The 917,375-nt window shown below is 38.5% G+C and overlaps 5 protein-coding genes across 11 annotated transcripts; 3 read left to right on the forward strand and 2 right to left on the reverse strand.

Moving 5' to 3' along the window:
- Positions 1 to 877: 877 nt before the first annotated feature.
- On the reverse strand, positions 878 to 532,315 carry SLIT3 (slit guidance ligand 3). Its single transcript, XM_037398361.1, has 37 exons — positions 531,868 to 532,315; positions 531,536 to 531,779; positions 509,137 to 509,208; positions 505,193 to 505,264; positions 479,170 to 479,241; positions 261,198 to 261,269; positions 233,016 to 233,087; positions 211,607 to 211,678; positions 206,087 to 206,250; positions 191,805 to 191,946; positions 174,901 to 174,972; positions 168,625 to 168,696; positions 158,373 to 158,444; positions 146,555 to 146,698; positions 143,704 to 143,867; positions 129,810 to 129,960; positions 128,461 to 128,535; positions 119,127 to 119,270; positions 114,397 to 114,540; positions 109,433 to 109,596; positions 107,120 to 107,252; positions 97,605 to 97,673; positions 96,415 to 96,486; positions 96,163 to 96,234; positions 88,754 to 88,825; positions 84,002 to 84,165; positions 79,702 to 79,826; positions 63,376 to 63,473; positions 56,463 to 56,602; positions 43,242 to 43,335; positions 37,770 to 37,907; positions 29,711 to 29,951; positions 27,188 to 27,318; positions 10,513 to 10,667; positions 7,797 to 8,082; positions 5,375 to 5,583; positions 878 to 4,277 (listed from the first exon to the last, which is right to left on the reverse strand). The coding sequence occupies exons 2-37, from the start codon at positions 531,709 to 531,711 to the stop codon at positions 4,039 to 4,041; spliced, it is 4,554 nt and encodes a 1,517-aa protein (XP_037254258.1). The 5' UTR covers positions 531,712 to 531,779; positions 531,868 to 532,315; the 3' UTR covers positions 878 to 4,038.
- Positions 532,316 to 608,820: 76,505 nt separating this feature from the next.
- Positions 608,821 to 631,804, forward strand: SPDL1 (spindle apparatus coiled-coil protein 1). Of its 6 annotated transcripts, XM_037397846.1 has the most exons (14): positions 608,823 to 608,945; positions 609,498 to 609,555; positions 610,787 to 610,835; positions 612,677 to 612,860; positions 614,991 to 615,167; positions 615,483 to 615,677; positions 615,986 to 616,135; positions 616,799 to 616,897; positions 617,787 to 617,897; positions 620,498 to 620,638; positions 622,178 to 622,287; positions 623,539 to 623,726; positions 624,658 to 625,003; positions 630,941 to 631,804. In XM_037397846.1, exons 4-14 carry the CDS (start codon positions 612,702 to 612,704, stop codon positions 631,086 to 631,088), a joined length of 1,824 nt encoding a protein of 607 aa, XP_037253743.1. In that variant the 5' UTR covers positions 608,823 to 608,945; positions 609,498 to 609,555; positions 610,787 to 610,835; positions 612,677 to 612,701; the 3' UTR covers positions 631,089 to 631,804. The 6 variants fall into 6 exon arrangements, with proteins under 6 accessions (XP_037253744.1, XP_037253739.1, XP_037253740.1 ...); XM_037397842.1 differs by lacking the exon at positions 630,941 to 631,804 and having other exon boundaries at positions 608,822 to 608,945; positions 610,787 to 610,842; positions 624,658 to 628,601; XM_037397843.1 differs by lacking the exon at positions 630,941 to 631,804 and having other exon boundaries at positions 608,822 to 608,945; positions 612,674 to 612,860; positions 624,658 to 628,601.
- Positions 631,805 to 636,386: 4,582 nt separating this feature from the next.
- DOCK2 (dedicator of cytokinesis 2) lies at positions 636,387 to 834,101 on the forward strand. The gene is made up of 52 exons (XM_037398282.1): positions 636,387 to 636,600; positions 646,806 to 646,889; positions 649,833 to 649,873; positions 652,547 to 652,602; positions 652,970 to 653,066; positions 654,634 to 654,782; positions 656,335 to 656,470; positions 657,393 to 657,547; positions 658,178 to 658,259; positions 658,794 to 658,929; positions 659,508 to 659,583; positions 660,584 to 660,660; positions 661,020 to 661,145; positions 662,004 to 662,128; positions 665,205 to 665,303; positions 666,757 to 666,829; positions 666,908 to 667,011; positions 669,145 to 669,328; positions 669,431 to 669,528; positions 670,830 to 670,919; positions 671,176 to 671,276; positions 673,953 to 674,087; positions 677,680 to 677,788; positions 686,200 to 686,270; positions 686,940 to 687,046; positions 702,150 to 702,298; positions 710,346 to 710,441; positions 756,508 to 756,606; positions 758,413 to 758,507; positions 775,044 to 775,122; positions 785,478 to 785,578; positions 785,674 to 785,732; positions 788,664 to 788,812; positions 796,975 to 797,060; positions 803,005 to 803,161; positions 804,349 to 804,389; positions 805,783 to 805,873; positions 806,971 to 807,090; positions 808,763 to 808,852; positions 810,147 to 810,251; positions 812,411 to 812,552; positions 814,297 to 814,378; positions 818,176 to 818,260; positions 819,788 to 819,874; positions 820,166 to 820,342; positions 821,705 to 821,788; positions 824,821 to 824,958; positions 827,153 to 827,280; positions 829,020 to 829,200; positions 830,658 to 830,778; positions 831,784 to 831,926; positions 833,293 to 834,101. Exons 1-52 carry the CDS (start codon positions 636,558 to 636,560, stop codon positions 833,365 to 833,367), a joined length of 5,514 nt encoding a protein of 1,837 aa, XP_037254179.1. The 5' UTR covers positions 636,387 to 636,557; the 3' UTR covers positions 833,368 to 834,101.
- On the reverse strand, positions 714,466 to 755,337 carry INSYN2B (inhibitory synaptic factor family member 2B). Its single transcript, XM_037398283.1, has 4 exons — positions 755,186 to 755,337; positions 725,169 to 727,346; positions 721,812 to 721,886; positions 714,466 to 718,174 (listed from the first exon to the last, which is right to left on the reverse strand). The coding sequence occupies exons 2-4, from the start codon at positions 726,548 to 726,550 to the stop codon at positions 717,988 to 717,990; spliced, it is 1,644 nt and encodes a 547-aa protein (XP_037254180.1). The 5' UTR covers positions 726,551 to 727,346; positions 755,186 to 755,337; the 3' UTR covers positions 714,466 to 717,987.
- Positions 834,102 to 846,329: 12,228 nt separating the features above from the next.
- Positions 846,330 to 848,707, forward strand: FOXI1 (forkhead box I1). Of its 2 annotated transcripts, none has more exons than XM_037398379.1 (2): positions 846,330 to 846,992; positions 848,216 to 848,707. In XM_037398379.1, the coding sequence occupies exons 1-2, from the start codon at positions 846,409 to 846,411 to the stop codon at positions 848,493 to 848,495; spliced, it is 864 nt and encodes a 287-aa protein (XP_037254276.1). In that variant the 5' UTR covers positions 846,330 to 846,408; the 3' UTR covers positions 848,496 to 848,707. The 2 variants fall into 2 exon arrangements, with proteins under 2 accessions (XP_037254276.1, XP_037254275.1); XM_037398378.1 differs by having other exon boundaries at positions 846,330 to 846,982; positions 847,942 to 848,707.
- Positions 848,708 to 917,375: the final 68,668 nt, after the last annotated feature.

Consider the following 917,375-nt stretch of genomic DNA (forward strand, 5'->3'; position numbering starts at 1 on the left):
GCCAGTACCTAGAAAATTTTGACCAGTTCCCGCTGGCTTTTTTAGTAGGCTCAGCTCAGTTTGCTTTAGGTGAAAATGCTACCATCTGCTACAATTATATAATTAACCTTCATAGTTCAGGCTTAACGATGCTCATTAAGGTTGAGTGTTTCTATTGGCTGGGTGCTGTCGCTAGTTTTGCATGGAATGGCAAAGGCAACTCTAAGGGCTGTAGTTCGAAGCATAATTAGCGCTATGTGAGCGCTTTGCAGGGGCATGGGTGAGGGAAGGCTAAGGAGTAGGTGGGAGCTTTGGTTTACTCTGTGCTAAGGCTGGAATGTAATGAGCAGAAAAGGCCTGTTGCACCTGGGTCACTAATAATAACCAGCTACAGAGGCGTGGCAGCAAATTTGGAATGCATGTCAGGAGATCACACTGTCATCCACTGTTGGCTAGGTGACTTCCATTTCCTCAGCCAGACCTCCTCTGACCCCAATTCCCAATACTTCTTCATTTATTGAAGAAATTTCATTTCTTCTTTATTTCTATTATTAATTAAGTAGTGTACTTTTGCTGCAGGCCTTCCTCAAACAGTTTATAAAAAAAAAAAAAAAAGCTGCAAATAAAGTATTTGATTGAAAAAAATGCCCAGGCTCAAAACCTATGTAGCTTAGTTCATCTGTGTGTGTAATACTCCTAAAAGATTAGGTTGTGATGCCATAAAAATACGTAATTGCTGTTCATACTGTGTTTAACTACAGCCATTCTCTGACTAGATTTGTCCAAGAGGATCGCGTGTGGTTTCCCCCATCGTTTCCCATGAGCTACCTGACATACTCTAAAAGGTCAGACTCAACACCTCAAATACACGTAGAAATAATCTGCATCACAAGGTATGTTACAATCTTCCATAACCCAACAATTTATTTAAACTTACATCACAATGAGAATCTATTAATAAAATACATCAGTTCACACCAGTCTGCATTGCCATTTTTTAAGGGTAGGCATCTTTCTTCACTTTATATTAAAACTTTATAGAGGTAAAAACTACTGCATTGTACCCGCGGTTCTTGAAATTTATTGTAACATTAGGCAGGTTACAGAGGAACTTTCAGAGCTAATTACACTTCAGTTTACCTCACATTTTTGGCACATCTGAATGCTTTTTATTTTCTTCTTAACATAAAATAATTCTATAGCAAGTCAGAGAATCATTGACATAAAGCATCACTATCCAATGGCAAGTGCTGCCTAAAAGCGTACAAAAATTGCATCATTTGGTTACAAAATAGATATTCTTAGTTCTTTATCCCAGCGCTTAACAATGAAGTGCCATGACAGAAAAGGGCCAGGAACAGGGCCAGCCTCGCTGAGCTGTTGCTGGTCACTTTGCTGCAAGGCTTTGCTTAAATAAATCCCAGAGTGATGTGTTAATAAGATGTTGATGGCTTTGCCCGGCCAGTCAAAATCATTCCTTTTAAAGCACCCTCCAGCAGGTGCGAGGCTACGAGTAAATGTCACCTTCTCTCTCACACACGTTGCTGCTCAAGGGACAACGTGAACACTGCTTTGGGTGTTGTTCAAGAGCGGCCGTGTTTCTGCAGGCCTTGACAGTTCACTGGTACAAATTGTGCAGTAGAGCACACAGAGGGCTTGCAAGCCACTGCTTGGTCTGGATCTCTTCCGCCTGGCACCATAGCAGCTGCTTCTTCAGAAATTAAAGTGTTTTAAGCAGGAATGAAATATTAACGATAGTGGTGTGCCAGGCGCATATTTGCACAAGTCTCTTTGTGCAGTTAGTTGCGTGGATTTTTAAAACCTGTAGGTTGTGGATTTGGGTGATTTTGGTTGCACACTGCAAACACCAGCTGCTCCGAGCTTCTGATGTGATATCCAAAATAAAGAGCAGTTCACAGTACTTGCAACTAGCATTAGTTTTTCCCTGGCTCTTGAGCTGTACAGTTTCAATCAGTTTGGTACATTTAACTAGCAATTGTTTTATGTTTCACTGATCGCAGGCTCCACAAACTGATACTTATTTTGTGGGACGGCATTATATTGGCAATGTCCCTTCTGCTCAAGTTGCTCTGGAAGTAACAAAGAAATACGAATGAACTGCTGCAGTTAAGGAGAGATTGATGTAGCAGAATGCTAAGCATGTTGGAGCCTCCCGGTTGCACGATGGCTAGATGGTCACTTATCTTTAACGGGAAGCAAACATTTATGCTTGTCATGGCAGGGCTGCGTTCTGTGTAGCTTTCCCAAGCCCCAGTCAACAGCCCTGTTTGCTTGATTCCGCTTTCCTACTCACCCTTTGCCGAAGCGCCTGATCCGGAATCTTTTTTGTGAGACCAATGAGCATTCTCAAAAGGAGCTTACAGCTGCTAGGAATCATCTCTGGCTACCTCTCTTAAAGAAAGAGGAATTGAAGAAAGGACCATAGTACTTGCTATTGTAGGGAAAGAAAGAAGTTATGCTGATAATGGAATGCTTGATGGGGATGTTTGGAATAGAACAGTAAGAGAAAATTCAAGGTATCCACGGTGCTTTTTGCATGTACTTACTGACCCTGAAAGGCAGCCCTGCCAAAAACCCTCCAAAAATCAAACTCGCTCCCAGAGTCAATTTTTGCCTCACATTCACAGTGAGAATTTATCCCTGCATTGATTTCCATTTCCTGTTCAGCGCTTGCTCTGAACACAGCTCAAGTTAACGGGAGTCCTTTGGGAGACACAAGTGTAGGATACAAAGCAGTGCAGAGGGAAAAGCTTTGGCTGATTTGGTCAATCTGCACCGAACGTCAGAACAGGACAGGATGGAGCTGTGATGGCTCTCCTTGTGCAGAGAAAAGAGTGCTGCTAAGGTGGACAAATGTCGGCTGAACACCTTCACATGGATATAGTGCAACTTCTGCTCATTTAAAAAGCTGTGGAAAAGTAGCCGACTGCTCGGCACCAGCGTGTGGATGAACAGGCAGCTACAGCCCAGCTTACACCCATGGCTCAAGTGACAGTGGGAGTCAAAGCCGTTATGCTGCAGGTACGTTCTGGCACCTGCAATATTTTCGTGCGCTTTACAACCTTTGCAAGTTAAAGTGTCAAGGCGTGACAAACTATGTAGCAGTGCATTCCTTATATTTCATATACAAAAAAGGGATCAAGGCTGGGAGCAAGAAGGCACAAACTTGGGAAATAACATAGCTGAGGAGTTTACACAAAGGTACTACGTCATTTATTAGGCATTACTTAGCACTTATTTCACATTTTGCCCCCAAATTTCCCAAAGCGACATATATTTCCCCACTTCCTTTCCCTTTGTCCCCTTCTTTTGGATAAAGCTGCCTGTGCTCTATAGGTACAGTTGCTGCAGAATATAATGTGAACACAGATAAACACAACATACACAGCAGAAAATGTATTATAGTATTACAATAGTCAAATAATGTAGTTAGCCTCAAGCTACGGCAGTGTCTACGTGCTATAGGGAACCAGTTCAAGAACAGCAAGCGGAGCCACTGTACAGGAACAAAACGGCGTCGGCAGTGTTAGGCAGAGCAAGGGACCGAGGGGGAGGCTTTCTCAGGGTGCCCGAGCAGGCGAGATGGCTGTCAGCCGGGGGGATCCGCTCTCTTAGGAGACCCACCCAGAGCTTCAGAGATTTCTTCAGCCTGTATCGGTTCTGTGGCGGGTCCTTGGAACACCTTTACATTTGTTCATTGTGCATACACATAAAGTCACCCCCACACTTCTCCCGTTAGGCTATGTTTTCTTTATATATTTTTTTTTAACTTTTAACTTTTGATTTTTTTTTCTTACAACTGTTAAAAAAGTTTCATGGTAAAAATAACTCACTATATGATACATATACCCAAAGTGGTGCGATACTTTATATAATAAAAGATGAAAATAGTCACTTTCCATAATAAAAATAAGTTCTATTTTTTGCTTATTTTACAATATACTTAATAATTTTCTTCTTCTTCACTCTGAAAGTAAATAGGTCCCATTTTGATAGCGCTTCTGAGTCGATTAAAGTGGCAAGAGACTGGAGAATGGCTTATAAGCATTTCGAGCAGCCGCATTCCACGTGTCTCTCCAGTTCTTCCGTGAAGGTGGAGCCATCCACGCATTGGAAGAAGTATTTCCGCCTTTTGCTCCGGAGAGGAACGCAGCACTGCCCGTTGCCACAGCTGCCGCGGCATTCCAGGCGGGGTACTTTGGAGGCAGTGGCACACGACGTGTAGCCCTGCTGCTTACGGACTACTTCTCGAATTATGTCTCCTTGGCAGAGGTTCTCTGGTAAGACAACAGAGACGTAAAGGAAAAAAAAAAAATGTGGTAACTATTTTGCCAGATATTCCCCAAATGCCAGTGATCAGCCCTGTACTTGTATGATATTCAAGGCAAACAGATGGCATGAGAAGGACCTTAATCTTTTACTGCTTTGTACCTGCCATCAAAACAGAGCTTGTGTTACACAAATGTGTAATATCCGCCACAAGGCAGAGGCCAAGCAGGCCTGCTGGCTTTGATCAGCAGTTCTGGAAGTGCTTTAATGAATGCTGAGTGTTGAATCCTGCAACACTCCTGCAAAATATGAATTACTTTTACTGTGTCTGCTTCCCAGGATCAAAGGTCAGGCTGCTCTGCATGGCATTAGCAATCTGGGATACCTGCACGTGTCTGTGCTGTTCTGCAGTCACTCTGAAGCAGCCAGATACACTCTGGTGAGGCTGTATATGTGTGTAATTCGGAAAGTCTGTGATTCATTCACAGGAAAGGCACAACCTAAATAAAAATCATACAAGCCAGCTCCTTCCTTCTGTACAGCAACAAAAAAAGGCAGAAGGGATGAAATTAGACCTCACTGAGTTTCCAGCCAGTCTTTTGAGGTCAGGGCGGAAGGATTGGGCCCCTGCCCTAGCAGGCAAGTCCAGCATGATCTGTGGGATTCCCCAGGAAACCTGCCCAGCTGCATCAGAGGGAGCAAGCTGAGAATCTTTACAGCCACTTCAGATGAGCAGTACCTCCTTGGTTTGCAGGGTGGGACCTCCTTTCCCAGCACTGCAATTAACAGATTATGGCTTGCTCACGGTAAACCTTGCAACAACTTCTCCTTTAAGCATCCCATCACAAGCCTGGGAGCAGCAAACCTTACGGATTCAGGAGACAGAGAAAACTCTGCTGCACGTGTCCCCTTTTCTGTATGTTTGGATAATAGCTAGCTAGCTGTCGTGTGGTTTGTTTCTCCTCCCTGTATTGCTCTGTAGAGGCTGACTTAGCTTTATCTTCTACTATTTGCCATTTACCCCCAAATACAGGTCACATGGAAGAGACATCAAAACAAAGGTGTAAACTAGCAGACCAGCATCCTGGGCCCCAGCCAAGCGTACCTCTGTCACAATGTTCTCCGCTATAGTTAGGATCGCATTCGCAGTAGGGTTCCCCATGCTCGGAGATTTTACACTGCCCATGATTGCATTTCAAAATCCTGCAGGGATTTGAGGAATTGTTCTTCTTGTCACAATACATGCCGGTGTAGCCCTCCATGCACTTACAGGTGTAAGCCACATTGGCCACCATGCACTTGCCATGCAGACACCTGGAGAAAAACGAAGCATTTAGAGCTGGACTGTGTTCGACGTGAAAGTTCCCTTTCCCCAGGCACATTTCGTTTTGGCACTTCTGCCCATTATTTCCAGGATACTAACCCTAAACCCAGCAGTTCAGTGTCAAATGCTCTGAAGAAACTGAGTTTTTGGTGAGTGCTGGATAATGTTCAGAGAATACATTTAGAATTTGCGATCCTAAGTGATCTCTTTGGAAAACATTAGGCTCCTCCCTGAGCATGGACCAACACTTGGCATCCACACAAGACAGCTCACATTTACAGCATCAGCACATGGAACTAAGTGCCAACAATCAAGCTGCACGCCCAGGCTTCCTTAGCAGAATTACTCTACAAATAATACCAGGTGATGAAAACTTGTGTGATAAATGAAGGTGTTTGTGGAAAAGTTATGCACAGACTTATTGACAGGCAGCTGTAGTTGGGTTCACTGGCTCGTGGCCTGCAGTGAGCTTTGGTATTTTCTGAGGAGTACCACAGGGAGTGGTGTTGATCCTTAGCAAGTTCTCTGACACTATCCCTACTGCTGGGACAGGGACAGGGTTGAAATAGACTGATGACAGGCAAGAAAGCAACACTGTCCAGCCAAGGAAAAACTGCTTAGGGATTATAAACCTTTGCTATATCAGGTCCTACTTGGCATAAACCCACGTCTTTCTCTTATTTTTATTCATTTTCTTTCTGGTACTTTAAAGTTGTTCCCTGCTTATGTTGAATCCTTGTAATTTTATTTTTAAGCTTTGAACTAAAACCCATAAATAATAAAAGCAGTTTCAGTCAGGTCAAGATATGCAAAATACTGTAAGAAAGGGAGTTACAGTCTAGATGAAGCAGTATTTTCTGCCCCACTAACTACAGCTGTGCTTGGTGACTCCTGTTATCATCAACTACCTGCTCTTTATGCTTTTCCTCGCTGAGATTCATCTGTGCGTGTTGAAGCAGACACCTGCCAGAAGGCCACCATAATCCCCTGGACACAAAGGGCCTGGCTTTAAGGAGGCAACTCCAAAAGTGAATTAATGAAAGGTGGGACAGTACGCCAGCATCAAAAATATGCTTAGCTACCTTCCTTAGCAAGCGGGCTGCGCTCAAGATTGCATCACCCTCCTTAGACTATGAGAGAAACAATCCCTCATCATGTAAACATCTGGAACTCCCTTATTTTTCTCTGTCCAACCATAACAGCTTCATGTTGATGTTGGAAATTCAAGGAAACATTTGGGTCTCTGAGTGTTTCTTCACTTGGGTCTTCATACCTTTGGTCTGTAAACTCTCAGGTGCTTCTCAACACCTTCCAGCGTTCAGTACTTTGCAGAATTAGACCCAGAAGCAAGTTTAAAATGGTACCTCTGCCAAGTTAAATTTCTGCCCTTCAGAGAGTGATTATTCACTGTGTCAATTTACCTGTCAAAAGTATGTGCTTGTGGAAAGCCCCTTCCACAGACAGAAAAACCAAAGTAGCTTCTAAAACAAAAGTACTTCCATCTGCTCATGAAACAGCACCAAATTATGCAGACTGCTGGTCTGCGTTGGACTGTTTCCTTGTGTACTTGCCATCAGCAAGCTATTTATCCACTGTTTCTGATAGAGATGTGGTTATTGAGCCTTTGAACTGTGAGTGCTTTACACTCATGCTCCCTTCGCGTGCAACTTTATGCTATCCTTTAAACTTGCACTTTAAAGGGGTGTTTCGGAATGTAATATTTAAGTCATCTATTGGGGAAATTTAAAACTGTTCACATCGGTGTGCATAACGGTCTTCAGGGAGTCAGTTTGAATACTGGGTCCAATGCTGCTGTGGGCATATCCCTAAAATGCGTACGTCCTGCTCACAGGCAGCTCTGCTTTGCTCTGGGTAAGTGCAGGCACTCACCACCTCAGAGGTAAGCCATACCCGTTAACAGGAGTTTTCATATTTTAATGTGTAGAGTCACAGCTGAAAGTATGACCTGCAGTATCAACACCATAGCTCCTCCAGAACAAAGACCTCATTTGGAGAGCGAGCAACATCAGAACAAGGAGTGGAATTTGAGAGTTGCCATGGATGCTGACTCATGACTGTCAATAATTTTGTGTGGGAGCCCAGCACCTCCAAAAATAGTCAGATGTGGTTTTACAAGATGAAATGTGAAATATGCATTAGCTCTAAAGCTTCCACCCTCCCACCAGCATTCGTTTGAGCTTACTTGTGGTTAAGACATGGGTCTCCCATTTCCTGGTCACACAGGGGGCCCGTCCAGCCTGGGTGACATTCACAAATCACACTTGTTTTCTCCAGGGACCGGCAAATACCGTGCTTGCAGATGTTACAGGATTTGCAGCCAGGAAGGACTCCTAGTGACTGCTGTGGTAAATCCTTGAAATCCTGCAGCTCGTTATTGATGCGGACGTCGTGAATACATCCATGAAAACCGTTTGGTGTCTTATCTGCACCCTGGCGCAGTGAAGATAATCCAGTAGAGGTCGGGATCCCTTCAGATAAAACCAAAAAGGGAAGGTTTACTCACAGTTACAATGATAATACATAAATTATAATTGCTAATGTTTCTTTTGTCACAGCCCCTTATAATCTTTAAAGAATTAATTTACATAGGACCTTTGTGAGGCAGCACAGTCTCATTGTCCTCATTCTGGAAACGGAAAGAAACAAAAATAAAATCACTTGCTCAAGCTTACGTAAGAGGTATATGACAAAAATAACCCCACCAAAACCCAACCAGTGTTTTTTCTTTTTGGCTGATGACCATGTATTTTTGATGACCTCAGATGATGCTCCTCCTGTCTATAGTCTAATAGCAATTATCCTTCTGAGAGGTTTAAGAATATCTTTACTTGCCAGCAGGTAGCTACCACCTCTGGGAACCAGCAAGATAGTTAGGCGCTACTAGATCACAGTGTTAGGACAGGGAGTGGTAGCAGTGCACTCCATCAAAACCAATGCAGAAGAACTCTAGAGACAGGGAACAGCAGTTCAGGAGGCCAGGCCAAGTCTTTGTGGCGAGTACCTTCCACCTTGTTCAAGCGCTCGGAAGAGTTCATACGCTCAGATGGCCAGCAGATTCTTTTGGATGTTGTGTTATACCCTCCCCACTGACATCTGCTTGGGCTGTACAGCTGGTAGCATAGGCAAGTGCTTCCATTTTCAGCTGTGTAAGGCCTCTGAATTTGCTATCCATAAGTAACTCCACCGTTAAAGATGGTCTTAAAACAAAACCAGCATCTTTGTTTAACGGTGCATTAGGAGGAAAGTTGCTAGACCAGGTGATGTAGTTGGAGAGATGGACAAAAATTGTGGGCACATGAAGGCTCAGGTCTATCTTAAAGCTTAGTGCAGGTTAGGAACAATTGCTCTGGGACGATTTAATCAATTACTCTAACTAAACAGTCTGCAGTGGAAGGGCAACTGGCATCCATGGGAATGCTATGTGCAGAGACACGGGATGTGCAGAACAGTGAAGGTTTAGAAAGAAGCAAGAAGAATTTTAATGGGCAATAAAAAAAGTCTCCTCTGAGCCCATGCCTTCTGGTATTCAATAGTCCTTCGTTCAGGTCTCAGGTTTGTCCTGTGAATGCTGTTTTGTAGGTACCTTTTGAGAATTAGTATTGATCCACAATGCTCATCCATTAACAACTTTTCCATGTGATTACTTCCCAAGCTCCCTGTGTATAAATTGCTGTGGGGTTGGTATCTTTTATGCTGTGCTAGAGGGAGAAATTGTGATGTCCTCACCAGCAGATTATCTTTGATGTGTAATGCTCTTTAATAGTCTGTGACATTCTTAATAGGAGCCAATTATAAAAGTTCAGCTCTGTACAAAGCAAGATTAGCCAGTTTTCTGATTTACAAGGGCAATATTCAGGGTTCTTTTAGAAAAGTGTTATCAAAGGGAATTATTTACAAAAGGCTTGACCAGCACCAAGTGAAGTTAAGAGTTTCTACTATTGGCTTCAATGATCTTGTTAGAAAAAGCTCAAAGACTTTCAAAGTCTATTATTGTTCTGCTGACTTTTGTATTTAGAATAGGCTGAGTAAAAATTCAAGAACTCTGTGTCACTGAAAGGGACAGATTTCAACATTCAGTCCAGAATAGAGCTGAGGGCGGTTCTGGCAAAAACAAATCTGTTGGGTAGAGTACAGCCTTCATTCTGTCTCTCATATCCAGACACCTAATTAGCAGGATACTCATTATTCTGGGCATCTGTACCCCACACCATTTATCCCCTCCTTCTCCCAAAATTCACTACTGAATGTGAAAAAACTTCTTAACTGAAGTTTGGTCAATTTTAATATCTTTCTAATACTGAAGCTCTGGCTTCAGTTTCCAATAAGAAAACTATTAGCCAAGAAGTTCTAAGTCAGCTTGTGTGTTAATATGGTTTGGATGTTTTAATCTCTGTCCCAGACCCCATACCCCTCCCCCTCTCCCCCCCATTTTTAGCATTTCCAGCAGAAATACTGCTCATTTATGGTACATTTAAACCTACTGACTATTGATTTGCTTTTTTGCTGTGACTGTGACACTTCCATTGTATTCTTCAACCATGACATTTTGGTGCCAGCCAGTTCTGAAAGCTTTAGAAATTACAAACTGATTGTTCTTGCCGTGGCTGTGTAACAAACACAGAAGCAGCCTGTGCTGTGCTGAGGTTAGCTTCCTCACTCTGGCGTGCGCGGCAGTGCTGGCCGTGCAGTGGGGTGCTAGTGGGCTGAGGCGCACGAAGCAGAAGAGCAGAGGTGTGGTTTCCCGGCTCTCTGTTGAGCAAAGCAACCTCTGGCAGAGGGGGAAGACAAACTGCTAGTCATTGCCCCCCCGGCCCTGAGAGTTCTCTCTGTAGGATGGAAGATGATTTGCTTCTGAGAACACATGTCAAAATCTCAAAGTTCAGCGCAACTCACTGTACCTCCAATGTAGAGGGGTGTATTGAGGCTGACAGAGGACTGTTTCTGGAGTTTTCCTAGACTCTTGGGAGTCCCCTTGTCCACCACCAGGTTCAGAGTTTGGTTCAGCATCATGAGTTCCACACTATGAAACTGCCCATCATTTACTGTTTCCACACTAAAAATAAAATTTTAAAAAAAAAGAGAATTAGAAGGTGATGTTAACAATGAACAGTCTCTGCTGCTGTGACATCCTATGTCCCGGTGTCACACCTTGTGAGGCACAGTTCCCATTCCATGCTCCTTTATGGTCACTGTGTTCTCAACATTTCCTCCAGCGTGAGCCTCCAAGGCACAAATTTAAACACTGCTGATGCCTGTGCAGGCAGTACCTACACATATATGACACTCGACAAGACAGCTAAGCAGGGTAGTGCTACTGTAGTTGTGTTTCCCAGGGCAGAAAAGCAAGGGCGTAGTTACATGATAGATTTGCTTTGGTGACAAAAATTTTAAACCCCCCATTCCGTGCTCTCTGCAGCTTGCAGCCCCTCTGTCACACTGCTTGATGCTTATGTTGCAAGCCAGATCACTGAAATGATTTCTTCTTGTATGGTTAGTTTAAACTCGAATTATTTCACAGGGCAGGGAGGGACTGCAGTTTGGGGTAAGAGACAGCAGGGGCCTCTGAAACCAGCATTTCCTCACAGCAGAAGTATCTTGTAGCTACATGCTGAGGCATGAGGACAGGCTGAGTTTCTCAAAGCCAGAGAATAAGTTCAGGAGTTTTTGGCTTACAAACGACTGGGGTACTTTGCTCGACACAATACAGTCCTACCTGAACGCAAGGAAAACTGACACATTGCTACTCCTCTTTGAGAAGCACTTACGTGTTGATTGAGGCTTGAGAATAAGGCAGCAGGAATTTTGGGGGTGGACAGGGAGCAGGTAGCTATCTGAGCAGTCAAGATATTAAATGCACCATGTATTTATTGCTCATGTGTTTTTAACACTGATTTTTCAAATGCATGAAGCCAGATAACTTAACAGCTCTTTGCTAGTCTGCACCACACACAATCTTCACCTTCAGCTCAGTCTCCCAAAAATAAAAAGGTGCAGTCATACAATTCAATTTGGATCACACCATCACTTTTTATTTTCAGGGCAGCTTCAGTTCTCAAGGCTTTATGCTGCATGTCGAAATTCTCTAAAATGGCCCAATACCTTCATGCACTCCTAAAAGCAAGGAGGGACAAGGGTGGGATTACCTGCTCTCGAGCAAAGAGGGTTTCAAATTAGGCTGGTAGTTATAGACGTGATGGGACCTTTCCACGGCTGTAGATGTAATTAAATGGTACAGCCTCTGTTCCACATGCATGCAAACACCCGTGCATAATGAGAATCTAATAGCAGTAGTGGTTACAGCTGAAATTAGACTGCGGGCTGTGTAAACTGCCCACATGCACAGTGTTGCCAACACATCTTAAGCTTGGCCTGCAAGCACCCTTTTCCAAATTCCTGCTGGCAGGATTGCTGGCTGGGTAGTGGTTCTGTTACGTACGGATAAAGACAGGAAACATCAACTGTGGGATTTAGGCATCTTGAGATACTGCTTAGCCAACAACCTGGATCTGCGATTGCTACACAAGTGGTAAATACCGTATTAAAATGTAAAAGGTTAGTTTTAAGAATGGGTTTCTGCTCATTCAAATGGCCCATAAGCTCAGCATCCTCTCTCAGCAAGTTACAAAGTCACAGGTCAGATTCCTTTCAGGTGTTTTGTAAAGCCACAATGTAGATGTCTGAGCTATTTAGCCAGGTTTTCTTTATCATCAGTGGAGAGGAAGAGGCACACTTAAGAAGTGACTCATCTCTAAGGATGAATCACCTTTTAGATGTGTCCACCTCTCAACCTGGATGACGTGCTGCCCATCTTTAGCAGCCAGTCCTGCATAACTGATGTGTAAGGCCCTTGTAGCATAGAAATTGGACCCCAACTTCAGACATAAATTACTTGACTTGGAAATTACCAGAATTCAGTTGTCCCTGGAAGAAGTTTCATTTTTATAGTGTTTTACAGTAGAGCTGACATAACCAATTATACATGAACAATGTCAGGCAGAAAGTCAGCACTGCAGGCGTTTCTGAGGATGTGCTTGTTTAAGAAGAGCACACCGCTGTTTCCAAACTGAGCTAACGTGCCTCTGCCGTGCTGCTGTCCCCACAGGTTTTGGGGATTGATCACGAACACATATGCCTTTAGAAGTTCATGTAAGATTACATGGACCTTAAAATGACAGCAGTATATGAGCACCTTTACTGCGTGGCTTTACATAAAGATGAGGTAAGTTAGTTCTGCCACAGAATGGCTCCTGGGAAAGCTCTGCTGGCTGAACCGCTCATTCTGGACCTGCATGAAAGTGGCTGGGTTCCAGTTTGTGCCCATCCTCAGGTTGGCGAGAGCACCCCGGGGAGCCAGGTCTCAAGAACCTGGAGCTGATGACACTGTTTGAAATGGTTTTAAGAAAAAAACCATAAAGGCTTGACATTGTCCAAAAATCCAGATCCAGTTGATCCAGTAGATGTTCTGGCTCAAAATACTGTTACGTCAGGGCCATTGCAAGGGCAGCGAGCGGCGTGTCTGGGGTAAGAGGCTGAGGGCTTACGCTACACTCACTGCTGAAGGTGATGCAGTATGTGCATCTCAGAAAAGCAAGCCTATCACCACGGTACCCGAGTCCGCTGTATTGGGGCCCACACCTCTAGCAGACTCCTTTACGGATTACCAAAAATAAGTTTGAAAACAGCTGGTTTAAACTTTCTGTTCAGATATTCTTGATTTCTGCTAAGTATCTGCCACATTACAAGAAACAGCTGTGTTACAGCAATGTGCCGTCTGGGTGATCCCTCTGTACTCCCTGCATATCTAGCTGTTGTGTTGCAATGCTTAATTTGTATGGGTAAAGTGCTTAGACTTCCAGCTGAAAGGTGCAAGATAAATAGAAATGCATATTTGTAATTGTTAGCGGGTGCAGAAGTGCCAATGAAAAGAAGAAGTATAGCCAAACCCTGTCAGCTCTGAGAGCTGAGTATTGAGGTGGGATGGATGGCTGTGTGACAGGGAACCCTTCCCTGGTGGGATCAATATCTGAAGCTCACACACAAAACTAAATCGTTATCTGAAGAAGGCCAAGCTATGACCATTTGTCAGAGGACAACATTATCGCATCTGGCAGGGCTGGCTCTTCCCTGGGCCAGGATTTCGCAGGCATTAATCACCTACTCCTCCACTGCGTGTGCTCCTTCCAGACAGCGCCTTGACTAGCAGGCAAAGTCAGTGTGTCCTGGCGATTGAAGCAGCCACCCCAGATGGTGCTCACACCTTTCAGCATACCCAGGGCTGGGTTTTTTTCTGGAAAGGGAGTGAGAGGTCCCTTATTGTAGGTATGTGTGGATGAGTAATCCTCAGTTCTAACTCTTTCACTTTTAAACTTGGAATTAAAATGCTCCATGCCTGGGCTTTGAGAAACAAAGTAATGTACAGTCATCACCCAACACTGCAGTTTTGTAAAAGCAGATAAAGTCAAAAGAGGGAAAGCACTCATTTTCTTTTACAGAAGACACAAACATATGATAGAAAAGCTGACTGTGGACAGCTGGGATGGCAGAAAATCCCTGGCCAGGAGGTACTTGTGTTAAAGTACTTATTGCTGCTGCTGACAGAAAGACGTTAAGATGCCTTTGGATACTGGGAGAGATGGAGACAGCACTGGGGGAGAAACCAGCAGTGAGAGAAATGCTCATGAACTCTCCTCAGAGCCTCTTACGCAGCCGGGCCTTTAGGAGACTCAGCAATCGTCTGAGACAGCTGGAGACAGTGGCTTGGCTGGAGATGAAGGGAAGCAAGCCACAGGCGCTGAGCAGCGCATCACAACGCAGCTCGCAGCACAAACTTGCTGCGCTCGGCTTTTTTTCAAGGGGCCTCTTCTTGACCCAGCTCTCTGCAAGGGTTTTATTAAAATCTTAATTGAATTCTTATTGGGGATCAGGTGGCCTTACCGAGCTCTTCCTTCTGAAACAGCCTGCGGTACGTAAATACCTGCCCCGGAGTCAGGGATTTACTGCGCTTCACCGGGGCCCTGCGCGGTGCCCCGGGCCGCGCCCCGCACCCGCGCCCCGCACCCTGTGCGCAGCGCTGCGGCGGGGACACCGGCCCGCCAGGCAGCGGCCCCGCACCGTGCGGGCGGGGCAGGGCGGGGCAGGGCAGCGCCGAGCCACGGCGGGGGCGGCGGGCGGGCAGCAGGGGGCGGTGCAGCACCGCCGAGCCCAGCGGGCCGGCCCGCAGCGGGCACGGATCCCTCCGCGCGGCCCCGCCCTGCTCCTCGCCCCGCGGGCACCCCGGCTGCGGGGCCGGCGGGCACCCTGGCTCCAGCGGGCACCCTGGCTCCAGCGGGCACCCTGGCTCCAGCGGGCACCCTGGCTCTGGTCCTCGGCGGGCACCCTGGCCCCAGGCCCCGGCATACCGAGTGAGAGAACCCCGCGCGCCCATACAGCAGGTTGATTTTGGCTCGCTGCTCAGAATTTATTTACTGAAACAGATCTCGGCATGTCACACACCTGCCATCTGACCTGACCAACTCCTTCGTTTCCGCGAAGATTTTCATGCTTTGCGGTTAAATCAAGCCGTACGTCTGCCCAGAGCGGGCGGAGGGGCCGGCAGGAAGGAAGGGGCCGCAGGGCTGCTCGGCCTGAGCCAGCCGCTTGTCTCAGGGGCACCAACAAACCGCCGCCCCGCTCCGGAGATTTTTTCCAAGCTATTAAAAAAGGCAGTCACGAATTTTTAGCCAACTTCCAACTGCAGTGCTTTGGGCCACCACTACTGGGTATTACATAGTTTACAATATATTCTTATTGAAGAAAGGGAGGAATTGTTTGAAGTGTAAATATTGGGAGTGCAAGCAAGGATTTTCAGGAATTTACTAATTAAACTTGTGAAAAAGTAAGCAGTAAAAGGAATCAAAATCCCCTTCAGGACCCAGGAACAGCTGCTCGTCGCCTGCTGAGGGCCCATCTCACCAGACACTCGATGGCCGGTGCTCACAGCCCCCGCAGGACCCTCACTCCAGTCCGGTTACAGCCTGCGTGCTGGGGCACCAGCTCGGTCCCCTTCCGAGAGAAGGATCTCCCACCTCAAAGCACGCTTCCTGAGGGAGAGGCAGCAGGGCAGAGCCGGGTGCCATGGGTGGCGGGGGCACTGCTGCAGGCAGCGTCGCAGTGGCAGACCCATCGGCTGCTCCGAGCCCCTGGGCACTGGGCAGGGACAGCCACCAGCCCGCGGTACCCGGCCTCTGCCTCCCCGGCAAGGGGCATGCGCTTGCTGCTCCTCACCCAGCAGCACCCCTCGCCTTTCTCCTTTGCACTCATTTTTTCACAGCCCAGGTTACGTGCCTTGCATGATCATCACTCTCATCAAGGTTACCCTCACTGAGAGCTAGCTGGCCGTGGCGTCTCATCCCATTTAGCCAAGAAACCAAAGAGGAAAATAGTATGTGTGTGAGGAGAGCCCAGCTTCCGAAGCTCGTGACAAGGCCTGGGGTCTGGCACCTTCTGTTTCCCCTGTGCGCGGGTGGGAAGCTCAGAGCTGCCCTCACAGGGAAGGGAGGCAACTAGAGAGGGCTCTATAAAAGTCATTAAAATTTCATATTGCAGGGAGCTGGCCTCATCTGTCAGAGCAATTCCAGCAAGATGAGCCAACAGACCCATTGCACAGGGCACTGTGCACACACCATGGGCATGGCCTCCCCTGAGGGCTTAGACTCCAGAACACAAAGAAATGAAGGGAAAAGGATGTGTATTAAACATAACACCCGAGGGAATATATAAAATAACTGATTTCCACTCTCATTTTTGATCTATTTCTCTTCTCCCTGCTGTATTTTCTTTCCCCACTACTCCAGCCCCAAGCACACACAGATGTTATAAACACTGACTCCCCTTGCTCTAATATCCATGAGAGATTTAGAGCTGAGCCACTATAAATATGCCAGTGAACAGAAATGCATTAAAGGATTAAAGCATTCAATTTGAACTTGTAAAATTTGGGCTTTGGGGTTAGTTTTTTTCACTGACATATAATATACCTTTGGTGTAGACAGCAGAGAACAGCAGGACAGATAACTCAAAAACCAAAATAGCTTTAAGTATCACAGCAAACCATGTCACTGAGGAAATGTATAACCATCAATTATGCAAATGAGGACATCAATTCATTAGCTACAGTCTCCAGACTTTCCTGACCTCTGTCTTAATGGGGACATGCCTCATTTGAAGCACAGAACAAAGCAAACACAAGGATGGTAAGCGACGGGGGAGTGAAGGCCATGGGGAATACTGAACTTGGATAATCTCTGAAAACATTCAAAGTAGAAGGGAATAAGTGGAAGTACATGTCCAAGAGAGCCTAAAGAGCTTACAAGACATGAGAAGAGCAGGCACCGGAGAAAAGGTACCAAAATCAAGAAACACAAGGTGAGACCTGCAGGGAACCGCACCAAGATGTTAGCAATTTGGGAGGGGTGAAACCCATTCTGTGCCAGGCTGACTTCAGGTATCAGTGCTAATGGTTTTTCACCTTTCCAAGTTACAGTTACCCCCTGCCCTTAGTTCCAGTTGTAATCAGTCCTTGGCCTAAAATAGATTTAAACTTCTCCATGGCAACAAAGGCAAAATCATAATTGGAGTAGTGTTTGTGCTACCTCTACAATAATACATCACTTCAAGCACTCTATCTTCAGAAGCCAAATAAAAACCACATGTTGAGAAAAAAAAGTATGAAAAATGCTAATGAAACACAAGACTAGGGAAATAAGAGGTGAAAGAGATATTAAAACACTCAAGTTCACTTTCAGCTTAAAATATACTCTCCTTTGTTGTGTTCAGTCCTGTTTTACATGACTCGAGCATTAGGTCTCCTAGGCTGAGAGCACTGACAGTAAGATTTTTTTCCTTGATACCTCCATTTTCATTTGCTTGGTTTTATACCTTTTCTCCTACTTACAACTCTGTAGACCACCCAAATAAACCATCTTTCTCTTCTTGGTGTTTACAGCCCTTAAACACTGGCAGCTGATTACCATATCTCCCTTAATGATCGTTTGGCCAGGCTATGCATATCTAATTTCCAGTCATAATTCAATTCCTGCAGCACCCCTGCCAACAGTGAAAGTTATTGTATTACAGACCTTCTAAAGGAAAAGCAAGAACCTTTTTTACACCACTACAACATGCAATTAACACAATGCTGACCTCTTTCCCTATATTATTCGTAAAAGGGTCAGATTCACGGCCAGGGTAAACACCCCTTGTTTGCAGCAGATTCTCACAGTGCCCCTGACATGGGCAAGAGGTCTGACACCTCCCTCCGACCCCACTGTCCAGGAGTGAAGCTGCGCTGCTCTCCTGCAGTATCATCATGTCTCTGCAGAGCTGAATACTTCATTCTGCTGAGAACTTGTTAAATGCAAGCGTAATGGCAGTAAAACCAGCCTGAATGAACTCTTCAAGTCCAAGGCCTCTCCTGAGTGACGGATCACAGTGTTCCTGCCTCCCCATCTTACTCCACCAGAACAATTTTGCACATCACGGCACACAGTGTATCGCCGTGCAATGAGCTATTGCATCTCAGTGTCTTTACTGTAACATGCATCACATAAAATAAAAAACCCAGTAAATACAGAGTATAAAACCAATCACATATAGATTCTGCAATGCTGGCAGGACTCATTAAATCAGATAGCCTTAAAGAAAATGGCACTGCAAACAGCCCAGAGGAAGGCAGTTGCTGGCAGAGCAGCGAGTGCCATGTCCTGCCCAGCACAGGGGTGGTGCTGGTGTACGGCTGGGTGGCACACACCAGCACGTGCTGCAGCACAGCCCCCTGCCCCACCAGGGCTAGGAACAGAACAGGGTTCTGGAGTTCTCTTTTTAGCATGAGCATCAAACACTATTGAATGCAGCTCTGCCATTTAACTGGGTATCAAATCTCACGTTCTGATGAGGAAATCCATCAAGTGTCTTCACAGAGTCATTTCATCAGGGGGAATACTTTACACCATCTATCCCCTTTTCAGCTCTGGAAAATATGAAGGTATCTGCTATTTAGCAGCAGGGAGCACAGCCACTACAGAATGCAATTAAAAGGCTTCCAATTAGAATGACAGAGAATGATGGGTTGTATCTGAAACTGCAGGCTAAGCCCCAAGAAAAAAAAAAGAGCTGTGTCTATTTAGAAACCTGATACATGGCCAGGAAATGAAATTGTTTCCACCTCATTTGTGGCAACACACCTCCAGTTGTATGCCTCTTCTTCCACAAAAATAAACAAAATCCACTGCTCTGACAACCAGAATAGCAGCTGCCATACCCACCTTTTCCAGCAGCGCTGGGGCATGCTGGCGAACGCAGAGCTGTGGGTCACGTTTCTCTGCTGGGAAGAAGCAGTGAAATAATTGTGCACAGAACCATGCCGCACCTCTGTGATTGCTCTCGGTGCCAGCTCTGCATGCACTTCTAACAGAGGCTGTATCTATTGAATCCAGAGCCTGGCGCTTGGTATAAATGGGATATAAATCCATCACACATGGTACACATCTAAACTTTGTGTTAGTCATCATGTTTACAAGAAATTTACAGGCAGAAAAAACCCCCACTATGTTATATTAGCTTTGCCTTACAACATGCAAAACCCTCACAGTTCAAGACATGAGCCAGTCATTAGCACATAGGAAGTTTATAAAGTCATTTTGACTACGATTAGATTTATTGCAGCATTGTCTATTATGAGCATATTTCAACCTTCCTCTGGTGTAATCAGTATTAACCAACTCTGGCAATATACTGCTGGACCAATGACCTGAAAATACCATTTAAAATCCATCCGCACACCTTTCTTCCAGTTACTCGCTGGAAACAGAGTGCAGAACAAGAGTGTGTTTCCAACATACACCAAACTGATTGCTCAGAAGGTGGACTAACTTTAGCACTAATTTATGAGGGCTTGGGAGCTGCCAGGACCACTCTCATGGTTTCACTGATGCTCTCACTAGAAGAAACAGTAAGACCATGTTATGGACAGCCAAATGACTAAATCAGGTTATCTGCTGGGGTGGAAGAAATAGTTATTTCAGAATTACTTTTGGTTTGGCTGGGCATTTTTAAGGTTTGAACTGAACTGGCTAAATCTCAACGCAACTACTAAATTTAACAAACAGGTGAAAACCTTAATTTATAATGTCAGTTTCTTTTTTTCCAGCAGCAACTTTCTTTTGATGGTAGAGCTGTATTAGTCACAGTCAAATCACTGTAGAGAACAACTTTTAGTTTCACCATTAATTTTTACATAAACCCAAGACTACTTTGAACATGAAAACCAATAATATCTGCAAGGTGCTGAACTACTTCTAGAGCTCAGCAAACTTCTAAGCGCAAACATCTTCCTTCTTGATGCTCTTGAAAATCCTTAATGGTATTAACTGAATGGTTAGCACTTTCTACTGTAAAATGTTGTAACTGTGAAGGATTTGCTTTCTATCTTTAGGTGTAATCCTCTGACATGTCTGATACAGTCAGGAGAGAGAGGAGCTGCATGGGGCCAATATGTCATGAAGTTAAGACTCTAAGTAGAGGCTGACCTCAGAGTATTTTAACACATTGATTTATTTTGTGTTCCCACCTGCTTTTGTTTAGTTATGCACTATCCCTATCTCATCACCTCTCATTTCTTCTTGGGATTAATGCTTGCATCTTGCTGACTTTATTACATTTTTATTATTATTCTGTGCTGAAAGAAATCAGCATTATAGTGTTATTGCACTAAAGTTCCATGTACATATGTGTCCTGCACTCCTCTGCTTTGCGTAAGTCTTCCTAAAAGGCTGCTGATCAACAAAGCAACCAGTGGGGTTGGACACAGCATATCCACTCTGGCTTCCCTCCTATCCCCTTCAGATGGGAAAGAGCTGCCAGGAGGTAGAGGTGGAGCTGTGCAGAGGAGAAGTACACAGTGACTAAAGTAACAGGGTACAGACCAGCTAATGGGTGTCTGTTTTAGAAAATAACAAATCAAATTGCTTAACAAAATACATAGACTAGTGACAATTCACTCGTATGCTGTCCGTGCATTAAAGCCAGCACAGTCTGCTTAAAAAGTGATTTGGGAGGAGGAGGAGGACTGTCTTCTGCCACCTGCTTGAAGTTGATTTGGGTCTGCAGTAGTATTGTGATTTTTTCAAACAACAATGATAAAGGTGACAGTGATGGTGTGGATGGCCACATTCCCGATGAAAAGGATACAAATAACATCTCTGCTTTAACTTCGAGGGGTCACAATACAAGTTAATTCGAAGAATGAGTTAAAATGGCAGAAACCCTTTATGGCAGGGGAGCAGCTACTGTGTTTATTGCTTTCACAGACTGTGGCATAAGTTCTTCAAACTTCAGTGGTGCATGCTCAGGGGGAGCCAAAGCCAAGCATGCGCCTGCCCCAGTCATGGGTTTGCGGGCAAGCCAGCAGCCTGGGCACACTGGCAGCACCTGTACGTACTGGTGCAGCCTGACCTCAGTTGACAGGGGACATATGAGTGTCACTCAGACTGATAGCCCCAGATTTTGGGCCCTGAAGGTGGTGACCTGGGAGTCCGCAAATGTAACTTCTATTGCTGTCACTACTACCGGGCAAGTGGCTTTAGATAACCTGTTTAGATAACCTGTGTTCCCCTACCTGGAACACAGACACACCGATGCTGACTTGCTTTGTGAAAGGTTTTGCCACCTTCTGATAAAACATCTTACCCTGAAGCACCCTACACATAGGTATAAGGTTAGAAATAAGGCTGTGGGTTTGCAGCGCAGTGTTTCTGGGTACTCAGCTATTACGCTAAAGAGAATGAGCAGGGCAGAGGTGAGGAGAGAGGGGAGAGATGAGGAACTATCATTCTTGCAAGAGATACTTGCAAGAGATTTACAAAGAAAAAACTTTAATTCAGCTTAACAAAGTTTTGCCTGCTAAGTCCTCAGGCAGCCTAAAAGACAAACCTTTACCCTTCTTAAACTTCATCTCAACAGAAGGAAGTTTCTAAATTTCATGAAAACACATACTTGATTCCGAAAAATAATGACAAAAGTTAGATGATATTTTAAGGTCTTGGCCTTACATTTTCACACAAAAATCCAAGAAAAACTAGGGAAATGCAATGTCTGTAGTTTGACAAGAACTCACACACTTGTCTTTTTTGTCCTATTTAAATACACCAGAGCCTTTTATAAGGCAAAAAATAATTCATCTGTCCTTCACCTTGCCTCATGCAAGATGTATAAGTACATTCAAATTTTACAACTTTTACTGTGCAGGTCAGAGATTAATACTGGGTCCCTTCATTATATTTGATGCAAAACCCCTAAGGAGTACCTGAAAAAATAAGTGTGTGTGACAGAGAGAATAAAATGAATTGCAAATATGCAGAATTGTTAGGAGCTCAGTGATGTCTCACAGGAATCTCTGAAAAACAGTTTGTGCAGAGCCCATCCAGAAGTATCAAACAGCAATCCCACCAAGGACAGGCACAGCACAGGCTGCAGACTTGGCAGGTGTTAGGAAGAAAAGGACCAGTCATGTAGTGAGCTCTGCAAAGAGACTTTTGGTAAAAACTGAGTTTGACAAGCTCTAATAATGTTCCTAAGAATAATTAATGCTTTCACTCCTCCAGCACATTCCTCCCTAGAAGGCAGTGAATTAATGGTGAAGCCTCACCGGCTTTTTTGCAGATAAGCAATTGCAGCTAAAGAGAATCAGTTACACAAAAATCCCATCTCCCATATCTTTGGAAGATGTGGAAATTCTTCCATCACCAAAGCAACTGTTCAACCTCAGCACCAGAAGAGTGGAGAGAAGTCTATGAAATGTCAGTAGAGGACCAAAGTCCTTGAGCACTACTAAGTTCAATTTGGGAGCGCCATGGCCAGGAACCTGTTTTTGGACGATGGGTGCCAGTAGCCACCCGGGCTGCTCCCCAGGCCCCGCCACGGGCAGAGGCTGTGTTGGTGGAATGGCACAGGCAGTCTGCAGATGCTGCTGGGGTACAAGCCTTGTGCTGCTCCACAGCCTGGAGGGAGAAGGAAGCTCACCCTTTGGTGACCCGCAGCACATTTCTGAAACACTTTTTTCTGGGTTTTTTTTGTGCATTTCTGTACTTTGTGTGCACAGACAACCAGATTTAATTTGTCATCCCACAGTCATCACATAAGAGGCAGATACAGTAAGAATTTAAGCTCCCTGATTTCAGGCCTTTTGCTTTAACCACAAGAACATCCATCTATGCTATGCAGGAATAAGCCAAACCATGAGAACTGCATGATACAATCTATGAGAAATACCTCTAATAATGTAGCATTTTTGAAAACAGATTCTGAAATGATACTTTTAAAAGGAATTATAACGTAATCTGGGTGTAGGCTCTCCAGAAAGACAAATACAATTAATTCTTTTCCTAACTGCATCCTTTTTCACTGCTGTCAGGAAGCCTGCGTGAAAACATGATTTTACACCAATGACGCCTGCATCTTGCCCTTTACAAGGTATGACAGTCTGTATGCAACATGGCAATCTGGGAACTCTGGAGGGAATTACATCAGTAGTACATGTCAAATTTCTATTTTCCATTTCTATTAGGAAGGATTAATTTAGCATCCAGATCAATATGACTGCATAGTAGCATAAAACTTACCAGAAAAAAAAATAATTACAAGTAAGATCTTATCTCTAGTTCAAGGAACAGATGTAGGAAAAAAGGCTGAAAATAGGAAGTCTCCCTATAGAGTACAGTTACACAGATACCAGTATCAATGGCTGAATGCTGAAACTGCAGAATTTTTAAAATTTATTAATTCAAAACTTTCAGTGATTAGAGCATGGTGATAACTAAAACCAGCACATTCCTCTTCAGCTGGCATATTTAAATTAAAGTAAGGTATCTGTGTAAATGATTTACTTTATTTCAAGAACTCGCCGATGGCTCTGTACTAAGGGCTGTCATGGCATTGAAGAGTAACTCTCAACAGTGCAGAAACCAGGAGGTCAATAAAGCACTCGGAAACAGATTTCTGTTCTCATTTGTGCATCTACAGAGCAATTAAATAGAATAAAAGAAGCAACAAATAGGAATCCTACTTCACAAATGGATCTTCTGTAAGGTGTTTACTATGACATCCAAGAAACTGTTACTCTGCAGCTTACAGGTGAGGAGTTCCAATAACAGACCAGTCAGCTTTTCTTTTAAAAAGGTGAGTTCAATCATTGCATATTCATGCATTAACTTGTATTTCTTTCTAACTTAACAATAAATGGCAACGCAATTTAGGTAGTCTTCCATTGGACATTTGCTGACCTTTACCTGACTAGGATGAAAGAAAAGTTCTATGTCAACTTTAACCTTTCTATCCAAACATACCACAGGAATGAATACATGTGACATAAATCTGAATGTACAGTGAGTTAATCTTGGGCTTTTCCAGGAGTCTGCAGCTCTACTTCAATCTACTCAAAGGAGCAACTAAGATATAAGAAGAGGTCCACTCCAATAGCCAGAGATGACCTACTTTCCCAGAGTACACAAAATGCTTTTGCCCGGCACGCCAGCAGTCGGGTATTATGCCACATCCTTGCCCTCTGTCTCCTACAACAGTTTTGCGAAGCAAGGCCACCCGCACAATACACTACAATAGCGAGTTCAGAGCACGCACATCACAGGGCTGGTGCAAACCTTCACCCCGGCTGTATGCTGAGGGCGAGTTGTGCAGTGTAACACACTGTGTACTTCGTCCTTCCAGCACCCTTCCGCTAAACACTATTGAAAACTACCACCAAGTACGCCTTGCTCACTGCTGGCTTCCCAACCTGCCTGACAACAGGTTTTATCTTATCCCTACAGGATATTACCTGTATTAGCCAAGTACTTTGCTAATTTTACTGTTCTGAAGTACTGTTAATAAATCTTACAGAGACTCTGACAAAGGATTACAGATAATGTGGCTTGCCAATGACTTCCCACATCCCACCATGGGAGTACCCATATTTCATAGCCAGCAAAACATCTCAGTTACAACACAGGACCAGGTCAGTTACAGATTTCCTGCAGCTGTAGCTGGCAAAGCTCCCACCAGGCAGAATTTTAAGGCCTCCTCCTCTTTTGGCAGACTCTTCTGAGGAAAAACAAGAGCCAAAGCAGTGCTCATCTCTTCCGAGAAGTGGACCCCTTTGGAGGATAGCAGCACCTGATATTGCCTGTGAAAATGAATCTAATAGTCTTTCAACAGAGCTTCTCAAAGGCAAACAGTCCACTTTTGCTGAGACTGAGATTTAAGTGAGGCATCTAAACAAGACAACAAGGAGTAGGCAACAGGGAAAGCAAACTTTTTACCAACGGCGAGGCTAAGATTTGAATGTTACAGGTGCTCCAAGTAATCCTATTTTAATGGAAAATCGTAGAAGTTGCAGAAAAGGGTTCCCCAAATTCTTAAGGTTTAGGGAAAATGCATCACATGAATCGGCTGTTCATTTCATCAAAGTGCAAGTTAGGAGACAATGCAATTAAAAGGACAGATAAAACTCATGGGAGCCAGTACCAGGTGTAAAAGGACCTTCATTTCCCTGGAGGAAGCCTCTAAAGCATCCAAAAGGTATTAGTGACACAACTAGGAAATTATGGCCAGTGCCTGAATAACGGAAATGATTGACCACTGTCCAAGCGACTAAAGGAAATGGGGTATTTTCCATTATTTGGTGTTTTCCTGTCAAAACTCGGTGCCAAACTGGAAGTCATGCCTTAGCCAAACAGAGTTTATGCTTTAGCTAAAAGTCAAACAGGATATACAGGGAGGTCAAACCAGATCCACTCACACCTTCTACCCTTAAATCCCGCGACTGTAAGGAGAGAAGCAGGTTCCCTCCCCCTTCCTCAGCCCTTAAGGAAAACAAGTCTTTTAATCTATTTAGAGGCCCTTTTTGACATTCTTTAGCTGCAGTTTTTCTCAATCAACCTAATCTCTTCCCATCAAGCTCCATGCTAATCCCATTTTGCTCCACTCCTTAAACCAATAAAAGACTAGAGTGACATTTCAGAAAGGGCATCGTATTAAGCAGCTTCTTTCCCATCTCAACAGATCACACAGTACAAAATGTAGAGAACACGCCATTAATCTTATGGTAATGAGGTGTCAGTCTGAATGGAGACCTCCTCCTTGATCAATATGAAGGGCGCAGGAATAATGAGGACACTGCTGCTTGCCATCTCTGGCAACTTTGCCAGACGGCAGCAGATCCATAAAGTGTTGTGATGATGGCAACAGCTCTCATCACCCCACCACTCTGCCCTTGACAATGCAGAGCAAGCATCCACACCGACCTGTCACCCCTTGCACTGCCCACACGTAATGAGCTTTTGCCTATGTTCTAATTATTGGCATAAAACTGTTTAACAACTTCAGCTTTGCTCAACCATGAAATCAATTAGGATTAGCAGCCACACACAGAGAAATTTTTCACACCTATCCAGCTGGTGAAAATCACTAACAAACTACTTTCATCATTCCTACAGTGGACAAGCCATTGCTTCTCCTGGTATCAAGACTGCATTGGTATTATCTAATTTGCTTTTATACAGAAAGAATTTTTTCATTTTCTTAAACAAGTCACCATTCCCCTTAAGAAAACTCAAGTTTTTACCAAGTACTGAGAAAACTTTCCATAAAAAGTACAAGGCCCATCCTGGCTGGTGATACTTGGTGGCATCTTTTCACTTGCTCTAATAGGATGCTCCTCCTTAAAGAGCAAGGTGGGCTGGGAAATCCACCTCTTCTGCATCCACAATTGCCGTGAAACTACACTGAATCCAAAAGGGCTCATGGTGGTCACAACTGCATGTTTACACAAAAAGAACTGGAGTAACAGGGCTTTAATCAGAAGGGAGTTAACCCAGGGAGAGGGCTGCTAAAGGGGCAGGGGAAGACACGAGCAGCAATTCTCTCTTTCCTAGGGAAACACCTCTGTGCATGGGTTTCACTTTTACATTTGCTTTTCTTTCTTGTGACTAATGAATAAAACCTGTGGGTCTGGCATTTCCAAGAAGTCAGGTGTCTGAAGGTCAAATTGCCCTACAACTTACCTTTGTAATCTGTGCTTTTTCATGGTTGTGTAGTTACTACTGATATAGGTAAGAGTTCTTCCAAAAGCAGTCACCCTGTAGAGGAATTCAGCCCTTCTCCTCCTATTTGACACAGTTTAATCCTGCAGTTGCACAGTCCCTGTTCTATCTTGATTCAGTAAATTAATGCTAAATATCAACATCAAAGAAAGTGATTATTTGGAACTATTTGAAGGACGACATTCACCAGAAACTAAATCTTTACAGTAGATAAGAAAGGACAACAGTATCACAGTAGGACACAGTATCACTGGCATTGCCAAGAAATGCCAATTTTTAACCATGCAGCCTCTAGCTAAGTCTTTATTCTGATTTTCTTACCTAATTACAAGAGATACCTGAAGTAAAATAAAACATCCTTCTCCCATGCACGTTTCTTAGAAAAATCCTGCCTCTCCATCTTTTTTGGAAATCAAGCTAAGCTTGGTACAGCTTAGCTCTTTACCTGTATACTGTGGTAGGTGGAGAATTCAGCGTGTCATAGATGAGCCTCACGTGTCCTTGGTACAACTCCAGAGCCAAAGGATCATTGTCTCCTTTGTATAATAAGATGCCATTGTCCTTGTCTGTTGCTACCTGTGAAACATTAATAACCAGGTGAAGTTGCTTGAGAATGATTGAAAAAGAAATAAACCTATATTAAAAATCAAACCAAAATAATGCATGCAATTCAAATATGATTTAATAAAACATATATATGAGTAACAACGAGAGCAAGAGCTATGAGACACAAAAAGGTCTTGGTGACATTGAGTGGGCTCTTATACAAACCAGTTGGCCTCCCACTAAGGGCTGCCTCCCTTGTTTCAAATGAGAACTAGTTTCCAGGAGGTGAAAGCTGCAATTTATATGATCCCTGTCAATAGACTGTTGCTGTATTTTTGGTGACACGTGAATATATTTTTCAGCTACTACACCAGCTTGAAGTTGAGGTTTAGAAAACCAGCTCTGGCAGTGGGAAGAGTGTGTGTCACAATTATAAGCAAACAAATTTCAGCAGGCTCTGATCTGTTCACAGACTCTGTGAACACAATGAAGGAAAGAAGGACCTGTCCCCACATCCAGCATAATCATGAGTTATGCACTCAATCCAAGTTATTAGCAAGTCACGCTGGTTTCAAATGGGACATTTAGAGAGTCAGGCAGAACAGAGTAGCCCTTGTCCCTCTAGCTTTGATGTACCTCAGGGAAAAATAATCTTGGAACACTAAATCAAAAAACAAGGACTCTGCTTTCCCAGTCTCCAGGTCTCAAATATCCCTATAGTACAAAAGAAGAAAAGAAAAACAACAAAAAAGAAGGGACAAAATGGGATTTTTGGATACAACCTTGCTGTTTACATTTGTATTTATTGAGATTTCTTGGTTATTCTTTTATAGTGGCTATTAAATGCCAAACTAAACAGTTAATTTAAAAATCTGTTTGCATTTATATGTATTTAAATACTATCCTTTTGCCCTTAAAAGTTTTTTTTCTTGAACACTTTTTAATAAGATTTCCTCTCTCTGTTCTCAATAATCAATGTATTCTAATTTTAATTCACTAGCGATTAATTACTGGATGCAAGAATAATATTCAGCCTGGGAAACAAGAAGTGAGAACATCATCTGCATGTGCTTTCTGTAATAATCAGTTTTATTATACAAGCTATGGCTGATGTAATGTGTTTTGTATACTTAAGAAGACAATGTCCACATTTTCAGCTTTAAAGTTGACCTATAGCATTTGGAGCCTTTGGGGAGCTGTATTTTAGAGTGCCCATATTTAAGAAATCTCTTTTGCGATATTAAATAAAAGGGGATTTTGAAGACAAACCAGAGCTTTGAATATACATGAACCAGCTTCATTTTCATGTGAACTGTATACTCAAGCTATTAAAGAAAAGACATAGTAATTAAGGATTTTTTTTTTCATTAGAATGAACTTTGCAGGAACTACCCTTTAAAAATCTATTCCTAATGTGGAAATTTGGTCCTCTTTCCCATGTCTTGACATCGGTATTTTAATTACAACCAAACTCCATCGAGTAAGTCTAGGATATGATTTCCAACTGTGGAATACAATCTTTTCAAACTGAGAAAATAAATGCAATAAAATAAACATACAAGGATGATTTATCTTCTCACAACTTTTGAAATGTTATGCTTCATTTGCAGGGTGAATCTAGCATAGAAATAGTCCAGATTAACAATTAGTGGCCTAAGAAAGAGATGTATCATGTCATATATGTGCTCCACACATATCTCTATTAGAAGACATACAAAGCTAGAAATTATTTCCTCATTTCCTTTGAAATATTAGGGGAAAAAAATTATGATCAGTTTAATGCTTATTTTGTGATTGCGAATGCAAATAACTTCCAAATCACTTAAAAATCATCACTTAAAAAACATGACTAAGTATCCAAAATACCTTAGATCCACAGCCACAAGATGACAGTAGGGGCATGGCACCTTTGATACCTTTTTTCCATTGCCTTCTGAACATTAGACCTCAAACCAAATTTAGGGGTACCTACAGGGCTGTAACAAAGTCCCAGGCCTTTTATGCAGTGACTATGCACAGTAAAAGAGTAAGCAAAATACTGTCTGGAAAGGCCATTTAGACCAGCCCTTTCACTAAGTCCTACTATTAAGCACTACTTTCTACAGGATGAAACACAATGCTGTAAATCAGTAAGAAGACAGGTTTCCTGAATCATCTCTAGTTACATTGCCAGCCTGCGAATAAGACAGTGGTGAGATTCTGGAGGCAGGATATGTGTCAACAAAGGCACAGTGGTGCCTTAGTTGCTCCTCAGCGTTTCAATAACGTTAGAGCAGACAACTGGCTCACAAGTTGACTCTATCTTTGTCAGCATCTTGGCCAATAGGTCCTGTTCCTTCAGAATGAAAAGATATATATACCTGTATATGTGTTATTGCTTAGAAGAGCACTAGGCTGGCAACTGATGTTCTGCATGACATACCTGGAGGGAGATGTTTGCCTGGGGGCGAATTTTGGCTGATGGCAGCTCCACATAGGAATCCTTCCCAACAAAGTTGACTGTGATGAGCTTCTCACACTTCTGCCCAGCAAAGCCAGCGAGGCAGCGGCAGACAGGCTCATGGTGCACAACAATGCACTGGGCTCCATTCTGGCACTCGTAGTTATCACATGGGCTCGTCTGGAGAAGAACCATTGGTGGAGGAGTTTCACAGAAAAGCCCACTGTAGAAGGTAAAGGAAAGAAAAAGCGGTCTTAATTATCACTATTTTTAAGCAAGCAAACATTTTCAGATGCTGACATTATACTGCTGCTGTGGTATGGCGACTGTGAGATTCAGCTACCACGTGCCTGCTTTACTGTGTGAAAGCTATACAGCGCCGTGCTGTACAGAAATCCCCATGCTGGGTCTGAACGAGCCAGTTTGAATACTGAAAGCAATTTGTACTGCACTTTGCACTGTGATAAAAAGGGATAAATCCAGATTATTTAGCTCTGGAAAGTACAGCAGTCTGTTTAAAATAGCTTCTGTCCCTCCCTGTGCCATGCAGAGGTTCCCAGCAAAAACCTGGAGCCATTTAAGCCCTAACCTGAGATACCCCATCCTAGGCTTCGTGATTTGAGCCTACCTCTGCTGTTGTAATTGGCAAGCAAGGGGAAAATTCTGTATTTTTAGTGTTTTTTACAGCCACCTCACTTGCTTTACTGTCCATCAGAGAATGTATCATCAACAGATGGGCACCGCTAAAAAGTCTCAGAAGCAGTGCACTGGTACCACACTAGTTGCTGGGCAGTTTCCCTGAACTGGTTGTTTCTAACAGCATCAGGATCGTTAACTTTATTTTAGCTGTGTTTGTGGTGGGTAATGTCCTGGATGAGAAGAATGCAAAGGAAAGGAAGCTCTCCTGCAGTCAGAGGTAGCTGAAAACCAAGTGCCAGATCTGAGTTCTTGCAAACTGAAATCGCATTCAGATCTAGAGGAAAGTGCTGTGGTTTAATCTTAACAATAGGAGAGGCTTAGCAAAAGGCACATGTAGGAAGAAGCTCTGACTCCTGAGGCTTGGGCCATGTCACCCAGGAGCAGCGAAGGCTCAGTGCCCAGGCTGTCCTGGGTTCAGCAGGGCTGCACGCTTCACAGGTTATTTGCTAGAATGACTCAGCTACACGGAAATAACGACATCAGCACAGAAGGAACAGGGAAAAGGGAGAAAGTGCAAAAAGCTGCAGTCACCTTCCACAGCGATGTCATGTGTCAGACTAAACTGTAAAAAGTAAATGAAAAATCTTTGCCCAGTGCACCCACTGGGCCTGTGCAAACAATGGGTACTGCAAAGGGACCGGGCCAGGCTCTCTGGCTGGCTGTGCACGGTACGACCCTGCACCTATACCCCAAATTTCTTATTACAGCCACTGTCCAAACCCAACAAAACTTTTTTTTGTACTGATGCAAGAAGATAAACTCTCTTCGCATCAAGTTCTGTGACAGCTTGAAAACGCGTAGACAGTAAAATGATGAAAAATTGGTAGTTGGTGAGTAGGGAGCACGCACCAGGCTGTGCTGCGGGAAGGGCTGCGGGCTCAGGCTCCTGCACCACCGCTCGGTTACACAGTGCTTGTCAGCACAGGGGCAGGGGGCTGTCTGGGAGAGGATTGTGGCAGACCCAGTCGTGCATTGAATAACCTGCCAGCCCAGTCCTAGAACAGTGAAACCCCACTTGTCCTGCTAGGAATTTCCTGCCATTCAGGGCGCACTTTGTGGAATAATAGCACTCTTATAAAAACAAAGCAAAAAAAAAAATGCTAAAACCCTCACTCCTCTCTAGTAAAGCAGGTGAGACTTGGAAGCTCAGTAAATTTCTAGGCAGCCTTCTTAGATACAATTAGAATAGAAACCCAAGCCATGACCCTACATGATACCACATGTGCAAGAACAGCAAATAAAACAGCCACAACATCCTCAAGACCAATATCTTGCTTAGCCACAGCGACCAGAACCTGCTGCGTCTGTAACAGAAGGCAATGGAGATGATGGGTTTCCTTTCCACATTTTCTCATGTGCAATTTTGCACAGTGTACCACAGCTCTACCTTCAGCACTGTGTGGAATGAACTGAAACCTCTCCCTGTCCCTGTTCTCCCAACACACACCACTCTCTGGTCTGCCTCTGGGACACACGGAGAGAGAGAGAAATACGTAACAAAATATGGATGGGCTAAATCCTGAACTGCATCAAAAGCAATGGAGTTGCTCTGTTTTTCAGTCATGTCTGTGAAGACACACACAGGGCTTTACATTATTACTTTTATAAAAGGAAAACTTGAAGAATGCCTTGAAAGATGCAAATGTTTGGGATTTGTGCCTGGGAGCAGGTCAGAAAAGCTCTCCTTTCCTCACAGCCACCATGCAGCATGGAACACCTTAACCAGCTTCCTAACTTTGCAAAAATCTGTTTGTGGGCCTTGCACATGGTGATGTGGGTATTGCAAACAAAAATCTGTTCTGGAGGAATAAGCACGAGGAGGGTGATAATTGCTGCTGGGAATTTCCAGGGCCTAAAGCACTGTCCCGCTCCAGTCCCGCAGCACTTGGGGTCAGCTGTGCTCACATACACAACCAAACTGATGTTTCCTTCTCAGCCAGAACCACCCTTTGGTACTTTCCAGCATAAATTGCGTTTCAACACTTCTCTCATTGCATTGCCCTAAACTTCCTTTATTCACTGCAAGGATGGCATTTCACAGCCAGGCTCCCCACGCCCATTCCATCACTACCTTGCTGCTCGGAGGGCAGGGAGCTGTGGTTAACTGGGACCCCTTATTGCCCAGGTGACACTTAGTGCTGTAAGTGGACACAGTTGTAGGCTGCTAAGACTATCAGCAAAGGGTTTGGGGAGTGGAGAGCAAACTACTGCCTGTCAGCCAGGTGGTAAATACCCTCTACCAGAAAAACATAATCTTGCATTGGGACAAGCCAATCTATTCATTTAGACAAATGTATCTCAAAAGTGTAATCTGGCAGGCAATACTACTGGCAATCAATAAACCCCATTTACTTTGCTCCAAGGAGTATTTGGAGGAGTTGCACAGGGTTAGCATAGCAGGCAGCACTGGAAATGGGAGCACAGACAGCAGCAGTACAGTGAGGGGGAATAACAGCATATGGGTCTATTGGATTTGCATCGCAAGGTTTTGGTAGTGAGGGGCTACAGGGGTGGCTTCCGTGAGAAGCTGACAGAAGCTTCCCCCATGGCCGATGGAGCCAATGCCACTGGCTCCAAGATGGACCCACTGCTGGCCAAGGCCATCATCGGCAATGGTGGTAGTGCCTCTGGGAAAACGTGTTTATGACGGGGGAAAAGAGCAACAGCAGCCAGAGAGAGGAGCAAGAGTATGAGAGAGCAACAACTCTGCAGCCCCCAGGTCAGTGCAGGAGGGCAGGGGGCCCCAGGCACGGAGCAGAGACCTCCTGGCAGCCCGTGTGGAGCCTCTGGCCAGGCAGGCTGTGCCCCCAGCCCATGGAGCTCCATGGGGGAGCAGCTCACCCCGCAGCCCGGGCAGGGCCCCCCCGGGGCAGGGGGTGCCCGCAGGGGGCTGTGACCCACGGGCAGCAGCGCTGGGGCAGCTCTGGGCCGGGCCTGTGGCCCCGCGGGGAGGAGCCCGGGCTGGGGACGGGCTGGGGCAGGGCTGGGGACCCCCTGGGGCCAGCTGGGCCTGGGGGGCTGCACCCCGTGGGGGGACCCACTCTGGGGCAGTGCGTGAAGAACTGTGCCTGTGGGAAGGACTCATGTTGGAGAAGTTTGTGGAGAACTGTCTCCCATGGGGTGGCCCCATGCTGGGGCCAAGCAGAGGGTGAGGACCCTCCCCTGAGGGAGAAGGAGCAGCAGAGACAGCGTGTGAGGGACTGACCCCAGCCCCATTCCCCATCCCCCTGCACCTGGTGAGAAATTAAGTGAATTTCCCCAAGACGAGTCTGTTTTGCTCATGATGGTGACTGCTGAGTGATCTCCCTGTCCCTATCTCAGCCCACGAGCCTTTCACGGCATTTTGTCTCTCCCCTGCCCAGCTGAGGAGGGCAGTGCCAGAGCGGCTCTGGTGGGCACCCAGCCAGGGCCACCCCATCACAGAGGGAAATGGTTATCTTTGCTCAGTCTGTATTTCTTGAAGTAAATTTGTTCTTGGGAACATTTCTTCGTGAGCACACCTGAACCACTGGTTACAGACTGAGAGACCTTCCCTTCCAGAGCGAGACCCTTTGCTGCAGCTTCTTGGCAAACACCCACAGGCCAGCCCGTTCTGGAGGGTGAGCGCACACTTTGGAGGGATAACACCACTCAGCAAGCAATGGTCTGGATCCCCCTTTCCAAGAAAACAAGGGAATATTAATAAAAATAGCAACAACCTCATAGGAAGATAGATCACAGAAGGAAATTCTTGCCAGTTTAAGGTGGTTACTGCAGATCAGCACAGCAGTCAGACCCAGGCAGATGAGGACACAGCAGCACCACGTCCTCAACTGCCAGCCAGGCACTAAGTGGACTGTCCGACTGGAGCACTCTCCTGTTCAAAGCTGCTTTCATTAAGCGTGTCATCTCTCTCTCCAGTGCAGGGCTTCGCAGCTGGCTAGCAAACACGTCAGGAGAGCCAGCAATGGGATCAAACTAGGGTTGAGGCCACAGATGACTGTCACCCCTGGCCTAATGTCAGGTGTAATCGTTTTCCAGAGGTGACCAGCAGAAAGGAGCACTGCTGACCCAGCCTGTTAGCTTGTTCTACCTAATGCCAAATCATTTTGTTTTGTCTGTGAGCAACAAGTAGAAAGCAGGAGGAAAATCAGTGTATATAATTCTAATTTCATGGAAGTTAAAAATAATAATAATAAAAAAATCCATGCGACCCGCAACAGCCTCCACTAACAGAAAGCAAATGTTGCAAGAAGCCAGTGTGTCTGTGCTTGGTGCTGCTCTCAAAGACTCCCTACGCCTTCCCCAGCAGAGCTTGTGCACACACCCTGCCTTGTGGAACCCCTTCAGTGGGTGGCTTTACAAATGCAGCTTGTCCTGCTACTGCCATCTAGAAGTCATATGAGCAACACTGTCTGGTCAGGCCTTTTCTTTTTTAATTTAAACATTTCTTTTTTAATTAGAAATAATTAATACTATTTAGTTCCCTGGCAGTGGAGTGTGGACCACAGCCTGACTTGCATAATTTGGCCAGGTCCATTCTGCGTGGTACAATCTCATTTATTTTAATAATCACTGCAGAGTTTCTTGCAGGAAACTACCCCAGTGGAGAACGCTGAAGCCTCACCCAATGAAGGAACAGTGCTTTCTGTCAGGCTCAGCAGCCTTAATGTGTGCTTCCCCCCTAGAGCAACATTTATCAGGACAACACTACTGTGAGGCTGATGGCTAGAGGGAAGGTTTGAGAAGTTAGGTTTTATCCAATGGGGCTCACAAATTCTCAATAATGTTTTCATCTGCATGGGGTAAACGAATGTTATTTTGGGAAAAATACACTGAAAACTTTCCAGAATGAAAGCACATTATGGAATTGGAAAGGTTGCTGAGTGATAACGAAAGGTGCTATGTGGGGCAAAACTACACACGAACAGGGACTAGGAAATGCTAAGATAGGAAAATGGGTACAGTGCACGTTAGTACTATTGCTTTTAGGAGCTGACATCAGAGGTGCACTGTTAGGGTGCACAACCCTGTTGTGCATATGAGGCCCTACGTTATTATTACCAGAGTGCCATTTGTTCAACCGTGCAAGGATGTAAGTTTTAACACGTGGCTTTGACATACAGCATAGTGACAACCACAAAATTGTTATAGGTCTTTGCATTTATTACAACAGCATAAGCTCCAGATAACTGGCAGGTCACTCTGCACACTCACTGCTGGGAAACGATTCCTGATACTTAGCCAAAAAATTTTATTAATCAACATATTAGGTCTCCTAGTTACCTTTGTCAGACCACCCCTTGTGCTCTCTCCTGTTCATCAACACTTGCAGTCTTCAAACACTTGAAAAGTTACCTCCCTGCCACACAGCCCAGTGCCTGAGGCACGCTTCGTGAACAGCTGAGTCCATAACCCTGAACATCAGAAGGCTGAACTCTGTCAATCACCATCTTTGCAGTTGCAATGTTAAAAAGGGGGGAAAAAAATATATCAGAACCCCCTTCAGAGCAGCAGGCCTTTAAAATACTAAAGGCTGGAGTCATGGAAAGAATGATGAGCAGATCATATTTTGTTAGCAGAATTCTAATTCTGAAATCAAACAAGATCAGGGACTATTCTGCACGGAGAACACAAGGGGCTCCAGCTTGCTTCCACCTTAGCAGAGGGAGCCTGTTAGTGCTCACTGTGGTGTTTTTCTCCTAAACAGTCCTTGCTCCCTTGCATCTTGAACAGGAAATTTAGGGAGGTGGCATAGACTAGTGCAAAAAACCAGAAAGAAAATGGTTAATCCTGCTCTGCTGTTGTCAGGCAGTGGGATTACTTTGCTTGCCCAAGTCCACCTGGCACTATGAATAACTAGCTAGTAGTTGAGTTTTGGAGCCTTGTGTAGAAAGATGTTTCCTCTTCTTGGAGGACATTTAGTGGGATGAACCCCCCTCATCTAAGCAAGGGAGCAGGCTGAGCTGTTCCAGGTTCTACTCTTGAAGTCCCTGGTGTGAGATTGGCCAACTAGGGATACTGCCTACATTGCCAGCAAGGCTGCTTGGTACACAGGAAGAGACCCAGAGCAGTTTCCCACCTACCCCTGCTGCTCTGCTCAACTGTGTCGCAACTCTGATCACCTCTGCCAAACACTATGACCCTGCCTTCCTGGAGAAAACCCTCACATTCATCACTACCTAATACTGGCACGCCTTAAAAATCAGAGGACCTGCAGCAGAAGTCTCCCAGTCACTACCATCTGATGACAAGCTCAAGTTAACCTTAGACCCCAGATATGGCTTTGCAATCCCATTTCTCACCTCTAACATTTAGAAAACATTGAGCATTTACAATTCCACTGTGGGACAGCCACTTGTTGTCCTTACTGGTCATGAATTTGTAAGATCCCTAAGGCCATCAAAGGGATTGAAGCAGAGAATGAAACGTGGAGAAAAGGGTACGACTTTGAAATTCAGCGATATTTGATAGCCTGTAAATAACACGTCTGATTCTCTGAAACCACGGGCTGACATCTTGTTATGTATCAATGCCTATTCAGGGAAGGCCGTCTGCTTTGCAACAAAAATCTATGTTGAGAGGGAAAAAAACCCCCAAAACCAGCAAGGATGAAAGCAAGAAGAATGAAAACAGTTGCAGATACAAAGCAGAGAAAATGATTTCTAAGTGTTCATGCAATTTCTGCTTTGTCAAGACTGATCTTTTTAGGTATTCCTTCTTTGTCTCGTGTGTATTTCAAACACAGAAAGGTTTAGCTGGAAGGAAGCCAGTGTCCAGCCTCAGGCAATGATTAGTGAATCCATTTGGAACAGCACACTTATCTTTGACAGACAGAGAGATTTCCAGGAGTCAGATATATTGGCAGCTGTCAGAATGAGAGACTGGACATGTACAGCCCAAATCATACTGAGACCATCCACCAACAGGCACAGAGATATTGGCACAAAGTCTTCAAACTCGTGTTTTCTTGCAGCCAGGTCTGAGGGTTCATATATGCATTTCCATTATCCTTTGCCCACGCTTGTGCACGCAGAGCTTATCTCCATATAATTAATTGGGTGTATTACCTAGTGTTTTACCAGGAATGGCTGAGGCACACATACTGGCAAACGAATGCAGCACTGCACATAAGGCAAACTGCTGTTTTCAAAGCAAGAACTGTCAACCCCCTGTATTCAGTTCATTTGCTAAGACCTACTTCAGGTACAAGATTTGAAGCACTGAGCCATCTGTTCAGGCAGGACTGACAGATCGATACCATATCCAGAGGCTGATTAGCTCTGCGGACGAAAGCAGTTAAAGAAGTGCCCCAACACTACGTACAGAAGACGGTCTGGGGGAGGAGCTGACTCTCACGTACCTGAACCCCTGAGGACAGATGCAGGTGTAGCCATTGACTGCATCTACGCACACAGCTCCATGGCGACACTTATGGCCCACACAGTCATCGTCATCTATTTCACAGTGTTTTCCACTGTAACCTGGCAAGCACTCACATCTGAAATACAAGAAGATCGCTGTTAATAGCTTGTTTCAACATTCACAACAATAGCACACACAGGCAGCCTTGCACCGATCTGTTTTGAGATGGAAAGGTGTTAGCAATTATTCCTGGAAACATCAAGCACAGTTCCTGCCATCAGAAAAACTCAAGTCGCTCCTGTCTGTCTGCAGCTGAGATTCTGCAGTGTGCTTAAATTCACGCAAACCAACACCATACTACTGCTTTTCCTCAGCCAAGTCTGTGGAGAAGAGTCATCATGTAGTGGTCTACCAATTATGCTAAAGATGACGACATCGTCCCTAACCTTACAGACTCAAAGGGCAACATTCTGCAAGAGCAGTTGCTCTGATGCCTCAGACGATGATTTTGCCAGTGTCTGAACACTGCTGAGTGTCTGAGGTTGGCCCTGCGCAGCTACACAGAGCACAGCAAGGTTCCACCTTCCAAATGGAAGCAATCTGCAAGCAAGCTATAAAACTCAGCAAATCTAAAGAAAAATACCATCAGTTTTGAGACCACCACCTGTTTGCCATTCATTTGCAAGGCACAGCAAACCTTGCTGTGGCTACAGAAAGCTGCCTTTGAAGCCCGTCCTTTCCTATGGTGACAAAGGCGAAGCGTGTACCTGCTGCTATGGGGTAACACTATTCGCAGGAGCAACACAATAGGATGCATCCGAACCTGCAGACATTGGCTTTTTATTGTGTTTTATACAATTCTCAAGTTTGTTGTACGAAGGCTGCATCAGCATTTCTATTATAAGCCTCGCAGAAGTTTATAACCTGACAATAGAAAATACATCCCAAAGTCTCTGACTTGGAACAGATCTTCTGGGATTGCTCAACAGCCCTCTTTTTGAATCTATAGTGTAGACTATGTTTAGTCATGAACATGCTTTAGTCCATAAAACACGTTTTACTCCTCCCAGCTGGATGTTAGTGCACATCTGGAAAACAAAAGGCATATCACTTCAACCAAAACAAGGGAAGAGCTACAGTTAACTTCAGCAATAAAAAAAGAGGTTTGTGCTCTTGCTAGAGACTCTAGTTTGGACCCAGCATGCTTGCTACTGAGGGCTGAAAGAGGAGAGACGTTACAAAGCTGAGGCAGGCAGCATCAGGAGAGAAACTACTACTCCACCAGCCTGGCTGCCACTACCTCCTCCCTGCCAGCAGCCTGGTGGGGTAAGTGCAGGAGGAGGCTCCTTGTGGAAAGCGTCTTCAGAGGAACTGGACACATAGAAGCCGATGAGAAGAGGTATTTCCACTTTCCAGGCAGCAGTCACTGTGCTGAATTTGGTTCCGAGTGACAGTGTATTTCAGCTCCTGGCCGCTCCCCAGCGAGCTGGGTGAAAGTTGCCTGAGTGCAGCAGCAGGTCCTGTGTGTGCTAACAAGCAGTGAATGGTGCCACAGCACCAGGGCTGCAGCAACCACCTAGCAAGCAATGAGAAGAATATGACCTTCAATCTCTTTTTCAAAACATGGCTTTGACTGGCTAAAAAAGGAGAAATGGGGCAAAGTCTATTAACCTGCAGGCGCAGGGATAACATTATGTAGATGCATATAATTTCTCTCTCCATCCTCCCTACAGAGAGGCCCCCATCATGACCCTGCAGCCACAGGATGGTTGATGTTCCAGCTCTGCATGCCTGAATTGCTTTTTACACCTTGGTGGCTCAGGGAATACCGTGATTAACATAACGGAGATTGCAAAAAGAGCAAAAAGCCAAAAGTGCTCCTTCCCCAAACCATAAGAAGCGGGCAACATTTTCTGGCAACATTTTAGTCACACCTGCAAGCAAATAATGTCAATCAAAAGACTTTGTGGAGGGAATTGGCAGCATTTAATCCTGTTGCTTTTTATTGATCCCTGCAGTCCTAATATAAAGTGATGTAATAATGAACGATGTGCAGTTCCTTATTCAGGGCTGCCATGCATCAATTTTATGATGTGCATTGGCTATCTCAGTAATGACAGAACCACCACTTTTCTCTGCAGGGCTGCATTAAATCAGCATTTTAAGCTGTCAGGTAATAATTCCAAGGTTTAGAATAATAAAGTATATTTTATACCATGCTCCAACATCAATACAGTGAATGGAAAAACATGCTCCTTTCCTGAAATTATTTTTTTAGAACTCATTTCATTGTGTTAAATGGTATTTTGTTGTTTGTTTTGTTTGTCTGGCATACAGAAAACTACTCTTCTTCTATAGTAACAGCACAATAAAGATGTGGAGGCTGGAAGTGAGGAAAGCCACCTGCAATTTTAGCGAAAGCAAAGAGTTCTGTGCAGCCAACACACACTGAATAGTCCAGTTGCTTCCAAGCTTGGCTTTTCCTTTAGAACATGGAATTCCTTTGCGTCAGTCATCTCTGAGCTCTTCGTGTGTCACATGTAGGCTGAAGCTACCTAAAACACACGCGTGGAGTATAGCAGGTGAGAAACCAGCCACGTGAGTGCCTCATCCAGCCTCCTCCTAGAAACCCAAGGTGTCCCCAACCAGGGAATGAGGCATGTTAGCTCCACCCCATCCCCCCATACTGCCAGCAAGTGACTGAGTATCAGTAAAAATATGTGCAGTAAAGAAGGTGGCAAAGAACTTTCCTATTCAAATTGTGGTAAAGAGTAATTTATTAGAGCAGTTATCCCTTTTCCCAGTGACCATCTGACATCAGTACAGTTGAAATCTTGTTTTCTGCTACAGCCTTGTAGTGATGGCAACATTCCTGGTATCAGAGAGAGCCTAAAAACATGTCTACTAATATTTAAAATGCTGCCTTATCCAAGGGGATTTGCATCTGCATGCACTCAATGTCTATTGTATTAAAGCTGTGAATCATAGCTTCTACTGCAGGGCCAGAATGGAGTCCTCCCCGTATCAATAAATAACTTGGCTTCCTACTTTTTTTCCCGTCCTTGTCATCTCTTCCTCCCTCTGCAGAGTTTCAGACTGACTATTGCTGACGGCAGGACAGACTGACTGGTGTCCATGCTGACGTGATGTTCTTCACTGGTGTGTCCTATGCACATACCCAGGGCACAAACCCAACAAGCGGATGGTCAGTTCAGGAACAAGCCTGAATCCTGCCGTTACCACTCCCCGCCTCTGCAAGTGGAGCGGAGGGCTAGTGCGAAAGCCTGACTCATTCTGCGCGTGGCGTCAGGCTGCACAATTACCTGCTAAATGCATGGTGCATCACAGGTCAGGAGATCACACTGCTCCAGGGATCAGCAACAGCAGAGGACCAGAAGCTGCTGTTTTTACTGAGACCCATCAGCAACCACACATGACTGCAAAAGTGCCAAGGGCTTCCAGCCATTTCTGAATGGCTTGGTGCAACTGAAGTATGAAAGAAAAAAGCAGTATTTTGACGAAACTACGTACAGGGCTGGGCAGGCTCCTTCACCTATGAAGTCTGGCCTGCTAGAAAGCAAAATGGGACAGAAGTAGTAAGAAATTCTAGATTTTTGTGTAGCACTCTGTGAATACTGGGAAGAATAATGCAACAAACAGTAGCAGAAAATACTTACAAGTAGTTATTTAGGCTCCCCCTCAAGGGTTAATGGGCCCCGCGTGTGAAGAACACTTTTCTAGCAAGCAAGCATCTTATTTACTCAAATTATTTGGGTAGCAGGTATGAAATGCTTCCAGCAAGGGTAAAACCATTCAGGACCACAGCTGTCTCCATTCCTTCATACATCTAGCAACATAACGGTAATTTGAGTTACAAGCCTTTGCCTCATAACACGGTGCCTCATAGCACTGGATTAGCCGAATGATGGATTAACTAGGAATGAAAGCTGGAAAGACATCAGGGACTATTTATGTACTGGTACACACCTCCTTATCCAGTCCCTGTGCATCGTTTTCAGTAACTGTCTGAATCAGGTAGAAGTTTCCTCTTCCTCTATAGTTGGAAACATTTCTGTCTGGAGGTTTTTCACCCAAAAGGCAGGCTTGGAGTTGTACAGACTGACTGTCATAACCACAGATTCTTCTGCTCTCCTTAAGATATCTAGCAGCTCTAAAATTTTGGGTCACTTCCTTTTAACTATCCTGAAATGTTCTGTATATTATTTTGCACTATCCTTACATGCCATTGCTTCGCAGGACACAACCTGACCCCACCTGCAAGTTACCAAGAAGACCAAAGACTGCTGCCATCTCTCCCCTGTGACATGCTGGGTGTGCTGGGTGAGGGTGTCCCTTGCCAAAACCACAGCCCTCCCTCCCAGGAGGGAATCGGTGAGCATCCAGGATTGCACTGGGGCTCTGAAAACAACCTTAGGGGAAAGTGCAGAACACAGCTCACCCTGCACTGAACTCTCTTGAATTTGTCTTGCTTTCTTACTTCTTTGATTCAAAGATCTTTTCTCGACAGGCTTTTCATAGAGCTTGACTTTCCAACTGCCTGTCTCTATTTGCTAAATTGCTCTGCCCTGGAAATTCTCTCTTCAGACAAGTGATGACAGTGCTCTACTGTGCACCTCTCAAAACACCCCAACCTCCAATATCCAGATGTTTCACTGCCATTTAAAAACACGAGGCTTTATTTGCCCCCAGCGAACAGTCAGCGTCATTCCCAGGATGCAAACGCAAACACAGACTTCACAAACCTAACAGAAGCCAAGCGAGACGTGCCTCTGTGGCCAGCAGAAGACTGCAGCTCCCGTGTGAGAGCCATCCAGTTCAGCTGGCTGCTGCTGCTGCCCAGGAGAGGAAGCATGGGGAGAGTGGTCCCACTGCAGCCAAGGCTGGCCTCTGCCAGCGCACCCCAAGGCTGCCAGCCATCCCAGAAGACAACAGCTACAGTGGGAGTACAACAGAAAACTCCTGCCCTACAGCTTTATGCGCAGGCCACAGATTTATCCTTCCTACTCAGCAGTTAGAATGGGGACTGGATTTTAAACACTGAGCCAGCATGGGCTGAGGAGAGCCGAGTTACATCTGTTAATGTCCCCGTTATGCTGCCTGAATTGATGGATGTCCTAAGGAATGCATAAGGAACCTGTCCTTAGTTTCCGATGCAGGATCACATACTTTGCAGTAACTGCTCCAGAAGTACTCCTTTTGCCATGCTCTATCCCAGAATAATTTCTTTGCTCTGGGCGTACGTGCATTATTTTCAAGTAACCACAGAAAGCCAGAAAAGTATGTATGGTTGTATGAAAAATCAACTGTGACATGGTCTGAAGTAATTTAGTCTTGCACTATTTGTGTTAATTTCGATGACTTTTACCCCAAACTCACTGCCAGTTCAACCTAGTCAAGGCAATGGATGGATCTGGCCTGTGTGTGGAGACCAACACACACACATGCTTACCTGGTTCCTTTGTCAAGGGGAAGACATTTGGACTCATGTTGGCATGGATTCAGATCAGGAACACAGTGGTTAATCACCTCATCGCACAGTTCACCTGAGGCAAAAGAAAAGCAATGAAGCTATAACACTTCTTGGACAATCCTGATGCAGCTTCAACCACGATGTTCAGGGATGGCAAATCTCCCTAAATGGAGAGCGCTCGGTAGTTCAGAAGGAAGCGACAAAAATTGCTTGTGAGGGCACATGAGACTTCATTAAATCGGCTCCTTTGCCCTATAGTGACTGTACTGTTTTCTGTTACATGAATTAGAAAGGCTGGTATAAAATGTACTGACATATAGACTCCACTTGGAGACAGGCTAAGGATCAAATGGGCAGTTCCTGACCCAGAACCTCTTCTATCAAAGCAAGAAAGTGACACAAAATCAAAGTGGCTCATTAGACCATAACATTTTCACCTGAAAGATATTTTAGGCCATAGGTTAATACTCTGCCAAAGCAGCTGATTGGACATCATTCTGGAAAAGAACAACAACCCACAAACCCTTCCCCCCAAAACCTCTGTGACTCTCAATAATAGGAACCAGCTTTAGGACTGCATGCAATTATAAAACATTCACTATTTATAAGAAATGTACTAGCTCTATTGTGCTCGCAGGAGATGATGTCTTTTCAGAAAATAATCCATCACACGTAAGCTCAGCTCAGCTGTTTCTAGGTATGGTGCGTTACGTGCCACGCACCTCCCTGGATTTGTATAAATTTTAATAATTAATAGTTTGAGAATGTTCAAAACCCAGATAGTTTATTAAATACCACCCTTCTCTGAGTCCTAAATTATTAGGTCACACTTCAGTACCCCAGGATTTGAGATGCAGCCAAAGACCACAGAAATCTTTGCCTTCCCAAGAAACCAGAAGAAACCTACCCCACACCTCCCAAAGCCTTGCAGGAAAAGCAAAGGTCAGCTGCTCTCAACATGGAAACCCCCAAAAGCTACAGTCACAAAGTCCCCTATGCAGCTTTATCAGAAGACTGCATCTACAGGGTTTCAAGGTTATGCACATTTTGTGTGCCTGTACGTGATATATACCATCACATGAGTACCAAGCCAGTGGATAGTGTGAGAAAAGAGATAATGTGGGAGGCATGGGTGGGCTGGCACTGTTTTAGCAGTATTTTTATGAAGCTGCAGCTCCACCTGCCTTGGAAGAAACTCCATTTTCAAACATCCTTACATTTCTGACTCTAGTGGCTACAGAGAAACACTTGAAAACAGAAACCAAGCAAATTACAAAGATCAAAATTCAGATGGAAAATGCAAATCAGAACTCTCCGTCTTTTACCAGCTTGTGATCTGGCAGGGATGACAGAGCACAATTTTGAGGATGACCCTGGTGGTGACAGGTATGGTTTAAGTTGTTAACACCCCCAGCTCACTCCTTCAGGTTATTTCTCCCACATCTCCAGCCTCCTGGCAGTACAAGCTAAACAGCTCTTTATTTGACTCTTCACATTAGAATAGAAGCATAATATGTGATTGCAAAAATCACCTCAATTTTTTTTTGTTCTTCAAACACAGAATATCTAACATATCTGCTTTTGAGAGCTGTCAGCACACGTGAGAAAGTGAAGCAAGAATAAAAGCCCTAGAGGCATGAGAGAGGGTACTACCAGCATAAACCGTGTATTCACGTGCCATACACATCCTCATGGCTTTTAGGGGCTGGGTTTGGCAATACCGGACAAGTCTGGCATGGCCATCAGCAGTGGACACTTTATTGTTCATAGTGTCAGTTATAAGACAACCAATTCCATCTAGAGCCAAGGAATCCCAGGAAGCCACCACTATTAAATACTCCCAAGTCTTTATATAGCCCTGCACAAATCTTGGGCAAATGCAAGGAGTGTATCCAGCTCAGGAAGGGGGGCATGCCAAGGAAATTGAATGCCGCAAATCCATGGGAACCAGGGAAACAGATCATTCACTGGACTTGAGGTTTGCCATTGTACTTTGTTAGTTCTCAAAAAGCAACTAGAGACGCTCAAGTCTTACAAATATGACACAGTTGTCATTGGGGACGGGCTATTAACGCATTTTGAGGTGGCAGAACTGGAGATAGGTCTGCTTACTAAGCAATCCGCAAATCCACAGCCCACCAACCCTCCCAAATACTAACAAAGTGATTCCCTCGGCCTTTGGGCAGACATGAACGTGAGCAGGTCAGAACTTGCCATGACGCCTGGACAACTGCCAGTTCATCATCTTGGTATTCCTCATGTCCCTTGTGTGCTACAAATCTTATGTGAGAATAAGCATGGAAAAAAGTAACTGGCTGGTGACATTAAAAGAACTCAATGATCTAAAGCTGGAAATATTTTTGGAAGACCATTTCATAACTGAATACAGTGTAGATAGATGCCTTCAACTACTCTTTCACTAAAAATGGTCAATAATTACTTTTGAAGTTCTATTTCTTTTTTTTGTTTGTTTTGTTTTGAAGAAAAGGAAACAGGCTTAAAAAAATAAGAACAGTTTCATTAACTCTCAAAGGAAAACATCATTCTTCTCCACAGTCCTTGACAAGTGCTTAGACATCCAGTAAAATCTCCCCAAATGTCAAATATTATGACTCACTGTGTCACGCTGAAGGCAACCACTATCACAAAGGTAGGAGAATTCTAGGCTAAGTACCAAACATTAGCATCCAAAAAAATTTATCATTTTTTCAGTGCAAAACTTGGAACATTTAAGGATCCTTCCTTATTTTTCTCATCTATCACTCATTAGGGAGCTCATTTGGGAATGCCTTGGAACTAGAGCAGCCTCATCTCAGGAAGAAAATTCTTCTTGATACATTATTTCAGGCCCCACCAATGTTCAGTAGACGTTGCAGAAAGCATGCCAGGGAAATAAAACACTTTCTGAAAAGCAAAACCCAAGGCACCAGCTACACAAAGACTTTCTCATATTTTATTCACTCAGAAAGTATCTGGGCCAAAAAATCTGCCCTCAGACCTGAGTGTGCAATATTCATTGGACGCTTTAATGTCAGTATCAGAGGAAAAATCTGATCCTCTTTTCTTAGAGTGACACAGGGCTACTTCTCTGTGCAGCAATTAAAGGTCTAGTCCAAATTTCTCATTGAATAGCTATGTGAACCTAAAACCAAACTGGACATTAATGTTAGGCCAACTTTTAGCAGCACTGATCTCTTTGTGGAAGGTATTTGATCATGCTAAAACAACAGAAAACTTCAGGGTAGTGCTTTCCCAATTGTAGAAAACAATCCAACCTCCCCATTTTCCTCTCTCCTATATATTCTCAAATCAGAGCTCCAATGTGGGTACACAGGGGTTTCTGAAGTGCTTATATAAAAGACAGGAAAATAACAACTATATTTCCTTTCCCGTCATTTTTTTTTAATCCCAAATGATATTTTTGCTTTCATCAAGGCACATGTATTCTCTTTCATCAAAGATGAAGAGAACAGATCGACATGCAATGAAGAACAGGTTAAGACTGTGTCAGATTTACAAGAGAAAAACCACTTGTGCCAACAGATCCTACTTTTCATAGTAGCCAGAGGTATTAGGTCTACAACGTCCAGTGAGCGGTCTGTAGAACTGAGGTATGATATGGAGAGGGTACCTTCATAAAGGTAGGCACATCCTCAGCATTTCAAACTTCTTAAGGCTGGTGGTAATGTGCTAGTAATTAGTGCTTGTTTAGGAGAGGGAAGCATTAGAACAGATGAAGGAAGCGGTCTGATCTGCTGCAAAAATGCAACTTTCAGATTAGAATCAAGTTATACTGACAGGTGGAACAGTAAACAGGTGGATCTCCCATTGCTGCTGTCCCATGCGTTAAAAATAACTCCAAGCCTAAAAAAAATTAAATAATTAAAAAATTTTCTCCAACCCACTAGAAAAGCTATCCTGCCCCTTGAAATGGCTTCCTTGTCCCCTTCACCAGCACTGAAAGCACAACTTTTTTTTTTTTTTTTTTGTCTCATGCAACATTTTCCTGGTCTTATTTTTTAAGCAAAATCATTAATTTCATGGGGTTTTCCACATTCACTTTTCACAGGGCTCACTGCTTATGAAGAGCTGCCAAGAAACATGCTTAGGCTTTTCTGTAGCCTTCCACACATCTCAGAATGAAGCAAAACACATAATAGAGCAATAAAGATGACTTTTACACACCGTTTAATAACCATCTTCCTTTTTTTTCGTCTGTGCTGATCATGAGAGCTATTTATTTCATGCCACATTAGACTTTTAAAACCAGGACCCAAGTTACACTATTTCTCCTGAATCAGTAAAAGAGATTGCATGCAGTAACAGTATTTAACCTATTTATCTGTAAGGAAAACAGCAGTTCTGAAAAGACAGTCTAGATCACCAATTTACAACCAGTAAGTTTGATGATTTTTCTTTTGTTTGTACATCCGTTGGGTGACACTTTGTTCTCTCATTCAGAGTACTCATGAAATAATTGATAATGAAACAGAGAACATAATATCATCCTTAATGCGAGAGAACTTCCGTGGGTCCAGGAGGGCTAAAAGCAAAAATGCTGTCAGGAATTTCACAATATTACTTGAGAAAAGGGAAAGTTGCTTACAATGAAGAAAGGATGAAGGAAGCCTGGCCTTTACCCACGGAGAAAACTTTTACAGGCTGTGCAGGGAGAAGATATATATATTTGAGTAGTTAAACAGTATGTTGCAATTTTCTGAACATTGCCAGGTAAGTCAGAATAGAACTCTTCTCTTTATTCCTAATAAAAAAAAATACCGTACTGTTTTTCTCATAAAAGATTACTCTGTATCAAATAACTTGTATCAGAAGAAAAGGTTTTTTGTATTTTGTTTTCCTCTTCTCTCCTTTCAGTTATTAAAAAGAAGTCAGTGCCAGTTGGAAATTTCAGGAGAACACTGAACCTAAAAATGGTTGGGTGGAACAGACATAGCATGTTCCTCAAGAAAATATTCAGTTAGGAATGTTGTTGATGTTTGATGAAAAAGATTTGAGGCTCATCTTAGAAAATAAAAAAAAATGATTTTTTTACTTCTAAACTGTTTCAACTTGCAATGAAGAAAAGAAATGTGAAAATCCTTCAGAAGCAAATGCACTCAGCTGCCATGTTAGATACCAAACCATAATAAATTACCTACACAATAGCAGAACTCTTTCTGCATTATTAATGAACTTTGCTGTTGTTTGACAAACACTGCCCACAATACTTACTAGGCAAAAACCTAAAAGTTACTTTATGCTTTTTATTCTTTATTTTTCTTTTTTCTTTATTCTAATTTTAAGCATTATTGTTAATGCTTAAAACCCTCACATTTAAGTCTTCATGTATTAGGTTTTTGCCTATTAAGTGGGAACCTGAAGCTACACTCCACACTGAGATTCCCAAAGTGGCTTGTTTTTCAGAATGAAGGAGCAATTATCTCTAATCTTGAGATTAAACAAAGGGGTAATGGATTAAACAACATCTGGGTAGAGTAGTAACGATCCTTTCACTATTTCTGAATCTTGAAGGAGGAGTAAGTTTCAGATCTGTGCACTGCCAAAGTACAAAAAATAGTATTCAACATCACAAACACCACACCACCACAGTGTGTAAAACGTGAGCTAAACCAGCTTCCAGTGCTCACCTGCATATAGCATCATCCCTCAGAACCACTGTGTCTGGAATAGAACCTAATTTTGCTGGACCCCCTACATTTTTGAGCCATATTACTTCATATGGATGTTTTCCAGTTATGTGATTTGTCTGGAATCTATTAGGGATCGATTTATTTATTTACACAATCTAGTGCATCCAGTCACATCTGAGATGCTATACATTTTCTGAGACGTCCTTTCAGGGCTGGCAGTAGGACACTGGACACGCTGTAGACTCACGTGTCTGAATCTGAACTCTCATGGTCTGAACGGAGAGATGGGGAATGGGGGTTGTGGTCCATTCATAACACTTTATCTCTGCCACTCCTTCCTCCTCATGTTGGTCCCCTGCTCCAGTGTGGGCTCCCTCCCATGGGATACAGTCCTTCATGAACTTCTCCAATGTGGGTCATTCCCATGGGCTGCCGTTCTTCAAGAACTGCTCCAGCGTGGGTCCTTTCCATGGGATACAGTTCTTCAGGAACAGACTGAAGGGACACTGTTCCTGCCAGAAAAGCTGCTCCTACACGGGCACCTCCTCTCCATGGGCTGCAGCTCCTGCCAGAAGCCTGCCCCTTGCTTGGGCTTTCCATTGGCTGCAGCTTCTTGTAGGGCATATCTACCTGCTCTGGCATGAGGTGCTCTGCAGGCTGCAGTATGGGTATTGGCTCTGACATGGTCCTTCATGGGCTGCAGGGGAACAACCTGCTTCAGTGTGGTCTTCCCCATGGGCTGCGTGGACATTTCTTCTCCAGCACCTCAAGAACCTCTTCCCTCTTCTTCTTCACTGACCTTGGTGTTTGCATAGTTGCTTCTCTCATGTTTTGCCATGAGTGCTGCTGACAGGCTCAACTTCGGGCAGCGGCAGGGCTGACAGGAGCAGCTCCTCACCTCTTCTCACAGAAGCCCCCCCTACAGCCGCCCTCCTCCCCTTCTACCAAAACCTGCACGCATGAACCCGTACAGTCCTTGAACCAATAGAGGGCTCCAAAGAATACTTTATATGCAGAAAGATTTACTTATTTCCTACTGACAGTTGTGCCGTGGCCACCACCGTGCTGTCGGAGTGCTGAATACACCAATTGCCCATCGGTGGACTCAGCTCCTCCCAGCCTGATTAACTGTGCAGTACACACCACCTGCCCATAAGCAGGTGAGTAACAGGCTTGTGGTTAACGTCTCATCCCCTGAGGCTTTTCTTCACAGATTGCATTTAATGATCCAATTGAGGATGATATTCACTCCACTCATCCTTTAAGACAATAGTAGCTGATCCATTTTCTTAGAGATACACTGTGGTCCTGGTGAACAAAGAGAAATTCTCCAGTCGATCTGGTTCCCCAAACATGACACATTACATTTTGCAAATGGAAATATGACCAAAGGAAATCCTGGAGCTGAGAGCTCCAACATGACAGGACACCCATACTGAGACTAAAGACAGGCTGCAGCGCTGCCAGTTACTGTGCTATTTCCTTCTTCAGTCCCAGTACAATGAGATAAGAGAGTCCAATCTGATAGCAATGACATGTGGTTCTCTCTTAATAAAACAGGGCTGGAAATGGGCTTAGGCTCCTAAACATAGCTAAAACTTCCAGCTCTTCCAGCACTTCTCATTCATAGTTAGGCAAGTGGGAAATGTGGGTGCCTTTTTATTTTTTGCACTGAAAGCAAACATACTTCACATTTGTCGAGTAACTAAAACTGAGAAACTTCCATGTAAGGCAGAACTCCTTCAAATAAAAGGAAGAAAATATCCAGACTTTGACCACAATTTTCTCTGCTTATCTTGAGGAAGTTATGGCTAAAGTTCCAGAATTTTAGAAGAGGCAGATAGCTAAGCTTTCAGTGTTTATTAGGCAGCTAATAGCCTTGTGGAACCACAAGGCTGAACCACACTACCTAGAACCTTCCTGTTCCTATATCAAACATGTAATTAAAAAATCACAAGGGGGAAAAAACAACCTACAGTGCAATGATCAACTGCAGCGTCATTCAGCTGTCACTGGTGCCCACCTCAGGGACTGCTGCAAAACAGTCTCACAATGGTTAGCGATGGGAAACGGGTGGGAGAGCTCCAGCAGAAGAGTGTCAGCCACAAGTCACCACACAACTTCTTTCTTCCAGAGTTCGTTTGGCTTGACTAAGTGCTTGGCTTTTGCCATGCAACATTACCACAATCAGATATGCCAGAAAAAGAGACCATAATCACTAACAGTGAATAGTGTTCTGTCTAAAAGTAGCAAAACTGCAAAAAATCTCAGATACCATCTACCACAGGACACCACAAGGTCCCCTTAGGTAAAATAGAGCTTAGCCTTCTCTTCCAAACACATAAAACCAGAAATAGTTTCAAGCTTTTTTTTGATTGAGAGAGATATTTTTTTTCCCCCTTGTGATACAAAATGCTTGCAGCTTTTTCCCAGGGAAACAAACTATTTTAAACACTTGCTCTCCTCTCTCCCTGCCATGGGATGCAATGTATTTTAGAAAAGACCTATTTTCAGTAGTAGAAGCCACTAATTTTTTATTGTTTCAGAACAAAGAGGTCTGGCTATTTGCTGAGGCTTTTTAGGATCCTTAGCAAAACCTGAAATATTTACCAGTTTTGTTGTGTAAGCACTACATAGTCCTGCTTCTGCCTAAAATCAAACAGATGGGAGAAAAGGAAAAATTACAGCAAACAAAACGAAATACACCAGCAAGTAAAGCATAAACCCCTTTAAAGTGTGTAGTATATGTTTGGTACAGCCTGTTTGGTCCTTTAGCTATGTTTGGACACCTCTTCAAGTGAAAGCACAGAGGACAGCGGGACGGAGGGAAGGATCTCTTTTTGGAGGTACAGAATCCTGTATTTGAATCTAGAACTATAAGCAAAGCAGTGATGGCTCTCGAGAACACCTATGACAGTAGTGAACAGAAAAAAACGAATGAAAGGGAGAAATGGTATGAATTTTGTCCTACATTTCTAAGCCACAAAGCTAGGGAGACAGTGGAATGTTTATATTGATAGCTGGAGATAGAACATGTTAAAGCCAACAAGAGAAAAACTAGAAAAAATACAAAAAGGAAATGAATTGGGGTGACTGACCTAACTCATAGCTTTCTCTTTCGAGGTTCTTATGTATGTTTCTTTTTTAAGAGAAGGAAAACCTTCAAAGCAGTAAGAAGCAGCTGTAATCTATGAAGGGGTCCCACCAGGCTGTAAACCAGCCCACAGACTGCTCAGGCTTTACAGCTGGCTGGACTTTGGGTACACAATTTTCCTGGAGGAAATACATGTTTATAATTTAGCTTCAGGATTAAAATAACCAGTCAGGGAGAGGAAAAAAATAAGACAACAGCTGACAATAAAAGCCATCAGGACTCTGCTACACAGTGTAAGTATTGGTTTGGTTATGTAAATACAACCAACAAACATTGAAAATACTGACTTTTAAGAATGCTGAAGAAACCTGGTGGTGCAGGTAAGGGCTTGAATCTTTTTTACAGCAATCAGCCATCTGCCTATCCCCCCTTCCCAGTTTCACCTTCTTTAACTTATGCTTCATAGAATCCATTTGTATTTCCACAATGTTTTAAAGTTATTACATGGAAAGGAACTAGGAAGGATGTTACTGTGACTGTGGGTCATTTTTTGGTGTGTTGTTTTTGTGGGGTTTTTTTATAGAGTGAAATGGAGCTGGAGTGTGGGAAATTCGTTGCCTCAGCAGTCACTTAACAAATCGGCCATTTTTTATCTACTTTGAGTAGGGGAAAAAACTGTCAAAGAATTTTAAAGGAAAACACTACAAAAACTTATTAATTGAAGAAAGATCTTTGGCTTTCACTATTCCAACCAATGAAAGCAAAATTTATGCATCATTATTGGGGATATTGTTTCCTAAAAAGGCTACAACAAGTAAAGCTAGACAGACAGAAGATAAAGCAGGAAAATACCAAGGTACGGAAAAAACCCAAACCCTGGATACTGCAACTCTGTCAATAGCCAACATTTCCAACACATGCATTTTTAATTTGCATTTCATTTAGGAACATAAGATTTACTGTCATGATTTAACTATTAGTCAACTAAACCAAGGGGGATTCTAAATATTTCTTACAGGACAACACACATAAATGTGTGTTGTAATACACAGAGCATTTTTTCATACATGCAGTGCTTACTGTAATATCATTGCATTCTTACAAGTATTATGGCATCCAAGACCAAAAGATTGATGAGGGATTCAGATTACCTACTTCACAGTGCTACCAGAGCCTGCCTGCCTCTACAGTCAGGAAAAGAAGGAATCTGCAAGAGCTGTGCTGGGCACCGTTTAACTAACAGCCTGAATGTTGCTCAAGACATCACAGATTATCAGTACAGAAACATCTAGTCTGATCTTCAGTGTAACACAGACCACTCTAGAAGTAACTTGTGTTTTAAAAAAGCATCTGCCAAGAAACCACATTTGTATCTAGAAACAACTCTTGTATAATTACAATGATAAAAATGTATGGTCTGGATTTGTTCAGCCACTAAGGTCAGCCAACGAACCTTTTAAAGAAATTTCTATTCTCCATACAAGCATTTGTGGAAAACAAACAAACAAAAGTTGAAAAAAAAAAGAAAAAGCTTGCTCTGTCTGCCTACTCTTTGTTAAGCCAGTTAAGTTTTTTCTTGAGATCTTCAACATGTATTCTCAATTCCACAATGTTTTTTTTTTTATGTTCCACCTCTAATCCTCTTTCTCACCTCTCAACTTGGTCCTTGAATTCTGAACAACAGAACTAAGTATAATATTTGGGCACAAGAAGAAGATATATTACCTACACTTTCTGTCCTGCTAGATACACCCTGCCTACGGATAGCACAGCCCTTTTAGGCAAAACACCACGCTGTGAGCTCATTGTCCCCCAGACTACTTCACAGGAAAAAGGTTACCCTGGAAAGTACCCTCCACGATCCATTCTTTGTTCATATAAATACAGATAAAATCCATGAAGCAAACACAGTTTGCTAACACAACGTTCAGCACAGCCAGCACCTGACAGGGGGGCAGGCACCTCAGTGCACAAGTCTGAGTACAGGAATAAGTATTCCCAACTCCTCCAGTGACCCGCTTTCTCTCTGAAATATTAACATTCACTATTCTTAGTACATTCAACACCATACTAAAGTAATCTACTTTTTTTTTTTTTTTAATAGATACTGCCGTAGTAATTTCAGTATTGCTTCAGTATAAAAAGGTTTATTTGAAGACAATATACACAGAGATGCCTTGGACATCACAGGAGACTTCAGTCAAACTCTTTGGTCAATAGATCTCCCTCTTTTCAGGTCAGGCACGCATATCTTTTCAAAGTGCTCCTTCATGACTTGCCTGTTTGCTTCCATGGCATTTCCTTAGCTGCTGTTCATTCAATCAAGCAATTTCAGCTCATGTCCAATTTCTTGTGTTTGGATTCAACTCTTAGAAGACCCTCAAAACCATGGCTCAGATTTTCTTAGCTTATATGTAACTTTTGGTTTGCTGATGACTTCAGTTCTTCCAGCCATTTTCTGCTGTTCCCTGCCTTTCTGCTCTGAGAAGGCCAGGTGTATCTCTCAGGGGTATTTCAGCCCAGCCAGCTGCACTGCAGTCATCCTTCCAGGTGACTGATCAGGTTTGATGAAATATCCCTCTCCAAAATGGAGGCAAAGCAGGTTACAGCAATTCTTTTATCACAGTTCACTAAACTCTTCCCATTTTTAAGCAACACAAACTATTGCAACCCTTTAGATTTCTAATTTAAGCAACACCCCTATTTTTCAAACCTTTTTCACTTATAATTCATATTCTATTTTCCAGAAGTACTTCCTGCTCTTCTTCAAAAATGCAGTTTGTTTCAACTGTAGTCAAAGCTATTGCCTGCACTGTGATAGCAAACGCTTACTGTATGGTATATACAACGGTGTGTATCTCACATTGCAAGACTGGGGTCTAGTATTCAACAAACTCCTGCTCATAACCATAAGCACAGCATGAACAATATTCAGGTTAGGAAAAAAAAAGCGCTGGAAGTCGATTACAAATATTTCAAAACTGATTCTAAAGTATCATATGAGTTCTCTGGCCCCTAGGCAGACTGCCATTTGAGAAGAAATCCCAATCTTTCCTGCCTTTTTGGTCTGGAAAAAAAATAAAACTGCAATATGCCTGAGAAGAGGAAAGCACATTTGCATATATACTGGATTCAGTTCCCTACTAGACATGTCTTTTCTTGGCTGGGCAAATATATTTCCTCTTGTAAATGCAAAGGCTCTGCCTCCTTGTATAGAGTTTTGTTTGAAACCACCCAAGAACAGCTGACATAAATAGTGCACAAGTAAGCACAATGGGCTCAACATCCTATAAGCAAAACTCTTTACTCTGCTAAGCTGCAGTTTTTCAGTTTTTGGCAGAAAGATCATTTTAGGACTCCAATAAATGTACATTCAAGCCATAAGGCTTTTCTCAGCTAAAGATTTACATGGGCCTCCTTTGTATCAGCCACAAAAGTATTTTAAGAGTTTGGAAATTCTAGAAGCTTTCCTCCTGCCTTACTCAGCCACTCAAGCTTGATCCTCATTAAATCCCCCGACATGTAATATATTCCAGTGTACAAGAAGCCCTTCATTACTTCTCCATGCTTAGAAGGTAATAAACCCATTTCAAAGGATGGGAGCAGGAACTGTTGCAGGTGTTTCCTTACCACTCCACGCTGGGCCAGGAAGGCTGTGCTAACACAGTTTGAATAAGCCAACGGTACGCTCCAGTAACGGCTTGGGAAATGGCACTTTTAGGTTCCAGTTAGGAGGGTTTCTGCTCTCGCAGAAGGCTTAGGAAGGAATTTATCTGAAATGCAGGATGGGTGCTGGAGATACTAATTCCGTTTCTAACTCAGTTACCAACTTCTGTCACTGTGGACTTAGCAGGTGACTGCACATCTGCTGGGCTGGGCTCACTGCCATGGGTGCACACTGAAGGCTACAACTGAGCTCACGGTTTATTGTACAGCCTTTGCTTCTTCGCTTGTGAAATGGAGATAATGAATTTAAAAAGCGCATTGTCAAGCTAATTTTCTTTAATAAACGCAGACCTCTGAGATCTCAGGTGAAAGCCACACTCAAAAAGCTATTTTCCAACCATTTGAACAGAAACTTTTCTTTATTTTCCAGGATTCAGAACTGATGTATATCAAACTCAGCTCATGACTGGGAATATTTCTGCAATACATTTTGAGAATGCGCGTGCAGAAGTACAGATTTCTCTGACACCTCAGACCTATGTTTTAATGCATTCTAAAATGAAGCATCAGTATTTTGACTCAGAGAAGTGGCCATTTTTGTGACATGTATGGCAATATTGGTAGAACTAACATCTTGCCAGTAAGACATCCAGGTTGCTTTAAAATGGGACTAGTTTCCTGGTTAATTATATGCTCATGGATAAAGTAAACATGCATTTGGATCCTTCCCTTCAGGCACTGAAGGAACTCCTCATGGATTCCTGTTCTTTGGTTGTGGCCCTTTCTTACCTGTGTAATTAGGAGGGCAGAGACAGACGTAGTTGTTGATCCCATCCACACACGTCGAGTTATTCTCGCAGTCATTGTCTTCACAGTCATCTGGGTTTATTTCACACCTCTCCCCCTCATACCCAAGGAGACAAGAACAGCTTTGGAGAAAGAAAAGAATTAATAAAAAGTTAGCATGGATCTGAAAGGGCAGGAGGTTTGAGGTATAAAACTGAAATTAAAAAATATGAAAGCGCGTTGCTGGAGCCCAATTCACTGCTGCTGTGAAATACAGAGCGCTTTAATCCTATGTGTTTGGTAAAGGATGCAGCCTGATGGTTCATGGGGTCATGTAATTATTTACATGAGACATAAAAGCATCAGCAGGAGACAGCCTCTGTCGTGCTTCCCTTTGCTTTCTTTGTCAAGAACCCTCGCCTTGAACTGAAGTGAGCAACTCCAGGGCAGGAGAGTAAACACTCATCACAATATTCAAATTCTTGGCTTCTCTCTTAATGACTTTGTGAGTATGTGGATACTTGCCTACTGAGGGCTGCACAATCACAGGGCAACTTGGCAGCTTTTAGATAGTTCGCTCTCTTTAAAGAACAACGGCTTGAATTGAATTTACAGACATGAACATTTTCTTCTCATTACCACTTTGTCACTTGTCCAAACAAGAAATGTTTGGGAATGATTGCTTTTACAAGTGCAGTAAGGTTTCAGTACTTCTGCAGCTCCTCCAACATCTATTTGTAGAAGAGCTGATGATGTCTAGATAATTCAACTAAAACACAAACAAACAATGGCAGAGCTAGTAATGGTTCTGTGATGATGTGGACACTAGTGAAGAATAATTGCACTAAATATTTTATCTCACAAGACTCTGATGTATGGTCCCTAGAGGGAGTGTAAGAAACTAAGTGGTTGAAGAATGACTTCAATTTTTTTTCAATCTCCATTTCCTTTCCAGATCTAGAAGTTATGGTTGCTAAGAGAACCTTTATATTTTAAACTAGCTGTAAGTGATGAAGAGGTGGAGGACACAATTTTCTTAAAGAGAGTCTAAAAACATGTGTTAAGTGCTCCAGTCATTTCAGTGGCTTCTAAGAAGCCAGCAATGATATTTGAAGTGTCAGTTTTGAACTGTCAGTATTGCTGTTCACTAGTCACAGAAAGTGTGTGCACGGAAGGGAAGGGTTGTTTCAAGTCCCAGTCCAAACTACACATTCACTCAGCTGTTCATTTCCTTTCCCATACAAGTTCTGATGGCAGAAAAGGAACTGAACAAATATAAAGCACTACTGATTGATGAGGATGAAAACCAGAAAGCACCACAGCAGTCACACTAATTGCCATCCATTGATTTCTGGAAACAGGAGAATTTCAATGCAGAGATAGCTGCAGGGTACTTTTTTCAGGTCAGATGGACAAAGTGAACATGGGGTCGTTATCCTCCTTTATGTAGGTGTCATGGAGATGAGGTTGGGAATGCTCTGGAGAAATAGGAGAACTTCAGAATCTGTGAAGAAAACTGCAGCACTTCTGGGCTGGTTGCTCTCAGCATGACATTTGCTTTTCTTCCTCCTGTGTCCATAGACTGAGCAGAGCACCAGGGCTCCCAAGTGAGGTACAGCACAGAGCTCTGCATCTACCCTCAGCAGATCCTAGGTTGGACCCTGAGGATAAGGTTAGATTCTTCATGACATGTGCAACCTCAGAAACTAAGGGAATAACAACTAGGAACAAAAAAGGGTAGGCAATGTGTCTTGAGCCACCACAACAGTAAGATCTTCTAGATGGGTACAGAACAGGCATACAGGTCACATGCTAACAGTCATCTTCACTGAGCTCTGCAGGCACCACAAAAACAGGTCATGAGAGTTAGAAAACCTTCACCATGAATAACCAAGACCAAACTGCCCAAATAAATCCAATTTAGGACACGATAAATCAATAAGAAAGATCTTATTTTCCTGTCTCAATCTCATTATTGCTAATAAAATATGTCCTCTTGCTGACCCTGCAATGATCCAGAGGATCACAGGAGGCAGATAAGAAAGAAAAGCTGGCACACTATCTTTTGTGGCAATGCAACTGTCGGGGAGGGGGTTAAAGACATCTAATTAAATACAGTGACACATTCATCATGTCTCCCCTTTTGATTACAAACCCCCATTTTCAGGGGTTTATAACTCAGCCATAAAAATATGCTCCAGGCTGCAACTTGGCATCCAAGGTCTTGGTTTGGGAGCACAAATTTTTCTCTCCATTTAAAGAAAAGCAACAAGAGTGGCTTTGTGCTGGTTATTTTTATGTGAATATAACACCATTTTCTCATTCCACAAAAGGATTGGGACAGCTTGGATGTATGCAATTAAAAATGACATTATAAATACTATCACAGAAATGGTTCAACTCAGTTAGAGTTACCATCAGTAACAATACATAGGGATTGTTAACATTACAATTGCTCAGTATTAGGACACATTTCCATACTGAAGGAACTGTCAGCATAATTGATGACATTTGCTACTGGTCCCTATGTATTATAGGGAGTCTTTACATTATTGCTTACATATGATTCTTGATTTTGATTTGCATTCAAAAGTGCCAAATATGAGTACTGAAATTAAAAGATACAAACATACAATTTGGGACCCGTATTGAACTGTATGTGAAAGAGTGCAGTTTGGGACTGTTTGTATGTATTTTCCCAGAAAAAGCTTAGAAGAAAAATGAAGTTTGCAGAGTGACTGGAAGGTCATCCAAACTTGGGTTCCAGCTGACCGAGAGAGAAAAATTAATTCCAGCGACAATGATGAAACTTTGTATTGACTAAATAGTGAAGCAGTGTGAGACAGCATTTCATTTGGACCTCAGAAACAATGGAGCCATGCAGGAAAGAGCTATTTTCTAAAATGCTGTGATCACATAAAGGTCCCAATTCCCTGTTCCTCCAGTTTAGGGATTTTCTGTTAAGTGTGTGTTTTCCTAAAATAAAAGAAATAAATAACTCCTCACTATGCCCAGATGAAGGCATAAGGGAACACAGAAAATTAATGACCAAAATTTTGGGGGTAAACTTTTGGAGCTGAAGTATACTAACAGTTTTGTATGTTTACTATATTAATATTTTTTTCATAAACTAATGAAAAGTTTAGCATCTGTTATTAAAATAGGCATACATACAGTGTATCAACATTTCCAAAAACAATCAACTTTTAAATAGAGATAGTAAATTCTTTCAGGAATATTACAGTTTCTCTGTAAAGGAGCTTTTTACATATACATCCCTATGGAGTAGCCTGTAAGTCTGGAAGTGCAATGTTTTTTCCTTGAACTAGGGCAGAATTAACACCAGGGAGTTAATCAGTTCCCAGGATTTTACATTTATAGGGAACTTAAAGTTTTGTGCAAAATGCTAAAGAAAATGCTCTGGAAATGGAGGGGGTTTTATATGGAGAAAAGTTAAAATAATCCAGAGACTTCGTTTCCCAACACTGTAGGTTCTCAAAGATCAGCTGGTTGCCTGTGGCTAAGTGAAGCAGAGCTGACAGCTCTGCCTCCTTCGTCAAAGTCTCACTCACAGACATGCTAAATGTCCAGGACATGCCTGATTGACTATATATTTTTTTTTATCAGTCTCAATAAGCACTTTTTTTGGCAACCTTTTGTCAACGAAGACAGATCAGATTAGAATAAGCAATTCAAAGGGAGGAAGAACTTAATGTTTCTAATCCTCTGAGCCTCATGATGTCACTTAACTGTTCTTTAATACAGAAGTTGCCCCTACCTGAAAAAAGAGAATGTGAATATTACTCTGAATTGAAAAAGGTGCAAGGATAAAGGATACCACGAAGGACTGAAGAACTCCAGCTGAACCTTTGCCCTTTGCTGTCCCACCAGGACCTGCTATTACAAGAAATCCGTGTGCCTCAATCCCCTGCTGCTGCAAGCCCTAGTGGGTACCAGGCACAGCAGGCGAGTCAGGCTGGAATCTCAGTCATAACTATGAATTTCCTGTCTTTGCCTCGGGACATCACCCTCTTAGCATTATTTAAAAGGTAATTTTCTTGTCTAAGGCTACAGAAACTTGAGAGTTAAACTGCTTGGCATTTCATAGGGAGAGAGCTTTGGCTTAAGTTTCCTTTTTACAAGAGTAAAGATTTGACAAGTTTGGCAGCAGAGCTTGTGTATGAATTTATTTCCCTAGGGAAGAGAATATACAGAAGATATAATTTCTTTTACAGGCCACACAACAGAAGAATCCAAGGAGGCCTCTGATGAAAAGGTTTTTGACATCCGCTTCCTCACAGCATATAATCTAAGGCAACATTTTCCCATCTTGATGAACATAATTTATATGCACGTAACTCTGACTGCTGCCATCCAACGGAGAGGAGATATCTCACCAAAAAACCTCAAGCCAACCAACCAACCAACCAACTTCAATCTCAAAATGTTTCTTTTTCTTTCCTGTTTCTGACTGTTCCATCCCCACACCACATTTCTCTACAACGTGCTAAAGCTCCACGCCCTGCTTCTCCACAGCAGCTGGGTCTATGGTCTGACTGAATTAAAAACACAGAGAGAAAACAGAGCAATGCACAAGCTGAACATTGAATTTTATAAAGCAAGATTTTGACGAGATATGGGTTTTCGGGTCTTTTATTAGACCAACTGAAACTATATAAATAACTATAAAGGCAGAAACCCTCCCTAAAAAGCCTCAAATGTTGTTAAGCAACAAAACCACCCCTGCAGTTTAATAAAGGATCTCAAAAATGACGTTAATTTGGAACTGAAGCAAAGCCTCTGAATTTGTAATTGAGACTTCATGAGAACAATGCAGAAGTAGCTTTCATTTTAGGTCATTCAGAACTTTTTACTTTCTACTATAGAAGAAAACAAAAATGCTAAAGAAAAACCTGATCTAAAATATAAGCTGAAGCCTTTCATTCTATTATTATGGATATTAAATGATTTACTAGCACATTTTTAGTATCAGCTAGATTTTTGAAAAATGAGTACTGAGTGACAAAACTCAGATATTCTAATGTGGTACAATTTTGCTTTGGCATAAGCTGGGAAAAGTTATCTAAACAGTATTACATGAGGGTGACCAGAAGGGAACCTGAACTGAAGACCACTAAACCTTTATTTCTCTCAAGCAGAAACTGAACCTGAACTTTTACTCCAGAAATTGCTGGGCCTGCTAAAACACGAATCAAGAAGAGGCATGTCAGTGGTTGGAGCAAAACCTAGGAGTTCTGTCAAGCAGCAAGACCAGTTGTGCATGCTGAGATCTGCAGAGCCTCCTCATCCTCTCCCACCACCACGCACCAGCATGACCCTACAAACACATCTCTACTCAGATACGCTCTTCTACTCTGCTCACAGCCTTGGCAAAGGTGCTCAAGCTGAGCTCTAAACTGTACCTCATGGAGACATGGCTATGTGGTTTACTCCTGTTCTCCCTAGCTGGAAAGCTTCAGATTGTTACTCATAACAGAGCCTGACAGTGTCCCTTCATCCCCATCAACCTCCATTTCTCCATTGCAATATCATCAGTGTCCTGTATCCAGCATGTGCTATTTCTCTTTCTGTAAGGGGGAGATTCTTGGGGGTGGGCGGGCACAGAGCCAGAGAGAAGCTTTGGGGCATTTCTTCCATTGTTTGCTTCCCCAGTCATCCTACCAACAGGGCAAAATGGAAGCTCTTCTGTGCTTCATTCCTACACGAGGGATTTGGGGAGTCAAAAGGAAGCCACAGTGTTTTTCTGGAAATATCAAAGGCATCCTACCACTGGTCGGGGAACAGGAGGAGGGTGCTAACCTCCCACTGCACCTAAAGTCCTGTCAGTCACCCAGACTTTCACCTGGTCCTTTCTATTTTGAAAAAATCCTATTTTCTGACATCAGATGATATGGGTTTGCTGACTTGGTTAACAAACAGTTAACCTCAGTTGGAACGGTCCTAATCACAGCTGAAACCAAACTGGAATCAAACTGAAAGAATGTACTGGTTTGACTCCCAGCTTACACCATTTATAAACCTTGCAATTCTGTGTCTCCATCCAGCTGTCATTGATAAGAAGCTATATATATCAGAGAAGACAAAACAGAAGACTCAGTAATGTGTAAAAGCTTTTAAAAGTGAGGCTTTCATATATGCAATTGAAACAACAGCATGGTGTACTTTTGTACGTATTTTGTTCAAGAAACAGCATAAATACTAAGGAGCAAATCTATGAAGGTTTCAGCAACTCTTTTTTTTTTTTTTTAAATTTTCTATCAATTTTAATGACAACTAGTGGCCAAAGCCTCAAACTTGTATTTTCTTAGCTGTAGAACAGTGTCTGTGGCAGCACAAATCTCCCAGTTACCGCACGAAAATTTCTGGGCTTCTCTTGGAGTATCCCCACCTATACTGCGTCTTTCTTATATAGGAAAACTGAAATCCTTAATGTCCAGCTGCAAAAGTTATTCTCTTGCAGGCACAATGCTCAAGATGTGGCAATCTCTTCATGTCTTTTAATTGTTTCTTTAAAGCCTGCTTGTCTACAAGATTCTTCAGTATAAAAAACATTTTGCATCTGGTTGTCAAGCAACAGTTGCTTACTTTACTAATACAAGAAAGGGTCTATGTGAGTTTGAAATGCCCCAAGGAAAATTAGCATACAGATAACACAGTGCAGATCAGGGAGACCACTCAAAATAGTTCTTAAGGGTATATTCCATTATGAGAAAATAAGGAGGCCTGTTTCAGAGGAAACAACATGTCACACGAATGAAACCAGATTAATAAGTTTGTATGGCAAATAGAAGTGTCACATGCAGCAGCTTCTATAAAGTAGCTATTACAGTTCATTAATGCAAAGTAGAAACATTTAATTTTACTATCTCATTTAAAATGAGCTTTGGGTTACTACCTGAATCCATCTTTATTTGCCTCGGTGAGGTGGCAGGTCCCTCCATTCTGACATGGATTTTGAATGCACGCATTAATGGGCACACTGCAGTCTCGGCCCTATTTGGGAAAATTCAAAAGAAACAATGTTAGTAAGACTCACATCATCTGAATCAACTTCTCTTGCTCCCTCTCCCTACTGGTGGCACCATTTACAGGAGGTCTGTGGTCTTCAGACCCTTTGCATCACCTTATGTTCTTTATTGATGGTCAGACATTTTTATCATTTAGGTGAGAATCTGGGCAGGGCAACTGTTCTGACCAACGGGACTGGTGGGTACCTTGGTATCATTCCATTTTCAAGATTTTAGTTGCCTCTTTCATTTGGCTGTTTTAAAGAAACACCTGGTTTCATCATTACTCTAACACACTTTAATCTCTAATGTTAGTTATAATGAAAAGAATTAATCATGACCAAAGGTAAGTAGAAGGCCACACACAGTCAGGACAAGACCACAGTCAGCACTCATTCAACCGCATTTACCAGGTGCTCAGTTAAACACTGCAACAGTACACCATCACCATACTCATTACTACGCTTCGTCCAAACCTAAAGGGGAAAATTCGTTTTTATTGTGGGAACTGAGTTTGAATTTCTGTACAGAACACACCGAATCCTGCTTGAGATGTCATCATTGAGTCAGTCCCCTTCTTAAAGATTGCCCTAAAATATACATCAGTCCCAGCTGACCTTCATGAGCTTGAACAACCTCCACTGTTACAAACTGAGTTTTTATTGGCTCTTCAAGGCATAGAGATATTTCTCTGGTCATTATATGCTGCTGATTATAACAAGCTATTTGCAAAATCAGCAAATACATCAAAGAGCTTGGTCTTGCTTTTCAGTTACTCACACAGTAGGGTGGAGTAAAGACACCTGAAAGCCTCAATACTCAAGGGATCTGTGCAATCACAAGAAGTTCAAGAGATCGCTCTACTCTTCCTACAGAGGATCCCGTTAGCAGTGGCCCTCTGCCAGCTCACCTACTGGAAAGCTGATATATGACTGCAATCAGGATGAGAAAAATATCTCAGGAGATACATTAATTTAATCAAGGTCTCTGGGTTATTTTGCCTTGGCTTAAAAAACATTATTTACATTGTACTTTAGAGGAATAACAATGGCAAACTACTTGTACGTTTCTAAAAAAGAGGGCAGATGCCAACCCATGACATCGCTTCCTAACAGCTGTAACTTTTGTGCGTCGATATTGAACACTACCCTACCACCGCCAACTTTCCTTGCTGACAACACTCATCAGAAGTCATTCCTTTCTCCACTGAATTTTCAACAGCTTCCAACCCTTTTCAGACTGAACCTACTCAGTGTGATGTACTGGAGCAGTGGCACTCAGATTCTATAGTCTCATTTTTTTATGATGGCCATGTTGCCAAAATGAAGCATCTTGATGCCTCAGCCATATGCTGCACATGGCAGCATCTATTGCTAGTTGTTTTTCCACCTAGCTTTGAGACTTTGTTGTTCCCACTTCAGATATACTATTACATTTGAATTAAGAGTGGACTTTGAGAAGCCTAACACTGTACCTGGCAGATACCTGACAACAATTTAGTTGCAGCAGGATGAATGCAGTGGGGTTAGAAAAGGCATAGAAAAGGACTACCAAAATGTTCAAGGGGATGGAGCAACTACTTTAGAAGATGATACTACAAAGGCTAGGACTCTGTAGTCTGGAGAAAAGAAAACTGATGGGGGTGATATGATTGAGGCTTACAAAATCATGGAGGTGGTGAATGCAGAATTGGTCACACGCTAAATCCCTCAGCAGTAGAGGGACACTTAGTGATGTTACAAGACAAGCTTAATACTGCTAAAAGAAAATCCTTCTTCCAAAGCATGAACTTCTGGGATGTTTTTGCCACAAGAGGTTGCAAAGTCAGACAGTATAAAAGCCATTAGACAAATTCATGTACAACAGATCCAAATCAGGTATGAAAGGCAATAGGCAGACATTGACATCTCTAGTTGGATGATTGGTGGGCATTGGGAGAACTGGAGAGGAGCGGTGGCCAGGCTTGTGTACTCTCCTCAAACAGCAAGGATTTGCTGCTGCTCCTTTGAGAGACAGAATGCTGCAGTAAATTCACTACAGCCAATTATGGCATTTCTCATGGTGTTATGTCAAGTTGTCTGAAAAGCTTATTAGGCTCTCAAGAAGGAAAAACATTCCCTACCTGTTTTTCAAAAGAACCTAGCTGCTCCCTGAACCAAGACTGCACAGCTTTGTGCATTAGAAGGGAACAGATCTCTCAGAAAACCCACACCAGGATGGGCTTGATCAGTCTGTCTATGGCTGCATACCTGTTTGGGAAATCCTGCTCTTGAGCGAAGGACACATAGGCTGGTGACCTCTATCTAACCCTTGTTAATCATTGCCCGCCTCTCTCTTACCTCCCACATTGATCAGAAGTGCATGCTCAGCTCTTGACTAGTGTGCTCATTTCCAGCAATGTGCCCAGCCTGGAGGTGACAAGCCAGCAGGACAAGGAGTGTGTGGGTTCTGTGACAGCTCAAGCTACATTCATGATTTAAGTACTGTATAAAAACTAGAAACAAACTTAATTTGTCTCTGGAGTGCTTATCTTGAACTGGTGCAACCTCAATTAAGCCTAATCAAGGCATTAAAAAACCCAGGCCAGCTTCTAAGTGTGAACTTTGCTATAGAGTTCATTCAATCTGGTCTGTCTGCTCACGGTGCTAGGCTCGTCCATTCACACCATACAGTTCAGTCCTCCAAATACCACTGAAAGCTTCAGTATTTTGTCAGGTAGGACATATTGCCATCGTACTGTGAGAAGAACTGAGACACACAGTAATTATATTTCTGTCCAACACCACAGAGGAGCTTTGTTACAGAAATGGGAAAGCTGTATTTCTTGAGGCTCTGTCCCCAGCCCTCCCCTAAGAGAGGAGCACCAGCTTTGCATTTTAAAATCTGTGCAAATACAAGGAAACAGGGACATCCTTTTCCTTGGTTGAATCAGAAGAGAAACATTTTCAAAAAGCAACAGAAATACCTGGCCCCCTGCCTCACTGTGAGTTCATTCCCCCAACAGCAGTTCAGGCAGCATGCAAAGACCTCACCCAAGACCTGGCAGAGAGGGTTTCTGCTTCATCCCCGCGGCATTTGCCAAGCAGCCTGTCCTTCTCCATTTGAAATCCTGAGCCCCCAAATGTCTCTGGGAAGAATTGGGAAAGCGCCGAAGGGAAGCTCATGCAGGTTTTATTTTGGCACCATGTGGTCCGCAGCACTTCACGGATACGAGCCATGCAGCATTAACACTAATCCGCTGCCACCCTTCTGCAACATTGCCTGTGTTCTGTCCATCTGTGTTGTGAAGCCTGTGTGTTTACCATGTTATCCTAGTGAAGCTGGAAGACGTAATTTTTTGTATTTCCAAGATCACAAATACTTTTCCTGTGTTCCTGTAGTATTGACTATTTTATAGATACTTCACTAACATCAGTTACTTCTGTTTCACATGAACTCCTCATCCCTGTATCACTAAAATATTAAACCCTCTGCAGATAAGCAAAGCAGAAACCACAGCATCTGTTTTTCTGAAGGTTTTTGTCACAGTTGAACACTGTTTAAAACAGTCACATCACTTCTACTGTTGTTACTTGGATAATTTTGAATGTTCTTGTAAAAATTTAATAAAGATAAATGTTAAAATAAGAGTAAGGCATTTTCAGTCTCTCTCATGGCACATGAAATTTCTCATGACTTAGACACAGCTCTCATTTTTGTACTGAACATGGCTGAATTAATGGCTTCTTGGGCCTTAGGCACCATGGAAACCAATTAGTATGTGTTGCTGAATCAGACTTAATTACAACACTAAGTTGCTATGTGGCTTTAGGAAAATGAGAGTCTCTCTGACTCAGTTTACTCATTGTAATAAATGGGCAAACAGCACTTAATCCTTCTCTGAGGATTATCTTCTCTGAGTTGACTTTATCAGTAACACACTGAGAGCCAACAAAACAAGTACAATTTCTTGAACACAGAAGACTGTGAAAAACAAAGAATTGTGAAAGGAGAGAAGCTGCATAAAACATTGGTACTAATAAATCTACAGCAAAGCAAGGCCATTTTATTTCTGTATAAGACTGTCACTACCCAGAAGAGCCTAAAGACATTCCAGAAACATCTTTCAAATGAATAATGCAATTCTCTAGTCTCAATTTACAGTAAGACTGTTCTTACTGGAAAAATGGAATTGCTGTCAAGCATCACTAACATTAATTTATCTGTGAGTTGGGAAAAACTCTTTGAATTACATTCCCTGGAAATAACTATTGTTACAAAGGAGAATATTGTACATTTGCTTCAAGACTAAAGAGCCTTTTAATGAAGGCTGAATCAGAAAAGGAGGTGCAGACTTTGTTTCAAGGACAGGCGAGAAGACACAACTGTCTCAGCAATTCACAGAACGAGGATGAAGGTCCCTTTGTGTGCGATATTTTATTTCTAGAGCTTTTTTAAGCTGCAATAAAATTTTCTCTAGTTCAATAGGAAAGCATCAGATCCAAAACACTTTTATACATTTTCTCTCATCTTCTGTAGAAGAGGAAAGGTTTAGGTGCTGAAACAAAATTTCTGCAACTAATCAGACGACATGTACGTTCAGAGTCCAGCTGCCTTTTTAAATCTGAAGTACCTCAGCTGGTCCAGATTTTATTTGGGCTGCTCCAGCTCCATATTTCAGTGAATGAGAACAGAAACTATCCACCATGCTTAGAAAGTGTCAGTTCTTCATTTCATACTCAACAGTAATTAACCGTACTGGGCATTAGTGTATATACAAGCTGTTCCTTGGTACCGCTGTGCCAAATTCCAGCCTTTACAAGTATCCAATACTGGAAAACATTACATCATCATTAGTAAAACACCCAAGAACAAGTAGCAAAAACTAGTAAGACCCTCAGCAGGAAGAACAAAGGACAATATGATAAAAAAAGCACTCATCTGTTTTGACACCATTTCAACCACTGCAATGATTTTTTTTTTAATTAATTTTCACAAATCAGTATTGTCTATGGAGACTGAAAGCTTCATTCAAGATCACATGGCACATATTTGACCTCTGACCATTTTAATGTGTTCTTTCACCTGTTTCTAATAGGAGTGGGCACCTATTAGAGGTGGCAGCATGGAGCTTGCCACAAGCACAAGGTATAAACTCCCTGGTGTATAAAACTATCCCTGCTGACTGCAGCAGAAACATGATCCAGCCCATGATGAAGGCACCTGCAGACACGCAGAATTCTATCCAAGTTTCATGGTTTGTGAATAAGGAGACCTCTTTCCAGCCTTGTTCAATGACTACAATGTTTTAAAGCATGCTGGAAAAATGAGCTATACAAAAGAAATACTGAAGTTTATTCCTGTTGAAAACAATATACGATACATTCATAGTAAGATTTATTTAGATGGTATATGTAGAGAACAGATGGTAGCATTCATGTGTTTAGTAAAAATACTAGATGAAGACAAATGTAGTTGATAAAGACTTTAAATTAAGAACTAGGAAATTTTCATAAACAACTTAATTATCAAGCTCTAAATAACAGCTAAAGCTTTTCGGGAAATCAGAATTACCAGCTACAAAGATACTATATTGCAAACCTAGTCCTTTACCTTCCTAATCGTGGAAGGAATGTATCTGCATCCAACTCTCAGTCTCACAAACATTTATACACTTGTCTTATGGGTGTCCTGCTTAGATATTAATAAGCGGTCATTAAGGGAAAAGGCTAGGTAAATCTTCCACTTCATGCTAGGCTTGAAGGAAAATTCACAGAAAGAGAAACAGAGAAGTACACTGTGTTCCATAAGTGTGTATTCAGGAATGATATTCAAACCTACAAGTATCTGCCAGCTTTAAAATTTTAACCTCCTAATGTTAAGAAATTAAGAAAAATTGACATTTACAGCCACTCTGCTTCCACAGAGCTTGGGAAGTATTTTATTAAACACAGTCTTCTGAAAAATTCTGGCGTATGCTGATTTCTTGAGTATTAAAAGTACATCTGTGCATGCCAGTGGGACTCGTTCTTATATTCAGACCTGCAAAGGACTAATAGCAGAGTGAAGGGCTAAATGTGTGTAAACAAGTTGTGATTCCTGATACTTGTTATAAAAGAATGAGATGAGAAGAGGGGAAGAAAAAACATACAGAAATAATAGAAGACAGACACTCAGCACAGAAAAAGAATTCAGTTGGAACTCCTGAATAGATTTTTTCACTTTAGTTTTGCTTCTTTCACGCTTAGTGAAGTGAGAACTATGATCAAAGGTTTTCCTAAAGTTATGGCATACAGCTATCCAATAAGGTATAAACTGATGCTACAGTCTTTTACCTAGTGGCATCTTTACCAGTGTCTTCCTTCACCTTTTCAAACCTTTATCTCTTTGTCATAAATAGTGAAAATTGGAGAGTAAACTGAAATATTTCCAGGGCAGGAAGGGAAAGAGATGTCTCATGAACAAAGTTTTATCACATAAGCCTCAATTCCACTAGAAAATTAAGCTAGGAAGTAAGCACGAGGTATTCAGCAACTCGTCTATAATAAATATATTTAGCAGCCATAAATACAAAGGAGAAACAAGAATAATTTTGCATAACTGACCAAGGAAACACTCGCCACGAATTCAGTTACACAGCCCATACACCAAGTTAAAAGTTCATTAGGAAAAATTCTCTCAAGTGTATTTCAGAGCCTTTCATTGCAAAGAAACCCAGCATTTGCTATAATGACATTGTGAAAAGTAAAACATTTATGTGTACTGCAAAACTTAAAGCAAGTTACAAATGTTAGGATACCATTTTATGCTAATTGCGGCATGAAGGACTTGATGGATACCTCGGTGATAACTGCAAACACAGACAACTTTGTGAAAGGGATACTTCAAACAATTAGAGATGCTGCAAACTGAGTGAAGAATGAAACTAACCTTAAAATATAAAATTAATCTAAAATCCTTTTGCAAGAAGGGCTAAAAAATACGGCACTTGGAATTTACAATGGAACCATTTTAAACTCATTTCCTAATTGATTGCACTGATATTAAGAGATACGTAGACAGCTTACACACTGATATCTATATACAGCAGTCTGAAACTCTTTAGTAGATCCAAGTGATACTGTTCCCTTGTTTATGCTCTTTCTGGCCATGGACATAATGGCTAAGCCTCAATCTGGAAAAGATGTAGATGACGTTCATTGGCAAGGTCAAACAACTACAAGAGCTGGCAGGGTGTATGTTAGATCCATCTGTTTAGGCATATATACAAATTATTTGGCAAGGCATGGATAATACCACAGTAATTTTGGATCAGATTGCTTTTAGATTGCCAGGTGGAAGTTAAAAGATTTTGATCATCTGTTGTTCACAAAAATGTTGTGACTCCTCCTTCTGAATGCAGACCTTGCTGCAGACATCCATGCCTTGGATGCCTCTAGGTCAGGGCACTCACAGTGATGATGAATTAACTATTTCTCTTTAGTCATCTGCCCCAATGGGGTAATAAAAATGTACTGTCTGAGGATTGCTGTTCACAAGCCAATTAACTTAACATGAAAAAGTTATTAATGTCATCCATTTCCAGTTGTGAATAAAAGTTTTAAAATAAATTTGAACCTACCTAGACAATTCGGATTTCTTTTTTTAGTACAGTATTGATTGCACAGCTGTACTTACATTGACAAAGTTGCCTGCTGCTCACAGGTGTCATGACAAATACTATTTGCTCAATGGCATAGAAGCTAGATTATGAAAAGAAGATACATTGATATTGTTTTTGCTGCTGCCCAGCCCCCCACCCCTAGCCATTTAGTTGATTTAACTCCCTCTGAAAACTTGCAGTGTTAGTCTCTGAAGTAAAAATACAGATAATGGTTATTTATACCCCGGCATCTTCAGCACTGCACAGTTATCTTCTATGCCAGTCTAGCTTCATCTGGCACCTGATTAAACAATAATTGGGTATGGCAGCAGCACTTCTTAGTGACTTCCTTGTCCTTGTTAATAAATCACAATTGTCAATTTATACCAAATTAGGCAAACTCTGCTCTCTTAAGCCTCATTTTATTTAAATCAGAAAGATTTATGATCCTCCAGGGTATAATACACCTTCCATTACCTCTGTAGCTAGTAATCAAGAATATGCCTGTCAAAGTCATAGTGCAAGGATTCATCATATTATTTTTTAAAAACTAGTTCTCCTATGAGTATGAAAATTTAATTCTCAGTGGACATCTGAGGTTTATTTTGTAATTATATTAATTACCATGTAAATCCTGATTGTCCTTCTAAACCTCTCCTTACATATGCACTTCGGGTTTCAATGGTATTTTGGGCTTTTAATCAATGGCAGAAGATATGTCATTAATCTATCACAGAGTCAATTCACACAGCACATATCTGAACTGAGCCAAGAGTGCCAAGCTTGATGGGGCAGGTGCTCTAGAGCTTCCAAGGTTACTCGATGAACTGGCTGATGCAGACCATGGTGTGAGTGTTTTGGGAGATGTAGAAGAAAATTAGTGACACTGAAAATAGTTGATTTTGCCCAATCTTGCCTCTGTACATTAAATCCAACCCAAAACATTTGATGTAAAAAGGACATTGAATAGTTTGTATGTAGTTGCTAATTCAACCAATATTCATGAATGAGTAAAACGTTTACAGTAACTTCAAAACACTTAATGGGCCTATTTATTTCAGAAAACATGTTGCCCTGACAACGAAACTTTCCCTCTTAAGCTATCAAAAGCCGGTGCCTCTTTATTTTTAACATGAACACTGTAGAGAAAGCTATGAAGACTGGACATTTGTATAGAGAACACAACTCTTATTAATAAGAAATAAAGAAAATATAATTGTTGTATTTTAAACTTATTGCTCAAGACAATTAACCTATGCCTATTACTTAAGCTATTGAATGCAGCCTACACGAGAGAGGAGGGACACATTACATGCAGGAACCCAACGAACCCTAACATGAGACAGGACTTACGTGATTATCTCTCCAAAGAACTCACTAGATTTCTGAAATAGAGCTAAAGATTCTGGAAGAGTCACAGTCCATTTGAATAAACTTTTGCTGGTGCATTCCTGTCTGTTAAGGATGCAGGCTTTTTGTTTGGAAGAGTTCTGTACTGGTAACAGGTCTCACACCGAAGTACGTGTTGTATCAACAACAGTGCCTGGATCATCTGTTTTGCTTGTGGAAGCTCTGTAAAGCTTCCCTACAAGGCTGGCCAGCTCAGAGATACCAGCAATCCTTTCCAGCATATACCAAAACCATAATTTGACAGTGGGTTGAACCGTGTGTGACAGGTAATCCAGACAGGGAGCAACGTTTTCAGAATCAAGCATGCAAATGAATTGTTCAGACTAGTGAAGAAATCAAACATGCACACATGCCCGCTACGATAATGAGCAAGAGCACAACACATACTCCAGAGATGTTCAGTACAACGAGGGGACCCCCAGGGGGCTGTGGAGGCAGGTGCCTGCCCTGCACCAGCTCAGTGCTGGAGCCCGACACCGTCAGCAAGGGAGTGCCAAAAGCTTTGCTACAACTTTACCTACAGTGTACATGCACTTACCCCTACACAGTAACCTACTAATTCTCAAGCTGGTCTGGTATTATATCATTTCTATTAACAGGCAAGGGTTTAATCTCACATGATAAGGTTTTCTTTTCAGCTCAGCCTGCTTAGAGAAACTTCACCAGCTCCATCACCCCCCAAAGGAAAGGGGAAAATAAGGCAATTAACCTCCTAGGACAACCACTGTTCATGTTCCTGAGCAACAAAAGAAACTCCAAAGCTGTATCATCAAGTATAGTCAATGCCAAGAAAGCCTCAAGGATAATAGATGACAGACAATCACAAGAAAATTTAACAATGACTTTCAGCTGTAACCAACTACTTCAACTGATTCAATTATGTGGAAATGGTGGGATGCAGAAAATTAAGAGCTGGTTAAACAGAACTTGATTAAGCAGAGTTATAGCAACCAGCAATCACCTGAAAGACAGACAAACCACAGAGGAAGAAAAATTCCTATTTAGCGTAACAGGACCAGGCAAATATAAGAACAAGAGCCTGAAATTCAGACTAAACACTAATAAAAAGTTCTCCTTTAGCCTGGGAAAAGAAAGATTGGGAGTCTTGTCTCTTAAGGCATTTAGAACTAAACCAAAAACCCAGTAGTAAAGACAAAAGGGGAATAATCTACACTGACAAAAGAATGAGTATGACAGTGCCCACCTGTGGGTATGGCTTACTGTTCACCTTAACTGCTCATCTACTTCTTCTGACGCAGCACTGAACAAACACAGCACATGCCTGAAGCTGCTCAACATCTGCTTTCTTGTTGGCCTAACAAAGATGGAAAAACTCCTTCAGAGTTCTTTATTGTTAAGAGTCCTCATTAGGGCATGCCACAATACATTACTATGTTTTTTATAGGACTTGTGGTGGGTGCACGCATGCCTCACCACCTTCAGCCAGCAACTGTGGCAGTAATCCCTCCTTAAGCCTTTCATTTTTATGCTCTTCTAGATGTAAATCTCCATTTTCTTTAGACCTACTATAACAGAAAAAGCAAAAAGAAAGAAATGCAAGTCTGACTGATGCATGGCAAGTTTTGTAGAATAAGCATATGCAGGAAAATATTGTGATTTCTGCAGTTTTTTTCTGCCCTAGGAGCATTATATGAAATTACAACCACCTACTGCTGACACTGGTGTTTGTCCTAAAAATCCATACATAAATATAGGTCTACTCATTTTACATGGCCACCCATTTACCTCTCATCCCTAAAGGCTTTCTGCTTTATTTTACTAGGAGTGGAAAATGCTTCTTCAACATTCATTAATAAGTATTTTAAGATGGTTAGAACAAACAAAAACCAAAACACCCCAGTATGCATAAACACATGCTCCAGCAGAATTTATTAGAATGAAAGCACAAGGCAGAATCACCTCACACAAACTATTTTTTTTCTGCGCTGATTTCTTCATAGGAAAACTTGGCATTGAGCTTACATTCCACTGCCTGTCCCCCCAACCCTGACACTGGGGGAGGAAAGAGGCCAAGACAAAGTAACACATGAAGGCAGAGATGTTTGCTTTCCTTTCTCACGTGGATGAGGGCAGGCTGGTTCGAGGGCTCCTTCCAGTTTCTCCTCCTTTTGCACTTCCAGCTCAGGGATTTATTTTGTGCACTGAATGGTGTATATGGGGACTTACATGCGTATGTTAATAGATCCAAAGAAACAAAAGCATGGAGTCACATTTCCAAACACTATTAGCCTAACGGTCTAGGCATGGACTCTCACACAGCTTGCATGCAGCGGCAGCCAAACTCTACACTCGGTTGCATTCATACAACCCCACCCAAAGCAGCATAACTGAGAAACTGGCCCATTGGAGTAAACTTGACGTTCTTGGCCTTGAGCTGTAAGAGCTGCCCAGAATATTTGTACATGAGGAAACACTACCCTATCTATGTTTTAAGACCAGTTCTGTGCTGAATATTCATCACACAACCATCGTTCTAGGACTCTGACAGATTATTCATGTGACGCTACAGAGGTATAGCTACATGGCAAAGCGCAAATCCAGCAACTTTCATTTCCCTGTGCTCCAAGCAAATGCAAGCCCCTGTGCACCCTCACGAACAAATGACCCAGTCAGCAGAGCCCCGAGTCATGCTAATGGTATAGGGCCCATACCGATATAACCTGCTTATGAGCCCTTATGAGCAGTCACAACTTCTGCTTAGCTGCATCCATCCACTCAAGTGCTGGCACATCGGTTTTATCTGTGTACAAGATGAGACAGACACAAAACCCATGTGTCCCAGAGACACTCTGCTCTGAGATTCTCAAATTCTAACACTGTTTCCTGTTCCCAGGGCTCAGAACCTGGCATGGGGGGCAAGGAGGAGGAAGAGCCAAACTCGTAGCAGAACTTTGGAGCCAGCTTCCTCACTAAATATCATTCTGGCTTCATGATAATGCCTCCCACCACAAGAGTCTGGCTGCAAAGAATACCGTCTCTCCAAAGCCCAAGAGCTTTACCCAGGATTTTTGCGATTCTATCTGTCATTCTGGGTGACTGGTGAAACTGCTTGAACCCTCAAGATACTGCAGTGCTGCTAGAAAAGTCAGGACACTGGCTGAACTCAACAGGGAGGTGAATAGAGATGGATAAAATTTACAGAGTAACTCTACCACAGACATGCACCGGTACCTGTTGCTGAAGTGTGGGATATGTGCTACACTAATTATACCTCTCTTCACTTGCCACTTCAGACAGCTTTCGGTAGCAGCAGAATGCAGAGCTGACAAACACCCTGCAGCCCAACAGCTCAGGCTCCCATTTATCTGAGCAAGCAAAGAGGCTGCGGCGCTGCCTAGGCAGGTACCACATTTCATATTCCAGGTTGGCAATGGTCTTTCATTTCAGATAAAACACAGATGTATTTGAAATTCTCTTTCCCCAGTTCTACAACTATTTGGAAGAAAGAAAATTATTCTCCTTCATTTGTTGTTACCTTGGTTTTAAGGAAAAAAAATGTATGAAAGACAAAAATCAGCCAAAAAATCCCAAAGGGCATTTTCAGAATACAGCAATGGCAAAATACACGAAGTGTTGGTTTCCCTCACTTTAGTTTTTACTTCAGCTATTTCAGTAAATTCTTTCTCAATGGCTTATTGATTGCAAGTTTGATTATTCTCTTGAATTCTAACAGCCATAGACTCGATTTTACAATATCAATGGGAATGCATAAAAGCCACACACTCTGCAGGATAAATGAATTAGTACGGTACCGTTATCTATTTACCAGCCAACAGCTGCACTCTCACACACTTGCACTGCAGGTGGCCAGCAGCATTTAAAGCAGAAGAAAGCTTCATTTCTCTGCCTGTAATCATACTTCACAATCTAAACCACACATATTATTTAAATAATCTTTCAAAGAATGCTATGGAGAAGAGAGGAAAAAAGCCGCTGGATAATTACACCTATGTCTGTGTTTAATATGAAAACACAAGTTTCATAGCATTAAGAGACGTTTCCTGCCAGCACTGGTGACACCCTGGAGCTCAAGCTAGTGCAGCCTGCAGCCGCCGTAGGTGGCACTCTCACACCGCCTCCTGCCGTCTCTGGGGCTTTGTCCCCAAAGAACATCTGCAAAAGCACTGTTTCAACCATGGCTTATCTATAGCAAACACATTCATCACCCATTTTAAGGAAAGAGCAGCAGCAAAGATAGCTATCAGCACACAGCCTTCCCTGTTCCTAAGTGAGTAATCTGTATCTCTGTCCTCATCAAACACAACTGCTCGGCCCACTGGCCTCTCAGCTCAGGTGGTCCATGAGTTATCTCACTTTTAAGTTTACTCAGAGCCATCACGGGCAACATTACAAATTGCTAAAAGCCTCATAAGGTGTAAGTTCAGCAGGAAAAACATTTTTGTGATCATGAAAAATAAGAGACTGAGTCATCATCAATGTGATAGTGAAAAATAAGACTACAGGCTTTTGTGACTACAGTTAACTGGTAGAAGTTCCTGATTCCATCAGGTACCAGTATGGCAACTGGTAACTTAGGTGGCTTTCTGCTACTTGGCCTACTTTTTTTTTTTTTTCCTGGAAGACTAGCGTGAGCATAGGAAACCAAGAAAGCAGTGTGTAACTGTCTGTCCCTTTCCAGGGAACATGATAAAGCCGTCAGCTCATTTGAATGAACTTCCATTTGAAAAAAGGGTGGGTTTTTCACTTTATTGATGCACTCTTCCACACAGGATTTTTTTCAAAATCTACATCAAACAAGGAAAAACAAATGCTGAGAGGGCAGATTTAGGGCAATTTATCAAGGTCTAGGAAATAGCTTCCAGATGGATAGAGCTGTTTGGTGCTGGCTGGTGAGAAGGAAGCAAGGTATTGTTATTGAATTAGCATGAATCTCTGGTGGAGAACTGCATGGTAGATAGAGTGCTCCTTTCATATGGTTTGCATTTGGACCTGTCATATTTCATTTTTACTCAAAAACCTGTGGTAAAGACACACAGTTCTTTTTTGCTTATTAAATTTCCACCAATTCTCCCTGTGCTGTTATCCAGTCAGTATTTCTAAACTCTGCTCTAAGTGGCATGCTTGGGTCTGTTTGCTCTTTGCCATGCTTGGATGACAGCTTGGTGCTTACAAACTCACAAGTGGTTTTAGGTTTTACATTGACACAGTGAAATTAACTGAGAAAATGCGTGAGGGAGGAGAAAAGCTGGATGCTCTATGAGATGCATAAACTGAGTCACTTGAAGAGTTTATCACACCTTTCTAAGTAAAACCATGCATAGAGGTGTAATGCACACTAGAAAGTGATTGCTAGTATAACTAAAGGATTATTCTTGATTATTCTTGTTAATAAATCCCCCCTTTGTAAACATGTCTTCCAGCAGTATAAATGCATCTATACTAGTGCATTTGCTAATACAGAAATACTGTAAAACCCAAACAAATTAACAAAACCCAAAGAACCTAAAGGCAGAAAAAAAGATATGCTCATAACCAACAAATTTCTACTTTGAATAACCTGGATAGCTATTCCATGATACCTGCCTTATAGAGTAAGACATACACACGGAGTTGTGTATTTTTCTGCTAGTTTTGAAAGCATTTACTTTTCAAGTTATCTTAACAGCCCCTAGTACCATCTGAAGAATTTAATCTAGTCTGTTAAACATCAAATTAAAATGACTGTTCTTCTATTAACCTCAGAAGATAAACAGCCACAGTTTCCCTCTTTGCAAAGACAAATCAATTGTTACCAAGTACTCAGTTTCAGTTAAATGAATTTTTGACAATGTGTTCTTTTAAGATCCTAGAAAAGTTGCTGGTTGATATGCCAATGGTAGAAGGATTTTTAATGAGAGGAAATTTCCAATAGCTTATTTGATTACTTAGGAGAGTTTTGTTATTCTTGAGTACTAGGTGTGTGGGCACTGAGGTGAAATAGAAGAAATAAGCTCTACATCTTCCCTTTTCCAGTGTTTCAGGGATCTACAATTACTCTGTTACCATCTGGGATGTATCCTAGGCAAACAGAGAGGGGAAATGGTGATATTATCAGAACCAACATAATTCCTAAATCCTACCTGAAATGTAAGACATGGATAATTGTACTGACTTCCCACATGTATGTCTGGTTTTGCCCTTTTTTTTTTTTTTTTCCCCCAGTAGCTCTTATTACTCTGTCTTTTATAAGCATCTGCTTCAACTGACCAAGACTCTGTAACAAATATCCAATGAGGCAAATAAAATCACAGTCTACAGGATGCAACCTACTTCTTTGGCTGTAACATCCGATCCCCCCCAGGCTATGAACAGATCATATGCCTCATTTATTACTTATACTTAATCCTTCAGCTACTGAGTATTGAGCTAGGTTTCCAGTTATATCAACTCTGAAAAAAAGCCTTGGTAGCCTTAAGCTCTCATGAGGCAGTGTTAACAATAGGAGTTATACATCATAACCGAAGAAACTGCATTACTCAATGACATGAGTTTCCAATTTTCAAATGTGTTATCAAGAAACTGACACTGCATGCTCACAATGCTTGGCATCTACAGGATTTCACATTTGCAGATCACTCCATGGACATGAGTGCTCAGAAGTTGGAGACAGCTGAGCTAGTGGTTGTGTTTGATCAGTGATCACCTTTCTGCTGATCAGTCTGTAAGATGTATGTAAACCAGCAGGTATCAACATTCTGGCACTAAATCGGCCCTTAACTCATCGAAACCGCCTCCTCTTTGGCTTGGCAGCCTATGAAACAGTTATCTTGTTGCTGGCAAAAGAAAATAAATTAAAAGGAAGATAAAATCAACTTGCCATTTTGTATGGATCTCTACATCACAGAATCAGAGAATGCCAAGGTTGGAAGTGACCTCTGGAGATCACCTAGTCCAACCACCCTGCTCAAAGCAAGGTCAACTAGAGCAAGTTGCTCAAAAAATCTGTATAGTCACAGCACAGAGAGAGAAAGAAATGCCTTTCCAACTGCACAGGATAAAATCTGTAGCAGGGCACAGCTGAAAGGTCACATACAACGTGCTTGAGTAAGGGATCTTTTGAGCTCCATTCCCTGTAAAATCGACTTCTCATGGTACAACAATTAAGAAAACAGAAGGGATGGGGAACGCTATTGCTTTTCATGTAGTTAATCTGTAGTCATACCTTGAAGCCAAAAGGGCAAGTACATTGATAAAACTCCACTGGATCATTGTTGCATGTCCCATTGTTCTTACACGGGTTGGAGAGGCAGGGGTTACACTTGGACATGACACTGATATCTACCAGCTCTGGAAAGGCAAAACACAGTTTATTAATAGAGACCTGGATTACAAAATTAATACTTCCCACACTCACACGTACATTTTTTCCTAATGCAGCATTCGTCCTGTATTGGCACAAACGCACATGCTGTGGGTGCGACTTTACACAACAGCATGGGATTCCCAGGGATCAGAGAAGTTTTAAGTACTTAAATCAAGTGCTAGGCAAGTCTGATGATGCTTATATTCTCCTGGACATGCAAACATCAGCTCTGAACAAACATGTTGGGAATCTCCAGAGAGTGGGCTTTCTGGATATATATATATGGCTTTCTGCAATTTTTCCTTCTCTCAGTGCTGGAAATTCTGCAATAGCAACCCCCAGGGAACTATAAAATGACATTTCTATGTTTCTATGGCTGGTAACAAGAATGAAAGTGCAGATGCAACAGGAGAAATAAAAAACATGCCTAAGAAAGATTTAGTCAGAGGCTTATGGGAATATTTAGGTGCAAAGTGTTCTACCATCCTTTATTTTAACAGAGTTCAAAACTTATTTTCTTCCTGTTCTGCCCAGAAAAATGACTATCAACATTCACCTATCTCAGGAAAATGCAACAAAGATAAATATGCAAAGATTTAAAGTAAATACGTGTTACCGTATTTAAACTATTGAATAATCCATGTTTTTTAACAGAACTCTTCCAGAGAAATAGTGATATTTGTGGGCGAGCAGGAAAAAGAACACAGACCAAAGAATATTAAGTACATTTGGAGTACCAAGTCAATCAGTATTATATTGTTGAGATTTTACAGAAAGCTAACTTAGACAGTTATATTTACAGTTAGAGAAATGGGGATTTTGAAATGGCTACATTTTGCATATTAATGAGTCAACAGCTCTTACACGTAAAAAAATAAACCCTAACATTTTCAAAGGGCTTAAATTATATCAGGCAGTAAAGATCCTAATACAATTTTATTTCATTTTTAAGGAAATACATTTTAAAATAACTTAAAACAGGTCCTGTGCTAATCAGAAGTGGGCACACAGCTTCCATTATTGCATGATAAATTATGAGATGGAGTAAATTGTGAAACATCCTGAAAGTGAAGAAAAGAAACTTATACTTGATGTTAGAGAGAAGGTGGAGCTCTAGAAGGTTACCAAAACTAGGGATTAAAAAAATCCCTTTCAGTCAAGGATTTGCTTTGGATCATCCTGTACGAGATATAAACCTTCATTATTAACTCTGAATGTCTGAACAGCACCAACAGGGGGTAAGAATATGACAGAAATGGTTACCAAGGAGTCTTAGCTGTAAAGCACCTGTAATGTGAATGTTATACCCTTACCCTTTACTGATGGTGGTGTTATCAGGGCCACTGATTGCAGTGTGACATGCAATAAAGAGTGAAAAACACACAAGAAATACCAAATCCAAGAAATGAAATGAAAGACTGTTGTGGTTCTCTTCTATCTTTGCATTTATGTCTGTCTAAATGCCATGCATGTTTTTAACTTGGAGTTAGGACAGCAAGACAAAATAACATCTGAATTTCTGGCACTGACTGGGTGGAATGTGACATCTCTGGGCTACTTTTGTCTTGAAGGTAGAATACATGAAGAATATATGAAGGTAGCTCCTCAGAGAGCTCATGAGACAGGCAGCAGTGCTGCTTTTCTAGATTTAGAGGTCACTACGCCAGATTTTGTTCTATTATTTATTTATTCCATAGTACTCACGTACATTTTCCATTTATTCTTATGGCGTAGATCAAAGCTAATCAATGTAGGAGCTAATAAGAACGGTGTTAGTTCCTAGCAGTTAAGTAGTTCATTAGTTTGCCCTTGTGGATTTGATTTATAAATCCATATAGCAAAATGCCCTCAGCCCAGCACATTCCTTTCCTCTACTGCATAACTAGGAGGACAATTTAATAAAAAGCAGAGCTGAGTGTGCATGACTTGCACATTACATACTTTTATTTTCTTGGCTCTGCTGAGACACAACTTTCTGCTCAGTCACAGGCTAAGAACATAATTTTAACAAAAATAAGTGAAACTCGACTCTGGTTTTTTATGTAAAAGTTACTGGAGGTCACAGAGGACATCTATGGACTACACTTATAGAAGGATGTCAAGGTACCAAGCCCAGCATGGGCTCACTTCTGCAGCAATGTCTCAGGCTTTCAGGGAGATGGGGGGTTCAGCCCACCCTGAGCTCCACACTAGCAGTACTTGAGCTAGGACTGAATCTACACAGGCAGAGTACAGACATACCCTTGGACACTCCGTGTCACCCCACAGACAGTCTCATTCTGCTGACAGGCACATGTCACAGCTACAGCTCAGCGGTGAGAGGGCAAACAGGTGCAGGACAAACCCAGGCTGCACCGTGCCCTGTCACAGCCATGCACATAGCTCCAGCCCAGGGGAAACCCGCACTTGAAATCATCATAAATCCTTTTGCTTTACCATAAAAAAGCATCACTGATACACAGACGTAACAGTACAAGGCACTGGATCTTAAAGATGCACATGGGAAAAGGATTCAGTTACACTACCAAATCATGCACTGTTTTTTCAAAATGTGGGTGTTCTGATGAGAAAAGGTGAATTTTTCTAGGGCCTGGAGCTTTTCGCAGTATACTGCCACTCATCCAGACCGTTAAAAGCTTCTGCTTGTCCAAAGGCCACCTCCAAATCAACACTTTTTTCTCCTTTCCTATTCAGATAAGGCAAGCCATGGAGACAGCTGGGATAGTAGAAAACCCACCACCAGCTTTCTAGTGGACCAAACTAATATTTACATAACAAACAATACAGCTGGTTTTAATAGTCTGGATCATAGGTTTACTTATCTCAAGCCTAAGAGTTGCTTGCTTAGTTTTGAGAAAAAGAATCACAGTTTCAGAATGAAGAAGTCATCTAGCTTCCCTTTTTGGATTAATTTTCCGACCCTGTTTAATATGTAAATGTGATTATTTTCTTTGTTTCACTTTGTGTGAACAAGTACATTATTCTGTATTTTTAGTATTTAGGGTATATTTGTACTTCACATTTGAGAGACTATTAGGAAGTCTGTAGTTTTGATAATTATAGAGTTCTGTTAGTTTTGAGACTGACATTTCAAAGTAATTAAATTATAAGGTTACAGTTATTAAAGATGTATTTGAAAAGACATAAAATTCAGCTCAGGCTTGGGAACCTCTGTTCTAAACACACCTCAACACCATCATTTGTTTGTTCAGCAGTTTAATCCCAGCCTCTATAAAATCATGCTGCCAAGCAGTACTGTAAATGTGCACGGCACTCTGAGACACATCAAAACAGGCTTTATGCCCTCATTTCCATTTCTAAGAGAGGCTACTGACCCACCTTTTCCACCTTAAATATAGCTCCATCATCACATATTTGCTGGTAACCTCAGTGAACCTCCAAAACTTTTTTTACAATGAGAACATACAGGTATATCCTAACCTACATTCAGTAATAAGCAACTTTATCCACAAAAAAGTGTGCTCCTTATCACTTGTCTAACTGCTCTCTAATGCAGCATACTTCTGTCATTGACTATGCTTCATCGTTAACAGCTGCACCTCAACCCCTTCCTGAAGGAATGTACACTGTATTCAGACATTAAACATTTTCCATAATGTACAGTTTCTGATACAGAGCTGATGAGGAGAGTTTGGAGATATTCAAATAAAACTGTACTTTTGGTAAATACTTGCTTTCCAGAAGAATTCTCAGTTTCTCAGTTTTCAAGTAAATGTACATAATAACTAGGGTGCTCTATATTTTCAAAATAACTCTTATTTTACCAGAGTTTTCTTGGGTAGGTAGACGGCCAAGACCAATTTATTTGCTCAAATAAGTTCTAAAAACATCCTATATGCTAACTTGCCATTACATAATCTGGTGCGAGCTACAGGAATACTAATGCTTTTGAGGTTTGCTGGTTTTCCTTCCAGTGGTGCAGTTAACTGCACTTTGTGGAAGAACACTTGAAAATGCAACTTGAATTGTCATCATCACATTGTAATGTGATGGTTCGGAGAATGAAATCCAAAGCCAAACCCAACTCCCTCCGCATACTCACTTTAAAACAAAACAGCTTTCAAGAATATGAGAATGAAGCACTGTATATGTGGCAAAGCAAGAGGACAGACCCAAGAGCCTCCCAGCTCGCTCCTACCTTTGCACTGGAAGTGGTGAGTTGGTGTTGTAAGCAGCAGCCTGTCCACCATGGTGTCCGGCCCGCTGCAGCGGGCTATCCCTGGCTCTTTGTACCCTGCCTTCACCCACTCGGAAAGCCAGCGGAGGTTGCAGTCACAGTGCAAAGGGTTGGTACCTAGAGCCCTAGTAGTGTAAAACAATTAACAGCAGTTATTTTGACTTGCAAGCAAGACAATATCCCTGATGTCATTCAGGCACATATTATTCTACGTTTTTACAAGAATGCTTTACTTGAAAATGTTGGAAAGATCTTCTGAGTATTTAGGAAGTTTTTTAGATTTATCTCCTCCACTTTTCCCACTCTTCTCCTTTCTTCCCATCATTAGTTAGGGAGGTTGTATAAATACCGAACAACCAATCACTTTTTCAAACAATAAATCACTTTTCCAAACAATTGTGCTTGAGCAATGTCACCGGACATATTGCTTTCTAAAAATTTATCACGCTGGTTTCTTTTATTTAAGTCTTTGGCCTTCAGGAGCATAATCTAACAGTGAATTGTGTAATTTAGTTTGGATCTGATGATCATGTTAATGCCTCCTCACCATGAAACATACACAGAGGATACCCCTAATTTTGAAACTGCAACCTGGTGTCTGAGCAGCTTGTTTATGGCTTTGAAAACACATTTGCTGGTTAACCCATCACTTGAGTTAGGTCATATGGTAGAATTAGATGCATTCACATAGTGTAATTATAATTCACAGAAATTTTCATTATTCAAGGAGATCTATCCAAAAGAAAACAAAACTTATTACCTTAAATTTAGGTGCTACCTTGGCTCATTTATACTATTTTTTCTGTTAAAGAAAGTGTCTTTACAGGCAATCAGCCAATTACAAAGTCCAGACTTCAGAAAACTCTGTTTTAAAATGATTTTTGAAGGTGTGAAGAAATGCAGGTTGGAAGTCTAAATTTATTTTGCTGAAAGTAAATGTAAAGCTTTAGCTGTAAACCACCTGAATTGCCATGGGAAGAAAATTAACTAAATAAATATTAGCATACGGAAGAGATACTAAAGAAACCAGTAATTCAAATTTGGTTTTAGACTTTACTATTTCTGCATATGTTATAAACTATTTTAAGATGGCATTTTAAACTCAAGCTTCTTTCAAATAAAAACATATTAGACAGGATATTAAGATAGAAACCCCAGTAAATTTGTTGATAGATTTCTATTGGAGTGACTAATGAACCCACTGTGCCCTAGACAGATTCATAATGAGAGTTCATAGGTTCAAACCCTGTCTAGGGCTCATTCATCAAAATTAAATGTGTGGTACAGCACAGTATTAAAAAAAAGCCATCCATTCCTTCTGTAAATCCATTGCTTACAATGGAAAAAAACTACTGGGTTGACTTTTTGACCCTGTAACTGTGATCAACTGGCTCACTTGTCCAAGGTCAAACATAATCCAGCAGTGAAAGTTGGACCGAGAAATTAACTTTAGCGTTGAGTAACTACCATATATACAAAGGGAGTGGGAGGACAATGGAAAGCTAGTAACCATGTTAATGAATTTTTGTAAACTACATTAGCTGCTGTATAGGCACTAGAAATGATTACCAATACCATTATTGTACAACTGCAGAAATTATCACATGTATCTTTCCGTTCTTTTGTTTGTGGTTTTGTTTTCGTTTTTTTCTTCATTTCTAGGAACTACAGTGAATTCTTGTGTTTTCATTCATGAGTTCTAACATACTGTCTCTACTTTTTTGCCCATTATAGCAAAGTATTTCCAGAAGGTAAAAATATCTTGTGCTGTAATAAAATACCACCACAAGCATTTTCAAAATGTTGTGCAGATATTTCAGTTCAGACCATTTTTTTTTTTTGAGGCAACTTAGAATAAAGTGAATTAAAATAACGCTAGCCATGATAATGTGGATAAACAGAGGAGGGGACAGCTTATTTTTATAGGTAACTAACATAAATCTGAGTAAAGATGAGATGATTTAACAGGATTAGGAATCTGAGCTGTTGATCGAAAATATATTTGACAGAAATACCTGTTGTGCCCAGCAATACTCTAGGGAGTCCCTGGAGGGCTGAGGAGTCAGTTTATGTGTGGGCAGTGTCTGGGAAACTGAGTCAGTTACAGAGTTGTGTGTAGCAGTGAACGGAGAGGGCAGCAAATTCAGGAACTGACTTGAGCAGTCTCGGTTCTACTCCAATGGATTTGGGGTTCTTTTGAAGTATTGATATATGTGATCCTTCAGTAGTGCTGTAACATTTTTATCATTGCCCTGGACTAAACGAGTTAGTAGAGTCATGGCTTAAATAGATGACTGTATGACGGAAGTAAATAAAGCAATACATAGTAAGCAAAACTAGTGTGTGTATACCACATACAAACCTTCCGCTGTCTTTAGTGAGGTATACGAGCTACACAGTTTGTCATCATAGTTACATTACAACAATCTGATGTTTACAATGCGAAGGAAATTTGGTGAACATTTTCTTGTAGGCTTTAAACAGTTATGGAAAAAGTGATTGAAGTAGCTAGATCTCAGTTTTGTTCTTCTTATTACAGACCAATTTAAAGCTATTGCAAAAGACTCAACTAAAATCAATAGTTTTGTCAATGCTACACAAATATTTCTTTGCCATTCTAGAGGTTAATTTGATACGCTCCCTCTTCCTCTCCCCCCCACCCCCTGCCAAACTCTACTGCTGCAGAAGGCTCAGGCTGATCATCCTGCTCAACACCTTGGTAGTATCGGCTTTCTCCAGACCTAATACCTATCCTACCCTTAGCCACACAGCTTGTAAATTTATCATAAAAGTTTGTTCTCCCATACATTAGAAGTTTGATAAGTAGCAAGCCTTGTATCATTTTCAAAATTATTCCAAGAGCATGCTTTCTCCTTGAAGATCTATATATCAGGAAGAGCTCAAAATGAATTTTTCATTATGTATGACTTTGTTTGAATAAGCATAGCTTTTTCTGGAATGTGAAGAGCAAAATCACTGTTGTTGCTAAAAGTTCCAGAATCCTCTCTAAGAAACTGGAAAGCACAATTGTACTGTAAAATTCAATTGTTCAACTGTGCAAATTACACCCCAGACAGGTCTTATTTATTTTATGGATCCTATTTATTACTGTTCATTTGAGCTTTGTGTATTTTACATTTCTGGCAGCACATATATCTAAACAGATAGACTGCAGTGATTGTATTGGGCCAAAGGGGTTTTTATCACTCCCTAAGGTGAACAGTTTACCCAGGAAAATTGTATCTGCACTTCATTTAAAGTAAACCCCGAGGAAAATCCAAACAAATGGGGCATGATATGTTTATCTCTTGAGTTCTAAAAATACCCTCAGAAGCCAGATTGCCAGTATGGAAGGTGCCACAGCACTTCCAAAAGGAGGTATGGGACTTCAGCTCAGTTAGACTTTTATTCCAAAACAACACACAAAATGACTATACTGGGAAAATGAAGAAGAAATAAATTTTGTGCAAAACGAATATTTTCTCTGACTTAGATACCAAGATGTAAGCTTGAAAGAGAGAAGGTTATTCCTCAGCTGAAGTTGAAATTGCCTAAGTCGCTCACATATGATTTCTGTCCCTACCCATCTGAGATATCTTTCTTTTTTATCGCCCAGACAGAAACGGGGACAGAAAGCTGTTACACAGAAATAAGCAGTCCAAGGACATATTTGCTGTCCAGAAAATATGTAAAATATGAACTGAACCTTGTGTTCAGGTAAGTATTCTGGAGGGCATGTGTAAGGTTGTAAAGAGAGAAAGTTAGGTATAAACCTTAGGTTAAATGCACACACATCTGTCTGTATGTCTCAATGTGTGTATACATCAACTCACATGCACAAGGGCAGCATCAGAGCAGAAAATATCCGTATCAGCTTGTGAAACTAGTCACTTCACAAAATGACCAAGACGCACAATCTTCTTATTACTTGAGGACAATAATCAAGAAACATGCTACACAAAATCACTTTTTCTTTACATTCATTGTCTAATAATGTGAAGTATCACACATTATCTCAGTGAAAAAACATTTTCTGTTCACTCTTTTGGCATCAAGTGTTTCACTTCAGGTTTATATTGTAACAACTGCAGTTATTTGTCTTCACAGTTCTTTCATCAACTTAATTGCATTTAAAAATATCCTGGATCTACACCAATACAACAATAATTTCCTGAAATGTCTGAAATGTGTAATAATTTTTGCAAATTATGGAATGAAGTATTAATGCTGTGAAATGACCAATTTCCATATGATTAAATATATATGTCTGAAGTAGTGATTCATCAACAAGTTCATATACTGACAACATTTCAGTATGCAAAACATATGACACTTATTAGGCAAAGAATTCACATTTGCTTAATATTTGCTTTTTGTGGGAGGTTTCCTGTCTCACTCTCAGACCATAACACACTCTGCATTTCACACAGACAATGCTGAAAAAAAGCCTCAAGCACAAAGTCCACAGAAGAGGAAACTGTCACAGTTGCTCATTTGGTTTTCCTTAAGAAAATATTTTGGTAACTAGTAACAACAGGTTCTAGTATTTTTTTATTTCCTTTGAAGAGATGCACTATGAATATCCAGAGCATAATATGGAAAGTGAGCAGGAAAACCAGAAAAGCCATACAAACTTAAATTTGTGATAATATTTACTGTCTTATAAATCTGAAGCCATCAATCAAACAGATGAGCTCAGACAGAAGTACTTACAGGTGGGACAGGGACACCAGGTCACTGAAAGAACCTTCAGGAACACTGGAAATATCATTTCCATGGAGTGTCCTAGAAGAAGAGAGAAGCACAGTATCATCAAACATCAAACCACAGCAGTTTATCTTCTTTCCACAAGTGAAAGAATTGGTGCTTAAGACAGACATTTAATTTTGCTTCTTTGGGAGTTTCTGCATGCTTCACAACTCATGAGCTTCCATGCTTTATTACTTCTACTTCTAGATGTTGGCATTTAAAATAATGATACAATCAGAATTGTTGGTGACTAATGTTTTAAATTAAAAAGGTGACATACTATTTATGCTGTTAAAAGTGTATTGATGACAAGCAGACTCGCACATATAGATGTATATTCCTTTATAGAATTCCATTAGCTGGAAACACAGAAAAAACAGAACAGGGAAAATAGGAACCGTGAAAGTTAAATTAAATATTGACTTTACAGAGATCCTAGGAGAGAACAAAGGTCCATGAGGGCATATATAGCTGCACTTTCACATTCTAGCTTCCCATTCAGTAGGAAATTCCCTTTACAGTAGGAAACACCTATTCGTGTGGTATTTTTAAAATCTGTTTCAGAAATACATTTATGCTACCAGGGAAAATGCTTGAAAATAGCTGGTATAGGGCATTATTCACCTGGCACAAAGAAACTAATGTTCTTCTAGCAGGGTTTTCAGGATCCTTGTGAAAGGGTTCTTCACTGTTTCCAGGACAATTTAAGCAGCCACTTTCTCTCTTCTCTAAGAAATACATTTATCTATTGTGTATTAGGTATGTGTTACATAGGCAAGCATAAATGGAAAGATTTTTCTTGCACCTTGTAGAGCACAATACTTGTATTCAAAGTGGCAGGCAGAAGAGTAAAAGATCATTATTTCTGATTACCTGTGGTTTTCATTGCAATTGCAACTGAAGGCCCTGCTACAAAGCAAGGCACCAGCACTAGAGGTTGTGACAGACAAATAGAGAGGAAGATCACTTCTTGCAGCACCAAGGCTATGATCAGACAGGAGAATATGCAGCAGCAAATGAGTGTGCGGGAGGGCACAGGATGCTACAGGTGACAACTGTATAAAAACTATCCAGAAAATGTACCAGAGAAGACACACCACTGTGTAAAGTTTTATTTCATAAATAAAATCAGCTATTCAGCTTCTGCATCCTCTGCCTCACTAGAAAATCATGTGGCAAAAAAAAGCACAGATAAAAATATTTATAGTTTATTCTAACTTTTCTTGTTTGCGTGTCACTGAATACTAGTTTGCTACTTCACATAGTAACAGACAGAAAGAATTTGTAAGAGCCAACAGGAGTTGATTCCACTGCATCTTACTAGCCGTTTCTTCAACAAAAGTTGGTAGAAAATGTGCAAAGGAAAAAGACATCAATATTTTAAAATTACATTTTCTTTTGCACTTCTCCCATGAGCTGGTTAAGTTATAGAAAACTGCTGTATTCTTTATATCCTCTTTCCCAGGTCCAGGAATTATTGTCAGTGCTCCAGATGTGGCAGAGGAGGGTGGAAAACAGAAACCTGCTGTGTGTCAGTTTTGTAGCAGCTCCTTCCCTCGAGTCATTTATTTTCCAATTTACCTGGTGATTTGCAGAACACAGCAATCACATCTTATTTTTCATTTCTGTGACTGTACAGATTCTCAAAATGGTGCACACTGAGTTTATTTAAAACAAACCAAACGTCTGGGGCCACAGAAATACACAACAGCTCCAGAGGAAAATGAAAGCATCTCTTTTTGCACCCTTTCTTCCCTAACACCACTATAAGCTTCACCAGGATCTACATGACGCCTTATAATTCCTAACAATTCTACCTTTACACACCCTTACACCAGCATACACACAGCAAGGAAAGCCTAACTTGCCAGGGGAAGATACACCTTTGTGCTGCCTCCTATGAGGCTGGCCCTACCGTGGGCTGTGAACTATCTGAGCATAAGCAATGTTACTACGATCACATTTCACAGCTGCTCACTGCAGCTGCAATTTCTATCTTATTGTACTGCAAAGTTTTTCTGCAGAGCATGAAATCACAAAAGCTACAGCAGAGTTATCCTGCTGGCATCTGTCTCCAGTTCCTGATGCCAGTATATTAAAAACTTCCTCTTCCAACATCCTGATTCTGAAATTTTCTTTTAATCATACCTAGATTTTGGCTATTAGTAATAATACTTGGCATATGTAAGGATGGATCTCCAAGCAATTAATCCAAACAGGAACAGGAAGGATATGAGCTCCCACACAGTAACTCCAGATAAAGCACTCACTAATTCTATACAGAATGACCAAATGACTGAGACATACCCCACAGCTATTAAATAAGTATTTTTGTTGGTATGAGGATGCAAGATCAGACCTGGTCAATAACTTGCCATCAAACGTTCCCTCCTTCAATGCAATGAGCATATTTAAATTAGCAGCCACTCATAATGACCTTAGATTCTGATCTTTTAAATTAATTAAAGACATGCAAGACTATTCTCTCTGAACTGACAGCAGAACTTGTATTTATCTTTATGTCATATCAGTTGTGTTTACACTTTGAAGAGATGCATTTCCTTTCTAGAAGTCTTGGAAACTTCTAAGAGAAGCTGGAGAATGAAAATGTCATTTGTTTGTAAGAAGGTAAAACCATCAAAAATAAAAAAGCATTTGGAATTAATGGCTTGACTACATATCTCAAACACTGAGGTATGTTTCCTGGACACAAATGCCTGCACCTTAATAAAAAAATCATGTCAGCAACATCATCACCCATGCAGCTAAAATGAAATGATGAATGCTAAAAAACTCAAAATCCATGACAATAAATAGTGGCAAGAGAATTCAACAGTGCAATAAAAATGTTTCTCCTCTTGGATCAACAACAGGAACACATTTTTATACCAACAATCCTTACAGGCAAATGGTCAAATAAAATCCTAAACATTTGGGCAGTTAAAGTACACACATTGATCATAGAATCATTTAGGTTGGAAAAGACCTTTGAGATCATCAAGTCCAGCCGTCAACCCAGGACTGCCAAGCCCATCACTAAACCATGTCCCTAAGTGCCACATACATGTCTTTTATAAACACTTCCAGAGATGGCTGTTCCACGACCTCTCTGAGCAGCCTGGTCCAGTGCCTGACCACCCTTTCCATGAAAAATTTGTTCCTAATATCCCATCTAAACCTCCCCTGGTGCAACTTGAGGCCGTTTCCTCTTGTCCTGTCACTTGTTACCTGGGCGCAGAGACCGACCCCCCTGCCTACAGCCCCTGTCAGGCAGCTGTGGGGAGCGATAAGGCCCCCCCGGAGCCTTCTCCAGACTAAACCCCCCCAGTTCCCCCCGCCGCCCCTCCCAGCACTTGTACCCCAGCCCCTTCCCCAGCCCCGTGCCCGGCTCTGGACATGCTCCAGCCCCTCCATGTCCCTCTGGCCGTGAGGGGCCCAAACCCGAACCCAGGGTTCGAGGGGCCAGCGGGATGTGACTCCATTCCCCACCGCTCTCCGGCCCGGCCGCCCAGCCAGCTTTGACCCCAGCGCAGAGCCCCCCGGGCAGCCATGAGCAGCCGGTGGCTGCAGGAGAGGCTGTGGGAGAGGGTGTCAGAGGCTTCACTAAGGCCCAGGACACACCAGCCACAGCCTCTCCCTCGCCCACCAGGCCGGGCAGCTGCTCGTAGCAGGAGATTGGGTTTGTGTGTGATCTCCCTCGAAAGCGCAACTTCTAGGTATCTTCTTGTCTAAATGCTGTTAAACAGCAGAGATATGAATTTAACGTGACATGGGTCTCCTCTCAGAGCACAGAGTAACAAAACACTTGAATTCTTGGAACAAAAAAAAATTCTTCTACGTGTAATGTCACTAACTTTTTACTTCGTTTTCAGGTAAGGAAATGAATAAAACATACCCTTTTGGGCTGGGCTTTTTGGGTTGGTTTTTCTTTTACTAGCTGTTCCCAAGTCCAGCCTCCTAGCCTACTGTTTTATAACATTATGTTACTACAGATACAAAGGGGATGCTTTTTCAGTCAACAATGATCTACTCTGTAAAGGCAGAAATGTGGCTAAGAGCTTGGCTGAGCTTAGAGCCACCTCCCATCAAGCAAAAACACCTACAATGAACCCCCCAAAGGATGCCAAACCCTGCAGGAACCAATACAACCCAGGTGTCACAGGAAGACACCGTGTCACTGCTCAGTGCTCCTACGAATAGCACCTTTTACAGATTGACTGGGCAAATACAAGTAGTTGTTCTGCAACGAAAAAAAACAAAATCAAAACCCCACCAAAAAAAAAAAAAAAAAAAAAAAAAAAAAGCCAAAGAATATTTCTGTCAGGTCAAATCAGTCCAGCATCCAACAATGAAAGTATATTGCACAACTTGGTTCCAAGGTTGTGCCTGAAGAGTATTAGTGTGAGTTTTATCATCACACATATGACTATGTCTGTGTGAGCTTTGAACTGTAGTAAATAGCAATCAGCTTTTAGTAAAACTAGACTATCTCATGTTAGTAGAACATTCTGTAGCTCATTTTAACTTTTTTTTTTTCACAAACATAACACGGAAAATTTGTTTAGTGATCTAAGAAAGTATTTTTCTTTCTGGACTTTGCTTCTTAATTAAATCAGGACAAAATATCAGTAGTTACAATATCGTCACCAATAAAAATAATGTTAAAAATAATCAGTTCAGGCATACCAGAGAGTTCTAATATTTATAATTAATTTGTGTCAATCTCAGCTTTTTAACTTGTTTACATTTATCTTCTAAAAAAACCAAGCTTTGGACAAATAAACCCCCAAACCAAAAAAACCCCAACAAACCTACAATTTTTCACTGCAATAATTTTGGTGCAAAAAACTTCTGATATTGACTTTTGCTTATTAAAAAAAATCCTAAGGCTCTACATTGAAATTGCTCCCCAGCACACTTTGGCTGCCGTTATGAATAAGCCACGTGAAGACTGAGGATTAAAAGCCTGATTATGTAAACACTGATATATATTCAGGCGTAAACATAAACATGTTGACTGTGCAGTTTTCAGTTGGGCTTGTGCTGAAAAATGTAAGAGAGGGAGGACAGAACCAAGTATCTGTCAAGGATCAACTTCATCATACATCTATGATTATTCTGATTTTCAAATATGTATTTTATTTACTATAGAGGTAAAAAGTAAAGAAAACATAAGGAATTTGGCAGACACAAAAGCCTGTATGAGAAGGGTCTGCTACCTTCAAAGGCATGCACAGCCAAAGGTAATGAGACCTTTATATTCTTCCTATTTAGAAAAAAAAAAACCCAACCCACAAGGAAATTGTTTTGCTGATGTTTTCTCTTTTAAACTCCCCAAAGAATATGGATAATAAATAACTGACAATAACAGATTGCACACTGTCACTTGGAAGCCATTTTCTCTCTGGAGAATTGATTTTTAATAACAACATAGATGACACGTGGCAAAAGTTGTAGCTGATACCAGAGTTTTGTGGGTCGTCATAAATCAAATCTATTTGGAGGCTTCCAAATGCATGAAGCAGAGGCAGAAATTCCCATTTAGGCTTCATGTCACTTGTGCTACTCTGTGCAAGACAGGAAAGGCTTCTCCCTTGAAGGAGAAAGGGTTTTTTTTTTTTATTTGATTAGCACATATTTTAAAAAGCCAAAAGATAATAGCTGTTATTAAAATACTGCTCTTTGTTTCTGTCTATACATGGCCTGCGAGAACAGAAGTGAGAAGACAAATTGTAGCTGTTGGAAAGAGTGAGGCATGGTATATCTACACTGCAATTCAGGGTAGAGAGTCCCAAACTAGCTTGAGTATCAGAAGCAGGCCAGAAGACAGCTCCATATGGAATAATTTAATTGGCCATGAAACAGAATATATTAATCCGTGGCAGAATTTCAGGACCCATGTAACAGCTCAAATGTGACCATCCTAGTGCACTAGAAATCACAGTCTCAAGCCAAACTTAGAACACCAAATTCAAATCATGTACCTTCCTTGGGTTTACTAATGAAAACTGGGAACCTAAAGCTGTCTTGTAAGGAGGTTGAAACCTAGATATCTATTTTACCATTAAACAACTGCGGAAGAGCTCAGAGAAACAGCATTGCCTTATTGCTTCTGCAGTTGCAATACTGCCCATGTCAACACCTTAATGCCACACTTGGGGAGTCAACACACAGCAACCACTTCACATACAGAAACTTCTGCATGTGAATGACACCTAAGTTTTTAAAAAAATAGAAATTACTCATAAGAAGTTTCAAAGCACTCAGGACATATTATTCAGCTCCTCTGTCCTGATCTTTTAGTGTTCAAAGCTCTTTCTCCTTCAGTGGACTGAACAATTGCATCACAGATAAGCTATTTAATTTATGTGCTTCCTGTTTACTGTGCCAGTAAGGATGACCCACTTGTGTTGCTGGGCCATGGGGAGGAAGATGGTTTCTCCACCTTGCCCTGACAGCTGCACATGGTGTCACATGTCCACACAAACAACTGAGCAAACTCAACTCAAGGTTTGGTTCTGATGGGACAGATGGGGAGTGAGGGACAGTAAACACAAGACTGAAGCAGGAAGCAGAAGGTGCTTAGGAAAAGCTGGGGTGGGGGTGGGCACTGCTTACTGCAAGGAACAGGCCCACAGCCCACACTCTGTGGCAATGTAAAGAAGATGACTTTCAGAAGAGTTTGTAAACAAATTGTTCAGTCCAGAATGCTGCTGAAAGCAGCTACACTGGAAATAAAGAGTGCAGAAAAGAATTTCCACAGAAAGAAATCACACATGGACATCTCTCAGTGTGCCACCATCTCAGCGTTACTGGCGCCCAGCCTCTGGCTTGACTTCCTCATTGTTTTAGTGTGGGGACTTCTAACTTCTCTCCAGATTGCATTCTTTCCTGTAAAAATTTGCTCACAAATCTAAATTAATAGAAAATATTATAAAAATACACAAGTTTTCAGTAAAGACGCTCTTGCTGAAGCATCCAGTGGGAACTTGCACTGTAAAATATTATCAAGTTTTTACAGACCAAGAGAAAAGTCCTTTATTGTGGGGCACCCAAACATTGTTCAAATAGAAGAGACAAGCAGACTCTATGCAGTCGCTCGGAGGCCTGTTTTCCTGATAGTTCTTGTCCCTGAACTATCAGAAAAGTCATTCATCCTGCAAGTATGTAATTGGTTCTTTTCAAAGTTTAGCGTTCACCTGCTCTAGTCATTACTGGACATATTGCACCTAAATACAAGTACATTGAAGCTAATTGTGTGAAAATATTTATGACTACTGGATCAAGTGAAAGCCATCTGCTCATTAAAAACCTCCCTGCCACCAACAGCATTCTAATAAGCTGCAACTCAGCTGCACTGAAGTGGTACTTACAGCACTCGAAGAGACCTGAGCCCATTGAACGCGTGGACTGGAATACACCGGAGTCTATTGTAACTCAAGATGCTGGGAGAAGAGAGAACAGTTACAACATTGTATTTTCTTTGATTATTTCACTACTATTTCAACCACACAGAAGCATGGTAAGCCACATTCTTAAGTAACAAGACATATACTAATTGTTCAACACCAAAGATGGTGCCTGGAAAGCAATCAAAACTGTTACCAAAACGTTGGACTACTTACAGTGTCGATAACTGAGTCATGTTGCTGAAGGTGTAATTGGCCAATACGCTTATGCTGTTGTTGCTCAAATCACTGAAGAAACACACAGATAAAATATAATTTATATGTAGGAATTGAGAAATGTGGTTTTTAAAAAAATAAATAATATCTGCAAAATGCTTGAATCAATTCAAAAGTCACATACGATCAATTGATATATTTTCTAATCAACTTTGAAAAAGCTCTAAAAGCAAAGCACATCAGACTCCCCTAAAAAGCTTCAGACTCAGAAATACTAAGGCATATTTCCAGCATACAGCATTAAAAAAAATAATCAGTGAATACAAGCAAAATTTTTGAAGAGTAAATTATTAAATAATACAAGCACAGCTGAATATTTACTGTACCAGCTTGCTTTGCAATATATTATAGGCATACCATTTCCATGTGCCCTTCACATTGACAGCTACTAGAAAAAAAATATGTAATTTTTCATTTTAAAAAAGTTTTTTAGGCTCAAACAGAACATTTGTTTTTGTTGTTGCCCTCCCTTGAAAAAAAAAAAAATTAGGGATATTTCCAAATAAAACAGTCTCTTAAAACAGAGGATTCCAGTCTCCTGGTCCATGTTGGTTTTGTCTGTGGTTGTTCTGCCTATTTGACTTGAGTATCTACACAGCTGACTCAAACAGCATTTGAAAATTTCTGATAAATAGTTCAGCCAAGAAATTTTGCTCCTGCATACTTCAGGGAGCAACTTGCTGAACAGTCTAGTTGTGTCCCGATCTGTATGACTGTTCATAGCAGAAAAACAGCTATGCAAATTTTCATTGCCTTAGCATTATAAATACTGCCTCACCTAGAACAAATTAATGCAGCCTCCTCTGTTAATGACCTTTACAGGTTCACACAGATAAATCTGCCAAGCGAAACTGTAGCAGCCTGCAAGAGTTTAGTCCTTTTGCAGAGGCTGGAGGCTCCTGCAGAGGAAGGGTCTCTGGTGCTCTCAGTCACCTCGCTCTTTCTCCACTCTTTATGAACACTTACTGGCAGCAGTGGCCACTGTGAAATTCTTTCCAAATTCAAATTACATCAGGTTTTTCTGTTTTGTGGGTTCCACACCCCCCCAAATAGTAATTATTTATGTTCCGCCTACAACACAGTGCAGAAAGTCATGTGATTTTCTTGATATGAAACCATGTGTGTCTTACATCAGTGTCAGGTGTCTGAAGGTGGACAGCCCTTTCGGCACAGCAGTCAGATGGTTTCCTTCCAGGTATCTGAAAAAAGTCAGATTTGACAGTTACACAAACATGTTAACAAGAACTCCTGTCATTCAATCTGCACCATGAATGAGGAAAATATAAAGGCAGTCACTAAGGAAATTATTTTTGATTTATTGCTTTGAAACTATAACAGTTTGTCCTTTATAAGTGAAATATCCCAGATGCAAAGCATAACAGTAGCTTTTTTTTTTTTTTTTTTTTTTTTTGAAGGCTTGGGAGCAAATAAAGGATTTCTGGCCTACAGCAAACGGAAATGGCCATTTGGTTCTTCTATGACAGTAACTGAAGAAGGGGAGAAAAATTGTATGGCTTGTGCCCTGAACGTAAAGTTACCTGTAACAAGTTTCTATAAGAATGCTGAGTGCAGACTGACCTGTTTGAACAGTTTTTGTCTTGTGCGTGTAAGTTCCTCATAGAGACAGAACTGGAAGAGGAGCTGCACCACCAGGTCTCTGTGTTGCAAAAAGTCTCACTTACTCCAGTGTCAACACAGACATCCATGACTTTGATGCCACATCCATTACAGCAATTCCTACCGTGGCATATATACCCTCCTTACCTTTCCTTTTCAAATTATGCTGGTACAGGAGGAAAATTAGGTACAAATCAAAGACCAAAGACCAAGTTCTCTTTGAATACAGGCTCCTCCTACAAGCACTAAGTGTATTTAATAAAATAGCTTATGTTTCCAGGGTGGAAGTTTGAGACACCACTGAATGTGTCTCTATTCAGACAGATGTACAGTAGGGCTAAAGTCTTTTGGGGTAATCCTGTGTCCTCACACAGGCATATAGTACCTGTATTTTTCAGTTTTTGTCCACTAAGGAACATGAACATTCAGTAAACCAAGTGAAAAATCCTGAACGAATATAATACCTTCCCAAAGTTTGCCTAGAAGAGAGCTTGGGTACTCAAGACTCCACAGCTATCTGTGGTAGCAATGGGATATGGTGATTTTCCCGCTTACTATAAAATAATAGAGACAGAGCTGGAATTCTTTCCCTTAACCTTGGGTTTTGGGTGAAACTGCATCCCTGGAAGATACAAGTCTGCAATGGAATCTGACCACTGTGGTGCCACAACACTGTCAAAGTAATCCTCCAGACATCTGCCAGAAACCATATCCACCTAGGACACAAATCCAACCTCCTCAGAAAGTACTGTGTAGGAGGAAGGCACTCCTCCCTCCACAGGTGAGGATAAAGTGTGAAATGGTATTTCCCTTCCTTACAAGATATTTTGGGGGATTTTTCCTAAGGTAGACATGGGCAAATGCAATCGACGTGGTGTGTTTTGGAAGATAATCAAGCACATCCAGAAAATGCAGCCCACAGACACCAGAACACTTAATGCGCTGCCTCTACTACTGAAAATATAATCTGATAATAATTTTAAGAATTTTTATTCCACACATACAATTGCCTTTTCTTTGGCAACAGACCTCCTTATTCTGCATTTACTATAGCAAACAACAACAATAATAGATTGTTACTGTGTTGCATGTTCCCCCTCTGCATTAACTGTAACAACACAGAGATACTTGTGTAAACTAAATCCAAGAAAATTTTCACACAAACTTTATTTTTACATTATTTAAAAATAAAATCTGTAAACACTAACAGAATTTCTTACATAATACATTTTAAAACCAACACATTTTTTTTCCCCCTCTTCTATTTCAGCACAATGCCCTCTCACCATTTTCTGCTGCTTCAGCTCTCTTTTCAACTAGATTACTCCAACTAAACTACCCCAGCCTCATGGTAACCCATTCTGCCTGTGCACAGGATCCCATCAAGGCAGAGATACTTAGCATGCGTTGGAGCTGACCCAGCTGCTGCTAGGATAAGGTTGGACAAGTGGGACTACAGGCTTTTGAATTTTTAACCAAAAGAAAAATCCTTCCCTAATGAAAAAAACCCAAACTATTGAACAAATTAATCTCTCCATTCACAAAGATCACAAGCATCGAGTGCCAGTGTTGCACAGTAAACAGTCAGCCCTTGCAAAGTAGTGGCAGCTGCTCTGCTGATGCAGATTATCACAAACCAGAGTACAGGTTAGTTACACTGCATTTACACCTCCCATGGATATTCATACTCAGCAAGTGTAAAGTCACTTGCTTCATTTTGACTAAATTTGTTATAAATTATTTTGAAAATGGAGGTCCTTAGCAAATTCACACCATAAATTGTTACGCAGAAGACCCTCAGAATTCAACCACATATGTTACTATTTAAACAGGGCAAATCATGTCTCATTTCCCCAGACATGGTCTGCTATGGGTGCAACAGGCCACTGGGAGCCTGCGCCTTCTTTTTCATCCCAGAAAGTCACAAATCTTAAACCCGTGCATAAGGGTAGGTTAAGGTTCCAGTCTTTATTCCAAATGTAAAATCCAAAGGATTTTCAAAGGAAATCAAATTCAGGTCATGTATTATGCATTTGGAAGCTATATATGATTTTCCTTTAGGAAAGGAGACTCAACTCTTGCAATGTGTTGAAATCTTCAGAAATACATTTTGAGGGTATTCTCTTGTTGATCTCAGTATGAAGCAGCCTGAAATTTGAACAAACTGATGATGGCTAGCCAAGGTTTTTCTCCCCTGTTTTGCTTTCTGGTGCAATCAAAAGTCAAAGGTGCACATTTTAATCCAGTGCTTCATTATTCAGCCTAACATAGACATGCAGACCCCTGGGGTTAAACTCCTACAGAAGATCCGCTTTAAATAGCTTTGGATTTGTACTGCAAGCTATTTGATGGTTATATAAATGTGCTAGCAGAAAGCTGCAGTACTTACACCAGTGGTATAACTTCTGAACAAACAGAATTTTACACTGAAAAATTACTGATTACATACTTTTCATCCATGCCCAAGAATAATTCACCACTGTTAAACCTTTCACCACATTATACAAAGAACAGCAGTATTTTCTAAGCAAAAGGCATTCATTTCAAAAGCACATTTAGCTGCAATGATTTTGAAATAACTAGAGCTTTTAGGGTGTAAGAGCATGCCAAGAATCAGGAGGAACTGAGGTGCAATATTTGGAGAAACCAGTTGCTGCAGGTGAACTGTTGCCCACTGCGGGCCAGGCCTCTGTCAGAGCAAGGAGGGGACGTGGGGACAGCAGCTCTGCACCTTGCTGGGCTGAAGATGACATATGGGGGCTGCAAGAGGGCTGGAAACCAGACAGAGTGAATGAAAGAATTCATGAGGGTGAAGGGGCAGAGCCCAATTACAAAACTCTGTGTATTTATGTATAAGCATACATAAATAAAAAAAACATGGGTGAAGCTACAGACCCCCTGCCCAAACAAAACAAGCCATAAACAGAATGATGTGGAGGGAATATTGTACTTTTAATTCTTTTCAAACCTTAGCCAAAGGAAGATGATGTACATGGCATCTGGTATGCAAAGAAATTCTGGCATGAATGAAAAAAATGTATGTCTAATTTTAATGTTCAGAGTCAAGTTATTAATATACAGACAGAGTCAAGAGTGGGTGTCAGCTGCCTTAACATAGATACACTGACTAGTATCCAAAACAACCACATTTGCTTCCTAAAATCTCTAGAAATTTGAAATTGGTTTTTGCTCCATGAACACTGCTGGGAATCCTGAAGTCTCAACAATGACTTGTAAGCAACAAGCAATCACCAGAGCCAAAACTGAACAAAAACCCCAAACCCATGTGTTCATGTTCTCATAAAATGCCACCAAATGCCTACCAGGAAAGGCTTCTTCTAGAACATGACTGAATGCTGCAGACAGGTAGCTGTTTGGCCAGGATGGCTGGCGCTGCGGGCCATGGCCATGCCTTGCTCCATGCCTGCATCAACCACGCCCGCTCTTGGAGCCCAGTGCCTGCAGCAGCCCTGGGGCTCATCCAGCACCTTCCACACACACTAACATCACACATAAAAAATTTAAAACTATGCATAAAAGATGACAGCTGTTCCTTTTCCAACTTGTCTATTTTTATACTGAAACCACTTGGATTGGAAGTGATATAACCAGCAAAAGGTGCCAAAGCATCATGTAACGATTTGAATCACTTGGAACCTTTTTTGTACTGAAATGTCTATTCAGCCATAAAGTCAAGCTCACAGCAGCAATCTGTGCTAAGAGAAGAAACTGGAGAGAGAAATCAGTTCTTAGGCAGTAATTGAAAAGGCACAAAGCCCTTCCTTTATTTCTTTAAATACTTCATCTAGAATGTTACATTACAAAAAAAAAATAGAATATACTTGACAATTTTATGCAGGTCTAAATTAAGTTATAGTCTAAACTTCTTAATGCAGATACCCAACATCCTAAAATTTTGAGGCAAGTTTCATTTCCTAAAAATGGTGGTCTAGAAGAGAACTGAACAGTGACAGATGAAACATCCACAAAATGTGAATTTTAAGAGCTTCAATTACAGTTTCTTGAGAAGAAACAATATTCAACTATGTATCTAGATACAAATCTGGTTCTTGAACTTTCTTAAGTTTTGGCAGATTTGGACTCTGGATTTTGCTGCATTTGTATGCACGACAACAACCTGCAGGTTTGATGCACAGGACCATGGCTGTGTTTGAGAGAAAAGTGAAGGCCCTAAAGTTAAACTTACCTTTAGTCTCTATTAGTGCTGAAGTCGCCTTTCCAATATGTACTCAAACGTCATCAGTCACAGAACACATTCTTTGATAGTATTGATACCATTTACTTTTTCTAAACCATCAGATTTGAAACACAGATCAGCTGTAACTAAAATAGCCTTCTACAGAACTACCCATTCTCTCAACGGGAGGATCTATTTTCTCAATGGGAGAATTCTCTGCGGTGAATTAAGCAGGCTGTAAAACCTTTTATGATATAGGACCGTGTAAGCCTAAGCTTTGATCCAAACTGTTTCTCTCCTTTATTATGAAACAAAAATTCACTGAAGTCTGTGTTAACGGTCAATGTGTAAAATAGCGCAGATTGCCAGAGAAGCCAAAGCACTTCCATACTCAACCAGATGATTTCCATCAGATACCTCACTTCAGTTATCCCTTTGATCAACAGCAATACAGGCATACTGAAAAATGCAACTAAATTCTTACAGTATTCTACATGTATCATAACTAACTGCTTAGAGCATATTTATCGCAACAATTTGCACGGCCCAGGTATGAGCCACCATTTTTTGTCACAAGTCAAGAGAAATCAAAAGTGCCTTTGAAGACGGATAGGAGGGTTGAGATTGGTGGTAAATACCTCCAAGCAAATGTGGCAGCAAACGTATGGGAGGCAACTGTCAAAATCATCTCGGCAACTGGACATTCAGCTGAATGAAGGTGCCATGCTAAGGCTGAGGAAGAAACAGGCAGCAAGCTAGGGGGGGGGAACAAAGAGCTACAAGTTCAGTGGGATCCCTCTGCTAGTAAGCAGGTCAGCTGCTTGTGGAAACCATTGTGCCAAGTTCTGAATGAGCTTGCAGGCTAAACGAACCTAACACTCAGAACAAAAAACACAAATGGGAGAGAGAAAGTCTGTGAGGAGAGAAAGAGAAATGGCAAAAGTAATGCAAATATTAATATATATATTAATACAAATGGAAGAAAATAATCACTAACAGTGATGTATGGATGCAGGTTTTCCCATCAGTGCTATCATATAGCTCAGTGTCATGACATTTGGAGTCTAGAGATGACATGATTAGTACATATTTATTCTAAAATACACCATGCTCATTATGTTACAGCTTATGCACACGCCATCCACATAATTGCCTCCAGTGTTTTTCCCCAGTGCAAAATATTATTTGCTGTAGGTCCATAAAAGCAGCTGGATGCTGTCAGATAAGACTTTATTAGAAATAGACTCTGGTTTTGTGAAAAAAAAAAAGAAAAAAACTAGTGTTCACACACTGAGATAATATGCAAAAGGAAAAAGAGCATGGGAAACTTAGTTCAAACAGATTTGGGGGTGGGTGGGGGGAAAGAAGAAGAAAAGGAAAGCCTAAAACACTAAACAGCAGCAAGGCTAAGTTCCAAACTAGCTCACTGCATGAACATTTTACTTCTGAACATCTGGATGAGAAAATTGTGTACGTTCAAAAAACCCAAGGCTTCTCTTTGGAACAAGCAAACAGTAGGAAAAAAAGTAGGGAGTACGTAAATATACAGCAAAGGAATTTGCAAGAAACAGCATAATATTTCCATGTTCCCAAGAAGCTGAAAGAAGGCTTGCCCATGATGATGGGGTTTTGTGAAGGAATAGCTGAGAAACAGAAATTTGTTGCATCATCATCCTTCTTAAAAAGCCAGGAGACTTAGTGATCTTTTCAACTCTATTTTAGATGGAAGCCTTCCCTGCCAAGGTAATCCCTCCTCCCAGGGGTGGTACAAACCAAACACAAGGATGTCTCCTGTCATTCCAGCCTCTAAATAAGAAGGAGATAATGGCTTTCACATGTTTTGTGTATATACACATCCAAAACAGAAACTCATGAAGAAAGTTGGAAGGAGCGAGCTTATGTCTCCAGTCCACCATGCAATAAAACATTGCTGGTGATCTTTTTTTGCTGACCTCAGGTACAGTGAAATTCGACCCAGCAAAGGGTAACATTTTCCCTATGTGCCTGTGCAAGATGTATGTTCATTTTTGCACATTGCTATTTAATACCTGTTACAATGAAAGAATTCCTGGTTTAAGACTACTTTAAGACCTCTAAAAGAATTTAAAAGAACTTCTGTGAAGGTTATATTCAGCTGTAACATATTGGTTTATCTAGATACATGGCAGTTATTTTTCTTAAACCATATTGTATAAAAACACACTGCAGTTCAATAAAAAGCACTGCAGCTAACATGCCTTGTAAATTAATATATCAATAATAGAAGTTTATAAATGTCAGACCGGTGCATTTTTAAAAATGCCACTAAAATGCTCCCCCGTATCATATCACCGTTCAGGCATCCCTGAGGGAGGGAGCTGTGGGCTGCCAGGACAAGGGGCTCTTTATGCCCTTGTCCTCTCCTTGGCATGACCTCCATCCTTGGCGACTGTGGCTTTGTGCAAGTGCCTGGCAGGAGCACGGACACCCCCGCATGCTGCCGAGAGGTCTCTGACATGAGTGTGGAAGGAGAGAAAGGCAGCATGGGTTGCGGTAACACAGGGAAAGGGTTTTTAATGTATTTGAGCTCCTGTGACTGTGGTAGCAGTGAGGAAGGTGAAGGCACCCCTGCCCTGGCAAGTGCTGCGGCCCTCTCTAGCCAAGCAAAAGCCGTGGTATCTTCTGCAGCAGATAACTTACGCACTCTCTGGTTTCAAGTGCTACACAGGTATCAACTCCTGCCACAGAAAGAAAACAGCTTTAGGAAGATACTCCAGCCTTAGGACATAGTTCAAGGGATCCAGGATCGTCCAAGGAAAATGGGGGTATTTTGGTGTGAGGAGTACAAACAGATTGAACAAGATAAATCTTTTTCACCCTGTGCCCAGAAAGCTATGGGGTTCTCCCTGCCAAGTTTCACCTGTCCTCAAAATGAGGCATGAGGTGGGGTTCCACAGGAGATGCTGTTTACCACAGCAGCAAGGACAATTCTCAAATCCAGAACAATAAAAATACTTAAGTTCACATGAGCAGCTTGGGACCCAGATGATATAGTCCTTTCTAGATTACAGGCAACATCTTTATCTTAATTGGGAAGCAGAAGGAAAACAAGTATGATTGATAAGATTTATGTATGTATTTATTTATTGACACAGTTTCCACAAAAGTGAAATTTTTAGCTTCAGTACCTGCAGCTCATCTTTTGGTATCGATTAAAATAAGGAGCTCAGTATATGTTGGTTAAGAGGAGAGTGAGATCAGGATTGAATTTTGAGACAGCTGGGACAGATTCAAGGTTATATTTGCAGAACATGAAATATTCAGAGCCAGCCAGCCCATGGCTGACTCTGTTCTGCTGACACATTTCTGGATTGAAAGCAGAAAGCCGAAGTAGAGGCTTGCACAGCCAAGAGGCTCCTACTGAAGAAGACAGTCACGTAAACTCCTATGAACTCAAACTGCTCAATTCCAGGCTATTGCCTCATTTGCCAAGAAATAGCTTAAGAAATATAGCAGTTTTCAAGAATGTGAGATTAGTTTCACTCTTTTTGTGAAAGTTATGTCGTCAGTGTATCAGATAGTATCAGTAAAACTCAATATGCAAAATTCAAACATAAGAATTCCTTAGTGTGGCAGTGGAAATCAAAGTAACATCTGTGATATCTTATTGTCAGCAAGACACATTTGAATGCAATGAAACCTGAACAAGAACAGAGCAGAAATCACCTTGCAGACTTTTTATCACTGATAGCAATATATAAGGGAGTAAAGGCCAGGACTCGGCTTTTAATTCAAACCACTATTATCCATGCTCTGGTCAACAGCATTTCAAGGATGCATTCACTAATGCAAAATTTCCATGTTAATTTAAGTTACCACATGTGCTTTCAGTACACTCCTCATTCAGCAACAAAGTCTTGGTTTTGACTACAACACTGGTAAAAACAGTGAAAACTCCTTTCTCCCCCTGTGAAGGGTGTAAAGCACAGCTAAAACCAGGACAGGTGTGTATCTCATTCATTAGCTGCCTTGTTACTAAACAGTAAAAATAGTACTAGATACTAAAAAATAGCAGAATCAGATTTTAGTTCATTACAAAATTCACTGAACATACCAACTAACTCAACCAATTACTTTCACATAGAGATGTTGATGAGATTGTAATAAGTTTCAGTAACAACTCACCTGGGATAGATTTGAATAAAGACCTAAAGGGGAAAAGCTCAGTATTTCTACTGCCAACTGTTTAAGCCAAACAGTTCCACCAGTGTATTTTATTTCCTTGGAAAGAACCAAAATCCAGTATAAAGTCATAGCGAGGGGTAGATGGAAAGACAACTAGAAAGATGGTTCTCAAGTAGGATGAATTTACTTTACAATTTAATCTAATTATCTGTTATTTTAGCCATTTCATGAGGTTTGGAGAAAAGAATTCACTGTTTGCTTCCACCACTGGCTTTCTTTTTCTTTTTTTTTAATCTCCTCCGAGGATAATTAGCTCACAGCTGTGTAAGTCAGGAACATATTTTCATCATCCTTTCAAACTGCCTGTTGTGAGCTTAGGCTTCTCAGAAGCACTATAGGATTATTTGATACTAATATATGCATTTGTTCCCTACACACAGAATTAATGGGTACAAGGATAGATAAACTCTGTTCCCATTACAGAACAATGTATTCAGTCAAGGGAAAAATAAATATAAAAATAACAGTCAAAACATATGGAAAGCACCAAAGCACAAAACACCAGTCACTAAACTCAAAGGCAAAACCCCCAAGGACCTACAAAGCTCCACTATGATGTAATTTCATGAACTTCTCATGAAAGGAGCTATGTAAAAGGTAACTCACAGCTCAGTCACGTCTTTGGGAATTCCTTTGGGCAATATCCGCAGCCCTTTGTTGCTGCAACGTACCACCGAGTCCACACAGGTACACTGGGAAGGACAAGGAGGTGAAAGCAAGCAGCTGCTTTCATCATTACCTGCAGAGGGAGAGGAATGGAGTAAGGAAGTCAGCTTTACAGCCCAAAGTCACACACTTTGAAGATAACTGCTTACAAGGACTAAGGAGAGACATCCCTGAATCCATGGTAACCACCAAAATATTCTAAAGTAGATCCAGTGTTCTAGATCAACCTGCCTTCATACAGGTTCTTTAGGCAATATGAACAACAGTTCAAAACCTGAAGAGCAATATTTTTAAATAAATATTTTTTCTTAGGAGTATCTACTTCTCTGTAATTTTGCAAATTACAGTAAAATTAGTTATGTGAATCCCAAACACTCCCCCACCCCTACTGTACCAGCTGAAACAGAGAACTTGACCAGAATACTGCCCTTAAATTCACCTAGACAGATGATATTCACTATCCACTCTGCTTTAGGAAGATTTTTTTTTTTTATTATTCAGTTTTTAGATGTTATTTTTTTACTTTTTTTAAGTCAGCCTGGCACTTCATTTATCATCTCAATTGTAAAACCTCATTGTTTTTGACAAGGATAACCAGGCATACAACAAAGAGAACAGCATACTTTTAACTGCTGATGATCCATCTGTGCACACATAAAAATATCTACTTTCTCCAAAAACGGTTTCAAAAGTCCATAAACAGCAGATTAAATACTGTAATTGAAGAACAATAGGGTTTCTGCGCAAGGAACCAAACTCTTTGAAGTTAAGAACATTAAAGCATGTATTTTCCCCAAAAGCAACAGGCTTTGTAAAACATCAGGCAAATGCATGCTATAGTCTCATGATGCATATGAAAGGAGATACTTAATGGCACATTCTCTAGATGACAGTGAGAGGAACCACGCAAGTGTTTGTGAGTGCAGGCAGCCTGAGTTCACCAGCACGGAGACACAGTGCTGCAATCCAAGAGCACACAGTCAGCTGTCATTATGTGCCTCATTTTTATTTTTTCTGAACTGATGCAAGGACTAATTGAGACAGATCTGTTGCTTTCTTCTCTCTGCTGGATGTACCCATGAGCATTGAGACTAAAGAATAAGACTGGAAATCCTGGTACAAGATAACAAAAGTACCCATAAATGTATGGGTAGGGAATAATTTATATTCAAAGGGATGGAGAAGCACAACCAGCCAACAGAAGAACACCGAAGGGGGTTGTTCTTTTTTTTTTTCCTCTCCAGCTGACCTTAATGACTGGAAATAAAATTCAAAAAATTTCATAATCCTCCAGAAAAGCACGTTTCTTCAGCATATTCAATTTTCCTGTGCTGTGTTTTACACCCTGCCACCATCTACCTTCCATTCACCACAGTTGTCTCAGTGACTATGATAGAGAAAGCTCCCAAGCATGGAATGTCATTTTGTGGACCAGAAGTTTATTTTTTCCTCCCAAACTAAAAGCGAATTATTCTTTAATGACTAAACTTGGGTCTCTTGAGCTCTGAGCCCAAGCACCTGGGCCTTTTGCCAGATTGCTTGACTAGAATAGGAACAAATTTCTACTCCAAGTAGGAAACTTCTATCACTCTTAAGGTCTCTTTAGAGCTATGACTAACTGCAGCTCCAGCATATCTGGTCTTAACAGGCAATCACAGCCTACAAGTCAAGTTAGCAGTGGATTCATCAGTCAATTTTTATCCTTACTATTTTCTCTAAAATGTGCTTGATCAGAAGACAAAGAACTACCTGAAGAATAAAAGAGATGTCAGGATTATATTTTTTAAACCTATATGGACCCAGCAAAGCATTAAGCATCACTGAGACGTTTCAAATAATATCTAAGGTTTTTTTATTCCCCTGTATTCACACCTATTATTGGTGAAACTAGACAGTATCCAAAACTAAAAGACCTGCCGAGCAAGCACCATTCCCACTGGCTTCAGAGTGATACCTAAGTGTATAAATAAGGAAGTGGGAGGAAGGGCCGGGATTATACTAGGATTATACAAAGCAGAGCATTTGTCTGTAATAAATTCATTCTTATATTTAGGTGAAGACAGTAGAAATTCAGAAACTGGAAATCAAGAATAAAAATAAACTCCTGTTAGGGAACAATGATGTTCAACTCTAGATGGCTCTTCCTCATCACTAAGCTGAAACATTTACATGGAGTATTGCTTGATAGGAAGGGAGGCTCTCACAGAGGTGCCAACATCATCATAAATCCCAAACTGAATTGGATTGTCTTACCATCACAGGTGAAGTCCTGGATATCTACATCTTGGATTGGAATATCCTTTAAGAAAAAGGGTTTCAAGCAGCGTGGATTTCCACTGACAATTCTTTTCTTCCTCAACCATTTTCCCAACCAGGCCAAATGGCAGTTACAATTAAAGGAGTTAGCCAGCAAATTGCTGAAACAAAACAAGACATAATCGCATCAAACATGAACATAAAGAAATACTTAAATAACTACAGAAATATGCTGGGTTCCAAGTCCAAGCCCTTTCCTACCATCTGTTTCGGCATGATCCTCCTCTGTTATACAGATCAGGGAAGTTCTATGCAGGTTTTGTACTAGGACTAGGGTTGCAATTAAAATATATATATGCACATGTATATATGTATAAGATTATAAACCAAAGTACTTACTGCTACAGCTATTATTTAAACATACTTACATGACTACCAGGGCTGTATTTGTAGTGGATTTCAACCCAAGCTACAGCTCACACCCAAGTCTAAACTCACCTCACACACTGCACTCACATATGCACGATCTTCAACGTGATTACTTCAGGCAATGCCATGGAAAAGTTTCGCACTGCTAGCCCTTCGCACAGACCTCCGTGTAACACCCACTACGTGTAGCCAAGCTGGCTTAGCACGAAAAAACCCAAAGCTTTTTTCTGGAGTCCTGTACTGAAATGCCTATCCATAATTTGTGTGAAACCTTATGACTAAACTTCAGATGAAGGAAAGAGGCTGATATCCCTGGTAAAAACCAAGGCTGACTATCCTATGTACAAAGACAGGGAGAATCAATAGCTTCAGTCTGAGGTTCCCTCACTGAAGAAAAACGAGCTGTCAGGGCCCCCCGTATGGAAAATGAAGTATCTAAACTAACACTGATGGAATTCTCACATCATATGTGAGTATGTCTGAGAGTCTGGTAGCACAGAAAAAAAGATAATGAGATTTCTTGAAAGCATAGTGTATCTTAAAGACAAAAAAATTCAGGCCTTAAAGAATCAGGCACTTCAAATGTAGGTATAGTTGCTGAAGTCCTTGTAAGTCTTCACTTGCAACACGCTTTTACAAACCTAAAGAAGTAGTCAAAATCACCTTAGGTTTTCAGCCAAGCAACTCCTCCAGAAAACACTACTGAAGACTAAAACATATGGCACAGTTGAGGTGTTGCAGCAGGAAAACAAACCCAAACCAATTCCTCAATTATATAGGTTCTAGGCCAACATCACATACCCACAATATGATTTACAGCTGCTCTCTGCATTGTAAGAAAACCCCATACTTCAATCACTGCACTACCCTGGAGCTCTGAGTGTGTAATTACATGTAGATCTAGCACAGGCTGTTGTACATTCTGTAGGCGGAGAAAACTCAGTATAACGTTCAATAATAAAAACAACCTATTTCATGTTGTCTAGGACTCAAAGGCAAGGCTAACTTGCTGTATAAAGGTGAGTAAACAAACAGGTTACATAGGAGCTTTCAGACAGAACGTGCAGAAAAGCACTGACAGCATTATTCTAATTCTAGTTAATATCCTTCTGAAGCGTTTTCCATTTTCTTTAATCCATAATGAGACCACATGCAGGATGCCTTGTATATTTTCCATACTGACATACTTTGGCATGAACATAGTGTTTAAACCAAATGTTTAAACCTCCAACGCTAAGTGAACCAATGCTTCAAAGGCCATTTGTTCCACTGACGGAAGAGGGTGAGATCATATTCACAGAACAACTTCCGTGACACAAATCCTTAGAATGAAATAATCCACAATTGGAAACAAACAGCAGGTGTATATAATCAGGTTTCTGGAAAAAGTGGCTCTGAATATAAAGAACATTTTGCACATCTAGAAAGCATCTTACTGGGACATATAAAAAGAACTTTCAGAAACATTTAAACGTTCAGTCTACAAAATGCTCCCATCAAAATAGTAATTATCCCTTCCTACAGGGGAGAGGTTGCTTTGACTTAATGTGCTACTGCTCACTAGCTGAGCAGCAGTAACTATCCACAAACGCCCATTTACTTCTGGGCAAACAGGTTAACATATGGCCTAAAATGTATTAAATCCCTGGATTATGATTTTTTTCTTAAGAACTAAAAAAGAAATAAGTTGTTACATACAAAATTAATAGAGAGAAAAAAAATCTACTGTTTGTTCAAATAACTCTGTGTAAAAAAGGACAAATTTACCTTGTCACACATTATACACCTGCTCCTGACACTGTATCAACACCTAAATTTTATCCTTTCTCCAACTTCAGAGCAGTGATTTTTTGCTTTAATGTAGTATGAAGTTCATACATGTCCCTACATATGTGTTCTTTCCACAGCAAGACTGTGATACAGCTTTTGGGAAAAAATGTGAGATCAAGGCTCTCTATAAAGTATCACATCAGACAAGAAATTCCCTACTTTACTTGAAAAGCAACTGTAGGTCTGGGAAGGCAAATTATTTGCAAAAGCTTCATTCTGGAATCTGGCTATTCAAGTGGAGTTCTCAAATCACAAACAGCAATGTTGGGCAGCCAAATAAAAATTCATAATTAGTAATCAGAGTTCTCACACATAAGATTGTGATTTAACCACTCAAACAGAAACAAAGGAATCAAGCTTTTAGCAAAGATGTCGTATTAACATTAAACTCAGAAGTGTTTACTCAAGGACATAGACATGTTTTCAAAATCAAAAGGGAATAGAAGTCTTGAGGAATGAAGTATGTATATCCTACCACAAACGCTTCTTAAAAATTGCAAAGAAGCCATAGAATATTAACTATTAGAATGGATTCTAGTGGCCTGTTGGAAAAACATGCTGAAACACATCTGGATATTGTTGAAATTAGGTTGAAAATATATCCTGGAATTCAGGTTAAAGCTATACTAGAATAGCTCCATGTCATTCTGATGAACCAGTTATCATTCTGGCATTAGCTCCATGCAACTATTGTAGTAATAATTCATGGGAAATCAGTTCTGCTTGCAAATACACCCACTTGACTGTGTAAGGACTGCAACACATGACTGAATTCTCTGTATGCAGAAGTGCACTTCAAATTAGGATGCTACAGTACCTAGTTTGACTAGTAACAAATAAGAAACTGCTATTTTTTTACCAATAACTTACAAACTAGATGTTCTTCCCCTTCTGAAAACCATTAGGGCATTATTTTCAGAGCTGTCTGTGTTTCGATAATATCAATGAGGCTGACTCAGAGTAATAACAAAAGCAGCAATATTTTTTAATGCCGTAAATATGCCAAGATGAAAACTGAAACCTTAAACTTTGTATGAATTTCTGGCTCATATTAATAGATGTAAAAATAAGTAATTACAATACCCGATTAACTCACAAAGTGTGGGCTGAACAGGAAAAGCAGTCATACTATCTATCTTCAGTAGTGTTGTCATATAATATATCCACCTACAATGGAGTACTGCTAGGAAATTAACACATCTGAATTTTGCATTTATATGCAAAATACCACTATGGCCTTAAACCAATGTCTAAGGAAGTCAAAAGCACACCTTCTCCTGTCTGCAGGTCAAGCACAGAATGAAAATGTGTCACATCACAAACTTTTTCATCAAGACACAGCTAGGAACCTGCCATGACCAACATGATTATAAGTCAGTGCCAAAGCAATGCATTTTAATTAGCAGCAGCTTTAACTGCTGTTGTTAGATCCACAGCAGAAAAAAAAAAAGGAAAATGGGCCTTCTGACAAAATGTGACAAAGATGCTTCTATGCAAACAAGGTAGGGACTTTACAGACTGATTCAGAGAGTCACAGCTTTTAAGGGATCCATGGAAGGAGACAAATGTGTGAGAAGCAGGCAGGCATTGCTTGCAGCACAATAAGAACAAGCTTTCAGCGACTACCACTCTCTTTGACCAGTGACTTGAAAACAGTCAATAAAAATAATCTTGTAATTTTTATCTCTTCGTCCATCAATTTCAAGGAGGCTTTTGGGACTACAGAAAGTAAATGGAAGAAAAATCTGGGTTCTTTATGCTGCATGGAGCTAATGCCAAAATAGTGACTGATTTGCTGGTGAAAAGTTGTAACAACAAAATGAAAGTGTGAGCAACAAACCAGCTGAGATGCAACACTTCTTTCTTTCCCAAACATGATGGAGAATGCTTTCAAAATCTGAAATGCAATAGCACCAGTGGTTTATTTTGATTGGACAATTAGGGTGCATTTTCAGGGCAATTTCCATTAACAGCAACATCAGGGTCCCATTCACAGATGGAAACAAAGAGCAGACCTTCCATATCTATCATTCTGTACTTTATTACAATGGACACGCTACAAAAAGCATGTAAACATATTTAAGAAGCAAGGGAAAAACTTCAAAGAAAGATTGAGAAATATAAGAGAATTATCAGAAAAGCTTATGTCAGGATTTTCACATTCACATTCAGCAGGACTTGAGTATTTTCTCCTCTTAGGCTCCTCTGAAAATCTAAGCATTAGCTACTAGATTTCTTCTGATATTTAACTAACTGAAATCCAACTGAAATTCAGATATTGACTGAAATCCAAGAAGCCATTCTTAACAAAATTAAGACTATACTGAAACTAAAGCAACTTCAGGGAGCTAAAGTGTAATAGGCTATGCATTTGTGAATCCACAGAGATTGTTTTACATGAACTTCTGCTGTGCATTGCACTAGGTTACGACACGGCAAAACATACAGTCCCCCTGTCTGAGGCTGGCAACCTCAAAGTTTTTTCAGCCACTCAGCTGAAGCAATTCAAATATTTCTTTAAAGCACACCTTGAATCCTCCAAACCTGCGATTTCAGTAGGATGAATTTTTCTTTCCCTAAATGATATTTTCCATATATGAGCAGTAAGTAGTTTGATTTTGAAACCCATACACTGTGTTCTTAAAACAAAAGCATGGAAGAACAGCATCATAACATGTTCATACCATAAAAAGATAACTTACATTGTAGACAAAGAGACCAATGTGCTGAAGGCTCCAGGGGTGATAGTGCTGATGTGATTATCATACAGAGAAAGAAGCCTCACTGAGCTCAGTCCGGCAAAGGTGTCATTGTTTATACAGCTGATAGAATTGCTCCTCAGCATCCTGCAAAGATTAAAACAGGGAATTAGGAACTACTGGGAGAAGGTATAATTTCCAGATAGGAGGTCCTTTATCTAGGGCATCAACAGATGTTTTGGCAAGCACTGTACTCTGTTTTTATTGATTGCTGAAGTACAACATGGCTATAGGAGGGCTAGATTTGTATAAACATTGTTTCATGAATTTAAAACTCATTTCTTCCACAGAATGTTAGAGGCTGATGGGAGCTCCAATCTGAAAGTAGCATGCAATCAAAAGTGAGTAGTGGCAAACTTGAAATAAAAAGTAGTCTTAATTTAGTAAATATGAGAGTAAATGAAGACTTATTTCAGAGGCCAATTGAGAAAGACTGCCAGAAATGTGTGACAATCATAGGATGGTTTCAGTTGGGAGGGACCTTAAAGAGATCTAGTTCCACCCCTCCTGTCACGGGCAGGGACACCCTCCACCAGGGCAGGTTGCTCAGAGCCCCGTCCAGCCTGGCCTTGAGCATCCACGGGATGGGGCACCCACAGCTGCTCTGGGCAGCCTGGGCCAGCGCCTCACCACCCTCACAGTGAGGAATTTCTTCCTAATACCTAATCTAAATCTCCCCTCTTTCAGCTTAAAGCCATTCACCTTGTCCTGTCCCTACAGGCCCTTGTACAAAGCCCCTCTCCAGCTTCCTTGTAGCCCCTTCAGGCACTGGCAGGCCGCTGTAAGGTCTCCCTGGATCCTTCTCTTCTCCAGGCTGAACAACCCCAACTCTCTCAGCCTGTCTGCACAGGAGAGGTGCTCCAGCCCTCTGAGCATCTTCATGGCCCTTCTCTGGCCTTGCTCCAACAGGCCCATGTCCTTCTTATGTTGGGGGCCCCAGAGCTGGATGCAGTACTCCAGGTGGGGTGTCATAAGAGCAGAGTAGATAAGCTCGACCTGCTGGCCATTTTTCTTTTGATGCAGCCCTGAATACGGTTGGCTTTCTGGGCTGCCAGCTCACATAGCTGGGTCATGCTGAGTTTCTGGTCCACCAACAGCCCCAAGTCCTTCTCCTCAGGGCTGCTCTCGATTCATTCTCCACCCAGCCTGTATTTGTGCTTGGGACCTTGCACTTGGCCTTGTTGAACTACATAAGGTTTGCACAGGCCCACCTCTCAAGCCTGTCAAGGTCCCTCTGGATGGCATCCCTTCCCTCCAGTGTGTTGACTGCACCACACAGCTTGGGGTCATCAGCAAACTTGCTGGGAGTGCACTCGATCCCACTGTCCATCTCACTGACAAAGATGTTGAACAGTGCTGGTCCCAGTAAGGACCCCTGAGGAATGCCACTCGTCAGTGGTGTCCATTTGGACATCGAGCCATTGACCACAACTCTTTGAGTGCAACCACCCAGCCAATTCCTTATCCACTAAGTGGTTCACCCATCAAATCCATGTCTTTCTAATTTAAAGAAAGGGATGTCATGCAGGACAGTGTCACATGCTTTGCTCAAGTGCAGGTAGATGATATCACTTGCGCTTCCCTTATCCATCAATGCTGTAATGTCGTTGTAGAAGGCCACCAAATTTGTCAGGCATGATTTGCCCTTACTGAGGCCATCCTGGCTGTCACCAATCACTTCCTTATTTTCCATATGCCTCAGCATAGTTTCCAGGAGGATCTGCTCCAAGAGGTGAGGCTGACTGGCCTATAGTTCCCCAGGTCTTCCTTATTTCCCTTTTTAAAAATGGGGGTTATTTTTCCCCTTTTCCAGTCAGTGGGAACTTCACCAAACTGCCATGACTTCTCTAACATGATGGATAGTGTCTGCGCAACTTCATCTTCTGGTTCCCTCAGGACCCATGGATGCATCCGGTCCGATACTAGCTGCATTACCTCTAGTCCTGTCATGGATGTTTTTGTAATCCGCACTGCATAAGCACGGAAGGAAACAGCATCCTCAGCAGAAATCAAGGAATACTTTAGGAAAGATTTCCAGACCTATCACAAGCTCTGAAATGTTATTATAATCATTAATTGACAAGACAGAAATCAGTAACTATCCTATAAAATGGTCTTTGCTCAGTGTTTGTACCAGATGAATCAGTGCTGTGTTTTTGAAGATACATCTCTGAGTTGTTATGGTAACAATGAACTCGACGATAAAGCCCAATTAAACTGAAAGACTAGTATCTTGTTTCACTTCATAGCAAAAAAAAGGCTCATGTGTATTTGTTACGCTGCATGCCAATCAACATCTGGGTCTGTAAACATCACTACACAGCTGCAATATTCCTACTTAGGTGAAAAATTATTCAGTAATTAAAGCATACTACCAAAAATCCACCAAATATATGCAGCTCATGCTGCTGTTCCAGTGAACTGATCCTCCAAATAGAGGAGGGTTAATTCCTTGGTATCAAATTCATGCAGTGAGCAACAAAAATTCAGACTCCCTTAGAAGTCTGGATTTAAATCTCAGATTGGTATCCACCAGTTGGGTGTTTAGATGCTACATCGATAGACGCTCGAAAAACACCAAAGAGAGATTAGATATGGCTGGGAAGAAATTCACAGTGTAATCACAAACACAGTGTTGGACACCTGAATGTTACATTGCTTTTGCATTACTGTTTGCTACGTAAAGTTACTGTCACAGGCACTTCAGTCTTCAGAGTTTTGGTGTTGCAACTGGGGTGAAACTATGTCATAAAAGAGTCACAGGGCACAGAGACTTACACATGGAGTACGAAGTTGCCTGAAAGCCAGGTCAAGACCACAAGCTCTAAAATTAATAGAGTAGTAAATAAGAGAAGTAAGGCCCTTACTGGCTTAGTTGCAGTTGGAAACATTTTCTCAGTTCTGTATGTAAAGTATCAGGCAGTCATACTTCAAGATGTGGTGACTGAATTTGGATGTCAGTATGTCTTGCACAGAAATTTATTACATTTCAGGAAACATATGGTCTTTTAAAAACTGGACCATGACCTTGTCCAATGTGGCATCTTTGTAAAAGATCACAATTCTCATGTTCAAAGTCAATTAATGGACAGAAATACATGTCCCTCAAGCCAAAACCTTTGGGTTTGTATCATGGTTCGCCATGCAACGTGTGCCCTTCCTGAAGGAATACTTATCCTTACAGATCCTCATATCATGCTGTGTATATTTAGACTGCTTTATCAGCTAGGGGGAAATGTAAATCAGGTCAGCAGGATAGCTTGAATGTTAAGCATCTTTTTATTAAAAAATGCTGATTTTTGTTTAGGAGCATTGCCACAGGCTGCTTTACAGTATAAAAATTAATTTAGTATCTATAGACGGTATTTTCAAACCCCTTAGTAAAGTGCGTACATTAAATTAAAGAACAGATGGCTACAGAAAAAAATTGTTGAAGGAACAGCAAAAGAAAAGGTCTGTATTCACCATTACAGGCCAAAATTCTTGAAGTGAAACTTATTTTTACACTTGAGTAAGGACTGAAGTAATTGTGCCATGATACATTGTAACATAAGAAGTATTTGCTGCTAATGACTAAATTGCAGATTTTGAATCACATTTTGATTCCTAGGGTCTGTGTACTAACAGCATCCACACAGTCAAGTGCTTGCTTTCTGTATCAGGGAGGACTGCAAGAGAGATTTTTCATGTACAAATCATACGTATTGCCTGGCACAAGTCTGTTGCAACCAGAAGCCTAGTCCCTGACTGCTTCTCAGGATGGTGGATTGGACACCATCTTGAAGTCTTGTCTGAGATCCTTCTTCCAATATAACTTTTAACATGAAAATAAACTAGTATTAGGTACTATGAGTTTATGTACAAGTGTTAGTTCTCAGAAATAAATTACAAAGGTTGGCTAAGCACAAAAGTAATACCAAACTGATTTCTTATGCATGTGGGCTCTATGTCTCTTTCACACTCTCCCCAACCACAACCCCATTAATACTATGCCCAGACATAACTTTTATGGTACTTGGTGTGGGCAAGAAAGAGCATGCTGTGGCTAGTCCAAAGTGATGCCTGTGCTCATGGGCCACTACACCTGGTGCATAGTGAGTGGCCAGTTACCTTCTGTCAGCAGGACCTATCACAGTTTGGTTATACCTGCCTTAAAGTTGCTTAGCTATGCCTGTTTTGTTGGCAGCAGTAACTTGAGTGTTTCTTCACTCCCTACCTAATGATTTCATAAAGTTGTAGGGTATTAAAAAGCTTTTAGGCTCCTAGCCTAGGCTGAGGTTTGGTTTAAGTAGACCAACAATTCCAGTTTGGGTGGAGATGGAGTGGGATGATGGACTAATAGATAGTAAACATGTTCCTACATACCTTCTTTCCATAGAAAATAACAAAATATTAAAAGTATTAAATGATTGAAAGTGTCTAAATTTGACCCATGACAGGTTCACCATCATGTTACTCCCGAAATTCTTTAAAATTTGTTTTTTTCACAGAACTAGCAGATAAATCTCAAACCTACCCAGGACTAGAAATACATTGAAAACATCATGATAGTGATACAAGACTCCGCCTTAGAGCTCGTTGTGTAGTAACAGATATTTTAGCAGGCATTGCTGAACTTGAGCACTGCCACTCAACTTAGAGAGGAACAGAGAAAGACAAGTGTGGGCACTTACAATGTCTTTAGCCCTGTGAGGCCTCTGAACATTCGTCCATGCACTGATTCCAGTTGATTCTCTGTCAGAATCAGTTCCTGCACTCCTGAAGCTCCATCAAACGTGCCTTCTCGGATTTCCTTGATCTTATTGTTGCTTAGGTTTCTGGAAGGACACAACCAGTCACAATAATAAAATTATTAGCATTTTATTCCAAACATACGTCATCACACTGGGAGGAGGAGGATGGGAAGAATATGTGCCTTTTAGTGCTTATCTAGAGAGACATCCCTTCAGCAAGGAGAGCACACAGAAGTTCAAAAGTACACCTACTGAACTTACAAACAGCTCCTCTTCACTCATCAAAACCACAACTATATCAGATATATCAAGAGCATTGAAATTAATAGAACTACGAGGTCTTTAACAAATCATGTCATTCTTGCTTGTAAGGGTCTCAGGGATAAAATAAGTGGGGGGTTTCTAAAATCTGATTTATGTCCATGAAGTTATGGACCATGCTTGGGACTCAGTGCTCATCTGGCAAGAATTGGTTAATGCTACTACCAGTGAAACAGGTACCACACACTGAAATGCAGACCACTTTTATTTAGTGTACCAGGACATTTACTCTTTTTAAACTCAACACTGGAGTAACATCCAAAACTATGTGACTGCATGTACCTAATATAAATTTTAATATGTGCATTCATGACCTCCCAGGCACTTAAATTTAACACCACCACTCAAAATGAAATGAGTATCACTTAATTCCCAATTCACAGCTACTGCAATATACAGCATTATTTTCTAAATATTTACTCTGCCTATACAGTCTCAAGATGTTTGCTTATAGATCAACACTGGAAAACGTCAATCTACAAAGTCAAATGAAATTCTGATGAAATGCAAAATTAACCTTTTGAATATTTCATATTTGTGAAAAACCCAGTGAACAGACAATTTCTGAATGATAAAATGCCATTAGAGATGCATAAAAATAAATGGCATTGAATTATTTAAAACATTTTTATAAAAGGCCTTAAGCACGTGAAAACCTTGGGCCTCAGTCCTTCAAGCATCTCCTATGATGACCTGTATAGTTTATGATGAATAATCTTATTTATTTAAGTTTATAACAGGAAACACTATTCTTTGTTTTACTGTCTACAACAAAAAAAGAGAAAGTAAAATATATGCTCTTGCTCCCAAGAAGATGCCAAATTCCAACACTATTACTCATACTGAATAGCACATTATTCCAGAAATGATCCCAGTCCACACGCAGCATGAGTAATAGTTTCAAAATCCAATTCCAGGTGATATAAAACAAATGACAAGGTATCAGATTAACACCCGGGCTACTCTGCTGAGAAGAACAGGCGATCTTGTTGGGATAAAAGTTGACAGAAGACATGGCAACAGGACAGCTTGGCCTTAGATAGAAATAATGTGGGTCTTGCTCTTTGCAGAAGTCATCACTTAATAAAAAAAAAGTTGAGTCATGGAGATATGTTTCATGTGGGAAACTTGAGTACGCTGGTTTATGTCTGCAGAACAACTGTCAGATAGTGGGCCCTAAAGCATGTGGCCCATCACCTCTTGTGCATTCTGTGATCAGAAAGAATAGGAGTATGCCAGCAATCAGCCAAAAATAACATGAAAACATATAGAAATACTTACATGCAGATTTTGCTTTCCAGAAGTTTAGTACTTTGTGCTAACGCTCACAAGAAGAGTTTATGTTCAGTGTCAAAGCAAGTCAAGGAAGGATATTCTGACATATGCATTTAATTTTGGGGCTGAGCTATTGCTCTAGTGGAAATGTTTAGAGCTCAGCATCTCTTTTGAATGTTGGCATAAATAAATGCTCCCAGTGACCCCTTTCCCAGTAAAGATCATGCCATGATGCATATTTGCACAAAAATAAATGAAAAAATGAGTTAATGTTTGTGGTGGGAAGGGAGGGTAAGTTACTATAATAAACGAAGTCTTTGACTTTCAATTCACAGATTGCAAACTGACCTATATTTGTAGTTACAAAGCTTTATTAGTTAGTTTTTACCATCTAGAAGATATTTAGTCACATATATTAAAACATCTGTACAACTTACAGATGATTAGATACTCAAGGAAGAAGAGAGCAAATATTGGAGAAAAAGGCTGGCTGTAATTTGCAAAGAAATTGGCACCTTTATACAATCCAAACCATCTGAATTTTAATTGCTGCCAAAGAACTTCTGTAGATAGGGAGCTTCACTCATTTGAGTTAATAATGCCTGATCATTTCAACAATTTCAGTTATCCAAAAATATGCCAGCAGTTTCAGAAGAAGCCAGTTATATATATATTTCCCATGCAAAAGATCTGAAAATCCAAGATTAAATGCTATGATGAAATCAAAGTTGCAAGGCAGAGAAAAGACAAGCTTTACAATAATATAGGTAAAGATGACACTGCCCTGCAATCCCCTCTTGGGGTATTATCAAAGCAGATGTTTTGCAAGCCTGGATTTCTTTATTTGTCTTCCTTAATGAAAGCTTCCCATACCAGAATGCAACAACAACAATAAAAAAAGGTAGATGACATTCACTAAAAAAAAAAAAAAAAGTATCCTCCTTAAAGTCTGACCTACTAGAATAATAAACACAAGAAATAACATACTTTTCGGTCTAGAATTCCCAGCAAAGACAATCAACTGATACAAACCTTGAAAAATGAAAGCAGTGAAACTTTTGCCTGTTCTGCAGCTCAGAGAGCTCTACTCCATCCTTCCAGTACTAAAAGATTCTTTCATACATGATCACAGAACTTGAGAAGGATTTTTTTTTAAATCAGAAAAAAAATTTCTGACAGACTTTATAGCAAACTCCCATTATAGAAAAGCCCCATCCTCTTGCAACACTAAGCTTCTATAAGGAATTCTTCTTGAAATACTGGAAGACAGTGGAAAATAAAACGAGTCTTGAGGATCTCCCAAGTTATCTATGCCCTCTGGCAGGACCCTAATGGGAGCCTATAGTCAACCTGGTCATTCAAGAAAGGGTATTGTTTCTGTAAATACTTCCTGATTTGTCTTGGTAATAACATTTAATCCTATTTCCAGACTTTTATTTTAGGTAAGAGGTCAAAAGAAATTTTCAGCAAGCCTAGGTCTACTTTATGTGGGGCAGTGAATAGGAAATTAACAGATCTAAGAAGTTATCAAGGTGACACTGTTCACACAGCTCACTTTTCAGTCAGATTTTATTTACTTTATGGCTAAAGTTTATAATAATATTATTTCTGAGCACAGAACAAGCTGGACTCTATTCAGGTTTAACAGAACCATTCATCCTGCTGTACCTGCTGGGTCAATTTTAACATTCCAGCATGCAATTAATTCATCACTGTGTTACCAACACACCTTCCCACAAGAATGACCACCAGTGTGCAGTCCGAGTGCAAAGGCTCTGCTTGGTCTCACCTTGAACTTTGTAGTTTTATCATACAAACAGCCTGAGTGGGAGTTTCTCTAGAATATTTCCATCTGTTGGTGAAACGTTTGGAATTTTTAAGTGTATGTTAGGAGGAAAACCCCAGTGCTGTTGCATTCTTCTGCAGGATGCTGAGAAGGTTTTACAGCTTTTACCAACAGTCTAGCTGGCTTATGTAGGGTGAGTTGTTCTCAGCAGCAGGATGGCACTGAAAGTCTTAAATATTACAGACAGACAGGTATGCCCAGTGACACTCCTACATGCATTCAGGAGAGCAGAATGATGGCCTTACTGGTAAAAAGGGAGAGGCACACAATAAGCCCAAATGCTATGTACCACAACACTCTTTACAATTTAATTTCCAAAACCAAAGTCTGTTTCTATATAACAAGTGACACATGACTGCAACCTCAATTGCCATCGCAAAATTTATGCTTAGGGGAAAGAACAGCAGGTAACAGCTGTTTCCAAGGACACAAACTACTTTTACCTCCCCAAGAAACTTGACATTCTCTATTTGAAACTGACTTCTAGTCTGCAAATTTCATCATGATTCAATTTTATTTTGCATGTAAAATGTGTTAAATCTTGGGCTGACACTCTATACAATTCAACATTGGAGAAATATTTACAGACAAATTAAGCCTCCAAAGGCAATTATATACTAGAGGTGGGGTTGGCAGTACCAGCTATTGCCAAGACAGCCTGACGCTTCCTATTACAAGTCCATATTTTACGTTCACTTTGTAACTTTGGCAAGACTTAACATAATGAACTGTTAGATGTCCCTTTCAGGTTTTGAAGTAATTTTTTTTTTATTGTTCTTGTTCTCTGAGAAAAGAGTTCAGTCCCCTTTCTCCCCAGCAGTGCATGTAGTATGGCAGTTCACCTTTTATTTTGAATGTGAGCTCATTGCCAATTTTTCCTCGCAGAAACAGCTGCTGGGACCTGAGTGGGAACTGCGAGTCCCACTGATTTCATGTAGGCGCTGGGGAGTGGGCAGGCTCTGGAGCTGACATCTGGGAGCTGCAGGCTCTCCTTATGTGTCAGCATCCCACTTCAGCAGGCAAGTGCATCTCTGTGCTCCCACCGAGATAGGTACCCAGGGGGTTTTGGAGCTTAAACCTGTCTGCCATGGCCAGAAGACCCCTCCAGGCTCCCACTGCCATGGAAGTCCCCAAGCACTGGAGGGTATTTTCACTGATTAACAACTTGAGGTAGTCCCAGTGTTTGCTTCACGCTGAATTTGTTAGTTGTTGGGAGCAAAGAACTGTTCCCTTCCACAAAAGTGTCAAAACCTTACCTCTGCCAACAGTAATGTCACCCCTCATCCCTGCCTTATGCAAGATCTTGCTGTGTTGAGTGAGAAGAACTTCCACTAGCAACTTCCACTTCCTCTGCACAAAGGCAGAAACCTCCAGCTCCCTGTGCTAGGGAGCAGCAGGTCCTGGAGCCTTTCCACCTGACAGGGATAGGATACCCCAAAAAAACCAAGTCATGGAGCTGCTCCCACTCTAATGGAGCTCAGAAACACATCCTTGTATTTCTTTTGCACTTCAAGCAGATTCAAAATACTCTTTTCTAACCACCCTGAAAAATACTAGCAACATAGGTCTTGGGAGCGTGGAAGCCACTGTAATGACTTTAGCTTTCAGAAACAAGTCATCCCTTTACACTTGCAAGATCAGGTGAGGTAGTACGGTAAGAATGCAATGAAAGCAACACAGAGGTCAGGGCACTTTGCAAAACCCACTAGAGATCCCAGTAAATTACTTCTCGACCGGGTTAGATCTGTCTACAGGAATCTACATCAACCTCTTTATTCCACTGTAAAAGCACTAAACATAAAGATGGATTAAAATTTAAGTTATGAAAATAGCATTATGTATATGGGATTCTGCAGCTAATTACTGAAGTCGAATTTTTTATTTTAAAGGCACATGCAGACATGTTAACCATACAAACCAGCAGGGCAATCTTAGCAATTTAATTCCTAAGTAAAATATGGCATAACTTTACATTATGGATCTGTGACCTTCAAATTTCTATATCAAGACTTAATTTTGTTTTGCAGTAAAATGGGTTAAATCCTGGGCTGACACATAGTACAATAAGATACAGCTTAGGAGGAATATTTACAAATGACACTCAAAAGATAATTACATATTAGAGGTGGGGTTGGCAGTACAACCTGTTGCAAAGGTGGTCTGACAGTACCCCTTTCTTTTTTATATATTTACTTTATAAAATTGGCAAGATTTAGAAGAATTTTAAAAAATAAAAGAATAAAAAATTTAAAAGAACTGTCAGGTGTCCTTTTCATGTTTAGAGGTAGATACTTTTTAGTTTTGTTTTTCTTTTTTTTTTTAAACAAAAGAAGGAAGTGCTTCTATTCCAGGAAATAAAGCTAACCAAAATACCATTTTCCTCATATCTCAAAACTCTAATATTTTTTTATGAAAAGCCTGAAGCACTCAAATAAATTCTGAATTCAAATTTGTTAATTGGTAACTACCATGTAGGTGTTCCATTCAAAGGATACATCTTCCCTGACAAAATGTTGGGATTTAGCTGAATTCTTAGTCTTTAACAGAGATATTTATGTTTCCTACCACAATCCAAGGAGACTGCAAGACATATTTTTTGGAAGATTTGAATTTTAGACACTAATTTTACAGAGATTTTTTAATTTGGATTCTTCTTTGAATGACATCTTCCATTGTCTCATAAAACAGTGCATGACACCAAGCTACAGTGTCTGTGCCAAGTTTGGGGCTGGGCACATTTCTCTAAAGTACTTACTCTACCAGTCCCAGGCAGTATTCGGAAGTAACGTCCTTGGCTGGATGGAGAAGGGGCCCCAGAGACATCTGTGAAGGCTATAAACAAACAGCTCAAGGCAAGGCCGTGGAGTAATTGTGTGTGAGGGCTAGGAAGGGAACCTCAATAAGAAGAGTAGTTTTGTCAGTGGCTAGAGAGAAGTACAGAGAAGAGGGACAGGACACTGGCCTTCTGGTGAGGCAAAGCATGGTGAGCATAGGAACTGCACCGAATCAGGAGATGAGGAACCTAGCAAGGGGCTGGAGCAAGGGTCCAACTGAAAGCTATTATGTGAATATATAATTAAAGACTATTTACACATATACACACTGAAGCAACCCTAATATGTCCATGCCAAATCTATGACTACTTCCCTTTGGAATCTTATTAGAAAACCCGAGACTGTGATACGCCACAACACACGTACAGACACAGACAATTGATGGAGCTTGAGTGACAAAAGAACAAATGTGAGCATACATCTAGAATGCAAGTAAATTCTCCTTAAGGTCCAATTTGCAGACCTCCTCACAGTGTTTATGTTATAAATCAAAGCTACACTTAAGCATAATGTAAGATGAGGAGGTACTAATATGAAACACTCATCAAGAGGAAGGAGGAACTAATCCCTCTATCTCTGGAATTATGCTGGAGCTTTACTAGCCACTGGAACCACAATACTCTGCAAGTAGTTTCTTTGCAAATTTCCTTGACAAGGATCTGTCACTAGTCTTAAACTAAAGGACATTCAGAGAGCAATCATTCAAATGCCTATTAAGATATCCAGATTTCAGATATTCAGATTAATTTCAGAAGAAAGAGAATTACAGAGATTAAATAAACAAAAAACAAAAAAATCAAAAAACCAAACCAACAAAAAAGGTGATTTAGGCTAACAGTCCACTACTTGAAGCTCTGAACTGTTTTCTCAAGCCTAGGAAGTAATGAAATTTCCAGAAAGGTTCCTCCACCTGCTGTTTTCCTTTAACATTTGAACAGACAAGGAATATGATGAGAGAGAGTCAATATTGCCAATCAAATAACAGTAAAATTTCTTGTCCCTTATACACACTGAAAAATGGGGGTTTGATCAGCATTCTTCCTCCTTAATTTAATAGCAGCAGTAAGACTTAATGAAGACCACATGCATCATTCCTGCCACACACACAGAGCTGCTGCATTAGGGCCATTAGCAGCAGCAATCCCATCCGCTGGCATTTCCCTTCATTTTCCTTCTTGCGTGATGGAGAGGTGCCTATTATTAGCAGAAGGACACTTAGTAAAGGCCAAATAATAACATAGAAGGAAAGGGATGTTTGTTTGCTCATTTTGTTTTTCCTAGTAACTCCTTCCCTTCACAAAATGGGACTAGGAAAAAAGAAGTCTCATCTGGCTTCTTAAGGATCAAGCTACTGGGCAAGGTTATGGTTAAAATGTTGTTCCACAAAAAAACTTCCTTTTCAGAAAATCCCTTTATTCAAATTCAGAAATGTCTTCACAACCTTAGGTAGAACAAAAGAATTAGCTCAAATACAAAGTTTACCTAAAGAGCCTCTGCTTGGAGGCTGTCACTAAAAATCCATGAGACACACATTTTATGAGGTATAGGGCACAACTTCTTTTTGCCATCTGTTTGAACTCAACCTGTGCAGTTCAGTTCTCCTCACCTACCAAGAACAAAGCAGAAAGATTTTTTTTTTGTTTCACAGGAAACAAATGCCTAAAAAATCCCCAAAACTCTGTTTCATGCTGCATTTATGCCTAACAACGCAGCCTGTCGAGGCATCCCTCGCACCTGAGTGATTGATGGGAACAGGAAGGACAGCACCATAACTTGACTACAGTAAGTATTAAATAAAATGAAAGAAATTATTTCAGCTATCACACCTCTCCAATTTTCAAAACATAAACCCTGAAGGTTTGATGAGGACAGATGCTTGCAATTTGTGTACATTTTTAATATACCATGCATTTTTCATTCTCATTTGCTGTCTACTTACATAGAAAACGGAGTGCTTCAACAATCTCAACAACTTTTTCTAAGTGCACCATAGCTACAACTTATGGTTCATTCACAAAATACTAGGCCAATACCAATGTACATAATTAATTCCCCAAGTCTGGTGGCCTGTGCTTGCACATACAACCCCCACTCCCAAACCTGCAACGCTGCACCTGAAAGTCTTGCAGAAATAAAACTAACATAAGAATCCCACTACAGTTGTCTCCAAAGCCCCTGGGATTTTACATGGGTACAAATGGCCAGGAAGCTCCAGATGGCAGAAGCCATGTGAAATGAATGCAGAACAAAATGCCTGGTTGGTTGGTTTTCGTAAATTACCTTGACTCTAGCAATAAATTCTTACTAAAAGTAAACAGTTAGATGAGACATTAGCAATAGGGCCAGAGGGTTAAAACTTTAAATAACTTCAGAAAGATCCATTTAGAAGACTATTAGGAGGTATCTAACAGATTACTCACTTTCCAAAACACAGCTCTTATTAAATACATACATTGTACAGTGCCAGGAGTCAGGCTGTGGCACAACCACGACAGGCTGTTCAACAGAATTATACAGATATAATTGAATGACTGATCTCTAAATTAACTAATTGATTCTCATCTTTAAAACAATAATGATCAAAAGAAGCTGCCATCATCTATATCTTATACTATTTTCCTTTGACTATTTGAAACAATCACACTAGTTGGAGTCACACAACACATTCAGAAGACAAAATCAATATGCTAAAATCTGTAGCCATCTCTAGCAATAAGCATACATCTGAATGAATTCTGGGACAGAATTCCCTTCAGTCTTCATAAGTCAAAGACTTTAAGAAATACAGCCTAAAGAACACCGAAATGTCAGCCTAGGGATCTTCATCTGTCTCTGTGGTTTACCTGGGCCTGTCCATCTAACAGACAACTCATTCTGTTTCCTTCAATTCACATTAAAAAAGTGATTTCAGCTATTACAGTACTAAACTAAAAAACCTCCATCCTTCTTCATAATCCAAGGCAGCATGTATTCTAACAAGCAAGTGACTCAAACTTACATTTTTCTGAGGTTGGGCAATTTCTTGAAAAGTCCGATAGCTTCCAAAACAGAAATATCGTTGTCATTCAAACGCCTGAATAGGAACAAACAAAAAGATTTGTAATACTTCACAGATGTCTATAGATATACCTCTGTGACATACAGGGCTGCCACACAGAGAACTATGACCTTTGTTAAACAAGACATTATCTGCCATCCCTCTCAGACTCCTAGAGTGAAAAGAGTTTAGCTTTGAAGGAAAGGGAACATAGAAAAGTATCTATAGTAAAAGCTTAGGATGCCTTTAAGAGTGTAATGCCAAGGGACAAGGTCAGAACTCCTCTTTCTTCCAACGCACAGGATAAGGGAATATTAAATTTGACCATTACACAGCCTCGTTTGCGTGACTAAACCTCCCTCACACATTCTGTTACGGAAGACATGCAATTGGAGATGTGGTCCATGTAAGCAGAAGGGATCTGATTTCATAACTGATTATGATAAATGATTACATAAAGTAGACTTTCCCATAAAAGTCTACTGGTCTTCAAAATTAATGCAATGGCCACTGCCTTGGCAGGCTTGGAATGCAGAATTCTTTCTCTGATTACATGTAGCTCCATTTTCCTGTGTAGAGACTTTGCAGTGTTTCTGGATGACACTCATATTTTTCTATCTTAACTTCAGATCATCAATTTTTATGGTTTAAAGAGAACACTTTAAGTATAATAAACAGAATGCTAACACAAAAGGAGAACTGTGTTTGAAGGGGCTGCTGATATAACAAAAGAACCAGATTTTTCAGTTACCAAGTAATAAACATGCTTTCTCCTACTCTCTTTAGCAGTATATGTTTATAATTTGTAAGAATCTCTAAAAGCAAGCAAATTTCATAAAATCACTTACCATACATTCAGAAAATCAGCTTAACCATACATTAGTTTTAGTGAGAGCCATTTCACCCAAGTAGCAGGCACTGCTGAGATGGAATGAGTTCCTGGTCACAGATTTAACTCTAAAGGGTTAATCCAGCTCTTAAAAATGACCAGATGCAAAGACAAAGGACTCAAAGGGAGAATGGAAAGGAACCACACAGCCTGGACCACATAACAGGTCAACACTTCAAGAAGACACACAGAGGCAGCTGATGCACAGGGCCATGGCTCCTTTCTCATTCCCACAGTTGGCATGAATGCTAAGTAAATAAGGGAGTTGTGGTGCTCCTTTGAAATAAAATTAACTTCCCCCTTTTCAAACAGGGATTAAAGTAGAAGGTGGCTTGAATTGGTTTGAGTCCCTCTTACAGCCTTTAAAAACTCGGAAACGCAACATGCCTTGCTAAGCACATCTTGGAGAGCCAGCACTTACAGATCAGTAGTATATTCAGGAAGGTGACTGGGTAGTCGGGTGAGTTTTTGGTTAGAGCAGTCTACAATTGTTCCCTCGCAGCGACACTTCTCAGGACAGACAAGGTCCATGAAACACTTCCCGGTGAATTTACTTCTGTAATCCTCTGACCCTGCAACAAAAGGAAAATGTATTCCAGCAAACAGTTCCTGATAACTGCGGCAATCGGAGATTTTATGGAATCTATACTCAACATTGCCTCCTGTCAGCTCCCCACCCCTAAACACAATTTTAATACTTGCCAAAGATTGCTGTTCAGCAATTTCTCAAATTACCCCCAAGACTAGCCTCTGTTTTTTCACTCTTCCCTTCATAGATTAATTCCTTGTCTAACAAGCCTACCTGTTGAGGTATTTTTGGAAGCACATCTAATTAGCTGCTGGAGTCTGCTTCAAATGAGCTCCAGCATAGTCACTTTTTCCCCTTTGGAACTTAGTCCAGCAACAAGGAAAAGGGATCTTATGAAAGCAGGAGCTATCTTGGTGCATTCAAATGACAAAGGATTTTTAAAGGTGTCATTAAAAAGGCCAGAATTTTCAGGCCTCGGACATAAGAGTTATTTTTGAAAGCAACCTTTTATGATAGAACCTTGTCAAATATCCAACAATTAGATACCTTTATTAGCTATGTTAAACAAACACCAAAGGAAAGTAATAGCAGTTTAAATCATTTTCATTTTAATTAAGGAACGGGTAGACCATACTTAGTGAGAAGCACTCCCTAACGTACCATTATACCATGATTGCCAGACCTCTCTGACTAGTTTTTTGACCCATTCTAATGAAATGCTTTTCCAATTAGGCTCAGTGAACTAATATGTCCTTTTCAGGTTTGGTTTTTCTCTTTTAATAACAGCAGGTTGGAAACTTGATCTCTGTGCTTCAAGGAACCAGGAGTATTAATAACTGTGTATGCAAGCAAAGTGTTGCCAAGACCCCGCCATGCAATACCTGCCCACACACTTCATATTTCATAATGGAAGCACCAGAATTGTCTCAGGAACTTTGTCCAGTGCCCAGTGATCATAACTACCAACAAGTATTTTTTAATGTTTCCAGAGTTTTAAAAGTTGATTGAAAAGCTTTCTCAGGAATGATCTGAAAAAAGTTTAGTTTTTCAGAACCTGAAAACATCAATAAAAACTTAAACCTGAGCTGAGATTTATTTTTAGAGACTCGATGACATTCATCACCTGCTTCCCCTTCCCAGACTGATAAATACACTACTGCTCATTTTATGACTGCATACGATTTTCTGCAAGAAAAAAAAAGTCACCTAAACCCACTATTATTTTAATTTATGTTACACATTACCTCCACAGGGTGATGCAGTGAAAGCAAGCAGTTCTGCAGGCAATCTAACATTTTGATTCCACAGACACACTTCGGTTTAGTTTGGTAATTCCGAACTAGATTATGAGAAACATCACATACAGCTTTGTACATTACCACTTCTGTGGTGCTAAATACTTTGCAGGTTATCATGTTTATTGTAAATTATACATCTAAAGTGAGACTTTGCTACTGGTTTTTAGCTTGACAGCACATCACTTAAAATATTAGGACCACTGGGCATTTTAAAGTATTATAAAAATACAATTTAAGACTTTCCCCACACAGCCATCATTTAAAATCTTATCCTTTAAAAAATACACAGAATATTTCCAGTCCTAAAAATTCCAGTGTTGGTAGTCAGGCTAAAACATCAAGTGATGATCATGTTCTAGCTTGACCATAAGAACATACAGCTATTCTTTCTTAGGTCTATGAGACATTACCTTTGGTTGTTTATGATTCCTTGGAAATAATGCCAAAGATGAACAGTTATCAGGACTAGAGTTTATTAAAACTGCTATAATTACAGTACACCACCAAAATTTTTCAGTTATCAGAAAATGTCTCAGAAATCCCCAAATTAACCCTTGAAGAAGTATTTCTAATCTTCATTGTAAAAGCTTTCTTTGAAAGAACAATCACAAACATCGTGAAGTTACACAGGGGAAAAAATGAAGTATAATTTTTAGTCTAATGATGGATACAAGATTTATCTTCCTATGGGGAAAAAAAGATGGGAAAGCAAGTAAAATGCTTTATGAAGGAGAAGAGGGAGTATGTAACATTAGAGGGTGAAAATCAGTTTTTGGTTTTCTCTTAAGCTTTCTGGCAAAGTAAATAAAGATTATTTACCACATTATAACAGCAGTCTCACTCTTGATGGCATACAACTTCCCACATTGCATCAGCTATAAGAAGTTGATCTTGCCTGGGCATCAGCACACTGACACCACACTTGCAACAGCGTTAAGCCCTGTCAGTTCAGCAGGAGAGGAAGGGAGCAAGCATCACCTTTGTACTTTTCTTTCTCTCTCTCGTCTTCCCCTTCCTTTTTTTATTTCTTCTAAAGTGAGTTTCAGTAAGAGTTACTCCAATAGCATCTACATGCTCAGCAAGTACTTGGTTATCCATTAGACTGTGAGACAGCAGGAGTCACCTGCCAAAGACTGGATAGGATTTACTATTTGACCTGAGCCTTGAGATCACTTGGGCAGGTGGCTGCTCTATTAAGATATTCCCATCTGGGATATTGATGTGAAATTCAGCCATCTGCTTACAGAACCATTTAAGTGCGCATATCCATTCCTACACACAGGGCTTTATCAGTGTGCTGCTGCAGGGCTCTGAGGGAACATGACAGGATTCAGGACGTACAACTAGCCATCACATGCATGTAGTACTTCTTGCACACTGTAAAATCACCTGTGGGCAGTTATTGAAAAGAGATGGAGGACAGGCACAGAAGAAACGCTTGGCTTCATTTTACTATTCCAGACCAACCATTTGGTCGTTTTCTTATACCTGAAAGCATGTGTGCACTGTAGCTGAGAACTTTGTCAAGCTTGGCTGAATGTAAAACATGACCTGGGAGTTTCTAGTAATTTCCAAAGTTAGGAAGAATTAAGTTTGCTGTAAAATGAGTAGCCAAGGCAACAGCAAAGCCTGTGTTTAACTGAGGCAACTGTGTTTATCTGAATTGCTCATTACTCTTGATAGCATTTTCATTTCATAACCTATGTGACACCACTATCAGGTACCAGGGCATTGCAGTTCCTCAGTATCATAAAACAAACACACACCATTCTACAAAACAGCAGTATTGAGACCACATTTCCTCAAAAATTTTAGGTGCCTTTCTAATACCCACATGGAAAAATTAAGCACCCGAGACAAATACCTTTTTGTCCTATTCTTCTTTTCAAGCACTGTTTAGCAAACTGGATTTCAGTTTTTAAAACTTGGCTTTGCCTGAAGGACTTAAAAGGAGTGATGTTCTGGACAAAAAAACCAATTTGTCTCAACAGGGGCTTGAATACTGACCTGATATATTAATTCTAGAAAAGATGGATGCAGCTGCCTCAAATTTGGGACCAAAAACATGATCACAGAGATCACTTAATCTAAAACTTGGACAAAACCCCAGAAATCCCAACATTTCAAGTAACCACTAGATCACAATTCTCATAGGTTTTCAGGAAAAAAAAAGAGGTACATTGTTTGTCATAACTTCACATTGCTTGTATTAACTCTCATCAGTAATTACAGATAAAAATCTAAGTATCTTAGATGTTCTTCTTCTGATGGCTCCACAACAGATATATAACAAATTTACAAGATGAGGTACTATTTCCATACAAGAAAACTTCTGTATGAGGCTCTCAAAGTCATTCACGAATAGGTGTAATTATCTCTACTTTACATAGGGGGGAAGTTAGGCAAAAGTATGTCAAAGTTCTTATTAAGCTGTCATAGCTAAAACGGCCCGTTTGGGTACACTGACTCAGCTTTGTGCTATGTAACTATCTGATAATACTATTTTCATACAGGCCATGTTACCCATGTCATTTCAAGAGACAAAAGATAATGCTTTGCAGATTCTTCTGAAGTTCTTTTGTAGGATACTTCTTCATAATGAAATGCCAGCACGTTCAGATTGCTCAGACCAGGTCCAGAGTTACGTTAAGTAGCAGGCACCTTGTTATAGAAACAGCATCCAAAGTGTACCTCAGGTAGGAGGACTCACTGGACAGCTCATACAGAAAGATGTAGCTTAGATTATTTATAAGGTAAGATGACAAAAAATGACTTTTCATCTCTGTAGGTATGGCTGGAATCACCCTTGAATCATATTAAATCAACAGGATGCCTAACATCTTCATTCTAAGAGCAATTAAACAGATTAATTACTTAGAAATGGTTATTCTGCATGCAAGCCCTCTGGAAAGTCTGTCGCAAACATCACTAGGGCTGCCCCCTGCAGTGACCAGGAATCTGGTTAAGCAACACTTCACCTTTTCCATTTTTCCTGTGAGGAAATGGGAGTCTCTCACCTTTTGATGCTTCTGAAAACAGCAGAAGTATCCCAGCATGCCATGCGGCAGGGAGTATGCAGCCTTCCATGGTGCTTGACAGAACCATGTTCAATTTGTATTGTTCTACCACATGGTTAGATCAAGCACAAAGGAAAACCCCATGAACAGCCAGAGTCAGAGTTAGGCAGCGCCAAAGAGAGAAGAGCGTTGAGAGGAAGCAGCATGGAGAAGCACAAGCTGAAGATTCACGGAGAGCTGCTCTCCACTCCACCCATGCAAAAAGGTGCTGGATACAAGAGGTCATCCTTTACGCTACAACTGCAGGAACACCCTGGAGCACAATTGGGGTTAGTGTACAAGAACAGAGCCCAGGCGAATTCAGAGACAGAACCAATATGATAGAAAACACTACCAAAGGACTGCAACCAGCTCCTTCCAGGAAGGATGTGCAACTTCCACCACGTATTGCATGCCCAGTCTACGCTACTCTTTGTTAGGTACTTACTCTCTCCTGGTGTCTCCTTTCAGTATGAATGACATTTTGCTTTCCTCCATTTATTTAAATGCAATCTTAGAAATACCGCAGCTTATATTAACAATAGTAGATTCTGAGCTGAGGGCCAAGATCTGGCATTAAATGCTCCCCAAGCCCCCTTTGAGCCTGATTTCAGTTCCCAGAGGCTTTTCATGCTGGTGGCACTTACACTGACAGTCTGTTTTTCTTTTTTTTTTTTTTTTTTTGTTTGTTTGGGTTTTTTTGTTTCAACCGCACTTTACAGCAAGGTAGCACACGTGCTACTACAGACATATTAAGGCAAACAGGAGTATTTTGTTATTCTGTTTCTTCGCACAATATTTGTTGGGTTTTGTATATAATTTGCTGATGGAAGCATTCTCTATTTCCAACACTCTGCATTATTTCAAACAGCTTTACTTCTTGTAACTCATTCCTGCAACTTTGACGTATAAAGTAGGGCATTCAGTTTTGGTTTGACTGGTCCCTCTGAAATAAAACTTCCATTGACTTTAATGTCTGCAGAGCTATGCCAGTGGAGTGTGTTTTTGAAAGTCACATCCCAAATGTTCTTGCAGGCTTCATGAACAAGAGAGGAAGTGGCTGTCCTCTGCAACTGCTCAGAACATTTTGCTGGGCTTAGTGAAGGTCAATGCTTGTGCTTTAATAAAAATAAATAAATAAACCACTTTCCTTAGTAAGGGGTTTGCATTGCCCAAAGAACGAAGTCAGCATCAAGCAGATTATTCATTGTCTACATGGAGAACAATGCAAGTATTTGAGCAGAGATGACAGATAATACACAAGGGGCTCTGCTTCACCATTTTGCTATGAACCAGCATTATTATGCAGAAAGTCAACACACAATTACTCGGGAAAGTAACTCCAGAAAATAAGTACAGTATTAACTTAGTCACCTCATACTGTGGGTTTACGTACAGCAACAAAAGTAAGACAATTTGATTTACTGTCTATTTTTACAATATAATAAAGAAATGAAAACAGCTTTTTAGGGAACCTAACACAATAAACCTTCAATCCCCACAAGCTGCCAAACTAGCCAGAGTCCTAACTGATACAAAATTTAGATTATTAATTTTCTTCTGTGACTCATGCATCATGACACAAAAAGGCATTAATTTTCTTCCATGATTCATTCAAAATATGCATAATGCTGCAATCCACACCTCATTTATTTAGAAATTATACCTATAACTAGCATTCCTGCCAATAATTTTGGATGGCTCTAGTGAAGAAGGATGCAGAGTTCCGTATCCTTATTCCTACACTGGTTTAATAATGCAGCAATTCTGGCATGGGCTCTTCAAATAAATTCATCCACAGTACTCTGTTAAGCAATGAGAAGTAGTAGTTCATATCTTCCAAAGACTTTTATATTATATACTGATTTACAGTATTAAGTGGACTATCTGTCATAAACTCAGTAGTTTCACTGTCAATGAACTCTTTCAGACCTAGTAGAAACAAACGCAGTCAGAGCCCTGCAAACGTCTTCCTGAGAAACCCTTGGAGAATATTTTGAGCAAGTCTCTATTCCTCTGCTGCACTAATTAAACACCGCTCACAATAACTGCCTAAGCTAATCATCAACTACAATGAACAAGAGGTACCAGTACACAAAGAAAAGTCTGGCAAAACCCTAATTTATGTCCCCAGAATACATGAGAAGCAAAATACTCCACAGGCACATTCTAGGGCCTTTCTGCTTGTTGCAGACTATTACAAAAATGTGCAGGGATATAGCCTTCTGCTTTGGTTTTTTTTGTGTGGTTTTTTTTTCCCCTCAAGTTGAATAGGAAAAAACAGGGAAGCAAGGTATTTTGTAAATTATATTAAAAAAAATATTCCATAAGCCTTTGGAGGTACATAAATCATTCTGCACAAATGTTTGCAAAAAATGAAAAAGTTGAAAAAGGAATTATTATATCTCCAGGTATTTGCCAGTTTTCACAAAGAACCCCACCCTTTAGATATCCTGTACATCCAAGCAGCATTGTACGCTTTGCTCTTAGTATTATTTCACCTCTGGTAATCCAAAATCTGTTTGTTTATCACTCACTGAATCTGCAGTTTGCTAAGAGTTTGTATATAGGACCCTATTTTTAACTGTCCCATCAAGCTGTAACACCTCAGGTGACTGCCGCAGTCTCAGAACAGTCGATGACAATTTCTCATCCAATTGCCAACTCAAACCTTCTTGCACTGGTTTTAGCTGACTAGCTCTCTTCATGCCAATGCCTTTCCAATTATTTTCTTTATTCTATTCAAGTGATCACTACACACACAAAAAAGTACTAACTTTGCATGTCTGATAAGCATTGCTCAGCTTAATCTCAACAGACGTGATAGCAATGTGAGAGAAAACAAACTGTCATACCTTAACTTTTGAGGTATCTTCGTTACAAGAGTAATCACTCAGCTTTCTGCCATAGCTAATGAAGACACCTCCACAGGACAGCTCAGATCTCAAGTGAGGAATCTATCCATCTCCCTACTCTGCCTACATGGGGAATCTAGGACAACTGTGTTACTTGGATGCATAAGTGATATGAGTGCATCTTTGACTCAACATTCATTCCCCCTCTTTTCATTGCCTCTACTGTAATTGCAAATAAGTATGTTGGCTGGTAACAAAGCAGTTCAGATGTTTATTTTTTTTGAAGACTGCTTCAACTTAAAAGTAAAATGAGACACAGCCTTAAAATAAACTTTTTAACTGGAACATGACAATTTACTTTCTTATTAAGAGCCATACTCTGCCAAACAGACCCACCTGCTTTATGTTAAGCTTATGCTTCCTTGAGTAAAATGACTTCCATACTGCCTACGTTTCCCCTACTGCAGCGCAAGAAACCGTCATCATAGTGTTCATCAAGAGCTAGTGAAGGGTTAGGGTCACTGACACAAATATTAACATAAAGATCTGAATTGCTATCAAAGATTTACAGAAAAGGGAGGGCTACAATCAGTATACAGTACAGCCAAATTACTTTTCAACAAGAACATTTCTACAGTACAAGAGAATTCAGCTCCATTAATATTAGTCATAGCAGTTGTGTTGTGTTCTCTAATGACTTCAACTTCAGAAAAAAATAATGCAAACTCAAGCTCAAATATATTCCGTTATAGTGTATGGTGAAAACTTCAGGTTCGTAATTATGACTTCAGTCTAGGACTTAATCTGCAGGTGATTTGAGGCTGTTAGACAACCTTCCATTCAGACAGAATTATTCTTACACACAGCAAATGCATATGCATATCCTTAGTTTCTCTATATTCAGAGAGTTTCTGAAGGTACTTTTGCTGAGTCTGTCTTTTGCAGGTGGGGGGGTGGGGGAAGTAAAGCAAACAGCATTTAACTGAATAAAACCAAAACAAAACATGCAAAAAACCAACCAACCAACCAAAAATAACAAACCAAAAAACAATCCCCTCAAAACACCCGCAGAAATAAATCTGAATACAGTTAAACTTTCCAGTTGTCCAGATCATAGGCAGTGTTTCATAGTCCTTTCCCTCCCTCTACTCAAGCAAAAGCCCTGGTGAGCAGAAGTGGTGGAGCTTGGCCTCAGACAGTATTTCCTGCAAACCTGACCAGGCCTATAGCAGCCTGTGCAGGTCTGCCAATCCCCACCACTGTCACCTCCAGTGTGGACAAACCCACAAGCTGTCAGGGCTTGGTGCCTGCTCAGGCAGGAGGTGCTGGAGACCAGCACGCTAAGGGCAGGCATAATCGCAAATCCCGGAGCACATGTGTCACTGCAGCTCTTGTATGAACCAGACAGGAGCAGGTGGATATCAGTGCTTTTCATCAAACAGAAAATGCTAAGGGCAAGAATATGAATACATAACTAAATAACTGTTCACTGAAAATGGAAGGAATTTGCAAAGTTGTCATCAGTGACTGGCAAATTATGGAAACAACTGAAAAGTGTTTCAATCAGATAAAATTATGTAAGATCTGAATTAAATTCACTTGCCTTTCATGACATTTAAACACTAGCTGAGGAGTAACAAGACATTACATGTTTCATTTTGAGAGCACAAAGAGCTTAAGTAGTGTTTACATGCCACTAAGAGCAGAGAAGGGGATAACCTAGGGGGACCAATGGACAGGGAACGTGTAAACTGTAGGGACCTGGCAAAAAGCCCCGACGTGCAGCCTGTGTTCTCCTGTCTAGGAACGCTCTGTCCACTGCAGTTCTGTGCTTCTACAACTGAAACAACGCAGAGAAGAGAGAAGGAAATTTCAATTGATGACAAGCAGTAGGAACTCTGTTCTGAAGTAGACAGGTAACCCAAGAAAGGTGAATATGTATGAAGACAGAGACTGGAAAAGACACATAAAGTATTAGAAGGAAAACCGCAATTAGTAAGAAGAGTTTTTATTAAATGCCTTAGAAAATGATGAGTGAACAAAGAGCAACTACATTGCTATCTAATAAGAGGGGATAACACAGGAGACCTGACACTAGCCCTAAATATCCAAGTTCTGGATCCATATGTACTACAGAAGCTGGCTTTGATTTGAGTTGGGTTAACAAGCAGCAGCGTCCAAAAAGGACAGAATTGTACTGGCAGATGGTTCATTGTCCTCCTCCTGTTATTCCCTGTGCTTTTGATTTGCACAGTACTGTCTGGAACTGAAGTAACTAAAGTCAGTTAGATACAATGCATGCCCCAATGCAAGATGAAGCAGGAAGAAAGGGTTACTTCATGATATTTCAAATAGCAACCTTATTTCTAAGAATCAGGAGATAAAAAGCTTTTGTGATGTGTTGCTTGTAGATATAGACACTCTTCGATCATTAGCAGAAATGGTTTGTGTCAGTACAGCAGGTAGAACTTTCATTGCTTTTGAAAAACACAATATACTGAAAAACACAAACATATCACAGGGAAAATAAAAAGATACACAGCTGAATACAAGGGCAGCTCTCTGCAAAAGCTATTTCATACACAGTGTCACACAGCAATCAAGGATCCTGCCAACTCTTGAAGTGACAATACGCTACCACAGAGACAACACAATCTGCTCATAGAGTCATTTCCCTTCCTCCTGAAGCCCAGTGCTCCTTTAGAAAACAAAACTGCTGTGTAGTGAACTTAATCAAATGCTACGGGGCAGAAGATTTTTGTTGTTCTTTTTTTCCCCTATTCCTACTAAGAGTGGGAGCCTCCAGTGACCTAAGACTGGCAAATACCATTGGATCCTTACTTTGGTGTTCATAATGGAGAGATGCAGCCAAAACCAAAAATGATCAACAGAATATCACTGTTGTCACTGAAAATGACAGTATTTCACTTTTCTAAACAGGAGAGGTAATTAGTCACAGCCTATTCCACCAATTTCTTTTTCAAGAAAAAAACTTTTTTAGTCTCAGATTCTATAGCTGTGGGGAGAGAGCTGAGCAAGAGGGAGGTTTATTATTATTTTGGTGCATCACATTACATGAAAGGCAGAAAAACACTGGAAATTGTATCTATTGCAATCTGAGGCTGAAACATATTTGATAGCGTATATTCAACAGCTTTGCTTGTCTCACAGCCCCGGGCAAAAACATGCCCCTTTCCCTGCTGTTCCTTCATTTCATGCTATAATGCTTCCAATTCTCCTTTTAAAAAGAATTATGTACATTATCTACCTGTTGCACAGAATCTCTTTCTTATGGCCACTCATAACCTTTGCAGATGTGTCTCCATCATTATCAGTAAAAGCCTGAGTCATTTGGTTCAGGGAGGAAATAGCATCTAGGAAAAGTGCCTCAATAATCAAAAAGGCGGCGGCAAGTTGTTCTTGCTAAATAACTATCTAAAAGGGTGGTGGGGAGCTGGAATAAAAACTGGAGGAAACAATATGCAGAACAAAGTTTTCTAGATTTGATTTTTTTTTTTAATTATGCTGCATATTTCTGTCTTCACAATTTCACTTTATCAAATACAGTTCTATCTGGCCCATCCACATGTCTGAATGTGACATTACCTTCCTGATGTTCCTGTACCATTTCAGACTGATGAAACTTCAAATATCTCAGCTTTTCTTCCCCATTCCTGATAACCACTACTCTCTCCTATCCTTGCACAAAAAGCACTTCCCTTTCCTCTCTCTTAATTTTACTGAATCACATTTCTTTTCATGCCAGGTCCTTCCTGACAAGTCCTCTTTATGATACTTTGTAGACTCCAAATCAGAGTGGAAAACACACATCACTTCAGGATGACCTCAGGATTTTACAACTTCCAAACTGGTCATTTCCCTGACATTGAAGTATTAAGCTCACCTGAGTTTAACTACTCATGGGTGTGATCCTGATACTGGCTGTGTACCTCTGCTCCCACAGAGCTCACCCTTTCCATGCATCCTCATCACTTGCCAAAGGTCAAAGATCAGGTCATGATAAAACGCCTCACATTGCTTCCTTAACCAACCCCTCACATTCAGTGTGCTTTCCCCCACAAAATCATCTTTCTGACCACTGACATGTACTATATGTATTAAAATGAAATGAAAATATGACTACATGAAAACATCAGGATCCTGAAACAAGAACCCTTTAAGAAAAAAGATGCATATTTACAAAAGGATTAAAAATAAAAATTCTTTTCTCATACACTGAGCAAAAGATGAAAAAATAGACAGGAAGAATCCCACAGCTAACAAGGACACTGACAAGTTACTAAGCTCTGCCATCCCAGTGGGATTGTGCAGGCTCATCCCTGGATAACACAAAGCACTGCTCAACTGTCTGACTTTGAATGACGAAGATTCATACCTCACGGACTTTTCTGCAAAGAGACGTGCTGTGTTAAATCCTGGGATGAAACATCTTCTTCAAGATGAAAACATGGAAAATTCCTGCTAAATGCCATGTCTGAAGCAGCCATGATTCAAAGGGACAACTTGAGTAGAACAGGTGCCAAGGATGTCTGTTCTCTTGATTGATTTACAAACTAAGAGTCTTCTAAACCATTAGACGTTTCCCCTGTCTCATGTGAGCAGACAGTGAGTCGAGTTCAATGTATCTCATTGCCATCTGGAAACTCTACAGGCAAGGATATCTTCTCTATTGAGCTTTTGAATAGAATTAGTTTTCATCCAGCTGAAATCATTGTTCTGAAGCTGTGCAATCCCTGCTCTCCTTCATAAGTCAGGTTTATGCCTTTTCCATGTGGTTTTGATATACTCGTAGAACAGGAGACCAAGGGAAGAACAGCCTAATGCCTCAAGGAAAGGACCCCCAAGATAAGAACTCACACAAAATATTATTCTCAATATCACCAGGTACTGTGTTCTGCATTGTTGCCCTTCTTAGCTATGACCTTTCATAAATGATATCAGATGGTGTTTGCGTTATCCAATAGCCTGTACCATTGTTCAAGGCATGCATGCACATACATAACATTAATTTCTCTAGCCTATTAATAAAAGCAGAAGAAAATAACAATGGCAAATTGGGTACAGATTTATACTGATCTGTTTTTTCAGTCTACTTTCCTTTCTAAATTATATTTATGCATTTTCATTTCCAGTTTCTTTAAATACAAATATTACTGACTAATTATCTTGTTACTATGATGGACACAATCCAAAAACCTAGATAAAAGTATGTCATAATTTCAGTTCTGGTTATAAATTTTGTGGCTTGAATCACAAGTGATTGAAGACCTTAACAAGCATGCCCAAGAAAACCTCACTGCAAATGAAGTTATCTTTATTTTATTTTCCCCAGAAAGAGAAGGTTTAGCTCAGCATATTGCTTGCAGAGATACACAAAGCACAACGGCTTGTTTTGGGTTGCTGCCATTCAGTTTCATGCTGCATCCCCATCTAGAGTCATTAATCTTTTACCACCAGGAACACAATTAATCACGGTTGAGGGTTTTTTTTTTTTCAGAGGAAAAAGACAAAAATCATAGTAATTTTTATAGAAAACACTGCAAGGTACTCCATCAATAACAGTAATTTTTCTTCTCAGTACACACCAATAGATTTGCTCACCGAAACCTGCTTGTCTTTACAGTATAGAAACATGCAGTAATCTAAAATACATACAAACAATAGAAAAAAACACTTGAAGAAGCAGTCTGCTTAGTGGTGCTGTGTAAGGCAATGAATGTCCTTTTACTGATAGCTGGACAATAAAGAAAGAATGGATAGGGTTGAGAAAAAAGTGTTTACATTACTGCAGAGGTTATTATTAGGTGGAAATATTTTTCCACCTAGCCCATAACACAAGATCTTTGTCTAAACTATGATACAAGTTTTGAATCAAAACTTACTAAAAACAAATATCTTACCAACTTCGATGGTAGTTTTACTTAAATTAGTGCATGCTACATGTGGATATATATAAAAAACAATGATCTATGACAGTATGTGATTCGATGCCATCCCCTTACCCCAGCTGCATTCACATCCTAGGTCAGAAATACCCACTGCTAGTTGTATAAAAATCTCACTCATACTGTTCTCAGCCTTTTAGGTCTGAGAACTTACCTGAAACTCAGCTCTCATTAAGGTCAGTAAGAGTTCTGCCTGAATACAAATGAAGATCCATCCACCTTCTACCCCTTCAAACTATGTGATTTGCTATATGGCTTCATATACTTTTTCACTGTCTTCCTTTGACATTTATAACCTAGTAATTTTTTAAAATTAAATGTCACAAGGCTTTCTCTTTTTCTTTTCTTTGTTTTTAAGACACACAGAAGACAGCTACAGACTGCCACCCCTCCCTCTTTTTTTTTTCTTTTTTCTTTTTCTTTTTTTTTTTTTTTTATCCATAATGTAATTGGCTTTCTGGAGAACTAACTGAATTTTCCAAATTTAATTTTAAAAGATGCTCTATAATATCCATTATAGCAAACACTGTCCTGCAGATTCAATTAGTAGGCTCTCTGGACCTGCTTATTTCTGAATTGAAAGTGCAGTACAGCCTGGATAAATGAATTACCTGAGCAGCGGAACTTCTTGCTCTTGATCTGGCTGATTCGTTTGTTGGCAAGGCGACGCGGATTGCTGCATCGAGCGCCGCTGGTTTCTATCGGATTATCCTGCAGGTAATCAGCCAGCCACTTCAAATGGCAGTCGCACACAAATGGATTCTGAGCTAAATGTCTGCGAGAAGGATGGGATGTTTAATCAGAAGTGACCTGTGACACTGTACTCCATCACTGTTTTTCACAAACGCAAAACTGAAGAGTAGAGTAATTGAATAAGCTTCCAAAAACCCAGGCCTGGCGGAAACCACACAGAGCTGCACATGAATGGGAGAATTCTGTGAGTGATCACATTTCGTAGCTCATTAAGCCTGCTGCAAGTCCTTTCACAGAGGAAACAAAAATTAAGATAGCAAAGCCTCTGTTAAAGGACACAGACCTCCTGTCTACAAAGTCCAGTGTTTTCTCCTGAAAGCTTGACATGTTGCCTTTTGAAAGAAATGCACCTTTTTAGATGCACCTGACCTGAAGATCATTTTGTATCCTAAAATATATTTTCTTGGCAAGCTCAGTTTCCTAGGGATTAAAATGTGAATTAGTAAGATGCCTTGGATCTGTGGGCAAAGCCAGAAGTGATCTAGAGGTCTTTTCTCAAGAGTGAAATTGATATCTGCATATACTCATCATGCCTAATAGTAGTACCCTTCTATGCATTTTTTCCTGGAGCAAAAACTTTTACTACTGAGACTGAACCGTTCATGCAAGGTAGAACTTGACTTTATCCTTCACCAAAATTTGCACAACTTATTTCCCACACAACTGGAAAGAAGTATTATAGCATGATTTTAACTGGGTATTTAGACTTGTTGATAGAAATCTGCTGGAGTATCTTCGAGAGAAACAGCATTTCTCTGCTGCTGTTATGATTAATTCTGCTTGACAAAGTTGAGCACTATTATCAAGAGAATTTGTCAGGTCTTTCTCAGAGCCTGATTCTGATCTTAGTTAAGTTTACTTGCAACAGTCCCTCTAACTTCCAATCCCTCTTGTTTCCAAGGGAGTAGGACACGGCTCTCCTGTAACTGCAAAGACCATTTAAAAAAAAGACAGATGTTTAAATTTGGTTTGAACAGAGGTGTAAAATTATAGTCTCACAAGAACTGTGCTCTGTTACTGTTAGTGTGTTATTTCCACCTGTAGAAACTTCTTTTCTTTTCTGTTTGTGGTTATATTTATGAACGGCCACTTAACAGAATAAGTATAAAATAATACAGGGCAATGGTTGTCAAGGACTGGGAAGTGAAAGCATCCATAGCAGCAAGTGCCTGAAGAAACTAGATATTACTATTGCAGTAGAGCCATTCCTGGTGTGAAAGGTCCAAAGAACAAGCAAGCATTATAGAGATAGGATATGGGACTGTTTTTGTAGCTCTAGAAAAAAAAAAAAAGCAGAAAATAGCACTCACTTGCAATACTAAAAATGGGAGAATGATTCAAAACATTTAATGAAAAACTGTCTTGATGTGAAGCAACAATTCCATTCTAAGTAATGGCCACCAGGAGTGCCAACAAAACCCCATGGAAACCAAGGAGAAATATTTATAACGTAAGGGTGTTGCCTATTGTTTAACTTGACAAACCTTCTATACCTCTGTAAATGAACCTCTGTGTCACCCTTGTTTACACACACACACATATATATATATCTGTACATATATAGCATGCTGCAGCAGAAGAAAGCATGGTAGAGGTGTGGGGGGCAGGACTGTGAAGAGCAGTTATACATGATTATTCCAACGCCTTAACGGTCTGTAGCAATACCTACTGGCCTAAGGTTGCCTGAGGAGGTAGCAGGTACCCTGCTGCTAGAAAGCATCCTTATTACTTCATCTTTATATGAACTAGAACATTTAAAAACTAATTTGGCCAATGCATTTCTACTATTAAAATATATATATGTGCATGTGTATATATATATACACATTTCCATGACTACAGTATGTATATGTGTATATATATACATAATGTGCATATATATTGCAGTGTGTGTATATATGCATACACGTTTTAATAGGGAAAATGCATGTATTTACATACTACATAAACCCAGAGCCTTACATCTATATATGCGCGAACAAATATATATAAACACACATACACAATATTGGGTGAGGGGTTCTTCCTTGTTTTTCATTTTATCAGGCTGCCAGCTCCAGCTCTGAAGTATTTACTTTATTATCTTACCATTCACAGCTTTAGGATGAAACCTTCTTCTCTAAAATGTTGAGTAATTTCCATACTTTTGCTTCCAACTTTGCTTCTGATCCCTTTTTAATGCCTCCAATTCAAAGACTCTCAGAAAAATATTTAGTGGGTTTTCTTAATGGATCAAATAATACAATATATCATTCTCCTTAAGTGGAATGTCAGCTGAAATATGGTTTCAGAAGTTATGAACTATACAGCAGGACTCAGAACCAGTAAGGAGAGATACCAACTCACTAGCTCATTATAAATTGCTAGGCAATAGTTTTAATAGAATTCTGCTGTATTCATGTATTCTTAAGAGTTAAATTTACATATAATCTTCCCAAGAAACAGTATTAATTAATTGTTCTGGGAGCTTAATACACATGACATTTATGTCACTGTGGGCAGGCTGTATCAATACCTGGCTGTGCTGAATTTACACAATATTTCTTTTTTTTTTTTTGCTCCTTTTATTTCTGTCAGAAAAGGAGGGGCTACCACCTTGAGGTCTCTTCCAAATTGTCTTAACGTCAGATGCAAAGCCTTTGCAAAGACAGGCAACATCTCTGGAGGAAAAAGAGAGAGCTGTCATTTATGATATGCCTGCATACTCACAGGGTCTGGATCGATCGGAGAGGTGCAAAGAGCCCCTTGCTGATGGTCTGCAGTTTGTTGTCATAAAGAGATAGCAGTTTGAGATTATGCAGACCTTGGAACGTGTTTACTCTCAGACAGTTGATCTTATTGGCATTGAGAAGCCTGAAAACAGAGGAAAGGTTTATAATTCATTAATCTTGTAATAATCAAATAAAGATAGACTGAACTTTGGGGTTAAAACTAAAAAAAATATTAACCCAGTCAGCAAAGCCAACTCACGTTTAAAGGTCTCCATTTGCCTGTTACATTAAAAAGGTGAAAAAACCACAGTCAACACTAGTACTCTCATAGCTGTGGAATATACAAACATATAACAGTGCCAACTATCTTAAAATAGTTAAGAGAGATTATTTTTATGCCCAGCCCTCCCATTTTTTCAGAATTCTACACAAATGTTTAAAGAAGCCTACCTCAATATACATAGAAATAGCAAATATTACCCCACCTTGCTATTCCATGCACACACTCACACAAAGTCCACAATGAGAAGCACATTCGGTTTTGTGGTTTTTTTTTTTTTTCCCAATTTTCTCTGCCAGCAGCTGTCTTAAGTCTAACTGAAATACCTGGAAGTTTGACATCTTTTGATAAGTAGTGCAGGGTTAATTTGATCAAGGAAAGAAAGAAAACATGATTCTCCTCAGAGATAAGAAGAAAGAAGTGTAGGGTTTGGACTAAAACATGCGGAAAGGCAAGCTCACTGCATACCTAAGGATAGTCAAGCAGTGGGCCAGGTTGCTCAGAGGAGTTGTGCAGTCTCCATCATTGGAGGTTTTGAAGATGATATTGAACAAAGCCATGAGCATCCTGCTCTGACCTAACAAGGGGACTCTGCTTTGAACTAGGATTCTCCAGTCTCACGGCTACTGATCACCAGCGGTCCCTTCCAGCCTGCACTGTCCTACAACTCTACCAACCCACACCATTCCAGTTACACCAGGCTCCTGTGCAGTTGTGGAAAAGCAGTACAAAGACAATTTACATCCTTTTTTTTTTTTTTTTTTTTAATACATTTTGCACATCAACACAGCAACCAGTTGGCTAATCAGTTCAGCCAGAAAATCTTGGACAGTACTTCTGCAAATTCTCTTAGATTACCCAGCCAGAGTTCTGTCATGTATAACAAGTATATACAATCCCAACAACAAGCTGGATCTCCCTCTGAGACAATCAAACCAGAGAACACTTAAAACTGTCATTGTCATCTACATATGTGGTATTTAACACCTAGAAGGAAAACAGGCAGGAAATGACCTATTCTTACAAATGCCAAAATCCATATCTTTTGACTACTATCTGCCTGAGAAAAAGGGTACATTGCAAAAAATACATGCTGTTAACTCAGTTCTCTTAGTCACAAAATTCTTGCTACTTGTCAATGAATTTGAAGGGCTTAATATTGCAATATTGTGGCTCTCCGAGAGGCACCACACTAATACTAAATCAGAAAACAAATGTGTTTATAGGTAAAAAGAAAAGACACCCTCATAGCAAGCAAATGTACCATCTTAACACACCTCTAACAGCACAGGGAGCTTCCATTTTCAAAAAGCTGCACATACACTACTACAGACATCAGGGCAACCTATCAGGGAAGAAATGCATGCATAGTAACTGCACATGATGCTCTTCTTTTGCTCCAAAAAATAACTTCAGAAGGTGCTTCCCCTGCATAGCACCCTGCATTTGCATTCCTGAAGCCTTTGGAACACTGGGCACTAATCACAGCTCTCTGCTCCTACTGCCATTTTGGCAGAGCCTCATTACTGCAGTAAATGGCTACAGTAATTGTGATACATAAAAGATGGATGCATACTTGAGTAGAGCCCTTTTCTCAAGAAGAACAGGAATGCAGTGCTTTGGATTGGGAGTGTGTCAGAGCAGAACTCACCTTTCTAGCCTATAGAAAAGTAAACTATCATTTTACCTTTTTTCTTTATATGTTTTGGAAAACAAAGTTTGACATTAGATAAGAGGAAGTCCTATGGAAGGCAATGATGGATAAATGAGGTCACATTTTTTAATTAACTAATAGCTAAAATAATTTTATGAAATCATAAGCAGCACTACTATGACCCCTCTGGAATCTGTATTTCTTTATGTGACACCTATTCCACACTCCTGTTGACTCCACTAGAAGTAACAGGGTAATTTTCATATTAGGCTAACAGGAACAGTTCCTCCCATGAATTTGACTTAGGAGATTTTTGTCTCAACAGTAAACATCAATGTTATCCCTTTCTACTTGCTTCTTACAGCCATTTGTATGTCCAAACCAAAGCAATCTTCATCCTTTCTCAATTCTCATGAATTATGCATTTCTTTTCAAGCTTGTACATTATATTTTCCATAAAGAATAGGTTAACAAGTTATCAGAAGGCAGAATTAGCCACTGACTTTTGAACAAAATCCCCAGACATGCACTTAGGCATTAAAAATCCTTGGGTTTCTACTCCCTGTCCTTGTGCACTGGTCCCAACATTATTTTTAGGTAACGCACATTAGCTTAGACTGGTTGTTCCATGACAGAGACTTGGTACCTGGAGTTACACAGGAAGAAAACAGAAAGCAATTATGTACTTTGATTTATTTGGCTAGGTTCTAATTTTTTTCTAACCTTATAGTAGTACTTTATGTTGCAAGCAGTACTTGTAACAAAGTATAAAGCAAAACAATCTCCATAGTAAGAGAATTACAACTCAACTACAGTTGTATTTGTATATGCAGACAACCAGCATGTCTTTTTGTGATGCTTAGAAAAGCACACACAACAGAGCTGTGTTGCACAGATGCCGTTCACTCCTGTGCAAAGAGTGGGCTTGAAGTTTAACCATCATTGATCCCACTTAACAAACCCTCAGAGCAAAGCTGAGCTAGAACTGCCATGAACACAGGATTCAAATTCATTCTCTGATTAGTTTCAACAAAACATGAATAAACCCAATGCTGGAAATTCGAACTTAGAACGTGACAAGTCTTCCTGGCATGAATTTTCAATGACTAGATTCATGGTGATATAATCTGTGACATTTCTGTGAGAGCCAAATACCAAAAATGAGAGAAAATGATCCTATACATAGTCACAAATACAGAGGCACACTCTCTCCCTTACATATTAGAGAAAGTAATTTGGAAAAAGAAAGTGCTTGTGCAGACTGTTTAGAAGTGGGAATTCAGGTTCTACACAGCTTTTCTGAGGTGACAACACCTATTCTGTACGTCATCTATGCATATATGTGCAGTACCTACATCTAAAGAGGACAAATAGTGTGCTCAATACTAACATAGGTGTAGCCATACTCAGGGGACCATGAGATAGACTAATGTCCTATTTCTGATCAGAATCAGTGAGAAGAGGGGAAGGGGGGAGGAGTGAAAAAATTTGAGAAAGCAGAATAAACCATCCCTAAAATTTTTTCCTCCTACTTCCTGTGAGTTACAGGATGATTCCTGCCAGAAGCATTAAGGTCTATATTCCTTTCAAAACTCTCAGTTATTTTAAACTATCCACTCTATGGATATTCTCCAACATAAATTCTAATTTTTTGCTTAATCTTTTCTCACTATCACAGCCAACCTAATGACATCTAATTATTAATTAGGTATACAAGGCTGGCCTCACATAGAGTTAAAAGTGGTTACAAGAGGGTTCTTTTTAAAAACTAGGAAGAAGAAACACTGATCTTCCTTAAACACTGAACCAGGCTGTAAAACATACTAAGGGTTCCTTTTATTGGACCCACACCAAAGGAAGAGACAATATTAAAAGCTGAGTCCTATTTTAGCAAGAATTACATGGTATTTATTCTCCTCCAATTTATGGTGAAGGTAAATTCCGCTATTTTTCCTATTTTGTTATCAGCTTGATTGGATGAGATTTACACATGACCTCCAGATGTAGTGCAGCATTCAAAAAGAGGTTAAAAATTCAAGTAGAAATAAAACCTCCTACTACCCAGAGGAATGATGGATTATTAACTCAAGTCTCCATTTTCATCCCTCTGGATATGTTATAAACATGAAGAAATCTCTTGCAAGTCCAGGACCACCACAGAATACAGGAGAATGGTTAAAGACCTTGTGGTTTACACGCCATCGAGAGTAATGAGCAGAGCAGTATTACAATTCCATGAACCCATTTCCCGAAAAAGTGAATGTGTCCACACACATTGAAATAATAATGTGTTTTTCAGCTAAGCCCTTTGAATGAGTGTGTACTGAATTGGCACTGTAATTGTATCAGATGCTCTTAAGCACCGTCTGCATAATTAAGATGGTCCCATAATTGAATTATATGCCCGAACATAATTTCAAGTGATTAACATTTAAATAACATTTTGAACTCCAAAACCGAAATGATTGAAAAAATTGGTTTTTAAGGGCAAATGGGGATGTTTATATGGCTTTTACCCTTAGAAATGTTTGTATTTTCAGCTCAGTGAGGTCAAGTAACCAAACTATCAGCAAATAACTACACAACTCAGAGAATGAAACAGCAGCCTCACAACCTTAAGAGAGGCTGGAGACTGCAGGTTGATTTCTGTTGTGACAGGATGGTCCAGAAATCATTCTAGGTACATTAATGAGCCAAAAGGAAAGTGTCAGGGAGAAAAGCTGCACAGAGCCACTGGAAAAATTCTCTTTCTTTTTCACTAGCTTTGTGTTTTGACAGTGACGACAACATGATGAGAATAAAAACGTCTGGCATCCCATGAACTGGCTGGCACATCCCACATGCCAGACTCCACTGGGGAAAAACGAGAACTCATCAGAAAAAGAAAGATATAAAACGCATAGGAGACTTACATGGAAGAGGAGAACTGGGTAACAGTTTTGTATAAGTAACAGCAGAATACAAACTCAATATACATGACTCTTATAGAATATCAATACTCAAAGACTTCACCCACATTCAAAGGCACTATAGGGAAGCAAAGAAAAGACTCTTGGCAGAAAACATTCCTTAGGATAGACAATACCTCTTAAGAAAAAGTCAAAACACTTTTTGGCATGCTTTTTGTAGCATTTTCTCTTGAAACATATAGGGAACCAAGCATCATCTTTGATTTAACACAACTTATCACATGAGAACAGCTGAAGTGCCAGTATGGAAGTATCCAGTCAAGTACTCCATCATCCCAGCAGTCAAAGACAAGGAACATCTAACGACAGAATTGTGTATGCCTCTGCTTACTTATTGGCAAAATAATTATATTAGGTTCCAGGAATGCTTTAAAATGGCCTGGAGTGTAGGGAAGCAATCTGATTGCCTCTCACTGTGTCAAGATATTTAGACATCTACTAAAATTTACATTTTCTAATGTGATGACTGACCACTGAGGAGTCTGTCAGTGCTTCAATTGATAATAACCAGCATGAAATCATCATCATGCTTGCTTGAACCAGCTTCTAATGTTTCCCCATGTTCAAGAAAATGGATGATGGTGATGACAAATTTATTCAATGTAAATTAAAATGGAAAATTCACAAGCTGATAATGAGTCAAGAAGGAAGCACAGAGCACAGTCTGATGGTCCTGTTTTGGAGGTGTTAAAGGCCTCCTTTCATTTCTGATCCAAAAGACTGCAACTCCAGTTGAACACCCTCCACAAAACAATCCTGTGGTACTAGTGTTACTACCTGTAGAATTATAAGTACATGTTGCCATAGCATCTGGGCATCTGTTATTCAAAATTCAATATTGTCCAACTTAATGGCTGCAGATAAGGTTACAGCTAATTTTAGATAACCGCGTGATAAGTCAGATGCACAAGAGAATAAACACAGTTTCTCAGCTTCCTGTGCTACCAGGAAGTTAGCTCCTCGTGTAACAACAACTAGGAGGGTTTCTATCAGGTGAGTTCAGCTTGGAGCACTGGCGTCAGACGAGCTAATAAATCACACGCTGACGTATGAACTGGCAGTTGTTGTGGCAAGTTGCATGCAGACAGGCTACAGAAGTGACACAGAAAAGGCAGATGCTGTTGCAGTCTTTCATTAGTGCTTGACTGTAATTGTGTTTCTGTGTCTGGCAGATGCTGATCCCTCACTTTAACAGCAGTTATTGAGTTTAGTAGTATTATCACAATAGCAGCCTAAATGGAGAAATCTGAAGGAAAAAAAGCTTGAGGCAAATGGCTTGAAAACAATTATAAGGCTATTAAACAGGTCTGTGCAGAGTGTATTGTGTCCCGAACTAGAAGGATGAGGGTTGTGTAGTACGTCTGCTGTAGCCAGAAATATTTTGAGTAACCCAAGGGAAAAATTCATATGTTATTTTGCTAAGAATTCAGAATCACAGAACCCAGAAATGACATAGGTTGCAAAGGAGCTCCAGAAGTCATCTGGTCTAAACCCTACTCAAAGCATGACCAATTTATAGATATTTAATGCAGATATTTGCTTTATCTGAAAAATAATTACTTAATCAGATCACAGGATAATTCAGAATGGCAGGAAGCTTGAGCAGTTTCTTGTCCTGTTAGACTGCTCAAAACAGGGTGAGCTATAAGGTCAGATCAGGTTGCTTAGAGTTCTGTTCAGTCCAGTCTTTAAAATCTTCAAGGAGAGAGAACGCACAACTTTCTGGACAGCCTGCTTCACTGCTTGACTTGTCATTGTGAAAATGTTTCCCTTCACATTTAGTCAGAAGGTCTCTTTTTTTAGTATCTGTTGTCTCTTCTCCATGAGAAAAATCAAGAAGATTTTCTACATCACTCAAAGCTCAGAAGATTGCTGGGGCAGGGGGGAGGAGAGACTACTGTGCTATAAATGACCTGGAAATGGAAAACTAATTTCTTTATTCTGACACTGATATAATGTTTGCATCACTGTTTAATGATACTTATGCATATAACTATGTAATATATACAGTACAAAAATATTTGAGCTAATGTACATTCTTTGTAATAATTTTGTATTTTTTTAATACTTTGTAAGGGTTTGTGCTTCACTGGATTTTCTTTGAGCTTCTAACAAGCTCAAAAAGTATATAATAAATAATTGGTAGATCCTATTTTAAGGTCTTAAGCACCTGGAGTCAATTTTCAATTACCAGTCAACAAAAGCACTTCAAACTTGGCAAATTTGCCACGGAGATATTTTCCAACAACCTCACCAAAGAACTATGGGAGTATCTCACTATTCATCCAAGGAGAAACAGCATACAAAGCAGTTAAAAAGGAAAAACTCTCAAAGGAAAATTTGACTGGTTGCATTTTGGGAAGACTGATAATAGCAGTTTCTGAAAGTAAACACACGATTTGTCACTTCATACAGGTCTATTTTAAATAAAGGTCAGTTGAAGTTGTAAATACTAGATCTAGTTCTAATTTTAATGTGGGTTAGGTGATTGGATCTGGAAGTATAATTTTTCACCACTTTTGAGGTTACTTTATCTGTCCATATGTCAAACTCCAGGCACCAATATGATTATTGGTCTTTTCCAACTCCAATGCTGAGTTTTCCCTAATGATCACACATTAGGAGGAGGACAACAAAGCTGTAAGCTTTTGGCTTCATTTTACGAGAGTGGAATACAACAAACCTCTGATTTCAATATATATGCACCCCAGGAGTGTATCTACTCAGAACATCCAAACAGAGTCTACCATAGAGGTACTTTCTTGCCCAGCAGGCCATGGGGATCTCAGTCATAAGATATAGGATCAACATGCCTGAGCACCTGTATGATCAGTAACTTTCCAAAGTAATTTTCCTCAAGGAAAAGGATTTATTGAAAACTGATACTTGCCAGGCACTTAAGAAATGAGATTTCATCGCCCTATATTATTTTGCTATACAATCTCTTTAAATAGTAGAGATTTTATGATACCTTCTTGTTCCAGGAAGTAGAGCACTGTGAAGCACACAGTGTATAACTGTAACAAAAAGCCCCCCACAACGTTTGTTTTAACACCGTCACAGAGAGGATAGTGTATTACTTAGACATCAAAAATACTAGTTAACAAACTTGGTGCCCCTTATCCACAGCTCACGTCTTGAGCCACCTGACTCACTGTTTCACTGCAGACTGGCTCTGCACATTTGCCCATTCGGGAGCAAGCAGAGCAACCATTCGGTTCACCTGCCACAAGGCTGCTAAAAAAGAGGGAGCTTCACACTGTTATGTTTTGCCCCCTGTGCAGTGACTGGCAGACAGTTTGGCAAAATCAAGTGTTCCTGAGCGAGCTTGTCCACATTCCAGGAAAACTGAAAGACAGGTGAGAAGGACATTTAAATATATTCCAACATCTAGATGGACCAGGGTTAGTCGAAGGGCTCCTGGACCTGAGTTCAAACTTGCCACAGCTAATGGTTACTTGAAAACTTCCACCTTAAATTGAAACTCCTTCTATTCTTTCGATATTCAAATGCAAGTTACACAAACAGTGATAATGAAACACTGTTTTACAGCTTGGATGGACTGTTGCCCCAGTGAAGTAAAAGTTTCAGTTAACTGGTAAAAAAAAATAAAAATATCAGACTTCAGTTATCCCTTTCTGGAAAACTGTAAACCATACAGCTCTAAAAATCCAAACTGACCTAAAATTCTCAGAAGACACTTGATCCAGCCTCCTTAAAAGAAGAATGTATGAGGATAGCGTACAGTAGCTTTCTAGCATCCTCTCTCCTGGCAACTTCAAATAGGATAAAGAAAATAACATGGTCCAACAAAAGCTTCTTCTCCACAGAACAGATGTGTAGTTGGGCTTCTATAATATTGTTTGCTGCTGTGTTGGTTACAGTTGCATATTTAGGAAGATATAAGATTTGTGAAATCAGCAATTTAGAAATTCAATTGTGATTATTTATATGAAGAATGTTAACTACTTACGATAGCTAATTGAAACAAAGTCTTCAGATGCAACATTTTAAATTAAAGCCATAGAGGTCAGAAAAAACCACAACACACACACTCCAACAAACCCCCCCTTGTTATCTAAGCCTGCCTGATTATTTTCTTGCCAGATACAACATAATATTGGCTTACATATCTCTGTCTTATATGACAGAAATACAGAATTCTAGTGCTAGCCAGGTTATCTAAAATTTGTTCCGATTTCTTCACTTCCCATAGACCAAAGTCAAATGGGGCAGTTGAAGATGCTGTCATGCCTGGGCTGAGCTTACTCTACAGTGCTTCTGACAGCAGTGGTACTGTCTGCAGATATAAAGCACTTCCACAAAACAATTCTGCCAGAATAAAAGCAGTATAATCTGGGCCTATACTATGACAGTATATTTAGAGAGAAGGATAATGACATTTCTGAGAAACTCTGATGAGTCTTATCCAAACCAGTAAATAATATTATCTACTCTGCAATTAAACAGTAATATTTTTTTCCTTCTAAATACAATCTCAGCGATTTTATACAGGACCCACAATGACTCCCTTTTTCTGATCATGTCCTGCTTTACCATAATGCCAGTGCATTTTCAAAAATGCTCCAGCTCAAGCTTAGGAAATTATACTGGCTACCAGGATACCTTAATCAGAGCGTTCTTATCAGTGTGTCTCCAGACTAATAAGAAGAAATCCAATCTAGTGCCCACTGAACACTAAATTAGATCTAATCATAGGGCGCTCTTCCAAACGTTCAACAGCAGGTCTAAAACCAACGAATGCCATTTATTTTTTTGGTATCCATTAAAATACTACAAGCAATCCCCTAATAGCTGTTTCAAAGCCACAATCAGAAAAGTGTGCAGACATTTGTTTGCATTTAAAACATGATCATTCAACACTCTCCTTGATAAAGCTACTTTACATTCAAACAGTACTCTGCGAATCCCATAACAGGGGATAACCTTCTTACATCTTCTCAGCTTGAGAATGTTTAAATTGTTGAGTACAATACCTTTTAATGGTTCTTTGGCATATAGATTTTTCCCCTTTAACAAAAAGGCATCACTTGACCTAAATCAGACTGGAAAACAACTGCATCTCACCTTAAATATGCCATTTATTGAAAGCCTGCAGTACATGCACACAAGGACTATAGTATAAAGGTGTTGAAACCTGCTTAAAGCTTTATGCAAAATGTTCTAGACCCACATTTTTATAGGACACAGTGAGCCATGTGTTGAGTGATTTTTTTTTTTTCCTACTGGAAAAGATCCTTTCTGTAAAGTGTCCTGGTTAGACGGAACAACTGTGTATCACTTTGAATGTGTACCCATAAATTTTTTGGGGGGGACGGATTATGATAAGGCTCAGATTTCTTTCATATAGTTTCTTTCTCAGAGGTCAAAGTGACAAGTTAAGTTTTAGCTCTCCTTTTGCTTGCAGCATCTTCATTGTACTGAACACAACCTGAGCCTGACGACTAACATGCCAGTCACATCACTGTGTACTGAGTCCCAGCTTCAAAGTACTTTCATGCTTATTTTTCTCACATATGGCAAACTGCCTTCCCCCTAAATACACAGTTCTCGTACTGCATAGGTTGGCTGTGAAGACACTGAAGTACTAACAATCTTGTGAGTTATAAGACAGGAGAGAGGAAGGGAGCTGCCAGAACAAATATGTGCAAAAGGTGACGACAAAATAATTGGCTGTGTGCAGGAGATGAACAGCTTCCCACCATTGCAGCTCAAAGACTGTACTCTTGCTTGTCCTTCTCTAGAATACTGTGGTCCATGTTTGAAGTTAAGGTCTTATGGATAAATTACACATCTGAGTAGTCCTTCACTCAACATACAGAACAATTTCAACTATTTCATATTTTAGTTCCTTGGCTGTGCTCATGGATTTCTAATCCAAATCCATGCTTATTTTTATGTAGCACACAACTGCAGCAAAGACTGTACCCATTTCTGGTTATGTCAAGACAGTCAGAAAGGCCTAAAATAACATGTCTAAAAGCCATTTTTAAATATTATATCTTATCTAATTTATTGTTTGGAGGTGGAGGGTTGTGTGTGGTACAAACCAGAACTGCTGAATTTATCATATATCAGCTTTACTTTCCGAGTGCATCATCTATGGTGGTACTCAGAACACTAGGAATACATACTAAACTCACTTCTCTTCTGGTCCCTCTACTGACTGGCTGAAATAGCTTATTTGCTTCTCTTTGAAGGAGTTACTGGTTCCCAATGTGATTATGGAGATAAGAGTGAGTGAAATTTGCAATTTCACATTTGGCTTCAGAAATTTTTTATGCTACATTAACAAATACTGATGAGTGTACAATATCTACCTTCCCCCCGATCATGACTGACTGTCTGTTAAATCACACACAGCGTAAAATACTCAAATGCACAATATATTGTGAAGTCATTTCTCTTGCAGCTAAGCCACATTTGGCATAATAAGAATATGGAATTAAGCATGGCTCACAACAGTAAGATCTTTCATACTGCATTTTGCTTGCATGTGCATGTACTTGCAACACAGTAGCCCTCAAGGATCTACGTATTCAACCACAAATGCTAAATGTGTAAAAACAATCAGATGGCATCTCCACCCGCACATCAGCCGGTGACCAAATTTCCTTTCTTGGACTTCACCGAGCCTCTCATTTCCTCCCCACACCTAAATCCTCTGTGTCTATTATCCATTATACACACTGTGTTATAAAACTGTTGGCACCTTCTTTTTTATTTTTTTCCCCCCAGCCCTTTGCCTCCCTCTTGCCTGACACAGAAACAACAGACTAGCACATCCCTGTGAGTTTTCAGTGGAAGAGGTGATTATATTAATGTCAGAAGCTGAAAAAACAGTAAATCTAGCTAGTCTGTAAAATAAAGAAGAGGAAGGGATCATACTCACAGCAGCTGCAGAGACACAAGATCATCAAAAAGGCCCTGGGGAATCTCTGTGATCTTGTTTCCATAGAGCACTCTGAAAGATTCAGGAAGACAAAATAAATCTTAAATAACAGACCAGTTTAGTGTCCTCCCACATCTCTGCATTATCATCTTTATTGATCCTGTGCACCATGCCCAGGATCTGTGGGCATTTCATTTAACTACTGATCTCATTTTCTTCTCAGAGAGCACATGGTATTAAATGAGTCGTTATGATTCAGGCTTCGTCTGGTGTTGGAAAGCATTTTTAATGTAGAAACTGGACATCATCCAAAAACTGTATCTGAAATATTTTTCATTCTGTTGAGGGATTTTTTTTCTATCCTTTTTTAGAGATATTTTAACCATTGAATGGCATATTATATGATGCACAAACCTAGAATTCTGCTCATTGATAGTGAATTTAAAAGCCAGGGAGCATAAGCTGGCTGTAGATTAACTTTCATATAACTGAATCTCTTAAGATATAATAACTGGCATGAATGTGACACAGGCATCATTGGATAAAATATTATGGCTTCACCAGCTGCTGTTACCATTTCAACTAGGTAATATAAAGAAAGTCAGCCTTAACTGGAAATAGAGATATATTTCAGAAGCTCAAAAATAATTTACATATAGTTTAGTCATAAAAATCAGTAAACATTTAGTAACACTAACAAGATTCACTGCATATATTTATTCAAGCATAAATATATATGACCTGGTATCCATGATTCAGTTTTTAGATTAAAAATGCTTCCTTTTTTAATGGAAAAATGCACATATAGTATCCTCAGAAGTTGAACTAAAGGGAAAAACAGATAAAACCACCATTATGCTAAGATGTGTTACCTAGGGATCAGAGCAAAACCATATATGACAGGAATACATGAATTTCAATCATGGCTAAACTATTTACTCATGTCATTTCTGCAAGCTGATGAAATTTGTCAAAACCAGAAAGTGAGTTAGGACCTTATATGGGTCCTGGTAAAAGGGAAGAAGATTAGGCTCTCTCTGAAAATTTTATGCCTTACCTAAACATTTTGATAGACATCAAACTGGGAAGAACAGTATATATGTAAATTCTATGCTCTACATAGGACACAGTAAATGGTTATAAACCAGCTCATGCCAAAACTTTGTTGCTTATGTGTCACTAAACTGGTTAATTCCCTAAATTTTTAATGTGGAATAATATGCTAGCAATGAATCAAATAGCTGTATGAGGCTTGGATGGCGGCTGAAATTCTGGCTTACCCTGTCTTTCAACATTTAAAATATTATGGTGAATTGAACATACTGAAAAACAAACACTTAGCATGATGGACCATTTACAATACCCTCTGGCCTTCCCAGAGTATCGCTACTTCAGTTCACTCTTCATCAGTCATTGGAAGTATATCACCTCTGTGGGAGAGTTCCCAGATCAGCTCATTTCTGAGCCTAAATAAAATTAATCTAAATAAAATAACAGCACATAGATATGAAAATATAAACTTGAAGCTTCATTTTTCACTACTTTTATAGTTTAGCAGGAACTGAACTGCTACCCAAGAAACTAATGATATCTAGCATTATATTTTCTCTAAACAAATGTAACATAATTTCTCTTTATCTACTGCAGAGTCAGAAGGTTGGCTTTTAATCTGCTGTTACAGTCAATGTTTTCTGTGAGTATTGAATGCTAGTACCACTGATTTTTTCTAATTGTTTCCTACTTCCAGCTTCAGAAAGCACCCACAATTTCCTACTTCAAGAAATTTTCATGCAACATACATAGATTTTTATACTTTACCAAAAACTACACAGAAATGATGGCTGAACTTTGAAAGGCCTAGCAGGTCCATTTAGATAACTGTTTCAAATATGAGCTAATATTCAAGTCACTGAATTTCACTGGGCTCTAAACCAGCATCTAAAACAGCATAAAATGGCTGACTCACAGACTTCTTTCTGAGCAAAGAAACTGATGTGAGCACCTGTATCAGGAAGCAAAAGCTCTGCAAACAAAGTATTTATAAAAGGTTAAAATAGTAAGTTGATGCCCACAGAATCCCGTATATTTCCATTTCAATTTCCACTCTTTCTTAACAACATTTCTTTGGCAAGTGCATCATTTGTATACAAAGTTTAATTATAAGCTCTGTGATGTTAGATGAACATCTTCCTTAGTTTTGTGGAGTAGCAGGATCATCAATGCTGATCGATAATGCATAATACTATAGCATGTAAGATAGAGTTCAGAAGATAAGCTTTACAAAATGCCTATGGAAAGAAGTAAAAAAATCCCCACTCCAGACTAAGGGGTTGTTCTGGCTGTAGAGGTAAAAACACTTATGTAAAGTAAAACTTTGAAGAGTTCAACACACACCCAGTACTGTTAGTTATGGTACCACTAAATGCAAATATCAAAATAAGACATTAATTTTTCGTTTTCTTTTAAGAGTCAGAAGGTCATAGTGCAGCATTCCACTGAATTTTAAGCCTTGGATGTGTTTATACATACTCTTATTATTTGAGTGAAATAAACCAGATTAAAAGAGCTTATAAAATAAAACAAAGCTTCCAATTTTTAGAAGCCATGAAAAGAAAATAAGCATTTTCAAACCTAATTGGGCTTATGTGCATGTGGCACATTAACATTCGAACAAATTAACAGCTAAACAAAAGTCAGTATGAGAGCTCAGGCACTTGTCTCTAATTCATATTCATGTTCAGCGCTACACTGAGCCAAATTAGCTAATGCCATTGTCTGCCTGCCACACCAGAGCTGGAGTCAAATGGTCCTCCAGAAAGAAGCAAAGAGGAGGGGAGGGGAGATACATAATGCATTTCATCTCATTTCTTCAGTTCCTTATTTCCATTTACTCCAATAAAAAGCACAGAAACTTTTGCTTTCCTCAAGGTCTCACTTTCCTGTTTAAGTCAGGAAAGGATACCCCACCAACAAACATGAATATTGGCCAGGTTCTCAGTCTAAGATGCTTTTGTTCTGAATGTACCACCTGCTGCACTCCTAACAGTACTAAACACGAGTCAGCCTGCAGAAAAGGCTGCCCAGGTTAGGTCCACCCCATTACCGCAGCCACTTTCCTCTACATCCTGTCGTTCAGCCCATCTCACTAGTGCGCACCACAATGTTTCCAGGATAGTGGCTTTGAGGAAAAAAGAAACCAAACAAAACCCCCAAACAAAAGAATAACTTTAAAAGGCCTTATAACAGGAAACTCAGCCAAGTCAATTAATGAACTTAATCTAAATCTCCACTGCTTTTACCAACAGAGATAAATTTCAGGAGATTTGCCTATGGCATTACAAGTTCTAAAAACGTATGTTCACTTGCATCCCTCATGTATGTTGCAGGACATGCAGGTGTCCTGGCTACTGTGCAAGCTTGGCACAGGCATACAACCCTCCCTAAAATTTTAGGCCCAAAATATTTTTTCTTAAAAATACACTAACAAGGTTAATATGTAATAAAAATGAGATCAGCTCATTAATTGTTGCAAATAGATAGTGAATCAGTGAATTAGAATGATATTTATTAGAACATAACAAAAGTAATTACTGTAATTCTCATTGTGTGCTCCTGATTTTTCATTTGCTTCTCAGCTTTGCTGGGACATCAAGTTAGCACAGGTCTGATAGATACCATTTACTGTCAGATGAGGATGATATTACCATACATATGCTGTACATTATTGGAGAAAGAGAAGAGAGAGCTACAGCTTAATCCTATATTCACAATGTTGATCTTAAAAGTAGCAACCAGAGACTAAGCCAAAACTGGCTGAGACACCAATTGGTGTCCTTTTGCTTACTGTTCCTTTCTTTCTCTTCTCATCAGACACGGGAGTCTCTTTTAGAAAGATGGTAACAGTTGTAAAGATGTGCAAACACAGAAGACTTTATCGCACATTAATTTTATTCTTGTCTTTTTACAAGGCAGGTATATCTAATACCAGAATGACCAGTGTGAAGAATCACGTACTGCATTTTTAACTCAAGCAAACTTTTCTCAAATGTTTTGCAGGTGGCTTTCTAACATCAGCAAGATGCTGTTACAGCACAGGTGCAGCTGAGCCGTCTGAAGGCTATATTCCTAGCAGCACACAGAGCCATCAGCTTGCTAGTTCACAGCTAAATGCTTTCAGCATGGCCACAAAACACAAGCTGCAGTTCTTCAGAAGTACTTGGCAAACTGACTCATACTTGGAGCAGTTTTCAGGCTGCCATCAACTTTCCAAACAATGGGAAGGGCAACACACGTAAAGCACAGACCCCCGGCTGCACTGCAAGCATTGGAGGAGACCCCTGGAAGAAGCACCCTATTCAGCTAAGGGTTATTATGGATCTGCAATAAGAAATTATACAAATATATAGAGTCATAATGAGCGGTTATGTTTCTTCAGCCCGATTCTGGCATGATATTTTAATATTCCCCCCCAAATGTATCTATTCCAAGACACAATTAAATAGTAAACCACCAATCAAAAAATACTAAACTTCAAGTTTTGCAGATCAACCCACCTGATGTTCTAAATAGTTAAAAGATTAAACAGTGAAAATAGTCACTGCATAGATTCATCTAGAAGCTTGGGACATACCAGACAAAGAAAGCACTGGAAGCACACATAGCAACAAGTATGTCATCTTGGGTGAGAATGTAATTAAGCATGTCACAAACCTTCAGTGGCAGGGTCTTGAAACATCAAAGTCTCACAGATTCTTCACCGTCTCTATACACAATGACTTCTTGCATAATTTTAAAATTAAGGAATTTGCAAAGACTTTACTAACACATGGCCTTTCATATGCACTGAAGTTGAGCATACCACCTTCTAAGGACGTGAAACAATAATTGGTATCTTGTCTTCATTTTACAGTTCATCGGCCCACCTTACATGCAAATGTAGCTGCAATTTAGCCGCTTCGTTAAGTCAGAATAAAGATATTTTTCCCTGGAAGGTGACACAGACCTTTTTGGGGGTATGGAAGTCTAGCACAGAATGTCTTGCCCTAGACCATATGGTTTTGAGCTAAGTGTTCCCTTATTTTGGCTTGACTGAAACCTTTTTACTGAAATGTCAAAATTTGACTTTGTGCAATGTCTTTTTCAGTCCTCAGGATGGTTTTAGCTTTCCTTCAGACTGTGAAAACAATTCTTGCTAGGAAGAATTATGTTTCCCAAGCTATGTACAATGGCACAGGCTCAGTAAGTATTCAAGTTTTCAAAAGACGAGGAATTGATAGGGGTAAAAACAGCAATAAATTTCTAATATCTGAAAGAAACTTAGACATGTAATCTTTTTCCCCTGCACTATTTCATATTTCTTCAGAACAAGTTAGGTTAAATAAATCACAGTAAAACTATCTAAAGTAATTTGTTACCTTAAAATAAGTTTGGCAGTTATTGCAATAGACAGTGTTTTATTGTAGATTTCAAATCACCATGAATGACACCACATACATCATCACCCAGGAGATGATGGTCTAAATGGGACTGCTGTGTCAAAATCTGTCTCTTGTCTTTGTGCCCAGGCTGATCTAAGCTTTTAAATTGTTCACTAGCTTAATTCAGTATATGAACAAAAGCAAAGGAATTCTCCCTCTGCAGTGGTCTGAAATTTATTCATTCAGTTTAATACACTGAAGGCTTAGACTGTTTTGTCATATCTCATAAAATATCCCCAGACAGTCTGGATATGGCCTTCCAAACCTACATTTGTGGAAAGTTTACTGACCCTAAAAATAACATTTATCTTTGATACTATTAACAATAATCAAATGCTGATACAATCCTCTCACTGATATTAGACAGATTTTGAGTTGCTTAAGTGAAAAATTAATTTAATTCAGAAAGTGCACACAGCAACCTTGAAACGTGAAACTGCTCATAACTTAGCCCCCATGTTATGCACTGAGTTATTAACCACTCCAACACCAAAGTGCGATTCTAGCTCTGTAAAGTAAACACCACATACTACAAAGAACATTTCTCAAATTTTTGTTTAAAATTAAGATAACGCATTCTTTTGCAATCAACCAAATTTGCAACACTTCTCAATGCAAGGGTACTATTTGTTCCCATGTTTATACGGAAATAAGTATTGGATGGCAAGACTAATCCCTCCAACACAAAAGCCACAGCTACATTACCACAGCTTACGTACACCTGTACTGCTTACTGGTTTTTCGATTCAAATAATTCTGTTTGTTTCTCATCTTGGATATTTCATATGGTCCCGAGTACTGCAGTGTCACTACATCTCACAGCCTTCAAAGTATACACCCTTGTATCATCTCTTTGAGACAGAGAAAAACTTCCACATTTTTCAAGAGGGGAGACTTCGGTATAGATAAGCAGTTTACTTGCCCCATAGCTGTCACTGAAATTATGCATCATAACTTCTTCCTCCCAAATCCCACAGCAGCATCTTTAAAACTAAAGACCCTTTACCTCAGGCCTTGATCCACAACACCCTCCGTTCTCCACAACAGCTTTATAGCAAGCTCTCCACGACTGCGCTCGCTCAAGACCAGAGGCTGGATCTTACTGTATCTTCAGTTTTATCCATAAATATGTTTGAAGTTTGGTTCATACTAAAAATATGCTAGAGGATCTAAGACCTAGTGCCTAAATATTGAAAGGCAACTTCAGACACTATAACAGAATTAAATCCACAGAACATACAGACCCAGAGCTGACCAGTGACTCACAGTGCCACCTGCATCTGACACAACAAGGGGAAAAGAAAAAGCCAGAAACCTCTAGGAAGAAGAAAAAAGTTTTCTTGAAGATGAATGATTCTGGTTCCTTAACTGTTGTCACAAGCAGGGGTGGGGGGAAATTACATACATGTCCAAATATTTCTTGAGGAAAAAGGAGTAGCAATTCTTTGTTCCACACAGTCATTGTAAGCATTGGGAACAAAATCCCACTGAAAAATGGGCATGGAGAAAACAACATTTTTTTCCCCCCCTGTGTTTGTGTAAATGGAAAACTCTTAAGTCCCTACAAGGAAATCGCTTGCCTTTCTTTTGCTAAATGCAGAAAAAACCTAAGGTAGAAAAGGTTTATTTCAAGTGTTAAGATTTTGTGATCTGTTTGACTCCCAAAGGTGGATTTCTTGTTAGAGAAAATATATAGATTTAAAACATAAGCTTAGAACCTGCTAGCGTATGGATAACTTTAGCACTTTTAAAAGATTTACGTTTTATACATTTAAGAGGAAACTGCTCCTGTAATAAATATTTCTGTGCTTCAAAAACTATAATAAACCATTTTTTCCTTCCATCTCTACATAGGTACAATAGGCAGAGCACTCTGAGAAACAGTTCTGCCTGGAAACACTAACCTAAGTTAACTTCAGAAGAAAGTAGAGTAGCAACCCACTATATATAGGTCTCCATTAGCCAGCTATACTAACAAAGTTGGCTGTCTTCCAGATAAGCACTCTCGCTCTCTTAGACCCATAGGGAGCACTGCAATTGCATGCAAGCAGGGAGTAAAGGGAGGAGCAGAAAATGGGAATAATGCAGAGGGGGGAAAAAAAGCAACTATTTTAGGCAGTACAGCAGTACTTCATTTTTAATGGAAACAAAGTCGCTTACTTTCACTTGTGCATTAATATATTCCCGTGCTTTATTCTTGTTTTAACTCAGCTGAAAAGTCCAGCTGCTCTGTGCACAGATTAAACCCCAATGGTGTCTCATTAAAATGTACACCACCAATCACATTTGACTTACATACATGAAAAGTAAAAGTTACTCTCTGCTGAGCTGAAGCATTCTATGCAGAGCGGTGTTCCTTCAGGGCATGCAGCTGACTAAAGTTACTGGGGCCTCAGGCACCAAAAAGACTGAGCTGCTTAGAAGAGAAAACACTAGTAAAAGAACTGTCTTACTTCATTTCTACCTCCTTGTTCCCCTTTGATGGTTTCATTGGGAGGGCTGGCACTTCAAAGGAGTAATCTTCTGTTGCACTTACTCGTCCTTCTGTAGTTGACAGAACTGGACTGGTGGCTACAGCAGAGATCACACAAAAGAAGATCCTCTACTTCTCAGAAGTAGAAGCCTGAGGGACAGTTCTTCAGAGAAACCCAGATTCCACAGAACAGCAGAGAACCTTGCTCTATAAATATTCAGAAACTTGAACAACTACAGAAGCGACCAGCAGGGAAGAACCTGCCAGAGGTCTGGGTGACAGGTCATGAAACATCTGGGAACTAACTCTTGCCTAACAGACCCACCTGCAATGAACAGCAAGAGCAAAACAGAAGAGCAAGAGCAAAAAAAAAAAAAAAAAAAAAAGAAAGTAAAAGCCAATGGCAAGTACAATGGACAACTGAACCTAGAGGAGGCGGCTGACAGTTTCAAGGCTGAAGCTGATACTGTCCAAGAAACCATCATGTCAAAGAGAGGAGAAACAGACTGTGTGTTCCAACAGCTTTGTGTGGCTGTGGTAGAAAGAAACTGAGGTAGAGACAAACACTGAACAAAAGAAAGACTCCTCAGAGGCAGCTCCCTTAATGTGGCCTTTCTGTGCTGCAACTCACCTCTCTCTCAGCCATCTCTCTTCCCCCCTATAACCTCCTAGCTTTAACTTCAGCACTCTTTTACCCACTTGAATATAAACATATTTAAACATCACTTACAATATAATTTTGGATGACTGGGCAGAGAATACAGTCATTTCACTTGCTTCTGTGTGCAAGTCAAAACACTAAATTCCTGCTCAGTTTATACTCTCATTTCCTGTCTGTCCACTCTGATAGGTTCTGTCCCACTTTTGAGGCCACCTGGGGGTATCTGAATTAGCTATAGCTAAAGCTGAATAACTTCTGCATTAGGAAGTCAACTCCAGTAGAAATGTCTTGCCTGTCCAGCTTGCTCCTAGCCAGAAGGTTTGCCAAGAACAGAAAGCTGTAGCATTGCAGCATCAGCAGCAGTTTCATACTAAGCCAAAACCTATAGTGTTCAGTAAATGTCATTCTCTTACTGAATCGTTTCCAGGCAGCATTGAGGGATTTGACCATTTCCACAGCATGTTGAATAACACCACCCTAACTATTCAACAAAGGCTAGCAACACTTAATATATATTTCTGGCATTCTCCCAGCTGGATTCAGGGCACAAAAAAAGGCCCATCCTTCTGCATTTTGGCTCAGAAGTTCACTGCAACATATAAGTCTAGTACTGAATAATCTTCTAATATTAGCACTAGTCAACAAGTTATACAGATGTTAGAATTATCTGGTATTCAGAGAATAAAATTATGGCATCTTTTAGAAATAAACTACACTTTAAAAAATATCAAGCTGCTTTATATGAATATTAATGAGCTAAATGTTTTAAAACTGTAAAATTAACACAGGTAAATATCATTCCAGTTGAGCTACCCTCTCCCCTCAACCTGGGGCTCTTTCTAACACTCTGTTCTAGTTCATGCTCCATATGCAGCTTCTGACCTTGTATTGCTCCTTTTACCCATATTAAAAGCTCCATCGTTTTAATAGTGCTGTGGGTAGCTAGGTTGAAATATAGCTGCATTTAAATTCAACTTGGTGCTAAAACAGTTTCTGTGTTCTATAAAGATAAACAAATGGTTGTGAAGAGATCCTACCTTCCTTTTATCTCCTGTATGGAGTCACATTTTAGTCCCCTTCCAGCTTAATAAAGTAGTAATTACAGAATTATACACATTACAGAAATATAAAAATTTTCTTAAGAGCTTAAGTTCTTCCCGAACTAGTTTGAAAAAAAAGTCCTAAAAACAAATAAGCCAAAAAACTCACAAGAGAATGCAATTTCAGTTCTTTAATAAAGAAGAAAAATTCAGTATAGAAGTATTTTCCCTAACCCTTCCCTGATTAACACCACCAAATACTGCCTGAGCTATGATGAGGATTTTGTGTGCCATGAGTTGAGGGGCATGGATTAGCCTGCAGGCGCACAGGTACAGTAGAACAACAAATGCACTGATTTGAAGAAGTGAACAAGTCCATAACCTTGGGGGTATCCATATATAAAAGAATATACTAGAGATGTGTAAATAGTTCCTCCTCCTAACCTTCATGACCAATTTTTCATTTACAAAAGACCAGATGCTTCACGCACGCTGGCAATTGCACACAAACCTAAGTTCTCCCAGACAGCACATTATCATTTTTATTTCTCTTACATGAAAGCTCTCCCCAAATGCCCATTCAGTTCTATTTTCTACTTACAATGAAATGAGAGATTTCAAGCCTTTGAATGCATCAGGCGCAATGTCAGATATTTGATTCTTGCTGATGTCTCTGTAAAGAGAAGGGAAGATTAAAAAAGTATTTGTAAACAGGAATCTGAAGAAAAGATTTTAGCTGTATTAGAAGAATATACTGGGTACAAAAACAGAATTAAAAGATCATATTACCTCAGAGAAATTATGAGCTATGTAAGGACAAATTCCAGGAATGAGCAGAAAAACATCGGTCAGCACAACAGGCCATAGCCTCAGTAATTCAGCAGCTCCCCTGTTAATAAGGTCTTTCATTTTATGGACATTGAAACAAAGAGTTTTATGAATAGCTTTGAATAACTACAGTGAGGCAGCCTATCGAATAAACACAGTTGATAAAACTATGTGTTAATAAGTGCTATTAAGAATGGACATCACATTGTAACTCTGTGGGGTGGCCATCGAGCACGAGGAGCAGCCTGTGACAAAGCATAAAGGTTCTTTGGAAGAACCTCTATCACTCTTATGATGATGACATTCTTCTGACGTAAGACTTCCTGTCGCAGCGCTCTCCAAACTATCAAGCTGCGACAAGGTCTTTTACCATCTCATACCAGCATACACTACATACAGTCCCTCTGCTGCCTTCACATCATCTTGCCTCATCCAGGGCCTGCTCTCTCTTCTCTCTGCTTCTTCCTCTCTCTCTTCTTCCTCAGCTGCTCTCTCTTCATCGGCTCTCAACCACTTAACAGAACCAGCCACAGCTGCACCTTATCTACATTGGCCAACGTGCCGCCTCTGGCGCCAACCCACAGTTGTATATTATCAATTATAATTAACCCAGCTTCATTCCGCTACATTTTCCCACACTATCTCTTTTTAATACCAGTGGGAAAGGATGGGAAACAGACTACGCAGCTCCCAATCCTAACGCAGGCACCAGTGTCACCGAGGAGTTTGGCACTGTACCAGTGGTGGCTGGGTTTTAGTGGCCTAGAGGAAAGAAGCAGCATCAAATTCTACCAGGACCTTGCTCTGGTGAGGCAGGCAAGAGGAAGATTGACACAGCACTGGCAGGTCTGCCTACACCAGGGGTCCTCAAACTACGGCCCGTGGGCCATATACAGACCCCCAGGGTCCTCAATCCGCCCCCCGGTATTTACAGAATCTCCCCCCCCGCCCCCCCCGGGGGTTGGGGGGGAACCGAGCAGCTGCAGATGACTGCCTGCCACTTACTTCATCCGCGCGCCGGCCCCCTGGTTAAAAAGTTTGAGGACCCCTGGCCTAGAGCTTTCAGACACTAGGGAAAGCCTTCAAGCATCTGAATGGAAATCATGGACCTTTCTTTGAAGCCAGCAGCACTGTGGGGAACACTGAGCGCATCGTGGACCCTGTCAGGGAACCCCAGCAAGATTCCACCCTTTTCAGCCACGACGTGAGTGGAATTCAGCTACAGCCTGCTGTCATTTTCAAGGCAAAGTGTGCTCCTGGATTGGAAAACACCCTTCAATTTTAATCATAACCAATCAAGTACACAAAAATAAATATAGACTATGCCACTATTTCTTTATACATAGAGCCACATTTACTACACTTGGGACCCAGATGCTCAGAACTGGGTGCCCTATCATGACTGTCACTGCAAAGTAATCTTTCTGTCAGTCAGTTCAATCAGGTGCTTAGCTACAGGCGTAACTTTAAGCCACCTCGTTGCATTCACTGACAGTTGGTATCAGCTTGTATCAGTAGTATCAAATCTTTTCACTGATAGCTGAAGCTGGAGTAAAATGTCAGGTACATCTTCACTGTTCCTTCTCCTGGAGCACATGCTGAGGATCCCAGTCAGACTCTAAATAAACGACACATGAACAATAACGTAGGAATTGGAAAGTAAGAAGGTTTCCCATTCTATACATGTTTTGAGCTACAAATTCTGCTGGTTAAAATTTTAATGAAGTCCTCTAACTGTTTTCAAATCTAGCCACATAAAGTGGGATTTTCTTTGGTTCTTTTATAAGGCTCATGAAACAACTGCTCTGCAATCTACTGATGTTTTCTATTACAATATCCTGCCTACAAGGAGAGCATTCAATAAAGGTTTCTGGTTCTTCAGTTCAACTCACGGCAGCCAAATTTGTGACAACGAAAGCAGGAATATTTATTTTTATACTGGGTTTTGTGAAACCTATTTAGACTGCCTGGCAGCATTTGCTGTTTTTTATCTACTAATTCTTATCTAAGCAGAAGTCTGATGTGAATCTGTGCTATCTATTTATTGAGGAACATACTAAAAACTGTTACAGCCCATGAAATCATCAGTTTGATGAACAATGACAAGCATCTGTAAAGGGGCATCTAGTTTTTGAAACAAGTATTTCAGCACTATTTTATTGATTTGCTGCATTTCCACTTTTCCACCCTTTCTCTCTCCCCATGTCCGGACGCTAATGAGTGTATAACTAATGGTGCCTGAACGTGCATAAATGCCATGCTGGGTGATGACACTCACTCACTTCATGCAGATGCACTACAATCAGCATTAGAAGATAATTAGACACGTTATTTCCTTTCCATTAGAGCCCAAGCTCCACTGCTGTTGGATAAGGAGGCTCCATCTCCTTCTGACTTGACTGAGGCAATGGCATTCAATTATGTCCTTGTACTTTTGTTCCCTTCATTTGGTCTGCTTTGGTAAGATCATCTTATTCTGTGCTTGATTTACAGCAAGACAAAGAGATATGGTTTTTTCTAACCTGCACAACTAATTCGATTTACATCACATAAGGCTCATGTTCATAGTTTAGGGCATCTCTGAATCACTCAGTGGAAATGTGGCTCTTTAGCTGAAAATGTAAAAAACCTATCAGGATTCCACCCAGGCAGGGAATACATTAGTCAGCTCATACTAGTCTCCCTGCACCTTTGACAGCACAGTAGAGATCTTTCTCCAAAGGCTGTTGAACACACTTTGGAGAGTGGCTGTGCTGTTACCAGTTAGGGACAGAAACTGTTTCTGACTTTGCATCAGGGGAGCAAGGATACCCTGTGAGTCACTGTAGAACATATAACTGTATGGCTTAAATGTCTTTACTGTAAAAGGTTTTGAAACAAAAGAGACTTATTTTTAGATACAGCCAAATGCAAAACTATTAATAGTATTAGATGAATATCCTCTGTTGACTAACATTATTAGAAACAGATTACTTGATTATCTTAAACATGTAAAATGGACCGTTCTCACTTGACAAGCGTACTCAGCAAAAATCCATGTCATATATGGTTTCGTTTTCAGAAGTTGCTTAACAAAAGTAGCAGTGCTACAGAGCTACTGGGAAGGCTGTGAAATCTCAATGTGTTTTCTTCTAACATATGGTAAATTAATTTGACAACATGAAATGTCACTACAAGCATCAGAGCTAGAGAGGCACAACCACATCTTTCAAAGTGGCTCCATGTACTTGGCTCTTGGTCTTGTGCTACAAACTTATTAGTTAAGAGCCTCAGAAAAGCAAAGACAAAATGAGAGGTAATGCCATAAGCTTTGGAACTCACAGGCTAGAAGTTAAAGAACTATGGTACAAGCACAACTGCTATGTAAATGGATTCAAAATGGCATGTCTGGGCTTGGACTCTTCATGCAATAATGACAACTTCTATCTCTGGAGATGAGACATATCTCCTTCAAGCCCCTCAAACCTCTTCTAAAGCCCTTGAATAATTGAGCACAGAGCTAGGTCCTGTTACATTTGCCCCAAAATCAGGGGAACCATCATCCCAGATTGTATAATTCAACTGCATATTTGAAGTCTACAGGTGCCAAATTTTCCGAGACAGATAGATTCAGCTTTACATAATTAATTGTGTGAGAAGACGTGGGCAATTATGATGAAGTCCAAGACATAAAGGACTTCAGCTCTTTTGGTAAAACTCAATCACCAAAATTACTGTCCCATCCTGGAAGCTATTAAAAAGACATTCTAAATAGCAAACTTGAGCTAGATGCAAATATGACTCTTGGATTAATATACATACATTTTCTGCTACCATCTTGACCTATTAATATCAAGGCATATAAAGATTATCTTGGACAACTGGCTCTTACTTAAAAATTAATCTCAGTTATCCATTTATTTAAGAAAACGAAACTGCATAATCTTGCAGGAAATAATCAGTAAACAATCAAAATACTGAGAGTGCTCCAAGTGAGCAGTCTATTATTCCTAACATTCTTGAATATTTATTTACAAGAAGGAGAAAAATACAATACAATTAACAATGTTATGCTAGTACTATCCTCTGAATTTTATTATTATCATTATTATTATTGTTGTTGTTGCTTCTGCTGCTGTTGCTGTTGTTCTTAATTTGTACCCTGGGTAGGGCATAATTTAATTAAATCAATAATCTTCATGCTATTGCACTGCTCACTGAAATCAAAGTGAAAGAAATTAAGAAAGGCTCATGACTTCCGTGACTTCAAACATGTCTTTCCTCTATAAGGAAAAGGATGGATAATTTTTTTGTTTTAAGAGGTTGTCCTTGGCCAAAGTATAGTTTTGTGTTAACAATACTGTCAATCTTGCACATTGAAAAGATGATGTCAATAATCTCTTCAAACAGTGGAACAAATGTTCTCAATTAAACTTTATGTAACAATAGTGATACCCAATTTAAAGCCTCACTGTCCAGCAGGAATAAAACTTTAACAAGGAGACAGGTCAATAACCAAATGGCAAAGCATCATGTTTCTTACGGGACATTCTGCAGCCTAACTGCCTATCCCAAGTTTTTCCACAAAATGCTGTCACATTAACTAAGCTTTGATACAGATCATCTGGCACAATAACTTACTATTTAACTATGAGTTCAGGTCTCAATGAGTATGCCAATTATACTCCAGAAAGCTGTTAACACAACTTGCTAATGGAATTCTGCTGTGAAATTCTAACATTAACCATTTCACATAGTAAGTGCTGCAATGGGTTGAGCAGCTAGTCAAGTTAAAGAACATTTTTTTTTGGTCAACTCCCATAAAACTAGAGTTCACCAATCATGAAAAATGAAAAGACAGTAAAACATTGCCAAAATCTAAAATTAGTCATACCTCAGAAAGAAATAAGTAGTGACTTTAATAATGAAAAAGTTACAAGTTAGATCACTGAAAAGGGATCTATCATTTTTCACTGAAATTACCGTCTTGCTATCTAATACAGTACTTCTTTAAAAATACATACAGCTATATTGAAAGTGAGACAGAAGAACAGAGACTCTGTAAGATTGATGATTTGACCTGTTAAATATTAACATCCATATTTACAGCTCTCCAGCTCTAGGAAGTTGGTAAATTTGAACTGGCAAACACATAATTTTACCCTTAAATACAAAGGTGTAGCACAAGCTCATTTCAGTCCCCCCAAAAATTAGCTATCTGATAATCCAGTGTCTTCTGTGAAATGAGCTGACAGTTTCTTATTTCCAGTAAGTATTATTCACATCAGAAAACAAGAACTGTAAAGGCACAAAGCCTGAATGACATCTGGAGGTTACTGGTCCAGTGGTACCCATCAACATCATGATACTACAGTGAAGGAGGAGTAACTTGTTTTACCATTTTATTGTTGTACTACTGTCACAACTTGTCTCATATATCACTTAAAAATGAAAAGAAACACTGACCAGGGATTATGCCCAGGTTATCTGCATGAGAATGCTGCTACAAATTAGGATTATTTTTTTAAAATCCAAAGAGAAAACACAAGAACTATTAAGAAAAGAATTATCTGGGTGTCTACTGGTGATTAAGAAACAGAGAAAATAAGCTCCAGCAGGTTTCTTTGTTTTCTTGTAAACAATCAAACCAATTCAACATCAGGACATTGAATGCACTACAGAAAAATCCTAACTACTTCGCAAGAATACACACTCCTGCTGTGGCTGGGGCAACTAAACTGAAATGATACAAACAGATACCAGAATGAATGAGAAAAAAATATGACTTAAAATCTTTTCTGAGGAAGTAGATTTGAAGTTTGAATAGACTAGCAACTAATTAGTTCACATTGTTTATAAAAGGAAGTGAAATTACGCATTATTAAGGATTTCATGCACTGTTAGGCATCCTGAACCAAATTCCACTATTGCTTACACTTTGAAGAGATTATTTGTGCAATCCCCAGTGATTTCAACATAGAAATTGCCAATATGTTTCTAAAATAAAGACACTGAACTTGAAGCTAGAAGATCATGATTGCTCTTGCACATTGGTCTTATTAAAACTTACATTCTCTTAAGCTTCTTGTACTGAGTAAAAGCTCCAGGGGGAATGATTTTGATGAGGTTTTGTTCCAAACGTCTGAAAACAAACAAAGTAATATATGTGTTAACTACACAATTATAGGACAGGAATAACATTAAACATGATAGCAATATTTTATATAAATATAAAACAAAAGAGTTTTTATGTGAAACAGATTTTTCTTTTGAAAGCCAGTAAATGGAGAAAATTTAGAAAATAAACTTAGAGACTTAGAAAATAAAATCATCTCACTGATTACACTAAATCTGTACAGAAAAAAGTCTCAGGCTATAGAAATTTCATCTTTAAAGCTCATGGAATTAATAAAATTAGTAGACATATTTTTCTTACTACTTAATCGAGGTTAAGGTAGAAAAATCAGATGCTTTTCTTGACTAGCTGTTGTAAATAGAACATAGCTATCCAAACTAAAAGCTAAAGTTGTGAAATTTTAATAAGCAGATTAATAGTACTATCAGGGTGACTCAGGAGCAAAAATCTGTAGGAACATGCTAAAAACCAAACTTGAATTAACTGTAATATGAATCCAGATTTTTAAGTGAGGGGGAGTGTCTATGTTAAAGCAAAGCAAAAAGATCCCTGTATCTTTCCATTTTAAATACAAAATACTGAAGGTGTTCTAAAATATGGTCCAAACTACATGTAAATGCTGCTGTTTTCATTTCTAGGTTTGGTTTGAAAGAAATATTCTTTATGAAGTATCATAAATGCATGTATCACTAACATAAACCGTAAGCAGCTTTAAGATACTGCATACAGTATCCACTAAGATTAATTTCTGTTCCTTCCCAGAAGTATTTTCAAGTCTTTGTCAGCAAGTTCCCCAAATTCCTGCTAAAATGACTGTCTTCTCCTCAGATGAACCCTAAATATTAATCTCAATTAGAAATGTAAAAGTGGATCTTCATACAACTAATTAAAATTACTATGGCAGCTAAATTCCTACAATCAGAATTGGAACTAAAAGCAAAATCCAACTTTACCTAGCTTTTACTTGTTATTCAAATGTTGTGTATTTTTTCCAAAAATGTCATAAAAAGAAACAGTTTCAATAGCAAAAATCTGTGGTTGGAAATGGTTTAGAATTGAAATACAAAACCATACTGGAATGATGGAATAATTCAGTCTAGTCATTTAGAGCTGCTGCAGCAATGCAGAGGGGAGAAAAAATGTTAAAACCAGGAATGGAGATAAAATGAGATGCAGAGAAAACTAAATCATGATTTTTAAAGGATTTGGGAATAATGCAGAGTAAATGTGTAAGGTCCATCAACCCTCTGTTGTACAGTGTATTCCTCTGTTGATCTGTGCTTTCAATCCACAAAAAAAAACCCCAAACCGCCCCCTTGAAAATAAGATATTTTGCCAGCTCAGTTATACTCTACGTAATGAATATTGTAAAACTTGCATAGTCAACTTGAACAGTCTATGTGCATGCACTCTTATTTCTCTAGCAGTCTATTTTAAAGGTTGTGATCAGAGTTAATTCTATCCCTAGTTTTGTGATTTGAATTAGTGTCTGAGGTTTCCTTTCCAGTTGGTCTAAATATAACGTGCTTCATTTCTGGCAAGTCCACAGCGAAATGTAAATTGCTGTAAGCTTCAGCACGCTACTATTGTTGGGTGTTTGTCACCAGAATTAGCAGTACACATACTCTTCCCATAAAGGCTTTTTGTCAGCTTGCCAGTTTGGTGTTTAATTCCTCCCAAGTATTTCTGTGCAGACACTTCTAGGAACAAAAGGGCCATGCCTGTTCAATTTCTTTGCATTATGGATGCAAATTGGGGGTTCACACATGCTGCACGTAAGCATAGCATAGCAGTCCTCACAGGGAACCTCAAATACAGTGGGGGTTGGGAAGAACATGACTCCGTTTTATTAGCACTTAAAATTCCATGGAAATTTTAGTGGCTCAAGAGTGGAAATACGTACACAGAAATTTTGCCCTCAAAGGGCAAAAAAAGCCAAAATCAGAATAGCCACAGAACCTGACTGATAAGAAAAAATGAAATTTCTAGAAAATGTGGAGAGGAATGTAGAAAGAGTTGATTCAGAGAGCTACCTTCTGAAGCAGTACTGAATTCTTCACCTTTTCCTACTAAATTTGCAGCAGATGGCCTGTACAGAAATAGATGGACAAGGCTGTTGTCATCTGCTGCTATATTTTCACCTTAACACCTTACATTTTTTTATTGTATGAAGCTCTTTGTAAATGAAGGACTAAAGGCTACACATACCACACTATGCTCATTGTACTACATTGTGCAGATGCTACCAGAGAAGCAACAAAGCAGTACTGCGTGCTCTCATCAGGGTGTGTTTGTAGGTGGATTGCAACTTGGGCACAAAATGCAGCTGGTCTTGGAACATTAAATAAAGTGCAGCATTAAATAAGCAGGTATTTTAAAAATACAAAGTACTCATTTGACTTTCATTTATTTTTTCACAAATGCATGTTACAGATTGGCAGACATAGGCTGAAAAACACAATGCAGTTATATGAAATAAATAACAGAAAACAAATTATTTGTACTAATACTTTGTGCGTTCACCTCCTCTGAGCTCATAAATGACACGTGAAGGGCAGTATAGCATTAAAAATCTCTAGGAAACACTAGGTTTTTCCAGAAGGGGTGCTGGCAATTTCTAGGTGATGAAAGCTTAATTATAAACCAGTGTTATTCATGATATAATAGGAAACTGCTGCTAGAGGTGCCATCTTCCAAATAGAGTGACAAACGGAGTTCTTATCTAGTGTTGTAATTTTTTTTCTCAAAAAAGTGAAAAGCTAATCTAAATTTTACAGCCACATTTTATTTCAGAGAAAATTACCTGGTTTACCTAGAACATGACCCCTGGAAAACTGTATTTTTCATGGTCTATCCCTGCATGCTGTGAAGTGCTGTCATACACTATAAAACTACCTGTGCTAGTGCAAAGCAACCTCAGCGAGTTCGTTTTTTTTGTGTATACCCCATGTTTAAGATTTCTCCTATCTCAGTAAAATTTTCCTCGATTTCCCTCTGGTACTTCATAATAACATCTATTTAAAAGACTCCACAAGTACAATTCAGAAAACTGATAAATTGGCCACATTCAAACCTCTCAGGGGCTTTTGTTCCTCCTTTCAGTCACCCATTTCACTGTACCATGTCACCTGCTGCCAGCTGTATCACTTAGATGAGCTGAAGCATATCTCCCCACTTCTGACACATGGCAATGCTCTGTCTGCCTCTCAAAGCTTTATTTTAGAGTCTTTGACATCAGCATCAAAGGACAAGAACAATTTCCTTTCTCTCCTCTAATATATTATCAGACATCGGAAAGTATGAGGGGCCTAATGGATTCAGATGCATTTTTCTTGTAATAACATGATGTAGGACAGGATAAAGCCCTCCTTCTTCCCACTCTCTTTGAATGACTTTGCAGCAATTAGAGTAAAAAGTAAACATATTGGAGGAAAAAAGAGAAAAAAAAAAAACCAAACAGGGGGAAACTGCCATCAAATATGAGAAACTATCCCAGAGTAAAGAGTAAGCACTTGAATTCCCATACTAATCCATCTCAAAGTTCACTGAGGTGCAAATCCTTTCATCACCTCCTCATCTGGTGCCTGTACTGCTCACACCCAGGATGGCAAAACACAAAGGATAAAAAAACTCTGCCTAATGCAGCCTTAGCAGAACCAGCCCACGCTCTCACGAGTGACGAAGCCATTTGTCTTGAAGAGTGATTCCTCCTGCAGAGTGGGGCAGACAGACGTATTAATTTAGGCCTTAACTATATCTCTCTTTCATTGAGGGAAAGAAAGAATTTGTTATTTGCGTCTCTAATGGAGCAGTTTGCTAGCAATTTTCCCATTTGAAACACCGTCTCAGCTGCTAATGTGTAATGTTTTGTCAAGCTTACCTACCCATAACATAGACAAATCACTAGCTTGGAGAAAAAGAGAGGGAGTGAAGCATCAGTACTGGTAATTCTTAGCTGTCAGATCAACAGAGCCTACAAATGAGACAGCCATGCTCTACTAACAGTGCCACTGAGCTCTTGCCTGAGACGTGTCAGAAACATCCCTTTGCATTGGGCAGCCATGAACTTCCCTGCTGGGAGACAGCGAAAGAAGTGAATGAGCCAGATTGCTCCCTGGATTGTGTCACTCTGTTCCCAGGGCTGAGGATCTTTCAGGCTTGTATCACTCAGGCAGCCAGTAACCAAAATAAATCGAGAGAGAGAAAGCATTAGATTAGATTAGTGTAGCAGTAACCTGTAGCACATTCATGGCTGGCAAGATGTACACAACCTGTGTGAAGGTTTTTGGGAAGGGCAAAATCCTCACTTTTCTCCTGTCCCATAAGCAGGGATTTGCAGGGAGCTGCTTAAGGATTGTTTGCAGGAAATAAACAGCATGCACATTCCCCACAGTGACAAAGCCAGGGCTTGGGAGAGCCATTTATAATAGGAAGGAGGAAAATTTCTATAGCACATACCAATCCAGAGAGAGACTGTTCCTCCCTGCCAAGGAGTGAGAACAACTGGATTATAAAAGCTGCTTGGACCATTATCTTACATTCCGCCTGGTCTAGTGGAAGGTGTCCCTGCCCAAGGCAGGGTTGTAGATGATCTTAACTAGATGATCTTTAAGGTCACTTCCAACCCAAACCATTCTATGCTTCTATGATTTATCTCATATTTTTGGACTTACACCTCTTATTGTACATTTTGGACTCTGATGGAGAAAAGTCCACAGATGTATTTTCAGTATTTAAGACGAATAAACCATACTTAAAATCTGGTCTTCTTACTACAAATATAGGCTAGATTTGATCCCTGTCCTGACCCAAGTCTTGCCTCTTCATTTGATAGATAAGCTTTACTCTTTACTTTTACCATGCACAACAGCTTTGGGTAACTGCACTGAAGTATTTACCCAATGGCAGCCCTGGACAGGAGGCACCCTTGGTGGAAAGGAAGGAATCCTGCCCTGCTGTGGCTGATTCTGCAGTGAAAAATGCAGAAGCCACAGTATCACCCTTTACACCACAGCACTGCAGCACCACGTAGGGCACTTCTCTGTGCAATGCAAAGCAAAAAACCTGCAGTCCTGTTGCTTCAGAAAGTGTTTACGGACCTACATGACCGAGGAATGGCCTTCTTGTTGCTCTGCCTCTCACCCCTCAGTTCTCTGACAAGTAGAAAACAAAGTGTTTTGGAATGGCAGGACGTTCAGCATTTTGAATATCTGTGCAAACTGCTTGTTTTAACAGACAGTTAAAGCCTTCAATCTTTACATCAGCCAAAGACTCTACTGCCACTATAAAAACTGGACACACATATGGTTCTCCAAAACTTTTATATGGCTGCCTTTCATCGTAGTACCTGAATGATTTCCAAACAAAATTAATAATAAGTATTATAAATCCCACTCATTGAGTTTGCCTCAGGAACTCGAGAGCTGAGAGCCAGTAAACTGTCTGCCTATATTAATACGAGGTGACAACTAGAGTCTCCCTTCATATTCCAATGTTTGCTGTTGATTTTCAGGGTCTAGCTGTCAAGCTCCTGCTGTAGTTTTGAAAAGGACTGCTTATTAATTATTCACTTAAGGTCAGATCTTCAGTAGACAAAATTCTATCAAGAATGAAGTGACTTTTCAACATAAATATACCTAGGAAGCTACAGAGGTAATTCTGCCCACCAAAAGACATCTTTGAGAATGAAACCAGATGTTTTGATATGTTCCCTGACAAAACGGCATTCATCTAAAAGTTGTGCTAGTGATACTGAATCCCACAGTGAATTTAGTTTAAGCTGCCACAACTCTGTATTTGAGCAGTTGGTCAGGTATCTGCTGGTAAATGCTGAATTTGTAATGGCAGTCACATTATAAATCTACCAGCTCTGTTGTTGTATGTTAATTTTGAATCAAATGTGGTACAGACAAACAGGAAGACATCAGAAAAATCTATAGACTGGCATTTTGCAAAACAGCTTTTAGCATAACATCAATTTCTATATTAACATAAACAGCCAGAACGCAGTCATATACTGCCAGACCTCGAGGTTTCTCCATCTACCACTCAATACTCTACATTCCCAGCTGGAATTTTTGGCCCTTCTCATCACCTTTCACTGCTATTTCTCCAGCCAGTCTCATTCATTTCTTTCCTTGCTTCACTCTTGGAGTGAGCATGCAGGCATCACTGAGCATGCTGCCAGTGCTTGAGCTCCCTCTCACTGCAATGCCACAACTGCATGAACTGTTTGTGGGTTGTGCCCAGATGTAAAAGTGGGGACTTCAGGTGAGCTCCCCTGTGAGCCACCACCAGTGGGTACAAGCGGTGAGGATGTTAAAGGTTAAACAGAAGCTGTTCTAGGGCAGAATACAAAACAATGTCTCCCAGCTTTTATTCTAGATCAGACAATTTTCCATCTCAGCAGACTGCATTGGGTCACGTGGACATGGGATCAGAGTTTGCAGAAAGAATTCCACCTGTATACAGGCATGTGGCTGTGAACATAAATGCAAGAAAAAGAGAGAATCATTAGGTTGGAGTGATTTGGCAATTTCCAACTCCATACTGCTGAAATGCAGCCTAATTGCATCCTTCATTCAATCAGTATGCACGTGTTCAGGCGCATTTGCTCTTCCAAGATCATGTGGTGTACCAAAACCAGTGGAAACATGGATTGCACTCTTGGATTTTTTAGACATCCAGTGATTCCAGTTCAGAAGGCTCTAAGGAGACAATTCCACAGGGTGCTGCATAAAGGATAAGGTTCTTGTATTTACTTCAACAATGCAGCATCTGCTCTGAGCCTCACTCAACCTTAGACCTCTGCTGAGCACTTTTTCTTATCTTTTTGATTGTTTTTGGGGGGGGTTGTTTTGGGTTTTGGTTGTGGATGGTTTTTTTGTTGTTTTTTGGTTTTGTTTTTTTTAATCTGAACCTTGAAGTCTCCTCCAGAGACACACAGTTTCTACAATGTCTATTGGAAAGCAATAGTTGGCCCATAGTTATATTTCATAAATGTAAACAAGTAGGAATGTTTTTTAACAAACAAGACTCTGGATATTTGCTTTACTGAGAGTAAGTTTTTGTTCCATTAGATCCCAGAAAGACTAACCCCTTAACAAGTCACATTGCTATTTATTACTTCAGTAGGTCAGTCCTGCCCACTCTCTATTGACTTCCATTTACTTCAAGAAACCTCAAGCCCAGATCACTCTCCACATTTTCCAACAATGCAAAACAACTAGCTCAGGGATCTGAGGATGTCAAGTTGGTTTGCATTATATTTATCAAGTTGCAACACAAAATTGTATTTTTAGACTTAGTGGAAATGGAAGCAGAAAAGGAAGGAAATTCATTTTTTAATCTATAATCTATTGTGAAGAGCTCCATACATCCTGTAACATCAATTTTTAACATACATTTACAAATACTGACAAGGAAAAGGTAAAACACAAGAAATAAGTAGGAAAATTAAATAGCTTTCTGGTAGCTGAAATTCTGCCTGTAATATTTGTCAACAAAACAGATTCCGTCATTTTAATATAAATATTTCTCAAATCCTTTGTTCTTTACCTATTTTTTTTTAGCAAAATAAACAGAACACCATACGTAAGCCAAAAGACAAATAGTGATTCAGTAAAAAATCTGATTAGTCTATTTTATTTCTATTTTATAAGTTATGAATTTATGCTCTGTATTTTATTTTCTGTGATTCCTTCTACACTTTCAGAATTGGCCTTCAGGATGTATATACTCATTATACATTACAATGTCCTCATTTTTCTTGCCAAAATAGGAGCTTCTGCATGACATTTGTATTAGATAAAAAAAAAAAAGATATATGCCTTTTTGTTAACAACAACCATTTTTATTAATAAGGCTAAACTTATGTTCCTGCTGGACTGATTTGATGTCTCTGGAAAAAAAAGAACACCCACATAAAACCCCAAACCAAAAAACCTAACAACTCAAAACCTACAAACCTTTTAAGGTTACTAACTCCTACACAACTTGCCTGAGTAAAATTTAACCTGCACACAACTTTTCTTTTTTTTTTTTTTTTTTTTAAAAAAATAAAATCTCACAATTATAGAGAGGAGAGAAGGAGGTAAAAAATTATACAGCCAAAATGAAATTTATCATGTGTATGAAATCTAGGTTTATAAAACCAAAACCATCATAGGTTTATAGATGACATTAGTTACACTCAATTTTACAAATAAAAGTAAAGATGTAAGAAATAAACCTTGCCTTGATCTTACAGTAGAAACACCCTGCAGTTATAGCTTGTTTTTAAAACCCTGAAACATAAGTTCCTGTTTTCCTTAATGTGTCTTAGCACACAAAAAAACTTTTATTCTTAACATTTACCTTATATTTTCTCTACTAACTAAAATATTTTTATTATTTCTTCATTATGTTTGTGTCACCCGCATAGAATAGAAGAATTTCTACATATTTTTGGGCTGACAATAGAAACTTTTTTATATTGAATGACACAGTTTCCCTAGTGAGATCCAGAAAATAGCAGTCAGATTTGACATGTGAAGCTGTCCAGAGCCAATCTACAACAGTGAATGAAAATCATATTATATGATTAAACTACAGGAGCCAACCTGATTCCCTAGCCAGAGAACTTGCCACCAGAGGCAATTACGGAACATTTATTACAGTGTTCAAAAATACTGTGCTGGGTTCAGCTAAAGTATTTACTGGAAGCCTGGGAAAATTATTATAATTTTCTTCTAGGAGGAAGAACAAAGTTAAATGCAGAACTGTCATTCCTCTATCACCAAATTTTAGTTTCTACACACTTATATTCCTGAAAAAAGAAAACTTTTAAGTTTTTAAGTTAAGCCTTTAAGAAGCTGAGAACTTCAAAACAAATCGTTAATATACATGAAATTGTTATGGGGCAGTTAATTTATAATTTATATCATAGAATCGTAGAATCATTTAGGTGTGAAAAGACCTTTAAGATCATCAGGTCCAACCATTAACCCAGCACTGAGAAGTCTGCCACTAAACCCTGTCCCTAAGCACTGCATCTATGTCTTTTTAAACACCTCCAGGTATGGTGATTCCCCCACCTCCCTGGGCAGCCTGTCCCCAGGCTTGACCACCCTTTCCATGAAGAAATCTTTCTTAATATCCAATCTAAACCTCCCCTGCTGTAACTTGAGGCCATTTCCTCTTGTCCTGTCACTTGACACCTGGGAGAAGAGACCAACCCCCACCTTGCTACAACTCCTTTCAGGTAGTTGTAGCAACAAGGTTCCCCCTAAGTTTCCTCCAGACTAAACAATCCCAGTTCCAAAGTTCTCATAAGACTTGTGCTCTAGACCCTTCACCAGCTTCATTGCCGAAAGATATAAGAACTAAATAATTTTATTACAATAAATCGTTTACCAATGCTCAATCTTTTTATAATAGCTTTTCTGACTTTATTTTAATCAGTGGAAAATTCAATATACTGGCAATTTAAATGCCCAGAATTTGTTGAGCACCTTCCTCAAATCACAAAAGCTTCATCAAGATTCAGAGCTGAATTCCCAGCTCTCCTATAATACACACTCCTACAAGTACTGAAGAACAGAGAAAGTAATTTCTTCCAAAAAGAATCATGGAAGCAACAAAAGCAACAACTTGTCTGTCTACAGGTCTGTCTGCAACACTGCCCAACACAGTGGTACCCTCATGTCAGCAGTTCTCAAAGTGATTCTCTTGCAGAAAAGTATGTTTGTTTCCATTTTGACAGAACCATGAGAAACCAACAGTTGAGTGCACTAGATTTTTCCTTAGTGCTCAGACTCTAGCATTTTTCCTGTGAGTAGAAATTGTGCACCAAAATCAAGCACTACTCATACCTAGAAAAATATCAGTTACCAATTCAGCTGTCAATACTGAGAATGACAAACCAAGTGACTCAAAACTGACCTCAAACCAAACCTAGATGCTGGTAGAAGGGCTGCCATCCTATTTTACTTTGCTCAGAAGCCAGACGGGAAGTTGTGCTTATTATATCACCAGATACGGGTGCCTAAGCATTTTTCCTTGAGGGACTATCAGCCTCTTTACACTGTCTGGAGGAATTACATCAGCATTTAAACAAAAGGTCCTAATTTCTGATTTAGATACATCCTATCCAGCATTACTCTGGGTTTATACAATTATATTTCTCTTAATCTCACTAGACAGAGAGTATTGTGAAGTAACAGTGATAAAGGAAGCTTGATATGAAAAAGCACAGGTTTGAAATCTAAGATCAGTTTAAAGGTCTAAGGATATACTTTAGATTCTGGAGTTTGATTTACAAGTCTGCAGATGACTGAGACTTGGCTTTTCAAAGTAATTAGCGTTGCACAGCACAACGTGTTCAAAGCATAGCTGCTATTGACTTTTGCTGCAGCTGTGAGTTCTCAGCTTTTCTGCATATCTCAGCTGAGTCAGCCAGAAACCGAGGATTACATCACTAGTGACTGACCACCCATGAAAAGTTTGTGCAAGTCACTTGCCCAGAATCAATTAATAAAACCACTGGCAAGAAGAGATACAACCCAATTCTCTGAACAGCATTCACAAGATTATCTTCCCCACAGTCCCCACTTCAGAATTTTCCTGTTTCTGCAACAAATAAAACAGATCCTATATACATAGACTCCACCACTACACAACCTTGATGCATCCCTAGACAACAAGAAACAAACTCACTCTTTTAACAGCAACATGAGACTATGCTGTAAATAAAGTGCATACCACAGCAAATATATACAAAAGCACTGAATGAACACTGCAGCTACAAACATGACCACTGGCATTTTCAAATTTTTTTTAAATTTTTTTTATGGTGGATTTAAAAACAAAAGCTGAAATAACTGATTCCATCACAAGGAAACTCATGTAACAAAAGTATATTGACGTCTAACTGGAACAGCAGGAGTTAAAACAGTAAATCCCTGTCTAGTTTATTAATCTCTGCATAGATGGTCACTAGTTCACAGGGACAAAGATAAGCAAATTGTTGTTGGATTTCTCCAGTACACAGTGACAAGGCAAAAAGGCTCTGGAAGATATGTGTGGTTTCTGGTGGGAAGAGATTCCTCAGCTCTATCTTTACTTGCACCCCCGTGTCCTGGCCTGACAGCCTGCCCAGCCCTGCTCCATGCCACCCAGTATTCCCAGCCCTCCTGCCACATCCCCAAAGCCCACCCTGCATGGCTTGTGTCCCGGGCTCACTACCAGAAATCTCGAGCCTTATCACCAATTATTCCTCAATTTCTCAGACTTGCAGAACTTCTACCAACCTGACTAGATTTCCTTTGTTCCCAATCTCATCATACTTTTTGTTGTTTCCTCATTTGAGTTCAGCTTTCTTTTCTAGACAGTTTCTGTACTGGGCCCAGCTAGTCTTTATTCCCTCAAGTTTCTGTCCCAACCCACAATCCAGCCCTCAGCATTAGCAATTAATCAAATCCTTCTTTTACACAACCTGAAGATCCTTCAGAAAAGCAGTGCCTAGTGCCAGTGCTGGTTGCTGCTCGGGCAGCTCAGGAGCCTGCCTGGCTCTGGGCATCCCAGCCTGAGCACCCTCCACCACGCACCCCAGGACAGACAGCAGGAGGAGGGCCAGCCTTTGGTGTGCTCTTCCTTGTCTTCGCTCAGGAAGGTCCTGCACACGTTACAAAACAGTAGTTTCAGTAGAACAGAAATAGTAGTGCCTGCTCCACTTTTTTAAGGTGTACAGAATTCTCAGATAAAAGCTGCCCAGAATTAATATCCTAACATACAGCCTTGTTCGTGGCAATCCATAAAAAATAAAATAAAATAAAATAAGTAGATCAGTCTGAGATAGACAAACAGCATGAAAACTTCATTCTAGAGAAGGGACAGAGGAAAAGCATAGTAAGGTGGAGAAATGAGTAACAGGGAGTTACTGATCACTCTCCAGCACTGGGAGGCATCAAAAGAACCTGGCAGGCAGCATGTTGAAGCAAATAGTGTTTGAAACAATACAGACAGGGCTAGCAATGCCATTACTCCTAGTGCCCCACATCTGCAAGTGCAGGAAAGCTGTCCTTTCCCTGGCGTAAAACCAGCCAAACACTAATGACTGAGCAAGGGCAGAGCGTGCCAGAACTCAGATCCACCCAGCCCAATGTCCTGAGCCAACAACAGCCCAAACCACATGCTCAGTGAAATCCGCTGTTGTGGCAAGCCTGTTTCTCACAACACCCTTCCAGGCTCCCACAAGCTGCAGGGTAGTGACTCTCAGAGACACAGCTGGTAGCTTTTAGATTTAACAGGTCTGTCCTGGCTTTGCTGTCTTTACAAGCTGGGCTGTCATCAGTCTGGCAGGCACTGGTTGCAAGCTTGCAATCAAGTCTGATCAGAAAAACAGATTCTTTGGAGACTTTGTCTCCTACTAGTTTGTACGTCATCCCTCCCTCCCTATATTCCTCCAAGGTCAAGTCCATTCTGCATTCACACTATGTTCCCTCTTTACCTTGCATGCATTTTCTCTCACCATTTCTAAATAAATGCAAACTTCTCCTTTTACTGTAGATACCATTCCAATGTAGTGAAATGACTATATTGTTCATTTACCAGTAAACCATCAAGCCATATTTGTTTTGGCATTTCTTTTTCAGCAAATGCCTCCAGGTGCTTAATGAGTTTTGTTTTCATTCAAGTATTCATGCAAAACTTTTCTGTGCTTATTCTCATGTGTTTCTCTATAACAAACACTATCATTCCTCCTCTGAAAAACACAAGAGAACCACTTTACAAGCAGAGAATCTTTTATAATATTCAATACACAGTCTGTATTCCTCAGCTTCAATTTCTTGTAACTCGTTTTTCCTCAGTCAATTTGGCTGCTGATGTCAGCTTCCCCCTGAACAAGAGGCTTTATAAAAAAACATGAATTGCATGTGTAAATTCTAGCTACCTATTTTATGAAATTATGAAAAAGCAAGGCTGAGATATGGATTTCAAGTTTTCCTAAATTTCTTTATTTAATAATAAAACATTCTTGCAGTGAGGGCCTTCAGGATGATGCACCTCAGGGAGAGGTGTCATAAAGTAACACAACAGACTTCTAACTCACATGTGGAGGAGGTCAGCAGAAAGGGAAAATTAGCATCATATGATACTTGGTTTATGTTCCATGACAAGCGAGTTGCCTGTTTTGTGATAGGTTTTTATCATCAAAAACAAATTTAGGACTTGTTGGCAGCTTTGTCAGAGAAGGTTCTGCCTACCCATGTTAATGAAGAAACGCAGGAAGGCTGGGTAAAAGATCTTTAATTAATACCAAAACACAGAGTGAAATGTAGGTCACCTTTAATAACCGTGTTAGAGTAACAGTTGTGTGTTTCATTTTTGTTGAACAGTTTGTCAGTCAAGGGTTCTTACTAGATACAATTTGGCTTACAAAGAAATACTGAGTTAAGGGGAAAGACAAGAACTAGAAAGCTGTATCTGAATGCAACTAATAACCAAGCAAAGGAATTTGGAAGTGCCCCAAAAGGAACTGAGGAAGGCACAGCATTTTAATACTATCATATAAATATTATGAATGGACTATAGCCTATGGGGGAAATGTATTTTAGCAGAATGATTATTTACAATGCTAGACAGAAACAGCTGAATGAAAAATACACCATTTCAAGTAATATCCTTCAGGATTCTATGTCATAGCAACCTAGTCACATAGTTTGTCGGTACCCTATATTCCATAGGAGGAACATCATTTCTAGTAAGAGTCAGACCTCCGAAAGATTACAAGGATCATATCATAGGATTACAGAGTCCAGAAAGAAGTGTTCAGGCAGCACCAATACATAGCCACATTTTGTATCAGGGGTCTGAATAAACGTCAGTCATGGGGGATAAATCCCAAGGGAAAAACCCCAACAGTACTGCTGTGTGAGAGCAAGGGATATGGGTTGCAGCACGGAAAGAGAATTTACTTGGTCCCATTGCTATAACACTACAGCAAAAGAGTATTACTCTGCCTATCATATAAAATCAAAAGACAGTCATTCGATGTGTAGATGGAACCAGACCTCTGGATGGCTTTTATATTGAATAAGCTGAGAGCAGCCTCAAACAAACTGAATTTCTGAGCAGTATGACAGACTTCTGCATAAACCAGAATGGCTATTTTGGTCAAAAGAATTTATGCCCGGAATTTTCCAGGAAAACACCGTGGCAGCTTCTTCCATCTTTCCAGAAACAATTTGCTATGTGACTATATCCTTTACTTTATATGAGAATATGTATTACTTCACCCTTGTGTATAAGGTTAACCGTTCTTTTTTACTAGTACTTTTACCAAATGTAAATACCATTTTACCAGTAGGAAAAAATGTATGTAAGTGATGTCACTTGCTAAGACTTAATCTGATAGAATCATGGAATCATTGGAAAGTTTGGGTTAGAAGGGACCTTAAAGGTCATCTAGTCCAACCACCCTGCAATGAGCAGGGATATCGTCAACTAAAGCAGGTTGCTCAAAGCCACATCCAATCTGACCTGGAATGTTTCCAGGGATGGGGCATCCACAACCTGTCTGGGCATCCTGTGCCAGTGTTTCACCACCCTCATCGTAAATTGATAGAAGTTCTTCTATTTATTTTTATATATATATCTATTCCATAAAAATGAAGTCTTCACAGGATTGATCCACAGAAAGTGAGCGATAAATATTTTGATGAGGGTTACACTCTGAAGTTCTGCAGAACTACTTCCATGTGAGGTGCCTCTGAATTGCAAAGCATATGTGTAGGATTAGAGTGATGTAAGAGGTTTATCTACAGACAAAGACTCAAATAAGTACTGCCTAAAATGCAAGACGTCTGACAGATCTAAATCATTAAATAGTGAGCTAAGAGCTTTGTATGTGTTCTATGGATCTAGAAGGTTTATAACCTCCAGGTTATGAAAGTTTCTTAAAACATTAGATGCATCTGGATTCGCTACGTCATTATCTAACTTAAAGGTTCTCCAAGCCTTCCTTCACTTTTTGCTCTCCTAAGGAGAGTTCTAAGTTGCTTTTACCACAAGTTACAGGGACTAGATTTGTGGGCTACAGCAACCAAAAAGGAGACAGGACTTGGATACTCGATGCTATTATAACCACACTAAAGGTGAACAGTTTCACTTGCTTTCTCACACTGAGGTGCACAGCTGCCAGGGGGATGCTGTAGCACACCAATCTCAGTCTTCCTGCAGATACTGCTCTCTGTGTGACTCTGGCATGGAGCCACAAAGATAATTTGATTTTTGCTAGCATCTTCAATGCTACAAAATAAAATTTTACAATTCTCCTAGCCCAACTCTAATTTCTGAGCAGGTCTGGCACAATTTTATCTTCTGCATCTTATTATTGAACCATTTCAGCCACTCTTGAAAACTTGTACTCCATCTGACAGAATCTGACACAGAACTAAACACTGAATATTCATAGTATGCCAAACACAATCTATATTTTCAGGATAACTTTAACTGACTTTCAGGCACAGAAAAACAAGTATGACATGCATATTTTGTGTGCCACAATATACCAGAAATGAACCCAAGCGATACATTCTTAACTTTGTCAGAAAGTAAGCAAGCAGGTAATGGGCATTCAGAACAGCTTGCATAAGAGTTTGTATTTCCTGTAAACATTTTTACATGCTCTACATACATTCTAAATAATGTTAATTTTAAGACGTTGTTTATTCTTTGGTTTTTTTCATTTCTAATAATTTTTTTTCTGTGAAGATGCACAATCAAGTGCAAGCCACCCCTAAACTGTTGTGCTGAGGTAGCAATCCAAACAAATTTGAGTTGATTCTTAAATTATAAAAGCAACTGATAAAGTGACTTATAAGAATGGCGGTGTAGATCAGATCACCAGCAAACAACATTGCACATCATCTTCACTGGCCGTAATCGTCACACTCCTGGCACATCACAGTGGGCCAGGCTACATATGAGCAATTCAACTCAAGCTTTATCCTACTCAATTTTGCTATGTAGCCGTATTTCTATAGCAACAAGAAGCTGAATGAGTCCAGTTGCTATACAGATACTTGAATCCACACTATGTAGACTATAATAGCTGGCTGGATCTCAGTAACCTCTGTATGACAAGCACCTAAACAGGGAAAGAAGTGATCGTCATTCCCTATGGACTAACCAAAAGCAACTTTTTTTTAATGTAACATTATTTCAGGACTACAGTAGTATGAAGTCATGACCACAAAAATAGATTCAGTTCCTAAAGGAATTACAAACCAGTCTATAAAATCACCATCTGATCTCACAACACAAAAAACTTAAAAAGTTTTAAAGAATATAATAAAATGTGCAAGAGACAGAAGGTAAAATCAGCAGGGACAATGTGTCCTGATGTCGTACTTCTGTTCATTACAAATGCATCCTACCAAGCTAACAAGAAATCCCTCCATCTCTTGGGGAATTCACCAACTAAAACCTAAACAATTCAACTAAACAACAACAACAACAAAATAAACGCCAAAACCCAAACCTGTGTATTTCCTTTTTCTGGCTGTGGAACTGTAATCCCAGTTTTGTGACATGTAAACACAATCTGAACATAATACACCAAGAACGTCATCTTGCTTTGCGGTAGGGACTTCAAACAACATCTTAATTTACATTAAAGAATGGTTTGAACCTTTGAACCCTTAAATCAAAAGAACTAAAGTGGAGGACAACTACAATATACCTGACAATTGCTCAGAACAGTTTTCAAAATGTGCCTTTCTTCCATACAGGAGGCTATGACATGGAGTAAAAATGGACACACATGGAAAAGAATGGTGCATAACATTGGCACTTACATTTCCCAGATGTCCTCTGGTAGGTTAGCTGGAATTTCTGTTAAGCCCCTTCCTCGACAATCCACTACATTGTTGCTGCAGGTGCAGGCAGATGGGCAAGTGATGGAACTGGCACTGCATGATGGAGGTTCAGACTGGGAACCTGAGACATAATGAAAACATTAAGTGTTAGTTTTGAAAAATGAGCACCTGAGATTTTAACAACAAAATACATCAGCCTCTGAGTTTTACAGATCCTTTTACTATATTAAGTAATAATTTATTTGGATTCAGTGAATCTAATGTGCTACAAATCAACTGCAGAGAAAAAGTGCAAAAGATTATTGTGTTCTTATTCTTGCTCAGTCTCGACTCTATCAATCTCTTTCTCTTGTGAATGCTTCTTTGGTCCCCTCCATGATCAACCATATCAATTTATTCAAAGTTTTAAAAATAAGCCTTAAGATCAAATAGTATTTCCAAAACTTATCTTTAACACAAACATTCCTTGAGTATTCTTCCATACTGAGAGAAGACTGTCATTAGTGATGACTTATGTTTTTGAAATGAGGTAACCTGTTATGGCATAAAGACTTGAAATATAAAGCTAGTTTTTTTCAATATAAGACAATGTTAATGGAAACACATGAAGAATTCAGAAAAATGTGAATTCAAACCTCCAAATCCTTGCTTAATCTAGTAATTCCTGTGAAAGACAATAAACTACTTACAGAGCAATGGTTTAGCATGATGACATTGCTCTATATACGTTCTAGTCAATCCATTAAATTTAAGTTTAATTGTCATTAAGTTTTTTTGAAAATGTAGCAATTATGTCAATTTTGCTCAAATGGTTATGATTCTTACGTTTAAAATTTTGATATATACATACACTTAGACACAGGAAAAATGGTTTTGCTACACTAATTGAGGTTATCAAGATGTAGCAGTTACTGACTTATTTATGGTGAGTCATATTTCTAAAGTACATATAACACAAGAAACCTCAAGTATCTTTCTGACCAGATACACAAGGCTGAATGTGAAGGCTTGTGTTGGTAAGAAGCGACAAAATCTTAATAGAAACAGGAAGAACTGGTGTCTTTCTAGACTTCAGTAGATTATAATTCCAAAACATATTTGGTTTTTTTGTTGGAAAAATTAAAACATCCTAATTGCCAAATCACAAATACACGTGAAAACACGGAAACCTATACACAAATCTGTGCATTCTTGGGGTTTGTCTTGGAAAAAGACCCATGATTCATACTTCCATAAATTATAACTGCAGGTGAACAAAAGTTCAAAAATATTTGCTTGCACGAATTTGCAATCCAGTATCATTATGGCAATTAAAATTTTATAAAAATGCAACATTCTTATGAATTTTCTCTCTTGATTTATGTCTACATATCCCTGGTGTAACCCTTAACTTTGCACAACTTCAACTTGTATGGCAAGCCTACACATTTTTAAGGACTTGTAAACAGCAATGAAAAGTCAACATCAGAAAGACATTCAGTGGCACCTCTATCATTATTTTGAAAGGCAGATACAGTTTGAAAAGATGTCAGCTGAAAACTTCTACAGGCTGACTTTACACTTGCAAAGGCACCCTCCTGGAAAGCAAAAGACAATTAGTACAAAATCATGCCTTTCATTAGAAAGGTATTGAATTCTAATGTGAATTTGCTTCTGTTTGTCTGATTTTCCCTTAGTTCATACAGGTGGTCATCCCTTTGAAATATTATTTTGTAGCCAGGGATGACAGAGCTGCCTAATATTAAAGTATGCTGTTGAGTTTCAGTATAAGAACACCATTTCAACTGGGTACAAAATGTTGCCAAATTAAAGTATTGGGTTTGAATTTTATTTTTTTTTATTGGGTCATCACCTGACTTTCTGTCAGGACAGCAGGAGAAAAATATGGCTTTCATAGCACTGTATGTTTTAAATATAGCTTTTTTTGATGACAATCAGAGCTGTAAGTGACTGTATTTTGGTAGACTAGACCTTGCAACCCCCATTCAGGCATCCAAAATTAGTATTTTCTGAGGTAGTGACCATCTTGGAAAAAAATGGATCTCACAGGACATCTATGGCATGGGTAGAAGTCAAATTCATTCTTTATGAGTGTGGGAAGCTGCTTTCATCATGAGATGATCTTAATGATCCTTTCTCATTGATAAAATACACTTATTTATAGCCCACTTTCCAACTTCTATGGCAGCTGCAGATAAGGAGTTTACCAGCAACAGACTTTTATCTCAACACAGAGCTGGTTTCAGTATTAGAGCAGCTTCACCCTACATGGAATCAAATTGGTAAAAATCTACTGTAAAAGATAGTCCAATAATGTATTTAACTTCTAAATCCTAACACATATGGCCCAAAAAATCAAACCCATATTTAACAGGCAACTTGAACTTTGACTTGTTCCAGTTTCAAAATCTTATTAGACATTGTCTTGACATAGTTTACATATAAACCCAGGTGTGTAATACAGTATTTAAGTTGCAGCTATTTGAACAACACCACCACAACTTCACTGTTTAAACATGTACATGTGTAACAGGTAGGACAAGCAGCTCTCTTGGGTCTGTCTTCTGACTACAGAAATGCAGGGCAGACATACCATCATTGCGAATTAATAGAATTCCTTCAAAACTAATGGAACTCTGCTGCATACCACCAACAGCATTGCCAGCTCTGCCTTTCACAGAGTTTCTGTAAGATTTTAACTTTATTACTTCCAAAAGTAGTTTATATTTCCTCAAAATGAGACAGGCCTCTGTTGTTTGCATAAGAACAAGAGGTTTGTTCTTACAACCTGATCACAAGTGTTTTAAATTTTCTCTTTGTCTGCCCACCCTGTGGTGCAAGTCCCAAAACAAAATGAAGAATGAGGGAAGTGCAAACGGGCTATTGCAAGCTCTTAGGGATAAGGAGAAACTATCAAACTGGGAAGAAACACTTCAGAGCAATCCTTGCTCCCTGGGAGGCAAAAAGAAAGTTGGTAGCAAGGTCAAATCTTCCACGCACCCTTTATCATCACATGTCTGATGTGCTTTCTGAGAAAGCTTTGTATGAGGGGAAATTCCATTTTGCACAGTTGTAACACTACAACATATCACTGTGGGTTAGAGAAGCAGTAGTACACTCCCTTTTCATTAGGGCACAGCATCAAAAAACATATTGCCAGTTGGAGTTTTAAGAGGCTGTTCCTGACTCTACTGCATCTAAATCAGCAGTAGGTGATTCAGTGGAACCCAGTTCATCACCTCCACATCTTGTACGATGCAGTGTTGCAGAGCACTCTAATAATAGTTTCTGCCACTTTTGACTGACATTTTGTGCTTAAGAGTAATAATACTTCTGATTCCATGCTGAATACAGGCATCTATATTTGGTGCAATTCTTTCCTCTTAATGAGCAAAAGCAGGTCTGTCCTGTGGATTTCTGAAAAATTTAATGAAATAAAAACGCTGTCCATAAATTGCTGTCATTATTAACAAATGTTTTTGGTTATGTTTTGCCTTTGCAAAGAACAAAATACTGTATTACACATGGACACTCAACAGGCATCTAGCATATATTCCATCATCTCTTACACAAACAGTCATCTGTTAAGGTAAAGTTTTCTTGAATAATGCTATAAACAGAATTTCAAATCTGATTTTGATTTAACTGCTTCAATTAAATGAGGATCCACTGTTAGCTCCATAGCAGATCTATAGTGTTAAAGCACAAAAAAATCCAAAAGCACTTAATCAGTTTATTGTTTGTATAGTTGTGGAGAGCTGGTGAAGAAAGGACTGGTCAAGAAGACAAGACTAAGGAGGCTATGGAATTTAAAGGTCTTTAAACCTAAAATTTGGGTATGATTTTTGTAGGTATGCAGAGTATAAGCATACAGATAGATCAAAGACCCCAAGGCTATACAGCCTCTAAAGAAGAATATCTGACATCTAAAAATTAATTTTCCTTTTACTGCCAATACTTCTTCAAAAGAAAAGACACAGGAAAAGCAAAAATATTTCAGATTCCCATTTGTATCTTTCACAAGTGCAGTAAACTCCTCAGCGTGGATGCAACAAAAGGAAATGGCCATAGACAAGCCAGCTGCATTTATATTCTTTCTCTTCTGAAGTTCTTACTATCTGTCATCTTGTCATTTCAGACTTTCTGTTACACAGCAGCACTAGTTCACCGTGTTAATTATATTTTTCTCTAAGAGAAAAAATCATCAAATCAATTACACATTTGGCTATTAAAAAACCAACACTAACAAAACATGGAAGCTAGGATAGGAATACGATTAACCAAAATTACTACACTTTTTGTTCCTGATGTGATGGAATGACAGCCTCAGTGATTATGGTAGTTAATATATGGCCTGACATTGGCCTGCACCACTTTATTTTACAGTGTCAGACTATGGGTTAGAGTGACAGAGGAGACTGGGGAGATACTTAGGACCCAGCAGTTTAAAGAGAAATTAAGCATTTTTTTCAAATAAGCATCTCATTGGCCTCTAGCCTTTTAAGAACAGCAAATAGGCTGATATTACAATTAGGATAGAATGGTTATGGTGTATAATTGAACAGTTCAAATCTCACAGGCATTTAAAATAAATTTTGCAATGACTAAATAAACTAAATAATCTCATTTGCATTGACACCCAATTACAGCATACTAAGTAGTGTGCTTTATTACCTCCTTACCTATCCAATTTCCAATTGCTTTACAGGCCTTTTCCACCAGGAAAATGTTAGTTATTTGTGCAAATTATTAATGGTTTTTAAGATAAATCTGACAGAATTTACCAGTTCAAAATCTGTGGTGGCTTTGAACCATTTTAAGTGTAGCAGACATGAAATTATTGATCAATAAACAAAACACTACAAGTATTGCATATCTGTGGATATATTATGAGCTTTTGTGGTTCAATTAAATAACCCATTGGAACTTCTTACAACGCTGGGACACATGAAACCAATTACTACTACATGAACTACAGTTTCCACTAAACTCAGTCTCAAAAAGACACCAAAAGCAGATACATTGCTCTTGAATGGTGTTTGCATCCCAGTATTAGAATACACTTGAGTGTGTACAGTCCTGCAGAGAGGTATGTACGGGCAAGTCAATCACAACTATCTGCAAAGTTAGCATCCCTTGTTGATGGCAAATATTCCATTGATGGAGAAAAATTTGTACAAATATGTTTATTCTACAGGAATGTGCAGCAAATGTTTTTTGTAAATATTTCCATCTATAGTTGTTCAACAGCTTTTTGCTGAACACAGCAGTAAGTATTTATGATTGGTGACTTCAGCCCCTGGCTGATGAAGTTAATACCATCAAGTTCATGGTACAAAAAAATTAGCTAGTCATGAATATTCATTATTTGGTTCAAGTTCACTGTTTTGCTGAACATTCCCAAACAGTAAATTTATCTGATAAAAATTCATGGCATACGAGCACAACTGCTCTGTAGGCAAAGCCAACACCAATGGGCTTACAAACAAATATTGAGGAATAAAAAAGGAAATAGCCAACTGCAGTGAAAGGAAGGTCTGGCATAATGAATGAAGCCTACTATATTCTACAAAAAAATATGTTACATGTGTCAAAAAATATCAGTAAAGTAACACCATTGAAAATCAGACCTTACTTCACATTGTCTTATCCTAAAGCACTAAAATTAGAATTATTTAATTAACAATAATAGTACAAAAATTGTATGGGATACTTCTAAACAAAATGGAAGCAAACAGAACAAAGAAGCAGGCTCACCTATAACAACTGAGGCTTAATAGGTAGATTTGTTCTTCTGAAGGATTAATAAAACAGAATCTTTGATACAACTTAAGTCCTTTCAAAACTATGACAAAGTTGGTTTCCTCTCAGGAAATTTATTCCAGCTACGTCTTCCATAGGAGGGATTGAAAAGTTAAGAGTTTGAATGTCTCCTATGGCCTGGGCCCAGTCTGAGCCTTTCTTTGAAGGTCTTTCTCCAGCCTTGTCAACACATGGATTACTTCCTAAAAGCAGGCAGAATTTAACTTTCTGACCACTGCACCACAAGGAAGGCTGTCAGCATGTATTTGGTTCTTGGGGTTTGTATACTATTTGTTCTTCCAAAACAGGCTAAAGACTAAAAAAAATATAATGTTGCCAGATAAGTCTTGAAAGATGTTCTTCTGCAGTTCAAATGGCATCTTGTTAACACCAATTCCACAATTGGTAACAGCAGTCTAGAAGGTGCCATATGAAGTGACATTTAAAAATAGGTCCAGAAATAATAGTGACTTATAAATATATTCAAGCTTAAAAATGAAGAGGAAGATAAATTATTTAAGTGAAAGGATGCCACCTGTACAAGGTTAAATGATAGATCATGGCCATGATCAATTGTAAGCCTATGAAAGAAGTATAGTTGTGGAATGGCCGTCTAAACAAATTATCCATTAAGGAACCTCACCTGTTTTATGATGAAGTTTAATAAAGTTACAAAAGGGATAAAAATAGTTTAAGATTATGCTTTGAGTCCCTGGGGATTGATTTGCTGGTATTGGAAAAGGGCTTTTTAAACACAATTCACTTTGTTGTTTTTAAAGTGTGCCTGCCTCCTGCTGCAGCCAACACAGGACTTGACCTGCCTCAGTACAAAAGGTGGTGTCCTTAGGAGGAGGAGGAAGATGGGATTCACTGCAGTCAGCAGCATCACAGACTGACACAGCTACGCAGGTGACGCCTGTCAGAATGCGACATTTCTACTGATAAGGACCCCCATGGGCTCCGGCCTGGTCAGGAGCTCACTCAATGGCCAGATCTGCAGTGAGGAAGCACTTTTGTCCAGATGAGCAGGCAAGGACTGATGTGAGGCGCTGCACCCTTCCCAGAGCTTCCACAGAGTTCCTTGGACCAAATTCTTTGGCATTTGGAACACGCTAAGGAATGCAAGGCAATAGTGACCTTCCTTGTCTTTCTCCTGGGACAGCCTGAGGTTGCTGCCTTTGGTCTTTTGCAAGAGACCTCTGGTATATCCAAGCTCTTTATGGTATCTGGAACTTACAGAATAAAATTCTTATGGCTCTTCTGATCTAATCACATTTGCCTACAAATACAAGGAATTAATTCAACAAGTCAGGAGATACTTTCAGTTTGGGTACGGACTGCTGGTGCAGAGGGGCAACAGGGGCCTCTGTGAGGAGAGGCAGGTCCTGCCCCGTGCCAGGCACAGCCGGTTCCCACCGGTTCCACAGCGGCCCTGCTGCAGGGCAAAGCTGGATCCCACCGGTTCCACAGCGGCCCTGCTGCAGGCCACAGCCAGTTCCCGCCAATTCTGGCCAGTTCCACAGCAGCCCTGCGGCCCTCAGTGAAGCTGGTGCTGCCTCTGTGAAAGTGTGTTTCAGAAAGGGTGAAGCGGTGCCAAGCAGTGAGGAGTGAAGAAAAAAGTGTGAGGAACAGCCCTGGGAGCAGCAAAGTCAGAGACCAAGGAGCGGGGAGAGGCTCTGGAACAGGCCTGACCTTCTCCCTAGTCCTGTTGAGGAGGGTGAGTGAGAGCAGCTGGGTGTCTGGCAGTCATGGGCAGCCCACCATGGCTGTAATGCACCTACATCACTAAATTTCACTGGCAGTAAACATTTATATGAATCTGATATTGACTGTACGCAACTTTGTATTTGCCACCTATTCATTTATGGAATTCTGCAGTCATTTTATAAGCAGCTCTATGCTTTTTTTTAATTACTCTTATTGAGTGTTGTCCTAGTTGCATCTGGGATAGAGTTAATTTTCTTCCTAGTAGCTGGTACAAGGATCCATAAACGTGTTGCCAGTTACATACACGAATCAAACAGAAAAAGTCTGCAGATTCCATACAAAGGGTCAGCCACATACTCTGAGTCAGCCCTGTTTCTTCGCGTTGAACACCGCTGCTCTGGGCGCACTAGCTCAGAACCAGGCTGTGGTACCCATCTGTGGCAGCACAGACCACCATGACGCGCATCCACTGCATACCAAAATACTACCAACCTACTAGTAATAAAACAAGCCACTGGTTTTGGACATTAACATAAACCCCAATTATGTTATTTTTCTTACAGCAAAAGTTCAAAAGCTCAGTGGCTGGATAATTATACCCCAACCTGCCATCATTAAATAAGCATTAAAGAGCTACACATACTGCTCTGGGGAAAAGCGAATTCCAGAAAAAAGGTAATTATACTAAAAAAGGTAAGACATCATTTTTGGACATTAAAACTAAGTTTGTTGTAATTTAAAGCCAATTTTCAGCTTTGGCGGTGCTTGAGTAAATACATATTTATCCCTTGGATTTGCAAGATGGTCCCCCAAATGAAAACACCTTATGTGGCAACTTACATATGAAGCAATTCAAGTACATTCTTACAGGAGAAAACAACATAACTGCTAGTGCTGGAGTAAATTTACATTTGTATTAAGACACTTAATAGAAACAGAAAACTAAACTCCGATAAACAGCGATTACTGTCTCTCCAAATGTCCTATAGGAGGAGTCATTTGAGGAGCAAGTAACAAATACACAGTATTTAAATGTTTCTTTACATGAGATGTCAGTATTAAATTTGTGGTAGCAAATTATAACAGGAAGTAAAAATTCTATCAGAGTTCAACAAAAAAATTCTAAGACCAAACTGAAAGCACAATTTTTACCAAAAGGCTTTTAAGTCATACAACACTGAATGTCCTGCACAGACTCCATTGTAAGAGGAGTTGTTGGGTCTCTTGACAGCCACAAAAAGCATGAACCTACTCAACAGTGAGAAAATATTATTTGTCTAGAATGACTCACAGGTCACTCTTTTGGAAAGAGGTCAAAGTTAGATGAAATGGTTAAGCTCACTTCTAAAAGCAATAACACAGCTGCAGAATGAGGGCATCCCGCACAGCAGAAAGTGACCATTCACCCACACAGAGAAAAAGGCCTCCTCCTCCGTCTGCTCCTCCCACTTCAGCTACCCAGCTTCCTGTGACCATTAAAACTGAGGGCCAGTAGCAGCCCTTCTCTGCATGAACAGGAATGGACTGCATGGAGAGAAACTGCCCTGCTCCCTCAGGAGCAATTGCTACCCCCCAGCACTATCAAAATCTGCATCATTAGCAAATAGTCATCCCTGCTCTTTAGTTTCCAGGGAGCACCAATCTTCTGTGCTGGCAGCACCTCCTTGTCCCATGTTGAAAGCAGCAGACCTGCTGCTAGTTATGCAAATACACTATTGCACAGTCTTTTAAATAGCAGCAGACTGGGGGGAGTTCCTCTCCCTGCACACTTTTCCTTTGGTATCTTCTGAATGTTCTCATTAAGAAACTGAGCTTGAGGAGTGCTATTTTATTCATTACTCATTGTTGGTTGTCTCCTCAATAATATGCTATGAAGTTATTAGGAAAAAAATGGAACAAGACAATTCACTGAGTTTTGTGGTCTGGGACAGAGTAACAGCTATGTTTTAAGATCATTTGACCTCACCTAAACAAACAAATCTGCTTCCTCATTACGGCTTCCAGTCTGCATTAAGCAGCAGGAAGCTAGCATATATTCCTCTTTATTATACCTCAGCTGCAGTAGCAGCGTATGAATCAGAAACTCTAGGTCTTCAACCGAGATTTGAGACGATGAACTATTTTCTTAAAATCAGTATCAGTTTATTTAGCCAGAAATCACTAGACACTTGGCTCTGCTAGTGATTTCTTACATCAATTTCAGACTGAATTTTAACTTATTTTATCCAAATTATATATCTTGATTTTCATGAGATTCTTGTAGATTCTCCAAATGGGAATGAAAGATCAAGAATCAGAGAAAATGCTTTCTAATGAAAAAAAAAAATGATTTATGGATCCAGCTTCTCTCTCTACAATGCTTGTTTAATTATTTAAGAAAACTATCTTAGGAAGGTAATTAAAAATCACATATTTTACATTTAAACTTTGCTAAATTTCATATTGCAAGGCATACAGGACAAATCAGCTCCAAATTAATGTCAGGTTTTAGAATCTGGTGCGACTTACATGAAAAAAACCATGAATTCATTAACTATCTGCTCTGTAAGTGTCTGGTCTATTCTAAGAAATTTCATTCAATCTTTATACTCCATTGTAAATGCTGTCCACTGAAGAATACCTCAAGCTACTGGCCAAAACTGTAACAAATCTGTATCAACCCGCACCTTTAAATGGGCAGCAACAGAAAAAGAGAAAAATCAACTTCCTTCCACCACCCGGTGCAATCAACTCACTGTCTCTGCCTGCTTACCTACCAGATCATCTCCTCTGCAAGCAGCCAGTTGAGAACTGATGACGTTTGAGCTGTTCTGACAGCAGCTAGCAGAGAACAGCAGCAGCTGAAGTATGCTACACATCACACTACAAGACACAATGCTCCTGAATGCTTCTGCTTTATTCTAACACGCAGTTCAGATGCATATATATTTTCTCATGTATATCCTTAGGAAACCCAGAATGATTCATATAATCGTAAAAAAATCCAAATAGGGTCACTCGGTGGGCCCTGCACAGAACACTGAAAAGACCAATGTGCTACTGATGGTATAACTTCATGAACCCACTGCATCAGTTTGCAAAGGTTTACAGCCACACTAACACAGGTGAGAAAACACATTATGACTTAACTGATCAATATGTAAATTAATTTCAACTTCAATAAGAAAAAGTAGAAGAAAAATCAAAGAGCCATAATAAAACTTACATGAGAGGAAAATGAAATAAAATTACTCTCCTAAGGAGGTCAGAGGAGGACAAGAGAGACAAATAGGCAGAGAGAGAGAGAGTCTACGTGTTTGAGACAGACAGAGTTAGAGAAGCCAATTCAACAGTGAAACATCTGAACATGGAAGGAATCTGGGTCTGATCCAAGCAAAGACTGGAAGGCTCTAAGAGGTACCGAGCGTTAGTCAGCACCCCCAGATGCTTCCCTGCTAGCTACGGGAATATAAAACAGTTCCCAAGGATCAGAGTGCACATAGTGTTTCAACTGACAAGAACTCTTTGCTTAGTATACTGTTTTCTCTTGTCACAGCAATGTAGCAGTGAATTGTAAGGTCATAGTGGAGAGAGGAGAAACGCACCTATGTGCAGCACATCAACAGGGGCACTCATCCTCTGGTGCCACACAATTCCCCCTTCTGCAACATACTGTCTTGTAGGAGACTATCTCACCAAACATCCCAGAGCTCAATAAGCAGCTGTGCAGGAGGAAATAAATGTCTGTTTGGAGATTTCTTTGGGAACAGGTGGCTTCAAGGCAAAGGTCCAGGAAGGCTGCCCTGTCAGGGGTGGCTCTGGAGGAGAGACTCTCCTATGAGGAGAGGACAGCTTCCTGAAGAAGCTGTCCAGAAGGCTCTGGTGGGTGACAGGACTGCCAGCAGTTCTCAGCACTCTCCCCCAGCGGTGAGGGGCCCTCTAGTCCCAACTCGGCTCAGTTCTATTAATGCCTTTCCACAAATGCACAAATGCAACTAGACGATATTTGAAAACCTCTCTCCAGGCAACTACACACTATTTAACCCTACAAGTTCACCTACAGTTCTGAGCCAAATGCTCATGGGCATGAACAAGTGAAACCTGGAATTGCTTTTCCACTGCTCATAATTTGCACACAAGTGCCATTTCAATTAACATTTTTATAATTTATGTGCACAAGCTGAACAACATTTTTGAAAGACTGACTCTCAGTTGACATTAAGTATGACTCAGTTTACACAGATATATCTGCACATAAGTCTGACTTCAGCAACATTACCTTGAGAGACTCTGCACCTAAAAAGAGATAAACAACACTGTGCAAAACTGGTAGCATAGTGTCCACAAGGAATCAAGCAATTTGGGTCCAGTTATGGCACCTCTCTAGCAGTGTTTCACTTCTTCTTTTTCAACTTAGGGTATTCCTTGGTATATAGCATTCGAAATTTGTTTTGAAAGGAACATTTGTCATAAAATTAGGAAAAAAACCCTATTCTTGCATAGGGTTCAAAAAATAACCAGAAGTCAGTTTTTCAAGGATGTTTTTCTTCTTTCTCCAAATTATTTTATTTTTTTTCTTTCTCCAAAATATTTGATTCTATTCTTTCTCCTTTGAAGCATGCAACAGCACAAGTTTTGAACTGGAATGTTCTAAAGAAGCCCATTTTACAGTGGAGGAAAAGCTGCGTTTTCTTTTGCTGTGATGATATTACCACTGCCATAAAAACACAAGTGCTTGAAATGCTGAGCCTATACTTAAACTGAGTAGTTCACTACATTGTATTTCAGCTCTTCATAAATACAATGCAAAGGCAGCTTTCACTGCCAGCTTGAGGTTGGTTACAGTGATTCATTTAAGCTTAAATCGTATAAAATTCCTGTGCAGAGGGACAAGTTCAGTTCACTATTCACCTCCTGTCCTGGTTTGACTTCATAGTCAAACATGAACAAATTATGCTGTAAAATCAGGAACAAGAACTGTAATAAGGAGCACAGAAGATCTATATCCTCTTTAAACTAGCTGTCCATGTAGCTTTTTGTCAAACTAGCACTCACTGAGTTCTCTGCTATATTCTACACTAAAATGAGCTCTTCAATACATTTCTTTTTCAGTGTATTTCATTTCCAAAATGATGGTTAGGAGATACAGTTGATGGGACTGTCTCACTGAAAGTTTCCTTCCTTTAATTTTTATTATTTAAAAAAAAATGCAGGAAAAACTTGAGAGTTCTATGTTCTTGGTACAACGGGCAAGTGTTTAAAACCCTTTTCTTTTTTGGAAGTCATAGTCTGCACAGAAAATTCTGATTAGATAAGTACTGTCCACATTATGTTTCTCATTTAACAATTATTATCTCCTGTCCTGATTTAAACAACTCTTTTTCCCTCACTTCACTGTATCATGAATCCAAATAGCTGAACTCATGCCCCATCTGAAACTTCATTTCATGAGAAAAAATACTGCGGTTGCCTCTTTGGTAAAATTAGATTCTGCTAATAGCTTCATTCATTCATCCATTTATTTTATCTTTCCCCTCCCAAGACTGTCAGATTTCTAAACTTTTAGTTGAACTTCTGATGTAATTATCAGATATTCTGGGCATCATCAAATCTCCACTACTGCGTAAAAGCTGCTCAGCACTCCTGAAAATCACGTCACAAAAATCACTGCTGCACAACTTCATTTTCCATGTGCCCATAACATTTTCTGCACACACGCAGGGCTGGCTGGGCATTAATTTACCATCCATGGTATAGTTAAGGGGATCATACCCTTCTTCTCTAACTCCATTTTTTTTTTCTTTCTTTGACACATATAAGTGAAACTGCAGAAAAAAAGGCATTCCTAAAAACATTTCTACCATGAGCACTTGTACTGTGTTTCCATCAGTCAGCCCATGTACCATGAGGATAAAGCTTTAGGGCTCACAGGCTGTGAGAGATAAGGACACAACACCACAAGACTCACAGTCTATCAAGATTAGAACTCTCATCGGCTTCGTAACAAGCTCCCTGTGTTACTTAGCATTTGGCCTGCAAAACTATCTCCAGGCTTCTGTCTGATTTCATCCTTATTTTTTTCCACACCATGCACCCTGCCATGTCATATCTCTTCCTTTATTTCAGAGATTTCCTTCCCCAATTTTTCCATTTTTCTCTCTCTCTTTTAGTCTTTCTTTCTTCTTCTTTTAAGGCAATGCATTTCTATCACAAAAGTGCAGTTCCAGAGACGTGATGAATAGGCCCAATATATAGGCACGTAGTTTGTGAGTTGGCCGTGTATCATCAGCCTCATTTATCAGTGCGGAAACCTGTAGAACAGCGAAGTGCACTGGCTCCTTAAGAATCCTGCTTCAGTCCCTGGGATGAAATCTGCTCCTCATGTTCTATAGCCCAATCATTTTTCAACAGAGTCAGATTAGCATTTTCTATTTCCTTTCTTTGGTATTCCAGTCAGCTATAGATCTCTTCCCTTGAGAAATACCAAATTATCCACACTTAATTGATTTCTTATGCTGGTATCATTGGCAATGCTAAAGTAGAAAAAATAATTGGAGAACTGATATGTTAACTGGAATCCAATAATTCTTATAAAGCTGAAAAAATTAACTATTTGATCTACTCCCATACAGCTTAGCAATGATAAAAACAAACAGGACTGCTAGAGAATGGCACTTAAACACAACATAGTGATTTTCCACCCATAGTTTCTATGTGAATATCAATATAGGTAGATATTGACTGATAAATAAATGAATAATTGGCATCCTTACCAGAGCAGACAAAGTCCTTTTTCTGAACCTCTGACACCAGAAAGCCCCGCAGGTTCACAGGTGCCAAGCAGAAGGTGAACTGCCCGATGGTACGCCTCTGCCGCAGCCAGTCAGACAGCCAGGCCAGGTGGCAGTCGCAGTGCAGGAAGTTGGAGTGAAGCCGCCTACAAAAGGCAGAACAACCCTGAAGTCAGCGGTAGGGTTTTAAACGTAAGACACAATGAAGTACAAGTCTGCCTGGCTCTTCGCTGCCATTCCAGTAGGATCACTGCAGGTTATTGGTTACAGCTGAGTCAGGTCTTAACTGTCTATATTGCCATGTAATATACAAATGTCCACATATAAATTAGTGTTATTATTTATAATGTCTTGGAAGAACAAAGTTAAATAATGACCTGCCTACAGGTAATCATGAGCTGGCCATTCTACACAAAAGAGCATGCAGAATTTAAGGTCCCTCCCAGTAATCACTTTGCCTGTGATTTCATATCAGAAATAACTGCATAAATGTGATATCTTTGAGGGAATTCAGAGGATGGTTTGTATAAGCACAAGGACTAGGCTGAAACACAAGGTAATAGGTGATTCTTCCCTCTTTTCTTTCCTTAGGGGGTGGGGGAAGAGACCTCACACACCAGAGGCTATTGATACCTTGTACGTTCCTGTGTTGCCTGTACAAATTCATCAATGCCTTTTTTACTGTGGCAATTTAATGCAAGTACACAGGTTCTAGACAGGAATTTTCAACTCATAACAAAGAAGGGGTCTACAACAGTGTCATGCCTCACAGCAATGCCAGGGCCATTCTTTGTAATGGAAGATGTAGCCACACAGCTCCCTTCCCAGCCTGCTTCATGCCTGGCACTAGAGATCTGCAGCATTATCACATCACGGGGGGGAGTCTGCAAAATGATGATGCGTTCAGGAAGCAATGTGGTGATTTTAATAGCTACCAAACTTTAGGTCAAAACAAAAGCCCAGGATATTAATTATTTCATTCCTTGTAACAAGTCATATATTTGCAGTGTTCTAACGAAGCTGAAATGATAAACCAGATTGAAAATCCTGTCAGAAATGGTTAGAAAAAGCATTACTCACTAATATTACAGGCATTACATTTTAAAAACCCTACACAATTGGTGTGCACAGACTTAGCCTTGTCCATTCACCGTAGAAATTAACTTTCTATCTGTGAGATCTTCATATTGCACAGCAGTAGTGCAGGTCACCAGTGGCGCCTGGGCTGACAGTCCCCAGATTTGTACGTCTAGGGTGGGCAGTCACAGTAAAAGACCACAAATCTGGAACTAGGAGTTTATCCTGTAGAGATGGAAGATGCTAGTCTCCTGGGAGCACTGTAAAACGTAATTGTTTTAGAAGAATGGTGAGAAGATCTTGTGTTTAGGGATTATGAAACTATTTAACTGACACTGCAGTAAGTTAGATTGCTAGTAAAACGTTTTGTTATTATGAACCATTAATCTGCCTGTAACACTTTTTGTTTGAAAAAAACAAATAAATACATTTACAACAAAAAGAGAACAAATGTCCAGTCAGAAATCACACTAAATAAGACTGTTCTAACTCAAGACAGTAAGCATTTCATTTAAATCCCCAATGTATTATCCCTTTCCACCACAACAGTCAACAACGACACTCAAAATCATCTTTCTCCAGGAACTGAAGTGGAGCTCATCCCATGCCATTCCTTGCATCCCCCATATGGATGTAGGCAAGCAGGAGTAATTTCACAAAAGGGGGCAACTTTCCAGTTCTGTGAGTTGGGGTTATTTCCTCATTAGGTTCATATAGCTGGTTTCTGGGTCTTCCCATTTTGCTAGTGCAAACTGTCACCCCCCTGTCAGCTCGCCCGCCTCAGCAGAGCCCTACCTTGTCATTTCTTCAAGTTTTTTTGCGTGGATATTCTAAGTTTGCTTTTGAGAGGAGACTCTTTTTAGAGAGCCTATCAAGCTTAACAAAGCAGCTTATTAGAATATATTTTTGATAATTATATCAGTGAATATAGCCACAAAAAGACTTTTCACAGTACTTCATACACCAATTCCCTATGAACATGAAAAGCACTGAAGTGACTTGGTACACTTTCAGTTTACCCTTAAATAAAAAAAAAAATTAAAAGAAATTATGCAATTACCTCTCTCAGCAGTCACTCATACATGTAGAGACAACAGGACACTTACCATTAAGTAAATAGGTATGGGAGACATGCTTTAACATAAATAAAGCTGTTTCAAGCAAAGGAAAGCAGATCAATAAAAACTAATTCCTGTCACTTCCAATCACGGCTAAAAGATCAATGAAACTTAGCAACAGAAAAGACAGTTAAATAAAAAAGGTTACCACAGAACTGATTTCTTTAAAGAATTCTTCAAGTGCTTCAAACCTTAGTAGCACTTCTTTTTTTCCTGTTTGGTTTTTTGGTTTTGGGTTGTTTTGGGTTTTTTTGGTCTTTTTTTTTTATTGGGTTTTTTTTTTGTTTGTTTTGTTTTGTTTTTCTTTCCTTCCCCTGAGATGTCATGTTCAAGTTGAATATGCTTTTTATTTTTCCTTCTCTGTTCTTTCATTTTTCCTTTATTTTTCCTTCTCTCTTCTTCTTAAATGAGAAGATTGTTTTGAAAGCCATGAAGAAAAAGCTTATTATCTACAGAACTATCACAGCAGATGCAGCTGTGGCACAGGCAGCCCCAAATGTCCTGCTAATGGATCTTGCTAGTGTGTAAAAGGGACACATCGGGAAAACACTATCCACACTGCACTGAGCCTCAGCTGGATGGGAAAAAGGGCTTGGCCCTGCTTAAGCAACATTCAGGCCAAAGATTCCCTACAAGAGCTTCTCAAAAAAACCCCCCAGCATGTCCAAGTATGAAGCTATTTGAGAAGGTGTACAAACTAATGATGATTTTTAAAGAAAACAGCAGAGTCACCAAACTATAATGAACATGGTCCACTTGGACTAAATTTGCATTAACAACCTAGAGATTAGATAGTAGGTCTTACTCAGCCATCACGCCTCAGACAGCTTTCTCCCTTTTTGCAAACTATTCACTGAGGTTGTATATTAATGCAGGAGAAAAGGTTATCAAGGGCAACAAAGCTCAGGAAACTAGAGAGAATATTAACATTTTCCTCCAAATAATACCTTTATATAAATATTTCACACAGGTGAACAATCACTGATCAGTTTTACATGTGCTCAGATGTATGTTAGTTGTTAGGGTATTACTATGCATTTACGCAAAACTTGGTTAAATCAAAACAGTATTAGCCTAAATTCTGAACAGAAGATAATCAGAAAATTCTGTGTAATATGTAGCTATGCAAATTTTTTTGTTAATAATTATAATTAATAAATTATTTATTGTGAATAGTGCTAGGATGACTTGGAGATAGAGGAAGAATTTTTAATATGAAGAATCAGCAAAAGAAATTATGAAATGCTATTTGATTCCTGTATTTATATTAATTGCTGTTTTCATGACTTTTCTGCATCTGTTGAAACAGATGGAAGGAAATACAGAAAACTAAACCATTTTACTGTATTTCCACCTGTCTATGTAAATTTTTTTTATTCTTATATTGAACTGCTAAGAAGGGTACTGCATGTTATTTGGCAGTCTTTGGAGACTGAAACATGCCACTTGATATTGATGAAACTGCCTTTACAGAACATGAGGTGAATGAATACGAACGCAAGTTTGCAAAGGTGCCCTTTTAGCCATAGACCCTAAATTAAATTTCCAGCAAATCCTTTTAGAGTGGTTCAGCATTCATGTTCTATAAAATGTGGCTCTCAGAATTCAATATAAAAGCTTCCCTTTATAAATCCTATTTATGACTTCCTTCCCTTTTCCCCCCTGCCCCCCCCTTAATTACAGCAGAGGGGGATTAGTCAGCGTAAGTCTCCAGGGAGCTATATACAAAGCCATCTCTGAAATTAAACTAAAAAGAAAATGACAGAAGGCATTGAGCTCTGGTAACAGACAAGACTGACTAATCTGAAGAAGCCAGGCAAATGTTCTAGACCACTGTGACTGAATGAGAAAAGACAAATCTCCAGGAACCTTAACCCTACACACTTTATCTTCTTTATCCCTTCTCTTGTAAAAGACAAACATCTAATATCCATTTAATTACTTACATTAAGATCCATGAATGTCACCATTAATGAAGAATGTAAATCTAAATCACAGGTTATCTTACATAGATTGACATGAGTAAGAGCCATTTTTCTTCAGTTCTGCTAACTTATTTAATATGATTTTACACAGACGTATGTGGCATCCTTGAAGCATTTTATTTTTTCAGTGTCACAGAAAATTTTCAGGCTAGCTACTATTTCACTTTCTTTGCTTTTAGGACTAAATACATCTTGTTTGGGTTTGAAATTTTTGAGGAAAAAAACCCAGAGATACTTTGTTTAAACATGACTTCTCCTGAAGTTGCATACTCCCTAAAAGAATTCAAAGGAATAATTTATTTAAATAAAATGTATTTGGTAGGCTATGCCTAAATTATACAAATGCACACAGTCTAATTTCACAGTCTTTGTTTTTGGTCTACCAAAGTTGATCAGAGCTTTTCCAGTGTAATGATGCCCAGCTATAGAAAAATGGATTTGACATAAGAGAAGCTTTTATAAAAAATACATCAATATCAGTGACATTTTGTTTCAGAAAGTATCTGGAAAAGAAGCTTTTTTCAAGTTCTTAAAAAAATTTCTTATTTCAGAAATTAGTATTCTGAATTTGAAAAGAAGAAACTGGATTTAAATACAGGATATTAACAAAATTAAATAACTTGATCCATCTGAGCAGTTTTCACAGTTTTGATGATATTCCAGCTTGGATCACATTTCACATTATGGATTTTTCCACAGGAAAAAAAATAATGCCAGTTTTGTTTCCAGGTAATTTCAAGAGCTTGATAAAACTGTGTCATACTTAACCCTGGGTAATCCCCGTGCAACCACTGCCAGGGCCCTGGGGGCCCCAGCCGTCTTCCCCACCTTGCCTGGCCTCACCAGGGGCTCCCCGGGCTGTCCCAGCCCTGCGGTGGCCCAGGACTTCCACAGAGCCCTGACGGGGCTTGCAGCCCAGCCCCCGCCCCAGCCCCCCAAAGCCGTGGGGTCCCCGCGTGGTTGGGGGCCCGTCTGAGCTGCTGCCCGCTGTCCCAGCCTGGCCTCGGCTGTCCCCGTCCCCACAGAGGTGTCTGAGGCTTCCCCTGCTGTCGGGTGTCCCTGAGGGACAGGAGATCCTGCCCTGCCCGCCATGGCCCTCCCAGGGTCAGGCTGCTCCAGCCACCGGCTCCTCAGGAGAGCAGGGTGGACTGCTCACATCGGGAAGAGACTGAAATAAGAGTATCACAAGAAAACAGATATCCAAAGAGTTGGCTTACACCATTATTATCATTGTTGTTATTAGTATCAATATCATTATTGTAATAATTCCTATTATAGTTATTATTGTTGTTGTTATTATAATATACAAAGATATTACTCACAGAGTCCTGATCTTGGGCATGTGATTGAAACTGGTAACGGGAATGCGCGTGATGTTGTTGTTGTTGAGAGTACTGTTAGGAGAGAAAAAAAAAAGAAAAAAGAGAATAATAGATTGATCAATTATTTACATGTCTTCAGGAACACACTGTTTACAGAAAGAAACTGCTAAAACTCTTGATAATAAATCTGCCAGGCTGCGAGCAATAAGACATGCTGACCAACACCTGATACAATTTGTGTCGTATCAAGGAAGATACTGCTAGGGCAAATCAACCAAGCTGTGTAAGAATGGATGAAGGTTACTATTTGCCATGTCTGAGTACCAAGGGGTAAAGGAGGTGAGTTTTTATCGGCTACTGGAATGGTTCATACTTTTTGGTTAAGCTGCCATGTTGCTTGAAAACCTGGTGCAACTCAAGTGGAGGAACATCAAACTTGCACACTGCAGCATGAAAGCTTTGCACTTGAAGTGCTCACTCTCACACAAAAGGAGTTGACTTTCACAGGCTTGTTAGTGCAGCCAGCTTACACAGACAGACAGCTCAAATTGCCCTTTTGAAAACACATGGATGGATGGGTACCCTTTCTTTGGTTTCCTTATGAAAAAAATTTATGGGTAGTGGAACAGCCCATAACACAACATGTCATGACCCAGGCATGTAAGGATTTCTGCTGCTCCATCAAAGCACAGCTTAAAGGGAATATGATCTTAGCTACTGGTAGGGACCCCCTTAGCACTTCTTATGAAAAATGAACTGACTCGATTATCATCAGCTGAGCGTGCTGCTCCCATTTATGTAGCTCCTAATTATATCAATGACTCTCTAGCAAATTAGAAGCTAAAAAGTTTACCAAGATGGCACAGGAAATGGAAAACACTCCGACAGAGCATAACTGCTGTGCTCCAAGTGCATCAAACCTGCAAATACAGTAGCCCAGTTTGTCATGAGAATTGATGGTGCCAGTGATGACTCCATGTCCTGGTGTGGCCGGTCCCACCACTGGCTGCAGCTGCCATTTGAAACCCGTGGTGGCCACAGCACCATGGCATGGAGCAACTGCTGCTTTATACAAGGAGCCCAGCGCTCCACAGGGCCACTTTGGCAGGAGACAGTGCTTTTGTATGTTTGTGTATGTGTTGAAGAAAATACCTGCTGAAGCAAGCTAAAGGCGCATTACATTTCTCCAAACTATTTAGTTGTTCCGATGTTACGTATTTACATAGAACTTTTAATCAAAAGCTCTCGAAGAGTTTTACAGAAGTTAACCAGCCCTCTTGGTCATCTGCCAGTTTAAAAACATTTTTACAATTCTGCCTAGAAATCCCTTGGCAAAACCATCATTTACAACATGAGCAGATTAAAGCTAAATTAGATTATACCCTATTAAGACTGTTTTTCTGGCATGCAGGAAGACACACACGCATACTGGCAAAGCCAGGAGTTTGCAGAGTAACGTGGCTGCACACAGCCACGCTGCAGAGAGGTGTGTGAGCAGGCTCTGATGCTGGCAGCAGCGTGTTGCTGTTGCTGCTGCACTGCATCCCAGCAAGACGGAACGTGACCACTTCGTTAGCAGGATGGTAGCTGGTATTTCAGCACAGTGCTCTACCAGACGGATGCACTCTTGATCTGGAGCCAGCTTGGGAGCTGACATACCCATAGCAGCAAACTACACCAACAGAGCAAAATTACTCTTCCTTTCCAAATCTGCCAGCAGAGCAAGTTGTGTCAGTAAAAGCAAAGTTTTGGAAATCTGGAATCTGCATGTGAGATCTGTTGCCAGAGATCTATGTCAGTTAAGTCACATGTTCACACACCAGGCTGGTAAGAGCTATAGGCCTCAGTGCCTTATGGCTTATAGTATAAAATACAGTGTTCATTCCACATCCTCTGGAAAATTTGACGCTGCCAAAAATTGCACAAGAAATACATTGCTAAGTATTGGAATCAATGGGTGTACAAAATTACAGATTTGTGTATTTAATTTCTCAATATACAAAGACTCAAACACATTCTATTATAAATTCACTGGCTAAGAAGAAGAAGGAAATCCTGTCAACTTGAGAAGTAAACCTGAAGGCAAGGTCTTACAGCTATCAGGCCAGTCATTTCATCAGCTGTGTATCACAGCCTGCACGTGCCACTGCCTTACTGCGGCTTCTGCGCTGGAGGTGAACGTAATTAGTATCGCTGTACAGCTGCAGGCCTGGAAAGCTCTACCTTTGAATTCCTGCCGATGTCATGATGACAACACAAATGCCCCACTGTGGTAGTTTATACGGTGCAAAATGAACCTCTCTGTCCTACAACTGCTACTGCTGGATCACCTTATTTAGCCAGTGATGCACACTGAAGTCTTTTGTGGACAGTTAGCAAAAACACGCATGCACAACAGTTTCAGAAAGTGAACAAAACCTCCTGCAAGGGTGCATACATATACATACATCAACACACCCAGCCCTCAATATCTATATTTATTTGCTATCTGCATTTGCACATGCATGTTGGGAAGTTCCAACAAGGCTCACAAATAGAATTTCTAATTGCACCATCATTTTTTTTTCTGTAAATGTAAAAATATAATTCACCCTCTACCTCAGTTGCCTGTTACCTAAAAATGAGCTATGCACTTGGTTGGAAGATTTTAGGTATACACTGATGAATAAAAGCCACATGTAAAGCCAGCTGACAAAAATAGCTGATGCCTGTATAGGTCACACATGGCACTACGGGAGCCAAACGAAGCCATAGGAGTTCCAGGGAGACTTTCAACTGATTTCAAAAGGATGTGGATTGGATTCAGGCAGAACAGGATGTGACAAGGAGCTTCCTTCTGCATTAACTGAGGGTAGAGTGCAATTTTTCACCTGGATGAGGAAAACTGTCTGATTTGATGAATCAAAAATATTTTTAAACTTCTTAAAATATTTCTGTTTAACAGACAAAGCATTACTCCAATTGCACAGTATTTCTACTCACAAAGTATCAGATGAGAGCGGCTCAGGTTTTGCCCCTAATAAGCAAACGTTTCCCATAATTCATCAAAAATATATAACCCTCCTTCTAAGAATCGGTGCTGAATTAATATACTCCTTAAACACAAATTTCAGGGATAACTAGCAGATGGCTGTTGCGCAGATGACTTAGTAACATACTATTTCATTGATATTTAAATGTTAACCATCACGACATGAAGGCAATAAAGCATCTAAGATAACAGCAATTATTTTGGAACAAAAAAGGGCAAACACTGCAAAGGGCACTGACTGACAGTCTTACAGCCCGGTTGAAGCTGCAGGGATGTAACCCTGCTGCTCTGGCTGGGCAGAGCACACAGCTCCCACAGTAGGAACTTTTTGGTTTTCAAATGGGGACACTTTCAGGTAGAGCTGTGTGCTAGAGGCATTCTGCAAAGCCTTCTGTCACAGGTATGAAGCTTTCCCAGCAATGATTTTTTAAGAGTATGTGTCCTGAAAGGGGTAAGCACATGATACAGTGGCATTTTTAACACACAAAGAGTGTGTTAAATAAATCCTGCTCCAGTGGTCTGCTAGCTGCTCCAAGGCCATAGACTCATTTTGATCCAACTAAGATCCAAATCCATAGAAACAGATGCAGAAACACCATGAAACTGTGAGAAACAGAAAACTTCCAGAATATTCTGACTCTCCAACATCATATGGGGAAGCTTGTATTCTGCTGGGTTCTCCTCAGCCTTATACCTCCCACCTCTTCCAGAACCCAATATACCCTTCCCCTGTGAAAAGGCACTGTCCTCTCATTTAGAAGTCCTCTCCTTGCAAGCTATTCACATCCAAAATGCTGAATCAGGAAACTGAGGTTACAGACAATATTATTTATACCAGCAAACTTCCCACCTTGGGCTGTGATCCTTATCAGATCTTGCAAGCTAAGCAGAAGCAGACTGCAGCAGGTCTAAGGATCCTCCAAGGACTACTTGGAAGATGCATAACGTGGGATCAGCAATCTTCGAGGTGGTACATCCTCCACTGGAATGAACTGTCATAGTTCTACTGCCTTCAATTTACAACCCCAGAGGAACTGCTCTACTAACTCACAGCTCTGCCGGTTGCCCAAACTGGTTAGAGGCACGCATGGAGCTGCTTTCTTCCTTCTGAAGAATAAAGCTGATTTATAGCCACTACTAATCTGATATTTTTTTTAAAGGAAAGAATGCTCGTTCTGCAATCCTGTCACGATTTGAAAGCAGTTACTTTTCTCCTTCCTCAAACTTCTTGTGCAAATTTAACTACATGCAGTTGCATTTCTATTCTCTTCTGACTTGCTCCAAATTCATGTTCACCACTGTAGTTCTCCGACAGAGAGTTGTTATTCCAGACTCAATGCAACTACATTAAAATCGTTAACCTGTAGAAGTTACTGTTGTGTGTGTGTTTTTAAATAATACCTATGCACTATTCTTTACCCCCTTCTCCACCCTCTCAAATAGGAATACAGGTATTCAGGACTAGATGAGAGGCAGAAAAAACACCATTATATTCCTAATGCTAGAAGAAATCATGCAACTGTTATGGAAGACACTTTGGGGAAAAAAGGAAAGGATTTAAATTTTGAACACTACTAAGAATACGAGTATTTTATTTTAAAAACTCAGGAACTCTAAGCAGCCTTTCATGTTCCTTGGAGTAATTCAGAAAGCAGAAATCCCAGGCTGTCAGATCAGTAGTGAAACACTCTCGGTTCTGTAAATTACAGAGTACACAGAGATTTTGTTTCTCTTACTTGGAATTCAATTAATGATACAATTAAGAGCATATAACGAATATCAGAATGCCTGGTGACTTATTCATCTGAAATAATAACACTTTCATTACAATTTATCTCCCTGCTCTGTTCCAGTTAAGTGCTAGACATGAACCAAAAGGATCTTCTGGCAATGATGTTAGAAAAAGTTATACAACCCAACAGAATTATCTGAAATATTAACTATTTCATGTCTTCAAATAGTACTTCAAGAAGTACATTGTAAAACAGTAGCTGTCTTAATGTTTTCCAGTCACATTTCAAGTGGAAAAACACATAGAAATTTTGAGGGTTTTGTTAAACACATAAAATTGATGGCAATACCACCTTCTACATCCCAGCCTAAAAGAAGTTAGTTTCCTATTTTATCAATGGTGAAAGGAAAACCACTATGCAAATGTCCATTTTTCTAAGTACAAGGCACTTTCATAATGTGCATACATTACTAGTTGTGCATTACTATTGTGCATCAGCACAATACCCACAGCGATGCTTCTTGTTTACAGTCTGAATGGATTAAAATGAAAGGGGAAGGGGAGAACATGTCGTATGCTGAAGATGCCCTTTTTTTTTTGATGGTAACAGAGACTGATTTTCTTTCACATGCCATTTCTGCAGCTGATTAGCACAAACAGCTAATCAAATTGAGAAATAATATGGTACAATATTTTTTTGGATTAACACTTTTCCCCAAGTCTTAGTAAGTACCTACCATAGTTACTAGAGGTCTGCTGTGCTAGCCATTCAGCTTTCTGAGGCACACCAGGCTGCTTTTATGTCACATTTGTCTGATCATGGGACACTCCAGCATTTGCAAAATTCTCAGTTAGAAAGAAATATTCAGACATGTTTACTGACAGGTAAATGGAGAATAAGATCTGAAAAGGCAACAGCTCATTTATTTTATTTCTGGGTTTTAATACCTTTTGCTTTTGGGCAATGGAGATGCATTACAGGCTTCTGACAGAACCCAGTCTGATAGCAGAAATCCTGCAAACAACAGTCCTCATTCGGCAGCACGTACTTCGATGAGTCTATGGGCTTCACTGCAAGTTAAACAAGAATGTTCGTTTCCTTTTCCTGCTCAAAACTTGCTCAACGCACTGCAGAAAGAAGGTGCCAAGTTACCTGACTCTGTGAGAGTGAGTTTTGTGAAGTGAGACTTTGAAACCGAGCAGAAAAGCAAACAGGCCAGGCTGGTGGGGAGCAGCCACATCAGGCACTGCAGCACGGGTAGCACTAACAAGTCTAACATTTCCTCTGTCTCCTTCAATTACGCTGCCGCTTTATCACAGTGTGCTCGTTGGCTCTGTATGTAATCCGTGTGTTGTGTGTCCACAACACCATGTAATTGGGCCTAATGCAAGATTATTATCTATGTGCATGCAATGGATAGCTACAAATGGTGCATCTGCAGGCTTGTAACATTCCCAAGAGTGAATTACTGTCATACTCCCTGATTACTGCTTCTCCTACAACTGCCATGGTTTCCAGGCTTCCTATCCGCAGTGCAACTATACATCCAGTAAATGAGACTGGAAAATTTATTAAGACTTAACCAAGGCATCTCCAAGCATCATTAAGCCTCTCATGTAAATAGTCTACTTGATAATGTTATTTCTGTTCAGAAGTGGGTGAACTGATGCAAGAAAAGATGAGCAGCTCACCCCAACTTGCCAGTGGAGCTCAGAAGGGAACACAACAGTCTGGCCCTGACAGAACGACAACTTCTCCAAGACCCCAAAGCTTTGTGAGGAGAGTGGAGTGTCGGTAACTAAAAATACCTGAAGGAAGCTTTTCACAGTGTACATATGGACTGAAGCCGTTCAATCCATGCAGGATTAGACATCTCTCCATCAGAGTTTATGCACATGAAGAAGAGGACCTTGGGATCTGTCTGAAATACTAGAAGTGAAACATGAATTTGGGTGTCTGCATTAGCAGCAAAATTTAACACTAAGAGAGGCAGAACCTTAGGCCTCTGTGTTAGCAGATCTGTATCACTTACTCTTAAACCACTCTCCAACTACATAAAATGCCATTGCAAAAGGAAAACAAATTCTATGTTTCTTGTATTCCACAAGGGTTAAGCAAAGCAGTAACAGTTTAAATTTCAGAAAGAGGAATTTGATTAGATATAGGGGAAATGTTTCTTAAAATAACAACAGGAAAAATACAAAAAAGAGCTTTTATGGGGTGTGCAGCCATCAGCAGCGGAAGCCTGTAGTAAAAAGACTAAATGAATCCCTGGCAAGAGTGGCATGGGACTTGATGGTCTTGCCCTTGGGTACGAAAATAGGTGACAACTTCAGACCCCTTCCAGCCCTTATGTACCACCTAATATGACTAACAGAAGGGGCGTTTCATCAATTCCAAAAAGTGAATCTACATCTATCTTTAGTAATAAAACCAAGACTTGAACTTTTTACAGTGCCATAATTAATGTTTGCAATTAACTTTGAAATTGTAGGGTGAAAGAAGCTATATTTTCAATAGCTGTTACGAGCTATTTTTCACACAGGTCAGAAAGAATTTGCATTAAATTAAATATTTACTGCTTCTCATGGCCTCTGATGGAAAAACAAAATGGCTTCGGCACTCCATCCCTCAGCACTGAGCACTGTCCTCACCCTTGGCTTTTAAGGCATCCAAGATTTGCTCATTTGGCAAGGTCCAACACTCAACTGGATCTCTTCAGAGTTCTGGTGAGCCCTGAGTGCCTCTTGTACTCAATTCTTTGATCTCCCCACAGACTGTTTAAGTTAAAGCCCACAACTACCATGTGGGCATATAATGAAAGCAACTGATGCTGCACTGATTAATCCATTACTCTCAACTGTTAGAAAACATAATGATCTCACAAGGGGCCTTATTCACTGACATACAGCAGTAGAGCTCTGATCTGACACCTCAAATTAGCAGCAAAAGCAATAACAGCTGGGTTTTGTCTCAATATTTGTACCCAACTCTAAAATGAGTTGGCACTATACAAGCGCTATTTTTAAACACAATGTTAGCCCAGGCAAATAATCTTCTAAATAGTCTCCAGGTGACACGTAAAATCCACTGAAATAAATAAAAATAACTAGTTGCCAATTTGTGGTTTCTGTTCTAGTATTAGTCGTTTGCAAATGTTCTCACCACAGCAACATGAGAGGCTCTAGTGCTGTTAACTTGGGAAGCTGACATCAGAAATATGACTAGTTGCAAGGATACAGAGGAAAGAAAATGTTCTTCTTCGAAATGTACGAAAAAAAACACAAATAAGCTTAGCATGGAATTATGCACAGAACTGTCAGCAGTGTTTACTCCTTCAATTGCCTGATTCTTCCCATTCTGTGGCTGATTTTAATTTGCACATAACTGTCAGATTCAGATTTTAACTATTTAAGCCTATTATAAAGGCCAGATGTTTATGACAGGGTTTTTTTTCCCTTCAAGGACTGAGATTACTTTCAAGAACATCAGGCTTTGGGGAAACTGGGTTATTATAATAACAAGTTCTTTGTTTAAAAAGGCTGTTTTGTCACATTTCCCTATAGTGATAACTTTAGGGCATATTAACTTAAATCCTGTAATTGCTGCATTAGCTCTCCCTAGAGACTGGCTGTGCCTTGGCTGGCGTCTGGGACTGGTGAGGTCAGGAGCTCAGGAGAGGGAAAGACAGGACCCGCAGCTAAAAAAATGGTTGGGCAAGCTGTTTGGGTAAAGAGATTGGGACTAGGAATCAGTGCAAATGAGTAAAAGAGGCCAGAAAAAAATATCGTAGGGGCTTGTACAATCAAAGATTGTATTGTCATATGTACACAAGTGAGAGCAAAATTAGGGACTCCGGTGACTTTTATGTCTGGTGACTGATGCTCAAAGCTCTCTTGTGTTATCTTTAGCCCTGCATTTATGTTGTATGCGCACATACGTATCATTATGCCTGAATCTATTTACTTACACCAACATGCAAATTAATAAAATATGCTAAACCAAGATAAAGTAGAAAACAGTATAAAATAATAGAATAAAATAAAACAAGGTGCGCTAAGCCAAGATAAGGTAAAATAAAATACAATAAAGTTTATACAGTGAATAAGGGTACATAATTAATCTACGGTGTGAACTTTGTTAGATATTAAGTCAAGAACGTCATCCACATGATCTTACATGAAACATCTTACCGCTTCCCCTTTAACAAAGGCTGCTCTTCTTATATACAAAAAGAGATATCTATTTTGTGAAACAATCAAATCACCTTTATTAGGTGTACATAATACAGGTACCAGTTGCATCCTCCAATTCTTTCTAACACCTATGCTCAGTGAGAGCTGGAAAAGCTTTTTAGAGAAATTTCAATCAGCTTTTAAATCTTTTACATGACATTTTAATTCTAGGCAGAAAATACAAATTCAATTCAGCCTGAATGGAAATTTTAGTTATAAAAGCATTGGCACGATGACAAAAGAACGCAGGCTGAAATTATTCTGCTACCGCTTTATTTTTAAATTAAGGATTCTCCACTGAGTTATTTTTCTAAACTTAAAAATGGCACAAGAAACACTGCCTTTACTTTTTTCTGAATCAAGTAATTTTCTCAAGTCTTTGCCCAAAGGCTACACATTTTCAGTACACTGTATTGGGAATGACTGCTGTGGCTCTAAGTCCCAATTACATCCATAATTATCTGTAAGTATTTGAACTCAGAGAAAGAAGAGTGTTTCTGAAAACACTGAATAAATGTTTTACATCATCAGGGTGGTTTTGATGTTTCTCTATGGTACCCAATTTCTAAGGCTGGTATTATTGCCTAGAACCGTTGGGAACAAGTCCAGTTATCATGATACTTAGAGCAATGTCCACTGAAGTCTGTGCAAATCCCCTTGCTGACTTCAGCAGGGAGTGAATCTAGCCCCTGCAATCTATTTATTTAGGTGCAGATTTTCACAGGAGCCACAGCAATCAGAAATATAATTGTATTCAGTTTCAGCTAATCAAAATTTTGTTTTGGAGATTCATTTGAAAATCTCTTCTTCTACGAATTAATATAATTGAATTAATAATTATTACTTTATTAAAAATTAATTTTTAGATAGATACACTTTATTGTTGTTTGTTTGGAGGTTTTTTTAGGTGATACAGAGATGTCTCTTACTAAATATGGCTTTGGTGTTACCCAAGTGCATGCATGCGTGTCACGTACTGTAGTTTATGGATTCTGTGCTACTCCTGCAAAATCAATGGAAACTGGATTGGGTTCTTGATGCATACAGAGGCCTGAAAGCCTTCAGGAGTGTATTTATGGAAAGGATGAAAAAGAATCAACAAGACAGAGTCAGATCATACAAACCTTAAGTTTGATGCATCTGTATTTCAGCAAAATAAAACGGTTTTCCAGGTTCTTGCCCGAACAGTTGTTTCTGCTTAGTACTTTCTGACGGTAAAGCAGTCTTATAAAAATAATCCAATTCAAATAACACAGTCCAACTCTATAATTTGAAAGGAGCAAGCAAATTTTGCCATTTATTCAGGCTGAAGGCATTTCATGATGGAGATTTCCAAGGTAAAAGGTTTCAACACTCAGTCAGCTGAGTGCTGTGGTTTTCTTATAGAACTCCACCAAAAGAAATTCTAAAAAAAGAGATTAAACTTGGATCATAAAGGAAAAGTATCATTCCTCAAAACTGAGGAATACACTACAAGCTTAATGCTATAACCATATGGTTCAAGCCTCTATTTTGATAGACTTCCCTACCGTAAGGAACATACCCTTTTCATACTTGTCAGTGTAACACACCCAGGAACAGAAAAGTCATTCCAAATGGCAGACAGAAGTTGTCTTTTCGGAGCTAGAGAAAGTAACAAAAAATGGACTTGTGCATCCATTGTTAAGGGGCTATGTGACAATATTCAGTCTCTTTGGGACGGTCATTGTGCCACTTCATCAACTGCCGCAATGCGGCACTGCCTGCAGGGCTGCGGATTCCTGCAAGTCCCATGCTGGCCACTGGGACCAAAGGAGGGACAAGCTGGCAAACCCCACGCCTGCTGCAGACCGCTGCTTAAGAAGTAGAAATATAATGACGAATAGCAATGGCACCGGCAGCAGTTTAGCCTGAGCGTCTAGGTGTCAGCACAAAAGGTTTTACAAAAGCCTTTTAGGAGGCAGGCAATTGGCATCGAAGGAGATCGGGCTGCCAGAACCCCTGGTTTCCATTTCCCTCCAATAGCAGAGCTACCAGGTCCTGTGCAGGCAAAATAATGTCCCTTATTCCTCTTGCCAGAGGACCTCCCCTGATTTCAGGAGCCCAGTGTCTCAGCTGCGCCTCAGCTCCCAAGGCCACTGGCATTCCCACTGGGAGAGGGCAGCGGGAAGAGACCTTGCATAGCTCCAGCAACATGACAACGGGCTTGGTGTGGCACGGAACCGCAAAGGCAATTCTCAGCTTTTGACAGCAGAGGAAGGAATAGAAGCAAATCTTTTAAAGAGGGAACTTCACCTTTACTGCCAGAAGTACCTCCCCAAAATGCAAGAGACGCAGACCATACCTGTGGAATGACTTTATATTCTAACAGTACGTGATGCCCCTACCTGCAATTCATACATGCTGAAAATTAAGGCTAATACATAGGCTAATATAAATCCATATTAATGAAACAGAGAATGGGTGATAAACACATTCTGTAATTTAGACTTGCATGTATGAACAGTTGTTAAGGAAAAGTTACGTTTACAGAGGAAAGAAACGTTTTGAAAGGACAAAGACAACACCTAGTTCCTCGACAAGGGCAATTACATGTTTCTTGGTGAAGCTGGAAAGGGACCTGCTTTCCATCAGGATTTTTTTTAATAATACATTAGACAGCATTTGTGTACATCACACAAGAAAAGGTCAACATGTTTAAAAACACCTACCTTTCCCATTTTTAAATTTCTCCCGAACACCACCTGCCCATGAGAAGCAGCAATACCTGCTTATATTGATGCATGCGTATGCAATACAGCTAAGAAACCATAACAATTGGAATAGCAAATACTCACAGTGTTTCACTTGCGTTCAGTCCACAGAGTGAAAAATTGCAAAATAAAATACACACAGAAAAAAATTCGAAGCACTCACGATCTGTTCAGGAATATTCTACAAGCGCAAGAAGTAGCTAAATAAAAGGAGTCAATCGTTCTCCATACATGGCTGTTTCTCTGTTACATCTGCATGCACACAAAATAAAATGTAACTGCCATTGTGGACGGTCTGTCCTAACTATTTCAGCCTAAGTATTAGCTGAAGTGCCTCACCTGATTTCTAACGCCCTAGCCGTGGATGGGAAGACAGGGTGTCTCGCAGATAAAATGGACCCAACCCTTTTAAGACATCACTGAAATTGCCCAAGGAGCCAGTAAGAAGCTTGGGTGCTTGCGGAGTGGACTACCCCCTCCCCAGAGCCCGCCCAGCCCGCAGCCTCCTCTTGCACCAAAGGGGGCTTCTCAGCGGCCTTCAAGTGTCGTCGCAGAGATGCTGCATTGCGGCAATTTATCGATCACTAGCCAAGTCCAAAGCCGAAAGCCATGAACGAGAGCTGCTTTCCCACCGTCCCTTCTCCCAACAAAGCGCTTTCCGTGACGGATACAACCTCAGATTCTAATGGCAAAACACGCAAAAACAAACCTAAACTACCAACCTGGTGAACAAAAAAACCCCAGATTGTTCAGTGCATGCCCCTACATCCCTTTATCACAGCCATCAACTGGTTTTCCACAATGTTCTCTTCTATTCTACCCTCAATAAACCCCAATCTCAGCCACAGTCTGGCACTTGCAAACCATAGATATCTCACGTCCTCTAGTACTGTGGAAAGGAAGAAGGATTCACACAATTTTTGAAAGTTAATGCCACTACTGTTCATTGTTTGCTTCAATGGCTTCATGTAGCCACCTCATTTGATGCTCTTTCAACTGACCAAGCTGTTTGCTGAGGTATCTCTAACATACTCAACATGGTATATCACAACAGAGGTTTCTGGATGACCTTACAGCCATTTAAAATTTGTTTCTAAGGATCTGCAGATGTCCTAAGCGTGGCCATCCATCACCCATACACACTAAAACAAGGCATTCAGATTATTCATCCCAAAACAGAAACTTAAGAAATGTAATTCTGCTTCAAAAGCATTGGACTAGTTAACATGAAATTGGTTCACTTATGATAATGAAATTAACATAGAAATTGTGGTTGTTTGGCTTCAAATAACTTTAAAATTGTTTCATACTTCTACCCTTAATGCAGCTTTTAAATTTTCTTTTTTCTTAAACATAGAACTGGATACGCTATGCAAAGAAAGCCTAATTTATGCTAATCATATGCCTTTCTTTTTAACTTTTTTAAAAATTGTCTTCCCTGATTTAACCATAACATACATGCTCTTTTCATCATATATACTTACACACATACATACTTACATTACATGCATAACCTTGTGAACAGCAGGTCAGAGGAAGCTTCTACCTATGCATTTTTTTCAGGTGCAGATGTAATTACCTACTTCACTCGCAAGCTATCTACATATTACTATTTTGATTTCTAGGTTATTATAGTTACAATATTATTGCCCCAGTTAAAAATATTGGATAATGCTAGTAATAAGTAATGCACAGTACCCTGATCCCAGCAGCTGCAGTTTAAGGCTAAATATCTGACACAAGGCTTGAAGTAGTGGACCAACAATTCTGGTACACAAAGCTCCCATCATAATTTTACTCTCTCTTTCCAGAGAAACCAGGCTTTTCAGTCTTCTCTTGTACAAAACCTGGCTACAACACAGAGTTTTTCTCTGTGTTGTCCTACCAGCACAGCAGAAGGACAAAAGCAGCCTCTGAAAAAGACAGCTTATACCCCTGTAGGTCATAAACAATACCTTTAATTGCACACAGAAAAAAAGAAGGTAACCGTTATGTGTTTTGAAACATCTTTTAAAATCATCCATTTGTTGTGATGACTGACCCCAGAACAAGCAGGAGTTCCCGCACTCGCCACCAGTTTTGGGCCCCAGCTGGTGTCACAGAAGGGCTGAGGAGGTCCTGGTGTTTTTGATATTGATATCACGGAAACCTGTGCCACACAGGCATGCAGCTTCCTCCCCCAGCCAAACAGGCCTTATTAATGCCGAGGGGATTACATCCAGCTACCGTAGTATTGTCATCAGCTCCTCTGGAGAACAGCAAATTGCAAATTATGGCATAAAATGACTATTCATCTACCTTGAACTTGGTACTTCCCCTCAGAACTCTGCCATCACCTCAGCTTTATCTGCAAAGAGTTTTTTTTCCAATCATAACCAGAAGCTGAGAAGAAGACTAAGGTGTTGAGCCGCATGTCTGCATTAAATATACAGTTGAGTGTCCTCTGGATTAAGTCATTCACATTCATTTGACTTTCAACAGTCAAAATGCTTGTTCTACATCTTTTATATTACTGACAAAGAAACTATATTAGTCAAAGGAGAGGCAGGGCAGGTCACAAGATGAGCAGAGCATGCAAATGAAACAATTAATATCATGGGAGAGAAGGTTTGCCAGATATCTGTGTCTCCTGGAGTTTTGACTTTGGAGTCTCTCAGAGCAGTGACTGCAGCACTAACCTACACAAGCCATAAACGTGGGCTTCCTCAAAAGGCATATTGGTCAGTGATTCATGAAACTAATAATTCTAACCTGGCACTGTTCTTATCTTGACAAGTTCTGCAGCCTGCACGGCTCCAGGCTATTCTTAAAGGGAAAAAAAACCCTTCAACCTAATGGGAGCAGGAAAGGAGAAAGAGCACAGCATTCAACTGCTACATATGCTCCAGGAAGGGAAAAATCCATCTTTTCTAAATATGTAATATAATTAGGCATCCGCACCGAGGACTGATAGAAACGTTCATCAATTTGCTGGGACATGCCTGAAATATTGCAGGATTAGCAAAATCATTGATCAATGAATTTATGCAAATATATTCTCCCCATAAAGAGAGAGTTACATTACATCTGTAACAGGCATCAGTGATTTTCAGAGGCCCTCTCTTGCCCGCTCTTATTTTATCTCAGCTGGTCTTTGATATAAAGCCTGTCACCACGGTGCCATCTGGATAGTGTTCCTTTCACTCTGCTGTACTTCAAACCTCACATTTTGTAATGTTACAGAACAGAGGTTATCTCAGATTTCATTTCCATATCTTGAGCAATGACACCAGATCTCCCACCGACATGTATCAGCAACAAAAACCATTTCTTATCAAGCAACCATGAAAGCACCTCATCTTTCCTCCATCAATCCTTTATGCTAATTACGCATCTCATTTCACTAGGGTCCATTGGGGATGCAGTACCTTTCTAAAAGTTCTCCAGAAAAAGGCATTGCTGTAGGTAATTTTATGTCCAACTAATGTATATAACAGAAACCTTGTAATAAAACCAGTCAGGTCTTCAGGAGCATTTCTCTTTCCCTTGAAGACCTACAGCAATACAGGAGGCAGGAAGAATGGGAAGGTTATAAACTACAGGACAGTCTAATAAGTCATGGAGTAAAGAAAAATCGAGATGAACATTTGTCCACTGATACCTCGGTGCTCTGGGTGCACCATTTCTCAATTGCCAACCTGACTTTTGGTCTTCCTCCAGCATAACTTGATCGTCTGTGATGCAAGGCTGACACAGAAAACTGAGGATACTCTTTAGTAAAGCCATACTCCTTGTTTTCCACCTAATTTCATGTAATTAGTAGATACTTCAATTACTCATATACTGCTTACTCTCTTCAGTTTTGTTTCTACAACACGTATTATGTACATGCTGACTGATACAGTAACTAAAGGCTTTAAATTAATTTTATTTTTATATACATTTGAGCTAAAATATAACCTTGAGTTAAAAAAAACCAACAAAAAACCCCCAAAAACCCCAATCATTTTAATGTTACCATACTCAAGTATGACTAAGTAAACCAGCTATGCACAACATTTTAAATAGAAATCTAATTTTCATTATTGTGTTTAGGTATTTTGGTATCAGTTATAGGAACACAATTTACAGAGTTCAAATTTGATCCTGATTGCCTCAACTGATCATAATTTCCAGCAAAATAGAGAAGGAAATCACATTCGTGTGGCATTTTCAGGCTTTCATTAAGAAATGACATCTCATATATTTAGAATTATGTCATGACTTTCGCTCCCTGACTCTCCAGGTTGGGAATGCAAATAAAAATCTTCTATCTAGTTAAGACATGCCCAGAATAGCATTTTGCAAATAAGTAAAACTGACTATATAACTGAGTGTTCAGCATACAGAAGACAACTCTAGGAACAATTAAATCCTGGCTGCAGCACCAAAAAATAATAATAAAAAAAAATCATGTTGAGAAAAGTTGTTAAAAGTTTGCTAGGACAAAAGGTAGTGTATTATAAGCACACTCATCCATGACATCTCTATCAGAAATTGCGCAGATTACTCTTTTTTTTTTTTTTTTTTTTTTTTTTTTTTTGTGAAACAATCCTTTATAACAGGAATATACTGGATTGAAAAAAGGAAAGCATGAATAACAGTATTCCATTTGTAAAATGCTTGCAATGACTTGATGTCTCAGATAACGTACAAAGAGCTGGGGGGTGCAGACCGCAACTGGTCAAACTGACCATGCCGTGTCCTGCTGAACACAGCTTGGTGCCAAATCCCAGTTCGAGAGAAGCCAGCACGTGGCACTGGCAGCTCTCTGATTCTCTGGGCTTTTGTCTTGGAGCAGGAAGAGTGAGGCACAAACGTATGGACAGAAAAGGTTATATATACAAATGCTGATAGAACAATTTTAATTTCTAAGACTCCTATTGTTTTCATTTTAAGTTTTCGAGGATGAAAGGGTGGTGTGTTTTCATTTATGTTTTACAATTTGAAAAAAACCAACTTTTTTTTTGTTTTGTTTTTTTGAAGATTCAGTCTTAGGGTTCATTTGGAATTGAAGTTGCGACTTAAAATTGCTGTGAATATTTGCATGACGATACCTGCACTTCTTCAGTATTGCTTGTGAGTGAATTACCATGATTTTTCACACTAAAGCACCCAGAGTTGAATGGTGGGTTCCTGCGTGTGTCGTTTGTTGCTACAGGCTCAATGGCAGAGTCAGTGCCCATTCATTTCAAAAAGCAGGTGAAACTCAGCAAATAGGATTTTCAGGCTCAGAATTACTATGTGAAACACCTGCCACAATGAACAAGACTAACAACAAACAAAACCCAAACTCATTCCGTCTTAGCACTGTACAGTAAGAACTCGTTTGCCTTCTTTAATAGAATACTATCCACAGACCTCCTAAATGTAGCTCTCGGTAGGATAAAATCATTTGGGTTTGGGAATATTTTTTAACAGAAAATCTGCAATGAACAAAATGTGTTCAAGCTCCATTCCCTCTGGCTATCATTACAAAGCAGGATGAAACCCAGCTTTTACAATATAGAACAAGGAAAACACTACACCTAAGTTGCCAACGGTGCCTCGTGATTCTTTCCATCCTGTCCACATGGCACAACTGCCATGTCACTGCACAGTTTTGAGCCACCCCAGTGAGGCAAAACAATAATAAATAAATTAATAGGGGGTTTTGCTAAATTAAATTCTGTATCTTACTGAGAAATGGATCCTAAAGACACAAGTATTGTACAGCACTTCCAGTCTAATGACAACCGCACGCTCATTCACACAGTATTACCAGTTCATCCAGTTTGACTGAGCTTGTTGAAATTAATTCCTTTTATTCGTGTATCCTAAGAGACTGAAGGTGAAATTCTGAGCTCTGAAGAGTTTTTCTCCTATACTGCATAGTTTTGGACATTTGGAAATAAAGGTATGGACTCATTTCTAAGCTACAAAGAATATGAGCATCGTATTGCCACAAATCATAAAGAATCCTGGATTATTATTTTGGAGACTTCTTTGGTGTTGTTTTTTTTTTTTTTCTTTTGTTTTGTGAAGTTTTTTTTTTTTAATAATCTTTCAGTGTGCTTACAGCTACACTAACATATTCTCAATAATACTGTTATCGCCAGTTATGGCCACAGGACATAACTAAAAATTAAGCAGAGCAGAAAACCTTCTCCTACTAAAAATGACACTTAATGAAAGTTTCACACCAATTTCCTTCAACTTTTCTGTGCGTTTCTGTTCCAACAGGTCATAAGTAACTTAGTAACCTTTGTCACCACTTTACAAATACATGTCCCTTTTACATTTTGTTTCAGTGGCTGCACATACGTTTTTGTGTCTTGGAATGCAAGAACAAACCAACTGAAATATACTTTATCATGTTACAAAAAGGGGGAAAGGAAGTATGCCAACAAGAAAAATCCCTATTTTAACAACAGGTTAGAACCAAAACCTTTATGGGAAGCCATACAGAAAATCTGACACAAAAATGAACTAAACCGGCCCCAGTGCAAAACTACCAGGAAAGGATGTGTAAGCAAGCACGTCAGTTCTGCATGCCATTTCTCAGACATTATTTTCACCTTGCTGCAGGGGCAAAGACAATCAACAAAAGGCACATCAAAGCAGTTCATACTCAACAATTTTGCAAGCTTTTTAACCCAAAACTCAGTCATCAGTAGCACTTGACACCTGCATTATGGTCTACACAGGTCAGATCATAGGACCAGGAACACTTTTGGGGACATTCAAAAGATGGAAGCTCGTAAACAAAGTGATCAAAAGACAGCGTTTGTGTTGGGAGCCAAAGCTAGTGCCTTGGTCTGATCCAAGCTTCAGCTGAAGTCAGCACCTCATTGCACCAAGTCAAGTACTGAAATCAGTCACAAACTTCAGTCTTGTTTTCACCTCTGTCTCTGTGCTATTTGTTAGTACAGGAATGTATTCCTAACTCAGAAAAAGAAAAGTAGTAAATGAAAACAGCTTATTAAGGAGGAGAAATAAGTAAGGTGGACCAGGGAGTGCTCTTCATTTTGAAGGATAACCGCACAACTTCTTTCTCTTCCTACATCTACCAAAGCCCCAAGCTCCTTGCACTCATGGTTTTTTGAATTCCAGGTGAATGAAGTGCAATCCAGAAATCAAAGTGCTTTTAAAGAAAATGCTCTTTTTATCTTTTTCTTTTTTCTTTTGTTTTTGAGTAATGCTAAGCATTTTGTCTCTGCTCAGAGTTATCTACAGAATTTAGAATTCTGTAGACAGGCGGGTGCGCAAAGATGCAGAAATGTAAATGTTTCATACCAGAAAGTTCGCAAGATTTCAGTAAGATAAAGAAGAAATACATTTTTGATACCCTTGCAAACTGTTCACACTGATCATTAGATTAATTTTTGCCAGAATAATTAAATATTTTCTACATATTGCATTGCAGGTTAAAATATATCTGCATAAAATACATAGTGGGTTTGAAACTATGAGATTTGATTTCACTTAATATTCTTTGATGTTTCAAATCACTCTATTTTTTAACATTTAAGACTGTTTTACAGCTGAAGATATGATATTCTCTGGGGCGTTAAGCAAATTTATTTTGATAGAGCAAGTAAATGCTCAAACTTTCTTTTAAGAAAAACTTAGAAAAAATTCCGATTAGGCTGGAAGTATATATAACACATTGTGTGACTGCAAGAAAATACCTTTAGACAATAGATACTATCAATGTATTTCTTATCTTTTAGACTTAAGATTGATTTTTCTTGCAGCAGTATTTCTGTGTTGAAAATTAAAAATGCATTAAAGAACTGATTAGGGTGCATTTTATATATGCCCCTCTTCTCCTACCATCTTCTCTATAACTGGCATAGAATTAACCAATTAAAAGCAAAGAGGTAAATAAAGTAATTCAACTTTACTACAACCTGGGGAGAAGGAATACATTCCACACACTTTTTCAAAGCCTGCAGAACTCAGTATATACAAAAAAGGCTCCATTTACTGTCCAGCCTATTTTAGGGAAAGTTATAGCACAGACTACTGCCAGTGGAGGGACTGATTTCACTCTCTGTGGATATGGAAAATCAGTCCATCCAAAAAAAGAAAAAAAGGTCACTTTTTATAGGAGTTAATGATTTTTTTTCTTCCTTCCTTTCTTTCACCACACAGTAGACTTTCCAATCTGAAACAGAAGTAAAACTTTGTAGTGGCAACACATAATTTTTCTGAAAGTGCTATTAATATAGGATTCAAGCAATACTCTTGATAACGTAAATTCCTAGGTAAGAAACCCTGCAGATACTTACTGTTAGCTCAATATGAACAACACACACCATCTGATTAATATCAACATCCCAGCCTGGGAGAGAGAGGGGCCAAAGGTAGCGCAGCAGGCTGTGACAGGCAAACACGCAGCGCCACCCCCCAGGTCCCCTCAGAAACCTGAAGTCGCTTCTGCTGAAACCGATGGCAAAGCTCCTTTGAGCATCAGCGTATAGTGGGTAGATCCCCTGGGGAAGAATTCCCTGTATATCACATGTGTACTCAAAACGCACCGTGGCGCGCGGCACAGCGCTGTTCGCAAAGCCCACTGCTTCGCCGGCTCTCAGAAGCCAAAAGCCATGTCTTGCTTCTGCTGCATTTCAGGTGCCCGGACTGTGTGAGGCAGGTACTTGCTTTAACCATCTACCATTTGCTGTTTCCTACCCAGAAATTAAGGGCAGGCTTTCCAGCACTCTGAGCAGGCCTTCCCTGCTGGTTTAAGCGTATACTATTTCTGTGCTGGACCAGCATTAACTCCAGGTCAGATGTTGCCGGCTGGTGCCCCCCCCCCCAGCTCCCTCTCCATTTGTTCAGGACCGTGTGCTTCAGATGATATAACACACTCTGCTTTGCAATATTAACTTTCAAGTAACAGGGAAAGCTTTGTCTCAATACATATGGTCAAAACCTATGCCAGAGAGGGGTCTAAGTGACAAAGTTCAGCTATTAGCAATAAGAAAATTATCTGCTCAGATGCGGAGTTCTGGGTAATATTGGATTTTACATTACAATGATGGTGCTCTAAATCTAATGGCTTTTCTCTGTTAGAGTCCGTTTTCACTGTCAAACCCTTTTTTCCTCTTTTTCTGGTTTGCGCTGCAGCTTTACAGCCGATGTGTAAAGTTTGTGGTACATGAAGAGCACAACGTGGTGTTATTTCAGCCCTCCGAGAAGGATCCTCCCCAAAAGCCAATGACTGCACTGAACAAGCTGCCAAAACGCCGTCTCTCTCCCTCTTACATACCAAACACCTTTTAAACAGCTTTTGTCTAGGGCGATGGTCAGAATCTTGTAATATTGCTCCCCACAAACCTGTTACCCATCCACGACTCAACGTTATGCAGACCTGGCCAGCTTTCTGGCTGCAGAGCACACATCGGATGCACTTTGCATGCTGCTGAACCCCATCTGTTCCGCGCAGCAGCGAGCACGGCAATATCCCCGCTCCTCAGGAGCGGCAGCAGAGAAGTCGTCTATTGTGGTTTAATTAGCAGTAACCCCAGCCTGGGGGAAGTGCGAAATTTCACTTTGCTCCCTACACCACGGGTCTGAGGTGGGAAGGGAGGGTGCCAAGCCCCTGGCTTCACCCAGCACTGCAGCACAGGGAGAGCCGCCCCCCCGCCGCCCCAGCACAGCACCAAGTCAACTCACAGGATCTCCAGGTCGCGCAGGGCTCGGAAGGCTCCATCTTCAATGCAGCTGATCTGGTTGTTGTCCAGTTGCCTGCAGAAAGGAAGGGAGAGGATGAAGGCTGGCCGGTACGGGCAGAGCTGCCTCGGAGCGCCAGGTTGGGGGCTTCCCTGTCCCCGAGGTGTCCCTCCACCCCCTCGCAGCGCCTGCTCGCCACCCGGCGCAGGGCTGCTGGCTGCCACGCTGCTCCGGCTCCGCTCGCTGCTGTCTGACAGCGCTGCACGCTACCGCACACTGAAGCCTGTCAGGTCTCAGTAAATATTAATTGCGTCTTTTTTTTTTTTTTTTTTTTTAAAGGAATAAGGGAGTAATTTCATTACATTAGGGCATCCAATCCATTATGAGCTTTTACCGTCATGTCACTGAAACAATTTCATTAAGCTAAAGGCCTGTAAATCATTGGAGGTCACTGTGCTGCCCTCCGTGACCTCCCAGAATGCCTCTTTTTCTTTTACTGGAAGTTGGAGTCCTCTGTCCTGACAGTACTAAATCTCCAGGCTTTATCTGCCCAAGAGCTGTGAGAGTGCATAGGGAATACACCAATTCCAAATTAGACTCCACTAATCTAATTTTATAGTCTTTTTATTATTCTAAGCACCAAATGTCTGTGGTGGTTCGATGCCTCTCTGCATTGTTACTGGCCCCATCTGGTAGCCCATTCTATTGAAAGATTTCTGACTAAATACAGATTCTGCCTAACTGCATCAGGGAGGGCAAACCAGTGACAGAAAGCATTATGCACACATACACTTAAAACACTATTTTGTTTCAAAACGTGTAATTTAATATTTGGATGGTGGAGTTCTCTCATTTGTCTCCCTGCATACGCACAATTTAAACATATTTTACAATATATGTGGATACACCACTACAGCTACACTGTTTCTTTTGCTTAGAAAATTAAAGTTGTAAGTTGTAATTTAAAATTCAGTGATTATATTTTCTGACATCTGATCCCTTAGATTTTACACATAGGGAAATAAAACTATGTGCCTACCCATGGATAAGTAAAATACCTGCATTTCACAAAAAAAGAGATGCAGGCTCCTGACTCTACATTATACTGTCCTTTGCACAGCATAAACTTTAGATTTGGTGAGGCAAGGACTATTTGACCAGTGTGTGTAAAGTATCACGAACAAAGATACCAAGGTTGCATTGTAGTTTCTGGTTGGTATTAAAAAACAATACATAAGCAGAGATAGCAAACATATTACACCCATGTACTTGTACAGTTTTACCAACTTTCCAATTATTTGCTGTACCTCATTCTTGGTCTGAATAGACATTAGTCACAGATTTCTTGTTATACAATAATAAAGTACAGACAAAGCAAATATAATCTTTATGCACCCTCTTTAAAAATTGAGTTAAATCTACTAATTTTGAACATACTGAAAATATATCTATTTGACAACTATGGGAAACCTACCCTTTGCAATGTAGTCCAGTCTCCATGAACATAACTTTTTTTTTTTTTTTTCCTATCATTTAAAGTACATGAAAACCCAGATACACTATAAGGACTACTAAGAAGCTTAGCAAGTATAAAGCCCGGCAATGTTTTCTCATAGCTCTCATGACTTTGGAGAACATGCTGAATTTGTCAAAACTTCAGTGATGTCTCCTATACTGACAGATACAGGGATGCAAATTATCCAAAATGGATTTTTCTCTACCATAAGAGTTTAGGTACAGTAGATACACCTACATATATAACTATATTCATGTGTATTTATTTATGTTCTCTCTATTTCTCCCATCACCTAGCAAAGATGCTAAAAACTGTATTTTTGACTGCTGGGAGGACCAGTGGGTGCTGGGTAGCTTCTCCTGAGATCCCTGTTTAATTGTGTGGGTTGTTAAAAACTTGTTGCTGCAACAGAAAGAATGCTGCATTTCAGGAGGAATAAACTTTTTGAGTTAAATATAACACTGGTTGCACAACTACGTACTTTACACTTGGCTTTATTAAACATAAAGTTGGCATGTGCTAGCATGATGAAGAGAAAGCAGATGCAACTTGAGAATCGCCTCTCTTCTATGGGAAGTACTATATTCCCTATTTTTATTTTAGTTATACTATAATATCGATTTTTCTGCCAAATACACTAAAATAACCAAATAAACCCAGCGTGCCAGTCACAAAGCCTTCTGATTAAAGGGCTTCATAGGCAATGTATTGGCTTTTTTAAAAAACGCTACTCTTATAGATTGATTTTTGTTGAAAAAGCATCACGACAATCTTAATCATATTTCCATAGGTCCAGTCATGCTAGCGCTAACAACCTGCTTTAGCCTGTGTGATTAATCCACAGGCTCACAGCAAGGGAAACCTCTGGACGCCCAGAAGGCATGCACTTAGAAGGACAGTCCGTAAATAAGGAGAATATTCTTTAAAGCTACACCCCGATTCTGTGTGCCCCATAAACTAAACCTGTACGGCCTCTGGGAGCCATCCACACGTTTAACGCTTCTCTGTAACAGAGCTCATGTCTCCCACGCCGAAGCACTCACATCTGTGTTTAACCCTAAGCATGAGAATTTCTTCTCAAAAGGAATATAACTGTTAGTTGTCCTAAAATTAGGCGTGAGTGTTTTTAAGACCCTTCACCTCCCCATTTATTTCTCTGTGTGTAAAGACAGAAAATCTGTTTCATTACATCCGTACAGCACTGCGGCGAGCGGCTAAGCAAAGATGTGAGATCTGCGCTCGAAGTCTAAACAACATCTTCCTGCCAAGTGAACGTGTTAGTTTGAAGTCTTGAGAAAACTTCATGTAAAGCCTTACAGAGAGGCAAAGACAGGTGTTCAACACATATTTCTATACCTGTGAAGACAAAATAAAATTCCTGGGATGTGGGCTAGCAGCCACATCACATACTCAAGGTGGATGAGCTGTGCATGCAACTCTTTAACACGCAGAACAGAGAGGCCTAACATTTGTCGGGAAGAACATCTTACTTGCATAAAACTAATCATATGAAAAGAAAGTCAAAATTCAAATTTAAAAAGAAAGAGGAAAAAAAAAAAACATTACTATTTCAGCAGAGGTGACACATAAATTTCCTTGAGGAGCATGTGACGCTGCTCTCATTGCTTCACCCCTGCCCTCTGGATGAGGCATGCACGCACACCCCGGGCACCGCCGCCAGAGACAGGGATCAGCTGCGCCGGGCTTACTGGTAAATTTAAACAATGGTCTCAGCCAGCAAAAGCATTTATTCAGATCCAAATGCCATCTCTATTCTTCAGCATTCATACCCTTTCTAGAAGATATTTTTCTCCTCAATATTACGAAAAGGATGTTATGCATGTAATGGCCTAACATAACGGTGGGGAAAGGTCAGACAACACAAACTCTGATTTAAGACACAATTTTAAAATGGGCAAAGTCACTTTTAATATCCCTGCTCACTCCTGCCTTTTGAAGGAATACAGCACTAAGCTCAGACTTTTTCTATAACTACCACATGATTTAACTGCCTTGGAAGAAAATAAGGGTTCTCAGGCAGCAAAAGTGAGCCTCTGCATCTGAGAGGGGCTGCAGGATGAATGAAGCCACAATAACTGAACTGTGTGAACACAATACATATGGCACATTGTAAGAGCTACAAGCCAAGGAATGAACAGACATCACCAAACTTTGAACTTCCACATTTTTGTTGTTAGATAAAAGTTAGACCCCTAACTTTTATCTGTGTTAAGGAGTTTGGGTTAAATGCCACCTCTCTCATGCATGAGACACAAAGCACTGGACTTGGGCTGGGTGACATTGTCAGCAGGGCTCTCACCGTTATGTCAGTGAGCTGAGATCCCAGCCTGGGAAACCCAGCAGCTCGCCCGTGATTGAATTACCTCCTCTGACCTCACCTAAGAGGCTCCAGGGATCTGAGATCTCCACAGCAGGCAACTGGCAACCAGACAATACAAACAGGTACAAAGAGCAATACCAGAAGGTCTCAGAGTACAGAGCAAAATACTCGAGCAAGGAAAATGTTGTATGGGTGTATGGGATTTAGGTCAAGCGTGACACAGAAGAATGCTTATAAACGATGCAAGAATTTATAAAACTATTCGGAGAAAAAGGCATCTTTCATATGGTAGAGCTATGATACATAATGCTTTATGTATTATTATAATCTGACTCTAACCATGACTCAATAGATCGTCTCAGTTTTTACTAAAAGGCAGGAAAATTATATGACTAAATTACATTTGATTGATCATTGTCTATCTTTAAAATTGGTGTTCTAAAAAAAAACAACCTGAGACATAAATCACTTCTCTATGAAAAGAGAAGTAACACTGCATCTTAATAGATTTATATCACTGGACAGGCTATGGCTTGGCTAAGACACCACTTTTAACTGTTTAAAACACAGTTCCCCTGGTAGTATATAACTCTCGTTTATCCACTTAGATTTATACATTATCTATCATACATGAGAGTTAAATTTCAAATAACATTTGAAAGGGATAGGATTTTACAACATTGATATTCTTTTGCCATTTGAAATGATCTTTTAAACACTAAGGTTTTGAGGTTTTGCTCACAAAAATAGGGAATATTTAGTTTTCAAATACATTTGAGAGATAAAAAATTCCAGCAACAGAGCTGATAAAATTTTTATCATGCTACTAGATTTAAGATTCTTTTCTTAAAAAAAAAATATACCTCAAACTGTTCTAAAATATTAAATAATTGAATTCTTCCAGGGTGAAATTTTCCAAAACCAAAATAATCTAACCCTTTACTAACAGTAGAAGTTAAGTCATGTTTAAAACCCTATGTTTACAGTACTAACAATGTTTCTTCATAGTACACCAAGCAACCTCATGCTGTACATAAAAGCTTTCAATATTTTTTCTGCAATTACCCATACTCACATTCATGAAGAAGAGGTCCTTCAAGAATCAACTTTTCACAATAATGAGCTGTATAATCAGCATTTTGTACTTTATTTGTTTCAGTGAGGGATTTTATTTTTTTTTTTCCATTTACAAACCCTACTGAGGCCACTGTAGAACTCAAGTGTTAATCTGGGTTTTAATTAGACTGCGTCAGTAGTTTAATTACTATAACCTCATTCTATATTTTGGCCAGGAACTAGTTAAATATTTGAATAAAAGCCTGTATTAACAAGTGCTGTAATAAATACTTCTCAGATTTCTGTTTCTCATATTTTACTTGTTTAGCATAAGAAGTGTTAGAATAGTTACATATTTAAGGAAGTTCTACTGTTACAGATACAAAATTACTCTCCTCTTAAAGATATCTACTGTTATAGACCCGAGATTAAGCAAAAGCCTTTTCCTTGTTAAGAAAAGACTTGCATATTTAACCAGAAGTATCCGTATTAAAGGTGTTATATTATTAAAGTATTTAAAGGAATTTTCAATAACTGTTTCATGGGAAGGTAAATTTGCTGTAGCTTAGAATTGTTGTTAGAAAAAAAATGAATCTTGTTAATTACATCTCTAAAAGAACCTGTTTGGACAATATTTTTCCCAAACTCTTTCCATTTTTTTTTCTTAATACAAACTGCTGGGTCTATGCCACCACTTTCTGGTACTGTTTACACCCTGGCACTGAAGCTTTTCAATAACCTGTAAGAATTAGAGACACACTCTATAACATTTATTGTCCAGCCTCCGATCCAGTCCTCATAACTTTGAGAAAGTTAACATTTCAAAGGACAGTGACATCCATACACCTATGTAAAATTTCTCACATACCAAACTGAAGACCTTATCCTTAAATTGAATGGATAGGCACCATAAATGGTGTAAGATGGTCCTTTGAAGTTACACTAAATTCAATTATATTGAAATAATAAAAAGTTTTTTCAAAGATGCGTTTAATGCATTTTTCATGTTTAATTTTTACTCTTTATTGCTGGTTTACTAAAATTTTTCCATAAAATCTTGTTTGTATTAGAAAATTTAAAGAATTGGTCCATTACATTCACCATTAAAATAATTCTCAAGTGGAGTAAATCGGTGGTGCAAAACACAAATGACAGAGCTGCTGTGATCAAGCCGAGATCTCCCTCCGGGATTTTTACAGGTGTTCCAATTTTCCTTTTTCTTTTTCTTCCAAAAGAAATGGTATTGCCAACAGCTACGGTTGAACATCTGCATGAAATAATTGTGCACAGTCATATTCTCTGCCTTCAGTTTTCATACCCGACCTATGTTGCCAGTTTGTCAAATAAGGAGGGAGCAATGTCTGATTTGGAGGGGAAGAGTTGCTTATAAATAATTACTCCGCAAACTATTCAAAAGTATTCAGTATTTACTCTTAAGTTCTTTTATTACATTAACTCACAATTCAAAATCTTGCTGTCAAAAAACAGACATCACATTAGCATAATGCAAAACTTAAGTGGCAAATGAACATGTAGACTGCTCCTGTCTCTTCCCACAAGGATAAATACACACAAATCCAAGATTTCCTTTCAATGTCGGGGGGTTTAGAACAATTTTTTTTCTTTTTTTCTTTTTTTTTTCTTTTTTTTTAACTCTGGTTGCTGGTGTAACAAATAGTGCATACCAAGCACAGAAATGGCTGTCTCCATAGCAATTGGGGCAGGTTTTGCGGTTTCCCTAGTTACTCCTGACTGATAACCATCTGTTGTTCTCCTCTGCCATAGCCCCAAAGGGGAAAAGGGGAAGAAATAAGGAAGATAAAGTAGGTGTTAGAGAATATGAAAGTTATTTACTACAGTGGTTTTTACATTTTCAGCAGGGTTGCACTTAGTTAAAAATCTTTGGTTTATTTGTTGTTATTTTCAGTCGACAAGTATCAAATACCATATGTAAAGAAAAGTTCTAATTCCAAAATGTTACTAAACATTCACCTTATTAATAGGAGCTCATGCTAGGGAATCATATTAATAATATTAATAGCAAATCATATCATTAGGGACGTTACTAGGAAACTGTGGAAAATCTGAAACTAAGGCACTTATATATATGCAGATATTTAATCTAGTTAATCCGTAGAAATTTGTAATGCACACAGAGCACAGGGCAGAGAAGGTGCAGGTCAGCATCCACCTAGCTGCTGCAGGTAGAATCGGATCGCTAAGTAACTGCTGCTTTCCACCTTTGATCTTCAAGGATGGCTGGAAGTTACCTCTGTCCACACATCTGCGGCCACCATTTCCATCAAATCTTAACCCCTGTCCTACCCTTCAGCGTGCCTGTGGGGTGCTCTAGGGGAGACACTGGTACAGCTGGTCCGCAGGGACCAGGCTCCCTGTGCCCGCATCCCTCCTTGAGGACCGCAGCACTGCTGAACCCATGCCATGGGCAGCCCCCTGTGGTCCTGCTGCCTGAGACGCATGTCAAGATGTGTGCCATAAGCTCATGTACCATCACGGTATGTCATACCATGGTGTACCATACTGACATGGAACTAATAGCACATAAATCATGCTCATTTTGGAGGAAAACCAAACAAGCCCCCAGAGGCTTGCTGTTACAGCAGACCCATACAGCAGCATGCAACTGGGGTTTGTTTTTTTTTTTTTTCCCCCTGAAAATGATTATGTCCGTATGGTCCATGTAGCAACAAATTCATTACAGAGCCAAAACTTAGCAAATAAAGACACAGAATGCTTCATCCCTTAATATTAAAATTTCTATCAGGGTCCGTTGTCAAAGACAGATGACACCTTTGTTTGGAGCGCCCAGCATTTCCAAACCATGGCTTCAGCAGGACAGGGGACTGCAAGAAACTATAGAGTGACAGCATAAGGCAGGGTTATTGCTCTGCTGGTTCTTACCCACAGTGCAGGACAGGAGACGTTCTGGACACCAATAACTACTGCTGCCCCGAGGCCACCACCAAAGGGCTGCCCTGGAGCTGGCCCTGCGCTGCCAGCAGGAGCTCAGCCAGCGCGTGGCTTGGCGAGGGAAGGGGCTACAGATGCTCGTGTGTGCTGCCAGGGTGAAGGGTGGGATGTAGCAAAGCAAGGTGGTTATTTAACAGGGCTGCTGAGGGGAAATCATATTAATTCTGGTGTCTCTTTGTTTACACATTTTTATTATTAATAATTTACTAAATTCAGCTTTGAGAGGAAAACTAGGGCTCTCATGCCTTTAAGAGGCTTAGACTTTTTCAGCAAACATGAAAATTACATGAAGAGATAGAGGCTGTAGCAGAGAGCAAATGTAATAGACCTCGGCAACTAAGCGAAGGTAAATGCGCCCAAGGGCCAGACACCAGAAGCACCTCTTTTACAGAGTTAGGAAGATGACAGAGCAAAAAGGAATCTTGACATTCAATCTCCAGACATCTGTCCCCTTTGAAATCACATATTACATTAGATTAATTCTATCACCCGCAGTTATACAATGATTTGAGAGATGTTTTCTAGCTCTTAAAACAAAAATTAGGAGGAAATAATCCCAAAAGAGTAAATGCTGTGAGTATAGTCACAGCAGAGTGTCAACCTTGTTACAGGGCTGGTAATTTTGGGCAAAAAAATAGAGTTCTTTTGTTTTAGTGACTTTTTTATTAATTACAAAATTAATATTAATACCTAGTGGATGCATACCCAAGCAATTAATGTCTTGCACTCATGAACTGTAGTATCTTAGGATAACACACCAATAATTTTTTTGAGTCAGGTTTATCCTGCTGTTTTAAAAAACTAAAAATGGCCAGTTAAAGCTGGAGAGAGAAGTAAAGTTTAGAATATCTCAGTCCCCCATTTTCCCATTTTGGTTTGGGGGAATTTTTTTTTTTTTTTAGTTTGGTTGTATCCATTTCCTCAACATCCAAGAAATGCCAAAATAATAACTAAAACCCACAGTCACTGGAGTATAGTCAAGGAACACTACATATTTCAAGACGATGCATTCATTTTAAAACACTTTGATATGGGTTTCCAGTACTGATCCTGCTTAGCACAGGCTCAGAAACTTTTATACAGTATTCCAAAGAGCAGGCTATTTCATCTTCAATACAGCTGTGGGCTCCACTTTTAGGATACATGCCACTCCAAATGATAAAAGGTGTGGGGGGGTGCTGCTTTCATTTTTTTTTGTTTGTTTTTACCTCTTTTCTCTTATACTGATCAGGCAACAGCAACTCACCTTTGAGACATGAAATTTAAATTATTATAGTAATTTCCACTCTAAACTGGCCACTGAAGAATAACCAATGAAGAATAAGTGTTTTCAATTCCTTTAAGATGAGAAGCCACTTCGCTTAGCTACAGGTCTGCCTTGTGAGTGAACAAGAGTGTTAGCCTACATCTCTGGGCATTGTCAAAGCCAGGGATTTTGTTTATAACGCACAAATGGTCCTAAATGGCTGAGGTCCACAGGCAGCTGCAAATTCTGACTCCTCCCTCTGACTACACGTTTCTCTGCTTTGCAGGTATGTGACTTCTCATGCCTACTGAAAAAGAGCAGCAGAGCCAAGTACATCATGTAACTATGCTCCTAAGGCTGTTCCTCTCTTACTGATATAAAACAAGGCCAGCAACAGATACTATACAAATATTTGAAAGCTGTTTTCCAGTGGTTGCTTCAATGCACACGCAATGTCATCATCATCTGCTTTTAACAGTCTTTATAGCTGTCATTTTTTAGTATCATATCTCATTTTGCAAGTCAGATCTGTGGCTGACTGGTAATCAATACCAGCTAAGCACACCAGCCAGTTTAGATGAGTCGGTGCTGGGGCTGGGAGACAGACATTAGAATTCCGCCTGGGGTTTCTGAGCTTTTAAGGCATTTACATCAAACTTCATTCTCACTACTCAAGGCAATGAATTCAAGTTCCACATCCAAATTCCCACTGGAATGACTTCTTATGGTCTGACTCTATACTTCAACGCTCCAAATTTGCTTGTTCTCCCATGTGATTTCAAAAAAATACGTTAACATAATAAGTGCTTTGGATTTCTGAATTATCCACTTACCCTACAAAAAGGTGGGTTCTTGCTGTGCATTTTTATACGTTTATTTATATTTGTACTATGTTCATAAATATAGTACTCTGCACTTCTCTGGGCACTCTGTGTGTTTATATATGTAACTCCTGTAGGTACGTAAGTACATTTGCTTACTCGTATATAAGTACTTAGATATGTCCTTATATATGAGTAAGCAAATAACATTCCTGTTTTCCTGAGAAGACTGGTAAAGGCTTCAAATAAGTACTAAAATCTGTTATTTTCCTACTGTTACAAAGTGGGATATCCTCAGCAAATGCTGTGTAAAAAAGAAACCATCCTTTCCAGATCAAAGAAGATCCTTCAGTTAAAAAGCAGCCCCGAGAGTGGCTTCAGGACTGGGAGGGTGCTGGGTCAAGGAGACTAGTGATGTGAAAGCACCTTTGTCACAGAGACCCCAAAACAAGGAAATAATTTCTGTATGGAAGGGGATAAGCTGGGAGAAACTGCAGAATGCAAGACCTTTGACTAGAAGCTGCTCTGGGCCATACGCTTGTGTGCACTTAGGTTTAACCGCTGGACTTTCACCAAACAGCCTGCTCCACACTGACTGCCTTTCATTTCACATATGTGTGTAGTGTTGTCTAGCCTTGTCGTGCTATATGGTAAGGTCCATGGGGGAGGAACCTCATTTCTGTGTGCATTCAGAGCCTCATGCAAGAGTCCAGAGCACGCCAGCCTAAAGGTGACTTCTCATTATCAACACTGTTGAAGACCACTCATAGACATGGAATATCTGTTGGGCAGTTACACATGACTTTGAAGACCGCCCTTCTTTCTCCAGTAGTTGTCTATATTCAATTTAATAACCTCATGACATATATCATAAAGACGATGTCACACAAGTTATGTCTCTGTGACTCGTGTTCTCCTCCGCCACCCACTCCTTTGCCCAAGACTACACCAGGCCTGGACCACTAGCAAAACTCACCTGTGCTGGCAATGAAATGCCTGCACATAAGAAATGAAAACCCAAAACACTTAACAGGGCATGTACAGAACAAGAAGGGTTAGGAAATAATAACATGTTTCTAGACAGAAAAAAAAGAATTTTAAAGAAAAGTAAATCACAAGAAAACCCAGAAAAGATTGCAGGAAAGGAAAGCAAATAAATGACCTGATATAGTAAATGGGAACCAAAAAGAATGATGTGCTTAGTTATCTGGGGACTTGGTAATTAGATCAATTTTTAAATACTTTGAAAAGTGCTATGAAAATACACAGTAAACTGGATTGCAGTTGACAAAAATGCCATTTTGTTTTATTGTTTTCAAGCCAGCCAAATTCACGTCATCTGTGAAGTGTTTATCACCCAGGGTAAGGACAGCAATACATCCTGCAGATCTACGTTTACAAGCATTTTGGAACAAATGTTCCTATTTGAACACCCATATGAACCATAAGCATCCAATATATTTGGATCACTACATTCAGTTATGTTAGAAGATCTTTAATTTTCTGAACAATGTTTTACCAAATCATTGTGGCACTACTATATATCCTGCAGGAACAGGGAACAGAGCATACGTGACAACTCTTCTGCATATTCACCAGGGAGTGTTTTTTTCCACCTACATGAAACCATAGGTCTATTTCTTTTAATTCATAAAAGCAAATGGCATCAATCTATTTTTGGCATTTGTGCGATTGCTGTAGTATTCGAGTCCCTCACCCTTTAACTTATTTATGCATCCGCCCTGCAGATGCACAGCTGTCAGCAGCATAATGAGGTCTTACAAAATTTCAGGAACCGAACACAACACTTCCAGTCCCACTAACCTACATCATTTCTAAATTAAAATATGCCTCCCTGGCCTCAGGACACATACAGTATCAACATAACCACAGAACAGGGAGAGTTTATATCAGAACTGCTGAACACCCCCCACTGCAATAGATACTTACTGACAATGTTATTGTTCTTATGAAGTAAACTTATAAAGATATAGGTAAAACATGCATAACAGCACTAAATTTTTACCGCAGTACTTGAAAGTAAAAATATTGTCAAAACCTGTATCGGTAACCGATATCTTCACATAAGCTTAGTTCTTTGGTAGAACTTGCAAGCAGCATAACAGGTGCTGAAGTCTTTCAGCTTTCCTTCTGGATCACTATTTGCTCAGAGAGATTAACTGCTGGACAAGGAATAACTTGACCCTGGATCTGAAACGTCACAGTTTAGAAATCCTAGTACCAAGGGACAGCCATGATCTCCAAGACAACACGCATTGCAAAACCAGGACAACAGGTCACCTCCAAAGGGCTTTATTCCACCTTGCAGGAGACTTGAGTGAGGGAACTTGGAAGTCTGCCTTTATGTGTAAAAGAAGGACTTCTAATGAACAGCAGTGTAAAAGAATTAGTCCATTAAAACTGGTAAAAAACAGCATCATGAAACAACTGCATTCCCAATTTAAAAAGAAAAAAAAGATATAGAGGATGGCTTATTAGAAGATATATGATTAGCATTATTCACTAATTTTTACACCTGACATCTAACATCAGCAGGAATATTGAGAGGCAGGCTTATCTAGAGAATTTCATGGATAGACAAATAGTTATTATTACAGTTATATTTTTCTCATCAAATTACTATGTTTTAATTTTTTAAAAGAAAAATATTTCATTTTGAAATTAATAACAGCAACCTGCAGATGACCTTAGATATTGTAGATTCTTAAATATAAATGGCTACATGTCTAAACTCTTCTCAGAGTTTAGTTTTCTCAGTAGCCACTGAAGAATGATTCCACAAGCCTTACAAAACTGAAGCCGTTAACAAAGAATCTTAAAAGTTAACTTAATCCATGAAATTTTCTTGCTAGGTGGTATTTTTTTATTAGTATTTTTTTTCTGACATTAGTTGATAAATATATTCCTAGAGGAGACAGCTACTTCCTCTGCCAGGACTGTCATAACAAAAAGGCAGTCATGTGCAAGAAAACTTCTACTCCCTAGTAGGATTAGGCAGCAAGTTTGGATCAAAAGAGCATACCAGTAACCTTACCTGAGCCTTTAAACAAAATTTCAGACATCTAACTCATACTAAAATGTGACAGCACTTCAATAAAGAGGCCAGAGAAAAGCCCTACCCCAAAGTTTTCCTCCTCGCAATGAAAGCAACAACTCTTTTGTAAGTAGGTAAAGCGGATACCTGCACAACTGGCTTCACAGGACATTTCTCCCATCCTTCCGTCATTCTCCTGAGAGTGCTGCTTGTCTAACTTATTGGCAAGACTTTACTGCTTATGCCCCCGCCTGAACATTAACCCTTAATTATGCCTTCCAGCTGCTCCACAAGAAGTGAGAGCACTGCACCTTTGAAAAGCAACGTGAGCTCAAGGAAGAGAGCAAAAATCCAAACAACCCCTCCACCAAAATGCTTCAGATAACTGCGAGTCCCTTTATTCCGTGAATAATTCCAGGCAAACCACTTGACCTCCTTGTAACAGTCATCTTCCTTATAAGACTGTTTTTAAAAGCAGGACCTAATCAATAGCTGATGCTGCGTATGACCTGAGCTTGAGCATATAAATTAAATACAAAATAAAGCAGGTTCAGGGGTGAAACTCATGTACAGGGCTACTGAGGGGTCACAAAAGAAAATGGAAAGAAGATGAAAAAAAGAAGGGGGGGGGGATCAATCTCATTTCTAAAGCTAATTTTTCATACCAGAAAGATCCATTTCCCACCACACATCGTGACAAGTAATTTTTAATGTGTGTGGAAAGTACACCGTGTCACTGCATTCAGAAGTAGACTGGATGCGGTGACTCGTGTGTTGTGCACCTGAACATGCAGCAGGAATTGCTTCTGGGGATCCTAACACAAAATGTTTGCTGTAAGAAAACCTGTGCACCACGTCACTGTTTCATATAACCCGTTAGCTTATTCATTTACATGAGTTAAATTCTAGGGTTTGGTGGTTTGGTCATTTGATGTTTGTTTGGGTTTTTTTGGTTTTTTGGTTTTTTTTTTTTTTTTGGGGGGGGGGAGGGTGTTGGTGGGTTGTTTTTTTTTTGGAAAAGCATCATTCTATATTCCAGTATTGACATATCATGACTGCCTTATAAACAATTTCTGATAGACTGGATATGGAGGCAGAATTATATAGGGAAATAATCTTGATCATTCCTGAAAGTCTCATGCTCCTTCAAAAGAACAATTAAGAAATTGTCACTTTTTCTAGTAAAACAAGAGGAAGAAGAATTCTAAATGTGAAAACAGCACCTTGGACAAGCTGTGTATGCATATTATCATAGCATTACTGTACTACTGTTCAATGATTTGGAAAAATAACTCCAAAAAGAGCTTTAAAAAAAACCACAAAAGACTGGAGCAGAGGTTACTTCCACACAAAGATAGAATTCTTTCATTTGTTTCTTTGACATTTATGGGACTACCAAAGGCTAAACAAAAGCAAAATTAGATCCCACAGGCTTTTCGTAGGAAAAAAAAAGTGGAGGAAAATTATATCTGGTAGTAGAAATCAGTTGTACAAATGAGACCATCATCTAACAGCCCTTTCCAATGCTGCTGTCTCATATTCACCCCATGTCGTCTGCTCTTAAACAAAAGGGGTTTCATTCTTGCCTACCTCAAAGCTATTTTACTAAAGACATTCTCAGATTTGTACCTAGGTAATCAACTTTACACTACTCCTGTTCATCTCATAACAGGCATTTGAGTGCCGGAGGATTCCCTCCGTGCTTCACGTAAGAGTTAGATCCTTATTTTACATTGGAAGACAACGCTGCAGATCCAGACACAAACATGATTTTTTTAAAAATAAAATGAGGATACTCCACAGGATCTTGTTCACATCCATGTAGGATTTAGATGGCCTGAGCTTCTTTTGAGGACACTTTCAAATGAGGCAGTGATTTAGCTGTGTAAAAGGAACTGTATAAAATCCCTTGCTGTACATACACAGTGAACATATGTTCATATAAAACCAATTTATGATGAAAAGGCTAAAAATACAATGATACCATTACAGTTTTATTTTTTTTCCTCCAAAAATGTTTTCCTTTCAAGGCATAACAATTTTGGATTGAACTGAATTGCAGGTGGCTTCATTTTCCTATGGCCACTTTATCTCCTGGAGCCACCCAACTGCAAGATAGCAAAGCCATGTAACAGACTGAATCACTGAATGAGAAACATAATCATTCCCTTCTGTGCTCTAAATGTGGCAAGAAACTATACAGGCTTTGTTGTCGTCATCGTCATTTTAAATACCCAGTTCGGCTCTCGCACAGAAAGCTGCAGCTGAGTTGAGGAGTGACAATAGCCAAGCTGCAGCCTTGCTGAGGTGGGGTCAGGGAGGGGGGACATCCATCTTATTTTGTGGTCAAGGAAGAGCGGTGCAGGAAATCCAGTCCCCCAATCAATTACTGAAATTAATTTTTGAGCCTAACTCCGTGCCTCCTGGAGAAAACAAGAATCCAGTTACTTACCTGATTTGCACCAGGTTCTCATCACTTTTCTTTAAATGAAGTTAGATTTAAAAGTGTAATTGTGTTATCCAGAAAAAGTGATGCAGTATTAATTAAGAACTGAGGGAGTTTTTTTAACTTTAAAAAGTATAACAAATCCAGGAATACTGGTGCCTATTTACAAAATGAAATATCAAAACTCAATCCCAGTGAAATGGTAAAACAACTGGAGACTCCAGAGACCCACAGCATCTCTCCCTTGAAAGCCAAAAAGCACATTGGCTCCTCAGAACCGATTCTGAGCAGCAGGTCACCACTCCCGCAGATCCCTTCACTGTAGGCAAGATCTCCATTTTGCACGGAACTGGCCTGGCCAGGCAAGTCTGGCAGCAAAGGGTGGCACTGCCATGGAACGAGAGGCACTGCCCAACTCCTGCCAAAAGACCCCTTTTCTCTCTAGCTGGAAGTCATGAGCTGCACTGACTGAAGAGCCAGGCTGCAACACAGGGGGGAGAAATTATTAAAAAAAAAAACAAACAAAAAAACAACAAAAAAACCCCTACTCAAGCTATGGTTTTAACTTTGTCCAGCTGTAAAGGTCAAGAGGAGAAAACAAACTTTGTTCTGCTGGTGGACAGTATTTACAACCCCCATTTATTCATGAAGTCTGTACTAAAATGATATTGCAGTGCTGTTTTGGCTAGAGACTGCATACGCTGACCCCTCCGTGCCCAGCACAGCACCGGAATAATTCTATACAAAAGGTTTGCATTAAATGTAATGAAGCAAATGACAAAATCAATAAACCTGGAATGGTGTGGCTATCATAAAAATGATGTAAATTCAGAGTTCACAGTGGTTATGAAGCTATTTAGAATTATAATTAAAACCAGTGGTATCTTTTTTTTGTCAGAATAAAAGTTCCTTTTGACAATCATAGATTAATGCTACAGGAAATTTTCAACAAATGTATTCAAAATTAAGGTATGGCACAAAGACAGCATAAATTACACAAAGATAAACTATAGGCAGAGGAGAGCCTAAAAAATATAAAATAAAGAAAATTTGATTTTCATACTTTTTCAACTGATGTCACATCCCATTTTAATCAAGTTTTATATCAAAAGGACAGTAAGAATACCACATAGCCTGTTTTTAAATCATGGTATTTTCTGGAGTTTGTTTCTGTCAAAGAGACTTTTGTAAGACTATTAAAACAGAAAAAGGGCCAAATCTGCTATTCATTACTCTCTGTACAAAAGCAGTGCCGCAGCATGGGTGCCACATCAAAATTTATCTATGCTTTGTTAGGATAAAAGAATAATAAACCCAGAAAGCTGAAATGAGTGAGCAGACAAGTAATCTCTGGGAATATCAATAGTCACCCAGATTTTTTGTAGCAGATTTCAAACCCCATGTAACGGATCCCATTCCTTTGCCAAGCTCTGGACATGGAGCTTGTAGCCTCACTTAAAAATTTGCACCAATATCACATTTAGGCAAGTGAATTATATACAACTTAAATCTCTAGATTCCCCAAACTGATTTCAACCATTTTTCACCCAATCAAACAGAAAAATCACTACAAATTTTAAAAGTGACCATCAAGACTGGGGCTCTCCCACCCAAACATTGGACTTTTTCAGTCTCCTGTGCAAACAGTTTGCATCGCTGTGTCAGCTATGCTGCTTCCCTCACGGGACACAGCACATCCATGTCACTGTTCAAAACCCTCACTGATGGCCAACCTGCAGAGCTGCATTACTAATGGCTACAGAAGAAGCCCTCTTAGGCAGGAGAAGGCAATAAATTATGCAAAATACAAAGCATAAAGAAGATCAGAACAGAATTTGAAGTAGATGGAAAGGACGACTTAGGGTTGTGTGGTACACTTCATCTTTCTTGCTATCAGCATTAGGATTTTTTACAAGGATTTTATTTTTTTTACAAGGAAGGTGCATCTTTTAAATGGTGTTTGAAATATATTTCCAGAAAAGGAAAAAAAAAAAAATTGGTGTTTAAATTTGTCTTAATTTGCAATATCTAAAAATCTATGGTTTGCCCCAAAATTGGTATTAAATACAAGATATATTGCAGTGAATATACCAAACACAGAAACAAGGTAAATCAAAACTATGGAGGTAGACAGCTCTGATTCACATCAGAAAAAGGAAAATTTAAAAAATATTAAATGCCACCAAACATATATTCTCCACTACTAAATACTGCTGGCTTATGTACTTCTATTTTATAGGTAGAGCACACTTAAGAGCTATTTCAGCTTTTATTTATCTGACATTTTACTGGAGGGAAAGCAACCTTTACAGTGAGGAAATCTGTTTCTCAGAAGTGACAGTTTGGCTTTTAATGAGTTGTCAGTGACAGATCCCTTGTGGCTAGTTGAGCCCACAACTATGGGCATCCATGAAACAAATACTTCCTGAAATGCAACTGGACAGAAAAACAGAGCTGACATCCACTGTGCTTAATTCAGATGTTTTCATTTAAAATAAAATAATAAAAAAAATAATCAGTGGTGCATTTTCAATCTGTGAAATCAATCTCAAGTAAAGTACAAGTGGTAGTTTAGCACATTCAACAGATTTAAGATCATTCTATGCTGCTTAGTCCACCTGGAATTTTATTTATTAGCGAGAGACATGGGAAAGGGGATTACAAATCTGAAATGTATTTAAAAAATGCAAGTATAGTTTAATCACATTACGGAATATGACATACGTTCAAATACTTCATGAAATGGTTCTGGAGTTTTCCAGTATTTATCACGTGTGTTGCAGAATTTGCAGGTTATTAGTCTGCACATGTTTCTGCCATTGCTCCCCGATGCATTTGGAACCGTCCCAGGTTGCTCAGGAATAAAGCAAGGAAGCAGCATTCCTCTTATCAGCTCTTCTCACAAAATACAGGAATATCCTGCAGGTTGGGACCAAACCCTGCAGTTCACCATGTGAAGGGCTGACATAACACTACTGCCGAGCATTTGCAATAATGCACTATGCAAGGCTGAAATTAGCTCACCAGCTAGCAAGGTTACTGCTGAAGCAGCATCTTTTAGCATCAGTGGACAATGCAAAAAACCCACAAAACTTTCCCAAGAAGGTAATTTTGAATAATGACTACTCCTCACGATGTTAAGAGAGATATATGCAAAAGTTTCAGGATTGTAATGACACTTGCAAAACACTTGCAAAAATTTTCCTGACAATCATGATAAAATGGTAGAGAGCACAGCTAGTCAGGAGGCAGTACCCACATGCACCGTATTCTAGAAAAATGCAGATTTAACTCTATATTCAAGACAGTTTTCTCACCCTCAGATCCAGCACAAGGCTCTTCGGCAAGGGAAGGGGTTTAAGGGCAGCCTTCCCTCGGGACAGGGCACACACCCTTGCCCCCAAGATGCCGTACTTCAGGCTGCCAGGAAGTGCAGCTGGTGAACGCGCTGCCTACCCTTCCTACAATACAAAGAGAAAATGCTACGCCTATTCACCATAGGCAGAGAAGAAACTGTGATTAAAAGCATGCAATTTCTGAATTAAATGTAAAGTTTTAACCTTTACGTTCCTAATAGGTTTACTTTTAGCTATGGCTGCAGCAGCTACGATGGTCCTGATGGACAAAGACAGGGCAGCTGGGGACTAACGAAAACACAATTCCTCCCTACACCTGCCTGCCTGCCAGAAGCCAGGCTGCACAGCATTTCGACTTTCTTGCTTTTTTTCCCTCTGATTTTTACTGTAAGATAGACAAGAGAAGTTACTTAGAAAGATCAGGGCAGGTAGATTTTAAGGGTTACTAATTCAGAAGTGGATAAACTAGAAGACAGAAAAGCAAAAGGGTAACATGCCAAACTGTGCTCAGGCAGTACAGCCAGCAGCAGCTCCCCAAGCAAAACTGTGACACAGCCAGTCAGTCCTGCAAAGGAGGGGCACAGCTCTCAAGGGGCAAACGAAGTAACCAACTTCTCTGCCACCTTCGCGTGAGGCCAGCTGAAGAAGTGAAAACATAAAGATTACTCTATTACAAAATGTCCACTGCTGAGACTTACACTCTGCTTGGTTGGTTTTACATATCTCACCTTAAATGCATTCTGCATTGTGTAGGGAACATGCACGTGCATTTTAATCAAGCATGTATTTTTAATGATTAACTGTGAAATATATTGGCTGCTCATGGCTGCCCGGGGGGCTCTGCGCTGGGGTCAAAGCTGGCTGGGCGGCCGGGCCGGAGAGCGGTGGGGAATGGAGTCACATCCCGCTGGCGCCGGGCACTCGGGGGGTTCCCAGGGCTCAGGGCCGGGCCCGTCCCTTTAACATCTTTACCGAGGGGCTGGGCGAGGGGACGGGGCGCACCCCCAGGCGGGTTGCAGGGACACCAGGCTGGGGGACAGCTGATGTGCCGGGGGCAGCAGGCTCTGCAGAGGGACCTGGGCAGGCCGGGCCGAGGGGCCCAGCCCAGCTGGAGGAGGTTCAACAAGGCCGAGTGCCGGGTCCTGCCCCGGGGGCACGACAGCCCCCCCAGCGCTGCGGGCTGGGGCAGGGGGCTGGGAGCTGCCCGGCGGGGAAGGGGCTGGGGGGGCTGGTGGCCAGCTGGGCAGGAGCCAGCAGCGTGCCCGGGTGGCCAAGGAGGCCAGCAGCACCCTGGCTCGTAGCCGGGACAGCGTGGCCAGCAGGGCCAGGGCAGTGCCCGTCCCCCTGTGCTCGGCACTGGTGAGGCCACCCCTCAAATGTGTGCTCATTTCTGAGCCACTCACTTCAAGAGGGACATTAAGGCACTGGAGCATGTCCAGAGAAAGGTGATGGAGCTGGAGCACAAGTCTTATGAGGAGTGGCTGAGGGAACCAGGTCTGTTTAGCCTGGAGAAGAGGAGACTCTGGGATCTCGCTGCTCTCTGTGCCTACCCGACAGGGGCTGTGGGCAGGGGTGTGTGTGTGTGTGTGTCAGTGTCTTCTCCCCAGTAACATGCAATAGGACAAGAGGAAGCAGCCTCAAGTTGCACCAGGGGAGGTTTAGGTTGGGTATTAGGAAAGATTTCCTCACCAAAAGGGTGGTCAAGGCCTGGAACAGGCTGCCCAGGGTGGTGGTAGAATCACTATCCCCAGAGGTGTTTAAAAGACATATAGATGTGGTGCTCAGGGACATGGTGTAGTGGTGGACTTGGCTGTGCTGGGTTAATGATTGGACTCTGTGATCTTAAAGGGCTTTTCCAACTTAAATGATTCTATGATTCTATAATACTGTATGCTTTTTGCATTTTTTATATGGGCTAGAACAGATGGCAAAAGCTCAAACTAATAAAACTAACTCATGCTGCAGGTGATATTTCTCCGTAGAAGGTGGGAAGATGGTAACGTGTTATTTTAATCGTATAATAATGCTGCACTACAACGGAATTTCTAAGAAGGCAAATGCGATGGTCACAGAGATCTCTCTTGAATTCGTTATGGTCGCTATCACAATGAATATCAATTACAGGAGATATAAAGGAATATACTATTGGAATACACTGAGTGCAGTATGAATTTACAGATAAGGAGGAGGGAAATTATTTACAAATTTTTAAGATTGAAGTAGTACAATCTTTTCACCCCTAGAGAGTACAAAAGGCTTGTTTCTAATGAGTGTCTTCAAATAACTGTTTCATTACCTCTGACCTGTTTTGCCAGCTCTGAAAACACTCAAAAATACCAGCTGAGATCAAAGCAACCTGAAACCTGTTCCATAATAGAAGTTCATCCTTTCTTCAAATTTTCATGTATTCATATTTGAAATATACTGTGCCTTTCATGCACAACATCAAATGCAGACACATATTGTTCAGCCCATTGAAAGATACATAAGCAAATACACAAGCCAACATATGATAATCAATTCTCCTTCAGCCATTTCATTGCTTTTATTTGAGGCCAACCACTGACTTCAGTAGACTTATTCCAGATTTTACACCAAATGAGTAGAAAATCTGGCCAACAGTTTGCCTTCCTCCTTTTGTTTTATTTTACTGCAAACTGCAATAGTAACATAGAGTACTGTACATGAATATCAAGAAACTACGGCCAGGAATTTCAGAGGGCTCTGGATAATAGCTTCCCTTGAGAAACCAGACTAAAGGAGTTAAGTTTTCTAGTGCAACATTTCATTGAGATATACTGCATATTTATGTACAGCAAATAACTCACAATCACTTGCTTGATTTCTGCTAGTTAAATGGCTACACACAAATCAATCATTATTTCCTTGGGTTTCTTCATTATTTTAACTTGACAGGTACGTTTAATTATTTTTATTCTACGGCTGAATGGCAAAAATTACAAATATCCTCTGCACTGCTGTTTGTGATAGATAAAAAAATGACGCAGGCACATTTTTATGTTTTGTGTAAGTGAATGCAAAATACCCCTCAGCGTAAAGAGCAAGTTCAGCTTTTTCCAAAACCTGAATGTGCAATCTAGATGTTTAATTTTTGTAAAAGTCACATGGATCGATGCTAATAGTAGATTCATGCAGAAAAAAGTAAGAGTATCTTCCAGGAAAAGCCATTTAAGAAATAAGAAACTGAAATTAATAGTCACAAAAATATTTTACAGTACTCACATAGCTCTGATTTTTTACGTTGCACAGGTAATGCAACCACTAAGAAATTAGATGTGTACTAACTTACAGAAGTGTTAAAAGTTACATATGTGCTGACGTATTTCTACATTTTTTTAAAAAATCTAAATGCTCAATTTCTTCCTCCAAAGTAACTTTTAGGGCTATAAAGAAGGATATTACCCACAATTTCCTAAGTGGCTCCAGGATGCAAGAAAAGCGGCTTGCAGTAATTGTTCTAGTAATAAGAGCTATTATCTTACGTGTGGCTAAGAAATATTTAGACAGAAATGCAATGAGCCTGTATTATCATGACAGATGAACCTGTTAGCTTGTGTTTTTCTGAATCCCAATGCTACAAAATTCTATTTTACAGTCAAAGCCTACAAATGGTAAAAGGCAGAAGCTGAATATGCACAGAACTGAGTTCCAGTGAATGAAGAAGAAACGGCAGCAACTCCTCACACAAAAAACAGTAACTGTGTAATTTCATGTGGCACTAGCTCTGTGTGGTGTTCCAGCGGGGTATCTGCACTGTCGGGTTGGCTCCCCCTCTGCTCTGCTGCTGTGTCCCCACACATCCCCACTGCATATGTATTCATTTTCCTTTCCATGAATCATGCAGTTTCCCGGGCTGGGAGATGTTGATGTGAAAGAGCTTGACCTTATAGATAGTATGGAGACAGGACAGTTCCTACCCCTCAGCCCTGCCACCAGCACTTGCTCCTTGATGTGATCACAGAGGATGCACAGACATTTCCTTCTGCGAGCAGCTGCCCGGCCTGGTGGGCGAGGGAGAGGCTGTGGCTGGTGTGTCCTGGGCCTTAGTGAAGCCTCTGACACCGTCTCCCACAGCCTCTCCTGCAGCCACCGGCTGCTCATGGCTGCCCGGGGGGCTCTGCGCTGGGGTCAAAGCTGGCTGGGCGGCCGGGCCGGAGAGCGGTGGGGAATGGAGTCACATCCCGCTGGCGCCGGGCACTCGGGGGTTCCCAGGGCTCACGGCCGGGCCCGTCCCTTTAACATCTTTACCAAAGGGGCTAGACAAGGGGATGGGGTGCGCACTCAGTGTATTTGTTGATGATGCGAAGTTGGGGTTTAGTGGTGGACTTGAAAGACCCAGTAACCCAGGTTGGACTTGATGATCTCAAAGGTCTTTTCCAACCTAAATGACTCTATGATTCTATAGACACTGACACCAAGACTGTGCACTCTGTATATATGCAAGATGTATGTTTGCACTCTCACTGCTTACACAAGAGGCTTTTCCTTCTGTCTGAACGGTGCAAGGTAGGGATGGGTGACAAAGGGGCAAAAGCTTAGGGAAATACACAGCCAGAGTCTTGCCATTTTACTTGCAGAGAGATCTCTGCTTGCTGTTAAGTCTTGGGCTATTGTTTTTCCTCACTGCAATGCTACAAAACAAAGGAATAAACTTCTGTCAAGAGATGGCAAAAGAACACAGGACAGCAGCTTGCCAGAAAGAGTAATTTTTTGAAATTTGTCCTGTGCATTTCTTATGGAGGAACGATCCCTGCAACACAAGCTTGGATATCATCATGCCTCCAAGAATCCCATTCCTACGCTGCTTTGCAATCCCCACGCAGCTCGATTGGTTATGCTCAGCTTCACAGTCCTGAAGAGAGGCACAGCAAGAGGAAGAGCTGGGAGCATCCTGCCAATAACCACAAGAAACACCTCAAAAGAATGGTTGCTACAGTTACAGGATCTTTACTTGAGTCAGCCTCTGCATATTCCTATTCTGGGAATCTGGCTGCCCTTGACAAGGTGGGCTGGCCAGGCTAATACAAGAGAAACTGCAGGAATGCCTCACCAGAGAACTCCCGTCTGAATGCCAAGATGTGATACAAGCAGGGTAAATGTGCAGCAATCCAAGAAGCGGCTCTATATATTTTTTTGACGGAAGGCCGTGGCTGACAGTGCTGAGTTAGCCAAAAGCTCAACAAGACCCCAAAACATGTACTTTAATTCTTAAAATAAGTGTGCTTACTTGGGGCTAGATTCCTGCAAAAAACATTTCCTGTTCTCTAAGTAGTAAGTAACAGAAATTGAATACAGGTGCGTGCCGCAAGCTGGCCCTCTCTCGCCCTTTCTTGTTCAATTATTTTAGGGCCACGGAGCAGCATTTATGTGTCTATTCCACAGAATGTTCAAAGTGCTAGTTTACACCAAATTTCCTTACAAGTTCACTATTGGTAATGGACATTATGTGTTCATGAAACTTTCTAAAAGCTGTATAATTATATATATATTTTAATTAGAAATAGACTTACTAACATATTCTTTATGTGCAGATTCTTCCTTTGATTTTATAGTCAAACAGCAGAAAACACTTCATATGAAAATAATTCACACAGCTACATTTCCCCCACTCGGGAGTTTTAAAACCTCATCTTGGCAGTCTCTGCTTTGGCTTTGTCTCATGCAAAAATGTTGGCCTCCCTGAGGTTGAAAAGCTCTTCTTTAGCACAGCCCTTACACAAGCCCATTTTCCGGGGATCACTGCTTTGCTAAGGAATTACTAAAGCTTTTACCATTTAAAAGGAAAGGTATGGTGAAAACTATCCCGAAACACTACTTTCTGTAACACCTTTCTTTTTTCTTTCCTTTTATCTTAACCTTTTTTTTTTTTTTTTTTTTTTAAATGCCCAAAATCATACCAGTAGCAAGCCAGTTCTGCAGCCCTGGTGCTCAAGGGACGTCACCAAAGACTCTCATCACTTAGCAAACGCAGCAGCACCTCTGCCCTTAAATTCAGGAACTCTTTTTACACCATTATGCTCCAACTGGCTGCAATCTGCCACTTGGTGTTGCTTGCTGCTGTGGCCACGCTGAGATAGGGTAGTTCTCACAGGGTTTCCAAATGGCACCCACAGTAATTTATGTTAAGCCCAGAGATGGCATATTTCAGAGTTTGTGTCCAAAAGGAATTCATGCCCTGGCTTAGGCTATTGCATCAACGTCTCCACATTTTTTCCTGAGGGAAGCTTTCCAAGCTGCTGTTAAAGACAGCATTAATCTGGAGACTTTCATGTGGTCTAGCACTTGCTGTGTCCCTATTACAATATCTACAGAGCTATTACTTTTTGCCATGGCATTTAGAAACTATGTAGAAACTGGAAGAATTCGAGGCCATGTTAGATGTCAAGTGACAGAAAGAGACAATTCCATGCCAGCCCTTCCCTATGTGAATTTAAAAGATAAATTGGAAAGCCTTGGGGAGGGTAGGAGAACATGTAACTTTATTTTTAAGTCTAAAAGTCTCCAAGATCCCTCAAAAACATACTTTGTAAGGAAGAAGAACTCCGAGAGAGTACAATAAACCTGCAAAGGGATAACCATAGAAATGGCCAACTCTGTCGCTATCACATTGGCACATGTGTCGGAGAGTCACCAGGCGATCAGCAGTGCAGGTGTTTGAACAGCTGAATGGCACCGACAGGCAAAGACTCATTCTTTTCCTCTAGCTGCTCGAACACTTGTGCTCATTGGCATGGTCATTTCTGTGACTCAGAAGGGAGCAATTTGGCTGCCAAATCTAGACTGAGAATGGGAATTGGCATGCTTAAGCTTACTGCTTAAAGCTTTAAGAGCTTTAAATATTAACTTGGTTCAACTTGCATCACACCCTTACAGTTACTGCTGCAGAAATTTAGATGCCAGCAGCAAGTTGGCTCAAGATTTTGTCCCATTTTTCTCAGCAACTCATAGGCCACTACTCTGTGTCTGGAAGCAACAGTCATCTGATCTAATGAACCACTCTGGGCACAATTCATCCATTCCTTATCAAGAAAAAATTACTACAGATCTGAGTGAAAAGTTTGCTTCTTCTGGTATTTATCTGAACAATCAGTACTTGTGGCTTACATCAGCAAAACTATTCATTAGACTAGTAAGCTTTGTGCTCCTGCTGAGCCAGAGGTTGGTCTAGATGACCTCCAGAGGTCAATTCCAACCAGAATTATTCTATGATGCTGTGATAACTACAGTATTCCTGAAAGACAGAAAAGGGGGCTGCAAGGAAGCACTTCTCACACTGTATCTTTTACGTCAAAATAATAGATACTGCCTAACTTAGCAGTCACATTTTTTGGTTAAAGTTTTAGGTCCCAGCATTCCTGGAGTTCCTGTAAGCACTCCAGCCAGCCATGCCTTGATACTGGCTCATGCAAAAGTGAGACTCTGGTTCCTTCTGCACTGAGATTGGGTGTATAAATCAAAGAATACCTGTGATTTTTGTGACAGCTTGCCAGCAGCAAATGCATCTCTGAATGTAAACTTTGCTATTTTAAATTACGTTAGACAACTAATGGTGAATTACAGTAGGGAAAGCTAGATTTTCTGAAACAAAACACCATCTACTGTTGCTCTAGATTACATAACGTAAGTAAAGTTCGTGCTAACATGACAAAAGAGCGCTGTTTCTGTCTAAAATCCACAAACATCTTCCCATTATAATCTATATTCTACATTTTTTCCTGTGTCTTAAAAGCTAGGCCTGCTCACACAGGTCCTCTGATTCTCCTCCACTGAAGAACAACATTACCGTACAGACTTAGATGAGTTTAATTGGCTCCTCAATTTTTCTCATGTTTTCTCAGGCTGATGTTGAGGTAAAAAAGCCTTCACACCTGAAAAGCTAAAGTCACTGTTGAATATGAAGGAAGGAAGCAGCAAACCATTGAAGAACACAAGGTTAGCATGCTGATTGCCTGCAGAAACAGCTGCAAACGTTAGACAATGTGTAGAAGTCTTCACATTCTGTCTATCCCAAAATCTCCAAAAGCACCTTGCACAGTGCTTAGAAAGCAGGGGGCATTTCACAGGGTTGCTCCTGTGCCTATCTTTTCCAGTTTGGGGGAAGTCCTCCTTTGGTCTTTTGCAGTACTGTCTCCCTAGCACAAACCCCAGTGATGTGATAGTCCCTGCAATGCAGTATCACCAGAGAAAGTACAAGAATTGTGCTTTGCCCTTGAATGCAGATGTGGCCGTGCTTTGATACATGTTGACTGACTGCCCTTAACAGTTTCCATGCTGCTTGTAGAAAAAAAAAAATAGTCTGGACACTAAATAGGTTGTTCATTGGGGCAAGAAATGAAAACACGTGTATGTTGCAAGACTCTTTGTAGAAAAGTGCTTCTTTTTAGACCTCCTCTAGCTAATTCTTCTACAACATAAACACACAAAGGATAAATCCACACTATTTACACTATGCTGACAATATTTACCATGGTGGGGTATCAGATTCCAGCTACTGGTGTGGTAACACAGTGCTAATACTAATGGCTCTGAAATGGTTCTGAGAGTGGCTGCAAGTCTTCTCAGGAAATCCTGACTCTCTGCCAACTTGTTGGCTGTTATTTCCTTTTTCAATTCACCTTGTGTTGACTCTAACAATGCCAACGGTGCGTTAGCGTGTGGGCATGCACAGAAATATATTTCTGGTTTGTAATATATAAGAGCCTTTAGCAGCTCTGGAAATACAGAGCTGAAAGTCTTCATTTACATGTATTTCAGGCTATATGTTATAGAAAACGGCTAAGACAGACTAGCTTCATTAGTACAAACAGCAAAACCTGATTTTCTTTAATGGCTTTTAAAAGTTATTTTCATTTTTAATACAAACTGTCAAAGCATGCACAGTTAATTTCTCACATTATCTTTTCATTTTCTGATAATCGTGCCCAACTACTGTGCCTGTATGCCACGTTTTGCCCTATTTACTTCCCACCCTAGCTGTGGGACAGAGAATTTAATCAAAGTGAAATATTTCAATTTCATCCCCAAACTCTACCAGTTCTTTTCCTATGCATATCTTGCTTCAAGGCTTGGACCATGACTTTGCAGGACTACAGTGAAGGGTGGGGTAAAACCCCTACGTATACATTTTTCTTTGCCCAGGTACGTTGCAAAGTGTGCACACAAGACCAAAGCAGCATGTGAGGCCCTTGACGACAACCTGCTGCACACAGCAGGGTCCACAGCTCCCTTTTTGTGCTGCACCGAGCTAACTACATGGTACTCAAACCAATAGTAACAGGCAGATGTAACCCAGGGAGAATGTTTTTCACCACTAATATTAATGAAGTTGTCACTTACAAGTTCTTCACATCAATGATTCCTCGAAAGGCTTTTCTAGGGATTCCTTTTATCTGATTTTCACTCAGGTCTCTGAATAAGGGAAGAGAAAAAAAATACATCATATTAACAAAGAGAGCACATTTCCCAAATCTACATGAGATAACGGAACATACACATGCTCAGAAAAGTAAATGTTTCTGGATTTGTTACGCCATACAATGGTTTCAATTTTCTTCATCTCCTCTGTGGCATAAGCTGAAACGACTCTCCAACAAAACCCACCAGAATTCGTGATACAAATGATGGAACTTCCAGAAAACATCACTCAGATGTGGTCATGACACTGGCAACAATGCCATGATTCACTGTCAGAGCATCTGCAGCCAAATATTATCCCTTGAAATTGCAACCCTGTAGCGTAAATATAATTTTCTTACCATGTTCCTGTTTGTTTAATGACTGCAAAAATACTTGGCTACCCCTGCTCAGATTACAGCCTCTTATTTAAAATTAGTATTCAGGAAAAACATGACAATCATTTTCTTGTGAGTTTTGCAAATTTACAGTGAAAATATCTTGATGCACTGCATTAAAAAAGACCACTGCATTGCGTATCAATGGGAAGGAGAGCATTTCTAATGTCATTTAAAATAAACAAAACCAGCAGCAATTCATACTGTCTTCCTAGTACTTAAAACATTACAAAATCTTTCAATTTAAATCATTAGATCTGCATTGTGAGTGCAGTAGAGCAATAAGCACTGCAAGTTGCACTTTTATCTTACACAAACTGCATTCAGTTGCTTTTTCCTTTGATGTCCTATAAATGTTTCCACCTCAGCCAGTGCCAATGGAGGCAGGAAGGAGGGCATCAGGAATGGGAGGGAAACAGACACAAAATCAGAAAGTTGGGATGTTCTTGGTCTTAGGAAAAGCAGGACTCACAATGCTTTCTTTGCTGGTACCCTGTTAGCATGGAAGAGAGGGACTGATTTCACTCCAGTGCAGGGTATAAAGTGGGGGGAAGAGAAAAGTGTAAGATGACAAAAGGCAGGCAGAAGATTGAGAAAGAAAAACATAAGAAATAAGCAAATGGAGGAAATGGAAGGCACAGGGATGGCTGGACAAAAGGACAAAGAAAGGTGATGCCACAGTGCAGGATATTACACAGTGCATGGTTTGGTGTGTCTGTGTCCCTGTGTTATACAAGGCCAAGACTTTGCCCCATTTTCAGGAAGAAACTGTGGCTTTCTAATGGCTATTAAGACGGAACGGCAGTCATCTGTACTCACCACCAGATACTCTTTTCTGTAAGTACATTTTGTGTTGCAGCAAGCCTTCTTCCTAGTCTCCACCAAATTGGCTTTATCAAATGACAGGCCAGAAATCAGAGCCTGTCACAAAAGCCCACATTGACATTGTGGGTCAAGACGTGTCACGCAGGGCTTTCTTCTGCTTTCCATCAGACAGATAGAAAAAAGAGGGGACTATGTCCTTGTCATGAGACTAATTCAATTTATACCAGTCATGCAGTCTACACCAAATTCTCAAAGTAGCCACAATTGTCCATTCAGACTATCGCAAACAAAAATGTGCTGCTGGATACAAGTCTTTCTTTCAAGCCAGATTAAAATTCTTTGTGACCTTCACAATTTGTTTAACACTGATCCACACCCTGACCCTTCCTTCACCTCCCCTTTCTTTTGCCGGCAACAAAATATTAGTTCTTTAAAGACAGACCTTCAACCCAGACAAATGATCAGGCAACCCGGATGGAGAAGAGTCGAAAGTAAAGTGTATTTCAGACCTATAAAAAGAAAGTCTTATCCTGAAGACCGACTTCATGACAGGGAGTCACTTTGGTGTGACAGTGAGGCACAGCAGAGCTACGGACAACGGTAAAAACCATGACAAAATGGCTTAGGAAGGCAAAAATTAGGAAGATATGAAAGCCACACAAAGCAGAACAAAATGGGCTTGAAAAAGTAAATTGTGTGATCAATTAAAACCACACTACACCCACCAACACCTCAAGCTGCATTTGTCTAGCATTCTATTGTGCACTATTTCAAATCAGGTTTCAAAATAAATTAGGTTATTAAGCTTTTTTTTTTTTTTTTCCTAATATCATTGTGGTCTAAATGGCTAATTTATATTTTTGCTTTCTACTTTGTCTTTACGCTCAGCTCTCAGTTGCAGTCAGGCAAAACCAGACGACTTTAGGAAATTCATCCATTTTCTATGACAATCTTTTTATAAATACTATTACTATTATTTTCCATTTAGGCACTCTCCTCCAGCTAGCAATACTGCCTTTCTAAATCTCCAGGATCGTGGACTGATTTCATAAATATCTCTAGTGGTCTGAAGAACTGATGGCCTGCATGGCATTAGTGATGCAGCATGGAAGAAAATTCACAAATGCATGCTTCATTTTCCGGAACTGCTTTCTCACAATTATAATTGTCCCTTTCTGAGATGGTTAGGTATAGTGTTCCTCTCTGCTTCCTAACACTGTGCCAAACTTTCATTAGGTGCCTTTTGTAAGGAAGCACCCACCAACCAGGCTCAGCCCGGGCACTTCACAAAATTTGCTCTGAGGGAGTAGAAGGCTGTAACAAGCAACTTGTCCACGTAGTTTATCTTAAAAGTTTAAGCTTTTTGTTCCCTGCTTCTCATACCGGACGTAATGGGAATCTCTCATTGACAGTATGTAAAATAAATATTAGTTATTACTAGTAACTGCAGAAAACCAGATTAAATTAATGTGAGGCCAAAACAAAATCCTAAAAAAAAAACCAGACAGAAGAATTTTGGTATTCAAGAAAAAATAAACAATAAATCTGAAGAAAAATAAATTATAATTACTAACACATTTCCTATTTCTTAGACAGAGGTTTCAAGCCACCTATTTCTGTAATGAAAGACAAGTCCAATGCATGGGTGCATGATGGATCCTAAGGAGGAAGTCTAAAAAATTCCAGCTTTAGCGAAACATACAATTTCAAAAATCCTCACCCTAATAGACATGTTAGAGAGCTGACAAAAACACTTGACCTAAGGACAAAGTAAAATGTGCTAATATGTCAGCAGCACCCTCCTTCACAAAGCTTCCTCTGGATAGAAAGCAGGAAGCCCAACAATGGAAACACGTTCATTTGCATCTGATAAAACAGACATGTTGAGCTAAACTAATATTTTTAAATTAAATTATTCTTCCTCTTATTTTGATAAATATAGGCAAGTTTCATCCAGTTCAATGGGCCACACAGCTTTCATGCAATGTAAATGTCACCGAGATTCTGCAACCAGCCACAGCCTTGGTAAAATGCAGTCTCTTCTGGAAGTGTACCCCTGCCTCCTTCATACAGGGGTCCTGTTCGATAGAAACACACTTGAAAAGCCCTCGGCAGTAGATCACAGAGGAACAACTAGGTGAAAAGCACAGCAGGTGACGGTACTGGGTCCGTTTGACCAACAGCTTCCACAGCCAGCAGCGTGCAGTGAATGTCCCTAAGGAAACAGCACTCTCATTCCGGAGATGGGGAAACAGAGCCACAGAAATATTAAAGAACTTTGACTTCAAGTTTGCATAGATGAGAGACACAGGAGCTAACAAAATCCAGCAGCTGTGGCTCACATGCCCTCACAGCACAGCAGACCACACATTAGTCTAACCCAGATTCAAACAAGAGTTGGCACAAGTAGATAGATTTTTTAGTTTTTATTTTAATTTAGCTAAAGTGCTTTGGACACAGATTAACTCCCTCTGAAAGTCTAATATTGTTTTCTTGATCTTCAAATGTGAATTGCAAGAGTCTTACTGATAAAAGGATTGGAAAGGAAAAAAACCCACCCAAAACTGCTGACGTTTTCTAAGTGCCTCTGCAGTCTTTGCTATAATGCTGGTTTTAGCTTCCTGCTCTAACGCTGGTTTTTGCATCCTAAGTGAAATTTCAGCTATCTAAGATAGCAATAAAATACATTAAGACTATTTTTTTTCCCCGTGACAGAACATAAATCAGTTAATTGGAACACAGACCCTATGAACATTCATAAATCAAGTCTTCATTTGAACTACAGATCTAAAACATTAAAATAGCTACTTTAATACAACTTGCAAAGTTACAATGGTACTGAAAATAAGATGTATTATATGAAACCCCCCAAAATCAACACTGAGAGCATTATGCTTAGGTTGTCTCCCTTTTCAGAAACAAAAAAGCCCTTTGAGCATTTACCAGTTGTTTCCCAGATCTTTTTTGGCATACAGACTCTAAAATTTAAAAAGACTATTTTTTAACAAAGAACTTCCTGAAAAGTGCTTTATTAAGAAGTATTTATTGTGGTTGAACACTACTTTTTTATTATTTCTCCCGCTCAAATGGGCTAAAAGAGAGATTGCCATTCAGTGTTAGCCTACAAAGAACTAGACTTGCCTTTGATCTCTAAAAAGTTTAACGCAAAGACTTAAAGAACTAGTTATCAAGAGCAGATGCTTCACAGCCAAACATGTATCTTTCCCAGTATGTTATTGTATGTTGATCCCATAATAAAACTGTAAATTCACAGAGTTAACCATTAACACATGGGACCAATGTTCAACTGAAATGAAGGAAACTCCAGAATAACTAACCTGATTCCTTCAAGTACCTTCTAGCTTATTCACAATTCAGTTGCTTCTTGGAATAATAATGTAGAGCTCACACACAACTCTCTCTGTAGCAGCTGATACAAAACCATAAGACAATAAGTGGTTGATTCAAGTGTATGTGGGGCTTGAAAGTGCAAAATAAGCAATTGTTTTCCATCACCTCTTCCTGACACAAGCTTGTTTTGCTTACTTTGCAAAATAAAACTAACAGAAAGGTATGAACACTGATTTTAAGAGCCAGCTGCCACCAATGTTAAGAAATAAATACTTTGCTCACCATCTTCACTCCAGCTACAGAACGCCCAGCCAAGAAAAATGAGAATTAGTTAATCCATCTCGGTAGCCTTGTTCACATTCTTTCACCAAATAGGATTTCTGGGTTAAAAACATTTCACTCCTGCATTTACCAAAATAAAATAATAATAAAAAAGAAGTTCTTGAGGTTTTGTGCATTACTGAAGTTCAGTGACTATTCTTCAAACCAAGATTACTTTACAACTGGACTAAAACCAGACTGAACTACTCTGCAAAAGGTCACATACTTAACACAAACTGGTCAGTGCAATTTGTCTCATTAGAATGAGTTTTCATTTGTACAGCATGTTACACATAAACTCTATCTTACAATGTTTTACTGAATTAAATACCACAGTTAAGGAATTAAAGAGTAACAGATGGGGGAAATTAGAGAGTATAAATCAAAGAGAATAGGTATCTCTAAGTAACACATAATAAAAGATAAGCAAGTCAGTGAAGTGGGGAATGATACAAGTCAGCTTTTTTATAGAGCAAGAGCTGGAGAGAAGGTAACTTCTACAGCCAGTGAAGAGAGAGTGCAAAGGAACCAATACTCACTATGGGAAGACTGCAAGACAAAACAGATAACATGCAAAGAGGTAGAAAGACCAAGAAAATCCATAAGGAAAAATAGTTTACTTAATTATATCTGTAACAATTCCAGCACAGAATATTCCAGCACATTCACAGTGTCTTTTTCTTTGAACTAAAGGCTTGACATTCCCCAGGAAGCATTGCTGTCTCCCACAGTTTCTATTACAATCCACAGGTTGCAATGCCTCAAACCCTGCTTAACCTCAAGCACGGCATAACTGGGACCATCAAACCAGCAGCAGAATGGCTGCAGCACAGATTCCCTTCCAATTGCTACCATTTCTTCTTGCCCATCAATACAATTCCCCTTCAAAGTGAGCAACAACATTACAGCTAATCTGCTCACATCCTCCTATGCAGCTCCAGCCACTTACTCTCAGTAAGCAGTACAGAAGGATGCAGATGTCTCCTCTGCAGTAAGCGTGCACTTGCAGAGGCTGCTGTGCCTTAAAAATGTGTTAAGAAGACTGAGCCAAATGAGTAATCACCATGCTTGAGGTATGCAAGAAATGGAACCGAATTACTTGCATGGTAAATGTATCTGGAGGTATAAGTGCCAGTACACACAAGCTCAAGGATGCAGACATTGAAATCAGATCAACACAGACTCTGAATATATTCAACCACATTTTTCTAAATGTCTTTGTATCACATTAAGCTACCATTTACAACAAAGAACAGAAGAAGAATTTTTCCTGCTCTGTCAAAATTGTGGCAGTTTTTTAATGGTTAAAATTAATATTTGACATTTTCAAATGCTAAAAGCTATTCTTGTCTAGGAGCTATTGTCCTAATATTTCCAGAACTGTTCAATATTACGAGTTTTTCCTGTTCTATAGGTGAATTAACAAATAACTGAGTGAGCTGTTGAGGAATGCGAGATAAATTCAAGATATTTATCATTTTCCAGATCGGAAAAGCATTGACCAAATCAGCCCACTACAACAGTAATAAGAACACGCTGTGGCAAGTCTGACACTCACATCAGCACCTCTATACTCAGGAGGGGCCTTAGGCACTCGGTGAAGCAATGGCTTCTCCTTTTCTGTTAAGTAAAATACGGTATTTACCATAAAGCAGTAGCTATAGCTCTGTCTAAAAGGAAAAATGGGTACGTCTTTGCTGCCGACGGGCTACAAGGCAAGAGCTTGAGAACAATTGCGCTGCATAGCATTACTCTGTGGAACTTGGCATAGCTGCTGATTTTCTAAAAGGAAAAAAACCTCCTCCCTGATACTCCTGCAATGAAAGTATGATGTTGACAGCACCAGAGTTCTGCAAAATGAGCAGGTCCTACAGATGTTTTGTACACTGAACAATGCAAGGTGAGTGGTTTTTTGCTAAATATAATACAGCTGTCTGTCTGGCTATCAATTAATGCTCTGGGAAGCCACTGAGAAACTCTTGTTTGTTTTAAGTGAGGGAATTTAGCTCAAAATTTCCAATTAAACCAGTCCTTACTGCTGTCACACACTACTGTGCAAGTATGACTGCCAAACTTCCAGAAGATAAGCACCTCGATTTCTTTGCTGATCTGGTTTTACTGTGAGGTGATAGATGGTAACTTTATACTTCACCATTCACTCAAAGCTTCACGTAGTCTAATTAACCCAAGTCACACACATGTACCTTCATTCTGAAGAACAGGACACTGAACAGAGCCTGAACTTAAAGATTCGGGAAGGGCGTTCACCAAGCAATCAAGAAGGGAAAAGATCTCAGAAGCAGATAATTATTTTAGCACCATCTTGTACCCTTCTCCAAAGCCAAATTAAAAGCCATCTGTTAATTAAGACCCTTCAAGGGATCCGACCTGCATTGACTTTTACAGATTCATGACTTCTGTCCTGACACAACTACAGGGATCACTCAGTATGTGATGAAGTCTTTCTAAATGTTTAAAAGTACAGAGCACACACATTTGTGCAGGCTTCGTAAGACGTTTTTAAAATTTTCTTAGTCACTTCAAACAAAAAAAAGTCCCACCCTGTTTCACTAAATTAGACACAGTGCTACTACATTTGGCTGTCAACGCACCAAACACAAAACCAGTAAAAAATAAATCTACCAGGATATCTCTTTTAAAATTTGTAAATATTTTTGCATTATTTTAAATGAACTGTAAAAATAATCTGTGTGTCAATGCCCAATTAAACGCAACATTTGTATTTATGACTTCAACAATTCTTCCTCCCGCCTCCTGCCATTTCCAAAATGCCAAGCAAATAGCGATCAGACAGCATTTACGAGACTTATTTTAAACCCACCCATCTTCAGAGAGATCAGAGTTTTCATTTTGGAAAGCTGCATCTGTTTTGTCTATTGGAACATATGCATAAAAATTAAATTTTACCTCAATATCTTTATACTCAACTTTGGATAAATCCATGAGCAGGAACTAGAAAGTGACTGACAGTGGACTCAGAAGAAACACTTGAAGACAAGCGCTCCTCTAGAAGTAAGGTCAAGCTTCTGACTAATAAATGACAATAAGGCTTCTTTATTTGTAGATTTTATGTAGGTTTTTAGTCCTTTACAAAATGGCAATATAATTAATCCTTCCTTTTTTATCAAGGGGACAATGAGACACAATGAGAGGCAGTATGTGGCTACAGCAAGTTACTCGAGCAGAGTGCAGGAAGAGACAAAAAAACCCCCAACCTTGAAAGTCATATATATACCTTAGGTATTCCACTTTATGCAATTTATACACTGAGTCCTACCGCGTGTGGTGAGACTGGCCTGCCAGCAGAGAAACAGCATGCACAATTCTGACTGTGTGTTTGAGAGAGATTCATTTGGATAGAAAAATCTTTTACTGTGGAATTATCCAGTACTACTACACATGTGCCACTGGATCACTGACAAAACAAAGCGATCCCAACGTGATGTTGTCCCTACACAATACCAACTTCTATGCATTCATTTCTATTACACTTCTCTCCAGCTGAGATTACAATACAGAGGCACTAATATGATTTTGTAGGAACAACATACACCTCAAACAGGTTAGAGCAAAGTCTGACATCAGTGGAAAGAAATGATTCACCCTGTGATTTTGGGGTTTTGTAAATATTGCTTGCCGCTAAGACAGTATGAATTCAAAAATTACTAACTTTAATACTTTCCAAAGCAGACATCCAGCTATATGGAGGCTCCTTCAATTTAAGTTAATTTAAAAAAAACCCCAAGTTTCATACTGTTGACCCATTTTCTGTTTTATATTTTTTTCTGTTGAACCGTAATGGAAAGAAAATCTATGCATTTGCAAATTCTAAACATCAGTAAGCAATATTACCCTCCTCTGATCTCCACGGACAAAAACTAAGCCCCTGTTTAATCCCAGCCTGATCACTAAGCAAAAAGATATTTGTAGTTTATTGGCTGTATCTTTTAAAAAATATGGTGAGTTTTTATTTTAGGAGATAAACATGTGAAATCATACAGTTTGAAACATGAGCTCATAATCTGCACCATCACTGGATAACAGACCAACATCTGGAGGAAGACTCGCTCTTTAATGATCTTTCTTGACCTTATTCTGCCTTTGTTAATGATAAGTATTTTTACAGTGAACAATTTTTTGTAATTGACTGATCTATTCAGAAAAATACCTTCTTGACCAGTTATATTCTTGTGCACTTAACCATCACATAGCAGAATGAAAACAATGGTTATAGTAGTATTTATTTAATTGAGGCTGTGATCCTCTACTTCAGCTATGAAAATAGATTACTTTCATAGCAGTAAGTAGCAATTGCATGTGTAAAGATCTAGGCTTTATTTTTTACGAATTTCTCCTGAAAGAGGCCAATTATTTGATTTGTTTGCATGATCACTGTAGGCATTTCTCTGGCTACATAAAAGTAATAAAAATTACACAGAATCCATGGATAGTAAAAACAGCCACAGTGACATTCCATTTCTTCCAGTGAGGTAGAAATGAATTGCAAATTATTTGAATGCACTGCAGTGAGAAAAACAACATTCTGTTTATAGCTAAGCCCTAGTTAACAAGAGGCTATTATTCTGTGGTAAAAAGTGTATTGGTGTAAGAGAGGCACACTATTGCTTTAGCTGTAGTAGAAGTTTTAAAAATAAATTATAATATTAGACCAGTGATATCTATTGCAGTGATATTCAGCAGTCTGTACTCATTAATAGGTACTAAAGCCCCAGACAAAGGACCAAAGATTTTTATACATCTTGTCCCTTCTTTCTTTCATAATATTTTGGCTTCTATTTTTCTTACCACAACGTCACCTTTATGTATCTTTCCTGCTATGAATCGTTTAGTCACTGAAAGCCCCTGTGAAACACTGCAGATGTAAGGACACACACTACAGACTGGTTTGTTGCCTTAATTCGTTTTTCAGTGTGGATATGACATCTAGATTTATTAGACCAAGACGTAATACCACAAAGTGGTTAACTCTATTGGGGATATTCATGCAAGATGCAACTGTTTAAGTAATACTAGTTTCTTTTTATGGTAGGCTCCACAAACCCACATGCTATTCAATTATTTCAGAGCAGGTCCACCCTGACCAACACAGCTGAATGATATCTACAACCCTCATTCTGCTACCTTATACACACATACAAGGAAAGATTCACTGAAGCATAACCAGATCATTTCTTTTTTTCAGTGACTGTTATCCAGGTAGTCGAAGCACCTTCAAGCCTCCAACTCCATCAAATGAAGAAATTTCGTCATTCAGCAGTGCTACGCTATAGAAAAAGGCATAAGAGTAGCATAAAGGTATTTAAAATACAGAAAATAAAGTATACTGTAGAGGAATGAAGCTGGGTTAATTAACAATATACAGCTGTGGGCTGGCTTCAGGGGCGGTGGGTTGGCTGATGTGGATAAGGTGTAGCTGTGGGTGGTTCCTGCTATGTAGTTAAATAGCTCTAAGGGGTATGGAAGAGGAGCAGCCAAATGGAGAGAGACCTGGAAGAAGCAGAGAGAGACAGAGAGAGCGACAATATACTACTAGAATATACATGCTAACTAATGTAACAGATAGAAACACAAACAACCTTTCAGCTAATGTGCCCACAAAAGCATAAATTCCTCAAAAAAAATATGTTAAACTTCTAATCATGTCACTCAGCCTATTGAGTGTTTTGTTATTTTAATACTTTAGTAGATCACCTAGAAGGAGCTAAAATCCTACCGAAGTCTAAGCTAAAATCAAGACAATTCACAAGAAGTAACAAGTCTCCCTACGACTTCACTGCACTTATAAACAAGCCTGGCCTCACTAAGTTACAAGCTGAGTTAAGTTCCTTGAAGTCAACCTAACACTATATTATGAAAATCTACAGGCTCTACTTTGAAAACAAATTCATTTTTTTTATCCCCAAACACCAAAAATACTCATAGGGAGATGTGGGCATGTATGAATTGTTTACAGCAAATCAAAGATTCTTGTGGTACATTTTGAGCTTTACTCCTGAAGACAACAAGGAATCAAGGGCACCACCGATTCATCAGCAAATGCCTTGCTTCAGCGATCTGCACCAGGATCTATTTGCATAAAGCCACTTCCAAAAATGAATTCAGCTTTCCTCCAACTCACTGTCAAGCACGTTGCTGAATTTCAGATTGACAATGTCAGCTCAGAAAATTAAATTAAATGTAAAAAAGCTGACCAGGGAGAGGGAGGAGGCCCTCCTGCTCGACAGACTTCAAAGGGAAGCAACAAGAAGTCTACACATTGCTGGTTCATTGTTGAAGCACTCTCAAATCAAATAATATCAAATTCCACAGTGATTTAATTTCATCAGTGCTGGGAATGATGATGATTCTCTGAAGTCCACTACAGCCATGCAAATCTCCAGGAGAAACTATACAGTAATACTTGTCTTGCAATTATCCCAAAAGTTTCTTCAATGTATGACACCTCTGTTCAAAAGCTTGCTAAAGTAGTTGAAAAAACATTAGTAAGGGGGTTTTGCCTCATATGACACAAATAGACCTATCTGATAAAAAAATATAATTAATTTCATTATAAAACTTGAAAAGTGTACACCCTGATATTATTTATGCACATCATTACTTCCAGATGTACATACACAAAACCAGTGATCAAGAGGCAGAAACTAAGAGTCAGTCAAAAAAAAAATACAATGATTTCTACATCACAGTTCCAGACACAAAGGTTTTTGTTTGGTTCCAGAAAGGAATTTGTGGTGGAATCTGATTTTATCCCAGCTCAGATGCAATCACTTTCCCTTTCTTTGAACAGTTAATTTCTGGGAAGAGAACTCTAAATACTGGGGAACTATGTCTAACTCAGAAAGTGGTTTTCTAACTACACCTATCCCACCCTGGTAAATTCATATGATTATGATATAGATTACATACAACTATAACACATATGGTTCCAATGTTGTTTCTAGCTTGCACTCTTTGCTCAGTCTTCCTAAATCATAGAACAGAAGAGTGACATAAAAGAAGAAAGGCAAAACAAATACTAAACGGTAGGGTTGGGATGCATTACCAGCACTATACCAAAGGCAATAATACAGCAGAAGCATAGTTTTATATCCATTAAATATTTTGAGTTTTCACACGTAACATACATGATTTGATTAGCAATATTACACAGGAGCCCAAGTATATTTCTCCGTATATGAAGCATATTTTGGAAGTATTAAGCACACCAAACATATGTCTTATTCAGAAGGTTCTATATTAATACAAAAATACAAACAAAACCAAGAATCTTCAGTAAATGCTGACATGCTAAAATTAGCTAGTAGAAGACAAAAATCATTGTAAGACAGAGGAGACTATTCCTTCAGCTATTCCACTGAGCCTGGTAATTAGAAATAATTTAACCATGTGAAAATCATACATTACAGGAAAACATCAGTGCCATTTTCCTGCAATAGCCCAAAACTATTCCTGATTTATATTTTAATAAGTTCTATACATTAATCCATATGCTACGTCCCTGTGGGTTTACATGATGATTTTTGTTCTGTTTGTATGGTAGACAGCACCTCTCACAGAGAAGTCAGCAAAGAATGGCCTCACTGAAATCATTCAGATGCTGACCCCAAGGTTATGGCCGTGAGACATTCAATAATCACTGCACGCTCAGCAACGACTGCTGATCAGCCCAGCACATCTGAATTCTTAAAACTGAGAAGGCCCAAATGAACATGCTCTAATTCCCTCAGTTTTAAGTCATCACCTTTATACCCACCCCGAGAAGTGCGAGAAGGGAGCAGGAAGGTGCCCAGTCCCGGCCAGCAAAGCCCACGAGCGGGAACGCTCCATGCTCTACCTGCACTGAGGGCTTTGGCGCACAACTGCTCGCCTCTGGACTAGAGGTGGCAGCATTTTTAGCAATGCCGTGGTGCCCCTGGCTAAGCAGATGGTAGCATATTTACACAGAACTAGTTCTAAGCTGACTGAATAACCTATTAATATTAAGATTTTCTTCACCTTGCACGCATCTCCTTTGGTTATCAAAGTCAGGAATTCTTTTAAAGCTGCAATACTATTTACAGAAACATTTCTCGCTTTATTGCACGGAAGCCTTAAAATGTAGATAAAAGGTAGGATGAAGCAGGAACAGCGCACTGCAGCAGTACCTGAGGGAACTTCCTTCCTTCAAAGGCCACCTGCATGTTACAGAAATAACATCCATGCCACGAGGTCAGCAGTTTGCTTATCAGAGGTAAATAACGATGTGAATCCGTGACTGAGATCTATGGTTACATTTCTAACAAGTCACACACTCTTGTAGAAACCCCTCTCCTGGCTCTGTCTGCGAGGGTTTTGGCAAAGGCCGGGCAGCACGACCCCTGCGTGCTCCACCACTCGCCCCAGCATTCATGGTGGCAGCTGCAGGCCACCCTGCTGGGAAAGGCTGAGGAACAGTTGTCCTTTTGGCTGAAACATGTAATACACTAGAAGTAGATGTGTTCACGAGTAGCCAACTGCCTTCAAAGGTAATTTTGAGAATTTCTTCAGGGTATTTTCTTCAAAACCAAAACAGGTGACCAATGACCCCTCACTATCACTGAGAAACCCTTACTTGGTAAGTTACATGCGCTCCTTCTCTGGCAAGGCTGGAATGGGTCAGGTGACTGCGAAAATACCTACTTGACTGGGTCCAGCCCCAATCCAAAAGGAAGGATTTCCAATGTGTTTGTAGGAATGAAGTCACAGAAGCCAAAGAGATTCAAGTTTTTCTGTATAATTGTTTTTCTCTGACTCGATAAGCAAATCCTGCACGGGACGCTTAGGGGCTTTCTGCACTGGGAGTTTCTGTGCATCTGAGACTTCCGCACCGCAACCGTCTTTGCTAAGATAACATAAAATTTCAAAGCACATAGTTAATGTTCAAATGGCAGCATATATTGATTCTCTGCCCATCCCCTAGTATCTTCAGTTTACCCAGAAGATTATTTTATTTAATTAACTGGGTGCTTTATTAATATAAATATTCCACTATTGATCATAAGAGAAGCTGACGCATGTTTGAGTCAGGCATACATCAGATCCATTTAATGGAGCTCCACTTAGAAGAGTAGTTGGCTCTAAATCAAGGTAAATGGTAGCAAGTGCTCCTTTGGGATGACAGGGCTTAGCTGAATCTATAACATTTTTACGGAGCTAGTTTTTTTAAAAGCAGAAAGCATATGGAAATTAGATATGAAAATGGTCTCTCCTTGCACGTATCAATTAAGCATGTCAATACCTTAATTAAATTGCTCAACTTAATGAGATTTATACCAATGAATATGTTTTATAGTTATAATAGCTTTTTTGGCTACTGTTCAAGATGTCAAATAAATTGTGAAAAGAGGATTAAAAAAGTAGTAATTGACATTCTGAACTGCTGCCAGTATTTTTTTCTCTCATTTTTTTCCTCCATTCATGTGATTTTGGAGAACATATAAATAAAGTAATGAACCCTGTAATAGCTCTGCTTTTAAAAATGTCTTTCTTTTCCAGTTCTAATCCTTCTTATCAAATTCTCTAAGTAGCACACCATTTGAATTAAGAAGCACTTCAACCTAAATGATTATAGGCCTTTTTCCCCTTTGAGGCTCACTATTATGCCTTTTCCTCCAAATAAAAATGAAGCAAAACTTTTCTGTCCAGACATGCAGTTACTATAAAAACTACCAGACTACGGTAGCATAACCCCTTCAATTGCATGGTTCTTTCCTCACCAGCAATGGGGACTTCTACTCCCATCCTGGACTTGCTTCAATTTTGTATCCACCACCTCAGGCCAAACATAACTTTCCAAAATCTAGACCACACCTGAAGAAGTTGTGCAGAATTGTCAGAAATATATTTTGGAGAAGAAGCTCTTCCAGTCCTTTGATGCTTCACAGTGCTCTGACTCGATATTGCAAGCAGCAATAAAACTAATAATAAAAGAAAAAAACCCCAAAACCTAGCCCACTACTACTAAAACATATCTCCAAAAAGACAATTATATTTAGTTTGCAAGCTGCCACCCAAGCTGGCCTCACTAGCTTCCCAGTGAAAGGCAAATCTAAGTAACATTGACCAGAAATACCTGCTGTACTGGAAATTCTAGAATAATCAATCCCAATTTTGCATGTTGCCAGCTCAGAAGTACCAAAATACACAACACAGCCTTAGAAAAAAAACAGAAACAAGTGTCTCTTGCAGTCAGAAGGATGGACAATCCTCATCTAGGGGTTAAACAAAAACACTGGATGCCCCGTTTCTTGGCATAATTCCTGGCTCCATCCTAAATATGCTTTTGCAATCTTGACAAAGGTTCATCATCTGTGTCAGTGACTCAGTTCCTTAGTACATGACAAGGAACATGTGCCTTTATAGGTGAGAAATGCCTGACTCATGTAAAAATGTATAAATATTCTGAAGTGAGAGGTGTTACAAAAGTGCCTTCCTTGTAATTGCTAGCAGACTCCCCCAGCAGGTCTGCAGGTGATCAGACAACACAAAACGCCTCTTCCTGTGCCAAAAACAGACTAAGGAAAAAGTTCTGTTCAGATGCGATTCTCTCTGTCATTGCCTAGTAACAAATACAGGAAAAACTGAAGATAAAAATCATCCCAGGGGAGTTTCATATACAAAGACCCTAAGTAAAATAAAAGCATTTACTACTCTTCATCTTTCCTTTCAGATGAACAATTTACTGAATTTTATTAGAAAAAGAATGTCCAGCTCAAGCCTTTGCATAATTTAAATTTCAGGTTTCTGTATTTTACACTCCAGCTGGGAGATTTTGCCTATTTTACAGTCATTCTATGATCTGTGATGGGTTTTGTAAAAACCCTTACTAAACTGTAATTAAAAGCCAAGTATGACTTGACAGTGGTCATTCAGAACTAAGAAAAGTAGCAGCTATACACTTTTTCATGTCAAGCAACATCTTAATGTCTGGTCAGCTTCCCCAGACTCTCCCCACTCCCAAGTTGCCGATAGTATTTTAAAAAATACACTGGAACAACAGTAAGAGACATGCATTGTGCTTTGACTTCATTTCTTATCCTTATTAAATGCTTCTCTGTAATGCCAATCTAATTTTTCTCCTTTGTTGAAACACTAATTCAATTTCTTTAGCTGAATTCCATGGCAGCATCTTCTGTGACAGTGAAGGATAGACTTGATATAAATCAGTTTGTTATGTTAAATAAATAAAAAAAATATCTTAAGAGTAATGGCTGATATGTCAGGAAAAAAGGAATAATTTATATAAACCTCATCTTACCTCTGTCCACTATTCTTATAAATATATAAGATCTGAACTGATTTTCAGTTGGCTAACACAAGCAGAATTTGCTGTCTTTATAGAAATGTTTCTCACACACTGAAATACCATCATTTAAATAAAGTAAAAAATAATTTCTTATTTCATCAGGGCACCTACCCACTGTTTTCTTCATGTAGTTGAACTACAATCAATTGTTTTCTGTTGAAATGGCATTATTCCACTTAGAGCATTCAATTACACTCTGAACATCGCAGCTAATCATTTCTGTGTAGCTTCTTATCCCCATACTGTGGTAGTCAACAGGTAAGGCTAAGGGAATATCAAATGCTAATTCATCATACGTTTCTAAATTTCTATCTAATAAACCACATTTCAGGAGAAAAAAAAACAAACAACATTCCAGCCAGCTGATGGCCTAAGTAAGATGTTATAATACAAAAAAAGCCAGAGCTTTTCCACCTGATTGATCTGCTGTGATCTCTCCATAAGCAGAGTCGCTTCGTTACAATACGTGTGCACGTGTCCACAGCTGCCACCATTGCACAGCTAACCAGAAACGAGGGACCACTGTGTTAGAATTGGTGTCTTACACTGTTGCTTACTTTCAAGGCCATTTCTCTGCAAATGAAGAGCAGCTTTGTGATATTCTACTTGCCTAGTTAAATGCAAAATTTGACAGATGAGCAACGTGTCATTAGATTTGTCAATAGCAGCAACAGTCTATGTGCTATGCTATTGCTGGAGGCTTTTGGCTAGGGAATGAAAAAAAATTACAACACTCACTATTTGTATATAATGCAATTCATGCTTTATAACGGAAAAAAAGTTCATTCTTTTCTTTAATGGTTGACTTTAAGCCCTAATATACTATTTTATAATAGTAATATTATAAACTGCTTCCAATTCTCTGACCATGATGAACACGCTTTTTTCTCAATATTCAGAATTGCATTTTTTTTTCTTTTGTCTGCACTGATGACATTAAATTGGTTTGTTATCTCATGGTAAATACTCACTTTTATCTGTCCCTCTTTGATTTATTCCTAAATTTAATTCTCATGGTCATTCGTGAAACTGCAGATACATGGGTACTATTTTTAACTTAAATACATCATTTAAGACTAAACTTCATTTCATGCAAACATGGCTGACAGACGTGACATCTCAATATATTGCTATTAGAAGGCAGCAGTATCTATGTGATTATCAGAACTTACTTTAATTTCTAGCTTTCCTAGGGGAATGTCAAACCCAAGAAACAACGAAACACGATACAACAAATTGACAGGTTGTATGCAGCTTTTAAACAAGCATTTGTTTCCCAAGTTCTTCATCCACTAAAAATGAAAGGCAGCACTAGTTTCAGCTTAAGCAATACCATGAAGCAAAGCTGAAACCCCTGGTAATTACCAAAGTGTTCCACATTTATGAATTATGGGGGGGATTTGATTAGTTATGAGAGAGTAAATTTAATTTTTCTTCATTTTATTTGCTCTATAGCCAACTATACAGGTTTGTTATAAAATATGCTGTGTTCTGCTTGGAAAAGGATTCACAGAGAGGTACATGTATTCAAAGAAAAGAGAAACACCTAATCAAAAGAGCTAATGCAGAACCAAACCATCAGTCATCCTTAACAGGAAAGTCATATTAGACTATTTAAATGTCTGACTGATTATACCTAATCATTTGAGAGAAAGATTGTTTTTTCCTCAGTGTAACGAGACCAAAGATTTGGTAGCTGACTGCAAATCACAGAAATGACAGAATCAAAGCTGAAATACCCTAATGAGCATATTTTCTCATTACTAGAGAAGTTGTTCAGGCTTTTTCTTTGGTTTGTTTTGGTGGTTTTTTTTTTTTTTTTAAAGTGAAAAAAGAAGTTACAGGGTTTTTTTTGACAATTTGAATGGCAGACACGACTGCATGAAACTCACCTACTTAGATGTTACAATATTTTATACCAGTATCTCAAAGGCAGTATTCTCTGAAAAAGACAGATTGCAGGAAACCTGGTTTTGCTGTTAAGTCCAAAATACCTTGGTTCAGAAGCGTCAGAAAATATTTTCTGGGTAAGTTCTTCCAGGCCTTTGATGCTTCACAGTACTCTAACTTGCAATTGCCAGCATCAGCAATATATTAAAAAATACTAATACACCTCTGTGAAAACATATCTTCAAAAAGAAAATGATACTCCATTTGCAAGCTGCTCTCACTGGCCTCCCTGGCTTCCCCATGCACCACTGCTCATACCACTCCATAACTTTGCTGCAGTAAACTTGAAATTAAGACCTCAGAATGAACAATTCAATTTTATAAACACAGAACACGGTTAATTTACTTTAAAAATAGGCTTACAACACATTCCAAAAGAAATAACTGTTCTTCAAATAAAACAGAACTACTACTTTAATTAGTTCTTACTTTCAGTTTTACAAGGTAAAGAGGTGTATCTTACTTAAATGCTGAATTATTATTAAAAATATACTTGCCAAGGGAGAATAATTAGAGAATACATATCTTGTGAATACACTTATATTTAAAATAATAAAGATGTTTCTTCAAATCTAAGTGTGCTATTATACAGAAAAGAAAGTCGCAGTAACATACAGGTTGTTAGCATATAATGCTCTATTATTCTTTCATTTACCTAGTATTCTGTAGGCTAAAAGAGAAAACCTATCACAAATATTGTCTAAAACTAAGAAAATATTTTTTATGTGTAATAGTAATAATAAATACTTTATTTTTAATCAAATCAGCTAAGATTAAATGAGCCAAGGATGCATACAGTCGATGTCTATTGGATAAGGGATTGACTTAATGCTTACAAATGTCAAAAAGAAGATTACCCACCGAGTGCCACCCCTGTGGTGTGTCTGGTCACAGGCACTACATGTAAAAGAGTTTCTCTGTGTGTAATAACTCTTGCCTACCTGTGCCAAAGTGTATTCTGCCTTACCATCACAACAGCAGCACAGCACATCGAGAACTCGGATAGCATCTCTTGCTTTCCACTTCAAATGGGAACCTTTAGCATTTAAACCAGAGTCAGAAGTACAAGGCCGAGGCCAGTACTACTCAACCTGCATTAGAGCAGTATATGTCAGGGTACCTTAAAATTCAACATGTCATTTTTTCAATGTGCAATACAGAAGTTACAAAATACTAAGATACATCTAGTAGTTATCAGAGTCCTTTTCTTCATGAGCTCCTGGTTATAAGCAGAAAAGATTTCCTTAGATCCTTCCAGCAGGTCTAAATTTAAAGAAGTTCAGCTCCTCCTGTGAGAGAAGGCATAAAAAAGTGCACCTAATTAAAAAAAGAGGTCTTTATAGCAAGTTGACCTGCCATGTTCCGCTTTGCTGGGGAAGGAGAGGTCAGCATCTGCCCTTCTTTCTGCCTCCTCAGCCTTTCTTCCACTGTGCTTACAAACCAACCAACGCTAAAGCAGACCGAACATTTTTGAAGGGCAAGGCTGTCTACCGCACTGTGATCCTAACACCAGAAACCTCCATACGCTCCAGGCCTAGTTTAAAAATAGTGTCCTTTAAGGTCCTGAGCTTTGTTGTCTTATGGGCAGCTTAGGCTTAGGCAGTTTCATCCAGCTCCCCTACACACCAGCAGTCCGCTTTCAGCAAAAGCACGTCACATCAGGAATGCCGCAAAGACTTGAAAAGTAAGAGGAAAAGATCCCCATGTCTCAGGAAAAAAGATTTTTGGAGGTGGCTGCTGGAGAACAGAACATGGGTATAGTTTGCTGCTTGGGTGGCGGCAACGTTTCTCTCCCCCTTCTGTTTGGAAAGGGAAAAATATGAGTCTGTAGGGGGTTCACAATTGCTTTTTCAGCTTGGTATAATGACAAAGGTTGGCAAGCCTCATTTCCAAAAGCAAACTTTCTTTTCTCAAGGAAACAGATGATTTTCAGGTGACTTTACATTTAAAAATAAGACTTATCCAAAATGACCTATAAAACCTCCATACTTTAGCCAATACTGCCACGGCTCAATGAAATCTCAGCTGTCAACTTTTATTGGTTTTATTTGCAACATATTATCTTAAGAAAACAACGTACTTTCTAAAGTCACAATGCCAATCATCTTTATGGTTTTAATTTGCTGGCAATGCCAGTTGTTTGAGTCTTCTAGTGATTTACCAAAAACCTATGGTTTAATTCTAAATGACTATTGCATAGCAAGGATGGAAAGGAGGGCAAGAATAATCTATTTTCTTAGGTGAATTTACCAGGACTATGGATTTATCTATTATTTTAGGCTAAACAAATTTTTGCTGAAGCTATTTTCTCTAGGCAAATATTATCCAAGTGCAGGCAGGAGACACAAACAATGAATAGAAGTTACTCAGATATGAAACTTATAACTTCATTTGTTCTCCATAATTTAAGAGCAGCTTACATTCTCATGCTTAAATCAGGTTCTTGTATCATTTCAAAGAAGATTAGACTGAGATGTTATCTAGTCAATTTTCTTTGAAGTACATGTAGCTATACATACACCATTTTTAATAAACCGAAATTAAATAAGTGAAATTTCATGTTCTGGGACACAGTAAAGAGAAATATTTCATTATATGAGAAAACAACAAAAACATCACCACCTACACACATACAAACTCTCACTGCCATGTTAATAAGAAAGTAATGGGAGTAAGGAAGAAAACCAAGAGAATTAAACATTGTATCAGGTTGAATCCAACTATGACGACCAACAAGGATTTTACTCTCAGTGACCATTACCATAGATTGAATGTCTGCAGCCTTGAATATACTTTTTTTTTTCCCCTCTCCTGTGCTTTTGTCACATATGAACCAGCCCAATTATTGCCAGTATCACTTTTAACTTAAGACACTGGGACTTCTCGTTATAAGAAACCAAACAATATAAAGGGGCTGAAGAAGTCATAGGAGGAGGAAGCAGATTTCATTTGTTTCTAAAGTTCTCCGGGTTGTAACCAGCCTTCACACCCCATCACAGAGAAATAACCAAGAGACACCGGGATGGCTCTCTTAGTCCCATGCCACACACTTGGACAGCATGTGTGTATTCCTCTCCAGTCAACTTCCCCTGCTTCCATCTCTTGTATATGTCTTTTTTAGATTTGAGTTTTGTCAGGAACTCCTTTTTCCTTCTTGTCACTTTTGCTTGAGCTTCTGCTCATTGGGGTGGACTAGTTGAACATGGAGAAGATGATCCTTGAATCAATACATTGTGCTTCTGATACACTAAACGTCCCTCGGAGCCATCTGAAACTTTTTGATTAACTGGAGTTTAAAACATTTTCATGTAAGGGTGCTCTAGAAACATTTTATTGTGTTTTATTTCTTGTTAATATCTCTTTATGACAGCAGTCAACTAAACTCATGTGACTAGGCAAAGAGTGTTTGTCCTTTTTTCTGTAGAAAATTAGAACTTTTGCCTTATGAACTTACTAACGAGAAGAGGGAGAAGAGGGAGAGAAGGGAAGAAGGGTAATGGAAAAAGTGGAATTCCAACACACTGTAAACTAAAAGTATTTCCAAAGCAGTCTTGCTGCTGTTAGTATCACTGCTTCCTTTTATCGTTCTGGAACTACGAATGCAGTGCCAGTGCAGTGGTATATCCCAACACAGCATGGAACAGGCGACGTGTTCTCATCTATGTATATGCATCATTTACTGTACTCTGCACAAAGCATTACTGGCTGCCCTTCATTACTGCTAATGGAATCTCAAGGTCAATGACCAGTCATAAATGTCCATTCTAAATAAAATGTATTGAAGACACCCTGCCCAATGTCTTTTACATAGGTTTCTGGTGAGAATAGGAGTGTCAAAAACCAGTTGACCTTTCAAGATAAAAAAACACTATAAAGTGCATGGATTTAGATTTTAATCTGTTTCAATTAAGTGTACCCACTGAGATTATATATATGTCCTGTGGGCTATTCACAGTTTGTGACATGTTTTATCAATATTCACTTCTCTCCCCCATGCTTATAGTATTTCTCCCACGTGGTGGTCTCCTATCATGCATATGTATGAGGCCTCTGGTGGGAGTACTGGTATTATAACAGTGCTTTAGCATGTTGTTATTAAAAAAAGATATCTTTTCTATGTTTAGTTTGCATGTCTCTCCCTTCTCACACAGTACAGCTGTAAATCATTAAGAATAACCCCAAAATCCTCATTGGGCAGGATGAATTCATGTTTGAATGCTCGAATTCATAGATTAAGTAAAGGTTTTTTTACTTTTGTAGAGAAAGTAAAAACCCAACCAAAAAAACCCCCAACAAACAAACAAAAAGATTTCTGTCCCCAAACTCTTCTGCTCAGAAAGCTGCCACACTGGGTAGACTCAGAGCACGAGCAGTGATGCAGCAATGTGTCCTCTGCACTAGGCAACACGGAAACTCAGCCCGAGGTCCTAGCAAGCACTGATTTTGATGACATTCAAAATGAACTGCTAACTCAAATATTTCATAACTTTCTGTTATCATAGAGAGGAGCTGGTTTTCCAAAAGAGGGAGAAGTAGAAGGAACCGAACAAAGTTACAGGTTGCCAGGACAGAACTATATGTTGGTTTTCTCCACTTCACTGAAAATAAGTAATATGAACATAAATTTTTGTACCCAATAGAAAGTGATCTTGAATAGCTATTAGATCTTCCCTTCATAAGAAAGGAACTTTTAATAACAAGTTGGTTTTAAACTCTGAAGAAGGGAAGCAGAGGAGTGGGAAAGCACCAGATGATGGAGCATGTGAGGCCATTACAGCAAACAGCCAGTTTAAAGAACAAATGAAGAAGGGATATCTTACCAACAGCAATCACAAGATTAGGAAAAAAGACAGGTTTACAAAAAACCAAACACAAAACAAAACAAACTCATCCAATTAAGAGGCACATCCTAGAGTTACATGGGAAAACTCCCAATGCTATCTGCACTTCTGAAGGGAAGGCCAGCCCAGCTGTAAGCCATTGTTATGCTGACACATTACTTTATGTATTTATAAAAGTCCATGAGATCACACATGTAGAACTTTCTATGCTCTGACAATAGGATAAAGATACTTCTGGTATAGTTCTTTTAGCCCATTTGAAGGCCAAAGAGCAATCTGCTAGCAGAGGTTGCAACACTGGTTGTGGAATGGCTGGGAACAGGGATCCTAGCTGACAACATGGGAAAGGAAAGCTGTTAATGGACACTGAATTGAATGTAATCTTGAATTGTTCCTGAACGCTCATTTGTCAATTTCCAGCTGTTCTGAAGAAGCTTTAACTAAACAAAATAACCTCTTTCTATCATCTTCACTATAAAGATTATAAATCTTTACCCCAAGGTCGGTTACGTTACTTCAGAGAAAATAACGAAGGTCCAATTCCAGATCATGTAACAACTGGGAATTAAAGGCCCTAGCACATTTGTGCTACTTGGCTTTTAATCACAGGTATAAATACTTAATTTCATATAACACTAGTTACTTCTGCATAAACGTACTATATTCCTCTACAATACATTCAGAAGTCTGACCAGTTTGGGTGAGACTATCAGCAGTTGCATAAGGATTTATAACTTCCCCTAGAACATTAGTTATAACATAGGGATTTACAACTTTTCCAAACAAGACCGAAACTGCTTTATTTATATTGCAATCTGCAAAGGTTTTTTTAGGCTGGGAGGGTGGGTGGGGGGGTTAGGTTGTTTTTTCCCCTTCAGTGTAAGACAGAAGCTTCATTTGATAGCAGAATGTACTGGAAGATGTAAAAATTCTGAATTTAAAAATGTTTTGAAAATGTTGTTAAACATTTCATCCACTGAACGGGAGCAGGTTAACAAGAGAATACAGAAAAGTTTTCATTTGGTGAAGTAATTCTTACAAAGCAAGAACTACAGTCATACTGTATTTGTACCAGTCTGTCTACACCATAAGGGTTAATTTTGTAGGTGTTTGTTCAAGCATAGTGTTTGTTTCAAATGAGCTATAATAGCCAGATGCCAAGCTGATACAATAAACAGCCATGCCAAATCTAATGAATTAGAGAAGAAGAGAACCACATGAAGAAATTTTCACATGACATCAGGTAATGACAGGAAACAAAAATTAAGATATATTAAAATAAGTAAAAATGTCCAACATTCCAGTTGTAGAGAGATTCTAAACATGAGGACTGATATAACGCTGCCTTTATCATGCCTATAAATTTTGCTTTAGAAAGTAAAAAATTATTCATTTTAACATGGAAGCACTGGAGCTTTAAGCAAATCCATACAGCAGTAAATATTCCAGAAAAAGGTTTCATTGACAATATTAATTAAAATTTTATCATACCTTTTCTTAGAACAAAATTTTGCATTTAACTGCATTGCCATGTGATTAATGCTCGCATCAAACAGGCCTGCAGAGGTTTCTTCAATACAGGCAAGAAAAGAGCAGAAAAGGGATACCTGGGCTTATTACAGAAGCCAATACAGTTTAATGGCCAATTATATATATATATATATATATTTTTTTTTAACCAGGTAAAAGTGATGTATCAGTTCAACCACGTTGCTAACAGAAGCTAAACGAACCACAAAACGATAGAAGTGTCGTGATGTGAATTGTTAACCCAGTGCAAGACAAGTCTCTATCAAGACAAGTATTAACGCTTCAGAAAAACTTACTACTCTTTCAGCCTGAGCTATCTGAAATTATTTGTGTTTTCAATCCCTGTTCCTAGAGATTAGTTAGAAGTGGGTAAGTATCTGAAAGAAACTAGCCAATGAAACAAGATATACCATATATATTGCAAGGAGCAATATATTTTTTTTCAAACATTGACTGCACGGCCATGCTGCTTGTTACAAAGGTGGCTCTGCCGAATGTTACACTGACGTATTCTGCCAGCTGGGGTTGATCCAGTATGGGCTTTCTTGACTCAACAGCCCCGCTGCTAGTGTGGCAACACTAAAAGGGACCATCATTGCCACCGCAGTAAGCAATGCTTCAAATGAAACTCAGCAGCAGGATGAACGATGACACCAACATATAACTCCCTCCTGCTTTACAAGATGCAAGCAGAACTTAAAGTGTCCCCAAACTCAATAATCTGAACTTTCCACTGTATGTTATAATGTTATTAAATGGTGACAAGATGGTTAAAATTCAGGAAGGATTGGAGCAGCTCAGTAACACTAACTCCCCTATCTTCCCTCTTTAATTGTAACATAGATGCATGTGTAAGTACACATAAATGGAGCACTAACTATTAGATTGCATATATAAACTATATATTTCAAATGCTATCATTAAAGCACAGACCATATTTGATTAATCAGTTGCAGAGGCTCTAAAAGACACCTATAACATGTTCAAAATAAACATGGAACAGCTACATTTCATGAAGAAGCAACCATTATTTAGAAAAACTAACAGCTCCTTACTAACTTTGCAGGTTTAAACCTAAAGATTCTATGTTCAAATTATTACTATCATCAGATAAAAATTTTAAAAATCAAAAATAATCATACCACATTATGTGGTATTTTAAGTTCAGAATAGCTATGACTATGTCTATGTAAAAATTCAGCTCTGCTATACTGGAACCACTGGGTTATTCAGAATTTTGATTCCTGAACCATCCCCTTTGTAATCAGATTTCATGCATATGAATCATTCAGGCTTTTTCAGATTTTGTTCATATTTTATACTAAGCGATTAAAATAACATGGGTAGGAAGGATATCTGCAGTTGTAGTGGGACGAAAATGTGTATCAGTTTGGCTCATGTACTGTAAAACTATGCCCAATACGCTTTTAAAATATGTATGTATTTTGTACCTTGCAAACTTAGAAATCAACTAAAATATACTTGCCAGAATGAGGCTTCTTTTCCACAGAGTGACTGATCTCCCAGCTTTCAATGTTACCATAAAAGCCCTATGAAGTTAAGCAGTGGTTGCACAGTGCTGTATTTGAAGAAACAACCTCTTCTCTGTATTTAAGTGAACTTAGAAATATCTCATGGAAAACAGCTCGCTCACACCTCAGCATTAACAAAGTGGTGTGTCTTGCAAGAATTATTTTAAAAGCTAATACAAGGTCTGTATGAAATTTCTCTGTTAAAGATTACATAACTTAGCAAGAGAAATGGCTTTGTCCTACATGACAGCACAATATAGATGGTTTAGAAGATTAATTTGAAAATTCCAATGGAATCACTCTTTTCCATCCTAGCAAATCCATACCACAAATGTCAGCTAACAAACCTACTGTAAACCTACCTGGTTTTCTTCAAGGGAGGCAGCCAAATTACTAATGCTCCATGCAGAAGTCACTGCACTGAAATACTTTCTTAATCTGCAATACCGCAACACTGATAATGAAGTATATCATTTATGGTTTTGATATTAGACGGAAGATAATAAAAAGTAAATTGCAGCACACGAAAGGAAAAATGGTATCTTCCCAAGGAGCAGATTATTTTTAAATTCAATACAGTAATAAAGGGTACTTGTGTAGCAAGCAGGCAAGTCCCTAGTAAATATAAAAAATGAGTCCTGACACAAGTCCATTTAATATTCCCTCTCTATACCTGCTCTTTCCACTAAAACTCCATTGTGCCGATCTACCTCTACTTCAATATTACCTTGTACTGAAACTACTGCCCTCGCTTCTGTCTTCCAGATAATTCTTAGGAACTGGGCACTTTGGTCATCTGCCTCTTTGCTACTAAAGAATAAAAAACAAAACATTTTTAAAAGGTGATTCCAGAAATATTAAGGTTTAGGCATAATCCAATCTGTACTCTTTAGTGTTTGAGAAGGCTGCCTGGGGATGTCATGAAGGAAAATAAAGACACACTTTGTAGACCAAAGATGTGTGAGAAAGTACATTCACCTGTTTTTTGAAAAGAGGTAAAGTTCCTAAAATAAATGGCCACTCTTCCTCTGTAAAAGACTATTATATAGAAGCCACCAAGAAGTCTGCTGAAGTAGAAACTGCTGCCTTGCAAAAGCCATGATCTTTACCCACGCCAACATCCTCTGCCCTAGCACCCTTTGCTCACAGGGAATGTGAGGAAGCTACTGAATGCAAATGAGATGAATAGAAGAAAATGACCTCAAGTTCAAATTCTATAAAATACCTTTAGCTACATTTTTACAAGCTCTTCTTCCAGGCACGTTTAATTAAAATAAAAGCATGATATATGCCACTGTGCAAAGCTATTCTGATAACAAGAGTAGCTAAGAAATGACATAAAAGTTCCCCTTAAGACAGTTATTTTAGAAAGGCACACAGATTACTGCATCTGTGGCTTGTGGCCAATTTATCATATGCCTACTAATTTTTCTAACACTTCAAGCGTGTTTCAGGAAGAGTTTATGGGAAAAGATAGATAGGGCTTTCTTTCTAATCTTGGTTTCACTGAGAGACAGAAAAAGGTATTATTCATGATACCTTTTTGTTCTGAGGAAACTTTGAAAAGGCGCATCAGTACTTGAGCCTGCTGGACTTTAGCTGGTGTTTTTAGTTAGACAATATACATTTCATATATGTTGGATTGTTGTGAGTTTGCCAGGACAGGCTTGACATGACATATTATTTATTTTCTAAATAAAGAGTTTGTAGAGAGGTAGTATATGTCACGCCAGATACACCAGTATTCACTCCTTATCCAAAGGCTGTAACAAATACTAAGCACACAGGAAAATGGAAAGACCCTCAGCCTCCTTGTGGTGATAGCAAAGTACTTCATTGCCCGGTTCCCAGACATTTCAGACACCTTCTCTTTCATCTTTTTTTTGAGGGGAACATGGGAAGAAGATGGATTGTATTAACATAGATGCTATTTTTGTAGACAGAAAATAGGTTGAAAACCAAATAATTTTCATCTAAACTATTTAACTTACTAACATACTGCTTTGGGACGGTAAGCAAGCTCCTGTCTGGTTGGTAGGATGGAAACGGAGCAAAGCCATTGTGTAAATCAGCAGATTTTCTTCCAGCAGGGTTTGCAGGCCATGGGGATCCTTTCCATCTTCTCTCCCTGCAGTGGATTTTCAAGTCCTGACTTGGTGTGTCCTTTCCATATTTTGCAGTCACTGCAGGGGAGAGTTTATTCTTTGCTGCTCCCTATGCTACCTGATTATTCAAGTCCCATATCTTCAGCATGCCTTCAGGAAATCAGGCTGCACATAACAGTCCCTTCACAAACACTGCAAGAAGGATTGCTTTACGAGACTATTATGGATTGCCAACTATTAGATGTAGTTTTCCAAACAGGGGTGGCCCCTGACCCTCATAGCCCTGGCCACACAACAACCTTGCAGGCTGTCACCACCTCCTGGCAGTAACTAATGTGCTGAAGTCACAGCTGGAGTTCACAGGTTTAAGCAGGCTCCTTTGCACAACATAATGATGTCCCACAGTAACTGTAGTGATGTATTTTTTTAGAGCAATGCTTTTAATACTATGAAAAATCATTGCAAAGGCATAGGTCTGAATAACTCCCACTGAAACTTAACAAATGCAGAGGTACTAATTAATAGCACACAAATGCACAGGCTACTGCCAATCTCAGCATTAAGAATCTCTCCTTTGTGTTTTGTCAAAATTTCCAACTTGCTTTATGACGGTTCTGACCTCTGTAAATTTGCCATGATGACTGCACCTAGTTATGAGACAGTTAAGCAGATGTTTTTCTGCAGCAATTACTGTTGTGGTGAAGATGGACACAGGGCGAGGTTGGTTTTTCCAACAGCAGCAGTGCTGCTCGCCATTGCTGTCCCATCAGAGATTATTGTCCCTACTGGAATGCCACTGGGGTGGTTCAGGTAAACTCACCCAGACCTGTGCCCATTGAAACGAGCCAAGTTAGCACTGCAGTTATTTATACAGGTTAAGCTAACAGTGCTGAATCAGGCAATAGACAAATTCCATGAACAGCTTAACCCAGTGGACTCAGATGCACCCTAATGGGCATCTGGAAACAGACCTTGAGGTGAAGACTAAGCAAGGGTCATAAAATTGCTACAAAATTAGGATTTATATTTTTACAGAAATCTTAGGCAATCAGCCACGCTTATACAGCTGGTGGCTGTCTGAACACCGTTCTTGAACTCGCAGGCCAAGCTTCCCACTCTTCATCAAGACCACAAAGCAATAAAAATATTTAGAGGATGACTCCTTAGCAAAACAAGCCTTTGAGGCAGGAGATATGGATGAACTCTGATTAGCAGCATGTTACTACAGACTTAGGCAAGAATATGATCTCAACCCATTTTTCTATCTAAAAATAGCACTGAAAGGTGAAGAAACAGACTAGGTGTAAAGGGAACATAACAATCTTACCAAGTACCCTCACATTCATTACAAAGGGCTGCATACAAATCACAGAACAGAGAATCATCTCAGTCACAGGTGAGTTTGGAAGGAACCTCTGGAGACCATCTCGTTCAAACTCCCATCTCAAAGTACGGTCAACTTGAACAGGTCGCTCTGTTTCCAAGTAGCTACATTTTCTGTATTTCAGTTTGGACCCATTGCACCGGGCACCACGGAGAAGAGCCTGGCTCCCCTGTCATTACTCCCTTGCACCAGGTAATTATACACAATGATAAAACCCCCCTCTGAGCCTTCTGTTCTCCAGGCTGAACAATCCCAGCTCTCAGCCTTTTCTCTTAAGTCACATGCTCCAGTCCATCATCTTCGTGGCCTTCTGCTGGACTGTCTCCAGGAAGTTTGTGTCTCTCTTGTATAAGGTCACCCAGAACCCGACCCAGCACTCTATCACACCACTCCTTGCATCACCTGCAAGCTCACTGAGGGTGCACTGTGTCCCACCTTCCAGGTCATTAATGGAGATGTTACACAGTACTGGATCCAGTAATAACTCCTGGGGTACCACCATCAGCTGACCACTGCCAGACAGATTTCATGCTGCTGGTCACAACCCTTTGAGAGCCTGGCAGTTCAGCCAGCTTTCATGTACTTAACTTCCAGTTCTCTAGCCCATACTTCACTGGTTTGTCTGTGAGGTTGTTATGGAAGACAGTATTCTGTTACTGGTAGGAATGTCCCTTAATTTTCCTATGCCAGGACCTTTGAACTTGGGGCAAAGTTTCATAAGCTACAGTAAGAGCAAGGGCCAGCCCTCTGAGCTGATGCTGAACACAGGTGTGTGTTTTTAACCGGAACCAGAGGTCCCAGTTTCTCTCAACAACTAAAGACCAAGATATCTTTGCTGTCCTCTAATCATACGTTTTCTGCATGTATAGATCTCCATGTAGGCATCCAACTCTATCGATCAAGACAGCAACAGAGTGCTAATGCTCAAAAATTTATTGCACATGTTCTGTCAGTGACCCTGCTGATCTTGGGAATTGCCTTCTCTAAAAGCCAGATAAATTTCACACAATTTTCCAGTTTGTATGGCCTTAGGAAACATACTCTCTTAAAGCCTCAAGCAGAACTCAACATAGTACACAAGCACAGTACGTGTATAGTACTTGTGTTCCTAAACTTACTCAAGTCTGTACTCAACAAAATGTGTTGTAATACAGAGATGTTGATGCATATTCCAGGCAACATGCCAGGTCAGATTTTAATTTTAGTTAGATTTTGTCTTAGTCATTTGAAAAGTTCTTCTTCCACAAGTTCTGGTGGAGGCAAATATCAAATTTAATCCCCAAGTATGCCAGTGCCACTACCAAAACCACTCTGGAAAGCTGCTCACCTCCTACAAAACTGTTAATAAAGTTTATATCACATTGATGTAAATATACTATTAAACATCAGTTAAAATGTTATAATGGTTAAGTTACATTGATTAACTCAAAACAAGAGTGTCTTCAAAGGCCCCAAGTATTTTTAAGGAAATAGAGGCTTTTAATACAGGTTCTCTAATACTGTTGCTCTTAAAGCCTGACAGATTATTCTACAAATTGCATGTAATTAGCCTTATTAAAACCTACAGATTTTAGTAATAATAATTAATTAAATTCATTTAATTTAATTAATAATAATAGGTACACTAAAGCAGTTACATGAAGGAACTCATTACGTTAACTGTCTTTAGCACTCTTAAGTCATAACCCATACTTTTGCAGAAGATATCCTGGTCTGATACAACAATTTGAGTATGCGCAGTCCTTGTTTTGCAGGAAGACAAGAATCTGCCCACTGAGACAGTCTGTCACCAGTTTTATATCAAATCCTTTCTGCTGCAAGGCAAAACACATGTATTGAACAGGATTGAAAAACTACTCCAGCAGAATAGTCAGTTTTTAAGCACCTTCCATACTCAATGATGTTTGAGAGGAGTCAAGAATAAACATACAGAATAAAATTTCCAGAGTTCATATGCACTGAACAACGTGTGTATACATTATTAGAAATTAAGATACAAAAAGATTTTTCATGAGGAAAGGAATGCTGCCTCTCCCTCCAGCGTTTTGACAAATGAGGATCATTAGCCAGCAAGAAATCAAGAGAAACCTCTGCTCTTACAATTATTCTCTGTGCTCCCTTGGGTGTGGCAGCCTCACACAGAACATCTCAAATACAGCAGTTTTCCATTCCCCAGTATCTAAATGTAGCACTATTTCAAAGATCACCTGTGAGCTAGTTTATAACGAACCAGTGGCTTTTTACCATTATTGATAACATGCCAACAGAAAGAGGTGAATAACAAAGCCTGGTTAGAAATTCCAGCTGTGCACCACGTTTTCTTTCTTTTACATTTACCCTCCATGTCTTTCCTTTCAAACAGGAGCAAGCACTCTTTCAGCCAAAGGAGAAGAAAAATTCAGCTTTCCACCCTTCCTTTTTTGTCAGATAGCTTAGACAGCAGGCAACTAGCATCAGACATCCTCTTCTGTTTGAGAAAACCTGCCTTTCTCGGTCAGAAGAGGGAGTCATTAGTGGCTGTGCCAGGGACAGCAGTCTCTCAAGCCTCCCTCTTACAGTTGTGCCATTGACAGAAAGAAAAACAAACTTTCCAGAAAGGCAAAAACAGAGAGAAGCAGGACTAGAGAACAGCAGTTAAAAGGGTTGCCTGATGGAAGTAAAAGCTGGCTTGCCAATCCTTGCTGTAAAGCTATTTATATACTTTATCCAGCGACATACATGCAAAGGTAAAATGTGAAAGTGCTCTCTTGGAGCAGAGTAGGAGTGGCTGGTTTCACAGGCGCTGGCTTTAGCCCTCATCTCCCCACTACCACTATAATGATTTCATACAACTGACTTTCAAGATGAATTGCTTCTGATTCATGCCTTCGTGAAGTCAGAGTAAACCACTTAATTAGATTAACTGATCTAATAAGCAGGGAGCTGCATAAAGATCTTAAAGTTCCGGTTTTCCTCCCCCAGGGACATTCTTCACACCCGCACCCATAATGACAAATAAATTCTCTCAAAGATGCACACAAATCACCTTGGCAATACCTCTGTAGAGGTCTTAAAACCCTTTGGCATCAATATTCACAATTAAAAAGTAAATCCCCCAGCCAGTTACATGTATTAAAACATCGAATGTGTTTCATTGTAGGTGAAATAGATAATCCATTCCTTTAAATGAAAACAAAAGGTATTTTCTTCCCCTCCTTTCCTGTTCCCTCTCCCTTTAAAGAGTAGGATAGGGCATGCTGCTTTTTCCTTAAGAAGCACACCAGATTTCCTGTCTTAAATACACTCTATAATTAACAACCAGCAAATAATGAGTACCCAGGATATATAAGTCTATTAGAGTGCTGGCAGTGCTAAAGACTCATGCTGTTTCACTGTGGGCTCCACTTGAAGAGGTGATTTATGGAGGACATTTTTTCATTAAGTAATAGCAAATGGTTTCCACCCTCACAGTACCCAGCAATCTTCTGGGAACAGAACAGCAATATTGAATCCTTTTCTGGAGAGGCACATTTCAAGGACTTTGGCTAGAACATAAAATGACAATCACACACTGAAGGTCAGGAAAAAATAAGGGCAAATACTAACAGAGGTTAAGCATAAAGCGCTTGATTGCATAAAAACTGTCAGTTGGAGAAATAATACAGTTGCTTTGAAAACTACAAGGGTTCTAACTGTACCCTTGCAGAAATAAAAAGAGGGCCAGATTGTCACCAGGTGTCTCAAATTACCGTTACTATTGCTGTTTCTACTATAGTTATTATTACCCCTAAACAGCTAAGCCCTTATTCTCCTTAATTACTCTAAATACTTCTACCTTAAGTAAATCATATAGAAAGCTCCACTATAAAGTGACAAAGGTTCAAGTGCTGCCTGTGTGCCAGCTAATACCACAATAATATTGGTACCTAATCATTTCAATTACCGACTTCCTTCTCCCCTAGGAGTAACCGTACAGAAGAACAAAATATAATTACATTGGCACTCCTGCTATTGCACATCTACTTTCTCTGCAATTCTCCAGTGCTATTTACTACAAGACTGCGCCTGCTAATAGGGATTTCTCCAGTGTACAGCCATGCCAGAGTTAAATATCATCATTATAATATCTTGCCTTCCTAGGCAACTAATTTAAAGCATTCAAATATTGTAATAATATTAAAATAAGCTCTATGATATTCATGGGAATTGCTTTTCACATATCATGGATACAGATGCTGAATTATCAGTGACAGCACACCAAACCACTGGCAGAGGTAGGAAAAGTACATTGGAGTCTTGGCTCCCAAAGATCCGACACCAATTTTCTCAATTTTTTTCTCCCCGTTGCATTAATTAAAAAATGCTGCCTACACTGAAAGGTCTCAGTTCAGGAGTCCACATCAGTACGCACATCTTAATTTTCTGAGTTGCCAAGAACACATTTTGTGGTGACTTGGTCCCACAAGACAGGAACACCAGGCAAAAAATCACTGCCATATATTAAATGCATTTAATACCCCTTTGTATTATAAGACAGGTTTTCCTTATGAATCGGTACAGTCTTACAATAAAGTATGACAACAGGACAGAACATCTTAAGTCCCTATGTAATACAAGGAGTGAGCTGAACACTGGAAAAGTAGTTTATGTCAAACACCCACCAGAGCCTTGAAAGAACCTCCCACCCTACAATACCATTGTATCATGGCAAAGGGGAGAATGAAAACAGTGTGCAGGCAATACCAACACACAGAAGCACAGTTACAAGGTTGTTCTTTGACCAAGGACATGTGCTCCTGCAGTACTCACTGGAAACACAGGCAAAGATATAGATTCATCACACTCCTGAAAGCACTATAAATTTGAAAATATTGTTGATGTGATGTGTATACACACAATTTTCTCTTAACATACATAACAGTTGGCTATGTGCTTACTTTTCCATTTAAATTCAGTTTGTAATAGCCTGAAGAGAGGAAAGCAAGTACAGAGCCCACCAATTTGTTCAATCATCATCACTTTACTACTTCTCTTAATTTCTTTCCTTCAGTACCTCATATAATGGAGAAGATTTTGCAAAAAACTACAGCTCCACTCTGGAACAAAAGCTGTTTTCTTAGAGTTCAAAAAAGCATGAATGCTTAGTTATAATAGAAGAGGGGCTCTGCTTTCTGAGCTTGGTGAAGAGGGTGAAACTGGAGGCGTTCCATATTTGCGCTCACTTTGAGAGATGACAAGCAGTTCCCCAGGGGTCTCTGAAACACATGGCAGGCAGGGCTCCCACGTGGGGCATGCCTGGGTGTTGCCTGGGAGATACAACAAATACCATGAATGTATGTATTTTGTGGATGTTCTGATCCCAAGAGCTCTTTGACCAGTTCTACACACTGAGTGTCATCTCCTGCCTTCTGGATATGATAACATAATCCTTGGAGCAGAGAAGCACTCTGCCTGTCACTGCTATAGCCGGGATTTGCTGTTGAAATCCAACAGACCCAAATCATACAAAACCCTCGGATGATTATTATAAATCTTACATGGCAGAACATGCTTTGCATAACGTATCTGTGAAAACACTCCCAAACTCTTCAGTGAGAACCTTAATCTGTCTCTCTTAAAAACACAAAAACTGCTCTGTGTGGTCCCTAATAAAAAAGGATCATATTTGTCGTTCTCTTCTGCTCATTTTCCCACTTGAAAGGAGGCATACCTTCAAAAATCCAATGGATTTTTGAATCCTACGGGAGCCAGAAAACATGCTGGCTACTATTTTTACTCACGTGAAAGCGCTGGGCTCTCTCTAACATCCCCTGTATAACACGTTACAATGTGCCATGCATACAAATCACTTCCCATGAGCAGCATCAACAATCGGCTAAAAATCACACTACAGCAATTTTAACATTAGCATTAATGTACACATACAGTTTACACATAACAATGTTTCCAAAAAATCACAGTGTTTAATAAATAAATTCTCACTTATCTAGTAAAACTTTTGTTTAATGCCACCACACTTTTCTGTCATCTCTCCACTCCTGACATTTTCTAGAAATTTGTCACCACCTGTACTTTGCCATGCATGTCAAGGGATACATTTTAGCTAACAAGCAACAAATAAACCTTCCACCTGCCCAAATTTCACCTTAACACTACAACATGCTGATGTTAAGAGGCATTTGATAATTTGCTAAAGAGAAAAAGATATAATTTTAAAATACATTAAAGTTGTCCTGCAAAATAATCAGTTGGCAAAAACAATTCTTTCAGTTTTAATACATTCATTAATATCTTGCCCTTCACAGTAATTTCTGTTAGCACAGTCTGTGCTGCTCAGAAAATCTCCCAAAAAGAAGCAAAGGAGTAGTTAGTACAACTTCATGAGAATCCATGTAGTGCTCTTCATACTCCTTAAACTGGACAACTGGAGATACAAGCAAGAGTTCAGAGTCTGCACGCCTTGTCCTACTCAGAATTGAATTCTATTAATCTTAATTACTGTAACTGATGATGTTTAAAGCTAAAGTGTAGATTATTGAGTGAAATCTCAAATGTTTCAGCAGTCCCATACTGTAATGCTATCCTTGAGTTTTAAAAAGAAGGAAGGATTTGGGGAGTTCACTTTTAGTCTGAGTTTTCAGACACCCGAGAAGCCTGGATTTCATCCTACCAAGAGTCTGCAGTATTCCTTTACTTCAAGAAATATGGAGATCCCCGCTACTAAGAACACCTTCCAAGTTGAAGATTTCCACTTACACTGTTATTATAGTACAAATACTATTTGTATTATTTAATATAAATACTAGAATTAGTAGCCAAGTTAATAAATGCTATTTGTTAGATTAATCATTAAAAAAATGCAGCTTAACTAAAGTCTGGTGGAAAATGTATTTCCGCAGAGTTCCAATAAACAGTCTGTCTTCCCAACATCCACAGCTTAAGAATTTTCCTAGTATTTAGCAATATTGCAAAGGGTAGAAGAGGACACGAGACATCATTTTGCAACTGCCACATAATTCTTCAGCATTACCACTCACAACCTGATTCTGCCTAATGTTAAAGATTAAAAGAGCAAACCCATCCATTACCACCTTCGTTCACAATTTTAAGTACTTTTACATGACACAAGTGCACATGGGCAAAAAAGTTTACTTCATTTCCACTTATGCTGGTACATAAACATTTAAGGTCTTTTTCTCCCTATTACTCCTGGGACAAAGAAAATGAAGAGTTTGATTGGGATGTATCATTTAGGAAGCATTATTTGATGAGAAATCACTAAACTGTATTTGCATATTCACAGAGGGTGGACCAGTCCCTCCAAGCAGAATGACTGCAGGTCATTTCAAAGTGGGGCACTTTCCATGGTGGTAGGAGGTATACTTTAAAACTTGCTCAAAGGGAGGTCTGATGTGCATGTCCTACTCCCTACATTAGTCATTAGTGCCCTAGCCACTTGACTTTTGCTTAAAAGGAAGAACTAGTCTGAAAAATTGTGCTAAAATGAAGTTGAATTCTTAAGCAGTTTCAAATGCCTCAATAAAGCTGGTGACTTAAAAGGCACCGTTATGGTGAGTTGACATTTGTTGACACAACTGTACACAAGAAACCGCTGGAGCCATTCTGAGGGAGTCATGTGTCATTGATCAGGTATCAGGTCTGGGAGGTGAGCCTCACTCAGCTTACAAAGATGTTTCCCCATAGAGCCGTTGACAGTGTAATGTGTCTATATGTGATTGACATATTTAATATGAAATTCAAATTATAAAATAATATAATTGTAGTTTTATTATTTAGCAGCTATATGATTAAGCTGTTCTGCTGCAAGATTCTGCAATGTATTTGGTTTCCATGTACAGTATCTGAAGAAATAATTTACACAATGCTAACAAAACAAGGATGCTGGTCTAGCAGAAGACACATTACATTTAAGACTTCCCAGCATCTCAGATATTTTTTTAGCTGTCTGGATACTAAGAATCCATCAGGTAAATAGAACTTAGTACAGTTTGGAATGGGTAGGGTTTGTCGATAAGGGAATCCACCTCACCTTGGAGCAATGCTGGGCTTAGGTACTCTCAGTTCAAGGAAATTAAAAGACAGAGCATGCTACTAAGTGCCATGAGAGGCATGGTAAAGAAAATTATAAATTCTATCAGGAAGCCAAGTAACAACATTGAAAATCATCAACATTGGTCTCTTTTTTTAGTATTCATCTGCATATTATTAACCTGAGAAACATTAGTATGAGCAAGGGGTTTAGACACAGCATCAACAGTGAAGCTGTCAATACAGCACTGACTGTCCCAGCTGACTAATGCAAACACTGTGTATGAGCTACAGGAAACCAAGAGACTGGTCACAGGAAAAGGCTGAAGATATGAGGCTTTCACCAAATCAACACAACTGACTTATAAAAATCACAAAAAAGGCTTTATTACTGTAATGGAACCGACTTGATATTCACCAGGAGCTACACTACCAAATAACCTGTACCACATTTCCAGCATGCTTAACAAGAGAACAGTAATAAATAATGACAGTGTCAGACATTTAGCTGGAGGTACAGGAATGAGTTGGTAAACTTGCAAACATTTGAATTGACCCTGAACAAGAGACAGCAAAATAAATGGCATTATTACACATAGTAAAACATGATCTGCAGCCTGTGAACTCCTGGATTAAAACCTCAAACACTTAGAGTGAGAAAACCAAATAAATATTAATAAGATAGTTTGCTTTATTGTATTAAAATACACTTAGCTTGCTCATTAACTATCAGTGGTCTAGTTATTTAATAGTGTTGCCTTGCCCATTTGTCATGCATAACAGCATTTCTTCTGTTTCATTTCCTCTTTAGCGCCCTTAGGAAGGGACACAAACAATTACTTAATAGTTTATGTCATTCTCTAAAAATTGTGTATATCTTGAGAACTAAAATCACGGTATTAAATCTATGCTGGATGATGGAACATTACTCTCAATATGCACAAAGTTTAAAGCAATATTGAATGAAAGCTGTTGGTAGGAAAAATACAAACTACTGTCTCACAGAAGTAAGTCTTAGTCTTGATCAAATCTATCAAGTTTTATTTGTTATTTTAAGTAAAATAAAGATGCAAAATACTACAGTGATGTTGTGCTGGGAAACTGTGAGGTCGAGTACCACACGTTAGATAGGAGGACCTGTTCACTAAAGCCTTTCTTCATGGGTGGAAAAAGTCTTTTCCATACATTTACAGATCATAGAGCATACCAACAGCTGCAAAATACTGCATCCAGTTTGTCCATATAATAGCATTAAAAAAGTAATATAAAAACATCCTAAAGTAGTTGGATGCTTTGGGGATCCTTCAATATTTTTGATTTTGAAGGAAAATCTCTACAAGCCAGGTAAATAGACGGCAAATCCCATTGACACCTCACAATCAGCCTACTTCCTCTTCCAAAAATACCCCAGAAGTCCCTCACATAGAAAAAATATGGAATGTCTTAATTCAGTGCTTAGCCATACAAGAAAGGTTTTATGAAAATGAAACTGCTGAGATACAAAAAAGAATTAAGCAAAATTCTCAGTAATAAAAAGTTACTTGATTCATTTCTTTGATTTAAGCATTTCAAGTTAAAAGTCTTTACTCTTCCAAAAAGTTTTGCTTTTGTATAAACAGCAGACTGTTAAATTGTCCCTTTAACTTCATTTCTTTGTATCACTCGGTTAACTTCCAGAAAAATCTCATTAGAGATGGATTTTCCAGTAGTACAATATGGTTCAAACATTCAGCCATGCAGCGTATTTAATACAAGAGCCACCCTATTAAGCCAGATGATTAAAACATGTACATATCCACTAGATTTTATGGCAAAGCTGCTTTAAGACCTGCAGCAAAACCAGCAATGGAGTGAGACAGAGCAGTTTTAGAACATGCTTTAATGACTCCCCAAGAAAGCAACCTTCTCCGTACAGCTGGCTGAGGCCGGGCAGCCTGAGAGGATGCCTGCTGGCAGGGCTCTGGCGCTGGCCGACAGCGAAAGAAAAGACAGCAACGCCTGTTCTGGAAACAGGCATATTCCCTCCTCATTCATTACTTTGAAATTTAGGGAAGAGATGAATATTAAATCACTTCATTACTAAAGAAGGGGGGGGGGGGGGGGGGAAGGGCAGGGAGATGAAGAAGGATTTCAAATGCATAAAATTATACCTGCTCCAGAAACATCTAAGTTGAGGAAAAAGTTACAGAGAAATAGCAGATAATATTGTACCACAGAATACTGCAGTAATGTTGTGCTGGGAACCTGTGAGGTCAAGTAGGACACATTAGATAGGAGGACCTGCTCACTAAAGCCTTTCTTCATGGATGGAAAAAGTCTTCTCCACACATTTACAGATCATAGAGCATACCAACAGCTGCAAAATACTGCATCCAGTTTGTCCATCTAATAGCTATTACAAAAAAAAAAAAAAAAAAAAAAAAAGGCTTGTTTTATCATAGAAATGAAAATTCTTCACGGAGATGGAAAATTTATAGCTAGTAGAGAGAAAATTAACTGATACATAAGAGTCGAAATGCTACTCCAGATTCTACTAAGGATGCCCACCCCTTCCCCACAGAGCCCTGAGTGCCAGAGGAGGCAGTGAGAAGCCCAGGAGTCTCCCTCAGGGCTTCCATCTTCACTCAACGCCTCAGGCAGCAGGGGCTTCTGCATTCCCCCAGCTATTCTGTAACACAGTCACAAGAGGATAGCAGTAAGATTACATGGCGCAAGACAGCCAGAAGATAACATGAGGTGTGGAGGGGATGGAGGAGGCCTGCCCCACACACCCAGCCCAGCAGCAGGAGTGACAGTCAACCTGCAGCTGCTCCTGACAACAGCCTGGGTTTTAAACAAGCACAAATCCATGTGCTACTAATAAGGTGGAAAGATCCTGCTCTGAATGCTTTGTAATCCACACACTGGAGACATCCAAATAGTGTTATCCAAGGCGGCATTTTATAATATATTTTAGGAATAATAAAAGCCACTATGTGTTTTTCAGAAGATGGGATTACTCAAAAAAAAAAAAAAAAAAAGTTAAAAAAAAAAGTTTTACAAAAAATAACATTTTATAGTCAGGACATAACAAATAGAATTCAGACTTTCAGCTGGCTGGGCAAGCAGCGAGCTGTAGCAACTCCATTAAATAAAATCCATTAAGTACATCCTTGAACAAAAACACTCCTGGAAACACTGCTCTCTTGAATAAGCATAAGGTAATACTTTGTGTTTGCATGTAGAAGTGATATTTTCCTACTGGCAACAATACTACTGTAGAATTTCAGATTTTTATTTTTTTTTAAAGCATTTCCAAAGTTGTTTTGTTTTTTTTTTTTAAAAAAGTTATTTTCTAAAAGTCAAAGGTAGTATCTGTTCATATTTAAAATATAACTAAGCCAAAATAAATTAGGGAAAAGATGGCAAGAACTCTTTCTAATTCTAGTTACTTTTTGTGATACAGCTAAAATTTAACCCAGCAGGTGATACCATTCGCACTTCAGAATCAAGGAGCTCTTTTAACACAAGGATAATCTTTTGCATTCAGCAAAAGTTAAAAAAATAAATTAGTTTTCTGTACCAAGTACAAAGATTGACAATCTTTGCATCAATGAATAAATCCAGTTCTCACAACAACAAAAATCCCCTATCAAAAGGTATATGTATTCATGTGTATTGTTTATTCTGCAACTAACAAGAACCTGGTTGTTAACCAACTATAACGTTATGTAATATCTCTGACATCCTGTGATCAAATATCTCTGAACATGACAACAATTAAGTGATCCCAGTGGAGAACTTTTACCTTTCTCCCACTCTAGTGGGTCATTCCAAATTTTTTTTTCTGTATTTTCAAAAGAAAAAAATAAATACCATTGGTCATTATATCGTACATATGTAACTGCACTGTATATACTGAAAACTAAAGTGGCATACAAACAGGGAAAAAAAAGGAAATCTGATTTTCATGTCACTAGAGGAAGGTTGACACAGATAGGTTTGGACTTTGCTTTGCAATGGTTTTGTAAACTTAAAAAGCACCACTGTTTTGAGGAAATAACTAGCACTGCACGTGGGAGAACTGCAATGTGCACGTGGAGTTGGACTCTGCAGTGCAGCTCTTCAGGCTTGCAGGATACTGAAAGTAACAAGAAGGAAAATAACTGCTTTATGAAAAGTTGCTGCAAACTTCAGAGCAAACATAGCATTAAGTAAAAATGCAAAAGGACAAGAAAGAAAATGTGGGGCACTGTTTCTTTAAAACAGGATACAAAAGCAGACATGCTACTTGTAGCCTGTAATTTCAACATGAATATTAATATAAGTTTTGGAGAAAAAAAGAAAAAAGAAAAAAAAAAGGAATCCCAAATAGCTCCACAATGACAGATTTCTATCACTACGTAATAAAACAGGAAACTTCTTAATATATAAAAAGCATTCATGCAGTCCTTAAATAATAGGGTTTGCACATCGTGTCTACGGAAAACAGTGCAAATCGATCATGTTGTAAGACTTATACTGCCTAAGTATTAATGCTCCAATAGCCTGGGAAGTGCTGTGAGCACCACTTTGTTGCTGTTTTGAACTGAAAATTACACAAAGGAAAAAAAAGTATCACATATATGAATTTACTAGTATCAGTCATACTGCAGATGAAATCACCAACACCTAGCCAGGCTCATTAGCCTACAGAGCTCTAATACAGTATTTTAATTCTTTATATAATTTGTAGGAAGTGAATACAGTCCTTTAATTTCTTTGGTTTATGACTATTCAGTATTAGTTTATTTTAGAAAGACTGGAGCTTAGAGGTGTGCAATAAAAGGTATATTACTCATACTGCAAATTAAATCAGCCCTAGAATGCTGCTTCTGAATTTTAGCAGACATTAACTTTTAGAGCAAAGTTTGTGATTAATTCTAATTATCTTTAAAACATTAACATCATATATGGTTCAGTATAAGCATCCAATCCAGGAGCAACTAAAAATCCTGCATAAAATAACTACATCATGTTCATACCCTCATAAAAATATTTTAACATCAAGTCAATATTGCTGAAAAATTGTAGACTGAGCATAGAAATCAGGAAGATGTGGCCTTACTCTTAAAGATGTAACTTCTTTTTATGTTGCCTTGGACAAACAATGTATCACCTATGCCTTATTTAATCCTTCTCTAATAATGATCACATACGTCAATCACAAATGCTGTATGTTATACATCTAAGCCAAAAATACAGGGTAAGAAGTGTCAACGTATTTCAAGAAACACAAAAGTATCATCACCCCATGTATAAAAAAATAATGCTAGAGGAGCAGGGAATAAAGTACATTATGATTTTTAATTAAACCAGAAAATATTCATTTTTGAGATGAAAAGTGTTCATTGTAAAGACATAAATTTGAGAATAGGTGCAAAAGTACCTGGAATTCTGAGACCTCCCAAACACTGTGTTTTCTTTCATACACTCTTAAATTTACGTATACTTATGCTAACCCTTCTCAGTTTCAATGAAAAAAGGATTAAACTTCAAGTTTTCCTCCCTTGAAATAGAAGACCTGCAGAACTGAATTACTACCCCCTGAAAACAGAGATTTAATAGAACCATCAAAGGACCACAGCTGCACTATTGGATACCACTCTAATTAATATTACATAATCCATACAACACATGTGATCAATTTAGAGGTCCCAGGCGATTCTTAAGTGAATGAATGCAATTTGTAAGCTCTGATCTGTCACTTCCACTTAGAGCAGAAGTGTCTACATTTCATATTACATTGTAATGCATGCTGTAAGCCTGTATCAGAACTCCAATTACTCATATAATGATCAAGTTCCACGGACATAATTAGGAAACAGGGAAGACAGGACCTGTAAAATCATGGGATGATGGTAGAAGAAAGGTAGGGAGAAAGTTAAGAAAGCGTCAAGTCTAACCTGCTGGGAAAGGCTACAATTATTGGCCATTGGTTGGCACTTCAAGGAGGAATTTGTCAAAATCTGCTTTACTTCAGGGTTATTTTGCACGAAGTGGAAAAATGCAGCAGCTTAAGCTGTATACTTTAAAGGAAAATTAGGTGCTGAATCTGGGAAAACTTAAACTGAAAGCTTTCTGTATGTCTTATTTCCTGCACCTATTCTATTACAGCAGTGAAAAGGAAGTAGTTTCAGTCCTTTAGCAATTCATCTAGTAAACAGAAGAAATATGTATAAATTCAGTGCTGATTGGTTCTGATTGGGAAATGAACTTGCCTTACTAAAGCATAAGCAAGAGCTGCAGTTTTCACAGTAAATTTTATAAATTCCAAAATTTGAACTACTGACCTATAGCCCCATTTAGAAAGACTAAAAGGTTACGCTTAGTTAAGCTTGAAACCTGGCTCCATAGCAGAAATTGGAAAACTGCAATGTAATAGAACCGCAATCTTCCTAATAAGCTTCTCATTTCAAAAAACAGATACAACAAGAATGGCTTTGTTTTGGCAAACCTGTTAATTAAATAACAAAATAAGTGTTGAAGCACTTTTAAAGCTTACTTAGAAATTTCCCCAAAAGTATAAGGAAAGAAAGATTTTGAAATATCTAAATTTCACAGAAAAGAAACCTTACGAGCTCTTTTCCCTAGTGAATCAAATCCAAACACTACCACCAAGGAAATTTTCTAAGACTATTACTTTTTTTCCCATCCAGACTTCACATTCAAGTGACTTCTTGTTGAACTAAAGCCAATTCCAGCATAGGTCTGCGAAGGAAGACTGTGAGCTCGCAATTCTGGCTGTGGTAAGTGCACGAAAATCTCGTGCACAGGTATTAACCTTTTTTTACAAAGTATAATACTTACTTTATAAAATGCTGAAACAGTTAATGTATTTTTTTAAAAATTAACTAGTGTTGCCTATAGAATAGTAAATCTCATCCACAACTAAATCAGATTTATCATTTTATAGTAAATATATATGAAAAAATATACAATAATTACGCTCACTAAATATGGCTCCAGATAATTATTATGCTGTCTTTCCTTGAAAGAAAAAAATAAAAATGAAAGAAGGGAAGAAAACCATTTTAGCAAGTGGAAGGGAAAATCCAGGGTAGTGATGTTAGCAATGTTCCATTATGTCCTTATTTAATTCTGTAGCAAAGATCCCATTGACTTCAATGAGAGTATGATTTGACAGGAAAGAAACAAGCAGAATGAAATAGTTTGAAAAAAATGTTAATACACTGTTTTCCTTTCTCAACTCTGACAAGCTCCATTTCCTTTTTTTATTATTGTTGTTGCAGCTCCTGTACCGCAATACAGAAAGTGGTTCTCCAGCAGCCTCTGAAATGCTGGAGTTTGTGTGGAGAAAACGCATCAAGGCCCATCATGCATGGAAGATCATAATAATCAAAGTAAAAATGTATTTAGTGACAGTGTGGTTAATGTGAGTGAAGTGTAAGATTGGAAATGGAAATCTGCAGTCTGACTGGTTAATAACAGCCATCACTCATAATGTTTATGCCGATCCAAATGGGAAAGCAAGAAGAGAGAAGACAAGAAAAAAATGCAATTGAAAAACTGTGTTGTGAAAGTAACAAACCTGCTGTGAAGGAAATAACTGAAATAATTACTAATTTTTAAGAACCCATCTTTCAGAGAGAAGGCATAGCATTGCACCAACTATTATACATTACATCAATTCCAACATCTCAAATACAAAAAGATTTAGGATGTTTTGTTACTCTAGAAAACGGACATTAACTACTGTGGCAACGTAGACAGCAATAGGCAGCAATTACAAAGAGAAAATGGGCACAGAAACACTTCTCTTTTCCACTACCCTGAATTATTTATTAGAAAAATCTGTCTCAAGGATGCACAAGATTTCCACAACACTGTCACAGATTTAAAATACTTTGTGTTACTCCGTGTAATGAGTTACTTCACCCCCGGGGCACGGCTGGGAGCTGCAAGCAGCCACCCCACCGCCCAAGCCCCTTGCGTCCCCACCGCCAGGCCCGTGCCATCCAGGCACCTCGCTCCGTTACGCTCCGTTCTGTTCCACAGCTAATCTTTTTACAATGAACTTAATCCAGTTAACGACAAAGAATGGTGAAATGTCAGAGTAATTGGATAACAGCCTGAGATTCTGTAATTATTTCATTATGGCAGCAGACACTGTTTGACGCGGGGGACGCCTACCAGCACCAATGGGCCGCAGCAGCCCTTGGCCGCTCCCTGCCCGCACTCCCGAGGGCGACTGGCATAACGACACCAGAGGCCTCACAGAAATTAAAACCATATTTAGGACAAATTTAATTTGTGTTATGTTTTTGTTAACTGCAAGCCAAGTAGCTCACCTACTTGGGATACCACACAGTATCCCAACAGACCTGTCTTTCCCTTGCATATTTGACAGTCTCTTCCAGCTCTGGTTCCTCAGCAGCCCTGGGACTGCCCAGTCCATCTTCCATCCTTTTTGTCCCCTTGCTCTCAGCTGTGTTCCCTCAACAAAGAGGTGAGGAACACCCTGGCTGCAGTGCCAGATGGGCTGGGAGCCAGCACGCTGCCACGGTCAGGCACCTGAGGGGAGCGGGGTGGTGGCGCAGCCTCCCCGGAGAGGAGCAGCTCTGCACGGGGACACAGCAGCCATGGCAGTGGCTGAGCAGCTTTGGGCCCCGCTCCACACCACCCAGTCTCTGAGGACAAAGGTGAGCGCACTGCCCTGTGTAGTGCTGCCCCGCAGCCGCTTAGCCACGTGAGGACATCGATACAGGAGAGTAAAGATGGCCTGGGCACAGCCTGGTATGTGAGGTCCCACCTTAGACTCACACACTTTCCTATGGCTCCTTGATCCTCCTACCAGCTTTGTCAGGAGTTCAGTTCTGGGGCAGATGGACAGCAAGAGTGTTTACGAATGGCAAACAACACTTCTATCGAGCAGGAGAGGAGTGTTGTTTCAAATGCATAGTAAACAAGCCTGTGGTATTTCCTTGGCTATCACCTAACACTGACCACGATGTCAACAGACAAAGCAGCCGCATGGCCACAGCTGCCCCTGTGCCCAAGGTCCAGCCCAAGGTCTGGCCGAAGTGATGATCCTCCTCCCATGGCCCAACAGTGACACCTTGGGGAGAGCATGGCGGGAGGAGCAGAGCCTCCCCCCTCTCCTCAGGGACCAGGAGCAGCTGAGCCCACCATCCCTAACCGACCGCTCACCTACACACCCGGCCTGTCACACCTCCACCAACCCCTAACGTGTCTGAAAATCAACTGGCACCTCTACACGCTAAGCTCTGGCTGGCCATTCCCTGCCAGCGGGTCTGGGCACCTTGCGTTCCGCTGCGGGGTGGTGCTGGCTTGCCGTGAGCTGCTGGGAGGTCACCCAGAACTGTTTCACAGCCAAAATAAGAAAAGCACACATTTGCATTTGTTAATGCCGATTTTAAACTTTGCTTACTACAGGTGTAAGATTCTTCTCACAAAAACATTTATATTTCCTTAAAAGGAAATAAGGAGCCAGGAGAGGAATTATCATGTCATTTTGGACTAAAATAATAAGATTTTACAAAGAAAAAAAATGAGACTTTTAAAAGGCTTTTTGGGGATTTAAACCTCCTTGTGAAAAACTCTGCAGTTTGTGTTAACTACAGAGCGAAAATGCAAACTTAATGGTGCACTCAACAAAGAAATAACAGCCTCCCACACGTTCGTCTTCCCTCCTCCCAGTGTACACCAGCTTCTCAACTCCCACGCTCGACTTCTTGCCTCCCTTCTGAACAACCTGCCTCCCTGACCACAGTGTCACTATTTATTTATTCATTCTTATCTTAAGGGCAAAGGGCTGGAGAGGGTTCCTGCCTGCACTGAATTATCGCCCCCACTCTCCTCCACTGTGACAGACGAAGCGAAGCTGCTTCAGCGGACGATTCATTTGGCGATGGGAATCTCCACGGTGCTGTTGAGGTTGGTGCAGGCTGGGCGGCTTGGTGGGGCAGCAGCAGCTTCTGTGGCCTCACACACATTAGAAATAAGACAATGAATGAGCAATCCCCGTTAGTTACTGGAGCTGCTTTGCTCTGTGGGTGGCCCTACCGATAAGACCTGAAAATAAACTGTAGATCTTGAACAACTATTTCAGCATACCAATGAATTGCAGAGATACTTGTGATAGCACACTGTCACCTCAAATGTTTATCTTGCATTCCTATAGATCTGATTAACAAAAATCATAGCAAATTGCTCAGGAGTAAGTTCCTTGACAACAGCAGTTTCCTTCCCTCCGACTGCATTTGTTGTCCATAGCTCAAAGCTATGTTTTTTTCAGAGGTTTGGCATAAAGCACTTCATTTTCTTTTCCTATTTTCACGTCGATACCAAATGGCTTTCAGGAGCCATTACTTTTTTCAGCTCAAACTCTTCTGGAGAATATATTTGTACAAGCACTTGAGAGAAGTGGTTCATTATAATCCTGTAACAATTTCCACACACCCCCTTCCAACACCTATTTCCTCTCCCTTATATGACTATTCTGCAATTCCCTCTCTGATGAAATACACTTTATTCTGCAGCTTCAAACCATTGACTCTTTCTAGACGAACTCATGAGATCAATACTTCAGGGAAGGTTTATGGTGCTGCTCAAGCTGCATTACGTGACATCAGATGGGATTTAAGCAGAGCACCCCTCCAAGAGCAACAACCACAGCTAGGAGACAGTGTTGCAGCTCTGCCCCTTCACAGCCATGTGAGTTGGACACAGAGGAGGTGAGCCTGACCACGGGTGCTTCTGACACACAGGGCTTAGTGAAAGGAGGAGGCCATGGCACATGATCAAGTACGAGCAAGATAAGTGCGAGTATGAAGCTACTGAAATATCGATGCTTACATACTGTAGGAAGTACCTGCTGGGTTGTGCTTCTTATTGCTGTAGCAGCAACATGCAAAAGCTTTTGCTCTTTCTGAAGATAATTTTCCTGTTTTAAGACTGCCTCTTCTATATACTTAAGGTTAGGAAGCAGAAACCAACGCAGGTAGTTGCAAAGTTTCCCAGACAGAATTAGTGATTTTATTTTGCATGAAGTAGTAATAGCAAGGAATCTCAAATCACTAATAAGAAAATTGGCTGTTTCTGAAGCATGACTCAGAAATTTGAATTACTGAACACTTCATGTAATCAGTGTAGAGGAGAGAGAATAAGGAAATCTATTTGAACTGATGTATTGATATACCTGTAGAAATCACAAATTTCAGATCTTGTTTCATTCTTAGGAAAAAGTATATCTCAGAAACAGTGACCGCATGGTTACTTGTAGCAGCAAATCAAACTGTCACAGGCAAAACCAACACCTAACACACACACACACACACACACAGACAAGCAAGCAGATATAATCTTGCTGCTCTCTACATCTCTTCTTGTCAGCAACGCTTCTCACGTACTGCAAGAAGGAAATCCTGCTGCAGTCATGCTTGCGGTACACAGTCATCTCAGCTAATACAGCCAAAAGCAAAGCTGAATCCTTCCTGATGGAAACAATCATAATATTTTGCCTTTACATTAGGATATTTCCCACTTGAATGCAAATAAATGATGTAGTCAACAAATCAGAAGAGAAGAAGACAGGAAGATTTATGCCATGATAATGACTGGAAGAATACGTGAATGAAATGCTGAAGCTGAGTGGAACAACATCTGTCAGATAACAATCTTACAAGCTTCCTTACTAAATAAGGAAAAGACTGAACAAGACTGTATAATAATGAGGACTGGAAATTCCAAGCACTATTACGATGCATCCACTCCCCCTGTAAGTTCAGAGAATAGTTCTACAAAACAGCTTATTAAAAAGTATTTCCCTTTAATCATATATATATATATATATATGTGAGCCCATAAAGTGCGAGAAGCGTGGTGCAAACTTAGCGAGTCAACACCACAAACCACAAAAGGTCATACTTTTTTGCACATTTACATGCAAAATTTACAGTTCTTACAACAGCCAGATGACTTACTAGCCATTCACACTCAGGGTGTATTAGGGCTGCACTAACTCACGAGACTGATGTGTTGTAAACATTAGGGAGTCCCAAAAAACTACTGGTCAGGGTACAACTGAAAGTCCTGAAAACTTTCATCATTAATAACACATGATCCAAACACTATTGCATTATTAAAGCTAGGAAGAGTCATGGGATCAACAGAAAACAAATCCTAATTATCCAATACTGAATCACTAAACTCATAAGTAGTGAAAAACAAAGGCATGGATCACTCCATACACCCTAGGAATACACAAATTCAATGGTGTTTTGGAAAATTATCTTCGTGAGGTAGAGCTGCATATAAAAAACAAACTAGAAAAAGAAAGGACTCCTTGTTCCTACAGTCAATAAGAAAATACGGTTTGCCCTTAATATGCTCACCCTGTTGTCAACAAGTTTTACAGTGTTGTCAGGGCAGAGTACTGCATATTTTGAATAGAAGACAAGCGATTTAAAGTCTTAGCCAGGTAGACCATGGGAGCCACAAATCCACTGGAGCAAGATTCACGGGCAGGCTCGTGGCCTCCTGGGTGGCCTACATCTACTTTGCCAGCATTTGTGGACACTGCAGATCAAGCAACTGTGACATTGTAGAGAAGGAGAGACAGCACATGCATGCACATGTGTTTGCAGGGGTGCACAGATCCAGTCTTAAGCCTTAAGTTTTCCTTAATTGAATGGGATGAATTTTCAAATGTTTCCACGCACTTAGAAATTTAATTGGTTGTGAAATATGCTGAAGAGTTCAGAAGTGTTCTTTGACACAAATAGTTGCTTAATGTGAAAAACGTAGGCAGTATTGTATTCTACTTTTATAAAAAAATGTTAGAAGTGGTCTCTAACAAATTTTAGTGAAGATGGATCACTATTCTAAAAGGATGAAATGGACAAGGGGAAAAATAAATATAAGTAGAGGCCAGAGCCTGATATAGCTGAAGTTAAAAAGAGACCTCATTTTTCTTTCCATCCTGAACATTACAGCTGTAACAGCTTTATTACTATAGCTTTATATATGTTTACATTTTTTGCTGATTGTTGGCATTACAGCCACATCTGGTATCATTTTTCTTAACTTGCCTTATTACCATTTGTAACATGTTTCCCTTCACTCCCTGAGCCTCTCAAGGATCAATCTTGCCTTGCCATTCCACCCCATCTTGCCCTCCTACCTTCTCCTCCAAGTGTCGTACTTAAGACCTTCTTTCAAGAGGTAATGACAACATGAACATTTTTTTTTTCTTTCTTAAATAAGGAAGAATGTAAATACAAGGGCTGATTTGACAGCCTGACTGTTTGGCTGTGCTAGCTCCACTCTTATAATCCTAATTCCAACTCCCACTCTGATCTGCTAGCCAAACAACATATTTAATTATATCATGCTGGTAGTACCAGGCCCAGATAACTCTTTTGCTGGCAGCGTTTTCCTAAACTGACCCTACAGCCAATATCTCAGCTTCCACAGCTTAAAATAAATTTCAGGCTAGAGAGTACAAATTTACCACCTGGGAGACACCCCCCACCTTCACTCAGCCCTGAGTTATGGGGAAACTGCAATCCTCTGAAGCATGTCCACATCAAAAAAAAAAACTGCAGCGCCTCCTTTTCTTCTTCCACATTTCTAGTTTCAAGTAATTAACAATCTGTGACATTTGCACATTTTCACACTAATTGAGAACATACAAACCAAATGTTTATCTTCAGTGCAGTTTTAAAACCTGAGGAAATCTTCCACTCCTGCTATTATTGAAAAACAAAGTTCTGGATTTTGGGGGGGTTGGAGGAATCAAGTTTGTCATGATAACAAAATAAAGTTTACTTACAGGCTAAAAAATAATAATAAAATAAATGGTTTAAACTGTCTCAGTTAATCATAAAATATTTGTTTCACACTAGCATTTATATAGGAAAATGAAATTAAATCTTACAGAGCAAAAGGACACTTACAGAACTGCCAAAGGAACTGTCAGGGACAGAGCGTGGGGAATGTTACTGTCAAGTAGGAAACAAATTAAGTTTGGAAAAAATTATTCTTCCACTGTCCTTTTAGGCATCTAATAGACACTTATTCCATTAAGGAAAAAGGGATCTAGTTAAAGCCACTGTGTAGGAAAATAAAATCTTCTAATGCTTTCTAGCAAGACTAAAGAAAATGGAATGCTTTCTTCTGGAATGGTTGTGGCACTGCCTAAAGAGAACTGTCACTTTGGGGTGCTCTTGTAACTGTTGCAGCAGGTTGAATTTGCTGGCTGATGGAAGAAATCATAGCATCGGCATGTGAAATCAGTCATCCCAGCCTAAAACCAAGTATGGATATCACAGTGGCAGTTTGGAGCTACAGTAAAGGAAAAGGACTCCACTGTGCCTTAAGCACCGAGCAGAAGGACCCTGTTCCAAAGACATTTCATATGAAGAGGTACCCTGTCAAGGCAACAGTTGCTGAGCCCACAGAGTTTTACAAGGACTTGACTACAATGCCAACCTCCCCCATCAGCTGCCCATTACAGATAATTTACTGAGTGGAGAGTAGGGCCATAAATTAAGAAAAAAAAAACAACCCACAACTGAAAGTCTAATGGTTTTGATAATACATTTGGTTCTAGTCTATCAGAGTGTTTAAAGGTCAAATAATAGGAATATTTTTAGGGTCACTGAAAAACACAGGTGTGGTTCCTTACACAGATTTACTAAAAATGGGTTTGTTTGAGGATGTCTTGAAAGGTGGAGAGGACTCCACCTGGGGAAGCTGCAGTATCTCTTAGCATTCACATAACAATCAATGCCTACATTTTGGGTTTCCTCCTCCAAAGGGTGGTAGGTAATTCCAACGCAGGAAATTACAGATGGAGAGGTCTTTTCAGCACAGATTTGTTGACATTTAATCCCACTGGGAGTGCGCTACATGAAGTTTTAACTCTGACATTCTATTTACTCCTGCCACTTAGAGGCACTCACGGTCTTTGAAAAGACGTGTCAGAACAGGCAGGTTTTTAATTTCATTTTGACATGCAGGCTTTAAGAAAAAGAAATCATGGGAATGACATTGTCTCTGCTGGTACGTATGGTTACTAAAGTTGGACATGTGCTGCCAAAAAACCCCCAGATTTCAAAGAATGATGCTTTTTCTTCTTTACATACAACCTAATTATGATATTTGGTGAGAACTCAGCCCCAAGCATTTTCTGTTCTCCCTACAATTATGTCTGTCTAATATTTATGAAGAAACATTCTTTTGGGCACAATATATTGAACAAGAAGGTGCAAAAAGCATAGTGGTCACTTCACTTTCCGGTGCCAAGGTTTAAAAAAATTACATTTTAAGAAAATGGCAGCTGTGCCCCTATCCAAAGGTTTTGCACTGGAACAGGACTTTCAGCTTTTCCTGCTGGAACAACAGATGTTTGTAGACTCCTACAACATCTTCAGCTACCTATTTGCTTCCTTGTACCTGCGCACCTTTCACCCTAGCAGTACTGAAATGGGGGAGAGCTCAGGCTACCACTCTTGCACTGCACTGAAGTCACTTTTAACTATGTCAGTGCTCATTTTCAACTGAGGAGTTTCACCAGAAAATTGAACATTCAGAGGTCTGTTCTATAGATTTTGGTTTTGAGTAAAATATGTATGTTTACAGATAGATATTATATGTAAACTACATATAATACAAGCTGTATATTACCCTTGCTAATATGATTAAGAAAAAACCCAAGCAAGTAGAAACCCTGCATAATTATCTATTTCACACAGCCTCCAAGAATTTTCAGTGGAGAAAAGGTGGTTCTATGTAGAACTAAGAGAAATCATTTTTGATTAAAATTTTCTTTACTGCCTTTTTATCCAAAATGTGTTTTCTCTTCTCTAACTCTATAATGCTTTATTTACACAGGGATATGAAAAATCATTGGCAAGTCTACAAGAAAGTAATTATTTCAAATTAAGATAAAAATACGCATATAGCTGATTAAGAGGATATATTTCCATTTCTCCTTTCTATCCTGCATTAATTACCTGGATACCTAGAGACCAATCAGTTCTCAAGAAAACGATTAATTATTATTAGATAGAACATAAAATCACCAATACTGGGAACAAGTACATAATTTTCCACCTCTGCTGTTACAGGTAGCAAAGCCAGCCATACCATACAGGGGACACTGTGTAGCCCAGAAGATGGAAATGGATGCTAAGACCAAGATAAATACAATTGCAAGAAATGTGTTCCATTTTTCAAGGTTCAAGTTTATGGGTTTCCTGTGACAAAAGAGAGACAGTATTTTTTGTATATTTTATAATTTACTGTGTTTTAGAGTGGGCATTGGACTTCATGACCTCCAGAGGTCCATTCCATCCTAAATTATTCTATAGTTCTAATTAAGATTGTTAGACATCTTTGTCCTTTTTCCAGCTTTCTAAATTTCAACACAGACAACTGCTGTAAATTCTAACCTAAAATAAAACAGTTTTAATGTTTGTGGCAGTATAAGAACAAAGGTAAAACAAGGTTTCTAGACAGATAAAATATCATTCATTAAACCAATTATCACAGTCAGGAAAACAAGAAATTTTTTCTGACCTGAAGAAGGGTCTGCATTCTCCAAAACCTATCTACTTCTAGCTTTACCAGTTAATCTGAAAATAACAAACCTAGACGTGCCTTAAAAAACTCACATAAAGGATTTATTTCCAAGATCACACCTAAAGAAGCACAGCTGTACATGGCTGTGTTGAGCAGCTCTGGGTCAGTACAATCTCAAAACACCACAGACCAGGTGCCTCAAAGCACAGTGACAGAGCCACTAGCCCTGTTAAGAGTCAGCCCGGACTCACCTGACCTTGCATTAAAATACTGAATGTGCAAGCTCCACTTAGTTTGAAGCATCAAAAAAATCTCAGTTTAAATTGACATGGTTTCATAAGGCAGAAATTAAGAAACAAATCCAGTGAAACTTTTGAAACTACCAAGGAAATAGGGAGGCACATTTTTTCCCCTCTTCCTCCCCCCCCCCCCCCCCCCCCCCCCCAAATACACAACATTTAGAAAATTTAGAAAAGAAAATCCAGGGCTATCTAGTTATTATTATGCAGTGAGTATCCAAATCAGTAAAAGAGGAGAGGAAAAAGAACAGAGAGGAGGAGGGCAGCTGGGACTGTTTTCTCTATGAGGTGTTTCATGTCTCCTGCCTCGGCACAGGTGTCAACAGAGGTGGGGGAACCACAGCACTACAGCTGAACACAGTCATTCATCTTGCAATGTAAAAATGTGCACAGTTCTGACTCCTTCAAATGCCCCTCCTCCCCTTGCTTTGCAGCAGATATGCAGTGAAATTTTCTGTTTTACTTTTAACCTTTTAATGAAAATAAAAATTAAGTTTCCCCAAAAACTGCAGACACATTTCAGAAAGTCCAGTTATCAAGAAATCTAGAAGACCACTGTGGGTTAGACTAACTGTGCCAACCCTATAAAAGGCAACAGGTGTTGTAAATAAAAAAAGCTTGGCCGCAGTTCCACATGCCTTGATTATTTATTCTTATTTTCTGAATTAGTGTCTAGAGTTGGACAGATAAAGGACTGGGACAGCAGACAATATAACTGGCTAGTGGTAATGACAGCTGCTATCCATATGCTAACAGAAGGATGACTTTGTTTCTAGCAGCTGGGGCCAAAAAAGGTGTTTTTCTGTGAGTACCTAAGGATGGAGAGGTAAGAATTAGTGGTCCACTGAATAGGAAGTTTCTTTAAAGCCCTCACGGCAAAATGAGGTCAAGATGTTCAATGAGATACTGTATACAATTTCATCAGGAATATAAAGGGCGGGGTTTTTTTGGTTGGTTGGGGTGGTTTGTTGTTTGGGGTTTTTTTGTTTTTGTTGTTTTGTTTGGTTTGGGGTTTTTTTGGGGGTGGGGGGAGTCTTTCCTCTTATAGATGAAATGTTTTCAATATCTTAGTAATTGTGCACCCAGGGGAATATGAATGTTTTACTGACACAGTCCCAACCGATCATGCAATCTAAAGAGCATGCCAAGTCTGGAAGGCATATTGAACATGTTCTTTGACGATGATATCATAAAGGTTCCCGCAATGGGAAACACATGGCACCAATTCCTCACATTCCCTAACCTGTACGCATGAAGCTTCATTCAACTCTGATCACTTCCGTGACAAAAATCAAAAGACATCAGGACCTAAAATTAAGAAAATAACAAACTTGGGGCGCCTGAATTTCACACACTAATCCTGCACTGGGATACACATTTTTTCAAAAACCCAGGTGTAATCTCAACTGATGAATAGCGTTAAGTCTGAAATTCAGCATAACATTTTGAGTTCACTCCCCATGCGAAAAGGTAAGGCGTGATCTGGAGTTGTTTATTACCAAGTATGTCTCAGAAGGGATGACATTAAAGCAAACTGCTTTCTCCAATATAAACATACATATGTTCATTGAAATACTGAAAAATCTGGCAAAAGAACTGTATAAAAGCTAAGTTACCAGATGTAAGAGCTATTGTAGCTGCTACAGCTCCATGGAAGCACTTAATCATGCTGAGAAATGATGCCTCTTCCTTGTGAGCTGAAGCGCTATCTCCTTTGTCTTCCTGTGTGTTGTACACCCCCAAGAGCTATTTATCGTGTCTTCTGCTACTCATACTTGCTGCACTTTGTATGATTTCACATTCGTCTTTGACAGAATTAATGGGAATTGTGCTGTCATAGGGAGCCACACTAGATGGAGATGGAGACATATCTGAAATGGCAGAGAATGAATCCCTAACACCGATCTTTTTATTCCAAGTTGCTACATTGTGTTTTGGAAAAGCTTATTCAAAGAAAGCCAGCCATGTCTATGATGTAGAATTATAGAGTAAGGGGGAGTAAAAGTGTTTGCTGGCAGCAAAAAGGTTTGCTGGCTGCAACATATGAAAACAGCTTCCATCGATGTGGTCAGATAATAAAATTCTCTCTTCGCTTCCTGCTGAGAGAAATCACACATCACTCAGGAAACTTTCAAGCTTTTTTTTTTTGTCTCTGAAATATAAAAAATATCTTCAGACAGCATTTTTCACTATTTTGACAACAAGATATCTGATACTTCCACAGGCATCTTAGTCAAGTTGAGAAGAAAATCCTCAAGACAACTTATTTAAATAAAAACCCACTTATTTAAATAATTAAAGAAACAAAAGGGGGGGGGGGGGAATGCACCTTAGTTCACCAACATATGAATTTTACTTTTTGATTTTGAGGAAGCAATTTCTACTTTATTTCAATGGAAGTAACGGTATCGTTATTCCCACTTTATACAGGAGATGAACAAAAATGCGGACAGATAAAGTGACTTACTCAGGAGAAAACCAGAAAAGAATAAACTAGGGATAAAACCCAAGCCATCACCATGATGATCACATGAACCAATGTTCAGTGTGCTGACCCCAGGGAATATACCAACATCTTACAATTTACAAGAAAGGAATAAACACCATTGAAAAAACAAGAAGCAAGCCCCAACTTTCCACACCTTTCTTTAACATAGAAAAAAGAATTAGTTGAAAAAAGTTTCACTTGAAATTTAACTGCAATTGGTTAGTATATACACTGTTCTCCTGTGAAGTATCATACTGTGTCATTCTAAATAAAAGCTCACTTGATTCTTAAAAATTTGTAACCCAAATGAAAGTCAAAACCAGAAAAATCACACAGCCAATGTATCTCAGAATCGTCACTATCATTTAAAAAAATGTGTCATACAATTTCAGCTTGACATATGTCACCTTCTACAGGTCCAGATGTGCTGAGAACACAGCCAGTATTTCCTGAGTACTGAACATGCTTTGCAGATGTCACTAAACAATGGCCTCTTCTTCAGGGACAATTAATGATCCTGAAGAGCAAAAAAATTTTTTGATGCCTGACAGATACAGCACAAGAGAGAACCAAACCAGAACTAACCAGCACAGAGCTAATCTGCAGCGTCAGCAGATTGCAATGAAAAAGTTGCTATCTGCCACAAATTAAAATTTGTGATCTCCTGAAAACCTTGAAAACGTTCTCAGATTGCTCAGAAACCTTTAAGATATGAACCAAACGTGTATTTTTTCATATTGAGATGTATATTTTTGGCGTCACTTTGCTCCATCTGGCAGCCTCTGCTCAAAGGCTTTGGAGGACTAGGAAAGCATGTGTGGGTCCAGACAGAGGCAGAGCGGGAAAGCTCACATTGTGTCTGCCTTCAATTGCTTGGCTCTAGCCAGAGCTTTAAAGATATTTAGATCTAAATTTATATGTATATATGTACATTTAAAAAAAAAGTATGCTTTTATATAGATGCATATGAAATTATGCCTTTAGAAAAGAAATCTAAAACCTTTTTCCGAAAGCTCTGTTTTAATAAAAAATACGTATCTCTCTGCTCTTCCTTGCTAATATCAAGAAAATACAGGAGAACAAAAAAGTATGTATCCCTCCTTGTGGAACTTGAACAACTCCTTTTTCCTTTCCCTTTCCTCTCTTTTCCTTCAGTTTTTTTCTTCAATGGTTTATGTATAGTTTCCCATAAGAAAGAAATTACTATGAGACAAATGCTCACCTTTGTATCTGGAAACATGTTACCAGGATGCTCGTTCTCTTAGTGTGCCCCACTGGTGGATGCTGCAGCTCCAAGCCGTTATCACTATAATTGCAGTATTTATCCCGACAAGGAGCTTCTTTACTGGCAAATCAAAATGGTGCCTAGATAATAAATACTGCAGACTTCATCTTCTAGAGATGTAGTGATTTATGACCTGTTTTCTCACATGCCTTTCACTTTAGAAACACTTGCCATGTGGTTTTACGTAACCTGACATTTTTCAGAGACTCTCCTTAACCCTTGCTTTGGTTGGTCATATCTGACAAATAAAACATGCCTCAGGGCTTTCTGCTTTGAGTAGTCATAGAAATTGATTAAAAAACATACTACAGTCATAAAAAAAAAAAATCTCTAACAGGAAAATAAAAATACCAAGTCAGAAAAATTTCCTGTTCCTCAGCTGAGCTTTGTAAGATGAGGTAGTTTTGAGAATTATTTTTTTATTAAATGAGAAAGACCGAGATCATTCTTTAGTTCCTAAATACATAAGAAAGAAAAAAAGCCCACAAAGTTTCCCCTTTTAACAGTTTCACAGAAGAAAAAAGGAAATCCGACTTTTGAAGACCCTTTGGATGCAAAGGCAAAACTGTAGGCACCATTAACTCTGATGCATGAGGCACACATTAGTGCTTCAGCCATAACAGCAGCTAATGACCCTCAATACTCTTCCTGAACCGATTGATACTGGTTCCTAATGGACAGAGGCATAAGATCTGCTCAATTTCTCTTTAAAATTTCTTTATGACAGATGGCAGAGCCCTGGTTAACGACTGATCAACAAAGCGTTTGAAAAGCCTCCTTTTTTATATATAACAACTATTTATCAAAACTTCCACGTCATTTTAACAGATTAGTACCAGCGTGGAAGCATTCTAGAAAGCTCCGTTTTACCTGGTGTGAGGGTTTCCTTTCGGTTCTTTAGAGACAAAACCCCGTGAATCCCAAGGCAAGGGATTTTTCCTGACTTTATAAATGATTTTAAGTTACCTAGTGAATAACCAACAAAATCCCACCTGAAAAATATTTAGAACAAAAGTATCTTATCAAAAACGAAAGATTTTCCCTTTCTCATATGTGATTCTTAAGTGAGAGGCTCGCATGCAGGGATTTGAACTCCCAAGGATCAGGTTCCCCTATATCAAGACTGCAGTTTGCTCTTGTTACTGAAGAGATTGGGAAGACAAATGTACGTTGTGGGATGGAAATATAGCTTCTGCTTCACGACGGCTTCTCACACTGACAGATCATAAATTGCAAATTTTAAGGAAACTAAGTGATGAACAAGACTATGCAGAATTGAAAAGATATAAATGACATCTCCAAATTGTTTTCCTCCCAACAGTTCTAATGTGAGTAGAGGTTGGTGGTGTTTTGTTTTTTTTTTTTTAAATCTCAACCTCAAGTTTTAAAATCATCCATATTTATTTATTTGTTTGATCCAGCATAATTAAAAAGTAGGTGAAAAAGTCACATATCAAATAAGGAAATACAACCAAAGTTTAAAAAAAAAAAAAATACATTAGACACCCTTACGTTAAATGAAACCTTCTACACATTGTGAATGTACGCACACCAAGTGAACGTACAAACACGAGATGGGTGACGTGAGCCCTTGTAAAGTCTGACCTCCTCACAAACCAAGCACTTCAGGAACTAGCAGAGATCTCTAGCAAAGGCAAATGGGACCGAATGTGGTTCTGCAGGGATCTTGAGGGGACCACACCATGGAAAAGCAACACTTATTGCCGTGATTAAAAACAATTTAGACACAGACAAGGCTTCATAATCATGAGCTTCTGATCCATAATACCAGAGGAATTCAAGACCAGGATCTAGCAAAGGCCGGCTGAATATGCAAACATCCCTCCCAGGATCCTGCTGGCAGCTGAGTGTGAGTTGTTATACCTGAGCATATACAGAAAAACAACGGGATTTCACTGTCAACGTATTTGGTCTAAAATGTTTCAATCAATTCCAATTCCAAGACATGTTTTTCCATAATGTTGGAATACAAAGGAATTAAACCAATGCTTCGTTTCCTTAATGCCTTGTCTAGATTTCATCTTGGATTTATTTAGCACAGGGAAATCCCATAATTTATAGTCAGCATAATAACTTCCCATGGCAAATTAAAGCACTGTTTCAAGACGTGTTCACACCTTGACATTCACATTATCTATTCACAGCATGTCTGATGAAAATGCCTGTCTATATCAAAAGATTTAGGAAGAAAGTATTTCTTTAAAGATTCAATTTATATGTTTCTATGAAAGATTGCATTTTATATTAAATTCAGTCCTTGAAATACTATAAGTACTGTATAGGCTATAGTTTCCATTCTGTAACCCCTAATATTAAATTAATATTTGTTTAGCAAAATGTCTTTAAGGTGTAAGAATTCTCAAGTCTGTAGTTCGAGCCAGCAGTCTAAAGAAAGAGTAGAACTGCAGTATAGTAGTTGGTAAATTACTTAAATAACACAATTTTAATCCCATGTCTAGCCTATTGCTCTCATGACAGTCATCAGTGGGTGTAATATAAGGAAAACTGTATTTCAATTGTACACTTTTCAGCATTAACTTTTAAATTAAACCAAAATTTTTAAATGAGATTTTTTTTCCTGCATTCCCCTTAAATTTGTTGACATTTTTAACTGACACTAGCACTTTTCAAAGCAACACTGATTTTTAAAATATTTTATAGTGATGCAGTGATATACCTGGATGATTTAGTTATAGCTACCTGATTTATCAAAATTGTCTCTATAATTATGCTATAGAACATGCCATAAATTATTAACTGGATTTAGCATTGTCATAATTTAAAAAATATAATTTGATGGGAACAATTTGCATGGAGTTATGAGACTCATTCAGACAACTGATAAGAACAAACATTAGCAGAAGACAAACTCGCTTAAAATAGTTCATTACATTAGTAAGTGCATGGCAAAAAAAAAGAGTTAGTAATCAGAACTCTGTTAGGAAAAGCAGCATATTCATTGAATGCTTTCAGATAATTCAGAAAAGAGTTAAAAAATCCCAACCCTAGTAATATCAACACATTTACAATGCATTAATAAAAATAAAACAGTGCACAACTATTCCAGGTGGTTAGACTAAAACATCTAAGATTAAGTCAAGGTGATGGAGCTGTAAGTCTGGACAAAACAAGTCACTTAAAATCACCTATGTTAGTCATATACTGAGTGGGCCTGAAAAGACGCAGGCTCCAGGAGATGCAGAAGTCCACATAATCACTGTCCAGTTTCTGGCTCCAGTAAAGAAGGCTACCAGACTGTGTAAACATGACCAAATATCACTACTCAAAGCATGGCTTCCCTCCTATGGGAAATACTATCTACACATTCATGGGACAACATTTTGACACCTTTACAAGAACTTTTCCCTTAGAGACCTAAAAGTAGCTGCACCAGACTAATAGTAGGATTAAAGAATATCTGTAGAAAAGACTAACCTCAGCCATCTTAACATAACTGGAGAGAAGCAAAGACCCTAGAATCACCAGCTGGAAGCATTCTGACTTGAATTTTCCAAAGGTAGATGGATATTGATTCCCTCAGATTCCTACAGAAACAGCTGCTTTTAAAAAATTATACAGGAATTTGAACAGGTGAAAAAAACTCTCGAGCAGAAGCCATAGAAGCAGAAATATAAGAACAGTTTGGATGTATGGAGTCAGAAAAAGCTTTAGTGACCTGAAACATCTGCCTCTTACTGTGGCCCATGGCACATCTCTAGAGAGGAACGTACAAGCCCGGCACACGTGCAGTGGTGCTTATCCAGCTAACACACAGTTGCCAGTAAGAAACATATAAGATAAATAGTCCAGTGACATCAACACTTCATTTAATTAGACGTAAGAATGAAAAGGGATTAGTGGAAACAAAGCAGATTATTTGGACAGAATTCAGAAGCTCTCTTGAAGACACTAGAGCACTCCCTGCTCTTAGTGTGTTTCCTACAATCCTAAAAACAAGAAGTGAAAATCAGTATCTGCAAAGCACAGCTAAAATTTGCTTTAAAATACACCAAATATCTGGGAGTTGGTTGTTCATTTTAAGGTGGATTTTGAGTTTATTCCCTATACCATCTTCAGTTTACTCAGAACTAACTTATGTCAGTGAGATAATCCCTATGCCAAATGAAAATGGCTGGAACCTTGGCTTTGAAAAATTTATGGCAATATGCAGCAGCTGAAGCCATGCCAAAAGGTGTATCTTTGGCTTGGATAATTAATTCTGTTTACCACCCAGCCAAAATGAATTACCATATATTCTTCCAGTGCAGCAGAATATCTTCCTTTTCCTTTTTGCACTGGTGCAAATAATAAATTTATTTCCAAAGGGATCCAGATGCAAACCTTCAACATTTCTGTAGGCAAAATAAACTACGACGTATGTTCTTCTTGGCAAATACAACATGCAAAAGGTGCCTGGAGATATGCTATACTGATTATGAGATATTATTGTGAGGTTTTATTATCCTTTTAAACAATAAAACAAGAAAAGAAACCAACATAAAAGCAAGCAGTTCTGTGCCAGATGTAAGAATTTAATGCTATCCATCCCTGACTAGCATTTGGAACATGTGCTTCAAATATGAAACTTTTGTAAGTCTCCCCAGGTGAGCAGTTGATCTTATCTTGCAATTTCTGCTTCTTTTCAAACAGCGCACAGCACAATTTAGCAGCTGAGTGATCCTAAGAAGGTTAAAGCTAAAATCAAGGGGGGGATTTTTTTTCTTAAATACCATCTTCCTGAAGTAAACATTAGATTCAGAAGAAAAATTTCACAGCAGTGTCAACTCTGAATGTTAGCAGGGAACAAAAGGGTATGGAACAGTCTGGGGCTTGGCCCCTCCCCACCCCTTCCATTCTTAAGTGATCATTCCTATGATCCTTACTGCAGTTAGCGTAAAATCTTCACTCAGTCTTAAAATCCTAGAATTTAAAAATACTTCTTGGTCACACATGGCAAGAAAGGTTTTCAAAGACGTAGTATAACCATCAATCCAAAAGACTGGGGCCAAGCTCCTCATCTTCAATAGGTCTGAATACATTTCTTGCAAACACCTAGTTCTAAAATTGGCCTTTTGAAATCTCTGAAGGAGACACATAGACAAACTGCCTGCTGTATTTATGGTGACTTTAACATCAACAAAATTATATGCAAATGCATGAGAAAAGAGCATTGCCTGGAAAATTCTTTCAGATGTACAGTGCCTTTCCTTTATTAGATTCTCTTGCATAAGGTCCACCTTGAGCACCTGCAGAAACTTTTTTTATTTTAGAATCTCAGCTTACTGGTTTTTTTGAAATGGACATGATGAAGGCAGTTAAATGAAAGTAACATATACATGAACAAGTAGCAAATCAGCTTTCACTTGTGATAAATAAATTATGAAGATGTTTGTTCTCCTCAGCTGACATCTGTAAAGGCTTAACTGCTAAAAGGAGCATTTAGCTCACTTCAGAGAAATCTGAAGTATCCTGCTACTAAATTCTGTTTTCCAACTGGTTCTTATTTACAGTAGAGTTATTAAATATTTATTATAGCAGAAGGCAAGTATTTTCAGTTGTCCTAACTCAATGTCTTTCAGTGAAGTAATAGGTTGCTTGGATTTTTAAAACGAATCTACAATGTCATTACCAAGCAAAGATACAAATGAGCCTCTACCACTTGACAAGGCCTGTATACAAAAAATACACTTGCCTGATTTTCTGACAATTTTCTGGTTGACAGCTTGCTAAAGGAGGAAGAGCAACACTACCATAATAGTTGACAGATGCTGTTTCCACTAACTACCAAATTCCTTAAACCTTTCCAAAAACACATGCAGAAACTGATCTGCTTGTCTGTCGACTTTGGATTCCAAGTGCCAGTGTTCTGATACCACTGCCCTACCGGTATACATGAGCTATTTTTAAATTATTCAAATGCACACAAACCGCCAATGACAGAAAAAAAAAACCAAAAACATTTAGCAGAACTACTTGTATTTCTATTTACAAAACTTCAAAGCAACACCTGTAGAGTCTAGAATTTATATCTAAATTGTAAGCACTGTGTTAAATTCCACTTGCCAAATAATCAAGTCTCTTCCATTTTCTGGCACCTGGTTATGGGAAAGACTGCACCATCCCATTTGTTATTCTGTGCTAATTTGTATCTTATTCACATGTTTGGTTTTTTTTTCATATTATATGGACTAGCCATAAGAGAATGAAGGGTAGAAATAATTACGTGCCTTGTCTAATACCCTTCAATTTCATAAAATGCCACAGGACACAGAAGTCATGCTCTTTAATAATTTACGCCACTTGCACAAGCTTGTTGGCAAAATCTAAAATGTTTGTCTTTAGCAAAGATTTTTTCACTGCTCATGCTTTAACCTTGAAACTGGAATGCTGGTAGATTTTTCACTGTTTATTGGGAAGCCAGGAGCAAGAATGGAACCTAAACTGTGTGCTCAAGCTTATGAGCTCTCAATGTAACTCCTTTCTAATGAGTCATTAGAATCCAGTACAGAGAGACACGATTCATCTCATCTGAACTATGTAAATGGTGGGCACTTAGGAAATAATACTGATTTTGGGGATCCTAAACAAAACAATAAACCTCTCAATTTTGAATAACTTCTGAGGTACTTGCTGACCTGAGAGTCCAGGTCTGTAAAGATCTTAATACTTTTAACAAAGAAAGAGAAGATCCTGGCCTCACTATACCAAACTTGAGATGCCCAGTGACGCTGAAATGTCATGGAAAGGCTCTGTCCTCAAAAGCTGCTCATGTCGCACGTTACTAAGATAAAAAAAAAAAAAAAAAGCACAGCAGCTGAACATGTGGAGAGGGTGATTTTCATTAAAACCTGTCCACACAGGCAGCTGTGCTGCGAATTACTCTAGCATTGGATAGAGTAAGTTTGAAGTTTAGTTGCCTTCTCCTCAAGTCTAGGACATACACACCTACAGTACATGACACTCGCTTTGAACAAACAGGTATTTTTATTCATCTTACTCACCAACTTGATTTTTCTTCTACATCACCACCCCCTACAAAATCTCAGTAGTACCATACATGGAACTGACAGTCCGGGATAGGAAACTGTACCCCGGGGGGGGGGGGGGGGGGGGGGGGGAATGTCCTCTAGGAAACATATAATATGGATGCTCTGATATTCAAAACCCAACTGACTTCTACATAGATGTTCTCTGCTGGCACATGAACCAGGACATGAGTTACCAAAAAAGTAAAAATACCCTGGAAATATGAACAAACCTAACTGTTATTCTCCACTGAAAATCACAGTGTGACTATTTTCTCATGCCATCCATTGCTAGATAAGTGGCAAACAAAAAAGAAAGAAAACAAACCAATCAAGAAATCACAGAATTTAAAATATCTTTTCCTTGTTTTCCTCTTCTCATGCTGATACTGTAAGCACATGCATGACTGCGCTGCATTTGCTTTTCAGGCTATCTGAAATCCTTTCTTCTGGGGGACTGTTAATCATGGCCCAAAGGTAAACAAGGTTTATAGGTAAAGTAGTTCCTTTGGGAAGGCAGGAAATAGTTTTTAATTTGATCTCTGGCATTCAGAGCTGGTGTGCAGACTACAGCAGAAAATAGCTCAGTGCTTACCTAAACAAGTAGTTCATAAAACACAAAAGGTCTGCGAGTCTTAACACTCCATAGCTGCTCCACAGAACCCTTTTGAAGAGTAAAATTTAGCACCTGATCTGCTCCATGTGGCTCTACTGATGTTTCACAAGAAACCCCAAAGGATATGGTCCCCCAGTTACTTTAATCATTGTTTAATTTCATTGGGCAAGACTTCAATGGTCTGGCTGCTGTAGGTAGGCAAATATTAATTTTTAAGCATTATTTATATAAGGGAGGTGGGGATAATGGCACAGGTATCTTAGGCAGCTTACATATTTCAGTCACTGACTTGGTTTAAAGCAGTCAGGGAAAAACAAATAAAATCATTTTAGGATCTATCTAGAAGTTCTGCAGATACAGCACACTTGATTGCTTAATGGCCAGTGTTACACGGTAAGATTTTGTAGGCTTCAGCTTGCCATAATCCCCCAGTGCCAACGCCACACGCATTAGGGATGCTCTCCTGTGCCAGGACTCAGCCCGCGCTTCCACATCATGAAACATGATGCTCCATAAATCCTTTATCAATCCATGCCAGTCTACTAAAAAAATATCTCCTCAATTGACAGCAGTGAAGGAAGGGAAGCTGACAACGTGTGCTTCCCACAACTGAACAGAAAAGTTCTTGAAAAACACCTAGTTTACATGGGGATTTTTAAATTCCTGAGGCCTTAACCTTTTGAAAAATCTTTTGAGAGCAACAAAAGGCAGAGTAGAAGCTAACCTATAAGCAAAGAAGGCTGATCCAGGACAAAACCATATTTTCATATTTACTATAATTGACAGCTGGATGAATTACACAAATCATCTGTCTCTATCCATTTCCTTCTATCCATCAGACTGTATTTATCCATCTCTTCTGGCTGTCTTCAGCTTTAGAAAATACATACAGTACAGCTTAAATTATTAATTTTCTGTTCAGTTCCTTCTAACATCAGTTTCAGTTCATTGACCTGTATAACTCATTGATTTAACTAATGCATTATCTACAACATTATGTATTATTAACTGAGTTTGGTGTCTTAAAACATTTCCATGACAACGTATCAAAACAAAAATACTCACATTTTTCTGGCATATAAAATGATTTTTTCCTTTCAATATCATCAGAAAAAGTAAATCAGATTATTCTTGTAGCAGTAGCCTGATTAGCAACTGATACCCTAATCTCGTTCTCTCTGAATAAACTGCAAATCTCCCAGACTCTGTATTCTCCCTGCCATACATGGCATTATTTTCAGGTTTCTGCCACATTGACATACACTACTAAAAAAAATGTAAAATCTCTAAGGATACAAAATGCTTTCGCTAATTCCAAAAAGAAAGGCAAGAAGATTTCATGCAAAGACTAAATAAAAGGCTTTTTGCAGAGTCACAACAAAGACAGAAACGCCCTGAACCACTGCCAGGAAAAACTAGAAACCCTTTGCCCTCTCTCACCTAACTAGAGCAGCTCGTACCTCCAGGGAAGGGAATCCTGGCCAACATCATATTCTACGTTTTCTGCAAAGTCATCACTGAATCTAATGTGTAAGACTGCAACAGATTATACAAGAAATGAGAACATCATTAGCAAAGCTATAAAAAGCTTGAAGAATTATGTGGGGTGATGCACTCCGGTGAAAACATTAAAGCTAACGTATAGTTTGAAAAACAGTTGATATTCTGTAGCTTCACTGCCTACTCTTCCTTTCCTTTCTTGTATTAGAAAAACCCCAACATTTTGTTTCACCAAAATAGTAATTTATGTCAGTTAAACGCTTGCATGGTCTTTAGGAATAGTAAGGAGCTGAGGACATTTTGCCATACTGTGAGAGGGAAGGAAGCATCGTGCCACTGCAGGCACCACGTGCCTTCCAATAAAACCTGTGAGCATTTCACTAATTAAATACTTGTTTTGCTAACCAAGCCATTCATTTTCATCAGTCTTTCTTCCTGCTCTTTCAGGGGTTAGTGTCAATAAACTGAACTGCAAGTCTCATGGAAAAGCAAGCCAGAAGCTGGTGTGATTTTTAGAACAGCTTTGCTCATTCATTTTCGGATACCTTTCCTCAGCAATATGGAATCAATAACATCTGTCTCCAAACAAGCATCCCCTGTTGGTCTGCGGTGAAATTCCTCCATCAAAAAACAAACAAGCAAGCAAACAAAAACCATAAACCAACCAACCAACCAGACGTTTTTTGTTGGTGTTAGAATTCCGAGCCCTGTGAAATGACAGCACAGATCGGCCGAGCTCCCGCATGCTGCGAAGACAGAGCTCGATGCTGGGGCTGGTTACCCAAAATCTTCTTTTTAACACTAGACGGCAAGATTCCAATGATGTTTACAGTCCCACGGCCTTAAAAGAAAGCATGTACACTGAACTTCGATCTCTGCTGAGGATCAAAGTCCTGATGCAGCTCCTCAAAGGCAGCAAGGCAAACCTGCAGGGGCCGGTGTGCCGCCCAGGTAGGAGCCGTGCCGGCGGGATATGGTGCCCTCTGCTGATGGCCGAGCCTCCCAGCCTAACAGCATCCACTCCATTAATTGCTTTTCTAGTTGCTTCAAGCAGCCCATGGATTGCTGTCCTTATAAACCCGGGTTTAAGGGCCCAGACGAATGCCCCCGCATCGCTGGGCTGCTGCGCGCCGTGCTGCTTTCATGGTGAGAAGGATGGAGACAGCAGCAGCAATCCTCCAGGACTCCCCACCAGTCCTCCTCACTTTCAGAGGCTGCTGAGCAAAAGCAGATTAAATCAGCCCAGTTCCAACGACCAGGACAGAGCTGCCTATTTTTGGAGCAGCGCTGGCCTCCTGCAGCTATTCAGAGAAAGAACGTCCCCGACTTGCTGGTGTATCGCCACTTCTTGTCTGCCAGCAAAATGCTGGGGCTCCTTCCCCAGTAATGAACTGGGATGAAGTCTCATTGCAGTACAGCCCTGCAGACTGCTAAGGACAACTTATCAAATGCCAACCTCGTAGTTATGTTCCGCTCCTGAAATTTGGACAGACACACTGGTCACAGCCACTACTGGCACCCAGGGTGTGAATTAAAGATACCAAAAGCTGAAAGCCGTGAACCAACATTCTTTTAAGCTCTTCCTCTACCCTGCAGATAATTCTGCTTCCTGAGGCTAAACAACCAAAATGCAAATGACCACATTTACGGTATCAAACCAGCAACTTCTTCAGACCTTGTGACCTACAATGACCTGACTCCCATTTTCCAGAGCAAACTGTTCCATTACAGTAGGTTATAAAGGTTCCTATTGGCCCTGACAACAAATAATTTTTCTGATCTATTTCATTTATATATGCCCAGATTATGAAACAGAAAAGAATTTGCCAGCCACATTCCCTAAAGAACAGTTTTGACACTGACGCTGTTAAATGCTGAAAGCATTTCATCAAGTGCACTTGAACTATTAAAAATTTGATCCATACATCATTCTGGCTGGAGCCCGTGAATGGCTCCATGGTTGAAAACTGGAGTATCTCCTTTAAAATTAGGTTCTCGGAACAAATAATCCCATTTATAAATTCTTCAGTATTTGTCTTTAGGCATTTTCTAATTTGGATTAACATCTGTTCTTCACACAAATATTCACAGTATGAATTTCAGTCTAAGAATACTTCTGTAAAGCGAACACCTCTTTTTCTAATTTTCATATTAAGGCTTCTACAACATCTTGGTTGCGGTTAAGAGAGGTATTCCACATGTATCCTCTGTCACAGCCATTTTAAGAAAAAGACTGTCATACACTGTCTTGACCATTGGTATAGTTCAAAATAGGTTTCTAATATATTTTGGGTTTGCTTCTCTAACTAGAACACTTAAATATGTGAGATTATTGTATAACTATTTGTCTGTATCGTAATAAATACAGAACTTGGTTATACGCAATCTCACTCTGAACAAAACACAATGTTTATCTACCTACATTGCCTGAAAAAATTTACAGTATGTGGAACTTCACAGAGAATTATTTGCCTTGTCACACCAAGGAAAGAACTCATGCTTCTTGCAAATAACTATATGAGTTTCATTTAAAACCATGTGTATCCAAAACGGTACTTAGATTCATCTTCTATTATTTCAGGTTCTGCCAGTGAAGGAAGCAGCCTTGTTCTGTCAGAGAAAGCTCATACCCAGGTCTCACCTCACCCGTTTCAGCTCCCAACCATGAGACACTGTTTATCCCACCAAACAAAGCTCATAGCTGATGTCTGATTCAGACCTAGCTACAGACACTGCTGTACCAAACCATCACAATACAATTTACATCATTGGTTTATTCGGGTTTTTTTGTAAGGAGAAGGGCACCCCCTCCCTCTCCAGCAGTGACAGAGGCTCAGCCACACACCTGCTGGGACACCAGCACACTGAGAAGCAACTGAGCTTAGGTCACGCTGGACACTCTGTACTTGCTATATGAGTCGGTGCCCACACACTTCCATGTCGTACATCACACATTTTGGAGAAAGCTCGGTCCAATGTACCATCATTCAAATGAAACATGATATTTTCACCACCCAGTTTGTTAAAGAAAGGCTCTGAGATAAATGAAGGGTAAAATCCTTGGAAAAATAAACTCAAGTCTGTAAAATATTAGCCAATGTTTTCATAACTTTTCCAGCAACTATAGCTTCTAATAGATCAACTCTAACCATGTAAAGCTGCACGGAGAGGTCTGAGTGACAGAGATAGACATATTGCAACTTTTCCTATAATGCACAGATATCACATCCTCCAAACTTGCTGAAAAGTACTACTTCGGTTATATTTTATAGACTTGAAGGTGAACCACAATGGGAAACTTTATATCACCTTTTTCAGCTGTGTTGTTTCTAGGAAATTTATTGACTCCTGTAGTTGTGAAGGTATGAAGCAAACATATTTTTCCCACGTTAAAGCAGCTAAAAGCATCTTTTTCATGCTAGTGACTGCGATACACAGTTAAAACTGATTATTTTTTTTTCAGGCAGTTCTCACAGAGAGCTTCACAACTCACTGCAGAAATGATCTATCATCTACAGCAACTATATGAAGTTACATGCTATTTGTGTTGACTTCTCTTTTTTTTCCTAATTCAGATTTTTTTGGCACCAAGAAAGCATTTATTCTCTGCCTGCCTTGCACTGTTGACTATAGCTTCATCTTTTTCCTTCCCCTCCCTAAGTTATTACATATCCTGCACTATGTTTCCCATTATTATTATAAACGTAGAATCGTGTTTTAACAAAAATAATTTAAATTAAGTCCATGCAGATTGCAGTCCATGGCCCGCAAAAGACTGGAAAGACAAATTCAATGAAGAAAGTTGAGACTGGCTGGATGGCTAAGAGTATCAGCAAAAATAAGGTCGGTCGCTTCTATGTACTTTCCAAACTTGCAGATACCTTCTTCCATCCATCTGAAGACAGCTCTTCAGCTTGTGATAAGAAGCTCAAGAAAGAGAACATGAGAATTAAAGAGCCTGTTGCATGCAACAGTTACTGCTCACAAACCTAATGGTCCCTGTTTATCTACTGAACAAAACCACAAACCATTTATTCTATAATTCAAATAAGAAGTCACACTCTGAATATTATGCTTTGATTTCAACCACGTTTACAGTGCTTAAGATGTGGCAGGCACTGCAAATATTGTCACAAACACATGTGAACTAACACAAAGCAAATCGGACACGCATCTTACAGGGCTCTCGACATTACCTTGTCGAAGCTGAAAGACCCTGTAAAGGAGACCAGCTTCTCTGTGACAGCGAGCGACCACCTTTACCTTTGCAACATTGCTGGAGGTAGGCAATTTATTTATTATTTTTATTCCTAGAAAGTGAATATTCAGCAGCTGTCTCTTCAAATGTGGTCATTTCACACGGCACAGAAAAAACTCCCACATTTGGGGGCTTAATTTACTATCAGACTAGGATCCCTCCACATTGCCATAGAGTTCTGTGAGAAAACTCCTTCTTATGGGTAACTTTGTCAGGGACAAAACAGGACAAAAATCAAAGTGAAAGAGGAGCACCCAGGTCATCTAATCCGCAAGTATTATTTAACAGGGTGAGGACCTTAACTACTGCCAGAAAAACTCTTTCCAAGTGGCACTTGGAAGTGAGTAACAATCTTTCTTAGACTTTCAGCTTTATTTAAAATTCTAGCCTTAGACATCAAAACATTAAAACCTCTTCAGCTGTTAACACACCCAGAATACAACAAATAAACACTTTGGAAGAAAATGTTTGCAAAGATATTCAAAACAGTTTACCATTCCAGTTCTGCAGTTTAGCCCATGACCTCTTAATTCTGGCCAGCCTGAAGAATGATTTATCACTATTTAAACAGTTCCACTAACTTAAAAGTTTAGAATAGCGTAGCCCAAAACTGTGTCTTACAGAGAAAATCTTAGCAAAGCGACATCTAGCATCAGGAAGACATCAGCCTACTCTGCTTGTTCTGCTCCCTAGTAAGGGGAAGAACGTAAAGCATAAACCACTTTGCTCTCCCCTCCTGCTGCAGAATCAGTCAAATAAACCTTCTTAATGCTGAAAGGACACCCTAGCTAAAGAAAATACACTGCATAGTATTCATAGTATTCGTAGGGTACATCAGGAATGCTGAATCCCTTGCATTTCTATTCCTCTTCAAAAACCCCACGTGCTTCAGTGCGTTAACTAGTAAATTACAGAAGACCAAGCACAGGAGCAGAACAAAATCTGCCTGAAGGTTTTAATATTTTAGCAAGTTTGCTTGACTTCTTTTGCCTTAAAAAGAATTTAAGAAAAAAAGGAAACAAAAGACCTGCTTTTTCTGTTAAGAGATTGGTTTTGATTTTGTTTGGATAATAAGAATTTATAATGTTGCTGGAAGCCCCTGGAGACAGTCCTGGAGACTGAAGTCATTTATTTACTGATAGAACAAGCACAAACTATACAGGCACCTGCCCCAGGAGCCCATTAAAAGCCCCTTGGACCTGACCTGGAGAGACAACTCAGAGGTGAAACAGGGTCCCTTGCTTCCCATTCCACATGTGACTTTTCTTTTTTTTTTTTTTTTTTTTTTTTTTTTAAGAAAGAGAGAGACTGTGTTTAAAGTAAGTTTACCATCTAGCAACAGTTCAAAGAATTCTTCAGAAACGTGACTGGAAAGTCTGCCTACTTTGAATGAAGCACCAGACCTCCTTGAGGTGACTGATGTGGCTTTAGGTCTTTGTTACTAAGCAAACAGATAACTTTAGAACCTTAAAAAAAATCAGGGGAAAAAAATAGAATATGAATTCACAGAGAGACAACCAACCCAAAAATAATAGCTACATTCATGAGAATAGCAGTTACTATTTAGATTTATGGAGTGTGATGTGCTAATGCATATAATGAAGCAGACAATCTAATGACTCAGAGTGCTAAAAAAGCAGGGGGAAATAAATCCACAGAAGTCACAAGATTGACTTTCAAGATTAATGGGGATAAGCCAAACATTCCAGATGTTCCAATCCAGTGTTCTTGTCTCTATGCTACAGAAAATCACCTTTCCCAGTGAAAAAAACACCATCTTTCTTTCAACCTGTGCTTTTGTTCCCATTACCGCTCACAAATAATCATTTCTCATCTATCTGCTTTGTCTTCCACTTATACAATCAAAATGAAGGAGCAAAGGTAGTTTGCGCGTAAGACATTTTAATAAGTCTGTCTGAAAACAAAATACTATATAGTGGAGGCATCCATAATATGTAGTTTATCAAGATGAAGCAAAACAGGTGTGGTTTTTTACATAATTGCTGTTTAAATTATACGAAAATAATAGTATCAGTTCTAAAACTGCCATTGTCACCCATTTTTCTTCTGCTATGAAAACAGCAGTATCACAGCTAAGTACATGCTCTATTTACTGGACAAAATTTACTGTTCTAATTACCGGACCTGTTACAGCTAATGGAAAATAAGAGTTACTGGGGTTTGCTCTGAAGAGGAAAGCTGTTCAAAAACAAGTTAACAGTGGGATATAAAAGAAACTGGGGAATCTGATGAGTCTATGACTTGCTGTTACTATGGAAATTGGTTATTATGACAAAATATTCACATTTTAATCATGTTCCCTAGAGGACTGACATTCCTAAATTAATTCTGGTTTTAAATCCAAGATTTTGTTAATTTACTAATCTAATATCAACCACAAAAAAAGTCACCTAGGAAGTCAGAGAAGAGCCATGCTTGCTCCTGCATGCTCGATACACAACGCTGAGCAGCCCAGTATCAAGTAGCACAGTTCCACTTCAGTTACTGCAAACCCTTCACCAGCTTCACCGAGCAGCTGGACTCCAGCATACCAGTATGTTGAATTTTGAGTTCCAGTTTTTCAAAAAAGAAAGGACCGTCTGCTATGTTATTACTAGTACTTTTAACTCTCCAAATAATGTGCTGTATTACCTATGCCCAGGTTTTCTAAAATGCCTTTTTGAAAAGGACTGAACAACATACTGCATGAACTGTGCAGACTTCACCTCCCACACCTCAGCGTTATCGACATGGCAAACTTCAGTGTCCAGAACATGAACTGGACACAGGATACAGCAACCTGGAAAATTAAAAAGAAAGTCACCACTTCAATACTTAATAGTTTCAAGAGATGCCTGCTTAGACTTGAGCTTCTGAGAGGGATGAAAATGAGTTCTCAATCACTGTCAAGACCATACTTTTATTTTTGACAGAAATGTAAAAATTTGGCTGCATGGCTACTTGCAAAGCCTGCATTACTCTCTCAAATTCAGTCTCTAAAATTCACCGTGATCAACTTGAAATTCATCTCCTGCCACGTTCAGTCCTTTTGTAATATGTAAAAAAAAAAAAAAAAAAAAAAAAAAAAAAAAAAAAAAGTAAAAACTCTGAAGCTAAAAATAAGTTATATGAAAAAGCTTTTTCTAGAAAGAGTACGGTAAACAGGCTTATGTAGGAAGCAGAATCTCAGAAGTGCTTTGAGTATCTGTGATGAGCAGGGACTGGGCTTTTGCACTGAAGGAGCTTGACTGCTCCTGGAGACATCCACTGGAGAGAGGTCCTTAGGAGATGCCAGTCCCTCACACTGATTTAACACAGACCTAAATTTCAGGCAGACTTTTATGGAAAGGACTCGGGTTCTGTTCCTTTTGTATTTTGTTTCTAAATCTGCAGCTGGGAGGCCAGCCTTGCACTTGGCTATATTGCACCATTTCTTCCTGAATCAGGTACCGCAAGAAGAGAGATCTCAGCGTGACCTGCCAACATGTTCCTTGGCAGTAACAACTTTTCACGGGCCCACTGAGTGATTTATAATCAAAGCCTGTTTCAGAGCTCCCCAAGAGCTGAGGAGCGCTTTTTCCAACAAATGGCACCGGACTCAGTGGCTTGGCAAAATCCATGGGTCAGGGCAGTGGCGCAGCACTTCCACAGCAGCTGCAATCACTGCCACAGGAGAGGCAGTCAGTTGGAGGAAGGAGGACAAGTTTTGTGATTTTATAGCTAATTATGCATGTGGTTACCACATTTGAAACCCCACTCAGCTTCCCACATAACGATCATTCCCTGCTACAGAAAGTCACACGCCAGCTTTAGGTCTCCCGCCTCTGTCTACCCCAGTCGGATGGAATCCGGTGACGGTGCGGAGCCAAGAATGTGCAAACAGCTTGCCTGACTCTGCTTCTCATCTCTGCATTTCAACAGAGATGCTAAGAGATAAACAACTGTGCTCTGAAACCAGGACTATGAAAATATTTTGCAAGTACAATGTCCCCAATTAAATAAAACCCTAATTCCATTTTTAAAAACCTTCAAATGCAAAATCCTGAATGGTGTTTTTCAGAAGAGCGGTAAGAAAAAGTTTAATAAGTTAGCTTCCAAATAAAATAAAGAAACCAGCCCTTTATTAAATTATATGGAAGGGGGTCAGAGATTAAAAATCCTCTGCCTCTCATTATTAGACTTGAGATGACAGATTCATTCCAGAGCACAGAAGGAAATATATTATCCCAAAACAGGATATGAAGTTCAGTCCCAGTAGATTAGTCTCTGTTAAGTAAATTTATTGTCTAATCTTTTAACTCTCCCTGCAAACTGTGGCACAAGATCCTCTTCTCTATCAGTATTAAATTCCCTTTCCTTCCCTCTTCCCTCTACAACGTGACAACCCCAAAGCTCCCCAACATTGCCCTCTGGCCTCATTCCCACTAGGACTTCGACGGTGCATGAACCTCATAGAAAAACAAGAATTGATGGCAGCAGAAGGGAAAGGACTTACAACTGCAATCTACCAACTAATAAAACCATGCTGTGCTCTGAATTGTTAGGCAGAAGAGAAAAGCTGGATAAATGTTATGCTTGCTTTAAACAACAGCAGAAAGCCTGGTGGTGAGCTGGTTTAGTGTATTTGTGTGTGTGCCTAGTAACCACTTTGTAATTTGGACACAGACATTGATGAAAACCTTCAAAAGAGCTTTATTAGTATGAGGACTTTCTGGGAAGAATTAAATGTACTATGCAAAGCTAGAAGGCACATCAAACACAGAGCAACTCTATCCCCCTTTTGTTTACCAAGGCAAAAGCAATCTTCCATACAATGATACATTTCTAATACACTGTTTAGTCTAACTTTAGACTCCATGAAATTATTCGCAAAGACAGGGATTCCCAAAAAAATTCCAGTAGAAAAAGGCAGTCTCGCCCCCATCCTCCCTTTCCCTCCCTTTAATTGCATGAAATTTAATTGTATGATTTAATTGCATGAAAGAGAGACACTATGACAAAACCAAAATAACAAGAAGAGAATGCACTTCCAGAGAGGTTCAGCGAGAAATATTTCCATATGGGCTCTCAGATGGTCCTAGCACCAAGGAGGACAGATATTTCACAAATATCACAAGTACAATATGCAATAGCCCTAACATCACGGACTGATTCAATCTGTAAGATTGCTCATGTTTTCTTCCTTGAACAGTAAATTACAGAAAGACTCCTGTCAGGTACTTAACCTCAGCCCTTCGCATGTTTTCATGTAGAAGAGCTGCAACATACCATCTTTATGCATAGAAAGAATTGCAAAGAGCTTGCTTTCGCCAACAGAGTGTGCTGTCAGTTCATTATTAAACTGAGGGCAACAGCATTAAGAGAGACAATTTTAATTGTTTTATCTGGAGATCTGTTGCAAACTCACAGTTCTATAATAAGAAGTCTAAATAGCTTTAAAACAGCTGATTTTTTTACAGCATCTGCTGCAAAATGCCATTCTGGCCTACGTCTTGCATTGCTGGTGCTGCACAGTCCCGAGCTGCACAAGCGTGTCTTTGCAAACCCTTCTCTTACTAACTTTGGGGGGTTTCTGTTTCTTTTTAGACTCTGCGTACAGAAGGCATGGGAATCACAAACCCAGGTTTGTCAAGTCTTCACATTACCAATGGTTAAGATAACCATTCCTAGGTATAAAAGTATCCTTGCTTAGACTACTTTTTCCTCATATTGACTAACTCTAAGATGGTTACGGCCTCGACTTGCACCCTACCATTTCAGTTCACTATATTTTCACAGTGTACAACACACTATTTTTTATTACTGAAATTTATTTCTAAAACAGCCACTTTGGAACAAATTCAGGCTAAAAAGAAAAAAAAAAATCATTCAAGGAAAGAATCCTGTGCTATTTTCTGTATAGGTCTGGTTTTGCTTTAATCCGCAACTTCTTTTTAATGTTTCTACTGATCCTTGATAGATTTAATGTTATCTCAATGACAGACAATGAACTCTTAGCACTGCTCCCCAGAAAAAGAAAGCTCTGTATTTTTCTCATTGCACCTGAATGAAAATAAGACAACACACATACCGCAAAGCCTAAAGGTCTCCAGCCAGAAGCCTGCATAACCCATTATACATCTATTCAACTTCCCTTTCTTTGGAAATTCATTCCTCAAACAGTTACATGTTTGTAAGTAACCAAAAATAAATTTGTTTCTATTGATATAAGCCACACAGCAAGCAGCTTCCCTGTGTTTTGTGTACTCAAGCATCACTTTGAAAAGAGGCTCCAAGTCATCTGGTGAAAGAGTATATGGGGCTACAAAGTAAACTGATCTACCAGACATCTGTAAATTACTCCCAATGCAATATACAGGAGACGCTTACATCTGCACAGAAATATTTATGGGGACATACAAAAAAGGCACGCGCACACCCTGGGCAAGCTCCAGCGCTGCTGGGGTGCTCAGCTGAGCAACTTTGTCAGGATCTTCTTAGCACATTGCTGATCTCCTCCAATAAGCCTAACGCTCAGTGGAACAAGCCACATAGGCTCTATCCAGAAAAATTAACGGGTATTCACAGCACAGGAAGAACTGAACACATCTACTGTTAATGTAAATAAGATGACATTAATACAAATCTAAAGCAAGCTACCCAACTGGGCCTTTTGGGGGAAGTATACTATAAACAGGGTCTATCCCTACCCAGATGTCTCCAGCAGCACCACACAGTTCCAACTAAACTACAAAAAGGCTGAAATATTTCTTCTTGTCAGTTAAAACAGGAATACTAAGAATCATCTACATTATGTAACAGGAAAAGACAAATGAGGCCAGCAGTCCTAGGGCCTGCCTGACTTCCTCGGGACCTCCCAGAACCAAGTCCCTCAGTCCTATTTCATGGGCAGAATCTGTGAAAAGAATCATAATTTCCATTAAACACAAGCAAATTAAACTATTTTTCCCTTCTATTATAAATATTTGGCTAAACTGATCATTTATTGCAAGAATTCTCAGATTACAAGGGCGGGAGAAAGGAGAACACACATTAACACTACTTAAGTCAAAATTCAGATGCACAGTATGAGCCAAAGCCCCAGAAACCGAATGCGAGTCTCTCCATAGATTTCAGACCTGTGCTCATGTCTGATCTGTTGTATAACACATGCTAATCTACTGCTAATTTAGATGAACTATTAATACTACAACCTACCTATTCTGAGCCTTTTAAAAGGATATACATTCTATATTAAACACTAAACGATCATTCGCACATGCAGGACAAACAGTGTATGATCACTGATACTTTTACACTGTATTAAACTGTACCCTCAAATGAGCACTGCCCCATGGCTCAGAGGCGGCCAGAAATACTAAACAGCTAAACTACTGAAAGCTTTAGTCCAGCCAGGTTGAAAGGTCTCGCTCATGGGACTGGCTGCTTTCAAAGGTGATACTGGTGCCAGTAGCATCACGCTATCATACAACTTAGGTGCCTGAAATAAAGCCAGGGTCTTGATGCCACCTGCACATTACTGAAACTGAAATGGGATTTTCTGTGGAACTGTCCCCATCACCTCAAGCAAAAACAAAAAGGAAAAAACCCAAAATACTCCCCCAACAATCAAACCAAACTGCCACTCCAATGAAACCGGATTTTTAAATCACTTCTTCTACCCTTTTCATTAGACAAAACTTGATTTTAAAGCCTCCTCTTGATCTTTACCTATCATACCAGAATAACAGCAATGTTTTACAAGTGAGTGCAAATAGGTTTTAAGGTGACAAATTAACACACATGAATCTGGCCCAAATACAACAGTCACACATCTCTCCATTTAATCCCACTGGATTTTCTGAACATACAAACAAGTAAAGAAATTAATCAGAATTGCAATGCTTGGAATTATTTATTGTTCTCTACTTTAAATGCAATCAATCACTGAATTAGATACTCATTTGAATTCCAAATTACTGATATATTCTAAATGATACATACCGCACTGCCCCGATAAAATGATCACTTTATAAAGTACGACGTTTGCATGCTACGTGTGAGTGCTCAAACATGCCGTTCTAACGGTGTAACCCCCAGCGCGAGTGTTCCTTCTAATCGTGTGCCTGTGCATTTGATACTCTGACTCAATCAGTCAGAACAGATAATCATCACGTATTTGAGTAATTCTTTAAACAAAATTTCACAAAACAGATGTAGACAACTTACGGAAAAAGTGAAGTTTATTTTGGAAGTATACTCCAAAAAAGAAGCTATCATCCTACTAGGTTTGGATTAAAAAATTAAGAGTTCTGGTTTCATAATGAAAGCCAAGCATACTGAGAAGGCAAGAGAGAAATCCTTAGTGAGGATTGCTTTAGAAATCAGGTTCTGAATTCAGAAACTAATTTAAAATACACTGCATTATAAATCCAGATTCACTGGCCACTTCTCTGATTCTCTCAGAAAGAAAATGTGTAATTTCAGAAGGGTCACAACAAAAAAAGCAAAGGGAAGTATAAGGAAATCTCTTCATACAATAAAAATGGAGTGACTAATGTGGATGACTCAGTTAATTGCATGACTTTCTACGAAGCGTATTCACAAGGACAGAAATAACACTAAATCACAAGGAATAGATGGGAAAATAATTTTGGACCAGTAAAAAAAGTTATGCCAGAACAAATGTCTAGGTTTTCAGAGCAGCATCTTCTTCTGCGTACTCCCAACTAGCAAGAGTAGACATAGGGCTGCTGTCCCTCCCACTCTTCACCCAAGACCCTAGAGTCATGGGATAATTCGTTTTGGACGGGAAGCCTGCATTGTTCCTCCTCTAAACCAGGGCCAGATCTCAGCTCAGATGTGGTTGCTCATGATTTTGTCCTGTCTGGTCTGCAAAACCTCCAAGAATGGAGACTGCACCATCCGTCTGGGCAGCCTGAGGACCACTGATGTCTCCTTGGAAAACAAGTTCCTCCTTACATCCAGACACAGCGTGTAGCATACAGGACAACAAAGCATCCTGAAGATGAGCCTATTTTTGTAGCAAAATTGAGAAGTTTATTTTTAAACTCAAGACTTCACTTAGCATCTAACAGTATTTATGCTACGTTGCTTACAGACAGTTATTGTTTGCCATCTTTTGTAGGTAACAGCAAGAAAAGCTGCTCACATGAGTCTGTGGGTGCCAGATCTAAGTAAAACAATTTGGGACTGAGAACAGTTGGTGTAGTAAAAAGAGCTGAATTAGCACTGATTTGGGTCTACTTGACTTCTTCACATGGCTTAATAGATGAGTGTAAACCCCAGATCTGCTACATCTGTCCATTCCCAAGTACCCAAGAGATTTCAGTGCCATTAGGAATAGCAGAGTTCCCTGAGGAATATCATATCCTTCTCAGTCATTCAGAAACACAGACAATTCTGAACTAGCACTAAGGAGAAGGAAGCGGAAGGAAATTCAGGAGTATGTGGTTATTGCTGCAACATTATACATATGTTTATAAATCTATGTCATATATAGTTGTATATATAATAAATGTGATTAAATAGGGTTCCCGTTTCCTTTCAAACTTTTTCAAGATACTAAAATATTTGATAGCCAAATGAATTATGAAGCAGCTCTCCCTTCTTCGCCTTAGTACCTACCAACACCTGGAAGCATTTACCATTTTTGAATTAATAAATAAAATTATTAAAATACAGCAAGATACTAGAAAGCCATGACCATAATTTCACAATCCTTATAGCTATTGCATTTGGCTGCATGTACTGTGATGTGAAACAATTAAAGCATGAATTTTATCATGAATTTCCTAACAAATACAATTGCTAATTCTAGAGAAAACTATTAGAGTGGTAACTTGATTTTCTTGTCATCCCCATTCATTCTGCATTAAGCAAAAGAAAGAAAAAAAAGCAATCGATGTAATGTTTTTTTGCAGTAAGTATCTAATTGATTTTTCTGCCACTACTACAATTTACAAATAGCCCTATAGTAATTTTTTGGTTTAACTGAAAATAACACACAATCTTCCCGTAGTGATATTTTAACCACAGGGAAATTATTCAAATAGAGTGGGAATTATTTAAGTACAGTAGGAAAACAGTGCCAAATAATCTATTTTAATTTTAATGTCACTCTTGCCTCACTAGAATTTAAGAGAGCATCAGTAGGCAGTACTAATCAGGTAGTGGATGGGCTCAGCGTGCTTTCAGGTTATGTACTCTTTTAGGTTTCAAGAGACGATTTTCCTTACTAATGTAGGCGTGCATAATACAACCCTCCATCCATTTTATCTCTCTTCCAAGAAGAGCCAAAAGATTGTAGCATTGTTGATGTCTTACGAGGATTTTTGCATGAGAAGCTGGGGTAGCCTTCATGGTTACCCAACTCTACAGCAGCCGAGTGTCCATGACCAGTTAATAAACCGCTGAAGCAGTCGGTTCCTGTGTTCAGCCCTTGCAAACCAGCACCCCGCACCCACCTGCCAGCCGTGCTGCCCTGCTCCCCGGTCCTGCTGAGTGGAGCTGCCCTGCTCTCCCAAGGGTAACACTCAGTCGTCATCATCCCCCGCCACCGTTTGTCATGGTCTGAAGGACATATTTCCTGTCCTGAGCCTCAACATGAGTAACGTTCACGAAGAATGGAAATTTCTGGTCAGTGACCAGAATACAGCTCTTCAGAAAACTTCTCTCACAACCACATGAAGGAATTACCTTTCTCAACTGGCTGAGAATTATTAAGTGAATTGAACCAACAAAACATGAGGTTTTGGTCTCCATGCAGAGCAGTGCTGGTGTCTAGTTTCTTTCAATATTTATCTAGTGAGGCTATTGCCATTGCTGAAAGCGAAAAATGATACATGGGTTTTACCTCCTTGTTCTGTCACACAGCGGTCCATGACACAACGTGGGCAATACACCATCTGATCAGCAATGACTACAAATGTTGGAGGCCACCTGTTAATTAGTAACATTTATCACTTCACAGCTACCGATCTCTCTCTACTGGAGCCCCTCTGGAAGGAGCAAACTGCAGTGTTTCGCATGGAAAAGACAGATGGCGTCTTTTCGATCAGAATCAGAGGCCGGTGACTGTTTAGTTCTGCTTATTCAGCATGTCGAACACTGGACCTGCTAACCCACTGTTAGGACCTGAAGATGCCCAATTCAGGTGCTTACACTGTGGCTGTAGCAAATGTACATGTTCCAAGAGAATGATTTAAACAGATTTTGCTCCAAAAAATCTTGAAACAGTAGTCGTGAGGCATTTATGCTCACATATAAGTAAGAAGACATGCAACAGAACACGGCGCTTGATGCTGACCTGTAAAACGACCAAGTAACTGCCTGCAAGTCCAACAGAAAACCATCGGTAATTACATGAGCAGACTTGCTATCTAAGCTTGGCTTGGCCTTTGAGTTACATCATTTATTATGTCAAGAACATCAACATCTTTCTAGTTTCACATTTCTCTGCTTTTCAATTGAGGCAATAACATGAAAGAACATTGAATTTACCAAACAACTGGGGCAATCTCAAGGAAAAATGATGACTCTGAGCCTCAGGCTAACTAGAGATTTGGTTTTGTTTGTTTACCTTAAATGCATCTAAGATCCTTCTCATGATACTTTGCTATAAACAAATAAGTTTTCCAATTGCATTATGTTTACAACAAAATGTTGACCCCTTATAGCCTATAATAATTACAGTACTAATAATTACAGAACTACAATAATTACCATACTCCATCTTAACTTCTCAAATGGGTAAAAAAATATCAGCCAAGTGCAGACCACATTTGTAGAAAACACCTGATATAAAACATGTTCAGCTCTGGTTCTGCAAGGGTTTTTTTGAGAGAACCCTGGGGGTTCTGCATGCCAGATCTGCTCCTGATACACACTCGCATATGGTTGCACAAACAGCCAAGCCCGTGCAACACTGAGCAAAATGCTTCACTGGCAGCAGTGCCACAGAAGGTGAAATCACAGTGTCAAAATTACTTTCATGGTTCATATGATCTGATTTTTTATATTCAGAACCACATTTTATGTTTCCTTTAGGAAAAAAAACATGTAATTTTAAAAACATATTCCTCAAAGAAACTATTCTGGCAAACCACAGCTTTCCTGACTCAGTTTTCTTAAAACCAAAGCACTGATGTTACACCTTTTTCAGACAGCGAGACAGATAGAAAAATGCAATAAAAGAATAAAAGAGTTGTTTGTGAACACAGATCCACTTCTCTCAGGGAACACCCTTCCAACACATCTGTCGATCTACTTGCACAAGAAGGAGATCGAAACCTTCAACAGGTGCGGAGAAAAACATTTTATTAGATTAATCTGCACATTTTAGAATTTTTTTTACCACTTCTTAAACACAGGAAGGTAAAGAACTGTCCCTGAACCCTCTCTGGGATCCAATTTTTAGTTGCCTCAGCAGCCTGGTAACTGATAGTGACTGAGAGCAAAAGTTCTAAATTTTAAAACAAGGTCTGGCAGTGATTTTCAACAGCCAAGTGTGCTACAGCCAGTACTCACTTTAATTGCTATTGAAAAATCCTTGGGAAAACTACATGGACTCTGGAATAAAGTATTAGGATGTTAAAACAATTTTACTGAATGTTTCTACCCAATAAAAACACACAATTTCCCTCTTTTTAGAAAAGTTGTCTCATCAGTTCAGAGCATGTATTTTGCCAAATGCAGACTTTAATCAGAAGTCTTCCCTTTTGTTTAAGTTTAACTAACGTTGTTAATTGTCTCACTAGAAAGCAAGCATTACTGACGCCTTGCAGAGCTTGACAAGTGAAATACAGCAAATAGGCTCCTGCTCCTCAGTAGAGGATGATCAATATAAATGAAGTTTTCCCAATATTTTATTGAAAGTGTAACAGAGGAGGGGAGAAAGATGTTATTAAGGTGGAGGATTGCTGAAACAGTTACTGAACAATCAACTGTTTGCATTTCCTAAGCTAAATAACTACTGCACTTACATTTTAACAAATTCTAATTGCATGTTAATTATACCTGTCTGTTTTGCATTACCCAGTTAACATTTTCTTCATGCGCATCAGCTGAGCAGGCCATAGATGATTCATAATACTTCACCCACAAAAATCAGAGCTTACATTCAAAAACCCATATGGACATTATTCATCAACTTCCATTTCACCCCTCACTGAATGCCTAGGTTAGTGTCTTCATCTCCTCTACCTGATTAACAGCTAAATCAGCAAAGTCTAGACACACACAGCAGTTGCAGTGCTGAGAAGCTGCCCTACAGCTATGCTCTCAGTGGCTTGTTCCCTTTGATAGCAGCATGGCACCACAAGTTATCCCACCAAAGATCAGCTTATTGTATTTATATAGTCTTTCTCTTTCCAAGCCAAAGTTAAATGAAGTTGAAGGCAGCATCTACAGGACAAACCATAGTCACAGCCTTAAAGGATTAGAAGAAGCCATTGTTTTCATGTCAGACATGTTTTTATAATATAGACCATGTCTATTCTTGTTATTTCATTTTCATCATCACACCAGCTTTTCAACAGTCAGCCGACCCTTTCCCACACCACAGTTTTAAAGGCTCATAAACATTATCTTTATTATATTAAGAGAGATTCAAAAATTTTAAACCAGATGTGAAGTCACTCCTGCCAAGAGCCTACACACAGTGTGATTCAATAGGATGTGGGTGCTGTAATGTACTCAAGACAAGTCATTTTAAAACTCTGAGCCCAACTTGCTGAACAATTATTTTCATCTAGGAAAACAAAAGCTTAAAATAAACTAAGAGCTCCCATCTGCCTGGGACTACGAGTGATCTGATGACCTGGCTATGGACGCTCCTCAAAGATGCTTTCATTGACAGCATCTGTGGACACAGGCGTGATAAAGCAAACGAGTAATTTTTTTTCTTTGCTTCTGAAAGAAGCAAACAGCCTGCATCACACATCCACCAGCATCCCAGCGAAGAGAGACAACAGAAATTCCATCGCTCACTGCGGGTAGCTATAGGTTGGCCAAGTTTCTCCTTCATGCCACTAGCAGGCTCACGGGGGTTGAAATTACTGTCACATACCTAACAGCCATGAGTGCAACTGCAGATCAGCTTTTCCCAGGCCATGTGATGCTCAGATTTCCCCTGCCTCCCTCCCTGGGAGTTGCTGTAAGCTCTTTCCTTTGGCGCCGCAGCTCCTGGAGCGCTCATGGCTTTTTCTCCTCACCATTTGGAGCTAAGTCAACGTTTTTTCCCCACAATGCAAAGTTGATCCATGTGGCATCAGTATTTCTTTTTCCCATGTCCTCTAGGCAGCCGCTAGCCTTGGTTTTCTAACTTTTCACGTAAAATCTCTATGTGGTGATACCTGCAGGAGTTTTGCTGCATGTGTCTCTTGAAATTTACCACGTTCATCTGTAGGCAGGCAGCTTAATTTTTTAAACAGTTGAGAAATTTATATAAACCAAACACAGGATAGTCTCAAGAAACAGCCTTTGATCAGATAAAGATCAGGTCTGTCTTGGTTATTGGGTTGGAGTTTTGTTGTTTTTTGCCCTACTCCCATATAATCCTGTGCCCTGTTAGCAGACAGTGATCACCTATCATTGGTGTCCAGCAGAGGGGACCTGCCACAGCTGATGCATCTGGGGGGTCTCGAGACAGAGGTGCCACAGCTCTGCTCTGAGACACCTCGCTTGCATGTGCACTGGCACGAAGGGAAACTGAAGAACAAGGAGCTAATTAGTGCCTTCTGAAATTGGTAAAGACTTGAATTTTCCAAGCAACAGCGTACAAATGAGATACTAGACTAATACTGAAAAGTGATAACAATGCAGTTATTTATAGGTTATCGTAAGCAGCATTTTGTATTTCAGAAACAAAGATCAAGTACTTGCGAACCTTCTCCAAAACCAGCCAAGGTACCTGGCCCTCAGACCAGTCAGTATAACTTAAACCACTTCAACTAGGGAAGTTAAACGCATACAAAACCGTTGCAGCAGATGGTCTGCTCTGTGGAGCACCCTCCAAATATCATGTGACACCAAAAAGCAGCTTCATTTCTTATTTAAAACCAAAGTAAACAGCAGTATAAAAATCCCAATATAACAAAGTCACTGTGCAAGTAGGGATGTGCCTGGAGCAAAATTTCCTAATTTTCCTGAAAACATGCATTTTGCTCTTTGGACTAATGCCATCTCTTTTTCTGTTGGCTCTGCCCCCTCAGGGCCATGCACTACTCAGCTGAATAACTGTAAGGTTCTCACTTGCAGGCAAATAGGAAGGAGTTTAATGAATCACAACATTTTGTTCATATTTTGCTTGGAGGAAGCATTTTCCACATTTTCTCCCTCTTAGTGAAGTTCAGAGAAATTCCAACCAAACCCTGTATAACTGCTTTATTGAGACCAAAAGTTCACTGACAGATCCTAGGGTTTCCCTACCAATCAAAAAGAAAGAGAAGAGGGGGCAGGAAAAATAAATGCTTGTATGGAGAGAATTAACTAATGAGCTTGCTGAGGCTTACTTACATCCCTCCGGAGACCTATGAAGACCAAGGCTGTGAACGGTGCTTGCGCATACGTACAATCACAGCTCACATGCTGTGGAATGCTCTTTCAACTATAAAAAAATTCTTTTGAAATTCCTTCTCAGTGATACAGGATTCATTGGAACTCAAATTCCCATCGTTGTTCAATGTCAAAGAAAAAGATATGTGGGGGAAAACAGAGAAGATTTGTGCGATAGAACATCTGACTTTTGGCAGGCCTGCCAGCGAAGTAAAGGACGCAGCCCTTGCCCATCACTTTTCTCACCTCAGGTAAAGGTTGGCCAAAGGGAAATCAAGGCATGGTTAGTCACTGCGGCTGCTTCGATTCTTGGGCTGCGCCTTCTCGGTTCAAAGAAGTGCAAGGGGTTGAGGGGAGAGCTGCCATTTGTGGTCCCCTCCTCAAACAGCCATTTGGGATAAGCATGGCCGATGAGGCCAGCGTGGAGCAAAATTACAATTTGACTTCTAAACTGGGAACTAGAGTGATGGAAATAACTTTATAAAACAAAAGAATCGTTTCAACAGCAAGAGGTCCCTTACTTTGACTCCAGGGAGTTGCAAGAAAAGCTAGATGTAGTGCCAATTCCCTGACGAACTACTGTACCACCCCTGCTAACCTGGGATGGTAAGGATGCGGAGAGGTGTACTACTTAATATTTAGATATGCATTTGTTCATAGAAAATTTACTTATATTTTTCAAACTTTTGATTAAAAGTTCAGCATTGTGGGATTTTAAACAGAGAAAATTATCTTGAAGGCACATTAATTGGTAATATAAAAGGGTCTTTCATTAATCCCTAAGTAAATATTTCTCTACAGTTAAATCAGCTAGACATTCAAATACAAAGGAATGAACACACAAATAATTTCCAAGGAAAAGCTTTATAAAGCTCAATAAAAAAAAAAAAAAAAGTTCAGTTTTACTTTTCCTTCTTTTTTCCTCCTCTAATACCTTTCCTTCCAGGCAACTGCTCCTGAAAGCCCTGACGAACAATTTACTCTCATTTCCAAAAGACATCAAAAATAAAACAAGGGGATATTGGCTATTTTAGAAATAGCTCTTCTCTCCAAATTTACTAATATACTTTCAGAATAAGACCTCAGACTGAGGAAGAACAGGCTATTACAGATGTATGTGAAAAAATATAAAACCAAAGCTCTAGACAAGTAGAACAAAAGCTGCTGATGTTTATACATCATTCATATATATATATATTTTTTAAGTAGTGAGAATAAAGAAGCTAAAAGAGGTAGAGGAGCTGCCAGAAAATGTGTTACTAGCAATTTTTTTCAGGCATAGCTTTTCTTAATAAAAGCACAGTAAGGGCAAATTACATTCAGTAGCAAAGAAGATTAAAATACCAACCCTTCTTTCACATTCTTCCATCTTGCTTTTACCTCAACAGATCAAACAAACTACATTAACAGCATTATGAAGTTACTCAACAAACAAAAAGCATGAAAAAACATGTTATAAAGAAATACATTTTATATTTAGAGAACACCTTAGCATATTAGTGGGGTAAAGGAAAATCATTTTTGCAAAAAATTTGATGCAAGGAAAACTGACAAGTATAAAACAAACGTAAAAACTAACGAGATGTACAGACATCTTCAGCATAAGCCTCATCTGTCAGCTTCTTTTCTTGCTTATGGGTTGGGTTTTTTCCCTTACAAAACTTTGATCTGGTACTTCAGATTCATGATATGGATTTTATTAACCAGCAAAGCATTCTATGGCTGTTGCTTGCTCCCGTTGATGCTGTTAGGCAAGGCAGGCAAGTGTCCTGGCAGTGACCAGCAGACCTGCCTCTGCACAATCACTTAGCAGTAATTATGCTCTACAGGAAAATATGATTTTAGATTTTGTCTTCTTTTTAAGGAAAGCTTTCAAAAAGAAATACAAAGCTGAGCTCATCAGGAACAGAAAGTGTAAATTTGTTCTGGTTTTAATTGCAAATTACATTCTTCAGTTCCTTCATCTGCCCATGGAAGAAAACCTGTGCTCAGTTTCTGTGTTTTCTAGCCTGTCCCTCTTGAAGTTTGTCCAACTTCAGAAAGAGTTGCAAACAGCAGAGAAAAATAAGCCAAGTAAATTACCACTCCTATCTTTTATGCAGGAATACAAGGCAAAGCAGAAGCAAAGGCAGTGCATTTCTGTGAGTAACAGACGTAAAACCACCTCTTCTCTTGGCCATGCCTGTGCCCCTCCTGACTGACCGTGCTGTGTTAGCAAGCCAGACCCAAACTTCATTGCATTGTAGCAGTTAAACAGTAGATCCCTCATTGGTTAAGAAAATCAAGCTCATGATAAAGCCCTGTCCTTATTCTGGCCAGCCCTGAAGCCTGTCTTCCAGCTATTTCCATGTTCTCAGGCTATTCTCTATCAGAGGTGTCAGTCCCTCCAGGAGATGATCAGCATCAACTCCTGTCCCCCCACATGAGTGAGGGTATAGCAGTGTAAGCTTGGCTTCCACAGAAAGCCAGGTTACCAAAGGTAAATCAAAATCCAGCCACAGTATTACACGTATGCAATATTTTCACAAATAGGTAGTAGAAATGTCATTTTTTTAAAAAAATAATGTGACAATTAAACAATATCCTATGCAGTACAAACTGCACACGTGCACCCATGGGTGCACAGCACAGACAGGAGGTGGCTCTACACCGTGCTCCATGCTCCCCCACGTTCAGGGAAATTCTCCTCCTCCTCCATTCATCTCCCTCCCCATCCTCATCTCTCCTGCAGCACACTTCTATTAACTTCTCTGTACATCTCTAACGTGTCTTATTTAGTGGCTGGTACGCAGCCTGCTGTCACATCACCCACAGCTCACAAGACAAGACTGAAAGGGAAGGAGGCTCTGCTTCCCCAAACCCACCCGTGCACCCGGCACCGCTGCAGGGTACTATTACAGGAAACACTTGCTGGCAGTCGCAGTGTTCGATAATGCTGATTGACAAGCAGTGACAGCTCTTTTCAGAGTCTGGTGCACATGGACATGCAACAACAGTAGAATGTGATTGGGGAAGCACAGCAGCAATCACTCTTTAGACATGAGTTATCAGATAATTCTGCTGTTTCCTATGTTAGGGAGAATGTGTGAATGTGTCCTGTAATTTAGCTTTAGCTAATGTGCACCCTATCTTACTTAAACTTAAATCTTTTGAAAGCTCCTTGAAATGCGAGCAGAGGTTGCACCAGAGGTTCAAGTCACATACGGCTTTTACTGGATATGTTTTAAAAACATCTGACATCGCTGTGCCAGCGGTAGCAACAGCAAGCACAGAAATAGAAGCGTGTAAGTAAATACAGGAAGAAGGCAGAAATGTTGCAAAGGATGAAAACACAACAGTAATGGGAGCCTTCCATTACCTCCATGGAAACTAGATAACGTCACATCAGGAGGCATCGCAAAGCCTACATCCAAGGATATGATTAGAGCAGCTTCACTGAGCAACTAGGCAGGAAACCCACAAAGAGAAAAGCAAGAGTTCACTTAACCCTGAGCAGTCCGCGGTACCTGGGTAAGTGTCAGCATCATACAGTACTGACCACGGCACATTCAAATGCAATATCCCTGTTGGAACAGCAAGGATGTAGCTTAGTGGATTTTTTGTTTAATTTGAAAAGCATAAACTACAGGAAAGTAAGAAAAGAAGTTTCTTAAATTCTTAAAAAGGAGTTAAAAGAGGCTGCTGACACACTAAGCCCGTGGTGGGCAGCACAAACTATTTAAAGACACCACACTGAAGATTCGGAGAAAATATCATTTATCAAAAAGAACTTTAGAAAGACCAAGAGAAAGCCATCGCAGCTGGAAAATATAGTAGTGGATACCACACAAAAAAAGGAAATATTTTTTTCAAGAAGCATCAAAAGGTCCAAATAACACAAGAGGGATCATGAACTCCAACAGGTTAAGTATGAAAACACAGTTAGGTGGGGTTAAAAAAAAGAAAAACAAACACAAAACCAACACTCACAAAAGAACCCACAGAAGTCCTTAAAACCAGTAATATACTCTTTTATCAAAAGCCAGAACCCTGCCAGAAGGCCTAAAGGACCATGAGATTATCAAAGTATACAAGTAACATTCAGAGATAATGCCAGTACAAGACAGAAAAATTTTTCTTTGTATCCATGCTCCTGCTGAGGGAAGTTCTCCTTGCAGGCACCTCAGTTTGGGGAATGCCTCAGAAGCATCATTAGACTATGGAAGATACCAGTGAAGTGAACCATAGGATACTGTCAGGGTGAGAGGTTATCCACCTAAAATTTGAAAGGGTTTCTAGGACTAAATAAGTCAAAGCCACGCAAACAGGTCAATAGCGTTTTATTTAGAAAAAAGGAAAAAAAAAAAAAGATATTATCGGGAGTAAAGCAAAACACAGCGTAAGTCATTTTATCAATCTTTAAATCCCAGGTGTGCTTTCCACCTTCGATGTAACGTTTAGCATTGTTACACTCGCTACAGAAAGAGCTGAAAAACAGCTGGGCAAGTTCCTACTGGTAGAACTGGGAAAGGTTCAGAGAAGGGCAACAGGGAAGAAACAGCTGCCACATCAGAACGCCGAAGCGAGCCAGGACTGTTAAGAGAAGCAACTGAGAGGGGCTGCCACAGAGGCGTATGAATTCCCGTGTGACACAGCCTGCCAGGCTGCAGGCACTCACTGCTCCTTACCCAACGAGCTAGCTGCCATCAAAGCAGCAGGGCAAAACCACAGTGGCGATGGTGCTTCAAACACGGTGAAGCTGTGACACCTTCTTCCCAAACTAGATCTAGATGCAAAAGTTAACACGAATTCAGACAGACACTGGTCAAACTAATGGAAAAAATTCTCCTGGGATTATTATTAACCATCAAGACACCTGCTGCCTCCAGGAACCTGGGACACAGAAGGGCTGGAGGCTGGCAGCATACGCAGGGACTGTAGGCACTACACTGCTGCACACCCCTTCCACGTGTCCCCAAGCTCCTACCGTGACCACAGGCAGAAACATGATGATGAGCCTGACCAACCACGGATCTATTCTGATCTATTTTTACAGAACAGTCATTAAGTTAGAGTGGAGTGGCTGCTGCTGCTTTACATACTTTACTGGGAAACCTCTGAAAAGGACAAAAAAAAAAATATCTTAAAAGCATCCAAGGCCTTACCTCTCTGCTCTGAAACATTTCACACCGGAGGCTTAGTTAGCAAAGAAGTAGTGACAAAGACTGCCCTACATTACCTACTCCATCAAAGTTGGACAGAACTGTCACTTCAATGTTCCTGTGATCTTGTTGCATCACAATGAATAGCAAAATCTGTACAGAGAAACTTAATCTTTATCCCAAGCCAAGTAATTTAGCACAACTTTAAATCTATGGTTACACAGACACACCACATACTTCCTTCCATAGTTCTTAAAAAAAAGAAAAACACCCATAACACCAAAGAAAAAACCCAACAGGGCTAACCAAATATTGAGAGGAGATTCAAATAAATACATGACCCAAAAATCAACTCTCACTTGCTCAGGATTCTAGGTGTAACCCCATTGTATCCTGACTATGACTATAGGTTTAGACACAGTAGTACAAGTCCGAGTTCATACGGATAATATGCACTATATGAAACCTCAGGACAGCTAAGGTCTTCAAGGACAAAAGGTGCTTGCATTTGCAGTCCCTCTGATGCTCTCAGTAGTGTCTTCACACCACAATGAAAGGCAAGTGGGAGGAGGGAAGTCCACTCAAAGTGATTGTAAGACAAGACAGATTGACCAAGTCAGAACGAAGGGCAGTATTTCAGAGGAGAATACATCAAATGCAGTGAAGACAGCAGGACTGGCAAAGCACCTTGTACGATTTGGTAACTAAGTTCCATTGATTTTTAATGCCATCTGTGTTCCTCAGTTGTATATGAAAAACCCATGAAATACAGGAACAGAGATAAAGTTGGAAGATTCTGGGAAGAAGAAACCAAAAATTGTTGTGATAACAGGTTCAGCCAAGTAAAGCAGATTTTAAGTTCAAAGTGAAGGAGATTTAGCTTGACTACACTTGAGATACTTAAAAGAACTGGCACTTTAGATGAGAATTAACTGAAAAGCATTTGTTGAATTTTACATTTGACTTCAAAAAGAAAAAAAGTTCTAAAAATATTAAAAAGAGATGAGTTAAAAGCTCACTCAACAGATATTTCACCATACTTAAAATAAAAAATCAAAAACACCACAAAACAAACAAACCACACACACAAAAAAGAACTTCCTTTTTACACAGAGAAGTTGACCTCAGTCAACCCAATCCAGCTGGGTTTTGACTGATAATATCATTTGAATGACATCTTCCTGCAGGTTTTGTAACCCAGGATTACCGAATTATTATACTTCCAAATCAACACTGCTAACTACTTGAGTTTCACTGCCCAAAATCAATGGAAGAGTAAAACGATGACACAAAAATATCTTCCTAATATGAATGAGTATTGTGAGTTTTGGAAATATTTCTTCTCCTGTAGAAACCAACCTCGGGTGTTCACTTTTTCCTGCAACTAGTTTCTCTCACACCATATATGCAATGGAGGTGATACTACTTCTCCGTAAACATCCTTGCAGCCAGTGATTCAGGTGCAAATCGATCAGAAACTCATCTTACAAATCAATATTTACAAAAAGCTAAGCACAGTGAAGCACACAGGAAAATACAGAACTGCCAAATGAACTGGGCCGTAAGGTACATGAGAACCATGTGTGTCATTTAGTTTTCATTCCTCCTTTCTTTTGCAATTTAATTTCCTAGACTGTATGAGATGCATGAGAGGAAGTGCCAGAAACCTTACGCGCCTCTTAGGCAAGGGAGATGGAAAAATAATGATAACACACACATATTTTTCTACAGAAATGATTAAAAGTCCAAACCATAATCCAGTATTTTCTACAGATCATCTTGAAACCATTTCATCATTCCAAAGCAAAGGTGTAATTTTTCTTCCACTTAGAATTTAGGAAATTTTGAGAAAGAACATTTGTTTGTTTTACATTCAGCGGGGACTTACACCACCATTGTGTAACATGTGTACACAGCACACGCTCATTTGCACATTAACAACATACAGCGATGAGAAAATAAAGCGAGCAACTGGGAGGCTGACTGTCTTTTTTCCTAGCGACATGTTTTGCTGCTGAGAAAACAGCTCGGTCTGGCGTTAGCCCTGTCTAACCCGGGCCTGCCCAGATCTGTCAGATCAGTCAAAGGAACCGTAAAGATACCGGAGTTGAGCAGCACCAGCGGGGGACTTCTAAAGGCCACTCGCCAGACATAACAAGAGTAAATATGAAAAGTTTAATATTCCAGGAATGAACGAGGTTAAAGTTTGCAACCAGTAAATACCCAATACCTTGCCAGCCCCAGGGCTACTGCCCCCTCCCTGGAGGCTGCCTCCACGGCAGGCAGCACATTGTGCTCCCAGGAGAGACGTCTCCATCATCATACATCATCAGCATCCATACAGCCACAGGAGCCTGTAACGAGTCCCTGCTTTAACGAAACTGTGGGGCCACAAACATAACAAGGACTGACTCCTTTTTGCACCCCAAAATCCCATTTCTTTATTTGTTCCTTTCTGTCACGCTGTAGCTCTGGTGTTCCTCCAGGCATAGTGCTGGCATGGAGACTGTCACCAACATGAGGAAGAAAGGAGAAAAGGGGTTGGACCCGATGGCAGCCCCACAGCCCCTTCCAGGCTGAACAGCTCTGTGTGATCCCTTTACTTCTGATAGCCACATCCTGATTTCGTGATCTTATTGCAGTTAACAAATTGATTACCTTTCAGCTGTCCTTCAGAGCCTGGGCTCACCCTGCCTTTAACAGGTATATTTTGGCTGGTCCCACATCAGTCCAGACCCACCTCACTGCCACTACCATAAATCATTGCCACAGAACAGGAACAGGTAAGACCTGCAACAAAGCAACACCTTCAGTAGGCTTCATAGAAAATCTTCTTCACTTTTAAGCTGTTGCCCTAAGTAGTGTTCTAAGTGTGACAACTCTAAAAAGAAAAATATTATGAGAAAGAAACAAACCAAAGCTTTAAAGAAAAGCATAGCTTGGAGAAAGATACCACTGATTTAACTGATGTAGCTCTGGACAAAACCCAAAGGGACCCAGAGCTGCCAGAGGCTAATGGGAAAGCAGGATGCTAGCAGCCCACTGATGGAATTACTGTGCGCTGGACCAGCTGTGAAAGTGGCCTTCCTTGTTCATGGCCTGTTCTTCTAAGCTAAAATCTGTAATTCTCTTAATTTAAACTGAATTACAGTCTCATTCAAATACTCAAGCCCCAGATAAAGACCTTAGAGTAAGCAGAAGTTCTATAAAGATTTCCATCACTTTACATCAAGGAACTAGGAAGATTTTCTTAACAGTGAAGCCAGTCACCCTTCAATCTCAACTGACGTACAATCAGTCCACAACCTACTCCCAGCACCTCCGCCAGTCTTCAGTTAAGGAATGGATAGCAGCATTGGGTACTACTTGCTAGGGCAGAGGGTATGTCATCACTGAATGCATACAAGAGGAGAAAGGGAATCAGAAATGACAGCAATTAATGACATACGCATTTTTAAAGAGACAAAATACATTTTTAATACATTCTTAATACATTCTTTAATCTTGGTCTTTGGAAGTCTTACAGAGGATGATCTCAGAGAACAGGGAGTGGAATTCAAAGGTGCTGGCAGTCCTCTCCGAGATCTATTACCTGGGAGCCCAGTGAGATGAAACGCAGGCACTGTCTTCTAATATCACAACAAAAAAGCTTATGTGCCTGTTACAGCTGCAGTAACACAAAACAGGGTCTTGAGGAGCCTGAGGGGATTAAACTGCATGGGGCTACCACCTCCAGGGGCTAGTGACCCCAGAGGTCTCCTGGGCAGATCTAACAGGCTCTATGCCTCCCTCAGAGTTTGCCGTTAACTAGCATATCCCTCCTTACCACTGAGATACACAAAACCTGCAGTCTTACCTGTTTCAAATAAACAATTTCACAGTTACTTTTGTGAAGGTACAGCCTAGTTCAGCCACATATATAAGTACTGAGTCTTCTCAACAAAAAAAATCAAACCAACCAGATACTACAAAGATTTCTTTTGATTGCTCAGTCATATCTGTAATTCAGAAAGTATCCATCTCTATCCCTGCTTCCAAACGAACCTTCCCTAGCTAGGAACGAGCTACCCAAGCTTCTGCCTGCCATCTGTCTCAAGGCCTCCTACATATCACAAGTTACAATGACAAGCAAAGGAGTGACCACCTCGAAAGCTCCAGCTCATTACATCTTAGCCCTAATTATGGCCTATGATAATACTTCATTGAAGTCATGTTTATAGAAAAATACAGTATTTTACTAACTGAAACAACTGAGGAAAAAAACCGAAACAACTTTTATCCTCCAAAGTATCTGAAGTTCCAAGCTTGTGTTTTTCCCAGCTGTACTACCTCCCAGGCTTGTATTTTTAAACTATCACAGTTATAGCACAGTAATAGTTCACTAGGATAACATTAATCATTTGTTTTCATACATTTTTTTTTTCATTACTTTTCTAGTAGGAATACAAACATACACAACTATGGGAGAAAAAGATTTACTATATTATGCAGTCAGCGGTGCAGAAACCCGACAATAACACAAAACCAGCAGGGATCAATCTCTTTCCATGCAAACTTTAAGCATTCCAGTTTCAGGAAGCGCCCTAATCATAATCCATATAATACTGCAGGAGTACAAAAGTGACATTAGAAGGGATGTACACAGACTAGCGTTAAATTTTGGTCTAAAATATGCTGGGATATCTACCATAAAAGCAGTAACCATCAATTAGATTTACCACAAATGTCAAACATATGTTTAAACCAAGCCAAATCCTATCATAACTGTATAAAAACTTGGGAGCAAACCAGTGCAATTTTATATAAAACTTAATTCACATGACTTGCGTTGCTGTCTGCAGGAGCTTTGTAAAGGAACATCTACATTTTATAGAAAGCAAATTCCCACAATCCCAACTCTCAAGTCCCTCTCCACAGAGGAACTTTAAAAATCCACATGTTTTCTCAGACAGAACCCGTGTGTTCTGGTGCACTGGTGTTTGTAGTTTTTTTGCACTGATGCGTGTATGTGCACTTTACAGCCAGGCACTACCATATAGGAAGAGCAGCAGCTATCAATCCAGACCTAAAGCAGTATCTCAGGTTTACATACAGACATGTTGGTGTCATTACACCCACTTACACACTCACGATTGTGAGGCCACATACTACTAAATTTTACCTGTGCTTTCACTGTCTGCCAAATAGCATTTTCTCTGTGTAAAAGTGAACTAATCTGATGATGTATTATTTCAGTAATAGCACAAAACTATTGCAAAAATAGCTGACAAAATACATTAGCAATTTTATTAAGTTATTTGTGAAAAAAGTTTGAAAGTTGCGAGTCATCAACATCAGCTGCTCAATTTTCTTGTTTTAGGAAGCATTAGAAGTATTTAGTTTCCATACCATTCCCACTGCAAACCAACTATTTTCTTTCTCAGTGCCAGATCCAACATTCCTTGCAGCCTTTGAGGATTAAGTCACTTTTACTCTTTATCCCACGCATGAAAAATAAAGCCAAAATTAGTACAGCAAGCCAAGCAATCAATATTTTAGATAAAGCTTTATGAATGATGCAGGGAAGAAATAAAGTGCAAAACAGATTCCAATACTGCATTAAAATTACATTTCAAAGTTCTTGTAATTGCGTATTCATGGTTAGCAAACATTTCTCCTAGATACTCTTCCAAATCCCGTTTTGCAATCAATGTGAAATCCTGGTTTAGGAATCTCCAAAGTCCCACAAATGGGGACTTGGCTTCGTGTACTGTTTATCAAAGATAATAACAGGCACCTAATAGTTCAACAGTATCAAACGCAGGGCTGAATATATATGAGACAGACCTCTCAGAAAAAGTCTTAGTATTGATTTTATTACCATCTTTTTCACCAAATCATTTTTTCAACTTTGGCACATGTAAGCATTCAGGCTTTCAACCTTCTTATATCCATTAGAGCTTTAAAGCTTCATTTTTTCTTCCAAATGAAAGCTTTATTCATAAGTAATGATTTGAATCTTGTAACAAGAATTTTATGAAACCTCCTCCTGTTAGATTAGAATTAAGAGTACCAAATGGCTTTTAGCAATAGCTAACCTTTTCTACTCAAATGCAGAGACAGTTGTGTCTATATCTTACGGAACTAACGTATGTCACCCAGCCAGGCTGCAGCAGGATGGACATCAGACCCGAGGAGATCCTGCTCCAACACTCCTAAACTCCTGGCTGGCTTTTGCCATTTCTTTCTTCCTTCTGTGGCCACGAGTGGAAAATGACTGCCTTCGAGCTGCATTCCTGGCAAGATAGCGGGGATTAGTTCTGAAATCAAGGGCATGGGACTGCGATAACACGGTCACATACACCTGTATTGTGGGAGTCATCACATTAAGAACTCTGACTCTGGCTTCATTACTTGGTATCACAAACACTTTTCTCTATTTTTACTTGGAAATAATTGCAACTTTATAACTCTTAACTACAAGACCGTTTCAACTGCACACAAACATATGATGTTAACATAGGATCCTGCATTTCTAAAGCCTCATTAATGTGATTTACCAGAGTGCAAGCTATGTCTTGCCACTTAGCACTTATGGGTTACCATTACAAGACTGCAATAAGTGTTTATAAAAGAAGGAAAAAACCCACCTCAGAGCACGTCAGTTCTGAGGGACCACGTAGTGCTAATAATCCTTAAATTCAAATAGTTCACCCAGTGTTTTTCCATTATTATCTAAAAAAACATAGTCCAGAAACAAACCTAAACTAGTTATATAAATAGCATTTGCCAGATGAAGATCTCAAGAGCAGGCTGCACAGGAGATGCTGAGGCTGCTATTCTGCTATGAAAACCCAGTGAATGCAGCAGCTCGGCAGCTGGAAGACACCTCTGCGTCAGCTGAGAGAGTGTAATGAAGCTATTGAGCGATGTGTATTCACTGGGCTGAAAATGCAATGATTAAGTAGCTGTATCACGGCCACTGCTCACCCATGTTCATCAGTCCAAGTTGCTAAACAATTTGGGTGGGCTGACTTCAAAAGGAAATCATAAACAGATTCCCTTTTATCTGAAGAGGAGAGGCTGCTCATCTTTCCCGCCACCAAACTGAGCAACCTGCTCAGAAACAGGAGGGGAAAAAGCCTGGGACCGTGAGGGTAGCAGGTGCCAGAAGGGCTCAGACCGATTTCTGACCTTTGTCTGCTGCGGGTGACTGATAGCACGTTTTCACTGCAACAACTGTCTGAACCCTGAGTGTGTTACTGGGCTCCCTGCAAAGCACGTGTCGCCACAGGTAACTCTCGGGAGCCACACTGCTCAAGCCCCGCAAGAGACAGGCTTAAAATGTGCAAGATGAAAAGCAGCATTCTTGTACGGAGTTTAATGTAAGTATCTGGAGAAAGGGAGAAAGCAACACTTTTTTTCCCCATAAATCACCGAACCTAACTTTTTGAAATTGCCACTGCTTTAGCATGGATTATCGACTCAACAGATTTGTTGCCATATGCTCAATGAATCACTGATCCCTTTAATAAGGCAAAGGACCTGTTGGAAGCAGGAAGGGAAGAGGAAATGTACTTGCAAATCACTTTTCTCTCTCTACGTTCCTATGTAAACCTTTTATTTTTGCTCATGAACCTGTGGTTTCAGGTTTAGTGTCTTTTGCTAAGACAACTGAAGTCTTCATCGTGGTAACTACTGTCAATGAAAGCACCAACGAATGTAAAAAATTTCTTCATCCAAATGTGTTTGCATCTGATCACTGAAGAGACTAACGCTGTACAAACAACAAACACAGGCCACTGCACAGCACTTACAGGATCATCCAAACCTAACCTACCATCACCTATAAGCTTTCGGTCTTCAAGACTCATATAAAGGAAAAAAGGTCTAGAAGCATGCAAAGAGATGAGCAGCAGTTTGCAAATCCCACACTGGTACCTAGGCAGGTATTTGACCATGCGTGACTGCACTGGCATTAATACTGAAACCTTTCCCAGGGGCTGATGAAGGCGCTGCCATCACAGCCGAGCGAGGTAAGATGCGCTGCTCAAAGGAGGTGGAAAGTAATTAGAAAATTTAAAAGGCACAATACCTGCAGTGACAGTTTGATGCTTAAAAATTAAAGAAGAGTAAACTAGCTGATGAAATCTGCTTGAGGCACTGCTATAGATGATGCTGCTTTCTCAAAAGGGCTGCGAAAGCTGCCAGGAGGAGCCAGGGCAGCCCCCGCCGGCCCTGCTGCAGCGTGGCTGCTGCCTTTCCTCAGGCAGATGCTCAGCCTGCGGCTGTGGGGCCAAACCACGCAGCCAGACCCAAGTGGGCCTTACTGCTTGTCAGCCACAGAGCGCCAAAGCAGCTCCATCAATCACAACCTGCCCATTGACTCAGAGGTAATATTCTGGTATTTACATGTTTCGATGGGAGATGAGCAAACGGAAAAGAGTGAAGATGTTGCTTGCTATTACTGCAATTTCAGACATCCCGCTCTGAATTTAAGGCAGCGTACAAACTCACTTCTAGCCACTTGACTGCACGCATTTTCATTTAATCCTGAAAGGTTAATTTATTTTGCCAGAACTTCTGCAGAAAAATTCTGAAAATTATCATCTTTTTCCCCTCAGCAGAAATGCTCTGAGATTACTTGGAAAAAAAAAACATCAGTAAAAAAATGCATTGCTCCCTGAGTAATTACCATTCCCTGTACTTGTTCTATATGTGTATCCATTAAAGCGCCCAAACTCATCTGGCTATGGCAACAAAGTTTAAGAAGATATTTAGAAAAATATTTCCCTGAAGGCAGAGGTGCAAATGACCAAAACAAAGGGCTTCAGTATAAATATTTAATAAATACAAAGCCACAAAAAACAAGACTTCATTCGCCGTGTTTTTTTCTGTCAATTTGACAAAGGAAAACAAATAAACAAATACATCTTTTCAGATTTAAGTATCAAATGCTGAATCATCCAGAAAATGTACAGCAATTTACAGGATATATTTGTAACTGAAATAATCATTTTCCATCAAAATGTGAGGATTGTTTTAGGTAAGAATGTACACAGATTTCTCTCACTAATTCCATCTCCACTCAATGTTTCTTTCTCCCAATCTCCCCCAATGTACTTTTACATACTGAAAAACTCAAAATTGATTTTAATCCAAAAGAGTGCTCATCTTTAAAGTTGGTGTGAGATCAATACAGCTCACCTACTCCTGTAAATGGAAGAAGGGGAACATAAACATTTGCCACTTAGAGAAATAACACTCCTTTAATATTAAATATTTACTATTGGTATTCTAAGAGGCTTGCAAGCTGAATTGCAGTGGAAAGTATTTTTATTACTGACCAGACAATGAAATATTTTCATTGACAGATCCAATACTTGCCATTAGATATCTGTTGCAATTAAAAAATGGCCTCTCCTGTTGGTTCGTTGTGATGTGGTGTTTTATTTGTGGGTTTTTTTTCTCCTTTGTACTTTGGTGTTGTCTTTTTTACAAGTTATACAGGTTTTGTTGTTTTTTTCTTTTTTTTTTTTCCTGTTTCTGTTTTGCTTTGCTTTCCTGTGTTTTGCTTTTTTTTGTGTATGTGTTGATTTTTTTTTGCTTCAGGGTTTCTGTTTTGTATTTTGCTCTGCAGTGCCCCTTGCCTCCATATTTATACCCAACTGCGTGACACTTACTGAATGCTGGACCAGCACTACAACCTAACCCTCACGCAACATCACAACTACATCAGAGTATACTGGAGCATCAGTGCGGCTGGACACAGATGCTCAGGAGGTCTCTAGTCCAAGCTGATGCTCAGAACAAGGTCAGCTCCACAGTTCAGCCTGGTACGGAAACCCTCTAAGCTGGGGGATTCTGCTGCCCCCCCCCCCCCCCCCCCCCCCCAGGCTGTTCCACCTTAATTATCCTCATAGTGACATTTTCTGTCCCTGTATTTAGTTCACATCTTCCCCCACCTCAATTTATGACTGTTGTAGTATTACACTTGGTCTAAGTGCCCAATACAAGCCAAGAATCACCTCAATTTACTGATTATGTTGCTCTTACAGCCTTCTGCCCCACGGGGCACCCCGATTCTGCAGCAGTTCTCCAGCAGAACTGCTCCCCAGGCTGGTCCCCAGCCTGTGCTGGGCATTACACCATCCCCGGTGCAGAACTCACCAAAATCAAGGTGGACAATGTCTACTGCTCACCGCTCATCCACAGACCCAGTAAGTTCAGCACAGAAGGCAGGCAGGGTGGGCAAGCGTGATTTACTTTTGGAGGATCTGTGGTGGCCACTCTCCCAAACACATTTTCCTCTTCCACATGCCTAGAAATGCTTGAAGGAGAATGACGGCTCCTCTGATCCAGACCTGTGCAGCTCACAGTGAGCCTCCCACCCAGTCACACAAGCTCCAGACGTTGCAGACTGTCCTCCTCCCTGCCCGTCTATATACAGGAACCCTCTACCCACCCACCACCAAACACACAAGCTACCCTCCCTCTTATTTATGCCATGCCATCCTAGTTCTACCTCCCCTGGCAGACTTTGTTTCACAAAAGAAAGCAGTGCCAACCTTACACCTCACGTAGGCCAAAGGAATTGAGTCCTTATCTCCATTTGATACCTCTAACACCAGCTGCACATATAAGCTCAAACCCAGTACATCCGTAAGTTAAGAAACCTGAGATCTGGGGATGGTACACCCAGCTTAGTGTTCTGCTGGTGGTGTACTCTGCAGGCCTAGTGGGTGAACCAGAACCACAAATAAACCTCAAAGCCTTTAGATCCCTAGAATATCTTCATTCCTCATTTCTGGAAAAAGCATCACATGTTGCACTACTTTTTTTTTTTTTTTTTTTTTTCCCTTCATCATTTTTTCTGTACCATGGACACCCACTAAGAAACAACAAGCTCAGCTGGTTGACAAGCCCCTAAGTTAAAACGCTGACACTGATTTATGAAGCAGCAAGCCGTGCAAAGAGTGAGACCATCCCCTTGTGAATTTTCTGTTAAGCCATGGAAAAATACAATTATGAGGAATATATGTTAGTAGGAAACTGTGGTCTGATGGTTCAGTTATTGCTTTTACTACAGCATGTTACCACAGCACATCATCATACGTTAAAATTTCAGCAAGAGGATCAAAGTCATATGACAATTTTTTATTTATACATTCTATTTATGCAATTAATAATCTTGATAGAACTGTTTTAGTAATCACCACAGATATTGCCATATGGACACCAGGGGATCACACGGAGAAATTTTAACCCTATAGGAAGCAGAAAACACCTTTTTGCATCTATAATGAAAACACTGAAATCTGTCTTAAGGCCATTTCATGTGGTCTGTGCAGGGGATGGCGATGGCAAAACCAACACCACAGCTTCGTGTCTCATTACAGCCAGTCGCCCACCTGAAATTAAAGGGAAATGACTATTGTTCTTCGACATCCCCAGTTGTTGGTACTTCAGTTACTGGTCAAAACGAATGCGAAAATACAGGAAAGCACAAACCTGCTATTTTTAAATGTTGCTTGGAGCTGGTTTGAGCATCAGGTGGAAGAACCCACTGAGCTCAGTAAATAAAGAGGAAAATTGTAACAACACTGCTTATGAAACTCAGCTGCTGACCTCATTTATTTGACAGGCAAACAACTACTTTTTGCACAGTTAAAAATAAATGTTGACACAGCAATGAAATTTTACCTGTATATTACACAAACATAACCTCCAGCATAGGAGATATAAAGATCAAACTAATCTGAACTTAGCAAAGGTCAACAGGTAGTAACGTAGCACAAGATTGAGACAAGCTGTAGCTAGAAGCCAAGGCAGCAATGGGTAACTTTTAAATGAAGAGCTATTACTAAAAAAATACTCGGGTTTTGTTAAGAGTTTCATTAAATTTTACATCAGCTACATCAAAAGAAAGGTAAAACCAGCTGAAAAATCTTTTTCACAATTTATTTTTAAACCAGAAATATCTACAGGATGCACTGAACCAAGCAGTGGCACTTGATTCAAATTTACTTTAAAATATTTTCTCTTGGTACTAGACATCAGCAGCAGAATAGCATAAAGCTGACCCTCACAGACATTTTCCAGAAGCTTTGCAGCTCATGGGTAGCGTGGTCTAGGCACTTATGTGCATATGATCCTCAAATCTGCATGTGCTATGTTGATAGAGCCCATATAAGTATTATTTTACATACACTGCTAGACTGCATAGATATTTTAAAGATAATTTTGTTTAATGAAATAACAAAGATATGATCGTGAAATTATCTAAATAAATAATTATACACTCTACAATTTATTTTAAATGTTAAGCATCCTAAATTAATAGGTCCTGAAATTTCAAACCACTGCAACAATTTCTTTGACCAACGCACATCTCGGCTAGTAATCCTGCAGAATCCTAATCTAATGCGTATCAAAAGGAATAAGCAGCAGAAACTGGAGGCAAGTACTAGTTCATCGCTCCTTTAAGAAGAGCAAAATTACCACAAGCAACCAGACCAAAATCAAAAGCATGTTCATATGTGTACTGGCAGTAGAAATTATCCCAATATAGATCAGGTACATTTTGTGATGGGAAGTAATTTTTAGACACTATACGTTTTTAGATATCATAAATTGAAAAAAAAAAAATAAAAACAGATGTTTCAAGTAGCATAAGGATTGATTAAAGACATATAAGGATCTCCAAGAAGAGAAATACCATCTTTCCAATAATAAATAAAAATTAATGAGACAAGCCCAGCCAGATTCTGAGAAACAACTTGCTAAAGGTATAAAATGTACAATTACATTCATTTTCATAGCGCTCAAAAGCAAGAAAACTGCCATAGAGAATTAAGGGCAAAAAGATGATAAAGATACAATAGATATGCCCCTCTGATACTTAAGGCCACAGCAGAAAAGTTAGTTATAAATAATTACACTGGAGCTCAGTGAGTTCCCACTCTGGAGCTTTTCCTTAAATGAGGTGAGAGTCAGAGGAACTGTCAGAAATGAAAGAGGCTGGGGAAGAGGCTTTACAACAACTGACAGAATTCACAGAAAAATCACCTGCAATAGGTGTCATTCAAACAGCACTTCTGACACAGTGACAAATATATTTTCTTTTCTTTTATGCTCATTATAAGCTTCAGATGTTACTCCACCCAGCTGCTATCAGGTCTTTAGCGTAAAATTTCTCCATTAACAAGTACAGAACAAGACTGACTTCAGCAGAAAACAAACCGAGGGCGACAAAGGCAAAGACAGTATTCAGAAGCAGTTTAAAGAAAATAAAATGGAGTCCTGAAATCTTCATATTTAATTGGGATTAATATGAATAGGAATTAATGGACTTAGATATTGACTTAATACAGTGCAGACCTGTTAGCACAGCTTCTATCGAGTTGTCTTACCTCAAACTAAAAAAATTATTTGAAGTAGCTAGCAAGTGTATTATTCAGGGTGACCTTGTTGTTACAGCATATTTTAATTTCTAAAAAGCTTTTTGCAAAGTCCTTTACCAAAGGCACCTACAAAGACTATGTAGTCACAGGATAAAAGGAAAGAACCTGTGTGCATTAATAAAATTAAAAAGGCAAGGCACAGAAGATGGGAATACCTAGGCAGTTTTTGCAATGACAGCTAGTTCGCAGTATGGTTCCAAAGGCACTGATGCTGGTCAATGTATTCATGAAACCGAGAGTATGTGAGGCAGCAAAGTTTGCAGATGATTCAGATTTTTTCAATGTTGTAAAAACAAGTTAATTGCAAAGGGCAGCAGGAACCCTCCTTGAATGAAGGATAGAGTGGAAGATATTTATCAAAGTTGAGCAGGGTAATGTAACCACATCCAAACCCAAGATAATGATGAGAAAACTCAGAAAGATGGAACGTTCCCTGAACAAGGACAGACAGCTGTGGACTTCTGGCTCAGAAAATAATTCAGGAGTGGATATATTGGAATTGCACGAAATATTAAGCAGAAAACAAGAACAATTTTTACCGTTTCTTGCATGAGAAGAATTAAAAGTATGTCAAATAAAATCACCAAGAAGTGCATCTGAAGCCAAAAATGTATGTTTCGATACAGCATACAGTAGCATGGTGCTTCTTGCTGGAACACCTTGTGAAGATAAAATTAAAAAATAATAATTGTTTTCAAAACCAGGAATGAAAATATTTGTGGGGGGAAAGGTATACTAATGACAATTAAAAAACAAACCCAAACGAAACCAATGAAACTTGCAGCTACTATTTGTGAGTACAGAATATCTTCAGTATCGTGCTTGTGGACACTGGTGAAGCGATGAGCCGGGTAAGCACAGTGCTCACGTGCCCATTCTGACATGCTAAACACATGGTGCTCAGCTTGCTGGACCAGAACGATCTCTGGTCTGACCAGTTGGACAATGCTTACAGTTTTGTTTGCTCAGTAAAGCCTTAGCCACACAAATCATCCCTGATAGCAGTATTTCAACAGGATCAATTCAGCAAAACAAAATAAAGTTCAAATCACTGGCTGATTACTGCATACTTTGAAATATAATTAAGGTTAATATTTCAAAGTCAGCACTTGAAAAAGATTTTCTAAGTTTCAGCTGTGTGTTTTGAATGCTTTATTCTTGAAGCAGCTATTCTTGAGACACCATTACAGTTTTGATAACAAACCAAAATACATGAAGATTTAACCAAGCTAACACCTTTTCTGCTTATAGTTTGTATGTAACACAAAACAAAGGAAAAATCTCTAGGATTTTTCTTACTTGCAAATCACCTCCACGGTGGATTTACAAGCAAAAGAAATGCACAGCAGAGGGAAGATCACATTAAAAATTTGTTTTTTCATGATGGGATGAATTATTCTACATATTATAGAAATGAATAAAAGGTAGATTCAAGGTTGAACCGTGAATCAAAGGAGACTCACTTTCCAGCTGAAGGTCACATGGGACAGATGTTGTTACACCTTAGAACTGCACATAAATCTCATGATGTGGGAGAAAATGAGAATAAATGATTTTCCTATCAGTTTTTATTACAGCACCATTCTGATCTCTTGGATCTGAGGTGCAAAGCTATTCATCGCCACTGTAGCTTAAAAATTGTAAATTATACACCAAGACTTCAAGCAGCTAAAGATAAAAAGGGGGACAAAGATGATACTCAGATAGCAAAAGACATGCCATACCACAAGTGAAAAAGAAGACGGATCAAATGCATACAAGCACAACAGTTGAGGGACTTCTAAGGAAACAACAGATTTACACAGGTTAGTGTGACAGCAAGTATTTTTGGCATATTATTGGACATCTGCAGGCACGTTTTTATCAAGAAACATGACAAGAAAGAATTTAAAGGGCAGATGTGGGGGAGAAAAAATTAAAAGCTCAGTAGGTGTTTACAGGGAATCCAATTCCCTCCCAGTATAAAGACAGTGTAGAGGGGGGAAAAACGTTCAAAACTGAAGGAGACAAAGTCTTGCACTGGAAGCAAAGTGAATGATGGATCGCACCCTCAGTTTTGAGGACGAGTTCTGCAACTCTGAAGACAAATAGCTTCTGTATCACACACGTCCAGGGATTCCGCCTCCCTGACACAGCAAAGTGACACGTGTGAAGCAACAGACTTTGAAAATGTCCTTTGCAGCATCATCCTGGATTGACACCAGAAAGCAAAACTGCATTCTTTAACGCTAGAAAAATTAATGATGCAATAACATACATGGAAATCTCAGTCCAAATCAGTATTTATGAATATGAACCTAAATAAAAAGTTGAATTTAGTAATAATACATGCACATAACCAGGCTTAAGAATACTGCAGGCACAGCACCCAAGTCTTCTTTGCACTCTTCTTTTGACTTTGTAACATAGACAGCCTAAATCCTGAGCATGTACTACTTACACTGCGGACTCTTTAAAGAAGTAGGTCAGTAGCCTCCAAAACAACGGTTTTAAAAATATTTTTAGATCTTTGCCTTTTTAATCGGTACCTGAAGGATATTCTCACATCCAGAATCAAAGCTGAACACAGCTTATTATACCTTCCTACAGCTTACAAAACCAAAGGACAGAGGTCTCTCTGGTTTCGTAATTAAAACTGAAAGACGAACCCTTTCTTTCTGGAGTCTCAACTCCCAGCTCCAATTTCAAACCATTTACCTTGATGTTTATTAAAATCTCAACATGTCCAAAGTATTGAATTACTCAACACTCAGCAGCTGCTTGACCTCTCTCATTTAGTCTCCTCCCTAGGTGAATACCCAAATTGAATTAAATGTTTACTAAATACATGACTCAGGGTGGAAACCTATGCCAGTTCTGAGCCTTATGCTATGAAGGATGTGGATGGTGACCAGCAAATAAGGAATGCAGTTTTCTTTACATCAACAGGCAGTGTCGTTGCAAGAAATACAAAACAATGTGCCAAATTCATGGCAGAACAACCAGAGGAGAAAATACTTCAACAGATTTACTTAGAATGTATTTAACTACCACATTGCTATGCTTTGTCCTTTTGACTTTATGTTAGCACTCTTCAGCACAGAAATGCCTGTAACTTCAATACCAAACCTTCAAGAACATATCAGCATCTTTACGTAGCCTGCTCCTGTTAAAAGTTCAGGTCCCAGTCATTTATACAGTTATTCATGCAATTAAGGCTCAAGACCTCTGCCTCAGCTTTTCTGCTTTTGTTTTAACCTTTAAAATGTAGAAATACCAGCCTCGTGACCTTGTGATTCTTGAGCACACCAGCTAAAATTTGTTCATTTCATCTACATCTACACGCTTAAACAGCAAACTTCAGAGATGATCTCAGACACACTTCCCTCCCAATACGCTGAATCAAGAAGACAAGAGTAATCCAAAGAGTTACTTTTATGTTGTATGCTCCTACAATGTGTTCATCACATAGAAAAACTCAAATCAGGAGAGCTTCCTTCTGTTTGGATTCATTTTGCTGTCTGTAAGATCCCCAGCGAGGTGCTGCATTCGGGAAGGGCTGGGCCACCCTTCAGCTGCCCTTGGCTGCTCCCCGTTAAACGCCAGGGAACACGAAGTCCCTCACAAAGCTACGTGCTTTGGCAAACCTTATTGCTTAAGGTCAGACAGTGCCCATCTATATCACACCTCTAAACCTGTACCACGATAAAATTTTTTGTTTCATTCTTCATGTATTGTTTTATGCACGTAATAATGTCCTATTTCTTTACTCTTTACATTCTCAATTGAAATATGTTACTCCACTCATTTTTTTTCCCCAGACTGGCACTTGTTTCAAGTGCAAATACGTCATCCTACCATACCCTTATCCATTCCTCCACTGCCATTAAAAAAGAACCAGTAGCTACATAAAAAATAGGCAAGAAGTAATGTGATATTACAGAGGCGGACCGAAATCTCAGACCACATGCATCTACTCTGGCAGCTAACGACAAGCTACATGCTGCCGTGTATTACGTCCTTTATTCTCTGTATAGGCCAACGGCTATTCTCAGATAAAAGCCATGGTTCTACCCAATTTTATACCCTCAGACCAAATGCAATAACTGTTCTGTCCTTTGGTTTGTGAGCATTTCATACTCACGAGGACGAAAGCCATACTTGCAGTTGTTACCCGAGTCAACATGCTTAGTTCCTTTCTCCAAATCACATTCCAAGCTAGCTTGCACTCATCAGTAGCTTTATTTATAACACTGACTTGTAAGTCATGGCAAAAACACAGAACAGAAAATGCTACAAGAAGATAATAAAACAGACTACACGCACGCCAACTAAGTTAATTTTAACAGAAAATGGATCACTGACTTCAGAGAATTCATATGACAGCCCCTCCCAGCGAAATATTAAGCATCCATTTGGTACACAGCGTCCCAAAATTCTGTAAGGAAATTCACAGCTCCAGTCACAGACCTGCTGAGATCTTCAATGTGCTTGCACATTTCCCATTGATTAAATTTAAATTAACAAAGCAATGCCATTTACCCAACATTTAACTTTTGAAGAAAGTTATATGCTACATGAATTCTGAAATAAGATTAGGAACACAGTAAATCAAGCTAACAAGAAGTTCAGTAAAACATGGACAAGAGGAAAAATCTTGGAATCATTACACAGAAGTGCAGATGCTAAAAAGCTTATACCAGAAGAGGAAAAATTAAAGACACTGACAATTCTAATAAACAAAACAGATTTAACTCACAGAATTATAAGTCATTTGGAAGCAGCCACTATATCAGAGCATCTTTATAATCCAGACTTCAGCTCAATCCTAGTTCTATTACCAAAATTATCCAAACTGAATAAAAGGGTTTCTCCACCTCAAAATGAGTAGGAGGAAAACATTTACCTACCATTTTTCTAGTTATACTATTTCTTGAACTTCTAGTTCTCTCATTATCAGGCTGCTAGGTGGATAAGCAAGCACGGGCATTGAGAAAAATTGGCCTCCCAGAATTTCTTAAACCATGGGGAATCTGGTACAGGGAGCTGCTCTGCAAGCCCTAGCAAGGCTTCTGCTCCTGGCAGCTCACTGTCCTACGACATCTCTAAATGCAGAAACCCTTATGCTTTCTCTCACTCTCCCTGTGTCTGGAAAACAAAATATGTAAATGTGAGGCAAAGCTGGTCACAAATTTGAAAGAAGCCAGGACCACTAAATATAAAGTTGAACAAACACACCTGCATTATTTAAATAAAAACATCACCCTCTGAACTACATTAAGTCTGTCAAAATGGTGCAAGAAATAATAAAACACACGGAATTTCAGATGCTTCCATGCAGAGGAAGCATCAGTTTAGTGCGCAGCAAAAAACCAGATTCTAAAACTGTGAGATTAAATCCCCATGTATCTAACTAGCAATTTATCTTGGCATAAATCACCACACGAACGCTCTGTGTTTAATATATTATAACAATATTGAAAGGAAAGAAGTAACCCATGGGATGAGATTTCAGTATTGTGAACTGGGCTAATACAGAGGTCAACAGTTCTCAGCAGCAGTCATCACTAAAGAGATGCAAATCTATTTGCTTTCCTCTCAGATTGTATCAAAGGAATAACTTGTGCAAAAGCAGTTCCCTGCCCACAGTCAGGAACAGGAGAGGCTGACCCCGCCAGCCCTGTGAAGGTGCTGGCAAAGCAAAACCCGGCGTTACTGGGGAGGGACACGGAGCACCTACGGGCAGACAAGAAATACAAGGACATGCAAGGCAAGAGAAAGCTGCAGTCACACACAGCAATGCCAGTACCTGACCTTTAGCCATAGGCTCCTCCCGGTGCAGGGCCAAAATGCAGCAGGACAGCAAGAAGGCAGGTTCACAGGGTGGCCAGGTAGGATCCAGGCTGCGCATCAAACCGAGCCCAGACTGCGTTTTGCCAGAGCAAAAGAGAGCACAGCTCACTGTGGCATAACGAGTGAGCCCCACGATGTTACGTACACCCTGCCACCCCACAGTGACCAAAAAAGCGTACAGGAGACATCATTAACCTGATTTGCATACACGTTTCCAAGCAAAACCAGCCAAATTAGTCTATGCTCCACAGAAAAAAGGGAAAAAAAAAAAAAAAAAAAAAAAAAAAAGGTTACCATCAGGTATCTGTCTCCTCTTCTACAGCCATGGCAAATGTAACAACACACCACACCTCTCACACGCAATATTATCTAAGCTGTCTGCAAAAAACATTAGGTATCAAAGTTAAAATACTTCTACATTTGAAGCAGTGACTAACTAAGCATATGCTAGATTATCCCACAATGCTTAAAACAGAGCAACAGACAGGGAGGCTTTAGACTTGCTAAATCCTCGGCTTTTTTCATCATAAATTACGCTCCAGGACACAGGCTGTTATAAATTACCATTACCAACAGTTGCTTTTCAAGCTATAACTTTTAAATCTAACCGAGAATGGGCAAGAAGAAATCTCACATACTTAACTAAAGTATACATCCCAGATAATCCCACAAACCATTTCAGATTTGTAGAAGTCTTCTAGCAGTTTGCTGAAGTATGTTTAAGAATAACAAGGCTGAGAATGGAGTGAGAGCCAAAGGAAACCAAGCAACACCACTTCAAGTTTTCTTTTCAAGACAAGCAGCAGGCACAGTAGTAAAAAGCACCCTGCGAGCTAACAGATAAACATAATCCAGCCCAGGTTTGGAGCACGGATGCTATCTGACGTGAGAAGCACTGAGAAGTCCCAGGGTTGCCCAAATGACACTCTTCATTTGTCTAACACAGGAAGACACATCTTCATCAAATGCATGTACAAACATTTCACTGCCGAGGACCAGAACACAACCTCGTGGGCCATACCAGGCTCTCCCTGCAACACATCATCTGTTACTTGTGACTGCACCAAATAACACGGTGGGATACATTCCCCGCTGAACAGCAGGAAAGCCTTACAAAGGCCTTTAAGACCTGGGCTACTAGGGATATTTAACAGCACTTCCATCTGGCCTTACTTCACTTTTCATCTAGGTTTCATTTCACCCGAAGAGTACACGTGTCAGCCTTTCCACCGCTTCTCTCTCTTCAGGCACACACAAAAAAAGCCTAATTCAGTACCAACTGCAGTGAAGTCATAAACTGCTCCTATATAAAGCAGCCCAGAACTGAAGGTAAAAATCCACACGGAATTAAGGTGAAGGGAATTAATTCTTAAGAGCTGAAGAACACCATTTGATATAGGGAAAAGCAACATAACACAGACGTAACGCATACCTTGAATCACTTGAGTGACTTGCTCTGTGGGCATCCTTTCTGCTTCTGTTAATCCTATAGGCTAGGAACACTCTGGGGACAAAAGCCTGTTCTTTATATGTGGTCAGAAAGTACCTATGGCATAAGAAATACTATTTCTATGCAAAAACCACATAGAAATAACATCCACCTAGTAACACCAAAAATAACATACGCTGATCTATCTTGCTGGACCAAAGCACATCTTAACCACCATCTTTTCTCTTATGCTGGCCACACGCAGCTGAATCAGGAAGAGACAAAAGCAGAGCAAAGGAAGTTAGAACAAAGTCAAAGATTAGAGGATCGGTACAAAGAACTATCCTATACAAAGCGGTACAAAGATTGCAAAGATCAGAGAGCCGCAAAGTCAACAACGGAATTTTAACTTAAGAGAAAAGTGGCGAGGCACCAAAGCATTAGTAATCATGAAATAATTACAAAGTAAATTACTTTAACAAATTGCCAAGTAAATATGCAAAGCTATCAATGCATGAAATCTGTACACTCACTGTAAATAAGATGTTAGAACTTACTGGCTTTTAATTAAATTTATTCTGTAAATTTAATAAAAACCTACTCCAACAAAAATCCCACCTCTGCAAATGCGGCAGTTGGCTGGAATTCTTTAATGCTGTTTAGCAGTATAATCATAACAAATTCAATGCCTTTGCCAAACCTAAGCAAAATTGCTTGAAAGCAAATAGCACCATTTTCAACTGCAATAAACCCACGAAGAGTTAAAAATCATATGCGATGTTAGACCACCCAGTGTTAAACAACGCCTTTTTCGGGAAATGCTTGCCTAAAATCCCATCAATGCTAATACAAAGAAGGTAAAACCCAAGTCTTTATGAATTAATTTTGATGGCAACAGATTAGGACTGATTTTCCCAGGCTTGCATCAAGGTGAGGACACTCCAGCAGACAACTGGTGAGGGCCATGGAGGATGCACTCAGGTTAACGCTCTCCCCATTGAGTGAACCGTGCTCCTTTACAACATTATCAGTTTGCTCAAGAAATCTTCAACAACCACAGAATAACTCAACTCCTCCCTAAAAAGCATAAAGCCACCCTGACACAGGACCTACTTAAGCTCCCTGTCATGGGATGTATTTTATTAGGGATTTTTCCACATGTGATACTCCAAAGACAAATACAGGGCTTTGTTTGCTCGGAGGAGGAGGTCAGAAATTAAGTGCTGGCCCAAGACGTGAATTCAGGTGCACAAATAAACAGGGATCTGCGACTTGCCACAGTCCAGCCTCCTGCAAGCAGCCTGGTGACCCCTCTAGTGGGCATCTTGTGACCTTGGTGCATTGCAGGGCAGCAGTGGATGAGGATGTGGCAGGGTGTGTGTGCTGGCTGCACAAACTGAGCGTGTAAAGGGGGAGGAATAACTTGTTCACAAACATGATGCTTTTAATTTCCATAGCTGCACTTTAGTTTCAAGCTCGTTCAATGCAGCGAGAGTTCAACGCTATTTGATACCCGCATCTGGACACATCATTATCCCTATGTCAGATGATAAATTCATTTTCCAATCGATGCAGCAAGAACATGACTGCACTTTACACTCATATACTTTATAGGAAAACACATATTCGAAACCCCAGTGAAACCAGCATGGTTAAAACACAACACCCAAATATTTAGGCTGTTGTATAAGTTCAAACACAGCGAGTAGATTAAGCACTGAATTCAGAGGCAGTTGTAGATTCCTAGAGGCACATCTAGGTACATCAAAGCTGAATTGCTTTGCTATTTACTCATTTGAATTCCTGTGCTATGTAGTGTTGGCTTCATAATGCATCTTGAAGCTGTTTGCTATTTAGCAGTTTAAAAGAATTAGGACTGATTCATCAGGAGTAGGAAGAACCCCCAGCTAGACTGCATGCACCGAGACCTGCTGGTTACAGACAGCAATTCTACTGCAAGTCCCACAGCATTTGATGGCTTAAACCTTCCGTTTCAGGAGTCATGAATTCACATGAAATTCTTGGCTGTCATTTCAAGAAAGATTCCAGGAGTGGTTGGGTTTTACATGGAAAAGCTGAAAATTGAACTAAATCATGAAAAAAAAAATAAAAGGAATGAGAAATAAAGGAAAAACACATTTTATTTTCAGTGTTTGACAAGCCAATTTTATGTCAGTTCAATGAAATGGTAATTTTTCATTTTATAAAAGACTGCTTATACACAATGTGCTAGGAAATTCTGCAGCTGTTTTTCCTATCATTCTCCTTCAAATTCAGAATTCGGTTCCCTGCTAACTTTGCCTCTAAAGGGCTTTGAAATCCAACAGCACTTCGATCACGAGCTCTCTCGTCTTAAACCTTCCGTGTAGCGTAACCATCATTTTTAGGAAGGCAGCTGCTACGATGATCAGCAGTGAGGCTGTAAACGCCGAGCCCCAGAAGCCGGTTTCAGTCCTACCTGTGACCGATGGCTCCGAGAGCGAAGAACGCTGCAAGGCTGGGCTGGCGAGAGGAGAGCTTGCTAAACAAATGTTAACAAGTGGCATTCCTCAGGGGTCAATACTGGGACCGGTGCCAATTAATATCTTTGTCAGCAACAGGGACAGGGGGATCGACAGTGGGATCGGACAGTGCACCCTCAGCAGGTTTGCTGATGCCCACAGGCTGTGTGGTGCAGTTGATGTGCTGGAGGGAAGGGATGCCATCCAGAGGGGCCTTGACAGGCTTGAGAGGTGGGTCCGTGTGAACCTCACAGAGTTAAGGCCAAGTGCAAGGTCCTGCACGTGGGGGGGTCAACCTCAAGCACAAGTACAGGCTGGGCAGACAGTGAGAGCAGCCCTGAGGAGAAGGACTGGGAGCTGTTGGTGGACCAGAAGCTCAGCATGACCCAGCCATGTGCCTGGCAGCCCAGAAAGCCAACTGGATCCTGGGCTGCATCAAAAGAAGCGCAGCCAGCAGGTTGAGCTTAGGAACTAGGTGATCTTTAAAGTCCCTTCCAACCCAAACCATTCCGTGATTCTACAAAAGTTCAAAAAACTAATCAAGGCATGAAGTACTTAATTTCAAGACAATCCCAGTGGCAGCCTGGTTACTGAGAAGCTTTACTGATAGCCAGTAAGTCAAAGAGGGGTTTATTTGTTTCTTTGTTTTGTGTATACAGCAAATAGCAATTTTGTTCTAAACATTTGGAGATGTTAGGACTGTTTCTGAGGCACACTGGGAAAAGGGAACAGAAAACAGTTGCTAAATAAAAGGCTATGAATGTAATGCCAGCAAGAATGTGCCAGAATTGCTCCTGTGATTATTTTGTGCTTAAGTCAGCAGTTGTGGAAGCTGCTGGGGTACTGAAGAGTCAGAAGACCTGCCTGACCCCCTCCCCTGGACCTTTCATGTTTTGTTACACCTATGTGAAGTGAACTTCTCTCACCTCCGTCCCAGGCTGCCCCGCATCCGTCACACGACTGCGGCACCCCCGGGGCTGCGCAGGCGTGTACACAGGTGCAGACCCCAATTCCTTTCTTATCAGGTTGCAGCACGATGATGGGCAGAAACGGGAATGTAAACAGTCGTTGGTCTCTCTCACGAGTATTCAGAGCACAATGGCATCATTCTGTCTAAAAAAACCTGCTAAATTGAACCCTTTTTCAAAATAGGTTCCAATATCAATGTTATTATAAAAACAAAAAGTAAAAAAGTAAATACTCAACATTTGTTTCACGTTAAATGGCTATCCTCACATGAAGAAAATTTTCCATTACTGTCAGTAGGAAACTTGATTAAAGGAATCAAATCCTTAGAAGACACAATTTTAATTATTTCCAATAATTAAGTGTATTTTAAAATGCAAAAGTTGTTTGTTTTAGCGGGAGAGAGACTTTTAAAACTCTTAATTTATGACCTTAAATGGAATTTACTACATGAAAAAACAGCCCCCTCATAACAACAAATACTAATACTGATGCTAAAAAAACCCCATATTTCTAAAATTAAAAATATGGTTTTAAAAGCTGTGTGGCACAAGCAAAGCCAAAGAGCCATTGGCAAAACAGAGCATGGATCACAGCAATTCCCAGCTCTTTAATAGTTGCATTTGAGGTTTTACTTCCTTTTTAATACCAGTCATTTTAATCTCCATGTATAAATTCAACAGGCAACCATGAAAAAAAATAATTAAAAAAATCCTTGCACAAACGCCAGCAGTTGTTCCTGACAGAGATAGGTTAGTGCGCTCAAACACGGGGATGTACTTTGGAGCAAGGGAAGATGTCTCTTCAGCACCGCCGAGACTTTCCAAGACAGAGACAGAGGGGAAGAAATGAAATGCAGACTTTTTTTTTTTTTACTATGCATTTCAGTCCTCCTGGTCTTTCCAAGTAAAGTGAAGTTTAATATTTTCTCTGGACTGCCAAGTAACTCGTGTCAGAAAACCACATGCGCTTCGACATAATAAGCAGCCTTTGCTCAAGATCTCTGCTCTGAGAAAGAATTACACCCCTCACCCACGGGCAGGGTGGTCTGTCACATTAATGCTGAAGTCTTTTTGGCAGGGCAGAGAGCATGGACGGCTGCCTGGTGCACAGATAAAAATAAAAGTAAGAATTCTGCAGCACTTCCAGCACTTCATAGCCCAAAGCTAAAAACATTAAAAAGCCCCTCCCAGAAACAAACCCTCTCATCTCTGGTGCCTGCAAACCCCCACTCGCCCCACTGAGTATCTCTAGAAATGGAACATCTTTCCTAAGCTACATGAATCCGAGTGAATGCTGAAGTCAAGATAGTATTTGTGACTGTAAAGAGAATATATAAAGCTTAAAAAATATCCAGCTGTGGAATACATCCCAAACTGTTGCCTTGCAAAATCCTGGCTCAGTTATCCCACCCTGGGAGAGCCCCTCAACTGGGAGGCTGCCAGCTCACTGGGGCTGTTCCCCACGGATCTTTGGTGATACAGATCGCCCGGGCAGGTGCTGTAGGGTCTTCCAGCTGCTCTCCCCGCTGCACTGGTACAACACAGCTCTGATGGGCCAAGGCACAAACAGCCTCTGTCCTTAGCAGGTCCCAGCTCTCAAAGGCACTGACAAACCCCAGCAGCCTGCCTGCTCCCCTGCCTGCTGCCGCTGGTCCCTGCCTGCCTGGGGAGCACCGCCAGAGTCAGGCACGTTCAGAAGATCCGTTTCTGAATGTGTGCTATCATGAAATGTTATCACATCCCCCTCAAACAAGGGCTCCAGATGAATAATGTATCTTTGTGGCATTACAACCGCTCTCAGAGGCGGAATGAAACAGGGTTGGGTTTCCTTTGCTTGCTGAACATAGAGGTGTTCGGGTTGGATTTAGTTTCAGAAGTCTAGTTCTTCCTTTGAAATAAATGGATACAAGATGCTACTTAACTATTTTTCTTTTAAAAAAAATATTGTGCTTTCTTAAAGATAAAATTAATATAAAAATCCAGTATTCATAATTGATAATATGATTCAGGATACTCAGGGGCTTGTATATATCTGGGACCTACAATGTTAAGACTGCTTAAGAAGAAAAGCAGTTTACAGATCAGCTGTTTACAGATTCTCACTAATAAGCTGCATAATTTGGGTTTAGGTTTGTTTCTACACTTAAACAGAGGCTTCAGCCGAAATGTGGTTGTTCATATGTCTGCATCCCACCACAGAAACTGGGTGACCTCACGCCATTCTCTGAAGCAAACGATTGCAGCTTCTGTGTTGATCCCTCGCGTGAGCACAAGAGTGCTGTTGTCAAAGACACCGATGAGACTTCTTACAGAACACTGCTTCCAGTTCTTGTCACCACACTGCTCGGGAAAGAGCAGCTATGGGCCACTACAGAAAGCTGGGGAACAGGGTATTGTGTAAGGGAAAACTTAACGTGGCTGGCCTGAGTAACAGGGGCTACATGAGTTACACAGCCATCTCACACTCAACGCCAAAACAGCAGAGGGTTTCTGTTAAGAGATCAGAACGTTTATCCTAAATTTGGTGGAATGATTGAAGGAAAAAAGGAAGAGGACAGAAGAGGCAAGATTACATTCTAAGCTTACTGAAGGAGTGAGCACTCCCTAATGCTGCTGCTTTGCAATCTGCAACCACACCAGTCCTGCCAAACGCTCCATCACCTTGTGGTCCCTGACCTCTTGCAATTTTACCTTGCTCTCAACACCTGTATTTCAAGTCTCCTGCCATGTTTTTAGAGTGATGCAATAATCCGCAGCATCATCTGAATGATGAGAAAATTTCTCACAGAGAACTAGATCTTCTTACCCTGTTACACTTCCAGGCAATCAAATCGGAAACTTTGAGCATCTTCCACTCATTTACATCTCTTCACTCAGACTCAACACTTGCTTCTTGCATTTTTCAGTCAAAAGCATATAAAATTACATATTCTAATGTATCATTCACAAGTGATATTTGGAAGAAGGAGATGCAGGCAATTGCTTTATGGGACTAGAAGCTCTCTACGCCAGTTGGCTAAGAAAGCAAAGTACTCCAAAGAAAGCCCCTGCAGCAGGCTAGAGAGAATCAGCTGGGGAAGTAGGACTTCAACATCATCTGGAAAATGATTTGTCCAACCAGCTGTCCAACACACACCCCATTTGATCGGAGCTTATCAGAAACTTCCATATAAAGCAAGCCTTTGTTAAAGAAAACCACAGTGGGTTGAGTTACAAGCAACTTGGTTAGAAACCCTGAGTTCAGGATATGTTTCTGAAGCCCCAGGAAGAGTCCCAAAGGCTTGGAAACCTGCTTAGGTCACAGCAGGCCCTGGGATCCTGCAGCACCCACCTGCTGAGAATGATGCTCACTGACCCTGCCAGGACCTGGGAGTTCCCAGCTCATCAGGCATTTCAAGAAGGTATTTTTTGATCAATCTGAAACATCACTTTTTAAGTGCATTTTATGAAGTATCTATAAAAGCTTAATAAACAGCAGCTATGCACTGTATTCTGTGATTTCTGATAACTTATGGATAGCCTGGAGCCAGAGTGAGGGCTCCCCAGGAAACAATTCTAGCTGACCTCAGGGAAGCCCCTGGCTATGCTGGCTATGAGAAGCAAAACTGGAACAGGAACAGGAAAGGAGAGCACTCACCACCTCTCAACAGGAGGAACACAATCAAAAAATAACAACCTAAAAATATTTTTTAACGTGCATGTAACAGAAAATCTGTAAATGTTACTTTCAAGAGGAAGAGAGTGCCATTGCAACCATGTACTGCAGCATGGTGGACTCCTGACTCAAAGTGCAGGAGGAAGAGTTAAACTGGTCCTTCTATGAAAAAAACCCCCACATTTCGGCATTTGCATGCATAACATTTTGATGACTGCTAACATATGGATGTATAGGCACTTCAAAAAACCTGGAGTCACCATTTAAGCATTTGTCGATACACAGCTGAGGATTCTTAATATTGGTAACAATAGAAATTTTTACCTGCCACGTGCTACAGAAGGAAAAGACAAAGAGAAAAGCAAACCATTACCCTTTAGTTCTCATTACTTTTGTTGTATACTCTGACATAGGTACCTTTCTATTTAGTTGTCTTTGTTCCTCTATATTCCATGGTAAAAAAACACAGCTACACTTGTGCAGGCATCGCTGGTTGTTCACTAGCACTTTTACGAGTATTGGAAATACACATAACTTCTAAATTAAACACACTCTTTCTACAGTTAAGAAATGAAAGCTAGGAGCCCATTCTACCCTATTTCCCAGAAATATCCAGAATTTCCTAAAATATCCTCCAATATTATCAGTTAATTTTTTGCAGCCTTCTGGCCTTTATTGATCAAATAAAAAAGTTGTGCTTTCTATTCTAAAACATGTTCCAACACAATTATTCAATTCTTATATAAATCCACATATTTAAATACATGTGTAGATATATGCAATTAAGATATTCAAATATATATGATTAGTTTTATATACACATTCTTATATAATTATAATAGACAGGAAATGATAATCTAAATAACACTGTCTCATGGCTCTGTTAAATAGGAAAGGAATTATAAGCATCTCATGGAAATCACCACAATTCGTGAAATCCTAACGAGCACTGAAATTTCCTCAAATACCGCAGGAAATAAGCAGTCCAAGACAGTACTCCAGACTACTTCAACAGAAAAAACAATTTCACCGTAAGACTTCCTTCATATATATTTCCTTCTCCTTCTGTTCAAACTACGATACCAAGAAGGGATCAGAAGAGATACATATAAAAGTTTTGTTATACTTTTATCACCATTTCCAACAGAAGCACTTCTGTGCTGTGCAAATATTACTATCTGCACAAAGGCAGCTAGCACTGTTATTCAGTTAGATCCTTGGATATTTTTCATTCAACCTTTTTTGACAGAAAGCCTCTGATCTGGCCAGATGCTACAAAAATAAGCAGAGAGATCCAAATCCAAAAACCAGGTGTTTTTTTCAGCTGCTGTTTAACTGCTGTAAACACAAGCAGCTTACAGCTGGTTTTGTGTTGATTGTACTTCGGGCATCTCTTCCCAATGCTCCTAGATTCTCCAGCAGAGTCAGAAACATTTCAGCTGCTTCTTCCAACACTCCTGTTATGTTACACATTTCCCACTCCGTTGCACTGAGGACTCTGTCCAAAAACTAGCACTAATATTTCATTTTTCTGTTCTTGTATTTCTGCAAGAGAGCTCTATAACGTGTGGCCACACAAACCTCCTCCATGAAAACAGGACCCATGTCGCAGAGTCCCTTCTTCCGTCTATTTTTACAAATATTGATGCATCGAAGCAAATCATTGTGTTCTACAATGGTACCAATTCATTTTAACTTTCTCCAAGTACGTACGGAGAGATAGGATTAGACAGGGATATATTACTACAGTCTAACCAAAATATGTGAATACAGCAGAAGAAAGTTTGTACTTATTTCTCATCCTATTTTGCAGCATCTAATTGTAGAAAAGAAAAAAGATAAAACCCTTCTAGTGTGTGAATATTGATTTTCATCTATTTTTTCTTTTTTTATGCTTCTATGTAAACCTCTTCAGATTTAATTTCTTTATGTGATTTCAAAAACTGTAGCTTTCTGCAATAGAAACAATAATAAAATGATTCTGCACATAGATGAATTATTTACTCTGCATAAAGTTCCTCCAAAGAGGCTAAGAATATTGTGCTCCCGGTTCACCAGAGGAAATGACAATAAAATATTCTGAAATCATCTGCAATCATTTATGAGTAAGGTTTGCCGAAGGCCCTGTGAAGACAGCAGACATGAAGATTAAATATATCAGAAACAAGAAAGCCTCCCCTTTAAAATATGGTTTACGAAATAACAAGAGCTTCTACCCAAATTCCAGGCTTGGGACGTAAGTAGGAATACAATAAAGTTGTTTAAAGTCGGCCTCTAGCCGTGGTGGTGTCAGCTTAGTACTGTTGAGAACCCTCAACACTCGTTTATGTCAACAGGCATTAACAGCTCTCAGGCAGGATTAAGTGCTTTCACTTCTGGCCCCCACCATTCCAACCCAATTGCAGGGTGCTACGGACTGGGCTGTGGGCACACCTGGAGGAACACCATGTTCATCCCCGGGGAAGCAGAACAGCTCTGCTATCCAACACTGCAGCGCTTGCGTCCTTAAAAAAAAACACAAGCCTTCCGATGTAGAAAAGTGGGGCTCTGCACTGTCATGCTCGCCCCCCTTCTGACAGTCCTGATCTAAAACAATAGGTGCAAACATATTTTTTAATGCAAAAACATATCCTCCCCAACATAAGGACCAATGGAAAACACTTCCCATGGAGGGGGGAGCTAAAGAAGGAATCGGGGGGGGGGGGCTTTCCCAGCCTGAAATGCAGTTGCTTCCCAGGTTCTGACGCTGTAACTGCTGGTCTGGGCTCCCAACTATTTCAAAACTATGCATCCCAGGCCTCTCAGAGACCTTGCCTAGACACCGCTACCAAATTTCTTGGCATAACAGAGATCAAAGTGCTTTACAACATCTGCTTACGCTCCCTTTGTGCTCCAATTCAAAGATGCTGGTCTAAATCGCTCTCAAAGCCTCTATTTAGTGTACAGTTTGACACAACTTTAAAGTGCACGTAAGTAAAACCCTACAAAAATAAAAAATCTTGACTGAAGAGTCTGTAACAGGAAAATAACCAAATCAGAGATTAAAAAGAAAAAAAAAGGGGGGGGGCCAAAAAAAACCCCAGTCAACCCTTGGCTGAAGATCCAAGGGAAGCAATGGATTTTAAACATGCAAGAGAAAACAATCTCTTTTTATTATGGAAAATAAAACTCATGAGTTGACTAAAGAGTGTGAAATCAAATGTCAGTCAAGCAAAAGAGAATGATGCAGTGGCATTACTTCATTCCTTCCCGTTTCATAAAGAAAATGTAAATATAGAGAATTTAATTTCTGAATAGAGACATGTTCTTTTTATTGAAATGTTAAGCAGGGATTAAAGATACAATAGGTTATAACTCAATCCTTAGTTATGTCTGATTTTCTTGAAGCGTCATGGGATAGTTTGGCATGAGCATTTTTTTTTCTCGGTTACCTCCTCAAAATCAGGTTCCTTTAATCATACACAGTTTTTGTCACTCAAAATAAATTCAGTTTATTACTGTCTTTTTAATGCGACTTGAAGTACAGTTGAACAATACTCAGAAATAGTGAAAATCACAGCTCTGAATTGCTAAATGACATGTTCTCACAAAAGATCCAAGGGTGCCAGAGGCCACATATTCAAAGTCCTAATATTAAAGATAGGCATCTTAGTCATATGAGTCTTTATAGAGCTTAGTTTTCTTTCTCTGAGAAAATATTCTCAGAGGCAAAGTTATACCCTAATGCAACATCAGACATAATACGAGCCTTTTCTGTAAAAACCTGTGTATCTGAGCAGGATTTCAGGCCTGCACTGAGTTTGTATTGCTTGTCTGGCTGGTCCTGACAAATGGTACCGCCAACCATTTGTGTGCCTCCAACCCAAGTAAACACATCAACAAACGAAGTAGAAAATAGCTCCGGCGAGTTTGCTGGTACCGCAGAACATCAAACAAATCGCCCGCTTGCTGCAAACATCGACCTGTCACAGCAAATCATTTTTTTTTCCTGTTAAAATGGTCATGCAAAACACACTTTGCAATATTTCATGAGCACATCCAGGCCAGACAAAAGATGGGGGCACGGATTGAATATGGAGACTTTAATTAACTTGTCGCAGTAAGAGGAGAAGGGCTGTTGCTCCGAGACTCAGTGGGTGCAGTCCCTCTCTCAAGCTCCCAACGCAGCAAGCCAACGTGCTCCCACAGAATGGGGGGCTGTGATTAAACAAGCCACCTTCCAGTTTTTTGGTTTTTGTTTTCACTTTGGCAGCACCAGGCGCGCACAGACCCCACAGATCACCCGGCAACTTCATCTGGGCTCCACATGAGCAGGGGGAGATGTTCCCGTGCTCACCCCAGCTGCTCCAGCCCGGGATCCAGTACCGGCTCCCGCTGGCCTCCATCACAGACTGGTGCAGTGGTGGGTGAGTGTGTCTGTCCAGGTCTCTGCGTAGGGCTGGTTTTATTTTACAGCTTCATCCACAACCCTGTAAACTGGCTCCTGGAAAAACTTTCCATGAGGGAATTGTCCAACCCTGAAAACGGAACTGCAACTCGCACTCCAACCTTGCCGTTCCAATGGGAAATGAAGATTAGAGAAAGGTTTTCGGTTTCAGATGGCGATCCAGAGTAAATGAACACAAGGCTGAGTATTTGTGCCTCAGATCAACCTCCCCCCAGTCCCTGGTGGGACATACAACAGGTATGCAGCCAAACACCGCTCCTGTTAAGAATGTCATCTGCACAGAACTGCCCCGTCAGGTACACAAGAAAGGTTCAGGACCTTTAATGTCATCCGACAAACACCTGCCAGCATAATTCCCTCTGCAAAGAGACTCTCAGGAGCACCATGCGGTGCTTCCTCAGAGGGATGTACTTATCAGGCAGGTGAAGAGACCCCCAGGACCTCTCACGCCGACCACCATGGGTCCCCCCTGCCTCCCATACCCACCCACCAGCTTTAAGGAGACAGAAGCACGGCAGGACACTGCTAACCCTGGTCTGGCTGCACCTACAGAAGAGGGGTAGAGAGATGCTGCAAGAAAATTTAAGCCTCTCTTTGCTGAGCCCATGCCAGGCAGCAGCCTTGCTGGGACAGCCCTGTGCCAGGAGCCACCATGGAGCCCCAGCCCTGCACCATAAGCCACCATGAGCCAGCGCGGAGCCCCAGCCCTGCACTGGGAGCCAGCGCGGAGCCCCAGCCCTGCGCTTCCCACCACAGTCGCCTGCCCCTGGACACAGCAGCTTTCTAGGAGCTTTAACAGTTACTGTTAAAGACTGTTTCTTGTCATTGGCTTCAGTAAGCAGCTATGTTCAACTTAAATCTTGAAAAGTTCCAACCTCAGCATCATCCACTCCCAAACCTGGCACATTTGTGAACAATTCCCAAATTCAATGGTTTCCAAAAGTCAAGCCTCATAGTTACTACCTTTGGGCTCAGAAATCCTGTTAGTGAACTGAAGGCATTTGCAGGCAAAAATACCTTCTGTGACTACCACTTTCTGGTACTTCAGTTATTGCTGAAGTGGCTAAAATCAAACAAAACTCCTGTATATGTCCTACAAAGGATTGGAGCCGTTTAGCAGAGTAGGCAGCTACTTGGTGGCTTCATGATTACACCGCATTATTTGCAGATACTTTTCTCTGAAAATTAATCTTTAACTACACTAACAGTGAAAATGTTCAATAGGAAATTGCTGTCACAGGTGCGTCATTATGAACACACAATTTTGTGATCAGAATTCAGGTGGTTCTCAAGAGTTAAACGACTTTTATTATTCCACTCTATTGAGTGAAAGATAGGAGATGTCAAAAGGACAGCGGAGTAGTCAATCTGAGTAAAGCCTCAGTAAGGAACCGGAAAACCCATACATCCCAAAATTGTAAATGTGTGTACAAAGAAAACAAAAAATAGCTCGCAATAGTTCTTTGAAAGACATAGATAGCCAGGAGGAAAACCAAAGCTCCCCTCGCATCAGTAACATGTCTCTTCTAATGGTCAGGAGCACTTGCCTTGAGTATTTCCCTGCAAGTAAGAAAAACATGGAACATTCTCATCTCTATGCTAGAGGTTAGATCTAAACTACTATAATTACTAGCCCCTGACAAAGAGAACAGAATCACCAAGCTAGTATTTAGAAGGTAATAAATACACATAGAGACCCAGAAATAGTTGAACAGCATATGACCTATTACATCACCTATCAAAGACATGCAACTAAATATCCAAAGAGAAAAGGACGGTCAACTTAGACACATTTCAGGTGTTGAAAATCCAGAGTAATCCTTTGGCTGTAAGCACAGTTCTAATACGCTGTTCTAAGGACAATACTAAAAATAATCTTCAGCTTTACTTGCCACATTTTGTGAAATACTGGAAATTACAGACAAAGTAACACAGGTGGAAAACAACACCCAAAATTTTGAATAAGACGATCCTATTTTCAGTTGCTTTTCTTTTTTGAAAAACAAGCTAAAAACTTCAGAAAAAGTTATTTGACGATTTCCCAGCAAGTTGTTAGACAGAAATAATTTGCCCATGTGATGCATTCTTCTTCAACTCTTTTGATGTGAACCAGTTGGACCTGTGCAGCCAAAAGACCTGTGCACCTCCAGCAGTAACAGAACCATATGAAGAAAGAGCACATACTCCATCAGTCACATTAACAACACATTTACGTCCTGTCACGTCCCCCTCACCCCATCCAAGTTTATTCTCACACTAGAATCCAGAGCATAAAATACGAGAGAATCTCTGCCTCAGCACCAGCTTTTCTCTTTACCTTTAAACTTAGCAAATACAAGACAGAACTGAGCCTCAAAAAGCTCTCGGCGTACACGTGTTCACACATCTGTTTGGAGTTTGTCTGAGGAATGCTCTGAAGGCTGTTTGCATTGGGCAGTCTTTAGCCAAAGGATGCTAAAATGAATGGGATTTCTCCTGTGACTGATGTTTAGTTACCAGGACCCTGGTCCTTCTACTCTCCAGTGCCTGAGAGCGCTGCGGCAGCATCGGCAGGACAGGTAACATTTGCAGACAGCGAACACACTTCAGTTGCTCTTGTTCCAGGGTTCGCCGCTGTGACAGATTAACTCTTACTGTAGTTGGCAGCCATATGGAATTCAAAAGAAATGTAAAGGAAAGAACGCCTTGTGTATCGAGAGTGTTTCTGCATCTTCGGCAGAAATCTTCAAACCTGCCTTTTAGTGTATGTGACAGTTCTCTAACTAGGCCACTCATTTTAATATGTTTTCACATAACTAACACTAACTAGAAATTATGTAAAGCTCAGCTCTTCCGAATGCATGTAACATCAAAAATGTGTCAGGTAGTTCAACAACAATCTGTTAGGAATAGCAGAATCTATATATAGTTTAATATCTCCTGAGCTCAGATGCATATTAGCAGCCTGTTTTAGCTGTAACTACCACAGGATTTATCATACTGTCGTCAGAAAGTTTGCCCACTCTTTACATATTTGGAATTTTATCTGCTCTCTGATATGATGTTCAGGCAACACTGGATTTTATACACAGTGTACACTGCATCACACTTAACAATGCAAGCTGCTATAGTATGGCCTATTTCAAAGTTTAAAGAGCAAAACGTTACACATTCAGAAATGAATACTGACTTGACTTGGACTATTTTCACAGGACATCACTGCATAAATCTTGGAGCTGATTTACAGAGACATCCCTTCCACACAGCACCTATCAAAACCAACCAAAACATAAGCCTGCTTTGGTCCACACTGTTTATATTAATTTCCAGTTTGCATCACAAAAATAGATGATCTGTAATCATGGCCTGTCAACTTGGTTCAACAAAATGCATGTTTCTTTTAGCTTGTGTATACCTCCAGCATCTCTGTATACTGGTTTAATAAAACAGCAGTTAATCTGAATAAGAATGTTACCTTTCTGTCTCAAAATATTATACCCAAGTTTCGGGAATGCTTAATTTTAGAACCTATATGGATGATGAATGACACAAATATTTACAAGTTTCAAAATAAATTAAACTGGGCGGGGGTGGGTGGGAATACTTTGCAACTAGAGCTGTTTCATCTTCCTCACAGAGCTCCAGTCTGTGTTTTGGCAGGTACACACATCCCCTCCATGCAAAACCTCCTTTCCCTCGACACCATAATTTCCTGCACACTTTGAGACAGAAGATGAATGTTTATTGTAAAGCATGACCGTGATTAAGCTTTCAGTGCATTCTTCATCTGTAGTCCAGCTGGTAGAACATCTCCACTGCTCCTCTCTGCTCTGAGGAAGAAGTCTCTAGATGTTTAGAGTTTTGCAGAAAGGTGTTGGATTAAAAAGCTCAAAAGACCCTACGAAACTGAGGATCTCTGTGTGCTGCCCCTTAAGGGATAAAAAGTGAATAGTGATGTGACTCTGCCCAATCTCAGCAATTGTCTTTTACAGAAAAAAAGCATTAAAGGAAATTGAGCTTTACTTGTTCGTTATGTTTTGATATTTATTTCATAGTTGACCAAACTGCTTCTCTGAACTTTACAAACCAGTGAAATATGGTTTTATAAAGATGAAAACAAATACTTACACTTTTACCGCCTCTCACTAAAATCCTCTGAAACAGGCGCCACAGCTACATTCCCTCATGCAAAACTCAGCAAAGCACAAGGAAGCTCTGTTTCTTTTCATGCCAGTATTTACCCTACCACACCACAAACAGAACAACTTTTACAAACAACTGGTAGCGCTCAACTCTCCCGTGCACTCATCACAGGGTGGCAGTAAGGAGTATTAAAGGCAGGGTGGACCTATTTAATTATTTCAAGAAGCACAGGAGAAACAAGTCCCAGTTACAAGTCCCGGTCCAAGTTCTCAAGAAATTAGCTCATCATCCCGTCTCCCTGAATTACAAGCCTTTTACAGTCTCACACAAGTGGATTACAAATTGCACTGAAACATCAGTTTTCAAAAGCTGCATGTTTTTTAACCTGTGCTGCCCAAATATCAACCATCTACCCAGCTGTCTACACTGAGGACAAAGGGTACCCAAGAGCAAAGTGTCTCTGCTATCTCTGTGTGTCCAGCAAAACTGAAGTCCCTTCTCAAAAATCTCTCAAGTAGCTGCACATTCTCAACTTCAAATGGTTTTCTTCTAACAGTTGTGCCTGTCACACACTCTCTTTTCTCCTGCTGGTTTGGCATCCTTGCCAATTTCCACAGAGTCATGGGATGGGTGGCATTGGAAGGGACCCCTGGATCTGTAGCCCAGCACCCTGCTCAAGCCAGGGCAGCTGCAGCGTGTTGCTCAGGACTGCGTACAGTCAGGTTTGGAATACTGCCAAGGTAATCTCCATCACCTCCCTGACAACCCGTCCCAGCATTCTGTAACCCTTGTAGATAAACAGGTCTTTCTTTCGCATTTAAATGGATTTCCTTGTGTTCTATTTTGTGCCCATTGCCTCCTGTTCTGTCCCTGGGCACCACTGGCTCTGCCTTCTTTAGTCCCATTTGTGAGGTATTTATACACACTGGTAAGATCCTTGGAGCCTTCTCTGCTCCAGATGGGACGGTCTCATTTCTTGGAGCCTCTCCCCATGCATCAGACACTCCAATCCTTTAACCAACACCACAGCCCTTTGCTGGACTCATTCCACTAAGTTCATGTGTCTCCTGTACTGGGCACCTCAGCATTGGACAAAGCCCTGCAGGATAAGTCTCACCGCTGCACAAGAGTGGGTAAGGCTCACCTCCCTCAGCCCTCTGGCGATACCGGTGACTGCCTTTGCCACAAGGGCATGTTGCTGGTTTACAGTTGTCTTGTCCCCCAGGACCCTCAGGCGCTTTTCTGCACAGCTGCTCTCCACCTGGCCAGCCCCCAGCAGGTACTGGGGCAGGGGGTTACTCCTCCCCAGATGCAGAATGCTGCCAAGCGCCATAAATATGCTGGCCTGTTTCTCTAGGCTGGTGAGGTCCCTCTGAATGGTAGCAAAACCATCTGGTGTACCAACCCCTTCTCTCAGATCTGTATCTCACAGCTTTCACCTTCTGAATTTGGAAGCTAAAGAAAAATTAGATGCACAAACTAGAGGGACATTCTCTTAAAGAAACGTAAATCTGTAGTTTGTATCTCAACATATTTCCCTTCCACACTACCAGAATGTCTTTCACAGAAACGGAAGATTTCCTTAAGGTTAAATTCACTTGTATAACCACCCAACTAGAGTGTAATCACTAGCATAAGATTATGCTGAGAAGTATCCCTTCAGGTCTAGCTTCCATCTGGGATTTTTGATTTTCATTTTCCAGTTGTCTGCAGAAGGAATATCTGTTATACACAAACACGACATACATCTAGCAACACCCAGTTATTCAACTAACAGACTTCTGCTTTGCAGGGAAAGAGGTTAGTGGCAATCAATATTTACTTTATGACTGTCTACAGCATTCTCTATGCAGAACACAGACTATCAGACACGCGTTCTTGTTCCTCAATTAAGCTCTATGAACTACTCCTTTAAAAAACAGACAACTTAAAATTTCACCCATCCAGTCTTGATTTTCCCTCCCCCTCACTCCTGCCCTATTGCTAGCATCTGCTAAAGTGGTCAAATATTTCCTTTCCTGATGCTTCCCAACTTCACAAACTCCTACTGTCTGTAATCTCCAGCTACTTTCCTTACATTTGCAGCCATGCATTGCTACACATGTTCAGGCCTTACTTTTTAAGCTATCAGTTTATGCATGGATGTCTTGCAAAAAAGTTTCCACATTTGCACCCATCTGCTAAAGGGTCTACACTTACCAAGCTGGAGGTTTTCCTCCTTGTACAAGCATATACCCAAAGCTGCGGTACAGCAACATTGCAACACAACCTAAATGGACACTGGGGCAGCCCAAATCCCACTCCATAGCAGAAAGTCCTATTTAATAAGCCAGAGAAAAATTTCTCATTTAGGCAACCCATAACAGACAGCAGGATCACCAAATCACAAGTGTTTCCAGCAATACTGTAGAACTTGCAGCAGGAGTAAGCTACTGTGCTAGAATGCAGTCAACTTTTCAAAACCACTATTGCCTACAAAGTTTCTTCTCTTTTTTTCACACTGCCTTGTGTGGTTGCATAAAATCCTTCTGTGAAACTGAATCTAACACCCCTTCCATCCACCCGTTAATTAAGGAAAAACAGAAAATGTGGAAAGATTGCATTATGTTAAAGCAGAATGCACCCGTTGTATAAGAGCCTTTGGAGAATTTCCAACTCTATTGAAACTTCCCTCTTCAGAGGAAGGGGGGGGGGGGGGGGGGAAGGGGGTCAGAAAAGGCCTAAATTACCTTTCTGATTATGGAAAAGCTTTACACAATTCACATCACACATTTGAAAAAAAAAAAAAAAAATCCTCAGAAGCTAAGCGAGGTTTCACAGGAGCCTGAAGCACTGTGAATTCATGAAAAATGAATTTAATCGTCAAAGCTGAGTCTAGGAAGAACTGTTCTACATAACAAAAAAGTTCTCAGCTGCATTATTAAAATCATTGCTTAAAAGATCAATTTATTTCAAAGGGTTGGCTCCCTGCATTAGAAGTTATCAAAGACACATGACCTAAAAGGAGTCTTTATCAAGCACAGTACCTGTCTGATATAACCGCAACTGTGTTATAATTGCAACACTTATGATCATTTTATGTATTTGTGGTTTTATTTTTATCTAAATGTAGACATAAGATGGCTGCAAAGCCTGTTAAAGACAGAAAATGACAGGACTGATAATACCAATGAGCGACTTGCCTAACTGTAATCATGTTCATATTTCTTTAAACTTTTGATACAAACCATTAGATTCCATTTAGTCCCCGTTCTAAGCCAAAAACTGTAACATGAAGCACACAAAATAAACTGTACATACCTAACAGCTTTAACCAAAATACACTCTTCAGCGGATTCAGGTAGGTTCCAGAAGACTAAGACCAAACATGAAGGTAGATCTGAAAGTGAAATATCACTCCTCCCCTTACCAGCAACAATTTCTCCCCCACATCGGAAGAAGCCTATGCTACATATGCCATACGTTCTGCACAATCCTTGTGCAAGAATGAGAATAATTAAGACTGAAGCCGATTCCTACACCTCTTCTCAGAAAGCATACAGAAAATCAAAGAATCAGAAGGTGTAAGTGCTTTGCTTCTCAGTACCACACTGCTTTCCCCCCTCACTTTTCATGTCCTGCTGATAAAAGGTCAAATTCAAAAACGAAAAAGAAAAAAGGAAAAAAAAAAAAAAAAGAGAAAGAGGGGGAAAGAGCCAAATTTAAACAACTATGCCCAACTGGAGGAAGAAATAAATGTACCACTAAAGGAAATACTATTTTTTTTCCCCCTCCTTGACTCGACCATAAGAAGATTAATGTAGATATTTGTCCTATGGATCCTGCTTATATGTAACCTACATGACCAAGAAATGCAATCTTATTTTGTAAGACCATACTGCCTTACAGTATCTACCATGTTTTCTGACTCTGCTTAAAAATAGTCACCACTCAATATGATTTATGTCTCCCCAGTTTTCTGTCTTTTAAAAGCACATCCAGCTACTAAGGCACTCGACAATGGCCTGCCCAGCGCCTTTAATATCCCACCGTCTGCATTTGCCTTTGCTGAAAAGACTGAGAGTCTACTATTTGTGAAATACTTTGATATAAATCTTTACAATGAGGTTTTGGACCTATAAATAGCAGAAGACCTCCCCTTGCTGCTTTGCTAACTGCGCTATCGCTTCCCAGTAACTATGGGAAACCTGATGAAATCTGAACTCATTCATCAAAACACAGAAAATACTCCTCCTCTCAGTTAGAGAGATTGTGCTTGTAGTATCTAATGTGCTTGGTAAACAAAATGTCATTTCCCCCTTTTACAACGTTAGATCATTTATTACACCTGCTGATAGCAAGCCAAAAACAAGAAGAAAAAAAAAAACCAGCTGCCCAATAATGACAATAAAAAAGAAGTCTCTTTCTCCTTCCATTTAGGAAACATCAGCATTGCTGAAATGGAGTAACAAGCGTTTGCCACAACAAGCCCTGCTATATATGTTGTTTAACGGGGAGTAACTATTAAGATGAAGTTTCCAATACAATACAATCTGGTTTTAATATCTGGTTTTAATATCTGGCAATAATCTGGTTTTAAAATAGAAAAGGTATATACCTGAAATGTTTGATAAATTTAAGGTTATTAATTTGGAAACGTGTGCACAAATCTCTTTATTTTGGTATTTCCATTTCTTAATAATTAGCTACCACCAAAATGCTAGGAATGCAACAATGACAGGAGACAGCAAAGTTTTTACAGAATGTGGTTTTAATTGCAATATAGGCTCTCAAATAAGTATGCAGATCTAAACATGGAAATGACAAGTGTGTTAATATCTAGTCATTTATAAAAAAAAAATCCACCTAAGTTTGTACTGAACACCTGCATCTTCTCCAAATACTACCAGTCTGTTTCTCCTGGTTCCCTGGTAGCTACTCTCTGAATTGGAAAGTTCCAATAAAGGCTGCCTTGATTTCAACATCTGTTATCCAATTTTGCTAGCCATAATAATTGCAGTCATGCTCCAAAAATAACAAGGAAAAATGTAAGGCTAACTCCCCATCTTCACTGTGCTACTACTATGAAATACATTGCTTGGATAAGCCACTACAGACAGTGCAGTACCTTCTGTCGTGAAATACTATGGCGTAAACTAGAAACTTAAATAAACAGCTGGACTATAAAGACTTCCAGTTAAGCACAGAGAGTGCTTGAATGCTTCAGATTCACTCCTTCACTGCTCAGTGACTAAGAGTAGCAATTGCAACCAAAGGGCCAGTGATATTTTCTGCAGGGTTGGCTGTGAATATCCAGCTTTACATTCAGGAAGAGGAAAGCCTTTCATCTCCCATCTCAGCATTTAATTTATGAAGGCTGATGCAACAACCATTCAAGGTTATGCATAAATCTGGTTTCAAGATAAATGATGTCTTTGTTCAATTTAACCTCAGTATTCAACCGGGAATCACAAAACTTAAAATTTATGCAAGACCACACGTAGCCCAAGTAAACAACTCACCTTGTATTTCACCAGCTCTTGAAACACAAAGACCATTCCATAACCTATTTTTTGCAGCCAGGAGTTTTCACATGGAAGTTGGAGACAATCGGGCTTGAGGCTAATAAATCTTTCACAATTTATAACAACTTTGCAAGAAAGTGGAAGACAGAGCAGACGACTTAGTTAGCAAGACTCGGTTTGGAGACAGATTGTATAACGCAGTCCTCATCATACTTGCACAATAGTTTATTACACACCTGTTACACATACTAAGTATGGCCAAGAAGGAAAAACAAGCCAAGTAAAATTACTATGCTTGTTGCTGTTGTGGATGTCATGATGTGATGGGAAGACAAAAACATAGCAGACATAGCAAACTAAAATGTATAAAACCAGACCAATGGCAACTAGGTTGTTAGTACATCCTGGATTTGTTTCTCACACAGTTGCACTTGGCTCAAGATTTATGAAACTGTGTAAGTAAAGTAAAGGAAAAAATCACTTGGAAAAAAAGCATTTTCATTGACAGATCAGTCCTACAGTAGCGAGCATCATTCTTACATGAGTACACCCAAGCTATGTGGTTAGAAAAACAAACAGCGCATATTTGTAGCTTGTACAAGGAGCTGAGCTTTGTGTATCACTAGGAAATTATTAAGCCCCAGCAATTTTTACCTCCAGAGGGGAGTATCAGCCTTATCTGTGGGTTCAGCAGTGTTTTCTTTTTATTTGCTGCTTGTCACAATTACAAACTTTCAGTAAGGAACTGGACCACTCGTGGTAATTTAGTACCAGATACAGATCTGTGAAGCCAGATGGCAGCTCGCATTCTAAGAGCTACAAATTGCTACATTGGCATAGGAAATCAAGATAGTTATCAATTCACTACTCCTATTCCAGGTTTCCAATTCCTTCTCTATTTCTGTCTTAACTATTTAAGCCAACCTAGACCAACATCTTAGCCCATGGCTGCCAACTTTCACAGCTCAAGCTAGGGCCAAATGCAGTGATCTACGTAAGGACGGCTGTTTCAGACAATCCGAAAACGCGCTGAACACGTACTGCTGCCACTTGTAACTGGTTTGTACCCCATAGGATACTCTGTCATTTCAACTACAGTCACCAATTCAGCCTATGAATGTAAACGTTTTGTCCATCATACATACTAATGACTTGGAAAAGTTTCTGCTTCAGTAACCTTCATGTTTCTACTATCCCCAAAATAATTTTCTAAGACATTCAATGTTTCACATCGAATGCACAAATATAAGAACCGATGCCACCGTCTGTGACAAAATCTCCCATTATTTCATTGCAGCTACTATTTAGCTGAAAAACATATCTGCTGAAATTTGACCAAGTCTGATGACCTCTTCCAGCAATCAATAATCAAGGTAGAAGGAAAAGGTGGCTTGTTTGACCTTTCAAAAGTGTATCAACTCTGTTTGGCCAGGTCAGCTTTTAAAAAGCTATTTTGGTTTCCAACGCTTAGACTTGTTGCACAGATTGGACATGTCTGTGCAGTGTCTGCATTAGTCTCTTTAAATGCTCCACTAAGCAGGACAAGCTCAGAGGAGGAAATGAATTCACAACAGGAGATCCTCTAGTTGATTAACTTCACCCTCAGTGGTGGATGTCAGTCATGTTAATTGGAATCAATACACAGCAGTTAAGGGGGCACAGCGATAATCAGGCAGGGCAGGGACAGGCCCATCAGTTCTTAAAATAAGCTATCTGTTAACGACTTACAGTGGCATGTGACAAACCTTCCCTCCAAAGGAATGCAAAGCATCTCCAAAATTCCAATTTAACACACAAATAAAGATAATTTGGCAACACTTAGCTTACAATCTAGTAATAAAGGAAACAGTCATTATGAATTAAATCAATGTTAAATTGATCAAAGTAGTAAAATGAAAAATTAGGCTCCCAGAAACACTTATAGGAAATCTTTGGTCCAGCTTTTACACAGAATAAAAATGGAAGCTGAGGTCTTCAAATCCTGTCATAGGTAATTTTAATTATGCCTGGCTGCAACTTCATTGTACACCTAAAGCTGAAAGTCAATGCAGTTTCAAAAGTGGTAACACATCACAAGAAGAAAAGGGAATAAAAACCCCAAAGATTTTCTACTCTGTATATGAGAAATCACTAGGGACACCCATTTAGAACAGCCACATCCTAAGCATCTCCTTCTCTGTTCCATCTACAGTCTAGCACCATGCCTTCCTCCCACTCCGCAATCCAGCACGCTATCCTGATCTGCAAGGCCAAGACTTAAGTCTGACACACGGGTTGTTGGAACAAGACACATCTTAAGTGTTACGCCATACACAGAAAAACTTCTCGGATGGATGTCACCAAACATTCCTGAAGAAAAATACAGTCCTGCCTGGAGCACCATGAGTTAACCTTCCTTGCCACAAGGTCTGGGGTCTGGTACTGGCACACAGGTATGAAACACCCAATCTCAACCCCTGCTGCACATGTTGACGTTGAGAAGTCTGTTTCAATACAATAGTAAGACAAATAATCCACCTGTAAGAAAATGTATTGTCATTTATTTTAGAACACAAAATAGCACTGAATTTCAGCTTCACAGGACAATTTTTTATTAGCCCTTTAAACACAATGCAATACAAAAAGGAGCAAATTAACCTTTGGCCAAAGGCTTTTGTATCTTGCCTCTAGTCCTTTAGGGAGTGAAATGAATGCCAGATGTTTTATTGCAATGTCTTCATACTCTAACTACAGCAAATATCTCCAAGGCAGGATCAGGGTATTTTATTTGTTATTACAAAGGCATCAAATCATATTTAACAGATTTATATAAAATCTGTAGCCATCTACATTCCATCATCCTTCCCATTAAACTTAACCTAGCCTAACGAATTAGGTGCACAGATTAAGATCACAGGTTTTTTCCTCCTCGGACCTACACAAAGTCTTTGTGAAATCTGGTTAAGCGCTTCAAGGTGGGAGGTTTTCTGTTAGCCTCCTTAGCCATTATACAGTGTAACAAAAGGAAAGGAAATAAAGGCATCCTATACTTCACTGTCGCTATCAACTGGTCATCCCCTCCGCAAATAAACATGTTTTAGAGTCCAAAGTTGTTAAAAGAACTCTGAAGTCAAGAAAATCAACTATTTCCCCTTTAAAATCTCAGCTCTGCCTTCTGGGTTTCTGCTGTCTGTCAGTGCTAAAATATCAACCCTGCCATGCAGCAGGTCACTCCTGCCACTGTGGACGACAGTATCACGCCATCCACCACAAGCTCCCTAGGATATCAAGGGAAGGATAGACATTCAGTTTGCTAATGCAGAGAAAGCGGCTTTCTCAAGCTACCAGGCTCAAAGCTGTGTGCACGCTGCAATGAAACCTTGTTTTAAATTAATTACAAAGAGATTACTGATCTCACTCTGCAGCCTGAGAACTCTAAAAGCATCATCTCCCAGTTCACTGGGGTTAGGCATCAATTGTCTCCTCTTTCTCTAAAACTACCTATCAGAATAAGTAGCCTTCGGAGATAAACCCAGCGCATGTGAAAGCCATTCCAACCAACTGAAGGTTCTCAAGCCTATTCTTTGGAATTAAACTTCCTTCACCACTTTATGAAAAGCATCAGATCTATTGTTGAGGTTTTTGGGGTTTGTTTTTTTAAAATTATAATATTTCTTTAATTTTTGGTGCCAGTGTGTTTTTCTGAAAATGGCTCTATCTTAAGTAAGAATGTGAACACAAATGCGCCGGCTCAGCACCCATGAGGACTTCCTCAGAAAAGGGTTTCCATTCCTACGTTACACCAAGTGCTCTGGACAGAATAACCCACTACACGATCTAGTGAAAGCCCATACTCTCTTGACTTTCAGTTTCTTTGTCTACAAAAACACTAAAACTACCACACCCGACTGAATAATTTTTTAAAGTTTATGATCTTCAAAAGAAATGTACTTAATACATATCTTACCAAAAAAGGTCTGTCCACACAACAGTAATATCTGAACGCAAACCAGACATTACAGCACTGTCTTTCTTTGAGCAGCTAGCTTAATTTTATTCACGTTCCCACAACAAGTACCTCAACAACAGACACACTCATCACTTGCCAAGGGAAGACTCAGATGTCAAACCAAGAGACGTGCCTATACAGGCTATATAATAGCGCTGAATGTACAGGGTATAATATACCAACGCTGACTTGATTTCATCACCTCACTACAGTCCTAAAATTCCAGCAAACAAAGCAGATAGTTGGATACTTCTCAAGATTGCTGTTAAGTTACTGGCATTGCTGGTATGACTTTTTCCCTAGTTAAATGAAATACAAATGAAGAAATATTGGCTTCAGCAAATCATCCATTTTCGCACAAAATTCATATGGGAGAGTCTCAATATTCACACTACTTACTCCATCCTTTCAGTTTAATAACTGCCCTCATCAACTAGTAGAAGTGATCTGGTAAGTTAAAGTAGCCTGGCTGATGCTGTTAGCACTCCTTCGGGTAAAAAGAACAGTAACAACAAAAAAAGTATCCTTTCTTCCTGTAGAAAGTTAATTTATTTTCTTGTATTTGCCTAATTTAAAATCTTAATATCTTAGAATCATTAAATCATTTAGGTTGGAAAAGACCTTTAAGATGGCACTCAGGATGATCTGCCCTGTAACTTTTCATGGCACCAAAGTCAGGCTGACAGGCCTGTAGCTCCCCAGATCCTTCAGGGAAAAAAAAATACTTTCAGGCATTTCACTCTAGTAAGACCACATGCAAAACACTACATTACATCCTGTACCCTTTTTCTTTATCCCAGGAACAGGCAAAGCAAAGGACGACAATGAAGTGCAGTATGAAAATTGAAGTAGTGTGCTCTATGGTGAACATGTTGAAATCCCTACAGCAGTTATGCTGGCCAGATATAATCCTGGATGCAATTGGTACTCTATAGGCTGGTAAAAGAATCAAACGCCTTCACTTGAAAACATCTGTCTGCTCCTGTGCTAACTACTGGTGGCCACACATTTTCAAGCTGCAGAACCCACTGAATATCCATTTACATACTTCTGTGCCCAAACGTAGGCCCCCTGCCCCTCCCATGTTATTTTCTGAAAGGGCAGTCACTGCCAATACAAGTCAAACGAACTTGATATAAACTGAGTAACTCAAGAATATTTGTACGAATGAGGGTTAAACCTCCACTGAAGTCCTTAGACCCATGCCAATTCAAGCATCAAATTAACAGAAAAAAATAGAAAAGACCCTTTTTTTCCAATGGTTTTACATTAATAGTTCCAAACAATATCAGTTCAGCTAGAAACAGAGAACAAGGACGTAGTCTTGACACAGCACAGCAGTACAGATGAGTTGAATATGATATACTGTCAAATTTAATAGCTTCAGAAATAACAAATTAGAGACATAATTGGAATTTCAGATAGCTTCTGAAGCAATGCTCTTTTAAAACAAATCAAGACTAAGGGAACGTTCTGGCATTTTACTCCTCAACTTGGAATACTTGGATGAAAGAAAACATGAAACATAACATTTGTATATTTTGAGTATAGCATGTTTTTTTGTATTATTTTCATCCTTTTATCACAATTCATTTCTAGAAGAGATATTTGAACTTAAGGGATAATTGTCAACTTAACAAAAAATGGTAAGGATTCTGGTTTCACAATCACAAATGGTTTCCATCACTTGTGTCTTGTTTTGACAGCATATGCATTCTTATATTAGCTGTATCATACCTCTATGTTTTGTATCTAAACCTTAGAACTATTTCTATAGTTGCTTTCCATTAATACGAAGCATTTTATTATTACAGCAAGCCCAAGTATGAATGTTTTATGCACAACGAAGACAAGCTGGTTCCAACAAAGTACAGTTTAACCCCAACTGCACAGACCGAGTTTGCCTAGGTCAGCGTTACAGCTCTCGACCACCTGGAGAGATGTGAAGAGACTCATGGGGTAAGCAGTAACATGGCTCCTTGGGACTGGAAGAGTGAGAATTAGCTGTCATTACTGACTGCAAACATTTAAATTACCTTGGGAACTGTTAAATGCCTCTAATTGATGGATGAAGCCTGTTTCTCCCAAGGCTAGGGGCATTTGCACCTCTGGCCTATAATTGCATTGATGTTTCATTCTGCAGGAACTGAGCCTGGTACTGACATTAGGAATCACACAAAAGCATTTAACTGAAAAATTCCTACTCGCAAAACCAACCACTTGAAAAGCACCTGATGAAATAAGCAATGTTTCTTATGAAGTGAATCCATACAGTATGAGCCGTCACTAATGTAAAGTACGTTAAGCATTTAACTAAAAATTGACAAAGTTATTTTAAGTCATTTCACACAGTCAAAAGACTGCAAAGGTGAACAGGGGCAGAGTCCCCTAACAAGAGCACACTTGATCCTGATATCTCCTAGAACATTAAAAGGGCTGATTCTGGCACCATGTGAGTAAACTACCAAACACAACTTAGCGTTGCTGCTGCAAAACGCTATAACCAGGCAGTGTTTCTTCAGAGGTTCCATATAACAGAAGACTACATTTAATTCAAACTAAGGAAGCTGAAAAATCGTGATGTTCCTTTTTTTTTACTCAACAAAATGAACACAGGATTGAGGTCTAAAACTGAAAGGCACAAGAGCCTTCTCATTGAAGCAGTTGATGGGAGGGCTTACTTGAGGACTTTGGGTTTTTTTCCTAATTTATTTCCTTGAGACACAAACCATACTTTTATTGAATACATATGGTTCTCCACTCTTCATTAGAACCTCTAAATGTTATTGTAACAAAAGCAATACAGCTAAACCCAAATATGGTTTTTGTAGTTCTCTGAAATACGTGAGAAAGCAGCTCAAGTATGAAAGCTGCAAAGTACAGGATTAGCTGAGATTCAAGCACACACCATTCGCAATCTTACAGATTACAGTGCATCAGCATTACAAAGATCACATGCCCTGAATTTCTTTTTATCTCAGCATTAATGTCAGCTATATATTTTAATAACAAAGTAAATCAATCAACAGTAAAGTATTGTCAGGATTTCAGGGCTTGTCTGTTGTCTTCATTAAATCCCATCCTTAGCTCTTCTTTTGGGATTATGAAGTTTCAATTATTTTTGCCTTACCCCATATTAAGAGAAGCTAAACACAAACAACATCAACTGATGGTCCAGAATACAACAGACTCAGCCACTCCACACCAGTATCAGGTGTCCTACACCCTCTTTCTCTTCTGTCAAGATGACAAACCAAGTTTTACAGAGAGGAAACTGCAAGGGATAGTGGCCTAAAAAGAAAAAAAAAAAAAGACATACAGGCTTCTCCTCCGTCAGGTAGGTCGTATGAGTTAGACAAAACAGCCTTCAGGGAAGGGTAAGGTACCTCAAAGTAAAAAGCTGAACACGTTTCTCAAACAGGGAATGCAGCAGGAAGAAGTGATGAGGACTAGCAATATTCCATGTAAAAAGCTAATTGTGCCTGCACTGTGAGCTGGTAGGACAGAGACAGAAGAAAAGTAGCAGCAGCTCCTCAAGCTTGTCTAGTCAATGAATCCACAAATGCAGGACATCAGCAGTTAGAACACCAGTCCTAACCTCTGTTAACAATTCTTTATTAAGAACAGGAAAATTGAGAACAATGTGTCTGCAAGATAATAACAGACAGCAGTCAGTCCCCTTCCTGCACCCTGAAGAACTCTCAGGCTGGCTCCTTCATGCTGCAGGACAGTGGGGCTCCAGCGCACGCACACGCCGGGGCTCCAGCGCATGCACCGGAGCTTCAGCCCCTGCAGGGATGTGGGGGCAACACAAAGAGGATGGAGCAGCTGTCTCCCACCAAATTCAGAAATTTTCCTGCCAACACCACGAGGGCTGGGGGGTTCAATACCTGGTACAAAAGAGTGAAGCCAACGGCTGGAAACACAGACTGGAGAACTGTCAGGCAAAAAAGAACCATGCGCATGTGACAAACCCAGTTTCTACATGCTTTGGGTCTGACAAATCCTAGCTTAGACACTGTTTCGTCTCCTGTGGATTAGTGAATCAGACAAATGCTCACCCTGTGACAATGAGATCTAGTTTTGTTATCTCTAAATATTCTCCAAGTCCAGCCAGCCTGAAATAACACATATTAGGGTTGTGTTCCCTTTAACATGCACATTTTCTCTGTGAAAGATGGATTGATGGCAAAAACTGATCCAGAGCATCCTAGGACTACATCTGAAAAGTGTTTAACTCCAATACCAGGATTAGGATCCCTTACAGTCAAGACATGAATGTCTTGTAGGAGCTGCTTGGCCAAAACCACAATAATTACGCATTGTGTTTAAAGAAGGAACTAAAAGAGAAAAATGATGCTATCAAATTACTGATGCACTCATCATCCAGTCAAAACCAGATGCCTCCTCCTTACCTAGATGCAAAGGCCTGAAAGAAGGTTAAAAAAACAAAAAAAGTTTTCAGTGTGGCTTAAGTAGTCACAGAATTCTTGCATGCACATCATTATTTTATTAGCTACAGCTCAACCACAACATTAACTGTTCATGTCTCTACCTGGCTATTCATGACAACGTGCAACTAACGATTAGATTTTACTCTCTGCCTGCTTTCATTTCTGTACTCTGCTCCCACCAATTTAACAACGACAAGTTAGTTAAGAAGCAAGACACAGCAGGCTGAGCTGGACACGAAACAACCATCTACAACACTTTGAACCTGTAACAGAGGAAAATGGCTAAACGAGGTAAGTGTCATTAGAACAGCCCAAAAAGCTATTTTATTTCTTTGAGTCAGATCGTGGTTCTTAAAGCTTACAAATTTGACAAATACGGAACACATGCCCTCTCTCAAACGACTAGCAAATTTGGGCCTCCTAAATAGGAGTAGTGCTCAACAGCTGTATTCATAGAAGTCCCAAACAGCTAAACTCCGGAAAGAGTTGCACCTGCCACAAAGGTGGGCAGGTGCTGTAAATGACATTAAACCGCTGCTGAATCTAGGAGCCTACTGACAAAGGCAGCTGTTAACTCCAGGGCTTTGAAGCTTTGAATAACTTTTATATCAAACTGAAATATTTTAAATCAGATGAGTGTTGGTGGTTTTTTGGCAGAAGGCTGGGATATTTTGGGGTTTTGTTGCTTTATTTTAATTTTAATCAGCCTACAATTTATTTTTATTCAAGTACTTTATATATTTATTATTATTTAAAGGTAAAACTACTTGTATTTACAATATATTTGCCTAAGAGTAACAAGCACTTTATTTTGGAAAGATCACCACTATCAACCGCAAAGATTGAGATACAGTGAAAACTGGAAGGGTTCAGCCTTACTACTAATTGAAGTTCTTTAAATAGTTTTCTTACTCCTCCAAACACTTTCCTGGGGCAAGCAGGGGGTGGAATTTCTCATGCGATAAGTACTTCAGTATTGTAAACTTCAGGAAATTGTTACTTCCCTCTCCATTTGATGCCCAACCCTATTAGATATTGCCTTGGACTTCTTGTTTTACAGTACAATCCACTTGCAGCCAAACTGGATACATATGGCATGCAAGAACTAGGGAGAGTATTGCAATGAAAGTTTTGTGTGATGTCTTGCATTGTAAATCTGAATCCCTGACAGTGTTTAAACCTGTGAAATGCAGAGGGAATTTAAATAATGATTCAGTTATGGAAGCAGGTGGTTGTTCAACTTGCTGAATGTTCATCCTGCTGTTAACAGCTTACACATTTATACTACAGTACATGAAACAGTAAAGCACTAGAAAGAATATAAGGTGTTAACAACCACTACAAAATATTTCTGTAAGGTTACATTTCCTCCATTTCCCATCAGCATAAATTCTGACAACAAAACCCAATATTAATCCATGCATTCATTCATCTTTAGCATCTGCTTTTAATTTACACATTAATAGAAAGCAACATTTCATTATTAAGTTTTTCTTATTAGTGATTGAATCAATATTTCTGCCCCTTTGGTAGTGTCAGTTCATTAATTTCCTGAGGCTGATTAAGTTTATTCAGATATTTCAAAACGAGACCATATTCTGTTTAAACAAACAGAAAACACAGAACATGCTGCTTCACAGAGACTTCATGGCACATCTGCATCTCCTTAGTGGAATCACTTCTTCATTAGCAGCATAGCCTTCAGTTCCCATCTAATAGGCTGAGCCACATATAATCCACAAGTAATCACACCGTACTGGTGGGTACTTAAGTACACTCGTATAACCAAAGCCCATTTAATTGGAAAAACCACACAATAGCCATGGTAATAAAACGGTCCATATTCTGACACCCCAAATAATATTCTCTACCCCCTACTGAAATAAACTCTGCAAACTTCCATAGTCATAAAGTCTTTGGTAATACCAAGTAGCACATAAATTTGCAAGCCTTTCAGATAACAAACACACCAAACCACACAGGTTTATATTTATAACACAGTGTAAACACACGGGTGTTCATGCTAATGCATTTTTCATCCAAATCTGAAATTAGCAAAACTATCACAAATAGTGGAGAACAACCCTGACAGCAGCATTCCTTACTAATGCTCAGTGTGTACTGGCAAAAAGTTAACAAATATAAATAATAAAAAAAAAAAACCACACCCAAAAAAAAGGCTGACATATTTTGCAGCCAGAAAGACTTTAGGCAGCAGCTTTACACTTAGGGGCACACAGAACCGTGCTGAAAGATATGTTTCATTGACCAAGGAAACTTTTGGGCTACCCCTAAATTCCTCTGCAGTTCCGTGAGTTAGGAAAGAAGTTTAAATACAAATTCACAATGATGAGAGGGACTGAGCACCTGATCCCTTTGGAAATCATTTGCAGCAGTTAGACCTACTGTCTTTTGCTTCTGCCAGAGATTAGAGCCCTGACAGCAAAAATTATCGTGGGAGCACCCCAGAATTCCTTCCACTGCACAAACAACCGGGTTTGCTCAGGTTCTCCGTATGGGCTGACTTTCCACTGAAGCACGGTAGGGAACACACTGGAAGTCCTGCCTCTGCTGAGCCTGGCACGGCAAACAGAAATTGTGATGCCTTAATCAGGATGGCTGAATGCTGAGGGCGGGGTGCGTGGCAGCACAGCAAAGCTGCCTCCCCACGCTGCACAGGAAGCGCAGGAGCTCCCGCAGGCAGGCAGGCCGGCCGGCCTCTTTCCCTCTCATCACAGGCTCTGCTATTAGTAACCTCCCAGGGACAGCCATCAGGTGGACACTGCATTGCATTTGGGAACATGTAGATGCCGCGGAGTATTATACTGTGATTATCTATTTACCTCTTTGTAGACAGTTTTTCACCTAGCATTCCATATTCAGGATTTCTGAGGGTTCAGTTTGGTGTGGGTTTTTGTTTGTTTGTTTGTTTTTAAAGAATTTCCCCAGATATCTAAGTGCAAGTTAAAGTAACAGAATTATTGCAGTTGTTAAGCGAAGTCAAGTGTAAACAATGAACAATATTCTTCAGTAACTTTGAAACCCAGGAAATATATGAAAGGCAGTTTATACAAACAACAGCTTCTGTAGCTGCATAAAGGGAGTGAAACAGCTGACAGAACCGTATCACTTTTGTTCTTTCAAATAATCTGTTTTGACAATGTCACAGTAGAACACATACATTAGTGATTTCTCATTTGTATCAGCTTCACTGGTGGAGAATCAGAGTTAATTTCCTATCTAAAGAAAACCACATGCGTGTTTTACCACTTCCTGCCTTTTGGAAAAGCCCAAGTCCACCTACGATTCCCAGCTCATGAACCAGCTTCACTGTTTCCTTTGGAAGATGACAGGAATCCACTAATGATGTTAATGACTACAAAGTTTTTAAAATTGAGACAATTACCTCTTTCAGTCTCTAAACAGGTAATCAGTTGTGACCAACTTTTCTCAATTTGCTAACAATCAGTAATTCTTAACTAAACATTTAAAAGCATAAGGACTTCATTTAAAAGTTTAAGTAGAATCAGTATAAAACTTAAATGACACCATCTGTTCTTAGCAGACCACATTCTTTAAGTGTTGTAACTAGAAGAGGGCTGTATAGCTCATCAAAAGATAGAAACCTGTGTGCTAAAATTAAGAAAGTCTCTTGAAATTCACATCCAGAAATAATCTGAGGCACCTTCTTAATTATTATCTACCACCAAAAGGCAATGCGTTCATTCATTTAGTGCCTATCACAGATGCCACTGAAGGGGCACAGAAAAATAAATCCCACTGGGATTACAGAGTGAGAAGAAGTACTATAAAGATGTACAGTAATAAGAAATCATGCTTTAACTCCAACTTGTTCTGTAAAATCAGAAAAGGTGTTCAAGGATTTAACTATATGAATATATAGACAATGTTTTAATAAGCTGGTAAGGTTTTCTAATAAGCTACAGTGAAAAGAAAAACATTAAAACAAAGTATTACTCTAAAAGTAAAAACTATTAATTAAGTTCAACATGATTTATTCAAGTTCCATTTTAAAAATTACCTTCATTTTTTAAAAAACAAATGAACGGTTTTCAAGATGACATTATCCTTCATGTTGACATTGCAAAGGGTGAAGGAGTTTTTCACAAAATGAAGACACTTTACAACATCAACCATACGAAGACGGACACACTAAAAATGAAAGTTGTGCACGTTTGTACTGCAATCGTAATACAAAAACATGTGGTGTATTCTATAACATCACAATTTGGTGTTTTGAAAAATAGTCCTGTATAAACCACAGTGAAAATAAACTGCAGCATGTGTCTCACACGAAGCAGTCACAAACTTGCACGCCTCCTCTATTGTGGTGAAAACTCATGTGCACGCACCACAAACAGTTCTGCTTCTACTCATAAAGATTTTACTTAAATGAGTATGGAAGTTTGAGTTCTAATACCAGCTATATGCTTGTTCTTTGTCACACTAGTCAGAGTCACTCTTCCATAATGCAGAGCACTTCCAGGAGAATACCTGGATTCCTTTTCTCTGTAGGATTTCTTTCCTTATTTACCAAATTTGTTGAAGCATGGTTTCAGGTGGAGGTGGGAATAACACAACCACACAAAATCATTCTTTGCTGAAAGTCTTTTAGAAAGACTGCCAAGCAGAGAACATAAACCACCCAGCCCTTACCTGAAATCATCACGCTAAATACTTGAACTCAGGGAGACTTTGCAGCTGATGATAGCACACAATGTCTTTATCAAAAATACAACCCCCTGGCCCATTCTTTCAGTGTTTTAGGGAGAGCTTCTGAACAGAGTAAACCACGTAAATCACAATTTAGGAGGCTGGGGTGAGAGGGGTGGAAATTGCAACCCTCCCACTGGAGCAGCAAAACATTCCTGGGTAGTTTGGGGTGATGGCAGGGCCAGGGGCTGCAGGTGCTGCCTAATTCTAGAGGCTCGGGAGGCACGTCGTTTTATAAACCTTTGCTCTCACTCTGTCATCTGTAAAATTTGTACAAAAGCCTAAGTGATTTTCAGTTCAGTGTTAGGATACACACTGCATCCTGGTCACAGCAGCTGTTATTTCTGCATAAATGGAAGATGATGACACACCTGCAACCAAGAGGTGGTTTGCTTTAGATTATGAACCTCCCTTACACTACTCCAAAACACTACTGCATTCACATGTATAAAGCTTTCCAGGAGCACAAAGTCTCAAAATCTGAATAGGTCAAAAAAATTGTGCTATAAATGTGTATTTAATATTATGGGTTTGATACTAACTTAGCCAGTTTGCGTTTTTCCAAGTTAAGCTTTCTAAGTTTCCACTGTATACTCACGCTGGAAAACCACCCGTACCAAAATTACGGAGAATACAAAATAGACATGAGTCTATTTTAAATCACTGTTACATCTACTATCATAAAGAACTACACACTTAAAATATGTTAACACCAGCACTCCATATCCACCTAATAACACTATCTTTAAGCACATCAGGGAAGCTGGAACAGGGAGAGGTTTATTAACCTCAAGTAAGCAGCACCAGCTTTACAACCAGATCTTAAAACTACAAAATCTCACAAGGAAATTATTCTCAGAAAATATGCAGACTACACAAATGTGGTACCAACGTGTTAACGAGCCATGTCCTCAACCTTCAGGTGGCAAGTCTGCACACACACATACACACAGACAGAAAAACCCAGTATCAGCAAGGTGGGGAAACTAGCAACAGCTCTTCCATGACTAAGATTCCACCCTTTTCCTGCTCTCACTAGTTATCCATGAAGTATCAGTTTCATCCCCCTATCAACAAATGCCTTCCTTGCAACCTCAGACTTGTCTTCCCACTGGACAAGAAATCAGTTCTTGCTCAGTTCACATGTTTCTTTTACAAACATGACAATCTATTACTGAACTCTTTGTAACGATCACATCAAGAAAAAAAACATTGTCATCCCCACTTTTTAAATACTTTTGATTTTCCTATGGTCCACTGTATGAAATTTGAATCATTTAATCTCTGCCTTTGTTTGCCATTGTGTACCATACAGACTTTGGGAGTTCTGAGATTGACATTTAATTCTACCAATTATTGTTGTTTCTTGGGTTTCATTCCAGTAAACCTGAAGGGATCAACTGCTACGGAATAGTATTACATTCTCATTCAGAAATGGACAAGAACAAATTTCATAGTCATTACACCATTTTCAATGGTGGTACACTTATATTCTTTACAGATGACTATTGATTTTCACTTTTATGGAGAGGAAGGCATTTCAGTTACTATCACTTCATTTGTAAAAAGGCTATAAACGAGACACAAGTAAGATGCATTGTCGAGAAAACTGCTAAAATGAGAATCAAAATGTGCTGAAATACCTGCATGTAACTATTCAGCTATGATTGTAATTAGCTGCTTTAAAATCATAGTAATGAGCTAATGGAGTAGTACTCACACAGAGGAAGTCAATGGGAATCCATTATAAAGCTAATTAAAAGACAATCTATAAGAAGAGTCATGGAGTTTTTTCTCCCTATCAGGTCACACAAACTAGTGAACATGCACTTGGAATATTTCTGCCAGCAAGGCTGGGAAGCATCACTCCCCTTGTGCCTGTAAAACCACAGTACGTTTTGCTTTAAGGGAACCTTCTACTTCACCAAGGGACAAGAAAAGATTTTGTTCTATTTTATGTATGAATAGAATGAAAATAGGAGAGGTGTAAATAAGAGTATCTAGACACACACGGCACTCATGCTCACTGGCTGAACATCTGTGCTGCACTAGCAATGAAGCTAAATGCCAAACAACTGGGTAAGTGAGAAGTTGGCCAACCCTTCCACCGTTACTTCAGCGATGCTCTTCCTCCAGCCCCAGTGGCCCGTTCATACCTCTTTGCCAGCCAGAAGGAAAACCTCAAGAAAGAAAACAATGTACAATTGTTCACAGTTTAACAATACTAACTTTACTGAAGCCTATAATTAATTATTTTAGTAATGACTTGTAATTAGCCCAGCAGATAAAGATTTATGGAAGATTCAGAAAGAAAAGTAGAAGCAAATACCTGAGAAAAATGGCATTGCTATTCTGGTGGGGGGAAGAAAAAAGAAAAAAGATGCCTAGAAGGAAAACATAACTCCTAACACACGGGTTACAGCACCAAGCAGAATGATGAATGACTGTGCTGTGCTGAAAGGGCACATGACAAGAGGATATTGTTCTCACCTGTGGACCTCTACTTCACTCAGATTTTAACGAATCCTGGTCTTTTCAGCTCACTTACAACTCTCAGCTCCTTACTCTCTGTACAAGACTTGAACATTTCTGTTCCCAGCGTTTGTAGAACTACTGTTGACTAAAAAATTTACTACTCAAGCCAGTTGACAGTATGCTGGAAACAGGAGAGATTTAGTCTGTCTTTCTATACATTCCCAACAACATCTCATTTTTCTCAGGAAATATTAATCATTTTCCAAAATCCCACAAACACAACCCCCCACCCCACTCCTTTAGCTGCAAAACACTCAAGGAGTCAAAGAATCAAACTCTGCTACACATACAAAAACACATGCTTATTGAAAGGTTTTATTTAGAGCTTTTATTATAACTGTAGTCACAGCATGAAAAGTAAGTTCAGTGTACCATCACTAACGCAAAAATTCTGTTTCAGGGTGCAATAAACACTTTACACACCTCTCCTTTAAACTGGGTTTAACAGATACATCTTCCTGCACATACCAAAGTCCTAATATCTAATGGGGATGTTTAATGTTTTGCCATTCTACTGCCCTTGACAAATACGCAGTTGTCAGATAAACCAACAAACTAGGTGTAGGTGCTTAACCAGCCTCAAAGGTTAAAGACAAAGGCTAAAGGCTGTAAAGCAAAAGCTGATTTAATCTTTTCTTTAGTTTCCAATAAGTAAAGAATTGAGTAACTACTGCATCATCAATGCAATAAAAACATCAATTTTTTATTTAAAAATATAAATCTGTGCAGCAGTATACAGTCAATTTTGTGCTATTCACAGAAGCAAGGATTTGCTTCCAGGTATTTTGCTGTATTCTAGCAGAAAAGCTGTAGCTTTGCAGCAATTTGCAGTGTTTCACACTCAGCATTTGTTGCCAGCAGTCACATTTTATTATCACAGTAGAGATTCCAATTAAAAATTGTATCCACTAAAGAAATGCTGTACATTGATGTATTTGATAGTAAAAAAATGATGCAAAGACAATCAGTAACAAATATTTGCCTGTGTCCACACAGCTAAATACCAGCAAATCCATAAATACAGCAAGTTTTCTGAATCCCAGTACAGTGCCTTGTGTTGATTCAAGTTGCTTCCTACTTCATATTCCAAGACTCGTAACTCCTAATACCTTTTACATTGGTACTGGAAGGTAAGTACACCTTCCTGGTGGAAGCCAGGCATTTTCCATAATAAACCCCGGCTTTTAGAAGGTTAGAACTCCATTAACCCTGAAAGGGTAGGTTCAGACTCCAGAAATTAAGCTTTACCAAAAAAATTCAGACTGAAACATTTCAGTTTGAGAGCTGACATAGTACGTGCAATTACAAAGCAGGTGCTAACGTGCAACTTTAAGTGATTCTTTTGAATTTAGTTTTTACTTTTTGAATAGAAAATACAGATCATTCTAAGTCATCAAATGAGACATCTTTTCTCTTACCTGGAAACAACACAGTGGCTTAATCAAAAGTGTGTGTGGTGGTGGGGGTCTTCAACCTTTACACTCATCGTTTTATGGTTTTATATTTTAAAGCTGAAGACATTTGTTTTAACCTAACTGAAGCTTTTGGAGGCAGGGAAGAAGGGGATAGAATTGAAAGACCAAGTTCTCAGTAGTGGTAATGTTAAAATATTTCCACTGCTCACGCTGAAGCAGATTTTCAACAATCTTTCACATACAACTAGAGATACTCGCAGTATAAACTGTACTTTGCAATGGCCATGCTAGTTGATTCCTTGCGCAAAGGACTTCACTTCAATGCCTACAACTCATCTAATAACAACAGACCTTCAGGTTACCAACCTACATGTGGTAGTTTTCAATTTACAGACCACTCATACAAAATATATTCATTTATTATAGATTTGCAGGATGGAACAATGATCAATATTAGATATTTTTTTTCCAAGTAAATACTGCAGTCATTTTGGATTTTATTTTTATACCCCAAAGGCCTTAACTCGGTGTTACACTGGGTAGCAATGCTAATGGCCTTAATTCTGGCAACAAACTGAGCAAAAAACCCTACAGCAAAGGCAAGTGAAAGAAAATAATCTTCAGCTAAATGTACCTGGGAAGAAAAGGAATTTATGTAATGGTGAAAAACTTTTTCCACAAAAGATTTCACCACCAGTGATGCCTGTACTACAGTCATGGCCTGGTTTCCTACCAATCATCCTCTAATTCATGTTTTACTTTCTCTTGAACATCAATCCAAACAACTGATTTGGAAAGAGGAATTTCTGGGGAACACACTGGTTCGTAGGGTCCAAATACCTGTAACAAAACCTGACAATCAATATTCCCTTCAGATTTTTCTTTTTTAAACTAATATTCACAAACACTTCCACCTACCTTAGCTTAAAAAACGATGGATTTTTAATTCAAACCATGCCAAATATTTGCCCATCGCCAAAATAATGCCACTCAAAGACTTTACATGTCAGTTCACACATTAAATATATAATGTATTTTCATGCTGCTACTGACACTTTAAATCAATAATCTGAATTTAAGTTGACTGGAATCGCTGCTTTGTCTGACACTTCTAGCATCTGGACTAGCTTTGGCAATTGAAAGAAAAAAACACAAACCACAGAACAAAAAAATATCAGAAGCAAAACCATGCGCAACATGAATATATCACTTAAGCACATCTAAAGGCAGGATCAGGTATCAATTTTTTTCTTAACAGATTTATCTCCCTTTTTCTTTCCACCATACTTTTAACTGCATATATGATGACTATGATTCAGATCAGACAGTCTGATAACTGCAAGGCAATGTTTTTAATTACTCTTAGATAACTACATTCCCAAACCTGAAATGGCATTATATATATATATACACATATCATCTTTACATGTCCTAGAATTTCTTAGTTTTCCTATGCACCAAATGGAAATGCGTCAAGACATCATTCACTTTTAGCTTCTAGTTCCATTGAAAATTTCATTAGAGGATGGGGAAACACAAAATTACTGTGTTCTTAATTAATTTTACTAAAGAAGTCATGTATCTGAGATCAAGTTTCCTGTGGACAAAGAAATATTCTCTCTTTAAAAATACCGGGGAATAAAAACATTTGCAAGATGTCCTTCTGCAATAAGAAAACCCCCAGAGACTACAGAATTAATAATCACATTTTGAAAACATTAATATCATCTCTGAATTAAAGCTCATGTGATCACATATTCACAATAGCCATCATACTAGTATCCTCCAGTTTTTGAAATGCTCTTAAACATAGCAAAGTTTTCCACATTCTGAACAACCTGCACCTCAATGCTGCAAACTGACTCAATGCTTTCAGCAGTCTGTATCCTCTACAGTCTTGAGTTTCAACATCATTCAATTTGGCATGTACTGTAGTCAAATTACTATAAACGGTAAAGCTAATGAAGCTATCGATATGAGCAATGCAAAACAAGCGTTGTGAACAGGTAGGAACTTACCCATGCATGACTGCTATTTTTCCTAATACAAAGTAATTCCAGAGCCTTTAAGCAGTTTCAAAGATTTAATCACTGAAACAACCAACTGCACTTTTATTTCTGAAGGGTGTTATTTAGGGTGGAGTTAAAAAAAAATAAATATCCATCTATCAATCTGGTATTCCAAACGATTTTGTTTTTTTTTCTGAGAACAGTCTCAAAAAGTAATTACATATACTTTCCTAGCATAATTTGGAAACACTTTATACTCAACCTCATAAAACTCTTTTCATGTTACTAAACCTGAAAAACTGCTCTATTCTGAAACCCCAGAGTTACAGTTCACTACAAACCATTTAAGCAACTGAACGAACTCAAAAATATTCTGACCTTTGCATTTTCTCGACTTGAATAATTAGTGCTTTTCTTTTGGACCTATCCACGTTACACAGTGCCTTTGAAAGGACAATGCTTTGGTCTACTTACTCAATAGGTGAGCGGTAAGTTGCTTGTGTCTGTAATCTCTCCTATCGCCACCCAAGAAAAGGCACAGATGGGTAATGCAGTACGTTACCACCTCCGCCATGTGCTAAACAAAGGATCTCTCTTTCTTCTGCCATCCTCAAACAGTAAGTGTATGACAAGGGGCTATGCCCTGTTGTTTTTTGACTTGCAGTGGTTTTGCTAAAGTGGAGAGGGGAGGATTGGGTCTGGCCAGCAGAAAACACTCTCTCTTGTGTATCTTGTCTTGGCTGCCATATTCTGGTTCAGCTGGAACCTTCCAGGGAAGGTGCTCGGCCTCCCGTAGACAAAGAAAGGCACGGCAAGACAGCACAAATCTGGAGCACAAATGCACGTTAAAACAGTCCTGAAAGGACCATCTAAATCCTCGCTAACCCCCCTGTCTAACACAAAAAGTAAACTGCAAATCTACTGTTAACGCTGACGAAGAGAAGGAAACTTTTCCAAAGGATAACAAGTTCCACGACATTTGTGGAAAGGCAGTTCTCTGACAGAACTTCTGAGGAAAAGGATCCACTCGGCTGGGAATAAGAAGTGGCAGAAGGAAAATACCTTGGTCTGAATGTGAAACGGAGCTCTGGAAATACGATGCTAGGGTATATTACTGGTTATGTCAGTGAACCTTAGTGTGACCTTCACAACATTCCAGGCCAAACGTTCAGGTCTCCTGAGCAGCTGGCATTACCAGCAGCAGCAGCAACCAGAGGGGCACACAGATCTGAAATCAGGACCACCATTTCTTCAGTTCTATAAACGGAAAGACACACATTCACCTCATTTTCTGCCTTTAACTCAATCTTGGAAACACCACTGCAGTAAAGGATAATAAATTATCATGTCTACTACAATTACTTAGATGTCTCAATAACATTTAAAAATATATTTTTTTCCTACTAAACACATTCCTCAGTTATCAAAAAGTAACCATGCATTAAAACAAAAGAAAAAAAATATCTTTTTCACAGTGAACTTGGACAATATTGCTATGCTCAGCTCCAAAAGGCGGCTTATGTTATGGCGAAGCATAGTGATGTGTGTGCATGTGCAAGTAATTTACTCAGAGTATCATACCATCTTTGCTAACCTTGTAATACTAGATTACAGCTCAAAACAGAAAGTCTGCAAATTTGCGTTCCAACACAGGGACTCCTACCAGGCTAAGGCACTCCAAGATCTAACACAGCGTTGGACTGCCAGCATTACAGTAGAGCAGCGTCCCAGGCGCTGGATGAAGGCAAGTAGGGATACCTGCCGGAGAGTGTACCAGCCCTACTACTGGAAAAATACGCAGAGTTTTACAGGCTGCAAAAGCTAGTTATGTATAGGCTGCACATTGTAAATTCTTTTGCTGGTATGGAAATTCCTACTGCTGTGTGGCCCTGAGAACTAATATGATCCCCTTTCAAAGGCCTTTCTTCAGAGTTTCCAGCTCTGACTTTTTCCTACCATCTTTCCCAGCTTTTCCGAGTTCACCTTTGCAGAGCTGCAGGACTTGAGGATGGGGTGGGGGGAAAGAAGGAAGGTGTTCTCCCAGAGTAATGCATTCCATTCATTTTATTTGGGTAATGGCACTGTAGTTTGCATTTGGGTTTAATTCCCTTCCACCTCATTTAAAATACCAATTCTTAGCCACGTCCCTACAGAAAACTTGCACTGTTTCATTGTCAATTCCCTCAACTCCTATTTCTCCTGAGCACCAAAGGGAAAAACTCTTAACTGGCTGGTTTTAATCACAGCTTTAATATTTTGTGAATTCCATCAGCTGTGTAAGGCAAACCTAATATTTTATAAAGAGCTTGGGAGAGGGTTGTCAGGTAGCAAAAATCCACTCAGTGAAAATTACATTTCTTCCTTCCCTTTCACCACCATTTTCTTCTTGCTCTCTCTGTTAGAAGGGTGATCAGTGATTTAAAAATCTGTTGTTTCATTATGGTCTTCAGACACCCCGCTTGTGCATGAGACGTGATTTCAAAATACCTTTAAGAACAAACCCCAAGAACAGAGCAGATACATTAGACACACACTCAGAAAGAGGTGCCTTTTATACAAATCCTGTGCTCAAATTCAAGCGGTTGAACAGCTGATATTTTAACATCTAAGAAGATGTTTCACTAAATTTCTACATTCTGATTCACAAATTATTCTTCCTTCTAAGACAATCTTATGCCCAAAGCAAGGTAGAGGACAGTGTGTTAGGTCCTCTGAGGACTTAATAATAACAGACTTTGAAAACCTTAGGGTTTATATGTTAAGTGGTTCACTTTTTGGGGGGTTCTGATCCTTGCTACGTAACAGCATGTTTATCCCCCATTCATACAGACAAAGTAAGAAATTTATATTACACTAAGAACCTGTCTCTGAAAAATTGCAAAGGAACTTTAACAGAAATCACATACTGACCAAAGAAACAAAAATCTAAAGAACTCCAAACCTTCATCTGAGTGTCCGTCATCATCTCAAAAGAATGAAGTTGTATTTAAAAAAACTTCAAAAACTTTAATTATCCAAGACACCACTGCTCTATTAAGTGAGGTTTCTTACTTTGATCTTTGAAAATATTAATTTTAAATTAAGTGTCTGGATATATTTTTTTTCCTACTGGTATTTTCGAATGTCATGGATGATAGATACCTCTGCAGTATTCACAATTTGACCCATATACTGAGTGTCACAAAGTAAAACCTAGGGATGCATTTCTCTTCAGGTCAATTAGTATCTGCCAGTAAATTGCTTTTTAGCCAAAAAGGCGCTCAGAGGTTAAAGAGTCTTTAGGCATTAGGAGGTCACATCTTGCCTTGAAGTCAAAAAGGAAGAAACAAAAGAGCGAGCCCCACTCAGCTGGGGTATGAAATTCTCTCCTTCCACCCCAGATAGCAGACAATTATCTCAGCCGTGTAGTAAAAAACCAGATACTTAAATCAACCCTTAAAATGAAACATACTGAAGGTGCAGTATGGCAAGTGGGCACTGCTGCAAGCTCATTTTGAGCCCAAGACATTTCACATGGTACAATCTCAAGCCTGTTAGCATTGTCACTCTCATGCTGCCTGCCTCCTTTCTCAGAGTGGTAACACTAAAGACATTTCCAGCCACCACCACCCACCTGCTCATTTTCTGAAACAAAACATCTCAAGCTCCCTCCGCGCTGACTTGCTAATTGCCAGAGGGCAAGGGCAGGCACAGGTTTTACACTGAAGCCACAAAGAATTTCAGGCCACATTCAAACAACAAAGGGTCAGCCAGGTGTTGTCCCATACAAGAAAACAATCTTCTGGTTCTGAACTTTATCTTGTGCTCTCAAGTCCTCCCCAGGGATATTGTTTCTTTTTGATTCATTATTAAAAAAAAAAAAAAAACCAAAACAAAAACAAAAACCAAACAAAACCCAAACCACCCATGGAAGGGAGACAGGAGACGAGAAAAGAATATGAACCAACAGAGCAGTGTTAAAACAAAGAGATTATTCTATCTATACACCATAAATGTGAGCCAGGAAACTATAAATTCTTAAATAAAGTTTACTGTGTACCCTGAAATTGCTTTACAGAGTCAGCAGGAAGCATGTGTTCATCTATAAAGACACTTCTTTCTACAGCATATTTCTAAAGGAGGTAAAAGAATTTCTGACAGTTCTATTTATTACTTGGAGAATGATCTTCCTGACGTTCGATAACACAAAACTTTGGTATAACCTCAAAGTTCCAAATAGTAAACAAAAATTCTCCACTTGGATCCAAAAACAATCTATAGTGTATTTGCGCTGAGTGGAGTACCCTTCAGTACTAATACTTTCAGTTCAGAGATGTTACATGAAGAGTGTGTGTGTGTATGCATGCATGTATGTAAATACAAATATACACATAGTGTATATGTATATCTGAAGGTGCAATTTACTGTCTCTACAGAGAATCACTTCTATGCAATGACTCTGTTACCATGACAGTATGAGAGAAATATTAGAGGTAATGAGTTCTGGATTGTAGATAGTCTACTTTGACAGAGATGATGATGTTACTTGCTAAGTGACTGTTGGGCAACATTTTCACATATGAAGCTTCATTTGTATGATGAAAGTAGTTCCATTAGTATCAAAAAGTAAGACTGCATTCTAATATTTTTTAGTCTGATTTGCTCCTGATTTTGTCCAAAGATAAAACAGTGAAAGGGTATGGCTTCTACTAACTATGAATTTAGAGGTGTTAATCCTAATGATGGCAAATTTAATTTTATAATCTTTGCAAAGCATAAAAAAAAAAGAACACTGGAAAAGGCAGTATATTACATTGTAGTACAAATAACCCCATTTGATTTAGGAAAAATCCTTCATGAATTTGAGCCGTTACAGAAGGATGATAATGTGCGCTTATGTGTCATATTTGCCCATCGCACTGCAAACAAGCTGCTGCTGGATGCCAGGAGGGGGCTTAGTGTAAGTTAACACAGTCGAGCCTCCACACTAAGCTGTAGCTGAAGCAAAGCAACTAACAGGAAATTGTTCTTATGATCTCTTCCTCTTCAAAGCACCAGTCTCTCAAATCTGTTTATTGGTTCAAAGTTTAATTACCCATCTATGCGCACTCAATCTGTGCACAGCAGGGAAGACAAAACACTGTCAGGATTGCATTGAACTGTCCCAGGCTGCTGGAGAACACAAAGCCTGTTGGATGGAGTCAGCCCACATTCCTCAGCTATTCCACAGATACCTACAAACTCTTCCAACCTAGCCACCACGCTCCTCATCTTAAATCCATCATATCCATTACAATTAGAATGCCAACTGCTTATGCAACAAATGGAACCAAGGGAAAAGAGTATTTTATGCAACCATAAATTTTACTAACCTAAGAGCTCTAATATACTAATTGCCAGGTATTTAAGCTTCTGTCTCCGTTGCCCTGGAAGATTTTGCAAAGCAGCAGCTCTGATGCCTTCTCAGCAGTGGAAAGAGATATTAAGTTCAGAAATTAGCTGATAAAGTAAAAAACAATTTCATATCACTAAGAGAAATTGAGCTGAAAATAGTTGTACTGGTACAGATTAATTTGGTGGTAGACAATACTCCAATAACACAAATTTATTTCAGTGGATTAAAACATACAAAACTTTTGAAAAAAAACCAAGTAAAATCCTAAAAGTTTTTTCAAAGTGTCTGGAAAGTCATACAATTTATTTGCATGTTACAGATGAGAAATGTTTTCAAAACTACAGAGAAATTAATCTTAAAAGTAGCAGCAAAACAAATTTACTAACAGTTTTGAAAAATTTCCTGTATGCCAATGGCGAGGGTGAAAGAGCAGCAAAATCTACAGACTCAAGTTCCATAGAATTAGAAAAAATTAACTACTATTTTGATGGCATCACCTCAGATAAATAAAAAACGAACAGCATGTCCTGTATCTTATCTGCTGCTATTTTTAGGATTTCAACAGATCTGGGGACAACTACCCCGAGCAAAGATAAGGACAACTCCAAATCAAGCCCATATTTATGTAACAACACATTTCCAGGTCAAGATTAACAGAATTATTGCCCTGAGTTTATTAATTCTTAAGCTGCAAAAGGGACACCAAGGCTGTTAGCAGCTTCTCTGCAGAGATATTTCTACCTCCTACACTCATTACCTGGCTTCTGAAAAGAAAAAAAACACTAGCAGAGGGCTGTGGAAATAATTTGCTAACCTAGGTGTCTCACAAAAGTGTTTCATTTAGTACTGAAGCTCACTACTGACAGCGAAGAGATTGCTGTCTAGTTGCCCTAGTCAAGAGAGATGAAGGAAGCAAAACAAATTAATTACATAGCTCTTAGAGGCATTGATGCACCATCTGGCATAACTGCATCCCATATATAGAGCACTTATGCACATCATTGTGCATGACAAAAGTCCTATTTTTTTCAAAGACCTACTTGTAGTCTAACACTCAAGTCACCTATTTTGGGAGTTAAAGTCACCTATTTTGGGAGCTAACTCAATTCCTTGCAGAAATAAGAAAAGTAAAACTTTAGAGTAGGGAAGGAAACTTTCTTACTAGACTGCCTGTGTACTTATCAAGCAACAGATCCAGAAGGTCTTGTCCTCCCACAACCTGGTATCAGGTTTTGGGATGCCCTATGTGAGGGCAGGGAGCTGCATCAATCCTCAGAGTTAGCATTACGTCCATGAGCTTGCTAATGGAAAGAAACACAAAAAGCAACTAAAGCCAAATTAGTTGGAGGTACCTGTAGCACACACAAGAAAAGGTAACTGAATAATCAAAAGTTCAGCGAGTACTGACTCCCATGGGATGAAATCATAAATATGGTGACCACAAAAGAGCACAAATGTAGTAACACACAGTGAAGTTACACACAGTCTCAGCTGCACCACAGTGCTAAGGGTAACAGGGCTTCACCCATCCACTTACTAAAGACCAACAATCACTACAGAAAAGAAAAATACAGTTTTAAAATTTATGTGCAGTCCCTGGCTTTTTTCCCCCTTGTATCCTCAACTTATATTGTCATTTACATACACAAAACATTTTTTGCCATCACATCAAATAACCTTAAGATGTGACTGAAGCTAGTACCACGGAGCACTGGCGTACATCCCACAGAATTGAATGGATTAGTTCCCAAGGAAAAGAAGGGAACAAGGCATTAGGTCAGATGCAACAGCACACACATGGCTTTTCCTCCAATTTCCCTTTCCAGTGGCTTTCCATTTTTAAACTAAGGACCATTACTTTACTTCATGTTTTAGTTATTTTTAATCAACTCTAAATCAGTCCATTGGTGTATCAACTTTTTCCCAACTTGCAGATGCATAACACCTCATAGGTTTGATAACTGGAGACGAGCCTGGGGTACCTGAACTGTAATTATTCAACAGCCATTGCACTGGCCATAGGGCATAATGTGTGGCAGTCCTAGCGAACAACGCGCTGGAAATACGCACCAGGCTCAGTTTAAGTCCTGCTTTACCACCTGTTAAATTGCACTGATAACACGCAAGCTGAAATGAAGCTAGTATGCATTTATTCACATTTTAACCCATGGGATTTCTGATTAGCCAGCAGAGTTTTTGCATTAAACAAGAACATAAAACCCCCACAAACGTACAAATATTTTTTGAGTCTGTAGACAGCATCTTAAAGGTTTATCACCTATGTAAGCTCTCAGGGCTAATGGGAAAAAAAAAATCAAAATAGAGATAACATACTTCTGAATGCCAAGGGAGGAAAACAAGAGAGTTTTACAAATGATATCCCAGAAAGGCTGCATTCCTGTCTGAAAGACCACACCTGTGTCACTGCTCTGCTGTGCAAAAGAAACTTAGTGTAGAAAAGGTCAAGAGGCACCACACAAACACTGGAGGTAAACCAGAAGGCAATTTGCCACCTCCACTGGGTTGTAGATTTTCTAAATTCATAGCATACTTAGTCATCAATAAGGCCTGGAATAAAGACCAGACACCAGAGTGAGTCAGTGCAGATAGCATTCTTTCCCTACAGATTTCCAATTTATAAACTAAACTTAGCACCTTCGGAAAAAAACCTGATACTGCCCAGGAAAAGCAGAAAAACAGATTGAAAGACATTACAAATTATAACTTATGATTTCACTTAATCACCACTAAATTTACACTTGGCAATTTATGAGTACATTTACATATTTTTGAGCAACATGCTATAAAGATTAACTACTTTGCAAAGGAACAGCCATTCAATGTATGGCTAACTTTTCATTGCTGTTTTGGAAGGAGAGAAGTATTTTCCAGCGCCACTTTATTTAATCCAGCTATCAAAAACTTCTGCGGCAGTGCTACAATTTAAACCTTGCCAAGCTGGAACACAACTCTGGTATACTTTCAAGCAGCTTAAGAAATTGTGAAATTGCAAAAGGAGGATCTGCATTACAGAGCAATGTTAAAAAGAAAAAAAAAATCAAGGAGCAAAAATTCTCTAGAGCAGGCCATCATCTCTATTAGTAATTGAATAAATATACCAGCATATTGATACAACAGGCAAACATCTGGGTGATAATCAGCTACCTGCACAGTACAAACCCGAATTCACCAGCTTTAGAAAAGATCCTAGACTCCACTGCCTACCAGTATCTTCCCATTTTGTTCAAAAAACAGGAAATTTGGGGTGGGGCCTTGGTTTGGTTCCAACAGAAAACTACAGGCTTCTGACAGCAGGAAGTTCATAATCCTTCCTTAGGAATCCCATAGAAACCTCTATGTAGAGCCTCACAAACCAGAAGCACGTTCCCAGTCTCTTGCATTCCTGGTTCATTACCAGAGTACACTGCCAAAGAACTGTTAATTTTTTAAGACTATGATTCCCCAGTTTTGTAGCAAATCTTCCTAGAGTCCACAGCTGTGAAAATAAAAATATATAAATACGTCTGAAATATGGACGTAATTTCTCGAAGCATTGTTCCTCTCTCGCTGTCCCACGAACCCACCGACCGCGGGGAGGATTGCTGCAGCGGGCTTAGGTGTTTGGTACCTTTGTAATGCCTGTTTTTCCAGGGAGAAAATCCATACTCGTACTCATCTCACTTCTAACAATGCTTCCTTCTACAACTAGGAAGCCACTTGGGCAGGGTACCATGGCTGTTGGATTTTGTTTTCCTCTTCAGCCAGAAGGCTTGATAGCCAACTGTGCAAGCCAAGGACGACCCAGCTGCATACATAGTACCTCCTTTTCTGTGGGAGACATGACTTCAGATTTATTTTGGAAGGGAGTGCTCAGTTACACCAATAAAAGACATCCCGTATATTTTTTTGCTGAACCGGTTTCATTCTGACAGGTATAAACAGCAGAAGAAAGATGAGGGAAAAAGCAGAGTTTTCTTCTGTGACCCTGTGTACACAGTCTTCAGAACAGGATACAACTGCCACTTCAGTGTTTTTATGGTATTCTAGAGACTAGTCTGAATTATGAAATGACAGACTTTCATAACTTGTCACATATCCTGTTTCTCCAAGATCCTCTTCCAAAAATAACACGTCTTACCATATAACCCTGCATTGTGCTTAATTCAGCTATTACACATGATGCTTTGAATTCCCATCATTCATTTTGCAGCCTTTAACATCCGATTTGTTGAATTACTGTTCTGTACATAAGGGGTTTGCTGCAAGACTAAACACAATATGAGGGGAAAAATACATAATAAATAAGAGCTTTTTGTAATTATTTTCATTTCTGAAAGGAAAGTAACAGATAAAAGAAATAATTCAATATATTAACATGCTTATCAATTTTAAAAATACTTAAATACTGCTAAACTATATTTATTCATCCTTTGCACAATTTCTAATTTTTTTTAAAATCTCTTTTAAAGCTGTAAGCAACTACACTTTCATTAAGCTTCAAACATTTATTACATCAATTGATGTTGAACTAAAAATGTCTTGCACCGCGATTTCATCTTGGATAAATATGGATAATTAAAAATATCTGGTTAAATTTCCAATTGTACTTAGTTCATTTAAAAGGGACAGAATCTGTACTCTACTTACTTCATCATAAAGTTGCTAAAAAGTCTGGTCTACAAACAAACTCTGTACTCTCCTAAATAAACCAGCAATAAAGTAAGCTAGCTGCTGTCTGCAATGATAACAAGATGTGGTAAGTGTTCTATAAGCAAAGAAAATTTGCCCATTGGAACGTCTCCCTCCCCCCCACACCCCACCCCACCTTCCCCACCCCCTCTTTTTTCCTAACTATGCCATTTCTGGTTCTAGAAGGCCACTTGTTTGATCTAATGCACAGAAGCAGCCATCCTGTGTCCTCCACACACACCCCTTTCCCCCTCCCCACCCCACAAACATCGACCGGGTTGCCCGCAGAGGTTAGAGAGTCTCCTTCCTTGGAGATGCTCAGACCCCAGCTGGACATAGCCATAAATGCCCTGCTCTAGCTGATGCCACCTTCTGCAGCCAGGTGGGACCAGATCTCTGGGGGGGCTGCCAACTGCAGCTATTTCGTGATTCTGAACTGCTGAATTTCCTCATATTCTAATAGTCTTCCCATCTTCCCATGTAACAATATTATTTCCACAACCCTCACAAAAACATTGTGTGACATGGAAAAAAGAGGTATTTCTTTTTTCTAATTTTATACTCGATTGAATATAGTAGTTTTGAAAATTAAATTCTTTCACTGTACTTGCATTCTGCAAAGGGGAATCAACAGAACATTAAGAAAATACAGAAAAGACATGGAAAAGGCAGAGAAATGTTCTGAAAAAAATAAAACCAACTACTCCAGCTGCTATGAAACATGACATATCTCAGAAATTTGTGCTAGCACAAGTCTCAGAGAGATATGATATTCTCAATCATTCCTCTTCTGTTCCTTCAGGGAAAGCTCTCTGGACCACCATGAACAATACGTCCCTCAGAAGACTTTTCTTCTTTTTAGTTAAGTAGAGCCACGCTGTATGTGTCCAGATAATGTCTTGCATCATTCCACAAAACACAAACCCACACAATAAACTCTCCAGTAGGACAATGAGAAAACATTTTGTCGTCTTTGCTTGCTCTTAGCGTATTAAGTGCAACCTAAGGCTCAAACAAACAATATCGTATCTCACTGCTCCTACCACTGGGTTGTTTGAAAAGAGGGGAAAAAATTTGCAATGTCCTACAGTCAATAATTCCCTCCACAGAGAACTGGGAGTGAAGCTCAGAATCTTGGTCCTGACTTTCAAAAAGCTCTACAAAAATCCTGTGTATCTTTAAAGTCTACATGTAATCCAAAGCGAAGCCCGTAGTCAATGTATTTTCTACTGTAACACAGTGGAGCTCTCTGATTCAGAATGAGAGCAGGATCCCCGACCATGAAACAAACTCAGGATGAACGCTGAACTGCAATCACTGCCCAATACAATGCACACTACTGCTAACATACAGGATTTAGTTGTTTAAAATATTCCTCACAAACACCTGTGCTAGACTGTTTCAAGACAGATGTTGGCAAAATAACAATTCAAAGTCTAATCCTGTTTTCTCAATAAAATGGGAAGATAAGCAGTGGGAAAGCTCTTCAAGACTGGCAGTTCAGCTCAGACTTGCCCTTTAATTTATTTCAGTAAAGTTCTTTACATGTCTATGAATTAAAAGACACTTCACAGATTTAATTTATTTCAGAAGTTTGGCCCTTCAACTTGACTTCAGAACCTATGAGCCAATAAACTGTTCCTTCATTCCAAGAGGATTTCAGTTCAAACATTTCTTAAAAATTTTATTAAAAATGAGTAACTGAGCGTAGGAAATTCCATAACTGAATACTCAGCTGAATGATAAATTTCCTTTTTATTACACTTCAGGAGGCAAAAAAGGAGTGCTGAATGCTAGCTGGACAACTTTGGCTCTAGATTCAAGTGAAGCAAAATAGTATACGTGGAAAATGAACGCGGACCCTAGCAATCTGTCAAGATGCATTTAGAGTAGCTTGACAGAGGCGGTCTGAAGAGAGGCATGTAGGCTCTGTCCTTCGTTAGCTTCTGGATCCTTGCAAACCAAGCTAGCTACAGCTACCAACCCGCTGCAGCAGGACTGCTCTGTAAAGCTGACTAACAGGCCAGCTAGTAATTCTTCTAGAAAACCAGCAGTAGTTTGGAAGGAAAGTGTAACATGAACAAAAGAATGAATGTGCACCTTCTACGAAGCACCCATTTTGTCCATAATAACTTGCTTAGAATTACAAGTCAGGCTCAGCCTTCAGAATATAATAAACAGCAACACATTTCAATGTATGTCATGCTAAAAGCATTGGAACGTGACTATCTGGGTTGGGGTGCTACACAGAACATTTCTGCCTCACTGTTGCACTCTCTCTCTAAAGCTGATGGCATTGCAGCCTGAAGCAAATATATTAAACTTTCATATCCTGACAATCTTGACCAAGCTTGTTTTTACGTTATGTATATGTGCCTGCATTAGCCAAGAATTTATCTTCCCCTTCCCAAAAATATTGGAACAGAACTGTCAGCTGTATCAAATATGCTTCTTAATCCAACTACAGTATGTCAAACACAGTTCAGCAGGTAATTATCACAGGTTAATTTATACAGTTCTACACAAAGTGGCAATTTTTTTTCTTTGCTCTGAGTCTTTTGCTGATTTGCTGCTGCACAGAATTAACAAAAGTGATAAAACCACAAAAGAAGCAAAATGTATAGACACACTAATCTGCTTAAAATTAATACTATGAAACTAGAAATAGGTACCAATATGAAGCACACTATCTGCCCATTCTGCAACATACTTTCAATATATTAATCATATTCTGAGCAATTAAAAAGAAGACTGATAATCTGGTTCAATCATTCACATTCCCACCTCAGTTTTAAGTATTCTGTTTTTTTATTTTTATAGCTTACATTTATATTCACAGTCCCAAATATACCCCTCCATACCTTGCAATGTGCAATGCTATGATCTTATGACAGAGGACTGTTTTTTTGGTGGGTTTAGTTGTTTTGGATTTGTTTGTGGGTTTGGTTTTGGTGTTGTTTTTTTTTTGGGGGGGTGGGGTGGGGGTGGGGGGTGGGGGTTTGTTTGGTTTTGTTTTGTTTTGTTTGGGGGGGGGTGGGTTTACAGTAACATGAGATCTTTTTAATTCTTTATCCCCTAGAAGTTACTTAAAGCATCACTGCCTTCAGTGTTCGCTACAGTATGAGCATGAAATGCAGCGACTGAAGATCATTCCTCTTTTGCACTAGTAGCAAGAACGATGTCAGGAATCTTTCACTAGAAGACGTTTTTCACTTCCTACTCTGTACATTTGCTTGCTAAGAAGGAATTTTTGGGAGGAAATCTGAGTGCTACCACATCCCGGGATGCATATCTATCTGATGTTGTTTAGGAGAATGTAGTATTCATCTGCTGCCAGAGCTTAAGATCTCATGTCATATTTAAGGGAAACGCAAACTGCAGTTAAAAAAATGGCTAGAACATACGGCAAGAGTTTATTCCTCCAAATTATACCCCTGTTATGCCAGAAATAGTCTTTGCCTCTAACTACCCTTGCTTGGTGACCGAACAATCAAGGGAACAAGCTATCAGTGCTCGCAGCCTTTTTTGCCTGTGTGGTTTGTGATCACAGGGAGCTTGGTTCCTTGCCTAACCACCTGGAAGGGAGACTAAAACCAAACAAACATCTCCCAGAGTACAGAGATGCAAAGCTCCAATTAAGCCACTGACACGACAACTGGCAACCACTGCTCCCGGCACTCTTTAAAAGAGCAATATAGCAATTTTACAGCCAAATTCTCCCAATTAAGGAGTTTGGAGAACTTCGTCCACCTCAAAATCTCAAGTGCTGGAATAGGTGGAGAGGTTTATTTTACTAGATTAGCAGCATCTGTGTCCTGTCCAAAGCAACTGTAGCAGCTCCAAGGGCACATTTAGCATTATATATGTATATAACATCAGCTGAGCGCTCACCCTGAGCACCAGGCACGGCGATGGCAGAACAGGCGCGATGGGGAGGGGGCAGGAGGCCTCTAACAGCACTTCAGGGGTGCGTTGCAAACACCCTCATCGTTCTCAGAGACAATGGTGTCAAATACTGCGAGAGCAGTTTATGAAAAATCACTATTTTTTTCTTTTTCCTAAAACCAGCTGCATGATTTATCCTTTTTCACTTTTGCAACTCAAGATTCACTCTTCCTACGTTTTCAAGGATCATGCAACCAACAAGGGTGGAGCTGTGTGTGGGGAGTAATTAATATTCTACAGTGTAGCCAAGGTGACACTTCAAAATCCTTCAGGATGTTTTCCAGGATTCATTATAGATGTTCCTACAAGCACTATGCTAACTCCCGAGTACCGCTGTGGGTAATGAGAGTATCTGTTTCTTTATTTTCTCAATGAAGAGTCCAAGCAACCGGTGAAGAAACCAGAGCACAAAATTATAAACAGAATGACTGCTCATGGATTTCAGCACCAAGTAAAATATTTTGTATTTTTATGTTATATAGCACTGAAAAAGTTCTTACAAGAAACATCTGTCTCCTCGCTTAAAACAAACAAAATCCATTTAGAAAAGCCTGGGTTGCATAATGATTACACAAACTGAAGAATCATTTTATCAAAAGCAGAAGAACAAAACACTCAAAGAACAAGCATGGAAATTCCCCCTTTTTTGTTTTTTACATATCCTGCACAAGCCGTTTACTGAAGCTGACAGTGATTTGAGCAGTACAAGTAAGGTTGCACTCCGTGGGGACGTCCTCTTGGATTGATGCTACTAAGGCATTTTAGCTGGCACACCTGACTCCACGCACCTACTAGCACGCACTGACCAACACATACTGACACTACATTCTATGTCAGTGCCTACTTTAAGGTATTTTACATCTTTTAAACAGAATTTCTAAAAGGAACGAGCAATCCAAAGCTACCCAATGACCTAGTCCACAAGTCACATAGTCACACGGCCAAGTCATGGGAGGAGAAAGTATCTCCAACTTCTAGTGCCAGGGAAAACAGCAGAGGTGGACCAAGGAGGAACAAATGGGGGAAAAAAATGAAATGCATGATGCTTTTGCTGAATCAATTTGTTTCCTTCCCGGAGTTGAAGAACCCCCACTTTGCCCATTAAAAAAAAAAATAAAAATCATTATTTTAACACATCACAGATTTTCGGAGTGCTGCACTAACATCTACCTGCAGATCTTCTGTTGCATCCAGGCAGAAGTGATTTTATGCAAGTAGCATACAATATCCACATTATTTACTACAGAATCAAGCTATTATCTCTGCTTTATGGAATGACATCTTTGTTCACTGGAGAGTGAGGAACTACTCAGTCAAGCAGCATGGATTGGAGGTTTGGGTTGGGTTTTGATTTATTTTGGGGTCTTGTTTGGTTGGTTTTGGGTGGGTTTTTAATTTTATTTGTTTATTTATTCTTATTTTGCGGTGAGGGGGAGGCAGTGAAGGGCAGAGAGAATGGTGCTGTTCGTTTTTAATCCATAGTCCTGAAATTACATGAAGAGACAACTTTCACAACCCTTTAAAGCCTGAATGGCAAGCTTAAGAGGATTCTATGCATTTTGAGCACTGTCTCCATGTATTTGTAAACTTGGATTTCTATTGACCGAACTATGTGACTTACAGGTTTTCAGGCTACATTGAGCCTTCAGAATTGTGCTTTTTGTGACACAACTGAATTCTTGGAAGACTTAAGTGCCCTATGCATTATCCTTTGGGATATGCCTGATATTCAGCACCAATAAAGACAAACCTCAGGGACCCATCTGTTTCACAGATACTCTCGTATATTACATGATGCTGTCCTCTCACAAAAACATTACTTAGGTATGGATGCAATGCCCATTCTTCCTCCCAAAACCAGAAATCCTCCATCACAGAGCTAAAAGAAGAATATTTGAGATGTTTGTACCTAAATGTAAATAAAGGGGGGGAGAGGGGAAAAATTAAAAAAAAATGGGAGAATTATACTCTAAAATTCACTCACATCTCACAGAACTTGCTGCTTCTCCTAATGCTTGCTCTTTCCAGAAAAAATCATTCATTCAACAGATTTTTTTCATCATTTGCATCAGTTTTCTCATGTAGATTGCACGTATTAATTCTGATGGAACAATCTAAAAGACTTATGAAGCAACTCAGCAAGAATGTACATCAGAATAGCAGTTTATATGCAAATACCTAAACTGGAAAAACATAAATTGTGTTTAGAAAGTGAAAGACTTCAAAATATTTTCTTCAGGGATCACCCCTGCGGCTCTGTATGTCAAAAGTCCTAATTAACAGCTGGACACAGATAATAAAATACCACAGAATAACAAGACTTAAATCAAATAACAGTTGTGAAATAAAAGGAATGTTTACTTTGTAGCTTCTTCAATATTAGATTTATATTTGGCATCTACAAAGCATAGGTATGTGTTCAAGCATAAAACTAGCACAGGTATTAAGGGCTCCATCCTACGTACCACAGAGCTGAACTCTAGGCAAACATTTCATTTTGTGTAAAACCTAGTAATCACAAACAAAACTGTGCTTATTTTATAAAAGGTAATAGGCATTAAAAAAAATCACACAGATGTGTGAAATACACAGACTAAAGCTGGTTTAAGCCACGACATGCACTAGTGAGCCTTCTGCCAAGTTTTATTTACCAAGAACACTGCTTGTTTGATTGCCTTGGCAATGACACTGGCTAAACATGATTTTGACATTCAGGGCCAAATTTGACAGCCATTAAATTGCAAAACAAATCAGTTAATAGAAATCAGACAGGATTAGATTTATCCCAGAGACACTTTACAAACATTTGATTTCAGTTAGTGATACGTTGGTTTACTCAAGTTAGAAACAAATTTCATACCATTTACATAAATTTTCTTCTTAAAAACAGATCTATCTTTTACACATTGAAGTTGAAAAGATGCCTTCAACAAGTGGGGGATCTTTCGGAATGGGTCTGTGCTGAAAGGCGATTGGTAGAATTTTCTACTAACTAATTAGTGGCACGTCCTATTTTCTTATTGATTTATAGCTTCTGATTAGGCTGGTTGTGGAATGCATTACCAAAGAGCATCACATCTGATGTTTGTTTTATTTTGGGCTAGCCTGTTACTCATTTTCAGATACAGAGATCCTCTTAAATAGAACGTAAAATGAAGGCTGTCATAAGTATAAATTTGTGTACAATCGAGTTCTATTACATGCTTTCATTGCAGAAACAGAGGTCTTACCCCACAATTTTCCCAGCTCAACTCAGACTGCCTATTTTATGCTCTTTACGTGGTTATTATTGCAGGCACTGAAATTAAAACAAGCCTGCCTTAGCATTCAGTATAGTATTTTCAGGAGCTTCCTTTCTTCAGACTCAAATCTCTCACACACACATGCATGTCTTCCTTTCTTTGGTGAGTAATCTTTGCAAAATGCGATAGCACAACCTGGGTAATGTTTTACTATCCACTTTTGCAAATAAACTAGAGCTCCTAGACATTCCTCTTAGATTCTGGTTGTTCCAGTGAGATTCTTCTCATCATCATAGCTTTGGATGAACAAGACAAATCTTAGAGAAATCTAAGGCTATGAGAATTTACACAAACATGCCATTAACATAGCAAGCCACAAACGTCAGGGATCAACTAACATTGCCATTGTGCCAAAACAGAATAAATTAATATCTGCAAGCAAATAAGTTTTCCCGATATTAGTCATAAAGTCAAATGAGAAGTGCACAAACATTTAAAAAGGGGGGGGGGGGGGAAAAAGCATCCTCTGACTGTATAATCCTCAGGAGGCTTCCAGGCCACAGAATGCAGGATAACTGCATTCCTCCCATACCAAACCCTGGCCTGAAGAAATCAGGCCTGGAATCAGTTTCTGAAACTCGTTTAACAGACCTGCTTTTCCCAAACTGGAGAGAACACATTAAAATTCAAAGAAATCTTCACATGTGAAAAACAATAGATGCTCCTAATTAATCAGTCACACCCCAAAAAGGTTTTAACATCTTCCTATTTTAGAAGTATTTCTTAAACTTTTGTAGATGCTAAAATACACTCATTTCACATGCATAATACTAAAGGAACTTCTTTTCAGAAGTCATTAACTGTTAAATGGTTCATAGTTGTTTAGCTGGAAAAGAATAAACGTGCACAAATAAAACTCATCTCAAAGACAGGAATTTGAGTTCTGGAACATTACATTTTACCCAAATGCACACACAGTATGCTTCTGTCAATCGCAGAGGAAAAGCATGGTGGGGAACCATACTACACACAGGAAAATATATTTTAAAGTTTAGTGGAAGAGGGAAAGTCCATTTAGAAAAGGACTTCAGTATCTTGAAATTAACTTCTGTTTAAAAGTAAGTGAAACTTCTATATATATTTTGAGATCCTCCAAAATCCCTATAAATCATAATTTTAAAATACTAGTACATTTAAAGAAAAAAAACAACCCAAAACTCCAAAAAGCAACACCATTTGAAAGCAAACAACCCTCCAAAGAGCACATAACTGATAAGAATGTCAAAACATGGGCAAGCGGTGATACCGAAGTATCCATCAACATTCCTTTCAGAAGCAAAAAAATGCTGGTGAAATCAAGGCCGTTTCACAGAGTATTTAATTTTGCCAAATCTGACAAAAGTGGTTTATCACAATTATTGTCCATCCATTCATAGCAGTCATTTTCAAAACTATTTGTAACCTGAGCTTAGGTGTTTTCCATTTTACTAAATGCTCTCTTCTCAATAAATAAATAAATTAATAATAATAAACCAACTCAAAAGCAGCTCATCATACCTGGGAGTGATTCATGTGCATATGCATGGCCTGATGCTATGACTCCCCTTTTTCAAAGATGTCTGTGTGTACTTAAGGAATACTACAAATCGTACTTAATTGTATACGTACAAAAATGTGTGGTGGTGTTGCAGACACACAAGCCAACTAATTCACTCGTTTGGGCTTAAAGTCTGTAAATGAACAAAGTATTGCCCCCCCAGGCCTCTCCTGGTAAGTCTGTATTTAATACTGGCTGCTACTTAGATAGTACAAATTCAACTCCGGAGAATATGAGTTTTAGTTTGCCTGATAAACCACAGTTAATAAACCTATCACTCTTGCGTCCATCTTTTAAACTGTCATATATCATGTTTGTTTCTACATAATCATCCCATATTGTTAATTGATGAAGTGCTTGCTTCATATTGGCCTAGTGAAGGCTACCTAACAGCTTTAGAAAAAAGAAATAATTTGATATTTTGCTAAATATTAATTCAAACAGACAACATGTTGAGTTTTTTCATAAGAATCTGCTTATGATTTCATTCCTTTAAAAACATTTTATTCAATTGGCAAGAATTACTACAAGCAGCTTTTTTTTTTTTTTTTTCTCTCACCATTCTTAGTTGCTCTTACAGATGGACAAATTTCTCATGCCCCTTAAGGGCTTCATCTGACCAAGTCACTGTTCAAACAAATCAAGATAAATCGCTACCATTACACAAGGCAAATTCTACTGGGCTTCCTCATCATCTTGCACTGTTTGCTTCAGCCCTTGGAGCGCGGTACGATGCCCTGCGCTTGTACCAGCGCTGCCGTCTGGAGAACTGTGCTGCAAACTACACCAGGTGTAGGCTTCATGGTTATTTTACTAGGAGGACATGAAAGTCAGTTCCCCACTGCAGCTCATTGTGTACCCCAGTAAATATCACAGGGGAACAGTGGAGGTAGTGGCCCCGTAGTCAGAACCAGCTTTCCTAAGTGCCCAGCTCAGAGACACTCCTGCCTTCTCCTGCCCATGCCTGGTGGTTTAGCACTCCCTCAGCTGCGCCAGTATGACTGCGGGGGGGCGGGGGGGTGGGGGGGTGGGGGGTGGTATTCAGCTTTAATTCACATAATCAGATTGATAGAAGAATCTGTTTTCCAGAAGGGAAAAAAAAGTCTATCGGTAACACAGATGACTTTAGCAAGGCCCACAATCAAGTGTATCAACAAAACCTGGAGAGCTCCAACCCAGCAGAAATGGGAAATCAAAAGGAAGGGGGATGATGATGTATGCAAGCAGCTTACTTGCTCTCAAGCCAACATCTCAAGAAACTGCATCCTTAGACATGAGTTGATCAGTCCCCAAATAAACCTGCAGGAAATTAGTACTCCTCCTCCTGCTGCTCACTGAACGACTTTCAAGGATCTGATTTGTGAACTTCCCCTCTATGGCGCACGCATTTCCCATCTGTGCTACGCGCAGCCTGATTCCACAAGGATTTTGCACACAAATAAATCAGAGCTATGTTTTGAAGGTAGCTTTATATTAACATATGTAAAATGCCTTGGGGAAAAAAAAAATAAATATATAATTATGTAACCGTGTGAACCACACATCCATGTATGGAGAAATCAGCCCAAATGTGCTTTCCTTGAAATGTAAAAACATTTGTCGGCAGACACCACTTTGGTGCAGAGATTGTAAGGTGAGTGAAAAGAAGAGAGGGAGAATTATATTCACCATAACTTCCTTGTCAAATCACACATACCACACCTGTGAGCACGGATCCAACACTGGATCCTCTCAGGCCACCGCATCCAACGCTTTTAGGTGGCGAGCCCAACCAGAAGAAACCTACATGCCCAAAATCAGAGTTCAAATTTTTCACCTAAGGACCCATCAAAAAGCCCAAATAAAGAACTGAATATCTATCTAAGGCTAACTTTCTGGGGTTTATCATAAGAAACATTTTATTCTTATATATTCATTTGTAAACATTGCTCGTTTTCTGTAAAACAGCATCAGTTTACCTAACGTAACAGAAACATTTGAATTCATTTTTCTACTTAGGTCTCTGTGTTAATGACGTATTTATCCTAAACAGGAACTAAAGCATCCTTTTCTTGGGGGATTGGCTTTACAAAAAATCGCAGCCACATCTCACCTCACCAGGTCCGACCTGACTGAAGGCAGCTATCCCACTGCCTCATCACTGATGACATCCGAAACGGTGCCTATCACCACAGTGTCTGTGAATACCTTATATATAGCAGATCCAAAGGAAGGTGTAATATCTGCAAAAGCAGATGGTATAAGAGGTCTGGCCAGTTGGATAAAAGCCCAGGTTTTCATACCTTAAACTCAATTGAAAGCTTGAGCAAAATGAATACAGCAGCTTTCTGAAAATGTCCACATTTGCACTTCAGCATAGTTTTTGCATGAGCAACCTTTCTTCACAGTCTGGAACAGTGCTTAGCAAGATAAATGGAGAAAGCATGTTGCCATGTAATGAAAGTAAAACCAGAATCTAGAATACAATCTGATGACTGGTATATATCATGGTTTTTTTTTTAAAAAAGGGGGAGTGGGAGCAGAGAGAGACGCATACAGCTTCAAAGGATAAAATAGTCCCCAAAAATGTCACAGTTCAATCCATGGCAGGGAACATTTATTAAAGGAATTTTCCTGCAGCATGCTATTTGTCCTCCTACAACCTGAAATTTGGATTTGTACGTTTTCATCCACCACTTCACACTCAAAAGCCTCAAAGGAACATTCAGATTAAACAGCAGCCACAGGAGAAAACCCTTATGACCTTAAACACTATAATAGACTTCAATGTTCATCATTTGAGCTGTAAGCCTGCAGCAGGGTTCCTCAGAGTATATCAGCACACCAGTATTTCTGGCAGGAAGAGCCTCTCAAAAGCATGAAAGAACTTATCACAGAAACTGGATTATTTATTTTTTTTATAATTTTCCTTAACACTTGCAGTGGGACTGCTATCTAGAGTTAGCTATTTCAATAGAAATACTTGCTTTTTCAAGAAAAAGAAAAGGCACTTTGCGATGTGTTCATATAAACAGATTACACCAAAGAGGAGTTCTTTTACATCATGGATTTCTCCAACCACATCAATCAGCTAATTTTCCCATTTGACCAGGAAAAAAAAAAGTAAATACTCTTCTTGTATACTAAAAAAATGCTACATAACTTTGTACAGAAACTTGTTTGTAGCACCCAGAGACAACTGTTTAACATATAGCAGTCTATATGGAAGCATGATACAGCTAAATGTTCAACATAACAAATAGCTGTCAGCACTGGCTCGCCTGCACTCACACAACGGCTAAAATCAAATCTCACACTCTGAGGCTTCAGTTGGTCATCTGGAAGGTAAGCGGTATCTTTGAACCCCAATTAGACCCGACTTTTTTATTTTTCTTTTTAGTTTATTGATTTTATTAATTGAATTTACTTAATTCTTTGGGGGTTAGGTTTTTACTTCTCCTCAGTTATTACAGATTAGCCAGAACTAGTGGCAGGATAACAGCAGGGGTGTGTGTACATCACTGCTTTGAGATCATGTCTGACAATGTTTTTCCATAGATGATCAGAGTTAACTGACAGCCATAAAGAGCGGGCACCATTTCTGAATCATTTCTCCTGCCTGTAAAATAAGAATTGGACTATTCTTCATTCTACCTCTTACTGCAACTAAAGACATAACTAGTTCAAGGACGATGCAGCACTTTTTGTGCAGGTCTCTGAGGTCTCACAAACTGGTGCGGCAGTGTTCTCTGCCTGTGGCATGTGACTTGCTTCTCTTGATCAATAAAACATTTAGCTGCAGCAGCTTGGGGTTTAATTAAGTGGGATTTAGGTGAGTTGTAACAGCATGGCATATATATATATATATATATATAAAAATAAAAACTTAAATAAAGATGGTTAAATAGTATACCTCACGGTTTCAGGCACCATAAAACTACAAAGCATTCAGACAGGGAACAGTGTCTCCTGGGAGAGGGTCATCCTCATAGAACATTATTCTGTTACATTTCCTATCTCAGCATCATCTCAGCTTTTAAAAGTCATCCTGAAACATGTATTCCCTTCTTTACGAAGTGCTGTCTTCACATAGAATCACAGAACGGTTTGGGTTGGAAGGGACCTAAGAGCTCAGCTAGATCCAACTCCCCTGCAGTGGGCAGGGACACCAACTAAAGATGTCCTCTGGATCCTGCTCCCGTATTTCGATACTGCTCCCTTCAGTTATCAAATACTTCAAACATTTGCAGGCTAAAACCTTGACACTTCAATAGGATAATCTTAAACATCCAAAGTACAAACTACTTGAGCACAAAGTATCACTGTTTTTCTTTACAACGTCATTTAAACAGGTTTTCTCACTCAGTGCAGTATTCTTAAATTTCTGAAACTTAAGGAACCATAAAAATGTATAATAAGAAGAAAATTATATGTTGTATTTAATAAACACACTTTGGAAATAGGATATTTGAAAGACACCAAATTTAATTAGTTAACGGTCTCAGTGATCTAAAGAAAAAGCTGTAGAATTTTTGAAGTGGTGGCAAGCAAAGTGAGAGAGCGCCCTGCGGTCTATTTATTTTCTGAACCAACTTGAGGTCTATTCACATGTAATTTGCAAACCCAAATAACAAAAATAAACATTATTTCGTTCACAAAAATTACTTCCTAACAAAAACATAAAAAAAAAAATTACATAGCCAACCTCCAAGCTAATTAAAAAAATAAAAAAGGGGGGGGGGGGGAGGGGGGAAGGAGATACTCCGCTCTAGCTAGAGCTCTTTAACAATGGCTTCATTTCTTTGTCCCTGCACACTTTGCCATTTTCCTCACCACTTAACTTTTACCTAGGCAACCTTCATGTTTTCTGGCTTTCTGACCAACTTTTCTCTCTAGACTTCAGTATTAAGAACTTTGTGCCTTTAATCCCTGCCTCTACCCTGCTCCCACCTGCTGCTCAAAGTAGGATTTTATGCTTACTACTATATCATACCATAAACTTTTGAACTTAAGCACCAAGCGAGGCTCTATCACTAAAATGTTTAACCTACAAAGTCTTGATGTTATAACAATGCATACAGATACTTCATTAAAATCCTTCTGCGGAAAGGCAAAGAACATTTTTCTTTTAGTTAAACCAACTATACTTGGGATTTTTAACTACTGTTGGAATTATACTACAATTTCTATCAACTTGAACGTACCTAAACAACCTGATTTTGGTTTAAAATTAAGGAAGCTTCACTGCCAAAACAGTTATCAATAATATTTTTGTAAGTTTTATCAAATTCCTTTAAAAACTTGTCACAAACAAAATAAAACACTACATATTTCATAACTCTAGTTTCTTCTCATATTACTGAAAATATTTTAAATAAGGCTTTCTGACAGAACCCTCCTTCAATATTAACTCCAGAACTGGGATATTCTGTACACAAAAGTAATGTCCTACATTTTATTAAGCACAGAAACCCTACTGCACTATGTCAACTTAGTGCTCTGCTATAACATCACTATCTCTCGAGTACCACAGCATCTTTCTGAGAAGTTTTTAACATCTTTCATTCATTTTTGTAGCATTAGCTGAAGTTTCCGACATAAGAAGGTTATGATCCTTCCATGTCAAGAGTGAGATTTTGTAACTGTGTGGATACTTTTTCCTTAGAAACAGTGAAGTATAATTATCATATCTCTACAATAGACTTAATTCTTCCCTAGTCCCCTCTCAATATAAGGCACTGAATTGTAACATTTTCAAGATACTGGTTTCCAAGAGTCTTTCCCACTCTATACTAACCTCTTCATCTACTACAGGCAGCAGCTACCGGAAATGTAATTACCGAACAGCCTTGTATGTTTTGTAACTTGAACTGAAGAGCTCTAGTCATCTAAATTCCCCCTAACCAACCTTTAGCACAAGAAACCCTTCTAATTGGAGCCACCAAAAAAAAAGGAAAAGTCTCCTATTAAAAGGTAGACCACACAACAGAAAAGGACAACGTATGCTGAATTTGATTACAGTTATAGCATACTATTGATTTTCAACCGCTGCAGGTTTGGGGTTTGTTTATTTTTTTTAATAGATTGCAGGAATTTATAAATCCCTTAAAGGAAATTCGTAACAGTTTGTTAAACACATGCTATTTCTCTGCTATTCAGTATTTCTCTCATGATCTACAAGTTTCTTTGATTTAAAAAGATCATCCACACTTTGATCCCCAAGCAAGAGGCACATTTAAAGTCATGTATGAGAAGAAAAGAAACTGAAGATGTCACTAAGGTCTTCCTAGCAATATGATCACAAAAGACATTACACTTCAACTTAAATATGTTACAATCTGTTGCTATAACAGGGAATAATCAGCTAGTACATAGTACTAGTAGAGCACATCATGAAGGCACATACATGTGATATTTGCAGATGCAACTACAGCTACTAAGTCACTAATAGTCACTACTTACACAAGTACGTTACAAAACTTGTAGTCAGTGCAATGCTCAGGACAATCAAGATGCCATGCTCAGACCATAGGCGGCTCAATTTCATACCTGCCTGCAAAATATGACCTAAATTTATACCTTTTTCCTTGGTCTTAGCACATTTTTGTTGTGTGGAATTTCAGCAGCCAGATGAAACACAGCCTTGTAACATCTAAAAGAAATGGAGCTATGAAGTCAGGTTTCACGCCTGCAAGCACCTTCCTGACTTCACAAATTCATCAACAGCCAAACGTGCACCTTCTCAGAAGTTATACTTCAATTTACAACCCAGCTCTTCAGGAACATGAATCACCACCTTCACTTTTCTGCTTTTCCCACAATTTAACTAGATAAATGTACAGAGCTATGCAAGTGTACCACCCCCCACGTGCCCTCCAGCCATCGGATCACTTGGCTGGGGAGTTAGCGGCATTCGAGGTTCCCCTTAGCAAACCGTTTCTCTTGCTGCAGCTGCCTTTCTCAGCACCTTCAATACACAAGGCAAACGCAACTACTCAAACACCATTGCCTTCCAACATTTGCTCACTCACATGCCAACACCTCAAGGACCTCTTGATGTTTTGAGTTGCAAATTTTGTGTTGCATAATATGTAATTGTCAAATGAACTTCAATCAGCGATGTCCAAAAAGGCTTCATGGTCTTTTACAACTATGTCAGGACAATGGTAAACACGGAGAGCAACTCAATGAAAAGATGGCTGTGCGTCAGGCTGAGGCGGTGTAATCAATGCACGTTACAAATTAAACCCATCATGCCCTTAATTACTTTGCTGGGTTTTTACTGTCACTCTACATTTCAGGTTATTCTCCAACTAGCTAAAGCCTAATGACAACAGAATTTTTACATGAGCGCTTTCCAGGCTTCTCATGTTTGACAGTGCAATACTCCTTCCAAAACATAAAATATCTTGAATCTACAAAAATAAAAGGCTTGAGGAACATTCAGTTATTTTATACACTCCAAAAAGCAGCATTCTGATGTAATACAGTACAGTCTTTTAAAACTATGCTTGGCCAAAGTATTCAGTGACATAATATGGATTATTTTTTTTTAATTGGCAATATAATATGTTAGCTCACAGAATACTTCATTTTCTTCAAAGTCCACAGACAAAAAGGAAAAGCTGTTAATTCTACTGCAGCACTTAAAAAATCTTCTGGTGTTTAGGCTCAGAACAACCATAATTACAGTGATTTTGAATAGAACAGCTCGGGCTTCCATGTCAAAACCTTTTCTCTGAACTAAAAGGACACTTAAAAAAGACTAAAATGCTTCAGCTTTTATCCAGACTGTGGGTACTGTTTTCATTTCTTTGCAACCAAAATGTCCTACAGCACCAGCTGTAACGCCTATAGCTCTACTTTAGGACAGCATCTGGTAAATAATGGTGTGTTAATATGTTGACTGACAACCAAACAAACCTCACGATCCTGGACAATTTTACTACTTCTTCATTGACAAAATAACAGGCCAGTTGATCAGACCAACAGCTCAGTCCTGACTCATGTTTTTCACTCGGAAATGACTGCCACTTGGAAAAGAACTTGTCTCCCTATAGCCTCAAACAGCAGAAACCTGAAGTAGAGCTATTTTCTCATGAACATCAGATTTAGACTGCCTTTGACACTGATCCAAAGTGATCACAAACAAAAGAGAAAAATACATTCCTCCGACGGCAGAGTAAAAGGCTCAGTGAAAATCAGACACTTGTTTTATCTTGCATGGCACTTGAATGTCAGACTTCATAGGTTCGATTCTATATAGCCATTATGGAGAGTTACACTGGAAAAGTTGTACGTTCCACACAAACTTGAATAAATGCCAATATATATCCTCTCATCCATTATGTCATCCACAACTTCAACTGTAGTACAAAGCTGGAGAACATCAGCACCTTTTTAAGAACCAGTATCTAACAAAATAGCCTAAATTTATCCTGACTAGCTTGAGTCTAACAACACATCATCTCTTCTGCACGATTACACGAGAGTAGTTCAAAGACTACAAAGAGTCTGAGACATCTCCAAAAGCACTCAACAGCACCCAGAAAAACAAAAGCAAAATAGCTAATCAGTGAGGTCAGGAAAAACTTATCTGAGATTATGATCAACTTGTAAAATGACTCCATGTAGAAACAGAGGACATCATCATGTGCCACACAGATCTCCAGATACACTTTACAGCTTTCCTTCAGCTAGAGTATTTAATCTGAAATTCAATACTGCAAGGGAAAATGCAACATAATAACAAAGATTAAAAGCTTTCATTTTCTGAGAGCTTCTTCACCCCAGAGATTACCACAGTTTAAAACTGTACACAACGTGTCATGTTTTAAATGTTTAAACTTGTCTTCTGATGATCCGTTTGTATTTTAACACGCTTCAGTGTGTTAGGTCTTAAATTTAGTAAACTGACTATTTTTCTCTATGCTGTGACACTTTATGGCTTTAGAAATATTTTGACTCTAGGAAAAGGTACGGAGAAGTAATTCCCACCCACTTTATAGAATTGCATAAAAGTGCCTTTCAGCAGACCCCATGCCCGCACCCCGTGGCAGTCCCAGGTACGCTGCTCTCCGCACGGGCAGGAAACCCCAGCAGCATGTCAGGAGCCAGCCCCACGCACACACTAAACAGAGAGATGCTTGAACACAGCAGCTGTCCGGGAAAATGAAAAATGTCTCAGCGGTACTTTCTGTTTTAGCCTGAAGAAAAATCCATAACCAAACCAGTGTTTCTCGCACGTGCATTTTACTCAGTTGTGCCCTAACTCTCCCACAGGTGTGCCCTGGAGCGCCCGTCCTCTCGCTGCCCCTTGCTGTGCACACCAGGCGCGTCGCCACCATCCACGTGCGAACCCCATGCAAGGGCAAGGTCCAGCAAGCGGTTCTAGAGCTACCAGTGACAAGCTGCAAAGGGTCATGCATTACAGCTTTTCCTGTGAGCATCCCGTGATAGCCCTTCACGCGATATAAAGCCCTGTCTCTCACAGGGTTGGATGCCAAAGTGACCAAGTTTTACAGTCGCAGCAAACCTTCACTAGGTAACTGCTCTGCTCAATCATACCAGTCTGTGCTTTAAACAGAGGTTTCAGCTGATGTTTCTACCATTCAATCTAATGCTTCGTCCAAATTTCCAAACCTGAAAATACAATTTAGAACACAGTATATAAATGGTATTCTTGGGGGGGGTGGGTGGGTGGGGGGATGGGTGGGTGGTGGGGGTGGTGGTGTGCGATGCTTTTGTGGGATTATTTTTTGTTTAATATCTGCTTATGGATTCAGGCACATCATAATAGCTGCTGGCGAATGGTAGCATTAATAACGGTAGCATTAATAAAAAGATTGTTTCCATGGAGAACAAAAAAGGTCAAATCATAATTTATTGGAAAGAATTCAACGCTATCAGTTACAACTACTACACACACACACACTGAAAAATAATAAAAAACCTGGTGCCTATGTCAACTGTTTACATTGCTTATCATCTGCAACTTGACGGGAACATCTCAGGTAAAAGCTGTCATGGAAATACATTTTTATTGCAAATGAGAAGTTGACAGGAAGATAAAGCAGGTGAAAAATAGCTAATGGAAAGAGAGCTACATGTCATGCACTCAGGAGGTGAGGTGTGCACGTAGAATTTAATTTCTGTAATTAAATGTCAGGTTGCATAAAGCAAGAATATAATTAGTTCAGCATAATTTAGTGCCATTCAGATGGAACTGGAGCCTTGTGTACTCACCAAACAATTTGTACTAAAACAACACAAGCTGTTCAAACAAATTGACATTTTTAATTCCTACTTATAACAGACCTTTATTATCAGTTTCTGAGTTAGGATGTTTATTACGAATACAAAATAATTCAAAATACTTTGGGAAGGATGAATCTAGAAAATGCCACAGCCATTTATCACAAAACCATCAGGTCAAGGTAACACTGCAATAATATGTATCCACTTATTAGGATCACCTAAAGAGAGGTAACACTATATCAAAAAAAGGCAAATAAATTCTGAACTTAATGAATCAATCATTCTTAATTGATTAAGAATTAATTCAAAATTTTCTGCACTGAAAAGAGATTTGGGTGTTTCTCTATATGGAGGTGGAAAATATACGGGAAATCTGCTGGTCTTGATAGCTTTACCTTCCTTCTTGAATTATTAAAACATCCTTTCCTTCAAGCTACTCAAGAACTGAACTTCTTAACATTTAAGCCCAAAGTATTTCTTATCAGTACTTGTAATTATTAGTAAATACTTCTGTAAGCATCCTTATGTTCACAGAAGATGCACAATGTACTAATGAGTTACTATCTGAAATCCAGAAGAAAAAACCCTTGAGTCTTCAGAGGCAAGGATTCAGCCAAGAAAAAAAACCTCTGTAACCCAAGCTGCAAGATCCACTCCTACAAAACTGAAAATGTTGTTAACTGTTGCAAAATGTGATCAAGTTACCATTAATTGTTCTTAGCTTCACTCAAAGCATTTCTGCACCAGAACATATTCCAAAATTTGCACTGACCCTACTCTAAAAAAATAATCTTATTCTTCATTGCAGTTGAAGCAAGTAGCCCTGCATTTTATGCATTTATCTCTAATTATATTCAGAACCTGAGTCATGTTGCTACCTATCTTAATCTCATTTAAGAAAAGATTAACCTTTCTTGGCTTTTCACCACATAACCAGCTCTTGAGAATTACCACGTGAGAACAGACACATGACACTCAAGCATCCTGTGCCATTAAAGCACGTTTCCAATTACTCTTATATCGCCTGTATCAGACTACATAAACTATTTACAAGAGAAAATTTCTGTATTTCATGCAATTCTAATTAGAAAATACCAAAGGATGTGTCAGAACAGTCAGTTTCTGTACAAAACAGAAAACGTTTTGATTGCCAAACACAAACTAATTACTTCAACTCTACAGTAAGGGAAGAAGCATAAACACTCCTTTAGCTGAGGAACTAAGGTTAAACCTGGCTACAATATTAAAATAATTTAAAATACATGTATAGCAAATGAGCAGTGTGGAGAGTGAACATGACTTAGCTGAATCAAGAAGAGTACTGTTCCCCTCCAGAATGATATTCCCAAAGGAGTCATTTGAATTTAGGCTTCCTATCTGACCAATACTTATGCCCCACATATATTCATATATTTTTTAATAACCCACAAAGATTCTTAAGCTTCCCACTTCAAGACTGAGGTCATTTTTATTTTTAAACATCTACATGGGGGAAGGGTGCAAAGGAGAGTTGAGAGCTTCAAACTGGTTACACAAGCATGTTAATAAAAAGAAAGGAATTCTTCCAGAAAACAGTTTATGCACAAATGCCATAGCCTTGCATTTACAGGAAACCTACAATCACCGGAGTGTTACAGAGAGCCACCAATGGTCAGAATGTGCAATGGTATATCACGAGTGATACAGCGCACTCAGGTGATTTCATATTACAGGAAGGAACTGGTAAACCACATACTGTTAAATGCATGCAAGTCTGCTTCCTCCTCCTCACCCAGCTTCACCTATGAACCAGTTCCAGCAGCAGCACAACAATCTTCATTCTAACTGCATGTAATGGAGACACTAAACACCACGGCTTCGCAAAAAATAATTGTGAAGAAACCTCTTCTTTAGAGCTACATATAGTCCTGGCAAGCTGAAGAGATTAAGGTATATCCATATGCTTAAAAGTGACTTGGTGATGACCAGTGAAAAGCACCTAAACACACACGCACAAAGTAAGGTAACCAGTTGTGTTTTGGATTCTCTCTCTGCCAAATACTTTCTTAAGCTAATATTGATATTTTAACCACAGCTCAAATTCTCTGACTGAAGTAAATATGCCTTTATAGTGGATTGCTTTTTCTGGACATTTGCCACTCCAGACATTATCCTTCGTTAATGGCAGAAATGGGACTAGCCCTTGTCAAGAAACTGCTTAAGAACACACATTCTGTTTTTTCTTTTTTTGAACATAGAATATGGAAAGCATTAACTTATTGAACTATACACAGCAAATATTCCTTTAAAAAGTAAACATTTGAACTTCTTTTAGTACAATTAATTCTCATCTCCAGCTATTTTTTAAAGTATTATTTTTACTTGACTTTTAATTCAGAATTTCATCTCTGCAGAGCTACCAAGCAGATCTTGTCAGATAGTTGTTTCATCATGCTACAGTGAGTGAAATGCATCATACCACTGATTTTACAACACTGTGGGAAATGATTTGTTTTCTGCACATTATGAAACTATATATCAATACTACGTACAACCTCTGTGGTTCATATACTTCATATACAGATAGTCCATGGGACTCCTTCTAGCCTTTTACTTCTCAACTTGAGCACTTCCCTTGAAAACTTATTATAAATAAGACCTGAGTCACCTAACTACATATATATTATAATATAAAGATCCATTACCTGTTTGTGGGGTTTCAGTTTTTTTTTAAATAGAGCTTTTTGCATGAACAAGAGTATGTCAGCTTCACTAACTGTATGCAAACAGTGATGTTGATGCAACCATTTAATCTCCAATGATTCAGCTAAGAAAACATGCAAATACAATCACGGCTCATCTGAGGTGACATCCTAACAATGCATCAGCAAAGAAAATTAAAGAGATCATGGCTACAAGCAATTCATGGTGATGCCAAGGCAATCACAACAGCTGTTAGTAAAGCCTTGAAGGACCATTTTTCTTCAGTAGCTTTTATTACACATTAACATCAAAAAGTCTAAAAGTGAATAACAATTTTTCCTTCAGAATACAGCACAAAAGAATAGCTCATTCCTAAATTTCTTAATTAATTAGCTGTTGAGGACTCTACTGCTATTTCTTTAAAGGCAATTTGTAATATCATGCATTTCAAATATCCTTATACTCTGTTTTTTGTTATTAAAATTGGTTGACAAAGATATGTCAGAAGCAGTTCCTATGACAATCATTATGAATAAGCAGAGTCTTGAAGAGCAGACACTAAACTCTGGATGGGAGACAAACTCTTCCATCCAGTTCTGCCATGTCTCTATGATACAGAGCCAACACCGTTCATTTGAGTTCATTTTAATTACTCAATATTTATCTTTTCTCTTTGGACAGTACCTTTCTATGAGCATATGTACCACCTGGCAAGAAAGCCAAGCCATCATGTACCATATAATACAAAGTCTAAGAGAGACCAAGTGAGATCTCCGGCCAGCAGTTAACTGTCAGCTCCATTTGAACAGGTTTGTAAAGCTGTGGGTAGTTGAGTCCTACTAAAATGATGGGGATGTGCAGCTGGCAAAATCCACATGCAGAAGTTTCACCGTGTTTTCAAGATTTTTTTGCAAGCCGTCATGAACACTGAATTTTCATTAATTGTAAAACTTGCTCAAGATTCAGAACCTTCATGGAGTTAATTGTATGATTCTTTAAAAAGGGAGAGAATAAAGAAAGATGAAACTTTGCAATCCATAGGTACTCTCTAACAGCTATTAGTTAATTTCCAAAAATTTGTACTGGCTATTTAAATATCAACCAATGCACACTGCAGCATCTGTAACTATAACTGCAAGGTATTTTAAAACAAAACAAAACAAAAAAACAACAACAAAACAAACCAACCAAACCAAAACATTAGGAAGATATACACACACAGCATGGGGCTTGAATGAGAGATAATCATGCAGAGATCATTTTCCATTGTGGGATTTGGGGGTTGGTGAGGGGTTTTGTTTTGATTTGTGGTGTTTTCTGTAGTTTTCGGTTTGTTGGTTTTTTGGTGTTTGTTTTTTTTTAATTTGAGACAACAGTTGTAAACACAATACTGGGTAAGCAAAGTCACTAGTCACTCCTGTTCCCCTTGCATTATTTCTAAGGATTATTTCAGAACAGCCTTCTGCAAATTGCTAGCTGTCGTTTCAAAAACAATGGGAATAAACCTAATAAAACTCATTCATGTATCATTTTCTCCTTTACCTTTTGCTCCCTTCTATTCTTTCACATACAACCTGCAGTGAAGTGAAAAAATCTCAAAGTACTTCTAAATTTTGGTTCATTCAATTAGTATTTAAATTTTATAGGTGGCAAATGACAGTATTACATTCACAGTCTTCTGAGGAAAGAAAAGGCAGTTATTGAAACTATTCACACAGAGTATAGAGCTCAACAAGTAACTCAGCAAGCAGCCAAGCAACAGTTCAACACATAGAGATGACTTAAATACAAGTCCTGTTCTGCATGTCAGGCAGCCAGAACTTCCACTACATGGGAACAAGTGTCACTGTGCAACCTGCGGTCACAGGAAAGCACCACCTTCTGCATACCCCAACTTCCTAAACCCTATACTGTATTTCTGGATCTCACTACCTGAAGAAAGTCAGGGTACACCTTACAGACCTAAAATATTAAGCGATGACTGATATTTTGAAGAAGAAAAAAAAAAGGGGAGGGGGGGGGAGGGAAGAAAAAAAAAGAGATTTGGTTTGTCTGCAAATAAGAGGAACTAGAAAAGGAAGTTATTCATTTACAAAATGTTTACATAAAAATTCCATAAAACAACAAAAAGTTGGATCATGTAATCAAATGGTTCTATATGATAAACAAAAAATAAACAAAAATTAGTCTTCAATGGAATAAAAATTCAGATTACAAACAAGTACTGAATTCGCATAATGGCCCAGATATCAGTCCTACCTATTTCCTAAATGCAAGCTTTCATTTCTCATTCAGAGCCAGATTCTCATTATCTAATTTTCAAGGAGACTTTCTCTTAACTCTATCCTACACATTAGTTTATCTTTAAATAAGTGTCAGGTTTTGAATTTCACTAATAACTTGGACAAAATGAAGACTTTTCTTTGTGGTTGAACTGACGCTGCAAAATCTTATGGATTATCTGAAAATTAATCTTATTATTGAATTATTTGAATTATATAATAATTGTATTCATAGAAAAAGACAAGTAGAAATATTTAGAAATGTAAAAATTTGTTATGTGCTATTCGTGACATATATCTGAATTCACAATTCAGATCTGTCAGATATTACAGACACTGCTTTTGAAATATTCACAACACCCTAACCAAGAAAAAAAATAATTTTCAGTAAAATGCAAACTCAACCAACTAAAATACATCCTTGTTGCCTGATAAAAGTAAACAAAGTTTGCTGAAGCCATTACACAGTATAAATTGTTCTTCGTACTTTATCCAAGGACAAGCAGGTTTTATATATCAATATTTCACATGTCATATAACCCAACAACTAAAGTAAATTGAATACAATCAGCTGAAGTAGCTGCTTTTCAGCTTGTGTGAGGTTATAAAGAAAAGTCCAAATCTTCTTAATGGGACTGGTCTGCATAGCTCAGCACACCAGCAGCTGAATCTCTGGGCAGAAGCTCGTATGACAGCAAACCAAAAAGTGAATTTCTCTTACACACAAAAAAAACCAAAACAAAACAAAACAAAAAAAACCCCACACAAACAAAACCAACCCCAAATAACCCCAAAGAATAAAAACAGAAACAGGAAAAAAGAAAAGCCCAGAGGAATTAGCTGCTTATTACAGCAAATTATATACTGAATATTGATCTCCCAAATACTATTACTGCTGCAAAAATCACTCATAAAATTGTGCTTGCCTATATGCCTCCCGCTAAGGCAAGTTTTGAAGGATCAAAAGAACCCCCAAACATAAAGTAGTTAAATATACCCACATGCATTTATAACTCCAATATTAGAAAAGAAACAAGCAAAACACCATTTCCTCTCCATGTGACCTGTGCCCATCCTCTCCATGCATTCATTTTGTTTGTTAGGGGATTTGTAATCTTCTCAAACCTTGAACACTGTTAAGCCATGTCCGGCAACTCTTCCTGCTGATGTGGCAGAGAACTGCCAGCAGCAGGCCAGTGCACATCCTGCCATTGCTGCTGAGTAAGAACGTGGCAATTCCCTCACTGCCGTGGTACACCCAATCCCCTCACTGCCGTGGTACACCTGTAAGAGTATCAAACAAGCAGCAGGAGCAATCTTCCATAGCAAAAAAAGAGATTTAACTATTTAAATGACAGCACCTCATGCTAACAAGAAAACTAGCTGTGTATTTGTAGAAATTACTTGTACCTAAATCAAGAAGCTTAATAGCTGTCACTTTACAAACCTTTTTCAACTATTTACCTGTTCACCTAACAAATCATTGAGAATGAACATCTATTATACCTGTAGTTTATCTGTTCTACATTCTGTTATTTCTTATATTTGAAGCAGGATTTGTGATATGGCAGTATTCCACAGCTTATAAATTGCAGTGTATTTGTGGCTAGAATTTTACATGTAGGTTACACAGCTGCCCTGTATTAAGCAAGTAGCTGTAGTTATTACCTGTCATTAGGCAGCCAAAAGTAACAAGTTCCACTTCAGGGGATCAGCCACCCCTGTTCTAGCAATTCTGTTAGACAGAAAAAACATAATGACAACTTCCCAAATGCCCCCCGCTCAGGCTCCAGGACTGCTTTTCACCCCTTCCCCTTCCAGGCACGAAGAGGAGGCAGACGCATCCTGGCCTTCTGCACCTTCTGGAGCACACCAAAATAAACAGCTTGAGCACCATACTTACCGTCCAAATAAATAACTAATAACTCTACCCTTTTATTTGGGAAAGATTTTTATTAAGTCAAAAGGTGACAGAAGTAGCAGCTTTTGTACAAGAAAGGAAGATGCACTGAACTAAGAGCTTTGAAAAACAGTCTAGGAAAAATATTTTTTTTTCCTGCTCTCCATAATCAGCAAAAGTTTGTGCATCTTTACAGTCAAAATAATTACATTTAATCAGACACTTTTGTCCGAAGGTTACAATTATCATTGATTTTCTCTGAGCCGCAAAATTAATCGCCCTGTAATGAGACAATTTTCAATTAGAAATTATTGATCTATACACAAAAGTAAGTCTAACTTAACACTTAGAGGGAATTAGTTTTTAACATACTTGGTACTTCACAAGAATGAAAAGTACCTAGAAAATGTATTCTTCCAAATTCTCAGATAGTTAATATAGACAACTTTAACAGCTGGCATCCTGCCTAAATAAGTAGAAGAAAATTGTTTGGGTTATTTGGCTAACGGGATTTTAAAAACCCCGGAAGGAAAACATACATTGGTTTCCAACAGCAAGTATTCAGAATATTTATATTACATAGCGCAACATCCCGACTCACCTCTAAGGAGCAGTCATTAACTTACCATTCCCCACTTTAACTACCCCTGGATGCCACTATTTTACACCCATCTCTGCAGTTCTTTGCTAGCGTTGAACAAGAGTCATTATTCTACACAACTGCTAGCATTTGCTTAACACTTACTAGGACAAGCTCATTTATCCTCATTGTTCAGCCAGCAGAGGCAAGATTTCACGGCCCACAGGCACTCACAGAAATGTTCTGTAACTGTGCATAACTTGTACAATTGTATCCAAATACTTCCTATTGTAATTTCAGAGGAAATGCCATCTGTCAGCTATTTCAAAAGGGCATATAGGCTAGGTGTGGGTCACAGAAGTGTGGGTCACTGGTAAGTGGCACAGACAAAACCCATTCTTGTCTGTCCCTCTCATACTTCTGCGAACAAGGGAGAAGCTGCAGGACTGGGCTTTAAATCCTGTCTGCCTTTTTAGGATAACAAAAAAACCCCACCAAACAGCTGTACGCTCTTTTCTATTTAAAGAATGACTGAAGCCTTCTGCATCACAAGTTCGCTAACAGCATAAATCCATTCTGAAGTAAAGCTGATGAGAAGTCCTCTTCCTAAAATGACTAAACATAATTCTGAGATTTAATCTCATCTCCTGTATAAATTTATATTTACTTTTCTATTTCTCTGCATAATCTCTTTTTGCAGCAAGCTAAGAGGCTTTTTTATCATACAGTCAGTATCCAAAAATGCAGTGATTACCAATGCATTCTTCTATCAGATGAAATTACAATTTAAAAAAAAAAAAACCACAACACACATTTTTGGGGAAAAAACAATATCAGACAAATCAAGTAACAGATTGTATAAAGAATGTTGATTGATGCAGATCTATATATATTCTGTAAAATTCATATAATAGACACATGACAATAACTTTACACCAAATTACGTAAAGTAAAATGGTAAATTTATCTGGTCACAAATTACATAAAAATTATGCAGTCAAAATAAATGTTGTGCACTCCTCAATCCAGAAGTGAGAGACTATGGTAACCGCACCTTCGACTTAGCATTTCTATGGTACAATCGATGCATACTTTATCTCAGAATCCAAACTAAACAGTAGAAAAAAACCAACAAATAAATATTACCAACCAAGTCAAAGTTAGGATAAAGAACACTTACAATGGAAATAGCAGAGATAAAACTCATACACCCAGCTGAAAGAATAGACTTATTTCTTACTTCTGCAAGATATAGTCTTACAAGCTTGCATCTTAACTGTGAGAGCTGGCTCCAGTATAGAACAGCGCTTTTTTTATCACCAATATAAATATTTTCCCATTCTCACATATATATTTGAGAACATTTATAAAAACAGGTTAGCTCTAAGCTGTTAATAACCAAAATTCTAACACTTTTGACACTACATATTTCTTCATTTCAGTTTTGCATTTAAAAACAAAACAACAAGCTAAAGTTATTTTAAATTTCCAAAGTAATAGGCTAATTCTTTAATCAGTCTGTTGCAACAAATGCACATTTATCTGTTTATGATTTTGCAAAGTTCAATGTTTTAAAGCTCTCTTCACAAACAAACATACTTAGGACTCCATAACTTCTTTATACACATCCAGTCAATATCCTATGAGAAGTCACCACCTTGCTCCTGACTTGAGGTCTGGAGCTTGAGGGAGTACCACGCACCATTTGAGACTACAGTCCTGGTCCTAAATGTTGCAACCACAGACATGAACCATAACTACGACAAAATGCTCCACAGGAACTCCTAATCGCCTGCAGGCAGTCAGCCCTACAAACCAAACCCAGGCAAGGGAAGTTCTACACAAAAGCCACCTCTCCTGCTCAATGTCATTTATCATCCAAACTCCTGATGTATTTCCAAAGAATTTTCCCACACTTAACCAAAACTGCCAGTCGGTTTATCTCTGATTTTACATCTACTGACAACTATTTCTCCTCTGCCACAACAGTTCTGCTTCACAAGATTTTCTCAATGTAGACTGATGAATAGCATCACATTCTCATTACCCGAACACATCGAAACAGACAAAGAAAACTATGAGCTTACTAAACTCTAATTTCACAGAACATTTACTGAGACATAGGACACAGGCTCACAAGCCTAGCTTTGCTAGCAAGAAGCCAACTGAGAAGAAAAAAAAAATACCCGAAGTGACAAGGAATTGACAAACACATGCATTTTATTCAAAGGTAGCCAAATTTTTTCCAAAGCTTTAAATGAGTCTCTTGACTCAGCTCAGCTTCTCTCAGAAAAAACATCAGAGGCTATAGCTAAGGTTTGGAACTGGGCATGTTACCTGCAGGCACAAATGGTAGCACTTATATAAATCCACTTATACAAATTACAAAAAACACTTATACAAATCCAGTGTATAATGCACAGGTGAGTTTAACATCAATGGTCTGTACGGTACAGTTGAAAGCATCGCGAACATAAACAGGAAAGCAAGTTTAAGCTCTAATATCATATCTACATATAAACATGGAAAATGTGATTTTAAAATGAACTGGTTTTAAAGCAGGCATGCTATTTTTTGTTACTGCTGTTAAGCCTATGCTCTATTGTACTTGTACTGTATATGCTCCTAGTGCAAGAAACGCACTGCATAAAGGCAGGTATGACTGAACTCCTGCCCAAATGCTCGTGTGAAGAGATTTTCAAAACATAACAGTTAAGACTAATCGATATAAAAGTTAGTAGAGTAGATAGATAAAATCAAATCTAGAATTAATAAAGAAGCTTCATTATTTCCCAAAACTCAGTCACTGATTTTATTAGAAACATATTTCAAACCTTTACTACAAAATCAGGATCACTTAGTGGGATTAAATATCAATCGGTTCAAGCCTTTGCAAAATATTACTCTACTTACTAAATTTTCTGATTGCCTGAATAAAAGACTAAAACCTGAAGCACACTTCACCGCTAATCCTAGGCCACGTTCTACATCAAAGGAAAATCAAAATTTACTCCACTAAAAAAATTCTACTGGATTGCTACAGTCTGTTTCTCCTCCTATAACTCACGTATCACTCAGAAAATATTCACATAAATTAAATACCATGTTTGATTATGTGTTGTTACTATAAAAGCAGCAGACTTTTCTCTGAATTCAACCTCACAGTCCCCACACTCAGGAGATCTTTTAATCAGCAGAGAGAAAATTCTGCATGGAATTCCATGAGACAGCTAAGAGTCATCCGAGTGCTAAATTCTCCTCCTGATCCTGTCTGTCAAAGTCATCCCCATAGCTTTTACGAACACCTTAGTAAAGTTCCATCCATTCTGTGGCAAAACGGCAGAACTTCACCAGAAGCACTTTAGCCAAGTACTATTTTGGCTTTAATCTGCATGTCTCACAGCTCACCTTAGTTTAGAATAAGGCCACTGAAAACCCACCTGAATACCTGGCAGGTCACTACAGAAAAGTGGAGGCAAATGCACTTAGATACCAAAACCTCACCAGCTTCTCTCTTTACCCCTGGCTGTCCTCTTTCTGCTGGCTGTTGGATAGCAGCCCTGATTTGGCAGCCTTAGCTACCTTGTATAGGTGGCAATACAAAAACCATACATAGCAATCCAAGTAACTGTGTGCTAAAGGGCAAGGTGCAAAGCAAAAACCAGCAACAAATCAGTCCCAGAAAAATCAAGACAAGGTTAGAAAACAAGTAAAAGTATGAAAAAAACCTAAATGTCCAAAAATATATATCTAGTGCATCCTCTTTACAGAAACACAATTCCATAACAAGTTGATTTTCCCAGCACTTAAGAACATCATCCAGGTGCAAATCACAAACTCTCTCACCATTACGAGTCTTCTACTCCATGCTCATTCAGCAGTCCTGTTCCATCAATCTCAGAACGGAATTTGGCTCTAGCCTTTCATTTTAAGGTCCTTCTTTAATATTGTCATCTTGGAGGAGCAGGGAAGGAATCTCTTCCTCATACAGTGCTCTGTGCTGAAGAGCGGTTCCTCAAAGCCACACAAGCAAAACAGTTCTCATGATTTGCAGCAACTGCCATTGAAAATTAATTATCTTTATGAGGCTTAATATGGAAGTAGGTCATGAACTGCAACAACAAGCTGTATATGTTTTCAGAAGTGATTAGAAAGAGTGAGTATTTGAAATGACTATGCCATAAAACGGCAGGGTTTCCACGAGGCAGCTGATGGACACTGACAACAAGCCTGCTGAGCAGCCGGGCTGGGAAGTACTGCGTGCTGCAGCGACAGTGACAGCAGGGTGGCTACAGTGGAGTCAGACTGTACTTAAACAAAAGCAGATTTTTCTTATTTTTAACCGGTATGCTATCTGTTTGCTATAGGTCTAGTTCTGAGCCCAGCATGCAATTTCATTAAAGGTGCAATTTCTAGCCTATCTCTCTGTGAACTACAGTCACTCCTTCCCATTCTTCCTTTTGAAACTTTTCATTCATTTCAAGCCACGTATTTTCACATCAAATAGTTCCTCAAGCACACCTCTCCCTCCAGCAGCTGAACTTTAGTAGTCTTGCTACTTTGAAGACACATTAGTCTGGAATTTTAGCCTCACTTTAATAAGTCAGCCAATAGGAAAAACATGTATGTTTTGCTATTAAAACAACATGATCCAATCTCTGACAACACAAGCCTTACCCATCAGTTCAGACAGTTCTTTACAGATAGATTTCTAGAACATTAGCTGTTACACTTCCGGCGTGTTAATTGCCAGAAGACAGACCACACAGGTCACAAAACGCAGCTGGACAGTTTTATAACTATGCTAAATTTTGACAGACAGTAAGTTATTTATGCATTTGCTTTATGATTTGTTGTGTGCTGTTAAACTGTTGCCAAAGACAAGCCTGCTAGATACATCCTTGCATTCCTCCTTAATACCTTCAGGGATCCCAAGAACCAAGTCATCTTCAAAACATGCGTGAGTACATTACATATGGAGATCTTCAAAGACAGAAGATTTCTTACCATATTCTTTGCACAACTTTCAGCAGTTGTACATTTCCTTTTCGCATCTGAGTTGATGACAGGGAACAACATGCCAGTTTTTCCAGGCACAGAAATACACTGAAAAGCTCTCTCACACCATTCACGCAGTTGTTACAGACCTAACTCTTCCTCCTATGTGAGATCAAAATATTTCACACACAGTACTACATGAAAACAATGTAATTAAAACCATACTTCAATGTCATTGTGTGCGCCAATTGTTACAGTATTCATACATTTAAACTACAAATCTTTTTTACACATCTGGGCATTTTTAAGTTTTCATCTTAATAACGCAGAAAACTTAGACCTATTAATATATACTGCCAGGTGGCTCTGTTACGTCTCCATCCTTTGAAGGCTGTCCAGCAATTCCTACCTGTTCTTCCCTTCACTTCACACCCCAAAATTTGCCTCAACCACCAGTATTTTTAGTCATTGGTTACACTGGAACACATTCATCTCCACAGCATAGCACTGCCTCATCCTCTGACTGCAGTATTAAGTGGCTAGGAGTTCTTGTGGTGGCCTCTTAATCCCTGCATTAAGATTTCTTCTGAAATACCTTTCAGATCCTGCATATCGTTCTATGCAAACAGAGTCCACAATGGAGGACACTGGTGACAATATAGAACACACCTGCATTTCATGCTCATCTATTCTGTTCATCCTTCAGGAATGAGACATGACCAAAATCCTGTTTCCAACCAAACCAGAGACTCAGATGTCACCACAGGTGAACAATCTTATTTCACTGCAGCTTCTGGCTATCACTTCTAGTTTCGCTACTTCTTTAGTGAAAAAAAATCTCATTTAAGAAATTCACATTTTTCATGAGACAACACATGAATTTCAGGCAGTAACAACAGCTTACAAGACTGCAGATATTACTTAAACCTAACCTTATAAAAATATATGAAAACCAACACAGATTCATTCTGAACACTTTTTATATATTACTTACACTTTCACAGGTTTGGGGGGTTTAAACAGCATACATGCATCAGTATTAGCACTGTGAAGACCTAAAGTGTCTCCTCCAGCCAAGCGCTTCATGTAAGCTCTCAGCTGGTCAGCAAATACTCCCTTATTTAAAACTCGGGCTGCGGCAAACACAATTCTGAGCTTCCACAGCAGATACTAAGCTCTGTGTCGTGAGTCATGGCCGATACTGCTCCCTCCCCTTGTTCTGCGCAGAGAAGTGGGAGAAGGAAAGTTCCACGTGGGAAAGAATTCCAAGATCTAGGCAGCATTTGGCAGAGAAGTCTGCAAACCTCTCCTCATTGACAGTATTATTCTTGAAACATTAACCAGTAGATGCCATGCAATTACTAAAGAAATAGGCTGGACAGATTAATTCAAACAATCAGAGTAATACAACAAAAAATAATCACTGACATGTAAATTGCAAGGCCTCACTTTTAGGGAAAGTTTTCTGTAACTTCCATATGAGTAAAGAATAGAACTGTATTTACTGAAAGTTGAAACATGTAAGGAAATGAAAAATCAGAAAGATCAACTGGAAATGTCATTAGTATTGTGCGAGGAGGAACAAGAAATAAATAAAAGAAGCCCAGTCATCAGGAAATAAATCACAGTATTAGGTAAGGCCTGACGCAGAGGCTCTTTGGAAACAGTTTGGTCAGCATTTCTTTCAGCTGCGGTTCTGGCGTAACCAGCCTTCCCCATTTCAGCTGCCCTGCCAGAAGTGCCTATGCATGTGATGGGGAAACAAGGCTGGGTAACTTAAGAGTTAACCCAGGTAAAGGGATATTATTTCCCCCCCACCCCAGTCAATTCTGGTAATCAGGCAGAGGAGCAAGTTCCACCAGCAGCTCCCAGCACCCTGATGCTCAGCAAACGCAGCCACTAAGAGTTACCGCAGGGCACAGCGGGCTGACTCAGGGCAAGGGCAGCAGGAACGCAGCCATTTAGACTAAAACTTCAGATAGGAAGAATGCCAGTGAGTCTAGAGCTCTGGCAGCTCTTTGGGATGCTTAACAGAAAGCACCCACGCATTTCATTGTTTTTCAGGGAAGTGATCCAGGAAGGGCCTGCCTAACTCCTTACGCTGTGGGTTCCTATGGTGAAACAAGCTGGCACAATCAACCCAATGTACAGCCTGTTCCTGGAGTAATTCAGAAGCAATAGAGAAATGGGGTGAGGGGTAAATTAATGGTTTTGACTGTGGCAAGAAGCATGGTCAGCCACCACCTGTCTCAGAGACCCATGGCCCAACCTCATTCTATTTATACCTTCACAAAAGAGCTGTTCCAAGATCCGTAACACTGTGGTTTGGGAAGCAACCACAGAAGTGCAAAACAAAATGCCTCTGTTTATTTAACTGAGGTGAATGAATAAAGAGGTTTGACTTGGAAAACTGCAATGTCCCAGAACCAGGAAACTTCTACTTGAGTACGCTCACAAATCACACCCACAGCAGGTCTAACCAATATAGCAGGTATTTACGACAGCTTGCCTCACACAAGAAAAATTTAATGCATGCTAGTGTATTGAGAGTAGGTTCAGTTTTCTGCTTGGCTTTTAGCCTACAGTCGTAATTAGTGTCCTTGCAGAATATTTTTATATTTGTAAAGAAAAAAAAAAGAAAAAAGAATCTTTAAAATATTTCCCCCTATTCCCTCAATATGCCACACAATTTCTTTCAATTTAGGATTCAGAAAAATCACTTCAAAACCATTTTGGAATTGCTAATACGTGAAAACTACCCTTGCTGTAGGTAAATTTTGTAAGACAAAAATCAGTGTTGTTTCATGAGAGAAATCTTTTAGTCCAAAGAAAAAGCAGCTGAGTAGCTATTAAGTCCTCAGATTCCCCCAATATCTTCATGATTTAAATGCACTTGTTCCAGCCCATTTTTCCCCATGCATTGCTTAGGATGTACATGGCAGCAGCATTAAAATGATGGCACGCTTGACACCAAAAGAGAAATCTGCTTTTTTCTTGGGTTTTTCCTTCCCCCCCCCCCCCCCCCTTCTCTTTTAAACAAAGTATGGCAACAATTTGATAGCCCAGCAGTGTTCTGCCCTCCTGAACCCTGGCAATGACCCAAAGGATTTGCACTCTACTGCTAATCAGAAGTCTGGCTGTGGCCATTTCCCATGACATAGCTGAAATTCTCCAAAACTTGCCCTTTCGACTTCACTAGCCACACCATACTGAAACTATTTGCTGTATCCTTAGGCTGTCAATCATAACACCCATTCCCCGGACTCTGCTGCAACAGCACAGCCTCCTATAGCCCACAGTGTCAGGGCTGGAAACCTTCCACACTTACTACTGACCCACAATCAGAGCAAAAACTCCCTCGGGGAAGCAGTTTCTTCTGCAGACCTGCATTTCAAACTGCAAAATTACAGCAAAAGTAGCAGGTGCCTTTACCTGATACACACTTTAAAACATTTGATTTTGAAATGTAATAAATAAATAAATATATGTATATATATATACTTTGTGCACATAGGTAAGTGAAATCTTAACATTTCTCTCTCAAGTTAAAACAACAGCCTGGCTGCCATTCCAGGCTCACCTAATAACCTATCACACATTCTCTTCAGTGGTGCACAAAAATAGCTCCGATTTATTTTCTTCTTTTGTATTAATATAAGAAACCATGGGAAAGATACAATCCATGTCATTTATGGCATAAAAAGTGGATAGTATTAGTAGCTTTGAAGAAAATTACAACAAAAATTGAAGGTGGTTAGATCACTCATTCAGGTTTTACCATTTTAAGTTCATAATATTTAAACAAGAAAATCCATGACTTTTCAAGGCAAAGGACAGCTAAACCCTTTGTTTCCTGCCTATACACTCAGAGAGTATTTAAGCACTGTATAAAATTAAGTTTTATAACTGCTGAAAAATCATCAGTACTTCAGGAACAGTATGATCACAAATCAGTATTTTTAAAATCTTCTTATTCTTCAACAATTTAAGACAAATTGAGTAGTGTCTGATTTTCCTAATGTTCCTATGGAAAACCAGAAGAAGCAATCTTTAAGCCTACGAAAGCTTTCATTCAAAAACTCCCGAGAATCTCACGAGTTAGCTGTTTATATAATAGCCCAGTAATATGACAATCCCACGGCAAATAGTAGCGTTATTGTAACACTTTAATGAAATCTACAATAGTGTGCATATTTATAATGTGTTTTGGCTGTTGCACTACACACTGTTTTCATCAAGCATTACTTTTTCTTGAATAAGTCTGAACGTCCATATTAAAAAAAGGTTTCCAAGAGCAACTCAGCATTAGCACAACATACAACATCAGTGATGGAAAAAAGTAACTCCTAAGAGAGTCAGTAAAATATATGCATACATGAAACAACCATTACATAAAGATGTTTGGCTACCTAAAACCAAACCAAACCAAAAAAATCACCAACTCTTAACACCAGTAGTGTCTAACGGTAAACTGATCCACACAAAGTTACCCAATCAAAAATATCATCCAATTATTTACAACACAAGCCATTGAAATAATTCACGTGAAAATTCCAATCAGGATACTGAGTCTTGCTCACCACATTCCAAAATTCTTTGCCTTATTACCCAATAATTAATATTTGCCAACATTACTTTAAAAATCAGTCCAAGCACTCGACTGGTAGCTTCTGAAGAAAGAGTTTTTCCATGCAAGATTTTTGTTTTCCCAAGTTATTACCTAACAGTTAGAAACGCTAAGCAGAAAATCATGTAGATTTACAGGAGATGGACTCCGCAGACACCTCAAACAAATCCCATGCTATGACACGCGATCAAATATGCAAGTATAAAGGCACCTCTGCACAGCAGAAGCATTTAAGCCCCAGCTGCTCTTCTGACTGTTTGCAACTAGGTATATTTAGAACATGGAGTCTAAGCTCTGTAAAAACATCATAATAAAAGACAATTATTTATTTTTTTTAATTGTCTGGGTTGAGGGGATTTTGTGTGGTTGGATGGGTTTTTTTAACAGTCTCTTGGTAAGAGCTTCAAAAGGACTACGTGTCTTCTCAAACTTTTATAATGATACCATTTATTGCTATTTTTTATTTCAGGTAGTTAAGAAATGCATGTTTTCATATTAGTTTACAGTGTGACCCACAAATGTGGAGCTGCAGTAAACCAGCAGGCGCTATCCCAGACTAGTAGTAATGGAAATCCGCACTACATGGAGCCTCCTGCTCAGAAATCCAGCAGGCCCCTGACCAGGCTTCTGTCGGCTATTAGTCAGTCTGAAGACACCAGAATTGCAATACTAGAATAAAACGACTGCCACAAGATCCTCCTGTGACTGACTTGTCCAGGCTGTCACACCCTGGTTCTGCCTACTGTCTTCAGGGAATGGATCGCTCTTTTGTCCTCTAATATTTTATGTCCAGGCACAAGTGAAATAAAGCTACTAATTTTCCATACTTCCATAAAATCCTGAAAAAAACCCAGCCCCAATTCCCACAAGAAGTCTCTAAATATATTTTTCAGTAAGCAGTTAGAGTCGATGATAAGTAAAAAAGACATTACCCATCTTTTTATTCAAATACCGAAGTACAATAGGGATAATCAAAGGAAATAAAAGCACTGCGCCTCAAATGCCATTTCTACATTTTCTCTTCTGAACTATAAAACGTATGACCCTATGAAATGTTAAGAAATACATAAATGCACTATTTTCAAAAAGCATCATAGTTGCATGCTAAAAACTGGGATGCATGGAATCATGAGAAGTTACTTGGTAAAAATAAGGACTCACAAAATTATCTGCAGCCCCTTAAAAGTAACCAAGTAAATAATAATTTAAGAATTAAATAATTTAGGCTAATTATGCTATCTGGAATTATTGACGATAAAAATCAACATTAATTAGAGTTTCTGAATTATCAACACTCATTTTTCAATACCTAGTCATTCATATGCTGACACAAACACAACTTGTCTAAGATCTAACCCAGGTCTGTAACAGAGATATTGAATTCTGTTAGAGGGAAATGGAAGCACAAAACAAAATTTTTGTAAATCGAGCAGAATAGTTCAAACCTCTATTTTTGTTTGGTTTCTTGTTTAAAAACAAAAAAAAAAACCCCAAAACCCACAAGAAAACAACAACAAAAACCCAAACAAGACAGTTCACATACATGCCCTGAAGAAAAGTAGAGTAGCATAGCTTTCAACCATCTTGACAATTACCCACTTCTCTTTGTGGGCAGGAGAGCTACACGGCTCTGAAACGATGCCTAGCTTCAGACTATAAATACGTAAAATGACGAGCCACTAAATAATATTAAATGGCTTTAGTCAACTCACAATCTGACTTTCTCTTTTATTTAAAAAAAAATAAATATTAAAAGAGAAAACCATTTAAGATATTTTTTCTTCTAGAATAAACCTTCCTAAAATTCAAGTACTTGTCTCATTCAGTTAACAATTAATTCACATATTACCTGTCACTGACATACCAGTCTAAACAGCATTTCTTTTGCTGACCAGCTGAGAACGCTAAAGTAATTAGTTAATCCGCATGACAAAAATGTTAGGATTTTGGAGTATTTCTTATGATTCTGTACACACATGGCTCCCACACAAACTCCGTACCTTATTTTTTAATTATTTTTAAAATTATTTAATTATTTTTTAAAAGAATTATTTAAAAAAAAAACAACACTACTTGCAAAGAAAAAAAATCTTTTGAGTTAGACATTTAATTAAAAGGATGTAATTTAGTAACTGAATTAAGTTAAGTAACTAACATAACTTGAGCCTTTCTGGAGGCACCACCAAGGAGTCATTCCCTTCAGTATCAGATGAATTGATAATCATGCGAGAAATAGTATTACATTTTCCTTAGCTGGAGCTTTACCACAAGTTTCAAAACATGCACGCTGTAACATGTTTATCTCCAAAACACCATGGAATACACTTCGTATTTTTAAATAAGCACACATGATAGTAAAGATTACAGACTCATTTGGAGACATTTGTCTTCACAGGGTCATCCCAGCTCTGATGCTTCACCATCTCATTTTACATATTGTTTGGGCCTATTTGAATCTATTCATTTTGCTTCACTTACCAGTCGCACTTGTGACATAGGCATAATTTTGTAGTCGATTAAAACGTGTCTGAAATTCAACATAACCCAGTGGACATTAAGATAACATCTCCCTTTAACCATGCTTTTAAAATAGTTGGGATTTTTATGTAATTTAAATAGACTGCTGACATGGTAGTAACATTACCTTAGAGGCTGTTTGGAAATAAATTTGAAAATTAAATCATCAGATTAAGATCAGAGAGAGAACAATCCTATTTCTGTAGTTGCAAACTGAAACTAAGTTAATATCATTTAAATTCAAAGGCTATGTTCTTAGATATCATAAGGTTGAGACCAATTTGCCCTTCTTACAAATTTTACCATCAGATACACACACAAAAATGCCACAGAGCAGAACTGTAAAACTTGGCAGCATCAGTAATGTGTGTTCTCAAAAAAAATGGATACCCACATTTTTGATATAGCCAGAAGTGCCCAGACTGCGGCCAGGAACGAAAACGGGCTAGTGGCCAACCTGCAGCTGCCATCTTTACTGCAAGACCCACAAGACTGGCTACAAATTTTATGAGCAGTACCAATCCCAAACTACATCTTTCTGGGGATCTCATAACTTTTCCTCTTGCACAAAGCAGGAAGACACAGGTCCTCCAGAAAAAAATCCTGGAAATGTCTGCTCTCATAGGAACATTTCAAGCTACCATGCCACATCCACTCCGAAAAGGCTCTCAGGAAGGAAAACTCTGAGGACATGATATAAGATCTATACCCGCCCCCCCCCCCCCCCCTTTTTTTTTCCCCCCGCTTTTTTAAAAAATTTTCTAGGAAAAACTGGGAAGCGCTTATATGTGCATATATTACATAATAATCCTAAAAGAGCCTACTACCTAAGTCATTCTGTTTTTATAAGGTGGCTTTAAGCACAGCAGAACGGGGTCACATTCAGCAAAAGGACCTAGCAAATCACCTTCTCCCACTGTGAGCTGTTGCGGAATAAAATGTAAAAATACTGAACACCAAGGTACACCCTACCTCTGAAAAGGATACCAAAGCCAATATTACAAGCAGATCCAAACAGCACAATTTAGGGTAGAAGATAGCTAAAAATTACTTTCTTTAGCAGCAGTTCATCAATTCTGGCTCCTGCTGACTTTCAAATTTTGTGGGAGTTGAAAACCCTCATCTCACACTCCCGCAAGATCCTGGTGATGAGTGCAATCTTGCACCTCTTAAGCACAGTATCTTCCAGCACCCACAAAAATCCTGTCTACTACATTTAATCTTAAATTCAGAATAGAATGGGGGAACGAGAAAAGATGGAAAAAAGACTGAGAAAAGACAGAGAGAAAAAAGAAGAAACCCACCACAATCTAGTTTCCCATCACAGTAACTACCAAACCTTGAAACAGCTAAAAGCTTCCAAACCCTAGCATTAAATACTGTAAATATATTTAACCACATATTATTTCAGGTTGTAGGGGACCTCTGGAGGTCATATGATTCAACTTCCCACTCAAAGCACAGCCAGCCTCAAAGTTAGATGAGGTTAATATGCTCCGTTCTTTCTTAAATGACAGCAAGAAAACCAGAAATATCTCCTTCTACAGTAAAAAGAAACAAATGAGCTTGCCAATATAATACTAAATATGAAATCCTTAAAAGTTAGGCACATTAGTGGGGAAAAAAACCCAACTCTTAACAACCTAGGGACTGCTGACTCACACCAAGCCACTGTCTCTATTTCTACAACCAATCTCCACAACCTGTACAGATAAAGTCCATTGTGTTTCATGGAAAGTTACTTGAAAAAAAACAGTCAAGTATCTAACTGTTGCATAATTTTAAAAGTGCAATTTAAAGTTATACAGAACTAATAAGACAATGGCTATGCAACTCAGCAGAAATTTTCAGTGTAGTCACCAATGTCTCTAGCATCTGAATACTCACTGGTAAGTGAAAGCGCTTGTTTTAGTACAAATATCTGAAATTTTCATAAATAAAAATTGCTTCCCCACAGTTTTTAACTGTGTTTTCCTTTCAGGTCACCTTATGTAAGGGACATGGCAGGCTGAAAGCCTAAAGGACAGCTTGCTTTGGCGTTCTTCCTTCCAAACTGACATTCAACCACTGGTATACACACACAGAAATAACGCTATAGAAATTCTCTGCTAACCGAGCTGCTTTCTCATTTTTGTGACAAGTCTACAGTGTCATGTTAGAGTCATAAATCCTCACTTTTCCATACATCTTGGTATGCTCAATGTGCCTTAAAGGAAGACAGATATCCTTCTCCCCTTTTAATTTCATTATTTTGAAGGAAAGGACTCTATGAAGTGAATGAAGAGATATTAAAAACCAAACTGGTTACAAGTAAGTCTCAAATTTTAAAGGTATATTATTTACACTTTCCATAAAATTGTATTAATTTACATACCCAATTTCCAAGCTTTTAACTCCAAAGTTTAAAATAACCTAGCTCGTATTTTTGGAAAGTTTGATGTGAGACACAAGGCCTGTTGTAAGTCACTGCTATCCACAGGCCAGACAATCTAGCGATCACGTCTGTGTTCATGCACTTACTTAAACACAATGAAATTGGTTTGCCTCATTAAATAGGAGCTGGAATAAGCTGCAGCTGCAGGAGAGTGAGGTGGTCCTCATTTTTAAAAACTAGCAATGACATTTGGGAAAAAGAGTAATAAGCAGTGAATAATGCCCTTCCAGCAATTGAAATACCAGTTTTGAAGATAAAATAGTGAAAAACCTGAGGCCAGTAAAAAGAAACATTGTTCGCCTTTGAAGTCCACCACCAACAGGGGCAAGTGGCTTGTTGCATTCCCCAGGCTTATGGGAAATTTGTTTCCTGTCGTGTCAGGAAAAAAAAAAACAAAAACCCAACATTATTGCTATGGTCCCTCTGGAGCCTGTAATTACTGATGCATATAAATTACACTTTATCAAAACACTTGATAAACGTTGCCTTGAAAGTCAAAACTAAACCGTCTACCTGAGCAATGTTAGTGCAGTTCTGTTCTTATTATAGGAAGGGTTAGTATAAATGGGAACGCTGTACCACACGCATTTCCCAGTCACAGAAGTCATGACAAAAAAGAACGATGGAGATCTAGTGGATAACAATTGCTTCAGGTGAGGCACTGTCTTCTGGAGCAATACTCTCCCTTGGACACCGATGTGCCACTATGTCCTCTCAATAAACCCAGTAAAATGACATTGCTAGATTTACATGTTTTATCACAGCCAATCTTATTGCAATGAAAAAATCCTGGGACTGGTATGTCAAGTGTAGTTGTTGGCAGTCACAGAAGTATTTAATATAGCAGAAGAAATATGAGGCCTCTAGAGTAAAGGAAGGGAAGTTAAATGAAGTACCTCCAACTGACCAACAAGTACCCGGTTCAAATAACGTCAAGATCAGCCACTGGAACAGCTGCCACTTCTGGAGAAAAAGCCTAAGTGCTAAAAAAAGCCTCACACAATATCCCATCAGATCTGCTCCCAGTAAGGGAATATAAGGTACGGGGTTATCTGAGCAATTCTTGGGAAAAAGTAGAATAGGATGGTATGAGCACAAGTGAGTCAAGAAAAAAAGCAGAAATCCTGTTCTAATGTTTTCAAAGATACAAGTAATATGTGCATAAGCTAGTTATAGAAAAATTAGTTTAGGGCTTGGAGACTGGTAACATTCTAGTGCATTCAGTAAAATTCTCCACTTCCAGCAGTACAAAAAAACAGATGTTGAGGCAGGACTGACCCAGTGATGATTATCAGAACTAACACAACAGGGAGTTCTATTCATGTGATTGCATGGCAGGACACAAGATTATTCTCTCAACAAAAGAAACCAACTGTATAATCATAACATTTGGTCTCGTATTGGATGCCTTCTTTTTCAACATTTCCCCCTCACAATTCACTAAGCGTTGACATTGTACCTTGCATGTAAACCACTCAAAACATTAAACTTAACATTCCTTCATATATCAATAGGGATGGAGTAAACCCGTATCAGCTGTTTCCTGAAGAAAATCTTTCATAAATACATCTCTAGTAAGAGCCCATCAGGGAGTTTAACAAAGCAAAGCAAAAGACAGGTACTTATTTCAAAATATGCTTTGTTAAATTTTCTCAATAGTATTTGCATTTTCCTTGTAGAAAATCTCAACAGCAGCAATCACTGAATAATCTCACTAAGTTCCAAAGTATTAGGTAAGGGAAACATTAAAAATCAACTCATGGACTTTTTATAACACAAGGTGCTAAACACCTTTGTTTTCAGTGTGTTTCACTGAATTCGAAAATAAAAGCATCTTAAAGGCACACCTTGTATGACATCCTCATCTTACTCATAAGACTGAGATGATAATAAATGGCCCTTGCCAATATATTCTTGTAGCACCATAACATTTAATGACTTGCAAGAGTTATTTTAATTTTGTTGCACAAATAGTTTCTACTCCTGTAAGTTTTACAATGTACTGTGCTTGGGACATGAAACTGCATCAGGCTCTAGATCAAATACCTCCTGCTTCAGCTCCACATTGACCCTTTTGACAGGCACACATATGCCTCAGGCTACAATCCCATGGCTTCTCTCAACTGACGGAGATTTGAATCATAATTAAACCCTGGATCATTTATGACTGTATTTCAAAAGCAAACCTAGTGCATTTAAAAGTAATACCAGTATTCATTTTGGTGACCTTTAAGTGTCTGAAGTACTTTAAACAGGCATGCCCTATTACCCCTGTGAAACATATTGAAAAGCTCAAGCAAGCCTAACTTAAGCTTCCCATTGTACACATTACAGACCTCAAGAAGGAAACCAAATGAGAACTGAAACTAGGAAATATTTGGTTTTGCATCATTTTACCCACAATAACCTTAACTCAGGAGGTACTTTGAATGCACAATAAATCTCTGCAGGTAAAAGAGTTCTGCTGCTGTGAAAAAGCAGGCAGCAGAGCTAGATGCCAAAAAACGGGTGATGGGAAATGGCCTTTCATTTTTAAAGTCACTGATCAAAATCAAGACTTCATGTGCAGCACTTCTAATTTAACCCTTGTTAGTACCTCTAGAATTATAATCGTGTGCCCTATTTCTGTTATGCACTCGCACACCAAAAGCAATTCTTATTCGCAACTTATTTCCAAAGTATCTGAAAGGACTTTTACAAGACAATGAAATGCAAATTGATCTTTAACCTCAGGATGACAGCCTATTATAGAATACAATGGAAGTATTTACATTATCATTATTATATTTTTCCTGTTATGCAGATAAGTCTGTGCTTCAGGTCACCAATTAAATCTGATCCTACATTCACCTTGTGTAAGGAAATGCCCTCAAATGTGAAAACAATGCTCAACACTCCTACTCTAATCCTCTGTTAAAAAAAAAGAGGGGAAATAAAAAAAGTTATATTTGTTCTGCATTTTATCCTAGTTGCAGTAATGAAAATTTATAAGTGAGTTTCCATTGCTCGTTCTAAACTGTAGGCAGGACTCTAGCAGCTCTGGGCCATTTACAAAACTGAGCTTTCAGCAAACCCCTTTTCAGCTCCTTTCAACAACCAGCCAATGGGGAAAGTACAAAAAATACTCACATATGAATTAATCAATTAAAAGTAAGTTTATAAACAAGAAAAGCAATATCCTTATAGCAATAAATTATGGGCAAGTACACCATGACGTGTGGACATTTGCAGACTAGCTCTAGTAAGCAAGGCCAAAAAGCCACGTTAACATAGCAAATGCAGTAAATCCGACTCTTGACAAACTTCGAGCACACACAGTCAGACTAACAGGGCTATTGAGTTTCCAGAAAAGAAACTGCTTATAAACTATCAGGTCAGAATACCTGCAGTACTAACAGACTTGCCGATAAAACCTAAGTATTTTCTGAGTGCCATCTACACAGCTATTCAATCCACTGTCACGTTTAGTAAAAGCAGCCCCGTGACTTTCCCACTCTGCAGAGGCCACCAGCAACAATGCCTCCCAGCCTCGCCATCCCCACAAACCAAGCCAGAGGAACCAGAATACAATGCTGTAGGGAGCTACAATACTTCAGCTGGTGCTAACAGAAGCAAAGGAACAAAGTTCTAAAGGGTAATGTCAGAAAATGGTAAGCCAGTAACGCCCACCCACAATTATTGTATTCTGAGAACTCTGTAATAGCTCTCAGTCATGTGAAAGCCATCATAACAAGAAGCTGAGTCACTGTGTTTTTCCCCCCAGTTTTAACTTGTCACTCTAAACACAGAAGTTGAAGCCTGTTAAAAAGGATGCACTTCAGAATTGGCACAGCACTCATGACCACCCTCAGAAACTGTGCTTCCAGCTATCTAGGTGATGACTAACCATGGAGTCCCGATCAAATTGTCTTTGCTATAACTCAGCTGAAGCAGCAAAACAGCCTGTGGAAACTCAGAAAAACTAATTTTTCTGAACATCTCCAGCATGTTCTCAAATATTGGTTGTAGAGAAAAGAAAAAACTCTCATTGGAATTAACATCTAATTGGATGTACTGACAACATACTGAATTTTATCAGTATTTCTTTTTTGATACTAAGAGTAAGAAGAATCTTAAGAAGCATCAGGAACTATGTACAACAGCCCTGTTGATGTAAAGTCCCAAGCTGGACTTAGTAAGTTTACAAGGCTGCTACTGGTGTTAGTAAAATAAACGAAGCATTTTCCAGTTCAAGATTGTTTTAAGCAGGAAATAACAATATAATCATTTTTAATGTTATCTACAAGACACGTGATTTGAAACTTGAATATGCTTGAGTGCTTTAAAAAATCCTACATTCAGAAAAACTGACACTCAGCAACACTGTAAGACTACCAAACCACTTAGTAGCAAATCAGTCTAACAAATTAGGAGCCTCCTGACTTCTTGAGCTAAACACCAACCAAAAGAGCATGTTACCTTTCTAAAAGCATTGGAAAAAACAGTGAAAATGAAAGTCAGCAGTTACTCAGCTAATAGAGTAAAACAACTCATCTCCAAAGCAGACTTATCCTTAATCTGCATGTGCGGTATTTCTTCTGGAAATGGATAATCCTTTTCCACAAACTACCTTAACTAGCTTCGTGATAAGATGACCTGATCACAAAAGTTGGCAATAGCTGTCTCCTTAGAAGACAGATGCCACTAAAACCCAGGATTAATATTTGCAAGGAGCATCCTTTCTTCTCCAATCATGCCTATTTCCCCTAAGAGGGGAAAGAAGACATCTGCACAGTATAATTTTACATAACTGATTTCACACAGGGGAAAAAGTAGCATTGAGGAGGGAGCTTTCTGGCTTCTTGACATGTCTTCATTTGTTTTCTACTCTCACAATAATTAAAAAAACCCGTCTATTCATATTTGTTTTAAATTAATCTTCCGCACTAATTTAGACAGGAAAAAACCTTGGACTCTCCAAACAAATCTGGTCTATTTGTATTAAATTTGCTATACACATTATTTACAACTAGAGCCAAAAAGAAGATATAAAATTACTCTAGCTTGATAAATGGTGTAAATGTCATCCAGCTATCTGCAGCATAAGCCTCTGACCTAATGCACATCTTTCTCAATCCAGAAGTGCACCCTAGAGACCAGCAAACACTTACTGTAATTATTTACTGTCTTCTAAAAAGACCTGCTGTGATCTATACACAGTAAAACTACAATTATTGGATGTGGATAAAACCACAAAAACACACTGTTACGAGCCCATGCTATTTTGTCATGGCAACGCCATAACTCAGACTCATGTAACAATTGAATTGTCAGGATCCTGCTTTAATGTAAAATGATAATGGTGCTCTAAGTCAGCAGTCTGTGAGATCTTTCTTTCTAGAAAGAGAACAAACAGAAAATAAAAAGGACACTAAGGAAATTTATGAACCGGTTGCTTTTCCAAAGACAGCTTCTGCTGACATCCATGAGATAAAAGGCTCTGAATTTGATCAGGAGTCATGATATGATACGTAGCTTGCTAAGGATCAGGCTGGAAAGGCACGTTTACAAGTGACAGTTCTAGTAAGGCTTTCAGCAGAAAATTCTTGGCACATCATACACATGTGAAACAACCTCCTAGGTACAATAAACATTTTAGCTATAAATGCATTCAAAGGAAAGCAGACTTGGTAAAATCTAATACACACTACACTTGTCAAATACAAACCAGGAGACACTGACTTACCTGAGCCAACTTCTGACTGCAGGCACAGTGCAATAAAACGACATGGTATCGCACAGTGAATCTAGAAGTAAACCTTCATATTTATGTTTAACAAGGTCAGCTTCATCAGTAAAGCAGTAACCGAACAGTTCCAGCTACTCCTGCTAGGAAATACCTAATGCATGTACTTACACAAAATTAAATATACACACTGCACAAACACTAAAATCGTAAGGAAGCAGACATATCAAGAAAAGAGAGAGCAAACAGTAACATGTAAAAATAAAACTAAAAGACAATATGGTAAACAAACAGACTACATAGGTTTTCAGTGTCTAATAAATTTATCATTAAAGCCACATTTAAGCGTGCACATCGACACAATAATACATACCTCCCACTAGTACCTTCAAAGTATATGAATTACAGGGTAAAACACTGTTTCTAAACAGTTTTAGTGTGGTTTTGACACCTAACTCAAGGAAAAGAATTGATCAATGAAGGTACTAAAGCCAGCAAAAATAATAAAAGCTTGCCTGAAAAGTCTTCAGAAACATTCAGCACATTTTGTGTATGCTTGTGTAAGCATCCTTTCTTGTTTCTAATCTACCCTTTAAAAAATAACAACAAAGGTCAAACAGATACTCAATTCCTCCTGGTACTCCTCCAGGTACTGTACTTACATTTACTTATGTGAGTCTTTTACGGAATAAATTAAATACAAACAGAAAAAACACAATTTAAATGTCATTACAAATGACAGTGGATCAGTGCAAATTAACAAAATCTCACATACTCTCTTCTTTCATCCTTCCAAAAGCAGTTGTATATGGAGGCAGATGCCAGATAATCCCTGACAACCATTAACCTAAAGGAAAAGCGATACATCTCCCTTTTCAATTTCTTTCAGTGAAGTATTACCTAATTAATGTTTCATTAGCACTTTAAAAAGCAAAGCATAATTACTGATAGTTACTGACATGTCCCTGGGAAACATCAATTTGCAATTAAGAGATACATACATCATTAGGAAACTATAATACTTATAATAAGTATCCTATGTTTTCAGGACTGAAGCTGTATGACCTCCAGCTTAGAAATCAAATAACAGCACCCAAGCTTCGTTCCTAATGTATTTACTGCAAAATGTTTTTCTCCATCTAAAACTCAGTTTGCTTCAAATCACCCGAGTTATATGGTATGACATATTGTAAACATATACCACAAAACAGTTTCCTGAACATAAAGAAACACTTTTACTGTGAAGGTGACTGACCACTGGTGCGGGTTGCCCCAGGAGGTTGTGGAACCACTATTCCTGGAGATATTTGAAAGCCATCAGACATCAGCACAAGCCTGCTCCAGCTGACACTGCTTGAGCAGGGGGTTGGCTGGACAAAGTGACTTCCAGAGGTGCCTTCCAACTGGCACTGGGTTTGCGTGGCAAGCAGTGGGGGAGCTACATGGGTGGTTTCTGTGAGAAGGTGCTAGAAACTCCCCTGTATCTGATAGAGCCAACGCCAGCCAGCTCCAAGAGAGACCTGCTGCTGGCCAAGGCTGAGTCCATCATTATCCCAGCATTCTGGGATAACCTGTTTAAGACGAAAGGAAATAAATATCTGTGCAACAATTGCAGTGGAAGAGAGGAGTGAGAATATGTAAGAGCAACAACTCTGCATACACCCAGGTCAATGAAAAAGGAGGGTGAGGAGGTGCTGCAAGCACTGCAGGAGCATGTGGAGGACCCTATGCCATAGCAGGGGGTGCCCAAAGGAGCCGTGACCTGTGGGCAGCCCACGCTGGGGAAGCTCCGGGCAGGGCCTGTGGCCCTGTGGGGAGAAACCCAGGCTGGGGCAGGGCTTGGGACCCCCCTGGGGCTGGGTAGTGTGAGGACCCTTCCCCTAAGGGGGAAGGAGCAGCAGGGGCAGTGTGTGAGGGACTGACCCCAGCCCCATTCCCCGTCCCCCTGCACTGCTGGTGGGGGTAGAGGAAATCAGGAGTGATGTTGAACTTGGGAAGAAGGGAGGGGTGGGGGGAAGGTGTTTTAAAGATTTTTTTATTTCTCATTATCTTACTCTGATTTGATTGGCCACAAATTAAAATAATTTTCCCCTAGTCGAGTCTGTTTTGCCTGTCACGGAAGCTGCTGAGAGATCTCCCTGCCCTTATCTCAATCCATGAGCCTTTTGCTGCATTTTCTCTCCTCTGCCCAGCTGAGGAGGGGAGCGATAGAGCAGCTCTGGTGGGCACCCAGAGCCCAGCCAGGGTCAACCTACCACACAACCTCAAGCATTCTGTCGTTCTGTTAGAATTGAATATTGCCCCTTTTTAAGGCTACCCACAGAATTCGTATTGTACGCTACGAGTACTTACTCACCATTTCCCCCCATCTGTCATAACCACCATTCAAAATATTCCCCTATACAAGAAAAAGCAGTCCCGCTAGTGCAGCTTTATTGACAAATCTCACTGTGCTACAAATACTTACACCACATTAACAAGCAACTTGTTATAAAGTGGCTATTGCTGATATAAGAGGCTGACCCATTTTAATAAAACAAATAATTTGTCTACAATATCTCCATTCTTTGATTTTGCTACTTTAGTCTGCTTTGAAAATAACCATAGATATATACAATAACATTAGGACACCCATAACTACAAAGTTTTAACACCTTGAGATTCAACAGGCATTATGCATGCACAGCCACGAACTGGCTCTGCCTCAGTTCAGGATCCCAGGGCTCTGCTCTCACTACAATACTCAGTTTTAGGCTGAATTCTAGATTCTGATACATTACGCTAAAAAGTAAATTACTCAATTTCAGAGTCTAATGGATACGTCCACTAATCTGATACTTTTGGTATCAGATTGCAGTATCTTTAAGTTTCCAGAACCTGCTTTGTTTTGTCAAGTGACAACTAAGACAGTTCATTAGAAGTAAATACACCCAACAAATGTTCCATGGCTATAAATTCAGTGGAGGCATTAATTCTTGCTGCAAGACTTGAGTTCAGAGCACTTTTAATTTTTCTATCCGCCAAAGGAACTTTATCTTGACTACTTAGCAGCTGGCTTTAGGTATGGAAGTTTCAACAATGAAACAAATATATTCTTACATGTTGGGGTGTTGGGGGTGGGTTGGGGCGTCCCTCTTCTGTTTTGTTTTTATATATATTTTAGGATCCCATGGACCACTAGCATACTTGGCTTTTACTGAAAAGCAGATGCACTATGATCATTTTGTACATCAGCTCTGCACACAAATGAAACTCATGATTCCAGCATGCACAAAGCTATATTTACAAATGTTGCTGATAAATTTCACAGTTGTTTTGGATATTATAAAATAATTAACTTGGAATCAAAACCTGGGTTTATAGTTATTAAATGACATGCTTTTGTTTTCTCTACTTTTTCTGTGCATTTAATCACTTGTATTAAGATTAATTTACCTTTTCCTTTATGGCTAGATATTAGTAAACTATATCTGAAACCACAAAAAAATACCTTTCTTGTTTCCATTTCTCAATTTATCAAAAGTGCCTTTTCCTTGGTTCAGTTTTCTCACTTAAAGTGCCTGCAGTTTGAATTATTAGTTACTTAATCATTTACCCCAGATAAAACATTTAAGGAGCTTTAAAACCTAGGAAATCAAGGCAACAGAACAATGGCAAACATTTCCAATAGAGAATCCAATCAAGAGTTCATTCCCCATCTGAAACTCTATTTAAACTAAAAGCAAACAAAATCCATGAGGCTCAAAGCCACTCTTTCTAGAAGAAAAGGCTCAAAACCTTACAAGAAACTAGTTTTGTGGGACATTTCACATTCCATCTAAGGTTTATTCCCCTATATATATATTCCTGCTTCTAATATCAACCAGATGTGACAACGAAGTCTAAGTAACACTGTAAAAGATACAAGGATATCCTGTAGTTCAGCATTTCGAGAGAGGCTTGGAGGAAAAAGGCAAAAGGTACCTGGAAATTAAGCAATTGACTGAGGAAGTAGTTATAATCTGAGAAGAATTCTAAATCAAATTTTATTAGTTATCAGAAAAACCTCATTTCAGTGAAAATACACACTGCTCTGACATAAGTATGCTATGGTGGCAAACAAGGAAACCATCAGGGACACAACAGCATGGCTGTCCCCAACTGTGCAAAGAGCGTGCACAGGAAACAAAAGAACCCAACATCCCCAAACAGGTTTGTTCTCTAGCTTTTCAAGCACACCACTGACAGGAAAATTTAATGTTCCACAATATTATTTTCCAGCAGCAAGAAGACTGAAAAGATTCTGCACTGAAATACATTTAAAAGTTTGTTTCTCCAGTAAAGTCACTGGCAGATTCCAGCCCAGCTGACGGAACAAAGAGAAAAATCCTCACGTCTGTTTTGCAACCTTTAACTATTCCTGAAACATTAACAGGTTTTCCCTGAAACTGGCCAGCACACAAATTCCTGCATGCTTAAGCAGGTCAGTCCATCTCCACCAAATTATATTAATGCTAATAAATATGCCCAACTTTCACATTATCAAACTTAAAATGTCACCGTCGTGCTTAGTTTAACAGTTTAAAAAAAAATGAGTTTGGATCTTCATTAACCAAGTTGTAAGCTGTTACGGTTCACTGCATCCCTGCCCAAGAGAGCAGTGGTAGGAATCACTGCTGAATTCATCTGCATTTGCTATGTGGACAAGATTATGAGCTCTTCGTTTCAACAAATAAAACAAAAATGTACATTATGGGCGTGCTGCATGGCAGTATTTAGTACTTAAGATATTGCATCATTTGAGCTGTAGCAAGCTTATACAATTGAAATACTCTGGTTTGGACTTTGTAGATCTCATCAGGATTGTAACTATTAAAAAATAATGTAATTGACTAATAGCTTAGTAGCCCAGAGTCAACAGTTTGAAAATACGGCAGCAGAAATAACACGCTTATTCTATGGAAAATTAAGATCAGTATTATCTACACTTTTCAATATTCATTTTAATTCACTCCTCATAAATTCCACAAAATCCACATCATCCATACATCCATCCCTCTTTATCAATTTTTGCTTCACTTTTTTTATTCCCTTTCATCACTTTCTCAGCTATGCTTTCTTCTTGAAAGGCGAGGTCAAAGCAGTTGTGGGAGAGGAATGCAAGCATCATGCCTCTGCACTGAAGCGTTTTACCCAGAAAGCCAGTTGCGAACACAGTAGACAGGCATGGCTGGATTTAAGACAAGTCATAACAGAAGTGAGAAAGCTCAACTCAAATCTACTAGCAGTAGGACCAAGACATTAACACCCCCAAAAAATAGAAAGTAACCACCTTAGACACATATTTTAATTTTTCCTCAAAGTACATATAAAAATAAAAATGTGTGATTTTTACAAATTCTACTAGGTAGCAAATTTCTTGTTCTTACCCCGTCACTGGAAAACATGGTTCCAAGTACAGTTCAGTTGTATAACAGTTCAATTAACTAAGATATATTTACTTAAAATATGCAATATATTTATATAATATTTGTATCTTCAAAAGAAAAAAGAAAGTCACTACAGTCAAACTGTGCTAAAGTGATCTATCTAAAGCACTATTAAGCAGTAAGCAAGACTCTGAATGAATGTCAGTGAATAAAGACATGTTTCGACAGCATCCATTGGGAGGCATTACAGAATACAGTATTCATATTAATCATTCTATTTTATGTGTTTTTATTACAATTTTTATATTCTAAAAGCAAAATTGTTACTCTTGCTGTTAAGGACTATAATGTATCTTGATTATATCATGTACTAAAAAATACACACTCAGGTATTGAAAAGCATCAATTACTTTCACTCAGTTTCTTTGTGCAAGGTTCTTTAAGACAGATGCACACAAGTTATCAACACACAGCCTTCCCTCAAAACCACAAAGCACCAGAAAGCTCCTTTCAGCCTAGTGATAGCCATATACAGTGTGACCAGTCACAGGGGAAGTTTCAACGTGTTCAAGTGGATTTTGTATTAGTGGATAATGTAAACTGTATTAAAATTTTTATCTTGAAAACACCACCATCTCCTTAGACAACCAACCTACATGAAGCAACTCTTCCATGAAATAAACACATGTGGTGTCTTCTGGAGACTATATTAGGGTATCTGCAAGTACTGGCTTATGCTTTATACTCAAGAGGAGTTTCAAAATACACAATTTCAAAAACATGCAAAGAACATTAGGAAATACAGCCAAATCGCTCAGCCCTAGCAAATCCACTGAGCAAATATTTTCTAGTGCATGCAAAAGCTGCAACAAAGCTTGTAAAAACAAGTCCAACAAAGATTTCTCAAGCAGATTTTAAGATGAAAAGACAACTATAATTGTAATTATTTTTTTTAATCTCCAGAACAATGTCATTCCCTTACTTGTACAGTTTTTCATGAGCAAATCTGAACAACAAAGTTTATTACAGAAATTCTCCAAAACTGAATCAGTATCACTCACTGCACAACACTGTTCAATTTCCCTGCTTTTAAAACATATATAAAGAGGCTACCTTCTTAAAGTGTCAACTGATTCAAAAATCATTGTATTTCCACAGAAAGAAAAATTTACTGCACTGCCCAAATGTTGGGGTTGGGGTTTTTTGTGTTGCATATAGAGGTATTAAAACAATTACAAACACTTTACATGGATGTAGCAACGTTTCAGCCATCCTGTAGTAACTTTACAATCTCACTAGCTATTTCATAAGTCTTACTATCTGGTCTTCCATAAACAAACTCAAGTATATTAAAAAAACCAAAACAAAACAGTTTTACCATATACAACATCTTTCAAAAACACTGTCTGGATCAGGAGTTTAACTTGAGCAGGATCTAGGAAGCAATTCCAAACAGCTTTTCACTACTCCTTTAGAGAGGCAGACCATTCTTTACTTGGTAATAACTGTGCAGGCACCTGCTCATCCATTTTATTTCTATTCTTTTTTAAAAATGTATTTTATAAATCATCCAGTTATTGTGCTAACACCACCCTCTCCACCCCATCACCGCCCCCATGCCTTCCCCCAAAAAAGCCAAGCTCATGTTAGTCTTCTCTTGCTGTTCAAGCTGGTCTTGATGCCATCTAAACATCCTATAACACACTTTTAAAAATTTCAAGATGAAAAATTCTTCACCTCTCCTTATTTCCTCATCTTCCCGACTGTCGAGGCAGCTGCCATACTTTGCTAGTCTGCCTGGCAATGCCTTGCCTTAACAAAATAATTTTTAAAACTAAAAAAAAAACTTGATAACAATCTATATTATGTCAACATGCTCATTTTTAGATAAGAGTATGCAATCTCTCTTCGTAGACATCTAGACTACACTAGATATAAGAAGTTGCCACTTTTCACGGTTTCTATAACTCTACATACAAAGTTGAAATAATTCACCTTTAAGTCATCATAGTGAATATATAAGAAACAGAAAAAAATTGTTGTTTCTTTTTCCCTCTGATATTTATGCTCTACTGAATTACAACTACACACATGTAAATTTAACACATCATCTTCAGAATACTTACTATCTAGCAATTCTAATATCACAAAAATTAAAACTCTCACCGCAGTCAAAACACAGACATGCAAATCCATGTAATAAGGCATACAATAGAAATACAAATCAGATTATACTTACAATCTAGTTAACTTCTGTGTGTTCTGAAAAAGCAGCTCTGGAAGAACTTGCAATTTATTCTTGTTCAGACGCCTAAACGGTTACAATTAGAATTAAAAAAAAAAATTAGATTATCTTCCAGTTTAAGCAGCTTATTCTATTACGCATAAACACATGAAGGTCCCTTTGTATTAAACCTCATGCTGTGAGCTCAGCATAGAATGCATTGTGTACATAATCCATACACAAGCCAAACAGACCATGCCATCTGTAGACCACCTGTCTACATTCTTGAGGTAGGGAGTCAGGTGAACAGTCACCACAAACTTTGAATATTTTAATATGCATTAGTATACAAATATATTTTTAAAATATTCCTCTGGATGCGTACTAATAATACTGAATCATATGGCCCCATGGTCAGCTTTCACAGCTCTGAGGAACAGTTACCGGGAAGTACCTGGGTTTTCTTGACCAACTGAGATTATTTCCAGATTAGCTATTATTTCTACAGGATATACACAGTAATTTGTTCGGTTGTTCATTTTTAGAGTTTTCTTAAAACTTCACTTTGAAAATATAAGCACTATTATAAAACGTACGCACAGGTAACCAGACATCTACATGGTGATTTGGAACAGAAACATAAAGTTTAAGATTCTTCCAGAAACATTTTAGAGAACATTTTAATGTTTTTACATTAGCCCATTTTACTCAATTACTGTGTAAAGTTTTAAACTGATGACCACAACTGGCCAATTGTAAGAAATAGGCTGTAACAAGTTACTTCAGCCTAGCCTAAGCTTTCTCTTCTTCGTAAAATGCGCAACTCATAAATAGAACTGCTTTTAGATTCTGCAAAGAAAAAAATTTTCTACAATCCTTTTCCTGTTGTCTGACAATAAATAGTTGCTTCCTTTCACAGTCCTAATGAATGTAATTTACATCATAAAGTTGACCTAATTAATTACATACACCTCCACTATTCTAAATAGGAAGCTGACTTCACATATACGTTCATATACATACCTGTATTTATGCCCCCTATGTTCCCAATCTACCTTTAAAGTTCACTTTGATAACAGATCTATTTTTGTTAAGATTTTGATCTCAGAATACGCCTAGAACTTTTGGAAATCTACTGACACTTAGCACCCAATATCCAGTTTCCAGTCTTCTTCCATACAGAGTAACTTGACTATCAGAATTCAAGATTACTTTTTTAAATTCAAGGCCTTCCTCAGACAACAAACTAATGTTGTGGGGTTTTCATACAGCAGACTTTTCATCATATGAACATGTCTTGCAAGATAAAGGGCTGACGGTGAGAGGGGAGTATTAACTTCTCTTTCTGACACCTAGAACAGATCAAAGGCTGCTTTTGCAAGCTTGCTTAGAGAGCCTAAATGTTATGCCACACGCCACATGCTCACTTAAACAGCTACAAAAAATGGTTATTCTACAGTGCTTTTACCAACTACCCAGTCACATTTCTGAGATAAACGAACAAACCAGTACATGAAACACTCAACAACAACATGAGAGATATTAAGCACTGGCTTACATTTGGGAAAATGCATGGGAAGATTTTTAACCTGATTCCCTTACCCATGTGAAATTTCACACTTTTATAACTAATTAAACTTAATCTTCACCTTGTTTAATTTAAAGGTTTATAGTAATGTGCTACTTAATCCTCAAATTCACTTTTTCAGGTAAGTATGTTTATATTCTAGAATAGTTATCTACTGAGCAGGATGAAATACAACAAAAAACATTCTTATGAAAATACAGGGCTTAGCATTCTTCAGTTCCATCCTCATTCAACAAGAGTACCACTAATTCTTGAGAAACAATAAACATGTTGAACTTGTTTATCAATTGGAATGAAAAAACTGCCAGTGAAATGCATCTCTTCCACAGTTGCCTAACATTTATTACCACATCCGATAATCATTTAAGCTCTCACAGTGTACATGCACTTATCCACTGTCAATCCTAAAGTTATCTGACTTATCTCAAAGCAACATCCAAGGAATATATTTTAAGAATATTCTTATGTCTACTTGCAAGGCTTCCACAAATGTTGACTTCATCCTCATTGTTTTAAGCCACAGAAACTAAGCAAAATCAGAATGCTTCTAGAATAAGAGGCTCCACACCAACAAGCAGACAAGACAGCCTATGTATTAACAGAAAGTTGTATTTTCAGTGTTACAGTTTGTAACTTCAGAGGTCTAACATTTACAATTTGCAGTGAAACAAATGACTTCATTGAGGAAAAAAGCTAATATAAAAAAAAATCCCTAAATTATTATCAAAATAATCCAGATGATCAAATATTATAAGTTATTTCCTATTATTTGTATGGGTTAACATTGCCCTACCTGTGATGCATAAAGAACCGAGTTCTCAGTTGCCCTTTTAAACATTTCTAAGCATTTTAAGATTTTCTCCTGACACTACCATAGTACTGTTTTTCTTTCAAATATCATATGAAGTCAAGTTCACACAAGGATGCTTTTGAAAAGCCCACATTGAGACCTACTGTTCACTAGCACTAAGTATTTCATATTGGTCTAAACGAATATTTTTAATGTTATATTGTTACAAATGACATGTTGATGTTTTTATACCGCAGCAGTAAGCAAGCAAAATCCATCTAACAAGACCAGTAACATAATGACATTCTTCCTTTGCCTTAACTCATGTAAGCTTGATTTTCAAAATAACCCATCAATAGAGGTTAGTGCTCCTGCACTGCACTGCATCTGATACTGTCTCAAAACATTATTAGTGCACAATACATGTGCCACAAACAAAGGCTGCTGCTAGTAAAGGAAGGCTACGTTAGTAATTTATAACTAAGCAAATCTGAGGTAACAAGAAGCATTTGAAGAGCCCATGACTACTGATGTCTTGGTTCAAGCTATGGGACTCTCCCAACACCCCTTCTATCACTTCCTAAGATCTACTTCAAATTGGAATCTGCCAAAAGTAATTTATACATAATTTGACTCACAGGGAAACTCTGGGAATGAACAGGGGTTTGCTTCTCTTGAACATCACCTACTGTATTTAAATAACTTCTACTGCAATACTTACCTAAACATAAGACTAGATCACCTCATATAAACTTAGATATACTTGATATAGGATACATTTAATATGCTTATATTTATTTTGTGCAAGAAAGCCACCAACAGCCTAGGAAAAAATCCCAATTACTTCTAATTTCTCTTACTTGGACTTGAAAGAAAGGCTGTTAAGAAAAGTCTCAATACAGAAGTACAGGACTGGATGTGTGTAAGTTTTGTAAAAAAGACATAGAAGTAATTAAAAATTATTTATTGAAAAGAGCAAATGTTCTGAATGGCCATTTATGAGCACTGCTTCCTCCAGTTTGACAGAGAAGTACCAAACACAAATGAGATGTAGTGGAATAGTTCCACCACACCATTTGACAAGAACTTCTGTTTATCCTCATCTATCGGTAAACTCTAGGACAGATCAGGAAACTTCCAAGTGCAAGGTGAAGCAAACATTAGAAATGCCACCACAAGGCAGGGCAAGCTCTAACATAGCTGTTGCTAAGGGGAACTTCAAAGCACAGGCTGAGCACACTTTAAGAAATCTGTTGTGCAGCAGCCCCTTCACACAGGAAAGGACCCAAAAAGCAGTATAGAAATACCCTATGCTTGCCTAAGCCTGTTACCTGTAAGAGCCTTTCACTATCATGTTACTGCCTAAATCTTAATCCTGCCAGGTGTTTAATTCTAATTAGAACTGTATTTCTGATTTCTTAACAAATACCTTGGAAAAGGTAAGGCCATATATTATTACAATAAAACAAAAATGGTCTGCAAAAAGTTCATAAACAAAGTGAGCCAAAAATCTTGTAAAATGATTTTGTGGACACTGTTCTTATGACTGCACTATATTAACAAAACCGGATTTAAAATTAGTGATTGGAAATAGAAATAACATCAAGATGTGATATCTGGAAATTGGATATAAAAGCCAAGCCATTTTTGCAACTACAACTAGCTACGTCGTGATGGAATGACACATTAGTTTTGTGAACCTGAACAGCAGACTAAAAATAAAGAAAACATAATTTATGTTTTCTCATGAGCAAAATCAGTCAGATTTTGATTGTCACACCAAATCCTTTGCACTGTTCAAACTAGGAATGCCACCTGGGACTCATAGCACACTACAACTAAAAACTCTGATCCTCTTCTTTTGTGTTAGAAACACATCCACCATACAATCAGCACATGTCTGCACACACAGCACCAACCACCACCATACCAAGGTATGTACTGAGGTACACCCAGAGGAAGGAAGTAATCTGGAGCACAGAGCCAGACAAGATCTGGTCCAGGTTATTTGACCTGGGACTGCTGGATGAGAAAGCAGCTGTTCAGTCTCTGAAGTATTTTGAACTGGATGTTTTACAGCTAATAAGACCTGCAAAGTATTCCAGGAATTCAGAGCACTGGGCGGAATGATGCATAATCATCTAATGCCACAGAACAAATGAGCTCCAGCGCTGGATCAGAAAGAAGCAACCCTGGATGTGCACAGCATGGAGTCCAGACCAATAAAACCTCCTGGAAGCTGAAGAACTGTGCAGAGAGGCTCTCCAGGAGTCATATCAGTTCTGGCAATACCTGCATTGAGTAAAACTTATTAAGTCTGATTAGACACATGCTGACTCTACAGTCAACAACCTCCACACACTTCAACTCCCTCCATCTTCCAGATTACTTTAACCACGACTATGCAGGGGAAATTAAACTTTGCAGATTCTGTTTTCTTAGTCTGTTCCTCAAGTCCCCCTAAGTGATGCATAAAAGCTGACCAACCCGCCAACCGCACACGATAGTTCTCAACATGTAAGCAATGGGCTTCCAGGAGTCCGTACATCAGTCACCTCCAAGGCATCCACACAAGCACAATGTCCTCTCGCTAGACTCAAATGCATATTCACCTATGCTTCTGTTGGAGAAAGTTTAGGGAGCAGTAAATGGTAAAGGCTAAAAAATTATTTCTGTATGCAGGAATTCACTACAGAAGTGAACTACTATTTCTTCTGAAATTATTATAAAACATTCAAAGAATCATTTAGGTTGGAAAAGACCTTTGAAATCATCAGGTCCGACCATTAACCCAGCACTGCCAAGGCCACCACTAAACTCTGTCCCTAAGTGCCACATATATGTCTTCTTTAAACACCTCCAGAGATGGTGATTCCACCACCTCCCTGGACAAGACTGGTCCAAGGCTTGACCACCCTTTCTGTGAAGAATTTGTTCCTAATCTCCAACCTAAACCTCCCCTGGTGCAACTTGAGGCCGTTTCCTCTTGTCCTGTCACTTGTTACCTGGCGCAGAGACCGACCCCCCCTGCCTACAGCCCCTGTCAGGCAGCTGCGGGGAGCGATAAGGTCCCCCCGGAGCCTTCTCCAGACTAACCCCCCCAGTTCCCCCCGCCGCCCCTCCCAGCACTTGTGCCCCAGCCCCTTCCCCAGCCCCGTGCCCGGCCCTGGACACGCTCCAGCCCCTCCATGTCCCTCTGGCCGTGAGGGGCCCAAACCCGAAGCCAGGGTTCGAGGGGCGGCCTCACCAGTGCCGAGCACAGGGGGACGGGCACTGCCCTGGCCCTGCTGGCCACGCTGTCCCGGCTACGAGCCAGGGTGCTGCTGGCCTCCTTGGCCACCCGGGCACGCTGCTGGCTCCTGCCCAGCTGGCCACCAGCCCCCCCAGACCCTTCCCCGCCGGGCAGCTCCCAGCCCCCTGCCCCAGCCCGCAGCGCTGGGGGGGCTGTCGTGCCCCCGGGGCAGGACCCGGCACTCGGCCTTGTTGAACCTCCTCCAGCTGGGCTGGGCCCCTCGGCCCGGCCTGCCCAGGTCCCTCTGCAGAGCCTGCTGCCCCCGGCACATCAGCTGTCCCCAGCCTGGTGTCCCTGCAACCCGCCTGGGGGTGCGCCCCGTCCCCTCGCCCAGCCCCTCGGTAAAGATGTTAAAGGGACGGGCCTGGCCCTGAGCCCTGGGAACCCCCCGAGTGCCCGGCGCCAGCGGGATGTGACTCCATTCCCCACCGCTCTCCGGCCCGGCCGCCCAGCCAGCTTTGACCCCAGCGCAGAGCCCCCCGGGCAGCCATGAGCAGCCGGTGGCTGCAGGAGAGGCTGTGGGAGACGGTGTCAGAGGCTTCACTAAGGCCCAGGACACACCAGCCACAGCCTCTCCCTCGCCCACCAGGCCGGGCAGCTGCTCGTAGCAGGAGATCGGGGCTGTCAGGCAGGGCCTGATCCCCTGGGTGTCCGGCACGTGCCGTGTGATGGTGCTGGGGATGATCTGCTCCATCACCTTCCCGGCACCGATGTCGGGCTGACAGGGCTCTGGTTCCCTGGATCCTCCTTCCTGCCCCTCTTGTACATGGACATCACGTTGGCTAACCTCCAGTCTGCTGGCACCTCCCCAGTCTGCCAGGGCTGCTGGTAAATGATGGGGTGGCTTGGTGAGCTCCTCCACCAAGCTCCCTCGTTGGTACACTTTTAGTAACTTAGATTGCTTAGTAAAGTGAAAAATTCAGTCCAGGGTATAAGCTTATCTAGAATTTAATTATGTCTGAATACAATATGATTTCATGGCCTTAAAATCCCTCATACTGAACCAGGCATGTAAGTGCTTCAGCTCTTCTAATGCTCTTACACAGGAATACACACTTCAGTGTATGAAGTGCTGGGGTATTGCAGAAGAACTTCTATAAAACTTTTAACATGATATATAATAATGCCTGTAACATCATATATATACATAATCTCTCTGCCCACTACAATAGTTACGGATTACAGCTTTAGGTAAGAAAACTTCATACCTGCTAAATGTGCCCATGGCTTTTTCATAAAAGAAGAGTAACTCCTCCCTTTAATGCTGCAGAAATGAAATAATGCTGATGTCTTGCTAAGATATATTTCTCAGGTTACTTCTTGACTATTATTCTGGATATTGCATGACATTATTTTCAAGGCAGACATAAAATAGACATGAAACAAAACAAATACAATGATAGACTGCCTCCAAGAAGATAACTAAATATTTCTTTGAATGAAACTGGTGAGCTACACACTGAGACTTACCTGCTGTTAACAGTCTGGTTAAAAGGGCTACTTTTCTGAAACAGTACTAAACTACTAAAAAATGGACAGGGGAAAAAAAAGAAGAGAACTTGGATGGAGAGAAAAAGCTGCAAAAAAGACCAAGAAATCACAAAACAAACAAAAAAAAAGAAAAAAACAAACAAAAAACAACCTTCAAATCCAAGAGACTTGCCTATTCCTGCCCAAAGATGACCAGAGTCTTTCACAGCATCATCAGGGACTGTATGTTGCAGCTAAAGTCACTCAAGATTTTTACAGGTGCTGGGCTGCAAGCTGGATTCAGGCACACAAAAGCAAGTATTTTTAACCCTTCCTCTGCTTTCTAACCTGTTAACTGTACTTCACAGGAGCAATCGGAATCGGTTACTCAGCTAATACTTAGATCTGCCAGATGCTGTTATTACAGGTATCAACTACAGTTGGAACCGGAAAGACTAAGAAGCTTACCATCAGAAGAAAAAAAAAAAAAAAAAGGTACTCCTATGAGGGCCCAAACTGTTCAGCATACTCATAGGTGACCTGAAAAGCTGGAGGTGTAAGGGATGACACAATTTGTTGGTGATACGAAGGCTGATGACAAACTCCAGAAAGAACTAATTGTATTTAGTGCCCAAATGGCAAACTGACATATGTAATTCATTACAGGTAAAACTTAACATATATTCAAGGAAACAGATTTTTAAGTTCATGCATATAACAGCAATCTCCAACCTGAAAATCACTTCCCAGGAAGCAGACCCATGAAAATATCAACTTACTGCTCTGTAGCAGTTCATAAAGCAAGCGTTACAAATTATTAGAAGAGTAACGGATAAGATGACTATTTGTGTAAATCCATGGTGTATGCACATGTGGAGGACTGAAAACTTTTGGAATTTCCACCTCAAAAAGGATCCCATAAGGTTCAGAGAAAGATGGCAAGGATGATCAAAGCTAAAAAGTAGCTTCCATACTGGAACAACTTAGTAGACAGAGACTCCTCACGAGGAAAAGCGCAGAGGGAGAATACAGTAAAGGTCTGTATAATTATGAATCAAGGGAAGGTGATAAGAAATAGTTGTTCTCATCTTTTGTAATACCAGAAAAAAAAACCCAACTTGGAAATAACGAATGTTGGTGGTGGTACCTTCAAAAAACAAATGGACTTAATTTCCCCAAACAACATGCAGTTAAATTGTGTAACAACTGGCCGTGTATCATTAGTTGCTAGTTTATGTGGGTATAGAAGAACAATAATTAAGAAAAAATATTAAGTAATATTCATTACAAAGGCCCAATTAATGATTGAAGTGATCTCTGCCACAATGCAATTTATGTATTTGCTTTTTCTTCCTCTGCTCTTCCTTAGAGAGTGTCAACTGGAGACATGATACTGGCTTACTCACATTTCGGGTCCAAGCTAATATGGCCACTATCTTCTGGCTTTTGGTACAGCTCTTTTTTCTGTTCAGTTTCACCAGGAAACAATTTAAATTCAATACTAGAAAATTTATTTTATACTAAACAATACAAATGTAGATTTTAAGCTTCTGTTCAAAGCATTCCTGCAGCACCTCTTTAGACTGTGAGGTTTGCCTGCTGCACAAATTCAACGGGTTCCCAATGTAAGGCTTAAAAAGCCTATTTGTACATCAAGGAGCAAAGTAAAAGATTCACAATTACAGTTGCAATCAAGAGATAGGTATATAAAGACATATGTATATGGGCAATGCATGCTTTTCCACATACCTATGCATACATTTCTATGAACATTACTTCCTTCTCATTTTGTTTCAGCCAAAGCTCTTGTGCCCCAGCTGATACCCTCATGTCTCCAAGTAAGCTCTTTTGCTCCTCCCAGTTATATCGGATGCTGACTTCGATTCTCATATAATATAAACAGATACATGTCTATACTTCACAGCTTTATCATCTTACAAACTTTATTTTCTTGCTTTAGTATTCTGATGGCCTAAAATGAAGACATCAAGAATTTCTGACCTTTACAAGTCATGAGAAGTATACATGCAACATTGTCCTCCAGTTTATTATTGTTTTCTTTACAGCAGCCACATATAGCATCAAACACACTGTTTCAACAAAGCAGAAACACTCCCTTTCACCTCCCAAAAATATTTTGCCCATATATATAACAAGTGCCAGTTTCTCCCTTTCCTCCCTCAGCCTACTTCCCATTTGAGGGTTCCTATGTCCTGAAGGCAAAAGGATAGAGGGAAACAACCTCAATGTCAATCACAGACTATCAAGGGCCCCTAAAAAAACAATGAAGTTATTAACTGTGAAATTCCTACCTTCCTGGCTCCAACCAGACTAACAGTATTTCTTCCTCTCTCTGAAGCTGGGATAGGAGAAACTTAGCTAATAAGATTCCCCTGACTATTAAAAAACAGAGTAAGAAACAACCACTGGAGCTTGGAAAGAGACAACGCTACCAGCCTAAAGGTAGGCTGAAGACTTACCAGGATCGTTCTATGAAATAAATGGAGGAAAAGACCTACACTTCACACAAGTTATTTTTTCCTTTATTATATTTTCGCTTTATTCCTTTTCTTGGCTTATGAATAACTGCTGGATAAGTAAAGAACCTTGATTTTTACAGGAAAACGTTCAAGTTGTTTTCAAGACAGAGATCATGTTTTCCTGGACAGAAAACTTTCTTTGGGGTGCTGGCTTCAGCTGCATCCCTCATGTTTACACAATTGGAAGGGTTGCATCCAGCTTGGGTACTGTTGTCTCATGAAGTTCCACTCGCAAGAAAAGCAAACAGGAGCTAAATCTAACCTATATTAAAGGCACGATCAGTATAGTTGGAAAAGAGCCTCCTTTTCTGCAAAGCTACAGTGAGGACACAGCCACTAACTACATGAGAAATTTCCTCCATGCTCTTTTCAAAGCCTCTGAGAGTCACTCACCTCCTACCCACAGAGTATTAATCCATATAAAAGCCCAATGTAAAAGCAATGCAAGTTTTATTTATTCAAACTTGGGAAATTGTGCAATTTTCCAAGGCAATTTGATTTCTCATTATGCTACTGACTTGGTTTGAAAATTTTGAATGCCATAACATCAGTAAAACATGCTTCATGCAAATGGCAAATATTCAAGGCATGAGCAGAAATCACCAGATTTACATAGCTATGGAGGAAAAAGGAAGGGACCTGGCTTCTACTAGAAGATCTCACAACAAAAAGCTCTTACACGCATCTTCACTTTCAATTGAAAATGTCTTGCAGTATTATATTTACTAACAGTATTCTTGCATATTACTGAACACACACCACCACCCAGAAATTTAAGTTGATACACAGGCTATGATATAAACTGTCAGTTTTATTACTGTCTCTCTGAATGTAGCAATTACCTAGTTTTAGCCCCATGAATGTGTGATACCCATTGGCCTCCACATTCTGTGTCTGCTTTTCTACTGAGCATCGACAGCTTTACTACCAAATCAAAGTACGGCATATTTGTCATGAAATAAATAGCACTCTGTTCGTTTCCACAGAAGTTCAACAACTTTCAAGTTTGATTTAACATCTATATTCACATTACTACCTATTATACAACTCATTCTCCAACAAAAAAAAACAAACCAAAAAAATATCAAAATTACAGTGTTCCTAAATTTTTAAACCAGGTAGGTTTAAGGGAGCAGTCCTGGTATGCAGCCTTTAATATCCAGAAATTATCCAAGTAACTTTGGGTTCACTCTCCAATTTGGTCATTTATTTTATTTCACACTAAGAACATCTGGTTCTCATTTTTGGCAACAAACAAGATAGCTTTTTCTCCTTTGTTATTAAGAGCTCTATAGCATTGTCCTCGGAGAACAGCCTCAGGGAATATGATGTAGTTGAAGTAGTTACTGAGAGCTACTTTAAGGGAGAAGCGGTTACATCACAAGCTTGGGTATAACTAAGAAGCAAAAAAAATTAATTAATGCATAACAGGACACTCAGAAAGACAGGAGTTACTGAACTCTAAGGAGTTACTAAGTTTACTCTTTTAAACAGCACTGGCTTGGGAAGCAGTAAAGCAGAAGCACAGCCAATTTCATTCAATGGTTTCACCAGTAAATCCTATTAGTATCAAGAAATATGTTGTGGTCATTAATGTAACTTCTTCCTTTGCTTTGTATCACTTCCTTTCTATAAGGGAAAACATTCAAGATGCAGCAGCCATTAAAAAAAGTCAAACTCATCCATTACTTTCTGTCAGCACCTCTTTATATTACTACACTAGGAAATAAAGCCAGACAATATATAATGGAATTTCAATAAGGTTGCTAGAAGGAAGTCCAATACAACCATATTACAGGATTACGGTGTCGAATACATGAACTACTTTATTTACGTGACATGATAGTACAGAAGCTTTTCCAAAACCTGTGAGAGATACTACTCCATGTCACTAAGGGGCTGTTTTTTGAAGGAAAACTGTTTACAAAAGCTTGAGATCCTTTATTACAAACATAGCAGACTGGGTGGTCCTGGTTCACGTTTTCAAAGCTGTCAGAAGTAATAACCTTTATTAGTAACCTTTCATTAGACTTAAAAAGATTATCTACCCTCTATGAGAAGCAGGACTACATTGCTTTGTACAAAGAAGCAGCATACAAACTGGCAGCTCTATAATACCTTTTTTTTTCTTTTCCTTTTTTTTCCTTTTTTTTGTTAGAATCTCTTCATACAAAAAACCCAGACATTAAGATGGAGGGTAAAGGCAGTATGTAACCATTACACACAGATGTCCTCAGGCTAGGAAGAAGCTAATAACATAGGCACAAAAAAAAGAAGTATGAGGAACAGATCTAAGTGTCAACATTTTCCCAAAACCAACATGAAGAAACAAAAGAGGCCTAATAATTTAATGCATAAAACGTATGCATTAAAGACTGACATCAACACCTTACATCAGACAGAAATGGACAGAAGTCTTGGTACCAACTTAATTGAAGAAAGGAATAGAAAATCTTAAGTATCAGAGAGCATTTATTAATGACAATGTCAACAGCAAGTAAATCCTGTAAAACCAGACATAGCAAGCAAAAGTATACGGACAATCTCTTAACCCAGTAGCATACTTATAAAACTTATCAGTGACATTCATGCAGGATAGTAGTTTATATCTGCCTTTATCAGCCTTTAGTGTACAAGAATTTAATTTTTTCTTAACTATCATTCAAAACTAAAAAAAAAGCTTAATCAGTAAACTGTCAAACATAGAGAAGGTCTCTGCAGAAGTCATCTGTTTCTGCTCTCTTTTTTCAAATATATATATTTAAAAAATCAGGAATTCACATAAAATCTTCCTATTTTTTATATATTCTAAACCATAATACAGAATGAGAAAAAAAAAATAGTAACTTTCTCATTATTTCCCCACAGACTACATGAAAACAATAGACTTTTACCCAAGGAATAAAATCTATTGCAGTATCCCTAAAACATCCACCATTTTTAATAGTTCATCAGTTTTCATACAGGCAGTAAGAGTAAAAAAGACATGGTAAAACCATTTTCTTACACCAGAGAGTAATCTCTCCAGGTCAAGGCTGAAACCCTAAGAAGAAATCACAAAGGAAATTTTAACATTCACATCTCCATGCCATGTTGCCCCTGCTGATTAGTGTTCAAAGTTTATGTGAATCAAACTAACCATTTCCAGAAGTCAGAAATAGCTGTGAATAATTAGCAAGAAAACTTGCAAGTGTAACTATTATTGCAATTTTTACCCGAAGAAATAGAATGCTCTTCCTATTTGATCTGTTTTAATAACTCGATACCAGCCTGGCTCACCACGCCTCTCCATATACAGTAAAGAATGCTTCTGTGGTGATGCGGTGCTGCTTCCTCCCCAGGACACGTGCCAAGCAGAACTATTAAAAAAGGAAGACTAGTGGAATCATCTCTTGCCTGAAATCAAACTGGATGCCTAACAAAGGGTAAATCCTCCAAAGCCAACAGAATGAATATAAAAAAATAATTAAGTGGAACAAAAAGCACACTATACATTTGACTTAAATTTGAGAACAAAAATGCAGCTCTTGTGACTGCTTTGTCACAAGCCTGTGGGAATTACCTATAACAACTCATTCAAAAGACATTTTCTAACTAGGAAGCTACAAGGGGTAAACAGCCACAAAAATCCACTGTCATTAAAGCAGCTCTTATCTAAAAACTAGGCACACCCAATTTCTGTGATAATTACCTCTGATCCATCTCCACTTTCCCAGCAAGTTTTCAAATGCCAGGCATCAGTTTTTCTGAAGTGCAGTTCCCATATCTCTCTTGTATTCCTAATATACTGCCTCACACCTATCCTGCTCAGAACTCTCAAAAACAAAAAATAAAATTCATATGTAATATCCATAACATCTGCATGAACCCAAGAATCTTCTCTCTTCTTCCTGTGATCTTCACGCTGTAACACCCTGAGACCAAGGGGAAGATCTAGATAAGAGATCATCTCCAAGCAAATGAAAACATAATGCTAACAAAGTTAACAAGCCAACAGGAATTTGCTCTGTTCTAGATGAAAAGCTGCAGCTTCAGGTGAGATCCAGTTCAATGGACACAGTTAAAATGCAATTGTGCCAGAGGAAAAGCAAGATCAAGACTGCACTGGTCTGACCAATGACAGAAAAGCTTCAAAAACTACATATTCATATACTGTCTGAGAATCGAAAGATGTTAAGTACTTTGAATTCATCATCATTTCACTCAGGAACAAGATTATTTAAGGATTGCTGTGCTCCACAGCATGAAATTCAGCCAATAACACTTACAGTATTTCTAAGATGGCAAGCAGTATAATCCTTCTAATATGAGGAAGCTCAAAGAAGCCAAACCTTTTTGATAGAATTATTAAAGCTAAACCAAGTTTATCCAAACTATTCCAGACCAGTGATGCAGCAGTTCTTACCCAACAGTAACACAGGCCTTTAAGTATTTCCTACAGATCCTGGAGCAGATGACTGCTTAATCCTTAAGTGTTTTGCTTAAGCAAATACTCCCATAAATCTTCATCAAGTATAAAAAACAGCTAAAATCAAACAAGACACAGGAAAGAATAATGTTTAAAAACTCGGATGTAATGTTAGTGCTGATCAGCTATTCCAGCTGAATTATGGTTACATTGTAGTGGAAGTGTCGTTATTCCACTCGCTTTGTAACCATTGCTTTCAGAAGCTTAAGAATCCTGTGGTTACAGAACCTCTTGTCTACATAAATGAGACCCAAATTTGTTTTTCCATGAGCTCTTATGGGTCAGTGACCTACTATGAAAATGTTTTTGATGAAGCCAGGCTCGTTTATTTTCATGTTGTTAAAATAAACCTCTTTGTTTTGTAGCCCTGGTCAGAAGTACTAATGCAAACCAAAACCAATTCACTGAAGCATGCATCCTGCTTTCTTGCTAGCTGCCCTTTGCCTCTCTTGCACTTCTGCGTTTGGATTCCTCCTGTGCAGACCTATTGACAGAGCTGCTAATGGCTTCCTTCAGAAGAGGGGTGCCAATGTTTGGGGTTTTTTTAATATTTACAAAAGAAAAAAAAAAGTTCACTCTTGCATCAGCAATAACAAAAGATGTCTGGCTGTCCAACAATGGCTGAGTAATACGTACCTATATAATTACATGCTACAGACAGACATAGTAAACTATAAAATTTGAGGATATTAGTGCCCTCTGGGAGTCCACAGTACATAAACACAGTTATTGGGAACTATCATTTTCCAAAATGCATATACCCAATTAGGAGGCATAACCACTATACATCCTCAAACCTACACACCTTCAAAGAATCATTGTAAATGGTTTCCCATAACTACTTTATTCACTGAATAGTCCCCAATAGCTAAGAAAGTGACAGCTACTGTATCATTTAAAAATTTATTCCAACAACAGTCCCATTTAAATAAACATTTGACTGATGGACGAGAGAGCAGGAGGGATTAATCTTTGAACTAGTTTATCGCTACTACAGGCTTAAGAATTTTTTTGCTAAATAAAGATGGTCCAGTAGAAACACAGAGCAGCAGGTAGCACAGGGGACTCACAAACTGTCAGTTGATCAAGGCATACACTTGTTCCTTTTTACCTGTTCCTTCCATTTTATCTCCAGATTGTGGACAAAAGATCTAGCTCATGCAAGGTGCTTATTAACAGTAAAAGGCAAAGGATGAAATTTCTATCGTTTATGTTTCTGCCACTCACATCAACTACTGTTCCAAAAAAAAAAGTGTCTTTCCGATGTGCAAGGACACACACATTACTGAACCTACTGTTGATAGATATGGAGCAAGTTTTACCAAGCTGACCATGGATTTATTTCCTGAATCAATCTGCAGCTACTTTTTCAATCCTGCACCTTCAAGCACAGCAAACACAGAACTTTGTGGCAGACAGGTGCCATGATTTTAATACGGTAATAGAAAAGGACAAGGCAATTTTTACTTGTTTCTTGAATGATCATAAAAAAATATGAACTATTCCCAAGCATATAACCTATATGTGTGTCAAACAATAGCTCATCTGTGTACCAAGAAAATTTCACATATTTCAATACCTGAAATAATGCTTGACTAATTTCAATAAAAGCTAAATTTACGTGCTTTAAAACTGGGGAAAAAAAACCAACATCAAGGTCTGAATTGCAAATGCTTCTCATCCGAGGTAATACCATGATCAGGGTACATTACATGGATAAGCACTACTGTTTTTCAAGTATGCAATGCCCACAGAATGACAAAGTATGCCTCCAAAAAAAGCCCAAACGTATTTTTTCATATTAAAGACTTTTCCTACTCTTCTGTAAGAGTAATGTTTCCAATGATGTTTCTAAAAATTATCTGACCTTTTCAAAATGTGGTTTAAACTACTTGAAATAGAAATGCAGTCAGCTTTATTAAGACACTAAAGAGGAGACTGACTTTTTGCATAGGCAAAATGTAGACTGGGTACCTCTCAGAATTAGCAGGTTTTGCTTCTAGAAGTTGTTTCATGCTTATTACTTTTTCCACCCAAGTCTTCCTACACCAGTATTCTACTTACACTTGAAGCACTGTCTCTCCTCAAAAAACACAAGTTCTATGTGCAAGCCCCGACTAACATGAGAAGGTGAACACTAATTAATCTTGAGATACTGACACATGGACATTACAGAAGTATGTGTGTATATATATATATTGCATGCTCACTATGTGTTACATACTATGTATGTGTTACATACTATCAAGTTTAACCTTGTGTATAATATATGTTCTGAGGATTTTCGTAGCTTACCCCAAAAACACTTTCTATTTTGCCGTTGTGAAAAATAGCGTGAATTATTTAGTTTCAAAGTTATACTGCTATCCCAGCCCTGTTGTACGCCTTTCAAAGAAAATTCAGTAAATTCTTATGAGTAACTATTGACCAAACTTGTGGCTACAGGTTTTTTTGAACACACGTTGTCCTTTCTTGTGCTTGGGACCAGACATTTTTCAGAGCTGTGAGAAATCACACTGGTATCTAAGGTGGCCGATACCTAGTTGTCTAAATGCCTCGATGGAGCGGGGCCACAGCAATCAGTAGCACACACAGCTGGACTATGCTGCAAAAGTTAACAACAAAATATTTTCAAGGAAAGGCCAAAACTGAAAAGTTGCACTAGAGAAGAAATTGACAAAATTCTAAAGGAAATTCATGTATTTTGGACTCCAAAAAATGTTAAAATGATCTTAAAGTTTTAAGTACATTTCACTTTGGGTTATGCATTTACTGGTCACACTACATATGAAAGTTGATTTATCACTACTGGACAGTGTCATGCTACTGTAGCGAAAACAAAGTAATATTTTCTTGAAAATTTAATACGAGTGACAGAATACATTATTCACTATATGAACTGAGTATGTGCATGAAATAGGCCATACTTGAGTATTTTCTTCAGTCCTTAACTGCTGCAAGAAGCTTGACTCTATATGGAAATGTATGTTTTGGAGATCTTACAACATACCTTTCCAACAAAAGTAACTTTTTGGACTAATAGTTCCAAATCCCCCTCCCCCCACAACAATTTTATATTGACTGTATGTTTGGATTCTGGAAACAGCAAGGAGTTCTTTTAGATTTAAAAAAAAAATTAAAACCAAGTCTTTCGCAACCACATCTAGTGTGTCATTTACACGAACAACTAACATATCTCTAAATTACTGGCAGTAGTGTAAGAAAAAAAAAAAAAAATCAGTGAAATCTTCCAGAATAACCAGTGCACACTACTGACAGATAAGTGAAGTATGTAAGCCTTATCTTGGGAACAATTATTTTGGCTGTTTGAGCCAAGAGCAGCACATAAAGCTGAATCAAAAGCAATACAAAATTAATGAGCTTCCTTCTTTCCTTCCAAGAATTAAAAGGTGAGCTGTCAGCTTGAGCCAAGGTGGGACTTGATAAGACATAGTACTTACATTCCTCCCCAATGATTTACTGAAATTTACTATTCACACTCAAGCTGTCAATATCTATTTTACTATTTCATTTTTTAATTTGTAGACACACATTCCCCCATATATATACCAAGAATTACCAAATTCTTGCTACTGGCTTTGTCCTGTGTGATTCTAAAGGTAAACTGAGGTATCAACCACACAGTTATGTAATCCACCATTTGCATCTTATATAGCAGTTTCCACCATATCTCATTAATAAAATTTGTACCCATTATTTTATCTTCTCTCTATCGTTACATTCCTTAGGGAGGCTACTGATTTTGCCTGGGGTTTTGTTAAGCAAGTCTTATAGGAAACAAGGATTCCTTATGGGTGAGTTGGCAGCACTCCTTTGAAGTCAGATACCCAGCGTGAGCTTCCTGCAGTGAAGGGCAGCTGGAAGCCCATTAAATACCTCTGTTCTAGACAGGAAAAAGCAGCAGAACTGTCCAAAGTGTCTCAGTCCCCTCGCCATGAAAAGGACAACATACCCGTAGTACCTAAACTGCAGACAGATAAATCAGTAGAAGCAAAGTAAGATTTGGAAAAGATGATAAGCAGTTTAGTTTCTTGCAACAGATGAAAACCAGAAAGCATCCAGGTCTACAACTGATTTAAAATCTGCCTAAATCAGTATCTTGTTTCCCACAGTGCCAATATGCAGATGCATACAGAGACATAAGAACAGGGCAAGAATGTATGACACTCCTCTACCAGCTTTGCTAGCTTTCAATGTTTTTCAGCTAGACTCCTTAGCTGGATGAGGGTTTTGCATATTTAGTTGCACTCAATAGATACCTCTTTCAAGAACACAGCCAACCTCCTGATGACCACCTGTGAACTTCTATTTTAGTCTTTTATGAGCTCCAACATTTCAGGATTTCCACACACACACATGCGCTGCCATTTCCCTATTCTTCAATGCTGAACCGCCTGTACTGTATTATTTCACAGTCACTCAATCTCATAAGGTGCTTCTACAAATCTTCAGAGTGGGCATTTGGATTAAAACTGCCCATGAAGCAGTTTTCTGGAAGGCTGTATAAATATGATGAGAGATGGAGTGGCCTGGGTCTAAGTCACTCTGCTAACAGAGTTAATTTTATTATGCAGGTTATTTTACAGTTAATTCCAACAGCACGAGAGGCAAATTCATACAAGTTGCCCTTTCAAAAGGAAAGGACAAAGCCTGAGGTCTTGGCTCATAGTTTAGTCAGTTAAATAACTCACGGCAGCTCCAAAAAGTTTCATCTGGCTGGAAATGATACCAATGCTTTGAAGGACTGGTGAATCTAGGTACCAGTAAGTGGAAAGATTTCATGGAGAGCTCCAAGATTATATCCAGGGAAAAGAACGTCAGCTCCAAGAATGAGTCATAAACATCCCAGGTTTCAAGTGAAGGTGTTACCCAGTCCACAAGCAGAGAAGACTCTTTCCCCTTGGAAGAAAGGAAGCACATTCCTGCAGACTAGCTCTGCTTTGGCTACACACCAAAGACGAACAGTTCTCTGGCAAGACACGGCTGTGCGGGAACAGCAAGTCACCCCGTTTTTACAGTACATGGAAAGATGACACAAGGCAGGAGATCATGGCACTCAAGACTAGCACTGCATGGTGCAATAAGCGTGGTGGAACAATGAGCAAGTAGAAGTAATGACAAAGACTAGTAAACCTGTAGTAATCCACTCTCAGAAAAGCAACCCAAGGCGGCACCTCTCATGTTGATGCCCAAAGAACCGCACACCACAGGAAGATGCAACATATCCCTGCAATGAATTTGTACACCACCTCAACACATGAACACTTAGAGACTCAACTTTATCCTTCACATGGACATCAGAAACCAAGAGCTTTTGTTTGGCTTTTGCCACACAGGATGAACTAGAACTCAAAGATGGCTCTCATGATGTTGCTTTGGGCCAGCCATTCTCTGAGACTAAGACAAAAGAGAGAGTTCTCCAGAGCACATACGACTTCAAGAAGATTTAGTCTTCCTCCAGACTTCTGGCTCTGAGTCTGAAGCAGGATCAAACTGTGGAACTCTTTTTGTGCAATAAGTTGATGAAGGAACTCGTCAACTCAGCTGCTCTTTGAGGGTGTTGCTGCTCCTCTACTGCTATCGGGTTGAGAAAACTACACAGATGAAGGACTTCTAATAATGTCGTCCTCACTTAAGCAGTAAAAATGACATTATGGCTGTGTGAAAGGAAAGACCCACACTCCAAAACAACACAATTCTTGAAGAAAGGAGTAATGATGTACCCATGCAAGTTGACCCAAATAGTCACTCCAAATAAATGCATAATTTTCCTACATACTTTACGAGAGATTCCTTCCGAAAAGGAAGCCTTGGCCAAACCCCAAACTAGAGAGTAAAAAGGAATGGAAGTGACTCAAATAATACTTGGAAGATTCTGCGGTACGGCATGCTCCATTCTCCATGACTGCCCCATTGACACACGGGAGTAAAACCAAAAGCACTCCTTCAGGTATGCACACCAAAAACATTCTAGCTCATCACATTGGACTTCTCACAATGTAAACAGTCACACGGACACTCATTGGAAAGGCAATGCTAAGCTTGAAAATGCAAGGTAAAAAAAAAAAGACTACTTTTTCAGACATTGGTTATAGAATTCCTTTTTTTTTTTTTAACTAGAATAATTTCTCAGAAGATATGGGACAAACAGTATTAATAATATTAATTAAATGTTAACCCAACATGAAAAAATATTACTTGAACTTTCAGTCATCAGCCAATGCAGTAAGGAACTTCATATTGCTAGTTCACAGGTGCAGGCAGCACCAGAACTATTCTTCAAATCAGGAGAACAAGAACACACCTGAAAGTGTCACGAACTGAATTTCATTTGTTTTATATTCTTTGCCAGCTCTCACAGAGAGTAGCTGGTCTCTGTTAGAAACTGGTTTCCCCCATTTACAAAAGATCACGTCACCAACACAGGCTGTGGTCTGGGATTAGGCAGCACAGGTTCATCTGGCCCTGCCGATGGGGGGTTGCTGCAGCAGTATTTTTGCCCAGTGTGAAACAGTAACTGAAGACTTGGCAGATGCTACACCCAGTTTCTCAGGAGTGAACCGGGGATGCTACCACCTTTGGTTTGAATGCAAAGAAATGCACCCCTCTGAAATGCAAAGACACCATAGCCTCAGGGTGACTCTAGCAGCCACAACTGACCATTCCCACCCTCCGCAGATGGGGAAGGCCAACTGTGAAGAGCTGGCTTGGTAGCAGAATACAGGCAAAAGGTTATCGTTTCTCTGTCCTAAAGCAGCGCCTGTTCTTGGGGAGTTTGGTAGCAAACCTGGTACTCCACCAACTCGGGCGTGGTAGCTTGAAAAGGAAGAAGGAAGTATGCAAGTAATGAAAGTGATTACACGTCAGATCACAGGTCTAAATCCATTTTAGTGTGTCTTTGATCTCCAGCATTTCCAGATAAGCGTTTTATGATTGCCGATTTCCAATTAGATTAGATACGTTATTCATAATGTCATAGGGAAATGGAGACACAAAACAATAAAGCTTTTTTTCTGGAAGTTTATATTCAAACTGTCTTGCATACTTACAAATCTACATGGCTTCATAAACGTTTAGTGTTTGCAGTTCCAGAAAAACATCTAAACTGCACGCACTGCAAGCCTTGCCTAAACACTATAGATTTGTCCATGCTGCCAAAGATTTGCAATAAGCTTTTGTTTACAACAGCAAAGAACTGTCCAACGCTTTTATTATATTGCCCACTACTCTGAAGCACTTAGCAATCTTTCCACTCAGCATGTTAATTATGGAAGATGCTTTTTGTATTACATGATTTATTTAAAGCCTGTTCAATCTCCATTTATGAAATCCAGATTGTGAAGCATCACATAAAAATTTATTCTTCTCCATAGCATCTTTGGTCACTTATAGCAATTTTACAGTACACTATGCCAAATAAGCATACTTTAATACCTTAATGAAGCATTTAGGAAGCTACTTACAAAGACTCAATGCACAGTAGCATCTCTGCAGTTAAAGGTAAAAAAAAAAATAATATTCTATTTTGACCTCTGTCCTAGCACCCACAAGACCAAACTCATACATGTATACGCTAGGGTTAAAATCTGGATCGTAGATTTTTCGTTGGTTTTGTTTTGGGGTGTTTTGTGTTTTGTTTTTTTTCCCCAAAAACTAATTCTTTTTCCCGACTTTGAAAAGATTTGATTTGGCCATGCTTACACATTTCACCCCCCCTCCTCTAAACAACAAAAACACATTTTTAGTGTTTTCAGATGTTGAGATCTTTTATGCTAGCTAAAGACGCTAATTTGAGTAGAAAGAACAAGCCATCAGCCAAAGTCCATTCTTTTGAAGATAATACAGTTACGTGACAATTTCTGGCAGATGGCTGTGGAAAAAGTCAGGATTGGTTGGTGTCTGATATCCTGCTTCATTTTTCACATAAATGTGTAATGTATATCTGTCTCTAGAAGAAATTTTGGTTCATCTTTTAGGCCCACTACTATGCTTCTTTGGTTTTGATCCTCTTTGCACATGAAATTTCATAATAATTTTCTCTTAAAATCATATGCTGTGTTAATAGCAAAGCATACAGGTGAAATGCTAAAATCCAAAATAAATTTGGGTATAATACATCGTGCCAGTAGAGCTTTGTGTTTGTATGGCCATACGCACGCTACTTCAAACCACAGCGGAAAAAAGAGAGAAAAAAAAACCCATGAGGAAAGAGGATGAAGGTCAGACCTTTTGCAGTTAACTATCAGGAAAAAACTGCAGAAAGCAACTAGAAAAAAAGAACTTCGGTTTCTGAAACCTTCCGTACATCAACAAGCACAGGTGTTGATCTGAAACTGTTACCCTGCTACTGGCAAGAAGGGCAGACCTATCAAAATTTACAACTGGCACTTTCAAGTTGTAGCAGAACTTTTCCATAGCTTTTTACATGCTTATTGAACAGATGCATGCTGCCCTGCAAATCCTATCACTCAACATCAATTAGTAGTATTTTTTGGAAAGAAGCACTTCAGAGCTAGAGGAAAGGTGATAGCTAGAGAAGCCCGGGAGAAGCTAACAAGCCTGACAGGCGACACACCGAGGTGGTGCTAGCACCTCAGACATACAAGTCACACTGTCACACAGGCTCTACAGCCTTTCCCCTGTTACACTGCGTATGAGCACTGCTGATTTGCCTGACACTCAACAACAGTGCAACAAGTAGAAGGCAGTACGCTCTGTGACCAATTAGATACATAGATATATATTAATGCTGTCTCTTAACTGCTTGACCTTTTACGGTCAGCTACCTCACAACTAATCTTTATGTTTTGGGATAAAACTATGGAAACTTATTGGAATAAACCCACTAGAATAATTTCTGGTTTTCCACTATGGCAAGCACCACTAGACATTCTCAAGAATTCCAAATCTTAGGATTCAGCTGGACAACTTATACTAAAACACACTGAATTTTATTAAAAGCCAATGGTTACAATTCCTGTATATTTGGGAAAGTTGAGTACAAATAGGCCAAAGTAGTAAGTGGCTTCTACCATCTACCATCACTTCATTTCTCAGCTTTGTACTGTCTGCCATTTTAACGTACTTTGCATTACGTGCTTCCTTCAACTGATATTGCCCAACTTTTATTAATTTAATATACAATTTTTACAATACCCTGCTCTATATCTAAATAATGCCTGTAGATGCTCCATTGGAATTGTGAGCATCAATCTCACACATACACACACTAATATATATATAAAAAAATCTTAAAAAAGAGAATAATCCAAGCAACTAGAGAGCCATCATCATGGTGCTTTCGGCAGCAGTGTCTAACATCTTCACCGATATTTTATTTAAAATTTATTAGATGGTTATCCAGGACATTTCAAACAAAGTTCCACTGATTTACTCAGTTAATAACAATGGACTTGCTTCAAATAGCCAAACAAGTGAAAATACATTGAGCTAAAATAATATTCACTTCAGGTTATGCCCTTTGAATGATTACCATGGGGTGGGGAGTGGAACAATATACTTCCACAGTTACTTTGAATGAAAGACCTTTCTATATGGTATTTTGCCAGAAAGAGAAATTACTCCTGTTTTTTAAAGTCTGAACCAATGCAGCTGCTTTGTTTAAAAAGAAGTAAATGATTGCTTTTGCATTCACTTCAATAGATCAAAAAAGAACATTATTCCAAAATTGAAGCAATATAAGCAATTTTTATTTGTTATTTGAAAGAAATTAAATGGAAAAAAGCCAGTTTTTTAAAATCCAGCCAGCATGCTTTCTTCATTAACATTTTGCTATGTTTGACAATACTTAATAAAATAGCTTTAATATTACCTAAAATGTTGCAATTTAGCCTTTATAAGTTATGCCAAACTTTCCACAGTTCATTCTCCAAAGCCTACTGACTCATAGCAAAAAAACCCCCCCCAAAAAAAAAAACCCTAAACCAACCAGATTTATAGTTTTGTTCTAAAAATGATTTAAGCTAAAATACCAAAAAGTTGCAAGTTTCCAGGCCTCCCTTTCATACTACATTAATTTAGGAAATATTTTAATGACAGGCAATCCTAAAAGAGAAGCAGAGATGCAGTACGTTTAACAGGCCAAGTTAAAAGTTTGCACGGAGAGGGAGGGGGGAGAAGAATAAAAAGGCTTTCAAACATCACACACTTAAAGAGACACTATTAAAGGTATCATATTTCCTAACTTTGGGTTTCACAAAATACATTATGGTCATTTGCTAACAGAGCAGGCTGTACAGAAAAACAGCAAACCGAGGTGACGCTTTCTGGTTACTAATAGCTTGCCCTTCTCCCAGATTGTTTTCAAAACTCATTTCATAGTCCAACTAAATCTATCTTTATCTAAATAGATGAGAAAGATTTATCTGTACACACACATGCACACACATAAAATGAGCTTAAAACAAGGACTTAGCAGCTAGGATAATGACTCTCAAAGGTGAGCTGTAACATGAACAAACTCTTCTACAGTATTAAGCTATGGTTAATTTTGGAAAATTAATCTGATTATATTTTTTTACTGCCCAAGAAGTGTGAAATCAATCAGATATGGCAAAACTCTTTCCTGAATGTGTTTTCTAATTGAATATAGGTAAAAATGGGTTATAAGCAGAATTTAACTCATCTCCCTTATTGCCATAAATGGAGCTTTGTAATTCAAGACAAAAATCCTGAGTAAACTGATTTTAAAAGTTCAACGCACTAGTTAAACAACTTCAATGCAAATCTGATCCTGAGATCATCTGAAACAGTTTTAGTACGGCATATGCTCAATACTCCAAACTTCCCTTGAACAATTGCTAGCGGGAACTTAACTCTTGAAACGGCTTTAGAAAATATCAATTAGAAAGCATCAAGTCCTACAACTAATGCCTTGCAGATAACCAAGTTAACATTCAAACATAAAACCCCTGCTTCTCCATTTAACAACCAGGCATTCCAAACCAGCTTGCAATTTTGTTCTAGTCACCTACCTCTAAGAAAGAATAATTCCCAGAAGTATTTCAGTATTACAGAGATTTTGTTCTGCTCCCACCATAAGTAGATAGAATTAACCTAGCTTTATGATAATGCTAACCAGTACACCCAACTAAGGAGGAGCAATTGGATATAGGATTACTTTTGTACTTTTTGATATATAAGCCTATACTCATGGAGGGCCAGTAATTTTCTATAAATTGGATTGTGGATTAAGAGATATCTTATATTCACCCTTTTCAAAAAACAATGACTTTAATGCTATCAAAAGCAAAGGAAATCCACAGCCTTTTTTCCACTAAGTCTTCCGTGATATCCTGGAATCCACTGCTATCAGTGGCATTACACAACTTTAAAGGAAATTAAGCTAATCAGAAAATTAAGTCTAAAGGCAGTTGTAGAAATACTGTGGTTCTCAAAGGAGACACCGGCAACTTCCACTAGCATGGATTTTTATATATATATACATATATATATATATATATGTGTGTGTGTGTGTATTTATATATATATAACCAAATATGTAAAAAATATATTATAATGTAAGACTATTATAAGCAAATTTTTTTTCACCTACAAATCAGTTTTAAGAGTTGCCCAGATAACATCCTTTTGATAATGTTATGAGGATTCTGGTGTCACTGACAGTTCTATTTTCTTGGCAAGCAACTGTACATTTTATTTCGAGCATTAGCTATCATGAAATATAAATTCAACTGTGTTTAAAAGTATACTTTAATTTAGGTAGATACCCACCACTCTTTCTTAAAGGAAGTTAATTTTATACACATGAAATATTATGAATTACCATTAACAGCGAGGTAGAAAAAAAATGTAGATTTTCCATCAGTATATAAATAGAGATACTTACAGCCGTTCAAGTTGTTTTAGGTCCTGAAATGCTCCACGTTCTATCACACTAATCTGATTTTCTTCCAAGTGTCTGCAATTCCAAAAATATCAGTTAATTTTAAGACAACAGAATAAAAGAGCTTCCCTGCTTTTCTTCACATAGGCTACAAAATTGCTTTTCACAGAAGTACCAGTAACAGTTATAATTAAGAGATTATTATTAAAAAATCTGGACAGAATCGGTCACTAACTGGAAAATGATTCAAAAATTGCTTCCTGACCACCAGATTTAGTAAACATTTTGGTACCTGAACTTTTATAATCATAAACATGCTGAGAGGTTACACTCTTAGTATATTACTCTCGCTTTTTGTAATCTAATTGAGATAACTGACTCCTACAGCCCATAGCAAGAACCCACTCAATGTCAACATATTTTTTTGTCCAGCCTTGACGTTCTGCAAAGATTTCAGACTTGTCCCAGAGTAAACCATTTGTAAGGAATCCAAAGGAGTTGAATCCCTCCAGAAATACAGCTACGGCAGCTGCGACAACTGTATAGAGTCCCGCTGTACAACAGTGCGGGAACACAAGGGAGAAGTCCCAGGCTTCTGCTGTGTCCAACCCTGCTTTTATTCACCCCCTGAGACCGAGACTAGGAGAAGTTATAAGCAATGGAGAATGACTTCTCTTTGATTTACTCTGTGCAGGAAACAACTATTCATTTACATGGCAGAAATGCTCTCTGTAGGTAAAGTAGAAGCCAAGGAACAGAGACACCAATAGCCCAGCCTAAGCAGACCTTTTCCCTCTCTCAGTGCTGTGCTCCAGCACACACCCATGCTCTGCTTCTGTAAGAGCACTTAGACATGTGGACTAAATCTCCAGGCTCTCTGAACATTTTATGTGGCTTTAGCTAAAACATGGAAAGGAAGAACTTAACAGACGGTAAGTTTGGGCTCAGCCAAGACTAACTAGTGAAAAAGCACTAGTATTGCCTGATCTTAACAGCCACCCCTCACGCTCCATCCTATGAGGATGCTCAGAGCTGTTCAGTTGGACAGTGGTTGAGAAAACAGACAGCAAGAGAGTATTCCACAGCTAAGACCACATCTGAAGATTTAAAAGAAATAAATTTGAAAAACCCAAACGTGAACCAGAGAGGCACATTCCTAAAAGCAGGGGGAGGAAAAACTGCATGAGGAAAAGGAAAAAAGGTGAAGTTATAAGGGATAAGTTAAAAGGACAAGGTGCACAAAGTGTGGTGTCAGTTTGATACTGGAAGTTTTCTTCTGTTGTACTGTTCTATCACTTGCTTGTTGTCTTCACTCTGATGTCTGAAAACAGGACTACACCACCTTTCTAGGAACTCTGGGACAGGCTTCACACTTCTGTGCTTCCCACTATGCCCCCCTCACCCATGGGGGGAAAAAAAAGTGGAAAGAATAGGGTGTCAGCAATGTAGAATAGCCAGAATCATGAAGAGACCATAAAAGTAAGCAAAGAAAAATCTGAAGGACTTCTAGAGAGCAGAAGTGCACAAAGTAAAAAAAGCTGCATCAAGTAAAACAAGGAAAACGTCAAACATCACCAGAAGGGGAACATGTAGAACAGGGAAATATGCAACAATCAACAAAAATTAGTATGTTAAACAATGAAATGGCATGTCTTGAGTTTCAGACGGTCTTCCTAAGTTGGAAGACAAAACCAATAGAATTTTTTTTTTTTTAATAGATGTATTCTGGTTTTAATCCTGACTACTTCTCCTCACTACTCAAAGGCTGAACAAACAAGTTACATAAACCTGTACTGAACACAGAACAAAAAAAATTACATAAAGACAGCAGTTGCATATTTTGCTTATTGTTAAGGGCATTCAGTGTAAATGACTGCAGCGGCATTAGGCAATGTCTGACACCATAAAAACCCAACCAAAGCAAACCAACTGCTGACATTAATGATAGTATAGTACATGTATTTTAATAGATTTCTAAAATGGTATTGACAGTTGGGATGGGAGCCAAGGAAATCTAAATGACTCCACTACTAGAGATGAGAGAAACCAGAGCAATGAAAGTCTTCCAATAGATTTGGAATGTTTTCTTCGTGTATGACCACTTGTTTGAAAGTATTAAGGTAGTAGGAGAAAAGACTTGCCCTTTCATCAGCAGGATTCAATAAATATATTGATTGAATTATCAACTAAACGGTTGTAACTTCAACAGTTGCAGTTTTAAAGACTTATCTTAGAAGATACTCCAAGGAAAACACTGACTGCAGAGGGCAGCCTTAAGAATTACAGAAAGGAATTTTCAGGGGAGTGCTGGTGACAATACTTGCATGTTCCTTAACTTCTGACAGCTGCTTGTTTCAGAAAAAGGGGTGAACGGAGTGAGAAAACCAACCTGCCTCCGTCAGTGCTGGGACCAACTCAAGGTCAGTTTTTTATTTTAGTCACTAAAACTTGGAATTAAGTGCAACAGTTTAGTAAAATACTGCTATGAACTAGATGGCACACACAGAATGCCGTCACTATTGCATAAATGGCACTTGAGAAACAGAACTAGATAATTTTTTTTTCCAAAGTAAAATTAGAAACTGAACTTTACCATTGGTTACTGTTAACATCAATAAATACCTTTTTTCACATTTCAGAAACATTTTCAATAAAAACATCTTGGCCACTGCTTTTAAACATACAGCTCTACACATAGGTACAATTTCCCCACTGACATGGCAATGTTTCTCACGGAGAACCTCGCATCGTTACCGTAGCGCTCAGTGCCCAAATACAGGGCCAGGGAAACAGAAACCAACAGTGAACTTGAAACAAGAGCTCCAGAAACACTTAAGAACCCAGGAGCACAACCTCAACTAGCTCAGTACAGTACATTCAAAGCTATTTGGTTCTCTTGTCTGGCTTTTTTTTTTTTTGCCCCCCACCCCACCCCCCATATACACCCAATTTAAAGCTATATATTTGATTTTACATATAAAATGAATGCAATTAACTTAATTTCCACAAGGCAAATACCAGATCCTCACAGTATTTCTGCAAGAGGCCTCGATATCTAGGTCTGCTTCTATGTTGATGTGAAAGGGATCTAAACTACCTGATGTAATTCAGACAGCGTTAGAGCAATTTCAAGAGGAAAAATGAAATCACTTTAAACAGAAAGAATCTCCAACTTTTCCTGAAAGGAATGAAACAGTTTCAGAAATCTGTATCTTGGTCTTTTAACCCAAGATTATTTTCTTAAGGAAAAAAAAAAAAAAAAAACCTCTATGTATGACTACAATAAATATCTGTGAAGTAATCCTAATTTTCATCACTAAATTAATGGTGTCATTTGAGGTTCATAGAAGAGAAAACAAGAAAAAGGGAATGACTAGTGCTATAGACTGTTTCCCCTTTTGATGTTCAAGGCTCATTTAGAAGTACAGTTAAGCACCTGATTGATCCTTCCAAATCAAGAGACAGCACCATCTAGAATTTTTTTACTACTTCAAATTAGACTAAAAAAACATCACAGGTGTCCTTGTGTCCAACTTCCACGGGTATCCTTAATCAAGTTCTGCTTCATCTTCTGCAAAAGTGCTATTAATGGGACTGTACCTTAAAGCAACCAAGTTCTGAAAGTCTTGTTTGCTAGTGTTTCAGAATAATTGATTTATGCACAAGTGATTGTAAAGTGCAGCAGAATTTTCACCACAGTGTTTATTAAAAGCCAGTGAGAAACACAAACAATCAAATAGCTCTGAAACGACATTCAGACTTTAGCATGAAAATAAAATTAACTGACTCACATCACAAACAGTTCCAGTTGCCTGGTTTAAGATACTACTACTAACTGAATAACATGCAGAAATTACTAGCATTTGATCTCTAGAATTATGGACATTCTTAGTACTAGCACCCCAAAATAGTCTTTTAAAGAAAGGTAAGTTTTGTGTTATACTCACAAGACGCGGAGATTCTTCAGTCCTGTAAAGTCCGTCTTTGTGATTCTTGTGATATTGTTTTTTTCTAGATCACTGCAGAGGAAAAAGAAACCAGCATTCAGACACTGTAACTGACATCCAAAATTCTGTTCGCAAAAAGTATCTTTACCACCCAGAGCATCTATCTATCAGCTGCGCAAATTGCACAAACTAATGCTTCCATTAAAATCTCACAAAGCAAGTCATCAATCCTGACGCATTTTTCCTCTTCCTCTGAGCACACTGCTCTCATACAAGCAGCTTCTTCCATTTTTATTTCTAGTAGTGGTGGTCATTATATGCTTCTTGCTCCCTCAAGACCACAATCTTGTAAGAGGCTAAATATATTCAAGACACAATTGGCGTAATACAGCTGAAACAGAGTACTTGGCCCATAAATGAAGATCACACTCTGAAGATCACAATACTAACCCCAAGTGAGTCTACCCTGTCACAGAAACACCTCAGCTACACAAACCTTAAGCAGAGAATGACTTAACTTTAGTCTCTTAAGCGTGGTCCTACCCAGATGATTACAAGACTTGTAAAGTTATAGAGCAGTTAAGAGGTGGTTTTTTTCAAAGATCCTAATTGGGCAGCCTCCCAATCCCAGCTTTTCGGAAATGATCGTTTTAAGAAGATACTGTTAATCACACTGACCTGTTTCCCATGTGTGTTCACCCTTTGCCAATTCCTACCTTCTGTCTTTAAACTCTCAATTTCCTAACACCTCTGTTATGCGCCAACACATTTTCATCATGTGGTCACATACCAAGTATTACCTCCTGCACACTCTTGCAGTCTGTGCTAATTTATGCTCTAAATTCAAAATTAATAAGAACTGCCAGCCTTTCCATGACAGGGAAAACCCACTGTAACCAGACCTTGAGCTGCCCACTTTTCTGCAGCTTGTCTTTGCAGTCGGTGCACCAAAAATACAGAAGAATTTCATCTAAGTCTAAACTTACATCTTAATAGAACAGACATCAAAATAAATCACTCCACTTGGAGACAAAAATCTATGTAATTCAAAGTCGAGTCTAATCACAAATAAAGGAATTTATAAACCAATCCTTCTTGCAAGACTGATCTTATACTTACAGAGAGCTCTCCGTACACTAACTGTGGTGCCTGCAGAGTCACAGCAAACCAAGAAAAACTCCTTTTGTTTCCCAATGTAAAGAGATTCTGTCATTTCGCAAGGTCATACCGAATACCTGCTGATGCTATAGGTCCTGGGTTGCTGTTTTCTCTCCTCTAGGCTTGCCTTCGGTAGGCATCCCTCCAGCTGTCCCAGCTGGGCATGTGCCATTGTTTGGGGGTTGGGTTTTGGGGGGATTTTTTCTGTCCAGATTGTTCTGCCTTGCCTAGTGCTGTCCAACAGGGACAAGGCAAATAGCTAATCTTTCTTCCTTATCTTCTGCCATGCTTATTTTAACATAAGCAACATGCCGCAAACTTAGAATTAACAAAAACAGATACACTCTCCATCATGTCACCACAAATTTCTTCTGAGTATCAGTTTCCCAGATACAAGAAGCCTTTTATAAAAAATACATTTTCTAATATTGAAGTAAACATTTTATGTCTACCAAAAGCTGCTAAACATAAAAAATACAAGCCTTTTGGCATACAAACTGTTACCCCAAAAAGCATTTAGTATTTTTCTACATATCATGAGATTGCAAACAATACATTCTGACAAGTTTTGTTGTCTACTGCCATCAAATGAAAACAATCTAATATGAAAAAATAGCCATGAGGCTAGACATATTTTATAGAAAAAGAGAACGTGAGATCACAAATCCAGTTTTTCCTATGCAATTGATTCTTCCCATAGTTCTTGTATAAAAGTGCACTGGGATAACCTCTTGTATTTAGAAGGTTCGTGTTCTCTCCCATTTCTAATAAAATTCAGTAACAAAAAGCAAGAATACAGTATTATTTTTAATTATATTTGGCTAGCAAGGAATACTGCAAACAAAATGTGGAAGTTCTTAAAGTGCTGAGAGCAGTTTAATCACTTGTAATCATTCATATACCATCCTACAGAGTGAAAACGTGCTTCTGGCTGGCACAGTTTCCAGAATTTTTTTATCAAACACGCACTCCCATACAAGCCTTTCAGTATGGCTGCTACTTAAGCCTGACTTTTTTCACCTTACATGGGGTCCTATCAGTAGGATAGAACTACTAAGAAACACATGAGTGTTCAGGCATAAATGATTATTTCTTTTCAATCAAGATATTATTTTTTTCTGCTGACATGAAGTAATATTTTCCTAAGGCATCGAATGAAAAAAATTGTCATGGTAACAAATTTAATTTTTCTAGTATGAACCACATTGCCAAATAAAGGCAGTTATGTATTTTGAAGTTTAAGCTTGTTAAAAGGTACCTTTTCAATATTCAGAGAAGACACAAGACTGATTTTTTTAGTGTATCTACCAACTTCTCCAAATGCTTCTAACAATGAAAACAAAAGATTTTTTTCCTAATGAGAACACTATCCTTCACTTATCAAAATTATAAGCATTTAGATGACTACAGGTAATTGTATTCAATTAACTGAGGAAATAATTCTTCATATTCCAAAATATATATAATTGTTTTCTCATGTGCATGCCCAAGATCTCAGATGCAAACAGATGTGGAATTAAGCTCCTTTTAATGTCATTTTAACATGTTGGTGCATTCACTTACTGGAATTGAAAAACTGGGGGGAAAAAAAATCAAACCAAAACAAAAACCCTACACAACTAACCACACAAAGAACTAAATTCAGTACAGTATAAGGCTTCTTCATAACTGAGGCTAGTCTGTCTGCAATGACAACGATTATGCTCATGGTTCTTACTGACAAAAACCCCAGCCTGAATTTCTACAGGTTTTGCACCAGGGACAAACCAGCTACAGTTTAAGATCTCCATCTTTTCCACAGACAACAGGAAGAACAAACACATTAAGGACTATGTAAAAAAAAACAAAAAAAAAGAAAACAAAAAAAAAAACCAAAAAACGAAAAAAAAACCCACACCCAACAACCCAAACTTTACGATTTGGACCAATAATTCTATACATTGTCCATAATGAGAATTTTTCACTGAATTCTGCCATTAAAAATAGAAGCCATATAGGCACAGAATACATAATATTTTTGCATTACCTTTTCCAAGCATTTGCATCAATCTTATAGTGAATATTTTTAAGCTATAAGCAAGACATCAGCAGGAGCCAAGCAGTATGAGAGATGCAGCAGGAGTAAGATGTTTATAATATTGAAATTTAATTCTGATAGTTATTGATAAATGCAAAAATAATACTAAAAGAATTCTTCAATCATAAAATGGTTTAAAAACAAATAAACTTTTAAGAGTTAGTTTAAGCATCTTAGCACAGGACATAAATAATAGAAGGAACATATTCTCCTGTCAGGAAACCTTTTTCTTTAGCACAGATGAGAACTAAGGATAAGGATAATGATAAGGAGATGAGGGGCGTGGGAAATCTGTTCATTTCAATTTACGAACAAGGCAGAGGGTATTCTTCCTTGACTTATGCCATATTTAAAAGAGGTCCATTAAAGGAAAAACCCACAAAACAACTACAGGGCACTTTCATCCCATGTACCAGCCATTCTTTTCCATCGGCCTTTATTGTGTTGATCGAATCATGCTTTTCTCCAAGAATACCTTTCAATCACTGCCTACATTTTTCAGATTTTCCAGCTTAACTTCCTCTTCCGTTCTCAGTTCAGTTCTTCCACTCTGGTGCATCATTAACTACTCACTGGTGCATCAGCGTGACCTGATTGCAAGAGGCATTGGAAAGCACTGACTCTGAAGTAAGCAACACATAAGTAGCTTGCATTTTACTGCATGTTGTTTCCCATTTACTTTTGATGTCAGTCCTTCAGAAGTGTCCCCTTGCCTGTACCTCAGAAGAAGTCTAGCAACACACCACGCACTACGCAGGTCAGAATTCTCCCACGCTGGTAAGAATCAGCTGAGGTATATGGGACAGCACAGTGTCCTGTTTTTCATCTGTTTTGATAAGACTTAATTCTCCGCACAACTTTACTCAGCTTGAACAACTGTATGTAGAGCTGCATTCTTATCCCATACATAACAAACTCTCTACCACACCACTGCTCCTACCCAGTCCGTAAGACCAGTCCCACACACACCAGCTCCATTCCTCTCTCCTTCCAGCCCCAAGAACACTCCTGCTGTTCAACATTCTTCCCCTGGTGAAATGTGCAGCTCCCCATTCCTTAACGAATACATATCTTGAGACAGCTTTCTCCCCTGCTCCTGCAGATGGGCACAGCCTCCGTTGTATACATAACATCCATCATCCTATTAAATCCCTTCCGAAGGTTAGTATCTAGTCAAAGGTTTCCATCTCTGTAAGTAAAACTGCTTGGACAATGCTCTACAAAAACCGTTCTTGATGAAGTTCGCTTTCCTCAAACGATTCCAGACTGGTAACTGCCATCTCTGCCTCTGTTTTAGAAAGCAGTATTTACCTTCCAAACACTGGCGTGCTCCAGCATGCTCTCCCTCGAAGCTTATCTGCCATTTGAAGAAAACCAGACTGGAACCTTGATGAACCCTATGTAAAACTTCCTCCTCCTGTTCGCAGCAGGTCTAACACTGCTGCAAAGCTGCAGATGGCCACAGGTTACCCCATTAGTCAATTAAACTTTGTGACTGCGAAGTTACTGAACTAATATGCAGACATTAGTGGTTTACAGCTGGTATTTGTGGGCAGCATAATATTTTATGTTTCCTTTATAAAGTTTGGCAGCTGATTATGGGCTCACTAGTGGGTTTCAACTACAAAAAGCTAAACCTTAACATCTAGTCTTGGTTGGCTTTCAAACACATCAGCGTTCAGAAGAACTGTTGGAAGCAAACGCAGCTCTGAAAAGAAATCATCTGGGTCAATTGCATGAGGAAAATTATACTGTAAAGATGAATTTAATTTATATTTAACTTCAAATACTTACATGCAGATACATTCATTCTACATAAGTTCTCGCTGAGCAGAATTCCTGCATTTTGCATAGTATGTCGGGCCAAGCAGATCTTAGACCTTACACAGTGCATCTCTCTCAGCCCATGTGCACACAAGCCCAGCTACTATCCTTTGTCATTTTTTATGTTCAGATAATATTGCCCCATCGTCCAAAAGCAACTATGAAAACTACATTAAGAAATAAAGGTCTCTCCTGGTGTGTCAGCAGCAAAGTTGATACCACTCACTTAAAAAGACACTGAAACTGTCATCTACACCAGCTTTGGTGAAGCTTTTGGTATTAGGTCTCTCTTGTCAATCTATTTTTATTTTTAGCCTAAAACATGCCACTACACCCACATGACAATGCAGGTGTAGTGGCACCTTCAAGCAAACAGACATGGAAATAATTGTTTCAGTGGGAATAGAAATATGATTTGGATTAGAATGGTACAAGACATCATTAAAGAGACCTTTACTCATAAACATGTCCTGCTATGTTCTAATAACAATTTAATTCAATACATATTTTGTTAGATGTTGAAGATTAAGTCACACAGAGTACATACACACTTGTTACAAACAGTGATGCTTGGAGCAACTGGAGCAAATCCTGCTTCATTGCAAGAATTCCTCTGAATTGCTTCCTCTTTCATTCTTCCTTAAAGACAACCTAGTAAATTTAAGACAGACTTTAAAATATTTTCAAGCATCAACATTCTCTGTAGCGTTCCAGTACGTAGCTTCAAAGAGCATTAGGAGTGCATGTTTCCTCCTTACATTACTTAGATTTCAGTTGATAATTACTCTCCTTAGCCACTCAACTCTTCCAAAGCATCCAGACATCATTCTTAATCTCCCCCTTCTTTCTCAGACTGTATCATGTTTATGACTTCGGAAGTGCACCCACTTGCCACTTCGCACTACAGGCTGCTGTCTTCTAGACTCACACACCTTGCAAAATATACACACTCATCTTAGGCAGCTCTGAGCCTGTATTTCTCTAATACAGAAGATCAGAACTGGGTTTGACAACACATCACCACCACAGTAAAACACAACTCTTACAAAAGAGCCAGTAACAAAGGCAATGCTGAAGTCTTGCAACAATCTTCAAATCAATAATTCAATACTTACATATAAATAAAAAAAAATCCTTATGCAAAATTCAAATCCTTTCATATAAAATGATGCAAAAATTCCAAACAACACTACTAGATTGCAGCAAGTTCCTACTACTCAGATGTCATTTGGCTGCCTGCTGAACCCCCTATGCATTATAGTCTCCAAGATAATTCAAAGCTTGGGCCCTCATCAGAGTTGTGAGTTTTGAACGTACCCAGGTGAATCCCTAACTTAATTCCTTAATGCTTCCAAGACTATAGTTTGTTGGGGTTGGTTTTAAATCAGCTGCCCATTTTGCAGCCAGCTCTGCTTGCCTCGTTATGCTTTTCCAGGCACATCGAAGCCAAAGCCAGCAGCACAAGGACCAGTTCACTCCCAGTACAGCTCACTAACGGTTTTGTTCGGGTTTTGAGCGGGTGAGGTATGGGCACTGTATGAGTTCACAGGTATACAAAAAGACTCTCGGCCTGATGGTCTTACTGCAGGTGGTGTGTTTGCCTTAAGACAAGCTTCTACTTAATGCATTTTTTTAAGTTACGCTGTTTTCTGATCTGGAAAACCACCAGACTCCAGGCCTAACCCTGTAAAGCTTTTGGTCAGAAAATAAGTCACTTCAAGTTGGTTCTCCTTCTAGAAGAAACAATTATTTCGTTTGGTTAAAGCTAGTTACTGTCAGTAAGAGTTCCAGAGCAACAACATTTCCCCCCTTTCAGAGAACCCTCAGGTGCCAACCTGGCACACACAGTGGCATTCCTAACCACAAAACTGAAGATCGCCTCTGATGTCCAAAACTTTTATAGCAGTAGCCAATTTTGCAGGTCAATGACAAACACAGGTCCTAGACGGGCAGTATTTGGGAAAATATTTATTGATCCATTCGTCTTTAGTGCAGGAAGACATGAACACAAAATGAAAAGATGTACAAAGTGAAAATAAACTGCAATCTACGTAGAAGGAAATCTAGAGCACCAGTTGCAACTTCATTCAAGTCATCAGATGTTTGTTCATTTATATTAATAGAGAATTCAATAAGAGCAGTAGAGAAACTGCATACTGTATTTAGGAAAAATTAACTGCCATGCACTTCAAAAGACAGCTGTTACCCACGTTAGACAGCACTAGGATTTGTTCCTGTCCAACTGCTTTGTAAGGTAAGTATGTATTTCTAGTCATAGAACCTCAAACAAAATTTAGTTTCTGTTCCTGCTAAGTCTTCAAAGTGGCCACCACATACCAGCTCAAAACTGTACACATTTGTGTCACATGTGGGACAAACAAATCAGCATAAAACCCAATACTCTGAAAAGAATCTTAATTAAACCAATACCCCATGTAATCTACAGGGAAGGTGCGTTTCTCTTAACCTCATTTTTTGGTATTCTCCAACAAGGGATGCATAACATTTTTATGTCACACAGAACAATGCAATTACGAACTAACAAAAATACTCTTGTCCCCCAAGAACCAAACAGGTCAGGATCCAATACACCATTTAGAATTTACATCAAAAGCTAGGACTCAATTCATGAAATGTCCAGAAGTCCATGAAGAACAGAAGAAAAATAATTTCCCCACAAATTTAAGAGCAACTGTTTTGAGGATATAGCACACATTCTTTGTTAAGATTAATTTGTAATACATTCCAAAGGATTTATTTTATATGTTAAATCAACTTGGCAGTACATTCAAAATGTGGAGCTAAAATTCAAGTGATAACAATTGAATATTGATTCCTGAAACTAAAGAGTTACTGATATTTTTCATTAGCCCAATTCCTCCCAATAACTCAAGCAGCACACATTCTTGGGAAACAAAGCTTTTATTGTTTTGCCATTACACTGTTTGTGCATTTTCGCATTCAAACTGGCAACGGTCATCAAGAAAAACTTCTAGCAATATATTAGCTATAAAAGCAAGATAGGATGGTTTAGTGACAGACGGAGGTGCTCAATGCCTTCTTTGCATGAAGCCTTCAGTGACACAATACCCCAAATCTTTGTGTCTACAGACAAGGTTCAAGAAGGAGAGAAACAGCCAGCGGTGGCAGAAGATCAAGTCATCTCTTAAGAAATACTGACCCGTTCATGCCTGAGCGAACGGGCAGGATGGATCCGTTGGTGCAGAGACCTGGCTGATAAGGTGCACCCTGCTGTGACATCTCTGATACAGGTAACTATTATATTTGTCTTTAAAAACATCGAAAAGAATGATATGGCAAAGTGCAGGCTGGCCAGCCTCATTCTGGTCCCTGGAAAAGTCAGTGCAAACACTACTGGAAGCGATTTCTGGGCACACTGAAGAGGAGATGACTGAAAATAGCCAACAGATTGACCAGCGATCAACCACATTTGACCAGCTTGACTGCCTTCTATGCTGAAACATTGTGGATTAAGGGAGAACAATGTCTTTCTCTACACAAGGAACACTGTCCAGTTTTGGGCCCCTCCATCCAAGAAAGATGCCAATAAACTTGAGCAAGTCCAGTAAAATACTACTGAAATGATCAAGGGACTTGACCACATCAGCTGAGCCTGAGGAAGCTTGGCTTGTTTCATCTGCAAAAGGGCAGGCTTTGGGTGATGGATGAGCAGTCTTCCAATACGTACCGAGGGGCTACTCTGACCATGGAGCAAGGCTCTTCACTGAGGTATGCAGCAGAAGAGATAAAATGACCACAAAATGAAACAGGGGAGATTGTGGCTGTTTATAAAAAACCCCAACAAACCTGTTATTACCAGCAGAATCAAGCTGTGGAACAGGTTGCATAAAGATGTAGTCGTTTTCAAGACCCAGCTGGACAAATCCCTATGTAACCTGGTCTGAATTCCACGTTGGCCCTGCTTTGAGCCAAGGGTAGACTACAAGACCTCCTGAAGTCCCTTCCAACCTTAAAGATTTTAGGATTCTACATTTTATACAAAGAAAAAGGTAGAACATTTGTCGGTTTCTGTTCTGGGGGGAGGCGAGGGGTTCATATGAAGCTTTAAAATCTGAAGCACAAAGAAAACTACAGCAAATATTTTAAAACACAGTTGCTACAGAAACATGATTTAGTATGAAGAAACCAGGATGTGCATATTATAAAAAGTACAGTACTGTGTCATATTAGCCCAAGCATCGTTTTATTCATATAAAAAAACCCAGCCAGGGTTAACAGCCGCATATACAAAAACTTCATTTTTTTGCTTCTTTTCAATTCTGCATTTTATTTAACCATTCCTACTTAATTCCTCTAACTGTACCAAATCTTTCATAACCAGCATGCACCAGCTGGCCGTATGGATATTTGTAGCTCCATCAGTTCAGTGATATGCCAAAGACCAAGCAGTCACACAGGTAAAAATCAGACAATGTCAAACATGCTTTGGGCCATATTTTTATTCAACTATCAAATGGACAATCTCATCAGGATATGAACAGATATGTGCCTGCACTTCAATCTTTATCGCTTTTGGACTTTAAAGGTTACCCAAATGAATTTACATTCATTATTTCAATTAGTAATACCTTGTAAATCAGAGTAAAACACAACCTGTGGACTTCACAAAAATCTTCCAAGAACAATGACCATTCTTAAGAGTTAACATCATTAGTACAATTTATGGCAAACACACTTTCCCAAAATTTTAGTAATTTCTCCAGTGTGCTTAACACTAGTGTCAACAAAGGACTTCTAGAATGCAATAAATGAATTGGGAAACAAGGACTGACAAAATTTACTATTTTTCTTTTTGTTTTTTACCCTGACTCTTCTACACACTTGCCTTTTTTTATTGGTTTTTATTTTTTAATTCTATACACTATCAATCACAAGAGGCTCGGGGGGGGGGGGGGGGCGGGGCGTGGAAGAACTGCATATAAACCTCAGCAAAATTCATATTACTTTATTCCACAGAGACGATACCTGATGTTTGCATTTAAGTCTGCATTTCACTTAACTATGTGGTATATGACTGAATATAATGCAGTGAAAAAACTGCTACTTGTTAAGTGCTCTTTATTAACACAGACAATTTGATGCTTCAGACTTGAAATATTTCCTACCTGCCTCTGACTGCTGTCATTCTTGATGACTTAGGGAAAAGTTCTAGCAACAAATTGTTTTAGTGAAGCCCTACATGAAAATCAAGCCTTGATTTCATCTCCTTGCTCACCTTCAGACATGCACAGACTAGAAATTCTTCCCAGATCTTTTCCTGGAAATGTAATGGAGGTCCTTATGTTTTTTCTTCTGGGTTTCTTTTTGTTGTTGTTCAAGTTTTTTGTTAGTTTTTTTTTTTTTTTAATTTAAAAAGCATTCGCTTTCACCAACTCCATCCCTTCCAGAAGTACCACACTGAGCGTGTATTGTAGCTACTAAGGAGCAGATTAAGCCAAGAAGTGCAGTAAAAGATGCAGAATAGATTTAAAAGCAATATGAAATCTTGAAGAAATTTGTGTATTTGACTTGACCAGTTAGTATCCACATGTTACAACCACAAGCAGTTTTCTATACTCTCAAGTAGATTCCTGCCTTCCCTGTTCCGCCACCCCCAACCCCTCCACCTCCAACTTTTGGTTTTCAACAGGTCACTTGCTGGAATTGATCTCACAATATTTGTAAAATGAACACAAAACATAAGTTTTTCTAAACATGACTTGGGACACATATTTGGTGTTTCAAGTTACTGACACTACTTATGCTTATAAAACCACTTTGCACTAAGCTTACTGCATACTTAAGAACTGTCAAAGAACAACCCTGGAAAGTTAACATCAACTGAGAATAATTCATTTTCAACTTCTAAAAAAACAAAATCATAAGCAATTAGCTAAGAACCCCCTAGGACAAAAAAAAAAAAAACTGGAAAACCACCCACCCCACCCAAAAAAAAAAATCCATAAAACATTTTTGATTGCTCCTTATCTTTTGCTGCTTTTTCATGTGTTATCTATTAAAACACAACTCCAAAGGAGCATTGGGCTGTTTCTTATTCTTTCACATTCTTATCTGAGAAACTTATATCCAGATGTGTCTTTTTGTCTCACTGTAAAGAGCCAGCCTTTGCCTTCGGGCTTTATTTCTCAATATCTATTTCCACTTCTGGAAAATTACTTTTTTTTGCTCAAGAAGTTTTCTTCCATGATTTGTGTCACCACTTTATTCTTGTCTCCAGCTTACCTCCCTACTGTATCTATTTAGGCATTTTGGAAATACAGAATTGCTTCCCTGTACTATTTCCTTACAATGAGTTCTCTTTTGCACTCCCCAGCTATATTTCTAATACACCATCCCTAACCAGCTCTACCACTTCAAGAGGATGAGGCTGCCAGCCTCTTCTCATCATGCTACAACTGCTTCAGAGAAGCTTGTGACCCAGAACTTCCCACCTCACTAGGTAATGCTGCAACTACTGCCACCCTCACCAAGAAAAAAACGTGTTTGGGTTTTTTTTGTTTTTTCTTTTTAAATGCTAATTTTGGAAAAATCTGGATGAAACAACTACTTAATATAATGCCTCCCTAGTCTGCCCAAAACTACCACACAGACAAAAAATACATTTGGGGAAAATGTGTAAGTTAAGGTCCCACTAAAGTCCAGGCAAAACGTGCTTTACAACTAACAGGAAGGTACAAGACATTTAAACTGCTTTTGGGCTACAGCTTTTTCTTGCTAAAATTCCTCAGTCATATATAAAGAATACAAGTGTTTTAATTAAACATTAGTGTTTCCATAAGTGTGGATGACCAGTACATATATGTGCAATGATTCATTTTAATGGGCTTGATATCATGTCATCATATTTGTTATATGAGCTTTATATGCTACATAAATACTAAAACAGAGAGAACGGACAATCAAGTCTTTGGTAGATGAGGATTCTGTGCTGTTTGCTATTTTCTTATTGTAAAGGGGGGAAAACAATCATTAATGCAAAACTAAATTATATTCTTACATACAGCTCTGAGTAACAATTAAAAATTTCTTTGGTCATCCATCTCTTACAAGAGAGTATGTCCCAAGGAACATAACTACAAAATTCTAAGGAAATGTCTTCCACTTCAGGATGAGCTTTTTGGAATCTCTAAAGAAAACCTGAAGTCAGGCATTTAAGTCTTTTCTACTTTGGTGCACATTGACTTGGAAAAGCTTTTTCCACAAACAAGTTTTTGTATTAAGTCAGTATTATGCAATATATGAGACTATCTACTGCTAACTCTAATAACCATTTTTGCCAGACAGACAACCGAGTGCTTCCTCAATTTTAAAACTACTGAAATATGTAAGTGCTCATTATTCACCAGCACATACCCAGAGAAAACGTCAGTGAAAACAATACAGCAGGACAGTTTGGCTTAACTGACTTAGTTTTGACTATAACCTGAGAAAGTGCAAAAGGCTCAACTCGTCGTCTGCATCTTTTAAAACCTGTAAAGGTCATTTATTAGAGTCCCAGAACAACATACACCAGTAATACCTTACAAGCTACTAATTCATTTATTTTGTACAAGTTAACTAACACATTCCTTTCTTGCCGCAGGAATAAAGGAAAAAGACCAACTGAAAAAACAGGGATTAAGAAACAGTCCTCCGAACTATTAGTATGCACAACAATGCACCTGTGCCTCTGCTTTCGGCATGTTATTTCCATAACAGTTAAATGCTTATCTTTCAAAACATTTCATGAGAATGTTCATTCACATACGCTTCCCCTCCACGCCACCCCCACCCCCCACCCCCCGTCAAGCAGCCAACCTTGACGGAATCTAGCTCTTGGAAAAAAAGTGTTTGGAGCCAGACATTAAAAAGTGTGGTTTATAGTGCTGTGATTTTGGAGATCAGGACCTCAGATTCACCAATATGAAATGTATCACCATTTCTTTTATCATGCCTAGGAGCACCCTTAGATCAAGATTTCTTTATATTAAACATTGCACAAAAAGATCCCAACAAGCTTTCAGCAAACACAAGAGAAAAGGGCTGAAGACAAGCAGATGAAACAGCACTGATGGGTACAGCAGGCACTGCTCTCAGCTCTGATGTACCCTGACTTGCATTACATGTTTTTAACTGATACAATGAAGATGAGAGTAAATTTAAAATTTTGCAAAGCAACCTTTCTTTTTATTTTTAAATGAGGACAGCTCCTCCAAAGCAAGGGCATTAAAATGGAAGGAAAAAAAAAAAAAAATAATCAGAAACGCAGTTCATCACCATCCCCCACCACCTTCTACAAGGACGTTCACAGGCTGTTAAAATCGGTTACTGATCTCCAAATCATTAACTCCAGAGTAGTTTATCCCTCCACTTACATCGAGTCCTGGTTGAAAAAGAACCACTGAACTTCTGTCTACGTGGACAAAAACAACTGCGAAGGTACACAGAGAAAACATGCTGAAAAATTACAGGCAACTGATTTGTCTTGTTCTTTTGGGTGATTGCCTGAATGTACAGTCACAGCATAATGTCACTACAGTATCCCCGCACAACAGAAGGAGGGTTAAAGTCTCTCCAATAAAACTCCTAAATATAGCATCGCTGCTAAAAGCCTTGCTGCTCAAACTGGAACGAGCACAGGTCCACCTAGCAGCTAGTGAGGCATCAACAGTAAGAACGTTGTCTCCCAAAATTCTCAGTGTTGCTTGGACTCAAAACGCATTTCATAGGCATTTGAGGGTCTTCATTAGTAACCTGATGTAATTCCAAAAGGTGGTTTCCTCACCACAGCTGAAAGCAGGAATGTGGTTACATGGACCCACCTGCAGGAAGAACAGAGGCCTCTCCTTAGGCCATCCCTTTGACATAAGAAGTTACGAATAATTTTTGCAACAGTACACAAATTCTGAAACCAATTTAGAAAGACATTACAGATAGGTTTTGCAGGTTGCTTGATGGGAAGTCAAGACAAGACCAGCTTTACAACACTGAGTTTCCTTCCTCATTTCAGCCAAACTGATGTTTATTGAAAATGCTCCCTTCATCAGTGGAAGAATATCGCCGTCAGTTAAAATGATTTCCACCTGAGAACAAAATTAAATTAAGGTCTCAGAAAAAGCAGCAACTCACATATAGAAAGGTAAAAATCTAATTAAAAGCTCCAGAAATCTATCAATCATAAGATTAAAAACATATATTGCAGCCATCAAACAGATGGTGTAAAACCGAAATACAAGACAAATTTATTCTGAGAGACAACTGACAGACCAGATTCAGTTGGGGTGAAAAAACAAAAAAAAAAAAAGAAAAGAAAAGAAAAGGAAAAAGCTGAAAATAACTGGCAGAGAGGTAAAAATCAGTCTCTTGAAGTCTCTTTTCTACAGAGAAGGCACTCAAGCCATGCTAAATTTACTCCGAGTACAAGACCACAAACCTGTTCCCCTCACATAAATAGGTAGGTAGATCTTTTATGCATTTAGTACCGTTAGAAAAGACCGTCAGGTGCTTTCAAGGCCATTTCTCGATGGGGAAGAATAAGTTCTTGCTGTTCATGAGAGCCATACACGGTCTTAAATGATATGTCTGACTGGACAGCATTGAAAACAGATTTGAAAAGAAGCAGAGCATTATGGATCTCTGAGGAAAGACTTCAAAAATACTGACAACAGAAGAGCTTGGGCCATGTTGCAGCCCAAATATTACTAGAACCCAGCCCTTTCTTACACTGAAAATTACTTAAAAACAAACAAAAAAGTCAAATTGATATAGCCTCACTCTAGCAAACAAAACCCATTAATGAACTTACAAGGGATGGAAGTGACAACAGCAACCCCAAGCCAAAATCCATACAACAGCAATGCACTTGAATCAACAAAAAATAAGAGAAACTCCCTGTCACCCAAGAAGCAAAAAAAAGCCAAGGACAGGGCGCACACTCCACCAGCCTATCTCAAAGACTTCACAAGATGGGGCACAAAATTTACCTCTATCATGATAATGTTCTCTGAACACCACTGCTCATCTACAGATATATACATCTATATATTCTGTAATAGAAGCATATGGATAGACAATCACCTGAAGAAACCATTGCCACACATTACTCCTCACCATTCTCCATGATGTCGTCAACATCATTTTTCTTCAAAAAGCTTTGCCATTTGAAGTTCGCTTTAGTTTTCTCCCCCAAATTATCTTGATTCCTTCCTCACCTGAAGTTAGAAACTTGCTTTGTCTCAACTTGAAGAGGACAAATGGCACTGCTTTGTCTTGCAGGAGCAAAAAATAAACCAAACAGGAAAAGAAACGTTAGGGAACTGTGGGACTGTAAGACAATGGGTGTGAATGTTGAGTCCTACCACTGCCTTCATCAAAACTCCACCAGAAAGCTAAATGTTCGTATGTTAAAACTAACATATGATCTGCTAGCCCTGGAGAAGCATACTTGCTCAGAGTCACACTTTTTCTCCAGCTACAGAAGATCAGCCACTGTTGAAGGGTGTTTCAATACCAAGCCATGGAAATTCTTTACCTGATCCAGTGTCTATCCGTAGTCATAGAGAGCAAACAGGTGAAAGAACCAAGAGGTACTATGTTACTCATGAAAAACATCCATAACGTCTTCCTGAGGTTAACACAACATTTGAGATAATTCTGTGGCTATAGTATTACAAGACAGTGAGGCTTACATCAAGAGCAAAGTCGAGCAGCAGACCAGCACTTCATATAAAGCACCCAAGTGTTCCAGGTTAACTTGGAAAGAAAAAAAATCAGCCCTTCAGCCACGTTTGCTACAGCACAGCACCTCAGGGTGCTCACCTCACAAGACAAGAGGCTCCAAAACTTGCAAATTCATAATCATTCCAAATTGGAAATAGGTAGTTATGTTACCTCAGTAGCAAGATAACTTATGTTTTGTAGGTTCAAATTTAGAGAAAGAGAGGCAAGTAAGGCAAAAAGAAAAATACTAAGGAAATCAGGAATTACGGGGGGGGGGGGGGGGGGGGTGTTGGGGGGAGGTGATTTACTTCTTAACTTAATCTGTAGATTATTTTTTTTTAAATGTATCTATTTATTTCAATTGCTTGAAAAATTACTTGAGTGGCCAACTACAGCCCTCAGCCAAAGGTGAAAGAAAGCTCAACTCAAGTTCAAACTTCGGAAGATTTATCTGAACGTTACACCATCTTTAGCAGGTGTACTATGTGGGAAACAAAGAGCAACACAGTTATGACTAGGAAAGGATCCTGACATATTTCAACCTGAACTCAAAGAAAAAACATTTTCCATTAATTTGTAGTGAATCAAGTGTAAACCAACATAACTACAATATTAATCCATGGCTTCTATTCTCCATCTTTGTCCAGGAATAATTAAATCTTCTAATCAAGGAAAAATTGATTCCACTAGACCATCATCAGACAAAACGTTATTCATTTTAAAAGATCAGCTGCAGCAACAGGCAGCACATGGAAAGGAGCACCGTGGGCACCAAAAGAACTATAGCAAGAGTTCTAGAAGTGTTAATCTTCAAGTCATTTGAGCTATTAGTTCCTGGGAGGGACACATCCTCATTTAAGGCTTGTGAGCAGCCTCTCCAGTAAACAGGCTCAATTCTTAACAGGCAATGGCTGAAACTTACTCCTTGAATACCCTTATCAGAGCCAAGTTCTTTTCCCCACCATCCTTATAACTCCCCAAGCATCTTGGGAGATTTCGGGGGGAAAACCATTTTCTTTCTGCTCTGTGGAAACCGAGGAGTAACTTAGATACTAATGAAATGCACAAAACAAATCGTATCAGATGTTAACGTCCATGCAGGACAGGTTATTTTTGTTTCCAACATAACTGTGAATGGTTGAACTAAAAAACAAACAAAGAAATGCTTGGCAGTGACATCCCAAAACATTACCCATACTACTCTACTACAAAGGTCAAACAACTTCAGAACAATCAACATAGACAGTGTACAAGAAGAAATTTTATACAGATTACTGTACAAATAAAAAAGTATCAGGATTTACTTATTTTTGGCCTTGCAATCCACCTATACAGGTACGCTATACCAACTTTGATACACACTTCCCCAAACTCATGCCCACACAAATTCTGAGGGACAAAAGCAACACTTGTAATCTATATTTTAGGACTTCCCAAAAGACAACGGCTGTTCTTTAGAGGGCTAACTTTCTTTTCACTTAATTCTTTTGCATGAATCAATACTCAGCTGCCAAAGTAAGAATATGAAAGTAAATAGTCTCAGAGCAACTAATTAAAAAATTCTGCAATAAGTAGCCTGGTCTCTTTGATCTCAGACTTCGATACAAATTTGTGCAAACAAATACAGACAACAGGACAACGGCCACTATTTATTTCTGTAGCTTCCAAATTACAGCAGCTAATTTCATCCTCCGTCCTGTTTCCATCACTTCAAAACAAGATAACAAATTTAATAGTGCAAGACTGACCTTATACAAGTGCATGTCAAGCACAAGTACTCAGCTTTAAATTAGTAAAGGGACATATCCATATTAAATTAAGCAGCTCAGTCAAGTTTTCCTAGTATCAGTAGCTCTAAGAGCAAGCTCTTCAAAGCCAAAGCCATGTATGTCTACTTTCTGACACATGACCTAGGGAAAGGGGGGAAGGGAATAAATTAAAAATCTCCATGCAAGGTTTTGGAGACTATTACTACACAAACAAATGAGTGGTAATCCCTAGTGGGAAGAACTCTAGAAAAACAGAATGTCAATGTAAGAGTCAGTATAATTATATTTGCATGTGTTTAACATTGCGTTCTGCCGTAATATGGAAGCATTCAAGACAGGAGCTTAGATTTAATTTGGAGACAAAATTGAGGAAGTTGAAGACTTATTACAAGCCAGTGCAACTTCAGCAGCTACATGCACCTAGGCCAAAAACACCATAATAATATATTTGTATAACAGAAACCCCAGACCACATGAAAACTCCAGAGTAAGCAGATGACTAAGCTTCTAAATTGCACCTAAATGTGGACACACTCAATTTAGCTACTCAGACAAAGCACGGAACGGATTAGTCTTGCATACGTTATCGATTTAGCAAGGTAAAGAACTCTTCAAAGTTAAAGACAAAACAAAACAACAAATAACACTGGAGAGCTATCATAATTGACAAGATTCAAAGCCAACAAGTATAAGGTCATCAAGAACTCCAACATAGCTAAATTCTCCAAAGAAACATTTATACATATACACAGACAGGGAGATAGCTAGACACGAATGGAAGAACACCACAAAGGCTCATATATTAAAACAGAAAGCAGGTACTGACCCAGAAGACTTCTGAGCAGTTTCTCCGTAACACTTATTGCTTTCAGAGCCAAAGAACACAATGGCCAAGCAGGTGGCTTTGATCTGCTCACTGCATTTACACACCATCTCAAACTAAATTTGACTATCAGCTTTAGTAAGTGTTACAAAAATCCATGTGTGTAATATTTTACATTTATAGAAAACATTTCCACTGAAGACAATTACATAAATAATCACATATAAGAACTGAGGCACTGCTAAGCAAAGTCTGATTAAAGGAGCTTGATGAAGCAATCCTAAGGAACTTTTCAGAAAGGTTAAAGATTCAAGATTTTTATGGATGTATTTACATATTCTGAATTTCTCAACCCGTAACTTCTGCTTCCTTTATCAGCACAAAACATCTTATCAGTTGCATAGCTTACAAAAAGAAATCACTGTGCCCACCCTCAAAAGTTAACTATTCCATTATTATTTTTCTCCATAAAAGGACTATAAACTTTTTCTGGTAGGATGTTAAGCTACTTAGCAATCACGGAATGGATCAGTAAATACTAATGACAATCCACAAGGTCAGCTATATCATTCTGCTCACACACAAGGTCCTCTGTGGAACATCCATCTTGCAGTTTGAGGAAAAGTCTCAGACCTCCTTTCGTATGACATGATGGCTATTCTGAGGGTTCCTTCTCTAGAACTAAGGCAAATAGAAGTCGCTCCTGGAAGCGACAAATATTTGTTTCACCCCTTATTTTCTCCAGACTGCATAATTTCTTTGTGTAGTAGTATACAGCATTCACCTCTTTTTAGATCTTCACAAAACCTAACCGAGCAAAAGCTTCCATCTATACCACACAATTAGAAGACTATCATAGAATGTAATAACAAGGTAGACTGCAACACAAACCTAATACTACTTGCTATATTTGTAAAGCTACTATTACAGATGAATGTGTAAAAAAAAGTTTAGGATAGATTTACAATTCTGTTTCTGTGACCACTGGTTAACCTGTGGATTCCCCTCAAAACAGAAATCACAGGTACAACTCTTTACAAAAAACTACACCTTCAAAGCACTAAAAAAAAAAAAAAAAAAAAAAAAAAAAATGCAGCAAGAAAGTAAAGAAAGCAAGCATCACATTTCTCATGAAGGACCAGTAATCAAAGCTCTGGTGATGCCCATTTCTTCAGGTGTCAGGAGATGATCAGTAGTTCATTTATTAAAACTGCTCAATACTCCCTTCCCAAAGAGCTTTCCCATTTTTTTTTTCCTTAGTGTTACACTTCCAGTTTTCCTGGGGTTTCATATTAACATGAATTTAAATAATATTTAACTTGGCTCCACTAGCCCAAACAATCTCTAACATTTATACAAACATAACTCAAAAACCTTAATGGCAAAATATTTTAAGTGGTGCCATTAGATCTCTTATTAATTAAAGCAAAAAGTTTCCAACTTGAACAGGTATGCAGAATTTTTAGCTCAAGAGAATGCATAAAGAAGCGAAGACCTTTTCATAGCACAAGACTCTAAAAAGTCACTTGGTGTGTGGCCATCAAGAAACCTGTTAAAATTATATCTCCCAAATATAAATATTTATCCAAGATTAAACACATCTTTGTCATTTCAGATACAATCTATTTGGTTTTATTTACACGTTAAACTAGTTAAAGACTACGCATCAACCCAGTGTTGGGTCATAGTCACAGGTTGCCATGGACCACAGACAAAAATTAGGTACTCTGATATATCCAGTGCTGACTGATGTTTCACTTACGAGCAGAATTTAGACTCTGAGGAATACGAAGTCTTTTTCTCTCTGCTGCTCACATTAGAAAATTCCAGTTAGTGCAATTAGAAATGTAGATTTGAAAGAACTGATACAAGCTTTAAAACACACTTGTAATAAGGACAATAGCGAACACTATAAACACAGTGACAGGCTCACGTGGACTAACAGAATGAAAAGTGAAGACAGTATTTAAAAATATGGAATGATGTGTTACTATGTGATCCTTTGTATACTACTTCCAGAATGTTTCAGCCACCGAGTACTCCAATACAAGGATTTAAACACCAAACCAAACAAACAAACCATCCAACAGGGCTACATTTCATATGTATCAGTAGTGTATCTCTGAGGTTAAGTATTCACACCGAATATTGTGAAATAGCTACTATTGTTCTTCACACAGCCATTAATCTCAAATTTAAATCTGTAAATAACAGCAAAAATTATCAGGACCCAGAGCACACTGATTACACTCTCCCTCATTCTGTTTATCACTTAACATACCAATGCCAAGCAACTTACTCTTTTGGTTTAACTGCTTACGGAAAGCAAGGGAAGTTAACATCTCTATTAAGTAAACTCTCACAAATGAAACCCAGTAACAAAACTAATTCAGGCCCCCTAAAGCTTAGGCAGTAATAAATTACCATTTTTAAGTTCTTCTCAGGTGGCCAACTAACCTTACATTTGCGAATCGTTTTAGCCTGAAATTTGTAAGTTTAGTTCTAGCCTTTGACTCTTAAAACCATGCAAACACACCCCACCAAGGAGGCATACAAAACACTGCATTACCACACGTACTTACTCTGGCTGGCTAGGAATACTACTTCGGTAGCGGTTTGTTGTGGTACTTGTTGTTTTGGGGTTGGGTTGTTGGGGGGTTTTTATGTCTCTAAATTGCCAGGTTGCTACCCATCAATTTTAGAGATACACAGTTTCACGCAGAACTTAACCTTCCCATAACGCTCACATATGAGAAGTGTTGCTCACACAGCTAGGGTTACAAGGAAGGCTGATATGGCCACAAAACATTAAAGACATTAGAACAAGGAAGCAAGAAATCTGCACAGAGCTATCATTTAAGAGCTCTCAGCACTATAAAACACATTTAGAAACATTCAAGGATGCTATAAAATTTCATTTGGGGACAGAACTCAGATTTTAAGAGTGCTCTATGCACAAAAACTTTGTTAGCTTAGTAACTCCATCTAGCCTGATTTACTAGAAGAAAAACTGCTTAAGAGTTTGCAGTTTCCCCAAGTCTATGACCCAGAAGGAAATAAAATAGGAAGTCTGGCCATACAAGCTATGGCATTTGCTTACAAGTTCAAAACCGTTTTCAGTTATCAGCCAGTCCACATCAGGCACAACTGACTGCACTGCCCTGGGGTCATCTGCAGAGCTGTGCTGAAGCTCTGCTTAACATTCCGGTCTGGACATCTTCATATCTAGCACCGGGCATTCCCTGAAGTGTGCCACATGCCATGTATTAAGCAATGTCGGAGATGCCGTCCGCTGCACCACAGGAGGGCCAGAACTGTATCAGAGGCCTGAAGTTTGCCTTCGTGAGTGAAAAGTAAAGTAAAACCTCATGAGAACTTATGATACAGAAGATTTACTCTGAACAAACGCATTACATTCTCCCGTGCTGACGTTGGAAACACTCTGCAACATTGCACTACTATCATAAACCATGAAGTAAATGAAAAATTGAACAGCCAGCTTCCCTGCAGCAGTTGAAGACAGAAATTAGAGGATGCTTTAATGTGACTTCTTAGCCATTTCAATTAGTTTACGGCAGTAGTTGATTTTTCCACGGTGTTGAAGTCACCGTGTTGAGAAAGTAAGGAGAAACTGCTACCAGCCACCAGGTGAAAACATCCAGGTTTCTAATTGCATATTAAACTGGCATTTGCATTGACAACGATTATTGCTGGGAGCACTCCGGGTAGAGCCGTAAACTCCATTACAAACAAGTCACTACAAAACCCGATCAGACAGTAACTGAAACTGAAAAAACCATGAACCTGACTATTTTTTTAAAAGCAGTAACAGCAGCAGGGCAGCTGTAACTGCTGAAAAGCTCCTCCCCTTCCCTCCTGAAAACATTAATCCGTGTCTGATCACTGAAAGTGCTGCTGTATGTGCCCTGCACTCATAGGCAGGTGTTGCCAAACTCATCCCAGGTGCTTCTACAAGTACTTGAGGAGCTCTTAAGGGTTTGTACTTACAGTCTCTCTGCGTTCCTGGGAATATCCCTCGGTACAGTTTTGAGTCCTAGTCCGTGACAATCCACGTTGGAAGCGATACATGTACATTTATGCGGGCATCCTCCCACAGGCATCCAGCTCCCAAAGCTCAAGATCGTTCCAAGGCACAAAAACGCACTTCTTCCACCAGGCGACATGGTTTCTTGATGGCTTCAGCGGGTATAAAAGTGTGTGCAAGCGGCCGGCCCTTAAAGATGAAACGCCTCTAAGAAGAAAAGGAAAAGAAAACAAGAGGCTTTTAGCACAGCCCAAGGGAGCCCACCGCTGCCATCCTCGCCGGAGCTCCAGCAAACCTTCAAAGCGCCTGAAAGGGTCACGTTAGGTGGGAGAAGGTGGGGAATTGCCTCTCGGGCTCGGCTTTCTCTCTCTTATCTGCAAACGGTACCAGAAGGCAGAGAGTTCAACAGAGCTTGAGCCAGACGCGTCCTCAGATGAAAGCGAAGCCGCGAGCGGAGGCGAACGCACACAAAACATCCATCAGCGGCGGCGACAGCCTCCCAGGCAGCCTCCCCCGCTCCGCATGGCCCCACCTGGGCCGGGCAGGTAACCCGCCGGGGGCTGGCGGCCGCGGTCTCCCCGGGCGCTCCCTGCCGCCGCTCGGCTGCTGCCGCCGCGGGCCCGCGCCCCCGCGCTGGCGGCCGGCGGAGCCGGGACCGGGAGGCGGCGAGCGGAGGCGGCGGAGGCGGCGGCGCTCCCAGCCGCTGCTGCGCTGCCCGCCCGCTCCCCATTCACTGGGCATGGCAGCCGGGCGAGCGCCCGCGGCGCGGTGCCACCCCTCCCCCCTCCCAAAATATCACCCGCAGCGCCCATTGGCTGCGGGCGCCCTGACGTCACCAAACTGCTGAACTTTTGGAGCGGAGGGAGGGTGAAAGTTCGGGGCCGCGCCGGCCCCGCCGAGCGCAGCGAGGCAGCGGGCTGGGGCAGCGGGGCCGGGGCGCAGCGCAGCGAGGGACCGGGGCGAGGCAGCCGGGCCGGGGCGCGGCCCAGCGAGGCAGTGGGGCCGGGGTGCCGCGCGGTAACGCAGCGCGGCCGCGGGGGCCGGGCGGAGCGGCACCCAGCGGCCCCCCGTGCCCCGGTTGCGCCCCGCAGCCCCCACCCCGCCTGGCGCCGCGGCTCCATTGTCGGGGCGAGCCCGCCCCCTTCCCCGGTTCGGGTTTCGGCCAGGAATGTGCGGGCCGCGGCGCGGGGACCGGCGCTCGCACGTTCCCCCGCGGAGGGGACTCGGCTCCTTTTGTTCCCCGCGTTCCCACTCCCCGAGTACCCCCTGGCGGCGGCAGGAGGACGCTCAGCGCCCGCCGGGGACGCGCCGCGGGCAGCCCGGTCCGCACCGGCCCCGCTCGCCCCCCGCACCGGCCTGGCCCCTCGCTGCGGCCGCTGCTGCGCTCCCAGCCCGGGAACTCGGCCCCTGCTTGAACTCCGGCAAAAATTTTAGGGACTAAGTAAAGGGGGCTGCCTTCCCGTGGCTGTTCCAGCCTGACTCGGTTCAGTTTGAGGCGCAGAACGTTGTACCTAAAGCCTACTAAAGACAGCACGCAAAAATGCAGCACAGCCTGAAAACTTGCTGGTGTTGAGTTCTGGGAAACACACGGGTAAGGTACGTGGTAGCCCAGGAGCAGGCAGGTTCTCCCTGCAGTAGCACACACAGGGATAGAGAGGGCCTGACCCAAAACAAAACCGGTGTATGCATGTCATGAGAACCTGTTTCAAAATACCTAGTCCCTTATTTTGCAGACTTAAAAACAGATGGAAAGGCACATCTATGCATCACATACTTCAGGACACTGATAATCTGTTCTTCATCTGCATCACAGACCCTTGGTTCATGGCTATGGAGTCTAGGCTCTGCTCCTGCAGGCAGTGAATAGTTTTCCTTTTCACGGTTCCACAATGATCATGGCCAGCATTACCACGAAACTCTCAAAACCCCTCCAAAAGATTTGACAAGGCTGCGTTACATTAGGGTTCAGCTGCTTGGGTTGTGCTCAAAATTGTTCACAGAAAATAGCTGAGAATGCTAAAAATTTGGTATCTTAAGTGAAGGGCTTGTACAAAAAAAATCCCCCCTGTAAGATGCTCACCTTATGATACAGATGTACATTCCAGTGTGCAGTAGCACATTGTAAATACCTGTTCACCGTGTTTTGATTACAGAAATTTGTAATTTTCTGAGGCATTCCTGCCCACCTTGTAGCTGGTTTTGCCCAAACCAGTGAAATGTCCCCCCGTAAGGCCAGCCAAGCAGCCACCTGCCCACTGCCCTCCCTAACAAGCAGACTCAATGTTCCAGAGCATTTCCCTGCAGAGAGAAATTTACCAAAGAGCACATTCAAGAACACAAGTTAAACTTCACCTCTCCTGGTCTTTGTCTGAAAAAGCAACAGTGATTTTCTCATTTTATAGTGAATTATTTAGATGAAAAATTTCATTTTTATAGAGAGACCATTTTGATCAAGCCTTGAGATTGAACCACTTACATGACTAGACCCCAGGCGCAGTTAACTGGTCCTTGTATAGCAGTATCCAATGCGAGAATGCTCAGTGACAAATGACACAAGGTTTGAAAATGCACAGAGGGACTTGGCCGTCACCCCTTTAAGTGGCTGCTTATGCTGCTTCAGGAAAGATTAGAAAATACTATTCTCCCACCTCTCCTAAATCTACAGAAACCAAAAGTTTGGGAAGGTGTCATTCTGCCTGGATCCCCAAAGGAACCCCTCCTTTCCCAGAGCAAAAGGCAGAGGAAGATCACTTCAACCTCCAGCATTAACAGACGAAGTAAGGCACAAAAGCCACAACTAACCCCTCTCCAGCCTTAGGTACCCAAAGCAGCAATGATAACTGTAGAAGCTTGAACCGTGTCCCTCTCCTTTAACCCTCTTGAGAGGGCAAAAGCACGGACAGCTCCAGGCATGTCATTGACACTCATCGCTATCTATTTTGAGGCAAGCACCCTCCATCAAGTGTTAGCCTACAAGACATCAGCTCTTGAACAAGGAACAGCTGGTTCAGACCAGACAAGACAGAAATTACACTGCTTCGGAAGACAAAGTACTCTGAAAGCTCTGAAGTCTCCTCCACACAGACTGAAGGTATCCATCCTTAGCTCATTCAAGCAGTGAAAATACTTTTGTTGGAACCTAACTTTCCTTGGCAGCCAGACAACATCATTCCAAAGAGAGACATTTTTTCCTGTTCTAGTTTAGTAGCAAGCAGCTTCCCAGCTACAAAGATAGCCATATGGAGAGGCACACCTTGCCTCAGGATGGCAGTACAGAAGCTGTTGGATGGTAAGTAAATATGATTGCAGGTAATGCAAACATTGTAGCCTAATGGTGGCTTTTTTTTTTTTGTTTTTAATTACAAATGTTTAGCTGTGATGAACTTCAAATTCTAAGAAATGCTGAACTCACTCCCCAAAACCTCTTCAACACTGTCATCCATGGCAGTCAACATATTCCATGCTTCACTGCTAATCCCTCACAACAAAATTTCCCTGGAAAGGGCAAGTAAACCAGACAAAATGGCAGAAAAATAGATGAGCCAAAAGCCAAGCTTATCCTTGAATTACGTTTAATTATTGTAAAAACTAAAAGACATGTTTTCCTATGCTCCAGCTAAAATAGCTCTTAAAAGGAGATGGTCACATATTCTCAAGACATGCCACAGTGAAGCAGTGTTGACTCTGCTGTGTTTCCTTCACACATCAACCATGGCTTCTGGCTCCTGGCAATTGCTAGAAGCTGGCAAGCAAGTCACTGTTCATCTCTTAGCATGGAGCTGGCAGAGGTCAGTGCAGCATGTGTTACACAAAACTGCACAAAACAACAGATTATGGAATAATTGGAATCTATGAAGTGTTTCTTATTTTTTATTTATACTGATTTGAACAAGGGGCTTTTTAAGCTATCTAAAGCTGGACAGTTTTTATCCATACTATTTTCTGAAGTGTCAGAAGCTACCAACATTTCCATATATGTAAAACTCCTTACAAACAAGATTACTATCAAAGGTGTGCTGTCTACTCACAGGGATTTAAATCTTGCCTGCTGCTTCTGCAATAAGAAATATAGTAGCTTCTTTTTGAAAATGAGTACTACAGTGTATTTAGAACATCTTTGCATCAATTTGAAAACTAATACATAAATATTTTTATTTAATCTATTTGTTTTCAAGTAAAAGAAGAACATTTGCTAAACAGATGCTTAGAGTATATTTACATTCAAGCAGTGCTGTCACCTAAGCAGTTCTGTAGCTGCCTTCTCTCTTGAACCTGTCATCAATATCCCCACCGACTCCTCCACCACCTCCACCTTGCAGTAGCACCCTTGATACCACTTACAGTCTAGAAGAGAGCTGAGTTCTGGCAGCAGTGGAAAGGCAGGATGGACAAAAACGGATCATGGCAGCTGCTTGGGAAGAGTTAAGTGAAAGAAAATCACTTCTCTAGAAAACTTTGAACTTCCAACACCTTCACAAAACATGCAAGCACAAATGTTTTAGAGTTAATTTCAAGATAAATGACATTGTGTGGTATGTGTAACGTCACCATATTTCTTGTCAGTGTCTTCCTGGGCAGTTACGCATGCACACACACTGTGTGGCAAGTGTGACATGCCTAAGAAACATAGGACTCACTGCACTTGTGTTGTCCATGTGGCCTACACATGTGCAGTAAATCTGATGGCTCCCAAATGCTCATACTTTCTGCATGCACAATAGTCGGTTGTCTAGAGACTTGATGGGAACTGTAGCAAGGCCTGGTCAGCTGGCTGAAGTCCTGAAATCTGAAAGTTTATGGGCAAAAAATAAGACTAATTTAAGGAATCTCAACAGATGGTACTCTGGTTCAGGCAATGACAGACCCTCACAGAACCTTATGCTGCAGGACTTCCTGCACAACAGAACAAAGCCTCCACCGTCGCCAGCAGTAACTAGGAGGGTGGAGAGGACATAAGTAATTTTGATTGCTTCAAAGGCATCATGCCCTGAATCTTACCATTTGAGTCACAAGGCTCCCGAACAGCTCTAAGAGGAGCTCTCAAGCATATCCACCACATCACTTAATGGGTAGTCACATGGTCAATCTGATGTGTGCATTTTAAACATGCTAAGTTCAAACTCCGCCTAATTTTAAAGCCACTGATGCAATCATTTGGGAAGCAATGACATATACCAAGTTAAATAAAGTATCTCAGTACATTACCTAAAAAGGACATAAAGCTGACACTTGAGCACCCTGTCAATGCTAAGGAATTTGAACTTGATTTTTACTGGAAGCTCGAAATAGACTGTAGGTTTAATCTGACTGGTGTCAATATTGCTACGCTGTCCTAGCGCGTGTAGTCCAGCCCTGCAGAAGCACGGCTGGAGCCACGGCCCCATGGCGGAGGCAGCAGCAGGGCTGCCCCCTTCCCGGCAGCCCACCAGGTGCTCCCACCCTGGGGCTCACCATCCCGGGCCCACCAGGCTTTTGCAGGGGTAAGACGTGCTTTGTACATGGGGAATTTGAAGATGCATCCGCAGATATTACCAAAACTACAGTCAAAATAAACAGCAGGAAGATGATAGCGCCACAGAGAAGAAAAATAGTGTCAGCTGATGTTGAATCAGACTTTTTCACTAGAAGCTTACCCGGGCCCTCAGAAGCTTAATGGCACAACTCTCATAAACTAGTATTTTCTACTCCAGTTTCAAGAGGAAAATCAATTATCAATTAAACGGTGAATATTGGCTGGTATAAAGATATTTTCATATCAATTATTTTTGGTTTTATCTATAACGTGTTTTATTTGTATTTGCTAGGCTGAGCAAACAATGTTTTCACCTGTGTCTTTGCTTTTAAATAGTATTCTTAATGAAATAAGCATTAGCTGCTCTTAAAATAGTCAAACTATAAAATGAAAACAACCATCAAGTCTAAGACATTACTACAGGCTACTACTTGGGATGAAACATGAGAGGGATTAGAAAGCCTGGCAATGGAAGCTAGCTTTATATTCCCCGCAATCATAATAAACCCATGAATGTTAGCAATCTGTACATCTTTACTCACGAATCATTCCTATTTTGAGATGGGATAATAAAGATGATGATTCCATGCAAGAAAACTAATGTCACAGCATCACCTGGCATACCACCATTCACCGCACATTATGCAAAAAGGGCAGTAACTCTGAGTGGCAAAGAACTGAAACAGAATGTCTTCCACTTAGATTGGGGCTCCCATACATAGTAATTACATAGAAGATCATGAATAAAACTTAATAAACCATCTTTTTTATCTTTTGCTTAGATTCAGGGACAGAATTGTAATTGTCCTTGAAATTAGTTTATTTGGTCAGTTTAATTCTAATAATGGATGGTACGGAATTTACCTGCTCCTTATTCTGGTTCCTAATATCCTATTGCTCAGGTGCTTCAAGTCAAACTGGGAATTACCAGAAAGCCAACTGACTAACATCAAGGAGGGATCACCCACCTTCACCATGGCTGAAAACATTTTAAATGTGTTAAAGAATTTTAAATTGTAGCTTATGAAGAAGACGGGAAAGTAGTTCCACTAAAAGCTTAGCAAATTAAATTAGGTTCTTTTGTATTAGATTTGTATCATACAACAGAAACAACCTAGAAAGCCTTCCATATTATGTTCCCTCTGTTACTTATGGTGCCACATATTCCATCAACTACAGAGTATTAACTGTTGTGTTACCTTTGTCTTATGCAGTTTACAGCCACACAGAACTTTCTGTAGCTTTTTCTACTTCATACTCAGCATTTAATTAAATACTAGAGAAAAGGAGAAAAAAACCCAAAACTAGACCTATCATTACATGCTTTTAGCGCACAAAACCTACCTAATATATATGAGCATTTTGTTCTCAAAATAAGGTCTGTAATCAGTAAGAACACAGCTTGCACATAGCAGGCAACATGCAATCCATTTCATTCTGTTTCAAGGGCATATGGCTTCTGTAAGAAAGTACCAAATTGGTTGGAAAATCCAAATAATTTAAATATTTGTGGAATATATGAAAGACTAAGGAGGACACAACACAGCATCCTTTCAGGCTGAGGGTGTTACTTCTGATGCATGGATAGCAGATTTTGGCAATGGTTACAGGAGAGTCTGGAGAGTCAAAATGTATAATCTGTGACCTTCACCACTGTATGAAATAGTATTTCCTTAGCTTTATATTGCTTCGTTTCAGCCAAAATCTGACATTAAGCAGTTTTGAGAGATTCTGCGTAAGAGGAAATTTAGGGTTTCCTTTTTTATTATTCAAGGCATAATAATTCATAATTCATAGCTGTCTACACTGGCAATTGTTAAAAAAAAAAACCCAACAACCCAACACAGTTAAAGGGGCACGATCATAGCTACACTTTACCATCAATATTAAGACAGTCTAGAAATGCTGTTTTCATATACAAGGCATTACCAGTTTCTGGTATAAAAATGCTTTCTCTCTTTGGACTTCAACATACAGAATACTAACAGTCTTTACACATAAGCAACAATGTACAGTAGTTTCAGTGGTGGAAAATGATTAAAAGTACTACAATTTAGGAGCAAGATTAGCGGATCAATATGCTGAAGATGTACTGTTCGTAATAACACAAACTTGCAGCACAATAAATCATAATAGTTTCTTACATTTAGAGGCTACTTGCACATAGTTCCAAAACAAAAACTCACCACAAATAAATTCAGAAAGAAGTCATATCCATTTTATCACCCCAGAAAGATATTTGAGAGGTAAACAGGGAAGGTACCCAGAAAACCAAATTCAAATACAGGCTTCTAGCTCAGCCACTGAAGTGTATTAAATGCAAAAGTTTTCAAAGCAGTAGGCTCAGAGGTGAATACTCCTCTTGAAAAGAGCTAACTCCATACTTTGAGACCAAAGCAATCCTTTAGATAAAGGCTATCATCTTCATAAATAAATATTTAACATTTTCAAGATTTGACTAGTTCCTCAGCTTGGAGCCCAGATGAGAAGGATGGGGCAATATATACCTATAACCCTAAAACAGGCCTTTTCACACTGAAAAAAAATATTTAATTACCTTACACTGTCTTGGAGGATGAAGCTAACCTGAAAGTCTTGGCAGCTTTGGAGAAAATAAAGCATTCAAGGCTGCTGCTAATAACTTCTGTATTTTGATATTTTCATTGAGTATTATTTACACTTGCACATAGACTGAGCAATGCCATTGTCAGAATGTGAAATATTTCATTATCTCCACTGTGGATGGTTCACATTGCTCAGTGTGTCCAAAGAGAACAGTCTTGTTTTGAAGCATAAGTAGCTTCCTAGAATTTTGCCTTCAAAGATGCAGCAACAGAAGTATAATATCATTTACCATGTGCTGGCCTCAGAGGTTCATGTCTTCATCTATTCACAATATAGTGCTTCCCAAACCCCGACACTCAAAAGTTTTTAATAACATATCAGAAATTTAAAAGTATGTTCAACGTAAAGCTTAGGCAGCTAGATTCCCATTATGTCAACACACTAACATTAAAAAATTCTTTTGACTACAGAAAGGAAATATCTAGTGCTTAAAGCAGGAACCAGAAAACCTGGATTTTGTTTCTGTTACTTACAGGCCCTGACCTTGGCAAGTCAGCCTTCTGGCCCCCATTTACTAGTTAATAAAGATTTATAATACACACAAGGTTATATAGCAGTCTGAGCTTTACAAAACATGTTTCAAGTATTATTTTAAGTCTAAGTTAAAGTCTACATTAAATATTGAAAACTAGAAGTATTTTGTAAATATGCAATATTTTTATTAACATGAACATTTTGTGGTCTTTGACAGTAGAATTTTTCCCCCCCATTATGGATGTCTTTAATAAATATGGTAATTGAAAGCAAAGTACTAGAGAAAATTCCAAATTTCCCCTGTGTTCACGTATGTATGTATGTTGATCTGGATTGCTGTAGAATAGTATTGTTACCAGTACTCTTCAATAGCTACTCTGCATATTGTGTAAAAGGGATGGAAAGCCGAACAAGGAGAGGTCTGAAAGTGTCGTATGCCAAGTTTTGAAGTGAAAAATTTAATATTAGTTCATAAGTTGTGTGGGATGTTTGGTTGTTTGCCCCCCCCCAAAAAAAAAAAACCAAAAAAACCCCAAAAACCAAACAAACGAAAAAAAACAGTTGCAGAAATTTCACAATAAAACTGTAAATGTCAGGACAATGAGCTGACCAGCAATGAGCTGACTAGCCACACCGGACAGAGAGCAAAAAGGATGTGTCTGATTTCCTCAGTCGCAGAGGTCTGTCTCACAGAGCTTCTTTCAAGCCAGCTCTTGGAAAGAAAACTGCAAAACTTCCTGATGGCTTATTACAAGGTACTTTGTGTTGACGTTTTCAAGCTTGATCTTTCACGTGCTCTAGATTACTGGACTCATTGGAATGAAAGCAGTCTTTATCCAACGTGCTTACTAACTGGAAAGCCAAACGCTGTTAATTTCATGAACTCAGTGGCTACAACAGACTCAAAAGTTACTTGACACTTGTTTGTGCTTTCAGACACAATGAACGATCTGCTCAGACTTTCAGAATTTTAGAAAAGTTAAAACATTTTAAAAGCACAAATGAAAGCCTTGAATTTTAACAACATTTCTTGTTCTAAAAAAGATGGTTATTTCTAAGCTGAACACATTATTTGCCAATCTTTCTGTTGGTTATAATTGTCTTTTCTCAAGAGAAGTCACTTGAAATTGTTGAGGAACATTGGTGTTGAAGTGCAACTTGTTTCTCTCAATCAAAAGAACAAATCTAGAAAATAAAGCTTCTTTCTTTGGTGGCAAGTCTTACAATTCACCTCGGTAGTGGCGGAAAAAAAAAAGAACCTTATGTCCTCCTGCCAGCCCCTCTCAGATATGTCAGACTTGCAATTATTGCAAACATGGCTTGAGTGCATTCCGGGGTCAGAAGCTCCTAGCTATGTTCCACGGAAGCAGTCCTGGGTGTCACAGCCATACTTTTCTTACATCAAAGAAATGGAGAATGTATACAAGTACAACATAGGACGGGGGGGAGAAAATGACAGAATGAAGTAGCAACGTTAGGAATCTAAATATCATATCCCAACAAAGGCCTAGCACGTCGGTGACACTACAAAAGACATAGTCACTGATCACTGTCAAAGCGAACCAATACCTCACGTTCAACTCATCCACTAATCCAGGAGTGTTACGATTGATCTCCAAATCCTGCAGTAGTGCGGGATGCAAAGAGGGTAGAACACCTTTCAAATTACCATATGCCATGATCCTACCTCTGCAACACTTTCAGAGAACTGCGAAAGATAGTGTGCATCTATCATGTGTCTAGTAGGCCTGATTTCAAACACATTTGTATTCATGCACAACTGACCTCATTCACTGTCATGATGGAAGAAATTGCAGATAAATCCTGAAATCATATAACTTCATATACGAATTGTCTCAGGATTTCATAATCTATTTCCCTTTTCTATCATTTTCTCTTCAAGAGGTACTGAACCATTTTATGATTCATCTTCAACAATCCCCTTCACAAATAGAATACAAATGACAAAAAAAGGCCTTAGGCAGTTAACCTTTTGATTCTTCACATTATTAGGAAAAAATTTATCAATGAATGCCAAAATACCAATTTAACCTACAGTCACTCTAAAACCTGGCTTCATATCCAGGATGATATCTAAGCTTGAGGTTTTATGCCTTAGAATAAATACCCACTATATATAATTTAAAAGAAGTCTAGTGCTATTGTAGGTTACCCTTTCAATAGAAATAATCTAATAAATTGACTTTATCATCCCCTTTCTTTAAAATGTCTTTTACTGGACCTTGTGCCTTCTTTACTGACTGTCATATATAATCATACGCCTTTAAGCATGAGGAAAAGCAAAATTCACATCACAGATGGTATGCTTGTCCAAGATGCTGTGCAGAAAGTGTATTTGTCCTTTGCCAGACCATCATCCTCACAATTAAGGGCTAAGATAGGAAATTATGTTAGTAAAGGTCATACTTCAGTTTCCATGTATGTTTAAAAATAAAAATTAAAATTTTGTCTAAAAAAGTATAAAGAAATATAAGTTAATTAATACAGTCCAGTAGATTAGAATTAGTATTTGCTGGTTACCTTAAAAGCAATATACATGCACACAACAGAATACCACAAATGAAGACATAATCCAAACAAAAACCCAAACCCAAACCATACACATGCAAAACTGCTGATACTAATACTGAAAACAATGCTGTTTGTACGGACTCAGCAGACACTTTATCAAGATCATTTTACCAAGCCATAGTTTTATTATAAAGCGACCTTTTTCCCATTACTTTTATACTGTCAATCTTAAACTCACTTTTTAATAACAGTAGTCTCTTTCATTGGATTTATGCAAATTATTTGAGAGTGACTTAATATACTTTTTTCTTCTGGTTTGGATTTTTCATTTTATTAATCCAAGTAATTTCCCAGTGAATCCAAGTAATTTCCCAGTGATTTTCTGGGTTCATTAAAAGATTGTTTAGCACTCTGAAAACTGGAGAGTAAATCTGGACTCAAGGCAACTTTGCTATTATAGAATCATTTCATCATAAAATGATTGTTATCCTAAAAAATCATAACCCAAAAACATCTATCTGTCTGTCTTGTGCTGGTTAATCAATTATTGAATTTTAAGTTTCAGTATGATTAGAATTGCTGAATGTCTGGCAAAAACCTTATTCCTCCACAATCACTGTCAAACAAACAAATATTTGCAACTTTACCAATCATGATTTTCATTTGCATTGTTAGTCTGATTTTTAGTTATTCTTCTCTCTCATTTTATCTCTGCCAATGGAAATTTTGGTAACATGCTGCAGGATTCATTGCACATGCCTCCCATACTATTATGTGTTTTAGTGAGTTCACTGATAAACAGCCAAGCTAGGATACTACACAGCTCCAGGATTACGGTTACTTGTGCCATAACAGCTTTGCCTTTATTTTGCACCAGGTGGTGAGTACAAAATACCAGCTGGTCCACTTGTTCTTGATATTTAACTATCTGAAGTAGATTGAACAGGAAACCATAATCAAGACAAGTGACTAAACAAGCATTAACCAGTTGAAGGTTTGAGGGAGCAATAGCAAGTTAGTTTTGCATCTGGGGAGAACATATAAAATATATGACCAAAAAAAAAAAGCAAATGAAGTTATTGTGTTACTGGATTATAAGATGAACTAAAGCAGGTGGAAAGTATTTGCTGTAGGAAGCTTGGATTCCTGCTCGCTCTTTATCAGCTTGAGTTTACGATTAAGACTTCTCCACTATTTAGTTGTGATACAACTGCTTCCTTGTGCCAAAATGTAAGTGATTTCAGGAATTAGGACAGCATTTGTCTTTTGTAAATATGTAACGTTGACTGGGTTCAAGCCCAGGCCATCAGGTGCAAATTTACCTGGCTAGTGTGAAATTGTATGACAAGCTATTTTATGACAAGTAGCATTTCTAGAAGCAAAAACAGCCAAGAGACAGATTTAGCAAATTGGCAGACAAAAGCTTTTAAGTTCCAGTTGGAAGTCTAAACTATTCCCTTCTCAGTTTCACACAAATACATTAATTTTTTTACATAGCATTTTGAATTTGAAATCTTTGAACAAACATGCAGGGGAAAAGGCTAATTCATGGAACAGAAAAGGGTGGTGGTTTTGTTTGGTTTTTTTTTAATATCAGAACAACATAGACAGCTGGAATATTTATCTTGACTATAGCTATGACTGCCATTTCTGCTTATTTACACCTTAAGTCCATTCCTTAGAACATAGGTTGTTACTGCCCAAGTATAAAAGGGCAAGAACTCTGGCTGTTACTTTTCAATGCTGTGTTATTGGCCTCCATTCTTAAAACTAAAACATTATCTTTACTTACCTGTCCCACGTCACTTTTCCAGTTTTCAGCTAACATCAACTCTTAAAATATGTGAAAAGTACATACTAATGTCAAAATTACACTTTATGTTAGACACATTTGAATTACACAACTATACAATCTGGTTGCTATTATGGCAATGGCTTTCTCTTAAGCATGCTTTTATAGCCAAGCAAACTTTCTATGTTAAGATGACAAACTTTTCTGCAGAGCCTAGCATCCACCATCATATTTTAATACCATCAGGTTTTTGTGGTGTCAAATTTACTATGTTGCATAAAGACAACAGAAAACATACCTTTTGTAGGCATGTATGTTTTGAGACAGCACTCAGGCAAGTTGCACAGTAAGTTTTCCCTTGCTGTGTGTTCACCTTTATCCTCACTGTTGCTCTAAGGTGCTTGCTGTTCTGCCATTTTAGGACATTCTGAGCAATGCTAGTGTGTCTCTGCATTCTCACTCACCAATCATTTGGTAATTTATCTCCTGTAGATAGGTCAACCAGCACAATCACTGCTATTACCTACTTTATAAGCTGTGTATTTAAAGCCATTATCAAGTAAAGACTCAAACCAGGTAGTCAGGGGCTCACTTACCCCTGCAAGTTTTCCTTAGTTGACATCTATTAGTGTCTGACTAAAATAAGTTGGTCTTTAATTCTGAGCTGTTGTCAGTGTATTGTTTTGTCCTGTAACATCTGTGACTTGATGGATTTTATGAAAAGAAGTTATTGAAGACTGAAACGAGATGCAGGGGGAAAAAAAGGGGGGGGGGGGCGCTTCTGAAAACTGAAATAAAAGGGAAACCATTAAACCATTTTGGAGAGATATATGACTACTATAATGCCCTGCTGTACTTCATGTTTTTATTTTAGAACACATGAAATCTCTCTCAGAGAGCAAAGTTTTACTGTACCAAAGTTACAGAAAACCAGGTAAAAGTAAGGGAAAGGTCACAGCAGAATGTGCTTCTCATTGAACTAAAGCTACTGTATTTTAAAAAAGTTTTCATTAAGTTAACCATGATGATACCATGCATTGCTTCCTCGAAGGTGTATTTTCAGATTTTAAAGTCCGTTTTCCCTAAGCTATTCAGCATCGTACAGTTGGTAGGTGTTTTTTTTTTTTTAAATCTGACCTCCAGAACAGGCTTTAGGTGTTGTAACATCTGGCCCAGTCTCACATTTTGCAGGCTGCAATCTAGATGAAGAAGTTACAGAAAATAAAGACACAACAGAACAATGGGCCACCATGAATTTTCAGCATCAATGAGTTGCAGCTCTGAACCAATCTGTATGGGTTTTTTAACAGCTCCATGGCAGCTATCAGGATGCTGATAGGCTCCAAGAAATGAGTAAGGTTGAATTCAATGCAATTAGTGTTGGAACTTTCAGCTCTGAAGATAACTTTAGTGTCTTACTCTATGCTGTGGCAAAACTAAATACCAAGTAGATCATAATCCTCTGACTATACGGACCATTTGTCAACATAAACTCCCCCATGAAATAAAGTACAAATTATTCAAGTAATGTTAAGGTCAAACAACAGACTGGGGAACAAATCAGTGCCATGACAATGATATCTTAATAAGTTAGATCTAGGCAACAGAAGAAAAGACTATCTTTTTTTAAAAAAAATATTTCTTTATCATATGCTTGTCCAGATCTTCAGAAATGGTTGCTTCATGGTTGACTTAGTGTATGCAAACTTACTCATCTGTTAAATCTCATTTGTCCAAATTTAGCATTGTAATAGAGCAACTGTTTAACATTATAGAACCCTTTTGCTAGCAATGCAAAACAAGAAAAGTTACTGAAGTTGAAGCTGTAGCAACTGTAAGACTGTTAGACAGGTCTTACACAGTACAGATGCTTTTTTTTTTTTTTTATGCTAGAGGAAACACTCCAGTTTTGTTTATTTCCATGGCAGAGCGCTGTACTCTTTCATGTACATCCTTTTTTAAATAGTAAATTAATCATCTATTTAAACCTGAAACATTGTACATACAGCACTGATTTTCCATATGTAAGATAATCATAATGTGCATGAAATATTAAGGGCAAGTAGAAAATAACCAAAAAAATTACAAGGGTAGGAGTACTATCCTTGCACCAAATCCAGTTACCAGTGGGGGATTAAAGAACCATCAGATTTTTGAGTTTTCACAAACAGGCACAAACACTAATGTTTTCAAAGGCTTAGAGCACAACAAAACCTCCAAAACACTTCCCTAAAGAAAAGTCAAATTACTGCTCATGTGCTTCAACTGGCAAATTTTAAGAGGCACAGAACAGCCACAGAAAAAAACCCCAACCAAACAAACAATTTTCACCAGTTATACTGAGAAGAGCATCTTCTTCTTCCCCATCCAAGGACAAGAGCAAAAAACTTGCATACACACATGCACACAGTAACACGAGAACAGTGTTGAATAAAAGCCTGCAGAAAATGGTACGATTAGTACAAGTGGCATCACCCAATCTAGTGAGACCACTTCCCCGTAACAAGGCAGGCAAAGCAGTCAGTGAGCTGTGACAACACGTCTCTTCCGCCAAGAAAGGGTCTACATATATTTTTACTTCTGCTTGCTTTTTTTTTTATATTAAAACCTAATTGAATTCCTATGATATGTTTGTTTCCAGTGAACGCCAGAAAACCCTCGTGGTGGCACGGTGAGTTCACTTCAGTGGTGAAATGAACGTTACAGCTTTTCCTCCCAGTATAATACATGAGCACAAGGACCTGGTGAATTTATTTCCATACTGAGAGCAGACACTCATGTCTTAACAAATCGTGCTCAAAGCATGCAAAGTACTTGGTACACAAAAGCTAGTAGCCAGATAACCAAGAAACAGTAATAGGTAATTGGTGAATATTCATAGAAGACTTTAGAGAGCAATAAGCTGCAGAACACGCACAGCCAGTCATCAACGCGCAACATTCCCATAGTCCACAGCTCTCTCCCTAATGATCTTTCCTGAGATCTCCTGGCACCTGAACAGGACTATGGGAATTGTTCCACTGGCCCATAGTGCTACAGTGTTCCATAATAACCTGGATACTGTGATTTAATTTGCCCCCTCTGGACAGGGGTTGGATGTGTTGACATCGATGGATCCCTCACCACCTACACTATTTTGTTACTGTAAGAGCCTTGATAGCCTTTGGAGAAAACTCAGAAAGATAAATGAAAATTGCACAGTATATTCTGTATGTACACAAATATTAAAGAGGAATCATCTAGACAGCAAGTGCACAAGACATCATAGCCAAACTCATAGATTCAGAGATTTCTTTTTACTATTCTAACCATCATCTCCCAATAAAGAAGGAACAGATGAATCCTCCCCTCAAATCTGGGCAACTGGATGAAGGCTAAATTTATAATCAACAATAAAATTACAATCAATAATGTTTGGAAACATTGTTCAACTATCTTATTTATTAATGCTTGTTTAGCCCCACCTCAAAAAGCTTTGTAGAAAGGAGAACTTTAATTGTGTAAAATAAACTTCTGAAATCATTCCTCCAATTAAATATGCATTAGAGCTGTAGAGATTTTTTCCTAACCCTAAAGTGTCTGGTGTTATAATCAAGTACAAGACTTGTTCTTGTTGAAATTTATTACATATTAAAGTCTCATTTAAAATTCTCAGGCACCCTGGCAATAATAAAACTGCTCCAAGAAGTCACAAAGAATGTTTTAAGAGAGCAGCACAGTTATGAGATGTAGCCTAAGAAGAATTTAACCATCATCAAATAAGTTAAGCTGTATACTTTATTACTTGTGTATACAGATACAGAAAATCCCAGATTTTGTAGTAGGCCTTCTGACCCTTTACATGGAATTATTGCCAAAATCTCTCTTAAGTATTCTGGATCTACTTAATACAAACATTTTGGTTGTAGTTACAGACTACTTGACTTTTTTTTCAACTCTTGGAGACACATTTTCATTAAACATCTTTAAAATTATCAAGAACTCTTACATCCACAAGATTGCCTTTATCCAGAATGTAAATACTTTTAAGAAGCAAACGAACAGTTTTTAAAAGTTGTGAGGGTTTTCATGGCATTGTGGGAGTTATTTTTGGTGGTAGTTTTTAGCTTTGTTTTTTAGCTACTGAAGTCCTATTCTACTTCGTTAGTTTCTTTAGCTTAATTTAATTACCAGTTCACTGTTCATTTGTCAAATTAAATGCATTCTTACAAATTTCTATTCAGATAATGAATACCAAAAGTATTCCTTAATATATTAAAAGTTCATTGCATCTAAATTACTTGCTTCATAAGTATGTTGGGTTTGACAACGTTAGGCTTAAACTAATGAATTCCTCCCTATGCTTTCCAAAATTGGATAACAACCACTTATGATGTCTACTGAATTGCAGAGAAAGCTATCAGCCCATTCAATACAATAACACTAACCAATATAAATCTGTACAGTTATTTAAGCACCCATCAAGATTAGCTTTCAAAGCCTCTATGGATGGAAAAAGTCTAATGTAATTTTCACTACCTATTGCTAAACTAGCTTTTAAATATTTACTGTTCTATTTATTCACTGTAAAAACCAAAGCCCATAATCAGTGTAAAATAAGGGGAAAAAAGTATCACCTGTGAGAACAGAAGTCAATACCTTAATTAGATCAACTTGTTTTCTGAATTTATGCACCCACTACCCTGATAAAGATAATTCTGATCTATTTTATTATGCTCAGTACAGACTGTTTATGGTCAGTGCTAACCACAGTGATACAATATAAGAAATTTAAGATTATTTTTCTTCATGCTATAAGACCCAAAACTATATATATAGACTAAAAGCACATGGCAGCTGGCTTTTAAAGGCTTATGGAAAGGAATGACAAGACACTAACAGTAGTAAACAACTACCACCCTTCACAGATTTTTAGCAATCCATCTGGTTACCAACAATGCTCACTGAACTTAAAAATAGTTGTTCAAAGTCCATTTCAGACCTGAGACCAACAGCTACTCTCACCACAGCAGAGGTCCCTCCCAGCTCAAGCCCATTCCCTTGCTAGCATTTTGATAAGCACAAACTCCAGGAATGAATGCAGCGTTTGATATGCTGCCAACAGCGTGTTTCTCTTCTCTGCTTACGTTTGCTAATTCCTTAGTCTTACTGCCGCAAACCTTTTTGAGACTCAGTTCACCAGACATAACTCTCCATTCTGATTTTAGAAATTACAAGGTTAGTCAATCACCCACTAAGGTACTGTTATAAAATTTCTGTTATTATGACACATTATGCAGCTATTGCTCATAGAGTGCGAGTGTGCACATACATGCCCATCTGTCTCTCAGAGCTTTGGAATCACTATGCCTTTGCAGCTCCTTTACATCTGCACAAATACTAACACAGTTCAGTCCCAAAGTACTTAGACTGTGTATCAGGAATTCAGATTTTATGTGTCATGAATTCAGATTCTACTAATCCTTTTCTTGGAACAGGAAATTTCTCAAAGTTTAGCTCTCAATATCTTCCTATCACAAGTAAAGATTATGATTTGTGCAACTGTGTGCATCCCATCTATAAAGCTCTAGCCTGCAGTCAGAAGAATGTCATGGCTCCATGAGCACAAGCTGGTTTGACTGATGTCTTCTTACACCACTCCAGCTTCGTATTGAAGAGCAACACATGTTACAATAACACAGAGCTCTTTTATACAGCCTTATATGATTTCATCATGTTCAGGGAACAACTGGTATAAAAAAAACCTGATGCTAAACTGCTTTAGTGTGTAAATGCTGTTTAAACCAAAATAATCTGTCCCGATCAAAGCTGCACAACAGTCAAGAGCCTTTTCACTTCTTACCTAGGTAGTACACCAATAAGGTTAGAGACTTATAAAAGTTGGAAGTGCCTCAAAGAAAGAAAGTGGAATAATAACATGCAGAATGACAAATTCAAGCATCACACAGCAGGAGTTTTGCACATTCATTCTCTGTAGCAACTACCACTGGAAGGAAATCTATCGTACAAGGAGAGACCTTCAGAATGACACGATTCTTACAACTGAGGATCAGAACTAAGTAACAGAAAACAGTTACTCAAAGGTTCAGATTTGGTGCTAAATCCAGGCCCAGGATTAAATTAACTGAATATATTAATGAAGGCCACATCTTCTGTAATAACAGCTCCACCAAAAACAAATCATGATGATGACGTTCTGAAAGCGAACATTTGTACTGGCTAAATATTGCCGTGAGGTAACTGCTCTTGGAAAAAATGTTGTGGTAAGGTGTTTTCTTTCAAAACACTCAAGTCAAAATAGATTAGATACATGCTACACATTCATTATTCACACACATCTTTCAGCCTAGGCTCTGATGTCTTTAGATGTATTTACTTATCCTTGTACGAAAAACTGACCAGGAGAAGGAGCTATCTATTCAGTAGGCCTTCACCTAATGATATTAAACTTGGTAGAGTAGGCGTTGGAAATTATAAGGTAACAAAAGCACTTTTTCTTGTGATTATTAGTAGTTCATTTGTATGCCTGTGAAATGAAGACTTATTTGCTTGAATACATGTTTGAATACATTATCCTGTTATTCAGAATATATGCAATGAACCCTCTGGAGGCATTCAGGTGGTGACATCTTCTTCATTTACAACTGGCCTCGCCACCATGAGTTTAACTGAAAATAAAGACACTAAGATTAATGTTGAATTCCAAGGAAGACATGAGAAATCTTGAGGTAGCTAACTAGCATGAAAGGATATCAGGCATGGAATTTATCCAGCTGTATTTAACAAGCCATTTATTAATGATTAATACACCCGAATGACCTATCATAACAGCTCAGTGTCTGTCATTGTTTTAATTTGCTGCCGTGTGATATGCATTGGAACCGGGGTATCCTGAAGCACATCCTTATGTGTCGGATTCCAAAGTGTAATGCTAAGAGATATATGAGAAATTGCTTATCTGCTTACTCTCCAGTAGACTAAAGGAAGGACAGAAAGATGTCCGAGTCACACAGCGCTGAACGTGTTTTCCAGGTGCATGTTGTGTTTTACCTCAACTTAAATGTTGGGTTTAAGACAAAACCACATTTCTCAGTGAAACAGTCACATGCCATAACTTTTCCTGAGCTCCTCCTACACTGTTTCTTAAAACCACTTCTCAAATGTTCCTCTAGAAATATCCTGAAATCACAGACTTATTGGTGAAGTGACAAGTTCTTCCAGAGCTCTCCAAGGCCCCAGGTTCTTCTATGCCTTTCACCTTACTGTCAGAACTTGGTATACCCAATATAATCTAAAACCAGGTAATTTTGGAACAAATACTTCACATAAAAAAATAATAATTAAATACTACTTTTTACCATGCTAGCTTCATCTGTGTACTGTTCACGGTTTGGCATCAGCAACTACACCACTTCTACTTACATTCCAACGAAAGCTTTTGCTTGCCCTTGAATGCTTTGCTGTTGTTCTGGGGCAATGGCATTAGCTGGCCTCCAGCTCGGTCACTGGGCTATTGACATTAAAAATTGGGCCATGCCTTTCCGTCTGCCCCATCTTTCTTCACTTGTTAGGTATACAATCCAATTGTTCGATGTGAGCAATCCTTCAGAGCAGTTGTAAAAGTTCACACTGTAATATCTCATACTCCATGAAGTGCAAGTTGTAGCACAATGAGCTGAAGTTATAGTTACAACACAGCTGAGTGTTCTACCAGAAGTTACATGCTAGACCATCAGGAACCTTATGCCACAGAGCTATCAGCAACGTGTAAAATGCCCTGAGTATTCACTGGTACCTGAAAAAAAAAAAAAAAAAAAAAAAAAGCTCTGATTTCCACCAGGGAAGAAAAGCTAAAAAACTAACAAAGATGGGTAGTTTTGGTTTGTTTATTTATTTATTTATTTATTTATGGTTGGTTGGTTGGGTTTTTTTGGTTGTTTGGTTTGATTTCTTCTTTTATCTAATTCATTTAAAGCCAAGTTCATTTAATCAAGGAGATCTCTGAAAGCTCCTCTGGTTCTTTAAATTATTCCATTGTTTGACCTTAGTTATCTCAGTAGTTCCAATTATGGCAAAGTTCCTGGATGCCATACTAACAACTCTACAAAATTATGACTGATACTGTGCAAGCAGAAGGAAGGCTTGCAGCTCTGGTAAGCCTAGGAGAAGAGACATTTTTTTTCAGCGAGCTGTAAGCATGTGTATTTTTACAGGAAAGTACTTTGTATTCTCAAAACACTTTATGGCAACCTGTCACCTTCCTAAGAGAAAATAACCATGCCATTAAAGCAGCAAATATTAGGAGAAATACTCATTCTGGTTTTGACTCTTAAACCAAAGAACTAGTCAGAGCTGAAATATATAGGACTCTTTCATACTGATTTTGGCCACCAGAAATTTGATCTGCTGATTCACTGTCATATTCCAGGATTTGGCCAACAGCTGGCTATGAAAAATGAATTCTGTCATTCTGTCTTCATGGGTTTCCAGACTTGACATATTTTTCTCCCATTTCAGATGTGAATTCTTTTGTAGACATAAATGAATGTTTGGCATAATCAAAAACGTAACTTGTATTTCTGACAAGACTTAAATATATACATGAAATCTAAAACAATTGTTACTGACAACCCATAGACATATCAGAAAGACAAGACTGGGAAACACTCCAGAAACATCCTTATGAAGTAGACAAAAAATATACATTAGAAGGATGAACGAGGTACACACATTTGCTATAGAGAGGACAAACTTGTCAGAATATTTTGACTTTCCTTTTGAAGCCAGTTATTAAGCCACTAAGGTATCAGACTTCACCCCCTAAAACAGCTAATTCAAAACCAGTCATCAAGAAGTATGTTTAAATATGAAGCGTGTTTGCATTGTCTTCAGTTTTGTTTGTTAAAAAGAACTAAAGATAGGAAATGTTTCTTATCTTGCAAATGTCTTAGCCTTAAACTACTTCTACGCATCACACCAAGTCAAAATAACTAACTGAAATTCTAAGCATCATACACTTAAAAGGCAATCCAAAATTCTCATTTTGGACAAAAAAAAACTAACAACAACAACAAAGATCCCCAAGAACAACAACAATAAAAACCACAGACCCCACACTATTTTCTTGTTAACCCATGATAGTTCTTGTTTTACTGAAAAATTATGTGATCATTTGTTATTGATGCTATTGCAGACTACTCTTAAAATAAAATTGTGCTTGGTGTTCCTTAAAAATATTTGTCCCTTCCTGCACTGAAAAACCATACTCGGTGTGCTTATAAAATCTAGGGCCAAATTATGCAATGTAAATATTTAATAGGATCATTGGTGTCATTTATGGAGAGAGATATTCTGCATATGGAATTACATCTACATTAATTCTGAAGTATATCCTTAGGAGTCCATTATATTTTAAAGGTTCAAATACAGTGGAATTTCAGCTTAAAATTAAAACCAGTTGGGTTACTATAGACTGGAAAATGCTTTTGAAGTCAATACTATCATGTGACATTGCAGGATGTGCACCAACCCTCATAAACTTCCAATGCTTTAAGATTTAAATAGATTCTAATTAATTACTAGGGAAAATAGCTTAGTTTTGGCTTTTAAAAATGTCTAGTAACACCTAAATAAGTAATGATTGATGGATGTTTCCATCAAAAAGGTTCATACAGTAGTCTGGGTAAGAAAAATTCTACCAAAAGGTTGTAGGGGAAAGTGACAGCAAGAGCTATTGCTTCAAGCTTGTGAATAGTCATCCAACTCCTACTAGTAACATTATAAATGAGTGTCTCTTCCGTCAGTAAGTATTCCATCTGAATTATGTGCTTCTAATCAAAGTAAGGAATGAAAGCACCTCCAGAAATGCTGGACCTAAAATTCCTTTGGTTCCACACCTGCTGGAACTAACAATGGGGGAATACAACAGGTGGTGACAGTGGTCCAAAATATGACAGTTAGAGGTGTTGATGTGTTCTGCATACTGTGAATATAGTTTAGTGTCTGTACCTAATCCAGATGCTTGACAACCTGCTCCACAATGAGATCCCACTTTTGTGCACGCATCTGGCAGTCTCCACTTTGTAGCAAGAAATGAAATTTGACTCTTATTCAGAAGAAACTAAACTTTCGGCTAACGCGATACATCCATACAACCTACTGCATGCAAAGTTGGTTTGTTGACTGGCACAATCCCTCCACAGATACGTCTCCACTCGTCACTTGGCTCAAACTGTTTTATTTTCAGACTAAGCCTGTGCAGCTGCCTGAGGGACAGGCTCCTCCTGCCTCACATCACGTCTGACAGATCTGCAGATAGCTTCACCAGCTGGTTAACTTCCCAGAACCAGCACTAGCTTTCCAAGATGGGTCCTGAATTAGAAGCAATGGCCATATAGGTGGCTGCACTTACATCTTAATCTAACATTTCACACCTGTTAACAGTGAGCAACAAGGAGAAGCAATCACTGCCTACTCCTCCCCTTTCTCTATTGCAGTTGAAACATAACTGTATCTGAATTACCTAAAAGGAATTCCGGTAAAAATTGGAATTTTTATTCCCCAAGCCTTACTACTATGGAATGAACATGCCTTTTAAATCCTACTGCAACAGAGACCAAGATGTACCTGCTAGATCACTGTTTGGGTTTCCCCTACGTCTTCCCCAACAACCATAGAGTGATACGGGGGTGGGGTGGGGGTGGGGGGCTGCATCTCAGTCTCCCATCCATGCACATTCTGTTGGAGAAACTTGAAGCACCTTCTGTAACAACAGTACCCATGGAGGTTTCAGAAGGCAGACTAATGCATGATTTTAGCTCATCGTTCATGATGCAGCCATTACCTGCTTTGTGCTCTTACCTGCTTTTTGTGACCTATCAGCTTTGCTGTGTTTATGGTGGGTGCAAATTCCATCATTTTTGCTGTGGAACAAGACTGCACACAGGGGGTGGGGAAGCATGAACTGCTTTTAGTTTAATAGTGGAAATGAACATGGAAAGTCATAGAAATTCAGAAACTATAGGTGGCATGAGGTATTTATAGCTCCTCCAACCCCTCTGCTATCCATTTGGCACTAATTGATGAAACCATTCATTTGGTAACATATTTTGGGCAATACCCCAAAACAGTCAAACATCTGAAGCATCTCTTGGACTCCCACTTTATGTGTGTGTTATTTGTAAGCGTTCTTTGTAATTGTTTTAGCATTTACATTTCAATATAACTGGCTAATACACTCTTCCATAAACAGGGAATAACTTTAAGATACCTAGCATTCCTGTCAGCTTCAGTGGTGAGGGGAAGTAGTAAAGTTCTCCAATCATTAAATTTCTCTGATTACTGATGAACTTGTTAATGGTACATCTTGGTTAAAAATAATAATATAAAAAGCCCCTCAAGATCATCTTGTTTCTTTCAAGCTCCCTTTCCTTTCTGAGGAACTCCCAGAAAAGCCAGCTGGCACTCACAAACTCTCACTAGTTATTTCAAGACAAATGTTTACTTCCTTTATGGAGTGTTAAAGTAGCACATCAGTGACAGTTTAATACCAGGACCAAAAGCAATTTCCTGTAGAAATCAAAAAAGTAACCTTGATTAAAACAATCAAGAACCAATTTTGAGACACTAAGTTATCAGCTAAAACAAGAAAGTCAGTCTAGAATTGAGTTCTGATTTAATTTTTCCTTAGGTATCGTGCTAAATTTCACTGAACAGAAAAATGAAGTTTCTGTTAATTAACTACTTGACAATTTTACTACTGTATTGCAGCTAAATAACACTCAGTGCTGTTTCAGAGGTCAGTGTGGTATTTTTTTTCCTTCTAACATTATGTTGTGAACAATCAATCAATCTACTCACTCTAATAGATGTAGGCTTTTTTGTTTTTCTTACTAGTCATGAAGCAATAATTTTCACCTATTGTTGCAAAGATTTCTAATGTCCTGTCCGTTACTATAATTGGGAGTCTAATTTTGAGAACCTTCTCTTAGCCATCTTTAAGCTCATTAGCTGCTACTCCAAGCCAGCTATAGGAACTTATGTTCCATGGAGATGGGGAAAAAAAGAGAGGGAAAAGAAAAAAAGGACTTTTTGAGTGTAAGACACTAACAAAGAATAGATTCTACTAAGGTATACCCAGCTTAAATATCATATCTTATAACTGATATACACATACACTGCAATCCATTTTCCCAGCTCTGACAGACTTTCCCTGTACCAGAAAGAGTAAGCCTACATCCAAAAGTAGCTGCCAAACAGTCTGATTTTATATATATTTCAAGATAATAAATTTTCGAAGTCAATAAAAGCATAAGTACTCCAAAATATTAAACCCTGAACTATTCACACTCACTGTTTCTTCTGTAGCTTTCTGACAGTTTAAGGCTAACAGTTCTGAGAAACTTTGATCCCTTGCCAATTGCTTCCTTTTCCCCCTGATACATGCCAGCTTGCTGCAACAATTTCCTTGGGCTTCCAGCACCTCCTCTTTTCTTAACTTCCTTACCTTTTCAGTTTAGGGCTTGCTTTGGGATATAAAGACACTGTATATACATATATATGCTTATATTCTTGCTCCATAGCAAAACTATTTAACCACTTTTTCTGTAGTAAATTTTTTCTTTCATGCATTTCATGTTTACAGCTGTTAGTCATGTCTTCCTCTTCTATTCACCCTGAAAATTACTTGGTTTTGATATATAGGGCAACACTAGATGTATTCCAACTGCATGCAGCAATATCATCCTTACAGTGTCACAAGTTCATCTGGAAATATTCTAATAAATGAAATAAAGATATCTGAAAATATGAAAACTTTCCTTTCATTTGTATTACTATATTGCTACTTTAAAACAATTCCAAGTAAAAATAGAATGGACCTTATTGAGTTAACTTCCCCTTTATTGCTCTCTTGTGATTTAGGATTTCTATCAACTAAGGAACCATATAAAACAAGATTAAGAGATTTGTGGGGTTTGTTTGAATGTGTTTTTTAAATAACTGAAGGTATGCCTAGATAGCTGTCTCTTACAGTCTGCTCAAGACAGTGAGAACTATATTAAATTTTTTTCTCAGCTGATCTTAATTTACCCATTTTCAGTTGACTCAGTAATCAATTCTCTTCTACTCAATACAGGCTCATCAAAATCCCAGGGACTCAGTACTGACAGGATTATGTTTAAACTTGTAGGATGTTTTAGATATTAGAACATTAAAGTAAATTCATCAGGGAGAGTTTAAGGCTTCAAAACATTGTGTGTGTGTGGTTGTTTGTTTTTTTTTTAAAAGGTATTTTGTCCATATAGAATAAATTCCAGGTACTTCACAGAAACGTGGACTACGTTACCAGCTGTGTCACTAACTACCAAAACTAGACAGTAACACATGGTTGGTAGCAAATGTTTTAAGGGCCAGCCACCAATATTTAGTGAGGGTTGACAGCATTTCAAATGTAAACCTTAACAGGGACCTAACAAGACAAAAAAAAACCCCTGACCATTATTCTAAACCTCAAATCTTGACCAACAAAGATAAGGAAATGGCCATTGTTTCAAAAAGCACCTTAATAGGATCACAAGTACAAGCACAATATTCCATTCTGAGAACTTAACAACCAGGAAGGTAACACAAGAAAACTCATCTAAATCCTCAAATAGCAACAAAAATGAATCAGAGGAATAGCAAGTTATCCTACAATCAGTTGAATAACTGACATATGTAAATAGGTAAACTTTGCTTACACTTGAGGGTGTAGGCTAATCAGCAACCAATAAATTGATTCTTAAGCACTTCTTCCTGTGGCCTCAGGACATGAACTGATCCAAGCTGAAATTTTTTTTTTTTTCAAATCTAATTAACTCATTAGCTTGAAGTATATATAAAAAAAAAACCATCACAAACAGCTGTACAGGTCACAAGAAAGCAAACATGTATGCTTTTCTAGAACTCTCCAAATTCCCTTAGATTTCAAGGATCCAAGCCTGTTAAACCCATCCATTTGCTCTCCCACTATCACATTTTATGGTGACAATTCACTTTTCATGGATTGTAGTTAAATTACGTGCTACTGGGGAACACCTAACTTTACATCCTTTAGTAAGACTATGTGGGATAGACCTTGAAAACCATAAAGCTTTGTAAACTGTAAAAGAAATTAACATTCTTGCAATACCATTTCATTCCTAGAGAACATATTTTTAGAGATAAAGAAATTGCATGAAGATAGGGGAGTATTTATTAAGAATCAGCCTGGGCATCGGACTGCAAAACTACTAAGGCACAAACTATCCTTGAGGAACTTACCTTGGACAGTAATTCCTATAGATTCTTCTCCTAGTTCAAGGATTTTGACCTTGTACAATTACGCCTACAGCCCCTAGAACTCACCTAGCTACATATTGCTCCACTAACATTGTAATTTCTTTATTTCTGTTTTTTAGAACTCTAGATAGTTCCAAGATTATTCAATATAGTAATTATTTTTATTTTCATCAACCATTTATGTACACAAATACACTTCATAAACGTGCAGCTGACAACACCTGGGATTAAGTAAAAGAACGCGGAAGAACAGTACCAAAATTCAAAATTAATCAGATATTCTTCAAGACTATAATGGCTATTCAGAAATGATGAGTCCAGATTCCTGCAGACCATTAATCAGGAATTCAGGCAAAGTAAGGGAACAATAGCTCACTTTGGAATGGTTTAGAAGTAGAAATCTGCATTTATCTAAGGAGCTTTTAAAAGTTCAAATATCCGCCAAATCTACATAAGATTTTATTAGTAGAGGCTTGCTATTGCTGACTTCCCACAGAACCTATCTTAGATAAACATTCCAGCAATGGATCTCCTGATGAGTTTAAATATTACAGTAGCCTGTCATCAAGGAAAGTCACTTAATGCCCTCCTGTTTACTAGAGTGCTTCTGAGAAAAAAACCCAAACAACCAAACAACCAACAAAAGTACAAACAAAAAGAAAAACTGGCAGCAGCTCCACAGAAAGGAGTTCAACAAGTCAAGCTGACGCCCACGTGAAAAGTAGTTTGATGCCTGGTAGAGCAGATGATGTAAACTGGCCATAAAGCACAGACTGGTTCTGAACTGTAGCTGTCCAAAAGCTTTTAGGAATTTTATTTTTTTTTTTTTTGTTAGCCTCCCCCCCCCCCCCCCATCAGATTTACAGTTGCAGTATTTGTGTATCACATGGCAATTCTCTAGTCACAGCAGGCAGCTTAATAAAGCTAAATCCAAAGTGTTATCCTTTTAGTCAAAACGATTTGTTAGCTCAACTGGAACAAAAATGAAAGAACATTACGGCACCTTAGCTGGACAACTCATGGCATTCAGTTGGCAGATAACAGCCAAAAGACCCAGTAGGAAAGCAAAGATTCTTTCTGTACTGGCTTGCAGAAAAGCTTGAAGTACTTAGGATTGACCAAATTCCCTATTATGCAGACCCAGTATGTGTCTTTCCCCCGTCTTGAATACGTAGCTGCTAAGGCTAATGAAAATCTGCAGTCACAGTAAACATAGCAAGGTAGAAAATGGGAAGCAAGCGCGTGCTCTAAGCAGAATGAAGGAATTAAATAATATTTTTTGCCACCGTTGTCAATGGTAACATGTCAAATGGATGGTCTATCTAATTTTTAGAGATTCACTGTGAAACAAATTACTGACAATATTTTAATATTAAATTAATGTTAAAATTTAACAGTGCTAATGGTGAATATTCCATAAGGAATGGAATATATTAAGATTAAAATTTATTCTTTATTATTGAAATTATTATTAGTTTTCAGAATATGATGTGACAGCATCCTAACTTGTAGCTATTATATTTGTACAACTACAACAGTCAATTATTTTTTTTAAAAACACTACTGCATAAGGGCAGGTTCATTTAATTAAGGGTTTTTTTTCTAGATTATGTCACTAAAAGCACTTTGGAAGTTAAAGACCACAAGCTCAAAGATTTCATACTGATACTGGTATGAATTTAGTAGAAAAACTCTTACATATATTTTTTTCAACTCAAACTATCTGTTTAAAATACTGATTTGTCTCTCTTGATAACTCATTTTTATTTATTATTAATGTGGTAATAAATGTTCAATAATTCATTCTTAGTCTGTCTCTTTATCTAACATCCAGAGTATACTATCAAAGACAAAATGAGAAAGATTGGCTAGCATTTGAAATGGCCATGTATTTTTTATGAAAATTTTTGGTGTTTGCATTTTAAGTTTAGAAAAACCTACCTGAACTTTCAGAGATAAAAGGTGGGAGCAGACCTCCCAAGTGGAACTGTGTACATTTACGCCCAGCTGAAAAAGTGAATTGAAGTTGAATAAAATAAAATAAACGCCAAATCTGCAGCTGCCCCATGTAGTTTTTACCTATGGAATCTGTGTTACACAAACTAATTTTGTATTTTCCTGGCACAGTTTCAAAGCAATTTTTCATCTGTGGCAGATAACAAAACCTTAGACTTGTAGTTCGTTCCTCCTGGGGTAATACTAAACACTGAAATTATGGTAGATGAAAAACCATCTGTTGTCCCTTAAGCAGAGCCTGGTTTTGCCATCAGAAACGGTTTAATTTGGTTATTCTGTATGAATATTTTACTTCTATATTGCAATGTTCATTCCACAAAGTTTCTTAGTGCACCATTGACATCAATTATGATCGCAATAAAATATTTTCTGAAACAGAACGATTGAGTCGAAGTTTGGCTCACCATTTGTTCAAAGTTTCAAGGCTTAGAACTTCAGAGAATATTGCCATAATGCTTTGTCACTGCCCAGAAGCAAGTCTTCCTTTTTTTGCACGAGCAAAATAGTAGAATGATTAAAACCTTTGGATAAAGAACACAAAGGTTTTGATGTCGTTTTTAATAACCTAAATACTTTTTTATTTAGCACTGCATTGGGCTTGACAGTGAAATTGCTAGCTACTTATTGACATGGTCTATCAAATCCCAAGATAAAGAATTTTGGTAATCTTTTGAAATTTCACCTGTACTACTTTATGATTTATTCTAATATGCTAATAACTAATCTGCCAAATGGCAATAATCTTCCAGATACCAAGTATCATATTTACATCTTTGCTGGAAGTACACATGTTTTCATCTGTGTGTGTCTATGTTAAATGAAATTTGATCAAATACTGCCTCAGCCGTTTCACACTGTCAGGCTTCAGTTAGTGCCATTTAAATGGGCCATAGTTCAGAGCCTTCCAGTCGTTACAACTAAGTCTCATAAGAGCATTTTTGCTTTCTATGTATCTTAAACTAATTATAAGACTGAACTGGTGTAAGCGCAGCAGCACTGAACTGTTTGACTTATGGATAATTTAAAAGATGAAACAAAGATTAGTTAATAATGCTTTTTCTTCTAGGGTAATATCAACAGATTACATGGTTTGCCACTACTTCAGTAAAGCCAATGATCTAAAGTAATGCTACTATCAATAATCAGTGGAGTACTAAATTGGCTTTTCAAAATATTGCTCACATATTTACAAAAAAACTTAAAAGCTCATAATTCACTGTTCTTTGTTTGCTGTTATGTTCCATCTATTAAGTCACTGAGTCTTCCACAGAAAAAACAGGGCTGGATATCATTCACATACAGCTATTTTACTAAAATATATTTGGTTCCTATGTAGCATCGTATGAGCGTGTGTCAGCTGTCATACAAGGCAATCACACCGTGCTGCAGCTGAGTTGTCAGACACTGTGCCCGTACAGTTCTTTTGCAAACTGCTAAGCATTTAACTTTCTATATAGGAAATTCTGTATTCGTGAAGTTATTTAGAAACCTGACTCCCTCTGGACACCTATAGACCTTCGCTGATCTCTTTAACTAGTCCCAGGTCCTCAAAGAATTTCCTCAAAGAAATTTCCCTCCCAATTGAGCCAAATATTTCAGTGTATATCTAGTCTTCTGCTGCGTTTGGCTTATACGTGGAGCCAACCCAAAGCTGTGTAACCACAGCTAGTACAACACCGAGCCCAGCGAACATGCCCAAACTCTCCGCAGAATCGATCTGAATTCAGCTCTGTAGTAACCACAGCTACACAGCTTGCATCCAGCACACCAGAGTTCATACACATCTGCTCAGAAAGCAAGCCAATGGATGTATGCACAACCATTTTCAAACTGATTTCTTAGTTCTGGCTCACCCTATGGAAGTGCCTCTATCCATTTACTATATAACTCACACTTCACATCTTCTGAATTGTGCCTAAGTACCCATGCTTAAAACCAGGTACTGTGCAAGAACCAAACATAAGGTTGCCTCTGCCAGCTGAAGACCACAATACATAAATGTATATAAAACCCTCACTGAGTTTCTCAGATAATCTCTTCATTTTGTTAACTATTTAGCAAGCTTGGATTTAGGGATAGAGATCAAATTCTACAAAACCATGAAGCAAAAATGTCAAAGTATATGGTGAACTTTTAGTACTGAAAATAGCATCAAATATCTTTAAGTTTAGCAGTATTTGCACTGAGCATGACTATACCACACCAAAATGGAGAAATGGAAAATGTAGGAGATAAGGTACCTTATTAGTCAGTTTAGTGGGAAAGCAGCAGATTCTGTGACAGCAGAATGTGTATTTTTTTACTTAGCAATTGTCACTCCCCAGTCCAAAACTAAAAAGTTAAAACATCTAAAAGAAGGACCACCAGAGAGGTTCAGAGGATGCAGTTTACTTCCCGCTACTACTCTCAGAGAAATCTAAGAAGCCAAAGACTTCTCTAGATGTGTGAGGATTTTTTTGGTTGGCTTGTTGTGTTTTGGTTGGGTTTTTGTGTGTGTGTCTTTGATTTGGTTTGGGGTTTTATTGTTTTGGGGTTTTTTTGTTGTTGTTGGTTTGGTTTTTTTTTTAAAGGAACAGCTTATATTGATAGACCAGGTGTTATTTCTGTTAAGCCATTTCCATTATCTATGGAGTTTTCCAGATTTAGAGACATTTAAGTCAGTCTTTTACAAGCGTACTACATAGGGCTGGGAGCTAAGGAAAAAACACACTGTCTTTCTTCAAGGAATTGTCATAGCATTACATGTGTCTCTTGTAAATGTATCTTTTCTCTAAGAAAAGATTTAAACAGCAGCATTAAGCATCTCCCAGAAAAGTATTTAAATAGAAAATGTGGATGCTAGGTTTTATTAAAAATGCCATCAGTGGCTGCATCTATCTTCAGGCAGGCCCAGATGCTCCAGCCCGTACAAAACATCCGTTTAAGTCAATAGCAGCTTTGAGCAGCAAACAGAAAATTAACACCTCTAATAAAGCTTGAGAGTTGTGCTTCCTGTAACTGTCATTGTGTTTCTCCCATTTTGGGTCCTCTTGAAAGCCACAGGATAGACTAAGCCATCATTCAGCTGAACCAGAAGAACACACATATAGATAACACTAATGCACAGGAAAAAATGAAGGGAATATATCGCTAAAACCTATGCCTGGCTACAGGTGGGGCCCTTGCTGAACAGGCAGAAATAAAGTAAGAAAACAGGGTTTCAAAAGCAACAGATGAACACATAAACCATAAACTAGTTGTCTTTATTGACATTATTTGCAAGAGCGACAAGAAAAGCTTCTATAGGTACAGCAGTGATAAAAGAAAGACTAGGAAAAATGCGAGCCCTCTCCAGAAGGAAACAGGAGACCTGGTTACCCAGGACCCAGAAGGTACTCAACAACTCTTTTGCCTCAGTCTTCACTGGCAAGTGCTCCAGCCACACTGCCCAAGTTGCAGAAGGCAAAGGCAGGGACTTGGAGAATGAAGAACTGCCCAGAGTTCTTCTGGGAGAAGATCAGGTTCAAGACTACCTAAGGAACCTGAAGGTGCACAAACCATGGGACCTGATGAAATGCATCCACAGGTCCTGAGGGAACTGGAAGACAGAGGTTGCTAAGCTACTATCTATCATATCTGAGAAACCATGGCAGTTAGGTAAAGTTCCCACTGACTGGAAAAGGGGAAACATAACGCTACATCAGTTGGGGCAGTCCCAAGCACAAGTACAGGCTGGGCAGACAGTGAGAGCAGCCCTGAGGAGAAGGACTGGGAGCTGTTGGTGGACCAGAAGCTCAACATGACCCAGCCATGTGCCTGGCAGCCCAGAAAGCCAACTGCATCCTGGGCTGCATCAAAAGAAGTGCAGCCAGCAGGTCAAGGGAGGCAATTCTTCCCCCTCTACTCTGATCTCGTGAGACCCCACCTGGAGTGATCCACTTCTGGGGCCCCAACACAAGAAGGACATGGACCTGTTGGAATGAGTCCAGAAGAGGGCCACAAAGGTGCTCAGAGGGTTGGAGCACCTCTCCTGTGAAGACATCCTGGAAAAGAGAAGGCTCTGGGGAGACCTTATAGTGGCTTCCCAGTACCTAAAGGGGGCTACAAGGAAGCTGGAGAGGGGCTTTTTACAAGGGCCTGTAGGGACAGGACAAGGTGAATGGCTTTAAGCTGAAAGAGGGGAGATTTAGACTAGATATAAGGAAGAAATTCTTTCCCATGAGCGTGGTGAGACACTGGCCCAGGCTGCCCAGAGCAGGTGTGGATGCCCCATCCCTGGGATGCTCAAGGCCAGGCTGGATGGGGCTGGGAGCAGCCTGGGCTGGTGGAGGGTGTCCCTGCCCAGGGAAGGGGGATTGGAACTAGATGATCTTTAAGGTCCCTTCCAACCCAAACATTCTGTGATATACAGAGGAAATGACAAAGGACTCATAGAAGAGGTTGTTTAATTCTAAGGCAGTCTGCTTTAAATTCTGTTTGCACTGTAGGCTCTGACTGATTCGTCCCATTCCTAGCTTCACACTAATTTTAGAGAGCCAACATTACAGAATTTGAAGAATCGTTGCTGAATCAATATTTGAAGTGAAAGTTAAAGCAAACTAGAATAGAACTGAAAACTAAGTAGATCTTTGCAAACCTATCCACAAGTTTGTAAGATGCAGCTGTTAACTGGTAGTACCAGGCTGTCACCACTAGATGGCGCTATCTCAGTAACAACCGAGCACCACGAGTCGGAGGTGTATGAGCAGCCGGCGGTACACACGGTGACCCCAAGTCCTTTGCTCAGTGTGTCAGATCGTGTGACACCGTTGCAAGGAGAGCTGCGACAGCACCACTGCGCAGCAAAGCCGCTTTCCAACTACTCCTGGTGGTGAAAATGGACACCCCGGGATTTAAGAGTTCCATCTGCCTTGAGCAGATTGCAATCATAGCATGACACAGAAGACTGATCTCAGCTCTGCTAATGTCTTAAACAGTGGGCTTAACCTACCTACCTATCATTCTCTGTTGCATTTAATTCATAATTTATGTGCCTCAATGTTTACTGGCAATATTATATCTTGAAGAGTGAAAGGAAGAATAACCACCGAGCCTTTACCTCACTTTACAGTAGTTCCAATGCCCAGATGAGGGTAAGCAATTAAGAGTAAGAGGTCTGATGCAGACTGGAATAAATAAATATGAAAAAGATGCTGATAAAGCTGGAATCATTAAAAAATAATAATATCCGGAGATTTCTATCCAAGTAATTACAGAGTTGGGGGAGAAATCTAAGAATACCCTTCCCTGAAAGAAATACTCATGACAAAAGTGCTGCTTGGGAATAGGAGCTTAACTACCAGAGAAAGCATTCTGAGAGCTGTTTTCTTGATGCACATTTAATATAGGGATGGCTAAATTTATATTTGATTCAACCTATCCTCAATAGTGATCATCAATCAATAGATCCTCTTCTAACTTTTAATTTAATATTTGTTATTAAAAGCAATTTCCCCCCATTTACCATGAAATCATAAAGCATTCAGTTCATATGATACTTCCCAAATTTTTAAACCCAAATATTTGGTTACCCTTGCAGAACACAGTGCAATAACATGAACAGCCCAGAGGCAACAGAGTTGCTCCCTCAGAGGCTACAAAGGCCACTTGAGAGGTCAGTACAAAACACTATAAAAAAGCAGGAGTTAGTGTGGAAAAGTTATTCTTCAACAGAGGGAGATTTTCTTTTTTTGCATGAAAATAGCATGAAGAACATCCAAATGACTTGCACCTCCAAGTGAGTTGCAAAAACATTTGTAATTGAAATGATACAAATTAACACAACTTCATCAGAAGTATAACCCTTGTATAAAATCTACTGTAAACTAATGTACCACCAGAGAATACGGATCACTGTAGAAAGCCTACTAGCTTAGCCTGGCAACCATTAAACATAGTATTAGTATGATAGAGTGCATTCTGGTTTGGAATAGATTTGATATAGTCTTAGGTTTTTCTTAAAATTCCTTATGTTTACATTGTAAGCATCTATTTCAAAGACTATGATGATCAGAAAAGCAAATGTAAAAGTTGATTTCTCTTGAGTGGTTTTGACATCATCTCACTTGATATACATAATAGACACAAAAGTTGAGAACTGAGCTGTAAATCAGAAGCAATCCATTCACTCTAAAGGTGGAAACCTCAAGATCATAAACAGCTTAAAAAAACCCCTGTAAAATTACAGTTAGGATGCTATTAAAACCTCTGAGTATGGCAGTATGGCATAACTGCAGAAAATAACTTTTTCATTGCCTAACTGTAGTGGTATTTTGCAGATGCTTTCAAACACAAAACCCCCCCCCATCAAATATGTGAAAGTTCTTCTGTCGTCTTTATGTGATATAGAAAGGTTTAACTCCACTCCATAGGTCTTTGGAATAAAACCCCATGAGATCACTGAAGCTACAAAGGAGGAGCAAATGGTCAATTTCGCTTTTTTTGATGGATTTGCCAAGTGAGGCGGAATAAGACTAATCTACAAGAACCTGAAATAAGCAAGATCACCATTTCTCTGTTATTTTCCATCTCTGCTTGAAAAAAAACACACCCAAAACCAAAAACCAACCAAAGAAAAAACAAACACGACACACAAAAAACCCTAAAAAATTTGTGAATTTCAGTGGTCAATTTACCTGGAATTTTTATTATATACTTGATTTAAATTGCTTAAAACATTTCTTCATTTTGTTCTTATGCTCTAAGATGTAGCAAATTTTGATTTAAGTATTTGCTGAGTGCTGAAATCTGCAAAGACACAGTTCTTCCATCACTTGTAAGGGACCACAGCACGTACAGACTTCAGTGAAAATTAGGATCTTCCCAACTTCCATAAATCCAAGTGCCTTCATGAGTTTCAACAACACCTGCATCTCATCAGTTCTCTGAGCAGGTAAGAAAGAACATATCTGGTTGCATCTAATGTGATTGTGCTTCAGATACGCTTTCTAAGAAATGAGCAAAGAGAAAGTTCAGCTTTCAGTAACGCAGCCCAATTCCCTTGTATTCGTTCAGTTCACTGCTGACAGTTATGTATGTTTGGTTTAGAATCTGCTTAATTTTTCAACTTTTGCTAGGAAGCCCACCTAGCACTCTCATACAGTATTTTTCTTTCTGACGGTTTTGTTATTTTATTAACTGCTATGCATTAAAGCAGCAGACTGCAAGAAAACAAATAGACACAAAGGTGAAGCACAGCCAAAATTCTGGAACACTGACTAGTTTGTTGGAGGTGATGAAGGAAGAGGGGATTGCAAATGACTCTTCTGCAGAGAAGCACAGCCATAGCTCAGTGCTGAAATCCAAGGATATTACCCAGAGCCATCAGCAGCAGACTCCTTGGAGGATCACTTGATCAGATATTTCTTCTGAATGGGAGTTACCGACACCGCAATCATCGTTACAGTGCATGTGGCAGGCAGTTCTGAAATACCTCCTTGACAACTGACCAGTGTGCACTGGGTTTCGGTCAGTGACTGAGAAAATCAATTTCAGAAAAAAAAAATATGTGGGGGATATGTGGGGATAATTTGCCCACAGAACATATCTTAAGAAAATCTTTTATATTTTACCCAATTGCTTGAACTCAGCAGCTGTTGAGAGTGTGGAACGAGTTTCTCATTCCTTTCAATATGAAAAACTAAGCTTAGCAGTTCATAAATTGCACTGCTAGTTACAGAGAAGAACTTCCTGTGATAACATTTTTAAGCTCCAATTCACATCGACTAAACCTAAAATGCTTCTAGATCAACAACATTTTTCACAGAAAGAAAATGTATGTATTTGGTTTAGGCATAAAAACATACATTGAAACGGCTAAACAGAACGTTCCGTTGTTAAACGTTGTGTGGAAGCCTAAAAGTACAAGGGCATGTAGAGATGGTGCCTCGGCTGGGAGGAGGGAAGGGGAAGGACCATCTGTCAGCACACGTGGCGAGAAGGGAGGTTATGAAAGGACTCAACTGTCTTTCCCTGGTCCCTCCCAAAAGAAGTTTCAGTTATGTGTAAACAATGGAAGCAGTCAATAAAGCTCCGTTTTATTGGCAGTTAACATCAGAATTTAACTGCAATATAATTACAATATAATTCTGTACATAAGTTCATTTTATAATAGTGAAAAGAAGATGCATCTCTGCATTGTAATGCAAAGGCACCCAGTGCAATGGCACGTTCTCAGACCTGAGAAAGACATTTAGGAGCCTATCGAGTGCATGCGATAAATCACGTAAATATTTTGATTTTCTGAGAGCAAATAAGTCAACCCAAGTTTCTTGAGATGAACTGCAATATTCAGCTACTCTAAACAGCCGTAAAGACTGGTAATTAAGTGCTCAGCATTCAGAGCACTGTGGCCAATTGGATCTATGTCTCTATTTTTGGATTTAATTTGGACTGATTTCACCAACAGTACTCCAAGAATCACTGAAGGAATTTCAGACTTCTGGAAATAAGGCTTCACAGCTGAACTTTTCAATGTTAAACTATTTTAAATGAATTCTCTATATAGGTACGAGTTAACTGCAGTAAGTCCAATGATCTACTAGCGTTATAAAGCATATCATGCCCAAGTCTTGGTACAAATTATTTTTAGACTCTCTTACTAAGAGCAGGAGGAGGGGAGCAATATCAGAGAATGCTACCGTCAGTAAGTTCCACAGAGCTACTAGCGCCTATGTATTTTTCTGTCGATTTGACTTATGTGTATTAAATGTATTCAGCCGATGCTCAAATTCTAGCAGTTAAAAACTCCATCTTTAGTGCTGCTGAAGTTTTACTGTTACACAAACGCACTCTTCTCCTGTGACATTCCTGATCAAGCTATAAATGACTATCAACTACCATAAGAAGAATTTTAGTATTTTACTGCCATTCTTGTAGTTCACAGAAACTGAGAACAAAGCAAACACTCCACATACTTTGCCTAAGTATAACTTGGGGGGTGGGCAGACAGTAAGGAGATGTATTACAACGCACCCTAATTCCAACTAAATCGTAAGGGATATATTTTTCAAGTATTTACATACATTTTTATCCACTTTGACTTTCCCCCAAAAAAGTTTGTGAGCTCAGAAAACACTTTTCTGACAATGCAACATATTTCCATTTCAGCACTCTGAAAACTACACACAACCTCTGAAGCCAATGTACCAAAGCCAAAGAAAATAACCTCTACTGTCACTTTAATTATCTGAAAAACCTCAGCTTCTTAGCATGGGAAGTGATGAGCACTGATAATAACGTGCAAAACAGTCATGAAGTCTCGCTGGTAAACACAGAAAGAATTTTTGCATTACCTTGTAGTTCATTTTTTCACCAGCTCATATTCCTACCTGCAGCATCTATTGCAGTGCAACTGATACTCGGAGGAAAAAAGTCTCTATCAGTACTCACACAGAGGCTCAGTAAATACAAATCAAACTTCATAATGGTGCAACTAGGGGCACAGAAAACAAAAGGAGAAAATTTTGCTCAATGTCTAGTACAGAAATTTAATAGCACAGTCCAAGCCCTAGCTTACTGTGTATCCAAACCAAATAAACAGTAAAAATGAAAGACAGGAGCTGTTTATGTTGAAGAATAGCTTGCTACAACATGGGACAATAAAGCCATGGGTTGTTTCTAACACTTCTACAAATGAATTTTCAACATCAGCATTCTAGCAATGCTGTAGTTGATGGATCCATACAAGAGATAACATTTTGGTATTTGCAAAACTAACGTAAGTGATGACTGTTGTACAGTGTGCAGGGAACTAAGGCCTCATAAGAAACAACTGCAAGTAATTCTTTAAAATTCCACATTATTTGTACAGTTCTCTGACTCAGCATCAAAGCTGGTATACTTGTTATCTTACATTAATAACTAAAGAAGACATAATGGAATTAAAGTATAACTCATTTAAAAGATGTACTGTTTTACCTACTGTCATACGTACATCCCTCAAGTGCAGAGCAAGAGTTTGCAAGTGAAACAAGTGAAGATGAAAGGTAGTTTCCTACATTTCAAGCCCAGTGCGCCTAACTTTTGTTTTTATATTGGTGCAAACTAAGTGACAGAATTAGCAGCAAAGGGTATTAGAATAGATGATACTTTGTTACTCCTATGAGGATAAACAGCTTTCACCGCTCCTTTTCTACACATTATACAGGGTTTGTTTTTTGGTGTGTTATTTTGTTTTGGGTTTGTTTTGGTGGGGGTGGGGTGGAGGGCAGGAAGAAGACTTGCCACAAACTACATTTTAACGCCTGGATATATGCACAGACTTGCTGTGCATTTGATAAACTAAAATGCTTACTAGAGGTTAAAAAAAGGTGTCAGTTTAAAAAAAAAATAAATCTCATGGTAAAGACCAGGCAACAGCCAATTCTCAGGCAAAAAGCAACTACTGGAGCCAGTATGATGATTTTGATTATCCAACTACTATCTGCCAGTGACATCATCTGTCTAGATTTTATTATGCCTGATAGTTATGGAAAAGCACGCACTTCTGTCTTCCAAGCAATGATTCTTGAGTATTTTAAATCAGCCCATCAAACCTAAGGTAGAAAGTTCATAGCTCTTTCTTTCCATAGTTGAAATCTATGTCGTAGTGCAGCATGAATAACTTTCAATACAGCAGCTTTCAAAATAAAACAAAAAGTAAGGAAGATTTCTATCTAACTTTCATTTAATTTGGGGATTGCAGTAATTCAAACACATTCTTCTATATCAACAAACTCTTACCTCCCTCTACCACTATTAGTCTTATCAGAAACTGAAAATGCCTGGGAATTGAGTAAGTCAACAATTATGTTGAATATTTCAGTTATGGGAATATCCCTTTACCATAGCTGGTAAATCCGTGTGGTCAGTTGTTGACTGTTTTTAGGTCAATAGCTACTTTAACTGCTGTAATAGCCCCATTATAGCCGTAAGATATACCTAGATTAAAAAAAATGAAAGCAGATGCTCTAACAGGTGTATTACTTCTTTCTCTCACTATCATCCCTGGATAAGACTGTTATGATGCTAATGGAGTCTCCTTATGACTGTAAATGGCCACCTTCTCTGAAAGCACAAGGCAACTTGTTTCATCCTGCAATGGAACTGACTAAGCTTGCTCCCACTCAATTAGAGTCAGTTACAGGAGTGGTAAATGAAATACATTTCTGTTTGCTTTTCATTAGTTTTCAGAGATTCGAGTTAATTAAATTACCAATTATCAGAATGAACAAGACTCCTAAGGCTAAGATTTTATATGAGTCATCTCACTTTCAACCCAGTGAGCCAAAAACTGTGGGGCCTACATATTGTTCCAGCTAGGAAGATAATGGAATCTGGCATCTTTGATGCCATCTTCTTCTTTATAATTATAGCACACCATTGTATTTCCCTCAACACAGCAGAAACCAAAAAGGGCAATCTTTGTTTATAGTTCCAAACCACTTCTAATAAGACCTTGAACCAGAAAGCTCTTTTATTTTTGGCAGTTAGAAGTGGTGGGGAGGGTGGGAATGGAATGTCACACTGAAAAGCTTTGCTTAAGGTACATCTACGGATTGCTTGATCCATCCTTGGGGCCCTTTTCTGCAGCAGTTCTTCCTGTTGATCTCACATCCCTCCTGTTGATACAGTACCTCCCAGAAGGCAAGTCTCCCTCCCTTCAGTTCCTTGAGGGCTCTACTCTTGGAGTTACAGTCTTCTAATTGAAGCATTTGAATTCTTTTTTTCTTCAGAGAGAGGCATGCTAACAGCTTTTGGTGCATCGTATATGAATCTCTATAAAGCCATGGAGTATCACATTTTCCCTCTTGTGCAGGATAAAAAACAGCTCCATTAAAATTTTTTTGGGGTATGTGCAGGACTCTTTACATAGATGAATTTCCTGGTTTAGTACCTAGCATGTTGTACAGACACCACGGAAAACAAGACAAGAATGTGACCAATGTTTTCCAGGTAAGAGTGCTCTTAAGACAGCAGTTGCTTTCAAAGAGAAGTAACGCAAGGAGCCATGCATCTACCTTGGCCAAACAGCCTGTTTCATTTCCTAAACATGTAATTACCCTAGAAGCGATACAGGTGAGAACATCTTAGACATTCCTCTCAAAAGCATAAATGAATGGTGGCTTAAATACTATCTTATTAACAGATATGTAGGACAAGAGGCAAAACTCTTTTCCACCACCCCCCTCCCCCAAGAGTGCTGGCCCCAGGGAAGAAACAGTTTCAATCCTATAAATTCCTCAAACCACCGAGGTGAAGAAATCCCTACCAGACATCTGCAATCACTTAGTAAAAAATGATCCGCAAGAGAACTGAGCCAAGCTGTCATGGATGATGGTCATGTAGTAGTCACATGCTACTTACCCATGACTACTTGACTGTCCAAAGAGGCTAACACGCTGCAGCCACACTTGTTGGAATACAAGTTAAAGAACTGTTCAAAGCATTTAAGAAATAAGTGAACTCCTTTCTAATTTGAGCTAGCTAAACCTAAATCAGTCATGTTATATCACTGCACAAGCAGTGCACAGACAGAAACCAGGCTTGCAATTTATTTTTTGGTCTTAACATTTGCTATTAGCACTTTCTCTTCTAAGATTCAATTGTTTACAATCATTTGGTGTTCAAAATTGGAAAAGTTGGCGTCACCTGAAATAGACATTCTATAGGACACAACATGATACATATCAGGATATTAATTTGGCAAACTAAGGTTTACTACATCTCTCTGGCACCAAGTCACAGCACTACATCTTTCTGTGGAGAAAAGACATCATGGTGAAACTGCCTATCTATCCTTTGATTTATTTAGCAACGTTCTTTCCATTGTTTTCATTGGCAATAACACAGAAGGTAAGAGTTCTGCCTCCCCACTGAATGGAGAGCTGTAAAGAAAGTAGCAAAGAATTCAAACGTTGAGCACATCCCAGAGCACTGTCATCACTGCATGACCAAGTCTTCTGATGGTCTAGATTAAACTAAAACATAGCACACCACTCCATAAAAACCCAGCATTGCCACGTTATGTCAAACTCTGTTACCCACATAACAAAAAAACCAGGAGCATCACTAGCCCTAACTGCTTCATTAAGTGCAAGCTTAATTTCAGTGGTCAATTTACAAAGTGATTCTGATTTGACACCATTGTGTTTTTCATAACTTTTTTTTAACAGGTTTCTTTTAATTTGCCTTCATTCTGTATCTTCAGACTAAACTAGTTTCACATTCAAGTTTTTAACCCCAACCACAAAGGCCAGCAGTTTTCCCTGAGATCTGATTCTCAGTCTTTTAATCCCAGCAGCTCCAGGAAAGCTACCGATCAAAATTCAAGCAGTCCCAGTCAGAAGGGTTAAAGTAAGATTAACAGATTTTTTTATTTCTTTATTTATTTATTAATTAAATATAAGAATATTTGACCAGCTTTCATTACAAATCAATTAATGGAATATTGGGATCACCCAGCTCAATACTATCACATGCATTTTATGACCATTTTTTTCAGCCAGATTTGCTAATCTTTATGAAGCATCAAGTTACTGTACTTCAAACAAAAAAATACATTTCCTAATGGTATATAAGAGTGCGCCCTCACAGAACTAGGATTGTACAAGCTTTCCCTACTGTAGAACAACTAATTTCAACACTGCTTCACTGATAGAATTTTCTAATTTCTGAAAGACAGTTAATCCAGTAAACGGGGAAATAAACCTGTTGATCTTATTATCTGCCTTATAGTTTTGGTATAATCTATATACCTGTAGTACTTAAATTATGGGTCATTTCTGTGTTTTTCACATCGTTTATATTAATGGATAGAGAATTAGCAAGCACTTCAAGGACTAGAACTGGTATTCATGTTTATTTAAGATTCAAAGCACAGGCGTTTATTAGGAGTTCACCTGGTCAGCTGCCCTGATATCTTGTATTTAGTGCATTATAACCCGAGATAAGTGATGGTAAGAAACATTGGTTTGTGCTGTAGTCTGTACGTGAACCACGCTCTATAGTTATGAAAATAATTCTCCATATACCTGAAAACTGGGAAGCACAAAGTAGACAAGCCCTTTCAGACTATGGTTCACTCTGGATCACTGCAGATTAATAAGCAATCAGCACTGCTAACCTCTTGCTCCAAGATTTCTGCAAGTGTATTGATTGTTCTGGTGACTAAGAGCTTGATGTGACCAAAGACATTATCTTTTCTGGAAGTGATTTCTCTTTATATGTCCAGACACTCCTAGTACATACGTAAAAGTCCCAGGAAGCCATGTACGTAACAGGTCACAAAGCCTGATCTGCAAGCACACTCATGTGATATGAAATAGCAAACAAAAACATACATCCTCCAAGTATTCCACAAAGCAAAAGGCTTCTTTGTGGCTGGTCAAGACAAGAAGATTATGATCACAGGCCAAATAGAATCCCTGAAGTTGCCACTGCAATGTGAAGAACTCTCGGGTATTAACCCCTTTCAAGAAAGCAAATTGCGAAGAGAAACAATCACCTCATCACTTCAGTTTCATATCTTCTGTTTTCTTTGAAGGTTTACTAGTGAGGGCTTTCATGTGTCTGGAGAACTTCAGTTTGTTTAAGTTTCCAGTCTTAATGTTTGTTTAATAGATACTATTTGTAAACTTAGAGCATTGCCATGTCCGATCTCTATTTGTATTTGTTTCTCCAGCATTTTTCCTCCCTCCTGTGTTTATTTCTGCATTGACACATCAAGGGAGGGCCTACTTTTGGCACACACTCTTGCCAAAACAAATTGGTTTATGCACAATTTCCTTTCATCAGAACTTCAACATATTAACAACTTGGTATATTGCATATAAGTGTATATCAAGATTAAAAAAAAATTATGGGAGGAAGAATGGGACACATGTTGAGACAAGAAAGATTAAAGCAAAACATTTCTCTGAATTAAAACCCTCTTAGCAGTGCAGTTGAAACTACACCCTAAGTTTTGTTCTGTCCTTAGACAAGTTCAACCTTCAACCCTTGATTAAACGATATTTACAAATAATGTGGGACCAATCCTCCTCTCCTGGGGGAACAATCAACAAGAATTTTAAAGCAAAACACTTTCTCTTTTTGGCAAGGGAGGGAGACAGTGTAGGGGGCAGCGGCTGAAAATTAAAGTTATTAGAAGAGTAGAACTAAAGCAATTAGCTGTTAACTGTCTGAAGTTTGCCTATGAACTGGGAAGTAAAACATATGGCAGCTTAAGCAAATGTACTTTGGTATATTAAATAACATTGATCCAGGTCAAAACCCTCCACAGAGTTCAGTTAAATGTGCACATTAACTTCTATGATTATTTTTCCAGATACAGATTTGCAGATGTTAACTAGAATAAACAACAAAATGAGCTTGGCACTTCACATTCAAAATTGAGATCTAATACAATATATTACGTAATCTCTATTGGACCATTTAATTGGTATTTGGCAAAAAAATCTTTGGTAAAGGGTAACTGTCAAAAACATTTTCTTTCAGATCCTGATCTAAGATAGTCCACTCTATTTTAAATTCTGTTTATTGTCAACAAGTGCTGCACAGTAAAGACGACAGGCTTCATGTCACCTAGATTATTTTGGAAGATGTACTCCTTAGTAAGTAGTAATTGCCATGTCAAATAAGCTGACACATTATGAAATCAGTGTTGTCACACAAGGTTAACCTATACCCAAGCAGATAGGAACTGCCCTCAAACATATTTGCCTACATGTTCTACCATTCCAAAGGCATCCACTGTGAACGATTAGCCAGTGCATATCAAATAGGCTATGGAGAAGCAGGCAGTTTCTATGTGGCAAGTTTACCTTGCAACATAAGTAGCTTGTACGTTATTAATAATTTTTACAACATTGATATTTACTAATCTCATATCACCAGTACTATCCTTTAAGGACAGGACATTTTGAAGAGAAGCCACAATATCATTCACATCATAGCATTAGCATTTCACGGCTGTCTGTCAAACACGTGTAGCATGCCTTTCACTGCAATGGGAGCACATTTTCCAGACATAGCAGGACAAAAAGGGGATCAGGAAAACAAAGGGATGTTGCATTGACAGGAAAGCTGACCTGTGGGCTGCTTAAAAACAACTGAAAGGTTTGCTTTCTTTTGCTAAGTGATAAGTTTATGAATTTACATATGAGTTAGCTGGATGTTTGCAGATGGGTATCTCGCCATCCCCCCCCCCCCCCCCCCCTTGTTTATATTAGAACTTGTTAAGCAGAACTTGACAAGTGCTTGACCAGCGTGGAGGTTGGTTTCAGGTTCTTATTATTACTGAACTTAAATTAAAAAAAAACACAATGAAACCAAACAAGTGTCATGTCAATGAGATCTTGAAAGCAAAGACATCCAGTAACGTAAAGTGAGGAAAGTCAGTGATACAGGTACCAAATGTTGGGATGAATTTGGCTAGCTTACCTACCTCCAAGATTAAAAAACCCAAACACATCAAAGAATTTACTCTCCGCTTCTTTAGATAAATGTTTGCCTTGATCATTCAAGTGTGTGCAGGACTATTTGCTTGGATATCACTAAAGAATATTGATAGTATCCCCCACATCCCTCCTTCTTTAAACCTAAACCTATGACAATCTACAAAGTCCAACTGGACGTCTTTATGTATTGATCACGTTCCAGTCAATCAACTTCATTGTTATTTACAAAGCACCTCTACCTTCAGAAGCTACAGATGGACAACATTAATGCTTCCAAAGATTTCTTGGCAACTTTCCGGTTTTAGACAAAAATGACATTTGAATGATGGTCACACCAGTGTGCCAGAGTAAGAGGAAAGCTCAGATTATCAATATCAGCAAGATGTAAGGCAAAAGGCTATAAGCACTGTTCCTTACCACCCATGACACTGACCTTTCTCCTTTAAAAGAGAAGTCTATCTTTGTAAGACAAAGAATCAAGATGATGCATCAGCCTGTGTTTGACAAAATGTCTGAATTAAGTAGGTTCATTTAGGAATATGACCGTTTGAAAATATGGCTTAGTTTCAGATCAAAGTGATCCTACTAATTGTAATAAAGCAATTCAAGTAAAATCATTTGGCTGATACAGAAGACTCCACACAGAGCCACTGCCTCACCCTGTTTCTCCTCAGTGCTGAGGATACAGCATAGACAGATGCATTGCACTCTTCTTGCAGCATAACACAAGCCAAGTTCTTGTCATGACTTGGCAGTATTTAAGCCACAACCCCCCTTTATATGTATATCCAACGCAGGAGAAGTTAGCAGAATTAGGAGAAAAACCTTTAGAAAGATCATAGCAAGCTCAGAAAGCGACCCACCTAGCTGAAGGAAGGTTATGTAAAACCAACATTGTGAAGTAACTAACCACAAAACTGAGTTTAAATGAAATGCAGTCCTTTTTCTTTATGGAATGACTCATTCTCCTGAGATCGCAGATGACCAGCAGATCATGTAGCTACATTTCATAAACAGATCCATCCCCTTGGGCCTCACGACAGTCTTACAGGAAAATGGTCAGAGAATGGTCTAGTCAAAATCTTCACATAATTTTAAGCCAAAATTAATCTATGGATAGTTTATATCCATGTGATGTAGAATTTATACACCTCTTCTTTCCCCCTCAAATACCTGTAGGCAGCAGCCTTCACCCTCACTGTTCAAGCTTCAGTTTAGTCTCCTTAAAAACCCCTAACAAGCTTCTGTGGCAATGGGTTTACCTTGCCTGTGGGACACAGCGAGGGAGGGCAAGAGAAGATGGTTTGAAGCTGGAGAGATTTTTGAAAGGAAGCTAGACATTAATCAAACCAAACAGCTGTAGCATTTCCATCCTTTTTCAAGGAAAAAAGTTAGCTTCTCCCCACCACCAATTTTATCAATACAAATAAACCAAGGAAAATTGATGAACTACACAGGGAACACAAAATATGTCCAGTTGAAAGAAATAGAGGACTTCCACAGTGTCATCATGTATTTAAAAGAGAATAATATTAACATTTTCTTAACTTTGCTTAAGTCCCACAAATATTGGTGGTTCTCTCATTAATCCTAACAAAGGGACATTTTTTTTCCTTTTGATTTGCAAGGAAATTTAAGAGTATAATCATAACAGTGCAATATATTATATCAAAAAATCCTGTTTGATGATATCCAGTGAAATAAAAGTTATGTCCTCATTTTCTTTCCCTCATTTCTGAATAATCGTCTGTTTCTTACAGTGTTCAGATCATTGACTCTTAACATGACAAGATTGTAGCTGAATGCCTTAACAGTAAGTCTTAACAATCGCAATTTGCTTTAACCTCTTTCTCTGCAGAATTCATCCAGCCATCACGATACTGAACTGCGTGTGTTATGACAGCTATACACAGCAGCAGAGCACCCTAACCTTTTCAAGACTGCAAGGTTAGATACTAGCAAGATTAAATTAAAAAAAAAAAACAAAACAGATTAAGAGATATTATAGTTCCTCCACAGGGTTTAATATTTGCAAAAGAACTACAGGTTATCCACTGCATAGCCTGAAAAAGAGGATCTGCGGAAAAAACAAGTCTTAGAGGGACTATGTTATTCTTCAAATTTTGCTGAAAAATCTGTCTGTAAAGTTCAGGTGATGCTAGCAAAACTTTCCAGACTTAGACAGGTATAATGTACAGAATTATTTTCTCATCCTGTTTCCTATTTGTAAATACTTTCTCCATGCACAAATCCACTCCTGAAACACGGAACAAACCAAAAAGCTTGCTGTGAACAAGCATGATTAGAAGATGTTAACTTTTTTTAGTAATTGCATTGTGGTACATGCAGTGTTTTTGACGCTATGTGTTGGGTGTGTCCAGTTTGGGAGAGAAATTGAAGAACCAATGATAAATTCTTAGTACAGCTCTAGAGTGAGGTACCTGTTCTGAAGTTAATACAATTCATGCTATCCTTTTATATGATCTTGTTATTTCTATCCCAAATTTTTCCCCACCCTACTGTCTCTAGGCTGTGTCTGCAGGCTCCATATTGCTGCTTATAATCTCTGCTTTCTATCGCTGTCCTGCCCATAAGGATGGCATTAATTTTGCACATGGTCAAGGCTTCAGTTTCACGAAACATAACGATCAGTACCTACCAACTCTGATGGAAAGATCTTTCCACAGACAAAGCTAAAAGGCTTTTGACCCCCCACTAACAGCAAAGGAAACTTGAAGGGAGGAAAATTCAGGAGCTGGCAGACCTAATTAGATTTTTTATAATATGGATAAGATCTTAAAAATTCATAAGCATTGGAACACTTCTGTATGATATGTTTAAGACCCCAGTCACACTTGCTATGATTAAAGAGTCTGTGAAAGAAAAAACAAACAACAACAAGAAACACAACACCACCACCACCAACAACAACAAAAAAGAGGAAAAAAGAAAAAGAAAAATCCCACCCAGGCCCCTAGAGGATCAAAAGACATCGGTCAGTCAGTGGATCTCTGGCCGTGAAAAAAAATATTTTGATCTTGCCTGATTTTGATTAAACAAGATAAAGGTTCAAAAGCTTAAAAGTTCACATGCACGAGACACTGTTGTCTCCAGACTGGCTTTCACCTACTATGCAAGAATTGTTCCAGTTCCATGGGAGTTGATCACATTAAAAAGTAATCAAGAAGGATACAGTCTGAAAAAATAAAAATAGAACTTGCCAGAAATACCAAAGATCTCCTATTTCAACAGTTACACATGCTCTAGCTTTTTAGTTTGGGGAACTGGCAAATAAGGGTTGTTAAATGTAACAGCAGCCCAATATCAGAGTTGTTAAGCTATTCTGCCATTTCCCCTGAATTTCACTTCAATGAAAGAGAGATCTGGCTGTGAAAATTAGCACAGAAGCACAGAATGCAGGGCAAGCACAGAGATATTGGTGGTGCAACACCACAAATTACTTCGGAAATATGAATGCAATGTAAGTTTTCCTTTAAAATACAGCTACTTATTTTGTATCCCATAGAAATATAGCAGATAAACAGTTATAAGCAAGGTAGGTGCTAGTGATATTGTCTTCATATTTTTCTACTCTAATCCCTTCTCCATGATCGCACATGCTTGTAAATAAGCCAGGACAGAAACAGCTGACGTAAACTTTTTGTTCAGTTCAGGATGTGGTAAACTGCTTGATCAGTTATTATACCTCAATTTTGCAATGCCAGGTTTTCAGTAACTCAGCAGCATAGCATTGAGTATTGCTTTCAGAATCTGGAAGAAGCAATTTTTGCCAGAGGATAGTAATATGACTTCATTGCTGGAAGAAAAGCTTTCATTGTTTAAGTTACTGGCAGAATTTCATAGAAGAAAATGCAGAAGATAAGCTTTCAGCAGAATTTTCCATTCAGGCACATATCCATATTTTTACCTGTCTTTGTTTTAGAAACAGCAGTTCATCTATGATTCACCTTTCAGCTCCTATAGTTTAGTTCGTTTGAGAAAAACTCACCCCATTAACGACTCAAATAATTGAAAGCTCCTAGGTGAAAAGACTCCAACCCTTTAAGATCTATACCAGATCTGTATCAGATTCAGCAAAGGAGACTGGAAATAATGTAGTGAACTGTTAAGAATAGACAGCTAGTCCTCTTGGGAAAAATAAGGATTGCTGTATCCTTAGAAAACACGTTTAATGATTCTTGAATGAAGATTCAAATGAACTGGTGCTTCTAGATGGCTCAGGAAGAGCTATGCAGAAATAATAGCTTAAGGCATCCTTGTGCACTATTTGGCTACCCTTTATAGCAGTACTAGGACCAGTCTGGGTAATAATCTTATGATTTAGCTGTACTTGCTCTAGTCCAGAAAACTAAGCTGGTTCTGAATCAGCACAGACACCACTATAGAAAGCAGAGTCAAAAGAACAACTTCAGGAGATTTAGGATGAGAACCGTGACAGATACTATAAAGGATCAAGGATGTTTTTTAAACTCAGAATTTACGTTTTAATCCAGTAATAAGAAAGAAAAGCAGCACTTGAAAATTTTATTCTAGTAACAAAAGGAAACAGCTGAGACTAGACAACCACTAGCTAAGGTCTGACAGACACCCTGGCAAACCCTTACAAAAAAAATGTAATGATACCTTTATATCAATTTAACATTGTTCTCCTGTTCAAGTTAATGTTAGAGTGACACAAGATGCCAGCATTATGTGGGGGTCCAAGGTGAGGCTGGTCTGAAATGTCGAAGTCTGTTGATGCCCTGAGGGCCCTGGCTTTCTTGAGTAGTTCTTGGTGAACCCAGTTTAATTATTTACTGAAATACAGCTTCAGTAAAAGAATCAGGCTGTAGAAGACGCTTACTTTTCTACCACTAACAGCCAAAGTTCCAGATGTACATGCAAGACAGGATTTACTAAGATTCTAATTGTATTATCATTACAGAAGTATTATTCCAACCCAAACTTCAGTCTAAATTTGAGAGCAAGAAGGTCTGGTTTTCAAAGTTTACAGGCTATGAAACATCAGCAAAGCCCTCACCTTGAAGCATGGGAAAGTTAATGCAAAAAACATGATTCTGAGTGGACTGATTTCCCCTAACTGCAATTGATAAGTTAATTGATTTAATGAACAGCACATCATCAAAAAGGGAAATACCAAGGCAAACCCAAACATGATTTAAAAAAAAAATCATTTACCCCCTCTGTTTACAATTCTCAGATTTCTTTTCAATCTCACAGACAACTGCTTGAGTCCCAGCCGCTGCCTCATGCATGACAGGGCAGATGTGAATTACCTGCGCTGTGAGCCTGCCCTTTGCTCTCTTCCCTTCCTAGCCTATCTTCCCACCAGAGGTTCGTATCCCTTCCTTCTGCCACCCATCCCCTGGATCTACCTAAAAAAAAAGGCTGCTTTTCTCTTTTGGGCTTGAGTATGTTCTGTACATTTTCATTTTACTTCTGTTGCCTGGAGTGGCTTCTTGAGGACTGCAAAAAGTTAGTCAATTGGATGTCCGTGTACACAGCTTTGTTGGGCAGGGTTATACGAGCACAGCTGGAGTGGCATTCACAGTTTAATGCCTACTAGTACAATTTTGGCTTTTATGCAGGCCCTTCTTTGCATCCTTTTCGAAGACAGACAGTAAGCAACTCCAGTATATACAGAGAAATTCAACACAACTTCACGATTTCTTTTACTTAGCTTATTACAACAAGGAACATTCCATACCATCAGTATCTGCATTATAGATACAGCCAGTTTTGTAGCTTCAGGCAGCAGCAGCCCTAGAGAACCCACCACATACCTTGAAATCTAAAACCAGACATAGTTAACCAAGGAATAAAAACCTCCTAATAGATTTCAAGCCTGATAATTTCTATAAACACGTGCTGCAACAGTGATGTCACTACTACAGCTGTCCAAACCAGAAATATAAACATAACCTTCACAAGATGACACAATAAACTAAGGTAACTCTTAAATCCAAACAATAAAAACTCACAAGCATACAACAATGTGAATTACATTTTTATCCAAGTTATAAATCTTTGGTTTCCAACCCTTAAGTCCAACTACTTTGTTTAGGTAAATTCACAAGGCATTTCGTTACCTAACCTCAATCACTCAGAACTCTATTTTGTCCCACATTCACCATTGTTGCTAAGAAACTGTTACTCAAGAGCATTCAGGACAGTGAATATCCTGCACAGATCAGACCCACTAATCCACCACTTCTGAAGACAGGACACATGAAAACTTACGAGTAGGTACACCTCTTGCTGCAAGGTCTCACTGTAGAAAGCAAAACAGAAGAGTTAGATGACAGCAGTATCTTCCTACAGTAAGAAACAGCATATAGATAGTGATTACTGTTTAATCACCAACATTGGAACTCCATAGTTCATAGTCCACAGGAGAGCCATTAAAGGAAAAGGGACCATTATATTTCCTTTTGAGACTATTCCCAGACACAGAGGTTAGAATGTTGTAACAAAGCCTAAAAGAGATTATTGGTCAATACCACAAACAGCAAACTGCTTGATGTTTCGATTAAGATTAACTTTACTACAACTCTTCCTCTCCAGCTTTTACCGCAAATGTTCTTACTACTTCAGTATACAACTGCAATTTGAAATGTTGACTCTTTTATTGCAAAATACATCTATGTAGAGACATGAAAAATAAATAGTGGATTTGAAGATGTCTTTCCTGTCCATTATAGAAAACTCAAACATATCAATCATATGAGGTTCTACATGCATCTGATTAAGTGTATAACACTTAATAACCCATTGTACACACTGTATCCATTCGGCAATTGGTACAAGTTTTTAGATTTAGTTTAGAAACGTAAATTTGTGCAAATATTTGCATTTACTAACAGTTTTGGTGGCCAAATTTGGTGAGCAAATAGAATCAAAACAGGTCAAAACCTTATTCCCTTTTGGGAATAAGTGTGTCAAATATTTTCCCAGATTAATAAACAACTGTAGCAGAATTGTCTGAAAGCTGCATTTGTTTTCCAAGATACTTTGTGATTGTCAAGAGGAGTTCCCACGACCTTTGCAGTATAGTAAGGGCACACTGCAGGTGCATCAATGCTGGTAGAGGCAAACAAAATGTATAAAACCTGCTATGGTTCAGGCATGATGGATAGTAAATTGCTAAATGCTGTCAAGACTCCAAAGGTTCCATCCATGTACACTAACAAACACTTCGCTAGTAATTTTTACTGTTAGAGACCTTGATATTTAGAAATTTAGGTTCGCAGTTCTGGATCTGTGGAAACTCAAAAGTCTGCTCTTCATGTGCCACTTAAGTGGCTACTATGTGTCCTCTCTACTCTTGTAAATCTTAAGTTACAGTAGGAGTTTTCTGCTTTACTGAGGAAGCTTTAAAGTAGTTTTTCATAAATGTGCCATTCTACAACACAAGTTTATCCAAGGATGGGACAATTTTCCTCCCAAAGTTGACAGGTAAACTCATTATCTGTAACAGGAATCTTTGATCCTAAACATTTATAGTAAAAATGGACTTAATACACCCACTTTAACAAAAAAAAAACCAAACCACAACACAAACAAAACAACCAAAACTAACCAAACAAAACAAAAAAACCCAAACAGAAAACCAAGCTCTACAGGGCAAAGTAAGTTGCAGTTGGTCAGTAAATAGTAGAACCACACACCCCTTAAAATTAACTATTTCAGGACTAAGTTTTTGCTTGTTTGCTCCCATCATACTACAACTGATTTCTTCTCCACCGGAAGATATGTCCCAAGTCTTGTTGCGAAATTGTGGTCCACTTGCTAGGATTAATTATTTATACCTAATCATTTGTTGTTTGGCTATGTATCATTCAGGGAAAATCAACAACTAGATAATTGATTAGTTACAAGCAGAACTTTTACCTTCACAGACAATATATTCTCGCCAAACCCAAAGAAAACTAATATGACATTTCAACTTCTAAAGGAACAACAAAGGGTCTTCAGCACAGACACATGTTGGAGAGGCAACATTTCGCAGTGGTGCCTTCTACTTACCAGAGAGAAACCCAGCAAGATAAGTTTTACTTTTCTCTGGAACAAGTTACAATCCATATTCTTTAGCAACGAATTGGTGAAATTAGCTATTGTCAAATAGTGGTAGATGAGGTATCAGGCAGAGTACTAAAGGCAACATTTTCCAGATGAAACAGTCCTCTAATTAGAAATAAAAAGTACTTTTTTCTTCCTTTTTCAGAAAAGACTGCTGTGAGGCAAGACAATAGAAATGGCACCATCTGCTAATAATCCAATTAGAGAATTTCAAAGCAACAGCTAAAAAAGCTAGCTGTTAGTGATTTATTTTTCTAAACATATTTTTCAATTATACCACATGGAGGTCCACATGCTTTCTAATTACATTTTACTTAGAAACTACAACAATTCACGGGATCAAGGAGAAATCACATCATGGGGTAATGCAAAACACTAGCTTCTCCCAGTTATACTTTTGTCTCCAATTGTGACAGAATATATCTATGGCTTCACCATTTTTTTTCCATATTCCCCCATGATAGGTGATAGTCACACATGTCTCAGCTGTCACTTTTAGCAGAATATTCTCAGAAATGATCCTAGATCTTTTCTTCCCATTTGATCCACGCTCTCTTCCCATTTGGTTTATGGTCAAAAATACTATCAGATGCACAAAGACAATGATAACTTGCCTCCTGTGACTAAATACTCTGAAGTGTTGTATTTAGGACACAATTGCTGCTTATCATTCAAGATTACTTCAGAGGTGGGAACTTGGGTGACACCATTTAGGTGCGTCATGTATTTATCAATGCCAGACAACTCACTGGCTTTTGGCCTTTTGCTGGAGATAGCCAAGTCTGAGATCACCAAAAAAAGAAACACTAATGTTTGAATATGTCTTCAGAAGATACTGACAACTTTGGGAAAAAGAGTTTTGCCCCAGTAACAGGAAATGCACAAATTAAATTACTTGGTCAAGGCTTCACAAGTATATCAATGATGAACATACAGAATTAAATGTATATGCTGAAGTCTTACTACCTAATACCACAGCAACTCATTCCATTATAAGTATAGATATGGCCAGTGAACTGATATTGCTACAGATGACATGAAACATAAAATAGCAGCAGTTACAAGTGCCTAAGGGCTAGAAAGAACTTATCTCGACAAGAACTGTGCTGAAACTTGATGTTTTAGTTCTCATTCAGCCTTCAGGTCATCCTGTATACCTTTTCACACCTGTCTCACAGATGCTTAAAGAACCCCATCACAGACTTATGCAGGTTGATACCACCTTCAATAGGATACAGCTGAAAACTCAACCTGGACATTTTCAGTTTCCTGAAGTCAGCTGATCAGTTTCTGCCCTTCAGTGAATACACGATGTTTTATTGCTGCAGTGGACATACTGACAACACGGAAAAGGGCCCATCGTCTCAGTTTGACATCTCCCCCCGTCATTTGATTAACTCTTTTAACAGCCAATTATTTTAAGAAAACATAAGATTTGATAAAATACAATGTGCTCCTTCATATTCCTGGTACATAACCACCCATGAATATAAGCGTCACCTACATCTAAACATAAGCACAGCCAACTCTTTCTGCCTAACTTGCACTTTTAGTCATCCGGTGTTGCATTTCTTGAAAATAAGCATACTGGAGTAGTTTCTTGTACACATTAGACACTGTTAATCAAATAGAGGGTGAAGTTTCTCAGAAATGTCTCTAATGCAGGAGCAGGCTGAGAAAGAATAGTTTGTGATGTGAGACTTCAGGTTTTACCCCATCATCAACTTGATAGCAAACAAGCATAACCCAAAGCCATCCTGCATATTTGCTTGCATATCCTCTCCTTAGAAGAAAATTACAGACACAGCATACCTTACATAAATGTCCTACATAAAATTTTATTCCAAAAATATCAATGTTACATGCACCTTTTCAGCAAGAAAGAAAAAAAAAAAGTTTGCATTGGAATTTGTTAGATAAAGCACAGTCACTTCATATAGAAAAATACCACAGTCAAATGACAACAAATTTTTCAAGGGAGCACTGGTCAATGACCTGTTAAAAGCAGTCTTGACGAAGGCTGCTCACACTGAAGAGAATTTGTGAAAAATTCCTTTTGACTTAGAATCCATCTGAATAAATAATTCAAACAAAGCTATCTACTAGCTGGAAGTAAAAAGATCTGTTGTAGGGAATTAAAATTAATGACTATGATAATAACAAACCATTCAAGTAAAGATGCTAAGCCTCCATTGCCCCATCCCACGTGCAGATTAGCTTACACTGCAGATGCTGGTAACCAGGATTCTTGACCCACAGAATCTTTTGGCAGGATTTACAATATCATGTTACAAAACCCCCCACCAAAACCCCAAACCAAACCACATGTGACAATCAGACTTGGCTTTCAGTTACACCTGCTCCAAAGGAAAATTAGATCCAAGTAGAATGTGAAGCAGCATCCTGATTTAATAAAGCCAAAGTTCTTCCAAGCTGTAGAGATTTTGATCCAAAGGTGATTTTATGGCCAAAAAAAAATATAAAAAAAAAAATCTGTTAAAAGAAGCATTTTTCTGGAAATGCTTCAATAGTTACATGTTCTCCTGTGGCAAACAGCTGCTAAGCTACAAATCATATGTCTACCATAACTGCAGTATGTCAAAAGCTTTAATTTTTCCTCTTGCTTTCCTTCCTCCAGATTAGCCTCCAGACAAAAGCACAAAACATTAACAAAAGTTTCAGCTAATGATCTTAACATGGTTTTATTAGACATTCAGAGCAAGCAAACTGCTAGCTAAATGTTTCTCTGCAACATATTGAACACCTTGTTGGTGGCATTATGTAGCCACTTGAAAAAAAAGTAGCACATGTGTTTGAAAGATAACTTGCCATGTGCACACAACAGGTTTGAGTGGTGGTGTGTTTTTTTGCTTAAAAAAAAAAGTAGAAGAGGTGATAGCTCAGTTATCCATAATAAGCATTACATTATTTTGGGCACTGAACCACCATTTGCTACTATTATGCATGTATATTCTCACAAATGAAAGAATCACAAGGTGTTTTCTGGGTCCCGTACTGTTAGAGGGTCAGAAAAGTCACTTTATTGATGTTGAGCTGTCAGTTTTTCTGTAAAAGCAGCCACTGGTAGCCACAAATAACCACTCCCTGAATACCTGACTTAACATGCCAAGCCACTTAAGTGCAATGACTTGACAACAATGTCCGAGTTCTCCTGATTTTGATAAATATAGGGCTATACTTCACTGTACAGCAGCTCTTGAAGAGGTATCAAAGGCTGCACATAGGTTACGGTTGCACAAAAAGCCACCACTAAACGCCCAGATTTGTGAGGACAACAGAAAAACCTGACAGCATTTGCTGCTCCCACTCCAAGAACAGACTCACTTGTGTTGTTCTACAGAGAAAGTTTTCCGACTTTTTTAAAACTTAGAAAGCTAAAAATGAAACTTTTGGGGGTTGATTAGTCCCCCAATGTTGCCCACTATACAGAATCTATGAACAACACTACCTTCCTTGTCAGTCAGTTCTAGTAGCCCTGCAGTGTTGTAGAGCACAAGTTTTGCAGGTAGTTTCATGAAAAATTAGAATTTAATCACAGGTGGTCTTTCTTTGTTTCTTTTTAAACTTAAGGTGCCTCACTTATGCCTGGCAGTAGCTTACAGCTGTGCCATACCAAACCAAAGGATAGCTAAGCTCATATCTTGTTTCTAACAGTAGCAAATATCAGATGCCTGAAGTGTGTCCAATGAGACTATTCATGTAGTTACAGTAGTGTAGATATTTCAAAACCATCTTTAAATTGGTTCATTTAAAGTAGCCGCAGAACAAAGCTCAGTGCAGGCTAGCCTGCTGTGCGACAGTAGGCAAGTTCAGATATTAACAAACCTTGGGTTCTTCACCTCCTTGCCTGACAATATACCTTCATTGAATAACATACAACAAAAATGTTCTGCAATTACATCCAAATATTCCTGAGTTGCTAAGTAATAACTACATTTATTCAGTCAAAATCACATGCGACCTATTTACTTCATGAGCAGTCTGACCCTATGTTACTTCCCATTTCTTTCCTACTCAGATGCTCTGGGCCAGTTAATATACAGCTTCTTGCTCCTGCCACTTGCTGAAGAAAATCAAGGCTTGTCTAGATAGCATCAACACTACTGACATAGTATCAAGACTCGAAGCAAAATGACTCTGACTACTTTTTCATGTATTTCTGGATGCTCCCATGAACTTGTTTCAAGTACAGTTACAAGAAATCTTAGTTATTATGTTCTTTCACTCATGAAAAGTAAGGAAGTTTTTCATTTTTATCCTATGAATACATAAGCTAACTATTAAACCACATCCTGTATGAAGGGTTAATACATCATTAATAAATTTCAAAGTGATAAAACCAAAAACTTGTGCTCAGAGTATTTTTGCACTGTCATTGTATTAAACTTGTCCTTTTCAGCTTCCCCAAGACTGATTTCTTTCATTTGTTCCCAGGATCAAAGCATAGGCAAAAATTCCAACGGATTCTAAGACTAATTTGTTGAGATTACTGACTTCAGAGATCTTGGGTACATGCCATGATGTGCATTCATTTATAACATAAATTGATAACCTCAATTACCTACCATAGCAAACTTTTAACAGTGTCCACTTCTAATACTACGCTCTGCTGCATCAAGTAGCTAATGAGGAAAAACATGAACTGGGCAAGGCAAAAGTCTACTGGGACACGAACCGCACAAATAAGAAGTGATTTATAGGGTGGGTGGCTATACAAAATCAAGCTTGCATTACTGACAACTGCAGGAGTTCTGTGGAAACTGATGCCCTCCTAGCTGAATTTATCATTAATAAATCCTTGATGAACTCCAATGCTGTAACTGGTATGAACAAACTGTTTTCGGTTTTCAGCTTAACTTGGTCACAAAGGCTAAGGCAGAACATGAACCTGAAGTAAGCAGACTTGATCACTACATTTGGAGACACTTGGAACTGTGGAAATCAGTCCAAACCTAACAAGCTGCAGATGAGCCCTGTATGGATGAGAAGGTTGGGATATCCCAGCAAAGCCTCCTACTCCTCACAGAGTTCTAAACAAGTCACCATTTGATATATAGTACAGATACTGAATATTAAAAGTAAGTTAACTAAATTGTTGTAGTTGGAGTCCAACTCAGTCAGTCTCACACAGGGCACCAATTGTTGCAGCACAAACAAACTAGTAGGCTGCAACAAGGCTTATACTGTTGGTCAGATTCTACTGTCTGTGCTGTATCTCCTTCCTCCAGAGGCCAGACCACACTGCTCCTCCTCCAACTGACCCCAATTCGCCCAAACCTCAGGGCTATTTAACCACTTAGTGGGAATGAGCTAAAGCTGCACATCATCCATGTCCATCAACCCACTGCCTCTGAGGCCAGGTCTCAGCTGCACATTATCAATGCTAATCAACCCACTGCCTGCATTCCTCTACAATTAATAAGCAGGCTGTATGGATTGAGTGGCTGACTACTGTCAGCCTTATGTCATCCATTTTCAGCTCTTCATTGTTCCTGTGGCCTTCTATTAAAACAAAACCATCCCTTTCAAGTAATTTATCCATAATGGCAGCACTTCCATCCACACCACAGTAATTAACCCCCCTATCACCTTAATGAGCCAACTAGGGCATTTTATTTGTCTTTTAATGTTTAGATTTCTTCACACAAAAATAGGAATCCATCAATTGCCTTAACTTCAACCAATGGCATGTCCCAATATATAACCACTGAAGAGATGAACATCTGACCTTATCTATTGGCAATTAATAGTGGAAGAATGTCAGGAGATCACTGATAGTAAGCTGGTACATAGAAAAGTGGAAGTGGATTGCTGAAGGCTTAAGCAATAAGTTAAGAATCAAACGAGTTACACTCAACAGAGTCCTTTTTTTCTAAATGGCAGTCAGATAACTTGATACCATTACATTCGGGAAAATAAAAGTCATCTTCAACTCAAAGTTGTGTTAAGAAGTCCTGAATCACAATAGTCCACAAAACAGTCGCCATACTTGTCTTTCTGTAACTAATGGGCAGAAAGGCTCCTCCAGAGACTGATTTAGGGAACAAGTGTAACTTAAACTGTTAATAAAAAATTGTCTAAATCAGTCTCTGTAGGAGCCCATTGTTTTTGGATGGAAACTGAATAGACTAACATCCCTTATGATGCTCCTGCTCTTGCATCGAGCTTTCTTTTGACAAAGCTGATTAAACGAACAACTGCCTTCTATGCACATCCCACATTGATCTGTATCAATTCTTGGAATGTTTAATACTGAAACATTGTATTCCTACTTATTTCTGAAAAGATTGAACTAAAAAGATATCAAACAGCAACTTTATGGGATAGCTCCCTAATCTGCATCAATTCTTCAGAAAGCAAATGCTTGCAGTTTTGTGGGTTTAATGCTTGTGGGGCCACACATTATCTGCAAGTTAGTTGAATGTATTGTGAAACAATGGTAGAAGAGGAAGCAATTCCAGAAAGATTTAACAATCGGCAAAGGTGTCTCAGCGTCCATGGTGGGAAAGGTCAGGGGCACGGTGAAAGCCTGCAGCCCCCTCACAGCAGGGGAAGGTGGCTGGGGGCAATGGCTTCCTGGGCCCCCAGCACCGCAGGGAGCCAGCCCCCAGCCCGGCTGGCACCCCTTCCCTGCAGAGCAGCACAAGGAACAGCATCACAGGCAGCTCTGCTGTGTGCCTGAAAGCTAAGGTCCTCTGATGGCGGTTTAAAGCCTGTTTACAAAACCGAGCTTGGTTTACATCACTTTTGTAGTTTAAAAGGCCCAGGCCCAGAAATAAACCCGCAGGTCAGCTCAAAGCAGTCATTAAACTGCATTTGACAGTGCTTGGGAAGATGATATCCCTTAGTACAGTATACATTAGGGAGTAACACATTTTCTCTGCTACAAATTTAACTGCTATGTGCCCCTTAATGTTTTACCTAGATTCTTCCCTCTGAAACCTATTACATTTGAAAAAGCTAAACAGAGTGGTACTCAGATTAGTCTTGCTTTGTTTGTTTCCAAATTTAACTTGTTTTTTCCATGGCAACTGTATTCCCATTCCTTGCTTGCACGTGCAGTATACAGAGATATGAGGTCACAGTGATGTTTTAAGATCAAGAAGGGTCTTCATGACATGACAGTAAGATTGCATTTGATGGACAGCTATCATTTCTGCTTATAGCACGTAGCTCAAAGGAAAAGTTGTCTTCGAGCAGTTTAATTTCAGTTTTATTCAGCTTATTTGCTGAAAAAATGAGATGTGTGATACCACAATATTTTAATGCAATCTATACATTCAGTATGTGATAAGTAAATATGTGATCACATATCACAGAATATTTAATATTCACTTCAGGCTTGGACTTCCATTTTCCATAACTAAACTATAAAGGTAAGGAAAAGCACAGCACACAAATTCCTGATGAAGATACACTTCAACTGGAGGTAAAGAATAAAAACAACATCTCCCTGCTCCCCAAACAAACCCCCAGAAAACAGCAGCACAAAGATACTGGATATTTAATATGGTTTCTTCTGCCTTGTTTGCACATTTAATGTTGAGAACCAATTTATTTTAAAATCCGGTATTTGTGAATGCTTGATCAAAAAATCATCAAATTCCACAAGAGTTTTATTTTAACATTAGTTAACTAGAGCTATACCATGTCCTGTAGGATAGACAATCAATTACAGACACTGCAGACAGCTGAGCTGCTGCTTCAGGTGGTAACTATTTCTGTGTTCACTGGGGAACACAGGCACTTCACTTCCTATTCTGAAAATTCATCACCCATTCCAAGTAAATCCTTCAAATAGACTAGGACACAAATATCGGCTTTCATTCAGAATCCTCTATTTTACAGTAGTTGAAAACTAGAAGTTTAATTTCCCATCTGTAGTGTTTACATTCAACCAACCAACCGAAATCTAGACTGCACATAGACTGTCATTATGAACTGATCCCTAATGCTTCAGTACTTGTATAAATATAAACACCATAGAATCACAGAATTGTTTATGTTGGCAGAGACCTTTACAATCACTGAGTCCGACCATTAACCCGGCACTGCCAAGTCCACCACTAAACCATGTCCTGAAGTGCCACATCTACGTGTCTTTTGAAGTACCTCCAGGGATGGTGACCAAAGCACTTCCCCAGGCAGCCTGTTCCAATGCTTGATGACCCTTTTGGTGCAGAAGTTTTTCTAATATCAAATCTAAACCTTCCCTGGTGCAACTCAAGGCTGTTTCCTCTTGTCCTGTTGTCGTAGGACTCCAGAAAAATTTAAAAAAGACAGCTTTAGCACATGCATATAGCTATGCTTCCCTATGTAACTGCAGCTATCCATTAAACTTTTGGTAACACAACATGCTTGAGGAAAAATATTTAAGAGCAAGTATTAAAAATATTAGCAAGAACTAGGACTATCAATACAGGCCTTATACGCAGTGTAAGCACAGTATTTCCCAGCTCAGTATTGAAGTTACACCCAACCTATACATGCATTCTGGTCATTCAAGTCATATCCCAAATGCCTACAATCTGAAGTACATCTTGATTTATTTCAAATAGAGGTCTGTTGAAACCTGTGTTAAAGCAACAGACCGTTCTGTACCTGAAAAAAACGGCGTAGCAAATTATGAATGGTAATTTAAATACAAATTCTCCTCTTATTCATTCTCCACTGTAAATTAATTGCTATTAATCTGAATGCCTTTCACTGATAAGTCTGCCTTATTAGTCATGTTTTAGGTCCATATTTTCAGCAGTTCTATCCCCAAGAAAAATATGTTTCTAACGGAGCTAAAGTCTATCAGCTATTAATGTCTGCCTTCTGCATTGTATTTTTAAAGCTTGCTTCACTCACCTGTAATTCCAGAAGCAAGGTGACTATATGCAAGGACAAAGGAGGAGGCAGCTCTAAGACCTAATGCAAGTTCTATGCAGGAGATCAGTTGCACATAATGAGCTAGAAAAAAATGATAATAAAAAATATCAGAAACAAACAAATTTTCTGGCAGCCCAAATATGTTAGGATCTACATGACTATACTAAAGGCTAGTATCTTCGGGACTCCTGAGGAGAGGCAGGTGCTCAACATGTAACTATTTCAAACACTTCACTTCTTTGAAGATGCCAGCCAAAGAAATTAAACCCAATGTGCTCCAATTCATTTTAATTCATATTCAGTTGGAAGAAGTATTAATTAAATAAACTTTTGCCAGTTTTCCGCATAAAAATCAAGCATATTTGATTTATTCCCCTGAAGGAAAAATAGGAATACAGTAGCTCTGTCATTACAAAGGTGTATAAGGAGTCAGCATAAGCACTCTCAAAGAAAATAAAACCTGTGGTAAACAACTGACTCAATGGATGATTCTTCCTACTCCTCCCATCACATTTAAAGTTTGCCTAAGGAAAAGCCTTAACTGGAGCTTGCTTTCAAACTGGGAAGCAACTGCCAAAACAGTTTGTGCTAAAAATTAAAAAAAAAAAAAAAAAAAAAGAAAAACGAAATGTTGGCAGTACCTTGTGTAAGTAATTTGAGATCAGGGAAGCTGTTTAATTTAAGGTACAGCCTAAGTATTACTTCAGTTAGGCAATTTATGTTATTCTAGTTGGTAGCATACTGTATTTGTGTAACACAAGAGGACAGAAGTGGAAATAATATATCAAATACCAACTCTGTGAGAGTTTTACAGTGAAAGTGTAGCTGGCCCTAGAGACTTATCCTATTCTGTCACTATAGGAAACAAAGCAACAGTCAGCAGAGCAATTGCTTCAATTTATGTGCTGTATTTCCAGAGGCATGAATCCTTTAGAATTCAAGCCAACTTTAAGCATAGTAACTCTTCCAGTTCAGGTTTCTAATACACTGAACACGAGCTAAAAAATAAATAAATAAATCAGTAATGTCATAGGTACAGTGGAATATTCATAGCTGTTCTTCTATTAGAGTTTCACATTTTGTGCTGAGAAATTTATGAATTGAAGTTCAAGCTTCATTATACTTTTCATTAATTGTCCAGCTACTGAGCAGCATTAGAAAACCTCGTAATCATAAGAGTATAACAAATTGAGAATAAGCAGAAGATAGCCAATAATTTAATTTTAGGATCATATATAGTGATATGGTTAAATTCAGAAAGATCAGATTAGGTTGTCAGTCTTCCAGAAATATGGCTAGGGAGCTGAGCAAGAAAACTAATGACAAGTGAGACAGTAGCAGGGAGATGTAGCTCAAAATACAGTACAAAAGTAATCAAAGTCATAGGTAAAACCCCTGAACTGCATTTTCCTGTTAGAAATTGAAGTATGAAGAACTTCTTAAACACATCTGTTTCTTCAAGCCTCAACTTTCTTGCAATCACTGAACATTGATATGGTACAGAGAGTGAACAAGACAGCCGGAGCATAAATTCAGATATAAAACACGCAGGGTTTCAAAAGAGCTTTTGTGCTCCAATACAGGTTTTAAAAGTCTTGTAGTCAAAGGTAGAAAAATAGTGACTAACATAACTAGATAACAGAATGCAGTACTCTTAAGGTCACACTGTCTTGCTAGTGAATTGCTTAAGGAAATGAATGTTGTCAAGGTAAGGACTCTGTGCCTTAACAGTTATGTTAATATCTTAATGTTAAATCTGCTAAGTGTGTAAAATAAACAATCTCAGCAGAAGGCATTAGGTAATGGATGCCTGCCCTAATTAACTACATGACTCACACACTTCTCCCCCCCCCAAGAAGTGATATGAGCTTTTCAATCAGCGGCTTCCAGGTCGGGTAGTTCAAGCAGCCAAATGAATCATCTCTTCATCTAAACCTGGTAATCGATTATGATTCTTCATTTACAGCTGGCTTGAATTAGTTTTTGCTTTCAAAGTTGGCATACAGCATAGCATTCAATGTCACTGAAACCCAAAGAAGCAAGACATAACCCCCTAAGTGCAGCAGTTGGCATCTGTAGATATGTAAAGATCTTATGTTGGAACAAGTCAGTGGCAACTACATTATTGTCAGATTACCCACTTAAACTGTGAAAAGCATGTGTGCGTGTCTGTGTATGTATAATGCTTTATGGCTGAGTAACAGGTTTCCTAGATTTAAGGTTTTAGCAGTCTCCTCAGTCAACATGTAATTCAGGAAATCAGAAATCTATAGATAGAGAATAAGCAAGGGTCGAGTTTGATTATGTACAATAACTTATCAGAATTATTTAATTCTTAACTAAGAAAGTAGATTAAGATTTCAAAAATGATCAGTTACTGATAAGAACATAGGTTTTGCTGAGATCTGAAAATGCTGAAGGTAACTACAGAAAAATTTGAGATTAGCAATGTTAATGCAACTGGTAACATCCAAAAGGGCCTTTATTCAAAAAGGCTTTATAGAAACATTTGGGGATGAAAAACTTTTATGAAATTAAGACTTGGGTAAAACATCCTAGTTGATCCATTGTCTTCACTTGGAATAATTACTATCCTGGGTATATGGGAACAACATGACAATATTTTATAGCATGCAAGTGTTAGCTTAGCAATGTAATTTTGCTTCTTACCCAAGTAAACAATTCAATGTCCTAAATAAACATAAAGAAGCTGTTGAATTTCACTCCAGTGTGGTAAAACCAAAGTTTGACACCTTGAAGGATGCTGCGCTCGGCAAGGTGAAAGGTGCAACCAGCCCTACTGTATGCTGCAAGTAAGTATAATTTAGTCACAGTAATAAAGGTGTATTTACAGCAAGTAAGCTGTCATATACTTCAGTACTCACTCTAAGGCTAATCACACTTGCAGGAAAATATAAAGGGAAAAAAAATATACTACCACCTTTAATAAGAGAAAGTAAATGGCCCAAGGCAATGTAATACTATGCTTTAAAGAAGAAATCACCCTAAAGGAGCTTATCCTCCAAGGTGTTTGAGGAAGACTAAGATAGCATGCCTCATTTCTGTTTTGACAGTATTTGTATAAGTCACCTCTACCTCTGCAGAATCTATCTCTATTATTATAATAAACTGCTGGATGGAGCAAGTACAAAATTTTAAATCAGCCTGGTTCCAGTGGGTTTCACACAGACAGGCATCCTTTACTGGATGTTTAACACTCTTCTACTTCCAGTAGAGAAGAAGAAAACCTCACTGGATAACATTATATTGATCACCTGAAACAAACAGGCAAGGTAGAGCAGTGATGCCAGTCTATATTACAATAATACTATACCCGATTTGATTGTGTGGACCCATTAAGTCTGAAATGGAATTTAGTTGTAATGCAAGTAGCTTAACTAGAGATGTATCTACTAATTAATAAGCAGTTTTCAAACATTCTGTGAAAACATGGTTAAGTCTTATTTTTTGGCTCTGTAGGTTCCTGCCTTAATAGGAAACGAGTGAAGGACTTATCTTTCCAGAACCCTGGATGACCTGCAGTTGTATGCAGCTCAACAAATTTAACTCGGAGGGTCTGACCTACGGAGGGAGAACTTTGCTCACACAAGCATCTGGTTCAACTTTGGTTTAGTGAAACTCTTTTCCACATCTGTTTGCTCTTTGAAGGAGTGAGCAAGTATATTAGCATGTCAAAAACTTAAACGTAAACAAGCCTCTTCAACTGATAAGACATAGTTTGTTTTCATATAAAAGCTTTAACTTCACAGCATGTAGCGATTTTCTGCTGTGCCACACTGATCAAATATTACTCAGCTTGCACAAAATACTTACATACCACAACTCAAACCCCCCCCACAGCATACTGCTCAGGAAAGTTACTATTCTATGTATCTTGGATTTAGAGAGGGTAAAGATCCTGTATGCAAGAGCTTTGATCTTCCATTGTTGAAGCTCAAATTCACTTGAAACATCATTAGAATATAAAAGTCAAAGGAAAAATTTCTAATAGGTTTATATGGTATGTAATTAATGTGAAAACATCACCTGCACTGTATTCCGATTTCCTGCAAGTAATTTAATTAAGTCTAAATGATATAGCAGTGAAGGTACAGCTCAAAAAGGCATGATCCAGAAAAACCATTATCTTTGCAATCAGTCATTCACTCAGAAAGGAGTCATTACAGTTACACAGAACCTGACACTGTATTATGATTAAAACTAATCCAGCCTGAAGTGGTAATGAGGAACTACAGAAGTCTTTTTCTAATATTGTTGAAGAAGCAAGGAAGCAGGAACAGGAGAGAGAAATGACCAAGTCATTCAGTTGCGGCTCAGGTTTATGCTGGTTTAAATTGTTCAGAACCAAAGCACTAGCATCTTTACTTCCCTCGCCTCAGCTACTGACTATAACCTCAGCTGACAGACCAGTAAGAAAACCAAGTCTGCAAGTTCCATGGAAACAAGCATCCAGCTGAAAGAGAAAACACCTGCCCTTGCTGGGGAAAACCAGCTCTAGATCTGTACAAGAGTATGTCCCAAACATAGACAAAAAAGCTTATAAGCCATCAAAACATAAATATTCAGGAAATGGAGGTTCAGGAGTTTTGTTACTCTGCAAATAACATTGCTTGTATTTGTAGCTGTCAGCATTTAAAGGCACCCAGAAAAATCCCAAGAGAAAAAGAGGCCTGTGGGCAGCTGAAGCATCTTGCCCGCAGGCCAGAGAATATGAACACAATACTTGAATTGTCTTCATCAAGCATTTCTTCTGAAGTTAATACAAGAATATACATATATAACACAGGTTAAAAGCTGGTTAGGCTAACAAAGTGGAGGAGTGTATCAAGAACACATACAAGTTTCAAGGAGCTACACAGAAGAGAAACTGCAACTAGAAGTAATATGGAAACTATTAAAAAGTTAAATGGAATTAAATTTATTCAAGAAGAAATGCTACCAGTTCTACTAATCCACCCTGTCAAATTTTCATAGCAGAGGCACAAGGGGGGTTAAACAATATCTTCAACGTGAGGTCCAAAGCATGCTGAACTTCATTGTAATTTGTGGAAAGCACATCTGCTCCACCATCTCACATAGATAATACACTCTGCAGCAAAATAATGGCGCCTTTGATGCTTCTTTCACAATTACACCTGTTTCTATGGAATTTAAACTGTAGTAAGACTTCAGGTGGCAGTTTGTTGAAAATGTAGCCTAGTAGTAGTTAGTCATATAAATCAACACAAAGAAACAAGATTTAACTTCATTACCATCAGTGGGCTATCTACAAAGACTTATTAAGAGAAGCTTCCCTTTGAAATTACTGAAAACTGAGTAGCACAGAACTACACAAGCAGAACATGCTTTCCCCATCCAACTCTGAGTAATAAAAGAGAAAGAAAGAAAGGTAAAGCACAAACCTGTTACAAAACCAGTTCATTTAAAAGGTACCCAACATACAATAAATACCAAGATATTAAAAGACACTACAGTTGTAACTAAACAGTATGAGTGCAAACCTCATGAACAGAAGATATACAAAACTATGTTCATGATAAAACACAAACAAGTTTTCAGGAGAGGCTGAAATAGAGCAGTACTTGTATTCTAGTTTTAGATTACTCATAAAAGAAATGGGGAAAGCTAAGGTCCAGTTCAGGAATCAGCCTCTCCACAGAAATCTGCCCCACTATTTCCTATACAGTCTCTAGTTTCTTCACCAGGTGCCCTATATGGGGGACTTCAGGTCAGATGGCATGAATGGTTCTTCACTGTTTTGCCAGTTGAAATGTCTTGTCTGTAACCATATTGCCTTTTTCATAAGCCCTTTGCATGTAAAGCCATGCCTGTCAGAAAAGTCAAAGCCACTAATTGCCTACCTTAATACTTTATCACAGTATATTAAAAAAAAAAATAAAAAAAGAAATTCAGCTTTGCACTTGGAGAAAGACAGTGACATCCAGTGGTTCATTACTTAGTCAGTGATGTGTTTTAAAATAGCTATTTTCAGGAATATTTCTCAAGTCCTATTACTCATCTAAATAGGATCATTTAAACCTTAGCCAGATCCCAGCTGCTCAAATCAGCACACTTGATTTAAAACAGATCTGAGACATTACAAAGACATTCTGCATACCTGAGGAAAAAACAAGCTTATTGCAATCTTAATATTTCTATTCTTCAATATGATCAGTGTGAAAAAAAATATCTGTTACCACTTCAAATACAGAGCATTTGACCTCAAATGTCTAACAGAAGTTAACTACGTTCCCCTTGCTATGATCAGGAATAAATTGTTATTTAATTAACATATGCATGAAAGTTTCTTCAATTTGTAGTTCAGGTTTTATATGTGTATATATTATAGGAATAATTTAATAATATATCAATTGTCACTAAAGGAAGAGACCAAATAACCAAAAGCTTTTCACTGTGCTGCTTAATAATACTGAAAAAGACAACTTCAGTGCCGTATTTTTGACCACATGAGGAAGGGTGTGATACTCTGTCACAAGACCGTTACCATGTTGGTAGGGTTTACGAAGACCAAAAAGTTGAACAAGTAGCTTCAAAATACATATTTACATGTATTTTATGAATACAGTACTACCTGAAATGAAAATACAAGCAAAGCCATAAGCAAATACTACAAAAGCAATAAAAACTCAAGGAAATAATGTTGAAATCAACCTTTTGATAGTACTATTTCCTAGGTACACAAAGCACACTATCATGTTAAGGAGTATATGAGAATTTAGGTAAAGCACTCAATTTTAACTTTCATCAGTTTGTTGCTTTTCCCCCCATATTTTAATTTCTCTTTCACCTTATTCTTCATTAGTGAAAATCTTTGAAGTGGAACTACTGCTTCCCTTCACACTGAACTAACTAGCAGAAGAGAACACCCTGGTAGTTTCTGTTAGCAGATATATGTCTTAAGACATTCTGCAATGGGCAGACTCAGTCCACCAAAAAACTCATCCCAAGTACTGAGCAATATAACTGTTTTGCTGCTTTCCTAATACTGAACTAATCCCTAGAAGGAAGCCTGTATATTTAAAGAACAACATTTCAGTGCTGAGAACTGCTTGCATTTCTACTTGAACTGAAGGAAGCATTTACGTGCAATCGCTGCTGAGATATTTTATGGCAGTTTGTCCAAATTCACACTGACATTTTCTAGTAAACGTTGCCCAAGTTAACATGTAGGCAAGAAAATATATGTAACTTCATATCTTAGTATGACATCACAATTTGTATAGAGTGTGATGATACTGGTTTTCTGAAGAGGTACATTTGAATCTAAAAACCAAGATGAATCCACCTAAGTCTGAGTAGATTCTAGACTAAATTCAGTTAAGGTAGGACTTTGTAAAGGCTGATGTTATGTCACTCACTGTGAAGCAGTTTAAGTTCCATGGTCAGAAAGCTTTGTGCACCACACATTTCAGGCCATTCAGTAACGTAATTTGTTTGCATCATAAACACAAAGCAGCAAATATGGTTACAGGCCATCTTCACCAAGGCACGTTGTGAGATCTTGCACTCAAGATTAAATGGTTCTGTATTTTGAGAAAGAGCGTGAACATTTAACAATGAAATAAAAAAATCAATTGTGTTTAGAATTTTATAATTAAACCTAGGCTCTAAGCTGTTGATCTGCCAGGAAATCTATTAATTACTGTAACTATGTAGCAAGTGAAGTTTGGACTAAAAGCATCAGAATATTTTATCAGGCTAGGCAAATACACAGACAACATATTCAAATGATTAGACCCTTCATTTCATCTTTCCAAGTTGTACCATCTTAGGTAGTACTGCTCACTTCATTGCTTTTAGTTCTCATTTTGTTTACAAAAGTAAGTATAAAGGGAAAACAATTACACTAGAAAAAAACAAAATATCACAAAAAGGTTGGGCTCAACAGGTCAAGTCATTTTCACCCTCCCAGTCCCAGAATGAAGCTATTCAGTTCCTGTGGTTGCTGATAATGCTTGTAAACTGGTAGGCAAGCAGGCAGCTGAAAATAAAATTAGTTAGTGCATAAAGTACCAAAAAACCCCTCAAATCCAACAACTTTTAGTCTCCTAATTCTCTATATGAACAGGCAAATATCACATACCATTAACTTCAAAAACATCATTTTCTGATTCATGCAGTCTCATGTATGTTATGCAGCTCTACAATCAAAACAGGACCACTTAATTTTAAACAATATAATGTAAGTTTTCTTAAAAAAAAAAAAAAAAGCATCCATTAGTTTTACCTAATAAAGTGTTTGTTTGCCTTTTAAGGAGGATGAAGTAAAACAGATTAGCATTAAAAATAAAATCACAAGTATATACTGTTTAACCAGTAAAAGAACTGGTTAAAAGCAGTCTTAAAAATGGAAAACCTAGAACTGAAGCAAAACTAAATAGCTACAGCTCAATTCAATACTCTTTCCTATTACAAACTAGAATAGCTATACTCAAACTTAAAAAAAGTAGAGTGACACTCCACAGTCCTGGTTCCAGCTAGCTATTGTACAGTTTAATATTTCCATTATTTCCATTAGTAATAAAGCAATAGACATCAATCAATAAAAACATGACTGATTATGTTTGTTGCATTCCCACATAAAGTTGCTATGTTACCCATGTATCATATAATTTGTAACAGTAGTTTTACACCTAATAAGGGAACACATTTAGAGCTTCATTTACACCCTTTAGGAACAATTTTAGCCTGAAGATTTCATAACAGTATGTGTAAGTAATAACAGCTCTTAAAAGTAAAAAACATTTCTTGAACCATCAACTATTTATGAACTGAAATACAACTCTTATAACTAATTATTTCATATTTCCTTTTGTTTCTGTTGCTTTTTGGTTATCATAAGTACTAGAACTACATAATCCCTAGTTAGCATTTTCAAGACTACTTAGTAGATAATAAATTGATGAAACATAAACTAACAAGAAATCCAATATAAGCATAGCATCCAATGTCTTGAAACATTGTGTAAGAATAGCTAAGATAAAAAAAGGCTGGAACATAATGTACTTTACATAAACAAACATGACATACCATTAACAAAAAAGGTTAAATAAAACCCAAAGAAAAAGACCTTCCTAGAGTTTTCATAAACACTTACACAGAACACCTAAGCTTCCATATCCTTAAGGAAAGTGAAGATATTTTGTGGCAGGCCTGAAATAGGGTCCAGGTGAAAGCTAAATTGGTTTTATTAGTGAAAAAGCTAATGACCTCCGGCTTGCAAGCTGACTAAACTTTTTACTCCATTTGACTGGAAACACACAGCAACAGTGCTAAAATTATTGTCCAGAATGTAGCTGATGAGCCGTATACAATTAAATTTAATCCAAATTAAAAATAACTACCCTGTCCAACTGTTCTTTGAAAAAAAATACAAGCATGTAAATTAACTTGAAACATATCTTTTATCAAATTGAAGCTATAATACTTAATGAAATAATATTTTCTCATTAATATCGAATAACTGTTCCCTGCTTTGGTAATACTTGGGTTTGATCCGCACGAAGAGACTCCCATGGCAGTGGAAGCACGCCTGCCCACCCGCCGGGCCGGCCAGGAACCCGTAATGAAGCGGGTGGCCCGCCAGGTGGCGCTGGTGATTTGCAACAGCTGGGTCTTACAAAAGGTACGTTTACGGCAAGTAAACCGCTATTAGCGCTCGCTTTAAGACTGTGCTTGCAGGAAAAAATTAAATAATAAAAAAAAAACAACTATTCCTTTTAATGAGTGAAGGTAAGCACCCCACAACAATGTCATGCTATGCTTTGAAGGAGAAGTCACCCTTAAGAGGTTTGTTCTCCGAGGTGTTTGAGGAAGATTAAGGTAGTGTTCTTAATTTCTTGTTTTGATATTTGTTGTAGTCATTTCTACCTCTGCAGAATCTCTCTCTGTTATAATAATAAGCCACTGGATGGAGTAAGAACAATATTTTAAATCGGCCTGGCTCCATTGGGTTTCACACAGGCAAGCATCCTTTACTGGAAGTCTAATATTCTTCTACTCCACGTTCAAAGGAAAACAGGAAAAAATAAAAAAAGGACAGCAGTTGCCCAGTTCAAGTGAGTATAAGCGGCCATTATAGCATAGTCTTTTGTAGCCCTTCCCCGTCTCTCATTAATTTTGAAGGAAAGAGAATCAGAATTGCAAAAGCTGTATCGCTAGAAGCACACTGGCTATGTTAATTACCCTAATACCAGGGATCTTAAAAAGGAAGTAACTGCATCAGGGAAGTTGTGCTGTTAGCAAGTATTTAAAAATCCTGAAGTTATCATAATTTATAAGAAGTTTTAGAGAAGAGTAAACTGAGTTAATAATTGTACAATTAGGAGTATTAATGATAATGTCTATACATACCTTTCTATATCACAAAATGTGACTTCTAAATACTTATTTGATGCTGTTAGCAAAATGCTTTCCTATTGAAGAGGAATGTACCGTTTAAATACTGAATTAACCATATATTAGTTGAAGTAGGTTGAATGAAAACCTGTGTCAACTACATAAATTCATACCGTGTGTAAAAAAGCAGTGGGGGTTCTGAACCGCTGTTAAACTACAGATTGGTGAATGGATATCTGAATTTATACTGGGTGTGAAGTTAGCTATGTGTCTAGCTACCTTTTAAAGAAGGAAAAATCACAATTTATTTGAGTTACAGCATGCTTCCAGGTTCTAATACATGTTGATTTGGTCAACCTGTTATTGGATTGACTCAGCTCTCGAGCTCTCAGGTATAAAAAAATAAAAAAACCCAACTCATTGAAATTAATATAATAAAGCTTCTATCATTACCTTGTTGTTTTTAGCAAAATTTTGTAATTGTGACTTTAACCATGGATATTTGGAAAATTTGAAAGACACATCCAATTTGACCTGATATTTAAAAAAAAAAAAAAAAAAAATCGGGAAAAAGGAAAGTATAGCCTACAAGATGCTCGTAGAGTCATAAAGTAAGTTTCTACTATGTCTTGGCTGTGAATTTTTATACTGAAGAATGTATATTTTCATAATTGGACCCATTGATTACATAGATCCAGGAATCTTATTGTGAAGCTTCTGACCCTTTCAAGAAAGTAGTAAAAAATGTAACAGAGCTAAATAAAAGTAACAGTTTTCATAAGGCCCTACCTGGAAGTTTGCATTTGAAAAAGGCTTTCAAGCCTACCTGATAGCTTTTTACCAAGTAATCATGTGAAGCCACAGAAAGCCAGATAGTTAAGGCTAGATTGGTAGAGAAAAACGCAAACTGTATCTTTCTTTAGCTAAGATGACTGAAATGGTGAGATGAGGTGATTTGGATGAGGTCAGTCTCTTAATAGTTTAGAGAGGATTAGAAACAGTATGTTACTGGCTCTCAATCTGTTGCTGTCATTATTGAGCTACTTGAGTTCCTTGAAAAAGAATGTAGGTTTTAGTATTACTGCTCTTGGAATTCACAGGAATAAATTAAAACATACAGACTTGTGAATTCTGTTTAGTTGAAGGTGAAAGTATTTCATCTCAAAAAAAAAACCCAAAACGCCAGAATATTTTCATGTTTACAAACTGAAAAATGTGGCTGAATTAAATCTGGGCTTTTGTGAAGTTACACTAGCAAAGAAAGTAATGTGGCTTTAAATTGTGCAACATGTAGCGTTCCTAAATAATGAAGAATATGCCAACCCCCTACCCAACCAATCAAAAAAAAAAAAAACCCACCCAAAAAACAAAGTAACTAGTGCTCCAAGTGTTGACTGTACTGAAACCTGGAGGAGTTGTGCCAAAATGACTTCCCTAGCCTCTCAATAGGCTGCTGTAACTCACTTGCTTTGTATAGCATTTGGGATCTTAAGCACAGCTAGTAAAACAATTGTCAGCTCATATGTTACACTGAGCAATAAGCAGGGAAAGAGTAAGAGGGCTTTTCAATGTCATTTGGTTTTATGTAGATAAGGGCTACAAACCTCCTCTTCGGGGCAGGGAACCCAACACATCTATTTGCTGTAATTACTCCATTACTTATATGGAATTCTTGCCTTCTAGCATAGATAAGCCTCGAAAAACATGCATTTACATTTTATACAGGGTCAGCAGTGCACAGATTTAATTAAGTTTAGTGATCTAAAATGTCAATAAACAGAAGTACACAAACTACACGCTTAGGAAACATTTATGCTTCAGTAACTGCTGGATTGTAGAATCTCTATAGGAAAATAGTTGTTATTGAGGTCATAAACAGGAGCAATGTTTCTAAGAGCAAATACAGTTACAGTGGCAAGCTAGGGACTAAATACAACCTAAGCTGAAAAGAAACATGAAAAGTGAGTGTTCTCATAACTAAGTGGGACGAAAGTGTTTGTCTCCATAAAGAAAAATTTACTGCAAATGATGGACTTAATGACCTCATCATTCTATATTCTTCTACAACCTCTTAAAGCAAAATCTAGCTTCAAGGCTGAGTACAACTCAAGGAATCCTGGTTAACAGACAAGCTGTAAATAGTGGTATTATGTAACTATTAGATATTACAACACTGGTGAATGATCTTACAGCATTCTGACGAGATGGTCACACCACTTGACAAATCTGTACTGCTAATAATCACAAGCGAAGTAGATGTCATCTGTAAAACACTACCCTAGGGAGTGCCAGTTCAGCTAGGAAAAGAGAACAGTTCTGAAGATATGGCATGTTTTAAATAATGAATCGGTTACCTTGTGTCTAAACTCCTAACCCTGTTCTAAAGGCATAATTGGAAATTCTAAGCTGAGGAAAATATTATGGACTTTGCTAACATATTTCATGTATTAAACATCAGCTGTTACACATGACTGTGGAACTGAAGGATGGGGGAAGCAGCAGCAGCTATTTTAACTGTTTTATGTTTTAATATGCCAGGACAACAAATAACTGATCTGCTGGAGTAATCGGGTTACATTTACAATGTATCTTACATTTTTCCAAGATGTACTCACTGTCAGGAGAATTATATGGATTTCTAAAATCACCATTATCTTTGTTTTAAAACAAGTGGGTTTAGCTGTGAGTATTTGCAGTGGTTAATCACACAGTGAAGGCAGCAGAATCAGGATTAGAGCAGGATTTTCTTCTTTCCTGTCCCGGTTTTAATCAACTTGGCCTTCTTGCCTGTCTAGACCATTCTGTATTTAATTTTTAATCCCATTACTATTGACAAGTTAGACTCATATTTTGATAGAAGAGTAGAAGTAGTATCATTTTGGCAGACGAAACAGTAGTTTTATTGGGTTTCTCTTTAGAATTTCACACTATGTGCTTATTTTCAAAGCCCCTTTTATCCTAAGACATCTATTTCTGTCCTGGTTGCTCCAAATAAGGTTGTTATCCTTGCATCTACTTACAGCCTGTTGCTTGAATTTAACCTTGCATTACTTGAAGCATGTTTCTTTAAAGGCAGAATTCACTTTTGCATGTTCTTCTGTAGTGGTTTTTGCTAGGTATGTCACATGAAATGTGAGAATAAGCCTTCCACACTCATTGATCTTGTTAGAGAAAGTGCAAAAAGATACAAATCTTGCAGAATAGGTTAAAAACTTAACCGCTGCTTAAAAGGTTAAAATTATTCAGGTTTTCTTCTGGGGAAGAGAAAATGGTACACAGACAGCTGTGCTTGGACTCTCAAATAAGCATCAGAACCGCACAGTGAAAGACTCCAGCTGATGGATTGTGCTTTTTGTTTGTGGATATTATTCAGATCTCCACTGGCTTAGATTCTCCAGGACTCACAGTTTTCCTAACACTATGAAATCCTGCCCTGGGATGACTCCCTGGTGTAGGAAGTGAAGATGAGTAGAAGCTAGAGAAAAATAAGGAGAAAAATATGAAGTGACAAGTTTAGTTGACAGCTATGCTGCAAGCATGGTAATCGAGCTCCACAGAATCTAAGGAAAGGTTTGGCTGAATAAGAAGATAGTAACATTTCCTCAGGGGCAGGCAGCCCCAGCAGTCCCTGCTGAAATGGGGATTTCCACGAGGAGGAAAGTGGGTAGTGGGAAAAAACAGACTCTTTATGGAATTCTGCTGCAAAAACCAAAAACTCTCCTGCAGAATACCGTGTGGGAGATGACCCCTCTGCTTTACAGGTTTCCTTGGTAATATGTAGGACTCCATATACTTTGACTCTCATGACTTTGTGCACTTTTTTTGAATGAGGTGCCATAGTCGGCGCCTCCGGAGCCAAGCATGCCCCTTAAACCCCCAGCCTCCTGCGCTCTGGCTAGGTATGGCTGGAGAGCCGGTAACAGCCGCCTTCCTTTTCTTATCGCAAAACTTCCCGTTGTCTCTGCTCAGACACCCTTCCACACTGCCACTACCTGCATACATACTCCATACCATACCCAGCGTAAAGGAGGAACCGCTTTTTAACGCGTATCACAGGAGTAAGATCCCCGCGGCTGCGCCGATCCCCACCCCGCCCCTCAGACGCGCACGCGCGCCGGAGCCCAACGGAAAAGGCGGGGCGGGTACAGCTGCTCTCGCGAGATCTGGCGCGGTGGCGTCGTGGAGGCGCGTTTGAACTGTGGGAGCGGCGCCGGCCGGCGGGCGGGGATAGCGGTGCGCGGCGTGGGCGCTGCGAGGGGTTCTCCTCTCCGGTAAGGGGGGGCGGGTCTTCTCTCCGGGGGGCTGGGGCTGGCTTCGTGGCCGCTTCTCTGCAGCGGCGGGGCTCCGTGTTTTGGGGGTGTGTGTGTGTGCGTGCAGGAGGGCTCCTGTCCCCCTCCCCACCTTTCGTGCTGCGGCGTCTGGGAATCCGTGGCCTCCTTCAGCCAGCGCCTGCCCGTGCCGCCTCTCCTGTGGCCCCTGAGGTGCCGCGGCGGGGGAGTGCACCCGCCCTGCGCCCCCTTCGCCCGCTGGGGTGGCAGTATGGGCAGGGGACGATGTCCTGCGAAGCCGAGCCCGAGGGTGAGTCATCGCCTGGCTGCCTCGGCAGGGCCTGGCGGGGGCGCGGCGGCCGCCGGTGGGGGGACCCGCGGTAACGGCCCGCGGGGGTTACGCAGCGAGCAGGGCGCCGCGCCGTGCGAGCCAAGCGCCGGCGGAGCCAGCCGCGGGTTTACCGGCTCCCGACTGAAAGGTCAGCTTGTAATCCGATTTTCTTTTTTTTTTGGTTTTTTTTTTCTTCTTCTTTTTCTAATATTTGCCCACCCAAGAGCGTGTTTTGTGGAAGTTGTATAGCCCTGCAGTGTTTCAGCTTGAGCGTGGAACACGGTAGGTGAAGAAATGGACTTGTTTAAGGAACTGCATTGAATTGTGATGGGAATACCTGCCTTAAGGGAAGGAAACGATCTTGCTAACGATGGTAGTGATCAGAAGACTGTGCAGGTGCTTCTGAATAAATCAGAAAGTATGTGGCCGTTAGGAATAGCTCTTTATTAGTTTTTAAATTTTTTAAATTATTATTTACATACTGTAAACCACCCTTAGGAATAGCAGTTTAACTAGAAGAACAGTCGTAGAGCGGGAGAGAAAAGTTTGCATGCCAGGAGAGCGCCTTTTGGTATCCTACCCTATTATTTTTATCAGTGAGTACTTAAATGGTTGAATACTCAAGGTCTGGACCCCTCAGCACAGAATAATGCATCATGAAATGTTTGAAGGTAGCTGGTCAAAAGTGAGTAACTCTTGTAACTCTTGGTAGACCAAATGGAGACTGATTTCTATTATTTCCACCCCCACCTGCTCACCTTACTACCAGTTTATTTTATCTTAAAACATTATTTTCAGGATGGTTTACTTGACCTAAAGTGTAACTAAATTGCAGGCAATTACTTCCCTGTATAACAATACATACGGCTTTGTGGGCAGAGCTACCTGGACTTGTCCGATCGATTTAATTCAAAACTGACAAATAAAAAATGGAGGATGTCTGTGCTCCGAAAGGCACACTTGCTGTTTCCCCTAGTAGTTGGCAAGGAATGTGTGAATAGGAAAGCTATTTCTCTTTTGCTTCATACTTCTGCTATAAAACTAAAGAAAAGCCTAAGGTCTTTTTTTTTTTTTTATGTCATCCAGCAAATGATTTATTAGGAGTTCAAAGATATTGTATGTGAAACTGGAGGAGAACATAGAAAAGATATGGATGGGGCTAGTAGGGAGCAAGATAAAAATCCCTGAACAGCCCTTAAAAATTATGTATGCTAGGAGAAGGTGACCCTGGGTGTTGCCAGTTTACTTTCCCCCAGGCCAGTTGCAGAGTATCTATCCTTTGGCAATATTGCCTGGTCTGGCTGTTTGTAAACTATCTGACAGCTGCCTCAACTAAGATTTGAATAAGATTTGCATTTCTGTGGGGTTTTAGCTTGTGATCTGCATTTTCATGAGACAGCCACAGGCCTTAAGCCATTTCTGCAAAAAGAAATGCTATGAAGGACTGTGCTATAATGGCAGTTTATGCTCATCTGGACTAGACAACTACTGCGTTTTTTTTTCTTTCTTTTAGAGGTGGAGTAGAAGAAGAAGGTCAAGAAAGACTTAAATGGACTTCTGAGGTAAAACGTTAGTTAAAAATGTTACTCAATGTAACTTAGTAAGCTAGGAGCAATCATATTGCTCTGTTGCCTCTATACCGTTTGATAAGAAAGTCAAGCTATTTTTAAAATACTGTTCATGAAGTGAAATTAGGATGGATTAATCTTTATAATGCACACCAGGAGTGGTTGCCTATATATTTGTATTGCTACATCCTACTGTTAAAATTTGATGGTTAAATGGTATACATTGTAACCGTCCTTGGATGGGTAATTGTTGACTCTTAGTTTTAGGTTTGCAAAAATCCTGTCTTTCACTGGCATATGTTAACATAAGTGTGCAAAACCAGTATTTGAAGTGTTGCAGTGGTTAATGTTGAAAAAGTGATGGTTTGGAGCCTGGCTGGGTAAAGTCTCTTTGTATGCATTAAACCTGGATAACAACAGCAAGTGACGAACAATGCAAAAACCAGAATATGATAATTTCTATCTTGTACTTCTGAAAGGAATTAGCACAGTTTTGGCATGATGTACTTCTGCATGTTAAATTTATTTTTCTTTTACAGGAAACTCCTGTAAAAAGTCCTAGTGGAGTTACCCATATTGAATAAAAGTTAGCCAAAAAAAATAATCAAAAAAACCAAAGGCTGTATGTTACAAAAATGACTCTTAAAAATAAACTTTCCTGTATTGAGCTGTGAAAGTTGCTCTTGATTAAAACCAACATCTTGCTAATTTTCATAAAAATAATGTATGTGCCAGTAAGGAATGGCAATAACTAAATTGCTTATGTAAAAAGAAAAAACACAGCAGGTCTTCAGTGAAGAACTACTTTAATCTTGAAGTTATATAGAAGTTATGAACCACCCTGGCTTGGAAAAATCAGCTGCAGATATATATATATATGTATATCTTTGTTACTGCATACCTTCTGAAAGAACTCTTGGCTTATGTTGTTCAGAAGCCTGAGTAGCTTAGCATTTTCTGTCTTAATAGGATTTTTTGCAGTGTGCTGGTTTAGTAGATTTGGGAGCAAGCAGTCATACAAGCTTATGGTTTTAATTTGACTTGCCTTTTATTTTTAAAAGTATTTTGTTTGTTTGGATTTATTTTGCCTTAACTTTTTGCAACATTTATCTTTACCTGTGTCTTTTGTTCCGATTCAAAGAAATGTGTGAATTTTCTGAAACATGTGACAAAGAGATGGTTATTTAGGTTACCTGTAGCAACTGATGTTTAAAGTGGAAAACAGTCATGAAAGACTCCATTAAACACTTAATATAAATGAATAAAAATACCTGATTTAAAATTCCATATATTTTAACAGGGCTTCTATTTCTGACTCTTGCCTTCAACTACCTTTATCTGTTTCTGTATCCCAAATAATCTTATTAGGGGTAAACTATCCTGCTAACATAGCTGCCTACATGAATCCTAAGTGTTATTTGTGTACATGAGAAATGCTATACTTAGTGTGGCTTTATTTATAATACTGGAGGAAATAGTTGGTGATAAGCATAAGTATTTTTACAAAGCTCTTTCCTAGCCTTCTCTTGTATATGGCAAGATAGCTATATACTAGATTAACTCTGGTCCTAGCGTGCTAGGAAACCAGGTTGGGTACGCAGGAGTTGTTTTGCTGCATGCTATTAGTTATGACATAGTCAGATGTTAACCAAGTTTATGGAGAAATAGTTATTATTTTACTGGTCACAGAACTGTTTGTTCATGAGCTATCTTTTTTGTCTTGTAGTAATGCAAAAATATATCCTTGAATCCTGATCAAGGAAGGAAATCAATAACTTCTTCCAGAATAACTGCTGTAACTTCAATATATTTTTTTCATCATTTTGTGTTAGCAGTATTGAAGCAACAAAAGGAAGAAACATGGAGACAGAGACCATTTTAAATCTGAAAAAACAACTGAGGGAAGCAGAGAATGAGCAAAGAAAGGCAGCACAATATGGCTTGCATTTGTTGGAGTCCCATAGTGAAGTTCAAAATCAGTTGGATCAAGCACGCCGTGAATTGACTGAGAAAACTGAGGTGATGTTTTAAACATGAAGTAGAAAAAGCAGTCAAGAACTTTGTTTTATTTTAACTATTTTCTGAATATCACAGGTGTTTGAAATCTCTTTTAGAGTTTAGTATAATTTTAATAAACCCTTTTAGTTTAAGTACTTGTAGGGAGGCCTTTTTATTTCTGCTCTGAGGTATTGGGCATAACTTTATCTAACTGGGACAGGATTTGATAGCTAATTATGCATCAAGTATTCAGTACCATGTAGAATTAATTACCCTTAACGTAAAACAAATAGTAAGTGCTAAAGTAAATTTGTTTTAGAGCATGTGTTTTGGGCATGTTTAGCAATTAACTCATGTCATGCTTGCCCTGTAAGATTTGTTATCATGTGAAGCGGTAAAAGGAATGCTAGCAGCAAGAGTGTAAAATTACTGTCTTCTGTAGTGAAGTTTTTCAATTTTCTAAATACTGAGGGATTCTGAATTTATTAGTACATTTCTTTACAGCTCAGAAAAGAGTAGTGTAGTGTTGAAATATAGAGTTATTATTTAGTCAGCTGGTTTTCTTCTTCGTAATTGTTCAAGAAAATTCTAATTGGAAAAGTCTCTTCCATTTGTCATGAACATTTTAATTTTGATACTTGTTTGGTTTCAGTCGCCCCGTGCTTCAGAAATACTGTTTCTCTTAATTTAGCCTGTTTCTGGGTGTGTATCCATTCTTTCCCTTGTGATACAGCTAAAATGTTTGAGGTTTTGTTGTAGTTTTTAGTTTGGTGTTTGTTTCTTGTTTTTAAACAGCTGGAGAGTTGAGAGTACCCTGCTGTTTTGAATGAACACTAACTTATTTCGATCAGTTTTGCTGTTGGTAAGGTTAGTGCAAGATAGGCAGCTGGAAAGCACAAGTCGTAAGGAAGGCAGGGCAGGATCATATTTTTCTGCTGACTGCCTGAGATGGTAGCTACTGTGTTGTGAAGCTGCATCCGTAGGTTGTAATCCTATGTTATAGGCTAGAACAAAGTTATGAGCTAAGCTACTGTGAATCAGATCCGTTAGTAACTGATTACAAGGGGAAAAGGAAGGAATTATGTGGTTACATACAGTAGAATAACATCTTGTGTGGGAACTATGGTTATTCAACAGATTGTTTTGAGCTTTTTAAGCTGTGGCTCTCCTCTTTGGAATCTGAGAGCCAAAGCAATTACTGTGAACACAAGTGTAAGTTTTAACAGCAGGCACAAGAAACTTTCAGAAAAATCTACTTTTTTGTAGAAGTCTGTAGATGTTTCTGCCTTTCCTGGATCTGGCCAGCACTGCTCTCCCAACCCTTTTCTGTGCACTGTCTTTGAGTTAAAATTCTTGTCCTATATATGTGAGAGCTAAAGCATGTCTTTGATACGCTGGTGTTCAGGCCACAGAGGTCAATTTCATACCTGGCAGCTTTTAGTTTTGTTACGTGCCTTTTTTTTTAATTCTGGCTTGTGTTTTAATATTATTTTATTAAAAAAAAATCCTGCATCTTTAAATTGATTTGGTTTTGGTATTTACCTCTTCTACTTTCAAGACTCTTCTTACTTTTTCTTATTAACTGTTAGCTGAATGGAAGAGTAAAATGAAGCTGCCCTTTATAATTAGCAAACATATACAATTGGGCATAGAGAAAAGCTGATTAAAAAGGAATCCTGCAGTCTGGAAGGGTTGATGGGGTTTATTAAAAACAGTAAACAATTCGGATGTTCCTACCAAACACTGAACCCAGCTGTTCTGCAGTAGGAGAACACTGGATGGGCTGTAACAGTTTTTAATATAATTGTGTCCAATGGTGGTAGAAAGGACATGTAAGCTCTTGCTAAATTTCTTTGTCACACTTGCAAAACAGGTGCCTGCACCCTTCATGTTGGGTGCAAAGAAATATACGATTTCCCTAAGGAAGGCAATATTACCCAACCAAATGAATTGTAAAACTTGAGAGCAGTTTTTGGGGGTTTTTTTGGAACATGAGTATGACAATTCCCCAATTCGGACTACAAAAAGAGGTTGAATGAGCTACAAGTTTCAGGCTTTTATTGTGTTGGTTCTGACCCTGTATTTAGTACGTTGTTCCCTAAGCATTTAGGAATATTACCTCTAGGTTTATTAGTATGTTATTTCTTTCAGAAATTTGAGCAAGACAAATACTCTCTTCAAAGAGAAATTGATCTCAAGAATCGAATGTTGGAAAGCTTGAATTTTGAATGCGAGTCCCTTAAGCAACAGCAAAATGTGCAACTGGATAAACAGAAAGAACAGCTTGCTAGAGTCTATGGACGAGAAATCAGTGACCTTAAAAACAAGGTTTGGCAACTAATAAACAGTTAAAAGGTTGCTTATAGGATTTTAAAGACTATGTATTTAACTCATAATTGCACACTTAATACCAATGAAATCTAATAAATAGTTATAATATAGAGGGGCTTGTTTAGCTGTTTTTTAACAAACATCTGCATAGTTATGTTGTGAATTACATCACACTTCAAAAGATGTTTTTAAAAGTTTACTCGTAAGGTGTATTTCTAAGACATTTTCTGTAATTAGAACAGTGTCAAAAGTATTGTGCTTTTCAAGAACTTATTATAAAATCGTACAACTTAGTTGTCAACTGTCTTTAAGTTGGAAAACCTGAAAGCAGAACTAGATGAAACCCGACTCTCGGAGAAACAATTGAGACACAAAGTGGATCATCAGAAGGAAATAATTGCTGCCAGATCAGAAGAACTACATATGATGTCTGAACGTGTACATGAGACCATGTCTTCAGAAATGCTCAGTCTTCAGATAGAACTCACTGAACTAGAAAGTGTGAAGGTGTGTGACTAATACCTAATTATTTAGAATATAGGCTAGTTAAAGATAACATTCTGTGCTTTTGCTCATTTCATTATTTCATTTTTAGATGCTTTATGTATATTGCTCCTTTATGATTGGCTTACTAGTAAGACAATATGCACAGACCGAATAATAGCCTTAACTAGATTTTAATATAACTTCAAGATAATAATTTGTATTGAAAGTAATTACTACTAACAGACCTGTTTGGTTCACTTGGGCCTGCTTTTCTAAAAATTGTTTTAAAATCTTTTTATTATGTACGTGATTTTTTTGTTGTTGTTTAGGCCAATATTGAAGAAAAGCTGAATGAGCTGCAGTACAGTAAAGAACAATTAGAACTCCTAAACAGTAACTTACATAATCAGCTGGAGCGTGTACAAGGAGAAAAAGAAGAAAGGGAAAAAGAAATTGTTTATTACTGTAATGAGTTAGAGGTATTGTCTTAATTTTACTCAACAGTGGTAGATAATCTTTGACTTCCACAAGTTGTGGTTAACTTGTCAGTGAAACACCAGGAGTTTTGTGAGAGGAGTTCTGAAGGAGGGAGGGGAAAAAGAAGTTGGGAGGGTGGGTGGGGGAAGGACATCGGCTAGTAATGTTTGGTATTGCCTGTTGCTAAATACTGTCTATATTGGCCTTTCTTTTGTGGAAGGCTGGGTATGGACACCCTTTGCATGGCAGTGTTCTGCCTCGCAGCAGGACCTTCTCACAGGTCACTGGTACAATTCTCATTTTTTATTTTAAGTTCCTACTGAATGCCTTGGAAAGCTTTGTACTGGGGAGTAGAGGATATGTGGCAAAAAAACACAGCAAGGCTAATAGTCTCAATACCACTGATCCATTGATAAATATCAAAGTTTCCCTTTAAAGATTTGAGTTGTGCTTTTGTCCTGAAGGACAAATGGAATGTTAAGCCTTTTAGTGAAACAAAATCGATTGTCTCTGTGTAGAGCTGTATGCATGGTTTAAGTACTGCAGTACAATATAATCTGTGCTGAAGGTATAGGAAATGAAAAAGAGGTAAAGCTATTTGATTCATTCATATATGCAGTACATCAGATGCTTAAGTGACTAAGATTCTCTTTGCTTTAATCCAGAAAGCTCACGAAGCTAATCAAGAGCTTCAGGTTCAGCTGGATCAGGCAGTGCAACAATCTTTGGACCCTGCAAGTAAAGGCAATTCTCTCTTTGCTGAGGTACAATTATGTCACAGATAACTGAGAATATACAGAGAAGAAATAATTCCTTGACTTTTTATTTCTTATATTGCATTGAAAATAGTAGAGTATCTGTACCTAATCTGGCCAGCATGAATCTTTATTCCTCAAATACTACTTCAGTGTTGAACTATCTAGGAACTGAGCTATGGAAAACAGTTTTTATGTGCACGCTGAGTTTGAGGACTTATAAACTTAATGGAATCACTTTAAGTTACCTGGCTATCAATATAGAAGTTGGGAGTGAGGGTTCGTGACAGTTCTGTTGCCGCTCTTAGCTCCAAGTAGTTTTGTTGAGCTGGTAAGCCTTCTTTAATGCGGAAGATAGTATGTGAAATAATAAAAAATGTTGATAAAAGCTGTCTTTTAAAAACATGCTGAAAAAGTCTGGATGTGTGAACATTTGGGAGGGTTTTAGAATAAGAGTTTAGCTGCTGTTAAATGCGTAAGAAGTTACTCTGTTTCCTGACAAAACCCAGGAAATGGGTTGAATTGGTACACAGGGTTTTTTGGGGGTTTTTTGTTGTTTGTTTTTTTTTTTTTAAAAACCCTATTTGTTCTGATGCCTGTGGACAAAACTATTTGCAGCTACACTGAAGCATATGAAATGTTCTTTTACTTTATTTTGATATCAAAAGAACAAAAAAACCCCATTGTGCCTTACTGATTGGGCTTCAGCTGCTACAGCAGTCTTCAACTTTTATCTTGGAGGTTATGGTAATAGCTTATATTTTCAAATATTGTTGCTGGAAAAGCAGTATTTGTAGAATGAACATCAGTTGTTTGGCAACATCTCCTTGTAAAACTCATCATCCAAGTGACAAGTGTTATAATTTTTGTAGTAATAATTGTTAACAATGTTCTGTAGGTGGAGGACCGTAGGGCAGAAATGGAACGACAGCTGATCAGTGTGAAAATAAAATATCAGTCACTACAAAAACAGCATGCATTCACTAGAGAACAATTGCAAAGAATGAAGGTATGACCATTACTGTAATACTCCAGGGTTTCCTTGGGGTCTGGTGAGGCAATGCTTTAGTACACAGGCAAGAGGATTTGATGATTGTTATGATGTAGTAGCCTGGGGGGAGGGAAATGGGAGAAAAAACAAGTGAGACTGTTGTGCTATTTGACTTCAACAGTAACTCGGTGTTTTTCTGTTGCTATTAGTGCTTCTACCTTATCCTAGAAGTCCAAGTTATCTGAAGGCACTGTGTTTGCTTACTGTTTTTAAATGGATAAAAGTAAAATGCAACTCTTGTCAGTCAAACTAGCATTCGATTTGTCTCAGTGATTCTCTTCTTACCTAATCCTTGTACTACATGAATCATTTACTTGTGTATTAACAGTGGTTGTCAGGAAAGAATGTAAAGGAAAGGGCAGGCTTGTACTTGGTCCTCTGATCATTGTTCCGTTTCGGCCCACCCCCCAATTTTGCTTTCTTGTTTTTATATTTGTCCATACATTTCTGGCTTTCCCCTATCTTTAGTGTGAGAAGAAGTCCTACCTTCTGTCAGAACTATTTAATTTAGACTACATTTCTATAGGATGGGAGCCTGTTGGGTAATACTGTTGAGAACTAATAGCAGTGTTGAGAACTAATAGCAGAGACTGATTTACAAGATAACGTAAAGGGGATGCTGCAAAAGTGCCAACTCTTTTTATGTTGGTCTTCTGGTTTTCCAACACAAGATTAGATGCTTTCATTTTGCAGTCTGAGAGGCGTGCTTAAACAGCAAGAGTGATGATAATGAGTAATACTTAAGATACAGGTTTGTGTTACCTAGCTTTTGTGGAGAAGTAGTTTGAAAATAATCGAAACGACATTCTTAAAGGATGGGAAAACTACCTATCCAGCAAATTAATTCTCTTTTACTAAAATCTGACCTTGAGAGCTAAAGATGGAGCTAAATACATGAGATTTGAGTGAGTAAAATGATTAAATAGACTCTTCAGAAACTTTCTTGTAATGTGAGGGTAAGTCAGTTGTACTGATTGAATAGTCATAGAAACATTCCTAATACTGAAGACATTCACCAGGAACCAAGGCAAATTGGTATCCCTGTTCTTCTATTCAATGTTTTTATTTGAATTTCAGTTTTTACTCATTTTCTCCCATAACATTTCTTTCAGTATAGATATTGGAGATGGGTAGTTTGTTGGGACAGCTATTTTGCTGAAGCTGCCATCTTAGATCTCTCCTAGGACCCTCTCTGCTTTGTGTTGCATTGCAATGCTGTGTGTGAAAGCTCAATTTATAGTTAACTGATCTTTTCAGTTAGGAGCCGATTCCCACATTATAGCTAACTGTTGTTGCAGCTTTAGTTGTTGGAATGTCTGAATGTGGTATTTGCTGATGACTTCTTAAGATCTGACTGCTGAACAGAATGTAAACAGTACTGTGAAAGTTTTACCATGTCTAGTGTATTGCCCACAGTATCCCTTCTTTTTTTTTTTTTTTTAACGTTTCTGTTCTTTGTTTTTTATGTAGATCAACTGTGACTTGCAGTTCTGACACTAAACAAGTGGGCTTTTAAATGAAAGGGGAAAAGGTTAGGTGTCCGCAGGCTTGGGAAATGTAAGAATAGTTTTAGTCAGCCAGTAGGGTTTAAAATGTTACCTCCCTTATGTCTTACAGAAGCTATGAGGAGGAGATGATTGAATATTTTTTTAGCTCTTGTCTGTGTACAGAATAATCAACATATTTTACTTCACAGGAGATTCTGTAGGGTAAATGCTCTTCTCTGGCTTTCTCTGTTCATCTGTAGTCTAATTTTTTTCAGTTGATCCCTTCTCTGTGACTCCTACAGTGTTACCTTATTCATACTGGCAAGACTGGTAAAAAGTTACCACTAACACCCTGCTAAGTCTTTCCGTTACTGCATTGCATATTGTTTCTCCAGTTGTTTAAATGTCTGATGTATCACTTCTAACTGAATGTGTTAAGGCCCTTCTGCTATGATACTATTACAGTAACAGCATCAGAAAAATTGGCTATAAATCAAGACTTCTTTGATAAACGTCTCCTTTTGTAATGTCAGGTGGTGTTCCTTTCCTTGAAAGGATGTGTTACACTGAAGGAGTAGAAGCTGAAATTCTTGGATTAATATTACAGATGGCAAACTCAGTGTTACCTGTACCTTAGAACCTGAACTGTAACAACAACAAAAAAGCTTTAAAAGTCATTGTTTTTCCCCCAGTGAGTTCTTGATAGATGATTTTAGCTCTGATAAGCAAGCCTGAACTGTAGTTTGGTTCTAGGTGACTCTGTGTTTACAGTTTGAATGTGAAATCTTGTGTGTGTCGTTGACAGTACGTTTTATAGGTTCCTTAGTCAACACGGAGAAAGCGATGACACCTCAGTACTACTGTTCAGTAAGTTTTCAGCTGTCCTAAAGATTTTTAGTGTTATGATGATAACTGTGAAGATTACTGAGTTTAAGCATCCAGTGTGCTTCTGTATTCAGGATTAGAATGACAAGGCTTAAGTACCCTAACCGTTCTGGGTAAGAGACTGAGATTTTCAGTCACTTAACCCAGTATTTATTGTAAAGATATTATTTTTGCCTTTTTTTCCAGATGCAAATGGCTACACTGCTACAGATGAAAGTCTCTCAGGCAGAATATGAGCAGCTGGAACGCTTACAGTCAATGGTGGAACAGAAGAACGGTGAGGTAGAAGACCTTCTTTTCAAAGTGAGACAGCTAGAAAAATTTAAGGTATGTGGTCTGTAATTCAGTGGAAAAGTCATAATCGGAAGCTAAAACATGAGAACAAAAGCAATTATGAAAGCTATCTGAAGGCCATGTTCAGGTTTGAGAAGGGTTTCGAAGGCTACTCGTACCTTAATTAGACCCAAGTTCCATTTTACAGCTGGAGAACATATGCTTCTGAGGTTCAGAGAAGCAGAAAATGCTGTATGACCCAACCCCCAGTTTGGATAAACAATTCTCACTTCACCTTCTTCTTTTATATAGTTACCGGTAGTGTTTAAATTCAGTCACTTGGTAAAAGTCCACTCTGCTATGACACCTGATTTTGTTTTATTTTTTTCTCTTGAAGGACGTAATGGTTTCATACTTCTACTGTGTGTACTTAAGCTTTATCACTTTTTAGTCTCTCAACTATATTGGATTTCTTGGATATTTGTTTCCTTAATGTGTCGTATCTTTGCAGTTGAAGCATGCTCTTTCCTAGAAAAACTGAATTGCTTAATCATCCTTGTAAAACAATCTTTTCAATCCTCTTATGCAACTTGATAGTATCTTGTCAAAGTTTTGGAAGGTGTGAAATACATGAAAACACTTGTATGCACTATTGTAATGTTACTGATGTTTGTGTGCATACAGAATGAAAAAATGTAGCCTTTCTTACGGACTGGACTCATTTGGACCTTTCTTAAATGGCTTTGGAATGTAAACTGAGGTGTATAAGCTTATGCATTAGCATTATGCTTTCCAGGATAGTGTCCTCTATTCTGCACTTAACTGAAGTGGCATAAAACTAGGCTTAACCTGTTTTAGTAAGCAACTGAGACATTTGATTGCTTTCCTAACTTGCTTGTGTATAAGCTTGATCTGCATTTATTTTTCTCTCTGCTATAAATAAGTAGTGTCAGGAAATAAAATGATTGATTCCACCATCAAAAGTATCTGTACTCAAATGACTGACAGAAGCCTATGAGATCTGTGGGACAGTACTAAATCTGAGTACTGCCTTTTCAGAAAAAAACACAAACCAAAACCCCTAGAATGTCACATGGTACTGATGTATTGTATGGAGAGTTTATTGCATTTATGGCACCTTTACTATTAACCAGTTTTCTCATCTAGAAGATGTAACTTGCTTTGAGATTCTGGCTACTGGGTAACAAGGCTTGTATTTCTTCGGGGTCTAGCTGCTGATGCTTGGAAATAAAGGCTGTAACCAATTCCTTGTGGGTTAACTAAATATCCTGTATTTTCAAGTAAAGAGGAAGATAACTGTTCTGCAATGCTATTTGGAAACCTTCTGGGGTTGAGAACTTGCTTTTAAAATTTCATTCTCTTTCAGACAATGAGAGAACTGTCAAGTTTCAGTGTTATTTGACATGTGTAACAAATGAGGAAGTACTCAGAGGATCTGAGCTCTCTTGTATGTTTAAATGTTTCTGTGATGAGTCTTCTCCATAGAAGTGTGTGGAAAACTAAGGGCTAAGCTAATGTACATCTGAAAGGCCACTATTTGACAACATGACTTTTTTTTTTTTTGTGTGTCAGACTTTATATGAGAATATGGAAGAATCCAGACCTAGGAGTAGCCCAAAGGAAGGAGAGTCAGAAGATGGTTACTATACAGATTTACTGCTGCTGAAACTTGACAAGTCAAAGTACGTACTTAATGGTCTGAGGCCTGGATGTTCATTGTAGTCTGGTTATCTTCCAGCCACTTCTTCTTATTCTTCCTTTTTAGTCACTGTTTGTGTGTAGTCCACTGACTGCATGTGCAAATGTGCTCCTTGTCTCAGTTTGTAATGCTGTGGAACTGTCTTACCTTCATTCAGGACTGAGACCTGTTTGTCATTTTTCTTGTTCTTGCTAAAGATAGCAGCAGAACTATTTCATACTGCTGTTTCTTCTAGAAACATTGTTAATACTAGATACAAGATAAATGAGAACTTAAATTTTTTTAAAAAAATTAACCTCTAAGGGAATTGTTTGAAGCTTCTTAAAGTCTATAGGCTTGAATGTATTTCTTTTGTAAAAATAGCCAGATAATAACATTTGAAATGTTTTATTGGGACCACTTAGTTTAGATGTATTCTTTGGCTAGTGGATTCCATATCTATTAATTAGCAAGTCCATAGTGTTTTGGCCTCAGGACTGTATTTAAGCCCTCAGATGCAAATATTGCACTCGAAGCAGGAGGTAATGGTCTGCTATGGGAATTCCTGAGAAGTCTGTCACTAGCTGCTGTTGCTGTTAGGAGAAACTGGTGTGATCTGGGTACCTTAATTAAAGAGCATTGAGGAATGGTGATTCAGTGCTTATGATGTGGAAGTCAATGGCCTCTGAAACAGAGGCAAGGACATGCACTGAGTATTAAGAGAATTATTTTTGTGTTGGTTGCTTAGAGTAACACTGTAAAGCTTGCATTGTCAGTTATAGAAGTAGTTATATTAATTTATACACAGGGTAGAAAAACCCCAATGAAACAGTGAATTTTTAGGTTAGGAATGGTTCCTCAAACCAGTTATGTATAAAAACCAGTTATGTATGCATGTGTGCATTGTTCAGCATACAGCTTTGTTTTTAACAAGCATTCTGTCTCTGGTAACTAAACTCACTGCTCTAGGTCAAGTTCAAGAGAAAACTTGCCTTGTACTGGAATAGGTCTCTTTCATTTCCTACTAGTGTGTAAATATAAAAAGACTTTTATGTAAAGTCACTGAGTGCTTAGTTGATTCTGTATCTGCTGCTTTACTTAAAAAAACCCCCAACAACAAACCAGCCAAACCAAATAAATACCCTGCCACCGCACCCCCCCCCCCCCCAAAAAAAAAACCCCAAACCCAAAACCCAACAAGAAAAACCATTAAAAGAAACCATGTCTGAGTGACTGTATTTTCTTCCTACCCCAGGAAGGAAACAGAAACCTTGAAAAATGAACTATCCTTGCAGAGGATGAAAGCGCTGTATGAAAGCCAAAGGGTTCTGGAAGTTGAAAGGAAACTCTTTGCAATTGAGAGGCGTTTGCAAGCTTGTCAGAGTGATAATATGAACTTGCGAGTTAAGCTGGATGAGCTACAAATGAAATATGAACCTGGAGGTAAATGCTACTTTTCCATATGGGGGGAAAAAAAGTAAAAATCTGATCTTCTCAGCTTTCAAGTTGAATAACATTAGACAGGAGGACATTGAGTTCGTTCCAGATATAAACTAATTTTTAAATGGCTCTCTTTTTGATAATAACCTGGTCCAAAACCTGCTGAAGTAGTAAAAGCCCTACCTTGCTCAAGGACCTTACTTCAATATGTATACTAATACTAATTTTAGAAGACTGAAAGAGTACGAATTAGTGTTCAGAGGCTTTATAGGCTAGCTAGGTGACCATTTGAAGTAGGTGGGAACAAGTTCTCAGGAGGTGATTTTCCTAATAGTAGCAGTATCTCACAGTTGATGAGAACTACCAGCTTTGTGCATGTAGGCAGCTGATAGGAGCTTTGTCATAAGTGCGAAGCATTTAGAAGAAAAACTGTTTGATGGCTTTGGTTAATATCCTGAAGAACAGCTGATGCCTGGCTATCTGCAGAAACAAGGGAGTTGCAGCTATGGAGGAAGATAAATGGGGAACCAGATGGGTGAATTGGTTTTGGTACTTGTCCATACCTAAAGGATTTAATTTTAAAATCTTAGTTGTGGGAGCTTAACTCAGCAGGCTTTAAATGGAAATAAAATACTTAAGCATATTCATGTAGGTCAGAGCATCTATCTGAAAGCCTTAAAGGTAGAGTGGGTGGGGGAGAAAGAGATTTTTATTTCTTTTTTTTTTCTTCTTCTTCTTCAAGCTAACTTCTATTGGGGTGCTTTCTTACTGAGAACAGATTATATGAAGGAACATCCTTTAAGGGATCTAAGTTGTCTATTCAAAGATCTTTAGTCATGGGAAATGTTCTTCATTAGTTTTATTATGAACATGTTGGTGGACAAGCTAACTCCAGCTTTGCTTGTGTACAAAAAATATATTCATTTTTTCTTAGAAATTTTTAAAGACACTGAAATTAAAAAGGAGATAGAGAACATTCCAGTGGATGCTACTTCTGAATACTTGGACAGCAAAAATACTTCAGCAAGCGAAGCTGCTCTCACTCAGTCACCACTTAAGGAAGAAACAAAGATAACTTCCAAGAACTTGGAGAAAAGTGATCCTTTTCCAAAAACACGTATTCTTGAAGCACCACAAATAAATATCGCCTTTCAAGCACTGCAAAAAGTAGTTGTACCTGAAAGAGGAAGAAAGAGAGTTAAAAGTGAAGATGACAACCATGATGCCTCTACTTCATGTAGCGGGAGTGGAAGTAATTCCTTGACTTCAGCTGCCCCCAGGTCAGTGTCAGCTTCTGTCTATGGTCAAGGCAATCAGCAGAGACCTGCATCTCTTTTCTTTCGCTGCCTGAACTATGCTATCCAATTCTTTATCTGTTTCCTCAGTGTTGCATGCAGTGTAATTCCTCAGTTGCGGCTACCTACGCTGAACATCTCAATACCTTTTAGAAAGACTAAAATGATGACTAATGAAAAAGACTCTTGAAACTGTAAAATATCTGAAATAATTTTCCCATTACTTGCAAATGTTTAAGGTGTGCAGATAGCATGACGGCTTGCTTGGTTTGCTCTGACTTCAGAAATAGGAATGCTGCATTCTTGGTCCCTTCAAAGCTGCCACACACTGGTGTTACATATCAAAGTAACAAAGGCAATAGGTACCATGCTTCAGTTCGCTACCTAATTTCAGCTCTCATCAACTTTCAGACTCAGCTAAAAGCCTGAAAGTTATTTAAATTCAGTAATTCTTAACTTGAGTTGACAGAATTTGCATTGTACAGGATAATAGACAATGATGCTATTTATGTTGGCCGACAACTGACTTCTGTAAGCTGAATGCCTGATAATTAGCAAAACAACTACTAAATTAAGATCATTTTTCCCCCCGAACTGAGAAATTAAGTTACTTTTTGATAGATGTTAAATTAACTTAGACAAGTAATTAGCTCCAACCTCTTTATCTTGGTAAAAGGAATGCGGATTATTTTTTTTCAGCTGATGCTTTTGTATTCTGTTCATATTCGTAATCTTCATAAACAGGTGTTATGGAGGAGAAAAAATCTGGGATAGTCTAGATGTTTTTGAGCTTATGACTTGCTAATGTCTGCTAGTAAAAATAGTTTATTTAATCTAGAATGACAGTAGCTTCAAAGATTAAGGCGTAACACATGGAAATCTGTACAGTATATCAAAAATTAATGGCATTCAAAGGTAATTGGATTGATATTTTGACTCCCAGATCAGTAGATCAGTTAAGGTTGCATTAGATACAATTAACAGTTTTAAATAGTACAATCTTCTGAAAGAGTCTGGATGGAATATAGCAGAAATAGCTATTTCAGTACCTATGTCAAAATATGCCGGGAGTGTTACTGAGGAGGAAGGATCAGGGAGGTCAGATGTGGGTGGTGCAAGTTGAGAGGGAGGACTGGAAAATTTAGTGACGATACGTGTACAGAACATTGTCACAACACGGAAGAACAGATAGCATGTGACCTGGGTGTGAAAAGTTTTAACTTATTTCCTCATATTTCTTTTGGAAAGGAAGATACAGTGTCTGCCAGTAGGAAGTTGTTGAAAATAGTTTATGTGAACTGATGAAGGGGTAAACCTACTGGAGAGTGGGTGAGGAGGAGAAATCACTTTGATGTTTGAAAGCAAAAGGAGTGGAAAAAGTGGAAGAGGAAGATGGAGTTGTAGTTCAGAGGGGGGTTCTAATCTTCCATCTGTTGCTGTTGGTTGAAATAAGGAACAAGACATAAATCAGTAGATTTTAAAACAAACACCCCACCAACACAAGGACAAAAAACCTCCACAAAACTCCATATAAAAGCTTTTAAGCAATGGTGGTATGAACCTGTGAAAGGCAAATCAAGGCACAAGGTTCTGTTCATGTTTCTGATTGTGTTAGGAACTACTAAATCCCCAGTTAATGATGTTAGGATAATGGTGAGGATTTACTTAACACCCTCATCTGTTGTGATTTATTGTGAAATAAGAAGTCACGATAAAATCTGAGTGTTTGAGAGATTGGGTTTCTAAACACTGCAAGCACCTCTGGATTTTTGTGATGGATGTGGCCAGACCCTGTGTAGGAATACAGTTAAATGCAAAGGCGCAAAAAATACTGGCAACTTGAGCAGGAATGTGCGCCTGAAAATTGAGAATTTGGGAGAGGAAAAAAAATTGGCATATGCATGATGGGTAGTTGTCAGTGTTTCACCTTGGGTTAAGTAAAATGTGATGCTGTGGCTGAAAAGGCTATTGTGGTCATTGTGGGGTTTTTTTGAACTTGAGTAGTTTTTGTGCAATAATTAGTGTAGCTCTTTCATTATCAGTCCATGAAATGTGACAACGGAAAGAGCTGAAATAACTGTGAAAGGATTGCAAACTTCATTTCTAGAAAATGATGTTTGAAAAGCTTTGTCAGCTTAAGAGATGATGTAGTAGTAGTCAGAAGTGATCTGTATGTACTTGTTTGGGTGACAGATTCACTTGTTTGAGGTCTTGCTTGCTAATGTGATTTAAGCAAGGCAGAACTAGGTAACTGAACTAACACCATAAGTATGTATCTGTAGTGCATGTGTGTATACTTACAAAAGTGTAAAGGCAGTAAACTTTGGAATACTTCATTAGGTGATGGTACTGATTAGGTTATGGTATGTTCTCAACACTCATGTACTAGTTGAGACTAAAGATCTAAATATTAAATATTTAAGTGAGTATTATTAATTATCAATTGCTATTGTAATTCAGGTAATGCGAAGGTTATAGGTAGTGATAGCTCTTGTTAGGCCAACTGGTCAATAAAAAGATACACTCCTGTATTGAAATGCTTTTCTTAACTGCTGAAACAGCAAATTCTGACCCTTGCTGCCCAACTTAGTTTGCATTCACCTTTGAGGTTGTTTGCTTTAGTTTGATCTGAAGAAAGGCTTGTGTGCCTAAGACCTTATTTGCTCTTTTATTGAGTTGGATTACATAGACCAAATCTGCCTCATTTGGACTTTGTTCAAATGCCTAGAGCCATTTGGCTCAGCAGGAGGTCTGGGTAACTAGTATTCTCTCTGGCGTTTTAGTCATGCCATTCATCCTCAGGAAGTAAAGCTCCATCTGATGAGACTAGTTGATCTTCCTCAAATGAGTAGAAAGAACCTCCATTACATCTCACTTTGGGAGTCTACAGAGTCAAAACTTGATAGAATCATGTTGTAGTTTCACGAGCATTTGTTTTTGTTGTGGTGTTGTTTTTCTTTTTTTTTAAGTGGAAGTGTTTTAACTGTCATCTTTCTGAGCCATCCATTTCCCTGTGCAACTCTTGATGAAATGTGATGATGCTGTAAGGGGTGGTCTGTGAGCTGGCTTGGTATGAGGACTGTGGTGGGTTAACTTTGGCTTGCTGTCAGATGCCCACCCAGCTGCTCTCACTCCCCCACTTGAACAGGATGAGGTATCAATTGGTCATGGGCAACACAGACTTGATTTGGGGAAGATTAGTTCATAGCCATTTAAAACTAATGGGACAGTGAGAAAGGAAAAAAAAAACCCCACCACAACTTCCCCCTAACACCAGCCCCCCTTCTCGGGCTCCACTTCGGTCCCTCATTCCCAGTTTCTGCTGCCTCCTCCCTGAGTGACACAGGCGGAATAAGGTTTGCGGTTGGTTCATAGCACTCTGCTCCTGTGTTATAGCAAAGGTTAGTAGAAAAGGATTACGATATGGACTGGCTGATTTTTTTTAACTCCATGAGACTTGATTTCAGAACAAGATGCTCAGCTTTTAACTTGGGAGTCTGTTAAATGAACTCATTCATTTGTCCCTTGTTATATGTACCAGCCTGTAGACATGATCTATTACACATTAGTAAAACTTGTATTTTATAAAAAAAAAAAAAAAAAAATTCAGTATGGCAATGAAAACACGGTTTAGCAACTTGTAGGCTGTAGAATAATTGGTCCTGAAGCATTTGCAGACCAACTACAGGATACTCAGAATGAAAGAGTAGATTTTCTTGGATTGTCTGTTCGTTGTCGCATTAAAGCTCCATTATTTGAATTTTCAGGCATTTCTGAAATGCCATAAACTCACTGCCATAAACTAAGGTTTTTATAAGTGAAGCAAATTATGGCAATCTATTGCTGATCCAGATGAAAGCTGTAATTAACTGAAGTGTAGCTTGCATACATGGAATGGCTTATTTGTTTTATCTACACAGGTCAGTCACACCCCTGATAAATTAGGTATTTATTAGTATAGTTCTAGTCTTAGGAAGTTAGCTTATGTTATGCTGACTTGCATAAACATTTTGGTGTGTATTCAAAGCATAAAAAGATTATTGTTTTCTTTCTTCAAATAATTAATTCTAATAGCTGCTTAGTTTCATAAAAAGAATGTGATGTTTCTGATGTGAATTTGGTTTCCAGTGTTGTTACACTATATGCTAACAGAATTACCCAATACTGTAAAAGGGGAGTATTTTGTATAAATCTCATTCTGCTGCTTTGGAACATAATTTGTCAATTCAATGTTTATTTGGCCTTTCGGTTTGAGTTCTTGCTTTGTTCTGTGTTTTTATAGGGAATTCTTGTTGGAAATTTTGGCCACTAGAGTACTGGTTTTGGTGGCCTTGAACAGAGGTTGTTCTAAGGCAGAAGAGCAGAGGGTCAAATGGAGAGACTCTACCCTAGGAACAGATGCGCAGACACAAGCTCTCCATCCCTAGTTACAGCTGCCAGGGGAGCACAGGCTGAGCTGTAGACCAGAAGACAATTACTAAGAATATGCTTTTCCTCCTTCCTTGAGTAATGGGTTCTTGTTGTAACCACCAACAAATGGCTACTTGCAAGTAGCAGCACATCGAAAATGGAGGGAGCTGGGGGAAGGCTGACTATGGACAAAAAATGGTTAGTCTTCGGAATTATATGTGTGGATTTAATGCAGAGCAAAAGGTGGAGTAAACACCGCTGACCTGGAGGAGATGCTCAGCAAAGCATACTGCTCTTTAGCCTGAGACAGTGCTTATAGGAAATAATATGCAGGTTGCTTGCAGTGGATAAGAATAGTTTATTTGATAATCTGTGCGTAAAGATGAACTGAGGAGTGGGGGTGTGTGTGTGAATCTGTAGCTATGTTCCCCAAACATTTTTGTTACAGCTCCTTTTGTAGTCCTCATTTCATCTGCATCTCTCAGTATCGCAAATAGATCTCTAATAACTGGGTAGGAGCTATTCTTGTTTGGAAAAACTGCCACTGAAAGCAGCTGTAGATTGTTTTGGGCTGCTCTCTGGAGGCTCTTGACAGCACTAGAAATCCACATGGTCACTAGAGAGAATTGCTTTCGACAGGTATGGTGAGCAACTGGCATATAATTTCTGCTGGTATGTAAAGTGATGTTTAATTGGGAACTCCATTTTCCCATAACTTGTTTTGCCGTGGAAATAATTGTACTAGTCAAATGGCTGTGGGTGATTTGGTTGAGTAAATGCCATTATTTATCAATTAGTTCTAATGACACATTTGTAGTTTTTTAAGTAATTCTTAAATAATCAAAGCATCTGATGGTGCTTAGGTGTCTCGGTACTGGTTTTTAACTTCCCTCTTTAACAGCAATGTGGCAGTTGTATTCCCATTTACGTTCTTAGCAGAACTAAAACCTGTCAGTGGACAAATGATGCGGAACCTGAACATTTCTTTCAAACAACTTCTTTTCAGATATTCAGGCATTAAGATAAAGGCAGTAGCAGTGCAGAACTATGTTGGAAACCAGGGTAGTTGCATCAAGCTGTAGTCCTTTTCTTGGTGTTAAAGCAAAATTCTTGACTTCTAGCAACATAATACAAATGCGATGGACTTTTCACTTGGAGTTGTGCTTTTGTGGACTTGATCTCCTTTATGTGCATGGCACAACCACTGTTTTTCTTAGTTATTTCAAAGGCTGTTCCAACCAGCTAATGCTTCCAGTAATCTTTTTACCAAACATTTCGGCATGTGGCAGGGGGTGGGGGGAAGCCTATACTTTTAAGTGATGACATGTGAATAGGACTGATGTAAAAACACTTCATTGTCGTCTTGTTTTACCCTTAAATGCTGTTTCCTCTGTCTTTGTGTGTGGATGGTCTTGTATGCCACTTGGCTTGTTGATTTTGCTTAAAGCTCTTACTTTAGCACTGTTTTTTTATTAACTAAATATGTATTTAGAATGGTTGCTTTGCCTGTAGGTTAACAGCTGAATCCAGCTTTGAAACTACGGAAAAAGAAGATACGAAAGAAAATAATGTCACGCCTGAGAAGAAAATAAAGAAAAAATACACAACATATTATGTATGTCCTAAGCCAACTTCTGAAGTACAATGCGCTCAGCAATAGAAAGTACGTTTCTGGAAGCAACCTGAACAACTTGGAGTCCTGCTTCAGTAGGAAGTACTGAGTAAACTTGTATCACACATAGATGTACAGATTCCTCACTTAGATACTGATCTGCCTTGTTTTATGAAGAGTATGATTGCATTAATGAGTGTTGCTCTTGTGATACTCTAACTTCCCACCGGGCACCTGTTAGGTTCCCTGGCAGAATGACCTGAAGTGTTGCCTTGTCTTGAACCTTGGCCAAGTCTCTAGCCATGTGTTAATTGTTATTTGTTTGAAGCACAGTGCTATCCTAAAATATAAGAATTTGTTACAGAAGTTTCATTATATGCTAAGATAGGGATAGGGGTCAACCCTGAGCAAGACAGACTAGACAGTGTTTATGGAGAAGTCTGCTAAGTCATGTGATCCTTCTTCCAGTTCCAGGATTCAGAGTTCTTGACGCTTTTCCCCCAATGTGTAATTGTTCAGCTTTCAGACTGACCTGATTGCAAAGGTGCATGTGAATTTTTTTATGCATTTTGTGGGACTGTTCTTTTGAAACTCCATAAATTCTTGTATTTTTACTAATATTTAAAATAAACCTTTCTTTCTCTTCCTTTCTAAAATGTAGTCTCTATAACATTTAAGAGAAAATATTTATTTAAAGCTGTCCATTTTTTGATTGAGAGGTAAGGTATTTTGTAAAAAGTTATGTTTAGAAAAATATTACTATTCAATAAAAGCTAAGAAATTGTAATGCGTGTGCTGTGTGGTGTTGTGTTCTTAGGAGATAAAAATTAACTTGATGGTGCTTCCTGCTGAATAATAGAGAGCATTTAAGCTAGTTCCATTGATATCTCTCCCACACTGGCATTTATATGGAAGTTTAAGGTTACTTCGTTTGATTCATTATATTACAGTTTAAGCTCCCTCTAGTGAATGGGTTAGCCGCTTTCTGAGTAAAAAACTCAGTAGTTAAGATGAAAGCTTTTTAAGGCTTCTCCTTTCAAATCCATTAAGGAAAAAAAATCTTGAGGAAGAATCTTACAACCCGGTGGGTTTTAGGTTTGACAGCTTGATACACTCTATGTTAACTTCCATTGGTGCTTTGGAATCCAAGACTCCCGACATATCTTTGTATTTAAACAGGTAAACTTCAAACTCAGGTCAGATACTGCTAGTCAGCACTGAGATAGTAAAGGTAAAAATGCTATATAAAGATTTTTTTAAAATTATTTGTCACAGCTTTGGTCAAATTGCAGTTTCATTTGGTAGCTTGCGCTGTACTAGTGGTGCTGACTGATTTTATTAATTTTTTTCTCTCCACCGCCACCAGAACACTTCTAGATTGTATACAAATGTACCTTACAAATAGAGTTTTGAGTTAAAGCATCTGTTGTAGGAACATGATGCTGAATGTTAGAGGTTTGTGGTGGGGGGCAAGGCAATCTCTTCCATACAATTTTGTCGGTAGCTTTTGGAGGAATTATGAACTACATGTCTCTTTATGAATCTGTTTAATGTACTTGTCTCCACTTTTTGGACATGTTGTTTAGAGTTGTGCCAGTTCAGAAGTGATGACTGGAGTTTTACCTATGACTATGCACGTGGGTGACATTACCTTGTCAGTCATTTATCTCAACATGCTGAACTGCAACATTCTGAGTCACGGCAGAGGTGACTAAAGATGTGGTAAAGTGAACTTAAATGAGCTTATGTGGCTTGTTGTTTTCCAGTGCAGTTTGAACTTGTTATCAGTCCATTTCCACCTAAATTTAGGCACGGCCTGTTGCCTGTTGCTGTTGAACAAAGTAATTGTAAATCCATGCATTGTAGAATCTAATTGCATCACTTCATCAATCTAAGAAATTTACTATCTATCCAAATATTGAGTCTCTTATTAATGAGGTCTCTATAAACTGAGGATATCTTATGTCTTGTTAACTTTTATTAAGATATTCCATGATATTACAGGAACTGATGTATATCCATTGAATAGTTCTTATTTTTCTTGACTTTGAAATAATACTACATTGAAGAAATCATGCTTTTCATGCTATAAAATGTTGAAGGAAACCTTTTTTTTTTTTTATGCAGATGGTCAAAGTTAACTGTGCTTGCTGTCACTGTACAGTGAGATGCAAATAGCGTAAAACAACTAAAGTACCTTGTTTAATTAGAGGAAAACCTTCAGTAACTTGACATTGGATGCATGTACTTTAAATGGGAGTACCAAACTATAGATTGTCTACTAAGACAGTAATACATTGAGCTACTTGGCGTATCATATTTCTGGGGTTTTTTTTTCTCTAAAAAATTGAATCAACTTGTTAATGCTACAAATAAAACCAGCGATATAATTTCAAATAAAAATGATTAGGAGTATCTACTTGCCCCCCAAAACTACAGTTTTACCTGTGCTGGTGTAGTTTACTTTGCATAGGTAGCCTTTATCATCTTAAATAATACACACGTGCTTACAAATCTTTTGCAGGATTACAGCTATTAGGTGCGGGAAGATGCCTGGAATTAAGGCTTTTGTTGTGCTATAACATAGTTAAGGTATTGTACTCAAAGCGTATGAAAATACTCTCCATATTTTTTTTCTACTTTTCCCTATCAATTGCTTTCCTGCAACTGTGGTCACAGATCTTGGTAGATAATAGAATGTAGAGCCAGTTCTACGCAACCGCTGTATTCTGTGTAATTTTTTATGTACAAGGGAAACGGGCATAGCTAAAAATCGGTAATTAGGTAGTCAGCATTTTACAAGAAACTCTTTTCTGGAATTGATAGCGATATTGAAGCAACAATTTTCTCCCTTCTTCTGCCTGGCCCCCCAAAAAGGTAAGTTACACCTGTAAATGCCTGAGGCAGCAAGATTTTTCTTTTGGGGAAGTGGGGAATTTTCTACTTGCCTGTAAAATTTGTGCCTTGAAAAAGACTTAAAAAAGACTGGAAGGTACATGAGTGTGATGAATCATTACCTGTCTGCTCTTTCCTGTGGAATTGTAATGTGGAATGGAGGTTATACAAATAAACCTACGAATACCTGGAATGAAAACCTCCACTGACAAAGGTAACTATTATCTGCCTTAATTCTTTAGACCTGCGTTGGGCTTTGTCCTCTGCTGTAGGAACATGGGGTTGTAGGGTTACCATGCATGCTTTACTCTGTGAATGCATTTTCCTCCTAAAGCTGAAAAAAGTTTTTGTTGCTCAGTCTATTTGTTAGAAGGTTTAGCTAAGACTTAATTCAGACACGGGTGAGGAGATCGTCTTGGTGAGCTTACAGGAAAGCGGCCGTAGGTGCTCGTAGCTGATGAGTTGTAAAAGCAACATCATGAAAGAACGAGAGGGGGAAACAACAGCAGATGTGTGCGATGCTGAGCGGGGTGTGGGGGAAGGGGCTGGCAGGTGGGAAGCAGCGGTGGCCTCAGAAGCTTTGGTTCTCAAGTCACAGCGTTGGTGGGGAGTTGGGACGGTGGGAAGGGAGGCGTGAGCTCTGAGGTGGGGACAGGGCTCTAATCTTCTTGTGTACGGTGGCATTTAGATGTCTGTGCTCTGCACAATCAGCTCTTAGATGGAAAAGATTCGGGGCATCAATTGCAAATTGGATCCAGTTTGGAGGTGAAATTTCCATGTATCATTTATTTAGATAATTTCTTCTCAAAATATACAGTTGTATTAAATTTATTAGACCCATATGATGAAGGATGTTTTTAAGTGAGTGCTAGGAAAGAACAGTTTTTCTCTGGAGTTTTGTATTACAGAGAGTCATAACGAGGAAGAGCAATATAGAACAAGAAAACAAATGGAAGTCATCACCTTTAGGTCCAACAGTGTGTAGGGAGGGGTGATGCGCTGCAGTAGGGGTTTGGAGGGGTAAGGAATTGGTTGTTGCTGGTTAGGAAGTTCTTAGTCAAAATATATAGGAAACTAAAAGGTGAAACTGTTCAGCCTCAAAATCTTTTTTTGATACCTAAACAATATAAAGTGGCTGCTCCATGGAAAAGAAAGGTTTAGGATTTTCAGATGAAGCTGGTTGTAGATGGAGATACTCTGAGATGCTCGGAATCTAGCTCACTTTAAGGAACAACATGAATTGCAGTGTTATTTTAGGGGGGAAACAACTATCTAAAAAAATAACTACCTAAATCTTTTTGCTAAACTAGACATGGTCAAGATTAGGGCAATTCAAGCAAATTGGTGGTAAATTTTAAGGTACTATTCCTCCAGAAATTACCAGAATTCCATGTGCAACAAGACAGACTGGCATTCTCTGCTTCTCATGACTGCTGGTAAGAATCAAGAACTGACATGTCATGTGTTACCAAAAATATCCTGAGGGCTGTAGCACAGCACTGTTAAGTAGTTCTGGTAAACAATGATTGCCAAGTTGACATGTAATATCCAGAGGACAGGATTATCTCATGAATTTATTGTACTGAGCAGGAGGTAAAGAAACAGTAAATTTGTTAAAAGCATTTTCTCTTATTTTTTGGTGTTTGGGGTGGGGTGGTGGGTTTCTCACGCGCCCCCCCCCCCCCCCCCCCCCCCCCAACTCCAAAACTCCAAACTATAAGTAAAGAACCTGAATGAAGGTGACATACTTGTCTTCAATTTGGTATGTTGTCCTTAATCCAAATTTCAAACAACTTGGCTTGATCTTTGCACATCCAAAATGTCATTATTTAAGTTAGCTCACGCAGCAGCCTGTGTGAAAATAGAAGGCTGTAAACATATAATAAATTGCTTTTTGAAGTTATGCCTTTTACAACAAGTCTTGAAGCAAATGCTGCTTTGTTTAGAGAATAAAGAGAAACTACTTTTTCCTCTAAAGGTAAAATTACAGAAATAGAGGAATGTGTGCAATTTGAATGTGGCTTTATCTTCACCTCTTCTTTTTCTCATGAAAAAGTAGCTTGCTAGAAAAACAAATCCCCATGCCAGGACAGGTTAGAAGAAAGTAGGTTCTAAGATGTAGTGTCTCATAGAGTCAAATCTTTAAAATCTGGGTTTTGGTGTCCTTTAAGAAGTAAGGCCCCCTTTGTGTTTTGACCTGAACTAACCAATGTTTAGAGCTTGTTACTCTAGCTGGACTTTAAACACAACAGCCTTCCAGCTTAGATGTTAAGTTTAGGGATGGTGGTGCAGCGGAGGACTTGGGTGGTGTTGCTCATTTTTGCTTGCTTGTGTGTTACAGCCAGTATCATGCAACAGAAACACCCAGCTTGGGATTCCCCTCCCCCATGAGGCTGGGGCAGAATATCTTGAGTTGAGAAAAGAGGAAGGAAGCTCCGAACAGCAGCAAATCTCGCAGAACCCTCACAGCTGCCTCTGCCCGCCTGCTGGTCCTCAGTGAGGGCAGCTGGCAAACGGATTTTGCTTCCAGTGTTTTTATTTGTTACCCATCTGGAAGTCTACATCCTATCGATCTTGGTGTCCTTGGTGGTGGGCATCCTTTGGAGCCTCACGGATTCATGTATGATGGCAAGATGGCAGAAGACAGACAAGAAGATTGGCGTGGGTATGTAACTTGGTAAACTGCCGTTTGACTTTTGTCTTCATAACTTATGAACAGGATGTGGGCAGGTGTTTTCTCTAGTGTGATGAGCTAACACCCTCCACTTTACCATCTTGGCTTAATTGAAACGATCAATTTTGTACAAGGTTTTAATCTGTCAAACAGAATGACAAGTACATGAGTGTCGGTTCTTTTACTCTCACAGTAATGTGGCTTTTCCCATGTTGATATTTCAGAAACAGGCTGAGTAAGTAGCGTGTTGTATAATACACAGCAGCTAGAAGTTATGGGGAAGAAATGGAGGGGAAGGGGAATCCTACAGTTGCTTCTGAGAGGCTGTCAGTTGAGGTTAGCATTACAGAAAAGCTTGTATATGAGTTGGTAAGTAATGCTTTGTGGAAGGAAAGTTATCTTCCAGCATTGATTTTTCTTAATGATCGATGTTAACTTGCATAAAGGACTGAATTGCTGTTTACAAAAAAACCAACCAAACCACCAACACCCCCCCCCCCCCCCCCCCCCGGCCTTAAAATTAGGAATCAAAGCTAAAGCATTTGAAAGAAATGTTCTGCTGAAGTTAACTGCAGGTTCTCAGTACAGAAGACAGTTAATCTTGTGCTAAAGTTTTATATTATCTACTAGCATGTAGTTATTAGTCTGGAATCCCCCAATTCTTCTAAAAGACATTTTTTATTTTAAAAAGGCCATAGTATTTTGTGATATGCATTAAAACCAAAAAACCTACCCAACTGACTTGATCAAATGAAATAAATCATCAAGGAATTGATAAGAGGAGAAGAATGTCTTCCTGTCCAACTTTCACGTGCAGCAGTGGCAGAATTTTGAAGTGGAAGTAGCCTACTCTGGTGGCAGTTTATATTACAAAATAAATGGCGTAAATATTTTCCGTTTCATTTTTACGAATAGTACAGAGTACTTAATTTTTGCACTTATTTTTGTGAAACCTATTCATTCAGGAGAAGATGACAGGATTCGTTGGATGTGGTCTTTGTATACTTATATTAGTGATGGATAAAATCTCATGGATAAAAGTGCTAGATACTAATCGGTTATTCACAGGAACAATATAAAACAAGCTTCACTTCTAGCAGCTTTTACAAGGAACATTTTGCGTCAGGGTGATTTCACGTGAGTACAAAAAAGGCTTGGTCATCTTGCGCCATGATTTTTAACATTATGGGAGCCAAATAACCTGACTTGTTGATAAATGTGATACAGGCTAGTGATTTTCTTGCATGTACCTCTGCAGTGGACCAGCCCACCGAGTTTGACCAGTGCATGTCCTCTGAAAAGGCCCTTGGTTGTGATCTCTCTCACCTGCTCAGCAGTTGGTCTGACGTGCTTTGTTTACAGGGAAGTTTTGACTCTAACTTCATAGCTGATATGGTCACTGGCTATACAAGAATTACAATCCAGTGGGGTGTTTTCATGAATACTGCAGTTGATTTCGATTGAACAGTTCGCTGCACTATTTGACTTAAAATACAACATTCAGAACATGCAGGTTTGTATAGCAGTAGTCTTTTCTACCTCTGATCTAAGAACGTTTATTTCAAATTAGTAAACTTTTAACTGAATCACTTATTGTGAACACTTTCAGTGGCTAAAAATAAATCAAGTATTAGAAAATAACATTTAATGGCTATATGTTGTTACTGTTAAGTTTAAACTGCGATAGAGACAAATTCAGGAGCTCTTAGAAACTCAGGAGGACTAGGTTTTATTTGATTTGGTAGCAGACCAGTGCTGTGGCTCTTCAAATATTGTCAGCTCTAACAACTATGGCACTCATTTTGGAGTGTGGCTTGTAGGGTGGTACCAGTGCAATAACTACTATGTGCAGGTACCACTTTCTGAAATGTGGTCTGCTACAAATATTGCTTCTCCTCTCACCCATCTCTCTGATAAGACTTGTCTCCTTCACTCTGGTTATTTGAGTTTACAGCAGAGACCAGAATCATAAGAAGTCTGATTGTTACAACTGCTCGTGTGCTACAGACACATTTGGGTTACTCATGTTACCCACTTCACTGAATACTCTAGAAATCTGTTGTATCGTGTGGATGAGGAGTCCTGAGACTTGGGAAGCTTCCTGGTGCCAACACAGTGACCTGTAACTTGTGGACTAGGGGTTAGAACTAACTGAAAGACTAAGCTGCTGTCACATAAGCATTTAGGGCACAAAGGATAGTTTTGTATCAGGAAGAGTGAAGACAAAGGTAAAATAAAATGTCAGGTTGGTTGGTTGGTTTTTTCCATTTGCAAGTTTTTAAAATTAATTTCCTGCTGCAAATTAAGAAGTCGGTTAGCACTTGACTATCTGTTGAGATAAACTTAAAGCAGCAAACAGCCACTGTTTGACTAAAATAAATTGGCAGAGTGTGAATAATGAAAAGAGACTATCGAGTGCACCAAGTAGGATATGATGCAATTGATTATCTGTATCTTTAAAGAACTTTGCTAGTGTTCAAAAGCAGACCGCAAATTTATCAAAGCTTTGATACATTTCCTATAAACAGGTAGAAGTGATATATCCAGTTTGTGAAGCAGCAGATGGACTTCTGCTTTACACTCTGACAAGTCTCAAAGATGATGCCTTTTCCTTTGTATGCATAAAAGAAGTGAAGTAAACCTGGTTAGCCACAAAGTAAGTTGCTCCAGAGCAAAGACTGTACATCCTTGCCTGTGCAGGACGAATAACGGGCCAGATAAGATTAAGCCTACTTTTGACAGAAATAATCCCTAAAGTTTTTATGGCTGTGAGGCTTAGGGTAAATATATTGAGTTTGTAAAATTTTTAGCTGGCAGGCATCAGATCTCAAGGAATCCATGACATGAGGCATTTCAAAGCTGGAAGATAACAGTAGGTCTTCAATATTGTTACCTTTACTTTGACTATACATTCCCTCTACTGGAGTTACCGTAGCCATAACAGATTGTTTTTGTTGCTCTACAAATTTTTTTAGTTGTGTCCTCCATGCCTATTGAATTTCTCCTTAAAGAAGGGTAGGTATGACTGTGCTTTCCAATGGGAAGTCTAAAACAGAAAATCATTTAATATCTAGAGTAGGTCACAGGGGAGAACAGGCACTGCAGCCCTGGTGGTATTTCCTTTAACCTGTGCTTGCTCCCCTGCATTCTAGGCCACAAGCCTATGTGTCAGTTTGACGTAAAAAGAATCTGTGCAAGCCGTGTCAGTGTGTGTGTGGTAATACTACTACCGCTTGCTGTTTCTCCCCTCATCCTCAGTAAGTCCATTTCCTGGGTTAAAAAAGGTTTTTCCTGTTAACTATAGTATTATAAGTATTTTTATACTTGTATGTAAAAAAATCACAATTGTAATGCTGCGGTCTAGTCTGTCACAAAGCAGAACAGGGAAAATTAGAACAATAATCAAATGGACTTTCCAACAGTAACAGAATGCTAGTTATGTAAGTACTCCTACATGTAACCTTTTCTTGTGGGTTGTGTTCAGTAGGGAGCGTTCCATTTCTGCTTCTGCACAATTGCTTTAAGTTAATAAATAACTACAAATTCAATAAGCTCTAGCTTATACCCAGGAGTTCCTTTTCATAGCCAAGCTGTTGGCTCACAGTCTGGTTTATTTTCCTTTATCTTGGAAACTAAATGCATTAGTTTCATCATATAATTTGGTGAGAATAGTGGGAGAATCTTTCAATCAGAATAATTTACAAAAACAAAACCAAAACCCTCAAACACACATGTACACATATGAGCACCAGTTGTCCTGACCTGTCCCCTGCCCCCCCCACAACCCCCCAAACCAACCAAATAAAAAAACCCGGCCAAACAACAACAAAAAAGCAACACCCAACCCACAACTCAACCCAAAACTAAATCAATCAGGGAAATAGTCACACCGAGGATTTAATTTTGGAAGGGTGTTCAAAGAGGCTTTTGGAAATTAAGTAAGTTTATGCTCTTAGAACTTGTAGGGAAAGTAGTGCAATTGCTAAATTTTAACTGTAGGAAACTCATGGGGTAATAAGGCTTTGGAATATGGGGTATTGACAACTATAGTCAGAAATGAAATGTTTTTTAATTATTGTAAGGATGGCTCTTGTGTCTAGGAAAATAAATATAGGCAAACTGAGGCTCCTGAGACAAAGTGTGAAAGTTGACAAGCTTTTGGAATAGTTGAGACAGCTTTTTGACCATATAGAGCTATTTTGTTCTCTGTGTTTTCAGAAATCTTTGGTTTTAAGTCTCTGATGAACGAATCTCATGTTGAATTTCTGTCTTCTATTAGAAATGTGCCTGATGCCTTCAGTTTCCACTGATGAGCAGAGTTTTAGCTTGAGAGTGCTGGGCCCAGCCTGCTTCGTTGAGCAGTAGTATGCTGAGTAGATTTGGAAAACCACACAATCCCTTGGTTATTGTTGAATGCAGGCTATGTGCCCACATTAGTATTTTACTTAATTAAGCAGGATACTCCAAGATAGCTGAAATTGAGCTTTGCACTTGGAAACCATAATCCTGATTTTACACATGAAGCTTGTTTTTAGTCTTGAAGTTTTCCCAGCATAAATGTATGCTGCTTTTATGGACGGTATAAGAAAGAAAAGTCGTGGCAGCCTTGTGGTTTGGGATGACAGTTTCCTAATAATGTGCAAGATGAAGTGTTTGGAAACTTGTTCAGTTTGGAAAAGTGTTCAGACCTTGAGGAAACTCACCTTGAGGAAAAAGTTACAAGCTGAAAAAATACTGTGCTGGCATGCAAAGTTCAAGTGTCAGACTTACTCCTGTACTTCTGAATCTGAAAATGGGTAGTTGTTGATTTGAAGTGTAAGCTGGGGGAGGAAAAGGAGTGAGTAACTTCTTTGAAACTGTAGAAAAGAATATGTTCAGCTTGAGTGTGAAGGGCTGTGACTGGCTTGTCTGATTTCATCTGCTGAGGACCTCAGAAAATTATTTTACATCTTTGTGAAATCTAAATAGATTGAGCTGTAAGGGAGGCAGAGCTGTGTTAAGAGTAGGTTGCAACCCCTGAACCCAACAAACTGTTCTAGCTGCTTGGGAAACAACAAAAGGTAAACTGCAGGAAGATGAAGGCAAAGCTGGGAAAGGAATCTCTTTATCCATGATCTTCATGAAAAGGAAAAAGCCCACGTAAATACTCTGTTCTTTATAAATACTTTTGAGAAAAATGACCTTGCTACTCTTTTCTATTGAAAAGGTAAAGAGTCAGAAACAACATCTTCATAGAACTAGTTGGGTATGTTAGAACTTCCTGGTTCTTATAATCCATATGGGCTTTTTTGTGTTTAAGAAGGAAAATAAGTAGCTCAAGTCAGCTAAAAGCTCTATCTGGCCCCAAGGTTAAGCATGTGAAGAAATCTTTATTCAATTGTTACCTGAAAGAATGGCTTGCTATCTGAGAGCTGAAGAGCTACCCTTTGCTGAGCATGGTTTGCAATAAATTAAATTGGCCTCTAAGCCACGCTGAGCTTTGGTACATCTCTGACCTGTGAAATATTCATTAGAACTGCTGCCATGTCATGTTTGTTATAAGCACACTTGCTCTATGAGATTTTTGGGGAGTTCATTACTCAGAATACTAGAACGCAAATTTTATAGGTTTCTTTCCAGAAGTCAAGAAGTCCTGTTACGACTTCATAATACTTTCACATGAGTCTGTGTGCTTGCTAAGTAATTTAACCCTTTTTTCATGAGAGGAAAATGGTAACTGAACACAAAAAGTTGATCTGTAAGGAAAGAAAGTACTACTTTTACATTAATATTCATGAAAGTAGAGCTGTAATAATTAAAAAATAAAATGGAACAGGATTCTTGCTGAGGCTATTAATTAGAAATTGTTTGAATATGCAAAACACTTCAAGAGTTAGTACATAAAAATCATTCCAAATAGTCCTGCTATTATGGTAAAGTCACATTAAGAGCAGCAAAGATAGACCTTGGAAATTTTTTTTTCAAATTTAGTTTAAATGGGAGTGTGGAAAATAGCCAAGGAAACCAACTTGAAAGTTAGCTTATTACTAAAAATGTGCCTTAATATGAAACGATGTAATGCTTGTATTTATTATAAAGAACGGGGCAGAGGCTTCACATGCAAGAAAACAGGCAGAAAAGACAAGTAGGAAGATTAGGGTAAAAAATGGTTTCAGTGTTGCAGGTCTGTGGGATTCTCCTTGCTCGCCGATCCCATCTTTTGTTAGCTTACAGCCTGAGCATGTGAATAGCAACAGTCTGATGTTGTTAAAGTGCATGAATACTGAGGACATCTAGCTTTCCAAGGAAAGGATTCTGTTAACCTGGATTACTGTGAGTTTTCTAGAGTGTTTTGTGTGTGAATGTTCCCAAACAAGGTACAAAGTGTGGTATTTTAAAATATTTTTTCTGTGTGTCATCTTCTAAATTGAGGACATACAATTTAAATTATGAAGTGTTAACTGTCTCAATCTGTGGTTGTTTGAATTTATATTTTAATAGGAATTCTACTCTGAACAAAGTTTGACTATTCATTTACCTTGTATCTTGGAATGTCAAGAGAAATGTCCTCTCCCGACATTACTCAACTTTGGAAAACAAGTTTAATGAAACAGGCTTCATAGCCATGCCTATATTCAACAGCATGCACACGTATATATCTACTGGGGGAATGTGCATATCGCACCGACAGCTCTGGCTTTAACAGATAGGTAGGAACTAAATGGAGTCATAGCCGTTCCCTTCAGCCTTCATGCTCACTTTTTGCTACTCTGATCGATGCTGGTAGATGTCTTCACTGCTGCTCTGGGTGCCTGAATGTGAGTGTGGTGGTAGAGTCAGACATGGAAGCTTCTTAGAGTAGTTGTCTTTACAGGTTGTATTTTTTTTGCTGAACAAGAAAGGGTTCTTTGGGCATAGCTTTGTGGGAATGATGGGAATCGCTTCCATCTTCCTGAGGTACAATTCAAAGCCCACTTTTGCTTGGGCAGAGTTCAGTTTGGAAATTTTTTTTTATGTTAGCAGTTTGACCTGGTACATTTTAGGCTTGCTTTCTGAAACAGTATTTCTGTTGCAGTGTACTGGCTTTCAGCTTGTCTCCCAGAGGAGCTAAACCAAACTCCTGGAATCTAAGGGCATTTTGCATTGCTGTTTTTGTTTGTTTTCTGTGTCCCCTCTGTGTGTGTGGTTGTGTCCTGCTATAAAATTATGACTGAGGTTATGGTGATCTCTAGAAAGATAAGTCTTATTCTTTGCTTATCCAGGGGGAAATTTGCTAACTGTATTCTTAATGAACTGTAAAGTCCGTATTTAGGAACACTGCCTTAAGGCTCGAGTTCTTGTGCATTCTCTGTGCTGTTCTGGGAGAATATGACAGCATCTGTGTACAGACACACCACTGACGGGAACACCTTAGCTTGATGCTGGTTGCTGTGGAGGGGCATATGCTGTCCCAGTCTCTCCCACTAATCTTATTGCCATGATGTCAGTTGCTCCTGAGGTCAGTAATTGCTACGGGGTTTAGAGTGAATGCCGGGGTCTTTAAGCAGGCCACCTTCTGTGCCCTGAGGATACTGTCTCATTTTGTATTTATACCTGTGACAGTGAATGCCAGGGAGTAGTGTGGTAGGAAGTTATTCAGACTGATTTGAAGGGGCTATTATTTCTAATGGCTGGAGAGTTTATTTAAAAAAAACCCACAAAACCCAACCCCCCTTATTTTAAGTATCTTTCAAAAAAACCCAAACCTTTAAATAAGCACAGCTTATATAGTATTTTTGAAGAGCAAAATAAATGAAATATGTGTTTGTACGCACAAAACTGCACACACACAACACCAAAGATATCAACAGAGGGTGGAGGGAAAGGGAACCCTCTTCTAGGCTGGTGAACTCTGAGGTTATGCTCTCAATATAAGACGGTCAGAGTTTGTAAGGGAAACTATATCGGTCACAGTTGACTGAAGACATAATTTGGTATAATAGTCAAATTTTTATTCAAAAATGAGCAGATGTGATAGTTAAGCTGTCTGGTGCTGTAGATAATACATCTGGATGTAGCTGATGGTAGGTTGTTTGACCATAGAGGTTTTTGCAATGGTATATGGGAGAAAATTTCTTATCACAAAATATCTGGGTAGGTCTATAGCTTAAACTTTGTAAGGAGAATTGTTTAAACTCATCCTACCAAACAATCAGAAATTCTAACAAGCAAAATCTTTTCATGACGTTTTCCACTTACTCATTTAGAAAGTCTTAGCTGATCAGCCACTCCTTTGTCAGTTTGTTACTGCACTTTTCATATGATGAATTATTCTTGAATTAAGTTTCTGAGAGAGCAAAAGCAAGCTGCAAGGTGAATATATGACTCAGTAATTTGCATCTGTATTTTGGAGACAAAATACAACTTTAAGTAGAAGCAGTTTATAGTCACATATCTTAATCTGTACATTTCAGGTAAAGAGTAAGAGCACACACAGAGTCTACTGGAAATACCTCTTTAAAGGTTGTGATAACTTAGGAGGGCTGTTTGCTATCTTCCTTTTCTTGAAATCTGTTTCAAGACTAATGAGAGGAAGCCAATCAGAACATAAGTACACATGTACTACACACACCTACTACTTAAATTGAATTTTGTGTTGAGCTAGGGCAGTTCTCTGAGGATCGGCGTGGCAGTGTTTTCAAGATTCTTTTGAAAAAAATGGCTGAATCTGGACAGCAGAGCCTTACTTGAAAGTTTTTAGTGTTTGTTTTTTTCCTCTCTTATTTTTTTTTCCCTCCCATTTTATGTTTAATGGTTCAAGCCCTGCTCTAACTAATCAGGAGGAGGAACTGGTGGAGAAGGCTTCTTCACATCAAGAAAAATAAGAACTTATTTTTTGTCCTATAAGCCTCTTAATTAAATCTGAAATTCCTTCCAATTTTTTTCCAGTAATATAATTAATGTAATGATGGCAAAAGAAAGAAGAAACACAATGCATGGAATGCCTGAAAAAGTGAGGAGGATGAATCTGTTTAGCTCTACACTCCTACCTTAGGCATTGTCATGAAAGGCAATTTAATTTGAGACTTTAAACATAATTTTAACTGTTTAAGTAAAATATGTCATTAGTGTACATTTTGGCCTAGCAGAGATTAATATCCTGCTTTAGAAGCCTGGAGGAGGGAGCAAAAGTAATGCAGGAATATACTGAAGACAGGCTCAGCTTTCTAGATTGGTTTTCCCCTAGTCCATAATACTACAAGTTTTGATGCTTTGTATATGTGGATGGGTTGGGACGCTGCCATGAGAAAAAAGAGAAAACTCTGCCAGCTGATATCTTTACTGCACAACAGAGGTCATGTTTAATAGCTGGTGTATTGTTCCTGCTTCTACAATGTAATTGTGTGTTCAGCCTTACATATTTTAATTGGTTTCCCTGTGTGATACTAGCTTTTATAACCACTTCAACTGTAATGCTATTGTAAAAGTCTATAACTAAGCCCATGAAGAAACAAAATATACAGAACCAAATGCTTACCGTAGCAGCCCACATCCTGCAGCCCTAGAATGTAAGAACTAGTTAAGAACCCTAATTTCTTCAATGCTGTTTGGAACTTAGCTGTTTCCTAACCACATGTAGATATACTTCTGATTAGAACACTTCTAAAATCTTGCTGTTCCTGTGTTCTTTTCAGAATGATGAAGTACAGAAAATGATGAAACTTTCTACTGTTTCCATGTGATACAGAGTTTCACGTTAAGGTGAAACTTCTAAACCCAGGAAAGAATTCAGTTAAGTTCAGTTTTCATATGTGTCTCTGCGCCCCTTCTCACAAGTGTAGCCATAAATTTCTGTAAACAGGCCACTTAAATTCTTAGACCAGTATACTAACAATTCTGAAGCACAATGAATGTGTATATATTGAAGACCTGCATCTAAATAGTTGCTTTTAAATCCTGTGCAGAGCAGTTATGATGAATAGCTTGTTTTCATGTGTATGCTGGTTTTTTTTCAGTTTGTTTTCAGCATTGGCCATTTTCAACACCTTTGTATTATCACCAGAAAAGCAATTAATTAATGGTAATAGATGAAGCTTCTTGATGGAATTATGTTTCTATTTGTTTATTCTAGTGTATTTATCATAGTATCAGGATCTTAATAACCATGCCTGGTTTTCAGTTTAACTGCGGTATATGGCTGTATTGAAAAACAGTATTTTCAACCTTTAATTTTTCAGCTATGTACAATTTCAAAGGCACAGGAGCATCCCAACTGCCTCTACAGATTGGTGATGTGGTCCATATCTTGGAGTCCTGTGAAGGTAAGTCAGTTGTATTGGTTTCTCTGTGTGAATAACTTAATCCTTCTACTTCCCAGCAATTCCCTGTGTTACATTAATGCCCAGAATTCTTATTTGTATTAGTGGTGGCGCTCTATTTTGCGGAAGAACCTATTCATTTTGGGAGAGGAAAAATGAGAAATTTTATGGTTCATGTGGTTTTTTGGGAAGCCATTATCAAATGAGGAAGTCATTGAGGTGAACGTTGAGTTTGTGAAGTTCATGCCAGCTTGTAATATACCTGGTGGAACTTGCATTAGATTTGATTGAGGTTTTAATGGAGTCCATTTTTGCTTCTAAACTAAATATTTCTTGCTAGAAAATATTCAGCACCCTAGTCATCGAATAATATAATATGGAAATCTAGTATGTTTAAGTAGTCTGTAGGTCAGCATAACAGAAACATTTTTGAAAACCATCTGACTTGCTGAACATCCTAAGCAGCAACAGTCCGAGGCAAGTCACGTACAATAGACAGTCAATATGCTGATCCAAACTGGCCATAGTTGGTATGTGGAGGTATCTGACCAACTGACATAACTGTAAAATAAATACAAGCAGCATGCATTTGTGAAGCTGAATTCATAGTCGAAACTGTAGTGATACTGTATTTCTCCATATTAATTTGAACTGTACTGTCACAATCTTACTGAATTCTCTCCCAAGTCTGCTGAAGCTACTGAAGTTTTTATTAGTATAAAGCAACGAGGATGCAATTATTATTGCTAACTCAACAGTTAGGTATCTGCAAGTGTCATTGTAGTAGTAATTTAGTTTCAATCTGCAGTGATGTTCTTGACAAGGTAAGAGCTTAAAAAAAAATCCTTCAAGCTTTGCAAAATGTATTGTAAAATTATCTTCTCCAACCTACTTCCACCGTGTGCAAGTTACATCTTACTAACTGTAGTTATAATAAAAAGAGAAGCCAACTGCTGCATTAGGCAGTTATAGAGACAGTTCCGTGTTGAAAGACCCACTGTATGTTGTGGTCATAGGGCTGCAAAGAATCTGAGGCTGTTTGAGCCCAGCCCATTCCACTTACAGTTCTAGGTCGTTTTGCATGCAAACAACCAAGTGTTTGAGAGAAGAGCATCTCAGAAACCATTCCTCCAATGTTTTGGAGCACAGAAGCATTTTTTTTTTTTCTTTTGTTTCTAAGAGAAATTCAGTATCTCTAAGCATCAAAATTTTGATGTCACTTGTTAGACTATTAGTTAAGAGATGTGTTTCTCTAAGTTATGAGTAACTGATCTATGCCCTATCCTAAAAAATGAAAGGTCTGCATAATTCTTTAAGCCTCCATTCTAAATATATCTGCTATGAAAAAATGCGTTGGCAAACCAGAAAACCCCTCACCCTATATTATCCCTTTTAATTGCAGAAACAGCATTTCAGGTTTCTGACTCCTGCAGTATTACCTTTGTTGTCAGGTTGTCAGCTTAGCAAGTTGAGTGGTGATCTTATAAGGTTATTTTTTCTCTAAAAGTCTTTTCTGAATCCTCTGCCCTTAACATGCTGTGTCATAGTTGCTTTATGGTATAAGTCTGTCAAAGAGGGAATGGAAGGTTTTGTATAGTGCAGGTGAAGCCCACCTTTTATCAGCTATTTAAAAAAAAGTGCTGCCAGCTGCAGCTGAAGGGTAACCAACAGTAACAGTTGTTTTTTTTTTCCTGTGCTCATTTTACGTGCTCTTTCAGTTTGTTTGGCATGCACAGAATATACATGTGCAGTCACAGTAAATGGGATTAAATAGATTTTACACACTTGGTTGTAAATTGGAGACTATGTGCAAATAATTCAGTTTTAGAAGTAAATTGGAATTTTATTGTTGAGAAGATACTGGGGAAAAAAAATATCCCAGTGCTGAAAAACCTGAAAAAACTATCTGTCCCAAGTCTATCTTTGAGGTCAGTGTCCTTTTAACTTTGCCTTTCTCACTATTGTTTGGGGTTTGGGATTATTGTTATTCTGCTTTGGTTGCATGGCTGAAATACCTGTGCTGCATTACAAATGGTGAGAGAAAAAGTGGTAGGGAAGACATAATATCTGTTACTGAAATTATCATCGGAAAACTTATGCTTTAAGTCATAAAATGCTTTCTTTGGGGTGAAATAGAAGTATTAAACAGAGTTGGATACTGTTGCTGTGCAGGTAGTGTTTCATGATGGAATTTGTGCACAGTGGACACAGCTTCTGCTGTAATTTAGTAAGGCTGAACTCTCCATTTTATGTTTTTGGTAGAAATTTATTGTGACTTAACTGGGGCATAGATGGAACAAAATCTGAATTAGAATTTTAATTCCCACTACTGCAATACTGCACCCTTTTCATTCAGAAAGGGTTTCTTGTTAAGAAGTCCCGTAATAGCTCTTCATTTTCTTGAGGTTCCAAATTGAACTTTACACTAGGAAGCTGGTTATTTGTGTTGGGTCCAAAAGCTATAATTCCCCATGGCAGCGACAGCTTACTCTTCTTACATTCAAGGAGGTTGGGTACGTAACAGCCACATACTGCATTGGATTAATACTACACCTAGAACACAACCAAAGAGCTTCATGCACTATCCAGTATCATGAGTGATCTTGGTTGATGGACAGATATATATGCTTGTGTTACATATTAATTACAAAACCGCTTATCCTACCTTTTTTACGTGTCGTGTGTGTGTGTTAAACTTTGTGTAAGATTATCTGTACTTACTGTGCAAGACTTGACAATAGACCATACAATCATACTTGCTAATGTGTGAGTCATGATAAATATGCTTCCTGATATTCACTTCACTTTCCTCTATGCATTTTTGAAGGAACTATTAATTTTTAGACATCCTGTGCTAGATAGTTCTTAAATGAAATACAAACTAGGACTTTGGGTTTTTTTATGCATGTGTTCTGTCATGCTAAGTGTAACATTTCTTTCTTTTAGATTGGTACAAGGGCTATCTAGTAAGACTTAAAGGATCAGAGGTAAGGTCATGTTCTTCATTCCTGTGAGTCTATTTTTAAGGAATCAACCCATGAAGCTGGGTTTTTTTCATATCCCTTACCAGTTAGTTCTATTCTGACATCTGAAGTCAGCAATCTCCATTCTCTTTCCTTTCAAGATGAATAAAATGATCAGCATTTGTCCTGGACAATGTTGGTGATGACTGGGAGAAGCAGATCAATGAAAAAAAAAGTACTGTGTCTTCAGGTGATGAAGACATCATTTGAAATAACTTTTTGAGTTAATTTGCTGCTACATGTGTCTGTTTCTGCACTTTTTTATAAGCAGTCTTTAGGCTACATTCAATATAAACAGCTCCATGAGACTTAATTTCTTAACTATCTCTCTAATGTACAAAAAGATCATGTTAATAAAAAATAGGTCAATATTCTTATACCTAAAGATGGAAAGCTACAAATGAATACTTTTCATCCTGGGTATGACAACTTCTGAGTTAAGTAGCAAGAAAATTACTTTTTATATTAAAATGCACTTTTCTAGAAGAAAGGTGTTTTTTGAAACCTGCTCTGAGTATCAGATTTTTTTAGGGAGCAGCAATGCAAAGGCATTTGAAATTACAAACTAATGCCTGTATTACAGTGAAAATGTTTTGTGAAAGTTGCTTCTCTGTAGCCTGGAAAAAGGATGTGCAAAACCTTTATAGCCACTTAAAAAGGGATATCTGGGGAGCAGAGGGACAGTTTTTGGCAGAGAATATGCCATCAGAAAAAAATCAGAACAGTCTTAAGTTGTCTATTTTTACTTTATTAGAATTTTGTATTCAGTGGCTTGTAGGTATTCACAATAACTTGCATTAACTTAGATTAATTAATTTGTGTGCATTCTCAAACTGTATGTGATAGCAAAATATTTTGGTTTCATTGTGTAAGTATTAGATGCTTGATTTACTGTTTCATTTTGTTGCTCAATGAGTGGACATCCCAAAAGACAGATAAATGAGTAATTGTTTGTGATAATTATGCATAATTGTTTTCTCCAGACTTCTACCTGGTGTCTCTGTGAGCTCCAATACGACTGCATGGTACACCTTATTTGCTTGCTTCCATTTGTAGCTCATCACATATGAGATGGAAGCCAGGCTAGTGATAAGTTGGTTCACCATAAGTTCTTGATACAGCGTAATATTTCAGTGGAAGCTACTCAAAACAGTTGATCAGCTGGTTGGCCTGCAATACTTGAGGGTGGATATAAGAGAATGGCTAACCGTCCTTCCAGCCTGTCCAATACTCCCAACTGTGTTTTAAATACTACCTTGACATTTCTTTAAACTCAAAATGTTATTGCTGGTTATTCTAATGAAAATTTTATTTTAATTGATTAAAATTTAGTCCAAAACTAAAAAAGGAAAATAGTTACCAGAAGTAACCACTTTATTTTAACTAATTCTTAAAATTGTTAAAGGCTTCAAGGTCAACATGTATGAAGTGTTTTAAGAAGTATTAGTAATTTCACATACTGAGATTTCACTACATTTCCTATTAATGGGACCTTCTTCTTATACTTGGCTTCTTCACAGACTCTTTTGAACTTAAATCTTAATGAAAAACTGTGAGAGTATAAGACATGACTGTATTTTGATTAAGGTCTAGTGCTAAAAGAAGAAACTATATAAAGCTATAAAAGCTGAAATCTAATTCAGAGAAAGGCTTTGTAAAGTACCACATATGGTTGTCGGTTATTAAATAGGGAAGAATCCAAGAAGAACCTAGTTTAATTACCAAGACTAGATTTGCAAGTTAATGTGGGTATTGTCATGGATAGGTTGTGGTCAAACATTCCTTTAGCATGACTTAAAACATTTCAGTTCCTGTAGAGCAAGGACATATCACGTTAGAACATTTTGTCAGGTGACTATTTTTTTCTACACAGGTCAATTAAAATAAATGTTGAGAATGTCATGAAATCCGCTGCCTCCTTTGCTACATCTTCCGGGGCATCTTCCTGCATGGCCCTAGGTAGTTCAGAATAAGACCATAATCTCAATTGCAGTGGTGCCCCATATACCTAGGGAAGGCTGAGAGTTTATGGCTTTACTAAGCATCTCCCTTCCTTGTGTGTTGCAAATGAAAGGCCGTTCTTTTTTTCTCAAACCAATTTTAATCTTATGCACAGTGTTCTTGACTATCATACCTCAAAGTAAACTTTCAGTTTACTATCCTGCATGTCAGTGGCCATTTTTCTAATTCATCCTGAGTCATTTTCCCTATCAGTATTTCTTTTAGTAGAGGCAATGATCCTATATCAGTGTCCCTGATAATACCTCGTTTGGTAATCAAGCTGATCTCTAAATTAGACTACATTGGTTTTCCTAGAATATGAAAGGTATGGGCTGATGCACAGAGAAAATGTTTCTTTACTGTATTCAAACTGTATGTGCTGTTTTCTGGGGGAGTAGATGAGGGGAGGGGAGTAGAAGATGGTGTTTCTTATGAATAAATGTAATTCTATGCGTTCTATGTTTGCAGGAAAGGATACAACAATACTTCTAATATTTTTCAAACAGAAATGCATCTATCTAGACAGAAAACTAGATAGCAGTTAATTTGGAGATTACAGTTTATGTTCATATTCATGGTTGTTACCTACAAGTTTTTGGAGAGTAAGTGTGGAATTCTTTTTTCCTCCTTCAGCAGGGAATATTTCCTAAATCTTTCATCCACATCAAGGAAGTTACTGTTGAAAAGAAAAGGTATTGAATTTAACTGTTTTGTTACATTAAGGATCTTGTCTGCTAAAAAAATAAGTTTTAAGGCATTTATATGCCTTAAACCAGGGGTCCTCAAACTACGGCCCGCAGGCCAGATACGGCCCCCCAGGGTCCTCAATCTGCCCCCCCCGGTATTTACAGAACGCGCACACACACACACACACCCCAAGGGGGTTGGGGGGGAAACCAAGCAGTTGTAGATGAATTCCTGCCACTTCATCTGCGCGCCGGCCCCCTGGTTAAAAAGTTTGAGGCCCCCTGCCTTAAACACAGTAACTATAATTTAAACCCATGAAAAGCAGTTAGCTTTTCTCATTTCACTGTGTTAAATTTTCTGCTTCTTTCCTAGACATATGGAAAATACAATACCCGCCGAAATTCCTTTAGTTCAAGAAGTTACCACTACTCTTTGGGAATGGGGAAGCATCTGGAAACAGCTCTATGTGGTATGACATTTTTGCATGCCATGTATGGCCTGTTAATTAGTCCTACTTATGCATATTGAGTTCTTGTTTAAATGAGTCTCTATTCTTAGATGCAGGGCAGGATATGGGGGGATTTAAGAAATTACTTTTTCATTACTGCTTAGATGGCTACTATTTCCTTCAATGGCTTTAAATTAAAAGGCTGAATTACTGCTGAGTGGTGTAATATCATGTCTTTAGTTTCAACCTTGAGTATCTTGTACACGATAATTTTTTCATAATTGTTCTTTGCAGAGCTGACAAGTTTCAAGATAGGAGTATCAAACATAACTAAGATGCATTTGAAAAAGATTCACCATGTTCTTGGATGCTAGAAAAAAAGTTGTTCAGGGGTTACTGGGACTGTGTAGCTATTAACAATTGGCAATTTCAGGAAGTCAGACTTTTTAGTTTCAATATCTTCATTTTACATTTCTTCAAGAAAAACATTTTCTTTTCTTCAACTTGGAGAAAACCATTTTTTTCCTGTGAGCACTTTTACCAGTACATAGAAGTGCAATGAATTTGGAGGTATTAGTCAAAATGGCCGTTGTATCAGCATCTGTGTTCCTTGTAAGCAAGCAACCTATAGTTATGGTGGCCTTTCGCAAATGCTTGTAGTGCCCACAGCGTAGTACAGAACTGTAGCTGTGATTAATGATTTTTTAAAAATATCTTTTTATTTTAATTGGACCAGAAATATTTTTTTAGACCTCAACTATCCTTTATACATAACAATACCTGTCCTTGGACTACAAGACTCTGAGAGACAAAATTTGAAATAAAAGGATAGAAAGCTAATTTTTACATTTGCATAATAGTAGATATTTTGCATGTTGTAATCCTACATTAATCCCCACTGATTCTAGTAACATGTTTAACCTAAGTCTGATGGCCAAAGTCATAAAGTGTTGACTAGAAAAACCACCAAATGATGGTGAATTCTCTAGTACCTGAGTAGCCTTTCCTAATGGATAACCTGTTTCCACAGGTTGCACTCTGACTGCTCCAGGATCCCAGCCATTGCATTTTGCTTTTCACTTGGAGCAAAAAAATTCGTAAATATGGTGTAGTTTTCCCTCAACAATATCTTTTATGAAACACATCACTTGTTAGCCTTTCTCATATTAAAGTCAACAATTAAAACTTTTTCTGTTTCAGTGAATGACACTGAACTACTTTAGTGACTTCTATGTATTATTTACCTATCTCTTAAATGTGTTAATACCATAATCAATTTTTTTTCCCAGAATGCTTTTAACAGTATCTCATACAGAAGTAAATTGCTTCTGTAATGTTTTCTCTTGATAAGACTTAATTAAAGAACTTTAAACCAGCACAATTTAATAAAACAAATATTGTCATTCCCTATCCCCATACTCACTGCTTAAATTTCTTGTAATTTCTTTACGGTTGCATGGGAGAGCCTGTCCTTACAATTTGTGGCATGAGTGGAGGAAGAAAGTCAGACTCAAGAATTTGCTTAATTCTTGCTCCTGCAATCATTTAACATTAAATCTTTTTTTTTTTTTTTTCTTTTATATTTTAGGCAAATAAGAGTGAGCAGTTCCAGCAGGTGCAGTCTATGATGTATGACTTAATGGAGTGGCGGTCACAGCTTCTGTCTGGGACTTTGCCAAAAGATGAGCTCAAAGAACTCAAACAGAAAGTCACTTCCAAAATTGACTATGGTAACAAGTAAGTGGCCTACGTTGCTTAAGGGAAACACGATTTCTTGTAAAGCACCCAGCTAGAACAGAGATGATGATAAAAGTTTCCTTTTTTGCAGTTTTGTAACTCTTTAATGTGAGATGTAGACATATTAAATCTTCCTTTTCAAACTTCTCCCTGCTATTCCTGTGATAACAGTAGATACCATGTTGAAGTTTCTCATAGCAAATTGCTTTTTCAAAATATAGATATACTTGTTACTTATAGGTATATGAGCTTGTCATTGTAAAGATTTCAGGTCAGATAGCTGGCTTTTATCTACATATAGCATCAGCATGCTCGGGACCCAAAACTTGTCCATCCTTCACTAACATAGCCTACCTTTACTAGTATTATGCTACTATTTCACAAGTGGTGCTGAGAGACCTTAGTGTGGAGGACGAATTGCAAATGTCTGAAGCGTACAGAGCCTTTTCTAAAGGCGTCACACCACCCCTCTACCTTTGTGTTGTGTCCTGTGTCCGCCTCCCCAACCCTGCTGTTTTACTAGGGAATTTTCTGGCAGAACTCTGGTTCTGGTAATAGAAGTGAAACAAGCAAGGGTAGAATAGTTATCTGGCAAAACACCTTGTCTGCTTCTTGCTAATGAAAAGTCACTGCAACACAACACGTTTGGCAAAAATGAGGTTATGTGGGATTGAGTGGTGTTCCACCATCTGATAAAGGGGAAGAGAGAGTTTGGTAAACAAGCCTTCATAGTATTGGTTTTATAGGCATTGGAATCTACTTATAAACTGTATTTAGCTATTGCAAGTGACTGTGGTTACTGTGGCCTGAACACCTATATACGGCTGAAAGGCTTCAGTTACCTGTGGCTAGACACAAACAATGACTGTGAGTGTTAGGAAACTCAACATGTTCATTGTGATTTGGATCCACAGATAAACTGTATTCTTACAGAACACACCATGCTATATGGAGCTGCATGGTCACTGCAAGACAGATACTATTTTGAAATATTCCAGTCAAAGAAGCCTAGCTCTGATTAAGACAACACTAATATTTCTTTGCACTCAGGCTTTTCTTTTCACGTTCTTCTCTTCTTTCCAAATCATGAGACAGCAAGCTTCTTCCTTTAGAGGAGTAGGGGTGGAGGGGATGTTTAAAAGGACAACAGAGCATAGTAGTTGAAGAACGGGACAGGGAGGGTAAGAGCAGCATAAAAGCAGAAGGTGACAGAAAAAACCCTAGGCATCTTGGTTACAAAGGTCATATGTTAAAAGCAAAAGAGATGAAGACTTCTTGAAGTCATTGAACATGGTGAATCTATTTTATGTGATAAGCATTGAAATGTTTTGGTGACATTACTATAAATTCCTAAAACAGGTAAATACTGTACAACAGCTTGAAAAGAACATGGTGGGGTTTAGTTAAATTTTTCTTCAATTAAATATTGTTGCCTGTATTTAAACTTACTTTATTGCTTTAAAACTTGAAGCATCTCCTTGTACGTTATATTTCTAAGCTTTATTTTACAGAAGGAATTAACCCTGCCATCATGCCCTTTGTATTTTCACAGAATACTTGAGCTAGATCTCATAGTTAGAGACGAAGATGGAAATATCTTAGATCCAGATAAAACCAGTGTCATCAGCCTATTTCATGCACACGAAGAAGCCACTAATAAAATCACTGAGCGAATTAAGGAGGAAATGGTAGGAATGACTGGCCAAACTTAATGCTTCCTTTGCTAAAATGAAAATGAAAAAACAATACAAGGGTTGAAGATGTAACCTTCTACTGGAGAAGTTGGTGGAAATTTTTGCTTCTGACTTAATTAAAAGTAAAGTCACTTTAATATGTTATAAATATGGCTAAGCCTCAAGTTGAGTGAGTTGCATTTGTGCACTGGATTCAGGCTGCGGGCTAGGCTGAAAGCCTGTGTCTAAAGCCGATTCTAAATCCATTCTTGGATTCCTAAATAGAAATACATCTCTTCGTTCCATCTGTGGGCTACTCAGTAGGCTGATTCATGTAGCGAATAGTTACATACTTTAAGTTCAGGCTGCAAGCTATGACTAACCAAGGCTCTTTTTTAGAGGATCTTGTGACAACACTGCTTGCTGTATGTTGCTGCTTGTTAGTTAGTCTGATGGAGTTGAAGAATTTAAGCTCACTAAAGAGAAGCTCCATGAACTCTGCATAATTTTGTGAACACGAGTATTAGTATGCCTAAGCAAAGCTGATGAGTGCATAAATTTCATCTTTTACAATGCAGAGCAGGTGACTACACTTTCTTGACCTTTTTGGGTTTGTAAGTTACTTGGGTTTTTCACCCATGAGAAAGTAAACTGTAATAAAGCAAGTAAATCACTTGACAAAAGTTGGGCTGTTGTGACACTTCAATAATGTGAGTGAGGGCCAGAAACTTATCTGCTAGTCATGTTTGTGGTATTAAATAATGCCTTTCAGAGGAGTATACAGGGCAATGCTATTTCCTGGAAACAAGTATCTTTATCCAGATTTTCTGTGATTTTTCAAGATTAACTGTTGCACATGATAAAAATTGAAACTGCTTGTAGTATTCCACCATTTTAGCTCAAGGATCTGGCTAATGATTTTTCTTCTTCTGAGTAGTCAAAGGATCAACCAGATTATGCATCGTACTCCCGAATGTCTTCATCCCCCACCCACAGTCTATACGTCTTTGTGCGGAATTTTGTTTGCCGAATTGGAGAGGATGCAGAACTCTTTATGTCACTATATGATCCACAGAAATCAACAATTATAAGGTAAACTTTTTTTTTTAAGCTGCAAATAGCAGCAAAAGGAGCTAGCCAAAGTGAAGTAAAATAGTTGCTAACATGCTAGTAATGCAGATAATATATAAGTAAAAGGAAGAAAACCAAAAGGAAAGGGAAGTGTGTACAGATCTAGCTGTTGGTGGCTACTAAAGAATTCTAGGGTAAAGGATCCCAAATATGTTTATAGGTAATTCCTGGACTGAACATTTCAGGATTTTAAAGAAGCCTGAGACCACTTCAAAGTTAGGAGATTATCCTTGATAGGGTATGTTGTCTGGAGTAAAGTGCTGAAGCAGGGGAAGGGGACAAATTAGGAGTAATTTATAAATGCAAAGGTAGATTAAGATTCTGTTGAGTATTCCTATCAAACAGACTATGATGATGGTAATATTTCCTCCAAAAAAGGTGCCATTATGTCTTAGGTGCAAGTTATTTTTCAAAACTTACCGATGGTATTTTGTATAACATTGTTCTTGTCTTTTTAGTGTGGTATTTAAACTATCACTACAGACCATTGTCTGTTATGCAACCTTTGTTATGTACTGTGGTTTTTAATGTATTGTGAAAGGGAAGAACTTTTTAAATCACATGACAATAAGGTATTTGTCTTCAAAACAGTGAGAACTACTTGGTGAGATGGGGGAGTAAAGGATTTCCAAAGGAAATTGACATGCTCAACAATCTTAAAGTAGTATTCACAGTAAGTGTTTTCCAGTTAAACTTACTTCATATTTACAAATCGGATTGTCTCTTCTCTGTGGTCAGAATCAGGACTCCTGAAGACTGAGCAAGACAAAGGAGAAAGCAGAAGTAATCTTAGAAAAAGAGTAAGATGACCAGTCATCGAGTGCCTTAAGGCAGTGACAATGCTTCAGTGTCCTTTTTTCAAATCAATTTGCTGCCCCATAAATATACTGATGACTTGATTTACTTTTTTTTTTTTTAAATCTCCTGTACCTCTTGATTGCTACTGCTTTCTCAGTTTTATCTTACCATATATTTTCTTCAAACTTTAAACTGCCAGGTTTGTAATCCTTTATGTTGTCTCAGTTTCTTTTGTTTTGCTGTGGTTTTTGGCATTTTCTCCCCCCTGCCCGCCCTCCCCCCCCCCCCCCCCCCCCCTTAATACCACCTTGATTACCAAGGCTCAACTAGTTACTGGAGGTCTTGTTTAAATTTCACAACTTGGTTCTTACCCAAGTAATATTTCTATTCTTTTTTGTTTGTATCTTAGGATCTTGGAAATAAAGACCTTAGCAGAGACAAAATTTACTTAGTTTGTCAAATAGTCAGAGTTGGAAGGATGGATCTCAAAGACAGTAACTCAAAGAAATACACGCAAGGACTAAGGCGGCCTTTTGGAGTGGCAGGTAACTGATGTCTCCTGTGCTATATCTGAAGCAGGATCCAAGTGATACTGGCCAACCCTGGAACAAAGAATCTCTACCAAGACATGTCAGAATACCAAACAGCTATATCAACTATTTTCCATATTTGATTTTTTTTTTTAAAGTCCATAAAGACTGCACCTACCTTAACATTTTAGTTTAGATCAGAAATGTGGTTTAGAATTTAATTTCCAAGTAATTCCTACTTACTGCTACACAGTGCAAACCAAAGCACAATACTAGAGTATATTAATAGAATTCCTTGCAGATGGAATAAAACCATGTCCCGAGAGCACCACCAATGCACTCAAACCTGTATTTACAGGATTACACTAAAACTAGTCTGAAGTAATTCTCTCTTTACATGTCGTGTTTGTAGTGTGGACTTTGCACTGATGTTCTGCCCCACAAATCTAGCCTTGTTGGGCTACACTGCTTGCTAGTGAAAAATTTATAGTTATATTGAGGCACAAGAACATTAGCGTCCATCATTCATAGGTAAGAGGAGTTAGTTTGCAATGCTATTATATGTTTTGATGATTTTTCTTTTACTCTTCTAGTTATGGATATTACAGATATCATAAAAGGAAAAGCTGAAAGTGATGAAGAAAAGCAGCACTTCATTCCCTTTCACCCGTAAGATAGTCATATATATGGGTTTTTTATATGCACAAAAATATTTCTATGTGCCTTTGGCTGTACCAATCTGTTGTATGTTTTAAGAAAAAAAACAGTTTTTCCTTTCAATAATTTTATGTTTTAATAGTAATAAGTATTTAAGTATCACTTTAAAAGCATTTAAGACTTGCCAGGAATTACATAGCAAGTTAATGTACGTTTCTATGAATGTGCTCCTTCAGATAGCTGGTACCAAATCCTAATCAGTAAAACCCAAGTTAAATGGTTATACACTCTCAGAAATAAGCTTTAGAAGTATGGATAACTAGTAACTTGTGTACTTGATTCTGTTTTGAATTTGAGAAAAATCTGATAAAAAATTTGGTTTCACTTAAAAATTAGTTGATTTGTCACACATAAACTATTTTCAAAAGAAATGCCAGTTCAGCTGCCTAAAAATGTGACACTTTCAGATCAAATGCAGAAATACCAATATTCACTGGAAACATATTTATGCATTCTACATAGTGCTGCTGCTATATACTATGAAGAATAAACATAATTCCGAAAGACCCAAGTATGACACACTGGTTTATTATTTCATTCATTTACAATTGGATCCAACATACTTGTTGTGTGAGAATTTGTTTCTAGTTTCAAAAGTATTCAAAGAAAAAATAAATTCATTCATTTGTCAGGCTGTTTATCAGGGAAAGCAGAGTGGACTGGCATGTTGTTGAGTGCATTCACATTGTGCCTTCCTACAAAAAAAACTTTCATATTGTCACTGTCACAAAATGAGGTTCCTAAAGATGTTGATTGAACGTTTTTCACTTCAGTGTACACATAAGCTTAACGTGAGTGATCTGTAACTCTGGGTGAAAGACAATGAAATTACATAACATATAATAAGGTCAAGTAGTGCAAAAAGGACTCTGAGGCTGTTGGTTATCTGTGTTCTGAGTGGTGTTTGATATATTTAGCACTTAATTCCTAGTAGACATTGTTTCTCCTGCAGGGTAGTGGCAGAGAATGACTTTTTGCACAGTCTCCTAAGCAAAGTCACTGCATCAAAAGGAGACAGTGGTGGACAAGGTAAAAATATATTTATTTATTTATTTAAAGTAATGGGGGGGGGGGGGGTGTTTGCAACATAATTTTATATTGTTTACGTTTTAGAGAAAGGCTTTCATGTTAGAGACAGAGCACCACCATGGAGGTGGATCAACTTTGTAACTGGAAGTGGAAAATCATGAGTCTGTTGCAGATTCTTAGAGGCTATTTAAATTAGCAGCTACAGTTTTAGATTATAGAGCTTTTACCTAAAGGAAGTGGTGGAAGTGAATTCTTATTACTATTATTTTGGTGGCTAGAAGATGCAATCATCTGAAGACAATTTTTTATTTTAATTTTTTTTTTACCATCAATATAATCTATTTTTTTTCTTTTAAAAGGTCTCTGGGTAACTGTGAAAATGCTTGTTGGAGATGTCATTCAAACTAGAAAGGACTACCCACATCTTGTAGACAGAACCACAGTTGTTGCTAGAAAGCTAGGATTTCCTGAAATAATCATGCCAGGTAGGAGGTACTTTGTTCTGTAATAGGAATGGATCTGTTTTCATTCTCTAGGTTAATGAGCATGAGCAGCAGCCTTACTTACTTCTGTAATGGGTAACTCAGAGGCTCTTTAGAATTCACTCTTCATGGTAAGTTTTGTTCCAGTATTAGAGGCTTACATAAAATAGTGAAATCCTTGGAAAGTATTTTCTAGTACCTAAACAGAAAAAATAAAAGCAACAGAGTGAGGGATAATCCCAGCTCTTTATACATAGCTTTCTTGTCTTGTAAGTAGATTATGGTGGATGCCTACTTGAATTTTAAATTAACCTTATTTTTATTGTAACTCATCACTGTCCTTTAATAATAAAACATCTGCGTTAACAATTGCTTGACGTTTTTATTGATGATATTTACCAATTAAAGTTACTCACTGTCTGGAGTGCTCCTTCTTTAAAAAAAAAAAAACAAAAACAAACAAAAAAAAAACCCACAAAAAACATTCCTCCCCTTCCGCATTTAAAATCTTGATACTTTTAAAAGTAATTTTGTTTGCTGGACAAAACTAAAATATGAAGCTGCCTCTAGAGAGCTGTGTATTTAGGGAAAATTCAGTAATGGCCTCATTGTCACCTCACCAGCAGGTGTCAGTGCAGGACGAGAATTGTTTCCAGTCACTTTGAGGACATTTGGTTCGTGTCACATCACATTGTAGTATCTCAGCTAAGAATAACAGAGCTGAAAATTTAAATTAAGATGGAAAAACCCCACATTTTTATCTGTTTCACTGCAGAAAATGAGATACTCTTGTGAAGTTCAGTTGACCCTATGCTCTCACAACATTTTCATTAATTTTTAACCTTTCAATTTCTCTTTCAGGAGATATAAGAAATGACATTTATATTACATTACTGTATGGAGATTTTGATAAATACAATAAAACTACTCAGAGAAATGTGGAAGTGATAATGTGTGTCTGTGATGAAGAAGGAAAAGTGATGCCAGTAAGTTTTCTTTTTCCTGCATGATGGACATAGAAATACTAGTTGCATTTTCGAAGTAAGCTTTAAGCTTCTTACAGATATTTATAAAATATCATTGCACAAAAACTTGCAGTTTCCTCACTTGTGTCATCTTCTGACATCTTGTGGGTGATAATTTTTATGATGTTTGAAGTGACGTATCTATAAGTCCTACAAATATCTTGTATAAAACTGTAACGAGAAAAAACATTGAATGACCTATTTTAGCTGTGCCAAGGAACAAATGCTGCTTCTGACAATTACTGCATTTTTACTCTTGGGTTTTTCTTGTGGAAATCCCCAGAAGAATGCAATTTGCACATTAAAATGTGAGAAGTACCATTTCTGTTACATAACAAACCCATGAATTGTGCCAGGAAGACACTGTCACTGTCCCTTGAATGAAGTACAGGGCAAAAAAGAAAAAAATAGTGACAACAAAGGAGTGGGGGGACAGTACATATGCAACATAAATATTTACAGTGTCTTTTTGCTTGTCTGTTTCCATTGTGAGCAATTTTTGTCTTTTCCTTAGGGAAATTTTTTGGGATTTTTGGCCATTTCTTTTCTAAGCATTACCCTGTTTGTAAAATCAGTACTGTGATCATCAGGGTGAAATCATAAAGATACTTCTTGAGATAAAATAAAGATGGAGTAACTCATTGTAGTTCATGACTTGCTGAAATATGTTTATGATCTACAATTAAATGCTTAACCTAAAATGTAAATTTAAAGCTTGATTGAAGAAAATTCTAAAACCATGTAATACTTAGAGTCCACACAACAAATTGTAACCCTGGCTACAAAACACTACCTAATACCTATGGCAATACCTAACCACATGATTTGCATGTATAGAAGTTAACTGTGTTGTGAAATCAGCTTCAGCAGCCTCTGTCTATTCACAGATATTACGCTTAAAATACATATACCAGAGTATTCCTTAAGAAATTAACCTCTTGCAATGCATTAAACCTTGCATTCCAATATGATGTATGTTCAGTTCTGCAGACACAGTTTCTCCAAATACTAGGAGAAAGCAGATTTGTCACTTTGTCTATGACCTCAAATATATGTTCCATTCATGCTTGCTTTCTGTGGGTAATAAGCCTATTTAAACAACAATTGTAAGGAGTTAATTGAAATGCTGTTAAGTGCAAGTAGTAACAAAAGTAACTGGATTTTCCCTGTAGCCCCCAAAAAATTAATGAATACCAATAAAGTTTCAAACCCATTGAATTTATATTAAATGTTTCTAATTATCCATGGGCTGAAACACGTATATGTTCACTAAACAGGAAAGTGGTTGGCTCAGTTTAGGTGTCAAACTAGTTTCATTTGAAGAGCTAGCACTAGATTTACTGTAGCAAGTACAAGGCCTTTTGTTGCAAGTTAGAGTCACAGAATACGTTCAAACAAGTTGCTGCATAAACCTTGAAAAAACTCCATTCAGGCAGGTGAGACATACATTTCCGCAGTTAAATCATCCTGAACAGACCTTACAAATCATCCTCAGGTATCAGCATCATACCCATGGTGTCACAAGGCATTCTGATGGTTGAAGCAGATTTCCAAGATTCACTGGATTTTCAGCAGGAAAATTGCACATTTGCAGTAGCTAGTGTAACCTTATATAGGGTTAGTTTCATCTGTTTCTTCAGTAGATAATTTAGTGTTCACTTTTCTCATGCACTTAAGTTTCATGTCTGACGCCTGGTGAGGTGTCAGTGATCTTGCCCCTTCGATTATCAGCATTAGCACTTATTCTACATGTACAATTTTCCACCACAGTGAGCTTAGGGAAGACAGATCTAGGCCAAGTCTCCTCACAAGCTTGCTAAACAAATGGAATTCCGTGGTTAGAACAAGTTATTTAAGTTGGTTCTTTACTAGTTCTGATAGCCATTAGAGAATGGGACATTCTAGATGCAGACAAAATGCAGGAGGGCATAACGTCAGTGCCTCTACAACATTCAGTTTGGAACATTTAGTCACTACAATGTTTAGTCATCTCTGGTATGCAGCCAAACACTTGTGACATTCTGCTGGAATAGAGTATTTTAAAGTAAATGGAGAAGTAAATAGAATAAGGTAGATTTATTTTTGCTTTGTGTTTCTTCTACTAATTGAGATGGCGCCTTGGTTACCAAAGTTCATCAATTTGAGGAGAGAAATCAAGTCTAAACTGAAAGAGGGTAGATTGAGAATAGATGTAAGGAAGAAATAATTGTGAGGACGGTGAGGTGCTGGCCCAGGCTGCCCAGAGCAGCTGTGGGTGCCCCATCCCATGGATGCTCAAGGCCAGGCTGGACGGGGCTGGGAGCAACCTGCCCTGGTGGAGGGTGTCTCTGCCCGTGGCAGGGGAGGTGGAACTTAGATGGTCTTTAAGGTCCCTTCCAACCCAAACCATTCTATGATTTTTATAGATGTTCATCACTCAGCTCTTCTTACAACCCACTGTGTAACTCCTGTAAAATACAGTTTGTGGGTAGGTCCAGTATAATTATGGGGGAATTTTATTTTCATTGCTTTCAGAAGCATGGAAAATGCTGTATCTTAATATTATTGCTTCCTCTCTGTTGGTGCTTTAATTATTTATTTTGAATGATGCCATATACAAATTCAAACCTGTTTGTTAGAGACAGGCCTTCATGCTCCATGTTATATGCTGGCTTTCGACCTGAAGCTTTTGTGTGGTGCCTCCAAGGGCTCCAAGCTGGAGCTGCGCCACCCAGCCCAAGCCGTGGAGCTTGTGAGCTGGGGAAAGGTTCGCCTTAGCGCCAAGGCCTGGGTGCCTTACAGGTGGGAGCTGTGCCTTCTGCACTGCTCCTGGCTGCCATGGCGGGTTTCTGAGGGCAAAGAGAGCGGAGCAGTGTGTGTAGCTGGAAGTGAGGGCGGGGCTGCACTGAGGTAAAGCTGCTGCCTGCAGCCAGGCCAGCATTCCCGGAGGAGACTCTCCTTCGATGGCTTGCTTCTTTCTTTGGTTTTGATGAAGTCATAAAAATTTACAGAGGTCAATGAACCACTAAGCACTGTTTCTTTCCTTCTTTTTTGTAAGAATGCTGTTTGCTTGGGAGCCGGGGACAAGCCTGTGAGTGAATATAGATCAGTCCTTTACTATCAGGTCAAACAGCCACGTTGGATGGAAACATTAAAGGTATGGCATAGATACTTTTTACTTGCTTTTTTTTCTCTTAGTTTCTTGGTACCTTACACAGAAAAGTTGCACAGCATCAGCTTTTTCAAAAAAATACTTTGGTCCTGAATACAGCTAGAAGGATAGAGCCTTACTCATACATCAGTAATTACAGAGATACGATCACTGAGGCTTATAATTTAGCCTAGAAAATTATATTAAGATTTTGTTTAGCCAAACAAATGAGGTTATCTGAGATAACCTTATGCCCTAACATGGCTCATAAAAAAATTAAGTATTGCATTTATTCTATTCTGGTGAAATGGTGGAGACGAGGAACTTCAACTGCGTCATTTTAAAAAAAGAGCTCTTGCCCCCCCCAAAAAAACCTCCATCCAAAAAAACACCCCAAACTAAACCAAAACCCTACCCCCCATACTGCGATGTTAGAGAGAAAAAAAGTCTTGGATTTCTTTAGGACATGCCAATATTTAATCTAGCTCTAATGGTTTTGATTGGAAAAGCTCCCCAGAGTAGTTTATACAAAGCATATCTCATGCTTGTTAGCAAGCAGGGTGGTTTTTATTTAAGATGACTACTGAAGGCGGTGTTGCTGTGTATGACAAGCCTGTGTTGCCGAGACTGAGCAGGACAGGAATGGAATGGGAATTCGAAACGGAAGCTTATTTGTTGTTTTGAAAACATTGACACATTCTGTTTATTCTTTACTGTACTAGTTTCTTTTTTGAATTATTCTGTAATTCAGACTTTTATACAGAATCATTAACAATAGATCAATTTGAAAAGTGTAGTTTATGTGAAGGAGTGTTATGCGGTAAGGTTTGTAAAGGGAAGTTGTGAATGAACACAAAAGAGTACAGATCTTTGAAGTTTCAGAAATATAAATTTGATCATGTAAAAATGTGGATTTTTTCTTATGCAGTTGGTCTTTTTTGTTGCCTATTTGTTATAAGTAGGCATGCTACTTTAAGAAGAAAGCACTCATGGGTTCCTGGGATTCTACTCAAGGCTTTACAAGTAATTTAATCACAAAATTTTAGACTTCTCATACCTTTTCCACCTGTTTGCATACACATAAGTCAACAACCAATTTAGTAATGTGGAAGCTTTGTAGTCCAGAGGTGTTGCATAATTCTATATGGTTTAAAAGGGTAAGACTGCAGTATGTTTATTTTCTAGTGTACAAACACCTGTGTGCTTTAACTTACTGGGATCAGTGCTTTGTTTTTTTGGTGGTGCTAGATTTTGAGCAAATTCTAACAAACAGTTGCTTACCAGCCACCATGTCTGCTACTGGGTTCAGGCTCAATAGTTTTAAGTGGTCTGTGAAAGGCATTACAGAGCCAGCAGAAATGGTGCTTATTTATTCTAAAATAGGAGTTCATTACATGTGAAACCACCTTCCACCTCTGTCTTCCATAACTCTACTGATTATTTTCTGATTTTACAAAAGGTAGCTGTCCCTATTGAAGACATGCAAAGGATACATCTGCGCTTCATGTTCAGACACAGGTCATCTCAAGAGTGTAAGTAGGGAACTTGTGCCAATTGTGAATTTTAATTCATTGATAGACAGTCTCATCTGAACGTATTATGCTTTGCAGCTAAAGATAAAGGAGAAAAGAATTTTGCAATGGCCTACATAAGACTGCTGAAGGAGGATGGAACAACTCTTCAAGATGGTATCCATGATTTGTTAATCCTAAAGGTATTGGATCATTTTTTTTCCTTTATTCTCCCATGAGGCCCCTTTTTTTCACACTGTTGTCTTTGACTGCATTGTTTATTATCTTAGTGATAGATTAATCTTACTATTCTACCAAAGGTAAATAGTATATTTATCATCTGAATGAAAAAAATATGTAACCTGTTCCAGTCAATGAACATTGCCCTAAACTTTTGCTAGAGACACATTATGTAAGCACAATAAAAAATGATTATTTTTCCCATTATTTTTACTGCAGTTTGTGTTTGGGGTTTGTTTCTCTCTCTCTCTTTCTCTCACCCACGACACCACCACCACACACACACCCCCGCCCCTCTTTGGAGAATAGTGTCTAGCAGGAACTAAGAACCAGAAATAATTTCTAATATAGAAGAAATTTTATTTTAGGTATCTCTTAGTTCACTTTTCAGTAAATTAGTTTGCTGTAACATTAATGGCTAACGAGATGCATAGAACTAAATGAAGTTGTTTAGGTAGTCCAACAAAGATTAATGGCAGCATATAGTTATTTATCTTCTCTTCATTGATATGAATATTGACGAACATTTAGACTGGAAGGAAAATAAAGATCGCGTTGTATGACACTTTGGTTAATGATGGTTATGAAATACCATCTAATTCATTCCTACATCAATCTGGTAATTTTTCCTTAAGTGACAGCATAGATGAGAAATGCTAAATGGAGTTGACCTAGTTTATATTTGGAAGAAATAGATTTTCAGACATATGTTTGCCTACTCTAATATTAAAAGCAGTAATTGTAAGCTGTACATGTTTTAAACAGTCATACATCTGGCCTCTAAAAATAATTAATTTGAAAACTGCAAAGTTTATATAGTGTACTTTATTTTCACTGCCTTCAGGCATTGATTTTTTTTTTTGAGAGAGATTTTTGATCAAAATGTCAAGTGTTTTCCCAGGTGTCTGTCTAACTTGTCTCAAAAGGAGGAAGACAAGTTTCTGTTCTGGTTCCAGAAATTCTGAAAAGTACTTGTTAAGCAACTTAATACAGTCGTAAAAGTTAGTAATGCTGTTTTGTGGTGTAAGGGTTTTGCCTTTTGTTTGTCTATGTCTCTTTACAGTAAATTTTTAACCTTACTTCTTGTTTGAGAGAAAGTAGAGACTGTGCACCTATGGTCACTGAATCAGATACAAACCCTGCCAGTTAGAAAATCATTCTACATTATGGATTTTGTAATTCCTTGTTTATGCACAATTGTAGACTCATTGTAGGTCATTAATTGAGTCAGATCTGTTGTGGTGTTGTAGCTTTAAGTGACAGAGCTTATAAAATGATTGGGGAAATTTTCTTGAGTAGTTTTGTTAAAGAAAATTCATATTCGCTAAACAGCAAACGGTATGATTTTTATTGTCTTTGTCTACAAACTGCTTTCTTGTTTAGGGAATGAATCAAAAATTGAGGCACAAAAATAGTATCTGTGAGGGTTGTGACATGAAGCTTGATGAAATAGAGGAGGGAGAAATACCTGTTTGCTCTCTGTTTCTGTACTGGTCATTCTACTGAAAAGCATAAATTCTGTGATATCTGTGTCACTTAGTTACTGCAGCATATTGTCTAATTTAAAATATAATCTTACCATGCCCTGAACTTTTATGTTAGAGGTCCAGGTCCAGAGGTATTAAGTTATAATGGGTATATCACAACACTGCTGCTATTCTTTCCCTGTTTGGTCCCATTTTCTATTCTTAAATTGTGTGCAGACATCGTGACAATGTTGTTTATATCCTGTGTATAGACTTAAAGGTGATGCTCATTAGTCTATTGTGTTCTGTGTGTATTGACATTTTAATGAGAAATCCACTTTTGTTACTCTGCCAGTGATGTCACAACTCGTATTTCCTTACTGCACCTGAAAACACATACCTTTATAATTTCATTGCAGTACTTTCCCTGCATGTTCATTGCAGCCTTTTTTGCTGATTGACTCTTGGTTTAGTTGTACAAGCCACGCTGGGAGTATCCTTTATGCTTTGGTGTATGCGCTAACGTCTGTAGAAATGTAGGGGTTTGCTTACTTTTGGAGAAAGGGCAAAGTAAGTCTAATTTTAAATCCTGCTGTGTGAAATACGTAATAAATAGTTGTTGTTTTTCAGGGGGACAGTAAAAAAATGGAGGATGCTAGTGCTTATTTGACATTACCTTCTACACGTCAACACACAGAAAATAAAGGAGCAACCATTGTCAGGAACTCAAGTATTGTAGGCGGGCTTTCAGTAAGCTCACGAGATGCATTTTATATTTCAACTCTTGTTTGTTCTACAAAGTTAACTCAGAATGGTATGTATCTTCTAAACAGGTAGAAGTTTGTGCAAATGTCTGTTTTCTAAAACAATAAATCACATTTTAAGTTTTAATTTCTGTCCATTTATTTTCTTTTAGTGGGATTACTAGGTCTCTTGAAATGGCGTATGAAGCCAGAGCTGCTTCAGGAGAACCTGGAAAAACTAAAGATTGTGGATGGAGAAGAAGTTGTGAAGGTATATCTTTATATATTTATTCTGATAATAGTCATTCTTCATGTCTCTTCATACCACGGCAGAGAAAATGCTATATAGTTTCACTAAGAAAAAGAAATGGGAGTGTCAGTTACAGTAAACATAGGAACTTAAGGAAACCTGTCAATTATATTTTCTTTAATGAGAGTCATTTGGTCTAATGCTTTTATTAAGGATAGTTTGCAAAAGTCATGAGCAAAGGCCCTCATTGGAGGGAGCAAGGAAGCAGACATCTGGATAGGGTTCTACATAGTCTCAGCCATCTTCTGCTTGTTGCTCCCAAACATCTCTGTTATTGGCTGCTTTTAGGCTGTGCAGGTTTGCAGGATTACTAGTCAAACCTGCCTGTAATAAATTTATATTTTTTTTTCTGCTTTCTGTTGTTTTATTTGGCTGGAAATTTTGTGCATGAATGGAGAATTTGATACAGAGAATAGTATTTGGAGTCATTGCTGCTTTGGTCAGGTGCTTAAGTCACAGATAAACTTTAATTTTGAGCATGCACAGAAAATTTTGTTTAAAAACTTGATGGGGTATGAAGGCAGTAATTGTAATATTTTCCACAATCACTGTTCAGCTGTTTGCTTTTGCCCATCTGAAAATTTACAATTCCTACTGCTTTCTTTAGAGTTCTTAATATTATATTACACGTTGATAGGTTGTTTTTTTTTAAAGTGTAGTATGTACACAGTGAAGTGCTTTCTTAATGTAATGAGTATAATATGGATTAAAAACCTGTTAATATTTTTGAAAATGGCAGACACTATTACATTTGTGTCACACATCAAATATAAGCATTAGACGCCTGTCTGGAGAGAGGGAGGAAAGAGAACATAATAATTTTATTTATCTTATTCATTTTTAACCAAAGAAAGATTTGGGTCTGAAGTCAGTGGGGTACTTTGATTTAAAGTGGGCTTTGAATCAGACCACAGAAGTGTGATATATGTTTTGAATGATCATATATATGTGAAAATAGCAACTACTAATCTGTATCACTAAGGAACTAGGAATGCAGTTTTAGTTATGTCATTTATACAATATTTTTAGCTTTTCCATAAGCTTTGAGCTAAATATATATTAAGTATTGCTCATGTCTGAAGATGTAGATTCCTAAAATTAAAGAAACTAAAGAAAAGAGAAATGTTTTTTGAGTTTTAAGTGATGTTTCAGTGAAGGCCTTACATTTCTAACTTCAGAGATACCAAGTCTACTATCTGAAAATTGACTTGAGAGGTTTTCAAGTTGAATTGGTTGCCAATTTGTTGTTTCATGTTCTATAGTTTCTCCAAGATACGCTGGATGCCCTGTTTAACATCATGATGGAACATTCCCACAGTAATGAGTATGACATCCTTGTCTTTGATGCACTGGTAAGAATCAGCACAGAAGGATTTTATTTGTCAAAGTGAAGAACACTATAATTTTCAATGAGCTATCAAGTCGTTTAGTTCAGGGAATTAGTCTTAAAATCTCTACATAACAGATGGAATATTACTATTTGACTGAAAAGCAAATTTCATTAAATACTCCTAAAGAGTGAATTATAAAGAAATATTTCAGCTGACTAATATTTAAATTCAAAATGCAACTTTATGAAAAATGCTAATCATGTCCATTTCTTTTCAGATATATATCATAGGACTTATTGCAGACCGTAAGTTTCAACATTTTAACACTGTTTTGGAAGCATATATCCAACAGCATTTTAGTGCAACATTAGCATACAAGTACGTTTGTTCTATCTTTTCTCTTTTTTTTTTTCTAAACTTCTACCATTGCATTAAAGGAAGTAAATCCTGCTTGTGAATTTTCTGATGTAATCAATGATTACTGTTGCTTTGCTGCTGCTGTTTGCTTAAGTAGAAACAAACCTGCCTGTGAGACACACACATGATTATAAGTAGAGTTAATTGACAAAAAGTAATTGATTTGGGGTTAAACGATTCTTTGGAATTCATTTTCTCACCTGGATTTTGCTGTGTCTGAGCATTTCACCTGTATTTTGTCAAATTTATCAAAATATACTTTGCTGTAAAGCCTCTCCCTTTATATTCTTGGCCTTAACCTGAACTGCATTGAGAACTTGAGGATGTCCTTCACCCATTTATATAGGTTTCCACATATTCTTTTTACAGCAAATAAACTCATGGGGGAAAAAAAAAAGGAACTTTCAAGTCTTCATATGCAGTTCACAGTCTGATTTTGCACCAGGAGGGAATCAGTGAAGTGAACTGGAATTTTGATATTTGTTTACATGGTCTGCTGTGAACTGGAGTCTTAGTATTTGCTACATGGTCATGCCACCGGTCAGGTGGACAGACTTTTGGTGGTGGTGTTTTTTAAATTATTTTTGGAGCTTCCAGATAATGTCCAGATGGGAAGACATGGATTCATAGAAGAGAATAAAAAATGTGGAGACATGTTTTACAGTAAATTTAATACTGGATTCCTACTTTATTTAAAACGGGTTTTGGCGTATGATTGTAGGATAAAATTGCTTTGAATATGAAGAAAGATAACATCTTCAGTTAGTGCTGATCTCGGGGAAGTGCTATAACAGAATAGATGTATTTTTGTTGTTTAACTGAAGTGTTGTTCTGGCAGCTTTATGGGGTGGCAGATTGAAGAACTTTAATTTGGGATATGAATAATGAAAGACCTTAGCTGAAGGTTTGGAGTAGTTGAGGATACCTTGTCATGTCCTGTGCTGAAACTGAATCAGTTCCAACTCAACAGGAAATGTCACATGGGTCATACATTAAAATATAAGCTTGGTAGAACTGAAAGGCAGTAGTGCACAATCAATCCTTTCTCACGTTCTAGGGAAGCTGAAGTTAACATTATTGGGCTCAGAAAGCTCAAGTACAAGCTACAATGCCCTTATTTAACCCTCCTTTAACCCTCCTTCACTCCATATGTGATAAGCACATGTAATTTCATTCTTTATATTATTGTGGGAGAAGGTTGAGTACAGAACCTCTCATGGCAGCCTTAGTTGCTTAAAATATTTCTAAGATTTACTTGACTGGGAGTTTCTGATGATTTAATCAAAGTGGCAGAGGCAAAATAATGTTTATGATCATTCCCCAGGTCTTGAGTTTTCTTGTCATCATTGGTTCCATGCACATCATGGAAGATGTACTGTGTTTCAGGAATCATTTATGAAATAAATAAATAGCTGTCTGTGGCCAAACTCACAGTTAGGAGACGTGTCCCAGAAGTAGTGTGACCATGTTATATGGTATTTTTGCCAAACCATTAGGTATTTATTCAGTTATTATTTAGTCATCCATTTGTACCTACCTTTCATAGAGTTCTGAGAGGACTTAGCATTCAAAGTTGAGGGACCTTGAATGGACTTCTGCATAAAATTGGATGATTTTTGTTCTATCTCAGTACAAAGATGTGAATTCAGAGAAGCGATAAAAAGGAGTAAATGCAAATACAATGGATGTAGTGCCCAGAAGGCTGAGAGGCTGGAAGCATGATATTTTGGTCCTGAAATGTGAGTTAGGTTAGTGCAGGGAGCTGAGGATGTATCGGAGTGAGAGAGCGCTCTTTATATATTCTGTGCAGTAGCAAGCAGCTGTTAGAGCTATTATTTGCGTGCAAGTATATTTGAAATATCATAGTGATCACTTACTAATGTTTTGTCAGTCCATGTGGTGAACTGTTAAGTTTCATCAAGAGGCAAGTGATAGTTTGGTTTTTGTTGGTTGGCTTTATTTGTTTAGGGTAAGGTATAGTTGGTTTCCATTTTTGTAGTGATGTAAGAAGCAAAACCTAGCCACCCTTATTTCAGTTTGTCTTACGGCTACATTCAGGTTCACGTTTATGTCATCATATTAGTTTCATTGCTTAAGATGAAACCATAACTGTAAATTAAGGGACTTATTTTTAGATGAGCTTTTGCACTTTTTAGCGGGTTGTGTCTTCAGCAAAAAAATGCATTTGGACACAAAGCAGGGAAGTGTTTAAATAAAATAAATATTTTAAGCAAATAATACTGTATAGCAGAATATTGTACTATTTATATGCAGTTAATTTATGCTGTGTAGTAGTGTTTAATCACTGTTTAATGTAGGTAGGCAGAAGTAACATTTTGTGTTAACTTGTGTAAGTACATTGTAAGTTTCTGCAAAAGTGCTTTCAGGGTTGTGTCAAGTCATGCTGCTCCTTTGAGATTGCTTTCTTGCTTGTGCAGTTGAGAATTTGCTCCTCATTTGTTTATACTGATGTGATTTGTGTAACATAAATGCAAAAATACATGCAGTACATTTTGGTGTGTGTGCTTGGCTAAGCATAAACAATTATTTGGTGTAGCCAAACAAGTTAGAGAAGTTAATTAAAAAAAAGAAAAAAAAAAGGAAAGAAATTATTTAAAAAATGTTTTTTAACTTCAGGAAGTTAATGACTGTTCTGAAGACTTACTTGGATACCTCCAGCCGAGGGGAGCAATGTGAACCTATCCTAAGAACTCTGAAAGCACTGGAATATATTTTCAAGTTCATTGTTAGATCAAGGACATTATTTTCACAGTAAGTACCCAGGGTATTGCCATTTAACTAGCAGTCCGATATCAGAAATGGAAGTAGACCAGAGAAACAGAAAAAAACAGATTCCAGAACAGAACTGTGTTTTTGTTTTCACGAATAAAGCATAAAAGCTGGCAACTGGCCTAAAACAGATACTGTGGAGATGTTTTTTTGAGAGGGAATGTTCAAAAATCTGCTTTCTGATTCACAGTGTAAGTTCCAGAGATGTATTTAGTAAATAAGAGCAAATTTCAAAGGGTGCCTATTCTTTGTGTCAGGTGGCTTGGACTAATGCCAATGGATAGCCAAACACTGTGACAGATGGCTTGAAGCTGGATCCCTGTCCTTGAGATCAAGGTGTCCAGCAGCTCAGACTGTGCATAGAACAATGTAATCTTCAGTAATCATTGTCCAACTGAATTTAAGAGTTTCAGATCTCCAGTTAAGGAATTTATAGGGAAGACTAAATGGACTAGTTCTGTATAGCTCAGCCAAACAGATGAGGCGTAGCACTTAAAAGTGGTATTCAATTTTAGGGAAAAGGAAGATGGAGAGAATGAGGGAGATGAAATCTGGAAGGAGAAAAACTATACTGCAGTAACTGTGTCCCCTGCTTTCTCTCCTAGTCTTTCAGGATTCTCACTATATCCCACAGACTTCATCCACATCCTCTGTTTCGTGTGCTTCATCTTTTTCCATTTATCCAAGGCTGATCTCCCCCTAGTACTTGTTCTGTTGTCCCTCTGCTAGATGGCTGAAGGAATGCCATTGCAGAAGATATGCAGTAGGAAACTCAGGACTATAAGTAGACTGAGTAGTTGGATGTTATGTTTGTGGTTGGTGGTCAGTGCAACAATGCTGCTGGCTTAGAAATATTCTTGTCTACAGGAATTTACTATTTATAGGTGCGTATAGATAAGCTAGGTGTAAAGCTATATAGGAAAGGAGATGGTGCTCATGATATCAGAATATAGCTGATAGTTCCAAAGCTTTGTTTTAATTTTTTTTAATAGATGTCATGGCAAAAGAGGGACATGTGTAGAGGATTATGGAAAATTTCTTGCATGGATGAAGGTCAGAAGGCAGGGTTTTGTTGCATGTAGAACTTTGGTCTCCGTTTTAATTCCTAGTATTAGCTGGTAGAAAAAAGGATACATTGGACCACCTGTGGTAAACTAGGTTATTGCAGTATGTTGAATATTCAAGTGATTAGGTAGCCATATCTATTCATTTTAGTTTTCCCCATAAATGTCTTAATTGGAGGTCTGAAACTCTAAATTCAGTTGGACAATTATTATAGGCAGTAATAGCTCTTGCAAATAGCAGCCTCTGGCAAAAATAACCAGTGAACAGTATCATCTGATGTGATATATCCATCTAGAGCTGTTGTGATCTAACTTTTTGCAATGAATTTCCTATTGTCAGGCTGGTCATGAAGAAGAAGAAAATACAGAAAAAAAAGGATTCGTGTATTTTTATTCGCATGAGAACAGTTAGGATTTACAATTGAAGTACTTAACTTTCAAGGGTTGAGATTAGTCTTCTTGGAGACAAATATTTTGAATTAATACTGAGAGCGATCTTTAGATCATTCTTTCATTAATTTTATGGGCTGCTTAAGAAACTAAAATGCCTTGTTGATCCTGTTGAAGCTATAGAGACGTAATGAAAGCAAAAGGGTTTTTTTCATTCCAGTCTGCTGAACCAAGGTTATGTCTTGCAGCTGTTTGTTCAGTGAGTATGTGTTGCAGAAAGGTCATGTATATTAGCCAAAGGTTTACATAATACAGACTCTGAAAACATTAAATGTTTGCTTTCCTCTTTTCATTGGCCTAAGTTTGTTTTTGGTGGTGAAATTCAGGTACACTCTTGTGTGAAGTTGTTTCCAAGCAAATAATTAGTCATCCTTTAGAACTTACTTTCAGAACGAGTGATTTTACTGGAAGTTAACACAGAAAATTGTGTCAAAATGGAAGCTACATGATGAGTCAGGTAGTAGAATTTTAATTCTACCTAGCTTAATTTAGTTCTGTTGTAAACTTAAAAAGCATGTTTAATACATGTTGTGTGACGCTTCTGCCTCCTTGCCCCATGGGTTTAGTCAAGAAAGCTTCAAATTTCCACCTGCAATAAAATAGGTTTATAAAACTTCATTTATCTTTGGAGCAATATTGTGTAGTCAATAGAAGCTGTATCAGTGCATTAGCCGAGTAACTTTAATAAACTCTGAGACTGATACAGGCACGTTGTTACAACATACAGATACTTCATGCCCATTGAAAAATAAATTTAATTACCCCCCACATGACACAATCTCCAGTATGTTAAAAAAAAATTTAATCAAAAACTAAGCTCCTAAACTAGCACTTGATAATAAATAAGATGACTTTTCTATGTAATGTGCTTGTATAGAACTTACTTTAAGATGCCTTTCACATATAAGGTTTCCTGGTATGCATTCTTTGTACAGCCATCACCATAGGAGGGATTTACCTCAAGTAGTGCACATAATGTATGCTGTATCCATGTGTATATGTATTTTTTTTCCTCTCTAGATAATGTTTTGGATATTGGGGTTCCTTTCTAATAACTGACTTGTATCTCATTGACAAATATTGACCTAAGCAGTGCAGAGGCCATGGCCTGAATAGTGTCTCTTTCGGTGTTTTCCTTCACTCAGGGTTTCTTGTCAGTCACTGGATGAGTAGCAGTTGCAGTTTGTCCATGATGTAGGCAAAAGCTCATAATAATTTACCTTTAGTTTTCCTAAGGACTGAAGCTTCAGGCTGAAAAGAAAAGCATATGACCCTGGAATACATGACTTTAAAAAGAGGAATTTTTCTCCTCTGATGGAGAATGCAGTACACCAGAGGTGCAGCATTTATTTAACAGGATTCTACACACACTTCAGGCTTCTTTTGTCACCTTGGCTTTTTGCTTGTCTTATTCTTCTTGAACTCTTGGCAGCCGTTTTGGGTAACTAATTTAACATGTGATGAGTGTGTTTTTACTGTTTATGTAAGCAGTATGTAGTATTAATAGTATGAAGAATATAGGAGAGATAATCTGCAAGATATAAGCTTTAGGACGGGGCATGAAGAAATAATGGAGCGAGCTTAATTTAAATGCACTTTTTGACTTTTAAGCATGAAGTAGGCTTTTTTCAGAAAGGAGACTAGTTAATGGGAACAGTAAAAATTGCTGTTTGAAAAAGTGTCCATAACAGCAGAAAAAAGAAACAGTGGTAATATGTGAAAGATATCCTACAGTAGCTCAGTTGCAGTGGAAAATAAAGTTTTTTTGCATATAAGTCACTTTGAAAGTGAAATGACTTTTTTTTTTTTATAAGCTCAAACCTGGGAGGTGTCATTCTTTAGAGGCTTTTTAAAAAATTGAAAATACTTACATTGTGTTCAAGCTGAAGAATTTCTACACAATATGGTGAATAGCTGATACAGCCCATTGGTGAAATATCTATGTACATAACATTGGATCAATTTATAAAATACACTTTTAAGGTAATGTTAAATCTGGTACATTTAGGACTATGAAACTTTCTGATTCTGAAAGGATAACTCGATGCATCTCTCAACAGACTATATGAAGGTAAAGAACAAACAGAATTTGAAGAATCTATGAGGAGACTCTTTGAATCCATCAACAACTTGATGAAAAGCCAACATAAAACTGCCATTTTGCTGCAGGTTGGTGTGTGCTTGGAAGCAAGTTTGTTTTGGTTTTTTTATGGTTTTGGTTTATCGGTTTCTTTTTAAATTGAAGAAAATACATTCTTAGGAAATTTATACTTCGTGCCTCTCTTGTAATTCCCCTTCATTGGGAGACAAAGGTGTCTAATAAAGTTTGAAACCTAGACCGAAAAGGTTAGGACAAGCTATTTATATAGTTTTATGAATGTAGTGAGTGAAAGAACCGAAACACAGATGCTGGAACCTTTCAAAGAATCTAATGAAGTGAAGCCTCCAGCAGGGGCTGAATGTTTAATTCTTGAGTTTCTTTAGAAAATGCAAAACTGAGATTCCACCATCTTAGTGTGAGAAGTAAACTTCATAGTATTAGCCTTTTGGCAGTGTGTTGTTTAAACAACTGAAAATAGGATTGAGGTTTCCCATTCACGTCAATCATAGTTATTATAACACTTTGGACTCTGATGTTTTAAGGAAAATAGGAAAGGGGCTATTAATATCAAATAATTGGTATGTAGTTCTGTATTACATTAAAGAAAAATATCAAGGCTTCCTATAAAGTAGGAGGCAGAAGATTTTATTGGACAGCTGCAATACTGATGCTTCATACATACTTTATTAAGAACTCTTCCTATTTATTGGGCTTGACTTTTCCTCAGCTTTTATGTTTTGATTCCTTTTGCTATGACATACTAGGAGTGGAAGCCAGTGAAAAAGTCTCTGTCTTGAAAAAATCCTCAGGTGGCTGATCTTGATGTTTATATTATCTGACACTTTCCATGGAGTGTTTACGTGCAACTGCCAAAGAGCTAAAAAAGTAAAGACTGCTTTAACTGAATAATACCACAATTATAGTACTATGTTCTAAATACATTTGAAAATCATTCAGATACTCTCTGACATTGGCAATTCTGTAGAGGCCTTCCTGGGAATAGTTCACACATTTGAAAGACACTGCATGAGAAACAGGAGAGATAGATACTACATATAATGATGTTTGTTCTTGTGGTACTTGTACTGTACTAATATGTTAAGTAATAAATAGATCTCAGAGGCTTTTATGCTTATCAGGCGAGGCATGTCATGTCACTGCATGCCTCCCAGCCTTAATTTCAAAATGGTTGTGATTGTCCACCTGTGTTTCCTCTAATAAGCAGGGCAGTATCTCCTTGAGAGTGACAAGAGACAGTTGTAGAAGACTGTTTTGCTTAACTGTTGCTGGGACACATGAATGTGTTTGCAAGCAGTGATGCTGACTCTGAAATGGCTGATGGGTGTGTCTAAAAGCAGGTGATATAGCACTAATGGCAGTATGGCATTGGATGCGCTGGTGAACATTGATTGTGCTTACTGTGATTCCCGTATTCCCATATTTAATGGTAGTTCTTAATATTACTCCTGTTTAGCAAAAATATTGTAGATCTTTGCTGATGCTCTTAAGAATAGCAGAGCCTTGAAAATACAACAGAACATCTCTCTGCAGGAATAAACAAAGAAATCTATGCTTATTTTAATGAGCATGTAAACATGTTGTGAAGACAGACTAGCTATGGAACGTATGTTAATACAAACTCTTTAAAGCACATAGCTGTTATGCTTTGCCCAGTACCATCTTAAACATGAATATTTTGGATTTCTAATGAGTACTCTCAGTTGTGAAAAAAGACAATATTTATGCATAACCATGAAGCACTGGTGGGCTTCTAAGTATCACTCTGCACCAGCTATTCTAAGTTTTCTTTTTAGTGGAAACATTTTATGCGCGATCTGAGATACTGGTTTATATCATAACTTTGCTGTTGTCCCCAGTACTGATAACAGAATACAGACATGTTTCTGCAAGAACCTGTGAAGAGCTTGCTTTACATACAGTAAATAAAACCTACTGCATTCATGCTATAAAATTCTAGTAGAAGAGGCATGGAATGAGAAATGTCCCAGAGTAAGTTTAGTTCCTGGTGTTGGAAATAAGTTTATTGGAGGAAAAAAAACCTACTAAAAGAAATCACCCTACTCCATCACAAACTCCATAGGCATGTCAGTCATAGCAGCTTTCCCAATGGACAATATGTTTTTCTGTGCCTATTGGAGGAGACTTCAGTTACAATATTTGAGACTCCTGGTCTGGTAGTTGGATATGAGTTGTTCATAACAGGCCAGAAAAATGGACATAATTCCCGCATTGGGTAAGATGGAGCAGAAGTGAGTGGAAATAGGTTCATAAGTATTTCTCTACCTGAAATCAACACAGATTTCCACCCCCCTCCAGCCCCCATATTAAATTGTGGGATGACAATGATAGATGCTGTAGTAGTACAAAGTTAGCTTTGAAGGGTAAGGGACAGGTGGTTATTCAGAGATATTACAAACATACAGGACTCTATAGGTGTTATACTTCACATACCCAGAGAGGAAAGTTCACAGAGTCTGTTGGAAAAATAGATAATCGAACTATCAAAACAGCCTTAAATCTGTCACATTTGAAAATATCATTAATGTGAATTAAAGTGGAACTTTGGTAGGGTCAGTTGAATGAATCCAAGTGGATTACACGCTGAATGTGGAACTGTGGAATGTGGAATGAATCCAAGTGGAAGACACTTTGGAGCAGAATGTTTTAGGAGCCCTGAAGAAAACTGAAGTAATTTGGTTTCTCAGGATATTGAAACTTGAAATGAACTAGTTTGCAGAGCCTTGGAATGTGAATTTTTAACCGTTATTTCACCCTTAGTTGTTCAGATATCTGTGAGATTTAGCTTAAGAAGATTTAAAGAATTCTTTTTGAAACTGGTACGTCTGTTCTCTGGTAATGATTTTTTTTTTTTTTTAAAAAGTTTGAACTCGGTATTTTAGTCAGTAGTAATTTCCCAGTCATTTTTTACTGATAGCAGTCATACTCAGACTTGTGTTGAATATTAATACAGTCAGGAAAATATTGTTTATAAAATTACATGTCATATGAAACAACCTAGTCAGAGCCAGGAGCCCTTTATTGTTTCAATTTAATTTTATCTGCTAAGTGGTATCTTACTTCCTGATCTGTTACATGCTGTATAAGTTTACAAAAATTAAAAAATTTAGCTGTTCAATCTCTTGTTCTAAAGCTGGCTGAAGTGGATAGGTGCTCTGAATGACTTCTCTGCCTGAGCTTTGAGAAGGGTAGATATCTGGTTCTGTTTTGCAGTAGTGTTTATATAAACTTTGAACAGCTGAAGACTGACTTGTTAATGTATTGTTGGTAAACTGGAAATTTACATGCCAAAACAAATTAGGCTTCCCCCCCCCTCCCTTCTGGAATTGATGAAGGTTACCTCTTTTGTTTAAAGATACAGACAGAATGCTTCTCAACTTCAAGCATTGAAGGAAGTAATTTTACTACAGTTATGATTATAATTTCAATATCCTAACTTTGCTGATGTTTGAAAGCAACCATATGAACTGGCGAGTGACCTGTTTTCAGGTCCTGGGATGTTACTTTGTAAAGAGATTGCACCTTGTAGTTGAGACTGGGAATGTTAAAAATTCACTAGTACAAGTATCAGTGTGCATATGCAGACTAAGGATTCTTCCGAAGAGATTTTTCACAGATTTTTCTTGTAATTCTGTAAAACGATAATGTCAGAATTTATACTGACTTACTGGTGCTGGCACCGATCTTCCTATATACTAGACTTAAACCTCTATAAAATTTACTTTGGCAGGGATGATGTTACAGCTCCCTTTCATTTATAAGGTGCTTCTCTGTAGCCATTTCAGATGAATTTTGTCATTTTTAGAGGTGTTTTTTCCTAAAGTCTCTACTTCTGAGGATAGACTTACTGAAATCTGGAAACTTGGAAATTTCCAGGACGTGCAAATAGTTTGGTCAAGGCAGATTCTGGGGTTGAGGCAGAGCAGGGAAGTGTTAGCACCTTCTTTCTTTTCTCTTAGACCTCAAAGGAAAAAGCATCATTTTTCTGCAGATATGTTTTGTGTCTGTGTAAAGCAACCTATGTTTCTGGGGAATAAGATTTGATGAATTATTCTAAATTTTCAGATATTTTTTTTTCATAAGGTCATACTATTGATGTCTCATTAGTCTGTGAGCATGCCCTTTCATTGACAAGCTTGTGGTCTCAACCTTACATTACCAACCAAGCCCCATATTCTTTTCCAATAACTGTTCTGTCCCCCAGCTGACACGTTACATTTGAACTACAGGTAGTCTTGTCTGTTGTAAATGTCAGCTATACTCAGCTTGATCCTAGGCACTGGTTTCAGAAAGTAGTACTTCCAAGTCTATACATGCTTTCAGAAACATTCTATGACATATTCTCAAGGTCATGGAAACAAAGGAAGAATAAATTATCTGCAGTATTGAAAAGCATGAAGATGTTACATTTCTCCTCTCATTCTTTCCCACACATTTTAGACCCATTCATACTGCTGCAGTAGATTCTAAAAACTTAAAACTGTACAGAGGTGCACGGACTACTTAGAAGAGAATAAGGCTAGGAAAGTTACTGACAGTGATGCTTTGTGGTGTACAATAGGGGATGGCATAGCAGCTTCTTAAAGTTGCCTTGATAGCAAATAAAATTAGACTAAGCTGCAGAGCGCGGATGATTTCTGTGAATGTTCTTTTCATCTCAGGGGTACTTGAATTTCATGAATATGTATAATGTAATGTTGCAAAAGAAGGCAACAAAAAATAAGTTTGGTCAGGAATAAAGGTTAAAATAAATTTAATGGTATATTGTGTATGTAAGAAATAACTTTCTGAAATGCTGTGGGCTTATCTGTATCCTGCTTAAAAAATTAATCTCTAAGGTCTGAAGAACGCAGAACATCTTGTACTGCTTACTAGGAGATTTTTATGACTTCATTAAGGGCAGTGCTCAACTGCATCCATAGTGCATCATTTGAAGCAATTATTGCAAATGAAACCTGGGAGTTTAAAAGAATTCAGGAGTTATTCTTGTTATTGTACTTCATTTGGTCCTACAGATCTGCAGAGAAATGGTAACTATATCCTTCCCATTTCCTTCCTCATACAAGTGCAGAATAGGGAATATGTGGGGAGGCAGACAGCACAATAGACCAAGTATTATTGGAGTACTGCTTGAGATATTTTTGTGGCCACTGGCAGCCCTTTCCTTCAATTATCTTTCACAGTAACTATGAATTGGTGTAAAACAAAATTCAGATGCTGCTATTGTAAATTATCTTCATATAGTATTTGTGTTAAAAAACAAGAAACAAGACATTGCTGAAATAAAACTGGGACTAGGACGAGTTTCTAGGCCACCACAGGTATTTGTGCAGATGTTATAAATACTCTGTGTTTCACAGTCTTGTTTAAAAAACAAACCAACAAACAAACAAAAAAACCCCAACCCTCACACACACACACACACACACACAAAACCCCAAAAAAATCCCCACCCAAACTTTTTTCCCCAACCTGTTTCAAGGGGCTAATAATGGCTAAGATCAGTATGAGATAAAATGTTTTCCTTGAAGCAGTAATAGCTTTTAAACACTCCTTTGGGCCTCCCAGGTTTGTGTATGAATGTGGGGATGAGATCTGCAGAGGAATGACTTTATCTGAGGGCACTTTAAGTCAGCATTGAGCCAGTTTGAAATACTGCATACACCCTTGTTGCAGACTAAATTCCTGCTGTTTGGATCAAGAACTGAACAGTTGTTTGTTTTTCTTCTTTTTACAGTGGAAGCTCGTAGAAATAAAATGATAGCTTTATGGTGTTTAAAAAACCTGAATGAAAGCCAAAAAAATGCTGTGCTCTGATTGTCCTTATTCTAACCTTGTTACTCCCAATAAAGAAGAAACTAAGTTTTTAACAAGAGCTTTGCCGTGTAGAGATAGAGATGTATTGCATCTAGATAAGTTCTATTCTAAGCCACTTCCTGAGTGGCTGTTTCAACTTCATTGAAAGTTTCAATATAGAGATGGTGTGATCTTGATAACTATTGAGGAAAACAGTAGGACTGCTTTTCATTTAGTGCCAAAACCAAAAGCTTGTCAAACCATTGGCACATTAAAATTTCTGATTGGTAACTGGAAAGAAAAATTCTTCTTCCTTGTTCTTTGTAGTTTTGATTGTGTATTCATACTAACATTCTCTCCCTGCTGGTTGTGGTTTTGATGTGCTTCTCAGTTTCCTGTTGGTCTTGCCATGTTCATTACGCTCCTCACTAGAAATATTTGACTAGGCTCTATTTTTGTATGTGTTTATGCCCTCTATCATAACTGTTGTCTTACCGTCTGTGTACATACATTTTTTTGGCCTGAGCAAGCTGAAATATTGATGTTCTGGGGCAGCTAGTGTGTATTTCAAATGTTCAACTTGTGCATTTGCAATGCTCTCTCATAAAGTTTTTGTTTAGACTAATCTTTGTATGGTGGTTCAAATGATTTTCCTGTTGTTTGAAACCAAGTTATAAAATCTCAGGAAACAAATTCTAATAGTTACAGTCCCTATAAGCAAAGGACATAAAGCAGGAGTTACTATGGTTTTCAAGGTGGGCAGTAAACTCCGCTGTTCTGAGTGAAAGGAAATTGTGCAATTTCAGCATGTATTTATTGGATGACTTGTTTATTCAGTCCTGTAGCATACACCCCACCCTGTTACCTTGAAGAAAAGACAGTAAGAATCTACATAATGCATAGTTTTAGGATTTGTTCTCGCTATTTTACTAACCCAGGATGTATCCTGGGTAGAACAGGCCTGTTATGGGAAATTGAGCTATATTAGTAATACGGGATTTCACATTACTGTAACTTAGTTTTCAGCAAAATAGTAGATTACACACTAAAACTGCACAATGAAGTAAAGCTGTTATTGTTTTTTTTTTATTTTCATAACCTGGACCAAGAAGAGGGTAGTCAATCTAAAACTTTGTAAACTGATTCTCTTTACTATGGTTGGATTTATGGCAGCATGCAAATGTAATTGACGTAATTAAATATATTTTCTTCAGCTGTAAGTTTGTAATAGCAGAAGAGCTTAACTGTAGCTTTTTACTAAGAATTTTTGCACAATCAAAAATTGATGCTGTGGTCAGATTTTTAGACAGGCAAAAATGTTTTTGGCACAAAGACATTCTGGTTTTCATCTGAAATAAGATCAGAGAAAAACAGCTAATTTCTTTTCGATAAATAACTATCCCTAGATGTTGCTTCTTCTGGCAATCAGTGATTACACAGCATTTTTATGCACATTTGAACTTCCATGAAAAGGATGCAAGTGACCTACTGAAATTGGAAGGTGGGAGGGAAGGAAGAGACTGATGACCTGCTTCAGACCTATATCAATTTGGCCAAGTTCTCCTTTCTGACAAATTATGTAGCATTTTACCAAAAATACTTTTAAAATCACAAAGTCCGTTTTTCCTTGAAATTTATTACAGCTCGCAGCCAAGAAGTATGGCTTATCTTTTTGTATGTAAAGTATTTGAGAAGTACAAGCTTGTTAGTGGGAAGGTAAGTCACAGGTCACTTTGTGAATGTAAAAATCATTGTAGGCAGCTTTTAGTATCTAAAGCATAAGTAGAGAAATGAGAGGACAGTGGCCCAGCAAATGTTAAATATGTTTAACATTTTTGCTTTTTATTGCAAATATTTTACTATGTGTGCTTTCAAAAGATACTATAGAGGCTAAATACTTTCAACCTGCAAAGGAACTTTATGACAGAGTACTGCAAGTTAGTCTTTAAGGGTGTTAGCCTTAAATGTTAGTGATTATTTTGAGCCTGAAAATTACCTGCTTAAGTATCCTTCTCCATGTAAGAATAGTAACATGTGTCTCTTTCTTACCCTTGCCATCTTTTGATTATTCAACTACACTGTCAAAATACACTTCAGAAATTGTTAGGATAAGACAAACCATCAGATAGCTTAGCTTCAGGTGGTTGGTTAGGGAGATGATGCTATTTTGTCTGTTCCAGAATGTGTAGCTTTGGGGTGGATATATGACAGTTGTCCTGACTTCTGCCTCCTGTGTGGCACATTTCTGGGATGGGATTCATACAAAGTATAATCAAAGAGCTTCTGCTTTAGTCAGTGCTTGGTTTATACATTTGCATCATAATTATAGTCTTAGTGGTGTGCAAAGACTATGATCTATAAAGGGGATCTTACACCTTTCAGGGGTATACAAAGAGAATATGATCTGCTTGGTACTATTCTATTTAAGTTCTTCTGCATATCCTTACCGTAAGAGCCCTTGTGTGCCTAGTACTCTATGGTGAAATGAATATTAAAATCTGTTGTAAAATTTCAGTCTGAGGAAAGAAGTCCAAATTTATAATTTGTTTTGTGTGCATCTGTTTCAGTGGTGTGCTCTGTATTCTTTATATGCTGTATATGCAGATAAACATACAGAATTAACACAATCTATATATCAATGCAGGTTGCTGCCTTGAAGTACATACCATCAGTTCTTCATGATGTTGAAATGGTCTTTGATGCCAGGTTACTGAGGTGAGCTGCTTTTGAGCGTATAGTAGATGTATCACATGGTGTATAAAATTTATCGTTGCTGTCAACAACAAATTCTTATAGAGCAGTTTGAAGTCAACAAAGCTATGACAGCTTGTACTGATCAAGACAGGGGTGGAACTCTGGGCGTATGTTTTTAACCGGGAGTTCTCATCTGTCTTACATCGTGACAGAATTCATTATTGTGTCCTGATACTTAAGTAATAACTAGGTGAGTAAAGTGAGCAAGTGGAACAATCTATGTTTTTTTCCCTCTTCCTCTCTCCCTGCCCCTCCCTTGAATAAGCCCTATTCCAGAAAACCAAACCTGATTTTAGCAGTTTGAAATAATTATCTATCTTTATTTGACAGACAAAGATAAATTGCCTCCACCACATGCAAAAATATTGTTATTCCATTGAAAACAATGGAAAACAATAAACACTTGTAAACATGACCAAAATCTAGTTCATCCTCATCTTGTTTCTCTTGAAAGTTTTTTTTTCTAACCTGCTACTGATCTCTTGTCAATATTTGTGATATGGTAAATAAATCTAAGTCTTAAAACAAAATAGATGTTTAGAAATACGTGATCATGTGTTCTTTCTCTGTTTATTAACACATGATGAATTAATCTGTACAGTATTTATGACACTTTTCCTTTACATACAGCCAGCTGCTCTATGAATTTTACACTTGCATTCCACCAGTGAAACTACAGAAGCAGAAAGTGCAGTCCATGAAGGAAATAGTATGCAGCAACCTTTTTAAAAAACAAGGTAAATAAAATAAAATGCCTTTAAGGCTTAAAATAGGTGTGAAAATGTTGACTGATATGTTTTGTGCAATTCATGTTTGAAATTGAGTAAAACTAATACTGAGAGAGTGTGAATGCCAGAAGTCTGACCTCTGGAGAGGATTCACCTCTTTCTACAAGATGGCTGTTGTGCAAGGGGTGACTGCTAGCCTAGAGCAAGGAACAGGTGAGTCTCTGTGGAACAGTTTTCTGTGTTTTTCTTATGATGTAATGATTAGATGGGTGGAGATACATATATCCTTTCAACCCATTTGTAAGCTCAATAGTGAAATAGGAATGTGAAATGAAACCTTGTGAACACAGCTTATGTTATATAAGGCCTCTGTCTGGGCAGAGGAAAAAGTCTGATTGTGCTGTAATATAGCTCCGCTGCAATGCAGCATCTTCGTTTATGGGAATTACGAAGTTTCTTAACCTTTATCAGAACCTGGTGTCTTTCTCCACAGTCAGGAGTGATACGTGATATTGAACTGTCTTTATCGGCCTTATGCTTAATTTTCCTTCATATTATTACAGAAAGGGAATTTTTGCTAAAGGAATCCTGACAGAGAAGCCCAGTTCTAGGTGGTTGAATTCATCTTCGTTATTAAGTGTTCGATCTCCTTTCTTGTGAACTGAGTGGTTTGGTTCTCTCTTAGCATTTCAGTGTTGTGTAGAAGGCCTCCAGAACTGAAAGGCACACGAGCTACTCGGATAGTGTCCCTTTTATCAGAATTTCAGTTTCTGAAAATTTATACGCAAAGATTTTAGGAACTTGACAGTACAATAATAGGTAGCAAATAGTACTGAGCATGAGTAGAGTGAGAGGATTGCTCTACTCATCTCATTCTTCTGTGTTGCCAGAAGAGAGATGCAGTTCTGATTAGCTAGGACAGATAAAAATTCAGCTTTATTTTAAGACCTGTGTTGCATTCTATTGAGACTGAAATGTGTATTGTAAGCTATAACAATAATTAGCTGTGTCTGTTGTGTTTTGAGACCATTGTAGATTTACTGGACAAAATCAAGAAAATAACTTAGTTGGTTTTATTGTTTAGAATAAGCTAAGTAGTATTTTATCCTATATTTATGTTATTAATTTCATGGTTATCAGCAGTGATTTCTTTTTTAACTATGTGTAAGACTCAAGGTTGCTTGAATCAGTGGAACTTAAGTAGTTACAACTTGGGTATCTGCAGGCACTAGTCCAAGCTAGTAAGAGGAGATCCAACTAGTTAATTTTCAAACAGATGCAATTCTGTTTTCACAATTGTTTCCAGTAGTTTACACTATTTCTATTTTACAAGTAAAGTCTGTTATTGCACTACCAGTTGGTTTTACTGCTGCTTCTAAGATCAGAAGCGCCTGTCTTAGCTTTATCTCTGTTTCTTGTGGTGAGTAGCATTTAGACCAGATGAAAAAATATCCTCTCACAAAGCTGAAAGGCTTTTGGGTTAAAATAATGCTCTCTTTTGAGCACTTGTTGTTAATAGAATTCTATCAGTTACATTGACTATGTTTAATACTGAAGAAATTAAGTGTAAGATATGAAGGTTTTTTGGGGTGCATGTATGCATACAATCTTCTGTGCAATCTATAGGTACATAAGGTACCGGCCTAAACTCTCAGGTTACGAAAGCGTTGATTCATCTCTGGAAATCTACTGCTTTGCTATCTGCAAGAACAGTTAAAGACTTAAAGCAGCTGGGTAATTCTAATTTTGATACTAAGGATATTACTTGTTTTAATCTGACTTTTGTTAAATTTTACACTTTCAGTGTGACACATTAGACTCCAGTCAAATACCATTTTTCTGGAAGAAAATCTCAACTTTTTCTTGTTCTGTCTCAGAATTTTAGAAGATAGAGCAAAAGCAGACACTGCTGTGGAATAATAATGGTTTGATAATTTTTCTTTGAAGATACTCGTCACATTGAAATACATTGGGTATTGGTTTGTATGTCAGGAGTGTTGGTCAGGGCAACAGATCCCATGCTCTTACTTTAAAGAATAAAGCCCTAATAAAGATTCAGAAGGAAAACAGTTGAGCATACAATATCCTGTGTGCTTCACAGTTCTGCTGACTTGCATCTTACTCTGTTCAGTGACAGCTCCTTTCTTCCATATCTGTGTATGCTCCAGAAGAGAAAAGAGTAGGGTTTTGGATTCCAAGGGAGCTACTATTATAGTCATCTTAGTGTGGTGCTCATTTCATGTGTTAAACAGGCTTTTGCTTTAGCTGTGGTCTGTTAATGCAAAATGTTCTGTAAAGAATTTGCTGTTTGCAGATAAATAATAATAGATTGCTGTTTGTTTGTAAATGCAGCTTGTCTGATGTCTTGAAATATATAGCTGGTATGTCATTGGAAATGTCTGCCTTGGAATATGCTGTGAATTATGAAAAGAATATATGTTTTCAGTTTCTGTATTTTTAAAGGTAGTAATGAATAGGAAATTTTGCTAAGAGGATTTCTAATTTTGAGGAGCTTTTATTAAAACAATAAATGGTGCTTTTTGTATACTGCTGACCAGATAATCAATACATTGTAATTTTTCCCAGACACACAGTTAGTGGATTGATTTAGTCTTAGATTCTTAGATTTATGAACTGAAAAAAAAATAAAAATGTCCAAAATCCTTCTGTGCTATCAAACACTTGACAGCAAAACCAAGCAACTGAGACCATAAAGGCAGCCTATAATACCCAAACCAGTTTGCCAGCCTAGTTGCTTTGCACTGGATCCTGTGTTACTGAATAGATCGTGATCCAAACTTGCATTAGTCGTTGACAGTTAAAGTGTATGCATTTGATAATATGTAGAAATTAACAGCTTGTTTATATGCTTATTGTGATTATATATGCAAGATATATGTTAAAGTGTTTTTACTGTAGTACTTCTTATAGTAATACTTGGTATATAATTATATAATAATACTTTGATGCTGTTGTTTTTAGAGGAACCTGGGGAAATAGATTCATCATTTTTAAATTATTCCTTTAAAACAAAGGATGGCCCTCTGAAGAAGGAGTTGCCCAGAATATAGAAATCAAGTTCATTTAATTTTAATATAAATCTAAAACATGCCCAGTCTGTGTTAGCTTTATCATGACGTATTATTTTAGCAATATCTGACTTATGTCATGATATTGCTAACTAGAGAATATTCATTTAAAGATTTTGTACTTCAGTATTTTGATGGAATAGCACAATAACACTGCTTCTTGTTGTTACTGTAGAGTTTAAATGTTATACATAACTGAACCTGTCAATTTCCCTTCCCCCTCCTCCCCGCCTTCCTGGGTTGGGCAGGGCGGGAGGCAGGCATACCTTTTCACCATCCTCAGTGCAGCTCAGGGTCAAATAGAGTCTAGCAAGCATATTTTCCTTTTCATGGAATGGTGTTATGATGAAGTTGCCATTCCTCCACCGCTTTGTATGGCCAACTATGTTACTTTTGCCTCAGTGGTGTTACCTGAGTAGTTGTTGGGGTGTTTAGTCAAAGAGTTTCTCTTTTGGGTGATGATCTTTATAACTTTCCTTTCACTCAACCTGCCCTTATATTACTAATGGCAGAAAATCAACCTTGGGATAATCACAGTGTGTCTTTTATCTAACTGATATTTTATGATTATTTGCATTTATGTTTTGTTTTCATATTGCTTGGATTTAACCTTCAAGTTGTAATTACCATAGAGGAAAGTCCACAACATGTTTGAGTATATGCACTGAGAATGTGAAAAGACCAATACACGATTAATTATCTCCGACACTATAGTACTATAAAAAAGTTTCTGTACTGTGCTATTGAAATATTATGCACGGTACAAAGCAAACAAGTCCTTTTTCTTGTACATTGATGTGGTGTAAAATACAAAATTCCAAAGGTGGTTTTTTTTTTCTCTACATTAAATAATATTGTTTTAAAATGAATTGTGTAGCAAACCAACTGTGTTTGCAGGGTGTAGACAATGCCTGATTCATTACTCCAAGCAATGAGGTGGAAGGTAATTTACAAGAATGAAAGCATATGTAGTGTTTCACATAATAGGATGCATCATGATAATTAAGCTAAGATTGCCAACAGTATCATTAACTAAAGTTCACATTTATCTAGAGCAGGTAGTATTTTTTTCTGTCATGAATATAGAATATATTTAACCAAATTGCTAATTACAATGAAGTCTATTAATTTGCATGTGTTTCAAATTATCCATTTTTCTTCCAGGCTCTAGTATTTAGTCTCTTTCCACATAGTTCATTACAGTTCCAGTTTCAATTCACTTATTTCCATTCCTGATTGCATTGTCTTTATAATTCAATTGGATATCATATATTAGTATTTCTTTTCCTTTACCCATTGATGTTCACAGCATTTTCTAAGGAAGCAGACTTGGAAAAACATGAAAGATTTGAAAAATTTGTGAAATTTGTTTTTATTAAGTAAGTTACAAATGAACCTGAAGTTGGAAGCCTTGAGGTTAAACTGAATTTACAGATACATATAATTAGACATTCAAAAGTTTTCACTGTAGACTGTCACGGGAAAGAGTGCTTTTGTCAGATAGGATGCATGGTCCTGTTGACTGCTACTGTAATTGGTCTTCAAATGCCCCACAGTGCTACAGCGCTTTTAGAAGCCTTTAAATTACATTGACAGATTTTTTTGTTGAGGCACCAATTTCTTGTTCCCACTCTGTAAATATAATACAGCTTAGAGGAATTATGGTGGTTCAGGTGTTTGAGGGGCTGAATGGTGGAAGGCTGATGCTTTCAACTGCTTGTGCACTTTCACCATAACGTTTAAGAATATTCTAACAGGATGTGTGAGCAAATGCACAGACATTTATCAGGTTTTGTCTTCAGACAATATTATGTCCTTCTTGATCAAAGGACAAGAAATCTTAACCCTAATTTTTGGCACTTTCATTCTATATCACTCAATAATTCATTATTTAAAGATATCAGAGGGAAAGAAATGATTGTCTTGTCCTGTATAAGCACCCCTAATGGGATTTCAAAGTCTCATTTACGATGTAAGAAGCTGTCTCCTGTCACATATCTTTCCCTTTGTATAGTGGGATGTAATGGATTATTCTCTCCCTCATGTGAAATTCTGTACTGGAAATACCAAAGAAAAGATATGTTAAAATTGATTCATTTCTATGTAAAACTACTTTGATGCATAACTTTTTTTTTTTTTTAGTTTTTGATTTTTAGAAAACCTATTGCTAAAATTCCCTGACCATCTCTCCATTTTTGAGAGACCACCAAATTTAGACATAGCTCTTAACAAATTACATGCAATTTTTATTGTAGTTAGTGTTCCTGAGCTTATAGTGTTTGGAGCTAGATTTTTATTCTAAAATGACCATGGGTTATTTGCCAACATTATGCTGTAATTTGTAAATCAGTTAGCCTTGGGATAATAGGCTTGGGGTTTTTTTTATTGGTGTGAAATGAATAAAAAGTACTTGAACATATAATAAAATGTCTATGTATTTACACTGCTGCTTTTGACTTTGTATTCTCTAGAGGTCCACTCCTGATTAGGAGTTTGTGCTGTAGCAGAATACTGTGAGATCTACTCCGAAGAATATAAACTCTAAGTAGGTCACACAGATGGTCTCTGGCAGGGGTGGGAATAGAGTTGCAGTCTCCTGGCTTGAAATCCAGGTCCCCTACTCACTGTGGCTGTAGACATAGCTACTGCATGTTCAGCATATGCAAACCACTTGCTGATTTTGGAAGAACAGCAGCAAGAGACATATGTTAGCAGTAGGGGTTAATTTGCCAGATGCCAGGAGAAATGCTGAGACTGTAGTAATTATTTTTTTTTCCTAACTGAAGAACTCTCTCTACCTGTCTTGTTTAAACAACAGTACAATACTTACACACAACCATCATTAGACTAGTTTCCTAACATTTATGTGTACATTACTGAGTTTTACCTGTGAAATACTTGGATTCTTTCGTTTCACTGCTTGAAAACTGTTGGTAGTTCATCTGTTGGTGATCTAGAAGAGCAAAGATTTAAGTCAGATCTGATATTTATTCATCAAGTAATGCATGTATTACTTGCATTTCTAAATTTCTGTGGTGCAGCTGAGGAAAACTGTTAATAGATTGGTCCTGTGCTATGAATATTGTGTGTGTGTGTTATTAATTATATACAGGTTAAACTATGGCATCTTTTCAAGGAGATTATAATCTTAAATACTGTAATATTAAATTTAAGCAGACCCAGTGAAATAAGTGAACTGTAATGTAGCATGTGTAACATAGCATGAAGTGAATGCAGATGGGTTGGGTAATGTTATTTTTTTGTACAGTGGAGCCTCAGCAATTTAAGATTGTCCTGCCAGACTCTTTAATGAACTTTGTCTGAAAAAACCAGGAAGATAGTGACTAGTGCCTTCATGTTCTTCAGAATTCTTCTTTTTAAAGGCCTGAATTTGTTACATAGGCTATGATATGTCAGCAAATGCAAGTTGGTGTTGTATAATGCCTATCTTTTACAAGGAATATAATGTTTAGGGTTTTGTGAATTTAGGTGTTTTGTTTCATTTTTTTTTCTTTGAAAGATCCAGCTGTATGTTCAGGGTGTGGTTTCAGTATTTGCAAGTCAGGGTCAACAAAGAAAGATTTTGAAGTGTCGGCATATAATCAGCATCAAGTCTGTAGTCTTTCTAAGTAACCCAAATAAAGATTTAGAATTAAGTGCATTGTTTTTACTTTCAGGACTGTAAGAAAAAAGTTTTGTTTAAAAAAAGTATAAGAAACACTAATTTCTGATTAAACATTTTCCAGTTTGTTTATTATTACTGGAATTGATTTATAGATATTTGTTTTACCTGTTCTTGTAATCTTATGTTTTACTCCTACTGATACGAGTATTTAAGCCAAAGTTTCTTTTTTTTTTTTTTTTTTTGTTTTCTGTGATTGTTTTCCTGCACTGTTTTCAACACAGCTTTTCAACATTTTAAAATGTTTGAATGTAAGAAATTGTTACTGCATTTGACCCTCCCATTTTTTGCTGCTGGGAAAAAAATTGAAAATACTCATTGTTCATAAATTCCTTTTAAACAGTTCTCTATTGAAACACAAAATCTTTCCTGTGGATTCAGTCTTGATTTTTTTACTTAGCTTTGAAAATATTCATTTCAGAAATACATTCGGAGAGTAGGGTGGTTTTTTTTGCTTCCTCAGTTTGTGGTATGTGGTAGTGCCTTTAGGGGTACGTTACCTTTAAAGCATCACTTCAAATTCTGTATTCTTTTTTTGCCAGTTCTCTTCCTGTGGTATTTTGATATGGATAAGGATGGCATGTGCATATCTCTAGGTATTTATCTGCACACTTTTCTGATGGATGCATGTAGTTTAAAGCCATTTCTTCTGTTTATGGAGGAGTAGGTGACATGCTTGATATAGCTGCTGGTAACTTTTCCATAGACTTGACCCATTATGGCAGGTTTTTAGTTATATTTGTTTAAAATCTTGATATACTGAGGGAAATTTCAATCAAGTTAGGTGAACTAGTTTTAACAATGAACTTCTAAATATATGTGTAAAAACTCTGTTTACAGCTGCTTCAAGTGGAAAAGAGAGAGCAAAAACATATTACAGAAGTTGATATGAAGCTGTTACTTGAGCAAAATTTTGGTAATCAAATGAAATGTGGAAATATGCACAATATTCCATAATCCAAACACAAGACAAATGTTTGACTCTGCAGAGAATATACACTGACAGGCATTCATGGCAGGCTGGCAGACTATTATGATTGCAAGCTGGAAAAGGCACTGAATGCTTCAAGTGCTGTTTTGGCTACAGCAGCTACAGTGTTACATGTTGCTCTGGCTGCCTTCAAATACATGGCATTATTCAGCTGCCGTGAGGAGTGGAGAAACTTCAAGATCTGCCTTGAAGTTGGGAACTGGCTGTATTCTGCAGTGTTATGCTTGGTGGCTGTGGTGTGCTGTGACTGTCAATGCTGTAGCTATTGTGTATCTAACCTTACTTGCTGATGCTTGCTTTGCATGGTCAGCAGAAGCATTGCGTGTGGTCTTCAAAGGTTCCACCATTGCGTTTCTCCATCCTATGTTATTACTAGACAAAAAGTATTTTCCTCTCACAATGCTGTCAGGCTGTGTAGGTGACCTGTAGTATCTCCCCTTTCTGTGGCTCTTACCTAATCTGTGAAATTTAAATTCAGATTTAGCAATGAATAAAATATATACCATTTAAAATTCATTACTTCTAGGCTTCCAGCAAAGAGTTAAAAAACAAATATCTAAGAGGGAAGATTTTTAAAAGAAAGATGCCTACAGTTGTGAACAGATGTCCTCTGTGAAGAAGCCCGGCACTTTAATTGAGCACTGACGACCGTCAGAAGTCTCTCCTCATTGAAAAGTGTTGTTCAGTGATTTTATTTTTAAGGATTTGCTCTAAATCTGTATTCAGATGACACCTATGTCCTTATTAAATTGGTATGCCAGTTTTTGAGTGGGCATGAAGCCATCCTAACAGATGGATATGACTACAGGCATGCCAGGGAATAGAGAGTCTTGTTTCCTAAGGGAGAGAAAAGTGGTGTTAAATCTTTATTACCATTTTGGCTGCACATAGGCAGCAGTCAGGAATGAAGCCCGTCTGTGATTTTTGCTGAAGGAGACCCAAATGTCTTTTTTAATGACGTTATTGCATTAATGACAGACTTTGAATTTCACTTACCTGTTACAGAAGAAATAATGAGATATTTTCTGGAGAATAAAGTGAATAGAGGGGTTAGAAAAACCCAGCCAAACCCCAAACTGAAAACAGAAAACTGATTAATCTTATGAGAATGAATCTACCTGTCCTTATTCATGAAGGTGCTACCAGGGAACTTCTCTCTGAGAAGTGGGTTGGAATTTGGGGTTGATATGTACTTTTAACAGACCTTGACGAAATAAAAGCAAGATGCTCAGAACTGTATGTTGATGTTTTATGTGTTCAAATACCATTTGGCGAAGCATATGTTTTATTCTGGCTTCTAGAAACAAAAGCCAGTCAGAACATTTGTTTTTTTCATGGGTCTGAAAGTTAAGAAAAAATATATGTCTCTGACAATGTTATCACATCATTTATCAAGTTGAAGTGCAGGACCCAGCGCTAAGCCTTGTTGAACCTCATACAAGTGGCTCCAGCCGTTTGATGCAGCCTCTCCAGACCCCTCTGCAGAGCCTCCTGCCCCCCAGCATATCAGTACTCCTGCCTGACTTGGTGTCCTCTGCAGACTTGAGGGTGCACTCAGTAAGGAGTCTGGATCATCAAATACTACAACAGAAAATTTCACTTTGGCTCTTTATTTTCTTGATCACTGTCTTCCAGATAGTCTTTTTTTTTTTTCCACCCCTTTTCCCTAGACAAGGAGTTGTTCATGCTCAAATGAGCACTTTGCTCATTTTGCTTGCTTAACTTGTGCAATGATACATTAATATTATAATCTGGAATTTATAAACCCATTCAGAAAACTTTTCCTTGTCCCAAGATAATAGAGGAATTTCATATTTTGTAGGATGTTCTAGTGAAATGGTTTTACCAGGATTTTTTGAGATAGGAAGGCATGAGACAGTTTTATGTTAATATGAGTCCACCTGTAGGCTCAGGCTGAGACCAGGACTTGTTCACTACCAATGCTAGTCTTTTCCGGTTACTTTGATTGCATGCATTCATCAAAACATATATGAATTGCATCCTCATATGGGGTGGCTTTAAGTGATAGGGATCTTATAAAACCTAATTCATGTTCCTTTTCTAAGCCTTTTGTCTTTTGTTTATGAATAATGTCCTAGAATTACATTATCTGAGTTGTTCACTACACACAGAATAAAGTAATTATTCTGTATTGCCTTAACTAACAAGCTACATTTATCTAGCAGCCAGTCACAAAATATAGCCTTTCTCTAAACCAAAGTAATTAGCACAAAAAAATACAGTTTGCTTATAAAAATATATATTGATCAACTTTTCCATTAATTACAATTGCTGGTTTGGTTATTTAGAAAAGCAAATAATATAGCAAAGCCTAGTTAAACTACCTTTGAATTTCCATGTAGCTTTTCACTTCAACATTGTTCACATCTGAAAATGCATTGTAAATAATTGATCAGCTGCATATGTTAAGTCCTTGTAATAGATTCTGTATGTATCAAATATGGATCAAATTTTAATTTATAATGGAAAGTACAACTGGGAGTAATGAGGCTTGCAGAGTAATTAGCTCTTAAAACTGGAGATCAATTGTACATTCTGTCTCAGCTGTCCTCAGTACAACAGAAAAATTTTGTCTACACAAAAAGCTGTGCTTTTTTAATCGTTAAGAAGTATGGAATGGGTTTATGCAGAAGAAGAATTATGTCAAAGACCTATTCTTTTTACCAAAATACATGTGTGTGGTTTTTAAATGAATTACAGACAACAGTGAAAATAATACATTCTGGTAGGATAATTCTGAAACCATGGTATAGAGGAGTTTTAAATTCAGTGAAGTTTACTTCCATTCCTATTTAAGGTGTCCAGTGCAACTTGTAACTCATGACCTCCTCTACACTTCTCGGTCATTGGTTAAATGGGTATCACTGGCATGTGAAGTCAGATGGAATTTAGTGATTAATATATACATAATACCTACCTTGAAATACTACTTTTTTTTTTTTAGTACAATTTTCAAATTTAATTTAGCTGATTTGGGGGATCCCCCTTGATCAATGACTGTTCTTCACTTCTGAAATAAAGCTTGTTAAGTATAGATTTTTATTATGATTTACTATCCAGTTGCTTCCTGTAACTTTAAAACCTACCCAAAGAGAGCTTTTGTACTTGCTAGCTGTCAGACATTTCACAGGAGATGTTAATGGCTTAAATACTGAGCTGGGTATTATTTTGGAAGAGTCAGGGCAATAAATATGTTTATCCTGGCAGATGTGAAACTGGTACATGCATGAAACGTTCCATCCTCTTTGTGAGCGGTAAGAAGTGGCTGAGATGTTGTGTAATTTGATATGGCTTTGAACTTTCCTGTTAGGAACAGGCTTGTCAGCACAGCAGTCCCTCCTGATTTTTTTTTAAGTGGAAATGTTTTAAGGCACTATTTTGAAGAATATTTTTTTTTTATGAGAAAACAATTGCCAGCTAAATTTTTTACGTGCTGTTGATTAGGAATCTGTATTCCTATGACATGTAATTGTAGATTACTTACAGGTTGTATGTGTTTGTCAAAATATGCCCAGCTTCACCTTGTATTAATTACAGCAGTTATTGTGTTTATTGCAGAATGTTAGAGTAAAAGTTATGCATACTTATAAATAGTGGAGTTTTTACACAGCAGGTTTAAAGCAGAGAACTTCCGACACAAAATGTTGCCATGTATAGACGCAGATATAACTGTAGACAAGTAAGTGCAGTGACACCGCAGGTAGATGAGCTTTATTGCCTGTCATTTGGGTTAGGGTATTGCATCCACAATGCTATAGGAAAGACTGAGGGGTTTAGCTTGTGATGTATGATCTCTTCAGCATATCTTTCATGCAGTGAGAGAAACTGAAAAGGAAGACAAGGATGAGGCAGAGTGGGTATCAGAAAAGAGAAAATGATTTTTTTCATGTCCCTCAGTGCTTGCTGCATGTGTATTTCCATACAGGTTAAATGTATGTGAAGCATTTTCCCCCCCCTCTACTGATGCTGCCTAAGTGATACAGACTGCACTGATAATAAATAGGTTTCTTCCAACTATCTGTAAAGTCATGATTTTGATGTTATCTCTTCTGCTATAGGAAACCATGTTGTTTGAGTCTATGGATTGAAAAAATGACAAGCCCTAAAAATGTTGATTTACGTATATAGGTATATATGGAGAGAGGTACCTTTGTTCCTAGCTTTCTAAGACCCTCCATTTTCCAAAGATTCAAGATCCAGCAGTCTCCTGTAAATTTATTGCTCTGTGCTGGCACTTAATTATCAGTAGTTGGCTACTATCTTCTGGTTTTGAGGATTAGCAGTGCAGTGCACCAAAGTACTGCTATGCTACCCTTAATTAGCAATGTTTGCAATGAAGGATCATAGAGCCTTTCAAGTTGGAAGGAACCTGAGAATGTGTCGAGTCCAAACTCCCACTCAAAATGGGGTCAGCTATGAAGTGAGACCAGGCTGCTCTGGGCTTGCTCCAACTGGGTCTTGAAAAACTGCAAGGGCAGAGACTGGACAACCTGTTTGTTTCACTGATTGACCCGTCTTCATGAGGAAGAAGTTTTTCCTTATGTCCAGTCCGAAGTACTTGTTTCAGTTGTGAGTCCATTTCTTAATTTTGTTTGGCCCATTTTAAAATTTATTAAATTCATGTCATCTTTCTCTAACAGGCTGGAAATCCACTGCAGTTCCATCTTAATTTCTCTTTTGTAATTTCATAAGCAAGTTCCTTGCATGTATCTCACTGAGGTGATGTGCAGCTTCTATCTCAGCAGCATATGGACTGTGTGGAGAATTTAAAAGTCTGGCAAAATAACTCTTTCAGTTCAACCCTGCAGTGGGAAAGAAACAGTCATTGCTGTTTTAGAGAAGTGGGTGTTTATACCAGTAGGTTTAGCAGGTGTTTACACTAATATGTTTATTGGTTTTATCATAAACATTGTGAAATAGAACTTGGTTAGCAATACATGTTATGTCCAAAGGAAAAAATATCCTAGATATTTTTGGAGTGGTCAGAATCTTGATGAATGAATCCTGAACTGATCATACTATGAACTAATTCCTACCAAATTACCCTAAACTATCAAGGACAGTTTTCAGAGACTGCAATGAAAATGAACTAAAGTTTGTTTTCTAGCTTTTTCAAATGTAGGTAGGTAAAAATCCAATTTACAACTTGTACTTCGTTGCTGACTGAATCTATAAACCTTACTTCATTAAAAAAAATAAATACTATCACATTTCAGCAAGTTTGAAAGGTATTGCACATAACTTCTAATGTTGCTAATGATGTTTCTTAGGTTTAGTTTTTGGTCAAGAAGCTAATGGCACTGCATTTTTTGCATTTATAATTAGTTACTAGGGGTACTTCATGTAAGCAAGTCAAGAAAGAATTTGCTAACAAATCACATCTCAGTTTCAGAAAACTGTATTGATGTTTGATTTCTACAGCTGTAGACAAGTAATCTATCAGTATTGATGACTTTTGGAGGGGAGTTTGTCTCCATGGGCACAAATCCCCACAGTGCTTTAGAAGTGTTACTACCCCCTGCTAGCATGTTTTACTAAGTGCTTTTTAAATGAAGCTATTCGGCTTCTGCATCGGAGAGCTAGTCTGGGGCTTGCATTAAGTGCAGGAAGCTTATCTGTGTGCAGAATTTGTCACATGCATGAACTGTGAGCTGAGTGAAATTTCTTTTCATGCTGCTCTTTAAACAGGCTTGTGTTGAGATGTGTTCTTTTAACTCATGTTTCCCTAGTGAGTTTGTGATTTAGTCATTGAGTAAGATTGCTCTTGTAGCTTGAAACAAGGGTTACAGAAAATTGGATAAATAGGTTTTTATTCATGGTGTGGCATTACTAAAAGTAGAGACACTTTTTGAGGCAAGAAATTATTCTGCCCTTTAGATGTGATTAAAAGCTCCTGACTTTATATCACTTGGAGCTGTTACTTAAAATAAGAATGATCTGCATGGATAGCCTGTGTTGCTTGATCTGCAAAATTCAGAAATACATTATCTACTTCCCTCCCGTTCTGTTCCTCTTTCTTTCTTACCCTCCTGTCTTCCTGTTCTAGCACCCTTATTTGGGGGGAATTCTGAGCCCCTGGATTGTTTTAAAACACATTGGATACAGTTTCACCACCTCACCCTCCACTTGTTTATCAGTGAATGTGCTGTATGTCTGGGTAAAGGTGTTGTAAATCATTCCTAAAAGAAAAAATAATAAGCCACTTTTTCTTTTTTGTTTGCAGTATAAAGTTTTTTAGTGTTTTTCTATTATTTTTTCAGAAACTGTGATATGTGTTATTGATAGAAAATAATATCCAAATGGTGATACTGATATTTTTCCAAAGAGTTAAAACAGACAAGAATTTTAATCAATAAGAAATCAGTTGAGAGGAAATGAGTAAGAACTTCATCTCGCTGTTTGAGACTAGAATGCTTCTGGAGTTCTATACAAATTTTATTCTGTGATGGAACCTTTGAAGCTACATTTAGCTCTGTTCCCAGGTTATTTTCATAAATACAACAAATCTTTGAAGCATCTGCTCAGTTATTCACTCTGTTGTGCTGTACTCTTTAATTACATAGCACTTTACAAGTAAGTTGCTACTTAAATCACTCAGTGGCATGTGTCAAATCAGAAAAAAAAAAATCTTCTATATCTTTTTTCCTAGGTAGACAGTGCTTTCCTTAAAGTTATTTCAAATTTGTGCATCTCGTCCTCCCAATATTTCCTATAAGCACCTCTGTCTTAAAAAGTCAATGTACACGTGAGATTAAAATCTAGCTTACTATTTATGTCAGCTTCATTATATTTACACAAGGATGAAAGTATGCATAGCTCTCACTCTCATAGGCTTGATAGGCCTTTCATTAGAGTCTTTTCCTTGTCTGTATCCTTTTATATGTTCTTAGAAAGTATGTTTCAAAATGATGCACATAGAACAATTCTGTTGCTGTTTGTGTCTTACTTTCAGAAAAAAATAATAAGTATAGTATTTTTCTTGCATTAAAAACTTGTCACTACTCAAACATAGCTTATTTCCAGCTGCTTTGTATCTAAAGTGGATAGTTTGTCCTTAAGTGTTTGGGACAAGCAAAAGAGTCTTCAGGATTTAACTGAAACAGATTATTTTTGTCAGGAAGCTGTGTTTTTCATATATGAGAATACTGTTGACTCACAAAAATACCACGCAAGTTTAAGAGTATCCCTTAGGCATGATTGGAAAATCAAAAATTCTACCTTGGAAGGGACTGCAGCTGTTAAGGCGTATTGAGTTTCACTGTTTGGAGGAAGGTTTATTTGCAAATAGCATTTTATTTATATTTGTTAAGATAATATCATTTATTTTAGAATGCAGGGACATTCTGCTTCCTGTGATTACAAAAGAGCTGAGAGAATTACTGGAACAGAAGGGTGATCAGCAGCTCCAGCTCCAAGAGAAGAAGTACTGTGTTGAATTACTCAATAGCATCCTGGAGGTTCTGAGCTGTCAAGACCCTGTAAGTATTGATGATGATGTAGATGGTCCAAGTGTGTAGTAAGCCTGAGCTGATTAGGTAGTAAATTATTGATGCTGATGAATCTCATATAAATTTTTAATACAAGTCAGTGGCAAATTGAACTTTTCTCCCATTTTTCATAAATTTATGTTAAAGGGCAGTTGAGGTATGAAAGGTGAAGTACTGAAATCTATGCTATCTTTTTTTATTTCATAACTTTAAATAGTCAGCTGCTGTAAATCACCATAGTATTAATAAAAGCAGTAAGATTTCTTTGTTTTCTCCTAGCAAAGGTTTGGGCATTTTTATTTTTGACTGGTAAAGTTCAATGGAATACACACTGAAATTAATTAGAATATTATGACTGCAAGCTTGGTTTCAATGGTATTGATGATACCAAGCTGAGTGGTGCAGTTGACATGCCTGACAGTATGCTATTCGGAGGGACCTGGACAAGCTCAGGAAGTGTACCCATGTAAACTTCTTGAAGTTCAACAGGGCCAAGTGCAAAGTCATGCACCTGGGTTCAGGCTGGGGTATGAAGAGATTGAGAGCAGCCTTGTGGAGAAGGACTTGGGGCTACTGGTGGGTGAAAAGCTGGATGTGACCTGGCAATGTGTGCTCGCACCCAGGAAGCCAGCAGTGTCCTGGGCCGCTTCAAAACAGGTGTGGCCAGAAGGTCAAGGGAGGCAATTCTGCTTCTTCGGTCTTGTGAGGTCCTCTGTGGAATACTGTGTCCAGCTCTGGGGTCCTCAGCACAGGAAGAACATGGACCTGTTGGAGTAGGCAACATTAGGCAAATACTCAGCTGTATTTAAAATCAAATGCATTCTATCAATGAGGAGAGCATTGTCTTTAATAATAGGGTTTTTTTGGGTTTTTTTTTCACTGATCAGTGTGATGTGTATGTTTAAACAGCTGGAGAATGGAGGTTTAATGGGTGATTGTACTCTTCACAGGTTTGGACGTCAGTCTTTTAACAATCCAATGAAAATTATGTAATTTGTATAAATGGTGATGTTTAAAAGCATGTAATGCATTCTGTGCTTTTACTGCTATTGGAGGAGGTAACAAGACAAACCTTTTTGTACTACGATAAACAATGGCTTTTTAGGCAACATGTAACACATTGTCATGAAAATTGCTGAGAATTTAAAACACATACATTAAAAAAACAACAAAACAACCACACATTCACATTTGTTTAAAACAAAAGTGGCATTTTTTAAAAATAGTTTCTCTTAAGGAAGGTGTAACCTGTAAACTGGAGATTCTCTGTGAGAAGTTTTTGGCCATTATCTACAGATTGTCTTTGCAATAAATACTGATGAATTTCTAATATGAGGAGAAAAGTCCCTTGGACTATGTTTAAATCCAGTAGTGGTTATCAGCACGACGATCCCTCTGGAGGCATCATATTCATAAGAAACATTGTAGAATAGTTGGGACATCAACAAAAGAAGAAGGTGCTTCTGTTGAGGAAAAAATACATACCCTGGCACACCTTCTGGCAATGCAATTGCTGAACAGGGACAAGGTATATGGCATTAAATATAAGACTTTCTTTTTTTAGGTACAACACCAAATACATGACTTACTAGTAGTTTTTTCTTCCCTTGACAGAGAATCTGTAGAGGAATTAGAGAGGAATGAAGCTGGGTTAATTAACATTGATAATATATAGCTGTGGGCTGGTTTCAGGGGCAGTGGGTTGGTTGACATGGATAAGGTGCAGCTGTGGCTGGTTCCTGTGAAGGAGTTAAATAGCTCTAAGGCAGGGGTCCTCAAACCTTTTAACCAGGGGGCTGGTGTGTGGATGAAGTGGCAGGAATTCTTCTGCGGCTACTTGGTTTCCCCCCCCAACCCCCAGTGGGGGGGCGGGGGGGGTTCTGTAAATAGCGGGGGCCAGCTTGAGGACCCCTGCTCTAAGGGGTATGGAAGAGAGACAAGGAGAGGCCCTGGGAGAAGCAGAGAGAAGAAGGGGGCCCAGATGAGGAGAGGCTGACTGGAAGAGGAGCCTGGAGAAGGGACACAGCAGAGGCAAGAATCAGGGTGGACTGGCTTGAAGAGGATGAAGAAACAGCACGGACAGTAGATGAACTTTTGAAACCTTGTGGGGATTGGTGGCTGTGCTGGGGCAAGGTGCAGGAGCTACTTATTGAAATTAACTTGGTATGGGATGGTAAAGGCCTAGTTGCAGTCGGCTAGTTTTGATAAGTGCTGCAACAAGAATCTGTGGGTCACAGTCTCATTTTTTTAGCTATGCTAAAGACTGGTCCTGCTTCAGCACTAAAAATCTGTTTTTGAGGTGACTTACCTGAAGGAGGAAAAAAGACCAAAGGAATGTAACACCTTCCATACAGAAGTATCTAAGGCATCAAACAGTAATTTGTCTTTCAGACAGTGCAGATGTCTCTTGGGTGCAACATAGATGTTGACTTTCCAGCTGAAGTGAAAAATCTTGTTTCAAAGTTCTGACTTGCAATAGGAAACATTTTGTATTTCCATACTCATACAGGCAAATGGAAAAGGTTCACTGTATGTCCAGAATTTTATCGTAGTGGTGTTTGGGTGGTCTCCTTCAGAGTATCTTTTCAGTCTGATATAGAGAATTGTTTTGGTAATTAACCAAATTATTTTTTATGGGACTGCCCTTGAACCTTAAGATTAATGTAATTTTCTGTTGAACGTTTCATCGCCTTATCTTTTAGCATCTAAGGAAATGAATGATTTGACCCACTGGAGGAGAAAAATTCAGGCATTAGTGGCAGACTCACATTACAACATTAATTGTAAGCTTAACTCTGTCTTGAAAACACCAACATGTTGTCTATATTTCTTCTGGTTTTTTCCATCTCAATAAAGAAATTTGGGTTTGTGTTAATATTTAAAACTTTTTATGAACTTAAATTTGTTATTTTTGTATTGGATTTGTTCTGTCAAAACCACCAGAAGTAGTATATACACAAAGAACAAAAAATAAGCAGCAGTAGTTGTTCTGTGTTTTGTGTGGTCAAAATTTATATTGTGAAGGTGATCTTTGAAATTATTACAGATTTTTTGAAGAAAGTATTTTCTTTGTTAAAGAAGGTACTGTGACATTACCAGCTCTGCTCTACTGTTTTGCTCTACATTGTTTAGCGACTGGGAACATGAGAGTCATCACATCCTTGTGTTCAAACACTATTTGTCAGCTGCTGTCTAGCTGCTGGGTGCTGCAGGTAGGAAGTACATCTTTAAGAATACAGGTTTATGTTAAGGACATTTTTTTTTATGGATAGGCATTCATTGCTAGGCATCTGGGTGAGATGCTTATATTTGATTTCAAATTGCCTCTACAGCAAATAAGTTTTGGACATAGATGACATTGTTTTGATTGAATCATGCCTAAAATTAGCTTCATAGCTTGAGTCTGCGTGCTTTCAGTACCTGTAAAATATAGTAAACCTCAGACATGTAAGTTGTTGAAAAAGGCCATGGTGAAATACCTGATTTTTGTTTCTGTTTTACCTGAAAACACTTCCTTTGTTCCCCTTTACAACCTCACTGCATGAAATCTGATAGCCCTCCATAAGATGACTTTAATAACATATATCCTATAGTTTAATATTTACTGTACTAGAACAAGTTTTTATTTATAGTTTTTACATGAATAATAGTAAACTTTCTCTTTGTATCTAAAATATCACCTTGGCTGAGAATACAAGTGGAAGTGAGATGTATAATCTTTTCCTATTCTGTGTGCAAAGTCAGTAATTGGCAGCAGCTGCATTTTAAACTGATTATATTAACGAACAAGTCTGGAAGTGTTTTAGAATTGTACAGAAATTTGTAAAGCATTTGCCTAATTTATGACAGATTTTAAGACTTTAGTAAAAGAGAATTTCAAAGGAATTTAGTCAGGGAACCTGCATGTTCTTTTAGGGTCAGTTACCTTAAAGTCTTCTGCAGACAATTTTCAGTCAAAACAATGCATGATTATGAACTAAGTTTTGTTGTGTTTTTTTTTTAAAATATCTTTATCCTTTTATGTGTGCTCTTTTTTGTGTGTGTATGTCAGAGAGGGAACAAAAAGTTACAGAACTGGATACATAAGAAAGCAAGCATGCTGGATCTGGTTAGTATAGAGTTCATCTTATTCACGGAGCCCATATGGTGTTGTGGTTTAGATTTGTGACCAAATCAGTGTTGATAACACACGAATAGAAATTTTAGTTATCGCTGAATAGTGCTGGCACAGTGTCCAGGCCTTCTCTGTTTCTTACTCTGCCCCATGCCAGAGTTGGGCAAAAGTTTGGGGAGGGACACAGCTGGGACAGTTGGAATGTTTTGACCAAAGAGGTGACTCTGCCAAGTACAGGCTGTGTAATATAATTTTGAAGGGGCCATTCACTTTAGTCCGTGTTTGTCACTGTCCAAATAAATGAGCACTCTGTCATGTTCTGAAGTGCGTGGTTGACTCAGAGATAATGGAATTACTCTAATTTTTGTCCCTACCCCCCTAAAAGTTTAAGTAGAATGTGAAAGCTAAATCAAACACTATTACCCTGCACAGATATTTTTAAAGAGAGTGATTTTTTGTTTGGTTCGGATTTTTTGTTAAGTAATTTGTGGTCCAGTGCGTGCCATCCATCCATCAATGAATCTGAAAGTATTTGAGTTTGGAGAGAGAATTCCTATTGCTGACCTGCATACCATGTATGAATTCTGTTTCATGCCTTGGTCACCTAGCAAGTCCTTCTGAAGAGTGAAGACAAGCATACATTTTAGATGACCATATTTTATTGAATGGAATAATCAAGTTCATGTTTTCCAAGAGAACATTTTTATATGTTACAATTTGTTAATTTAGCTTCTGAAAAGTCTTATGTTTAACCAAATGGACTGCAGCCAAATGGTGGGGTTTCCAGATTTCACTAAAAACATATGTTGTCCTTGTGAAGTGAAACATGATTTAAGAAAATACAGGTTACAGTTGGTTGCTAGACTGCCTTCTGAAACTAGAAGCTGTTAGTTAAAAGCTGAACCCCTGTGTATAGGCAAGGTGTGAAAACACTATTTTTCTTGTTAGTAATGTCAGTATTGAATGCTTAATTGTTTCTTAGATTATCAAGGAGAAAGGTAGTTTCAGTTTCATAAAGAAACTGCTTAAATTCATTTGCTAACATTTCTCGGAAAAATCAAATGATTAGCAGAAAATAACTTTTGCATGCTTGAGCACATGTTATGCTTTTTCCAGGAAAGGCGTGTTGTGCACTACTTTTGAATTCAGAATAGAGCTCATATTTAATAATGGAGTCACGGCTAACTGTTAAAACAACTATGTAATGTTCTGAACTGTTACTAATAATGGCACAGCATGTACTGAAATGTGTCAGGAAGCAAAGTTAGATAGAGCCCTCATCTTTGGACTGGGGGGGCAATACACAAACTAATGAACAAGTGACTTCCCTGTGCCCAGGGACAGTGTGTAAAGTGCTACTATGTAGTTTACAGTTGTTGGCTGTTGATTATTTTTTTTTCAATATAGTGGTAATCAATATTATAAGAAAGCTATGATAAATGAATATATTTTGAATCGTAATATGTCAGGGGACCTTATGCTAGTGTGGCCCAAACGTTGATGAAGAACTTCACGTCTTCATTTCTGGCACTGTCAAGGAGCTTCTAGTTTATCTCAGTCTGGAAATAATCTAGTTTGTATGCAACAAAACCACTCAGAAGCAGTACATGGTAAATGGAAGTGATCAAGGGATTTGCCTCAAAATTTGTTCTGAACCATATTGCTGATATAGGTGTAGCCGTATAACTTTAAAGAGGCTTGTTTTATGGTTGAGATGAAGGTATGCATAATTGCTGTAGTTATGGGGAAGTTAAATATTGAAGCTTCTCAATTTCATGTTTGTATTTTCAAATTGATGAAAATAAGAAATGAAAAATTCGGGGACAGGGTTGGACTTTAAGTTGCTTCACTTTTCCTTTACTGCTTTGTTAACTGGTAACTTGATAAAATTACATATTTTGTCAGGTGGCTTGCCACAGGTCCTCTGCATTCTTTCAACAGCTGTTTGCTTGTTTGAAATAGAATGCTAAATTTTGATGGATATCTCAATGCACAGGCTAACAAATGTTCTACACTTTAAAGCAATCTTTGAAATTCTTTAAAAAATTAAATACTCAAGAATAAGAGCTGGCAAACTGCTTTTAGACAGATGTGCACAATCATAAAAATATATTACTCTATTCGAAGTTCAAGAAAGATATATGAAAAAGATTTGAAAACAAAACAGAAAATTTGTGTAGACCTCTGTAAATAAAACAACATTAATTAACAGCATACACTGAAGATGTATCAAAAATGTGCCCAGAGTGTATTTTATCTGAAGGTAATTATTTCTTGAAAGTTACTTTGACATTACTGTAATGCGAATGAGTATGGAAAGCTGCTTCTGCAACAAAGAGGCCAAAAGATTCTGCTTGTTGCTCTTCAAATGAAAAGTGTCTTTCTGATTAGAATTCTGCATAAACCTGAAGAATTTGCTTTGCTGTGTGACAAAGTGTGGTTATGTTTTACTGGAAGAAAGTGCAGTTTTATCTCAGATTTTTCAGGTGATTTGAAAAAAATAGGGGAAAAACCCCAACAGACAGAAGAATATTTGGTTAGTTATTAAAGTTGGTGTGGGGAGAGATGCACTGTAGGTTTTTATTTTTAATTTCACTGTTGCTTCCAGTGCATTTAAAATACAAAGAGCCAATGCACTGTATGGTTTTCATGTTATTTGATTGGCATAAACCTTAAAGCTCACAGTATGCATATTGGGAAGCAAAGGAGATGGAGGAGAAAGCAGCTTTGTGAGAACAAATGTGTCTTCTATGCTGCAGCTGTCAGGTGTAGTCTTTTTATAAATATGGGAGTGTACCAGAGAAATGTAAATTAAAAAAAAAAAAAAACACCACCAGCAAGCAAAATATTCTGTGAATACGTTGTTCATTCATATAATATAGTAACTTTTGAAATACTGTGACAGGCAAGAAGATCATTTAAGCTTACATGTGTCATAGTCAAAGGACGCAATAAGGCTAAATGGCTAGACACGAGGAAGGTCTCTCTTGTGGGGGATTCTGGCCTGATCCAGGTTAATCAAAACAGCGGAAAGGAAGGAGACAATGTTGTATGCCTCGGGGTGGGGCAGGAAAAGAAAGTCAGAAGTTTCTCTTGGGGTGGTATTGGAGCTCAACACCTAAAATACTGTTAAGAGATCACCATGGCTTTTATAATTGTGTTCTTTCCATACCACATGTGACATTAAAGAGACTCCTTGTTTGGTGTAAACTAATTTCTTTTTTTCTATTAGAAATTTGTTTAGACTTTTTCTTTGATTGTTGCGTGCTAGTTTCCAAAGTTGTCTAGGAATCAGAATAAGGTCAATGACATTGGTGAATAGAAGGTTATACCCCTCTGCTCAGCATTTTAAAATAAATAATCAAGCATCCTTTTGCAGGCAACATGACCAGTACCTTAGCAATGGGACCAAAGAACAGACAGTCTTTAATTTGTACCCTCACAGAGCTGCAAAGTGGAATCAAGACGACTTTGTCTTCTAAAAATCATATACCTTGTGACTGCAATTAAGAATATTACTGAGGTCCAGACTGCCCTGAGGGCCATTGACAGATGTGGAGAACTATGATACAGTTTGCCTTAGCTGTCTGTCACCAGGGTATTGCTGTTAAGCTACAGGCGACACAGTTACTGGGAAAACACAAGTCCGTTGAGCGAGGGATGGGAAGTAAATATCTGAAAGAAAAAAAAAAAAAAAAGGTGTGTGATAGGTAGGGTGAAAGTTTGACTGTGCCACTTGAAATGAGTATTCTACTAAAATTGCAGGAACTAAGGAGCAGTGTGAGCAAGAAGAATTAGAGTTGTTCTTTAATAAGGTGGTTATGTTATACAACTTGAACTGTCAACATGGAATTACTTGGTTTCTTCTTTCTTTTACAAGAGTATGGGTTTATTACTAAAACATTTTATTTTTTTCATTTTCAGGCATCAACTTATCACCATATTCAAGAAATAATGGTACTGTTATTACGCACAGTGAACAGAACTGTTATTACAATGGGGCGAGATGATCCCTTAATTGTGAGTACTATTTTAATGTATTTTTAATGCTTTGAAAGTAATTTTACAGTTATACTGGAAAAAATGCAGATATGGTATTGGTGGAGTCCTTGCTTGTGGACTTTTTTTAGATCTAAAATAAGAGATCTAAAGCTTTATTCTTTTTGCTTTCAGCTGTGCCACTGTAGTGTCTTCTGAAGTGTAATTGAATACTGTGAGATTTGTGCATACCTTAAAAATACAAACACTAAATATAAAGTTAATTGCTGTTTGCAAAACAAAGAAAGTTTTACAAACCTGCTTAAAGGCCATAGTTTAACACATTGAAAATAGTGTTTCTACTAATCTGAAGTAGAAGTGTCTGAGTAAAACTAAACAAACAACCAAAACATTTTCTCCATGCTTTACTTTTTGCTGGGTTATAGTTGCTATGGAACAGCTGCCATTCCTGGTTCTGTTTCTGGAGGGGCAAGATAATGCCCTGTGTGCACAGGGAAAATGTCTGGGGATGTCCTGGCGTGGTGCACTCACCTAAGATTTTTGTTGAGATGTCATGAGATGTCATGATTGAGAGTTATGTTTAAGTACCAATGCCTCAATTTATTTGGATTTAAGTACATTTCATGAAGTACCTCTTGATTTAGACTATTTGTGAGAATGTCAGCCAGTTGTGTTCAGTGGGAATTATGGAAGTCACCCTGCAGACTGTGCACTTAAAGAAGATGCATATTTGTTGTTAGTCTTTAGAGATTTACATTATTCTGCAAAATCACGAGCAGCAGGTACTTGATTGTTTCTGCTACAAAAGGTACATCGTGAGTCTTTTAAAATGTACCATGTTTCCTTGTTCATTTCTGTTGGTAAACCAAAATATGTTTTAGATCATTGCCAGTTAGAGAATGCGTGTCTCCTAATGATCGATCTCCTAATTGAGTTTTTCAGTGGAGATAGTTGCCAATAGTTGCTTCAGACTGGTGGTAGATCAGCAAGTTTCAGAAATCATATAATTTTTATCAGAACTCCAGTGTGTTATTCTTCTGTGTGTAACCCTCTGGCATGGCCGCAACTGGAGAAGGTTTTGAATGAAGACCCATTTACCTTTCAGTTCTCTAGAATGGTTGGAAATGTTTTTTTACTTGCAAAGAAAACATCATATGAATGTCATGGATGATGTAATTAATATATTAAGGAGTATTTTTGGACACTATAAAAAGTAAAGGAAGAAGCAAAGTGCAACACTAGTAATTCTGCAAAAAAAAAATCGTTATCATTAGAAAACATTAGGAAATAAGGTGGTTACAATTAAATAAAATGGTCTGGAAAGTGTGGGTGTTTTTTTCTTCTTGGTGTTTTTTTTTTTTCCTTTCTCTCATCTACTGTAATTTGTTCAACTTTTTACCCAAAAAGATTAAATCCAGTGTAATTTCAAAATGCAGATGTCTGAATGCTAATAATGCTCATAAGCACCTATGCATATATGTATATTGGGCATTTTAGAAGTTTTTCAAAGCAGATTTCCAATAAATTACAGATTTTTCTAGAGCTGAGGTAAGATTTTTCAAGAGACTGGTCTTTTAAATGTGACATGTTCATAATGAACAAAATGGTCCTTTGCATTCAGAAAGAGCTGGCAAAATGTGCTCATTTTGTGCTCTGGGTACTACCTCCAGTTCACTCAGTTAATTTGCAGGTTTGTTTTGAAACTTCTTGAGAGAGGCAAACTTACTGAAAAGCTGAATGCTAAATTTTTTAAAAATAAAGGAGATAGGATTTACAGCCTTCTGCAGTATGCTTAGGTGAGCGGAAGTTGCTAAAAGTATGGTGAACTCTGCAAGTACAGCTGGGACATATGGAATAGATGCAGACAGACTGTGTAGCTGATATTATATGGATATGAGCGACACTTCAAATTGGTCTACATCTGTTATTTACTTCCAGAGGAACAGAAGGTTACGCTTTAGACTCTTAAATTTGTTACCATGTTTCTGAAAATTGCAAATATTTTTATTATTTTCTGCTGTGTAATCTTCTAGAATTTGAAAATTGTGTGAAAACCAATGCTAATACTGTGTTATACTAATTAAAAAAATGGTTACAATTTACAAGACCTGTAATTCCTTGCAAGTTTAATGCCTTGCACCTGATAGAGTGCTAGATTTTATTTACCTAAGTTTTTTTTGCTTTCTGGCATGGATAAGCAGGTTAATTTTCATATTCAGGTGTCTTCACAATTGTCTAGCTTGTTGGCAGATAAGGATTTGAAAGGATTTTGGGTTACAGTTGCCTGTATCTTATCTTGCTGTGGTGCCATTTGAATCTAAGGGAAGGTGCTGCCTTGTGCTCAACTGGTAACAGCATGCAGTGAGCTTTGTTCATGTAATTACAGGTATGAAGCAGGCTCAGAAGGGCATAATCCCATCAGGAGAAGGTGTTAGTGATGGAAAAGTAATCTGGTTCTCTGCAACTACTGCAGAGAAGACTTAAATACAGATCCTGCCTTCACTGTGGTGTTTTGGAGGTTGAAGGCTTTAACGGCTGCTTGGTTGTTTTCACTATTAAAAAAAAAAAAAAAAAAAAAGCCTTGACTGTCTGTAGTTGTAGAACTGCTTCTAAACTTGTAATAAGGAGGGAGAAGTATTATCTGAAATTGGCTATTGAAGCTTCTGTGAAGTCTGGGCTTGTAGTTAAACAGTGCTGTGATGCAGTGAAGGCCTACCACAGTAAAGCTAGAAGTAAAACATATGGAAGCATGTAGAATACAGAAGTACTTTGTTTTCAGTATTGGCTTGGTCAAGTAAACAAAAATATCATAAATCCATCATACACATTTTAAAGATTTCCATTGGTATTTCCAAACTTGATTTTGTTAACAGTATCAGTTTAGCATGAGGAAAAGACTGTAGTTATATTACACAGAAAAGGTTTTAGCCAATAATTATGTAAGATGTTGTACAAATAAAAACTTTGCTGAAAAGAAAAAAGCATGCTTTGTTAATCAAACCTACTCTAGATAGCATACTTCTGTAGAAAACAATTTCTTTGGGGAAATAATGATCAGAGAAACCATTTTGCAGAGCTGCTGTGGTTGGAGAACCTGATATATTCAAATATACACATGGTCTAGCTAAAAGTTACAGGGTTTTTTATTCAGTATTCAAACTAAGATCCTTTACCTAGAGAAGAAGCTGAATGATTCCATGAAAGACCTGTTTATTCATTACCCATTTGTTTTCCTTTTCCAAAGAATAATTGTTCACTTCCTTTATAATACAAATGTTGTTATTGATTCCTGAAACCTAAGAAAAATATCTCATTTTATTGCAAAAGATAACATCATATTTAAAGAACCTAGAAATTTTAAAAATGTACATGAGATAATACATTCCATTAGGAAGATGTTTTGCATCTAAGCTAGCATAATTGCTAAATATTGTGGCTTTTTTGAAAGAACTATAGTGCACCAAACTATAAAAAGCCCTACATGAACTGCTGTTACGTGACAGAGAGAAATCAGAATTTTATGCATACATTCTGAATTTTCAAAGAAAGTTAGGTTGACCCCATAAAACAGCAATTTCAAATACAGCAATTTTGGAATATGCCATATTCTGTGCAATGTTTTATAAATAGCATACTGCAGTTGTCATTTAAATGTCTTTGAGAGAAGCCTACAATCATTTGTATGCAAGGGCTGTCAAGCAGCTTTGGGTTTGGTGATGTTTTGTTGTTGGTTTGTGGGGGTTTTGTTGGTTTTTTAGAACATGCTTGTATATATTTCTAATGTTTATTTCCTACTCTGGGAGCTGGTTTTAGGCATTACACTGTGAGTTTCTAAATCAGAGAAATTTTTATAGCCAATACTATTTTCTTCTAGAAGTCTACCAATTTCTATTGCTTTTCCAGTCTTGACATAAATCACATAGTGTGTGTGTGATAATATTTTTATTTCCTATACAAATTAATAATTAATTACTAAAATATTTTTAAATATTTAACAATAAAACAAAAAATGATTATTATATTTTCACATAGCTTAGATTCTCCAACTATGTGTTTCAAGTTTATTAAATTGTAGGGTTTTTGTGTTGCTAGGATATACAAATTTCTGTTAAATCTAAACAAAACATACAGCAACTAAGCAGCCTTACCTTCTTGCTGTGGCTGATGCTTACCATGACTGACACTTTTCCTACTGTTGCCTTATAATGTAACGAATAGTCTTTTGCCCTAATGTTGTCTTTAATTTTTTTCAAGTCTGTTGTGTGTGACCTACCGTGGAGAAGACTGGGTGTCTTCTCTCATTAAGTAGGTGCAGTTTTATGTGTTTTTATTGTGAAACTATGACGCTTACACTTTTGTAGGAATAATTTACTTCTGGCATACTTTTACTTTATTTTCTCTTAAACTATTGCATGGGGTTTGTTCGTGGTAGTCAGAGCCTCTGCAAGAAAAATGAGGGAGTTCTGTGTTTCAGATAAGCCATTTGTTTGGACCCTAAATACATATTTTAGAACTTGTCTGGCTATTGCCACTACTGCTGACTCAAAAAAAAATTTTTGTGCTGAAACAGGGAACTCTAGGAGCAACCTTTCTGAAGGACACTGCTTTAGCAGCACTGTAATTTCATATTTTCTTTCAAGAAAATCGGATGTCTTAGTGGTGAATTTGAAAACACGGAACAGAATGTAGGCTGAAAGACAAGCAAATGTTCTTAAATTGCAGCATTGGGAGCCGAAGGCTGGCTGGCCTAGGTACCTGAAGTGTTTCCCTACTGCTGTGTGTGCATATGTTAAAAAGAGAATTTCATATCCATATATGGATAACATATACTTTAGCGATTGAGAGTCAACTGAAAAATAACCAACAGGAATATGGAGACCAAAGGCTCATTTTGACTGGGAGATTAAGGATTAAAAATTGTTTACACTTCTGAATTCCATCAAGATCAGACATGAAAATATAGATCCTGTAACTATTTAAATCAGTATATTTGAGTTTTTCGGAGGTACTGATGTTTGTTCAGGTCATAAGAAAGGCTTAAAGCCTTAAACCATCTTTGGTTGGACTTCCTTAAACTAAGTAGAGATATTTCTTCTTGCATAGTTTTACTGACCCCAGGAATTGACTGGTGTTGTGTTGTGAACCAAAATACTGTGGTTTGTTTAAACTGAGTAATCTGGATCCTTTAAAAATATATTGAAAGCACCATATTCATTATGTATGCAAAACCAAAGTCAGGCAGCTTAAAATGAGCTTTTTTGTGCTTCTTAACAAAAAGAAAGACACAAAATATTGTTTTGATATAATAACAGATTACTGAAAATCACTTCACTACAGAAAAAAACCTGTCCTGGTTTTGCTAGTTAAGCCTGTTGGTGTTGATAGTTATTATACCTTTGCCACAGAGGATATTAAAATGTTACTTTAATAAACAAGAAACATTTACACACTAACAAATCCTTCATAATATCAATTATAGACACTAATGCAAGATAGGAATGCTGTTGGCATACCAGCATAAGCAGTATTTAAGTCTAATATAATGACGTGTTCTGATGTAATAATGTCTTACCTTTTTTATACCCACAAATTATTATTGAAGAGCTTTTCTGTCTCACTAAATACATCCTTTTTGCTAGTAAAAATTTATATAAGGCTTTTCTTCTGACAAGCCTCTAAAATAATGATAATTTTATGTCTGTCATTTCCATACTGACTGAACACAGAAATGTTTTTTTAAAACTATCTGTCCTTTAAAATTTGGATAAATTAACCCATGTCACATAGCATAATCTCTTCTAAATGAAGACTAGTTTTATCAAAAAACTTAATTCTTCCAGACAAAATTCTGTGCAAAACATTTTTAATGTGTTTTCAAATGTGTGATTAACCCTAAGAATTCAAGGAACACAGGTGTACAAAAAGTGTACAGATATTTTTAACTAACATTGCACAATTAATACAATATGATTTAGAAAAATAAGATCCAGGGGTTGATCTACAGAATACTCTGGCACCATTTCAACTGATTAACCAGAGTAACTTCTAAGAAAAGGTCTGCAATACATTCCACTAAATATAAAATACATTATTTGGGCCTTACAGTGTGCCCTTTATACTCACTTTGGAAAACCTTTTCCCTTCTACCCCCCATATGAAAGCTGACCACATTTTCATGAGTGAAATAGCAGTATAATCAACCCTAAATTAGGGTGCATTGGCATACCCTGTGCTAGCTGGGAACTCACTATTTTTGAAGGAAAGAAATAGCTGCATTGCCACCAGATAAATTTTTTTCAGCATATATATCTGTTTATATAATACAGATAAGTTCATTAAATACTATTTGTTTTGGTTATCAGTTTTTTGTTGTGTATCAACTTTTATCTTAAGGCCAAAAAATCACATCTTGGGATATTTTTGTATAGTGATACAGCTCTTAAATGTACAAATTAGGCAAGTAGTTTAGCAAGACAGTAGCCAAAGTGTTTGTTGCCCTCTATTCAGCAACTGTGTGCTGACATCTGAGGTATTGTGTCCAGTTTTAGGCTTCTGGGTAGGTGAAAGACATTGGCTTACTGGAGGGAGACCATCAAGATGACTGTGGGCTGCAGCACAGAACATGTGAAGAGAGGCAAAAAAAATTGGATTTGTTCAGTCTTTAAGAAGTGAAGGCTTAGGAACAAGGTCTTATTATCTGTCTAATTCTTCTTGAAGGTGTTTTTGGGTAGGGCAAGATATAATGGACACACGTTAAAACAGAAAATTCAGATTAGATGTTAGGAAAAAAAATGGTAACAGCTTGCCCCAAGAAGTTATGGATTCTTGTCTTTGGAGATACTCCGAACTCACATTCACCTAACTGGACCTTGCTTGAGCAGGGGGTTAAGACTAAAATTACTGATCCTCTCTTGTTGTACTATGATTCATTTCAGAGAAGTCTGTTAAATGGCTGGAACTTCTAAATGGTTGCTTTTTAAATTGAACCAGTACAAGGACAGAGAAAACTTAACCTGACATTCCTTTTTTCTCGTTAAATATTAGAAGACAGCAACAGAAGCATTTCAGTGGGGATGTGAAATAACTGTAATTGTCTCCTTTGAGAAGAGATTTGTTTGAACCATGTAGATTCCCCTGGATTTGTCCTTGATTGTGTGAGTTGTTTAAAGATCACCAAAGTTCTTTCATGTTGCTTAAAATAGGAAATGAAGACTGTGTGACAACTTTAGCTTTGTCTACCATTGTTTTATAAAGCAGAGATTTAAACCTTGTTATTTTTGGAAAGTTGGAAAAAAAAAAAAAAGTCTTTTCAAAGCATATGAAAATGTCCTTGGAAAAAATGAGAAAGATTCCTTTTGAAGGAAACAATTTCTTTTTGAAAATAGTATCTTCATGTGCCTTTATGCAGTGAGATGATTTCAGTAAATTAAATTCTTTTGATTTTTCAGATACTCTAATTAAACAATCTTTAGTTTTATGATTTTGTAATACCACATTTTCAGGTGTGTGGTCTCCAACCTCTTTGTGTTCCAGTGTCTTTTGAAATGTAAAAGGATCCAGAAGGAAATCAAATCCACCAGAAGCATTTTCTTTTCACCTTTTTTGATTTTCTTCTTAACTCCTTTTTCTCGGGAGCTGGATAATCAGATGGTAGCTTCTGAGGTGAAGCTGAAGCTGGATTTTGCTCTGCATGATCCAGTGTTTCCAAAATCTGATGAAATCTTCCTTCTTGTTGTCTGAAGTCGTATTCTACACTATGGAAAAACGAAGAGATTTAAGCTAGTAAGTGAGAAATTTCTTAATGTGGAAAGGATGCTTACCTCATTAGAATAATTTGTCATTGGAGCTTGGTTAAAACACAAAGGTTGCTGCTTTGAAAAAAAGTTAACCTTTTAATCTTTTCTGAGGGAAATTTTTTTCTTAATGTAAGTTAAGAACTCCAGAAATGTGGCCAAAACAATGGGACAAAAATTAAGGAGAAAAAATGAAAATGTGCTAAGATGACCTTTCAATGCATCTTACTCAATGGTCAGATTTTATACTCAGTCATACGCTTGGCATGAAATCAAAACTCTCACGTGCTTAACTTTGTTAAATGTGAATGCTTCCCACTAGGAGACTGGCTAGGATCAAAAATATATGAAATTAAGCAAGTCTGTAAGTCTTTCAGATAAGTGGTATTAGTTAACAGGAAAGCAGAATGTAACTCATTTTCTCCATGGAAGCCCATAATTATTATTGATGTCAAATAAGAGCCAAGACATTAATTAGGTAAGAGCAGATATGTGCAGAAATAAGGTTCAAAAGAATTGATGTGGACAGTGATTAAGTAGTCTGATGCAACCAGTACAGTTAAATAAAAACAAGAAAAAAAAATTGACAAGGATGCAATGCTCTATGGTTTTTCTTCATTTCAGCCATCTTTTCTGGGCAGGAGTTTGGGAGTTGTATCGGCTATGTCTGCTGTGGAGGGTTTAGCAGGCAGAGGGGAGAGTAGAAAGGAACTGGTTGTATTTTCCATAATGCAAGCTTTTTGGGAGGAAAAAGGAATCATCAGAGAGGTGCTGAGATGGCACATAAAGACCCTGAACCTGATTTGGGCACTGAGAAGAAGAAATCTGTAAAATTAGTAAATATGTATATTTTTAAACACTATTAACTGTGAGTATCTGTATGTATACAGAAATCTGTAAACATTGTTGAAGGATATCTTAAAATGAACTAGAAGCTTTTTTTTCCATGTAATAGATTTTTGGTTTTTTTTTATGAAATAAAATTACTCAGCTGGCAAAAAAAAAATAATAGGGTTATTCTAATGTAGAATAACTGGAGAGGGATCTCTGGATAAGGAGCAATACATAAGAAATATAAAAGAAGAAAGTTATATAAATGACAGATTTGACCAGTGTGTCTCAAACGTGAGTTGCCTGCTAAAACAGCAACTTAATACTTTTCAGTAGTCACAGATCACACGTGTTGGAGAAAGAAATGTTTGCTTTATACTGTATGTAAGGATAACATCTACTCATGTCCCTTTTTTCTTCCCATCTTTAAAATTTCTAATTTAATGCTGGAGAGATCATCTCTAGAGGCAAGAGTTCAAGTCATTCTTCGTTTAATACTGTCCCTTATACATGGAGATAACTTTTCAGTTGCTACTTGCATTTGTTTATTATAATACAAACATTTGTCTTACAGGATCTAGATTGAAAGTCCCAAGTCATCTCACATAAACCTGCTGGATAGTTAGTAAAGCTAAACTTAGAGCTACTATAGACCTGGTCACTGTTAGACTGAAAAACTCTCTATTACTGTACCAATCAATGTAATCCACGCTGGGATTGATGTGAGATTAGTACATTGTTTGACCCAGGCACTGCTTAAAATGCACGTGATAAAGATGGTTCAGTGACAGTAACCTCACATTCTGCTTGGACAGTGTTTGAATCACTAATAAGTTAGTTTCTTGAAGCGCAGGAAAGCAGGGAGCAGGATTAATCACTTGATTCTATAATTAATAACAGCGATACTATGTTAATGGAAAATGATACTTACGTGCACCTTTTAGGCTACATAAAACACAGGAATTGCATGGATTTGTCTAGAGTAACACCTGATAATTATTACTTTCAGAATATTGTCGAATATGTTATGAACTTCAAATATTAGTTACTCAGAATGCTTTTTTTCATAACCACATTTGTGGAACGTGTCTGTAAAGTGAAAACTATTGTGTCCTTGCTCTCTCCTGTTTTGTCACTTAAAAGTAGAAACTTTTCAGAGGAACTGTGTTCTGTTGTGTGTATTCTACTAATCGTTGCACTGTAAGTTCCAGGCACATTATAAACCACCTAGTAAATCAAAAAGGCACATTGGTGTTTTTTTAATTCCTTATTCTTTCTTTCAAATACTTGTGCTTGTTGCTCAGGATCTTCCCTATACTGAAACTGTGTAAACTAAAAATGCAGGGTAGGCGTCATAGTTAATTTTTCTGAAGAGAGGAGGCATCCCGTGATAAAGGGTTGTTTGTACATAAATTCTAGAGAGTGACCTCTGTTCTTGTATGGTCCAATAAAAACGTACAGAGACTGTTTGTCCGGAGACAATGACCAAGTAAAGACAATTTTTTTTGTCTTGGGTCTTCCTTTTTGCACAGAAGCAGTCTATGCTCTTAGACAGGTCATGTAACTTCCGGGGGTATTGAATGGACTCTGGAAAGCACTAACAACTTTGTCTCAGAGGAGATGTGGTGTTTAATTTGTGACATGTCAATTACTTTGAGTTTCATTACCAGAGGTTTAGGACATGAGTACTCAGCTGAGTTGTATGTGGAACAATAGGTTCCAATGCTGTGACCAACCCTGACTTTACCTAACTACCTTGTTAAGCTTTTTAATAAATTTGGCTCATGTAGCAAATGCAGAGTAAAAAACACTTCCATGTGGATATAGTCTATTCATTATACCCATAAAAAAATTAAAGACATACTGGTTACAAACAGCTGAAGCTAATGGACTACTATATTCTTTGAAATAAAGAAAAAGTTTTCAACCTACAAGAGAAATTCTGTTATCCTATATTTTTGTAAATATAATCAAGTAACTGAAGGTGTGTGTTTTCTGCCTCATAGCTGAGGCTGCAGAGGTTAGATAATGTGTTTGTAAATTGGTGCAAGCCCTACAAAATCCCTTGCCAGGTGGACAACTTACATGTGCAGTGTAGCCAAGACTTTGTACCTGCTAGCTTTTTGGTTAATGGCTGGCAAGCCAGACTCTTACATTGTGTTTGCATAGGCATAGCATTTGAAACATGTGCAGCTTCTGGAATACAGTACTATGAAGTTTCTCGATCATAAGAGTTCAACATAAACTGCAGTTTAAATTTGGATTAACTTACACAAAAATTGCACTTTCTCAAAATAGTAACAAATAAACATTTATTGATGTGGGACGTGTGGGAGTTTTGGGTTTGTTTTCCATGTAAACATGAACTGTAGCTATAGCTTACTTGCATTTGGAGAGTTAAGTGTTTATCTTTTCCAAGATCTACACCTATTACAGAAACCCTAGCTTTTAAAATATAACACACAAAGGGAGCTTCATCATCAGAAATGGCACCAAAGGTTTTTGAAGCATGCTAGCAATAATAATGCTGTGAAAGATTAGTGGGAAATTTCTATTTTGAATCTCAGAAGTACAGTACCTCTTTCAAATAACACCAATATTAGTTGTTTTCTATGTGGGAAAACAAACCAACCACCTCACACGTCTCAGTTGGTCTTTTGTTAAAAACTGGATTTATGATTATTGAGACCTTTTATAGCTGTGAGCAAAACATTGTATTGTACATTTGTGAGAGATACAGACAAAACAAAATTGTGTGAAGAAGTACCTGTATATGATACATGCTGTGTTCTGACAGGTGCTGCAGTTGTTGAGGTCTTGACCGGTGTGATAGAAGTTACGCCTGTAACAGACAGTAGTGAATGTAACGTGTATTTATTTAACAGATCTCTGAATCTTTCGTGAATAAAACTAATTCTGTTCACCACTTCTATTATCCTTACTACAAAGTCTAGTGTCAAATTTTTTTAAAATTAGAAGATTGCTTTAAAAAACCCAAACCCTATGTTGATTGATGTTTTCATCTTGTCTTGCAGCCTTCCCATCTCATGCTGTTAAGATTCTGGTTGTGTTGGTTCTTGCATGAGTATTTGTTATGCAAACATTTAGGCATGTGACTGGTACTTAAATTTTAAAGTATGTGAATATCCATGCTTTTGGTGAATCAATCTGGTCTCTACCCCATGATTTCCATTCTTTCCCCTTTTCATGTTTCCTCACTTGAATATAAACAAGTCAGGTTTTTACTGCTGATAGTTTACAAATTTGGAGTGCTGAGAAAACAAGAAAAGTGACTTTTCTAATTAACATCAGCTAGAGTTGAATTATTTTTATAACAGAGGAGAGATGTGCATTAGAAACAGTTTGAGGTTAGTGGCTCATTACATCTGAAGGATGCATAACACTAATATTTAAGGCATTTTATTTGAATTAGGGAAGTTAATTTTGTACCAATATAATTTTCTGATTGCTTTTGGAATTCAAGTGGAGGTTCTTCACATGTGGTGTTGCGCTACCTCCACGAGTATTTGGAATGTTCAGTTTTACTGCTAGATGATTCTAGCAAGATGGATTGAAGCTTATAATTAAATCTCAGTGTGAAACTTAAAATTTATTTGGCAAAATTTTTGTTTTCAGCCATGTGGTGACTGAACAGACATGGACTATAAATATTGCTGTATAATCTGACTGTGCTTCACTGCGAGTTACTCTTTGTAATGGTCAGGTTTGCAAACATAATTGAAACTTGTCCACTCTGTCATACATAACTACGTGCAGGGGAGAAAATGTGGGTATTTTGTTCTGTAATTTTGTAAAGAACCATAGTGGGGTAATAGTGGTATGAAATACATTATAGACAAGTGACTGCTAAAACTTGATACATACTTGGATTTCCACTCCCTCCCCTTGGATCTTGCTTGTAAACCAAAATTTTGTGGTTCGGTGTTTCATAAATGTTTTTGCATTTTTGTTATCAGTATGTCTACATGGATTTTTTTTTGTGCTGTGTCTAGGCTATTACAAAGTTAGTGTTAGAAAATCATGTGAGCTTTTTGGATAGAGAAAAATTACTAAGAATAACCCTCTGAGAGAGGATAGTTGGAGCTGAATTATATGGAAAACATGTTACATGGACTAAAATTATATGTGGGCACAGTGGAAAGTAACAGAAGTCTTTTTGTGCTAACAGCCAGATGGACATTATTGGTTAATGTTTCCAGATTAAAAAGGCAATCTGTACAGAGTGAAATTACAGGTTAACTTGACTTATTTTAGTTTTTAAAATGAGTTTAAATTCATGTCTGGAGTGCGAGTTGGAGAATTATTCATCAGTAATGCAAGAAGGTAATTTCAATTCCCACATAAAATACTTTGAGAAAGAAAGAATTCTTCAAAATAGGTTTAATTTTCAAGTTTTAAGAAAATTAGGATATGTAAAATTGTGGCTTCAGTTGTATCCTGAGAGTTTCTGCACAGCCACACAAACCATTCCTGTCCACAAGGGAACAAGTGCAAAGGCCTAGTGCTGCGTTGTGTGAGCAAGTCAGTGTCATGCTCTGTGCTATTTCTGGCTGGTTGAACCTGCACAAAAATCTCAAGGCAGCCCTCTTTCTGTGGTGTTTGCAGAGTTTTTGGAAATGTGGCAGATTATCAGATTTATTCCTTAACTGTAGTCAGTAAACACTATTGATACACATGATGTGATTTTAAAATTAAGGATGTAGTTTTACACACAAACCAGCTGCACATAAATGATTATTCTAGCTGCCTACCTGTGCTTAGTATAAAAGTAAATATATTGTAACATAGACTTTCTGATGTTTTAGATTTAAAAAAATTAAGTTGAATGGAACCTGTATTCTCTTGATATTTTTGAAAGATTTATTTATGGGTTTTTTTGAAGACGAAAAATTATTTGATGGATATACTTACTACGTTACCACAGACTGGTCAGGATTGGAAGGGACCTCTGGAGATCACCTAGTCCAACCCCCTGCTAAAGCTGGGTCTGCTAGAGCAGGTTGCACAGAATGGCATCCAAGGAGGTTTTAAATGTTACCCAAGAAGGAGTCTCCACACTTAGTATAAGTAGGAGCTGCTCTTAATTTTTTGGAAATTATTATAAGGATAGTCTAAAACCTGTTTAGAAATACTTAAAATTCTATTGTAACCTTGTCCTACAAAGGTGTGCAATCCTTAAACATTAGTTGCATTTATTGTATTATTCTTATTATAAATAATGCAGAAATAATTTGCATAAATAAGTTACATAATGCTTTCGGCCTTGGCAAATAGTTACTATTAAAGAATACTAAAAGACAGGTCATGCATTCTTATGATAGTGCAGAAAGCAGTCATTCCAAAATCTGAGATTCTGAAGTGAGTTCTTGCTAACAGGATTCACGGGCTCTATGTTCGTATTTTCAATCCCTTCTAAGCACCGACCTTCCGCTCTTGTGAAATCTGCCTGACATATTGAAGCTCTTGAAGTCTACCTGGTGTTGCGCCTTTTCATATTCTTCAGGCATTCCCTTTAAGCAGTGATGTTGTTTGTGACATTATGAAATGTAACTTACAATGTGGTCCCCAAATGTTTGCAGATACTGTGCTTTAGCCACTAATCCTTTTACTTGCTTATGAAGGCAGTAATAATTTATTGAACAGGAGCACGTTTTTGCTGATACAAACTCTTTCAGCAGTAGGACTGCTTTGGCAATAAATGCATATCTGACTTTGCTAGTAAGAGCTGGTTGGGTTGCTATTACACTACGTTGGTTCATTAAAGTGTTGGGGTTTGTTGTTAATAATGCATGCAGACTTTAGCTAGATGGAGACTGCCAGCTCTTGGGTGTCAGTGACTTTGTACCTGACACACCAAATCGAAATAAAAAAGGGAGTTAATAAACTGTCACACTGGGTTTAGTAAAGGCAGTGTCAGCTAAAGTCAGGTGATAGACTTGCTTCTCTACTGAGGCCCAAGTACCAGAAAAAGGGTATAAGATACCATTTTTGCAAACTCATCTTTAAATATCACAGGAAAGATTCTTTCAGTAGCAAAGGTTAAAAGAATGCTAACATCTAATTCATACTTCTGATGGATTATTAATATTAAAATGCACCATACCCTTCACTGAGGGCTCGGGATTTTTCCAGGTCTTGGATTACATTCAAAAGGACTTTAATCTTCTCCTGGTTCGATTGCAAGGATTCCTCTACAGACTGCAGCCTGCCTTGTAGGGCACAGAGTTCATCATGTGCCAAATGAATTTGATTTATTTTGCTAATCTCTTTGTTGATTTGTGGTTTTATTTCATTCCTTGGCAGATAAGACTTTATGTGAAATCCTTCTAAACAGCTGTTACACTGGGAAACATCTGACTGGGTAGAATTTCTCTCGATTTCAGTATTACATGACAGAGTAGATTTTGATGCATTACTGCTGGTCAATGACATTATTGTGTGATCATCATTTGTTAATGTTACACAGCTGGAATCTGTTTTGTGCTCTCCTGCCTGTTGATAGTCTCTGAGGAAACAAGGAGATGAACTGTGATTTGATGGAGGTGATAATGGAGTAGTTTCCTTACTGCTAGCATCTTTGCTGGCTACAAGCGGCTCAGAATCACTTTTATCTGCTTCACAAGAGTCAGAATGAGGATTACATTCACTGCAGTTAGTAGAATTGCTTAGGCAAGGGTATGCTTTTTCAGAATTAGATGACAGCATGCCGTTTTCATTATTTTCATTGCTATTTATGACAGTAGCAGAATGCAGTGAATTATTTAAATTCATGGTTGTGTCTGGAGCATCAGTGGAAACGTTGCCGTCTTTTGGGAAACTCATGTGTATGTATTCAGGCACCTGTGTAGAAACAGTTGTCTTCTCTGAGACTGAGAAATCATCTGAGTAGATAGGTCCATTGTTTTGTGCTTTTAATGGTCTTTGACTTAACTGACCATCCACTTCGCTATTCCTAAATCCATCTTCCAAATGATTAGTTATTCTTAAGTAACAGAGATCTGAAGACATAATGTCTTTTTCAGAAAGGCTGCCATTTACTTGGATAGAATTTGCAGGCTCACTTGGCATTTCTGTTAATGATTTGCTTACAGTCAGTTTTTTCTTCTTAAAAATGGGGAAGTGTTTCCTGAGGCTAGGAGATGTTTGTACAGCAATATTCCGAAGCCCCTTCTGAGCCCTGGGAAAAGATGGAGATGGATGTAGCAAAGCACTGTGATCCCTAAATATTTTGGGTTTTCCAGTTATGAATGCTATATCTTGGGCAGGATCAGCATCCAGTTCTGTCTTTGCGTTCACACCATCATCCTTGAATCGAACTTGCTGAGATTTGGTCCTGCGGTGGTGTGGCTGTCTCATAAAATCAGCTGAATCCAAACTGTTCCTTTTCAATAGCACTGGGCGCATTTTCATGCTTTGCTGGGCCATTGAATCACCATTTAAACTCTGTAAGTAACATGTTTCTTTATGACCCATTTCATTTGTCATTTGAACTCTATATTAAGATTGTTCCTAAGATACAAACAAACACCTTACTCCTGAAGAATCAAAGCTTTTCATTCTTCTTATTGTTATTATGTATACTTTTAACAGACATACTCTTTTTAGGGATGCTCCTTCAAATTGAATTGCTGATTAGACCAAATGCGAAGATAACAAAATATCACATTTAAGGAAAGACTCTTGTAGCTAGGGAATGCAGGAATCCTTGTGTTTTGAAGGTAACACGATACCTGTATTACAAAACTGCAACAGGCTGTTATGCTTACAGTTAACTAATTTAAAGGGAACACTGAGTCTGTGGCTTTCCTGATGGCTCTTAATTTGACAGTCAGCTCTTCATTAGTGATTCAGGTTCTCTTAAAATGGATCAGTCACATATGTTTTACTTGCATGTTGTCTAAACAACAAGCATTATAACTTTTGGAAGCATTCTCATTTCTGACGCATAGTTTTGCTGGTAGAATATATCTATTATTACCAAACTGAATTGCTTTCTTTAGAGACAGTTTTTCATCTTCAGCCATCTTTGTAATGTTGCAAATGAAACTAATCTTCCCAAACAGTTAAGCAAAATGTCACCACTTCTGACCAGGTGAAAAAACACCATCCAGTGGGTTTCAGTGAGAGAAGTGATTGATGTGTAGCTGTTAGTTCATGCAAATACAAGGCCAGCCATATCCAAGGGACTGTTTCTTTTGGGGAAGTTCTGTAAGTACTTTGGCATCAGCAGAGTAGTCCAGACTGAATAACCAGCAAATGCAGAATAACAGGATAATGTTTCCTGCAAGTAAAAAGACAACAGTTGTAGATGAACAAACTGCCAGACAAGGTCATTTTCTTCTGCTGTCTCCTAAGCAACTTTTCATCTCTAGTTGTTCTCTAACCATGGCAGTGAGATACTTGTATAGAAACTGAAAAAATGTTTTACAATTTGGAAGTGCCTAATGTTTTCTTCATATGAAATACAGAACACCAAATATGGATATAAAATATTCAGAGTACTTTTCCCTTTGTGATCAGTACTCATGTGCAGGCCTCAATCTGGTCCCAAAATATAGATCTTAAAACTTAAATATTCATATTTAAAAATGACTATTAAATCTTGTAATGGATGAAATGTCAAAAAAATGAACAATACAATTGTAAGTTCTTAAATTGGAGGCAAGTTGGGGTTCGAACAAAACTAAAAATTTTTTTAAGTGTTCAGATTTGAGTACAACTCTTGGTCAAGGAAAAATAAATTTATTTTGGAATGTGATTAATGCAAATAGAACCTTTTCTGGGGAGATGAAATCTCTTTCCCCTGTAATAGCAATTATTTGGGAATCAAGACTGAAATTGGCTACACATATGTGTAGTGTTCTACTCGGTTTGCATTCAGGAGACTGGCCTGTAAAGCTCTTATTTGTCACATTTGTCCAGAGCTCATAATGAAAAAATAAGTATTAGACACTTTGAGTGACCATGATAACTTAGATTTCTGAAAAACAATTAGGACAATAATATAGTCATAATGACTATGGATTGCATTAGGAAGATTGAAAGAAAGTATGAGAACATATTTTCTTATGGAGCCAGTGGTTATCACAATTTTACTTGTAAGTATTTTAGTCTTTATCAAATGTAGTATAACCACTGATCTGTTTTTTGTACTCCAAAAAATAAGTCTTCGACCAGTTTGTCACAGCTGGCACTTCAATTATGTTTATCACAGTTTTTGTCACAGAGACAGGTTATTCATAGGTTAAAGTGTAATGAGCATTGACTGCTTTCAAGTTCTTTATATTTATTCTATAAAAATAGTTTTATTGGTGAAATTTGAAGTGCTAATGAATTGTCACTCCACATGCTGATTATGGATGCATCGCCTGCATTGACTACCAGGATGGGTCTTCATAGGTTTGTGCTCAAGTGTACACATGGATGATTCCCTGAAGCTAGACAGTCATAGCCAGGCTGTTTAATGGTACATTTTACTAACTGAAGGGTTGTGCGATATTGTGTCCTCTTTCTGGAATATGAATCCATGTGCTATGATGTATTGGCCGGTGGCATGGCAGGGTATGGGAAAGGCATGAAACAATACATTGTTAATGAACATGTGATGTACTAGAGCTGCAGTAAGAAAATATAGAGGCAGTAAACATGCAAATGAAGTCTTACACTTCACCCATGTCAGTAGACAACTAAACACATGACTAGCAGTCACATAGGCCAAGGCTAATATTATTGCTTCAGTATTTATATGTCAAAATATAAGTTACCATAATAGAATTTTCTTGGCAACCTTTGCTACAAATTTGGATTCGTTATGGCTTCCTGAAAAAATAACATGTAGATGAGTCTGTTGTATATAGTTTGTTCAAATTGTCTATGCATTTTAGCTAGGACTTGTAACTCCAGATGTCTACAGTGTTAAGAATGGTTTTGCTGTTTCTTACCCGAATAATCTGTGTGATAGAGTCCTGACAAATGTTAATTCTCCTACCCAAGTAATTTCAGAATAGTTTGAGCCAGAATTCAGTATATGCAATGACTAGTAGCAGACTTTAAGTCCTGAATTTCAAAACCCACTCATCAGATGTACCTGTATGTAAAATAACTTTCCTGTATTTTTAATAAATTATGCTAAATCTGACACTAGCTGCTAGAACAGAATAGGGATAAAAGGATAAATTTATGCAAAGTGTGGGAAACATTCTATGGGATTTTTAATAATGCAACCTAGTTTGCTTTTAGGATTACAGTAATTTTTAAGACTGGGGCTAAATTTCCAGCATAGTGTTAATTTAATATTAATCCTGTTCCCTGATAATTCACTGGTGGTTTCATTACCCTTATTACTTTCATTATCTTAGTGTACCTTTTATTTAAGCATTGCACAAATGTTACCATATTAAATTTACAGGAATTGATGAGATGGGTGCAGTGGGAAAAATCTTGTTACGAAATACAGCAAACTGTTCTGTAGCTTCATGTAACATTTAAGCAATGTAATATAATTTAAGCAAAGTAATAACGCAATATTATTTTATTATTAAGTTCTAGAAGAAAATGATGGTTGGGTGATTTCACCGCAGAGAGAAAGGTTGCATACAATATCGAGGAAACAAATACATACATTAATGCCAAACTTTACTTTCATGATATGCTAGCATTAAGTAGCTTAAATCACTGTTCTGCTTGTTCACTAGAAACAAATATACACAATAAACAAGTCAAACACTTTCTGCAAATAAAGTTCCGGTGCCAAGTTCTGAATTCTCACTTCATCCACTAATTATGGAGGCTTTTTACAGTTTTGTTTGGCAATTTATCCAAATATTGCAGTAGCTTTTTCCACTTCCCATCACAGCTGCTGTGCTCCAGGCGGATGGGCTACTTTAAAAGTAATACTTGCCCAATTAAATTCACAAAGAAACTTAATACTCTGTGTTTCAAATACAAGTCAAAAGCCCTTAAGGGTTTTAGGAGGGCTCTCTACTTTGGCTGTAGAGGCATGTGAGCTAGATTCTTGCATTCTTAATTTGCAAATTGCTATTTTGATTCTGTGTAATTTTTAGCTAACTTGATATCCACAAGTCTGGGGTTCATATGAATTGTTGTAATGAAAGTTTTGATGCTGTTATTTATATTGGATTGAGCTGAAATAAAAATTACATAGATAGGAATTCTCAAATATTTAGATTGAAACCCCAAACTAATGAATTTCAGTGGGCTGCAAGTGCCTGTGTTTAGATTAACAAATCAGTGCAACCTTGCCCATTACTAAGTTTAAATAATAATATCCCTTGCCCAGAATATAATTCCTCCCTCTTTTCTGGCACAGTAATTTACAGGTCTTTTTTTGCTCATTATTTCACTTTGACTGAAGTATGAAACATTCTAAGGATCTATTTCATAGAAATGCTTTCAATATATTAATTTAACTTCTGTCACTCATAACAAAAAGCATATGTCATTTTTAAATTTATATCTTGTAATAACAACAGTTTTAGTAGGAGAAATCTATTGGGCTTTAATGTCTGTCAGGGTTCCATGATCTCACATCCAACTATCCAGCCTCTTCCTCATCCCTTCCTCGGGCAGCTCCTTCTCAGTCCCAAGGAAATACCTCTTGCTTTGGTGGTTTTGCTTAATTAACACTGTGGATTTGTCCCAATCTTTTCATTCACTGCTTTTTGAAGCAAGTGGCCTATTAGGCGCCTGGTGGGTGTGGGGATTTTTTGTTTGTTTGTTTGTTTTCATTTAATTCTTATGCTGTGAAAGCAGATTTTAATTTTGTAATCCACCACCACCACCACCACCCCCACCCCCCGCATGCTTTGCATGCACAGTTTTTCACAGTGACAGTTACTCTCCAGTGTGAACTTATTTTAGCTCCAGTGCAATTGTATTCCAGGTGTAGTAAGTGAATTGCCTGGAAAAGACGAACATGCAAAGCCTTCCGCCTCAAACACCAATCAAACTGGTTTTCAAGCCTCAAGATTACATTTTTTAATTCTTGGAAATGCACACACAATTTAGTTAGCAAGCCAGGCAGAGGAAATTTGAGCACAAGAGAGAGTTATATTTTTTAACAATTTTTTTCCATCTTTCCTTCCTTTGCCGCCTTGATTTCTTGAGGAGTGTCAAACATATTTTTGGTTTATGTTTCAGTTTAATGAGTGAAGCTTGTAGGTAGGGGAGTGCAACTGGTAAGGATAACTGAAGATTATGAGAAATTACTTGAAAAAGCATATAGCAAAAGGCAGTGGGGATTTTGGAAGAGTGTGAATGTGCGGCTGTAGTGGTTTTGGGTTTTTCTACAGTGTTTGGAAAACAATATTAGACATGGTTTTCAAATTCATTCATGTGAAGTTTGACACCTTAATTTTCTGTTTTAGTAGTTTGCTCAAAGGAAAGCAGTATTTTTCCTTGTCGTGAAATTGTGCCATATATTTGCAGTATTTTGCTTTTCTTTTATGCATGTTAAAGCAGTATTTTTTTGAAAAACAAGTTTGGACAGACCCTCTTTGATAAAGTCACTAGGCTAAAATGATTTTGTGGGGACTTTCACCAGGAAGACGATTACTATAATTTACCTTGTAGTACTTTTGAGTATCAGCACTTTAAATTTCCTGATTCACTCTAAATTTTTGCTGCTTCCTGATGATCTATCTACCCAAGGTTAAACAGCAGATAAATTCAAGCATTATAGATCCAATGACACCTGCCAGAGCTGTAATAACTGTAAGTTAATATATTCAGTGAGTAGTTTTATGTCATGTCTGATTTGTGTTTTATCCTGTATAATGTAATTTTCTATGATTTGCAGCTAGGTGGACATGTTCATTTTAGAGTCATCTTGATTTATTTAATTACGGTTTGTGTTTGATAAGAAGTTGTTTTGTATGTGGCAGAATCAGAATCATGATCCTCAGTTTCTGATAAATTTGTGTGATTGTGTTGCAAACCTCTCTGATATTTCTAAACTATTGGCAGGACAAAAGGCTGCATGTGTTACGGCTGTTCTGAACTGTGTGCTTGTTAATGGCTGGATGGCAGACTAAATGCTGCAGAGAGGACTCATTCCATATGCAAGTTTAACCCTGCTGTTCAACAAGAAAAATCAGTGACTGAAATGAAACTTTTTTGATTAACAAATATAAATTCATCTTTTAATTGCATTGGTTTGTATCAGTTTTCTTCATGTTCATTTTCTCTGTCAGACATCTTCAATAGATGTTGGCCAAGCTGTTTAATTTAGCTATATCTCTACTTTTTATAAAACTTGCGTTGGCTTTTTTCCTCAAAATGAGAGATTTTGAGGGTATATTTAGATATGCTTCTGAAATCCCTGCACTCTAAAGTGAAGCGTACATCACCAGATAGCATGAAGAGCTAGAGATAGATTTAAAACCACTGGCATTGGATGATGTTAAAAGTTATCTCTTTTCCCCTTTTCCTGCCCTTTTGTCACAATAATACAACCTTAGCTGAATTGCAAGATTCCCCTTGTCCCCAAGCCTAAATGTAAACAGTAATTTGAAGGTGACTGTCTTTGTTCTCCCTCCATCTGCAGACCTGAGTCAAGTTTAGATGCTTTGTCTTTCTTCTTTTCAGTGCAATGGAAGTTTTGGAAAACATATTGGCAAAAATACGATGAGATGGATAGCTATGTATTTTTCTTCAGAGATGTAAACTTACAACTGGAATAAAAAATACTGTATTCACTGTGGAGGCAATCTTTAAAATCTAGAAATATAAAGCAATTTAATAATTTAGTGGTTCTGTAACTCTCAAAATTCTTAATCTTAGTATCCAAATTTTTCTTTGTTCGCTATTCTCTCAAAGGTAACCTGTAAAGCAACAATTACAGTAAGTCATTCTAGGATGGATTATAATGAACATCTCACATTTTCATAACCTAGGAAACCTCAGTGGAACTTACGGTCCCATTTACTGCAAATTTCTAAGTTCAGTGAGGCCAGAAAGGAAGTCATCATGGTCCGGTGGACTGCAGAATGGTTTTTAATAGTTTGACAGTTAATAATGTAAGGTAACTTTCATGTTTATAGCAGGCTTTTGTATATTAGCATCAGGTTATTTGGGGGATTTTGAGTCTGGAGTAGAATGAAAATAACATAAGAAAGTAACTTTCAGTGGTTTCTTGATGCAAGAAGCTTTAAAGAATAAATAAGGCTCATACTTTGTTGAAAACTTCCTACCTTTTGCATCATGAAAGTATTCCGATTTTCTCATCCTAAAATGTCTATTGAGTGTTTTTTAAACATTACACATTTTCACCATTGAATTCATTACTGACATATTTTTTTAAATGCAGTTTGTAACCCTATCCAGGAGTTAGTACTGTGTCTGCCTTTGAAAAAGGTGGATGTAATTTATGTTCAGTCAACAGCTGTAGCTGCAATATGGACAATGCAATTAGGTGCTACCTTTCACCTGACACTTTCACCAATTAGTTTCAACAGTTTCCAGATCGAAGGTAACTGAAATATTAATGTTCATGGCGGTCCTTTAAGAGTCCAAGTCAGTTGTTAAAGTAGCCCCATCAAGTGCTGAACTGCCCATGAAAAACGAAATTGTGATCTATGATCATCATCATTATGTACTGACTGGACATCTTGGGCCCAGACCACTGAATTTCTCTTCAGATGCATGTTAGTAGCCACTGGGGTACAGACCATACTGTTCAGGTTAGTGTAACTATTCTGTTGGAAAGCTTTATTCCAGATTTTGTTGGGATGGCACTATTAGTTTAAGTCATATCTGAGAACTGGTTGTCAAAAGGGTTTGTGACAAAGTTCAGACAAAAACATATCCCACTCTGCAGTTACCTTATGTACCAGTGACATTCTTTAGGATGCGGACTTAATTAGCAGCTGAATTATTTTAATAGTTGTTAATAGTAACAAACTGAACTTTGGCCCACAGATTTTTATTAGGGTCTGCAAAGAACTATCTTGAAAATTCTATGGATGCCTCGTTTCCTTTCACTTTCACATTTTCCTGTATTCATTTATTCATTATGGTGTTACTGAAGTACAGCTGTTTCTGTGATACGCTTTGGTTTGTTTCTTGGATTTAACAGCTACAATTGACTTGTGTGGTGCTTGCCACATTAATAATGTTGCTGTAAGAACAGATTGTGAGAGTCCTCAAACTTAATTCTTTTAGTTTGGTTTTTTTCAGTGTTTGCATCTGTGCTGCCAAATATCTCCTATGTTACTGGCCCGTGTTTTGGCACAATCTTAGTCCTCTTTTGCATCTGTGTACCCTGGTTTTATGCCTAGCAACTGGGAGAAGAGTTAGCTGTGGTGAGCTCCCACTGGATCCTTGAGGGTCCAGTCAAGCGCTACCGATGCAGCCTCAGATTTCTGCTCATTCAAATGTCTCTCTGGTCAGGACAGATGGGGACTGGTGAAAAAAACCCTCTGTTCTCAGGAGGTGTATTTCTAACGTAAGAAGAAACTGGGTGAGTTTCTTGGAGCTTTTGATAAACATTAAGTGTGAAAAGGAATAAAAAGCAAAATCAGAGAGAACTTTTTAGCTTCCTTTTGTGTTGTTCTACACAAAAGCTTCAGTTTTTTAAAATCTTGCATAAAAAGCCAGTACATTTACCTTTACAGGAAAAATAGTGCATGCTCCAAACCCCTACAAATTCCAGCCAAATATAACTTTAATTCCCTTGATGTGGCCTTTTTGAATATAGTGTGATGTTTTGTATTTCTGTAGTGGTTTTACTTACAATAACACAGCTAATTTTATCCTTAAAAAGTTGGATATATTTATTCAGTTAGACCTGCAGGCCTGATTTCAAAATGGCAAAATCCTGAAATGGCAAGGTTTTACTGTTTGGAAGACTTATGTAATATCTTTCTGACAGCTTAGTTAGACACTCTGAACTACACTGGTTTTTTCCTTGCCTTTTGAACATATGAAAGAAAGCAGTATCTACTGAACAGAGATGTCACCAGCTTTATGTGCTAATTTTAGCATGAAACACTGAGGTCCAATTATTTTCCAATCATGAGTTCTCTTCACCTTGAAAATGTCCAAAACTTCTTAAGGATGTCAGACTCAAATGAGACTCATGTTCTTTTTATGAAGGTAACAGTCAGAGGCAGCACATGGTGATCACAGGTATTTGTTCCTGGTAAAACCAGAGCAAGGGCAGTCTGTCATGCAGTAAGTGGCTTGGTATTCAAATCTTGATGACTTCACAAAATTTTCTTCCAGAATCTCATTGGTGCTGAAGCAAGAAGGCTTCCTCTTTTGAAAAACAAACCAACCAAAAACCAAAAAAAAAACCCACAAAAAAACCCCAACAAAAAAGCCAACCACCCTTGTAAGACTAGAAGGCAGAAGTTTTCGCAAACATATTTTAGATAGTTTGTTGCAGAAGGAAATGGATAGAAATGTACTGAAAGTTACAGATGGACTGCAAGGAGGCTTCTGCAGGGGGTATTTTCAGATGAAAATGGATGAAAGTTGCAGAGCCTTTAAAGTAAAAAGAATCCCCCAAAAGTGCAAATTTGTAGCTTACTGTGATACACAGGAAGAAGCTGGCAGAGGAATTTTTAAACGGCCTCTGTGTACAGGGGTCAATTGTTGATCACAACAAGGAGTCTTCTTGTTTGTGTCCCACAGAAGAAGGCAAAAAGCTATTTATGAAGATAAATGTGTTTATTATAAGAGATGGAATAATTCGTGAAGCACAGTTTGGTATCTAGATTTTTCTGCAGTGCACAGGTGACCTTGTGTAGTAGTATTCTATTATTTATGCTCATTGACCAGTACACGAAATATCCCATTCCGATTGTGTGCGCTGCCACAGAAGAGTTCTGTGCGTTCCTGTATGTGCTCAAACATTCCCTACTGCAGTGGTTTTAGTAATGCTGAATGAACCTCTCTTGAGCAACTAAGAAACAAACACCCAAGCAGGAGGTATGAACCAAACGCTGCTAGCAGGTTTTGTGAATGAACCACCTCAAGGTGGGGTCAGGGTGAATGGAGAGGAGGGTCTAACACAGGTAACTAATACAGGGTAAGACATAAGCTTCTGACTGCAGAAAGGGAACGTTTCAGTGATGTAAGAGATTGTAGGATTCTATCTCTATACAGCCAGATTTTAAAATTACTTCAGGTTGGTCAAGATGCTGTGATATTTCCTGCAGCAGAAAAATGGACTTAGCTAAGCAGGTGTTAGGAATGAAAATTGTGTGCTTTGGCGATGCTTTGAGATGATGCAATGCCATTCCACATGATTTGCTGAAGATGCACTGAAAGATAAAATCACGATGATCTTATTTGTGAATATGATTTTCAGAACTGTGATACTTAAAATTCCTTTATTCTACTCTAATAAAAATAGAAGTTCAGCCATCTCCGTTGAAGAGATGATACGTTCCACTTGCTGTTTCAGAGCAAAAGGCTTCATGGATTAGAAAATGTTTCTCTCTTAATATGTCTTTTGGAGCATATATTGGAAATTGTTTATACAAGGTTTATTTTCAGGAAATAAGATGCAACAGATACTTTTAAGTGAATAAATTCAGTCACATATATATATAGTACATAAGCTGGAGTAGATCGCTTTTTGCAGTTAGTTTGTAAAGAGAAGTGTACTTAAAACTGGGAAATTTCTTTTGAAGAAATGCTTGAGTGCCTACAGGGAGATGGAAGTTATCCAATATGACAGGTTGGTGAGCTAGAAAGTGTCCAAATAGCTGGTTCATAACGCAAAATTTCAGTGCTTTTTCTTGTGTAAATCTGGTACTGTACTATTTTTGTGGTAGCTGAAAAAATACCGGGAAGTACTTGATGTTTGCCTACAAATATGCATACATATTACACCTTAGATTACTGTAAATTTATATCCAGGCTTCTTAAGAAGTTAACATATCTATATCTAAATGTAGGTATAGTTATATATGTAGCCTGTGCATAGGCAGGTGTGCACATCTGTGTGTGTGAGCAGCCCTTAGCAGTTTGATTAGATGTTCATGCAACTTACCTTTTGTTCTTTCTCTCTGGTTGTCTAGTTATAATGACTACACCTGTTATAAGAATGAAACAATATTTTTTCTGTGTAGTGAACTTAAAACCTACGCTGACATGTGGTGACAGTTTGTCACTCCCCATCACCTTTCTTCTGTGTGTCTTTGTTGAGAAGACTGCTATAGGAAATGCATGCCATGTATTTCATATGTGGACTTTGGCGCCTTTGTTCTGCTATCTTCTACCTTACCTGACACTTCTGAGCTCTTGCTATTCTTCAGATGTCGGCTGCTCATATATTAACAAAAGATTCTTTGTCATATACAGGTGAGGGGTGGGAGGGGGAATTTGCTTTATTTATTTTTTTCCTTCCAGTTCCTTATCCTACTTGGTATTTCAGTCCTATTTCATAGTGTGTGTGTGTGTATGTTTGTTTTTTTCAGTAGAGTATCAACAATAACTAAAAGTAGCAATATGTGGTCATCTCATGTGTTTGTTTGAATTTTTGGACTTGTTTACTCAAAACATTAGCGCAGCTGAGGTAAAAGTTCAAAAGTGTGGTTTTGCTATCCTGGACTTCTAGAAGTTAACCTACCTTCATAATATACATGCTGAATTTCTTTGTCCCTTTACAGTGTATACCACTCCTGTTTATTTCTGAACACAAGTAGTCTGTGTCTTTTCTAAACACAGCATGAAGAGGCCAAAACTACCTGAAGTGTCTCATAGTGATTCTGTAACATAATCCCTTCCTGTCATCCCACAGGATCTAGTTTGCTGTCCTCAGAACAACAAAAATTGATGGGCTTTGTTCTTATGGCACAGAAGTACTTTCATTACAGAATTCACTTTTCAGTGCTTGGCTCAGACTAGTATTTTCAGGAATTTTCACAATATGGGCATCTTGTGTTATGCACAGACATGTAGTATTCTTTACATTCCTATGCTGGCAGTAACATGCAGTGATAACTTTCACCTTTTAAAATGCATCATGGTGTAGTTAAGTATCCAGCTAAAGCCACTACCTGCATAGAGAGGGACAAACTATAAAGGCCCAGACTCCACTTGTGAAATATTTCCATTATTTTAACTTTTGCAATGTATTATTCAAATTTGAATTCCATTCCATTACATACAGCAAAAAGTTATCTTGAGTTTCAATCATAGTGATTCAGACAAATAGAAACCATTTATTTCCTTACTAGAATTATTTTTATCTTCCTATAAGTAAAGCTCCTTTTAGGAAAAAAACCCATAATTTCTGCCTAGACATTCATACACTGAAAATGATACTTATGTATTCATTTGTGAGCTGCAGAACTCTGATTTGAATGTATATACTCCTCTCAAACTGAAATTCAAACACTAGCAAAATGGTATGGCATGCTTTGTTTCAGTCATTAATGAAAGGTTATGAGGGTGGCTGTATGCCCTTGAGAAAGATATCCATGCAGTGTGCAGGGAAACTTTGAGTATGTAACAGGAAAAATTCTGCCGTCTTCTCTAACAGTGTTCTCAAGTTTCACAAAACACTACTCTTCATTGCTGTGCTTCTGGATTTTGAAGACATCATAATGATATTCTTGTATTTTCCTAGAGTGACTATATATGTTGGGAATGCCTAGTAGCATGACACCATCTGCCCAAGTTGTGTAATTTTTCATTATGTCTATTTATGAATAAAGTTTGATCATTGCAATGTCTTGCTTGATTTCTGAAGGCAATTTTGCTTTTTCTAAGTAGGCTGCTTAGTACAGCAGTGTGGTCTAGGTGGGAATATAGGTATCATGGATAAAGTCTAGGATACCAGGCACTGTGATTCCATTTATGTGGGCCACTGCATTAATGGTGTAGTATAAGTGTGGCTGAGAGGCAGAGCGTTTTTTCTTCCCACAGAGTTCCCAGCTGACCTGAAAGTGTGATTTATAGGTCAGTATTGGCTTTCAATGAACCTGTTGAGAATGTGACCACAATGACTGTGATTTGTCGTCTTGTGTCTGATGAGAAAGCCCAGAGGATACTGGGGGCAAAGAGCCTGGTGTTCTGCCTGTTTGGACAGCTGGGGGGAAATAAATGTTGTCTTTGTTCTGTGTCTCTGATATTAGTCTTCCTTGTTAAAATGGATGTGCAAACTGTACCTAGAGTGAACACTACTATTTAAAAAAAGAATATTATGTCTCTTATGTTTAGGCTTCTATACCTGATTTTTCTGGGCAGATTTGTTCTTAATTCCCCAAGAAAGAAGTTAATGCATTAGGATTTTTTAAAAACCTGTAGCTACTTTGTATCCATGCTTCTCTTATTATTTGATGGACTGTATCTTCTGTTTGCGTCTACTTGAAAGGGTGCATGATACATTCTTCATACTAGAGTTGCTGGTGAATGTGAAAGGAAGGCTATGGGGGTAATACCGCTTCTGTACTTTAAGAGCTGTTTTGCTTTTGAAATAGAGCTATGTGGGATGTATCTAAGAGATTTGAATTCCAGGCAAAAAATACTATTTCTATCCTAAACCATTTTAAAGCAGAATAAAGCATTTGCTACAGACTCTGACTTGTACACTTGAGTTTCTTTCATCATTACAGTATGTATTTACTTTGAAAAAAACAATTTTTGAGTGTATTTGCTGCAGCTCCTTTGCTTTCAGTTGGTTTCTGTATTCTGTTTTTTCAATTAATTTATTACTTCAGAGCAAGAATAATGACATGGCAAAGCTGAGTCCAAAAATATTTAGCAGTCTGCTGTGCTGCAGCTATACATAATGCCTTGTAAGCATAGTGTTTTCAGTTGTGATTCTTCAGGTTCTTCATAATTTGCCTTTTTCCCCCTTCAGTACGTGGGAGCATTCAGTAAATGTAAGGAGTCAACTGTTACTCTCATTTATATCAGAAACCTGGGCATATTGGGAGATGGTAAGAAAAGAAGCCATGCCAGGTTCTGGCTGAAACACGTTCTGCCATGGTTTCTGTGTTGTCTACAGAAATATTGAAACCTGTGTGGAAAGATTATTGTGCCAGACCTCATCATGGCAACAGGGCTAGAATTTAAAATCTGTGTCTTGAGACTTTTTTACCTGTATTCCTCCAGGTTGGTGAATGACATCAGAAATGCAAGTGGCAATATATTTTGTCCTCATGAGAAATATTTTGTGTACTTAGCTGAATATACCTTGGTGTATCTCTTCCCAACTGCTGGTTTTGAAAAACATTTTCAGTGTGAGGGAATTGAATTATGGCAGTTTAGAGACTGGGTTACAAGAAACTGCCTGGCAGTAACTGCTGGAGAGACTGAAATTATGCTTATTGGCTTTGGCAGGCTATATGCAGAGAATGACACTTCCCATAAGCTCCCTACTTCTGGTGTGAAAAGCTGCAGGTGAAGAAAGAATGTAGGTTGAGATAAAATGAGCTGGGGAGTCCTCTGAGAAAATCTGGTATCAATTGTGATCATGCCTACTTTTCAGTATCAGAGGAATCTTTTCTTGGGTTTTATCATTCTAACATGTAGTCTGCTAAGAGAGTCTAACGTATTGGCATGTTTTTTCTTTGAATGTTTGCAAAATGAAGCAATGATGTAATTGTCAATAAGGTTGGTAGCTTGGGTTCTTGTATGACTTGTGCTTCATTTTATCTTCAGTGTGCCATGAGCCAAAATTATCCATTCTTGAGGGGGGCTGGTGAGAAGAGCAGAGCAAGAAGGAAACCTGTTTGTTATGAGTTCCTGCTATAAATTATTTTACTTCAAAATACATCAACCTGATGATGTTGGAGAGTTCAGTGACGTATTTCAGGGAGTTATAATTAAATACGTGAGAAGTATGTGACAAAAAAGTCTGTAGGCATGCTTGTTCTCTTCCTTTGCATTTGCGAATTTTAGGTCTATTCCTTGTTGTCCGCAGTATAGGTATTAGGGAAACTCAAAGTTCAGATTTATAAGACTTACAAGAATTTGCTAAAAACACAACACTTAGTATCCTGACCAGCTGTTTAACAAACTAACAGCTTGATGATACTAATAAATAATGGGAAGTGACAACACAGGTATATTTTCTTTTGGTTGCATCTGATCTGTTGTGCAGTACTTCTCTCTTAATGCATGAGAAATGTTGCAGGTTTAGTTTCATGACCATTCTGAAAGCAATTCTTTTCAGTCATGTTTTCAGTCTGGTACAACAACTTACCCATAATTCTCTGTGTCTTTATTCTGTCATTTTATAGACCGCTTCTGTATGTTTTAATGCTTTTCAGTTCAATGTTGCTTGTGAGGTGCATAGATTATTATGTAGGACAGATGCCTTTAAAAATGAACTGTAGCATCATTATTGCCTGACTATTTTTTCTAAAGGTAGAGAAAAGTTCCTTTTGAAAGCCTTTTTGTTGTGAGGAGAGGATTTGAAAAAAGCCCACTTTAGTTAACTATTTGCAGCCTGAAAAATAACATAGCCTTACCATTGCTCTCTAAGGTTTGCTCCGCTTAGGAGCCGCAGGCATCGAATGTAAGCTTCTCTGCAGCCCATTCTTAGACAGAGATACTAATTCTAAGTTACAGCATTATTGCCATGTGTAGCATTATTTTAATATATGTATGGCTAAATATTGTTCCCTCTTCAAAGTAATAGAATGAAAAATCAATCAATTCTGGTCCCACTGCCGTAAGGCAAACTAGATTATTTTCAATTTACACTTCATTCAGATACTATTTTTTTATCTTTTTTTGATAATTGTTGCTGACTTAGAACAGGTTACAAGAGTTTAAAATCATCTGGGTACTAACAGGTATCGAGGTATGTAGGAATATGGACTGTTAAAGAAAACACCCAAACTTTGTCCCTTGGTATTTAGAAACAAAATGTGCTTATCTTCTTTGTCTAAAGTTTGTTTATTTGTCAATGCAGTAAGATGAAAAATTCTGAGTTACATAGGAACTGGGCACTCACTCAGTTGGAACCCAAACGCCTTTGATGACTGAAGTGCTGAGGGTGACATGTTAAAAACTAGGAGCATGAATTTACAGTTTCTCTATCAAGCTTGTAACTCTGTGAACGTATTGCTTTGGTATATTCAGCTTCTAATCTTGATAATGTTTACTGTCTTTTAATATTAGTTTTGGAGTGCCTATGTAAAGAAAAGGAGACTCTGCAGATAAATGTTATTATCAAGATGTCACAATGTCTGGAGTTAAGGGCTGAGATTCAGTAGCTGTGGGTCTTCTGGCACACTGCATCACTTTGCATACAGAAACAGAGGATGAAGCAATTTCTGTGCAATTGTATAATCTTAGAAGGATAAAATACGGTAAGATCATGATATTTAAAAGGAAGCCAGTACAATGGCAGAAAAAAAAAAATGAGACTGCACTTTAGTATATGTTGAGATGGTGGAGAGAGTGTGATCTTAAAACATACTAAAGTAGCATGTATGTATGCATGCATGTATGTCTTGCTGCAGTCATTTAGAATCAACAGGATGTTGAGCCTAGTCTGTCTTGGAATACATTCAAAAAGCAGAGCCACAATAATCTGGTTCAAAAAAAAAAAAAACAAAACACCAAAGTGTAGATAAATCTTTCACTGTGTCTTGGGAAAGGCAATGCTTAACCTTGTTGAGTTTCTAAGATGACTGAACACAAAGGCATGGCAGGTCATCCTTTAATGATCCACTCATGTGGCCACTAGAGGAAAGATTAAGATCTGTGAATGTACAAAGGCCTCTGAACCTCACTGAAGAAATTAGCAGCATGTCACTTCTCTGGGTAACATGAGATGTCCTAGTGATGTCAAGGGTAAAACAAAAGCCTTTTTCTTTGCTTTTTCTCATATCAGATATTTCTCAATATCTGAATCTTGTACCTGAATTTATACTTGTTTAGATTGAAATTCTATTTTTAGCTAGCATTGTTATTTTTAGATAGTCAGAAAAGTTAATTGCTAGGCATGTTTAATAAAACTGCACCGTCCTGAGCTGTGTGACACTTGCTTGTCATTCAGTGTTGGGTATTTTGTTACTCGGTCTTTACTCAGGCTGGCATTTTGAAGAAGTCCGGAAGTTATATGTGGGAATTGAAACAAGTGTAACTCAAAACCCATATGGAAGTATTTGTATTCTCAAATTAGTTTTCCACAAGTGAAAGCAGTAAACTTCAAAGGAGACAGGAGGATAGAATACCTGTAGTAGGCTCTACAAATTAATAGAAAGTTCTGATCCTCCTATATTTTGCAATATGTGAAATCCTTAAAAAGTAGTAAGTTAATCATATAAGTAAATGCATATTGCCTTAAAATCACTTTCCTTGTGCTTTTTGGTGCTTTTCTAAGCCTAAGAATGCAGAATGGCCCATGTAATTGCAAATTTTACATAATTGTACCATTTTTAGTGAGCTGGAGAAGAAAATGGCAATCTCTGCTCTTAAGTGGCTGCATAATATGGCCTGCCCTGCTTCAGTCTCTGGAGTAAAGAACAGCTTTCTTCTTTTTTGTATCACTGGGATATTCTCTTGGGGGCTGTTGTTGTCATTCTATAATTTTATCGAAGTTAATTCCTGTTTTCTTATTATGCCATATAAGCAGTGTGTTGTCTTAGTGGCTCTGCAGTGAGGTTATTTTCATAAAATTGTACTGGCTTTTATTTTAAAGAAAAAATTCATTGTTAAAATGTCTCCTTGGGAATAGCTTCAGGTTTAAGTTGGGTAAGTAGCAGTCTGATGAAAATCTTGAAATGTATTCCTGCACTATTAACAACTTTAACTATTATAAAACATCAAGCACATAGGCGTGGTTTCTTTGTCTTTAAGACTAGAGTGGAAATGCAATTTTTCCGATGTTTTTCAGATACAGGTGAACAAGAAACCAAATGGCTACGTTGCCACAAATTTGAGCAAGGCAGGCAAACCTGCCTGTTAGAGAAGCCTGGGTTATCTTACGTTGTGGGAGCAAAACTAATTAGGTGTGCTTTTCAGTTTCTATTGTTTGATTTTTGTCTTGTGAAATTAGGGGGAAAAAACCCCAACCAATAGAAAAACCCATGGCGCTTCAAAAAAATGAAATGATAGAACCGTAAAGATCTTGAAGTGTGTAATCTGTCAATATTAATATGTTATTTTCCTGACTATAAGTCTAGAAAGCCTTATAAGGCAGGAATATAAGGTCATCTAACTGGCAGCCTAAAGGCATGTATATCCTTCTATAACAGGAATGACCTAGTTCAGTGGGAATATTCTCTCCTCCACCCCCACCTCCTTTTTTTTTTTTTTTTAATTTCATGTGTTGATAGAAATGTTTGTGTTCCTAGTATTGCTTGTTTCATGAACAGCTTCCAGAAGATCATAGGATTCACATAGTTAGGTCTGGTGCAATAATTAAGATTTCTGTTAGCAGACTATAAAGGCTTATTTTCCTATGACACTACATAGGCTTGTACATTAGGTTGTTTCTTCCTTTAGCTTGCTTTGAAATGCTGATGTGCCCCAAACCTGTGGGCAGGGGTGCACCAGTGATAAAGGAGGAAGAGCCAACACAGAGACTTGTATTTGAACAAGGGCTGGGTATTTCAGCTGCTAGCAGTGCTCAGTCTAAACTACTCTGGCAGCCCACTGTCCATACCCTACATATTTATTTTCTTCAGTTTCTTTGCCACCAGAGAACCTCTTCCCTACACAATGCTGTGACATCCTGAATAAAATGGTCTTTAATTCAGTGGAGCGCAAGTTCTTTTTCTCTGTCCTCCACAATTCTGGCAATTATATTATTGGTTTCCTGTTTCCATGCTTGATTACTCTGTTCTTCCAGAGCATCTGTGACTTGAGCTGTGCAACCTGCTAAGTCTGACCTAATGTCCTGGAACTCTTTAATTGCAGCACTGTCATTTAGATTTTTATGATAATCTGGAAGGGGTAAGGGAGTTTCACTACTATTTCTGTACTTCAGATGTGCTTCTTCTCTTAGTGCCTTATTCATTTGGCATTGACATATATACATGATATTCTTCCTTCTCTTGTAAACTCCTTTTTGTCTTTGCATTTTTTACAAATAATTTGTATTTATTACTAAAATGATATAAATATTTAAATGTTTTCTGCATTTAGTAATCTCAGAGGTCAGGACATTGTACCAAGGAGAGATTAAATAAGTCATTTTTTTCTTATGTGACTACAGTACCATGTAAAAAATGGTAAATGGCCTTGGTATACTAGTAAATGCTTTTTTGCATCATGTTTTCTAAATATAAGAAATTCTGTGGGAAAGACTGTATAGCATCTTGTGTTTCCTTGTGTTGATATCTTCCTCTGTTTTTTAAGAAAAAATAGGTTACTGAATTCCTGGCACTAAGCTGTGCAGTCTAGTAAGTTCTGGCTTAAGCTATAAAATATTATCAGTATCCTTTAAAATAAAAGCTAAGCAGAACAAGATACTTTTTTTTTTTTCTTCTTCTTAATAAAACATGCCTTGAAAACTGATAATGATCCAAATGGGAAATTTTATTCCAGTCCCCTTTGAAGTTAAGTAAGATCATGAGAATCACCTCTAGCTTTTCAAACTCTTTTCTTAATATTGTAAGGTTGCAAGTGTAATTCTGAGAGGGCTTTGTTGAGTAGGAATCGCACAGTAGATCACAAGATACAGGTTTAGGGAGCTGTAATGTAACATTCAGTTCAATAGGTTTACGCTAACTTAAATGAGAAAATAAATTGTTTATAAAACATACCATAATGATGTTGTCAAGAAGTTAGTCCTCTTAAAATATCTTGAAAATTCTTTCGAGTATGTGATGGTATAGCATCTACTGAATGCTTGTTCTGTCCCCTAGTTCTGTAGAGGTGATTGTGTATATATATATTCATTACTAAAGTAAAATGACAAAAAATTATTTGCTTCATAAACAGACCCTTTTGTATCATTTCAATGGAGTGGTATAATAAAGGTGATTCTACATACCATGACCCTAATAAGCTCTTATGAACAGTTTCAGTACTATAGTTCTGAAACTGCTTTTAAATTTGATAGCATTAGTATAGGAGTGTAGCTAGTGTAGGTGTAAATTGCGATATTTCTAATCATAAACTTTTTTTCTGTATGTGTCATTAAATATATACTGATGGTCCCACACATTCTGTATTACTGTCACTAAAAAGAAACTTATAAAACTGTTTAGGAGACACATACATTAAATATCAGAGACAGAACAACATATGTTTTGTGTATGTTCTTTCTCTCGCACTCTGACTCATTGATCAAGTCTGCTTATATACGACTGTGATTCTGATTTTGTTTTCTGCTAGGAATGCAACTCCCTAACACGTACCTATGCTCATTATTTCTGTTTGCGAGGTTCAGGGCAAGGTGTTAGCACTCTGGTTTGTTAGCAAGATAAACTATTTTGATGAAATCCCAGTTTAGTGAGGAAAAATAAATCACTTCAAATAGCCCTGAATATTTTGGCAGTGAAGCAACACAAAGAAGTGTCTTTTTGTTATATAATTGTCATCCTCTGAAGGACTTCATATGGTCACATGACACGGCACCACAAAATACATCAATATTTGTGTTTGTTAAAATGGTGCAAAAAGTTTGAAAATCAGTCAGTGTTTGAGAAGACCTGTTGCAACACGGTGTTGTTGTATCAATACTCACCATCCATTCTCAGGAGGATTTATGTTTGGGTTGGGGTTTTCTGTGTGTGAGATGAATTTTAGAATGGGCATATAATTTGTTGTCTGAAGTATTTAATGCCAAGGAAGCAGAGGTGTCGCCTTTGAGCATCCATATGTGTGTTACAAATAACAGGAACAGGAGTTCAGTCTTGCCCTATTGCAGTTTTAGGATTCAGAGGCTCCTAGATTGCTGTCATTGAGCAACTAAGGGACAGTCACACTACTGATGGAGCATAAGCCAGGATGTTCTAGAATTCCATGTGTTCTTCTCTTCGTTGGCAAGATTGCTGCCCCAGCTTCAGAAAGCAGCTTTAGCCATCAAATTGAGAAGCTTCCCAAGCAGACAGTTTCAGAACTCTTCAGAGCACATACAAACTAAGCTAGTTCCCTAAACACTGCAGTCAAAACAAGTAATCTATTTCAAAATAAACTCCAACCATTTGTTAAATGAAGTGTTTGTGTATAATATATATATCTAACCTGTTCAAATTCTCATCGGTTTTCTTTATTAACTTGTAGCTGTGAAACACAGTGAATGTTACATATTTTCTGTCCTGTGTTTCTACAAAAGTGTATTGTACATGTATGGTTACGTATTTACCCTTAACTGTATAATGTGATTGTTCATCTCCTGTACTAATGACCTTGCTTTTTACAAGCTTATGACTGGCTTCTCTTTTCCTCATTTTAAAGAAAAAAAAAAAAAAAAAAAAAATGAAGTAAAACCAATAGCTAAAATATTCCCTGATTTAGTTATATCATACTTGTTTCCTAGTAAGAACATAATAAATTCAGCTCTTGTTGGGCTGGTGCAAAGAATTATTAAAAGTATTCCAAATTCTGCCAAAGCTGAGGTGTAATGTATTAGTATGACGCAGTCCCCCCGAAAGAGATGAGCATGTGCACAAACTATTGGTGCAGGCGATGTATATTATCTCAGTTTCTGGATTCCTTGTGATAACTGAAACTGTCAACTGGGACATCTGAGAAGTGGTACTCCTTAATGAGCCACACCTAAGAGGGATGCTTATTTGGCAGTAGTTTGCAGAATACCCACTAGCAGGTCATTCTGTAATTTTTGAAGTTTTATCCCTGCATGTTTATACATGCGTCCCCATGTGGGTTTCTTCTTTTACTGAGTATTCCCTGTGCTTTCTATATTGATCAGCTTACCCAAGATTCAATATGAAAAGCTCTGTCTTAGAATTTTATTTTTTTTATGAACTTGCTTTTTTAGCTAGTTACTCTACTGACCACGCTCCAAGATTTTTTTTCATGTTTGAAAGTGGAGCCCACTATTATGTAACTATTAAAAACCTAATATAAACTCCAATTGGGTATAACTGTAATATTTTTCATATTTCAGATATAAAACTTTTTCAATGGTTACTCCTTTGGTTTTACTTTAAAATGAAAATATGATTTCTGTTCACTTTGTCCCTCCCTGATTTCATCTGCGGCAGAGTAGCAACTGGACAGAACATGTAGGAGTTCACATAACACCTTTCCATAGCCTAGCTGGCTTTAAAAACCATATAGTATTTTTTCCCGTATCAGACTTACATAGTTAGAAAATTATATGAAGTGGTCATAAGCATGCTGTGTTATGGTAACCAAGATTTGTGTCAGTACACCTTCCTTCCTTGATGGTGAAGTCCCCATTTATCCACACTGGATGCCTTCTACATACTTTCTGTTGATGTAGTATGAATTCTTCTTAAACTCTGTGGGTAAATTCCTATATATATTGGAGCTTCTGTGTACACACATGCTTAAATCTATTTCATTTCTTCTCTTTTCCCCTACTGCAGCTGTGAAAAAGCAGAGGGCAACATTACTGTAGGGAGAGTCCCTTTGCCAGGGTAGTGTTGGTAAACAACGGAGTTGATAGGAGAGCTTCAGGGCAGTTATCTCTGCATCTCCATTTGTTTCAACCGGTGGGTTAACAGAATCTTGAGGATCTATGTGAAAGGTTCAGGATATTCTGGGATTTTTTGGTGCCCCCTCATATATTCATCATTTAGATCCTAGAAAAATCTATTTTGTCTAATTTCCTGATGAATTGGTTAAAAAATAACTTGTTTTTTAAGACAGGCTGAGCATGAGAGTTTGATTTAGAGGAAAGCATTAAGAGTTCTCCTGGCTTTATTCTCTGTGTATTTCCAGGGTATGCTGAGTATGGGTTTTGTTTACTTTTCACCACCTCAACAGACCAGAATTAGACCATAGTTAGCTTTCAACCAGCAAGAACAGTAGGTAAAACAATCTTAAACAATAAAATATGGAGGTAAAAAGAACTTTTATTCTTTGAAAGAAACTACAAATACTACAGTAGCTTATTAATTCTTACAATTTCCAGCCTGGTTTTATTGTTCTTTTTACAAATTTAAACTAATTACCAGAGTACCAAGACAGTGCCCTTAACATGGAAGGGGACAAATGACAACTGGAACGGCCAAATTAAAAGCAGTTTGGCATTAGCGCATTTCAAATGTCAAGAAAAGTATCAGACTCCTCATGTAAAAGTTTATCTGGTTGTTTCAGCTGCTAAAAAAGGAATAGTAATTTTAAATACATTTAATTTTAGTTTCTCAGCAACTTTGCTCTTATGGCTTACTTAACTACGCCTAAGTAAAAAGGCAGGCTCCAACCTAGCATATGGGTTATCTCCAGGTAAGGCACTGGTGATTTTAATCTTAGCCTAAAAGATGGCTTCATATTGGCATTTGCAAAGGTTTCATTGCTGGATTGCACATACTTTGACAACACCAGTATTTATTCCTCAACAAGAATGTCTGGTACTAAACAGAGTTAAATGTTTTTCCATTAATATCTTCTGGATTTGGTGAGGTTTTGATGGCCTGGTAACAAAAACCATTGTGTTTTTGGAAGCTCAAGCGCAGCTGTGCTGTTGTTCAAAAAGAAATGATAAAATCTTACATCATTTATAATGAAATGTATTGGTGAATTCCCTAGAGATTGCTATTAATTAATCTTAAACATACCCAGCTGGTAGATTTGTTAGTATAATGAATGCGAGTTGTTGGAAAATTATTTATATTCTTTGTAAGATCAATTTAAAAGCAAAAGAAAAGTTTCTGAAACAATATGACTTTCAGCAGTTTTAAGCAGATTTATTATGATAAAGCTTTGTTTTAACCATTCACAAATATATTGTGTTAGTCTCATCTCTAATCATGTAGTTGAAGTTTAATTTAATTTTTCTGTCTTCATTGAGTGCAGCTGAAAAGGAACAAAATCAATTAGAGTAGCTTAGTTCTGGGAATACAGGAGGTGGCTCTGTTCAGTTTTAAGAAAGTGAATCAGCATCCAAGACAATCATCTCCACAACATGTGTAACTTTAAAATATACAGCTTAGAAATAAGAGATGTTGCTGCACCTTAATGAACTTAAATCGCTCAGTTCTACGCTTTACTCTTTCACCTATCTCCCTTGCAGCTAGCATGTTTTACTTTGTAGTCCTATATAGTTGGCAATCCCATTTGAGTTGTTTTTTTGCTGTTAAATATTATACCTCTGGGCAGAGGAACAGCTCCAGCTCATCCCAGCCATGGTATCACTTCTTTCAAGTTCCCAGTTTGGTTTCCAGTCCTTTTAAATGCAAACAGCTGGCCAAGCTTTACCACAGTAAATAAACCAGGGATAATATTTTTAATCTTATTCTTCGCTTGTATTTCATATGTGTGCTTTCATTGTTTCCATGGGATACTGACGGCATAATCTTTAACAGGGGAACAAGTGCAGTGGGACCTTGGCAGGATAACCCATCCTTTGCCAACTTGACTAGCCATCTGGTTTAGAGGCAACAGGGAAATGAAATAGCACTTTGAATAAGAAATTAGTGAAATAAGCGGCCTGAAAGCACTGGGATACTGGGATACCTGGGATTCTCAGTAGATATCTTGTGTACCAGCGCAGGAAGTTTCTTCTGGCCTGTGAGGCCAGTCTGAAACCAGCTAAAGTAATTGTGGTGAAGCAATTAGTGGATTGCAGAAGAGGAGGGAAGAGATGCAGCACAAAGCTGCCTGCATCCCTGAAGGCAAGGATGGAAGATTTCGTCTTACACAGCAGAGCTCATATTGATAGTGCAGACAGAAGTGGTTAAGTAAGGAGTTGGGGGTTTTTGTGGTTGTTTTTTTTTTGCATTTTTTTTTTTTGGTGGTCTTTTTTGTAACTGTGCTCTGGACAATCTAGTTCAGATTTCAAACAATGATTGCTCATTCCAAATTATTGCCTTCTCACTTCATTGTAACTAATGTTATCCATGATTTATTTGTACGTACACCTTGACGATAAACACAATGTTAACATTGTGGGAAAAGCAGTAAATTACACAACTGTGTTTGGGCACAGACTTAAGCACAAGTTAAATCAATTACAGTAGAGTGCTTATCCTAGCTAGAGACTGTAGCAGAAATTCTGGACTGGATTTATGGCGCAAAACCAATGAAAAACCAAAACCCAACAGCAGGAAAGCATTGCAGAGAATGAAAAATGTTTTTGGAATATGCTGGTAAATCAAGACAAAGGTAAAAATAAATAAAATTCGATGGCAAAGGATATATTCCAAAAGAATCATCTTAGTTTTATGTCATACTGTAAGCCATTGTCTTACTGCTTTTATCTATGTCTGAAAAAGTCTTAAATGAAATAATTTTGAAAATGCCTTGATTGTCTACCTTGTAACATATCTTTAAATCTTACAGAGCAGCTGCTATTACAATTTAATTGTGTTATAAAATTGTCCTATATTTTTCCATCTGCTAGTCTGCTGTTTTTATAGGTGCATATCCTTTTGGCTAAATCATATGAATGTAAACAAAACAGTAGAACAAGCTAAAACAGTATAGCGTGTTTTCAGTCAGAAATCAAAAGCTGTCGGTAAGATGTAGAAGCAGGATGCCTAAGCTTTTGTTCAGTCAGCTAAAAGACAAGATGACAGAACCAATGAACTATATGAATATATAAACGGAAAATTAAAAACTCAGACCTACCAAGAGTACATGAATCTGTTGTTATAAATTAATTTAGTAAGGTGTGCTCCTTGGCAAGCTACAAGGAGTCTGTGTGGATTAGAAGCTACTTTCCATTTCAGACACACTCTACACATCCGATGAATACTCTCGGTTGTTGCATAGCAGCCTATTCTAATGTTTACATTTTTGCACTTTTACAGCTATAGAAACAGTACATTTCAGAACAGCACATGCGTTGGCAGTGGCATCTCTTTATAGAGAATAAACAGAACTACTACATTAGTAGTTCACATTCTGCTTATTTTTTCATTTCAGATAGCTATTGTTTAGTGTTTGCATATTATGATAAAGATGTTTGTGCTAACGTCTACATATGCCATGGTTCTCAAGGTTTAATGTGGTTTTCTGAGGAACTGACTTCAGACCACTGTGGTTCTTCATGATGTCACTGAGCACCTTCCATACTTTTCTGGTAATTGTGTTGCTCTTTAGCTCATGACACTAAACAGGTGTGATGACTCCATAATTCTGTGAAGGCATTTTTTGGGAGGCTTTGTCAACTGTGGGCTTGTGCTACAACATAAATATTGATGATTTTTAACATTAGATTGAAAGAGTTGATGGGTTAGCTTTTCTGTAGTTACATTAAAGACAAAGTATTTCTGATTTTCTTCCTCCAGAAAGATTTTTGCACTTCTTTCTGAACAGGGGGGTGGGGGGAAAAAAAAAAGTGTTGCCTGCAGAAATTCTTGGTCACTCTTTTTATGTGTACCATCTTTATATTTACTGTCACTAATGTATGATGAGTTTTGAAACTTCTAGGTTAACAGGAAAGGGAGTTCAGAATTAAATCTCATCTATGTAGTGTGATCAGTTCATACACCACAAAAATGTTGGATCTTCTGGGTAAGATTCTTTGCCCAACACAGAAAACTGTGCATTAACCAAATGTAAACCATCGTTAGTGGATATAGGGCTACAGAGTGTCAGGATGGTGGTATATAAAGGAGTCACCTTAATTGTGAAGGTAAGTAAAATGAGAATTTCTGACATCCAATATTCTGCTAAAATGGAGATATAGAAACTACATCATCTTTGGTCTTCAGAAGTCTTTGAATTATTAGGAATTATTCATGTTTCTAATTTTTCTGCTTTTTAATGACGTACATGTGGTTATGTATTTACACTCAAGGCTCTACGTTGGTAAAGCACTCTATTAATGAGGATAAATGTTACTTAAGTGAAATAAATATCCTCCTTAGTCCTTCCAGAAGTGCACTTGCACGAAGATTACCCACCCTACAGCCACTGACATACTTCTACTAGATTAGAATCAGTGTAGCTGCATTCTACGTTATTTCTGATGCTGTTTGTTTTTCCAGCACATTTGCTTTATTTATTCTTGTGGTGCTAGTATTATCTGAAGTTACTACGGCAACCTGTCACCATCTGCTATTATAAAGTATGCTGGGATTTAGTTGCTAGGTGTTGAAGTTTGTCATCTTACTCATATGACCCTAATGTTTTTCAGATGTTTCTTTTCCTGTACATGTTGCACCCACAGCTAATATGCACTTTAACAACAGTGGAAAAGATTCTGCATTCTTTCTGCTTGACCTCAGAAAACTCTATTTGTTTTACAGAATACATCTATGATCCCTTTTGATGTATTTCATATGTAGTCGATCAAAGCAGCATTTCTTTGCCACTATTTTGCTGAGTTTATACTAAAGGCAGTCAACATTATAGTTAATTTTCTTTTCATATTAATTACCCTTTTTTAAAGTGGACGGGGAGTTCGAATGTTTCCTGAGACATTTTCTCCCCTCTCTCATTTTCATTTGACTACCTATTTACTAGTATTCCTGCTCCCAATAGATGTCTAATGTTCATACTATCAATTTCCTTATTTATTTACATATCACTTGAAAGTCTTTCAGCCAATTGTTTAATTAAAAAAATAGAACTCAGTGCTGTTTCTGTCCAAGGTTCTTTTATATTTAAATGGAAGCTAATGTGTTTAAGTTGTAAAATATATATTTTTATTAGATCTTTTCACGGTAGTGAGTGTATTCAGAGTTATTTCTGTTCATTTTTCTATTAGTATTATCTCATCAGTCGTGTTTACTTTGGTACATTTATTTTTTTATACAGTTGACCTAGTTCTAATCAACCTTTTCTGCTGTAATTTACAGAATAAATCCTAACAATCTGAAGCACAGCTTAAATGACTTTTTAGGATTCTGTCTGAAGAACTTCACCTTCTGTGCCATAACCTTTTCTATACTACTATTCAATCCCTACAGACAATGCTTGACTTAATGAATTTTTGAATCATAATCATTAGACTGTTGTGTTTGTAGGTAGTGCTTGATTCTGAATTTCTTCTGTTCATCTAGTGAGCATGCAGTCTGCAAAATGCAGTAGATCGCTCCTCTGTAGAACTTACTGTATTTTCAAGCAGTTTGTGTGCTTTTTGCACGTTCTAGTAAGAGGTACTTAAACAGCACAGGAGAATTTAAGTGAATATATAGAGCTATTTGCAGATTTGATCGCACCTCTTTATAGTTCTATATCACACTTCAGTTCCACCAGTGAGAATGGAAGTGCTGAGAGTGCATGAGTACTTCAAAGATCTGAGGCTGCATCTGAGAAGTGAATCTTTGTGGCTGGCATTTGGGGATCAGGAGGGAGGGGCAAGCTTTTAACCTATAAAGAAGCTAGCAGTTAATTTCTAATAGTTGAGGCTGCTGGCAAGAAAATTAGTAAAGATCAAACAATATTTGTGTATTTCTCTGCTTTACAGTTACATGGAAATGATGCAAGAAGTTTTTGTCGCAAACCAGCTTTACTGTCACCTTTTTTCTGTATCATTCAGTCCCACTGATGTGAATTTGACAGGTTTGGTGCGAGGTACTGACCAGCAATATCTGTTCTTTCCTTATGGCTCTCTTTGGTAATCAAGGCATATCATCTGTTCATTTTAAAATCACCATATACAGTTACTAAGAATAGGCATTCATGCTGTACCGTAATCACAGATATAGCTAGACACATTTTAGAAGTTGGTTTCAACAAAAGAGATAACCTTCTGAAAGTATCCCTTTAAGCAACATAATACGTCTTTTCAGTGCTTGTGAAGGAATGCTGCTTATTTAAAGAAGTGATTATCTAACATGAGTGTAGAAAGGCATTCTGTAGTGAATGTTTAACTACTAAAAATACAAGCTGCTTTTCATGTACAATTCTCTAACTTCTCTCAGTAATCCTTTTTTCAAAATCAAGACATCAGAAGAAAACCCCACGCAATTTCATTACTGAATCCTTTTCAATTCATTATTACTTTCAGCTATATATTTAATATCACAGAAAATATTCGTCTGATCCCTAACTGTAAAAGTAAACTACTACAGCAGGAAAACCAGCATTTCTTTTTAGAAGAGCATCAGTACCCGAGAACACACGATTCCTTACCTGAAAGCTTTCGATTTACCTGCAGAAAATGTGTCTTCTTAGCCTTAAAAAGTAGGCAAGCCTCTCACTAGCACTAATGTGGCTCCAAAAGAAGGGATAATAGGTCCTTTATATTGGAATTTTCACTGTTTATATGCAAGAAGTGTGCTGGGTCTGCTCACGTAGGAATAAATAAATTAAAAAAAAGGCAGTACAAACTGAACAGCAGCTAACATGTGAAAGTGAAAGACCTCTAGTGGTCGTAACCTGAAGTTAAAGGCGGCTGCCTTTCTCGAAGGGGTAGACAAAATGGTTGGGTACCACAAACTGCAGCTGATACTTCGGTAACGTGTGCCTTAGTTGCCGTTCTGATGTAACAGAAGTATAAAGTGAATCAGAGTTAAACAGAGAACCTGTTCAGTACCAGGTGGAAATTAAATTCTGGTCGGAGGGGCTGTTGACTCCCTTGTATCTAAACCACTAGGATGAAAAGATCCAAGTAAATCTAGAAAATTATTTTGCATGCTCCTGTACTTAATAGTCTCTTATTTTAATAAAATCCAAGTATTTAAAACAGGTTCACGTTTAAAACAACAATTATAACTTCAGCAAAATAAAAAAGCAGCAATAAGGAGGATTCTTCGCTGTCTTAAAGGGAAACTGCAAATCATTAAGCTCACTGTTAGTACTCGAGAGATAAATGTCTTTTTCACTTTCAGTGAATTACAGTGAAAACCTAGGATTATAAATAATTCTATAACTTTCAGTATTTTTACTTAGGGATTGAAAAACATAAAATATCTCCTTTTGTGGAAGTTCGAAAGAAGTTTTGAGAGTTGAAAGTAACACTATTGTACAGAAGTTTTACAGAGTTCTGTATAGCTAATTAAATGTGTTCAGAATGTAAAAAATAATTTCTTGCACTATATCTTCCTGTGGATGGTCTGTGTTTCTAGAATGATTAGACAATTTTGATGCTGGTATATTTTCTTCCTAAGAACTCCTAATGGAAGAATTCTAGACAACATCACATGCCTTTCAGAAGTCTCAAGGTAATACTGAGTTGTACTTTATATATGGTTTTCTTATCACAGCGTGTGTTTCCACACAGCGTTTCATAAATTGTGCAACGTTCTCACCAGAGTCTACCCCTTGCTAAGGGTAGTTTTTGATTGTCCTTGGTATGTTTCTTTCATCTGAGCTTGCAAAAGCTTGAATGTTATTTCAGGTTTATTCACATAAAAGGATTTATTAGTCATTCAGAGCACTTCAACTTTAGAAAGAATACAATCCAATATTTTAAGTAATCTACACATGTTGATTTCTGTCTGGTTTTCTTTCAGAGTCATTTTGTGGCATGCATGACGGCAATCTTAAACCAGATGACCAATCAGCATTATTCAGTTTACATTGAAACTTTTCAGACAAGTTCAGAACTAGTGGTGAGTACAAAATAATTCTGGAGATAAGTAGTTTGCAGTATTTTATTTCTTGTGGAAAATTCATAGTACTGTTCTGGCGTGTCTTGTCTTATTCTTCTTGGAGTGCTGTTTGTTTCTGCATGTTTTCTGCCTCTATGTCATTGTGTTGCTTCTGTCTTGTAACAGTGACTTTCGACAATAATACTGTAATCAGAAATTTGGAAAGACATAAATGTCTCTGTTGTTGACCCTAGTGCTGAGGTGATAATATAATAATAATAATTAATGGGATCTTTATGTTACAATATTCTGAGGAGAGGGAAAAAAACCCACAACAAAAAACCCCACCAAAACAAAAAAACCCGCACATACCCCCTGAAGAAAACCAACCCCACAACAAAACCAACCCTCAACTAATTGAACCTTCCCTCCCCACTTTGTACATGGTGATTAATTTCCACTTTTCGTTTTCACTATTCAGTCTATTCCTGGTCCAAATAATGTTGTATGCTAAATGCAGTAAATGCCTTATTGCTTCAGTGCATCCTTTTATGAGAGTTGTTTCTGGCATCATTTTATGATACTTGTGGTATATTCTAGCTTGTACCAGTGGTCTCTAGACCAATATTCTTGAATGTTTCAGTAGTCCTATGTCTGTCCTTTTACATTCCTGATATAACTCTGAAATAAGTCTGGGTATTGGCAAAGGTTTTGATTGCACCATCTACAGTTTGTCTATGGAGGTAATATTTTCAACTGGCAAGATTTGTCCATTTTCCTTTCTTTACTAAAGTCAAAGTGGTAGCTTTTGCAATTCTTCATGTGCTTTAGCTTACTTGAGAATGTAACAATATTTTAACATAATTTCAGCTTCCAGGCAGATTTGGTACTTGGTCCTAGAAGTTTTAGTAATCCTTAAATTACTTTAAGTTTTGCAGAGGAGAAAGAAAAGAAAAAAAAAAAAAAAAGACATCAATATATTCAATGGGTTTTGCTGTTTTTAAAGGCATTGGTTTGCTGTCTTCTCTTTTTTTTTTTTTTTTTTTCCCCCCCCCCCATACTGTAAGTATATGTCAGTGAAGATGACAAAGATTTGTTTTCAAATAGTGCTGTGGAGATCTATTCTTCACTTGGTGCTCTATGTAACATGACAAGAAAGAGTACAAACTTCACAGAGACCTGCTTGTGAGGTTTTGGTAATAGATAATGACAGCGTGGTAGTTGTTCAGACTTCTAGATGACTTGCTCAGAAGTCAAGGGTAAAGGTAAGGGTAAAACTGCCTATATGTGCTATATATGAAATAGACCTGAAATAATTGTGTTAATCTTCAAGTTCATTGTACAATCATCTCTAAATACTTCTAGGAAAATAAGTACCGTTTGTTTTGTTTGACAACTTCCTGGCAGTGCTTTAAATTTTTAATTTCAAATACTAAATTTGGACTAAATGGACTAATTAAGAAATCCTTTCTTTTTCAAATCTATTATTTTTTTATGCACAGTGAGCATATGCATTTTATGCATAGCATTTGGCTAATTAATAAAAAATTCAACAGCTTTTCTTCAAAGTACAATAACTTTTTCCGTTCATTTGTGGGTTATCTTTTCTTAAGAGCCCAATGTAATGACTTTAGCTTTCATTTGGAATCTGAGACTGTTGTTTTACAGTACTTCAGTTTCAAACTTGGGCTTACTGATGCCACCAGGAATTTGTCCATTGACTTCACTGGGAGCAAAGGGGAGCCCTCCATCTTAGTTCTTCAGTCGCAGCAGAAACATTTGAACTCTGTTGCACACTCACAGACTTCCTGTATTTTGTTCTTCTAGGACTTCTTGATGGAAACATTCATAATGTTCAAAGATCTCATTGGAAAGAATGTTTACCCTTCAGACTGGATGGCAATGAGCATGGTGCAGAACAGGTAAAATGGGTCTGGGGGATCAGTATTCATGTTCCATGTGCTTGTGAAAAGTGACTTATTTCATATTGTACAAAAAGTTTTACCATGCAGTCTAGGATGATTATATCATTCCAGTTTGGTGGATGCTGAGCAGATCATCATGTGAAATAATTTAGTGACAACACATTAAATAGCTAGCTGCCTGTGCTTTAAGTCCACTTACAATAGAAAGGCAAGAAAAGAACTATTTAACAGTAAAGCAGAAGTACATAGTTGGTCTTCATGTTGACAGTCAACAGAAGCCCAACTGTAAAAGGCCTGTTTAATCTTAAATGTTTAGTTTCTGCACAAGGTTAGAATGTCCTCACTAATATGTCAGCAAGTTCATTGTAATGCAAAAGTTACAAACAGATTTCTTTCTGAATTGGTATGGTAGCTTCGATTACTAAAAGATTGAATGATAAAGACAAATCTTTGAGCACAACACAGTGTAGGAGGTTGGATCCACAGTGCTTACCTTAGCTCGCATAATTGAGGAAATGTATTGCTATACTACAGATGATTTGGGAGATTCATCATGAGTGATTACTTCAAACTCAGGTATATTGACTCTGCAGACCAAGACAGAACCTAAGCAAAAGTTTAAATAATCAAATTTATTGTGCTACCTATTGTTTGCTCTATGAGAGCTTGCTATTAATAAGAAATCTTTATATTATGAAATTGACTGAAGGAAATGTCTTGTGGACATAAACTGCGCAGATTGTATACCTTTACCCACAGCTATAATCTGTCTGTTTTGGTGTCACCATAAATAATGGTGGGATAAACAAAGTATTGCTTGATCTGTTAAGCCACAGGACCACTTTTGTTTTGGTGTTAGGATTGCAAGTAGCTTAAGTGAAATTCCACGTCATATAGATTTTTCTGCTGCCTGAGCTCTTTTCATTTTGTCATTTCCATATCATGTGATACTGTATTGGAAAGAAAGACGTGATCTTTGTGCACCTCCACCACTGATAATGACTTTAGACAGCTCACTTGGGCAAGCATATCACAGACTGATTCCTTCAGAGTATCTTTGAAATATTACTTTTTTCAAAAGGAAGGAGATGTTCTTCCCTTAAGGTGTGAGTTCTGTTGTTTATTATGGGTATCAGTTAGAAATTAATGTTTTTGGCAACAAGGAAAGGCTAGTATATAGTGTACAGGATGGGCTGCAAGAGGATTTATTTCCTAATAACTGTTCCCAGCCATTCTGAAGTACTAATTTTTTCTTTTTGTGTCTAGTCTATAACAGAGGAAAGCAAGGGAGAGTTGGAGTGAGAATGCAAAGTAAAATACATGGCTGCTCCAAACAGTTAGTTGATTCAATTGGTTTATTTGTGGAACTTGTGGGCAATGAAGAGTTTCCTCAGTATTTGAACATGTAGAAGTTTTACAGGCACCTGCATATGTAGAAGAAATTGAACAAAAAAGTAGCCATGAGCATGTGACCACCTTAACTTGTGTGTGGTGTTGTTTTTTTATTTGCTGGGTTTCCTCCTCTTCATACTTACTGAAGTATACTTACATACTTCATGGCTGAAAGCCTCACTGAAAGACATCAGAATTTGGGAAAAATTTAATTTCATTTATATTTTTTAATTTATTTGGATGTTACCTTCTGAATTTGGGAGCTGAATTTATTCTTGCTTTATATTCTTAAAGAAACACTTTGAGTTTACATGCTGGATTGGATTATGAATGAGTATGCTTTTTCTTTTTTGAGCAAGACTTCTGTTGGTGAGTTGGGTTTTGATCACCTATACTTGTTCACCTATACTATCATTATTTTAGTTTTATAGAAATGGCACTAACATTGAGTTTTCTAGAAGTCACAAAGAGACTAATCTGAGAACTAAGTATCGAAGATGCATAGGTTCCAATTAACTTAGAAGTCCACAGATGGTGTTTATTTGAAATGTCACAGTTATGTAACTTTACTCTTCCAGTTTTATAATTTTGAGAAGGAAAGAACAGAGGATACTTGATAAGTTGGTAACTGCCTGGAATTGTTTGGTCCCGAGGAGAAGATGAGCTAAGAAGATTTACAGCATTATGATATCAAAGTTTGATATTGAATGCATCTTTTAGCTAGGATTTAAATGGCATGCTGTTAAACAAAAAGGTTTTCTTTTCTGTGTTCCGTGATTCAAAGCAAAGATTATGGTTTTAGTGGGTAGTGATGATGGCAGTGAGGACACAAGTGCCTAAACTTCACTTTCTGTCACTCATGTCCACTCATGTTCATGCAGAGAGATCACTAACCCCTCTTCTGAGGTGGGCAGATACATATATGCTGGTGGATGTGTTCATTCCAGGTAAAAATTTCTAAATTATAGTAGTTTTGCCCAACTTGTTTCTCTGTCTGAGACAGTCTTCAGCCTGTAAAGGTAAAATCCAATTCAGTGCACATTCTTACGTTGCTGCTGCTGCAGTTTGCAATTATTTTTAATGTAGCAAGGAATACTCTCAAAAAATATCAGTTTAGTACTGAAGTAACCCAACAGTCTTCTATTGCATGTAAGCCTATCAAACCTTTCATATGTAGAACTGTTTCTCTTATCTGGACAGTGCTGTTAACATCTGCGTTATGCACAAGTGTAGGATTTTTTTTATTCTATGGGGGAAGGGGAATTTCAGTCCTTGTTCAAAGAATATGCCTTTGGGGCTTGGGGGTGGTGATATGTATGTTGCCTCAGTTACTGACAACAGAAATCCCTTTGTGGTACTGTACATTTGTTGATAATGGCTCCTAATGAGTCTAAACTTTGTGGGATAATTTGGTCCAGGCAGGCTCTGTGCTCTAAACCTTATCCTGCCTGGGACAAATGAAATGAAAATATTTAAAGAACAAAGTCAGCACTAAAATGGAAAGGTTTAGAAGCTATTTAACAGTGCTTCTGTAAACACATTGCTTACCTAAATTGACTTGGCACTGTTTATAAGCTTTGATTGTGTTGCTGTTCCCAAGTTTACGTAAGGAAATGAGTTATTGATCTTACTTTCATGTCTTAATTTTATGTTATATCAACAACTGAGAGGGGAAATTTTGGTTATTAGTCTTTATAGAAATTTGGGTTGTTTTTTTTTTTTTGTTTGCTTGGGGTTTTTTGAGGGGGCTGGCATTCTATGAAATAAATCAAAGACTGATTTAGATTTCTGGGTTTATTTTATTAACATGCCATAATCCAAACCAGAGAAGTAGCAGAGAAAAAATCACAAGGGATCAGACTGGGGTCTCTTATAATAATGAGAGAAGAAAATTAAAAAAACCAAACCACCCACAACCAAACAAAACCTGCACAAATTGCTAATGCAGCTAAGGTTTTGCATTCTTAATTCACCTGTTCTGAGCAGGAGGTTACATGCAGGCCTTTTTATGCCCTGAAGGAGGTATTTTACCTTAAGTCTTCCCCTTCTGAATTTGTAAAAATATTGGTTAGAGGCTGTAAGGCATGCCTATTGTGTAACCTAGCCAATGGCAGAATGTAGTTGGCACTTCTTCCCTATGGGCATTCAACAAAGCCTGACAGTTTTCCCCAGATAATCTCTTGTATTTTGTGCCTAGCAAGGAAAGTGGGCATTGGAGGAATATTGCTGTAGGATATACCGCAGTACAGAAATGCAAAATCAGAGTACATTTACTTAGAGGCAGAGGAAAGGGATGAGCATAACTAGTACTGCAAGTTTAATCCTGTTTGTGGGTAAAAGGTATTCCTAATAAGCAGGACACTCTAATTGCTCTTATACATAAATAAAGACAGACAGTGCATGTAGGATATTGGGGATATTTCTACTAAATGTTAGAAGTCTGGGAAAAATGAGAGAATGACTGCTTATAAGGTCCAAAGGAACGGAGAACAGACACATTCATGTCCAGGACAAACTGGTAGGTGAGTTGAAAGAATGGGGGTAGAAGCTGAATTGACTAAACTTAGTAAAGTGTTGCCTGTAGCAGGCTGAAATTATTTAACTCAAATACTTTAAATTACTATTATAAATAACATGCTGTTTGCTCTCAAAGCATGTTCTGATTCCCAAAGCCCATTTGGAGGAGGCAGAAGCTTTGTGTGCTAGACCCATTGAACTGGGACTATTCTATTAGCGACTGAGAATCAAAACGGGGGAATGAACTACTTTTGCCCCTGCCCCCTCCATTAACAGTAAGATGCAAAGAACACTTTTTTGTGGCGTGCTAGGTGGGGCAGAATGCTTTGGGAAATTGTAAAATCCTCACTGAGATCATGAGCGTATAATATCTGAGTTATTTTTGTGATCCTCCATGGTAGATTTAATTAACTTTTGTTCTAATGAAGGTTGCTTACTGCACACTTCTTACTAGTTGCTACTGCTTATATGTGCACTTTATTCCACTTACGGGACTTAGACTATTGGCTATTATCTTATTAAAAGCAGTAATTCCTGGGTACATGGCATTTGTGGGGAAATGCTTTGCTGGTTTAGGTAATACCATGTAGTCTGCTTCTTTCTCAGCTGTTCAAAATTTTAATTTAGAGGCGCATAATTCCTGCCAGGAAATTTTTGTACATTATTGTCAACATAAAGTGCATAGGGAGTCAGATTTGCTGAATAGAAGAAATGGTTAGTGGGGTTAGCAACTAAAGGGAAAGTACTCACAGCCCTTCCTTCTGTTCCTCTGGGCTTTGAAATGGTAATTGCTTAGATAGAGTTTCAAATTACTTGATCTTTTCATAATTAGCAGCTGGAATCAGTTTTGGTTGGTGTTGGGTCTCAAGTGGCTTAGTAAGCACTTTATTGTTTGGGTGTCCATCTGAGCTGTTTTTTGAATCTTGTTGACATTATATTTAGGCATTTTAAAACAAAAGGAAACAGTATTTCCCAGTACGTTTCAAGGTCAGATCCTGTTTGCTGAAAAACTAACGTGAGATAACACTGTAGGGTATTTTCTAACACCATTGGTTAGGCTTTTTCTAAAATGTTTTCATTACCTGTATATCTGAGTGTTTTCAGACATCTGTCGGAGTCAAGTGTTCCCCAGCCCTTTTTAAGCCTAACTTGAAAGGTTTAGCGCTGCAGGTATTTGGCAAAAGAGCTGGAAATGTTGCCAATTTTCTTTCATTATCCATACTCAAAATAGCTACTTATTGGCTGAGGAACTGCTTTGTAACACCCTCAAGACCTGGTTCTCATGTAGCTCACGTGTTAGAATGGCATTATCAGTTCAGCAAAATCTCATTATGGCTTCAAATCAGTGCCACCTGCATCCCCAAGCACCTCACCATCTCTCAGAGTGCCAGGAACTGTAGATCCTGTTGGTAATATTAGGCCAGCCAGCAAAATGAGGCAGAATAAGTTCCTGTTTGTCACCTAGCAAGGGACTGTTGGGGATTTCTTAAGAGAAGGACCATAGGGATTCCATACCTGAGTTTTTTTCATAGATCATGAATGACTCTGTTAAACACGACTTCTGAAAAACATGTTTTCCACGCTACACATATGCATATTTCTGCACAACTCTGCCTTTGAATCCCAAAAGTCTTTTCAGAAGTGGCTGCTTGTAGTATTAGTCTGGTGAAATTCAACAAAATGTTGCTTTGTGCATTCTGAGGAGATGGCATTTTGGAATTTGTAGTCTCAATCTTTTAGTAAGCGCACATAACAAATTCAGTGGCTGTTGGACTGCTTTTTCTTTTAAGCTTTCTGAAGAGAAAACCTGAACAGCTGGTAGTCACAATTTAAGTGTGTTTTCCAAGAATGGTGTTTATAATAGTGTTTGGAAGAGAAAAGCGAAACAAAACACAGTTGGCAGCAAGTAGGAAAACGTGCCTTTTTCAAGCAAGAAGCTTAAGTATTTATGGGAGAGATGTTACAAACTATATTGTTACTACCAACTTGCTAGATTTCATAGTATCACAGAATATCTCAAGTTGGAAGGAAGAAAAAACCCCAAATTAATCAAAATATTAGAACTGCTGCTCAGTGTTCCATCTATGTGTTGCTGGAAATGAAAGTTTGCAATATTTTCCTTATTTTAGAAATATTTGATATTTTGGTATATGTATTGATGTCAGTAGGTATTGTGACTGTTCACAGACACTAACGGATCTGACTATATTCAAGGTGCACAAATTCAACTGATGAGTGTGCAGTAATATGGTGTTCAATTTGTAACAATTGTGATGTTAAAATCAAGAATACCATTTTAATTATGAAAATAGGAAACAAAATCCTCCTTAACTTTTAATTCTTTGATTATTAATATGAAGTGGCTCTGCTGTCATAGGAAATGTAGAAGAAAACTCAGTTTTACTCTATCCAGCTATGCTTTAACAGTTTGCATAAAACATTGCCTGGCTCATTCTTTGTCTTGCAGAGAATAAAAAAAAAGAGGTGTGTATTTATTTATTTATTCCAAAGAGGGGAAAAAATAAAATACACATAGTTTAGGTTAGTTTTACTCTTGTTTTTCAAAGATGTATGGAGACTTTAGATTCTAAGGTTGGATGATGGTGTTGTGGTTTATTTGGCACAAATAAGGGAGAATTTAGATGGCTGATCTGTTGTATACAGCTGACTTCTGCCTTTGATCTCCCTTTCCTCTGGCAACTTTTGACTGGCCTTGGCATACTTGACAGAAATGCAGTTGTTTTTCTTAAGGGCTTGAATTTTCAGGGGGTCGGAATGCATTTACACCTAGGCTTATGGCATATTGTGGAACTTTAATTTTAATATATGGAGAAGTATTTAAGTATAAATGCCTGATGAAAATATTATTTTACGCATGTGTGCACAAGAGGGTAAATGAACTATTATAACAAGTTCAAACAGTTTGTATTGTTCAGTCATTGCATTAATAGTGTGATAAAAAGATGTGTCCTTGGACAGTTTGTGTTTGCTATGAGTCTGAAAGCATCCTTGCTGAAATGCAATTTCCCTGTTAATATTAAGTCCCTTTCAGAGGCAAAGGACGTTTTATTTATTTATTTTCTTGGTGGAGTATTTGGTATTCAGTGTCTCAGTATTCTCAAATTTTTATCTCCTCTCCATTAAATCTAGGTAACTCTGTTTCCTCATCATCTTTTCCAGTCCCTACAGAAGTCAGTGTTTGTAATAGGGCAAATGGCATAAGATTCGTCCTGGGAAAATGGAATAAGGCAGATAAAGAGAAGAGGCAGTTGTTTCACTGTGGGTTGTAAATTTACTTCCATGGAGAGTTAACGCTTCCAGCTGTGGCTGCTATGTCTGACTGAGTCATTTAATGCTTTGCTGTCAGTTCTAAGCCTAGCAGAGGGCATCTCTTCCATCTGTAGGTGTTCGAGTCTCGTTGTGCCTGATGTAACCCCACTTTCCAATCACTTGCATCTTTCCAGCACCAAATACTGCAAGATGTTTATTCTGCACTAACTCTGCATGTTGCTGGTTGTTACCCATGTTGTGGAATTATCTGCTTACCAAGAATCTAAACACTTAATAATGTGGTGACTGCAGCAGGTCATCTGCTCAGCAAGATGGGCTGTTGCATATCACGGTCTTGGTACACAATGGATGCCTATTACGTTTTGATTGCAGGCGTTTAGTCTTTTATCTAAAATGCAGAGAGAAAACATGCTGTGAGGTATCCCTTTCCCACTCCCACTGCAGAGGATCTTGTCTTTCTTGGTATCAGCTGCTAGGATGCTTTTACCTCTAGAGTATAAGGTCTCCTGAACTAAAAGTAAAGTATTCAGTGGAGAGAACAGCTCAACACAGCAAACCAACTTGTTTAATGTTTTCAGAACATCAGACAGATAAACTGTTATTTTTCCAGATACAGCTTTGACTTGCATACAGAAATCTGTAAGGACCTTTGCTATGTGGCTCATTATGAAAAATTTTTTGTTTGTTTTCAGGCATTGTAATTTTAGTAAAACATTTGAGGATTAAGACAAAGAGTAGTATTTTCCACTCTGTAGAGCATACATGCAAACAAATAAAAAAAAAAAAAAAAGAGCAGATTACCCACATAAATTGCTTTAAATATGTCACTACAAAAAAGGCTGAAAATATAAATTCAGGATTCATTATTTTTTATCAGATGTTATAAATGTTATTGAGCATTCTTTCTGTGTTTTCCTTCCTTATGAGTAGCTTTGGCCAACATTTCATATCTTAAGAGATTTTCAGGGAATTAAATATATACAGTATTATCATATGTAACAGTATTTTAAACACTTATTTTTATACTTTTAAACAGCAACATCACAAAATAACACTGCTGGTATATTATGCATTTGCTGTATAATGATCTTTTTTAAAAGTCATTATCTGCTGATTCAATGCAACTTATTCTGTGTTGATACAGTTTTGGCTCTACATACATAATAAACCCCAATGAGCAGCAATTTGACAAAAGCCAGATGCATCTTTGTCTGTACCTGTAATTATAGATCGTATTCTAAGCTTCATAAAAAGCTAGGCTTCCTTAAAAGTAAAGTAATTATGTAGTCTAGACAAAAGGTATTAACTTGCTAAATATTTTTAAAAAGAATATCTAGAAAATCAAAAGTACATGTAGTATGTTAAAATATAATGCAGGTATAGGGAAGGAATTTCAAATACAGAAAGCTTATGTAATGGGGGAAAGAAAAAGCAAGCCCAAATACTACATTTTACCTTTAAAGCTTTATGGTGAGATTCTGAATAAAATACAGAGCCACTTAAAGACCAAACCAAAACAAACAAACAAACACAAAACAAATAAAAAAAGAAACAAACCCTGAGACAGCATTATCCACGGGGTTATCAATTAGTTTCATGTACTTCTCCAATTTAAATCCTTTGATATATGAAATAGTAAAAGTATGTCTAGAAATACATCCTAGAAACATCCATGAAAATATGTTTACCAAAGTATCAGCTCCTCAGCATTCTTAGGTATATACAGATGAAGACAAAATGATAGGTACAAATATTACAGTAAGGGTAAATTAGTGTCAACAGATGAAAACCAAAAATCAGTGGAAGAATGGGGAAGTAATTTTGCAATATCAGTTCAAACGTCCTTCAAAAGTGAAGGCCATGAGAGTTTTTATTAGTACACGGCATCCTGATATAGCCATGTTAGGTCACTACATTCATGTACACCAGTTGGGTTTCAGTTTTGTATCTTATTCCCTTGATCTAGCACTAAAGGCACAATGCAATTTTTAATTTTTATTTTTTTAATTCATAATATTTCTACTGTGCAAACAATAAGCTGAAATGCACAAAGAAGGAGAATAGACTGAAAAGAGAAGATACAACATATGGAAAGTTACTGAAAATACCTTTCAAACCAAGTTACTCGTATCACAGTCCATTATGACAGCTTTCTATACAATTTGTTTCAAGCAATGAAGTTTCTTAAAGCATGCTAAACATCCCATTTTCAAAAGTTTGGCATAATTCTGTACCAAATACACAATTTTGAGAATGTATTCTGATTCCTTAAATGGGAGATAAGCAGTCTTTAAAACATGTTTTAGGTAGATGCTGAAGGAAAAGCTACATATAAAGAGACTGTTGGCAAAGTCAAGCTCTCAAATGGAAACTTGACTTGTATAGCATCAAAGCAATTGCTCATTCTTGTCTTCCTCTAGATGTTGCATTTGTACAGCTGTCAAATTAGCTCTAATACATTACAGTATGTATTATTTTTGTATGCCTGCCATAGCTATTCGAGACAAATTTTCAAATAATACTAATAAAGAAAATGAATTGTACATAATAAACAATTTATAACTGAGACAAGAGAAGCTGGTTAGCAGTTATTTTCTGACCATGCTGTTAGGATAAACTCTCTGCCTCTACGCTGAAAAAGAATTCCGGAAAATAACAATTGCTTTATCATTAGAATTCAATCTGAATGATACAAAAAAATATTCTTCAGTCTGTAGTGATACTGAATTGACACAAGGCAGAAATATGATTAAATTATACTACTTTCTTTGTACCACTGGCCATATTTTTCCAGTTACCATAGGAGTGGATTGCTTCCTAAGTGTTGCCATTATTGTGCTCTTAATAACTAGGTTTCACATAGCTACAAGGTTTCCATCTTGCATTGCCCTTCATTTTTAAATCAATGATAGCTTGCCACGTTATTAGGAGATAATTTCTGCCATTGCTTTGTAAAGATTTTCGTTATTATCTTTTCACTTATTTTCTCAGGCTTTCTCCTGCTGTTCTATTTTTGTCACTGAACTAGTAAATGTGTATTTCTAATCTCTTCTGTCACACTGATTGCTTGTCCTCTCTTCTGGGTATTTTATATCTTCCAGGTTTAGTTTATAATCACTGATCACTGTTTCAGTCATTGACAGTGATTGGCGTTTGGGATTGGGTCTGACCCACTTTGCTAGTCTCCTCTTTATTTAACATGCTGCCTCCTAGCTCTGCACACAAGAAGGAAGAGGAAGGATGACAGAAGCTTACAAGAGAATCAGTTGACTTCAGCTGCATTTCCTTAGTGCTTGCTTCACATTGAAATACCTATCAGGAGTCTTCTGCAAAGCATTTTATGAGGATGCTACTATCAAATCAACATAAATTATGTGGGAGTATTATTTTGGCTCTGCTATTCCCTGCTCCAGATTTCGTATAATTGGCACACTGGCAAGATCATCTCTATTGGAACGCAGAAAATATCTTCAAAATAATAATCAATGCATCTCCTAGGCTTTGAATGAGCTCCCCTCATACATTTCACATCTGCTGAAGTAGAGGGTTCACTGAGGAAAGTGCTGATTGATCGGCCTTTGGGGATAACAAAAAAAAAAGCCTGCCAAAGGGAAGCTGGTGTAACTGCTTACTTGAATTTGTGGACCAAATTGTCCGAAGGAAAAGCACGTAGGGTTTGTGGGAAGGAGTTCTGAGTTTTAAAAACTGTCATAGTTTTTCAGATGTGATTTTAAAACAACATATAATCCAGCATTTTAATGGTTTCTTTCAGTAAGAGCTTTCACAACTGCATAGGAAATAATATTATTTTAAAGCTTATCTCTATTTTCTGTGTCTGATTCTTCAGTAGAATTTAGTATTTGATTAATTTTTTCCACCTGTCATTACATCAGTGTAATCACAACGTTAGAACAGATGGCAAATGTGAGTTTGAGTTGATGCTTATAAATACCCAAGTGAATTAATTCAGCCTTTAGGTTGCTATCTGGGTTACTCATCTCAAAGTTGAAGAACTGAACTTCCAGATTTGAGAGCCTTGTGAGCTTGAAAAGACATTGAAGGGCATCTCGTTGCTGTTGTACCACTGATTTAAAAGAATTCATGTGTTAAGAGTCTAAGGAAAGCTCAATTCATTATTTTGGGCAGGTTTATAATTTAGTCACCTTTCTTAAAATTAAGTTGTGGACCCAGAATTGTTTTATGTCTGAAACTAGGCACAGAAAAAGACCAAAATCCACCTAAAAACAGGCAATGCCAATTTAAGTTTTTCAGGGGGGTTGAGGATTTTGGGGTTTTGTTTTGCCTTGTTTGTTTTTTGTTTTTACTGCAATCATCTCTTTGTTTTATGCTGCAAGGAGCTGATGCACTAATTCTAACTTCTTTACTAAAAATAACGTGGAGTTCCAGATCTATATTTTAGGTTTATCACCTATTTGCACTTCAAAAGCAAGGACAATGTGGAGACCTATTTTACTGTTAAATAGAGTCATCATCTTCTAAGGAATAGCCTTGAAATCCTACTTTGATTAACAGCATGTTGTTTATGACTACAGTTTTTTCTTTGTTCCCTTAGCCCCTCTCCTGTATTTTGTTTGAGGGAGAATCAGTTTGAAGTCAAATTTTTATCTTGAGGTGACACATAAATTTTCAGTTGTCTGTTTTAAATTATTTATCTATGTTACTTAAGGTATTGTTCTATCCCTATTTAGAACATACATCCAAGTATTTGAAATGAAGTACAGTTGCACAGGATTCTGTTAGTTAGGCATTCTTTCAAAGCCAAAATTTGAAAGAAATTTCTCTGACAATACGATAAATCGAAGCAGAAGCAGCAGGAAATCTGGAAAGGTAAAGGAGATAGCAGCAGTTGAACCATGGTAATTCTGTTGCTGTCCTAAGCCAGACCCTTGCCTTTTTATGCCCGGATTAAGCCCAGAGACTTTGGTCTTTGATGATCATCCATAAATCTTCAAGCCCAAGAGATTAGTATGAACTGTAAATTAGAAGCATCCGTCCTCATAAACTGAGGAAATACAAGGGAAATCATCGTAGGTATAAACATTTCAACTATTTTAGATCACAAACTGACGAGAAATTAATTCCATATTAAGTAAAAGGAAAGTTATCTAAAAGAACACATTCGTACCCCTATGTGATGATGAAAATTAAGGGAAAATGTGACAAGACAAAAAAGTTAAACAGAAAAACCGCCAAATTACATTATCTGTATGCAACATCAGGATCCTGTCCTTTGGTCACCCCATATCAGTCTAAACTGAGCAGCAATCCTGAAGTGCAGAGGAAAGGTAAGCTCCAATGACCTGTTCTACGAGCAAGGGAAATTAAGTTATATTACAGTGTGACAAGATAACTCCTTTCAGTAATTTTTCTCAATAACTTCAGAATTCAGACAGTTTGTATTGTGTTTCTCTGAGCTGTTCTGGGGCACTCTTTTGCCATCTTTTTTCTACCCACATCTTATCCATTATCTCAGTTAGAATTGATAACTGAATAATTGTGTAAGGAATGATGACTTCTCTAGTCAAATGACTTTAACTCTCTCCTCTTGGATCAATGTTTAGCTCTTTAAATGGGAATATGCTGTCAGTAATCATTAAAATGATATTTTTCTCTTCCTTTCATCAAAATCTCTCAGTGTTTTATAAATATCTGTTCAGCTTTGTACTTGTGGCTAGTTAATTAATACCCCTTTTCACTGAAAGGGGAGACTGAGGCATATAGGAATGAAATCATTTAGTCAGGACATCATGGCATGGGCAGGAGCCAGGAATAGCATTCAAGCTATTGCCTGAGTGACTTCCAGTGACAGAAATAGATACACCCTTTAGGCAAAATACAAATGCATGAAACTATTTGGAACTTGACAGCCTGGAAGTATTGCGTGCTTCCTGTAAATATATCATTCGACTATGTCAGATAAAAATATCTGTAAAAATAAAAAGGATATTCACATAAGTTAGCTTATATATAACCATATTGTATAGAACCCTGTAAATATTTTTAATTTTATCAGTGATTTTTACTGGACATTATGTACCTCAGTATTTCTCAGGTGTCCTTGGGGCTTTTTCTGTACAGCTAATGTTAAACTAGAAGCTCTTCACAAAAACTTTAAAACAACGATACCGACATACACAAGTATGTCCATATCATGAAATAGATTTGCACTAATAAATTTCATCTGTGTGTTATAATTATTTCTACTGTATCTTGCATGGTATTTCTGTGCTAAAAGACAAGGTACCTAAAAGCGTGAGGGTGTTTTAATGTAAGATGAATTATCAGCACCATACCGGATTCTGCCCAAACAGCATTTTTAGGTGACACGTTGCACTGCGTGCTGGAGTAGTGTGTAAATACACAGAAGTTTGAAAATAAAAAAAGCTTCAAAAATGGAGGACACCCCCTCCCACTCCAGGAAAGGAATTTCCGAGTGAAGGGAAATGCTACTATATGAAAGCTAGAGCTGAAAAACTTGATTACATGAATTGGCAAGAAATATACTTGGTAAATCAAAGAAGCATCTACAGCAATGTAGTTCTTCAGAAAAGATGATGTTGAAAAGGCCTTGACCCAAAACTCCTACTCAGAAGAGTAATGGGGATGCTGACAGACAGAATAACATGTGGGTGTCCGTGATTCTGCCTAGCTGTGTATTTTTTTGTGTGCTGTCTGATGTAGACCATCCTTTTTAGAATCCCCTTTTTTTTGCCAAATATTAAACTGTTTGTGTCAAGCATCAGGCAGTCTTGTAGAGATAAATGTACCCATACAAGTAAAGTGTTACGGAAGAATGTGTTTATTTTCTTGTGGGTAGTGTGGGGCAGCATTTTCCAGAATAAGACCTGATCACATAAAAGGCTGAAAAGGAAGTACAACAGCCTGTTCAGGCCAACAGAGGTGACAATTGCAGTGGATTCACAGGGTGATTCTATGATTATACAGAGGTGGTTTAGGAGAGTGGTGATAACCTGCAAGAACTGTATGGAGCATAACGAGGTTTCTTGAACTTGAGGTGATTTGATGACACTCAGATCAGACCCTTAATCCATCTGGCAGGATTAGCTGAGCTATTGTTTAAAAATTTGATCAGACTATGCCCTAGGCTATTGGAAAGAAACTCATCCAAATGTGTGGGATGATGCAGTAGGGTAGCACAGCATCCTTAGAAGTCTGTTACCCTCCAATGCCATAGTTACTGTGGTAGCTGAAAACGTGGTATCCTTTGGATCACATTAAAAAAAAAAAAAAGGGACTTTGCAAGATGTAACACCATGTATAAATTATTTGTTTCCTTGATCACACCAACAGTACAGAGGAATGTTACATGGATGGAAAGAAAATGTTGTTCTTTAGGTTATTGCAAAGAATTTGTTCCATGTGGAAAACCATAATTGTAACAAAGGATTTCAATCTAGCCAGTCCAATTGTTGCCCTAACGAAGTAGGACACTTCTTTGGACTGTTGTTTAGTCATTAAATAGGATTCCCTGTTATAAGCCTGCCAAAAGCTGAACTTTTGTCTTACCTCCCTCATTAAGGATCTGAATCTAGCCCTTGGAAATTTTGGGGGTTATTTTGGTGATCAGACTAAAATTCATGTCACTGACTATTCTGTTTCTGGTAGTGGTTTGGAAGAGGCTGCCAAGGGAACAGTATAACAGCAGAGCTGGGAAGAAGGAGCACTGCTGTGCTCTCCCAGGCTGCAGTGACCAAGGACATTCAGTACTCCTCCCTTCAGTTTGGTCTTTGATGTGTCTGGCTACTTTTACACTGGCCAGTATAAAATTCAGGCATTCACAGCATCCTGTAGAAATGAACTGCATAGCTGAGCAAGATTAGCATAAAACCTCTCTCTTTTTGCTTATTTTGAATGTGCATTCTCTTTTTGTTCAGTGCCTTCCAGTGTTTGTATGAGAAACAGTGAACAGTAAGTTTCTCATCTCCATGGTACTTACAGTTTTATAGATTCTGCCATAATCCTCCTCAGTCACATAGTGTCCCCTGACTAAAGAAACCAGATGTCAGGCACAATCCATTTAATGTGCCTAATCGTTTCTTTGTCACATTTGCTTGTTTTCTCTCTCTTTTTTTTTTTTTTTTTTTTGTTTTGGTTTTGTAATTGTTTTATTTTTTTAAATGGGAGACCAGGACATCACACAGAATCCAACACAAGGATGCAACATTGAGAGTAACGTAGGGATATCCTGTCGTCTCATAATCTTTTGCCAATAATTCTAATTATTGAGTTATTGCTCTTTCTGATGCAACTGAATACTGAGATGGTGGGTTTTTTTGTGGACCTGTTATAATTATTAGATCCTGTTGCTGTAGGTGATAGCTAGATGACAGTCATTGGTTTTTGAACAGTTAGGATTGTTTTTTCTTGTTTTCACCTCTTTCGGGTTACAGTATGTTTGCCCCCACAGTGTTTGCCATAGAAACATTTCAACTTAAAATTTTTTTACATTTTATATATGGGGCAGAGGGAAATGGATCACTTGCTTTCAAAATTGTAAATTGAATGAAACTGAATTATTTAAATAAACTTTATAAATATTTAGAGATACAATTGATTTTTGTATTACAAATGTACTGTGCTGGAAAGTTAGACAAAGAAATTAGCTTTAGAAACATGACTTACTCTTGCTGCATTAATAAAGATCATAAATAGGTGCTGCTTTTCAAGCTAGAGGGCTGATGTTTGCACTCTTCCTCTTGGAAGAAATAACTCTATATTAACTCAGCTTTGAATGTGTTTTTACAATCAACCTGAGGAGAAAGATGGGCTGAGGTGTCATCCTCCCCTCCCCACCTGTGAGAAAACCAAAAAGCTGCACAAAGCATCTTTTAATTGGGAAAATGCAGTGGCAGCTCCAAACTAATAATGTAAGTACAGGAACGCTTTCAGCTGTCAAACCATGTGGAGGCGGCAATAACTCTCTCGTAAATTATTCGGTTTTGTCAAATAGAAGGTAAAATTGTGTTTGAAAGAATTGCTGTCTGTTTTCTCCAGAATGCAATGCGGCATGTAGCAGAAGAAAAGAAATTATGTCTGAAATTTTCAACGGAGATCAAGAAACTTTTTGACAATTGTGTGCTTAAACTTTTTTTTTTTATGTATAACAGACCATAAATAACATGCCATTGCACAGAATGTCCTCTGCTGTGGTCATGTATGTGAACGTTGCTGCTTCTAGCATGTTCAGTGTTTAAATATGTTTCCATTGATAAGATATGTGGTTGGAACAGATTTCCAGAGATTACATTAATCTATCTGTATCATTGCTTTATCATTGCTTTTCTTTTCTAGGGTGTTCTTAAGAGCCATCAACAAATTTGCAGAGACAATGAACCAGAAATTTCTGGAGAATATGAATTTTGAAGTCCAAGTAAGTATTTAGGCCTTTTAGCTAAGTTGAGGTAGTCCATGCAGGTGTGGTTGTTCTGGTCTGTCACAGCCCCTTCTGGTACTTTATCAGTATCAAAATGACTGTTGATTTGAGCGTGGCAGGATTAGGTCATCTTTGATATGACATAAAAATCATACTTTGATTATTTATGATAAGGCACCCAAATGGAGTATTTTGTACCGTGATCCTCTCAGAACTGGCAAGCAGAAAGCTCTTTTTTATTTCTTAGCCAGCCAAGTGTATTCAGAAAGGCAATCTTTGACGTAATGCACGTAGCCTTTACAATGTCACTGCTGTGTATGTAGGACAGAAAGAGATTAACTTGGATTCCTAGAGTATTTAGCACTTAGTATTTATTTTTAACTTGTAGTCTTCCCTGGCAGGTCTATCTTTATTTATTTTCCCCCTTGTGTGTGTGTGGTTTTCCCTCTTTTTTTTTATTTTTTTTTTTTTAATTTTTATTTTTGTAGTTATTTCTGAAATAATTTTATATTAGGGTTGTTTTTTCTTTGGTTTGCTCAATATCATTCTTCATAACTATTTTGTCATTAATTTTACCATATGTTTGGCTTGCTTCAGATGAAAACGTCTGTAGTTTTCATGTTCATTAAACTGTTATTAAAACAAATGCAGTTTTAGAATCAGGATTTGTCACTAAAGGCGGCTTGGTTATGGTGTGTGCTATAGGCAGAAAACACACTAGCAAAGTACAATATGAAAAATTACTTTATTTCGCTTATATTAACTGTGATTAAGAGTAAATGTTTTTAGTTTGAAAAATGCTTCCTGATTATGAAGTTCTAATCTGTTCATTAGATCATAACTTTCTAACTAGCCATGAAGTTCAGAGAAAGTTCAGAATTCTGCCTTCTTCATTTCTTGGGGTTTATATTTTACAGTTAATCTTGCAATTTGTGATCTGTTTTAAGTGATTCTACTTTCCTGCATGTGAATATTTAGGCTTACTATGCTAAAAACTGTTTGGGTATCGGTCTCTTGGTCCTTTGCATAACATGTCTTGGTCACAGATAGCTGCAGAGCAGTCATTTCAGTGGTTATACAGGATGAGTTTGAAAGACGATAGCAAAAAGAAAGGTAAAACTTGCAATTTATATTCAGTTACAGTGGCCTCCAGTTATGAAACTTAGACATTTTTTCTCATTTTTAATTAAAAATTGTGTACCTTCAAAAAGTGTGACTTTACAGATGTGTATATGTATAATGTTAAGAATTTTGAATTGTAGGGAAAGATGTTTCTTCTGACAAACTTAAAACTTGGTTTTAGTCAATACCTCTGCTGGAAATTCACAAATCTTTGACATATGATATAACCTCTCTTAGGCTACATCAATTTATTAACAACCAATTTGTAGCCTATCGTTTCTATAATACTTGATCATTTTTACTGCAAAATGTCTCAGTAGTTTTTAAAAGCCAATAAAATATGTCTGGTGGACATCAGTATGTGTAGGTTACCAAACCCATGCAGACTACTGTGAAGACTGTATCTGCCACAATTTTATTAGGGTCTGTACTGCCTCTTTCAAACGTTAAAGCAGCAGTTGAAACCTGGAACTTTTTTCAGATTCAGTTTCCTCTAACAGTTCTGTGCATTCCAGAATGTTACCAGCTAACCAGGGATGTTACAGTTCAGCACTGAACCTTGTAGTTCAAGAGAATTTGTTAATGCTTGGTCTTTCGTTCATGACTTGTCAAATACCTGGAGGCTCTGAGTAAGCTAAACAATGTTATAGTAAATAAGTTGTGCCCTCTAAGGAATTGCAGTACCCTTGTAGTTTTCACAAGAGCCTTAAAAGTACAAGTCAGGGAGATACCTTACTTCAATGAATAAAAGCTCTGAAAACCTTCTAACAGTACCCTAAATATAGCTATTTAAAAAGCTGCTATGGGACTGAAGAAGGTCTGAATAATGCAAAGCATATTACCTAATTTTCTTAATTAAAAATTAAAATTTTGTTTCCTACTATTATCTGTACATATTCAGATCATGGATACGTGAATATTTTAATGTTCTAATGGTTCTTTTACTGTTTTTTTCATATTTACATTTTTTGAAAAAAATCCATAAATCAGTGTCTTGACACTATTCAGACTGTGAAAACTTGAATATAGAGAGGTACTTAAAACTGCAAATGTTATTAATGAAATGAGAAACTTGAAAGGTCCTTCAGTGCACTTACTTCATTTTCTGAGGATCAACTTTATCCAAATAATTTCTACCAAGAATTTTGCCTAAGTATTGTAAAACCTTTTATGGTAAGAACAGTCTGGGTCTTTCCTAAACAGACCATATTATCATTAAAGTTACAAAAATTTCCTAAATGCTCCATATTGAGGCATAATGGACAGGAACAAAGAGTGGAAATGGGGAGTAGAAGAAAGAATAGGCTCAACTAATTTTTCTAATTTCTTTTCAAGTCATAGCTGAAGTCTTTCTACTCTGCAGTATAAATCCACTTTTCTTTGTTATGTCCTTTCTGGCTGAGGAAAGTTTGGTTTGGGTGGTGTAATTTTTCGTGTGGATTGCACTTATTTGGATTGTTCTCTAATAGCACGAGTACTGAAATATTTTCTGTAGTCCAAGAAATTTTTTCTGCGTAATTAGAAAATAAGCAAATAACGAGAGAGAGAGACATGGTATATATTTTTTTAATATGAATATATCTTGGCTGTAAGCAAACGCAAGCAGTGGTTAACTCAAAGTGAATGCAAACCTTCTGTTTATGAAATAGTTCACTTTATAGCTACTGTGTAGCTATATTTCTATTTTGATTTGTATGCATATAGAAATATCAGGAATTGGAACAAAAATCTTGCCTTTGCTATTTTGATCCAGGAGGCAATTTCGAAGTAGCATAACTTTGAGTGTTGTGCAGAGCTAAACCTGATAATCCTGTGGCCAGATGGAGCCAGGGCAGCCCACCTGGCACTCCGAGCCTCGGTGTGTTTTGGTCAGGTCCCCGAGTGCCACCGGAGAGGCTGGGTACGCAGCACCAGTAGGTTCCCTTGTGACTATAACCAGTGGGCCAGATACTGATTACAGCAAGGCTGGGGTATGCTTCTGAAAATCAGAACTGAGGCAACCATGTACTGTGGAGTGTAACTTCACCTCAGCTCTTTTTCCGAACTCCAGAAAAATGGGATCTTGAAATGTGCTTCTGCTATTGCTGAGCCTGCCAGAGATTTTGGTGAGCTCGTCCAATGGGTTTTACAAATAATGTCCAGCTGTTTCACCTGGTATAAGGAATAGCAGCTGTGCATCTAAATTTAATCTGACTTTGGAAAGATGTTGTATGTCTGTGTTTTATAAGTGACTACTACAGACCTAAAGACTTCAGTAAATTATTGCATATAAAGTTTCTGTGAAATAAATGGATTTTCACTCAAAAAAATCCACACAAAAATCCAGCCCAAAATAAGAAATGTTTATTCAAGGGCCGGTGATTTAGTATGCAGAGCCTTCAGGCAATCTTGTCTCCACTTAGGAGGATGTGCACTGTTGATTTCTGGTTTCAAAGAAAAAAGGATGAGTAAAGTTCAGATCGTTACTGAGCATATGCAGCAAAAACAATGTCTCAAGACTTGGGAAGCTAAACCAGAGGCAACTATTTTAATATTCCTGATTTAAGCTATAGAAATAGAATATATTGGTATGGGGAAAATAGAGCTACATATCAGTGATTAAAAAAAAAAAAGTTACATCTTTAAGTTCTTTGTAAACAAGTGAACAATTCATACTGTATGTAGGATGGTGTTTTCAAATCTGATTATTAACAAATAGTTGAAGAAATATCTTAATTTAAAAATAATAATAAAAAAGGCAATTTAAAGCAGTGAAGTAAATCGAAGGATTTTTTCACTAGAGTGAGTGATTACATGATAAAATATAGCAAACTAATGAAACAAAACAAGTAGACTATGAAGTAATTAAGGAGCTAAAAAAGGGTATTTTAAACCTAGACAAAAACAATGAAGGCATTTTTTGTGACTCTGTTGAGACTTGTTAAATGGAGGAAAAAAGGTTCCTGGACTTTGTTTTTGTTTTGTTCTTTTCCCTTGCACTCATTATGTGATTCAGGCAGAAAGGAAAGAAGTGGTATCATTTAAAGACCTGTGAAAGGATGTGGAATATCTGATGAACAGTTGTTACAATCTTTAAAGCTATGCATAAAGTTCAAGCCATAGGTTCAGTGATGGAGCTGTTATATACTTCAAACACCAAAACTATGCACAGCACAGCAGTGATGTGTTAAATTTTCTGCCTTAGTATGTAGTAAGTTTGGTTCACTGAGTCCGTTTATGCAGAGAACACTTCTTTAAATTCCAGATTGTCATTGCCATATTTCAAATACAATATTGTCATTGCCAATTTCAAATATGGGGATCAGACAACCCATCCAGATAACTGCTTTGCAGCTGCGCTTTTGCAGCATGGTAGAACAGACACACCGTAACGTGTAAATTCTGGATTTAGGATGTATGAGTTGAGATGGGTTCTTCTGCAGACTTAAAAAACAACAACAACAACAAAACCCCATTAAAAGCTGCAAAATATATTTTGGAAAAAAATATTCCCCGAAAGTCACCTTGGTTTCTTGGGATTAATTATAACAAAAACTGTGTGGTTCATACAATATATACATTCATGTTATCCTCAATAAATGCCTGAGAAGTATATTTCATCTGTGGTAAATAGGACAATTCTGGGACTTTTCAGTACACTTCTCTTTTACCTTTTGTGGTAATTGTACCATCTCATTCAATCAAAAAATGTTACTTTATTTTGACTGAAAACTTCTGTGTTGCAAGACAAAATGTTATATGCATACCTCAAAGATAGCCCTCAGGGTGATAAATAAAAGTGAATAATGAAGGAATAACGTGACTTTCCATAAGCAGTCTAAATACCTTTAACCCCACCCCCCCAAAAATAAATATTGTTTTTTGTACACCCATTTCTATTTTATGCTGAAGAATGTCCAGCTATTTGATTTGCCATTTGATTCACAAGAATTTTTAAGGAAGCAAGTATTGGACAGTAGTGCATTTTTTAAGCCAAATATTATTTGCACATGTGGATATAGAGATCTAGGTATGAAATAAAAATTACGTTCAACTGTGAATTAATATTTTTTGGTTGTTATATAGAAATGCAATAATTAATTGACATTTTATTTACCAGACATGTCTTAACTGTCAATGGTTTCCTCACTTCTATGAATGCAGAGCTAGGAGAGAAGGTTTTGGGCTTTGGGTTTGTTGGTTCTTGGTTTTTATTGTTATTTATTGGTGGGTTTTTTTCACCAGCAGAAATCCTGTTTAAACTTGCAAGTCATCATTTTTTTCCTCTATTTTGTTTGAATGCACCATAAGCCAGTCTTCCATCAGCAGAAGAATGAAGATAACGGTGTTTAATGGTTCACTTCAAAATTTCAGTTAAATTTTCCAATGTGCATGTTACCTTTATAGAATATATGCAGACCTCGTATGGCATATTTTGCTTCTGTTAGCAGCTGATGTCATTAGCTAGATGTTACTTTTCTCTGTTGTCACTGTCAGCTCATGGCTCCATGAGGTTCTGTTTTAGAAGTCTTGCTCTGTGTAGTAAGTATTTCCATTCAGTGACTGCATGCAACTGCAGTCAGTCTGATTTAAAAAAAAAAAAAAAGCTTATTTTTTCATGTTTTTCCTATCTTTCTTGCATGCACTATGCACCATTAATAATTCAGCAGGAATTAGATGTATTTTAGCATCACAAATAGAATTGTGCAACTTATTTTTTATTTTTAAATCTTCGGTTAGAAATCCCAAGATGAAAAGCTTCACTGCTTTATAAATGTACAGGGGAAAATGTGCAATACATTGGGCAAAGATATATATATATATGATAATGATAGAGATTCTAGAAAACCCCAGGAGATCATTGATAAAAGTTCATATTTAGTGCCACCTGTATTAACTGTACTAGCAATATTAGAATTGTCATATTTTTATATGTTGTATATTGTATTGTGCATTTCAAAATTATCAAACTTCAGAATTTAAAGTTTGTCTTCGATCCTTCTACCAACATGTACCTGGGTCTTCCTAGAGTAACCTATGGTAAGTAATTGACTTTTTTGATGTTCATCTGCAAATTTCTTTGGACTTTGAACTCCTTGCTCAGAATGAAAAAAAAAACAGACGACATAAATTCTAGAAAATTTTGCATACATGAAACTAATTTTCACTGGACTTGGGAAGCGTCTTATTTTAGAGGTTTGGGATGTTTTCCAAGAAGGAATGGTAGGTGTCTGGAGTAGAAGTATTTGCAAGTATTGTTCTTAATCATTGCATCATTAAGCAAGAAGCATATGACAAAACCAAGGAGGGAATAGGATTATGGCATGAAAATACTTACAAGCTAAAAACATATAAACCAAACTTTTGTTGGTTTATATAATGTGCTGTGTTTCTTCAAAGCTTCTGTAAACTTCTTTTCATTAACCTGAAAATTGTTTACCTTTGTTCTGTCCTTTTGAAGTAAATAACCATGCAAAGATATTTTGGTAGCGGTCCCAAATGATTTTCATAATTTTTTACTTTGAGATGCTTAATACTCTGTCTTCCACCCCAAAGGAAACACTACACCTGTCATGAACCAGGCTTCATACCACAGGAATAAGCCCTAAATATTGTGCTTATAACTTCCAGAATTTATGAATGAGTTGTAACTCTGAAAATTGTATTTGTTAAGACTCCACTTAAACAGAATGCAATGCTTGCTTTACTTAATTTTTAATGTTTATCCGTTTGTGAGTTATTCCGAATTTTAGCCTTCACATTCCGCTTATGATTCTGTTTAGTAATTTGTATTTTTCTAGTGTGATATTCTAACAGAAAATCCAGAATAATTTCATGAATTTGGAATTTTAAGACTGCATGATGCAGCCATGTGTGCTATCTTAGTGACTGAATTTCAATATCTGTGGTTGATCCAGTTAATGAATTTAAACCACAAGTTGCTACTAATTTGTTTAAAATTATTTGTTCTCAAAAGGCTCACAAAAATACTTTAAAAATATGTTTCTTTTAAATTATTTAGTTTTAAGTGATGAAGAAATGCATTCCAATATGTGAAAGAGAACATTACTGAATTAAAAGTCACACATGGAGAACGTCATATATCCTAGAAGTCAATGGATCATTTTTTTTATAGATGTTATTCAAAGGTTCAAAAATGTTTTTTCTAGCTAACCTAGCTCAATAGCTGTGGTAGCTACATGTAGTCTGCAATTATGCATATATGCAGAAAGTTTGTAAGTGCCATTTTTTTGACAAAATCAGAGTAATGAACCCAGTATCTGAAATGTATTATGTCTGCTGGTTTCAAGGGGCTGAGCTTGCTTTCACCATAATATCAAAAGAAAAAAATTCAACAGAACTGTCATCTTGTCTGTTTTATGAAATGCTAGGGTACATTTAATATCTGCAGTAATTTGTCAGAAATTCAAAAGTCTTCCAAAGACTTCATGTTTTTCCTACATTATCAAAGAGAATTGAGCAAAGACGTCAGTAGAGAAAACACTAGCTGAAAGGTGGGCAATGGTGCAAAACAGGCATTGGCTTCAGAGGTGGTGTGTACGAGGGAGAAGGCAACAGTGTTTACTTCTGGTAGTTATTCTGGACAATCATCCAGATCTCCTCTTTGTGAGATGGCTTGAAATTTCTTACTACATTAATTCCACATTTTCTAATATGGTGGCTGTAACATTTTCTAGGCGGAAGCCACCATTTGTTTCTGGAGGGAAAAAAAGAAAAAAAATTAAGAAAAAAAAAGAAAAAAAAGAAGGAAAAATAAAGAAGAGAAAAAGGAAAAAAGGAAAAAAAATAAAAAGAAAGAAAAAGAAGAAAAAAAGAAAGGAGTTGAGAGATCCTCTTCTTGAAGTTACCGTAGCCTTACACAGAGGGGTGTTCACAGATCTCCTCACGATGCGTGCTGAGCACCACGCTCAGCCAGCTGAGTTGCTGTGTTTGGGAGGGTTACCACACGCCAGGCCAGCCTGTGCTGCTGCTGTCAGATGCTGCATCTCAGTAGGAGTTTGCGATGAATCACTGATAACTCATTACAGAGAGGAGTCACCGCAGCTCCAGCGCACTCTTCCAGTGCTCTGTGCCTAGCTGACTACTCAGCACTGGAGTTCATGTCAACAAGCAGCAAAGCCACTAAGTATCGCACAAATTGGAGCATCAGGGTTCTGGTCCTCTCCTGTTGCTGTGGTGCTTCGGCCCTGCCACATGCTAGGTAACTGGATGTTCAGATGCAAAGCTTCTGTAAATGTTATTGTGGGCTTAAGAGAAAACAAACGAGGCCTCAGAAGTGTTTTTTGGTGGGGTTTTTTTGCATTTTTAATATCTTTTTGTATCAGCTTCTGCCATTTTTCACTATTGAGAGACTACTTTGCCTCACAGGGTTTTAAAGTTAGTTTTGGTACTTAAAAGCTTGTGAGTCTTTAATTTGGATCTGCTATTGAAATGCAAAGTATCGTATTTTTTTCAGCCGTCATAGGGTAGTCTGAGGATGAAAGGCAACTTACTTTATAAATAAGGATATTGAGTCCTTAGAGTGTGACTCTGACAAAGGTGGCATTGAACTTGGAGCTATTAAATGAATAAATAGATAGTTAACTGATGTAATAAGGCTTCATTTTTCTCCCCATAAGCTAGAATGATTTGAGAAATTATCCATTTTGCTGGTGTAATTGACATATGCAAAGTATCTTCCCTTCACACCAATATATACAGCTTCTCAAGGGACTGAAAGCTCTAAATTGGTAAAATTAATCTTTTAAAATCATTGATAAGACCTTTCAGGGCATAAATATCATTTATCCTGGGGAAAAGGCTCGGAATTAGTATTTACTACTAGTATACTGTCAAAAATTAGATATGAACATAATTTAAATGTTTGCATTAAGGGGGAAAAAGGTGCTGCCCTACTAGTGCTCATATGAAAATGTAGGTTTTAATAAGGCTGTGATTCGTTTGGGTGAACTCAGAGCATCTTTGAATGGTGTAATATGTAACATTAATAACTGTCTCCAATGAAATGCTACTGGAATCTGTGTGTCTGCACCAGGGTTAACTATGCTCCCTGGACTGTAAATACTTGGAGACAGAAACAGCCCTCCTAAGGGCTTTTAAATAAGCAAGCCTGCTAAGGAGAGCTTTAGCTGGGCCTTGAAGGGTGGGATAAATTAAATTCATATAGAGGATGTTTGAGAACTTTATGTTGTCTGGGAAATATCTGGGGTTTTGTGTGTGTCTCTGTGTGTTACTCTCTATTTTCCTGGTTATTTGTGCACAAGAGGGGCTTCCAGGTTATAAAGGCCAGAGGTCGGTTAAGTTTTTGATGAAACACTATTTCCAGGCTGTTTGGTGTGGGTTCCCAATCTAGGGTTGTATTTCAACATAAAAATTAAGAGCTCTGTAATGATGCTATATGGTTTCTTTCCATCCTGAATACATTTACCATTGCCTTTCTACTGTCCCATTGTTACCCCATGCATATTTTTAGATGCAGCTATATTTTTGAAAGAAATGTCTAAAGCTATTGCTGACTGCTTAGAAGCTTCTGAGAATAGTGTTTACTTCCTTGAATTTGTGTTTTGTAGTGGTTTCTTTTTTCCCTTTCCATCTCTAGCATGTGAGAGAAGTACTTCATTTTGGTTGTCTGGAGAACAAGTAATTTGCTTTCAGAAAGAGCGAGCTGTGCACTGGAAATACATGGGTTTTTCTTCTAGTTCAAGTACATGACTCAGTACTATTAGTAGTTATTTAGGGATGTATTTTGCCCTTGTTTCATGTAGACAGCTCTTAACAACATATATTGGAATTTCACACAAATCGTGATTGAATTAGAATCCAAAGAAGTGACAGTAGATACCTTTTGAAGTAGTTCTCAAATACAGTGTAATTACACTGGGTGCCTTTAGCTCCAGGTTGTTAAGATTCACTGGCATGTAATGTATTTCACTAGTCCTGCTATGGTTCATGGTTTAATGTTGTTAGCTATGAATTTCATATGAATCTTTTTTTTAGCAATATTTATTCAGTTGCTGTGCTATTAAGAGCAAGTGTGTAGTGGTGGTTATTAAAATTCATCTGTCTTTTCTGCTAATTGCATAATACTAATGATGTACATCTTTGCATAATACAAAAATCTTATACTGCTTGCATCATTTGGTTTTGTAAATTATTCAGCATTATGCGTAGCTTAATATTATTCCTGCTTTTCTCAAAAGTATTATAATTTCCTTATATTCGATTTACAGCTTTGGAACAACTATTTTCATTTGGCTGTGGCTTTTATTACCCAAGATTCACTACAGCTAGAAAACTTTTCCCATGCAAAATACAACAAAATCCAGAACAAGTAAGCAAAAATGTGTACTTCAGCTTATGTCTCTTATTGTGTAGTAAAATGGTGATAAAGATAATGATAACAATACCTTCTATATTTTTTCCTAGATATGGAGATATGAGACGTTTAATTGGCTTTGCTATCCGTGACATGTGGTACAAACTTGGTGAGTAGGCAAAGGAGCTTAATTGCAACTGAATCCACTGCTTGTTTCATTGAAAAAAAAATTCAGAAATTTATACTGGAATGGAATGTCCAGTGGGATGGTGTCAGTGTTAACACTGAAGGACAGCTCTTCAGCTTCGAGCATGGAACAAGCATATAGCTTATTCTGTATAGAAATCAACGTACAGAATTAATGTGCATGGTGCGCTGTATGCTTTCTTCTTCCACGTAATTTGCTGGTTTATTCATAAATACAATGTAGTGCAGCGAACCTCCCCATCTCCCTAATATACCACATCTATTGCTAAGAAACTGTCTCCAAACAGGGACATTTCCATCCCTCATGGGGTGTCAATGCCTGCTGCAGAGGCAAGAGGAATTCCCTGACTCTCCCCTTAGTGTGTTTACATTTTACTAATTACCTTTCCTCTCACCCTGCCTCGGTCAAGTAAGTTTTGCAGTGTGTGAACCTCTGACTCAGCAATGTTGCGAGGTAAACTAAGCTATGGAGAGGCATAATATTACCCTATATTATTAAACAAAGAAGCCAGCTATGATTTTCAAAACGCACTGAAAGGGATGGTTTCTTATTATCCAAACTTATTTAGACTATTTGTTTTACCCTGGAATTTTTTTTTCAGTTCTTATATTAGGATGTGTGAAATTTCTTTATGATCTCTATTAAACTTGCTAGTTTTTAGGTGTGCCAGTGTATCAGTGCTTGCCTGGAGATTTCAGATGTTTCCATCACGTTGTACATACTCCTTCTTGTCATATATACCCCTTTCAATCTTTCTTTTCTTAGATTTTTTCTTTTACTATTTTTTTGTAGAAAAAAAATTATGCATCAGTATACTCTGGTGTATCAAAAAGATGCAGTCAGGATTTTAAAGGTTTTGATACTTTTGCTGATGAAATGGTGAGCTCTCAAACATGTTTTCAGCATGGTCATTCACTTTCTAATTTAACACCATTGTTGTCCTTTTTAATACTGCTAGGTGTAAATCTGGAATTAAAATTTTTCAATTTAACTTTTGATCCTAGAACCATTAACATCTGTTTCTTAAAATAAAAGTTCAAGTTTTCATTTTACTACAAAGTACAAGAGATCTGTGTATTTGAGCTTTCCTGTTTGCATCCTACTCAGGCTGAATCTGAGAGTCCATGTCAAAGACAGTAAACACAATGGCTTTTTAAAACTGTAAGGACCTTTAACAGTTTTGTCTAGCATAATGTTGAAGACCAAAATATTGTTTTCTGATATCCACATGCATTATTACTTTATTTAAATAATATTCTTACATACCAAATGGAAAAAGTGAGACAGAGAGAATTTTTTCAAACTAATGTGCAATAATTCTTAATAAATAATGCCCCTTCCATTTATTTTCTATAATTTTCAGACTCCCTCTGTAGCTTTAATAAAAAGGAATCTGCCTGCTGAAAAGCAGTAGGACATCTGAAGTATAAACCACTTTTGATGGATAAACATACAAGATTGAAACAGGCAAATGCATGTCAAAGAATCTCATACCGTGACCTCTGTAGTGCCTTTCAAATTCTAAATAAAATTGCCATGTTCTCTAGGGCAGAGTATCTTCCTTTGTCCTTTTCAGTCATTGTAAGGTTTGAGGAAATGTTACTCATGATTTCTGACATGGAAATAACAGTTGCTGATGGCAGTATAATCTTCAAAAAGCTTTATAATTTTTTTAATTTAAAAAATATTTTTATTTATGTATTTAAAGTTGTGTGTTAAGGTCTTTTGGTTATAACTGTAATGTTAGTCTCTCAGTCGAGCAGTAAGTGTTGCTATCATTTAGCTGTAAGTTTCTTCTTTCTACTCATACTAGAGGATTGCTTGGGAAAGTCAAGATTTATAGAGGTGAATGGATAGCTACATAACACATGAATTTCTATGGTTTTCAAAAATTACAGACCTCTAAGGCCTAATACATATAAGTATTGGAAGTTACTCAGTTGTAAGATTCTTTTCAATCTTATTGACATTACTGATTTAACTAGGATTAATAAAGATTTTAAACAACATGAGTGGAAGAAAAAATAATGTTGCATAAAACTGTTGAAGTCAGTTCAGTTATGCTTAGAGTTAGTATGGCACCCATATAAAAGGAAAATCAAAATCCTTTTTAATTACAGAACAAGTGTGGTCATACCTACTTATGAGAATATTTTTTTATCTCCTTAAAAGCTTTGGGCAGTATTGACGTTCTTACACAGGTCATTGGATTTTGCTGGTGGTCTGCTCCACATAGCAAATGTTTTTCTTCCCCAAGAAACAAGCAACATTTGAAGAACATCTTGGATCTGGTTGTTTATGCAGATTTGGATTTTCGCTGGCAGCTGATGGAACAGTTGTGCTACAAGATAATTTTGTGTGGGTTTAGGAGTTGAGTTGTAATAGCTAGTGTTTCTATTATTGCTTCCAATGTTTGATGCTTTGGTTGGTTTGTTGTATTGGTTGCATTATTTTATGTTATTCAGATCTGAAAGCAAGTTACATTTTTCTCCTTCATAAGCTAGAAAGGCTACACCATGTGACATTGTTGTGTGGTGCTGTCCTACTGATAGAATTGGGGACATTCTTAGGTTTTTACTGCCTTCTACTCTCAGTATTTAAAAGACGTCAAAAGCTGAGAAACTGAAATGTTCACTGAAAATGTCAACTCAGCTGGCATATATGCTTATTTCTGGCACTGAATTCTGGCATCCTAGAATGAGACTGTATCCATTAACATGCTTTCCGTTTTTGAGAAAGAATAGAGATGAGTGACTAAGTCGTAAGACTTCATCAGCACAGATACTTTAAAACACCGCTTTAAATTATTGCAAGTCCTAAATGTTTTCCTATTAAAAATATTGGGGGTTTTTTTCTCTCCTCTCAAATACCTGATTTGTGTTTCTGTTTAAGGCCAGAATAAAATTTGCTTTATTCCGGGGATGGTTGGCCCCATCTTGGAAATGACTCTTATTCCAGAAGTTGAACTACGAAAAGCCACAATCCCAATTTTCTTTGACATGATGCTGTGTGAATATCAAAGGACAGGAGAATTCAAAAAGGTAATTAAAAATAATCTGAAAATTCATTAAAAATGTCATGTGTTCAGTTTATTTCTGGTAAATGTGTGGTGTGGGCTTTTTTTCCTAAAGAAAGTAAAATCCAAAATATTAAGAACAAAGGAATAGTTCTTTTGCAAGCGAATGTAGGCTCTCCTTAGTGATTTACTTGGACTTAAGTAAAACTTTCATCAAGACAAGAATAAAGTGCTGGAGCAGGGGCTCTGAGAGTTTGCAGGATCTTTATCAAAACTTTCAAAATTTTACTGGAAAAGATTCTGAGCAGCAGGACATGACATTATTCAGCCCTCGGTTAAATAGGAGTTAGAATTCAGTGACCTCTAGGGGTCCTTTCTAATCTAAATTTTTCATTATATCCCTTCCTTGTGACATAGATACTGATAAGCCACAACTTCCAATTTTTAATACATATCTGACAGATGTAGCAATGAAAATTTTATTGTGTATTACCAGATTTCTTAGGAAACTCTAACTTTTGTCAATATTTATTGTGGGAAAAAACACCACTGTGAAGAACTGATATTCCTAAAACATTTTCCACAGTCATTTTGAAAAGGGTTTTAAAATTACAAGTATTAAATATTTTTTGTTGATGGTGGGGGGATGGTGGGACAGGACATTTGGGAATGTGATCTGGCTTGCTGTGGCCACCTGGGCACTGAGTATCTGCCAGCTTCTTTCCTAGCTGACTTTTCCATTCTCTGCAAGCTCTTTGGGCATGGGCTCACCTTATTCTATGTTTGCATGCTGCCTTTCAGAGGAAATTTTAAATTGGAGATTCAGGCTTTGTAGTTACACAAACAATTAATTCAGAACAATCTGTGTCACGGTAACTGGCAAACAAAAAGTCATAATTTTAGACTTTCATAGGAAAGTAAATATAAATATCTTGCTCATGTACCAAGCAATGTTTAATACTTGAAATCATGTGGGGCATTTCTGTGTCGACAAAGTGTGGAACAAATGAGCAGATGGAATTTCCATTTTGGTCTGTGTTCCCCAGTGCAAAGCTTTTGGTTCAAGGCCAAGATTAAAAATCACTTTGCTTCTGTGCATCTGTTCTATGTCCTAATAGTCCTATATTTGCTGCCTTAAAAATGTTTTTTTGCTCTTGGCTTATACTTCATCTCTTGGGAGAGATGCACCGATCTGTACAGACCAAAAATCCTGAAAACTCATCAGTCATACTGGCCGACTAATAACAACAGCTTAGGAGCCTGGATGGGGCCAGACACTTAGGTCACCCTTAAATGACTTATTATGCTAATATAGATAAGTTTCAGGTGATATTTTTTCAGTGCTGGGAAGCAAAGATGTTCATTATTGCAGCTTAAACATGAGCAAAAAAAATATTTTTTATCAGATGGCACCAAAACTATTTCATAACTGAACAGCTGAGCCTCATTGGATTCTAATGTTTAACTTCAGCAACTGCAATCATTTACTAGTCAAGACTTGTAGGGTTTGTTCTCCCCTTTCCTATGGATGAAGTAATTAACATGTGTTTCTTAAACTTGCACCTGTAAGTTTGGCAATTTTGTTTTTAAAAATAGATATTTTAAAGGAAAGGCACATTAAGTTTTGTGACTTAAAATTATTACCATCTTAATTAGAAAGGGTAAAGAATTAATATGAAGAGAAAATTATTTGATACACAAACATGTAAACTCCAGCTTTTTGCAAGTGGACAATTTTCATATACAGGTTGGCATTTAGTGTTATAAAGGGTATTAAATCTTTAGTATAAAATTTTGAGAATGATAACGTTATTTCAAGACTGCCCTAGGCACTCAGGAGCCTAGAGTGACATTCAATTAAACCATAATTTTGCTGAACTTTAAAAATAAATGATTTATTTCTAATCTAATCTTCTCTAATGAGAGAAGGGGGGAAAGCACAGAGACATCTTTATTAGTTGAGTCTCTACTGGCACTGGATCTAGAGCTTGTCTGGTACCTCCCACATGATTTAATAAACTTTACCTAAAAAGCTGATTTTGTTAACCTGATGTGGTACTGTGCTGAGGCTGCTGTGTGGCACTGCTCCATCCTGGGTGTGCACACACATTATCGTGGTGTCACCTCAAGAGGTTGTCTCCTGCTTTATGCATACAATGTGTGCAATAAGGATATGAAGATATTTGAATTTATCCAGTAGGAATTGAATTTTATTTAGCTATTTCTAGGAGATCAACTAATCCCAGAGAAAACAAAATTCCACTGCTGCTTATCTCAAGAGCTATGGACTAGATATGTATACATTTAATGGAATGGAATTTATACAGAGGTGTGTGGCATACTAAGGCATTTTCTTTGCAATCCTTCCTTTTCATTTGCACATTTAACTTCCATTCACACAGAATTAATGTTATATAAGCTTGTAATTTTAAGTTTAATTGAAGATGTAGGGAGGAAATAATTAATATCTAGTAATTTTAGTTGTCAAGGCTCCGTCTGTCATTAGCTCAAAGAGCTAGGAATCTTGGAAAGGCAATTTATTGAAATTAGGTTCAGTGGCTCTGGATAGAAATTCCTGTAAATATATCCCATTCTCCTTCAGGTATAAAGGGGTGCTTATTGCCTATGTGTTGGACACATGATGTTAAAAGCATCCCATCCTCCAACTGTAGACAATCTATCTTTTCTTGAAAGGTAGGTAGGGTTGTGCATTTTATTAAGATTTCCCAAAGCAAGACACATCATCAAGCAGCCTAGTACTATTTCTTATAACTGATAATCTGAGCCCAAAAGCTAGAAGGACTTCAAAAAACCCCCCAAACAAGCAAACCTAAATAATAATAATAATAATAATAATAATAATAATAAATTAGCTCTGTGCAGAAGAAATGGAAACATCATTTAAACAAACATGGATTCAAGTTATGTTGTGATTTAACTTGGCTTAGGAAATATTATTTCATCTGTGTTTATATTTTTATTCAAATAAGTAATTGTGTTTGGTATTTTCAGTTTAGTATCTCTCATTGGTTCCACCAGTTGCTGAAGTTATCTGGGAAAGGTTTAATTTGCTTTCTTTTCTGGTTGTTGTCGGACTATGTCAGAAAATAGTGCTGACTGATGGTTTGTTCTTGGGTTTACCTAGTTATTGCTCGAGTTAGAAGCTAGATGTTTATTCTTAGTGAACCTATTGGAGTCTCATATCTTTCTGAGCTAACAACTGTAAAAGGTTACTAAATAAGTGAATACAGGTGTTCTTAGGAAGCTCCTCTGGCATGTGACTGATAATTGCTCTAAATATTTCTTTATTTCTTACATATTTCTTTTCATAACATATTTCTTACCCTTCATTCTTGAAATTTTATTATGCATAAGGATTTTAGAAGGATGTGAGGTCATCCCATTAGCAGAAACCAAGTTTGTATGGTTTGGTGTTCCAGACAGATCCATGTAGAAAAACCAGAGACGTTTTATGGTTTGGTATGGAAGAATGTTCAGAGATGTGGAGGTTTCTTGGATCTATTAGACAGATAAGCAAGTGGCTTAAAAGCCAAATTGGTGCCAATGACAATTAGACACACTCTGCTTAAGTTAGAGGAGAAATACTCTTTCCAGGGCTTAATTTTGGTACAGACACATCAAAACTTTTTGTTATATTTCTACCAGCTGCTTTATTTTGGTTTAAGCAACTGGCTTTTATGCAGCTTGTTGAGAAACTGCAGGAAAGATGCTTAGGAAGAGGTTTTGTTGTTCAGATCCAGCATCTGTGAAATTATTGCCTCGGAGAACTAATCAATTCCCTACCTGCTGAATAAGTACTAGGAAGGTTTCAAGAGGTGGGTGATTTTCTGCAGGTGCCTGACTTGCACCATATTCACAGATTTCTGTCCTACTGCAGTAAGTCCACGGATTTCAGCTCTAGAAAATGACCGGACTGAATGTTTTTGCTTAATATTGCCTTGTCCTGAAACTGCTGTGTACTGCTGTTTCCCATGTTACTAATACACATATATATGCTAACACACGTAGAAATTGATTCTGAGCCCTTTAAACTTCTTTTTCAGCCTGGACCAGCCAGAACGGTTTGTTTTTTTCTGTTTCCTCTATATTTCAGTGGTGACTCTTTATTTTCTATCATTGGTATAGTATGTACTGTTACACTGGCTAAGTTTGTAATTAGAATACAGATCTTTAATTTTGTAATTAGAATACTAATCTTTAATTTGTATTCTAATTACAAAAGCTATTATATAGAGCAGCAAAACCTGCAAGTAACAGGACACAGAATTGTTCTGGATCACAAAGTATTGGTACTCCTAACAAACCAAAATTCTTTATGGCCTTTAAAGAAAAAATAAGGTTCCCTGTTATTTGACACTCCTGGAAAAAAAGTATTTAGAAATAGTACTAATAAATAAATAGCCTTTTCCTTCTACTGAAATCAGAAAATGGGATTGTTGTTTCTACTGAACAATTTATAGTTTTCTCTGAGAACGTTATGAGAAGTAATCTCTCTGAAATAGAGACTGAGATCTGAACTCATTAAGTATTTTGAGGAGCAGTGTAGAGCCTATTCAATACACCATTTATTGCCAACTTCTGTTGAAATACTCGACTACGTGCCCCACAGTTCTGCTGGAGTTAGTCCTATACTGCTGTTAATGTTCCTCATATGTGTACTATACAGGTTTTCAAATTCATATTCAGCAATGACCTTTTATATGTAGGCATCTTGCTGATAATTGCAACATATTTTCCTTAGTTTTCCCCTTCATCCAGGCAGCAGAATATTTTAACTATTCTGTCTATTTAAAGCAGTGCTATTCACATTTTCATGAACATTACTTTCCTACTCAGCCGTCTTAAAATACACTATACCTGGTGCTGAGCTGGAGAAGTCGCCTCTCTACACCATTGTACAGAGTCTACGCAAATTGTATCCAAGTTCTTCTGTATCATATTGACCCCTTGTGAAGTGTTTCAATATTTCTATTTGAAGCATAGCTGCCTGGTGCTGCATTATAATCCTACAAACAATTTTGGTTTCACACATTTACAGCTGTGGTTTTGTTGTTTTCATTTGGTCTGAGACATAGGAAGTGGATGAAATTGCACCTTCTAGAGAAGAGAGGAATGTATCTGTGTTGCCTAATTTTCTGCACCTATTTTTTTCCTTTTGTGTGCGATAAGTGCAGAAGCTAGACCACTCAAGACACTGTTTCAAAGCTCCTTGAAAGAACTAATGGCCCACTTCAGCATTCTGCCTAAAGAGCAGTTTGCAGCATCGGGATGACCCAGTAGATCCAGGGCTGGATGCACGGCTTCCTGCTGTCTTTGAGTACTGGTTGAGTAATCCTGCTAGTTCTTGTGTCTCAGTACGGAATAGTAGTCATTGCTGTGAGATGAAACCTGGGAAATTCTACAGTGAATGGGTAGCAAACATATGAATATAATTTTTGCCCTATTTGAGTAATGTGTTCATATGATACTCAAAGATTTTAGTAGAAATCTTGGGGTGAGGAGGTTGAGGTCCTTTGTGACTGCATAAAGATGACATTGACAGCCACATTGGAAAAGTTTAAAAAAGCGTTGGTATTAAAAGCTTGTCATTCTGTAACTGTTCTTTTCAAGTCTATACCAAATTCTTTTCTCATATGATGATATCTGAACATGATGCAATTAGTTGGATGCAAACAAAGAATGACTTTGCATTAAGACTTTGAAATTCATGTATTGCATTTCCTTTCAGAAGACATACCCAAATGAAATGGAAGCTTAGTGAAAGTGTATGTCCAGGCTTTTGGCATTGCTAAAAGCCCAGACTATGAATCAAACCAATGAATCTTGAAATGCTTTGATAAGTTCTAACGTTTTCATATAAAAAAACAAAATGAGATGTCCAAGAATGAAATATCAAAGAAAATCATCAGGCAAGAGCCTTAGAAGCAATGAAAGTAAAGGCTAAGCACAGAACACAGTCAAACTGGTTTAGAGAACAAGACAATATTAAAAGTATTCCCACTGTAGTTAGAGCTAGAAACCAGCCAATAAATAATGGCTCTGCCTTGAAGGGGTTTTCCATTGGTGCTGTACTTATTTGTGCTGAGTTTCCAAACTGCAGGTGCAAAAAGATACCTGCTTCTTCACAACAAAATATTTGAAGCTTGGGAAAAAATATGCTAATGGACTGGCTGTTTTTTAGTGATTTTTTTTCTTTTAGCTTTTTAAAACCTGCAGCATCTTAATATTTATTTCTGCTAAACTTATTGAATTAAATTATTTTTTACCATGCAATATTTTAATTACATTAATTTTAGTTATTGTTCTGGTTTCCAAGATTGACAATAGATATATCAGATAGATTATTTTAAAACACTATATTTTTTGAACACTTCTTTTTGTTGTTGTTTCGGAAGGGCAACAATGAGTACACCCAGTAATTTGGTTCAAAATGCCTGGGTCTACACTGGACAATATTAACGGGGATATATTTTCCTTTTTCCTTGGAACCATCTCCCAAAAATTTCCAACTGACTTTAGTTACTAGGATCTTTTTCCCCTAATTTTCCATTGATATTTTCATTTTATATTGGGAAAAACAAACACACACACACAATCTTTTGTATTTCTGTTATGTTTATGATACATAAATAACAACTATTTGAGAATATATTTCAAACATGGAAATGATAATGCTTGAAGCTTCTTGGGAAGTGTGTGTGTGGGATCAACCCCAAAGAACCTATATATGTGTATTACAGTTTCTACAGTTTTAATTTCCTAGATCTGAATGCAGTCTGCATAATATATGGTAAAGACAAGGTAAACTAATTACAAACTCTAAACTGAACGTGTTGGAATGGATTAACCCTTTCAAGATCATAAAGCAGTTTCCCATACATAATGCATTGCAAAGGCTTTGGAATGACAAATTCCAGTTGTACGTTTATATTGAAGTAATACCGTAACATTTATATAATTAAGGTATGGTCCTGCAAAGTGTGCTTGGTTAAAATATAATCCAGGATGTACTTCAATTTCTTTAAGAGCTAATGGTATATTACTATGGTATATTAATGGTATATTACTGAGAAATTCTCCAGAGATGATGTGGGAGTTTATTACACTTTAAAGATGTCAAACTATTGCCACTGAAAATTTGTATGTGTATTTGTAATGACAATTTTTCAGGTTATTGTCATTTTCCCAGATAACTTTTTCCTTACCTGTGTGACAAACTTTGAAAATTGGCTTTATCTTCTTCTGAATATTGTAAATATTGTTCCCTTGCCCAATTATGTAAAACTACCTGAAGCGTACATGAGAGAGTGATACAGGGTGTAACAAAAGCAGCAAGTAAATAATATAGATAACATCTTCAGATACCCAGATTCAAGAAATTCATTACAGGAATGACCTAGCCCAGTTGTCAAGGGTGACGCTGCGAACTGGGATGTAGTGTTTCTCTGCAAGCCAAGTTTGGGATACAAGGAGACCTAGAAGCCTTGGAGTTTTAAGACATGGCTGATCAATAATAGCTAACAAGGTGTGATCAGTGGAGAAATATTAACAGTATTTAATTTTTTCTCTCTTTGTATATACACAGGCTGTATAGGTTCTTTTTCAGTTCCGGCAGGGAAAAAGGTACTTTTTGACCTTACAAGTAGAGAAATAAGGCTGCTGATGGCTCCAAATGAACTGGTGTCATAACTGTAAAGTAAAATTGAAGAAATAGTGCAGTAGAGGGGAAAGAATTGTGCTTAACTACAAAAATAGCTTGTTGTCTTTGTTTATACGCCACTGTTTTCTAATTAGGGTCTAGATCAGCCTAACAAATAGCAATTAAGTGAGGTATTGCATACCGTAGGATTGATCCTATTTTATCTGGGTGAAGGTGGTTCTATTTACTCTGAAATCCTGCATTTCAAATTAGAGATGCTCTATGAAAACCCATGATATTTAATTGTTTTTATTAAATAAAATAACTCTAAGCCTAATTCCTCAGGATATTTTATCAGTTTGTACTAAGAAACAGCTGTCTACAGATAGTTGGATGTGCGTTATTCAAGTGTTTAACCCTGGGGAATATGTGATATAACTATACAGAGATATTATTTTGATGCTGTATTGAAATATGTTTGACATTTGGATACCTGCTCCATGTTTTGATTTTTCTTTCTTTATTAGTTTGAAAATGAAATAATTTTGAAGTTGGACCATGAGGTTGAAGGAGGACGAGGTGATGAACACTACATGCAGCTGTTTGAATCCATGTAAGTACTGTGTTGGAATAACAAAGGCCTTCAGGATGTGTTTTTATCTTACTGTTTCCACTTCTCATGTTGGTAATCTCACTTAAAAATCAAACAGAATCTCAGCAGCTTATTTTAATGAAGGGACTGGAAATAACCTACTGTTTCAGTGAACCTGGTCTGAATTGTAGTTTTGCTCATTGAAATAATTTTCCTGGTTGCTTTTGAGTATTTTGTGCTGCAGCTAAATTATGAAGGAATTATACCTAACCTACATTTCTCTATCCAAGAAATCCCTGCTTGGATAACTTTCAAGCAATGATAATTAAAAATTCACCCCACTTTTTAGTCTTTCCCATTTTTCTTTATATAACCTTTCTTGGTTTTACTTCACACTGCTAAGAAGGAGGTTTTTAAGATGTCTTATTTGCTTTTCTAGTCTAGATTGAACTTTGAGATTATTCTCTGAATTTACATAAAATTACTATCCTGGATTAAGAATATTGCAGGGTGCTATGGTTTAATTAAAACATCTCTATTTCTGTATTTCTAACAGTCCCAAAGCCTATAACATCTCCTTCTCTTCTTGGCCGCCCACATTCAGTTTTAATCTTGGACTTAATGGCTATGTCTTCCCTCATGGCAGGCTGCGTGTGAGGTTTGGGGCATTGGTGGAATCCTTGCACCTCCCTCTGTGAACCTGGTCCTAGCTTTGTGCCTTAGACTGGAACAGGGAGAAAGTACATCGCTCAGCATACACTGACTCAGGCATTGATAACCTAATGGTTATTAAGTATAAAAATTCTATAGCACTTTGGCTACCTGACAAAATCGATAGTCTTTGTGACATTGAATGGGTACATTTTTACTTTCTCAAAGCCTGCTACCTTGTCTGTGTTGTATTTTTGTGTAGGGGGTGGAAATCTTTGCAAAGTCACATCCCTTACCATGTGAAGCATGAAATCTTTGCGTATGCCACAACGGAAAAAAGTTTAATTTCAGTGAAGAAATAATTTTGTAAAAAATACTGAATTACTTAACTTTTACATATTGTTATTTAATTCTTATGTGAATATTATGTGGTTATGTTCTAATTAAATAGTAAAATTTAAAAGAAATATTATTTTCATCAAATGTAATTAAAATATTAATTGTTTCTTTAGTGTCTGTTCTGTGAGGAGGCAGGTAAAATACAGAGAGGCAGGCTTGATAAAAGTGCAAGTACTGACACTTTTCAAGCACTATAAATCTATTTGAAATTGATGCACTGGCAAGGACAGATGAAGTTTTAAAAATGTCTCGTTTACTTCCTAACATGCAATGACTATGTAAACTAGGAGCAATAAAGACATTTTTCAAATTGGATTGTTTACTGTTTGGCTTCAAGCCTTAGGACAGCAAAGAGGTGACCCAGAGATGTTCAGATTAGCTCTTGGTACGACCAAAACCAGACCTGCAAATACATAGTTTTCTTGAGCCCACTGCTGCAGAGCCTAAACACTGATGCCTGCCTGAACTGTCGGTACAGTTCATCATCTTTCACACTGGGCATTCAGCTGACACAATGGACATTTATTGCAGTGCTAAACTTTCCTTGCTGCTAGTAAGTTGTTTTTTTCTGAGTTTTTTTTAACATTTGTTCTGTGTTTTTTTTCCCCAAAATATCCATATAAATCTTCCTTGCCTCAATTTAAGCCAATTATTTCTTGTTTTACCTACAGGGGACATAAAGAATAATTTGATGTTTGGGGTTTTTTGGGTTGTTGGTTTGTTTTTTGTTTTTTTTCAGCAGCTTTTAACAAGTTTGAAAGCTGCTGTCAGGTTTCCTTCAGTGTTCTCTTTGAACCCCAGTGTTTCAGTTGATCATATGGAATGTTTTCTAGACATTTCTAGACATTTCTACAATGTCTACATCTATATTAAAAGACTACATTGTCTTGAAGATGGGAACAGTATTCGAACTATATCATTGCAAAGAGAAAATCTTCCTTCAGATCTTGCATATGAGACTCTTTGAAGTTTACCTTTTCTGAGCTGTGTAACATTGCTTGCTGGTCTTGTTTGCAGTTTACTGTTCCATTCACATACTTTTCTAGAGAACTGGTACCTGTCCAGTTAAACCCCATCTTTTGGCAGTCCAGTTAAGTAGTCCCATCAAATGTACTACCATAGCCTTTTATCTTTCTGCCTTTCCAAGTTACTTTTCTTTCTTTAAATACCCGTTTTTTTTTCCCTTGATACATTCTACAAGACTTCAAGGTTTCTGTATTTCTAAAGATGTCACTTCGTATCATCTCCAGATAATTTTTTTTGTTCCATCCTTGAAGATGTTTAACGGTACCTGTAGAGGGGCAGTTGAAGCAGAGGCTGGTGACCTGTCTGTGGGTAGGACCCTGTTGGTTGGTTGGTTAGGTTTTAACCTTCCTACCTTCACACCTTTCAAAGCAGGGATTTCAAGCCTCTGTCCTCAACTCCTTTTTCCAACTGGATAGATACCCAGTTAAATTGGTCTCCAGATTAATTCATTTGGTCATATGTTCATTAACTCATTTTCTGTGACTAACTGCGCTCCTTCGGAATTCCAATTCCCACCTGTACCCAGATAGTTAGCAGCAGTCAGTGTCTGTCATGTGTTTGTGCTCTTCTCTGCAACCAGCACTTACCCGCACTGCTTGGCTGCTGGGACTGAACTAAATAGGTTCAGCAGAAGTATAAGCACTGCCTTGTGTTTGTCCATAGTCCTCAACGTTAGCACGTGCCGTGCAGGGCTGTGCCCTGTGCTGATGAATGGATGATGAATTTCCTTAGTTTCCCACTAAGGAAAAACTGCGATAACGTGGAACAGATGAGAGGCTGTTCTCAATAGGCAGAATAGACAAGGCTACCCCGTTTTGGGAACTGGAGGAGGAGCAAGCTATATGAATACAAGTTGTGCTATGCCGCTTGTCCTCAAGCTCAGAAAATGATTTCTGGCATGTTTCAATTACTAATACACGCAACAACAGAAAAAAGCACTTGGAAGCTTTCCGGTTCCCCATAATTGCAGTGTCCCATGTTATGCAGCTTTTTCTTGAGCTTCATTGAAAATATTTTTTATTTTAAAGCTTCTATTTTTTTCAAGCTCTGTTTAAAAATTCAGAAGTTTCTTGCTCCCTCCTAGGGGGTGGAATCTTCTGAAGTTTTATGTATATATGAAGTTTTTATTGTATAAAGCTGAGCAAGACAACTTTTAAAATCTTCCTTCTCGAGACAGGTATTCCTCTCTCCTGTTTGTTTTGTATTTCTCCTCTGTGTGTATTCCAGTTCGTCTTTTGTTAGTGACTGGAGTTATGTACTGTATCCTGGGTGAAATCTAGCAATAGCTTGTGTTTTACGTCAGTGTTTTTCTAGTTGCTTTGGAAAGAACCGTGATGTCTTGGTGACTCATGCTCATTTCACACTCAAGTAATGTTCATAGTTCTGCCTTGTTTGTTGTCAATCCAAGTTGAACCTATGGCAAAAATTCATAATATCATTTAAAAGTTGACTGTAATTCCCTTTGTTAGCATCTTATCCTCTTTCTGATACTTATATAGGTAAAATAACTTATTTTCCTGTATAGTATTCCAGTCTCCTGTATGGTTCTGAGGCTTTCTTACTTTCTCTTCCACAAATATAATGTGCTACAGCCTTTCCTGTCAGTTGTCAGCTCTTCAGACCCTTTAGTATTTATCATTTCATTTGCCATATTTGATGTCATAAGCCACATTTCAATAATTTATTTAAATATTTCAATTATTGTTTCAGCCTAGTCAAACAGCAATTAAATTATTCTCTTTTTATCTGTTAGCCTCTGCCTGTCACATCTTGTACAATGTAAATAATCTTTTAGACATGCATGTACACACTCCCTCTGTCTTGGCAAAATAACTCTGTTGGAGCTGTGCAATCAAAGGAATAAACATTAGAAGCTGTTTTTACTTTGAGTTAGAACTTTGAGACTGGGTACTGTGCTGAAGTCCCATTTGAGGCCAAAGCTTTGAGGATTTCTTTGCAGTTGAAGTTAATCTGAATATGTATTTTCTGAAGAAAGCTTAAATAATTCTGAGGAGTGAAAAATTACTTTTGCAATTAATTGAAAAATTAATTAAAACTTAATACTTTTTAATGAAAGGTTTAAAATAGTGTACTTAAAGATTAATAATAAATTATTAAATGTATTTGCATATAAATTGAGTGCTGTTAATGAAACACTAAGAGGTCACACATTAAGAATGATATATCATTGAAACTGCTCAGCTTAAGCACACAGCATAGTTTCAGGGATAATTTTGCAATTGCTCATTTGTTTTTACTATTTTCCTGTGAGAATACATGGTGACTTTGATATGTTATTAATAGGATATGCCAAATCTACGTGTAATTACTTTGTGCATTGTGGTGGGTTGACTTTGGATGCCAGGTGCTCACCTAGCTACTCTATTGCTCCCCATCTTTGGTAGGATGGGGAGGGGGGAGGATGAAAATAAGACGGAAAAGAACTCATGGGTCAAGGTAAAGGCAGTTTGAAAAAGCAAAATCAGTGTGTGGAAGCAAAGAAAAAAAAAAATCTCTATTTTCCATCAGCAGATGACGTGCAGGCACTTCCCGGGAAGCAGGGCTTTGTTATGTGTCACAGTTGCTCTGGGACAAATGTAATAATGCATCCCCCTCGTCATCCTCCCTTCTCTTAGCTTTTATTTCTGAGCAAATGTCATATGGTATGGAATATCCCTTTGGACGGTTTGGGTCAGCTGTCCTGGCTGTGTCCCTTCCCAAGATCTGGTCTACCCCCAGCCTACTGGCCTTTGGGGGTGACAGGGGTTTGAAGACAGCCTTGGTGCTGTGGAGCACTGCTCAGCAGTAGCCAACACACGGGGGGGACCAACACCTTCCTGGCTACCAAGGCAAAGCACAGCACTGTGAGGGCTGCTGTGGGGGAGCTAACTCAGCCAGACCTAATATATGCACCTACACATATATATGTGGACATATATAAGCCTATATATGAATATATATAGACATGTGAATATATATAAGAATACATGTGGATATATATATGTGAAAATATCAATATATGTGAGTATATACGTATGTATATATATAAAAAATGCAGTTTGTCAGAGAGAATCCCAATGGAAAACCAGAATGCTAAGCAGAGGAAACAAACTCTTAAGCAAAGAAAGAAAATAATCCTTAATGAGGTGCTGGTAATCATTTGATAATGTTTAAACTGCTAAGCTTTGAAACCAGGGCTATGATAGTAATGTGAAATACCTACTCCTAAATCACTTCAGCACTTTATAGAAACAGCATACACTAATACCTTGTTAATGTAAATTGGAATCCGATGATGATGTATAAAACTTATTTTCCTGTATTTTTATGAAAAGAGGGCTACCTGCTTTTTTTAATCTGCAGCAAGTTTATTGTTTGGATTTGCCTATTTCTTAAGAGCAAATGTTGAGATCTTGTTAGTGAATGTATCTTTTGACCTAAATTTTGACCTAAAATTCTAGTTTATGCTAGTTCGAACTTTCTACTCACATGTAACTGTACAAAGACAAGAAAATAATTGTTGCATGCATTTTATGTTGCACAGTTACAGAGGAAAGGGAGGTGTGATGTTCATTGCAACAGTGTGGCATTCCAGGGACTTGAGTTAGATGCACCACTGACACGGGTTTCTCCTTTCTGAAATTGTAGGTATACCCTTGAATTTGAAGACATTTTCAAACAGGAAAAGTCAAGTTTTCATTTTTTTACTCTGATTTATATCCCATCTGTCTTCTGCATATCTAAATTACCAACCCACAAAGGGAATTTTCAGAGCATTTTGCAGTTGCTTTAGCTCTAATTCAGTATTTGCCTTCAGGTCCAAACAATTTTTCATCTAATGGGGCACTAATTTTCACAGTATTGTAAAAACCTTTTTGTGTGTTTGCAGCCTTACAGAGTGTGCGTGTCAGTATCCTGGCATTTCTAAATTGGTTGAAAGTTTTGTCAGCCTAGTTAAAGGCCTCCTGGAGAAGCTGCTAGATTACCGAACGGTGATGAATGACGAAAGCAAGGACAATCGCATGAGCTGTACTGTGAACTTACTGGTATGTTCTCTTTTGTAATTCTTGTGTGAGAAAAGGGAAGAGCTTTAGAATCCATTTACTAACAATGAAGACAAATCCTCCTGGGGACAGTGCTCAATACTGATTTAAACTCTGAGGCATGAGATTTTCGTATTTATTTGCATGGACATAATTCATATGATATTTTTGTATGAGATTTTCATATTTATTTGCATGCATAATCAAGAAAGCAATGTCCACTCAGTTCTTTGGTTTTGTTTGTATGTTTTATCCACTTCGATTTCGTGGATAAGTAAGGAAGTCTACTGCTCATGCACCTTGACCTTTTGATAGGCTAAACAGCAGGCTTTTGCCAGAGGCAAGTTTTGCATGAGGAACTAAGCCACTTGCTGCTTTAGCAACTCAACAATTATTTTCTTTGAATCTGGGATAGAAACCTGCAAGCTACACTGGCAGTAAGGTGCCAAGAAGATCTGAGTCTCTGATCTGGTTGTAGGCCACCTTGTTGGGGTTTTTTTATTCCTATTTTGTAATGAGGATATCACATACAGAAATTCCTCCACCAGGAAATTCCTCTAAGCTGAAGAGGAACCTTTATCAACTTTAAAGGCTGGAAAAAGAACATGGTTAATATTCATTGTGCTCACATTCTCTCTGTTCCTCAGTAATCATAGAATTGCTGGACAATGTGGTATCAATTCCTGCAAGTCTTCAGGACACAATTCTTGTCATACATTCTGCACAGCCTTAGGAACTTGTATACCTACAGAAGTGTTATGATGAAAAAAATGAGCTTTATTCCTGGAATTAGCCCTTTTAGAGGTATTGCACAACAGTATTACAGATCAACTTCAATAAATACCAGCTGATTTCCTGGCCATCAAGTGTAACCAGAGCATGTATTTATAATGTTAATGCATTTGGATAACTGTATTTTCCTCTTCTAAGGCAGGAAAACTTTCACTAATGATCTCATCAGTGAACCAGAAGAAGCGTATATAGATATGTATAATAATATCACATACTAATAACTAATTAAAATATTAATTGTAGTAGTAGTGCTAGGTTTACAGTGAAGAAAGTCTGTAAATAATGCATTTATTAGGCTGCCCAAATAGAAAGAAAAGCAAAACCTCAGCATATATATTTTTATTTTGTGTTTTGATAAAAGACATTGGGAGATAACTTTTAAATGTTTGTGTCCCTAGAATTTCTACAAGGACATTAACCGTGAAGAGATGTATATCAGGTATGGCAGTTGTTCTATTGGATCTGTTTTGGAGAGGGCAATAATATTGTTATAAATTCTTGTTTTATTGTACTTTGATGTCTGTTGTAACCCTGGCCTCATTTATATTCTTACTCGATTGTTTACTTAGCATTCAGTGATTTGGAATCTATCATATATATTCAGCAGCAGCATTTTTTTCCCCAAGAACCAACTTTTAGTTGATCAAATAATTCAATGTTTATTGTCTATTGTTCGAAATAAAGAAAATTCAGATTGATTTGAGGTTTGATGGAGGGGTGTATCATGCATTTAGAATGGCAGGAAAAAAACTTTCAAGTTTTGTAGAACTGTTCAGCCTGCCAAGTCTCTTTGAATATGCAACACTATGTGCAATGCAGAATTACTAGTAAAGCATTTTTCTGTAAGAGCTATAGCTACGCTGGCAAATTCTTTCAGATGTGACATGGCCTCTTATTGTCTCCAAGAGTTTTGCATATGAGCTGCAGCAAGTCTTGCTGTTCAAAAGTTCACTATTTCCTGTCTCTCCTCTCATTCTGCAAAATCTGCAGAACCACCTGTGCCTCAGCCAGTGCAGGACAAAGGCCAGAATCTCAGCTAAAATAAGCACTGAAGGTGGGTCAGAGCTAAAACTGGAGCTATGAGCTGGAGTAACCAGGGAGAAACAATGCTCCCTCGGTGGGCATTGCTGAGGGGGACACGTTTTCAGTTGGGTTGACAACTGGGAACGGTAAAACCTTGTACTGCTACAGCAAGGTGTCCGAGTTCCCGTGTCAAAACTCCTGTTGTGTGTAAAAAAATGGGATGCGCTGCTTCTTTTTGGCTGCTGCAAAAGATGTGACTTGAGTCACATGATGGTAAATGGTTGTGCTGGTAGCAGCAGTGCTGCCCTCGGGATCAAGGAGAACACTGGCAACGCATAATTTCCAACAACTCCTCTGCCCTTGCATCGTCTCTCTGGGATGGTATTGTCCGTGTTCTCCTTTACCTTGCATTACCTGTTGCGTGTGCATCTATCCACGCAAGTGTGTACATGCAACTGAGAAGTGCTACGGAGAAAGGCAGCTGTATTTACTAACAGTCTAGAGATAGTGACTCAGAGCTCTGACTTAGGCTTCCTCTTCCTCCTGGAGGGGGAGCTAACAGCAGTTCGCGGAAGGTCACCTCTTTCTCTTCCTTTTGAGCACAACGTTTCAGCATACAAAGAGAGCACAGAAACGTCTGAACAAATGCACAGAGCTTTAACCCCTCCCAGAGTGTCCTTGAAGACTCTTCGGGTAGTGACTGAGTGAAATCCATGAAGTTTCCATTGCAGAGTTTAACTAGAACTTTTTTGACACAGTATTCCCATCATGTCAATATCTAGTGTAATTCCTGTTCTCTCCTCTAACAGATATTTGTATAAATTGCGAGATCTTCATTTAGATTGTGAGAATTACACAGAAGCAGCATATACCCTTCTACTCCATACGTGGCTCTTGAAGGTTAGATTTTCTAAATTCAATACATAAATCATCTTGTGCAATTTTCAAATTTATAAAGTAAAAAGTGATTGTCTTAATCTCTGATTTACTGCATATTAGTTATTTTCCGTAGGGATATTCAAGTTTCTAGTTAAAAATACTGCTGTGGTTCATACAAAATTAACATTAATTATTGAAGTGGTGTTCTTAATAGGTAATTAAAAGCTACATATTTATAAAACTAAATTGCTTCCAAATTGGTAGCAAAAATAGTTTTACTTTATAGTGAGAACATTATGTGCGAATTCTGAAGCCATTTAACTTCCAGGTCGTTTTCACTGTGCTAATTTTTTACTAAACCAAACATAACCATGATGAAAATGAAATACAATTTTTCCCAGCTACCATAGGGAAAGATCTGACTTTCTACTTTAAATAATATGAATCATTCTGCCAAGTTATGTTCGCTTTCTTTTGTAGCTGGTAGTTATTTTTTGCTACAATTAACACTTATTCTCATTGTAACTTACATTATTGATAGAAATGGTCAGTAAGATGCATTTCCATTTCAAAGGAAAATTCAAAGTCTAAATATTCTTCAGCAAAAACTTGAGATTTCTTGTGGAATTTGTTTTAGTGCAGAACCATACAAATTTGGTTTTTCACAGTGCTATTTTTCTTAAACTTAACTTTTCTGATCATACAAAAATATGAGGTATATTGTATGTATTGGTATAGGTATATGGTATAGACAAAGTTGATAATATATGCCAATATTTAAAAAAAAGTCAAAACCATATCAGTCAAGCTGACACCACTGAAATAAAATTAACTCATTTTCTCACATAGATTTTTATCTAAAATTTTTTGGGTGGTGGGCAGGAAGGAGCACAGCTTTTTAAAATATTATATGTAGTCCTGGTTATCACATGAAATACAGCACTTGTTTGAAGAGGTAATGAAAACATTCCCAGTGTCTTACCCAGTTTCTTTGTGAAAGAAAGGAAAAAAACCACCTCAAAGTTCCCAAGGGACCGGGCCTTGGGGGAGGAGGGGATGTGCGTGTGAAATGTTGAACTCTAAAATAATTTTGTTTTTTAACTTGTTTTTATTCTCAGTGGTCAGATGAACAGTGTGCACCCCAAGTCATGTCAACAGAGTTCCAGTGTTCACAGACCTATCGACACTTGAAAGAGAATTTGTATGAGAAGATTATAGACTACTTTGACAAAGGAAAGGTAGGTCTGTAGAGTTCTTCCCCCTGCCAAATCTCTTTTTTTACTGTGTTGCTTTGTATGGCAGTTATTTAATGAATGTGCTCTGTATAAAGTGTGTGTGTAGGAAATCCTCTTTGAAATGTGGGTCAAGTAAAAATTGTGTCCTGAATGCTTATTCACAGCATATATCAGTTCTATATGAATATACTCTTTAAATAACCATATTCACAAAGAAAGATGGCTAATGTTTATAGTGGTCACAAGCTTCTCTGTGAGGCAGTAATAAAATAATATAAAATGTTGAATGTACTTTCCTTTACTAGGAAAAGAATATGGACTACACAGACTGCATTCCAAACCATTCAGTCATTATCTCCCAAAAATCCAGACAGTCCAAAATGGACATATTTCATTCACAGAAGTCTGAGAATTGCATCCCAAACTTAAAATGTGTTAGTCTGATGCTCAGTATCTGCATTTTGTTCAGCTTTTTTTTAAAAAAAAAAAATCCTAATAAAATGACAGTAGAGCTCAGATTTTTGGAAATAAAGCAAGGGACTAGAAAGCAGGGGAAAATTCTGCAGTGCTGGATAATTAGCCTTATGACCCAGTAATGCCTTTAAGTCATTATGTCTCGTTCAGCTGTAGCCAGAAGTATGAACAGGGAAGGCAATTAATTACTGCTTTTTGCAAAATAAAGGCATAACTCCCCCATGAAAGTCTGTGCTATAATTCAGAGGGTAGAAAGTATTTGCTTCACCTTCAACTGAGAAGAGGTTTTGTTGTTGGCATGTGAAAGAATTACAATGTAGGAGTCCCTACCCACTGTTTCAGAAAAATAAAATCCTCCTGATTTCTGACCTACTTAGCATTCAGGTTCCCCTCAGATCCATCAGAGAGAGTTCGCAGGCAGCTGGACAAAGCTCTGGGGTTCAGAACTATCCAGCCGAGGGTACATGGCACCATGTAAAAATGGTCATAATGCATGTGGCCACTGGTAGGGAATTATGCCTCAAAAACCCCTTTTGTCTTCTTTATTCTGAATAGAAGAGAAGACTGACAGAATTTGAGAAATACCCTCAAGAGAGGGAATTTCTCTCTGTTTTAAGACCACTTCTGTGCTGCACACTTTAAGTGCCTATAGCAGATGAGAAAAAATGTCCTAATCTTTCCTATGCAGCTCTGTAATTAAGTTGTGTGGAAAGAAACAAGCTGCTGCTCTGAGCAAGTGGCAATTTAAATCTTGTACGTTTTTAGCTGACTAGGAGAGCTGTCATATGCAAGGTTACCTATGGTTATGTATGCTTGTGTTGGTTTTAAGGACAGGCAGGTGTCAATCTCCTCCTACACAGCTCTGATGCTTGGGGTGTATTCTGGATACTTGCACCTTCATGGTTTACCCTTCTTTTTTATGTATCTGAAAGGTCAGGTGATTTTTTATTATCTTACTATAAGAATAAAGTAGGTTTACTTATTCCTTCCTATAATGAACCATAAAACACTTTTATTTTTTACATTAATCTGCTTTCCTGAAGTTTATGATTGCCTTGAGTCTTCCATTCTAAATGTGCTGTTAATAAATGACTGCAATTTAAAGAGAGCATAATCAATAAAACTGTAGTTAAAAAGTGACACATTAAAAACTTGTTTGTTGGTACTGGATTTACTTTTTGAATATGTGATTGCATTGCAGATGTGGGAAGAAGCCATATCTTTATGCAAAGAACTTGCAGAGCAATATGAAAAGGAAGTTTTCGACTATGAACTTCTAAGTCAAAACCTGGTAAGATTTGAAGACCTGCAGGTCTTCAAATTACTTCAGTTGCAGAAATTACTACTTTTGAGCTATCAAATGATAAAGCTGCTTATGAAATTGTCTACAGTTGATTTTAATTCATTTGTCAGGGTTGCTGTTTTCTTGTAGCAATCCAGTGGTAGAGATTGATAACGAACTGTTAAGGTTGTGGACATCTGAGATATTTTGAAACTTGTATAGATGAAAGAAACATTCTCAGTGCAATTTAAATACCATGTATAAAAGAAATATAACAGGGTTTTGAGGCCTTTTTACTGCTTTGGGGTAGAAAAAGCACCTGGATGTATTTTTTTCCTTGAAATTTTTCTTTCAATTTTAGGAACTCGAATCTCGACAAGCCTAAAGAATTCTGTCCTTATCAGGGACTGGGGAAGTAATATGGCACAAGGAATTAGAACTAGGTCCAAAGGCTAGAAGGAAGACTAAATATTCAATTATTCGTTTTCATTATAATTGAATTAATTAGAAAAAATCCCCAACCCACATACTTTCTTTTTTTCCTACCCCCAAGATTCCACACTTGCATGATCTTTAACAAACATTTAGGGCTCATTCAATAGATATCCCTGATTCTTCCAGAAAGAAACCTTAAGTATCAAAACCTTATGTTCCTTAACAGTGTTGTGTATAAAGACAGCTTCTTTTCCTCGCAATAAATTCTGCTTTTATCATAAACTAAAAGATAAAGAAAATATTTTTGGCAATTTCATTTAAGTTGCAGTGTTGCATGTCTCATAACAAAGCAAATAAAAACAGTAAAGCTAAATTACACTTAGTATTTTACAGAAGACGTTATTCTAAGCCCTTTACATGGCATGTCTTTAGTGTAGCACTAGGGTGAAAGTTTGAGTTGATCCATACCTCAGAAAACATTTGAGGAAGGGAGTTTTTCCAAATGTATTATTTCAGTAATGTTATCAATTGAGTGTTTAAAGTGTAGAGTGTCAAGTACAATTTTGGTGTTTGCTTTTTTCCTTTCCATGCTAGTAAATTAAGGGTTAGACTGATTCAGAGGTCAAACAATTAAAGTTGAAGCCACAAACATTTATTTAACTATGTATTATATTTGCATATCAATGTAAACAATATTTAATTGTACCACAGCAGTGTCATGTGCACAATGATTATCGGTATAGCTTATGAACCAGTAATGGATAGCTCTTGCATATCCACTGATAGCTGTAGTACTGCTGAAGAAGTTTAAAAATAAATGGGGGGACAAACCCTGAAGAGAAGTAATTGCAGTTGGTTTTGCTTTCAGATTCAACAAGCAAAATTCTATGAAAACATCATGAAAATTCTGAGACCTAAACCAGACTATTTTGCTGTTGGTTATTATGGCCAAGGATTCCCCACATTTCTAAGGGTAAATATGTTTAAATTCTTACTTTTTTCATCTATTTTCATATGCTTCTAAAAATATGAGTGTACTTTAATGCAAGTGAGTTTCTGGGGATATTTGCCGTGAAATTAGTTTTGCTTGGATGCAGGACTGTCATCAAAATGTGAATTATTACTTGTAAGAATATGCATGAAATGTTTTCAGATGTGTTTAAGTCAATTCTTTCCTTAGTTTGATGGTGGAAACTAGAAGAAATATTAGGTGCATCAATATGATGTAATTTGGTATGGGTAGCTCTATTGGTACGTATTTCTCAGATGAGTCCCCACACAGGTTATTGATAACTAGTAGAATGTCATTAATTAACTTGTGTTCAAATTAGAACCAAAATTCTGTTTCACATGAGGTTGATATTTTTAGTGGACCTTATAATGAACTGACAAGAGTTTCTGATTTTTATTGCCTCTCAGCTACAATTGAAATACTTTATGAATATGGAAACAGCATATTTTTCAGACCAATGCGCTCCATAGCCAAATATTGTATGTTTAACAGTAGGAAATAGTGGATAAGTATGGTAGGGAAGAGTGCAATATAGAGCAGGTGTGTAGTGATACTGACCTGGTAGATATTCCCTGCTTACCTGATAAACAGGTTCCTGGGTTGGAGTTGACAGTTTTGTTTTCTAGCCCTTCATGGATTGTTCTATTGTGAATTTCATAGAACCATAGAATGGTTTGGGCTGGATGAATTTGTCAGTTGCTTTCTGAACTGATGCTCTCCAGAATATACTGTGGCCTCACAGTATACAACTGTGTGTGTTAGAGATGTACTGTTGCCCTTTTTTGTCATCTGATCATTTCTCTACACTAGTTCTTACAAAGAGACTGAACAGTTGTTCTTTAATCACCTTCCTTGTACCATTCATGATGTATTGTTCCTTAAAGTCTTGGTTTGTCCAAACATTGCTTCCACAGCAACCATTCCGTACCTTTTAACATCCCAGTTCCCTTGCTGCCCATTTCCTAGTTCATGAGATGGTAGGACAAGTGCACATAGTACTTGAAATGTGGATATACTATGAATTTGTTCAGTGCAATGCTGATGTTTGTTCTTTGTTTTCCTCATAATGACTGAATTTCAGATTGCTTTTTTGATCTCTAATATGCATTGAGCTGACATGTTCATACCAACTGTCTTGTCTTACTCTAAGTTTTTTTCCTCAACGGTAACAGCTAGTTAATATCTTAAGACAATTATGATAAGTTTGAACTGTTTTCATTAAACAGACCTCTATACACTGAATCTACTCTGTTTTCTTTACTTTTCTCCATTTTTTACTAGCATGGGAGAAATTAAGAATCCAAAGGGTCTGTTTCTTCAAGAAACCTGCCAAATGCAGGAATTGATGCACAACTGTCTTTTACTTATTTTTTAAAAGTTCATTGCTTTATTTTAACCACTGTAGTGCATGTCTTCAGAGCATAAAACTAACCTGAATATTTTATGTTTTCTTGTAGAAAAATATAATCTTTCCTACATACTACAATTAATGTGGTAGCTTTCCTTATACTTGAAAAGCAATGAAAGACCTCTTTCTGCCACTTTTAAAGGCCAATGTTGCCTTGAAAACATTAGGAAAATAGTGAAATGATATGCTAATATTACACCAAAGGAAACATGCACCTTTTGTTTCTGGTAATTATAGAAGTATCCTGTTAAGTGTGGCAAACTGAACCACAGATGAGCACATTGGGGGTTACTGTATTGTGAATGAGGACATTTCATCATACCAAGGAGAAGGAGCAGGCAGAGGAAAGCTGTGAAACCTGAATCCAGAATGTATTTGAAAGCAAATCCTTTTACTTGACAAACAAGAAGAAAAGGAATTTCAGTACTTTTGTTACCTTCCATTCTGATTTTATTCTGCTGTACAGGAGCATCCTCAGTGGTGGTGCCACTTTATCTTCATTCATTCCAAAGCAGGGTTTCTGGAGAGTCAGTGCTGCGTTCCTGCACCTGGTCAAAATGGTGTCTTGCTTTATAGCTAATAAATATTCCAAAACCAGTAACACTCATTACAAAATTTGGAGACACCGCTGTCTTTGTACTGATGAACATGCATTTATAACTTCTGCCTCAGCATCATACAGCCCAAGAAATCAGCTGTTTATTCCTTGCAGAATAAAGTATTCATCTATCGTGGGAAGGAGTATGAGAGGAGAGAAGATTTCCAGACACAGCTGATGACTCAATTTCCCAGTGCAGAGAAGATGAACACCACCTCAGCCCCTGGAGAGGATGTGAAAAACTCTCCTGGTCAATGTATCCTCAAACACATGGGAAATCACAGAGTGAAGGCGGGTGGGGGAAACCTTGTTTTTAGCAAGAGTTTTATCTGTGTGGAGCAGTCATTTCCTAAAAAAGATGAAGGTTTATTAATGTGGCAGCTCAGTTTGCAGTTTTTCTTATATGCCCTGCATGTCTTTTTTAATTTGTTCATAAGATGTTTGCGTCTGGTTTATGTTTGTGTCTGTTTTTCTCACAGTTCTACAGAGTATGTCTCTTTCAGTCATCATAGAATCATAGAATCATTTAGGTTGGAAAAGATTAAGGCTGAGTCCAACCATAAATGTAGCCCACCACTAAACCATTTCCCTAAGTGGCATGTCAACACATCTTTTAATTACCTCCAGGGGTGGTTCCCTGGGCAGCCTGTTCCAGTGCTCGATACCCATTTCAGCGAAGTTCATATGTGGTTTTACCTTTATTTTCTTCAAATGGCAAAATGAGTGATGAACATTCAAATGTGCTGTTTAAAGCAACAAATTGGCTGTTACCTCACATTTTTAGCTGTTGTGTCTTGATATCAAATCCACGTCTTCCTTGAACATTGTTCTGACTGGCACTGCACTTGGGTACCACCTGTATTTCTTGGCAACATAAATATGTCACTCGCAGAAAGTTTCCTAGGAAATTAACTCATAAAGATTGTTGGCCACCTTTTAGAATGTTCTAAGTTATCTTTAGAAGTACTCTTCACAGTTGCTTACACACTTTATTTTCATGTTCTCCTTTAAATTATTACTGGCTGAGCAGATATGAGATCACCTTGTTGTATCAGACATATTTTTTCACTTTTTTCACGTTTTCATTATTTTCCTTTGTCAATTTTCAAGGTAACATTGTAACACTTCACTTGGTCTCTTGAGTCTGTTCTGATGGAAGCTGCTGGAGGAGAAAAGGAATACTGCTTTCTCTTCACACTGTTGGGACTGAAGCAGAGTGTATTATAGACTTGTCTAAAGAAGTGCATTAAGCTTAAGAGCCAAGCCCTCATAAATCTGTCTTGTGTCTTAGCTAATTTTATTGTTTTTGAGATCATATGCTTCAGTCCTTTCTTAGAGTTTGCTTAAGTCTATTTGCAACAAACAGGAGATATGCACTACTGAGGCACTTAAGAAAAAGCTACAGAACCTTAACCAGGGGCATGAGTCTTAAATATACTGAAATATATAATATGATGTATTTACATAGAAATACAGTACTCGGATTTCAAAAATAACACTTCCATAGAAAAAGGAAATCTCAAGTAAAAGGACTGCTCAATTACAGATTTCAAAGATAAAATGGTAAACATCATGACATTATGCATACCTGAAGTGAAATAGTGAAACTGTTAATGTCAGATGTTGTTAATGTCATTTTTGTAAGTTGGCTGGGCTTTAAAATTTAGTGAATGATTCAGTGTGATAAATTCAGCTACAGATATTCGAATTCAGTAAATACTAAAAATATGCAGTTCAAAATTAATATTTATATATATATATACTAATTACTACTGGCAAAACTTGTCCTTTTTTGGCCAAGGAAGCTCCACAAATGAAACTCTGAACCCTGCAGATTTTTCATCAGGAAAATGTTATTATTATTGTTATTATTGTTATTAATTATTGGTTTTATTATTATCATCATCATTGTTACCATTATTATTATTTTAATTTCCTCATAAGCCTGCAGTATTTCATCCTGATAGTTAATACCATGCCCTTAACTTTCATAATTTCAGACATCCAGTGTTTTACAGTGCAACCAGTCCTAGAGGAGCAACCTAGATTCAAAAATAAGGCAGTACCTGACCAAATTATAAAGTGAGTAAATTCCTGTAAATAGATAATATAATAAAAATCAGTCCTTATTCCTAAACTGGCAGACAACCATTATTTTTTGAACTCAGTCATTTGCCAGTGAATCTTAGAGCTTTTACTGTCTTATTTACTGACTTCTGTATTCCCTAGGAATTTAATGAAAGAACATCTACCCATATACTACTTAAGGAACAGCATAACCAGCAACCCTGGTTACAGGGAGGGGAGGTGGAATCCATGCTTTGGGTCCAAGTTACTGAGTTTTAAATACAGCTTCTTATGCAAATGGTGGAAATAGGGCTCTTACAGGTGACTAGCAGTATGAGAGTGGTTGAGTTGAAGGTTCTTGTACAACAGAATGTTGTTACGATTTAACTTGCCAAGCGCAAAAGATATGGTGGCACAATGGCTTCCATTGGTACTATGGTCAAGATTTTGTAAAGGAGTAAAGGAAATTAATTGTCCAAAGTATTCTGAGAACAGACTGGGGAACAATTCCAAACTTGTAACCCAGTGTAGAACTGGCAGAACTTAGTACACGCTCCTAATTAATTGTTCTGACTACAAGTGTGGAAAGTGATGGTTCCTTCTAATAGTTGATGCCCAAACTGCATACAGTACCTACTGGAATATTGGCTGAATTAAGGCTTGTGAGATCTTTGGCTCCAAATCCATAATCCATCAATATATAAAGGGAGATTATAAAAAAGATGGAGAGAGACTTTTTGTCAAGGTCTGTACTGACAGGATGGAGGGCAGTGTTTTTAAATGGAGAGAGGGGAGATATAGATTGGATGTAAGGAAGACATTCTTTAGTATGAAGGTGTTGAGATACTGGAAGAAGTTGCCCAAAGGAGCTGTGGATGCCCCATCCTTGAAAGGGTTCAAGGCCCGGTTGGATGGGGCTTTGAGCAACCTGGTCTAGTGAAAGGTGGCCATGCCCACGGCAAGGCAATTGGAACGAGGTGATCTTTAAAGGTTCCTTCCAACCCAAACCATTCTGTGATGTATATGGTTGCAAACATGGTCAGTAAAAGCCGTTGCTATCACTAACACCTGAATGAAAAAATTCAAGATAGTATTTGTTAGCTTGTAACTTAAGGACAGCACATAGGTACAAGCACCATCAATTAAGGCAGGCCGTGGTTTCTCCCTGTTCTTGTCAGTGCCTTGTGAAAGCACCAGGTATGACTGTATCTCCCTAACCAAAACTGGTGTAAAAGAGGCATCTCGAGCTAAAATGTCTCTAGGTAAACTGAGGCACCTGTCTTTTTAATGCAAGACAGGCTTTGGAATGCCTCCACACTTCAACAAACAAACACTCAGACCAAAACCTTTAACAACACTTTGGCTGTCCAAAAAGAGAATGAAGATAGAAGGCTTTTTGTCAGCCGGGTTCATTTCTAACTCTTCCACAGCTGGATTCAAACCAGATGTCACCTTTGTCTGCAGACTTTTCTCTACAATTTTTACTGAAATTGTGGTTGATTGAGTGGAAAAAGAAGAATCACCTCCCCATGTACCCCAAAATAAATAAAGCAGATACATAGCACAGGACTTGTACTACAAGATTAAAAAAAAACAAACAACAACCAACAAAACAAAAAAAAAACCCCAGTGAAATAAAAAAATTATGAACTGTTGTCCCAGTTTCAACTTGAATTCATTTTAAAGCCAGTAACTTGAAAGACAGCTTATAAATCTGGTCCTGTTTGACTAGTTTCAGTGCAGTGCCAGCCACATTTTGAGCTTGTAAAAGTTTTATTTAGCAGTGTTCCACATAAGTACAATCTCTTGTCATACAGGAGCTATGTAATTGTTTGTCTCAGCTGCAGAATTCCGCCAAACTGCTGATTTCATCTGGTCTTAGAGATTTTATGAGTGTACTTTACTGTGCATTTAATTGTTAGTTACATTAGTCAATGACAATACATTTATTCTATCAACAAGCTTCAAAATACCTGTCCTTTCAGATGGAACTGTATAAAGTTATCTGACTCAGTATGGCAGTATATAACACTTTCTTTATTGATGAAGATAATCTTAGTAGCTTGGATCATAAATTATAGGTTCCTATGAACTAATACAACAGAAGTTTCCTTAGCTCAACAGTTTGGTGTCTCTCCATTTGTTTGTTTCTCTAGGCTTCCAAAACATGGCTTGGTTTTACTGTAAGATATTTCTGAGAAATATTTCTTTTCCTCTGCAAAATTAGCTTTCACTTAATATGGCTTTAAATTTAATCCATCTTTCAAAAAGAAACCAAAAATCAAAATGAAAGAATTTTCTAGGGACAGCAAAACACTAAGCCAAAAGTGTGCAAATTCTGTTCTTTCAAGTCAGCCAGTGCTAAAAGATGAGTAGATATGAGTTTTGTGGAATTATCATAGAATCATTTAGGTTGGAAAAGACCTTTGAGATCATCATGTCCAACCGTTAACCCAGCACTGCCAAGTCCACCACTAAACCCTGTCCCTAAGTGCCACATCTATATATCTTTTAAACACCTCCAGGGATGGTGATTCCTCCACCTCCCTGGGCAGCCTGTTCCAGGGCTTGACCACCCTTTCTGTGAAGAAACTTTTCCTAGTACCCAACCTAAACCTCCCCTGATGTGACTGGAGTCCGTTTCCTCTTGTCCTGTCACTTGTTCTCTGGGAAAAGAGATGAACCCCCCCATGCCTACAGGGAGCGATAAGGTCCCCCCGGAGCCTTCTCCAGACTAACCCCCCCAGTTCCCCCCGCCGCCCCTCCCAGCACTTGTGCCCCAGCCCCTTCCCCAGCCCCGTGCCCGGCTCTGGACACGCTCCAGCCCCTCCATGTCCCTCTGGCCGTGAGGGGCCCAAACCCGAACCCAGGGTTCGCGGGGCGGCCTCACCAGTGCCGAGCACAGGGGGACGGGCACTGCCCTGGCCCTGCTGGCCACGCTGTCCCGGCTACGAGCCAGGGTGCTGCTGGCCTCCTTGGCCACCTGGGCACGCTGCTGGCTCCTGCCCAGCTGGCCACCAGTCCCCCCAGCCCCTTCCCCGCCGGGCAGTTCCCAGCCCCCTGCCCCAGCCCGCAGCATTGCATGGGGCTGTTGTGATCCAAGTGCAGGACCCAGCCCTGAGCCTGGTTGAACCAAAATATGTGCTCACAATGACTGAGAATGATTTATTAGCTACATGGAATAGACCATAACTTGAATTTGCAATATATTCTTTACATTGATGTCCTTCTCTACAAGTATTTATATACATTTTCTTATCTATCACAAGAAATTATTATTATAATGGCTTCAAATGTTTAGTTTATTCAATACCTTTTGTTCTGCATTGTGAGCAGAATTGTTAGATGTGATTAAACTGATTTGGCATGCACCGTGGGTGAAAAAACACACCAGGTGAATATATCTGCTCTATTCAGTCAGTTATTTTTAACAAAACATACTCCTTTGGTATGCCATTATAAAGCAGGCATGCAGTGTGCCTGCCACAGCAAGAATATATGGAAGTAAAAATCTTTTCTTGACCTTCTTCTGTAGGTTTTAACATTAATCTGGAAGTTCTGAAATTTATGCCTGGAAATTATACCCCATTACAAGCTGAAGCTTAATAATTCTAAAATACTGTGTGATGACACTGATTTATAGATAAAGTAGTTGTCTCCTGAGTTCTCAGTGAAATGCTTTTTTTCTGACTAGAAAATTTGCTTTTAATTAAAAACTCAAGTGAATCAAAATGAAATATTTCACTGTGATAACAAGTTCCATAAATTTCTGAATTCTGTATTTTACAATAGTCTTTTTTTAAATCTTTTAGTTTTTATAAGTCCAACAACGTGCACCGATTCCACTACTCAAGACCAGTCAGAAAAGGATCTGTTGACCCTGAAAATGAATTTGCTGTAAGTAATTGAACGATAGGGTGATGGTTGCAGTTCTGGTAGCTGTGACTGACATTTGCTCTAGATCCTTTCTTAGTCTTGGAAGACTCGTTACAGACATCCTACCTCTAGGGTCTGGTTCCAAAAAAGAAAAAAAGCAAAATTTCTCTATTTTAGCACTATTTCTGTGCACTCAGTGATACATCACTGTGCCAGTTGCAGGTAAACATTATTTAGTTAAGTATGTTCAACACATTTGTGTTAAGCAGTAACATTTTCTGGCGCAGATTTTCATTATGAAACAAGATGACATCTAAATAAATATCAAATGATTTGCCTCTTGTAGTTTACAACACTTTTGTCAGCTGCCAGTTTGGCAATGAGAGGTGTGTGTTGTCTGCTTTCATTAGTCCCATAAAAACTTGACAGACTAGAGTGCTACCTTTGTCACATTTATTCCTATGCCTAATGGTGTACTGCTAAGAAATAGTCTTCATTGTTCAAATATTCTAGGAAATCTGCAATACCATAAATTATTTTTCCGTTTCATGCATAAAAATGTGCTAAGTTACTTTATTTTCATTTTACAGATAGCTGATATTTTATAGTTTGTCATGAAAACATCCAGTCTTTATGGCTAAAGCTGTGCTCTTGGGATATTAGTGGGAAAAGCCATTTATTTTTAAAAATTTACAATTTCAGCCATGTGTGTGCTGATTAGTAGCGTCAACAGTTTCATGTAAGGAGCTTCTCACCTTTTGTTCAGCTAAATGCTTCAGATGCAAACTTTTCTCTGACATCCCAGGTTTGCACTGCATTATTAAGACTCATGCTGCACATTGGCTTCCATTGCAAACTGTAGAGTTTTGAAACCATTTATGAATAAACCTTTAAATGGTTTTACAAAAATTAAATCGTTAATGTTTTCATTGCTGATGACAATAGATAATACGCATGGTTACTTCAGATACGTGGAAAATGGGGATAGTTGGACTATGTCTTCATTGCAATCATTGTTATGTTTCTCAGTACTGGCAGTTTAGGTCAACGGATACTGGTACAATAAGCAGCAGTAGTGTAAATGAACTAGTGGCATTTTAAAAGCCCAGCAGCTAGTCTTGTTTAAAGAGGAAAAAAAAAGGGGGGGGGGCGGGGAGAGAATGCTGGCAACTTATTATTGGGCTATCACTGCTTTTCATTGCAGAAATACATTTGGGAAGTAATTGGGTAGAAGTGAGAACAGGTCATTTAGTCATAGTCATTCAATCTGTGACGGCAAAAATAGGATTAGATACTAAAAGATTCAAGGGCAATTTTCTTTTTCCTCTGCTTTGTGCAGGCTTTGTGCCTAAAAATGACCTAATCTGAAATCGGAAAAATTATTTGTGCAAATTGCTGTGCTAGATTAATTTTGCAGTGTCCTTTCATGCAAAAGTGTTCATATGTTTTCCATCTACATTCTTTTCACTCTGATATTTCAGAAGGCAGAAAAGATTAAAGTTTAAATCCTGAAGTATAATTTTCTCCCTGCTATGTTTTTTTTAATAGTCTATGTGGATTGAGAGAACATCGTTTGTTACAGCATACAAACTTCCTGGAATTTTACGATGGTTTGAGGTTGTCTCCATGTCACAGGTGTGTATCACCATGCCAAGAACCTGTAAAACTTGTATCTATATCAATCCCCATGCACAAAATAGTTTTCAAATTTATCACACTTGTTATTTATTTATTTTTATGTATACAAAGCTATTATTACTTCTGTTTTACCTTTGTATTAATAGGATCAATATATTTTACATCTAATTTATAAAGTCCTGAGAGAAATTAACAAATCTCTGTTGGTTAATATATGTGAAATTTTATAAAACCAAAAATACCTTTTAATATGTTTATAAACCTTAAAAGTCTTTTCTTTCTTTATAGACTACAATTAGTCCTTTAGAGAATGCTATTGAAACGATGTCCATGACAAATGAAAAAATTTTGATGATGATTAACCAATACCAGAATGATGAGAACCTTCCTATTAATCCACTTTCTATGCTTCTGAACGGAATTGTTGATCCAGCTGTTATGGGTGGCTTTGCTAAATATGAGAAGGTAAGAGCTTTTAAGTCAACGCAAAGAACATATTCAGATACATTATTTAATAATCCTCCCAGGTCCTTTGTTCAAACTGGCAGTGAAATGTGGGCTGGGAATATGAAAGACATAACTCCACTGATAAAGAGATCCTCATATTGTGGTGACATTTGTCTTTGAAAGCAGAAACTACAGACTGGAGTAATTGAAGCTCAAAATTAATTACTGTGTTAAGGGTTTTCATATACACGTGAGACATGGTACCCCTTTTGTAATGAAATAGGTGCTCTCACATCAAAGAATTTGATCTGAATTAAATGAATCAAGTTTATCCTACAGTAGGTCTAGAGTATTCAGATGTGGGTTATCAACTAAGCTGTCATCAGGTTTTCCCAGTAACTGCAGCCATTCTGTATAGCAGGGTTTGTTGTTAAAAAATGGCAATACAAATAAAAACTGTTCTGGTAATACAAGGAAAATGGAATGTCTTGAAGAACTGAACTGTAGAATATTTGTCCCTAAGGCTACCTTGTGAAGGTGGGGTGGGAGAGAAAGCTGGAATGTTAAAAGCTTATATAAATTTAAACTCTAAATTACTAATTATATTTTGGGGATGAAAATAAATGTGTGGGTACCCCACAGCCGTGGAGCTCAATTATTTCTGCCTGCCATTTCCTTATGGAAAACACGTGCCATGCTCAAGTAGGCTCAGCATGTCAGGTAGACTCAGAGAGTGTTGAAAAGACCCCATATATATGTGTGTATATACATACACGCATAAATTATATGTGGTAAGCATGGCATATTCTGGAGGAGTATGGCTTATGCTATGTTAGTCCTAAAATACCATTTTTTAGATATTTGGCAGTCACGGATATTGTTAGATACTATTTAGCTACATTCTTCTTTCATATCCGAGGGGGGGGGGGGGAACCTTTGGGCAGTGAAAGGCAGTGTGTGTGCAGTTTCTGACTGCTTATCTACGACAGAGTTGAATTCCCTTATTGTGTAACACTGGCTAATGTCAGTAAGTAAGGTACTTGAATAAAACGATAATTTATCAGTGTAAATCATGATACTCCAAATTTGTGCCTTTTTCGTTTCAGTGCAAGCTTAATAAAACAGTAATCAGGTTTCATGGTAAGGGTCTCAAACTCAGAAGTGTTGGATAAAGACTGACTAAATTTGAACAAAAAAGAGCACCTCAGTTCTCAACTGATATAGTAAGGAATTATCACCAGCAGTATTTGGTTAAGGAGCATTTGTATGTCTCGTATTTGATGACCAATATCACAGTCACAACCTAGAGTCAGTGGAGTAATCACTGCATTCTTTACCTGTCAAAGCGATGGACTGATTTTTTTTTATTTTTTATCTCAGGCTTTCTTTACAGAAGAATATATCAGGGACCATCCAGAGGATCAAGAAAAGCTGAATAGACTCAAAGATCTAATTGCTTGGCAGGTAATTTCTTACTGAAAACAGTCATCTAAGGCTTCATCAGCTATTCCTTTTTTCTGTTCCTTTCTAGCAGGAGCAGGAGAACATAGCGCTTAGATGACTGTCATTTTTACTGGTTGGTTTTGGGTTTTGTTTGATTTTCGTGTTTTGTTTTGGTGTGTTTTTTTATAGTTTCCCCAAAGCAGGGAGGGTTAGAAGGTTATGAAGATTCTTATTACAAACTTCTTGTCTAGTTCTGGAATGAATTTGCGGGGTGTTTTTTGTTTTTTGGTGTGTGTTTGTTTGTTTGTTTTTTAATGGGACTCATAGTAAAATATTCTCTCAGGCTAAATCTTCCATTTTAGAGTATGTATAGTTGTAAATGACCATCTATTTATTATCCTATTTAGATATGAATAGTTTCCCTTAAGTAGGAAAAAGGACTTCAACCCTTTCAATTTTAATGTGCCTAAAAGGAAGCATGCATTCCATTACTAACACACTAAGATGACTGACAAAACAGCACAGCAATAGTTCCTTACCCTCTGATGTAGTATGTGATAAAATGTTCTTGGGGACCTAAGCAATGCTGTCCTTCAAGTTTTTTTAAAATCTGTGCCTAAACCAGAGAAATTGCTTAATTACAAAAATAACACTGTATTTCCTGAGGCATATATCATCATTATAGTATCTGTTAAGAGTTAGATGAAACACTACCCAAATCAGGGGAATTACCCATATATCTCCTTATGTCCCAGGGAAAATAGTTGACCAAAAAAGTACTTTGTAGAACACATAATTTGGTTTATCAGAACCCACATGTAGTGGGCTACATTTATGGTTAAAAGGGACAGGATTTCACACTCAGGTTGTGTATCTGGAGATAAAACTGACAGCGTGACAAGAAGTCATAAGGACTTCATGAACTTCTGGGAAAACAAGCACCTGCAAATATCAGATATTCTCTTGGGAAGTAACTCTTCCCTAGAGGTGGCTATTCACTGTTGTTGTGGGGGCGGGGGGGGGAGGGGCAAGGGGGAGGGGGACAGTTCTTGCATTAGATGCCCTGTCCCCCGTCCCTGGAAACATTCAAGTCCAGGTTGGGTGGGCTCTGAGCAACCTGGTCTAGTTGCAGGTGTCCCAGCTCATTGCAGGGGGATGCACCAGGTGACCTGTAAAGGTCCCTTCCAACCCAATCTGTTTCATGACTCTATGATTCTATCTCTGTTTTGTAGATGAGAGACAGGAAGAATTAACCATTTATTCCCCTCTCAGCCTTGAAATGAGTCTTCCAAATAGTTTTAATGCAATTTTTTATACTATTTTCTTAATGTGTTTGAAGATTTTTCCTGTTTCATTTTGATTCATCTTAATTTGGTTATTAGTTTGAGTCACCAACCTTTACAACTTTCCTCTGCATTGTTGTCCACCACAGGCTCTGTATATGGTTGCTTTCTGACCATCAGAAGTACTCTGGATATAATGGTATACTTATACAGACCATAATACCATCTGGCCTTAGGAAATAAAATGGTAATTTATGGCTATCTATCCCTGTAAGTCCCTCTAAAGAGGACAAACAGATCTGTCTGTACTAGAAGGGCTTTAATATCATGTTTTTAAAAGTTATATTGAAATTGAGCTTCCATAAAATATGATAAAGTCAGTGCGTGGATCGATATATACAGTGTTATAGTATTCATAGGGTCAGAACACAAAAAGGAAGCCCCAAACATTAATGCAACATCGCTCGAAGTCAATGGTAGAGCTGTTGGAAAAGGTCACAAGCAGAAGGTTGCTAAAAGTATGTTGCGTAAGTTTCATAAATCACCATCTTCAAAGACTGAAAAGTAATGCAATCTCTTTATATTTTAAAGAGAAGCAGTACAAAAGTTTCTTGTTGTGAATACATTTATTATTAATTAAACAGCATTTCTAAGTGTGCTGTCCATAATCTTTAAAGATAAAGATCCGTCTTTTTTGCTTTTAACTGGATATTATTACACTAATATAGGAGCAAACGTGATAGTAGCAATGTAATAGGAAAGGAAAACATTGTAAGGAAGGGATTATAAGAGTAGTATTACCGTCATATTCACTTAATAATTTTTTTTCTTTTTTTTTTTATTTATTTGGTAAGCAAGGCATTTCTTCTGACAAAGGAGAAAGATTATTATCATTATTATTTTTAAGAAATTAGAGGGAGATATTTAATGAACAGATAGACCTTTTCCTAACCTTTTTATCAGGTGTTAATCCTTTTAGGAAGTAAGTACCCATAACTGTACTTCTCCATCCCTCGCCCCAGTTAAAAAAATTATATTATGTACCTTCTTTTAATTCTAGTAGGAAGAATCAGAGGTCTTAACCCCTTTGGCTACTTGTCACTGATCCCAGCCTAAAGGATGAGTGGCAAAAAAGAGAAGTGCAGGGGTAAAACTGAGCAAAGTCAGCCTGGTTAGTGCAAGCTGCTTCTGTTCATGGCTTGAGTTGTTCATTTTTCGTATTGAAGCATTAATTTATAAAGGAGAAAGGAAAAGGACACCTTCAGTAACCAGATACTAACATATTAAATTGCTGCAGCAATTGTCGAAGTGATCACATGATTAAGCCCCCAGTAGATTGATTTGAACCTTTTCCAGTCGCTCAATCTTCCATTTGAAAGTGAAGTTAAAACTGTCTGCCTGGAGTCCACTGGGCAGGCACTTTCATAAGCGGGTGGGCCAGTAGTCTAAGAATTTTTTAAACTCTCACATGGTGTGTTTATTCTCATAAGGGATTAACATTAAAATACATTGAAGAGAGAAAGCGGTCACTATGAGGCAGCCAACATTCTTCAAAAATGGACTAAGAAAGCCCATTTTTCAAGAGCCTTTCCATCTTGTAGATTCTGCTAAAATCTGAGATCAACCAACAAATCTTTTTTTGCAAATCACAGTAGGAGTTTTGCAGTTGACTTAGCAGATACTGTAAATGGAGCTAGAGGGGTTGTCAGACTCGGTTTAATATTCTCTCTTTTTTTTTTTTTTTTTTTTCCTTTTTTTTCCCTCTTTAAGATACCTTTCCTTGGGGCTGGAATTAAAATTCATGAAAGAAGAGTTTCTGATAATCTTCGTCCTTTCCATGACCGTATGGAGGAATGTTTCAAGCATTTAAAAGTCAAAGTGGAAAAACAGTATGGAGCCAGAGAATTGGTACTGCTCTCCTTTTAACCTCTGCTGCAATTTCTCTTTACTTAATACGCACCTTGTTCTTCTAAACGAAAGCACATAGTAAACTTTTGTTGCCTGTGGGTTTTCTTGTGATCTGAAGGTAGTAGGACCTGAGTTTTATAGTCAAAGAGTTGATTCATTTCTCTGACTTATCAAATATTCCTCATTCTGGAAGATTTGTAGTGTTTTATTATGTCTATTAAAAGTTGCAATTCTTTTCTGCCTTATTAAGGAAGTGAAAGCAAATTCTCATGTTTCTTCTCTTTGTAATTTTTCTTAGTGGCTTAGGGCTTTGATCTGCAATTGATGTCTCCCTGTGCTAGCCAATTCCAGCTGTGTTGTGAAGTAAAACCTACCATGTGTATAATACCATAAATATTAGTTGAGACCGAACTGCAATATATGGGAATTGAAGGATAGCTTCTAAACGCAAACTCTCCAGACAATTCTTGAATAAAATAGTCTATCTGAGCTTCTGCAGGCTAGCAACAATGATGTTTTGTTTTGTGATTAAACACCAGTTGCTTTTGAAATTCTTTTATGTTGTTGCTTTGAGCATTGATAATTTTATAAATGGATTTATTTCTCTTGCCATAGAAGAAACAGCTAGTTTTGAACCTCAGTTTTGGATATTGTGTTGTGTTACACACCTATATGATGAAAATATTACATATTTATTTCAGTATGTTTTCCTTACTTTCAGTCCCATGCCACCATCCTTGCAATACTAAAGAGTCTGTAATCCACAATTAGCAATCTTGCCTAACACTTGAACCCCTCAGCACTCTTACAGATCAGCACTTAAAACCCCCACTATTTAAAACTGCCATTATACCATGTTTGACTCCCTGGTGGCTGGCCTGAGCTTTTTTATTAACAGCAAAGAAGGAGGGAAAAAAAAAAAAAAAGAAGTTATGCTGCTGTTGTGTCTTTATTACAAGATTCTGGCCATTCAAAGGATAAGCAGCATGTAAACTCATTGCAAAACACTTCAAAATAATTCTTGCAACTACAAATTTTTCCAAGTTCTCTGCTAGATATCAGAGTCTTAGTGAGCAATGACATCAGAAGCAAAGTATCTGGGAATTTGGCATATGGAATTACACACAATTGTTTAATATTTTCTGGATAATAACAAAAACCTGTGCTTTAATATGAAATACTTTTTAAAGTTGTTCACATGTTTTTTATAGGATAGAAATTGAAGTAGGCTGGAAAAGTAGTTTATGGTATGCATACACTGGGAGATTCTCAAAAACCTCCCTCGTGTCATGACACTGTGATGAGCTAACTAGGGGGAGGCATGCCCATCCCAGGAAGTAATTGAACAGAAAAAGAGAGGTTTTAGATCCCGGAAGTCTCCCCTGAAGAAATAAAACAGTTCTAGAATTATCCAAGAAATGTGATCCTTGTCGCCACCTTGTTAACAAGAGTAACAGAAAAGCATTTGAAAATAAGTCAGATTGTTTCAGTTAACTTTGTCCCAGGCTGCAAGGCCTGAATAACCATCAACGCTAAGCTGAATACTTTCAGTGTGATAGCTAAATCTTCTTCAAGAAGATTTGGAGTGTCACGTCCTTTTCCTCCTTCCACTGCAGAAGGTGTTAACCTCAGGCTTTGCAGAGAGAGGTGCTGCGGCCTATACGGCATTGTGCAACATGGATACCTGATGACCTAGAGAATCCTCCTGTTCCTCCTGGCTAGCTATTAAAGAAATATTAATTTTCTCCAAAGGTTGCAAACATATAGTTAAAAAAGGATATATTAACATGTAAAGATGGCAGAAGCTGATGTATTGAAGATGGAGCAGGATTAGCGTCTTGAAGCAAGGACTAACTAAATCTATTTGCCCAAGCAAGTACTTCAATGGTGTGCCTCAGGTCTGTTCAAAATAAGATCAGCAGACACTGTTTCTCTTGATTTCTTTTTCAAACATACAGTTAATTATGTCAGTTGTAGTCTACTTAGCTACTCACTGTATCATTGAGTTTGGGAGGCCTTAGAGTAAGAGTGCATGCCGACAGAAGATACAATCACAGTAATTAATGGTAGTAAACAACTGCTTTCATGCCAAATGTTAAAACACCTGTGCCATCTTCAAGACCTAATGAAAAGGGATGAATTAGGTTCACACAAAGTTGTTTGGTAGAACGTGTTTCTCCTTTCCATCCTATAGCCAGATTTTGACGACAAGAGAGTGGGACGGCCAAGATCAATGCTGAGATCCTACCGTCAGCTATCAGTTATTTCACTGACATCCATGAATTCGGACTGCAGTACTCCAAACAAAATTGCTTCAGAAAGGTTGGTTATGAATACAAAACAAATTTTCTTTCAGACCTGGTTTCTTAGTAGTTTCATGGAATGAAACTAAAAGATTTAAAAAAAGGCATTCAAGCACAAAGACCACTAGCAGTCTCTTCAGACTATGCCAACATTATTTTTAACTGTAGCTATTACTTCCTCCAGGCTTAAAGCTACAGTGTTTCAACCTTAATAGACAAAATATACTCGACTTTCACTGAAAAAAGTGGCATTTCATTTTCATAAACCAAGTATTTTAAAATGTAAATGACATTTCAAAAAATACAAAGATCCTGGGGGTTTTGCAAGTTTTTCTTTTAACTTAATTAGCATCTTTTTGCTTCTAAAAATTGGAAAGGAAGAGGACAGCCTTTACAAACTTACAAGTAAGGAGGTGGGACATACCAGTAAAGTCTGTTGTAATGTGAAATACTTTGCCTAATATGCTTTAACTGCAGCACTGGGAAACATAGAGACTTTTAAGTTTGAGAGAACATGTATAGGTATATTGACTAGCTTTTTCATCCACAAATGGTTTTGGTCACTTTGTAAATTATCCTTGGGACACTTAGGACTTCTTCCCAAACAAGGTGCATATAAAATTCATCTTGGTGGCCACTGTTCTTTAAACATCTGATCTTCCTTTTTGAGTAGTTCACTTTTAAAAATTAAATAGTCCAAAGGTGTGTAACTAACTTGGAAGTGTTTCTTCTGAAGATATCCCTGTATATTGCATGCTTGACTGTCAGTTCATTGTTTTTTTACTTAATTTTTCTGAGATGTCTAACAAAGATATGTAGTATCACACATTATGAGGTGTCCCAGGCTGCTCTTCCTGCCCCTCAGCTTCCACGCAGGACAGGAAGGCTGTAGCACACAAACATGAGCTGTGTCACATCTGCCAGCCCCACGTCTCTAGTAAAGCAGGACACCTCCTGTGGAACCAGTCAACATTTAACCAGCTCAGTCATGCACCTATTTTTAGTTCTTATGATGCTCATTTGTTTCTAGGAAGCATGGGTCAACAAATTCACCATACTACTTGATTTATCAATTTTTATGTTGCAAAATAAGTTCAGCCTCATGTTCAATAGGCTAATTACACCAGCAAAGAAGAGAATAAAGCCAGCACCTATTTAATATTTTTTATTTGGTGGGGGTTTTTGGTTTGGTTTTGGTTGTTTTTGTTTTGGTTTGGTGGTTGTTGTTGTTTTAAATGAAAAAATAGCCCATTTCTTAAACTGTAAAAACTAGAGGAAGACAGAAGGGAGATTTTATTATTTTTTTTTAATCACTGTGTATACACATTGTTGTCCAATATGGTGAAATAAATAGGAGGATGCATTTAAAACACGACAATAAATAGTAATACTCTGTTCTACTTTTCAACAACCAAAATAGCATGTTTTCTTCCAGCACCAGCACCACACATAAACTTGCCATAAGAGCTCTAACTGTTTAGTTTAGGTTCTTATGCTAATGCACAAATCTTTAAAAAGGGTTTTTCACTCCTGTTAATATTTTACATTCTTTGCAATGTTTTAAGGTGACATTATACCTCCTGAAGGCATCTTATACCTGAAGGTATCTACAGTTGCCAGCAATGGTTTGCAAGGCTGCATCGAAAGTCAAAGGAATAGATGACCTGCATTTATATTTAATGGGGAAATGACATCAGAATACCAGTGGCTTTTAAAATCCCACTCAGCAACTTGTATTTTTTTCTTTTGCTCCTGCAGCTTTGATCTGGAAGTAGTGCTACCAAAGCAAGTAAAAGCAGAATCAGAGGAGACTGCTCCGCAAATTAATCCTCACCCTGAAGTAAAGATGAGAAGGTCCAAAAAAAGAACAAAAAGAAGCAGTGTGGTGTTTGCTGATGAGAAGACAGCACCTGATATTTCTATCTCTGACATGAAATGTGTATGTCACTGAAGTAGCCTTTTATAATCCCTAAAAAAAAAGACATTACTCCTTTGCTTAGGAAAAAGATACCATAAAGAATGCCAGCTTGCCATAAAGGGGAATATGCAGGATGCAGAGATGATCTGCCCTGTCATGAATGAAACCTGCTGCAAGATGCTGAAGAGGAAACAAATCAGTGGCAAAATCAGAACATCTCCACTTGTTTATGATGACAGATAATATAGCCCTGAAACTGCAAATTCTGAAACTTGGTTAGCTTCAAATGGAGTACTGTGCTGGGAGGGTTAAGCTAGCTTTCCTGTGGAGAGGCAATTGACTGTGCTGACATTCCATGGCAGCTCCTTGCAGTCAGGGCTATTTCAAAAGTGATGAGCCTTGTACATTTTGTACCTTGTTGTGGAACATGCAGCTGTTAGGAAATTGCAAGATTGCAAACAGCGCTCCTTAAACGGTGCCAGACTGAGGTTTGGAAGCACTGGCATCTCTCGCTCCATAGATCATCTGAGTGCTTTTATTGCACTGCTAGATCATTAGAATGACTTATATAACTGACATTGAGGTTTGATGGGAGGTTTTTCTGGGGGTACTTAAATTCTCAGGAGACTTTTCTTCTTTTAGTATAAAAAGAAATAATAATAAAAATAATTGAAAGATGTCCTTTGATATACAAGCCCTATCTAAATTAAAATGCGAGGCAATAATAGAATGAAAAAAATTTGGAGGAATTGTCAAAGGCCGAGTGAATTCAGTAGAAAGCTAAGGTTCTTTTGGGAAACAAGGAGAATTTTATGGAGGACTATGATTGTCTTACACCACGTGTCCTCAAGCAAAAGAGAGATACAAAGCACAGTCATGCTCTGAGAAGCATTAATGTATAAAAATAAGCAACGCCTTTATCTTTTGGTTAGATTAGATAACACATACACCTAACTATGGGAATCTCACTGCATATTGAGTTACAGGATTTTCTTTTGCTTCAGAAAAATAGTGACAAGTCTCACAGCAGCCAAGCTGGTTATGTTAATTCAATACGGGAAAATGTTTTCAAAACTTCATTTTACTTTCTAGATCACAGTCAGAGGTGGCTGATGGTACTATTCCAAAGACACAGTAGGAGTCTCATCCTAGAGTTCCAGATTACAGAATCTCTTCTACCTATATTTTTTAGCGTAAGGTTTTTTCTATGTGGCATGAGAAATATTTATCTAGCTATAAACCATCTGCAAAATTGTTACATGTTTTTACCGGGTATGTAGTATTATATATGATACCCATTCTACTGCTTCAAGTTACTTTTATTGTTGGCTCAGAAAAAAAAACCATAAAGAAATCTGGTTAGGCATGATTGCTTATTATTTATTTTCTTCTATGCTTTTCACAAAAGATTATTTTGCTTAGATCTCTGTTGCTCATGTTGTAGTTCATCAGTAATGATATTTTTTTTTATTAAACAGCTGTCAAGGAAATATGAGTTCATGAGTGACACCAACCTCTCAGAACATGTAGTGGCACCTCAGAAAACATCTGTCCTCAAGCAGATGAGTTCTGTCAGTCGTTCTATGCCAACGATCCCAGGTAAGCTGCTTACAGTAAGCTGGGACCTCTGCAGTTCTTTATTACTACAAGAAAACAGCAGTAAAGGGTCTGTTCTAAGCAGGGCAGGTAGCTCTCTGTGTGGCTCTGTGCCAAAGATCAGAATTTAAGTGTGTGTTGAGCCTGTGAAGCTGGACTGCTGGTCCTGCTTGGTTACACTGTGCTGCCTAGTGCTAACGTGCAAATTCTGGCAGTGTTACTTGTGGAGCTCTGAATTTTGCTTCCTTTGCATAGTGCGGGCATTCCCCCTGCTTTGAAAGAGGCAGGGTTTATTCATCTCCCTGGCTTTGCAGGGTCTCACTTACAAGAAGCATGGGCTCCTGCAGTCTGCCCTCACAGCTGAGGGCAGCGTTTGAAACAGGAGGAAATGCTCTGAGCTTTGCTTTGGCAGATGCATGTCCCCAAAGGTTGCCCATAGTAGGGTTTCAACTTCTGCTTTTGACATTCAAGAGGAATCTCACAAGGCTCTCTCACGGCAAGAGGGAAGGGAAACAACATAACTGCCCAAGAGGAGACTGACAGCTGCGTGATACGGAAAAGGAAAGTGTAGCTGAAGGTGGAACTCAGTTCTGAGCCAGGATGTGAAGAGAAAATGTGCCCTATTCCAATATTCTTTACCTGCTACTTCTTCCATATCACATCCTGCTTCTTACTTTATCTGTCCCTCTCATTGTCCCTGCCTTTCCAGATGCCTGTAATGGACACTTCGCACAACCCAACAGACTGTCACAGCTCACTTCTTTTTCATGCATGCATCTGGGTTTTTTCTTCTTTGACCAGACTGGTTCATTTTTTTTTCACTCTTCAGTTTCAGTGTAATGAATTTTAGTGTTTCCCCATACTTATTTTTGTATTCTAAGGATATAGTTTAAAAATGTCTCCTTTCTAGTAACTGCAGTAGTTTGTTGCGTGGAATTCTGCTTTGTCTTACACTTTGGCTCTCCTTTTGTGGGTTTGTTTTGTGCAACCACTGTTTCTCTTTTAAAGGATTAACTCTGTCTGTCTGCCCTGTGGCACCTGATGAAATAATTGCATCACATAGGTTGAGTCAACCAGTGTTTCCTTCCACCTCAGATGGTGAGAAGAAAACCTTCAAAAAAAAGAAAGTGAACCAGCTATTTAAAACAATGGTAAGTTCTCTGGGGTGGGGGTGGGGAAGAAAGTGTTACCTCTTTAAAAGGTCTATGCTCTGAAAATTATGTCATTAAAAAAATAATCACAATTTTAATTTTTATTACTTCTCTCGTCAGAGAGAGGAGTGGATGCTCTATAGAGATGCAAAAATTTGCTTCTGCTCGTGCTCTGTGGAATGCACAGGTACAGCTGCACGTTTGAGGCAGGCTCGGCACGCAGTTCCGCGCGTGCACCACGAGAGGTCTCGTGTGACCGACTGATTTTGCTCTCATTTGCTTTCGATCACGTTTATTAGCAAAAGAGGAAAGCAATTAATTGTTTCTTGTTCGGTTTAATTACATGGGGCAGCTAGCCCTAGCATCAGGGCAAGGTCAGCACAGCATCTATAGCAAAGCGCGCACAGGGTGAGGCAGTTCTGAGGTCAGAGTTGCTTATTTGAAAGTAGAAATTGTGGCTTACCCTGGAGACGTTACTGCAGCCTAAAGCAGGTTATCTTCATTTAATGTAGGAAAACGTTCACGGATTTCTGCAGAAATTTCACAAAATTAAAACTATTATATTTAATTTGGTATTTGAAAGGAAACAATTAATATTCAGTGCAGATATGAAAATTCAAAGGTTTTAAAGTCTTTCTGTTGTTTCAGATAGTTGGAGGGTGACAGTGCACGTGCTGGTAGCTGCTGATATGCACACTGCATAAGCATTCTGTGGCACTTGTAATATTTTACATGTCAACTTTTTGCTGATCTTTCAAAACAAAGGTTGATTTTTTTAAAATATTTTTTTTTCACCCCTCTGGTGAATAGGTTTAATTTTCATCCATTAGTTTCTGCAGGTTTTTTTTTAAATATAGATGTTGCTCTATGGTCCTTAAAGGCACTCTTTAGGAAAATCTGCATTTAGATGTGTTCATAATTTTGGGATTTTTCTGGCAGGAACAAGAATAACCTGTTAATTTGAAGTCTGTAGGATTTTGCTGATATTCAGTTTATCACATACTTGTTCTGTTCAGACCCAGGAGTAACAGCTCTTCAGCATCTCATGCATTCACCTCAACCTAAAGAGCAAAGGATGAAATGTCCTTTTTTACATGTCTGAAAAAGGACTGAATAAATCTAACAATACATGTGTATAGTGCTTCACAGCGTGATTGGAATCGTGCACAGGTTTAAATGCAGGTTTAAGGTTTTGCAGGACAGACAAAATAATTGCAAATATCCAAGATTTGGTGGACATCTTTTTTTTTCTCGCCACAGCTTTAGGCCACAACCTAGTAATTAGTATACTTATTACTGAATCTAATACAGATGTCATCTTAACATATGGAACTCTGTTTGTTTTTGTGGTTTTTTTTTCCCCCAGCGCATTTCCAAAGTTCTAGAAGATGGAAAACAGTCTGTGGAGCACCATTTCAAATCTTCCTCTACAGATCTGTGATTTGTTCTATTACAAGACCACTTCTCAGCTGAAAATAATTATATACACATACATATTTTAGACGACTGTCAACTCTGAAGAAAGGCACTGATAACATAGATGGCCAACAGAGAATATGAACAATAATACTCATGGGCTCGAAGTTACTCATGATACAGGTACGGGAATAACATCTGAAGAAGATACTCCAGGACCTGGAACAGAAGTTTATCAAGCCTCTGGTTATACAGGTCAAAGGGTATCGTGTGTTCCCTGGTGACAAAACTTGCTCTTAGGAAGAAAGATGTATTAAAAGGCCGTCTGTAATGCTTACTATATAATGTAAGTCACATTCTGTTCTTTTCAAAGAGCATAGAAATCATAGTTTTGTGTAGCTTGTATAGACACGCTGCAGCTGTCTTTAAACTATTGCTGGCAGTGTAGCTAAGGCAACAGATGCCTCAGCACAAAACAGCCACTGACAATTTCCTCTGTGGCTGTAGCTGGATTTACAGTCCTCAGATCCCTGTGCTGCTCCCACCACACTGCTCTGCATCCTCAGTCTTTCTCAGGATGATGTCCATGACTGTGACACCATACACCTGAGTTATTTTCAGAACAGCGGCTATTATGTTGAAAATATGTGCAAAAGTTTATTTACATGTGTACAAATTAAATTGATATTACATCCCGCGGTATGATTTTTAAAAAAAGCTGCATTTTCTGCTGTTCATCAATAAAATGTTTAAAATTTGGTTTATTTGTCTTGAACATTTCTCCCTGAAATCTCTAGATATCATTGTATAACTAGAAATATACGATGGAATTCTAAAGTCCAAGTCTTAGACTTTCAAAATTGATTTTCTTTGTCTCTCCAACTTGTGAGGTAGAGCTGGAAGATAGTGCCTTATCAGCACACAGCTAGGCAGCACTGCAGGTCTGCATCTTGGGATCTTGTTATAACCTGTCAGTTCTTTCTAAAGGCAAGTATGTTATCCAAATATAAAGGTTTCTAAAAGGTGAGTAATCAGTTTCCTTCATTCACCCCTTTGTTTCAGACACCTACATAGGTTTATATTAATTAAATAAAATATGACCATGTATAGTGTTGTGGATGGGAGACTGGCCTTGTTGCCATTTATGTGGATATGGGAAAGACAAGGAGGTTATTGAATTCAAAAGGAACAAGCAATTGTTCCTTGCTGAGTGTTTGAATCAATGGAAAGACACTTTCAGCTTGTTCTAAGCCTAACTATGTCTATAAACACTTCTACGTTCTGCATGAATAATGTATTTAATTAATTTAGACTCTCTTTGCAACTTGTCAGTGTGAAGATGTTTCCTACAGAAATAATTAGCGATTGTTTTTTGTGAGAAGTTTGAAATAATTGTATTGGAACCAATACTGCACACCAAGAAATACTTTTCACTAGAATAACCATAGACAGCAAAACAGTCCAGTTCTGACACGAAGTACAGTGTGTGTTGGCGTGGATACTGATAGATTTTGTTTGTTTGTTTCATTTGCTTTTGACAGCAACTTAATGCTGCTTCTGTGGAAGCACTGAAGAAGAACAAGGCTTTTCTGGGACCCACCCCCCCCCCTCAGTTTAACAGGAGGTTATTTGTGAGTGGGAGAAAGTGAAAAGTTGAGGGGTGCATGTTTGACATCTTACTAACCTGGGGGAAGAAAAGGGAGAGTACCCAGGCTGCTCTTCAATGTTATTTGTCCATACACTGAAGAAATATCAAAACATCACAAAATCACAAGTATTTTAAAAGAAAATGTTTGGGTTTACTGGGAAAAAGTAAGAAAAGGTTGACGTAGCAACTGTTTATTCTTTGTGAAGATACCTGTTAAAGTTGTCTTTTGCTTACTGTATCTTGCAGATATATTTTCATGTAAGAGTGGGATAAAAGAGTTTTAGCTCAAGCTGTTGTTATAAATTACAATTACCATGATTCAAAATCATAATTAAAAAAGTACAAAGAATGGAAGGGAAGGAAGAACCCAGAAACAAATACCAGGAAGGCAGGAGCACAATAGCAAAAGTTGGCAAAAGGAAGTTTGGCGCTGTGTTTAGCTAGTGGCTCAAGATACAGGCTTGTGTTTTGTTCAGATTTTAGTATAATTTTTGATGAAGAGTTTGGATTTGCACACAATTTACCAAATACCAGGAAAAATCTTATTAGTTATCCCACATCACAGATTGTCCTTTTCTTGCCAGACCAGTTTTGGATCTGTTTCAAGCTTGAAATTATGTAAATCAACTCTGTGCAGAAAAGCAAGATTAACCAAGAAAAATAACTGCCAAAACAGGCCCTATGTGGATCTGGAATTTTAAGGATGTTTGGACAACAAGGTCCAGCCATTCACAAGTTTCCAAAAACTGTGGATACTCACATTTAGTTCAAAAAAACAACATAGCATGAAGAACAAGTGATGTGCTGGGATAATAAAGTGCAAGTATGGCAATCTGGCAACAGCTGTTTAAAAATGTAAATCAGCACTGATTATTGTAATTTCTGTCAGACGCTAACCAGGCCTTTGGTTCAGTATGCAGAGGGACATCACTCGGGCGGCACAGAGCCTGTGTATTTGACATTCTTTGAGGTGAAGCACAAAGGGGAGAAATTTACTCCAGGACAGGGTCGGGCTTTGGCTGCTGTCCCAGGGAATGCATGAAGCAGGGGTGGTGTCACCTGTCACCTCAACAGTCCCGCCGCCTCGCACCCTGCAAGGTCAGAAAAGCATTTCTGGGTACAACAGTTTCATGCGCCTTCTGTATCACAGTTGGTTTCACCTCTTTCAAGATGTTTGAAATAGTCTGGGCAATAACAGTCTGGCTTTGGGGATTGCATGGCACTAAGCCGGTGGTTGCATAGTGTGAGTCTGTAATAATTTGTTTTGCATGCGGTAGGAAAGACTGCATGTGCAGCTCAGATTTTACGTGCTGAGCTGTAGAATTTAAGACGCATTTAAGCTGCATGCCATGTATGTTCAGCTGGCTAGGTGTCTGAATTTTAGGCACAGGCACCAGAGCTTTCTCTCTCATAGAGTGCAACTTGGGTGTTGGTGCAGAGTGGTCTCCTTCCTGAAGAGCCCTGTGCCAGTGCAGCCCCAGGTCTGGCCCCAGGCGGCAAACGTTAGCGTTCTGCTACATCAGGTTGTTCTGGAGCATTAACTAACGGGTATCCTGCCTGCCCTTCTTTGTGCCATGTCACAAACTGTCCAAATCCTTGTTATGAAATGATGATTTAGTATTCCTTTTTTTGTGGGGATTCCAATGCTTTTAAAATTTCAATAAAAATTAGCTGCTGTAAGCTATAGGAAGATGTTCAGAATATAAGTCAGTACGGATCAAGCTTCTGAGCAGGAAGGAGAGTTTTATTAAAGATTTTACAGACCTTAGGAATGCATTGTCTTCTTGAACTGAGAATTAATGTGTGATAGACCTGTGTATTTGTTGCAGGTACTGCTTGACATTGAACTTTCTGCCTGTAGCATGTTTTTTATTAGACAATGGAAATTGTGGTTTAGTAGAATCATGGAATGGTTTGGGTTGGATCTTAAAAGGTTGGGTTGGACCTTAAAGATCATCTAGTTCCAACCCCCGGTGGGGGTAATGTGTGCCATATTGCTTATTGTGCATGGAGTCCACAGACACATTAGGCACCATTGGATCTCGGTTTTCATTTTCCTTGTTGATATTGTTTGGTCTGGTGTTTGGCTTTTTCTCTAGTTTTTAGATTTGTTTCATCAAGTCTGTGACCTTTATTTAAAGACTACTAAGGCAGGTTTTTCACTCTGTCTTGACACACCCTGGGCTTGTTTGGGAGAGAGAGAAGACTGGATTTATTTATAATTTCAGAAGTGCAGAATTTTAAATTAACAGTTTTCCCTTTTCTGGCTTCTTCATAGCTGATAAAAGGTCACAACAAAGAATTAATGCAGACCAAGCAGTATGTTGAACTAAAAGCAGTACAACATTGTGCAAGTAGATTTTCCTGGATGTGTTACTAATGCATCACATGAACAGAAGCCTTAGTAGTGTAGAAGACTGAGAGTCTGCAATGTGTCCAGTTTCATTATGTTTAAATTAAAGCAACCTTGTGCCATCCTGGCCTCTGAAATACAGAACTCATATAATCAACATGGTGGACTATTTTTCTTTCCATATGAGATTTGAGGTACAGAGGCAGTTTGCGCCCACAATTACTAATACAAGGAAGCTGTAACAGTGGCAAATTTTCCTCAGTGTGGAGGACATCAGGTGTTTAGAATGGTAATGAGAATTTTTTTACCACCAGCTACTATATTCTACTCAGTGTTTTCAGGCAGCAGCTGTATTACTGTACAAACTAGCTGAAGAGCAGTGCCTAACCTGAACTGGCAAAGAGCAACAAACCTGCACCAAGCGCTTGTTCACAGCTCTTAGGAAAGCAGGGAACGGGTAGACAGGTTAATGCTTTTGTGTCATGTTACTACAGTTACTGAAATTTCAATGACAAAATGCATTCAGAGATTGAGTTGCTCTCTTTAACCCATTTGATATTCATGGCTTTTGTTGTTTGGCTGTTTTGCTGCTTGCTTTGTTGCTAGTGGCAATGATGGAGCAAATTCTTTCATTCAAAATTAGTTGAAATTACATGCAAGGAATCCTGCAAGAAAAAAAAAATAAAATAGAATGATGATGGGAAACTGCTGAGAAAGTGGACTTACCTGATTGACTGGATTAGTTTGAGCATGAAGTCTCACAGCAGTTCAATAACTAATGGCTGGTAAATCACACTAGTACCATCTATACCCAGAGTCATAGTAAGATTTTATATTGTTTGCAATAATAAGCCAAAGTTTCTGCTTTGGACTAGCACAAATCCTAAGTACAATAAGTATTTTATTTGTACAGATTCCGAATCAAATTTGCTTACTAATGTCATAGTATTGCAGCAGCTATATCATGTCTGCCTGATGATCAAGGGGGTTTTATTTCAGCCCCAGTTAGAGCACTGGAAGTATCTTTGCAATAATGGTGTAACTTAAATCACTAAAAGCTTGTCAAGCTCCCAGGTACGTCTGTTCCACCTTGGTCATTGGATGAGGGCACTTTTAAAGAAGAAAAGCTGTTAAACATGTTTTTAAAATAGCAAGGTAGGACAGAAGATGATGATTTTGTTTCTTATTGTCTGGTTTCTGTTTAAGTCAGCCGAGGTCCAGGAGTTGTGTTTAAAGCCATCTAATCACATAATTTTCTACGCTAACTTGCTTTTCTGTTTTGAAAGATTTTAGGTTAACTGCCATGAAAAGACCAAAAGACTCTTCTTTGTTCCAGCTTCAGTGTAATCTATTTAATGGATGAAACATTTATCCCAGAGACTGGTTCCATATATGCTGACATCAGCGGGAATCATCTAGACCAAGGGCATTCTGTTTAAAACAACAGCACAGGTCAAATCTCCAGTGTAGGAAAATAAAAGGAATAACTTAGCCAAACACAGGATCCTTCTCATGTAGAACTCAAGAAAATTCAGCCAATTTAAAGCCAAATTGTCCTGTGCATCATCCCTTAAAAAAAAAAAAAAATCTGAGGAGGGAGGAAGAAGAAAGAACTTAAAGATCCTTTCCCTTATTAATTTTTGGAGGTGGGTATCTCCATCTTGTTAGGTAAATCTTTTTTTTTTTTCCTGAGAAATATGGAAGCCTCGATGAAAAAAGCTTGCAGCCATTTCCTATCCTGGATGCCTTGGAGCAGTCACTAGTATTTACTTATATTTCCTTCCCAGAACTGACCTCCTACTTGCTCTTAGTGTTCACAGTCCTTTATAGAGGGAATATTGTAAGGAGATCAGCATTGGCAATATTTACTGCTATGGGGTGAGAAGAGTAGCTGTTCTTTATTGACTCAGCCTGCAATCTGCTATGCTGATTTGCTATCATGGTGCAGTGTGTGCTAAAGATTAACACTGTAAACGAACGATTGGCTCTGCAAACAAACCTCGGGTAGGCCATGGTTTTCATAAACTGTAAAAGGTTAGATAAATTTAATCATGGCTTTAAAGTGAGGATAGTTTGATCTGATTGGGTTTTGGATAGAATAATTCCTTTTCAGTGTAGTTTTTTGTCTTCCAGGATAGCAGAAAGCTCCACTGTGCTATCAGTCATCTTTCACGTGGCTGACCCTAGAATTAAGACAGCCACCCACCATGAGTCGGTGCTGTAACAAATACAGTTTCTGTGCTAATGATTTTTACGTGAGTGTGTGTTTGTGCTGCAGCTCCGTATGCCCCAATAAGCATGTGGGTATTCCACCTGCATTTACTAACAGGTTCATGTGAGAGGCTTGAACATACTCATTCACGGTTAACACTTCATAGGCCTTCCCATTAGCTGGAATTAGTTCAGCTGATGGTAGGTGGCTGTTGATGGTGTTACTATGTGTTTAAGTGGTGACTGATTCAAAAGGCACAGGAAAGGTGATGGGGATCAGAAAACAGTCATTTAAACTCTCCATGCCCTGGGTTGGCCAGCCAGCAGCCAAAAGAAGAGAGTTATTTAGGTAAAGTAGTAGGAATCTTGCACTGTTGTTGGAACTAGACAAAGTCTAAAAAGCTCCATGTTTGACAGATATTTTGAGGGAAGATTTTCCCCAGAATGTTTGTTCATACATTCATATACATAAGAAAACAGCCACGGAGAGAGTTGCTTTAGATGCAGCTCTTTTATCTGGGAATATTGTCTTTAATCATATAATAACGCATGTTAGGGTTGGGTACCTGGATTCTGCAAATACCGAGGAATGTGAAGTCTTCACTACACAACTGCAGTTGCTTTGACACGCTCTGCAATGCCTCAGCAGCGCTGTGACACGCTCAGTAGTACTGATGCATGATGCCTTATTGGTACAATCTTTCTAACAACGCAAGGCACAAAAACAGTTCTATTGCAGATAAGTACCGGAAAACAGAAGAGCCGAGGAAACAAACCTAAAAGAATAAGTCTCTAAACTTATGAGAACTTCTGCACAGAATTTCTCAAAGTAAATGGAGGATTCTAATATGAAAAATTAAAAATGTTTACATACCATTGGTTACTTTTTCAGATCTCAGAATTACAAATCTAGATCTATGTAATAGTTTTAAGGGGACAGTGATCATGCCGGTATAAAAACTTCTTACTGATGAATTTACCTCTAGGGCAGATCCCGACTAATTCGATACATTTTCAAAAAAGTCACTAGGGGGAGATCGGCAGTTGCAATACTTCGCCCACAGACCAGAACGCCAACCAGGTACCCGGAAAACCAAAGTGGAGCAACTGGAAGCGCAAGAATTATTAACACTGTAAATCATCCTGTTCACAAGCTAGATGATTTTAGTTTACTGCAGTTAAACCCTGGTTACATTAAAGCAACCTAAAGTTTATCTATGGCTGGGTGAGTCCGTAGAGTAATTCACTGTGCTTGTACCAATTTGCTTATCAGTTTTAGTTGCTAATTAATTTTCCCCAAGTGTTTATGTTGTGCCAAGTACCAAATGGTGTAGAACACTGTGAACAAAACATTAAAGAAAGGGAAGTTATGTTTTCTGAAAAATCCTTTGTTCTACAATGTCTTTTCAATGAGATCCCCATGTAAATTGTGGAGTGAGAGGAGCTGATTTATCCATAAAAGCAAAGACCTTCATGCCAAAATCTGACTGAAAAAGAAGTATTTCATTGAAATGCACCAGAATTTAAACTTAATGGGTTTTGGAAAGGTGTACAGGTTAATTTCCTTGGTAAAAACAATTGGTGTTCATACACCACCTCGTTTGATTTTAGCACTGTTTATCTCTAGTATAAATGAACTGTTAGTGGCAAGCAGAGAAGAATAAGCAGATCATCTGAAATAGGCATTTCAGCTGCTTGGAAGTAGGTAGCAGCAGTGAGGTTGTCACAGTATGATTGATTGAAGTGTCTATATTTGTACAAATTTCCCATCATTGAGAGATGCTTCAGATTCTAACATCAGATGAATGTTGCAGAATCTCTCCATGACTGGTTTAGACTTGAGGTATCCCTCCACTGCAGGGCTGAACGTGTCTGTGTACCTAGATGCAGCAGATCCCATGGGAGCCATAGGCAGCCAAATGGAAGTTATAGATTTCTTGCCTGCCTATGGCCTGTCATGACTAATACATAAGTCAGGGGACACCTAATCCTCTCTACCGTAGTATATGTCAGGAAGATGGTGGAAGGCCTTTGCTGAAGCAGGAGTTATGACTACTTTTATTATCGCAGTGCTCATGGTCAGAAAGCAGCTACTAGCCCTCATAATGTTTTACAGTTTTCTAAAATGCCAGTTATAAAGTTGCTTTAAAAATGCACCACGGTTTTGCTCTGAAAGACTTAAAAAGTCTAAGGGCATTCTAGCATTGCAGCATTTATGGCACAGATCCAAATGATATTGCCTTTTCTATTAATTTAATGTTCAACCTGCATTTCTAGAAATAAAGCTCAGCTCCCTTGTTTTGCAATACTGTATTTTAAATTCCCTATGCTTTTACAATGACCTTGAGATGACATTGTTTTTCCTGCTACACCTTGTTTCTTCTGATGGTGGGGTTTATTTTGTGCATATGCTGGGCAGATGATTATTGGAATAAGACATAAAGACTTCTACAAGTAATCTAATAGACATCCAAGAATATAGATCATTTGTCATTATGTGTCTTATCAATGTATACTGAACTGTTTTTGAATTCAGTGTGTGAATTGTTTGAGACAAGCTGGGTTGCTGGGTAGTCTGAGTTGTAGATGAACTCTTTTCTTTTAAAACCAGTTTTCCCCTCTTCTTTTGACCACATGAATAGCTTGTATGAACTTCTCTTCAGCAAAGTGTTGAACTGTGATAACACAACATGATTGGGGTTATACACAACGTTAATGGTGCAGCCTAAAGCTTCATATTCATTAAAAGCAGATCTCTGCACCGTGGGGCTACCTGGCAATATGTATCATGATCTGGATCAAGTGTAACCAATCGATTTAATTTCCAACCAACTAGCTAAAATACATGATGCACAGTGCTTTATGTAATTTATGCCAATTTATGCTGGCTATGTGAGGGACAAATGATATGCAGTATGTTACAAAGTCTGTCACGATGAAGTTACTACTGCAACAAAATTTTGAACCTGTTTGAATGGCTTTGCACTATATTGTACTTTGCATTACGCAGGCATGGTGCTTTTGATCTAAGTTCTCTAACATTGTCATGTTGGGAAACAGCATGATGACCTAAAGGTGTTTGTGAGGCTACCAGGTAATCATGCTTTATTTTGCTTTATCATTTCAAAGGATCCAGTTAAGGAGGCAGGTACAAGTAATTCAGCCAAAACATTACAAAAGAGTACAGAGAGCTCCCCGTATTATTCTCTACCTTTTGACTCCTGTGCTTTTGCTTCCCACTGTGTGCTGGTGTGTACACACTTCTCCCAAGTCACTGCATTTCAAAAATACTGACTGTGTAGGTTACTTCAGAGTGTAAGTGAAAATGCTGAGGAAGCCCAGTTTTAATAGAATTAATTTGAACTTTAATAACTCCAGTTTTCATACCATTATGGTTTCCTTTGTAAAAGGGCAATCAGTGTGAAGAAATATTACTGATGGCTGGAGCAGAGGGGTATGTAGGACCTGAACTAAAGAACGTATAGAGAAAAATGGTTCTGCAGAGGCTCAGCCTCAACTTTGCAGATTTTGGAGCTTCACTTAAGAAACTGAGGGGAGCGGATATTCATATAACACAAGATTTGACAACATTTTTTGGTTTCACTACAATCTGTGGTTGATCAGGTTTCCATCTGGTAGAGATGCATGCTCAGGGCTGTACAATGCTGTATTGTAGTAAAAAGAAATGCTAAAAGCACGATGCATCCTGCCTAGAAAGACCTCACCAAACCCACTGCATTTGGAAGTAACAATCACTAAACTGTGACTCCAGCATTAGTCTCCATTTTATTTCTAGAGTTTTTCAGACTTAAACATAATCTGTTAGCATAGCTTCGTCAGCATATCAGCTTTTCCCAGCCTCTTTATGCGGAAGCCTTCCCATTTTCCCTTCTCCTTCCTCCCCTTTTAGGACTGCTACCTTCTCCTTCCAGCCCTGCCAAGAACAGGAGTCTCAGTGGTGAGGACCCCAGGGCAGTATTCCTGGCTAGACTCAATTAACTCCAGTGCTGACCAGTTCTGACTGCTCAGCAATCACAGCTGGAACAAAGTTTATTCTTTCCTTGCTGGCCTTTTGCCTGCTTATGAGCATCTGCCCCAGAAATGCTATGCAGGGACATGTGTTGTAGTGATTCTCCAGCAGTGAGGTGTGCCCACAGTACTTGACAAACTGTAGCATTTTTACTGGCGTTGCTTATACTCCAGTGCTCCATAGGCAGAAGCCTGCAGTTGTCCTTGTACTCTGCTGCTCTGAAAGCACTGCTTGCCGTTCTTCACCTCAGTCCTGGTTTTACATAGTTCTGCGTGGTACTTTGCTCAGGTGCCACATCAAGGTGGGTCTGGTAGTAAAGTGTTCCCAGGCAGCTGCAGACCACAGCCAGGGGCTGACCTTGCTAAAATGCACTGCACCAAAACTTCATAAAGTTTAATCTGCAGAGGAAGTTTTACAACTTTAATCAGTTTCTGGTTGCAGAAGTAATTTTTTTTTTTTTTCCTTTGTAAAGCCTGGCATATTTTCAAAGCATGTATTCACTCAGCACCCACTTCAGTGTATTTTAACTGTGACTATGCATGCACAGCACCTCAGGGAATAAGTATTTAGATGCTACTCATCAAAGCCCATGACGCAGTGAGCTGAATTTTTACTTCTTGGAATAAACAAACCCTGAGCAGTAATAATTTTGCAAGTTTTTCTTGTTTTCAAGCGAACTTTTGGCAAAAAATGTGATTTGTTGAGGGGATCAAAAATTTGTTATATTTACTTTTCACACTATATTCTGGGCCTTAGTTCATTGTAAAAGTGTTTTTACTCATTTGAGCATTCCTTAAATGTTTTTTTCTGTTGACTCTTCTATAAATAATGGGTTTTTTCCTAGCAGTATTTGCAACATTAATATTTGCAGGACTACAGATGTAATTTAAAATATATGTCTATATGTTAGTTCAGTAGGAAGCTGTAGGCAATGTTGCTCAAACAGCTTTTTGTGTTTTTGTAACTCAAATTCTTATGGAGAAAAAAAAAAAATGTCAGATAGCTTTCTTGAGGGGGGAGGTACCTGCATTATTAATTCCTGAAAAATGATTCATTATTTCTTTGAGGTTTTTTTTGTCCAAGTCACCTTTTCACAGAGGTTGTCACTTTGCAAATAAGCCAGCCCCACTATTTTCCACTTAATTTTTGTCTGTTTAATATGTAAATGCTAAGGCTAGTTAGCATTTACAAACTCCAAACTCTGTCATTCAAATTAAAATAGCAACTTGTTTGTCCATAGTTGCAGTACAAATGATTTTATGTGCGGTGCAAGCGTGCTTATTAATCATCATAGTTTTTCAGTAACAGCTGTAGATGCACTTTTCTGTGCTGGCAAATTGGCTAGCTTTGTCACTCTGTGGTCAGTATTTCAGTTGTACTTCCAGTGAAATTTTTTTCCATACCTTTCAAAGCAACAGCAGTATGAGCATGACATTGGTCAGTCACTGATACTTAGGGAGAGGGAAATCTTAGTGGTGCTGCAGCACAAAAGATTAAGTGAATTGGTGAATGTGTGGCAAAGCAAAGAAGTCTTTGGTACAGCCAGGAATTCAAATCTACAGGTCAAAACTCGTGTTATTACTGCAGAAATTATAGGACTAGAGCCATCTTAAAGGCCTTGTCATACCAGGACTTTCTTTAATTGCATGGGTTATAAAGGCTGAGAGAAGTTCCAAATGTATGTGCCTTAAAAAAAAATACACAACTATCACTTCTGTAGGGAACCACAACTGTGCTTTTAACCACAGTGTAGCCTCTCATACAGTGAAGAGCTCTCCTCATTCTGAGACAGGTGCTGGTGAGATTGCAGCTCTGCTTTTTCCTCCTTCAAAAGTACAGAGTGCCATGCAAGGCAGCAAGTGTTCTTTCAAGTCATAAAAAGGCTAGAGCTTTTTCCTTGTTATTTAATTTTAAGGAATCAACTTCTGCCACTGTAGATAAAAATGAAGTTATTGGAATTTAGCTGAAAAGACCTGTGCTGAACACTGTCTCTTTCCTGTTTGGAAATTCTGCTTAAGAGGTTTTAAGAACTCTTTGTACAAATCCTGCAGCAAAGAGGAAGCAGCAAGCAATGATTTCTCATCGCAGTTCATCAATTTAAGCTCTAAAGAAAGGTTTGATGTTTAAGCTTGAAAATTTTTTTTTCTCACAAGATTAATCCTTACTTTAGGGAGTAATTTCATTTATATCAGTAAGATTACTCACGTGAGTAACCAGTTACAGAATTTGCCTGTAGTACTGTGATTGCCTAGGGGGAAGTACAAACAACTCTGCAATTAAAATTACACAAAGAAAAGGAGGTCTGACCTTTTCTTTTTTTCTTTTCTTTTTTTTTTTTTTTAAAGTGTGTGTATATATATGCCTACTGTTTCATTGATAAGTGCCAATGGCTTTTGCATTCTGAGGTGTTACTAGCAGCAGCACAAAATGGCTTTTATAAAAGAAATACTAAATGCTAAAGCTTCTTTGTGAAAGGTAGAGAGGGAAGGATCTCTGATGAGGAGTTTTAACTTCAAGGCACCTTATGCTTTCTTTATGTGCATCACATTAGTGGAAAATTCCTTCATTCATTTAAGAAGATAAACAGTTGTAACTTTCAGGTTTGGTTGATGTGACATCAATGACTGGCTGGGACTGCCAGCATTCCGAGAGGGGTATCGTCCTCATCTGCAGCCACTCAGGGCTCCGGGGTGGAGCCTGCAGCACAAGCTGTAACATTTACAGGTGCATAAGTAGGTAGGGAAGGGCACAGGTGATGCACCTGTCTGGGGAAAGAAGCACTAGCACAGGTGTGTCATAACTTATCAGCTGCCTGTGTTAGAGCATGAGCTCCTTTGATCCACAAACACACTCTCCGCCACGCTGCAGCCCACAGTTTCCGAATATTGGCCAAGAACCTCCAGAGATGAGTATCTACTATGAGAACTTTTTCCATCCACAGAACATCCCTAGTCCACAGCGACCGAGCACCTTTGAGACGACGGATTACAACACCACTCCCAACCCCTACCTCTGGCTAAATGGACCTTCCATTACCCCACCACCGTATCTCCCAGGATCCAATGCCAGTCCCTTCATTCCTCAGTCTTATGGGATGCAAAGGCAGCTCTTGCCTAACATGCACGGCTTGGGAGGAACTGACCTTGGCTGGCTTCCTCTCCCGTCCCAAGAAGAGCTTATGAAGTTGGTTAGACCACCTTACTCCTACTCTGCACTTATTGCCATGGCTATCCACGGAGCACCTGAGAAGAGGCTGACTCTCAGCCAGATCTACCAGTACGTGGCTGACAACTTCCCGTTTTATAACAAAAGCAAAGCTGGCTGGCAGAACTCCATTCGGCACAATCTGTCTCTCAACGACTGCTTCAAGAAGGTGCCCCGAGATGAAGATGATCCAGGTATAGCTCTGTACCCCTCTTCCCCAGCACCCCCAATTAAACTTGATTAATTTAAAAAGCCTAATAGATTGTAAAGAGAAATAACACCCTAGATAAGGACATACATGTAGTAGCTCTTCTGTTTTTGTACGTCTGACCCAGAAGGCAATTATGCATAACTGAGGTCTGAATCAGCATTGCTATTAAATCCCAGCAAGGAAAGAGGTTCTTTGCTGCTCTGGGTCCTCCTGAGAACTGATCACCGTGCTGAGCACGAGGCTCAGCAAGCACAGGAGTAGGCTAACTGAGCAAGTCACATTCAAAACCCATTTGGTATAATGCATGTGACTTATGTCAAACTTAACCGGGAATTAATGGAAAGGCTGTAAGACAAACTCAGATATGTCAAAGAAATCCAGCAGCTGTAAGGAGTCTCCTCTCTCAAGAGGACAGCAGGCTGCTTTTGTTTGTTTCAAATAGCATTTTGCATGGAATCACACCTCTGCTGTTCCCAACCTCTTGGCTGATATGCTGTCAGATTGTTCCTTTATTGTTTTCTAGCAATAGCTGTTAAGAACCATTGGGAACATTTAGAAGCCATTCAATTCTGCTGCCAAAGAGGGCCAAAAGTCTGTTTTTATCCTACCCCACTGAATCTGCACATTCAGAGGACTGGTTCTATACTGAAAACCTCCTTCTCTCGCCAAAAAACCAAAACAGAACAAACCCCCCTCCCAGCAGCTCAACTTGTTATTTTACCTGTGTGAAGAGTCAGGGCTAAAGGATACAGCCCAAACCTTTACACTTTTTTCTGAATTCCACAGAATTCTGCTTTCGTGTGATTAAAAAATACGTGGTTTTTGCTCATGCAATTGTTTTGTTTCTGTGAAATGACATAAATGAGAAATGTTGTAGATGACCACTCTTTTCTGTCTCTGCATATTTTTAAACTTAAAATGTGCTTTTGTCCCCTTTGACAGGAAAAGGGAACTACTGGACCCTGGACCCAAACTGTGAAAAGATGTTTGACAATGGAAACTTTCGCAGGAAAAGGAAAAGGAAGTCTGACATTGGGGCTAGTGCTGCCACTCTTGCATCTGAGAAATCAGAGGATAGTGCCCTGAGTGGCAGCCCCAAAGCCGTAGATCATCAGGATATCTTGGAAAACTCATCACCTGGGACTGACAGTTCACCTGACAAAGGATCTCCACCTCCATCTTCCAGTAGCCCCTGCCTCAGTAACTTCCTCTCCAGTATGACTGCGTATGTTAACAGCTCTAATGCCGGGAGCCGCCCAGTGCCTTTGGGACTCAACTCTGAACCCACTGACAAAATGGGACAAAATATGGTAGGGTTTAATTCCTACTCTCCACTCTCTAATATCCCCAGTCATGGTGTGGGAGAGTGGTCCAATTCCATGCCTTCTAGCCACTTTGGCCATAGCAACTCTGTGCTCAACCAGTTTAACACCCATTTTTACAGCAGTATCAGCACAAACAACACCCTGTATTCCAGGGAAGGAACAGAGGTTTAAATGAAGGATTCTAAGACACTCAAGTATAGCTGGTTATGGGGAAATTATCTGTGGGCAAATGATTAGCATTAGCCTGTTGTCTCTGGGACCCACACTGCATGCTACCTTCTGACAGCCACAAACTTGTTACCCATTATCCTTATCACAAATGCTCCACATTTGGAAGCTCTACATAAAAAATCAGGGACCATAAGAACAAGAGTAGTGAAGAGTTCAGAGCCACCATGCCTGTAGTACTGCCAGCCATGGGCATCTACAGACATCCTTAAGAATTTACTGTTTGCCTTAGGCATGAGGCTTTTTATGGCATGATACCAATATTTCTATGCTTTTTAAAGTGCTAATAGAAATGTGGTTATATCTTTAAATATCCTTTCATGCTGATATAGACTGCGTAGCAAGTTCTTATTTGGCCAAAGCTATTCTGACACACTGAAGAATCTATAATAAAAACTACTGCATAGTGAGTAACAACCACCACTTGAATGGTGAGTGCTGTCTTTGGTTTTCTCTCATACTAGTGCATACATTGCCAAAATTTTTATCCCCTTTCAACCCCACCGGGAATACGGCTGTGAAGCAAGCTAGCATCATTATGGACACTGCAGTTATTTTGAAACTGAAGGAAAACATAACAAAATATAACGGAATTGTCTTCTGATGGTGCAGCTGGATCTTAATGTTTTCAATTCTAATTACAGGGTAATTTTTTTTTTTTTTTTTGCCTTACATATGTAAATTAATTCAAATAAAGAAAAGAGGATCTCTCCTGAATATATATATATATAATAATGTGTTTTCTGAGAAGAAAACACTTTTGTTCTATTTTAACTTTCTACATGTATCATTTCTACTGAGTAAAGAATTTGAATATTGACGTGGGGAGAGGGAAGAAGAAAGGGGATGCAGAAAGTTTAACACTCTCTGAGTTTCAGTTCCAAAGGCTGGATTTGCAAAGTACCGATTGCAGACATTGTAAAAAGTCCCTGTACTGTATTGTTTGGTTTTGTTTGTGGTTTTTTTTTTTTTTATTTTATTTTATTTTGTAAAAGTCTGTGCTTTTGTCCTTCTGTAATGTTAAAAATAATGCTTATTTTTCCTACACTCTACTGTAGCCACAAATGAAATTTTAAAATACATACAAAGTTTTTTTTAAACCAAGAATTGAATCAAGTTCCACATTTATGTAGAGTAGTTTCTCAAACTGGACAGCCTGCAGCATACACAGACAGCAATTTAACTGTTCACATCTGGGCACTGACCAGACTTTGGAATGATAGAAAACAATAATGCATTGTAATAGATACCATTTTGTCTCAATTTATTTTTAACTTTACATTGCTATAGTTTTGTTACAGGGCACCCCAGAAGCATTTTTAATAAAGCATTTGTATAGAAGAGTGTGTACCTGTGTGTGTGTGTACTATACTACTTATGTCTTTAAAAGTCTCAAAGTATGACTTGAACCCTTTGCCTGAGGGACAAGCAGTATAATAGTCACAGAAGGTCAGAGACTGAGAGCGTATGTCTAGGCAATCAAAATTTGCGTGCCTGAGGAATATAATTGGCTGTTATTACTAAAATACTATCACTAAATAAAAATCACTCTTAGAGCTTCCCTGCTGGAGCTAAGTGGTGTCAATCACTTTAAATTTCAGAAACCAAGCTATATTTTCACAAGCCAATTGGCCAATATAACTGCAATCTTTTCTGCATTCTTATTTATTATTTTATTTTTTATGTTTAAGCTTTCCCACTGTCAAGACTGCCCTGGCTATTCATAGTTTTGTACCCACTGTAAGTTCTCACTTGGGAGTTAGAACTGACCAACATCGCTAACATTGTTGCTTAAGAAAAAAATAAAATTACCTTCTGGTGGTGTCCTTTTGCCATGACTGTAAGTTTCTCTGAAGTCAGGCACATGCTCAGGCCTGAGCTGTAACTCCTGCCCTCAGAATTTTACAGCCCTTCCATGAATCTCAGCACCATAGGTGGGCCATTATATGCCCTGCAACTCAGCAGCTCGCAACATTTATTACAGAGGAGCTTGCTTGTGTGGCAGCTGAGAAGCGCATTCAGTCGGTGCTGTTATGTCTTGCATTCAGCAGATTGTCCAGGAATAACAACAAATCGCCCAGAAATATAGTTCTTGTGGAGTATATGGCTCACAAACTGAGAGGAAATTGATTTCTTTGGAGCTGAAATGGAAAATGTACCGTTATGGACTTTTAAAGTGTGGGGAAAAAGAAGGTGCAAATTATGCTAAGAATGACGAAGTTGCTAAACAACAGCAGACAGTAAAAAGCATCTTCTTTGTCACTCACTATTTTGTTTGACTTTCATAGTTCCTGGTCCTAAATAATAAAAGGAAATCCATATAGGTATGCAAAAGGACAAGAGTTTGTGCCTCATTGCTTCCCAGAGGCTGTCAACCAAATATCACTTTTGGCTTATGCATGATGAGGTGCTGCCACAATGTCAGTTCCTTACAGACAAAGGTATGTTTTCTAGCAGGTGCCCTGACCGCAGAGGTTCACTAGCTCCCCTGCCACCATCCAGCTGGCTTGACACATCAGCTCAGTTGATGATACTGCCATTCAAGGAGGAGTGGATTGCTTACAGTGTAATCCTATTCCTCCTCAAAAGAGAACTATTTTATAACAAAACAAATTAAAAGCACTCATCTTCATCGCTATGTTTGTGTTTTTCAGAGAGAATTGGGTTTGGTAACCAGCTGTATGGATATGTTCCTGGAGCTACTGCACATCAGTCTAGCACCTGCAGGGAAACGTAACTACTATCCTTAGGTGAGCAGCAGCACTGCTCTGTCAAAGGTAATGCTCCTATTAGTGTATTTTACCAATATGTAAACTTATGACTTTTGAGGGAAAAGGATCTGGTTTGGGGGGTGGGGGGAAAGTTGTGTTGGCTTTTTTGGTTGATTTTAAGTGTGCTGTTAAAGAATCTGTTAAACTAGGACTTGTAACTAAAATATACTTTAAAAATTGCTGTTCTTTAGAGGCATATGATGCTGCTTGAAAAGATAATAAGGGCTGGAAGAACTGCAAGTAGTTTTGTCTGTAAAGACTTCTGGCTGATTATTTCATGCTTAGGGTGAGTTTTGTGTTAAAGCTAGGTACCTTCACATACCACTGTGGGCACTGTGTTCCATGACTCCACAATCACGTCTTCCTAGTTTAAGTGTTGAGTTAACTCTTAAAGGCTGTTCCCATCTTACCACACACACATCCAGCCCTGAAGTGGTTAGAATAGGTTATTACTTGCTTTCCCTCTGACATAGGAAAACTGAAAATATTAAATATTATTACGAAAACTGGCAGGCAGTGAGTCTGGACTAATGATAAACAAGTATTGAGATCCGACCTATGTCTGAGGTACACTGCCGCAGAATCCCTGGGGCAGCTTCACTGTCATTGACCTCATTAGAAACAGCTTCCCTGGGTTCGTATACCACAATTTCCTGGTTCCATGTCCTGAGTCTGCAGCAGCAGAGTCTGGGACTCTTCAGCCCTGGCTCTAGTACTAGGGAGGGTGTTGAAACCCAAATCATGTTAGCAATTTGGGGTTTCACAGCAGAGATCTGGGCAGCCAGGGATCTGGCACAGCCTCAGGGTTGGTCCGCCTAGTCATGGGATCAGCTGCAAACCCTGGAGTCCTGCAATACAAGGTGCTGCTTTAGCTGAGAACATGGAGCTTTCAGGGTCCTTTGTGCCCTAGCAATCCAGGTACAGCCCCATCTACAACTCAACAAATTTTGCGAAATATGTTATGCTGTGAACAAAATGTTTTGTAATCTACAATCCTTATGCAAAACTCTTCCCCCACAAAAGAAAAAACCCACAAAATTTAAGCAAAATGAAGCCACAACAAGTTAACATAAATTTTAGACTCGCTCACCTGCCAAATCCAAACCAGTTCGTTGATCAGATAATTGCAGACAGCCTAGGAGAAGAGCACAGAGGAGCAACATTAGATGCAAATTTTGCACTAATGATGAGGGTACAATGAGAGCTGTTAGCAGTAAGATCTGCTAAATCTTTTGTTACAGTCAATGTGCAGGAAATGTAATTAATCTTCATGGCAATTTACTCTGTGCTTCATTTTAAGAGCCAAGCTTGTTAGGGAGCATTTTTACTGGATTAGGCAAAGTAGTCAATGATCATTCTATGCTGGTATTTACTTTAATAATGGTAATGGTTTGCCTAGATTATGAATGCAGAGTTTAATATTCACTTTGAAGCTGCTGCTTCACTGCTCTGCCTGCATATGACTTTTCCAGCACTCACCACCCCTTCCTGTAGGTGATTAGTGCCTTTCGCATCCTGATAACTCTACCTGCACAGATGCTTGAGTAACCATTTCTTTCTTTGATTCAGTCAGAGTGAACCAGACTCAAGAAATATGCTACTAAGACTTGCTAACATTAACCTGAACAGTTTGAACAGTTTGTGTTGAATCAGTTTTGGGGTGATTATGATGAGAGACTTCAGTGTGCAGATGCTTCATACTTTGTGACATGCTGCAGGGCTGGGGGACAGCACCATTTCATCAGTGGCAAGTGACAGCCAGCACACACTGCCCTGTGAAACCATTTTGTAAGAGAGGAAAATTTGGTGTGGCTATTGCAAACCACAGTTGCTTTCTGGAAGCAGCAGGAGACTTCTAAATCACACACCAAAAAAAACCCTAAAATGCTGCAGCCTCTTCATGCAGTGATGAACACTCTAAATGCTCAGTAAACAATTAGAGATGAAAGTGGCTGATTGTTTACCTAGTTTTTGAAATGTAGTACAATTTTCTTAATTCTTTGAGCGTATATGAAAAAAAATATTAAAAAAAGAAACGGCGGGACACTGCAAAATATTAAAAGAGTTTGCAAATACCTTAGGTTTCATTCATACCTGTCTTAGAAAGGAAACACCTAAGACTGTACTACTCTTACAAAGTGGAAGAAGAGTAAAACTAGACCATATGGCTTAAAGATTTGTATTTAACTGTAAGATTCTGGAATGCCTGACCTTCCAGTTGATAAACTGATGAGAGCTCAAATGTTACTTCTTGTTCAGAAATGACACTAAGAGATGTGGTGCAGGTATTTGTAAAGGAAAATCACATTCCAGTCCTGTCGGTATTTACTTCTCCAGTAAACAGCAGTGGGGACTTTGCCAGATATGTTCTGAATTACAATGCACTAACTTTTCTCTCATGACGGGATACATTATGAAATTCTTCACTGCTTAGTAGTGTCAATAGTTTCTTTGTTACTTCATGTGAAAACATGCCCAGGTGAAGAAAATAAAGAGCTTCTTCCCAGTAGGTTTGCCAGTTCATAACACTGCCCTTTTACGGCACTTTACAGCAACCCTTAGGACTGTTTCCAACGGATCTTGGACACAGCTGACCCAGACCTACATGATTTTTTGCCGAAGTACCCACACCTCAAGGTCTGTAAAGTATGAACCAAAAGCATGCTGTAAGCTTCTTGTGACCTCTAGCTTTCTCTCCTTTAAGTGCTGTCTACTGCAGGAATCTTTATTGCTGTAGTCCTGGAGGTATTGCTATTAAGTACATCTCAGCTGGTACTTGTCACACGCTAGAAACCTGCAGGGCTGTCAGTACCTGGACAGAAAGATGCTTAAGTTTTTCTTATTTATGTTGCAGATCTACTTATAAGGTGGTAAAGGACTTTCATCTACTCAAACAACCCTTCCTGAGTGGACTTGCACAATATACTGCCTGCTGATATCCTGTGCAAATTAATTTTTCAGAATACTTCTCTAAACCCAATTTTTTGCATGTCTTATGTTGGCTATATTGCAATACAAATTATGCTTTACCTCAGCTTGGTTTGGATTCTTTTTAAATTCTAAAAGTATTCATCTCCAAATCTCTTTATGGCAAACTATGGTTTTAGCCTTCTGCAGCATATGATATCCATTGCTCTTTAAGAAGCAAGGTGGCAAGTCAAGCCAACTCTAGAAGTAGCTAGTCCTAATTTCCAACCTGCATGCTACTCATTTCCTATTTAAGTTAATTGGTAAAAAACCCCCAAAAAACCAACTATTAGTTTTCTTTGACAAAGATTCCTGATAAAATCTTCTCTCATGGAGTGGTCTTGCAAAGTACCAAGAACCTGAGCTCACCTCTAAGCTGAAACTGCAGAGCTCAGCTCCTTGCCTGTATAAGGCAACACTGGGTGACTGCTGCATCTCGCCCTGGCAAAGCACTCATACTCTTTAGCGCTGGAGGCCTCTGCAGGTACACAGTAGTTTGCTGGACTGGGGCCTGAGGCAGTGATTATCTGATGGATTGTTCTCCCTGATTTTTCTTTTACAATGGTATTTTTATATACCACTTATAAAATGCTTCCCCAATCCTCGATTTTTTTCTCTGCTCAGAGAGATAAATGCTGTCTTTTGTTGGAAATGACCGTTGGATGAGCAAAAACTGAACCTGTTGCCTTCTAAGTCCTTACTAAAATCTAGTGTTGAAAATAGTACATGGAAATCACACGCTTAATTTTCTATTTGTAGCAGCAGAAACTAAATGAATGCACAGCTGAGGAACCTTTACAGGTCTCTTAAAGTACTTGTAGGGTGTGTGCATCATAGCACATTCATAATCCTATTTTACATTATTAAGAACTTACTTTCAACTTCTTTTAATCTTTTTTTTTTTTTTTTGCTCTAGCAATTTTACAGGCACCAGCTTTTTAGTCTACAATTTTATGTCTCCAGTTGACGGTAGGCATCTCATATGCTTAGCATGCCCATGAATCAAGCAGGCCATCTCACTGCTTTGATTCAGATTAGTAGCACAAAAATAAAAAATAAAACCAGAGTTGATCTGACCTTTTATCCCTCTTTTTAACATCATAAACCCAACTTTTTTAACCTATTATCATCACTGGAAAAATCAATAGAACAACTGAATAGCATCAGCCTGAGTCAGTTTTTAAGATTAGCACGAGTAAACATAAACATGCCAGGAAAAAAAAAATGTTGAGGACATGCCAAATTACACCAGCATCTTTTTGTTTCATGCCATGATTCTTACATTGTTTTCTGGAATTATTTGTATCCATTCCCATCTGTCCCTCTAATAATTCTCGTTCTTTTACTGTTGAGTTTTAGTCTCAGGTTTAGCACAGGATGGGTGACAGTTGCTAACCTGCTGCTCTTAATTCAAAGCAGCAAAGCAGTTGCTAGTACATGGGCTCTTAGATGGTGTTTGGGAAATGAGTGCTTTCTGTGCTGCACAATTGTAACACTTCTGCTAGAACAGATGTGCCCGTGTTTGTTGTAATCTCAGGGAATCACATCTCTTTGACAACCATGGAAAAGGAGGTATTATAGGTATATATTCTTCTCCAAGTAAACAAGATGAGTGTGGGCAGATAGCGATGCAATCCTAAACTACTGGAATACTACATAAGTGAGCTCCTAATCATTTTGGTCCCAGTTAAAAACCTGTGATCCATATAACTGAATTGCCTACACTGCCCTTGCCATACCTTACTTTACCTAACAGTATTCTAGCTCCCTGGATGGATTTCCAAATTTGAGTTTAGGAGTTATGCTTATTAACATCATGTCCTTAAAATATAACATGACATTTCTTTCACCTGTTAAACATCCATTCCCTACCAGGTGCAACTATAGTTCAGTGGCAGACGAAGTGGGAACGTGAATGACTTAAATATTTTTGTGGGCATGTAGGATTGCTGTAGTAGACTGAAACAGATTGGACCTGCACTTAGCAGGGCAGCATATTCACACAACACCCAGAGTCAAAATTCACAAGGGAAAGTACAGGAGGCGGTGCAAAACCAGCTCCCTCAGCTGATACAATCACAGAATCAGGAGGCTAGGAAATTCTGCATGCATGCATTTTGCTCATAGGAAATTAATAGCTTATGCAGTGTAAGCTGAGTGCATTTTAAATGGTAATGGTTGCTAAAACAAATAGTGAAGTCTCTCTGCTGCACAGTTTCTTAATGTTGGAGGTGGTCCTTCATTTCTGCTAAATGTTTCAGAGGCAGTCTGAACGAAGCACCCTAACCCTAGGACGACAGAAACTTTCTGTACTTAATATATTTTTACATTTTTTAATATGTGCTTTCACTACAAGACAGAGACTGCCAGCAATATTCTTCAAATGTTAGGCATGCTTTGGTTAGGTAACTGCTCCAAACTGTTACTACTCCTCATATTCGATCCTTTCCAGCCAAAAATCTCTCCTGCTGCCTCATAGTTACTAGTGATGAGTTACAGTAACTAGTTCCCCTTGCTTCTGTTCCTCTGACAGATTCAAGAACACAATTAAGGTAAGTAGGCAGTAAGCAAGTGTTAGCATCAAACTCCGCATGTGTAGTTCTGAGAGGTAAACAGAGCTAAACCTTGGCATGCTGATACTTTCCATGAAGCACTGTCAGAAGCTGTGATTTAACTACATGCCACATCAAGAAAGTTTTTCTCCATGTCTGAAACTGTGTCTAAGTGACCTATGATACCAGCATGTCTAGCTGGATTAGTAACATGCTTTTACTCCTGCAAAACCACTAACTACAGCAGCAATCTGCTCAACATTGTAATGCCAAAAGTCTCATGGCAACATTAAACAGACAGCAGCTATCTCTGCATTGTCCAATACATGAATTGATATGTTTCCAGGCAGCACATTGAAAAAAAGAGGTAACATTTGTGTCATCCAGAAAAGCTTTTTATACTTGGACATTCTGCAGGCAAGTTCATCTAGGACTCAAAATTTCCCTCTTGTCAGGCTGTCCCACAAAACAATGGAGGTTATTTGGACTGCACCACAAGGAGAGGTACAGTACTGCTGAGTTTATTTCTCTTTGTTGCCTTTGTGGAGGTGTAGGTTTGTTGTGGCAGTTTCAGTAACATGGAGCAGTAGGGTAATACTGATGTGCCTTACAGCTCAGTAGCTGTTTTATGCAGTTTTTTGAACAATGTGTTCTGACATGAGCAGCTTACTGTTTGTTAGCTCATGACAAGAGTTTTGTGTATGCAAACTTGCATGCAAATCAGGTTTAATTTATTATGCTACCCTCCAATGAGAGTGGAGGGAAAAAAACTCCCCACTGTTCAGCTTCAACAATACATTTTCCTATGAATAGGGCAGCTATTAAATGATTTATGGAAAGCATGCTAAGAATGCAAGAAGTTCAAAGAAGGTGGAGGGATATCTTTTTTTCCTTGTCAGCTGGGAACCCGGTTATTTTAATGCTGATAATGCCATCACCTAACTTGTCAAACTATTGTGCCTCTAAGACATACCTGCATTTCCCTGTATCACGAGTGGGCAGATCTCTACTTCTAGGTCTTTTTTTTCTTTTTCTTTTTTTTTTTTTTTTTTTAAATAAAAATAAGTTTAGTACAATTCTTCCATGTAAGAAAGGATGAGGGCTTTGATATTTACTCAGTCTTCCTGTTGCTTTGTAGTAGACAGCGTGGCTTCAGCTGCAATGAGGGTATTGTGAGATCCTTCCCTACCCTAGGCCGGCCACAGCTGTCAACAGCCCTATTTAGCTCAGGTCCAAGGAATCCTCCTGGAGCTGCTCTTTAATTCTGGCACTGGAAACAAGTGTTCCTTGGCCAGACTGGGGATGTCTTTGAGGTGCTCAAACTTCTCTAACCCCTGAATCTCTAACCCCATGATGATTTCCCTTCTGCAGTGAAATAAGTAGCATTTCCACAAGGTGAGGTTTTTAGGGTCTTTTCTTTGTTCAGATGATATTGCATAATTTAATAGAAAATATCTTAACTAAAAAATTCTACAGGATGAGTTAATATTAATTTTAATAAGCTGGCCTTATCACAGATCTTTGACTTAAATTGGATAAACCTACTTCAATTAGAAATAAAATGAACATTATTTTTCATTTAACTTTATTGGGTTCATTGCAATTCTATCAGATTGACAATATAAACACACATGCCAAAGGAGACATATGTCTCCACATATGGACTGAGTACCACTTGTGAAAGATGGTGAACAAACATGTCCTGCATGCAAATGTAGATATTGAAAATCACCAATTCTTGGCATGCTACATGATCCTTACTAATTTCCATCAAATGTTTAATCTCTCCCCCTCTCCATAACAGGAAATTTTTAGAGCAAAATTTGTCTGACATTTTTCTTGTCACCTAAAGAAAATTTACTGGGTTGCTACAGGGTTAGTCTTATGTGTTCTGAAACCCCATTTTTTTGATACGACTAGCATATCTAGTTAATTTTTTCTCTGAAAAATTATCTCACTTTGCACTGAAAGCCATCTCCATTCACAGGACCATGGCAGACAGAATGAAGAGTTAGAGCTCTAAAAAATGTTATGTATTGAGACTATTTCAATTTATATGTCATCTCACATATGGCCTCATTAATAAACAGGTGATGTTCACTTCTAATTTGGTCTAAACATCAAATTTATTGATCCCAGATTTGTTCTAAGGAAAAATGCAAAGCTTACAAAACCTGAACATTTTTCTGTTCTGCTTGGAAGTGGGAAATATGAACTAAGTCTGACTAGTTATGAAGCAAGATGCTCTTCAAGTCTGGACTTATCTAATCCCATCTCCATACCCCTTAAGATGATCTGTGATAACCAAGCATGCAGAGCAGTCATTCTTCTCCTGGTATACCATGTGTATCTTTCAGCAGTTTTAAACTACTTGAGTATAAAATGGATGCAGCCAAAGAGCATGAAAACCTGTAATATTCTCCCCACAAGCAAAGGCTAGGATAATGTAAGTCACCTGCAGGTTTGCTGGCAATGTGTTATTTCAGGTTTTCATATAGAATGCTATTTAAAGCAAATATTTTAAATTTATGCAATTTTTGATGTTAGTATTTATGCAAATAAATATGCAAAATGGCATGGTCTTTTATCCCCAGGCATACAGTAAGGTAGCCCTTAAAGGTTGAAAGCCCTCAGACTACTGTCAATCAGGACTCTTTTTTTTCCCTCTCTATCAAAGTGTATTTAACATTCCTAACCCTGTGCAGAAGGGGAAAAATAAGGTCATAGCTGTGGAAAAAACTGTTGATGATAACTGATAATATGAAAATGAAGCAGTCAAGCAGGCTGTGGATAGCACAGGTCAGGTCTATTTAAACAAAAGCAAAGTTAGAAATGCAGTGATAGAAACACAAAAATTCTAGAACATGAGTGAAACAGAAGCCATTAGTTGCAGTCAGATGAATCCTTTAGTATTGCTCTTATTGCCTTGTTGCCATGTGGGACAGGTGATTGCTGGAGTGGCCTGTTTTCCCCAGTAACTGCTTAAAGGGGAGGAATAACACCAACAAACATGACAGAGAAAGAGCTGACCTAAACCCTGGAGTTTAGAGCACCAACAAGCAAACAAAAAATCTGCAACTTGAGAATTTTCCAAGTTTTTGTTTTAGACACAGGAGTGACAGCAGAAATATTAACTACCTCCTATCATTTGTGCACATAAATGCAGTGGTTTCTGCATTACTTTTAGAGTTCCTTGGGATATATGGGGTGTCATAAAGCTGTTCACTTCATTACTTCATTTTAAAATGCATTTATTGAGATTTTTCATCTGCTAACTAGTTTGGGTTTGCAGATTATATTTGGAAAGGACATTTTTAATCTAAAATGACAAAAAGGTTTGACACTACATTTCAGTGGGTAGTTGCATGCACAAAACAGAGATGTCTGTGTACGGTGTGCAAAGAATTCTGCAGATATGTACAGGCTGGATTTTAGTAATGTCGGGTAAAGCAGTTAAACTAGTGTGTCTTCAAGTCCTCCTGAAGCTCTGTAAAAATTAATTTTTAAGCCCCAGTATAGTTTCCAGGTTGCATTTGTTGAACTCATTGTTTTCCTGTTAAGGAAAAAAAATGAGCCCAAAACAAAAAGCAAGGATAATATGCATTTTATCCTGTCTCCATTCACTGCTTCGCACATCCTTATAATAAGCTGCAGGATTTAATGGCAGGAGCAGTACTTTGTGGAGCAAGGGTGAGACTGAACAGGCAGGGGCTGGGTAACAACTCAGGAACTCCTTAAACTGACATGGCCACCATGGCTTCTGTCACAGTTTCACCCATGGTCTTGCATAATAATTCCAGGTAGATTCTGTATTTAGCTAAACTGCTCTATGGTACGCTTTCGTCACATATTCAAAAAAAAGAATATAAGAAAATTTTAAGCTGTTTCAAATTCTCAAAAGTTTTAGAAATAGGTCTGTTTTGAGGGAAGGGAGACAGGCTGCATTATATAACTTTCAAACATGGTCCTCCTTGCTCAGTACTTTTTCTCAAAGCTGATGAACAAAGGAGTATGATTTACACTGAATCAGGGTTCATACCTGATTTCAGAACAGCTTATACTATAGATTCACTTGGTCCTCTGGGTCTTTTGTAAGCTTTAACCATGTATTGTAGATGCACACTTGGGTTGAAAAGGAGTCACTGGCACTTTGGATTTGGCAGTTATTTTTAAGAGAATGGTATAATTACATTGATAGAACAGAGAAAATGAGCCATGTACAAATTAAAAATGAAAATTAAATACATATGTAATAAAATATAAATAATGGAACAGCCCAGGTTTAAAGGTTGCTTATGAAACTCCATCAGAGTTGGTGAAAAGGGCCAGAAGTTACTCCTGGAAGCAGGCTTTTGCTGATTGCTGGTTATTATCTTCTAGGGCAGCTGAAGCTGCATTACAAATTTAAGGTAGACTTGAGAACTACAATGAATCCATCTGCTTGTATTCCACACAGTGAAATACACCAACATCAGCTTCTGTTGCCTAGAGTTTCTGCAGTGTTCTAGAGCTTGGGAATGTGTAGTATTTCACTAATTAATATTTGTTGTAGATTAAATTTAGGTGAAGTATGTCTGCTACTGCTGCAAGAATTCTATGGATTCCAGTTCAAATGGCACTCAGAATGTGTCTCCAGATGGAGCCCATAGTACTAACTACAGCATCTAATTGAAGTCACCCTCTTCAGTCAGTGACACAGTTATTTTACTTCCACAGCTGAAAAGGAAAAAAAAAAATCCTCTTCTTTTAAATCACTCCCTAAAAAGAAAATGCACCTGAAAACCAAACAGTTTTCCATCACAGTGGTCTTGGACTACTTTTTCCAAATTTGCGCACACTTAAGGCATAGGAATAATTTGCTGGATATTATAGAGAGTGACCTACTGAGAAATCTGCCAGAAATTCCAGGTTTTAGAGTCTTTTTCATCTTGAAACACTAAGAAAGCAACTATTCACTTTTGAAATCTATTGTCGGTCTGTACTTTGCTTTTAGCAGAGTAGGCAGAAAGTATCATGAAACAATTACAATCGTTCACCATGCTCACACAATGCCCAAACAGAAGGCGATGTGGGTAGTTCAGTAAGCCTCCTGCATTCATGCAAGTAGCCGGTTGCTATGCAGAACAACTATTCCTATGAAATCTTTCAATATAATTGAAAACACCAACTTGGCTATCCTGACTAAAACAGAAGAAAGAGATGCATTATGCATCCTACCTGTCTTGCCCCAGTTTAAAAGCTTATGGAATCAATTTGAACCAGTGAGTAAACAAAGGCCAGTAACTGAGGGGAAGACTGAATCAGTTTTCCCCGTACTGTGAAAAAAGAAGTCCATTTAATAAAGCCCAACAGCCTGGTCTTTTCTCAGATACACGAGCTTTTCATTAATATCTTACAAAATTATTTGTATTTCTTTTTCTAGAGGAACTTGCTTGGCTTGTATTGAAGGGGACTGAAGTGAGAGATGGTCTGAACTTGGAAGCACAGTTCAATTAAGGTAAAGGAATGCACAGAAGTCCATTTGCCTGGTAAAACTGCAGTGAGAACAATTAATCTCTCACAGTGATTATGGATGGGCTTACAAACTTGGTGCTTTGTCTGCTTTATACTTACATTTCAACACTACTACTGTGTGTCAGAGAATAATTTTGTATGTATTAAATGCAGTCTGATATTTTCCTTTCTGTCCAGTGCCTGTTTTGCTTCCAAAGGAAGGAAAATACTTCAAAAAGTTGTCATTAGGCTTCCCTGTAAAAGATCAGATCCCTGCAAATTATGCATTTATTTCATTTTGTTGATTCAAAAACTGAGGTTTGGAATGAAGGGACATATCTGAGGTGAGGCACTAAGTTGGCACAGCCTGCATGAATGAAGTCTGAAATTTAATGTAACAGGGTTTTTTCCTTATGCTATAGGTGTCTTTTTAAAGGTCCAGACTGGGCTGCTTTTGTGTATTCAATAAAGCAGCTTGGGAAAGTACAAGGAAATCCATCATTTTTATGCTGCTTACTGTCTAGAAAAATTCAAGATCATCAACAGCAGAAAACTAAGGTTTTCCAGTCACCAGCCTCAGTGTAGGAGCCATTGTACTTCATAGTAGTGTTCAACAAGATATAATAAAGAACTTAGAGGAGCAAGATTTTGTTCTGAATTTCTCAGAATTAGAAACAGAATAGTTCTGGGTGGGATTAATTTTCTATTAGCAGTACATAATAATGTGGTCTATATGTGTGGTACCTAGGGTTTACATGGCATCACTGGGACTAGCAGGATGGCAAGAGAAGGACTTGCTAATATTAAAGTACTGTTTCTGCTTCACTTTTGATTTGACTCAAATACGTTGAAGAGAAATGAGACTGAAAGAAATTTACAGCTGAGATGTCTAAATTTGACATGTAATGCTAACAGTCACTCTGAACACTAAGTGTTCCTTCCGGGAAAGGCAGACATGTTGTGATTTGACTAACACTCCTCTGAAGGATCATCTCAGTTTCAAAAGATTTCACAGACAGCAATTCACTAATGCTATGGATTCTGCTTAATAGTGGGTATACATTCACTTATACAATACCATTCTTCTGAAAAATTCAAAATCCATTCATTCATTTAAACCTTTTAACTTTATTATGAACCCGTATCTAAATGCTTTGCAGACCAACAATCTGATTCTCAGTGACTTTTCCAATTATGAAGGCTGTTTTAGAAAACTTGCGATTTCAAAATTGCCACATCTACTTCTGATAGTGGGACCCTATTACCCCAAAACATATCTCCCAAGACCTGCCCATTTATTTCTCCGGTTTATGAGACTAATATCCCTTCCCCTTTAGCCTGTACAGCAGTGTTGTTACCGTGACAGCTGACAGTCACAGAGGGGACAAGAAGGATATAGCATACCTGGGTTATTATGCTTGGTTAAAAATTGTAACACAATGCAGTTCCCTATACTGAAGTCAAAAGTACTAGAAGAAACATCATCATCCCGCTTCGCCCTATACTTTTTATGCTATCTACGTGATTATATCTTACAGCATGTAATTATCTCCTTGGTGCAGCCCCCTAAAGAAACAATAATCCCTCACTACCTTTCTGCAGAAAGGAGTTAACATGCATTTCCAGTGAACAGACCTACTTAAACTGAATTGTGATGGCTCTTTAAAGAATTACAACATCAGACTTTTAATTACAAAATGTGTATATGTATTTTGACCTCATTATACACACTTTTAGACTCAGCAGGAGCTGTTTTCTCTTTAACCTTCTGCTTCTGTCATTTAGTTAGAAAGCACTCTTATAGTGGACTAGAAATTAAATAGCACTGATCATTTGGTACTTATTTCTGATTAGTGCCGATACGTGCAACCTATACCTGCCATGGCATAACAGGTGCACTCTGCAAAAAATACAGTTCTTCATTCAACACATTTCACATAATAGTTGTAAGATAAAAGCAGAAGAGCTATGGAATAGCAGAACCCTGTTAGGACACCCTTCACATGTTGAAGCACATTTATAAAGAGGTTTTCCCCTGGCTGATACAAAAACAACTGCATTTGCAATTTTCCAGCGTCTATGGCATGTAGTTTGTGACTGCATGAATTCTGTTACCGTGCAATTTGTAGCACTTCTGTAAGAGAAGATCACTTAAGTAATAACAAGTGAAGACACTGTACAGTTGAATAAAATAACCTTTTATACTGCTACAAACATAAACAGCACATGAAACCTAAAAATCAAAGCACAAAAAGATATGACCACGCATATTAGTGATCTCAGAATGCAGAAAATTAGTGAAGCATACAAAACCACATACTCTTAGATATGCATTATTTTTTTCATGAAAATCTCTTTATAAATCTGTACAGTTGTGTTCTGAAATAATTTACTTCTGTATAGATTATTTTTATCAGTTTAATATTGACTGTACAACCTAAACCAATTATAAATCTAATATTTGTTTTGTTCAGTTTTACTTTATGTTTCCTTTCTTGAAATGGATTTTTCAGGAAGGCATATTTGAATTGAAATTATTGGAGGTCTTGAAAGCCTCTGACCTTTTATTTGTAATAGTATGCAAAGAAGCACGTGATATGCCATCCCCATAGGTACTGTTAATGAAAAGTAAACCTTTATGACAAGGGGTTTTATAGTGTCCAGACACAAACAGAAGAACAAACCCTTGCACACCACTGCAGCTGCAATACTGTTGTTAACTTTTGCAGGTAAACTGGATGCAAAATGTGAAAGCCACTCAGGAAAGAAAGAAAACTCAAGAGTGCAGTAATGATTCTGATTCTTGTGAAATCTAAGGTTGAAATCAAATGCAAATATGTCTCATAAACTTGCCTTTCCCGTTTGTCTGTATATGCTTTTTTTCTTTCCTGTAGGAAGGCCACAAAGACATTCAAATTCAAGTTTTCACTGGTATTTTTGGAGCAACTAAATCAAGTAATTGTAGGTTAAAAGAGACATTTTATTTCTACAAATAATTAGTTCAAATTTTTGCCCCAAGTCTTTTGAATATCCTTCCAAAAAAAAGCTTCTAGTGTATGACATTTCATTTTATGGAACTTACAAAATTATGTAAATGGTGCAAAATGTTAATGCTATGAATAAGAAAACACAATCATATTTTAGATATTCTGTTTCAATGTGTGATGCGACAGTACTGAAATTACCTTGTAAAATCCTGGGCAGTTTGTGACAATGTGAAGGAGGACCCATGCAGCAATAGCTGCTCTCTGTGGTGATGAGTTCTGAATCTGTAGAAGGAAAAAAAAAAAAAGGGGGAAGAATATCTGTGTTAATAGTCATTTAGATAGAGACATTTTCAGGGAAAAGACACAACCCAGTATATGTACAGAACAGAGAAAAACAGAAATAGTCATTCTTGTAGCTCTATCAGGAAAAAGTCATGTTCACTATACAGCATGGATATACAATAAGGCATTGAATGAAAAAATATGGAAATATATTATTCTAATCATTTATGGTTGCATCTTGTTGAGAAATCACCTAGTATTTTTTTATAAAAATATTTATATTTTGTTAAAAAAATTCACAATTAATATCAGTGCTATTGAAAAGCAAACCCAAGAGTTTTACCCTGATTTCATGCATGTGTAAGTCCCAGGTTCCTGCTATATCCACCTAAAATTGGTAAAAGTGAGATCAGTATCAGGCCCAAGACACAATTCTTGGGGGAAAAAAAATCATAGATCTATGTTTATAATATTTAGTGATAAAATTTACAGCCCTGTTATCTGCTAGCTATGCAAAACCAAACACTTGTACAGGTGGAGTGTGCCACATGTTTATATGTAAACAAATGGCCTAATCCTGCCTTAGGGCATTGTAATGTTATAGCACGCAAAGCTCCAGTGAGATAGCATTGGTTTTAGGGAAACCAGCAGGCACAGGAGAAAGTTAATTTTTCTAAACCACCTAGAGGCAACACAAGGTGAAGTTCCAGCCAAAGCTAAAGTTCACATATATAAACAGACTGTTTATTAGGCATCGACTGGAGCCGAGTGAACGAGTAAAGCAGAAATCTGAGCTTGCCTAAATCACCAACATGGGAGCTCTGTTTCAGGAGAACTGTATGACACTTGCATGGCCTGTTGCCATGTCGGTGCAAAACAATGCTTGCTCCACACGCCTTCCTCTGAGGTCTCGCTACTGTCAGTGACTACTTTGTGCCACTTCCCAGTAGGGAGGAGAGGGTAAGCCTCTTGGGGAATGCTGCTCTCATCTAGGAGTTACTCTCTGGCATATCCCAAACAATATGAAGAGGTGAAGGTCATAGATGGTTCTGTGTTTCTCATACTTTTCTGCAAAGTTGTTTCAGGTCATTCATTAGAAGTGGAACATAATTTATACTACACATAGCATCCTCAAACTGCATTTTTAAACATAAATAGATAATCCTTCTGGTTAACTGTTCCAGTCACAGCTAGTGAGTTTGACAATGAAATTTAAATTAAAGATTTACTGGCAGTCAGAAAGTTTTTCTTGATGTGTCTCATCTGGTGCAGAGCAAATAGAGTCAAATGAATGTTACCATTCCTGGAAAGCCAGTTTGTGAAAGCTTGACAGGCTCTCAGCAGTCTGTTTGTCTTCACTAGAGAGAAGACTGCCTTCCTGCTAGGTGTTTTGAGGTTGGTGTTGGTCAGGTGTCCATGTTGCTATACAGCAAGCCATAAGGAAATGACTGTCACTAGGGGACAGGATGACAATAGGGAACTATGAATTTGCAACCATTCTGTAGAGTGGGTTTGCTTCCTGTGCAGATCAAAGTGGCAGCTAGTAAGCCTTGTAAAGCTTGTATCAGAAGTTTTTGTGGAGGCCTTTTGTAGAAACCTTCCAATTAAAAGCCCATATTTATTGTGAAAATTAACTGCACATGTTATCAGAGTCCAAGGTAACCTAGGCCTTAATCAGAATAATAGTTCATTGTATGAAGCATCCCAAGCCTATCTTCCCTGCTATAAAGGAGTCACTTGAGTCACATGGCTAAGGTATGTGGTGTCCATGCAACAAGGTACACTGGTTTGCTATAAAGCAAGAGACAATTTCATTGTGTGGTAAAACTTAAGGTTTTTTTGATTGGGTTTGATGTGGACATTTTTTGGTGGGTTTTTTTGGTGGTTGTTGGTTGGTTGCTTTGCGTTTTTTACCCGGTATGTTTGACATCCTAGATGTAACAACATAAAGGAAACACCATCTTTAGCTCTGAAAGCTTTTCTTCTAATAGTAGCAGAAGGGACCTTTACCCAAAACTAGGACTAAAGAGAAGAAATGGGTCATGAACTGCATTTACAAACAAGTTGCAAGGCCCACTGTCTAAGGCACTGGCTTTACTAAAAATGATATCATGATGTTAGTTCCAAAGCGTACAGTTAAGTCTTCAGTGAAAAGGTTGGTGCTTTTTTTATTGTGGTTTTTGAAGGATTGGTTTTTTTGTTCTTGTTAGCATGCATGGATTTGTAGTGGAATTACTGTGTATCCGTAAGTGCTGACTTCTTCAAGGCAAATCAAAACTGGCCCAATATATGTCCAAGTTTCCAAAGTATTGATGACTCTTCTATTTGTTTTGGCTCATCTGGTCTTTTGAACTCCCTTTCATCCACCACCAATTACGGCAAGGCATAGAGGGGCAAGCCTAAAGCTAAAGTCAATATGAATTTTACTGCAACACAGAAATTACATACATGTCAACAATTCCTGAAATGGAAATAGTTGGGTTTTTTTCTAATATGTTATTCAGTTTAGGTAGGGCAGAAACAGGTCGGTCTGTCTGCAAATGTTTGAGTTCTGTGTGGGGATGCTGAAGCAAGACATTAATTTAATGATAAATAAATAAGTATTTCAGGAAAAGGACAGCCTTTCTTTGAACTGTTTAGACCTAAACAATAGATGGTGAAGCTGCTGCAGATCAGGCAGAAACTAGTTGGTGACTTCCTCCTGGTTCTTCACACTGTTATGCTTTAAAACCAAGCATCTTGCTGTTTTTATTTCAACTTTCATTTCTCCCAATTCTCCAGCCTTCAAAAAATAGATTATATTCTGCATTTGCAATTCTACTACTGATATTTTCAGTCCACAAACAAAATGCAATTGTCTTCTGAAGAGGGGAGATTTCCCACTTCCCATTCTGAAGATTTAAAAGCAGATTGCTACACTTCCACACTGAGGCCAACCAGAAACTCAAAAGACAATTCTGCATCACAAAACTGGAACTGTGAGCTAGATCCAAGGAATCACAGAGTCTTTCCTTTCTGTCTTTTCTATGTATGACTCTGAGGGAAACACATCCAGGGAGTTATTACAAAAAGATGTCACCTTTAATATTCTTTTAGCCAGATTACTACAAAATAAGCTTTTATTCTTTCTGCCATGCATGGGAACAACTCATGAGAGCTCACAAACTGACTTTGCCTCAGTAATGAGTTTGGATCATTTGCAGAGAGCAGTAGAGTAAGGACAATAAAGTGTTAGAAATAATAATATTTCAAGAATAGGTTCTTATTCAAGAACCTGTAAGCTTGCAATAGGTTTTCATCAAGTCTTCAGTAGAAAATAGGTATGTTATGCTTCAAAGTTAAAAAAAAAAAACAACAAACACCACCAACACACACAAAACCACCAAGAAAATTAAACAAACTAGAAATGATAGGGGAGCAAGATAATGACAAAAAAAATCAAATTATGAGGTGGTGGACTGGTGGGAAGCAAAGGATGGAGGGTGATGTGGATAGGAGAGACCTTGTGCACAATGATACAGGGCGGAAGGTGGACCACGCCAAGCATATGCACTAAAGTAAGATACTGATCTCATAAGATCATAAATTGTGTTACAGATACAGCTGGGAAATTAAACACTTGTTATTTTTGAGGAAAATCAGATCCGCAAAATGACAGTCAATCATAACTGGTTTGTATATGCACAGACACTGGAATTCCAAGAGTGCAAATGTTTTTCCTAGATCTAAGCTGTATTTCTTGTGAAAGATACCTGTAACTTTTTTCATCAGTCCTGCTAGTCTCCTATGCACTGAAGTCACTTCAAAATCAAAACATGTGCAAACTTGTGGAAGATCTAAGCTGAGTTGCTTTTACAAACACATAGATAATATATTTTTAGGTATCACTTCAAGTGCTGCTCACTTAGGGACTCAAACAGGTAGTTAAAACAGTAAAACCTATGTAAGGATAGGTTCATTCATACTGAACATGTGATATAATGAAAAGCAACCCTTTTATTAATGCTGCTTCTTTATTATTATTTTTATTTTCTCATTCATAGACACTACACTTAGTCATTGTTAACTATTATAAATAGCAAGACTCTAGATGGCTTTAAATTAAAATTGCTTCTTAGTGTTTATTGTACAGGAGCAAAATGTTACTTATATTCTCAACAGGATCTGTAAAACTCAGTTGGAGAAAGGCAGTAGATGCAGAAGCGCTCTCACAAATCATGTTTTTACATCGAATCGCTATATGCCTATAAAAGTAAAGTTTCAGCTATTCCACTGTTACAACGAGCTCTGGTCAAGGAACTGATGCAGCCTACCCAGTCTCTACTTTCAGAGTCTCCACAATACCATTTGTTCCAGCAACTCAGATTTACTTCAATGCTGTGAACAGCTCACACCATTTTACATCCTAAGTTTGCTTATAATGTATTTTTCTGTACCTGACATTACGTGATGAAGAAAGTACAGTGCCTCTTTTCTAGCCTAGATCACACTTTATGTCCTTCATGGTATCCTCCCTTGCAAATGTCACTTTTCTGTTAGGATCCCTGTATTCATTTCTAATCAGTTTGTTCTCCGGTCAGTATTTTGACTACAGCCTCTTCCAACAACCTGGATTACAGCTGCTGAGTCAGTTACTTTTGTTTGCGTGAAACCAAAATGCTGAGGTTGTGACAAAGAACATTGATACAACAGAACTAGTGGATGTTTCTTTAGGAAATGGACAGCATGGCTATGGCAGTGGAAAGGCTAAGACCTGAAGGCTATGGGAGCTGCTATGGTTTACCACAGCTTGCAGCTGTGAGAAACTCTTCCCCACACTCAGGAAGAATTACCTTCTTGCAGGAGTTTCTCTTGTTCAAAGCCTACCAGTCTGGTCTTTGGTCATAATATGTTTTGTTATCAAAAGCTTAGCAATTTTTTCTCAGTTGAAAATATGAAGATCAAATATGAGAAACTGACTAAAATGAAGAAAAAGCAACTTGGGTTGTACTAAGACGAATCATTAAATTAATAAAATTTAAAAATCTGACACAATTCTAGGTTATGACAGAAAAAGGCTGAAGCATTGCAAAGGCTGGAAAGTAAACAAGTACACTTTTTTTTTTTTTTTTTTTTTTTTTAAGAGAGAGGGAAGGTAGAAGTCTTTCATAAGTCAGCCAGCTAAACTGAATTCCAAGAAAAATCCTCTGACCATGCTAGCAAATACATCTTTCAAATGCCAAGAAACTTGAAAGTGAGTGTAACAGCTGACCCGGATTTGTCAGGAAAAAAGTCATGCCGGACCAGTCTGTCTGCCTCCTATTTGACAGGGCACCATCACCATGTAACAGAAGCGGCAGGAACTGTCCCGCCAGGCTTGGGGGCTACAGGTGCTGTGGGAGACACACTTCAGGCTCGGCCAGATGGAAACGTGGGCAGAGAGGTAAGGTCTCACCTGAAACACTGTGTCCATCCTTAGGCCCTATTCTGCAGTGTTAAGAGATGCTGAAGTCTCAAAATACACATATAACCCATGTCGCCCCTCATGCCTATATAAACAAGAGTAGCGGACACCTAGAATAGAGTTCCAGGAAGGTTCTGCTATCTCTGTCCCTATAGTTTCAAAGAAAAGTTAGGGCAGGCACTGCTGGCAGTGACATGGATACCATCAGTCCTGCCTTGACCCTGAGCTGAGGGTTTACTGGTGTCCCCGAGGATGGACTCGGGTCCCGCCCCAGGCACTAATGGTCCCTGCAGCCACCGGAGGCCCACAGACTTCTGAGAACAATGAGCAGGCAAACCCTACGGCCCCGCGGCACCGGTGCGCCAGCCGCGCCCCTGCCGACTCCTCACCAGCGCCGCCACCTGCCTTCCCGCCTCCCTCCCCTCGGCGCTCCCCGCCGCCGCCAGCCTTCCCGCCCCCGGCGGGCGCGCGCCCCCTCAGCGCTCCCCGCCGCCGGCCCGGGGGCAGGGACGGAGCCCGCGGTAACGGCCCGAGCCTGGCTGCTGGGACTGCGCTACAGCGCCCCAGCCTTGCAGCGTCCCTGAGACCCCCCCCTCTAAACCCACCTTTGGCATAGCGTACGCCAAACAATAGCGTGGGTATTTAATGTGGCGGTTCCTGCCTGGAGGGGAAAAAGAGCAGGTCGGAGAGGGGAAAAGGAAAAGATATTTGTGCCGCTGGCAGGGTAATGGGTGGCAGCACACTGGGCAAATTGTTCTGAGTATCTCTCGGCTGCGTCTGGGAGCCAGTGCTGCCGCTGTTTCCTCACGTGAGCGGACGCCTGCTGCGGGCACCCTGCCCCTCACACCGCCACTGGGGACTGAGGCGAATGCCAGGGTGGCCGTACTGCACCTGCCTCACGCACCTCAGGGGGTAGCCTTGTACCCTTGTAACATTCCGCTGTTCCTACAAAATTAGTGAAACATTTGAATTAATCACTGTTCACTTTCATCGAGCAATTGTGAGCAAACCCTGCGCTTTAATGGGGTTTAAGTGGAGCTGAGCAGATCTTTTCAGGGGCAGCTGCTGCTGTGCAATTCTTCTTAAACAGAAGCGCAGTGACTGCATATCTCTGCTTTTTGGAGCTCCTGGTTTGAATTTAGATTGAAAACCTTGTGACATTATCAACCAGCTTTGTAGGTCACAGAGACAGCTCTTAAAGCTGAGAAACCAGAAATAATGGAACCCTTGTCTTATGGGAATGTCGGTGCTCTCTGTTTGCATAAGCCAGACATTTTGAAAACTTGGTAATCTGACTGCACCTAAGGACTCTGAAAGACTGTAGATATTAGTAAAGAATGTTTGGTGACCTGAAAAAAAAATCCAAAACCAAAACCCTGAACAAAAATATTCACGTTAACCCCCCCACAATTCCTCTTATTTTACAGCAGTGTCACCTACAACACTGTGGTGAGAGTAAGGTTGGAAGAGTGAGTTTTGTATTTCATTATATGGGGAAAAAGAGTCTTAAGCTATATTTCCTTCTATTGTGTAGTGTGCCTGTTCCAACATTAATTGCTAGCATGCACATTATCTCCAATATGTGATTAGATCTTAATATACTTACTAGAAGACATAAAGTTTAGTACAGTACGGTAGACATTTCTCATTTTGATGCAAGAAACCAAACTGGCATATTTTGAAATGCTGTGTTACCACAGTGTAAACTGATAGGATGGATCATATCAGCATCTGTATAACGGAAGCGCTGCAAACCATTTTCTATTGTGATGATGTGCAGCAACTAACAGTCTGTTCATCTGTGTCATAAACTGCCCTAAGATATGGTATCTAACATCAATGAAGTACTTCAGCCTCCTTTTTTTTGCCAGGGTCACTCTCTGAGACTCTGGAAGGATAGATCTCTGAATTAAAAAAAAAAAAAAAAAAAAAGCCTTACATTCCATTTTAAATTCCATTAAGTTTTTGTAAAAATTTGCATTGTAAATTAGGACAAGATGCTGCTGACCTGGAAGTCTGCTACATTTCATTTCAGAAACTGTTAAATGAGAATATTTCAGACATTTTTTAAATGAGATGCAGTTTCTGAGTTCCAGGATTAGTTGTTTCACTAACACTTTTCTTCTCCAAAGTCTTAAACATGAACAAAGTTGGAGAAGCCCTTGAGAACTGGAACTTCTGTGCCAATTCGCAGAACCAATGAATTCAAATGTGGCTGTATTTATACATTTATTTTTCTCTACAGTGACCCTTTATATTCAGATAGGCATAAAATTTGTTTATCGTGCAAAAAAGCAGTGGTACATGCATCAAAACAGTAACATAAGATACATTTGTTTCATGTAAATAGAGATCGTCAACCTTAATAGTGATTTAATCTCATTTGGATGGGGATATGAGGCAAAGTGGAATGTGCACACATATTGGAAGTGACATGAAAATGTTTTACATATGTAAAGTATACCTACCTCTTCTGCGAACCTCCTTGAGTTCAGAGACTGGGGATACAATGCAGCTGCTGTAATGCTGAATACAGGCAGAGCAGGCTATGCATGTTCACAGCTGCTGGGAAGTAGTTTTTTTCAAATACAAACTGAGTTACAGCTGCTCTGGGTGGTGAGCTCCCTTTAGATGTAAGAGCAAGAGTCATTAAATAATATTTTAAGGAATGATTATGGAGATAATAAGACAATGCTGTCCAAAAGCACAGAGGTACGTGGCAAAACTCAATGCAAGAAAGTTCCTTGAGGGATTACCTTGAATTTTGCTGCTTACAGCTACACCTGTCTGTGATGGAAGAGACAGCAGACTGTGAGAAAAGCAGCTGCTTCTGAGCAGGTTGTGCTTGACTTCTGAGCTGTTTGGTTCTCCTGTATTCAAGGGCATGGGGATTTACGACACATATAGTAAGTTTTCCCTCCTAATGGTAATGATGAGGCATGGCTGAGATTTTTGAAGCAAGGAGACAAGATTCCTGAAATACTTACATGTAGATGTTGTGCCCACATTTGTTTCTCAGGGCGAATGCAGCAGCATTTTCACTGTTGGTAGCCAAAAGACTTTTTAGACTTCCTGCCAGTCCTGGGGCACTAGGCAGGCTTCCAATTCAGTCTTTATGTATGACAACTAACAGAAAACAAATCTGAGCTGCAGTTTTCATCTGTCTGTTCAGAGAAACAGAAAATAATGGAAAATATGTAAATTTCAAGAAGGTAAAATGTTTGGGGGTTACTCTTGATGTTTTTTCCTCTTTTTCAGTCATTAACACATCTTTCTTTCCCCCAAGTGAACTAAGTTTCAGCAATTTATTTCATCCCCTGCTCCCTTTAATCCTTTATTGCCTTCTCCTTTTCTCTCCCCTGTGATGAAGACACATATAGTCACACTCTAAAAGCAATCCAGCAAAGAGAGAACAAACTCTTGAGACCAAAACTTGAAAACTGGTGCTTGTAAGTTATGAAAGAATAATAATACAGGAGCCTCCAGCCTCATGGTTTTGATGGAGTAATTATTGGGAAAGAATGCAGTGGCAAAGGAAAGGCCGAGACATCACCTGAAAAACAGAAAGCTTTAATATTATGGCTTTAAAAGGAGTTTCTGTGTGTAAGACTTGAGATTTACTATGGAATTCTTTCAGAACAAGTATTTAGTTTTAATTATCAGGGTGGTATCTTGGTTAATGGCATTCTTTGAATTCTTCAGTGGCTGTGAAATGCTGAGGCCTTATTAAGGAGGAATATAGTGAAAAAGGAGCCACAGGAGATGAACACATTTCCCCAATTTTCCAAATTGAATGTTCCAAGCCTACATGTTCATGGTTTTCAACTTTAAAATATATTGTTAATTGAAAGAACACAATGAATGTTTATGGAAATTCAGTGGCGCATTTAGGGGTGTAGCCCATCTTCTCAGGTTGTGGATATGCTGCAACTAGCATTACTCTGTGCTTTGTTACAGCTGTGCAGCTCCTTGTACACACTCTCCAGCTGATCTGAGAGTACTTTTATGGGATTATCTTGGCTAGAACTACTTCATGGTTTTGTGAGTTTATCAAACAAATAAGGAGAAGATACTTCTAAGCCAGCATAAAAGTGCTGTGCTTGGAGAGACAGCAATGATTCATCTCATACTTTCAATTAACTACTTAACAATACTTGTATGACTCCAGTCTTCTTTTAGGGAATGAAGGATTCTGTGTGAAGCAAAGACCTGCTGCTACAGAGTGTAAATACCTTATTATGCTCTTGGAATACATGTACAATGTGTACATGTACATGTACAGGAAATACATGTACAATGTGTAATAAGATACACTGAGTCAGACTGGTGGTCCATCTGTCTTGGTATCCTGCCTCTAATAGTGGCTGTAAGTGGCAAGGGAAGTGTAGAAAGTCATGTATCCTTAAAGATCCTAAAGGAGCCTACATTCAATATGCAAAATACTAAACCCCCTCTAACTACATGCCTAGCTGACTCCCAGTTACTGGTAATGCAAATATAGATATAATTCAAAGCTACAGTCTTCTGGAATTAACAGATTAATCTGATTAAATGAATAAGAAATCATCTCATGTTACCCCTAACAGTAACACATTTAGTATTTGCATACGGTTTGAATGAAGATTGTCAAGGACATGCAAACTAGAGGTTGAGAAATAGTTTCTAAATAGATAGAGATCTTGAAATATAAAAGGTGGTATAGAATTGGTCTTTGCTGGCATCCAAACTGCATTTAATGCATTTGTCTATTTAGCTTCCTCCCCCCGCTCCCCAAGCTTTCATAATCCCTTCAGAAAACCATTTTAGACAGTTCATAGAGAACTTCCAGTATCACGTTCCCTTAGTCCTCAGAAAAAAACTTCTATCACACAGGAGATCTAGTTCTTATGCTATGTATACACTCAAAATAAACACCGTAAACTGAATAAATAGCTCTATAACAAACTGTAAGTGGTCACAGATGGCACTGTGGTCTTAAAAGGGGTCATGTCTGCTCTTTTTTTATTTTAATAGGTAAATACTATAGTCCATGATTTATAATTTTAAGACGGTTCAAAAGAATTTACCCACAGTGAATTCCAGTGAGAGGTAACAGCCTAAATGCTTAAAAATACCCATTCCACACAGTTACATTTTTTCCCTCCAGTGCTGTTTGTAACATTTGCATTGGAAGTCTCATGTGTTCATGTTGGAATCCAGTCTTAGAAAGAGAATTTTAAAATTAATTTTGATACTTGAAAAATACTGTGGCTTTCTATTAGGGAAAGCAGCATAAACAGAAAATTAAAAAAGGAAAAATACAGCAACAAGTTGAACCTATGTGTCTGCAGCCTTGTTTGGCTTGTTAATGTGTCCCCATCTATGCATTTAAATCTAATAAGTAATCTGCCCTCCTGCTGCCAACTTAATCTCCCTTATTTCCTTAAATATTTGCAGTTACAAAAGCAATGAAATTACAAAATTATTAAAACTCCACAACAGGTTAATTAGCATCTGTATAGGAACATTAACTACAGGTACAAATCCAATTATTTCAATAAAAAGACTATTCCTTTATCCTTATAACCAAATAAATCCTGCTCTTTTATATGCATAAATCAAGCCAGTCCTGTCCTATGGCTGCATTCTTCATTTTCTGAACTAAGGCTGTAACTAATTTGCCCAGTTGGGATTTTAGATACATGAAGCATTTAAAACCCATAGCAACTGGTGAAAACAGAGTACCTTTAAAATCCTTTAGTTGGACTTTAACTGAAAAATAAACCAGTACATAACCTATTGAAATAGCCTAATTTTTTGTGGACAAAATTTGAAACAGGCTTTTAGATTAAAGTTCTGAGCACAATAAATTCATAAATTCACTGCTCATTTGAGAAACATGCCAATTAAAAGATTAAGACATATCAGACATCTCTTAATGCCAATTAAATTATATCAGATTCCATTCCCATAAGCAGGTATTCTAGAGTAGTCAAGAGAAGGGACTCTTACCACTCCTTGGTAGAACTACTACATGTAGGGGGGGGCACCAAACCAAAACAAAGCTCTCCCTTCTTCTGTTCTTAATAACTGTTAGACTAGATTAACAAGTGCTGGAGAGTGATTGTTTGTGAAGCATTAGCTCAGCAAAACAAAGGAGCAATTATGCAATTGTCATAGCCCTCTTTCAATGCAGTATGAAATGCTCACTTACTCTTACCTGAATATCTGCTGTTTCAGAGCACAAAACAAGCTCAACACATTCAGACTCTCAGCAAGTTATTCCCACAGGCCTGCTTGGGAACGATTCGCTTTGCTGACACGCTGACTTTTTGCTAACCTCTTCACAGCCCCTGTTTCTCTGAGGGATTTTGTATTGTTTTGCTTTGAACAGAGCTCCTAGTTTAGCACATCTACTTCCTGAAAGATTCTAATTAACCCAGTAATTCTACTTGCCTACTCCGTCTCTCAGGGAATGAGTGTGTTTCAAAGGCTGTTAACCCCCTTGTTACACTGTCTTATATATGAGTTCTGGGTTTGTATACAGTAGTTGTGCTATCTATTTTGAGGAGCCTATGCTTTAGGAATATTGTGCTTTCATCAGAAAACTTCTGCAAAAGCAGTAATGTTTTGTGCAAGTTGAGACAGTAATGATACTATCCACGGAGAGCTGAACAAAGTCCTGAATTTTTCAGCTCAAGGATAGAACATTATGACATGAAAATCCAGCACAGGTATAATTAGACTAATTAGACTAAGTAAAAAAACTGAAAGCAACTCCTGTGGCATTTGGCTCACTAAATGTGGTTGTGGGATGCAGAATGAGTACAGCTGCTTTTCCCCGAAAGTGCCGGTGAGCTTTGCTAAGAACTTTCCAATATCATGTCTATAAACACAGTATGGATAATCTGTGAGAATGATGCTTGGCTTAGTAGGGTTGATGGTTTCCTTTAGACTTTTTCTGTTTATCTTTAAACTTGATTCAACCTCAGATTTTACGGAAGTCATCTTTCTATGAGAAAGGCATAAAAAATCTCTGAGGTTTCATAACATCAGCACCTTGCCAATCAAGATGGGTGTGGTGAAGCAGCCAGAGAGAAAGCACACAAGAAGTGAATTCTGATACAGAACACATAGTCATGAGCTCCTTTTGATTAGAGGGGTTTTGTTAGTTTATAGATTCTATTTAAAGCTGTGGCAGCCAAAATGAATCCAGGTTTACAGTAACACCTAGGCTGGGTGTCCTGGGCTTCCTCATCTTCCCTGAGCCAAGTCTGCTCTGGTTGCTTTTCTTGTCATTTACTTTTCTTGTAGATTTTGAGAGGAAGACTTACCAATCAGCAAGATTAAAGAGCTATTAAATGTTGAGAAAGTAACTTTCATGTGAATGTGGTTTGCTATCATCCATGTGTCCATTAGCACTTGAACTGGTTTTCCTTACCTGGAATTCAAAATCATGACTAAGCTGCTGAAAACTCTCATCTCACATGTAACTTTTGCTATTGGACTGGTGCGTTAATAGTGTGTTAGGATTCAATACATTCTCTTACTTGAAGATCTTAACCTTTTTTCCCTAGACCGTTAATACCTGAATTTAGCACTGAAACAGAGAGCTTGATGTTTAAAACATCATAAACCCACTAGAATCAGTAAATTTTTTCATAGGGCCTCACTTGTTGCAGGACTGGTCATTATACATCATTTAACATATCCCTGAGATTTAATACCAAAGGTCAAAGCTTAATCCTAAATCTTTATTCTGACCAAAGGGGATACTCCTCCAGTCTCTTTACAATGTTTGCCTGATGCCTAAGTAGCATAAGACCTAAAAGTTCATAATGAAGCTTTTTGTTCAAACTGCTTGGAGTGGGGATCAGCTTTATCAAACTACAGTTGGCTTTCTGTATATTTTTGCAAGCAATTCCTGGGTAATCTTGCAGTCTGGTGAGGCCTGATTTTCCAGCTCTTCATTCTGTGTGGGTTTTTTAAGGGAGGACAAGCTTTAGAATCTCCTTTATTATGGTCTGATCTCATAGAATAGCAACCTTTATTAATAGAATTGTGGTATTTTATTGTCCAAGTCAGTGTTTAAGATATGCCAGGGCATTGCTTTTTTAAAATGTTATATCTTAATTTTTGTACATTTTTATGATGCCTCAAGAGGCTTGTTCCTCCAGTCTTACTCTATGGAGCTATTTCACTTAGAAGAGGAACCTCCCTATGTTCAGTGGGAAATCCAAAAAAAAGTAAGATGGGTCCTGTAATTCAAAACACTATACTGGAGAAAAAGTTGTCATATAAGACATATGCTTTTTTGCAAATGCTTTATAAAAAAAGTAATAGTAACATTACTTATATTTTATTGATACTTCCGGTTTGTGTGTCTTTTTAACGTGTGAGAACGTGTAGAACAGAAGACACACATTATCATGTCTGCACCAATACTAACACGACATGGTTTATGTCACTATGCAATATATTAAAATAAAACAACTGACTGCCGATTCTATGCCAGTTGAAGATGTTTTAAGAGGAGAGGGCTTAGGTGAATTATGGGAATTTGGTTCTTGTTATAGAGGTGGTGCTTATTATTTCATTACTGCCTGACAGTGCAGTTTTATGGTTGTAAGCCATACTAGCTGAAAGAGTGCCACTGGTGAAAACAAATACATTTGATGTAAATAGTAAACACACCCTTGTATATGGTATTTGTTGCAGTGTTAAAATTTATGAATACAGTGCATTGTGTTTTCTGAGAGAGGCAAACAGGTGGAAAGATTTGGAAATTTCTGTCATTTGATAGTGAGTGTGTAAGAAGATAGAATTCTGCAAAGAGGGTAAACAAGTAGGGATGGACTCTCTGAAGACACTGAGTGGGTAGTCTGATTAGCCCTGAGAAAGGAGCTGTAGTCCTGTGCTGCTGGGTGAAGGCATCTATACTTTTTCCTTATATTGGTAGCAGGCTGCATTAGGTCTTTACCAATGAGGGTGAACACAGCTTTGCAAGAAAAGAGGCTGTGTGGAGCCTTCAGCTTTCACTTGCATGTAAAATTGTAACGTGGTTCCTAACATTTTCCCAAGCAGCAGCACATCTGAAAGCTGTGCCCAGAAAGAACAATGTGTGTTTGCAGTCTCAGCACTGAGTGGGGTTGGCTGCTGATTACATCAATCCTGGCAAATTCCAGGAGGTATATATAGTATGGCTCTGGAGTCCTGGAGCAGGAGCATGGAAATTGGCATCAGCAAATTAAGATTATGATCTCTTTTCTTGTTTAATTAATAAAGTTCTTGCTAAGCTCCCTGTAGGAAAGGCAGAGACACAGGGAAAGAAACATTTTCTTACTCAGAGCTCAGTAATTAAGGCAGAATTTCCAAATGTTCTTGTTTAAACTTAAGGGTGCAGTGCTATGAAATTCTAGGAGGTCAGCACACATTTGAGAAGGCAGAAGGGTCCAGGAGCTTGGGCATTAACAGAAAAGTCAGAAAATTTGAATTTTGATCCCTGACTTCGTAGACTATTTTCTTTAAGCAAGTCACTTTGTGTCTTTGTTTTCTTACAGTAATATGTTAGAGCTGTGCATTGCTTTCGTGGTTTGCTGAGTGTCATAACAGGATCCTGGTGTGTTCTGCTACCATATATTAAAAATAAATTAATAGATACAGAATCAGGCCCAGCTGTTGGGCACCAAAGTGTAAAGTCAGGTTGTGTGCAAAAGTTTCAGGATGATTGAATCTGTGAATGTCTCACAGCCTTTTAGAACTACTTACCTATGGAAGTTTCCAGTATCTTTTGATACTTGCAGGATGTTGTTGATTAAGATAAAATATTGTTTTGTGAATGCTTATGCGTGCAGCATATGGATTTTAGTGCACATTAAATATCGCTATGGTTAAGTTGAACTGAGGAACAGGCATGCTGCACCATGTTGTTATTTGCTGTGAAGTGATTTAACAAATGTTTGAACAGCTCTTGCTGAGTAGACCCTGTTGAAATAAGTGGTGGCATGAGAGCTGGTGTTTTGGTTGTTCACACTGGAAAAGAACAAATCAAATCATTTTCTGCCTGAGTAAAAGAAACCTTAAAAGGTAATTAATGATAAAGTTTGTGAAATTCAGCTTTGCATCTAGAGTGAGTTTTATTAAAGATGCGCATTTTTGATCTACCAGAGAAGGTGATAGGGTTTTGACTACTTCAGAAGTCAAGACAAGAAAATTGCCTTGGAGAACGGTCAGGACAGTTGCTGATCTTGATATTACTTTAAAAAATTCTTTCAGTTTCCTAAATGAGCAGTCTCTGGACCATAATTTGAGGTGGACCAGCAAAATGACTGCCACAATTGATCATTTGTAGCAGAAAAACAGCATTTCTGCAGATAGCACCATTTGTCATGGAAAGGTTCTGCTCTGCACTAACAGTAGCTTGCCAATGAGTTTTAGTAGTAATGTGGTAAGGGAAAGGAATATAGTTTATAAACAGTAATGAATGGTATTAAATGAACAGCTAGCGTTCCTGGCATAGCACAAACTCACCAAACAGGAAAAGAAAATTATAGAATATTGTAATGGTTTCTACTCCTAAAAATGGAAACCAGAGATGCAAATCCCAAAGACCCCACTTGAACTTTCTGCTTGTGGTCCAACTTCTGATAAAAACTAATTGTAAGGACAAATTTGAGAGTGGGCAGCCACTGTGACAGTGGGCAGCCAGTGATAGTGGAGTCTGAGTATTAGCTTGCAGCAAAATGCACCAAATAAAGGCCTTGAATTTTTGCATAGTGATGAAATTTTTTTGAAAGTCTAAATGTTAATCTTCATGCCTCAGTTGGTCCTCTCTAAGCATCTCATTCCCAGGACTCAGGCTTTTTTTTTTTTGTTTGCCAAAGAAGACTCAAAAGGTTTAGTGGTGGCAAGCCCAATGAGTTGTTTGCAAGAAGTGTACCTTTGTTGTCAGCAAACCTGAAAGTCATGGAAGTGCAGAGGGACAGTGGCAATGCAGCAAATCTGTCCTCCTCAATTTAGTATGTTCCTTTGTACTGCTGTTCTCACCAGGAAAGGCAAGTGTTAGAAGAGTCTTAAGAAATGAGTTGCCTTCTTATGGAGTTCCTGGAAGGGAGAGCCAAGGTGTGATGACAGGGAGCTGTTAGTGTTTATGCTGTACTTTGGATGATAAAATAATTTAACATCTTCAATGAAACACTTATATTTTTTTCTTTGTCCCCATCTCCCCCTTTTTGCACTACAAGGTATTGCATTTGCCTGGCCTCTGAGCAGTTCCTCAGGCTTTTTGTAAAGAAGAAAACCTGTGATGGAACACAAAAAGGACTTTCTTGTATTAAGGAAAATGACATACTGAGGTATGCTTATTGCCAGTTCTTACAAGAAAGCAATCCTTTCCAGGAGAGTAAAGAGTGACTGAGATGCCTTTATTGCAAGGAATGCTATGTAACAAAACATTCAGTAAAGTTTATATTGCTGCCACCCTAACTAAGGCATGATATTTAAATGAAATAACACTACTTTTATGAGTACACACTGTAATACGAGTTATCAACCAACAAAGAGGGATTAACTGGATTCTATTTCTTCTGAAGGATAAAAGCTGTCAGATTGTGTACTGATAGCTGCAAGAGTATTCCAGGTAGCTGATTGCTTGGGAGTAAGTTGGAGGAGTGGCTGTGGGTGCAGAGGCATTGAGCTGCAGCTCCACTAGTGATGTGCAATGTGTCTTTATAGTTATTCTGCTTTGGAGGGCAAGCCATCAGAACTTCATGCTTTGAATGAATTATGTTTATCTCAGAAGCCTAGAAATAGACTTGGTCAAGGTTTCTCCATGCCTATGGCCATGCAGGCAAAGCCATGCTGGATGTTAAGGTGGGCTTGAATACAGTCAGTGAGAAAGCTTGTACTGCAAATCCCTTAATGGTATCCCACTTGGCTAGCTTAAAAATGTCTGTGTGTGCTCTTTTCTTCCTCTTTTTTGTGGTATAAGTAAATTCCAAACTGCAAACAGTGAGATTGATCTTTGACTCCATGGCTTTGACCATTGCCATCTTCAATCTGTCTTAAAGATATCTTTAGTTTTCTTTAATGTTGTCCATACAACCTTTGTTGTACATCATTTTTTGATGACTATATTTAAGATAAGTTGTTTTAATTAATACTTGGTCTTTCTAATGAGCCACAAAACTGGTCACCATTACAGTCAGTGGAGAAATCAGTAATATTAAGGTACATGGTGATGTGCATGTCTTGATGAACTTTAATAATAGTAATGTCAATAATTCTAAAAACTGGCCAGCAAATAATGAAGGGCCCCACCTTCAGGAAAAGCCGAGACATAACAAAGTGAAAAAATCAGTTGTCTTAGTTATGGTAATTATTTTGATTTAGGCTTTAAATAATAAGAGACTTGCACTTTATATATTTATTATTTCAGTTACCTATGGGCAGTAGGGAAAATGAGGCACCTCAGCAATACTGATTAAATCCAGCATTTCATGTAAGAAATGATAAAAAGCTTTCTGGGAAAAACAGCAGTAAGAAGTAGTAGAATGTTGGTGGAAATTGACTTTTATGTCTACCTCTTTCACAAACCTACAGTGTCTTAACTCAGGGAAGAAGGATCACATTTGCAGGTAAACCACTGAAGCCGTCATCTGTTTCAAGTAGCTGGGGACCTGACCTGTGAGTTCACTGGAGACTCTGTCTTCCGCTGAATCCACCTTCTGAACCAGTTGTGTTAGCTGCTATCCTACCAAGTGGTGTGAATCTGAGGGTTACTGTATGGAAGCTCCCTGGCAGGATTAGGGTAACCTCAAGGCTATTTCCTTTAACAATAATCTATGAACAGACCTTTCTTTGCAGTGAAATGTCAAGTCTTTATGAATTCAAAAAGAAGAAAGTCATAATCCTCTGTGACTCTGTATACCCAGATGTGCCTAAGTATCCTGGAAATTATTAGTTTTTCTGCTCCATAGATAGTAATGTTATTTGCTCAGCTAGTTTTGCATGATTTCCAAAACTTCATTCTGAAACAAGCAAAAGAATATTCACATTCACATTTCTTTCCTGCACAAAACATAATCAATGTTTAACTGTAATGTATAAACTCAGTGGATACCTGATTGATTAAACGTAGCAGATTCCATTCAGAAATCCTTATTTCCTTAGTGAAAACACAGCCTTATTCAGCCGTTACAAGACAGACTTAAGAGTCATGTCTACACATCTTTTAGGGACATGGTTTAGTGGTAGACTTGGTAGTGTTGGGGTAACGGTTGGACTCAATGATCTTAAGTGTCTTTTCCAATCTAAATGATTTTATGATTCTATGATAGGTGATAATGCCCTTAAAGAAGTGTAGCCGTAATCCCCCAAAAGCAGTTATTTGTGTATGTAATGATTAATTCCACAGAATGAGAACTACACTATGGTTGCACTTCCGCTGCTCACTGAAAACATCATGGGCTTGTTTTTTTTCAAGGAGGGTTGTTTATTTTTTAAGTTTACTTCTTTTTTCACCTGGGCAAACAACTTTCCTCCAAGCATCAACTTCATGTAAGATACTTTCTGCATATGACATTAAAAGATGGTAATTGTTAGTGTATTATTGAAATACCACAGTGGATAGGTACTGCCTTGACTCACATATTCCTTGCTAGGAATACAAAAGTCAAGGGCTATAAAGAATTGTGTGGCTATTGAAAGGTGCAATCCAATTACCAGTAGCCCAGCTAAGAGATTACTGATCTAAGTTTCTTTTTTGGATGCCTTGACTGACCAGTATGTTCTATCTCACTCTGCATATGAACTGAGTTTCTTATTATAGGAATGTCAAAAACAACCAGAAGTAAGTTGAATTGCCTTTGTCACTCCTACTTTGAGCCACACCGTGTTTGGGGTTCATGCTGTACAGGAATTTAAACTCTGACTGATTCTATTGCTTTCAAAAACATTATTCCTGGAGATAACAAGTGTGTGTGAGGGTGCCATACATACTCACCTTAGAAGAAAGAGTGCATTGTGTCTGCATTGCAATATGAAACAAAAAGAAAATAAGTTGAAAATCAGTTTTGCTTATCCAGCCTTGCCAGATGCACCAAGAAAGTCGCTCAGAATTTTTAAAAATCAGGGAAAATGTGAGTGCTGGGCTATTTAAATAACGGTGGTCCAGTTTTTTTTTAAAAAGGAAAAGAAAAAAAAAAGCAGAAAAGGTGGCAAAACTGTATGTCAGTATTCTCTCAAATGCTTTTAATTACCATCTTGAGAAGGACAATGAGAAAGCTGAATCTGTGGCTGAATTAAGCAGGCACTTCATTCTAGATACCTTGATATTTTATGGTACATTAGCCAGAAACATCAGGTAAGGAAAAAGAAGAGGGAGTGTGTGGATCACAGCATTTGTTACTTTCAGGTTTGAAAGAGTAACATTTACAAGGTTTAAAGTAAGTAAAGTAAGTAAAAGGAATGAATTGGAAATTGCTGCAAAAGACCCCAATTCATACACTTTTTAATCACTGTCTGTCTAGATGGCCCACTACACCACCACCCCAGTTGAATATCTCAGAATCATTAATTGATTTTATCCTCTCAATTCCTATACATTATATATATACCTATATCCTTTGATACTTATATGCACACACCTATGTATACCCATCTATATATGTAACTATATCCTCTTGTGCCTATACAATACAACTTAATTTTGCAAATGATGAACTATAGAAGTATGTAGCTTAAATGAACAAAGTCACAAAATAAATCTAGGTTTAAGTCAGCAATTGATCAGGTACTTTGATATGATGCTCCACGAGGAGGACATGCCATGCAGGACATTCCATTGGCACCCACACTTCCAGTTAGGCTGGGTCGTCTCTTCAGTAGAAATGCAGCTTTTGGGACCTGCACTGCCTTTCCAGGGTTTTGCTTAGAAATGTATTTCGCATTGCTCTTTGAGACAAATTGGTTTGGGTCGGGCTCTTTCCACAGTGGAGACAGGAGGTATTGTGTGCTGCAGTTTACGCAGACTTTTCCAGCTCTTTAAACTACCTATTTCCAACACTCTTAGCAATGTGGCCACAGCACCATGAAATACCAAACAGCTGGGAAATATTTTCAAATACACCACTAATCGTGCCTGTGTTAATTTGGACTCACATAGATGAGCTGCAGTTATTATAGCATGTATGCGCTCACAAATAATTTTTAGGGAGGGAGCTGAAGCTACAACAAATGAGGCTCAGATGCATGATCAACTGTGCAGGAAAGCATTAAGGAAGGTTTTTGCAGTGACTGAGTAGCTGCACAGCTGTGATGGTAGCAGAGGATGTCATTAATTCTATTCTCTACCCATACTACAACCTTCAGCTACCACACCAATGTTGCTTTACATCTCTCTGCAACAACTGCAGCCTGATTCCCTGGCACATGCTTTTCTAAGCAAACCCTGCAGTTCCCCTCAGAGTGCTTCACCATCACAGCCAGCTGCTATCTATCTTAGTCGCTAATCTGTGCAATAAAGCAGGCCCATTTTCCAGGCAGTGTTTACTGAAAACACAGGAGCGTGCCTGGCTCCCTTAGCCATGCTCTTTCCCTCCCGCTCCCTGGCAGGCAGTATGGCTGCGGAGGTCCGGCTGCAGGACTCCTCGACTGCCTCTGAGAGAGCGTGGAGGGAAATCACCAGCCCGTAAGACCATTATTAACCCTGACAGATTTACAGTTGCTTCCTCTGAGGTTCAGAGTTCATTATGCTTACAGCTAGTCAAAGTGGTTGGCAATAAAGCAAACAGTAACATGATTGAAATCTTTGTTATAGAGAAAACTGGTGCACTAAAGGAAAAATTTGGGATAAGAGAACACAGTGCAAGATAAAGGCTTTCCGTGATATCAGTAATCTAAAAATGAAATTTCTAAAAAAGCAGAGAAGAAATAATGAAAAGGGTCGAAACCAAATAATAAGGGATAATTATGAGGTTGATGTTACTCGCATATGGCACTGGAAAGCTGAAAAGAAGAAACTGGATCTTGCCATAGTGCTTAGTACTAGGGAATGTTCAAATGTTTAATGAAAAAGCACATTGGAAATGATAACTTCTGTGTATTTGCTGCTGTAGATTAATTATGTCTAAGACCCGTATATTGAGTAGTTTCTGGAAGGATGCACCAAGTTTTGGGAACTAGAAACCATCTGGTGCTGCCTTCAGCAGCATTTTTGTCCCTGTTGCCTGACAGCCAGGATTGTGGCAAGATAATTAGGGACTTTGCTTGAGTAAAATGTTTCTGTATTTCTTTGCAGCTTGTTCTGAACTAATCTAGCCATTCCTATCCATCTTGACAGGTGACCTGTCTTATTCTAGGGGTCAGAAAAGCTATATTCTTTTTCTTTTTCTTACTGCATGATCAGACCATTAATAGTGTGACATGTTCCAAATGGCACCCATCATCAGCATATGTCATGCTGACTGTACTTGGCCACTTTTTTTTTCTTACCTGGGACTGGAAGGGACTAGAAGTGGGCTGTATGATTATTTTATTTTATTTTTTTCTTGGTAACAGCTCCCTTACTTGCCTGGTTTTGTCACTGAAGCTCTAAGGGGCTGTTGAAGCAATATTGTAATAGGGCTATATTCAGCCTGTGAAATGTAGGGTGAGCACTCATGTTTTAAAAGAGAGATGTTTAGGAGCCTACTGAGCTCCTGTTAAAGCCAGCGGGTATCCCAGCATGTCAGTGGAAGCGAGATAAGATTTCAAGTCACATCTTGTATTCTACATGTTTTCCTGTGTGTCCAAAAATGTCAGTTGTCTCCACTCATGACTAGAGATCATGATAGCTGTTTGACTTTTTAGTCAAATAAGACAAATACACCTCTGTTCTCTCTAGTTATATATTTATTCAGTAATCAACACAACTTTGAAGTTCACAAACTTGTTCTTTGTTCTTTAAGTGTTTGACATAGAGCTTAGGAGCAGTGATCTCCAGTGGAGGTGAGAAGCCACAAAGAGGGACAACAGCCAGGAGCACTGCCAAGGCTGTTTGGCTCTACAGACCTGTTTGATGTTTTAATATCCTTGAGCAGTAGCAGGGTATTTTTGCATATGGTAGTGTGTTTGTATTTTCTATCCAATGTTTTTGGTTACAAATGAGGAGACAACGTATTTTCTACTTAACATTTTGTTTTCTTGTCAGCAGTTTAGCACAAGGAAGAATACATGTTCCAGAAAAATCTTAAAATGTGTTCAGCTGTGGCCTGCACAGCTTTATTTCTCTGTGTTGTGTTTCTTGAGCTGCAGTGTGAATACAGACTAGTGTTTTGTCAGGGTTTCAGCTCTAAACTGCCCCAGTTAGGGACTATTACAGCATTTAGACATGTCTCTGGCAACAAGGAAAAGAAAACCCACTGCCCTTCTGCATGACTGAAGGAAAAATCTGATAATCTGTTTTGATTTGCTCTAGATGTTAACAAAAAGCTCAGAGAAATCTGAATGACAGCCACAGTGAAAGCTGGTATGAAACTCCAGAATATGGGCACTTTCAGTTGAGAGTAACTAGAATAATTAATATCAGAAAAACTAAAAAGTCTGGATTTATTTACTTTACATTTACATTAAAAAAAGAGACATTGAGAAACAATATTGAGAAAAAGTATGTTTAAAATGTAATTACCTACAAAACAAGATCATCGATCTAGAAATAAACTAGTAGTACTTTACTAGAAAGAAGTTGCCAAGAAATTTATTTAATGAATTAATATTTGTACATTCTGTATTGGAAACTTATGCAAGATAGCTGAACAGTTTGTTCCTTTCTTGACAGGAGTTACAATAAAAAATGCCAAGAGCTTAGATGCGTAGGTTTTTGTATTCTCCCTAGGGGCTCTTTCAGAATTAAGAACTTTTGGCAACTATTCTTTCCTTTCTGTTTGAAACATCTTTAGAAAAATGAAATGGTAACCTTCCACTTAAAAAAAAAAAGTCTAGAATTTATTTTACCACTGTTACTGAAATGATTGTCTCTTGAACAGGACATTGGGAGAACACTCATTTAACATTTCTGTTAACCTTGGTAGTGTTTTCTTCTGTTGGTCTCTCCTATTTCTTCTTTCTCTGGTTTACAGAATAATGCACTGATAGAGTCAGAACTACATCTTTAGACAGAAGAAACTTACATTTGGGCAAAGAGAGCTACAAACTGCCCCACACCTCTGAAAATCAATTAACTGATTAAATGGTCCAATATTTGGTATTTTGATTTGGTGCAATTGATCATTTGCCCCTAATATCTGAGGAAGTCTTGGAAATGAAAAAATATACATTATAAATTATATTTTTTGTATCCAATTTAATATTTCTGAAATATGAAAAAAGCCATTTTTGTGGTTTGGCTTTTGGTTACATTCAGATTCAGAGGCATGTATGGACTTACTGTGGTTTTTTCAGAAGTTTATTTGGTTGTTAGAAGACTCTTCATTCAAAACAAAATCACAGGTACTTTCCCTGGAAAGGAGGCTATCCTCCACTTAATGGCAGTGTTTCTCATTCAAGTGGAGCATGAATCACAGGGTTTGCCCTTGCTGTAGAATGATGAAAATACAGAAAAATTCTGACAAAACTTGAAAGCAATTTGTGAAATGATTTGAAGTTTTATGAGGCATTGGAAACATTAAATATTTTGTCAGTGTTTGCTCATTAAAGATCACTACATGTTCTGAAACTTTTCTGACATGCTAAGGATCCATTGAACACTGTAAAGTCCGCTGAGGTGGTGCTCAGACACACAGCTGGCTGCTTGCTCATTGCAGACCTGGTCAAGGTGCAAGAGCAAGCTATGTGTGCAGCCTTCTCTGAGATCAGTTCTTCACAACGGTGCACCTGAAGCAAAGTTGCATGATATGCTGATATTGATGCATGCGTAGCATTTATTAGTGCAGGTAGGTGAGGAAGAGTTAAAAGAGTTTTCATTCCAGTTTCTTTGAATAGTGTGTTAGAGTAAGAATGCTCAGAGCCTTTTGTATAGTTTTGTACAGTTTGTGTTTTCTCCTGATATATGCATTATTTTAATGTCAAGCTTACAGATAAGCTCCAAGGAGAGAGTGTGGTTATTTTAGAGGAGTCAAAAAGACAGAATTTTCTTTATATCTTTTCTGTCCAAAATGGTACTTGTAAAATCAAACTGTGAAAAATGTCGATAATAGACTCTCTGTTGTTATTCAGAGGTAAAAGATAAGCCTGTTGGCAACCAGAAACCTATTTCAGCAGTTTCTGAAGTGTGTCACAGACAAGTCTGCAAAGACATTTCATAATATCACTGATAAAGATCATGTAGTATTGAACTGCTCTGCAAACATGCAAACATAGACTAAACTTGTGTCGTTGTGCATATGTATTCATCTAGATTGGTGAGCAAGTAGAAGGATAACTTTTCAAGAATTTTGTAGTAAAGTAAGAGTAGTAGTAATTAAAGTAAAATCTCGTTAACTGTATTCCAATTGTTCTTTTATTTTGGCTCTGTTTAGCATTTCAGTGCGTAACACAAGTGATATACAAGCAAAAATGTTTCGGACTGACAATACAGCAATTACATGACGGAGCAGTAAAACCCTAACATTTTCAGCTTTAAGGGTGAAGACTTGTTACTTTCTGCTGATTAACTTATTCAGTATTTTTTTAAGTCACCAAACAAGGTTTTTCTCTGAATCTAAAAATAATTATTAGTAATATAGGAGTGGATAGGATGGCGATGGGAGATGCTTTCTCAATTCAAACTGTAGCTCCAGTCTCCCAGAGCTTGTCTTTAATCCTCCTTAAAGCTTTTAAGTTACCAGCTGTCCTGCCATCTTAGAAACACAGTGACTTTCCACATTTGTGTTAATAGCACGTTGGATGTAAATCTACTTTCTAAAATGCAGGATGTAGACATTCTTTACAATGCTTCCTCTTTGGCAAGACAGAATAGACTTCCACAAGAGAGAAGAATAGGATCAAAAGGAAACAGGATAAAGCAGAGCAATAAATGGGTTGCTAAGAAAATCTAGCTTAAGTTTTAAAGTCTGAAAATAGCATATTGTACTTTTTCTTTCCCTGGCACCTTTATGAAGGGTCCTATCAACTATGCCATTTAGTCTGTGACTAGCAGTAAAGCCTGTGCCATCGTCATTAAAAATAATCAAGAATTTGGGATAGATTTCATCGAATATTTGTGGCACTTAATAAAACATAGGGTAATTGGGGTGCTTTATATTGATCAGAATTGGGTAAATCTGACAACACCCAATTAAGCTTTGTACAGGAGAGAGTAAGTGCTGTTGCCTGCATGTGATGGCACTGTGATTTATGGAAAGAGGAACACTGGTATGGAAAGAGTGTTTTGGGTGCTACCTCTGTTGTGAGCTTAGAAACAGGGATGGTTTACAGGGATCTAAGAGAAGGAAATCTTTTCCCTGCTTTTCCAGCATCCTGCATCTGATTCTTCAGCCCTGGCATCAAATTCAACTGATAGATCTTCTTTCAACAAAAGATTAGTGGAACTAATAACAGGTAAGTGTCCTTGTTGAAGTCAGATCTGAGATGCTAAATATGCCTGCCAAAATTTTCCTGGAAGACTGCAGATTTACAGTAAATGCAACACTGAAAGCAGAGGTATTATTCTCTAGTACATTTCTGCACAGGTCAGCAGATAAAGCAGATACATTATGCAAGTCAGGCAGCAGAGATAGTCTGCCTCAGAGGTACTTTATTAATTTTACAGGAATATGAATCAATGTGATTTCATGTTGAATAGACAATAAAATATTTTTTGCTCTTACTTTCAGACCCTCAGCAATCATTAAGTATGGTAAAAAGACCGTAAGGGAATTTGCTTTTTGACCCAGTATTCACCAAAAGTAGATTCTGCTAACAGTGGGAATAGTCTTAATGAGCAGTTTGCAAGATAAAGATTCATATATTTTCATTATAGGCAGATTTTGTAAGATTTTTAACTTTGTGGCCTGAATGGAAGCTTTGAGGCAGTTACTAAAAAAAAAGATAAATAGTAAGACTGGCTGTGGTACATAAGGAGATATGATGCTTTAGAGAAATGGAAGTGTGATTGGCTTCCAGGTGCTGGTGTTGAGTTTCTTCTGAATGGCATGTCATCTTGCACTTGCATGCATTTCAAGAGATCCCTTCTCCTCCTGTAAGATCAGTAGAGATGAGATGAGGTGAGCCACAGCCTTTCTGAATTGAGACAGAATGTAGATGTAAATGAAGATGATATATATCCAGCATGCTCTAACTCCTCTTCGTAGTTCCACAGTTCCAGACTATGGAGTCTGCAAAGCACACATTTGCTGTACAATGATTTGATTTTTCACCTTGTTCTGGGTGTCAGCTGGAAATATCTGTTTAGTTTGTTTGCTAATCTGTCTTTGCATAGGAAAAGGAGGAAGGGAAAGGTAAAGAGGAGATAATGCACTGCTGCTGTTGTGGAGTGTACCTCCTATAGGGTCCTAATCTCAAAGGACAAAAGGTGAGAACATCAAGCAACTTTAAGCTAACATGATAAATGCTTGGCAGTCCTCCTCCATCAGGAATCAGATGTTTCTACATAGCTGTCTCAAGATTTAACATATGGGTATGCCCCCTCTGCATAACCTTACCACATGGCTCACCCTTGATGGAGTGAAGATGTCCTGTCCTGGAAAATAATTACTTTTCCTGTTCTACCTCAGCAGGGGCTACTCATTGTCCTGGCTAATGGAAGGAATAACAAAGGTGAGTTGCTTGGACTATCATAAGAAAAATGCTATGCAACATCTGCAGAGACAGGTAGGACAGGAGCTGGGATCACATTAGATTCTCCAAGGGCTGGTACAGCACTTGACAGCTTCCAATTTGGAGCAGTTGTGCTTCACATCACTCAAAGATGTACTTTATCTAAGAAGCTATAGAGCTTTTTAGTTCTCCAGGACTCTGGCTAAGAATTGGTTGAAATCAGAAAGGATGAAGTTATAAAGTATTATTAGTTATTGTCAGAAAGTGCAATTTTCCTTGGGTATTCTTAGATAAATGTCTGTCCTTCAAGTTCATTGCTGTAGCTTCAAACTGAAGATTATTTTCATGTCTGTTTTGGTTGGCATTCTGTTTCTTCAAACCTTTGAGAAGTCTATGATTACTTATTATATACCACCTCTTACAAAGAAGGGGCTTCTTTTACAGTAAGAATCTCCCCACAAAGCTCTTTCCCAGGAAAACAAAACAAAACAAAAAAAAGTAAGTTATATTTTTCTATATTGAGTGGGGATAAGATAAGGAGGCATAAAGTAATTAAAGAAGTTGATGGTGCTCAGCTCATTCAAAAAGCCCAAACCTTCCATCATATTCTGTAGGTGCTTAGGATTAAATATTTATTTTCATTCAAAATGTTTCAGTTTGAAACTTGTCTTTCTACAGTGTCTAGTGTAGTGGCATCCTGTTACATGAGTATTAATCCTGGATTCTATACCATAGGAAATAAAAGTTATTAACAATAGTAATAATAATAGTGTTTTCAGGAGCAGAGCGCCCATGGAGCCATCCCATGACAATGGTTCATTGCAGAGTGAGAAACATGCCCACTGCTGAATTGCAAGTACAGCTATCAATAGCACCGTAGGTTAAATTTAGGTATGCATATCTGAAAGCTTTAGGTAGAATAAAAACCCAGCATTTTTTGAAAACCAGTAGTTGTATGATACTATAGAAATGGACAGGCTGATTGCACAGCCCAACATATTGCAGAGTGTGTGCGTAGTGTTACCTAAATGCTGAGTCATGTTTACTATGTGTCCATTCCTTTAAGCATTTTGTAGTAAGACCAGTCACATGCCCCTTCAAAATAAAAAATATTTGCTCTTTAAGAAGAGAATTTTTGATAAACTACTACAATAAAACTGGTCTGCAAAGGTAAAATATATTCTGTTGAAGGATCTTCAGTGCCTCTTCACTGAAATTCCAGTGTGCCCACTTTCCATGACCTGCCTTATACCTGTGTCATCTTTACAGAATATTCTGTTAGCATTGCCAAAATGGGCTCAATAAGGGAATAGGAAATTAATTTAATTTAAAACAGAAAAGCTGTGAAATCTCAAGGTGAGCTTTGTAAGAACTGTATTGCCACTAAGTCCTGGGAAAATGACTGTGTCTGCTTTGCTTGATGGGAAATTAGACATGTAGGATTTTCGCCGGAGACTTATCACAGTGCATTTGGCTTCCTGAATTTGAAGCAAACCCATACTGCAAGAGAAGATGCAGAGAATGACTGGAACAGAATCAATGACTTGGCTAAATCACTTAAACCAACATTCCTCTTTCATGTTAGAGCAAAACAATGTTATAGCTTGAGTTATAATAAATTGCTGCTTAATAAGGCCAGAAGTAAGTCATTGCTTTTCAGCTAATTCCTGTTCAGCTTCCCCATCTATAAAACACTTATTAAAGAAAGTTTAGCAGCTGTGCTGTTCTCTGAGGCATGAAAAATCTTGATTAAGGTCACTATACTGGAGTCAATGAAGCTTAAACCTTGATATACTGGGACACGGCGAAAGGACATATTAGGTTTATACTCCACAGTGTCCTGCTGACCAGTGCACAGAGAAGTGTTTGTTTTGGACGCTGAAAAGCAGCTTGCCAAACCTCCTGCCTGTAAGATAAGCACCATTTTATCTGGGTCTATCTGCAAGGTTAAGAGCAGCAAGGAAAAAGCTGTGGTCACAGAAGGGCAGGATAGTTTAAGCAACCTTTGAGGCTGAGCTTCTGGCAGTCCTGCTTTTGACAAAGAATGTGTCTGGGGGAAAAGATCACCTTTAGGTCTTTTAGACTTCACGTGTTCAATTTGAGGAATACATTTCAGCTGCCTATTATAGTAGCCATAATACTCTAAGGAAAGCTGTGCCTTGCAGTATTGAGTCACCACTGGAAATATACTTGAATGTAATGTAACTAAAAATGTTAATGCAAAGTGACTAGTGATTGATACAAGTTGATGATGTTGATGAGTCAAGTTCTATTCTGAGCCACACAGGTAAAAATCTTAATAAATTAGTTATCTGTCATGGATATAGTCTGGTCTTTCACTTACGTAACAGGACAAAGTTTTGAATACGTGATCTTTTCTCTAGTTATTACAGAATTTATTGTAAAGCGCCATATATAGACAAGTCACTGATATAAACACTAATCAGTTTAGCACAGTATTAATATTAGCATTGTAGGGCTATTTCCACTGTCAATCAGAATGGTTTTCATTAGGCCTTGGATCTTGATTTTTATCTACATCTTTTCTAAACAAGATGTCAGGTTTCTTGTAATAAATGGATGTCCTAGTTGGAGAATTTCACTCTCTGTAATGTGCAAACCCTCCCATGCTTTGGGAGAGGGAAGCTGTCATAGGTGTTAGTGACTTGAAAGATTTTTCCAAGATGCTGCAAGGAAATAACTCAGATGTGTGAAGTTTCTGATGCCACTTGTCTTCGGCAGCTGTCTTGAGGTCTAGGCTTTCCTGGGGCTGAAGCCTTTTCTGAGGCAGGGAGCATGAGGACAAGGAAGGAAGATCTGACATAGTACTAATATTTTTTTCCATTTGATTTTTCCTTTTAGATGTTTATGCAAAGAGATTATATCCTGGCCTGCTTATATCATTGTACCTGCCTCAATTTAATACATTTATGTCTAGAATGAGTAATAAATAAGACAAAGTTTTCTGGCTAAATTGAAGTTTTTTCATCCTGAAACCTAAGAAATTACCAGTTATGTCACCTGCTAGGATGTAGCTTCTGTAATTGTTAACCATTATTTTTATAGACAGATACAACTGCAAAGGCATTGCCATGAATAGGATGTAGACAAAAGTAAAAATGGCATCCAGAGCTTGAGCACTGAACACTTTTGTTATTTGCACGCAGACTGTTAGCATGTGCAGATTTTACTCCTGGTTTTGCTTTAATTACTTTAATTAGTACACATTCCCTTCCATTTTTCTGTGTCTCTTAAAAGTATTGATTACATTGTATATAAAGAGGTTTGAACAGTATCATGTGACTAAAAGGAATAAAACCTAGCACAAAGTTGGAATGCAAACTGCTACAGATACAGTGGTATTGCAGGCACAGGATTAACTGAGTTTTGATTCCTACATTTTTAATATTAATATTTTTTCCATTTATTCTTGAGTATGATATACAGGACTTTGAATTAGATTGGAAAAGTGGGGGAAAAGCTTCATGTATGGTTTGATTTTTCCTTTTACTCAGTTTTGTTTGTCAGTTCTTGCAACAAATTAAATTTATTTAATTGCTTTTCCATTTGTTTTCATTTCATACTTACCCCGGTAAGTATTATAAAATAGATTCCCACAGGAAATGATTTGCTATAAATGTTCTGATGAAAAGTATATAAAATATCTTTTATTAATTGGTAAGTGAAAACTTTTCTCCAATTATAAAATTTAAGGTTTAAAAAACCCCTGAAACATCCAGATTAATCTGGAAAAGGTTTCATCTGTAGTGTAAACCTACAACCTCTTGCTGTAATTCCCACTCATCAGCTGCTATTGCAAAATATCTTAGCAAGGAAAGAAGGGGTAGTAGCTGAAGCAAGACTACCTGGGCAAAAAACTGATTGGGAGATCGCAGTTATAGAATCAAGAATCATATAAAAACATGTTTTATGATTAATGAAGATTAGTTAATGAGTAACTGGCAAAGAACAGTTCACACCTTTGTATTGTGGTTATTTAGATGTAATTGGCTTTAGTAAAATCACATGGCTATTACATTTTATTTGTATAACCTTGTCTGATTTACTAAAAATCACTTGAGTGTGTTAACAAGTTTGTTTCTTTTTTTATTAAAGCAAAGAAGCTGACTCGTTGTTCTTAATCTATGTGTACACAGCCAGCCTCTGATTTGCATGCCAGCACTCATATTTAGGGAAAGGTTCTTAAAGAATGAGACTATATGTTTCTGGGAGTGTAAACAGCAGCAAATTCAGGCCTTTGGCATCATGCTATGCATAAATTTTTTTCTAATATATGTTCTAATAACAAATTGACTGGTGCTTTAATGTAGTGTCTTGGGGATAAGGTATAAAAAGTTCAAGGCATTATTGGTGTTAAATGTCATTCAAAAGTTGGATATTACTGCTGAAGCAATGTCAAAACGTGACATTACAACAGGAAAAATGTCTTCCTCTGGACTGTCAGCCTGCTGCGTGCTTGTGCATTTAGATTCAACCATACATTCTGAAATGCTACAGAACACTGTTCCCTGACAGCTTTTGTGGAAGACATCTGCAGTAAAAGCAAATGCTTGTGGCAGTTAGCTAGGTAACTTTTGTCCTGGCCATTCCTTTACTCTTAATGTATTTATTGTTTTGTTGCTGACATCTATTTGGTGATATGCTATTTTGACATGTACAAGTCTGCTAGATCATCTTATTTGCAAAAGTCATCAGTAGTTAAGAGATCATGATAACCTAGCAGTTCTGCAGCTGGAACTCATAAAGCATATAGTCACATTCTTATGTATTTAGTGATCCAGCTACCCTGTATTTTGGCTACAAATGAATTCCACCAAGAATGGAGTTTCCCTATCTGCTTTGAAGCAAAAGTTAAAAAAGAAAGGGAAAAAAAATTTTCAACAGATCTACTATAAAAAGATCAGACAATTCAGCTAGACAGTAATTTTTAAGTGCCCATTGCAGTAATTAAAGACACAATGCTTAAAGACACAATACAGAAGAACTTAAAAACAATTAGATTTGGTTTATGTCCTGGAAGAGAAAGCTAATATTCTAGTTCGGTTTGGCAGACGAATGAATACCCTAATTTCACTCCTTCTCTTCCCTGCCCTCTCTTCTTCTTCCCCTACTCCAAACATGGTAGAGGAACTGATAGACTTGCTTTTTGTTTTGTAATTTTATGATTAATATATTTTATTAATCAAGTGAAATAGAAGTTTTTCAAGAGAAACCAAGCTTAAATTATCTCCCAATTATAGTCTAACATGAACAGAAATTAATAGCCCAGTTCTTTAAGCCCAAATGTTCACTGGTTTCTACTAAGGATAAATTCTATTGGCTAGAATAGACTTAAATGTACCCTGTATGTAAAATGTATCTTCTGTGTTCACAGGCTCATGAACAGAGAATCATAGAATCATTCAGATTGGAAAAGACCTTTAAGATCATAAAATCCAACCGTTAACCTAATGTTCCAAAGTCCACCACTAAACCCTGTTCCTAAATGTCACACATATGTGTTTTAAACACCTCCAGGGATGGTGATTCCCCCACCTCGCTGGGCAGCCTGTCCCAAGGCTTGACCACCCTTTCGGTTAATAAATTTTTCGTTAATTTCCAACCTAAACCTCCCCTGGTGCAACTTGAGGCCGTTTCCTCTTGTCCTGTCACTTGTTACCTGGAGAAGAGACCGACCCCCCTGCCTGCAGCCCCTGTCAGGCAGCTGTGGGGAGCGATAAGGTCCCCCCGGAGCCTTCTCCAGACTAACCCCCCCAGTTCCCCCCGCCGCCCCTCCCAGCACTTGTACCCCAGCCCCTTCCCCAGCCCCGTGCCCGGCTCTGGACACGCTCCAGCCCCTCCATGTCCCTCTGGCCGTGAGGGCCCCAAACCCGAACCCAGGGTTCGAGGGGCGGCCTCACCAGTGCCGAGCACAGGGGGACGGGCACTGCCCTGGCCCTGCTGGCCACACTGTCCCGGCTACGAGCCAGGGTGCTGCTGGCCTCCTTGGCCACCCGGGCACGCTGCTGGCTCATGCCCAGCTGGCCACCAGCCCCCCCACAGGTCCTTTTCTGCCAGGCAGCTTTCCAGCCACTCTTCCCCAAGTTGTGACCCAAGTGCAGGACCCAGCACTTCTTGTTCACAGATCATCTTATTTTTCTTTTTCCTTTCCATCTTCTTTTCTTGTAGTTTGCTGTTCTTTCTTGCTATACCATTTATTTAATGTCTTGCACAGTCATCAGAACTGAAACATTTACACTGCAAAGTACTGCCACACTATTGGTCCCATATAAACAGATAGTAATATTAAATATGATAGATAATACACAAGTAGAATTGGAAATGTAAGCCACTGTGTTGAAGTGTTATGTGTTAAGAAGTAATGACACCATCTTTGCATAAAAATTATTTTTCTTTTATGATAGAATGGAAGCGTTTCTGAAGAACCTCATGTCATTCTCAGTAATCATGGGTACCAGATCATGTTTTTCCAGTTAGGGGTGTATCCAGAAATGGTAGATGGAAATCCGGAAGTTAATGCATATGTTTCACTAGTAAAAAGTAAAAATACCTGTAAAAAGCAGTACCTCCTTATTTCATCCTTCTGTGCCTTCTTTGTCCAGAGTTTATAGCTATTTACGTGAGAAAGAAAAAAGTTATTACTTCAGAAAAACAATATTCAAAGAAACAGTGTGTGGAAGAGAGCCAGACTCATTGTTTACCTACTCATCACGTGTTTTTCAGGTCTGGACTGAATTTCATAATCTTTGCAGATATCTAGAAGACAGAAATAAAAATTTAAAACTCAAGTCTCCCAAGAAGCTTTAGGAAAAGTAGAGCTAATGTTGTGAGGATTAGCAAAAAACCAAAGCCAGGACTTTGAGTATTGAAGACTGCCTTGCTTAAGACGCTTAGATGGTGATTGATTTTTCCAATTATCAGACTCCTATAAAACATGTTAAATTGTGCATCCAAACTCTTTAAACATGCAGAATAATAAAGTATTTTTTAAGTCTTGCTACTAAAGCTACACCAGTATTAGCTAGTATCAGCAACAATGAATTCACCTGCTTTAGACAAGCAAAGTGAAGCTACAGCAGGCACAGTGACATAATTGCCTTAGGTCTTTGAAACATTTTTATTAGTCCAAAAGCTAATTGACTGACCCTTTTCCATAAATGCGTTTAAGCTTTTTAGGTAACAATTCAGGCAAATAATAACAGCATTTTTGTGATCTGATATGAAAGAAGTTCTTTAGCACTAACATCAGTAAACCAGGGACAGTTTGGTTTCAGTGGGAAATGTGGCAAAATTAGCTTAAAAATTGTCAAGGAATTGCTTTCTAATCTCTCTTAACTATTTTCCTATGCTAGAGATCATAGGAACTAAAAAGAAAGAGAACTGGTATTCTGGCATTTGTATTCATCTGGGATATTTTGTTTGCAGTCATACAGATCTTCAAACATTTATGTAGAAAGAAATAACAAAACCAAATATTATTTATCATTCTAGAAGCTGAAGCTGTCACTACCTTTCATTTAATAAATACTGTTTACAATAAACTTACACCTTTAGGGTGAACCTGCAGGACAGAGGAAAACTAAAAGATAACTTGAAGAATAATGAACTTGGAGTCTGCACACACATTCATGTAAACACCAAGCTGGACTAGTCTAGTCCTTACTAGAAAACACCTGTTTCAGGCTGGAGAATGCAGTATCTGTTGGAGAGATATGAGCCTAACTACCAAGCAGGCACAATTAACAAGTCCTGCATTTTCCATCTATCAAGAAATCTATTGCCAAGGTGTCTAAAATGAGAAACTGAATTTTGTGCTTACTGTAAGTGCCATGAGAACTGAAGAGTACCTGCTCGCGCTGTTCTGTTTCTCTGACATGCCACCATTGTTTTTTTCAGCCCAGGCTACTCTCTACTACTGTACTCGTGTGGGCAAAGAGGGAAGAAGTGTGAATAAAACTGATATATCTAGGAGACCTGTTCCCAAGTAGTCCAGGGTAAAACTAATTCACCTGGTATATTTATAATTTCCACTGAATTCATTACAGAGACTGATGAAGACATGTGCATTCAGATAACTTCCTCTAAGGCTGATTTAAGAAAGCAATTTGGAAGCTAAGCTTGGGGGGGGGGGGGGGGGGGCATAAAAAACAATGCCTAATTCAGTACAGTAAAGTATTCTGTATTATAGATTCCTATGGTAATTTGTTCTTTGTAGACTAACATGTGCAGACCTCCCCCAACGACTGTCTGTCATTTCCTCTTTTATACTCAACTCTTAAAATAATTTTCCATAATTCAGCAGCACAAATGATTTGGTCATCAGGCAGGTACATCCTTCTGTGTAACCTAGAGTATACAATAATGGAGACACAAAGAGGATTATGTTTATCATTGGTGTCTCCACTGAGTTTAATAAATTGACCTCAAGGATTTCTTCCGTTGCAGGAGGTAAAGAAACTATATATGAATAACAGGCTATTTGATCAGTAAAATGTTTTTAAAGTAGCCTGTACTTGATGGCCTCTTCAGTCTTGGATTGGTACCTCCACAGCTGCATGAACTGCATTTCTCTGATTTACTCTTTTTCCTTGGAAATATGGTCCAAGATTTCAATGTAGGGATGTGGGAATATGGAGGTTATGATTATCACCTGCAGTAATGCAGCTTTGCTGAGGACAGTAGGTCATATTTGTTAGCACTAGTTTGAGTTTAAGACCCGTTACCCCACTGAAACAGTGTCATCCTACCTTCTGGAGAGGTCTCCACAGGTAGTGTAGTGTAATTTTATTTAACTTAATCCCCTGTAATTTACACTACACAGGTAGTGTAGTATAAAAAATGCTGTAATTGTGCTGCATGGCACAAACTAGCAGAAGTGTGATGACTCTAGTTGCTTGGAGCTCTTAGGTGTAATATTGAGCTGTAAGCTGTCAGAACAGTGTGTGCTGGGTAGCTTGCTCTCAAGACAGGGGGTTGTCCCAAGGGAGCTGTTAATAACATAACTTGTAGACTAGGCCTGCTTAAGGGCTAATTAGATCTCTGGTAGGTTGTGTACTTACACCCTCTCATGTTACCCTGTAAGAAGATGAGCAAGTGAATGTGCTCGTGGCTATACGTTTATGAAGGGTGTATATATGGCACATGCACAAGGAATTCCCTAACACCTTACAGGCATTCAGCACATACTGTTGTGAGTGCTGAAATAAAGCTATGAATGATAGGAATCAGTAGGGTTAAGCTCTTGTTTTACTACTATTCTGCGAAAACTAGCAACTGGATCAAGGTTGCATTTTTATTTCTCAAAAGCATCCAAGCACCTGTCGCACAGTGTTTGTACTGTTTGTACTTCTTGCCACAAGTTGAATTTTGAATCAGAAGCCAGATGGATGGTTTCAGATCCCACTTGAATCTACACTAGGCATCCGGTCTTACAGCAGAAATACACTATTGCAAAGAAACCCAGTGCTTTAGGGGATTCTACATTATGTACAGGGTTAACAGGAAAGCAGCAGGTCTTATTTATGTGTAGTGCAGGAGTTGCCACAGCAGCAGAAATATTGTTTTCTTTCAATGATTAATGTGCTCAATAAAAGTGTAGCATCTGCTGCCAGCTTTCATTAACAAATAAATGAAAAACAAATCCACGTGGTAGGCAGTGTGTCTGGGGACAGCTTAAACAGGACTGAGCTGCTTTAGATTTCAGCTATTTTTTTTAGCACAACAGTGTGGAGCACTTTCTTGTTTATAGGCTAAACACACGGGACTGAAGTGATCTGTGTAACACACAAGAGCGGTTGCCAACCCAAAACATTCTGCAGAATGCAAAAATTCCATAGCTGCTCCCCTGGGAGTCATAGGCTACAATCTTCTTGCGTGTTGGTTTCAGTGTAAATAACAGTTAAATCATCAGAACAGACAAGCTGCCAGTAAAACTTTGAATAAAGTATTATTTAGTTCATTTTCCTTCCTTCATAATACCAGTTCAGCAGACTCAGAGCTCAGTCCTTTTTCAGGAGGCAATGTTACAGATGTAGCATTTCACATGCATTAATACAAGTAATGCATAAATGTAAGGTTGTAAATGTGTGGGGTTTTAGCTTCCTTGCAACAAAGCAGACTCTCTGAAATACAATAGATGTTTCTTTTTGGCCTTATTTTCTGTGGAAACAAAATTTATTTGATCATGTTGTCTCTCATCCACCTTTTATCCTCCTAACTTCTGAACCATATTGGCCAGTTCCACCCTCTTTGACATGAAGAAAAGGGGAAGGAGGGTCTATATACAACAGTGTCTCAACATAGGGGAAGGTCGCAGTGCCTACTTATAGACATCACAGAACCCATGTAGGAGAGAATCACTGAGTATGCCATCCTTATGCAAGTTTTGATCAACAATTTCTGGCTGAAGTGAGTCCATGAAATTTTAAGAAGCTGATTTTTCTCAGCTCTGGTACGGCTAAGACTGCTTTCCTTCGTGGAAGTTTGAGAGTGGTCACCCAAGCAGATCTCAGACTGAATGTGACTTTGCATCTGTGACAAGAACTTCACTGAATCAGTCTCAGGTTGTGTAACAATTAAAAGTATTGCTTTCAGCATTTCCGGTTGTTTCAGGCTTATTTGTATAGAAATCAAGTTCTTTTAAACAAATAAGCATAGACTATTTCCAGCAATAATGTGTCTGTCCTTCAGACACATGGAAGCCTAGAAATCTCCAGAGCAATCCGTTTATGTATTTGCAAAATGCAACTTACTAATTCATAGTGGAAATACATCACAGAATGGCAAAAATATTTCAGTACTAAAAACTAAAGTGCAAAACCATCATGACCTAAGGGAGGTGACAGAGCAATCCCTGCAGATTATGTGATGAGGGACAAGGATGGCTTTGGGAATCTAAGCATTTGTTCTAAAATTCAGTGAGTATTCTAAGCTAAATGGCAGTTCATAGAAGCTACCTGTACCTTCACCTGTACCTGTGAGCTATGCTGAAACGAAGAAAACCTTTCCTATCAATGTGAGACAGGAGACCAACTCATTGCACTGCTGTTCCCATAAAATCAGCCTCTCCCAATTCTCTTCTCTGCAAAGTATTTCCAGATAGAAGAGAATAAACTGGGTTTCAGCAATCACAAAGACTAAGCTAACATGCATCAAGAAATGTGTGCATTCCAAATAGGTGGGATTAGATTTACAGTTTTCCTGTACATGCCTTTAGTGCTCAGTACAAACTTAGTATTTATGTAGCTTGTGTGGTCGCACACTGAAGAGAATTTTGTGTTACTGAGAGCAGAACTTCTTCCTCAGTCATGGCATGCTGTAGCTATCCTCACCATGCAAATGTGATTATTTACTAATGAACAGACATCCCTCTATATTTAATTGCATCACACTTTTCAATCTTATACTCTTCCTATGGTGATTATGTTCCCTGTCTAGCGTGAGTCATCAGACTCTTCGGGTACGTACAGTGTGTGCTATGCAGAATGATGCATTAAGCAGGCGTGGCAAAGGACAGGGCAGTTCAAGTAAAAGGAAATCAAAATGTATTTTGAAAGAGAATGCACAAATACCTTAGTGTTTTATTTCCAGGGTGGTGATTAATTGCAAACTGTAAGATAAGAACATACAGGACAAATGAGAGCAATAGTCGTTTGTTGTATCGTGTAGTAGATGCACCTCTGGTTTAAGCTGGCTTTTGGTGGTATGAAGCAGAACACAGGGACTCTGGCAGCGTAGAGAGAAGTGACAGCCAGAATTCCCTCTCTCTGGTGAATGCTGAGGGCTGGCAAGCTGCACGCAGAGGACCCTGATCTCAGCATTCTGCACAGGCTGAGATTTTCTGGCACTCTCCAAGCCCATTAAAAATGTTGTCCCTATCAGGTATGATGGTGAAAATTAAAATGTGGCCTGCCCTCATGAGCATGCAGCTCATGCTGAAGTTGATCCTCCTCATTTACTTGTACTTGTTTGTGCTAGAGAACAAGTCTTGGCTTGCATGTGCATTCTGATTTTAGGGAATACAGAGTGACTGTAGTTAAACCCTCGATTCAAATGCCGGCAATGTCATCTGCCAGCTCAGGAGGTGCAGTGTGTCGTCAGACTTTGTCCAGCTTATACTTGAGCTAGACGAAAGAGCAAAAGAAACTTGGAACTCTTACCTTCTTCCTTTGTATTTATAAAATCATTGTACGCTTTGGTACAACTTGCAGTTCCAACTAAAAGCTGTAAAAGTTGCTGTGTTCCAGGTCATAAATTGGGGTGAGATGGCAGTGCTGTGTGATGAGGCTTGCACAATACCCACGCAGCTTACACCTGACTCCAGGCTTTGCTATTAATTCCTCACTTTCATGAACACAAAATTTACATCCTGTTCTTTTTGTAGTCTCTGACGAACATCTCCTATTACATGCCACAAGCAGAAATCTTTCTAGACAGTATAAAATTCCTCAAGATGTAATGCAGTGAAACAAGATCATCTCTGAAATTAGGTTTTGCATTTCCCCCATTACCCAGTGCCTCACACCACTGGAAAATGAAATGAGTTCCTGGCCTGAACGCTCCTGCTGTTATCTAACTCTCACTGTACTTCATGTAAATTATTAACATCAGCAATGATAGAAATCTTAACACATGTTAAGAAACAGGACTCCTACATAATTTTTGTTAATCTGAATTATTTTGCCCTATGATCTTTGTTTCAGAGCCTACCTTTCTCCATCTCCTTTTGCAATGTGCTTTCACATTTGGAGTGCTTTGGGCTCACATTCTGCTTTTGGCCTTTGGAGGACAGGGTAAAAAAGCTGTTTATAATCTTTTTCACCCTCCAGCAAAAGATCTTGTTCATCATATAAGCACCTTCTGTTTATTAATTAATTTTACCTAATAATACCACTAAGACTTTAACAGAAGACAGTAGACACCACTAAATGACTTAGCTGAACTCTCAGATTGGAATATATTGATATATATTAAGGAAGTCACTGAATATCTGCCTTAAGTATGAAAAGTGTCTTTTTTGTTGGCTTGCTCACTTAATGTTTTTTTTTTTTCTGTGAATCTCAGACCCAGTGATGATCCTTTGATTTTTCTCAGGATAATAAATAATGCAATGTAGAAACTGCTAACAATGTGAACACTCCAGTTATGTAAAGCTTGGGGTTGGGGGTAGGGGGGACGTGGATGGATGTACAGTCCAAGCACTTGGAACAAAGCATAAATACAAAGGGCTGGTTTGGCTTTGCTCTGCTTCCAATGCAGGTTTGAAACACTACATAGTGACCAGAAAGCAGTTTGGATTCTCCAGCTGGGAAGGCTGAATGTGTATCCAGTCCCCAGGAAACACTGGCCTTGGTACAGCATGTGTGTTGGGGATGGAAGATAACATGACTACAGGCATGTATTTCTGCTATTTCTTTTTAGAGGATAGAGTTTTAAGCTTTTCCATCTGGCAAGTGTCAAAGTGGATTTCCATCTCCCTTAACCTTGTCCAGCTTTGGGTTTGGGGGAGGAGGTATGGGGAGCCATAGCTTGCCTCTTGGCAGCCTCACTAATCCTTGCCTTTGTCCAACAGAAAATGGTTACACCTTGAATCTGACTCAGGAAGAGTCTGGAGAATCAAAGAAGCACAGGACTAAGCCCATGGTATGTGGGCTTCTCAACAGGATAAATGATGATGGTATCCAGCACCAGGTAATTCCATACCCACATTTTTTACTACTACAATGTAATTGCATATGTGGGAATGGCATCATATATGTTTCCTTTGTGTAACTGAATATTGCTAGGTACCTGGAGCAATGAAATACAGAGATCAGCTAGAATAAAAGATAGCAGAAACTTTTACAGCTGAAGTTTCCCCAGCTTCATGAAGCCGTATCAGAAGAGCTGTTCTAGCATTGCAGGTGTGAGCTAGTGATTTATTCTAAAGAGTCACAGCCTGTTACTTTTTCTCTTTTCCTTTCCCAGCTAGAAAAAAAGCTGCCAGGACTAAGCCATAGATGTGAGTGTACTCATCCTTCTCTGCAAGAAAACTGATCTCTGAATCAGAATTCCGAGACAAGTAAGTTAAATGTCAAGGCTGTAGATTGCATCTGTACAGGCCATACATTACAAGTAGTAGTGTTAAACAGTACCAGAATGAATCAGTGATCCAGGCATGTAGAAGTGTTATTAAATTCCTAGGAGTTCTGGCATTGCAGAGCTCACTTGGATTAGAGTGCAGTATAGGTCATTCATAAAAATATAGATCCTTTTTTCGGTCATTGCTAAATTTTATCTTTTCAGATGGAAGGTGATTCAGTCTGGAAGCTTTTTTGTGTTTTTTTTATTTAATATCAAATCACCTATTAAATGTGTAGAAACCCTGTAAAATCAAGAACATCAAATCAGATTGTTATTTTAAATGCAGAAATCTTACAACAGATTCCCCCAATAAACTTTAGGAGAGCAAGCCAAATTCCTACTTAGAAAGAGAAGAGGCAGTGTTATGTTCTGATAGACAAAATGAGCTTGCAAACCATCTGTTGAACAAAGAACACAAGAGTAACTCGCTATTACATTTTCTTTTGTGTTAACTGGCTAGCTGCTGAACTACACAGCATGCAGGAGATAAAATAGCTGCCACCACTTACTCGAACCCGTTTTCAAATTCTGTGGTTTGTGGAGGTCTGTGTTTCAGTATGGCTGGAATTGGTACATAGCTTCACTGAGCTCCTAGGCCAAAGGCTGAATGAAACCTGGTTTAGGATGCGGTGCAGTGCCTAATGCCCTGGATATTTTGTTGTTTCACATTGTGTTATTTCATGTTTGGAGGCAGAGGGAAAATTGATTGCTAGATGTGAGCCTAAGGCCAGTGAGTGTGGTCGTTCTTCTTCCCCTGTAGCACTGCTTATCTCCACCCAAGTCACATACACAAAGTTGTCTTTAGCAAGATCCTGAACTGATCGGGCACTAAATACATCTCACCCAAAGATGCACATACCACCAGTGCACTGTCCCCTAGGAGGGTTTAGCACTTACCCAAGTCCTGCCAGCACAAGTACTGCAATGTTTTGATGTCATCTGAATGTGCCCCATTACGACTGGCTTAGCCCAACCATATATAATTTACTGCAGGATCAAAACACAAGTGCAAAGAACAAACAATTTTGGAAGAATCAATACATTTGGGATGGATATCAAGTATGAAATCCTGATAATTGTGCAATCACTGGACACTTTTCTGATGCCAGAAGCAGTCCTTTGTGTTTCAGGTCAAATGCTCTCTCAGAAACAATCCGAACAAAACTATAGCCTGCAAAGAAATCAGGAAAAAATTAGTTTTTATTTTGCAGTGTACTACAACTAGGAGAGAGAAAAGAAAGATGTTGAGAAGCAGACATCATAAAAGTGATGTTAGAAATTTTCTTCTTAGTACACAGGATTTATGATGAAAATAATCACACTGGTTTCAAGAATAATACCAGAAAGCATTCTCCTGGAATGAGAGTTTTATTTTAGAAAATTCAATTGAAAAAAGAAATTATCATAATATGTAGGCTACTATGAGTTATGAAGTGGTATACCAATATCAAAACTCTTATCTGACCTTGGACAGATCACTGAGAATTACAGCAGATACATTACTTTAGTAAGCTTAAAAGTATGGTATTAAGACATATGGTATGTATCAGACTTCTACATAATTTTGTAGTTGTGGTATCAGTTATATAGTAGCATGGGTGGATATTATTTCCATTCTAAAATGAGGTACCTGAGATGCAATCTTGTCTTGAACTGTTGCACAGTGATGGCAGAACTGGAGGTGGCACCAGAGTTAACTCTCAAGTTATTTCTCCTCCAAGTCTTCAGAATACACGCTAATGTTGCCATCTCTAACTCATCAGTGCTATAAAAGGCACGGGTGGTGACATGATGAATTTCCAATAAACCTGAAAAAGTATTAGGGCCTGTGATTTGGGGATTATGTACCTGGAATATAGTAACTATCTATCATCTGGGCTCAAGGGAAGAGATTAAAATGGGAAGAGGCAGAGAGAATTGTTACTAAAATGATCAAGGAATTGGAGGGTTTAATCATATCATAAAAGATACAAAGATATTTAATTAATCAAAGCAGAGGGAGTGTAAGGGCTAGTAGATAATGTTGACACAAGAACCAAAAGTTATAGGTTGACTAAGAATAAATCTGGAGTGGTTTTTATATAAGGTCAGTTAGAGCAAAGAAATCCTGGAGTTAGTCTTCCAAGAGAAGAAGTGAGAGGTAAAAATAATCTAAGTTTAAGATGGCATAGAATACTTTATGAAAGGACAAAATAATGCAGTGCCATAAAAGACACCTATACTCAGTTACTCAGGAGATAACCTTGCAGTCAGTGTTCGCATAATTTCTGCGTAGCATTTGAAAGCATGAAGAGAATTATTGCCTCTCACAGGCAAGACTTTCATTATCACAGAACTAGGCTATTCCTGGCCCTAGACACAGTGCCATCCCAATTCTGAACACAGTGCTCATAGTAGGTTGTGGTTAAGCAAGAACTGGCGCAGAGGGCTATGCTGATGCAGCTGCTACGGCATATGGGACATCTATCTGCAAACAGCAGTCCTGTGTCATCTGCTACTGTGAGTCATGTGGCGCCACACGGACAGCAGTAAAACAGGTGAGCTAATGGTACTGCCATGGACTTACCTTCTATTTTGCTTTTTTTTTTTTTTTTTTTTTAATAATTAATGTTTACAACAACCTTAATTCTATGCTGTCGTTAGAGCCTGCTGTTGTGCTAAGGCATTATCGCTTTTTTGTAAGGCAATTCTTGAAATACCACGCTGCCCCCTTGAGGTCGGATAATACCTGTTTGGATTTTTTTTTTCGGCCAGGTAGTGCAAAGAAAAAGATGTTTTAATAAAAATTCTTATCTTATGGAAATAAGTAAATTAGGCATGACCATTTCAAACCTGTCTGTGTTTTGGATGTTCCAAAAGGAACTGGGCATGCAAGTCCTCGCATATGTCCTTAATTTCTCCACCTGAACTCCTCAAAAAGATCTAGAGGACCATGTGCAGAAGCGCCAATGACTGGGAGCAGAAATAGGGTTGCTTGGTTACAAACATTGTTCCATTTAGATTTGAACACAGAAATAATTTGCAGCAATGGGAGAAATCACGTTTCTAGTCCTCTGGCTTTGGCCAACAGTCTTCTGGTACTATCCACAGTGGTCAGACACACAGTGACTGATAACACCCGTCACTGCGGAGATCTGGCTGCCTGATGGTTTCTTCCAGCTGCAGTGTCTCGTTTGAAAGGATGGCTTAAGAGAACTAAACGTGTCTATGTTGGCAAAATGAGCAATGCAAGTGGTTAGAACAAGTGCTGTAAAGCACAGGCAAAGTATAAACATGGAGGAAGACAGCGCGACAGAAATTGCCTCTGATAGTTTTGTGGGGGGTTTTAACATTAAAAAAAGGAAAGTTACTGGCATGATTCTGTGTAATAGTCTCTCTCAAATGAATTGTTTTAACATGAGATCAGATAGACAGTGGTGGGAATATGGTTAGGTGAACTAGGGTGCCTAATTTCTCATTTTTTATTCATTGCTCTGGGAATCAGTTTATAGTACAGCGTGTTCATCAGACACAAACAGACTGGAACAAAAGAGGAGGGAGCCAGTTGGATCCCATGTGTTTCTGTGCCACTGTAAGGCTTGGATTTGATAGGATATAAGAAGATGTTTTAGCCATCTCTCTTCTCCCCTTCTGCTCCACAGTGCCCGTGGCATTCCAAGGAGTTCCTAGAGAAGATGAATGATAGCAGCTAGAAGCAGAAGTATGCTGGGAGTGATTTCTAGTGGCAGAAAGTTTGGCAGAGCTTCTGCTGCCTTGACTAGAGGCAGAGGTTTCCGTTTGTCCATCTAGTTTTAGGATATTTGCTGCCTGTGCCTAAGGGTTCCTTTCAAGCCTCAGTTGTGCTAATGTGAGTGGGACTGAGAGCCAGTGCAGTGTCTGGTGAAGCTTCTTTCAGCCTGGCTGCCATGCTTGGCAGGTAACCCTTTGCTGGCAATGGGGATGGGAAGGGCTGGCAGTTGTAATGGCAACACCAACATGAATGCCGGCCTTTGCACTATGTATTTCCATTGCAGCTGATCAAACAGGGCAGTGCTTCTCCAGTCTGCCTGCCTTGACTAGAAAGTAGTAATTGCACTTCACTGAGCAAATATCCATGGAATGACTAATGAATGCCAATGAACATTAAAACCATCCCATTACAGGGATTAGTGTTACTAAATATAGAAGTATGTTTTCTTAATATCATATAAAAGGAAAGCCAATGCTCTTTTCTGGTATCTTCTAAAATTCCTGAAAAATAGACAATGGTCTGTGTATTTCTTTTCAAGAGTAGATATAAATACTCCTTAGCCAGTCATCTTGTATGCAAAATTTCCAGGGCCCCAGTACTGCCCTTCTTCATACCTATTTTCAAGTATTCTTGTATTCTGTCTGTAATGATTGGCACATATAATGAGTAAACGCCACTACAAATAAGAAAAAAACAAGTATATAATGAATTAGAAGTGTTTATAGCTGACTATGAAAAAGACCTTCCTTTTTTACAGCTTGCCTGGTTGAAAGCCAAACATTTACTTTCAAATGATCAAATGTTTATTTCCAGATTAGAATATACCTTATAAGGCCAGCAACCATGCAAAAAAAACAACAAAACAACCAAACCCAAAAGACCCCAAGAGCTTGACAGAGCTTTATTTCAAGTATGGAATAATGTATTTAGAAATAATTTGAAAAGAAGGAGTGCTGACACAAAGCGCCTAAGTTTCTTCTTGAAAACTAATCCTATTTACTTGTACTGTTATTTTTCCCAATCGAAACTTTTTTATGTGGAGAGAGCTTAACTGAGCACAATCTCTTTCCTTTCCCTGATGCAGAATAGGTACGCAGTGTTCCTCAGACTCTTCAAGCAGCTTTCCTGACTGATATAGCATGTCCTTTCACTTGTATTGTTCGTAGCTTCTTAGAGACCTGCAGACTTAAAATACTGACATATGGCCTCATGCCTTAGGATATTGGTGCATAATTATAGCAAAATAAATGCTATAGAATAACAGATAGAGAAAAGACATGTTCAGCTGCCTCCCATCTCTCTTGTGGTGTTACTCTCCTATGTTCCCTTTTTGAAGCTCTGTTTACTGGACAGGGGAGTAATAGATATAAAGAATCATAGAATCATTGGTTGGAAAAGACTTTCAAGATCAAGTACAATTGTTAGCCCAGCACAGCCAAGTCCACCACTAAACCCTGTCCCTAAGTACTATGTCTACACGTGTTTTAAACACCTCCAGGGATGGTGTTTCCCCACCTCCCTAGGCAGCCTGTTCCAGTGCCTGACCACCCTTTTGGTGAAGAATTTTTTCCTAATCTCCAACCTAAACCTCCCCTGGTGCAACTTGAGGCCGTTTCCTCTTGTCCTGTTACTTGTTACCTGGAGAAGAGACCGACCCCCCCGCCTACAGCCCCTGTCAGGCAGCTGTGGGGAGCGATAAGGTCCCCCCGGAGCCTTCTCCAGACTAACCCCCCCAGTTCCCCCCGCCGCCCCTCCCAGCACTTGTGCCCCAGCCCCTTCCCCAGCCCTGTGCCCGGCTCTGGACACGCTCCAGCCCCTCCATGTCCCTCTGGCCGTGAGGGCCCCAAACCCGAACCCAGGGTTCGAGGGGCGGCCTCACCAGTGCCGAGCACAGGGGGACGGGCACTGCCCTGGCCCTGCTGGCCACACTGTTTCTGATAAAAGAGGAAAGGAATTTAAGGGGGTATTGGAGCTGAAAGTCCATTTTCCTGATAGCATTGACATCCCTGTGACAGAGAAGGTGGGACACAGTGGACACAAAAAGGCACTCTGAACCCGCTGCTAGTCCCACTCCTATTGCACGATTTCTAACAGGGTAGTCTTCCCTTCTCCATCACATCTGGGCTACCTCTTCATCAGTGTAGACTGCAGATTTTTTAGTGTGCAATTTGATTTTAGCAAAGAGGGGCTTCAGTCTGAAAGAAGTCCCAAAGTGTTGAGTGGGGGCAGAGGAGTTGTCCCAGGCACTAGAATGCTTTCCCGTAGTGCTGCAGTGCCCAGAGCACAGCTTGTGTACCTCTGAGATTCGAGTAGGGACAGAGACTGTAACAGACCCTGTCTAGTCCCACCCAGCTGCAGCCAGCCACGTTATGCTCAAGCTCCATTTTACAGCTAAGAAGGCTTTCACCCCTGCTATGTCTGCTGGAGTGCTCAGCCCCTCATTTGAATTTCACATACTTTCTTCTAATTTCCAGCCTTATTTTGCCTAATCATTTTTAATGTTCTCCTTGGGCTTACATGCCTTGTCTTCCTGCCTGCTGTTATTCGTAGGTGTGCTTCTCTTCCTTTCAACCTTTGCTTGCTAGGTTAAATAAGGAAGGATCTTGCAGCTCATCAGACAGTTTTTTCTAGCGGTCCTTCTCTGTTCATTGTCCCTGTGACCATGGATGTCTGGAACCATCTACAGCTATATAGTTTCCTATTTCATTAAACTAAAATTGGTGTTATATAATGTCCCACAAATTAGACTTCTTGAAACACTATTCGAGGGTCTTTTTCAATGACTTTCAGATGAGGAAAAGCTCAAAAGGTACAATGTACCACCACAGCTTATCCAAACAGTGACCTTTAGGGCTGCTGAATTGTCAAAAAAAACCAAAAAAAAGAATCTTGAACTTTTAATATAATAATACCTATTATCTGAAACAATTTCTGTAAAAACTGACAATTCTGACAAAAAAAGTGCAGCTCCAGGCTGCTGGAAAGCAGTCTGAATCTTTGGTGAACTTGTTCTGTCTGTTCAGGACTCAGCCATGCCCATAACATCTCCAGAGTAAGCAGTGTCATTCCTCTTAAGCAAACATGGTATCTGCGAGTACATAGCCATAGCATCCCAGACTGCACAAGCATACCTAATATCTGGAGTAAATATTCAGGAGCAAGAGACCTTGCCAGATACAACACACTGCTCTTTGTAATACAGATACGAAAGTTATTTTTGAAACAATAAACTGTGACGCATCCACAGTTCTGGGATAAATTTTAAGAATACTGTTGCAAACATGGCCAGAATGCAGAGCTTCTTTACAAATGGAATTTCTGGAATAAACTCAGAAATAGAACTAGAGGCATGATGAGAACTGGTAACAAATAGGCACTTTTTAAAAAAATACCTGCCCTATATTTGATGTCTCAAAGGCAGCTCAGTTCTTCAGAAATCACTTTGAGACAATGTTTATGCAGTCAGATAAATGTGTAACTTTGTGAGCCAGCTCTACTCTTGATGACATTTTGCCTGTAACCTCTCAAGCAGTGCTTTTCAGATTTTCTGTGAACCCAAGACGCTCCAAAAGAGAAAACTTGCTTAGACATCTCACATGCAAAAGCTGTTGTAGAGCTGTGGCTGAGATTCGTGCACTTTTCATACTTGCTTTATTGGTTTCCAGAAGCTCATGGAAAGTCCTGTTGTAAAGTTCCTACTTTTCCTTTCATTGTTGTCAAATTAACATTAAATAGGGACATTGCTCACACATGCTTAGTTTTAGTATCTGCTATTATTCTGGTGAAAGATGTCTGACGTGAAACCTATGCGCATGCTTAGTAGGAGCTGTAAAGTGTCTGTATATTTGTGTGCTCCGTTTCATCTATTTTATTCTGCTAACTTCCATTTGTATCTTATTTCCCTGAATAGTGTGCTACAGCCTTAACACAAGAAAGCTCGAGCTTTTGTATGCAGGAGAAATATGCAGCAGTAAACAAAAGCAGCAGCTGGGAATTCAACATCTATAAACTGTGCTGGTTGATATATTACTCTTCTTTTTAAACTGAAATTATATATAACATTCACCTCAGTGACTAGGCTCAGTTCATTTTGCCTGAAGCCGTCAGACACTGAACTCTGACGCTGTCTGATTTCAGGCTAAACAAGGTTGGTCTGGATTGGTACTAGACTGTGAAGATACAACATGACCTTGGGTGACATTGCGTACTGCTGGGTCAGAGGGCACGGGCATTCAGGAGGGACGTGCTTGGTACTGGACAAGGCGCGAGGCAAAGCGTTGTTATTAAAAATGCTGGTGAAAGTACAATTTTATCAAAAACTTATATATTCACTCTTGTTCTAAATTATAAGTAAGATCTCTTTTTCTATCCTTGCGTTTTTATACCCAGACTAGAGAAATGTATCAGAATATTAAACAAATGATATGTAAAGTATTATTGTATTATTAACTAGTAACAAGTTGTTTCTGTCTTAGAATTTGAGTGTAAACAGAAAGAAATTTGACCTTGAAGCAGCCAAATATATTTTTTAATGAAATTTTCTCTAGAGATCCTCTGAGAGCAAAATTCTAATTTTCAGCACAAGTTCCTGTAAAAGCACACATCTGCAAAAATGTATGCATCTGAAAAGAAAATGTAGTGTGACTTCAGATTATCTGGGCTTGTCATATGTTTTGGTGATCTTATTGGTAGAAGTAGCATCCATAGGTATCATAGGCTTGAAAGCAGTCAGTTATTACATTACTAGAATTTCTTATGCAGCTGTTTTTATGGCTTTGTTTAAGGTAGGATATTTTACGCTGGTGTAGTCATCCTTAGATAAGTGTAATTATAGTAAGTTATACAATTTGTCATCTCAGATTCTGTTTCTTGACAATGGAACATTTTGTTTTACTTAGTTTCATACTGCTACTGTATACTCATTGCTTCTAAAGTGGCACAACTCTAACCCTTTCAGACATCCAGACACAGAGTTAACTTCTGTTGTTTTGTATGTAGACCTGGAACCCCTACTTTTCAGACAGCTGAGATGAAAATGATAAAAGACGATTTACATAGAAAATAGAAAGTATTGTATGTTCTCCCTCAAGCTGTCACAGGCGTCTTCCTAGTAAAGTCATGACAGATGTTCCTGAGGACCTTAACCACAAACAAAAGATAGAAAGAACCAAAATGAATTTTCACAATCCAAAAACGTTTGTCCTGGAAAGAAGTTTCTGTCTATGGAGGTAATTGGAGAAGTTGCTGAGAAGATCTTGAATAGAGAACATGCCCTATGGCTTCTTACTCATTCCTTACTCATTGCTGCACTGAGGCACAGGAGGAGTAGTTGTGAACTTCCATGTAAGTATTTTGTACATATGTAATACTGAGAAATTTGAAGTGTTGCTTTATTCCAGAAATGGCTACAAATTGTACTTCCTTATCAATAAGATCTTCGTGATGTGCATATTCAGTTATAACTTCTTACTTTAGATCAAGAAAAAGGATTAAAGAAGCATTACTTTGAACAGTAGTCCCAACTCAGCTACAATTAGGGGCCTGGGTTCATTTTCCATTGCATCAGCAGCATTTCTTACGAGGTTCTAGATGATGATATGTAAGCAGAGATCCTCTCACCAGCACAGAGGTGATGGAATCACTGCAGCCTGCAAACTTCTGGTGTTGGTAGTGTCAGGATTAGAAAGAACTCATTTGAACTGACAGTCCACAAGGCTGGAAATTAAAAGGGAAAAAAGTGTGTGTGGCATGATTGTAGTAACAATTTAAACACTTTAAGGCAGTGTTTGGAAAAGAAAACGTGTTGCGTGTAAACCCAGTACTACCAAACCTGATGTCTTTTCAGAATCTTGAAGAAATACATTATAGAAACTGCAAATTTTTTTCTCTTTCTTTGCAATTGACTCTCCAAACAATTTCCCTTCTGTGATTGGGTCAGCCTTGGCTTAAGCGTCCTGGAGGACATGTAGTGGTCCTTAACTAAACCCATATAGATGACCATCTAACCATAATTTTAAGTAAGTATTTGCAGTCATACAGATAATTCATGGTACAACTTGGCATATTTGTTATTTGGACAAAATGGAACCTATTTACGTTAAGACCAAATTATCAGTTAAAAGCTTTCTGCAAGTATGAAGTTGTTCGAGCTTCATTATAGTTAAGATTTAAAGTTTTCAATTTAAGAAAATGTTTTGACAGCATGAAGGATTTATCTTTAAACGTATGTTTCAAATATTAGATCATGACGAACCATCATCTGTATGTGACCTTCTGAAGGTCACGATGAAGCAAAGGCTTTTAAGCTGTTTTGGTAACAAGCCTATCACCAACAATGGCAAAACAGGACAGCCTGAACTTACAAACATTACGTCAGACCTGTTGCTAGAGATAACATGTTTGCTAAACTTCTCAAAATGAGCTGATACCACAAGTCATCTCATTGTGATCAGACCAGCACCAGGACTATTTCCTGCTAAGACTGGCTAGCAGATTGGTATGTTACTGCTTGCCCACAATATTGAACTTACGAAGTAAAGTTATCTTTATTTTGTGTAAATAAGCACAAGCATTCTCTCCTGGAAGGACAAAAAGGTTGCTAGCAAATGCAAATAATGGAAAATACCAGTATGCTAACGATAAAGACATTCCAAATTAATCTATTTTTTATGAAATCTTATTATTACATTGATAAATGCAAAATATATACCTTTTAGTCTTGTAA

Source organism: Falco rusticolus, chromosome 8 (assembly GCF_015220075.1).
Source record: "Falco rusticolus isolate bFalRus1 chromosome 8, bFalRus1.pri, whole genome shotgun sequence".
NCBI classification, from domain to species: domain Eukaryota; kingdom Metazoa; phylum Chordata; class Aves; order Falconiformes; family Falconidae; genus Falco; species Falco rusticolus.

Coding starts and splice junctions, on each gene's coding strand:
- SLIT3 (XM_037398361.1), bottom strand. CDS start 531,711: ATGTCGCCTGGTGGAAGAAGTGCGTTTTTGTGCCTTGGAACGATCTTG. Junction 174,973..191,804: donor CCAGAGGACATCTGGGAAAT/GTAAGTGCCAAT, acceptor GTTTGTTTTCAG/ACGTTTGGAACAAAACCTCA. Junction 10,668..27,187: donor CCACCTACCACAGTATACAG/GTAAAGAGCTAA, acceptor TTTTATTTTTAG/TGTGGAAACAGTAAATGATG.
- SPDL1 (XM_037397842.1), top strand. CDS start 612,702: ATGGAGACAGAGACCATTTTAAATCTGAAAAAACAACTGAGGGAAGCA. Junction 617,898..620,497: donor AACAATTGCAAAGAATGAAG/GTATGACCATTA, acceptor CTTTTTTTCCAG/ATGCAAATGGCTACACTGCT. Junction 620,639..622,177: donor GACAGCTAGAAAAATTTAAG/GTATGTGGTCTG, acceptor TTTGTGTGTCAG/ACTTTATATGAGAATATGGA.
- DOCK2 (XM_037398282.1), top strand. CDS start 636,558: ATGATGGCAAGATGGCAGAAGACAGACAAGAAGATTGGCGTGG. Junction 661,146..662,003: donor TCCTGAAATAATCATGCCAG/GTAGGAGGTACT, acceptor TTTCTCTTTCAG/GAGATATAAGAAATGACATT. Junction 666,830..666,907: donor ACACAGGTCATCTCAAGAGT/GTAAGTAGGGAA, acceptor TATGCTTTGCAG/CTAAAGATAAAGGAGAAAAG.
- INSYN2B (XM_037398283.1), bottom strand. CDS start 726,550: ATGACAAATGAAATGGGTCATAAAGAAACATGTTACTTACAGAGTTTA. Junction 721,887..725,168: donor TCCCGAGCCCTCAGTGAAGG/GTATGGTGCATT, acceptor TGTCTGTTACAG/GCGTAACTTCTATCACACCG. Junction 718,175..721,811: donor ACAGCATGTATCATATACAG/GTACTTCTTCAC, acceptor GTTTTTCCATAG/TGTAGAATACGACTTCAGAC.
- FOXI1 (XM_037398378.1), top strand. CDS start 846,409: ATGAGCTCCTTTGATCCACAAACACACTCTCCGCCACGCTGCAGCCCA. Junction 846,983..847,941: donor CCGAGATGAAGATGATCCAG/GTATAGCTCTGT, acceptor CCCCTTTGACAG/GAAAAGGGAACTACTGGACC.